This window comes from Thermobia domestica, chromosome 18, assembly GCF_964235325.1.
Source record: "Thermobia domestica chromosome 18, izTheDome1.hap1.1, whole genome shotgun sequence".
Lineage (NCBI taxonomy): Eukaryota > Metazoa > Arthropoda > Insecta > Zygentoma > Lepismatidae > Thermobia > Thermobia domestica.
This window is the reverse complement of record NC_137471.1, coordinates 49,301,271-50,454,703: the sequence shown is the minus strand read 5'-3', so window position 1 is coordinate 50,454,703 and position 1,153,433 is coordinate 49,301,271. Positions and strand designations below refer to the sequence as shown.

At 36.4% G+C, this 1,153,433-nt stretch overlaps 5 protein-coding genes across 7 annotated transcripts; 1 reads left to right on the top strand and 4 right to left on the bottom strand.

The window, feature by feature from the left end:
• Nucleotides 1-213,504: 213,504 nt before the first annotated feature.
• mtTFB1 (mitochondrial transcription factor B1) lies at nt 213,505-272,789 on the bottom strand. Its single transcript, XM_081746214.1, has 6 exons — nt 272,502-272,789; nt 267,285-267,481; nt 258,066-258,223; nt 242,569-242,722; nt 220,175-220,450; nt 213,505-213,615 (listed from the first exon to the last, which is right to left on the bottom strand). The coding sequence occupies exons 1-6, from the start codon at nt 272,787-272,789 to the stop codon at nt 213,546-213,548; spliced, it is 1,143 nt and encodes a 380-aa protein (XP_081602340.1). The 3' UTR covers nt 213,505-213,545.
• An 81-nt stretch (nt 272,790-272,870) lies between these two features.
• Ccdc56 (Coiled-coil domain containing 56) lies at nt 272,871-292,200 on the bottom strand. 2 transcript variants are annotated; one of them, XM_081746215.1, is made up of 2 exons: nt 292,045-292,200; nt 272,871-273,157 (listed from the first exon to the last, which is right to left on the bottom strand). In XM_081746215.1, the coding sequence occupies exon 2, from the start codon at nt 273,132-273,134 to the stop codon at nt 272,871-272,873; it is 264 nt and encodes an 87-aa protein (XP_081602341.1). In that variant the 5' UTR covers nt 273,135-273,157; nt 292,045-292,200. The 2 variants fall into 2 exon arrangements, with proteins under 2 accessions (XP_081602341.1, XP_081602343.1); XM_081746217.1 differs by having other exon boundaries at nt 291,985-292,167.
• Nucleotides 292,201-305,445: 13,245 nt separating this feature from the next.
• Nucleotides 305,446-543,236, top strand: LOC145674804 (F-box only protein 32). The gene is made up of 8 exons (XM_081745023.1): nt 305,446-305,706; nt 392,434-392,493; nt 421,620-421,711; nt 503,234-503,283; nt 519,382-519,568; nt 522,740-522,912; nt 528,359-528,621; nt 539,044-543,236. The coding sequence occupies exons 1-8, from the start codon at nt 305,582-305,584 to the stop codon at nt 539,246-539,248; spliced, it is 1,155 nt and encodes a 384-aa protein (XP_081601149.1). The 5' UTR covers nt 305,446-305,581; the 3' UTR covers nt 539,249-543,236.
• A 7,977-nt stretch (nt 543,237-551,213) lies between these two features.
• LOC145674803 (tRNA dimethylallyltransferase) lies at nt 551,214-1,091,438 on the bottom strand. Of its 2 annotated transcripts, XM_081745021.1 has the most exons (7): nt 1,091,270-1,091,436; nt 975,590-975,727; nt 962,109-962,593; nt 806,369-806,507; nt 795,932-796,047; nt 609,405-609,615; nt 551,214-551,699 (listed from the first exon to the last, which is right to left on the bottom strand). In XM_081745021.1, the coding sequence occupies exons 1-7, from the start codon at nt 1,091,414-1,091,416 to the stop codon at nt 551,376-551,378; spliced, it is 1,560 nt and encodes a 519-aa protein (XP_081601147.1). In that variant the 5' UTR covers nt 1,091,417-1,091,436; the 3' UTR covers nt 551,214-551,375. The 2 variants fall into 2 exon arrangements, with proteins under 2 accessions (XP_081601147.1, XP_081601148.1); XM_081745022.1 differs by lacking the exons at nt 551,214-551,699; nt 609,405-609,615 and adding an exon at nt 690,318-690,819 and having other exon boundaries at nt 1,091,270-1,091,438.
• A 17,268-nt stretch (nt 1,091,439-1,108,706) lies between these two features.
• Nucleotides 1,108,707-1,121,982, bottom strand: LOC145675589 (uncharacterized). Its single transcript, XM_081746117.1, has 3 exons — nt 1,121,634-1,121,982; nt 1,120,430-1,121,420; nt 1,108,707-1,111,328 (listed from the first exon to the last, which is right to left on the bottom strand). Exons 2-3 carry the CDS (start codon nt 1,121,313-1,121,315, stop codon nt 1,110,682-1,110,684), a joined length of 1,533 nt encoding a protein of 510 aa, XP_081602243.1. The 5' UTR covers nt 1,121,316-1,121,420; nt 1,121,634-1,121,982; the 3' UTR covers nt 1,108,707-1,110,681.
• Nucleotides 1,121,983-1,153,433: the final 31,451 nt, after the last annotated feature.

Here is a 1,153,433-nt window from a genome sequence, read left to right as displayed (position 1 = left end):
GTTAGACTGAAAACTAAGGAATTGTATGTATATAAGGGCTTTTTTCACTTAATCAAATACGATCCCATCATTTACTTGAACAAATTTAGTATAGATAACGCTGAAGGAAACGGACGATAATGCAAGGTCGGGACGCAAAATATTGTCCGGTGTTATAAGCATTTGAACTTGCTAAAGTTAAACTATTTATGATGTAAATAATAGTTGACAGCTTTGCAAACTTTTTTTTTTTTTTGACATTGTCAATAATATGATATGACAGATTACAACTCTGTCGTGTTTACTTATTTACGTCAAAATAGTCCTTGCAGTGACTTTTTTTTATAATTGAACCTGGATTCAAATGTTTTATATATATATATATATATATATATATATATATATATATATATATATATATATATATATATATATATATATATATATATATATATATATAAAACAAAAAATTGTATTTGTATTTCTATAAATAAAAAATCCGTGATTAGTATCATTTTTACAATTTAAAATTAATCTTTAGATTACAAATGCAGTTCAGAATTTATATGAAGATATATATATATATATATATATATATATATATATATATATATATATATATATATATATATATATATATGAAAAAAGTAGAAGGAACGGAAGTTAATTGCAAACACGCAAATTGACGTCATATGTTACATAAGTATAGATAATTTATTATATTATGTATGTCTGTGTGTATATATGTACATATTCAATGTAAAAAATATAGTGGAAGGAAGTGGCATTGTTGTGACGGTACTGTGTGTGTGTGAGAGAGAGAGTGAGTGAGTGAGATAGCCTTCCTCCTATATCAAAGAATTCAATATTGTTAGACGGATGAATCGTAAAGAGCAACAATGAATGATTAGTTGATTCACGTGAAAAATACCAAACCAATGACTTACACATATACCAAACAAAATTGCATTTTTTGTAGGAAGAACTAATGGGCGTGTTCCTCCTTAGCTACGTTTAATGTCCTTAAGGCACTTATCAAGGTCTTCTTTTAATGGACGAAAGTATAGTGTCAACTGTCTGAAGGAAATGAATTGAAGTGAAACTCAACGTAATGATTTCCTCATTTGATGCATGGATTACGAACTGAAATCTCCCATGAACAACCACACACGCATGACGGAAGAACTAGTAGGGGTCATTACCCCACTGATATTTGGGTATTCTTTTTACTTTTTGATATCATTATATGCTACTTGCATGTTATATATCACATTACAAATAATATTAGAATACACTAGTTATTTTCTCCAAGCCATCAGCCCCGATCTACACTATAGTTCTACAATGTGTTTAATTGAAAATACATTTCCAGTTTAACGTCCCGCGGACATGGTTATGCTCCGAAGCTAAAGGGAGACGGTGATTATGATGAATAAATGAAGAAAGTGGGAGAAATCCGAGAAAAGTCACTCACATGGCGTTTGTCCACTTGGCAAGAGTTTGGATTCAACCAGGAACTCCACACAGCAGAGGTGAGCACTCTACCACTGAGCAACCACCGTCACATTGTTATTAATCGTTAAGGATTATAGTTCAAATTGGCTTCGTAAGATGTACCGATATGTATTAGTTTTTTTTTTTTTTAAGTGCCTCTTCTATCCCCAAACTACTGATTTAGTACACTTTTTAAAATGTTCTTTTTGCATTGTCATATTAAACATGAAATACGTAAATGCAGAAATAATAACCTCCAAAAAAAACTTTAAAACAATGCTTTTATAAAATGCAATTGGGAAGGAAGGGCGTGTAAAATGAGGAAATGCAACTAAAACTATAAAATCGTTGCGCGCTAGAAGTGATTTGCTATAATCCAATATAAAGAAATCGTGGCCAATGCACATTTTAATCGCATTTCTTTATTTCATCACAAAAAGGTCTTTCTTTTCTACATGTTATAAAAGCGTTGTTTTTATTTAATTATTTTTTACGGCTACTTTTTTTGTTTTTTAACTTTTTGTTTAAGATGTTTTCACACTTAATTAGGAAGGCCACAAAATTTCGAGCCATCCTATCCTGTTCCGGATCCAGTGAGAATCGGATACCCAGTCCAGGATTTCCCGAGACCTGGATATTTCAGAATCCGATTTTGACATACCTAGTGTAAATACGAAGAGAATGTTTGTTGATATTCGTACTACATTTTAAATTATTGACTACGAACAATGGCTAAAAGAACAATTGTGGATTTTGTGGTGGGAGATCAAATGCTGCAAGTTTAAGATATTCATAATCGAAACAAGTCAAAATGCCCATTGAAAAGAATTGGACAGACGTGAAAATGAAGGTAAAGAAAAGAAAGTTACACATGGAAAAATGAGATGGATTCTGTTAATGACAGACGGTACTATAACTCGAAAATGAAAGAATGAATTTCCTTGGCTCTATTAAGACTCGGAACAGAATGAAGCATTTTGCCAACCGTGTGAAATGTATACCAAAAACGAGAAAGTCTGTATAACAAGCGGTCAGTGTAGGGATGTACGCGAGACGAGAGGAGACGAGAAATGGAAAAGTCTCGTCTCGTCTCGCAGCCTCAAATGTTGGTCTCGTCTCGCGTCTCGTGTCGTCTCGCAAATGTGAAGTCTCGTCTCGCGTCTCGCATAAAATTTTGAGTCTCGTCTCGCGCGAGGCTTTCTCGCATGTTCTCGCAGTCTCGCATATATATTCTGGGTTAAATTTTGCAATGTTTTATTCTATGGCTGTTAATGAATGATGATGTGATATTCTGTCCGAAGGCAGATATTTGACTTAAAAGTCCCTTGGCAAGGTGAATCCATGGTGGTTTGCCATTGCTTTCCATGGAATGAATGTTCATAACATCCTAAGGAGACGAAACCTAGAGTTCAAAATGGTATCCGAACTTGTGTCCACTCCGCTCCAAATTAAAAGAAAAGTTGTGCTGGAATTTGATTGCTGGACCATTAATTTTCGCATAGCATAATTTACAGCAAAACCAGCATAAATTGTTTGCTGGATCCAACATTGTTTTCCAGCTTAGAGTTCTCCAGCAATATTTTCCAGTATACCATGCGGGCACATTTTTGCCCCGAAAAAAAAAAGTCGCCAATGTAATTAGGATATAAAGAATATAACGTTTCCGTATATGTTTTTCTGAACTCATTGAACCAAACCCGGATCCTTTTACTATATCTATATGTATTTTTTTTAAAGTTAGCTAGCTATGGTGTAGCTAGCACCCATTGCGAGGGCTACACCCTCTATTTGGGAAAGAGATTTAACATTATTATGGCGAAAAAAATGAATTTCTGTTGGGCAAAGAGACATTTATTAACTTTATTAAACATCCATAAGTTTTATTTATTTATTTATTTTTGTTGTACGTGAGGAGGTTCTGTTAGTAACAAGCGGGTTTACTGTGCATGATATGAAGGTGAGATATGGGCCGGTACGTGTGATGTGCTGAGGATACTGATGATGTTATAGTTCGGATGATTTGGAGGTACGGTATATTTATATAATGCGAAAAGCAGTGAGAGAGGTGTAGACGTGTGGTGATGGCTGTGAGTGTAGGGAGCGTCGCTGTAAACGGTTTCAAAAAAAAAAAAAAAAGCGTGTTCGCTGTCATACCGTTGAGTTATATATTTAATACGAAGAGCTTCAATATGATAAAGAAGGTGAGGAAATGTGATACGGTCATACAATTCACGGGTTGGACTTGGTAATTTAATGCGGTAGGCTAGGCGGAGAGCATGTCGTTCCATTATTAACAGCTTTTCGTAATATTTTGCGCTTGCTGATACCCATGAGGTAAAACCATATGTAAGAACGGGGCGGAGGAACACTTTGTAGGTGTTGATGAGCGTAGAAGAATGGAGACCCCACGTTGTACCTATGAGACATTTAAGTAAATTTAATCTATTTTTGGCTTTGCTTACAACGGTAGCTAGGTGTGGACGCCATGTAAGATGATGATCAAATGTTATACCCAAGTATTTCACTGTCTTTAAGTGCTGTATGGCAGTATCATTGACGGTAAGGGCAAGACGAGCTGGGTTTCGATTAACTCGTGATCGACGTTTTGGTGGAATAAAGACTATGGCCTGAGTTTTGGTAGCGTTTATTGTTAAGCGCCACGTCCGACACCAATCGCTAAAGCGACGGATAGCTTCATACATCGCAGTGTTTATTTGAGAGATAGTCTTTGTTAACGCCAGGAAAGCCGTGTCATCGGCGTACTGAAAAGTATGAATGTTTTGCGGTAAGGACGGCATGTCAGCGACATAAAGCAGATACAGCAGTGGGGACAATTCAGAGACTTGCGGAACGCCGGTATGAAGAAAAACAGGATAAGAGACACTGTCATTGATGTAGATGTAAGCCAGGCGGTTTGAAAGAAAATTAAAGATGAAGCGGATGTACGTGATAGGAAGACGGAAAGACAGAAGCTTGAATAAAAGTCCCAGGTGCCATACTTTATCAAATGCCTTTTCGAGATCGAATAAAACTAAACAGGCAGGCTTGGAAGAATTGTAATGATTAGTGATCATGTTGGTGAGGCGAAGTAACTGATCGTTAATACTATATCCTGGTCGGAAACCAGCTTGATGTAAAGGTAGCAATTCTTTCGCTATTAAGTGAGTGTGAAGTCTTTTGACAAGGATGCGTTCCAATATTTTGCTGAAAGTCGCAGTTAATTGTATGGGCCTGTAAGATGATACGGAATTTAGTGGTTTGTGTGGCTTAGCAAACATGAGTCTTCCACTGAGGGGGAAGATAACCTGTGCGGAGAATAAACGTAAATATAGTTGCTAAAAGGTGTAGTAAGGCGAGAGGCGCTTCTTTGACATGACGGTAAGTGATTGAGTCCAGACCAGGGGCAGTATTGCGTTTGCGAGCCGTGACGGAGTTGATATCTGTTACAGTGATAGGCGTAGCAAGAGGATGGTCGGGTAAAACATGAGACGTGCTGGGTTGAAGTTCTGGTGAATTTATGTTAAAGGTATGTGTGGGATGCCTGCGAGGAATGGCTGCTTCAGACGGTGTGAAAATAGATTGTAGATAGGTTGCGAAGGCGTTTGCTTTTTCTTTATCTGTCTGAAGAGGATTTTCATTTTCTAGGAGAGGATAGGTAGTGTGGGTCTTGCGACCAGTAAGCATGTTGAAATGGTTCCAGTATCTGGTGTGTGCATCGTCTCCCAAATTATTACAAGCTTTTATCCATTGACGGAGTTTATATGCTTTAACATAATTGTGAACTGTGCGTTGAAATTGACGATGTAAATGCAATGACTCTAGATTTCCTGTACGTTTGTAATCTCTGCAGAGTGCTCGTGAACGTCTGATAAGTGGTAAATAATGGGGTGGGAGCGTTGGGTGATAACTATGAGATGTACTAGTCGGTATAAAACGGCTGGTAGCGTCATGGAGTGCTGTAGTTATTCTGTCCAAAGAATTATGAAGATCTTCCTCCGTTTCTGATAGAGTTGAGTTTGCAAAAATGCTACTAAGGTAATTTCGATATCCTGGACAGTCGGCTTTGTCGAAGCGCAATGTGGTAATCTATATGTAAATTTCTTCGTCTTTATTTAACCGGATTTCAACCTTATCTTTGCCTGCTTCTAGTCCGAGGAATGCTCTAACGTCACAATATCCAAAATTGACACGGATTGTTCCCTTAGAATAGGTTTGAACTTTCTTTTCAGAACGTTTAAACTCTCTATCATTAAATTTGTGGAAGCAGCAGAGAAAATATAAAAATACGTTACTTGTGTAGGAGAACAGTGCTGCCATCTATTGTCGCCTATCTCCCTTTACGCCAGCCACCAAGGAATAACATTACTTGTATGAACGGACTTGTGGATAACATATACTAATATACTAACATAAATTACTGATATACAACATAATTATGTTATATACTAATAACAATTATATCAATGGCTCGCCGCGGGGAATAGTGTTAATTAATTTTTAACACTTTAGACACTGTCAAGTATGCTATGCACTTACCTTAGTTTCCTTCTTCTGAGGGAAATATACTGTTATATCCTCCTTCCTGCGGCTACTCTTCTGATCTTTGTCGCTGTCGAGGTAGAGAATCGCGTACTCTTTCTTGTGAATATTTTGCAAGTGTTTCTTCACCGCGTTATATTACGAGAATCCATTTCCAATTCTATCTTCTTAGGCTTACATAATTTACAAATAGCCAACTCAGCATTCGTCGCAATTTCAAAGTAATCCTGGAACTTACTTTTACGCCCTGCTGTTTCAGATGGATGAAGACTCGAACTCGCAGAAACAGTACCTGAATCCGTTTCACTTTCAACTGGGTCCCCATTTGGCTCTTCTAAAATATCGTCGCCACTATCAACATTTACACGTTTTGGTCGTTTCCTTGAAGGGTGATTTTCCATTATAAAGATGTTTTTATACCACCAAAAGCGCTTGTAGATAACAAAAGAACTCCTCACAACACAGTACGACCCAATTCTTTTGGTTCGTTCGCGCTTATAGCAATGTTGCATTATAGCATTTTATCAACTTTCGCTTTCAACTTTGTTGCCATATCTAGAAAATAAATTTACTGACAGATATAGGGCCATTCCTACCATCTCCCACCAAACCTATAGGGCCATCCTACCAAACCAGTGTTTGAATTAAACTTCCGAACTAGAGGGGGATGTTTCTGATAAATATATAGAAAAAAATACTTACTCCATGTAAAAATATTATTTCTGCGAGCCGGACCGGGGATAAACTTTAACAAGAGGGGATTTCCCCGCCATCCCCCAACATTAATCGCTAGCAGTAATGTGAAAAAGACAGAAACAACAGAAATATCACATTTCGCAGCAATAGGGAGTCTTATTCGCTTTTCAGACCAAAAACAGAAGTTCATGTATTCGTGCGCGCCCGCGTGTATGTGTTTGTGTCACAAAATAAAGTCCTAAATCGATGCTGTAATAAATTTCCAATTTACAAAGCTTTTCTTTTTTAATGATGTTTAGAAACTAAAGAAGGCTTTAATTCTGAAAATCAACCTTGAATAATAATAAATCTCATAAAATGTCTATTGCCCCAATTACTTTTTTGTTACTGGAGACATTAACGCTCAACTTAGAAAACTCAATAAATGTAAAATCACTAAATATACAATTAAATGTAATTCATAAATGTTGCGAGACTGCGAGAAGTCTCGCGAGACTTCTCGTGCGAGACTTAACCGAGTCTCGTCTCGCGTCTCCTCTCGCATGGTTTTGTCTCGTCTCACGTCTCGCATAAAATTTTGAGTCTCGTCTCGTGTCTCGCGTACATCCCTAGGTCAGTGTGTGTTCATCAGTATACCATTATAGAACTTCAAAAAGGCATTAGGTAAAGAGGGTAAGCTAAATAAACGTAAAAAAAAAATCTCATACATTGTCGTATCATTGAACTTTAAAAGCATCAAATAGCTCTACATGGTGCATGTAATCCTATATTCAAACGGTTCTCGATCAAAGTAATCCGGAATGTGTGATGAATAGTAAGAGTATGGAAGTGGCGTGTTGTTTGCCACGACTTGATTTTGGTGTTGTGTGCCACAATTTTGCCACAGCATTTGCATTCCGATCTTATCAGATCTCATTATATTTGAAGATTCACAAACACATGGATAAAAAGAAAGGGTTGCCAGGCACCTATGTTTGTGATCCCCTGGATCAAATTTTTAAGTTTTCTCGCTTTATGGACGAGAGAGGTCTCATTAGACTCACTACCAGGGCCTTAACTTGTGCGGGCAAGGGCAATTGCTCCCAGGGAAGCTCCCCCCGTTCGAGGGGGGCCCACTTTAAGACAAAATTTTCGTACTCCATACACGACACGAACATGAAATTATAAATGAAGCATCAAACAAGTTCACTACATTACATAAACAAAACAGCACACAAAAATACATGATTCAGAATCCTAAGGTACTCACGAAGCAATTTTTAAAGTGGGAGTTTGGCTAAGGTCATACAATTTGTAGTACTTTAAAACTACCTCAATAAAAATGGTAGCGAAAGTACCACAGGATTTTGAAACTTGGATATTGGGATAGGACACATACTAGTTCCTAAGTGAAGTCTTGACCCGACTACGGTAGGTCCCATAGTATTGGAGATATGGACCTTTAAAGTTCTTTTTTTTTCATATTTTCGGCAGCCTATAACTCCGGAAGGAAACATTTGTACACCCAGTTTGGTCTATACTTTTTGTCTTATCTTGGTGTCAGGAATCAACTCCCAAACGTTGTCTGTGTTGTTTTGAAACACCCTGTATGTAAATGCAAGTTGTAATTGAAATTAAATGTAACTGATAACTAGAGACCGGATGTTTAGGCACTAAAAACCTGGAAAATAGGCAGGCAAATAGGCACTTAAAATTTAAAAAATAGGCAGTAAAATAGACACTAAAATGTAACTCGAAATAATAAAGATAAATACTCAATACCATTAAAAAATAGATAATGTTCTAAGAATATAGAAATATACTTGTTTGTGAAAGAATATCTTCTTTTACTTATATACAAAAACGAGGCATGTTATGCATTCCACATATTGGGTGAACCTGAAAGATGTGCACATACTTCGGGAGGTGATTCGTGACATGAAAAGAAGACAAAAAGTGCTGCATGTTGTCGAGTTCTGCGTCGTGTTCAAGTGACAGGAGTGCCAACTTGGAATCGAAAATCGAATCCTGACAATTGGAACGGGACATAAAGGTGCGCACATACTTCAGGAGATGATTCGTGACATTCAAGAGGACTTTTGTCTTCTTTTTATGTCACGAATCACCTCCCGAAGTATGTGCACATCTTTGAAGTTCATCTTGTATAGCTATATACTGCAACGTACCACATGTTTGTGTTTACAAACACATAATATACGTAAAAATGTGTGTATTATGTTACATAAGTTATATATTTTCCCAATGAAGGCTTATTTTGAAGAAAATGCATAGAATAGGCAATATTAGGCACTAAAGCAATTATTTAGGCAGTAAAGGTCGAAATAGGCAAAATAGGCAAAATAAAATTGCCTTAAATCGAAACTATAACCCCCCATATAAACTTTAAAACGTTATTTTTGATCATATATTTAATATTAAAGAATAGGCATTTTGCCTAACATCCGGTCTCTACTGATAACTTTCCAGTAACACTAGTTGTTTCCCCTAAGCCTTAGGCCTGATGAATACTTTAGATTGAAACCGTGTTTAATTAAAAGTTCTAATTGCATCCTAATTACATTTTACTTGCTTTAGTTTGACCACCGAAAACCTTATGTAATGCATTATGACCTTAAACTTGTATAAGAAACAGAATGAGACTCCAACTATGCGAAACATCGGACTTTGAATCTAACTTCTTTGGTGATCCAACCCGAGACTACACATAGCAAAGATGAGTGTCGTAGTTCCCACCACAAGGTTCAGAAAGTTCGCATTATAAAGTGTCAATTAAACACGGAGATGTGAAAAGGTAATAAAGCATTTGATCAATTTGAAATAAAATATAACCTTATTTGTTAAGATAATGAACGTTATATGACAGTCAAAGCAGAATGTACTGGATAATAAATGAGAAATTGTAAAATTTCAATTTCGGTACGATTAAATACATTCGTGCTGCTATGTGTTTGTTATCCGTTAGAAAGTATTGAACAATTCTGATTCAAATGAAGGAAATAAACTACTATATAGTAGAAAAATAAACACACTGCTGAACAAGACTGCACTTATTTAATATAAAAAACACATTTACACGTGCCGTTTCGATCTTCTAGCCAAGATCGAAACGTCACATGTAAATGTGTTTTTATATTAAATAAGTGCAGTCTTGTTCAGCAGTGTTTATTTTTCTATTTTATTTGCAAGACGTATGACTATGATTGTGTGTTACTATATAGTATTAGAGGTAATTTAATAGAATTTAATTGTATAGGCAGTACTGACGCTATATGAGACAAAGTCTATTGCTACAAAGTGAAATATGGATTACTATTAGGGTTTTATCCCAGGTATGATATACGCACTGATGATTGAACCTGAAACACACGCATGGAAAGCATTAGCGCTAGCAAATTAGCTATGAAGAGGTATACCATACCATAATTCTACGTCAAAAATGAAGGCAAAAAATAAGAAGCGGAAACGACAGACTATACCATAATAATACTTTCACAACTTTAATTTCACATTATTTATTTCGAGACTTTCAAGACGAAACCGAGACATGGTTCTCGAGACCGAGACCGAGATCGAGACAAGCATCTGTTGACCGAGACCGAGACGGTGATTTTTGACTCGAGACGAAATCGAGACCGAGACCGCTATTTATCAACCGAGACGAGACCGAGACTGTACAAAGTCTCGTCTCGATACCATTCCTTAATAATTATAATGTTCAGTAGCATATCATTGAAGTCTTCTAACTAAAAACTATTACGCACATACATATATAAAGATACTTTTAAAATGTCTGATTCTTACATCTTAATTTTATAATACAATATAATCAATATTTCTTAGTGATTTGTTTTTTGCTTTTATCTCTTTCTGTAAACGGGCGAAAGTAAGGTGCCATGGTTTGTTTTCAAAAGGCATCAAGAGTTTCACAAATACTAAATTTCAATAACAATACGCACACACATACACAGTAAATTGTTCACATAATGTTCTTCAGAATACCAATCATGCGACCAAAATGTTCTACAAACCTCTACTAAATTAATGGATAAACTTTGCGAAAAAGATCTAGGAGATGTTTTCACTTCCCCCTCTTCCTAATAATGAATAAAAACAATTAATTGGATACGTTAAAACGGAAACTGATAAAGGCTCCTCTGCGGAGAGAGTACAGAGGTGGAATCCCATCAGATTTTTTGTACTGGCTTTCAGTTTAGTAGGCTTCAGCGACAGGCAAATTTGTTGGGTTTATTTCGTCGTCAGTCTTCTCAGAAAAAAAAATCTGGTCAGTTCAGAGCCTTTATGGTTTATATTACCATGCGAAAAGGAAAGGAAAAAGGAAGGCGCGAGGGAGAGACAGAAGGGCGCAAAATATTTCTAGTCCCTGAATACAAACTCTAATGAACACTTACACTGAAAAGGAACAAACGTTCGCAACTCGTTCTCTAGAAAGAAAAAAGAAAAAAAGAAAACAATAAAAAAAATGTGATTTTCAATAAAACTGTATATTTACTATTTGGTATTTTCGAAGTTTCTCAACCTCTTTTTTACAACAAAAAAGGAAATGTTAAGTAGTCACTAAAAGGTGTCGGCACGTCGTACCGTTGCGTACCGCCAGAAATAAAAAACTATATATATATCGATTTGTTCTATACATTATTATCAACCTAAGAATGTTTTGTCAGATTTCCATTGGAGGGAACCTTAAGTAATTATTATATCCATTTACATCCATGAGGGAACGTGTACAGTATTTTCCATCCTTTTATTTAACAAAGTTGACTAACAACGAGAAAAGATTGTTTAATGTTAATTCAATACTATTGACATTTTATAATAGAATTCACAAAACTACGAAGAAGGTATTTGCAATTGTTATCTTAAGAAAGCAGTTCTCACATGTACACCACGTGAAGGTATTTAGTTTGTATGGCTGGATATTTTATCAATAAATATTGAAACCAGAAGTGGTACTGGATTTGTACCACTTCCGGTTTTAGTAGGGAGATTAGAATGGAGGTGGAATATATTCTATGTACTTGGATTGCTTAATTGATTGCAAAAGAAAAAAAAGTTCTCTCTTTTACAGTTTTTTTTTCTTCTCAATTTTGCCACATGCTGAAATTGGAAGGTGTAGAGATTTCTATCACTTCCAGTTTGAAGAAAGGGTTAAGGGAAGGATATGAAATATATTCTTGGAACACTAAATCAATTTCAAAATAGCGTTTCTTACCGTTCTTGCTCTGATATCCGTTGACAGACAGACAGATGGACGGATGGATGGATGGAAGTTCTGTAAAACTTTCTATGCTTACGCATAGCATAGCTTAAAATTATATATATTTTTACATACATCTGGTAAGTTTTGGCTCCAGAAAATTTTGGCTCCGGAAGTTTTATATTTAATAAAGGAGACATGAAATATAGTTAAAGAGTTGTTTTTGTGATTAATAGGACAGAGGGAAGACAGACAATCTCCAATTGCAATTTATTTGGCGGCAGCGACCTCTTCCGGAAATGACAAAGGCTCCAGCATCTCGTACACCTTTGCGTTTTGCAGCGATCCACAAAGAAGAAGAAAAAGGGCGTCACATCCGCATAAATTAATATCAAGGTCGTCTTCCAATCTTTAAAGTTGAAAAACCTAAAAATCAAGCACGATGTCTGATGATTCACCCGCTACTTCTCAGAACTTCTTAGTCAGAGGACAGTCCTTCCAGCATCTCACTCTCAGATGTTTCTTTCTTTTTTTATTTTCTTTTCTTTTAAGCATCATTTACGGTCACGATAGAGTTCAACCGTAAAAATATTACCATAATTGCTTACAATACTTCATTTTATATCCATTCCATGACCACGGTGAACAATGCTGTAAAAAAAGATTTTAAAGGATGGTATTATTGAGTTTGTAACGAATAAAAAGTTCGAACGAAACATATAGACCTACCAATCGTTAGATCGAGTAACATTCATAAGACCTAAACTGCATAAGACCTAAAACCATAAGTACTAGACCTAAATTGAGGAGTTTCATGCAATAAGGGCGTAAGTTTGAAACATGCAAGTTGTAGAAAAACGATGTTGAAAATTAGTGTTTTTTCTTACATAAAACAATGTAATATGCAGCATTTTATTCCGATATTAAATTGAAATGTTACCAGGAGGCTAAACAAGCATGGCAAAAGCCACAAATGCGTTTGGTACAAGAAGGGCGTAAACTCGCTTACGCCCTTATTACATCAAACTCCTCAATTTTAGATCTTGTGCCGCCAAATGATTTTTATGTCTTATGCCGTTTAGGTCTTGTGCGGTTTAGGTCTTATGCCGTTTAGAACTTGTGCCGCCAAATGACATTTAGGTCTTGTGCCGTTTAGATCTTATACTATTTAAGTCTTGTGCTGTTTAGATCTTGTATCGCCAAATGATTTTTAGGTGTTATGCCATTTAGTTTTTGTGTCGCCAAATATATATATATATTTTTTTTAATGGTTTGTGCCGATTAGACCTTGTGCTGCCAAACAAGTTTTAGGTGTTATGCTGTTCAAGTCTGGTGCCACATCCCTGATAGATCTCATTGTTCTGAATAAAATGATAACCCCGAAATAACCCACACACATAGCTTTCGAAAAATTCAAGAAAAGCTTTTTGGTAACCAATCCTCCTATTAAGATGAAGCTGATATTGGAATATACTGTCATATCAAAGGTTAGTATTACGACACTAATAAAATCATAGGGACCACATACGACAAAGGGATGACATGAAACTTGGTGAATTTTGGGACTACCTTCCGGCTAACTTGACCGGGGATTTGAAAATATTATTAATGGTCTTATTTTAACATTCAACAGCGTTCAAATCTCTATATTTAAAATAATAATAATAATCATTCAACAAGTGCAAAGGTATAAATTCCGCAGTTCAAATATGCACTCTATTTTAACTTAATTAGAATATGAAACTTTTCAATGCAAAAAAATGAAATGAAATATTTCAGTTTGACGTCCCACTATTGAATGTAATATGTTTCAGTTAGTACTTTGTTTGGAGTACACATACAACAGGAATTCTATTGAAATTAAATGGGATCGTTCCAAGTTTAGCACTGACAATAGCGACACCATTAAAGTGCAGATGAAAAGCTTTTGATTTCACTGGAATCATTAACGATATTCTCATATACTTTCAAAAAAAAATATATATATATATATATATATATATATATATATATATATATATATATATATATATATATATATATATATATTCCAAGTGATTAAATCAAAATGTTACATAATGTTGCATGTTTTCCGTTTGGGAGAATACATATATTTTTTTCCCTAAACGTCTGCAAAGTTATTAGGAAAAAAATCTGCAAACAGAATGAAAACGAAAAGCTACGACCATGAATTTATTGCCTATAAAAGCGGCATTAATACTCTATATCTACACGCAAATATAAATAGTATATATTCATGGCATTGGTTAAGAATAGGAATTCTTCAAATGTAAATTTTCTGCGGTATTATTACAATTTAACGAGGGAAAAAAATGTTAAAGGATGATGACACATATAGCAACTGATGGATCTCATTAAGGTAAATAAAATAAAATAGGTAAGTGTAAATCTTCACTCGTGGTTCTCGAGAAAATTCGAATTCGTTTAAATCTAAAATTGTGCTATAACCACTTCAATTAGTAAGATAAAACTGACACTGTATGCATCAGTGCTATTTAAGAGTCTTCATCCCGGCGAAATTAAAATACCGCTAATTTTACAGTAATTATGTGATATCTTCAAATAGATAAAAGATAATCGAAATGTGGAACAAGAGCGCCATAGACAATATTATTTTACATAAGAAACCGTTATCACGACTCACTTATCAGCTTTCCATTTCGAGCCATTTTGAAAAATCAGCATTTATTTTCGCGTTTCTAAACAGCTGAAAACGGAAAGCTACTAGGTGACTTGTGATAACGGTACCTAACGCAAAATAATATTGTCTAGGGCGCTCTTCTTCCATATTTCAATTATCTTTTATCTATTTGAAAATATCACATAATTACTGTAAAATTTTAATTTCGCCGGAATGAAGACTCTTAACCTTTGTTTTCTCGCGTACTCCTAGACATATTTCGCCATCCAATTGTGTACCCCTGAAGCTGTTTAAAAGAAACAAAATCGAAATGAACTTATTAAACTTAATACATATGTTCTGTTGATTAAAAAAGGGGGACAAAAGTGACCCAACAAAAAGGACAATCCGTGCTCCAATTAAAACACTATTTTCAAGGGGGATAAAGTGCACATCCGAGAAAGTTAACATAGGAAATTTCAAAAACATATGGGAGACATCCAGCTCTACTGAGGGGATTTCCCCCTCATCCTCCCTGATAATTCACACAGAGGACAATGTTAAAAAACTAAAAGTAACTTTAGAACTAAGCTGTTAATTAAGTGACTGACCTTGTTTCCGGGACGCCAATTCCTTGATTCTTGGTCGAATCTTCGAAAGTGCAAGAATCGGAGCTGATTCTACATTCAAGCAATTTCTCTGATTCGTTTCTATTGATATTAATGCAGAGAAACCCTGTTCACACAAATATGATGATGGAAGAACATTAGAAATAGCACTGACCATTCAATAAATTCTCCAACTATGATCATTTAATAAATATTGGAAATATACTTATTTTAGGATTACGTACCCCCAGAAACATCTTCGCATACCCCTGGTTGAATAGCACTGATATACACTATACAAGTTAATCAAGCTTTTCAATATGATACTATAGTGATCGTGAGGAGTCATGAAGTTTGGCCTAGATTTACCAATTTCACCGCCCAAAAGGATGCGAGGGTGTGTTCCGGTGCAACGACATTGCGCATTTAAAAAAAAAAAAGATTTAGATCGTTGATAATCTCTGTAATTTATGACTTATTAACGAAGAGCAGAGAGTGCTGAAATTACGCAAATTTCCAATGCGACGTTGCCAACAACAAGATTCAAGAAATCGTGTGAAATTTTGCAACGAAATAAAATGTATAAACACCATTTCTTTGTGAGACATGCTTGAATTGAATGCTAATATTTATAAAACAATATATATTTACACAACTTTTCACGTTTGCAGCTTGAATCCTTGAATTTAAACCCTACAGCTTTTTAAAATGTCATACATGCCTCCTCATGATTTATCTGTGCATTTCTAAACTCTGCGTGTTTCCTCATAACGAACCCGCTCATTTTGACTTCTGCTGGTCTTTGAGCCTTTGAAATTCCTTTCACGAACAACGTCATTTTCATGACAGTTTCCGTTTGGATCTCTAGCAAAACAGAAATCACCGTATGAACATCAGGAACAGGGAAGTAAAATTGGCATTGTAGTATCTATAAAATGCTTCTCGTTATCCGACATGGCTCGTTGTGGTTCTCGTTCATTATTGCCTTATTATACACCGTGAGCATAAGTCCTGCCCTGATTATAAAAATTTATTAAGGAATAACCGTTGGACAGAATAATGTAAATTCTGGTCCGTTACATAGGTTAGTATTACAAGATTTTTAAAGACCAATAGATGGCACTAGTGCTACCCAAAAGTGACGCAGTACGTTACTTGGCGCGCGCGGGTTAGTTGGAGAAATGGCATCGAAGCAGGAGAAAGCGCAATGTGTGTTGTGGTATCACGAAAGCAAATCGCCCATCAGTATTATAAGTAACGTAATTGGTCTTTAAAAAAACTTGTAATACTGACCTATGTAACTGACCAGTATTTACATTATTGTGTCAAACTGTTCTGCTGTCATAATTTTTTGTAATCAGTGCAAGACTTTATGCTCACCCTGTATTATTGTTTTATTATATCTACAACCAGCACACTGACCACTTATTCTTGTAATAGGACAATAATATATAACAAATCTTTCTCACAGCACCTAAGAACAGTAACTAAAATGCAAATGCAAATAGAAGGATCATTTATAGAAAGGTGAAGGAACAGTTACTAAGGCACACCTGAAATATGTAAACAAATGTTTGTTTGTGATTGGCCAAAACTGGAAAATGTAAACAAATCCTTATCTCTGATTGGTCGAACGCCTATCCACGATATTTAAAGGGAACTGCTAGAAATATTTATATTTTTTTATTATTTTATATAAGTTTGTTTTCCTTACAGTTTTCCAATAACTATTATCTTACAGGCAATCTTACAGTTAGACATGATACAGAAAATTATTGACTGGGACATGTTCCTCACACCTCTCTCTAACGACGCCTATGCATACATATAATAGAGATAACTGAAAATGCTATTGTGATCCATTATTACTTTGTATTCTTTTCCAAAACCGACTTGGATTTTGGCGTCTGTTTTTGTTAGTTGAAATGCTTATGGTAATGATGGCAACGTTGCATAACATTTTTTGCGCAATTTTAAATTTTGTTGCCTGTTCATTAAGGCTTTATCTGTGTGAACAGATAAGAGAGTGAAAGTTTGCGCAATTTCAGTGCACCCGGTGTGTTCTGGTCGTCAACGCCCATCCTTGAAATTTTGCACATGTCGTTTCTCGCGGAGAACATCTAAGGCTGCAGTGTTGCCGGACTGCCGCTAAGTTTCTTTTCGTTTCTTTCTTTCTTTCTTTCTTTCTTTTTTTCTTTCTTTTTTTTTTTGTTATTGTCGTCATTTTATATTTTTGCTATTACTTATATTATTGTTACCGTTTAAGAGGCCTCATCACTGTCAGATTAAAATACCGCTAATTTTACAGTAATTATGTGATATCTTCAAATAGATAAAAGATAATTGAAAAGAGGAACAAGATCTCCCTAGACAATATTATTTTGCGTGAGATACCGTTATTACGACTCATTTATCTGCTTTCGATTTCCAGCCATTTAGAAAATCGGCATTTATTTTCGCGTTTCTAAATAACTGCAAACGGAAAGCTACTAGGTGACTCGTGATAACGGTACCTCATCCAAATAATATCGTCTAGGGAGGTCTTGATCCACTTTTCGATTATTATTTTTTATTATCTTATTGAAGATATCACATAATTAATGTAAAATTAACGGTATTTTAATTTCGCAGTGATAGGGACTCTTCTTAATTCGAAAAAATGTTAGTGTTTGTGTTATATACCTACTTCTTCAAGCGCTGTACAGTTATGCCAACTTAGGCTATTTTTGACTAAATCTAGCCTATTTGGAGAGGCCTTTAGCCATACAAATCTACAAAATGCTTATAGCCTTAAATATAGCTTATTTTATGAAACTCTTTTGCCATTTTTGGCCGTTTTATTAGTCTTTGAATTAATTCTAAAAATACTTTTTCTTTGAATATATATATATATATATATATATATATATATATATATATATATATATATATATATATATATATATATATATATATATATATATATATATATTGTCACTATTGATTTCTCTAGACAGAGGGTGTTCTATTACGCAAGAAAAACTTGTTTTTCATTCTTCTTCTCTCTCCCTGCCCACAGATTTACAACTACTTAACAATACTTACCGACTCAGAAAGAACTTTAATGTCGCTTCCGTAACGTCCCCGTTTACTACTTTTTAATTATTTTAATTTTCGCATTTCATTGCAAGAATGAAAGTTTCTTAATACAAATTTAGTAAACTGTTCGGTTCTTCAAGCCACATATATTGTTTTAGTTTATTAAAGGAAACAAAAAGTTATATAATTAGCTTGAAAACTCTCAATGCAATCATGATGATTCATGGGTGTATGGAGAAATAAGAAGTGTTTGTAAGGACTATGATTACCGAAAAAAAAGTACTACTGAAAATTGGGACGACGGCAGTCTACATTCACAATGCAGTGTTGGTGAATCCAGTTCCAGCGCCTCGACTAGCTGCAACGTTATCGATGATGACATGTTTCAATTCAACTGATAATATGGCTGTTGACTTTTACAAATCAGATGAGTTGTTGATGGATTTTATTGAAATTTAAAGTCATGTATGTTGCTTGTTAGTCTTCAGCGAATAAAATTCAACGGTTTAAATTTTACTGTAACTCACTTATAATCCTACACACAAAAAGGGGGTTTAAAATTTACAATGTGGATTATAGGTTAGTAGCTCAAAATCTAGCCATTTTTTGCGTCAAAAAGCTTATTTCTGAAGGCCACCTAGGCTATTTTCTTCAGATGTTGTTGGCAACACTGGCGCTGTACTTTTGTCGCTCGTTAGCGCACGTCTTCTCACTTTGGCAACATTGTTGGTACCAGTGATGCCAACCTGTGGGAAAAATCACATATCGTGGGAGTTTTTGACCTTATTTTTTCGGAAAGGGATAATAAGCAGCATATATGGGATTTTTCGAGAAGATCGAAATTTACAGGGTATTCATTTAGATATTGTGAAAAGTGATTAACACAGAGAAATTTAATATTATATCATACTTTTAATTAGTATAACGTGGGAAATTCACACGTAAAATGGGATTTTTTGCCTCTCGACATGGGATTTCATATTATTTCAGGTTGGCATCACTGGTTGATACACTTCTGTAGTTTCACGTTTCCTCAAATGTGCGTTCGGAAGGCAGCTCCACAAATCGTACCGAATTCTTCCGATACATCACATGTGAGGGAAAGGAGTTCTATGATTCGTGTAGAGCCCAGGTTTCACGAACCGTCGCGGTCACTATAGTAAGGTGACAGACTATATACACAAGATGGTTAATAAGGTACACGAGCCCAAAATTATGTGATTGTTTGACTGTAATATTATGTATGGATGAGTGATATAACATATGAATAAACAGAAAGCGTACAGTAGAACAAAAATAGATATACGAGGCCTGTCTAAAAAGTATCCGACCTTAATTTTTTCCACGCAAAGTAGTGATTCTCAGGCGGCGCCACCGTGCACGGTGGAAGGAGGAACCTTAATGCGTATGCTTGAATTTTTTCCACCGCGTTCGCGTGTGCCAGTCGTGAGCTGGTGGTCGCGAAGTGAGGTGCTGTTGGTAGTGTTCGTCGGATTTAGTGTTTCTCGCAAGATGACTGAACGAATTGAGCAAAGATACTGCATCAAATTCTGTCAAAGGCTGGGTGATTCTCAAAGCCAAACAATTCGTAAGATTCAGCAGGTGTTTGGAGAAGATGCGATGGGTGTAACACAAATTAAACAATGGTTCAACCGATTCAAAGATGGCCGCACATCAGTCGAGAGTGAGCAGCGTAGCGGCAGGCCCCAAACTGCTCGGAATGCAGCTGTTGTTGAGCGGGTGCGAAATTTGGTGATGGCAGATCGCCGTTTGACAGTGCGGGAGATTGCAGAAGATGTTGGAGTGAGTAAAGATTCTGCACATGCAATTTTGCGTGACGATTTGAACATGAAACGAATGGCTGCTAAATTTGTACCGAAGTTGTTGTCTCAGGAACAAAAAGACACCCGTTTTGACGTTGCACAGGACCTTCTGGACACCACCAACACTGATCCTGGGTATCTGAATACCGTGATAACTGGAGATGAGTCATGGGTGTACGAGTACGACCCAGAAACAAAACAACAATCGTTTCAATGGAAGCATCCCGATTCTCCAAGGCCGAAGAAAGCGCGGCAGGTGCGAAGCAAAATCAAGGTGTTGCTGTTTTCTTTGATGCCCGTGGAATTGTGCATCACGAGTACGCACCGGAAGGACAAACAGTGACAAAGGAGTACTATCAAGATGTTCTCAGGCGACTCCGTGACGCAGTCCGGCGCAAAAGACCAGACATGTGGACAGCGAAGAACTGGCACGTCCATCATGACAACGCCCCAGCACATTCATCCCAATTGATCCACACGTTCTTAGCCAAACATGGAATTTCAACCGTTCGCCAACCTCCCTACTCTCCAGACCTGGCTCCTTGTGACTTCTGGTTGTTTCCAAAATTGAAGACGCCTCTGAAGGGATCCCGTTTTGAGAGTAGAGAAGACATAATGCGGAACACGACGACGGAGCTGAACAACATTCCAAAAGAAGACTTCCAGCGGTGTTTCCAGCAGTGGAAGGATCGGTGGGCTAAGTGTGTGGAAGCACAAGGGGCCTACTTTGAAGGGGATTAGGGTCCCAAATCTGTCAGGTATTCGCAACTATTTTTCTGACCAAAGGTCGGATACTTTTTAGACAGCCCTCGTATGAGAGGAAATTATCTTCATGCGTATTTTACGAGAAAATCTGGGAAAACCTAATGTTTATAGCGTTAAAAGGTATATCGTTCGTCTGCAGCAATAATTGGAATCTTTTAATTCTGCTGGAACAGATTGTTCATTTGTTTTTAGAGCTTCCTCGTGCCTAAGCGGTTAGCGTACGTGCCTTTGGCGTGGGAGAACCAGGTTTGATTCCTGGAGGGAGCTCATGTGGTTCGGATCCCGCGTTAAGCTGTAAGTTCATGTCTCATAAAATCCAATTCAAAATTCAATCCAATTCAAGTCAATTTCATTCAATCGAATGCAATCCTTTGCTTTCACTTCTTTTTACACTTTTAGTCTCGTTATTATTATTATTATTATTATTATTATTACTGTTTATATATACCAGCTATACGTATTACTCTGGATAGAGAATAACTTGTAAACTTGAAAATCATCAAGCAATTTAAAATGTATTGAGTCCTTTTCTGTTCTAGGGTTCACTTGAATTCGGAATGAATGTTTTGTTTCGGCTAAACGTATATGAGTGAGATTGACGTAAATAAGCCTCAACAAAACTTTTTTCGTAGATATAATATCCATTTCTCAGGACATTCTCAAAAGATCTCAAGTTTACTGTACAAATATAATCTAATGAACAAATTTTGCAAACTCAGGAAACATTATTGCCTCAAGACCGTCAATGGTTTCTCAAGCCATAGGTTCAGAATTGCCAGTACAGAAGGTTGGGATAAAATAGGCCCGGCGGAAAATGGTATTTTATTAGTTAATCCCACGTTAGCTGCTTTTTACTTCGTATATGTTCATTTTCTTCATGTAAGAGTGTCATTTTCTATTGTGTGCTCTGTGACGTCACAGCTTTCTGTTCAATTTTCAGTGAGCTTATTACATAGAGGAAAGAGAAAACAGCAAAGCTAGTGTTGATTGAAGACAGTAGTAAGAGGGAAAAAACGTGTAATCGATAGTTTTGAAAATACATTATTAGTGGATTTACGACTTATTGTACACTGGCAACACTTATTTTATTCCATTCTACCTATCTTATTCCGTCCCCTTCTTTGCTCAACCTATTCTCTCTGTCCAATCTTGGCTCTGATTGCAAAACTCTGCTGCTCCTACGTTGTTCAACGGCCAATTGGAAATTACTGATGTATAGATAAACTTAATCTCAAATAGACTAAATTAAGAAATGCAAACATTACTAGTTCTGGGCTCAATTTTTTAAGAAAATACACAGATTATTTCCAAAATAATGAAGTGGCTCCGCGTAGTATGATTGCTAACGCTCTGGTCTTTAGTGCAAGCCGTCCCGTGTTCGATTCCCGGTGGGGGCACCCAGTCGAAAAAGTGAAAAGATCATTCAGGTCAGCCATCCTGAGCGAGGTTCTTCTGGGTTTTCTTTATTCCTACCAGGTAAATGCCAGGATGGTACCTAACACACAGATCCCAGGCCACTTCCTTTCTTTCTTCTTTTCCCTCGGATAGTGTGACCCCTGAGAGACGTCATCCCTCGTATAAAACGGGCTAACATGGCCATTAATGCCAAAAGACCACAAATCTAATTGCTAATCCTAATCCTAATTAAAAAAATTAAAACACCTGAAGAAAGTGATACCAGATTAATTACAGGTGAGACCATCTTTATCTTGCAAAACAGCTTTGATTCGCCTTGGAATGATGGCATGTAAGTTATGTATTGTTTCCACAGGAATATTGTATAACTTCTCATGCATCCCAGTACTCAGTTTCATCAGCAAGGATGAGGGAGGAAATCTGCTTTTGAGTCTGAGCTCCAGAACTGAGCACAGGTGTTCAATAATGTTGAGATCTATGGATACAGCGGGCCAAGCCCGATGTTCATGAATCTACGCACCTCAACAGCTCAAACGATGTGAATTGGTACGTTGTCATCTTGGACAATTGTGTTATTGACTACAAACAACCATGAGAGATAGCATAAGAATTAGATTGGTTAATTTATTTCAGTTTAACGTTTCTCTTCGGCCTCGAGGTTATACGAGACATGAACCCACGGCTTGTGAGAACCTAGCAATTTGAGCTCCCACCGGGAGTCGAACCCGAAACCACCGTTCCGAAGGCACAAACGCTAATCATTTCCCCACGAGAAAACTGGAGAATTAGAATTAAAGAACTTAGTAATCATTACTTTATTACACAAATATTGGAGAAGTCAATTACTTTTCCCTCTGATATTAAGCTACTTTTGATGTTTTATAAAAGTAAATCCCTGAAAGAAGCTATAAGAATACGTAGTTTTGCTAAATATATATGATGGAGTTGAAACATGTGGGTAAGTTTGTATGAAATATTGCGACTCTGACCCAGACAATTCCGGAAGTCTATGTTCCGGCATTAGTGCAATTTTTAGCTTGAAAGTGGTTCTAAATTTATAAATATCCGACACATAGGTCATTAGATTTACTATTTTTATCTCACTTCTGTAATAATAAACTGGATCAAAAAAAAAAAAAAAAAAAAATACGTGCAGTGAACTATACATGCAGTGATGAAAGTATTACACATCTATATCCCCTTCATGACTGAATCCTACAAATATAATTTTCGATATAAATAAAACCCCAAAAAATACGGAACTTGCACGATCTTAAAGGGCACGTGTGTGACCGGTGTAAGATTTGCACGTGTGTGTCTGTATTTATTTGCAGTTTTTCTCTCTCTCTCTCTCGTACTGAAGACGTAAATAAAGAAGCGTGATGAATTGGCTAGTTTTTATTTACGCTAAGTTTAAAATGCTATATTGCTCTGACAACTCACTTTTTCTCTCATCCGAGGCAGGATAACGGAATCGGTGAGACGGTAGGAAGCACAAGGAGGAAGAGGGCGAGGGGGGGCTGTGTGTGTATGTCCTTGGACTTGGCATCCCAGATTTCCCCGCTTGTGTTGTATAGAAAGTGTGAATCAACGTGCACGTACACTAACCGGACAGTGAGTGTTATTGTACGGGGAGAGCCTAATTATCCCACATAGTAATTTTCAGTTTTACATCCCACAGCCCTGAACTTCAGGTTAAAGGAGAACATGAAAAATAAAATGATAAAGAAATCAATGGTGAAAGAGACATTACATACTAAAGTGCCCTGAGCGAGGTATGAACCCATGATTATTAAGTATGTTTTAAAATGTAAAATGAAATTTTTAATTCTATGTCCCACAGTTATGTCTTGTAGACTGGGCATTCTCGGTCTATTTCATATCACGAACTCCCTTTTATCACATTCTCTTGCCAACGATCCCCTCTCTATAAGTAATTTCCGTTTGTTATAAGCTTTTTTTTTTTCATTTTGCTGATTATCGCTTAAACTTGTGTGGAAGCCGTACATATACAGGGTGTTTTAAAACAACACCGACAATTGGGAGGTGGTTCCTGACACCAAGATAAGACAAAAAGTATAGACAAACCTGGGTGCACAAATGCTTCATTTCGGAGTTATAGGCTGCCGAGAATATGACAAAATGAACTTTCAAGGTCCATAGCTCCAAAACTATGGGACATACCGTAGTCGGACAAGACTTTATTTAGGAACTAGTATGTGCCCTACCCAAATATCCATGTTTCAGAATCGTGCGGTACTTCCACAACATTTTTTATAGAGATAGTTTATGAGTACTTCAAGTTATATGCCCGTAGCCAAACTCCCTCTACAAAAATTGTTACGTGAGTACCTTAGGATTCTGAAACATGGATATTTGGATAGGGCATATACTAGTTCCTAAGTGAAATCTTAACTCGACTATGATAGGTCCCATTGGTTTGGAGCTATAGACATTTAAAGTTCATTTTTTCATGTTGTTGGCAGCCTATAACTCCGAAAGGAAGTATTTGTGCACCCAGGTTGGTCTATACTTTTTGTCTTATCTTGGTGTCAGGAATCACCTCCCAAATGTTGTCGGTGTTGTTTTGAAACACCCTGTATATACACATTCTCTTACCAACGACGACGTGGATGTGTACAAAATAAACGTGGCAATACCGCTGGCCTCTCATTTGCTAGCAGCATTTGAAGGAAACTTTGAGCGCCGCCTTCAAATGCCAAGATGTTTGTCACGCCGTTTAGTTAGTTAGTTATATTTGTCAGTAAGTATGGAAATTTAAAAAAATGTCTATGAAAATAAGAAATTTAAGATTATATTTTAAAATATTTTCCGCTGCTAGACCCTAATTACATTAATCTTTTTCACCTCCTTTCACGACCCCCATGCATTCGCAACCTTTTAGAGTCCCGACCCCCAGGGTGAGAAACCCAGCTTTGAGCTAACACAGACGGGTGATTAATGAAAGTGAGTCATTATGAAATAATTGGAATTATAATGTGGTAAAAAAGGAGAACTCAGAGAAAATCCACGTACATGATGTTTCCACCATAGACTCATAAATACTGAGATCAAACCAGGGACCTCATGCAATAAAGGTCAGTGCTCTAGCACCGAAGCACCGTGCCCCTCTCCCTGGGTTTGTTTAAGATGCTTTATTTTATTGAGTATGAAATATGAAGATCTGCTCTCTCGTGGCTATATGATGGCACGGGAGGCCCGGGTTCGATTTCCTTAGAGAACTTACGTGATTCAGATTCAAAGTTAATCTGTACACTTACGTTTTGAATTGCCTTGATGCTGAAAGAGACGCTGTACTGCATTCCAACCAATCAATATAAAATATAAAATTGACCGCAATCATCGCCGGCCACAAGATTTTATTATTATTATTATTATTATTATTATTATTATTATTATTATTATTATTATTAATAATAATAATAATAATAATAATAATAATAATAATAATAATAATAATAATAATAATAATAATAATAATAATAATAATAATAATAATAAGGGATACAAAGAACCGAAACACAAAAGTAGTCGAGAATACACTCACACATTTTGATCCAAGATTGTACATAACTCCTCATGTAAAACAAGCATTGATGCACATTATGTAACTTTATTAACTACAGTAAAGATCATATTTTCGGACGGGATACAGAGTTTTGGGCCCAGGGAGGCTATTTTCAAAAATCGACACCAGGAAAAAGTACAATGGAAGCATTTTTTAAAATACTAAGACAAACTATAGAAAAGCATCAGAAGAAAAAGGATTGCATGCATAAAAAATAGTAGAAAGAAAACTGAATATCTTGATTTTATCAGAGAAAGAAATGAAGAAGTAAGAAAAAGATAAAATATTCTCTGAAGTAAAGAATTTTAAATATTTAGGCTCATCTATTGATAAGAATGGCGATTTGGACGCGAAAATAATACACAGAATGCAAGAAGGATAGCGAAATTGGAAGGAAATATCTGGTAATATGTGTGACCGCAGAATCTCGGTAAAGAGTATTTACAAAAGAGAGATTAAGCCAGTAATGATTTACGGACAGAAACATGGCCATTAAATAAAGCACATGAAAAAAATGTTGAATTTTACCGAAAATGAGAATGCTACGTTGAATGTGAGGGATAACAAGAAGAGACAATGAGGAATGAGAGAGGTGAGGAGAACAACCATGGTTGTAAAGACATCTAAAAAGATCAACGAAAGATTGCAGTGATATGGGCTTCTAATGAGAATAACAAACGATTATGTAGTCAGAAGAGAGATGGCAATGGAAGTGAATGGGAAGAATGGTAAAGGGATACCAAGAAGAAAATGGTGGACATCTTTAGCAATGACTTACATCGTCTAACACAGGTCTAAGGTTACAAAGGTTTAACAGAGGAAGAATTCTGAGACAGGGATGTATGGAGAATACTCGCCAGGAACGTCGAATCTACATACATGGGAAAAGACGGAGGACAAAAAAAAAGAAAGAAATTTGAACTATTATGTGCGAAAAAAAAGAGGATGTCCACAAGAGGGAGAAACTTAGGGGGGATCTATACCGAATATTAAAATTCCATCTCGTTTCGGTGCAAAAAGTAAAACAGTTTACCATATAATTCAATCGGCAATATATTCAAGATGGCGGCAGTATTGCATTAATCTTAACGTAGTTATATATCAATAAATCGACAACAATTGTCATCAATCACTAGACCACAATTAAAACTGGGAGTAGGAAGGAAAAAACAAGAACAAGAAAGAAAGAAAATAGTTATATGGAGACACTAATACTAAATAACATTCAACACATAGTAATTAAGAGAGACCAATATAATTCGCAACCTATACATAGAACAACGAGTGAAGTTGCGCTTGAATGAAGGAGAAACCAATAGTGTCGAGATTGAAAAAGAAAGTCAGACAAGAATGTAGTCTGTCGCCCCATATTCAATATTTACAGCGAATGTTCAATGAAGGAAAGATTAATGGAAATTAGGGATTTCAAGATTGGAGGGCAGATCATTAACAAGATCAGATACACAGATAATATGATTATTATAGCTATAACCGAAGAAAGACAACAGGAGATGATTGACAAAATAGATAACACTGGAAAACTATATGGAATGGAAACCAACATCGAAAAATCAAAGGTCATGAGAATGTCCCGTGTACATGTGCCCTTACGAGTCAGAGTAGAACAAAGAGAATTTGAAGAAGTTGATAATTTCAAGTATCTGGAAAGACGCGTACTGCACTAAAGAAATCAAGTCAAGAATTGCCATAACGAAAGAAGCGTTCAGCAACAAAAGATCACTCATAACCAGCAGGCTTAATATTGGACTAAGGGAAAAGTTGGTTAGGCTGTATGGTTCAGAGACTTGGACATTAAGGAAGTTAGAGAAGAACTATGTAGGGAGTTTCGAAATGTGGTGTTGGGGGAAGATGAAGAAGATAAAATGGACAGAAAGAGTAAGAAACGAAGACGTTTTAAAACGGATAGGAGAGAAGAGGGCACTTCTATTCAGCATCCTTCGTAGAAAGGCCGATTGGATTGGACATATCTTGCGAAGCAATTGTCTTCTTCATACGGCTGTAAAAAGAAAGATGGAAGGATGAAAGAAGAAGAACACAATAGACGGATGATTTAAAAAATAGGAAAGAAATATTGGAAGTTAAAAGAGGAAGCTGAAGAGCGCGAAACGTAGAAGAAATATTTCCAGGCCCAAACCTAAAATTAAAAAAGAAAAAAACACTTCATTAGTTTAGTTCCAGGACCTGCCAAAAGGAATAATAATAATAATAATAATAATAATAATAATAATAATAATAATAATAATAATAATAATAATAATAATAATAATAATAATAATAATAATAAACTATTCCAATAAAAATGTTCGAATTTTTTTTCAACAATTGTTCAAGTAATTATTCCAGTAAACAAAGAATTGTAGAAACAAATTATTTCAATAAACAAAGAATTATTCAAACAAGTATTTCAATAAACAAAAGAATTGTTCAAATCTAATAAACAAAAATTGAACAACTTTTCCAATAAACAAAAAAATTCTTCAAATAATTATGCCAATAAACTAATAATTCTTCGAATAATTACGTATTCCAATAAACAAAAAATGTTCAAAAATTATTTCAATGAACAAAGATTTTTCCAAATAATTATTTCAATAAGTATACGATTTTTCAAATAATTCTTCCAATAAACAAAAAATCTTCAAATAATTATCCAATAAACAAAAAGTAGTTCAAATAATTATTCAAATAAACAAACAGTTGCTCAAATAATTGTTCCATTAAATAATTAATTGTTCAAATAGTTATTGCGATAAACAAAAATGTTCAAATAATTTTTCCAATAAACAAACAATTGTTCAAACAAATTATTGTTCAAATAATTTTTCAGTTAACGAATAATTGTTTCATTAATTATTCGAATAACCAAATTATTGTTTGAATGGTTATTCTAATGAAGACGAAATTGATTAATAATTATTTCAGTAAAAGAAATGGATTTAACACTTCCTTGTTGATTTTTTTTTCTACCCGCCTAATTTGTCATTTTTCACATTGACACTTCAAAGATTTCCAGACGTTATCATCACTCGACCTCATTGTTGTATAGTAGAAAACCACGAGTTCCATTTACGCCCTCTCTATAACCAAGGGCGCCGATTTCTTTGTAAATTTTGCGGGGGGGGGGACATTCAGATGCAGAAGGCATATATATGAGGATTTTAAGACAAATTGCATTCAAATTATGCCAAATATTGTATATTCATAAATACAATGCGAGGGCCCACATGAGCTTAGGGGGAACCGGGCCCCCTCGGCCCCCCAGGATCGGGCCCTTGCTTATAACTTTGAATCTTTGCCCACAAAATTGTTCAGTTTTGCGGACACCTTTTTAAGGTATCATTTTTAGTCATGATATAATATACGTTACATTTCACATCAATAGAATCCCTGTAATCATTAAATATTTAGCTAAAGCGATTCATTTTTCTAGTTAAAAATCTTAATCAGAGTGCTAGTGTCCGAAGAAGAAGCAAGCTTCTACGTAATTTCTTGAAAGGTGTGGACGACGTCACAATACAGTTTTGTTGTATGATCATCTCCTAATTCTGAACATCACTTACTTCAATGAATCTTGTCCACAAAAGGCGATGATCGTATGATCATACTGTTTTTCACCACACATTTTCCTATACAATTGTGTGTGGTACTAATGATGTCATAACATAAGTTGTGTGTATATGTTCTATTGGTTTCCAGTGAAAAGGGTTTGTCCTACAGCTCAATTATCCTTGTAGTGAGTTGAAGCGTTGTGCAATAAGTTGAAGGATTGTTGTAACTGGTAAGGAGTGATTGTATTGTTGTGCAGTGTTCTGTGTATGCCCCAACTGTACATTGAACTGCAGGAATAATTGTTGACCAAAACTACAAGAATACTTCACATATTTTGTTGGTGTTAACAACGGCAGGGGAGAACCTTTTCTTGCTTCTGGGAAGACAGATCTACAATACGATGTTCTTAGTCATACAAAAGGGGGTGATATCTTCTGCCATTCCGTCACTTTGTACAGGCTGTTATGATGACGTAACGGAATTTCCTGACTGCTGCCATCGCGTGAAACACTATTTTCACTTCCCTCCAAAGGCTCTTTGCGTGGGAGAAGAGGAAGTATTTTTGCCGTAAGGCGGCCAACTGACTACCTGTGCCACACCATTTCACAGAGCCCTCGGGAGAAGTAAGATCATGAAGATGAGTTTGCAGATTTATTTTCGATGGAATGGCGAGATAATTGTCATAAACATCTCAACAATGTTTTTATTTTCTGATTGAAATATAGGAATAGATTATTAAAACACTAAAACTACTAATATAATTTACTATTAAAATGATTTCCAAATATATATTTTATTTTATTTTATATATATATAGTGGCGGATCCAAGGGGGAGCTATAGGGCTATAGCCCCCTTGACGCTCAGATACACACTGGATAAAATGGACTTTAGTCCTGATTTATACTGGATAAAACGGCAAAATATGGTTTAGCTCCTCCCTTGATCATATCCTGGATCCGCCCCTGTATATGTATGCCACATTTGCCAACTGGCTGGAAATATTGCGGTTATCTATATATTAATAGCGGTGTATGTAAAAAAAAAAAAAAAAAAAAAAAAATCAAATTGAAAGTGACTACGTATGTTTGTAACTCTTAATCTTTTGAACCACACGACCGATCTCGATCAAATTTATGACATAGGTACAATTCTGCCCTAGGAGTGTTTTTAGCTATTCACTTTGACGACAGAACTTACGGGAGGGGGAGAAGGGGGAATTATGAACCAAACGACCAATCTCAATCAAATTTTCAACGTAGATAACGTTCGTGCCTAGGATGGATTTTACCATTTCACTTTGACGGAATAACGTAGGTGATGGGAGGAGGGGGAGTTGTACAAAAATCAATAAATATAAAAATAAAAGTGACCATGTTCGTGAGTTAATAATTCTTGAACCACCCGATCAATCTCAATCAAATTTTCAACATAGATGAAGTTCGAACCTGGAAAGTTTTTTATTATTTCATTTTGATGGTAGAACTGAGGGGAGGGGAGGGGAGGAGGCAGGCCCGAAACCAGCCACAGAGCCTGGGGGGGCATGAAGATGTTAGGGGGCCAAGTCATTAAAAAATCTCTTACAAATATCTATTTTGTTTTTGTATTAAGGTCTGGAGGGGCCACGAAAAGTTTAGGGGGAGCCTGGCCCCCCTAGCCCCCTCTGGTTGTGGGCCTGAGAGGAGGGTAAATATATGAAAATGAATAAAACTTAATAACTTTCGATCAAACTTTCAACATAGATAAGGTTCGGATCTGGGATTTTTCATAATTTTACTTTGACGGCACAATGAAAGGGAGGGGAAGGGTGACATGTAAAAAAATAAAAATAAAATAAAATAAAAAATGTCTTTGTGACTTCACCATGCTTAAACCCCCGAACGGATCTTAATCAAATTATCAACATAGATGAGGTTCGGACCTGGGGTGTTTTTTTTATCATATCCCTTTGACGGTAAAACTTAGGGTATGAGGAGGGAAGGGAAGAGAGATATAAAAATAAATAACAATTAACTCTTGAACCACCCAACCGATCTCGATCAAATTTTCAACATACATGACATTCGGGCCTGGGATAATTTTTTATCATGCCGTGCCCCGCAACATGAGGAGGGGAGAAGGATATGTAAAAATCACCGAAAATGACCAATATCAAAGAGCGCTTTAGTAGCTAATAGTAAAAACGGAACATATTACTATTTTTCCTTAATTTAACCAAGGAAAATGGGGTTCGTCTTAGATTCGAGGACGTCTTAAATTCGAGTAATGATCAAGAAATTAGATATTAACGTGTTATTAAAACTATTTTGCTAGCCATAAATATTTTTAATTTTTTATCATTCAATCATTCAGACAACAATAATGTCCTGCACTTGCACAGGACGTGAGGGTTTGCTAGCTTTGATTAAAGCCTGTGACCGGTACAAACTTCTTACCAGCCCTTTATGCTTTTTTTTTTTTTTTTATTTGTATCTAGTTCGAAGTACTTATAGATTTAAAAAGTAACTTTCATTCTGTTAATCCAAAACTGTCATCTTTCACCATCTATCAACGATTAATATATTTTGTTCATCAGTTTAGATAATTTAAAGAGATGACAGGGACTGTATCAGGGAAAATTTGATATTTACTTGTAAGGAATTTTATAAGTTTATTGAGAGTGAAAAAGGACTTCTTAAAGCAATTTCCTACGGTTGAAGGTTAAAGAATAAATTTCATCCACCAAATCCAAAATTATCACGTTAAGATTAATATACTTTGGTTCATCTGTTTCTATCATTTTAAAGAAATGGCGGCTGGTAAATACAATAAAATGATGAATCCCGATTTCAGTTTCTCATTTATAGCACAATGTATCTATTAAGTTTATTAGTGAATGTACTAAGGATATGCAAAATACAGGTGCTTATGTACTTTTGTTCACGATAGTACATTTCCTTCTCATGGATGGGTCCGAACAGAGATACTTCACACTTAGACCTATATCATGGGAATTTTGAGGGGCTTGCTTTCTTTTTTTCTTTATTTATTTTCCAGAGTTAGCAACCCTATGTCAGGCAGTTTTTGGTACTAGCGAATTGATATATTTATTTTAGAAGCACTATCACCCACTTCAGACAACTATTATATTATTCCATATACACAAAGTTTCTTGTAAATTGCAAATATACAGGGTGTTTCGTTGCGAATAACATCGACAACGTTTGGGAAGGGATTCCTGACACCGAGGTAAGACAAAAACTATAGACCAACCCAGGTGCATAAGTGCTTCCTTTCGGAGTTATAGGCTGCCGAAAACATGAAGAAATGAACTTTACAGGTTCATAGTTCCAAAACTATGGGATCTACCGTAGTCGGGTCAAGACTTCACTTAGGAACTAGTATGTGCGCTATCCAAAAATACATGTTTGCTGCGGCACTTCAGCAACAATTGTTATAGAGTGAGTTTGGCAACAGACCTACAGTATGAAGTACTAACTACCTCTAAAATTTGTTTCGGAAGTATCGTAGGATTGTGAAACATAAATATTTGGATAGTTCACGTATTAGTTCCTTATTGACCCGACTACGGTAGGCCCCATAGTTTTGAAGCTATGGACCTTGAAAGTTCATTTTTTTTCATGTTTTCGTCAGCCTATTACTCCGAAAGGAAGCATTTGTGCACCCAGGTTGGTCTATACTTTTTGTCTTATTTTGGTGTCAGGAATCACCTCCCAAACGTTGTCGGTGTTGTTTTGAAACACCCTGTATAATGAATAATGAATACCAGATATGAACATTCATTTTGTGTGAGGGAAGAAAACAATGAAATCAAAACTAACGTATTCACGAAGCATGTTTCGTGCATTTGGCTCACTGGGCAGAAGTTCTGTCAATTTACTATGAAAAAAGATAATATAACTTGGAGATAAGTTATGTTTTATGTCTTTATTTTTATGCTATCGGTATGATTTTATTTCACTTTGTTGGAGGCTACTTTATAAATAATAATAACTAGCAGAATGTCCATCCGCGTCCTTCACACGGGAAGAATACGTTTCAGTTTGGACATAACTAAACGGCACCAAAACTAACACCAATCAAGTTGGGAATCCCAAAAACTATGAATTCAACACTAATATTTGTCGTTTTCAATTATTTTCACATGTCACCACCCACCTTGGGAGTTCTAATCGGGGCTCAATTTGGAATGAAACGGCATCAGAAGTGTCACTGTTCGTCTCAGCTACCGCGAAAACTATGGGTTCTACGCTAATATCGGTAATTTTCGATCACTTTTAAATATCTTTCCCTTTCCTAAGTTGTACCGTCAAAGGGAAATGATAAATTCCATTCTAGGCCCAAACCTTAATTACACTGAAAATTTGGTCGAGATCGGTCGAGTGATTGAAGAGTTATTAAATCACAAACATAGTCACTTTCATTCATATATATATATATATATATATATATATATATATATATATATATATATATATATATATATATATATATTAGGGATGGCCAATTCCGGAATTTTTACTTTCCGGAATCCGGAAAGTAAAATCGGAAAATTCCGGAATTCGGAAAAATTCCGGATTTCGGAAAAATTCCGGAATTCGGAAAAATTCCGGAATTCAGAAAAATTCCGGAATTCAGAAAAATTCCGGATTTCGGAAAAAATCCGGATTTCGGAAAAATTCCGGAATTCAGAAAAATTCCGGAATTCGGAAAAATTCCGGATTTCGGAAAAATTCCGGATTTCGGAAAAATTCCGGATTTCGGAAAAATTCCGGAATTCAGAAAAATTCCGGAATTCAGAAAAATTCCGGAATTCAGAAAAAATCCGGATTTCGGAAAAATTCCGGAATTCAGAAAAATTCCGGATTTTAGAAAAAATCCGGAATTCGGAAAAATTCCGGAATTCGGAAAAAATCCGGATTTCGGAAAAATTCCGGAATTCAGAAAAATTCCGGAATTCGGAAAAATTATTTTTTCTTTTTGTAATCCTAAGAATTTTGTTCAAATGCAAACGAACAAATTTCCTTTTTGTAATTCTAAGAATGTATGATGCAAGTTAAGCTGAAACTTACATCCTAAAGTATACACTACTCAATCTTCCCATGGTTAATGAGATGTAGTCCAAAAGTACGATGCACTCCTAATATTTAATTTTTGTTTTACTGTGATATTGTCCAGAGGTAATACATATATCACACTGAGATAAACAACTTGACAGAATGAAGATATCATACGTAGTTTTCCAGAAAATCGTGAGAAACGAATTTTTATGAAGTTAAAATATGCGTCGCTTGTTGCCAGTGTGATGCAATTGATAACTTTTATGCTGGAATAGTCTTATTATTATTATTATTATTATTATTATTATTATTATTATTATTATTATTATTATTATTATTATTATTATTATTATTATTATTAATCGTTTGTGTACTGTAAAAGAAAAATATGAACCGTTAAGTAGTAGATTTTATCTGTTGTTTTTTGATATCTTCTAACAGTAATAACAAACTGCTTGTAAATACGCAATGATTATCAAGGACAATGGCATATTAATGTAAGGACTACTCTGCAGACTAGCAATAAACAATAAACAATAACAGATAAACAATAGTTCCAAAAAAAAGTAACTAACTTGGGCACGTCAGAATGTTCGCGAGAATATAGGGACCCATTGAGACTATACGTGGTGTAATTATTACTCAAAGGGCCGTACAATGGAGGCATTAACGTTAATGTTAATGGTACTAATGAGCACTTACTTGCTCTAACGGTTAACCTCATTTTTGAGATGATTCTTAGAAGTGGGCGTGTTGGCATGCAGTTAGAAGACATATCCATTATTTAAAAAGCACACGTTATCTGTGGAGTGCTAACGATTTGCGTCACTATCGAACACTAACATAGCACTAGCGACGTTTAAAGTCGAAATTGGAGTCTGACATAAGTGGCTTGTCAACTTCACGGACATTATATTTCCCTTGAATGCGAGAATTTTGCGCCCAGGAAATTTGCGCCCTACCACAAAAATAGGAAAAAATGCGCTCGCAATATATTTGCACTGGGATGTTTGCGGCCTACCGCAAAAAGAGGGGAAAATGCGCCGGCTATATATTTGCACTGGGATGTTAGCGCCCTACAATTCAACTTATTTTTGTACTGTGTAAAGTAACTTCCACTCACACTTGAACTAGGCTTGCCTCTCATCGTCTCAGCGAGTTACTCCATCCGTTATAATATTCCGAACAAATAAAAAAAAAAAAAAAAATACAATTTTAGTTCACTGAAGGGCAATCCATACAAATACAATTTTTCATTATACTACAAAATTTACAATAAAAGTATAAATGACTGATATATAATTATTTATTAATATAATCAAAGAGTATAATTTAATCTACAAAAGGCTGTTTGGCTCTACCCAGATATCTCTGTTCACAATCCTTGCGAGTTGTTTGGCTTTTTAGGACACAAAATATAGAAAAGAAAATGTAAAGTGAATTTAAAATCAGTTCAGTAATATTATCAAGAAAACTATGTACAGTGTGTTTACTTGCTGGAATTACACTTTAAACACACAATTGCGTTCAGTCGTTCTTTCAGAAAAAATGTTCCGGGGGGCACACTTAGTATTCCGGAGGGTGTCACTGCTGGTACTATTCTATTTATTATTATATTATAGACGTATTATTTTGGTCTCCTCCGAGGGGGCACTTTGAGAGCTCTGGGGAGGCCAGTGTTCCCCCAAAATCATCTCTGGAAGAAGCAGTGATTGCGTTGATCCGTTGTGTTCTTTTGGCTTATATTGAAGTTTATTCTCCCCTTATATAGCCACAATGAAAATAAATCACAAATGGCATGGTTGTGGGGGGAGGATTGTTTATGCTGTAATGTCAGCCCTTCCGAGCAAATGCGTAAGCTCGAATAGGTTATTTTATTTCGCAGGGCTCAAACTTCCCGGTGGAGGTACATTGCAGGCGCAATTTTCCTTGTTCTTGAGGTAGGGCGCAAATTTCCCAGACGCAAAATTCTCGACACCGTTCGAATGACCTCGGAAGACTATATCTTTTTAAATACTTTTTTATAATTTTTTACTCGAGATATCTTCATAGCTTCTTATTAAAATACTTACTAATATATCCTCATTTTATTGTCCTAACCAATCAATATGGGTATGTTGTCAGTAAAATATTTAGATTGATCGAGCCTCTGGTGTGTAACCACAGTATTTCATATCATCCCTCCATTAGAAATCTTGGCTAAACGAATAAATATATGTTGCCAATAAAATAATTTAGAATGATTGAGCCCCTGGTAAATAACCACAGTATTTCGTGACAGACCCCCCCTTCCTATTACCATATTCTAGCTACGTGCCTGACTCAGCTAATTCTCTACATTCTTTACCAAGCACACATTTTCTAAAGCGGAAAATGCTCTCTAAATACCTAAGCTCATTATTTTCAGCAGATTCACAAATTGGGTAACATTCTATCTACATGAATGTTATATATGTCGATTACTGGAAACCGTTTCTCGCTATCTATTACCATATTTACTATATAATGATTAACGTTAAAACCGAAAATGGTTGATTTGTACCGCTTCCGGTTTGAATATTACATTCATCAGGGAACTCGATTCTTAACTATTGACTCTGTACATCGTGGCCAAAATTGATGGTAATCCATCAGATAGTACTTGAGACTGTTTGTTTCACTGACGGACAGAATGAATATATGGCTATAGAGTTTTGATAAACTAAATTCGTTAATGAGTGATGATGGAACAAATATAAGAAAGGGAACCAAGAGTAGGCCTACCACCGGAAAAATTTTCGAACACAAAATCAGCCATCGAAAACCCACATGTCCTGGGTTAGAATACCATAGATGAAAACTTACCACTGAGTCATCAATCACCCGCTTATTAGTTTTATTAATTATTATATTAATATAAATTAATGAATGCCTGCTTATGTTAATTATTGAACAATTACATTGTATACTTCGTAAAGTCAAAAATTATAAATTTGTATTTACTGTACATACAGTGAGCGCAGAAAGTGTTCGTACACCTATGCTATTGAAACGAGAATGCTTGCGAAAAAGAAACAGAAAATTTAAGAAGTGTAGTAACACACACAATATGAATAATGAAAACTAAGCTTTATGAATATACCAATAAAGAACAAAAAGACAAGTTTAATGGTCAGAAAGTAAATAAATTCCGTAGAAAGTGTATAGAGTAGACGCAAAAAGAGATCGTACACCTGACGTACGAATACGAAACAAAGATACCACAACTGGGGTTCACTAGTATTCACCTGATTATACACCTCTGTTTATAGCATGACGAATAACAGAATGAGTTTAGTTGTGGATAGGAGTGAAAAAACTGCACGGTGGGCTGTAAAACTGGGAAGCAACCGAACAGAAACAAATGAGGAGACAAGAAAAGTAATTAAATTGCATAAGAAGGGTAAATCTTTGAGAAAGATAGCAAACCTTGCAGACAGACCTCGTTCAACAGTACAAACAATAATTGCGATGTATAATGTTTCTATCACTGTGCGAAAAAAAAAAAAAAAAAAACTGGAAGACCAAGAGTGTTGAGTGAACAAGATAAACGTTACATTATTAGGGAAAGAAAAAAGTTTCCGAAAAGTAGTGCTGTGCAATTGGCAACGGATCTGGAAACGCGGTGTTAAAGTATCTGCCAGTACAGTGCGGAATATTTGTAGGGTATCATGCTCGGATAGCCAGGAAAATGTTATGGGTGAACAAGACAAATCGTATAAAGAGACTAAAGTTTGAAAAAGAGTATAAAGATAAGGGATCAGGCTTCTTTCTGGAATAGAGTCATATTTTCGGACGAAAGTAAATTTAATCTTATCGAATCCAATGGGAGGCGTATGGTATGACGCAAGGTGAATACAGAGATGAATCCTCAAAATCTCGTCCCTAAAGTAAGACACGGAGGAGGGTCCGTGCTCGTTTGGGGTTGTATGAGTGCCTCAGGAGTGGGTCGTCTCCACTTTATCGATGGAGTGATGATCCACAAAGTGTATATTAACATATTAAAGGAAAATCTCCATACTAGTGCGCAGAAAACAATTTATTGTTCAGCAAGGCAACAACTCCAAACATACAGTGGAAAATACTCGATTGTGGCTACTCTATAATACCTTGAAACACCTTCGCACACCTTCCCAATCCCCAGACATGAACCCCATAGAACATCTATGGTCTGTTCTGGTGACAAGAATCAGAAGGCACAGCTTCTCTACTAAAGAAGGCCTGAGAAAAGCTATTCAAGAAGAATGGGACATAATCAGTCCCGAAGCTACTAACTAACTAACTAACTCTATGGCCTATGGAACCCGGAGGTTCAATGCCGCGTTCACAAAAGCTCTCCACTGACTTCTATAGTCCCGAAGCTACAGAACTACGAACTACTACAGGTGAAATCAATGCCACGAAGACTACAGACAATCATTAACGCACAGGGTAATCCCACAAAATAATAAATAACGTAATATACTTTATAAGCATTAATTCAATCATAAGTGTACGGTGACTTTTTGCGTTTACAAAAAAGGAATTCTCTCTTTTCTTCTGAGCAAAACAGTGATTGTCTTTGTTTGGCCTTTCTCTTGTATATAGAAATAAAATGTATGAATGTGTAGTCTTAATTGTGGTTATATATATATTTTCCACCTCCCGTTCTCATGCTAGCTGTTTTCAATATAAAGTATGCACGGTGTACGAACACTTTCTGCGCTCACTGTAGGTATGTTGACAATAAGCGAATGTTATTAGAATATTTGTTGAGATTTCTTTTCCTTCACTGCCTTTCGCCTGATTAAAAAGTAGTTTGCAGTGCTTTGGAGCAGCTGCAGGTGGGAACGCGATAATGTTTGAGACATACCGGCGACTTTTTTGTGTGTGAAAATAAGACCTTCTCATAAAGCAGTAAATAACTGCAGTAGCAATTGTCTACGTAAGTGATAAAGACATATCCAACTACAAGAAACTAATACAGTATATATATTCATTATTGTGTTTCTCTTTTAACAGCTACTAGCTAGGGATGGCCAATTCCAGAATTTTTACTTTCCGGAATCCGGAAAGTAAAATCGGAAAAATTCCGGATCTCGGAAAAATTCCGATTTTTTCTAAATTCCGGATTTTTTCCGAATGTCGGAATTTTTCTGAATTCCGGAATTTTTCCGAATTCCGGATTTTTCCTGAATTCCGGAATTTTTCCGAAATCCGGAATTTTTCTGAATTCCGGAATTTTTCCGAAATCCGGAATTTTTCCGAATTCCGGATTTTTTCCGAATTCCGGAATTTTTCCGAATTCCGGAATTTTTCCGAAATCCGGAATTTTTCCGAAATCCGGAAAGTAAATTTTCCGATTCCGGAAAACAAAATTTCCGGAATCCGGATTCCGGAAAATTTTGGCCATCCCTAATATATATATATATAGATAGATAGACAGACATTCGACGTGTTGTATTGATACTCAAGATTTTCAAATTAAATAGAATAATAATTGTCCATAAATGGAAGTAAAGTGGCCTGTTTAAACTTATAGAAATCTGGTATACACAACGTGGCGAAGGGCGCCATAAGTGGATGTTTGTTAATTTTTCTTTAACTTATTATTGTCCAAATATAATACGAGGGTGATTCAGAAAGTAATGCCTTCAAGATGACACCTTTATTTATGTTGGCTGATGGAACAGATACAGGCATCAATGGAAACCTTGCAATGTCAGCTACAAATGGTGACATCATTTTTGAACATAGTTCTCATTACGGGCAACACACTTGCGCCAATACGATAGAAAATTTTTCATTACGTCGGCGAAGAATTGTGATGCTCCTGAGGACAACATTACCGAACTGCTGCTTCTACCTTCGCGTCACAACTGTAGCGTTGGCCATTAAGGTGATCTTTAAGCTTGGGGATGAGCCAAAAGTTGCAGGGCACAAGATCCGGACTATAGGCAGGATGAGGCAAAACGTCAACAACACTTTGCCAGCAGATGGGACAACTTTGATTTTTTTTTTTTTTTTTTGACGGAAGAGAGGACTGTGGTGGTATTCCATAGACTGATGCTTTGTTTCCGGGTCATAGTGGCGTATTCACGACTCATCGCCGGCGATGAATATTCCTAGGCGCAAACCTTAGGCTGTCAAAAATTCAATGACAGCCCGCTGTTTCAACCAAACATCACCACTGAATGCCATGGATTGCTCCATTACTCTGGAGCGAGAAGATATAGGAATGTGAAACAAGTGATATACTATAGCTTAAACACCAGTGCATTCATGAAAAATAGTTCAGAATGTTGGCAGTACTATTGGCCAAGTAGTGACCTTGGAGGCATTACTTTCTGAATCGCCCTCGTACATACAGTATATCAATCGATAGATCGTATGAAATTGAACAAAATGAGATGGTTGAGGGTAAAGTATCATGCGGAGCTTTAGAGATAATCGAGAGAAACTAACTTAAATGGCGCTAAAAAGTGTTTTGTTCATTGCTAATACTTATTTTCCTGCTGAAAACAGATTATTTATATTTATTGATGTACTGTGCATGAAACATATATTCTGTTAAGTAGGAAATTGTAAGTATTGTTTGATTTATCCTAGCAGTGAAACACATACTACTTCTAGTGGAGAATGGGTCAGATGTATTTGCTTTCCTTGTCCCTATGCGGGTGTATGATCCTAGTTTATGACTTCCAGTACGGATTTATAAGAAATTATACATAGACCTAACAAGCATTGCATCCTTGTATGAAGAATAGGAAACATGGAGATAATTTCTGCTCACCCATCATGACGTGATGAATTCCAAAGGTTTGTTTGCAGGTCATTGGCTGCATTGTTTGAACGTGAAGCATTTGTCGATTACTAATGACGTCGAACAGTCTCTTTTTCAGTTAATGGAATTCCCTACTTAGATTCTTACAAGATTACATTTACATGTATGTATGTACACTGTGTAAACTCATATATGTTTATGAACAAATGCATCTAAATTTGAGAGATGACTAACAGCGTGAAAATTTCTTGTTTTCAACGGATAACTTTTCCTTGAATTTGACATTTCTTTAAGATTATCCTTTATTACTCGTTTCAAACCAATGTTAATGGATCAGTTCGATATCTTGAGATGACTTCATATTCACAATGCTTCTGGACTGATGCACTACAAATTAACATTGAAATATGTCCTATTATAATCAGATTAATACTGTCATGATTAGGGCCTGAAGTTTTTTTTTTTTAAATGTATATGCGCATTATTATTTTTTAAGTATTCTGCCTTTTGGCAGCTCCTGAGATTAATGAGCTTTTTATCTTCTCAATTTTCAGTTTGGTCATGGAAATGTTTCTTCCATGTTTCTCTATTTTCAGCTTCTTTTAACTCCCAATATTTTCTTCTATTTTTCAAATCATCGATCAGTTGTGTTCTTCTTCCTATTCCTCGCTTTCCTTCCATCTTTCTTTCTATGGTGGTATGAAGAAGACAATTTTTTTTACAAGATGTGTTCAATCCAGTTGGCTTTTCGACGAAGGATGGTGGCCAGAAGTGTCCTCTTCTCTCCTATCCGTTTTAAAATCTCTTCGTTTCTTACTCTTTCTGTCCATTTTATCTTCTCCATCTTCCTCCAACACCACATTTCGAAATTCTCTAAATATTTCTTCTCTAACTTCCGTAGTGTCCAAGTCTCTGAGCCATACAGCCTAATGCTCCATATATAGCACTTGACCAATTTCTTCTTTAATCCAATATTAAGGCTGCTAGTTAAGAGTGACCTTTTCTCGTTGAATGCTTCTTTGGTTATGGCAATTCTCGACCTGATCTCTTTGGTGCAGTACGCGTCTTTCGTCAAAATACTTTCCAGATATTTGAAATGGTCAACCTCTTCAAGTACTCTTTGTTCTACTCTGACCTGTAAGGGCGCATTTCCACGGGATATTCGCACGACTTTCGGTTTTTCGACGTCGATTTCCATTCCATATAGTTTCCCAGTGTGAGCTATTTTGTCAATCACCTCCTGTAATCCTTCCTCGGTTCTAGCTATAATAACCGTATCATCTGCATACCTGATCTTGTTAATGAACTGCCCTCAGATCTTGAAATCTCCAATTCCCATTAATGCTTCCTTCATTAACCATTCACTGTAAATGTTATTAATTGGGGCGAATGTGCATATGCAAATTAATTTGTTGAATAAAAAAATGAAAAAAAAATCCTTGTTTTCCGACCCATTCTTATTATCTGAACACTAAATAAGACAGATGATTATCGAAAATGTACGAATATGAAATTTTTTGACATAGTAATGTGGGAGGAAATGGAAGAAATCTGAGAGAACCCACAGACACGATTTTATCCACCAAAACTCATTTGGCGTCCAATCGAAATAGGGATCTCTAGATCAGAGATGAATGCTCTACCACTGAGCCCCTATAAATATTTTGAATGTTAGTGCATCTTCTAAGAGTTTTTTGCATATTTCTCCACATATTTAAAGTTACGAATCTTTAATATTATTAACGATGTAAATTGATAGTTTCGTGTGTGCTTCAAATCTATTAAGATATTTTTCGAACTTTCTGCCTCTTTTCCAGCATGAAGATATTAGTCTCATTTATGTACATTTTTCAGCAATTAATAAAACAATTAAGCATCTGGAAGCTCAATGTGGATCCATTTACAAGTTACTTTAAATTGTTACGAAAACTTTTTTTTTTTTTTTTTAATTTCTGCACCAGGTGAAATTGGAATAAAGGTTAAAGACAAATTAGTTAAGGTGCTTAGCTCAAATCCAGGATTAGGAAAGATAGAGTCAATCAGTACAAGCCTGAAATCAGTAAATCCTTGCCAAGTGAATGTTTCTAACGTCCTATGTCATTCTACAAATATTTTCCAATTACGTCAGTTGCTGTTGAAAGATTATTTTCGACCTATTGACTTATTTGGGTAGACAATAGATAATAGTGACACCAAAAGACCTTGAAAAACTCCTGAAAGTAAACTGCACAAACTCATTTTTGCATAAAGTAAAACAAGTGAATCTGAAATATATAAGCTGTTTCTTAAAATTATTTTATAGTGCATATTTCCTAACTTTTTAATGCATAATCAGTAATCGAAGTGAGACGGTATGCGGTGGTATGCCATACTGCCTCTGGTTTCTTAGTGATAAAGACATACCACCTCTGGTTTTTCAGTGATCAAGACATACCGTCACTGGAGATAGATTATAAAATACTTTTAATAGTTGACAACACCGACATTTTTATCTTTTTCCTACCTTTTGTTTTTAAAATGAGGTGTCTTCAAAGAGTGAGTTCATCTTGTTTATATTTTGATGTGCCATATTGAATTGTTTCTTTTTTGTGTGTGAGTATGTTCTTTTATCTTAATGCATATAAATGTCGTATTTTGAGCATGGACAGATTTATGGGATGTCTGCTGTGGGGGCAGATCTTCCGGAGGTTTTGAAATACCCCTCAGTGAATGGGGGATCCGGGATTTTTCTCGCAGGAAATTGTTAACCCTTTCGTGCATAATGTCCACTGGAGTGGACACGGCTGACTCGTTACAGTTGTGTTCTGTCGTAACTCTCCACCCGCAACCCAAGTGCATTGTTTTTTTAATTCAAGTTACCTGAGTGGCCTGACGATCTTAATTTTTCTGCCATCTAGCGCGAAACTCTGAAAGCAGGGGTGTGACATCATTCGTGCATGTTTGAAACAGGCAAGAAAGAGGCAAGGCGAGTTCTTCTGGAATATCTGCTGACATCTACGGAAGACGTCCCAAGCACGTGGTATTTTTTTTCCTTTTCTTTCTTACAGTCTGAAATAAGCTGACATCATATTGTAAAACTTTGCTTTATATAGGATTTGTGGGTAGAGTATTTAATAAAAAGTGTGTTTGGAATTGATTTTTATTATTAACTTTATTATAAAATTTTTAATTATAAAAGTATTTTTATAAAATATTGTATAAATGATTATTATTATTATTATTATTATTATTATTATTATTATTATTATTAATATATGTGGTTTTTGACTGTAAGGTTGCAGATATGATTTTTAACAGAGCCTCGAAGCAGGCTAAGAGGAGTGGAATTAGGTGCTTAAAGCTTTGAAGCAAGTGGTGGGTAGGTTAGATGGCTAATAGAGCTTTGAAGTAGGCTAAGCGGCTGAGGTTAGGATTTTTAGTTAGAGTTTTAAAGTAGGTTAAGCTAGGAGAAAGGATAGATGTAGTTTTGAAGTAGATTAGAGGTTTTGGGGTTAGGTTATTTTTTAAAGTTTTGAAGTAGATTAGAGGAGGGTTATTAGAAAATTGGTATTGAATTGCTTTTGTTTATTTAATTTATAGGGTTTTTTGGGTGGCGGTGGCGCTGCTGCTTTGATGTTATATTTTGCTTTGTGGAAGGGGCTAGAAGCCGTTGTTTGCATGTGATTGTAGATTTATTTGGTGGGAAATCCTCTTGCCAAACCACGTGGTAGTGTTTGTAAACACTAATGCGTGGAATTGTTTGTTTACAACATTATATAGGATATTACAATATTATCAGGTTTTATCTACAGAAATCATCCAAACAGTCATATCGTATGTAGTGGATGGCATGTGCTTGAAGTACATTTATCTGCAACAATGTATCCACTGTAGTGGACTTTATGCGTCTATTTGTTTATACAAGAAGTGTTGCTTGCAACCTACAAAAATACGTATAATTGGAGCCTCTGTGGCAACCAATGAGCCTCATCAACCCTTCTGACTAATATATGTGAAATCTGGGTTCGATTTCTAGTTGATGTCACCACACTTGACTTCAACACGTCATGGCAGACAAAACTGATATTTTCAGAACACTTCCATTGCACATCAAACCATACTGAAATCAAGCACATGTAGACCTGTGTACTCAAACTGTGTTTTTTTCCTTTATACATACATTTCTATTATCATTATCTAAAAATTTCAAGGAGGATTATGCAAAAAAAAAAAAAAAGTTTCATTGAAACTACTGACTTCTACTATATTAGAAACACACGAGAAAAAGCAATATAACCATCCTGAGGGTTTGAACTCATGAACTACTGACAAGAGAAGTTCGGGAGAAAGTACTCGCCTACAGAGAAACTAAGCATGCCGTTTAAAGGATCAATTCATGCTATTTAAAACAAGCTATTAAAATTCCTGTACGATTGAGAACTGTTCGAGAAATTCAACTTGGAAGTTTATATATATAAAAAAATGAGTGTGTGGGCATTTAAACGCGTTAAATACAATTTTATTAGCAACGAATATCGACATACTAATTGCAATCTATCGGAGGTAACAGAAAAAACTAGTTTGCAATAATTAACAGATTTGTTACTTAAATTAGTCATTATACTGTTCACAATAACGATAGGTTAGAAATGAAAATTGATCACTGTTGTTCTTTTGTTCTAATGATGCAGGTAAAAAAAAAAAAAAAAAAACTTGCACCATGAATATTTTATATATGCAACTGCGTTGCATCCGTTAAGGGAACAATTCACATAACCAAAGCGAAAAGCAAATTCGACAGCGGTAACCTTCTTTGTGGAACGCGAACTGAAACAATCCAATGTATCGCGGTGATCGGAACTGACTCATTAGCACGGGTACGAATATTGTTTGATTGTTTCGTTGGTACATCATAACGTCCGAATGAAGAAGTTTCATACTATGTACAAATCTCCTGCCCGTGCATTTAACGTTGAATCTCTCGAAAAGTTCTCAACCGCACAGAAATTTTATTAGCTTGTTGTAATCAGCATGAATTGATCTTTCAAATGGCATGCTTAGTTGTTTTTGCAGGCGAATACTTTCTCCTGAACTTCCCTTGTGAGCCACAGTTGTCCATTAACTCAATCCCTCAGCTATTCCTTGCACATCCTTGAATGAATTCATATAGACAATTTTCTTGCTCAGAACTGTTTTCTGTTTTAGAATTGCAAGTTGTTGTTCCTCTCGAACTCTCCGCCTGCAGTACACTATAGATTTATTAAAAGCTCTAATTGTTTATGCTTAACAAAATAAATTATTTGTGAGTGTGCCCACCAACCATATATATATTTATATAATTAATCAAAACTTCATTATACACAGCATTGTGTTGATTTGGAAGCGATAGCGCAGGTAGTGACATCTATTAGCATGACTGTTTGTTACCAGGAATTAACGGGACACACGGACTGAGAAGTTTCCCGTTTAATATTGGGACATACGAGTGAGTTTGTGGTAAAAAAAAAATGGATGTTACAACTAATGCCGCACATAGAGTTTTATGAAAGTATCCAAGTTCATATTGATGATATTTTAAATAATAATAACTAGAAATTAGTGGTGGGCACAAAAACCGGTTTTTCGGTTTTTAGAAAAACCGAAACCGGTTTTTGAAAATTTTCAAAAAAACGGTTTCGGTTTTCTTCAAAACCGGTTCGGTTTTTCGCCGAAACCGGTTATCGATTTTCTCCAAAACCGATTCGGTTTTTTACCTAGTCCGGTTTCGGTTTTCTTCAAAACCGATTCCAGTTTTTTTTCAAAATTTGTTCTATTTCTGACCAGAATGGTGTTTCGTTGTTCTCCGGAAACCGTATCCATTTCCACAGAAATAGTTTTGTGTGTTTTCGAAAAGTTTTCACCGAAACCAGTTTCGGTGAAAACCGAACCGGTTTTGGAGAAAACCGAAACCAGTTTCGGTGAAAAACCGAACCGGTTTTGGGGAAAACCGAAATGTCGGTTTTTCGGGTTTCGGTTTTTATAGAAACCGGTTTTCTGTTTTTATAAAAACCGGTTTTACCCATCCCTACTAGAAATACAATAATTGCAAATTTAAAGCAAAGCGATCGACCTTTATCGGTTCAAGCAACTCGGAGGAGTATCCGGTCAAAGGAGTGCCTAAGTCGATTAAAGAGGAATTTCATTCGCTTCGCTTTGAAAAATAGTATACGCAGAACAAAACGAAAAGAGCTTCATCCTATTTATAATGCTGAAAATTCTATTTTCCATTGTTTACAAGGAGAATTCAAGTACCAAATGTTTTTTTTCAATGTTATGTTTATGGGCATCCCGTTTTTCGGTGATTATTCCTCAATGGTATGTCCGATCGGGGCAAGGGTACATATGACCCCTTACAACACTCAGTGCGCCCTCTCGACTCACCATGTCAAATTTGGTTAAGAAGGTTTAGACGTCTCGGAATAGTATCTGGATAACCGAACTCTTAAGTCGAGTAAAGGAGAGCTTTGCTCCAAGCAACTAGGTATTTTATTCTTTATCTTAAATAATATGTTTACACGTCACCATTATTACAGAATAATCATGGTCTATCATTGACTTATTTGTAAAATACTGAAAATTCTAACATTTTTTAAAGTACTGTATAAAAAGTTTCAGTACCAATTAAGGCCGGGAGCACGGTGGCTTAGTGCTAGAGCGTTAATCTCCGGTGCTTGGGGTACTTGGTTCGAACCCAGCTCGCGCCATGTAGACTTTGTGGTGGACAAACACCGTGCTCGTGGGTTTTCTTGGGGTTCTCCCGTTTCCTCCCACTTTCTTTATTCCATCATTTCATTCATCTCTCGTTATCACCGTCTCATTTAGCCTAACCGGCATAACTGTGGGACGTAAAACTTAAAAGATTTCATTTCATTTTCCAATTAGGGCCACAAAATTTGAATTATTCCAATTAATAAATTTACCTAAGACAATAAAGTTGTCATGGTATCAAATTAGCCCTATTCAGTAATCGATATATGTAGCCATTACATTTTGTTCCTATTCATTGATTAACTATATACAACCAATATGTAGGGCTAGCACAAATGAACTTCCTGATTTCGTCCGTATATTGTGTTAAAATTATAAAGTGTAGAGTATTGAAACGTATCTTAGAAAACAAAAAGTTACTATATTTCAGCTACAAGTGCTCGATATGTTCTCCTTTACACATATACCCCAACACTCTTTTCGATTCCCGGCGAGAGCTCATGTGGTTTGGATTTCACGTTAATTAGTAGGTCCACGTCTCATATAGCCTCGCTGCTGAACGGGACGTTAAACTTCAAAATCAAATCAACTCAACGGTAGTCCAACTCCATCCACGCACATCGGAGCATACTCTTGTCAACTCTGCGTACGTGCAACTGCTTGGATTCGGTTCTTCAGGTTATCAAGACAAGATGACAAGAGGGAACATAAAAACTTCATCTTTGCGAAATCTCGAAAGAAATTCTTTCCAACGCCACAACTCGCGTTTTCAACTCCATGTCTAACATGGTTTCCTTACTTTAGGAGGATTTTCATGGAATATTCTCCATGTTCTTGTCCAAGAGTAACAAAGATAATACAAAGTTGTGGGTATTAACAGGGCATTAGATTGGGACAATTTCTTTTTATCGTATATATGAAGTACCGGTCCCGCAACTAGAGGGAGGCTAGGGGGCCTGGTCCCCCCTAAACTTTTCGTGGCTCCTCCAGACCTCAACAGAAAAAACTCAATTTAGATATGTGCAAGAGAATTTTTAATGACTTTCCCCCCCGCAACATATCCATACCCCCCCAAACCTCTGTGGCTGGTTGCGGGCCTGTGAAGTAGGTCTACACGGGAAATAGTGAACCCCAATGGAAACGCATCACTATTTTCTTGCAAATCTATTTTTTTAACTTACGATTTTAATTTATTTATTTTACTTGTTTTCAAAACTCTGGTAGAGAGAGATCTCCATTGCTGATGCAATCATAGTTTCTGAAAGTTCGAGTCTATAAAGAGGAAGGGGGATAGCAAGATGGAGTGTACATAACAATAGTGCATTAATATTTACGGGGGCCCATTTGCGAATATTACGGGGAATTGGGGGCACACGATCTTAGTTACGCTACTAATAGTTACCTTTAAAATAATATAATTTGAGTTGTATTTGTGTGTGTGTAATGTGGAATAATTCATCCTTGGAAAATGTATGGATTATGAATCTTTAATACCAAGGTGCCCGCGAAGCAAACAGGTCAGGAAAAGATATTACAATTAATCATTGTCGTAACTTGGAACCCGATTAATGATGAACTTTCTTGTATTTTCTTAACACTTCTTTTCACAGTGATTAGCAATAAAGCATAATCTCACCCTTTCCCTAGAAAATAAATTTTACAATCATAAAATCACTTTTTTTTTATTTAGTTGCAATACAATTCTTTTTACTAAAGATATACCACATTGACTTGATCTCTAGTCTTTCCTTGCAAGCGCTGCTATCGGCTGACGGAATTCCACTCAATTTCTCTCGCTTAGCAACAGCTGAACCCTTATTGGCTCAACGCGTGGGTGTGTGAGGGTGTGAGCTTTAGTTCGCATTTTTGCCACGGCTCAAGACATTTTGGCGGCACAATACCATCTAAAACCTCGAGAAGATAAAAAGAACTGCGCTCGTTGTTGTAACCCGAATTTGTCCTTTTTCTAAAGGTAGAATTGAAAGAGTAATAAAATAAATGAACTCCACCATAGCTAAGTAAACACTATTCGGAGTATTCTACAATAGTTCAGTATCAGTACAATTCCGTTAGGTTTGTGAACCTGTGCTAAGGTTAGAAGGTACAGTACGCAAATAGCTGCATATTTGTGACGCCAAAACTATAGTAAGGATCTATATGCAATACTTTAAGCGTAGAACTGTTTCATTTGGCGAATTTGATTTTCTTTAAAATCTGAAAGTGATGGAATCGAGAAAAGGTACACGATCAACACAAAATTGGAAAATAAAGATCCAAATATCAGAAACGTAAAGAAACATAGAATAATACATTTATCGCAGCTGGAAGCAGGGCCGTGCCGTGAGGGGGGTGAACGGGGCGACGGCCCCGGGCGCCGAAGTAAGGGGGAGAAAAAGGGCAAAAAGAAAAGAAAATTACTTGGAATATATGTATGGGAGCGCCGTCGTATACTCTCGCCCCTGGCGCTGATTTTCCACGGCACGGCACTGGCTGGAAATAATCCAAAGCAGCGAAAACTGCTTTTACTACCAACTTTTCAAGCAGTAAAGGTAAGATTGATATTTTTGTATCTCTCATTCATTTATTTGAACTTGTGGGATATCAGCGACAAATGAATTTACCCAGTGGCGTAATTGAGGGGCCCGCAGAGTTTGGGGGCCCACCGCGAAGCAAATACCAAGAACTATAGGCTACAAAAAGTGAGCTGAATACGAATATCCATTTCCCTGAACAACATTATTTATTTTAGAAAAGAAAAATATGCTCTGGGTGAAAATTCATCCATTCTAGCAACATCACTTTAAAAAATATCTTAACACTCGAAGGTTAAGGGAAAATAATTTTTGCCTTTTTCAGTGAGTATTAATTTTAATTGTAATTTTATTATATTCCATGGATTTACTAACCATTGTCTTCTACAGGGACATAATATAGTGGTAAGTTAATGGGCATAGGAAGGGGGCCCAAAAATAATCCTGCGGGGGGGGGGCACTTTTGCGTTACGCTACTGAATTTACCTCAATAAAAATAACAAGGGAAAGACGTTACCCACTGCCAGTGCCGGATTAATCCGCATGGAGGCCTCCAAGCTACTAGAAAAATAGCCCCGCCCCAGAAAAAATAAAAAGAATTAGCTAAGAAAAGGTAAAAACAAGATGAAACTTTTGTGTAGGAAAGCAATAACACTGAACTAACCATAAGTAGAAAACTACGTACATTGGCCGTACGTAGATTGGAAATAAGCATTACTAGTATGCATTACATTACATCTATTAAAGTTCACACTTACACCGGACGTTTTATAGCCTGATAGCTGGAAGGAATTGAGGTTTTACGAGGGAAATTGTCATTTTAAGTTTATATCTGTAGGGAAGAGGGAAACTTTATTTGAATGGGCGTTTATGGCATTTTTGACCTAAGCCTGTCTTGAGATCGGGGGATGATGTTCTCTAACGCATGCCACCGAGCAAAGGGATTGGGAAGGGAGCGCTCAGGGAACTATTCAAGGTACTATCCCGGCATTCGTCTGTTGTGACTAAGGGTAATCCTGGAAAATCTCAGTCAGGATGCCCGGCGGCAGGGTTCGAACCCGCTCACCTCCCCAATTACCTGCTCTGAGAGCAGACTTACGACGCTGGGTGAACTTTGAAAAGTTGAATCCCTACCGGAAATCGAACCCGGGATATCGTAAACAGAAGCCCGACTAGCTACTAGACGAAACCGGAGCTCTCTGTATAGTTTGTCTTTCTTTGAGTTTAAATTGAAAAAATGCAGTAGGAGTATCCTCACGACATCGTATTGGTTCTATTGCCTATCTTCTGTTTCATGATTCAGTTTTTAACTTTCGGAAATACTTAAGAAAGTTTTTTTGTAATCATAGTCGGGTCCAGTGGCGGTGCGAGGGAGGGGGACGAAGGATCTTTCGCCCTCTTCAGCGGAACTCTTCCTAGTATTTGCATAGGCGTATCCAGGTAGGGGTGCGACAAAGGGAGTCCTCCTTATGAATCCCCCTTCAGGAACCCGTGCTGGATCAATCCCTGATTATATGAACTCAAGAAAATCAGAAATAACAGCAAACTTTTGAAAATGGAATCGTATACTATTCAGATCTCTTTCAATATAAACTGTCACAGCTTTAAAGGCACATGTACGCTTCATTGCAAAGATTTTCAGACTAGAAAATAAAGAAAGTGAAATAGTAATTGGCAATAGGTACGCATACACAAGTTTACATTTCGTTGGGGCGGGGGTTTAGCCATCCAAGCCTCTAACTAAGGGTTCATTCCTAAAAGGGCAGTCCAGACTCCAGACCAATTCGGTACTCATCAAGGCCCTTAGCATCATTCTTCGGATGGGCCCTTGTACTCCCAGTCCGCCTCTGACAAGGGATAATCGTTCGTCTCGCCGTGCTTTTGTTTAACCTTCATCATCACCATTATACAGGGTGTTTCAAAACAACACCGATAACGTTGGGGAGGTTGTTCCTGATACCGAGGTAAAACAAAAACTATAGACCAACCCGGGTGCACAAATGCTTCATTTCGGAGTTATAGGCCGCCGAAAACATGAAAAAATGATCTTTAAAGGTTCATAGCTCCAATACTATGGGACCTGCCACAGTCGGGACGAGACTTCACTTAGGAACTAGTATGTGCCCTATCCAAATATTCATGTTTCAGAATTCTGTGGAACTTCCGCAACAATTTGTATAGAGGTAGTTGGAGAGTAGTTCAAATTACATCCCCGTAACCAAACTTCCTGTATAAAAATTGTTAGGATTCTGAAACATTTTTTTTTTTTTTGTCAGTTTTGGATCTATGGATCTCCAAAATTCATTTTTTCACGTTTTCGGCAGCCTATAACTCTAAAGGGAAGCATTTGTGCACCCAGGTTGATCTATACTTTTCGTCTTGTCTTGGTGTCAGGAATCGCCTCCCAAACGTTGTCGGTGTTGTTTTGAAACATCCTGTATTTCACTCCTTTTTGAAAATATGCGTGCTCCCTTGTTTTGTTTTATTTTTGGCATTGACGGCTTGAAGAATATTTGGACTTTAAACTCAGGCTTTTAGTCAGAGTACTAAGACAGGAGATCGAGATATCTGGAAAGTAACTTGAGTTCACTTTACATTAATAGTTTCTTGGTACATAAATACTTTTATTATAAAATACGATTTTCCTTAATGGACTACACAGAAACAAAAGTGTTCGAAATACATTGAACAATTAGCAAGTTTAATTGGATCATAACAGTTTCTGGATATTGAGTAAATTGATAACAAAATGAATACGTAACTCTATCAAGTGAACATAAAGCATATCTGTCTCAAGAAGACAAAATCAGCTGAAACTTCTACGGTAAGAAAGAAGCTTGTTTAAGAAAAAAAAGAAAGAAAAACAAAAACAAATTAGCACCTAAATGAAATGCTGCTTCCGACAAAACCTTTCAATTTCTGAAAACAAAACCTGACTAAATCCATCCATCTTTTAGCAATGCAACGAATCGTTAAGTCAATGGGAACAGAAACGTCTACGACAATAAGCGGTAAAGTTAAAAAAAAAAAAAAAAAAATATCCGCCTTCCCTCGGAGAAACGATATGTAGGAAATATTAAAATAAATTGCGTTTTCTATTCTGACTCACAAACAAATCAAGTTCTTTTTTTTTTTTTTTTAATGATTGTAAGGAAAATAATTACAATAATTTCTTGATTGCTTACCTAAGCAACGAACTGAATGTTTCAGGGATCATGAGAGGCTTTGTACCTCTGGCAATTTCTAGCTATGAATGTCCAGTTTACGTGCGCGTTTTGTATTTATATCTTAATATGATTTTTAAAAATTAATTCATTATTTTTTTCATAACTCTTTTAGGATTTATGGTAACGAAAGTTACCGTAGTGTACTGTTGTCTTTAATCGCTTATTTAGGGCCTATAACAGGCATTTAAGACGTTTTTTTTTATTGGCCAAGTCAAGAATGGACCAAAAAACACCCCAGGAACCGGATGGAGAACTTAGCGGCGCCAAGTAGGGACAGAGGGGCCTGACTTTTTTTTTCTTTCTTAAGGCAAATTTCAAAAAAAAAAAATTCACGCCCTTAGTTTTCAAGATATCGTATTGAAATTTTGAATACGAATTGTGTGCACTTTGAGTATTTCTCAACTTTTTTGAGATCCCTACGTGAATCCGGGCCCGGGCCTAAGGGGCGCAAATATTCCGAGGTGGTGATTTTTTCAGAAAAAATCCTGTTTTTCGCGAATTTCCCGGTTCAGGTGTGTGATATGTTCATGTGAATGGTATCGTTGCAGAAGACGTGTTATACTGAAGAAAATGACGTTTGAACCACGATCCTTGGCCAAAAAATATATAAATGGGTCCCTTTCAAATTTTCAATTTTTTCTGCCCTTTGTTTTTAAGATATCAGATTGAAAATTTGCTCACGCATTGTGTATATAACTACGTATTTTTCAAGAAATTTTCAGATTCCTACGTGAACTCAGGCCTGGGCCAAACGAGCGCAAACATTTTGATTTTTTTCGAAAAACTCCCGGTTTTTTTGATTTTCCCGCTTGTAGTGTATAATACTAACAAGCGAGTGATACCGTTGGAAAGGATGCTCTATTCTGATTTAAAAAAAAAAAAACAAAAAAAACGAGGTATGAACCATAATCCTACGGTAAATAGTAAGGACAGAGCAGCTGTTTGACTGAAAGTCTACAATTATTTTTCAAAAATTGGAAATCCTAAAAGGGATAATATTCTGGAGAAGTAGTTATAACTCCTACAAAGAATAACAATTTTCACAGAAGTCCCGCTTTTCTTTTTGTCATGATAAATTAATTCAGAATATATTGTACCCATGAAGTGGATCAAAGTTTGGAGAGTCGTAACAATTTTCATCGTTTTAGGCGATTAAGTATGCAAACCCGCCATATACTGAATTTATTTCCTTGAAAGAGTGTTCACATAATCTGTATAATCATAGGTCCAACAAGAATTGAGTGTTTGTTTGCAAATGGTTATATTTACAGAAAACTGACTAGTAGTTGCAAAGTAGGTAGGGCCTATATAGAATTCCCATAAATGATTTACTATTTAGTCAAGACAAACATACTACATTATTAAGGTGCCCATAGCATTTCGTAACTACTACAATGTCAACGCTAAGAGGATAAAACGTCAATGTGTATGTACTTAAACAATGTATTTACCTCTTTTCCTTGTCACTTGACCCCGAAAGTTTCTCTGCACATGTCAAAACGATGGAGGAAAATATTGCTCATATGAGATCAGCACATAAAAGGTCAGATCAGACGCCCATGAAATACATTAAAGTACTAATAAAAACAAAAATTGGAAGTTAGGTGATTATTTTCAAAAATGGACACATTTATTTATTTATTTATTTTTGCATACTAGCATATATACTCCCCCAACATATATATCTCCCCCTACTTCTCTCCTACGTTGCACCGTCAAAGTTAAATGATAAAAATCATCCCAGGTTCGAATCTCATCTCTGTTGAAAATTTGATTAAGATCTGTGGGATGGTTTAAGCGTGACGAAGTCACAAAGACAGTCACTTCTATTTTTATTTGTTTACCTATATATCTCCCCCTCTCCTACGTTGCACAGTGAATGACAAAATCGCCCCAGGCCCGAATCTTATCTATGTTGAAAGTTTGATCGATATCGGTCGTCTGGTTCAAGAGTTATTAAGTTTTATTCATTTTCCTATATTTCCCCTCCTCCTCTTCCCCTCCCCTAAGATCTACCGTTAAAGTGAAACGACAAAAAAAATCCCAGTTTCGAATCTCATCTCTGTTGAAAATTTGATTAAGATCTGTGGGATGGTTTAAGCGTGACGAAGTCACAAAGACAGTCACTTCTATTTTTATTTTTTTACCTATATATCTCCCCCTCTCCTACGTTGCACAGTGAATGACAAAATCGCCCCAGGCCCGAATCTTATCTATGTTGAAAGTTTGATCGAGATCGGTCGTCTGGTTCAAGAGTTATTAAGCTTTATTCATTTTCCTATATTTCCCCTCCTCCTTTTCCCCTCCCCTAAGATCTACCGTTAAAGTGAAACGACAAAAAAAAAATCCCAGGTTCGAACCTAATTTATTCGGAAAATTTGATTGACATCGATCGAGTGGTTCAAGAGTTATTAACTCACGAATATGTCCCATTTATTTTTACATATATTGATTTTGTATATCTCCCCCTCCTCTCCCTCCCTTACGTTGCTCTGTCAAATTGAAATCACAAAAAACATCCCAGACACGAACCTCATCTATGTTGAAAATTTTATTGAGACTGATCGTTTGGTTCAAGAGTTATTAGCTTTTATTCATTTTTTTACAATTCTCCCTCCCCTTCCCTTAAGGTCATCCGACAAAGTGAATAGCTAAAAACACTTCCAGGTCAGAACTGCATCTACGTCAAAAATTTGATCGAGATCGGTCGGGTGCTTCAAGAGATTAATAGTCATAAACATATTTACTTTCAATTTTATAATATAGATTGAACACAAGAGGTGTATATCCATTGACAGTGTTTAGTAGTATACACAAATGATAACATTACATAATATATGTTCACATTGCTAAACTATGTAGTCAAAGAATTTTGTTTATACGTACATCAAATATATCTACTGTAGGGCATTTTATTTGGACACTATTATATATGGTGCACATTCTCCTAAGACGCGATATACTTAATGCATTAGTACGCTATGGTTGTTTATTCGAGCGCACATTCCTGTTAGGAACATGAAGGGACATTTCAGACAATAATATTGGCGAATCTATGTCATTATGTATAAGTTTATGTAAAATACACAGAAGGAAATTAGCTTTTCTTGCTTCAAGAGAATACATTGAATAGTTTGGTAAGAGTTCAAGGTATTTTTCATATCGAGGATAGATCCCTGAGTCTTTACATACTAAGTAGCGGACACATTTTAATTGAATTGCTTCTAACTGGTGTGTATAATTTTGCGCACTATACTCTTTCCAGCCTTAGAAAAAAGTAGATGTAAACAAACCCAAAGGACTACCAGTGGATCTATGACTAGTGATTGGTTGTTGGTCTCATTGCACTAGTATTCTACCGCAATATAATCCCTACTAAGATAATACTTTCAAATAAAGATATCTGAATTTATCCTGCATTTTGTGATAAGAAATGCAATATATATAATGTTTAACAACAGATGTAGCTTTATTTCAACCTGAACCGTATTTGAACATACAATATTTACTGCGCATGTGTGTGCCTGTGCGCTCCGACTCTGCTCATTTGAAATTATAGAATGCAGAATTTCATTGCGACGATGAATGACAATAGTCTGTCTCATGTTACAAAACATAAAAAAAGGGCAAGAGGAACAGAGGCAATCTCGCTTATACAACGATTTAAGAAAATACATATTTCCAACATAACAGTGGTCAGTGTGTTAATTATTTACCAACCAACCGAGCCTTACACTTTAGAAATTATGCGAAGACAGTAACCTAGCAGACGACCTTGCTATTCACGTCTCTCGCTGCCGAAGCACGTGTGAGCCGCGGAGTAATACATTTCGCTTTGTTTACGTCTACTTTGTTCTAAGGCTGGAAAGACTTTAGGATTCCATATTATAGACGCGTATTCCAGTTTGGTACGTACATATGCAGCATATAGAATTTTAAGAACATTTTTTTTTTTTTTTTTTGACGTTATAGTGTTCTTGCATTCACTTCCAAGTCTCATTCCAAATCCGAGATTTCTGTAAGCCTCATTTACAATTCGATTTAGACGAATGTCAAGCGAGAGATTTGACCTTATTGATATTTTCTATGCCAAGATCAGTTAGTTATTTGGTCATCTCTTTCCAGTGGTATGTCATTAATATGATACTCGAATTCTAGGTAGTTTCTTTTTCTTGCGTAAGGTATTACACTGCACTTCTCAATGTTTAGTGGTAACTTAGTAATTTCACACCACTCATGATGTGCGTTAATGTCATTTTGCAAATTAATGTAGTCTCTTTCCGAGTGTATGACACGGTAAATTTTTAAATCGTCTGCGAGAGGTACTGGCAGTGGCGTATTTACGATTTTGTTTCGGGAGGGGCTTTGCTAACTTTCGGGGGGGGCTTTGCCTGGAAATGTGAAAATTCTGCAAGATATTTCATTTACTTTACTATACTAAGTAAGATTTCGGGGGGGGGGGCTTAAGCCCGGAAGCCACCCCCCTAAATACGCCACTGGGTACTGGGATCGGTATCCGGCGCCTCCACCATGTAATGACTTTGGTAGAGTCAATAATGGACCGAGATTTATCCCCTTCACCAATTTATTATAAAAATCTGTAAAATAGAAAACGTCTTTGATTACAAAGAGTAAATAGTATCTATCTCGTTATATCCAGATGAAAGGAAGTAGGTGTTTGCACGGTGCTCCTTCTCTCAAGGCAGTCTCCAAGGCACCTGCCGGTTCTGGTGAGTCTTAAAGGATAGCCCCCTCAGCTCAAGGCAGCTTCGCGAGGCTTGGTTGTAGAAAGGACCCCTAGTCCAGTGCGACCTCGGGAAGGATAGGTGTACCCATAGTCCAGTGTGACCTCAGGGCGGTGTAGGTTATTTGATCAGTTGGACGACTGATGCTGGGTCACTCGGTGGTCCGCCTTTTATTTGTTCTCTTCGGGTCCTTCCGTGAGGTCCGTCTTCTTTCGGCGATCCTTGGTGCCTTTCGTGTCGGTTTTTCTTCTGTTTTTATGTTTATAATCAATAGCACGTGTTGTGTTGCCATGTGTTCTTGTCCTGTTGTGGGGATCCTTACAATATTATAGTTTTTGTGACTTTATTACTTCAGGTAAATCATTAATATATAAGAGGAATAGCAAAGGTCCTCAGTTCGCACTTCACATATATCTATTTAAATATCAGCTTTATATATATATTGACTTTTGTTTAACATAATGCGAAACAAATATAAATTTGCATCACAATTTGTAAGTTTTGTATCGCATTCTCGACAGCTAAGAAAGACATTATTATTATTATTATTATTATTATTATTATTATTATTATTATTATTATTATTATTATTATTATTATTATTATTATTATTATTATTATTATTATTATTATTATTATTATTATTTCATACACTGAAATAGTAAACATTTTCTGTGCATCAGAAACAAGTATGATAATGAAAACCAAAATAAGGAAAAAGTAACAGTAATTATATTTTTAAGAAGTTTTAGCTTTGACATTCTACAGATTATTTAAGCTGGTAGCTGTTTCGAAGTGTGTCCATATATAAAGATTTTTAGAATTAAGTTTTGAATCCGTAATGACTTCAAGAAACGGGTAAATGGAATTACACATCACAAAGTCAACTTCATTTTTTTACGTTAGAACAAAGTAACTTATTTCACACAAAATCCATTTCTAATTGTAGCCATCTGCTACTCGTATCTAATTAGTTTTCCATATTTTAAACATTTTAAACCGAAAATTAATTTCTTTACCGTAACTTCAATGTAAAATAATCAAGCATAGCAAAACGCATATATATTTTTAGGCTACTTCTATAAAACAAATATGAAAAAAATAGAAGAACAGAAAAGAGTACTATTAAGGTCTCGTATTTTAGCTAGTAATCTAGCTTTTGAAAAGTAAGCTCGAGTCTTGGATTTGGAGAGTCGACTGGGCCACTTTGTTTATAGATAGAATGAAGTATTGAAGAAGATATGGTCTCTGACATTAGTTCAACGGGTTGTTTCCAATAATTTGGTTTGTAGTCAGTAGTAGATTGGCTTCTTGAGAGCCAAGACACCTAAAGGCAAACGTGGCCCCCTATACCCAGAGACCTCTCCAGATATCATTGTCAACTCGTCAACTCGGACTGAGAGCCAAAACTTTAATATGAAGCCAAAATATAAACTTTTACATCAATTTGAAATGATTGGATTCCGGGTCCCCCCACTATTAAATCTAAATTCAGCCCCGCAATTTGGGAGAAGAGTATATATGTAAGTGATCGAAAAAGACCGACATTAGTGCCGAATCCATAGTTCTTGGGGTCGCCGAGACGAAAGTGACATTTGGATGCTGTTTAAATCCAAATTCATCCCCACAATTTGGGAGAACAGGACGGGGAAATGACGGATATATATGTGCGTGCCCTTTATGTCCAAAATGATATGCATTCTCCCCGTGGGAAGAACTTGCATTCTGCTAGTACAAAATAAATACGCTTTAGTTTTGCACAATTCGTTTGGAAAATCCCTGTAGATAAACATATAGTATATTACTTCTTTCTTTCTGATTTCAATTCAATAACTGAAGATAACACCGTTCTACTACGAAGTTTAAATCAGAAAATTATGTGTGCAAACATCCAGTCAGCTCTAGAAAAATACAATATACGCCTTGTGCTGTAAATAAACTCGTGCGTACACAAAGCGCTACGTGGGTTCATTCTTCGAAATCCAGAATTACGCTAGAGACCATTTAAAAAACACGCACCACGCATTGTTGTGTTGTTTCTGTTCAGCGTAGGCCAACGGTGACATGTATTCTAAATACATAAAGGTACTTAGATTTAATCTGTCTACCTTCACAGCAGGGTTGTCAGACCTTCAAGTTTAAATAATCGTACAGAAAACAATGTAGGATGAAAATGAAGTAATAGGTATCCACTGAATTAAACTTTCTCGATCTAATTTCTTAAACTAAATCATATTATTCTGCAGAATTTATTTGTGGAACACGAATAAAATTGTTTCCGGAAAACTTCATTCGAAGAAAACTTATCCCCAGGAATAAACTTCCCATTGTGATTTTTTTTTTTTTTTAAGGACAAATGAGTTACACTATGTTGTGAGCTTATTAATGAAATGTGAACAAAATCGTGCTTTGTTCCTGAGTCGTTTTTGAGAAAAATAGACCGAAAAAAATCACTACAAAGAATAAACTACCCCTTTTAGATTTTTTTTTTTTTTTTTTTTTTTTTTTTTTTTTTAAGGAAAAACAACTTATACTGTATTATAGCGTTGTTAGTGGCACATTGATTTATGAAATCGTTGGAGCCGTTTCCGGGAAAATAGCAAGTTTTGATTTTTACCCTTTAGTAAATTATCTTTATTTTGGGGTAGCAAGAAAATTTAAGAAAAAAAAAACCCTAGGGAATTATATATATATAATAAGTTTTAAATTTCGTCTCTATACCTTGAATGGTATGACCTATAGGTGAGTGAACATTTTTACATCAGGATGAACGAACGAATTAATAGACGGACAGACATCCAAAAAGACGTGTTTTTTTTTGGGGGGGGGGGAGGGGAATGATACGAAACGTGTCAATTCGCTGAAATATTGATTATTTTTTTCACGATCATCATACTTTTTTCTCGCCTATTGTAGCTCGAAAGTAAAAATGTTTGCTACGTTCTGCACTTACTTTACAAGTTCGTAGTAACTTATGTGCGATAGTATTTATGAGTAGACCCTATGTGTGTAACTGTTGGAAGACATCAAACAACAATAATAGGTTCTATTCGCAGCTTTGAAAATGTTACAAAAAGTTTAAGTTCAAATTACTAACAAACTCTTGTATCATGTGTTTATGCATTCAGAAACACACGTCTCGATCGACTATGTGCTCCTGGAGTTCAATCCACCTCGCCCTCCTCCTTCTCACTTCTCCTTGGCTAAAGGAGTTTGTGTGGCGTAATATACTCTTTCCACTCAAGCGAAAGAAACAGGTATCAGATTACAAGCTTTATAGCACTAAAATTGTCTCTTTCATTTGTTTGTTCTGAAATGCCTTTTTGGAGCCTCAATAAAAAAAAAGTTGTCATAAAATCTTCTCATAGTTTCATAAACGCCTTTATTTGCATTTTCCCCTTCTTCAAAGATTGCATATTACAAGCTGGGAAGATGCTCCTTGTGAAATCTTTGGAAATTGTCAATTACGACAGTAGGTTTTGTGCTTCCCAAAGTATGTAATGCGGGCGCAGAGCTCTAAAAACTAGTGACAGAAACGAGTGTTATTCAATGATTAATTTCATTTTTTCCCAGTAATAACAAGTAAATGTTCCAGGAGCGTCATTTGGGCAGGGTAGGAGGGTGTAATTCCCTTCTTCCTTGAGTTTGATAAATACAAATTGTTTGATCAAATGTATAGTAATACACACAGGGGTGCTCACAAGGGGGGCTATGACGCAAACTGCGTCATTGACATATTTGGGGGGGTTAAAAATCTATATAAATATGTCTGAGGGAGTGTAAAAATTAATCGAAAAGATTTTTTTTTCATGGAAGAACACCTACGGATAGACAATTGAGGGGGGGTGCGTCACGGACATGAGGGGGGGTGGGCACCACTGATACACAAATAGAAAAAAAAGTGGAACTCTTATGTCGGCGGAAAATCTCCGCCTCCCCCCGAGAAAAATCTAAAATGACGTTGCTTTTAACAACAATCCTATAGAGTTACGATAGCACTTTGCTAGAGCGCTTACATTTGGTTTCAAGAGTCGAAGGTTTCATCCCAAGCCATGTGAGTTCGTAGTGGACGACATTGAGAGACAGATTCAAATATGGAAACAGAGAGGGATGAATTACATATGCAAATTTAGAATTCGAGAAAAAAATGATCGGACAGCATCCATATTATGACAAAATTTGTGATTTTGTGAAACAGAAGAAGGAAAGCTCAGATGATTGCGAAGGGAGAGAAAGATCTTAAGATCTGGAAATTAGGAATTTTAAAAAGTCTTCCGCTTTCGCGACGGGTTTCGAACCACGAACCTCGTAGCTATCGAATCATACTTATCTATTCAGCCACAGAGAACTCTACGCAGTCATTCATATAGCTTAGTTACAGAGTGCATAGTGAACTTCCCCTTGTTCAGGGACACTTTTTAAGGCAGTAGAAGTTTGTTACTACTGTGTTAATTGAATTATATTTGATAGAAAAGTCTGGTAAAGTAGCTGTAAATTCTCGGACATAAATCACCTTTTCCGAAGTTCTAGTGAAAAATGAAATAACTCGTCGTAAACATGTTTGACTTTTGAAAAGTTAAAGTTAAAAAAAAGCAATGGAAATGCGCATAAGAGTGTCACTGGGATGCGAACCTATAACTTTAAAAACTAGCGTGTTTAATTCATTGTCTTTAGATGAATGGTTAGTGTAGGTAAGGAATGGTTAGTGTAAAATTTAAAATCTCAATCAAAATATACACTTTTTTTTTTTTCATGTGTGAGAACAGAATGGACCACAGTAGCAACAGAAACTTCAAACTCGGTAAGTAGAAATATATTTGAAATTACATTATTTATTTTTTAAGGAGAGGACGGTGCGGTGCGGAACTAAAGCCTAGGGTGGGAGTATGTGTTAATTCGACCCTGGTAACAGAACAGGAGTATCCATTCATTGGATTGGAAGAGTGGGGCCTTCCCAAAGGAGAAACTGGAAATAACCATTGAACCAGGATTTCTTTCCATTTTTTTTTTTTTTTTTTTTTTTTTTTTTTGTCCGGGATGGATGAAAAAAATAGAGGGCTACATTGAGAGTCTATTTTGGAATAAAAACTGTCACACTTCTTTGTAAAGATTGAACACGTAGGTTAGTTCAAGAGCATACGTCTAATTCATTGCAAGAATAGAAGACGATTCATTCTCTCTACAAAAATGGTAGCTCAAAGAGCATAAGTCTAACTCATTGCAAGGATAGAAGACAACTCATTCTTTCCACAAAAATGGGTCGATCAAAGAGCATACGTCTAATTCATTGCAAGAATAGAAGACGATTCATTCTCTTCACAAAAATGAATAGCTCAAAGAGCATATGTCTAATTCATTGAAAGGATAGATGACGATTCATTCTCTTCACATAATGAGTAGCTCAAAGACTATACGTCTAGTTCATTGCAAGGATAGGAAAGGATTCATTCTCTCCACAAAAATGATTAACTCAAAGAACATACGTCTAATTCATTGCAAGGATAGAAGACGATTCATTCTCTACACAAAAACGATTAGCTCAAAGGCCATACGTCTAATTCATTGTAAGGATGAAAGACGATTCATTCTCTCCACAAAAATGAGTAGCTCAAAGAGCATACGTCTAATTCATTGCAAGGATAGAAGTCGATTCATTCTCTTCACAAACACGATTAGCTCAAAGACCATACGTCTAATTCATTGCAAGGATAGAAGACGATTCATTCTCTCCACGAAAATGAGAAGCTCAAAGAGCATACGACTAATTCATTACAAGGATAGAAGACGATTCATTCTCTCCACAAAAATGAGTAGCTCAAAGACCATACGTCTAATTCATTGGAAGAATAGAAGACGATTCATTCTCTTCACGAAAATCAAACAGTAGATAATACGTCAGCTGAACACTTGCCTGGCTAAGATGGCTTTTCCAATTGTTTTAGAAATAATGTTGACCATGAGACAAAAAATATCTCTTCTCGAGTCGATTCTCGTCTCGTCAAGACGAGAAGTATATTTCGAAATTCAAGACGAGATGAGAAATTTGAAGATTCTCGTGCTCAATACTAGTACACCAAGTCTTAGATCTTAAACATTGTTCAGTGTCGCATAATTCATAGTGCACTATCCAACTTATAAATTGATTGTACGAACACAATGAAGAGCATTTATAAATGTTTACACAGATAAAAAAGTGTGGCGTACGTAAAACGTAGTTTACATGTGTAAATCCTGTACTTTTGGACTTAACGTACTACTACAGTTAACACCCTGCAGCAAACGTATAATTGAAAACGTGTAAAAAATGAAATGAAATCTTTGAGTTTTAAGTCCCACGGTTATGCCGGTTAGGCTAAAGGAGACGGTGATGATGAGTAATGAATGAAATGGTGGAATGAAGAAAGTGGGAGGAAACGGGAGAACCCCGAGAAAACCCACGCACGCGGTGTTTGTCCATCACAAAATTCACTTGGCGGGGGCTGGGATCGAACCCGGGACCCCAAGCACCAGAGGTGAACGCTCTACCACTGTTGAAAACGTATGTTTTATAATAATATCCGTATATAAGTGTTCTATCTATATGTACTTTCCGTATAAAACAAAGAAATGTATATAGCTGGTCAGGATGTCGCACACAGATGGACATATGTAACATATAGCTGAAGTATGTAATATACAAAAGACTGTTATATATCAGACATCCTGCAGTGGCATAATGTAGCAACTAAGTGGGGGGGAAGGTAGTACGTTATGTAGCATATGGATAACGTATGCTTCGTACAGACTTCTGTAGTAAACGTAAAGATTCCGTATATTTGTACAATATACCGCTGTTCGGAGAACGGATTTTTCTCAGTGCAGATGTGTAAGTCGTCTCGTACCGAAGAAGGATTCTGGTAACTTCTAGCTGAAATTAGGAGAAAAATCAGAACATAAATTGTGTACATAAATTTAAAAAAACGAGCCGAGACTAGAATTTTTCGAAAATCGAGACGAGATGAGACTCTCTTCGAAAACTGAGACGATACAAGAAAGAGTTTTCGAGAACCGAGACGAGATCTCTATAGGCCTAACATTTACGAGACGAGACGAGGAAACCTTATTTCTCGTCTCGTGGAGCACTATGGTTCACGGTTATAACAATAGAAATAACTTAGCTGGAGGGTGGAGGACAAAGCTACCATAAAATATAGCTGAAAGACATTGGCGCAAATTCCAGGGGGATGATGAGGACATGTCCCCTCCAATCTTGGAACTGGGGGCACTGTCCCTCCCCCCCAATAATCTGATTTGAAATGTGTTTTTTGTGATTATTTGTGTCCGATTGCCACAAAGGAAAGTGAGATGAAAGTGATGTACCGCAGAATAAGCCTCAAATCTGCCAGCCTCTCAATGTTGAAGGCAACTATGCTCCCCTGATCCTCCACAGCATTGTCTTTCAACTTCATAAATATTTTGAGCATGTTGAAGACAGATTTGCGCCGCTGCTGAAAGAAAACGCTGCAATCGCCTAACCTTGTACCAAAATCAAAATTCTCTCGTATACGTATGAATTCGAGAATTACAATACGCCTGGCAACCTTGCATTCATAAGCGCCCTCTTTCACTCACGGATATGAGAAATGTTTGTATACGTATTGACGCGTCACGAGTGACAACGACGTAAAATAATAAGATTAATACAACGTTCATTCATGTTTGAAGAATATTATCTCCACTCAACATCGCGTTAGTAATTTCGCTTCCTACTGCCTCTTCGTCTGTTTCCTGAAGTTTCTTTCTCGTGGGTGAAAACAAACTTTTGAAATTCAGAGAACCAATCGAACAGAAATTGTCAACAAAATAGTAAGTCCGCTTTTAAAATATATATATATATATATATATATATATATATATATATATATATATATATATATATATATATATATATATATATATATATATTTTTTGCCTAAATAAGGCATTAACATTATGCTTAGGAAAACATACACAAAAAACAAAACAGTTGAGTTTTGTTTACGTCTTGAAACTACAACAAACTTCCAAACTATAGAGTTACAATATGCTAATTACAATTAATAGATCAATCAGTTCAGGTTTCTATACACAGAGAGAAAAAGTAAGTGGCGTACGTTAAACATAGGTTACATGCGTAAATCCTGTAGTTTCTGAACTTAATGTACGATTATAACCAGGGGCGGATCCAGGGGGGCGATCGGGGCAATCGCCCCCCCCCCTCCCCAGGAGAGAAAGCTTTCTTGTTTTATATATATAAATAAAACCCATCCCAAAGTTTGGAGCCCTTAAAAGTAGCAGTATGACAACACACCGCCCCCCCCCAGAAGTCGGTCTTGGATCCGCCCCTGATTATAACTATATAACAACCTGCAGCAAACGTATAACAAAAACGTATATTTTATAATACTTCCCATATAAGTGTCCCATCTACGCATGCTTTCCGTATGAAAGAAAGAATTGTGTATAGGCGATGAAGATCTCATATACAGATGGACGTATATATGTAACTGACGTATGTAATATACGGAAGATTGTTAGGTGTCAGACATTCTGAAGCAGCATTACATAACATCTTAGCGGAAAAAGGCAGTACGTATGTTGCATTTAGATAACATACGAGGGCGGGGTGAAAAGTTCTAGGTCTGACCCAGAGATGGCACTCCAATCAGCAAAATTTTATTATTCTAGCCTAGGGGCGCTTTTTTAGTTGTTCGTATAACAAGTGTCAACTTGTTCTCTCAAGTAGTTTGTGTGCAGGCATTGTTGCAGTTAGACGTCTTGCGTGTTAGTTGTGAAAATGGATAAACTTGAATATCGTGCGGTAATCAAATTTTTCGTTTTGGACGGATTAACCCCTACGGAAATTCATCCGAAGTTGACAAAAGTTTACGGGGACTCTGCTCCTTCCATGTCAACTGTTAAGAAGTGGGCAGCTGAATTTAAACGTGGTTGCACGTCCCTCGAAGATGGCCCACGTGAAGGAAGGCCGAAAACCGCAACCATACCGGAAACGATCGAAAAAGTGCATGATATCGTGTTGGACGACAGGCGAGTGAATGTGAGTGAGATAGCTGAGAGTGTGGGGATATCGGAGGAACGGGTGCGAAACATCTTGCACAAAGAACTAGGGATGCGAAAGCTCTCCGCAATATGGGTGCCGCATTTGCTAAACTGCCAACCAAAAGCAAATGCGAAAACGATTTTCGCAGCAATCTTTGGACCGATTCAAAAGGGATCCAACCAATTTTGTGTGGTGATGTGTGGCAATGGATGAGACATGGGTTCACCACTACACGCCAGAAATGAAATAGCAGTCCAATCAGTGAGTGGATGGAAGCCGGTGTTGCAGCGCCGAAGAAAGCGAAGGCGATTGTATCGGCCGGAAAGGTCATGGCTAGTGTGTTTTGGAATGCGAAAGGGATCCTGTTAATTGATTACGTTGCACAAGGGAGAACAATTACAGGCGAATATTACTCCAACCTTCTTGACCAGCTGGATACCAAAATTCTCGAGAAGAGGCCTGGCTTGAAGAAGAAGAAAATCATCTTTCACCAGGACAACGCACCTGTGCAAAAGGGTGCGTTGGCCATGGGAAAACTGCACGATTTGGGGTACGATTTGCTCGGCGTCCCCATACCTGATTTGGCAGCAATGGAATTCTATCTGTTCCCAAACTTGAAGAAATTTCTTTCTGGGAAAGCGCTTCACATCGAATGAAGAAGTTGAGAGGGTCGTGGATGACTATTTTCACAACCTTCCCGACTCTCACTTCCGGGAAGGAATACTGATGTTGGAGAAACGCTGGACCAAGTGTATTGAAGTTAAGGAAGGTTATGTCAACAAATGAAATCATTTTTGAACTGACATTCGCAGTCTTTCGTTGTCAGGCCGAGAATTTTTCACCCCGCCCTCGTATGCTCTGTACAGATTTCGTAGTAAACTTATGGATTCCTTATATTTATACAGTATACCACTGTCTGAATAACGGGTTTTTAACAGTGTAGGGAAATTAACGGAGAGATGTGAAACAAACCATTTTCATCGGTTGTTACACAAATAGAACCTACTATCCATTTCATAAAGATAGGCCCCTGACTTCGCGGTGCTCCCGTGACGTCCAGTCAAAACTTATATTTCATTGTCGTACCTCGTTGGAATTGTTGGAATGTTGTCTTTTCAATATTTAAGACATAAAAATTTTCTTTGTACTATGTAGTGAGAAAAAAATAAAAATTAATGAAAAAGTGCGTATTTTTTCCTACATTTTTTGTAGATCAATGTTTACAGAGCTATATCTCAGAAAAGAGATCACGTGAAATAATTTCCTGTGTACAATATGTAGATGCATCCATTAACTGTAAGTTGTGAAAAGTTTAATTTTCATCACTTGATATTTCTTGTGTAATTAAAACAAATGTACGACGCTCTGATCTCCTTTACCATGGTAGGTAGAGAAACGTACAAAACAATGTTCGAAAATTTGGAAGTCTAGTGTTCCAAATATATGGAACTATTAACAAAAAAGGGTTTAGTTGGTAGAGTATTTATTTTTTAAAAAAGAATGTTTACTTCAACATATTCTCTGCGTTAAGCGGTGAGCCATGTTGCAGCCCAATCTTTAAATTCCCCGCGCTTATATGAAGAAACAGCATACAGTAAATGGAAGTGCGGCAACGCTGTCGTGCAGTGTTGTCGCGTTCAGGAAGCTTGTAGCGCGAAGCCTATTTCATAAGAATGTAATAAGAAAAAGTATTTATTATAACCTTTCACAACATCATAAAAATATTAATGCATGTACACTCATGTCCAAAATTATTGTCGCGTGTCTATAAATATGTTATTGTAGGAATATAATTTGATAACGGATTCGCCTGGTATTTCTTATAATGTTAGTATGTGTATAATCGGCAAAGACATGTAGGCTATGTGGCAAATTTCATGTCAAAAGAGCAGTAAATAAGAACAATAAAACGAAACTAAAATTTTCTTATCAATTTACTCATGCTAATTTTCGTATTCTTTTCCTCTGAAATTTATTACAAATATACATATCCCGACTCTACTTATAGTATCAGTATTAAAAGTACCCTGCAAAATCATTATCAAATTATATTCTTACAAGAAGACAGTTATAGATATGCGACAATAATTTTGGACATCAGTGTACACATCTCAATGTAATCGAAATGAAACGTTGAAGTAACACATCCAAAAACTCATCCCTTAATCTATTTACTCCATTTACTTTCGTCATGGCTTTGTTGACTCATCGCTGCTCCTGCTATCTGCCCTAATATTTATAAACAATGGCTCCATTTCTACCTCAAGATCTATCAGTATACACACTCTCCAGCTTACGAACATGTTAAAGGTTAAAAAGAAATGTATCCTTGGCAATCATATGTTCACCCAACTTCTGCGATCAATTGCCCTGCGGAATGTAACACAGAATGAGTCCTTTCTTTTCTTTCAACGAAAGTAAACAATGTAATGAGTAGGTGACGAGGGCTGTATTTGCGTCTAATCACGTCGCACTGATTAAGTCTTCACACTTCCCTTCGGTTCGTAGGCGTCAAAAACTTACACACACACACACACACACACATCATTTGGGTTCATTGCAATGAGACGGACGAATGGGCATTTATATTTTCGTAAGTATATCTCGTGCTTTTTGATTGAAAAAAAAAATGGATATTCCTTCACGAGCGGCGGTATTACAAAAAGAAGAGGCAAAATGTTTAGCGATAATCAAATTGCAGAACTGATGAACGACTCCGACTCAGACGGTTATGAGTTAGTAATTAATAGTAAGGACATTGATTATTCTGTGCTCAGTGGCGTATCCGGGAGTGAACAAGATTGTAACTGTTTCAAGTAAACCTGAGGCTGCGCCGAAAAAAAAAAAAAACGCGTCATTCCTATTCAAAGGCAGATTCTAATGTAGCTTGGAGCTCTTAGATCTGAAAACGGATTTTCCTTTGAAGTGTAAACTCAATATTACATATCAACTAAGGTTGTATCATATAATAAACTTTATGCGTTTTTTTGTTTCTGTGCAAGTGTATTTTGTACTGCGTGCAATAAGTGAAAAACTGACACAAAGCAACAAATTTTCGAGGACCATCACATGCAAATCCAAACAAGATAAGAGTTCGCTTTTCTAATTTTGAACACTTGGTACATTTACTGTATATCCTGTTAATTTCTAAGAAATTGGTTTAAAATCTGTGGAGACATTACATTTTAAAATTATCTCTAAAAAGTGCCGGACAATGTGCGTGACAAGTTTAAATACCCGTCCGGCTGAGAGTGTATACGCGCCAGGAAAATGTGGCAACGTAGCACTCCGTATAAACTGCGATAGCGAAGGGCGCAAAACAGAGAAAATCATAATGTCATATTTGTGATTGTTTATCTTTAAAAACAAGTCAAAACAGTTTAGTTGAAAAAGCTACTTTAAGATCTTTCTAAAAGTTTTTTCAGATTTTTAATACACCGCAGCAATTCAGAGATAATGATGTCTCACTTTTTACTGAATAACAAGAAAATTACTACGTGTTAAGTAATGAAATTTTCAGAACTTACAGGTAATAGATGCACCTACATATTGTGCACAGGAAATTATTTCATGTTATCTCCTTTCCGAGATATAGTCCTATGAACATTGATTTACCAAAAAAGTACGAAAAAATACGCACTTTTTCATTAATTTCTATTTTTTTCTCACTATACAGTACAAAGAAAATGTGTATGTCTTAAGTATTGAAAAGACGACATTCCAACAATTCCAACGAGGTACGATAATGCAGTATAAGTTTTGACTGGACGTCACGGGAGCACCGCGAAGTCAGGGGCCTATCTTTATGAAATGGATAGTAAGCTGATATGATGAAGTTACACAAAATTTACTTGAAATAATCTTCTTATAATTGCTTCTTTTGTGTTTAAAGTTTGCACCTGAGGACAAGAGCGCCGATTTCTACGTAACTTGGGGGGGGGGAGGCATTCAGATGTGTGTTTGCTTGCAGACAAGCTCTAACAAGACACATGAGAATTTTAAGACAAATTTAATTCAAATAATGCCAAATATGGTATATTCATAAAATACATATAACAACATATAGCAATAAAAACTACATATAAAAATGCATATTCATAAAAATATATGGGGCCCACATGAACATTAAAGAGCTAGGGCACCCCAGAATCGGCGCCTGAGGACATTGTTTTGATGAAATGACGCGCTTACTCAGCGGCGTATCCAAGGAGACAAGTTATAGATGAAATCTACTTCTCAGGATGCTGAATATATATCAATAAACAATTTATGACTATCTCTTACCATTTTTAACTGACTATAAAAAAGGAGAGGCTCTCAGTATGACGTGTATGTACAGTCAATGACGAAAGTTCTTTCCGTTTGGTAAAATTCATTTTGGGAATAACAGTGGAATGTACATCGTTTTTCACCTAGTTTCAAGGCTGAAAAGTACAGAAAATTAGGTCTACATTCTCTTTAATTTACCAAATTTCCACTCGGAAGTTCTTTACGAAACTAATTTAATCAAACGAAAAGAAGTTTTGTCATTGACTGTATGTATGTTTGTGATTATATCGAGAACCGTTGGTCACATTGCAATGCAGTTTTCACTAATTGAATGACTATTTCCCAAAACAAAGTTCTTATGTATAAAATGTTTGAAGAAATTAAATAATTTATTAATTAATAACAATTTTTTAAAAAATATGATCCACCTTTTAAAGAGCATTAAAAAGCAGAGAATAATAAAAGCGCTAAAAAGCAGTAAATAATAAGAAAAACAAGCGCTTAATAGTAGAAAAGGATAGGAGACGATTCATTCTCTCCATAAAAATGATTAGCTCAAAGAGCATACGTCTAATTCATTGCAAGGATAGAAGTCGATTCATTCTCCCCACCTTTTAAAGAGCATTAAAAAGCAGAGAATAATAAAAGCGCTAAAAAGCAGTAAATAATAAGAAAAAGCAAGCGCTTAAAAGTAGAAAAGGATAGGAAACGAATCATTTTCTCCACAAAAATGATTAGCTCAAAGAGCATGTTTGGGAATAACGGTGGAATGTACACCGTTTTTCACCTAGTTTGAAGGCTGAAAAGTACAGAAAATTAGGTCTACATTCCCTTTAATTTACCAAATTTTCACTCGGAAGTTATTTATGAAACTAATTTAATCAAACGGAAAGAAGTTTTGTCACTGACTGTATGTATGTTCGTGATTATATCGAGAACCGTTGGTCACATTGCAATGCAGTTTTCACTAATTGAATAAGCTATTTCCCAAAACAAAGTTCTTATGTATAAAATGTTTGAAAAAATTTAATAATTTATTAATTAATAATAAGTTTTAAAAAATTATGATCCACCTTTTAAAGAGCATTAAAAAGCAGAGAATAATAAAAGCGTTAAAAAGCAGTAAATAATAAAAAGCAAGCACTTAAAAGTAGAAAATAATTTATTACTGTTATTTACAGGGTTGGCAAAAACTGTGGTTATTATTGAAAAAAACAAAAAACCAGGTTTTCTTGGTTTAAACCCTTTTTTTTGGTTTAAATAATTTGTTCTATGTATTTATATCACATATGAACAGAAATAAGCTTGTTTCGCCTTGGTGTTAGTATGCAACAACCGAGTTATGCTGGAAGGGGTCACATAAGCTTAAAGCGGAATCCAAACCGCTTCTCGGCTTACATCCAAGATAAATTATCCTCCATTTGAACTCGACACAGGGACTAATTGGCCACAAATGCGATACGTCTGCCGACCCACTCACGGAGAACTCCTGATAAAAATATGTTGACTGATCTTTACATATTTGTTAATATAATCGTCAAGAGTCATTAGGACAGAAGGACAAAAAGATGAACAATTGCACAAATGGAACCATTATACAGAATTACATATGGACAATTTCAAAGTACTACAGAGTACAGAAGAACTAATTTTGTCCAAGTCAATTCACTACGACTTTTATTAATCCAAGTTAAAGAAATATAACGACTTACTTTGCATATCAGTAAGAAAAGTGAATAAAGATACGAATTATTTGAGTCCACTTTGGCTCTGACCCATTTATACATAAATAGTTACCAAAGATTCTTGTTATTTCAATAATTGCCTCCAATGGGTTTTGTATGACCCCCTCCCCAAAAAAAGTACGGCATTTCGATGTATTTTATCAATAGTAAATGTTATTAAAACGAAACAATGTTTAGAATTTTCCTTTTGTTGTATAACAATAATAACAAACTCTAAAAAAATCACAAAAGAAACATCCATAAAGTTACATAAAGAATATAATAACTCTTTAATCTGCTTTTGTAATATAATCTCTTTGAGTAAAAAAATGGGGAATTTAGGTCTGAATATAGTACGAATAATATATGGGAGTGAAACGTGAAAACCCACAAATATGTGTTCATCAAGATTTTACGAATAGTTACACTTTTACGAACATTTTTCATTTTTTGATTTAAACCAGCCAACCCTGGTTATTTATATATAAAAAATTGAAGCTGTGTCAAGCCGTACAAATTAATGCCTAATATAAAACTATTTCGATGGTAATTTTATAAGGCATTAATATGTTTGCTTTGAGACGACTTCAATTTATATATTCAATACTAATAAATTATTTTCTGCTTTTAAGCGGTTGCTTTTTATTACTCTTTATGAAAGTGACGGATTTCTACAACTTTCAGTTTCAATAGAGGAATTAAAACTGAGATTAAACCCATTCTTCGGACACAAAAAAGTTATATTGAAAAGCTGTTTTTTTTTTTTTCTATTTATTATCGTTTGTTCTATGACGATCAATGTTGAAACCGGAAGTTGCATATTTCAACCACTTCCGGTTTTCATAGGATGATAAGAGGTAAGAATAGATTTATTCTGAGGTGTTGAATTCAGATGCTGATTTTTTTTTTTTTTTTTTTTTTTTTTTTTTACAGGTTTTGCTCAATTGGGATGGAAATTAAAACCTGAGGTGGTAGGTTTCTAGTACTTCCAGTTGAAATAAGGAGATAAAAACGGAGATGGGTCCTATTCTTCTGGTCGCAAATTCATATAGAGGAATCGTTTCTCGATATTTGGTAGAAGTTTTGTTTGATACCTGTCAACAGATAGACAGAAGACGAACGGATGAATGGTAGTCGTACTAATAAAACATTCCATACTTATGCGTAGCATAATTTGAAAGTGTAAAAATCAGTGGAAACACCGTGCATAAGAAAGTTTTAAGGTTTTTTTCAAACAAAATACAGTGAAATCTATAAAAATATCCCATAGCGTATACATTCCCTTCACCTGGGAGGCTCTTATCCAGAGGTATGTACAATTATATATTTTAAAATTACTGCCCCACTTGGCCATTAAATTTCAAATTTAGGGTCCAGTATATGAATTTCAAATTTGACGCGTTCAGCCCCCAATTTAAAGTCCTAGACTAGTTCATGAACTTGAAATCTGAGATATAGCTCATGAATTTAAAATCTTAGGCCAAGGACATTATTTAAAATTTGTGATCGAACGCCTGATTTTAGAATTTAAGTCGCAGCCCAAGAATTTAAAATATGAGGCACAATCTATCAGTTCTACATCTAAGGCCCAGCACAAGCAAAGACTTTTTATTTTTTTATTTTCGAGATATTATTTATAGATATTGTATGCAAAAGGGCTATTTCTTATGGCCCTGCTAAGTTTGACAGTGTGATGCCTTTCGTAATTAAGTCTTCTATTGTAGCTGATATTGATAAACACTATAAACACATTTTCAAAATCTTGTATCTCTGGCTAGAACTGCAGTAGAAACATGAAACTTGGACCTATCAGCAGTAGATAACAGATACTCTGTCCCCACTTTCCCTTCTTTATTGCCCATGTTAACATATTGGAGAAAACAGGGTTGTCCCCGGGGTAAGTAGTAGTGATGAGCAAATGCAAGACCAAGACCAAGACCAAGACCCGGGTGGTCTTGGTCTTGGTCTTGGTCTTGCACATGCAGTCTTGGTCTTGGTCTTGCACTGGAACCCTCGGTCTTGGTCTTGGTCTTGGTCTTGCACACCTAGTCTTGGTCTTGGTCTTGGTCTTGCACACCCAGTCTTGGTCTTGCTTGCAAGAGTCTTGCAAGTTTTGCTTTTAAGAAATCTATGATTTTCATAAGTAAATTTTACTCTGGATATAAGGGATAATAAATCCTACATTGCGTCAATAGTGAGGGAAATACAATGTATGTTTCTAAATGTAATATATTTTACCTTTGTGTAAGTGTGATGATACTGTACAACATAGGCGATGACCCTTACTTTTCTTTTTCAATGGGTGATCACGGTTCACTACTTATAAGATAAATCACAACATTTCGTAATATTTTTATATGTTTTAACAGATCCAATACTCCACTGGTTCCCAAACTGGGGAGGCTACCCCCTGACAGTGAGACGCATGCAAGAAAACCAAGACGGCACAAATACCATAAATTGCAAAATTATTTTTACACTCTAAAGGCGTCAGATTGTTTTCTTTCCAACCACGATTAGCTCATCTTTTTATTGAACAAACTCCCAATTAAATATTGAAATTTTGTTTTACTGATTCTAATATGTACTGTATGGGGCAGAAACAAGGACATTACGCAAAAACGATGAAACAATTAGACTTTCGAAATGTGGGCATGGAGAAAAAAGGAGAGAATCAGCTGGGTTGAACGGAAAACGAATGCGAAGGTTTTAGAAATATTAGAAGTAGGGGAGAAAAGAAAAATTTTAGATGTAATTAAGAGGAGGACATTGGCTGAGGAGGAACTGTATTATGAGGGACGTGCTAGAGGGAGGGGGCGAAGGAGATTGTAGTTGAAGAAAGATATTAAGACAGAAAATTGCTACGTTAAGACGAAGAGACTAGCTAAGAACCACAGTCATCGAAGCTTCTCAGCTGCAGTAAGTGACCTGCCAATAATGGCAGAATAGCTATTATTATGTCGATGATGATATGTTTTGCAATATTGACCAAAAAAGAGAGAAAAAATTAAAATAATAATAATAATTAAACCTCTTAATATTTTAGAATATGAAATGAAATTAAATTTGTGAATTTTACGTCCCACGTTTATGCCGGCTAGGCTAAAGGAGACAGTGACGATGAAAGATGAATGAAAATGATGGAAAGAAGAAAGTGGAAGGAAATTGGAGAACCCCGAGGAAACCCACGCACACGGTGTTTGTCTACCACAAAGTTCACTTGGCGGGGGCTGGGATCGAACGCGGGACCCCAAACACCAGAGCTGAACGCTCTACCACTGAACCACCGCGGCCCCAATATTTTAGAATAATTTGAGTGAAAACTGAGAGCGACTTAACTGTCTATGTCTTTTGTGTACATTCAATTTATATAAATATTTTTGACCTACATTAGAAATACATAATAACGGCATCAAACTTCAGGTTATTTGAAATAAGTACGAAATCACTCTCAGTTGTGAATATAGATTATTTATTGTTGTATAATGTTATATCGTTGAATCCTAGATACGCCGTATACTTAAGGGAGCTATAAGTTATATTGATAAACAATTATTCAACGTATAAGCATCCACCTATGAAATCAAACTTGCGGTCACATGCGCTAAGTTTTTGTCAATGTCATGAAAATGTTATTTCAATATTAATTTTATAAGTACACATTAAAAATTTCCAACGGATGCTTGAACCTCAGAGCCAAGGCCATACCCATGTAGTCGACACCTATGGTGTACGGTATTACCGATGTTCATTACTACAATATTTCTCTTTAGTTTTGGAAGAAGAACACCACTAATATGTTTTGAAATGAAATGAAATATCTACTTTAACGTCCCACGATTATTACACTGAGGCTAAGGGAAACAGTGATGATGAGAAATGGTGGAATGAAGAAAGTACCCCACCACAGTGGGGAGGAAACGGGAAACCCCACGCACAGGGTGTTTGTTCACCAAAGAAGCTCACATAGCGCAAGCTGCGATCGAACCAGGGCCCTATGTACCAGAGGTGAATGCTCTGCCACTGAGCTACCGTGTCCATAACATGCTCTAGTTTATTTTTGCTTATCCACTTCTTATGGACACAACTATTCTTCGTATGATTTCCCAAAATTCAATCATGGGCCGTCGTGAACGATCAAATGATGACCAAAGTAAATCAGACACTGAAGTTATTATAGCTTGTAACAGTTCATAGAATTATGCTGTCGGTCGTCTCGTGAACAACCGATTCAAAAAACGACATACTGTAGCTATATGTTACAGGAGCAGATAGACTCACATGGATTGCATAAATTACTGGGAACACATTCACTCCGGCGGTATTTTTACTGGAGCCAAGAAGTTCACGTGAAAGATGTAATGATTTTTACCCTTCCTTTTTACATTCTATAAAAAATCAAGTAGTACCATACTTGTGCAAGACTCTTGCGCAAGAGTCTTGGTCTTGGTCTTGGTCTTGCAGGTATGGTCTTGGTCTTGGTCTTGGTCTTGCACCCCTTGGTCTTGGTCTTGGTCTTGCATGCAAGACTCTTGCAAAAACTGCAAGACCAAGACTCTTGCGCTCATCACTAGTAAGTAGGGACACTAACTGATATTTAATAAACATTTTATACTGTGGAACAAGTATTTACATCGCTTTAAAATGAACCCTATGGTTTCAAGTGTATAAACCAAAGTTAATATGACCATAGTTTCAGTTTGACAATCCGAAAACCATTACTGGTACAGTAGTTGAAAGTTGAACGTTGCAAAACGTGTCTCCACTTACCCCTAATAATTCTGTAATGTTATGTAAATTATTGCTCACGAAAAAAAAAAAAAAAATCACAAAGGGGTAATTAACTTTTGAGGGGTGCGATTCTTTTCAGACTACTTTCTCAAAAATGACACAGGCGATTTTAGTCATATTTCATAAATGAATCTTTCATTATTATTCCTATAATATTTTATAAATCACTTCCATGAACATATCCGTAAGGAGTAGTTTACCCTTTGGGTGAACTATTTATTTATTTATTTATTTATTTTACAATTTTGTAGAACACCGTTCATGCAATTTTATTGTTATTTTATAAACAAATACAGTATATCTCTATAACTCGAACATAGAGCATAAGTAATTGCTTATGGAATAATATACAAAAGGTAGTTAACTGTTGGGGATGAGTTTTCTTTGGGTGAAGTTTTCTGAAAGCGCCTTACATTTTTTCATATTTCACAAGAAAATATTTAATCAATGACTGCAACACAACATGATTCAGTTTAAGGAAAAAAAAAATAGTGCGATACATCGTACATCCCATTTTACCTAGATCTAGCCCAAATCTATCCCAAATTCAAATGAACCAGAATTGAGTCCATATTTGAGATATTTACTTATTTCAGAAATTCAACTTGGACATTTTAGTGTTTCTCCAATTATTGCCATGCTATTGTTGTTGAAATTTAAGGTTCTTTTTCAATGCCAAAGTTATATGCGACGTTATTTACAATTTAAGGTAATACAAATCACAGTAATGCATTCAAGCCTTTCCCACCGCGAATCGAACCCGAGCCCCTTGCAACAAAGACGCGCGCACTAGCTTCTAGACCAGCGAGGAGGGCAGGTATTAGAATTGCTATAGAGATGATGCTAGTATGCAATTAACTATTCTTCTCAAACTGTATTATTCTGAGAAATTGCTTTAGATTTTAGATTAAGTAAAAATGCTCTTCAAATTTTGGAACAATTAACGTTTCCAGAATAAACCCAGATCTCAGTCCATAGTCCAAATTAGTAGCTATTATTCGTTAGTTTTACACTAACACCACCTCTGTGACAATTCTATTAAATATTGTACCTACCTGTCCAAACAAGCGTTATTCATCTGTAAAATAAATAAAAGATACGGACTTTCGCGCTAAACTTTCTCCCTCCAATTTCTTAAACTAAATTATATTGAGCTGTAGTTATTAATGAAACATTTTTTTGTTGTGAAATACGAACAATATTATAAGGTTTCTTCGGAAAACTTCGCCCAAAGAAAACTTATCCCTAACAGTAAATCCCTTGTAGATTGTTCCAAAAGAAACTACTTATGCCATGTAATTAAAGAAATATTATAGAAATAATAATAATAAAAAAACGAACAAATGGTATTGTACAAAATATTGAAAAGTACTCAAAGAGTAAACAACTTCCTCTTGTGGATAGAATGAAACATTACAGGAATATTTATTTACGAAACCTAAACAAAATCGCCAAAGCCGTCTTTGAGAAAATTGTCTGAAAAGAAACTCACTTCCAAGAAATCCCTTGTAATTTTTTTTCCGTACGGAATAATTTACAGAACATTACAGAGTTATTAGTGAAACATTTATTTATGAAATACGAAGAAAATCGCCTGAGTCGTTTTTAAAACAAACGTCCGGAAAAAAAATCACCAACTATCCCTTATAGACTTTCCAGGACAAATGAGTTGTGTCATATTGTCAGATATTTATATATGAACAAAATCGTTTGAATCGTTTTTGAGAAAATTGTCTAAACATAAAACGATCATTTCGTTCTCCAGTCGCGGCATTGCTCCAAAGATAGGACCGTAGACAGCTCCTTGCTTTACCTAGGCAAAAGTTTGCTGCTGGTCATGCTTCGCGTACTCCAGATTGAGAATTATCATATTTAACAGGTAGGTCTGTCTATTCTACGTACTTACTATATACGTAATTGTGTGTAAGCATTCTCGTTAGCTAGAAGTTTACAAGTTTAAAAGGATATTAATATTAGTGTGTGTCCACTATTACAGAAAATTACCACCAATAGTTCTACATAAGATGCGATTGATAATAGTGATGTTGACTTAATGATTAAGACACAAAAACCTTTCACTATATTATTATATTCATTAAAAGTCTTATGGTTAATGCGCGAGCGATGCAAGATCATTTGGAAAATATCTGCGGTCAGTTTTTCCTAGTTGTCCTTGAACAAGAGGCGTTACCAGCACTTTTAAACTCATACGTAAAGTGCAATTTCCAACTAGTGAATTTGTGAGGTGAATATCTAACTAGCTGCAAGTCATTGTGCTCAGTTAGATTGCGCCAACAAGAAGCCCGTTTCCAAATAATTCATATTCTTTCTCACGTTCACTCTAATGGAGAATGAAGTTTCTGTTTTATTTATATGTATGTGTATCTAGCAGTGAGTCACTTTCATCTTGGTGATATTACACACAATCTTAATTGAGGAAGGGAGAACGGAGGGGGGACAAGATAGCTCAGTGGTGGGTGGCAATTACCGAATAGGCACAATCCATCGTGTGTTCGACTCCCGTTGAAGATCATGGGCGTTTTAACTGTCCTTTAATTTTCTAAATTCATGTCCCTGTATATATAAAACCAAGTCTATATCAAGAAAAAAAAAACTGGTAAAGCGCTCGCCCCTGGTTTGATCCCGAATCAACTGGTCAAGTGAGTTTCTATCCGTAGATTTTCTCGGTATTTTCCCACATTATCATTCCACCAATTATTAGAGCTCATTCGTGGCTAAGCGGTTAGCACATGTACCTTTGGCGTGGGAGTCCTGGTTCGATTCCCGGCGGGAGTCCATGTGGTCCGTATTCCACGTTAATCAGTAGGTTCACATTTCATTATAGCCTCGCTGCTGAAAATGAAATGAAATGTTTGTTTTACGTCCCATGGTTATGCCGGTTAGGCTAAAGGAGACGGTGATTATGAGAAATGAATGAGATAGTGGAATGAAGAAAGTGGAAGAACCCCGAAGAAAACCACGAGCACGGTGTTTGTGCACCACAAAGTCCACACGGCGCGAGCTGGGATCGAACCAGGGACCCCAAGTACCGGAGGTGAAAGCTCTACCACTGAGCCACCGCGCAACCTAGCCTCGCTGCTAAATGGGACGTTAAAATCATTATCATCATCCACCAATTATTAGGATAACGGAGTAGAATTAATAAGATTGTGCTACTATTACATCTGTCTGTCCGTTACTCCACACGATAACTTCAACGAAAATTATTTTTAAATTCGCAATAGACAGCAAGAGCGATTATCTCGGCGGAGTCAATCCATTACCTTAACCTTAACGGAGTCAATCCATTAACATCTTCACCGGTAATGATGACTTTAACGTACGACATCGATTAAAATCCACAATATTCCCTAGTTTATATGCAACCTGTACAGCAGCAAAACATTGTTTATTGCCAACAAAAAAAAAGAATATGTAGCTCTTTTCCTACTGCAGAAAGTTTCTTAGTCTTTACTTTCACATAATCCTCTTCAGTGTTTTTACTAGAACTATTTCATAATTTATTCACCTAAAGAACATAACTGAGTGTAAAATTACAAATTCAATTTCATTTCTTCAACTAAAACGTATCTCATGAGATAGCGGATTATTACTACCGTTAAATTCGATAATTCATTATTCTTATACCTGAACACTATAAATATTTAATAATAAACAAAATAATGTGGTGTGTATGTGTGTGTGTGTGTGTGTGTGTCATCAACTTTTTGCATAGAAAGAAGCTACTTAGAGGTATCAAATTTGACACAGCTATATGTCTGTACGAGATCTAATCGTGTACGAAACCTCTTTCGACTTTCGGCTCGGAAGGGAAGGTAGAATCCGGGAGATCAAGCATTATGCGCGTTGCTTCTTTGGTTATTCCTCTGTGCGTGGGTTTTCTCGGGGTTCTCCCGTTTCCTCCCACTTTCTTCATTGCACCATTTCATTCATTTCTCATAATCACCGTCTCCTTTAGCCTAACCGGCATAATCGTGGGACGTAAAACTCAAAGATTTCATTTCATTTTTGGTTATTCCTCGGAACGCCTTGACTGTATGCAACCCAAATTACCTCTATGCTATGTGACCTTACATAATATCAGAGGATAAATACCTGGGCAATAAAATGGTTGTGGAGAAATTCTTCTTCTTCTCTGTCTATCAGGGTTCTTTATTAAAACCTGGGAATGTCGGGTGCTTTCAACTAGCGTACAATACAATACTATAAATTCATTTTTTTCAGTTTCAAATCAGAACTTTCAATTGAATCGCCTGCTCCACATTATGTCCTTTTCATCCGATATCATTAGAGGGTAATCCATAAGACCGACGGATGAGTGTATTAACGTAATCGATATTGTAAAAGTTCAGTTGTTTAATATATATATATATATATATATATATATATATATATATATATATATATATATATATATATATATATTCGCTCTACCCTTAAGAGATTTATGGACTAATATACTGTACATCTTTTCTAGTAAGATAAAGTATTCTCTCCTTTGAAGTCTTCATATGGTGAGGTGAGGTGATTTTGAGTTTAACGTCTCGTTCAGCAGCGAGGCCATATGAGACGTGGACCTACTGATTAACGTGGAATCCGAACCACATGGGCTCCCGCCGGGAATCGAACCCGGGCCTCCCACGCCAAAGGCGCGTATGCTAACTGCTTAGCCACAACCCTTCCCACAGATAATTCTAATACCTTCAATATTTCAATATTTTATAGTAAGAGTCCTTTGTGAAGGTATCAATCTAACGGTTTTTATATGTCAAACTTGCAACATAAGGAATTTTACCTCCTTATTCTTGATCAATTGCAACTTCAAACAATAAGGTTTTTTCTGCAAGTGGAAGAAAGTCACAAACTAAGTTTTATTAAATTTGGCAAAGTTTTACGACGGTTTTCGTGGAGCAGACGGACGAACAAAGGATTACGAATTAGATTTTCTGGGTTTTTGACATCTAAGGCCATTTTAGTCCGTCACGTAGGGATGATGTTCATCGGCGATCACAGTTTCCTTGGAAATTGGGAAGGAAGGAAGCGAACTGGGACCATTATGCTAGATACCATTTTGGCATTTGCCTGGTGTGAATGAGGAAAATGCAACAAAACTTCAATCTAAACGGCCTTTTTCGAACGAGTGTCCCCACCGAGAATCGAACCAGGTACCGTTCACGACAGTTATATGAATGTCCATTGAATCGAATTGTAGACTCGACGCTTGTTTGAAGTACATTAATAATGAATTTCGTTACGGAGTTTTCGATTATTAACGTATTAAATTAGACATGTAGTATGTTCTATTAAGCTTCTATCGGTACACCTGCATTTATATAACTTCACAGACTTGGACCATCTTAAATTGAATTGTCTTAATACATACCAGCTGTATCCACTTCTATTCTTTCTGAAAGTGGGATCTGAAGCACTACTCGGGATTATATGGCTACTAGTATCTCCGCCAGAGATCGAACTCAGGACCATGTGCATGGAGTGATAATTTGGTAAGATAGTTGCAGATCTAATATTGGTTATGGAAATTCTATGATTGTATCTATCTATAACAAATGGAGGAGAAAACATAATGAAAATAAATCCTGTTCGTGAAAATAAAATAACTATCCGTTTCCGGTTGATTTGCTTAAACATGAGATGGTTTAAAAAAAAAATAACTGCCAAGCAAGTCTTGAAAGAATCTGAAGAATTTCGTGGGCGGTTCATGCTGTATATGTATATATATATACTATATTTCTGTCTATCGGTACTGAGGCTGCCTGCACGCCTTTGTGTATTATGTCTGTATGTATGTGAAACAAAAGAAAAATTTGACCTTCCATTATCGTTTTTGCTGGTCGCATTCCAGTAGGTTCGCCACGCGGTCACCGAGGAAGTAGCGAAGAAAGGCATTCCAAAATTGGGTGGTGCAGCAAGTTTATGAAGCTTACTTCAGAAGCGACCATATACACCCCCTTCGCTACCCAATCTTTAGCCTCCAGGGAGCATCATCTCCAGCCAGAAACAAAAAAAAAAAGCATACTATCTAATGCTTTAGTTAATAATATTGCTAAAGGTATTCTACAGTGTATCGTGGGAAATTGCCTACAGCTTTTGTCCATATTGTTCTGATCCACTGATGTGTTATTAAATAACCTACTTACTCAGTTAGCCCCTGCCATCACCATGTCATTCTTTATTCTTTTTTTTTAACACAATCATTTATAGTTGTAAAAATGGATCCTTACCTTGAGAAGTTAGAAAATATTAATTATAGTTGTTTTTTTGTTCAAACGTTTAAAATTTCTTGACAAGCACTTTCCTTGTTATACTGATTCTTCTGTAATAATGTCTTGTAATTTTGAGTGGAGTCTATTACAAATTCTCACTGTTTTTGCACGTTGGTACACTTTGCATTTGCATACAGAAAGTGGGATTATAAGTTTCTCTTAAAATAGCAGCTACAAAACTATTTCCCCTCACTGTAGCCACAGAAGAAAGACACCACAAGTTTCGAGTTTTCGCTTATACCGAAATCCATACACATATGCGTATATTATAATGTTCCAATAAACAAGTTAATTTTATATATATATATATATTTACGTGTATGCAATTTTAAAAGTAAACAAAAAAAATAAGAAGCGATCCAAGTATAAAATTTAAAAAAAAAAAACAATTCGTTTAACTTTGTTGTAAAAGGACTAATAAACAAGTAAAATTTTCAATAAATTCAAAATATGTTACATAAACACTTTTAAGGTAACTATTTTTTTTTTTAAAAAAAAAAAGGAAAACATACTTTCCTTTATTTCGTAAAACAAGTGTAAACATGTGGTTTTCCTTAAATCCGAAATAGTCTTCGGATTAGAATATAAACTAACATTTTTGAGCAATTATCATCATTCGTTCATTCGTTCAATAACCATCATTCGATCGGCGTTCGTCAATAGTGTGTATTCAATTCAATTCGTTAGTAACTGACAACTTCCAGGACCTGCAAAATGAAGCCGACGTCCATTAAGCGACTCCTTGGTTCGTGAATATGTTTTGTGCCTATTATCATTGCATAACAAGATATAATACAGAAGGGACTGCATAAACTCATGAGAACACACGAGAGGCATCTAAAACAAACTATTTAATAAAGACCCCGATCATTATACTATCCAATTTAATTTTGTAAATTTGTAAATATTATTTGCGTTATTTTTATTACATTATAATATAAATGAAAACGACTGGCATGTCCCTTTTCATTACACAATGGCTGAACCGTTTGAAGTGCGTTTTTGAATAGTTCTTGGATCACTAGAGTAGCTAGGATTTTTTTTCTCAAGGGAGGCCAGTAAGGAGGAACACTAAAATTTGGTAGAATAAAATAAAATGAAATGAAATCTTTCAGTTTTACGTCCCACGCTTATGCCGGCTATTTTAAAGAAGACGGAAATGATAAGAAATGAATGCAATGTCGAAATTAATGAAGTGGAATGAAACAGGAAAAACCCGAGAAAACCCCCAGAACACAGTGTTTGTCCACCACAAAGCATACTTGCCGCGAGCTGGGGTCGAACCAAGGACTCCACGCATTAGAGGTAAACGCTCTACCACTGAGCTAAATTTACTCACCCCGATCTATCACTCACCCCGAAATTCACATTCTATCTTGCATACTGTTAATTTGACCTCAACCTCAAAGTGAGGTTGTCACTCAAGTGAATGAGGCTGAGGTTGAATCTCAGGATTCGCACTTGCACCTCAAATAATAAAAATGGGACTTACAGAACTTATATTAAAAACGAAGTCAAAATGCAGAACAGTTATCACATACGAATACAATCAATTTCTTTATAAAAGTGTGAACATGTTTGTGACTTAATAACTCTTGAACCACTCTTTTAAATACCTCCCCCTCCCCTAGGTTGCACCGTCAAAATGAAATAATAAAGACACTCTCAAGCCTCATCTATCTTGAAAATTTGTTCCAGATCGGCCGGGTGGTTCAAGCGATGAGAAGTTACAAATGTAGCCACGTTCATTTTTATGTATTTTATATATCCCCTACTATAGGCCTATATCCTCAAAGTGAAATGATAAAAACCATCCCAAGCCTGAACCTCATCTATGTGACAAATTTGATCGAGATCGGTCAGATGATCCAAGTGATAATTATCGACATATATAAAAATGAAAGTGACTATGTTCGTCAGTATCTCAATATTTTCGAAAATATCTACTTTTAAGGGAAGAAGGGGAAGGAACTCAATTCATAAAATGACAAAAATAAGAAAACGGTTGAGTCGTTTAAAATCAATTTTTGAAATAATTGGCACTTGTTTCGACCCTGGGATATTTTCATTACACTTTGAAATTCTAAGAGAGAAGAAATTTATTTTTCGCAAATAATACGGTTGCATTAATTAAAAATGGATTTTTGAATATTTTTAACAATCGTGTCGACGTGAATTAGGGATAACCAATTCTGGAATTTTTACTTTCCGAAATCCGGAAAGTAAAATCGAAAAAAAAATAAGGATTTCGGAAAAATTACGGAATTTAGAAAATTCTGGGTTTCGGAAAAAAAATTCCGGCATTCAGAAAAAAAATTCGCAATTGTTCCGATTTCCGGAATTTAACCAAAATCTGGAATCTTTCCTAAATCCAGAATTTTTTAAATTCCGAAATTTTTCTGAATTTCAGATTTTTTCCGAAATCCGGAAAGGGAAATTTCCGCCGGATTCCAGAAAATTTTGGCCATCCCTAACGTGGATTTGTATCGTTTCATTTCTATTCAAATATGTATCTCAAATATTTTCCATAAGCCTATTATTCTCCTGTGAAGCACAAACATTTCAGCTAGTTAGTCATAAAATGATAACTGAAAAAGCCAAATAAAGTTAGAAGCTTTAACGTACAATTCAAAACAAGAACACAGTATATATATTTCTTATATTTCACCCTTTTAATAATAAAGAACCACTCCAGTAAAAATTGTATCCTTACAGGTAATAAGAAGGTTGCGAAATGATATGTTTCCTAAGGTATTTCTTGCGGTCGGATGTTGTGTTATTTTCTTTCCCTGAAAAAAAAATAGTAAGTTGTTTCTAATTTCTAATAAAAATAACTTAGGTAGAGCGTCACGATTTCTGATTCTAAGAGCTCATTGCTAAATCTGGAATGTTGAACGTAATACTTTATGTAACTTTTCTAAGTATTAGAAATCCTTCAATTATGAATTAGAAAAAAAAAACTTTAGGTAAATATATTTTGTCACTCGTATTATAACAATGTTATCTTACATAAGTCTTTGAGCCTCCTTAATTTTGGTCGCACGTGGGTTGGTAATAATATTGTTACTTGCCAAGGAGATCAAAACATGTAAAGACTCTGCAACTAATTGCCCACAATTGACTTTAACTATTATAATTCAAAGTTTAACGGATGAGAGAATACTAACGATATGAGTCGACAGTTATTATATTCTTGTACCGTTATCTTGCGGCTTTACATTGTCAAGGTCGAAAATGTTGAACATACCTTGCTGTCAAACTATACTGTAGAGACACGTAATAAAAGTTTCAAGTCTACATGGCTAGCTCAAGACCCAACTAGGACTGTGAGATATCAGGATTTTAATATAGAAAATCTGAATTGATAAAATGTCGAAATATGATTAGTATATCGAAATATATTGATATATTGATTGCATTGGATTATTTGCACGAGGCTATATAAGACGTAAACCTACAGCTTAATGTGGAATTCAAACCACACGGGCTACCACAGAATCTCAGTCCTCTGCGTCAAATGTGTATACGCTAACAACAAAGTAAGGACGAAGTTCTACTGAAATACTGAGTTTCAATATATCGAAACGTCTAGGAGCATCGAAATATCAATAAATTGAAATATATTAAAATATTGAAAAATATTGAAATATTGAATACCGAATATCCCAACATATAGCAAATATTGAAATATCTAATATCAAAATATCTACGAACATTGAAATATCGAAAAATATTGACATCTAAAACTAGAGTATCGAAAAATATTGAAATATTGAATGTCCAAACATATCGAATATCAAAAATATCAAAATATCGTAAATATTGAAACACTTCAAAATGTGTAAGAAAACATAAGAATATCGAAAAATATTGAATTATCTAACAATAAAAAATCGAAAAATATTAAAATATCGAAATATTGAATATCAAAATATCGAAAAATATAGAAATTTTGATAATAAAATATCCCAACATATAAAATATCGATAAATATCGAAATATCGGAAATATTGAAATATCTAATATCAAAATACCTAAAACATCGAAATATCGAAAAGTATTTGAATATCTAGGCCCTAATATTAAAATATGGAAAAAATATTGAACTATCTAATACTGAGTTATCGAAGTTCAAATTTTGAAAAATATCGAAATATTGAATTATAATATCGAAATATCGAAAAAGAGTGAAGTATGTAATATTAAATATCGAAATACATTGACATTTCTATATTGAAACATCGAAATTTCAAAAATAAGAAAATAATGAAGTATCGGATATCGAAATCTGAGAATAAAATTATCAAAACATATCGAAATACTAAAAATATTGACATATCTAACATCAAAATATCGAAAAATATTGGAATATCATGTATTAAAATATCGAAAAACATTGAAAAATCTAATAACAAAATCTTATAATTATAAAATATCAAAATATTGAATATTGAAAAATGAACGTAAAATTTTCAAAACAAAAAATACTGAAATATCTAGTACCAAAATATCGAAAAATAATGAAATAAAGTTTAACATAAAAATGTCGAAAAATATTGAGATATCTAATATCAATATATCGAAAAACATTGAAATATCTAATATCAAAATATCGAAACATTGAAAAATATCGAAATATCTCATACTTAAATACCGAAATATAAAAAAAAAAAAAAAAACAACGAAATATTAAATAAGAAATATCCAAAAATATTATAAGTTCTCATATTAAAATCAAAATATCAGAAATAGCAAATGTCTAAATATTAAAGAATGACAAATTAACATCAAAATATTGGAAAATATTGAAATATCGTACATTAATAATAATAATAATAATAATAATAATAATAATAATAATAATAATAATAATAATAATAATAATAATAATAATAATAATAATAATAATAAATGGAAGTTCATGAGTACGACAGAAATGGGGAATGATAATGTGGAAGAACCTCAAGAAAACCATAGACAGAATGTTATTCAATACGAGCTCATCTGTCCTACAATCCAACCAGGGCCCTTAGCACCAGATGTGGGCACTCTACCTCTGAGTCACCGCACCGCCAATAATAATAATTATTATAATTTACTTTGCCAGTGTAATTCGTCATAATTATTGTTTTCTGATTTAGAAAATTAATACTTTGGTAGTAGCGACGAATTGAAATACTTGTAAATGTTTAAAATGTTGCCGAAGAAAGTGGTTAACTATGTTTTGCAGATTCTTCTTTCGTGGTTTTTTGCGTAATTAAAAGGATGATGCCGCAGACAAGCGAAGACCGCCGCCATATACGAGAATGTGCACAAAAAGGAGGGGGAACGAAAAAATAAAAGGTCGGAAAACCCGGAAGTGGTGACCTCTGCCACTTCAAATACGGCCACTGATTTTTAAAAAGTGAAATTGGTTTCTCGTAGACAGGAAAGGCAATATTATGAATGAATAAATGTTTCAGGCGGTCAATGTGAACCACAGGAATGCTGAAACTAGCCAAGAAAAACAGAAAGAGGTGGAAATCTACAAAGAAACCGGGGAAGATCTATTGTAAATACCGCATTAGGTTACTTCATGGGAGTCACTCCTTTCACTGGATTGGATTCTTCTGGCTTGATTCATATAATTACAAAGAGGGCAAAAGAAATCAAAGAAACTCGTTTCGCAATAATCACACTCACACACAGAAGAAGTCAGGGTTGCCACTTACTTTAAGGTATAATAATATACAAAAACACATACATATTGAATAAACAATGAACACTTGGCGAGAAAGAAATAGTTCAGAATTCGAATCTCCCGGCTGACGATCCTAAGTGATATTTTCCCAGGACATTTCCTTAGCATACCAAACGAATTTTAGTATGTTATCTAAATACAGACCCGGGTTCGGGTCTACTTCCGAAATTTCCTTACCACTTCCCATTAATAGCGACTACACTTTTTAACGTAAAATGGTCTTATATCAGTGTTACCCACTCTTGCAGACCACTTAAGGGACCGTGAGAGATTTGAAGGGGATCCGTGGGATATTTTTTTTCATTAAACGTTATCTGATCATCTTACTGACTGCTGGGGTATATACGTATGTAATATTCATTACCTAGTTTTTAACCAGTTTGCAAGAACAGAATACGAACAGAAAAAAGAAACAATAAAATTACCAACCTAAACTGAAAGATACATCACTCACCACATTAAGTGAATGTTAAATTCAAAATATTAATCCTAACTGGAATGATCGCATCTTTTTTTTCGAATGTCTCCATTTTTAACCAGTATTGATTTGTCATAAATAGCACTGAAATTATAATTTATCATTTTATTTTTTTATGGTATGTAAAATAAATTTCTTGTTTTCATGGTGGCCACAGAAAACTAACAATCCCTACAACGGGTCAGTGACATCAACAAGATTGAGAAACACTATTTTTATGGGATGCATCTGCAATTTTCGAAACTCAGAAATGTGTTCATTGTTTAAGAGTCGTCATCCCGGCGAAATTAAAATACCGCTAATTTTACATTAATTATGTGATATCTTCAAATAGATAAAAGATAATTGAAATATGGAACAAGAGCGCCCTAGACAATATTATTTTGCGTGAGATACCGTTATCACAAGTCACCTAGTGGCTTTCCGTTTTCAGCTGTTTAGAAACGCGAAAATAAATGCCGATTTTCAAAATGGCTCGAAATCGAAAGCAGATAAGTGAGTCGTGATAACGATTTCTCATGTAAAATGATATTGTCTAGGGCGCTATTGTTCCACATTTCAATTATCTTTTATCTATTTGAAGATATCACATAATTAATGTAAAATTAGCGGTATTTTAATTTCGCCGGGATGAAGACTCTTAAGATCTTGGAACTTATATTTTCTAGCTTTCTAAATTCCATGAAAGTCGCCACTGTTTCTCTTTCATCTGATCACTTGAATGGTCCTAAGGAAGAGTGATGGTTCAATGGTAGAGCGCTTACTTTTGTTGTTAGGAGTTTCTGGTTCGATCCCAGACTATATCAGTTTGTGGTGCACAACATCGTATCCATGGGGTTTTCCTGCAACGTTCTCACCCCCCCCCCAGTTTCATAACAATTCTTCCCTTTCATTAATCACCGTCTCTTTCAGTATAAAGAACATAACCGTGGGATGTAAAACTGAAAGATTTTGAATGTTCCTAGACTCAGTGAAGAAAAGAATTTTCCTTTCATGTTCCACTGGAAATGAATCTATTATCCTAGTTATCTTACGCTAATGCGTGGACAAAGGATTCTGAAATACGGTATGAGTATTACAACTGAAACGTTTCTCGCTAATGATATAGTGACGATATAGTTGCTGACACAGAATAGTTCCTATGCTTTAAAACAAAACACATTTGCTACTTAGCTTTTTTTTAAAGATAAGTTTCTGGTAATTGTTTCCTAATAAGCTAATTGACAGTTGTATCTCATTTGACACACACAGAGTAAAAAATGATCGTGTCAGATCAATACAATGGCTCAGTATTGAATTAACCACAGTTCTATTAAATTTTGACACAAGCCTGATACTACTTTAACTCAAGTGCAATTTGGAGTAAGGAGTTAAAATGGTAGTCGTTCAAGCAGCTACCTGACATGATGAGGAGTTATTTTCGTAACATACTATTGGTGTTTTACATATAGTTGCTAAAAAAAAAACGCATACTTATACAGAAAACATTTTGGGCCTTATGCGGAGTCGTTTTGACGTATGATTAGCGTCATACTAAAGGACTGACTACTGCAGGCAACATATGTTAGTCGAACGCTTTAGTATTGCAATAATCACGCGTCAGAACGACTTTGCATAAGGCACTTTATTTCTTATTAAACGGACATGACTCTTATCAGGAAAATAAAATGTGGCATAAATTATTTATAAGTTGTTACGAGGAACGAATATAGCCGGCGACGAAGAGGAACATAAGAACAACAGATGGCAGTACTTCTACTCAGAGCTAAATATCAAAAAATACCTATTTCCGACTTCTCTCCTTCATTCCCTAGTACAATACACCTTTACAGTGTTGTTTCCACATCACGGAATACCGTCTTTGTCAAATTGGTAATACCAGACCTGTGCTACCCGCAATACTGGACCCTTGATGTTCAAGTAACACGGTAAAGTGGGAGTCATGCTGGGACCACTTGCCTGTGTTAAAATGGAGTTTTTTTTTTTTTTTTTTTTTTAGCACCACAATTTCTTGCTGTGTACATTTTTGGTCGTACCGAGTACTGTAGTTCATCTTTTGCATTCTTGTACTAAAGGCGCATGTATTAGTCATTAGATCAGTGGGGAAGGCTCATTGCCAATACGGTTAGACTGAAGTTCGCTGCTTATTCATTCAAATAGTTCCCAACTTGCACTACGATTCCAGGTCAATGCTGAAATTCCATTGCCCTCCCCCCCCCCTTACCTGGAAATTGAATTCAAGATTGCATGCATCAAATACATGTACGAAAGATACGGAATAATTTAATAGAATTTTCTCTCAAATTAAAGATTCTGGCAACCTTGTAATCACTTCTGTGGTTCTTGCTATAAATGGTAAATTCACCATGAACCTTTTTCTTCCCTTCTTTAATGCCATTACTGATAATTCACAAGCTATAAATGTAGAGTTTATCCCTATCCCAGTTACTCCATAGGAAAAAAAGATGTTTTTCGTTAGGCCAACGACCACACTTAGTGTCCACTAACCATGTTTGTGAATTAGAAACGGTCAATGTCCGAATCCTTTTTTCCCCTTTGTACACTGCTTTGGGGGTTGATTTCGATAAAATTCTTTATAATAAGGAAAGAAGTTCAACAACACCAGATATTGTTGGTAAACTACGGTCAGCAACCTTGTGAGTTTTAAGCCACAACACAGATTTTTGGCACCAAAGTTCTTGATTATAGGTACAATGAGGGCAAATCGATTGTTCAAAACCCAAGTATTTCTCGGAATTCTGTCACTAAAGTAACATATAGGCCTATATCGTTTTCTAATGAATTGGCCATCCAAGTAAACTGTGCAATAAAGGGTATTAACCTTCCCTACACTCGGTTATCGAACTCATAGCATATGTCATTGTGTGTATTTCGACTGGGTTCAAAAAGCTCATAAATTTTGAGCTGTCATAACTGAGGTTTCCTCTAAGTTCCTACACTGTTATTCAACTATTAGATATATCCCGGCTGTATATATGACTAGGGGCGAAATGTATTTGCAATTTTCAGAGCCTAAACTCAATAATTTTATAATAACGTAGGTAAGTGATCTCATTATCAAAAATATATTTCCTTCATTTTCCTAGATTTTTCGTAACTTTTTCCTCTAATACATTAAAAGTTCTAACATTTTCTCGTACAAAAATATTATAGAGATAAAGAATTCATAAATATAGGAAGGAAATGTAGAAATGTAGGGTTTATATAAAGTACATCTTCTAATATAGCAACATTTATATCACTATTATGTAATAATCTAAAATATTATTACAATTATACATGTATTTTTCTATATCCCTGTTAAATTTTAATTAAAATTAAAATATATTTATTCTCCTTTTTAAATTCTTTCTCCGCCACTGCTTCTTTAATGACCACGTTATTTTACTCTCATCTCTTTAGTTTCGACATTAAAATTTCTATTTAAGTAAAATAAATGACTATAAACAAATAATATAAATCACGGGAAGGAAGGAAAATACTTTATAAAGATAGGGACCATCTCATCCAATGAGATGCGCTAGAACGGTTTCCTGTAGTTCGCTTCCATCTCTAACTTGATTGTTATAGGTCCTATTGGCATTTTGCCTTTAAACCATTGGATGATAGTCTACAAAGACCGCTAAATCTGTTATGTTAGCGTCTTTTCTTGAAGAACGTGTGCGAGCATAGGAGGGTCAACTAATGTGAGGAAAAATAAATAAACCTTTACACACCATTAGTGCTCCGTTTCAATAGGATTGGACAGACACGAATAACAGAGGTATGAAATAGTGAAATAAGCAGAAATTGAAAATAAAAGAACAAACTAACAGCAGAAAGTAATAGGCAAAAGTGAACACAACAATAGTCATGTGGGCAGCCATATTGCATTAACTGGAATTTTCAACAGAAAATAAATAAATAGTGAAACGTTATTATAGGTATCTTCATCCAATAAAAATAACAGTGTCTCATTTCTTTCATTTATAGGTATTGTTGCTTTTTTATCATGGCAGCCCCATGCAATTTCTGTGCCGTCGTAAACATTGACATAATGTCAAGTTAAGTAAGGGTGGCCCACCAGGGTACAAAAATGTAGTTCTTTCGGCGAGGCATCTGCCAGAGATCCTTGACTGATCTCTGCAGATGTCCTAAACTTGTAATATGTAATTTTATAACCATTATTATCAATATTCCCCTCCACTCGGTGTAGAAATTGACCATTGCTTTGCAAATCGACCTATATCAAAACATAAAATTTAACAATCCACAATAGGCAAGAGTTCCACCGTAGTTAAGTATCACACCGGAAATATATAATTGTTGATTTTAGTTAATGTATTGTGTGATTTAGTCGTAGTAAAGGTCAAGGTCAGGTCCATGATATGTAGTATTGATTAGAGTATTTACTTATTATTTATTTGTTTTGTTTAACCTCATTTCTTTTAAATAATTTCAAGACTAAAATAATTATGCCGCGAGTGTTTTTCGATAATTTTCGTAAAATTTAATTTAGTCCATGACATCCATGTATTGAAAATATACGTATGAAAGTGCAAATTTTATTGTCAGGTGCAAGGGATGCATTATCGTTGTCTACTGTGTCGACTAGGGTGCCATCTGTTACCCTTCGCTCAATGTTAGTGTTTTGTTTCAATAGAACAATTTTCACCAAACTCCTGCGGCGAGTTTGATAAGTAGCTGCTAATATGCAGTTATACGCTTCAACAAAAAAAAAAAAAAAAAAAAAAAAGTGGTCTTGGGTTATTTTAAATATGAAGTTTTAATCTTGATATGCTGTTGGTAATTTCATGTAGAAATTTAAATTCGTTATTAATTTAAGAAAGGGTAAGAAAGAGTATTACCCAATTATTGCAAGCAAATCCAGTTATTTCAAGACTGCAGAAAAGTGAGAATGTGTTTTCGTGTTGTAAATGCTAGCCATGTCACTTACCTGGCTAACATTTATTCACATTAAAAAAAAAAAATAAGAGTATAGTTTCGTGGCGGTCTATAGGTGTAAAAAAAAAAATCAAAATGTGTTTGACCGTGTTGTGGCCGTAACGCAATGTAATAATAATATAAATAAATAAATATAAATATAAATGTTTTATTGACAAGTGAGAGACTCTCGGGCCCAACACCAATGATAATTTATAAGAATATTGATAAAGACCCCATGGTATTTTGAGTATAGGCCACGGTTAATGGAAGTACATGTGTATTGATGAGTGCGTGTGATATTTCGGCGTCTTGCACTAACTGTATTTGTTGCTGACAAAATTGAACAATTCGGTACGCGTTGGGAAAGGAAGGTTATTTGGTTGAATTAGGTAAGAAGTTGCAGTGAAGGAAATTTAGACTTTAGGTAGAAACCAACAGCATAATAGTGAACTTTCTTAATTGAACAACTGACAATTGTTCAGATATAGTGTCAAAGTAGGTTTCATCGGTATATACACTTCATGTATATGGAGTTTTTTTTTTCCCTACCACTTCCTTTAGGCACAAGTGCATGATATCATTTCACTAATGCGGATGGTCAACTAAAACTGTTTTATGAAAGTTATGGTCTTTATTCTCTGACGAACGGCAAAGAAATATTTTATCCCGAAGTCCAAACATTATTCCAAGCGGCTGACTTGCGTGGTGTGTTTCTGGCGTGCAGTAGACAACGTGTTGTGTGTGTGTGTGTGTGTTGATTTGGGAGGATGCAAATTTTGTTGTTTTCTGCGATTTCGTTTTCGTACTTTCGGAATCTGTTAAATGCAAGGAGAAACTCGATAGAGATGATGTTCAAACTTTATTATTGACTTACCACTACCGTAAGATAACACGCCGCTCCCTTTTTTCTCTTACGTTCTAGAAACGCGGCGCATGTCTGTAGCGAGCATGTCTTTGTGAGCTCATTTTGGGATTTTGGCAGTTTTCTTCCCAAAATGTCGGAATTTTGAATTATTATTATTATTTCTTATGATTTTCTTAGATTGGAGTCAGTGCTTTACTATTTTCCTGTCTTCTACGGACATTTAAAACTACCACGATTTTTTTTTTAGAATATTCCAAAATTAAACAGGCAAACCCAACCTTCCGATATAGTCGGCCGTAACCGACATGGACGTTTCTGGCAGATTACAGCGACTAGAGCGCGGGGAACCTAAGGGTAACGCCTAGGGTGTTTTCTCTTGGTTTTCCATGCTAGGACACAGCAATTCCAGCGGTCATGTCGGGACCTTTCAATCCGCCCGATATTTGGGGGCGGTATTCGTTCGGAGTTTATGAAATAGTTTGGATATTTAGCGAATGTTTAAATGTTTTTTTTTTTAGCGTGGGAAACTAACAATGTCCATTTCTTACTTCTTCTTCATACCCTGAAACTTATGCATGTGTTGATGATTAACGAGGACTGCGAGTTGGGAAATTGTCTAAATTTACGCTAGCGATATTTTTGGAGTAGGGGAAAATATATTTGGCATTTAAAATAGTTGCTAAGTTTTTTTTGAGAAAAAAGAGAACGACTCGCAGTTTCGTTTACTCTCAACTAAGTAACTTTGCCTGAATTTATTTTGACTCCTGACTTTTTCTTGTTCTAAACTATCTCTTTATTTTAATATCCCCCCTATTTTCCCCAAACATGTTAATATATCTATTTAAAAGTTTGAGCGTCAATTCGTAGTGGTTGTTAACTTTTTTTTTTTTTTTTTTTTTGCTGTTTATACATTGGTTTGTATTGTACACAATATATATATTATACTCAATGATTACGTTTCGGGCCTATCTGCTACCTTCTTCGGTCGTGTGTCTGTATTATGGCGAGCTGGATTATTCAGTGGCAGATTAACATTTCAATACACTTGTTTTTTTTTTCCTTTCCGGTTTCTTGCGATATAACTTAACTGACATCGTATTTCCTCGTCGAGCTGAGTGCAAATACCCATTCTGTGTAAGAAGAATCACAATATAAAATCTGATTTTGTTCTCTCCCCTCAAACTTGTTACAGTTGTCGATACATTTGAATGCATTTAGAGAAAATTGTTGATCTTACAAATACTATGTTTTTTTTTCTTTTATTCATATACCTAATTTTGAAGTAGCCTTGTTTTAATAATTTTGTTCACCCAGTCATTTTGTAACATATATAATGAAGTAAAGCTTCCTAGCGCCACAGAGCATTCTATATAAATATGTTGTACGCAGTGGAAATGGGGTTGAAAATAAAATTGAATTGTGACGCATATATTATATGATTACAGGGAATTGTAATGTTACGATCAAAAATATATAATTAATCATTACGAAATGTTTGAAATAAGTAGGGAAATGTAAAGTTAGCCCTGTATTTACCGATTCTACATGATTTTTGTCGAGTCCCGACCTACCAGTACATTGTTCGAATTGCCATCTGGGGTGCTAGCCATATTTTGTTTGACTTTTTTTTAATATATATTTGCTGATTTTAATACAATTCATAGTACGATATTTCTGTATACGTATCATTCAATACTGTTAAAATTTTGTAAATTGGGTGGAGAGACATAATTATGCATCAACTTCTCAGCGAAATAGTGATTTCAAAAATCAGTGGTGGCAAGCAATATAGTAACATACTAAACCAAGCGCTCAGGAATACCAAATTATATCTTTCCAACTTAGTGAAATCAAAGTTAAGAAGCTGTCCCAAAATTATATATATCCTGATCTAAGAAGTTTTGCGGTCGTTATGTTAAGTGGAAGCAGTAAAATATTAGACTACAATCCATCATTTAAAATTCCTCATAATGACTAATTATGCTATTCCCGGATGAGACTTATGATTTCTGTGTGGAAATCAAATTTTCTTCAGGTATGATACGTATAAGTAAACCGATAAGGTTCCTTCAAGCAGATCAGTTGAAGCGCTGATCAGAAGCAGGGAAATATATATATATATATATATATACAATTATGAAAGTGTGCTGTGTACTCTTAGTGAAATTTTGAACTACAATCTAATCGACATAGGACCCGATATAGATTTTTTTTTATCCAACGATTTAAGTTTTAAGTGGATGTGAGCGAAGAGACTCAACGTTCTAATTACTTCTAACCTCTTCAAGAATTTTGTTTTTATTATTTTTCGTTACTTTGCTAACTTGAAACCCTTTCAAGTATCTTAAAGGAAGTGGTTCACTATTGGACGTTTTATTATCAACCATTCTTCGTATAGTATCAATCGTAATGCCACACTGATAGTGGAGCTAAAAAAAAAAAAGATTTTTTTTCTAGACATGCTTATTAAATTTCACATACGCAAACGCTATGAAACGTGTAATATATCTAAAATGTGTAATATATCTATGTATATTAATTTCACTTATGTTTTAATAATTTGGTTACCGATGTGTTGGATACTTTAATAATCTCAAATGTAATACCGATTTCTTAAAACTTATTAATTAAATCTGTTTTGCGAATGATAAAATTTTAAAATCTTGCTTTCGAATTTTATTATATTCTGTTATACAATTTTTTTTCTTTTCTTCCAATCTTTTTCTGTATGTTAAAATGAATATTTCGTTTATTAAAATGTTTTGTGGAATTGAATTATTTGATTCAACATGTATTAGTAGTGAGTAGTACCTGACTTTTGACTTTAGTGTTTAGTATAAGTTAGGAATATGTAATAAGATAGTTTTGGTGTGATACTAGTAATCTATGACAAGTCAACAGAATTACTTTAAACTTGGAAATCCATAAATATCAACATTTAACAGAGTTACCATCAAAAGCCTAATGAATAAAACATGAGGTGGTGCATCATCATGATAGAAGAAAATAATGAATACGGTAATTTAAGTTAACGGTACCATTTTATTAGGATTTCACTCTGAAATATGATTAGTACATTCATATCAATTCGCAGCTTACCAAGGAGGTTCTTGGTTCATATTCAATTATGTGGCGTAATTGAATATGAATAGGCCTAGTTCCAATTTACTGTTAACTTCGAATTTCTGATACTACATGCTAACAATAGCACGATATTGCCTTAGAAAAGGTAATTTCTTGTCATTCTTTTTAAATTGAAAACCACTCGTCCTCATCCTCCATTCTGGACACGGTCATATAACTAAAAGAAAATAAAATATAATTTCGGAAGTCCATTGCCTTTTAAAACTTTAATACCTTCATAAATCATTTAAATCCGTTAGGCTTATTACAATTGCCTTGGCGACCAACAAAACAAATTATAACCAGAATGTAGGAAGAGTGACGTAGTTGGGGGTTTCAATTTTTGGCGCCCAAGTGACAGGATAAGTGTCACCATAGTAACCAAGTTACTAAAAACACTACGGCAGTTTTCGGATAAGTCAGTGACTAGACAATGTATTTCAACTTTTGGCTTCCGTGTCTAAAGATTCGTAGCTATAGTGATGAAAATATCATTGAGCACGTATTATCTGCTTACATCAGAATTGTTCATGATTTGAAAGCAAACCTTCAAGTTGATAGAACCGCTAGCAACACCTCATTGTTTTGTTTTAAGGGTGGTTAATAAGCAACAATAATTTAAAAGTGGAGGAGGTAAAAGTAAGTAAATAACGCCGAAGAACTATATTTAACCCGAAGGGCCTATTCGAAGAATTAAGTTTATATTTGGTGTGTATATTTTGTATTTATTTGTAAGTTATTTTCTATGTGTGTAAATGTTTAACGATAACATGGCAAATTCGAATAATATAGTGGGGGGTGGAGACTCCTCGAATACTTTGTGTTGCCAGTGCAACCAAACATATGAAGAACCCCAAAGGAAAGTAGAATGTACCAAATGTCCCAATTGGTACCACTTCCAATGTTTACAGTACTCCGATACGGAGGAAAGGGAGGAACAATTGGCAAAAGATTCCAACTGGACATGTCCCAAATGTAGGGAAAAGCTCCCTGATCATAGCTCAGAATTAATGAAAACGTCTGAACAAGTAGACGCAGACTTTGAATTGTGTAAAGTGACTGCCGAATCTACTCGAAATGAGATAGAGCTGGTAAACGGTAAAGACGGAAATGGGAATTCAGAAGACGGTGACGCCGTCGGAAATTCAAGCCTGTCACCTGTCGACATGCAAACTATGTTGGCAGCGATAAATGAAATGCTAAAATCCGAAATGAATAAGATGAATAAGGAAATGAAGAAAGGATTCGATGAAAATAAGGTAGAAATGATGGATTTGAGAAAAGAATTGGGTAATTCGGTGAACCGATTGACTGAGGACATGAGAAACATGAAATTGGAAATACAGGGTGAACTTAGGAGCGAGGTAAAAAGACTAGATAGTGTAATCCTGGAAGTTAAAAATGAAACTTCCCAATTGGAAAAACGTGTACGAGATGTAGAAGTAGTTTCACACTCGGTCCCAGGTAAGATTCAAAAATTAGATTCGCAGGTAAATTTGAACAAAGAGGCTCTTACAGAATTGAAGGTAAAAATGGACTCTGTAAGTGAGATCAACGAGAAAATACGGAGTCAGTTGACCGTGCTGCAGAATAAGTGCGATGAACAGTCGATCAGTAATATCAGTAGGCCACTAGACCCAGAGCCTACTGTAGGAACGGACACTTTCGTTAAGCAAGTTCCTGAACCGGCTTGTCCGCGTATTCCTTTGAGCACTATTTTGGAAGAGTCTACTTCCGAAGGAACTATCAAATTACCAATGCCAGTGGTAAGCTCTTCCATAACGAATACAGTTGTAAATACACTTCCACAGTTTAGTACTGTAACCAGCACAGTACCCAGTTTAAATATTCCTCATTCGTCTCCATTTAAGTTGAATTTGCCGCTGAGTGGTCTGGCTCCCTCATGGTCCGGAGGTTCGGCCGTGGGTGGTGTCGGATCGGATCGCTGGGCGTATCCTTCTGGGGTTGGCTGTGTTGTTTCTGCCGGGTATCCCTGGACGAGCGGTATTAGTACTACTCGTTCGGCTCAGTATCCTATTCCAACGCCTATATTCAATAATTACACGTCAGTACCGAATGTGCATGCACCCATGCAAACGTACATGAGTACTAAAGTAAAAATGGGAGACATTGATCGATTTCCTAAGTTCGATGGCAACACTTCATCTGGTATTCCAAAAACTTTTCTAAAACGGTTGCAACAGTGTATGGATATGTATCCGTTCACTGATTACGAGAAATTACAAACTGCGGAGCGTTGTCTATCGTCGTATGCGGCTGCATGGATGCAGGCGAATCGGCACAGAATGCAAACGTACTCTGATTTTCTGGTGCTGTTTAAAGAAACTTATTGCAATGACCAGATTGAACGCGCACAGAAGAAAGCGTTGCAATCTACACGATACGATAAAACAAAGTATGCGTCGTTGCTCGATTTCTCCTGGAATATTATAGAACGCTATTATAGTATCACTAATGAACCAAGCAATGCCGAAATTATTGACATTGTAATTGGGTGTCTTCCGCCCGAAGAATCCAGAGCCATTGCAGCTCATTTATGCCAGGACGTGAATGAACTCGTCGCACGAATCGGTGCGTTGTCCGGAGCGTCGCGATATGGACACGATGCTCGACCTCCCCCAAGGAAGTACTTTGCTAGGCACGTGAAAGCGAACAATCCTGTACGAACACACGTTAACACGAGCTGCCAGACTGACTTCCTGAGTTACACTCAGACAGGTTATAGATATCCTCGCGTGTTTGAGTCGGGACACCAGAATGGTGGACCGAGATGGTTTAACAGATATAGATCAATTTCTCATCAGCCGTATCACAGGCCAAATTCTAATCAAAATGTTAATAACAGTGAGTATCGTGGAGCTGTTAACAGACGCGGTAATAGTAGACGTGGTAGAGGTGGATACACTAATACCATAGATCATAGGAACAACACTAGTAACAGTAATAATGCCCATGGTCGTCCAGAGAATGAGTTGCGAATAGTGACCCGCGATAATGACCAAGAGACAAGGGTCAAGACGTCAAACTAAAGCCGCAACCATCTTGTAAAATGGGGGAAGGTAGTTGCGGAGATTCAGTAGACGCCATTTAAAATTCGGAAATAGTCAAAATCCAAAATCTTTTAAATCATTCATATGGTAGAGCAATACAATGTGCTCCGGCAGAGCGCTTTCTCAGTTTTTCTGCTGTGGATGCGTTCCGCAGGGTGTTTCCCTGGCCAAAAGACCTAGAACCCATCGAAAATAGTCGAAAGTTAATTCTGGTATCTAGTGATACAAATAAGAGTAACAATGAAATTTGCACTGGATTCACGTTAAAAGAAAAACAATTAGTTATGCTAAAAACTCACCCATTGTCATCTGTCATAAAACATGAAGCTGCTAAATGGATGTTAGTATATACCGGCCCATACTTAGTCCACAAAATACTGAAGAATTGCGCTGTTCTACATACACTCAAAGGAGTAAGTATCGGCACTCATAATTTCCACAATTTAAAATTATTCAATTGCACACAGGAGAAATATGAAGAATTGTTGAAAGATTACTCTAATTAATGCTATCATAAGACCACTGACCTACCAGTACTAACTAGTAATTTAGTATGCTTCACATTATCTTAATTTACGATCATAGTTATTTCCCTAATAGAGCTCAAATAATCATGGTCAAATTTAGAAAAATTTGCTTTTTATCAAAATCAAATTTTTCTCGCGTCGAGGTGGAGAAATTGTAATAATCTAAAATATTATTACAATTATACATGTATTTTTCTATATCCCTGTTAAATTTTAATTAAAATTAAAATATATTTATTCTCCTTTTTAAATTCTTTCTCCGCCACTGCTTCTTTAATGACCACGTTATTTTACTCTCATCTCTTTAGTTTCGACATTAAAATTTCTATTTAAGTAAAATAAATGACTATAAACAAATAATATAAATCACGGGAAGGAAGGAAAATACTTTATAAAGATAGGGACCATCTCATCCAATGAGATGCGCTAGAACGGTTTCCTGTAGTTCGCTTCCATCTCTAACTTGATTGTTATAGGTCCTATTGGCATTTTGCCTTTAAACCATTGGATGATAGTCTACAAAGACCGCTAAATCTGTTATGTTAGCGTCTTTTCTTGAAGAACGTGTGCGAGCATAGGAGGGTCAACTAATGTGAGGAAAAATAAATAAACCTTTACACACCATTAGTGCTCCGTTTCAATAGGATTGGACAGACACGAATAACAGAGGTATGAAATAGTGAAATAAGCAGAAATTGAAAATAAAAGAACAAACTAACAGCAGAAAGTAATAGGCAAAAGTGAACACAACAATAGTATTGTGTACCACAATGTAAAGAAACATAATATTTAATTGGATTTTAAAATTTGTATAAAACAGGCAATGTATGAAGTGGAGGCAGTTTGAATATTCTTTAGGATTCATAATCCAATGGAAAATTTAGAGTGCCTTGACTTCTACAATGCAAATGACCGGCGATGACTTCTAGAACTAGGAAGACTCAGAAAGAATGTGCAAGAATGTTGACATGACGGAAAAATCATATAAATACTACCGGATTCTCTTCCGGGTAGGAGAAGTTCTATTTTGACGTCGAAACTCTGCGAGTCAAATCATTCATAATTAGTTTCTGTCACTCCGTCATTCTGTCCATCAGAGGTTCTGCTCGTCATCGTTATCAAAAGTAAGTGATTATGCATTGTCTTCTCTAGTCTTTAAGTCATACCAGTCCACATCATGCTCTGTAGTTTTTCAGTCATTCAAGATCAGTTCATTAAATTCTTGTTCTAAATTATTTCTGTGTTGTCGAATTTTATCTTTGAAATTCTACTCCCATGTTTCTAATTCTGAGCTACGCTATCTACGCCCCCAAGACTTGCATTAGTTTAAATTACTTCTTGGAGGAACTGGGTGGATGTTAAGGCCATTCAGTAGTTTTCATGTATGAGAATTGTTTGGGGTTTGCGACCCAGACAAGAGGTCTCCGTTCGACATGCCTCCAGAAGTTTCTAACTGCCTTTTACGTCACAAAACCGGTCACGTTTGAGGTAGATTGCAAACCTATTTTTAAGGTTTTAGCATGTGGGCAGCCATATTGCATTAACTGGAATTTTCAACAGAAAATAAATAAATAGTGAAACGTTATTATAGGTATCTTCATCCAATAAAAATAACAGTGTCTCATTTCTTTCATTTATAGGTATTGTTGCTTTTTTATCATGGCAGCCCCATGCAATTTCTGTGCCGTCGTAAACATTGACATAATGTCAAGTTAAGTAAGGGTGGCCCACCAGGGTACAAAAATGTAGTTCTTTCGGCGAGGCATCTGCCAGAGATCCTTGACTGATCTCTGCAGATGTCCTAAACTTGTAATATGTAATTTTATAACCATTATTATCAATATTCCCCTCCACTCGGTGTAGAAATTGACCATTGCTTTGCAAATCGACCTATATCAAAACATAAAATTTAACAATCCACAATAGGCAAGAGTTCCACCGTAGTTAAGTATCACACCGGAAATATATAATTGTTGATTTTAGTTAATGTATTGTGTGATTTAGTCGTAGTAAAGGTCAAGGACAGGTCCATGATATGTAGTATTGATTAGAGTATTTACTTATTATTTATTTGTTTTGTTTAACCTCATTTCTTTTAAATAATTTCAAGACTAAAATAATTATGCCGCGAGTGTTTTTCGATAATTTTCGTAAAATTTAATTTAGTCCATGACATCCATGTATTGAAAATATACGTATGAAAGTGCAAATTTTATTGTCAGGTGCAAGGGATGCATTATCGTTGTCTACTGTGTCGACTAGGGTGCCATCTGTTACCCTTCGCTCAATGTTAGTGTTTTGTTTCAATAGAACAATTTTCACCAAACTCCTGCGGCGAGTTTGATAAGTAGCTGCTAATATGCAGTTATACGCTTCAACAAAAAAAAAAAAAAAAAAAAAAAAAAAGTGGTCTTGGGTTATTTTAAATATGAAGTTTTAATCTTGATATGCTGTTGGTAATTTCATGTAGAAATTTAAATTCGTTATTAATTTAAGAAAGGGTAAGAAAGAGTATTACCCAATTATTGCAAGCAAATCCAGTTATTTCAAGACTGCAGAAAAGTGAGAATGTGTTTTCGTGTTGTAAATGCTAGCCATGTCACTTACCTGGCTAACATTTATTCACATTAAAAAAAAAAAATAAGAGTATAGTTTCGTGGCGGTCTATAGGTGTAAAAAAAAATCAAAATGTGTTTGACCGTGTTGTGGCCGTAACGCAATGTAATAATAATATAAATAAATAAATATAAATATAAATGTTTTATTGACAAGTGAGAGACTCTCGGGCCCAACACCAATGATAATTTATAAGAATATTGATAAAGACCCCATGGTATTTTGAGTATAGGCCACGGTTAATGGAAGTACATGTGTATTGATGAGTGCGTGTGATATTTCGGCGCCTTTCACTAACTGTATTTGTTGCTGACAAAATTGAACAATTCGGTACGCGTTGGGAAAGGAAGGTTATTTGGTTGAATTAGGTAAGAAGTTGCAGTGAAGGAAATTTAGACTTTAGGTAGAAACCAACAGCATAATAGTGAACTTTCTTAATTGAACAACTGACAATTGTTCAGATATAGTGTCAAAGTAGGTTTCATTGGTATATACACTTCATGTATATGGAGTTTTTTTTTTCCCTACCACTTCCTTTAGGCACAAGTGCATGATATCATTTCACTAATGCGGATGGTCAACTAAAACTGTTTTATGAAAGTTATGGTCTTTATTCTCTGACGAACGGCAAAGAAATATTTTATCCCGAAGTCCAAACATTATTCCAAGCGGCTGACTTGCGTGGTGTGTTTCTGGCGTGCAGTAGACAACGTGTTGTGTGTGTGTGTGTGTGTTGATTTGGGAGGATGCAAATTTTGTTGTTTTCTGCGATTTCGTTTTCGTACTTTCGGAATCTGTTAAATGCAAGGAGAAACTCGATAGAGATGATGTTCAAACTTTATTATTGACTTACCACTACCGTAAGATAACACGCCGCTCCCTTTCTTCTCTTACGTTCTAGAAACGCGGCGCATGTCTGTAGCGAGCATGTCTTTGTGAGCTCATTTTGGGATTTTGGCAGTTTTCTTCCCAAAATGTCGGAATTTTGAATTATTATTATTATTTCTTATGATTTTCTTAGATTGGAGTCAGTGCTTTACTATTTTCCTGTCTTCTACGGACATTTAAAACTACCACGATTTTTTTTTTAGAATATTCCAAAATTAAACAGGCAAACCCAACCTTCCGATATAGTCGGCCGTAACCGACATGGACGTTTCTGGCAGATTACAGCGACTAGAGCGCGGGGAACCTAAGGGTAACGCCTAGGGTGTTTTCTCTTGGTTTTCCATGCTAGGACACAGCAATTCCAGCGGTCATGTCGGGACCTTTCAATCCGCCCGATATTTGGGGGCGGTATTCGTTCGGAGTTTATGAAATAGTTTGGATATTTAGCGAATGTTTAAATGTTTTTTTTTTAGCGTGGGAAACTAACAATGTCCATTTCTTACTTCTTCTTCATACCCTGAAACTTATGCATGTGTTGATGATTAACGAGGACTGCGAGTTGGGAAATTGTCTAAATTTACGCTAGCGATATTTTTGGAGTAGGGGAAAATATATTTGGCATTTAAAATAGTTGCTAAGTTTTTTTTGAGAAAAAAGAGAACGACTCGCAGTTTCGTTTACTCTCAACTAAGTAACTTTGCCTGAATTTATTTTGACTCCTGACTTTTTCTTGTTCTAAACTATCTCTTTATTTTAATATCCCCCCTATTTTCCCCAAACATGTTAATATATCTATTTAAAAGTTTGAGCGTCAATTCGTAGTGGTTGTTAACTTTTTTTTTTTTTTTTTTTGCTGTTTATACATTGGTTTGTATTGTACACAATATATATATTATACTCAATGATTACGTTTCGGGCCTATCTGCTACCTTCTTCGGTCGTGTGTCTGTATTATGGCGAGCTGGATTATTCAGTGGCAGATTAACATTTCAATACACTTGTTTTTTTTTTTTTTCCTTTCCGGTTTCTTGCGATATAACTTAACTGACATCGTATTTCCTCGTCGAGCTGAGTGCAAATACCCATTCTGTGTAAGAAGAATCACAATATAAAACCTGATTTTGTTCTCTCCCCTCAAACTTGTTACAGTTGTCGATACATTTGAATGCATTTAGAGAAAATTGTTGATCTTACAAATACTATGTTTTTTTTTTCTTTTATTCATATACCTAATTTTGAAGTAGCCTTGTTTTAATAATTTTGTTCACCCAGTCATTTTGTAACATATATAATGAAGTAAAGCTTCCTAGCGCCACAGAGCATTCTATATAAATATGTTGTACGCAGTGGAAATGGGGTTGAAAATAAAATTGAATTGTGACGCATATATTATATGATTACAGAGAATTGTAATGTTACGATCAAAAATATATAATTAATCATTACGAAATGTTTGAAATAAGTAGGGAAATGTAAAGTTAGCCCTGTATTTACCGATTCTACATGATTTTTGTCGAGTCCCGACCTACCAGTACATTGTTCGAATTGCCATCTGGGGTGCTAGCCATATTTTGTTTGACTTTTTTTTAATATATATTTGCTGATTTTAATACAATTCATAGTACGATATTTCTGTATACGTATCATTCAATACTGTTAAAATTTTGTAAATTGGGTGGAGAGACATAATTATGCATCAACTTCTCAGCGAAATAGTGATTTCAAAAATCAGTGGTGGCAAGCAATATAGTAACATACTAAACCAAGCGCTCAGGAATACCAAATTATATCTTTCCAACTTAGTGAAATCAAAGTTAAGAAGCTGTCCCAAAATTATATATATCCTGATCTAAGAAGTTTTGCGGTCGTTATGTTAAGTGGAAGCAGTAAAATATTAGACTACAATCCATCATTTAAAATTCCTCATAATGACTAATTATGCTATTCCCGGATGAGACTTATGATTTCTGTGTGGAAATCAAATTTTCTTCAGGTATGATACGTATAAGTAAACCGATAAGGTTCCTTCAAGCAGATCAGTTGAAGCGCTGATCAGAAGCAGGGAAATATATATATATATATATATATATATATATATATATATATATATATATATATATATATATATATACAATTATGAAAGTGTGCTGTGTACTCTTAGTGAAATTTTGAACTACAATCTAATCGACATAGGACCCGATATAGATTTTTTTTTATCCAACGATTTAAGTTTTAAGTGGATGTGAGCGAAGAGACTCAACGTTCTAATTACTTCTAACCTCTTCAAGAATTTTGTTTTTATTATTTTTCGTTACTTTGCTAACTTGAAACCCTTTCAAGTATCTTAAAGGAAGTGGTTCACTATTGGACGTTTTATTATCAACCATTCTTCGTATAGTATCAATCGTAATGCCACACTGATAGTGGAGCTAAAAAAAAAACAGATTTTTTTTTTCTAGACATGCTTATTAAATTTCACATACGCAAACGCTATGAAACGTGTAATATATCTAAAATGTGTAATATATCTATGTATATTAATTTCACTTATGTTTTAATAATTTGGTTACCGATGTGTTGGATACTTTAATAATCTCAAATGTAATACCGATTTCTTAAAACTTATTAATTAAATCTGTTTTGCGAATGATAAAATTTTAAAATCTTGCTTTCGAATTTTATTATATTCTGTTATACAATTTGTTTTCTTTTCTTCCAATCTTTTTCTGTATGTTAAAATGAATATTTCGTTTATTAAAATGTTTTGTGGAATTGAATTATTTGATTCAACATGTATTAGTAGTGAGTAGTACCTGACTTTTGACTTTAGTGTTTAGTATAAGTTAGGAATATGTAATAAGATAGTTTTGGTGTGATACTAGTAATCTATGACAAGTCAACAGAATTACTTTAAACTTGGAAATCCATAAATATCAACATTTAACAGAGTTACCATCAAAAGCCTAATGAATAAAACATGAGGTGGTGCATCATCATGATAGAAGAAAATAATGAATACGGTAATTTAAGTTAACGGTACCATTTTATTAGGATTTCACTCTGAAATATGATTAGTACATTCATATCAATTCGCAGCTTACCAAGGAGGTTCTTGGTTCATATTCAATTATGTGGCGTAATTGAATATGAATAGGCCTAGTTCCAATTTACTGTTAACTTCGAATTTCTGATACTACATGCTAACAATAGCACGATATTGCCTTAGAAAAGGTAATTTCTTGTCATTCTTTTTAAATTGAAAACCACTCGTCCTCATCCTCCGTTCTGGACACGGTCATATAACTAAAAGAAAATAAAATATAATTTCGGAAGTCCATTGCCTTTTAAAACTTTAATACCTTCATAAATCATTTAAATCCGTTAGGCTTATTACAATTGCCTTGGCGACCAACAAAACAAATTATAACCAGAATGTAGGAAGAGTGACGTAGTTGGGGGTTTCAATTATTATTTGTTAGTGTCGCTTTTCAGCATCAAGGTTATATGAGACATGGATCTGCAGTTTATGATGGAATCCGAACACCGTAATGCATTCAATGCTCTTCCAATGGGAGTCGAAACCCGGAAACATTGAAACCAAAGGTGCAACGGCACGCCAGCCATTGATCAGAGGGGAAGGGCCGCGTGGCTCAGTGATAGAGCGTTCACCTCTGGTGCTTGGGGTCCCGGGTTCGATCCCAGCCTCCGCCAAGTGAACCTTGTGGTGGACAAACACCGTGTGCGTGGGTTTTCTAGGGTTTCTCCTGTTTCCTCCCACTTTCTTCATTCCACCATTTCATTCATTACTCATCATCACCGTCTCCTTTAGCCTAACCGGCATAACTGTGGGACGTAAAGCTCAAAGATTTCATTTCATTTCATTTGATCAGAGGGGAGGGTTGTATTATTATTATATTAGGTTTCAGATCAAAATTGGTGAAAATTTAGAAGATACTGTAGATTTTTAAAAATAACTCTGTGTGTGACTACAATTATAAGCAGGCACGTAGAAAGAAAATTTCTGATTGGAACGGGTGCAAAAGATGGACACAGTAACGGCAGTCTGCGTATTCATAGACATGCAAGTGGCCGGGGAGAGTCCAGCGTGTGTTTGCACTCTCCATACATGACCCATATTTGGCATTCTTGTAAGGGAGCTATAAACTATTAAAAAAAAAAAATACACTCGCCTCTGGTCTTGATTACTCAAAGTATGTTTATCAGTACATTCATGATGTTTTCAATTCTATTCTCTGACCTTATCTGGACACTTTTTTGGAACTTCATTTTTCAGTAACATGACGTAGGCTCCCATAAATACAGGTTGTCCTTTGTTCGACTCTGTATATGCTTTCTGCTTTGGCTTCCTATGCCTACACATCTACAGCATCGAGATCTTGGCGGGAACGGCAGTAGAGTTCCGCAACGACTATCATACAGCTGTACACCAAAATTTTCCGCGTGCATTGGTATACAAGGGAGACAGTTACCATCTGTGTGTAACCCGTTACCTACCCGAACAACTTCTTTTGAGGCCGCTTCACTTCTATTTAGATTAGTACTATGTTTTATTAACACTCTGTATAACATTTGATATCATTAGCACTTGTTTTCACCTTCTTCTTATGTACAAACTTTGGACCAAATCCGTCCAAACTTGCACTGGATGTTCCTAAATGCATTTCTAACAACTCATACACTACCCTGACATAAGTAAAAGCCCACAAGGCAACGGCAAACAAATGCAAATTTCCAGAGAACGCTTTATAGTTTTGTGTGTATTTCACTAATAAATGCTATGGTTATAATAGCAGCATAACGTGATTTGGTTTAAGAAATTAGAGCGAGAAAATTTAGTACGGTGACCCATAACTTTCATTGTTTTTAAATTACCTCGTTGTTATTAAATCGTTTAGATTTGGAGTAATCACCTATTAAGGTTAGTGTAAAGGGACAGGTTTTGCCGATAGATGCCACTACAGTCTTCGTATCTCTCCCATGTATTTTTTACCTTTCACGAAAATTTACAATTTCTTTTACAAATTTCAACGTAGAGGCTTCAAATTTTTAGAGAAGGAATTTCATAACCTATTAAAGGGAACAATCCGTGCCGATTTTTTATTTAGAATTTTCTTCATTGTTGAAACACTTCCATTGTTAAAGGTTTGGATATCCATTTCAACAATCAAGCCATTTCAACAATGAAGAAAATTTTAAATAAAAAATCGGCACGGATTATTGCCTACGATAGATTATGAAGTTACTTTTCTAAAAATTTGAAGTCTGTAGGTTGAAATTTGTAACAGAAATCGTGAATTTTCGTGAGAGGTAAAAATACATGGAAGAGATACGAAGATTGTACTGCCATCTATCGACAAAACTTGTCCCTTTAAACCAACCTTAAATAGTCTTAGTATTGAGTAAATTCAAAGGGGGCACAGTGGCTCAGTGGTAGAGCACTTAACTCCGTCGCGTGGTGTCCCTGGTTCGATCCTCGGGTAAGTAAATTTGTGGTGGACAACATAGTGTCTGTGGGTCTTCTCGAGGTACTCGTGTTTCCTCCCATATTCTCATTTCATAAATTTTTCAATCATTATTCATTTGTCTTAAGAGGCCTCATCTCGGCGAAATTAAAATACCGCTAATTTTACAGTAATTATGTGATATCTTCAAATAGATAAAAGATAATTGAAATATGGAACAAGAGCGCCCTAGACAATATTATTTTGCGTGAGGTACCAAATTTCACATAAGTAAATCCCCACGCTAAGCGGGTTTGCATATCCAGGCTCCTAACTATGAAAATATTTACGATCACTCCAACCCCAATCATTTCACAGATTCAACCTGTTGTATATAAGTTATTAGGACGTAAAATTGAATGTAATTTATACGAAAAACCCTTTTATGCATTGCAAGACCTGTAACGTCCAAATATTCACCACAAACTTATAGTTGTATCGACATAAACAAACAAAAAAAAAAGTGTGGAGCAAGAAACCACTTTACACAAAAGTCAAAAGAGGTCATTGAAGACATACGAACTGGTCGAGCGGTTTGTGTCACTAGTCTATCAATCAGAAGTTTCTGTGTTCAAACCCTGTAGAAAGTATTCGTTTTTTTTTTCTGAAAAGTGTGTTCCTATTTTCATCAGAGGACTGAGAACATTTCTTTGAATAAATCTTTGGAAACTACTTTTCTCTCAAATTCGATTAGAAGCGAACATTATATGAATTGCTAATCTAAAATCCACAGCTGAGAACAAAATATTAAGTATGTTCAATATGTCATTATTATCATTTGATTTGTAATTAAAAACTAATTATAAGCATTGACGATTTCAGAAGATTCTCCCCGGTAATGGTCAAGATATGCATGAGAAAAAACTGATAAAACATTATTAGTCTACTTTGAGTATGATCGAAAATAACTTATGGCCACGAAGGGGAAATTTATGTCGACAGGGTCTCAAATTCTCCGACGGGTCATGACCTGAAATTATCGTTGTTTGAAAGGTTTCCTTAACAAATAGAATATTATATTTATTTCTCGTTCTACGTTTTGAAATGGAAAAATCATAATTTTAAATAGAATTATAATACGATAAGCATAAAGATTTATACAACTAATGAAGTAAATATTCTTGTGTAAGCTATCGATTTCTATTCGGATTAAAACTCGAATACTCGTTTGCATCACACTTTAAAGTAATTCCTCTCTCTATATATATTTCCTACTGGAAAGCATGTTTAACTCCAATTACTTAATCAATATTTTTAATAATATATTTTTATTGTAATACTCTTACTATTCAATGTTGTATGCACTTAATTTCTCAAAGCAAAACCTCACAAATGTATAATTGACTAGTAAATATTATCAAATAAATTATCATTTAGTTTACGTAAACATTGCATCGCCTGATTTGAAACTTCGTATTTTAAATAATAATAATAATAATAATAATAATAATAATAATAATAATAATAATAATAATAATAATAATAATAATAATAATAGTAGTAGTAGTAGTAGTAGTAGTAATAAAATCATAGCCATATCTTTATCAGAATTTTAGGCTTAGTCAATAAATGAATTCAACATAGTCTCTATTCGAAGCTGTATTTAATCGAATCAGATAGAAATACGAAGAGGAACTTCGAGAACAGGCAAAAGAAAAATGTTACTTTGGTGGGTTTGGAAGTAACTTTTAAGAGTTTTTTTTTTTTTTAACAAATTACAGACAAATGCCTTGGACACTTTTTTCTTTTCTTTAAGTTAACTGATTCACCGAACGTATCTGACATATGAGTAACTTGTCTCTATTTTCTACTCGGTTATACACGTTTTACACTCTTTTCCATTAACCTTGAACGACAAGAACACGAACACAAAAACATCCACATAGGTATGACAGTTAAAATTCCTAACTTCCCCCACGGGGAATCGAACCCGGGACCACATACACCGGAGGCGCACGTGCTAGCCACTAGACCAGCGGGAAGAGCAAATGAAATGTATTTTGTAGTGTCTGAAGTTTATAGCTATTTCACCCTGTTGTAGTATGTCTATTGATTTTTTAATGTTTACCGTATTCGTTACTTTGAGGAATGATATATATTATTGATATAGGCTTTATTACATATTCGGCCATAAATATTATATAAATTATCAGAATTATTCATGATCTTCCATGGAAATTCACTGGTGCATGCACAGTAGACAGACAGTGTAATTGGAAGATGAGTTCAACAGAGGTTATATATTCCGCCGATTATATTTTATTTAATAACTATTTAGAAGAGATAACGAAAACGAGTCTACATAATGAAGATGGAATTTCCGTAGAAGATAGAATGGTGAGGTGTATACGGTTTGGGGTTGATATGGTTGTTGCTGCAGAATCTAAAAAGAAAATTAATAAGATGTAGAAAACTTGAGAAAGGCTTGTGAAGAATATGGGCTGAAAATAAATGTTAGAAAGACAAAATCCATGGTGATTGAAACGAAGCGATCGGTGTGAAATATAGAAGTAGGAGCGGGAAAAAACAACAAGTGATTAGTTTTCGATATCTGAGTACTATTACTAGTGATGATATGACATGCGAACGTGAAATAAAAGCAAGGATAGAAATGGCGAAAAGAGCCTTTAGGATGGAGGAAATAGTATTTTGAGGGGACCACGAATAGAGTTGTAAAGAAAAAGACTCATAAAATGCTTCGTTTACTGTATTTTACTGTATTTATAGGACATAAACATGGACGAAACTGTAGAAACTGTTAAGAAGGAACTGTATCATGACGGATGTGCTAGAGGATATGGTGGCAGAGAAGAGAGGGAGAGGACGAATTAGACTATATAGAAACAGAATTAGGCTATTGGCGATATCAAAACAGAAAAATCGTATGTGAAGATGGAGAGGTTAACAGAAGATCGTGGAGCATGGCAGCTTCTCAGCTGCGGTAAGTGACCCGCTGGTAATGGCGGAATACTTCTGATATAATGATACTGATTATGCACAGTAGGAACAGAAATATCCACTTTACTGTCATTGCTAATACGAATCACAATGCAAATTTCTACAGGTTGTCAAAATACCTCGCTCTAAAAGCTGTAGAAAACTATCTGTTACTATGCGAGGGAAAATCATAGGTCGAGCAACAATTAGACAAATTGCCATTCAGATAGCTAGGGGTATGAGCTGTGACGAGAAAACAGTGAAGAAATTGATTTAGCGGTATGAAGAAGGTAGTGAATATTTCACATCTTGGCCAAGAAGTAGGAGACCAATAATAATAATAATAATAATAATAATAATAATAATAATAATAATAATAATAATAATAATAATAATAATAATAATAATAATAATAACAATAATAATAATAATAATAATAATAATAATCCCAGGAATTTATATTTATTTCCAGCAAGAGTTTTGCATACCCTCCTAGTGCAATATGATGTTTTTGTAAAACGGCAATTATAAAATTGTCAAGCTGAATTTGAAAGTCATAATAAGTAGTGCTTTATTTATTTATTGCACAATTCTTTTATGCCAGTAGCTTTCGCCACCTTACTCCTTCTTCATGCTTACTCAGGAGGAAGCTGCGGGTCCCTCGGTTGGGAACTACTGCTTTCCACCAAGGAATTCAGACATCCTGTTAGAAATTTGTGTTCTGACCAACATCAGAAAGTTGTGTTCTTCTGTTTCTACTGCGCATGCACCAGTGAATTTCCATGGAAGATCATGAATAATTCTGATAATTTATATAATATTTATGGCCGAATATGTAATAAAACCTATATCAATAATATATATCATTCCTCAAAGTAACGAATACGGTAAACATTAAAAAATCAATAGACATACTACAACAGGGTGAAATAGCTATAAACTTCAGACACTACAAAATACATTTCATTTGCTCTTCCCGCTGGTCTAGTGGCTAGCACGTGCGCCTCCGGTGTATGTGGTCCCGGGTTCGATTCCCCGTGGGGGAAGTTAGGAATTTTAACTGTCATACCTATGTGGATGTTTTTGTGTTCGTGTTCTTGTCGTTCAAGGTTAATGGAAAAGAGTGTAAAACGTGTATAACCGAGTAGAAAATAGAGACAAGTTACTCATATGTCAGATACGTTCGGTGAATCAGTTAACTTAAAGAAAAGAAAAAAGTGTCCAAGGCATTTGTCTGTAATTTGTTAAAAAAAAAAAACTCTTAAAAGTTACTTCCAAACCCACCAAAGTAACATTTTTCTTTTGCCTGTTCTCGAAGTTCCTCTTCGTATTTCTATCTGATTCGATTAAATAGAGCTTCGAATAGAGACTATGTTGAATTCATTTATTGACTAAGCCTAAAATTCTGATAAAGATATGGCTATGATTTTATTACTACTACTACTACTACTATTATTATTATTATTATTATTATTATTATTATTATTATTATTATTATTATTATTATTATTATTATTATTATTATTATTATTATTATTATTTAAAATACGAAGTTTCAAATCAGGCGATGCAATGTTTACGTAAACTAAATGATAATTTATTTGATAATATTTACTAGTCAATTATACATTTGTGAGGTTTTGCTTTGAGAAATTAAGTGCATACAACATTGAATAGTAAGAGTATTACAATAAAAATATATTATTAAAAATATTGATTAAGTAATTGGAGTTAAACATGCTTTCCAGTAGGAAATATATATAGAGAGAGGAATTACTTTAAAGTGTGATGCAAACGAGTATTCGAGTTTTAATCCGAATAGAAATCGATAGCTTACACAAGAATATTTACTTCATTAGTTGTATAAATCTTTATGCTTATCGTATTATAATTCTATTTAAAATTATGATTTTTCCATTTCAAAACGTAGAAGGAGAAATAAATGTAATATCCTATTTGTTAAGGATACCTTTCAAACAGTTAAGATTTTAGGGCATGACCTGTCGGAGAATTTGAGACCCTGTCGACATAAATTTCCCCTTCATGGCCATAAGTTATTTTCGATCATGCTGAAATGGACTAATAATGTTTTATCAGTTTTTTCTCATTCATATATTGACCATTACCGGGGGAGAATCTTCTGAAATTGTCAATGCTTATAATTAGTTTTTCACTACAAATCAAAGGATAATAATGACATATTGAACATACTTAATATTTTGTTCTCAGCTGTGGATGTTAGATTTTCAATTCATATAATGTTCGCTTCTAATCGAATTTGAGAGAAAAGTAGTTTCCAAAGATTTATTCAAAGAAATGTTCTCAGTCCTCTGATGAAAATAGGAACACACGTTTCAGAAAAAAAAACGAATATTTTCTACAGGGTTTGAACACAGAAACTTCTGATTGATAGACTAGTGACACAAACCGCTCGACCAGTTCGTATGTCTTCAATGACCTCTTTTGACTTTTGTGTAAAGTGGTTTCCTGCTCCACACTTTTTTTTTTGTTTGTTTGTTTATGTCGATACAACTATAAGTTTGTGGTGAATATTTGGACGTTACAGGTCTTGCAATGCATAAAAGGGTTTTTCGTATAAATTACATTCAATTTTACGTCCTAATAACTTATATACAACAGGTTGAATCTGTGAAATGATTGGGGTTGGAGTGATCGTAAATATTTTCATAGTTAGGAGCCTGGATATGCAAACCCGCTTAGCGTGGGGATTTACTTATGTGAAATTTGGTACCGTTATCACAAGTCACCTAGTGGCTTTCCGTTTTCAGCTGTTTAGAAACGCGAAAATAAATGCCGATTTTCAAAATGCCTCGAAATTGAAAGTAGATAAGTGAGTTGTGATAACGGTATCTCATGTAAAATGATATTGTCTAGGGCGCTCTTGTTCCACGTTTTGATTATCTTTTATCTATTTGAAGATATCACATAATTACTGTAAAATTAGCGGTATTTTAATTTCGCTGGGATGAGGCCTCTTAATCATCTGTCTCCCTTTGATCATTCGCGTTCGGAATATAATAAGCAAACAGGGCCGGATTAAGGAAGGGGCTTAGGGGGCTATAGCTCCAGGTCTCTAGGTGGGCAGTGGCCTCCACTCTGATCAAAATCTCAACTGACTAAAAAAAATCATAAAGATACCATCACCATCATAAAATAAAATATAACCAAAAATATTAAACATGTTCCCTTAACTTTCCTAAACTATACTTTCACAAAAATGTATTAGATTAAGTCAGCAGTGGCCACATATTTTTTCTAGCCCCGGGCCTCCAGATAAATTAATCCAGCCCTGTATGCAACAATGATTTCTTTCACGCTTATACGAAAAAAAAAGTGAAATATGTCGTGATAAAATACGTTGCAGCACGCATTATTCCGATCACGATGAGCCTGGCGTTGGCGTTATTTAACACTTTCGACTTCCAACTGAAATGAAATGAAATCTTTAAAGTTTTACGTACCACGGTTATGCCGGTTAGGCTAAAGTAGACGGTGATGATGAGAGATGAGTGAAATGGTGGAATGAAGAAAGTGGGAGGAAACGGGACAACCCCGAGAAAACTCACGAGCACGATGTTTGCCAACCACAAAGTCCACACGGCGCGGCGTAAAAAGAGTTTATTTCTTATGCAGAAGTAATTTCTAAGTTAACAACACCGACATTTTTGTTATGTTTTTCCTACCTTTTATTTTCAAAATGAGGTGTCTTCAAAGAAGTTCATCCAGTTTTATATTTTGATGTGCCATATTTAATTGTTTCTTTCTTATATATATGCAGTGGTGCCCACCCCCCTTATGTCATGACGCACCCCCCCCCCCAATTGTCTATCCATAGGTGTTCTTCCATGAAAAATAAATCTTTTCGATTAATTTTTACACCCTCTCAAACATATTTATATAGATTTTTACCCCCCAAATATTTCAATGACGCAATTTGCGTCATAGCCCTCCTTTGTGGGCACCCGTGATATATGTGTGTGCCTTCTTGCCTTAATGCATATAAATGTCCTGTTTTGAGCATTATGGTTTTTGGGGTTGTCTGCTGTGGGAGTGGACCTTCCGGGGGTTTAGAATACCCCTCGGTCAAGTGGGGAGTCCCGGAGTTCCCTACAGGAAATTGTTAATTAAAAAACTCGGTTCTTGAACATTTTCGTGTATAATTCTCTATAATACACCATAAAGGGATTTTTTTTTTCAGAAAGTTGTTGGCAGGGGATCAAAGTCTCTCCATGTTCCCCCTGTAACTACAGAGAAGCTATTCAATGGTTTTCAGTCATTACGTAAATAGAAATGCAATCTTTTAGTCAACATACTCCCACTGTATTTCAACATTTGGATAGCCGGTATATCGAGTCAAAATCGTAACAAAACTACCGGTACTTCCCCTTTCTTTTTTTCCCCACTTCAAACACTGACTACCACGCCACGACTTGTGGAATTCAAAATATCACGTGTTCAAATTGAGCATTTTTACGATTTTGGACAGCTCTAGCTCTAAAACTATGCACTTTTACCCACAGTCCATATGAACTTGTCATTCTTTGATGTGAGTGATCACCAATTCGTCAGTATAGTTCATTAACACCCTGTGTATATAAAGTTTAAATTATGCTCAATGATCTTGAATGAGGAGGATGTTTCGGTAGAAATTAATGGGGAAACGTGATTTATGCCCCCCAGAAGAACTAATAGAGGCAACTGACCCCTTATCCCCAGCTTCCTACGCCTTTCTATCTAGGCGCGCGGTAGTGTGTCAAAGCCAAGTTCTGGCTTACTCAGCTGGAGCACGCCGTATTCTATTTACACAAAACAACTCCGGGCGTATTTCGAACATGTACTCACTAACCTACGACAGGTCTATTCTATATAATGGTCTACCTAAAATTTTGAGATTTACTCTCAAACCGATTATGAAATGGAGGATCGTGACCCCCCCCACACACAAAAAAAAAAACTCAAATTTTTCTCACATTCATCAAAACCTATAGGATACTACCCGTAAACAAGGAATCTTGAAATTTGGCACAAATGTAGGATTCGAGGTACGTAAGTAATGTAAAAAAACAAAAAAATAACTAAACATTTCTCCCTCCAAGGAGGAAAATTAGAAAGTAAGAGCAAAATTACACTTAGTTACACCACATGATTCAAAATCTACAGGACACTTCCTATAGACATGGAAACTTGAAATTTGGTACAAATGTAGGATTTGTTATGCAAATACACGGGGAAAATCCCAAAACTAGAAATTTGCCTTTCAAAGGAGAAAAATTAGGAAGAAATAACAAAATTACGTATTATTACGCCATTTAAGGCAACGATTGAAAACTTACATGATACTTCCTGTAGACATGGAAACTTGAAATTTTGTACAATAGTAGAATTTGAGGTATAAGTAAAGAAAAAAATCTGAAATCTGGATTTTTTTTTTAAATTTATTTCCAGAGTGGGAATTAGTGAGGTAATGGAAAAACTTTTAAAGCACAACTGCAAAATAAAACCAATGATTACTATAAATAAAAATACAATTTTGCGGTAATTATTAAGTTTCTGTAATTCGGGCTTACTTCGGGCCGATTTGATTATCACACGAGCTCGGGCCGGACACGGGCCTAAACGCTAAAGCATATTTCGGACTCGGGTCGGGCCTCACATTATAAGTTCACAGGCCGGGCCAGGCCCGGGCTAATAATTCCGGCCCGTGCAGACCTCTACCAAGAGGCATTACGAAGCATGACTTGTGGAACACACGAGTAAAGAATAGACCATTGACCGCATACGTAAACCAAATTAAAGCAAGAAAGCTGAATTGCGCGGAACTGAATAATAAACTAACTAACTAACTCTATGGCCTATGGAACCCGGAGGTTCAATGCCGCGTTCACAAAAGCTCTCCACTGACTTCTCTCCTTAGCTAACTGCATCCAGTTTCTACTTTGTATTCCAATCTCTGCGAGATCCATCTTAATATTGTCCTCCCATCTGCGCCTAGGTCTTCCTAATGGTCGTTTTCCGATTGGTCTTCCAGTCAAGACTTTGAAAGCGTTTCTACTTTCTTCCATTCTAGCTACATGACCCGCCCACCTAAGCCTCCTAGACTTCACGGCCCTAACAATGTTGGGTAAACCATATAAATTATGTAGTTCCTTGTTATGAAGTTTCCGCCATTCTCCATTCCCGTTCCTCTTGGGTCCGAATATTTGTCTCAGGATCTTGTTCTCAAATACTTTCAGTCTATGTTCTTCCCTCAGAGTAAGTGACCATGCTTCGCAGCCATACAGAACAATAGGCATAATTATCGTTCTGTATATTTTAAGCTTCAAATTCCTCGACAGAATTCGCGACGACAAGAGATTTTGAACCCAGTAAGTACGCCAGAAATGTTTACTTAGGGGAGTGTTCAAAATAAAAGGGGGGGTGTGCTCTCAGAATAGTGATATAATTTTTAAACAAACTCAAATAAGAAAACAGTATATCTTGTTACGCAACTATTGCAATATTATTATTATTACTACTACTACTACTACTACTACTACTACTACTACTAATAATAATAATAATAATAATAATAATAATAATAATATCAACTCTTTGCAGTGGTAGGTTCAATAAAGTAAGTTCACACATTTGAGCATTTATTATTATTATTAAACTAAGTAATACAATGAAACCTCTCAAAACGGACATCGGTGGAACCGATTATTTGTCCGTATGAGAGGAGTCCCTAAAAGGAAGGGTTCTGTCTCATAACACCACATCACACATGTTTATGGCATGGAAAAATAAGAAAGTTTGTCCTCCTACGAAGATGTCCACTATTGAGAGATGCCCGTTAAGAGAGGTTTCACTGTATTAGGAATTAACCTCCACTATTTTACCTAGTAATTACATGTGAATTGATTACATACAAATTATTGTAGTCTAATTATTTCGCAAAATTCTGCTATTATTTCAATTTATTCACCCCAGCAAGTTTTAGTGGGTGATTTTTTTAAAAAAAAAAATATATATTATAATTGGGAAAAAATTCCCTCGTCCCACGCTGAAATCACATTCGTTTAGTAATTAATACTGTACATTCAATTTACTGTACTGTAATTAATACTGTACTGTTTAGTAATTTCATTTCATTTAATATTTTAACCCTGTTGTTAACGTTAATTGTTGTAATATTATTTGATCTCTTAATCTCCGTTCCTAACCCTTCCTGGCTACGTTATTGGCTCTGAATATCTTTCATAAGAAAGTTATTCATTGATTTAGTTGTTTTCCAGAAATCCAGTTTTTCAATTTACAAATATGTTGTATCTTTCTGTTTTGTCTTCTTTAATATATCCTAATTTTAATAATCCCAGGGCACATAGTGGTCTGATCTCTTGTAAATAGAGGAAAAGTGACAAAAAATGGCCAAAAGCACACAAAAAGTGACCAAAATCTCAACATGTCCCTTTTTTCCTTTGTCAATTTCTCCAACACCTCTCTCTTTGTTTGTTCTTTTGTTTCTTCTTTACTTCTTCTTTTTGAGCTTCCTCCTTTCTTAGGTTTTCAAAGTATGCTTTGTAGTTACGGTAAGCAGACTTAGCAGATGTAAAAAGCTTCTGAGTAAGTGGAACCAGTTCTGGCCTATTTCCGAATTTCTTCATCCCAGACATTATATTTAACTTCGCATTAATAGTATTCTAAAACGTGAAATATTCAAATTCATCACCTACTCTTAAGAAGAACATACAAGAAGCATAACACAAGACGAACATGATGAACCACAGAAACACACACACAACGTTGAACGGAGCGTTAACTATTAGAGAGAAAACTAAAAGATTATTATGACAGAAGAATGAATAGACACAGAAGGGTTCTCAACCCCACCTTGAGAGCTTAAGCATCCACCAACCGTTCACTGTGCTTTAGAAAGAATAAAAGCTGAAGTGAGAATAAAGCTGACTGTTTCACATGTGCCAGCAAGTTCTGAAGCTTTCAGAAGAGTAATGAGTAACAAATTTCTGCCTTTTTCCATTGTTTATATATATATATTTTTTTTAGAAAACCACCAATACAAAACATAAATCACACGAAAAAGTCATTTTACCTCTCAAAAAAGTAACTTTTATTTGAAAATAAGTAACTTTTAGTGACCAACTTGAAGAAAAAGTAAATTTTAGTTAAAAAAGTGACTCGCTATGAGTCCTGTTTCGCTCAATGAATTTACGTGAATAAAAATATACTTTACAAAAATTAACTAGCGCTAAATGCGTTCCTGCATAACACTAGACTCAGTGTAAAAAATATATAATTCTTACTTCGATCGATCTCTTCATTTCTAAAAACGTCTTGACTACACCCTTGTAACGTCCGTCCGTTGATACACCACTTGCAGAGCAGGCTTGAAACCGGCCACTGAGCTTTGGGCTCCATGAATATGTTAGGAGGGGTCAAGTCATTAAAAATTCTCTTATAAATATCTAAATTGTGCATTTTGTATTGAGCTCTGGACTGGTCAGGCCCTCCTTAGCTCCCTTCTGGTTGCGAGCCTTTTCCAGAGTAGCACTTATCAACTGAATCTGGTTAGGCTTATTACTATATTGTCACATTTTTCCTTATTGAGGAAGAGGTAGGTGAATGACCGCTCAAGACGTTGCCAATTTCAGTAATCTGCATCTGTCCATCAATCTCTTTTCTCGGAAACGACCGCGGAGCCCAGGAGGGTAGGTATCAGCGGTCTGTTTTGTCAATTGTTTCGATCGAAACACCGCCCGAAACAATGCGGTCATGTGGTTCTCGAAGCCGTACATGAGAACGAGGTCGCTTCGTATTTTGAAGTGAAATAAATAAATAAATAAGAATATTACCTTCTTTCCTAAACGCTAAACCTTTTTTAACTTGATGTAATAAATAACCTATATGATACTGATTGATAAAATTGGATTTAGGGGAGTATTCCTTTTCCATCCAGGGGTGTGTATAAAGAAATTTGGAGGGGTGTTAGGGGGTGTTGGGGGGGGTGTAGATTACTCCCTGTTTGAACCGAATAGTAACACGAATTCCCTGCTTTTAGTCGACATTTAATTTCTTCGTGAATAATAAGAGATGCAATTAAGTAAGCAAAGGTAAAGGTGAGGAAAGTTGCTGGCCAAGGTTTATTACCATAATCTTACAGATCATTAATTTCTTTCAATATTCATATAACAGCAAATAGTTGGTAAATCTTGTCTAACAATAATTTCCTATAGAGACATCAGAGATAGATGAGCTTCCACACAGGCGATGAACTCAGTTTGTTCTAGAGATGAAACATGATTAAATTACCTATGCGTATCTGGACTCCAAAGTAAAGATGAATAAATCCATGTCCCTGGTCCTGGGTAGCTAATATGTAACACTATATAGAACTTTTCTCACTAAAGCTTCAAATTTCATTTTCCAATTCTCAGATTTCAATAGAACTTGGTATCTTTTGATGTATTTACGCAGAAGCTTTCCATTCGGTTAAAGATAGTGTAAAAGATGGTTTGAAGACGGTGAAGTTTACTTATCTTAATTTATTAATAACAAGTAAAACCTTTTGACATGATGCAGGCAAAAATGTGTGAACAGTGTAAATTAAAATGTTTACCCTTGCCTAAGGGCACCAATCCTGGGGGGCAGGGGAGCCCGCCCCCTACAGCTCATGTGGGCCCCAGCATTGTATTTATGAATATACAATATTTGGCTTAATTTGAATTCAATTTGTCTTAAAATCCTCACATGCTTTCTGCAACCAAACACACATATGAATGCCTACCCCCCCCCCAAAAAAAAGTTACATAGAAATCGGTGCTCTTGCCCTTGCCTCCACCCATGGGGCGGAAAGGTTGGAGTTTGGAAATCTGAAACGATACTAAGTTTTATTAAAATCTGAAACGATACTAAGTTTTATTAAAATCTGAAAATCGGAAATTAAATTTGGAACTTTATTACTGAGAACAAGTTCTATATATTATCGGCTCATGAAGGTTTTGTTTGCTAAGTTGTACTCAGCACCAGTGGCGGCGATTGGACGTTAAAAGTGAGGGGATCTTAATATATCAATGTTAGTTTTCCTGGTTGTTTCTAACACTTTGTTTGATGAAAGGTGGGATAATTAATACAATACTATATTTTTCAGTTAAAATACCGTATATTATATTTCATATTTTATTAAGTAAATTGACAAGAGCAACGAAAGTAGGTACTAGCTCTTTGTATTCTTGAACAACGAAAGTGTAAGAAGAGATTTGATTCCTTGCTCATGAACATCTTAAAACTCTGTCTGGAATATTGTGTGACCAGATTATTTAATAACAAATTTTCCAAACAAATAAACAGAAAGAATAATATCAATCATAGTAATAGTTGTTTTGTATGTTATATTAAAACTGGGGGATTAATGAACAACCTTTATATCTATGAAATTCCACACATGCCATTAAAGGTATGTTATTACTTTTAGAAAATGAAAAACAGTAAATACTAATAGCACATCTTACTATATTTAAAGAAATACGCAATTGCAACATTAATTGCTTTGAATTGCAATTAAAACGCAATTCCTGTGCCTTTCTCCACGGGAAGACAAATAACCAATACGTACTCACGCAACGGCAAATATTATATGACACCGTTTTTTTCTATGAACCAGAAATACATACAAAAACTTTACATTTCCAAATGAAACTATCTACATTAAGGGATCACTTCAAAAAAGTGCGGGGGCAGCTTCCCCTCTTTCCCCCCCTAATCGCCGCCACTGCTCAGCACTAAAATTTGTAAATTTCATTTTCCGATCTTCAGATTTCAATAGAACTTCGCATCGCTTCAAATCTCTATTCATTTTCCTGGTCAAATGAAGAGATAAATATATAGGGTATAAGAACTTGGCTCTATTTTTTCACAGGTGAGAACACTCGGTCGAAAAAAAGTGTAACAGCTTTTTCAGGCCAGCCATCCTGAGTGAGATTTTGGGTTAATTCTGATTGCGGGGAGGCCAAAAGTAAGGGCGCCGATTTCTCTGTAAATTTTGGGGGGGGGGGCATTCAGATGCAGAATAACTTATAGCGTACAGTGGACCGAAGACGGACGTAATTCATTTGCAATAGAAGTCTGTCTTAAAGGAGCCAAATTCAAGAATTAGTATTTTTCTTCGGTTTTTCCGGTCACCCTTTAGATATAGGTAAAATGTGGTTGATAAGTAATATAACTAGATAACGGTGAATACGGAGGAGAGATACGGAACGAAGCAGATATAGATTTGGAAAGACTTTCTAATAAAATTAACCGTACGCTGAAAGTGTGAATGAAGGCATACGTCACGCACACTCCTCCGTTTCGCAACCTACTTACAACTCATGCAACTTCTATTGAAACAAGAAGAAAATCCCCTTCAATACACACTCTTTTTCTAGATTGCTATAAAGACAAAAAACAGGTCATGGATACATTTGCCAAATGTATCTTAATCCTGACAATTAGCATATAAATAAACATTTACTATAGTTCAATGAAAACTTAACCGAGGGGATTTACGGGCTTTCCCAGCCGCGTCAATCACTCAAAAAGGAAATGTAAGCAGACGACATGCTGGTTTGTATTGTAACGACCTCAAAACACATCCACACCTAGAAGTAACAGCTGATTTCTACAGGACATTTTGCGTAGGGACATTACCGCACGTGTTCTTATGAATTAATGTTTAAAAAGATCCTTTCGTTTATACTCAGAAATGATAAACAAAACTCATCAGATAAGAAGCGTCCTGGTTTCTTCCGGATTTTATCAAAATGTTCTTTGAATTATCTTTGCGCGGTATTTTACCTGGATAACAATTACAACTCCTGATATGAAATCTGTCAATAAATAGTACGTACATTACTTGTGACGGGACGGATTAAGTTAAAACAAAATCTATGTCACTGCTTTAAGTACACATAAATCATATCCTTCTTCCTTCCTCTTCTTCTCCGTTGTTATCACAATGTTACCAGGTATTATACAGTGCGTTATCTTCTGACATCACTACTATATGTCATTAGGTACAGGTGCGTAACGTGCACACCCACGTTTTGATACCCGGATTGTTATCACCAAAACAATTCTCAGAAGGAGGAGGAGAGAAAAGATGCTATAATGTAATTTTATTTGTTTATCGTCCTTAATTAAGGGTCTTCCCTACGCTATTTACAATTTTCTTTTTCCTTTTTTTTATTTCAAACTAAGTCAATGAACCTAGGGTATGTTGCAAAAATGTACGAACACCGAATTTTTTCGTCATATTGCGCAAAGAAATCAGGAAATGAATGAGAAAATTTAATTAATACAGAGACATATGGTAATTGCAAGTTACCAGGTATATTCAAGATGCAGTTGTGTAGATAATGGTACATAAAAAAGTTTGAATAATACTTTGAGAAATTGTGAAAACGAGGGGAGGGGATACTATATATATATATATATATATATATATATATATATATATATATATATATATATATATATATATATATATATATATATATATATATGTCTATTAGCAGAATACCCCTTTTTTGCAAGGGGAGAATATGTTTCGTTTTGGACATAAAGGGCACCAAACCTGTCATCAATCAACTTAGGAACCCCAAGAATTATGAATTCGACACTAATATAGGCCATTTTCAATTACTTTTACGTCATCATGCCCTCTTACGAGTACTACTGGGTCTAAATTTGGATTTAAACGGAATCGGAAAAGTAATTGTACGTCTCAGCAACCCCACCGAAAACTATGGATTCGACACAAATATTGGTCATTTCTATTACATATATATACAGGGTGTCCGAGAAGTCATTCCTTGATTACAGAAATTGATAACTCAGGCTAGAAATAAGATAGAAATATGAAACTGGTGTTGAATTGTTTACAAACTATAAAAGTTTTGGTCACATCAGTACATTTCCACATGAGCACCCTTGGTAGCACGTAGCAAATCTAGGCGATGTTCAATTTCCATCCACACATTAGCCAACATCACTGGAGGGATCGATGCAAGACTGTGGTTATTCGTTGCTGCAGGGTTTCAAGATCTTGTACACAGACAAAAACTTTTATAGTTTGTAAACAATTCAACACCAGTTTCATATTTCTATCTTATTTCTAGCCTGAGTTATCAATTTCTGTAATCAGGGAAGGACTTCTCGGACACCCTGTATATATATATACACAAGCGTGTTAATGAACTATATTGACAAACTTTAAGAGGTGATTCCTCACATCAAAATAGGGGAAAAAAGTTCATATGGACCTATGGCAAAAAGTGCATAGTTTCAGAGCTAGGGCTGTCCAAAATCGCGAAATACCTAATAAATTTCAAGAAGTTCTATTTCGAATTTGAGAGACTGTAGATGGTGGTCCTTATCAGTGTAAAGGGAGCCAGGCATACACAGTCCAAAAGTGCATATTTTTTTAATTGTCAATAGGTGTGAAGGGTATTCCCTCCAGGGTGTAATTTTCACATGTTATCAATAGAGTTTTCAGATATAGGGCTACCCTGATTTCAAGAAGGGTCTAAAGTAGGTAGGAGGTAAACCTTGACAACAATGGACATCCAATGCTTCGGAGGGAAGTCGGAAGTGTTAGGAATCGGCAGCTCCTGTGCTCGCAACAACGTGTGATGATATGTCTTTCTTCAGGATATACTTCACGTTTTCTTCACTTACAAGCGTGAAAGAAAACATTGCACCATGCATTTTCCCGAGTACGAGAAAACGTGCTAGCGTTCCGACACCGCACTAAAGGATTCCGTCTTCACTGCTATCAAGGCTTATCGTTTGCCTACTTTGGACCAATCATAAAGTTAGATCATATCTCAAAATTCGGTTGATGGCATGTCTGAGAATTTCACTCTGCACGGAATACTCTGTACACCCATTGAACATTAATGAAATATGCATTTTTGGATTGACCATGCGTGACTTCCTTTACGCTGATAAGAACCACCATCCGCAGTTTCTCGAATTCAAAATAGAGCCTCTTGAAATTTGGCTTTTTCGTGATTTTGGACAGCCCTAGCTCTGAAACTATGCACTTTTCGCCATAGATCCATATGAACTTTTTATTTTATTTTGATGTGAGGAATCACCTCTTACAGTTTGTCGGTCTTGTTCATTAACACCCTGTATATATACATGTGAAGTTGGCCTACCCATTGGTTTTTGTGTATAATTTCTTTAAAATCGCGGAACTAACGTAACTTTAATAAGAACTAACGGGAACTAGCGAGGTACTAACGGCTCATGTAGATAAAAGTGGGTAAGCTAATTTGGGTAGGCCAACTTCACAGACCTGATTTACAGTGTTCGTAGTTTAAGGGAAATTTCCCTAATCTAGGGAAATTTCGTAGGTAAATTTTGCAAAAAGGGATTTTTTTTTACAATAAAACATAAAAATCCAGGGAAATTCTTGCTTAGATTGACCAATATAAATTCATAAACTTTTCTTTCTTCTACTCAAATAAACCGATTCAATAGCAATAGAATGTATGTGTGTGCTCGAAGTAGCATGATTTGTATCTATTGTTGACTGTACGTATTTATATGTATCTTTTATTATTTTTTTAAAAAAGTTAGAAGAAAATAATTAAAAAGTAGTATATAGTAGGATAGTATAGTAAAATATGTAGATATTTGGCATGTAGCGTGACGTTATGAAAATACCGAAATAGAAAAAAAAAACATTTTCAAAGCAAAAAAAAGCAACTACAAAATATGAAAGCAACGAAAAATAACCCTCTATGATCTCCTTTCTTTCTTGAAAATGAAAATGAAAGTTCCATTACTATAGGATCAGACGTAGTCGGGCCAAGACATCACTGAGGAACTGCTGTGTGAACTATCCAAATATCCATGTTTAAGAATGCTCCAGTAATTTTTTAGAGAGGTAGGTGGAGAACTGTCAAATACTACTAACAAACAACCTCTCTAAAAATGATTGCACAAGTACCGGAGCCTCTGAAAGATGGATATTTGGATAGTTCACATCACATTCTAGTTCCTCAGTGATGTCTTGGCCCGACTACGACCGTTCCTATAGTAGTGGAACTATGGGCATTTAAAGTTCATTTTTTTCACGTATCCGACACCCTATAACAGCGTTTCCCAACTTTTTTCAACTTGCGCCACACTACGAGGGTAGCTTGAATTCTCGCGGCACAGTTATAAATATTATTATTATTATTATTTGTAAATATAAAGTACCGTGGTACTTTTTCTGTGATTACTGATTTTTTTTTCATAGAGAAGAAAGCTAGATCATTATTTTTTTTTCCGTGGAAATCATTATACTTATTTTTCATTTTAATTTAAAACTTCAAAACAATTGCAATGAAATATAGGACTCAGATTTTTAAAAAAAATACACTTTCTGTTTCGAAAACTGTATCCGATTTTTCACTAAAAAGAAAGATCACTCAAGAACGAACGAACAAACAAATCTCTTGTACTTTTAAAACAGTTGGTACAGTAGAGCGTCGATTATACGAAGTAATTGAGGGACATGGGTGTTCGAAAAACTGGTTTGTTCGGATAATCGAACTGTACATGTTTATTTGCCATGCGCGGAGCGGCACGCCTCAACTCTAAGCTGGCGCAGCTGTTGCTGTGAACAGCTTTGATACTGCCGCTACTTCTACAGCCAGTGCCAAACCGACAGAAGTGTGTTGATTGTTGAAGCACAGAGACTGGCGGCTTGGCCGGTCAGCAGCACCTTATGAAGGCCCCATTAGAAGCAATGTTCCGCCAGCTGTGGCTCAGTGCGGCGACTACTGTGGGAAACTTGGTTTGGGAGTGAGGGGGATGATGGACGGTAGGGTGGGAGAGTAACAGATGCGAGCGAGTACACAGTTCGGTTAAGCGGTCGTTCGGTTGACCGACGTTCGGATAATCGACGCTCTACTGTAATTTGTATGTACGTTTGCTTTGCCGAGAGGATTAAATGATTTTTTTTTAATTTTAAGTTACGAAATAGTATGTAACAATAAAGAAGCAATAATGGTCATAAGAATGATAACAAATACGTTTATCCACATTAAAAATGTACAGCATAGTAACAGCACGAAACTTAAAATTGTAGATTCATAGTAGAGGTTCATAGTAATATGAAATAACAAATATACATTTTTTTTCCTATGTCTTGCAATTTATTGCTATAAAAATTAATAATTTTGTTTCGATTTCCTCGCGGCACACCAGCGGCCTATTCGCGGCACACCGGTTGAGAAACGCTGTCCTATAACTACGAAACTATACACTTCCGACCACAGGTTAATATGAACTCTTTTCTTATTCAGATGTGAGGAATCTATTCGCAAAATATTGTGAAAATTTTTTGTAACACCCTATATATATATATATATATATATATATATATATATATATATATATATATATATATATGAAATGATCAATCTTGCAAGTCAAACACAAATTCAACTTCTAAATTATTCTACAAACACTATTCTGTACACAAAACAAGAAGTAGTAGTAGTACAGTAGGGAAAGTACAAATTCTGTGTTAGTTTGATCCGGAGTTGCTAATTTCCTTCTCTCTTTCTTTACAGAATCCAAAAGGAAACAATCTTAGCTCGAGGGGAATACTTGTAAGGGAAAAATATGTTAATGTTGCAGAAGTTCAAGTCATTTAGTAAGAAAGAAGCATAGAAGAATGAACGTGCATTTGACTGCTTCTGCATAATCAGAAAGGAGGAAACAAATGGAAAGAAAGATGTAAATATTAATTGACAGAGAATGGTAAAGTTAATGCAGAGAAATGGTTTGAAATAACTTAATGCTGATATTTGAAATTAAGAGCAATGTAACGTCACGTACTTCAAAACGACTGGGAAGTCCCGATTATTATCCATGAAACCAATTCTTTAGGAGATTGTTATTGTTGTTGGAATTCTTACAGTCGCAGCATGAGCATTGTTGGCAGCGTTACAAAAATATTTAAGAAAATAAGATTTTCTAAAAAATGCTACAAAAATATCAGGGCAGTCGAAAAGTTCCCGAAATTTTGTTGCAAGTCTTTATTCCCAAACGTTTACTTAATCGCTTTCAAAGTAGGCATTTTAAGACACTGACTTACTCCACTGTTCCTGCAATTGCTGGAAACATAGACGAATCAAAAGGTATCTTTTAGTATCTTCCGAAGTTCAGCCGTCACGTCCATTTTGATCGTCTTCTACAGTGGCGAAGCGGGTACCTTTAAGCCTAGTTTTTCCTTAAAGCATTATCACCGTACCCGTAAACTCTTTTAAGACTATCAAAGTCTTTTGAAGCAGATTTTACCAATTTGCACATGAACTTCATATTTGCGCGTTGCTTGAACTGCGACATTGAGCCAACTGATCACCATCAGTGTTTCTTCCATATGTCTTTTGGGGGGCACTGCTCCCCCCGATCTCTGAGAGTGCCCTCATGGAGGAGACCAAAATAATACGTCTATAACATAATAATAAATAGAGTAGTACCGTGTAAAAGTAATACGTGCCCCTTCGCATACGAAGTGTGCCACCACGGAACTCTTTTTTTGAAGAAAGAAGAAAGAAAAAAAACACTGATCACCACACACTCCTCTGTTTAGCTATACTTCTCGTACACTACTTGTTACAACCTGTTTACACTTCTGAAATTCATAATTACCTAGTACACTTGTCAAATTCATAACTAAAGAATGAGCTGTACAAGATTCATTGTGATTGCGTCATAAATTCCAAAACTACAACATTCCTGGAATTTTTTGACTGCTCTGGTAGATGCGTAAGTAACTTTTGCCACATGGTATCTTTTTTCGGCGAGTCCAGAAGCGGAGTCATTAAAATTTTAGAGAGGAGTTGAAGATGAGAAACTCAACAGTTCAAGGATGTTATAAAATAGAGGATCTGCCCATACAACAAAATCATGAAGCCATACGTCACAGCTTCGCCACACCTACTCTGCTCAATCCGCGCCACTAAGATCACAATGTTTCGAGCCAAAAAAAAAAAAAAAAACATGGCGGAAACAAGGGTAGCTAATCAGACGTGCCGGCTCAGACGATGCTCGATTGTTTCTCGGCTTCATTGAGTTCATATCAAGGATCTTATAAAATAGAGGATCTGCCCTTACAACAAAATCTTGAAGCCATACGTCACAGTTTCGCCACCCCTACTCTGCCCATTTCGCCCAATAGGATCGCAATGTTTTGAGCCAACAATCATGGCGGAAATGAAAGTGTCCAATCAGACGATGACAGAAACGAGAGTAGCCAATCAGACGTGCCGATGCTCGGTTGTTTTTTGGCTTCATAGATTTAATAGGATGAAGATACATATGGGCAGATCCTCTATTTATAACATCCTTGGTTCATATGATGAAGATGCGTATGGGCAAATCCTCTATTTTACAACATCCTTGACTCAGTTGGTAAATTAACAAGTATCAGTCATGTGTACACCACCTGAAGGAGTTTGGTTTGTATGTCATAATACTTTCTCAATTAATGTTGAAATCGGAAGTGATAGTAGATTTCTACCGCTTCTGGTTTCAGTAGAGAGATTAGAATAACAATGTAATATATTTTTTGGGATGTTTTTAAGTGATTAAAGAAAATCCGTTTCTCGCTATCTATTACCGTTTTTTGCTCTATAATAATTAATATTATAACTGAAAATTGTTGATTGCTACCACTCATGGTAGATGAATCCATTGGCGAACTGGATTCCTAACTTCCGACCTCTACATCCTGGTCAGAATTTATGCGTGGTCCATCAAGTTACTTTCTTTAGATTTCTTTCGTCTCTCGGACGGACGGACAGACAGGAATATATATCTCGTATAAAAAAGTTTTGTTAAGCCAAACTTCTTAAGAAAAAAGTGTATAATTATATAGTCAGGACCGGCCGTAGATAATTTGTCGCTCCCCTTTCTCCAGAATAAAGAAATCTTAAAAGCCACGATTTTAAGAATACTACTTCATCGTGATGGACGAAAGAGATGGAAAGTGCACTCGCACTCAGAAAGGCCTAAGCACTACAAATACAATCTCGTTGTGTCTGTTTTTTGTTCGAATAATAATCTATTATGTTAGTAAAAGATAAAGCAAACACACACGCAGAGGAAAGATGGTAATCCTATTTATAGAATTCAATATCGAGCTTAAATCTCAATATATAAGTTTGCAATTCCAATGTAACTAGCTCTTTTATTTTTATTTCTTGATTTTCCTTCTATATCTGTTAAATTAAAAAAAAAAACTTGTTTCCACCTTCAATGATAAGGAACTTGTTTATGACAAAGACAATACTAGTTTTCGTATCGAAATTGTTATAACTAACTAAAAGGAACAGGTGTTCGCTGCTATTCGAGAAGTGAGTTCTTGTATTTGACAACAATCAAGCGATTCATGTTGGGATTTGTTCGACCATTTGCTGTAGCACTTTTCATGTGACCTAAAACGAATGCGACCTAAACATGATTTATGAACGTAGTATTCAAATAGAAGGTCAGCTTAGTCAATTTAACTACCGTCATCATCAAGTCTGTTTCCAACAAGAAATATTTATTTTAAATAATATAGTTATGACAGATTTTGCTGCCCCCTGCAAATGCACGTGTATAAAACCCTGTATATAGTTTATACAAGAACAACACTTTTATCAATGTTACACTATAGGGGAGAAAGAAGCAGTTATTGGAAATCTGAAATAGATACACTAGACTCTCTCTATCCGGTCATTTCTTGTAAAGAGGGTTGCTGGATTATTGAAAGTGTCTCAAAATTGAATTTAACACATACAATACTATACTTTATTAAATATAAGATGATAAACATTATCTCAGAAAAAAATAAAGAAACGCAATGCTTGAGATTTACGTAGATTATCACTCATGTCCCAGAGGTTCCGTTGAAGCAATGAAGCTGCTCGACGGCGGCATACGTTATCACGCAACTGGTTTACAAGCAACAATAAACTAAGGCCACAATAGTACTGTATGTGCCTATATTTCCGCAGCTACAAATAAAATCGTTCAGATTGTTGCTACATTATGTAGCTGACGCCAGATATGGGACCAGATTCCGCAGCTACAAATACAATCGTTCATAGATTGTTGCTACGTTATGCGGCTGACGCCAAATATGGGACCAGATTCCGCAGCTACAAATACAATCGTTCATAGATTGTTGCTACGTTATGCGGCTGACGCCAAATATGGGACCAGATTCCGTAGCTACAAATACAATCGTTCATAGATTGTTGCTACGTTACGCGGCTGACGCCAGATATGGGACCGAATTACTGACAGGACAGATAGGACTACTGAGGGCCGGATTAGCGATAGTCTACTGTAATGCTTTTCTGAGGATGCGTGTGAGGAGACCTTGGGAATAGCTGTGTCCTGAATCTTGAAGGAATGATGCACACACCTGCTTATTTTTATATTTTCTTCTTGTTTTCTTCAGTATAAATAAATTGTTGATTGTTGTGATTAGTCCGTATCACCTTCCCAAATAGAGCTATCTCTTAAGAGCCTGACATACTAAAAATAATACAAAATTTACCATTTTTCTTTTATTTGTTTATTCATATGTGAAAAGAGATAATGAAATACAATTTGATAAGATGGTTAGGCAACCAAAACGACATATACAATATGGTGGTTGCATAACGTACTCTTGTTAATAAAATCGTTTACAGATTGTTGCTACATTATATAGCTGACGCCAGATATGGGACCAGATTCCGCAGCTACAAATACAGTCGTACTATAATGCGAAATTGAAAACCAAACAAGAAAGCTATCCCTAAACTGAACGTAGGGCTCACAAGTACTGGATGTTGCAAGCTTACTTTCTTAATTTGTAGAATCCACTATAAGGAAACAAAAGTGGTACTTGAACAAGAAAGCCATAAAAAGTCAAAAAAAGCGATTTTTTTTTTGAAAATCCTGCTTTTTATGGAGAAAAATATCCGCCCCAAAGTAAGATTTTTTTGTATCTCTAATCAGAATCAGGAATATCTTTCATATTTTTCTGTACCTAGGTACATTCAAATGATATCATGTATTAGTGGCAAATAACAATAAAGGTCACTAATCACCTGTGGGGAAGGAATTGGAAGCCAGCATTGAAGATGAGGTTTTATGAATTATGCAGCGTAATAAATAATGAGGTAGCCAGTTCGAATAAAAGAAATTGTGTTAGGAGGAACAAAAAATATTCAATCAAAAGTATTTCAATGCAAACAAGTTTGCAAGTGAACAAACATTTCAAACAGAAACGTTACAACAATTTCGGGGAAATTGTGAAATATACAAAAAAAAAAAAAAAAAAAAAAAAAAAAGACTGAATTTAAAATTAAAAGCTGTATTGCGGTATATTGTGTATAGTCGTTTGTATTAGACTAAATTGCGTACAATGTAGACATCAATAGGTTGCATACGAGATTGCTTTTGTGTATTTACAATCTCAAATTTTAAATAATATGTTCATACTAAACATTCTCGTTCACGTTTCATAAATTAAATCATATCATGTTTCAGTTTACTACCAAAATATTCATTTATGAAATATCAACAAAATTATACAGTAATATAATTCGTCAAAGCTTCGTTCAAAGAAAATGTATTCTCAAGAATAAGTTACCACTTTCGGATTATTTATAAAGATAATTCCTTATGCAATGTTGCAGGATTGTTATAGAAATGTTTATGAAATATAAACAAAATTGCCGGAGTCGTTTTTGTCACAAAATTGATCGAGAAAAAGCTTTCTCAAGATCAAATGGTTTCTTGTAGATTTTTAAAAGAAGAATGACTTATGCCACAAATTTAAGGATGTTAAGGAGTTATTTGATTATAAAATAGCTATGAACAAAATTGCCTAAATAGATTGTTGTAAAAATATCCTAAAAGACTAATCCTCAAGAGTAATCTACGCCTTGTAGATTTTTTCGGAAGGAATTACGTATACTATAGATCAAGTATCTCAATATATGGTACACATACAACCAGTGGTGCGCGAGCGACTGCTGGTGGGTGGTACGTAGGATTTATGATGGTACTTCAGTGCAAAAGGTTGAGAATCCCTACCCTACTATAGAAGAACTTCGACGGAGTTAACCCGCAAATGACAGCAAAGGGACACGGAGATGCGCATTTCCTAGAAGTGTTATGTATTTCAGCAGAGTTTTTCACCTGACGAATCAATGAAATTCTTGAGCACTGGAAATGAATAGTTATTGTTTTGTACTCGTACTGCCAGTGGCGGATAAAGGGGGGGGGCGATGGCTCCCCCAGAAGAGGGAACTTTCTTATTTTATATATATAAATAAAACCCATCCCATAGTTCGGAGCTCTTAAAAGTATCTCTAAGTAGGAGTATTACAACCCACCGCCCCCCCCAGAAGTCCGTCCTGGATTCGCCCCTGCGTACTGCCCAGAGCTGCAGCTTCTTAATTTTAAAAATATTTCTTAAATAACAGTTATGAGTTCCATTTTATTACAACACGTTTCAATTTTTAGGCGTCGCGGACCCCCTGGCTAGGTACCGCGGACCCCCATTAAGAACCACTGTCTTAGACAATGGGTTGCTTGCACACTGAATTTCGTTCAGCTCCGACCAGTAATTACCGACAAATTAAGTACTATATGCAAGGCGAGTCGAGCCGAGCCGAGTCTGTCTCTGACCGAGTTGGCCACTATGACTAGTAACTACTGAGAAATAAAGTACAGTGATGCCAACTCGTGGAATAAACCCATATATTTTTTTTTAATATTAATTTCTCGAAAAGGGATAACGGGAATTGTCGTTGCAATTGGCAGCAAATATGAGATTTCCCATCGACAGCAATAAAATTCTCTATTGGTCTAAATTAGACCAATGATTCCTCAATAATCTTGAACTCAACGTTAATTTTCAAATTTTGTTACCAGAAACTCGTGATGCTCTAAAAACAAGCTCCAAGAAATGTAAATTGTACTCTGGTATTTTTTAAATACAAAGAATATGATTAACGGAAAAACGTAAAATGCAAGATGACAAACAACCAATTTGGGGAACGTTCTACACAAAACGACTGGAGAAAAAAATTCTTCTAGTGTACTTACGTTCATTTCAATATAATGATACACAAAAGAAGTACGCAAATGCTAAGTACTGAGGAAGTACTTGTTTTTACCAACACTTTCAATGTCTCTTTCAATTAAGAAAAATACTCGTAATTATCCATCAATTACTTGATAAGGAATAAGATCGAAGTTTACGGCTAACTTTCTTATATATTGAAGAAAATGTGTGACATACAGGATAATAGTTTAACTTTTTCATATTTTTCTTTTTTAATTTTGTAATTAGCATAACGTGGGAAATTCAAGAACAAAGTGAGAATTTCTGCCTTTCAAGATGGGATTTTATAATATTTCAGGTTGGCATCACTGATAAAGTACCACATGCAAGGTGATGAAAATCATCTACGTAATTGGGTGTGATACTTATTTAAAGTTTTTCTTTTTTTTTAATAAAGTACTTCGAGAAAAGTCAAATTTTTCAATTTATTGTAACTTTGTGTCTACTTGTCCCAGATACGTTATATGATGACTGTAGTATTTGATACTACTAAGGTTCATTGGTTGTGTATTACTCCGCCCGTGTCATTTGCGTTCCAACATTGAGCTATTTTTCCAGGTTTGTGATATTTAAATTGTAACAATTTGTCCTCTAAGTTACTCCTAGCACCCAGCGACACAGCTAGCCTAGTTGTCGCCCGGGTCAAGAACTCGCCAAGCGACTCCCCCTTCCCTTGATCAACCAAACCAAAACGTTCCCCGAGTACATGTAATATTGGCATCACACAGTAATTCTTCTATTCCATTTTTTTCTTCAAGTGGTAAAGTTTGATTTCAGGGGTCTAATTTAATTTTTAGTACAAGATAAAAAAAAAAAAAAAACTAATTACTACTTGATAGCCAAATAACCTGAGAGTAGCATGCTTGACATATCCTTATAGTTTTATTGTAATAACTACAAATCACAATGTTTTTGAGATTATATCGGGATATACATATGTGTGTAGAATGAATCAACAGTCTATTGCTTTAGAATAGAATAGGCTATTTACTTATATGACAATCAGTCAGGCTGTTGTCTCGAGTATTATACTCAGATATTTTGCAAATCTCTTAAATCGATCTAAGTTAAATGAAAACACAAAAAGCTGGAAATAAAATTTAACTTTGCTCTTTTGACTGCAAAGGTCTTTACGATGTCCTCAAAAGATAGCTTTGAAATAACTTATGCTCTATGGATGATCCTAAAGTTGGTGAGTCGTTGTTTTCCTGTTAAGTTTCTGAGGTAATTTTTTTTTAATGATCTTTAGTTTACTAAAACTGTTTTCCTTACTTCATAGTGAAAAGAAATACGTATTTTACCCAGTTTTGTGCTCTCTCAATCCGGCGCCCGGGGCAAAGCCCCGTTTCCCCCCTTCCTTAGTTACATCACTGCTAGTACCTGGATTGGATAACATTACTAGTAAGCTGGTTCTCAGTTTGAGCCTTTGGAGGACAATATTGTGGCTACTTTGCACCTTTTTTTTACCCATGGTCAGAAATCTTAAAATTTATAAATGTAACCTATAAGCAATGACTGCGAAACATTTTCAATCATACAAATAAATAAATAAATAAATAAATAATACATTACCTGGACAACGAAGATTTACTGACAATTTGAGTTGTTTAAGAAATCACACAGCACAAACAATTCTACAAGAGTTATATATTGTAACTTCAAATAATAATTAACATATTTAACGAATTTCTACGAAATGCTCTTTTGATCATAGTACACTCATAAACTTCAAATTTTACTGTTACACTTTTCAACACTACATTATTTGAAGGTGGAAAGGGGGGAGATAGAAGCTCTGAGGGATTATCTCCTGGCGAAGATGATATAGATACAAATTCTTCTAATATCTTAATATTCTTGAGATACTATTTTCTTGTAAATTCACAGTTCATCGTTGTATTATATTATTGTATTATAACATTAACCTAATTTCAGTATGAAATTTTCGGCGTACATAATGTTCCATAGAAGAGGATTATTTATTGTTGTCCTTCCTCTTAAGGTAAATGCATAGTGCACACTATTCGTTAAGAGTCTGCCTGTTTTCTGAGGGTGGCTAATGCATTTTCTTTCAATAAGGAAAATCCCAAAGGGAACGGTAGTTTGTTCAAATACACAAGATGAGGAAATGTAATTGTGTATATAAAACATATATAGCCTTTAAACGCTTATTGACGCAACCCTGTGTCATGGCTTTAAACCTTCATAGCTCAGTCTCGAATTAGATCATGAAGATACTTTTGATATTGAAGTGATATTCGTGAAGGATTATGCTTTCCAAGGATATGCATTTTGTATATGTGAGGGGTACCATGGCGGAGGGCGGGGAGGGTAAAAGTCGTGTTTTTTTGTTTTTCCATAAGTTTTTTGGGGGCGTCACCCATCCCCCTTGGGAGTACAGCCATAAAAATAGGTATGCGAAACAATGAAGTAGTCCACTACACAGGGAGCAGGAAAATTCGGTGTAGGAAATCTCGGTGTAGGAAAATTCGGAACTTTATATTGGTTGGCAACACTGGTAAGCTGATTGTACTGTGGAGTACGTCAGACAATCTCATCCTGTCGATATTTACGTGGTACGAAGTTTCAGCATTTTGTGCCTAGTATTAGTTTTAAAGTTGCAAGGGCAACTTAAGATAATAGTAAACCCTATGTATAGTGTTATTCGTATAAAGATTAATTTAAAAAATAATAATAATAAGATACGTGAGGACCTGTGAAAGCTAGATTTTTCTTAGTTTATGACCTGTGTACAGTAAACTTTCAATTATCCAACTACTGACTATCGACCTGTGTACAGTAAACTTTCAATTATCCGACTACTGACTATCGAGTTTCCGTATTATCCGACCTATTTTCAAAACAAGAAAAGAACGAAAAAAGGAAAGCACTCCATAATACAATTGTTTACAGATTAAAAAAAAAAAGATAATACTTAAGTTTTGTCTTCATTAGGCCTAGTTTCTCACATTTGCATAGTCATTTATTAATGAACAATGAAACAAACTTGAATAATTTATTTTAAGAAATCGGCCTACCTTTTACGTCTGGGCTAGGGTGACCAAATCGTCAACTAGAAAAAACGGGACACCTTTTATTTTTGGATGGGTTGCTCCAATAAATATATTTTTTAGCTTCTCTGTTCTCTCTTTCTCTTTGTATCTGTCACAAAAAAGGGCAAATTTACACTTTTTCGTAAAACCTGTTGTAAAGGTTGTGGAATTAATTAAATAATAACTATCAACAGCTAACAAAAAATGAAAATATAAAATAACGAAATATTTGAAAACATTAGTAAAAATATATGAAACATTTATCAATTATTAAAATGAGAAACATGAGGTATGTTCAAGAGAATAATGTAATGCAAAATATGAGTTCATTTCATGAGCTAGATTCATGAGAATACCTAGCTCTTGTTCTAGTCATCTTTAAAACTTCCTTCTTTTCTAATAAGTTTACAATACTATAAAAGTTACAACAGTCCATTTTGAAATTGTACTTGAAGAATTGCAGAAAGGGTCTCCACTACCATCCTGTTTCTTTCGTCTGTCCATTGAATGTTCATGAGCGAAAGTATTCCTTCAGTATTGCCATTATGACCAGGGATCGCATTGACATATCTTTAAAAATTCAGAGTGCTGTTCAGACTTGGAAAAAAAAAAAAAAAAAAAACACTTCTAGTGGTACTGGAGGGATTTTTTTTAATTCTTCATTTTTTCCACTCCTTTATATCATTACTAACAAAATCCTTCAACGAAGCCACTTGATCGAAAAGCAAAGAATCATTTATTTCAATACTTTTCTCTTTGAAGTAAGCGATAGTATCTGCAACTGAGAATGTTCAATAGCATCCATTTGATATTGAAAAAGTAGAGAACTCCATTTCCATGGAGAATACACTCCATTTCCTTAGATATTCAATGCAAGTTTCACAAAATTCATTAACTTCATTTTTGAAGTTGATTTTGTCTTGTTGCGTAATTTCATTACTTTTAAGAACGGATTCTATATTAAATGGTAAAAACTGTTCCTCTTTTCTTTTACACATAGCTTTAAGCATGCCTTCCCATACATCATTGACATCATAACACTTGTTTTTGCATTTCCTTTCAATTTTCTTAATTCCGTGGTGGGAGGTACTAAGCTGGTTATAGATATGCTTCACTTAAAGGATTGTTGTTATTGTCTAGTCAAATCACGGAATCATTGTACTGTATTGATGACAGTACCTCAATCTTCCACCGCCCAAAGCAGAGAACAAAATCAGTTGAGTTGAGTTGATTTTGAGTTTATGGTCCCTTTCAGCAGCAAGGCTATATGAGACGTGGACCTACTGACTAATGTGGAATCCGAACCACATGAGCTCCCGCCGGGAATAGAATCCGGGTCTCCCACGCCAAAGGCGCGTACGCTAACAGTTTAACCACGAAAGAGCTCAAGAGCAAAAACACGTTACATTTGTTCATAAGGCTTTCAGTCCCTTGCACTGTCATCTGCTGAGTGAAAGTCTTGTAGTGGGGAGACCTGGGAGGGGAAGCAGTGCAGTCACATCCACCATCGCAAACGTCGTGATGATGTTGCTCAGTAATTAGACAATATAATCACATAGCTTAGTAAATAATATAAATTAGGAAATTTTAGCGATTGGAAAGTTTTTTGTACCCAATGCACATAGGGACACTATAGTGTCCCGAGAGATTTTTTCGGGACACGGGGAATGGTTGTAAAAACGGGACAATCCCGTTTTTATGGGACGGTTGGTCACCCTAGTCTGGGCAAGCCCTAGGCAATTTGCCGCCTCATCAATGGCTTCATTTGCTCCCCCTCTTTCTTCAGAAAGAACAAATCTTAAATATCACGAGAGGGGGCGCGGTGGCTCAATGTTACAGCGTTTACCTCCGGTGCTTGGGGTCCCTAGTTCGATTCCAGCTCGCGCCGTGTGGACTTTGTGGTGAGCAAACACCGTGCTCGTGGGTTTTCTTGGGGTTCTCCCGTTTCCTTCCACTTTCTTCATTCCACCATTTCACTCATCTCTTCATCATCACTGTCTCCTTTAGCCTACCCGGCATAACCGTGGGACGTAAAACTTAAAAGATTTCATTTCACTTCATTAATTATTACGATTTGAAGTATGCTACCCCATCATGAAAAACGAAGGGGAGGGAAAGTGCACTCACATTCAGAAAGGCCTAAACACTATAAATACAATATCATTATGTCTGTTTTTTTCTTCAAATAATCATAATCTATTATGTTAGTGAAAGAAAGCTACACACCTGCAGAGGAAAGATGGTAATTCTTTATATAGTATCTATTCAATATCGAGCTTCAATCTCAATATATCAGTTTGTATTTCCAGTGCAACTAGCTCTTTTATCTTTAGATATATTTCTTAATTTTCCTTCTACATCTGTTAAATAATAAAAATTGTTTCCACCTTCAATGATAAGGAACTTGTTTGTGACAAAGACAAGACAGTTTTCAATATCAAAACTGTGATAACCAGGGCCCGGATCTTGGTGACAAGTCAACTTTTTTCTGTTACGCATAGGACAAGGCAAGTTCAAATAAAAACATTATCCATCAACTCTTGGTTCTAAAAATATATTTTTTTAGGGTTAACTTTTGGTCACTCTTTGCCGTTTTGAAGCTTCAGGTTAATTTTTAATATTTTAAGGTAACTTTTAGGTCACTTATGGTCTTTTTATTCTTTTTCTTCTACATAAGGAAATCTTTAAATGAAAACTGTTTACGAATTTAAAAACAAGAAGTTAAATGATCTTTTTTCCTGCTTCCTGATTATTGGGGTGGAAAAACTGCATTCCTAACAAGTTAGTGAACACTAGGCTGTAGCTGGTTGACGAGGGCTGGGGGTTCGTAAGTGGCCAAAGCAGATGATTCTGGTTGTTTACCACAATGGATATGACTACGTGAATAACTAAAAATAGATTAGAAGACGTTCAAAGGTTTTAAACAGGCTTTTTATCTATTTTTCTGGTGATACAATCTACGCTAGCGAACTTTTATTCTTTAAGTGTGCTTCCTAGTTTCAATTGATGGTTTCAGTATGTAGAATGCCGAGGTCTAAACCATCTACAGCTTCTCATTTAAGACAGATTGTTTCCAAATTTGGTGAGGATGTTTTTAGTACTGACGGTACAATATTGTTTTGCAAGGCATGTGAAGTAAAAGTGGCAGCAGAGAAAAGAGACACTGTACAAAAGCATATTAGAAGCGAAAAACATTTACGCGCAGTTGAAAACAAACATAAAACCAAGTGTTCGCAGTTGTTACTTGTGGAGAGTGCTTTGAATAGTAAAGGAAAATCCTAAGTTTTCAAAAGAGTTGTGTGAAGTTTTTGTGTCTTCAAATATTCCTCTTTGGAAACTCAACAATGTGAAATTGCGGGATTTCCTGGAACGTCATACAGGTTGTTCCATTCCAGACGAAACGAATCTTAGGAAAAAATACATGCCAAAGTGTAACGAGAACACAATAAGAAAAATAGGAGAGGAACTTTGGACTCAGATAATTTTTGTTTGTATAGACAGATTAGTGATGTGAAGGAACGCTATATAGTCAACATTATTGTTGGGGCAATGAAAGCCGACGAACCTAGCAAAATATTTTTGCTAACTGGTGAACTGTTGGAATCTGTCAACCATTTTACAATATGTAGACTTTTCGATAAATCGATATCCCTACTTTGGCCTGAAGGTGTCCAACATGGCCATGTTGTTTTTGTAACAGATGCTGCCAGGGGCGGCTTGCCTATAGGTGCTGCAGAGCTGCAGAACTACCAGCTATTTTACTGGCATAAAAGTATTTTCAATTGAGTTGAATTGTGTTTAATTTAATCAAGGTAATAACATGTAATGATGATATTTGGTCTAACGGTGTCATGAAATTGTACTGCTGGATATGTTACATATCGTAATATTACTGGAAACACCTTCTGAAGCTTAATAATATTTAAGAGCTGTGCACGGATTGCCCTATGCTTTAGCATTGAAACCAAAATCTTCACCAGCCGCACTGTATTACGTTTTCCTTGTCTGTTAGATAGGATTTACTAGAGCTGCACTCCCAGCAGCTCAGAACTCACGAATACTTCCGAAGAAGCCGAAGACACACGACGTGATGTACTGTACTTCTCTTGTTTTTGATAACGGTGTTCAGTGTAATTGTTGTGCGCTTTGAAAGTAATAGTATTCCATGTTCAAGTTTGTGCAAATTTTCTGAACAAACACAATTTGTGTGACAATTTTAAGAAAACCGTAAACCTTTTGGAAATTCTTCAATTACCCCAACGACAATAGTTGAAGCAGAACGTTACTTCTCTAATTTTAAAATAGTTAAAACATTTTCGGGAAGCACAATATGTCAGGAAAGAATCAATGCTTTGGCTGCCTTATCAATCGAGCGTGATTTCATATCCATCATGCCGAACTTTAATGATAGAGTAATAGGACATTTTGTACAGCAGAAGACACGTCGTATAGACTATTTACAAACGATAAAATATTTATAATTCAGCAGTATTAATACAATTTCTACCTGTAGACATTATGTGAATCCGAAATTGTTATGGTATCTGAAAAGAGTGTTTCTTACGATATAGGTATGGTATTTTTAAAGTTTGTTAGACGCAACGGTGGCGTATTTAGAGAGGAGCTATAAGGCTCAAGATCCCCCGAAATTCATTTAAACTTGTAGGCATCCCAAAGGAAAAATTAAGTGCTTATTCATATGCTGTGCATAGCTCCTCCTGGAACAAAATCCTAAATACGCCACTGACACCCAATAAGCAAAACAATTGTGTTTTGGTTGCGATACAGTAAAGTTATATATATATTTGTTAATTTCAATTATAATTGTCATTTGCGTATAACGATTAGAGTGCTAAAAGATATGCGGTTCGTGTAGATTTTACAATTAATTACTGCAAACGGGAAATGTAATGTACAAAAAACACACTGTGCAGAACTACCTCAGATTATGGTATCGAGCCGCTACTGCTACTCCGTATGTACTTAAGACTGCTAATTCAATAAAATCGTAACAATATTTACAGTTATCTACTGCAATGCTGAATAAGGTATGAGCTAAATTTTCTGACGATTACAAAGTTCCTGAGTTAGTTTGTTGTATCACAGCTTATAAAATGTTTATATGTTGCTTAACTGGATATAGACCTATATATCTGTCATTCAAATATGAAATGCTAAGCTATTTACTAAATTGGTCAAAGTTTAGTGTTAATATTATTGCTTTTTTAAATCAAAGAGACAAGTGATCAATGGACTGCAACTAATTAAAACAAAACTTTTGAAAACGAGTGAGAAATGGTAATTAAAATCCAATAAATATTCAAAAAATATCAATGTTTTAATGAAATAAACGTTTAAAAAACTGCAAGTTTTAAGGTCAACTTTTGTGATTTTAGAGTCATTTTACAGGAATTTTAGTGTCATTTTATAGGTCACTTTTTAGAAAATTTTAGGTCAACAAAATCCGGGCCCTGGTGATAACTAACTAAATAGAACAGGTGTTCGCTACTGTTTGAGAATCGAGTTCTTCTATTGGACAACAATTCAAGCTATTCATGCTGGGATTTGTTTGACCATTTGCTTTAGTACTGGCCGTAAGACCTATAAAAGTAATCCGACCTAAACATTATTTACGAATGTAGTACTTAAAATAGAAGATCAACTTAGTAACTTTGACTACCATCATCATGAAGTCTGTTTACATTAAAAAATAAGTTTAAATAATATAGTTATGACAGATTTTGCCGTCCCGTGTAAATGCATGCGTTGCACATATGGTGGAGTCGACCCTGTTTTACGTTAATGTTATGTTTATTTTAATATTGTATGTGTGACAGTGTACATCATTCCATGTTTAATCCAGTTAAGTTAAACTTAAAACTATCTTAAAATGTGTGTATTTTTTTATTCTTGGGCTTCCTTTTTCTGTTATAAATTTTTAAAACGTACCAACAATACATAACAAACATTTTTATAAAGTACTGGTCTGTACTATGAGATCTCCCCAAAATATGAATAATAGCGGGTTTTGGAATAACAAGTGATTTGATAATGATATGAATGGTGTAAGAAGTGAGTAATCATAGAATTTCAGCCTATCCTGCTTTCTTGTTGTGTGTCTTGCTCTTCCGCCATATTAGGTCAGATAATCGGAGTCTACTGTAATTATCACATCAATTCCTATTGACTTTAATTTTGCCTTCTTAATTCAAACGGATTTCCAATTGCCTCCTTTTTCAGGGATGTAATGGGATATATATGGGAAGATAAGGCGTGTATATCCTCTTAATATTTTTATGGTCCAGCATATACTCACCTTAAATTTACAAATGAACTATATTTTTGTAACCTATCGAACATATACCCACCAAAAGTTCCAACATTATACCACTGGTCACCTTGATAGCTCAACACTGAAAACTCTGTATGATCATCAGTATTTGAACCTGAGGCCAGAAGCACTGAATACACGCCCAATAACCAATAGCATACAATCACCATCATAATTATAGGTATTCTGCCAGTGGTAGATTATTCGCTGCAACCTGAAAGGTTTCCATGCATCACGGTCTTCAGCTAATCTCTTCGTCTTTACATAGAAATCTTCTATTTTAATACCATTGCACGTCCCTCTTTTTGATCTCACTGTACCCCTACAACGTCAGGTCACTCAAAATATAGTTCCTTCTCACTCAATTCCCCAAGCAGCTTTTCATTCTCTTTATTAAATTGTTCCTTTCTCTTCTAATCTCTAATCTCGTCTTCCGTTCAACGAAGATGATTAAACCTATCTCTATCTATTAGTGATGTCAACCGGCTCGGCTCGGTTTAACTGAGCCAACAGATCGAGCCAGCTCGATTAGAATGAGCCATTGGCTCGGTTGGCTCCTTCAGGTGAGCAATTGATTCGGCTCAGCCCCAACTGAGCCGAGAGCTCGAGCCGGCTCGGTTGGGTGAGTTGTTGGTTCGGCTCGGTGGTGACTAAGCCGCGAGCATAATCGTTGACAACACTGATTTCTACTCTTCTCCTTAGAGCGCGTATTTGCACTTCAAAAATTGTATCGTACACAAATTGTAATGTATCCTTTGTTCTTCCCCGGGAATGAGAATTTATATCATCTAGCCAAGTGATGTTAGAAACCCCCAAGCTCATTTTTTTTAACCTTGAAAGCTCTCCCTGCTTATATAGTGTCTAAAATGTGCACCTTTGGTGTATGTGGTTCCGCAGTTTGATTCCCGGTGGGAGAACATTGAACGCATTTTAGTAGTTCGGATTTCGCCTTATTTGACCAAGTCTCATATAACCTCGATGCTGAAAAGGGACGCTTAACTAGAACAAACAAAAAGAAAATCATGAACAGGAAAATCTTTTTTTTTTTTTTAATCTTTGTTTTGAGGAAAGAAAACTGTTTCTGCAGGCATAAACCACCCGCACTTACATGTACGCATGTGAATCGCCTGTGATAGATCATGCACGCAGCATCTTTTGCTTTTTTTTTTTTTTTTTTTTTTTTTACACAGGGAAAATCTGTCTTTTCATTCAATATTTCAATATTTTTTTTTTTCAATTGCGTGAAACACAGCTGTTGTCATGACAAAAGATTTGTGCTGTACTTACGACTCGTGCAAAGCCAAGGGCAATCTCGTTTTTTAAAAAACGTTTTAACTTATTTCTTCGTTTTTTGGGTAGAAATTGAAAATAATAACAACCTGGGGCATAATGACTCACCCAACACTTAGATTCAACCTGTCTAGTGTTTCCTACCTGTATGTAATCCATAAACAAAACAAGTCGCAATATTTGATGATTAATACTAACAATAATAATAAAAGTGGTCTTTCAGTTAGAAACCTGTCTTCAGCGTAGCGCAAAAACCTGTGTCTGTGAATCTATGTGTGGACGGACGTATGTGGATGATTCATCAAATGTTAGTAAATGTAATATTAATCCTGTATTTCGAGACTAGAAGCAAAATCAGAAGTATATCTCTAATAGCAAATGGACAAAAAAGCAATGATATTGCTTCGTTTTCTATCACAGAAAACCCCAGTTTTTCTGACATTGGAAAATACGAGCTTGGTCACACAAAAGTTTAATTATACACTAACGAGTTTTCTCTGGCCTAATTAACTCCCTGGCTTAACCCATGAGTAAGTAAAAGGTAAAAGTATACCCTTACTAACATGTGAGTAAGTCTAGGGTTCCTACTGGTCAGAGAAATCAGGGAAAATGCAGGGACAATGGTGCAGGTCAGGGAAGCTCAGGGAAAATGCAGGGACAATGGTGCAGCTCAGGGAAGCTCAGGGAAAATGCAGGGACAATGGTGCAGCTCAGGAAAAACGACCAGAAATCAGGGAAATTTTATAAAATATATTTTTTCTAATATTAATTGTATACCAGTTTCAGCTTAGCCAACCATTATAATACCAATTTTTACTTTTTTTTTTTTTGTGGGTATGTATTAATGATAACAGTATGGGACGTTGCTCAAATATTTAGAGGAGGTGAGTGGAATGTACCAATTATTTATGAGCAATTGATTATTATTTGTCTCTTATAGAGTAAATGTTCTAATATATAAATATTTACCGTTATTTATTCCTTATTTTTATGTCAACGCCATCCGACACCTGTCATGAAAGTCAGGGAATTTACTGCCAGAGGTCAGGAAAAGTCAGGGAAATAGATTTCTCCAGATCCTGAATAGGAACCCTGAAGTAAAAGGTAAAGGTACGGCCTCAATCTGTGAGTAAGTAAAAAGTAAAGATATGTGCTCAACAGTAAGTAAGCAAGTAAAAGGTAAATGTACGCTCTCAATAACTTGTGCGCAAGTCAAATGTAAAGATACGCTCCAATTCGGGACAGGACAATCTGGTCCACCATCCTTGTGTAAAAAGGTGCTTCCGTCACCACAACACGAAATATACAGACGTATTTCTTCGTATATTCTCCGATGAAATTCAAGCTTTGTGATATTAACTACGGTAAAATCAGCCAATCAGATTCGAGCGTAGTCGAGAAAAAGTAGCACTGTCATCATTGTTTCTCGTGACGTCAAAAGCAAAGGAAGAGGAAACCGGTTGTTTGTCAAGTTTAACCCCTTGCGTACCAATGACATCCATGTGGAAAACGTATCCTTTATTAAGGGTCGTATTAATCCTGAAGCTGATGAAATTTGTTAGTGGGTGCAAAGCAACACCTAGTTCTACTATTTCTCCTTAGGTGACAGCACCATACTGTCTGATAGTAAATACAAAAACTGTGTTGTCTCAGTAGATGGCAGGCCTAAGAGAACATTCAACTATAAAGCACATGCATTTGATAAACAATGAGTAACTTCGGAAAACCTTTGTCTTTGATCTCCGGTCAGTGTTGCTAAAATGAAGCGGCATAAAATCCGTTCAGAACATCAGAATTTCCCTTTTTCAGTCCAAATGTTCCACGATACAAATAATTGTTCTTATCAGTAATGTGAATGCTCTTCTGACGCGCGCACAATAACTATGATAGTCTTTTAACAATAAAAGACAGTCTTTTAACAATAAATGAAACTGGTATTGCAACATGCGCATAGGAAAATGACCCCTGGAACGCAAGGAGTTAATAGGTTTAGAGGGGCAAGATAAGTGTGATACGTGAAGCTAGCGGTATATAATTACTTTATTGGGTCCTATGCAGAGACGTTTTTAGCTTCGTATTAAAAGTTTGACTAGTCCTTTCTGCTAACTTCCGTATTTAAAAACGCATTAGTGAAGTTACAGACAATTTATATCGAAAAAGCCCAGCCACGAATTTTTCACCAAGTTGTCCAAACACATTAGGAGAAATCAAGGTAACAAGGAATTATTAGTTTTTGGACAATCCTGCGGATAAGTCGTGCTTGGCCTTTTTCGATATAAATCGTTGTTAACTTCACTTACATGTTACTAAATACACACGGAAGTCAAGTTCTTAATACAACGCTAGAAACGACCCTTCATAGAATTCTTTGTCTCAAGATGAGTATAACTACTATTGGAAAGTTACCTATGTATATCGAAAATTTGTTTCGTTAAATTTGTTAAACTATCCGAAGTTTATGTTATTCTTTCTCTCTTTTTTACTTTTTCTTCCTTTGCAGGTGTTTTTTTTTTTTTTTTTTCAATGAGAATAAGTCAAACCACTTAAGATGAACCTATACGTGTGGAGTATTATGTAACGGATAAGAAAATAAATAGCCTTGTATTATTAGGACGCTGAAGGAGTTTTAATTTAACATGCTTTTCTAAAGAATTGCTCTACTTTGTTCCTTTTCCAATAAAGTTACGGTTTTACAAATTATATAGAAAAGGATATAATTTAAGAATATACATGATCACAAATGTGATTAATGTAAACAATGTTGATACAGAGAAAGTCCCAAATAGCCCCCTGAGAATCCCAAATAGCCCCGTGATTTTTACTAGTCTCAAATTCTGCCATTTTTATGTTAAACTTGTTTCCTGAATTTCCATGATTTAACGAGTTCTTTATTCTTTAACTAGCAGCGTTCACCCCGCTTCGCTGCGGTCACCCCGGAACGCAATAAACTTTGTTACTTAGATAATTTTTACTTTTTCGCTTTCAAGTGATATGATAAAAACCATAGAAGATTGCAGTAAATCTTAACATTATATCGCCTGTCATTTATGTTAACCCGCCCCGCTTCGCTGCGGTCACCCCGGAAGTCGGTCATCCCGGTGCTGGCATATTGTAAAAGTGTCTGTAAAAATAAGCAAATCTTTTAAAAAATTTTAAACAGAAGATTCAAGCTATTTTCCGCTGTATATCGCCTGTCATTTATGTTAACCCGCCGAGTTCCATGGTCATGCGGGTTGCATATAAATGCGTTTATTTTTACCTATGATGAATAACTAACAAAGGATTTGTACGTTATGGACACTTGAATGGTCAATTATCTCAAGACACTGGTAATTAAAAATTAAAGTGATATGATAAAAACCATCTAGGGTCCAAATCCTAATAACCCCCCAAAAATAAAAGAAATTGGTTCAGCCGTATTAGCGTGATGAGGTAACAAAGGATTTTGTACGTTCTCTTTTATATAATAGATATGTTGTACTATAATAATGTAAACTCATGTCCAAAATTATTGTCGCATGTCTATAAATATGTTGTTGTAGGAATATAATTTGATAACGAATTTCTTAAAATTTAAGTATGTGTATAATTGGCAAAGACGTGTATGTGGCAAATCTCATGTCCAAAGAGCAGTAAATAAGAACAATAAAACGTAAATAAAACTTTCTTGTTCATTTAGCAACATTTTGTTTTACTCATTCTAATTTTCGTATTTCCAATTCTTTTCCTATGAAATTTACACCAAAGATATATTTCCCGAATATACACTTGGTATCAGTATTAAAAGTATTGCAAAATTATTATCAAATCATATTCTTACAAGAAAACAGTTATAGATATGCGAGAATCATTTTGGACATGAGTGTACATAGATTATGACCAAATTATTTAAACTCTAAAGTGCGTCGTTTTTTGGGGGGAGGAAATTTTGAATTTTCTCCTTCTATATTCAAATAGCCCCGGTCTCCCCTATTTCCTAAAAGCCTCTCTTACGTACGCCGCTGTATTAGGGTTATTTTTCCTTTCTTTTCTGTACAAGGATTACATGCAAAATAGTCGAAGGATGGATTTCACTTTTTGAATAAAGCTAAACAATAAAAAATAAAAATAAAAGTCATATATATTCACTAACACGTTAATGTATTTTTTCCGTTATAAGGATTTCTGTTCTAAAATATCAATAAGTAATCAGATTCGTAATAGATATAAAATACTTTTGATATTGGAGTATGCTAAGTCAATTCTGCGCAATTTCTACATAGACTATCATCATCATCATCATCATCATCATTTTTTTAAAAAAATCATTTTGTTTTTCCTCCTGTTAGAACTACTAAAATGCTCCCGGTTCTGTCCCTGAACTTGGGCACAACGTTTAAGTGCAAAAGATTAAAACTTCTTCCAGTATTACTATAATTGCTTAACTAACAAAACAAAAACAAAAAAAGTAGTCAAAAAATAAAAAAGAAAGGCGTGTGTTACGTTTTCTCTTGTTGAAGAAGCCTTGAGGGTTAATCGTGATTTTCGTGTAGTCTCCATTCCACGGGACGAGTGCAATCGGAAGTGGGTAAGGCTAGCCAACAAGTCATCAGGTGCGGACCGCCCGTTGTTACCTTCGGCGAACTATCACCTCAACCAAGAACAACAACAAGAACGACAGGCAGGTACTGCTACGCTATATAGCATTTTACTACGATACTGTCCCCAGGCAGTCTCCCACAGGAAAGTTCCTCTGGTGAGTCACAAGAAGCATATTTCCACCCACTCACCGAGACGATCAAACAGCTCTCCAAGCGATACACCATCAACCAAAGTTAACACGTGCATTAGATAATATTGAATTGCATGTTCCAGTAAGTTTATTTCTTTACAATTAACATGCAGCCTATTATTACTACTAAGAGAGAAAAAACACTGTTAGCCTCAAGTTATGTAATGCTGTTATAATAATACTAAACAAAATAATTTAAATCGTATTAATTTAATGTTGTGTTAAAGGAAGTACAGTACATATACGTAGTTAGTATCTTTCCCATCTTCGAGTACAGGTAACCGGAACAAATTAATGAGCAGGGTTAAATTTTCACCTACAAAATATGGAAAATTGACAAAAACCCTTTCCAGATTAAGGATGGTATTTTTCGAAAAATCTGTTTTTCGATTTTAGGAAATCTAATTTTTCATTTTTCGAAAACTTTTTTTTCTTTTTCAATGAATTTTCGTTTTCTAAAAAAAATGGTTTTCGTTGCTTTTCGTTTCTCGATAAATTTTCGTTTTCCGCTTTTCAAACAAAAAAATCAGAAAACTTTTTCGTTTCTTCGTTTAGTTACTTTTTTCATTTGTTTTTTTTTCTTTTAATATATCAATCCTTTTTCTTTTTTTTTAAAAAAAAAATCAAACTACGATAATACTGTATATATCGTAAGCAATCGATGAAACTCGTTCCATGTTGACCAAAATTGGTACGGTTATAGACTTGGATAAGGATCCTAACCATATGTAATATTTTCGAGTGCAGTAACATGTAATGAGCAATTCTTCAGAGTACTAACTAGCTCCATCCAAAATTCTTGCTTTATATCTTCATTACACCCAACTCGTAGGGCATAGGCGCTGACTATATGCAAGATACAGATGGTGATCAGAAAAATGGAAACACCTGTAGTTGGCAACACGTCAGATGTATGGGTTGCAGTGGTGTCGTGGCGCCCGCAGCGCCGGGCCGCTGGTGGTGGTGTGTTAGGTCGGTCTCTATACTACGTCAGGCGCAGTAACAGCAGTATCCAGTGGCTGCAGCAGACGGAGGTAATGTAAAATGGGAGACCTCTCAGATTTTCAAAGAGGGCAAATTGTTGGTGCGCGGTTATGTGGAGTGAGTGTGACGGCAGTTGCTACTGTGTTAGGTGTGTCGCGTGGGACAGTGTCGAAGGTGATGACGGCCTACACAACACACGGGAAAACCACATCGGGGAAGCGGAACAGTGGGCGGAAGAAAATCATGAGTAACAGGTCACGCCGGGTATTAAAGCGCATTGTCACGCAGAACCGTCGTGCCACTGCGGAGCAAGTGACGGAGGAACTCAATCAGCACCTCCCCCACCCTGTTTCGACAATCACAGTTCGCCGCGAATTACATGACATGAACTTACGGGGTCGTGTTGCACGGGCCAAACCGCTCATCAGGGACCATAACGCTTTCGCACGCCGCAAATGGTGCCGCGACCATGCAACTTAAACCGTTGAGGACTGGAAACGTGTGATATGGTCGGATGAGTCATCCTTCACCCTATTCCCAACCACGGGCCGTGTTTATGTGTGGAGAACGCCCAAAGAAGCTTATGATCTCCAGTGTCTCCGCCCAACTGTGAAACATTGCGGCGGCTCGGTAATGCTGTGGGCCGCCATATCATGGTTTTCATTGGTCCTGTGGTCACACTTAGCGGACGAATCACTGCCAACGATTATGTCGCAATTTTAGGAGACCACTTGTATCCTATGGTCCGGTTGTTGTTCCCGGACAATGACGCCATCTTCCAGGATGATAATGCACCCATTCACACAGCTGGCGTTGTTGCAACGTTTTTTGAGGAACATCGAGATGAAGTTCAACACCTCCCCTGGCCCGCCCAATCCCCAGATCTTAACATAATTAAATATCTGTGATCCGTCTTGGAAACACGACTCCGACGACGATTTCCACCTCCATCCTCTCTCACAGAACTGGCCGATGTCCTGCACGAGGAATGGTGTAAAATTCCACTTGCTACCATTCACGACCTCTATGCCTCCATCCCACGTCGCATCAAGGCTGTTCTGAAGGCGAAAGGTGGCCCGACACAATGTTAATCTGGTAAGTTGCAATTTCGTTCAGGTGTTTCCATTTTTTCCGATCACCATTGTATATCTTTCTCCTAGCACAAGCTTGGCTATAGGGCATTTTCAGGTGTTCCGGACTGACAGTCCCCCCCCCCTTCGAGACCAGAAATAAAAAAAATAAGGAAGTATAACACATAAAGAAACAAGAAATAGGAAGTCAGCGTTAAAAATAAAAAGCTAAAAATAATAATAATTTTTCATCATCGCTTCTCTGTAGTATTAAACATATTATTTCAGAAACCGTTTTTAATTACTCCTCTAACTTGTCATTTGGCACAGACGTATTTGACAGATATTAAAAACAAAAAGTTATGTAGATGAAAGTTCCGTTAAATTTGATTCAATAGAGAAAGGAGCGCAAGTATTGTAAAATATTTTACAATACATTATTGGATACGTACTTTTTAAAAAAATAATTGAGGTCATAATGAAAGGAAAATGGTTATATTTGAATGAACAGAAGAAGGAACCTCGATATTGTAAAATCTTTTTAAATGTTTTTAATATTCTTTTATTCGACATTTCTTCGTAGTTTGTTACTAAAATACTTACTATCATGTCCTCATTTTATTGTCCTAACAAACCAATATGTGTTGCTAGTAAAATAGTGGTCAAACCCCTTGTGTGATAACCACAATATTTCATATCACACTGCCCCCCCCCCCGCCTCATTACGAAATCCTGACTAAACGAACCAGTATATGTTACCAGTAAAATAGTTTAGAATAATCGAACTCTGGTGTGGAGAACCCCAGTATTTCATGTCTCGGACCCCCCTATTACAAAATCCTGGCTACGTGCCTGTCACTTGGATAATCTATAATTTAATTAGCATTATTTGACAGTGACATACAAATTGCATTTAATTAAGCTGTTCTGATCTGGTTTCTATATGAAATTAGCTTTCAAATGATGTATTGCACATGTGCATGCCAGCAGTTTCATTTTTTCGATAACAGGTTGACATTTGTCTGGAAATGCCCTATAACAATTATGTCGCTTACCCTCTTCACTTCTACCAATTTTTCCTTCATGTTCTTATCTAAGACAATTTCGACGCCAATCATTCTGTTGTTGTTTCCTGTGTATACAGGGTGTTTCAAAACAACACCGACGTTTGGAAGGTGATTCCTGACACCAAGATACACAAAAAATATAGACCAACCTGGGTGCACAAATGCTTCCTTTCGGAGTTACAGGCTTCCTAAAAAATGAAAAAAATGAACTATAAAGGTTCATAGCTACAAAACTATGGGACCTACCATAGTCGGGTCAGTACTTCATTTAGTGACTAATATGTAGCTATCCAAAAATCCATGGTTCAGAATCCTAAGGTACTGTCACAACTATTTTTATAGAGGGAGTTTGGTTACGGACATATAATTTGAAGTATTCACCAACTACCTCTATAAAAAACGTTGAGGAAGTTCCGCAGGTTTCTGAAACATGGATATTTGGATAGTGCACGTATTAATCCCTAACTAGGGATGATACCATACCGGGCCCAAGTACCTGGGGATAACCTATATATCGTCTGAAAGCTCTTGCCATGAGAAGTACGAAACCGTTTTCAAATCAGGTAAACCCGCAAACTGACACCTATATGGAACCAGTTTGTTGGTGTTTGTGACCCTATGTATGGTATATTCGACAGAAATAAAAATGAACGTTTCGATGCATCACACGTAATTCCCTGAGCCCATCATGTTCCTGCTTGGCTCACTGCTAAAACGTGACTCGGGTAAGGGTTTGATAATATCACTTTGCACCCAAACGTACCCATTTCGTCAGTGTTGAAAACGAATTGTAAATACCTCGATGTATATCCATGAAAACGCGGTATAAACATCATTCGTCACTAGAGAAAATATACTTCAGACATATTCCTCTTCTAAGGACCCCAGTTTGTCAGTGTTGCCAACCAAGTATAAAAATTGTAAAACATGTTCCGTACGATGAGACGTTTATACACCAAGCTTGGCAGAAACATCACACGAACTATAGCAAAAAGATGTTGAGTGTCTCCCAACCATTCTAGGTTGTCAGTGTAGCCAACAAGTGTACACATCACAATGTTAAAAATGGCGGGAATGTTATTGAACAAATATATGACAAAAGCGATGGAAACAGCATTGGACAATGGAAAACAGTGTGAGTGTCCCCATCTCCCATCTCTCGCAGTGTGGGATATATATAGGTTTCCCCCAGGTACTTGGTCCCGGTATGGTATCATCCCTAGTAAGTGAAGTTTGTCCCATAGGTTTGGAGCTATGGACCTAACAAGTTTTTTTTGTTTTTGTTTTTGTTTTCGGCAGTCTATAACTCCGAAAGAAAGCATTTATGCACCCAGGTTGATCTATACTTTTTGTCTTATCTTGGTGCCATCTTCCAAACTTTGTCGGTGTTGTTTTGAAACACCCTGTATAAGCTTGTATCCATTTGCTATTTCCTTTCACCTTGAACCCTTCCATTTAGTCTCCTCTACGCATGCTATGTTTATTTTTCTTCTTCCCAGCGTCTCCAATAACTCGAAGATCTTACCTATCAAGGTTCCAACATGTTTCATGTTCCTATTCTGATCGTCTGTTGTTTTTTAGTCATCTTGATTATTCAAAGAGCATGTTGCCAACGTATTCCAAAACCAAATTTAATAAAGCAAATACAGCTTCAACTTCTCAATAATGTTCTTCCATGGAGTTCAGGAATTATCTAGGAGAGGATATGTTTAAAAGTTCTTGTTGTTTTACTGCAACCACTCTGATAACTAATAGTACCAATTTTACTTTGAAACTGAATGTAAAATAATCAAACTGGAGGAGAGCAGGAACAGAAATTCCGGAATACAGTACGATAGGGCAAAAACATTAAAAGGGAAAGAGTATCAAAGTAAACCAGAGAATTGTTTCGAGCTATCAATCAGTACTTCACATTAAACATGTGTAACAAATTAAATATTATTTTAATATAGATATACAGGGTGTGTCCCAAACGTCGTGATATATAAGATGTATTAAAAAGATCATCTGTACAAAGGGTTAATATTCTTCAAAGTATTGTCCATGAGCATCTGTACATTTTCAACCGACTTTCCCATGCCCAGTACGCCTCCTCAAAGGCCTCGACGGGAATCTCCTTTAAAGATGTTGTCACAGCCGCTTGGATAGCCTCAATTTTGTCAAAACAGCTTCCTTTGAGTACTTTCTTGATCTTGGGGAACAAGAAGAAGTCGGTCAGAGCGAGGTCACGACTGTAGAGTGGTTGCGGCAGCGATGCCACATTACGCTTCGCCAGGAACTTACGGACGCGCAGAGATATGTAGCTGGGCGCGTTGTCGTGATGTAGCAGCCAGGTAGCAGTGATGTTTTTACGCACGCATATGACCCTTTTGTGCAATATTTCTAGAACTCTCACGTAGTAGGTAGTGGTAACAGTCTGTCATTCAGGTACAAACTCTTTCTGAACCACACCCTTAGATTGAAAAAAAACCAAAAAAAAAAAAAAAAAAAACAATTAACATTCTCTTCAATTTGGATTTGCTCATCCTCGCCTTCATCTGTTTCGGGATCGCCGGGCTGTGCCATTTGGCACTCTGGTGCTTCGTCTCTGGGTCGTATTGAAATGTTCGTTTCATCACCGATAACAACGTTGTTTAAATAACTCAGTTCAATTGTCGCACGTTCTTTCAGTTCACTCGCGATCAACACTCGACTGTTGTTTTGCTCGTCTATCAACGACTTGGTGACCAGTTTAACATACCTCTCCCATGTTCAATTCTTCCGTAATGATGCGATGATCCTGATGCTGGTTTTCGGGATATTCAAAGTGTCAGTTAACAGCCGAACACTTATTTGACGCTCAGCATTCAACAACTCACGCACACAAGTCACATTTTCATCCCTTTGGCATGTTGATGGCTGTCCAAAGAGGGGTCATCGTTCATCCCTTCTTGGCCTCCTTAAACTTGTTCAACCACCTCGTAACTTGCATACGAAAAAGCAGACTTTTGTAGGCTTGTTGAAGCAGTTCATGAATTTCTGCAGCGGTTTTGTTGAGTTTTGCGCATAACTTGATCGCTCAATGCTATTAGAAAGTATCTGCCATGATGTGATCTCAAAACGGAGGTGCACTAAATCAGCGATCCTGACGCCAGCTATGTTCGGAGCAGACTGACCTGTGGTGCGCAAAGCCGAGGATCCCGCAACGCAAAAACACGTCCATCATTATTTTAAGAGGATTGGATTTTGAGCTATAAAAGGTCAATCCCAGACACCCCCATATAGGGGTACGTGGGGTCAACTTGAAAATTTTAAATGGCAAAGGGGGTTGAGTAATATATCGTTGAAAAGGACTCAACAACAGAAATATTTTGCCGAAAGTTTCAAGTCCCTATGTTGGCCCCATCGAAAATGGCGGGGATTCAGATTTCGTGTCCATAAATCCGTTGCCACTCTGTGTATCTTCGAATCGACTGCGAATATGAGAAAACGCAAAAACACGTCCATCATTATTTTAAGAGGCTTGGATTTTGAGCTATAAAAGGTCCACACCAGACACCGGCATATAGGGGTACGTGGGGTCAACTTAAATTTTAAATGACAAAGGGGGTCGAGTAATATATCGTTTGAAAGGACTTGACAAGAGAAATATTTCGCCGAAAGTTTTAAGTCCCTATGTTGACCTTATCCAAAATGGCGGGGGTTCACATTTCGTGTCCATAAAGTCCGTTGCCAGCCCATGTATCTTCGAAACAATTGAAAATATGATAAAATTTTTAAAAAACACGAATCCTTGTACCCTGCAAAAACACAACCCCTCGTACTCCTATCTAGAGTGTCGGGTATACCTTTTATAACTCAAAATTCAAGCCCCTTAAAATAATGATGGACGTGTTTTTGCGCCTTATCATATTCTTAGTCGTTAGTGAAGATACACGGGGTGAAAACAGACCTTATGGACACGAAATGTGAGAACCCACCATTTTGGATGGGGTCAACATAGGAACTTGAAATTATCAGGAAAATATTTCTCCTGTGAAGACCTTTCCAACGATATTTTACTCGACCAATTCTGCCATTTAAAATTTTCAAGTTGACCCTACGTACCCGTATATGGGGGGTGTCCGGAGTGAACCTTTTATAGTTCAAAATTCAAGTCGCTTTAAAAAATAATGCCCGTGTTTTTTTTTTTTTTTTTTTTCGTTTTCTCATATTCGTAGTCTCGTTTCCCAGATACACGGGGTGGCAACGGACTTTATGGACACGAAATGTGAACCCCGCCATTTTGGATGAGATCAACATAGGGACTTGGAACTTTCGGCAAAATATTTCTTCTGTCGACTCCCTTCCAACCATATATTATTCGACCCTCTTTGCTATAAAAATTTTTCAAGTTGAATCCACGTACCTCTATATAGGGGTAGCTGTGGTGGACCTTTTATAGCTCAAAATTCAAGCCCCTTGAAATAATGATGGACGTGTTTTTGCCTTTTCTCATATTCGCAGTCGTTTCGACGATACACGGGGTGGCAACGAACTTTATGGAGACGAAATGTGAACCCCCGCCATTTTCGATGCGATCAACATAGGGACTTGAAACTTTCGGCAAAAATATTTCTGTTGTCGAGACCTTCCAATGATATATTACTCGACCCTCTTTGCCATTTAAAATTTTCAAGTGGACCCCACGTACCCCTATACGGGGGGTCTGGAGTGGACCTTTTATAGCTCAAAACTCACGTCCCTTAAAATAATGATGGACATGTTTTTGCGTTTTCTCATATTCGCAGTTGTTTCGACGATACGCGGGGTGGCAACGGACTTTATGGACATCCTCTATATATATATATATATATATATATATATATATATATATATATATATATATATATATATATATATATATATACAAGGTGGCCCATTTTAATCTCTCCACACAAATATCTCGAAAATGGTTGAACATAAATGAACTGAAGAAAAACTCAAAAAGGAAATACCATGGGGTAAATCGAATGGTGATGTTGTGGTGTTCCCCAGGGCCGCTCTTCAATAGGGTTCGGGACTCAACTTTAAAATTTTAAATGGAAACATGAAGCGAATGGCACCTCACTCGATAATCTTTAAAAATTAAAAAGCGATGTGGCGAAAGATTTTTCATATCGGTCACCGTATTCAAAATTGACACCAAAATATGTTACATGTATCAGATAAATGTCTAGTAGCACTAATATGAAAACAGTTGAACATAAATGAACCAAACAAAAACTCAAATGGGAAAGTCATGAGGCAAATCGAATAATGTTGTCGCAGTGCCCTCCATTGCCGCCTTTTATTGGGGACTCAGGCCCAAAGTGATACCTCGTTCGATAATCTTCATACAAAATGGTCGCCAAGACATGGTGTCTGTATCAGATAAAACGTCTAGTACCACTAATATGAAAACGTTTGGAGATGAATGAACAGGATAAAACTCGTACAGAGAAATTATTCTGTTTATCTGTTATTATCTTCAACCGTTTTCATATTAGTGATACTGGACGTTTTATCTGATACAAGCACCATGTCTTGAAAGCCATTTTGAAAACGGTGACCCATATGAACAATCTTTTGCCACAACGCTGTTTAGTGTATGAAGATCTATCGAACGAGGTATCGCCTGACCCATATTTTCGTTTAAAATTTCTAAGTTGGGCCTGGTCCCCCATGAAAGGCGGCCCTTGGGGTGCACTGCGACATTATTCGATTTGCCCCATGGTATTTTCTATTTGAGTTTTTGTTCAGTTCATTTATGTTCAACCGTTTTCGAGATATTTGCATGGAAAGATTAAAATGGGCCACCCTATATATATATATATATATATATATATATATATATATATATATATATATATATATATATATATATATATATATATATATATAATGACTTTTGGGACACCTTGTGTACATATACTAACCAAGAAACTGCTACAAATATTTTTCTCTCTCTTTATCTCTGAGCTGTAGTTCCAGATATAATTCCAATATATGAAGTTAAATTACGGATTTAGTGAGTTATCTAGAGTGTGGGATTGAATAACATTGTTTCAATAGGAAAGTAATGAACTATAATACTAAAGCTGATTGATTAAAGTTTATCGTGACGGGGACAAATAGCCTCGTTGCCGACGTCCCCATTAAACCCCAATCAATCAATCAATTAAATTTTAATTTTATATTCAGTCCTGAGGGTATATGAGACTAGCCTTATTGCTTAAAATGGAATGTAGCTCACCATTCGGGTTTTCTTCAAGGTTTTATACACCCATTAGGGAGTGAATATGTGAACACATGAATAGAAAATGCGAAAATTAGCCTTTTAGCAAACAAAGGATTACGTAGCCTACAATAATTTCGCGTCAAGGATGAAGTGAAAAAATAAAAAGAGCAAACGACAAGCTACAGGATGATACTACTTACATATTTTTAATTTTACACAATATATTTCGCAACTAGAAGCAAGGGCGCCGATATCTCTGTAACTTTGGGGGGTCCGCCTCCCCCAGAATCGGCGCCCTTGTCTAGAAGAGATCGAGACTTTGCACCCGAGACCGCAATTGAGACAAACATCTGAAGATCCAGATGAGACCGACACGCCAATTTCCGACTCCAGATGAGACCGAGATCATTTTTTTTGTCAAACGAGACTGTATGCAGTCTCGTACCAATATCATCCCTAAATGTAGGGCCGAATTTCGCAGTTGGCCAGCCAAGCGTTCCTACCGTTGGGTTGAATTAATTGAGTGTGAGTTTCATTTATACCGGTTTGCGCAAACACAACGCAAAATTTGCGTTTTTCTCTGCGATAATCGGCATACCAGTTATAAATAACTGCTTATTGAATTTATTGCGTTGCGTTGCAATCCACAAATTTTGCGAAGACCAGCGTAATGAAGCCCTGAATGTCAAAAGAGTTGTTGAATAGTGAAAAGAGGTGAATCGTAAGTACATTTGGAAAACTCAGAGAAACAATGTTGTTGACTACAGACTAGATTAGATGGACTAGAATCGAACACATGTCTCTTCACATTAAAGGTAAACTCTGCTTCTGATTCACGTGCCCCTATATTGTAAGGCGAATAAAGAGAAATTAAAGGGCAGTATTTTCATTATAACCACCAGACTTTCTTCCAGAAAATTTTACCTGGAGTGAAAGCAAAATTAGAATGTGAAGGACTTGCACTAGAACACTATTTGCTAAAGGATATGTCCTGCACAAAAGTGATTAAATTTATCTTGGCACCGGAGAGAGGCAGGAGGCAAACTCCTGGAAGCGCAATGCCCCGTCGGAAGTATGCCTAAAAGAAACGTTGGCAACCATTATAGTGTGTTCATGAGACAATTTCCTCGGCTTGTAGTATATGCCGAGCGTATTTCGGGATCGTGTTGCGAGGGAGAATCAGAAACTAAGGTTAGAAGGCCGATATTTCTGGAGTTCCGTCTGTTATAGAGGAACGAGGAGTGTACGGTAATTTTAATAATGGAGTTGGCAATTGTGCAGAGCTTCAACCACGCACCACCTACGGCGCTAGTCATAAGTAAACACAGATGGCGACTCGTTTGGAAAACTGATCTCGCGAAGAAGTCCGCTCAGTTATTCAATTTCTGTGAACGAAACATGTAGCCGCGGCTGAAATTCACCGGAAGCTGGTAGAAATTTGCGGAGAGACAGTAATGTCTTGTCAGTATGTCTCAGAATGGTGTCGAAAGTTTGCATCTGATAGAGAAAACGTCACTGTCAAGGAGCCCAGAAGATCTCCACACTGTTGAAGTAGCTTCGTTGGGACATCATCGAATAACCTCCCTACATCCCAGACCTCGCTCTAAGCGCTTTTCATCCTTTTCAACACTTGAAGGAACACCTAGAACGCAATCGCTTCGCTTCAGACAAGGAAGTGAAACACTTCATGACAAGGTGACTGAACACGCAAGGACAAGACTTTTACCAGAAGGGAATCTTTGAAAACTAATCCCACGATGCGACAAGTGTCTCAACCGATATGCAGTCTGTCGAAAAATAACTTAGTATATGTACTATCTGCACTGCAAGCTTTGTAACCTTACTTTCTGATCGCCCCTCGTATTTCTTCTACCATTCCAGCAAAGAAAAAAAAAGCATGTCATTTAAGCAATATTAGAGGCTGATAGATGAACAAGAATGTTTGGAAAACTAACAGTAACTTTTTATATAAGTATTATTCACTAGAAATGACTAAGTTTTATAATTACAGATAAGGGATCCTCAGGAAGAACACTAATTAATATTGTAGCTATCTACTGCACGCAACATGCCAAGTCCCATATTCATGCCTAGTTCAGTTGTAACATACATTTTTACATATTAACATTTTCGTGACAGAATTTTCAGATTACTCAGACAGTAATTAACTTCTGAACTACCGTACTATGCGGAATTAAATGCTGTGCTGCACGGAAGTTTCCACTCAAACAATAAGCACCTGGGAACAGTTATTAAGTTGGTCAGATAATATTAACATATTTATTATTATAAACTGATTTTCGCGTAGAACTGGCATTTTTGTGTTTTTAGTTTCCAGTCCCTTTTGAGCAACAAATCTACGTCAGACGTGGATATACATCTTATTGTGAGGTCAACAACACAATCGAACCCGTTCCTTCACATGACTATTGATATTCTTAACAATTTAGCTACGAATGCGGGTTGTAAAAGGTATAATAATAATAATATCACAATTATTATCCTATACTATTCTATACATCAGTGATTCTCAAAGTGTGGTACACGGACACCTGGAGTCCGTACGACGTAGCCAGAAGGTCCGCGATGCCTAAAAATTGAAATGTGTTATAATAAATTGAAACTCATAGCTGTTTTACAAGAAGTTTTTTTTTTCATTTACTAAAAAGAAAGCAATTAGAAATTATAATTATGTTTGTAAATTTAAATGTTTTCCTACTTTACTAAATTTCTACCCTGTGAGTATGAAGAGTTGTCTAAAAAGCCATTGCAACATTTGATGCCTTTCCCTACCACGTACTTATGTGAATAGACCTTTTCTGCTCTTTGCAGTATTAAAACCTGAAAGCGGAATCGTCTTAATGTGGAATCGGACCTAAGATTAATGGTGGCAAAACTTATTCCGGATTTCAGTACAATTATGGAAAAACAGAAAGAATTTCATTCCTCATATTTGTGACCCCACATTTGAGAACATTGTTTATCAAGAGAATTTTCTTTTTAAAAAAAGGAGAGTAAAAGAAAAAAACAAAGAAAGAAAAGTACATTTATTTTCAGTCTTGAAAGTTACTCTATTTTCAATTGAAATTTCGTTCACTAGGAAACAATAATGTATCTTTAGAATAAATTACTTAATGCAATATTTTTCTTGACCTTTTTGTTGTCAGTGATAATTCTAATCAGTATAGTTTTTAATACCATGTGAAATTTCAGATAGCATTGCAAGGGGGTCCGCGGATCACTTTCCGAATGCATAAGGGGTTCGCGGTATCGGAAAGTTTGAGAAACACTGCTATACATATAAGTATGGGAAGCCTATGTCCGCCCGTTAGTTTGTCGACAGGCATCAAAACAAAATGGTAAGAAATAGTAAGACCCGGTTTTCTGATGTGGATTCAATGTATGAGGAGTGATCAGAAAGTAAAGTTACAAAGCCTGCAGTAGGTCCGTATCCATGGGGGTCTAGGGGGCCACCCCCCTAAAATTTTCACGGTAGGCTTGCAAATGAATTATAATGCGGTGATGAACTATAATATGGTTGAATCGCGCCCCACTAACTTCAGCCGGCCCCTCCCTACATTTTTGGGCTGGCTATCCCTGCAGTGAAACATGTACATTTTATTTCATCCAGCAACATAGTACATACATTATGTTATTTTTCGACATTATCTCCATATCGTTTGAGGCACTTATTGCATCTTGGGATGAGTTTGAAGATTCCCTCCTCGTAAAAATCCTGTCCTTGTGTATACAGCCATGTTGTCACGAAGTGTTTCACCTCCTAGATGTTCCTTCAAGTGCAGGAAGAGGTGAAAGTCTTGTACAAAGAATAAGTCATTCCATATTCATCCCCTCTATTGCAACCGGAACAGCTAGAAATCTGCCCATTTCTTGTTTAGAGGGAATCACAACCCTAATAGCATTCCAGAATTTTAATAGCCTTACTCAAGTATTTAAAACTCTGTAGGCTTGCACAAGATTGCATTTACACGGCTGCAGACTTAACCAAGGCTACCAAACTTGCTAATGCCTCGATTGTAAGCTTGCTTCAGATTTGCCCATAATATGTAATATAAGGCTAGCCTTGAAAAATTCCTTTAAATTGACACAACTGTTAAGTATGACTTGAAGTTTACACTTGGCAAAGTTATACACAGAAAGAATCTTTAAGGTGAACTCCATCAAGGGAAATTAACGGCAAACTTAGTCTTACTGTAGATTTGCTTGCTTACTGGGAATAGGATAAGGATGGCAACAAATAACGAGAATGATTCCTGGATATAGATTTAACGTCCCAAAAATAGATCCCATCTCTGTCCTTACTACTCTACTGAAATCAAAAGTGGTTGAAATCCACTGCAACTTCCGGTTTTGATATTCAAAACGGTAAGAGATAGCAAAAAAAAAAAAAAAAAAAAAAAACTGTTTATTTAAATGAGTTCAACGTTCCAAGCTTAAATACCACCTCAGCATTATGACTGTTGAAATTGGAAGTGGTAGACAACCACTTTCTGTCTCAGATTTGGTAAAGTCGGTCAGAGATGGCAAAAAAATTTTAGAAATTGAATTCAACATTCCAAGAATAAATTCCATTTCCATCTTTCATCACTTTCCAGTTTCAATATTTTGTATCCTCAAAGAACAAAAATGACAAGAGAGTGACAAAATATATATATACACACTTTTTGAAGTTAGTTCAATGTTCAACCGCATTTATATACCACCACCATATTGAAACGAAAAGTGGCAGGCCTAACCACTTCCGGTTTCAATTTTGGAACCCAATAGAGGGGGTAAAAGATAACAAGAAATGTTTATAGAAGTAGGCCTACAGTGTATTAAACGTTCTAGAAATAAATACCATCTTCATCTTTTACCACTCCCGGTTTCAGTAACGGATTCTAAAAAAAAAAAAAAAAAAAAAAAAAAAAAAAAAAAAAAAAACGTAACTGATAGCAAGAAATAGTTTTTGATTTGGATCGAACATGTCAAGACTAGTCCATTTCCGATTTTATTCCAGTATTGAAACTGGAACTGGTACAAATATGAAGTTTCCGCTATTAATATAATTAATCTTCATAGAGCAATAACAATAACAAGAAATTATAGGTTCCATTTCCCATTTAACCCTCTATTGAAGCCCTAACTTAAAAATCTATTCCTTCTGATTGGATTATTAAACCTTCTAGTTGGAAAGTCTACTATAACTTCGCAGTGTAAACAGAAACTTATTATTATTGAATTTGCATTTGGCCTTGTTTCACCAACCAATGAAACCGCAGGCATCTTCCGTTGGAAAGATAATCGGAAAACCCGTCCGCGGTTAAAAGACTACACACAGGCTATAAAGATGCTGAGTCAATATCTCCTACGGCAGATTCGTGAATTTTGAAGCCGAGATCTCTTGACTTTAGAGATTAAAAAAAAAAAAAAAAGGAATAATTAAACATAATTCATCCCGGCCCCGCAGGACGAAGAAAACAAAAGACAAGAGCAAAAATGGTTTGCTTTTTATTATTATTTTCCCTTTCTTTCAACTACTTTTCGCCGTTAAATGTTTTACAGTTGTAAACAAATCCATTAAAGAATACGAGCTCACGCTACTGTGTAGCTTGACCTTTTGCAGGTCTACTTTTCCCCGATGTAATCATCCAATTGTCCATCCTTTAGGCACTCACTGTCAGATCCAGGTGTCAGCAACATGAATTGACAAAGGACATTATATATACGGCGTAGCAAAATTATTTGTATAAAGTTCAATACTTCTAAAAACAAAACAAAATAAAACATTACTGCTATATCGTCGGACCAATTTGAAAATCGAAAAAAAAAAGTACCAAAATGTACTGCATTCGGTTAAATTTGGTTGGAATACAAGTTACGTTAGATTACGTTACATTAGGCGTATAGTTTTATTATACGGATCCATAGGTAGTATAAGTAGTAGTAGTAGTAGTAGGAACGGGTTAGAAGCCCCGCAGGGGTTGGTTGGGTACTGTTCTTGACATGAAATGGACAAATTAAAGACTTGCACAATTTTTTTTTTTTTTTTTTTTTGTACATTTTACAATCTATGGATCCGTATAGTAAAACAAGTGTACCTCCCCGCGAAATTGCCCGTCCACCTCCACATACAGTGCCGCTTGTAACATTAAAAGCAACCAACGAATACAACCACTTTCTTAACTTTTACTATTCCCCTTACCTGACTTTCATTCATTCTTCCTCACAAACTTAAATAAATTATCCAATTGACCCGATAAATTTCCTAAAATTGGTCCGACGATACAGCAGTTAACCCTAAAATAGGATAGCCAAGTTCGGTTTTGTGTAGTGTTGTCCTCAACAATAGTGTACCCACAATTTCGTCAAGGCGAGGAGGAGATTCAAGCCCCTCGTGTTCATATAATTTCTGGAGTTCGTATAGGTCTCTTACCATGGTAAATGTTTATTTTTTGCACAATATCTTGCTGAGGGAGAGTTACAACACGAAAATCTTTCCCCTAGTGTACGCGACTGGTTAGCAAAATTTTGTTGTTGTGTTTGTTTAGTTAGTGGAAGTATTGATTATTCTTAGTCAGGGTCCGATTCTTCCCCTAGAATCAGCAATACAGCACTTTTTTTCAACGCGAACACAAATAAACTATTACAAAAAATATTAAAGAATCATAGATGGTCGATATGTCACTTGATTAAAGTGTTTGTAACAGAGATGGTGTAAGTCAATGAAAACTTGACCCATGAGCCACCCACCGTGATCCACTCTGACTCATCACCCACCATGGGACCGCGGTGGCTCAGTGGTAGAACGTTCACCTGTGGTGCATGGGGTCCCTGGTTCGATCCCAGCCCGCGCCAAGTGAACTTTGTGGTGGACAAACAACGTGTGCGTGGGTTTCCTCGCGTTTCTCCCGTTTCCTCCCACTTTCTTCATTCCACCATTTCATTCATTCTCATCATCACCGTCTCCTTTAGCCTATTAACCCGGTATAACTATGGGACGTAAAACTCAAAGATTTCATTTCATCACCCACCATGACCCACTGCCCCATGATCCATACCCTCCGCTGACTAAAGAGTTTACACTTGTAATTAAACAAAGTTATGAAATTATCATTAAATCAGAGTTTGAATTTCTACGGTCAATCGGGATGCACCGCTCTATTACAATACCACTGAATATTACCTTTACGATATAGAATGGTAAAGTGTTTGTTACGGGCCATATTACGATGAATTTCCATTTAATTATCATATGTAATTATGTTGGATTACATATACTTTTCAGTGGATAATAGGATGAAATTTGAATCAAATCAGGGTAAAATAGACCAACGTAAAGGGGAAAAGTGTAAAATTAAACTGTATCTCGAAAGCCAAGTAGTAAGTCCTGTTGTTATTATTATAATTACAAATGCCAATATCCAAAACTGCCTGAATTTCTTTTTTTTTCACTTAGATAAACTCATCTGAGGTATGTAAACAGAAACAAATGAAAAAGGAAGAAAAAATGGAGGCCTTGAAAGTAAAACGTAGACAAATTCACCAGTGTTCAGAAGATGCTGTCTACAATGCACTGAGCAGAGTGGGGTCAATCGCTCATGGTGGGTCAGAGTGGGACATGGTGGGTCACATCCTGTTGACCCACTGACTCACTCACAAATCTTGACATGTTTGACTCACGACACATTGATCCACTCTATCTCTGGTATGTAAATGCAAACATCAAATAAATACAAACAAATAGTTAATTGAAGGTCTGTTAAGCCAGGAAGAGGAGAGAATAGGCAGCACCCTCCCTAAATTATTTTTTGCTTCGCTCTAAAATGAGACGTTACAGAAAATTTCTAAACTGAATAAAAATCAAATATGTATGCACATCCTGCAACTTTACAAGCACTGTAGAATGTTCATCACTGTTAGATTAAATCAAACAATAGCAGATTCAATATGCTAGTTAATGGTGTATATTTTCCATATATTATTCATGATCTATTCTAGTAGAACTACAAAATATAATCTTGGTACAATATTTTGTTTTCACAGAAATCAAAGTTTAAGGGTTAATGATTTTCGGCTTCATCTCATTAATCATACTTGTACTGTCATTTTGCTACTGCTGTAAGGAGTCTCTCACAAGGAAATAACATAAACAAGATTAAGAAACCCCAAAATGATTCTAATGAGTATCTTAAAAGTATTTTCTACCAGCAATAACAAATTATAACATCAATATATCATCCCATATGAAACGTTCCCGTTAAACAGTTACTACACTAGTCAGTGGGAAGTGGTGTTACGGTTTAAGCTACTACTACGCTAGTCAATGAAGTGTAAATAATATTCGCTTTAAGAAGTTAGTACTTTAGTCAATGGAGAGTAAGTAGTATTCTCATTAAGTAGTCACTACGCTCTTCAATGAAAAAGGGCAGTGTTTCCGTTAATAGTTACTATAGCTAAAGTGGTAACTTCAACTTTTGCCTATTCGAGATTCGCCTAATAACCTCAGGCAATGGAATTTACAGACATTTACTCAAGAGAAAGTGTAGGCATATCTTGAATTCAAGATTTGCCTAATGTGAAATTATGTTGGTAGCACTGACAAGAAATGACACAAAAATCCGTAGTTCCTAAATTATATACAAAATGAAGTAACATAAATTCTACGATAGTTTGCATAAATCATAAAATAAAATTAAACAAAGTACCAAGAATCAGCATAAGTACAATAACGGTATATGAATAGATATACGCTTGACATCGAGCGTCGACATTAGAAATGTAAACTTTTAATAGAATGCAAACCTTTTAGTCCAGCATGTAAGGATCTGAACCCGGAAAAAATTACTAACTTAATGAAACTTGCATATAAATTCTTTCCATCAAGTATAGCCATAGCCTAATAGTGCCCAAACATACTCCTTAAGCTTTACCTAATATGGCTGCCATATTTAATTTGGCCGCTGCCATCTATGAAATAATCATTTTACCTTAAGTTCTATTATACGGTCTTGGAACTTATAACAAAATATTTTGTAAACAAAATTTTGCTTTCCTTTGATATAGAATACATCTTTATAGGTTAGGTAGATAGAAAGTTACAAATGATAGAGTAGGTTTCTGCCGCTTAATCTTGTATCTGTTTCCTTTAAGCGTATTTTTTCTGATTTCCTTGTTTTTTTATACATATAATTAGTGATTGGAAGTGGAAAATTTTCCTCTATATCTTTCCAGAAAATTTTCCGTTCTAAACAAATATCAGTGACCAAAGTAACAATTACTCATTAACCATAAAATTAATTGACTTCATGTATAGAAATGTTAAAAAGTGGAAGATCGTTTAAAGAATCTGAAATTTTTCATGGCTTACAAAATTTCCAGTACTATGTAGGGAAGAGTGAAACAATTTTTCATGAGTCGAAAAATTTTCTGTCGTGTATGAAAAAATTGAAAAACTTTATAAGTAGGAAATTTTTCATCATTTTGAAGCAAAAAGTAAAAGGACTTTTTTTATGAATCGGAAAGTTTTATATCTCTGTAGAAACAAATGAAAGGAATTTTCATGAATCGGAAAATTTTCATTATGATGTAGAAACAAGTGGAAAAACTCGGACAATTTTGACTATTATGTATAATGGATGTTAGGTGGAAAATTTTCCACTATATTTAACTGCGCATTGAGCTATAAAATTGAATTCCTGCAGAGGAAAGTTAGACAGTAACAAATTATAATTTTCCAATTAGCTTTCGGGAACCAGAAAATTTTCTAATTTTCCAAGTTGGCAAGTAAAAACTTACATAGTGTTTCTCGGTTTCTCTCTCTCTCTCTCTCTCTCTCTCTCTCTCTCTCTCTCTCTGTGTGTGTGTGTGTGTGTGTGTGTATGTGTGTGTAAAGTGCAGGGAACATAAATCGAGTTCGTAGAGTACAAATATCTCATTCCATCCCATTGTTTAAAATGTAAAGATGAAGTGAAAAGAAACCTTTGTGAATTTATCAGTTATTTCAAAAACAGAAAATTCCACTATTTCTTCACATACACGCTTGGCTATGTAATGAAATAACTACACAAAAGTTCCAGTTCCTTATGAAGAGTATTTTTGTAACAGAAACATAAGAAGAAATGCTTTGATTTTATTGTGTTTATAGCATTATTATTTAAAACTCTATGCAAATAAAAAGACATAATTTCAACTTCCATAATTTAATATTCAAGCAATGGCCAATAAAATTGCTATGAGAAAACATCATCTCACGCGTATTAAATTAACGAAATATGATTTTGTGAGAGCATAGGTGAATTTTGAGGGAAGAATACATTGAAGTTTTTGAAACATGTTTGCAGAAATGAAGAATTGTTAGATTTTCACTTCTTGAAACTTTTTCAGACAATATTTATTACAAATAAATTTTACGGCTAAACAACGATGTAGGAATAAGTGGAATCGGAAAATTTACATCACTGCGTATAATATTTATATAAGTAAAAAAAATTGCTGGGTTTGTCAAAATTTTCCCCTACATCCTGGACTATTTAATAAGAGCAGGAAAATAGATTCAAGAGGAAATGTTAACTACTAATGAGGTGCAGGACTACCAAAGTATGCAAGCTAAACCATGTTATTTTAAAAAAATCAACTTTCGCCTAATAAGAAAATTAACTCTGTGTCATCGCTTTGATTGACGTTTGCATAGCTAGGAGGTATTAGGCGAATATCGAATAGGCGAAACTTGAAGCCCCGGATAAAGTAGTGAAACTGTTGTTATCTAATCTTCATATCTATCTATAAAATCTAATCTAGTCTAATCTGCTAGTTTCAAGCAGCTTATGATACACTCACTATTTGTGTCCTGTTTGAATGAAACAAAATTGTAAGTAAAAATGGTTACTATGTAAGCAGATGCTTACATAGTAGTACTTACTATGTAATGCTCACTATGTAGTACTTATGTAAGTAAAAATTAATTCTGCAGGAGCTTTCTCCTGTTGAAATAGTACATCGAGCTGTAATATCAAAGAAATTTTCACGAACAAAATATAAATTTGTTGAGCAAAATTTTAAGACTGATAAGAAAAATGAAATGAAATCTTTAAGTTTTACTGTACGTCCCACGGTTATGCCGGTTAGGCTAAAGAAGACGGTGATGATGAGAGATGAGTGAAATGGTGGAATGAAGAAAGTGGGAGAAAACAGGAGAACCCCGAGAAAACCCATGAGCACGGTGTTTGTCCACCACAAAGTCCACACGGCACGAGCTGGAATCGAACCTGGGGCCCCAAGCACCGGAGGTGAACGCTCTACCACTGAGCCACCGCGCCCTCCTTAAGACTGATAGGTTCTGTAATACAAAATACACACTACGGAATGATTGTCTATCATATGCAATACATATCTATATCATCTCCCTTAGTTGTTAAGAGCCTGACTTACTAAAATAATAGAAAATTTACCATTTTTCTTTTTCTTGTTTCTTCATAAGTAAAAGGAGATAATGAAATGCAACTTAACACAATCATACATAATGTTATTCTACAACAGCAAATATGAATCTGAAGAATTTTCATTGTTGCCATCCATAGAAATTACAGTGTTGCCAGAATAACATTTCCTCAAAAATCTACGTTAAGGCAGCGACTAGAGGAACGAACTCAACTGCATTTGATTACGTATCATGTCTTGGAATCCTATGAACTATTTTTTAAATAATAGTTGTATTTAGTTTGTAATAAACAAAATAATTTTAACATACTGTTATTAAACTATAATGTTATTTAAAAAGTAGTTCACAGGATACCAAAACAACACGACACGTAATCAAATGTAATTAAGTTCGTTCCTCTAGGCGTTTTCTTAACATAGATTTTAGAGAATTGTTATTCTGGCAACACTGTAATTTTTATGGATGGCAACACTGAAAATTCTTCAAGTTCATATCTTCTGTTGCAGAATAATTATTTATGATTGTGGTAAGTTGCATTTCATTATCTCCTTTCACTTATGAATAAACAAGCAAAATTAAAATGGATTTTTTTATTTTTTATTATTATTTTATTTTAGTGTTAGGCTCTTGTTACTCAGTGGTAAAGCGCTCGTCTCTTATCCTAGAGGTCTCTGGTTTGATCCTGGCCATGTGAGTTGGACATCATCGTCTAGGGCCTACGTACCCGTGAGTTTTTTCGAAGTTCTCTAGTTCTCTCTTCCCCTCCCATATAAATATGAGTACCTGAAGGAAACTCAAGGACGTGATGTTATCCACAATAAACTAACATGCCCCGAGATCGAACCAAGGATCTCTTGCATCAGAAGCGACGGCTAAGCACATTTTAATTTAAAATAAAATTTGCCCGAACCAGGACATTTGTCTTCATGGTTTTATACTGAATCTTAATTACTTTTGTATTTAATACTTAACCCAATATGACAGAACAAGCAGAGAGAAAGTTCAAGGACTCAGTGAAAATTTAAGTTAAAATATGTTCATACTTTTGGGATGAACTCTAACTGCTGTGGGTATCATCTGATGATTATCAGTCTAACGGCACAGACAGCTCGATTATAACACACCGGCCGGCCACCATCAACCCACTGCGCCCCACAGGAGACTTAGTTTGGATGGTGAAGGTGAAATAAATTATACTACTTCTACAGAGAGCAAACTATCGAACAATTTTTATGACAATAATTTTAACTAAATATTCATTACGTACTTTAGAAAAATTAAAAAGTGTTGATACAAAAAATGCTGAAAAGGAAAATCCATCTACGTCATTGGAAAATGCAATTCAAGTTCTCTTCCTCTTACTGTCACTTAAAATTTCAATTCCTTACGTCAGCACTCCAAGGACATTACCAAAATCTAATAATGCAATAATCTGTAACGATATACATATTAATGACAGAACGAGTAATATTCTTGTTCCAAACTCACGGGAGCAATAACCAATAATACACCTCGTATGTTATCAACAATAATTTCACCTTGCACTAATCGAAAAAGTCACGGAGTTTGAATATGCATTCACGGAATCGATCACTACAGTAAGAATGAGATGAACCATAGCTACAGGACAATTAATAATTTGTATACAATATTTTAAAAATCACTAATTCTTATATGTCTTGACTGGAAGACCAATCGGAAAACGACCATTAGGAAGACCAAGGCGCAGATGGGAGGACAATATTAAGATGGATCTCGCAGAGATAGGAATACAAAGTAGAAACTGGATGCAATTAGCTAAGGATAGAAGTCAGTGGAGAGCTTTTGTGAACGCGGCATTAAACCTCCGGGTTCCATAGGCCATAGAGTTAGTTAGTTAGTTAGTTAATTCTTATATGTAAACATAGAGCAATTTGAACAGTGCACCAATTCTGAAGAGGAGAATGAGAAGTAATATAACTTTTCTAAGATGAAGCATTAGAATAAATAACGAAAATAATGATATGTATGTTCTTTCTAAAATACACATACTGGAAGATCCAATATATATATATATAAAACCAGTACCGGCTCCACCATATGTGCAACACATACTTGCCATTTGCACGGGGGACAAAATCTGTCATGATTGTATTATTTAAAATAATTATTTCTTGTTGGAAACAGACTTCATGATGATGGTATTTAAATTTACTAAGCTGACCTTCTATTTGAATACTACCTACATTCATTAACCATGTTTACGTCGCATTAGCTTAAGGTCACATGGAAAGTGCTAAAGCAAATGGTCAAACAAATCCCAGCATGAATTGCTTGATTGTTGTCAAATACAAGAACTCATTCTCGAACAGTAGCGAACTCCTGTTCCATTTACTTAGTTATCACAGTTTTGATACGAAAACTAGTACTGTCTTTGTCATAAACAAGTTCCTTATTATTGAAGGCGGAAACTTTTTTTTTTAATTTTTAACAGATGTAAAACGAAAATCAAGAAATCAAGATAAAAAAAAAAAGAAGCTAGTTGCACTGAAATTGCAAACTGATATATTGAGATTGAAGCTCGATATTAAAAATTCTATAAAAAGGATTACCATCTTTCCTATACAGGCATGTTTGCTTTATCTTTCATTAACATAATAGATTATTATGAGTGGCGGCTTTAGCGGGTAGGCCGGGTAGGCACGGGCCTACCCAAAAACTTTGAAAAATATATAAACGCTAAAAGATACAGTAAAGAATAAATATATTTTCCACTATTTATATTAATCGTAGACAATTATTTAACAAATAGCAAAATGAAATAAAATGAAATCTTTTGAGTTTTAGGTCCCACAGTTATGCCGGTTAGGCTAAAGGAGTCGGTGATGATGAGTAATGAATGAAATGGTGGAATGAAGAAAGTGGGAGGAAACGGGAGAACCCCGAGAAAACCCACGCACACGGTGTTTGTCCACCACAAAGTTCACTTGGCGAGGGCTGGGATCGAACCCGGAACCCCAAGCACCAGAGGTGATCGCTCTACCACTGAGCCACCGCGGCCCCATTTAACAAATAGCATCAACCACTACAGTAAAAGTACTTTTCTACAGTTATTAATCAATCAAATGTGTATAAGCGAGGGAGCAGGCCTATCCAAAATTAAAATTCTAAAGCCACCCCTGATTATTATTTGAGGAAAGAAAACATACACAACAAGGTGTACTTGTAGTGTTTAGATCTTTCTGAATGCGAGTGAACTTTCCCTCTCCTTGGGATAGCACACTTAAAATCATGGCTTTTAAGATTTGTTCTTTCTGGAGAAAGGGTGTGTGACATATTGCCTCGGGCCGGCCCTATATATATCCATGAGGTAATATATATCCACCTCATTAAAGGATTGTTTTGGCTAAGCTATTAAAAAATATTGAGATCCATTTAACTCCCGTGCGTCTTTCGTGCAAGAGGTCCCGGGCTCGATTCCGGAAGGAAAGCATTGAAGTTATGTCTTATATAGTCTCTGAAAAATAATACTGAACGTCAACATACAAACAAACAAATCTATTTAACACATTCCGGCCGAGCGACGGTCTCTGCCCCTCGTGAAACATCTAACATATAGTAAGACGGACAACGGGCATAATCTTCCCTTTTCTTTACACTTCCATAGCAAGCTTTCTATTCTCTGCTCAGCGTAAGCTCTAAACTCTGATAAACAAAATATTTGTATCCTTCCGCTCGTCACAAATACGATTGGCTAGTACGTATCACTCCCACTCCGCAGGGGGAGGAGCAAATTATACACGTGCATTCTGACAATACTTCCTTGTATTGTCTATATACTTAGGGCAGCAGCAGAAAAGAAAGAAAGAGACTTGAAACATAAGTTTAAATTTATCTGGTAAGCAATTGTTGCTTAGTGAGGATAGGTTTCCCGTGTTGGTGTTTCACCACAACACTCGCGGAACTGGGATTCAACGTTTCCACAGTTGGATTGGCGCCATAATTACTGCGCATGCTTAGTGTTTATTTCTATTGTTTCACTAACCACACTGGATTGCAGTATTATTAGATAATCCGTATTATATTTTTGTCATTTATAATAATGTAGCAGTTTTATATGGAGCTTCACAGTGAAAGTAATAATCAAATCATATGAACTATTTTGCGAAGGAGTACAAGCGTCGGTAGGCCAACAGCAAATCAGCGAGGTTTAGTTTCACGTGGCTTTGTTTATCGCAGTTTAGAGCTTAGGCCGAACAGGGTTTAGTTTTCAGATACTGTATGTCTTTAAAATAATAATAAACTAAGCGAGGGTTTTTTTTTTACGAACTTTGGAAACACACCTCACAAATAAATATAAAAAAATAAAAATAAATAAATAATGATATAATATTATCCTTATAGAAAAGCGGAAACTGGTTTCTAGAAAAAAAAAACGAAATTTCGTTTCCAGAAACCTATCAGTAATAGATCAAAACCGGCTTTGATAGAAACTGAACCAAAACCGATTTTTTTTTTAAATCAAGTTTTCAAAAATTGGTTTCGGTTTTTGTGCCCTCCACTAGTGTATACCTCATTTTCAGTATGTTCGATAGAAACTGAAACCAGTTGTTAGAAAACGGAATAGGTTTTAAAACCGAAACCAGTTTTTAAGACTTTTTTTTTTCAAAGTTTTCAGAAATCGGTTTTGGTTCTTGCGCCTCCTACTAGTACTTACCCCATTTTCGGGATATGAAGTCTACAAAAAAAATTTGGAAGATTTCTGTTTCTATCTTTAGATATTCTATATGGTATTTCCATTGAAGCTTATTGTCAAAATTGAATCCTAAATAATTAATTCAATTTGTTTGTGTAATTTCTTTGTTGCATATTTTTAGTTGAATTTCCTGACTTCCTCGGCTTATTTCTACAATCTAACTAAACAATAACAATATAATATCAAAAGCATGGTAACCTTCAGGGTGTAAGTAATCAGTTGAATTTAAATGGAATTAAGTAGATTTCAATAACCACAATTGTTACATAAAATTTTGGAAGGAAACAGACAAGTCTATCTAACATTTATTTTTCTTTTAAAAATATAATAGTATCAACAAGCATCTAAAATCACGGAAGAAATTTTGGAAATATAATGTCACGTGATGATGTGATAGCATCTATTCTCACAACTTTTAAATACACTGAAATTAAAGAGTTTCGTCTGATAAACAAACAATTTCGAGATGTATCGAATAGAATCTTCAATTCAAGCTTTCTGCAATTGGAGACACGTATTTCTGAAGAACTCAAACGACATCAGTGTACTTTGGAGTCAGGAGTACTTGAATTGACAGAAAATATACTGTTTCGTGATCATATTTTGAAGCTACTTCAGTCTGAATACTCGATTCTTCACGCGGTGTGTTGGAGATATATTGAACAAAATGTTTGTAGCTTTTTCGCTGCCGAAATCCTAGATGAATTTTACAGTGTGCTTCAGTTTCTGAAAAAACTTGAAATAACTGGTCTTCCGGAGGATGAACATGAGGATGTATTACGAGTTCGCATCCCGAAACATCTCTGTGAACTTAACGATCAGTTTGTGACAGTGTTTCGTAAATATATTGCTAGTGTACCAAATAGGAACATTCTTTGGGACGCACATGAAATACTACAGACATGTTTCCATTGTGATATTTATAACTGTACAACTTTGAGTGCCTCAGGTTGCCATTTTAGACACAAATATGTACTGAAAGGTTGTAAGATAACCTGGAATAGATTAAGAAATCACAAAATACTACATCCGATGAAACTCCTAAGTGAATTAACTGTAGTGTTTATATGTCTTGTATTAGGAAGTAACAGAGCTGTTCTTCGGCGGGAGATTAACCATTCCCTGTCCGAGTTGAGAAATATGAGCGTCTTTCCTCTTGGACAGTTCGGTAAAGGATCTGTCGATATTAGCGGTTGGACCGTCGATTATAGATATCGCGCTTGTGATATTGAAAAGCAAAAATTAGAATCTGATGGATTCTTCAAAACTATTATTGACATGCAGCTTACAGTTCCTTGCCATACTTGTGTCGAAAACGACGATTGGCCCATTGAGGTACAGTACTGTGAATATCGACACTTGTTTGAGACTCTAAGTTTACCGGAACGCTATAATATTGAATTTAAAATATCCTGTCACGAACAGCTATTTACAAGACATATGCAAAATCAATTAGTGCTCTGTTACAACAGTACTGACTGGAATTCTGGTACAGTGGAATTAGACTAAATTGTATAGTAATGATAAAAGTTACGTATTTTAAAACCAAATACTTTTTTCTTTTTTAATAATTGAGATTTATTAATATTATTATTATTAGAACCACGTTACCTAATCTCTCCTTGTTAACCTTTTATTATTTATTAACCTCGTATTATTAATCTTTTTTTTTTTTTTTAATGTGATGGTTACAGTAGACCAAGTTCATGTCAGAAGCATTCATATATCTAATTACACAGCTTAAAAAATAATTATACAGCAATATATATAAATGTGCAATGCCTTTCATCCTATATAAGCCGAAACATAAACTACATATTTATTATTGAGGTTTAGAATATGTTCTCTTTATATAAGACCATCTTGAATAATTAACCCTAGAAATTTGGAGGAGCAAAAGTAATGTAAATTTAAATAATTAATCTCTATGAATGGAGTTTTAAACAGCCTGGGTGACACATCAAAATGTAACACCTTAGATTTCTCTACATTTATTTGTAAGTTGTTATTCGATATCTAAATTATGAGTCTTTCAACAACTAGTTTAAAATTATCTTCTAATTGTGAGATTTTTTTTTTTTTTTTTTTACTAAAATATTCATGTCATCTTCACATAAGACTATATTACTAATATCTGATTTTCACGAAGCTTTGCACCCCTTGTAAACAATGCAGACTGCAGTGCACAAATGTTGCCAACTAATTAAACAAAAAATGTTATATGCAATTTTGTGCTAAGAAATGAATAAACAAAATGAAGGGGAAAAAACAATGAGATTAAAAATAGAATGACATGGGCTTGTGATAAGAGAATCAGGAACCATTTTTTCTCGTTTGCAGTGGCGTACGCACTGCTCTTCTGAATCTTTGAACTACTAAATAAACGCATACACGCATCAGGAGGAAGAAGGGCAGAACGTTGAATTTCTTCTACCAGTGTAAGTTACAACTAAAACTTACTATCCCCACTCCTAACGTTTCCTCTAGCTGAGAATCTACCTAAAATGTTAGGATTCAGAGCCACTATTACATGATGGCTTAGTGTTCCTACTAGCAGATCTATGGTTGGATGGATGGATTAAAGTTTATAGTCCCCTTCAACAACAAGGTTCTATAAGATTTGGACCTACAGCCGAACGAGTGTTCCGAACTACATGAACTTCCTTCGGAAATCGAACGCGGGTCTCCCGCCCGACGACGAGTACGCGGATCATATCGCCACAAAGGAGTTAATTATCAGATCTAGAAACATGTGCAGTTGTACTCACGACTTCTATTCAAAATTGAGCTCTTGAGGGGCCACAGTGGCTCAGTGGTAGAGCGTTCACCTCTGGCACATGGAGTTCCTGGTTCGATCCCAGTTTGCGCCAAGTGAACCTTGTGGTAGACAAACACCGTGCGCGTGGGTTTCCTCTGGGTCCTTCAGTTTCCTCCCACTTTCTTCATTCCAACATTTCATTCATGTTTTCATTATCACCATCTCCTTTAGCCTAGCCTGCATAATCGTGGGACGTAAAAGTCGAAAAATTTCATTTCAAAATTGAGCTCCTTGTACGTTTCTATTATAGGCGAGCGAGTGTTTGGAACAAGCAATTGTTCATTCTGCAAGAACTTGAAAACTACTGAGTTTACTTATTTATTGAATAGAGAATTTATTATTTTATTTCCTTTGTTATATGTAATAAAATACCTATAAAATAAATTTTGAATCCTCGTGACTTATCCTTTCATTTGATATGTAACAGAAAAGTTACGCTATATCAGTCGTGAGAGTATGAAGACTCTATCGACATCTTATTCAACAAATTCCAAGAAACTTTTTAGATTCTACATAGGAGTAAAGACACATTATTTAACATGGACATAGTACCTCCTCTTAATTTCACTGCAGCCAGAAAAAAATAAGACTCAAAAGTTATGAACATTGCTATCCAATATTATAAAAATTCTTAAATGTTGAAGATTCCTTTCTACATTATTTCATTTCTGGCACCGAATATTCGTTTTTTGCATCTTTTAAATGGTCATTTATTCTGATCGCATTTTTAAAAGGCAATATACAAATTATAACTGAAAAAATTAGCCTCATATTACTTCGTAATGAACCACTAAAAAGGTTTTATCTTCTTTAACTTCTCTCTATCCGCCTCACTCTCTGTCTCTCTCTTTTTTAATTGACTATTTCCTCATCTCTAATGAAAAGTCAAACAAAGATCTGAAATACTATAAGGAATTTATTATCTTCAATAAGAACAGCTAGTTCACTTGATTTCTCTTTTTCATTTTCTTAGCCCATTTTCATGAAATGACAACTGTTTGACAACCATTCTTTGTGAAAAACTGAAAAATAACTATGAGTTAGCAACATTGAAAAAGAGACTAATAACAGTTTATTCTTCCATGAGCAAATAGTACACAACAAATGCAATGTATTATGGTAATTAATGTGTTGTTAAGGCACGGTAAGAACATTTAGGTTTCGACTCAAAGTATGTATCTATATGGGATCGAAATCTTGAACCAAAATCGAATTTGTAAGGGAAAACTGTTACAACAAATGACAAAACACAAGTGCGCGCCACAATTTAAAGATGTCGCCCAAGGAAGCCAGCAGTTTGCCTGCTGCTCCGAGTTATTCTGTTAAACATAAACAAGGCAAACCCGTAAGTGCAGAAGAAAAGCAAATACTTTATCAAACGATATCAACGTTGTTCAATTCACTTGAAGAAAATTAAGACCTATAATAGCTAATTATCATGTTCTCGTAGAATATTTATTTACTTACTTTGTAGTACTGAAGTTAGTATTTGCACATTCGCATGCTAAGAAAGCACATCAATAAATTGAAATAAGGGGGGAAAGTACCATCTGTTTTTCATGGATATGCTTAATGATTTAGCTAATAGATGAAAAAGAAATAATCTCCCATAATGACAAATATGCTTGCTGTTACATACCAGCGCTATCTCTTTATCGTTCAGTTGATAATTTGTCATAACTCATTGTAATTTCATCTATAATTACAGTTTGGAGAAAAATAACAATGTTCAGTTGCTCTTAAAGGAGGGGGAAATATAGTATTGGGTATTTTGCCCTATATCACGGCATTGGTGTGAGAGTGAGACGAGTAATGCACATCGCAGTAGCAGAAATATTGCGGGAAACAGACGATACAATTTCTTCTTCACCAATCAGCAAATAGTCGTGCGCGCAGTGATACAACATCAAGTTACGCGGTTTGTTTTTGAAAGGTGCAAAGGACTGTGAAAAACGCTTTTAGTTTCAAGAAATTGATGTAAATCACTTATACACGTTAAGAAAAGAATGGGACCTAAAATCGATCCTTAGGGTACATCCTCATCTTACAAGTCTATCATTTTAACATCTCGAAACTTGAACAAGTTATCTCCTGTTCATCACACAAGAAGAAAACCAACTATAAACTGTACCCTTTATCAGTAACGTAGCGTGAAGTTTAGAAATGGGTAGGCTGAAATTAGATTCGTAGCTAGAAGGCGGCTAGGAGGGGCATAGGCCCCTCAAACTTGCAATTGTTTGTTGTATGTATAAATAAGTGTAAAGTGAATTGAAGTTACCCCTTCTTCCCACAAAAATTAAAAAAAAAAAAACGATCCCGCCCTTATTAAAACGATCACGTCTTATTGTTCTGGACCTGGCTGTAATGCTTGATAAAAAAAATGCTAATTCATGCAATTCGTTCATCATATAATGCAAGAAATAGTATAAGAGTGGTTCTGCTTCATACTCTCCTTATATATACGGTTCCAATTTATTAGACAGTCAATAGATTACTAAAAAAATCCAATCAATTATTTAAAGAATGTAACAAATGAAGTAATAAGAATTTCATATACTGTTTCAAACAAACAAATAAAACCGGATATATGGCTATATTGTAAATTTCCGAAATCATACACACAAACTTAACCACTTCACCCACAACAACACATATCAGCATACTACTGGAAAACAGTGGAGCAACAGCTCACAGTTAATTGATGAATTTTACAGAAAAAGCTACTTTTAGATTGAAAGTATGATATATGAAGAAAAAAAAAAGAAACTATACCTCATTTGAGTACAGTAGCGATCAGTATCGATCTTCGAAAAACTTGCGGATAGCAACGCAACGCAAAAAATACAACAAGCAAATATAACTGCTATGCCAATTATCACCAACTAATATGTACATTTTACGCTGTGATAACGCAAACCAGTACGCAATAAGGTTCCTGAGATATTAGTACTATTCATAATAACATTTTTATTCTCTCTCTATTTTTATTTATTTATTTATTGTGGTCAAAACTTAGTACTGAATGCGAGCTTCTAAATTTTTCATAGTCTCTGTTCTGTAGTTTCTTACAAGACCGCGTCCTGTCGCTTTTGTTTCCCCAAACACCCGAAAGGCTAGCGTTTCGTCACCATTCGTCCACTTTCGTTGCATCGTGTTGATTTGTGTATAGCTTAAATAGTTTTCGTCTGCTGAGGGTAGCGGGAAAGTGATTGTCACCGCCCCATTCTTCTAATTCTATGAGAAAAGCGGAAGGCTAGCGGCCGATAGCCTTCAATGCGTTCTTGCAGAAGCTTCGCTTCAACTCGCTTGATGTTTAAGCAGCGTATTATAAAATAAATCAATTTTAATAAAATTAATTGTACCAATGTCCAAAAGCAACATTTCAGACTGATGTATAAATAAATGGATAGGCTAAGCCTTATAGCCTTAATGGACACTACGTCCCTGCCCTTTATGCCATCATTCTAAAACTTCTTTAGTAATACCTAGTGACTTACGTTATTGGAAGCTTTAGAAAAATCAATAAATAAATCTATTGTATATTCCTTGGCGTTTAATATGTTGGAAACTTTCACCACAAAGTCGAATACTGCAGTATCTATGGATTTGGATCTTTGAAAACTATGTTGAAGGAAGAGGTGAAATAATTTTGTGGGAATCAGATAACTATTTAATAGTGACAGTGCAACACATTCGAAAATTTTTGAAAATACAGAAAGGATAGGTAATAGTCGATAATTTTTAATATCATCAACATTATTCTTTTTATGAAGAGATAAACATTCGCCACTGTTAGTTTATCGGGGAAGATGGAACGAATAATTTAGAACATAATCAGAGCTGGATTAACCCATCTGGAGGCCCAGGGCTAGAAAAAATATGTGGCTCCTGCTCACTTTGCCTAATACATTTCTGTGAAAGTACAGTAGGAATGTTATGTGAATAAGTTTCATATTTTTGGTCATATTTTATCTTGTGATGATGATTGTATTTGTACGATTCTTTTTGGACAGCAAGTTGAAATTTTAATCAGAGTGGAGGCCCCCGTTCATCTAGAGGCCCGGGGCTACAGACCTTCTTAATCTGGCCCTGAACATAAAACAATGGCTCCTAAACAACATGACTACAGTGTTTAATAACAATCGATGGAATTTTATCTATACTAGCCAAGCGCGAGACTGAAAGATTTTTTTTTCTTTTCAACAAATAGTAATTCTCCAGCTGTAACTGACCTTAACTACGATCATTAGAGATAGTATGTTTAGAGCTTATTGTTGACGTTGGAGCAAGAGAAATATGAAACGATGTGAAAGAAGTACAATCTAAAAAAAACGATCGTTAAACGCTTCTACAATTTGTTTAGGATCTATCTATTAAAATGCTACAATACCAATAAACGCGCCTCAGCTCCAACCTCTAACTTTTGATTTCACACCTTTCACTTACGGTTATTTGTGATTTCACGTTTATAACAAAGACAAATATTTTAAAGTATGTGTACTTTAAATAAATTATTTAAAGAGGTATTTTTCATAAAGTTTATCCTTTTAAATTATTGTTCAAAGCCTTCCCGTTTTAATAAATCTTCTCCAAAATAAATGCAAATGAATTGTGCAGCCATCTTTGGAGTTTTTTAAAACTATACGTTTGTGGACGTTTATATGTTTGTGGCCAATCCTTTCGACAGCGAGATCTCAGAAACTACAGGCTCTAAAAACATGACGTTTTCACTGATCGATTGCAAATTTTGCGTAGATTGTACAGTTCTAATTGAATATATAAAGAAAACATGGTCATTATTTCTTTTAACGGGTACATTGGAAGTGTTGAAATTAAAAAAAAAAAAAAGAAACTAAAGCATCATATCCTACCCATTATACATTCGAACGCTACATAATTGTATATAGGGGTTGCTTATCTCTCAGGCGTTTGTTTCATGGCCAAATTATAATAAAAAACGAAGGATAACCATTTCTCCAGTCTAAGTTGAATTTTTATTGTTTGGGGTGTTTCGCCGAATGAACACCATATATCACTGACATTATAATTGATTGTATGTGTAATGTATTAGCTTATTTTAAAATATTTAAAACGATAATCATGCTTTTTGTTCTGTATGGTTGCGAAACATGGTCGCTTACACGAAAGGAAGAACATAGATTGAAAGTATTTCAGAACAAGATCCTGAAACGAATATTCGGACCCAAGGGAAACAGCAATTGGGAATAGCGGGAACTTCATAATTTATACGTACGGTGTACCCAATATTGTTAGGGTCATCAAATCTAGGAGGCTCAGGTGGGCAGGTCATGTAGCCAGGATGGAAGAAAGAAGGAATGCTTTCAAAATCTTAACTGGAAGATCAGCCGGAAAACAACCATTAGGAAGACCTTGGCGCAGATGGGAGGACAATATTAAGAGGATCTCGCAGAAATGGGAATACGAAGTAGAAACTGGATCCAATTGACTAAGGATAGACGTCAGTGGAGAGTTTTTGTGAACGCGGCATTGAATCTCCGGGTTCCATAGGCCATAGTGTTAGTTAATGTATTTGCTTATTACATACTGCATGCAAGAAGAAAGAAAACTCTGATCATACATGAATTAAAAATTCCAACCGGAAGTAGGCTCAAATCTTGCAAACGGTGCGAGATTTGAAAAAGTAATTTTAAAAAGACCTCCCCTTTACGGTATCTCTTGTCGATTTTTATCAAGACGTCTTTCACTTGTGTCTGTATAGGGACATGTACAGATGTGAGGAATAACAAGGAGATTCATGCTCATATGTGAATGATGCGCTGTGTAGAGAGGGTAGGTTCAGGTAGTCTAGATATTAAAATGTTAGGTTTATATGTTTGTCTCCAATCCTTTCGACAATGAGATCTCAAAAACCACAAGTGTTAGAAACGTGCCGTTTCCAGTGGTTGATTCCAAATTCCGCGTAGATTGTCCAGTTCTAGTTGAATATTTAAAAAACATGTCCGTTATTTCTTTATTACATTTTTTTAGGGGTACACTGGAAGTGGAACTTTTTAAAAAACATCATATTCTACGAATTATACGTTCCAACACCAAATATTTGTTGTTGATAATGAAAAACGAGGGATAACCATTGCTTCAGTCTAAGATGAATTAGTGTGTATAGTTTTATTTGGAAATGTAAAGTTTTTGTGTATATTACTGGTTCATAGAAAAAAATGGTGTCATATAATATGTATCGTTGCGTTAGTACGTATTGGTTGTCTTCCTATTGAGTTAAGAAAGCTACAAGAATTGTTACAGGAAAGCTACAGGAAACTAACTCAGAGAACATTTCGCGCAAAAAAAAAAAAAAAAAAAGTCTTTCACAAGTAATTTTAATTGCATAAAATTGACAGTTCAAACTGGTCAAACGCCCCTACAGCGGGCGGAAGATATACCAGGCCTTTGGTGAGTGTGTCGTGACTACGCGGATCTGCAGCAGTGATTTAACAAGTTTAATGACGAATACGAAACACTCGAAGATACACCATGTGCCAGAATACCAACACATGTACAAAATGAAGATCTTCAGGAAGCAATTGAGACGAACAGTGGCCACACATGTGATGAACTGGGACTACAATTCAGTGAGAATAGAGAAACCGTTCGGTAGCTCCTCCATGAACTTGGGGAGCACTCCATGAAGTTGGGTCGATGGGTCCCACATGATTCCGGGCCAGAAGGCAACGCGAGCAGACATCTGTGTTTTTTCGCTGTCTCGTCTGAGGGAGGAGCCATATTTGGTCAGTGTTGACATGTGATGAAAAGAGGGTCCTGAATGAAACTCCGCGATGCCGTCATCATTGGTAAGCATCGAATGGGCCGGTTCCAAAACAGTCGAAATGAGCATTGTACCTGAAGAAGGTCCTCCTGTATGTTTGGTGGACTGCTCGCGGCATCGTGCATCGGAAATTGCTATCAGCTGATCAGAGCATCAATGCAACAGTGTACTGTCAACAGTTGAGCCGTGTTCAAGAAAAACTCAAAACTCTGAAGCCAGCACTTCTGAATTTCAAAGTTGTCCTGGTACAGGACAAAGCTAAGCCCCGGATGAGCCGGGACACTATTCTACACCGTGGATGGGAATCACTATTGCTTCCACCATACTCTCCGGACATTGCACCGTCCGATATCAGCTGTTCCATTCCTTGGACAATCACCTTAGAGGACGCCAGTTCAAATCCCTATTAGAGGTGTAAAATGCACCTTCTTCGCTTCACGGCCCACCAAATTCTACCGCGACGGAATCCATGGCCTTCCAGAACTTCTGCAGAATGTCGTCGATGCTGATGGGACTATTTTTTATTTTCCAGGTACGTCTTAAGTTACATATCAATGTTCGAAGGTGTGGGGTGAAAAAGTGACAGAACTTTCTTTGTTACTTTTATAACATTAAGGAATATCAATAAAAAGAGAGTAATAAGGAGCAACTTCTCCTTTTCCATTGTGTTGCAGTGTAATATACGAGTGAAATGGTGTGTTTAATCGTAATATACAATTAAATTTAGCGAATTCAACATAATTCTAGGCTTTAGGATTATTTTGTATAACTGGGGTGTCTAGAGAGTGTAAGTGTTGTGTTTTGATGTGTTCCAAGAAAGTGAAAACCACCTAATGGCAGCGAACATGTTGCAGAAAGCTGCAAAAGCAAGTATTTCTTTAAATGTCGTATTATATGTTTGTATTTGCTGTCTTTTATTTTCTAAGAGAAATAATATATATTTAATAGCATGTGTAGGATTAAAAATTAAGTTCTTCATCAATCCCCAGTTTCAATATAACTTCTATAACACAAACCTCGTTATTCACTGCTATAATTAATATTACTCTTTCTATTTATTTGTTTCTCAAATTTGTTATTAAATTGTCTGATTACACAGTTTTCTGAGACAGATTTTTAAGATGTTCATGTGCAATGAATCAAATCTCTTCTTACAGCTTAGTTGTTTAAGAGTACAAAAGGCTGTTACATCTACATCTAATACAAAGGGCTAGAGCTTACTTCCGTTGTTCTTGTCAATTTACTTAATTAAATATGAAGTACGATAAGGTATTTTAACCGAAAAAGATAGTATCCTATTAGTTATACAACATTTCGTCAAAGTGTTAGAAACAACCAGGAAAACTAAGATTGATATACAAATATTCAGATCATTCATGTCTTGCCCCCTCGCCGCCACTGATTGGTCATACATGAATTAGAAACTCCAACCGGAATTTGGCTCAAATCTTGCAAACGGTGCGAGATATTTAAAAAAATAATCCAAAAAAATGTTTTCTTTATGGTACCTCTTGTCGATTTTTTTTTTTTTTTAAATCAAGACGTCTTTCACTTGTATCTGAAAGGGACATGTACAAATGTTGCAAAGAATGACAAGGAGATTCATGCTCATATGTGAATGATGCGCTGTGTAGAGAGAGCAGGTTCAGTTAGTATTTTATTTTACTATTTTGAGATATTAGGTTTATCCCATTAATTCTTATTTGCTTCGTATCCATATTGATTACTCGCCACGCTACTTTGATTTTGTTTCTGGACTTCTTTAGTTTTATTATCGTAATGAAGTATTTTTGTTCCTTTCTTTGTATATTTTATCAACGAGTAAACTTCTTCTTTTAAGTTAATTATAATAAAGTAAGTGAGCCTGCCCACTCTACACAGCGCATCATTGACATATGAGCATGGATCTCCTTGTTATTCCTCACATCTGTACATGTCACTTTACAGACACAAGTGAAGTACGTCTTGATAAAAATCGGCAAGGGGTATCATAAAGGAGAGATTTTTCGATTATTTTTTTAATATCTCGCACCGGTTGCAAGATTTGAGCCTACTTCCGGTTAGAGTTTCTAATTCATGTATGATCAGTGTTTTTCTTCTTCTTGCATGCAGTATGTAATAAGAAAAAAACATTACATACACAATTAATGACAATGTTAGTGATATATGGAGTTCATTCGGCAAAACACTCCAAACAGTAAAGGTTCATCTTAGACTGGATAAATGGTTATCCTTCGTTTTTCATTATCATTTGGCCATGGAAAAAACGCCTGAGATATATATACAACCCCTATATACAACTATGTGGTGTTGGAATGTTAACTTGTAGATATAATGCTTTACCTTTTTTTAAAAATTTGAACACTTCCAGTGTACCACTAAACAATGTAATAAAGAAATAACGGCCGTTTTTTTTTTTTTTTTTTTTTAATATTCATTTAGAACTGGACAATCTACACAAAATTTGGAATCGACCAGTGCAAATGCCACGTTTCTAGCACTTGTGGTTTTTGAGATCTCATTATCGAAAAGATTGGAGACAAACATATAAACTTTTCTTTGGAGACAAACATATAAACCTAGAATTTTAATATATAGATTAGCTTCTGTTTTATATTTGTTGTTACCCATTTCTTATTATATCCAGTGCATTTTTAAAGACTTGTTACGGAAATGTCATCTCAAAATAATGTTTGAAGGACACGTTGAACTTTAACGAGTTTGCCATGTTTCAAATTAGAATAAGTAACGAAAATGATTTATATTTTCTGTAGAAAAAGAGCTAGCTATTATGACCGTGTATGTAGGATTTTCAATACAATTTTTATCAATCATTAAGGAAAAAATATACGGCGTCGTGATCGGAAAAATCTACAATACATACATTTAAAGTATATTAATTAACACATTTACTTATTATAAACTCATCAAGTGCTATTTTGTTGCATCTTGTTGGGATATTTTAAATAGTTTTCAAATTAAAAAAGGTATGAAAAGTTTGAAGTTTCGACTTCTTTGTCGAAGCTACTAACCAATCTATAATAACGTTACCACAAATGATAATGCAACTGAATTTGTTACCTAGATAGTTCAAATATTACTGGAGCTCATTTATAAATATATCTGAAGGAGTTCAGTTAATGCAGACAACACACATTAATTACAGAGAATCTCACGAGAGTATTCGACACAGAAACCCTTCGCATCTATTTTTCATACACATTAAGATCGTTGTGAGCAAAAATAGCTACTTCACCATATTATCTGATAGTCCTAGAATAGTAGGGAAATAAGTTTAAGGTTATTGAACTGCACTATTTTACTTGTATGTGTATTTATTCAATGTCTATATATATAAAGGTATTCCATCTTATTTTCTAGCTCCAGTACATTTTTAAAAAATGTTAAGAACGTTAAATTTTCTATCACCAACTAGAAACTCTTGGAATCTATTATTAAATGGAGTAAATTGATTGTTTACAAGGACTTGTTTTCAATTTCACAGTCAGGAGAAACTGCATATTTGGATTGTGTTACAGGCTTTTTATCTAAAAAAGAAATGTCAGCTTATGAAGATTCAACTTTTGAGTTACATGTCATACGTCAATGGAATTGATACACGTTTCGGTATCAGTTGAATCAACTTAGACACGAGTTGATATATGTATTTTTCCCCATGCTTTTTAGATGTTGGCCATGTTTGGTGTGTGGCTTCCTAGGTATCTGAGACACATCCAATAATTTTACATTAGTAAACCGATTACAAGCTTTTCAATGTTCTCATTAACATTACCTCACGTTTCTTTGTTTACGTACGAAGTGTGAGGTAAGTCGTGTGTATGGGGTGAATTTATTACAACATTTGTATGTATCAACTTGGGCAGATGGAGTTTATGCTATCGAACTTCCTTCATTTCTAGCAATATCATTAAATCCACCAATGATCCCTCTTTGTCAGAGTTTCTATGCTAGACGAAATAGGTTGCATTATTCATACAGGTTTGCTCCTGGTTTAACAAAACCATACACCGACGTTTCATCAACCTTGTACACAAATTGCTTAGCTATATTACAACCATAGCTATCAGCAGCAATTAAGATTTATCACGCACCAAATTTTTTACCCTATGCTCTTCTATAAGAGCCTTTGCATAACTTGATAATCTTGATCTTTTATTTCGCGTGATATAAGAAGCAGAATAGTTGTGCTTTTGTTTAGGCCAACGTGTTGCTTGAATTCTCTTACATCTATTGTTATATGCCCGTGGAAATTTGTCTTGTATACTTCCATTATACCTGAACTTGTTTCTTCACGATCTAAAACACTAAATCTATTCTTAGTAAGGAGATAACTATTATATTGAGGCCAGGGCCGGCTCGTACATATAGACAACCTAGGCGGCTGCCTAGGGCGGAAACATTTAGGGGCGGAGTGTCTGACTTTTTACGTGCAGTTTATCAACATTAGTTTAAACGTATGTGTGCCAGCGCCCTACACATTTAGGAAGAGGAAGTTAATGAAAAGTTGAATCATAAAAGAACAGTTACTGCTCACCTATACGGAGCGGGGGAACATCTATTTGGCTATAGTATGTTCCCACTGTTCATTCTATGACTAAAGATCTCCTGCATTATCTGAATATCCAGATTCCAGATGCTCGCAGAAATGTTACTGACCTAAAGTTTCTATATAAGGCAGTCAATGGAAGCTTAAGGACTGAAGCCCTACTTCAAAAATTATCCCTTCACATTCTTACTCGCGTAGCATCAAATACCATGGGCGCCAGAAGAAAATTTTCTAGGAGGCCCATCTCCCTCGTTGCTATGTTGTATTTTTAATTTGTATTAAGAAAATCTCAAGAAATTTGAGTTGTTTTCGTGAGCCGGGAGGGGAGGGGGCACCCTGCCCCATGTTCGAGCGCCCATGTCAAATACCCACCTTTTCCACCTTTCCCACCCAAGACTGTCGATTATTCATTTTTTTTTTTTTCACAGAGCACAAATTCATATAATCAGATAACAACTGACATGGACATTTTTTAGGCTACTCAGCTTTTAACAGAATAATTACACAAATTCAAAATAACTAAAAATGAATTAAGAAATTTCATATTTGCTTTGTCTTTTATTATTATTTTCATTTTTCTATTGTTAATATATGTTTGTTATGTTTCCCTGTGCAAATGGCACTCGTTATGCTGTATCTGAGTAACTGTTATAATAAATAAATGAAATTAAAAGTAGACCCTACAGTTCTAGTGAAAGAATTTGCGAGAACGAAAGCAAGCAAAGTACCCTTAAGGTTATATCAAACAGTGAGTGAGAGACTTATGGAAATATTAAAATGTACTATCCCAACATCACGAACTTTATGTTGTTTTTACACTGTTGCGAACAGAACTGAGTTTTCTATGGTATTTGTTGAATACAGATAAAGCTACTCTAATCAAAATTATATGTAAGTATAACAGGGTTCCTACTGATCTGGAGAAATTGTATTTCCCTGACCTTTGGCAGGAAATTTCCTGAGTCCATGACAGGTGTCAGATGACGTTGACATATAAATAAGGAACAAATAACGGCGAATATTTATATATAGGAACATTTATTTTATAGAGACAAATAGTAATAAATTGCTTATACGTACATTCCATTTACTTTTCGTAAAAATCTGAATAACGTCCATTATAATAGTTGGCTAAGCTGAAATTGGTATATAATCAATGTTAGAAAACACATATTTTATAAAATTTCCCTGACTTTCCCTGATTTCCAGTCTTTTTCCCTGAACTTCCCTGAAATGCACCATTTTCCCTGAGTTTTCCTGACTTCCCTGATCAATAGGAACTTTGTATAAACTTCGTATTACTAGTTTAGACTAATTTTTAATGCATACATTATTCAAAACTCAAAGTTGTTTATAGTATACCTCTTAACTTTTGATTTCCTTAAACATGCAAAGGTAAGTTTTTGATACATTGTGGTCACTAATCACGTTTAATATGTAATCTTTTTAGAAGGAATTACAATCTTCTCTTGTTTTATATTTACAATACACCGACATTGTTTACATTACAATAAAACTTTAATTTCCTGTTGCCCTATGGTTATATTAGTAAAATTTCATTCCAAATGCTACAGCAATATATATATATATATATATATATATATATATATATATATATATATATATATATATATTTAATAATTGGCTTATAGATTACTTATTAATGCCATAGAGAGAGGCATTGGGAGTAAGTTTTATTTTATTTAATGCTTAAACAAATGGTAACAATGTGATGATGTGGTGAAAATGTCAGGCAGGGGTAACAAGTCTTCACTTTGGTTTGGGTTTGGGGAAGAAGGAGATTGTGGGGGCGTAGACATGTTTTTCGCCTAGGGTATAAAATATCCTAAAACCGCCCCTGGTTGAGGCACATAGTTTAAGCGAGGACTACAATTTCACTCCAAGTCGTGGTTTCCTCAAGGTTTTGATCCTAATTCCTTCGAATCTCTTCAATGCTTTAATATATTGTACAAGTACAGAATGAGAAAAAATGTTTCTTAAAAATCATTTATGTTGATTTTTCTTAAAAATTTAAATTGATTTTTTTAAATTATTTAAATCACATCTTTCTCCGCGTCGCGAACTGAAGAAAAACGTTAGGAATTAGTATTAAATGTTAATTATCCCATTTAAGTGGGAGTATTGGGGTTGAATTTTGAATTAATCCTCAATCGTTAACCTATTTTAATCCCAAACAATGTTTCTTACGCATTAAAGGAAAAAGTACAGCAACGTTTATCAACATAACTTTTTTTTTCACAAACCGGAAAGTTATTGATATTTGGCCGAGACACTTTAAAATAATAATAATGATAATAATAAAATAAAAAATGGGCGGTCCAAAACTACCTTGCGGCACGAAATACATATAAAATATGTCAATTTCGCCTAAAGTTATGTAAAATGCACAAACTTTTCAAGTTACGGGTAGGGGATCAAAACCCCCTAAATACGTCCATATTATCTGGGAACAAAAAAGAAGTTTCATCTTAAATGTCGAGTGGTGATTTCCCTCGGTGGAATAGTTAGTGATTTACAAACCCTATGTTACGAAGAAAAGAAAACAGGATTGCCCCGTTACCCGTTCAAAACGGGACTTTCCCTAATAATTCTCTGAATGAAATATTCGTTTTCATGTTTTGCTCTACATATACATTTCCGTCTCATTGTATTTGTACCTCGCCTCATGCATGCATGACCTTGTGAAAACTTTTTGTTTGGAATTCCTAATGGCAGGAACAAAAAAAAAAAAAAAAGTATGGATTATAGATTTCATTTAAGGTTCGAAGTGGAAAAAAAGCAGAGATGGTATGTTTTACTACAATTTTGACTCGTCATACCGGCTATCTAAATGTTGAAATACAGTGAGGGTATGTTGCCTAGAAGATTGTATTTCTATTTACATAATGACTGAAATCTTCTGGAGAGTTTCTCTTTAGTTATGGGGGAGGGGGGAGGTTAGGAAGCATGGAGAGTCTTTGATCCCTCGCCAACACTGAAAAAAAAAAAATCCCCTTATGTTGTATTATAGAGAATTTTACTCAAAAATGCTATAAAACCGAATTTTTATATTAACAATTTCCTGCGGGAAAACTTTTGGACTACCCACTCAACTGACGGATTTTGGTACATAGGAGATATCCGGAAGATCCGTCCCCAATAGCAGACTATCCCTAAATCCGCCATGCTCAAAACACAACATTCATATGCATTAAGGCAAGAAGACACGCAAACATATAAGAAAGAATCAATTCAATATGGCACATCAAAATACAAACTAGATGAACTTATTTGAAGACACCTCATTTTAAAAACAAAAAAGTAAGAAAACGATAACAAAAATGTCGGTGTTGTCAACTTAGAAATTATTTCTACATAAGAAATAAAATATTTTTACATGCAAAGCTATTCGCCAATTACTGTGTATAAAAATAGATTTATTAAAGGTATTTAGCATCTACTCTGTAGAAAACCAGAGGCGGTATGGCATACCACTGCATACCGTCTCACTTCGACTACTGATTTCATTCGTTCGTATTCTAACTTCAGTGCACAGGGACATAGAGCTAAATGTAAATTCTGTGATACAAAATTACAAGGCCCAGTTGCAAGAATCAAGAAACATCACAACTTTTTTATTATTATTATTTATTACATACATACATACACACATACATTTCGAATTAATTACAAAATATATTGATCTTAGGGACTTAGGCCAGATAATATTTTAGAAACCTAGCATATAAGTTGACCTAGACTTCAGTTCGGTATGATACAACTGCTCTAAAATTTGATACTTTATAAGTTATACAATCTGGCTATTGCACAATTATATTTTTTGCTTCTTATGATTATTATCTTCCATAATCGAAATAACAGAACAGAAACGGGATTTCACTTATTTTCACTTTAAACTAGTTTTTTTCGGAATACTTTTCCATTTAGGGAAATATACGCTTAGAAATGAATTTATGACTCGTTCTAGCCTGATGGATAAGAAGCCTTTGATGAGTTCGTTTACCAGGATTCCTAATGATCCAGAGAAATTTAATTCCCAGACTTCTCCCTGACCTTTGGCAGGAAATTCCTTGACTTTCATGACAGCTGGAGGATGACGTTTACATATAAATAAGGAATAAATAACGGTGAATATCTATTCTATAGAAACAAATAATACATACATCCCACTTAGCACCCACAAAAATATGAGCAATTTTCCATACTGTGATCAGTAATGATTGGCTAAGCTGGAAAACATCTCCTGAAGAGAATGGTGTGTTTTGTTTGCTTCTTTCAAATAAATAAATTCAATTTATAGTAGCTTCAAATCCGGCGTTCTTTTTAAGATACCCTTTAAAAACAAATTCTTCTCAAACATAAGGTTGGGACGTCGGTTAGATAGCAGATGAAAAAGCGACCAGTTGCATTTTTTCTCTGAATACTAACGTAAATTACAACGTTGGGTTGCATTGTTGACAAGGTAAGAAATCAGGGTTCGTATTTTTTTTTTTTTTCTCACTCAAAACATTTCAAAAGTGTCAAGGAGAATCATTCATTTTCTTTGTTTAAAAAAACGAAAAAAAAATCGTTTTACGGGGAAAATAAAGACGTATAGCTTGCGAGGAAAACGTAAGATCTGGGAATCCTATTAGAATCCCCTGGGAATCCTAATAGGATGGTTACTTTCCTAGTATAATTTCGGCAACCAATTATGTTGCCATCGAATGCCAGACCACTTGAAGACGTAGGTTTCAGAAAGATTTTTACTTGTTATTCAACTTAATCCTTTCCAACTTTTTTCTAAACTATTGGTGAACACCCAACACACTAGCCCAAAATTTGGAGATACCAATTATATATAAACAACAAATCTTAGAAGCAGCTACATATACACGATATTTAGAATTTGAAATATTTTACTTCACTGCAAATGTCAATTTTACTCATACAAGCCACTTGAAGCAACGGTCCGATTTGTGAGCTTGAGCCGCTCCACGCCATCTGTTAGCGATAGGTGGAACTACATCCAATCTAGCTACGAACGCGTAGTCAGTGCGCCGCGTCGCCCTATTTCTAACTGGTGTATCGAGAGCTTTCTAGACTTAGGGGCCATCAAGTCTTTTATTCACGTGACTCCCCAGTTTGCATCATGACACTGGGTGGACGCCGAAATTTGGAAGCACCGGCCGGGAATCGAACCCGGGACCACGCGGACATGAGTCCAACGCTCTAACCACAAGATTACGGTGTCCCCATAAATTTTATTCATAGACAAATTTATTCAATTTGTACTCTGAGTGTAACTTGAGAAAATTCTGTTACGTGTTTTTGAATGCTGTTCACTCTATATGCCAATTTCTGTCAAGGTCGCCCGCATCCAAATTTAACTTTCGGTGTTTTAATATTATTATGTAGGCGCATGAGAGGATGATTCAAATTAACAAAGAGTTGGTTACTTACCAATAAACCCCCCCGTGGGGAAACTAGATACTGTCCACACGTTTCGGAACAGCAAGCTAGTTCTGCCTTCAGTGGCAAAGTAACAAGGATAATAATGGTTGAGAGAAAAAAAGGTTTGGAAAAAGGAATACATACCACAGAATGAATAAATATAACGTAAAGGATACTAAAATACCAAAAACAGAGCACAATGCGAAAGAATGAGCTGAGTTGAAGGAGGCGCGACGTCAGTGTTCCCAGATCCAAAATATACATCAAAGGGAGGTAGCCAGATTCTATCAATGTTGCCAAAATCCAAATTTAAAGCTGGTTTATAATTATGAATAAAGAAAGATTCTTTAATCTCCCGTTTTCTTTGGTTTTGCTCATTCCATTACATTAACCTGCTTTATATTGTGTTTATGTTGTTTTAAGTGAAGTGCCAATGCTGACATGCCCTTTTCTTGACTTTTTTGATTGTCTAATACAGTGAAACCTCTACTAATGGGCACCTCTATAAAACGGACACCTCCCTTAATGGACATATTTTGTAATCCTCGAACACTGTAATAGGAAAAAAACATATTGGCAAACATCTCTAAAGCGGACACTCTCTAGTACGGACACGGACAGTCTTTTCTGTATTTTATAGGAATTATTTACCTCCGTACTTTCTCTAGAAAGAAGTTTAAAAATACTGTAAAAATACATTTTTAGTAATTCATACATGTGTCACCAAGGAAGCATTGTGACAACATTTTGCCTCCTCAACTATCTGCTCAGCAACTCAGACGAAGCGTCTCTGCTTAACAACACCCTCATGTTCTTCCCTTGCATTCCACTCCCACCCAACCTGTTTCAGAATCAAAGGTGATTGATTGACAGTTGCTCGCCGTTTGGGATGATACATTATTCTACTGTCCCGCTGGAATCTCTAACCAAACAGAAGAAAAGTATTTTTTGCCCGCGGACACGCATATATTATCAAAGAAGACATTACTGAACTGCAATTCGCCCACAAATTAAAGCGACATACTGAAAACGTAGCAAGTAGTGATAAATGTAAAGTGCACAGAACTATAACATCTTATTTACATGTTGTACCTCGAACATAAGAGTATTGGATAGCGAAGGATAATGCAGGTACACTAACATTTTGGTAGTATTCATAAATCATGATACATACAAAAAAAAAAAAAAAAAAAAATCTAATTGCATATTACCTTGTTTACTAACTTAGGTAAGAAAATTTATTGAAGACGGACACCTCTCTAAGACGGACACTCTCCATAACGGACAACTTTCGATTTCCCACGGCTGTCCGCTTTACAGAGGTTTCACTGTATATTCTTTACTTCGGGTATTGATATCGCGTTTCACATTTCACAAGTCACATTCACATTGAGCGTGATAAATACCTGATTTATTTAGTGGATCAACAAAATAACTTTTAAATCCGGTAGGATGTTTTTTTCTAAAATTTTGGGGGAGGAAGGAATACTGGAAGTAATATGTTATACTTCGCAAGAATACGCAGAATATTTGTCAATAATTGTGGAAAACATGGAATTCCTATCCATGTGTTTGCTTGTTTGGCAATAACTGTTTTAGGAGCTTGCACCGATCTGTGTTTGATTACACCACTTTTGTAAGGTATGCAATTTATACTTTTTTTTTTTTTTTGGTTCTATTTGATATAAAAACTGTATTTCGTCCTTAAGATCATTTGGACGATCACAAATTAATAATGCCCTACGAAAGAAATTTTTCCAAATATTGGCCTTGTACAGTGGTGGATGGGAATGACATGTGGGAATAGAATTGTACCGTGTGGGCTGACTGTTGATGTATGTGAGTAGTGCCCGTAGTAGGTTGTCGATATACCTTTGTTATAAATGTATTGTGTGAACGGATAATCAGTAAATCTAAAAATGGAAGACAATTATCAGATTCACGCTTAAGGGTGAACTTCAGCCTAGGATGCTGATTGTTGAATTGTTCAAATATTTGTAAAAATGTACTTTCATTTTCATATGATCGTGATTATGAGCGTGAATCTGGTAAGTGCTACAGAACACACCATTATTAAGTTGTGCAAAGGCTCTTATAGCAGAGGATAGTGTAAAAAAGTGTGATGCGTCATTAACTCTTAATCGCTGCTGATAACTATGGCTTGTATAATGTACAAGGTTGATGATACGTCAGTATGTGGTTTTGTTAAACCAGATGCAAACCTGTACGAATAATGCAACCTATTTCATCTTGCATAAAAACTGACAAAGAGCGATACTATTGTAGTGGTTGGTGGATTTAATGATGTTGGCAAAAATTAAGGGAATTAGCTGGCACAAACTCTTGAAATATTAAGTTAATACATGCAAATGTCGTAATAAATTCACCCCATTGAAACGACTTATCTCCTACTTCGTGCGTAAACCAAGAAATAGATAATCTTAATGACATCGTGGGTTAAAAAAATAAATAAATAAAATAATAATAATAATAATAATAATAATATCAATGACATAATTGAAAAGCTTGTAATCGCTTTACTAGTGTAAAATTATTGGATGTGTACCAGGTACCTAGAAAGCTACACACTAAACATGGCTAACACATAAATGGTATAGGGAAACATTATATACATACAGGGTTTGAAGAAGTAATGAGACAATCTATAAACAGGAATTTATTCATCCGATTTTAACAACTCCTAAAAATTCTTCAAAATAGTCCCTTTGGGCGTCGATGCATCGCTGCCAGCGAGATTTCTATGATTCATAGACTTCCTGGAAGTCATCTTCCAAAATGGCTTTTAAAGATTTGGTTACGGCCTTCTGGATTGCGGCAACGTCATCAAAATGACGACCTTTCACGGCGATTTTCACTTTGGGGAACAGAAAAAAGTATGCTTTACCTTTCACAACCTCTATCATTTCACGGCACACGTCAACTCGTCGTTGCTTTTGTTTATCACACAACACTTTTGGTACCAATTTTGCACAAACTTTTCGTATGTTCAAATTCTCGGTTATAATGTTGTGTACCGTTGACTTGCACATGTTAAGTTCTTCCGCTATTAATTACAGACTCAACCGAGGGCGGTGTTCAGAGAGTTCTTTCACCTTTGATACGTTTCCATCCGAATAACTCGTCGAAGGGCGTCCAAATCGATCTTTGTCCTCTACTGTCTCCCGCCCATCTTTGAAGTCCAGCGAAAAACCTGGGCTTTCGACATGGTATTGTCTCCGTAGGCCTGCTCAATCAAGGCAAGAGTCTCTGAAGCAGTTTTACCCAAGCGAACGCAGAGTTTGATGACGTATCGCTGCTCTATCGTCCGCTTCATTTTTTGCTTTTTATCCCGTGACCAAAATGAAAAACCCCCTTTGCACAACGATCGAGTTTCATTCTCTTACTGCTCAGAAGCGACTGTCGCACGGTGCGATGCTTAGGTAAGGCCTCCACCACCGATACCACCCATTGAGAGCGCTCTGGTTGCGACGGCAGTGCTGCGCGGCGGCCAGTCCCATTACTTCTTAGCAAACCCTGGATGTCAACTCTTGTCTAAGTTGACTGAACTGACATCGAAACGTATATCAATTCCATTGGTGTATGTCATATGTAACTTAACAGTTGAATCTTCAATAAGCTGACATTTCCTTTTAGGATCAAAGCCTGTAACACAATCTAAATATGCAGTTTCTCCTGATTGTGGAATTGAAAACAAGTTCTTGTAAACAGTCAATTTACTCCATTTAATAATAGATTCCAAGAGTTCCAAGTTGGTGATAGAAACATTAATGCTTTTAACTTTTTTTTTTTTTCAATGTACAAGGGTTAGAAAATAAGATTGAATACCTTGATGTTTTAGAAAATGAACTCAAAAACGTGCATTCTTTTGTACTGTAAACTGGGGTTACTTGGAAAGTTTTCCTTTTCTTTTCATTTTCATACTATCCCTTGTTATTTATTGCAATTAGTTTTTCTTCTTCTTGTGATGTTTTTAGAGCTTAGTCCATGTTATTTTTTCCTGCACTCATAACAAAATTTTACTGACAGTGAGACTGAAGCCTCCCAGGTGCCAAAATGCGCTGTTTGTCAAGTAGCCCCGCTTTTGGGGCTACTTGGAAAATATATGTCCTTTCATAGTAGTAAGAGCTGTGTCAAAGATGGGACTATTTGGAAAGAATCACTTGCAAGATCATACTTTTCTGAGAAGATTAATATGGAACATGTGTCCCTAGGCTGTGTTAAATAAATAAATAAATAAATAAATAGATACTCTTTTTTTGCACAACCTTTTAGTTAAATACAATAAGTTGTTTAACCAATCTAAACTAACTACAGTGGTAAGTTTGTCTTCCTGAAGGCCTACAGAACCAGTCAGTAGCGTAACGCAAAAATGTCGGCCCCCCGCAGGATTATTTTTGGACCCCCTTCCCATGCCCATTAACTTCCCACTATAGTATGTCCCTGTAGAAGACAATGGTTAATAAATCCATGGAATATAATAAAATTACAATTGAAATTAATACTCACCGAGAAAGGTAAAAATTATCTCCCCTTAACCTTCGAGTGCTGAGATGATTTTTTAAACTGATGTTGCTAGAATGGATGAATTTTCACCCAGAGCATATTTTTTCTTTTCTAAAGTAAATAATGTTGTTCAGGGAAATGGATATTCTATATTCGGCAAATGGACTTTTTGTAGCCTATAGTTCTTTACATTTGTTTCGCAAAACAACACCGACAACGTTTGGGAGGTAATTCCTGACACCAAGATAAGACAAAAAGTATAGACCAACCTGGGTACACAAATGCTTCCTTTCGGAGTTATAGGCTGTCGAAAACATGAAAAAATGAACTTCAAAGCTCCATAGCTCCAAAACTATGGGACCTATCGTAGTTGGGAAAAGACTTCACGTAGAACTAGTATGTTCCCTATGCAAATATCCATGTTTCAGAATCCTGAGGTATTCCAAAACTTTTTTTTTTTTTTTTTTTTTTTTTTTTTTTTTTAAGACGGAGTTTGGCTACGGGCATATTATTTGAAATACTCACAAACTGCATCTATAAAAATTGTTGCAGAAGTACCACAGGATTCTGAAACGTGGATATTTAGATAGGGCATATACTAGTTCCTACCCAACTACGGTAGGCCCCATAGTTTTGGAGCTATGGACCTTTAAAGCTCTGTTTTTTTTTTCTTTCTTTCTTGTTTTCGGCAGCCTATAATTCCGAAAGGAAGTATTTGTGCACACACGCTGGTGTATACTTTTCGTTTTATCTTGGTGTCAGGAATCACCTCCCAAACGCTGTCGGTGTTGTTTTGAAACACACTGTATATATATTTGACACATTTCAACACTATTTTGAGATGACATTTCCGAAAATGGGTAACAGCAAGTATCAAACTATCTAAACAAGCTAATTTATTATAATAAACTTAAAAGGAGAAGTAAGTGTTTACTCTTCGAAATAATATGTTATATCGACAGTCATAAGAAAACATAAGAACGCTTATATTACGACAATGAAACTAGGAAGTCCAGAAATAAAATGAAAGTTGCGTGGCGAATAATCAGCATGAATACCAAGCAAATAAGAACTAATGAGATAAAATTAATATCTCAAAATAGTAAAATAATAAAATTGCAGAAGCGTTTAACGATCATTTTCTTGAGATTGTTACTTCTTCCACATCGTTTCATACTTCCCTTGTTCCAACGTCAGCAATAAGCTCTAAACAACCTATCTCTGATGATCGTAGTTAAGGTCATTTACAGCTGGAGAATTGCTATTTGTTAAATAAATAAATAAATAAAAAATCTTCCGGATTCGCACTTGGCTGGTATAAATCAGTCAATCGACTGTTATTAAACACTGTATTCATATTATTTCGGAGCCATTGTGTTATGTTTTAAATTATTCGTTTGAAACTTGCATCTTGCCCGATAAACTAAAAAAAATGGCAAAAATTTCTCTCTTCATAAAAATAATACTATTATGAAAATTTCTGAGGAAACATGCAATGTTTTGTACATGGAACTGCCTGTAAAAGCCTGTCAGATTTTGACAGGCATTATACAGGCGCCTGTTTCGGCGAAAACACATGTAAAGAAAATATTATAGGCACATTGTCTTCAGGTGATATGCATGTCGAAAAAGTATTAAACTTCTGTTGGAAATTTTGCATAAAAACACGCGTTGTACCGAGCCTGTACATTAAAATGAGAACATACAATGTACGTGTAGTCATTCACATGCAAGTAAATGGAGGGAATATGTGCATGTAAAGTACCTTGAATGGATTGTTGATGACATTCGCATACAGTAAGAATGCAAAGTACAAGGAAAGTGCCTGTTTATCAACAAATAATATACATGTGTGACATTCGCATTACATGCAAATACCATGTATTAGCGTATAGCATGGGAAACGCATGATGTAGAATATGTTATTTTACATTTATCATTTTCGTGTACATTCGAAGTGTGTAACTCCCTTACGTGCAGTGTACAGGCAATGTACAGGTGAACGGGAACATGCAATGATCATGATTGTCAATAAATGAATTAAACAGATACGTGTGGTGAAGAAGGTGGATTGGAGCTGAACATTCACGTTATAGGCATAGGAGACATGCAATATTCAGGCACAAGTCTCCAATTCGACATTTGGTATGCAAGGTCCTGACACAAGTATAATACATGGGATTACAATTGAATACAATGCCTGTATTATCTCCGTGTACATGTGAAGTGTGAACCCATCTATCGCAATGTACAGGCAATGTGCAGGTAAACGTAAAATGCAATAATCATGATTGCCAATAAATGGGTTAGATAGGTGCATGCAATGAACAAGGTTGATTGGAGTGAATCATTAATGTTACAGTTGCAGGAAACATGTAATATTCAGGCATGCACATATGCAAGGTGCTGACACATATATACGGAGGAGTGCGCACATCCTTGGATTAGATGGATCAAATAGTAGTATTACTCCTTAAAGTATGCAGCCTACATTCTAGTAATCGGATTTGAATTTTACACATTTTATTTCTATATTTTTATTTGAAGTACAGTATCACGCATGTCCCACTTTTCGTCACTGGTAAGTACTCAATGAGAATTGGGTACATCAGGGACGTACGCAGGAATTTCTTTCGGGAGAAGTCCAAAGATTTTTCGGGGGGTGTTCCAAATACAATTTCAGGCTAAATTATATTAAAAATTGTAAAATTGCCCCTAAAATTAGACTAAATTTACAACAACAAAAAAGTCCGGATTTGGGGGTTCCAGATCCCCAGGACCCACCCCTGCGTACGTCTCTGGGGTACATTGCGCTGCCGCGGAACGACAAACAAGCTGTTAGTAATTATTGTTTGTTGGCTTCCTACAATGTGTGAGGCACCAACTTGCTCAACTTGTACGTCTTTCCTATGTGGTGCAGGTAAAGAAAAATATATTGTTGTAAGCACAGGTGCCGATCCCCGCCCCCAAGTACTTGGACGCAATCCCCCCAAATTTGCCTTTTCTCTCCCCAAATATACATATACCCCCTCGTCAAAAGTAGTAGAGAAAACTGAATTTGGCACTGATAAATTCAAGATAACTTGTTTAAACTTTATTTAATTTGAGAACTCTTTGTCTTCATGATAAATGTAGACTTTTAGCTACCTATCTGCATGCATGTGATCTATACAATACATATCCAATTCATGAACAGGCAAGCTGCATGTTTCATGTGGCTCCCATGCACATGTTATCTATATGTCTCTTCTGCCGTATATATACATGGAACATACATGTCTTATGCGTGTCCAACATCTATGACACGCAAATTTTGTGTACACTTAATGCGATGTACTTTACATGTATATTCCGCTAACACGCTCACTAATTTCCCTATATTTCACATGTATTTAACATGTCAACTACATTTTTATCAAGTGAAAAGCAGCTGTCGTCAAGTCCTCATGAGGTATAACGTATATGTCAACTACATGGAATATGCCGGTTACATACATGTCTTTCCACTCTCTACATGTTGTTTACACGCATTTTTCACGTTGCAAGGTTGCAACCCTATCAACATGAAAACTATCTGTTTCCGTGAAATGAATATGCAATGGTCTTGAAAAAAAAATAGATACCTGTCTCATGCGTTTAAAAGTGTTCCATTTTCAGGCACATGTACACCTTGTCTCAAAAAGGTTGAGCGCATTCTTTATTGGTGTTTTGAGACAAAAATTTTCAAAGTCCAACTTCGGGTATCTTCGGGAAATAGTAAACCAGGTTCGAACCTCCAAGGCAGCCTTTGCAATCAGGAAAAAGTTTGCAGATGTGTTTTTCTTCTTTTAAATATAATAAGACTTGTTACCAAGTGTAGAAAAAAAGCAACATTGATTGAAATATTTAATGATACAATATTTTGAAACTTTGTATTAATGTCAGCAAATGTTTTTTTTGTCATTTAGCTCTCCATACGTGATGGAACATTTAGATACGTAAACAAATCTTTCCATATGTAAAAGAATGCTCAAAGTTAATACATAGAATATAATTATCACCTGAGTACTAAGATAAAAGTCAAAGTAGAACAGAAACAGCGTTTGTAGTGGATATGAATGTCATAATTGTCTTGAGAATATTTATACATCGCTAAAAGTACATTAGCAGAAGTCCTTGTGTTAGCTCACTGGTAAGTTGTCGGACCTTAAATCATAAGGTTATGAGTTCGAATCTTATCTGGGTCAATGCCTTTTTTAAAAATTATATTTTCCGCAATGCATGAAAAATTATATAAAATAATTACATTAAAATATATCAGTTGTATATATATAACATAATCATTGCAGAATGTAGTAATTATTATGTTTAAAATATAAAATCTGAGATAATTTTCACAGTAGGTCGGTATTATATATGAGAATGTTAAATGCAAGTTAGGAAAATCGTTTAATAGCAATAAATAAATTTGTAGTGTATTTATTTGCAGCTATTTGTCATACAGATGTAACTTCTCAATATTCTCAATACAGCATGTCATTTACATTCGTGAAATACAGTATATTCCTACGAATATAGAAAGTGTGTAAACAGAGTATCCAAAGTCGGATCCTGCTTCAAAACACATAACTTTTCCCGATCCCCTTAACGTCACGGGAAGAAACACAAATTCTCTTTAGAACGGAATATCGTTACTTAGAGTCTCATTCGAATACGTTGAATATGCTTTTGTATATTCATTTCTCTTTCTCTCTCTCACTCTCTCTCTCTCTCTCTCTCTCTCTTTCGCTTTGTTTATGTGTTGCGGAATATCATAAGTTGAATACAACATTTGCAAAGTATATTACCATCAGTGTAATGGAATACCGGAAATTGAAAGTCGTGTTTCTTCAGGTTGGATTTGCGTGTACATGTTAGCTCACTGGTAGAGTACGGGCTTGTTAATGAGGTTGTCTTGAGTTCAAAGCCTGCAGAGAACTATCTTTTTTTTTTTGTTAGTAGAATTGCACAGAAATAGGATTCAAGGAGTGGTTTACTTCTAGAAATATTTTCAGAAGCGTTTAGGTAGCCCTGAAAAGGACTGTTTTCGGGAGTTAAGGCGGGGACATTAATATTGTGTCCAATACTTATTTTATTTATTTAAATCCGCTGACTCCAACAGGAGAATCCCAATTACAGGAGTCTTACATAAAATATTACATCTATGTTATCAATTTAAAACAAACACTAGAATAAAAAAAATCCCCCTTCTGAATTTATTACACGCCCTATTCTTCTGGGCATGGAATCTATTAAATGGGTGACAAATTTATCTCCTTCCCCTACCTCCAGCTATGCTTCGGAAACAAGATGCCACATGTCATCTTGGGTTCTGGTGGATCTGCCTCAGGCCAACTATCCCTTAGAGTACTCTTCACTTCTGCCCACATATTTTCCATGAGATTGAGGTCTGCTCCACGAGGCGGCCAGTCAATTAAATCAATCTCAGGCTGCCCTGCGAACCATTCCTGAACCACACGGGAAGTATGTATTGGCGACTGGTCTTGCTGGAACTAAATTACACCATCAGGCTGAAATACTCGTACAGATGGCACCATGATATTACTCATAATATCTAAGTACTGAGCACTGTCCAGGTGTCCTTCAATTCTGTGAAGCTGCTCTGCTACGCGCCTGAAAATCCAACCCCAACATGAAATAGATACATGGCCACTGCGATTTCAAGCAGCAACACATCCAGGGTCATATCGGGTGCCTCTCGGGCGATACACAAAACGGCGTCCCTCATTTGATGTTGTGAATATGGATTCATCTGAGAAAACTACGTTTTCCCAATTGCGACCCACATTCGCCTGTGCAAACGCGAGACGGTAAATTTTGTGGTCGTCTGAGAGTTTTTCCTTCACGGCAGCAACACAGCCACGTAACCCGGCATGACGAATCCTTCGCAGAGCTGTATGCTTACTACCAGGAAAAAGAGAAGCTTCCCTTAGCTGTCTAGACGTCCTTAGTGGGTCTAGCCGGGCTTCGTTTACTAATCTCTCATCTTCGGCTTCGGTTGACACATGCGGACAACCAGAAGATCGTAAATTACCAGTTTGACGTGTAGGACCATATTTCCGAATCCATCGCTTTCCTGTAGAGGCCAGGACACCTACTCGCCTGCTAGCTGCAGTTGCAGAATAGCCTTCCAACTCCCATAAAGTAATTACTGCTGTACGTCTATCCATAGTTACCAATGTTCTGAGCTGTGAGCAGGAAGCAATAGGTAAAAGATAGTACCTGACGCGTGGTTGGTTAATTGCACGACACGCCTATTGTGGGGAACGACTTGGTCAACGACTCGTGAAAGAAATCTGAAAATGGTGCGCCGTAATAATAATATTAAAAACAGTTTTTATAAAGGAGTATTAATACATACGAAAAGCTGTTTAAAGAATGAATTGTTATACTGACTTTACACGTATAAAAACATATACCATATACCAAACAGATTGAGTGATATGATGATAGCTGTATTGAGACGAACACTTTCGAAGTCCAACTTCGGGTATCTTCTGAAAACAGTAAACTAAAGCTGCTGGTTCGAACCTCCAAGCCAACCTTAGCAATCGGGATAAAATGTACAGATATGTTTTTCCTTCTGTTAAATATAATAAGACATGTTGAAATGGTATTAAGTGTAGAAAAAAAGTAAAGTTGATTGAAATAGTTAATGATACAATATTTCGAAACTATATATTCACACTCTCGATTCGTCATTGTGATTTCCATACGAAAAAAATAATTTACGTATGATCTCAGTTATATTTCAGAAGCAGCTTCCGAAAAGCGGTCATGTTAGCTCAGTGGTACACCCCCGAGCGTTTAAATCGTGAGTTCGATACCCGTTCAGGTGAGGTTCTTTTATGATATTCTACTTTCCTCAATGCATGAAAATTATGTAAAATAGTTACATTACAATTCATCAGTTGTATATATCAGTTGAATATATATATTCATATCATTTCACGACATAAGCAATTCTTATCTTAAAAATATAACATTTGAGGTATTGACAGAACGTTGGTATGTTATATGTGAATATTAAATACAAATTAAGAAATTCGTGTAATAGCAATAAATAAGTTATGTAATGTATTTATTTGCAGCTATTTTCATACGCAGGTAACTTCTCAATATTCGCATTACAGCATTTAGGTAGAGCATATCGAAAATCGGATCGTGGTTCAAGACAAAAAACTAGCTAGCCCCAAACTGTCACGTAAGAAATTTACGAATCGCAAAAGTAAAGTGAAGAGATTGAGAGCGGTAATACCTTAATCGCTCTCTCTCTCAACTCTCTCTTATCTGCATTTATACATATAAAAGTGTATGTATGTATGTTCCAACATAACTCATGTATGCCTAGAGCAGGGTTTCTCAACCTGGGAGTCGTGGCCCCTAGGAGGTCGCGAAGAGATAAATATAGTTAGAATCTAATACCGGAAATTATTTTGAATTTTGTTCTGATAGGCATACTTTTATTTTTTATACATACTGTACAGAACAATAAAAAATAAGTCTACTGAACATTGTCAAAGGGTGCAGAGTTGTTTAAAAATGAATTTAAATGAAAGACGTATGATATGATACTAATGAGAACTGTATATAGAAATACTAGACAAATACACATGGAACAAAACCTGCACATTGAAATACAATTAAAATTGAAACTTAATGAGATACCTAAGCATGGTGTAATTTCACTAGTGCAGGAATGCCCGGTTCAATCTTCGTGACGAACATTATGAAGCCATTTTCAACTGATAAGCGATTTCTTGTCTTTGTTTTAATGTTTACCATGAAAAAAAAAAAAAAAACTTTCGCACAAGTACGATGTAGCAAATGGAATTATTACTTTAAAGCAGCAGATACCAGACCAGGATATTCTTCTCTCCTCATCAAGCACAACTTGTCCAAGTCTTTGTTACAGAAAACCAGTTGCAAAGACTTGTAGCATGATCATTCTATTATTTGGTTAAGAAGTTGTGGGCTTAGATCAGATACGTTAATGGTCTCTTCAAAGAAGGAGTTTAACATCCATCTTGAACCAGCACCTTCGTCGTTGGGAATATAGATAGTACAGTTACTGTATCCACTGTCAATGCCGGGCGCCGAAAAAAGGGGGCACAAATTTCGTAGGAAGTGTGTTACTCATGTTAGGAAAGTAGGGATGCACGCGAGACAAGACGAGACGAGAAATGGAAAAGTCTCGTCTCGTCTCGCAACCTCAAGCGTTGGTCTCGTCTCGCGTAAGGTCTCGTCTCGCAAATGTGAAGTCTCGTCTCGCGTCTCGCGCGAGACTTTCTTGCATGGTCTCGCATATATTCTAGGTCAAAATTTTGCAATGTGTTATTCTATGGCTGTTAATGAATGATGATGTGATATTCTGCAGGTATTTGACCTAAAAGTCCCTTGGCAAGGTGAATGGTGGTTTGCCATTGCTTTCCATGGGATGAATGTTCATAACATCCTAAGGAAACGGAACGTAGAGTTCAATATGGTATCCGAACTTGTGTCCCCTCCGCTCCAAATTAAAAGAAAAGTTGTGCTGGAATTTGATCGCTGGACCATTAATTTTCGTCAAGTTAATAGCATAATTTACAGCAAAACCAGCATAAATTGTTGCTGGATCCAACATTGTTTTCCAGCTTAGAGGTCTCCAGCAATATTTGCCTCTTCTAAAATATCGTCGCCACTATCAACATTTACACGTTTTGGTTGTTTCCTTGAAGGGTGATTTTCCAGTATAAAGATGTTTTTATACCACCAAAAGCGCTTGTACACAACAAAAGAACTCCTCACAACACAATACGACCCAATTCTTTTGGTTCGTTCGGGCTTGTAGCAATGTTGGATTATCGCATTTTATCAACTTTCGCTTTCAACTTATACTGCCAGATCTAGAAAATAAAATTACTGACAGATATAGGGCCATTCCTACCATCTCCCACGAAACCTATAGGGACATCCTGCCAAACCAGTATTTGAATTACACTTCCGAACTACAGGGGGATGTTTTTGATAAATATATAGAAAGAAAATACTTATTCCATGTAAAAATATCATGTTATTTCTGCGAGCCGGGCCGGGGATAAACTTTGACGAGAGGGGATTTCCCCGCCATCCCCCAACATTAATCGCTAGTAGTAATGTGAAAAAGACAGAAACAACAGAAATATCGTATTTCGCAGCAATAGGGAGTCTTATTCGCTTTTCAGACCAAAAATAGAAGTTCATGTATTCGTGCGCGCCCGCGTGTATATGTTTGTGTCGCAAAATAAAGTCCTAAATCAATGCTGTGATAAATTTCCAATTTACAAAGCTTTTCTTTTTTAGAAACTAAAGAAGGCTTTATTTCTGAAAATTAACCTTGATTAATAATAAATCTCATAAAATGTCTATTGCCCCAATCACTTTTTTGTTCCTGAAGGCATTAACGCTCAACTTAGAAAACTCAATAAATGTAAAATTACTAAATATACAATTAAATGTAATTCATAAATGTTGCGAGACTGTGAGAAGTCTCGCGAGACTTCTCGTGCGAGACTTAACCGAGTCTCGTCTAGCGTCTCGTCTCGCATGGTTTAGTCTCGTCTCGCGTCTCACATACAATTTTCACTCTCGTCTCGTGTCTCGTATCGCAAATGCGAGAAGAGACGAGACTTCTCGCGTCTCGCGGCATCCCTATAGGAAAGTGCATGTGCACATGTATAAAATAGAAGGAAAAACGTAATAAAATGTGCTCAAAATCAAGAAAAGGCAGAGTTTACTTTTGAAAATTTTATTGAGCTTCGTGCCAACCATGGTGGCGCTTCGCAGCTAGTCTGTCGACCTCACTCATATGTACGGAGACATCGTCGTATACTCTCGCCCCGAGCGCTGATTTTCCATGCCACGGCACTGTTCACTATAAAAAAGAAATGGATTATACTATTATAGAAATAGGTATGTTAAAAATCCCACACAAGCTTATTATAAAACACAAATTATAAAAGGGTCACTGGCAAGAGGATGTGATAAAAGGGAATCGTGATAGGAATTAGATTGAGAACCACTGGCCTAGAGTAATTTTAACCAAATTTCTTATAGTCTGAAAAAGAGTGCTGTCGGGTTACCTTGATGAATGGGAGGGGGATACATATAAAAGATTGCTAGAAAATGATCGGTATTAGTGTCGAATTCATAGTTTTCGGGGTCGCTTAGATAAATAGTGTGACTTTCGATTTCGCTTAACTCCGATTAAGCTCTCATTAGTAGGGATGGGCACGAGCGACTTTTCTTTGAAACTCGACTCGACTCGAAACAGACATCTTTGAGGTCTATTCTAGGACTCGGCGCGAAAAATATCCTCTAACTCGACTCGGATCAGAGTCGAGTCAAACCAAGACGAGCCAAATCCTGTGTGTAGTCCTACCTAGACAATACATAGACAATATAATGATTCTATTATCAATTATACTACTATTACTACAAATAATAATAATAATAATAATAATAATAATTATTATTATTATTATTATTATTATTATTATTATTATTATTATTAGAACACCGTGTATAAACATGAACGATAGATGGTTAGTAAAGGAATACTAAAAGCTAGTTGACTGCCGACGTCGGTAGTCATGACGTCTACAAGGCAAAGACATCGTTCATTACCCTAAGCTGTAAGCGTCGGTGGACTACAGATGGTCAACTATTGACCTCTCGCCAAAAATTGGTGGCTCCGCAGCGACAATCCGCGGTGGCCCCAGTTCCATTTTGAAAACTTTACTACCAGCGGCAGAGACGCGATGAAACGACAACGAACCACAAAATTACTCTCCCAAAATATGTTAAAATGCCTATATGTGTGATTTGTTTATATTTAGGTGAGTCAAAAAAACACAAAACAAATACCCCGGGGTGGACGCGAACTATCAATATTACGATTACTAGGCACGTGTTCTTCTGATTTCCCTACGGAAACGATCATAAAAAGCTTGCTTGTTGATGGATAAATCATTGACGTCTTAATTTAGCCAATCAGACAAACCCCTACATCTCGAGTTCTAGGACGTGATACCGTGAACCGTTTCAGATTTATTGCTTTCTGGTGGGGTACTATCTATGTGCAAAATTTGAGCATAATAGCCGACATGCATCTTCGGTGCCTCGTATCTTTAGAAGAATTTTAACCAGAGATGGTGTGGGTCAATGAAAATTTGATTCACGACCCACCATGATCCAGTATCACCCACCACCCAAATGACCCATTGGCCCACTCTGACCCATCATCCATCGTGATCTACTCTGACCCACCACCAACTATGAACCACTCTGAACCATTGCGACCAACTCCGACCCATCGACATCAACTCTGACCCATGATCCACGTCCTCTTCTCCGTTGACTAAAGAGGCTACACTTGTAATAAAACAAGACTGTGAAATTATCACTTACCGGAGTTTGAATTTCTACCGTCAATGGCTCAAGCACCTCTCTGTTACTATGCTGGTGGATCTGACCTTTACGATATATAATGGCAAAGTGTTTCTCAACTTCCGAATTAAAATGAATTTAAATTTATCATATATAATTATTTCTTTGTTGCCTTACAGACACATTTCAGTAGAAAATAGGATGAAATTTGAAAGTCTCAAATCAAGGAAAAGTAGACCAACGTAAAAAAAGAAAGAAAAATTAATTTTCTATATCATTAAGCACCTGGAGTGACACTCTTTATCTAATTCACCTCGAAAATTATGGATTCGACACTAATGTCGGTCTTATATATATATATATATATATATATATATATATATATATATATATATATATATATATATATATATATATATATATATATATATATATATATATATATATATATATAATTTTGATGTCAGCCCCTTTCATTTCTCCTAGGAGAGCAAACGGATACTGCCACCGTTAGGACTAAATTTGGTCTTAAATGACATTAAAATTTCTACCAATTAATTTAGCGACCAGTGTTGCATTTAAAAGCTCGGCGCCTCTACGCACTTTTGCTCTTGGCGCCCCAATAACTACATATTTCTCCGCCCCTTCATCCCTAACTTAAAAATAAAACTTAATTCGAATATTCTTAATTAGTGAATTTATTACATTTAAATACCACTCACTACATGCTACAGCTAGAACTACGTAACAAAAAATAACAAATGTGAAACGTGTTCTGAATTATTTTTAGATTTCTTACGCTATTATTGTACATATTAGAACAGTAAAAGAGGATTGTTCATAAAATAGTATATTTGCTCTTGATTTTTAACTTTTTCATACGGAAAAAATTAAAATATTATTCAAGTTTTAAACTTTGCACTCTGCAAATATATTGCCCTCTAGGCAATGGGACTAATGTGAAATGTGGACTAATGTGGACTAATGGGAAATGCGGCACTGTTAGCGGCGCTGAAAATTTACGATTCGATTCTAATATCGGTTGATTTCGATATTTTTATGTCGCTACGTAACCACCCTTGGTGCTAATGGGAACTTAATTGGACTTGAATTGAAAGTAGAACTATTCACCTAAGCGACCACGAAGCTATGGATTCGATACTAATATCGACCAGTTTCTAGCATTTTTTATATGTATCCCGACAGTACTCTTTTCCAGACTGTAAGAAATATAGTTATAATTGCGCTAGATATATCAGAATTATGTTGAAACACACACATACATCCACTTTTATATTCTTTATAAATAGAGAGTGAGCGAGCGAGCGAGAGAGAGCGACTAAAGGCATCACCACTTCCATATTGCAAAAGCATATATCAGGAATTGAATTGAAAATCTATGTAAAGACTTTCTGCTGTGGCGTGCTTCATAAGGACAATTCCAGTCTGCTCACGTGACCTTTGGGGTTCATGAATTTCTTGCGAGCGTTGCGACTTTGGATTCTCTGTTTAAACCTTCGGTTTATGCATCGAATAAGTTTTCAAGAACATAAATGACATGCTGTATTATGAATGTTGGAAATTACCCTCTATATGACAAATAGCTGCAAATAAACACACTACATGATTTATTTATTGCTAGTGAACGAGCTTCTTAACTTGTATTTAACATTCTCATATATATAATAGAGACCTACTGTGGACACCTACCTATTTCAGATGTTATATTTTAAACATAATAATTACTACATTCTGCAATGATTATGTTATATATATATACAACTGATGTATTTAATGTCATTATTTTATATAATTTTTCATGCATTGCGGAAAATATAAATTTAAAAGAGCATTGACCCAGAAGGGATTCGAACTCACAACCTTATAATTTGAAATCCAACAGCTTACCAGTGAGCTAACACAAGGACTTCTGCTAACGTAGTTTTAGCGATGTATAACGGTTCTCAAGAAAATTATGACATTCATACCCACTAGAAATGCTGTTTTTGTTCTACTTTGACTATTATTCTAGTACTTAGGCGATAATTATGTTCTATGCCTTAACTTTGAGCATTCTTTTACATATGGAAAGATTCGTTTACATATCTAAATGTTCCATTACGTATGGAGAGCTAAATGACAAACAAGCATGTGGTGACATTAATACAAAGTTTCGAAATATTGTGTCATTAAGTATTTCAATCAATGTTGCTTTTTTCAACACTTGATAACAAGTCTTATTATATTTAAAAGAAGAAAAACACATCTGCAAACTTTCTCCCGATTACAAAGGCTGGCTTGGAGGTTCGAACCTGGTTTACTATTTCCCGAAGATACCCGAAGTTGGACTTTGAAAATTTTTGTCTCAAAACACCAATAAAGAATGCGCTCAACCTTTTTGAGACAAGGTGTACAGGCGCCTGTAAAAATATGCCTGTCTATGCATGTTTCACAGGCGCCTGTAAACCACATGCATTTTCTGTCTGGTTAATACTGATACTAAAAATTATTAACCAATATCTATCTTTTCTGTATTTTCTAAAATTTTTGAATATGTTACACTATCACTATTAAATAGTTATCCGATTTCCCACAAAATTATCACACTTCCTTCAACATAGTTTTCAAGGATCCAAATCCACAGATACTGCAATGTTCGGCTTTGTGGTAAAAGCCGAACAAATTCACAAAACAGTAAGTATTGAATATATATATATATATATATATATATATATATATATATATCGTTAATAACGTTAATAAGAATAAAGGCAAGTATCTCTTCTATTTGTACGAAATAGTAGCAAGAGAACATCATGGAGATAAACGAAGTTTCAGGCAACAAGTGAGTAATAACGTGCAAATTATGAAAAGGTTTTGCATATCAAAGTTAGTAACGTTACCTAGGAGTAAGTAATTCAATATTATCACCGGTAGGTATGAATAATCATAATTTACCATTGTATAAATCAGACAAGTGTAACAGGATGTGGCCCAATCACAGAGGACTTACTGGCATCGAGGACCGTACTAGACAATATATAACATTTTCACAAGAATTTAATAGCCATACTCGATGGAGACACTCGGTCATCGTACACTAATATCACAGGAACAGTTACAATAATAATCAAAATATTTATTTACTAAAGAAAAGCAGAAAACATTTACTTACTTATGACGAGATTGGAAGTACAAAGCTGAGTAGAGGTGAAAGGAAATGTTAGCTTCTGTGTTGTTTCCTCATCGTTATCAAGCTGGGAGAGAGAAATCTCAAATTGCGCGGTCGAGAATTGAAAATTTTTCAATTCAGTTTAAGAGACTACGTGAGAAATACATTTTAAATAACGGGCCAGGTAGGGGCAGGATGAAAGGGTTCAGTGGGCCGAGGGCCGCTTGTTGCACATGATTGGGAAGATACAAAAAACTTACACAGCATAAAACTTATGTTATTCACTGTAACTTAAAGAAAATTTATTTGTAGATTAATAACATGTCTCTCTTGGTACAGGTTTGAAGTTTTCGGATTCTGATCATGTATACCCGAGAAGTGGACATTAAAAGTGATGACACGTCTAGAAAATTGGTCAAGGGTAGAAGTGAGGTCATTGGTGCGGTTCCTGTGGGCCAAAAACACTACACCTGCTGACATTCCTACGCATATTGTAGAAGTATATGGGGAGGGCTAAATTTCAAAGCAACATGCAGGGAAGTGATGTAATGCTTTTAAAGAAAGATAGACCAATATTGTCAATGACAACTCTGGACACAGCGGTAGATCCAATACTTCAATCACTGACGTTACGCTTGGGACTAGAGCATCTACAGCCCTGACCTAGCTCCAGTAACTTTCACTTTTTCCCTGTTCTAAAGAAAACAAATTGCTGGCCGCCATTATCTGGCATGTGATTATTTCAAAACTGCAGCCTCACGATGGTTACGAAAACTTGACGCGGATTTCTATGCAAATGGTATAGAAAACTTTATCTGATGTTGTGGTAAGCAGTTGAACAACGAGGACTATTGTTGAGTGCCCTCTATCATCAGGTGTGGTGATCTACCAACTATGTTTCACACAAAAGCCATATAAGGCTTTGTAACTTTTTTTTTAATCATCCCTCGATAATTGTAATGACGTTAGAAACTTAAACAGCTGAAGCAGAGTGAAATTCTACTAAAATTCCAAAATGAAATTTCGTGACCTTTTCTTTCCCAAACCATAAAATTTAGTAACATTCTTAAAACGTATTTGGGTGCGAATTGGGCCGAATTTTCATGCATACGATAGAAGCCTGCTTTCTTTGCGATTTGGTAGTGCCTAAAGCCGACCATAAAGCATTTTTGGTGGTGAATTTTGACGTTTTATAGTATAAAATTTTCCAATATATACTTATATTTGTATAGATTAAAAAAAAAAAAAAAAAAATAGTGACCCAAAAGCTAAATTTTGTGACTTTTTCTTGACTTTCATAACCGTTTTCTGATTTCGTGACTTTTATATGACTTTCATGACGACCGATAGACAGCCTGTGATGTATTTAGCATAAGTTAATGAACTGGAGACCGTGCTATCGTGAGTCTCTTCGTCGATAGCAGCGAGAGTTAGAGTAGCGAAAGTCTCATTGAGATTAGTGATTGAGACCTCCATTGAGAGTGAACTTGAACCCTGCCCTCAAGAATGAAAATATGTAGAAGGATTGAGTAGCATATTGGACAAACTTTGATACGTGACCCAATCGCACTTTTTCAGTTACGATCTAGATTCCTCTAAAATACAATATAGCTTAATCTATACTAAAAACGAATTATGAAGAAATCCAGTTATTCCGTGAGTTTCTTAAATAAATTTCATACACGTAAGTGTATTTACATTTATTTGACTAAATATACACAAGCAGAAAACAGCTCATAACAATCTATGTATATTAAAATTTCTACAACGTAACTTTTCAGCACGTATAAGCTTAAATCAATATTGTGTAGATTTGAAATACAAATCTACAGTCTTTTCTAAGTAGCTTTCCAACTCTTTGTCTTATACTCACAAGTTTCTTTCATGAATCTTGCTATCGTTTAAAGCACTGTTTTCTTCTTCATCATTATCATCAAGTTCTTCGTCTTCAAAGAGATCACCCGACAATCGACTCCTGAATTCGTACCGATAGAGTGAAGGATTCTTTTGGCAAAGCAAATTATACGCATGGCACAGGCGTCCAAATTCTTCCACACTTAGCTGATAGGGTCGAATTGTTGGTTCTAATTCTGCAATTTTATACATCTCTGTAGCCAATTCATCTCTTACTGGTTTGGGAAATAAGTTTCTGTAATAGAATTTATAAAAAATAAATAAATAAATAAATAAATAAATAAATAAATAAGTATCAATACATTACAGTATTTAGTTTAAACACACACACACGTATGGCATTTTTTCTTAGTTTAACTTATAATTTATCAGCATAAACAATCTTATTACAAGGTATGTGTGTCGCTTTTGTGAGGAAATGAAACAACAAATACATACATCCAGTATACATATATACGAGGGGCAGTTAAAATTTTCCCGGAATTTTGTTTTAACTTTTTATTACCACAATAAAAGTACACATTTGATTGAATCACTTTCACAGTAGGCACCTCTGGAACATGCTCCACCGTTTCTGTCATTGCTGGAAACACAAGTGACAGTTTTCTTTTGGTATCTTCCTTAGTTCAGTCGTCGCGATGGCTTTGATCTCTTTGACAGTGGAGAAAATGGTACCTTTGAGGCCATTTTTAGCTTTGAGAAGAGCCAAAAGTTCCATAGTGCTAAAACTGTCTTTAAGGCTATCAAATTCTCTGAAACAGGTTTCCCGATTTGCACATGAACTTAATGTTTGCACGGTTGCTCGATCCGCCTACCGATCACTACACACTCCTCCGTTCAGCTGCACTACTCCTACACTATCTCTTATAACCTGTTCACATTTGTCAAATTCATAGTTATGCAACATAAGGATCTAGGAGGATCTTAGCTAGAAGATCGAAACGTCACTTGTAAATGTGTTCTTATATTAAATAAGCGCAGTCTTGTTCAGCAGTGTGTTTATTTTTCTGATTTCATTTGCAAGACGTATGACTCTGATTGTGTGTCAGTTTGAAATGGGCCCGAAGCTGAAAAGGGCTGTTGAGAAGTGAAAGAACAGAAGAAGGGGATGAAGCAGCAAGTTTTTTTTTTTTTTTTTTTTCTCTTCAGAAGTGTATGGAGAAGAAAATAATACCCAGGAGTTTGAGAATCCAAAGGATTAATATAAAAGGACAGTCAGTGAGGTTAATGACGCTTATAGGGAGAACAGAGATGGAGAACGTGATGAGCCTGACTGCTGGTTATTAGGAGGATCTTGGCTAGAAGATTGAAACGTCACTTGTAAATGTGTTTTTATATTAAATAAGTGCAGTCTTGTTCAGCAGTGTGTTTATTTTTCTGAATATCCTCGTAAGAAAGGTTTAAAGGGGCAGAAGTTCCAAGCCGACACGGCTGCTACTTTAGGTAATAGTGCCCCGTCACATGCCACAGAGAAGAATTGAGTAGCCGAATTTAAAAGGAGGAGAACCTCCATTGAAGATAACATTTGATCGAAGGCCCATGTAAGCGTAACTTAGGAGAACATTGACAAAGTGAATGAAATCCTCATGAATGATCGGCGAATGACTATCAGGCAGATTGGTGAGACATTGGACTTATCTACTGCAAGCGTTGACCGAATTATCACCCAACATATGGAAATGAGCAAGTTTCCGCGAGATGGTGCCAAACTTTTGACACTTGATCAAAAACCCACTAGACGCAGCATTTCAAGGGACAATCTTCAGCTTTTCCGGATAAATCTAGGTGCCTTTAGTACTTGATTTATAACAGCAGATGAGACCTAAGGCCACCATCACCAATCGGAGTCCAAACGAAGTTTCAAGCAGTGAAAACATCCCTCACCCCCCTTCCGAAGGCACAGTCAGTGCTCTCAGCTGGAAAAGGGACGATAACAGTTTTCTAGGATTCGGAAGGGGTAGTGATGGTGGAGTATCTTTCAAAGGGGCGAACAGTAAGTGGGGAGTACTATGCAGGTCTTCTACGACAGCTGCGTGATAATATTCGGCAGAAGCGTCGTGGGAAACTGACAGCAGATGTGCTTCTCCATCGAGACAATGCCCCTAGCCACAAGTCAGTTATCCTAATGACAGCAATTCACGATTGCGGCTACAGTCTCCCACCCACCTTATTCGCCTAATTTGGCACCTGACTTTCACCTCTTTACAAAGCTCAAAAAGAAGTTAGAAGGTACTCATTTTCAAACCGATGATGACGTCATGCATGCCGTAGACGAAATTTTACACACCTTCGATAAATCATTCTTTACCAGCGGCATTAACGCACTTCAACATCGAAGGGCAAATGTGTTGACTTGTCAGGGGACTGTTGAAAAGTAAAACCATCCATAAACTCTCTACTGCTCCCTTCATGGGTAGGCTTGAAAATTTCCAAAACCTCCTACACGGGTCATGCAATTGGTAATAGGTAACGATGGGGCAGTTTCAAGTTAATGTGCACCTCACGCATAGACTTTTAGAGGGCGCTTCAAAACGAACTACTGTTGTCACTCGCTGTACTTAAATATTAGCTACAATATACTATAGAAATCTAATTTTCTGTCCAGTGTGTTACTTTACTGTGGTAGTATTTTCACAAATTAATGCAAGTATGGGTGGCCACGGTGAGTTTTAGGGCGCAGGTTGCACTCATAATATTTGGAGGAACAATTTTTCACTGAAAACGGTTCAATCAAACGAGAATGGTAAATTTGAGGGAGAAAAATACATTTGGTGGCCACAATGGGAAATCTGAGGGAAGAAAGATAGATTTGGGGAATTGTGATCAAGTCCTGGTTGCAAGGGTTCAAAGCTGGAATGAGATTTCTTGTTAAACTGGTTGTTTATGTACAAAAAAATTATCAGAGAATTTCTTGTGAAAAAATTGACGATTTCACAATTTTTCAATATACATTAAAAACCGTGTTTTTTTTACAGCTTGACCTTGCAACAAACAAAACAAAACAATTAGGATAAAAAAAATGTTTGTAGTAGTTCAGCGGACACATACAACGTGTTAATGTTAAATGTCAGTATTCTAATGTTTACATACTCAACAACTTATTATATCGCTAACTATTTAAGTTTTCCAGGATAGTTTAAAATGCAGTATAAGTTTATGAAGAAAAGAAGCACGGCATAAAAAGATCCTCATATTTGTATCTACAGTACTCTCACATTGTTAATATACAGAAGAATTATTAAATTATCAATTCTTTCATAAAGAAATCGACGTAAAAGAAAAAAAAAAAATTCTACATGAACAACTAGCTTAACAAGAAATTCCATTCCAATTTTGAATTCTTGCACCAAAAGTGTAAAATGTGTTTATAAAGTGATTCGATCTTTATGAGTGACTTAACTTGGTGAACCAAGACACCATAAGTTGTCGAAATCAATCAACGAAGTTTGTTTTCAATCATATTCCTAAGACTTAAAAAAAAAAAAAAGTTCTTAATTCGACTCGTTTACACACATATATACGTATATACAAATCGATCTAATCATTATACAATTATACGTGAACATACACACGGTATTAACAGTATCAACCGTTGAAGAGTTTCATGGTAAGCATAAACTTTCAAACAAAAAGTAGATCAACGAAATTGGTGCATCTTTGTCGAAGTTATGCGTGAACATACCCACTATATTATATATATATACACAGCGTGATTCAAAATGATGTGAACGATTACAACTCCTTATAACTTTTTTATTAATCATCCAAATAGCTTCAACACTTACAATAAATGCTAAAACTCCAAGTTTTTGTGATAAAAAAAATGAAAATAGTACATCACAAATGTTGTATGTGGCCTCCTTTGTTACCCTGCATACATCTATTCGGTATTCCAATTCCGCCCAGACCCGTTTCAACATGTTTGCATCAACAGTTTGCACTGCAGCAGTGATGCGCTCTTTCAGTTCATTCACATCTTGGGGTAGAAGAGGTTTGTAGACAATGTCTTTTAGATGTCCCCACAGAAAAAAATCGCAGGGGGTTAAGTCCGGTGATCTTGGTGGCGAACATAGAAGCTGATGATCATTTTTACCTGACCGCCCAATCCAGCGGTGTGGCAGTCTGTTGAGGAAATTTCTGACATTGTGATGAAAGTGACATGGAGCTCCATCCAATTGATAGATGAAGTTTGCACTGTTATGTTCGAGCTGTGGCATAAGCCACGTAGTAAGCATTTGTAGAAATGTTTGTCCAGTCATAGTTCCTTCGTCAAAGAAGTACGGACCATAAACTTTTGAAGATGAAATTGCACAAAACACATTCGTCTTCGGTGAATCACGCACAATTTCACAGATTTGGTGAGGCTTCTCAGTTCCCCAAATGCGAACATTTTGTTTATTCACTCTTCCTGTCACATGGAATGTAGCCTCATCACTGAAACAAAGTCTGCCCAAAAAATCATCATCAACACTGCACAACTCTTGAAACGACTCACAAAAAGTCTTGCGACACGTGTGATCATTAGGTGTTAAGTGTTGTAACAAATGCACTCGATACGGATAAATCTTTAAATATTTACGCACTACACGCCAAACAGTTGCTTGAGGCATTTGAAGCTCTTTGCTAACTCTCCTTGTTGACTTTTGTGGGCTGCGTTGAAAACTGGTTCGAACCCTTTCGACATCTGCCTCAGAAGTGGACGGCCTACCGGGCGATTTTTCTTTACAAATGCATCCCGTTGTTAAATTTGTCATACCACTTATGAAAGAAAACAAAAATAATAATAATAAAGTGCAATGGAGAGAGAAGTCGCTAAAATTAATTCTCTTTAACGAGGACGATTACGAAACATCACCTACTGATTGAAATCCGGATTATTTTCTAATAAAGTAAATTCCAATAAACTTTCTTGTTAATGTTGATTATTCCATATCGGACTCCCGAAGAAAACTCATCTAAACAACTTATTGACCGTGCCAATAGCGACTACTCTCAATCATGACTCCGTTTTCTTTCATTTAGAAATAGAAAAGAAAGAAAAGAAAGTAGAAGGGTAAAAGAAGGAGGTAGGAAAAGAAGAGAGAAAAGAAGTAGGGTATTTTAATAAGAAACAGATTACTGGATAATTCCGGAAATATAGTAAAAGGTCGGGAAAGTCGTTGGAAGATGAATCATTCTAAATGTTATTAACGACTTATCAATTTTGGAATGCTTCGGAATAGACACATGTTCCCTCATACCACCCAGACCTAGCTCCAGGCACCACGATCGTGGGGTTGCCCAGACCTAGACCTGGAAATGAGAAAAGTGAAATCATTCTTTGTACTGTTATTCTAACCGGTGATTGATAACCATCCAGCATCTGAACTCTGTTCTCTAGGATCGACCACACATATGAATTAGCCAAGAGGAAAAAAAAAATCAAACTTATAAACTCAATATAAATTTATGTATCATATCAATAAGAATTTCAACTTCCTGGAAGAAAGATGTCGTATTTAGGCTCATCCTGCTATTTCCGTTTCACTCTTAGAGCCGATTTAAACCATTAGTAGCGGTCCTTCATGACCTAGGTTATTTACCTTAACACATATATTAAAACATGACACATATATTATAGATGTTAATACAACAAATGATATCACTAAAATTACTTATATTAAATCTATCATGCATTCACACGCTCACTCACTCAGGACAGTGTATATATGGTTAAAGGAAACCAACTAACTACAAAGATACAAATAATTTATTACATCCATAGTGAAAAGAAAAGACAAACAAATAATTATGAAGAAAATATTAAAAGCACAAGTTCTTGGTTATATATCAATAGAATACGAAGTGTTATATTTTAGTAAATTATTATATATTCAATCATATTAACAAATGAAAAAAAAAATATATAATTACATGTATCATATCTTAGGCATGCTAAAGCGAAATTATAATTTGCGACATACGCAAAAAGACACTTATTTCACTTAAAAAAAAAGTTGGACAAAGAGGAAAGAAAAGTGAAAAAAAAACTTTTAGCTGTATTAGAACTTATATGAGTCTCTACCTCACATTGATCAATAAAATATTAATAATTTTGAGCGTTCAAATCACAAATCACGCACTAGTCGTAGTGTCCAAAACATTTCGCTCCATTTAACTTAGTTGTCGTTTATATATATATATATATATCTATATATGTATATATATATATATACTATTGGTTTACAAAAAACCATTCATCGACTATATTTAGTTTGTAACTCTTCGCAGTTTATATCTGCACTCGCACACTGCGATGTTTATACCCATTTAGAAATTTTGAAAATCACTTTCGCCAGAGGATGTTTCTCCTCTTAGACAGTCCATTCACGAATTTATTAACTGAGTACTTTCAAGTTACCTATTTGTTCAACACTGGGACACGTCATGAGACCTTTCCTTTAGATCACTTTTGGATATATGTATACATGGTTCGGATTTAAAAAAAAAAAACAATCTTCCACAGGTGTACAGAATATAAGGGTTCAAATTGAGGATAAAAAAAAAAAAACTGGTCAAGTCACAGGATACATATGCAGGTGAGAAGGATTCAAGGTACACTTTCCCCAATGGTTTTAGATTGGTAGTTCAGGGATAATATTCATTATTATGTGGATTACGTTTAGACCTGCCGTTACTTTTCAATACATGCCATTACATAATTATAGAAGTTGTCATTTACATTTATTCAAAATAAAAGGAAAATTACTTAAGTGCACGGCGGTATTCTTAACAAAATCTACATTCTTACATTCGTCGAAGAACTCACTGGTAACTATAGCAACCAATACACGTTTAGGGGGACAGACACGAGCGCTCTTACATATATTCATAATACATTTAATATCATACTTTTACTTTAAAATCATATTCACATACTACTTACATATACATTTCGACGTATTCATTTCTCTCTCTATATATATATATATTTATTATAAATGCGCACACATTTAAATTAATCACCCCAACAATAATTTTTGAAAAGGTTGCAAGTATAAGAAAACAAATGACTTCCGACATTACATATGAAAAAGAAAATTGATTTTTACTTGACACCGCGCATCTATAAATTTTTCACTCTTATATAATCAATTCGTGTTTAAATCATGAAGGGAAAAAAAAACTTTGGAAGGCAGGCACGTAACACAGGGCATTTCTAAAGATATAACTAGATAACCTAAAATACAATTTCTGGGCCCAGGTCAACTACAAGGTAAACAAAAACCAAAACGGAAGGAAAGTGACCAATGGATTAAAAAATAACTTAAGAGGACGACGGTGACAGAACGTAATCGAAATGTCGTCAACTACGAAGTCTTTGTTCATTTCGGCGATAGGTCAAAATGTGATGGAGGACCCAATCACTATCTACTCTATCCATGAATTGTGTCTTGCAATGTCTCAGCCGGTAATTTCAGATCAGAGTTGTACGTTAAATAAATTGTAAGCGACAAGTTCAAAATTGGGGAGGGGGGGGGAGGTTGAAAATTAAAAAAAAAAATCTCGAAGTAAGAAGGAAGAACGAGACAAGAGAGAGAAAGCGGCGCCAACGAAAGGAGAAAGATTAAAGTACTACTCACTACACAGAAGAGTGATCGAATTTAAATATATAACAACTCATAGCCAAAAATATTCTCATATGCCGGAAAAGGGTGGTTTACTTAAATACGTAAACTAAGAGGGAGTCCCTGCTGCCAAGGATGCAAGTTCTGTGTCCATCAGATCCCAATCCCACAAGAATTTGCTTGTAAGATTGAAATCCGATCCCCGTATCCGGCCCAGACCAGCAGGATAAAAGGAGAGGGGGAAAGGGACCAGGTAACTGCGTCCCTAATTTTGAAATCTCTAAGTAAGACAAAAAAAAATATTCGACCCGTCAGAAGAACTAAGAAGGTTCTAGGACAGTAATGAAACTAGAGTAAAAGTATTAGCTAAGATATCCCTAACTAATGATTTGCCGAAAATAAAAAAAAATAAATAAACTGAATTTTGGATCGGTGATTTTAATTACCAAAACATCACCGATAGCTACCCTGCGCAGACACGCCACAGTCTGGGATGTCGCTAATTTCCCTCGTCTAATTAAACTAAGAAAAGAAATGAAAATACTTAAAGGGACTAGGGGTCGACATCCGGGTACGCGAATAATAAATTTCAATATTTAATTGTTTTGATTCTGTAACCCTGTCAGAGCTGTCGCCTCCATGAACATTGTAAGCTAGCCCGAGTGGGTAAAGTGAAGGAAAAAAAAAAATCTCACGGAGAAGGATATTCTATTTTAAAACTGACCAGAAAATATAATTCACTACAGCCCTGTTGTATAACTACTATTGTCCTTTCATAATTTATTATTCAATATGTCTAGTCAGCGGTTATATGATGCTACCTATTCTATCAGATGGTATTACTATGGTTGATTAATATTATAACACATAAAACTACAAAGTATTACCATAGTCCGACTATATATCGCCCTCCTGTCCGCGTGATATTATGGCGCAGGGGTCAGAACCTGAGATGTTTGTAGCTACACGTATCTATTCAATATCTATATATCAACATGCGGCGAAGTATTCACTGGGCTACTATATATTTAACTATATGGGTGTCCTATATTCTATATTCATTTACTACAATATTCATATACTTTATATTCATATTCACATTAATATTCATTTGCCACGACGCTATATTCTACAAACACCCTGTTTCCTCTATCTACGCCCAGCCTATTTACACATTTCATCATAACACTTTAAAATCTATAATGACTACAAACATTTCCCATTCCGATCACCGCACGACAATCTCACTCGAACTCAAGACTTTCACCACACACACACAAAACTATGTAATACCTGGTAGCTTTATTAAGAACGAAAAAAAAAAAATCCTACGTATGTTCACTGAAAATAGAATTATCCGCGATAATATTTAATGTTTACTAAATTTCTGCAGCAACAATGAAATTCTGCAGCCACGAAGAAAACACGAACATTTAATATAATTTCAAAGCGAAGAACTAGCATCATATCGCCCAACTTCTGTTAAAAATTTACGTATTGTTTATTTATTTAAATATTTCGATTTCTAGACTAGGCAGAATGTTGAAATTTTCAGAATATATTAATTTTGGGTCACTTGACCTAACTGTACATTCATATGGGCTGTGAATTATACCTTCTAGGTTTTATTTCGGAAAGAAAGGTCAATTTCATGAAAACTAAATCACTAAGTACCTCGACAGAAGAATGACGGTTAGTACTGACTTTCGACACTAGAGGCTAGCGACGATGTAATCAACCCTTGAACAACTGAATGTGACCTTGTACACGGAATTATTATACTATATTACGTTCACTTTTGAATATTGTGTGAGTTCACTTAATGACGGAATAAAAAATTTATCACATAGTAAATACTACACTGTCCCTATTCCATAATTTCACACACTCTTACATCACTTAACTACAATTGCTAATGATACTACATTACAAACACATACATGCCACGTCCATACTACACACTACATTAATACATGTTATACTAATAAATATACACAGAAAACCTTCATATTTTACTATGTTAAATCGGCTCTACGAAAGGTAACGAAAGGAAAGAAATGAACAGGGCCAACTGGCCCTTATATTCACTGAATCACATTCTTAACTGTTTAGTCAATGCCCCCGAGGGGACATATCGAAGTATTAGCTAACAATAGGACCCCTGCCCTGAAGGGGCAGAAACCCGGAAACAAACTACATGTTCAACTCATCCCGCTGGAAGCCGTACTCCCAATTTGGGAGTCTGATAGGAGCCCTGAGAGTTAACTTAAGCCATCATTATAATGTTACCAAGATTGCAAAATGCAAAATACCGCCATGTGAGTTAGTAAAAAAAAAATCACTATCTATATTAATAAATTACTACACGGACAGGTCTTGACTGTAAATGATATTGGGAGGGGTGAAAAGGATAATCACTGAATTGAATTTCCTGAGTCAAAGCAAATGAAGATTTTATCACACCAAATTAACCGCACTTAAATGTCAAACCTGTCCACACTAAATATTTACATCTGACATGGCGTCCTGTGGTTCTGGCTATATTTCACTAAGATTTTATCCTGTTTTAACTGTTAAAAATTTTCCAAATTTGAGCTCCTGTGCTTCCTGGTCGGTCTTTATTCAATTATTATATTAGTGTTACCTTCTTAATGCAGCTTTTCTAGTTAATTTTCGACTTCCTGAGCTAGAAGATCCGAATCTGCTGTCGTCAACGAAATTCTTGCAAGGAATGGAAATAATTGCGCCCTAATATCATAGCGTGGGTTTATCAGCCAATCAAAACTAAGCATTTTGGCGGTGGGGCTTTGAAACGAATAAAATTTGGTAAAATCTGGATTAAACTAGATTTTAGAGGGACCTAGGTATCTAAAAGAGAGGTGAAGGGTGGTCCTGAAAATTCTGTCGAATTTTAGATTGGTTATTTGATCTGGAAAGTTCCGTCCAATAGTGGATCTATATTTTCAGATAGCACTGACACCGTAAGAATTGTAATAATCCATTTACACATCCATATACAAGACTTATAACTAATTTAAAATATAAATAAAGATATTGATTCCCAAAACTATAATCCGTAATGAATTTTTTACAGTTTTTCGTGTTAATTTGAAATAGAATAACGAACAATATTACGAATTATATGAACAGCCAGAAATTTTTTGTTAAACGTCAGATACAGTCGGTGCAAAAAATTTCGGGCACCCTCCTATTAAAAACATAATCTCATTAGACTGTAATGGCACATTACAGTTCCCCGGCGTCGTTAAAAAAAATTTTGTTTGATTAACAAAATTTTGTTGAATAGAATTAACATGTATTAATACTAATAAACTAACTACCCACTCATACTCTCATGCACTCAAATGAGACAGTGTAACATTCACTTTGGGTATTGAGATAGAAGTTCCCGTTTTTTGTCCTCAGTACAGTTGAAAAGCTTAAGATTCTGGAAATTGTGAGTTCCGATACTTTCACCTTTTAGGTAACAGGAAAACACAAGGTAACCAGTTCGCAATGTTCCCATCGAAAGTGGGAAAATGTTCGATGTCCCTCAGCGAAACCTTGGAAACCATACTAACGTAAGCAGGGGAATAGTTACTGGGAATTAACATATTATCCTGCACAATCGGAGTCGTCACCGGATTTACCACCGACGACGTAGTAGCGGTGTTATAATTACCCATGTAAGTGAAAGGGATTTTGTTGGTCGTATTGAATATGTTGGGCTCCATCCCCGGACCAATCGCACCCGTGAACAACGACTCAGAATGGTACCCATCTCCTCTTCCCGGCAACACGCTATGTGATTGTATACCTCCATGTAAGGAGGGAGCACTCACGCTAGTGACCGTAGTCGTCACAACACTCGACTGATTCGGCACACTATTGGAATTGAACCACGACTTTGGTTCTGACTGGTGCATGGGGTAGTGCGTCGCAATATCCCGTGCATCAACTGACATTAAATTTTCTTTTCCTGCGCTACAGGTAGTTGTTATAGCAGGTAATATTTCTGAGGAATCGCTACCGGGGAAAGGATAGGTTACCTCTGATTTTTCGCGACTAGGTTTCGTTATTTCTTTTTGAATCTTTACTATTTCGTTCTGAATTTTCGAAATTTTTTGGTCAGTTACTTCCAGTTTGGTTTCCAATGATAAATCTGACAAAGTTGACCTTAAATTATCAATTTCGGCCTGCTGAGTTTCTAGTTTATGGTTAATCTTATGCAATTTGGTATCTACTTGTTTAAATTCGGAATTTACATGATCGAATTTACCCTCAGTCTCCTGCTGAAGTTGCTTTAGAGATTGCTGAGCCTCGCATCTGACCAAGTCAATTTCAGTAGACATTTGCTCTCTCAACGTAGTTATTGAGGAAGCAAAGTCCGAACATATGTTGTCGATTTTCTGGGTTAGTACCTCGAATCGAGATTCGGTTTCTCGGTTCGAGGTGTCTATTTTCTCATTTATTTCGCGTCTCATCTCCCGGCTATTTTCATTCATTTCGCGTCTCATTTCCAGGCTATTTTTATCTATTTTTTCATTTATTTCACGTCTCATCTCCAGGCTATTTTTATCTATTTTTTCATTTATTTCACGTCTCATCTGTTGATTATCCCGATCTATTTTCTGTAGCATTTGTTGCAATGAAAGGAAGAGAGCGTCATTATTAGATGACACAGTCTTCCTTTGCTTTTCTTTGGGTTTATCACCAATTGGATCCCCATCTTTTTCATCATCATCATCGAGGTCAGATATCTCCACTGGAGATATTTGGCCTCGGTTCTTCGGGGTACTATACCCTCGCTCACCGTCCGAATCGGGATGTTCCTTTTCTCTCTCAGAGGATAAACTCATGGGTTCACGCGACTGGTGGAGCTTCCCCTCACATTCTTTGCAGTATTTAACTATTTCACCAGCCCGAACCTTTTCTGCATTTTCAGCAGTATCCTCTAAATTAATACAACTGAAATGTATCCATTTCAGCCCACACTCGTGACACCTCACTAACCTACGAGAGACGCGAGCTCTTTTCTCACTACTTTCTAAAGTACATTGTGTACATGAGACTTCCGCGTTCTCGTGTGATACTACTTCCCTATTAGTTGCCATAGTTTCCATATAAAAAGACACAATATAAACACATGCAAGTATATCCTTATAAACTAACAATACTTATTAATCAGATACTATTCATAAATTAAGGGACTCCTATCTAATTCCCTCCTTGGGTCAACTTCCAGCATTTTCAAATTTTAGAAGTCACTTTAGCAAATTCCTTCATTTCCCCCTTTCTACAGAGAGAGACAAAGATAGCAGAACAGCCAATGACTATAATTATTTAATCTCACTGTAACTTTTTAATTATGCACCTTTTGTGGCCAAGTCAATATGTGCTCGATCCTAAACAGTGTTTAATAAATAATTTCAGATTCGTTACCAGGGAAAACAATTGTTTCCATGGTAACTGTCCGATGTCAACGGTCGCCAATATTGAAAGAAAACAAAAATAATAATAATAATAATAATAATAATAATAAAGTGCAATGGAGAGAGAAGTCGCTAAAATTAATTCTCTTTAACGAGGACGATTACGAAACATCACCTACTGATTGAAATCCGGATTATTTTCTAATAAAGTAAATTCCAATAAACTTTCTTGTTAATGTTGATTATTCCATATCGGACTCCCGAAGAAAACTCATCTAAACAACTTATTGACCGTGCCAATAGCGACTACTCTCAATCATGACTCCGTTTTCTTTCATTTAGAAATAGAAAAGAAAGAAAAGAAAGTAGAAGGGTAAAAGAAGGAGGTAGGAAAAGAAGAGAGAAAAGAAGTAGGGTATTTTAATAAGAAACAGATTACTGGATAATTCCGGAAATATAGTAAAAGGTCGGGAAAGTCGTTGGAAGATGAATCATTCTAAATGTTATTAACGACTTATCAATTTTGGAATGCTTCGGAATAGACACATGTTCCCTCATACCACCCAGACCTAGCTCCAGGCACCACGATCGTGGGGTTGCCCAGACCTAGACCTGGAAATGAGAAAAGTGAAATCATTCTTTGTACTGTTATTCTAACCGGTGATTGATAACCATCCAGCATCTGAACTCTGTTCTCTAGGATCGACCACACATATGAATTAGCCAAGAGGAAAAAAAAAAAAAATCAAACTTATAAACTCAATATAAATTTATGTATCATATCAATAAGAATTTCAACTTCCTGGAAGAAAGATGTCGTATTTAGGCTCATCCTGCTATTTCCGTTTCACTCTTAGAGCCGATTTAAACCATTAGTAGCGGTCCTTCATGACCTAGGTTATTTACCTTAACACATATATTAAAACATGACACATATATTATAGATGTTAATACAACAAATGATATCACTAAAATTACTTATATTAAATCTATCATGCATTCACACGCTCACTCACTCAGGACAGTGTATATATGGTTAAAGGAAACCAACTAACTACAAAGATACAAATAATTTATTACATCCATAGTGAAAAGAAAAGACAAACAAATAATTATGAAGAAAATATTAAAAGCACAAGTTCTTGGTTATATATCAATAGAATACGAAGTGTTATATTTTAGTAAATTATTATATATTCAATCATATTAACAAATGAAAAAAAAAAATATAATTACATGTATCATATCTTAGGCATGCTAAAGCGAAATTATAATTTGCGACATACGCAAAAAGACACTTATTTCACTTAAAAAAAAAGTTGGACAAAGAGGAAAGAAAAGTGAAAAAAAAAACTTTTAGCTGTATTAGAACTTATATGAGTCTCTACCTCACATTGATCAATAAAATATTAATAATTTTGAGCGTTCAAATCACAAATCACGCACTAGTCGTAGTGTCCAAAACATTTCGCTCCATTTAACTTAGTTGTCGTTTATATATATATATATATATCTATATATGTATATATATATATATACTATTGGTTTACAAAAAACCATTCATCGACTATATTTAGTTTGTAACTCTTCGCAGTTTATATCTGCACTCGCACACTGCGATGTTTATACCCATTTAGAAATTTTGAAAATCACTTTCGCCAGAGGATGTTTCTCCTCTTAGACAGTCCATTCACGAATTTATTAACTGAGTACTTTCAAGTTACCTATTTGTTCAACACTGGGACACGTCATGAGACCTTTCCTTTAGATCACTTTTGGATATATGTATACATGGTTCGGATTAAAAAAAAAAAAACAATCTTCCACAGGTGTACAGAGTATAAGGGTTCAAATTGAGGATAAAAAAAAAAACTGGTCAAGTCACAGGATACATATGCAGGTGAGAAGGATTCAAGGTACACTTTCCCCAATGGTTTTAGATTGGTAGTTCAGGGATAATATTCATTATTATGTGGATTACGTTTAGACCTGCCGTTACTTTTCAATACATGCCATTACATAATTATAGAAGTTGTCATTTACATTTATTCAAAATAAAAGGAAAATTACTTAAGTGCACGGCGGTATTCTTAACAAAATCTACATTCTTACATTCGTCGAAGAACTCACTGGTAACTATAGCAACCAATACACGTTTAGGGGGACAGACACGAGCGCTCTTACATATATTCATAATACATTTAATATCATACTTTTACTTTAAAATCATATTCACATACTACTTACATATACATTTCGACGTATTCATTTCTCTCTCTCTATATATATATATTTATTATAAATGCGCACACATTTAAATTAATCACCCCAACAATAATTTTTGAAAAGGTTGCAAGTATAAGAAAACAAATGACTTCCGACATTACATATGAAAAAGAAAATTGATTTTTACTTGACACCGCGCATCTATAAATTTTTCACTCTTATATAATCAATTCGTGTTTAAATCATGAAGGGAAAAAAAAAAACTTTGGAAGGCAGGCACGTAACACAGGGCATTTCTAAAGATATAACTAGATAACCTAAAATACAATTTCTGGGCCCAGGTCAACTACAAGGTAAACAAAAACCAAAACGGAAGGAAAGTGACCAATGGATTAAAAAATAACTTAAGAGGACGACGGTGACAGAACGTAATCGAAATGTCGTCAACTACGAAGTCTTTGTTCATTTCGGCGATAGGTCAAAATGTGATGGAGGACCCAATCACTATCTACTCTATCCATGAATTGTGTCTTGCAATGTCTCAGCCGGTAATTTCAGATCAGAGTTGTACGTTAAATAAATTGTAAGCGACAAGTTCAAAATTGGGGAGGGGGGGGAAGGTTGAAAATTAAAAAAAAAATCTCGAAGTAAGAAGGAAGAACGAGACAAGAGAGAGAAAGCGGCGCCAACGAAAGGAGAAAGATTAAAGTACTACTCACTACACAGAAGAGTGATCGAATTTAAATATATAACAACTCATAGCCAAAAATATTCTCATATGCCGGAAAAGGGTGGTTTACTTAAATACGTAAACTAAGAGGGAGTCCCTGCTGCCAAGGATGCAAGTTCTGTGTCCATCAGATCCCAATCCCACAAGAATTTGCTTGTAAGATTGAAATCCGATCCCCGTATCCGGCCCAGACCAGCAGGATAAAAGGAGAGGGGGAAAGGGACCAGGTAACTGCGTCCCTAATTTTGAAATCTCTAAGTAAGACAAAAAAAAATATTCGACCCGTCAGAAGAACTAAGAAGGTTCTAGGACAGTAATGAAACTAGAGTAAAAGTATTAGCTAAGATATCCCTAACTAATGATTTGCCGAAAATAAAAAAAAATAAATAAACTGAATTTTGGATCGGTGATTTTAATTACCAAAACATCACCGATAGCTACCCTGCGCAGACACGCCACAGTCTGGGATGTCGCTAATTTCCCTCGTCTAATTAAACTAAGAAAAGAAATGAAAATACTTAAAGGGACTAGGGGTCGACATCCGGGTACGCGAATAATAAATTTCAATATTTAATTGTTTTGATTCTGTAACCCTGTCAGAGCTGTCGCCTCCATGAACATTGTAAGCTAGCCCGAGTGGGTAAAGTGAAGGAAAAAAAAAATCTCACGGAGAAGGATATTCTATTTTAAAACTGACCAGAAAATATAATTCACTACAGCCCTGTTGTATAACTACTATTGTCCTTTCATAATTTATTATTCAATATGTCTAGTCAGCGGTTATATGATGCTACCTATTCTATCAGATGGTATTACTATGGTTGATTAATATTATAACACATAAAACTACAAAGTATTACCATAGTCCGACTATATATCGCCCTCCTGTCCGCGTGATATTATGGCGCAGGGGTCAGAACCTGAGATGTTTGTAGCTACACGTATCTATTCAATATCTATATATCAACATGCGGCGAAGTATTCACTGGGCTACTATATATTTAACTATATGGGTGTCCTATATTCTATATTCATTTACTACAATATTCATATACTTTATATTCATATTCACATTAATATTCATTTGCCACGACGCTATATTCTACAAACACCCTGTTTCCTCTATCTACGCCCAGCCTATTTACACATTTCATCATAACACTTTAAAATCTATAATGACTACAAACATTTCCCATTCCGATCACCGCACGACAATCTCACTCGAACTCAAGACTTTCACCACACACACACAAAACTATGTAATACCTGGTAGCTTTATTAAGAACGAAAAAAAAAAATCCTACGTATGTTCACTGAAAATAGAATTATCCGCGATAATATTTAATGTTTACTAAATTTCTGCAGCAACAATGAAATTCTGCAGCCACGAAGAAAACACGAACATTTAATATAATTTCAAAGCGAAGAACTAGCATCATATCGCCCAACTTCTGTTAAAAATTTACGTATTGTTTATTTATTTAAATATTTCGATTTCTAGACTAGGCAGAATGTTGAAATTTTCAGAATATATTAATTTTGGGTCACTTGACCTAACTGTACATTCATATGGGCTGTGAATTATACCTTCTAGGTTTTATTTCGGAAAGAAAGGTCAATTTCATGAAAACTAAATCACTAAGTACCTCGACAGAAGAATGACGGTTAGTACTGACTTTCGACACTAGAGGCTAGCGACGATGTAATCAACCCTTGAACAACTGAATGTGACCTTGTACACGGAATTATTATACTATATTACGTTCACTTTTGAATATTGTGTGAGTTCACTTAATGACGGAATAAAAAATTTATCACATAGTAAATACTACACTGTCCCTATTCCATAATTTCACACACTCTTACATCACTTAACTACAATTGCTAATGATACTACATTACAAACACATACATGCCACGTCCATACTACACACTACATTAATACATGTTATACTAATAAATATACACAGAAAACCTTCATATTTTACTATGTTAAATCGGCTCTACGAAAGGTAACGAAAGGAAAGAAATGAACAGGGCCAACTGGCCCTTATATTCACTGAATCACATTCTTAACTGTTTAGTCAATGCCCCCGAGGGGACATATCGAAGTATTAGCTAACAATAGGACCCCTGCCCTGAAGGGGCAGAAACCCGGAAACAAACTACATGTTCAACTCATCCCGCTGGAAGCCGTACTCCCAATTTGGGAGTCTGATAGGAGCCCTGAGAGTTAACTTAAGCCATCATTATAATGTTACCAAGATTGCAAAATGCAAAATACCGCCATGTGAGTTAGTAAAAAAAAAATCACTATCTATATTAATAAATTACTACACGGACAGGTCTTGACTGTAAATGATATTGGGAGGGGTGAAAAGGATAATCACTGAATTGAATTTCCTGAGTCAAAGCAAATGAAGATTTTATCACACCAAATTAACCGCACTTAAATGTCAAACCTGTCCACACTAAATATTTACATCTGACATGGCGTCCTGTGGTTCTGGCTATATTTCACTAAGATTTTATCCTGTTTTAACTGTTAAAAATTTTCCAAATTTGAGCTCCTGTGCTTCCTGGTCGGTCTTTATTCAATTATTATATTAGTGTTACCTTCTTAATGCAGCTTTTCTAGTTAATTTTCGACTTCCTGAGCTAGAAGATCCGAATCTGCTGTCGTCAACGAAATTCTTGCAAGGAATGGAAATAATTGCGCCCTAATATCATAGCGTGGGTTTATCAGCCAATCAAAACTAAGCATTTTGGCGGTGGGGCTTTGAAACGAATAAAATTTGGTAAAATCTGGATTAAACTAGATTTTAGAGGGACCTAGGTATCTAAAAGAGAGGTGAAGGGTGGTCCTGAAAATTCTGTCGAATTTTAGATTGGTTATTTGATCTGGAAAGTTCCGTCCAATAATGGATCTATATTTTCAGATAGCACTGACACCGTAAGAATTGTAATAATCCATTTACACATCCATATACAAGACTTATAACTAATTTAAAATATAAATAAAGATATTGATTCCCAAAACTATAATCCGTAATGAATTTTTTACAGTTTTTCGTGTTAATTTGAAATAGAATAACGAACAATATTACGAATTATATGAACAGCCAGAAATTTTTTGTTAAACGTCAGATACAGTCGGTGCAAAAAATTTCGGGCACCCTCCTATTAAAAACATAATCTCATTAGACTGTAATGGCACATTACACTTACGTATGGAATTCTTTCTTTGATGGTGGATCTTTATGAAATTTTATGCGGAAATTGCGTTGAACACTAACAATAGACCGACAAACGTGAAACTGTAAAACGCAAAATGCTCTCTCTGCACCACAGGCAGCTATCTTGGAACTAATCACTCTGCCACCTAGCGGATAAATTTTAAACTACTACGCTCGTTCCAAACAAAACTTGAGGATAATATTGAACGTATTTCCATAGAGATTTCATTGTTGATAGAGTATTATTACTTATAGAACGTTTCCTTATCGTTCACATCAATTTGAATCACGCTGTATATATATAAAGCCGCGGATCCAGGATATGATCAAGGGAGGGGCTAAACCATACTTTGCCGTTAATCCAGCGTAAAGAAAGTAGGATTGAAGCCCATTTTATCCAGTGTATACCTGAGCGTCAAGGGGGGGGGGTTATAGCCCCTACAGCCCTCCCTTGGATATGCTCCTGTGTATATATATTGTATATATATATATACAATAGCGTCCACGGACTACAGAGCTCTATTATTCAGGTCAAAATAAAGCGAAAATACTATAATATGATATACCCTTCGAGCCGCTGTGGAAAATCAAAATTTCATTAAGTGGCAACGTCGCCGATTAACTTGGAACCATTAGCATTGTTTTACGAATCCATCAAGCAGTTACACCGATTATTATACTAATAAATGGTGCTAGCGTCAATATCTATTGACTTTAACTGCCATGTGCAAAAAATCGATTGAACTATTTGATGGATTGGTAGATCTTATACATTTTTGGGGGTTTCTTTTGACTTGTAGAATAGTCCTCTGTAGTCCGTGGGCGCCAATTTTGGAACACCCGATATTATATACGTATATATATATATTGGGTATGTTTAAGTATAATTCTATAATGAGCAGATCGATTTATATATATACACGAGAGCCAGTCAAAAAGTTCCCGGAATTCTGTTTTAGCCTTTTATTACCACAATGTAAGTACACATGTACTTAATCGACTTCAAAGTTGGCACCTTCGGAACACACACACACACATAAACACTTGTTCCATCGCTCCTGTGATTGGTGAGAACACAGTCGAAAAGCCTCTTTTGGTATCTTACGAAGTTCAGCCATCGTGTTATTCTACGTTGGCGAAATGGAAAAGGCTCATTTTTAGCGTTAGGAAGAGCCAAACATCTGATGGTGCTAAACTGTTTTTAAGGCTATCAGAATCATTGAATCAGATTTTCCTCAATTTGCACATGAACTTCACGTTTACGCGTTGCTCGATCTGTAAAATTGCGCCAACTGATCACCACGCTCTAGTCTGTTCAGCTACACTACTCGTACACTGTCTGTTAAGACGTGTTTACACTTGTTAAATTTAGAATTAGGCAACCTAGGGACTGTATTGCACAAGATTCATTGTGATTGCATCAGAAATGCCAGAACTGCAACAACATTTCAGTAACTTTTTGACTGTCCTTCATATATATATATAGTGTGTTTGTGTATGTGTATTCACGCGTATTTTGCAGGCCGACCAATTTCATAGAAAGTTAGTGTTCTACCTTTAGTTTAAGTATCTAACTAAACTACAAGAGTAACGAAAAGTGGAAAAATTAAACGAATTTAAAAGAAAAATAACCACCTTAAAATATGCACTAAAAGCAAAAACTTAAGAATTTATTAAAAAAAAAAAAAAAAAAAAAAAGCACTATTAAACCGACTTGAACAGAAGTGCTGAAAAGCAGAAATAATAATAATTTAATTTAACATATTTAAAGTGTTGTCAGCAGCGTTAGCAAAGTATAGCACCGTACGAGTAATTGAATATTTTGTGCATAATACAATTTAAATGCTTAAACTTCAATGTTAGTACCATATAACAGTACAATTGTAATATTTAATAGTTTAAAAGTGAGTCATATAAAGTAAAATACAACAAAGTAAAACCACTAAAATAGCCCTAATCTTAATGATTAGATTGTCTAATAATAAAATATACGAATCATGTATGAATTGCTGTTATATCAGAATAAAATATTATAAAACTAGTAAAAGTCTAACCCAACCTTAATTTCAAGAGTCGGATCTTGTGTTATTAAACTTAGTAAGTAAAGAACTTAATACAGAGTTCTTTGTACTGCTCTTACACTATAAATTTGCTTTCCTTACTCCGTGAGTTGGTACTCTATATGAGATATTATTTACACGGTACTGACTGTGTACTTTATTTTCTAGAATGGACTCTAAAAATCTTAACGCTTGTTGTTCACTTTTTTGTGATAAAAAGTCTAGATTAAAAACCTCTAATAATCCTCTCATAGTCACAATAATATTGAAACAAATGTAAATGGAAATATTCATATTTTATAAACTTTTCTGAACTCTGAAGCCTGCACCAAGCCAAACCAATTAACGGCTCATACAATTACCACCCAAACGAATTTTACATTAGGCATTAATTAGTTGGTTGGCAAAGACTTCAAAAAATGTTATAGATAATACTAATGAATTACCTTGTGTCTTTAAGAGCTTTATTATTATTATTATTATTATTATTATTATTATTATTATTATTATTATTATTATTATTATTATTATTATTTTAACGCTTTTGTTCGCGTCGGTTATTTTTTTTTAACCAACAAATGGAGAATATCTTTAATTAAAGAGAGTGAAATCTGATCTAGAAAACCAGACTTCACAGCCATGAAAGCGAGTGCATGTGTTAATTGCACACCACCCAATTAAGAATTTCTGGCCAGCCGTACTAATTAGTAGGAAATGAAATGAAATTTTTGAGTTTTATGTCCCACGATTATGCCGGTTAGGCTAAAGGAGACGGTGATGATGAGAAATGAATGAAATGGTGGAATGAAGAAAGGGGGAGAAAACGGGAGAACCCCGAGAAAACCCACGCACACGGTGTTTGTCCACCACAAAGTTCACTTGGCGGGAGCAGGGTTTGAACCCGGAACCCTATGCACCAGAGGTGAACGCTCTACCACTGAGCCACCGCGTCCCTGTAGGCTGTAAATAACAGAACCTCACTTGCGTATCGTATTTTTACTGATAGTCAATTTCTAAACCTAACAAGATTTGTAATAGGAACAGCACAGTTTACTTTCTTACCTTGCTCCTTTGATACTAAATTTCTGCCTATAATGGAAGATTGTGCGAACAACCTTCTCCACAAGTTTAAATGGAAGCGATATTACGGGTTGTATTAACGGTGTGAAGTGTACCACTCCAACATCCACATCTGGTTTAGGAACAAAAGCTCTGCCTGAAAAGATGCGAATATATACCAATAATCCAATAATAACAATAAACGTGCCAATTATTATTTTTTCCGAAATAATCCTTAAAAAAAAGAAAAACTAGAAATTACCATATTGACCTGAATATATCATACAGTATTTTTAGTATGAAAACAGTTTCTTAATCGTACTATAATCGTAGCCAGTCTTTTACATTAAAAAAACAGAAAGCGACAAACAGGTGTGTATCCGTAACTCTTACCCCTTCCCGCATTTTATTATTCACATGCAGGGCCAGCCCTAGACAATTTGCCGCCCCGTGCAATGGTATCATTTGCCGTCCTCTCTTTCTCCAGAAAGAAGCAATCTTTAAAACTACGATTTTAAGTATGGTACCCCATTATAAACAAGAAAGGGAGGAAAACAGCACTAGCACTCAAAGGCCTAAACACTACAAATACACTTTTATCTTTATATAATAATCTATTATGTTAGTAAAAGATAAAGCAAACACACCTGCAGATGAAAGATCTTTTTTTTCTTAATCTTTTTTTTTTATAGTATTCAATATCGAGCTTCAATCTCAATACATCAATTTGTAATTCCAGTGCAACTAGCTCTTTTATCTTTATTTCTTGATTTTCCTTCGATATTTGTTTTAAAAAATTACCTTTAATGATAAGGAATTTGTTTGTAAGAAAGACAAGACTAGTTTTCATATCAAAACTATGCTAATTAAATGGAACAGGTGTTCTCTAGTGTTTAAGAATTGAGTTCTTGTATTTGACAACAATCAAGCAATTCATGCTGAGATTTGTTTGACCATTTGCTTTAGTTGAGTTGAGTTTGAGTTTAACGTCCCTTTTCAGCACGAGGCTATATGAGACGTGGACCACTGATTAACGTGGAATCCGAACCACATGAGCTCTTGCCGGGAATCGAACCCAGGTCTCCCGCGCCAAGGGCGCGTATGCTAACCGCTTGGCCACGGAAGAGCTCCATTTGCTTTAGCACTGTCCATGTGACAAACTAATGCGACCTAAACATGATTTACGAATGTGGTATTCAAATAGAAGGTCAACTTAATAAATTTAACTACCATCATCATGAAGTCTGTTTCCAACAAAAAATATTTATTTTAAATAACATAGTTATGACATATTTTGAAACTTGCCGGCCCTGGTCACATGTTTTATTTCAAGTCACTTAAAATTTGCTTTGAAAGAGTATGCTTCTGCACAAAAATCAATATTTAACTTTTACATTACATTACACGACAGACGGTTAAAGGAAAGTTCTTCCTTAAAATGTTCTCCTGTAATAAATACTTTTTGTTCCTTACGCCCCTTTGTCATATCGATAATTCCCACTGAATTTACATGATCGAATAATTCATTTCCGCAAAATACATGGGAGGATACCAAATGATTCACTGAGCGAATCACTCCTAAGCAATTCATCTGTGCAAAGGGAATGCTCTGACGTCTAAACGATTCATATGAGCGAAACTAAATAATCGAACATTTTGACCATCACAGGCTTTCCAATGCTAATAAGGAAAAAAATCACAACGAAAAAATATAGGAGGGTTTGCGAAGCTGTGAAAAAGGAACATTTCAATTAACCAGGAGGTAGAAATTAAAAAAAAAAAATAGAAATTACATCAATTGTTTTATGAACATACATTCTATTCTAATATAATCTAAATGGGTAATTATCTCGTTGCAAAATTTTATACGAGTTTCTTAGTGTTTTTGTACGTAGCTCACCAGCACTAACCACCGACCATAAGGAAAATTTAAACGAGGATCTGTGTCAGAATATAGGTGTTTGTAAGTATACGTTTCCAAGATGTGAATAATTTCATCACTTGCAAGAATGTAAAATAAAATCTAAAATGTAAACATTCTGCAGCTGGCGCTTTTAAGGTAAGATTTGACTATGTGTAACATATTCTACAATTATTTGTCTACAAAGTTAGCGCAAAAGGTATTGATACCTCTAAATAAATTATTTATAAGTCTTTATAATCACTATTTCATAGAACTTTTAAATGAATATGACAAAACTAGATTTTTTTTATTATTATTTCATTTTGAAGGTGTATGAATACGTTTTGCGCTAACTATATATTGTTTGGTGTAATTATCTTTCGATAATAAACAGGAAACGACGAAACACATAAGACTCTCCGTTCAACCACCCTATTGTGGAGACAAAAGGCCCTCCAACCACCCATGCTTTATTTCCTTATGTTATTTTCACAAGTGGATGTAGTAATGCCAGAAAAATATAAGAAGTTTCGTTAAAATATACGAAATACAGGAGTTTATAGGAACAGACGTGAATATATAGGAAAAATAATAAGTATAGGAGCATTGGAAAACATGCCATCATTAGTCGAATTTAGCCCAACATCCAAGCCAAGATTATAGGTTTTTTTTTTTCTTTCTTTGGAAATGACGCAGGTGACGCAAAAGCTCATTCATTCGTACCAACCTAATATTATCTGCGAGAGTTGTCCCATTATTTTTGCACGAGGGCAGCAAACACAATGTCGCTTAATGGTCGTTTTCTGATTTTTCGCTCAGATAGTTGGTAACACTGATATCTATACGCTGATAAAACTTGATATTTGGTTAATCAAAAGTTCCCCACTTGACAATAAATATTTCGCTATTCAGAGTAAACTGAAGGTATTTTTTTAACTTAATTAAAAATCTTTTAATTCGGTCTCCTATAAAATTATCCTTGTATAGATTTAGCAGATAAATGATTAATAGTGTTTTGATTAATGTAGAGGACAGAAATTTAATTTTCTAGTGACTGGATTTTTGTCTGCTGATTTACTGCAAAAATAAATAAATAAAATAAATAGAAATACACTCCTTCAAGATATATTTGGAGATTTCTCCAGGGGGACTTTAAATACACATGGGATGAAAAGCAGGTCTGTGAAAATGCAGTAGGCCTACAGGTAATTTATACTGAGCACGATAAGAAATATCAGGGGCGGCTTTATGATTTTAATTTTCGGTAGGCTCGCTCCCTGGTAGATATATGCATTTGATTGATTCATGACAGTAGGAAATTACTTTTAGAGTAGTGGTTGATCCTATTTTTTAAAAATATTATGTACACCTTGTCTCAAAAAGGTTGAGCGCATTCTTTATTGGTGTTTTGAGGCAAAAATTTTCTAAGTCCAGCTTCGGGTATCTTCGGGAAAAAGTAAGCCAGGTTCGAACCTCCAAGCCAGCCTTTGCAATCGGGAAAAAGTTTGCAGATGTGTTTTTCTTCTTTTAAATATAATAAGACTTGTTATCAAGTGTTTAAAAAAGCAACATTGATTGAAATACTTAATGATACAATATTTCGAAACCTTGCACATGCTTGTTTGTCATTTAGCTCTCTATACGTAATGGAGCATTTAAATACGTTAATGAATCTTTCCATATGTAAAAGAATGCTCAAAGTTAAGAAATAGAACATAATTATCGCCTGAGTACTAAAATAAAAGTCAAAGTAGAACAGAAACAGCGTTTGTAATGGATATGAATGTCATAATTATCTTGAGATTCGTTATACATCGCTAGAAGCTTAGTTCTAGGAGTCCTTGTGTTAGCTCATTGGTAAGCTGTCGGATTTCAAATCATAAGGTTGTGAGTTCGAATCCTATCTGGGTCAATACATTTTTTAAAATTATATTTTCCGCAATGCATGAAAAATTATATAAAATAATTACATTAAAATACATAAGTTGTTTATATATAACATAATAATTGCAGAACATAGTAATTATTATGTTTAAAATATAACATCTGAGATAATTTTCACAGTAGGTCGTTATTATATATGAGAATGTTAAATACAAGTTAGGAAAATCGTTTAATAGCAATAAATAAGTTATGTAGTGTATTTATTTGCAGCTATTTGTCATACAGATTTAACTTCTCAATATTCTCATTACAGTATGTTATTTATATTCGTGAAATACAGTATATTCCTACGGATATAGAAAGTATATAAACAGAGTATCCAAAGTCGTATCCTGCTTCAAGACACATAGCTTTTCCCGATCCCCTTAACGTCACGGGAAGAAACACAAATTCTCTTTAGAACGGAATGTCGTTACTTAGAGTCTCATTCGAATACGTTGAATATGCTTTTGTGTATTCATCTCTCTCTCTCTCTCTCTCTCTCTCTCTCTTTCTTTCGCTTTGTTTATGTGTGTGTGTGTGTTGCAGAATATCCCAAGTTGAATACAACATTTGCAAAGTATATGAGCATCATTGTCATCGAATACCAGAAATTGAAAGTCGTGTTTCTTCAGGTTAGGTTTGCGTGTTCATGTTAGCTCACTGGTAGAGTACGGACTTGCCACTGAAGAGGTCTTGAGTTCAAAGCCTACAGCTAATTATCATTCTTTTGTTAGTAGGATTGCACAGAAATCGGATACAAGGAGTGGTTTACTTCTAGAAATATTTTCAGAAGCGTTTAGGTAGCCCTGAAAAGGGCTGTTTTCGGGAGTTAAGGCGGAGTCATTAATATTGTGTCCAAGACCCTTCTGAATTTATTACACGCTCCATTCTTCTGGGCATGGAATCTATTACATGGGTGACAAATCTATCTTCTTCCCCTACCTCCAGCCATGCTTCGGAAACAAGATGCCACAGGTCATCCTGAGTTCTTGGTGGATCTGCCTCAGGCCAACTTTCCCTTAGAGTACGCTTCACTTCTGCTCACATATTTTCCATGAGATTGAGGTCTGCTCCACGAGGCGGCCAGTCGATTAAATCAATCTCAGGGTGCCCTGCGAACCATTCCTGAACCACACGGGAATTATGTATTGGCGACTGGTATTGCTGGAACTGAATTACACCATCAGGCTGAAACAGATGGCACCATGATATTACTGATAATGTCTAAGTACTGAGCATTGTCCAGATGTCCTGCAATTCTATGAAGCTGTCCTGCTTCGCGACTGGAAATCCAACCCCAACATAAAATAGATACATGGCCACTGCGATTGCAAGCAGCCACATATCCATGGTCATATCGGGTGCCTCTCGGACGATACACAAAACGGCGTCCCTCCTTTGATGTTGTGAATATGGATTCATCTGAGAAAACTACGTTTTCCCAATTGAGACCCACATTCGCCTGTGCAAACGCGAGACGGTAAATTTTGTGGTCGTCTGAGAGTTTTTCCTTCACGGCAGCAACACGGCCACGTAACCCAGGTTGACGAAGCCTTCGCAGAGCTGTATGCCTACTACCAGGAAAGAGAGAAGCTTCCCTTATCTGTCTAGACGTCCTTAGTGGGTCTAACCGGGCTTCGTTTACTAATCTCGCATCTTGGGCTTCGGTTGACACATGCGGAGGACCAAGAGATCGTAAATTACCAGTCTGACCTGTAGCACCATATTTCCGAATCCATTGCCTTCCTGTAGAGGCCGGGACACCTACTCGCCTGCTAGCTGCAGTTGCAGAATAACCTTCCAACTCCCATAAAGTAATTACTGCTGTACGTCTATCCATAGTTACCAATGTTCTGAGCTGTGAGAAGAAAGCAATAGGTAAAAGCTAGTACCTGACGTGTGATTGGTTACTTGCACGACACGCCTATTGTGGGGAACAGCGTTGCCAGATCTAGCATAATGATGCTAGATCTAGCATAATTTGCATGTCTCTAGCACCTAGCACTTGCTTTTAGCATCCTGCCCAAATCTAGCATAATTTCAGCAAGTTATCAAAAAGCCGTAAAACCTGGAGAAGTTGGTCGTGGGAAGAAAAAGAACGGCATAAATGTATTCTCTTCCATTGATTCATACACTCGGTAAACCATACAGGCAGTCTTATTTTCCTAAGTATGTTCGGAACGGCTTTGGGCTTTTTTTTTTTTCGGCTCCACCCAGGGTTTTCTAATCCTTTAACTCCGAGGCATGGGCGGAGCTATGGGGGCCATTCTCCCCCCAACTTTTTGACAACTTAACCATCTTTACTTCTGACTTCATGATCATATTTATTCCTGAAATGACAGCTCCGAGACCGACCAAAAATCTGCCTCTCCCCCAGCAGACGATTCCCAACTCCGCTTATGCTGCGAAGTAATTTTCTTTCAAAATATGTAAACAAAAACTTTGCATTCATTTATACGATATATACGCCATTGAGTTTGGCAACGACTGCAGTAATTTAGTTGAGTTAAAATTTTGGTGCGTGAAGTATTGAGTTCTATCCATGCATTCTTGCTCTCTGTGTATTTTAAGTTACGTTATCGTACCTCAACTTTGTTTTTTTTTAACTCCTGAATTAGTAATTATGAGGATCTAGCATAATTTGACCGAATCTAGCATAAGTTCGATCAGGTTTTGGAATAATTCCGAGCTGTGAGTCTGGCAACGCTGGTGGCGAACGACTTGGTCAACGACTCGCGAAAGAAATCTGAAAATGGTGCGCCGTAATAATAATAATAAAAACAGTTTTTATAAAGGAATATTAATACATGCGAAAAGCTGTTTAAAGAATGAATTGTTATACTGACTTTACACGTATAAAAACATATACCATATACCAAACAGATTGAGCGATATGATTATAGCTGTTTTGAGACGAACACTTTCGAAGTCCAACATCGGGTGTCTTCGGAAAACAGTAAACTAAAGCTGCTGGTTCGAACCTCCAAAGCCAACCTTAGTAATCGGGAAAAGATGTACAGATATGTTTTTCCTTCTGTTAAATATAATAAGACATGTTGAAATGGTATTAAGTGTAGAAAAAAGTAACATTGATTGAAATACTTAATGAAACAATATTTCGAAACTATGTATTCACACTCTAATTTCGTCATTGTGATTTTCATACGGAAAAGAGCATTTACGTATGAGCTCAGTTATATTTCAGAAGCAGCTTCCGAAAAGCGGTCATGTTAGCTCAGTGGTACACCACCGAGCGTTAAATCGTGAGTTCGATACCCGTTCAGGTGAGATTCCTTTATGATATTCTACTTTCCTCAATGCATGAAAATTATGTAAAATAGTTACATTACAATTCATCAGTTGTATATATATTTTCATATCATCAGTTGTATATATGAGTTGAATATATATATTCATATCATTTCACGACATAAGTAATTCTTATCTTTAAAATATAACATCTGAGGTATTCACAGAACGTCGGTGTGTTATGTGTGAATATTGAATACAAATTTAAAAAATCGTGTAATAGCAATAAATAAGTTATGTAATATATTTATTTGCAGCTACTTTCATCGCAGATAACTTCTCAATATTCGCATTACAGCATTTAGGTAGAACATATCGAAAATCGGATCGTGGTTCAAGACAAAAAACTAGCTAGCCCCAAACTGTCACGTAAGAAATTCACGAATCGCAAAAGTAAAGGGAAGAGATTGAGAGCGGTAATTCCTTAATCGCTTTCTCTCAACTCTCTCTTATCTGCATTTATATATATAAAAGTGTATGTATGTATGTTCCATCATAACTCATGTATGCCTAGAGCAGGGTTTCTCAACCTGGGAGTCGCGGCCCCTAGGGGATCGCGAAGATAGGCGGAAGAGATAAATATAGTTAGAATCTAATACCAGAAATTATTTTTAAATATTATTTTTAATTTTGTTCTGATAGGCATACTTTTATTTTTTATACACACTGTAAAGAACAATAAAAAAATAAGTCTACTGAACATTTTCAAAGGGTGTAGAATTCGTGTTACTATTCGGTTCAAAGTCTCTTGTCATCGCGAATTTTGTCGAGAAATTTGAAGCTTAAAATATACAAAACGATAATCATGCCTGTTGTTCTGTATGGTTGTGAAACATGGTCGCCTACTCTGAGGGAAGAACATAGACTGAAAGTATAAAATATTTGAGAACAAGATCCTTAGACGAATATTCGGACCCAAGAGGAACGGGAATGGGGAATGGCGGAAACTTCATAACGAGGAACTACATAATTTATACGGTTACCCAACATTGTTAGGGTCGTCAAGTCTAGGAGGCTTAGGTGGGCAGGTCAGGTAGCTAGAATGGAAGAAAGTAGAAACGCTTTGAAAGTCTTGACTGGAAGACCAAACGGAAAACGACCATTAGGAAGACCTAGGGGCAGATGGGAGGACAATATTAAGATGGATCTCGCTGAGATAAGAATACAAAGTAGAAACTGGATCCAATTGGCTAAGGATAGAAGTCAGTGTAGAGCTTTTGTGAACGCGGCATTGAACCTTCGGGTTCCATAGGCCATAGAGTTAGTTAGTTAGTAAAGTTGTTTAAAAATGAATTTAAATCAAAGAGGTATGATATAAAACTAATGAGAACTGTATATAGAAATACTAGAAAAATACACATGAAACAAAACCTGCACATTGAAATACAATTAAAATTAAAACCTAATGAGATACCTAAGCATGGTGTAATTTCACTAGTGCAGCAATGCCCGGTTCAATCTTCATGACGAATATTATCAAGCCGTTTTCAACTGATAAACGATTTCTTATCTTTGTTTTAATGTTTACCATAAAAAAAAACACTTTCGCACAAGTACGATATAGCAAATGGAATTATTACTTTTAAAGCAGCAATCACCAGACCAGGATATTCTTCTCTCCTCATCAGGCAGAAGTTGTCCAAGTCTTCGTTACAGAAAACCAGTTGCAAAGACTTGTCGCATGATCATTATATTATTTGGTCAAGAAGTTGTGGGCTTAGATCGGATACGTTAATGGCCTCTTCAATGAAGGAGTTTAACATCCATCTTGAACCAGCACCTTCGTCGTTGGGAATATAGATATTACAGTTACTGTATCCACTGTCAGTGCCGGGCGCCGAAAAGAGGGGCCACACATTTCGGAGGAAGTGTGTTACTCAAGTTAGGAAAGTGCATGTGCACATGTGTAAAATAGAAGATAAAACGTAATAAAATGTGCTCAAAGTTAAGGAAAGGTAGGGTTTATTTTGAAAATGTTATTGAGCTTCGTGCCAACCATGGTGGCGCTTCGTAGCTAGTCTGTCGACGTCACTCATATATACGGTGACATCGTACTATACTCTCGCCCCGGGCAATGATTTTCCATGGCACTGTTCACTATAAACAAACAAACAAACAAAAAAAAAAAGGATTCTACTATTATAGAAATAGGTATGTTGAAAATCCCACACAAGCTTATTATAAAACAAATTATAAAAGGGTCGCTGGCAAGAGCGTGTGATAAAAGGGGATCGTGATAGGAATTAGATTGAGAACCACTGGCCTAGAGTAATTTTAACCACATTTCTTATAGTTTCAAAAAGAGTGCTGTCGGGTTACCTATGGTGAATGGGAGGGGGATACATATAAAAGATTGCTAGAAAATGATCGATATTAGATTCATAGTTTTCGGGGTCGCTTAGATAAATAGTGAGACTCTCAATTTCGCTTAACTCCGATTAAGCTCTCATTAGTAGGGATGGGCACGAACGACTTTTCTTTGAAACTCGACTCGACTCGAAACAGACATCTTTGAGGTCTACTCTTGGACTCGGCGCGAAAAATATCTTCCAACTCGACTCGGATTACAGTCAAGTCGAACCAAAACAAGCCAAATCCTGTGTGTAGTCCTACCTAGACAATACATAGACAATAATTATTCTATCATCAATTATACTACAGTTACTACAAATAATAATAATAATAATAATAATAATACTAATAATAATAATAATAATAATAATAATAATAATAATAATAATAATAATAATAATAATTATTATTATTATTATTATTATTATTATTATTATTATTATTATTATTATTATTATTATTATTATTATTATTATTATTATTATTATTACAACACCGTGTACAAACATGAACGATAGATGGTTAGTAAAGGAATACTAAAAGCTAGTTGACTGCCGACGTCGGTAGTCATGAAGTCTACAAGGCAAGGACATCGTTCATTACCCTAAGCTGTAAGCGTCGGTGGACTACAGATGGTCAACTATTAACCTCTCGCCAGAAATTGGTGGCCCCGCAGTGACGATCAGCTGTGGCACCAGTTCCATTTTGAAAACTTTACTACCATGGGCAGAGACGCGATGAAACGCCAACGAACCACAAAATTACTCTCCCAAAATATGTTAAATTGCCTATATCTGTGATTTGTTTATATTTAGATGAGTCAAAAAAACACTAAACAAATACCCTGGGGTGGACGCGAACTATCAATATTACGATTACTAGGCACGTGTTCTTCTGACTTCCCCACGGAAACGATCATAAAAAGCTTGCTTGTTGAAGGATAAATCATTGACGTCTTAATTTAGCCAATCAGACAAACCCCTACATCTCGAGTTCTAGGAGGTCATACCGTGAACCGTTTCAGATTTATTGCTTTCTGGTGGAGTACTATCCATGCGCAAAATTTGAGCATAATAGCCGACATGCATCTTCGGTGCCTCTTATCTTTAGTACAATTTTAACCAGAGATGGTGTGGGTCAATGAAAATTTGATCCACGACCCACCATGACCCACTATGACCCACCACCCAAATGACCCATTGGCCCATTCTGACCCATCAACCATCGTGATCCACTCTGACCCACCACCAACTATGAACCACTCTGAACCATTGCGACCAACTCCGACCCACCAAAACCCATCGACATCAACTCTGACCGATGACCCACGTCCTCCTCTCCATTGACTAAAGAGATTACACTTGTAATAAAACAAGACTGTGAAATTATCACTTATCGGAGTTTGAATTTCTACCGTCATTGGCTCAAGCACCTCTTTGTTACAATACTGGTGGGTCTGACCTTTACGATATATAATGGCAAAGTGTTTCTCATCTTCCGAATTAAAATGAATTTAAATTTATCATATGTAATTATTTCTTTGTTGCCTTACAGACACATTTCAGTAGAAAATAGGGTGAAATTGAAAAGTTTCGAATCAAGGAAAAGTAGACCAACTTTAAAAAAAAAAAAAAGAGAGAGAGAGAGAGAAACTAATTTTCTATATAATTAAGCATGCCGTACTAATTGGAAATGCCCATGTAATTAAGTTTAGAATACAAATTTTATGTCCATTTTTCTCTAACTTTATGGCTTGATTGCCTTATGCTCGGAACGCTCCATATATTAAACACCAGCTTCAGCAATTATAAATAGAAAGCAGTGGGTATAAAATTCAAAAAGAACTTTAGTTTGCATTACTCAATTTTTTTCTCAACTAATATCAATCGTTTTCGATTATTTTTACAAATCAACCCACTACCAATTTCCAGTATATAGAAAATGCACCCCCGTCCCCCCGCTCATAAAAGACAATTTTAAAAAATGCCAGGGCATATTCTCTTTATTTTTAATAAAGAGTTATATGCTGAATTTCAGCTCTCAGTTGAACGGCTTGTGAGATACTAAATTTTTCGCAAAAATTCGGATTTCTACTCCCCCTAAGGATATGTATTATAATGAAAGTGACACGCGTATGATAACTTCCCAGTTGGGATTGGAGCCTGATTATATACCAAACGTCAATTCATTTGACTTTGCAATTTGACCGTGATGATTACGCAGACATAGTTACTTCCAATTTTTTATGATACATATCCTTATTTCATATGTTACAGATGATTCAAAAATATTTTTTCAAGCAGTTAGCTCCTCTAGAATCTCACAGGCTGCATCCCAAAATGCAACTCCTACTATCCTATGACAATCCAAAAGTGACTGAACTTTTTTTATTAGGAACAAATGACAAAAGAAAAATGGAGATCTTGAAAGTAAAATGTAGAAAAGCTCGGTGCCCCCAATAACTCCATATTTCTCCGCCCCTTCATTCCGAACTTAAAAATAAAACTTAATTCGAATATGGTTAATTAGTGAATTTATTACAGTTAAATTCCACTCACTACATGCTACAGCTACAACTATGTAAGAAAAAATAACAACTGTGAAACATGTTCTGAATTACTATTACATTTCTTACGCTATTATTAAACATATTAGAATAGTAAAAGAGGATTGTTCGTGAAATAGTATATTTGCTCATGATTTTTAACTTTTTCATACGGAAAAAATTAAAATATTATTGAAGTTTTAAAATTTGCACTCTGCAAATATGTTGCCCTCTTGGCAATGGGACTAATGTGGACTAATGGGAAAGGCTGCACTGTTAGCGGCGCTGAAAACTTATGATTCGATTCTAATATCGGTTGATTTCGATATCTTTATGTCGCTACGTAACCACCCTGGGTGCTAATGGGAGCTTAATTGGACTTGAATTGAAAGTAGAGCTATTCACCTAAGCGACCACGAAACTATGGATTCAATAATAATATCGACCCGTTTCTAGCATTTTTGATATGTATCCCGACAGTACTCTTTTTCCAGACTGTAAGAAATATAGTTAAAATTGCTCTAGATATATCAGAATTATGTTGAAACACACACATAAATCCACTTTTATATTCTGTATAAATAAAGAGAGAGTGAGCGAGCGAGAGAGGGCGACTCAAGGCATCACCACTTCTACATTGCAAAAGCATATATCAGGAATTGAATTGAAAATCTATGTAAAGACTTTCTGCTGTGGCATGCTTCATAAGGACAATTCCAGTCTGCTCACGTGACCTTTGGGGTTCATGAATTTTTTTGCGAGCGTTCCGACTTTGGATTCTCTGTTTATACCCTCTGTTTATGCATCGAATAACTTTTCAAGAACATAAATGACATTCTATATTATGAATGTTGAGAATTACTCTCTATATGACAAATAGCTGCAAATAAATACACTACATGATTTATTTATTGCTATTGAACGAGTTTCTTAACTTGTATTTACATCCTCATATATAATACCGACCTACTGTGAAAATTATCTCAGATGTTATATTTTAAACATAATAATTACTATGTTCTGCAATTATTATGTTATATATAAACAACTTATGTATTTTAATGTAATTATTTTATATAATTTTTCATGCATTGCGGAAAATATAATTTAAAAAAAAGTATTGACCCAGATGGGATTCGAACTCACAACCTTATGATTTGAAATCCGACAGCTTACCAATGAGCTAACACAAGGACTCCTAGAACTAAGCTTCTAGCGATGTATAACGGATCTCAAGATAATTATGACATTCATATCCATTACAAACGCTGTTTCTGTTCTACTTTGACTTTTATTTTAGTACTCAGGCGATAATTATGTTCTATTTCTTAACTTTGAGCATTCTTTTACATATGGAAAGATTCTTTAACGTATTTAAATGTTCCATTACGTATAGAAAGCTAAATGACAAACAAGCATGTCCTCATATTAATAAAAGGTTTCGAAATATTGTATCATTAAGTACTTCAATCAATGTTGCTTTTTTAAACACTTGGTAATAAGTCTTATTATATTTAAAAGAAGAAAAACACATCTGCAAACTTTTTCCCGATTGCAAAGGCTGGCTTGGAGGTTCGAACCTGGCTTACTTTTTCCCGAAGATACCCGAAGCTGGACTTAGAAAATTTTTGCCTCAAAACACCAATAAAGAATGCGCTCAACCTTTTTGAGACAAGGTGTACCATTAACATAAATAGTGGAAAATATATTTACTCTTTATTGTATCTTTTAGAGTTTACATATTTTTCAAAAATTTTGAGTAGGTCCGTGCTTACCCGCTAAAGCTGCCACTGAGAACTCTAACTCCTTGTTCGGATCACCCCCTGAAATCATCACTTATTCACGCTGTTGACTTTTCAATATTAAAAATTGGTTGTATTGCTCTGGTTTCACTTACAATACTTACAAGTCGATATTATACTCCACAGATGACAGCACTCATGCCTGCCTACCCGTATGTATTCAATTCATATCATGATACTCTTTAGAGAAGCAAAAATGAGTGATTTATGCTCTTGCTTCAATTCTTTATAGTTTCCGTAACATGGTTAATGCAACTTCCTGATGTCCAAGCAGCGATGATAGGTTTTCCCTGATAGAAGCATAAAATAATGTGAAATATCCCTACTACCATATATACACGCTTAAAGGGCTGTTCCAATTAAATCGAGATGTCTAATACCCTTATTGACTACATTTAGTTTGCCTGTCACCGTTATCTTCTACCAACGTTAGCTTTTATTGCCTTTCCCTTGCTCTTTGTAAGTAGTTTACTGAGAATTCGAGAAGCAAATTGTGACGTCATGGATCATTCGGTTGGCAATTACTGGCGTACGGTATACACAGTGGCGTATTTAGGGGACTATCAAGCTCAAACCCCTCCTCGAAATAAATTTGTTAGTTTTTCGCATTCCACGTACAACAATAATCCTTCTTACCATTTATGACAATTTCATTGACTTTCCATTTTCATATGCTCTTTGTTTAGAAATAATAGTGTATTGGTCAAATTTCATTCCATGTACGAACTGCGTTCTTTTTATTTCTTTCTTTCGTCCATTCTACTCTTCTGTTTCTTTTTCTTAATTGTTACTTTCTTTCGTTTCTCCTATCGTACTTGAAATGCTCTAGCATTCTAAACTCGTAAATAATAATAATAATAATAATAATAATAATAATAATAATAATAATAATAATAATAATAATACAACTAGTCAGTGATTAGAAATGTAGCAAGTAAACATGACTTTAGTATCTAACCAGATCAAAGATACGTATGACTCGTGGATTTGTTTGCCATTTATAAATGTTCAAGAAATTAAAAAAAAAAAAATGGTCACAGGCTTCTCTTTTATCACGCCCATTTTAATCCAATTAAACACTGTTTACAGGTGAAATTAAACTCTACGATGAAATAATAAAGGTATAAAGAGAAATGTTAATTTATGTATTACATATGAAATGCAAAATGTATGTTAAAGTTGTTTGTAGCCGTAGTGATTGTATGCTTATTATTTTAATCCCGGTACGATAAACGAAGATGGTCGGTTTAATGTCTTGTACATACGATCATTGCTGAACAACGCACAGATATAAGTAAAAGTAATCTGAGTGATGAGTTACACCGTACATTGTTATTTCGTCTTGGAGTTTATCTAGATCTACTCGGAGTTTTTGATGTTATTAGAAATATCTTATTTCCGTAGGCCTCCTTTGCGAATGTTCCATGTCTGCGTTTCTACGATCTAGCGAAATCCGTAACCTAAAACTTCAAAAGTTCATGCAGACCCACTGGTACCGTATGCCGGCTGAAATTGTAGAGAAGAAGTTTCCAGAGCTCCTACAAAGAAGTGTGACTCACAAGACCATTAACTTTTCGCCTTTTTAGATATACCCATCAACAACACATTACACAGTACTGTGTAAAGAGAACATTTTATAATAAAAGAACTCTCCTATACTTACCAGGAATTGTAAATTTATGATCAACTTTACACCAGTTTTGACACATTACAGAAAGCCTGCATCTTTGGTTCCAACCAATGGGTGCTACCATTCGTTCTGCCACTTCCTTCTGAAACGTCAATGTTAATTGGACTCTTCCATAAGACCATGCATTCTTTCTGAAAGTTGATACTTTATATAGTTTCTAATTATTTTCATATTTTAAAGTATGACCAAATATATGAACGAGAGACTTATTCAAAAAATAACAACAAATATGTTCGTGCAGAGAAAACTTTGTCGTAGACCTACAACCGGTTGTAAAGGTTAGGTTGGATGGTTATGGTTGTTATTATTATTATTATTATTAACAACAACAACAACTACTACTACTACTACTACTACCACTACTACTACTACTACTACTAATAATAATAATATCATCACTATAAATAGAAATCTGTAAAAAGTGTGGTTCTAATCACGAAGATACAACTTGTAACAATGATCCCAAATGAAGCGGACTGATGTGAGGAAAGGTGTAAGTAGAAGCGCATAATGCAATTTACGACAATGGCACATAAAACCACAAAAGTTATGAGACGCGCTAGAAAACAAATGAGAAAAATGAAAATCAAAATAGGAGACCACCTGATGGAAGAAGTGCAGGAATTCTGTTACTTTTGGGGAGTAAAATAACGAGCGATAACAAGTACAAACAAGATGTAAGATCCAGAATAGCCCAGGAAAAGAAACATTTGAAGAAAAACAAAAGTTTCTAACCTGCAGCATCAGCATAGAACTAAAGAAAAGGCTGGTTAAAGAATGTGTAGTGTGTGCACTGTATGGATCAGAGACTAGGAAAAGAGGATAAACGACGAATGGAAGCCTTTGAAATGAGGTGCTATAGAAAAATGATGAAAATTAGAGGGATGGACAACGTATCAAATAAGAGAGTATTGGGAAAAAAATGAAATGAAATCTTTCAGTGTAACGTCCTACGATTGTGCCTTTTAGGCTAAGGAAACGGATGATTAAGGCACCTGAATGGTTATCGAAGAATTGATGGAATAAAAATGTGGAAGATGGGAGTACCCCGAAAAAAAAAAAACTACGTCATGATGTTGTTCACCACAAACTTACCTGGCGGGGGATCACACCAGGGATCTCACGCACCAGAAGCAAAATGCTCTACCACTGAGCCACCGTGCCTCCCAAGAGAGAATTGGAAATAGTAGAATTAAAAAGAAGTATATTTAACAAAATTTCAAAAAGACAAGTTGAGATGAGTTGAGTTGATTTTAAGTTTAGCGTCCCTTTCAGCAGCAAGGCTATATGAGACGTGGACCTACTGATTAACGTGGAATTCAAACCACATGTGCTCCCGCCGGGAAGCCGGATTTCCCACGCTAGAGGCGCGTACGCTAACCACTTAGCCTCGAAAGAACTCTTAGAAAAGACAAGATAGGATGATTGGTCACATTATGGGACATGGAGGAATCGTGCTAGCAGCTATGGAGGAAATTGCAGAAGGAGAAATATTTAGAGGAAGGCCACAGTTGAAATATACGAACCAAATAATACACGATATGTAGGGGAAGAAAAGCTACAAAGAAAAGTAAAAGTCTGGCTCAGGGTAGTGAAGGGTGGAAAGCTGCGTCAAACTAATCGAGATGATGATGATGATGATGTCAGTGTGAGGTCTATGATTTAATCAAGCGAATAGTATTGTAGGTAGACTTAAAAAACACAGCTCTCTCTCTCTCACAAATAACATAGGGTTCATTCCTAGTACAAAAGGAAATCTTTTTTCACAATTAAACCTAATTACAGACAGAATATTAATGCACAACTAAGGAAAAATGAGTTTCAAAATCTGAAAAACATCCCCAGGGAAAAAGAGGCGGCGGCTAGGTCATGAAGATGGAACTTTGGGATTCAACTATCTCCTCAAGAATATCAATCAATCCCAGTAAATAATACTGAAAAGATGTATCACTCAAATGTTAAAGAGTTATAGCTCATTTCAATTTGGAACATTTCAGTATAATCTTTTCTTTTCTTTTTCTTTTTTTAATTAGATAGTAGATTGAATGCAGACAAAACAACAAAAATTAGTTTTCTTTTCTTACTAGAACAAAATGATAATTCAACTAACAATAAAAATTCTTCACAAGAACGTTTCTCTTCCTACAAAGGAGAAAATAGTCAGTTTAATACTTTAGCTAATGTACCAGGTGCAACAAAATGCATATATAACTCTCAACAATCATCTAAACACACAGAAGCACTTAAAAAAATATTTGTGTTATGTATAGTCCAATATATTGTAAATATTTGGCTTATACATAACACAAAACTTACACATGTCCTTCTAGTTCGACGTTCTTATTCATTGTATCACACCTATAATAAATTAAAAAAGTCTTTAGTTCCTGTGATTCGTTGCTATAAAAACCGTTTAATAATAACAATCAACATACATGCTTAGAATAAACAACAGATAAATCAATATTAATCGGAATATTTTAGCTACCTTTTATATTCTTCTTCTTCTTTCCTGGCTTATGCGATATTTAAAAGCATTTTCACCCTAAAGACGGATACACACGAACATTAAACGAACGTTCTCGTTGCAAGGTTTAACCCCTACCGGAAACACGTGTGGTTCATATTGCATCTGGGATTGTATCATGGCTTAATAGTTAAGTGTTTCCGTCTTTAGTGGGAGATAAAAATTTGACCGACTGGAAGTGTACGTATTTTGGATTTCTTTTTACGTCAATGTTTCATATAGTCTTAGTGGTGGATGTTAAAATCCTTGACCAAACTATTTATATCAGGTCTCACGTTCAGCTGCTTACGTTCTTCATGTTGAGCTATGACGTGGTCATGTAAGGCTAGCAGCATACTGACCACACAATCCGATGCTCAGTAAGATAGGAAACTGTGAACCAGGGGCGTGTAGTGCATATTACCGCTGTTACCGGCGGTAACGGTAAAAATATGACAGTTTTCCGTTGTTTTTATTAGTCTTTAAATTTCATCATCAACACGCGAAGATGTTTACATATTCGTTTTCTTTCTTTCTTTTTTTTAAAAAAAAAAAAGTTCGGACGCCCTATGCCGCATTTACGATGTGAATGAACATAACATGCTAGCGCCAAACAGGAACATACTGTTGTTGATACCGCAGATTTCAGAGGTAACGAGAACCCCGATAGCGGTCAGTCACTCCAGTAGCACCTTTCAGCGTGCCAGCCAGAAGCATCCTTGGCGCTCGTATTTGGACTTGCGGAATGGCCCTTTATGTTACCGTTCGGCTGAGTGGATCAGGAAAAAATAGGAACGTTCCCTGTCAACACAAGGAGAATCTAGAATATCATTAGCATGGTTATTCTACTCGCTCTCCTCTCGCCTTGCTACAGAGGATCGAGCTGAGCTGACATGGAAACTTAGCTGTAATTTCCGATTTCGTAAGGTTATTTCATTGTCTTGACACTACCGTATACAATTTCAAATAAAAATAGCAGGTTTTTCATAGTAATAGAATTAAACATCTACTGTGAGACTATGTTCCGAAATGCATTTATTATTTATATGTTAATATATCGTTTTCGCATGACTGTATGTTAATACTTTTTCTTTAAATTTGAATAATATACCAACAGAGAACAAGAATATATTAAATATGATATTCTAACAAACAAATTTATTATACAGTAGGTTTGCTTTGATTCAATAGTTTCTTATTGACTGTTAATTTGATCTATAGGAATTTATTATTATTATTATTATTATTATTATTATTATTATTATTATTATTATTATTATTGAGATTTTATTTTTGTTTAAATGGTAGAAAAAATTAGATGGCAGTTGTTTCGCACCTGAAATAACAAAGAGTCAATCTCTGTTGTTTGTCATTAAATGTACAGGAATGCCCATCGATGAAACACATTGTGCTATATGTGAACTGTTTCAAGAGCAAGTGGGGAATAGTAATGATAATTAGGGAGAAGTAAAGATGTTTCCCCGTGCTCCTTCTAATTCGAATACTTATTATTATTTAGGATTTATGCTAATCAAGTTGAAAATATTTTGTTTTTAATTTAGTATAGAATACTTTCGATTCAGCAAATTTCCAGCTCTAGCCTCTAGCCTAGTAGTTGAATTTACACTTTGATGCAGTTTGATGTGTTGAAAAAGAAGTGTACAATCGTTTTCACCATATCGTAGTTTGACTGTCTCAAGTTGTGTTTGAGCGTCTGATTAATTTTCAATACGGAAAACTTGTTGCTCAAACGTACGATGGAGCTTCAGTTATGGTTGGTGAGGTAGGAAGCTGCAGCCTCTTGTTAAACAGAGATATAAAGAAGACTAAATTTTTCACTGTTATGCCCATACACTTAATTTAGTTTTTCCGTTGACTATACAAAAGGGTGTAAGTTTTTTTTTAAACTATGTTGTGATTTGCTTCTTTTTTCTCAAAGTCTTCAAAAAGAACAGATGATTTGGACTATGTAGTCAACAAAAGTATCCCAATAGCCTCAAACACAAGGTGGAACTATAACACATGGGCTGAAAAGTCCCGGGCCTAACACATAGATGGCGCTAGTTGTATTGCAGTCACCTTGTTTTCAGTGAATACGAACCTTCACAAGACAGCTGTGAGAATTTCATGATATTCTATTCATTCGTCTGTGAGTTATTGTGCTAAGAGTGACCCTACTTGTGTTAGTTTCAAAACAATGGATCAAAAACAATTTCGTGTTTTAATTTTACACTGCTTCTTGATGGGAAAAAATACCGTTCAAGCGAAGCAATGGCTTGAAAAGTGTTATGGGGACTCCGCTCCATCAGAAACAACAATAAAACGTTGGTTTGCTGACTTCAAACGTGGTCGTAGAGACACCGATGATGCAGAACGCAGTGGACGTCCAAATGAGGCAGTAACATCAGAAAACATAAAAAAAATCCACAAACTTGTTTTGAATGATCGAAAAGTGAAGGTGCGTGAGTTAGCTGACATCGTAAAGATATCAAAAGAACGTGTTGGCTTTATATTGCATGAGCATTTGACTATGAGAAAGCTCTGTTCAAAGTGGGTGCCGCGTTTGCTCACTGTTGACCAAAAACAAGAACGTGTTGATGCTTCTGAGCAGTGTTTGGCCATGTTTAAACGTAACAAACCGGAATTTTTGCGTCGATATGTGACAATCGATGAAACATGGATCCATCACTTCACTCCGGAATCAAAACGATCGGCATCTGAGTGGACAGCAACTGGTGAACCGCGTCCAAAGCGCCCGAAGCACAACAATCGGCTGGCAAGGTTATGGCCTCGGTATTTTGGGATGTGCGTGGTGTAATCTTCATCGACTATCTTGAGAAAGGACATACCATTAACAGTGACTATTATATAGCGTTATTGGAGCGTTTGAAGGCCGAAATTGCAAAGAAACGACCGCATATGGCAAAGAAAAAACTTTTGTATCATCAAGACAACGCACCGTGTCACAAGTCAATCAAAACAATGGCAAAACTACATGAATTGAACTTCGAATTGCTCCCACATCCACCGTATTCGCCAGATTTGGCTCCCAGCGACTACTGGCTGTTCGCAGACCTGAAAAAAAATGCTCGCCGGTAAGAAATTTCGCACGAATGAAGAGGTTATCGCTGCAACTGAGGCCTATTTTGAGGCAAAAGATAAATCGTTCTACAAAAGTGGTATTGAAATGTTAGAGCGGCGCTGGACTGATTGCGTTGCTCTTCATGGAGATTACGTTGATGAATAAAGCTAATTTTGAACCAAAAAAACGGTGTTTTCTTTGTTAGGCCCGGGACTTTTCAGCCCATGTGTTAGAAGAAGGATAAATGATGTGATGTATAGCTTTAAACATGAACTGTTAGGACTCTCTAAATCTATGACGAAAACATCGACGAATGGGATTCTCAAACCAGAGTTTGTGCAGCAAAATACTATCAAACCCTTCAAAATTTTGACTTCAATTTTTTATTTGAACTGTTTTATTCTATAGGATCAAGAAAATAATTCTTATTCAATATCTTACAAAAGAAAATTCATGGTGTAAGTTACTGGAGAAAGAAAACAGATTAACAATATCTAAGATCATTGAGAGACAGTTTCGATTATATTTAGTAAAAAAAAAAAAAAAAAAAAAAAAAAAAAAAAAAAAAAAAAAAAATGGAAGAACCTGAAGAGCCACACCTTTCAGAAAGATCAATGCAATTGAAGTGGGATTTGCCCCCCCCCCCTAAAAATCGTTGCCAATGTCTATATTTTAAAATGATTGATACGCTGGGGAAAAAATTACTAGATTTTCTGATATTGAAAAACTGGAGATACGTACTTGTAATATCAACAACCGGTAACAATCATCAAAGTGTCACGACACGCCACTGCTGTGAACTATATAACAAAGCCTTCTCCAACACTGTGATTGAGACACACGGTCAACGCGCTCAGATCTCTGCCTAGCCTTGACTATCCTGTTCTCTGGTCAATATATCGCTAGCCTAATACAGCTTTCTTGGAGGTGTGATACTGTGGTGGGAAACGGACTCTACTGTTAGAATTGATCTTTCATCATGATCTGTGCATCAACCAATTATACCCGGTTCCAGGGTTGGCTGGTTTAAACCAAGGTGGTTTAAACCATGGTTTAAACCAGCTGTTATTTTCAAAAAAACCAACTGGTTTAAACCAAAAAAAAAAACAAAAAATGTTCGCAAAAATGTAAGTGTTTGTAAAATCTTGATGAACACACATTTGTGGGTTATCACGTTTCACTACCGTATATTATTCGTATTATATTCAGACCTAAATTCCCCATTCATTACTCAAAAAGATTATACTACAAAAGCAACTTTTTTTTAAAGTTTATAAATGATTATTTTGTGATTTTTTTGTAGTTGTTATTATTGTTATGTAATTGCAATCGAAGAAAAATTCTAAATATTGTTTCGTTTCAATGTTTACTATTGATAAAATATATCGAAAATGCCGTACTTTGTGTGTGGGGGGGGGTCATACAGACCCCACGAAAGGCATTTAGTGAAATAAGTATCTTTGGTATCTATTTATGTATAAATGAGTCTGAGCCAAAGTGGACTCAAATAATTCGTATCTTTATTCACTTTTCTTATTGATATGCAGATTAAGTCGGTGTATTTCTTTAATTTAGACCAATAAAAGTCGTTGTTAACTAACTTGAACTAAATTAGTTCTTCTGTACTCCGTAGTACTTTGAAATTGTTCATATGTAATTCTGTGTAATGGTTTCACTTGTGCAACTGTTTATCTTTTTGTCCTTCTGAAATGGCTCTTGATAGTTATATTAAGAAGCATGTAAAGATCAGTACAACGTATTTTTATCAGGATTCCTTCGTGAGTGATTCGGCAGACGTATCGCATTTGTGGCCAATTAGTCCTGGTTCCGAGTTCAAATGGAGGACAATTTCTCTCGGATGTAACTCGAGAAGCGGTTTTTATTCCGCTTTAAGCTTATGTGACCTCTTCCAGCATAACCCAGTTGTTGCATAATAACATCAAGGCGAAACAAACTTATTTCTATCCATATATGATATGAATATATAGAGCAAATTATTTAAACCATAAAAACCTGGTTTAAACCAAAAAAAAAAAAACCTGGTTTAAACCAGAAAACCCGTTTTTTTGTTTTTTTTTTTTAAATAAAAACCATGGTTTTTGCCAACCCTGCCCGGTTCAAGCCCGTCATGGCTCAGAGCCCACGCTATAAGTACGTCATATCCTTCATAACCTTGGTGTTCATTAACGACGCAATACCCAACAACTCAAAGTTTCTTTTTTCACATACCTCGATATTGTAAAAAATATGCTAGACAACTAGTGAGCTATATCTTAACGTATTATTTTCACTTTACCATTTGGTGAGCAGCATATAGAATTGAAAGGGCATATGGGGAGAATGCCATGAATGAATGTACCGCCAGGCATTGGTTCCAGAAATTCAGTTCAGGAGATGTGAGTCTTTCGGATGAACTCCCAGTAGACGACCATATGTGTTGGATGACGAGGCTCTGAAAGCACCAATCGTGGAGCATAGGGTGTTGATGAACTTATAAAAAGGTTCCAGGTTTCCGCTAAAACAGTCAGACTGCACACGCATGGGATGATAAAGTCATACAAGTTAAACAAGTGGGTACTCCACACATTGTTGGCAGCCAACAAGGAACACGAGTGATAGCCTGTTCTTGCTCACTCGGCACCTGACCACATCCATCGCTTGCTCACTGGGATGAAAAGTGGGTCCTCTATGACATTCTCAAGCGTACCAGATTTGGTTATCGCCACGTGACCCTGTTCCTCACACCTCAAAACCGCCTCTGTACTCACGAAAGGTTATGCTCTCTGTGTGGTGAAATTATCCGCAAGTGGTGTATTCGAGCTCATTCCACCTGGTTAAACTATCACTGCTCACCTCTACCCTCAACAGTTGCAGAGGGCGCACCGTGCATTGCGGCAGAAGGAGTCGGCATTGGTGAATCGCGAGGGAGTGCTGTTCTGCACGACAATACCAAGCCACATGTGGTAGGGGACCCGTGAAATCCTTCAGCAACTTGGATGGGAAACACTGCGCCATGCACTATATTCACCGGATCTTGCGCAAACAGATTTCAACGTGTTTCATTCCTTCGATAACCACCTTCGTGGGAGATCCTTCGCAAATGAGGGAGACCTGCGGAACGCAGTCACGGACTTCTCTGCATCCACGACAGCCGAGTTTTATCACCAGGGTATTATGCAACTGCAGGAACGTTGGTACAAGGTGTTGGATGTTGACAAAGATTACTTCGAAACCTGAAGGTATGTACCGCTCACTGTATTGCTTTGTTTATTACTGCTGTAGAACGGCAAGAACTTTTTTGGTTACCTTGTACAATGGTTACCTTGTGTTTTCACTTTTAGTGAGGTTCTATCCAAAGCCCATCTGGTGCGAGCTGGGATCAAACCTGGGATGCCATACCTAGACTCATGAAACACAATAAGCAGAATACGCAGAACAGAACAGAATCAAAAAAGATGCACATTCAGTAAAACGTTGCGCTAGATGGCGAGGATAACGAAAAATTGTCCCACGTATGGTTTTTAAGTTGTCCTGGCCAGCAGTGTATTTATAAACTGGTCATCAGTGCTCAAAATATACAAATAATAACAGTAACACACCATACCTTTCTGATATTGCTTCAAGCCATCTGATAATAAGTGGAGTGGACACATTAAAAGGTAAATTTCCAATAATATGAATATTCGGAGGATGACTCTCCCAAGGCACTCGACTATCTTCTGCAAACATTTTTTCCATGTTAAACGACATAACGTCGCCTATTATAATTTTCATGCGTCCATTTGCTGCATCGGACACCAACTGAAAAATTAATAGATAAATAAAATTAATTAATTAAAAACAGTCTAATGAATACAATGCAAAAACAATTCTAAACATATCATCGTACTTTAGTTTATTAGAAACATCTTTCGACTGTTTATTCATGATCCCATCTAGACTTGAATTTTATAAGGGAAAGAACTATCAACTAATACGTCTAAAGGTGAGAGCTGTTTTAAAATTTAAAGGCTAAGCTAGTATAAAATCAGATATAAAACACTAGATGCACGAACGTGTTATCTATATAAAGGGTTTCTACTGATCTGGAGAAATCTATTTCCCTGACTTTCCCTGACCTTTGACAGGAAATTCACTGACTTTCATGACAGGTATCGGATGATGTTCACATATAAATAAGAAATAAATAACGGTGAATATTTATATATTAGAACATTTGTATATTAGAACATTTACTATATAAAGACAAATAGTAATCAATTGCTCATACGTACATCCTACTTACCTCCCATAAAAATCTGAGCAACGTCCCATATAATGGCTAAGCTGAAATTGGTGTATAATTCATGTTAGAAAAAATACATTTTATAAAATTTCCCCTAATTTCCAGTCTTTTTCCCCTGATCTTCCCTGACCTGCACCATTTCCCCTGAATTCTCCTTGACTACCCTGACAAGTAAGAACCCTGATACAAGCATGCTCGTATGCCATCCTGCAGCTCGTATGCCGAATTCATCACATCTACAGTTTTGGAAAGCCTTTCAAGTATTCTTCTTACTTTTCACTCTTGTCGTATACTGTTCAGTGCACTAAAGCATGCGTTTCTTTAAAATATTCCTATTCCTGTATATCTATAGCTATCTATCTATGGCTTGTTTCTAACAATTTTGGTTTGAATATCATCTCCGTCTACGAACTTCAACTTCTAACTTTTAACTCTCTACATCAGGCATGTCAAAATATGCGACCCTGGAACCCGTGCTTTGCGGCCCGCCGTCCTATTTGGCTGCTTCAAGTTTTTCCTGTATCAAAATTGCCCAGTGATCCGTATTTAGTTTTTACTTTCTGGAAGAAAAAGATTCTTCCTAACTTTTTTATGAAGAAAAAAAATACTTTTTAAAAACATTTTCTTGGCGACAATGAGTGAACTGATTGCTTGCGGCACTTCTGTGATTACTTCTCCACTTAGTCTCCCCTCTTAAAGAACGAAAATAAATTCGAGGACAAGGATTGGACTGGGTCGTCACAACCTTGTCCAATTTCCACCCCTGCAGGGCGTTGTGAATTGTTGTCTGTACCGTCAGTGACTTGTGCACCCAAGTTTCTACTTTCAGTCTCAACTTTTAACATAGCCGAGATCAGTGTCTTTTCACACAATGCGGAGTTTGTATGAATTGTAGTGATCGTGTGTAAGTCTACCTCGCTGCGCTAGCCATTAGCTTACCTAAGCAAACAGTTTTCCTGTGTTTTACAGTAAATTTCTAAGGAATATGTCATTATCAAAACTTTCAACCACAACCCCCCCTCCACACACACACCAAAAAAAAAAAAAAAAAGTGAGCGCAGTGTTTTTCAAGAAAAATGGGAAATCCTTTATTTCTATTGCGAAATTAAGGGTAAAACTATTTGTTTGATCTGTAGACAAACTATAATCGCGCCAAAAGAATACAATATAAGGTGTCCATCCAATATGACCAAATACATCTTGCAAAATAGGACCAATATAAAGAGAAGTCAAGAGAAGATAAATTGTGCGATTTTAAGGCTGTTCTCGGCAAGTCGGGACAATGATGCCGTTTCAAAGCAAGCTATATCATTGCATTGCGGAACTTATAGCAAAGAATCCTAAATGTTTTAGTGAAAGTGAATTTGTAAAAACCGCTGAAATTTTATGTTCTGATAAAGTTTAAACTTTCAAAAAAAAAAACATTTCCTTGTCGTAAAAATTACTGTTGCGGAGAGGGTTGATGATATTACTACTAATTTAAGTGAGCAGTTGTTGACAGAAGTTAAAAGTTTCACGTCATATTCTATTGCAGTCGATAAAAGTACATATGTTTGTGGTGTGGCACAATTAAATTCGCTTATTTGGACATATGATAATGAGTTAAATATAACTGAGGAATTACTGGTCATAGTTTCTCTTAAAAATACAACAACCGATGGGGACATCTTTCGTGAAGTAATTAGTCTCTTGCAAAATACAATCTTGCTTGTGAATTTGAGAGTCTACCATACTATGCAGAGGTTCGTTGGCTTTTATGTTACAGTATTTAAAGCGGGTTTGGCCTCTTAAGGAAGAAATCAAAATGTTCTTGGAAATGAAAGGCTAATCACCTGACAAACTTTATGATGATACTTGGGTACAGGATTTGGCCTTTATGGTGCACGTAACAGAGCATTGAAACGACTTAAATTTGATGTTACAAGGGAAAAACCAGGTTGTAATTTTCTTGTATGACAAAATTAAGGCATTTATATTAAACTCAGGTTTTGGGAAGGGCAGAATATCAGTGGCGGTTTAATTCATTTTCCTACCTGCCAGGATATCAAGAAGTCTCACAGTGATTATGATTTCACCCATTATGGTTCTCACATAAAGGAATTAATCAATGACTTTCAGAATAGGTTTCACGATTTCGAATCGTGTGAGAGTGATTTCTCTTTGTTTAGTGTTACATTATCTTTTGACGTTCAAAAGGCAGATAACAACATCCCAATAGAACTGATTGAAGTTCAAATGAAATGAAATGAAATCTTTGAGGTTTACGTCCCACAGTTATGCCGGTTAGGCTAAAGGAGACGGTGATTATGAGAAATGAATGAAATGGTGGAATGAAGAAAGTGGGAGGAAACGGGAGAACCCCGAGGAAACCCACGAGCACGATGTTTGTCCACCACAAAGTCCATACGGCACGAGCTGGGATCGAACCAGGGACCTCAAGCACCGGAGGTGAACACTCTAATACTGAGCCACCGCGACCCCTGATTGAAGTTCAGTGCAATTCTGTGTTGATAGACAAATATAATGAAATAGGAATCCCTAAGTTCTTTTGTTATTTGCCAAATCAATACCCTGCAATGCGACAATTTGTTGCGAGAATACTAGCCATCTACCTCTGTGAGCAATTATTTTTCTTTTATGAACACGAACAAAACTCCTCATACATCAAGACTTACAGCAGAGCATTTGTCTTCCATCCTGAAAATAGTATCTTTACAGAATCAAGTAGCTGACATTGAAATTCTTGTTTCCCGAAAACGATGCCAATTCTCAACGAAAAACCAGTAATGTAAGTGTAATTCAATAATGTTTCATTGGCTATTTAGTATTTTTTTTTCTTGTTTTATGCCTGTGTGTAATTTTTTCATCCCTATTCGAATATTTTTTTAATGATTTAATGAATAAAAAATTACGTGGCACGTACGACTTAACTGTTGACAGACAGCATAATTATTACATTTGTCAAAATGTATATTAGTTTGATAAAAAGTACCAATAAGATGTTAACTATTTAAGAATTTATCAATATTAAATTTCGTTACATCAAAATATAATGTATCATTTTGCTCTGAGAAGTGGCCCGTCGTTGATTTGGCCCAATGTATAACTTGAGTTTGACATACCTGCTCTACACCCTACCCAAAATTGATGAGAATCCATCAAGTAGTTCTTGAGATTTTCTGTTTCCTGGATGGACATACTGACAACAGGGTAAATATATAACGGATTTATGAAACAGTACCATATGGAAAGCTGTTAGAAAGCACTTTGGAATTTCACATTTTGGTGTTTAGAAATTTTCTTCCGATGTACCGTTAATTGTAAATTTGTCAACAGCAAGGATGTACTCATTACCTTCAATTCTTATATTGTATTTCGAAATTAACGGCAGATCGGAAGAAAATTTCGGAATTAACAGTACATCGATAACATCAAAATGTAAAACTCCATACTACTGTACTGCTTTCTATACAATGCTGTTTTTTTTTTTTTTTTAACAGTCTTAATAAACTTCAGCCGCGGCGGCTCAGTGGTATAGCGTTCATCTCTGGTGCCTGGGTTCTTGGTTTGATCCCAGTTCGCGCCAAGTGAGCTTTCTGGTGGAGAAACACCGTGTGCGTGGGTTTTCTCGGGGTTCTCCCGTTTCCTCTCACTTTCTTCATTCCACCATATCATTCATTTGTCATCATCACTGTCTCCTTTAGCCTATCCGGCATAACCGTGTGACGTGAAACTTAAAGATGAAAAGTGAAAGCAACTGCAAAACTTCACGTCACAAAAGCCAAAGGACTATGATCAATGCAAAGTTAGTCACTAAAAAACAGTGAACAAACAGTGACTAGTTTGCCGTCATCAAACCTGGTTCATATGCGACAATATTTTGTGATAAGTTCTGCAGTTGCTTTCAGTAAGTATCTTTAAATCCCTTCACCTTTCCATATGATCTTTACTTCTTATTTTTTTAAACCATTTTCAGACTCATGGAAGCTGGTAATGAGGATCGTGATAAATTGATGCGGTGAGTACTAAGTTTTCTCTTTTGTTTTCTACTGTTTTGTTACTTATTTTCTTTTTACAAAGATTTTATAGCTAAGGTTGGGTTTTTACAAAAGGTAAGGAATCATTACCACGTTTTGGTAGAGTAGCGGGAGAAGTATTGAAACAAGAATTTTCGGGTAAAAATGGATTAAAAAATTACGATCTCGGCCAATAATTAGTTTTCGGACCAGAAGCCACAAAACTTTTGAACGGCCCCTAAATCGAGTTTTCGTATTTTCTACGGAATAAACACAACATTCTGAGTTAAGTGACAGTTTGGGTTTGGGTACACTACTATATATGTAGTTCTGCAGATATAAGGCCTACAAGAAAATTTTTAATTGAATGAAATATATTGGATCTTTTGATCCCGAAAAGGACTTGTTATGATATTGTTACTTCTAGGACGGAAGGTAAGGAATCTAGGATTTTCCTTCCCTAGATATTAATGCATATTACTTACTTCACACTTATATTTTGGAAGAGAAATCAGCTTACCTCTAGTGACGGGATAAATCTCCGATCCTTTTCAATGACAACTAGATGACTTACATCTCGCTTCAAAATAGAGCGTGTAATACCTCCAGGTCCTGGCCCTACTTCACAAACTTGGCCTCCATGTATCTTCCCAGCTGCTTTTACTATTTTATCAATTAAACGTTCCTCCATTAAAAAATTCTGCGACAACTGCTTTATCGCTCGTAACTTATATAGTCGAACAATATCACGGATTGTAGGCATCGGGGGAAGACGCATAACACTCCTACGCACCTGTGTTATGCTCATTGTGAATGTTAAGAAAGAAAAAAAAGGTAGAAATAAACAATTAACAAACAATACAGCACTACAACACGGTTCAATTTAATTTTAGTTCTTCTTCTCTTCCAGAGCAGGTTCCTCAAAATCGTCTAAAAATCTCTCTTGTTTCACTGCAAATATTGAATAGAAATATATTCCTAAGACACTAGCACCGAGAAGGGATCCGGTGATAACATTGTTACGTCGTAGCTTTTTCAGTTTCATCACCCGTTCAAAGTTTTTCTTCTCGATTATCTTCATGTACTCCAAATCAGAAGGCTTCACATTGTCCCTCGTCGCATCTATCCTTGGCATTTTGTCTGAATCAGCCATTCTGAGAAATGCTCACGAACAACCTGGAAACAAAGTAGATTATTAACGTTACTGGTAATAAAAAAAAAAAAGACAAAAACCAACGTAATATGTAAATACTGCCTTTTGGAAATTAATTATCAAAACATATGGGAGGTTTCCGGGTACTAACGGCGAACTCAACAAAATATTTCTCTATTAATTAGTTATGAGTACTAAATGGCCTATCTGGTTTGCTGTAAGGACCAGACTGTGTCAAGGGATCAGGTCAAAAGTCACGTTGCGTGCTAAATTAGTCTGGAGATTCCAAATCCACATGTAATATTTCAAGCACGTAACCTCTGCGTGGGACGCCCTGGGTAGTCGCAGAAGATGCACACACTTGATTATTATTATTGATTTTACTCAAACTACTTGATTTTCGACAGTGTCTTCATTTGTTTCATTGATTTTCCATTGATTTTATGTTTCGTGATTGTTTACTATGTTCCAACCATTTTGGGACAATTTGCTTTTGGAATTTACACTCTATATAGTTTCTTCTACATTTGAGCTGAATTTCAGCCATCTTCCTCTTTTATTTTTGAGATAAGTGGAGGAATTATTTGTTTTTCATTGATTTTCCATTTACATTAAGGTTAAGATTTCGAACGTTTTGGCTATGTTCCATCCATTTTAAAACAATTTGCTTTTGGAATACAGAACTTACATAGTCTCTTCTATATCTGAGGTGAATTTCAGCCACCTCCCGCAAAGTCTGTTCACATCATTGCAACCGGACAGGCCCGTGGTGGTGGTGGTGGTAGTAGTAGTAGTAGTATTGCTAAACAAGAAAAAATGACCCGATGTTCGAGTTCGTCCTTGCTATCCGGAATGCCTCATAAAATCAAACGTCTAAAAACAATACCAATTTTGATCCCCTTCGTAGGTGTTAAGATTTATTGGCAAGTTTTCATTGCCATATTGGTGGTAAGGTTCTTCTATTTCAAGTGTGCCCTCGGAAAACAGGTCAAACATATTTCAGCTCCACCCTCACTATCCTCTTGCACAGTAAACCTTCATTTTGCTTTGGAGAAAGAAGTGTATGACCTCGGCTGTGTTACCAATTTGTCATTCAGTCATTTGGTCTTGGCGAGAGAAGATCGTAGGCTATTTAGAATAGCTACCAAGGGAGTGCACAGCGATGCTCGTCAATTTGACAAAACTGTGCACATCCAACTATTGAAGGATCTCAGCCAAAGCAACTTATCCTACGTCTTTCGAGAGAGGTACGGGAAAACATACATCGACCACTGTGCCACCAGGGGCACACTTTAAATAGAAAAGCTTTAGTATCAAGAATATAACACAAAAAGGAAGGTTGCAAGTGACACTTTTGAAACACTTGCAGGTTTTTATGTTTAAATAATGCTTTTAATATATATATTGTTTTATATCTGTATATTGGTATTGCATTTTTATATTTTAAGTTATTATTACTATTAGGTTAAGAAATCCAGATCTGGGCATTGGGTGATTATTATTATTATTAATTGTATGTAAATGTAATTGTTGTATTTACTATGTATATTTATATTATTTCTATTTTCAGCTATTAGATAAAAAAATACCTCTAGTAAAAAGAATAGTTAGATAGCAACTCTGTTTCAGAGAATAACAGTCAGTTTCAAAACATTCAGAGAAAGCTTCTTTCTGGTAAAACCCTCCTCCCCACGGCTCGTTTTTTCTATATAGCTTATGATTCTATAGCTTTCCTATATAAACGGAAGATTTTTACAGGGAAGGGGTCAGTTGACCGTCAACCGTCAGTCTTGGGGGAGACTTCGAACAGTCTTCCCCAAGACTACAGTCTATAGGATGGACTCGACTCGGTGAGCCGAGTGGGAACTTTTTTCTCCCCGTAAGAGAATATTAGGTCTTCAAGTAAATGAGGGGGAGTATTACGGAGGTCTTGCTTGGACTCGTTAGGTTCTCCGAGTCTTAAAAGGGTTCCCGGTAGAAGGCATGAGCTAAATTAGGTTCTATCTTCTAGTAGGTTTTCATTTTAAAGGGACTTCTTTCTTGGACTAAAATGAGGTCCTGTGAAAAGGGATATAGAAAAGCAATTCTTATACAGATTCAATAAATAGATTTTTGCTAGGGAATTAGGCCCTGTAGAATAGGGACAGGATTTGATTCTTGAAATGCTACATTCCATATTTAGGTGGATATGGCATTTAGACTAGCAATTCCCTGATATTAGAATTTTTGAGTACGTGTTCAAAACTGAAGCTCTATACGGCTTTGGTCGGTTATAAAGTAATTTGTTCCTCTTCAGGACACATTAGGTTTTTATGAACACCCTGAACACAGATTCCCGGTTTCGATCCCTCGAAGTGGACTCGTGAGAGGCTACTGATAAGAGTTTTTAGGTTTTTTTTTTTTTTTTTTTGAATCACATCTATTTCAGAGAGTATGGTTCTTATCTAACCTTTACCTGCCAGATCTATTTAAGGATCTTTCGCTACTATAAGGCGAACTCATTCTCCTTTCCTATCTATCCCTATAATAAGTATTTAGATAGATATCCTTCTAGTGCATCTCCTATTTAAGGGAGTGCACGAAATAGGGTCGTAGGCCATGGCTTTTGATGTAGTGAGTCAATGCCCTCTATCAGTTAAGGTTGACAGAGGACGCTTTTAGTGAGGGCTAACCTTTTTGTCCGCCACAGGCACATAATTAGAGAAATCTTAGCTTAATAAAGTTTACTAAAACTAGAGAAAAATTAAGGAATTAGAGAAGAGAATACCCAACAGGTACTCATACACTTTTAAAGAAAGATATTTCATGGAATTATCAACTCTTTCTAAATAAACTTTTAATAGAGGTAACTCATATGTTATGATTTCATATGTAGATAAGATCATGAGTTATAAACCTGTTTATTAAGTTAATTACCCTAGACATTACTTATTTTGTTTTAAGATACGAGTCGGAATATAATTTATTATATTACTATTTTTTTCAAAAGTTTGTTGAAAATTTTGTGATAGAGACACGAATAGCAATAGCTCACAGTCTGACGGATTTCAGTGTTAAATACAAAAAAGTAACTTTAATCTTATTTTATTTTATTTATTTATTTATTTTGACAAACAAGGTTAAACAGGAATTTTAAGAAAAACTGAAAACTGGAGAAATGTAAAATATAAACACTTTGGGTGAAAGTTAGTATCATCACCGACATTTTCACCGCTGCCGGCAATAATAGAAGAGAGTTGAGTTGATTTTGAGTTTAACGTCCCGTTCAGCAGCAAGGCTATATGAGACGTGGACCTACTGATTAGCGTGGAATCCAAACCACCTGAGCTCTCGCCGGGAATCGAACCCGGGTCTTCCCGCCAAAGGCGCGTACGCTAACCGCTTAGCCACGAAGGAGCTTAATAACAGAAGAGAAACAAACACTTTGCAGGTTTTGACATTACAAGAAGCCACCAATTATAAAGTTTTAGTGTTCATACATTATACTTGTCTAGCTATTTTCCAATTTTCCCATTCTGACAAACATTTTTTTTTATTATTATTTATTTTCTTGGTATTGCTGCCAGTTTAGCAGCAAAAATACAAAAATAAATAAATAAATAAAAATAAAATCCTCAGAACCTACAAACAAAGTAAAGTCGCGACTTCTGTATCTTCTCTACGACACTAAGATGTAGAAGAAAACCTTCCAATACTTCTGTAAATGTCGATTTTCTCAGACTGAAATAAATAAGGTAAACTATGAACCTAACTGAAAGCTAAATGAAAAAGGAGAAAACAAGATATGTTGTGCAGATGAAAATTATATTTACGTTTTCTACTCCATCGCTCCAGATGGAATTACATCCTGATGTCTTTCGTCACTTGAAGTAATGTTAGTGTGGCTAGGTTTTTCTGCCTGTTTGATAAACGGAACACCACTTTAGAAGAACGTACGGCAACAGGGTTTAGCACATGCCATTATCTGTAAACAAGAATCTATGGAGGTGAATATGCAAATATTTTCTTTATCTATTGAAGTTTTAGTGCTTTATTATTATCCTTATTATCCCAGTTGAAGGTAATACATATGTCTCCAAAGTACTGGAAGTTTATCTCCTGTTTTATAATCGCACAACTGAAACGATGAGGTACGATTTTGTACCTAACAATGTTCTGCGAACAAAAATAATTATGAAGTACAGTAAATGAAAATTCTAATTCTTAAGGCTGTTGCTACCTCTTTTTCAAGTCGAGTTTTCCCCTATCTAATAACATTGGAACTTTTTTCGAATTTTTCTCAGTAAGCAATGAACAAATCCCTACAAAAATTTGCATGGAGTCAGGTCAATAATAAAGGATTCCTTATATGAGCTTATAATTTTACTAAAAGCCTCCAATTAAGTTATTCATTCCCCCCTTTTTTTACATGTAAAGATTTGCAACAGTGCGATCTCTCTTTCTTCCTGTTTGTGTTAGCAGCGTGCGATAAATTCGGGCTAGCCATTTAAAACAGGTTTTAAAACTCTGTCCATAACGCATCTGCGGAATGAATGTTTCTAGCCCTGTCGCCTTTTTCAAGGACAGATTTATGGCACTCAGGAAGAGTGGGCGCTCTTTATTTTCTTTGCTGAACCTATTGCTTTTAGTATATTCGTCCAGTCTTATTAGAAGTTTTTGTGGTTACTTTCAAACTTAGCAAGGTGCCTCTTGCATCTCGTGTATTTCAAAGTCTTACAAGGGACATCACCCAATTGTCCGGCTCCGACTTCAATGAAATTTTTATTGCTGATAGAGGACATGTATTCATTATTTGTGATGACAGAAATTTTTGCCATGGTGCATGTTTTCTATTTTTTAATAATTTTTAATGGTTGTGATGTGGTTAATAGAGATTACTGCAAAAGTCCCTTACTACCCTTTGTAAACGGAGTGTTAATGAAAGAACAACCATGTAGATACGTATAGGGCCTAGGGGGAAGTCGTATGGTACGTATGACCTTGACGGCAGCCATCTTGAAATCCGTCATTTTGAATTAAGGTCAAGTTTTTTAAATGGGAATAGGGTAAAATATGATACATAATTTCGGGCTAGAATTTAATCAGGAAGACAATGGTGAAGTTAGTTTTAAGATGCGCTCATTTTGTGAAAAGTTACAGGCATATTAATTGTTTATACTTATTGTGCATATATGTGCGTAAGTCCCTTATCTCCGCTTCTAACCCGCGTATTAATGATAATAAGTGGATAAAGGTTTCGGTAATACATATTATGCCTAGAGGAAAGTGATACGTTAAGGGTATCATTGACGGCAGCCATCTTGAAATCCGCCATTTTGAATTAAAGTGAAGCTTTGAAAACTGAAAACCATAGCATGTGGCACCAAATTTTAATAGTACATTTTCCCCAAAAGCCAATGATATGCTTATTTTTGTTCTATAGTTAACCAGTATGAATTTATGACTCTTCTAATGTGCACGAAACGTCCATTATTCGATCTTTCAAACTGGCAACACTCCTAATTTTCACCGCATGTTTTAAGATTCCAACTGGCACTTTGCAATTGTTTCAATGGCTCATGTTTTCTAAATTTATTACATTTTTTAAGAGTTGTGATTTGTCAGTTCATGAATAGTGTGGGATAAGCATCCAGCAATCTTTCTGAATTTTGAAGACTTGCCATGTAGGTAATGTAATTATTTAATATTTATTTCCTATACCTGCCCTTCAAAAACTCGTTTATTGACATGAATCATCGCAGAACGAAAGAACGCCAACCTTGCATTCAGGTAATACCGGAGACGTAGCTTGTAATGAATAGTAGATGAGACGAGAAATAAGTTGAAAATTCAGTTCAAAAAAGAAAACAAAATATGATTGTTGTGTAGATCAATGGTCTTTTGTTTTGTTTTATATTTATTTGTTTATTGTATATTTATTTATTTATTTATTTTCTATGGCAATATTTTAGCTAGTCAGACAAAAAAGTCATTCGTTTTCTAGCGATTGTTGTCGATGGTTCATGTTTGTAAGATTTATAATCAGTATTGATCGGGAACTCGATTAAGTTACACCTCTTTATAAACCAGTTACCTGTTTTCATATTTTGTTCACGGTACAAACAGTGCGTTGGGAACAATCATATTATGTCTCTTTGATATTTTCTATCATTGCTGCTGTTCCTTTAAAGTTGTAAAGTTGTATTTATTTAAAATAAAAAAAAAATACTCTTTGTCGTTTGCGCAACATGTAGGCTACATTTCATGATAATTTTTTTTTTTTATAATTTCATTTGTATTTCTTTACAACACATAGGTCCATAGGTTCCTCATGTACTCTGGGTTAAAATAAATAATTACACTCCCTAGGAAATTAATAATTACATGGCAAGTCTTCAAAATTCAGAAAGATTGCTGGATGCTTATCCCACACTATTCATGAACTGACAAATCGCAACTCTTAAAAAATGTAATAAATTTAGAAAACATGAGCCATGGAAACAATTGCAAAGTGCCAGTTGGAATCTTAAAACATGCGATGAAAATTAGGAGTTTTGCCAGTTTGAAAGATCGAATAATGGACGTTTCGTGCACATTAGAAGAGTCATAAATTCATACTGATTAACTATAGAACAAAAATAAGCATACCATTGGTTTTTGGGGAAAATGTGCTATTAAAATTTGGTGCCACATGCTATGGATTTCAATTTTCAAAGCTTCACTTTAATTCAAAATGGCGGATTTCAAGATGGCTGCCGTTAATGATACCCTTAACGTATCACTTCCCTCTAGGCATAATATGTATTACCGAAACCTTTATCCACTTATTATCATTAATACGCGGGTTAGAAGCGGAGATAAGGGACTTACGCACATATATGCACAATAAGTATAAACAATTAATATGCCTGTAACTTTTCACAAAATGAGCGCATCTTAAAACTAACTTCACCATTGTCTTCCTGATTAAATTCTAGCCCGAAATTATGTATCACATTACCCTATTCCCATTTAAAAAACTTGACCTTAATTCAAAATGACGGATTTCAAGATGGCTGCCGTCAAGGTCATACGTACCATACGACTTCCCCCTAGGCCCTATACGTATCTACATGGTTGTTCTTTCATTAACACTCCGTTTACAGAGGGTAGTAGGAGACTTCTGCAGTAAACTCTATTAACCACATCACAACCTTTAAAAATTATTAAAAAATAGAAAACATGCACCATGGCAAAAATTTCTGTCATCACAAGTAATGAATACATGTCCTTTATCAGCAATAAAAATTTCATTGAAATCGGAGCCGGACAATTGGGTGATGTCCCTTGTTAGATTTAGTGATTGGTTATACAAATATAAATTAACAGACGGCTGTGATACCAGATCAATCTCCTGTGTGAAATAATAATAATAATAATAATAATAATAATAATAATAATAATAATAATAATAATAATAATAATAATTATTATTATTATTATTATTATTATTATTATTATTATTATTATTATTATTATTATTATTATTATTATTATTATTATTATTATAGGGAATCCATGGAACAAGAGCCTGTAACGAGCAGGGAATCTCGGTGCGGCTTTGACACTAGTAACCTAGTTAAAATGTGAGGTCACCACATCGGTTCTCCCTTGCCGGTAATGCTCGTTTCCCTGCCGCCTTTAGCGTGGGAGATCCTTATTGGATTCCCGGCGGGAGCTCATGTGGTTCGGAATCCACGTTAATCAGTAGTCTCGTTTCATATAGCCTCGCTGCTGAAAGTTACGTTAAAATCAATTCATTGTTTTCGTGCCGACACCAGGTGGGTTTTCACATTGAATACACTAGCGCTCTTTCACTTTTGTAACCTCACGGAAACAGGTAAACCAGTTAAGATAGCATTTTGGACTAATAATTATAATATGTATCGCTTTAACAACTCTGAATACTATTATAGAATTTTTATGCTAAATAGTAATCATTTTTTTATCACATGCGAAGAAAATTTAGAAATAAGCCCCCTTTTGTTACACAAATTTGTTCTTAGCGTGAATGTTGTTGAATTCTATTCCTAGTGATGACAAATTTTTCGGTTTTGATTCAGTATCGCGAATCAATTGGGAAATTGAGAAAATGACCACACATTACCCTTCTTACAGAGCGCATTTGTAGGAGAAAGTGAACTGTAGTATCAGGGATTCTTTTATTACACAAGAAAGACATCTATACATAATGAAATAGGTACTTTTAATGTAGATACAAATATCATTTTCTATATGAAATATGAATAGGGATTTATTTCTTGGTTACAGGATATAGTGTAACCTGATAATAATAACCTTTAAACTTACGCATTCTAAACATGGAATATTTATTTCCAAACGGTGGAAGTGAAATTTCAGATATGGTTACAACACATACAGTATTATACAAATAGTACAACATATATTATTAACAGAATAATTTTAATTTTATACATTATCTTTTGATGCTTCATTTTAAAATACAGGCCTTACTTTTTATTGAAGTATACCCGCTTGTCAACGTCATACTTATTCAACTAAAACATTTTCGCATGAGTATAAAAATATGTGATGGAATACTGTTTCATCAAGCTACAACATTAATGAAATTCGAGTCGAGACAAAAAAATATAAAAGTTAAAATATACACACACATCAGCGAGAACATTATGACTATCTACCTAATTGTCAGTATGTCCACCTTTGGCACGGATAACAACGGCGACACGTCTTGGTATGGACGCAATGATCCTTGGTAGATCGCTGGAGAGAGTTGGTACCACATATGCACACAGCTCACCTGATTCCCGTAAATTCCGGGGAAGGGGTGATGCGCTCTGAAGTCACGTTCAATCACATCCCAGATGTGTTCGATTGGGTTCAGATCCGGCGAGTTGGGCGGCTAGCACATCACTTGGAACTCGAACCACTTTATCCCACTCAAGGCTTTGTGGCATGGTGCATTATCTTGTCGAAAAATGCCACTACCGTTGGGAAACATGGTCGTCATGAAGTGGTGTACGTAGTCTGCAAACAGTGTGACGCCTGGGCCGTTGTGGTGCCTTGCTCGAGCTCCACTAGACACATGGATGCTCCCAGAAATTGGTTTCAAAACTGTTTCTGAGTGAATACTTTCTTCAAAATAATATTACAAATTATAGAAAAATTTTCGAGACATTAGAGTCGAGTCGAGATTTTTACGAGCAGTCTAGACTCGACTAGTGTCTCGAATCGAAAATTCGAGTCAAGAAATAAGTTTGTCTCGACTCGTCTCGAATTTTACAAAGTGTGTCTCGACTTGAATTCGAGTCGAGATTCGAGACATGTCTCGACTCGTGCGCATCCCTAGCTAGTGCCGTTTATAGCTTGTTTCGAGTGTTATTTATGAATACAGTTAGGGTAAACTTTCTGCTTAAGTACAAGGAAGCCCGTTGCGGATAATTTGAACGTGGCAAGTATATAACATGCTATTACCCAGAAATCACAACTATGGTACATCCTTTTTTCAAAGTTTCATTTCTTCCGCGTATAACGCTACATGCAAATAAGATCTCTGGTTCAAGGAAAATTCGAAACACCATCTAAGTAGCAAAGTACGTAAAGCAGCGATCCCTATTGTGAAACATTTAAACTTTTGATAGATAACCAACAAGGAGCTATGCTGTTAATTTTTTTTATTTCGTTTTGCAATATGAACTGGCCCTTATTTGTTATAAATTTCCTGAGTTTTCCAGACGGAATTGTCTTCCAATAAGAAAATAATAGGTTATCTAAAGCTCAATAAATCCATTTCAACTGGAATACAAAATTATTTGCAATGTCGTATAATATTGGTAACGTTATGTTCAAAAATCACTTACAGTTGACATAGAAACCAAGGAACACTACTAGCGTCTCTCGTATTTTTGGGAGAATTAGTTTTAATGAGCAGCTTTTCCCTCTTTCTACCTTTGATTTATTGACCTTTGAAAACAACAGTAATAGATGTTCTTCCCGTACAAGGTTTTTAAGAGATGAAGAAAATATTATACCGTGTGCCCAATATAAACGTAAATAGGAGCCCAAAGGTAAGGAACACCCGAAAATGAGACTGCTTCAATGCGGCCGAATTCCAAGATAGATAGATAATCAATTTACACGGTAGCATGTAATGCATGTCTTGATCAATGAGAAAATGAAACTTCTACAAAACTAAGGTCAAGTTGGGCAAATGGCCAATTTTAGGGTTACCATATTCTGAAATGTCAAAATGTGAGCATACTTCTACGTGTACTCCCCTCCTTACCTGGGTAATATGCGGAAAGCTTATACTAAACACAATAGTAAGAAGTAGAGTCCCGGTGTGACTAGATTTAGCCATGTTCAAGACAACGAACCAATTTGGTCAGGAAATGTATGTGGATGAAATTTTAACTCTCAAAATGCGGAAATGTCTATAAAAATGCTAATGTATGGTAACCTTACCCAACGTACTTAGAGATGTGGGCAAATTAACAGTTTTATTTCTGTAATATGAAATCTGTGGTAGTTTCCATTAAGTTTCTTGGAGTTTAATTAGTATAAAAGTGCGGAACATTTTTTTTTTCTTTTAAAATAGTATACGAAGTTGTGACTATAACTGCAAAGGCAGTTATTTATACATATGCAGTAATTTATATTATGCATGAAATATGATGATAATGCATTTGAAATTTGTTTCAGGTGGAAAGAAAAGACAAAGAACAGTTACCGGATACAGATATAGTGACTATACATAAAAATCTGCTCCTAGAAACGCTTTAGTAAATAAGGTTGTTCAATATAGATTTTCTAATGGAGTTATGAATAACCATTTTTGGACAATTTTAGAGTGCTAAACACGAAAATAGCACTGAAAAAGCAAGATTAGTTTTTGTTTTGAATTATCGCGGAGAAAAGGGTGAATCTAAAAATTACACTATTCTCCAAACTTTAGTAGGTATTGTGTAACGGAGACATAAGCAGACATTATTGGATAAGGGTGCTGAAGACGAAAATGGCAAAGGGGTTTCTTGTTTTGATGTTACAGAGAAAAGGGAGGAAATGGAAATAATGGAAGGTTTATGTATTTTTCCGACTTTCATGTGGGAACTTCACAAATTCTGCACATTTTTCAAAGCCACGCATATTATGGCCTTAGTATTATTTTTATATGTTTTGTATGCCACTTTATTCAAAAAAGTTATAATAATAAAGTGATATTCGCTTTCGTATACACTAAAAGTATCTTTATTCAATAGAGACAATTCGCTTCTAATTGCTTACAACTGTCTATCCATGAACGGGGGAAAAGCTAATGTAAAAGAAGAATGGATTTGTTCTCATTGTTTTTATTTCTTTTTTCTGCTTTCAGCAAAGAAAACGTACTCCTACGCCTCCTCACTGAAATGCCATAAATATGTCATTCTTGAAAAGGGTCCCCTCGCAGCTGTGGACAATGTTCAACCTCAAAGTAACCCTCCGCAACCTGCTAGAAGAGAGAACCGAGTGTCGTCAATGCGTTGTTGCGAATCTTCACATGATAAAAAAAGGGGGGAATGAATAACTTAATTGGAGGCTTTTAGTAAAATTATAAGCTCATATAAGGAATCCTTTATTATTGACCTGACTCCATGCAAATTTTTGTAATGATTTGTTCATTGCTTACTGAGAAAAATTCGAAAAAAGTTCCAATGTTATTAGATAGGGGAAAACTCGACTTGACAAAGAGGTAGCAACAGCCTTAAAATATCCGAAAGTCATAAACAGTTTTGATACTCTTCTCACCTATTCCTCGGTGCTAACTCACTCACTCTATGGCCTATGGAACCCGGAGATTCAATGCCGCGTTCACAGAAGCTCTCCACTGACTTCTATCTTTAGCCAACTGGATCCAGTTTCTACTTTGTATTCCTATTTCTGGGATATCTATCTTAAAGGAGCAGTTCGAGTTAAAAACAAGTTTGGTGCAATAGAATGAGTAACAAAAAATAAGAGACAGGTATTTTTTCAAATCTTGATAGGCCGTCTCGTTCAGCTTATATAGGCATTTATTTTTGATGAATCGCAAATGCTGACGTCACTCGTGGGCTATGCGAGGTACTCAATGTGAGTCAGCAACCACTCCTATGTGCGCAGCTGATAAACCTTTAATAGTGCAGTGGATTTAATAGATTGTGCTTTGGGTTCGTTAGCAGTCTTGCTTTGTGTTGAATTCTTGAGGGACGTTTTTGTTAGTTGTTTTTCCTACAGCATTAGTATAAAAAAGAGTAGAGAGCAGTAATTACGTAGTGTTGTGCGAAGCAGTGTTTCTTCAAGGCATGCTTTTGGTGGTGGCACTGTCTCCCGGAGCTCTGAGAGTGCCCCCCGGAAGGTATCAAAATAATACGTCTATAATATAATAAATATAATACTACTATGTGTAAATAATGTGCCCCTCCGAATACTAAGTGTGCTCCCCCTGGAACATATTTTCTGAAAGAAACACTGGTGCGAAGTAGAAAACACGTGTTAGAAGATCGCGTGCTGTGTATGTGAATTGAGGCAAAAATGCCTAACTCGTGCTGTTTTCAGTTGTAATTCTTGTGCGATTGAATCGGAGGATTTTTTTATTTCTTATTTATTATTATTATTATTATTATTATTATGTTTCCAAGTCATGAGAAATCACCAGATCGATATAAATTATGGCTCAAGAAAATCGATAGGAAAAAATTTTGTACCAAATGAAAACACTCGTGTTTGTTCCAAACATCTTGAAGAGTCCGAGCACGAGCAGTCATGTTTACTGAAAGAAAAGCTAATGCCAGGAGAATTATTTACACGCAAAATGAGAAAGAATGTTGTTCCAGGTATATTTCTGAAAGGCTTAGAATCCAAGCCATTGAATAAGCGCTGATTTATGTCCAGTTACCAACGTAAAAATATCGTACAAGACGCAATTGACGCTTGTAGTCGAGACGATACATTAGAAGGTAATAGCAACGGCGTCACTCATGATTGTGACGGTACTGCTTTAGAAATAAATGTAAATACAACTGTTATGCAATGTGAATTGGGGAGTGAAATATACCGGCTCGTAAAAGGAATAAGTGACGATGACAACCTTTCTCAGGACATTGATTTTGTTTAATTTTTCTGTATCAAGTGACAATGATGAAACGGGTGACGAGAGTTGTTCCACGGAGAGCGATGCGAATAAAACAAATTTAACCAGTAAAGTATTTTTCGTATTCTGACAAACTTTACAGATACTATTTCATTTTTACCACATATGTCGCGCTCCTGTACATACCTTTTAGCACAAAATTATAGGATCAGCGTTAAAATTTGCAACAAAATGTGAAAATGAACATACTTATGTTTGGGAATCGGAAGCATGATTAAAGAAAAAGTACTTAGGTGTTGTAGCAACCTCGTCCGCCATCTATTTACATGGTATTGGTTTCGAAATTTTAGTTCCTTTTGTGAAACGCTGAACCTAAGCTTTGTAGGAAAAACTACGTTTCATAATATTATAAAAACTTATGTGCAGTCCACCATCACATATTATCATTTTCTACAAGCAGATGACATTTCTAAATCTTCGCAATCAGTTCTCGGAAAGGAAATCGCACTTTAGAACGTGCCACCGCACCTCTCACAAAGGAAATGCTTGGCACTGTGTATGGAAGCCTATTCTCGCTGTTTAACCACGTATGATGTCATCACAAAATCTTTTTTCCCTCTGTTATTCGCTAACGACTAAACGTATAGCGATTAAATAAACACCATTCCTTTTATAATTTTCAATTCTACAAATGGAAATAATTTGTAAAAAATGCATTTGTAAGTCGAACTGCTCCTTTAATATTGTCTTCCCATCTGCGCTCAGGTCTTCCTAATAGTCCGAGTGGTCTTCCAGTTAAGACTTTGAAAGTGTTTCTATATTCTTTTACTCTGGCTACATGACCTGTCCACCTGAGCCTCCTAGACTCGATGACCCTAATAATGTTTGGTAAACCGTATAAATTATGTAGTTCCTCGTTATGAAGTTTCAGCCATTTCCCGTTCCCGTTCCTCTTGCAGGGTTTCTATGGAGCTCGAAAAATCTATTTCCCTAACTTTTCCTGACCTTTGGCAGGAAATTCCGACTTTCATAACAGGTGTGATGATAATGTTGACATATAAATAAGGAATAAATAACGATGAATATTGACATATGAGAACATTTATTCTATAGAGACAAATAGTAATCAATTGCTCATACGTACAGCAATAAAAACCAAGTACGCATTATAATGGTTGACTAAGGTGAAATTGATGTACAATTAATGTTAGAAAAAATATATTTTATAAAATTTCCCTTACTTTTCCTGATTTGCATCCTTTCCCTTGCGTTTCTGTGACCTGCACTATTTTCCCTGGCAGTAGGAACCCTGTCTTTGGTCCGAATATTCGTCTCAGGATCTTGTTCTCAAATACTCTCAGTCTACGTTCTTCCGTTAGAGTAAGCGACCATGTTTTGCAACCATACAGAACAATAAGCATGATTATCGTTTTATATATTTGAAGCTTCAAATTCGTCGACAGAATTCACGACGACACGAGATTTTGAACTGAATAATAACAAGAATTCCCTACTGTTAGCCTTTAGAGGACGGCTGTCTCTTATACATAGACAGCAGTTTCAACCTCTGTATCCCGGCTCCTAATTAACCTGGAGAGATGATTTAGGTGTCAATCTTTTGATTGGGTCAAGGGTGGTGCGGAGCTGAGTGTTGTAGGAATGTTCCGAAGATGATGATTCTTGCCGTACGGTAAGGAAATCATAGGTAAATTCGGTATTTGGTTAGTGATCTCCACCCACGTTTTTAAGAGAAACGTGTCGTGTCTCTAAGCCGTAGTGTAGTACCATATTGCAACGTTTTGAGAAGACAGGTAATACTTAATTATATTAATGACTACCGGTCGTCCTCAATACAATTGTGCTTATCATAATTACCTGTTGTTTTATCCGTGACATTGTGCAACACAGAATACAAAGATGCATTGACAGTAACAACTCAATTTATTACAATCTCTTCAGAAATAATGTGCATTTCATTCATTCATATGGGGAGTACCGTCGGGGAAAGTTGGGTATTTTTAGTTTCCCCTCCCCTACTCTCCATTTGAGGGGCATACCCCCCAAAGGAGCTCCAAGCATAAAAATGATATCAATAGACTGGAATAGTGATGTCGTCATTTCCTTCCCTTTACCATGGTGACCGCCATGTTTTTTTCTATACAAACGCGTGAAGCTAATGGAGCTAAATGAAATCTTTAAGTTTTACGTCCCACGCTTATGCCGGTTAGGCTAAAGGAGACGGTGATTATGAGAGATGAGTGAAATGGTGGAATGGAGAAAGTGGGAGGAAACGGGAGAACCCCGAGAAAACCCACGAGCACGGTGTTTGTCCACCACAAAGTTCACTTGGCGGGGGCTGGGATCGAACCCGGGACCCCAAGCACCAGAGGTGAACGCTCTACCACTGAGCCACCGCGCCCCCCCTAATGGAGCTAAAGAGCTTATTTCTTAAAGCTCCACATCCCTAAGTAATAAGGTAGAAATCGAATAGTTAATGTAAGCACAATTATCATGTAATCCACCATAGGAAGCAATTATACGCAATATAAACTCCCTAACGTATAGATTGACAAACTGTCGGCACAGAGAAAGCTGTAAAAATATATGATTTTTTTAAAAAGAAAAGAGTCTTTTAGAATAATGTTAATTCTATTGGGGCAGTTACATTTCTAATGCCTACATAGTCTTTATAATGGGAGTGCACAATATTATTTCTAAGTATACATTACAAGAGAAAGAAAAGGCTAGCCTTTAGAAATATTCAATCCAGACCATCATTGGATATAGGTAACATATTTTCTTATATTCTCTATCAACTTTTTTTTAAAAAAGAAAACATTTAGAAAACGTACAATAATTACACATCAAATTATGAATGGTTCAGTATATATTTTAAACAACTTTAAACAATAATCCTCTTCAAATTTGCAATACTATATCATACTCATATTACTGAATCAAAAATTTTCCGGAATTATTTCAAGTTAATATCTTATTATGAACAGGGTGAGTAGACTTTAAGGTTTAATCTAACCTCAAAATATAGAATTCTCTATATATACATCAGAGGGAAAATTTCACAAGACATGTGAACTCGCTAATTTCAGTGTCAATGCTTGTCATGCACGTAACATTATTTATCATATTTCTTTTCTAATTACTTTTTCTAGCCTTTTTTTTTTTTTCAGTTTCAATCATTATAAATATTTAAAAAGAAACTTAAGTATTTGTTCCACTCTAATGTTTGCAGTTCCGAAATATTTCATCACTGTTTTCGTTTTGCACATATGTTCTTTAGGTATTTAGGCTACTTGTTTAAAAAATAAAATGGCGATCACCATGGCAACGAGAAGGATGTAACGTCATACTATTTCAGTCTAAAGAGATAAAGGAACATACTAACTAGTGATACCCTGTATATGGCTCTTGGGCTTGCGAGGGGTTGAATGAGGGAGAATTGAATTTACCCTTTTTTCAGTGTATTGTTTCTAAACAAAGGAAACCCACATATCTGACCTTCTTGGGCTTCTGCACCTCTGTTCTTTGTCGTACGCAGAAAAAAAATTGACATTTAGGCCAGACATTGGATGAAATCATATAAAGAAAGAAAGAGTATAGGTCCAATAGCAAGGCAGATAAAAATACGGAACCTCGTACCGACTATTCTTTGGTACCCTGTATATTCTTTGTTAGAGACTGTGGTCTAGTCTCGTGTTGGTAGCTCTAGCAACGTCCCTACTTGCCCAGGGGCATGAACGATACCTCGTTCGAAACTTTATGGAACAAAGATTCCAACGAGGTACCTTTTGAGTCCGTCTGGTCCAAACGGCGGAAGAAGAAGAAAGTGAAAAATACATGTTTTTTTTTTTTGACATTTCTGGGACTGGCAACACTAATCTTTGCCCCGCACAAGAAAAAATATGTTTACATGTAGGACAGACATTGGGTGCAATCATATATATATATATATATATATATATATATATATAATAAGGGTATAGATTTAATAGCAAAGGAGAAGAAAAGCAGTATGTTTAGTACAAGGAGTCCAGAAGCACGTAAAAAACAGAAAATTTACAGGAGAAATGAATGATGCAAGTGCTTAGACGTACCAGAACGTAACCAAATCTAACCTAACCTAAAGTAACCTAAGCTAACCAGAACTAACCTAAACCAACCTACTATTAGTAGAAATAAGCGAAATTCTATCATTCTTTGGAAAAGATGCTGGACCCATACACTAATATAACATAAACTAACCGAACCTAACCTAAGCTTACCTAAATTAACATAACCTACCCTAAACTAACCTAATATGAACAGAAATTACCAAAATTGTAGCATTTTTTAGAGAAAAGTGCTGGACCCCTTCTGCTAAACATAGGCCGAAGAAAATCTTAACTTCATAATTATGTGCCACCTTATATATGTTTTTCAATGAATTGTGGTCGCCGGCAGCCCTAGCGACGCTCTTAACTGTCCCAGGGAGATGAACGATACCTCGTTTGAAAGTTTATGGAACGATTCCAACGAGGTACTTTTTATGCTCCCCCCCCCCCGTTCCGAACGTACGTCCCAAAACAGTGTTGCCAGGGTCCCAAGAAAGTAAAAAAAAAAATGCTTTTCTTTTCATTTCTTGATTTTCTTCTTCGTATTCTTCTACGGGTTTGCCGCGGGGAGCACAAAAGTTACCTCGTTGGAATCTGTGTTTCATACGCTTTCCAACAAAGTATAGTTCATGTCCCTGGAACAATTAGAGGCGTCGCTAGGGTTGTCAAAATGAGGCTAGACCAGTCCAATAGCAAAAAAAAAAAAAAAAAAAAAAAAGTAAACAAGGCGACTTGTAAGTACGAGGTTCCCAGTCTTTTCTCCCTTGATATTAAACCTAGGTCGTTCAGTTCTTTATATGTTTGCACCCAACGTCTGGCCTACACGTCAGTCTTTTTTGTTTGTTTGTTTGTTTGTTTCCTGGATACGGCCCATATCAGTGTTGCCAGTGTTCCAAGTTTTTTTTGTTTTGTTTTCTTCTATTTCTACAGGTATGCCACGAGGGAAGCACAAAAGTTTACTCATTAGAATCTGTGTTCCATACGCTTTCCAACAAGGTATAGTTCATGTCCCTGGGACAATTACGGACGTCGCTAGAGTTGCCAAAATAAGACAAGACGACCACAGTGGAATAGCAAAAAAATTTATACAGGGTGACTATCGGAGGTATGAGGTTCCAAATTTCTGTTTCCCTTGCTATAGCGCCTACGCCTTTTCTTTCCATATATGATAGCACTCAATGTCTGGACTACTTGTCAGAATTTTTTTTTCCGGCGTACGATGATGAACACGGTTGCCTGAGTCCCAGAAAAGTTGAAAACAAAATAATTTTCTTCTTCTACGGGTTTGAAACGGGGGCCACAAAAGTTACCTCGTTGGAATCTGCGCTCCACAAGCTTTCGAACAAGGTATTGGTCATGTCTCCGTAACAATTAGCAGAGCTACTAGGGCCACCAACGTGAAGGTCTACGATTTTTTTTTTTTTTTTTTTAATCCTTGGCCGTTTTCAAAAGGTTAGTCGACATTTAATTCTTCATGAATATGGGCTTCGTCTGTTAATATTGATCCGGCATGCACAACTATTTCTTTGGGAATTACTTAATAGATTTTCTCCGTATAGCTTCTACACATTGGTGCCCAGATTCTTAATCTGCAATAACGAACATACACACTGGCCAGCGGAACACTTATACTTACTTTTAGTTTATTCGTTGGCATGCAATATCGCAGCAATTTTAAGTTAACCTGAATACTAACCTATGGCCTAATAATCAAAAGGACTTAAAATTCATTTATACTGCAACATATCACACTATATTACACGAAGATCCCCCAATACCATACACTCAGTCACACTTTCCCACCATGTTAGTTTTCCCAGTGTTAACAAATCGTAAATTCCATTCATAACACAATCAGTGTTGCCAACAACCTCTGAAGAAAATAGACTAGATGACCTTCAGAAATAAGTTTTACGCAAAAATGGCTAGATTTTGAATAATCCATACTGTATTTTTCAAACCCATTTTGTTGTATGTAAGATTATAAGTAAGTTATAGTACAATTAAATGTTGAATTTTATTTACTGAAGACTAACAACCAACATAAATGAATTTAAATTACAATAAAATCCACCAACAACTCATCTGATTTGTGAAAGTCAACAGTCAGAAATATCAATTGCATTAAAATAAGTCATCATCGAAGACTTTCAGTGGGATGATGCACTGGAACTGGATGCATCATCGTTGGATTGTGGTTTGATTGTCCAGATTGCCATTGTCTCAATTTTCAGTACTACTTCCTTTGCCAGGTCACAGTCCTTACAACACTTCTAATTCCTCCGAACACCCACACGAATCGTCATGATTGCATTGAGTATTTTCAAGCTAATTAGATAAGTAAACTAATACAATCTCTTTGACTTGAAGAACCGAATAATTTACTAAATTTGTAGTAGAAAACTCTCATGCGTGCAACGCAATACGAAAATTAAAATAATTAAAAAATAGCAATAATTAAAAAATAGCTGATTTTAGTTTAGCGTCCCGTTCAGCAGCGAGGCTATATGAGACGTGGACCTACTGATTAACATGGAGTCCGAACCACATGAACTCCCGCCGGGAATCGAACCCGGGTCTCCCACGCCAAAGGCGTGTTCGCTAACCGCTTAGCCACGAAGGAGCTCAATAGCAAACGGGGCTGTTAAGGGAGCGACATTAAAATTCTTTCTGAGTCGATAAGTATTGTTAGTAGGCTAATTGAAAATATATGGGTGGAGAGAGAATAAAAAGAAGAATATGAAACAATGGGTTGCTGTGTAATAAAAAAAAAACCTCAGTCAAGAGAAATCAATTTAAACGATTGTGACAAATAGGCTTATTTTTTAAAAAAATTCACTTGATTTTCAAAGAAAAAAGGAATTTTAAGATTAATTTAACGGTTAATAAAAAAGACCAAAATGGCAAAAGAGTTTCTTAAAATAAGCTATATTTAAGACAGTGGTGCCCACCCCCCCTTATATCCATGACGCACCCCCCTCAATTGTCTATCCGTAGGTGTTCTTCCATGAAAAAACTTTTCGATTAATTTTTACACCCCTCAAAGATATTTATATAGGTTTTTACCCCCCAAATATTTCAATGACGCAGTTTGCGTCATAGCCCCCCTTGTGGGCACCCCTGTTTAAGACTCTAAGCATTTCGTAGATTCGTGTGGCTAAATGCCTCTTTAAATAGGCTAGATTTAGCCAAAAATAGGCTAAATTGGCATCACTGACACAATCCGCCTTATGCAGAGTCGTTTTGATGTATGATTAGCTCATACTAAAGGCCTGACTACTGCAGGAAACATATTAGTCGAACTCTTTCGTATGGTACTAGTCACTTGTCAGAACAACTCTGCATAAGGCCCGATGTCTTTTTCAGATTCCTCCCAATGCAGTTACCGAATCACATATCCAGGGGAAACAGAAACCAATATTCCAAATCGTTTGGTACAGTGCTTGTCTTACGAAGAATTGGTTGATTGTGACGCTTAAATTATTGTTTTAACTAGTTCTATTGGTTGTAACTTAACGTCTCTTTTCAACACTGAGGGCTACTACTTAAAGGAGGATTGAAACTGGGGGAATCATTCTGTACTAGAAGTCTTCACAAAATTCTACGTACAGCACAGCAGCACAAACACACACACAAAAAGAAGATAAAGAAAATACAAGAAGTTATACGATTCCGATTATCGCAAACTGAATCACACATCGCGATTGACACAAACCCTTTTGGTACCGGTATGTGCCCACAATACCAGGGATGTCCATAGGGTATAGGTTTCAGGGTGCAGGTTACGCCCATGAGATTTTTAGGAGACAAAATTTTACACTGAAATTGGCGCAATAGAATTTTAATTATATACTAGCATATATTACCCGTTTCGCTGGGTTGAAATAAATAATTTAAATGTACACTAATATTGCTCATTTTTGGATCATGTTAATGTATATCATCCCTCCTCATCCCCCAGGTGTCAGGGCTGAAAATGGACTTAAACAGTATCAGAGGTGTCACTGTTCATTTCGGAGACCGCAAGAACTATAGATTCAACAGTAGTATCTGTCATTTTTGACCATTGCACTAATATCGGTTATTATCGATGATTTTAAAATATCTCTTCCTCCCCATCCCCCAAGTTGTGGGATTGAATTTGGATTTAAACGGGATCGAAAGTACCACTGTTCATCTAAGGTATCCAGAAAACTATAAATTCGACACTGATAGTGGCCATTTTCGATCATTTTTATATATCTCTTTCTTCCCTTCCCCCAAGTGGCGGGGCTGATTTTAGATTTAAACCGTATCGGAAATGTCACTGTTCATCTTAATGATCCCGAAAACTATGGATTAGACACTAATATTGGTCATTTTCTATCATTATTATATATATAGCTCCCCTTTCCCCTCCTGCTTGCTGCGACACACGGCATCAGAATTGTCATTGTTAATATCAGCTACTCCTACAACTATGGATTGGACACTAATATTAGTCATTTTCGATCATTTTTAAATGTTTATCCCCCTTCCCTACGTAGTACCCTCCCCCTCCCCAACATCAGGGCTGAACTTGGATTTAAAACAGCATCAGAGTGTCACTGTTTCTCTCATCGGCCCCGAAAACTATGGATTAAACACTAATATCGGTCATTTTTAATCATTTTGAAATTTCTCTCTCCCTCCCCTCCCCTACGTTGCATCGTCACACTGAATAGCCTAAAGCAATCCCTGCCCCTAAACTTATGTATGTTGAAAATTTGATTGAGATCGGTCGGGTGGTTCAAGAGTGATGAAGTCACAAAGATAGTCATTTTTATTTTATTTTATTTTATTTTATTTTATTTTATTTTTTTTTTTTTACATATATCTTCCCCTCAACCTCCACTACGTTGGCTCGTCAAAGTGAAACGATAAAAACTCCCAAGGCCCGACCCTCATATATGTTGAAAATATGATCGAGATTGGTTGGGTGGTTCAAAAGTTACAGGTTTTATTAGTTTTTATTTATACGTCCCCTTCCCCTCACCCTCGCCGAGGATCTACCGTTAAAGTGGAATTGCACATGTTTTCAGATCCGAACCTCATGTATCTTGAAAATTTCATTGAGATCGGTCGGCTAGTTCAAGGGTTATTAAGTTACAAAAATAGTAACTTTCAGTCTTATATAAATTGATTTTTATATATCTCCTCCCTCCCCCTTCCCTAGGTTGCACCGTAAAAGGGAAATGACGAAAACATCCCAGGCCCGAACCCTATCTATGTTGAATGTTTGATCAAGATTGGTCTGGTGGTTCAAGAGTTATTAAGTTTAATTTATTTTTATAGATTTCTCCCCTCCCCCTCCCCTAAGTTCTACCGTTAAAGTGATATGATAAAAACCACCTCAGGTCCGAACCTCATCTATGTTAATTTTTTTAAAGATCGGTCGGGTAGTTTAAGCGTGATGAAGTCACAGAGAGTCACTTTTATTTTTACTTTTTTTTTTTTTTTTACATATATCTTCCCCCTTCCTTCGTTGCACTGTAAAAGTGAAATGAAGAAAACATCCCACGCCCGAACTTTATCTATGTTGAAAGTTTGATCAATATTGGTCGGGTCGTTCAAGAGTTATTAAGTTTTATTTGTTTTTGTATATCTGTCCCCTCCCCTCCCCTCCCCTCCCCTAAGTTCTACAGTTAAAGTGATATGATAAAAACCACCCCAAGCCTGAACTTCATCTCTGTTGAAAATTTGATTAAGATCGGTGGTTAAGATGGGTGATTTAAGCGTAATAAAGTCACAAAGACAGTCACTTTTATTTCTTCCTTTTTTTTTACATATATCTCCCCTCCCCCTCCCCTTCGGTGTACTGTAAAAGTATGGATGGTATCGAGACGAGACGAGACGAGACTTTGTACAGTCTCGGTCTCGTCTTGGTTTAAAAATAGCTGTCTCGGTCTCGGTCTCGTCTCGAGTCAAAAATCGCCGTCTCGGTCTCGGTCTCGTCTCGGTCAACAAATGCTTGTCTCGATCTCGGTCTCGGTCTCGAGGGCCAAATCTCGGTCTCGTCTCGGTCTCGTCTCGAAAGTCTCGAAATAAATAGGTGAAACTAAAATTGTAAAAGTATTATTATTGTAAAGTCTGTCGTTTCTGCTTCTTATTTTTGGCCTTATTCTTGACTTAGAATTATAGTATGATGTACTTCTTCAGAGCTAATTTGATAGCGCTGATGCCTTCCATGCGTGTGTTCCAGTTCCAATCATCAGTGGGTATATCATATCTGGGATAAAATTCTAATAGTAACCCATATTTCACTTTCAGCAAAAGACTTTCTCATATGGCCTTAGCACTGCCTATACAATTAAACTCTATTAAATTAACTTCAGTGCTATAGAGTAGTTTCTTTCCTTCCTTAGAATAAGAATTATTCAATACATTCTAACGGATAACGCAACACATAGCAGCATGAATGTATTTAATCGTACCGAAATTGAAATTTTACAATTTCTCATTTATTATCCAATACATTCTGTTTTGACTGTCATTTTAAAAACATAATATAACGTTCATTATCTGAACAAATAGGGTAAATTATTACTACAATATTTTTTGTTTAAAATTGATCAAATGCTTTATTACCGTTTCACATCTACGTGTTTAATTGACACCTTATAACACGAAATTCCTGAACTTTGTGGTGGGAGCTACGGCACTCATCTTTGCTATGTGTGGCCTTGGGTTGCATCACGAAACAAGTTAGGGGCAAAGTCAGATGTTTCGCATAGTACACGTCTAAATTTAAGTACATTCTGTTTCTTATACAAGTTCCTAAAGTTGTAATGCATTACATGCGCATACGTATATTCACTGCCGTAACATAGATTAAGCTTATTCCTGAGCTTTTAGCGGTGCATGTGATCTTTATTCGAGAAAACCAATCGTGCGTTCATTAGGTTGAAATTTTATATTGATTGAAAATTACTTGCGAAACATGAACATACATATTATATAAGTATATAGATAATTCGAGCTAGCTGTATCTATTTTCTCTCTCTCGCCAAAACAAGTGATTCTTAACTTTCTAGTTTTCTTTTGCATTCATTTTTCGTAGTTTTGCAGCAACATGAAGTATTAAATAGTCAAAAATATATTTTTTTCTTCACTGTATGACTCGTTAAATTTTGGATCCAATTTTACCCTACCTTACCTAGTAAATTTATACACTATATATATATATATATATATATATATATATATATATATATATATATATATATATATATATATATGAACATTCGTGGTAGACTATGTTTTTGGTCAAATTCAGTTAGAATACTTTTTTAAAAATAGACTATGTTCTTTCTAGTGGTGTAATAATGTAAGTCTAAAGCCATCTTACTACTTTGTAACTACTTAGTATAGTTTGAAAAACAGTATTATAGATCTTAGTTAAGAAACCGGTTTTTCGCTTCTGTAAAATTATGAAATTATGACTTGGTTTAGTTTGCCTCTGAGATCTCGATATAAAATCATCACCATCATCATAATCAAGCATTATCAATCCACTGCTGGATGAAGTCTTCCCAAGTTTTCTCTACAACTATCTATCTTCGGTAATTCTTTCCCAGGTTACTCCCCAGTGGTTCGTGATTTTGTCACAATTTCTTGTATGCGGTCATTTCCTAGGCTGTTTTTGTCATGTGATATCCAATCTAAAATTGTTTTCGTCTATCGATCATAATTTTGTCTTGCGATATGTCCATCACATTTTTCGGTCTATTTTAAACATTATTTCATTAGTACCAGTCACTAGTTGCCAAATAATTCATTTCTATATATTTGAGCTACAAATAGTTCATATCCTCTACTTTTGGAGCACACACACACTATTTTTTGATCTTCGGATCTGGCAACACTGACTCAATTATTTGAATCAACACAATGTAAGAACCCCCATTTGCTGTAAAGGCTAGTACGCTTGATTTTGGTTCGCATGGTCCCGAGTTCGATTCCCGGTGGCGGTAATGTTCCATGACCGAAGTTTTTCGGGTTCCAATATGATTAGTAACTCCACGTCTCCTTTAGCCGCCTTAGCATAATCGTGAGACGTTAAACTAAAACAAAACAAACCAAAAATCAACACAATGTGTATTACTAACTGTAAGTCTTTGAATAATTGCATATAGCTATATGGTATGGATCGAGTTTGAGGTGGTCGGTGGTCAAACTATAACAAATGAAATGCAGTTAGGGTGTAATGAAAATTTTAATAAAGCAGTGTTTTAATCTAAAAAATACATCAGGCCTAAGGCTTAGGGAGAACAACTATTGCTACTGAAAAGTTGTCAGTTACGTTTAATTTCAGTTATTTTCTTTTACATTTATTGCTGGAACGAAAACTTTGACATTAACATTATAAGTAGCCCAAAGACAATGAAAAACATCGTGTTTTGAAAACATTCTTGCACCATAAAACAAATTACGAGTAATTTTAAAATATTTTGCACTTTAGCTACATTATTTGCACTATATTTTTAATAATATTTAGCAATTTATTTAAGTTCGCAACACTGCTTAAAATAATGTAACTGCGACTTGTTGTAATTAAAACGACCGAACACTAATGTTATAATGTTCCTGCCGTTTGAGTTATTAGAGATCTCCAAAATGTTGATGTTAGAGATATGTATTGTCCTTTGTTACACTGAATAATGTATGTGGTATTGTGGTTTTACTTAATATTTAAATTAAAAACATGTAGATTATTTCGTGGCTAAGCAGTTAGCCTATGGCGTGAGAGACCCCCCGGGTTAGATTCCCAGCGGGAGCTCATGTGGTTTAGATTCAACGTTAATCAGTAGGTTCAGTCTCATATAGCCTCGCTGCTGAAAGAGGCGTTGAACTCAATAAAAATGAAATGAAATTTTTGAGTTTTACGTCCCACGGTTATGCCGGTTACTCTAAAGGAGACGGTGATGATGAGAGATGAATGAAATGGTGGAATGAAGAAAGTGGGAGGAAACGGGAGAACCCCGAGAAAACCCACGCACTAAACTAAATTAACTGAACAGAAATATGTAATATCAAACGTAGTGCAATTTGAGAAATTACAACTTTATGTTGCGTTGGCAACACTGTTTGTTTATCTAGTGGTATTGCAGAGTATCTAGAAGAATTTCCCCTTCCATATTTCACACAGCATGTTAAAAAAAAATAGCATTTTTAATATATATGACTATTATATATAATAGATGAAATACCCATTTTTCGCACGGGACCAGTATTTGGAAGTCAAGGCCTGTGGGAGTATCACTATCTCAGCAACCGCAAAAACTATATATTTGACACTAATATCGGTCATTTTGTATTATTTTTACATGAATCGGTGTCCCCTCCCCAGCAGGTGAACCCCAGCCCGCATGCACTGGTAGCTGAATTTGAAAGTCATCGCTAATAGAAGTGACACCATTGATCTCAGCGACCGCAAAAACTATACATTTCACGCTAATATCGGCCATTTTGGATTACTTTTACATGTCTCGGTATCCCTCCTGTGAGCTCCGGCCTGCAGCTGAATGGGGTGAATTTGGAGGTTAATGCGATCGGAGTTTCACCATTGATCTCAGAAAACGCGAAAACTATTTGACACTAATATCGGTCATTTTGTATTATTTTTACGTCTCGGTACTTCCCTCCCCCGCAAGTGAACCACGGCCCGCATGCACTGGTAGCTGACTTTGAAAGTCATCGCTAATGGAAGTATCATCATTGATCTCAGCAACTGCGAAAACTATGTATTCGACACTAATATCGGTCATTTTCTACTACTTTTACATTCCTGGTAAACGCCCCTCCTGATTCAAAATTTAAAAAACAAAAACGCTTCTTCTTGGTCTGAGGCCTGGGACATGATACTTGCCACCCAAATTTAGTAACTCTTGGAATCTCGTCTGGTCCCCAGGCCGCACACAGGCAATCAGAAAGACAGGTACGCAGACACACAGACAAACTCTTCCTTTTACTTATATTAGATATGATATACAGGCGAGGATCCAAGGGGAGTGTTAAAGGGGCTATACCTCCCCTTGACGCTCAGCTATACACTGTATAAAATGGGCTTCAATCCTACTTCTTTCTTTACATTGGATAAAATGTCAAACTATGGTTTAGCCCCTCCCTCGATCATATTTCGGGAGAGGCTTGAGAACGAGTAAGAAATATTTGTATTGTACGTGCAATGCGAAAAAATGATCACAAATCTATTTCGGAAGGGTCCGATAGCCATCCCCTTAATACGCCACTGAACATTAGTAAACTGTTCCCATATTACCTAATACAGCAACGAAAGAAATTTTGAGTAAAGGTCAATCTTAATAGTTGTCTATATCAATATTCGAGACGAGACCGAGACTTTCGAGACTGGCCTAAGTCTCGTCTCGGTCTCGTCTCGATTTATAGAGCCCCGTCTCGGTCTCGGTCTCGTCTCGGTAAATAAAAGGCCGTCCCGATCTCGGTCTCGTCTCGGTATATAAAAGGCCGTCTCGGTCTCGGTCTCGTCTCGATAATTCGAGACGATACCGAGACGATACCGAGACTAGTCTCGGTCTCGGTACCGTCCCTAGCTAAAGGAGACTGTGATGATGAGAGATGAATGAAATGGTGGAATGAAATGAAAAAAATGAAATTTTGAGTTTTACGTCCCACGTTTATGCCGGTAAGGCTAAAGGAGACGGTGATAATGAGTAATGAATGAAATGGTGGAATGAAGAAAGTGGGAGGAAACGGGAGAACCCCGAGAAAACCCACGCACTAAACTAAATTAACTGAACAGAAATATGTAATGTCAAACGTAGTGCAATTTGAGAAATTACAACTTTATGTTGCGTTGGCAACATTGCTTGTTTATCTAGTGGTATTGCAGAGTATCTAGAAGAATTTCCCCTTCCATATTTCACACAGCATGTTAAAAAAATTCAGCATTTTTAATATATATGACTATTATATATAACTAGATGAAATACCCATTTTTCGCATGAAACCAGTATTTGGAAGTCAAGGCCTGTGGGAGTATCACTATTTCAGTAACCGCGAAAACTATATATTTGACACTAATATCGATCTTTTTGTATTATTTTTACATGTCTCGGTACCCCGTCCCCACCAGGTGAATCCCGGCCCGCATGCACTGGTAGCTGAATTTGAAAGTCATCGCTAATGGAAGTGGCACCCTTGATCTCAGCGAGCGCAAAAACTATACATTTGACACTAATATCGGCCATTTTTTGATTATTTTTACATGTCTCGGTATCCCTCCTGTGAACTCCGGCCCGCAGCTGAATGGGGTGAATTTGGAGGTTAATGCGATCGGAGTTTCACCATTGATCTCAGAAAACGCGAAAACTATTTGACACTAATATCGGTCATTTTGTATTATTTTTACGTCTCGGTACTCCCCTCCCCCGCAAGTGAACCACGGCCCGCATGCACTGGCAGCTGACTTTGAAAGTCATCGCTAATGGAAGTATCATCATTGATCTCAGCAACTGCGAAAACTATGTATTCCACACTAATATCGGTCATTTTCTACTACTTTTACATGTCCCGGTAAACGCCCCTCCTGATTCAAAATAAAAAAAAAAACGCTTCTTCTTGGTCTGAGGCCTGGGACATGATACTTGTCACCCAAATTTCGTAACTCTTGGAATCTCGTCTGGTCCCCAGGCCGCACACAGGCAATCAGAAGACAGGCACGCAGACACACAGACAAACAAACTCTTCCTTTTACTTATATTAGATATAATATACAGGCGAGGATCCAAGGGGAGTGTTAAAGGGGTTATACCTCCCCTTGACGCTCAGCTATACACTGTATAAAATGGGCTTCAATCCTACTTCTTTCTTTACACTGGATAAAATGTCAAACTATGGTTTAGCCCCTCCCTCGATCATATCCTGGATCCGCTGATATATATATATATATATATATATATATATATATATATATATATATATATATATATATATATATATATATATATATATATGTTGAAAGAGGGAGAGAGAGACAGAGATGACTATACACATCAGCAGTGGATTTTGTTTCGGGAGAGGCTTGAGAACGAGTAAGAAATATTTGTGTTGTGCGTGCAATGCGAAAAAATGATCACAAATCTATTTCGGGAGGGGCTTCAGTCCGATATCCATCCCCTAAATACGCCACTGAACATTATTCAACTGTTCCCATATTACCTAATACAGCAACAAAAGAAATTTTGAGTAAAGGTCAATCTCAATAGTTGTCTATAACAATATTCGAGACGAGACCGAGACTTTCGAGACTGACGTAAGTCTCGTCTCGATTTATAGAGCTCCGTCTCGGTCTCGTCTCGGTAGATAAAAGGCCGTCTCGGTCTCGGTACCATCCCTATGTAAAAGTGAAATGAAGAAAGCATCCGAGGCCCAAACCTTATCTATGTTGAAAATTAGGTCGAGATCGGTAGGGTGGTTCAAGAGTTATTAAGTTTTATTTATTTTCATATATTCCCCTCCTCCCCTCCCCTCCCCTAAAATCTACTCTCAAAATGAAATGATAAAAAAGTTTCCAAGTTTGAACTTCATATATGTTGAAAATTTGATTGAGATCGGTCTGGTGGTTCAACAGTTATTAATTCACAAAAATAGTCACTTTTATTTTTATATTTATTGATTTTTATATATTTTCCCCTCGACCCCCTCCCCTAGGTTGCTCCGTCAAAGTGAAATTATAAAAATCATCCCAGTCCAAAACCTCATCTACATTGAAAATTTGATCAAGATCCGTGTGGTGTTCAAGAGTTATTAAGTTTTATTTATTTTTTTCTATGTCCTCCTCTTCCCGCTCCCCTAAGTTCTACCGTCAAAGTGAATAGCTAAAAGCACTCCCAGGCCAGAACCGCATATACGTTGAAAATTTGATCGAGATCGGTCTGGCGGTTCAAGAGATTAAGAGTCACAAACATAGTCACTTTCAATTTTATAATATAGATTATAATGTTGCTTTTAAGCGTGCTATCCCAGGTTAGATATTCATACTTGAATTCATGAATTCCTTAATATCAATAACATTTTAAAATACGTACTTAGTTGTCAGATCTCCGTTTTTTTTTGGGGGGGGGTGGAGGGCGAAATGGAAATTTGGGGGATTGCGATCAAGAACCTGAGGAATTGTTACTGTTGGGTAGTTTCTATCCCAGTAAAGTAGTTGCTGGAAATATAAGTCAGGGATCGCACGCACAAAAAGCACAAGTATTAATCACTTAGCCACAAAAGAGGATGGTAGAATACTTATCTCTGGCACGTGGGGTTCTGGTTCGATCTCAGCTTCTGCCAAGTTTCTTTATGGTGGGTAAACACCGTGTGTGTGTTTATAGTTTTTCTCGAGGTTCTACTGTTTATCCTACTTTTTGTATTCCACCACAATCATCCGTCTCGTCATCATAGCCTCAATGCATAAAGTGGAACGGTAAAAAAAAAAAAAAAAAAAGTCACACTTTACCCTTTACCAACGATGGCCAATTGATAATGTGATGAGGCACAGAAAAAAATAATAATCATACTTTGAGGCCATTTTTCATTTTCCTTGCTACTGTCCTTTTGCTGCATTCTCTGAAAGTCAATCAGGTACTAACGGTTTTATCCTTGCAGAGTAGTATTGGTCTCTGCAACCTATTTTTTCACAGTTGAAAGTCAAGTCTCAATTACTAACTACACTATTCCTGTTATGGACAAAGGCATCACTAAGGGTGGCTGGACTGGCAAAAAGCCAAGGGCCCACCCGTGACCCGATACAATTTTTATTTTGCTAAACCACTGCAAAATATAAGTGACACTGATCTTTTACATAAAATTGTTGAATTGCAGAAACATTAAGCAAAGTAAAAAGTGCGTTATATTTTGCACTAATCGAACAGAAGAAAATAAAATATCGTATGATGTGATGTTGACATATATCACTATTGATCCATCAATATGTTCCTCTGTATGACGTGTTAATGCGAATATAGGTCTAGACTAAATGTTAGAACAAGCAATAATTGGTAAGCACACAAACATTATTACATTTTTTTTAAAAAAATAACAAACACGCTTCCAGCAACGATCATATGACACCATATTAAGAATGGATTAAGTAATAGCGTTATACTCTAACGTTAGTTGTGGTTTGCATATTTTCTATATACATCTTGAAGACGAAACTAATCGGAGATGGAGTATCTTTCGATCCACCCTTGCCTAAATTGTCCACCATTAAAAAAAAGAAAAGAATAATTTTCAACTTCATTAAAAAAAATCCATGCAGTTTTATTATACGGATCCATATTATAAGTAGTAATAGTAGTAGCAGGAAAGGTGGGGCAGGGTTTGGTTGAATTCCGTTCTCGACATGAAATGGGCAAATTAAAGACTTGCCCAATTTTTTGTGCACATTTTACAATCTATGGATCCCTATAGTATAATTGCACCAAAAATCATCTTGTATTCACCAAAAGTACCTAGAAAAACCTTTAATGGTGTCAGGTACCTCGAACCCAGACCCATTGAGTTATGAAGCGAGAACGGTTACTGTAAACTTAGTATTGCATGTTCGTATATTGCTAAATAAATTTGTATTGTAGTCTTAATGAATGATTGGCTAAAGATACGATTTACAGGAACCTTGTTTTCTGATTTAAAAATCCATCTTTCTCTAATATTGTAACCAGAAAATTGAAGTGATTCACACATAGGGCCTCATTACGTAACAGTCTTCGCCAAATTTTCAAATTGCTACGCAACTCAAGTACAATGCAAATTTGAAAATTACAACGCTATGACTACAAACTAAAACAAAAACTTTGTGTTACGTTGACTCAAATCGCTATACATTATTGCTCCAATTTTTAGGATTTGCAGGTTTTCAACAAATCTTTTCTTTGACACAAGATGGTGGATAGGAATTCATCGAATGATCAGTCGCTATGTACTGTGTACTAATGCTGCCACCTAGTAGCTACAAGCAGAACTTTTTCAAAACTATACCTACAGGTGGCACTGATATCGATTTGTTTTCAAGCTTTCTGACCCCTGTTCGAGGCTATAAACATGTGTCCTGTCAGCTGATTGGAAGACGTCATGTCCGTCAACAAAGCCATGCGCTTTGGTGTTTTCGTGTAGTTGTTCCGTCGGTAGCAGTTCTATCGTTTGTGTTGTGGTGTAATTTGTGTGGAAATAAATTAAAGGAAATCGAAATGCCGTTTATATCGAAGGATTGGCGTTCACCTGGTGAAGAATGGGTGAAAACTGAAGAAGGCTGGGAGAAGAAAAAGATTTTAGAGTGCGGTGGACAGATTAATCAAGAAAACATGGATTCCAGGTACAGTGAACGAACATCTCTTTGTTTTGATTTCTGGAGAAGAGAGATCTGTAAGAAGCAATAGGAGTTCGCTGTTTGTTTAGTAATAATTAATTCCAATTTAATATTCAAGCTGATAGTATTGTACTGAATATGATTAAATTATATGCTTGGTCGCTTGTTTCATTATTATGTATACGTTTAAGATGTTTGTTTACATCTGGTAAGAGGGTTTTTAATTGGCAGACGAGGAAATCGAAATTAGTACGTGATTCGCAACCAAACATATGGATAATACGTGTTGCATCTGGCAGTTATAAGCGTTAAATCTCTTCATTTTAGCCAGTAGTAAGGAATAGTAGTAATTTTAATACGCAGGTTTTTTTTCTTCCTTTTGTTGCGTCATATGTTTTGAAAACACGCATAATCAGTTCACTTTGATTTATTCATGATGACGTTATAGCATGTTCAAATTTTTTTTTAAAAAAAAAAATAAAAATGTGAATTTAGGTCCTCATTTCAAATATAGAAACAGTAATGATACAGATCAAGGTTAGAAAAAGATGGGGTTCGGATATAAAATTCGTTTAATTTGTTTTCCTTGGTGTTTCAGTTTATTTTTGTTTTACTTTGAAAGACATGAGTGAGTTTAATGTTTTTTAAAGTTATTATTTGCAGACGTCTTCCTAATCAAACGCTTTCAACATAAATTTTGAAAATTTCAATGAAGGTTTGGATTATACAATTCTCATTACTATTAGCTCGTGAAGAAAAACCGCTGCCGTTATAATCAGCTGATTCCAAGCGTTCGTGATTTAATTGCAGTAATATGCCGTTGCTTGTTATTTGGTCGAAAGAATTGCTAAATAATTTTTAAAAGGTAGTTATACTAAATATTTACAGCCATTAACTTATACTCCACATGACGTGAAGACCCTTACAAAATTAGTAGAGTATGTCGTATAAATCATTAACTAATCGTGTGTACATTTATGAAGAGCAGAGGGCGCAGCTGGCCCCTAAGTTTGGAGATTTTCCTCTCTTCCGCAAAGCAAAATCGAAATGACGCTGTTCATTGCGGACAAAATTTAAATTTCATTTTTGAAATTCCGTTGTTTTATAGGGAGGTTTTCAGAATAGCGATGTGAGCTATAAAATAGTAATTGGTGAAAGATACTAGGATAGTCCTTATATCCCAAAGCAAAATTATTTTGTACATCAATAAGTTCAATCATGTTTTTAAACCGAATTGGTAACCTTCTTGGGAAGAGAGTTATTGTGTACTATTGCAGCTAAACGTAGCAATCGTAGCCAAAACACTAGGGTAGAAGGTCTAGATAATTTTGGAGGAGTAATTTAGGTTCACGTTACATTCTTGTAAACTCATTTTTTTTAAATACATATTTTAATCTAAACAAACGACACATTTAGGGGGCTGAACCTCCTCTAGTCACTCCTTAGCTACGGGACTGCTAAACTATATTTAGAAGTTCTAGCTAACACAAATATTGATTTTTTTCGCGTACTCCAAACGATATATCACCATTTGAGCATGTATCCCCAGTTTAATATATTCTTACTACAAATGATAGGAACTGTATCAAAAATAAATTATATAATTAAATTGCCAGTTTTACTATAAACAGGAGACTCATGCTGTTAATTATGTAGGATTTAGATTTTATGTGTTTTATAACAAGTCGTCGCGTGCGTATCCCAGGTAAATGCTGCTGCTCTAAAAATCTGCTGTCGGATTTTCAATCGAAAAGCGAAATGATAATGCTATTAATAAGCTGGATGTTCATTATGTGTGATGTAAACAACATTGTCTGACTTAATAATACTTGCTCGTTTTTGTATAAGTTTAATGTTTGTGACTCAAATTGAAAATTAGCCGCGAATGTGGCAGCGATTATAACGTGTAACTACAATGACATCTTTTGTTGCCCATCCATATCTGTGAGTGTTTTACTGTGGCAAAGTACCGTTGTGGCTGCGCGTAGAAATCAAAGCAAGACGGTCATGCACCACCAGCGTCCAGTAGAAATGCTGAGCAGAAGATCTCTCTGTTGCGTAGGTGCATTCGCTTTTTGTTATACACTCTTCTTTTCTGTTTTGTTTTGGGGCCACCTGCGGACATAGATGTGACTCACGCCGCATCACTGAGGCTTCAAAAGGTGCTTGGGAGGCATCGACCGAAAAGTATATTCTCTAAAAATTGATATGGATACTTGATTTTAACTAGTGACATACGCAAGGGGGTTTCGGAACATATTTGTCCATTCTACGCAAAAGTGAGTCTGGATCCAAATTTTCAAAACTGTCGAAACTAATGCTTGTTTACATATACACGGTGTTTCAAAACAACAGCGACAACGTTTGGGAGGTGATTCCTGACGCCAAGATAAGACGAAAATTATAGACCAACCTGGGTGCACAAATACTTTCTTTCGGAGTTATAGGCTGCCGAAAACGTGAAAAAATGAACTTTAAAGGTCCGTATCTCCATAACTGTGGGGCCTACCCTAGTCGGGTCAAGACTTTACTAAGGAACTAATATGTGCTCTATCCAAAACTACAAGATTCAGAATCCTGCAGTACTTTCCTCAACAATTTTAATAGAGATAGTTAGTGAGTACTTCAGATTATATGCCCGTAACTAAACTGCCTGTACAAAAATTGTTGCGGGGGTACCTTAGAACTCTGAAACATGTATTTTTGGATAGTACACATATTAGTTCCTAAGTAAAGTCTTGGCCCGACTACGGTAGGTCCTATAGTTTTTGAACTGTAGATCTTATAAAGTTCTTTTTTTTTTTTTCATGTTTTCGGCAGCCTGTAACTCCGAAAGGAAGCATTTGTGCACTCAGGTTGGTCTATACCTACTTTTTGTCTGATCTTGGTGTCAGGAATCACCTCCCAAACGTTGTCGGTGTTGTTTTGAAACGCACTGTATATGAAGTAAATAGAACCAGATGTAGTTTGTCACAAAGAAAAACTTATTTATACTTATATAAAATTTTAAATCTAAATTGTGAATTTGTAACATGTCATCTGGGAGGAATGTTTTTCTTGTTATTGGCAACATTTTACGGTATATTGTCCATGTTTGGCTGTAGTAACTTCGAGCTGTTTAAGAAGCTTCTTTTTTCTACAAGCTGCAGTTGAAAAAAAGTGTTTATACAGGATAAATATTGTTTATAATATCATTAAAAATATAGACGTCAACTTGAATGTCCGGCGCGTGACAGAAAGCAATCAAAAGTTATTGTTCTGTATTACTAAATTTGAGAATGTGGTTCGTACGTAGTAGAAGTATCAATTTGCACGTGCATTTCACGTCTACAAAATTTTGGACTAATGCTAATACGTAATATATTTCGATTTATTTCAACTTGAAAATTTTCCTGCCCGTTACAGAGTGTATGCCACTGGTGGGAAAGTTTGTGTAGATTGGTTATTGCTGATAGAAAATGATTGCCCATATACTAAAATAACGTTTTCTAAGCATAAACATTACTTACTTTACAAAGGTTGGTGTAAAGGGACAAGTTTTGTCGATAGATGTCACTACAGTCTTCGTATCTCTCTCATGTATTTATTTATTTATTATTATTATTATTGTTATTGTTATTATTTTTTTTCTTTTACCTTTCACGAAAATTCACGATTTCTCTTACAGATTTCAATTTTTTAGAGAAGGAACTTCATAACCTATGAAAGGCAACAATCCGTGTGGATTTTTTATTTAAAATTTTTTCATTGTTGAAACTGGATATCCAAAATTTTAACAATATACTATTTCAACAATGAGAAAAATTCTAAATAAAAAATTCGATTGTTGCCTTCGATAAGTTATGAAGTTCCTTCTCTAAAAATTTGAGGTCTTTAGTTTGAAATTTGTAAGAGAAATCGTGAATTTTCATGAAAGGTAAAAAATACATGAGAGAGAGACGAAGACCGTAGTGACATCTATCTGTAAAACTTGTCCCTTTAAACCAACCTTAAATAGAGGATTATCTATTACTGTCAGTATTATGTTTTAACGAAAAATAAGTGTAATATAAAGAGTATCATTTGCGTCACTTTTTTGTTGGCTTCAAGGGAGCAGTGGATGAGATTGAAGTACGTATACAGGAGGCCGCGGTGGCTCAGTAATAGAGCGTTCACCTCTAGTGAATGGGGTCCAAGGCACGATCCCGGCTTCCGCCAAGTGAACTTTGTGGTGGACAAACACCGTGTCTGTGGGTTTCTTCGGAGTTTTTCCGTTTCCTCCCACTTACTTCATTCCAACATTTCACATCATCACCGTCTCCTTTAGCCTAGCCGGCATAATCGTGGGACGTAAAACTTAAAACATTTCATTTCATTTTCATTTCTCTATCAAACTTCCTTCCAGGCTCACTTATTCCAGAAGAAGAGTGAAAAGATTTCATTTCATTTTATATGAAGTACGTACAAAAAGGTAAATATGAAACTTTGTGAAACAAAAAGAAAAGAAGGTAATTGTAGAATGTGCTGCTGATTTCATAGCAGCTTCAAGCTCTTCACTTCAAAATGTATCTGTTCTAGTATTGCAGAAAGCAACGAAGTTCTGAATAAAAGATGGAAAAGTGATCTGTCAATTGAATGTCTCCAATTCAAACGCTTTTTTTTTTTTTTTCTGGGATTTGACAGCGAAAATTTGATCTTTGGTCAAGCTTTTAAATCAGAGTTTCATCCGTGTAAAGTTTTCAAGTCCCTATTAGACGTTTATTTAGATTGTGCAAATGACTTCGAAAGGTATAAAGCTACCCTGAGCGACGATGACAGGTTTGGATGGTAACAAGGCTTTTATTAAGCCAGCTGTTTGAAGATATAAAGGGGCCGCGGTGGCTCAGTGGTAGAGCGTTCACCTCTGGTGCTTGGGGTCCCGGGTTCGATCCCAGCCCCCGCCAAGTGAACTTTGTGGTGGACAAACACCGTGTGCGTAAGTTTTCTCGGGGTTCTCCCGTTTCCTCCCACTTTCTTCATTCCACCATTTCATTCATCACTCATCATCACCGTCTCCTTTAGCCTAACCGGCATAACCGTGGGACGTAAAACTTAAAGATTTCATTTCATTTCATTTTGAAGATATAAAACACAGCTAACACTTTGGTTGATGGATTTTTTTTTCTAGCGGAAAGAAAAGGAGAACATATAGGCATGCAGCCATCGCACAAAGCCCAGTGGATTAGAACGAAGAAGTCAGGATAATTTGTGTGGAGACTGTGAACGATTGCGGTAGAGTTAATAAGACTATTTAATGAAACGGGAGAATCGCGAGAGAGCCAACGGATAGGATATTGTAAACTAGAAGCGTGCCGGAAATCGAACGAGGGACCCCTTTTACCTGAAGATAAACGTGTTCTACCATGAGTTGATTCCTTGCAGAGCGTAGAAGAAACTACAGTGATTTGAAATTCTACTTTAAATTTTGAGTCTAATTCTATATAGCCTCGCTGTTGAAATGGATGGCATAATACAAATCAGTCAATTGGAGATGGAGGTCCGCCGGGTCCAGACCCCCTCCCGAAAAAAAAACGTAACTCGACATACATGGATACACTTTCTTGATAAAGTTTAAAACTATGATTGTTTACCAAAAGACTTGACCTTATATATCACCTGTACATTTTTTTAAAAAAATTAAAACACCCCATTTATTCTTTAGACCAGTAATCGCCAAACCGTCGATCGCGAGCTACTAGTAGCTCGCGGGGACATTTTCAGTATATCACGTTAATGCTCCGGTTGGCTAAGATTGATTAGTGTTGCCAATTTGGGGTAAAAGTCGCTAAATCCTGGGGGATTCGACTTCCAGAAGAAAACTTGTTGATGACAAAAAAAGAGTCCCATACTTCTCATTAAGGTTATTAAGTCTGATAAAATAAATCTGTTATTATTTGTTGTTTATTAATAAGTACACTCCGATTTCTTTTTATGTACTATTTAATTTGAGCTTCTTTTTGTTATATGGAGTTGAATTAAAAATGATTTCGTATTTACTAGAAATGTAAGTTTATAGGCAATGAACAAATCTAAGATTTAAAAAAAAAAAAAAAAAAAAAAAAAAAACCTTGGTAGTGCTTTTGGTTGGTAGCTCATAGTAGGATTTAAAAACGGTACGGAAGCTGAGAAGCGTCATAAGTTTGGCGACCACTGCTTTAGACCCATCCCAACTAAATTTTCTGGGTGTGCGTCTGGAGGAAAGTTTATAGGGATGCGCACGAGACAAGATTTGTGGCTGTCTCGTCTCGAAAGTGTGCTGTAAAAGTGATGTCTCGACGCGGAAAATATATATTTTACTATTGGAAGAGCCGTGTCTCGACTCGAATTTTGTCAGGAATATCCTGTCTCGACTCGTCTCGTGCGCATCCCTAAAAGTTTACTTACAGATAGTTTTTATTTTTCTTGTTCTTATAAGAGACCTGACTCGAAATAGGAGGAGGAAATGCTTATCGTTTTTCTTTTGTTCTCGATAAAGAAACCGCAGTTTGTCAGCGTTTTGTTTCAAACTCTGGGTTGTATGTAGACTATTTCGTATTTCAGTTATTTCTTGACGTTTATTATTCTTTCCTGTATTCCCACCAGGAGATTAGATGGCACCTTTTCCGCGGTCTAGTAACTACTGTGCACGCCTTTGCTTCATGTTGTCTTCGGTTTGATTCCCGGTGGGAGAGCATTAGACGCGTAACGGTGGTTCGGATTCCACTTTGAACTGTCCACGTTTAAAAGGCGTTGAAAAGTAACGCTATACGTTCACAAGTAATAAGAAGAACAATCAGTCACAATCGTGGAGTATGCAATAAGTTCTTGTTAGTTATTACACCAAACTTATTATTATTATTATTATTATTATTATTATTATTATTATTATTATTATTATTATTATTATTATTATTATTATTATTATTATTATTATTATTATTATTATTATTGAGGCGGTGGGTTCGAGGGAAGCAAGGAGGCACGTGGCTGTGATAGAACGCTTCCTTGTTCGATTCCCGGCCAAGTACGTTTGTGCTGGGCAACATCGTGTCCATGGGTTTTTTAAGGGTGCTCCCATTTCCTCCCACTTTCTCATTCCACAATTCTTATTCACTTCCTTTAATCACCGTCTCCGTTAGCCTAATGGGCATAATCTCGGGACGTTAAAGTCAAGAAATTCATTTCATTTTTTCGAGGAGAGCAGCTGAACAATTACCGATTAGACAGACGGCTTTCTAGCAGTCAATTATGACCGCAAGCCTGTGGATTCGGACATTTTTACGTGGGAAGGATTAGCAGGTTTTCGGGTAAATAAAGAGATTGATTTCTCTTTGTACAGTAATCTTGCATCGGCTCCGAATAATCCATCCCTATGCCCAAATGGGTTGCAATATGCAGGTGATCTGCAATCCAAATCGACTGCAAATGTTATTGACTGGTCTCTGAATATGACCTTCTCCTTCTATTATTGAAACAAAAGGGGTTTAAAACTGCGAGGGATGGAAGGTTTTTAAGAACATTCTACATTGGGAGTAAAACCTCTGTGGATAGTTCATAAACCTGTTCATAAACTTCAGGAATACGCAGAAAAATTCCAATAATTGTGAGCATTGAGTAAATATGTGTGTTTCGATATTTATTTCCTCCTCAGTATTTATTTCCTCAATCATTCTAGTATTGGCTATTAGTTGCTATCCGTTAGAAATATATGGCAAGAAGGCTAAATTCAGTGTTTCCTTTTATGCGCAGTAGCTGTTAGTTTCCATTTATATTCTTAAATTTCTATGTTGGTGCATCCCCGAGAATTCCACCGAACATAGTTTTAGAGACATTGTACTATATGCCTTTTTAACATAATAACACTTATTTTGCTCTTCGGATTCATTTTTGTCGAAACTATTATTTAACGAAGGGACAGTAAACAAACTTCTGGATTTTTTTTTTTTTTTTAAATACGTCTTGTATCAATCAGTTTGAAAGTTGCTGATGCAGTATTACGTGGCGTAATTAGTGATACTCAAAAAAAAAAAAAAAAAAAGAAAAAAGAAAAATCATTAGAACCACTAGTTGAACCTGCGCTCTCTACACAGCGCATCATTCGCATATGATCATAAATATCCTTCTCATTCCTCACAACATCTGTATATGTTCCTTTATAGACAGAAGTGAAAGACGTCTTGATAAAAAAAAAAAAAAAAAAATCGATAAGGTGTATCATAAAGGGGAGATTTTATCGATTATTTTTTTCTCAATATCTCGCACCGTTTGCAAGATTTGAGCCTACTTCCGGTTGGAGATTCATGACCAGTGTTTTCTTTCTTTTTGCATGAAGTATGTAATAAGCAAATACATTACATACACAATTAGTTATAATGGTTGTTATATATGGTGTTCATTGGGCACAACACTACAAAAATAAAGATTCTTCTTACCCTGGAGAAATGGTTATCCTTCCGTTTTCATTATTTGGCCATAAAACAAACGCGTTGGACATATGCAACCCCTATATGCAACAGTGTGATGTTGAAATGTATAATGCATAGGATATGATGCTTTAGATTTTTTTTTTTATTTCAATTCTTCCAGTGTACCCTTAAAATGTAATAAAGAAATAATGACCATGTTTTTTTTTTAAACATTCAATTAGAACTGGACAATCTACGCAAAATTTCCAATCGATCGTTGAAAACGTCATCTTTCTAGAGCCTGTAGTTTCCGAGATCTCATTGTCGAAAGGACTGACCACAAACATATAAACGTCCACAACATATAGTTTGAAAGAACTCGGGAGATGGAAGCACAATTCACGTGCATTGGTTTTTGAGAAGGCTTATTTAAATACAAAGGCTTTGAACAATAATTTTAAAACATAAACTTTATGAAAACGATATAGCTAACTAATTTAGACTATTTAAAGTACAAATACTCAAAAGGTTTGTTTCTGTTAAACATGAAATCATACATAACCGTAAATGAAAGATTTGAAAGCTTAAGTTATAGGTTGGAGCTCAGTCGCTTTTAAGTGCTATTGTAGCATTTTAATAGATAGATTTTTGAGAAAATCACAACATGTGATACTCATCCATCAGTAAACTGCTGAGCTAAGAAGACAATTCGAACTCCCTTTCCCTGGAAAATCTTATAAAAATCTTAGGTTTTAAAATTTAGTCTGGATCCTTCGGACAGTATGGCCTCTAAATGAGTGTACTTTTATCGGGATGAAAGACAGACAGACACCCGAAAAATTTTTTTTCAGCAAGAGGAGCTCATGAAACGTCGAGTGAATCCACTGAAATACTGAATTTGACTTCCTTTTTCATAAGCACTATATTTTCTATTCTCCTATCGTCGGTCGAAAGTAAAGTAGGATAAATATATCTTGAGAAGAGCTAAATCGGCAATTCTAGTTGACTGTACCAGTTGACTTGCTGTCTGAAAACAGACGTGTGCTCCATTTCAACAGCTTGAGTGGTTTTCTTATTGGAACTGCAGTTTTGATGCAGTGGGGCAGTGACCGTTTCAGTGAGTTGCCTGTAAGTTATCTTCCCCTCCACGAAGCTACTAAATTTCCCCCGCAACAAATCTCTTATCGTGCTGAACGTAGTTTATCAGAATTTTCGCAATATTACTTAACCCTCTGTGCTTTGAAATCCCCTCGGAGGAAAATTTCTGAAATTATCGTTGGCTAACAGAGTCACCAAACAGTGAAATCGCTCAATTCATTCCCTTCGGAAATCATAAGACATCAAAAGAATGTATATACTATTAACCCGATAAGCGGATGGAGTTCGTGATTTTTACAGAAGGAGGCACAAGATTTGAAAACCTGTGTCATTGATTTGTGTGCATACAAATTCTCCCAATTCACAGCAGAGAAATATGCGTACATTTGGTCGTCTCAATGGAATTCCTTTGGTTTGATTATTCAGTCTTTCGAAGTCGTTGTTCCTCTTTGCTTCCATGTATACTTGATTTGCAAGTGAAGCTTAAGCGTGGGTTGCCAGACCTTGAGGGTGGCGCGTTTGACTACAAGGTGTTCCTCTTGCTATAGTGGATTTCAAGTTCAGTGCAAGAGGTGGTCTTTGTAACTTCGATGTTATCAACTTATGAAAAGAACCTGTCTGGCTTCATAGAGAGCTTCTTTTGTATAACATCATTTGGACAGTAATCTTAGATGCACTTTATTTAAAAGATGATCGAAGTTTGTTGATACGCTTTGCAGAAAACTAGCTTCGTCGCTCTTCAATTAAAATTGTTGGGAGTTATGCATTAATATAAAGTTTTCTTCATTAAGATCAAAATCCTTGATATGACCCAAAATTATACATGTGCTTTTTTTTAAAAAAAAAAATTGGCTGCCAAATCTGTTGTTGATTAGATAACTACAAGATTGAGGTAGAACAAACGAACTTCGGTATACGTGTGAAAACTGTTCCAATGAGAGTGATCATAAGCATCTTAAGTTATGAAGGCAATATTTATACTTTGTACTGTATTAATTAGTATGACTGGGTGTTTATTTTTTTTTTTTCTGCTTTGAGTGCTTTAACCTCATAATTTACACTTCATTTTAAACTCGCTGCACCTGCCTGCTTTGCTGGATGAAATTTGTTTTTGGCGATTTATATTAGATTGGTGCGATTGAAGTGTTTATTTCACGTGTGTAACTTCCACCTTTAGTGCGGGGACCCTTACATTTTTTGCGTTTTATTAAGAAGTTAGTGTAAAAAAAAAAAGTTAAATCTCTGTCCTAATTCCTCTATTGAAACCGTAAGTGAAATTGTTTTTCTTTTAGATATATAGGGTGGCCCAAAAGTACGTTATCTATCAGGTGGACTTAGTTTATTTAACATTTGTTCTTAATGTCTTTTTACTTATATCTTAAGCTCGGAACAGCCGAATCAAATAAACTTATAAGCTAGATTGTTATACTTGATCAGTGCAAGGGTGTATACCTACCTTGGGCCTCCCTGTACATTCAGCGTTCCAGAAGTTGGTTTAGTTCTATTCAATGATGATTTCAGGGGATGGCCCGGGGGAAGTTCCCCTGCTATATTTCTCATTGAGCGCAATGTGCATTACCAATATTTTTGCAGTATTACTTTTCATCTTCCGTATATTAAAAGTTCTCCCCCCCCCCCCGAGGAAAATTTCTGCAGTCATCATTGTGTCTGTTGAAACCAGAACTGATAAATCTATCGCTTCTAGTTAGAATATTAGATCCCTATAGGCAGGTTGGGGTACTAACGAGAGTGGTGGACAAGTCTACGAAAAGGGCGCCCATACACGTATTGTACAGGGTGGCCCAAAGGTAAGTAGACAGTACCGTACTGATCAGCTCATTGCATTTTATATAGTTTCTTATTGTTATCCATCAGGTAGACTTAGTTTCTTTGTTATTTGTTTTTAATGTCTTTTTATTTATACCATAAACTCGGAACAGCCGAAGCATATAAACCCATAAACTAAAATCTTATATTTGATAAATGCAGGGGGTATACCCATTTTTGAGCCAGCCTGTATATATGTAGGCGCCATTTTATATATTAAAACCACTAAAATTATTTTAGTGACGTAATATAGCTCAATTGGTTAAGCCTCATTGCTAGATAAACATTTTGTAGTTCTTGTAATAAAATTTTTGTCAAATAAAATGACGGTAAATATACCAACAAATCAATATAGCTATATTTTAGAAATAAATTAAGCACTGATTATCCTGATACTGCTTAAAACACGGGAAGAATCAAATTTGTAAATAAAGATTTTTTAAAGAAAACTCGAATTGTTTAAGTTGCTATATATTCGATTGCTCTTTGTATTTAACTTTTTTTTTTTTTTTTTTTTTTAAATAAATGAATAGCAACAGGAAATAACTCTATTTTATCTTACCAAACATACCTCCATGGTAAATGCTTTACTTTCTGTACTATAAATATTTTGCTTTGTAGAAACGTAATTGTATACGTATTTTCTTAAAGTGACTGTACTCCTTACATGTTCTCTACCAAACTGTATGAATTTATAATACAGAAGTGGTATACAGAATAATAATCATGATAATAATAACAAGAAAAACATTTTATCTATGATATGGTTTCGCAGGGCGCCTTATATAAAAGGCATGCTGTACTCTTCACTGATTCTTTACCAACAGTAACTGCATATATTCGTTTTATAGAACTGTAATATACAGAAGAATAAATAAAAATGTTCATATTTGGTTTACAAGGGGGGAGGGCACTGTACCTTTCATGGGTTCTTTACCAGTAACAACTGTAGGAATTTATTATATAACCGAATAAGCACATCATACTGAGTTAAGCTTTTGGGTACTCTATATATAGTTCTCCAGATATAAGGCGTACAAGAAAAATTTTGATTGAATGAAATATATTGGATTTTTTGGATCTTGGGCCACAAAATTGTTGAACTTCCCTAAGTCGAGTTTTCGTATTTTTTGCGTAATAAGCACATCATACTGAGTTAAGTGATAGTTTGGGTTTGGCTACACTATATGTAGTTCTCCAGATATAAGGCATACAAGAAAATTTTTGCCTGAAATATATTTTTTTTTATCCAAGAATAATAAAAATGAGGTGCAAACACGAAAAAAAATCTGTATAAAGATGAATATAATTTACTACCATGGAAATCATTCTTTCCAATTCCCGTTTTTCATACTTTACAACAGTTGGCTTTTGGTAATCAGAGTAGAGTTGCACTTCGAGACGTGCACTATTCTTGGAAATATTGATTTTTACGATTCAATTTACTGTAGCAGGGTTAAGAAAATTTTCGCCGCACTCGCGGGCATCGTAGCTTTACTGTACTCTCGGTTTGTTAGTTGCAAACCAATAATGTTAAAATTGAAATAATTTATTATTCAAATATTAAAATACCCGATTCTTCGAATATCGATTATCCCTGTAGTATTAACTGCAGTACTACATACATCATATTGCAAGTTAACTGACATGGAACCCCTTGAGTGCGAGGTCGCAAGGCAATCTCTAGTAAGGTTCATTTGAAAGTGTAGTGTGAACAGTGATGACAGGAAAAATATTAGCTGCTAATGGCTCACCACGTGTAGGGATGCGCACGAGACGAGACGAGACAGAACTTTCCTGACAAAATTCGAGTCGAGACATAGTTCTTCCAATAGAAAAATATACATTTTTCGAGTCGAGACATAACTTTTATAGCACATTTTCGAGTCGAGACAGCCTCAGATCTTGTCTCGTGCGCATCCCTAACCATGTGACTCAGGAGAGCAACAGAAAATACGTGTCCGGAAGGTGCAGAGATCGACCTTATATGGGATGTATGTATTACCCTTCACAAAATGGACATCGTCGACATTCACGAAATGTTCAAAACAAACCACTAACTTGCACTATGAATACCGAATGAAAAATGACGCGCCACAGTGATCACAGTCACACCATCAAGATCGAAGGCGAACTCCTTGGGAGTTACAAACCGTTCAGGGCGTTCAGCTAGCTATCCACTCTAAAAGAATGCATATAGAATCATATTGGAGTAACGGGTGCCATCACATTCCATCAGTTCTCATCTCCTCGTTATACCAGCATGATTCTATATGTATTCATTAAAAGTGCATACCTAGCTGAACGCCCTAAACGGTTTGTAATTCCCAAGAAGTTCGCCTTCGATCTTGATGATGGAAACGTTTGTGATCACTGTGGCGCGTCATTTTTTTTTTTTTTATTATTATTATTATTTATTCGGTGCAAGTTAATGCTTTGTTTTGAACATTTCGTGAATGTCGACGATGACCATTTTGTGAAGTGTAATACATACATCCCATAGAAGGTTGATTTCTGCACCTCTTGGACACATATTTTCTGTCGCCCTCCTGATGCACATGGTGAGTCATTAGCAGCTAATATTTTTCCTATCATCATTGTTCACACTACACTTTCAAATGAGCCTTACTAGAGATTGCACTTGCGACCTCGCACTCACGGGGTTCCTTGTGAGACCTGAAATGGACCAAAGTTATTCCGTTCAGGCCAGAGATGGAGTGGTAAGTTACAAGGCCTTCATTTTTCTTCCTTTTTCGTTTCTTTCCATTTGCTTACCTGAGATAAATATGCCTAGGTGAGAAAAGAACTTCAGGCACTTCTGGATATTGATATTTCTAATTGTAAAAATAGCAATAGAAATAGGCTTACTACAGTATGTGGCTTTGAGACAGTCGAATTTACACTTTTTTCCTATTACGTTGGCATGCTTTACCTTGAATTGAGACTCGAATTCCGTCCTATTTTCCACTGAAAAGTATCTGTAATTCAACAAGGAGATGATTATATACGATAATTAAATTGAAATTAATCGTAATATGGCCCCATGACTAACACGTGACGATTTTATATCGTAAAGGTCAGATTCACCGGTATTGTGAAAGAAGGGGTGCTTGAGCGATTGACTATAGAAATTCAAACTCCGATTAGTGATACATTTCACAGCCTTGCTTTATTACATGTGTAAACTCTTTAGTCAGTGGAGAGAAGTGCGTGGATCATGGGTCAGAGTTGATGATGATGGGTTTTGGTGGTGGTGGGTCATGAGTAAAGTTTTCATTGACCCACGCTATTCCTGCTTGAGGCCCCGCATCTCCTATTTAAAACGAAACACAGTAGCTTTTAATTTAAAAACTTAACCATTTAAAGAGTTGCTAGAGTTACGTTATTTTAAATGTTGAAGATTTAACAGTGACAAGGTCACAAAAGTTCATATTGTCAACGATGTACGTGTTACGTAATTGTTTCTTTTCGAAAGGAAAAGCAAGATGTGTGAAGTACACAGCAGAAAAGTGAAAGTTATTTCCCTACATTTTGCTTTGGAGGCATGAAAAACGAGGTAAGAAAATTCCCTTTTCGTAGGTTCACACGCGAATTCACGCAACACATGTTATTCCGCGTTCTCATCAAACATTGCATACAATACCCTCCTTGGAATATGGGCCACACATACTATATACAGGCAGGTTAAATATACCTTTTTTGAAAAAAAAAAAAAAAGAGCAAAGACAATATTAAAGTTTTAATTGTGCTGTTGAGTTGGATCATCATAAATATTCTTCCATTATTGGAAGGGCACTGCCGCAACTGACTGAGAGAAGCTTCCGTCCGTATATCTCAATCTTCAGCTAAGCTCTTCATTCGGACGTAAGAATTTTATATTCTAATACCGTTCATCAATTGTACCTACCCTCTTTCGTCCCTCTCTCCTTTTCCTTCTATTGTATCTTGTAGTACGTCCCTTACGATATAGCTTTCTCTCAGTCAACGTCCTAACCAGATTCTCTTTTCTAATTACGTGTGAATCAGGAGAGCAACAGAAAATACATGTCCGGAAGGTGCAGAGATCAACCTTCTATGGGATGTATGTATTACACTTCACAAAATGGACATCGTCGACATTCACAAAATGTTCAAAACAAACCACTAATTTACTGGACAAGGCTTATACATACTTAAAGGGTTGATCTTGTACGATAATCGTATATCCGCCAACTTCAGTAGATTGAAGCTTTCCCCACCGATCTAGTGGTGAATACGTGCGCCTTTGATGCAGCGGAACGTGTCGATTCTCGGTGAGAGAGTCTAAGAGCTCGAACGCATACGGTGCTTCAATTACAGCTTAAACTACAAATCCATGTCTTATATAGCCTCAATGCTGTATAGGGGGCATTAAACCTTAATCAACTAGCTTTCCAGTGCGAGTTCGTTTGATTCGGATCTCACGTTCGTAAGTTCACGTCTCATATAGCATTGCTGCTGAAAGAAACGATAAAATCCAATCCAAGCAATTAATTAACTACACCGTATTGAAACCCCGGTCGTGTTTCGGAGCTCACTGAAATAGTAAGCCCTTTCCTTCATAACCTCGCTGTTGTATAAGGACGTAAAACAACCCAAGGTCAGCCATCATATACCAGTTATAGGTGCTGGTTCCCGAGTTAGATTTCCGGTGGGAACACTCAGTCGAAAAAGTGTAGAAGCTTTTTCAGGCCATCCATCCTGAGGGAAGTTTTCCTGAGTTTTCCTCATACATACCAAGCAAATGCCGGGATGGTATCTAAAATACAGAATTCAGGCCGCTTCCTCCCTTTCCCAAGCCTTTCTTCCTTCTCTTTCCTCGGAAAGTGTGATCACCAAGTAATGTCATCCCTCGTACGTGATAGGCAAGCATGGCCATAGATGCCGAGAGCCCAGCAATCTAATTCCTAATCCTAATCCAATAGTTCTTGGTTGTGGGATTACCAAGTAGTAGTCTGCCAACATCTGTAATTCCGGCACGGAAGCGTTAAAGCAAATTCTTATCCCCCATTTCATGCTAAGTGGAGTCATGACACCGCCAAAATCGAATCCTATGGTCAGGACTGGATTAACCCATCTGGAGGCCCGGAACTAGAAAAACTATGTGGTCCCCTGCTGACTTCACCTAATACATTTCTGTGAAAGCACAGTAGGAGAGTTAAGGGAATATGTTTGATATTTTTGGTCAAATTTTATTTTATGGTGATGATTGTATCTTCATGATTCTTTTTAGATAGCCAGTTGAGATTTTATTCAGAGTGGGGCCTGGGGCTATAGCCTCCCTAAGCCTCCCCCCTTAATCTGGCCCTGCCTATGGTATGATCACAGCCTGGCAGAATCCAACCCAATTCAGGGGTTCCTTAGAAACCGAGAAAAGGCTCTAGTCCCAACCCTGGCTAGCTCAGACTGCGGTTGAAGTACCACATGGACTACCGAAACGAATGGCAGTGCACTCATTTGAGAGAGGGCCTCTCCAATGACTTATTGATGGGACGAGCGTCTCTTTTCCTGTCGTATTTTATATGAAAGAAGTATGCTGTCAGCGTTAGTGCGTGCTGTCAGGCTTTAGTTCTGTCCCAATTCCTGATATTAAAACTCAATGGTGCAAGCCGATTTCGAACATTCGTTTTCAATATTCGAATAATTATTCGTTATCCGAACAATTGTACGAATAACTCGTTATCCCAATAATACTTCGAATAGTTATTCGAATAATGAATTTTGTTTGAATAACGAATATTCGAAGAACGCAATATTCGAATTTTAACAGAGCTAATCTGATCACTGTAGTAGATTTAGTGCTTTCCTACCAGGAGTCGAATTCAGGACCCCGCGCTCAAATGATTACTGCGGCATTTTACATGTTTAGGAAGGAGACAATGATGGAACCGGTATATCATTAGGAAAAGAGAATTTGTCAGTGATAGCAGACATGTAAATTATAGTTTGCATCAAGAGATTTTAAGAAATGCATGCTCTTTGCAGATTTTGTGTTTAACCTATTTCTAAATGGAATATGAGAACCTTTATTCATTACGTGAAATATAGCTCATATCTAAGCGTAACATAAGCTCCGTGGAGTATTGGTGGTTTTATGGAAAGTGAAACTCGTTTCTTTACTGTTCTGATATCACTTCCGCTTTCTGCTTTCACGTCCACATTCCAGTTGAAGAGCGTTGTGGCTTCAGAAGAACTAAAGAAAGCCTTCTTTTTAATATCCATGCCACCTACTCCTCCGGCAGTGTTTTATCGTTGTTTTTCATCTACTTACTCACAGCCAAAATTGCCTTCGTCAGCCATTCGAGGTATACAGTTTACTACTTATTCTATCCCATTGCGTGTCCAAGGTTCTAATAAAGGAAAGGCTACATTTTTTTTCTGGTTGTTTTGGAATTAACACTTGTCTTCAGCACAAGTTATACGAGATGAGAACCTACAGCTTAAGTGGAATCTGAACTACAAGTACAGTATTAATTATACACTAAAAGTTTAACCGGGCGAAAATTAGGGATATGGGTTCACCCGAATACTTTTAATACTACTTATGATGGAAGCTCAAAATCTGACCTTGAAATAAACACAAGCGATCTATCTCTAACATATGCGTTCTAATTGTGGACTTTCATAATAGGATTGCAAAATTAGATATGAGAAAAATATTTGATAATCTGTCTTCAAAAGAATTCTCTTATACTTGTTCGTTTCTTCTCAAAAGAATTATCCTGTTTTTGATTCATTTCTCTTTACAATGTATTAATGTCTCATATATTCGTAAAGAAGTGCTTTTAGATTCGTTCATTTCTCCTTAAAATAATTCTTACGTTCGCTCGCTTCTTCTCGAAAAAATTCTCCTATATTGGTTCATTTCGCTTTATAAGGATTATATTGGTTCCTTTCTTTTTCAAAGCTTAGGTATGGAACGTATAAAAAGACATTATTTCATTTTACGTTTTTTTCTTTAAAAAAAGAAGAGAACAGATCAAAAAAATATTTATATTACTGAACAAATCTGTTAATGTCATAGCGAGAATTTTTAGTCCTGAAATAGACATGTTCGGGTAAAGGAAAACATCTAATAACTCTTATTTTACAAACAGTGTAAAGAATAGTAAATGTGGAGTATCTCTAGTGAGACAGTGTCCTTGTGTTATTTTAGACTACCTGTCTATGTTAACCATACGCTTTACGTCAAAACTTCTTTGCAAAAGACAGTTTCCATACATTAGATCGTTATATTGTGTTTCCTGTTGCTTTGTACCCAATCGTAAAATAGAGATGCTATTCCTCTCAGTTCTCCGTAATTTTATGGGCACTTTTAAGACGTTGATATTTGAAGTTAATTGTTAATATAAATCTTATATATTTTGATTCCGTTAGTTACTCGCAACGTTTAATAGGAAGGATTTCATATACGGTGGTCATTTATGAAGTTTTTATTAACACACTACAGAATTTCTTTTTTTCTCCAATCTTAACAACACGTTCTTAATGCAAAATACCTCTCACATTCACCATCACTGTCAGTTCTCTTCATGTTACATTTCACATTATTCCTTTAAATTCTCTTTAACATGTAAGAATCCAAAGCAAACGTTAGTGGCTAGCATTTCCCTAGATTCATAATTTTATCACCATATACCTTACTGTTAGGTTTCAATATCGGTTCTGGGGCCGCGGTGGCTCAGTGGTAGAGCGTTCACCTCTGGTGCTCGGGGTCCAGGGTTCAAACCCTGCTCCCGCCAACTGAACTTTGTGGTGGACAAGCATCGTGTGCGTGGGTTTTCTCGGGGTTCTCCCGTTTCTTCATTCCACCATTTTCATTCATTTCTCATAATCACCGTCTCCTTTAGCCTAACCGGCATAACCGTGGGACGTAAAACTTATAGATTTCATTTCATTTTTTCAATATCGGTTCTAAGAAGGAACAAATCAATTCCAAAATAAGATTATTTTAAGAAAAAAATGAGCAAATGTATGATAATTCTTAAAAGGAGAAATAATCGATACAAGCGAGAGCTATTTTAAGGAGAAAAGAATGAATACCAAGATACGATAATTCTTTAAATAGTTATTTATTCATTTCTAAGCAGTACCGGCATTTATGGCCTGAAGCCCGTCACGTATGAGGGATAACGTTCCTCGGCGAGTACATTATCCGGGAAGGAAGAGAGGGAAAAAACAGGGAAAGAAAGGAGCAACCTGGGACTTGTATGTTAGATACCATTCCGGCATTCAGGGCTGCTCGTCCATATAAACAACCTAGGCGGCTGCCTAGAGCGGAATCATTTAGGGGCGGAATGACATGCTTTTTTTTTTTATTTTTTTACGTGCGGTTTTTCAACATTAGCCAAAACTTACGTGCGCCAGCGCTCTATACATTTAGGAAGAGGAAGTTAATGAAAAGTGGAATCACTCAAGATCGATTTCTGCTCACCTATATGTACAGGGGGAACATCTATCTGGCTATAGTACCTTTCCGTGTTCCCACACTTCATTCTATGACTGAAGAAGATCTGCATTATCTGAATATCCAGACTCCGTATGCTCGCAGAAATGTCACTGACCTACAGTTTCTACGTAAGATAGTCAATGGAAACTTAAGGTCTGAAGCCCTACTTCAAGAATTATCCCTTCACATTCCTACTCATGTAGCATCAAATACTCACCTTTCCCATCCTAGACTGTCAATTATTCAAGAATAGTGACAAGGCTTCACTTTGGTTTGGGTTTGGGGGGAAAGGAGATTATGGGGGCGAAGACATGTTTTTCGCCTAGGGTATAAAATATCCTAGAGCCGCCTTTACCGGCGTTTGGCTTCTGTGAATGAGGAAAAATCAGACAAAAACTCACTCAGAATGGCTGGCCGGAAAAAGCTGGTTCTACCAAATATCTCTGCCGTAAATCGAGTTCGGAACCACTCGCACCACGGGCGAGAGCATTAACGACTACATTACGTAAGGCTACGATATTTTTGAAACAAGAATGAACCAATTTAAGATAATTCTTTTAAGGAAAACCTAATCAATACCAAAATAAGGATTTTTTTTAGAATAACTAATATAGGAGGGATTTTTTTAAAGTAAGAAATGAATCAGTACGAGAATAAGGTAATTCTTTTAAAAAGAATGCACGAATGTAAGATAATTATTTTGAGAGAAATGAACCAATATAAGATTATTTAAAAAAGAAGAAGAAGAAATGAATTACCAGAATCAGAGAACTATTTTAAGGTGAAATTAATCAATATAAGAGAGTTCTTTTAACTGAAATGAATGGGTACCAAGATAAGAGAATTATTTTAAGAAAATTGATTCAACGTAGTTTTCTTTTTAGGAGAAGTGATACAATTTGAAAGTCTGTTTAGCCTTTCACGAGTTTGGCGGTTGGCAAGTCGCTGTGACTCTGATAATATCATCCATTACTAGTCATTAATCGTAAAGAAAACTGAAAATTCATATTCCAAGTTACCCGTTATGACTACTAAGAATGAAGCACGACCTTGAGCATCTGACTCACCCTTTGCTTGTGGGGTTAAAACCGGCCTTGAACTAAGGAACGCTTTTTTTTTTCTTTCTCATCCAGGAAGATGATTGTTAGCCTGGAGGCAACAGAGAACAGTCTTCTTCTTCAATTATTTTCGTGTGGAAAATGAGGTGCCATTGTAACCTGACCACTTGCAATCTCCATATATGGTGTGGGAATACCACATCCTCCAGAAAGAGTTGAGATTCTCTTTTATTTGTGCTGTCTGCTGAGTTATGCTTCCCCCTCCTCTATATTTCTTTCACACACATGCTCGTACATAATACACATACGACATACGCAATGTGCATTTAGATTCATAGTGCTTACGCATTGTTAAGAAAGCCATGCCTGCCTTTGTTGAAATCACACCTCATATGTCATCGTCTCTTTCTATCCTCGGCATTTTTCTGCACGGCGAGAAATATATGTACGTACAGGTGCGGATCCAAGGGTAGGGCTATAGTCCCCCCCCCCTTGGCTCAAGAATACACTGGATAAAATGGGCTTCAATCCTACTTTCTTTACACTGGATAAAGCGGCAAACTATGGTTTAGCTCCTCCATTGATCATATCCTGGACCTGCGTCTGTGTACGTAGACATGCAAAATTACTTTTTGTAACAAAATTGTACTTGAAAGATTATAATCATGCCATGCTAGTGTAGTTTTAAAATAAATCTAATGCCAATTCATATCTGTAAGGATATAAATACATAGTAGGAGAGAATCTAAGTAATGAGAAAGTTGCAGCACTTAGCTCATAGGAATTCAAATCTTCAGATTTCTCCACAAGCTAGCCTGTTATTTGCTCTGACCATAGGTTTCCGCAATTGATATAGAATGTTCTGGTTTTGCGATTCCTGGTTTAAAAGATAATAAGCTTTTTTTTTTTTTTTTTTTTTTTTTGTCAATAAACATGTATATACAGTGTGAACCATTTATGTTGATACACTCTTCTAACTTTTAAACTAATAGATACCAAATGCTGAAATATTGTACCTTGCAAATGTCGACAGGGGGACATTGTTTGACGTATACTGCAATATATCCAGATTAACCAACCTAGCATAAACTTGTATTTTCTCAAATGGTAATACGTCAGATTACTACATATTTCAAATCAGCATAATAAATTTCCAGTACTACACTTGTTTTATATATATAACCTTATAATATAATTTTCATCTTGTTTTATAAATCAGTATTTACCTTGCAATTTGAATACAAGGTCACTGTACATGGTCTCTGGGGGAGGAGAGACATCAAATTTATCGCAGAAGGCTTAACGGTGCTTAATATCTGTGCCGTATTTCTTTCTTTAGACCAGAATTTCTCGCGGGAGTCGCGAAATTCGTCGATGAGATAGCCTCCCCTTCACGTTCAGGTGTACACTAGGTAATATGGGCTTCAATCCTACTAAAGCAGCAAACTATGGTTAAGCCCCTCCCTTGATCATATCCTAGATTCGCCGCTGTATATATATATGGTAGCGGATCCAGGATATGATCAAGGGAGGGGCTAAACCATAACTTCCCGTTTTATCCATTTTAAAGCCGAATTGAAGCCCATTTTATCCAGTGTAAACCTGAGCGTCAAGGGGGAGCTATAGCCCCTTAGCTCCCCCTTGGATCCGCCCTTATATATATGTGCCCCTATATATAAAGAAATTTTTAAACTACTGAAGACTTGTATTATAGCAATTGTAATAAAAGGCAAATGAGATGGAAAAACTGTATAATAAAACACAGAAGAAAGAAGTACAACAAAAACTGCATATTGAAATACAGTTCAAGTGTGAAATCTGATCGTGGTGTGATTTCACTAGGCTTTAGAAGCGATACACAGCAATAAACAAAAATAAGCTTATTCCACGCCAGAAATTAGGTGTGGCAAGTTAATGTGACAAAAGGGAGTCGTGTTATGAAATAGTCACGAATGCCTCTTATTAACGACACATTGGTTTAGGCTGGCTGCAAATTGTCCAGAAGTCAGGACAGCCAAGTCGAGGTACAGTACTATGAGCAGAATAAGAAAGCCACGTATGGATATTCAGTCGACCACGTGCCTCTCCGAAAACCAAAGACCTGTCCAATGTTGTAATTGTAACACGGTCAATACATTCAGGATTCTCTACACACTTTCCTGCCTCGTCTTGTCCCTGGTGAATGCGCAGCTGACCTTAGGAGGCATTTTTTTCTTCGCTGATAGAACACTTCAGAACATTTTTGGGTGTTAATAATAACTAAAAGTCGTTTTTGAAAAATGCTCAAACACTGATTTACAGCAGACTCCCGGTTATCCGTCGGAGAATCATCAGCGGTATTCCTTTGTTTTTAAATCTTTTTTTTTTTTTTTTTGCGACAATAAATTACGAAATTAAAAGAAAATGTTTTAAAAATCTTTGTAGCAGAGTGTTAAGAAACTGCAATCAGAAATGAAGAGATGTTTTAAAAATATGAAAAAAAAAAAACAGCTTATTCATTTTTGTTTTGTTCATTTATGTATTTTGAAAAGGTAATCCAATAGACTTGATATGCAGAAAACTATTCTTTATTAAGTCATACACATAATTCGATGTGTAGGTTCCTACTGCAAATAAAACTTTTTTTTTTGCCAGTTTACAAATTATCTGCGATGCCGTGCCACCCAATTCCGCATATAATTGGTAGTTTCCTGTATTTTTTTTTTCCAGTGTAGGTAGATACTCAACACTGTTCATCGTCTCATATGGCACCGGTGCCGAAATGGACGTGAAACTCGGAATAACTTGAAAAGGAATAACACCTTTAATCAAGACTTATCAAGACTGCTCCGTCAGAGAGGCGTTATCAAGAACCTTTGAAAGAGTTTGAAATAGGCACATCTTCTGTGAAAACACGTGTCAAGAGAATCTAACGGTGGGGTGGGTCGTAGGCCTTAGAGTAGAATGGACGTGTCTTTAAATGTCAACGAAAGAATTCCTAAGTACTGTATGCCCTAGCACTGAAATACTTCTTCTTGAGATCAACAAAGTCAAACAGTGCTGGAACGCTGGATCTGGTCAGAGTAAAGATGGGTGATTAAACCAAATTATGTTGGCATTGGGTGGCCATCAACTAGCGTGAGGACAATTGGGGAGCTGCTTGATAGAAAAGAAGAAAGAAATAGCGAACTCCGGTTCAGAGTGCTAGCATTAACGACGAGGAGAGTGAATGTCCTGACCACACATCACCTTAAAGCCTTGAGTGCCTCAAACTGACTGGTATGCCATTCCCCCCCCCCCCCCAACGTTTGCTGAGCGAGAAGAGAGAGATACATTTTGTATACACTGCTTAGCATGGTAAATTCTGTACATAGCGGCTTTGTTGATGATGGGAAGTGAGAGACGTCGTTTCTATCGGAGGAGGCGTCTCGAAAAGATATGCAAGCAGGCAGAGTTACCTGGCCATCCAGCTGTTTGCTAAATGTAAGAAACGAAGAAAAGAGAAGGAAAAGCTAAATTAGTTGGTGGGCGTTTCTTAGAAGTAGAAACTTGAAGAAATAAATAAAAGAAGTAATGTAATTGTATATGTTTCATGTTCTTATACAAGACGTGTCATTGAGCTACTATTATGATAATAGTTATCGGAAACAGCAGGATATAGTTATCGCTGATAGGTTTCTAATTTACAGTACTGATTTATGTATTATTGCAATATGTGTCTTAAATATTCCGTGTGTGACTTAATTATTATGTGCATAAAGATGATGACAAGTAGTATGAAATGAATATTATGCTGTACATTTAGGAAGTCCTTGTAGTGTGTTAGTAATTTATTTATTTATTTATTTATTTTAGAAAGGTTCTTAAGACACTTTTTGTTCCTTGTTCCTTTATAATTTTGTATTTCTGGAGGTGGTGTTAGACTAGGTAGTATTGTAATCCACAGGATTTATGGTATTTTTATGGCTATGAACATATAGATTCCTTAACCCTTATGATACCGAGAGGGAGCCCTCGAATTCACAGCCAGGTCTGCTTTAAACTCTGCTTTTCTGCGTGAGAAAATGAATAAATTAATTAAACATGTAGCAGTGTCACGTGTACAACACATGAAGTACTTTTGTTTCTATGTCGTAACATTTTCTCAATTTTGAAACAGGAATTGATTGTAAATTTCTATCATCAGCTTTAGTAAAAAAAAAATGATGAGGATTCTTAATTGGTTGCAAAAAATCCCCCCCCTCTCTCTCTCTCTGTATGTAATATTTTTTCTATTCTATGGCGATCAAAGTTAAAACCGAAAGTGATTGATTTCCACTTCCGGTTTGAGTATCAATTCCATCAACGAATTTCATTTCTACCTTTTGATCCTCTCTATTCTGGCCAAAATTGATGGTGGTCCATCAAGTATTTCTGTAGATTTTTGGCTCTTCCGGATAGACCCAGGGTAAATACTATAATGTTCCACGTGCTTGTGTGTACAAACATTCAACATGTGCTCTTACATACAAACTACAATCACTTGCATCTTACTACAGACTACTATAACTGCAGACGACTGAGAGACGAGACAACAACAACACCAGTAGTCACATGACAATGAGGGAACAGCAGCACCACCACCTTACCTGAAACGCCTATGTAACCAAGAGTATTCCATCGACAGCCATCAATTTCCAGTAGTCAAATCTCAAGTCCATTTTCTTGGCTTGGAGTGTAGCGTAGGAAATACCTCACCCAAACACAAAGCCTTAGCTTGCAGTGGAGCCTTGTAGGAAACTTTACCCCTCTTTCTACTTGCAGTGGAGCAGCGAGTGTCCTGCACTTCCTCACGTAGTTAGCTACTGAGGAATTCTTCCCGAGACTATCAGTTCGAAGGGATACCCATTCTACCTTATATTTAAAAAATTAAATTATTGTAGTATTTCTATAAATCACTGTTTATTATAAATTACTGTATTTTTTTTTTTACTATAAAACCCAATGGTGGGAAACAATTCCAAACTAATTTACTCTACCTACTCCTGCATAAGCAGAACTACAATATATAAAGGAGTTTTGGTGCATAAACCAAAGTTCTTTTTAAAAAAAAATCAAAAATGATATTTGCTGGTGTGACATCTGAAGTATTGAAAAAACAAAAGAGAAAGCCCCCCCCCCCCCGTCTGGATATTATGGCATCTATAGCAGAAACTTGATAGCTAATTATTGTTCATACAGAACCCACAAATATTACTTCTATAATCTGGGGTCCAGGTCGGGAAACATCTTGTAATGGTGTCGATAACAGACACCAATATACGTATATCACAAGGTGCCCTTTGTGTCAAGTGTCTATTAGGGATAGTAGAAAGCAGTCCCATCGTGATCGAAACGTTTGTAGCGTGCTCAGCAGCTGTTATCGTGTGTTGAGACAAGCCATTGTAGGGAGTAGTATAGTTACTTGCGTGTTTCAATCTTTTTTCTCTAAGAAACTACTTTAGAAAAAGAAAAAAAATCAGTGTTTACAGTTTATCGTACTCGTGGACTGGCGTGTTACAATCTCCAGCGAGGCATGGAGTGGTTTTTCGTTACAACGCGGCCAGATAAGATAAGAAATAATAAATGAAATAATATTTTTTTTTTAAATAATAAAAACTGTGGTAAAGAATGCTTTTATAAAATGCATTAAAAATGGGCAATATCTTTTGGTGGGGGTAATTCAGCGTAATTACCTTATTAAATAACCTTGAATTTATGTACAAGAAGAGCTCCTTCTTGGCTAAGCAGTTAGCGTACGCACCTTTGGCGTGGGAGGCCCGGCTTCGATTCCTGTCGGGAGCTTATGTGGTTCGGATTCCACGTTAATCAGTAGGTCCCGTCTCATAGCCTCACTGCTGAAAGGGACGTTAAAATCAACTCATGCTACAAAAGATATTCTTTTCCCTTGATACTAATGTTATAGAAGTACTATTTTGAAAAGTTTTTTTTTTTTTTTTAAGATTATTATTATTTTACTTTTAAACCTTTATTCCATATTTTCAGTTGCATTATGGAAGACTGTCTCATTGCTGTTATTACGAAGGGGAAAGTGCTCAAATTTTGTCAACAGAACGCCTAGTTGGTCTGCAACCAACCATGTTTTTGTAAGATGTTGGGTTGTATAAGTAGTAGGCGTTCGATAACACTGTTTCAACAAATTTTGATCGAAAGTATGCAAATTCTTTGAAATTGCGATTTTTACATTCATTTAAGCATAATATGAAAGGAAATGATAATAGAATAATTTTCTTAGCTCAGGTTGTGAAAAAAACGCCCTTGTACAACAGTAGCTGTATATATACAAATGTATTAATATTTATAGAACATTTAAGCAAAATCCTTGTAAAAACCTACATTTCACTTTTTTTTTTTTTTTTTAAATCTATTTCACTGTGATGTGATAAGTTGGGGAGTTAAGAAGTACCCTAACCTATAGCTTTCTATACCCTTGTACTTCCTTTTTCAAAATTGCGCAAATACCAGTTTCACAGCGGTACAGAAAATAAAGTAACCGTGATCAAGTTAAACATTAACAATTCCGTAATAAAAATCAGTATTAACATCAAAACATGGAAAATATGTACAAATACCTTTTTGTGCAAGAACTACACTGCAATGTAGACAATAGTTTCAAGTGATCCCTCGTACAGGATTATGTTTCTTTTATTTTGAGCGTCTTCGCTTGGCTTGCCTTTTGTAGGTTACATCTGGAGCATCCCTTGCAATAGTCCAACAGTAGTCGTCCAATATGTTAGAACTCCACTTTCCCTCATATCTCTTCTCCATGGCTGCAATATCTTGATGGAAACGCTCACCATGTTCGTCACTTACTGCTCCACAATCTTCGGGAAAGAAGTCGATGTGAATGAAGAAAGTGGAGTTTCAGAGACATATTGCAACCAAGATTTTCGTAGCACAATAACAACTTTGCTACCAGTTGTTTGTAATTTGTTGCTCGGTGTCTTCCCAAGAACTGTGAACAAACACTCTTCAAGCTTTCCCACGCAGCTTTCTCCTCACCTTGGAGAATTTCGTCGAACTTGTAATCTTTGAATAGTTGCCTAATCTGTGGCCCTATGAAAACACCGTCTTTAACTTTAGCATCACTTAATCGAGGGAATTGTCCTCTTAGGTACTTATAGGCCTCATCCTCTTGGTTCATGCTCTTAACAAAACTTTTCTTAAGACCTAATTTAATATGTAGAGGGGAAAGCAAAATTCGGTTACGATCTACCAGTGGTTCATGCTGCACATTTTCACTCCCGGCTGAAGAGTTTCTCTGGTACTCCAATCACTTTTGCGGTAATGAGATCCACGATCTCTACTGTCCCATTCACATATAAAGCAACAATACTTTGTATACCCTAACTGCATACCTAGCAACAGTGCTATTACTTTAAGGTCACCACAAATGAACCACTGAAAATCGTAATATTTAATGGCTTGAAGTAAACGTTTCAAGTTTTCATAAGATTCCTTCATATGAACTGCGTAACCTACAGGAATTGAAGGAAGTTCATTTCCAATATGTAAAAGCACTGCCTTTAAACTCACCTTGGACGAATCTATAAAGAGCCTCCACTCCGTAGGTTCGTAATTAATTTTAAGTGCCCTCATGAGACCATTTATATCTGTACATGCCACAAGTATGTCTTCCATAGTAAAAAATAAAGTGAACATCTTCTCCCTATTCCGATACACTGAAATATTTACTTTTTCCTGCAAGAAATTCCATTGCTTTAAGCGTGACGCTAAAATTTCGACTTTGCTTTTCGAGAGGTCCAAATCTCTGATTAGATCACTTAGTTCCTCTTGAGTAAGTCTATGTGGTTCACATGGAGGTTCTTCTACAACAAACGTAGGGTCCTTCGAAGTACTTGATTCAGGAGCTTCAACTTCTTGATCATCATCAGAAAAAAGATCGTATTCTTTAGGTGGGTCAGGAACAGGTAGTCCTTCTCCATGTGGAACAGGACGCATTGCAGAAGGAATGTTAGGATAGATCAAGGCCCGCTTCTTCTCCGTGGAAATTCCCTTCTTGACGGAAGGAACCATACAAAAATAAGTCTCTGATGTGGTCGCTTGCCTCCCTCCAAATCATGGGCACTGCAAAAGGCATTGAGCGCCCCTTCCCATTAATCCAATTTCTTAGCTTGCTGGCACAAGTGTTACACACAATGTGGGGTGCCCGAGATTTATCTTGGTCTCCAATTTTCCAACCAAAGTAATATTGATAGGCTTTTCATATTAGTGGTGTTATAGTCTGCTTTTGTGAGGAAAATGTCACTTCCCTACACACGTAGCAGAAGCTATCCGCATTGTTTACACAATTTCGCGGCATTTTTGTTTATTGAAATCCTCAAAATGTCACTTCAAATAGTTCCGACAACTATTTAAAAATATACATTTGAAATACCAGTATTTTTGAGTACTTGTAGTTGTATTTTTATGTCTTGCACTACACAAACGTCACACCCAAAACGGTGATAACTGCACTAAACCTGTCTTTTCTAACAATAGCAGAACACTACTGAGATAAGGAACACAATGAAACCAAGCGTTCATATAGTTTCTCCAGCGTTGCCGGATCAGTGTAACATTTTACCCCAAACGAAGCGAATATATTTATTTTTAAAGCGTTATTATTAGACATGCCTGTAAAACGTAAAGTAGAGCTAATATTCGAAAATAACTTTCAAATTCGTGATCAGCACCAAAAAATCAATAAGAATTAGCTGATTTTGTTCAATTTACATTTTCGTTGTTGAACAGTGTAATTATTAACCTTTTCAGGACGAACGGCTCAACCCTTGAGCCAGCAATTCAAACCTCTCTAGCTCAGCTCCTAATTAATCTAGAGATATATCATTGTCTCCAGTGTCTGGCGTAAATCTGATTTTTTTTTTTTTTTTTTTTTGCTTGCGTACGGTATATAACAGCGTTGCCACAGTCTGACAAAATCTGAAGAATTGTATTTTTGAAAAAAAAAAAAAGATTTTCGTCGTCTTCTTTTACTAATTTGGTCCGAGAGACATGAAACTTACTTTGCTGAAATGTCTGTTCTATAAGGTTTCCAACGAGGTATGGTTTGTTTATGTGTGACATTTAGGGGCGTCGCCAAGCCTGCCAACGTAAGAGTAGACGAAAATTTCTCGGGAAAATAGGAACAGGATGATTCACCTAGATTTTATCTTCCGATTTTTTTTTTTACCTAGCTATTGTACCTTTGCCCTTCATTTTTTGGTATAATTATTATCAATGTCTGGCCTACAGATCAGAATATTTTTTCTAGCGTACGACTAGAAACAGTGTTGCCAGACTCTTTCAATTTTCGAAAAAAATATTTTTTCACTTTTTCTCTTTCTTCTTCTTCTTCTACGGGTTGGGTACGGTAGCCCCAAAGGTTATCTTACTAGAATCTTTGTTTCATAAGCTTTCCAACAAGGTATAATTAATACCCATGGAAGAATTAGGAGGGGTGCTAGGGCCGCCAAAGTAAAGGTCTATGATTTTCTTGAAATCCCTGCCCGTCCTGAAAAGGTTAAGGGGATTACTCGGTCCGTTTTTCGGGAAGATAAAATTTCTCTAACAACTACTTGATAAATTAAAATGGCCAACAACGAATGCGGAATGAGTTTCGCAAAATATAACATGAGAGGAAAAGAGTTAATCTTTTAACTTGCCTATAACGCTGCATTCTCACTTTATTTTTCAGTCTCACCTTGTTGCTATGTTGAAGTCTAAATTCTCTATCCCTTTCAGCGCCACTTATTGCTTTTGTTGATCGATTCAGTTCATCATTGACAATATTACTTGGAACAGAATTACTTGCCTGTGAATTCATATTACTTATTTAAAAAAACTCATACTAAAGCAAATTTTCAAATGGGCTTTTTGTCTGAGTCCCGTGCGTAACGCTTAATTTTGGCTTATAACTCAAATTTGTAATTGTTTTGAGTGTTTCATTTCATTTAATTATGCACTAATAATTTCCCGTCTAATTTTGACATACTTTTTATTTTATTTGAAAATACCTTTTTGTTTTAAAAAAGCAGTTTTTGTATACAAATGTCCCGTGCGTAACGCTGAGAATCGCCCTAATTCCTAATTGAGAAAATCAAACAAAAGAAAAATGATAAATTTTGTATTATTTTTAATATGCCAGGTTCTTAAGGACATAGAATTTAGGGTGTGGAACAGAGATGGAATGGGTCGGCGGGTCAGATTTTCTGGGTGGGTCGTGGGTCAACATGTGACCCACCATGACCCAGTCAACCCACTAACTAACTGACTTACCGATCCACTCTCCTCACTGCGTTGTACCTCGGTAGACAGCATCTTCTGAACACTGGTGAATTCAGGTTTACTCCCTATTGTGCATTTGGTTCTTCTGTAGTCTTGTTGTTGTTATACATTTGTTCGTTTCATTGTACGGACCCCATAATTTCTCAGCTTCAGAGCCTCATATCTCCCTTATTTGGCAACACTGGTAACCCACTTTTTGCTTATTTTCTTTCCTGTCTTATGGCAATTGTTTTAATGCCATAAAATGATATACGTCCTGTTTGAAAAGTTTGTGTTGGAATGGTAACACTGTTGCGTGACACTATTGTCGGATACTTAGTCGCGTGTCCCCCTCCGGTAGGCATCAGGTTACCTGCATACATTTTTCATTTTCTGCGTTTTCCCGGCGTTTTTGGGGTATAACTCGGCGCAGCCTCACCCGGTGATATATGTATTACACGTAGAGGGTAAACAAGGCATTTCCACGCCGAGTGAATGTCACCACGATGATTAGCGATCCACGATTAGTCAGAGTACCAATTTTCATAAATATCTAGCTGTCACGTTTCGCATACGTCCCTTGTGAGACTGTAATATATAAATTATTATATAAAAATGAATGTAACTATGTATGCCTTATCATCACGGCCAAATTGTAAAGTCAAATGTAATGACTTTTGATATGTAGTTAGGCCTTAATCCGAACTGGGATGTTATCATATCGCTTTCATTAAAAATATATATCCTAAGGGGATAGTGGAGATCCGAATTTTTGCAATATATATATATATATATATATATATATATATATATATATATATATATATATATATATATATATATATATATATATATATATATATATTTCGTAACCGTTAAATTTACGAAGCTGAAATTCAGTATAGTAACGCTTTATTGAAAAAAAACTAGAACGTGTCCTAGCAATTTGTAAAATTCTCCTTTATGGGAGGGGAACACTTATATATTGAAGAATGGTAGTGGTATGGTTTGTAAAAATAATCGAAAACGATCGATATTAGTTGAGAAACAAATTCAGAGACAATTATTAATTGAGAAACATAAAATACAGTGCTTAGCTTCATATATCCATTGCTTTCTATTAGAAGCTTATGTTTATTATATGGAGCGCTTAGAGCACAGGGCAATCAACCCATAATGTTGTGAGAAAAACAGACAAAATTTCTACTGTAAGTTTAATTACACGGAAATTTTAAGTTTGGAATGTACGCATAATTAGGCCTATATGGAAAATTTTACACTCTTTTCCTTTACGTTGGTCTATTTACCGGACGTAAAACTCAAAAATTTCATTTCAATTTTTTCTTTTTTTTTTTTATTTGGGACTTTCAAATTTCATCCTTTTTTCCAATGAAAAGTATCGATAACTCAACGAGGAAATAATTATACAATGATAATTCAATTGAAATTCATCGTAATTTGGACCGTGACAAACACTTTACCATTTTATATCGTAAAGATCGAATCCACCGTTATTGTAACAGAGCTGTGCTTGAGCGATTGATCATAGAAATTCAAACTCTGATTAGTTAGAATTTCACAGCCTGGTTTTATCACAAATGTAAACCCTTTAGTCAATAGAGAAGAGGCCTTGGATCATTTGTCAGAGTTGATGACAGTGTGTTTTGGTGTGTGTGTGTGGGGGGGCGATGGCTCAGTGGTAGAGCGTTCACCTCCGATGCTTGGGATCCCTGGTTCGATCCCACCTCGCGCCTTGTGAACTTTGTGGTGGACAAACCGTGCTAGTGGGTTTTCTCGGGGTTCTCCCGTTTCCTCCCACTTTCTTCATTTCACTCATCTCATCATCACCGTCTCCTTTAGCCTAATCGACATAACCGTGGGACGTAAAACGTAAATATTTCATTTTCATTTTTTGGTGTTGTGATTTATGGTGGATCAGAGTGGGTCATGGTGGGTGGTGAGTCAGTGGGTCGTGGGTCAAGTGTCAATTGACCCATGCCATCTCTGGTGTAGAAGGATCTCTTTGGAAGTAACGTCTTGAGTTTTCTTTAAATAAATAAATCGAAACAAAAGAAAAATAATATCACGCGAATTGTCTTTGTATGTAACAAAATCTTAGTGAGTCATCGTATCCAATCGATCCATCCGTAGCAGTCAGTATTTTGTATGCATAACACGCGCAGATTCAACCTTTGAGTGGAGACTTCCACGACGTTCAACAACATTCGTCATTTGAGCGAACGAACGGACGGTTTTTACTGAGCATACAAAAACAATGACAACGGATGCTCAGAGGAACAAAATTGTAATGGCTCCCTCATGTGACATACATAAATCTTGTAACTATAGATCCCTAGGGCGACCGTATATATATATATATATATATATATATATATATATATATATATATATATATATATATATATATATATATATATATATATATATATATATATGCAGTATATGTATACGTTTGATATTTTTATGTTATTTTCTTTCGCTACATAACAAATCAAGGTCGCATCTGTTGGTGTATCACGTGCCTACCACACGAATAATACACGCACTGTAATCTGTCTTCGACCTTCGGGTCTTTTAGAAAAAGAACTGAACAATAGATCATGTCTTAAAAAGCATATTTATCGGAACTGTATTCATAATTTTTAACTGTATTAAAGCTAAGCAGTAATAAACCAAAGGAAACCGCGCTGTGAGTGAAGTATCGTGGAAAACGCTTTCCGAATAGGTATAAGTTGATCTTTTATTTTTATTTATTTATTTTTAATGAGCTTTGCTGACAGAAAGACTTCTAGCAGCCTTGAACCTTGTATAATAGCTATATACATGATTGAAAATATATTTTTGGCTTCTAGTTCCATATATTTTTATTTTCAGGTCGTCTTCATTTTACGTTCATTTTAACTTCCATACACTAGTAGCAATATACAAATCAGTGAGACCTCGCTTAATTAATTGGCATAAGGTACTTTCGCATATGGTAAAAATATATTTCTTGTTTTGCAATTGGTTCAGCATACTTTGAAAATGAAATACAGTGAAGACCCTCTACACGATCACCTCTTTAAGGCGATGGATCACAGATAGGATTTCAGCACACTCTCTTGTGAGACATCTATCGACAAAAAGAAAAGTTAAACTGCACATAGGACGCACCGCTACTGATGAAATGGCAAGGATGCGCAAGAAAAAAATAGTTCCTCCTACCGCGGTTCCTCCCATGTCAGTGGCCTTCAGTTCATTATTGAAAGCACATCGGGAAGCAAAGAAAGGGAAGGGGAGGAGAAGAAAAAGGGAAGGAGAACACATAAGGCACAGCGGTGGAAAGGGACTTATTGCCTCGCCTTTGGGGGTTGTTTTTTTTTTCTTCTTCTTTTTACGTTTTTAGAAAGACACATCAGAAAACCTATCTTCTGTTTCCCGTGGATATCCATTGAATTTGAAGTGTATTGTCTTGTAGCTATGTTTCTATTTGTGTGTGCGTATATGTGTATTTTGCGTAATTATTTGGATGTAGATTAGTGCTTTGGGTTCAGGGCAGTGCTGGACTGGCCACGTTGACCACTTAGCGATTACCAAGGGCCCAAGGAGCCCCACAGGGATCACGAGGGGCTTGCCCTGTAGGTCTTGGAAGAATTTTCGCGATCGCAAATGCTTTCTTTGAGTCAGAACTGTCAAAGTAACTGAAGTAGCTTCACGATTACGTTTGATTGTTTCAGTATTATTGTAGCATTTTTTGCAATCTGTTTTGTACTATATATTTATTCAATACAGAAAATATGATTTTTGTCACTTACCATGCTTTGCAACTGACCTGTTAAGTTTACACACACACATTATATATATATATATATATATATATATATATATATATATATATATATATATATATATATATATATATATATATAATATGTATATATATGGGACCAGCGCCAAGGGCTCTTAACTTGGCAGTCCGACACTGGTATAGGGTTCAAGCTTGCAGTCGGATAAGAATATAATATACTGCTAATAAATTTTAATAGCTAATTTCTTTCTGTACATCAATAATTCTCTCTCTACTTTATTCAATAACTCGCAGATACAGGAAAAGGAATACATGGATCAGAAAAATTACATGAGTGATAGATGTAATATAATCGTGTCAATACACCTCGTCAGATCGTGTCAATAAGCATAGGGATACATAGATCTTATCTTCGGAACAGACCACTTCTTTTGTGTGTCTGTATTACGGTACTATTATTCGCTCAAAAACAACCGAGATGTAAGAAAGTCAATCAAGTTCATCAACTCTAATAAGTGGTAAGATTGAGAATGAATGATCAAAGTTCCTTGGCGACAGTATGTGAGAACATTAGAAGCTGGCGAGGTGTTTAACGCCATTATTAACTGTGTGAGATTCCATATGCAATATATAAAAATCCCATTTTCTCAAGGAGACTGAAATTCTAATTAGATGAGGTATGCTTGAATATTGGATTTGGTGCGATAACTCGAATTAGATTCCCAGTGTTAGTAAATGTCACCCGTACTCAAAAACACCCCTGGCTTTTAAAAGACGGGATTTCGCGAAATTCAACCTCTAAGGGGAAAAGAAAACTTTTTTGTTCTCCCATATTATGTCAGGCATGGAACGTAAAATTTTGTACATGTTGTGAGTGAACCTCCCTAGGTTTAGAAGAAGACAAAGTTATAGAAATGCTCTGTGGGGGGAAACGCCATAGCACTTTTTTCGGCGTCAGATCCCCGAAACAGTTCGGTTTAGTACAGATAATTGATATAGATGTTGTCCTCAGATTCTAGACTAGACTTTGAGTAACACCGAATTTTCTGAATTTCAATACTTTAGAACAGACCAGTAACCAACCACTAAAGTTTGGGGGACATAAATATGTTAGGGGAGCAATTGTAACAATTCTAGATCTCTTTGCATCAACATCAGACGGATGCATTGTAGTTTGGGGGAGCCAAAAAATTTAGGGGGCTGGGCCCCTAATTGCAGGCTTGCCTTAGAAAGATTAAATTTTGTACAATGTTCTCTATGCAGACTAAGATGGAGTTTTGAGTAATCCCACTTCAAGGGATACGTAGGTTGATTCAACGTTTTTCCATTGTTATTACCAACGTATTTATAATCATTCAGCATACAGCCACGAAATTTGTATAATACACACTTAAGCGCACACAAATGGATATACAAAAGATTGTTCGCCTTACATCCGACACTTTTGATTCGGTGATGTCACCTGGCGTATCATGCTAGAACTGTGGGTTTGCTGGCGGGAGCAGTGTTGTCTGACCTGGTAGATGCAAAGAAAGGCATTCTCCTAGCATATTTATAATTCTAAGAAAAGGACATATTTTTGAAAGGAGTTACACGAAGACATTTCCAGTTTCTACAGATGTTTTGTTATTTACATATAGAATATCCTTTTTATATAAAGTTTGTTTGTTGAACCTATTTGTCTAGTAGCAATTTTCAACCCGCTCTAAGAAATGAACGATGTTTTTTTTTTTTTTTTTTTTAAGTATTTTTCCGTTATAAGCACCGTGGATGTAATTACAGTACTTTTCCATTTTTTCAATTGGGATTGATTTTCTTTACCTCTTTTATATAACCTACTTTCTTGTAGAAGTTCGAAACTATTATTATGACCTTTTTACTTAAAGAAATTATCCAAAATAGCTATAATGGAAATCACATATCACAACAAAAAATATTGTACTCGAATTCATTACCAATTGATATCCAATTTGTTTCTACACGTCAACCGTTCTTATACCTAAATATTTATTGTCAAACATTATATCGGGTGTTGCAAAATAAGTGTTACAACTCTTGGGAGGTGACTCCTGCCACGAGACAAGAAAAAAAGTTCTCTTCAACTTTCTGCTATCGGACATAGTTTCAGATCTACAAGGTGCCGAAAGCGTGGGAAAATAACTTTCGGACGCCAATAGTTCGGAAACTATCCAACATAAAGAGGACGCGTAAAAAATTCACTGAAGAAGTCATACTTGCTCTATTGAATTTTGCATGTTTCACAATCCTACCGTGCACGCGCAAGGGATTCCCCAAAGGAACGTAGGGAGTCCCGGATAATCTGCCAAATGAAACTTGGTCTAAATGGATATGAATTGATAGGCTTTCCACCAGGTAACAATAATTCGTTTGTCTTAAGTCGATATCTGGAACAAATACAAAATGGCGGACACCTTTAAGCCCGTTGTGTGTGGTTGCATAATCGCCAGGTACGGATGCTGGCCAACAATGACGTTCTGAGTATTAATTGTAGCGAATTTGTACTCAAATGCTCTAGAAAGACATCTGGAGTGTCGGTAGAGCATACCAGACGAAGCAGGGTGATTCACATGTGTGGAAACACTTAACGAAAAATGCCAAGAAATGCACTCATACTCAGTAAACGTGAATTCAAAGCGTCGGAAATGTAAGGATTAGCGTCAAGAACATGAAAGCCATTGCCAATTCATCAATAATATTCCCTCAAACCAATGCAATATGATGTGCATAGTTGCATACCAATAAGGATGCAACAAGCGAGGCGAAGTTCAAATTGTGCAATGGACTCAGTAAGAAACTGGGTAAACTAAATGAATGTCACTAGAGGGATTGCATGATCGATATTGAAATGTGGCCAATGTGTGTGTTGATATCAACATGTAGCTAATGGACAAATGTCAACATGTCCTACTACTGCTGGGACACCATCTCACGTGCGAAAACTAGGAAAATAACGTTATACATTCTGCTATTACATTCTGCTATTACACATTGCTGCACCTTTTGGTAGAACGTAACTAGAGCACGATTGTATCAATGTCCCTCTTTGTTTAGGACATTGTCCCACAGTCGACACATATGAAGAGAAATCTCTTAATGCATGGTTCAAATTCTGATAGAGCGTGAAAATAACAAATTTATATCATGTCCCACGTCTTCTGAGACATATGACGTACTCGAAATATAGGAAAATATTTCCAGAAATTCGTATCTTACACACAATGCACATGCCAAGACAAAGAGGAAAATGAACTAATTTGGCACATGTAACACCACTGCTGGAACACCATACATATGGAAAACAAAATGACATGAGCAATAGGAAAAAACGTTTTAAAGCTCTAATTGTTTACAACTGTGCAGTAGGAGTAACAAAATGAAACACACAAGCATGTCGGTAGGCTATACAAGAGCGCGTACCAAACAAAGTGGGTACTCCTTAAAGAAATGAATACAGAGAAAGTGAGGCTTCCTCGAAGCCTCATGGCTAGAGCGCGGGCTTTCGCTCGCGTGGTCATAGTTTCCAATCCTCCTTGCAGCCCGCGGCCTCAGATTCAAGACACGAGTAGTTATTTTCCTATTTTTCGCACGTGGGACTGTGTCCCAGCAGTAGTGGGACATGTTGACATTTGTCCATTAGACACATGTTGATATCAACACACACATTGGCCACATTTCAATATCACTAATGCGATCCCACTAGTGACATTCATTTAGTTTACTCAGTTCCTTTGTGAGTCCCCTTGCACAATTTCAACTTGGTCTCAGTTGTTGCATCCTTATTGGTATGCAACCGTGCACTTCATATTGCATCGGATTGGGGGAATATTATTGGTGAATTGGCAATGGCTTTCATGTTCTTGACGCTAATCCTTACATTTCCGACGCTTTGAATTCACGTTTACTGAGTATGAGTGCATTTCTTGGCATTTTTCGTTAAGTGTTTCCACACATGTGAATCACCCTGCTTTGTCTGGTATGCTCTACCGACACTCCAGATGTCTTTCTAGAGCATTTGAGTACAAATTCGCTACAATTAATACTCATAACGTCATTGTTGGCCAGCATCCGTACCTGGCGATTATGCAACCACACACAACGGACTTAAAGGTGTCCGCCATTTTGTATTTGTTCCAGATATCGACTTAAGACAAACGAATTATTGTTACCTGGTAGAAAGCCTATCAATTCATATCCATTTAGACCAAGTTTCATTTGGCAGATTATCCGGGACTCCCTACGTTCCTTTGGGGAATCCCTTGCGCGTGCACGGTAGGATTGTGAAACATGCAAAATTCAATAGAGTAAGTATGACTTCTTCAGTGAATTTTTTACCCGCCCTCTTTATGTTGGATAGTTTCCAAACTATTGGCGTCCGAAAGTCATTTTCCCACGCTTTCGGCACCTTGTAGATCTGAAACTATGTCCGATAGCAGAAAGTTGAAGAGAACTTTTTTTCTTGTCTCAGTGGCAGGAGTCACCTCCCAAGAGTTGTAACACTTATTTTGCAACACCCGATATAAAATACTGCATGTAAATCAGGAGCTATCAACAATTGGCATATTAGCGTACTAAAAATTTCTACTGTCGGGGCCGGTGGCAGGAGGCGATCAGAACTTTTGCGGCCACTGGTGAGGGAGTCCCACCACAGGTCACGAACATAAAAAGAGATTATTAGCGACAATATCTCTACCAAAGGTAGCCGAAATCCAACTAACAGAATAATTAATAAAGGACCACGAAAGGTCTCAACAATATCACTGACTTAGAGAGTTGCCTGACATTAAAAATGTAATGGAGCTGAGCAGTCTATGGGGCTCGGCAATTTATTAGTACGGTAAGGAGGAGGTCCGTCCTGTTCAAACAATGTCCGACTAACAAGGCTGTCGGCAAGGTGATTTGATAGGGAGAGAGAGAACAGGATGAGTGCCTATGTATGACAATAATTAATTCCAAAGTTCAAGCACGAGTTTACGAGATTATAAAGGAGCCTTGATCCGTGAATGTCCCGCAGGTAATTGCCAGCACTTTAGGGCAATGGCGGCTCCAAGGGGGTCACTAGTTAACGTGAAGCCCACACAACAACGAGATTAATTAGCACACCAAAATATTAGACAACTAGGACTCGTGCAAAGAAATAAATATTTGTAGCGGGACGACAACTTAATAATTAGGCACGTATTATACAACCATGGATTTAAAAATAAAGCTAATGCAATGGAGACAGGATTATTAACACACTTAATGGACCTCAAATACATAAAACTTCACAAGACAAGGTCAGGCTTGGCTATACTTAAATAATTCAGCCTAATAACAATTTAATCGATAAAATAATAAAATGGAAGAGATAGTTATCGCTAACAACCTTAGTTGTAGAATCACTTTACACAAACACTGAAATCGGATATTGGGTGCAAAGAAGTAGACGTGATTCTGAGTCGATGCGAGGAATCAAGATGCACAATTAAAATCACTAAAACAATTTAAATCACTCACCTCGCAATAGAACACCTACTGAGATGAAAGAGTTCCAAGTGGCCTCTGGAGATATCGTCGAGTCCTGTATAAGTCCAGTTGAGCTTAGCGTGGTAACAAGATGTTCACTGCGACCAAGAATTCCCAGAAGATGTCTGTATAGGTTCGAGCGGTAAAACCAACAAGATGCTTCCACTTCCTACGGAGAGTGAAGTTCTTTCTCCAATCGGAATTCTCACGGCGAATGCAGGAATAGTACTGGAGTCGCAGAACACACACAGAAGGGTAATGGTTCACTCAACTTCCCAATCCAAGGAAGATAAAGAGTTCGGTCCTCAACAGGCGAGACTGGTGTAGTGGTTCACGTAGGAACCAGAGAACGAAAGAGATGTGATAATAATGACTTCGACGAACGGCTTCTTCGGAGGTACTTTCTGAGAGAATATGAGTAGGTGAGGTCGTACTTTGAAAACTTTAGATAGGCGTTTTAAATGACTGGAACGCCGAGTTAGAAGTAGTATGAGTTTTATTGTAAGTTGCTTTTGTACAGCGCAGAAGAGTTGATAAGCAATAAGTTGTTATACATCAGAGGTAATTTTAGATGACGCACAAGTCTAGTGGCGTATGCGTGAAACTTGAGAGGGGTCAGAATATGACCAATGATAAAAGAGAAACAAGGGCAGTTCAATGAAGAGGTTGAGTTACGACTGCCTGCATGTAGTAGTAGTAAACTTACTAGAGACAACGTTCAGCACAGTAACAAAGTTCTTGCTGTATTGCACACACGAAATGAAAACAGAGATGGTCCTTGGTAGGAGAACGGAGATGACGGAGTTCTCCACTAACACAGTGTAATAACACACTCGGAGAATGCACTAAGTTCTTCTCTCTATGACTCTAACAAAGTCAGAGAAGAAACGCAAGTCCGGCGGGCGAAGGACAGAAGCCTGAGCCCGAAGAGTGGGCCGGAGCCCCCGGCGACGAGCACGAAGCTCGTGCCTCGTAGACACACAATGATTTTCCCCTGAGAACAGCTTGTACAGCTATTTTGTATTCAGGGAGTTTATTCACACGTTACGTACGTGGGAGTATAGTAGGGTGGTATCTTCCCAAAAGGGCGGATACTCGTGTGCAATGAAATTAGTCTTTACGTTTAGATTGGGTACTGATAATCTAAACGACTATTTAGGGTGTTAACTAGAATAGTCACGCATGCGCGTTATTACAAACAGTATAAGGCTTTAGCGTCATCTAGTACATAATATCCAAATTAAAAGTCAAAGGTTAATTTGATATTACAAGAAAATCAAGCTTTATCCAGATTTTACAGGTTTCTTAATCGTTTCACAATGATACCAAAAATACAAGTGTTCCCAAGACACTTATTTTATACGGTGTCAAAATAGACATATTTAGTATTTTCGAAGTGTCAACTTCGGCGCCAAAATGTTAATTATACGTCTACCATGTTTTTGAGAACATCTGGGCTTAAACAGAGGACAATGAGAGTATTCAGAAAATAACATCAGACTCTCAGATAAGACACAAGGGTTAGATATTCCCTTGCACGTGCAGCGAATCGAAGGTTATAGGTTACCAATTCAGATCTGTTTCTCAAGATGCAAAGAGGGGAGAAAAAGATATGAGTTTCCTCTTACGAGAAAACAGCTAACTTTAAGTATTCGTCTGGCTTAGTTATTCCACAGAAAGAACAAAATATAAAGAGAGAAATTTAACATTGACTAATACCTGCAATAATTACATGGCAATAAAGCAAGTAAAAGGTTTTTAAATAGTAATTATGAATTTAATAACAGTAAGAAAAGCAAAAAATTAGGTCGGCCCGAAGGCGCCTCAGGTCGGCCGCTACAGTCCTCCCGCGTAAAATAAAAAAAAATAGACGAGGGAACTGAGGAATATTTTTTTTTGACTACTTGGGCTTAAATTTTTTTTAAAAAAAAATTAAGTGGCAATATTGTTTTTAAACTTTAGAGTTGGCAACACTTTTTAATCTTTAGGATTGGCAACACTGCTTAATACTCATACATAGATATATTCAATTAAAATTTCTTAGTCCTAGTTGGTAACACTTACTAATTCTTTAAGTAAAGTTCATAAAGGTAAAACTTTTTTTTTTTTTTTGCTTATACCAGCGAATATTATTTTATACACAATTATAGCTAAATAATCGAAGTACTTAAATCCATAAAGTAAAAACCCATTGAAATAATTATATAGTATTAGGTAACACCATAATTAAATAATGACACAAAAGTAGTTATATCAGTAGTACAGAAGTACTCGTTAAAATCCCAAAATTGCTTAAGTATATATATATATATTTTTTTTTTTTTTTTGTATATAAGAAGATATACGATTATCTAAAGGTCTAATACCTAGGTCATACCCAAACAATTAAAAAGTTAAAGAAATGTTTATATATATACACCTATAACTAGAATTAAATATGAGAACCCAAAATCATTATTAAACTACGTTAATAAACAAAGTTATCATTAGACTACCAATTATTTAGATATAAAATCTCGATTGTGAGTGACTCACAAATTTAAGAAATTACTACATGGCTCTACCAATGGTTATATACGTATAATACAGAGTTCCTAGTTGGTACGATTTGTTCCTACATATTTACAAAACTAAGCTTTGTCTATAAAAATATACAAAGACTAACAAGGCCAATACAACCTGATTTCGTATAAATACACTATACCTATTAAAACACTATAGCGAGGGATAACACAAATGACTTCAATTATGTACAGTACACATTTAAAATATTTTTTTTTTTACTAATTTGCAATCATTAACGATAGTTGTATTCTTGACCTCTCTAGACATTCAAGGAACTGCACATTTCCTAAACGAAATTTCCACTAGGTATATATATAGAATTACTAAATTTAACAAAAGATTTGAATGACTTCTATATTATTAAAAGTACAAGAATCAACTACTTAAAATTTCTAGGGATTATACACACTACATAGAATCGCAAGACTACCGTATACAGAGTATAACTACATTAGTTAATGAAGTATTTAATTCATGATTTTTTTATTATTATTATTATTATTATTATTATTATTATTATTACTATATGTAAATTTTTCTTTTTCTCTACATTTTGTTTTTGGATACATTAATTAAAAATTTACACTTTATCACTTACTCCAAAATTGTCAGAACAAACCATTAATTATACGATAAGAAAGGGAGCCAGTTTGTTTTTATGCTCTTCTAGTCTTTACCAAAATTGGGTTACTGGGACTCCCTGAGGTCGAAGGTTATCCACTACCGGAGGGTAGTTGGGAATTGACACTCAGATGTTTTCTCTTTTTTTTTTTTTACTACACTCCACGCTGAGGTCAGGGTGGTGTGAAGAAAAAGAAATTATACTACAGCCCTGTCTGGTAAGGGTCTGGTTTTTCTTTTAAACAGAGAACGGCCAAAAGAAGAATTTCTATGTTTCCTACAAGCTTTCTAATGAAATGAAGGCTGATTTCTTTTAGCACGAAAGGGATAACTAGAACATATATATATATTTTTTAAACGCTTTATAACATTCATCCTTTTAAACAATTTGAATTCAGTACGGAACAGCGTATGAATGTTTCGAAATGAACCCCTTTTAAATAGCATTTATATGGAACACGGCTCAATACAGGGTGTTCATAAACTAAATGGCAAGTTTATAGTTACGTCTAAAATACCTGAATTACAATATGACGCAAACGACCAATATACAAGATCAATTATGGTCTAAACTTTCAACTTTTACATTTAACAATATGCCAATTAACGCGTGGTTCAATATTATTGTTTAGTGACTATTGTCACGCAGTTGAACAGACGCTTAACAAAATCAATCAAATAAATCATCTCAATTTATAGAATGAACTGCTACAAATAATTAATCAACGCAGTTGAACAGACGCTTAATAAACTTAATCAAATAAATCGTCTTAATTTATAAAAGGAACTGCTACAAATAATTAATCAACGCAGTTGAACAGACGCTTAATAAACTTAATCAAATAAATCGTCTTAATTTATAAAAGGAACTGCTACAAGTAATTAATCGATAAGAGAGGTAGAGTTACAATATAAAATTTCAAATCAACATATATTTAATTGTACTATTCGCACAGAGGTACTTCACTTTTACGTCATTTTATTAACAAAGGAACCAATTATAACTGAAGTACTGACGTTTAGAAATTAACAATGAATTTAAATATAACTTCAGGCAATTATCTCGTTGCCTTACTATGATAACAACTACCTTTTACAGTAAAATATTGATATCATTCAATTGGTAGGTCTTAATTTCAACCTGGATATTCACCAAAATTCATATTAATTATCACATATAGTAGATATCAAAATACAATTATCATATGCATTATAACGCATAATATATCAAATGCCATTATCATATTTATTATAATGTATATTCACGTTAGAATATTATTAGAATTACAGCTTAAAATATCTATTCCTAGTAAATACAATAATCAATATATCCAAATGATAAAAATAGAATGTGCCACAACCTTATAGAAATACAATCGAACGGGAATAGACTATAATTACTCAAATACATTTAAGAACAATTAATACAATTCAACGAGAATTCCTTACAGGAGACATGATGTCGACTCTTAGATACAAATTAAGTTGGCACTCGGACGGCAGGAGGCAAGAGAGGTATAATAAAGATTACTTTTAGCCTATCTTCTAATATTAACTCATATGACCCTGGGACTTACATTTACTTCACATTTATTCATAATTTTAACTTTGAGGAATTTAACCGCGTATTTACATTTTAGAGACCTTTTGGGATATCTATACGCACAAAAGAACGATTTATCATTTCAACTAGGAGACAAGAAAGAGTTTATATGCAATTACAAAATGATCAATAATGCACTTATTTACTAAACAGGGCGGCTGTATTTGACATTTAGGCCCGATAAGAATTTTATTCTAGAAAATAACTCGATTCCTGGACTTGCAGAAGCATTTCTTTTACTCATGATATTATAACATCACTAATTTACGCGGAAGCTAGAAAACATAACAATACTTGATACATTGGACAAGTGAATTTAATTATCTCTTCGGACAACCTTAGATTTTCTTAAGGACTCGTGCTTGGACTCATTAGGGAGCAAGAGTGCTCAAAAGGATTAGGTCTACACAAACGCACCTTTGATTAGATTAGGCACTCGCGAGCAAGAACATTTATGACCATTTAAATACAACATTAGCTTCCATACATATCATTACCATCTCGAAAAGCACATAATTAAAACTTTAACACCATAGGGTGTCTTTCGAACGAAACACTGGGCTTCCTTCCGAAAGAACCAAACATTCTCTGGTCGTTCGTTAGTAAACAGAACGATAATAAACAGCTGCGGGACCTAGGGGGTCCATAGCGACCTGGGATGTAATAGGAGGGTCCCGTACCTTTAAGGGGGTAAGCCTTCTCAAAGATCCAGCTTAACATCCTTACAATTACGCGGACGCATCATTATACAATAAGGTCGATATAACAGAGGATCAACATTAGAGATTGCGCGATTCTCAGCTAATACAAGCGATAGAAACAAGCGGCAATTCTCTGAAGCGACCAATTTACGCTTTGGAGCTGATAATTGTAGTTAATTATCACGTTTGATGGAATTGGTACAATAAGATCGATTCAACGGAGTATAAACATCAGAGATTGCACTATTCTCAGCTAATACAAGCGATAGAAACAGGTGACAATTCTCTGAACGACCAATGTACGCTTTGGGGCTGATAATTATAGTTAATTATCACGTTTGATGGAATTGGTACAATAAGATCGATTCAACGGAGTATAAACATCAGAGATTGCACTATTCTCAGCTAATACAAGCGATAGAAACAGGTGACAATTCTCTGAACGACCAATGTACGCTTTGGGGCTGATAATTATAGTTAATTATCACGTTTGATGGAATTGGTACTCTTTTTAGGAAAGGGAATTGACACATCCTAACCTAATCTATACTCCATGAATTATTACTGGAACAAGGGAGAGGTATGATCACTGTCTCAATATTTTCCGACAGGGTGTCTCCCAACGACACGTTCCAAAATTAGATAGCTCGCTAAAATTTACAAAATAATTACACAACTCGAGGCATTAGCGCTCGGCAAGGAATAGCAAAATTAATAACAATACTACAGAGCACGGTTTTACGTCCTGAACAAATGAAATTATTAACACAATGACTACGGTCGAATTTATCGTGACCGGAAAGTGATAAATTTATAGATAATTCAACTTCTAACATAATGAATAAGAAAAGATTCATTGATTAATAATGTCTACTAATAAATTATTTAAACGTCTCCTTAATTAATAACAATAGTTAAGCACAAACGGAATTATTAGGATTAATCTTTCTACTACATTAAGTTCACATATTTCTTCCTTAATAAAACAGCCTTACACTGGCAATTAAAATTTACAAGAGCTTTATTCAAATTACAAAACTTTGATGCCAGGGACTTCAAAAGCATTAACGCATATCCTAATACTTTACGCTCTTATCATTTAATCAAAATACAAGGGATCTCGCGGTTTTTGAATACAGGGTACTATACTTCAGGGGTGTCCCACATTAGTGTTGTCTTTATTCAAACACGACTTAAAATAATAAAATAACGAGTTAGGATTAACATTACAACAACTTATTAAGAATGGTCTCTACTTAAAACAAATTACTAACTGAATTTATTGCCCTTTTAAACTTTCAATCTTGGTATACTTAATCCTCTCATAATTAACAAAAAGCGCGTCCATTCATAAACAATAAAATTAAATTGGCCTCCAAGAGAATTTAAAATAATTTGAAAACTTCAAAATCACAATAATGAATCTCATTATGAACTTTTACTGAAAAACGAAACATATTAAGGCTTTAGTTCGTATAGTTCGTGTAAGGAATCTCTTTAGCACCTAACATAATATTTAATTTACCACTAACGCTGAGAAGCCAGTCGGGGAAAGATCAAGAATTTACCCACAATCAAAGAACTAACAACGCGTGAGTATAAGGACTCACAGAATGAAAATTTCAAAATAAATTTCAAAATTTCAATGATGTTTGTTTTGACTGACTTGTACATTAATTACACAAGCAGAATTTGAATACTTGGAGTTCCTACACCAGCCTTACGACTGATGATTCTTGAAATGAACCTCGCGAAAATCCATTGCAAGAATCGAACTCAGAATACGTTGAGAAGCTTTGAATACAGAACGGAATAGCTTTCATCTCGATAGGTGGAGAAGGAAGTATCCGTCCCGCATTTGGCGCCATAAACCTTCTCAAGGTATTGTGTTGATATTTTTCCCTACAGTTTTTAGAATACTAAGACAGTACACAACCGAGGAATGCTAACCAACACATTTCCTTTTTCTCGCTTTTTTTCTTTTCACAAAATATATATATATATATATATATATATATATATATATATTTTTTTTTTTTTGTTTTGCCCAGCTGGGGAAACTAACAGAGAACAGATGTTTTCTCTCTGTGTTGAAGAAAAAGGAACGAACTATTCTTTTGATATATGGACTGTTTCTTTTTCCTTCCCTCATTGACTTCTCTAGAACAAGCAAAATGATAGCTAAACTTTCAGGGTAGAAGGGGCATTTGCCCAACGCAACACATCAACACAAAATGTTTACATTTAGATTTAAATTTCGAGCAACTTAATAGGAAACCTGTCATTTCAATTAACACAATTTAAACATTAAATTATACGTTACTCATCTAGAATATAGATGTGACCCTAAGCAAACAATATAACACAATGAAAGTAATAATATAAATAACTCCTGCTTTGTCATTTACAAAAGCAACATAGGATTCTATAATCAATATCAATTAACACATTATTAGATGACGAGCTAATGATCGAATCTCACCGCTGAAACACCAAATTTATGTCGGGGCCGGTGGCAGGAGGCGATCAGAACTTTTGCGGCCACTGGTGAGGGAGTCCCACCACAGGTCACGAACATAAAAAGAGATTATTAGCGACAATATCTCTACCAAAGGTAGCCGAAATCCAACTAACAGAATAATTAATAAAGGACCACGAAAGGTCTCAACAATATCACTGACTTAGAGAGTTGCCTGACATTAAAAATGTAATGGAGCTGAGCAGTCTATGGGGCTCGGCAATTTATTAGTACGGTAAGGAGGAGGTCCGTCCTGTTCAAACAATGTCCGACTAACAAGGCTGTCGGCAAGGTGATTTGATAGGGAGAGAGAGAACAGGATGAGTGCCTATGTATGACAATAATTAATTCCAAAGTTCAAGCACGAGTTTACGAGATTATAAAGGAGCCTTGATCCGTGAATGTCCCGCAGGTAATTGCCAGCACTTTAGGGCAATGGCGGCTCCAAGGGGGTCACTAGTTAACGTGAAGCCCACACAACAACGAGATTAATTAGCACACCAAAATATTAGACAACTAGGACTCGTGCAAAGAAATAAATATTTGTAGCGGGACGACAACTTAATAATTAGGCACGTATTATACAACCATGGATTTAAAAATAAAGCTAATGCAATGGAGACAGGATTATTAACACACTTAATGGACCTCAAATACATAAAACTTCACAAGACAAGGTCAGGCTTGGCTATACTTAAATAATTCAGCCTAATAACAATTTAATCGATAAAATAATAAAATGGAAGAGATAGTTATCGCTAACAACCTTAGTTGTAGAATCACTTTACACAAACACTGAAATCGGATATTGGGTGCAAAGAAGTAGACGTGATTCTGAGTCGATGCGAGGAATCAAGATGCACAATTAAAATCACTAAAACAATTTAAATCACTCACCTCGCAATAGAACACCTACTGAGATGAAAGAGTTCCAAGTGGCCTCTGGAGATATCGTCGAGTCCTGTATAAGTCCAGTTGAGCTTAGCGTGGTAACAAGATGTTCACTGCGACCAAGAATTCCCAGAAGATGTCTGTATAGGTTCGAGCGGTAAAACCAACAAGATGCTTCCACTTCCTACGGAGAGTGAAGTTCTTTCTCCAATCGGAATTCTCACGGCGAATGCAGGAATAGTACTGGAGTCGCAGAACACACACAGAAGGGTAATGGTTCACTCAACTTCCCAATCCAAGGAAGATAAAGAGTTCGGTCCTCAACAGGCGAGACTGGTGTAGTGGTTCACGTAGGAACCAGAGAACGAAAGAGATGTGATAATAATGACTTCGACGAACGGCTTCTTCGGAGGTACTTTCTGAGAGAATATGAGTAGGTGAGGTCGTACTTTGAAAACTTTAGATAGGCGTTTTAAATGACTGGAACGCCGAGTTAGAAGTAGTATGAGTTTTATTGTAAGTTGCTTTTGTACAGCGCAGAAGAGTTGATAAGCAATAAGTTGTTATACATCAGAGGTAATTTTAGATGACGCACAAGTCTAGTGGCGTATGCGTGAAACTTGAGAGGGGTCAGAATATGACCAATGATAAAAGAGAAACAAGGGCAGTTCAATGAAGAGGTTGAGTTACGACTGCCTGCATGTAGTAGTAGTAAACTTACTAGAGACAACGTTCAGCACAGTAACAAAGTTCTTGCTGTATTGCACACACGAAATGAAAACAGAGATGGTCCTTGGTAGGAGAACGGAGATGACGGAGTTCTCCACTAACACAGTGTAATAACACACTCGGAGAATGCACTAAGTTCTTCTCTCTATGACTCTAACAAAGTCAGAGAAGAAACGCAAGTCCGGCGGGCGAAGGACAGAAGCCTGAGCCCGAAGAGTGGGCCGGAGCCCCCGGCGACGAGCACGAAGCTCGTGCCTCGTAGACACACAATGATTTTCCCCTGAGAACAGCTTGTACAGCTATTTTGTATTCAGGGAGTTTATTCACACGTTACGTACGTGGGAGTATAGTAGGGTGGTATCTTCCCAAAAGGGCGGATACTCGTGTGCAATGAAATTAGTCTTTACGTTTAGATTGGGTACTGATAATCTAAACGACTATTTAGGGTGTTAACTAGAATAGTCACGCATGCGCGTTATTACAAACAGTATAAGGCTTTAGCGTCATCTAGTACATAATATCCAAATTAAAAGTCAAAGGTTAATTTGATATTACAAGAAAATCAAGCTTTATCCAGATTTTACAGGTTTCTTAATCGTTTCACAATGATACCAAAAATACAAGTGTTCCCAAGACACTTATTTTATACGGTGTCAAAATAGACATATTTAGTATTTTCGAAGTGTCAACTTCGGCGCCAAAATGTTAATTATACGTCTACCATGTTTTTGAGAACATCTGGGCTTAAACAGAGGACAATGAGAGTATTCAGAAAATAACATCAGACTCTCAGATAAGACACAAGGGTTAGATATTCCCTTGCACGTGCAGCGAATCGAAGGTTATAGGTTACCAATTCAGATCTGTTTCTCAAGATGCAAAGAGGGGAGAAAAAGATATGAGTTTCCTCTTACGAGAAAACAGCTAACTTTAAGTATTCGTCTGGCTTAGTTATTCCACAGAAAGAACAAAATATAAAGAGAGAAATTTAACATTGACTAATACCTGCAATAATTACATGGCAATAAAGCAAGTAAAAGGTTTTTAAATAGTAATTATGAATTTAATAACAGTAAGAAAAGCAAAAAATTAGGTCGGCCCGAAGGCGCCTCAGGTCGGCCGCTACACTACAAACACTATATAGCAGGATGTTCCCTACGAGACGAGACGAGACAGAATTTTCATTGCCATATTCTAGACGGACAGAATTCTTTCAATAGAAAAAGATAACTTTCCACTTTCACATTTTTTCGAGACGATACAACCCGAAATCATAAAACAAAATACAGTATACATAAAAGTTAATGAAATAAAAGATAAGAAATGAGTACCAGAAGTTCAAAATTCCTACTAAAATATTTTAGTTTTTAGAAAGTTGCAGATATCTTTAAACAATACTAACATTTCTACGTAATTACGACAGGAAACTTAATTCTAGACGTAAACAGACACATTTTTCACGAATGCAACTTTTACACAATGCAAAAAAAAAAAAAAAAAAAAAGTCAATTTGCTATTCGAAACTTCAACTTCGGTGACCCATAACTTGAAAACCAACGCATTGCACACCATACATTTCATACACACTATTCTCGTCAAGCTCAACTACCATGTCAAGTTTAGTCAGTATTAGATGGGTTTGGGGCCGCGGTACTCAGTGGTAGAGCGTTCACACTGGTGTGTGTGGTACTTGGTGAGATCCAGCGCTCGCCAAGGGAGTTTTGTGGTGTGTGCCCGTTTGTGTGGGATTTCTCGGGGTTCTCTCGTTTCCACCCACTTTCTTCATTATTCATTCCACCGTTTCATTCATTTCTCATCATCACCGTCTCCCTTAGCCTCGGTGCATAATCGTGGGACGATCAACTTGATATTTCATTAGATGAGTTTGATCGATCGTGTACGATATATACTATACTTTTGACTGATTTTAAAAAAAATAAATGAAGGACAAACAATAATAGTACATAAAATAACATTAAAACCTGACCACTATTTCTTACTTTACTAATATTTTCTGTTTGACACCAAAAACTTTAGTAACTTCAACAAATAATATAGCATAAAGCATACACGTACCTGAAATATAATAATTAATGCACTATAAAATTAAAAATAATCCAAGCATTGAATATAACTAACTCTATGGCCTATGGATCCCGAATGTTCAATGCGAATTTACAGAAGCTCTCGCTTACAATTTTAAAATAAATACTTTATAAAGTCTTCATGTAAATATGTGAAGACAATACAAAAAGATTACACACCAAAACCTGTACATGCAATAAATAAAAAAAAAACAAAACAGAATTTCAGTAACACTACAACAACGTATTTCGACTAAAATATTATAGCTTTTCAAATGGTACTTACGCCTTTAATAGTATCATTTCTACACAATTTACTGCAGAAAACTTAATTCTACATACAAATGACGTACTTTCTACAGAATGCAATATCATATATATCCTTTTTTTAAAATTTCTTATTCTTAGCATCAGGGCCGTGCCGTGGGGGCGGGCCGAGCGGGACGACGGCCCCGGGCGCCGAAGTAAGGGGGTGAAAAATTCGGGAGAAAAAAAGGAAAAAGATAGGAAAAATTGCTTGTAATATATGTATGGGGGCGCCGTCGTATACTCTCGCCCCGGGTGCTGATTTTCCACGGCACGGCCCTGCTTAACATCAATAATGTACTGGGGATCTCGAATTTTTAAGTTCCTTGTATGGCGAGGATCGATAATTTCAGGAAGCAAGCATTCCATATAAAATTTCTGAAGTTGCTGTTCCATTTTTTCTTCGCAGAACTTTTCACTACGAAGAATGTTTTGCACCAGCATTCCTTTTTGTGTCCAAAAGACAAAGTAACAATAATCTCGGCAAGTAATATGTAACTGTCCTTGAACCTAGTACATGAAGTTGTCATTAAGACACATGCTACCATCAGGATTTATCGTTCAAAATGTAACCTTCTTGGTTCTTACTGCCTCTTCTGGTGTCATGGAGCTTGCTGAAGACGGACATTTTACTTCTAATACAGAATCAACTCCAATAATACCATCTGGACTTGCGCCTAAATAGCACTTCTCGGCATCAATGAATAATCCGCAAGGATTTACCTTCATTCCATATTCTGCCTCGAACTGCTCTACAGCAAACGGCTATATGCGAACCATTTGAAATGAGGGTTAGAAAGTGATGATCGAAGAAATTACATAAAAATTTTCCGAAATTTCTCACATGAGGGTCTCTGCAACAGGCAGATTTCTAAAGAACTCTACCTACAATGGGGTGCGAATAACTACGTGAAAAGATTATGTTCTTGTCAGGGTTTGTGTTCCTGGAACCTGCCAGCTTTATCAGAGGGTGAACAGAGGGTGACTTTGTTGGCAATTGCTCTGTGAAATTTGAGAAGAAAGCGGGGAATGGAAAGGAAGATGACTGAAAAGAAAAAGGACAATTTCCCTTCCGTTCTCTTTAGAAAGAGATGTCAAGGTAATTCACCTGCAATGAATGAAAGAACAAGGTAAATGGATTCATATTGCTCTGAAAATCATCACATCGCCCTTTTTAATTGGATGTTTGAAGCATAGCTCATTTTCTTTTTCCCTCTTTACTGCGGGGAAAATGTTTTACAGGCAATAATAATAATAATAATAATAATAATAATAATAATAATAATAATAATAATAATAATAATAATAATAATAATAATAATAATAATAAATACAAATAAAATTATATCTGCGAAGACTGAATTGGTGCGGATAATCACGGTTGTTCGAAAACAACCTACATAACCGCTTACCGGACACTGAGCACTCACAGGAGATTCTTCGCGTCGAGGAAGAGAGATATTCCACACTAACAAAATAACAATAATAATAACAACCAGCCCTTTTTTCTGGCTGTTCGCAACGGTACGGCTTACTAGCACTTTTTGTGATTGAAACCTGCTTTAAAGAATTGAAAATATTAGAAATTAGTATGGGGAAATAGGAATAAATTATTCACTGACACTTCGTACAATGCGACCCTTCATTAAATCTAGTACAACTCAACATTTTATTGTTATCAACGTAGATTCTAAAAGTTTTAGGGACTCATCAGGGAGTGTACTATAGCTTGATTCCTTTTGCAAAGGCGACATTTTTTGGTTTCCCTTTTATTTATTCCCTTGATTTTTTTTTACATCTTCCGGAAGAAAATATATTATAAAATCCGTATTTGTTTTTTTGTTTATCGGAAGTAAGTTCCTCAATCTAATAAGACTTTAAAGAACATGAAACATTACTCTGATTACATTCAAGTAATTTAAAATTTGATTGCGGAGAGAATGAACTGTGATGCCATTCTCTCATCGATAAGGAAAGCAGAAACTGTGAAACTTACGTCACCTGTACAGGTAATAGCAACTCGGAAAGAAATAATAATTGGAAAGGTTACTTTTAAAAGGATACGTATCCAGTTTGGTCGTTCAGTGATTACATACATTTTTTTCCTGGTTCATTTGTCGATTTCGACATATACAATCATTTCTTTGAAATGGGTCTATTTGGGTTTGTAACAAGCCTAATTTAATGGGAATGTCATTGACAGTTGTCAAATCGATAGGCATCTTAGAAACGAAGCAGAAAACACAAAAATGTGCTCATTGAACGATCAAAATGGATATATTCCCTTTTGAAAGTTAACTCCTCAATTGTTGATATATTTTCCTTGTAAAAAATATTGGGTTCCAGAAAGAAAAACTGGGAGCTTATTGTAATATTACGATCTGATGACAGAATTACTATCACTAAATTATAAACATCTCTAGTTTCATAGCACATAATTACGACATTATATTGACGCTATTTTACACAGTATTCAATCTAATAATAATAATAATAATAATAATAATAATAATAATAATAATAATAATAATAATAATAATAATAATAATAATAATAATAATAATAACAACAACAACAACAACAAGAACAAAATGGAATCGAATAACAGGCGCAAAGAAAGTAAAGAAACACGAGGGGCAGGACTATACTGATAGAGAATAACAAACTGGAAAAGTAGCGAAAATGAAAACAAGAGATAGAGAATACGGGCAAATTTACACTGGTAAAACGAAACCTTTAGCCAGGGGAAGGAGAACATGAGGGACATAACAAAGTATGATAAATGGTAACTATTAGGTCCCAGATTCCGCTCTCACCCAACAAACGTACAAATAAAATTGAATAAAACAAATATCTAACATTTGTTTGTTAGCGGTAAAAATTGTCTACAAAGTTGAAAAAATATTTAGTCTTTAATAAGAAAACAAAAAAAGTATTATAGAATATATTTGCCTTTTTTGCTTCTGTTCTTTATGCCAGTTTATTAAATTTTCTCTTCTTCGTTTTTTTCTTTTTCTTTTGGCAGACAAAAACAATCTCGCTTTCTTCCTTTCTGGTGGCATGGTTTACGCTTTACTCTTCCCAATTCCCGCTCTCAGCTCTCCACTCTCAAATCGAGTTTGGCGCCGACCGCCACTTTACACCACCCGCATAAAGCCAAAGCAGAAGACCTGCGCGAGATGATATATCCTTCCGCGAGAAATATGTCTTTCCCGATTTCGCCAACAGATGGCAGTATCGTATGCCGTTACATAAAAGCCTGCAATTAGCTTCGAATTACTCTAATTACAGGCACAAATTCACAGTAACAATATAAATGGACTCATGTGTGTTATTGTTAAAGTGTATTCTTGACTTCTATCTTGGCACTTTATCATATTTACCTTCTGAACATTACCAAATCTCCTAAGAATATTAATATTTAATTTTAATAACTTTTTGTTTATTACAAAGTAAATACAAATACTATTTTAAAAGTAGTAAACAAGAAAGCAAGACTGCATGATAAGTTATCAATTACCGTTGAGTTCATTTTCCTACTCGCTGTCTTAACGTAGATTTTTGGGTAATTCATATTCTGGCTATACTGTAATTTCTATGGATAGCAACACTGAAAATTCTTCTAATTCGTTTTTTCGGGTGTAGAATAACATTGTCTATTATTGTGGTAAGTTGTATTTCATTATCTCTTTTTACTTACGAAAAACGAGCAAAAGAAAAATGGTTAGCTTTTGTATCATTTTTAGTAGTCTAGCCCCTTAAGTCAACCATTTCGAAGCTTTTTGCGTTCAAATCACCATCATCATAGGTATTCTGCCATTATTGGCAGGTCGCTTGCTGCAATTGAGAAGCTTCCATACTCCTCAGTCTTCCGCTGACCTCTTCGTCTTCACATACGATTTCTCTGTTCTGATATTGTCCATTAATTGTAGTTTCCTTCACCTTTTCCCTCTCTTCCCTGCCATCATACCCTCTAGCACGTGCCTTATGACACAGTTCTTTCTTAGCCAATGTCCCAACTAGTTTCTCTTCTTCGTCTCAATAATATCTGAAATTATTCTTTTCTCTCCCACCATTTCTAACACTTTCTCATTTGTTTTCGACCCAGCTAATTCTTTTCATTCCCCTCCACACTCACATTTCGAAAGTTTCGACTCGTTTTTCATCCTTTTTGCATAATATCCATGTTTCTGACTCATACAACACAATACTCCTCACGAAGCATTTTATAAGTCTTTTTCTTAACTCTTTATTCAAGGTCCCTCAAAAGTCTTTTCTTTGTCGTAAAGGCTTCTTTCGCCATTCCTACCCTTGCTTTTATTTCACGTTCACACTTCATATCATCACTAATAATACTACCCAGGTATCCATTTTATTTTATATTTGACACCGACCTCTTAGTTCCAGTCACTATGACTTTCGTCCTTTTAACATTTATTTTCATCTCATATTCTTCACAGCCGTTGCTCAAGTTTTCTAACATCTTATTGATTTTCTCTTCTGATTCTGCAACAAGCGCCATATCATCTGCAAAACCGTATACACCTAATCAGTCTACATCCTACTGAAATGCCGTCTTCATTTTGTAGATTCTTTTCCACTGTCTTTTCTAGATAGATATTAAATAATTTCGAGATATTATTCGAGATATTATTCGATAATAGATATTCGAGAGACAGCGTCCCTGTCGAACTCTCCTTCCTAATGCACTCCTCCCCTGTAATTTCTTCCCCTATTCTAACACTTACTTGTTGGTTCATATATGTTTCTTATGAGTCTTCGATCTTTCCATTCCAACTCAACCCTCTTTAGAACTTCCAACAACAATTCCCAATTCACGCGGTCAAAAGCCTTTTTGTAGATCACTAAATACAACATACGCCTCTGTCCCTTTTTCTACAAACCTTTTACCGATCAACGTTAATAATCTAACTGCATTCCTTGTGCCCTTATCTCCCCTAAACCCGAACTGTATAGTTTCTACTAAATTCTGTTCCCATCAGTAACACTTTGAGTTCTAAGCGCGAGTAAGATGCATATTTACCTTATTAATGCCACCAGACAGAGCCCTAGCGAAGGTCGGCTATTACGTATGAATTCTCTCGCAGATACCTTCCGTGAGTGATGATCAGTACTCAGTTGAGTGGAAAGCTTATTCGGGCTCACACCTAGAAGAAAACATTGTTTTCTTGACATCTAGCCACGGTACTTCGCTGACGAACATAGATGAATGTGTTGTGCTAGAATCATTTTCCTTTTTTTCGGTTGTAGTAGTAGTAGTAGTGCATAGAGAAATATAAATGGATGAAGAACAAATAGCGAATATGTAGGAGGTTTGTACACAGTAATGAGAACGGTTTGTACCGTATGTTTCTACTTATCAAAAAAAAAAAAAAAAAAGAAAGAAAGAAAAAAGAAAAAAGAAAAAAAGAAAAGAAAAAAGTTTGTAAATAAAGAGAATGTGTTGGAAGTAATATTGTATCAGCTGCTCCACCCAGCTATACAACTATACTAACAAATGTTATTCATCTTAAATATAATGTGTAAAGGATTATTTGCGATGTTGTGAAGTTCGGTCGGCTAGTGTTAGGAATTATTTTTAAGACGAATTAAAAATACTATGTCTTTAATTGGAGCTGTATAGTACTTCTTTAAAATTCAATAAAAAAATTAACAAGTATGATAAGAAAAAGGCTTAATACGTATGATATACGTACTTTATAATTCGAACACTGGATTTCGTAATTACTAGAAATTTATCATTATTAACTCGTTACAACTAAAGGCCATATAAGCCTCATATTAAAAAAAATGATAAATATTCTTTCGTTAATATCGTATACGCATGGTGTACATTTTGGTGATGTTAAACTAGTGCAATTTCCTATACTGGAGTCGTAATTGATGATGATGCTAACTATTAGCTGCAAGCGAAATTTTTAGGTGCTGCATCACAGCGCAGCGGATGTTCGAGGTCATATCTTTTTATATGCTAATGGTCAGCGGTGGTAGGTTCGTAGTTCGTATTGTATGCTCTTGCAATGAGATCGACTACATTCTATGTATGTATGTGTGTGTGATGTGCAGTATGAAGTTAACATTTCATTTCGCACGTGAAAGAAATGCAGAACATATATGGATACCATGCGTCGTTGTATTCAAAATAATATATTATGTTTGATTCCGATTCTTCAAGATTTTAGCGTATAACAAAAAACAAAATGCCCATAGATGAGACGTACAGCCATCAATAAAATCACATTGAGATCAACAAAATGGTACGGGCAAATATGCGTAGTTTCCGATAAAATTGACAAAAGCAATTTTTTGTAAACCTAAAAGTGATAACATACAATTAACAACGCTAATTAGTACAAGGTCACCTCGTCTCATAAATTTTGTAGAAATCTCGTCTCGATTTTAGTTAAGCTTCTCTCGTGTCGTATTGTTGTGTAAATTTTTATTCAAAGTGTCCTGATTTTTTTCTTATATCAGACTACGTCGGCATCACAATGGTCCACAAAGAATGTCATATAGCAACATTTAAACTAGGGATGGCCAAAATTTTCTGGATTTTGGAAAAATTCCGGAAAGTAAAAATTTCGGAGTTGGTGATCCCTAATTTAAAGTTGGAATACACTAATCACCAGTTGAATTAGAGTCACGTATCCAATACCGTGTAGCACTATCTTTCTCTCTAATAACTGCAGCTATCCGCCGCAGCATGGACCTACGAGGCGTCTGAAATGTTGTTATGGCATCTGCTGCAAAGTCCCCCCACAGAACCCTCAACTTGGTCGGAAGAGGTCCACAGTCCGAAGGCGTCGTTCCATTGCGTCCCAGATGTGTTCGATGTGATTTGAGATCCAGTGGCCATGATGGCCAGGGAAGTGTTACCAGATCAGAGGAGTGCTCATCAAACCAGTCTGCTGCCATCCTAGAACGGTGGACCGGCGCATTGTCCTGTTGAAAGATGAATTCACCATCCGGACGTTGCAGCTAGTGATGTAAATTTTTCGGAAAATTTTGAAATGGAAAATTTTCCGATTCTTAAAAATATACTCCACTTATTCCTACATCGTTGTTTACCCATAAGATTTATTTGTAATAAATATAGTCTTGAAAAAAGTTTCATGAAGTGAAAATTTAACGTTTCTTTATTTCTGCAAAAATGTTTTTAAAAAATCAATGTACTCTTCCATCAAAATTCACCTTTGGTCTCACAAAATCATATTTTGTTAATTTAATACGCGTAAGACGATGTTTTCTCATAGCTTTAAACACAAGAAAATCAAACATTTCTTCTTATTTTCTGTTACAAAAATAATTTTCATAAGGAATTGGAACTTTTATGAAGTTATTTCATTATATAGGCAGGTGTATGTGTGGAGAAATAGTAGAATTTTCTGTTTTTGAAATTCGCAAGGGTTAATTTAATTTTCGCTTTCTCCTCATATTTTAAACAATGGGATGGGGTATTTGAACTCTACGAACTGAATTTATGTTCCCTGTACTTTACACATACATACACACACAAAGAGAGAGAGAAACATTATGTAAATTTTTACTTGCTAACTTGGAATATTAAAAAAAAATATTCCGGTTCGCGAAAGCTAATTGTTAAATTATAATTTGTTACTGTCTAACTTTCCTCTACATGGATATAATTTTAGAGCTCAATGGCAGTTAAATCTTGTGGAAAATTTTCCACCTCATATCACTACTTGCAGCTGAGCAAATGACAGGACATATGGTCATCCAGGAGATCGCGGCAACGTTCACCTGTGAGGGACCGTGTCACACGTGTTAGGGCATCCATTTCAGTCCATGTCTACATGCTCCAGATGAGAATACCATCACTACTGGACTGCACAGTTCTGCTGCCACGATGGATCCATTGCCTCGTGCGGTTGGCGACGCATCCGTACCCGTCCATCGGCATGTACCAATGTGAAATGTGACTCATCTGTCCATGGAACCTTTTTCCACATTTCCACGATCCAGTGGCGGTGTTGCTTTGCCCATGCTGGATGTAGGTTCCTGTGTTGTGCGGTTGGGAGTGGTACTCGCGTGGTCCGATAGCTTCTGTACCCCATGGAGAATAGGTGGTTGTGGATTTTGTGGTTGCTAACACGGCGTTGTAGTTCTGCATTGAACCTCTCCGCGATTTTGATGCACTGTGGCCCGTCTATCGGTTGTTACGATGCGGGCCAGTCGGCTCCTACCCCTGTCGTCGATACGTCCCTGACCGTGACAGTTTGCCCGTGCGGGTGCAGTTTTACCGGAAGCCAAGTACTCACGATACACCCTTGACACATTTATCTTTGAAAATCCGAGTGCCGCAGCCACTTCCGAAATCGAGCCATCCAGTCGTCTGGCCTCTACGATTTGACTACGTTCAAATGCACTAAGATTTTTTATCTTTTCCATCACACACTGCACTGACACGGATACCGAGAGAGAAAGCACACGGCAGCAGTACACGCGCGATGCATTTTATTCACATGCACTGATGGAGCATCTGCAGGGCAGTTTCTGCAAATGTTCTGCTATCTCTAATTCAACTGGTGATCAGGTATATTGTGAACGACTTGCATATCTTTTGCTTTTAGTTTAACATCCTTCGGTCTTGCTCTTTAGGTCAAAGCAGACGAATGATTAACGAACATCAAATTACTTTTGCTGCTCTCCCATGATTGTGAAATTACTTTTGCTGCTCTCCCATGATTGTGAAATTACTTTTGTTGCTCTCCCATGATTGTGAAATTACTTTTGCTGCTCTCCCATGATTGTGAAATTACTTTTGCTGCTCTCCCATGATTGTGAAATTACTTTTGCTGTTCACCCATGATTGTGAAATTACTTTTGCTGCTCTCCCATCGTCTATCGAGCCTGAGACTATACACATAAAAGGCACACTCACTAGCCACTAGACCAACGGGGAGCGCACATGTCTTTGCATAACGTTGATAAATGTCCTTCATTCTGTAAATACTGTATAATAACTGCACAGATTATTTCATTATTGTTTCAACGAATCTTTCTGATTGTCTAAATACAGAATTGGTTAGAATTCTGTTAAATTTGTTGAATTACTTTGAATATTGCTGCTCCCTACAAAATACACCGTACATTAGAGACACGTGAGTCCGCCAGTTGGTTATAGTTGAGCATTTCCATCTTTCTTAATGAAATATTAACCAATTCGTCAATGTTGTACAACTGAAGGGAAGGGAGTAGTAGGCAGGATATGTTACGAAAAAAATATATGGATAGATTATTTGTTGAAGATTAATGTTCCTTTTTAGCATCGGGACTGTATGAAACGTAGATTTACACTTTAAGGTAAAATCCGAACCTTCATAATGTATTGAATGCTTCCTGACCGGAGTCGAACTCGGTACGAGGCTCACCAAAGGCGCGCGGTAGCCATTAAACCAGCGAACAGCCCTTGATTGTGTAGCGAGAAATCTGCAGGACGTCCATATACAAACTGGTGTAACACAATCACAAAATAGTTCGCTATAAGGTGGGAAGAGATGCGAAATATAATGGTGTGAAGAAAAGTTGATAGATCTTCATTCATCTGTGGATTGAAAACCGTTGATTTTTTTTATTTATAAATACCGATATATGTACACTCATGTCCAAAATTATTGTCGCATATCTATAACTATCTTCTTGTAAGAATATAATTTGATAATGATTTTGCAGGGTACTTTTTAATACTGATACTATGTGTATAATCGGGAAATGCATACTTGTGATAAATTTCATAGGAAAAGAATTATAAATACAAAAATTAGAATGAGTAAAACAAAATGTTGCTAAATGGACAAGAAAGTTTTATTTTCGTTTTATTGTTCTTATTTACTGCTCTTTTGACATGAAATTTGGCCCATACATGTCTTTGCCGATTATACACATACTAACACTATAAGAAATACCGAGCGAATTTGTTATCAAATTATATTCCTACAACAACATATTTATAGACATGCGACAATAATTTTGGACATGAGTGTACGATATATTCAATATTGTATTAACTATATCGTATAAATATAGATGAGTCTATAAGAAGAATAAACCCATCAGTACGACTTGCTGATGGGTAAACCGATTTAACCGAAGAGATAGGTGAAAGCGACATTAAGAAAAACAGTCAACAATGCTGTATCCATCAGGCGCCGGAAACAATTTTCCACGACTCGTTGCAAATCACTATGATTACACAATAATTGGTATGGAAGAGGAATAAAAACCATCTGCACAAGCGTAGGCAGAGCATCATGGCATTGGGCAACCTTTCAAACTTGCTTTTCCTATCACCGGCTCAATCCTTCTACCTACGCTCCATAATGGTCGCATATTAATATCACATTAACATTTGTCTCAACAATAAATAGATACGCAATCGTTTGTGAAGGGTCTTCAGGAGTTAATTTAATGATATAAAAGATTGAGCATCATAGATGTATGCTATGATGATTTAGAACTTGACAGAAGGCTCATAGTTTCTTGCCTTGGATATGGCAAACTTGAGTTCGATTCCCGTGGGCAGGGCCGTCCATGAGGTAGAGGTCTGCACGGGCTCGGGGCGAGCCCCCGGGCCGAACTTGGGCCTACAAAGTATATATTAGTACGGGCTCGGGTCGTAAATTTTTTTAAAATTAGAACCATATTTCTCGGGCCTAAATTTGTAAATATACTGTACAAGGATATTTATTAGACCGTTCTTTCTGCAAAACTTTTAAAACACAACTGTAAAATTAAACCGCTAATTGCTGTAAATAAAAATACAATTTTGAGTTAATTGTTAAGTTTTTGTAATTTGGGCTTATTTCGGGCTCATTTGATTATCACACGAACTCGGGCTAAATGCTAAAACATACTTCGGACTCGGGTCTGGTTTCATATTATAAATTTACGGCCCAGGCTAAAAATTCCGGCCCGTGCAGACCTCTACCATAAGGTATCTCTTTAGGGGGAAGATAAAGAGTGTATTTTTTAAAGTTTTCTTTTTTCTCCCTTTTTCTTTTCAAGTTTGAGGTTCCTACCGAACTGTGTGTGGTATGATAATGGTTCCGTCAATCTTACCAGCGATACTTTTCCACAGAAGCTGCACAAGTTTTTGATTTTAAAATAATGGAAAATAAATCGAAGAAACGAACAGATTCTACCCCTTTACCTATTGTTACTTGGTTATTTTTTTTTTTTAATATAAAAACGAAGTTCGCCAAGTGTTGACGACCAGAGGGGAGGCTCATTGTCTGAACTGAGAAAAATCCGTTATCCGGACAGCGGTGTATTCCGGACAAATATCGGGAGTCCATATGTTTACTATGGAAATCTGTACATAATATCTTATCCATATGTTACATACCTAATGTCTTTTTCCTGCTTAGATGTTACATCATGCTGCTGTAGGATGTCTGACATCTAACAGTCTTCTGCATGTTACATAAATATACGGTACGTGTGTTACTTATGTCAGCTATATGTTATATACGTCCATCTGTATCTGAGATCTTGACCGCCTATATACATTCGATTTGCAACTGTAGATAGATTTAGCATTTTTTGCGGGTTCTGTATATAGCGGCATACGAAAAACAGATAGGTAAATTGTGTTAAAGGTATCACATGTGAAATCGTATTGTCTGGTTCACTACGTTTCTACTTTTTGAATATTTTTATTTGTTTTGAAGATATTACAGAAAAACTCTAAAATTAGCGGTAGTTTAATTTCGCTGTAGTGAAGACCTTTAAGTCCAAAAACAACAGGATTTACACATATAACCTACATTTTTACGTACGCCACATAGTTTTTTTTTGTGTGTGCGTGGGGGGAGGGGGGTCTGTGAAATTATCGACGACCTACAGTGGATAATACTAATAGTATGATTCAGGTCCCTTAAATCGATGCACTCGATGTACTGAACAGGAACGTTAAACTAAACTTCAAACAAGAGAATGAACAAAGGAGATCGGGATATGAGGAATGCCCGCACAACTTGGGAAGCCCATAACCTTGAGCACGGGCGTCTCTGGCGGGGGGACGATGGGACGCGTCCCCCCAATATTTTGAAGTACAAAATATACAATATTTTATTCTAATTCAATTTATTCACTAACTACAGAATAACACACACACACACACACACACACACACATATATATATATATATATATATATATATATATATATATATATATATATATATATATATATATATAATTATTATATTTATTTGGAATATAATATTCACACTGCGAAACGATTATAACAGAGTTCTTGATAGAGGTGTATACCTCAGGGGGTCCGTGAAAATAAGCAGAAAAGTAACAAATGGAATCGAAGATAATAAACAGGTTGGGCTGGGTAGTACCATTTAAATCATTTCTGTGATGCCCCCCCCCCCAAATTTTACATACCAGAGGCGCCAGTGTCCTTGAGTGAGTAGGTCCCTATTCTGAAAATGTCATGTTGTTCTAACGAAGAAAGTCCTATGTTTCCGACTTTCTTAGGAGCAGAAAGAACAACAAACGGCGACCATCAAAGTCCTTGGATAAGGTGATGGGGAACGGCGTATATACTGTAACGGCTAATCTTGCGTGTTGGTTTGTTCATCCACCAACTGCAGCAAATACCAGTCTCGGTTGTGGCTCGGAACCCACGTTTAAATAGTAAGCCCATGTCCTTCATAACCTCGGTATTACATATGAAAGAAAAACAATAAGAGCTTTTAATTATAGTTTAGGCACAAGCAAAACCGTCTTTTTTCCTTAAAGATCAAGAAAAGTTAGTTTTGTTTGTAATACATACTATACAGTAGGCGGGTTTTAGGGCGCAGTTATGCCCATGAGGATATTTGGGAGTATTTTTTAATTGAAAATAGTACAGTCAAAATAGGTAATGATAAATTTTTAAGAAAGAAAGTTAAATTTGGGGACAAAAAGATAAATTTCCAGAGAGAAAGGCAAATTTGGGGGGAATAGTAGAATTTTGAGGAGAAAGGAAAATTTGGGGGGGGGAAATTTGTAAATTTGGGGTGGACACCCCTGCGTACAGTATGGAGCGGACCGAAGCCCGCTCAACAACTAGTATTGTAATATACTACTTGTGTTATATTTCTTGTACAAAAAATGAAAAAAAAGAAAAAGAAAACTAGAAGCTGATCACTGGAAAGTTCATAAAATTAGTTAGAATGGTAGCTACATTGTAAAAACATTTGGTTTATCTGATTATGCGTGCGCGTGTTCTCTGTAACCCTCAATCTTTGTATTGTAAACGCTTGGAGAAAATCTTCCTGCCTGGTGGAGCATGCGGAATCATCCAAGGCTGTTTGTTTGCCACTGTCTCCATCTGACGGCTTTCATTCGCCTATCCAATCATCTTCTTTGTTTTCCTCCCATACACTATAAAGCTTGCTGTTTGAGTAGGCTGTATGACATTGCATAGAATGGGCAACATGCGCAGTGTGTAATTCTCAAGTCGTTCCATGGTCCATTGACCCCTTTCTTCTTGTTTTTTTAGTTGAAACAAAGTTGATAACTACTTTGCTTGTTTACGATCCGATTTTGCTGTATTTGCTTTGAAAGTTCACTAGGCTAAATAGAGTTTCTCGTACGGCCACTACACAATCATTGGTGTGAAGACGGTTGCTTATCGTTAACACAGCTTCATTTTCATAGATAAACAATACCAGACAATATCATACATTTACAGAAAATAAAATTTTCGGTACATCACATTTAAAAAATCTCAATTTCTTTTCAGAAATTGTAAAATACGTGTATATATATTCTCCAGTAATAAAATTCACTCAAATCTCTTTCACACGTATCAGTTAGGTACGTTCTTAACCTATATTCAAAGATCGGCGTACCGCAAGGGTCTGCATTGGCACCTTTACTACTAGAACCATTTGTTTCAAATAATGCATATCCGAATAACCGAATATTAAATTCTTCAAATATTTGTTACTCGAAAACAATAATAGAGCTCCTTCATGGGTAAGCCGTTAGCGTATGCGCCTTTGGTGTGGGAAATCCTGGTTCGACTCCCGGTGGAAACTTATATAGTTCGAATTCCACGTTAGTCAGTAGGTCCACGTCTTACATAGCCTCTCTACTGAAAGGGTCGCAAAACCCAATCCGATCCAATCGAAAACAATAGTAGTTTAACTTAGATCTTCCTAATCCTTTTTGACTACTGATACAATTTCCCAAACACCCATGATAACGCGCCATCATTAGGTTGGCTTAGAGTTAAGCATTGTTTGCATGTATTAACATACACAGACTCAATGTTGTTCATCCATCAGAAAACTCAACTCAGCTTGAGATGGGATCGAACCAGGAACTCTTGGAATCAGAAACAAAAAAATCTTCTGATGAAAGACGTACAGTAGTAAAGATGCATCTGTTAAGACAACCTACCTCTGTATTTTAGCTGAATGTTGCTGTTTTTCCCAGTAATTTCGAAGAAAGAATAACAGAAGAAAACAATAATAGATACACATGAAAATTCTACGTGGAATAGCTCGTAAGTACGGCCTTCTTCAGTTCCTTTTGCACAGTAATCAGGGGGCAGAATTACTGAAAATTACATATAAAATAACATGTTTTTCATGCATGTATGCATATATATTTATATATGCGGCCTACTTGATGCATTGAACATTCTGAAGGTCAACTAGCAGCAACTGATAAGTGTAATTAAGGGATGCAGGTAAAAGAGATCTTGTCCGTCTAATTAGCAGTGTATAATCATCACACAATAAGGTTGAATGTAATGACTGAAAAAAAAAGCCTCTTCCATCAGGAAAGGTTACATCAAAGTGAAATTTCTCAAGTGTTGATGTTGTGTTCGCGCTGGTTGCACAAAGTATGCATTAAACAGAATTGTAGATTGCTAGTTAATATATTACGAAGCTGTACATGTGAAAGAAGATTTAATTATCTGTATTTTATGGTACTACTTTATAACAGGTAATAGCGAGTAGTGTGCGCGCACGATTCGTTTCAGCTACTTAAGTTTCTGTTCCGAAGAAGAGAGGGAGAAAAAATAATCCTTTCTTCCGTAATAATTTTCCTTTGCCTTGTTAAAGGAGCCGGGATTAAAGGTAAAATATGTTTCTAAGGCGCCCCGAAAATCATGCAAAAACTTTACGTACTATGAAAGTTAATGGTTTAGCTGGTCGGGAACAGCAAAATATATTAAATTAGTTACCCATTTTAATTTCACCGCATTGCTATGGAACCATGAATATGTTAGGTAGATGTGGTAATACAAGGGAAGTAAAAACTGTCAATTAAAATGGTTATTATTGTCAGGGCTGGATTAAGCGGGGGCTATACCCTGGGCTTTCAAGTGGACAGGGGCCTCCACTCTGATTGAAATCTCAACTGCTTATCTAAAAAGAACCATGAAAGTAGAATCATCATAAAATAAAATATGACCAAAAATGTGAAACATATTTCCTTAACTTTTCTACTGTACTTTCACAGAAATGTATTAGGTGAAGTCAACAAGGGCATATATTTTTCTAGCCCTGGGCCTTCAGATGGGTTAATCCAGCCCTGATTATTGTACTCTTATTTGACAATAGCATTGCGTAGGCTGAGAGTGTAATGGCATAACATTTGAGTTGTTTGTGTTACAACTAAGGTTGTACAGTCCGCATCAAAAAAAAAAAAAAAACTTCATCATGAGCATGTAAGTTTATTGTGAAACTACGCCTAACAGAGCAGGGAATCAACGTAACGTCTAAGTGGCACGAATCACGCCAGGACAAACCTAGGCATCCTCCCCTGCACACTTATTTTGGAGCAAAAGGCTTCGTCGTTTCACAATAAACTTACATGCCCATGTTGCGGGTTTTTTGCTGCGGACTGTACAATATCTGGATTTCGATATGGAAAATCTATATCTATAAAATATCGTAACATGATCGATATATCAAAATATCGACTACTAAAGTTTAAATTTATAGTATACGTATATATTAACATTTTAATAATATCGATCGAAATATTGATTAGTAATATTTTTCAATATCGATAAATGAACATCGATATCGATAAAATGTCGTTAACATGATCGATGTATATAAGTATCAATTAGTAAAGTTTTCAATATCAATAAATTAACATTTGAATAATATCGATCGACATATCACACACCTGTAACTACAATCAAGACATAACGTTCCTGTTTGCCTCTTAAATGGTCTCTCTCTATATATGCACATTTTTCTCAGTAATAAAATTCACACAGGTCTCTTTTATGTGCACCAGTTAGGCACGTTATGTATATTCAAAGATCGGCATACCACAAGGGTCTGCATTGTCACCTTTGTCGCGTAGACATAAAATTAAAGATTTTATGTTATTTTCTTGGAAAAAACGCATCAGACACATCATTAATAGTATAGTTACTTACTCGAACTAGGATAAATGGGATAGAATCTGCATTCGAGTAGGACAAGACAAGTCATATAAATCCAAAGTTTTCGTTTTCTGTCGCTTATGTCTTATAGTTTTATTGAAATTTAAAATATTATTTTTAAGCGAACGTATACATATTCCTAAGTACAGGAATACTTTGCATAATGTATATGAAGGGTCAGGGGGAAGAACACTTTCAGTCCATTTAATGAAATTTTTCAGGAGAGGAAAAAAAAAAGTTTTTCATTAAATAACCATTGTAATTACATTGTTAAAAAAATAGTTTTAAGTTTATATCATGGTAAATATTGTAGAAAAATAGTTTTAAGTTTATATCATGGTAAATATTGTATATATGTAAAGAAAAACTTATTTTTACAGCAAATTAGAAAATTGGTGTTGGAGATATCGATTTTTTTGGACTGAAAGCGTTCTTCCCCCTGGCCCTTCATATAATTTGGTTCCAAGAAACGTCAGCGCTATACAAAACCATGTTATTGGATATCTACAATGGGGTTGAATTTGATTCGTTGATCACAAAAATGCAGAATCATAAACTAGTTTAGAAATGACCTCCTCTCAGGGGAAAATATTTTATACACTAAATACTGTAATACAGATTTTTTTTAAAACACATAAGGAAACAAAAAAGTATTTCTTCAGTATTTCTTACAAACAAAAACGAAATACTTTCGTAAGCGAGTTTTGTGGTGAATAAACACCGTGTGTTTGGTTTTCTTCAAGTTCTACCGTTTCCTCTCACTTTCACCTTTCCACCATTATCAACCATCTCGTCGTCACCGTCTGTCTTATCTTTGGTGCAAAATCATGGGACGTTAAACCTAAAATAAATAAATAAAAACTATCAGTTTTACGTCTCACATATTATTTGCTGTAAACTAAAGAAAACGGCTGATGAATGAAAGTAAATGTGATTATGAAAGAAACGGATAAAATGAGAATGTGAGAGGATAATGGAAAATCTCGGGAAAATCCAAATACGCGGTACAAGCCATATTAACTTACATGACCTGGTATCGAACAACGGACCCCTCACACCAGAGGTAAGCTAGTTAACCACTGAACCACAGTGCGCCTATTCTCCAATTGTAATTAACACTGTTGCCATAACCATAAGCCAATATGCGTCTGAACGTATTCAGTAGTTCCATCTATATATGCATATTTGCTATTCACTGTTCTTATGCGGTTACATAAATAATTGACAAATTTATATGATTAATAGATAAGTATATGTATGATGATAATAAAAATTCGTATTATGCGAGGTATTTCTGTTAGTTGTTTACAATTCTTTATGGAGGTAATAAAGAGGAGGCGATCTGCATTTTCAAGTTACCTTTAGTTTTAGTACATCAAATTTCAACTTTAAAACAGGGTGTTCACATTCTGGAAGTCAGTGAAAGTCAGGGAAGTGAAAATGTATCACAGAAAGTTAAGGAAATGGCAGATTGGTCAGGGAAAAATCGATTTAGGTTCACTGTTCAGTTAGTGAATTTATGAAGTAGTAAGTGTAATATCGGCCTAATGCATATATTTGTAAATTTACGTTCTTTTAAATTAAAAAAAAAAATAAATAAAAAGAAAGAAACAGAAGTGGAGAGAGCATAAGGCCATCTATGGCGAAGGTGGAGACTGGGACTTCTTTCTTTTATCTTATTTCTAAATTATTCAATGGTCAGGAAAATGTGGAACTTTGAGCGTGGAAAGTCAGTGAAAAATCAGGGAATTTTTTGGTCAAATTGTGTGGACACCCTGTAAAAAGTCTGTCTGTAGGCATTAGTTTGAAAATAAGGATAAGAAGACATTTTGCAATTTGCAAGTTTTTTTTTTTTTTTTTTTTTTTGTTACGAACAAAACAAGCAAAACAAACGCTGCTTACATATAGTAGTGCTTCCCAACCTTTATTGACTGACGGCTCACGATTTAATTTTATTTTATTTCAGTTTAGCGTCCCGTTCAGCAGCAAGGCTATATGAAACGTAGATCTACACCTTAATGTGAGATCCAAAACACATGAGCTCCCACCAGGAATCGAACTCGGGTCTCGCACGGTGCCTAACGCTTACGACATCTCGACGCACTTACTTGAATTTTTTATGGGTAATAACATAAATTAGAGCAGTGTAAGAGTACGTTTTTGTGAAGTAATGACTCGATATAATTCTGAGCATTGTTCTTGCCGATGAGGCGTTGAATGATATATTCAGTTTCAAAATTTTATTTTAACTTATTATTAAGTGCTTCATGATTTTTAAATTTTCAGACACACCTCATGGGACTGCCAGACAATCAGTTGGGAACCACTGACATATAGCAACCTTATTATTAAGACTTCAAAAATGATTTTAATCTTAAGAAGAAACTAATTTCGACGTACTTGTTCCCTCTCTGTCCTTTCTTTACATGTATCCCGTAATATATGTATACGTATGACTGCATGATTATGTAAATGCTTGTTGTAAATATTATTTGCTGGAAGCTCACATACATATGGAGTTAAAAAAAAAAAAGAAAAAATGGACCACATTTAGTTGGTCTGGTCCGGGATTGGATCAATAGGCCATGGTCAGATTTCGTACGCAAGCGCTATGGTTCATTTTTCCCCAGCCGTGACCTTGTGCTAGCGGAAATTAGGTCACTTCACAGCAGCTTTTATGGGATAAATTTTATTGCTCAGTCCGTTGACCTTTGTTCTGGATATACATATCTTCCTTTTCCCCTCCGTTTGTATACATTTCTCCTGGTTCTCTCCATACAAACACTGCAGTCCTATATATTTCCACAATGAATACCCTGCAATATTTTTTTTTTTTTTTTTTTTTTTGAATGAACAGAACGAATCTTGATGGACGATATGAGGATCCATTGTATTCGGCTTTAACGACTATGATAATTTATTAACTTAATGTAGCTCGAATTTTTATGTGGGTAATCACTTTGAACGTTGGAATCACATTTTTGCCTAATTTGAGCTATTTTCTTTTACAACTGCTTTTATGCATATAGGTATTTGCGGAATTGATTCCGGAAAGTTACGGATTGAATTAAATCTCCTCTCGCGTGATTTATGAGCACGATGTTGGAAAGAGTTGAGTTGAGTTGATTTTAGTTTAGCGTCCCTTTGGTTTATTAGGGAAGAGCAAGTAATTACATACAGAACACGTGTTGTTTTACAGATATTTTTCTTTCTTTCTCTCTGTCGTCACTGACATGGTAGACTATATAAATACATGATCTAGAAATGGTATATATCACATTACACATGTATAAATGAAATTGACATTGTCTTTTATATCGTTATACGAAACCAGCTGAACTGTTTGAAATTAATTTTTGAACATATACCTACCTTAACCCTTAACGGTTCACTATCTTTTCTGTCTGCTCCCGCCACTGCTTGTAAAACAACAAATTCAGAGGCTACTTCCTTCCTAAAATTCACCAGAGTTGTCAGCAGGGTGTAATAGCTGTTCTACCATCGCGGAAAACATGTACACGAAATAACCACAACGAACAATACCTGAAAATAATACTCTTCAAACCCAATAGGCAAGATCAAAAAATGTGTAGTTAAACTGGATTTTTATCAAGACACTTTAATTAAAATGTGTATCCTGCAGGCTATCTGGGAAGTATTTTGACGAAAGATGCTTACTGCACCAAAGAGATTAGGTCAAGAATTACCATAGCCAAAAGTAGCATTCAAAAAGAAAAGATCTCTTAACTAACATTCTTAATGTTAGACCACGGAAGAAGTTGATCAGGTGCTATACATTGAGTATTGGATTGTATGGTTCAGAAACTTAGACATGACGGAAGTTAGAGAATAAATATTTAGAGAGCTTCGAAATGTAATGTTAGAGGAAGATGGAGAAAATAAAATGGACACAAAGAATAACAAACGAAGTTGTTTTGAAACGAATAACAGAGAAGAGGACACTTCTATCCAGCATCCTTCGTAGGAAGGCCAATTGGATTGGACACATCTTGAGAAGAAATTGTCTTCTTCATACCTCCATAGAAGGAAAGATGGAAGGAAAGCGAGGAATTGGAAGAAGAACACAAGTGATCGATGATTTGAAAAATAGAAGAAAATATTAGCAGTTAAAACAGGAAGCTGAAAGTCGAGAAACGTGGAAGAAACATTTCCAGGTCCAAACCTAAAATAAAATAAAGTTTTAAAAAAAAAACTCATTATTTCCAGGACCTGCCGAAAGGCAGAATACTTAATAGTAATAATGATAATCCTACAGAGAAAGGAGGTTTAAACTTTATGCCCAAAATTAATTATCTCAAGAGCTATAAATTAAGAAGATGAAATTTAGCGTATAAACTCCATGTTAAAAATAAGCAGATACGTGTCTGAGCTTTTTCGAAAAGTTCACTTCTAAAGGAAGAGGTATGGAGGCAGTTTCTATAATACTTTAATTTCCCATTTTGTATTCATAAAATGGACAAAGTGAGGAAACCGTTCAATCGTTTAAAATTAATTCTTCAACAGCACATTTGGATCGGTCTAGATTTTATCATTCAACCATGATTGAAATGTATATTCTATTTTTTTTTTTTAAGGAATAACGGCTACACAATTTGATTTTTTTTTTTAACATGGTTAACACTTGTGTTGAGTTTTCTTATATATTATTCGATTCAATTATACATCCTTAGCGAGGATGAGGATGAGAAGAGGTTTCAGATGTCTTTCAAATATTTTCCATCAACCTCTTCCCGTGCGAGGAATGGTCATTTCATCTAGTTTTCTATAATGAGAAATTGATTTTTAATAAACGCTTTGCTGCGTTGTTTATTTACTAAGTTCGTTTTAAAAATCTTTGCCACATTGTTTATTTACAAAGTTCCTTTTAAAAACTGCTTGCTACGTTGTTTATTTACAAAGTTACTCAAAAAAACGCTTTGCCACGTTGTTTATTTACAAAGTTCCTTAAAAGAACGCTTTACTTCGTTGTTTAACAAAGTTCCTTTAAAAAACGCTTTACCACGTTGTTTATTTACAAAGTTCCTTTAAAAACTCTGCTACGTTTTGTGTATTTACAGAGTTCCTTTAAAAACTCATTACCACGTTCTTTAAACTCTTTGCTACGTTTTGTTTGTTTACTAAGTTCATTTTAAAACCTTATTACGTTGGTTACCTAGGTATTTACAAATTTCCTTTTAAAACTTTTTGCTACATTTTGTTTATTTGCAAAGTTCCGTAAAGAGCACTTCGCTACGTTGTTTATTTACAAAGTTAACTCAGGTTGCAAGATTCAAATTGAAAACTCCTCGATTATTAAGTGAGAGTGTCAACTCTTCATCTATTCCTGCTACCTTTTCCTCAACTGGCATATGCGTGAGACGCGAAACTGAAAGATTTAAAAGTACCTTCTCTGAACAAACAAAATGCTGAAGATTGCATAAGGCAGAAAACAGTCTTGACCTGAAAAAAAAAAAAAAAAAAAAAAAAACCGAACGATAGTTGTTGCTAATATTATCTTTGCCAGTATATTTCATGGACCCCATACATGCTTTTATGCTCTGATGCTGCCTTTATTTATATGCACACACTACAATACAGAATAATAATTTCAACACGTTCATTGTATTCGACTATTAAAAGAAACATATTGGTTTCAGCAATACACTATAGATTTTTCCCCCATTAATCAAATAAGAAATCGATGCTTGGTAATTGGCTTGCGAGTAGAGTAGAACGAAATCAATGGTCCAGTAGTAACAAAGAAAAACTGTTGCAAATGTCAGTTCTCGTTATGTTCGTTATCTATTACAGGTATAAATTATCTTTCAACAACAATAAGAAGAACACGAGTAAATCAAAGTACCTTATTGATGGCAACAAAGTTATGAAGTTGTTCTGGATCCTAGTGCCGTGACAGAGATGTTATTAATAGTTTGTGTCGAATGATGGAAACAATTTTGTACGAGGTCGAGAGTGTGTTTTTGACAAGAGAAGTAGTGTTGCTAACCTTGCTATAAATGCTCCTAAAGCCTGTGACAAACATCTTGGCATTTCAGCTAAACGAATAAAACGCAAGCTCTGAAGCGATGTTGCCGAGTGCTAAGGGGTGTGGCTATGGCTAAGCAGACGATCAGGTGGCAGAGGATACATGTGGATATGTACAAAATAAAAGTGGCAGTACCGCTGGACTCTCATTTGCTAGAAGCATTTAAAGGGAACTTGGAGCGCCGCCTTCAAATGCCAAGATGTTTGTCACGCCGATTAATATTCATGATTATTATTTATAAATAACACCTGTGGCACCGTTACGAAAACAAAAACACTATATATTGAGTGTTTCAAAATAACACTGAGAACGCTTGGAAGGTCATTCCTGACACCAAGATAAGACGAAAAGTATAGACCAACCTGGGTGCACAAATGCTTACTTTCGGAGTTATAGGCTGCCGAAAACATGAAAAAAATTTAAGTTTAAAGATCCATAGCTCCAAAACTATGGGACCTACTGTAGTCGGGTCAAGACTTCACTTAGGAACTAATATGTGCGCTACCCAAAAATACATGTTTCCAAATTCTAAGGTACTCACGCAACAACGTTTATAGAGGCAATTTGGCTATGGGCATATAATTTGAAGTACTCACCAACTGCCTCTGTAAAAATTGTTGCGGAAGTGCCACAGGATTCTGAAACATGGATATTTGGATAGGGCACATACTAATTCCTAAATAAAGTCTTGACCCGACTACGGTACTTTCCATAGCTATGGACTTTTAAAGTTCATTTTTCCCATAGAACTCCGAAAGGAAACATTTGGGCACCCAGGTTGGTCTATACTTTTCGTCTTATCATGGTGTCAGTATCGTTATCGGTGTTGTTTTGAAACACCCTGTATATTGATCATCTTGATGCATATGAATTGCATCTATTAATCCTAATGGTGACGGATATACTACTTGTATCAATAATAATAATTAACTTTTTTACTAAATGTCATTTTTAGTGTTTACCTCAACATTAATAATGTAATAATGATCAAGTTATATTCTATAATTTGACACCTTCGTTATTACTGGTTGGTTGCATTAAGTGTTTATTGAACTTTTTTCAGAACCGAGGCTGTATGAGACAAAGATCTACAACTTAACGTGGAATCAGAACAACAAGAGTCCCCATCAGAAATCGAACCAGGGTCCTCCGCACCAAAGGCGTGTACATTAACCATGTGGGTATGAAGGAGCAAACTTTGTTATCGTAGAAGTTTCTGTTCTTATTAATTTACCAAAGATTCTTCGCATCACTGATGGAGATTCGACTGGCCTGGAGATTCGACACACATCAAATGAATATTCATTTCCCATATGAGGCATAGGTATTCTACCTGGAATTCCATTCGAAAAATTTGTCAAGATAACCTTCAACCTTCGAATATACCGTGAAGAAATACATCGCATCACACGTTATTCCGGATACACACACACAAAAAAAATGGAGCTACCGGTTCCTAACACTTCCGCTTTCCCTCCGAAGCATTGTTGTCAAGATATACCTCTTGCCTACTCTGGACCCTTCTTGAAATCAGGGTATATCTGCATACTCTATTGAAAGCATATCTGAAAATTACACCCTGTAGGAAATACTCTCTACACCTATTGACAATTGATGAAATATGCACTTTTGAATTGTGTATGCCTGGCTTCCTTTACACTGATAAGGACCACCATCTACAGTTTCTGGAATTTGAAATAGGGCCTATTGAAATTTAGCTTTTTCGCGATTTTGAACAGCTCTAACTCTAAAACTATGCACTTTTTTGCATAGGTCCATATGAAGTTTTTCTCTTATTTTGATGTGAAGCATCACGTCTTAAAGTTTGTCGGTATAGTTGATTAACACCCTGTATAAAGGAAATGAAATGAAATATTTAGTTCAACGTCTCACGATTATGCACCGAGGTTAAAGGAGACGAACTGACCACTTTCTTTAAATAATTCATATAATTAATAAGTGTAAACGTTACCTTTGCTTCATTATTCTCTCTGAATCTTGTAAGCCTTTAAACTGCAAAATTAAATCTCTAATTGTTGTAAATAAAAATACAATTTTGCGTTGTTATTAATTCGGGCTTATTTCGGGCTGATTTGATTATCACATGAGCTCGGGACGGACTCAGACCTAAAGGCTAAAACATTCGGACTCGGGTCGGGCCTGGGCTAAAAATTCCGGCCCGTGCAGACCTCTATTGTCGTTGACTCCTGTTCAATGTCCAATGCTGCAACTGTTCAATGCATTATAATGTTTTTGTTTGTACTTAGTTAATTAATGGAAATCTACTTTATATTAATAGTATTTATGTACTAAGAAACTATGAATATAAGATGAACTCAAGTTACCGCTCCTAAATTGCGATCTCGGTTACTTCTCGATCTCCCCAGTCTTAGTATTCTGCTTATGGGTCTGATTAGGTCTGCAGTTTCAACTTTGAGAGCCACTGAGTTACTAAATTTGCGGGCAGAAAACGCTCAAAACAAAATTATACACTTCGTTTAAGTTATATGAAACAGCGAAGGTATTTATTATTTAATTTTGTCGTTTCGCCACAGTAGCATAGTAATTATCATTCTCTTCAACAAGAGCAGTTTGTGATGCCCTCCCAATCTTACCAAACACACAGCATACCTGGGTGTCAGTGTGGGGTTCGCCACAGACTGTGAACCAGGCCCGTATCCACGGGGGTCTAGGGGGGGGCTAATTTTTTGCTGCCCCCCCTAAAATTTTCACGGTAGGCTAGCAAATGAACTATAATATGGTGATGAATTATGATATGGTAGGATCGGGCCCCCCAAACTTCCAGCGAGCCCCCCTACATTTTTGGGCTAGCTACGGGCATGCTGTGAACTTCTTCTCGCTTCATCCAGGGATGCCAATCCTCCCCCAAAGGACGCCAATCCCCAAAATTAACAGAGTATTCCCCTCCCAATTAATTTTGCACCTCTTCCTATTACAATATGTGAGATCATTAGTTAAAAAAAAAGACACGTTGCAATTACACAAACTTTAAAATTAAATGTAGTTTATTAATCTTTGTACAGCTTAGAATGTTTCATTTTGTAAGGCAAAAAATTAAAATGTAAAATTTCTGCAGACTGTGCTTATGTCCCGAGTCTCAGTGATGTAAAAGATATATAGGGCTATAACAAATTTTAATAAGATTGGATAATATTTAGAGGTTTTACACTTTGATCAGTTTTGTAAAAGTAGGCAAAAAATACGATATTTCAATGTTAATTACTGTTATTTCTAAAACTAGACATCACAAACTTAAAATAATGCTAAAACTAGACTAAAATTAATAGGTAGTGTGATAGGAAAAACGTGTTCAGGGTTCTACTGAATTTCATTTTCATAATTCCAGTATGTTTCTAGTATACTCAGTATAACTATCAGTAAAATTTATTCCAGTACCTAATACAATGATTTTTTTTTTAATCTTTAGGAGTAATCACACATTTGATGATTCCATGTTTGTAATTGTTTTACCATCAAAAGAATAATTTATTTTGAATAAATTTAGTTATCCTTGATTTTTTTTTAATAAATGACTTTTTAACATTTTTTTAAAAGAGCCTCCCAACTCCCCCTCACAGACCTCCACTCCATCCATTGTTTTATATGTGTAATTACAAAATGTATACAACTCTTGCTTTGGAAAAATTTACAATCTCAGTGGATACAAAATTGTTTCTAACGTAAGACTGTTAAAACAATTACAAAAAAGTATTGTTGACAATTTACTAGTTTCACGATTTTTCCAGTATGTGAATCAAAATTCCATTATATTTCCAGTATCAGTAGATACCCTGTGTGTTATATTAATAATCAACTTTGAATGATACAATCCCTTCTTTTGTTCGCTTGGTAACGACTTTTCTGTGATGCTCGACTATTCTCAACAAGAATTTTTGTTGTTAGTCTCTGAATTTAAACTTCTAAAACTTTTATCAGAGTAATTCCTCTTTCTCCGGTATACTTAATTAAAAGTTATTTTTATTTTATTTTTTAACTGACCTACAACTTCCCATACACCTCAATATTTACTTATAAGCAGTATTTTACTGATTTATTTTTTATACATGTTTGTTAAAATTAGCCTTTATTTACGCATATTGTTATATTTATTTTGACAACCATTAACTCAGAGCAAGGCTACATGTTTTTTTTCCTTCAAAAAAAGACATATTTGCTTCAAGATACACAAAAAATTTCATTATTCCAGAAAATGTAAGGTGTAAAAATTACATCAACTTACACAAGTAAAAGTGAATAACAAAAACATTGAATTTAATGAATCTTAACGTTTAAAAACAATTCTGGGGAAGGAGTTCGATTATGTTTGCTATATGGTTCTATGTTTAATCGAAAAAAATCAGATCAGAAGACAGAAAAACATTCATTAAAATGGTTATGATATTATGACGGCAGGAGTAAGGGGAGAAGGGGAAGCAGGAAGGTGTAATAATGTAGTAATTGACAGAGGAACTAGTTTTTACTTGTCTTTGTGTGAAATGAGGCAATTTTAATTATTTTACATTTAAAAAAATTCCCCCAAAATTTTTAATGACGCCATTGGCGTAATGTTCCCCCCTTGTGGGCACCTCTGGCTTCATCCACAATATTTTTCGCACATTGTTGTCGTAGGATATCCAGTTTTCGCTACTCGTGATCGACGGCTTTAGAAATGGCCCAAGTTCGTTACTTTCAGTAAGTTCGATCAACTATTCTCTTTCCAGCCTTAGAAAAAAGTAGATGTAAACAAACCCACCTGATTGCCAGTGGGTCAATGACCAGTGATTGGTTGTTGGTCTCACTGCACTAGTATCCTACCGCAATATAATCCCTACTAAAATAATAATTTCAAATAAAGATGTCTGAATTTATCCTGCATTTTGTGATAATAAACGTAATATGTATATAATATTTAACAACAGATGTAGCTTTATTTCAACCATACCTGTACTTAAACATATAGTATTTACTGCGCAGACATATGCGTTCGCGCGCCGATCCCGCTCATTTGAAATTGTAGAATGCAGTTTCATGGCGACGATGAGTGGCAATAATCCATCTTCGTCTCGTGTTATAAAACACAAAACAGGACAACAGGAACAGAGGCAATCTCTATATACTTATTTAAGAAAATATGTATTTTCAACATAGCAGTAGTCAGTGTCATTGCGTTAATTATTTCAACCAACACTTTGAAATCATGAGACGACGGTAAGTAAGCAGACGATCTTGCTGTTCACGTCTCTCGCTGCCAAAGGACTTGTAAGCCGCAGAGTAATATATTTCGCTTTGTTTACGTCTACTTTGTTCTAAGGCTGGAAAACTTTAAATAAATGTTTTTGAGTCAGATCATGTAGTCCAAACGCCGAGCTTCTTTTACTACCCAGCTTTTTCAAAATAGTTTAATACTGTTTCGTGATGGATATTTATACCATTGACGATGCCGTGACTGCTTACGCATTACTATAACGCCAGAGTATGATCCACTTTTACTGTGATTGGTCGCTTACTACAAGGACCATCTTGGACATTGAAATTTTCGAGAATCAAAACGACTGTACTACGTTTTAGCTGTTGCTTTTGATAACGTGCCTTGTCCATCAACGGCACCAATTTCTTCACGGGCCTGAGCAGCATGTGCACCGTTATTGTATTAAAATTGTAAACTACAGTGCAGTTTCGCGGGAAGTTCACTCATAATTATGGCACATACTTTGCGTTTGATTATAAGAATTCCAACAATTTTTGCCTTCTACTAGCTTGAACTGTCAGCTCTTAAATCACGTTAGGACTGACCCGCTGCAGGTCGTGTACCCTGAGATTTGGGACACTAACATCATGTCGTATGCAAAAGGACCAATACTTTTTTTTTTTTAGACTACCTGCTAAAAGAAAAACATTTGCCTGCCTTGTTGTTGCCTTCTTGTCCGGTCTAGTTTGTAGCATGTTTGTCTTTCATGCTCGAGAACTCAGATTCGATCTCCGGTTTGTGGGCGAGTATCAAATTCATGTCGGTGGTTATGGGGATATATTTTAATTGAATTGTGGGCCCCGTCGTATACAGCTACGCTGCTGACAAACGACATAAATACAAATCAACCAATAAGGAACTACACTGTGACGCTTTTATCACTGCTGTGACACATGGAGTATAGCTTCATCATTCTTAGTATTTGCAATCTAGAGAAAAGTCTAGTACTGACACAAAATTGAAGGGTCTTACCCTTAGAAATTGCATTTTCGTGTATTATATAAAAGTCGGTGCCATCTCTATTAAATGTGGTTTGAATTTTTTTGGTTGTGGGATATGCCAAACCTTGTCTTATTTACTGCCTAAAGCAGTGGTCGCCAAACTTACGAAGCTTCGTAGCTGTCGTGCCGTTTTTGAAGTCCTACTGTGAGCTACCAACTTATTATTATTATTATTATTATTATTATTATTATTATTATTATTATTATTATTATTATTATTATTATTATTATTATTATTATTTGTATTTTTAAATCTTACGTTTGTTTATTGCCTATAATATTTCTAGTAAATGTGAAATCAAACTATCCAAGTTAGCAAATGTCAAATATACACACGAAAAACATAACGTGCACAACCCCATGTGTATACAATCAATTGTAAGATGAGGCTGACAGTGGAAGTTGAGTGGAAGAAACAAACAGTTGTTGTCGTCAGTGCCCCCTGTCGTTAGCGTCAGCTCAGTGGAGGAATCAAGGTTAGCCAACCGCACCGTTCACGCAATCTACCGAAAATGTCCCCGTGAACCACTAGTAGCTCGCGATCGACAGTTTGGTGATCACTGCTCTAGAAAAAAAAAACTACCGCTCACGCAAGTGATAAAAGCTCTGCAAAGTAGACTGTTCATTCATTATTTGTTAACTGAACTCACTGGTTTCTCTTGTCCTCTTCCCCTCACTGATAAGGAGTTAGTCTAATGATATTCTGAATAAATACTTTGGTTACATGATATAAATACATATAAAGAACATGATAAGAAAGAAAGATAGATAAATACAAAAGAAGCTCTGTTATAAGAAGTAACATGAAATATTGACTTCTGTAACGCACTATGTACAAACGTAGTAAAAGAATGTTCTAACTTGACTATATATATATTCAGTGTTATTTTTTTTTTTCATGTCTTCGTACTGGTGACTTCATACAAACAAGGTTACTTCATTCGAACGGATTCAGAATTGCACGGATCATTTCGCCGTTTTCACTACATTAATCAAGCGTTTCGAGACGTGATATAGTTGCTTCCGTGGCATTCAAAAAACTCCAGATGATGATGATAATGATGACTGGCATTTGCAAAACTTTTACTTCCACCAGTCATAAAACCCAGTTTTCTCCATCTTTTTTTCTTTCTTTCTTTCTTTTTTTAACGGCTTCTCTCTCTCTTTCTCTCTCTATGTCGACCCTGAAGACTTGAAAGAAGATTTAAAAGACTTGTGGTTTCCTTATGTTCTTCCGGTAGTTGTCGATGTTTTTTGAGTCGATATCGTGTTGTATCCATTTCTTTCACTTAGGGTTTTTTTTTTTTTTTTTTTTAAGTATCTTCAACTAACTGTGATGAAACTGTCCTACTATTGAAGGACTTATCCCACTCCTCCACAGAAATTCTTTTTCATGAATTAAATCAAAGCTTGTGCCATCAATATAGAGGTACCACATTTTCTGACTAAAAAAAAAAAAAAAACTTATTTATAATTGTTTTAAAACTTCTACTTCTTATATTCTTGAATCATATCCTAGCAGAGATTGTATTGTTGTTACAATTAATTATATATCATTTTTCAAATCATTTTCGAGAGACCTAGGTATGGTACATAATATTGTTACACATTAATAATAACTTACTTGTATTGTTTACATGTCAAAAGTTACATAGTAACACTCATATTAATAATATTAAAAATCAGTATATATATGAAAATCATTTTAACAAAAGAGACACTGACCAAAGCTTAAAACTTAACTTTATTTTAAATTATAATTTGTTACTGTTTCGGATATCTAGTATATCCTTCTTCAGACACGATTGAAATTAATGAAAATACAGACATATATATAAATGTTGTTATAACAGAGTTTAAATTCATAACAGAGTTATAACAGAGTCAAAAATAAAGGAAGTGTTTAATTGGAAAGTGAACACGAAGACTTATAGGATGGGCTGAAGGCCTCGGTAAATAAGAAAAATAAATAAATAAATAAAAATAAAAAAGTACAACAATGACTCTATATATGACTGTTAAAAGAATTTAAAAATTTTTTATAACAATGAATATATATATGACGGTTAAAGAATTTAAACTCTGTTATAACAACATTTATATATATGTATTTTCATTAATTTCGATCGTGTCTGAAGAAGGATATGCTAGATATCCGAAACAGTAACAAATTATAATTTAAAATAAAGTTAAGTTTTAAGCTTTGGTCAGTGTCTCTTTTGTTAAAACAATTAATCCAAAGCCATGAATAGTCTTAATATGAAAATCACTATGTTTGTGACTTAAAAACTCTTGAACCACGAGACTGATCTCTATCAAATTTTCAACATAGATTAGATTCGGACCTAGGATAGTTAGGAATGCGTACGAGACAAGATTTGTGGCTGTCTCGACTCGAAAATGTGATGTCTCGACTCGAAAAATGTATATTGTTCTATTGAAAGACCCGTGTCTCGACTCGAATTTTGCCAGGAAGATCCTGTCTCGACTCGTCTCGTGCGCATCACTAAGGATGGTTTTTATCATTCACTTTGACGGTGAAATTTAAGGCTAGTGGAGCGGGAGATATTTAAAAATAATCGAAAATAATCCATATTAGTGCCGAATCCATAGTTTTCGGGGTCGCTGAGATGAATATTGACACTTTTGATGCCGTTTAAATCCAAATTCAGCCCTGCCACTTGGACAGCGGAAGATATATATATATATATATATATATATATATATATATATATATATATATATATATATATATATATATATATATATATATATATATATATATATATATATATATATATAAATGATCAAAATGACCGATATTAGTATCGAATCAGTTATGGGGGTCGTTGAGACGAACAGTGACCCTTTCGATGGCGTTTAAATCAAAATTCACCCTTTTATGTCCAAAATGAAAGTATTCCCCGTGCGAAGGACGTTTTGTGATTATTCTTCTCCGAGGATAAATGAAACAAGTGACGATTGTAATGAAGAAAGTGTGATAAAATGGGAAAACCCCGAGAAAATCTACCTAAACCTTTGTTTATTCACCATAAAACCCATTTAGCGAGACCTGGGATCGAACCAAAGATTTCACGCACTTGAGGTAAGGACACCACCACTGGGACATCTTGCAACTAAGAACCTGACTTGTCGCATCCATTTGGGATAGTAACATCAGAAGTTGTAGTTCTAGTTATCATACGAAAAGCGAAAACAAACGACAATCGTCGTTGCCGGTATGGAAGTGCTATTATCAAGGAAGTATATCTAGGGTCTATTTCTAAAAGTAAAAGAAGAGTAAAAAGAGAAGAGAAGAAAAAGTAAACTCAAGGACATAGTATGTGCATTGCGCTATGTAGTGTAATAAATTGTTACAGCGCTGCAGTGTAACTTCTGAGTAATGGGAATTCCGGGAAAGCCTCTTTAGATAACTTGTTCATTGTAGGATGCAAGGGAATAACGAACGATCGATATCTCCAGGGTTTTGGCGGGAAGCGTAGAGATACCGCGGGAAGTTTGTTACCGTTTTCCTGGCTGAGAGCCAGGTCACAAGTTCAATGTAACAGCTGGGACTACAACTATGAGATGTGACCTAGTTCTCGATTAGGTTTTGGGGCAGCATCCCTTGTAGATGGGACATACGTCCATATCTTACGAGGCCATTGACACGGTATTGATCCTTATTCTGCAGTAACATTTACATATTATTTAATACTAGCTGGAAGTACCCGTTGTTGCTGGGTATTTATTCAGAACCTGGACAAAAACAAGGGAAGAAGAGTATCTTACTCTATTGCCAAGGTGTTTATCCTATGTTGTTATATAAGCCCGCGGAACAAATAAATAATTTGGGTTGTATACAGGTAAGGCGTATTTAGATATAACCAAAGAAATTGAGTAACGTTTGGCCTTTCCGATTCGTCCTCTCGAGCCGAAAATGTAAAAGAACTGCTAAAATAAAAAATTGTGTGTACGAAATTTGATAACTGTAGTTGGCTTCTTTCTATATAAAATTCTGTCGACAGGTACCTTATTTTATACATAAGTATAGATAATAATAATACTGAGTTGCGTTTCATATTGGAAAACTATGCTAGACTTTCCAACCATGCGGATTCAGTATTGGTGAAACTATGCTAGACTTCCCAACTGTGGGGATTTAATATTGAAACCGGAAATGACCATCTTACTACCTCCGGTTGTAATAAAGGGCTAAGCTCGGAGATAGAATATGTTCTTTGAATACGCTAAATAAAAAAAAAAAAATCTCGCTACACATTATTGTTGGGCATTAGTTTCGAACCGATGTATACACCTTCTGAAATAAAATTTGTTGTTTAACGTCCCACATTATACCCTTTAGGCTAAAGGAAATAATTGATTTATGAAATTAAATGTTTATAAAGGTATTAATAGAATGAGAATATGGGAGGTAATGGGAGAACCTCGAGAAAACCCTCGGACACGATACCCATTACGAACTCACATGGCTTGGTTTCAAAGCAGGGACTATACGACCTCTCTTTATTATTGAAAGATAAATGCGAAAATATAACCTGTTTTCCCACCACTGAATTAATTTCAAAAACAACTTCTCTCTCTTTCCTTTATTTTTTTTCTTTTTGACGATCAGTGCCGAAACCGAAAATCTTAGATTCCCCGACAAAGCTATCAAATACAGTCTTTTTCAGTCGCTCCAGTTTGTATGAAGGAGGCGCGATGGCTCAGTGGTAGAGCCTTCACGTCTAATGCATCTGCTTCTTGGTTCGATCCCAGCTCGCGCCAAGTGAGCTTCGTTGTGGACAAACATCAGTGCGTGGATTTTCTCGGGGTTCTCCCGTTTCTTTCCACTTTCTTCATTCCACCATTTCATTCATTTCTTATCATCACCGTCTCATTTAGCCTAGTCGGCATAGACATGGGACGTAAAACTGAAAGAATTCATTTTTTTTTCTTTTTCAGTCGCTCCAGTTTGTATGATACAAGTCTGGCAAGAGCTCAGCGAAATACACGGTGTTTTATACAGGCATATTAGTGAACTGTAGATATTTCTGTTTCTAATTTATTTGGGAATTCACTGTAAGCCCCAAAGTAGCTAAGGTATGGAGTATAGATTATCACTCCACGGTTCCTCCCGTTCAGAATAATGTATGCTTTGATGTTGTATTTTTTCATGCTTTTGGAATACCCTAATTCTAAAACTATGCACTTTTGTCCATATGAACTTTTTTTCTTATTTTATATGAGGAGCCACTTCTTTTAGTTCATCGGTATAGTTCATTAACATCTTCTATATAGTTATAATCACCCCATTATTCCACATCTCGACCCTCATGAGGCGGTCCTCCTTTCCTTTCTTAAATGACTCTTCTGGATCCGATAGTGATCTGGACTTCAGGAATGATTGGGTTTTGTTAATTTGTATTTTCTTGTAGAAATGTACTAATACTTTATTTCTTTTCCTTTGTAGATGCAGAAAACACCAAACAAGCAGTGCTCTGATTGGGCCTTACAGGACATCAAACAGATGGTAAATATATATATTATTACTAATATATTGCTAATTTTCAGATATGAAACAAATATGTGGTATGAAATATAAAAGGACGGAAAACCGAACTAATGTGAGAATCAGAAAGTTTTTTTTTTTTAAATTTATTGTCAGTGTAGCTGCTTTGTAAAGTTACCTATTATTTCTCTATTTTATTATTGTTGATTGAAGAAATAGTACATATTGTAAAAACACTCTCTGTAAGATACATAACAATATTCATTTTCTTGATATAAGGGACAGACTACTAAACCTGATACAAAAGCTAGCCATTTTTCTTTTGCCCGTTTTTCGTAAGTGAAATGAGATAATGAAATGTAACTTACCACAATAATAGATATTATTATTCTACATCCGGAAATACGAATCGGAAGAATTTTTCGGTATTGCCGTCCAGAGAAATTACAGTGTGGCCAGAATATGAATTACTCAAAAGATCTAGGTTAAGGCAGCGACTAGAAAAATAAACTCAACGGTAATTGATGATTTATCATGTTGTCTTGGCTCTTTGTTAACAACTTTTTAAATAATATTTGTATTTATTTTGTAATGAACAGAAAATTATTATGATCACCTGAGCTGGGATTACATTTTAAACCGTAGGTGCCGTTTCATATAGCCTCGATGCTGAACATCAATTAATTTACCGCATATACCAAAAAGTCCAGGGCTATATGCCAATTCCGTTATAAGTAAAGAGTAAAGATACGAAAGAAGTGAAAGAGAAGAAAGATGGTGAAAATATGTAGTTTTCAATGTAAAATGGTGGAAGTTTTCTGGTCTCACCTGCTGTTTGGGCTCCACACTGGTAAGACAACGATGTTGTTAAATGAAAAATCGTTTCTAATGTAGCAGGCTGTTTGAAGGAACGTAAGGACATACAAAAATTACACGGGAAGGGAAGGTGCACGTCGTTGTCCGAGGGAACCTGTAATCCTTCGAACCCTTCCCAATAGTGCTGTATTGTTTTTATGATCAGTGCCCAGGGGAATGGGCTCAAGCTTTCATCCAGAACAGGGTTGAATTCAGGGGGTAGCCCGGGGGGAAATCTCCCCCCGAAGAAAATTCATTCCCCCCGGAGAAACTACCAAAATTTCAGTCACAAAATGTAGAAATTACTTCACCCAATTATTTGCTTTTCTTTCCGTGTACGTGCAGACGAAATCCGATCTATCAATATACATATAAATGACGCAGACCCATTCTACATAAACATTAAACATGTAACATCTAAGATAGAATACCAAATAGTCAATAAAACTTGTATTTCTTAACGCTATGACTGAGTTTGGCAGAACATGAAATTGTTAATTGTTGAAGCAAGGTTTGTATTTTAGTAGGTACTATACTCTCGCCCTATATTATATATTAGTAGGTAACACTAGCACAGGTTGAGATAGGAAATGAAAGATAGGGAAGATCTTTCGATCATTCCATATGATCTCTGATGTCAGCAGACTTCAGTTCTTGAAAATGTACAGTTCTTACATTATTTGAAATAGGGCGCCTAAATTCCATTTCTCGCATCGGAAGTAACAGACGTAAATGTGTTTTACGATTGTTAAAGTAAATACACCTTTCTTTAATTAAAAATAATTCAGTTAAAGGGTGAGATTCAGTGGGCGTCATTTAGAGGGATCAGGGAGGAACAGTTATCCCTCCTGGATTAGAGACTTATATAGAATTTATCAATATGATAATAGTATATAAGTGAAAGACTGCTATTGAAGGTGATCAAGATCCTGCTCACTGCCGTGCCATGGGGGAGGGGCAAGCGGGGCGACGGACCCGGGCGCTGAAGTAAGGGGTGCAAAATTCGGGAGGGAAAAGAAAAGAAAAGAAGGAAAGAAAAACAGAGGAATGAAACACATGTGCACGTATATAAAATGAAAGGAAAAAAGTAATGAAAAGTGCTCAAAATCAAGGAAAAGCAGGGTTTACTTTTTAAAATTTTCTCACCTTTCGCGGCTGGTCTGTCGACCTCACTCATATATACCGGGGTGCCGTCGTATACTCTCGCGCCAAGCGCTGATTTTCCACGACACGGCACTAATCCTACTGAAGATTTCGTAAACTAATGGGGCGTTTACACTTGGTCGATTTAGTCGCACGACTAAATCGACTCGCTGCATTTGCCGCTAAATCGAAGCAACTAGGCCGAATCAGATCGATGGATGTGTTCAATTATTTCAACCACAGAAAATAGAACGTCTTTCAATTCAGTTGCCAGTCGATTAGTCGCCTTCGAAGCGATTAAGTTGAAGTCCCGTTTACACGGTCGATAAAGTGACGTCAATTCAACTGAATCGAACGCAAATCGACTAAGTGTAAACGCCCCATAAACTATTGATGTGTATGCAGTTAAGAAACGAAGGCTAATATGTTTGATTTAGAATCAGAAGTGTGAGAAAGAATGATAACTTTTTGTTAAGATATTCCTATGTTTGTTTGTTTTAGAACAAAAAATATTTCAGTTAATTTAAATCTTTTTAAAAGCTTCTACATTAGTAGCAAACAGTAACTACTGAATATAGGAAATAATAACAAAAATAGCTACTGTAAATAGCAGTTAAAGTTTAGTGTAAACTATTTTTGCCAGTCTTTATTTAATGTTTTAGATGAAATCAAACGATTGTTTTTTTAATTATAATCACTCATTGAATATTTATCAGCAATTAGTCTCAATATTAGGTAAGATGTGTATGTGAATGGAATTTTAAATATGCTGCTTTCTTGAAAAAATACAGAAAAATAACCCTCCCCCCGCGGAGTTGACATTCCCCCCCCCCCGGTGTAAACGTCTGAATTCAACACTGATCCAGAAAACTTTGTCCGTAGGAAAGGAATCAAGTGTGAGGGAGCCCCACTGCGGCACTATGTGCCAAAGAATATAGCATTCACAAAAATTACATATGACCACAATTTAATGTATCTTAGTTCGGGGGGAGGTGTTATCCAATTCCTGTAAGAAACGGACGAAGTTACGAGCTGATTTTGTTCGATGGGACTCAAGGTTCACCTCCAATGATTTATGAGAAGTTGATGAATAGATAATATGGGGTCCAATTGACTTGAATTTTCACAGAGAATTTGATTTGACTGTAGTGTTGTCAACGGCTCGAGCGGCTCGGTTCACGGCACAGTCACCACCGAGCCGAACCGAGAAGTGAACCGAGTCAACAGCTCACCCAACCTAGCGGGCTTCGAGCCCATGGCTTACCTGAGCTGAGCCTAACCGAGCTGATGGCTCATTCAACCGAGCCTGCTCGAGACGTTGGCTCACCTGAGCTCAACCGAACCGAGCAAATGGTTCACCTGAGTCGAACCGAGCCAATGGCTCACCTGAGCTGAACCGAACCGAGCTGGTGGCTCATCGCAACTGAGCCGAGCTAATGGTTTATTCTAATTGTTCCGGCTCGAGCTGTTGGCTCAGTTGAACCGAGCCGAGCTAGTTTCATATGTTATCAATCAGTTCTTTCTCGTTTTCCATCAGTATTAACGTTTCAGTGCGCCCTTATATTATCTACAACAATGTATGTAATTTTATTTACCAGTATAATACGTCACTACATAGAAGTGATATTAAAACGGATATCTGAGGAACAAATGAGGTGCAGAGAATGAAACAAGTCATCCTCCATCTTAGATGGCAGAGAATATCTAAACACTAACGTGTCAGTACAAAAACTTACTGAAACTACTTGCTACTCCGACTAAAGCTAAAACTACAAATTATCTGATGACATAAAAGCTTGGGTCAATGTTAGAAAAATATTATACACAACAAATGTAGCGATGAGAGACAGAAAACTGTATAGAGAGAATAAAAAATAATGTAAGCTATCAACTTTTTTTTTTTTTTGGTATTTTTTTCTCACTTGTAAGTTGTCTATTCATATACCGTAATTGGGTTCAAAAATTGAAGAATGAAATGAAAAATTTGAGTTTTACGTCAGTAGTACTCCCCCCCGTTGGCGCGAATGACTCATCCTCACTCTCTTTTATGACCGGGATTTTTGATATTCGTTCCCTTTTACGGCTAAGATGAGTGCTTTGGTACCTCGATTTTGATTGGCTGAGAGAGGTCACGTGACTTTAGGCCCCGCCCACGCGGGAAATTCAAATTTTCAGGTTACGTGGTATGACGTCATGAGTCACCCCGCGGGGAAATCCCTCATTTTCTTTTATGACCAAGATTTTTGAAATTTGTTCCCTTTTACGGGTAAGATGAGTACTTTGATACCTCATTCTGATTGGTTGACAGCTGTCACGTGATCTTAGACCCTGGGACTTTTGAAATTTGTTCCCTTTTACTGGTAAGATGAATGCTTTGGTACCACGATGTTGATTGGTTGATAGAGGTCACGTGATCTTAGGTCCGAGGAGTTTTGAAAATCGTTCCCTTTTTACAGATATTTTCTCTGATGAGTACTTTGGTACCACGATACTGATTGGCTCATAGAGGTCACATGATTTCAGACCAGCCACACGGTGAACAGATTACATGGTATAACGTGGAGAAATTCCTCACTCATTTGTTTCCATTTTACGGATAAGATGAATGTTTTGGTACCTCGATTTTGATTGGAGGATAGAAGTCATATGATCTTAGCCACAGCCCATGTGAGAAATTCAGTGTGTTATGACGCCGATCCACCCTTGACCGTGATTTTAGAATTTGTTCCCTTTTTATGGTTATTCTTTTTGGTACCTTAAAGTTCCCATGGAGGGTTCAATCCCCTCCTTAAATAACCCTTTTTGGTATCATGATATTGTACTGAAGTTTACCTTAAATATTATCGTTCTCTTTGACAGATAAGATGATTACCAGCTTTCTTACCTTGATGGAGAGACCTTATATGTTTACGTATGGAGATCCTGTTCTTGAATTAGTAGCCTATGTCTCTCAAATGAAAAAGGGGTCCATTCTTGTCTCTTGTAGATTTCTTATAGCACATTGTTGTGAGTTTAAGCGATTTATTGCTCAGTAAGTGCTTCATTAATGGAAACAGTGTTGCAAGATTTTTCTTACCGAAACTGCTCCGATTCTTTTCGAAACGGTTCCGCAGAGTGCAAGAAATTTTAAACTAAATGTTTTTCGAACTAACCAAAACAATTTCAAAACTAAAAATATTTTGAACTAAAAAATTTGTAACTAAAAATTTTCGAACCAAACAAAATTGAAACAAAAAGTTTCGAACAAAAAATTTTCGAACTAAAAATTTTGAAACTAAAAAATTAAAAAAAATCGAACTAAAAATTTAAACAAAAATTTTTCGAACAAAAAATTTTAATCTAAAAACTTTCGAACTAAATTTTCAAATCAAAAATTTTTCAAATCAAACTTTTTATCGATCTAAACTTTTAAAATTTTCGAACTAGAAATTTAAACCAAGTTTTAGAAAATTAAAAAGAAAAATCCTAAGAAAATGTTTCTCCAGGAATCGAACTCAGGTCTTTCAAACCAAAGATGTGTATGCTAACCACTTAAATGAGATCGGATTTAATCATGCTTGGTAGGTTTCGAACCATGGTCCTTGAAAAGGATACACTTATACTTTAAGAAAATAAATCTGACAGTGTAACGCTTCCGTTCGTGAATTAAAATAAAATGCTGATAGACTTCTTTGTGTGTTGACATAGAACCACATATGATTGAAATGCAAGCGTCAGCGAATGTTGTATCGTTTTACTTTAGTTTTACTACGAACGTGTCAGCATGATTCATGGAAAAAAGCAAACATTGATATTTTCTTACGGAATATGAGGAAAATGAAATGTCACAATTTACGAAAGGTGGTGTATGTAGAAAGCATTCGGATGATGTCATGATCGGAATTGCGATATTAGATGTTGTAACTATTGAGAAACGTGAATGACGTCACGATCGATTGTTACACATCGTTTTGGTTCGTGATTCATGACAAAAGCAGCGTTTTGATTGGATCGTTGTGATGTCATTTTATGAATTTCCTCGTTTCTGATTGGTTGATGATGATATCGTTTTCACAGCAACCTAAATAAAAATCTAAATTTCATTTTTCAAATCCTACACCACTCTCAACTGTCGAGTGAGAAGGTCTGTTTTTAAAAGTGTCTTCATTGCACCGACTTTTTGTTCATTGAATTTGAGGTAAGTTCAGTGAGATTTTATTTTTCACACAAATTTTTATTTCATATTTGTGGGCGGATCACTAATACACTGTTTTACTTTTGGTACGAAATATTTACGCTATGTGGAATTAGTTGAATGGGAAAGTGGGAGTACGAATCAGGAACCCCCCACCCATTAAAACTAAGCACGAGAAATGATATTGTTTAGCGTCCCTTCAGCTTAATGTTGAATCTGAGCGCCCGTTGGGAATTGAACCATGGCCAGAAATGTGTATGTTTGGTTTTAAAAAGAATGCATTACAAAATTTCTAAAACTATGCTTGAGAATAATATTGTTTGATACCCTTTGAAACCATTGTTTTAGTTTAGCGTCCCTTCAGCTTAACGTGATATTCGAGCTACCACCCGGGATTGAACCAGGGCCAAAGGTGTGTACGTCAACCATTTAGCTTAGTTTTGAAAAGAATGTATGATAACGCGTGAGAATATTAAATTTCAGAAAAGGCTTGACATCGCCCCCGACGTGGAAAGCAAACCCACCGAGGATTGAACCAGGGCCTTCCATGTCCGAACCATGTACGCTAACCGCTTAGTCACAATAATAAAAAAAATTACGCTATACAGATTTTGTTTCGACAATTACGTATGCGTAACGTTAATGCTTGGTGAATCTCTTCAACTTGCAAACGCATCATTTAAAGGTCGTTGTGAGTGGAAAAAATGCTTACGCGTACTTTGTCACATCTCAGTACTGATGAAACATTCATTCATGCATTCTTTTTGAATGGTAGGTCAGTTAAATGCTGATGTAATGGTCTCGAGTTTGATTTCCAGGATGACACCAATAAAACACTCATTTCAGTAACAATTATTTTTTAAAAACTTTTAATTTCTACTACGCGTACTTTAATAATGTGATTCTGAACGTCACCGCCAGGGAATCAAACTCAGAACCTTTACATGAATTGCTTAGTTAAGGATTTATCATGAATGTTATGATTTCCTGTTTATCAGGTGATTAAGATTTTTCTTTCTTCTTTTCTTTTGTAGTAAATTCAAGCTGCTCAATTCCTTTTTCCCTTACACATTTATCGTAATTGTACCTGTTTGTTTGTTTTCTCCTTTTTTAACCATGGCCGAATCGGGTTTTACTGTTCGTAATGAAATCACTCGTCATTATAGACGATTTAAATTGAGGGCAGAATGGTGGAAGTACAATTTAATGCACCGCCCGTAGGAACCGATATTATCCATTACGTGCATAATAGTTTCCAAGCAATGCTGGACCATTTATTAGCCAATGTCGACGATGAGGCGATGGTTGGTTTATCGATAATATCACCACGCAACACCAATAAGCCATTTTGGGTGAGTTTTCGCCAAGCACGAAACATGACACTGGAAACGATGTGGGCCTCCTTTGAAAGAGTTTTACAAAGTAACAATGCATTTCTCCTGCACGAGCCATTCACCGTTCATTTTCATCGTGTGGATATACCACGTGGCTATGGCGGTTTGCGGCAAGGAATACTTCAAAATGAAGAATTGTTACGTAGTAAGCGAGGGATTGTACGCGTAAAAAATCAAGATTCAAGGTGCCTGGCGTACGCCCTTGTTATTGCTATTGGTCTGAAGGCATACAAGAATGTAGATGTGAAACGATATTGGCAATATCAACGCCAATCGAAATATGTTGTGGACGATGAAGTCGATGCGTTATGTGCAAATACAGGAGTCAATTTGGATCATGGTGCCAGTGTAAATGAAATTCAACAATTCCAGTCATACCTCAAAGAATATAAAATTAGTCTATACCAGTTTCACAGGCCGTGACATCATGTACGAGGGGCCCAACGACGAAAATCGCACTCCCATAAATTTGATTTGTTTGGCCGGCCATTTTGACATCATCCAATCTTTAACTGCTTGTTTTGCAACCAAGTTCTACTGTGAAGCGTGTCATAAAAAGTATAGTAAACGTAATGAACATGTGAAAAATTGTCCTGTAACGTGCTCCAAATGTTTACAGAGACCTCTATGCGACAAGAATCAAATGCCGATATTGTGCAACGACTGCAATCGTCAATTTTACGGCGAAAAATGTTTTAATAATCATCGTAATATTGTATATCATCAAGGGGAACCTGTATGCAAAATGGTGAAGCAATGTACTAAATGTTACAGAGTATATTCTTTTGTGCATACTGGACAACGCATTCATGATTGTAATGAGATCTTTTGTAATGTTTGTAAGAAGATTGTTCCGGGATCGCATCAATGTTTCATGCTTCCCGATCGACAATGCTTAAAACCCGGTGTTCCTTCACTCATGCACGCAAATAAAGCCTTATTGATTTTCTACGATATAGAATCATGCAAGACAAGAATATTGGCGATAATATGTAGGTCCACGTTCCGAATTTATTGGTTGCACAACAAGTATGTTATGCATGTGTTGAAAACGATAATATCCAGCAGTCTTGCAGTACGTGTGGTCAGCGCCAGCATATTTTCCAAGGAGAGGATCCAGTTTATGATTTCCTCCAGTACTTGCGGGAACGTCGTCCCAATATAAATAGGATTTTGTCTCGCTCACAACTCGAAGGGCTACGATGGACATTTTATTCTAAAGACCATGGTAGAACAATGCCAATGGAGACCTGACGTCATATTAAATGGGACCAAGATACTGAGTTTAATGTTGAATAATCTGACGTTCATTGACTCTTTGAACTTCCTGCCTATGGCATTAAGCAAATTGTCAAAAGCGTTCAATTTACCCGCAACCAAAGGCTACTTCCCGCATTTCTTCAACACCAAAGAAAATCAATCGTATATTGGACCACTTCCGGAAACGAAGTATTATGGTGCAAATGAAATGGCCGTCGAAGACAGGAACAAGTTCATGCAGTGGTACAACGAGCATCGTAATGACACGTTTGATTTCCAGAAGGACATTATCAACTATTGTATTCAAGATGTCAATGTACTGCGACAAGCATGCGTTTCGTTTATGACGTCATTTGAAGCAGAAACCAAAGTGAATCCCTTCTTGGAGACGATAACGATTGCAAGTGCTTCTAATTTAGTATTCCGCCGGAATTTCCTCAAACCCAACACCATTGGAATTCTACCGGCACATGGTTATTGATGGAGAAGTACCCAATCGATCGCTGCAATGCAATGGCTGGCCTACATTGAAAAAAACGAAGGAAAACAAATCTTACATGCGGCCCGACAAAAAGAAGTGTTTATTGCGGGATTCCATGTTGATGGCTACTACCAAGATCCTGAGACGTTAAAGGAGCACATCTATGAGCATGCCGGGTGTTTTTATCACAGTTGTAAAGTGTGTATTACTACAGGCCGTAATCAGCCCATCTACGGCAATCCAGAAGACACCATGGAATTCCGTTATGAACGAACGCAACGAAAAAATGCAAGACTGCGTGAATTGGGGTACATTGTACATGAAATGTGGGAGTGCGAATTTAAACAGTTTTTGAAACAAAATCCAGCAATGGCGACGTATCTCAAGAATCATCCGTACATGAACCGCAGACCCTTAAATCCAAGAGATAGCTTTTTTGGAGGAAGGACCAATTGTGTGAAATTGTACCACCAAGTTGATGAAAAAGCAGGAGAAAAAATAAAATATTTTGATATTGTTTCGCTTTATCCTTACATAAATAAGTGTGCTAAATACCCTGTAGGACATCCTAGAATTTATCTACAGGGTGATGAAAATATACCACCAATAAATAAAGTCAATGGTCTGATCAAAATGACGATATTGCCAAGTCGCCATCTTTATCATGGTCTCCTGCCTTACCGATGCAACAAGAAACTAGTCTTTCCACTGTGCTGCGTGTGCCGAAGAAATGAACCCAGACCCTACAGCAACGTGTACGCACAACGATCAGGAGCGGTGCCTCACTGGAACATGGGTATCATATGAAATACAGAAGGCAATAGAATTAGGATATCAGCCGGTGGAAATCTGAAATTTGGGATTATGACATTGAACAATATGATCCCATCACGAAAACAGGTGGCTTGTTCACGGAATACATCAATACGTTTTTGAAATCGAAAATGGAAGCTTCTGGCTGGCCCAGTTCCTGTGTCACCGAAGAAGAAACAAAATTTATACAAACCGTCCTGCAGCGTGAAGGCATTGCATTGGATCCGACCAAAATTGAAAATAATCCTGCACGAAGAAGTTTATCTAAGCTTTGTGTTAACTCTCTATGGGGAAAGCTTTGTCAGCGTTCAAACTTTAGCCAGACCACAATTATTGATCGGCCGGAAGAATTTTATGAAAAACTCACTTCCCCCGACATTAAACTCCATCAAATTGTACCCATCAATGATACGATGTTATATGCGTTCTGGGAGTACAATGAACATGTACCTGTTCAAAACCGAAACACCAATGTCGTGTTAGGTGCATTTACAACATGTCAGGCACGTCTGGAACTGTACAAGTACCTGGAAATGTTGCAGGAACGTGTTTTATATTTCGACACGGATTCTGTGATATTTACAGAAAAGCCCGGAGAGCCAACCATTGAACCTTCAACGTACTTGGGATGCTTATCGGATGAGATGGAGTCTTATGGACAAAGAGCATACATCAAGACATTTGTCAGTGGAGGGCCGAAAAATTACAGCTTAGAAATATACAATCCGGACACCAACGTCACCAGCTACATACGTAAAATTAGAGGATTTACATTAAACTACAATGCAGGACAACAATTAAATTTCAACACGCTAAAAGAAATGATTACAAATCAATGCCGTGGACAAGTCACCATTACCATCCCCCATAAAATATGCAGGACCAAAGACCATACCATCGTCACACGCAAAGAAAAAATGTACAGCATCCAGTACACAAAACGTCGATTTAAAGAACTCAATTCCTATGATACAGTTCCGTACGGGTACGTTAAAAAACAAGTTGGAACTGGAAAAAGAAGAAGATGAAGAAAAAACTGTAAATACCCAATGAGGCCGCTATTTTTCTTTTTCCTTTTTTACCTTCTTGACCACAAAGCAGCAACACCCAGAAAAAAATGAAGTACCCAGAAGAGTTTATAAACCACCAACCCATCAGTGGAAGAAATGTAGTCATCTCGTACCGAAGGAGGAACCTTGACCATAAAGGAGCAACACCAAGAAAAATGCAGTACCCAGAAGAGTTCGTAAACCACCATCAGTGGAAGAAATGCTGTCATCTCGTACCCGAAAAGGAAGATGAGCCTAAACACATCCATCTTTTACGAGTAAGTTTTATTTCTCTCTTATCAATATTGACTCGTTTTTATTCTTTCAGGAAAAAAGAAATTCATAAAGTAATCCATTGTTTCTTCTTTTTCTTTACAGGATTCGAAGATGATGACACGTCCAAAATATTCATTAATTAGATCCTGTATTTATTATGTTAATCAGCTTGTATGAGAAAAGCACATACCTTTCGTTAAAATACAACAAGTTGAAAAAAATGTGTTTTATTATTTCTTGAAACCTTGAACACTTGTTTTCAAATCATGGTAATCTTGAAAATTTAAGGTGGAAAATATATCCAAGATTTGGTTTAAATGATTAGTTTGAAAATATTTTGTTCGAAAAATTAATTAAAGAATTTTTAGTGTCCAAAATTTGGTTTTTAATTTAGTTCAAAAATTGATTTGAAAATTTTCAAATGTGGTTTACATCTTTATTCGAAACTTATTTTAAAAATTTGTTCGAAAATTTTTTTAAAAAATTTTAGTTCGAAAAATTTTGATTTGAAAATTTAGTTCGAAAGTTTTTAGTTTAAAATATTTTTCGAAAAATTTTTATTTTTTTTAGTTCGAATTTTTTGGGTTCGAAAATTTAAATTTTTTTAGTTCGAAAATTTTTTGATTTGAAAATTTAGTTCGAAAGTTTTTAGTTTAAATTTTTTTCGAAAAATTTGTTTAAATTTTTTAGTTCGAAATTTTTTTGAAATTTTTTAGTTCGAAAATTTTTTGTTTGAAAATTTTTGTTTAAAATTTTTTAGTTACAAATTTTTTAGTTCGAAAAAGTTTTAGTTTAAAATTTCTTGCACTCTGCGGAACCGTTTCGAAAAGAATCGGAGCAGTTTAGGTAAGAAAAAATCTGGCAACACTGTTTCCATTAATGAAGCGCTTACTAAGCAATAAAACGCTGAGCGTTTAAAAAAATCTCTCAAACTCACAACAATGTGTTATAAGAAATCTACAAGCGACAAGGATGGACCCCACTTTCACCATTGTTCCTTTCAGAGGCATAGGCTAGTAATTAATGGACATGATCTCCATACGTAAACATATAAGGCAAGCTGTCTCTCCATCAAGGTAAGAAAGCTGGTAATCATCTTATCTGTCAAAGACAACGATAATATTTAATGTAAACTTCAGTACAATATCATGATACCAAAAAGGGTTATTTAGGGAGGTGTTTGAACGCTCCATGGGAACTTTAAGGTACCAAAAGGATAACCATAAAAAAGGGAACAAAATTCTAAAATCCCGGTCTATAGTGGATCGCCATCATAGCACTCTGAATTTCTAGCATTGGGGTGGGGTAAGATTATGCGACTTCTATCAACCAATCAAAATCGTGGTACCAAAACATTCATCTTACCCGTAAAATGGAAACAAATGAGTGAGGAATTTTCCCATGTAATCTGTTCACCGTGTGGTAGGTCTAAAATCATGTGACTTCTATCAGCCAATCAGAATCGAGGTACCAAAGTATACATCAAAGGGGATACCTGAATTTCAAAAATCCCAGGGTCTAAGATCATGTGACCTCAGGTATCAAAGCACTCATCTTACCCGTAAAAGGGAACGAATTTTTTAAAATCCCAGAGCCTAAGATCACGTGACCTCTATCAACCAATCAGAATCAGGTATCAAAACACTCATCTTAACCGTAAAAGGGAACAAATTTTCAAATATCCCACAAACTAAGATCATGTGACCTCTATCAACCAATCAACATCGTGGTACCAAAGCATTCATCTTACCCGTAAAAGGGAACGAATTTTCAAATATACCAGGGTCTAAGATCACGTGACAGCTGTCAACCAATCAGAATGAGGTATCAAAGTACTCATCTTACCCGTAAAAGGGAACAAATTTCAAAAATCTTGGTCATAAAAGAGAATGAGGGATTTCCCCGCGGGGTGACTCATGACGTCATACCACGTAACCTGAAAATTTGAATTTCCCGCGTGGGCGGGGCCTAAAGTCACGTGACCTCTCTCAGCCAATCAAAATCGAGGTACCAAAGCACTCATCTTAGCCGTAAAAGGGAACGAATATAAAAAATCCCGGTCATAAAAGAGAGTGAGGATGAGTCATTCGCGCCAACGGGGGGGGGGAGTACTACTACGTCCCACGGTTATGCCAGTTAGGCTAAAGGAGACGGTGATGATGAGTAATGAATGAAATGCTGGAATGAAGAAAGTGGGAGGAAACGGGAGAACCCCGAGAAAACCCACGCACACGGTGTTTGTCCACCACAAAGTTCACTTGGCGGGGGCTGGGATCGAACCCGGGACCTCAAGCACCAGAGGTGAACGCGCTACCACTGAGCCAATATGAAAATTGAGTTTTTGTGATATAGTATAATTACACTGCTCTACAAAATATAGAAAAAAATATATTTCTGGGTTAAAAGTCTGTAGTTTGGTATTAATTCACCATGCTGAATTCCAATCAAAATCAGAATTTGCGCAGATTCACTCCGAGCGTGCCTCTAACGATCCCCTGACTGAAATTTATATCGGACTTCCCGTATCAGACTTTTCTGTAGGTAAATTATTAATTCACATTACTTATTTTGCAATTTTAGTGTAAATACTTATTACGTTACATAATACTTAAGAGGATCACCTCCTGCTGGAGTGTTGTCAACGACTCAAGCGCTTCGGCTCACGGCTCAGTCACCACCGAGCCGAACCGAGAAGTGCGGCGATGGCTCAACCAGCCAACCCGGCTCGAACCGATGGCTCACTTGAGCTGAGCCGAACCTAGCTGATAGCTCATTCCAACCGAGCCGATGGCTCACCTGAGCCGAGCCGAAACAAGCCGGTGGCTCATCACAACCGATTCGACTCAAGCCATCGGCTCAGTTGAGCCGAGCCGAACCGAACGAAAGGCTCATTCCAATCGAATCGGCTAGAGCTGTTGGCTCAGTTGAACCGAGCCGAGCTGAGCCGGTGACTTAGGGCTCGAGGCGAGCCGGTTGACACCAGTACTTGGGTGCCCAGTACTGGCGGTTCCAGGGGAGGGTATGGTGGTACGGCCGTACCCCCTGTTGTTTCACGGACCTGGAGACAACATGAAGGCAGAACTCGCATAAGCGTAATTTATAATAGTGCAGAAACGTTATATAATATTTCGGATTTCTTGATAGATTCAAATTGTACGGCTAAGCCCAAACTGTTAACCTTCGTATCTTTAACATGCATAAACATTTCAGCACAAGTACAGGAAAATTAAGTCAACTTTATTGCACTAGCACCTAAGAGTAAGGTAGATTTATTCTGCTTAGAGTGTAAGATGGATGATCAAATTTTGGAAAAGAGGCCAGAAATCAGTTATTTAGGAGTAATACTCAGATCATAAGTTAACTGTCGTTATTTGGAACACCATATTGAAATATATATATATATATATATATATATATATATATATATATATATATATATATATATATATATATATATATATTTACAGTATGTAATGACTCGTATTATATACTCTGATTTACAGTAGAGTTCCGACAATTTGGACTAATGTGGACCAAAGGTTGGCCGAGTTTGTGAAAATGCCGGGTTACCGAGAATGGGGTTAAAAAAAGAATAGTACGAGTGTTTCCTCAGGAAATATAGTACTGTTTTTGTATGCATTGGTTGCTTAAAAATACAACAGAGAATAAAGTGCCCAATTACCCAGGGGCGGACCGAGGCAAACCTTTTACCAGGGCAAAGTGACTTTTGGTCGCCCCTTGTTCTAGCCTATATTTTACATTTTATTACAGTGATTTTCATATTTTAAACCCATTTTTCAAAGGAAAAAATAATACTCAAATACATGATATAGGTATATTTAGTACTTGAAAATATACATATGTATCAATCACATTGTGTTTATTAGTATTATTATTATTATTAATGCACGAATATGTATAAACAAAAACAATGTCGAACAGCATTTATTGAATATTACCAATGGTGACATGATTAGTACTATATTGTAAATTGTTTTGTTATCAATAACATCAGGGGTCATTTTACCATATATCCGACTATGTAACAATCTATTCTAATAAGGTAAAATATCAATATATAATTTCACACAGCAATATGAACAACCCTTTTTATATAGTCTAGTAGTTGAAGTCTATATAGTAGATGAAACGTTACAAAAGCTTAACAGTCTTACAAGCTTAATAACAGTTTTAACCAAGTATTAGAAATCCTCTAACATTCGTAAGTTTGATAAATATGTAAACCATATCAAAGTGAATTTAGGAAACTATCAGAAAGCGTCTATATCTTTTTCTTCCATAAAAACAGTACCTTAAAATCTAGAGTAATGTACATAAATTGTTTTCCTAATTTTGCTACCTTTGGCTTCAGGTGGATAGTTAATAGCATAATAAAACTTAAGAAAAACTAAATTCCACAATTACTGAAAATTAGCAACAAAGTAAACAATTTTAAATACATTTGTTTTCTACACCTCAAAACAGTTGCAATATAACCTTCCGAGTTTTTTTTTCTGCAAAATCTTTGACAATGATAACTAAATAAAATATCGCACTCTGACGATGACTCTGACAATTTCACACTTGCTTTGCTTTTATAGTAACCTTTTCAGGACGGACAGGGATTTCAAGAAAATCGTGGACATTTACATTGGTGGCCCTAGTACCCCTTCTAATAGTCACAAGGACAAGAAGCACACAGTGGCACGGGAGGCACAAAAGTTACCTCGTTGGAATCTCTGCCCCACGAGCTTTCCAACGAGGTATAGCTTATATCTCTGTGACAATTAGGGAAAAGTCCCCCCCCCCAAAAAAAAAATGCTGAGGGGAACGAAAAACATCCAAATTTCCCCCTACCCTTCCGCCGCGAAATCCCCGCTGTAGATGAAATGCACACTTTTGGAAAATTTCATCCTTCCTCGAGAGAGAGACACCTGTCTCTCCATCTCTACATCTCTCTAGGTTAATTAGGAGCCGAGCTACGGAGATTTAAACTGCTGGCTCAGCCCCTGATCCGTTAGTTCTGAGAAGATTACTGATATTAGTAACGATATTTGGTAAATGTATTGTAATATATAAAGACTATGTGAGACGGTGTAGTTAATTTTCATTCTGAATAAATATCGGACGGGGAGTTTTGCTGATCATACTCTTTATTCACAAATTCTAAAACCACTGGTGCTCTCTTTTACAGAAGCATAGAACGTAATACTGTAGCCACAAGGGTGCCTCAGAACGTAAGCTTCAAACTTGGCTGGCCATAAAGTCTTGAACGCACGAAAACTCCTGAAGTGGTGTAGGTCATTCTCCTCTTGGAAATCAGACAGATTGCGCTGAACATTATTGCTGTTGGCAACTCATAATCTGTTTTTCTTCTTCACTTTTTTTTTCCTTTTCCTAAATAGATTTCAGACATATCATTATGGTCTCACTGTTTTCCTGGCTCTAGCTGCCCTGTTGTGAAATAGGTAGTGTGTGTTTAAGGAGAGAAGGCCAGCTAAAACTCATTTTTTTTTTTTTTTTTAATATTTCTTCTGGCAGAAAATCCTTCATCACGTGAATATGAAGAAAAGCTCCATCTAAAAAAAACAAATAGAAGAAAAGAGAAGAAAAGACTGAAATTTATAGTTTGTTTGAACAACAAAAGAACAAAAGCACAGAAGCTGTATTGTATAACCCACTCGTGCCATTGATTTCATGGTTCTTACCACTCGGTATATTAGTCATCCAAACTCTTCTTTTTATGCGCCGAGACTAAATATTTGTTCGTTTCTATTTATTACCTTTAGTGGATTGAACTTTGATATTTTCAGGTAATTGCTCTATGCCATTGCATAAACTATTTTATTCTTATCATGAACTGTGTGAAATGAATGCGTCATTAATTGCACTAACCGTGAGATAAGTAAGTGAAACTATTTTTATGATAACTTAGCAGCGGTTTTTCAAGCATAGCTACCACATAGTACAACTAGTGTTTACTAACATCGTGTCCACATAATAGGTCAGTGTAGTATCCGGATTTCCGGTGTTTTTGATATTTGGAAATATCAACACTCGACATAAAGAACTATAAATTTATCTTCGTGTGGTAATTAATTACAGTGGAAGCTATAACTTGTTGAACTGACTGAAGAGCTTTATGTATGAAAGTAGAATGTAAATGTCAATGTAGGGGGAGCGGGAAGAGGAAGAATTTTCCACTTGTTGGATTGCTTTGAGGTGCAAACGGAGCATGAGTAGATAAAAAAAAGTATTCTGAGGATTTTTAACAGTCAGATCATTTCTATACTGATATGTAGGAAAGTGCAGTGTAAAAAACCGAATATCGAAATCCGTTTTTTTTTTCTATTAAAAAATCATAGACCAGTTTTTGGAACCACCACTACAAATACAATACAGATGATCGTGGAAACCACGACATGTAGCCTACTATATATGCAACCAGAATTACAGTTCGAATATCCACTCTCAAAGTAGGGCTATTTTATTACCTTTTTATTCGACGAGCAGCACTATGAGTGAAGTTGAAACTTCATACATAGTTAAAAAGATTAAAGAATAATCTCGGGTGTTTTTAATTTTTTTAAAAGATGAACTTAACTCGTTTCTCTATTTCAGCTCATATGATTTATAAAACTAGCATATGTCCCATGTATTACTTCAGACAATATTTTTTATCACTTCCTATCCCTGCGTTCCATTCCCCTTCAGCTTCAATAATAGATGCTTGCAAGTGAATATCACTCCCAATTTCATGACTCTGTGGTCAGTTGTTTCGGAGACCCGGCGAATGAAATAAATCTCTATTCTGCTCCTAGGGGTCGCATTTCGCAGAGGCCAGTCTTATCAACAGGTTAGGCATATATATATATATATATATATATATATATATATATATATATATATATATATATATATATATATATATATATATATATCAAGGTTCTACGGGTGTGACAGTTCCCGAGCTCTAGCGAAAGGCAAAAGAAAAACCACTTCGAGTCATGAGCGCCCGGAGAAAATTTTCTAGGGGGGCTCAAATTCCTGGTTGCTATATTACGTTAGGTATTTTTATTTGTATTAAGAAAACCTTAAGAAATGTAATACATTTTCGTGAGCCAGGGGGGATTGGGCCCAACCCTCCCTCTTCCCTCAAGGTTGCATTTCGCAAACCTCCGTCTTATTTGCATTCAAGAAGAATGTTTATGCAAAATTTCAAAATTACACGGATAAAGTTTCAGAGATCTGGAGAAGGTAAAAATCATTTACAACCCTAACCCTCTGCCTCCTTAATGATAGTGCGTACTAGTAAATAAATAAATAAATAAATAAATAAATAAATAAATCGTACCTGATGCAAGAACATTTATACAGCTCAAGGTTTTGCGGATAATACTTTCTGAGATCTGTTGATGAGGGAAACAATGGGTTTACTCTTTTATATAAATACTGACTGAATTTGCGCTGTCTACACAGGCATCATTCTAATATGAGCATGAATCTTTTCCTACTTTCTCATTAAATGTAATGTGCATGTTCCTTTACAGATACAAGGGAAGGACGGGAAGACTTACAATTGCTATAGACCAGCGTTTCCCAACCTTTTTGAACTTGCGGCACACTACGGGTGTTACTTGAATTCTCGCGGCACACTTATAGATATTATTACTTGTAAATATAAAACACAGTGGTATTTTTTCTGTGATTATTGATCTCCTTCTCACAGAGAAGAAAGCTCAAACACTGGTTTACCTCCGTGGTAAATCATTATGCTTATTTTTCATTCTAATTTAAAAATAGAAAACAATTGCAATGAAATATTGGACTCAGGTTTTTAAAAATATGCTTTCTTTTTTAAAACTGTATCCAACCTTTCACTAAGAAGGAAGATCACTAAATAGCGAACGAACAAACAAATCTCTTTTACTTCTAAAACACAAATGTAGGTAATTTGTCGAAAGGATTGAATGATATTTTAAATTTTCAAGTTACGAAATAATCTGCAACAATAAAGAAGGAATAATGGTCATAAAAATGATAAGAAATATTTTTTCAACATTAGAAATGTACAGAACAGTAACACGGTATGTAACTTAAAATTGTAGATTCATAGTAGAGGTTCATAGTAATGTGAAATACGAATATACATTTTCCCCTACGTTTTGCAATTTGATTGCTATAAAATTAATAATTTTGTTTCGATTCCTCGCGGCACACCAGCGGCCCATTCACGGCACACCAGTGTGCCGCGGCACACTGGTTGGGAAACGCTGCTATAGACAAACATACAAACAAAACATTTTAATGCATAGGTGTTGGAATAGTTTATGACAAACTTGAAGAAATGATAGATGATGCGAAATGGAAACATTTATTCCTTATAAATCCATTTCTGAGTACGCCTTATTGTGGCACTACAGGCCTTTAAAATTGCCAGTATCCAAGAAGTTTCGCTATTCAGATTGAAGCAAAGCGCCTGTAATGTCCGTCAGGTCGCTATACGTTGCTCGTTTGCTGGTTGCTTAACACAAGGATATCAACATTAGCAACGCCCTACCGATATTGTTAATCGTCTAGGCTCAAAACGATCGCTGAGACGTTCAATGGAAAAATAACAAATTATTATTATTATTATTATTATTTCGTTGAAACTGGCAATTTTGCACAAAATTTGTGAGCGACCAGCGAAAATGGCATGTTTATGAGATCTCATTGTTTGTCATAAACATGTAAGCGTAGGTAGCAATTTAATATGTAGATAAATTAAAATTAATAGATCTGTCAAACCCCTGTCCGTAATTACCTATGTTACACGCATTACTTGTTATGATTATCGCGGTACTTTTTGCAGCAACAATAACTACGGAGTGTTTGTTGCAATATGCAAATCATGAAGTACTTGTGGATATCAGGATGATGAATCATACGTATGATGAAGATGAATTGGGATGGACGTAAAGAGAGAGATTAGATTGAGTAGAAAGATTCTCTCCTGTCACATCTTGTAGAAAGAGATCTTGGCGACGCTTGTTCGTTGCTTAGCAACGACTGGGAAGCTGAGCGGTGTATTGGGAAAGGCCGACCTTGATAACGTACGTAATCCACTCTCACACAATGTTGCCACATTTTATATTTGTTTTCAAAACAATATCAACAAATGGTTTACTATTTTGATGCTTATCCTTCTCCCCGATTTACTAGTTACCAAAAGAATACTGTAGATTTGTGTTTGGTCACGAGACAACGGAGGTAAACACTTTTAAATGTTAAAATCTTTTTAAAACATATAAATCTAAATCAAATGTGTTGCTCCTTTTAACTAACTTGTTTGGCAACATTGTCTTCATTGGCTCGCTTTCTTGTTGTGATTACTTTTCCCTATAGTGCGAGACGCATGCGTATCTAAGTAATACTTGGAACCCAATGAAATGCAGACACAGTAAGAGCGGAGGGACAATTTCTTTGTCTTGTGTCAAGGCCAAGAGCCGTGCTGGAAATCCGGAACTGCAGGCAAGATGCTGTGAACCTTGAAAGTCGGGAGAATTCTGCTATTGATCTATTACCAGAAGAAAACACAAGGTTGGCGAGTACGTATTTTGCTATTGTTCCTAATCGTAAAACAAACTCTAATCATAGAAAAGAAACATGCAAAAAGTATATAGGATTGCTACAAAACATTTAATTTGCATATTAATACACGCATGATACGTCGTGTCGCTTGTTTCCAAACCCGGAGTTAATAGAAGACAGCGGGAATCGGATTCCACTAAATTTTCCTTTTCTTCTAACTCTTTATATTGAGTTACCAAATCAATGGAGTCAATATTGATAAGCTCACACCTTATAAAACAGTCATGTATACGCTCAAGTAATTTGTTACTTCTTTTTAGACTTTCAAATTGTGCTATGCATGAAGTATTATGACTATGCTTATCTGTCGACACGTATCAGAGCAAAAACGATAGCGAGAAGCGATATACTAACTAAACTAACTCTATGGCCTACGGAACCCGGAGGTTCAATGCCGCGTTCACAAAAGCTCTCCACTGACTTCTATCCTTAGCTAACTGCATCCAGTTTCTACTTTGTATTCCAATCTCTGCGAGATCCATCTTAATCTTGTCTTCCCATCTGCGCCTATGTCTTCCTAATGGTCGTTTTCCGATTGGTCTTCCTGTCAAGACTTTGAAAGCGTTTCTACTTTCTTCCATTCTAGCTACATGACCCACCCACCTAAGCCTCCTAGACTTCACGACCCTAACAATGTTGGGTAAACCATATAAATTATGTAGTTCCTCGTTATGAAGTTTCCGCCATTCCCCATTCCCGTTCCTCTTGGGTCCTAATATTCGTCTCAGGATCTTGTTCTCAAATACTTTCAGTCTATGTTCTTCCCTCAGAGTAAGTGACCATGTTTCGCAGCCATACAGAACAACCGGCATGATTACCGTTTTATATATTTTAAGCTTCAAATTTCTCGACAGAATTCGCGACGACAAGATATTTTGAACCGAATAGTAGCACGAATTCCCTGCTTTTAGTCGACATTTAATTTCTCCGTGAATATGATTTTCCTCTGTTAATATTGATCCTAGGTATTTGAAACTATCTACTTTATCAAAAGTATTATTTAATATTTTAACGCATCCATAGTTTGCTGTATTCCGGTCCCGACGCACTTCCATGTATTTAGTTTTATCTGCATTTACTTCTAAACCCATGTCCCTGCAAGCGTTTAATAAGATCTCTGCATTTCTTTCTATTGTTCTCCTATCATCACCTGAAGCGATATACAGGTATATATAAAGTCGATTGATAGGTTTCATCTCATCCATGTACCGTATCTGTTGAAACCGTAAGTACAGTAGAAATTAAGTTTCCAATGTCAATGTTTGTCGTCACTAAGCTCCGGCATCTTCTCAGGATTTTCAACTTCTCAGATATCATTTTCTGACCGATTTAAACTTTCCTTGCCGGCTATTTCTTTTCTTTTTTTTTTTTTTTTTCAATTTAATGTAGATTACTGCATAAATACCGCAGCAGCAATCTATCATGAAATTATTAGAATTACGAATTATATTTCTGGCCATCCGACATGTATGGCTTTCAAAGCCCGTCACGTATGAGGGGCGACGTTCGTCGACGATCAAACAACCCGGGGAAGTGGGAAAGGAAGAGGGTGACGTTCCTCGACGATCAAACAACCCGGGGAAGTGGGAAAGGAAGAGGGTGACGTTCCTCGACAATCAAACAACCCGGGGAAGTGGGAAAGGAAGAGGGTGACGTTCCTCGACGATCAAACAACCCGGGGAAGTGGGAAAGGAAGAGGGTGACGTTCCTCGACGATCAAACAACCCGGGGAAGTGGGAAAGGAAGAGGGTGACGTTCCTCGACGATCAAACAACCCGGGGAAGTGGGAAAGGAAGAGGGTGACGTTCCTCGACGATCAAACAACCCGGGGAAGTGGGAAAGGAAGAGGGTGACGTTCCTCGACGATCAAACAACCCGGGAAAGTGGGAAAGGAAGAGGGTGACGTTCCTCGACGATCAAACAACCCGGGGAAGTGGGAAAGGAAGAGGGTGACGTTCCTCGACGATCAAACAACCCGGGGAAGTGGGAAAGGAAGAGGGTGACGTTCCTCGACGATCAAACAACCCGGGGAAGTGGGAAAGGAAGAGGGTGACGTTCCTCGACAATCAAACAACCCAGGGAAGTGGGAAAGGAAGAGGGTGACGTTCCTCGACGATCAAACAACCCGGGGAAGTGGGAAAGGGTGACATTCCTCGACAATCAAACAACCCGGGGAAGTAGGAAAGGAAGAGGGTGACGTTCCTCGACGATCATACAACCCGGGGAAGTGGGAAAGGAAGAGGGTGACGTTCCTCGACGATCACACAAGACTTTACAACATATTGTTAAAGAAACAAACATTCACAAATGAATGGAAAATTTCGAAGTTAATTATACTTCTAAAGAACCTGGACACAGACCCCTTAGAAATTGGTGCCTACAGACCAATATGTTTACTATGAACATAAGCAAAATTTGTGAGAGAGTTATAGCTAATAGGATAAACAAGTATAGATATACACAGAATGACACCCCACAATATGGTTTTAGAGCGGGAAGATCGACCGAGGATGCATTGAATGTTTTTAAAGAACAAATACAAAATAGTAGCTACCAAAAGAAATACGCTCTAGCGTTGTTTGTTGACATTGAGGGAGCATTCGATAATTTATGGATACCAGCGTTATTAGAGAATTTGAAGAAATTAAGGCTTCTACAATATCTGCAAAACATAATAAAAGATTATTTCCAACACAGAAAAATAGTTGTACAAACAGAAATGGGAGATAAAGAAATACAAAATGAAAAGGGCTGTCCACAAGGTTCAATCTTGGGACCCCTGATGTGGGATATACAACTACAGCCTTGCCTGGAGAAAATGGGAAAGAATGAGTCAATAGAGAGAATCATAGCCTTTGCTGATGATATTGTAGTAATAACATCGGCAAATTCCAGAAGAGAAATAGAAACAAAAACTAACCAAGTAGTGGAAAGTCTATATAATTGGTGCTTTGAAAATAAATTAAAGCTATCAGCGAATAAAAACTAAGTTTATGCTTTTTGGAACTAAATTAACTAGGGAACCACAAATAAAAATATTAAATCAAAAAATAAAATGAGTAACAGAATTTAAATACTTAGGCGTAACAATAGATGAAAATTTAAACTTTAAGAAACGGTTCTATATAAGACATGATCCGCCTTATGCAGAGTCGTTTTAACATATGATTAGTGTCATACTAAAAGCCTGACTACTACAGGAAACATGTTAGTCGAACTTTTTAGTATGTCACTAATCACACGTCAAAACGACTCTGCATAAGGCCCGATATTTTTTAACTGAATTGGTTTAGAAGCATAATTCTTGTTGCTGTACATGATGTATGCAGCAAAAATGATGTGCATGTAACGTGGTACATGGAGAGAGGCGAATATCAAATTCAATGAATTTTTCTTCTACGCTTAACATTTTTTTGTATTATTGTCAAAGTGTGTTGCCTACACATTAGCATCATTTTGTCAGCGTAGTTTAACTGCAAGGGCTGCCATCCCCCTCCCCCAAATTATATTTTTTCATAGTTATAGGACTTTTGTTTCTTCTTCTTCGAATAGCGCGGGAATTGCGCTAATGTTACCTCGTTGGAATCTCTGTTCCGTAAGCTTTCCAACATTGAGTCAATCATGACTTTGTGATAATTAGGGAGTCACCGGGACCCGCAACATGACAGTCTACGATTTCGTTCAAATCCCGGGAGGGGGAGTAGAAAGCTTAACTTTCTGATAAGAGCCTGAACCTGATCTTTACAATTCATTCTGCAATATTAATATTTTTTTCTGGTCCGTTGTAAATGATTGTATGGTGTTTACATAATACTGTATTTTTCGCCTAAGAGCTGTTCGTAGCACCGAAAATACAGTTAATATTATTTGAAGTGGCATTCTAATTTACCTTCCTCCTTGAGATGAAGTACAGCTTACCTACTCGTATGTTAAGTTTATGTAAATAGTAGTAATTAAATATCCGTTCCGATCCATAATTGTCTTGAATTAAGTACGAGTAAATAATAAATTGCAAAAAAAAAAAAAAGTACTTTTTAAAAATTATATGGTACTTGGAAAGTTGGCCACAGTAGTAGTGCGTTTTGCCAGGATGTGGAGCTATTTAAGATTTGGCAACGTATTAAAAAAAAAAAAAAAAGTAAGCACTAGTTAAGTTTGTATATGTCGGCTCTGATCTTTTGTATGTTTTTAAGCAAGCCATTATTATCGGCTCTTTTATTGCCGTGGTGTTTATGTTCTGTTGAAAGTCTCAGCAATAAATCAGATATAATGAAAAGTTATCCTGAAATATGCGTGACGTTCCAACTGATTCGCACATTATACGTCCACTTGAGGACGGTACGTTGTGTAAAAAAGACATGTAAAAACCATGCTTAAGAAGTGATCCGTGGTCTTTCTGGCTCGTTACGATGCCCATAAATGAAAGAGACAAGCGTATTTGTTAGTCACGTCCACTTAACTAGGACTCTTTTCTCGTGTGGGAGAGTTTCAACTCATGATGAAGACTCGTGTTCGAAAATCTGGCCGATTTAGAAGTGTTGTGTATTGAACAATACAATGTTAAATTAACCTAGTCTATGTAGTTGTAGATGAAATTGTAATTAATAGACACGACTTCCTTATTTCAATGTCATAATTTTTCATTAGCATTCAGAACTTTTTAATTGATGAAGAATCTCATAAGCTAAGATTAACATATTTTCGTTTTTTAAGGGGAGAGGATGGCATAGTTTTCAGACATTTCTCCTTACCAATTATTTTCTTCAGGAAATCTGCCTTACATACATACAATACTGTGCTACCATGGTAAACTGTAACAGGGACACTCACGGGGGGTGGGAGTACCTCCGAGTCCGGGCTCCCCAAAACTTCCTAATTCAATAAACATTTGTATACCATCTCAATAAAAATATACTTGTTTAACAAGGAAATGATTAATGTAGCATGAAAATTTGATCTTACATTTCATCTGTACTCTTTCTCGTATGAAAGCAATTTAATTCGGTATTTTTTTTTTTTTTTCTGAAAATGTAGGTGGAAGTATTTTACAATTACTTATATCGTGGTTTTGGGTGCAGAATAATACCCGTTCAATACTACAGACGTAATGGTTTGTAATGTTGAATCATCACCTCCCATGTGCGCGCCTGTATCATGCCATAGTAATCTGTAGACTACACATTATATAATTACTTTAAGTTATATAAACATGTTGATATCAACTTTTCAGTTTTAACATTGAAGTTGGTTCTCTCGTCTGCCCACTAAACATTTGAACATATCACTCGTTCTGTCAAGTTTCTTTAAACTTGCATTAACAATTGTCGTTAGGCATGGCCCTTATTATAATTAGATTCATGCAAGTGGATTTATAAGTTTGTAATCTTAATACATACGTAAAGGATGCCCCATAAGCAACACAACTTTTTGAAATGCCCGCCACTTCTGTTCTAGTAAGTTGGCAACACTGAACGTTACATGGTTTTCGTAAGTTGTCTATAATGATGGAAGAATCGGTAGAATGAGAATGTGGAGGAAATGGAAGTATTCGAGACAATTGACGGACACGATGTTGTTCAGTACAAACTTAATTGGACGAAATCGAACCAAGGACCCCACGCAGTGGTGGATCTAGCCCGGGGGGGCTAGACCCTCCCAGTTTTTCGAGTGACAAAAATAATTGAACCTATTATTTATATATTTTTGAAAGTGTATGGTAAACTAATAATATATCTTCATAGTCACGGACATGGCTGTCCCTTCCCACTTTTTACCTTCTAGATTCGTCACTGACCCCACGCACCAGAGGTAAATGCTCTTAAGACTGATCTACCGTGCCCCCTAGTAGAGAGTTAAGGACAGAGGTAAAGTGTATTGTTTACAGAAAACCACTTCTCGTTATCTATTACGGTTTTTAATTTATGGCGATTAACGTGAAACAAGAAATACTTGATTGCTACCACTTCCGGTTTGAATAGGGAGTTAAGAGAGAAGATGGTGCCTGCTCTTGGAACGGAGCGTCGATTCCTGAAATTACGTCTCGCTATCTCTTATCTTTTTAGGTCTATGTAGATCATATTAAAACCAGGAGTTGTAGTAAATTTCTGCCAGTTCCGGTTTTAGTACAGGATTAAAGATAGAGATGAAATGTATTCTTGGGGGACTTAATCTATTGCAGAATACAGCTTCTTGCTATGTATTATCGTTTCTGCTCTTTGGTGATGATTGTAAAAAACCGGAAATGGTTGATATCTACTACTTCCGTTTTAAATATTGGCTCCATCAACGAACTCAATTGACCTTTGACATTTTGACTAAATTTGGTGGTAATCCATTAAGTAGTTCTTGAGATTTCTTGTCTCTTGATCGGACGAAAAGACAGCGTAAATATACAGGGTGGCCCAAAAGTAGCCGGTACTGATCAACTCATTGCTTTTTATATAATTTCTTATTGTTACCCATCAGATAGACTTAGTTTCTTTATTATTTGTTCTTAAAGCCTTTTTACTTATAGCTTAAGCTCAGAACAGCCATGGCAAATAAACCTGTAAGCTAGAATATTATATTTGATCAATGCAAGGGTGTATACCTACTTTTAGGCCACCCTGTATAAAGGAGTTTTGGTAAACAAGAATCAAGACTTCAAAAGTAATCAAATAGACAGTAAATAGCACACATACGTGTACAGGTGGAAATATGTACTGTATAAGTTGGGTAGAGTGTTGGCTTGTGATATGACGATATTATTAACTACAATTGGAAAATGGAGGTATGATGGCTCAGTGGTAGAGCACTAACTTCTGGTGCAGGGATCCCTAATTCGATCCTAGACTAGTGAATTTGTGGTGGTTCAGCATCGTGTCCATGTGTTCTCTCGTTCCTTCCACATTATCGTTTCATAATTTTTTCATAATCATTTTCACTTCTATTAGCCATCCATCTCCTTTAACCTATACGGCAAATTCGTGGGATGACAAATTGAAATATACCATCTTTCATTTACGTACAGCTGAAGGGAATATGTACGTATATTTTGTTTTTTTACTAGTTTCATATGTTTAAAGTGATTTTTCTGTATTTAATATTTAGTTTATAAAAATATTTCTTTAAATTGGAATACTTGCTTATTGTTCTAACCTTTGTATTCGGAACAAATTCAATTTATTTATACGAGGAAGACTCCGAAACTAAAAGTTACAAGGCCGCACGCATATTTGCGGATCCCAAACGTTTCAGGTATCCTCTGATCTCATTGGCCGATACAGATAGGACGTCAAGTCATGACCTACTTATAGCAGAAAGTAAACAACAAATGCTGTCGGCCCTCGTACCCGAGCGTGCTAGCTCAACATGCTAGTAGTTAAAATCGTTATTCAAACCCGGCCCAAGGAGTTTTTTTATTTTTTTAAATTTTCATAACACTTTTTTCATTAAAATAAGATTGAAAATAATTTTCAAAAAAAGTAATTTACTGATTATTTTTTAAAATTTTCATAACACTTTTTTTTCATTAAAATAAGCTTGCAGTTTACTATACGGATCCACAGTAAAAGTAGTAGTAGTAGTAAAAGTAGTAGTAGGAGGAGGAGGAAGAGGAGAAACGAGTTAGAGCCCCGCAGGGGTTGGTTGGGTACTGTTCTCGACATGCCCAAATTTTTCTGTACACTTTACATGACCAACTTAAAACCACTGGCTAGGGTAGCGCGCGAATACTGAAACGTTTGGGATCGGCAAAAATGCAGGCCGCAACCAGAGCCGTGATGCGAAATTATACGTAAAGAGCAGATCTATTCGCTCTGCTCCCTCTTCAAACACGTGAAATGAGATTGCACTTTCGGAACAAGTGGGGAAATAATTATCTGATGCTTTTGCTAATATCTATTTTAGTTGTCGAGAAATTTGTTGTTACGGAACTGATAACACAAGCTATCGCCAGAGCATCAATATTTTCAGCTTACTTTTCGTGTTAAAAAGAGATTAATGCTTATAAACCGACATGTTTTTCTTTTAAAGATACTTTGAATTTACCTCCAAAATGCTTTAATATGTTTGTGTTCTTTTATATTCAGGGTGGACGAGGAAGACAAAGAGAATGAGAACATGATGACTGATACAGATAACCTCACACTACAGCCTTTTGGTGACCGTAACAGGAACACCGGTAAGTACGTGGCAATATTTTATTATGACAGGTGTTATGTCTCTCGTTTTTCAGTTATTACGTCTTGTGTTATAATACTAATGTATTTAATTGACGATCGTTTCACTGGTCCTGTCGCCAACTTCTTCGGGACCTGTATTAGCCCTGTTAAAATTATTCATTATCTAAATAATTGTTTATTATCCGAATAATTATTCGAGTAGTTATTCAAATAACTAATTTTATTTGAATTTTCGAAAAATAAACATACGAAGAATCCATTATTCGATTATTTCAATTTTTACATCCTTAGGTCGTATGAGGGAAGAAGAATGGATTTCGAAAATTTGTTTTAAATCCTGACGTTGATAGGCAATAACTTGGGAATCAAAGATCTCCATACGGAAATATTTCACATTAGCAGAAGTGTCCTTCTTCGTATGGGAAGAATTGTTTTACGCAAAATCTTTAAACGTTAAAAAAAATGTATGACATAAATATATGACGGGAAGAAATCTCGAACGCATTGCACCTGTCGATTTTCGGGTCAGCAACCTGAACGACTTAGAGTAATGTGGGTTGCCTATCTCATGTGCACAGATACACTATTCATATACGTACTACAAACTTTGATCTCCAAAATCCCCCCTAAGTCGAAAATAAAACGTGTTCGTACGCGATTAGATATTGTGAAGATCTATATACAGAATTTGGCTGTAAGTACAGCCTTCCTTTTCAACTGTGCTCTTGCTGGCGCTGCTGTCGTGTTTTCCCGTAACTCCCACGAAAGAGAAGGGACAAGTTGCTGTGTCCGAAATCTTTCAATTGTTGATTGCGGAAGTGTTGCCATAATGAATTACTTCAGGGACTTCGATGTGCACTGTCTTGCTAGCTATTCTAAGTAGTCTACGATTTTCACATGTGAAGACCAAAGGACTGAATGACAAATTGGCAACACAGCTGAGATCATTCATTTCTTTCCCCTAAGCAACAGTAGGTTTCCTCCGTAAAAGGACGGCGGGAGTGGAGCTGAAGTATGTTTCACATATTTTCCGAAGGTACACTTGAAATAGAAAGGCTCTAACTGCATTCTATGTGAAAAGCTGATAACACACACACACGCATTATTTTATCATTATTGAAGATGCCTATGCCTATGAAGCTATTCAAGTAACTTCATACCAAATTTGATCAAGATTGGACAAGTTTTGTAGATCACGCGTATCTTTCTGATCGATTATTTATGAAGAAATATAAAATGAAGGACAAAAGTTACGAATATACAGTATTTTAATATTGCTTTCGATACCCCTGATAACTGACATCCCAAAAACTACTAAAAGATACTGGATTGGATATATTTGAGAAGGTGATATAATCTCCAAAAGTTACAGAAGAGATCATTGAAAAAAGTTACATTACAAACCAAACATCAATATTAATTGGTATAAACACGATTTCCAACAAGAAACTGATAAAATATTTTTGTGTGTGTGTTCCTGCTGCAGAAAGAGTTCTGTTATGAGTTTTTGAGGACCACCCAGGTATTATCTATCGGCTACACGCGAAAGAAAAATCAGCGATAGTTGTTCTGGCGCTCATCCAAACTACAATCAAAGGATTCTTAATGCCGCGACTTCAGATGTAATGAATGTTCGATGCTCAAATCGAATTTTAAATGTGAAGTAGTATTTTTTACGTTGTTTCATAATACGCAAAGAATGAAAAATGTTTGTCTTTTCCTGGAAGCGCTTGTGTTACCAATTACAATTCTTCGTAAAAATAATAAAACATCAGTTGAAGTAATTCAATAATATATATATGCTGATACAGAAATTGATCGTAAATAATCGAACAGTCCATTGACTCCAGAACATTCTGCATAATATGAGGAGGTTGAAAAGCAGTTCCAATTGATTTGTGTCATTAATTTGAATATTGTGATTAGGACAGTGAGTGCTCACAAAATATAAAAGATAACTGTGAAAGAAAAGTGAACATATGATGCGTAACGAAAATAGCCGTTTACTGTATTGCACCACCAGCAAAAACAACTATTCAAGTTCGTGATGCATTTATCTTTACTAGAGACCATGGGCGGCGATTAGGGGGGGGGGAAGGGGGCAGATGCCCCCACACTTTTTTTGAAGTAACCCATTAATGTACATAATTTCATTTGGAAGTTAAAGTTTTTGTATTATTACTGTTTCATAGAAAAAAAATGGTGTCATCGTTGCGTGAGTACGTATTTGGTTGTCTTCCTGTGAAGTTAAGAAAGCTACAAGAATTGTGTTTTAATTGCCACGGAAAATAACCCAAAAATTGATCTATTGGAGCACAACAATTCCAGCATTCAGGGATATAGAAGCAAAACTTGCTAAATCCATTTTTCAATTTTATCAGGAAACGAAGAAGTGACGCCCTTTTGTTTCAGAATTGTTGAACAGTTTTTTTTGTTTAGTAGTCACTATTTAATACAAATGAGTAAAATTAACCACTAAACAAAACAAACAAAAAAAAGTTGTTCAACAATTCTGAAAACATGAGGGCGTCACTTTTTCTTTGTTCCCAGGAAATTCGAAAATGGATAAAATTCGAAAATGGATTTAACAGGGTTTGCTTCTGTACCCCTTTCTTACAAGGGCTCGATCAGCCGCTTTGAAACTGAGAGAACGTTCCGAAGAAAAGAAAGAAAAATTCACAAGGTATTCTTTAATTGCACATAAACTGACAGTTCCTAAAATGTCTTCTCTTTGTAAAGTAAGGAATATTGATTAAAAAGAGCGTAATAAGAAACAACTACCTTTTTCATTGTTTTGTAGTGTAATATACGAGTGAGTGGTGTGTTTAGGATTGCACGAGTGTATATACAATGAAATTTAGTGAATTCAACACAATTATAGGTTTTAGGATTATTTTCTATAGCTGGAGTGTGAAGTGATTCTAAGTATTGTGTTTTAATGTGTTCCAAAAAAGTGAAAACTGCACCTGATGGCAACGAACATATTTCGGGAAGCTGCAAAAGCAAATATTGCTTTAAATGTCGTAACATATGCTTGTAGTATTTAGTGTCTTTCATTTTCTAAGAATAATAACATGCATTTAGTAGCGTGTGTGGAGTTAAAAATTAAGTTGTTCATTAATCCCCAGTTTCAATATAACTTCTACAAAACAAGACTCGTTATTCATTACTATGTTTAATATTATTCTTTCTATTTTTGTTTTGTAAATTTGTTATTAAATAATCTGATTACACAATTTTCCAGACAAAATTTTGAGATGTTCAGGAGCAAGGAATCAAATCTCTTCGTACACTTTCGTTGTTTAAGAGTACAAAGGGATAGTACCTACTGACGTTGCTCTTGTCTAGTTACTTAATAAAATATGAAATGCGATAGTATCCTATTAGTTATACAACCTTTCTTCAAACAGTGTTAGAAATAACCAGGGAAACTAACATTGATATACAAATATTCAGATCATGTCTTGCCCCCCTACTTTTAACGTCCAATCACCGCCACTGCTCGAGACCTAAATTTTTTTGATGTTTAAAAGGAAGAAGAAATGGGTGTTATATATTCAAAAATCTGTGCTATTTTAGTTAAAATTTGCGTTCCTTTTTAAAACTAAATAGAGACAGTAGTGGCGTTACGCAAAAGGAAATTCCGGGTTTTAACCTCTTCTCCATCAATAAGATATTGTGGAAAAAAAACACGTACCATATTAATATATCGTCCCTCTAGACCAGCGTTTCCCAACCGGTGTGCCGCGGCACACTGGTGTGCCGTGAATGGGCCGCTGGTGTGCCGCGGGGAAATCGAAACAAAATTATTAATTCTATAGAAATCAAATTGCAAGACATAAGGGAAAATGTATATTTGTATTTCACATTACTATGAATCTACAATTTTAAGTTTAATACCGTGTTACTCTTGTGTACAATTTTTATGTTGAAAAAAGTATTTGTTATCATTGTTGTGGCTATTGTTGCTCCTTTATTGTTGCACACTATTTCGTAACTTGAAATTTTAAAATATCATTCAGTACTTTCGACAAAGCAAACATGCATACAAATTACCTACATTTGTGTTTTAAAAGTAAAAGAGATTTGTTTGTTTGGTCGTTATTTAGTGATCTATCTTCTTAGTGAAAGGTTGGATACGGTTTTCGAAAAGAAAGCGTAGTTTTGCAAACCTGAGTCCAATATTTCATTGAATTGTTTTCTATTTTTAAATTAGAATGAAAAGTAAGCTTAATGATTAACCACGGGGGGGAAACCAGTCATCGAGCTTTCTTCTCTGTAAGAAAGATCATTAATCACAGAAAAAAAATACCACGGTATTTTATATTTACAAATAATAATATCTATGAGTGTGCCGCGAGAATTCAAGTTACACCCGTAGTGTGCCGCAAGTTGAAAAAGGTTGGGAAACGCTGCTCTAGACCTCGGCACAAAAGGGTGTATCTCATTTTCTTAACTTTTACGGCAGACAAGTTTAAACCTTTTCTCCTTATTTATTCTATTGTTTTCCTTTAAAATTTAGTTTGATATCTTCGTGTCAGGTATGTAACTTACAAGATCAAATTAAATTTTGACAGAACACGATGAAATAAATTTATATATTTAAAAATATCTTTAAACTTGTCTCCTGAAAAAGTTGAAAAAAATGAGATAAGTCCATTTGTCTCGAGAGGGACGATATGTACTGCACACAAAAATCTTATCCTGAAGCGATATGAGTTTGAGTGTTTGAACCCTCCATCTCCTTGATGAAAATCATTGTACGCCACTGGCGCATAGAACACTTTTTTTTTTTTTTTTTTGTTAAGTTTTACAATTCATCTTTACAACATGCCCTACGGAAACCGGGTTTTCTTTACTGATCCAACTGTTTAAAACCCGAACATGTACCTAAGAAAACTTCCAACTTTTACTGTTATTCTTGAAGTCAGGGTGACTGAACGCAATGTCCTAGACCAGCGTTTCCCATCCTTTTTCAACTTGCGGCACACTACGGGTGTAACTTGAATTCTCGCAGTACACTCATAGATATTATTATTATTATTATTTGCAAATATAAAATACCATGGTAATTTTTTTTCTATGATTACTGATCTCCTTCTCACAGAGATGAAAGCTCTATCACTGGTTTTCCCCTGTGCTAATTAATTATGCTTACTTTTTATTCTAATTTTAAAATAGAAAACAAATTGCAATGAAATATAGGACTCAGATTTTTAAAAATACGCGTTCTTTTTCAAAAACTGTATCCAACCTTTCACTAAGAGCGAAGATCACTAAATAACGAACGAACAAACAAATGTCTTGTACTTTTAACTTTGCTATTTTAACCAAAACCGATGCATATTATTGCAATCACACAGCTTGCGATGCGTCGAAGTCAAAACACAGCTGTTGAACAAATTGTTGTTCTGTAATTTACGTGCGAATGAGTGTTCTACGAACGTTCACTTGACGTGCACCGTATAAGTGCTTCCATTTCTCGGTGTTAGTACGACTCTCAATTGAAGCGTAACATAGCAGCTAACCGTGGAAATGTGTACGAGCCGAAATACTGTCTGCTACACAGTAATAGATGTAGAATAATATATTACAATTACAGTAATTTTTTCCATGGTGGAAATTCATAGTAATATGAAATACAAAGATATACTTTTTTTCCTATGTCTTGCAATTTGGTTGCTATAGAATTAATAATTTTATTTCGACTTCCTCGCGGCACACCAGCGGTCCATTCGTGGCACACCAGTATGCCGCCTCACACCGGTTGGAAAACGCTGTCCTAGACGCATGAAACCAGGGAATGAGTTTTTTGCTCCATTCTTCTCAAAATATAGTTAAAATGCTAGCAGATTTTTGCGTTGTCATAAGGTGTGCATTTTCGCATATTAACAAAAGTTCGCGTTATTTTTCCGAATTGAATACCTTTAAAATGCCCATATCAACAATTGTGGAAATAAGTCAAACATTTTGGTACTCCACAGTATAGATCTTTCCAAGGATGTTATAAAATAGAGGATCTGCCTAGCCCATACGTATCTTCATCCTATTAACTCAGTGAAGCCAAAAAACAACTGAGCATCGTCTGACCTGGCACGTCTGATTGGCTACTCTCGTTTCCGCCATGATTGTTGGCTCGAAACATTGCGATCTTAGTGGCGAGGAGTGGGCAGAGTAGGTGTGGCGAAACTGTGACGTATGGCTTCACGATTTTGTTGAATGGGCAGATCCTCTATTTTATAACACCTTTGGATCTTTCGATATATCCATCTTGGTTATATGTGGCGTACATTTTGACAGTAATCAAATTCCTGTCGTACGTAACACGTAACATGTTCTGTGTTATGCATGTAATGTGCACTCATGTCCAAAATGATTATCGCGTATCTATAAATACGTTGTTGGAGAAATATAATTTGATAACGAATTCGCCCGGTATTTCTTAAAATGTTAGTATGTATATAATCGGCAAAGACATGAATGTGTCAAATTTCATATCAAAAGAGCAGTAAATAAGAACAATAAAACGAAAACAAAATTTCCTTGTCCATTTAGAAACATTTTGTTTTAATCACTCTAATTTTCGTATTTATAATTCTTTTCCTACGAAATCTACCACAAATATACATTTCCCGATTACACATAGTATCAGTATTAAAAGTATCCTGCAAAATCATTATCAAATTATATTCTTACAAGAAAGTTATAGATATGCGACAATCATTTTGGAATAAGTGTACCTGTCATCTGGTCATGAATGTCTTGGAAAAATATAAATAATGGTGGTCCTTAAAGATAAATGAAAGTAATTATTTTTGTGTCTAAAGAAAGAAAAATCTCAGGGTATTAAGTCCTGAGAATAAGTAACCGAGAAGAAAAATTATTGTTATTTTATAGCACAGCTAATCAATCCCACACAATTTTGGAATCTTCGCGCATTTATTTTAAAATAAGGCAATATTTTTCGTCACCTATTCACCTAACTCTGGTAGATGGAGCCGATAAACTATTAGTCTAGTAATATAGTGGTGAATTTCGCAACACTTTTTGTTAAAAAATGTGTAGAATTTGAGCCGGTACTTATAAAATGAGCACCGAATTATTTTGGTATTCTGATTTTCAGTTTGTCAAATCCAGCACAGATAAACATTGGAACCATGCGTGCGGAAAACACCCTTTCTAACCACCACTTTGCTACTTCCAAAGCAGTGGTGTAGGGAAGGGGGGGCCGGCCCCCCCAAAGAGGTCCGACAACGTACTTTGGTACTTTTATGTTCGTAAACAGCACTTGCTCCCTTCCCCCCAACACACATCCTGGCTACGCTACTGTTCCAAACCCATACTCAGCTTGTGTAGGGCTGTACGATTCAGATTTGGATGTAGAAAAATCAGTATTGATAAAATATCGTAACTTGGTCTATATATCGAAAGATATCGAATACTGAAATATCGAAACATCCGTATATCGATCAGTAAACATTTTCGTTATTGATATTTCGATATTCAAAAATATCGATCGATCAATCGAAGTATCACATAGCCCGTAAGGTTGGTTTAAAGGGACAAGTTTTGCCGATAGGTGTCACTACAGTCCTCGTATATCTCTCATGCATTTTTTACCTTTTACGAAAATTCACAATTTCTCTTACAAATTTCACACTACAAACTCTAACCTTTTAGAGAAGGAACTTCATAACATATCGACGGTAACAATCCGTGCCGATTTTTTATTCAGAACTTTCTTCATTGTTTAAACAGTATATTGTTTAAGATTTGATCCAATTTCAACAATTAAGCCATTTCAACCATGAGAATTCTGGTAACTAGTTTTTACCAGAAAGTAGAAATATCGAAATACTTAATATTTAAAATATCAAAAAATAGATCAATATTTTTATATCGATATTTGAAAACATAAATTGATCGTTCGATATCTTGAAATATCGCCCAACCCTATCTCTGCTTATAACTACCTTTGGATGGGATTGGCAGAACCCGTGGTAGTGGGTTAAAATATATCTACATATTAAAATGCTAGGTTTATATGTTTGTCTCCAATCTTTTCGACAATGAGATCTCGAAAACAGCATATGCTAGAAAGATGCCGTTTTCACTGGTCAATTCCAAATTTTGTGTAGACTGTCCACTTCTAATAGAATATTAAAAAAAAAACATGGTCGTTATTTTTTATTACACTTTTTAAGGGTACACTGAAAGTGTTGAAATTTTATAAAGTAAAGCATCATATCCTATGAGTTATACATTTCAACACATATTTGTATACAGGGGTTATATATCTCTCAGGAGTTTGTTTCATGACCAAATGATAATGAAAAACGAAGGATAACCATTTCTCCAGTCTTTAAGATGAATTTTTATTGTTTGGAGTGTTTTGCTCAATGAACACCATATATCATTGGCATTATAATTAATTGTGTATGTAATGCATTTGCTTATTACATACTGCATGCAAAAAGAAAATCATACATGAGCTAGAAACTACAACCGGAAGTAGGCTCGAATCTTGCAAACGGTGCGAGGTATTGAAAAAATAATCGAAAAAATCTCCCCTTTGGCCCTTTATGATACTCCTTGCTGAATTTTATCAAGACGTCCTTCACTTGTGATGTAAAGGGACATACTGTATACAGATGTGAGGAATGACAAGGAGATTCATTCTCACATGTGAATGATGCGCTCTGTAGAGAGCGCAGGTGCAGCTAGTACTAATTGAAAAGATTACAACAGAATATCTAAGGATCATATAAAAACTGCTTTCACTTTTCAATAATGTACTAATATGGCATAATCAGTCATTGCTGTAGGAATCGTATTTCTTTGAATGAACGTGATCTGACCAAATTACGTGAAAGAAAGAAGGATTGGATAAGAAGAGTTCAGATGGAAACACACACACACACACACACAGAGAGAGAGAGAGAGAGAGAGAAAGAGAGAGAAAGAAAGAAGAGATTTAGTTGGATTGTTCGTGCTTCACTACTTTTATCGTGATTGCCTCCGATTGCAGAGGAAGACACGCCACATTGTCACGACATTCACCATTCTCTTTGGGATGCCTTTTGCTTTCCTGCTGTCGGCATTGGACTCACTCACTCACTCTCGTAGTTAACAACAGATTTCCTAAGTGTTTCCAATCACTTTTCGAAAGTAAGAGTGCTGCCGAGCCGAGACACAATTACAAGATACATCTTGTGGTTTAGCACTCAAATGACCATGCAGAAAATGGGAAAAAAGACATGTAAATACTGTTTAAACTACACGCTCTCTTTAACACTGGCATCTCACTTAGTACTTAGAATTGTGCAAAAACTAAAAGAAAAAGTATAAACGAATGTTATACTCATTTATTTATAATGGCGATTGTTTGCAGTAATATGTTGCGTGTACGTTGAGATCGGAACTTTTTTTCAAATTCTCCCTTATGTAAGCAGAAACAGCCAACTTAATGTGAAGAAAGTAGAGATGTAAAAAAGCCGGCTTTTTTTAGATGAAGTTTTTTTAAAATACAAAAAGTCGTCTTTTGGGGGAAAATAAGAACCAGAAGTTTTCACTTTTTTGACTTTTTGACTTTCTTATTCAAGTACCATCAATATTTTTCTGTAATTGATTCTACAATTAAAAAGTGCCGTTCCAATATTGAATACTTGTGAGTCATATGGTTAATCCGGGACTGTCTGACCTGATAGTTTTTCACATTGGCATTGCATTACTTGTCAGCAGGTTATGCAACCCAACATAGCGTAGGTGCCGTTTTGGTTGCGTAATCACATTATCAAGCGCCTGATAATTATACAGAGTATTTTAAAATAACACCGACAACGTTTGGGAGGTGATTCCTGATATCAAGATAAGAAGAAAAATACAAACCAACTTGTGTGCACAAATGTTTCTTTCGGAGTTATAGGCTGCCGAAAACATGAAAAAATGAACTTTAAAGGTCCATAGCTCCAATACTGTGGGTCCTACCGTAGTCGGGTCAAGATTTTATTTAGGAACTAGTATGTTCCCAATCCAAATATCTATGTTTCAGAATCCTGTGTACTTCCGCAACAATTTTTTATAGGGATAGTTGATGAGTACTTCAAATTATATCCTCGTAGCCAAACTCCCTCTATAAAAAATTGTTGCCTGAGTAACTTAGGATTCTGAGACATAGATATTTTGATAGGGCACATACTAGTTCCTAGATAAAATCATGGCCCGACTACGGTAGGTCCCACAGTTTTGGAGCTATGGACCTCAAAACTTCATTTTTTCATGTTTTCCTCAGCTTATAATTTTAAAAGGAAGCACTCGTGGTCTAGGTTGGTCTATATTTTTTGTGTTATCTTGGTGTCAGGAATCACTCCCAAATGTTGTCGGTGTTGTTTTGAAACACCCTGCATATCTTGTTATATGTGTTGTAGAGGTTGCCTAGATTCAAATTGGCAGGCAAGAAAAGAGAGCCATATACCAAGACCATTTTTATTCTGATAAAAAAATTCTCACTTAATCTCCGTTCGGGAAACATTTTATTCTAAGGTTACTAATGTGAGCTTAATGTAGAAAATGTGGAACTGATGCCACAAATGACCATTTTGGGCATGATGTTAGTTTAACACGGTACTAAAAGTTTAATTATGTATGTACTTGTTGCACATATGATTCTATTTAATGCATGTATTTCATTCCTAAAACATGTTACTAATTGAAATTTTGAGCTTATGCATAAAAAATGGCAACTGACAATTTGTGCTCCGTAATATTTGTTACATTTTCAGGACAGTCATTGGTAACATTATTCAACTTTTTACTAAAACATTTTGGTATTGATTAATAGTTCCACGAACAATTCGATGAAATTAGAAAACTAACTACATTTTTTCTTTCATATCGAATGGTCGATTTTCTTCTTATTTTGATTTTTTTCGTCTTCTTTTATTCAAACTACAATAATTAAATACACAAACTACAATATTTTTCGTGTTATAAGAAAAAATCTAATAATTTAAAAAGGCCAAAATTTCCCAGGCAAAAAAGCCATGAAAAAATATTTGTTTTTTTTTTTAAAGGCCTTTTCATCTCTAAAAGAAAAAATTGAAGATGCTGATATTGCCAGTTTATAGAATCGGGTCTGTCAGTGTGATATAGCAAAGATTAGTGGCATAACCGTGAAAGTTAAGAGCCGCAAGCCCCCACAATCTAATATTATACAATTTGCACTTATTACACTTAATCTTGATAATTGGAAAAGAATCAAGTTCCGTATTAAAATATAATTATTTTGATGTGATTCGCTGATTTTGGATGAAGATTGATTCCATTAAAGATAGAAGTTATTGTGTATTTGAAATGGGATTCTTTCTTTGCATTCTTGAAAAGATTAGACTTTTTTAAGGCAGGATTTTTCAATCGTATTTCATATTACGATTTCCCTTGTTTTACGACATTATTTTGTCAGCGATGCCATAAATAATTTCCAGTTTGTAATATGCTGTTTGATTATTACTGCTTTTCGCTTATACTTATATATGTGTTTAGCTTTCATTTTGAATTGTTTGTTTAGTTTTCATTTTGAATTGTGTGTTTGACGTTCATTTTGGATTGTATTTTAATACTTAGTTTTTGTTGCATTTGTATTTTTCTTGTATTTCATTAATCATTTCAGTTGATTTTTAAACGATTCTTTATTTGTTTAAAATTTTATTTAATATTCTTTCCTGTATTTTTGGGGGCCGCGGTGGCTCAGTGGTAGAACGTTCACCTCTGGTGCAAGGGGTCCCGGGTTCATACTCGGCTCCCACTAGATGAACTTTGTGGTAAACAAACACCGTGTGCGTGGGTTTCCTCGGAGTTCTCCCGTTTCCTCCCACTTTCTTCATTCTATCATTTTCATTCTTTTATCATTGTCACCGTCTCCTTTAGCTTAGCCGACATAAGCGTCGGACGTAAAAAAAATTCATTTCATTTCATTTTTCCTGTATTTTTTCCGTTTCTAGATTATAACTATATTTATATTTTTTTCCTCTCTCTTAGCGATTCCCATGCATTTCTCTCGCGACCTCCAGGTTGGGAAACACCGTTTTATAGACTCGAATAGGTTTAGGATTTTAAAATGAAATATTTTACTTTAAGGTCCCAGGATTATGCCCTTAAGGCTAAATGAAAAGGATGATTGAGGCAAATGAGTGATGATGGATTTATTGGTGAAAATAGAATGTGGAAGGAAACGGGAGTAACCCGAGAAACCCAACGGACACAATGTTGTCCACCACAAATTTATTTGGGCAAGGATCGAACCTGGGACCCCACGCACCGAAGGTAAACTCTTTACCATTGAGCTACCATGCCCCCCCCCCCCGTTTAGGACTTTATAGGGAGAAAAATGAAGGAGAAAGGTGCTGCAGTAAATAAAGAAAAAAGTCAAAAGATGTGCTGTTTCCCTCAAGTGTCCTTTTATTAAAGCTAGCTTCTACCATTCGACTTGATCGCGTTTGTGTGCCAGTCCTACAATAACTCTCGCAAAACACATTATATTTTAATGAAATTTGAAATATCTTCCTCCAGTTTTCCGAAATAAGCCTATTCTATTAAAAATAAGAGGATGAAAGGGGTTAAATCCACCCCATATTGCATATTTAAACATATGCATTAAAACAATTTCGCAAGGTAACAGTATATATATATATATATATATATATATATATATATATATATATATATATATATATATATATATATATATATATATATATATATATATATATTCAATTTTGACAAATCAGCGTATATTTCTGTGGGCACTTCGATTATGTCCACAGCTTGGACTTAAAATCTGTCAAAAATGAAAGTGCGAATTACTTCTATCCCATTTCAGAAATAGGCCTATATTCCACGATAATTTTCGTTAAAAAAGGAAAATAATGTTTGATTTTGATTGAATATGGTCTATATTTTCTTTGAGGTTTCCGAATCGTTTCCATGGATCATCATCATCCATCAAGGAAGATTAAGGAGATATAGGTTGTTTTCTCGTTCTCCTTCTCTCCCTCCGATTTTTTTTTTTAAGTCCCACAATATATTTCGTGTAAATTACTCGATTTTGATAGAGTTTTATGTTATTTACTTTCACACTTTCCCACATTTCTCAGTGTTTGGGTTTAAAAGCAACAGGAATAGATGATGAAGTTAGCCTTCTACTATAGGGTAGTGTTGTAAATAGAAAAAAAAACCGTTCGTATTTTTTCAGAAATGTACGTTTTTTTTAAAAAAAAAAACATTGCCTCTCGTTTTTTTTCTAAATTTCGTTTTTTTTCAAATAGTCATTTCTAATGCATCTTACGTCTATTTAAGTATTAAATATTTTTATGTACATCACCGTAAAATGCAACATAAATTAAACGATAGATACTGATACGCTACAAATATTTTACAATTTACATCAATGCCATACCTATTAACAATTCGGGTTTCAGCAGTTTTCATCAATATCAACTAAGAAATAAAAGTAGAAATGAAATTTTGTTTTTTTCGTGAAAGCAGGCCTTTAATAAGTACGAAAATAATGTCACGAACAGTATAAAATTCCAATAACTTGTCTAAAGGTAAAAACTAATACTAATTTGCCTAATAGTATTTTTCTAAATGTCATATATAAATAATTTGTCGACTAGATATATATGATATGCCGGCTCTACCATATATGCAACACGTGCATTTGCGTGGAGCGGCAAGTTTGGATGATCCGGTCAAATCTGTCATAAGTAGGGTAAATGTGCCAGTCCTCGACCACCTAACTCATTTTCTTATGGTCCTTAATCGTTTTTCACTCAATGGAACAACTTAGGAGGATGCAAGTAGCTCACATGTGTTCCTAAAACTATATTTTATCTATACTTTATCCAAAACTGAGATAACTTATACCATTTATGTAATATTAGTCGGAGAAACACCAGTAACCGATTTCTTTTAGTGTTCGACCATTTTTCGTTAATGTTCGACCGCCTACTGTTTAGTCATCGACCACTACTCGGTTAATGTGCTTTTAATTACAGTATGAAGGCTAAAGCATAACTTTACCAAACTAATAGCCTCTGTAGGTGTTACATCATTAATTTTTCAGGTATCACTTCGCAGTTTCGCACAATAGTCGCTGAGATTAAGTAATTTTGTGATAGTTTTGTCAAGAAAGGGACCACCAAATTCATTTAAGGTTCAGTGGAATGCAGCACCAAACATGCTTTGTCTTCTCTGAGTTGAAGGGGTAGAAACCCCATCTTCTAAATTCGTTTTTAATTACTAATTGTGTTGCTACCCTGTATATCACTCTTTTAATTAGTGGGGGCCGCGGTGGCTCAGTGGTAGAGCGTTCACCTCTGGTGCTTGGGGTTCCGGATTCGATCCCAGCCCCCGCCAAGTGAACTTTGTGGTGGACAAACACCGTGTGCGTGGGTTTTCTCGGGGTTCTTCCGTTTCTTCCCACTTTCTTCATTCCACCATTTCATTCATTACTCATCATCACCGTCTCCTTTAGCCTAACCGGCATAACCGTGGGACGTAAAACTCAAAGATTTCATTTCATTTCATTTTCATTTTCTTTTAATTAGTGGTGTAGAAATAACACTGTAACATTTTACTCAGTTTGCATGTAGAACTCTCGAAAACGATTTGAACACTGATACCGTCGCAGGGTTGAAGAATATGTGTGCTATTTGGTGAAAGGCACTAGAGTACTATAGCATGGCTGGAACAAAATTCGCTGACTTCCATTGCCAAGAGAGTTTTGTGGCCGTCGATTAGCAGAAGGACTGGTTTCTTAATAGAGGGATCATTCACCCATTTTAAGAAGCAGTTTGCTATCCATTCATAGTGTTTCACTTCGCATCCAGTCGCTATCTGACTTGACCTGCCTATGAAAATCTCTGAAGAAACTGCACTGATGACGTCCTTTGGAAGATGTCTTACATACAGATATACGACCATCGGGGATACAATATCTCCTGCTGCGGAAAAAGTGCAAAACAGTGTTAATGTTTCTTTCTCGTTGCCCTTCACCTCGTACGTATTTTTCCACGCTTTGCACCCCAACGCCTTTCTTGATTTGTGACACAGTTGAAAGCTGGATTCATCAGCATTAATTCGCTCAGAATCATTTAGAATATCAGATTGTCCCGTTTGTTTGAAGTATTTTTCAAGGTCCTAAAACCACAAGCGAATGTTTCCCTCGGTTACATCGTATCGCACCTTGTTCGATGTTTAGGGACACGATTTGTGGGTGTCTCCTCAAGTAAGTGTAGTACCAGCAGGTTTCACCAGTTCGATTGTCTTTGAACGGCGTTTGCGTTTTTCTGAATCGACATTTTTTAAAACACTGTTCAGAAGATCGTATTTCTTCTGTAGAAAGCCCTTTTGCTTACATTAAGGAGCCAGTTTGCTAATCCTTCTTCTTTTTTCTGTGTTAGGTATGGTTCTGGATCTATTTTTCGCTTTTTGGGACTGTGACCATGAAATTTATCCATCAGCGTTACCCGAGGAATTCCATACATTACTTATGCCTTTCGTATGGAGCGTTTTTTTTTTTTTTTTTTTCGACAAGCCTCGAGAGCTTTTTGTAGATCCTCGTTTGAATAAGCTGGCAGTTTAAGCTTAGGCCTACTCACTCATTATCTCTGAAAGAAACAAAAATTCTTAAGGACATGCAAGGAAAACAGATGTATTCCAGACGTAAGCTGATAGTAGCTATTCCGCTAACAATATTTGAATGCGTTCCAACGCAAAGCGAGAATAGTGTAGTTCAGTATTAAACAAATTAGACCAAATATAATAAATTTATTATTCAAATTAAATGTCATACCCTAACAGTACCGTTAATTTTCCATGAAAATGTTGGGAAACTACATGAATATTCAGTTACTTGAATTTGAATTTATTTTATGGCCTTTAAGCATCTAGGTTCCGACCGGGATAGGGTGGGGGAGAGGATGTTGGAAGTTAGACGGCCAGGGCCTATTTTGAAGATACAATCCCAGCATTTGCCTGGTGTGACTGAGGAAAAATCCGAAAGAACTCAGTCAAGATGGTCGACCGCAAGGATCGAACCGAGGACCTTCTGAATGCTAAGCCAACGCTTTACTATTTTTTTCAAAGTTCGTCTCAGCCGAGACATTAAGCCTGAATGCTCCTCGAGCCAATTGGAGGTAATCCAATCCTGACAGGGACACGAACACAGAAATATCGAGGACAATTAAAATACCTTTGCTCCTGAGAGGGATTCGAACCCTCAGTGGATTGCCTCCTCACCATTACCACTGAGCCACGGCCATTCGGTGAATATTCATGTATTAACGGTAAGACTCAGCAGATGATTATACAAATGTAAATTGATCACTGAATTAGTGTTTGAATCAAGAAATTCTGCGAGAAAATACAAACGCAAAGCATGGTCGGACACTGAGAAAGAAACAGCTAATCTTCGACCAGTACAAATGTATTACGAAAAGTAGTGGTCGAACACTAGTAAATGTTTTCGTATTCCATTATAACTTCAGAATTGGTAACTAGGTACTCATTTCATGCAGATGAATCGAAAGTTAGTCGTTATTGATATTTCTACAATTTGTCAGTGCTCGACCACCCTGTGGTCGAACACTAGTTAACAAAGAATATTTCATAAGTCATTGTCCGACCACTACATTTTATTGATTTATTCTTCATACCTTACAGTTATCACTAAAACTTAATTACTAAAATGTGCTCTACAGTTACATGTAACAGAATAATGTGTGCATTTCTTACCTGGTGAGATAAAACTATGGAAAAGCACGAAAAACAGGGCGCTGTCGTTCCCATTTGCAACAGATTAAAGTTGTCGAAAACTCAGTGCGTCTTCCGTAGGCACACATTTGATTGGCTATTACCGAATGCATATGCAATCTATTTTGACAGTATCTTTGTGATTGGTTCAGAATAAGCTGCAATTCAATTATAACGAAAAAGCATGCTTTTTAATCGGAAAATAAGCCTAATATATGGATTTAAAGTGAAAAGTGGTCGGGAACTAGGGGGTGGTCGAAGACTGGCACAACCACCCTATATTATTTAAATTAAATATTTCTTGTTGGAAACAGACTTCATGATGATGGTAGTTACATTTACTAAGCTGACCTTCTATTTGAATACTACATACATGAATTATGTTTAGGTTGCATTAGTTTAAGGCCACATGGACAATGGTCGAATAAATCCGAGCACAAATTGCTTGATTGTTGCCAAATAAAAGAATTCAGTTCTCGAATAGTAGTGAATATCTATTCCATTTAGTAAGTTATCACAGTTTTGATATGACAACTAGTCTTGTTTTTGTCAGAAACAAGTTCCTTATCATTACAGATAGAAGCAACTTTTTTTTTTTTTTTTTTTAATGTTAATAGATATTGAAGGGAAATCAAGAAATAAAGATAAAAGAGCTAGTTGCACTGGAATTGAAAACTGATACATTGAGATTGAAGCTCGATAGTGAATTCTATAAAAAGGATTACCATTTTTCCTCTGCAGGTGTGTTTGCTTTATCTTTCACTAACGTAATAGATTAATATTTAACAAAAAGACACAACGGGATTGCATTTTTAGTAAGTATTTAAGCCTTTCTGAGTGCAACTGCACTTACCCTCACCTTTGTTGTTCATGCTGGAGTAGCATACTTAAAATCATGACTTTTAAGATTTGTTCTTTCTGGAGAAAGGGAGAGGCGGCAAATTATGCCATTGCATGGGGCGACAAATTCACTAGGACCGGTCCTGATGACATGTATATAAAATACATGAATATAGGACGACTCAATTTGAAGTAATGCACGGTGTTTCAAAATTAATATTTGGGTTTTGAAACTTTGTAGTATCTATTACAATTAACTTACAATTATAAATATTATATCAAATGAAAGAGCAACTCAAACAGTTTTTGTACGCACGCATGTACATGCATTGTTTCTTCTGTCTGCCGTTAGAAAGAGCAAGCAGCAAAGATGTAGACTAGAGAGCAGAAAGTTTTTTTTTTTTGTGTGTGTGTGTGTGTGTGTGTTTTAATAAAGACTGAATCTGTACAACGGTCTGTGTGAAGAATATTAAGGAGACGCTTGCAACTACGTCCTTATCGTTTGCAGTTGCTAAAGGTCTAAAGCCTACAGACTACGGTTTACGTGCCAATTTCGCAAGTGAAATATTGCTGCATAACAATGAAGATTTTCTGGATCGTGTCGTCTTCAGTGATAAATCGACATTTCACCTAAGAGCTAATGTGTACACTCATAATGTTTGTATCTGGCCGTCAGCAAATCCTCAGAAGATGGTACACTTGAAACGAGACTCCCCTAAATTGAATGTGTTTTGTGCCATATAGCGGAAAGTTTATGGGCCTTTCTCGCCTATCGACTAGATGTGTGCCGTGTGACAAATGAATCTCACATTGAACACTTGTAGCAAAGACTGTTTGAGGTGCTTTTTTACTTGATGCATTGCTTATAATTGTACGTAAAATATAATAAGTAGAGACCGGATGTTTAGGCACTAAAAACCTAGAAAATAAACAGGCAAATAGGCACTAAAAATTTAAAAAATAGGCACTAAAATGTAGCTCGAAATAATGAAGATAAATACTCAATACCGTTAAAAAAATAGATTCAAGTCATAAATAATGCTCAAAGAATATAGAAACATACTTCTTTGTCAATATCTTCTTTTACTGTATATATAATAACGAAGCTTGTTATGGATTCCATATATACTGGGTGAACCTGGAAGATCTGCACATACTTCGGGAGGTGATTCGTGACATCAAAAGAATACAAAAAGTCCTCTTGCATGTTATGGAATTCCGCGTCGTATACGAGTGACAGGGGGGCCAACTTGGAATCGAAAATCGAATCCCGACAGTTGGAGCGAGACATAAAAGTGTGCACGTACTTTGGGAGGTGATTCATGACATTCAAGAGGACTTTTTGTCTTCTTTTCACGTTACGAATCACCTTCCAACGTATGTGCACATCTATCTGTTCCGCTCCAATTGTCAGGATTCGATTTTCGATTCCAAGTTGGCATCACTATCACTCGCACACGACACGGAATTCGACAAACTACAAGAGAATTTTTTGTCTTTTTTTGATAGCATTAATCACCTCGGATGTGCACATCTTTGAAGTTCACCCTGTGTATATATTGTAACGTACCACGTGCTTGTGTTTACAAACACCTAATATACGTATATATGTATGTATTATTTATGTTATATAAATTATATATTTTTCCAATGAAGGCTTATTTTGAAGAAAATGCATAAAATAGGCAACATTAGGCACTAAAACAATTATTTAGACAGTAAAGGTCGAAGTAGGCAAAATAGGCAAAATAAAATTGGCTTAAATCGAAGGTATAACCCCCTATATAAACTTTAAAATGTTATTTTTGATCATATCTTTAATGTTACAGAATAGGCATTTTGCCTAACATCCTGACTCTAGTAATAAGTACCTACTACGAAGACTTAAAACCCCAAAATTCATTTTGAAACACCCTGCATTTCTCACCAACAGTGTTGGAACTAAGATGTAAAAAGGAGAGAAAATTTTCCTTATAAAGTTATTGTTTACAACAACTATATTATTATTAGTCGAGACTATAACTACAACAACAACACGAGTTAGTAGTCAAAAAATGTAATCAAATGTATACTCGGTGGCCCAGGTAGCCAAAGTGGCACACACGGGTGTCATTTGTTTAATCCGCTCCTGTGTGGACACTAATTAAGATATCGGGATATTATTCTTGCAAAATATGGTTGGACTATAGTTTATCATATTATTATTTTTTCTTCTGGTGTCGAATTTCCTTCTCAAATTTCACCCCAGTCAAAAATTCGAGAATTTTCTAATTTCGAATTTCCATTACTTCTTTTTTCCCTGTAGCTTCCTTCGTTGTAGAAAGACCTCCTTATACTTGCCGTAGATACCTTGGATGGATATCTAACTGTTGGCATCAATTGGACGAGCCTGCGCGCAGTGTTGCCAATTAGGGAAATTAAAATTTTCCTAAATTTGAGGAAAAAAATTAAAAATTTTTGTTTATAAATCCGTACCTATACGTCTGAGTGCAAGTCAACTTACGCCAATCGAACCTTTGTCCTTACTTAACAAACGCAAGTACAGATCGTTACAATGGGGTAATTAGGGAACACACGAAAAATTCGTATGTAGGTTCTAACCCTTGATTTTTCTAGTTTTTCCCTACTTTTCTGTTTACAGTAATATATTTTTGGTAATTAGAAGTTTTGTTCCTTAAATATCGTCGGGTACCAATGTTTAATTTAATATAGTTTGCGTCTGTCTGGTAGCAGTGTTACCAGCTACAGAAAATTTTAATCCAGATTTTAGGGGGAAATTTTGGAAAAAATATCTGTTTTGTCTCTATTGTTTCCCTCTTGTTGGCTATATCGGACCAAACGTACCAGTATCTGGAAGTCTCGTCTTTGCTCTACACAACGCATTATAGGATAATTAGGGGAAGTTTCAATAGGATAATTAGGGGAAGTACAGTAGACCTTGTTCTCTAATTGGGAAGATAACTGTGATTTTTTTAAAGGTAGAATGAGATATTTTTTATTGGCATGCTTACTTTATTAGATATCGTCACAATACTTGTAGGATATATTAGAGGGATATCAAAGCTTATTTTAAGATAGTTTGTGTGTGTCTGATAGTAGTGTTGCCAGCTACAGAAAATTTTAATTCCAGATTTTAGGGCAAATTTTGGAAAAAATCCCTTTTTTTATTTCTATTATTTCCTCCTTGTTGGCCACATTCGAACAAACGTACCAGTGTCTAATAGCCTCATCCTTAGCCTACACAACGCACCATAAAAAGTTTCACTAGAATAATTAGGGAAAGTATAGCTGAGGTTTATAATAAACCATGTTCTGTAAGTGGTAAGAAAATGGTGAATTTCTGATGTAGAATGAGATTTTTTTTAAAAATTTCATGCTTACTTTGTTATATATCGCCATGATACTTGTAGGATATATTCTTGGAGTACTAAGGGCTATTTTCAGATAGTTTTCGTCTGTCTGATGGCAGTGTTTCCAGCCAAAACAAGTAATTCCCGCTTTTAGGTGAAAAAATCGGAAAATTTCCCTTTTCCCCCTCTATTATTACCCTCTTACTGGCTATATTGAAACAAACGTACCACTACCTGAAAGCTTCCTCTTTGCCCTACAGAACGCACCATAAAAAGTTTCAATAGGATAATTAGAGAAGCTGTAGCCCCGTCATATTTGATTTTTGCTTGTGAGGCGTAAAAAGTGTCAAAATTTCATGTGTATGACAGAATTTTTTCTTTCCCTGTTTGGATGGAAGCAAGCGACTTCAGGATTTCACTGTACCTTGTCAACACACCAAATATTTTTTTAGGCGACTTGAACCCATATAGCAGCAGTGGTACTAGATACAAAAGAAAATGAAATTCGGTTAGGGATTTTTTTTGTAAATTTTCACCCCTATATTTCCCTCAATAATTTCCCACCCATTGGCAATACTGCAATGCAACTTACACCAAAAGATAGCCACATCCATTTTCTAAAAAACAAAGCCTTAACCATATCAATCGAATGAATGGTTTTTCAGCAATAAGTAACTAACTGGAAATGTAGGAAAACGCCAAAAATGACCTGGGGCCGAAAGGAATAATCACACAATTTTGCTAGTATATAGGTGCAAAGAAACAAAAGATTTGTAAGTTACGAGGGCTTCGACTCAAGTTCTGTTGATTATTTCAATAATCTGCGACCTAAATCAATAAATAATAGTTGCCAGAAAAAAAACAGACATTTGAAAAAAAACATGAAAAAGAACGATGTTTTTTATTGAAAAAAACTTCACAGAAAAAAAAAACCGTTTTTTTACAACACTACTATAGGGTGAATCTCTCTCGCCATCTGGCTAAGAAAAGTCCAAGCTAACGTTTGTAAAAGGAAATAATGTTACATTTTGATGCAATATGGGATATATTTTTAAGGCTTCAGAATCATTACTAATGGTCCTAAAATCAACGACAACAAGAAAATGAACCTAAATATGCTTCAATACCCTTGGTTAAAAAATATGCTCCACGATAACCTCTGAAAAAATATTCAGTTTTGACACAATAAGATGTATATGTTTATTGGGGCTTTTACATATCTCGAATACTGTACTTGGAGTTAAAGTCGGTCAAAAATGAGGAGTCAGTTTACTCCCCTCTGCACACACATACGGAAATGCATACTATGGTTTAAAAAAAAAAAAAAAAAAAAAAAAAAACCTTCCACAATAGCTTATTTTTTCAAGCTCCTGGTCTCCAGATGGGTTAATCCGGCCCTGTAAATAATGATTCCAGTTGGGAATAGAGATAATACTTCATCACATTATCCTCCTTTCTGGGGGCTCTTTCTTTCCTTAAACTAACCCCAATCTCCCTTTTTCCGCTTTGTTCCTCTTATAGGCCCACAGCTACTTTAAAAATATACATATATATTTCAAATTTCCAATTCAGACGCAGAGCAATTTCCAATTTCCAAGGCGCCACGGACACCGAGCAAGCTAGTGACCCCTTCTCCAAAATTGATATACAGAAATCGTTGCTGCTGCAAGGCACACTAACTTCTTCAGGCAGAGTAGATTCATGATTTCCAGAGAGAATTGTTTCGTATCTGCGGTTGTAAATATGTAACAACTGCCGTTAAAATTTTGGAATAACACGCTTTAATCGAGTATTTTCACGGAAATATATTATCTATAATCGAGGGCTGGAGAGGGCTTTACACCATCATTATTGATTCCACTTCAAATCTAAGCAATACCTCAGAGAAATTTATGCGATATTGCATCCGAAATGATTGATTTTATTTTATATGTCGCACCTGCTGACTTCGCCTGATTTCTGTGAAAGCACAGTAGAAACGTTAAAGGAATATGTTCGATATTTTTGGTCATATTATATCTTATAATGATAATTGTATCTTGTATGATTCTTTTAGACAACCAGTTGAGATTTTGATTAGAGTGGAGGCCCGGAGTTACAGCTCCCGTAAGCCCTCCTTAATCCGGCCCTGACTATTTAACACCTAGGTGTATTCAGAGAGCTCATTTTTGCTCTGAAGTGCATATTTAAAAAGCTGGTTGTAACCGAATAATGCGAGAACTTTTTACATTGCGATTGAATTATGCAGGGGCCGCGGTGGCTCAGTGGTAGAGCGTTCACCTCTGGTGCTTGGGGTCCCGGGTTCGATCCCAGCCCCCGCCAAGTGAACTTTGTGGTGGACAAACACCGTGTGCGTGGGTTTTCTCGGGGTTCTCCCGTTTCCTCCCACTTTCTTCATTCCACCATTTCATTCATTTCTCATTATCACCGTCTCCTTTAGCCTAAACCGGCATAACCGTGGGACGTAAAACTCAAAGATTTCATTTCATTTTTTGAATTATGCATTTTTTTTTCAGGGTATAGAGGAGGAGGAAGGGTAAATATGTTGTGTAGGTTATTGTATAGGTGACGCTTGATATCATGCGAAACAGTACGAAGTAAAGTTGTTACTTGAGGGATATGAAACTGTTAAAAGGAAAGTTTATTACGTTGCCGACAGTAGCAAAAGCCTCCGGTGCCCCTAATTGTTTGTTTTCTAGTAGTGCTTCTGAGCGCTACTATAGTGTAATATGACATGATATTGATTCTCACTCATGTTGTCTGGCAATAGAAGCAAGCTCCCTGTGGTTGTTCAAAGAACAACATAGTGGGCGTTTACGTGTTAGGACCTTTGTTATTCACGTCTTTTCCTTTATGTTTCTTCAGCCAAGCCAAAGGTACTCTTATGCGATGGGCGAGATTAGTTGTTGCATGTACCGACCGACTGGGCTTATGTTGTTGATACAGGCGCGGCCGAAATTTCATTCCTGTCTTGATTAGTTGCTTGCTTGCTTGCTCCGTGGAAGATACACACACGTAACAAAAGAAAGAGGTCGAAGTCACTGACCTATGACCTTGTAGGCTTGTGAATGGTCCACACCTTTCTATAGAACAAGGTTAAAGTTTCACGAAATGGAAAAAAAAAGTGTCGAGTTACGAGTTCGTCATTTGTTTTCTCGCGTTTCAAATATTTACTCTTTGTATGACTGTGTTGATTTCATAAAACAATAATATCGGTCTGTTTGTGATTTGAGATTAATTAGGTGTTGGAATTTTTGAATGGTTTGCAAGCTTCGCGTTGGTAGAGTTTAGGTCAGACATGTTCAACATTACGTCATTTCTGTCATTCATTTTTGTTTTATACTTGAGAAGAATGCCAATTGATTTAAGAATCAATTATACAGGTGCCTTTTGCACGATGACATCATATCCGGTAAAATTGCGCTACGGTGAACACTGCTTGTGCATTTGCAGACTGTACAAATAATGTTTTATACAAAAGCCAATCGCATCACGGAATAACTACAGAACTAATTAAAATTATACTTGGCATGATTAGGAGACTTAGGTGGGCAGGTCATGTAGCCAGAATGAAAGAAAGTAGAAACGCTTTCAAAGTTTTAACTGAATGTCCAATCGGAAAACGACCATTAGGAAGACCTAGGCGCAGATGGGAGGACAATATTAAGATGTGTCTTGCAGAAATAGGAATACAACATAGAAACTGGATCCAGTTGGCCAAGGATAGAAGTTAGTGGAGAGCTTTTATGAACGTCATTGAACCTCCGGGTGTCATAGGCCATAGTTAGTTAGTTCTAGGCATGGGTTGGGGCCGCGGTGGCTCAGTGGTAGAGCGTTCACCTCTGGTGCTTGGGGTCCGGGGTTCGATCCCAGCCCTCGCCAAGTGAGCTTTGTGGTGGATAAACACCGTGTGCGTGGGTTTCCTCGGGGTTTTCCTGTTTCCTCCCACTTTCTTCATTTCACCATTTCATTCATCACTCATCACCGTCTCCTTTAGCCTAACCGGCATAACGTGGGACGTAAAACTAAATATTTCATTTCATTTTCCAACCTTACGGTTCTTAAGAATCTTACGATATTACATTGAGGGTTAAGGGGGAAGAGAGGAATGTAAAAATAATCGAGAACAACTTATATTAGATGTCCAATCGATAGTTTTCATGGTCGTAGAAATTAATAGAGGCACGCTCGATGCAGTTTAAATCTAACTCCAACTGCATGGGGGGTCGGGAAGGAGCGAATTGGATAAATATATTTTTTTAAAAAATGTACGATAATAGTGTCTAATCCATAGTTTTCGGGATCGCTGAGATGAATAGTGGAACTGCTGATCCTGTTTAAGTGTAAGCTCGGCAAAATTTTGATAAAGAGTGGAAAGAGAGGGACATCACGGATTTTTTCCATTACATTTTTATTGAAATGCGTCTTCTACGGGGAGAATGTTTCAAATGCTTTTCATAAACCCATCCTTTCCGTACGAAAAAGGGGCATTTCAGCTAATAATAAGGACCAATTTTCGTCTTAATGTTAAAGATATGATAAAAATGAATGCGCTGAAGTTCATTGGTTTTTCGAAGTTCGCTCTACCACTGAACCACTGCGGCTTGAGTATAATTGATTAACGTAAACGTGTAATGTTAAGTTGAAGGTAAAACAAATAAGAATGAGATTAATTGAAGTTTAGAGATGAGGGAATTCTTATGCCATTCGTAGAAGATGCAGCGAGTTTTAAAGTGGATAACTACGAAAGTATTTCTCGCATTATGTATATGAGTGCCTGGCGAGGACCCAACAAACATTATTAGGCCAATTTGGTTCTTTTTTTTTTTTTTAACTTCCCTAATATTTCCTTTATAAATAGCTTCCGCATTTCACATGTGTTGTAGATACGTAGAAAGGCTCCGTCCGTCCTTGGTGAAAGGCTCTTTTGAGCTGGCGAGACCAGAGAGACAGCAGCAGAAGCAAAGCAGAGCGGAGAGAAATTGATTGAAACGGAACGTGACGAAAGACAAAGAGCGCGGAAACACGGAGATTCAGTGAGATTTTGAGAGAGTTGAGAATGGAAAGAGACGGAAATGAACTCCCTCTGCAAATTCTCTTTTCATTCAAAGAAACACACTGGGACACAATTGAAGATAATGAGTGATGACGACGTTTTGTGACAAAAACACTTTTACCTCATTTGTCTGTCAGTTCCATTATCTCCCTTTCTGCACGTTGGAGCTCTCCAAAACACTTTCTGCAGCTCTAATTGCAAGATGCAGTCTCGATAAATTAATTAAGATTGTCATTGTCTTTAAATAGCAATAATAGACCTAGCAAAATCGCTGTAATAGCGACTGTTTGAATTTCTGAATACGATATTTAGATACGTACTAAACTAATTCTGTTTCCTAAGGAACGTAAAAGATTTATCGCCGTAGATAGGTAAAGCACGCCATTGGATTGAATTGTCTGTAGGATACAGCTCCCTGTGGGAGAGCATCAAACGTACTATAATGGTTCTGATTAGGGATGGCCACATTTTTTCGAAAAATGCTTTTTCGAAAACGAAAAACGAAAAATTTCGGAAAACGAAAAAAATTTCGAAAAACGACAAATTTTTCGGAAAACGAAAAACGAAAAACGAATTTTTTTCGAAAAACGAAAAACGAAAAATTTTTCGAATAAGCGAAAAACGAAAACACGAAAAATGAAATTTCCGAAAATCGAAAAAGAGATTTTTCGAAAAAGGCCTCCCTAGTTCTGATCAGGGCCGCCGCGTGGGCGGGACGACCGGGGCAATCATCCCGGGCGCCGGGACCAAGAGGGCGCCGAGACGACAAATAAACAAAATTCAAGTAATTCAGGTTCTTCTGTCATCTTAGTAAATGTTTTTTTTCTTTTTTTTTAAATTTAATGTTAATTCACAGGCCACGGCTAAGTAAAATGGTCAGGCCACGGCTAAGTAAAATTACCGTTGATGTAAAACATCATCTAGGATTATTGAACTGGAACTCTCTCAAGCCCTCTGTGAGTAGGGGTGTTCGATAAGGCTGAAGACCTATCGAACTTCGGGAGTGAAAATTTATCGAGTTGTCATCGGTTACTCGAAACCGTTCGAGTATTTGAAATTATCGAAGTTTCGGGTATTATCGAAATTTCGAGTATTATCGAAGTTTGGGGTATTATCGAAATTTCGAGTATTATCGAAGTTTGGGGTATTATCGAAATTTCGAGTATTATTGAAGTTTGGGGTATTATCGAAATTTCGAATATTATCGAAGTTTCGGGTATTATCGAAATTTCGAGTGTTATCGAAGTTTCGGGTATTATCGACATTTCGAGTGTTATCGAAGTTTCGGGTATTATCAACATTTCGAGTATTATCGAAGTTTCGGGTATTATCGACATTTCGAGTATTATCAAAGTTTCGGGTATTATCAAAAGTAGTGATGAAAAGTTCGGTTCCTTCACCTCTCCAATGATTTTTTTCTCGCAGCCAAACTAGTCAAACAACTTTTTTCATCTGATAAGTTATTGCAAAGTTGTATTTGTCGAAATCATATGTAAAATTATTTTTCTGCCTGCCCCATTATTGGGATATTGGCGCAATCGGCAGTGTCTATTAGTAGACTAATGTTGTCTTCGATTCCAATTCCATTCGTGTGATGCATGTTTTCTCATTCTCTTTCTCTCTTCTGACAGACTGCTTAAACCTTGTACAGATTTGTGGGGAAAAACTTTTCCTTCACTTCATTACCAAGGAGAGAAGTTTTAAAATGAACACTCTGCATATATGTAATACATATATACAACTATGATAACCTCGAATACATCGTTTCTTTCGAACAGTCCGATAATCCCGAACTTTCTAAATATTCAAGCGACTCGACAAATGCGATCATGTTGGTACATCTCTGTATTTGCTGCTTTCAAGCAATTCGATATTCTCGAACAGTTCGAGTGTCTCGAAGTTGTCTAATGTTTCTTACATTTCGAGTGCCTTGAACACTTCGAGAGTCCCGAACATTTCGGGAGTCTCGATCATTTCGAGAGTCTCGAACATTTCGAGAGTCTCAAACATTTCGGGAGTCTCAAACATTTCGGGAGTCTCAAACATTTCGGGAGTCTCGAAAGTTCGATAATTCGATAAAATTAAAATTATCGATGAAACGGTTTTGAAATTTTATCGAATTGTTATCGATTACTCGATTATCGGAACAGCCCTATCTGTGAGAAGAGTTTTTATCTTAAAAAAACTGACCGACATCTGATACTATTTATTTCTTATCCCTAAGACATAGGCTGAAGAAACTTCAGTAGAGTTCAATAACATTTTTATTCCTATTCCGTCCAAGAAATGCTCTAGTAATAGACATATTGATGCTCAACAGTGGCCCAGGAAAGACTTAATTCATTGGCCATACTAGCTACTGAAAATAATGAAGCCAAAAAGTTAGATTTCAAGGAGATATTGTCCACATTTTCTCACAGAAAAGTCAGGGGAATGCCATTTAGTGTTTGATTAAAGTATGTATATGTCATTATGCAGTTAATTTTGCTGACTTCTATTGTAATTTATTAGTATTTTTATATTATCATTATATGATATTTACACTACATGTTTTCGAACCATGTATCGTTAACATCGTCTTGCTGAACAAACATTAACAAACCGCACATTTTTATTTTGAACATAAATTGAAGGGTAAAGGGGAAAAAGAAGGAATGTCACAAAACTGTACTTTCGAGAAAACGACGTTTTAATATTGAAAACCGCATACAAAATGAATATGGTTAGTCAAATACTTTGCAACTTTCCTTGGACATTTCTACTTCTACGCATGCATGGCATATACACTTTGATGCTAGTGGTCTACTTTGCCACGCTTAGTTGCATGCATGGAGAGCATGCCCGCGACCGTTCGGTCTATTTAATGGACGGGTTCCGCAAGAATGTAATGCACCCCGCCCGTAGTTCCTCAATATTAGAGATGCAAAAAAGCCGGCTTTTTTGAATCGATGGTTTTTTCACATAAAAAGCCGGCTTTTTTGGGAAAAAAACGAGAATTTTGGAAATTTTGGCTTTTTCATTTTCATGATTTTTCTATCTAAATAGCTTTATTATAGTATATTCTATAGTTAGATAAGAATTCCATGACCTAAATGCCATATTTCGTTCTAAAATTCACCAGCAAGATGGATGGAGCACATGTTTTACGAATTAAAGCTAACGTGAAGAATGTAGTATTTGAGGGGAATTTTAGAGGCTATTTATTTTAACTTTTGAGTTATCGACATTTTTTCCTTCTCGGGATCATTTCAGTTTGTCATCCGTGTTTCACTTCTAAGAGCTCAGTACTCTAGCTGCTAGCGCAAAAGTTAAACTTACGTTTTTCTATATATCCGTCAAAGCGTACGTTTTTCAATATATCCGTCAAAGCGTACGTTTTTCAATATATCCGTCAAACTGTACTTCCACATTTCTGTTATACTGTAGCTGTGCAACGATTTAGCAATAATTTTCCGGATACAACCTTGAATACTAATTTATACAAATAATCAGTAGCGGATTTAGAAAAGTACTTTGGGAGGGATTTCTCTGGTTGTTTCGTTTTCTAAAATGTCCTAATTTTATTTGGGAGGAGCTTGAAGTTTATGAGTACAGGCATAACTAATATTTCGTTTCGTTTATATATTTAGCGATAATCTTTCGGATACAACCTCATTGAAGATCATTTTATACTGAGAATCAGTGGCGGATTTAGAAAAGTATTTTGGGAGAGGTTTTTTTTACTAATGTTTAGTTTTTCTAAACATTCGTAATTTTTATTTGACGGGAGCTCAAAGTTTATGAGTAAAGGTATGACTAATAGATATTTCGTTTGTTTTAGACATTAAGTAATTTTGGGAAACAGGCCTCAGTCTGAAAGACCCCCCCCCTAACCTTCGTAAAACCGTCACTGCTGGTAATTAGTAATAATTACGATTTAAAAACAATAACAAAGGAAGTCGGCCAACTCACAGTACACGCACTATTTCTACTTCACAGAATGGAATAAAGAAAAGCTTTGTCAGAATGGTCGAATGCTGGGTTGAATCCCGGACTTCCCGATAGCAGCGCAAAAGCTCCACTCAGTCATGTTTGTTGTGCAGTTGTATTTATCTTAAGTTAAATATATTCCGTAGTCCTTTTTTTTGGGGGGGGGGGTGGGGTGAGGAGAGTTTCATAATGATATGAAGGGTGTAAGCCAATAACATGATAACTACCAAATTTTCAATTGCTGAGTTATGCAGCACCAGATAGACAGCAACGCATACCGCTTCGTTTAATCCTTCATGTATAGTCATGTGAAAAATTAGCTTTCCGACTTTCAAAATGGATTGTGCCGCAGAAAATCTCTAATTTCTTAAAATAGTAAAATTGTGGGTTACCGTGTTCTTGCCTCACACCCTTCATATGTTGAATCCCTCTTGTTAAAAATTCAGAAAACTTGAAGACTAAGTAAACCGTGATGGTGGTTATATAAAACTGTAGAATTTCAAGAATATACAAAACCAAAAGCTCTAGATGTGCAGCCTTTAAGTGTATCATATAAATCTAAGTATTTTTCTTATGTTTTATTTTAATTTTATTTTGCTCCAAAAAGAGGGTATGGAATATTTTGAAAAATACTACATAGAATTTTGCTAGTTATTTGTGTATTTTTTTAAAAATAAGTATTTACTTTTAGGGTTGGCTGGTTTACACCAGCTGTTTTTTTTTTCTTTTTTTAAAAAAATAAACAACTGGTTTAAATCAAAAATTAAAAAGAACGAAAAATGCGAATCGTGTGAACTTCATGGTGACGTTTTCCCACAAAAAACCATCTGCATTAGTTTTATTTCCTTTTTACCTTTTAATCAAGGTGTCCCATGTTCAATTCTCGGTCGAACCACAACCCTTCTTTCATGCGTAAACAAAGTAGCGGTTCGGATGTCACTTTAAGCAAAAGTCTTCTCCTTGATAACCTTGGTATTACGTAAGGATGTTAAGCCTGAACATACGAAACGAAACCAAATTGTATATTTCTGCATGCCTGAATGCCTCTTGTTTTATAAAGAAACCAAGGTTACTTGAATATATTGATAGAAATTGGCAAAATTTATCGATTGCCTATGTAGCTTCCAACATTAGCTTAGATTGGACTTTCAATGATATGTACGTACTAAATTTGTAATTTAATACCTCAGTTTTAGCGTACTGATTATGATATGTTGACCTTTAAATTTTACATGCAAAGCAATAACAGGATTTTTCCGTTATTGTTTTACATTTAGAGTAATGACGGGATTTTCCCGATGGCTAGGGCGGGAGTTTCCCAATTTAAGAAATTTACTGACCGGACTTCTTTATGCTTATGTGACCTCTTCCAGCATAACCCCATTGTTGCATAATAACACCAAGGTGAAACAAACTTCTTTCTGTCAATATGTAATATAAATACATAAAGCAAAATATCTAAACCCCAAAAAGCCTGGTTTAAACCAAAAAAACCTAGTTTAAACTCCCCCCCCCCCAAAAAAACGGGGTTTTGGCATTTTCAAAAACAACCACTGTTCTTGCCAACCCTGCTTACTTTTGTATGTAGGAGGTTAAAAAAATCTTATTATATACATTGGTTAATCCTTTGGAATTCATAATGTAAATATGTTGAGAAGTAAAACTGTTTGAAATATCTTTTCGAAATTCATGGTTTATTTTCGAGGTTTTATATTATTATCGACATCAACCACTAATTAAATGACTTTTTGTGTTATAGAGAAGCGAAACAAAATCTGGTTTATCAATTTAAAGCAGAATTTTGAAAAAATCCCAAAATTTCCGAAGCAAAAAAGCGAAGCAGAAAAAACCGAGTTTTTTTTCCCAAAAAAGCCGGTTTTTTTCCGAGCCCTTGCATCTCTACTCAATATGCAATTGATTGCTCTTGCACAAAGTGCACCATCAGAATTTGCCCCTTAATTCTGACTCGCCTAAGCTATGTAACCCCCATTCTCTGAGAGAGTGGGATACGCCCACTGCGCGGCCAGACCGACGTCCTGAGTGCCTACCAGTAAACCTACTGGTTGAGGCAGACTGCTAGCGAGTCAGTCCTACCATGCTCTGCAGGCATGGCGCCCGAGCGTTATAAGGCAAGCTCACCTCCCGCCCGTGTTCACCGTTACCCAGATTCCTGGGATTGGCTCCCACAAGCTACCGAATCCCACGGTATGACCACAGCCCGGCAGAGTCCAACCCAAATCCGGGGCCCCAGGCAATGCCCGAGGGGGCTTGTTCAATCCCGGCCCTGACTACCTCTATCGTTCAACTGGCTACCGCCTTGTCATGTAGAGGTACCATGCACACGTCAAGATACTCCCGTATCTCATCCTGGACCCAATGGTACGTGTTAAGTCACCATTTGAGTTTGGTGCTGGCCCATATCCTACAGAGTTTCCTCCCTTTAGCGGGATCAGAACCGTTACCCCAGATTCCTGGGATTCCATGGCATATACAGTCAAATAGTACCCAGAGTCATCAACAGATAGGGCAAAGCACCTGTTAAAGCACACACATGGACATTCCTTGTTTTTCTTTCACCCTTCAATTATAAATTTAGGATTGAATTGAAGGAAACATTCACAAATGATTACAAAAGTCACCTGAAAAAGTTACTTTAGTTATCCAACGCTATGATAACTTTTGTGAAAAATTTGTGTTAATCGCAAGGAAAGAAAAGTTTATTTTGTTGGATTTTAGCGAAAGTCAGAAAACTACAAAGTTTTTGTTATCACTTACACATTAGGCTTTAATATTTGTATCGTTATTTGTATACTCTATGCTATTATTAAATCTACGTAGGAGTACAGAATAAACTCTGGTTGTTTTTCATAACACCGTGCGGGGAGGGGGATGGAAATTCTCGCCCCCGACGCTTATAACCCACGCGACGGCCCTGGTTCTGATCCCAATGTAAATGGCAGATCTGCACTTTTATAGCCTTTCTGTTAAGGTTACTGTGCCCACCCCCTTGTCCGAGCACTTCGCCTTTTCGCCACCAGATGCTCACTTTTTCATTTAGCAATCACTGCTGGCACCTCTACTGGTAAGAACTGAAAGATCGTACCGCTCAGTTTAAATGTGTCCAGGATATCCACAATTGAAGTGGGCGGGGAGAGGAATCCAAGTTTTTTTTTTTTTTTTTTTTTTTTTTTTTTTTTTTTTTTTTTTTTTTTTTACCTTCGTGCACCTGCAGTCAGTCAGAGTCTAGTTTTACAAGCCGTATTGTTCAGCCGCAGGGCAAAATCTCAACCATTGACGGGTAACAGAAATCTTTTCTTTTTGCAGGTAGGAATAGAGTTTTTCTACGAAAAACGTGAATTAGGTTGCAGAGAACGTCATTCGCATCGCGTTGACAAATTTTCTTTCGTCCGTTTATCACATGAAACTCTTTTCTTTTTTTTCCGATTATTACCAGAATATGAGATAAAAATTCTAAATGGTTCTTTGTATACAGAAAACAAACAATACCAATATTTTCTTACATATCAGTATTATATGATTTTTTTTTTCTGAAGTGTATGATGCTTGAAAAATGGACAGAATGAATTTTGATTTTTCTATTTGTCCCTATCCTTCTGAGTAGAGAGAATGCTGTGGCGCAACTAAAGGGCCTGCAGGGCCCGCAACATTGAGAGGCCCAGAACAGAAAGAGGCCCATTTCAGTTTCGAAGTTAAACTTTATAATGTTAGGATGTTAAAAATTATGTGATGTTCCAACTATATCTCATTTTTACCTGTAAAGACGATAACACCTGAGCGATTATTTAGTAAATTAAATGCCAACAAAACTTATACTGACCAGCGAAAACATTATGACCACTCGCTACTTTTTGAACGAAATCATTGCGCAGAGATAAGAGCTACAAGGCATAACACAACCGCGCGCCAAACGTGACAAGAATCTCACTCGATTAGTCATTGTGGTGCTTGTGCCTTGAATGGGGAAGGACGACGATATATCAGGGTGAGTAAATGGCTGGGAGCTTCATTTCGGAAACAGCGCGACTTGTCGAGTTTTCGCGATCTGCAGTGCTTATGTATTTCAAAGGTGGGAAAAGGACAGTGAAACCAGCATCGAACCAAACAACAAAAAGTGGGGCGACTACACCTCATTAAAAATGTCGGATGTCGTAGACTCTCGAGGTTGGTACAACAGAATAGACGAAAACTATAGCACAATATAATAATAATAATAATAATAATAATAATAATAATAATAATAATAATAATGTGCATTTTTTTGCATATGAGCAAGTTGTGACTCACTAGATAGAACATAGAAAGTCAAAACTGTTCTCTGCAAATTTTACGTGACTCATGGATGTGGATAGAGGGGGTCCGTTTAACATTTTTGCGGGGAGGCCCATTCGTCCTTACTTACGCTATATATAAACTCCTGGCGCAACAGTCCCTTGTGATCTGAGTCTGCAGCGGGCTTATGTTAGTGGTCAGCACAACTACACCCAACGTAGTCTAGATTGAAGTCCGCTATCTTTTAGTTTCCCAACATTTCTCTCGATGTTTGGTCAACACAGCAATGTTTGAGTGCCACACCGGGAATTAAACCCTGGACGACGCACACCGTATCACTTTCGCTAATCTTATGGTAAAATTCAGGTTAGGGTGGTACTGAATTATTTTTGGAATATGCCATTTCTCATAAGGTAAAGTTCAAAAGTATTGTGACAATTAAAAAGCTCATTATCAACCACGTATTCTTGCCTCTAATATCTCTAAAAGTTTTCGAGATATGGTTCAAAAATGGTTGAAACACTTGAAGTTAGTTTAGTAATTTGAATAAGGTAGTGGACGTATACATACATAATTGCTCCAATTTTTATTTTTATTCTTCTTTCTCGTAAAGAAATACAAAATCATAATTTCAACCATTTTGGTACATTTTTCACAATTTGAATGGCGAACAGCCGGTTTCTTTCCGTACGTTTTGAACTTGGGATTTATATTCTTCTTGTCACTTATCGTGAATGTCATATAATGACATGGGTCCCAAAGCTAGAATATATTATGCGACAGAGGTAATGACAATTTCATCTCTAAGATCTTTTAAATTTGACATTTATTGAACGATAGCGGTTTTATAATACGAATAAATTTTTCGCAATAAGGTGCATATAGTGGTCGTAAGAAATGACAAAAACTACCATTGACCTTTATAGTTTGACTGATGCTTTTTCGATCATGGTCTTCCCCTTAAATTTTGTAAAGGACAGTATCATTTTAATTATCTTGGCCTAATTTCCTAAAGCCTCTCATTCGTACGCTAAAAGAAAGATTTCTATTTCTTATGTATAAGAATTCAGGGAATGCAAATTTATTCAAAATTCGTTTACAATTAAAGTCGGCTAAACAGATATTCCTTCGATATTTCTGTATTTTGAAAACAAATTCACGATTTCAGTTCTTTGTCTTTACTTGTTTCCATGTTTATATATATATATATATATATATATATATATATATATATATATATATATATATATATATATATATATATATATATATATATATATATATATCAATACTGTATGATCAATTCCAAGAATTATTTTAGTTCCCCGGTAAATCCATTTATAACAAGCTCCAAATACTGCTACAATTTTAATGTGGTTTCAGGAGAATCTGCATATCTCATCCTTTTGTTACTCTCTATATATTCATCTACTATGTAAACAAACATCAGTGAAAGAAAGAGGCTGAGAGCTAACACGTGCTCCGTGAGGAACGTTGTCATTCCTTTTACTGATATATCTAGAGAGTCTAGTGTTGCCACGAGACAAGACGAGATTTCTGGCTGTGTCGTCTCGTCTAGAAAAAGATGTGCCCGTCTCGTCTCGTATCGAATGGTTCTGTCTCGTCTCGTGGCAACACCAGAAAGGCTGAGGCCCACAAAAAGAGCTGTTATACCAAGTGGTTAAAATTACAACTTTTAACCAAGTTTTGTTTGGTAGCACAACACACAATACGACAGCAATCTTCCAGCAACGACTGCTTAGATTCGACTGAACCAGTAATTACTTCGATAGGAACATTTGTCAATACCGTCAGTAACATCGAAAGGCAAGATTTCCCCATTTATTCTGATATCCTTTTTTCAGAACCCCTGGCGCCACTTCAACAAATAAGGAGGCCTATGTAACTTTCCCATTTAAAAAATGGTTTAGCTTCGAATAACATCATAAAACAATAAAAAAGATAAATTTTATTGTCAAATCAGCATCTTTTCAAAACTCAGTATTGAGAAAGGCTGACACGTTTCTGTCTTGGTTCGGAACGAGAAAGACCATGAAACAATAGTTATTTACTGATAAAATTGCCACTTCTACTTGTACTTCTATAACAGGATTTTTATACGTAGATATCTCCACCAGCCCCCGGAATAAAATCTTCTGAAACACTGATCTCAATGAACGCTTTACATTTGTATTTGAATCTGGAGCACTATCACAAAATAATTAAACTTGAATCGATTGAAAAATGGAAGTGAAAGCTGTTTGTAAGAATCATTTTTAAAAAATTCTTTAGGTATTCCCTGTTCTTTGTAGGATTTGAAACATTGAATCATTTCGATCATTTGAAATAATAAAAGATGGTATACATTTCGAAGGCAAATAATTTATTCCGAGTTAATAAATTTTTAAGGAAATTCAGAAACTGTGTTTGTATTTTTCGAGACACGAGACGAGACATTTCACAAAACGTTTCGTATTGTATCGTGTCTCGCTTCAAAGAGTCCTGTCTCGTCTCGTTGCAACACTAAGAGAGTCTTACGCATTCTCTTTCCAAGAAAGTGAAACTTGAAAAGCACATTCAGTCAATTGTTATCATAGAATATACCATGGGTATAGCCACTGATGTGTAGAAGGTGACACAGACGGAATTTGTTTTTATGGAGCCCTTGGCGAGTTGGAGCCGTGGGGCTCTATTATTTGGATTGGAAACATTGGTTCAAAAATATTTTACATTTAGCATACATATATACACACACATATATATATATACACACACACACAGACACACACACGTACATGTGTGTTACATATACTTTATTGTGGACCTGCGGACAAGGTATAGTTCGCCCGCCCAAAACACCGCCTCTGGGGGCTGGGTTCGAAGCGCACTCCTGAAACATAGAATTATGCTAATTGTAATTTTCTGAGATAGACTACCCCCCGAGGAATAAGTAAATAAATAAATAAATAAAAATAGTTTCGTAGTGTTTATCTTCCGTATACGAGTAATTGAAAAATTTTAGTGTCTCAACAATGAGAGCTGTATACAGGTGATTCTGCGTTCCTGGCGGAACTTCCCTAGTTCCGGCCCAAAATTTCACACTATACCCTCTTTCGGCTCTCTCCCCCACGGTAGTTTTAAGAATTTTTATCTACTCTACCCATCAAATATTTTAACATGGAAAGTTCTTTTACGCAACGTATTTCGTTTGTTTAAAATGGAATAGACCTAAATACAACTTTTTTTTAAATGTTCTTCTGGAAATTCGATAGCGAGACCGCTCACATCAAAAAATGCTCTGACAATCTAGTAGAAATACAACATGCCATATATACACATTACTGTGATTACATTGCTATTTATTCAATGATTATTTTGCTTAGAGCTTTCTTACTCTCCAGGGTACTCTTCAAGGGTATATAATTACTCTTCACTTATGTCGCGAAAAAATACTCAGCTTGCAAATTTATTTCGAGAACTTCTCATTCCCTAATACATGTTTATTCTCTGAATTTGTACGTACAGCCAACAAACTTATATAAAATCTCAACAGAGTTCAAATGTGAGGTGTCTGCTGGGAAGCACAGGTCAGTTGTATGGGAGGGGCTTTTAGAGTGCAATTCTAGGAACACTGTGGGCTTTTAGAGTGTAATTCTAGGAACGCTGTAGGGGGCCATCCCGCTCCACCTGAGACAAAAAAAAAATCTGGAGGCACACAACTAGTTCACACTGGTTATAAAACAGGCGCAACAAAGTTCTGAATGAAATATGTTTATTTTTTTTATTTATTTATTTATTTATTTATTTATTTATTTACTATTCCATTTTCCGAACAATAACATTTACCGATGACCTGTTAGCCCCTCCACCACAGCCACCATGAAAACAAATTCAATCGGAATTTGTCCAGCTCGTTTGATCACGAATAATTATCGTTTGATCCCAACGCATACTGATGTATTACACACAATTTGGCTAGGGCTTGTTAGCCCTTGATAATCGACATGTATCATTTCGTAGATATTTCAATCGTAAATAGGTAAGCAAAGTTTACTTAGTTTCTGGTAGCAAGTACGGAAAATAGTTTACTGTTTATTTAAAAATGGAGGCCTCCAACAATGAAACTAAGAACAATATGTGAAATCAACACGTACTATTTCCTACATATTTCAATCTTAAATGGGTGTGCAAAGTTTGGTTAGTCTGTGGTCGAAAGTATGGCAGATAAAAGTGATCGTTTATTTCACAATGTAGAAATCCAAGGATTGTGTATTTAACAATGGTGGACTTCAACAATGAAACTAACAACAATATGAGAAATCGACACATATATCTCCCTAGATATTTCAATCTTAAATGAGTGTGTAAGGTTTGGTCAGTTTCTGGTAGAAAGTATGGCACATATAGTTGATTGTTCATTCAACAAAGCTGGCCTCTAACAATGAAATTAACAATAAGTGAAATCGACACGTACTGTTCCATAGATGTCTCAATTGCAAATGAGTGCGCCAAATTTGGTTAGTTGTGGTAGAAAGAGTGTAAGATAAAGTTGATTGTTTAGGTAACAATTTAGAAATTCAACGATTGTTTATTTAACAATGGTGGCCTTCAACAATGAAAGAACAACAATATGTGAAATCGACACATACCATTCCATAGATATCTCAATCGTTCATGAGTGTGCAAAGTTTGCTTAGTTTGTGGTAGAAAGTATGGCAGATAAAGTTGAACGTTTATTTAACAATGGAGAAATCCAACGATTGTTTATTTAACAATGGTGATCTTTACAATGAAACTAACAACAATATGAGAAATCGACACATATGTTTCCCTAGATATTTCAATCTTAAATGTGTGTGCAAGGTTTGGCCAATTTCTGGTAGAAAGTATGGCACATATAGTTGATTGTTCATTTAACAAAGCTGGCCTCTAACAATGAAAGTAACAACAATAAGTGAAATCGACACGTACCATTCCATAGATATCTCAATTGAAAATGAGTGTGCCAAGTTTGGTTAGTTTGTGGTTGAAAGTATGGCAGATAAAGTTGATAGTATATTTAATAATGGAGAAATTCAACGATTGTTTTAAAATGGTGGCCTCGAACAGCGAAACTAACAACATGTGAAATCGATTGGTACCATTTAGTAGATATCTCTGTGGTAATCCGATCGGTGTGCCAAGTTTGATCAGTTTGTGTTAGAAAGTGTGTTAGATAAAGTTGACTGTTTAAACAATGTAGGCCTTCAGTAATGAAACTAACAAGAATATGTGGAATCGACACGTACCATTCTTTAGATATCTCAATCTTAAATGGATGTATAAATTTTGGTCAGTTTATGGTAGAAAGTACGGCAGAAAAAGTTAATTCTTTACTTAAAATGGTGTCCTCTAACAATAAAACTAACAACAATATGTGAAATCGACCTATACCATTCCAGAGATATCTCAATCGTAAATGATTGTGCAAGTTTGGTTAGTTTGTGGTAGAAAGTGTGGCAGAAAAACTTGATTGTTTATTTAACAATGGTGGCATCTAACAATGAAAGAACAATATGTGAAATCGACACGTACCATTCCCTAAATATTTCAATCTTAAATGCGTGTGCAAAGTTTGGTCAGTTTCTGGTAGAACGTGTGGCAGACAAAGTTGATTGTTTTTTTTAAAAAAATGGTGGCCTCTAAAAATGAAAGTAACAACAATAAGTGAAATCGGCACGTACCGTTCCATCGACATCTCAATCGTAAATGATTGTGCAAGTTTGGTCAGTTTGTGGTAGAAAATATGGCAGATAAAGTTGATTGTTGTTTAATAATGAAGAAATCCAACGATTATGTATTTAACAATGGTGTCTTACAACAATGAAACTAACAACAATATGTGAAATCGACACATAGCATTCTGTAGATATTTCAACTTTAAATGGGTGTGCAAAGTTTGGTCAGTTTCTGGTAGAACGTATGGCCATTAATGTTGATTGTTTGTTTAACAATGGTGGCCTCTAACAATGAAACAAACAACAATATGTGAAATCGACCCATACCATTCCATAGATATCTTAATCTTAAATGATTCTGCAAATTTTGGTTAGTTTGTGGTAGAAAGTGTGCCAGAAAAACTTGATTGTTTATTTAACAATGGTGGCATCTAACAATGAAAGAACAACAATATGTGAAATCGACACGTACCATTCCCTAGATACTTCAATCTTAAATGCGTGTGCAAAGTTTGGTCAGTTTCTGGTAGAAAGTGTGGCACATAAAGTTGATTGTTTTTTTTAACAATGGTGGCCTTTGAGAATCAAACTAACAACAATAAGTGAAATCGGCACGTACCGTTCCATCGACATCTCAATCGTAAATGATTATGCAAGTTTGGTCAGTTTGTGGTAGAAAGTATGGGAGATAAAGTTGATTGTTTATTTAATAATGGAGAAATCCAACGATTGTTTAACAATGGTGGCCTCGAAGAATAAAGCTAACAACAATATGAGAAATTGATTGGTACCATTCAGTATATATCTCTGTGGTAATCCGATGGGTGCGCCAAGTTTGGTCAGTTTGTGTTAGAAAGTATGGCAGATGAAGATGATCGTTTATTTAACAATGTAGAAATCCAACGCTTGTGTATTTAACAATGATGGTCTTGAACAATGAAACTAACAACAATATGAGAAATCGACACATATCTTTCCCTAGATATTTCAATCTTAAATGAGTGTGCAAGGTTTTGTCAGTTTCTGGTAGAAAGTATGGCAGATAAAGTTGATTCTTTATTTAACAATGATGTCCTCTAACAATGAAACTAACAACAATAAGTGGAATAGACACGTACGGTTCCATAGATGTCTCAATTGTAAATGAGTATGCCAAGTTTGGTTAGTTTGTAGTATAAAGTGTGGCAGATAAAGTTAATTGTTTATTTAACAATGGAAAAATCCAGCAATTGTTTGTTTAACAATGGTTTCCTCGAACAATGAAACTAACTACAATATGTGAAATCAACAGGTACCATTCGCTAGACGTCTCTGTGCTAATCGCATGGGTGTGCCAAGTTTGGTCAGTTTGATTTAGAAAGTGTGGCACATAAAGTTGATTGTTTATTTAACAATGGTGGTCTTCAACAATGAAACTAACAACAATATGTGAAATCGACACGTACCATTCCCTAGATACTTCAATCTTAAATGGGTGTGTAAAGTTTGGTCAGTTTCTGGTAGAAAGTACGGCAGATAAAGCTGATTGTTTACTTAACAATGGTGGCCTCTAACAATGAAAGTAATAACAATAAGTGAAATCGACACGTATCATTCCCTAGATTTTGTAACGTCCATTAACCAGATTATATCCGTTTTTGCTTAATTTTTGAATTGTTCATTTTATTTTTGATTGTTTTAATTTTATTAGTTGCATATGTTAACATTGGTGACGGTGTCGCCATCTACCGTTTTAGAAACAAACTATTTGGACGTAATGAATAACCTTAACAAAGTAAGTAAATGCCGGGTCTATGCGATTGAAATGTTCGGTTTTATGAAAATAGAATGAAATCTTTCAGTTTAACGTCCCACGATTATCCCGCATAGGCTAAGAGACGATGATTAATGCAAGTGAATGTTAATGGAAAAATTAGCGGAATGAGAATGTGGGAGGAAACGGGAGTACTCAAAGTAGGGTTGCCAACTCTGGAAAATAAAAAAATCGGCATCCCCTCAAAATTCCCTATGATATAGATCTAAGTGTGAAGTATCTCTGGTAGACTAGAATCCATCCATGAGAAGGAAGTGTACTATAGTGAACAACAATGCATTAGCACCTGTATTCTGCACATCCTTACTACATTCACTAATAAGCTTAATAGATACATTGCTATAAATGAGAAACTCAAATCGGCATTGATCACTTTATTGCATTTGCAAGTAACTGCCACTTCTTGAAAATTATCGACGTGACAATTTTTGGTTTGGAAAATGAACTTTATTCTTTAAACTTATACTTCAACTACAAGAAATTGCTTTAAGAAGTCCCTTTTCACTCTCAATAAACGTGTAAAATTCCTTACAAGTAAATTTCAAATTTTCCCTGATACGGTTACTGTCATCCATTTAAAATTATCTAAACAGATGAAGAAAATATATTAAATAATCGTTGAAAGATGGTGAGAAATGAGTTTTGGATTTACAGAATGAGACTTATTTTTTTAAAATCTATACTTCGAACTAGATGAAACAGCTTCGTACTATAGGTCCTATACAAATTTGAATGTTAAAAAAAAGGGCATAAAGGGGCTGATAAGAAGTTTATGCCGGTCACCGTTTTTAATTAAAATAAGAGCAATATTTGCGGTCAAACCGGTGAAAAACCGGACAGTTGGCAAGGGCGCCGATCCTGGTGGCCCGAGGGCCCGCCCCCCAAAGCTCATGTAGGCCCCGTATTATATTTATGAATATACAATATTTGGCATAATTTGAATGCAATTTTTCTTACATTTTTACACCTCATACCTTCTGCATCTGAATGCCCCCCCCCAAAAAAAATACAAAGAAACGGCGCCCAGTTGGCAACCCTAACCCCATTGAAAACTCACGGACGAGTCCGATTTTATGTCTGTTGGTAATCAGGTACAGTCTGCAACTCCATAGTGGATGGACTGAGGTCACGCGTACATCACCAACTCTGTACATGGCCAGAAGGTCAGAAAATAGTCTTGAGTGCACGGGCAGTCAGCTGTTGAATAGGGTCGTGTAATGATGCATAATGGGGAACATAGTTGCTGCTGATTTTCCTTTATGATTTCAAACTAGAATATTCTGCATATCTAGTCGTGCAAAACATCAACTGCATTTGAATCATGAGTGATGAATGAAGTCGCCATACGCTGTTGGCTTGTTCGATTTCGTGCCGGTGACACAACATTACAATGTGACCAATAGCATGTTCTGATAAACTTAGAAACAGCATTAAAGCAGACCTTCGGAAAAGTGTTCGTACAGTTGCAGTAACGTGGTGTTTCGAGTTACTATACGACTGTTGTTTGGCAGATTTGTGTAATCTGTAAAGTGACAAAGTTGGACACATCGTGCGTGATAAGTTGACACCACCAGCCAACAAGAATCACCGTCTGGAGGTGTGCAGTTCTATTTGAGAACATTACATTGTTTTCATAGTCCGTATATGGAATAACCAAGAATGCTGGCTGAATCGAATTGTCACTTCCGATTTAGAAAATAAAAAAAGATACTACGACAATCGTAAAGGGTCAGGGCAGTGGTTGGATCGTGATCAACGTCCAGGGCGATTTTCAAAACCACCCATTCACCCACAGAAAGTGTTGCTGGCATGGAATGTTGGTCTATGGTGAAAATGATCTATTCTTCGCCGAGGCAATGAAATGTACCACAGATTTGGCCGTAACTATCCAACAATGGTCAAGAGGCATATGTTGTTCTTAGATTGCATGGCAATGCAAGTTCAAAGGACGCTGAACACTTTCCATGAGCTGCAGTATGAAACTTTTCCCCATCCACCGTATTCTCCTGATGCCTCTCGTACTGATTACTACCTCTTTCGAAATCTCGATCACTTTTTGGCATGGAAAAACTTCCCTGATGACGATGACCGATTGATGGAATGTGTGGTTGAGGACTTCTTCTCATCTCAGACTTGATGGACTTCCTTCGTCATGGTATTTAATTGTTCGCCAAGGAATGGTAAAAGTACAAGGTTATTATAAAGGTTTGGAGCGATTTCATAGCTCTGTAATAACTGTGTTACTGTATATATTGCGATAATTTTTTCACACATAAAAAAAACTCAAAAAGATTTTGTTAACAATTACAAATATTCTATATGTGCCTCTTTAGTGATTCGACAGACATCAAGCCGAAAATCAAGTTCTTCCCACAGCATGTCCCTATCAATGAGTTCAAAAGCGTTGTTGATGCGGGCTCGCAGTTCTGGCAGGTTTGCTGGTAGAGGAGGTGTGAACACTAAATCTTTCACATAACCCCACACAAAAAAAACAACACATGGGATTAGATCAGGAGAGCGTGGAGGACATGACATGAAATGCTTTCTCGGCGCCTGTCGCCATCTTGCCTTACTGCTCTGCGCTCTCGTGGGAGAAATCTGAAATACACCTGCAACAAACAAAACTTTTTGAGTTTTTCTACGTTACTGTTGAGTTTTGTTACAATATCTCAATTACTAGAGCTACAGTGAATTTATGAAATTACTTCAATTGTGGGTGCAGCCTGAGACTACTTTGTTCAACCAGGTATTATAGTATTATTTTTATTTTATATTTATTTATTGGCCCTTGAAAGTGACACTTGTCGGCCGTATATTTCAATCGTATCAACCCAATATATCTGCTAGAAAACGTGGAAGATTCCTCGCTGTAGAAATAAAAGCCCGCCATTGCACTTAATTCTCCGTGACCATAATTTGTATCAAAAAATACAGTATTCTTTCTCAGTAATACAAAGCATAGTCTAAGTAAAAGGGGCAAATTTACCTTTCACCTAAGTAAAAGGATGTCATAGACATAATAGATTGTTACTTGATAAAGGAACAAGAAACAATGAAGGTGGTTTGCGCCCCTTTATTTGGCACCGAGTTATAATATACAGAACCTACTGTCTCTTAAAAAAACATTACTCATATTCGGAACAATTACTTGCGTTTCTACCCAAGACATGCGCCCTTACCAGAAATTGAACCCGGATCACACGCTCAGAAATCATACGCATTATCCATTCCCACTTAGATACGAAGAAGAAAACATATTGAGTTGATTTTGATTTTAACGTCCCTTTCAGCAGTGAGGCTATATGAGACGTGGACCTACTGATTAACGTGGAATCCCAACCACATGAGCTCCCGCTGGGAATCGAATCCGGGTCTCCCACGTCAAAGACGCGTACACTAATTGTTTAGCCACAAAGGAGTTCAGAAAACAAATTGAGTATGGTATGTTATTAAAAAGGTATTGTTCCGGCCAGTGGCGTATTTAGGGGGGCTTCCGGGCTTAAGCCCCCCCGGAAATCTTACTTACTATAGGAAAGTATATGAAATATCTTGCAGAAATTTCACATTTTCAGGCAAAGCCCCCCCAAAGTTAGAACCCCCCGAAACAAAATCGTAAATACGCCACTGGTTCCGGCACTCATATATTGAACTGGAGTAAAGTAGTGTAAACCGTCAGAAAAGTCAGCCGTTGATTTGGAATGGAAGCTTATCGATTTTAGTTGAGCTCTATACAATTGCGTCCGGTAATGAACTTGTAAAATACGAAATGGAAATCTCTACAATTATAGTTTAGAAAAAAAAAAAAAAAACGGAAAGTGTCTAAAGGTGAGAAGTATACTAATTAATAGATCTCATTAAGCTGAACAATATGATATTCGCAGTTTTTGTAAAAGAAAAAATAGTTTGTTTGCAGTGGTGGATCTAGAAGGTAAAAACTGGGGGGCAGCCAGACTCCCGACTATGATAGGTATATCACAAGTTTACTATTAACTTCCAAAAATATACAAGTAATAGTTTCAATTATTTTCGTCACTCAAAAAACTTGGGTCCCTGGGCCCCCCGGCCCCAACCTAGATCCGCCACTGTTTGTTTGTAAACCTAAAAATTTAGGAGGAAACTTTCTTTTAACCCGCCTGATCGCGTTGAAAAATTCATGATAGAAAGAAGTAGTTCGTAAATCCCAATCTGCTCAATAATATGGTAGCCTTCTTTAGTGTTTACTTTCGTCAATATAACCCAACATGTAACGGAATTTTCTCTGTGTATGTTGTTATGTGGACAGAGAAACATATACCATTGATAAAGAGGAAAAAAGAGATCATTAAAATTCAAAATGTTATTCGATGCTATAAATCCCATTCGTAGAGGAGCAGGTCATGCAACGGCGTGCAGCCCACGTATGGACTTTTTGTTTTGTACGGTAGCCAGAATCATTAGATAAATAAGCCTTCCTGTTAGGTCTTCCTCGTAATTATTTACCATTACGAGATAGTTGTGGACAACTACAGGATCATGTCGTCAGAAACCTTTTTCAGTTGCATAAACATTACTACCAAGAGTTACGGATAGTCCCCAATCGTTTTTATTTGCTTCGGTTTGTTTATTGTATTTTCACATGTTCTTATTTGACTTACAATGGTTCAACTGTGTCCTCAAATCATGTAATCTTAATTTAATTTCCTTATCTTACAATGGTTCAGCACCATAATCAAATCTTGCAACCTTAAGTAAATTTTCCGACGTCACATAATAAAAATTTGCACAACGTCGTAAGTTGGGTGACATTGTTACTTTTTTTTTTATAAATTTCTATATTTTATTAAGTTATCAACACGTATTGCTTTCTACTATAGGCCTATATCCTATTGTTATGCAACCAAAAATGCTCTGGAGTTACCATGTGCAGTGTAACACCCAGGAAATCTTCATAAATTACGTTTCAGGTTGTAGAAAAACAATAGACGATTGAAAAAATATTAAAATGAAATCTTTTTAAGTTTTACGTGCCACGGTTATATCGTGTAGGCTAAAGGAGACGGTGATGATGGGAAATGAATTAAATGGTGGAATAGAGAAAGTGGGAGGAAACGAGAGAACCCACGCACACGGTGCTTGTCCACCACAAAGTCCACTTGGCGATAGACTTGATTAAATATGAAAACATCTTATTAGAAAAAGTAAAAAAAAATAATAAGCATAAAAAGTAATAAAATTAATGATTTTGTAAAATGTACAAAAAGGAAATTCTTTTATAGACAACATCAGTGGTCGAAGTGAGACGGTATGCAATGGTATGTCATACTACCTCTGGTTTTTCAGTGATGAAGGTATACCATCTCTGGTTTTTCACTGATTAAAACATACCGTCACTAGAAAGTAGATGCTAAATACCTTTAATAAATCCATTTTTATACACAGTAATTGACGAATAGCTTTGCACGTAAAAGGATTTTATTTCTTATATAGAAATAATTTCTAAGTTGACAACACTGATTTTTGTTATCTTTTTCCTATCTTTTGTTTTTTTAAAATAAAGTTTCTTCCAAGAAGTTCATATAGTTTATATTTTGATGTGCCGTATTGAACTATTTCTTTGTTATGTATGCGTATGTGTCTTCATGCCTTAATGCATATAAATGCTGAGTTTTGAGTATGGGCGGATTTAGGGGTTGTCTACTCTGGGGATGGACCTTCCGGGGGTTTAGAATAGCCCACGGTCGAGTGTGGGGACCTAGAGTTTTCCCACAAGAAATTGTTGAAATTCTCATTCGGTTTTTGAGCATTTTTGTGTATAATTCTTTATAATATAATATAAGGGGATATTTTGTAATTTATTTTTTTTTTTTAAGTTGCTGGCGGAGGATCAAAATATCTCCATATTTACTCCCCCCGTTACTACAGAGAAGTTCTTAAATGGTTTTCGGCCATTATGTAAATAGAAATGCAGTCTTGTAGGCAACATACCCTCAATGTATTTCAACATTTAAACAGTCGGATGCCGAGTCATAAATCTTAATAAAACACACCGCCTCTGCTTTCTTTCCACTTCGAACTGTACAACATGAAGAAATGGGTCTAAACTACAGGATAAAACCATAGGTGCGAATTGATTATAATTCATTCTCTATCTCCTACTACATAAACTCTGATACCAACCAATAGCTAGACGGACATAGCTGTTTTCTATAAGACCATACTTATGTGATAAAAATAAATTATGATAGAATTTGGATTCTCACTTTCAGAGTTACCAAAGGTGCTATTGAAGTGATTCCGATTACAGAGCCGTTGAAACCGGAAATGGTTGATTTCTACCACTTCCGGTTTGAATAGAAGGTAAACGGATGATATGGAACCTATTCTTGGGACGCTGAATTGATTGTAAAAAAAAAATCGTTTCTTGATATCCTTTAGTGTTTTTGCCATATTGATATTAGGGATGGGCAAAACCGTTTTTTAAAAATAAAAACCGGAAACCTATTTCAGTTTTCTTCAAAACCGGTTCGGTTTTCACCAAAACTAGTTTCGGTGAAAACTTTTCGAAAACACATAAAACCATTTCTGTGGAAACGGAGTCGGTTTCCGGAGAACAACGAAACACTATTCTGGTCAGAAATAGAACTAATTTTGGGAAGAAGCCGGAAACGGTTTTGAAGAAAACCGAAACCAGATCCGGCGAAAAACCGAACCGGTGTTGGAGAAAACTGATAACCGGTGTCGGTGAAAAACCAGACCGGTTTTTGGAGAAAACCGAACTGGTTTCGGTGAAAAGCATTTTTTTTTTTAATTTTCAAAAACCGATTTCAGTTTTCGTAAAACGAAAATTCCTAACTCCTATTTTTTTAATTCCTAACGAAAACTTAGTTTTTGAAGATAGCTTTTTAAAGAAAATTGGGATGAAATTTCACCTTTCTGAATATTTTAAGTTGTGCAGTTATTTGTTTCTGTGATATTAATGCCTATTTTCGAAGCTTTTAGCACGTACACATCCAAGTTCCAGGTATGAAATACATTATAACCCATTTAAGTAGATTAACCTATTCAGATATACGGCTTTGCGCCCAAACGGCCGCGCCTAAATGGCCGCACCCAAACGTCCTGCTCCACTCTTAATATCTGTTACCGTTTTTGCTCTGATACCTGTCGACAGACGGACATAGTCGTTGTTTAAGATTTATGACACTTACTTATACCATCATTTGGAAAGCCTATAAAGATAAGCTGTAATGCAATTATTATAATGCTGTAATTACATTAGGGGGCACAATGACTCGGTGGTAGAGCGCTTTCATCTAGCGTATGAGGTCCCTGATTCGATTCCGGCCAAATAAGTTTGTGAAGGGTATCCGTGGGTTTTCTCATGTATCCGTTTCCTCCTACATTATCATTCCACCGATTCTCGCATCATGTCCGTGGGTTTTTCGGAATACTCGCGTTTCCTCGCACATTTTTATTTCATTCAATTTTCCCATCATCATTCATTTGCGTTAATTATCGTCTCCCTTAGCCTAAAGGACATAATCAGTAGTCACTTGCCCTAATCATCATTCTCTTTGCCAAAAAGACAATTCTCGGACGTTAAACTAAAATATTTATTTTTGTGACTGTTTTCAATATTATCTGTTTTTATGTGGTGGAGACATTGTTCGTAATAAAGTGGAAGCTATTAAGACAAATAGTTGCTGTTACAAGTAGGATGCGCGTGAAGACGTATCTGTATGTCACTGTTAGGAAAAGTCAAACAAGAGTCTGTTGGTTAATAGTGTATTTTGCTAGTAAATAAATAAAGAGTTTCTTCCAGCAAAATATAAACTATTGTTGGTAACAGACAACGCATATCTTAGCAACAGGAAAATTAGTTTTTTTTTTTAATTTTCTCGAAAATTACACATGAGAATTTACCATTAACCAGGGATAAAAGTGCAGGAAAACGCTAAAGGACGCTGTCTCTCTACCTCCAACAAATATGTACGGCGTCCCCCAGTTCCTTAAAAAAAAAAAAAAGGAAAGATAGGCAGCGGGACGTCATTCTGCTACCTACCGTCCCCTACTTTTTCACATTTACTTTTACCCCTGCCATTAACCATGTGATTCTGTTGAGTTTCATGTGATCAAATTGACTAATATATGTCTTATATTTTTGGGTAATATTTTAGTTAAACAGAAATTAAAAATTAAGAATTAATTGTACTTTTAGGCTATATCTCATTAACCGTATGTGAACTATTAGTGTGATAATGAAGAGTATAATGAGGGTAACAGTATGTATTTCAGGGTAAGTTTCATCTCAGTAAATGGCATGATTCTCATACAGCATCAAATTTTAAGTTTACAAAAAAATTATTATTATCCATTTTTTTTAAACTTCGCATGAGGTTTTGCACTCTCGCACGTTATAAAAATAACTAAGAAAGTTATGTCGCTTTTTCACCCACCACCTTCGACACATCGATATGTCACCTAAGACGTACCTGGAAGATCAAAAATAGTCCCCGTCAGCATCGGCAGCCTTCTGCCAATGTTCTGGGGAGTATGGCGAATGCAAGAGTGTTTCCCATCCAAGGCGTAGAATGGTGTCCCGGGTCATCCTAGGCACGTGGGGCTTAGCGTTGTCCTGTTACAGGAGGATCCTTTTGCGATTCAGAACTGCTGTCTCCAGAGTTTTGAGTTTTTCTTGATCATAGATCAACTGCTGACAGTATACAGTTGCATTGATGCTCTGACCACCTGGTAGTAGTTCCCGATGCACGATGCCGCAACCAGTCCACAAACACACAAGAGGACCTTTTGGTGCAGTGCTGATTTCGGCTGTTTCGGAACCGGTTCATGAGATGCTAGCCAATGATGACGGTGCCGTGGAGCTTCGTACAGGACCCAGTTCTCATCACATGTCAACACCCTTCCCTAGACGAGACAGCAAAGAAACACAGGTGTTTACTCGCGTTGCCTTCTGGCCCGGAGTCAAATCAATGTGGGACCCAACTTGTAGTGATTCCCAAGTTTATGAAGGTGCTGCCGAATATTTTCTCCACTCACACCAAATTGTAGTCCCAGTTCTCGGTTATAAGAGCCATCGCTATATAAGTGTGCCACTGCTAACCCAACGTCATCGGACACTCCTGCGTGCCTTTGCCACCAATCACTACGGATGGGCACTGCAATAGTGGCGTAACGTCATATGGTCCGACGAGTCACGTTATCAACTGTACCATGCTGACTGGAAGCACCGTGTGTGGCGCAGACCGTATGAAGCGATGGATCCCGTATGCCAAGAGGGCGTGTTTCAGGCCGGTGGTGTATCAGTCATGGTGTGGGGCTGGCATAGTGGCGTAACGTCATATGGTCCGACGAGTCACGTTATCAACTGTACCATGCTGATGGGAGGCACCATATGTGGCGGAGACCACATGAAGCGATGGAGGGCGTGTTCCAGGCCGGTGGTGTATCAATCATGGTGTGGGGCTGGCATGGAATGGGCCCCCTGGTTGTTCTGGAAGAGACATTGACTTGGCCACGGTATCGTCAGCTGCTCGAAGACCATCTTCACCGGTTTGTGATGTTTCAACACCCTGACGACATTGCGGTCTTTCAACAGGACAATGCGGAGCCACGTCACACCAGTATCGTTCGTGACTGGTTCTATGAGCAAGCAGATGAAGTCCAACGACTGAACTGGCCACCCAGAAGCCCTGATATGAACCTCATTGAGCATATCTGTGATACCCTTGAACTTAGGCTCCGGGCAGTGAATCCTCATCCCACGAACAGACCACAATTGGCTGCCGCTCTGCTGACTGTGTGGTGTCAACTGCCTCTGGATGTGTACCAGGCACTTGTAGACTCCGTTCTACGCCATATCGCTGCGCTCCAAAGGGCCAGAGGGACCCCTACCAGATAGTAAGTGAATATCCCATGAGTTTTGTTCAGTCAGTGTATTACACTACTTCCAACTGAAAGTACTTGATTACATCAAGATAAGTTTGCAGCACAAAAGTAGTTAGATTTGTAACTAAATCCCTAAATCATTTTTTTAAGTTACCAAAAAAGTTGCAGTCAAAAAATTGTTTTTTGGCGCTTTCCTGGAAGCTAAATTCCCTTGATTTAGTGTTTTTTTTTTTTTTTTTTTTTTTTTTTTTTTTTTTTTACCCGAAATTTTCAACAGTGCTATTGGTGTATGTTTCATCTTTGGACATGTTTTCCCTTTAAATATTAGTTGTAGAGTTGATTAGATCATTATAATGTTTTCTACTGTATTACCTATTATTCCTCGTGTACTTGTCATACTAGGGTATAAGAAAGTAATCATTCTTGTTAATCTACAAAAACAGTTGAAATCTAGAATTTAAACTTTTTAGAGCTATTTCGATGTGTTAGAAATTGTAAGAGACTGGATTTTTTTTTTTTTTTTTTTATTCGTCTTGTAGAGTTGAGTTATAATTCGTTATGCATAGCAATTTCTGAAACACGCAGTTACCTTTCAAGTCTTGCAAGTTTGTCATAATTTAAGACTGTGTCCATGCATACAAATGCCGTTTATTTTCTTCCGTCGTTTCCAGAGTAAGGGGGGGGGGGAAGGCATTGGTAACGGAGCCAACCAGCTGTTCGCTTTCAGCTGTTCTTTTTGCCTCTTTCCCAAGCAGATACTGATAAAACTCTTTGGTTACCATGACTACGGATCTTGCTGACAGCTACAGAGAATTTGATCCTCTGTAAGAATCAAGATCTGAATTCAAATTGTCGTTTGTTCAGCGATATGGTTTGTAGACTTTCCTCTACATGTTTGTGAACGTTTAAAATGTAGTTGATAACATGATTCGGATATTAAACTTAAGGTGGAGTGGCTTTGGTACCTTTGTATTTCAGTTCTTTTTCGATATACTTTGTTGTTGATAAAGTAGGAAGAGGCCTTGACCTTGGTTCAAGGAATAGTGTGGTGAGATGGGAGAAAAACCACATGTTAGATTTTGATTAATTTATAGGAGTTTAGCGTCCCTGTTCAGCACTGAGGTTATATGAGACATGGACCTACAGTTTAAGGTTGAATCCGACCCATCGCAAGGTGTTCAAATTTCATGAGTCGCTCCCTGGGATTCAAACTTGGAACCCTGTGTACCAAAGGCATGCGCACTAGCCGTTAGACTAGACGAGAAGGGAGTTCTATTATGGGATAAAATGAGCAAATGGGACCAAGACTTCAGTTAAACATCAAGGCGCACCCAGTGCTTTTAATCTACGAGGGTCATCCAGAAAATAAAGATCTCTTAGTTACACAAAATGAAAAATAATTATTTAAAAAAAATGAATGAAAGGAAGAAAGAAAGAAAGAAAGAAAGAAAATATAATCACCACCTTTCGAGCTTGAAAATTTTCTATGTTACATTCCTCTGCCGCCAGTTCAGAAGACTAATCACTGCGAAATTAAAATGCCGCTAATTTTGCTGTAATTGTATATCTTCAAATAAATTTTAAAAAATAATCGCAATGTGGAACAAGAGCGCGCATGATATTATTATTTTGCATGAAGTGCCGTTATCACGAGTCACTTAGTAGCTTTCCATTTGCAGCCATTTAAAAACGCGAAAATAAATGCCGATTTTCTAAATGGCTCCCAATCGAAAGCAGGTGACTGAGTCTTGATAACAGTATCTCATTTGAAATAATATTGTCTGGCTAGCTCTTGTTCCACTTTTCGATTATCTTTTATCCGTTTGAAGATATCACTAATTACTGTAAAATTAGCGGTATTTTAATTTCGCCTTGATGGGACCTCTTAAGCCTGGTGGTCACTGCGTTCTTCAGTCCTTCAACACTTCCAAAAGGTTAATCGCCACAAACTCTTTCAGTTTAAGGTAAAGGTGAAAATCGGTAGTAGCACGGTCCGGACTATAGGATGAATGATAAAAAATTTCCCATCCGAATTGATTCAGCGATTCTTGGGTTACAGTAGCAGTGTGAGGTCGGGCATTGTTGTGAAGGAGCATAATTCCTCCAGAAAGCATTCCTCACCTCCTCTTTTGGATTTCTCGTCATAGTTTCCTTAGAGTCTCACAATAACGATTTGCATTAATCGTAGTGGAATTTGGCATGAATTCAACCAAAAGAACATCTTTACGATCCCAAAAGACGGTTGCCATGACGTTTCGTGTTGAGAGATTCTGTTTTAATTTTCTCAGTTTTTTTGGGGGTGATGATGGATGATGCTACTTAAATAATTGGTGCTTGTTCTCTGGGGTAATATGATACACCTAGATCCCATCATCAGTCACAATCCGATCTCCATATGTTTGATGTGTCAAGAATATCAAGCTGAGCCCCCATTCTCTGATTTACGGGACACCCTATAATATCTACTAGTAGTACAATCATATATGTTGTTATATATTGATTCATATCTTAAGATTCTGTCTTTTTTTTTAATGTATATTTAATTGCACTACTATCTTTATATTCTGTTTGTTTTAAATGAATGTGCAATATCCAGAAAAAAATATACAGCTGCATGTTTTATTAATTTTTTAAAATAAGGAAAGTAGATTTATATTGAATAAAAACATCACTTGTGAATTATCAAGTACTCATGATTGCGACAGAGGCTAGCATTTCTTCTTATTTGAGCTCGTTATAAAGAAGCCTAGCTGCAATTCAGTAATCGAAAGATCCATATAAAACGCTCCAGCATCGAAAGGTCATGCAAAATATCACAGAGCGCTCAGGTAAAATACGAGCGTTGTGTGATACTTAGAAAGCTGGCCTTAAAACAACACAATAGGTCTCAATCGGTTTAGTCTCAAGATTCAAAAGAATATAACCTTTTTAAGTACTCTAATGTTTTAATATGGCCCAACTTTCGATTTCAGATGAGAAGCTACATAATTTTCAGTATTAATCTAGTGTCATGAAGCATAGGGTAATTGTAATTGTTTTATGACAGAGAACATTAATGTATTTTTCCTTCGTACAATAGATCTTGCTACAGTAACCGAGTTTGTCATAAAATGGATTAGACTCAGCAGCCTAGCTTCAACGTAGTTTTACATCTATAATGTCTGTAATACTCTTATCAAGCAAAACATTGGTACGTACTTAAACGACCCCCTTTCACAATTTTTAATTAGTTTCCAAGTAAGATAACTTAAGCCCTTCCATATGTAAGCGTAGATTAAGAACATTGGCTCCAGTAGATATCAGCCATAGGGTCTAGTTAATACAACGGTTATGAGATGAGTGTGAAATAAATGTAACAACCTGTATTAGGTTGCCACTACAAGCAAGATTTATGTATATTTCAGTTCGGGGTTGGGCCAAGCTAGTGGGCCCGCGCGAAAGTGCGTCTGTAGGTCATTAGATATCGATACTTCATACCTCAATAAATGATATTCATATTAACACGTATACACTGACGCAGGTAGAAGTACATGTTCGGTCCAGTGAATAAGGGATTTTAAGGGTTTATACGCAGATGTCCTTGTTTGGTCCAATAATGGATATTTTTTTATTACATCCATACACTAACATCAATTGTATATCGATTTGATCTTTGGTTCAATAATGAATGTCTTTTAAATATGTGAACGTGCATTGAATGTCCGCACTGTATTTGGTATAGCTATGATTGATACGGATAATGGACGTCCACCGGCTGATATTTATATATTTCTATATATACAGCAGATGTCCATTGGACATTTCTGTGCTGTGTAGGATTGTTGGTCATAAAATCATGGGGTGAAAACATAAACATATCATTCAACGAAAGAAAATTATGAATTGGGTTCCTAACAAGTTTATGACCAACTATATTATGAAGAAAAAAAAATATACTTTTTAATTTATTTTTACATAGTGTATTGCTCTCTTTGAACACGATACTTTAGAGCAGTCTTGTCTGCCATTCAGAGCGAATTACACGCTAGTGCTGTGCGGTCATTAAACTTTATCTTGTATAAACACGTGTTTACTTATATGAAACTGTGACAGAAAATTTATCAAGATCCATTTCTCCAACTCATTAATTTTGCATTCAACACTTAAAAATTATCAGATTCGGGATCAGCTGTAAACTTTATAAACCGCACAATGTTAAACCTCACGGTTCTATTCAGAATTTACTTATGATGCTTTAAGCCTAGTGGTTGAACATCACTATACACAAAAGAAACTTGGATAGTTTCCAATTTCAACTTTTTTGTGTGTGTGTATGCGTTTGTGGTTTGTGTTTCACAAACAAAATACATTTATTAAACAAAAAGAAGTAAAATCTTGAATATATCTTTGTAAAAGAAAGGAAGGGGGCATATAGTAGGTATCTTATCTAGCTTGTAAAAACATAAAACGCTGAATCCACCTGGAAACTGGTTAGATGCTTTTGCATCGTACTTGGAGATGATTTAATACATGTTTGTTATTATAAAACCGAACAGAAAACGTAATAGAGAATTAAGAAAAGGAAAAGAAACACGTGCCCATGTCCTTGAAAGTTGTCTGATGAATACAGTAGACCTGTTCTGGTTGCTTTGTACAACGATACAAACAATCTATAAATATAAAAAGTGGACGAAACGAAATTTATCTTTCAGATCATGCTCCTCTGAGGAGACTGCCTGTCGTTTTCTCACGGTGTCCTGCTGAGATCGGTTTCATGCTCTTTCATGTTTAGTTCGGCTGAGCCTAATGTAGTGGATGAAAGGATTGTGGGTGATGCGATTATGTTTTTTTCTTTCTTTCAGGAAATATTCCGTAGAGAACTACATTACCAGCTGTTTTCAAATTTCTGAGGGCCTCGACTTAAACCCTTGCACGCCATGATTTGAAAAGTAGAAGCTGTGTGTTTGATTATCTTTACTTAGATCAGTGATTCCCAACATATGTATCGCGCAGTCCCATAAAGTGCGTCGCAGAATTTTAGAACTTACTAAATAGCTGGATAAAACGTAATGGCAACATTGTTACAATTCGTACATTAGCTTATGCACAAAAAAATACCTGTTACCTTCCTTCAACATAATCACCTCCCATCTCTGTCACCTACTGCTTCACGTGTGAAAGGCGTTATACAACATCAGCATGTCAGTCTTTCTCGATGTCCTGCAGGGGTCGCCATATGGAAAAGATGATGGTTTGGCCAAAAAGTCGTCGCGAAGTCCCAGAGAACATTGTTGTGCACTGCCCCCACGTGCCACTTAATCTTGATCTACGCTCACTGTTTGTCTTTTCAGAACATATTGATACGTTCCACTTCTTCCTTTATTTTACGGCGCTACTGCTTTAGACTGAACAGTCTTGCCAACCATACTATAATTTATCGTGATATACAATAATTTAAGCCTTAATGATATTTACGATAATGCCCTTGTGACAATAGGTGAATATACGATAATTTTAGAACTCTCACTTTTTTTTTTTTTTTTTTTACAGCTTTCAGTGTGCAAATAGATTGTAGGTGTGCATTAAAAATTATGAAACACACACACACACGCACGCACACGGAGGGTTTAAGCAGTCATTCCCGCTTAAATAAATCAATATAGTTTTGCAAATTGCCTAATGCCAATCTTGCATACATTCTTTAAATTCATTTAAGTTTACGAGGAGGTGGACATATTGTTGCTGTTCAGAGACTGTTATTTGGAGTTCGAAACTGAAGATTACTAGATAAATTTATTATATATTATGGCTATTATTAGTAGTATTATACTTGTTTCTACAATTAACACGTGCGTAACAAATATAAGATAATTTTAATGACAAAAATCGATAGTTTTGTATTCTAAAGTTGGCAACACTGACACAATAACACACAGCCATCACCACTCACCACATTTCATTGTATCACGTTTGCTTATCACCTACGGAACTCTTTTAGTGCCGAGACACAACTTTTCGGCATGAGAATAATGTTGCCACTACTTTTTATCCAACCTATGTAAAATCAATTTTCAGATAAACTGTATCAGTCAGCGTCTCCAGTGGCAGTAACCTTCATCACCACTAGATCGGGTCACTATCTTATAGAACTATATAGTATTGTACTGTTACAATTTATGTTCTTAAATAACTAGCAGAATACCCGTTCTTCGCACGGGGAGAATACGATTTATTTTGAAAATAAAAGAGGTTAATTTGAATTTAACAGCATCGGAAGTGTCACTTTTCGTCTCATCAGCCCCGAAAAGTATTGATTCGACACTAATATCGGTCGGATTCGATCATTTTTACGTACTTCTCCCTCCCTATGTTACGGGGCTAAATTTGGATTTAAATGGCATCGGAAGTGTCACTGTTCATCTCATCGACCCCGAAAACTATGAATTTGACACTAATATATATCATTTTGGATCATATATACATCCCCTCTCTAAGTAGGTGCTGAATTTGGATTTAAGCGTCATCGGAAGTGTCACTGTTCATTTCAGCGACCCCAAAAACTACGGATTCGACACTAATATAAGTAATTTTCGATCATTTTTAAATATCTACCCGTCCCCTTCCACTAAGTTGCACCGTCAAAGTAAAATGATAAAAAAACATCCAATGCCCGAACCTTATCTATGTTGAAAATTTGGTCGGTCGGGTGGTTCAAGAGTTAAGTCGAACGTAGTCTCTTTCATTTTTATGCATCTAGAATGAGATACATAAATCAAATAAGTATCTTGTGATGTTGTGGGCTTTAAGTAAAATACGCCATCAGTCAGAATAGGTTGGGAACCACTGACTTAGATTACCTTTACAGTTTTAGCTTCAGGATAATTGCGTTGTTTTGTAACAATTTAGACGCTTTATATTAACACTTTTTAAAAAATGGAAAATAGTGGAGCCAATTGATCGCACGTGATCACACGTGCGCAGTTCCAGATTCGATTATCAAAATGTCGGAACTATCATCGTGGGGCAGTTGGAGAGTGCTTGACGTAAGGCTATTCGCTAAGTTCACCTTCACTTAAAAAAATAAATAAATAAATAAATAAGTGAATAACTTAGACAATGGAAAATATTTAAAAATTTAGAAAGTAAGCCAGGTAGTATCTATAAAACGCTATTACATATACCAATAACCGTTTCCAGTTCCCTTTTCTTATAGGCCAGAAATTTTGTTCTTACATGGAAAGTACTCGGGCTCGAACGGGTGAATACGTACAAAAAGGAAAGCATGTGTATGTTAGGGATGGCCAGAACCGGTTCCACTAGGAACCGGTTTTCGGGTCTGAACGGATCCGGTTCTAGAAGATCCGGTTTTTCGGATCCAGGTCTGGAACCGGTTTTTCGGATCCAGGTCTAGGACCGGTTCTTCGGATCCAGGTCTAGGACCGGTTCTTCGGATCCAGGTCTGGAACCGGTTCTTCGGATCCAGGTCTAGAACCGGTTCTTCGGATCCAGGTCTGGAACCGGTTCCGCCGGAACCGGAACTTTGTGGCCATCCCTAGTGTATGTTAGCACCCCGGAAACAAACACTGATGTCCGTTTTTCTGCAAGATGGTGTTAATGTCTGCAAGAGCAGGGCAAAGTAGAGCACGTGCGGAAACCGTTGGGCGGATGAAAACATTGACGCACATGGATCCCATTATTTTCCGGGGCACACATGTTGAATGAAAAAGGTATTTCCCAAGGTTCCCTGGAAACTCCCAGATAGGGTCTACCTCATAATTTTCAAATGATAAGAAGGTCAAGTAGTATATCGTTTGAAAGATATTGTGAAAAGAAACAAGCTACAACAAGTCCCAAGTCTGTATGCGCACCCTATGCAAAATGACATGTGCATGACAAGACTCTTTCATGACAAGTGTGCTGACATTTTGACTGCCTGCCATTATGTACAGGGTGACCGTAGAGACTCAAGATTTGCTTCATCTTGTTTGGTTTCTCAGTACCTTTCCAAGGATGGGTGTACTATTTGACTTCCCCCTTACCATTTGAAAATTTTGCTTGGACCCTAGGACACAACTTTTTCATTAAAAATGTGTGCTCCTAAAAATAATGGAACACGTGTTCGCCGATTTTTCTATCCACCCAACCCTTTTCCGCAAAAATGGCTCGGGATCAGACTTTATAGACACCATGTAGTTATGGCACGTGCTCTACTTTGGCCTGCTCTTACGGGCGTTTACACCATTTTGCAGAAAACGGACATCACTGCTTCCTGGGTGCTAACATTACACATGCTTTCCTATTTGTGCGTATTCACCCGTTCGAGCCCAAGTACTTTCCGTGTCAGCTTTTTATGACGTAATTTTTCATTGTCTTTACTGATAATTTTATGAGTTATTAATTTGTTTGGCTTTGCGTAGACTTCAATTCTTTTTCTAATAATAGTAATGAATTGCTTTCTGCTTAAAAGTGCTTTATTATTATTATCTTCTGCTTTTTTAACGCTTTTATTATTGTCTACGTTTTACCGCTTTTGTTGAAATTTGCTAATATATAGTGTGTCTCAAAAGTCCCCTGACATAGAATAACTCTGATATTATCAGAGTTACAATAAAAAGTAAGAGAGGGAACCGTCTCCAAATATAACGTTTTCAATCTAAAGTGTTTTTTTTTTTTTTTTTTTTTTTAAATCAGACAAGCCGTTTGGGCTGTGCACTCTTTATTCGCTTAATGTTAAATAAAAATGCAACGTTGCCATTTATCTGGGGCTGGAGGAGGGAAGGACGGGATAGGAGGTGGAAAAATTTTGGAAGAGTATGGTAAATGAGGACATGTTCAAATGGGGGCTGGCCATCGACATATTAGCATACCAGACAGTAACTTCATTCACTTATGTTGTGGATGAAGGTAAATGGCAGCATTTCAGTTTCATTTAACATTGGGCGCATAAAGAGTGTACAGCTTAAACGGCTCGTGCGATTAAAAAAAAAAAATCCTTCACTTTAAATTGAAAATATCATATTTGGAGACAGTTTCATCTCGTACATATTTTGTTGTAATTCTGATAACAGAGTAACGGAGTTACCCTATCTCAGGGGACTTTTGAGACACCCTATATATATATAATTGTGAAATATTTTATTGTCAAAGCTTCTCCCGAAAGTAAATGTCTGGGGAACTCCTTTAGTCCGATAGTGGGAACCAACTAACAAGTAAGTTACATGGTGACTTTCACGTTCACAGCAAATGACCTGTTAGTAGTGATAGGGTGATAGTATGTTAATGGCAGCTACATAATAAAAATAGACACAAGCTTTCCTGAAACCAAATTTTATATGTAACTTTGATACAGCTAAATGTTTTTTTTTTTTTTTAATTTGCCACATAAACAAAAACGAAATTACTGTAACAAATCTTGAAGAAGATCTTCCTCTAAATAAATATATATATATATATATATATATATATATATATATATATATATATATATATATATATATATATATATATATATATATATATATATAATATACTATCGTTTTTCTTATTTATTAGTGCTGTTCGTTGGCTGTTAAGCACTCCATCTTTTATTGTTGACTAGTTACCTCATGGTTCTTCGAGGAAGCTATTGCATTAATGACTGGTAATCAATTTAAGTTGGGCGACTTATTAGCTGAAGTTTCAAGAGTCAAAAAAAGACAAAACGCAGTGTATATATACGTATAAAAGGTAAGTCGTGTTCCTGTAAGATATATAGCCCGAAACAAACACACTTGACTGTAGCAAACTTCGGAGGCCATCACCTCATCCACTGTTTGCTACCACCGTTGTCAGGTGTCAGACATTGGAGAGTGATTTGCATTTAAATTAAATGAAGATATGGAGTTTCACCACTAAAATATGCATATCATTCTCTGGCGCCGTGGTTAAAATTCACGTTAATATATGTACGGCAGGAACACAAATCTCTAATTTAAAAAAAAAAAAAAAAAGTTCAGTCGTAAAATGATGCTTGGGATCATAGAAGAAGAAATAGTTTGGTGGTACAAGTCAAAGTCGATGACCTTGTGAATATATATTTTGTACCTTATTGGTAATTTTCAAGGCCTTGTCTATTTCTCCATGTCGATTCTAACTTACGAGTTTATCTTTCTTTTGTTTTAACTCTTCATAATGCTTTCTTTTCTAATAGGTTACTTTCCACTTTATTTATTTGTTAGAATCAAACTTTGCAACTTAAATGTCATGCAGTTTCCTGTTGTCTTTCGCCTAACAATGTCGTGTCATTTTGTCTAATATGTATCTAGAAGAATTAGTTGAAGAAGAGCCTACATAGTAAAGACGGTATTTCTGTAGAATGATTAGGTGTATACGGTTTACAGATGATATTGTGCTTGTTGGAATCTGAAAAAAAAATCAATAATATGTTAGAAAATTTGATTTTATTTGAGTTTAAGGTCACTTCCAGCAGAGAGGCTATATAAGACGTGTATCTACAGCTTGACGTGGGGTTCAAACCACATGAGCTTCAACCGGGAACCAAATCCAGGTCTCCCACGCCAAAGATCATTTTCGCTCTATCTCATAGTTTTACTACTAAATTGTTCTCTACTAACTATTTATCCTGTCTGTTATGCAACCAAACGTGCTTTGGAGTAAGCCTGTACAGTACATATAACATCCAGGAAGTATTTCGCGTTGTGAAACTGTAAAGAACTTCAAGAACTGATTGAATATCAGGGTTAGAGAAAGTAATAAATAAGTAATAAAAAACAACGTTTTTATAAAATGCGAAAGAAAGGAGAAAATATTTTTAGGTGACGCAAAATAAAGAAATGGTAGTAATACTAAAAGAATTGGTCGGATTTAATGTTTAAGTGACTATCCCTAATATGCATAAAAACCTTCAACACTCGGAAGAGCACCCAATACTTTTTAGTCTTATTCCATTTCTTTATTTATCCTACCAACATCATTATTTTCTTTCTAGTGCAATTTATAAAAGCGTTGGTTTTATTATTTATTTATTTATTACGGGGGGCACGTGGTTCAGTGGTTGAACGCTACCTCTGGTACGTGGGGTTTCTGGTGCAATCCCGGCCAAGTAAGCTTCTGGTGGGCAACATTGTGTCCGTGGGTTTTCTCGGGATGCTCCCGTTTCCTCCCACTTTCTTGTTCCACCAATTCTTCCATCATCATTCACTTATCTTAATCATTGTGTCCCTTAGCCTCAAGGGCATAAACGTGGGACGTTAAACTGAAATATTTCATTTCATTTTTTTTTTTATTTATGACGGTTATTATTATGTGTCTATTAACAATGTTTTAGATGCTGTTTCAAACATTAAGCATTAAGAGTGTTAGATGGAAAGGAAGTCAGCCAGAACCTAAATAACTAAAATATCATCCATTATTTAACAGGCCCTACCTAAAATTTTCACAGTAGGCTTGCAAATGAACTATAATATGGTTGGATCGCCCCCCACCTCAACTTCTATCGGGCCCCCCTTCCCTTACATTCTTGGGCTGGCTACGGGCCTGGTACATGGGGAATATTTATACAAACATTCAAGGTTGTATACCTAAGGGGTGCAGAGACCTGTGAAACTGACATACATTTTTCAAGCTACCTTATCCGTCTTACGGGTAGCATTTAGCAAAATGTCGACTTATCTAGAGCCTGGGGTGCAAACAAGATTCCAAGGTTCTACAACTTTTGTAATATTATTCGTAGCTTCGGAGACCTGGCGTGGCGATCAGTGAATCACTGAATGAGTCAGTGTATTTATTCTTTTATACGTATATAGAGACTAGATTGTTATTATCGTTCGATTCTAAGCCAGGGCGGATCCAGGACCGACTTCTGAGGGAAGGGCGGTGGGTTATCATACTGCTACTTTTAAGGACTCCAAACTTTGGGATGGGTTTTATATATATATAAGAAAGTTTCCTCTTCAGGGAGAAGCGATCGCCCCCCCCCTGGATCTACCCCTGTTCTAAGCTGACACGACGGATGATCAGTCAGTCATGGTGCTATAACAGATAAATGTGTTAACACGTTGAGGCTTCCGGGACATTCACCCTCTTCGTCCTCCACTGCCAAGCAAAAAAAGAAAATAAAAAATAAAAACAAATGGCGGTGTCCTTTGTCCATGACGTTCTGCGGAAGCGGAAACGGACGTGATCTGGCTTGGCATCAGTCGCTCAGCCCAGCTTCACCTGTTGAACACTGTTATTCGATGAAATTTGTTATTATTTTTAGAATGCCAGAGAGCTTTTAAAAGAAGCTGCAACTGGACCTTATGCTAGGATAAAAAGGACATTTTTGTTTAATATACTGTATATCTCATTCTCGTCTCACTGTTCCTTATTTTGCAAATTCGAAGTTTCCAGACAAGCGCGTAGTCAGGCGATGAATTATATAAGCCTCATCTGAAATTATAAATTATAGTTTATATGAATTGTATTTAAGGACACACAAAAAAAAAAAAAATCGGATAACAAACCCGAGTGACGGTTCAGATCTCATGTTTTAATAAGCATGTCCTATCCTTCTTTTGTAATCTTTTCTATAGGACATGGAGAGGGGAAAAGCTTTTACATTTCCTCAGTAACTTTCAGGTAAAATGTCCAGTGCTTATAAATCACTAGTGGTTAAAGATAAAAAGATAAAAAAAGAAGTGAAACAGGAAAATAAAAACATGAAAAAAAAATGCAAAGAACTTTTATTTATTTATTTATTTATTTTTTCGTGTGGGGCTCCGTTTATGAAGTGGGCACTATTCGAATGAGAGATCTTGTACGATAGCTACTAATACAGGTACAGGGAGAGGAAAGAGGACAAAACCAGAAGAAAGTATAAAATTCAAATAATAATGCACATATCATCACCATCACCACCATCATCATAGGTATTCTGCCTTTATTCCCAAGTCACTTGCCACAGCTGAGAACAGGGCCGTGCCGTGGAAAATCAGCGCCCGGGGCGAGAGTATACGACGGCGCCCCCATACATATATTCCAGGCAATTTTTCCTATCTTTTTTTCCTTTTTTCTCCCGAATTTTCGCCCCCTTACTTCGGCGCCCCGGGCCGTCACCCCGATCGTCCCCCACGGCACGGCCCTGGCTGAGAAGCTTTCATGCTCCACAGTCTTCCGCTAACCTCTTCATCTTCACGTACGATCTTTCTGTTTCTATATCATCCATTAATGGTAGCCTTCTTCGTCCCCTACCTCTCTTTGAAGCCAAGGGGCCGCGGTGGCTCAGTGGTAGAGCGTTCACCTCTGGTGCTTGGGGTCCCGGGTTCGATCCCAGTCCCCGTCAAGTGAACTTTGTGGTGGACAAACACCGTGTGCGTGGGTTTTCTCGGGGTTCTCCCGTTTCCTCCCACTTTCTTCATTCCACCATTTCATTCGTTATTCATCATCACCGTCTCCTTTAGCCTAACCGGCATAAGCGCGGGACGTAAAACTCAAAGATTTCATTTCTCTTTGAAGCCACCATACCCTGTAGCACGTCCCTCATGATACAGTTTCTTCTCAAGCAATGTTCCAACCAATTTCTCTTTCTGTTCTCAATAATATCTAAAGTGTTCTCTTCTCTCCTATAATTTCTAACACTCTTTCATTCGTTTTCCGCCCGACCCAACTAATTCTTTCATTCTTCTCCACATCCACATTTCGAAGACTTCCAGTCGTTTTTCATCACTTTTACGTAATATCCACATTTCCGCCCCATACAGTACAACACTCCACACGAAGCATTTTTATGAGTCTTTTTCTCAGTCCTTTTAATGCACATATGTTGAGTGTAAAAGTGAATTTCGTAAAGTGAAATAGAAATGGATATTGTTTTTCTTCATGACCCTTTTAATGATATATCAAATGATTCCTTCCAATATAACGTTGTCGAGTGACCCCCTAGTACCTCATGATAGAAGCCTGAGGACAAACACAAGCTCCACTCAATGCATTCTATGATATTCCCTTACCTCACTTGTTGTTTCATCTTTTTATATTCAGCCATTTGATTTTTAAGCACTGGATGTTTCATCTGACCGTTCAAGTACTCATATTTACGAGGCGTACTCACTGCGAAGTTAAAATACTGCTAATTTTACAGTAATTATGTAATATCTTCAAATATATAAAAAAAGATAATCGAAATGTGGAACAAGAGCGTGCTAAACAATATTATTTTGCTGGAGGTACCGTTATCACAAGTCACCTAGTAGTTTTCCGTTTGCAGCCATTTAAAACCACGAAAATAAATGCCGATTTTGTAAATGGCTCCAAGTCGAAAGCAGATACGTGAGTCGTGATAACGATATTTCATATAAAACAATGTTGTCCAGCGAGCTCTTGTTCCTCTTTTCGATTATCTTTTATGTACTTGAAGATATCAAATAATTACTGTAAAATTAGCGGTATTTTAATTTCGCCGTGGTGGGGCCTCTGAAATGGTACCTGACCATTCCGTTTACGGAGCCGCATATTTTAAACAATACATCAAATGACATACCTTCTCGTTTAAAATTTTCGGGTATGCTTCCAGTGTCCCAGGATAGTGGGCCGTGTTTAAGAAACTGCACATTCCATTCAATACACTCTGTGACATTTCCCTATCTTGCTTTTATAAGCACTGTACGCTTTATCTAAAATATATCTTTTATCCATATGCAAACAGGTCAACAGGGTCCTGAATGGAAATGAAAAAATGAGCCAAAACCAAAAAAAAGTACGTACTTCAGAGTCGTTCAAAAAAATGCTTTTTTTTTTGTTTTTTGCTTTAAATTATTACCATGGTGGTGTCCTTCAGAATTCCTGTCAGAGGGACAGTCAACAAAGCAAGGGTGTTATAAAATAGAGGATGTATTTTGCTCATATGTATCTTTATTCTCCAAATATTTAACTTACACTTGGAATACCAATATTGGGTCCAAATGATCTAGACTCTCAGAAATATTGTAATATTTATTTATTTATTTTGTATATTACTGTTACGCACATGCCTGAAATGCCATGACTTGTTGATTTGTTCTTTCATCTTCCCAGATATTTCTTTTAAAATTATAAGTTTTATTTTTTAAAGTTACATTCCTTATTTCGGAAATCAAAATACTGATGATAATGGTTTTGGTTTTGCGTTCCCTCTGTCGTGTTTCCTTTTTCATCGCGCAAGTATCAAGACTTAGGATCTAAAATGGTTGAAAAATCAAAATAGGGAAAGTGCACCAATTTGATGAGGTTTCTTATAAATTAGAAGTAAAAAGATGTGTATGTAGAGAAGGTTGTCTCATTTCTGACAGCAGCCCTTTCATCTTCCGAACCATATGATCAGTTTGTCAACTAACATAATTTCGAAGATATAAATTCTCTACATTATTAGATGAACGATCTTTTCTCATTTCGTAGCTTGTTTCCCCTCCCCTACAAACGTTTTGAAGATCAGTGAGGAACAATGGTGTGAATAGATCTGCACTTCCACGAGTAGGAAAAGAAATCCTGCCGATTCTCCAATACCGGAATTTGTGTATATATTTTTGTTGTTTCCAGCGTTGTCACATTTCCTTGTAAAAAGTAATATTAATGAACTATAACAGCTAGTTTAAAAATAAAAAAGTGAACATGTAGTATTGAGGTAGGTTAACATCTGGAGAAATTTTGAACTGTATAAGACAAATAGTTTTCATAATACTTTGGAAAGAAGTTCACCATGTTATTATGTAGGAATTGATGATTTCAGCTGAAAACATTAAACACGGCCTTAACTCAATGAAGCTAATAGAAACAACCGAGCACCGTCACGTCTGATTGGCCACTCTCGTTTCCGCTATCCTCTGATTGGCTACTTTCGTTTCCGCCATGAATGTTAGCTCAAAATATTGCGATCTTATTGGGCGGAGTGGGCAGAGTCGGGCTGGCAAAACTGTGACGTATGGCTTCAAGATTTTGTTGTATAGGCAGGTCCTCTATTTTATAACATCCTTGCAACAAGGGGTACTACTTGAGCATCGTGAGGCGTTTACGTTAAAGTATCCGTCGTAAAAGAGCTGAACTATGGAACCACGATAACACACTATCGCACAAGGCGATTATTGTGACAGAATTTTTGCCGAAAAATTCAACGTATGTTCTTGATGATGCTCCATATTCACCTGATATGGCTACAGTTGACTTTTTCCTGTTTCAAAAACTCAAATTACCACTTCCCTGAAGCCGTTTTCACTCAATTTACTATTAATTAAATATTTTGTGTTTTACTGACAGATTTTTTTTTCAATGTATGGGTGGGTTTATAATTTCATTCCGGTAATTAAAACAATAGTTCTGCATAATATATAAACATATATTGTTATTGGCGGTCCAAAGTGTTGTTGGTCTAAAGAAGAGAAAACATATGCGTTGGAATAGAAAGGAAGTGGAAGTTAATCGTGGATTCCTGACACGCCAAAAAACAAAAGCCACGTGCTAACACATCGTCACTAATCAAAAATCGAGATATGCATTGAGGACGTGTTTTCATTTACATACATTTCGTTCTATAGATACCGTTAAATTTATACCTGCTGTGACTACAGTCTAATACCCTAGTTTGTCGTCAGTGAATGAAAACAGATACCGTTAAATATGCTATTAAAAAAAAATCCTAAAGTACTGACGCTGGTACAGAGGGATTTTTCTCACCATTGATGACATCAGCAGCGGCGGAAGGATTAAGCATCAATATGTGCGAAAGGATGCACAAATACGTGTCTTCATATATAAGAAGGTCCACGTTCGTCATCAGCGATCTGACCACACTATAAACAACTGTGCATGTCATGCGCATTCTCTGTAAGTGAGAAATTTTTGTCAATATATGTTGCCAACTAAAGCCTGTGACAAACATCTTGGCATTTCAGCTAAACGAATAAAACGCAAGCTCTGGCGCGACGTTGCCAAGTGGTAAAGAGGTGTGGCTATGGCTAAGCAGACAAGCTACAGCGCGATCAGGTGGCAGGGGATAGACGTGGATACGTACAAAATAAATGTGGCAATACCGCTGGCCTCTCATTTGCTACCAGCATTTAAAGGAAACTTGGAGCGCCGCCTTCAAATGCCAAGATATTTGTCACGCCGTTTAAGAGCTCTGGTTGATCGGATGCAGTAACGACATCGGCTTTAAATTTTTTAGCCTCTTCAGTCCCAAGCTTTTAGTTGGAATCGCAGAGATAGGAGTTTTATATATTATGAAATTGGGGTGCTATGAAACACATAAATGACAGTTTCGTTGGGTTAGGGTTAACGAGGTGGGGTGGGGGGGCCTGTTCAGCCGGCTGAACATTTGTAACAAGGCACTACATTTCTGTCCATAATCGGATACTTATTTTTGGAAGAACAGTGAGATTCACCTTCTTAAATTTTGAGTAAATTTATTCCTATATTTATCGTACATTCAGTTATGTATGTTGACTATGTTAAACTAATATAGAATGTGTACCAGGGGTGGATCCAGGACTTACTTCTGAGGGGGCGGTGGGAGGTCATACCGCAACTTTAAGTGCTCCGAACTTTGGGATGGGTATATATATATATATATATATATATATATATATATATATATATATATATATATATATATATATATATATATATATATATATATATAAGAAAGTTTCGTCTTCTGGGGGGCGATCGACCCCCTGGATCCGCCCCTGATGTGTACAATATTTATAATGTGTTTATATTGATAATTTGTGAATTATTAGTTCATTCCATTTCATTTCCCTTTCTGCACTCCATTATCCGGTTCACTTTCCATAGAAATCAGAAATAGTTCCTGTTTTCCTGAATGCAGTATAATATTGCACTAGATACATTTGGGACCTGTTGATTTTGAACACCCTTGTTTATTGTTTATATGTCCACTCGCTCTTCTCTGGTGAAACAACTAGAAAGAGTTCTTTACCTGGACATTCGACTAGCTACTGGCGCGCTTCGTACTAGTCCTGTTGCCAGCCCTGGTGTTGAAGCCAACGAACATTCATTAATATATCGTCGTAGGAGGCTTCTCTTTAATTATTCTGCACACGTGCTCTGTATTTCTAATCACCTCTGTAGATTTTCTTGTGTGATGGCCGGATTTACGACCTCTATGCTGCACGTCGTCGCTGTACACATGGTTCGTTCATGGTATATCCATGTGTGTGATAGTCTCCTTTTTGACGAATTTGTGTGGCCCTCTCTTTCGTTGCTTCAATTTTTTGTTGTCCCAACAAGGCTGCTTCGATCACCACGGTTTAAATTACGCTTGTCTTCACACCCCAAGCAGCATACTAATTCCCAGCTGTACCAGCAACAGTTTACAACACTCTTAGAACAGTACCCTAATTTTAATGTGTTCTATACGGATTGTTTAAAGAGGGAAATTCTGTTGGCTGTGCCTTTGTCACTGATGAGAGCAACACAGAATAGAGCTTACATCGCATGTGTTCCGTATATACTGCTTAATTTACTGCCATTATGCTTGCCCGTGAACATGCTCTCACGCTCTCGTTCCGTCGTGAGCTGGTTTGCATCGACTCTCAGAGCATAATTAGGGGCCTCCACAAGTCTTCATTAAGCACGCCTTCGTTGAAGACATTCTTGAGATCCAGCCATCAGCTCTAACACCAGGACTGTGTCATCGTTGTCTTTTGGGTGCCGGGTCATGTTGGCATCCGGGGAAACGAACGTGCTGCCACAATCGCCAAGAACGGCGCCTTGGCTGAAGTTGTATTGGAGCATATTCTTCCTTACTGCGATCTTTAGTAATTTTTCCACCTTGATACGCACTCATTGGCAAGCAGTTTGGGACCAGCCTAATGAAAATGTACGCAGTTAAGCCGCTCCTAGGAAAGTGACATACATCTTCTCACTCTAGTCATCTAGATGAAGTGTCTTCTGACGTGTTTTCGTATCGGGCATTCTCACCTGACACATGAGTATTTGCTGCGTGGTTTGGACCGTCCATATTGTGAGTGTATTGTCCCTCTGAGTATTCAGCACATTCTTGTGGAATGTCCTGAATATTCAGATCTCAGAGAAAGTTACGGATTGCCTTGTACCTTTACCCGCGCTTTGGTGGATGATGATGGTATTGTTAGCTTGGTACTTCATTTTCTTCATGCTTCTGAGGTTGCTTACATTCTCTGTGCTTTCTAGTCTCTTTATTCTTTTAATTGCTGCTACGCTTTTAGCTATTGTTCTATCTTTTTATTTTTTCTATATTTATTGTTGTTGTTATCTATTTTTATTCCATATATTTATTCTTTTATCATTATTTTTTGTTTTTAATTTTGCAGCACTTTTTGTTTTTGATATATTCGTTTTAGCTTTCCTTTGCTCTTCTATTGATACAGTACTTGTGCGAGCAGCCGTGTCGATCGTGACATGGGCATACGGCCTCAATGCTGATGTCCCCATAAGCCCCCCCCCCCCAACTCAGTCATACATACAAATTACTAAACTGGTAAATTACAAATATTAATAAGCTGCTTACACTCATCCCCTCAATGAATGCAGCCTAAATTCAAAAATTAAAAAATGTGGAGCAACATTATTTTTTCCTCTTCCTCTTCAGAGCTTAATACTTAAATTCTAACTCTTTCATTCTCGATACATCACTTTCATAAGCGTCAATATCGCTTTCATCAATCATTTGAAGTACATCATCTTGGTCAAGGCCTCGACCTGAAATAGAAATCGAAAAAAGTTTTCTCTTTAATTAACCAGAATTGTCAAGTTCTAGAGTTAATTCGTTGAAAAGAAACGCCAAATTAACATTTAAAATAATTCATACAACATTAAATAAGTACAGCAACAATTCCAGCTAGTTAAGCACCCAACCCCAACTACAAGCCTAAACAATTATACAAACAATTGTTCAATGTTTCTAGGAAGTAACAATAAAAATGAAATACGACGCAGTAGTACAAGGATTAGCCAGAATTTTATCAGTTGCGTACGATTGTTCAGCCGGCTGAACACGCCAACAATGACGTCTTATATTTACAGACTTTAGTTCATATCAATGAAATTTCTTACTAATAATACACACCAGGCATTTCTTGATAAGAAAGAAGCGAAATGTATTCCCTAAAATAGGTTTTATAATGAATAGACGTACCTTTGTGTAAGGACGATGCAGCTTCCCGCTTCTCTGGACATCCAGCCATATTCCCGAACACAAAACGAACAAAAGAAAAGCGACACTCGCACTACTCATACATACAGATAAAGTACAATGTTCAACGAGCTCGATGACGGAACTTGAATGCATTTGCCCCGTTTGCGATAATACAACGTGACCTTGAAATTTGTTCAGCGGGCTCGACAAGGGGACTGAAGAGGTTAGAGGAGATGGAAGGACAGAGACATTTTTGAAACACCAGCTATTTTGTTTTTCGAATAATAGCTATTACTTGAGGTGCATTGTAACACATCATGTGTGTGGGGGGAGGGGGCAGTCGGGGATGGACGATGACACTATAAGCCCTCTTTAGTATCGGGGGAGGGGACGATGATCGTTACCCTCTTTAGTATCGTCGTGATTAGATGGTGTAAACTGCATGATGTTTAGTCACCACCATTTTTTATGATTATCACAGTTAAGGGGCTGCAGTGGCTCAGTGGTAGAGCGTTCAGCTCTGATGCATGAGGTCCTTGGTTCAATTCCAACTCGCGCCAAGTGAACTTTGTGGTGGACAAACACCGTGTGGATTTTCTTGGGGTTCTCCCGTTTCATTCCACCATTTCATTCATTTCTCATCATCACCATCTCGTTTTGCTTAGCCGGCATAATCATAGGACGTAAAACTTAAAGAGTTCATTTCCATTTCATTCCACAGTTATCTCATTTGCTTTGTCGCAGGGTTGTCACGTAGGGTGAGTTTGAGGTGTATATTTTTTAATAAAGAACGGTGTAATGCAGTAATGAAAAATCTGCCGGTGAAGAATTTTGCCCCTCTCTCTAGAAAAACCTGAAATGACTCAACTGTATGATCAATGCCGGGTGTTCTGATGCGAACGGTGGTAGGTTTGAAACAAGGCAAAATCAGCTTAGTATGTAGGAAAGCATCGTATTGTTAGAATTTCTCGTAGTTCTTCTGTTTATCCCTGATTTTATAATTATTCCATCAATCCTACAGATAGCTTTGAGACAATATTTTATGATGGAAACCGTAACATGAGAATGAAGTCGAATAGTGTATATGTGTGATAGTACTACTTCAGCTTTCATCTAGTGAGACTGAAGCTGGGTCACATTAAGGGGTGGCGTAGGGGGCTGTAGACCCAGGCTCCAGGTGGACGAGGGCTTCCACCCTGACCAAAATCTCAACTGGTTGTATAAAAAGAATCATATAAGATACAATCATTACCATTTTTTTATTTATTACATTTATATGTTAACTTTGTGTGTGCTCTTTATGTATTTGGAATGTTCCATTACGTATAATATCATATATGTCATGGTTGATGTCGTAGAACTACTTGTATTCTCTTAACTTCTCTACTGTACTAAGCCTGTAACAAACATCTTGGCATTTCAGCTAAACGAATAAAACGCAAGGTCTAACGCGACGTTGCCGAATGCTAAGGGGTGTGGCTATGGCTAAGCAGACAAACTACAGCGCGATCAGGTGGCAGAGGATAGACGTGAATGTGTACAAAATGGACATGGCAATACCGCTGGCCAGCCTCTCATTTGCTAGCAGCATTTAAAGGGAACTTCGAGCGCCGCCTTCAAATGCCAAGATGTTTGTCACGCCGTTTTAGTGTACTTCCACAGAAATGTAATGTGTGAAGTGTGCGTGGATTTCCTCGGGGTTCTTCCATTTCCTCCCAATTCATTTCATTCATTTCTCATTATCATCGTCTCCTTTAGCCTAGCCGGCATAATCGTGGGACGTAAAACTTAAAAGATTGTTGTATTGTGCAAAATCAGCAGGGAGCCACATTTTTAATAGCCCCGGGCCTCCATATAGGTTAATCCGGCCCTCCTGGACGGAAGGATGCTGGACTGCCGGATTCAATAACTGTCGCTTGCGAAACAATAACATTAACCGTTCAGTTCGGTCAGCGTGTATGTGTGGGAAGTAAGTAAACTTGACGTTATACTTAATTTTATTTTAAGATTGTTGCTCCAATAACATGAGGGGGAAATAAGATTACCTTGTTTTGTAAACACATTTTTGTTTTGTCCGTCGTCGTGAAGCAGAGGAGTTTAGCGGTTGTGAGAGTAATCGATGCAAAGTTCCCGTTACTTCATGGTTGACACAGCTGAAGAGACCAGAAACGATAATGTTCCGTAAGTCTTGTCTTGTTCTAGCTTGTGTGCTAAACGAGGCAAATAACTTTCAAGAAGAAAGAGGAGAAGGAAGAAAGGAAAAAAAAGACAAATGTAAAGTTGAAGGCTGAAAAAGTCTAAAGCGTGGGATTGATCAGCTGTGCGGGTGTGGCGTAGTGGTGAAAGAAACGAAAGAGTTGCCAGGGATGTTATTTTTATTGTCAGATGTTAATTTCTTGATAAAAGTTCCTGACGAGAAAAGGTGTCCGACCTCAGCATAATAAGATAAAAGTAAAAGTAATAATAATAATAATAATAATAATAATAATAATAATAATAATAATAATAATAATAATAATAATAATAATAATAAATTTACAAGTTGGTGTCACAGTGTACACCGCACGTGAAGGAATTTGGTTTCTCACAGTGTAGACAACGTGAAAATTGAAGAACGAATTTTTGCATTTCCCTCTCTCTCAAAAACTGTTGAAATATGACTGAACATTTGAAAAATTGAAAATGCTAGCAGAATACTCGTTCTTCGAACGAGGAGAATACATTTCATTTTGGACATAAAGGGGTGAATTTGGATTTAAACGGCATCGGAAGTATCAGTGTTCCTCTTAGCAACCCCCAAAACTACAGGTTCGACACTAATAGTGGCCATTGTCGATTATTTTAAAATATATATATCCCCTTTCCCCTTCTCCCAAGTTACAAGTTCAAATTGAAATGATAAAAATCATCCCAGTCCCGAACCTCGTCTATGTTGAAAATTTGATCGAGATCGGTCGGGTGATCAGGAGGTATGAAGTCACAAACCTATTATAGTCACTCTCATTCTTTTATATATAGATTTAAGTCTTGTTGTTTAGATAGCTATTTAGTTTTTTTTTTCAGCGTTATGTTCCGCAGACCATTTGTATTCTGCATCCTGAGCATTATACAAACCCGCTAATCTCAGCAGCACTGCGGGTAATCTATCAAGCGAGGATATCTATAATTATTCCCATATGAATACATGGGCAACCATTTTCAATTGTCCATGTCTTGGATTAAACTGGAATGATCACCTCAATCAGGAACTGGGTTTCTGAGTTTTAGAGTTTGACACACTATATCAGGAATCTTCAACATATGACCTGTGGGCTCTGGAGAACTCTTTACTGTGGCCCGTGCCTTTTTGAAAAATTGAATACCTAACCAGGGGTAAAAGTGGATCTGAAAAGGTAGGAGGACGATGACGTCACACCGTTCACCGTGCCTATCTTTGCCCATTGTAATATTTTTAGAAAGTGAGGGGACGCTGTCCCACGGCGTTCCTCCTCACTTTTACCCTTGTACCTAACATAAATATCCGATTTTTAAGTAAAAGTAGGTGATACTGTTTTACAGATCTAAGTACCGTTAGATTTACCTGCGAAACAAGGATTAAAGCTGTCTCGTATCGAAAAGTGTTCTAAAAGTGATGACTCATCTCGGGAAGTGTACATAACATTATTTCTATTCGAAAAACTTCGTCTTGCCTAGAATCTTGTCACGGAAATTGTCCCGTCTCGTGGGCAATCCTTAATACCGTAACAGCTTAGTGGCTTGCGAGCATAATTAAAATTGTTAGTGTGAATGTGTCACGCACTGTTTGACAGGTTGAAGGTTCCTGCGCTATATCCTAGCCAAAATTGATGGCGATCACGTAGTTCTTGAGAGTTTGTGTCTCCCGGACAACACACACATAAACAGAGTAAATCTATAAAAGATTAGGATTAGGATTTAGATTTCTGGGCTCTCACCCATATTAACCCTTCTGTGGCTATATTAACCCTTCACGTTTCAGGGATGACGTCCCTCGGCGATGATATCCGAGCAAAGGGAAGGAAGGAAGCGGCCTGGGACCTGTAATATTAGATACCATCCAGGCATTTACATGGTGTGAGTCAGGAAAACTCAGGAAAGCCTCACTAAGAATGACTGGCCCGAAAAAAACTTTTGCGTTTTTTTGACTGTGTCCCCCACCGGGAATCGAACCCGGGACTGCTCGCACGAAAGACGAGAGTGTTAGCTACTATGTTTAAATAGAAAAGAGTTTTCGGTAAACTAAACTCTTAAAACGAAATCTGTAAGTATCCAAAATTATGTTCTTAAGGCTAAAGGAAACGGATGATTAATGAAAGATAATGATTATTGGTGGCATGAGAATGTTGAAGGAAATGGTTGATCCCAGTGAAAACTAATGGACAATATGTTGTCCACTAATACTAGCATTGTCTTGGATCGATCCATAGACGCCTCGCACTAGAGATAATCGCTCTACCACTGAGCCACCGTGCCTCCCCAATATAAGTACAGTAGGACGTCGCGGTCCCTAGAAGCTTTTTACAGTTTGTCTTAGCGCTAGCGATAAACAAACAATAGTGTGTCTGTCGACGTTGTGTGAAGTCAGTGTTTTTAGAGAAGTTCGTTCATTCGTAATTGTTTGTCATACATATTTTTTATTTTCTCTTAGGCCTATAAGTTTTAAGTGTGACTTAACAAGATCAGTGTAATTTAGTGTACGAGCAAGTTATTCAGAAACATTAAATGTAAGTAGCCTTACGTACGGTATTGTAATTACTGTACGTACTGTATAGCCACTGTATCGATAAAAGAACATACCGTTCATTATATTTAGGCCTAAATGGCATTTTCTTTGTCATTTTCGAAAATCTGAACTACCTGTGATCCCAATTAGTTTGGATTTTCGACTTCCTACTGTAATTAGATCGAAATGAAATCAATAATTTATAAAGACTACCCTTAAGTTAGGCTACAAGTACCTCTGAGACCAATTGAATTTGTTTTCGCCACTTGGTATGACACTGAAGTTTGCAAAGTTTTTTGAAGTTGGGAGCAAACTTAATACCAGATGGGGTTTATAACCAGGAACCGAATTTTGTTGACATGTCAACCTTTTTTTTTTTTTTATGTTATGAAAGGAACTCTATTTATGACCTTTAGGCACTGAAACATAAATAATACGTAATAAGATATTTTTTTTGGTCATTTTATGACTTTTTACTCCATATTTGGTTCATATAGTGAAAAATGTGTGCATGTTAAAAAGGGCTAAGTGACTTCTGAACGTTCCCAACGTTCCCATATTTTTGTTCTATTGAATGGATTTTCTTTTAAATAGAAGAAGCGTGTTAATAGATTATTATTATTATTATTATTATTATTATTATTATTATTATTATTATTATTATTATTATTATTATTGTTGTTGGAATTTCACTAAATTGAATATTAAGGAAAGTAATAAGGCGGTGTTGGTCATGCACTAAGAAGACTGAAATCTTGAGCACATATTTAGTGCACCCTTAGTATTTTCCAGATTTTTCAGATCTCTGCGTTAACATAGGGGCGATCCAGAGTTGCAAAAAGGCAAAAATAAATAAATAAATAAATAAAAATAAAAATAAAATAAAATAAATAAATAAAAAATACCTTTTTTCTCGATTTTCCCGCCTCATATACATGATGGAGACGTGTGAAGGTGCCGTTGTAATTGCTGTTCTATTCTGATGAGAATGAAGTACAAACCATGATCCTTCGATAAATAGGGATGTATCAGGAAAATTTTACCTGAAATCCAGTTTTATGCGGGAATTTTGGGAATTGTGGGGATATTCTTAGTACATTACTAAATATTTTTACCTTACTTTTCAAGATAAAAGCCTGAAATTTTGTACACACATTCAGTATACCACTTAGTATTTTTCAGTTGATTTTGAGATTTGTGGGTTTACACGAGGGGTCCACAGGAACAAAAATACAAAAAGTTTTTTTAAAACAAAATAATCGCTTTTTTCGCAATTTTCCCGCCTCAGATACATAACGAAGACATGTGAATAGTACCGTTTGAAAGGCTCTTCTATTCTGAAGAGAATGAGGTACAAAACATGACCATAGGAAAAATAGGGATGTCTCAGGAAATGTTATATTACATCCGAGTCATCTGGGTTAATCTGGGGCTTTGTGGGGCTAATTGGTAAATATTTCCTCCCTTACTATTCAAGATAGAAGCTTGACATTTTATACACACATTTAGTATACCCCTTAGTATTTTTCGATTGATTTTTAGATCTGTGCGTTAACACAAGGGGGACCAGTGGGGCTCAAACTTTTTAAAAAATCAGAAAAAATCTCAATTTCTCTCAAAATTCCCCGCCTCAGGGACATGTTAGGGAAATGTGAATGGTACTGTTTGAAACGCCATTTTATTCTGAAGAGAATGAGATACAAACCATGATCCTAGGAGAAATAGAGATGATGCTGTAGCTGCTTGACTGAAAGTCTATAGTTTACCTTTTAAAAGTCAACATATAAAAGGGGTTAAAGCTTCTGTAGGTTTGGGTTGCATACCAGTTTTTATAGTTAAAGGCATCTCTGAAGTAAAGAATTATAATAAACAATTTCTGCAATCTAAATCAGTATATCAAAGTATTATATATATATATTTTTCTACTTCCTTTTTCGATAATTCTATGCAAGTACAGTATTATGCCGTTAGAGTTTACGTAACTTTTGTGTTTTATTACTTTGTTATGTCTTCCATGCTTTTAAATTTTGTGTAAATATACTTTTCTTAGCTTGTTTATTCATATATCATTTTTTGTATTGACTAATTCGGGACTTCGGCTATGTCGTCACTTTCATCAATAAATAAATAAATAAATAAATAGAAAATAACAGTAATAATTAAGTTATTAAGACTCCGCAATTTCGCCTTGGATTATCCCAAAACTCGATGGTAGCTAGTCATAAAAGATCCAGCGATATTACTGCAAGGACAATGATTTATTGGTGGAAAATGTGTATTAAAATGTATTTATACATGTCAACAGTGAAATATTTTAGTTTAATGTTGGCAACCTTGGGTAGGTAGAAGAAAGGCATGAGTCACCGTGTTAAGTGGACGGCAGGTAACTTTCTTGTCTTCGCCACAATTTTCCTCTTTCTCTTTCTAATACTCCGACGTTGCCACACTTTAAAAACTTTGAAATAAATCCTGTTACTATTTTTCTTTTTCTTTTTTTTAAACAAAAAGAAAGAAAATATAGTTTCAAATGGCTCAAAAGCTTACAAAGCACATCCTATCTTTGGAATAGTTGTTAGTCTGTTTTGTATCAAACTTCCTGATGCACTAGCAAATGAAGGATCATGGCCGGTCACTTGGCGTACGTTTCTCTGAGTGATGCATGGTTAGCACATTGTTTTCTAGTGCCAATTAATTTTGGCTCTCTAGCCTCGAATTGGACACTTCTTAATTTAAGTAACTCCCCGTCGCCGGCTCAATGTCGAAAATATGTAGGCATATTTTCTTTCTTAAAATGTAAAATCTGAAACGATCTTGGCTTTGTTTCATTTAAATTAAGTGAAAATACTTTTCAACAGACCTAATAATACCTAAACATAAGAATTATAAAATAGTTCTATAACAAACATGCTGCAGACTCACTATAGTAAATGCTGTACTATAACCCACCTTAAAAATTAATGCTGTACTATAACCCAGCCACCTAGTGAGATGAAGCTGATACTGAAGCTATTCAACCATTACAAAGACGATAATATGCTGTATGGTTAATTCTGTACGAGAGTAAGGGGCTCATTGGTTGAACATTTACCTCTTGTGCGTTGGGTCGCAGGTTCGATCCCCGGCCATGTGAGTTTGTGGTGGACAATATCATGTTCGTAGGTTTTCACAGGGTACTTCCGTTTCCTTCCACTTTATCATTCTATTAATTCTTCCATCATCATTTATTTGCCTTAATCACCGCCTCCCTTAGCTTAATGGGCATAATCGTGAGACGTTAAACTAAAATATTTCATTTTCGTTTCAGATACTCTGTACAACCCCAAAATTATCATTACCTCTTAAATTTTAATTGTTGTTTGATTAGAAGACTGTGGAAAAGTTGGACATATACAGGGTGTTTCAAAACAACACTGACAACGATTGCTGACACCAAGATAAGACCAACTTGGGTGCACAAGTGCTTCCTTTCGCAGTTATAGGCTGCCGAAAACATGAAAAAAAAATGAACTTTAAATGTTTTGGTGTTAGTTTCACTTATGGTCATGACCCGCTCACCGCTCTGTCGACGCACATACAACTTATATAAAATTATTTGTGTATGTAACTGCGGATCTAGGATAGGATCAAGGGAGGGGCTAAACCGTAGTTTGCCGTTTTATCCAGTGTAAAGAAAGTAAAACTGAAGCTTATTTTATCCAATGTATACTCAGTCTCGGACTGGGGGTATAGGGCCCTGGTAGGAGCCACACTTGGAGGAATCTACATTATTATTATTATTATTATTATTATTATTATTATTATTATTATTATTATTATTATTATTATTATTAGTAGTAGTAGTAGTAGTAGTAGTAGTAGTAGTAGTAGTAGTAGTAGTAGTAGAAAAAGAAGAAGAAGAAGAAAACGTTAACAGACTCTTGTAAAACCATTTGCGATGGAGGGTTGTCTTTTCTTCATTAAGCTGTCAACGTCATTTACGCGTGGTAATAGGGCCCAGGGTGGGGACCTGTTCTGTTTCTTGATGGTGTTAATATAACTTGTCAAACGACTAACAAAGGGCCCTATAGTGCGTCCAGTAAAAGAACGTCTCTGACAGCTCGCAGTGACATTGCCACTACTCGCGTGTCAAGGTTTTTTTCGGTGCAACTGTAGTGGCAATTTAATTAATGGTATAAGACAGAGTGATCGTGGTTGGTAACACTGGTATCAAAGTAGGGGCTGCAGTGTCCCACCGTATGTGGTAAGAAACGTCAGAGACCATCTCTTGTTGGCTGTGCTATAGCAAGACGTTATAAATGTCACCCTCATTTTGGCATGCGTGAGGCCCCAATACACATTTAGACATCATGCTAGGGGCTCAATCTTCATATTGTTGAAATATATTCTTACTAGACCACAAAGTGCCCCAAACAGGAGTTTACAATACTGTTAGTTTCATCCCAATAATGGGACCGCAAGACTACATTCAATGCAGGGGCCACGGAAATTTCGGAACGGAACGAAGTACAAGGAGTAACTATGCTCCAACACAGCAGACATGTTTTACCTTATTTTCCATGTTATACAATATTCATTATTATATATAAGAGAGATGGGCCCCCGGCAGGGATCCCTGCCCTCCTGCCCTGGCCAGTCCTAGCCTGTGTATACTTCAGTGTCAAGGAGGGGCTATAGCACCTATAACCCTATCCTTGGATCCGCGCCTGTGTGTATGTAATAATTTTTTTTTTTTTTTTGTGGAAAACGGTCACTCAATCAGTCAAAATGAGATTGACAAAGGACTGATATGCATACAAGCTTTGTTTATTTATATTTGCGAGCGAGATATGAGTGCTATCAGAATACTTATAATGCATATAATGATATATTTGTAAAAAAAAAAAAAAAAAAATGTATAGTAATAAACTTTTCTTTCTATTTCAGATGTAGCAGTTCAGCCACATTGCCACATAACAATTAAATGCACAAGAGAGGTGAGTGAATAGTAAAGTTTGATTTCTACGTACAGTTACAGAGTTTTCTCTGATGTGTTATTCTATTTCCCATTTACAACGAAAACCTAAAGCAAATGGGTTACTGTAATATTTTGTCTTGAGTTGATTGATGCTTTCTTCAATGAAACAAGCAGTGAATTAATGAAAAAAAAAAAAAAACTAGTTGACGCAATGTGACACCATTGCAATGGATTTTGTGCGCTCTTGTGGTGCATTTTTTATACCACGAGCGCACACAGCTACTTGTGCACTTTCAGCCACAAATGACGAAGCAAGTGTCGGAGTTGAACAACCTTTGTGTTTGGTGTTCTTATTCAACATCTAGGTTATGAATGTTGAAATCTACTATTAACGTGGGCCCCGAACCGCATCTGATGCAGTTGGGTGCGCAAATCGTGAATTATCATCCTTCACAGTGTTCGGTGTTTCCTACTTGAAACTCATCTCCAAGAGAGATGGATTGTAGGACCACAATACTACCGGCCTCTGCTTGGAGCTCAACAGGTAAATCGAGGTCCCACAATAGGATCGGATAGGGTTAATCCAACCGTAAATAAATCTACAAAGTGCAAGAACTAACTCCGTTACATCTTTCATTTTTTCATGTCGGTATGTATAAATAACACAATGTCATGTTCATTAGTTTTGTTCATATACAGGGTGTTTCAAAACCTCGATAACGTTTGAGAGGTGATTCCTGACATCAAGATAAAACAAAAAGTACAGATCAGCCTGGGTGCACAAATGTTTCCTTTCGGAGTTACAGGCTACCGAAAACATGAAAAATATGAACTGTAAAGGTCTATAGCTCCAAAACTATGAGACCTGCCGTAGTCAGATCAAGACTTCATTTAGGAACTAATATGTGAGCTATCCAAAAATACATATTTCAGAATCCTAAGGTACTCATGTAGCAATTTTTATGGAGGGAGTTTGGCTATGGTCATATACAGAATTTGAAGTACTCATCAACTACCTCTATAAAAATGGTTGCGGAAGTACCACAGGATTGCGAAACTTGGATACTTGGATACTTGGATAGGGTATATACTAGTTCCTAAGTGGAGACTTGACCCTACTATGGTCTACGGTCCCATAGTTTTGAAACTCCTTTTAAAGTTCATTTTTTCATGTTTTCGGGAGCCTATAACTCCGAAAGGAAGCACTTGTGCACTCAGGTTGGTTTATACTTTTTGTCTTATCTTGGTGTCAGGAATCACCTCCTAAATTTGTGCAGCCTAAATGATTGTTATGCCATTACTCTTAAACACAAGATCTCGCTACTAGTTTAGGATCAAGATTCCTCATATGGCTCACAAACTAAAGTAGATTCATTAATCCTCAATGATGATTTTTAGGGGAGCTGAACATGTTTGTGGAGTGCTTAACGAGTTACGAATAGTAATAGTAATAATACAAAAGTACATATTTTTGTAAGTGAAATTATTTTATTCAAAAGTGTACTTCATTTTTTTCTGTTTCATAATACTATTAGTAAAAAAAAAAAAAAAAAAAAAGTGGAAAGCATAGATTTAATTCAGTGAACTTAGCAGTTAGCAGAAATATAAAGTGGGTTCCTTGCCATTATAAAACCTGAAAAATGTACTTTTTAAGAATGTGCTTTCGTAATAAGATCATAATTTTAATGCTTATTTTTTTCCCTCATGATTTTTGTAAGATCGGCGTCCATAATCTTAAAATAGACTGGCGCCTAACTTGAAAGTAATTCTTTTCATTTTTTTTTTTTTAAATTTCTTTTTCTGCGTTGAGAATAATTAAATTTTCGGACTCGTGTGTCGTCACAAACAAACATTGGCCCCAATCCAAGATCTCTTCCCTTCCTTCCTCTTTGTGATGCATCTGCAGGTGACTTAACTTGCATTGGGTCGGCCATCGAGAAAAATCTTGGCTGTTACAGAAAGTTGCTGTTGTGAAGAGGTTTCTGCTTGCTTCTGCTTCGTTTTGATTTACCCGAAAAACACTCCGGAAGAAAGAGTGGATACACAAATAACACTTTTTTATCTGCAGCATTGCGTTTCCGTGGCGTCACACACATACAGAGACATGAGAGGTAATAGATAAAAATGTTATCCGGATGTTAAACAAACCAGACACTGCATATGTGAATGAGGTAGGGACCTTCGAGATGAATCTGGTAAGGTTAAGAGGATATTTCTGGAAAAGTTTGGTAGTCCAAATGGACGAAAAAGAAAAAAAAAGTGAAATTATAATAAATCTTTACTCACTGAAGAAGCAGGGCCGGTCCTAAGCAATTTGCCTCCCCGTGTAATAGCATCATTTTCCACCTCCCCTCTTTCTCCAGAAAAAGCAAATTTTAAGTATGCTACCCCATCATGAACAACAAAAGGGAGGGAAAGTGCACTCGCACTGAGAAAGGCCTAAACACTACAAATACAATTTCGTTGTGTCTGTGTTTTCTTTAAATAATAAATAACATATTAGTGCAAGGTGCATCCTTTCTATAGTATTCAATATCGGATACTATCGAATACTATATCCTTTATATAGTATTCAGTCTCTATATATCAGAGTTGCAATTTCAGTGCAACTAGCTCTTTGATCTTTATTTCTTGATTTTCCTTCGATATTTATTTTAAAAATTTACCATCAATGATAAGGAATTTGTTTGTGAGAGAGACAAGACTAGTTTTCATATCAAAACTATGCTAACTGAATGGAACAGGTGTTCGCTACTGTTCGAAAATTGAGTTCTTGTATTTGACAACAATCAAGCAATTCATGCTGAGATTTGTTTGACCATTTGCTTTAGCACTGTCCATGTGACCTTAAACTAATGCGATCTAAATAGGATTTATGAATGTGGTATTCAAATAGGTTAGCTTAGTAAATTTAACTACCACAATCATGAAGTCTGTTTCAAACAAGAAATATTTATTTTAAATAATATTATTATGACAGATTTTGTCGCCCTGTCCAAATGCACGTGATGCACATTTGAAAAGTAATTGCACAAATAAATAAGATACATTCAAGATAAATTAAACCAATTTTAATTTGAGAAGTGAAACCTTACGATACAGGCTGATTCAAAAATGTGTACTTAGCTTCTGCATCTCGTCAATCACGGAACATTTAAAATAAAACTGTCGTAATTTGAAAAGCGGTATCTGTAGTTTTCACTAATTGCCGCTAAACATTTGTCATAGCTCATTCCTCCTCACCATCGTTAGCTGTTAGCAAGATGGCGACTTCGCAACGCAAGATTTGTGTTCCGTAGTTTAGTAAGACATAATCGATAAACTGCTGCACAACATATGACGGTATTTTCACGTTGATCTACTAATGCCAAAGAGCATTGGTTGCGTCTATTCGAGATTTAAGTAAACCATGTTTATGGAAGGTACCAAACCCGGACCTCACATCAGAGGAAAAAATTAGAAGAGTTGAAAGGTGGTTTAGAATGCAGGTGTCAAGGAAGAGCATAGGGGACCTAGAGACTTGACACTTCAGTTTTGAGAGCTTTCTCATGGCTAAGCAGTTAACGTACAAGTCTTTGGCGTGGGAGATCCGTGTTCGATTCCCGGCGGGAGTTCATGTGGTTCGGATCCCACGTTAAAAATGTATTTATACACTTCAAGCTCTTTAAAAATATCTGAAAACTACCTAGGAAAACAAAATTGTGCCTTAGTTTATCGTAAGAGCGGTTGCAAATCCTGTAATCGAAAAGTGTTTCCAATTTGAAGTTTGTTAAAGTAGCAGTGTCTTTTCTTCATCTTGTTAATATATTAAAAATAAAATAGTCAGTTACACTGTCTTTAGGTTTTTAAACACGAAGTTAACATTTTTATGCAATAAAAAAAAGACTATTTCAGCAAAATTACTACCCAAAATTCATTTATACAATACACTTTCAAAGGAGAAAGAAGTTTTGCAGTTGTTCTTACAGTGTATTTAGATTTTTTTCTTTTTGTTTTTCTGTTAAACGGAATAGGTATCGGGGGAAAATGTATCTAACCATTGCTTTCATCCAGAACCTCAATCACTTCATTAATTTTATTTCAATTTTTCTTTTGTTCTTCGAACATTGTACAGGATGTCCACATGAAACCTCCCTGATTACAAATATTAATTGGATGGAAACTGTTAGTGCCAGAAAATAATGGTTTGCGGCATCTTGAAGAGCAATTCAAAAAAAATTTTTATTGGTCTTTATATGCACTTCTATATGGACCCCGTTAGTAGCCCTCAGAATATCCAGTCGATATTCAGTCTCCCGCCATGTGTTGTATAGCGTGTCCGGTGTGATCGAATAGGTGGCTTCTTCAATTTTGTGACGAAGAGCAGGAATATCACATACAGGTGTGGCGTAGACTTTATCTTTGACATAGCGTCATAGGAAGAAATCCATAGGAGTTATCGTCAGAAGATCGCGGTGGCCAAGGAGTGGGTCTGTCGGTCCAATCCATCGCTGTAGAAACGTTCGGTCTAAAGCCATCTAAACGAACATCTAAACACCAGTGCGATGGGGCATCATCCTGTTTGAATATCACGTTTGGTTGCAAAGGGAGTAGCTGTGAAAAAAACAGTGTTCAAGTGCGTCCAGATCAACGGGACCAGTTATTGTGTGTTCCATGAAGAAAAATGCTCCGATAATTCTGTCACGTCCCAAAGCACACCACACATTTACTTTCTCGCTATCCCTGACATATTCACGAACAGCGTATGGGATTCAGAACCCCACATGCGCACATTGTGACGACTCGCCAAGCCAAATGTGTGGAAGGTTGCCTCATCACTGAAAGTCACCCTCTTCAAGTAATTGGGGTCATCTTCGATCTGTTCCAGAATCTCCATTGCAAATTTCGTTCGTTTTGGTAGGTCATCGGGCTGTAGCGCCTAAACGATTTGTACCTTATATGCATACAAACGCAGTCTTCTTCAACCATGTTTTAATGGTCTTGACGTCTGGGAGGTCCCGTTGGTACTTTCGTTTGAAGTTCCTTTGCACAGTAATCGGTGATTTAGTCTCAGTCAGCCACACCACAAACTGCGCTCTCTCTTGTGCTGTTGTCACCTCTGAATCATGAACACCTGCAATAAATAACAAAAATTCATTTAACCTTTTTTACTGAACACCTGCAACTAATAACAACAATTAACAATCAACCACAAAAACTGTTTGAGTTGCTCTTTAAGATGCTGCAAACTGTTATTCTCTGGCATTAATAGTTTCCATGCAATTAATTGTAATCAGGGAGCTTTCATGTGGACACCCTATACATTACTAGCGTACCTACAAAGGAACCGAAGGGCATCAAGTCCACCCAAAGTAACTAAAGAAAACATTTTAAAATATATAATAATGTTTAGAATAAAAACTATGGAAGTGAAATGAAGTGGGATTTCATTAATTTAACATCCTTACAGATATGTCCTGTAGGCTAAAGGATATAGGATACGGATGATTAATGAAAGTAAACGATTGTGAAGAAATTAGTAGAAAGAAAATGCGAGAGGAGGAAACAGGAGAATACCGAAAAAACCCATGAACACGATGTTATCACCACTTATTCAGACAGCCTGGAGTCGGACCAGGGTAACGAGAAAGAGAGTAATAAATAGTGGTTGAAATATTCGATTTTCAAGCACTGTACTCTTGTTGAACAAATATATTAGTATTATCCAGATACTTAGAACTAAGACGACCCCTAAGCAACTCCTACGAATCGAATACTCTGTGACTTTGTACCTCAATATTCTTCATTATTTTGTTAACCAATAACATTACTGAGTATTCTCTCATCTGCGTGAGTTCCCTCGTGGCATGGGTGACCTTGGTTCGATTCCCGGCGGAAACACATGTATAGATCCTACGAGAAGCTGTAGATCCACGTCTCATATAACCTTCCTGCTGAAAGGGGCGGTAAATTCAAGACCAAATCAAAATCTCATCTGTGTGTTCCATAATAGAATCTTATTCATTGCATACCTCAAGCACAGCTTCTCAGACTTCTGTTTAAATCCAATTCTGCCTTAATTCTTAAAAGCTACATCATTCTTCCAATCCATGTTAAAAAGAAGAAACAGACTAACAGCTGATTATTTCCCACCACAAGACATGTGTATAATATTTAAATATACTCAGCGCCAGGGGCAGATCCAGGGCAGGACACCAGAAGAGGAAACTTTCTTATTTTATATATAAATAAAACGCATTCCAGAGTTTGGAGCTCTTAAAAGTAACTCTAAGTAGAGCCTGTCTATTCCACCTGTGCCCTCGGAAACTATGCGAACTATACTTCGGCCCCACCCCCGCCTCCCTCTGGCTAATGAAACCCTTCCTTTGGTTAGGGAAAAGAAGGGATTGACCTCAGCTGTGTTGCCAATTTATCATTCAGTCGTTTGGTCTTGACGAGTGAAGATTGTAGGCTACTTAGAATGGCTAATAAGACAGAGCACAGCGAAGTCCGTGAAATAATTCATTCTGGCAACGCTTCCGCATCTAACAATTGAAAGATCTCGGCCGCAACAACTTCTCCCTCCTCTTTCGAGGGAGGTAGGGGAAATCACATATCGACAGTAGCGCCAGAAGGGGCAATAGTTGAAATAGAAAGGCTCTAGCAATATTACAATCCACTGCCCCCTCCAGAAGTCCGTCCTGGATCCGCCCCTGCTCAACGCACAAATACAGTTAGCTTCCCTAATAATAATAATAATAATAATAATAATAATAATAATAATAATAATAATAATAATAATAATAATATAGAAGCTGATATTTTGAGGATATGAAGACCCAAGATACCATATCCATTTTTTATTCTCGGGTCTGTAATTCCTTTTGATCTCACATATGTGCATGAAGCTTGAAAGGATATATATATATATATATATATATATATATATATATATATATATATATATATAAAATACAGTGGCGGATCCAGGATATGATCAAGGGAGGGGCTAAACCATAGTTTGTCGTTTTTATCCAGTGTAAAGCAGGATTGAATCTCATTTTATCCAGTGTATGCCTGAGCGTCAAGGGGGGGCTATAGCCCCATCTTGGATCCGCCACTGTATATATATATATATATATATATATATATATATATATATATATATATATATATATATATATATAAAGTTTTATCCTTCTTATAAAAAAAGCTCTCATGTGTCGTTAATATAGGCCTACCTTATTCCCCTGTTCCCGAATATAATCAGAATATCAAATGAAACTTAAACATTTACTTGAATGTCGCGAAAAAGCGTCTGTCTGTATTATTTATTGCACAAACTAAGTGACTAACTCTATGGCCTATGGAACCCGGAGGTTCAATGCCACGTTCACTAAAGCTCTCCATTGACTTCTATCCTTAGCCATCTGGATCCAGTTTCTATTTTGTATTCCTGTTTCTGTGAGATCCATCTTAATATTGTCCTCCTACCTGCGGCTAGGTCTTCCTAATGATCGTTTTCCGATTGAATTTCCAATTAAAACTTCGAAAGCGTTCCTAGTTTCTTCCATCCTGGCTACATGACTTGCCCACCTGAGCCTCCTAGCCTTGGAGACCCTAATAATGTTTAGTAAAAGATATAAATTGTGCAGTTCATCGTTATGAAGTTTCCACCATTCCCCGTTCCCGTTCCTCTTGGGTCCGAATATTCGTCTCATGATTTTATTTTCAAATACTTCCAGTCTGCGTTCTTCTCTAAGAGTTCCTACCCTGCTTCGCAACCATGCAGCACAACAGGCACAGGCATGCGTATCATTTTATATATTTTAAGCTTCAAATTCCTCGACAGAATTCGCGACGCCAAAAGATTTTGAACTGAATTTATTGCACAAAAAATAAATAATTATAGAATGTGGATTATTTTAAAAAGTAAAAAAAAAAAAAAAGTTTAAAAACACGAAAAATTTGCTGCAAGAAAGAGGTATGAAATTACACAATTATTCGCAATGTGGTGAACAATATCGTAACCGTAGGTTTTCTCGGGGTCCTCCCATTTTCTTTTACATTCTCATTTCACAAATGCTTTCAACATCATTCGCTTGCATTAATTTTTCATCTCTTTTTGCCTAAAGAGAGCCTAACCGTTGGACATAAACCTAAAGATTTATTTTTCTTTGGACGAGAGCAAATACAAATGAAAGAAAAAGTCGGTTTCTATAAATTGATTAAACAATAACAACACGATTTATTGTTACGCAAAGGATATTGCAAGGAAGATGGACAAACAAACAAAATTAAAAAGAAAAGAAAATGGAAGTTTCCTTTGTGATCTAGTAACCCAGCAGGAAGTAAAGAAAGCTGAAAGGAAAAGTAACACAGTAAATAGGGCGTGTAAAGCAGATATAGCACTTGAAAAGTGTGAATCATATACTTTGAGATTTCGCATGCTCTACGTATGAAACGATATTGATTTTGAAATGAGAAAGTTATGTTGTTTAACATTGATGTTTAAAGTATAATATAGATCGTGTGTTCCATTTTATTTATTGTATAATATTTAACCTCTTCATTGTTTGAAAAAAATGGCAGGCAGGATTTTCCCATTATTATTATTATTATTATTATTATTATTATTATTATTATTATTATTATTATTATTATTATTATTATTATTATTATTATTATTATTATGTGTCCAAACCTTCGGCTTGCTGTACACTAGGCAGTGGCGTACTTACGATTTTTTTAGGGGGAAAGCTATGGACAACACGAATAAATACTTATATTTTTTTCCTTTGGCTGCCGACAGATTTTAAAGTTCATTTTCCTTCCTTTAACATTTATATAATGACACTTCCAGGTTTAAGGAATGAAAACATTGAGTGAGAGTGGGGACGGGACAAAATAACTGAATGGAATGAAATTTGACAATTAAATATTATTTTTGAACAAAGAGCATAAGAAAATGGAAAGTCAATGAAATTCTTAGAAATGATAAGAAGGATTATTGTTGTACGTGGAATGCGAAATACTAACAAATTTATTTCGGGGGAGCGGGACTTGAGCCCGATAGCCCCTAAATACGCCACTGATTGTAAGTAAAATCGTGTTGAATTAAAAACTAATTGATTGCATTTAACTTTCTTTCACTTAGCTTACTACCTCAATAATCCATATCATACTTTATCACTTATTCAATGGTTTCATTATACATAACACTCTTGCAAGAAAACCCATGCACACAGCGTTTGTCCACCACAAAGCCTCCTTGGGTGAGAGCTAGATTCGAATCAAGGACCTCACGCGTCAAAAGCGAGCGCTCTATTACTGAGCCACCATAATCCCCTCTTAGAAATAAGCACGACACGACCCTCTGAAGTTTTGCCGTTTATTATAAGAAATTCCCATGGTGTCCCTTGTCTTTCTACAACCAATATTACAACTCCAGTGGCGTAGCAGCTGCCCCCGCAACCCCCGCAGTGCGGGGGGCTCCGACGTATAGGGGGCCCCGAAGTCTTGCGATGATTAAAGATTTAAAGAAGTAGAACTTCAATCTTACTTCTATCGGCTTTACAACTAGGGCCCCTTCTCTATACTTTGCGGGAGGGCCCACAAAAGTGTGCTACGTCACTGTACAACTCTAAATAGGTTGCATAATATTCCAGGATATGTGGTGGTCAGACTGACATGTTTCCCTTTTATAATTAGAATTACTATTGTTATTCAATACAAAAACTTATGTAAAATATAAGTAATAGGGTGGTAAGGAATCTCTTTACTTTTATTACCTAGAAGATGAGAACCAAATATGTAGTAATTATATGATGTGGAAAAGTTACATCACGTGAAATGTTTTCTTAAGTTTCGGATGTGTGAATTAGAATTTAAAAAAAAAAAAAATTGATCATAAAGCTATGTAATTAATGTTTCTACAGATAGAAGTATACCATGGTGGAAGAAAAAAGATTATACAAGGATGTAAATAGGTATTGTTTAATAAAATTCTGAAGAATATTCCTGAGTGTGTCCTGAGCAATTATGCAGACCAAATATTGGTAAGTATAAATCAAACTACTAATTATCGTATGTACAATTGAATCATTAAGTTCGAAAAACCGGTCATCTCCATCAAAGCTAATTTGAGAGGAGTGGCAAACAAAACTAAATTAATCAATATGTATCTTATATATAGGGTTATTTCCATTTTTGGAAAGTAGAAAAATGTCAGTTCTACGGTCCGAAAATGAAAACAGCCCTATATGTAAGATGCATATTGACTTATTTAGTGTTGTTTGGCACTTCTCTCAAATTAGTTTTGATGTAGCCGACTGGTTTTCGAACTCAACGATTCAATTTTATTCATTTCCCAACCCATAAGCCTTATAGGCCTACTAGAGAATGTGCGCATTATGTTTCATTAAAATTGTACAAATTTTACAAAAGTTCTCGTGGAACATACAGACACATATACACAAATGTATGTCGTGTTGCATAGTAGAAGCTCACTTGCGTTCGCTTTAATACTCTGCCAGTTCGTTTCTTGTCGTCCGTGCGTAAAGCACTGTTGTTAAATTTAATTCACACAAAGGTCAATTAGAACACACACACACACACACACACACAAATATATGCGAAATTGAACAGACGTTCTCTTTAGATTCGTCTTTGAAATAATTATCTAACATTAGAATATTCCACGTCCAATAGTTGTTGAAATATTCATGATCAATTTATATATGGTCTTTAGTCAGACAAATACTCAGAGTGGTCGTGGCGTTAGAGATTCCTTAATACGTTTTTACAAAAATGTAACATTTTTAGTAGATACGAAGGTGATCCCAAAAGTAAGGTCTCCAAAGCACTAAGGACTTAGGGAAACTCTCCGCACGGCTGTTGGCAACACTGCTGTGTTGGTTGTTTCTCCCACTATCAAACAAGCCTGCGCGCACCTTGATGGGACGCTCAGTCGTGGTTTGGCAGCGGTTTGTAATGGAACTCGCTCTTGGTGCTACCGCCAAGTGCAAAATTCGCGCAATTATTCGGTTTTTGAGCACAAAAGGCGTTAAATCGATTAAAATTTATCACCAGAAGTGTATAGTGAATCGTGCATGGATGTCAGAAACGCCCGCAAATGGTGTAGGGATTTTGCAGCTGCTCGTCACTAAAATTCACAACGAACAAAGGAGCGGGAGACCGTCAATTTCGGACAAGGCAGTCTCAAAGATTGACCAAACCAGTGACTAACATCTGTTTCCTAAGTTGAAAGAACATTTGACCGGAACGCGCTTCAGCAACGACGGCGAGGTGAAAGATGAGGTTCAACGCTTCCTCAAGCACATGACGGAGAACTGATAAGACATTGTCATACAAACATTGCCACATCGCCTACATAAATACATCGGCCGAAATGGCTGATTATAATCATGTATAAAAGTAGAAAAATTTACAAACTTTAAAATGATGTGAACATTATTAAAATAAACTATTCTTTGTTTTTCTTAAAAAAAACACACACACACACTTTTAGGATTACCTTCGCGATTCCTTCCTTTATTTACTGTTGTTTTCAGCCTACAGTGCTTTATATCGTAGCAGCACATGGTAGTAGGGTCAACAGTGGGAAACGGTAGGCTGTCCAACTGCCAACTTTGACCCTACATTAGGAGCACGCGGTGGTTCAGTGGTAGAGCGCTTACCTCTGGTGCATAGGGTCTCTTGTTCGATCCGCGGCAAGTAAGTTGGTGATAGACAACATCGTATCCGTGGGGTTTCTCGGGGTACTACCGTGTCCTCCCGCTATTATCATTCCACCAATTAGTCCACCATAATTCACTTGCCTTAATCATCGTCTCCCTTTAGCTAAAGAGTATAATCGTGGGACGTTAAACTGAAAATTTTGTCCCTGCGTTGTAATTGGTCGCTTTGCCGAGTATTTTCTAACCGATTCAATGACCAACGGAACCCTTAAGAAAGAAGTAAAAGTGCGATTGGAAATGCGACATCGAAACTGTTAGATAAATGACAGCAAATTGTTTGTTAGTCAATATACACTTTAAACTACATTGGGCCAAGATATTTTACAGCTTTTATTAGACCTCCAATCTATGCTATGCATAAATGTCAGAAGGCTTATAGAAGAACTATGTCCGTCAGTCTGTCTTACAAGTATAGCATCAAAAACGGTAAAAGGTATCGAGAAACGTTTTTTTTCAATCGATTCAGTGTCTAAAGAATAGGTTCCGTCACCTCCGTTAACTTTTTATTCAGACCGGAAGTGGTGGAAGTCAACCGTTCCCGGTTCCAACGTTGATCGCCATAGATCATAAACGATAATACATAGAGACAAGCGGTTATTTTGCAATCGTCTCAACATAACATACCATCACTACCTACAACATTGTACCAAAAATACAAGTGGTTAAAATTAACCAGTATTTCCGATTTCATTATTCATTTGTAATCAGTAGTTACAGATGTACTACGTGAAGTTTGATTATTGTATTCCCATAGTTTGGAAGTGTATCGTAGTTCCACTCTGTGAAGTGAAGGTTACTTGTTTTTCCAATTCCAACCTGTCGACCATTAGCCTACGTAAGGCCAACCATGTCGACCATTAGCCTACATAGGGCTTACCATGTCGACCATTAGCCTACATAGGGCTTACCATGTCGACCATTAGCCTATATAGGGCCAACCATGTCGACCATTAGCCTATGTAGGACCAACCATGTCGACCATTAGCCTACCTAGGGCTAACCATGTCGACCATTAATCTATGTTGACCATTAGCCTAAGTATGACTACCCAAGTGTGCTGATAGGGTAGTTTATCGGTAGCAGTCATAACATCAGCTTTAATTTCTTTTGGATGAGGACAAGCAGAGGAACAGACATTTCGGATAATGGTTATTTTTTGTATTTTAAAAGTAATAGTTTTCTGTTATTAGTACAGTACAATACAACATGTCTGAGAGAGAAGTCGGAAAGGGAGGAGACGAAATCACTGGGGTAGACACTCCCTGTGCCACCCCTCTTCCTTCCTTACTGGTCCGTAGGTAGATGTTTGCGTGTGTCGTTTTACCCTTTTTTATTAAAAAAAAACATCACAAACATTGGACATTATTATAGCAGATAACTAGAATTTTTTATGTAACGTTCGTGACTAAGAAAGTAAAATATGGTGTACTGCGTATGTATGTTACTACAAGAGAAAATGAAGGGGAGGAATAATTTTAAAAAAAAGAGAGAGAGAGAGTTTAACACACAAAATGATGGAAGAAAACCATAAAAACTCGTTCATAAACATTGCATCTTACGTAAGAGGTGATCTCTCTCTTTCTTAACTGAGGCATCACATTTATTTTTCCAAGAAAAACTCTTGCCACCCACTTAATATTATTCTTTGTAAGAAGTCCTCCTCCTCCTTTTCTTCTTTTCGCCTAACACTACTACTACTGCTTTAATAATAATAATAATAATAATAATAATAATAATAATAATAATAATAATAATAATAATAATAATAATAATAATAATAATAATAATAATAATAATAATTCTGTTTATAATACAAAAACATGTCAGGCTGTGAGTAACGCTCACATGCACAAAAAAAAGTTACAGATTGCATAAAGATCTTCCTTACTATAAATGCAAGAAGCCTCGGACGCTAATTCCAAATAGTTCACAGTCAGTATGATAGTTGGCGCTAACTGTATTGTTTCTACCTGACGCCAACAAATTTTTGCTAGTGTGCAGCTAGTTTCCAGGCGAGCCGAAGGCTTGTAGAAGATAATAATAACAATACATTAGTTGAAAATAATAAGTATGGAACACTTTGTGAGATAAAATAAGTACTAATTCGTTGCTTATTAATTAGTAGCATCAATTTCCCGCTTCGCTGGGTTAAAATAACAAAAATTAGTAATATGTTCCGTTAGTTGGTCACTTTTGACTGTTACTGAAGCGCTGATATTGGCCATTTTCGATTATTTTTATATACCTACCTCCTTCCCCTCCTCCAAGTTGCAGAGCTGAATTTGTATTTAAACGACATTGGAAGTGTCACTGTTCTTCTCAACGATCCTAAAAACTATGGATTCGACACTAATATAGGTCATTTTCCCCTCCCCCCTAAGTTGCATCGTCAAAATGAAGTGAATAAACCATCCCAGGTTCGAACCTCGTTTAAGTTGAAAATTTGATCGAGATCGGTCGGGTGGTTCAAGAATTATTAAGTCACAAACATAGTCAATTTCATTTTTATTTCTACAGATAACTAACAAAAGTCCTTTGCATGGGAAGAATAAACGTTAATTCTACAAAATAAATAAATAATGTAAATATTCTTAATAAGATGATATTAATAAGATGACTTGTCTTAATATGATGTATTCATTATTTATATTTAAAAAAAATACTTAATCAAAAGCACCCAGAATTGTCTACGTTTGCCTAAAGAAGGTAATATTTATTTACTTACTTAGCGTTGACTTTATACGGCAACTTTTATCTTCCTCCATTCAGAGATTTGTGGAATACTGGATTTTTGAAAAAAAAAAAAAAAGAAAAGAAAAGAAAAAGAAACAGGATACATATATTCTATTTTTAAAAAATCCTTTCCTATTGCTTGAAAGCAAATTTCTGTCCATATTTAACGCTTCTAGCGAAAGTACTATGGCCTTGGATGTTGGTGACTTAGTCATTTTTACTATTTTACTGTATACGAGGGCCACTAGAAAAAGTTTTAAGTCATACAGCTCTGAGTGCACATATCCTTATTTCAACTATTATAAATTTGCGAAGTATTGTTCTTCTAAATCAATTCTGGAAGCACTGGTGCCACTGGGTTTCAAGCATTGCATCTAACTGTTCCTTATACGCATTCTCAGCATCTTCAGGTATGGAAAACCGATATCCACGGAAGTTTCTCCTTCAGCACAGGGAACAGAAAAAGCCACATGGTGCCAGATCGGAACTGTAGGGGAATAAGATAAAAGTTTAACAGGGGTGTGGTCAATGAAGTCAACTGTTGAGTTCACAGAATGGGCTGAATTATTGTCATGGTGAAGCAGGATTCTTAGGTCACTTCTTCCTGATTCTGTTGAACACTTCAGGTAGACAAACGCTTGTGTACCTCTTGACAATAACTGTGCGTTGATCTTCTAGAGTAACCGTAGCCACATGTCCACTTCGTAAAAATAATATGGCCATTATTTTCTTCTCTACACTCCTTGGCCTCCTGACTTTTACTAGTGGTGAAGGAAACACCCAAACAGATGACTGGCGCTTCGTCTCTAGGACAAATTGGCAAATCCAAATTTCGTCGCCCCACAATGCCTGAAGTCCTCGTAGAGTCTCCATCATTCCACCCTTGTCTGCTTTTGATTTTCAGTCAAGTTGTGTGCCATCCACGGAGATGAAACCTTTTTCACACACAAATGTTTATATAGGATGGTTGAAACACTTGGCGCACTAATCCCAAATGCATACTCGATGTCACTGTATGTCATTCGCGGATCATCCTTAATCATCTGCTCCATGGCGTTAATGTTTTCCTCTGTCTCTTCTTGATGGCCTTCCACTGCGCCCCTCGTCTTCTAATGAGGTCTGGACCCGTTTAATACAGCCCAAACCGGGTCAGTTGGGAACTCTAAATACTAACCTGAAAGTAGCGGTGCTCACAAGCGGGTTTCAAGGCGCAAACAGAGTGCAGTTTGCACCCATGAGAATATTTTTGGAGGAACATGATTTTTCATTGAAAATTGTAGAATCAAACTAGAGAATGGTAAATTCGGAGGAAGGAAGGTAGATTTGGGGGTCAGAATGCTAAAATTTGGGAAGAAATGTAAATTTAAAGGGGAAGATAAATTTCTGATAGGAATAGTAAATTTGCGGGGGAGTTGCACCCAAGTCTTTGGGAGATGGGTATGAAACGTATTCGTCACGTGAAGAGTAAAAGCTTTTTAAAAGATAATCTGTAGAAGACCAATCGATAAATTTGCTTGATGATCTATTAAATAATTTTTGATTTTCACCAGAATATTTCCAAGTCTGTACAGTATTCTTGTTACCAGAAGTTTTGTATTTCTATTTTTAGGTTGCAGATTTATTTAATGTATGCATTTTATTTTCAGATTGCAGGATTCAACGGCCTTAGCGATGCATTTAAGCGGCTAGACTTCAAGAACGCGGTCCGTGATGTTCGTCGCTTCAACTATATATGCAAACTTCTCGACCTAATTATCACACAGAAGCTCACCATGTTGTCAGGCTGTGCGCAGAAAGTTCTTTTCACAATGCTTGAAGAAGTGGCTTATCAAGGTACGCTAATCAATTAGTTAGTAATCTAATTGTATTTGCTGAAGCTACAATATACCGTCTTCTGGCTCTCTACAACGTCTATCCAAACGAGACCTTTCAAACATTTTCATACGGCAGAAATCCGTGGAAAACATGTTAGATGCACTCCACAAGTATGACAAAAAAAAAAAAAAAAAAAAAGCTTGGTTACGGGCTGTATATCCAGCCTATTTTAAACTGACTTCTATAAAACGAAGAGGTTCTTAATTCAACTGGCTATATAGAAAGTCCAGGGCTACAAGCCAACTATGAGTAAAAATACTGAAAAAAAAAAAAAAAAAAGATATATGGAAGAACAACAAATGTGTTAAAATTAGATGATTTTCGATCTAAAATGGCAGAATTTTGCCAATAGCTCCACATTGGTAAACCGCCAAATGTTAAATGAAAAAGCATCGTTGCCGTTTCAGCAGGCTGTTTCCCTTGTGGGCCTTTACCATCAACAATAGAGCATTGTGGGGAGATGGATTAGCAAAAACATGTCCCTATTTTAGACTAAAAACCACCTTTCCTCTCTCTCTCTCTTTTTATCTGAACTCATGCCAGAGTTAGCCTATGGCCCCGGACTTTTGATACACCCGGTATATATATATATATCTTTTGTTTGAAAGAATATGCTTTCTAGGTTATCCTATGTAAATTTCATTAAGATCTAATGGGAGCCTTTTAAGTTAGACCATGAAACACCTCAACGGGTCAGTGCTAATACCGTAATTAATCGACTTCGTTGTGTATTTATTTAAGGTCCATTCAAGAAATAACCGGAAAAGTCGTACAAAAAGTGCAAAACTTCGACAGAGATGGTGCTTTTTATTATTTTTGGTGATGTCTTAGAATTATTATTGCATAGGGCTAGCATACTTGCCTTGCGAACGAAATTTTGGGAATCAGTGAAACAGGATGGCAGCACCTTTGTAGATTTGTGCCAACGTGAAACAGGGACGTGTCATTAGATTTCTGTTAGCTTAAGGGTTGAATAAAATCGAAATGCACCGTCGAATGGCAGTGTAATATGGTGAAAGTTGTTCGAGTCGAATAGAAGGTACGAGTGAACAGATAAGATTAAACGGGCAGTGTTGTAAGATTTGCTACACCCAGGACGCTCTGTCTGTGCAGTCACGGAGAACAACATTGCGAGAGTTGATACGAGAAAACAGGCGTATCACACTTGTGTTCGACTCAAACTACTCGACTCTCACCATATTGCATTGCAATCCGACTGTGAATTTCGATTGGATTTAACGATCCTTTGGCTAACAGAAATCTAATGACACTCCATTTCTCCACGTTGGTGCAAACCTCAAAGGTGCCGCCATCTTGTTTCACTGATTCTCAGTATCCCATTCGCGAGGCAGGCGTGCTAACCCATCTGATAATAGTTCTAGGACACCACCACAAATTAACAAAGAGGCATAAACTTGTGGACGTTTCGCATTTTTTCAACAACTTTTCCGATTATTCATTGAAGAGACCTTGTACACCACATAAGTTCCACATATGTACATAGATTATTATTATTATTATTATTTGAAAGAATATACTTTCTCGATAATCTCATGTATATTTCATTAGGTTTTAGCGCTTTTTTTTAAGTCGGTTTCTGGACGACATGATTACTGTTGTTCTACAAATGAATGTGTATACTCACATATTTTGCATTTATTCAAAGAGTTATGCAGGTAAATAATGGTTCATTCCTTAAATTTATGTAGAATGTGCGATCAGCGACAAAAGTTCTTTCCGTTTTTCTAAAATTTATATTGGAATAACGGTGGTATAACTAGAACGTACAGAAAGTTCCATTCATTTTAATTTACTGAAAGCTTTGTACTCAACTTGTCCTTCTATTCTGAAGTTGTTTACGAAACTAATTCCACCAAACGGAAAGAACTTTTGTTGCTGACTGTACATACTTGTAGCATGTACTTTCATTTCAAAATTAGTATTGACTTCATGATCAAGTCTGGAGACGAACTATGAAAAAATCGAAGAATGTGATAGGACATTGATATAAGAGTTTTACGCCAAAATAAGATTTAACAAAAAGAAAAACACAGAAAGCAAATTTACTTACGTGTGTCTTGAATTGTATTGATTACTAGTGGTGGAGCTTCTTGTATTGACATGTAAGATATTGGTTCAGGAGATTAACTATGTGTGATTTTTTTCTATTTCATGTTTCTTAATAAGAGTAATAACCAATAATGACTTTTAAAATATCAATGTTACTTGCAAATTATTTAAAAGATGCATCAAATAAGCAACATGTATCAGCCAAATGCAAAATTAGCAAAGTTTTCAACGTGAAGTATATGATATAAAAATTGTGTTGATTCTTAATTTGTTTCATCCACGATTTTTGTTTAATTCTCAATGTTACGTTTCGAAATCATTGTTGTTACTTCTTCATAGTGCTAATTTAATTATAAAGATAAAACAGTAATGTAGGTAAAATTTCTATAATTTGTTTCTGTAAAATAAACTTACTCGATAAAAAATATTTCGCAAAACTGCCATTTTAGTGTTATTTTTTTAGTTTATAATTTTAAAAAGATATAAAAATTTGAAATTCTAACACTTATCACAATTTCAGAAAAGAATGATACCAAACTTATGTATGTAGGATTTAAAATAAGCCCGATTTAAAACGTGACGTAAAAATATTTCAAATTTCGACTTATATATACACAACACAGTAAAACTCCAAATATTCGAACTCCAGTCATCCAGATCGCCAAACAACTGGATCAATATCAGAAAATGTTACATTTAAAAGCATATATATTGAAATTTTGTGAACAGTTTGTATTACTTCATAAAAGGACAGTGATAGCACGGAAACAAGTATCTACGGAACACTTCAACTTTGATGGATTTGTTCGTTATAACAACATAACAAACATAATAAATTCGGATCGTTTCTTATAAGGCTTTTCATTTTTTTAAAAAAATCTTCGTAAACACGAGTAGATATTAAACTTGGTTTTTAAATGTCATGTTTTATATTATTCATGTAATTTGGAATAATTACGTTACAAAACCATGCACAGGTTGTGTGTTACAATAATTGACAGATGATGGGATATGGCTTGTATAACTGATATTTGAAACATATTTTGCCTTGAATTCCAGTGTCAGCAAGCCAACAAAATATCCACATGCTGAATCGGCTTCTGCAGCAGCTTCGCTTGACAACTGATTGCGCGTGTTGGGGCAGACCACTGGGAAGCTCACTGTTGTGGGAACAACATGTCAGAACCATAAATCGCATCCTCTCCATTGCTAACAGAATTCAGATTAGGGAGGTAAGTTGTCGAATGTCTACCGTAGGAATATATATTGGTCATTATTGTTGGTAGTCTAACCTACGCGTTTGCTTGCAACGATGTTTGTTGACGTTTGTACAAAAAGAAGTCTTTTCTAGGAGGGTGAATGAACTTCTGTTTCAAATGAATCGAAACTTGTAAGTCGCGAGCAAAAAAACGATACATAAATTTCCTCAGTGACTTCTGAATCAATTGACCAATTTAATAGAGATATACAGAAAATCAAAACAAAATATTGAAAATACGAATTATTTATTGCCCTCAAACAACAACTTATAATAAACAATGCCAACATTTTAATTTTGATACTATTAATGATGAATACAATTTGATATAATTAGTCTCTATCATACCTGTGACATATATCTCAAAACTTAACGTGATTAATTGAATTAGAAACATTACAAAATACTTCCTACTTTTAAAGTTTCTTCTTCAAGTGCTCTAATACCACACACACACTTATCTATTAGCCATTTTTTTCCCAGAAACATTTATAATTTCATATCGATATACTTGTAATAATTTTGCGTGTGGCCAAATCCTATATAATATCAATTTCATGTGTAAATAAGGAATGCACATATCTAGTTTAATGAAACAAATTACTCACCTATGGTGTGCGTCAATTATTCATTTCTGAAATATTTCAAGATCCATTGCTTCCTTCATCAGTCAATTGTCAAAAAAAAAAAAAAAAAGTTATCAATGAATTTATATTTCACAACAACACACGTTGCGTTCTCACGAAAAATACTGAATCTTGAGTCAATTTAACATTTTTAGCCACTTACATATTACTACTATACAACTACAAAATTGCAATAATATAGGATACGCTATTTCCAATTTAACATTCGCGAATAACTTCACGTTATAAACCAAGCATACGTGAGATCGTATAGAATGAGTGTTTTCAAATCCCAAGGAATCGCAGGTAACCTAATATGTTGTAAACCAAGTATACGTGAAATCGAATAGAATAAATGTTGTAAAGTCCCAAACAAATACAAGCACTGGTCCTGTATGACTTCTCTGGGCAAAAATAATACAAAATACTGAGTAAGTTTAACGTCAGGTATTTTTTCGACGATTAACTGATGAAGGTAGCAGTTGCTCTTGAAATATTTCAGAAATTAATAACAGACACACAACACTAAGGAATGATATGTATTCCACTTTGCACTTTATATTGTGTAAATCAACAGCACTCTGAGTAACGTTCTGTGTACGACAAAGAAAACTAAATTAAAATTGGTCTGCTCCTTCTGAAGTTCAGAAAAGTTTGTGAAGGATATCTATACACATTTGTTTCTGATGACTGTACCATGGGCATCCATATAAGGAGAGAATGGTATTTAAGCTCGATAGCTTATGCGTATATGTCTACTAGCCTCTTCATTGATCTATGTTGAGAATTGATTTTTTTTTTTTTCTGTTAACAACTGTAAACCAACGCTGGTTTCCAAGGATATTGAAAGCTAAGCGTCTTTGACTGCGCCTGAAGAGAATTTATTTATTTATTTATTTTGCGTTCAAGAGACCACAGTATTGTATATTTGTACATGCGGCATAGAACATGTCAAATCATATTAGCTCTATATAATAAACTACTACAATAATTTCTTATACATCATATTAGTCTTACCACATGATACATATTAATACATAGATATACCACACCTTGTCTATTCATCTACCTGATTTTATTTGTAGTGCGAGAATTTGTAGTTTTTTTTTTTTTTTTGGTACAAATTATGCTATCTTCGTTTAGTATTTAGTAAACATGTATTGAAGATATTTGATTATGATAATATATAAATAAGAATAACTACTCATGTAATAATAAAATAAATACTTTCCTATTGATTCATACAACTACAAGTTTCTAGCTTGAGCATGTTCATAAAATTCCGAGAAAGTATAAAAGTAGTGTTCTTGTACGTACTTTGTTAGTCTTTGTTTAAAATGGTGATCAGATTTTGAGTTTCTTATGTTGATGGGTAAGCTGTTATAAATTTGTATTCGTGTATAGTTTGGACCTTTTTGGTAGAGTGCTATATTATGAATGGGAATTGCAAGATCGCTTTTGTTTTTAGTATTGTATGTATGAATGTCACTGTTGCATTTATTGAACCAACTCAACGGATCTTGATAAAAAACTTATCTCTAAACGAACAGAAGCTAAATTAATCAGTTTTATTAAAATTAGTCAATTCCTGAAGTATAAAATTAAATTCACACTATAGTTCGCGTCACCCGAATTGGCATGTGGCATCAGCCAATAAGCTCGTAGTGCCCTTTTACTGAACCTTCAGGGAGTAATCTAATCATTCATAATTGTCCACAAATATGAACAAAATCAATTATGAATGATTAGATTCCTCCCTGAAGGTTCAGTAAAAGGGCACTACTAGCTTATTGGCTGATGCCACACGCCAATTCGGGTGACGCGGACTATAGAAGGCATCATTGTAGAAATAGTAGCTAGAGCGTACTAGTGTAAGTCATAGTTGTACGTATCATGTTTTAACAATTTGCTAATTAATTGGGGGTAAGAAGACTACGTCGTAAATATCTCTGTCATGCCATACGTCGTAAATATCTACAAATTCTGTATAATAAAACTAATTTAAGGTTCAATATTAAACAAAACACAACATTCGATTTTCCTATCAGACGATTCAAATCAAACCTGTATTTATTTTGGGAGAAAAATTAATTCCAGGCAGAGATGTAATAAATAAGTAATCACAGACAACATGAGAGAAGATACTTATATAGAAATGAAACGCAGACCACTATTGCGAGCTTAACAGACTGAGGATTTCAACTCTTGCAAAGTCGTCACGACCATGTAACTAAACTTTTATATATGAAGACATTCGACTGAGATTGAGTAAGGTAGTGACTAAAGCATTATTGAAAAAGTTGAAAGGGTAATAATCTAGCAAGTGTAGAATTTTGTGTGGAAAGCTAACATGGCACCTAACAATTTAATCTTTGTTTATAAGTTCGTAATTTGAAATCGTCTGACTTTCTTTATTTAAATTGTTGCCCTCTTGCATGTGAATAACCTGCGAACATAAATAGTATGATGTTAAAATATCGTAATTAATATTGTTTTTAAAAAAATTAATGCAATATCGCAATAACTACCAGATTTTCAAAGTATGAACATCCTAACTTTCGTAACACATTCGACGGTATGCTCCATCCTCAGACACAAAACGGTTACAAGTGAAAAATGCAAGTCAAGGGAAGAATAAAATTGCATGTGGATGTCAAGATTTGTTAAGACACGAACTATATATTAACAGTGTGATATATCAAAACATCCTCATATAGCTTTTTTGTTCCCGTTGTAATTATGTTATCCCTGAGAATGGAACGCGAAATGTTCCAAAACTTGTAATGTTTAGATGTTGAAGGAAAAATTGGGAAGGTAACTGTTAATTGTAATGTCTTAACTTTTTGTATTTATTATTTTCAAACCTGGATAGTTGGCTTTTCTGCAAAGAAAACTGCAAAACGAAAATCAAATGGTGAAAGGTTAAAAAGGTAACGAAAGTGAATGGAAAATATATATATATATGATGGTACTAACTATACCTAACACAAACCATTCCAAAAAGCGTACGAAATTGGTAATAACATGTAACTATCGTTAGTCCACACATCGATCATGCAACTATCGATAATTCGTGAATGAAAGTGAATGTTTGAATGCTTTCTTTGCAATAGATAGGTACAACGATTGTCTGGACTGAGTTTGACATTATAGTCAATCCATTAACATCTTAACGGAGATTTTAACCTATCCATTACTTCACACGATAACGAGTAACAGATAAAAGTTACATCGCGCCGATAAAAGTTACATGGCAGTGGTTGGCATCTACCGGGCGAATTGAAACTTCAAGTGCGTGGTTCTTTTTACTTTGTACCAGATTTTATTCAATATGTATCCTATAGCTACAATTAGCAATTAGCAAATATATAGAACTATTATTTTAGTTTTAATAGTAAAGTTGGATCTGGAATCTAGAATTATCGTAATTACGGTAAGTTTGTGAAATAAAAATTATTTGTTCTTTTTATTTGCGTACAGGAACAGTGTGTTATCCACGTAGCTTTAACCTAGTAAATTTAAAAATCCTGTTGTTTATTTTTTCCATTATCACAGACGTACAAAATAAACACATATGTAAATTTAGCTATTGTCATCACATATATATACACAATTGCTCATCATAAATATTGTCTGTCTTACTTCTTGTCCCAACATCGACCACCTACTTTTATTATTATTAATAAATATTTGTTGTTATTTGCCGCTTATTTCTACTTAAAATATTTCTGGTTGTGACAGATCGTTAATTTATGTCAAACTATTAAGGTTAATGTAAAGGAACAATTTTTGCCGATAAATGTCCCTACAGTGTTCGTATCTCCCCCATGTATTTTTTACCTTCCACGAAAATTTACAATTTCTCTTACAAATTTCACCCTAGTGACTTCAAAATTTTAGAGAAGGAACTTCATAGCCTATCAAAGGAAACAATCCGTGCCGATTTTTTATTTAGAACTTTCTTCATTGTTGAAGCAGGTCCATTGTTAAAGGTTTGGGTATTCATTTCAACAATGAAGCCATTCCAACATTGAAGTAAATTCTAAATAAAAAATCGGCACGGATTATTGCCTTCGATAGATTATGAAGTTTCTTTCCTAAAAATTTGAAGTCTGTGGGTTGCAATTTGTAAGAGAAATCGTGAATATTCTTGAAGGGTAAAAAATACATGGGAGAGATACGAAGACTGTAGTGCCATCTGTCGGCAAAACTTGTCCCTTTAAACCAACCTTAATACAATTTACAGTTGTGAGTTAAAGGATTCTGAAAGAAAGGTGAATGATCAAATTTTTTGTGTGCTGTTTATTCCGTACAAAATACGAAAACTGGATTTAGAGGTCATTGAAAAATGTTGTGGCCTCTGATCCAAGATTCAATAGATTCCAATCAAAAATGTTCTTGTATGTGTTATATCTGGAAAACTTATATAGTGTAGCCAAACCCAAGCTATCACTTAACTCAGTAAGGTATGTTTGTTCCGTAGAAAATACGAAAACTCAACTTAGGGGTCATTCAAAAATTTTGTGGCTCCTGATCCGAAAACTAATTATTGGCCAAGATTGCAATCTTTTGATTCATTTTTTGAATCATTCCTAAAATTCTTGTTGTAAATAATTTTTTAATTGCTACGTAGTATAGGTACAAAACGACGAAAACAAAACTATGTCCATCTTGCAGGCGGTTAAGTTTTTCATTTTTCATCGTCCTATTTTAATTAATTTGCTTTGAATTATTGATTAATTAAAAGATGCGTGGATGGAAAAAATATTAATGCTAATTAATGTTTTTTTCCAGCCTGGAGATGACGTGTTTCCAAAATTGCAGAATCTTCCAGAAGAGTGCATACGGGAAGTATTGCTTCGATTGGCCGACCACAAAGATTTGGAGAACAGTAGCAAAGCGTACAGTGTGATGCAGCGCCTCGTCGATGAACAAAGGATTTGGAGGGAGCTCTGCAAGTTTCATTTCTCGGATCAGCAAATTAATTTTATACTTAACAGGGAGCCAGAGCTCAATGAGAAAAAAGATTGGCAACAGATATATCATAAACTTAGAAGGTGGGTATGCCTTGTGAACAAAATGTTATCTCATACAATATTTATATTCACTTTGTAAACATCTGGTTTGAAATGTGAGATCTACACGCTAAAAACAGAGAGAAACGACAAACATTGGTCAAATAAAAAATTAACTAGAGTTATCACGTACATAAACCAGTCAGAATACTTTTCTGAAACTGGACATTGTTACAACGATTTTTGTCTTGTTGGAAGAAGGTCTTGAACTGTAAGATTCACCAATTTATTATACAAGTTCGCAGTTTGTCGCCTGATCCAAAACGTTGACCTTTGAGATATTTCTTGAAGGTCCAAATAAATGGAACTATGGGAATCAAGTCTGGACTATAGGAGGGATTCCCAGCAAAATCAACACAGAAGTAGCGGTTGTTCTCTTAAGAAACGTGTAGCCTTCACATATAGTCCTAGTCACAGATCAAACGTTCTCCGATTAGGACCAATCAAGCTATGCTTTCTGTGGTTAAAATCCGCGTCACATGTCCCATTTACTTCGTTACTGGACAATATTTAGATACACCTTTGCCCATGGTGAACAGGACAAGTCCGCCGTTGCCTTGTATCCTTAAACTGACTCGTAATATGCTACAGAAAGGTAATGATATTATAATACATAATATTATAAGGATCTTTAACTGTTCTGTATTGTGAGATCTTTAACTGTTACGTATTCTAGAATTCTTTATTGTTCTATATTCTAAGTTTCTTTACTGTTCTATATCATAGGATCCTTAACTGTTCCGTATTCTAAAATCCTTGACTGCTCTGTATTCTGTGATCCTTGACTATTCTATACTCTCAGATTCTTTACTGTTCTATGTTGTACGATTTTTGACTTCTATATTCAAAGATCCTTAATTCTACATTTCAAGATCCTTAACAGTTTTATTCTAAGATCTTTGACTCTTCTATATACAAAGATTCCTGACTATTCTATATTTTAAGATCATTGAATGTTCTATATTCCAATATTCTTGTCTGCTCTGTATTCTAAGATCCTTGGCTATTCTATATTCTAAGATTCTTTAGTGTTTTGTATTCTAAGATCAATGACTCCCCTATATTCTAAGATCCGTAACTGTTCTCTATTCTGAGATATTGACTGCTCTATATCTTAAGGTCCGTAAATGTACTATATTGTAAGATTCCTGACTATTTGATATTCTGCGATTCTTAACTGTTCTATATTCTAAGATTGTTAAATATTTGATTTCCTAAGATCCTTGATTGTTATATATTCTAAGATCCTTGAATGTTCTACATTCAAAGATTCTTGTCTGTTCTGTATTCTAATTCCTGACCATTCGATGTTCTACGATCCTTAACTGTTCTATATTCTAAGATGGTTACCTGTTCTATATTCTAAGATCCTTGACTGTTCTATATTCTAAGATCCTTAAATGTTTTATATTCAAAGATTCTTGTCTGTTTTATATTTTAAGATCCTTGGCTATCGTATGTCCTAAGATTCATTAATGTTTCGTATTCTAAGATCCTTGACTCTTCTATATCCTAAGATCTGTAACAGTTCTATAGTCTAAGGTTCACGACTATTCTATATTCTAAAATTTGTGCCTGTTCTTTAAGATCTTTGGGTATTCTATACTTTTAAGATCCGCAACTGTACCAGATCCGTAACTGTATATTCTAAGATCCTTGACTATTTATGTTCGAACATCTTTAACTCTTTTGTATTCTAAGATCTTTGACAGTTCTATATTCTAAGATCCTTTACTGTTCTATATTATAAGATTCTTGGGTATTCTATATTCTAAGATCCTTTATTGTTCTGTATTATAAGATTCTTGGATATTCTGTATTCTAAGATCCTTTACTGTTCTATATTCTAACGTATTCTATACTCTAAGATCCGTAACTGTACTATATTCTAAGATCCTTGACTATTTATGTTCGAAGATCCTTAGCCTAGCCGGCATAACCGTGGGACGTAAAACTCAAAGATTTCATTTCATTTTTTTTAATTTTTTTTTATTTATTTATTTTTTTTTATTCTAAGATCATTGACAGTTCTATATTCTAAGATCCTTTACTGTTCTATATTCTAAGATTCTTGGGTATTCTGTACTCTAAGATCCGTAACTGTACTATATTCTAAGATCCTTGAGTGTTTGATATTCTAAGATTTTTATTGTTTTATATTGTAAGATTCTTGACTGTTCTGTACCCTAAGGTTAGTAATTACTCTACATTCAAAGATCTGTGACTATTTTGTATTCCAAGATGCTTGACTGTATTATGTTGCAAGCAGTAGATATCTTGAAAATTTGAACATGTTTACCGCAGCGTATATAGGATAAAATGTTTACAATGCAACAACATTTTACGATAGCCAACATATTATATTTAGATATTTTACAACGCATGCGTAAATATCATCTTCGTACTTGTAAATTAAGCATTTTACCTGAAGCTATCAAGGCTGAACTCAGGAACTAAATTCTTTTGGGAGTACCATAAACATGAAAAGAAAGAAAGAAAGAAAGAAAGAAAAAAAGAACCACCACCACCACCTTGAAACTGACTTAGAATGCAGTTTAGAAGAAACCTTTTTATTTTGATCCTTTAATTGTATTTGCATCTTCCTTCTAATACATACGATTACAAACAGTAAAGTATTATATATTGGAATATGCAATGCATTCCTTCTGATGGTACGCACTGTTATTTTTTTCTTTCTTCCCTAATCACTTATAAAAATGCCATAGTAGTCTGAAAGAAGCTGTTAAAAAGTGTTAGCTTGAAAGATATGATACTGATTCGTCTTCATGTTCTAAGATTTTAAATTCCAAGTACTGAAAAAAAAAAAAAAAAAAAAAAAAAAAAGTCCAGGGCTTACATGTAGTGAAGCAGAAATTAGAAAGTTAACACGCGAATTCCGCTTGAATGGAAGATAATCAATTCGTGCTTTTGTTGTGGAAATTATGTGCTCCCATCGTTGTACTTTTAAGGTAGATCGCAACTGGCTCTCCAATTAACTTTACATATTTGTAACAAGCCAAGCTAACGTACTTATTATTAAAAATAGGAAACAGTAGAACGTGAATACAAACGTTATGACAGTCAAGACGTTCATCTATTCAAAAACAACTCCACATAAAGTTTACCTGCTCCTTTACTAATAGATGAATTACTTAAACTTTATCTGTAACTTTTGTACATTAAAACACACTGTTCTAATAGTTCTATTAGTTATTATTCAAATATACACCATTACTACTAAAAAGCATTGAAACTTGTATGACAGTGAGAGGAGAGGAGAGGACAACTGAGTCACGGTCCAGTCATTCACTTTTCACTCTTTGTGTACTTTTATGACAATGTTTGATACTTCATTAACCTACCTAAAAATGCGAACAATGATAAACAATAATCGAACTGAATGTGTGGTTGGCCTGAGGATTTTCCGCCTACTTGCTTACACTTGTAACTCCTAGTAACTTCAAACTTGTTATAACACCTAACAGGTTTCTATATGAATCTTCATGGAAACAAAGGTTCGGACATGCTACATCTTCTAAATCGCACTTTTGGCTCAATTGCAATATCTTCCAGTGAATGTGAAAGGAGTTTTCTCTCAGATGAATCTTACAGTGACTTATATCTGCTTGTACGGACAATCTCTACATTGTTCTTTATCAGAATAGTAGGACCGCCTCCCGCACGGACCACACCGTTTAACATTAGCAAATATGAGGATTCATGACTCCTCGGAGGTTATCATTCTGTAGTTGATACCAATAAACAAGGAGCAATGTAGAGATAACGAAGGTATGTCGGGCGATACGTTAAAAGCGAGGAAGTAGTTGTAATAACAAATGGATGCTGAATATTGACAGCTTTTTCTACAGGGAAAAACCACTGACGTAAGACTCACTACGAACTCTGGTGTTGTCTCAATGCAAAATGTGTTTCATATGTCCACCATCATCTTAAACATACTCACGCACCGTATCATCCGTTTCAATGTGTGAGAGTTTAGTACATCCGTTGAATTCTCTTCAGCGTGTAAGAATTCAAAGCACGTGTTGGAGTGAGTATCCTTTCCTGAAGATGATCCCGCTCTCTTCAGCGTGTAAAAATTCAAAGCACGTGTTGGAGTGAGTATCCTTTCCTGAAGATGATCCCGCTCTCTTCAGCGTGTAAGAATTCAAAGCACGTGTTGGAGTGAGTATCCTTTCCTGAAGATGATCCCGCTCTCTTCAGCGTGTAAAAATTCAAAGCTCGTGTTGGAGTGAGTATCCTTTCCTGAAGATGATCCCGCTCTCTTCAGCGTATAAGAATTCAAAGTACGTGTTGGAGGAGTATCCTTTCCTGAAGATGATCCCGCTCTCTTCAGCGTGTAAGAATTCAAAGCACGTGTTGGAGTGAGTATCCTTTCCTGAAGATGATCCCGCTACCGAAATTTTGCATCATATAAACCTTAGATTTAAAAAATCACCGTGTGCCGAAGTCCATAGTGTTTAGGTCAAATAGTTTAGTGCGTATTCTACGGCCTCTAACCCAAATTCAGCATCTGTGAATCAAGCCATCCAGCTACCTTCACAGTGTTGTGTGTTGTACTGTATTTGGTTCATGTTTCTGCTTGTTTTATAATTTTCTCACGCTAACATGTGTTATATCACAACGGTTTCATAAATTTGATGAATACATAGTTCAACTGCGAAAGTGTGGGGGGGATGGGGGAAGCACAATTTGCTTTGTATTCATTCATTAATCGGTAATATTACAGTAGATGCAATTAGAACTTTATGTTATGCGAGTATAGAATCTGATATGTGATATGGAATTATGTTATGGGATGGTATTACAAGATCACGCGAAGTATTCAAAGTATAAAAGAAAAATATCAAAACTCTCACGAAATAATCAACGAATTCTCTCCCCAAATAGTTGTTTAGAAAATCTAATGTCCATCGCTTGACACATTATGTTGTGTATTGTACGTAAAACAAAATCAAAGAATATACAAAATCAGTCATTATACAAAAGCTGAAGAAAATACGTATGCTCCTTCGTATATACTAGGAACATCTAGGATTTTTTTCTCGGCATCCAGTAAATTGTTCAATTGTTTATCAGAAACCATTAAATTGAATAAAGATGGTTGAATAAAGATGATTGAATTGAATAGGTTCAAGGTAGTAGTAAGAAAAATTCTGTTAAACTAATGCATTTATTATGTTTATGAGTTTTTTAATAAAGAACATAAACAACAGTTCTAAGACAACTAATGTAATTATTACTTATTTTGTATGTCATTCATGTAAGTAGTACATTTATATAGAAAAAGTGAAATCTTTTTAAGTTTTACGTCCCACGGTTATGCCGGCTAGGCTAAAGGAGACGGTGATAATGAGAAATGAATGAAATGGTGGAATGAAAAAAAAAGTGGGAAGAAACGGGAGAACCCCGAGAAAACCTCACGCACACGGTGTTTGTCCACCACAAAGTTCACTTGGCACAAGCTGGAATCGAACCACGGATCCCATGCACCAGAGGTGAACGCTCTAACACTGAGCAATCGCCTTCATTTATATAGTGGACTAGCACAAATCATTTCCCTGATTTCGTTCGTATTTTGTGTTAAAAATCTTGTAGAATATTGAAACATATAGTGTGACAAGTAAAACTCACAGAGTTTCAGCTAGAAGTGCTTGCTCGATATGCCATCTTTTAGTTTCACGGTAGTCCAACCCCATTTACACACATCGGAGTATATTCTAGCCAACTCTACGTACGAACACCCGCTCGGATTCAGTTCTTCAGGCCATCGAGATTAGATGATAAGGAGTGTACATAAATTTGCATATTTGACAAAATCAGAAAGCAAAAGTCACCAGAGTGAAGCCAGATGACCGAGGAAGCCACCTGATCACACAGCTAAAGTGCTCTGCATTATTATTATTAGCATTATTATTATTATTATTATTATTATTATTATTATTATTATTTTACAAAAAATATTATTCTTATTGAAATATTACAATGCTAATATTACAGATCATCATAATAACTTAAATGATCACATACACTATCAAATACAGGTTTAAAAGATTTCTTTAGCACAGAACATATTCAGATGTAAATCTTGTAACTTCTACGTATAAAGGTTATTTTAGTTTTGTGTAAAACATAAGAGTCAAGATTTTCTATAAAATATATATGATAAGACATTTTGATTTAGTATATGATCGACTTAAACTAATTCATAATGATCATAAGCTCTTAACACAATTAATAATAATAATAATAAAACAAATAATATCAACATAAGACGAAATTGTGGCAAAATAACAAGAAATGCTAAAAGGACAAGAAATTATGGTAAAAGAAAGATATACATTAGAATCAAATTGGGATAGTAAACGTGAAAATGAAAATGTATCTTTCAATGACGATGGCAGTTATGATGAGATAAATTCTTAAGTGCATATTGTTTAAAATATCTTTCCATCGTTGGTACTCAGAAACCAAGTCGTTATTTTCTTCCTTATAGTGTATGAGAAAGATATCCTCTAATTCTTTACCTGTGGGTAACGTACCCAAAATGGCTGTCACGTTCCCACGTTGAACTGCGATACTGATCCGTTGAATAAGGAAAGATTTAGATCGTTTATCTCCCGATATAAGTGAAATACGATGGCCGATTTCCTTGATAAAATTAGCTCCTTCTTGACCCCAAGTACTACTTGTTTTCGATGGCAATTGGAACAAACCAATATTTATCAACGAGATTAATATATTTATTCCTCTTGTCGGTCTCCTTACAAGCAGCTACGAGACCTACGCGTGATGATGAATGTGGAAGATTGGAAGGAGCATAAGTATCTGTGCAGGTGAAGTTCCAAACTACAGCTTTCCCTTTTTCCCAGGGCACTAAAGTCATTCCATCTGGTCTTTTTCCGTCTGAACGACTGCATCCCTTTGGTTTTCGTACTAATGGGACACCTGCAAATGTGAGAGATCTCAAAATTATATCGTTCACACTTGAGTGCCGTGATTGTCTACCTGCGCTGCTCTTGCATGATAAGCCATGTAAGCGTCTCTTAATGACGAGAGCATTACAAGCACGTCAACTGTGTGGTTCGCAAATATCTGCTCCTATCCGCAGAGCTGTAGCTATACAGAAACTTTCATTGCTGAAATGTAGACCAACAGAAGATGACGGTAGAGCTTTAAGCCATGCACCGTTTTCCGGGGACGAAACAGCGAGGAATCTTGCCTTGTCTTCGATCTTATGAGTTGATTGTATTAATGAGGAAATATGATGTTTTACTATGGGTTTGTTCCAGGCTGATTGAAGATTTCTTTTCTCGTTAGCCGGAGGAGCAGACCCCACTGAATTAGACCAATTGTCGATGCAGTTTTGTACCTCTGAATCGGTGTCCAATTCGACTTCTCTCTGTAGCAAAGTTCCAGTTAATTGACTTGAGCCGTAGAAAGAAGCAAGGAATAATGGCTTAGCAACATCTGTGGCCCGACGGATTCCGAGACCTCTATTTCGGACTGGTAATGATGCTTGTAACCATGATTCATTGCTTAGGGTGCAGTTGAGGATAGATTCCAATCCTGTTCTTATAGTATCGTCAAATTTCTCAAGCAAGTTCTCTTCACACCAGGAAGGAGAACATCGGAGGAAATACTGTAATCTTGGTATTGACAATGAGGCCCGCAATAAATAAAACGCTGAATGAGCTGAGATGTTTGATAAGCGTGACAAGAATAACTCTAATTTCGAAATCTTCTCTACCAATATTTTCCTCCGGGCTTCTGCTTATAGAGCTGCGCCTAGGAGTTCAGCATTAATTGATAGCAGTAGTTGCATATCAAGTGCAGATTCATTACATTTATTATAAAGACGCTGAATTTCCTCTTCCTTAGCGCCTAGAAAACTCACCATTTTGAGTGGTTGAGATGTAAACCGGTGAATGTTGCCTGTGAGCGAATGTTGTCTAAACTAAGTAGTACTGCATCAGTATTTCCGGCTATTGATCCGTCGTCGAGATACCACACATTCAATTCTGTGTTTATATTATTGACAACTGGCTGGAGGGTCAGAGCAAAGAGTGCTGGACTAGGGGTCGCCCTGTTGAACGCCTCATTGAGGAAAGATAATATTGTCTCCTACAAAAGGGTTGCTAGGTTCAGAATAGCACTGAAAAACATAGAGACAGAAATTTGGAAAGTGATTATTTACTGCAGCTAGCATGGAATCTCGATTGATTTCATTGAATGCATTTCGGAAATCGATTTTCATTCCGATTTCCGAAATTTTTATTTTTATTTTTTAAAAGTATAATTTTATTAGTTTCACATGTTGCATAGCATTTACATCTAAAGTTATGCTGATAGCCAATGAGTCAAGTTTATATCTTCTGTCTCCGATCCTTCGTACTGAAACGTGTAGTCCTCCCGTGGATTCCTTCTTGCAATCACATCCAGTTGCTGTAAATTTGGAATACCAATCGCGTATTCTCTTTTCACATTGTGCTTCCGTATGAAATCGTGTACAGAAATGTCTTCGGAAAGTGGTTATTGATCTTCTTGCATGCAACTCAAGGACGCAATATCCATATTTCTCTGCTGTCGCGACCATTTCTCACAAGCATTCCCCTGGCGATCAAACTGATGTACCACGGCCTCTCACGATATCTGAAACGAAAAGTAGTTTTTTTTTTTTTTTTTTTTTTTTTTTTTAAATCGTAAATGTTTCAATGCTCTACGCTTTTTACTTTTAACACATATGCGAACGAAATTATTTGTGCTAGTTCTGGATATTGTAGTCAATTAACTATCTGTAAATGTAATATACGAGGTGTGTTCAAAAGTATTGAACCTTATTTTTCCCGCGTAAATCAATGAAGCGCGGGAGACTTTCTTCAGTGTAGATGTAGAGGGGACACTCATGCGCAGTCGTAAATTTTCTTCCGCCCGTAGAAAGCGTTAATCGGTGGCAGTCGGCCAGCGACTGAAGACGTGTAATGATCGGTCATCGGATTTCAGTTTTTCTAAAATGACAGAAAAACTTGAGTAGCGATATTTCATCAGTTTGCCAAAAACTTGGTGATACCTAAGCGGAAACCATTCGCGAGATTCAACAGGCCTTTGGAGACGCTTAAAGGAGGAGTACAACCGCTTCAAAGATGGCCACACATCAGTGAACAGTGAACCACGTTCAGATAGTCCCTCAACAAGCCGGAATGACAATATCATTGAGCACGTGCAGACTCTGGTCTTGCAGGACCGTCGTATCACAGTCCGAGAAATGGCTAATAATATGGGTGTAAGCATCGGATCGGTACATTCAATCTTGAACGAGAATTTAAGCATGAGGAGAGTGTCCGTGAAATTTGCAAAAATGGAGGTGCTAACAATGGAGCAGAAGCAATGGCATCTGGAAATCACGCAGGATCCCTACTCACCCGACGTGACTTCGTGTGACTTTTGGTTATATTCCAAGCTGAAAATGCCACTAAAAGGGACTCGATTTGAGTCAAGAGAAGACATAATGCGGAATGCGACGAAACGGTTGCTCACCTTTTTCCAAAAAACTGCGTTCCAGAAGTGTTTCCAACAATGGCGGGAGCGCTGGAAGAAGTGTGTGCATTACCAAGGAGACTACTTTTTGAAGGGGATTAGTTTTTCAAATTTCCAAATCAATAAATGTATTTTTGCCAACCAAAGGTTCGATAGTTTTTGAACACACCTCGTATACTAATCAGATTTGTGTTCTCTGATATGTTTTGTACCAAGCTGCAGTTTGCATATGTATTTTGATACACTGGGTGCAATAAATATCATACTATCCAGTACAATGCACATACAATAAAAGCAGTAAAAGTGTAGATGTAAAGTCAAATACATAATATTTACTTAAAGATAATGTAAGATACATATTAAATAATGAAAATAATCTATTAATTTCGTAAAACTTATTATTATATCATTTCAACACTTGCCGGTGTCTTCTTCAATAATCCATATTTCGTCATATACCAGGCTCTTAAAAGGATCCTCTGTGTCTTGAAGGAGCTGTGGTATAGGCTACTAAAGAAGACACCAGCGAGTGTTAAAATGAAATAATAATAACAAAGTTTAAGTGGATATAAAAGTAAAAGATATTATTTTTATTACATACAGATAGATCTAAGATACAGCAAAAGTTTACCTAAGGTAATTCCTAATTGAAGTAGTCGTTTTAAATGTTCATTTATAAATATTTATCAGCACTGTAAAATAGGTGATTCTGCAGCAATTTCATGAACCATATGTTTAAAAGTATTACTGTTCAATTTCTTATACAAGTATGGTAGTTTATTGTGTAGAATTCCTCGAACAGAACTATGTGATTCCAATTAATTAATCGTGTATCTTGTTTTACAGATCCTTTAATTTGAGGGAAGAATACGCGGAGATCATCCAGCTTTGCCGTAACTGCCGATGCCTATTCTGGAAATCGATCGGACACCCTTGTATTGCAGATCAGGACCCTGAATATCAAGAGAAGTTGGATCGAGAAAACGTGGATAGGAACTCCCTATATGTGCCAATTCCTCCTCAGGCCTTTCTGAAATTCTTCTCACTGTGACATCTTCAACGAGGCGCATTATCTCAGCAAGATTCCTAAGAAGAAAAAAAACATTGACTGTGGTTTTACTTCCTAAGCAGTTCAGAATAAAACCAACATCAGTCGGTTCCTGAAATGTACAAGTTACCGCGCTGTCTAAATATGCACCTGTGTTGGTAATGTGACCTCAAAATTATCGAGATTATTGAATGTCAGTGTTTCTCTCCCTGGAATAGGAGGGATTGTTCAACTGAATTCAGTAAAGAGAGAGAAAGAAAAAAAACATTGCGTAGCGTGTATTACATGCAGATATATCAACGCGAAATAGTTGGTCTCTGTAAGAGATACCGTGCTGCGCGATACGAGAGATAAAATCTTGAAAAAAGACTGAAAAATAAATAAACGAAAATATATTTTACTCAACTCGCTTTCTAAAAGCAAATAAATAATCTTAAAAGAAAAAACATAAGATACGTATATAAATATATGTATGTATATTTTAAAAGATGATGATTTAATTGCGGTAAAAAGAAAAGTATGAAATGCTTTTTGTTCCTGTACTAGTCACATGTTCTATGTTATAATAGGGCGATTCCAAATGTTGGAAGAAAACTTTGTGATGTTGTTTCTTACATGAAACGAAGGAAAGGAAGGTCTGATAAAAACTGGTCGAGAAATTCTTCATTACAAACATTATTAGCGAGAATTTTAACAAGTCAAAACTTTGAAACAAATAAATATACTAGGAGTAAGAAAACTTGAAAGCAAAGTTCCAACGACGGCTTAACATGAACAGTACAGACTGACCTTGGGTTTTCTTGACGCTTCTGACAAAAGTTTACATTGTTTGGTTTGTTAGAACAATAAAATGAGGATATGTTAGTATTTTAATAACAAACTGGGAAGAAATCTCGAATAAAATAATATTTTTAAAAAGTATTCAAAAAGATTCTTCGTCAATACATCACTTTCGTTTAAAGAGAGAAACTTGTCTTCTTTTTCTTATCCTTATTCTTTTTTTATATAGTCTTCCGAGGTCATTCGAACTCGGTTCTTCTTGCCTTCTTTTTCTTTGTTTAATGCCGTGAAGGATAGCAACGAAATCTTTTTTGGCAGTAAAGACATCCTATAAAATGGATTAGTGTTGCTTGAAATTGAAAATTTCTTTAACAAGTGTAACTAGAATCTGTGTTGCCAGGTTCGTATTATTGGTGATTGTGAACATTTCTTAAGTTTTACCTGAGAGTCTATCTGATAGAACCGGTTTATCGATCGTCACTTGTACTCCATAGGATTAGCATGGAGCTAGATGGAATTCGGAATGCTCCGTTACAATAATATGCATTTTTAACGTGACCCCATCCCCCACTTCCGTTTCCTCCATACAGAGCTCCTCATAAGAAAGAGTAACCAAACACTTGCTATAGCTTTTTATTTTTAACGCTGATTCTTCTTTTTCTCGTTTCTTTTTGTTTCATCCTTCCTTATTTTTTTTTTTTCCATTCCTGGTTTCGAAGGGGGGTCCGGATTCCCCCTTGGCTACGTCCTGCTATGGCTAAAAGATGATGGCAGCACATTTCTCCTATAATTCCAATGTATTTTGTAGGCGGCGACTAATTATTCACACTAATTCAATTAAATTCAATATACAAATATTCAAATTTTCTCCAAAAGACAAGTTGAGAATAATTAGAAAAAAATTTGTTCACTTTTTTAAAAAATATTCTGTTTTATTCATTGTAGAGTGCTGGTAATTTTATCCTTCAGAAACATGATTTCAATAATGAAATTCTCTTGTGCATAAAGTATCTTTTTTTTTTTTTTTTTTTTTTTTTTTAAAGTTATCTTTGGACAAAGTTTGAATATTCATCTTAAATTTGATTGAATTTTTGTGAATATTGCCGCTGCATATAAAATATATTGGAAAGATAGAAAAAAGTATCGTTTTAGTGCTTTAAACCTAACTAATCTTTTTACTTTCTATTGAAACAACAGCATATCTAACAGTTCGTAAATCTACTCTTTTATATACTGAGTATGCTGTTAACTGTACTGTTTCAATGTTCCGTGATACCTTCTTCAGCAATTCATCCGAATTCTTAGAATTTTATCTTGCACTATTTCGTCATATAAATCCCTTGCACTAGAATTCTTTTATATATTGAGTATGCTGTTAGCTGTACTGTTTCAATGTTCCCGGATACCTTCCTTAGCAACATCTGAATTCTTGAAATTTTATCTTGCCTATTTCGTCACGTAAATCCCTTGCACTAGAATCCTTTTCTTTTGAAAGTTTTGTTGCTGTGAAGAACTTACGCACAACATTTTTTGTGAGGATATAACTTTGTGCTAATTTGTAAAAATCTTGTTCACTTCTAACACACTTATAAAGATGTTGTTATAATCTTTAATTTACGATTAAACGTTAATTGTACATTAACTTCAATGATTTTTCACTCCTTTAACTCGTTGAGGATTTGTTAAAAACATAACAATGTTTCCCAGATCTGCTGACGAAGGTTTCAGGTAACACCGAAACAGTACAATAGATAAAAGGGTTCGCTTAGAAATTATTATAAATATAGAAACAACCATTTTATCTAGTTAACTTCTTCTTTCAATAACTGTTGTAAACATACAGTATATTGGTAACAGGCAGCTATTGTCAAATCTTAATGCCTCATGCTTTTCTTAAAATGTTGGCGACGAAATTTCCCTGCTCTTTTATAGTTCGCCTGCGATATATTTCTCGACCCATTCTAATAAAAAATATATATATATATATATATATTTTATTTGCCAAGACTAACTTCACAGAGTTTTGTACGAACATTAGGAATCACCTGTGTGTGTTTTCTAGAGTGAAATAAAACGGAGAAGCGCATTGTGTGTTGTGCTTCCTGAGATGCACCTTTGTTGAATCTCTACATAAATTAGTCAAATGTATAGACAACAGATCTGCATCGAACAGGGGATTCGGTATAAAGTTTATACAAAGAAGGAATTTATTTATATCTATATATAGAAATATATGTACGTGAAAAAAATAGAAAACTACAGGAAGTGTTTCCATTCACGCAAACACTTGTTATGATAAGATTTTTTTTTTGTTAATTTGTTTATTATGCTTTAGAAAGCAACAGCTATATACTTCAAAGTATGCACTTACAAATAATAAACAAAAAAATCAAGTGCTAAGTAGTGAGTTTGCAATCCAAAGACACTTGCCTGATGAAAAGTAGCTCCTACGTAGAGGTTTTTAGGTGGTTGTGGTTGTTTTTTTTAATTATTATTATTATTATTGTATTATTATTATTATTATTTTGTAGTTAGTTATTTTATGACCACTGTCTTTCATTTTGAGGTGCACATTTGCATCTGAAAGAAGAAGAAGAAGAAGAAGATGATGATAAAAAAATTATGAACAAGATTTTTACTTGTCGAAAACTTTTTACGCATTTGATTTTTTGTATATTTTTTATTCACTGTAGTATTTTGCGTCCAGGAGAGTTCTTATATATATATAATATATGTGCACGTGTTTGTGAATGTTTAATATAAAAAGAAAAATATATATATATATACATAGAAATAAGCTTATATGATCGGAAGGAGATTTTTTCTCTGTGATGTGCAAGCACTTTTTTTAAAATGATCTGTTTCTCAACCTATTTTCTTAAAACTGTTTTAAAAAAAAAGCTTTAAAAATGAAATCAGCCAGGGTGGCAGTGCTATTGAGCTGACCATATGTAGAATTTTTGAAATAACATATAATCTGGAATATTGATTCATTTTGATGAGATTATATATATATTTAACAAAAAATATATCAATTGAAGTGAATATATGTATATACATACATTATTTTAAGAATTAGAGAACTATGTCGGATGCTTGATTTTCAAACTAACCAAATGGAATAAACGGTCCATTTTCCGTATCTAAATGATGTTACTAGGAGTAAAGCATGAAATGAAGACTGCCAAAAAAATATTGGCAGCTGCTGATTGTAAATAAAAGAGCCATAATAAATGATTGAACATAATTTTATCTTTTATTATTGCTTCAACCAGGGATTACAAAATAAGCGTTTTGATTATCAACATACAGAAGTCTAAGGTTAACAACTGTTTGCGCAATATGCGAAGGATATCAAAGAAAATAATACTGACTTCCACTTTTAGATTCTTGCTTTAAGGTTATAATTATTACATTGTTATATAAAAGCTCATCACTGTTGTATAGTTTTGTATGTTTATTTGCTACGTGGGTCGATTAGCAACTTTGTTGTCGTAGCAAAGTGCCAAGGGGGGCAGACTACTAAATATTTTTTTTAAAAGTTAACAATCTTTCTTTTGCCAGTTTTTCGTAAATGAAAAGAAATAATGAAATGTAACTTACCTCAATAATAGATAATGTTATTCTACACCCGAAAATACGAATCGGAAGAATTTTCAGTGTTGCCATCCATAGAAATTACAGTGTGACCAGAATTTGAATTACTCAAAAATCTAGGTTAAGGTAACGACTAGAAAAATGAACTTAATGGTAATTGATGACTTATCATGCTGTCTGTGTTCCTTGTTAACTACTTTTTAAATAATATTTGTATTTATTTTGTAATAACTTATTTATCTTCTAATAACGTATGTAAGTTATTACAGAATAAATACAAATATTATTTAAAAAGTAGTTAAGGTAGTCTGCCCCTTAAGGTTAGTGTATGACACTTACGTAGTAACTGTGCCCATATCTTAATATACTAATTTGTTATTTTTGTTTCTAGATGCAATTAGTTTGAAGGTATGACGTCTAGAATGAGTAAAAGTGACAAACTGTGCTCACTTCTTTTATAAACAACAACGAGTTGATTATGCATCCTCTGGGTACCCAATGGGAACGATTTTTACGATCGTCTTGAGACCATGGACGAATGTTAGGCATATCACCGTGACCCGTATACTCTGCGGATGTTGTAGTGACCGGTAAAGTGAGATACAGTTGCAGCACAGTACACAAATCCGGGACACTACAAGTAATGATGGAGTTGTGTACTATCAGTAGCTCGGCCAGTTCTTTTACAGTTGAAAGGTCACATTTTTTTTCCCTTTATTATATATCTAAAACTTACAATCTGTCCAAGAAGAGTAGGAGATAAATCTTCTGGATAATATTCGCAAAGTTTATTTGCTTTTTCCGCAATTTCCCTCTCTTCTAAACTGATGAGTTCTCTTGACTGCAGTAACGAAAATTTCGCTGATATATATTTCATGCTTCCATAGCGTACTGAAAGCTGCTGGATAATTACATCAAGGCAAGTGTTAAACACAAATATTCCGAATCTTTCTTCTGGGTTTCCAATTTGTTCATCAATCGCCAAGTCATCGAAAAACCTTTTAGCGTGACGTTGTCCTGTTTGCTTAAAAGCTCGGTCTATTTTCCAATTTTGCAATTTCCCTCGCTTCCTTTAAAAAAATATTTGTGAAATTCTGTCTCAACTGAGACATATCATTCTGAACCTGTTTTAGCATTGAAGTGGCTTTCAGAATGTCAATGGATTTATTTTGCAAACATTTCGTAACAATATTAATTGACTGTAATATCTTGCACTGAAACACAAGTAATAATTACTACGAAGTCGAAACTATTCAGTAGTTTATTTATTTGCATGGCCCCTCTCTTTTTAGATGCTTTCGAAAACAAAATGATATTTTCGAGACACATCATCACTTACACAGAACCAGTTTTCAAGGTGAGCAAACTATCAAACCGCGAATATCATCTAGTAGGACAAAGTTCTTTTGACTTTTTCATTAATAAGAGCAGAGGCGGATCCAGGACGGACTTCTGGGGGGCGATGGGCTGTAATACTGCTACTTAGAGCTACTTTTAAGAGCCTCAATCTCTGAGATTGGTTTTATTTATGTATAAAATAAGAAAGTTTCCTCTTCTGGGAGGGAAGGGGGATGATTGCCCCCACCTGGATCCGCCTCCTGATTAAGAGCATTGTTCAGTTTTTACCAGTCAACTTTCACTGAAGACCACATATATTTCCTGCACTAATGTATAAAAGTCTCTGATATGTTACTAACAGAATCATTTAAAACTAAATTTAGGTTGTGGAAGGCAGAATATACGTAAGCAGCTGTTGGTATTCTTTCCTTGATATGCGCTTGTAGTTCGTGATATTGGCCGCTCATGTAAGCCACACCGTCATACCCCTGACTACGACAATTATTTAGATTCAACTGATTTTTTTTTTTTTTTTTTTTAATATATCCAAACTCTTATTTTCGAAAGACTTTCCGGTTTGGTCTTCCATTTCATAAAAACCCAATAAATAATAATAATAATAATAATAATAATAATAATAATAATAATAATAATAATAATAATAATAATAATAATAATAATAATAATAATAATAATAATAATAAAAGATTCGTAAATATTTATTGACCTCCCTGCATCGAATTGTACATATCTAAGCACGACACTTAACTGATCAACCCTACTTATGTCCTGAGTCGTATCCAATATAATAGAAAAAAATGGAGCATTTTTGATTTTCTGTATAATTGATCCCGAAACTGTCTTTGAAAGTCGAGAAATTAGTTCGTTTTGCACTTTTGGACTTAAATATTTTAGTTTACTTTTCTCATTGTCAATACGAGACTTAAGTACAGGATCATATAGAGCAAGTAAGTCAATAATACTTAAAAAAAAATCCTTTATTATAAGATTTTTTTTCGTCGTGACCACAGAATAGTATGTTGCAACGAGGTGATGTTAAAATTACATTCAATATCCTTGATAACATATCGGTAATTCTTTTATATTGTTGTTTAAAAAAATGTGACAGTAACGACATTGCTCGTAAGATAAAGATGAATTGAGGTGGATTATTGACGTTTCATGTACTGTTAACTTTTTTTTTTTTTTTGATAACCCTTGCTAATCCCTAATTGTACCATTGCACCACGCATTATTAAAGCTTTTGTTGCTCCTGTCGGCAAAAAGCCAGCAAATATGGCAGTATACTGTGTTTAGTATTGTTGAGGAACACAACCAAAATCTATGTAAGATTTGTCTTTTCTTTTAATGTTGTAATATTCAGAATTGAATGATCTATTTGTTACAGGGTCCTTCGGAAAAGGAGCTTTCGGCTGGTGAGGTTTTGAATGAACAAGTTTCATTTTCAGATCTATATCTAACTCATCACTATACCGGCCACGATCAGTGTCGATTATATTTTCCGCATTATCAGATTCAAAATCACTCTGTGCTGAGATATCACTGTCACTGTCAATAACACAAACATTGCATTTCTGTGAGTTTTGTGCTACATTCATACTTAAATTAGGAACCGATGCAGTATTATCACGAGACGTAGCACTATCACTGGGACCTGGCACAGAATTTCCATTGACACTTTTAAAGAAAGAATCAATTTTAGGCAACTCGTTAACAGATTCTTCCTTTTCGCGTTCTCTTTTACGTTTTTGAAAACCGCTCAATTATTTAGATTTATTTGAAGAGCTCATCGTGTGCGCACTTCACTTCACAGCCACTACAAGAACGGCACAAACACAAGAATTTCTTCCACGTCAGGGTTGATGATGATGTGAACACGCGGTGACGGTAGCAAAATTAAATGGTTTTCAAAACAAGGAACTAGAATTTTAAGTCTTTTTTTTTTTTTTTCGTCCATATGCCAAGATCTACCTTCTATCCCTCTACCCACACACTCACACCCAGAATCTCTGCCTCCCCCCCATCTCTCTCTCATTTATTTGTTCGCAAAACGGTATTTATTTGGCGACACCCATGATTTTCTTGACAAGGCCTTTATTTGTCTCTTGCCTCAGTTGCAAAGGGACGAGGGGGAAGTGGACTAGTGGTGACTTCTTCAGCTGGAAAACCATTAGGTACAGGGAGAAAAATCTACTGACCTGAAGCTCTACTGAAAAATCTACTGACGATGGTTGGTGCTCATAAAGTTTTTGAGACGACAGAGGTGGAGAACGGAGTGCAACAGAACTGGAGCCCCCTGGAAACTACAACATGGGCGCCCTTGAATGCGGCCAAGACCTATGCAAGGAATTCGTTAGAATTTAGAAGCAGCAGCAAATGGCGGATTATTGACAACTACAGCTGTCCAGCGAAGAGTTTTTTTAAAAAGCTTTCTTTATTTTATTAAAGTTTACCAAGTTACGTACTCAGGTTTACTATGTTATATAAAAGTTTTGTGGGCCCCTGCATGGCGGGGTCTGCGGGGCCGTTAGTTATGCCACAGGAATATCACAAGGTACAGGGTTTTCAATTTTGCACTAAAAATTGGGTTTTAAAATAATCTCGGCTGCATTTGCTCTCAGTGAAAAATCTGATTGATTCGGAGGCTGGTTTGGTGCATTTTCGTCTCAATCCAGACGAGATTCTGTGCTGATACATAACAGTGGACAAAACATGGGTACACTACTTACTCCAGAAACAAAGGAACTGTCGAAACAGTGTTTTTTAAAGGCGATTGAACTCCAAAGAAGGGGAAGACAGTGAAATCGGCAGGCAAGGCGATGGTTAGAGTTTTTTGAGGATGCACGCGGAACCATCTATCTCGATTACTTGGAAAAAGGACAAAGATAAATGAAGAGTATTAAACGTTGTTATTGCACCGGTTGAGAGAAGAAATAAAAACAAAAGTTCTCATTTGGCAAAGAAAATAAAACTCTCTTCCATCAAGACAAGTTTTGACGGCGAAAATTATGGAATTAAAATTAGAATTATTACATCAACCGTATTCATCAGATTTAACCCCCAATGACTGTTTTATTTCCGAACTTGAAAAAATGGCTCAGCGGAAAACGATTCACGTCGAACGAGGAGGTCATCGTCCAAGCAGATATCTATTTTGAGGATCTTCCGAAATCTTACTTTTTTGGATGTCTTAAAAAAAAAAGTTGAAAAAACGCTGAGAAAAAATGTATCGAGCTATCTACCCAGAATGATTTTTAAAATCTTTTTCTAAGGGTTTATTGAGCGACCCTCGTACAACGTATTTCTTTTTTTTTTCAGGTATGAACAAAAATTGATACAAGTGATTATACCATTGAAAAACGCATCGTCACAAGCACTTGGGTTCACGAGAGGCCCAGAACAGAAACAACGTTTCATATGGATTTCCAATTACGTTTCGGACGAGAGCCACCTCCAAAGAGAACACTTTTGCATTGGAAACAGAAACTGTTTTCTACTGGCAATGTTAAGGATAAACCACAAAACGGTAGGCCATCAACAAGAGAGGAACACTGCAGAGAAGTTACGGCATCAGTGGAAAAATCATCAGTAAAGCAAACTTGCAAACGGTCCACGGAACGTGGTATACTCCGATATGTGGTTTGCTTTAAATTATAAGCAAAAAAAATTAAACATGTGCCAACTTTCTTCCACACTGTTACAAGGGACTTTCGTAGAGCCAAAATGACACTACTTAGCACTTAACCTTGGAATTTTATTCCGAAGAGCACGGCTGTCGTGTACCTTAAAATGGATTTAGACGTTGTATCTAAACATTGTTTCACAAATTTATGAAGCAATCCACCAAAAATTGTATCGAAATACGTGAAAAGCAAACTTCTGTAACTATCTTCTTATATAAAATCAAGAAATTAACCATCACATAAAGTGAAAAAAATAGTCCCACGTTAACATGGTTAAAAAAAAAAAAAAAATCGAAATTGACAAAACCGAAGATCGTAGGTTTGAATCTATCATAGAAAATGTACTTGTTTAATAAGTGAAATCATAAAATTAAAAAATAACGCTTTGTAGAAAAGCTTCGAACAGCTCTAAAAACAACAGTGAAATAGTGATACAATGTCGTCGGCACACACACCAAAGAACAACTTGCTTCATCAGAAAGTATGGTATGGACGAAACAACAGCTGTTAGTCCTTGCTAGAAGTTGAAATACGTATAGGCAAGAGGACGTAAAGAAGTCCCGACCCTTGCATGCACTTCTCAATTCCCTGAAAAATTCCGTTTTTCTCATTGATGTTCAATTGAAGGAACTGTAAAAGCCTTCGATTGGAAGAATAACGTATTGCATTTTTACGCAAGCCATAACAGTTTTAAATTAATAAGCAATGTCTTTGCGTATCAATGGGAGCATCTTATATATAATGTTTATTTTTTCTTTTTAATGTATTCTTTTGTATTGTATTGTTTTTTTAAATTTTTATTGCAAATATATTGTATTTATTTGGAAATAATTACGTGATTTAAGAATCTCGAAGGATAATCACCACCGAAACAAAACCTCTTGAATGATTTTTTTTTTTTTTTTTTTTTTTTTTTGTACACTAGCAGAATACTCGTTCTTCGCACGGAGAGAATGCGTTTCATTTTGGACATAAAGGGGGCTGAATTTGGATTTAAACGGCATCGGAAGCATCTCTGTTCATCTCAGCGACCCCAAAACTATGGATTCGACACTAATATCGGTTATTTTCGATTATTTTTAAGCATCTCATCCTCCCGTCCTTTAAGTTGCACCGTCAAAGTGAAATGATAAATATCATCCCAGGCCGGAATCTCATATATGTGGAAAATTTAATCGAGATCGCTCGGGTGGTTCAAGAGATATGGAGTGACAAACGGAGTCACTTTCATTTTTAACGATAAAGTCAACGCCTCAAAAATAAGTGTAAACTGTCTTATTATGATATCTATCTGTACGTTTATTTTTGGTAAACTATTGTCATTTTCCCAAAGACGTTATTGCGAATGTTACTGCCTCTGAATGCTGCATGAAGAAATTATTTCACTTGCTCTATTTCGGCATTATCTATTCAATAGGTGTACTGTCTTGAAGTAGCAAGAAAGCTCAGATAAATACAAATAATTATTACATATAAGGGTTGTTCAAAAAACGCGCCGGTTTGGGATCGTCTGGCAAATTTTTGTTTCTCGGTTGCCGACATTGTTTTGTATTGTTGCTCTACCCACAAACATTCCAATTGTCGCCTTAGTCTGAATTTCTCGCATTTCTTCAGTCTCCGTCTAGCCATGAAGCAGTTTACTATGGCGCAACGTGTGCTAATTGTGAAAACTTTTTACCAGAATGGAGAAAGATAAGCGCGGTTCTAAGGCGAAATGAGGCACCGAATGAATTAACAGATCGCAGACTTATGAAAAAGTTCATTGAAACAGGTTCAACAGTGAAAATTAAAAGTACTGGGCATCGTTGTAGTGGTCGTTCTGAGCAAAACATTGCGGTGGTTTGTAACGGGTGTGGCTGCTAGTCCAATGAAATCGGTTTCTCGCCGTTCCCAAGAATTGAGCATAGGATGTTCTTCAGTACAGAGAATTCTCCAATATGATCTCCATCTTTGGGGTACTCTCAAATCATTGGTGTATGTCAATAAACCCCGTCCCACCCGTGAATTAAAAGAGGAAATTCGACGAGTCGTCGGGGAAATCCAAGTGGAAACTTGTCAGGCAGCCATAGCGAATTTCACGAACAGAGTTACTGCATGCCAGCGCAGTAGAGGAGGTCATATGCCCAACGTCATTCACCATACCTGGAATCGGAATGTGTAATCAACATGCTTATGAATTTTGTTAGTGTGTTTCGAAAACATAAAGTTCATAATTCGATGTAACAAAACTGGCACGCTTTTTGAATAACCCTATATCTATCCTGATATTTTCATTTAAAAAAAAAAAAAAAAAAAAAAAAAAAAAAACGGAGTTTTACGAATATTTTGGATTTCAGACTTGGCAACTTTGGATTGTACACTGTCAAAGAACAGAATATTTATAACTTAAAGAGTAATGACAACAGATGAACTTTATGGCACGCAGTATATCCATCCATATATTTACGAAGAAGGTGAAGTTAACGACAACTCGTGGGATACCTTTAGTAAAGCAAGGAGTAAATTTTCATTCTTGTACCTTGGCTAAGGTATTCAATGAAACGCTCAGGAAGAATTTAAGTATAAAATATACTCTAGTCAAAATAGGTTACAAGCTAAGTTTGACAGCAAAACACAAACGTATTATTTCTTTTGTATTTCTTTTGTAACAATAATTCTTCACTTCACTAAATGAAACTTGTCCATGTGTTTACTTTCCAGACTTCAAGCATTCACTCACTTGTCACTACTGTCTCCACACTGCTTTGCTGCTTTTCACTTGAAATGTTCTTCTTCTTCTCTTTTCTCTGCAGAACCTTTTTATGTTTCTTCGACGCAAGGTGATCTTTCCATTGTATTGTTCCTACAATCACGCGATCACACACTTCACAATTATAACTTATTTGTTCGTTCAACTGTCCAGCTTCCACTGGTAGAGGTCTCTGCGCAGGTTGCTCGTTTTTCAGGAAGGCTTCCACTATTTCTACAGCAGGAGCATAAACTGATTCATTCCATTTACTAGGATCCGTTGCATCGAGTCCATAAACGGGTGGCACCTGTAACACAAGAGAAAGACTGGTCGTTAGGCATCAGATGGTAAGCAAAATGCCTGTTTCTTTATGCTAGAGATTTGATAAAAATGAACACACCAAAATTCATTTTGGTTATATAACAATGAACTTACCTCTGCACCCGTAGTACTTCTTCAATTTTAGTTTCACTAGCTCATTATATTCCCATCCTGTACTGTTTTGTGCTGTTTTCAACTCAACGTATTTCCAAGAAACACATATTTCACTTTTTAACGCCTGAGTATCCTATTTGTATCCATTCACTGACAATTTGACGAAAACAAGTCCCGTTTTTGTAACAGTCATTTGCTCACAAGCTTTTTTTCTCTTTTTAATATAGTCACTTTCAACACTAATATTCTCATGTATGCTCTATATTCACACGCAATTGTTTAAATTCATTATATTTACAGTTCTTATGTGAATATTACTGACTAAAATTTTCTCATTTTTTCTAGAAAGTTAAACAGAAGAATGAACAGACGAACAATCAAAATTCCTTAAAATTATATGGGTGCACGAGAGGATGACTCAGATTAACAAAAAAATTGGCTACTTACCAATGAATACTCCCTTGGGAAGCCTACATATTTTTCATGTTTCGGAACGCCACGCTGGTTCCTTCTTCAGTGGCAAGGAAACAAGGTTAAAAAAGGATAGGAGATTAAAGATGTAAAACAAAGAACATACTGCTACTAAAGAAATAACATCTATTTATCATTTATTTAGTGGTACGTATTCCTTGTGGACACCTTTCATCTCCCATCCGTTTTTATCCTTCTTACCTTGCTACTGAAGACGGAACTAGCCTGTAGTTCCGAAACATATGGAAAATATTTAGTTTTCATTGGTAAGTAGCCAAATTTTTTTGTTAATTTAAATCAAAGTTCCTGTTCAGTTTCTGGAACAAACGAGGTAATTTTAACGCAGTAATATTGAAAATAAGAAATTGTACATAAAAACTGTGGTGACAGAAATCGGATACTTACGCGTTAAAAGTGAAATACGTGTTTCTTGGAATTAAGTTTCGCTTGGAATTTTCTTCACAAATCAACACAGGACGGGAATGAAATAATCTTCCAGTAAGCCGGATTTAAAAGAAAAAAGTTCGTGATCATGACTTCCGATCCGGGAAGATCGAAATATTGTACATATTTAACTAAAACTGAGAAACCACTACAGGTTCAAAAATAAGTCCATTGTTATATATTAAGATGTATCCTGTAACGTCTATTAGTACTTATTCTTTTGTGGAGTCTAAGCTTCAATTTCGGCGAAATTTATTCTGCCGATTTTGCTCCATATTGTAATGTACAGTAGAGAAACGGTACACAGATTTCCCCTCACCTTTTTTTATCATAAGTTTTTATACAGTTTATGTACTGGATTACAAATGAGCATTGTCTCTAATAATCTTTTCCTCTATAAGTTGAACCTCCTGCCCATAGCAGTGCGGAGGTATTTTTTTGTGGGTAGTTCGTTAGGAATGACCCTGCCCGATGCAACTGGATCTAAAGGAACTTCTTGCCTGAAACAGGATAGTATCTCCTGCCCAGTGCAGCGTGGAAATGGGTAAGGAACCTCTAGCCCGAAGCAGTACAGTGGTGGGATAGTATCTCCTGCCCAGTGCAGAGTGGAAATGGGTAAGGAACATCTTGCCTGAAGCAGGGCAGAGATGAAGTATGAGGAATCTCTCGCGCCCAGAGCAGCTTGGAGAGATAAGTAGGTTGTGATCACTTGGTGAATGATCTTTTCTGCCTCTACCATCGTTTATAGCCAGTCTTTTGGAGACGGAGCCTGTGGAGGGGTTGAAGGGGTCCTCTTCGTGACTCTTCCTGTCCTCCTCGTATTTATTCGGAGACGGAATCCGTCGGCTGCTTGGTGGTGTTTGTACTGAAGCACGTGGTGTCGCTTGTTAATATAAGGGGATATTGCAATATTGTTTATACTATAGCCTAAATGCTGAAAATTGTCAATTCTTTACATTTTCTTCAAAATCAGGACTTCACTGGCATAACTACATAGATGTCTTGTTCAACAAGGGTTTCTGTCACTTCCTAATAATAATAATAATAATAATAATAATAATAATAATAATAATAATAATAATAATAATAATAATAATAATAATAATAATAAAACTTTCCCAATGTCCATCCTCATACAATCATGGAAAAATTAATAGCAACTCCTTGGAATTTTACGCATTTATAAGGATTTTAAAGAAGTTTCTACCTAAATATGCACAAACATACAATGATATATACATCAAATTAAAGGGAATTTTATGTAGAATCCGAATCTACTCAGAGAAGTTAAGTATCTAAACAATAATTAATGATATTCAACAAAGTGGGAAAGGAAACACAAATCCGCCATGCTAAATGTTCATTTAATGGATGACTCGATGTTGCTTTCAGTGAGGTCCGCACTCAATAAGGTAATCCACGTTCCAAGCGTGCAGTAGGGTTTCTGCTTCCTTACCTGTTGTGTAGGTACCCTGGGTTACTTAATTGTCTTGTTCTAGTAGTGTTATTTGTACTGACAAATTTGAAAGTGATAGTTTTACCCATAAATATTGATTTACCGTTTATAAATTATTGATATCGGACATCGACATGGGTAAAACGTGTGACATTACACCATAGAAAGCCACTAGAATTAAAACATTAAGTGAATGTGACAAAACTAATGCTGAAATAGCCCGAATTATACAACTGCATAAAAGTACAGTGGGTAGGCAACTGGTTAAGATTCGGGAAGCAGGGTGCATAAAAAGTGGAAGAATTGGCAAATGTGGTCGAGAAATGAAATCCTGGCCTAGACAGAACAGTGCACTGCGACAATTGTGTCTTGCAGAAAGGTTTTGAGTCATCAGCAAATCTTGCTAGAAGTTGGAAGGAAACATCTGGTGTCGACGTTTGTCAGCGAACAGTGAGAAACAGATTAAAATCAATGGGTTTGCATTCACAGAGAGCTGTCAGGAAGCCATATCTTAACAACGTAATAGGCGCGTAGAGTGGGCCAAAACTCACAAGGATTGGACAAATCACCAGTGCCGCAAAGTTCTGTTTAGTGATGAGACGAACATAACCATTTGTGGTAATAATTCACGCGCTAGAGTTTATCGCATGACTAGTGAAGCATTAAATTCTGCGTGTACTGTAAAAACTTCCAGGTATTCTACCAGTGTAATGATTTGGAGAGGTTTTTCTTTTAGTGGAATTGGTAAAATTCACATTTGTGATGTTGTTAATGCACAAACTTATAAACATATTCTCGAAACGACAATGATACCTGCGGTTAGAGATTTATTCAACGGTGGTTCCTTTATTTTTCAAGACGATTCTGCTCCTTATCATCGTGCCAGAGTTATAAAAGACTACATGCTGTCCTTACGTCATGTTACCCTATTTCCTTGGCCTGGTAATTCGCGCGACTTAAACCCAATTGAAAATTTATGGAGGGTTTTGAAGGATATGATTCGTGCAAAACATCCTACAACGAGAGCTGAGCTAATTCAAGCAATAAACGACGTCTGGCAACACTGCATTTCACCAGAGACACTAAAAAACTTAGTAAACTCCATGCCACAACGATTCAAAGACATTATTACTAAGCGTAGACATCCAACCAAGTATTAGCTTGAGCCAAATTCAATTGAGTACGCTTCATTTAACTTCACTTAACAACTTCACCAATAGTTGTAAAGATACGTAACTTCGGAGAGTAGATTTGGATTCTATATAAAATTTTCTTTAATTTGATGTATGTTTGTGATTTAGGTAGAAACTTTGAAATCGTTATAAATGCGTAAAATTCCAAAGAATTCCATGACTGTATATGGATAGAATGTTGTGCAAGAAATGTGGTCAAGTTATTGCGGTTAATAACGACTTGAACAACTTAAAGAGATTGTAGACATGCTCAACGGTAAAAATGTACCCACGCACATGTTCTTGCGTGCTTTAAAAATGCTTCGGGTACGTCCGTATAAATAGAAACAGTGTTTTAGATTTAAAAAAAAAAAAATGCTGTACGATCGAAGACACAATCATCAAATTGAAAAGCTAAAATAAATAAATAAATAAATAAAATAAAAATAAATATAAATAAATAAATAAATAAAATAAAATAAAATGAACTCTCACTATTATCTGTAACCGTAATTAATAATTGTAACTGATAGACTACAAAAACTAATTAATTTATTTAAAATATAATCATTTATCTACTCAATCGAAAGTAACCAATAATTGTTGTATGTAAATGCTGTAAAACTTTGAACTGTTGTCTAAAGTGGTAAAAATGCTGTAAATAATTTATTAAATGGATATGTACAACAATTTCGTACTTTCTTCTTTAGAAGTTCTCTGGAAACAATCACCAGGTATACCTGTATTTATAGATTATTTGAACACCACACGTGGGATAATTTTTCAGCTTCTGCATGTAACAGGAGGCTTATCTTCATTATTTCGAGTTAGAAATTTTAGTGTTTAATTTACCGCTTCTTATTTCAATTACAAATGCTGTATTTTTCACGTTTTTAATTCCTAAACATACTGAAGTATTCTTTTTTTTTTTTTTTTTTTTTTTTTAATAGGGATTTATCTTACCTTAATTCGCTTTACAACAGTTTCAAATTTTTTTTAAATTCTACTGTAGTTCAGTTTACAATAGGGCGACGAAAAACAACAGAAAAAAATGCTTACAATCCCTCTGAAACTAATCCCACAGGAATGGTTCATTGTCCTAATTCTCTCTGAATTGGTTTTATAGGTAACTTCTTCGTTCACTCTAGTTCGACACTTTCTCTGTCGTTACAAAAGGTCGAGTGTAAACTGTTTACTGCACTAATAAACAGAAAAAAATCATCAAATACAAGGAATTTGCATTAGAAAAGTTTAACTTTATCAGTGCTCAATCTGCCAAAAGATATGTTACATTTAAGTTACTATGAGCAACCGATGAAGGTAACGATGTTTGCCGAAACAGTATAGTACAATTACAGTATAGTTTAAACGCACTAATTAACTATTTTATTTTATTTATTTGTATTTTTACAAATTATATGAATATGCGTCAAATAATATATTTAAATATTAATGAACATATTAAGCATTCTTTGCCTTCGGAACAAATATCTTAATTAGATATATAATAAAAAACTGGAAGGTAAAATTACAGTGCAGTGAGTGGGCTTAACACAGACTATGTTGTAGTACATCATTCCACATTATCTCAGCGTAGTCTATATTTATTTTTATATACAGGGAGTTTATTCAACTTATAGCTAGAGGCACAGGTGGTGCTGTGGACACGTTGCCTTCCTGAGCATATTGCTGTCTGACAAGACCGCGTTGTATGACTTGTACGACTGACTGTTTTTAAGAAAGAAGTCTCTTGTGCTGATTATAATTATACCACATGTTAAACTGAGAGATTTTAAAAAATAACGTTATATTAAATTATAAAAGTAACTGAATGTAATAATATTTGCAATTGAATAATCAATATATATTGTTTGGATATTATTGTCAGTACCAAACGTAAGTGTAAGTGAGAAGTGCGAATCTGCGAGAAGCGAATTTTTGTGAATTTTATGTATTATGTTTAACCTTTTTTCTTTTTCTTTATTTTAGTTCACACTAGGGCCAATAGTGTGTAGAATTGTTTTGTATATATGCATGTGCATATTGAATTTATTTGATAGACAATATACTATAGCCCCTACTGGCGAGAATTGTCCTTTCTGTAGTCAGCCCATTTATGGTAGACAAAAGTCCATCAAATGTAATAATTGTTTAATTAAGTGTCATTTTGCATGCGTTGAATAACACTCGAAAATGGACAGTAATTCCATTTAGTTGTCTGAATTTTTATGTAATAATTGTATAAAGGGTGATGGGCTCTCTGAAGTATCTCAATGGGTTTCCACTCTCTTTCTCCCCCAAAATTCCAGAACATTTCCAAGACAAATCACCAATTTTTCAGGACTTCGACACACGAAGGTATAAGAGAATTGCAAGTGTAGGTTCAAAACTCACAACAGTGAAATGAAAAGTGCAGTAGCTTATGCAGTGAATATTAATACAAGTACAGTATTAATACACAATAATTAACACGTTGACTGCTGAGCTTGGTCACATAGGTCGTCGGATATACTAAAAAATGTTATTGTTGGATATTGATGCTTTTGCTTTGTTTTACAACAATATACCAGTTTTACATCAAATATATATGTTTATTGCGCAATTGTTGTAAGGACGCCGAAGGGCGTCCGCAGCATATGCCATCAACTTTTCATCCCATGTGCTACGGACGCCGACAGGCGTCCTTCATTATTTTCAATTTTATAACCTGAAAGAAATATAATATATAAGAATTTTCACATATATAGTTCAGAACAGCTTGTACAAGTGTTATTTTGTCATGGTAATCATCAAAGCACGGCTGCAAACCCAATCCAGGTTGTCCAGGACACTTCGCGCAATGGTAGGTGTTACCTTTTTCAATGTTCTTCTGTTTGCATTTCCTGCATTTCTTTATCAATATTCATCCTTTTGGCCAACAGAACATTCCGTTGGTAGATGATTTTCTTCCGCTTGTCTTTTCTTTGGTATATCCAATAGCAGAGTTCCTTGGGCCTATTGATTCTTTCAAAAGGTGGCATATAATTTGTAGACGAAAATCATACAGCGACATTTTGTTTATCAAATTGTATTTGCTGTAAAGGAACCAAGAATTCAATAACAGTAACTGTAAAAAGTGGAAACAAAATTTCTTGTTCCATCTGATGGTTTTCCGTTCGTATGGATAATAGGCCACCATTTGGTTTTGTCGACCAACACCCTTCATGTAACTGACAAAGTTTTTTTTTTTAAGATTTGTTTCTTTTTATCGTTTGGAAATTCAAATGTATCAACATTAATATACTGTGGATTTCGCTTTCTCTTGGAAGGCCCAATCATGGCGTAGGCATAAATAAATACTGAATAAAAATTCAGTATTATCAGGGGCGGCTTGCCTATAAGTGCTGCAGAGCTGCAGAACTGCCAGCTATTTTAGTGGCACAAATGTATTTTCAATTGAGTTGAATTGTGTTTAATTTAATCAAGGTAATAACATGTAATGATGATATTTGGTCTAACGGTGTCCTGAAATTGTACTGCTGGACATGCTACATATCGTAGTATTACTGGAAACATCTTCTGAAGCTTAATAATATTGCAAGAGCTGTGCACGGATTGCCCTATGCTTTAGCATTGAAACCAAAATCTTCACCAGCCGCACTGTATTACGTTTTCCTTGTCTCTTAGATAGGATTTACTAGAGCTACACTCCCAGCAGCTCAGAACTCACGAATACTTCCGAAGAAGCCGAAGACGCACGACGTGATGTACATGAGGCTCCCTTCTCTTGTTTTTGATAACGGTGTTCAGTGTAATTGTTGTGCGCTTTGAAAGTAATAGTATTCCATGTTCAAGTTTGTGCAAATTTTCTGAACAAGCACAATTTGTGTGACAATTTTAAGGAAACCGTAAACCTTTTGGAAATTCTTCAATTATCCCAACGACAATAGCTGAAGCAGAACGTTACTTCTCTAATTTTAAAATAATTAAAGCATTTTCGGGAAGCACAATATGTCAGGAAAGAATCAATGCTTTGGCTGCCTTATCAATCGAGCGTGATTTCATATCCATCATGCCGAACTTTAATGATAGAGTAATGAAACATTTTGTACAGCAGAAGACACGTCAGATAGACTATTTACAAACGATAAAATATTTATAATTCAGCAGTATTAATACAATTTCTACCTGTAGACATTACGTGAATCCGAAATTGTTATGGTATCTGAAAACTTGTTTCTTACGATATGGGTATGGTATTTTTAAAGTTTGTTACACGCAACGGTGGCGTATTTAGAGAGAAGCTATAAGGCTCAAGATCCCCCGAAATTCATTTAAACTTGTAGGCATCCCAAAGGAAAAATTAAGTGCTTATTCATATGCTGTGCATAGCTCCTCCCGGAACAAAATCCTAAATACGCCACTGACGCCCAATAAGCAAAACAATAGCGTTTTGGTTGCGGTTATAATTGTCATTTACGTATAACGATTAGAGTGCTAAAAGATATGCGGTTCGTGTAGATTTTATAATTAATTACTGCAAACGGGAAATTTAATATACAAAAAACACACTGTGCAGAACTACCTCAGCTTATGGTATCGAGCCGCTACTGAGTATAATATGTATTTCATTGGCACAAAAACATAAATCATCATTCAAAAGTTCAAGAACAGATATTATTTTGTTCAACAATGCCTATATAAACACAAAGCGTTGTAGATCGAAACGAAGGACACTGCAAGGTACTTTCGCTCCTTAGTAATCACTGTACAAAGTGTGAGTGCACTAGTGTACACATGCAGGTATTGGCGGAAAAGTTAATCAGCTGCAGTGACAAGCGCCTTTCGGCGTCCTGCGCATATGCCAAATTCAGTACTGGACGCCGATGGCGTCCTCAGCAGTGAACGTGTTAAATATACAAAGCGGAGCGTAATGTGCTACTTTTTTTTTTTGGTAGTCTCCCAACTTCCCTTACAGCCACCCGATCCACCCACATCCAGCACATGTAGATTTCATTCTTTCTACATGACATTTTAATTGTGCATCGAACAAATTTACAAACAACAAAAATCTATTTTTCGTACATGACATCTTCACTGCATGACAGTGTGACAGATATAATTAGGGGAAAGAAGGAATTGTATTACAAGTTTTTCAACTAAGTATGGAGTTATGTGATTTCTTCATCTATAGATTTTTTTTTTTATATATATATTTTATTTTATTTAAGCGAAACTGTTCTAGGGATAGCATTTGACTTTGTCAGTAAAATTAAAGCAAAACTTCTGCTCTGCTTCATGTACAAGCTGATTTGTTTCAGTTTTTAAAGCTTCACTTGTTTCCATCAATTTCCTTTTCTTTCTCTGCAGCTGCTGTACATTTTCATTTATCATTTTTCTCTTGCTCTGCACTTGACTTTCTCTTTCAACAGTCTTTATTTTCTTCAGCTCTGCCTTACATGGAAGGCATGATGCAGTATTTTTTTTTCGTGCTGTTGATTGAAGTAAGGTCTTTACGGGAAATGTTATATACAAATCTCAAACCGACCAATGATTTCTCCTTTATATTTTCAACAAGTAGATCTTTATTTACGCTGTAGCCTCGTTCGACAGCAGCCTGTTCATGAGACAAAACTAGAAGCTTCTTTATGATTAACAACAAAGCTTTAAATTCTTCTGAAGCATCCAACAGTTCTGTGTAAAAACAATCCAGGCACTCAAAGTCCAACTTACACCCAGCAAGTGCATCTTTAAACTGCTCAGTAAATTTTCCATACAAAATAAACAGCTAATCGTTCCTTGAGAGTAGCCCATTTCTTCTCCAACAGTGACTGAAGAACACTATGAAACTTTATGGATGGCACACTATTTGGATCTAGGCATGCAAGGTCTCTTACAACAAGCCTATATTTTAGTGGACTCTTCTGTATGACATACAACAGCAATTTGCACAGGAATGTCTGGCATCCAACTCTAGAGTATTTTCCTTTCAGTAACGTTCCTCTCTTAGCATGCACTACGGAGATTTTGTGAAGTTGCAAATCCCACACATGCAGGGTCATGACAAATTAATATTCAGCACAGAAACAGGAATAGCAATTAAAATCTTCATTATAATTATGAAAAAATCTGACATTCAGTAATCTGTAAATTTCAAGGACAGAAATGCATTTTCAAGGACATTTCCAGGATGTTTCCAGGACAAATTCAATTTAAGGACATTTCTGGGTTTTCCACGATTTCCAGCACGAGTGGGAACCCTGATCTCAGCATGAAAGTAATCATGGAGATCTTGAAAGGTTAATGTTGATGATTCTTTGAAAACATTTTGGAAAATAAACTGAATGACCTGATGAGTGTATTTCTAAGGGAATCAGTATTTCTGGTAGTGGTTCTGACAAAATTGATTTAGTTGCTACAAGTAGAAAAAGAGTATTATTTGTTACTAGATTTGATCCATCAGTAAGTGAAAGTGATGTTAAAAATATTGTCAGTGATAGAAATGTAACTTATGTCAAATGTACTAGATTAAAAACCAAATATGATACCTATGGCTCTTTTCATGTTGAAGTGTTTGACTCTGACTTTGGAATTATTAACGACCCTACGATTTGGCCCAGTGGTATATTAATTGGTCCATTTTATGGTAAACTCTTAACAACCAATTACAAAAACCAGATTAATAATGTGAACAACAACAACTAGTTCAATATGGAAGTCCATATCTGGTATCAAAATGTTCATGGACTTAGAAATTGAAAGTAAAATTTTTTTGTTTCTTCTGTTGCTGACTGTTCTTATGATATTATTGCTGTAACAGAGTCATGGTTTCGTCACGATCAACATACTGGTGACTATTTTCCTGAAACTGATAAATGTTTTCGTTCTGATAGGACTTATATTTCTAATCAATGTAACAGAGGTGGTCGCGTTTTACTAGCAGTTAAAACAAACATAAGTTTTCCATAAGTAGAAGCTTTGCTTTGTATTTACTTAAAGACAAACAAACTATTTGCTGAGCAAAACAATATATTCACATTTAAAAACTACATACGTGTTACAGTTTCGACAACTAACACTTTGGCTTCATCAGACACTATATGATAGATAGATAGTGCCTGATGAAACCAAAGTGTTAGTTGGCGAAACTGTAACACGTATGTAGTTTTAAACGTGAATATATTGTTTTGCTCAGCAAGTTGTTTGTTTGTGTTTAAAACATAAGTTATCAAAGAAGATTTGATTTAGAATTTGAAACTGAGTGTGTTTGGATTGAAATTGATACATTGAATGGGAAAAAAAGTATTAGTTGCATGTTGTTACTTTCATCCAACTTATTCTGTTACAAGTTTTAGGAACTATTTTAATTATACTGGCCAAGAGTGAACTTTCTGAACTATGAAATAGTGATTATTGGTGATTTCAATACTGTATACCTAAAGTTGACTGGACTAACAGAAATTTCTCAAATGATATAAACTATTATTCTAAATCCAAGGCTAAAACTTGATTTAATTTCTTGGATGATATGAATTTGAATGTTGACTCTGAGATGTCTGGTCTCGATCTAATTCTGTATAATACCTATGTTCAATCTAGTAATAATGTAACACCTCTGGTTCCGCCCGATCAGTATCACATCTTATTGAAATTGTTGTCAAATTATCATCTCTAATACAGGAGATACCAAGTGATAGTTTATTGCTATATCACAAGGGTGACTATCTTTCTTTATATAGAAAAGTCCAAGGGCTTCCCTGGGCCAATATTTTGTTGAATCAAGATATTGATGCTGTTGCTTACAATATTAGCGATGTTATATTAGAAACAATCAGGAATAATGTTCCATTAGCAACTAAATTAATTTCTAAATATCCGAGATGGTATTCTTGTAATTTAATTTATTTGCTTAATAAAAAGAATAATGCTCATAAGAAATATTAAAGAACCCAATCTGCTTAGGATTATAATGTACTTTCCAAATATCGTTCTAATTTTAAGAAGGAACTTCTTATTGATAAAATTAATATTATAGCAAAATTAAGAAAAACTTTAAAAAATAATCCTAAAAGATTTTGGAAGTACACGAAAAACAAAATTAATGCTAAAGAGGGTCATAAGGTAGAATTAGTTAACGAGAAATTGATTTCTGATCCTTGATTGTTATCTGAGGCTATGGCCAAGCAATTTGAAGCTGTTTATCATAAAGATGAAGTTAATATAAATGATAGTAATGCTACTTCTATGGCCAATCAATTTTGTAGTGATCAAATATCTTTTAACACTGAACAGGTACTTGATGTTATTGAAACTCTGAATGTTATAGCTTCTGTAGGTCTTGATCAAATTCCGATTTTTATAATTAAAGGTATATCTGAAATAGTTGCTCCAATCTTGACATCATTGTTTAACTGGAGTTTAGCATCTCATCTCTATTCAAATGTATGAAAAACTGTTGCTGTAACTCCAATTCCTAAAACTGATGGGAGGACTGTAACTGACTATAGACTTACTTCTATTCTTGATGTAATACCTAAACTTTTTGATCAACTTATTTATAACTATCTTTATACTTCCGTTCAACATTGTATTATTCCTGAATAGTATGAATTTATGAAAGGCAAATCTACGGAATTAAACGTGAATAAGCTTTCGACATTGGCTTCTCCTGTTGTTCATAATCGTGGTCAAGTCGATACAGTCTATTTTGATTTTGCTAAAGCTTTCGACAAGATATCCCATTATATTCTTCTTAATAAACTTAACTCCTTTGAAATTCCTAAATCTTTGATACTTTGGTTTGCTTCCTACTTGTTTGGTTGTAAATTTGTGGTCAGATACATTAGTCCATGAGCCAGACAACATCTTGGAACATCCGGGGTGGCAAAATCCCCCAATACTTTTCGAACAGATATACGTGGTCCAGTATGTCAAAACTGCTTGGTGGACTTTCGTCCGGCACAGCTTTATGCCAAATATGACGTCATCAATATGGCTGCCTACTGTTTTCACCGTAACAATTTTAACGACTATAATTTCACTATTGTTCAAGGTAGAAACTTAATTCTTGCTTTATTGTCGAGAATATACTCTAGGCTTACATTTCGACACCAAAACGTTCCTAATAGTTGCCAACATTTTGAAATATAGTGCCTGAAAGTGGAGAAATGTCATCGTCACATATTCAATCACAACCTTTAACTATGAAACAGCTATATTAACACAAAAACACCATGAAATAAATGAAGTTGTACATTTCAAGAGCTTTCGAACAACACCTGAATCATAACTGTATCTTTACAAATAACGGAAATAATTCATTTTATGCACTGCTAGATGTAGGTTTCTAGGAATTAAAATATCAGAAATATCACGTTGTCAACATATGACTCTGACTTTTTTTTGGACAGAAATATGTAGTGTTCAATATGTAGTTATCATTTATTGCATTTCTAGATTTACAATTGCAATTTTCCGTAAAAATGAAAGGAAATTAAGCAAACATGCATGCACAGTAAAATTTAGTAAGGGAGTATGAATAGATTATGTAACCGTAAATGACGTAATTACTTATATACTGAAGGTAGAAAATATTATTTACGTGGCAATATTAAACAGTATTTTTATGAATAAACACAAACTCTACACTCTTTGTGATACACACACAAACTCATACATAAACTACATATATAGGCCTATTTAAACTGATGAAGTACGTAAATGTTTCACTGCAAGTCATATGTTGTATTGTAAAGTATATATATAGGCCTACTATTTTTAAAATATTTTTCTATCTTTTGTCATAAGCTTGTTTATTTATTACTCTTATACATATAATACTTTATATGATGGTATACGCACACAACTCAAAATATTTTCATAATGTGAAAAAAAAATAACATTATTGAAATCATATTTGCATGTCTGGTCTCGATCTAATTCTGTATAATACCTATGTTCAATCTAATAATAATGTAACACCTCTGGTTCCGCCCGATCAGTATCACATCTTATTGAAATTGTAAGCATACGGGAAAACTTTCTGTGTCTAATTTACTATGTCTCGTAAGTATTGTAGGAACGCTAATATACCTGGTTCCCCACCCTATTTTACAAGTTATACTATCGATAATTATGCTACTATACGAAATTTTATTTACATATTTTTTTTTTTTTTTTTTTTCATTTGATGTAATCCATGTATACACTTTGATGCACCACACTATCATGTTTCATGTTCATCATTGTCTCATTTGTGTTCTCCTGAATGCAAAGATTATCCTCTTCTAACATGTTACTACATGTCTGAAATTTACAGGCATGTGTGCACTTCAAGTTGTTGCTAATACACTGACAACTAGGAGACCTACACTCTAGGGTACATTTGCATGCCATGAACTCCAAAATTGCATCTGGAGTTGGAGGACCTTTCATTTACTCAATTTGTAGCTGGTCATCTTCGAATAGCCTTCCATGGCGATCTGAGCTGGAAATGTTGGGATACTTTTCGATTCTTCTCTTCCAGATAGCTGCCTGATAATTAGCTCTTTTAACGTGAACGTAAAGTGCATCCACCCATGGTGGCAACTGTTCAGATTCGATGTCACCTTTCTTCAGCCTGAGCAATTGGTACCGGGGCTCATTGACGTTGGTGATTGGTGCATTTGGTGCATAGATCCTACATGTAAATTCTTGTAGCTTCTGAAAGAGTACTAGTGTAAGGTGCCATTTTCCCCCAAGATCTACCATTGCTTTTTGAAGTTCATTATGAATATTTAGAAATTTAAGGTCTCCAATCTTCCCACGGCCACTAAATTCACTGACTGAATCACAACCAGTGAATGGATGGAAACCAACAAGACTTCTTCACAAATCTTTTCCCAATGAGGATGCAATCCGTTTCACATCAATGTACTTTTCTCTGTTTTTAGTGCTACTCTTTATAAATACATTACCAATATGTTCACTGAAAAAAGGGCTGAGATCAAAAACATTTGTGCAATCAGACATTGATCACAAATGGATGATCAACACTTGCACGTTTTGCATGCACAAGTATTCGGGTGTCAGCTTCTTCCCGAGACGTCTGAAGATCTTCATAAATAATACTTTCTTTACAGGTTAGTCTTATGCATTCCTCTTTCAATGTGACAAAAAACTGTTTATCAAGTTTCTGGAGATATGTGAGAGATTTCCAGTTTTTTAACAAGGACCTCGATGAGTGCTGTTTTACTTGCAGAACAAGCAAGTAACCTTTTCCACTGTTTGCTTTTTTGGTTGGACATTATGTTTCTGTACTGCAAACCAGAGTGGACCCTCCATTAATCCTCTCTGGATTCTTTATGAATTTATCGTAGTGTACATAGAATACAACGTCAATCCTGTCGCTGCCTGATCCAGCTAAAAAGGCTTCTGAAAATATGCTCTTTGATACCTCTTCGAAAGTCACATTAATCCTGTGAACAAGACACACCCCATCAATTATACAGGCTGACGGTTTCGGTATATTTTCTGCAGCAGACACTTTTTTCTCAAGATATCTGCGAACAGTGGCCTTGTTCATTTTCTTCATGGTTCCATCACAATTAGCCAAAGCCCATGAAAGTAGTCCTAATGGATGTTGTGGAGCTAATCTATGTCCAGTTTTCTCTTTCCAGCTACTAAGATCATATGGCCAAATAGCTTGTTATCAGCTCTCAAAAAACTTCCTTATACTAAATTCTAAACTTCTTGGACGTTTGCATATCACTGAAGGTCTTAATTCTTAATTGCTGGAGGCGGTCATGGAATTTGGAGGATACCTCATTGGGTTTCATTCTGTCTTGCTTAAAATTGATAAAAGCAACTGTCCCCTTCTCTTTGGCATATAGGAGATCTTTTCCAGTTTCGGTAGTAGCAGCTATGCCGGTTGATAATAACAAGTCTTCTGGACCACCAAAAGGATTTCTTCAACTATTCTCCATTGTGTAAAGAAATAACTGTACATTCTTTTCATTCTTCTGTGTCCTAGAAATTCGAGATCAGCATGTGACAAACCACCTCTTTTTATACCAGTCATCATTCTTAGATTCCTAAGGCATATTCGCATGTTCTCTGCTGTTATGTACGAGTACCTGGTCATTGCATCTAAGATTATATCCTTTAACTCCACCGGCGAATCTTGAGTGTCTTTTGAGTGTCTTTTTAACTGTCCTGTATTGCCTGGTCAACTGGAATTCTTGCAAAAGGATTGCTTCCTCCAAGCTGTACAGAGAATCCTTCTCTGGGGAAGTGATCATACAACTGCTGGTGATCAATTTGCAGCCTAGTCAATTCAAGATAGCAAACCGGAAGATATTTAGAATAATTTTAACTATCATATGCAAAACACCATAGAATCATCTCTTTAATCATAGCAAGATGAAGAAACCAGTTTCCTTCTCTAGAAGCTTTAACTAGGCCAAGAACAATCTTCCACATCGATACAGCTCATCCAAATAAGGATAAATCACCGTTTTCGTTTTGAATCCATGGTAATCCTTGAAGAGATTCAGAATGCGAATATTGGATACATTCTGTAATACACCTAGTAACTTCTCGTGACACACATTGTCATTAAGTAATTCAATCTGTGTGATAGTGTTGTTAAGATCTTGGATGGCATTTTGGTTATTTAAGAAAGCCTTTCCATGCAAATCTCATCAAGGCTTCGTAGAGCAACTTATGCAGTCTAACTCCCCTATTATAATGTCTACCCTCCAGTATTGCATGTAACATGTTCAAAGACTATTAGTACCGTGAGCTAGACAACCTCTTGGTATCCTTCCAGTGAGGATGAACCAAGTGATGTTTATTGTACATGGATCTCCAATATAGAGACGTATATTGTAAGAATAATGTATTCTTTTTATTAATATATGCTTCACGCCAGTATGAATATTGTAGTACAAATCTGGAACCGCAGTAAATGATCAATTCATATTGAAAGGCGTGTGTTTCTGCCGAAATCAATGTCGCCATGACTCATTTTCATTGTATAATAAAAGTCAGAACCACGTAAAATTTCGGAGGACTCCCGCTTGGTGTAGTGGTTAACACGTTTGTCCTCCGCGCACGTGGTCCTGGGCTCGATTCCCGGAGGGGATAGAGTTTAACGAAAAAAGTAGTTCGGATTCCAGTATAATCAGTAGGTCTACGTCTTCTTTAGCCGCCATGACATAACCATGGGACGCTAAACTGAAGCCAAATCAAAATCGAAGTAAAATTTTTAATATTTGAATTCTTAGAAATTTACACCTACCAGCACATACAGCACATAAAATGAATTATTTCCGTTATTTGTAAAGACACAGTTATGATTCAGGTGTTGTTCGAAAGCTCTTGAAATGCACAACTTTGTTTATTTCATGGTATTTTTGTGTAAATATAACTGTTTCATAGTTATTCACCACTAGCAGCGTTCACCCCGCTTCGCTGCGGTCACCCCAGAACGCAATAAACTTTGTTACTTAGATAATTTTTACTTTTTCGCTTTCAAGTGATATGATAAAAACCATAGAAGATTGCAGTAAATCTTAACATTATATCGCCTGTCATTTATGTTAACCCGCCCCGCTTCGCTGCGGTCATCCCGGTGCTGGCATATTGTAAAAGTGTCTGTAAAAATAAGCAAATCAATTAAAAAATTTTAAACAGAAGATTCAAGCTATTTTCCGCTGTATATCGCCTGTCATTTATGTTAACCCGCCGAGTGACACGGTCATGCGGGTTGCATATAAATACGTTTATTTTTACCTATGATGAACTAACAAAGGATTTGTGGACACCTGAATGGTCAATTATCTCAAGACACTGGTAATTAAAAATTAAAGTGATATGATAAAAACCATCTAGGGTCCAAATCCTAATAACCCCCCAAAAATGAAAGAAATTGGTTCAGCCGTATTAGCGTGATGAGCGGACAAAGAATTGTACGTTCTCTTTTATATATATAGATTAAAGGATGCGATTGAATGTGTGACCATGACATTTTTTCCACTTTCAAGCACTATATTTAAAAATGGCGGCAACTATTAGAAAAGTTTTGGTGTTGAAATGTAGGCCTAGAGTATATTCTCGACGATAAAGCAAGAACTAAGTTTCTACCTTGAACGATAGTGAAATTATAGTCGTTTAAAATTGCTACGGTGAAATCAGTAGGCGGCCATAGTGATGACGTCATATTTGGCATAAAGCTGTGCCAGACGAAAGTCCACCAAGCAGTTTTGACATACTGGACCACGTATCTGTTCAAAAAGTATTTGGGGATTTTGCTACCCCGGATGGTACCGTTGACCTGATTTAAGGGATCTGGCTCGTGGACTACATGGGTTGCAAATCATCTGTGTACAATATTTCTTCGAGTGTTCCTCAAGGATCCAATCTGCTGTCCTCTCTTGTTTATAATATAGCATATAAATGGAATCCGTAAATCTTTGAAGTGTTCCTTTCTATTATGCCGATGCCTTGAAGATTTTTTTCTAAAATAGTAAATTGTCAGGATCACTTGAAATTACAAGCTGATATTAATTCAGTTTATCAATGGTCTACTCAGAATGCACTACCTTTCAACATGAATAAAACCAAAATTATATCGCTTTCTAGGAAAACAAATATCTTTTTTTCTCATATTTAAAAAATTATCATACAATACAAGTTGTTTCAACTAATAAAGATTTAGTTGTTACGATGGATAATAAGCAATTATTTGATCAACATGTTTCTACTATGGTATATAAAACCAGAAAGAATCTTGGGCTTATTAAATGGGTTGCTAAAGACTTGGAAGATATTGCAACCTGCAAAGTTTTATATTGTGCTTATGTTCGATCTCATCTGGAATATGCGATTTTAATATGGAACCGAAATCTTGTTAGTATTTTGTCAAGTTCTTGAGTCAAATCAAATCTCTTTCTTGGCCTGGCTTAGATTCAAATTTAAATGAATGAGATGACTATTGGGGAGATTCTCGCTAGCCTTGATTTGCTCTCTCTTGACGTTAGGAAAAATCTAAGGCAAATAAGGTTTATTCACGATGTAATACACGCTAGGGTGAATCTAATTGAACATTTATATATTAGAGTTCCTTCGCATAACCCCAGGAACTATCGATCTATTTTATGTAATAACAAATTAATTGGTACTCCATTATTTATTAGTGCAGGGAATATAAAAAGAAAAAATCTCTGAAAATCGATCTATTCAATGTAAATTTTGCTCTACTTAAAAAATAATATTTAGAATGTGTCATCAAGTAAATATATAAATTTGCCGTTGTTCCGTCTGGCATATTGTCTTTAAATTCCAGTTGTCTTTTGTTTGATGTACGTTTCTTTTATCTAATCATGTTCTTTGTTATATATATTCTTATGAAATTTTGTTAAATTTTATTAGTGTTCATTATATTTTACTTTGTTATACATTATATCACAGTTTTCAATTTAATAGATATTTGAATGGAGGTAATGTTGAAATTTTACTTTGTAATATAAGCTTGTATTAAGTGAATGTATAATATATAATCTTGTATCCGTTTGAAATATGTTGATGAATTTCTTTTTAATTTGTTTATTTTGTTTTATTTTGTATTTACTTTGATGTAATCCTCATTGTATATTATTTGTATATTAGTGGCCATTTATGTCAGGCTGTGGTCACTACTATCAATAGATTCAAATTCAAATCCTATTATTATTATTATTATTATTATTATTATTATTATTATTATTATTATTATTATTATTATTATTATTATTATTATTATTATTATGTGTTGAAGTTGTGCTTAGAGATGCAAGAGCTTGGAAAAAACCGGCTGTTTAGGGAACAAGTTCGTATTTTTCTGCTTCGCTTTATAGCTTGGGAAATTCTGAGCTTTCTTTTTTTCAAAATTCTGCTTTAAATTGATAAACCAGACTTTATTTCGATTCTCTACAACACAAAAATAAATTTAATTAGTGGTTGATGCAGATAATAATATAAAACTTCGAAAATAAACCATGAAAACAGTAATTCTTATATTTAGTGTTATGAACCCCAAAGGTTCAACCACTGTATATAATAAGAATTTTTTAACCTCTTATATACAAAAGTAAGTACTTAAAAAAAAAAAAAAAAAAAAAAGACAAATAACTAGCAAAATTGTATATTGTATTTTTACTTCAAAATATTCCATACTCTCTTTTCGAAACAAAATAAAATTAAAATAAAACATGAGAAATTTTTATGATACTCTTAAAGGCTGCATATTACGAGCTTCGTTTTGAGTGCTTCTGTACATTCTTGAAATTTTCATATACATTGTAGGGAATATTTTTATTCTGAATTACTAACTAACTAACTAACTAACTAACTCGATGGCTTATGGAACCCGGAGGTTCAGTGCCGCGTTCACAAAAGCTCTCCACTGACTTCTATCCTTAGCCAATTGGATCCAGTTTCAACTTTGTATTCCTATCTCTGCAAGATCCATCTTAATATTGTCCTCCCATCTGCGCCTAGGTCTTCCTAATGGTCGTTTTCCGATTGGTCTTCCAGTCAAGACTTTGAAAGCGTTTCTACTTTCTTCCATTCTAGCTACATGACCTGCCCACCTAAGCCTCCTAGACTTGACGATGTTGGATAAACCGTATAAATTATGTAGTTCCTCGTTATGAAGTTTCCATCATTCCCCATTCCCGTTCCTCTTGGGTCCGAATATTCTTCTCAGGATCCTGTTCTCAAATACTTTCAGTCTATGTTCTTCCCTCAGAGTAAGCGACCATGTTTCGCAACCATACAGAACAACAGGCATGATTATCGTTTTATATATTTTAAGCTTCAAATTCTTCGACAGAATTCGCGACGACAAGAGATTTTGAACCGAATAGTAACACGAATTCCCTGCTTTTAGTCGACATTTAATTTCTTCGTGAATATGATTTTCATCTGTTAATATTGATCCTAAATATTTGAAAGTATCCACTTTATCAAAAGTATTATTTAATATTTTAACGCATCCACAATTTGCCGTATTACGGTCCCGACGCACTTCAATGTATTTAGCTTTCTCTGCATTTACTTCTAAACCCATGTCCCTGCAAGCATTTAATAAGATCTCTGCATTTCTTTCTATTATTCTCCTATCATCCCCTATTAAATTTACATCATCAGCATATGCCATAACCTGATGAATACCGTTCAACTCTAGGCCCAGGTTGCTATCTTTGATTTTCCTTATGGCGTATTCCAGCACAAAGTTAAATAATAATGGCGACAACGCATCTCCTTGTTTCAGGCCATTTTCGACGTGAAAGCTCGTGGACAAAAATTTTCCTACCCGGACTTTAGTTTGGGATTCATTTAAACATATCTTAATTAATGTAATTAGCTTTCTCGGTTCCAAGTTCAGTAAGAACGTTGTATAATGATTCTCTCCTAACCGAGTCGTACGTCTTTCTAAAATCAATAAATAATTGATGTACCGGGGTATTGTATTCCCACTTTTTTTCGAGTATTTGGCGAATGGTAAATATTTGGTCGATAGTTGATCGATTTCGTGTAAATCCGCACTGATAATCTCCAATAATTTCAGCTGCGTATGGGGTCAATCTTGCTAATAGAATATTTGAAAGGATGTTGACAGAAGAGATATGCCTCGATAATTATTACAGTCAGTTTTGTCGCCTTTCTTGTGAATTGGGACAATGATTGATTCTTTCCACTCTTGTGGCAATTCTTCCTTGTTCCAGATAAGGAGAATGAGTTTGTGTATCTTGTTCCACAATTTTTCGCCTCCGGCTAAAATTAACTCAGCCGGAATTTCATCTACACCCGGAGATTTGTGTTTCTTTAATTTTTTTATAGCGGTTTCTACTTCTGTTCGATTGTGATCTGGAATATACGGTTCTGCGGTGTGTATCTCCCTTTCTCCACGCACATTAGTTTTTGGCTGCGTGTTCAGCAAATCGTCAAAGAAATCTTTCCATCTATTTAAGAGGCTATCCGTATCAGTGAGAACTGTTCCGTCAGCTTTCTTTAATATATAAGCACAAGGTTGATAGCCTTTCTTAAATTCGCTGATCCCCTTATACATGTCCCGAATATTTTTATTTTCACTATTATCTTCGAGTTCCTTAATTTTACAAAATACAAAAACAGAAGGAAAAAACTGTTATACGATATACATAATTTATTGTAGTATGTGTATGAGTTGAAACAAGTAACACATCGTCAAAGCAATGATTTATTTACTGAACAAACGCACAGCACACTGTAGCCTTTGAAACATGCAACCTTTGTATGGGATGCTCAAAATCACTAATTTTATTAATGCATCTCCTTCTTCCGCCTTTGCTACTCCTACAGAAACTTCTTTGAAATGGAATAGCAATGCTGAAAATGTATTTTATATTGCTAACATTTGAGATGGATAATCTTTGTGATGTGCCTTTATTTTGTAATATATTTATGATAAAAATAAAATTAAGATATTCTTTCGATACCCTGTCTAAAAATTTATTTTGTTACAAAGTGTTTCCGAAGCCCATGCATAATAAGATACTGAATTTCCAGAGCACCTGTAAATATTGTAATTAACAATTACGAAATTGTTTGATGAGGCGAGGAAAAGTAACATCATCTTACGTTACTTTGCTGTTTCTTTTCACGGTGCAAAGATGCTACTCTTTGTCCAACGCTTTCGGGGATACTTCCTTCTTCGGAACAGAATCAATCCAAAAAACATATTTCCGAAAACGTTCGACAAAGATAATTGTCGACACTAGTTGAAGAACCTTCAGAAATTAGATAATACACTTAACAACAACTAGTTTCTTAAATTTCAGTTCTAACTTTAAGTAAAATAATTATTATACACAATATTATTGAGTATATAACCATAGATTGTTCACCTAAGCATGCAGTTTCCAAGGCTCTAGAATATATAACCACCGACACGTTTACCCAATCCTGAAAGTTTCTGAATATTTAACAAGAGGAATTCAACATATCATTACGAACTCTCCTTTATAAATAAATAAATAAATAAATAAATAAATAAATAAATAAAAATAATAATAATAATAATAATAATAATAATAAAAAACGGAATACATTTAAGTCAAGAACAACTGCACAACAAACATGAGTGAGTGGTTAGCTTTTGCGCTGCTGTCGGGAAGTCCGGAATTCAATTCCGCATTCGACCATTGTGACAAAAGTTTTCTTTAACTCCATCTGTTAATGTGGAGAGAGAGTGTGTGTACTGTGAGTCCTGGCCGACTTGCTTTGTTATTGTTTTTAAATCGTTGTTATTACTAATTACCAGCAATGACGGATTTGCGAAGGGAGCTAGGGGAAGGGAAGTGTCTTTCGGACTGAAGCCTGTTCCCCGAAATTACGGAATTTCTAAAACAAATGAAATATTGTGGCTTTACTCATTAACTTCAAGCTCCCTTCAAATAAAAATTAGGAATTTTTAGAAAAAACTAAACATTAATAAGAAAAACCCCTTCCAAAATACTTTTCTAAATCCACTACTGATTATCAGTATAAAATAATTTTCAAGGTTGTATCCGGAACATTGTTGCTGAATATACAAATGAAACGAAATATTAGTTATGCCTCCTCTTCCCAAAAACCTTTAAGCTCCTCCCAAGTAAAAATTAGGAACGTTTAGAAAGAACAAATATAAATCAGAGTTCAGAGAAACTCCACCCCCCTCCCTAAATACTTTTCTAAAACTGATATTGATTATTATTTGTATAAAATGGTGTTCAAGGTTGTATCCGGAAGATTATTGCTAATTCATTTCACAGCTACAGTATAACAGAATGTGGAAGTACGCTCTGACGGATATATTGAAAAACATAAGTTTAACTTATGTGTTAGAAGCTAGAGTACTAAGCTCTAAGGAATGAAACACGGTTGACGAAAAATAAAATTATCTAGAAAAGAAAAAATGTCGATAACTCAGGATTTAAAAGAAACTTAAATAGCCTCTATAACTGCCCTCGAATAGTACATACCTTATGTTTACTTTAATTCATAAAACATGCATCATGATGGTGAATTCCAGAGCGAAATATGGCATGTAGGTCATGAAATCGTACTTAACTGTAGAGTACACTATAAGAAAGATATTTAGATAGAAAAATCATGAAAATGTAAAAAGCCAAAATTTCCGTTTTTTTAAAAAAAAAGAAGAAGCCGGCTTTTTTTGCATTTCTAGTTGTGCTGTATAACATTGGTGATATCTATAATAATAATAATAATAATAATAATAATAATAATAATAATAATAATAATAATAATAATAATAATAATAATAATAATAATAACGACTTATTAGGCAGAAAACGGCATACACAACCACAGGTGCCCCAGGCAGCAAGTACGTCACACATGCAACCAAACCTATTCAATAAAGTCACATAAAAATAATAAATTAAACACAAAAACGAAAAAGCTAAAAATATATATATATATATATATATATATATATATATATATATATATATATGGGTTTAAAGTAATTCCAAGATAACATGCCTTTACTTCCATAAAAGTTTTCACTATGAATGACAGTAATTAAACCTCTTATCAGAACAAGAATATCAAATTCGCATTTCTCAACCCTTACAAACTATAAACTTGATTAACTTGTTCAATAAATGAATGTCAACTGACACGAAATTTGCCTGAGTTTCTATTAAGTTTGGTAGTTTTGTTACGATAATCATGCCTATTGTGCTGTATGGTTGCGAAATATTGACCCTTACTCAGTGGTGCCCACCCTCCCTTATGTCCATGACGCACCCCCCCAACTGTCTGACTTAACCCCCCTCCTCAGTATGAGAAATTATTAATCAAGACTTTTATAAATGCAACCGAAAACCTTAAAAGCGTTTCAACCATTAACCAAAATAGTACCGTGGTATAAAGGACAAAAGAAAAAAATTATGCATTGTGTTATCCGTATGTGTTCTTCCATGAAAATAAAATCATCTTTTCGACTAATTTTTACACCCCCCGCAAACATATTTATATAGATTTTACCCCCCCCCCATATTTCAATGACGCAGTTTGCATCATAGCTTTTCCCCTTGTGGGCACCCCTGCCTTACTCTGCGGAAAGAACGTGCTGAAAGTATTTGAGAATAAGACCCTAAGACGAATATTCGGATCCAAGAGAAACGAGAATTGGGAATGGCGGAAATTTCATAACAAAGAACTACATAATTTATACAATTTACCAAACACTGTTAGGGTCATCAAAGCTAAAAGGCTTAAAGTGGACAGGTCACGTAGCCAGTAGGAACGCTTTCAAAGTTTTAACTGAAAGTCCAATCAGAAAACGGCCATTAGGATGACCTAGGCGAAGATGGGAGGACAACATTAAGATGGATCCCGCAGAAATAGGAATACAAAGTAGAAACTGGATGCAGTTGGCTAAGGATAGAAGTTGATGGAGAGCTCTTGTGAATGCAACATTGAACCTTCAAGTTCCACAGGCCATAGGGTTAGTTACGTAGTTTTGTTATAGTAAAAAGAAAACAAAAAACTGTCTTACTTGTGGGATTTTGAAGGGTCTGTAATTTTAAATATTAGATGTACATATGGATACTTTCAGATCGTTTTCTGGGCAGTATGGTAGCTCAGTTGTAGAGCGCTCGCTTGTGGTATGAGGCGTCCCTGGTTCTATCCTCAGCCATGCGAATATGTGGTGGAGAATATCGTGCTCGTGGATCTTCTCGGTATTCTCCAGTTTCCTTGCGCATTATCATTCCGTCAGTTACTTCACTATTGTTCACTTTCATTAATCATTCGTCCCTTTTAGTCTAAATGACATAGCCGTGGAACATAAAACTGGAAATTTCAGTTCAGCACTCATTCTTTCTTGTTTTCCTACTTCTCTCCCAACCCCTTCCTTAAGAACCTGACATACTAAAAATAGTGCAAAATTTACCACTTCTCTTTTGCTTGTTTCTCATAAGCGAAAGGAGATAACATGCAACTCACCACAATCATAGATAATGTTATTCCACAACAGAAAATATGAACATGAAGACTTCTCAGTGTTGCCAGAATAATAAGTCCCCAAAATCTTTTCAAATGATAGTTGTATTTAATTTGTAATAAACAAAATAGTTTTAACGTACAATTATTAAAATTAAATAATAATGTTATTTAAAAAATAGTTCACAGGATTCCAAAATAACATAATACGTAATCAAATGCAGTTGACTTCGTTGCTCTAGTCGCTGCCTTAACTTAGATTTTGGAAGAAATGTTATTCTGACATCATTGTAATTTCTATGGATGACAACACTGAAAATTCTTCAGGCTTCATTTTTTCTGTTGTAGAATAACATTATTTATGATTGTGGTAAGTTACATTTCATTATCTCTTTTACCTTATGGAAATCAAGCAAAAGAAAAATGGTGATTTTTTAAAATTAATTTTAGTATGTTAGGCTCTTAAATATGATGAAGCATTTGGCGAAAGTACTTTTTTAAGTGTTCGTGAAAATATTCTCCCTATTTTCTGGCAATTAATTCGCTATATATTACAAGTAGTACCTGTGTCACTTTTAGAAGTATCTACGTCATTGTTAGCAGTATGCGTGTCACCGTTAGGAGACACAAACAAAAATTGATACAATCTGTTATTCTATTATTTTTTTTATCAAATTAAACTAAACCAAACCATAAAATGTAGTTAAAAAATAACTTGAAATGTACCCCACCCCTCTCAATATTTGAAAGCTAACGACACCAGTGTGAATAGCTAATACAAACGTATTCTTTGTGATATGAACAGGATGTCGATCATAGTTTCGAAAATGTGAAGCTGTGAACTTATTTACTCAGATACGTTCGTAGTTACTTCACTGCAGAAAAGGCCAGCAAAAACTGAATTCAATATACAGTAAAACCTGTCAACTTGGCCACCTCTGTAAGTTGGCCACCTGCTCATATTGACCTGGTTCGTTTTGATCCTGCATTTTCCCGTAAGACATTCGTTACTTATTACTCTGTTAGTTGGCCATCTGTCTATCTTGGAAGGTGGCCGCATTGGAGCAATGTTTACTCTATGATGATAATGATAAATTTACCTGTGTATCTTGGCCAAGCAAAATACGGTTTTGTTCTTTTCTTAATTCTATCGTATTCCCATATGAGGGGCAGATGTTTGTATTTGTGACTGGAGACAAAAAAGAATGGATTCCCACGATTTGTTCTTGGAGGTCAATGGCCAGGACACTACCCTAATAAAGCGGTGATGAAAAAAGATGTGAATAAGAAAAAGCATGTACAGGAATTTAGGAAATGAGTGTACCGTGAAACCTGTCTATGTTAACCACTATCGGTTCCATTGAAAAGTGGCCAACTTAGACATGTGGCCAACTTACAGAAAATAACTGTGATTGGTGTATTTTTTGAATAGGATCTCTAGTATTACTTGATTGTAAAATTTTAATAAGTAATAGCACGACAGCTACTTTAAATAATGTATATAGAGTAATCATAACAATACAGTACTGTATTTCTTTTATTCTTTTTAGCACATACGAATATTATAATTTTGTAATTAACTATCTGTATCTCTTGTTAATGAGTTACAAGTGTTTGCTTCGTTGCAAAAAATGTTTTGAGAAAATCTTAAGGAAATTTACATCTCAAAACCTCCGGTATTTTTCGACAAACTGTCAGGTGCCAATAGTTGACAATTGAGATGATTAGCTTTAACTTTAAGAATTTTCCGGAATTACTAAAGCTCCCAACTGATGAAAGGATCCTATATAGCTAATGGTTCTTCTAAAACAGAGAGGGTAAACAAATAAGTACAACCATTTCCTAAATTCCTGTACATGCTTTTTCTTATTCACATCTTTTTTCATCACCGCTTTATTAGGGTAGTGTCCTGGCCATTAACCTCCAAGAACAAATCGTGGGAATCCATTCTTCTTTGTCTCCAGTCACAAATACAGAACATCTGCCTCCCATATGGGAATACGATAGAATTACGAAAAGAACAAAACCGTATTTTGCTTGATCAAGATACACAGGTAAATTTATCATTATCATCATAGAGTAAACATTGCTTCAATGCGGCCAACTTCCAAGATAGACAGGTGGCCAACTTACAGAATAATAAGTAACGAATGTCTTACGGGAAAATGCAGGTTCAAGACGAACCAGGACAAGATGAGCAGGTGCCCAATTTAAAGAGGTGGCCAAGTTGACATGTTTTACTGTACTAGTAATCCTATTCAAAAAATACACCAATCACAATTATTTTCTGTAAGTTGGCCACCTGTCTAAGTTGGTCACTTTTCAATGGAACCGATAATGGCCAACATGGATAGGTTTCACTGTAGTACAAATGTAATTCTGTGACTTGGTCCAAAGTTTTTGCACTCAATTAACTGGAAAACTGCTGCGGCACAGTTCACAATTGTTCTTTCCTTAATGGATAATGTAAACATCACAGTCAACTCTACTTGCAAAAATACATGGACAGAATGTCGAAATCGTCGAAATCGTATAAAATCCTTCAGCAATTTACTTAAAATCATAAGATCAAATATATATAAAAGCTATTTAGGTGTCACAGATAATTTATCTTTCTGGATAGAAGCGTTATATTTAACTCACTTAATTGAATATGTTCTTCTTACTTACTTGTTTGAAACAAGCAGAGTGAGATTTTCTTTGACATACATTTATTTATATATATTTTTTTCATAGATAAATTAATAACATTGAGGAAAACCATCAGCTAACGGTACCATTTAATATGTACAAAATAACCCACGTTTAAAAATTACAATAAACATTAAGAAAAAATAAATAAAAGTTGACTCCAATTGGCTAAAAAGGAATCTGATTAGACAAAATAAAAATCAGCTTCTCAACCTGCCAGAAGATCTAAAATTACTGAAGAGTTCACGACTCTACTATTCTGTTGTGAAGCTTGAGATCAGAGAATATGAAAGAGTGTTCGATTAGCCACCATAGAGTCCTACTGCGAGATACTAGCATACCCTAGGAAACACTACTCCCCCGGGAAGTACACCTCGACTTGCTGGTTACGGTGTTTCCAGTCCCATCTTGTGGAGGAAGGAACAATTGCTCGTTGATTGTGAATGGAGAGGAAAAAAGGTGAAAAAACTCCTTACAAAGAAATGAGCAACCACGAGACCAAAAGTCGAGAAATGGCAAGGAGGAGTAGTTGTAGTATAATAATAATAATAATAATAATAATAATAATAATAATAATAATAATAATAATAATAATAATAATAATAATAATAATAATAATAATAATAATAATAATAATAATAATAATAATAATAATAATAGTAGTAGTAGTAGTAGTAGTAGTAGTAGTAGTAGTTGTTGTTGTTGTTGTTGTTGTTGTTCTTGTTATTATTATTATTATTATTATTATTATTATTATTATTATTATTATTATTATTATTATTATTATTATTATTATTATTATTATTATTTGAATATTAAAATGTTACCGCCGAAATTATCAACGTTCGTAACAGTATTGTGGCAACTACTGCAGTGTCGCAGCTCTGTGTGCTGCGGTGAATTTCAGAACTTGAGCAAGTAATGGTAAAAAAAAAAAACGTCCTAAATTGCTGAGCTAAAATTTAGAATTTATGTCCATATTTCTTGGATTAATGCCGTATAGAACTTAGAAACGTTACCCATCAGGTAAATAGAAATTGGCAGCACTGAAAGAGTATGGTAGACAGTATTGAAGATTGACATTAGTGGTGTACCAGATATGATTTTACAACATTTATTGTTTACATTTTACACTTTGTGTTGAATTTTTTCACAGTTATAGGCACAAAAATATCTGGCAGTGCATTTTAAAGAAGTCAGGGACACAAAATAAAACGCAGAAGTAAGAAGAAAATAGAAATGTGATTTCACACAAAAACACATGTTATCTTCTGATTTAGTTGGCCCAGATGATGGCTTCAAAAGCTTAAGATGCCGAAATATTGGAGCAAAAATAAATACTACGCATAAAAGGGTAAAAATAATTTCCATTTTATTGTACAAAAATTGTAGTTTATCGACTGTCTAAACATCACTCCACAAAATATCACCCTCTAACTTTTGCTATTTTATAATCCCATATATAACTGCTTTACTATCACGCCCCGTGGGTTTATGCATAATGTGAATTGAGAATTAATAAGTAACTAATAATAAACTTAATGAAGGTTGAAATTTTGAATGAAATTGTTGATAATATAATCCCAATTCTTGTCAAGGTTACCACCATCCGAATTTAACTTGAGTTTCTTCGCTCTTATAATAATAATAATAATAAGATTAAATTATACAAGGATGATCCTAAAAGTAAATTTTCCAAAGCGCCGAAGACTCAGGGAAACCGTTCGTCCGCTGTTGTCAACACTGCTGTATTTATTGTTTCCCCCACTCTCAAACAAACCTACACTCACTTGGCTGAAACGCTGTCTTGTAATACAGCTCCCTCTTGGCACTATCAAGAAGTGTACATTTAGCGCAGTTATTCGGTTTCTCGATCCAGAAGCTTAACGTTAAACGAATTTAAATTTATCGTCAATCGATGAAACAGTATGAACAGTCGTCCAGGAATGTCAGAAACGTTCGCAAGTGCTGTAAGGAGTTTGCAACTGCTCGTACAACGAAATTCACGACGAAGAAAAAAAAAAAAAAAAAAAAAGCAAGAGATCATCAATTTCCAACGACATAGTCGCGAAGATTGAACACACTTTTGACTGGTATTTGTTTCCTAAGCTAAAACAACATTTGGCCGTAACGTGCTTCAGCAACGACGACAAAGTGAAAGCTTCTTCAAGAACACAGCGGTGAGCTGGTATGACATGGGCACACAATAACTGTCACAGCGCCTACAGAAATACATTGACTAAAATGGCGATTATGTAGAAAAATAGATAAATGAAAAAAACGATGCAAACATTATTGAAAAGAACGTTTCTTTATATTTCTAAAAAATAGGAGACTTTACTTTTCAGATTACCCTCGTAAGAATTTTTACATTAACACTGACTTCATACACTCCTGCAGGTACACTATTTTTACAAAATATTTTTATCTAGTTCGTAAATTATTTGTCTGTCTTCATCCGAGATTTATAATTTCTCTGTAGACCATACTTCTTTGAATATTTATTTAAACTGACTAATAATTACGACAAATATACATATATATAGAAATCCATTTTTTTTTTTACCCATGTTCTATTGACATAGTTCGATAAATTAATGAAAGTTTTAACAGATTAAAATTAAAAATTAAGACTATGAAAAAATAATTGATCAAATTTAAAAAATAATGACAGAAATTAACTTAAAACTAAAATTAAAATATCATAGGACTGAGAATTTGTGTCTTTAATAATTTTTGTGTATCAATTACTGCTAAACTTCTACAAGGGGTGTTATAAATCACGTACATACAATACATATGCCACTTTTGCAATTACACTTGTGGAACGCTTTTGAAGTTTCTGGTACAAGTTGCAAGAAATTCTTGCACAATATGTATCTCGCACGTTTTGAGAACAAATTAACGAGCAAATTTTTTAAACGTTACAATTTTTTAATTGGTAAATATTAAAAGTTAACAAAAACGTAATTTATTAATTTACTAGTTTATTTTTTAACGAACTAAGTACAAGCTTGCCTATACATATCCAAAGCCATTTTCCTCAGTATTTCTGAAGCATCCCAAGGGTATCCGTTCATTTGTTCCTAATTCTAAAATAACTTTTATTTGAGTTTAATTTTTCTTTCCGTAGATTCCAATTTACAAAGGTAGTTCGATCATAAATTGGCTTTAATTTTCAACGAAATGTGCTGACTTACTATGTACGTAGAAATCATACGAAAAAGTTTTTAATATAGACGTATTCTTGAGTTCCCTTACGGCTAAGCGGTTAGCGTACGCGTCTTTGGCATGAGAGACCTGGGTTCGATTCCTGGAGGAGATCATGTGCTTCGGATTCCACGTTAAGCTGTAGGTCCACGTCTCATATAGCCTCGCTGCTGAAAAGGGGTGCTAAACAGAAAATCAAATCAAATCAAAGAAACGTATTGTTCTGTGTTCTGAACGCTAAATCAAGAAAGTGATTGTTGCCTTCCTCACACACAATTGTAAATTTAATTTTTTAAAGATGTTTATTGTTCAGATCCTGAACCAAACTCAGCAGTTATTTATCAATACACCTTCACTGTGTTATTTACATCCAAATTTGAATAAGGCTGCAAAGAAACATGGTTTACAAGCAAGTTATAAACCTGCTATTAATACCGAGAAGCTTTTTACGGACTACAAAAAATATTTAGTCACGAATATGTAAATGAAAATGAAATAAAATCTTTGGGCCTTATGCAGAGTCGTTTTGACGCATGATTAGTGCCCTACTAAAGAGCTCGACTAACATGTTTCCTGCAGTAGTCAGGCCTTTAGTATGACACTAATCATACGTCAAAACAACTCTGCATAAGGCGGCAAAAGTTTTACGTAGCACAATTATGGTGGCTAGGCTAAAGAAGATGGTAATGATGATAAATAACTGAAATGGTGGAATGTAGAAAGTTGGAGGAGACGGAAGAACCTCGAGAAACCCATGCACACGATGTTTGTCCACCAGAAAGCTCACTTAGCGCTAGAGATGCAAAAAAGCCGGCTTTTTTGAATCGATGGTTTTCTCACATAAAAAGCCGGCTTTTTGGGGGGAAAAAATGAGAATTTTGGAAATTTTGGCTTTTTTTCATTTTCATGATTTTTCTATTTAAATAGCTTTCTTCTGTAGTTAGATAAGAATTCCTTGACCTAAATGCCATATTTCACTCTGAAATTCACCATCAAGATGGATGGAGCATATGTTTTACAAATTAAAGCTAACATGAAGAATGCAGTATTTGAGGGCAATTTTAGAGGCTATTTAACTTTATTTTAACTTTTGAATTATCGACATTTTTTTCTTCTCTAGATCATTTTAGCTTGCCATCCGTGTTTCATTTCTAAGAGCTTAATACTCTAGCTTCTAGCGCAAAAGTTAAACTTACGTTTTTCTATATATCTGTCAAAGCGTACGTTTTTCAATATATCTGTCAAACCGTACTTCTACACTTCTGTTATACTGTAGCTGTGCAGTGATTTATCAATAATTTTCCGGATACAACCTTGAAAACCAATTTATACAAATAATCAGTAGCGGATTTAGAAAAGTACTTTGGGAGGGGTTTCTCTGATTGTTTCATTTTATAAAAAGTCATAATTTTATTTGGGAGGTGCTTGAAGTTTATGAGTACAAGCATAACTAATATTTCGTTTCGTTTATATGTTTAGCAATAATCTTCTGGATACAAACTTTATACTGATCATTTTATACTGATCATAAAGATCATTTTATACTGAGAATCAGTGGCGGATTTAGAGAAGTATTTTAAGAGGGGTTTTTCTTACTATTATTTATTTTTCTAAACATTCGTAATTTTTATTTAACTGGAGCTTAAAGTTTATGAGTAAAGGCATAATTAATAGATATTTCGTTTGTTTTAGATATTCCGTAACTTTGGGGAACAGGCTTCAGTCCGAAAGACCGCCCCCCTAACCTTCGCAAACCCGTCACTGCTGGTAATTAGTAATAATAACGATTTAAAAACAATAAGAAAGGAAGTCGGCCAACTCACAATACACGCACTATTTCCACATTCACAGATGGAATGAAGAAAAGCTTTGTCAGAATGGTCGAATGCTGGTTGAATCCCGGATTTCCCGATAGAAGCGCAAAAGCTAACCACTCAGTCATGTTTGTTGTGCAGTTGTATTTAGCTTAACTTAAATATATTCCGTAGTCCTTGGGGGGGGGGGGGGGCTCCGTAATGATATGTTGAATCCTTCTTGTTAAAAATTCAGAAAACTTGAGGGTTGGGTAAACCGTGATGGTGGTTATATAAAACTTAACTGTAGAACTTCACGACTATACAGAACCAAAAGCTCTAGATGTGCAGCCTTTAAGTGTATCATATAAATCTAAGTATTTCTCTTATGTTTTATTTTAATTTTATTTTGCTTCAAAAAGAGGGCATGGAATATTTTGAAGTAAAAATACTACATACAATTTTGCTAGTTATTTGTGTATTTTTTAAAAAGAAGTGTTTACTTTTAGGGTTGGCTGGTTTACACCAACTTTTTTTTTTAATAACTTGTTTAAACAAACAAACAAACAAAAAAAAAAAAAAAAAAAAAACGAAAAATGCTAATCGTGTGAACTTCATGGTGACATTTCCACATATCAAACCATCTGCATTAGTTTTATTTCCTTTTCACCTTTTAATCAAGGTTCCCATGTTCAATTCTCGGTCGAACCACTACCCTTCTTTCATGCGTAAACCAAGTAGCGGTTCGGATGTCACTTTAAGCGAAAGTCTTCTCCTTGATAACCTCGGTATTACGTAAGGATGTTAAGCCTAAACATACGAAACGAAACCAAATTGTATATTTCTGCATGCCTGAGTGCCTGTTGTTTTATAAAGAAGCCAAGGTTGCTTAAATATATTGATAGAAATTGGCAATTTATCGATTCCCTACGTAGATTCCAACACTAGCTTGGATTGGACTTTCAATGATATCTACATACTAAATTTGTAATTTAATACCTCAGTTTTAGCGTACTGATTATGATACGTTGACCTTTAAATTTTACATGCATAGCAATAACAGGATTTTCCCGCTATTGTTTTACATTTCAAGTAATGACGGGATTTTCCTGATGGCTAGGGCGGGAGCTTCTCAATTTAAGAAATTTACTGACCCGACTTCTTTAAGCTTATGGGACTTCTTCCAGGACAAACCCGTTGTTGTTGCATAATAACACCAAGGCGAAACAAACTTATTTCTGTGAATATGTAATATAAATACATAAAGCAAAATATCTAGATCAAAAAATCTGGTTTAAACATCCCCCAAAAAACGGGTTTTTGGCATTTTCAAAAACAACCATGGTTCTTACCAACTCTGCTTAGTTTTGTATATAGGAGGTTAAAAAATTCTTATTATATACGTTGGTTAATCCTTTGGAATTCATAATGTAAATATGTTGAAGTAAAATTGTTTGAAATATCTTTTGGAAATTCATGGTTTATTTTCGAGGTTTTATGTTGTTATCAGCATCAACCATTAATTAAATGACCTTTTGTGTTATAGAGAAGCGAAACAAAGTCTGCTTATCAATTTAAAGCAGAATTTTGAAAAAAGCCCAAAATTTCCCAAGCAAAAAAGCGAAGCAGAAAAAACCGAGTTTTTTCCAAAAAAGCCGTTTTTTTTTTTCGAGCCCTTGCATCTCTACTTAGCGCGAGCTGGGATCAACCCGAGCTGCCACTGAGCTACCGTCAAGAATGTGTATCTGCGGGAGTACGTGAAGCTATATGTCAATGTGAGAATTCTTATATTGATTATTTCCAAGAATATTAACACCAGGATTAGGGAACATTTAACAGACTCTGAAGTACATGATTTTGTGGTTTCAGGTCTTTCCGAGTATCTAAGGGTTTCAAACTATATTATGAAGGAGGACACCATAATTAGAAAAATTACATCTCATATTGAAAGGAATAAGTTTGAATCTTATGATTATTGTAAAAGCGAAGACAATCTTGAACTGGAGAAAAAATCTGGTTCAAGATAATTGCGATTTGGATTGAATTACCAATAATTTCATTCAAATATCTAAGTTTCAGAAAGCATGAACTATTTTTTTTAATTCATATTAAACAATCGCAGAGGGCGTGATTAGCAGAATTTATCATAGAGTTATAAAATGATGAGAACTACATAGGTGATATTCTGTGAAGCGATGTTATGAGAGTTAATAAACTACAAGTTTTCTGTTTCGTTTACTTAGTATTTGCGTATGTTTTTTCGTACATGCATAGCCGGCTTTACTATTAGGTGTATCTGCAACAATGCATTTCCACAGCTCAGCAAGTTTTGGAGGCCAGAAAGAAAGAAAGAAAGAAAGAAAGAAAGAAGAAGAAGAAGAAGAAGAAGAAAAAGAACTATGCAAATCCTTCCTAACTATACACAAAACTACATGTACTCACTCACTGACATAAAATAATGGATACTTTCAGCTGACGTGGAAAGTTGGAACTTGGCATGATTGTAGCTTTTTTGGACTAGCCCACAGGAAAATTGCCAAATGTGAATATTTTTAATTTTTAGGGAGTCTAAAGGAGGGATGAAGAAATTCCCCATGTTATATAAATGCGTCTTTTTTGGATCTATAATCTCATGTTTTGGGTATTTGGAATTCGAATAAAACCTTGAAATTCTGTATGCTTCTACGCTTTCCATAGGATTATTTAACAAAATCACTAGAAATAAAAATTTCCAACTTCAGAGTGGTTTTATGGGGAAGTGAAAAATCTTTCCCATGTTATTTCTATGGGACATCTTCTATATTCCAAAATGTTTAGGCACTTCCGACAGGATTAGAATGATGAAAGTTGGCATGGTTGTAGCCTTCCGGGACTAACCCAGAGAAAAATTGCCAAAAGTGAATATTTTTAGTTTTTAAAGGGGTCTAAACGGGGAAGGAGGAACGGAGAAATTCCCATGTTGTAAATGTTTCCTTGAGATACAAAATCTTGTTTTTTAGTTAGTTGAAATAGGAAAAGAATCTTGAAATTCGGCAGAATAGTGGGTTTAAGAGGTGCGAGGCCGTAGGCTACGCCAAGCAAATATGGGGTCTGGGGGGCGGAGACCCCAGCTAGCCACAGACTAGTTGAAATATATAATACATTATTTAAAATAAATATCTCTTGTTGAAATCTCACTTTATACCAGTGGCGGCTAATGTTAGTGTTGCAGCGTTGCGCAACTACCAAAGTATTTCAAGAAAAAAAAATATTATCAATAGTAGTAAAGAACAGAAAAAAATACTTTTTAATACTTGCATATATACACTTTAAATAACATTTTTTTTTCACTTCTGTAACTGTCCGTTCCGTAAATCCGTTTTAAAAAACGAAAAATAATCCGTCACAGAGTCTCTAATTTATATAGTGTTGCAGCGAGCATACAACGACCAGTTTCCTTCAGCGCGGCAACTGGAGCAAATGTTAAGTCTCCTTTCCCCTATCTCAGAAGTTAAAGGGAGTGGTCGTTGCAGTGCTTCTGCAACACAGCAGGGTTTCCAGTGAACGAGAAGGTTTCTCACGCTAAATAAGATTCTAATTTTTTTCACTAGCAATTAACAAATAGAATTTGTTTTTATGCATTCATATTTTTAAATTACGGGACCATACTGAAGCAAATCAATATAATGACAATTGAAAAAAAAAAAAAGTGATTCCAGAATTACAAAATAAGAAAGAAAATATCTAGTAGAGGAGAAAACAAATGAAAGTAGACCCGCATTTACAAGTTAATTCTTAGCTTATAATGAAGGCTTCTTCTACAGTAATTTGTGGATCAAATATTAATAAGTCAGTATGTAGAATCGCTCCCCCCCCCCCCTGTGGATAGTATTTTAGTATAAAAATATTTCTTTTATAAAATAAGTATATTTTATAGTCTTGATAATTTTCACATAAAACTGTATGATGGGGAACGCCACATTGAATTTGCGACTAGTTAACAAAGCTCAGGGGCGTAGCCACGAGGGGGGTCCACCGGGTTCGGACCTCCCAAAAATTTTGACACTTGACTAATTTGTAGACTTTCTTAACGAACTATATTTGTTTAACAGAGAAGTGATTGATGTAGGCTAAATATTTTATTTTACGCCTCATCATGTACTCTTCTTTTCTTATAAAAATAATCGTTCTATAATTTTTTCTAAAAATATAGATGACAGTAAGTAAGAATTACGTATCGTCTTTTCGGATGCAGTATAAGACAGGTTCCATATTATGTAGACGTATTGAACCTCCCTCAAATAGTTTGGACCCCTCCCAGTTAACATTTTTGGGTGTAGAACTAGCAGTGCTGTTTGTTTTGATGTTCTCTGATTTTTAGCTTCTGTTACATGCTGATCCTTCATCTGGCTGATTTCGAGGTTTCCTTTTCAGAACATATCACATTGGTAAGCATTGTTTCGCCTCATGTGGAAGTATATTGTGTTCATCGTTCATTGCGTAACAACCAAGACGGATGATTTGGAATGTAGTGTTTTCTTTTACGCACATGTGTGTGTGTTGTATGAATATGTGACATTCGGATTTCATATACCAGTACCTATTTTGTATCAGCTGTTTTGGTTTTTAATTATTAGGTTTAATTTTATTGTGTGTGCTTTAATTCTGTAAATAACCTACAAATTCTGAATGAATTGTTTACCATGACTTCTGTAAATAACTTACCAAAAACATTGACCAGCTTTCAACTGAGGAAAAATTTGCAATTAAGGCTTAGACAAAACAAGCAAAGGGCAATTCAGGAGTGTTCAAAAAAAAAAAAAAAAAAAAATCCTGTTTAAATTTACAGGATATCTTATGGCAGTAGTGTTGTTTGCACCAGATACATTTCCTCAATTTATTTTAAATTTTCCTGGATAAACTGTGAATAAAGTGTGTTCAATGTACATTTTTTTAAACACTAATCTCTGCTACGAACTCTCTTCAATCAACGCTGAAGAGGAATTCGGATCACTGTCAGGGACTGAATTTGTTAGAATGAATCGTTCGCAATAATCTAGAAAAAATATTTAGTGAATCTACAAAGCTTCTGAAATTAATATCAACTGTACCTATGGCGTCAGCAAAAGACGAAAAGTTTTTTTCCACATGAGAAAGAATTGACACTTTCAAGGAATTGAATGTCCCAAGAAAGGTTATCACCATTGGTTATGTTTTCCATCAAAAAAGACCTGACAATAAGAATACCAGAGTTCAAACAGCATGTATTAGACAGATTTGCTCCAATCAAAGAGAGGAGAATGAACTAATTAATTAAGGTGATTAATCGGATAAAATGTTCTGCTTTTTTTATTATTTTAAAAACAGAATTTTATTTAATTTAACATGTCACATAGCATTTGCATCTAAAGTTTTGCTGATTAGTCAATGAGTCAACTTCGTATCTTCTGTCTCTTATCGTTCGTACTGCAACACCCAAGACCACAATCCACCGGCCGCAACTGCTTTATACTATATGGAATTTGATGTTAAATTTACTATAAATAATCTGACCCGTCTATTTGCATATTACATTGATAAATTATGTTTACGTTGCATTATTTATGGTCACATAGACAGTTTAATATCATATAATGCGACGCGACGTGACAAAGCAAGTCAGTTATAGACCTGAGTAAATACATTTTCAATTCTATTCTTGGTGTGATTTTTACTCAAGTTTAAAAAGTCTATTATTGGCAAAATTGATCGAATGTGCGAATTAAAGTAGTATATTTTTCATATTTGCAAATTTATAATATTCTATATTTAATTACACAATAACTGAATTAATTTTAATTTTCATATGATGACACATTAATTTTGTTCTTATGAACTGCCATCTGCTTAGAATCACTGAGATTTAAATTGTTTGTTTGTTGTTCATTACAATAATAAAGTAATCGCGAATTAATACATAGGATTTAAAGCTTTATACACAAGAACTAAAAATTCTTATTCTACGAGATATATATTTTCATTAACGCTACTAACATGATAATGGGATAACGTACTCAAAATGTTCTTTCTAGGGACGTAACAGTGGCTATTGCACTACAAAGCGGCAAACTGCCTAGGGCCGGCCCTGGCTATATGCGAGTTATAGGACGGTTTATTGGCCAACCTATCATGATTTATGTTTTAGTTACTACTAGTGTCAATTACTCGCTTCGCTGCGTGGAGATAAGAAAAATTAGTAATATGTTACGTTAGTCAGTCACTTTTTACTATTACTGAAGCGCCCCGGATATCGGTCATTTTCGATCATTTATATACTGTATATATATATATATATATATATATATATATATATATATATATATATATATATATATATATATATATATATATATATATATATATATATCCCCCTCCCCCAAGCTGCGGGGCTGAATTAGGATTTAAACGGCACCGGAAGTATCACTGTTCATCTCAGCGACCCCGAAAACTATGGATTCGACACTAATATCCGTCATTTTCGATCATTTTTAAATATCACCATCCTCTCCCTCCCCTAAGTTGCACCGTCAAAGTGAAATGATAAAATCCATCCCAGACCGAACCTCATCTGTGTGGCAAATTTGATCCAGATCGGTCTCGTGGTTCAACAATTATTAAGTTATATATATATATATATATATATCCTCTTCCCCCTCCCCTACATTGTACCGTCAAAGTAAATTGATAGAAGTCATCCTAGGCTTGAACCCCACCTATGTTGAAAAAGTGATCAAGATTGGTCAGGAGGTTGAAGAGTTACTACGTCACAAACATAGTCACTTCCATTTCTATATATATAGAGATTAGTTATGGACTATAAATATACGAGTTTACTGTATTCATTGATTCTTGTATTTGGACCGACCAAAGGAGAGCAGCAGCGGGTCTCGAAATTATTTCACTGCGATAAACACATTGGCACTGTAAGATTAACGATATTATTGAAGAAAAATGTGTCAGAAGAAAAAAATCTATATTTCTTAATTTAATGTTACTTTTTGTTAATAAAGCTATCAGTAATTGCATCTCATTCATTATTTAAACTGTCTCCAGCTCTACGGTCATCCGGATTTCCAGTTCAAATAAAACGTACTTCAAAAATATTTTCTTTACAACATGAAACAATGATTTATTTAGTTAAATCTGAAAGTGCTTATCCTTCCTCTTTAGTATCGCTAATGTGTTTCTTTACACAAAGCACAGCTCCCCAATGGCTATATGGTTAGCGTACCCGTCTTTGGTGCAGAAGACCCGGCGGGAACTCATGTGGTTCGGATTCCCTAATTAAACTGTAGATCCACGTCTCTCATAACCTTGCTGGTGACAAGGATGGTAAACTTCAACCCAATCCAATCCTACATAAAACCAACATCTAATGGTTCATATATCGACAAAAAATTTGCTCGTTGATATGTAACAAGGTAAACTGTTTTGATAAATTTCTTTATTACAGTTTATCAGCTAATTATTTTAGAAGAAGATCTCTATATATAACGTAGATAAACTCAACGTTTTAAATTTATGTAAAATAAAATAGGAAGTAAAGAGATAGCAGACAGTAGCTCTCGAACTTTATAGGAACTAACAAAATTAAAAAACTGAATTCAAACACAGAACAGAAATGGAATGTTATTCCCTTACTCTCGAGGTTACTGTACAGATTAAACAAAGCTTATCAGAAATATAATTTCAAACCTACGTTTAGGCCTCCTATTAAGGGGGAGCAGATTTGAATACAGCTAGTATGGATTATAACGCAAAGAGTGAAAAAGTGGTTGACTGGACAGGCACTCGAACCTGGGATCTCCGCCATACCGTGCCGATGTGTAACTGCTACGCCACCCAATCCGCCTCCCAGAACAGTCACTCTCTCATTCTCGTGGTCGGTGCTCTCGTCTCGGACTACGTGGGTTGTACCACAGACCCGTGCTGTGATTGGACCGACCTCGAGAGTGAGAAGGTTTCTGGGAGGCGGACAAGGTGACGTAGTAATAAATGTACCGCCACGGTATGCTGGAGGTCCTGGGTTCGAATCCCGGTCCAGTCAGTTACTTTTTCATCCTTTGCGTTAGAATTTGAACCTATACAGGATTTGGCGTGTAAAATTAAAAAAAAAATAAATAAATAAAATAAAAAAATAAAAAAAATGAAAAATCTGTTGTTTCCTCCTTTTATTAGTAGTATGGATTAACTAACTTCGATTTAACTTAAGCTATAAAAAAAAGTTCTCACTATGTATCTCGGGTCTATATAAGTTTTTGGAAAAAAAATTGTATAATAGTTCAATATCCTTCTATAGTTTTTGATTATTAATAGATTATAATAAATTACAGCTTTAATATCTATATGGAGCTTTGATCGGTACACTTTTACGTTGAACTATCGTGCTCTTTTTACACGAAAATTTCAATTTACCCGAGAGATTTTACATTAAAAGATTTTATGAGCCGTGTTAAACTAAACCCTTAATCCACACTAGTTCTATCTACTTCTGCTCCCTCTTAATACCACAAAAAGCACTAATTGTATACAAGCACGACTTTGTAAACCAAGACAATCAGGAACCTATGAAGTTACATATGAATATGACGAATTTCTATTGAAGTAACTAGATGAAAAATTAAAATAAGAATTAGGGATAACATTAGGAGCTTTAAAGAGATGGGATCCGAAATTTCTGGCTTACCTACGCATTTATTAAAGCGTAAATCTACAATAGGGTACATATTTATAAGAAACAGGGATTTACCTGGTACTTGTGTTTTCTTCCATTAATTGGATATTTCGACCTACTTGGAGATTTTCGGTAGAAGCTTATACTGCGTCACCGGCCTCTCGCTTTTATATCTAATGTAGTTTTGAGTTTACTTTTAAAATACAGTTTTTGCACAAAGTATTCCGTTGCGGTTTATGCTTATCATCTATTCACTAACACTATAATTATGCCTATACATTATCATTATGTACAAAACTTTTTGATCGGATTACGTATTTTGTGGAATTTCACACCTAACTTTTGCTTTGTGTTATTGATGATATTGTTTTCACTTAAGTTTACTCGTGCACACTTTTTTCTTATGAATATATACACTTGTATTATTATACACTTAAAATATTCTAATTATCTTTGTTAATCTGGTACCGATTAAATGTCTTTCAATCTTCTTTTCAACCTTAGAAGTTTTACTTGTGGCCAATCCAACTTTTCACGTCTTGATGATTTCCAAACATTTTGGTGTAGTCCAGTGTGTGTTCCTGGAATGAGGATGACACTAGCTCTTAACTGTATAAATTGTGTAGAAAGATATATATATATTCAAATTTTGTATTGTTTATCTAAATATTGTTGATTATATTATCTCATCTGTGGTTAAGGTTGTCCTAACCCAAATTAAGTTTGGCTATTTTGATCCTCTGAAAAACTCAAAAACATTTCTTTCAATGTTGTTATAAGCATATAAGACAGTAGTAAGTTAAATGTTGTGTCCTGTTTCCTGTAGATGTCTTCATAAGCCGAAGTATGGAGTTCTTCACCCTTATTATCTGACATGTTTTTTCACTGGTGAAAATGTTTCTCTTTGTCATGCCTATATAGGATTCATTGCATTCGCATGAAATATTGTAGACCCCTGATAACGCAAATTCGTTCCTGAAATACCTTTTGTATGTTGACAAAGAACTTTCGAAACTGGCGCCAGATTTTATCGAGAAATTAACTTCGAAAGTGCTGCCTATTTTCTCGTGCTTTTCTGAAATTCCTGTCCATAGGAATAGGGATACCAATTTCTTTTCTACTTTCCTGTTGTTAACTGATCTATTAAAAATTCCCACGCTGATCTTTTCCATTTTTCAAGAGTGTGGAGGTTGAAATCATTATATCTTTCCTAAATCAAACAGTATTTTGAGGTGTTTTTGAAGGTCTGTTTGTTCTGTAGAATACAATAAGACACTTAGAAAGAAACGTTCTCAACATTCGTATTGTTGAGGTGTGAATGTGCCGAAGCTTTGTGAACGTAAAATTTGAGGTGGTCTAATGACTGAGATGTACAATTTATTGTTATTCCTGTACGTGTGAATGTCTAGAAAATTAAGACCATTTCCTGACTCTTTCTCTGTAGTGAATTTTATGCTATCGTGAATGCTGTTAAGTTCTTTATCAAGATCGGGAAATATGATGATGTCTTTATACACGATTAAACAGTCGCCAACGTAGCGTAAACACATTATGAATTTGTACTTTTCTTTGCTGCCAAACTAAATTTGGATAGGGGCAACATTGACCACAAATTGGATAATATAATCAACAATATTTAGATAACACAATACAAACAAAATTTATAATAATTTAATCAAGCTTTTGTTTATTAAAAAAGAAATCTTCCTACACAATTTCTACAGTTAAGAGACTAGTATTGCCCTCATTTCAGGAACAAACATGGGATTAAATCAGTAAGTTTAGCAGTAGCGTAGAGTGCTATGAGACATTGAGACACTGTCTACCCTTTCAAATTAAAAAACACCATAGTCCTAGAATTTTCTTATTAATAAGAACTAATATAAATTTCATGTTGAAGAAAAATATAGAATTACTAGGGTCAGTGATAGCTTGGTTAATAACAATAGTGGTAGAGTCAAATTTCTAAGTAATTTTATTTTTTAAAACTGGGGGAGAAAAGTACTATCTCCGTCAAATAGGCTACACAGAGACAACAAGAAATATGTCTCTACACGGCTGAAACAAATCCACTTGAAAGCGACGCGATCATGTGGCAGTGAGCTTCTCCCTCACTGAAACAACCTGGCAAAATGACATCGAGGATAACGTCTCAGCAGCAGTGATACCATACTTAGCGCAATGATACCATTTTAAATCCAGTATACTGTTCATTCTTACTTTTAGATATTCAATCATACTTCAAGGAAAATTATTAAGAAATAGAAGAAACCAAAAACCTAAATTATTACCTACCTTAAGAAAGTTTTATGGATACAGTAATTCATATAAATCTTTCACGATCTAGGTTCAGCTCCTGTTTAACCGCAATACTAGAGTGTATCAACACTAGAAAAGACAAAAGCGAGCGCGGGAGGTTTTGTAGTCTGCTATTTTGTTTTGCTTTTAAAATCGTTAGGTAAATTTGTGTGTATTTGGGTGCGTCTCAGTTAGTTATTTATTATGTGCAAATAAAATGATTGGAAATAGATTTACTGCACCAGTTGTTATTAAACGGTATGTCTAAGCTCTCATATAAAAAATAGTATTAACTTTAAAAACAGCCAATTTACGATTAATTAACAAAAAATTGGCTACTTACCAATGAATCCTCTCTTGAAAAATTTAAAGGTTTTGACGTTTCGGAATTCTCAGCTGGTTCCTTCCTCAGTGGCAAGATAAAAAGGATAAAGGATAAAAAAGGATAAAGGATATAGTGGAAAGGATAAAAAAAGGAGTAAAACCAGGAATGCATACCACTATATAAAAGTAACGTACAAAAAAGATCCTGAGATGAATAGAGCAGAATGAAAAAAGAACGAACTGAATAAAAAAGAACGTGGTGTCTATGTTAGGCCACTATTGCTAGATCCAAAGTATGCATCAAAGATAGGTACCCAAGTTCGATCAATGTTGCCAGTATCAAGGTTCAATGCAGGTTTGTATTTATGAATAAAGAACGATTCTTTAATTTAACGTTGTTGGTATTTTTTTTATATATATTTTATTTTATTTTGCTGAACCTATTACCTTAATCTGTTTTATATTATGTGAATGTTGTTTTAGATGAAGCGCTAAATCCGACACGCCTTCTTCATGTGACTTTTTTGATTGTCTAACATGTTCCTTCACACGCGTGTTAATATTACGTTTAGTTTGGCCAATGTATGAGGAATCACATTCGCAATGGACGCGGTAAATACCTGCCTTATTTAATGGATCGACAAAATAGCTTTTAAATCCAATGATATGTTTTTGTAAACTTTTGGGGAATACTTGAAGCAGATATGTTATGCTTTGCAAGAATACGTTGAATTTTTGTTGAAAGTTGTGGAAAATAAGGATTCCAATCCAAGTTTTTGATTCTTTGGAAGTTACCGTTTTGGGGACTTGCAGCGATCTACGTGTTTGATTAAACCATTTTTATAAAATATATAGCTTATAACCGTTTTCTTGTCCTTGCTCTATGAAAGAAGTTCTTCCAAATATTGGCCTTGTACAATCCGCGGCAAAAAACCTGCAACATGAGCATATAAGTTTATTGTGAAATGACGAAGTCTTTTGCTCAAAAATAAGTGTTCACGGGAGGAGGCTGAGGTTTATCCTGGCGTGATTCGTTCCACTTAGTCGTTATGATCATTCCCTGTGCTGTTAGGCGTAGTTTCACGATAAACTTACATCCTCATGTTGCAGGTTTTTTGCCGCGTATTGTACATTGGCGGATGAGCTGACTGTTGATGTATGTAAGTAGTGCCTGCATTGGGTTTTCGGTATACTTTTGTAATAAATTTATTATGTGATTGGATAATTAATAGATCTGGAAATAAAAGGCTGTTATCAGATTCACGTTCAAGGGTGAACTTCAGCCTAGGATGTTGATTGTTAAATTGTTCAAATATTTGTGTAAGTGTATTTTCGTCACGAACAAGTAGTAGAATATCATCAGCATAACGGTAATATTAAACGTATTTAAATGTGTCCTGCCGTAAAATAGACGTTTCAATCTGATTTAAAACGATATTTGACAATATTGGGGATAATGTGTTACCCATGGCTAAGCCATCATTCTGAGAAAAGTAATGGTCTTCAAATTGGAATATATTAGTTGTTAAACAAATCTCAAGTAATTGTAATAAAAAATTAGTTTCATAAGTAGAAGCGCCATTTTGTAATAACCAGGATCGAGTACTATTGATAGTACGTTCCAGTGGTATGGACGGATACGTATCATTAACGTCTATGGAGGCAAGTAAAATGGTATTGGTATTTACAAATGATGATAATTGTTGTTTTACGTCAAGACTGTTTTTTACAACATATTTAAAACCACTATTGTAACTGCTGATTTTTTATATAACCATTTTGATAGTAAATAAACTGGATGATTGAAACCTGATATGATCAGGCAAAGGGGGATGTCAGGCTTGTGCACCTTCGGAAGACCATAAATAATGGGAAGACTAGGTGCATGCATTTTTATCATATCTTTTTCAATGTCAGTTAAAAGTGGTGAAGAATGAATTGTCGACTGTACCTTCTTAATAACCTGTGGATTACAGGGATATGAAACAAAATTATATTTCTCTGCTATTTTTAAAATACTGGAAGCATATTTTTGCTTTGGCTTTGCAAAAACTCGGCAGTTACAATAGTGGTTTTAAATATGTTGTAAAAAAACAGTCTTGACGTAAAACAACAATTATCATCATTTGTAAACGCCAATATCATTTTACTTGCCTCCATAGACGTTGTTGATATGTATTCGTCCATACCACTGGAACGTACTATCAATAGTACTCGAACCTTGTTATTATAAAATGGCGCTTCAACCTATGAAACTAATATTTTATTACTTGAGGTTTGTTTAACAACTAATATATTCCAATTTGAAGATCATTACTTTTCTGAGAATGATGGCTTAGCCATGGGTAACACATTATCCCCAATATTGTCAAATATCGTTTTAAATCAGATTGAAACGTCTATTTTACGGCAGGACACATTTAAATACGTTAAATATTACCGTTATGCTGATGATATTCTACTACTTGTTCGTGACGAAAATACACTTACACAAATATTTGAACAATTTAACAATCAACATCCTAGGCTGAAATTCACCCTTGAACGTGAATCTGATAACGGCCTTTCATTTCTAGACCTATTAATTATCCAATCACATAATAAATTTATTACAAAAGTATACCGAAAACCCAATGCAGGCACTACTTGCATACATCAACAGTCAGCTCATTCGCCAATGTACAAGGCCAATATTTGGAAGAACTTCTTTCATAGAGCAAGGACAAGAAAACGGTTATAAGCTATGTATTTTACAAAACTGGTTTAATCAAACACGTAGATCGCTGCAAGTCCCCAAAACGGTAAACTTCCAAAGAATCAAAAACTTGGATTGGAATTCCTTATTTTCCACAACTTTCAACAAAAATTCAACGTATTCTTGCAAAGCATAACATATCTGCTTCAAGTATTCCCCAAAAGTTTACAAAAATATATCACTGGATTTAAAAGCTATTTTGTCGATTCATTAAATGAGGCAGGTATTTACCGCGTCCATTGCGAATGTGATTCCTCATACATTGGCCAAACTAAACGTAATATTAACACGCGTGTGAAGGAACATGTTAGACAATCAAAAAAGTCACATGAAGAAGGCATGTCGGGTTTAGCGCTTCATCTAAAACAACATTCACATAATATAAAACAGATTAAGGTAATAGGTTCAGCAAAATCAAAAAAACAACGGGAAATTAAAGAATCGTTCTTTATTCATAAATACAAACCTGCATTGAACCTTGATACTGGCAACATTGATCGAACTTGGGTACCTATCTTTGATACATACTTTGGATCTAGCAATAGTGGCCTAACAGACACCACGTTCTTTTTTATTCAGTTCGTTCTTTTTTCATTCTGCTTTATTCATCTCAGGATCTTTTTTGTACGTTACTTTTATATAGTGGTATATATTCCTGGTTTTACTCCTTTTTTATCCTTTCCCTATTAATCCTTTTTACCTTGCCACTGAGGAAGGAACCAGCTGAGAGTTCTCAAACGTCAAAACCTTTAAATTTTTCAAGGGAGGATTCATTGGTAAAAAGCCAATTTTTTGTTAATTTTGAATATCCCCCCATGCGCCCATGTAATCATAATTAGAGCCAATTTATAAGTTTACTTTTTGAATCAAGAATCATACAAAGCTAATAGGAAGATTATACATAAAAGTAAATTATTAATTCAATTTAATGTATTTAGTGTATATACGGAGATTTGTCAGAATAAATTTATATCGATATACTGGTTTAACTTAATCGTTAAGAAATGTGTTTACCGAAATTAGTTTTCCGTGTATTATATGTAGTAGTGCAACCTCGCGAAAATAAGTTTCTAACGAAATTTTGTTACGAGTTTCACATATACATATGAAAATGTAACAAATATTACATTTAAAATGTTCCTTTCGGAAATGATGATTAATACAGAGCTCCAATAGTTTTCTTCACTCACAGCTTTTCACCAGGAAGTTAAGACCTCAAGCTCAGAACTTTATTAGGTTCTGGATATCGATGCGATATTTTGCACTATGTGTTTGCTCTTTCTAATAATATATTAAAAGTGAAATTAAATCTTTGGGTTTTACGTTCCACGGTTGTGTCGGCTGGAATAAAGGAGACAGTGATGATGAGAAATTAATGAAATAATGGAATGAAGGAAGTGGGAGGAAACGGCAGAACCCCAAGAAAACCTACACACACGGTGTTTGTTCACTACAAGGTTCACTTGGCGCGAACTGGGATCGAACCAAAGACCCCATAAACCAGAGGTGAACGCTCTACCGCTGAGCCACTGTGGCCTTGAATAATAGGTTATATAATTGATAGTTTTCATATATTTGGATATATGTGTAGTATAAACATATGGATTTCAGGTTACAAGAGACGTCAAACTATCTCAATATTGAAAAGACATTTTAAACTGCAAATAATTCCACAATAAATAAATAAAATGGTCGTGTTAAACCGAAAAGTCTAAAGCTATTACTATTATGGGATAATGTAGATGGATATTTTTGTAATAAGTATTTAAATACAGGGTGTTTCAAAACAACACCGACAACGTTTGAGAGGTGATTCTTGTTACCAAAATAAGACAAAAAGTATAGACCAACCTGGGTGCACAAATGCTTCCTTTCGGAGTTATAGGCTGCCAAAAACATGAAAATATGAACTTTAAAGGTTCATAGCTCCAAAAGTACGGGATCTACCTAGTCGGGTCAAGACTTCATGTAGGAACTAATATGTGCTTTATCCAAATATCCATGTTTCAGAATCCTAAGATACTTCCGCAACAATTTCTATAGAGGTACTTTGTGAGTACTTCAATTTATATGCCAGAAGCCAACTCCCTCTTAAAATCCGAAAGCCTTCAACTCCGAAAGGAAGCATTTGTGCACCCAGGTTGGTCTATACTTTTTGTCTCATTTTGGTGTCAGGAATCACCTCCCAAACGTTGTCGGTGTTGTTTTGAAACACCCTGTAGAAGTCCCAGTAACTCAGTGGCACAGCAGTCACCTCTGACGCGTAGGGTCTCTGGTTAGATTCCAAATCTCACCAAGTTGGTTTTATACGGAACAAACCCTGTGTGTGTAGATATTCTCGAGGTTCTCTTCCTTCCCCTCCCATTTTCGCCACTCCACCACTATCATCCAACTCATCTCCATTTTTGCCTTAGTCTCGAGGTTTTATTATTATTATTATTATTATTATTATTATTATTATTATTATTATTATTATTATTATTATTATTATTATTATTTTGTTGATGCGGACATTTTCAGTAGCCGCTCAATAAACCCCAGAGGGGGATTGTCATATAATACTCGGCACCTGGAAATGCATAAGTTTTTTTTTTTTTTTTTTTTTTTTTTTTTTAAATTGGAATTATATTTTAGTGTACATTTTCGTACACAGTAATTAAAAAGTGACAACATGGTCAAGGTTGTGTAAATAGGGAAACAAACTTTCTCATCGAAGACAACAACAGCCAGGTGACCTTTACATAAGCTTCTCGGCCCGTTGCTTTTTCCAAAACAAACATCTCGTGACGTGATGGACTTTCCTAGAGAAAAATAAGAACAAAAGTACTTACTAAAAACAATTTTTGGATTTTTCACCATCATACGTCACGAGGTTCAATAATATAAAAAAAACACGGGCAAGAGGCAAAAAAAAAAAAAATCCATCCTTCGTTCCATACAGTTTGGGTCAAAACTTCAAGAAGCAGCCATGGAGCTTGGGACTTGTACCTTGTAAGTATCCTTTCTTTACTACAATATCCCTTTCCACTTTGGAGAGGAAATTCTGCAAAAACTCTGCCATCTGGCATGTAACGAGTTTGCATCTTCGCCGGGAGAGCCATAAAATATTAAAAAATGCTAAAGCAAGATATATTAGGGCTTTAAAATAAAAATGAGTGGCCTCATTTAAAAATGCAATTTATTATTATTGATTTGTACAGAAGAAAATAAAATCTTTAAATTGCATGTATAGAAGAAAATAAAATTTTTAAATTTGCAAGTATAGCATAGTGGGTTGCGTGCCACTCAGGAGACTTACACCCACAATGATAAATGACTCGTTACATGCCAGATGACAGAGTTTTTGCTGAATCTCCTCTCCAAAGTGGAAAGGGATATTGTAGTAAAGAAAGGATACTTACAAGGTACAAGTCCCAAGCTCCATGGCTGCTGCTTGAAGTTTTGACCCAAACTGTATGGAACGAAGGATGGATCAATTTTTTTCTTTTCTGCCTCTTGCCCGTGCTTTTTTATATTATTGAATCTCGTGACGTATGATGGTGAAAAATCCAAAAATTGTTTTTAGTAAGTATTTTTGTTCTTATTTTTCTCTAGGAAAGTCCATCACGTCACGAGATGTTTGTTTTGGAAAAAGCAACGGGCCGAGAAGCTTATGTAAAGGTCACCTGGCTGTTGTCGTCTTCGATGAGAAAGTTTGTTTCCCCATTTACACAACCTTGACCATATTGTCACTTTTTAATTACTGTGTACGAAAATGTACACTAAAATATAATTCCAATTTAAAAAAAAAAAAAAAAAAAAAAAAACACTTATGCATTTCCAGGTGCCGAGTATTATATGACAATATATATATATATACTGACCTGAAAAGTTGGATATGACCAAGGAGAGCTTCTTGGTTGAAAAGAAGATTGAAAGACATTTAAGGAGAGCTGATTGTGCGAAAGTATTGTATGTTGACTTGCAAAGACGACGGATCGTGTGTGCGTAAGTGGTTACATGGTACCTAAAATCCCAGTCTTCAGGAAGGGTACATCTGTGACCTCTCCGACATTGGTTATAGTTATAGTCAGACAATAAAACCGTGCAAGACAAAAGCCTTCTAAGTGTCAAAGTAGGCCATCAATGGTGTTGAATCGCCGAAAAGCGTGCACCGTACCTGCTGCTGGAACCAGTCAAAGTGGACCTCGAACATATCGGAAGTCTAAGCGTGCATCTGCTGTTGTGCGTAAAATGAGCTCCCTGCTGTGACGTCAAAACCCGGTAACACAAAGAGCGATTGCACAGACAGTGCAGTGTTCTTCTGCAACTGTAATTCGCATCATAGGCCAAGACTTACAACTCGGGCGGAAGCACAAGGCTCAAGTTCATAAGCTGGGTGCTTATGAGAGGAAGACCAAGAGCCGAAATCTCTGCTAACGTTATCAGGCTAGGATGGTGACCGATGGAATTATGTAGTGTCACTGGATGGAGCGTGGATGTATCTGTCGGGATGTGACAGAAAAGGGCCATCTACTACCGTCCACGTGATTCCAGAGGCCGATCTGACTGGGTACATGAAATGTTCTGAAAGTTTTCTACGTGGGTTCATTGTTGTTGGTGGTTATTGCTGTAACGGCAAACATCCATTGCGCAGAGAGGACCAAAGACTAAGATCAATGCTGCCTATTACCAGAAGAACATTTTGGAGCCACTCTACAGACATGATATTCCTTCTCTCTATGTTAGCGACACATCTCGTGTTGTCATCCACCAGGACAAGAATCGTCATACGAAAAGTCCACGCAGGCATACTTATATTGAATGGCACGTGAAACGGGCATTCATGCAAATATACTTTACATACATCATGTTAAATCCTCCGATGGATTTTTGTGAGTTTCCGTTGTGGAAACGGGCCTCGGGAAGCAGACGTCCCCGCACAATTAAGGGTCTCTGGAAAGCTTGTAGGGAGGAATGGGATCGTTTGCACCAAAGTCTGCTTGAACGGAGTCTCCTACAATGGAAACTTCGCTGCAGGGCCATTGCTGCAAGATATGGGTGTCACATGAACACAATCGCTGGTGGCATCACGATTTTCTTTAAGGTAAGGTGAGTTCAAACTTCGTTACCACGGACGTGAAACCATGGACTTTCTGTACTACCGTTCGTTAAAAAAGTTGTGTGTAATTATATATTTTTCTTTATTTGAATTACTTCTGTCTACATGGAGATTTGGATTTCTGATAAGTACTGTTAAAATTCGAATAATTAAATTTTCAAATATTCGAACAACATTGGTTATTCGAATAATTGTTCGAAATAAAATTGGTTATTCAAATAATTGTTCGAACAGTTTTTTTCGGATAATGGATAATTATTCGAACAATTATTTGGATGATAATGAATAATTATTCTAACAGTTATTCGGATAATGAATAATTATTCGAATATTAAATAATTCGAACAATTATTTAAATAATGAGTAATTATTCGAACAGTTATTCGGATAATTGTTCGAATATTGAAAACGAATATTCGGATATTCGAATAATGGGAAACAAATTATTCAAATAATGAATATTCGAATAATTTTAACGACACTCTTTCTGATTTCTGATAAAAAATAGACCAAAAGTAATCCTACTATAGTGTAACATGGCTTTATCGTGTATCTCATTAATTAGATATTTCGACTTACATAGAGATCTTCGGCATCAGTTTATGCTGCGTCACCGGATTCTTTCTTTCACATTTTCTAGTGTGGTTTTGAGCTTAGCTTAAAAATACAATTTTACACCAAGAATTCTGTTAACTTTATTGCAGTTTATACTTATCACCTACTCACTGACACTATAATTTTGCCTATACACGTAAAACTTGTCTCTTTATGTAAAACTTGTCGACTGGATTACATATTTTGTGGAATTCCACTCTTATCTTTTATTTTGTGTTATTGATGAAATTGTTTTCACTAAAGTTCACTTTTGTAACATGTACACACTTTTTCCTGTGATAACAGTTGTATTGTAATGTTTATGTGAGTAGAGTTATTAACAGTCCGGGTTTTACCGCTTCACCTATTTTATTTTATAAAATATTACAAAACTGTCTTATCTACAAAGTGAATATCTCAAAATCTTCCTTATAACAAACGAGGTGAAGGAAGGAAATGTTTTATAAGGAAACCCTTTAGCCCATAGCAGCCTCCAGGGCGTCTTGCAGCGACTTCAGGATACAGAACTTTGGTAACCTCCTTAGCTCATGGCAGCCTACAGGAATTTTAGGCAAGGTAGTAGTACTTCTTCGTCCAGTGTGACCTCAGGAGCAGGTGCTGGTTAAGTGATCAGTGGTCAACGGACACTCATGTCCCTTTCGGGTCCATTTTTATAGGTGATTTCTGGATGGCTCATTCCCCCTCGGTTCCCGTCGTGCTGGCTTCGTGTCTTCCTGGTTTTATGTGTATCGTCTGATGTATTGATGCTTATAAACAGTGGCACGTGTTATATGGATAACATGTGCTCGCACTGAAAGGTAGGGATTCTTACAATATACACTTTTATTATCGCTTAAACTATTCTAATTGTTTTTGTTAATTCTGTGTTGCTCTCTGCTGTGAAAACGTGTTGCTTCCCGGTGTTCGAAATCTTTACCATGAACGCAAAACGACCTTCTGTATTACATACTAATCATTTTATCACAAAACTTCGTTACTTACACTTTTCACAGATTAGTCGTTCAACAGTATCTGCTCTGGCAATACTAATAAAAACTGAGTCTGAATACGAGTACTGCTCATCTCTGTTTTGGAATGTACTTAAAACTTCCAAAAATAAAATTCGACCAAGCCAAAGACACGTTAATAATTTGTGTTAGTCCTTCCAAACTTTAAAAATGGAAAGCAAGAACATTGTGTGGTAGAAATGACAAAACTTCGAGATCAAGACTACGGCATTAATAAGATCATTTTCACTTTACTAAGGTAAAAGCATTAATGGAACACAATAAAGTGATTTTATTTACTTGGAATTCTGACTCCTGAAAATTCCTTGCACTTTCAATCTTTCGACTCTCTCCTGGTGCCTTGATCACGGAGGATAAAAGCAGGATTTTTTAAATTGATTTCTTTTTTATTACTTTTACTACTATTTTTACCTTCTGTGAACAAGGCACCACACGAGAGCCGCGAGCTTGGAAGTGCAAGAAATTTTCATGAATCAGAATTTCAAGCAAGCGAAATGATTGTTACAATTTCTTCAGCGTGTTTCATATTGTTATAATTAGATTAGTTCATATTGTTTGAAAAATGTACTCTTTGCGTGCCGTTATCTACTACGTATATAATAAATGTTGAATATATGAATATTTATAAATAAATAAATAAATAACAGGTTTCAATATTAAATATTCTAGCCTTTAACACTAGTACAAACAAAAAAAAATATAACATCTCTAACATTGCGTATCAATAGACTTGAAAACATGTTACAAAGCTACCTCCTTATATTACGACTCTGCATTGGGATTTAGTTTTATAAGTCAAAATAATTTATGATTAGTTAACAAACTGAAGGATCATTGCATTAGGAACACTTGCCTAATAGTGTTTATCGACCTTTCTGGAGAATCATTGTGTTCAAACGGCCAGAAAAACTCCACAAGGTGTTGAACATTCTGGAAGTTCAGTTTAAGTAAGTTGAAACAGGGGGCGTACAACATTTTCACAAAAACTGAATAGCTATATTCAATAGAGAAACTCGTTCATCGTATACTAACATCACAAGAATACAAACAGTGTTATAAAAGCAACCAAAATGTTTACTACAGAGAAGCAGTGAAAATCTATTTACTTATCATTTTAGTGAGAAATTCGACCTTTCATGTTCTGGACCAGCTTGAATAAGTTTCACCCTGCGCGATCGAGGGTTGGAAAATTTTCAATTCAGTTTACGATATTACGTAAGAAATATGTCTTCAATAACGGGTTAAGCGAGCCGGATGAAAGAGATTAGTGGATTGAAGTTGGCCAGGTGGCCAGATATTGCACATAGCTGGTCTAGCTCATGCCTGATGTAGCAGTTTCTTTAATTAGTGTACATTTTTGGGAGGTGGGGCAGCACGTTGCACAGTACATTGCAGCATGTCCCACACATGTTTAATAGGGTTACAGTTTGAAAGCCAAAGTAGTTTTGAGAATTCATTGTCATATCCCTAAAACCTTTCTGTAATGATCTTACTCCGATGACACGCTGCGTTATCCTGCTGGAATGGCATCATTATCAGGGATCTCGGCCTGGAGATATATGTGCACATAATCAGCTAACTGCAACACCTTTTGCAACTCAAAGTTTGGTGAATGATGACTAATGGCCATAAGAAACTCCAGATCATCCTCAGACAGTGATACCTCCATCGCCGGCTTGTAGAACTGCCATGGTCCAACCCGAACATATGAATACATGCTGTTTACAACACCAGATTCAAACTCCCTCATCGGCATGGTTCAATAAAAGACGGGTTTCATCACTCCAGACAACCTTCTTTCTTTGATCCATAGTCCAATGACGCCTATGCCCATGTTAGTCGTTAATGTCAATGCCGCTGTGTTTCCATAAGTACTCGTGTTGACTTACGGCTATGATATTCCAGTCGATGCAAGGTTATTGTTGAAACTGACTGTAGTGTTGTACTAGTTGGTCAATTGCTCCACTGTCACAATACCATACGCATTACTCGTCTCTAACCTCTTGCACCCACCGCACGTGGCTGGCCCAAGTGTGACTGGCGGATGTTTGATCGTCATTCAACCACTGTTGGTACACCCTTAACACTGTAGTCCTTGAATATCCCACAAGTGCAGCTGTTACAATTATAATGGCATCAGCCCTTCGTGCTCTTACGCTTTACCCTCGACCAAAATCATTCACATAAGTTTGTTTGCCCATGACGGATGTGTAATGCGTTCTACTGTGTTCAGTAGCGTTTTGCGTCTTCTCTGTTAACTGCTCATGACGTGGAAGCCACATATTATCAGGAGTTTCACGACCAGTCCGTTTTATGCCCGGTGTGCCTAATGCAATGGTCGTTCAGTGTACAATTCCACAATACAACTGAAAATAAAATTACCTCGTCTAGTATAAATAGTACTAAATTTAATAAATATCATAAATTTATTAAGCTATGTTAGTAGGAGCTATGTACGTTACAATAATGTTAGCTGAGTTTAAGCCCACTCCGTTATATGGTTAAGGAAAGCTGCTATCTGATAAATAGCTACAAATACTGTAAACAAAATGAAGGATTCACCCACCACTGCAGTATTTTCTCACGCTGTTTTTAGGTAAGCAAAGTTACTAACCGTGCTGCAACAGGTACTTAAATGTTAAATCTTTTCTCAAATATTTCAAACTTTTGTTGTTTGGAAATCATCTTCTCATATTATTATGATTATAGAATTATGGTTTGTTAAACATTCTAAGTACGTCGCCAGAATTGCTGTTTCTATGGTTGCAGAACTTTTGACAATAGCTCTTCCAACGCAACACGTATTCTATCCAATTTCAAACACCAGCTTTCCTTATGTGCACAGTATAAAGCAGTAGTTCTCAACTGATGTGTTGCGAAATTTTAGAATTTAATGAACCTATTAGTTGGAATCAATTTTGGACAGACTATACCAGTCAACTCCTACAACGGGAGCAACAATGTACTACATACAGTCGCTACTTTATAGCAAATTATTATAGAAACTTACAGTTTTACACGGTGCTTGGGGTCCGTGGTTCGATCCCAGCTCGCGCCGTGTGGACTTTGTGGTGGACAAACACCGTGCTCATGGGTTTTCTCGGGGTTCTCCCGTTTCCTCCCACTTTCTTCATTCCACCGTTTCATTCATTTCTCATAATCACCGTCTCCTTTAGCCTAACCGGCATAATCGTGGGACGTAAAACTAAAGATTTCATTTCATTTTTTTTTTTTTTTTTTTTTTACAGTTTTACACTATTATCAGTGGCGTACGAAAAGGGATTTTTAGTTTTTAACCCCCTTTGAGCAAGATATAGTATTATGGAAAAGTATTCACTTACTATATTAAAATACAAAAATCGTGTGTGTCTTGAAAGAATACGAAATTAATTACTTGAATACTCTTTGAGGAAACTCTGCGTACGCCACTGACTGTTGTCTAGGTATAATTCTTATTATTCTAATAAAAAATCAAACAAGTGTGTCGTCAGTCAAAAAAGGTTGGATCTACTGGTATATTGGCGATATCAGTGCAAATTTTATCTATATACACACCTGCCTATCTGGCGTTCGGAGAAAGCGATTCTGTATCCACCTAAGCTGTTTCCTAGCGTATCTTCTGGTGACGAGTTTTAAAGCCTCCACACACTCCTTTAACAGCTTTTGGCCTTCTTCAGACTGCTGTTTCTCAGCATCCAAAATCAAATAGTTGTGAAACTCCTTGAAACCAATTGATTGAAATATGCCTTTTGTGTAGTCCGGCTTACTGAAATACAAATAAAGAGGAATACAACTAAGTACGAAACTCTTTGAACAAATTCAGTTGTAAGTTTACAGTGAAAAGCATGAAATCTGAAGCAGTAAAACTTTGCTCTCTTAAAACGAGTTTAGCTCAACTCAAAATGTCCACCATGCGCTACGCTTAACAAAGTTAAAGCTTGTAATATAAGATTTCTCTTTTCGGAAAAGGATTTGGTTGAATTCTCCATAATGCAAAAACGAACACTTTCCAAGCATATCATAAATTTTAGTTTGACAGAAAAAGCAAATTACGTTCTTAGATAATCAAGGGTAACAAATACTCAGTATCTAATTCACCTAATCATTTATTAAATTCATTTGATTTTACTAAACATATTTTTACTCACAGATGCTATACGATGTATTTTTAATATTTAAAAGAAAAAAGACATATCCTTGTAACAAACTACAACACATACTGTTTCAAGCCTTTTCTAGCTTCTTCCTCAGTGCGGCTATGCTGCTAAACGTGTGACATGTTGATGGGACTTTTGCTTCTGGAAAATCTCATAACTCGAATGAGATACCTTATAGAAATGTAAACTAATGCAAGTTTCATTACACACTTCCTGGAATAAAACAGCATTTATTTAAATTTTTATAAAGTAAGTTTATTTGAATTATGGGACTTTTCAGAAGGAAAAGTCCCATCAATATGTCACACGTTTAGCAGCTTAGCCAAAGAAGTTGCATTGAGGAAGAAGCCAAACATGGCTTGAAGCAGTATGTGTTGTAATGTATTACAAGGATAGAAGTGTTTCTTGACTTTTAAATACACACATTTTTCTTTATTCTATACAAAATGTAATCTTTTTAGCAGTTCATTTGTTATATCCAGTTATTTGCATAATCTAAGACCTAAAAGAAATGATGTGCTTTTATTGTAATTAAGTTTTTTTTTCTAATCGATTTCACTTAAAATATAATAATAATTATAGTAGTTTAATATCTATAAATTCCACGATGAAAAAAAACGGTATGTTTTCTTGCAAAAGAACACTTGTTGAAAGTTTTTGAAAAATAAATGAAAATTGACCTAAGAGGGGGGGGGGGAGAAAAGGAAAAAAAGCAACAAGAATGTACGATAAAATGGATGGAATGTATTTAAATAAACGTAGAGCTATCAGACTGCTCAGTTTGCGAATTATCTGATCATATATATACACACCACCTAATCCTGAATACCACCACACGTGTAGATAACCAGCAAGATCGTGGCTACATGACTAGCATACGTTCCATCAGAATGCGGGACCCGGGTTCGATTCCCAGTAGAAGCGTATATGGTTCAGATTCCACGTTAAGTTGTACGTCCACGTCTTAGCTGAAAATGACGCTAAACTCTTAATTCAACCATCGTACAGAAGACCAGTGAGAAGGTTCAATGCTGAAAAATGGGACAATGATAACCCTTTCTTTCGACATCTTAAACATTACTGAGAGTTTGCTCCTGGTTTCTCTTTTGGTAGACAACAGGTACACATCCATCATTCATTCCAATATTTCACATTAAATATGTTCCAATATCAGTATCATTTCTAACTACAGTAGAATATATATTCATATATTGTAGAAATGACAGCTGAATCTATGGCTGAGTCATAGTTGAATGAAGGGGATTTTCTCAGATTAACTATGACTTCTTTCTTTTAACCCTTTTAAATCTTTGTATCTATTTCAGTCTTTACTGACCAAGTCTAGCGACTACAACCGAAATATAGAATTTGAAAATAAGAATAAGGGTAAGTTTTTAAATTTAAGTTTAAACCCTAATGCTCACTATAGTAATGTAGCGTTTACTTTTCTAACAGGTAGATACACTAAAAGCATCTTCCTTATTCCTACCAACCCTAAAGAAAAAGAAGTAGAATTTACGTGCTTTACATACACTTGAAACTTTTATTACAAAATAATCAATTTATAGGTTCCAGTAATTTTTAGACTAACATATGTGATTTTTGTTCGTTAAGAGACATTGTATTTCAACCTTGCTTTTCAATGTTGAAGCTGAGAGATGTGAATCTGGATTGAAAACACATGTTTACAACCAACACTATCTTACTGTATGGAAATAAACTATTATGCAATACATTAAAAACAGAAGATCCGGATCCATAGGCTATACCACATAATATTGTATTGATGGCTAGAGTGTGCCTATTAGCCTTAAATGTCTGAATGTATTGTATTGTATGACTTCTCTATTAACCAATATTTATACAAGTAGGTTGGATGGGTTGTTAGATTAGAGCATCCCTTTCAGCACCGAGGCCACGTGAGAAGTGCACGTACAGTTTAAGGTAAAATTCAAACTACCGTTACACGTTCAAAGTTCAAGGGTCTCCCACCGGGAATCGAACCCGGGATCTCGTGCACCAAAAGGTGTGCGCGCTAGCAACTACACCAATAGGAAGGACTATAGAAGTAGGAAACTTATCTTGAGGATTCTTTCATTTCATTTTATGATGATCTTTCTCCTCTGAGACCATATTACTTTTACATCTAACATAATTTACTTATTTGGGTGTAGACTTCAACAGCCATGATACGCAAAGACGAATATTAACTTTCTGTTTCATAAAATGATTCTATGCGTTTGAAAGTGAGAATGCTGCTCACACTTGATGCCATAAAAGGCGATAATTTAATCAGAATGAGCTCTTTCGTGATAGTGTTAAGTCAATAAGTATGCTCAGCAATCTCGCATTTTGTACAAAAGCCTCGGATACAATTCCGGTGGAAGTATCTGTGGTTCGGAACCCAAGTTAATCTGAAAATACATATCTGATATAGTTTCAGTGAAAGGGATGTGAAATTCAAAACGAACAAAATGTTGTCAGTATTTACGATTTTTACAAGGTCACACTATTTACTTAAAATTGTGTGAAGAGTCAATTTAGAACTAAATTAAACCAGTATGGTAATTTATTCAGACAAAGACTTATCACATATATTGAATGCTTTTGCATAGCTGATAATTATTCCCTTTATATACTACTTCCTACGCTTATGTAAGTAAATTAGCCAATATGTAATTCCCTTTTGAGAAGTATTCACATGTCTGATTAAATGTAAACCCGAAGAAAGAAATGGACTTTACATTAATCTCTATACGACAGTTCAGACAGCCCATTTAACAACAACTGGTCTAATCATTTGATTCCCACATGACAAATAATAAACACCTACACCCAAATATACATAAATTTTAACTAACAAGTTAAAAAAAAAATACAATGAAACACAGACTGCTAAAACTCTCGTCTTACCTTTTCGCACCGCATCACTTAAAACCAGTATTTCATCTCTGGTATTATGATTAGACAAAAGCCGGTCCGAGATCATGAAAAATTTACACCAATTTATGGTTTTAAAACATATTTTCAGCAATACTTGCAGTAGCAAACTATTATTTTTTGTCGTATTACTTAAATGATAATAGTGCTCGACATATAAGGGCACCCATCACAGTGTGCTTCGGGAGATCGAAAACCCAATAGATTTTTAGAATAGTTCTGCAAAATTTGAGACTACATTTGAAATCTCGCTTATACTTGCCCCACCCTGGAAACCACAACATGGGTGCCCTTATATTTTATATATATATAAAATAATATATAATTTATAATATATAATATATATATATATATATTATAATATATAATATATATATTATAATTTCACTGGGTGGAGATATAAGGATGTGAAGCTTGAACAAAGACACTACCAGGGATGAAAACATGTAAAATTCAGGAATTGGATCACTGAGGGTCAAATGTTGCAAAATTCTTTTCACTGTCTCTCTCTCTTTTTCTTCTTTTTCTTCTTGGACGAGGCGACTATTCCTTTTCAAATGAAATTGAGCGAGCGTGCCTCTGTGCTTTTTTCAGCTAAAATGTTTGGCATTTCTTACATCACAAATAGTCGGCGTGCAGAATGGCGTGGCAAGAATTAAGAACGGGGCTAGAACCCTAGAATCCCTCGTTACAACATTGTACTCTCCTTCAAGGATACATATCTTCGGTGAAAAAAAATCTATTTTGATCTTTTTTTTTTTTAAAAAAAAAAGTTGCATTTTCAAGACGCTCAATTATCAGTATTTTTAGGATAATACCCAAACCACCTGAAACATCGGAGGAAAGGAGGAGGTATTACGAGATGACAGTAGAAAATAAGAATGGGAAGGTAGTCAGCGAGATAAATGAGGTCATAGGAAGATGGAAACAATACGTTGAAGACTTATATGAGAGTAGGGATAGACTGTGTAGCCCAAATGTTGAAGTAGAAAATGAAGTAGACGAGAATGATAAAGGATTTAGTATTCTTCGGGATGAGTTAAAAAAGGCTATATCCAAGATTAGGAATGGAAAGGCAACCAGGATAGATAATTTACCAATCGAATTCATTAAAAATATAGGAGACAGGTGAAAGGAAGAATTGTTCATACTATGCAATGAAATACATGAGACAAGGGAGTGACCAAAAGACTTCCTGAAGACTTCTTCCCGATGGCTAAGAAACCGAACCCAAAGAGATGTGAGGATTATAGAACTATTAGTCTCATATCTCATGCAGTAAAATTTTGCTCCGAATACTGAACAGAAGGTTATACGGAAGAACAAATGAAGAAGTTGAGGAGGAGCTGTTAGGGTTCAGAAGAGGTAAGGGCACAAGAGATACGAAGGGCTATTGGGTTATTAAGGGCGATCGGTGAAAGATTTATAGAAAAATTTAAAAAAAAAAGGCTTTTGACCGTGTGAATTGAGAATTGTTGTTGGGAGTTCTAAAGAAGATAGGGTTGGAACGGAAAGATCGAAGACTCATAAGAAACTTATACATGAACCAACAAGTAAGTGTTAGGATAGGAGAAGAACTGACGGAAGAGAGTGCAATTGGAAGGGGAGTTTGACAAGGATGCTGCCTCTCGCCAACACTATTTCATGTCTATCTAGAAGAGATAGTGAAAAAGAGTCTACATGATGACGATGGCATTTCGGTAGGAAGTAGAATCTTAGATGCATAAGACTTGCAGACGATATGACACTTGTTGCAAAATCTGAAAAGGAAATCAACAAAATGTTATATGATGGGAGGATGGGCTTTGAAGAATATGGGATGAAAATAAATGTTAGAAAGACAAAAGCCATAGTGATGGGAACGAAAAGGTCTATGTCAAATATAAAAGTGGGAGGGGAGAAAATACAACAAGTGAATAGTTTTCGATATCTGGGTAGTATTCTTAGTAATGACATGAAGTGCGAACGTGAAATAAAAGCAAGGATAGGAATGGCATAAGAAGCCTTTAGGAGGAAGAAAAGTCTGTTTTGTGGGATCTTGAATAAAGAGTGGAGAAAAAGACTCATCAAATACTTCGTGTGGAGCGTTGTATTATATGGGTCGGAAACATGGACATTATGTAAAAGTGATGAACAACGATTGGAAGCCTTCAAAATATGCGTGGGGGAAAGAAAGGAAAGAATTAGTTGGGTCGAGCGGAAAACGAATGAAAGAGTGTTAGAAATGGTGGGAGAGAAAGGAACACTTTTAGATATTGTTAAGAGAAACTGGTTGGGACATTGTCTAAGAAGAAATTGTATCCTGAGGGACGTCCTAGAGGCTATGGTGGCGGGAAAGAGAGGGAGGGGGCGAAGGAGACTACAATTAATGGATGATATAAAAACAGAAAGATCATACGTGAAGACGAAGAGGTTAGCGGAGGACGGTGGAGCATGGAAGCTTTTCAACTGCTGCAAGTGACCTGCCAGTAAGGGCACAATACCTATGATGATGATGATCCAGACTCCACTAAGCCTGGGTGGCATTTCATACCTCAGATCCCTCTATTGCAAACTCTGATTTTTTTAAAAAATGAAATCTTTAAGTTTTATGTCCGACGGTTATACCGGCTAAGCTAAAGGAGACGATGATGATGAAAAATGAATGAAATGGTGGAATGAAGAAAGTGGGAGGAAACGGAAGAAACACGGGAAAAGCCACGCACACGGTGTTTGCCCACCACAAAGTTTACTTAGCGCGAGCTGGAATCGAACCAAGGACCTCATGCGTCAGAGGTAACTCTGAATTACAGTACCCCCATTGTTTTTCAAAACCCAGCGCTCCTGGTTGGGAACACTTAATTTTACATTGCAAAAAGATGTTCTCAACAATGAAGCATTCTTATCAATGAGAGAAATAAAGTACTGAATCAAGATATTGCATGGATTATTATCTGAATATTTATTAAACTTGTCTTTACATACGTAAGTTCCAATTTTCATCTTTTGAATTTGATTGAATTCAGTGATGCCAACCAGAAATGTTATAAAATCCCATCTCGAGAGGCAGAAATTCCCATTTTGCTCTTGAATTTCCCACACTATACTAATAACAAAGTTTTCCAAACTGGGGAAACACCAACAGTGAAATTATAGTATATCAGATGAGTGAATTATTCAAAAATTCCGATCGTCTCCGTTCATCAAAAAGTTTATGAACAAGTATTTTCCTTTAATTGAAAGTGACAATTGAAAATTCTGATGAAAAAAGTACATTTTGTTGTGAGTTTAGTATTTTCATGACGCTTTTGTATCATAGTCTTCTACTGTAGGTAAAACTAGACAAATTTCTTTCTTCAGCTATTTCATATAGAACGTTTCTCGTTTTATTTTCTACCGCTAATTCTGTACTTTCTTCAGCTATTTCATATGGAATGTTTCTCGTTTTATTTTCTTCCGTTAATTCTGTTCTTTCTTCAGCTATTTCATATGGAACGTTTCTCGTTTTATTTTCTTCCGTTAATTCTGTTTTTTCTTCAGCTATTTCATATGGAACGTTTCTCGTTTTATTTTCTTCCGTTAATTCTGTTCTTTCTTCAGCTATTTCATATGGAACGTTTCTCGTTTTATTTTTTTCCGTTAATTCTGTACTTTCTTCAGCTATTTCATATGGAACGTTTCTCGTTTTATTTTCTTCCGTTAATTCTGTTCTTTCTTCAGCTATTTCATATGGAACGTTTCTCGTTTTAATTTCTTCCGTTGATTCTGTTCTTTCTTTCATCTCTCTGTTTTTAAAAAAATCATGAGTACAATTAACTGATTTTTGAGATTCGCAAGTTACTGCATGCATTACTTTTAATACTAACATGCGTTCTATGGTAAGAAAATTTGACAATTAACATTAATTTAAAGTTTTTGAAGATTCATTTGTCTGCTTCTCGCCTATACACAATTTTGGTGATGTCAATGGAATGGATATATGAAAAATCCCATAAATCCTGTTCATTTTAATGAAAAATCCCTTTATCCCATTTCGATAAATCATTGTCAATAAATCCCACAATATGGGATTTTTCCCACGGGTTAGCATCACTGATTTGAATTGTTTTGAATATTGCCGCTCACTACAAAATCATTCAAATAATAGGGGAAACGTGCTGCCATGTATAGGTAATAGTAGTCTTTACATCTTACCTTAAAGAAAATAGTATTTCTAGTGTTTATGTATTAAGAAAAGATTAATGTAAATTTAATTCTAGTTAGCTCCCCACCTGTCCTAATGTTCTGGCTTCTGTAATGCAAATTTTGTACAAACAACAAATTTTAAGTCTCTAGTGCATTTACATTCGTTTTTTCTTTCTTCTCAGAGTAAGATTTTTCCATTTCGTTACTTATATGCAATTACTTTTCTCGTAAGTAAGCATACATTAATGAATATACATGCAAGTCTCAACACGATAAAATCCCAAGTGTAACAGGATAACAATTCTGCCAACGCATTATTTTTTTCCCTCCTGCTTTTAATTTATACGGAGGCCACGGCATATTGATTTTTATTCCTCTCTTTTATTACGTTCATAAAAGCGTTACTAATGCGTTTCGTTTCATATAAAAGACTGCAAGAGGAGAAAGTGAAGAAACCCAAGAGCAGATCAAAAAGTACGACTACTATTATTGGCTAGAATTAGATTATTTTAAATATCATGTCGTAAACATTCAGACAGCTAATGTGGGCTCTTTTGACCGAGAATCAGTGGCATATTTGGCAAGTATACATTCTGTAGAGAAATTAATCTTTTTAAAAATCAATTGCACTCAAATAGTTCTCTACCATAACGCGGTGTTTCTCAAACTATGGTCCTCGGACCATAAGTGGTCCTCAAGATGTGCCCTTAAGATCTTAGATTGAACATTAGTCTAAAGAAGACAGGGGCGTCATTTAGGGGCGTCGTCTTGTGAATTTCACACACACACACCTATTAGAAAGATAACATATGGGGAAGCATGGGTGGAACTGAATAGAGATAGATGTTAATTGTTAATTTGTTTGTTCTTTAAATGAATGATTTTAAGTGACCCCTGGCAACAACAGAGCTGTGTCAAAATTTAGCTCAATTCTAGTAACACAGAGTCATTGTGTTGAACTGACACAGGCATTTTTTTTACTTTATGTATTTTTTTAAATAGAAATATTCTGGTATATGCTAAGAAAATGTAAATTTGCTTTCCATGAGGACATCAATAAAATTGTCCCTAGAACATTCTAATAAATTAATCCCAATCTGAAAATGATTTGAGAAACACTGTCATATAAAATATCATATCTCATCGTTCCTGACTGATTAGAAAATTTAATATTTTTATGATTTACATTCCACGTTTAGTCTATTATCTGCGGGCTTCACGATAAAAGGGAAACTTCGAGAAATATCAAGGTCTTGGTTTGTTCATTAGAAAAACACATGGTTTGCGATCGAACCAGGAATTCCTTTCAAAACAAGCGAGCACTCTAGTAGTGAGTTTCCGTTTTATAACATCTACATTCCCCTAAGTTCGTTACATTATAATTTCTGGAACTAAAATCTTGGCATTTCAGCTAAACGAATAAAACGCAAGCTCTGACGCGACGTTGCCGAGTGCTAGCTATGGTTAAGCAGACGAACTACAGCGTGATCAGGTGGCAGAGGATAGACCCCGATGTGTACAAAATAAACGTGGCAATACCGCTGGCCTCTCATTTGCTAGCAGCATTTAAAGGAAACTTGGAGCGCCGCCTTCAAATGCCAAGATGTTTGTCACGCTGTTTAATTAAAACATAGTTAACTCACTAAATGTTTCAATGATAACACACTAAATAGAATATATTTAAATTGATATATTTTCCAAAGATTTTCTGCGTTTACTTTTTTATTTTTATTTATTTATTTATTTATTTATTTATTTATTTTTACAAAATTCCTCGTTTATAATTGAGAATACATCCACTATTAATGGTTTTTCTTAAAGAAAAATGATATCATAGGATACGGACGGACTGTTGTCTATATCAACATATATATATATATATATATATATATATGTGTATGTGTGTGTGTGTGGTATCGTTATTGTTTTTATGGGTTGGTACATACAACTCTTAACTTCCAGGTGGCAGACACAGCTGGTAAAGCGCTCACCTCTGGTATCAGGATCCTTGATTCAATCTCAGCCCATGTGAGTTTATGGTGGACAACGCCGTGCCTATACAGTGTTGCCAGATTGGGTTATAAATAGCGGATTGCGCGATTTTTTTAAGTACCCTCGCTACCAAAATTTCAAATTGGACGACACGCTACTTTTGGGCTGCTTCTAATTACTCTTTACTTTTTTTTTTAATTTTCATATATGAAATCACAAATTACTAGTTTTATATAATACAACAAAAGTTTTGTTTGCTGAATATTCTATTTACAATCAAACAATAGTTATAGTAAAACTAATATGTTTAATACTAGTTTAATTCCTGTTTTATTATCTTTTAATTCCCATATCCGACAACATTATACTTTTGTTGAGTTTATGTTGTTGCAGTATCACTGACAGTATTATCTCAGTTAGTGTCAACGCCTAATAATTGTCCGAGGCTCTTTAAACGCGAACATCGCAAATTTAGTTGTATTACTATATTATTCATACCAACATGATAGATACGGGGAAGTACAATTAATAACTTCCAAAATGCATGGCTCCATGTTCTTTAGTGAATGGATTAAAGAAGTGAGGAAAATAAGTGAAAAATCATACTATAAACGTTGTAGAGTGCTTTTAAGAACCTAGAAACCTGACGCAAGCAAACATGTCTCCTTGAAAATCAGAAAGATCGCGTATTATATACTCTCGCCGTTTACCTAATTCATTCCAACACTGCAGTTCTACTGCTCTTGATGTAGTACGGAATTTGCCCTAACACACCACCGCCAAGGGTCCAAAACTGTAGTCTGACCGTTGTCAACCCAGACATCTCGGACATTTCCAACTTCAGGTGCTTCCATTAAATCGATAAGGATATAGATTTCTGAGCTTTCGGCATCTAAGGCCATTTAGCCTGTCACGTTTTGAGGGATGACGTCTCTCGGCGAGCACACCATCCGGGGAAAGGGAAGGAAGAAAGGATTGGGGAAGGAAGGAAGCGGCCTGGGACCTATAAGTTAGGTACCACCCCAGCATTTGCCTCTGGTGTGAATATGGAAAACCCAGGAAAACCTCATTCAGGGTGGTTAGCCTCAAAAAGCGTTTTACACTTTTTCGACCGAGTGCCTCCACCGGGGGCGAATTCGGATCCGCTCGCACCGAAGGCGAGAGCGTTAGCGACCACGTTACGCGAGGCCACTAAATCTTTGAGTTGAGTTGATTTTGAGTTTAACGTCCCTTTTCAGCAGTGAGGCTATATGAGACGTGGACCTACTGATTAACGTAGAATCCAAACCACATGAGCTCCCGCCAGGAATCGAACCCGGACCTCCCACGCCAAAGGCGAGTACGCTAACCGCTTAGCCACGGAGAAGCTCTGACCACTAAATCGATAAGTATATATATATATATATATATATATATATATATATATATATATATATATATATATATATATATATATATATATATATATATATATATATATTAGAGTATACAGCTGCAAAATAATTCATTTTTACGTTTGGGCTACAAATATTTCAAATCCGCTACTTTTAGAGATCAACCTTCCTATTTTTTAAATCTTCGGATACGGCAACATTATGCCTATGGATATACTCCATGTTCTCCCGTTTCCTTACACGCTCCCATTCCACCAATTATTTGATAATCATGCCCTTTCATCAATTTCCCATCCCCTTTCGCAAAGGGCGTAATGTTAAATTAAATATTTCATTTTACGATCTTCCCACCTACTGAAGCCTGTTTTCGGAGTTTAAGCCCTTCATTAAAATAAACAAGTGTGACAACGCCACCGTTATGTTAAATGTGTCCCCAAACATCGTAACTCCTTTCAGTCATTGATTATTTAATTCTCTCTTGAGTAGCGTAGCGTACTAGATATTCGCGTTTACTCACTTTCTTAATTATTGATGAATGCATTGCAATCAAGGGAACACGTTTATGGCTTGAAGACAGGTGCTATTACTTTTTTACTCACTTCCAAGAGCTGATTCGATTTAAGATGACCGGATGTGTATTCGTTCACACCGGAAGTTTGCTTATGGCTGTCGGAGCAATTCACACGCAAATGTACACACTGAGACCATCAGAGAGCTTGAAGGTCGAGCAAGATATTACAAGCAGTTGCTTTGGCGTGACTGAGAAATTAAGACATCATGATGATGATACGAGGTTTTTTAAAAAATTAATTAAAGCTTTTTTTTCTCTTCTTTCGAACCATTTCTTGGCATTTCAAATCTTGCAAAGAAAAGCTAAACAAAGAGTATTCAGAATATATTTCAATCTTAGGCAGGGAGGCAGCCCCCCCCACACACACACACCACCGTAAATACAGTGATATCGAAAGTAGATTCATCTTCCATACAACATGTTTCATTTGTGGTCACAGGTATAAGTTATACAAAGTATTACAAAAATGTACCACAATATTTTGGAAACAGATTCCTGACATCAAAATAAGAAAGAAAGTTCATATGGACCTGTGCTCAAAAGTGGATAGTTTCGGAGTTATAGGGTGCCGGAAACGCGAAATAGACTGAAACCGTGTGACGTCACATCCTTCTCGTTGCCATGGTGATCGCCATTTTATTTTCTAAACCACAAGTAACCTAAATACCTAAAGAACCTATGTGCAAAACGAAAACACTGATGAAATATTTCGGAACTGCAAATATTAGAGTGGAACAAATACTTATGTTTGTTTTTAAATATTTATAATGATTGAAACTAAAAAAAAAAAAAAAAAAAAAAAGCTAGAAAAAGTAATTAGAAAAAAAATATGTTAAATAATGTTACGTGCATGACAAGCATTGACACTGAAATTGGCGAGTTCACACATGTCTTGAGAAATTTTCCCTCTGATGTATATTTTGAGAATTTCTATATTTTCAGGTTAAATTAAACCTTAAAGTCTACTCACCCTGTTCATAATCAGATATTAACTTGAAATAATTCCGGAAAATTTTTGATTCAGTAATATGAGTATGATATAGTATTGCAAATTTGAAGAGGATTATTGTTTAACAGTTGTTTAAAATATATACTGTACTGAACCATTCATAATTGGATGTGTAATTATTGTACGTTTTCTAAATGTTTTCTTTTTTAAAAAATAGTTGATAGAGAATATAAGAAAATATGTTACCTATATCCACTGATGGTCTGGATTGAATATTTCTAAAGGCTAGCCTTTTCTTTCTTTTGTAATGTATACTTAGAAAAAATATTGTGCACTCCTATTATAAACAGTAACATTAGAGGTGTAAATGCCCCAATAGAATTAACATTATTCTAAAAGACTTTTTTTCTTTTTTAAAAATCATATATTTTTACAGCTTTCTCTGTGCCGACAGTTTGTCAATCTATACGTTAGGGAATTTATATTGCGTATAATTGCTTCCTATGGTGGATTACATGATAATTGTGCTTACATTAACTATTCGATTTCTACCTTATTACTTAGGGATGTGGAGCTTTAAGAAATAAGCCCTTTAGCTCCATTAGCTTCACGCGTTTGTATAGAAAAAACATGACGATCCCCATGGTAACGGGAAGGAAATGACGACATCACTATTCCAGTCTATAACTGTACTTTAAAAGTTCACAGCTTCACTACTATAGGACCTATCATAGCCGGGTCAAGACATCACTGAAGAACTGGTGTGTGAACTATCCAAATTTCCACGTTTAAGAATGCTCCAGAACTTGCACATTATTTTTTTGAGAGGTAGGTGGAGAGTGATCAAGTTTTCCCAAACAGTCTCTCTAAAAATGATTGCACAAGTGCCGAAGGTCCTGGAAGATGGATATTTGGATAGTTCACATACTAGTTCCTCAGTGACATCTTGACCCGACTACGATGGGACCTATAGTAGTGGAACGATGGACATTTAATTATTTCACGTTTACGGTACCCTATAACTCCGAAATCATCACTTTTAAAAGCACAAGTCCATATGGACTTTTTTTCTTATTTTGAAGATAGGGATCTATTTCCAAAATATTGTGACATTTTTTTACACCCTATATATATTGGGTACCGATATACATACACCCTATATATATTCCCTTGGTTTCAACGAAAATAAATATTGTACAGTCATGTTAAAGAAAAATTTCCCAAAGGCCTTATTCTTTAACTCTACGTAAGATTTCAGCAAATTGATTCTATACCCTGTATTTTTAATCCTTCTGAGCTCCTTCTCGTTTGGAACAACATCGCATCTATATTTCTCTACACATAATGTATGTCACGTAGAAAAGCGTTTTTGTTTTACGCAGATATATAAAAAAAAAAAAACTTTTTTTGAACTAAAAGCAGAACCATAGGTGTCCAAACTCGCGAGCCCGACGTTCGCGAGCTCGGTACTCACGCTCAACCCGAGTGAGCCCGAGCTCCAATGAAATAAGTGAGCGCGAGTCCCAGTGAGCGCGAACCCAATCGAGAAAAGTGAGTGCGAGCCCGAGTAAGCGCGAGCTCAATTAACAGAAGTGATCGCGAGCCCAGTTGGGAGAAGTGATCGCGAGCGCTAGTGATCGCGAGTCCAGTTGAGACTGGTGAGTGCGAGCCCGAGTGAGTGCGAACCCAGTCGAGAGAGATGAGCGCGAGCCCGCGTGAGTGCAAACCCAGATAAGATTAGTGAGTGTGAGCGCAAGTGAGCGCGAGCCCAGTTGGGAGAAGTGATCGCGAGTCCAGTTGAGACTGGTGAACGCGAGTCCGAGTGAGTGCGAGCTCAATTGAGAGAAGTGAGCGCGAGTGAGCCCAGTGGAAAATGGCCACCTTTGAGCAGAACACAAAATACAATTTCTTCGAACTCACTAATTGCATCAACTGAAGCGAAGTCGACACTTTCAGAATAACAGAGACAGTGGAAAAGATCATGTATAACGTATAGTAAATATTTGTTATTGTTTTACCCTCGTTGCGGACTGCCGAGTGGACAAAGTACTGAAAACTGAAACCAACAATACAGTCGACAGCAAGTGTGAAGTGAAGTGGATTTTTATGAGTGGTGAAATCCTTCAGATGCAGCATTGTACGATCGTACCTTCATTCCATCATGATTTCTTTGGCTTAAAACTTGTCGACCACAGAGGATTTAAAACCTAAAACACTACGAAACATTTTTGAAACATAATAATGTGCGAAAATCGTTAATATTTATTGTTATTTATACAAGCAGGGCTATTTAACGAAACTAATGCCAAACCAAACAAAACCACTTAGCGAAACGGCCCGATTTGTGGGTCTGAGCCGCTCTACGCCATCTGTTAGCGACTGGCGGAACTACGTCCAGCCTGGCCGTCACATCTTTTATTCACGTGGCTTCCCAGTTTGCTTCACGACGCTGGATGGACGCCGAAAAATTGGGAAATCGAACCCGGGACCACGCAGACATGAATCCAACGCCTGGGGGCCGCGGTGGCTCATTGGTAGAGCGTTCACCTCTGGTGCTTGGGATCTCGGGTTCGATCCCAGCCCCCGCCAAGTGAACTTTGTGGTGGACAAACATCGTGTGCGTGAGGGTTCCTCGGGGTTCTCCTGTTTCCTCCCACTTTCTTCATTCCACCATTTCACTCATCTCATCATCATCACCGTCTCCTTTAGCCTAACCGGCATAACCGTGGGACGTAAAACTCGTAAGATTTCATTTCATTTCATGAATCCAACGCCCTATACTACGGTCCCTTTTTACGAGTGTCCCCTAATGGCAGTTTATAAAATTGCAAAATTCAACTAGAAACCATACAAATTTGGAAAGAACATTTTAAAGCCAAGCAAAACAGTAACCAGTGTGAAAAAAGTTCTATTTTAATTTGTAAAGTTCTTTATGGTTTTGAACGCACTTTATATATTTTACGCGTCACGTAGAACCCCCCCTTTTTTTTTACACGTAATTACCTAACCCTGGTTGTGACACAAACAGCAAATTCAACCTAGTAACTATGGCGGTTGTTCTCAAATTGGTTACTAAGTGCTATCAACTATCGTTATTAGGTAAGTGACATTTAGTAAACGGAAGTTCCTCTTCTCCCCCTTTACTGTTATAATTTTTGCTGATACGCTCTTCAAATGAATGAACCACCCGATAAGCTATATCTTGTGAACTGAATGATTGCCACATCTTGCATTGAGTGGCCGTTGTGATATTTGTCCCCAAGTGTAATCAAAAAGTTACATTTTTTTTTTATTTTTTTTCGTGACGCAACGTTGGCAGTAATCAAAGCATCATGACGAAAAGAGAAAGGATGAAGGCCACAAACGTCGATGAAATCCATTCATCACTTTTGCATTTTTCCTTGTACATTTATCTCCCGAGAATGGAACTATCCTTAACTGCATGAGTTAAGGAATACGAAGATTCATCGCCACAGAAACAAAAGCCTGCCACCAAGTCCTATTCTGTGAAAATTAAACCTAATCACGATTGCTATTATCACTCATTACTCAATAAACGCCAGGCATTTGGACAGTAGTATACAGGTTTCGTATCCATATACATGGGTCATTCAGAAATTTAATTGCACTCCTTCGTAAATATTTTTGGTGAAAGGCTATTTTGATGAAACTGTGTGGCAACACTGCAGATATGTAGCTGTATAGTGTGACGTAGCAGCTTTCACGAGGCAAGTCGAGATGTTCTGATAATCAGTCATAAACATGTCTCGACAGCTGCAAGTGGCGTCCAAATCGGAAATGCGTGCAGTGATTCGTCTTTTGTGGACGAAGAGGAGTAACTGTACTGAAATTTATCGGCAGTTGCATGAAGTGTATGGTGAAAATGCAATATCACGTCAAGCTATCGCGATGAGGTGCAACTTGTTTGCGAACAGACGTACAGACATTGACGATGCTGAGCGCGAGCGAAGACTATCATCCTCCTTATAGTTCAAACCTTTCACCGTGTGACTTCCATATGTTTGGTCCCATGAAAGACGAATTTTCAAAGCGACGATACCACTCAGATAACGAGGTGAAAAGCTGCAGCCCAAAAATGGTTATTGGACATTGGACAAGATTTCTTTGCAGAAGGCATAGAAAAAGTTGTACCACGCCTCGACAAATGCTTACGTAACGGAAGTAATAAATGAGAGTAAAACAAACAAAAAAGTTCCAATAACCATAGGGCGAAAACCCCCATCGTTTACGTGTTATAGGCTGCCGAAAACATGAAAAAATGAATTCTAAACGTCCATAGCTTCAAAACTATGGGACCTACTGTAGTCGGGTCAAGACTTCACTTAAGAACTAGTATGTGCTCTATCCAAAAATAGATGTTTTAGAATCCTAAGGTACTCACGCAACAATTTTTATGGAGGTAGTTGGAGAGTACTTTATATCATAGACCCGTAGTGAAACTCCCTTTTTAAAAAATGTTGTGGAAACAGCTCAGGATTCTGAAACACGCATTTTTGGATAGGGCACATACTAGTTCCTGAGTGAAGTCTTGACCCGACCAAGGTAGGTCTCATAGGTTTGGAGCTATGAACCTTTAAAATTCTTTTTTTTTTTTTTTTTTTTTTTTTTTTTGTTGTTGTTGTTGTTGTTATGTTTTCGGCAGCCTATAACACGTAAACGATTGGTTTTTTTGCCCTATGTTTATTCAAACTTTTTTGTTTGTTTCACTCCCAGTAATCACTCCTCTGCTTTTGTACAACGAATTTAGCGCCATATTATATATATATATATATATATATATATATATATATATATATATAAAATCTAAAATTACCGATATCAGAGAGCTCTTTAGTAATTGTAAAATGTGAAGGACTAATGGAAAATTATATTAATATTTTCTTATTTTAAACCAGCGAACTGTATAATTGGAGATAGTTCTTTAAAAATCGAAATACTGTTTGATTCAATTCTTAAATATATTTACAGTACTGATAGTTAAAGTTAGACCGTAAGGTTTGAGTTTCATGTGAAATGGATCGTGTGATATGAATGCAGTTTGATCAAAACTTTTGTAGACGCTCACGTGAGTTTATTATTTAAAAAAAAAAAGAAAAGAAAAAAGAAAGAAAGAAAGAAAAGAAAAGAAAAAATAAGGCGACGACGCCTGTTCGAGGGCAGTCAAAATACTCTGAAAAATGGAATACGTCTGCTTTGCCAGACAGAAACTCATTTCTCCTCTTGATTTCCGGTTTCATTCGAATGTTGCATTACAATTGGGCTCCTTCTGTTCCACGAAAACTTGTTGTTTAATTGCCTTTGTTCATGCAAAACGATACTTTTATTTAAAGTTCGTTCTTTGCTTTTATTCCTTCATCAATTACTTTTCTGCCATTCAATGCGGAAAACAGAAAATTAAGTATATAGCTACTTTCAGGTACAATCTTTTTCCAAATACCATAAGCGGTGATTTATGTTCAAAGATTTTATAAGTACTTAGAATTTTGAATGAGAACTCTTGGACTTCAACGATTCTGCATACAGTAGGTATGATTATAATTCCACAATACTGTTAGCGTTTAACGAAAAAAAAAAAAAAAAAAAGTTGAGAATGCTCAAAGAGCATTGCCAGAACGAACTTAAAAAGAATCAATATTTTCAATACCAATATCAGTTATTGATTCAATAATTATTGCGTCACTAGTTATTGATTCAATAATTATTGAATCAATAACTAATGACGCATAATTATTGAGTCAATAACTAATGACGCAATAATTATTGAGTCAATAACTAATGACGCAATGATTATTGAATCAATAACTGACGCATAATTATTGCATCAATAACTAATGACGCAATAATTATTGAGTCAATAACTAATGACGCAATGATTATTGAATCAATAACTGACGCATAATTATTGCATCAATAACTAATGACGCAATAATTATTGAATCAATATCTAATGACGCAATAATTATTGAGTCAATAAGTCATGACGCATAATTATTGAAGCATTAATTGGTGTTAAACAGTGTGTTAAGTTAGCCGAGAGAACAAGTAGGATGACTTCCAGTAAGTCAGGCAGAGTGACGGCAAGGATTTACCAGGAGTCAAGCTTGGAGCTCTGGGTCCTAAGATATTGCGGATTCCGTTTAGATAGTACGACCCTGAGGTATCCAAGAGCAGGGAGAATGTCCAAGTGCGTCACTCGTGCCTAGGCGCTTATGTACTCCCACCATGTGAACGACATCCATGAGTGACCCCTTGGGCGCAGGGTGCCGACAGAGCCCAAAACAGTAGTTTATAAGAAGCTTAGAAAGGTTTGACCGGCAGGAAACCTAACAGGCACAAAAGTTGAATGGACATGCGTGCTAACCAAAAAAAAAAAAAAAAAAAAAAAAAATCCTGAGAAGGAACGAAATGTTTGTTATATACCATCCTGTAAAGAAAGTTGATTGGTCTCCACACGGTAGAAGGCCAAAGTCAAGTTGAGAAAAGTTCTTGATGCAACCAAAGACGTTGACAATATCTGGAGAACGGTCGCCAGTTGGTCAGTGGTTACCAGTTACTATTTGGTACCAAAATGTTCACCACACCAATATCATCTCTATATGACTTACGGTTCCCGACATATGGCCCCTTAAATCTTCCGAAATCGGAACTTTTTTGGCCAAAATCTCGGGAACTGTAGGAGTGATAGGAAAAATTCCAACACCTTCTAATTTTTGATGCTCAATCGAATGGAGGGCTCAAAATTGAAAAAAAAATCCAAATAACAGATAGATAGATACATACACACAGACACATACCGCCTTATGCAGAGTCGTTTAGACGTATGATTAGCGTCGTACTAAAGGTCTGCCTTCTGCAGGAAACATGTTAGTAGAACGCGTTAGTATGATACTGATCACGCGTCAGAACGACTCTGCATAATGCCCATAGAATTCAGTAACGAACTTTTTAAAGTTCGTTGGAAAAAAAAAAGTCCCAAGATGAGACACACAGCAAATGATACGTCTCAAATCGACATGAGTCATTGTAAATCTTCACTTGTATCTATAGCTACTCCAGGATGCGTTTCCGATGCGTTACCTCCCGCAGCGAACGGGACCTAGGAGGCTACTCGATAATTTTACTTTCGTCAGAATTATAAATCATCCTGTGAGCCAGGCAGGGTTTCCAGGTCTTTCTATTTTCATTTCCCGCACCGGAAGGGTAGAATCAGAATGACCTGCTTCAGTTGGTTTCTTGTGAGAAGACATGAAGGTTATCGAAGAAGTATTGCTCTTAGCTGTAGTTTCTTCTTATGTAACGAAACAAAGACGCCGAGGCAAACGCCGATTTAAAATGCATCCCATTAATAGACACAAAGACTACTGCAAGGCGAATTTCACTGGCAACACGTTTTTCCTTTTTCTCCCTTCCTTCAGACATCTTTTACTGATTTCCGAAATAGCAGGCGGCCTATTGTTCCGAAACGCACCAAATACGCTCGAGCCGACGTATTCTGCGCATGTTTATTGCTTTCGCGTTTGCAGAGCATTGTGATTAGCCATCCACATTTAAATACATGGTCAGTGTGCTCCAAGAGCACGCATGAGCCATAAAAACGCACTGCGAACACATCGAGTAGCCGCGCACGTAGCTTTCGAGAAAATAGAGAAAAGTGATTTTAAAAACTAACAAAAGGGTCAACCGTGAAGGAGTTTAATTTGGTTTCTGGTAAATCAAAGCTAACTTTTATCAAGCCTAGGCTGAAGTATACCATTTTACCTCTAAGATTTTGTATTATTATTATTATTATTTGAAAACATAAAATATTAAACCTTTAAATACGAGTAGAAAGTCATTTAGATTCATTTTATCGTCGTATCGTCGGACAGACGAGTATTTTGTATCCTGAGCATTATACTAACCCGGTAACCTCATCAACATTTGATATACCCATACCTACAGGTTAATAATAACCAAAAATACAATTCTCAGAATAATATCAAATGAAATATCATGGATATGTATAAGGAGAAGGTTCGCCAGATAATAAAGGAGACTATTTCAAGAAACGTAATCTGTGTACACGTTTCATGCTCCATTCCGTAATGGAGAAGCACATAATACAGTGACCATAGGTGGCGCCAGGATTTTGGTAATGTGGGTGCAGGCTAGAATGGGACAACATATCCTAACATTGTTGCCAGAACGCTCTGCATTATTGAGCCTTAAGATCCCAAAAATAATCCCTAAGATTTACTTATATATAAAAAAATGTATGATAGCAAGTAACTTGAGAGACTTAAATCACTCAATATATCCAAACATAGGAAATAATAAATATATAAAATAGAAAGGATTACTGTAGGAAATCTGAAAATCGAAGTTAATGTGGGATTCTTTTGTGTGTGCCACTGTGGCGCCGCCTGTGGCAGTGACTGATCATTACTTTTAGATCCAAAAAATATTTGTATGTTATTACATTCCGTATACCCGCTAGACTTGACTCCTGTGATTACTTTTCCTTCACCAAATTAAAATCTCCTCTGAAGGGTTTGATTTTCTTAAGGATGTTTTCTCCATCCAGAAAGTAGTGAGGAGGAACTTGAACAGCATTAGAGTTCAAACCTTCCAGAACTCATTTTGATTAGATTGTGCAAAGCTGTGTATGGACAAAAGAAGGTTTCTCGTATGAATAAACCAAGATTATTCATTTCTTTTACACTTGTTATTAATTTCTTTTACAGGCTCAATCTCGTTTCCTAATTGCCGCACTGTATAGGAAACTCATTGTTTCATTGCTCTTTGTCCAACAAAGACATGAAGAGATTCAGGAAAAAGCAACTTAGAAGAGAAAAGAATTTTTGCTAATAACCAGCATTAACACAAGTTCCAATACAAATGATAAAACAACTTTCGCTATCCTCTCTGCTATCTAGGAGTTTCATTCTCTGAAGCTGCATCCTCTTTCGTAACGCCCTTTTCTAAGAACTGATAGTGCACTTCAACGAGGAAAATACTTTTCAAGATTTCTACAGCCACAGGAAGAGATATTACAATTAGGACACGGGATGCAGCGTTATTCAGCGGATAAATAACCACCCGGAACTATTAAAGCTTCTCAAAGGTTTTAATTGTTCTGTATGACCTCAATGTTAGGAGGGGGGAATATTACACCCTTGTGATTAAATATTGTGTAGCCACGTCAGAGTTGATTACCCTTAATTCTACAGGAAGTATCTTAACTTCAATAATATTAGCACATTACCAGGGCCGGATTTAAGGGGGGGGGCATAGGTGCACGTGTACCCTCCTTCGTTGTAAATATACACTACCTAAAGTGAGAAGCTAGCAGCAAAAATAGCTACACTTTCCGAAAATGTCTGCTGCCATGTTTCCGTTTGGGCTTAAAACAAAGGGAAGTTTTGCAAAATCGATAGTTTAAGTCAATTTTCTAAAAGTTGAAAGACACAGCATTTCCGGGGCATTTCCTCATTCACACCACAGATGCCGAAAGACATTTAAAAAAATTCCAAATTGTACTGGTAGTTACTGGTGCACCCCCCTCAGAAAATCCTGGATCCGATCCTGCACATTGCTATATCTACATAGTGCCAAGCGAATGTGGACAACTTTTAACAGTTACGTTGTGTTAATAACTCAACTGTTCTAATCCCATAATTCTAAGTCAACCCTGTTTAGTTATTCACCTCTCTTTAAGTTTATTACAAGTAATTCGATGAAAGCCATCGTGTTTCAGTAGTAGAGCGCTCACTGCTGGAGCAAGGAGCCCCTGGTACGTTTCCAAATCATGTGTTTCTGGTAGATAACACCATGTTCGTAGGTTTTCTCCCATATTCTCATTCCACCAATTCTATTATAATTTTCCAGTTTCATTAATTATCCGTCTCTTTTAGCCTAAATAGTATGAAAGTGGGACGTTAAATTTAAAAGTTTCGTTTAGTATTAACTTGGTCACTTTATCTTGAGACCGTAAGTGCACAATTTTCCTCTTTTTTTTTTTAATTCTGTCCACTCCTTCTCTATTCCTTGCGATACATAGACCTAAATCAAACACATGTGACTATTTTTTGCCTAATAGGAATATTTATCTCAAGGAAAAGAATACAATTTCCTACGAATAGTATAAAAATATTGCCTTTCAAAGATAGGTCAGTGTTTTTTTTTTTTTTTAACAAGATTATGCATAAACCCATACATATGTGCTCATATTACTCAGTTACAAGATTTCCTGTATAACCGAAAGGATACAATTTCAGTTTCATAGTATTTTCAAACAAGTAGCAAAGTAACGTGTACACTACGTGAAGGAGTTTGGTTTTTATGGTTATGGGTAAATTATTTTCCAAAATTCACCAATCTTTTCCAAATTGTACACTCCGCAGCAAAAAAAAACTGCAACATGAGCATGTAAGTTTATTGTGAAATGAATTATTTTGCTCCAAAATAAGTTTGCAAGGCAAGACGCCGAGGTTTCTCCTGGCGCGATTCGTGCCACTTAGACGTTATGTTGATTCCCTGGGCTGTTAGGCATAATTTCACAATAAACTTACATGTTCATGTTGCAGGTTTCTTACTGTAGACTATACCATTTCAATGAAAAAGCATTCCCCATACCCCATTGCGCCCTAAAGCCTACCTGTGGGTATCTCTTGGTAAATGAGTAAAGAATTTACATTTGATGGACGGTTTTGAAATAGAACTAAATTTTAGATAGAGATGCATAACAATTTATCAATACAGTGGAGTCCCGATTTTCCGAGTTTCGATTAACCGAGGTTCCGTGTTATCCGAGCTTAATCCAAAACATACAATCAAAAATCCGGTTACAACGACAAGCAGACGAAGCAGTCTGCAGTCTTTTATTTCAGATCACGTAAAGATAACGACCCTGACCGACGTTGCCACATTTAAGCGAGCGAGCTTCAATTGTTGCACGTCTTTAGTTCAGTTTGACGGCACGCCTCTAGGACTAGCTCAGGAGAGTAAGGCTCCCGGAAGTAGGAACGAAAAACACAGTTCTGATTGGTTGGCGTTATGTATTTATTGGCACGTTGCATTCAAATAGCAGAAATCAAACAACAATTGTTGTCGGTCTTCGTGGCCGAGTAGGGTAGCGCTATATGCTAGTAACGAACATCTTTTTGGTGTGAGTTACCCGGCCCGAGGAAGGTGGTTTTTTATTTTTTTTTTTTTACATTTTTATAACACTTTTTAAATTAAAATATGAAAATAATACTCAAAAAAGTGATTTATTTACTTTTGTGCAGATAAGTAGTAGTAGTAGTAGGAACGGGTTAGAAGCCCCGCGGGGCTTGTTTTGTTCCCCTTGTACTCCATGATATAGGGCTCGTTTTGTTCCCCTTGTACTCCATGATATAAATTTTGTGACCAGCTTAAAACAACTGGCTAGGATAGCGCGTAAAACAGCTGGCTAGAGTAGGGCGCGGAAAAACGTACTTCCGGGAGTATTACTCTCCCGAGCGAGTCGTCACGCCTCTTCATCGAACAGCAAAACGACATAGCATCAGCTGACATTATGATGATGTGACGTCTGCGCAATATAGCGGCCAAAACGAGCTTGCTTAATGAAGCAGAAGACTATAAAAGACACTTTTTTTTTTAATGTGTGTATGCTAAACATACCTTATTTGTATTGTGTTTTACTTAATGTAGCTATCATAATATATCAGACCGCATTTTATTTACTGTATTCTAGCTAATTCCTTTGCTATAGCACCTTTGGTGCATAGCTGTTTCATTTGTAAATATTTTTGTAATTAAATTAGTATTTAATATAATTTTAGTATTGTTTTAGTGGTATGAAAAATCCTTGGCCAAGGTACTTATGTATATAATGCTAATTTCTTGCTTTGTTTTTATATATTTTAAAATGTTAAGAATCTTGTGTAAATGAATTCTTGTTATGCCTCTAACATTTTTTTTTTATTTTAGCAGTTTTAGAAAGTTACAAAATGAGCTCTGGACTTGACTCCCCTATACGCCGTGGGAAGCTTCACTTTCTATTTTTCGTTTTTTTTTTTTTTTTTTTTTACAGGGAAGAAGGGGGAAATTGTGTGGAAGGCTGACCACTTGGCGAGAGGCTTGAGACTATATAAGTCAACCCACCCCTTCTTCCAGGGTTCACTTCTTATAAGATTTTCTTCGGGGACTCTCTTGTTCCGGTAAGAGGGTTGTCTCTATGTCCAGACATAGGTGAATAAAGTTCTTTTTTTTTACTTTAAGAATTTTTGGACGGAGCGGGCGGAATGAGCTGCTCCTGATAGTTTTGAGCAGGTTTCTAAGTGATGAAGCCTGCGACTTCGTAAACAATAGCTAGATCATTATTTTTTTTAGGGACATAGGCCAGAGTAGCCCAAAATGAGGGTTTCTCTTTAGATTTTAATGCTGGCACTGGTTCTGTCTGAGAGAACGACTTGGACAGTTACCTTTTCGGTGCTTGCCGGGATGAGAATTTTAATGAGGTTCTCGGATGATTTTAAGGGCTCGGGAATTCACGAAGGCTGGAGCGAGGCTTGAGTTCCTGTTCGAGTCCATAATAATAATTTAAGGTTCTTTAGAGAAATTAGAGGAACTTGTTAGGAGACAGCAGGCCTAATAGTGGAGGTCTCTGCCTTTAGGAGAGCTTGCGGTTACAGAGCGAGTAACCTCATGGTACAGATATTTTAACTAGTCAATAAAGAGTTATTCCAGGGCAATCTCAGGTTTTTATTTAAGCTGATACTCTTTTGTCGACCTTAGTTTATGTTTATAAATTTTCCCTTGATAGGCTGGAGAAGCGACGAAGGGGGAGGCATTCCTCCCATAATCTATGAATCTTGGCTTCTTTTTTTTTTACTTGTTTATTACTTTGACATACCCCTAGAGAGCTAAAGAAGCAAGATTCCCGCTTAATACTCTCTTCCAACCTTCCTTGTTACTTCTGTGGATATAAGGTGGCGGATTGATAGGAAGGAAGAGAGAGGGCGGGCTAAGGAATAGCATAGTAGTGTGGGCTCTTTTCCGGTATTATAACCTCGCAGTTATAATTAAGATTTAAAGATATATTTTCTTCTTTCGTTTCTTGTTTATGGGTTTTAGTGTCCTTCGATTAATTGATATTTGGTTGTTTTCTTTAGCCTATGATTTTAAGGTCAGGTAGAACAAGAGGGCAGAAAATGGCGAGTCAGATTGATCTAAGCGCCTTAAGCTCTGAGTTAGGCTTGGAAGGAGACGAGAATACTAGTACAGAAAAATTGTTAGAAGCTACAGTGGCTCAATAAAGAAGTCGGACATATACATATTCACACATTCAAGAGAGAATAGACATTCCAAGAGTACGCTTCAAAGAACAAAAAATATTTTTTAAGTACTCTATATTATTTACTTATGGAAAATAGAAACATCAATGACAAAACTCAATTTCATGACTACAAAAAATACAAAAAATGAAAATACAGCTAAAATCCATGTCAAAAAAGAACTCGGACAGGTAGCACCACTCTCTTTCTTTTGGGGCTTAATAGGGGAATTTCCAAGAGTTTGTCTACTTGACAGTTTCAGGTATTCAAGTGAAACGAGTTGAAGCCGCACTGTTTGTACGTAGGTAAATTTGTGTGTTTAAAATTTAAAATGGGAAGTCAACTTAGGCAAACTTCTTTAGCAATAAGAGAACTTATTTTAAAATATTATAAAGAGGGAAAACCAGTTCGTGATACTGTGGAAATAGTAAATAGGTCACACTTCAAAGTTCATGACATTATTAGACGTTTTAAATCAACAAAATCACTGCAAAATAAACCAAAAAGTGGTAGACCTAGAGTGCTTTCAAAGTCAGACGAGCGATGAATTGTACTATAGGTTAATAAAATCTCCAAAACAAGTGTCCTAAACTGCCCAAACAAGTATAAGAACATCTTAATAAAAGTTTGCATCCCGAAACGATAAGATTTGTTTTAAGAGAAGCAATTTACTTGGAAGAGTAGCCCGTAAAATACAGCTCGTGAGCAAGTGCAATAGACCAAAGAGTATTAGTTTTGCAAAAGCCTATAAAAATAAAGATTTTTCGTTTAAGAGCACTGTGTTATTCGCGGACGAAAGCAAATTTAATTTGTTCCGCTTAGATGATCAATGTTACATCTGGCTAAAACCTAATGGAGAACTCAGAACGAATAATCTACGATCCACTGTGAAACATTGCGGTGTGTCGGTAATGGTTTGGGGCTGTATGTCCTCTGCTGGTCCAGGTAAACTTTGTGTAATCGATAGTATTATGGACCAAACAAAGTATTTAAACATTCTGAAGCAAAATTTGGTACAAAGTGCTGAAACATTTGGAATAATAGACAACTTCCAGTACTACCAGGATAACGATCCTAAGCACAAAGCACTCAATGTGCCTTTGTGGCTCCTGTATAATTGTCCGCATGTGCTGGAAACACCTCCGCAATCTCCTGATATTAATGTTAGTGAGCACTTATGGGCTTATTTGGAAAACCAGTTAAAATAACATACTATTAGAACAAAGGAAGACTTGGAATCAGCACTTCAGACTGAATGGGCAAAAGGTGATCCTTCCTTCTGCAAAAAACTTGTAAAATTCATTGCAGAAAGATTGAAAGCGATCGTGAAAAATAAAAGGATTGACTACAAAATATTAAAAATATCTAAAAACATTCTAAAATTTTGCTACAAATTAAGTGTCCGAGTTCTTTTTTGACATGGATTTACGCCATGTATTCACTTTTTATATTTTTTATAGTCATGAAATTGAGTTTTGTCATTGATGTTTCTATTTTTCATAAGTAAATAATATAGAGTAATTAAAAAATATTTTTTGTTCTCAGTAGAATACTCTTGGAATGTTTATTCCTCTTAGAATGTGTAAGTATGTATATGTCCGACTTCTTTATTGAGCCACTGTATTAGGAGGCTGAAAGTTAACAGCTCACGTGGAAGCGATGAGAGCGCCTCCGAATGCAGATGTCGGCGCAATTTAGATCTGCCGGAGCTTAAACTGGCACCTCCCACGTTTTCTGGTAAGAAAGGGGAGTTACCTTTTGAGTTTTTAGACGGGATAACTGAGTATGCGAAACAAAAGAATCTTAGTTTGGATGATTTACTCGAGTTCGTTATTCCCAGAGTTTTGACAGATAATGCGCATCACTGGTATAATTTCAAAAAGCCGTTTGACAATTTTAGTAATTTTAAAGATAGTTTATTGCAAGAATTCTTTAGTTTCACCTATGAATCAGAAATAGAGTCGTTAATTAACTCTAGGGTCCAATCACCAGACGAAACTCTGTCATTCTTTATCAGAGAGATGGCCGTTTTGTTCTCTCGTGTAAAAGATCCTTTGCCTGAGAAACAACAAGTGGCGAAAATTGTTGAGAAGGCACATCCGAGTTACAAGAAGTTTCTTTTCGAAAAGAGCTTTGATACGTTGAAGGAATTAGAACGGGAATCCTTGAAGATTCAGTCCCTTCTATTGTCTGAATTCACGTACACCCAGAAGTATAACATTCAGGAAAGCAAGTCAATTAAGCATTCAGTCGCAGCGCTTACTGGGTTTGAAAAAGCAAAGGAAAACGAAAATGGAATACCACCAGTTACGTTAAAAGCTCTGGACCCTGGGTTCGTTCGCCGGACTTCTGAAATAAGCGCTTCCGGTAAGAAGGAAGTAAACAAGGAAGGAAAGGGGGAGGAGAAGAAGCAGATTCAATGCTTTTCATGTGGTAACTATGGTCACCGTCGTAAACAATGTTTTAAAGCACAGAGAGAACGAAGAGACGAGAAGAAGGTTTCAGCTTCTGTTAGGAAAGTCACCCCTCTAAACCAAAGAAACCGGGAACCGTTTTTGTATGGTTACGTACAGCGAAATAAGACTTTCATGTACCTGGACAGTGGCAGCTTTATTAGTTTGGTAGATGAAAATACTGCTTCTAAGTGGATTCAACGGGGGGCCAAATTACGGAAGGATAACTTAACGGTGGAATTAGCAAGCGGAAGGGCTACTTGCGTCGGAAAGATTACAATCCCGTTTTGCATCAAGAACAAGCGGTTTGTCCACACCTTTTACGTTTTGGAAAGTCTGGCATTGCCGGTTATTGCAGGTTTTGATCTACTATCAAAAGCAGGTATTTCGCTTTTTCTGAGGAAACGTGCATGGAAATTTGAAGACGAAAATTTCCTAACACCCTTTGTGTTTCCCAGAGAAGAGGAAAAGAAAAACTGGTTGCCTCCAGTTTCAGTAGGCTTGATACAAGCAAGCAAGAAAAGCCTTGTAAATACTAACCATAGTCAAAACATAGTTACTGGGTCGAGTCCCTCGGCCAAGAAGAAAGTCATAAAAAGCAGGGGGAGGGAAGCTACCCAGACAGCTCATTTTAGGTCCTCACAGGGAAAAGAGGGGGAAGGAGAAAGAAACAAACAAACAGGTCGCCCCAGACCAGGAAATGGAAAAAGACAATTTTTCAAGAAAATGCAAAAAAACGGACAGACTCTCTCCTCGCCTGTAGAGGGGGGAAAGCACAATTAAGAGAGCCTCTTTTAAGATGTAAGATCCTAGGGGATGAATATCTAACGTTTTTGGATTCAGGAAGCTCTATCTGTGTAGTATCACGGGAGATAGCAAATAAATGGATAAATAAAGGCGTTAAATTAAAGAGAAAACCTTTAAAGATAGCTCTTGCCTCTGGAACGACGGAAACAGAAGGCTACGTTATTGTATATGTTAATTTCTGCAAGTACAGGGTGAGACAAAAGTTTCACGTCCTCGCCTCGTGTACAAGACCCCTCATAACTGGCCGAGATTTTTTGTCTAATGCAAAAATCGCTCTTCATATTTCGGAATCCGGATGGTCAATCAGTAGCGGTGAGGATTCTATTTGTTTATTTGACATTCCTAAGGCTGAGAACGTTCAAAAATGCTCGGAAGTCGCTGCCTTAGAACCGGAGATTGATCAAATAGCTGAAATGCTTAAGAGCGTAGATTTGGAGCCAGATCTTTTTGAGCGTTTGAAGGAAGTTCTTTATGATAACAAAGAAGTTTTTTCAGAGGACCCCGGTCTAACTGATTTGTTGGAACACGAAATTGTGTTGAAGGATACCCGCCCCTTTAGTGCAAGGTTACGCCCTCTTTCGGAGGAGAAGAAGAAGATTATGAAGGAACTACTTGATGACATGGAGGCAAAGGGAATCATTAAGAAATGTAATAACTCTCGATGGGTTAGCAATCCCATTCTTCACAAGAAGAAAAATGGAACTTTTAAATTAATAATGGACTCCAGATCCTTGAACAGAGCAACGGAAAGGGTTACGATGGGAATTCCGGGGATGATGGAGGCTCTTTCTTATTTAGGTGATAAAAAGTACTGGATATCTACGGATCTCAGCTATGCATTCGCTCAGCTTCCTATAGCACAAAACAGTCAAAAATACACAACCTTTTTGACTCATTTCGGGACTTACCACTTTCTTCGAGGATTTTACGGGTTAAGCTCCCTCCCGTTTAGTTTGAACCGATTGATGCAAGATGTTCTTAAGGAACTGTATTATACGAAGGTCGTAACATATTATGATGACGTAATCCTGGGTTCGAATGATAAGGAGGAGTTATTAGAACTCTTCTCGGAGGTTTTAAAAAGATTTAAGAGGGCAAACTTAACGTTCAGTCCATCTAAGACGAAACTGTTTACGGAAGAAATTCAGTTTCTTGGCTACCGTGTTTGTCACGGAAGAATATCATGTACTGATGAGAAAATTAAAATGGCCGAACAGCTACAGAGACCTAAGAATGTTAAGAAACTGCAGTCAATTCTTGGGTTTTGCCAGTATCTTAGATTTCAGATACCGAACATGGCAAAAATAGTAAGCCCGTTGACCGATCTTTTAAAGCGAAACAGTGTATTCAAATGGGAAGCTAAGCATGAAGACGCACTAAATGCATTAAAAAGGGAGATTGCGCAAAATAGGAAGCTTTTATTGCCCCGAATAAATGAAGTTTTTCATCTGTTCGTCGATTCGAGCGGGACTGCCGCCGGTTATGTTTTGGCACAGAAGGATGAAAATGGAAAACTTTGTGTTGTATCATTTGGGTCACGCAAATTCAATGAAGTACAAATGAAGTACAGCACGTCTCATCGTGAACTACTTGGAATACTTCTTGGTTTAGAGCGTCACGAACTTTATATTATGCACAGTCCGATGGTAGTTGTCCATACAGATCATCGATCGCTTCTTTCGCTTCTAAAAACGACGAAGGCCCCTCCTATGATTACTAGGTGGGTTACTCGAATTTCTAGATTTCCGGTGGTGCTCAAATTTGTAAAAGGCGCCAAACACTATGTCGACTATTTAAGCCGCATCGAAGACGGTTTTACCGAACCAGAAGATTTTGAAGGTTCAGAAATTTCTAATGAGCTCTTGCCACTTCAAAGTGAGACCGACGCTGGTTTCTTAAAAGTGTTAGGTGAAGATGGACGGCTTGTTGATGCAGAAGATCTCCAGAGTGAGGAGATTTTTATCATCGACAAGCAAGTTAGTAAAGATATTAAGGAGGTTAAGAGGAAACTCAGAGGAAGAAAGAGGGATAGTATGAGGACGCTTCCTAGGCACATAGAAGTTAGTCCCAAGGAGAAGAGAGAAATGCTTTCTGTCTTACCTTTCTGTCTTATAGTGGAGGTAGAAGGGGACGACGAAGAAAGAAACGATTCTCTCAATTACGAGGACATTATTGTTCCTGCGAGATTAGTCGAGCATCAGGAAAAGGATGTTTTTCTAAAAAGATTGCTGGCTTTTATTAGAGGTGAAAGAAATGCTATTCCCAAGAAGCAGATGAAGAAATTTAAAAACTGGTCTAAGGGAACTTTTATATCGGACGAGGGAATTTTAATTAGGAAGATGCTTTTTGATGAAATTGAGTTTCAGTGTGTGTGGGTCCCCGCTTCACTGCGAGCCATAGTTTGTGATAGAGCCCACAACGCTGAATTTTCCGGACACCCTCATCCCAGGGAGACGTTTTCTCGAATTAGAAAACGATATTTTTGGCTGGGAATGCATAGGGATATTATGCAGTTTTGTAAAAGTTGCGTGGTATGCGCTAAGTACAAGGACTATGGCAAACGAAAATTTGGTTTAATGTCCAGTACACTGGAGTGTGTGGCCGGCCGTACAGCCTATGTAGATACATTTGGACCCGTGACTCGCTCTAAGAACGGAGGTTTCTCATATTGCCTTATTGTTATTGACAGCTTCACCCGATATGTGAATTTATTTCCATTAAGGAAGATTACAGCAAAAGCGGTTTCGTCGTGCTTGGTGGAATTTTTTTGCAGACACGGTGTGTACCGAAAGATCATCAGTGACAACCATCAAAGCTTTTCTGGGAAATTGTGGACGGAAACTTTACGCATATTAGGGTCGAAGAGCATTAAGATTTCTCTATACAGGCCAAAGGGGAATAAATCTGAAAAAGTTGTTAAGGATTGCAAGATGATGTTGGCCATGTATAATGAAGAGCATGACCAATGGGCGAAAGATTTGAGATTTATTGAGTTTGCTCTAAACTCGAGAACATGTGCGGCCACTCAATATACTCCTTTTGAATTGCATTATGGTCGCAGTGTATCTTCTCCTTTGGACCCACTTTTGTCTCCAGTTGAAAGTGAAGAACAGAGCGAGGATTCGTACCCCCGCTATGCGTGGGAAATTAAGTCTAGGGTTAAACGGGCTTTTGAGCGTGCAAATGAAATTCAAAGGAAGAGACACGCCACTCAGAAAAGGATTTATGACAGGTCGCGCTTGCCTAACCCCTTCAGAATCGGACAAAAGGTGTGGGTGAAATCAGTCAGGCTTTCTTGCCTAGCGAAATCTGTTACGAAGTCGTTCTTACCCAAATACGATGGTCCTTACGTAATAAAGTCGAAGCTTGCAGAAAACACTTATTTAGTCAGGAATGTCTTTGACAACAAGGAAATAAGGGTCAATTGTGACTTCTTTAAGAAGTTTTATGAGCCCCCGGCCTTTGCAAGACATCTTCCTGAACAGAAAGAAGACTACCATGTGCCGAGGAAAAAGGTTAACAATAGTTGTGAGGGACACACGCGCTTGAAAGTCCCGGAACAAAAGTATATATAGGGATTGAGAAAACAAACTTTCCACATCTTAAATTCGTTATTGGCGTCAAGATACTTCTTTCTTTGTTCACTACTTTACTTTGCCGTCAATTGTCGTTAGTAACTAAGCTTGAATAGGAAAGAGTGGGAAATAGTTTCTTTTTTTTTTTAGAAAAAGAAAAAACTTTCTAATGTTGGGTGGTCATTCGTTGTACAGTGCCTTCTTTGATTTTGTTGTTGTTCCCCCCTTTTCCACATTTTTTTTTCTCAAAAAAAAAAGTGATATAAGAATTGTGAACTTAGAAAACTGGACATATTTGCTTTTACGCCTGACCGAGATAAACCCTGAGGATTCTTCTCCGAGTTCAGTCTAAATATGGAGAAGAAGAATTATTTTAAGAAACCGAAAAAGTCTGTTAGACATGTATTTTGCGCAGCCAGACCGGATCCTGCTAATCCTATAGAACTTATACTCCTGTTCAATGTGGACTCTAGCAAGAACAATAAGCGAAGATTAAAACGATCAGATGAAAATAACCCCGACCATAAGATCCAAAAAATAGACCCGTCGACATGTTCGCTGCAGGAGATTAGGTTGCTGCAAACTGTAAAAGATACGGCTCCGACTCCGGAACCTGAGGGAACTGGTTCGACCCCCGGTCGAGTTCCCTCACACGACCACGAAGCAGGGAACGACGATGTTCTTTGCCTCTGTTTCGACGAAGATTTTCTTCCACTAACTCCAGGACGTGACATTGACGTTGAAGATGTCCCTATAACTGATTCTCCGGCTAGAAGGAAACTGAAATTTTGACTCCGGGAAAATCTCTACTACAAGGACTCTACAGTGGTGTTAGTGACTGTGTTCAGTAGGAACAATTATCTAAGTGTAAGTGTGTATTGAAATTAAGATATGAATTTTTTGTGAAATATAGAACTGAACCAGACTTTGAACAATTATTGAGTTTATGAGTGAATTAGTTCGTGTGTTTTATTATTTTGATATACATTTTTTTCTGTTAATAAGACAGTGAAAAGGAAATTATTTAAAATAATGAACAATTGAGAATGAATTCAAAGACTTTGGACTATAATACAGAGAATTTTCTTTTTTTTTTCCTATTTTTTTAAGGAGGTAGGCTATGCTATAGCACCTTTGGTGCATAGCTGTTTCATTTGTAAATATTTTTGTAATTAAATTAGTATTTAATATAATTTTAGTATTGTTTTAGTGGTATGAAAAATCCTTGGCCAAGGTACTTATGTATATAATGCTAATTTCTTGCTTTGTTTTTATATATTTTAAAATGTTAAGAATCTTGTGTAAATGAATTCTTGTTATGCCTCTAACATTTTTTTTTATTTTAGCAGTTTTAGAAAGTTACAAAATGAGCTCTGGACTTGACTCCCCTATACGCCGTGGGAAGCTTCACTTTCTATTTTTCGTTTTTTTTTTACAGGGAAGAAGGGGGAAATTGTGTGGAAGGCTGACCACTTGGCGAGAGGCTTGACACTATATAAGTCAACCCACCCCTTCTTCCAGGGTTCACTTCTTATAAGATTTTCTTCGGGGACTCTCTTGTTCCGGTAAGAGGGTTGTCTCTATGTCCAGACATAGGTGAATAAAGTTCTTTTTTTTTACTTTAAGAATTTTTGGACGGAGCGGGCGGAATGAGCTGCTCCTGATAGTTTTGAGCAGGTTTCTAAGTGATGAAGCCTGCGACTTCGTAAACAATAGCTAGATCATTATTTTTTTTAGGGACATAGGCCAGAGTAGCCCAAAATGAGGGTTTCTCTTTAGATTTTAATGCTGGCACTGGTTCTGTCTGAGAGAACGACTTGGACAGTTACCTTTTCGGTGCTTGCCGGGATGAGAATTTTAATGAGGTTCTCGGATGATTTTAAGGGCTCGGGAATTCACGAAGGCTGGAGCGAGGCTTGAGTTCCTGTTCGAGTCCATAATAATAATTTAAGGTTCTTTAGAGAAATTAGAGGAACTTGTTAGGAGACAGCAGGCCTAATAGTGGAGGTCTCTGCCTTTAGGAGAGCTTGCGGTTACAGAGCGAGTAACCTCATGGTACAGATATTTTAACTAGTCAATAAAGAGTTATTCCAGGGCAATCTCAGGTTTTTATTTAAGCTGATACTCTTTTGTCGACCTTAGTTTATGTTTATAAATTTTCCCTTGATAGGCTGGAGAAGCGACGAAGGGGGAGGCATTCCTCCCATAATCTATGAATCTTGGCTTCTTTTTTTTTTACTTGTTTATTACTTTGACATACCCCTAGAGAGCTAAAGAAGCAAGATTCCCGCTTAATACTCTCTTCCAACCTTCCTTGTTACTTCTGTGGATATAAGGTGGCGGATTGATAGGAAGGAAGAGAGAGGGCGGGCTAAGGAATAGCACCTTATAGGGGAAGTGGGGGCATAATGGACACCTTAAGATTGAAATTGAAATAGCAACGTTGCTATGAATGGAAAGTCGATGGTTTTGCAGTACATTATTTTTTTATTCTTTCTTCTACATATGTAAATAGGTAGAAGGCGTGAAAGTTTTACGAAACAAGTTGGAAATGTGCAAATAAATGGACCTATTGTGAATGACCGTTTTACCCCAACCCCCTGGGTAAAATGGCCCCATCCTTGGAACATATACATATTAACCAAAAATTATGTTCTGTTTCGGTAAGAAAATGCTAGTTTTCTTATTCATTGAAAATGTTAATGAAACAATTAGTTGTACAACTATAAAACAAGGAGCGGAAAACTTTAAAAACGAAAATAAGATTAAAATAAAACTAAATGGAAAAGAAAATACAAAGTGGAATAGAGGGGCTATCAAAAAATTTCGAGACTAGGTTTCTAACATGTCAACAGATGCCAAAACAAGGACACACGCTCGATCAGAGGGAGTATTGACTTCATACTATTACCTTGCTCAATTCGACTCGGGATACTTTGGTCCCCTGTACAATTTTAAGGGGCCATTTCGCCCCAATACCGATATAACTTTCAAAACCCCTTTATCTGCTATCCACCATCTTCCACAACGAAATCATGCATGATTGTTTGATGCCAAACCTTTCTCACTTTCTATGCGTGTATCATGTTTTATTCAAGTAATTATTTTTTTTCAGCAACAGGTAGAATATTCACTATATATCTTATATCGACATACCATGAAAATGGTTTTCTCCGATTATTTCACATGCTATCGCAAATAGCGACGTCTCCCATTTTCAACACTTCGTGTCATACTAACTACGGCTTGTACAGTAGTAGCAATTCTCTGTCACCAGAGGAACACCGTTATATACCGGGGAAACATTTTGCCCCGGTAGTCATTATGCCCTCACTTCCCCTATATTAATGTATAATTATATGTACTGCACTGTATGTCCAATAAAATAATAAATACAGTAATAATAAATAATGTAATAAAGAGAAAAACCAACAAACAACAATAATAAATACTGTACAAAATTATCTATGTATCCATCCGTGTTAACCGAGTTTTTGTTTATCCGAGGTACATCCGGTCCACATTCGCTCGGATAATCGGAACTCTACTGTACCTATTTTTTAAATTCTTCAGGTTTACGGCACATCGAGCGATACGGTTTAACTGTAATCATTATTTTAATAATTTTCTATCTCCTTATTTTAAACAATATTGGTAAACACGTTTGAAATTCACAAACAAAATCTTAAGAGCCTGCCTTACTAAAAATAATACAAAATTTACCATTTTTCTTTTGGTTGTTTATTTATCGCCGAAAGGAGATAATGAAATGCAAGTCATCACAATCATACATAATGCTATTCTATAACAGAAAATATGAACCTGAAGAATGTTCAGTGTTGCCATCCATAGAAATTACAGTGTTGCCAGAAAAACAATTTCCCTAAAATCTAAGTTAATGCAGCGAGTAGAGGAACAAACTTAACTGCATTTGGTTACGTATCATATTGTTTTGGTTTCCTGTGAACTACTTTTTAAATAATAGTTGCATTTAGTTTGTAATAAACAAAATAGTTTTAACATACAGTTATTAAAACTAAATAATAATTTTGATTAAAAAGTAGTTCACAAGAAACCAAAACAACATGATACGTAATCAAATGCGGTTGAGTTCATTCCTCTACTCGCTGTCTTAACTTAGATTTTAGGGAAATTGTTTTTCTGGCAACACTGTAATTTCTATGGATTGCAACACTGGACATTCTTCAGGTTCATATTTTCTGTTGTAGAATAGCATTATCTATGATTGTGGTAAGTTGCATTTCATTTTCTCCTTCCACTGATGAATAATCAAGCAAAAGAAAATTGTAAATTTCGTATTATTTTTAGTAAGGCAGGCTCTTAATGTTTCGGAATTTTGTTCAATATAAAGCTTAAGAAACCGTGCTAAAATAAATTAAAATAAAATTATTTTTTTTAGCCTTTACAATTAAAAAATAATTTCACGGTTCATTTTATTTCAGCAGGTCTTGATAGTCTTTTTTGCCTCTCACGAAGAATTTGGGAACCGCTGGTCTATTGGATCTGCTTAAGAAGAAAGAAAAAAAGATAAAAAGAATATGGGACATCAGTGCTAAAGTCTGAGTACTCACTGAGAAACTTAAAAGTTGGCGCATATGGTCTCTGAAGAACTCTCTGAATGATGTTAAGTCAGTTTTAAAAGAGACCTGAGAAAATTACGTACCGGTATCATATTTTCTTGAATAGAAGCTCTACAGCGATGGGATTATCATGTTGCTGGAGAAATGGGAGGTTATCGAACAAAATGGTGTTTATGTGGTTTTATAACAAACATACAATGCGTTTCAAAATGAATATCGGGGTTTTAAGACTGTAGTATTTATTACAATTAACTTATATATAATACATAAAATGAAAGAGCAACTCAAAGTTTTGTACGTACACATGTGCATGCACTGTTTCCTCTGGCTACCGTTAGAAAGCGCTAGTAGCAAAGATGGCGACTAGTGAGCAGAAAGCCTTTTGTGTTTTACATTTTGCAAAGACTGAATCTGTAGTTAGAGTGCAACCGTCTCTGTGAAGAATTTTAAGGAGATGCTTACAACTACGTCCTTATCGTTTGCGGTTCCCACAAGCTCTAAGGCCCACAGACTAGAGATGGCCAGAACCGGTTCCTGGTGGAACCGGTTTTCGGGTCTGAACGGATCCAGTTCTAGAAGATCCGGTTCCGGAATCGGTTTTTCGGATACAGGTCTGTAAACGGTTCTGCCAGAACCGGGACTTTGTGGCCATCCATACGCTAAACTCGAGTTGCTGGCTGTCTATGAACAGTGTGCTAGATGAAATGGTAGAAGCAACAGGCAGGCGCCCAGGCGGCGGCCGCTTGTCTCATTTGGTTAAACAAACTGGGTAACTGGCAAACTCATTGTCTAAACAGGCAAACTCATTTGGCTAAACATCCACTGGTGGACCAAACATTTTTTTTTTGGGGGGGGGGGGCACAAGCGGGTCTGGGCGGCGAGGGTACAAGCGCATGGTCCTCTTTGCAGTGTTTCGAAGGTGAACTTTGTGCCTCTTTTACGGGTCTTTGGGGGTTTTCGGATCAAGGTCTGGAACCGGTTTCTAAGATCCGGTTCTGGAACTGGGTTTTCGGATCCATGTCTGGAACCGGTTCCTAAGATCCGGTTCTGGAATGGTTTTTCGGATCCAGGTCTGGAACCGGTTCTGAAATCCGGATCTACAAGAACCGGTTCCTCGCGGAACCGGAACTTTCTGGCCATCCCTACTACAGACTACGGTTTAAATGCCAACTTTGCAAATGAAATGTTGCTGCATAACGATGAAGATTTTTCTGGATCGTGTCGTCTTCAGGAATGAATCGATATTTCACCTAAATGGCCATGTGAACACTCATAATGTTCGCATCTGAGGGTTAGCAAATCCCCACGAGATGGTACAGTTGCAACGAGACTCCCCTAAATTGAATGTATTTTGTGCCATATCCCGGCGGAAAGTTTATAGGCCTTTCTCACCTATCGACTCGGTATGTACTATATGACGAATGGTGCTCACGTTGAAAACTTGTGGTAAAACTGTTTGAGTTGCTCTTTCATTTGGTGTTTTATTTACAATTGCATGTTAAATAAATACACATTACAAAGCCTTAAACCTCGATATTAATTTTGAAATACAATGTAGAATCATAATGCATGTATTCTACATTTTGACCTAAAAAAAAAAAAATGCTCAATACCTTTTAGACAACCTGATACGTAAAGGAGTTTTGATTAATCAAATATCTTATAATGCGTCTGAAATTTCAACATTATTAAAGTAATTCCCAATGAATACATTTTGACGCCTTACGTCCGTGTGTTATCCATTTGGATACCCTATTTACATAATTACGGTGAAAGTACTAGCAGTCAAAAGAGTCAAAATGTTTGATTAGTTGAAATGGTACTTTCATTTGCTGCGCTGAGACTACTTACATTAGGCGTGGATCTTCAGCTTTAACATGGAATACTGACCAGACGAATTTTGATTGGAAATCGAACCCAGGTTTTACGCAACGATGGTGAGAATTATAACCATTTAGACAAAACGAGCTCAAAATTGAATATGTATTAGAAATTGTAAGTCAACAAATAAATTTAAAAAAAATGGCGACAACTAATATTTGATAATCGGAAGATGAACGGGAAAATATTCGAAAGAATAGAGTTTAGTAGGAACTGTGGAAGTGACTTTTCTATTCCGAGCCTTTGCCAAACAAAAAAACGTTACTCCAGATGTCATGCATAAGTAACAGTGAGGTCCGTGTTCTCCTACTCAAAACGTGCACCTACATGAGAAAGCTTTTCGATTGTCTGTCTGCAAAACGTCAAGTCTTCTATATTTCAGTACGTGGCTACTCTCTGGGTAACACGTTCAGATATCAATTGCATAATGCTCTATTTTATTAAGCTGGCTTCTCAAAAATGCCTTTTTTCTATCCATCTTTACCATTATTACTTCTCAATTATCCATTAGACAACTGAAGTAGCTTGTCTTGGCTCCTTTCTGTTAGTAAAATGAAATATGAACGAGAATTTGTCCTTAATGCAAATATTTTTAAAGATCTCGTGAATGTTCATATTTATTTCTACATAATTACGAGGTGTGTTTTTTTTTTTAAAAAAAAGACCGAACTTTTGCCGTTCTTCATTGACTTTGTATCATAGAAACTTTTAACTACAAGCCCTTTACTATCGACCGCTTGCCACGGTTTGTTCAAAGTTTGGAAAGCTTTCTGGAAATAACTTGCTCCGAGTGCGTCTGAGCGTGCAGTAATCTCGTCGCATTTTCCTCAATTTTCTCTATCGTGTGGAAATGACTTCCTTATCCTTTCAAAGTGGTTCTGAGTTCGGGTCCGGTTTCCATCGTATTTTCGCCATAGAACGAAAACGGTTAAAAGACAGCGAAAGCTTTTTTTCTTCTTTTTCCAAACGATTCATCGTCTCAGGACAACATATTATGTCTATCCACAATACCCTATCAAAACCAGAAGTGGTTCAAATTTACTATTACTTCCGATTTCAATCCTTACTTCCAGAGAGCAAAAGTGTTATATGATTTCAAGATTCGGTTGTTTGCAATCGATGCGATGTCCGAAGAATTGGTTTCATCTGATTTGTTCACCTTCTACTCAAACCGGAAGTGGTTCAAATTATCGATTTCTAGTTTCAACGTTTACGGTAACAGATAGCGAGAATCATTTTTTTTCTTTTGCAGCATCTCAAGACAACATAGGGTACAGCGGGGTAATTTGAATAATTTCAGACATTTTCTCATATATCTCGGAAACTGTAATTGATATTCAAATATAAAATTGTGAACAAAACCTTTGAACCTTACTAGTACTTAACAATTTTTCTTAAGATAGTATCTGAGATACATCATTGTGAAATTTGGGTATTCAATTTCCCCGCCGAAATTTGGAAAAACGTAAAAGTGAGGGGCAATTTGAATAATGAGTGGGGTAATATGAATAACCAACAAAATAAACAAGTCTTATAGAAATAATGTGTAAACTATTTAATAGTTAGATTGCAATTTCTACGGTAGTTGAAATATGATAGTTTTGAATGAAAAGAAGTAGGCCTACATAAATTGTAAATATGCGTCACCTGTAGCTATCTTTTTGAATGTAGGCCTACACTAAAAAAATGTTCAGAACACTGTCTAAGGCAAAGAGCCGTAATTGGTTAATTCATCTTCCATCGTTCGTATTTAACGACAACGACAACAGATAAACTGTTTTCGACCTTCTGCACCGACACAGACTTCGTAGAACTATGTCTTACAACGCTGGCAACGAATCCAGTCTCCCTTTCTAGCAGAACATTTCTGAATAGTAATTAAGAAGGCAAAAACAGCAATTCCTTGTTTGACTTTCATTGCCTGCAGCCAACTTTAGACTTAGGCCTACATTTTCGTCACTGGAAGGGGTAGAGGGTTTCTTTCGAGCATTCATTTGTTTTTTTCTTGGCAGGTTCTGTATTAGCACTCTTCTTTCCTGTAGTGTCATTGGATTTTGTTGCATCTTTCCTCGGAGGTGTTTTATTCTCATTGCCCGAATATTTTCAGAAGTTGAGTGGCATAATTTTCCTGCGACACGACGTCTCTTCTGCACACAAACTTTTTCTGGGCTGGGAAATTAGACTTGTTGTATGGGTTGGTCTAATTTCACTGCTATTCAAATTGCCCCGTTTTAAATTATCCAAATTGCCCCGCAGTCGACGAATACTCCATTCAGAACGTGGTATGAAAACTGCTGATTAGTTGATGCCAGTGTACAGTATATCAATGCCCCACATGCTACTGATACTATTATAACCCAGAGCGGTTTCATTTTATCCAGTTAATAAGAAGGAAAGCTTAAGGAAACAACGTTGAAAATTATAACGACCTAAAAATACACACATTCGTACTTACCTTGCAGCAAACAAAAATTCGTATAAGCCTTCAGAACCGAAGGAATAGTTTGTATTTCTGAGAGCGACTTCTGCAAACCACCACCTACAAATCCACCGCAGGTTCACTAACAAGGCGAGCCGCGTTTCCACTCCAGCTGGCAAAATGCTTAACATTATTCAAATTCCCCGCCTATTCGAATTACCCCGCTGTACCCTATGACCAGCCACAACACTACCGAAACAGGAAGAGGTTTAAATTTACTATAACTTCCGGTTTCAATACTGTATTCCGTAGAGCAAAACTGGTAAATGCTAACAAGATTCAGTTTTTTTTAATCGATTCATCCTCCCAAGTATACGAGTAGGTTTCATCTCCTCCGTTGAAGGTCTATCTAAACCGGAAGTGTTAAAATTAGTCGACAACGCTAAGAAACATAAAGTAGTTCAAATTTACTTTCACTTCCGGTTTCAATATTGATTTGCATGGAGTAAAACAGTAAGATATATCTAGATGCTGCTTTTGCAATCGATTCAGCTTACTAAATAGGTTCCATCTTTTCCGTTAAGTTCTGCTCATACCGGAAGTAGTTCAACATTCAGGTTTCAAAGTTTATCGTCATAGAACAGAAATGGTATTAGATACCGACAAACTGTTTTAGCAATCGATACAGCATCTCAAGTACATATATAACTACAATACACAATACTATATCAAAACTGGAAATGGTTGAATTTACTAATAATTCTGGTTTCATATTTTTATACAGCAAAAACTGTAAGAAATGTCGAGATTTTTTTTTTAAAAAATTTTGTTATCGATTCAGAATTCCAAGAATATGTTCTATTTCCTTCCTTAACGCTCCATTGAAACCGGAAGTTTTGGGGAAACGATTTTTGGTTTCAACCTTTACCGCCATTAGGGATGCGCACGAGTCGAGTCGAGTGGAGATTTGAGCCTGTCTCGAGATAAAAAGTTGTTTCGACGCGAAAATGTTTCTGTCTCGACCCGACAGTTTGTCTCGACTCGACTCGAATTCGAGACGAGAGGTCTCGAAATTCGACTCGAGACAAAATATACGATGCTTCTATATAGTCAGCATGCATCAAGCAATCGTTCAGCATTCATTTGAGAGGATGGAAATCCCAGTCTCCTGAAAAACTGTGTTACTAAAATAAAGTGAGGAGTGTATTTATCTTACAGTGAACTGCTTTGATGCCAAGTGGCCTAACTCTAAAATTGAAATTTTCCAAGAGTGAAAGTTGAACTTCAATATCTCATGAACGATACATATTTCTTTTATGTTGGGAACCAAAATCTTGGGAACCAAAACCATAACTACTGTATGTAGTTTATTGTTTTATAATTTAATGTTTACAAAAATCCCTTTAAAAAATACCTATCTATAGAAGTGAAAGGCACCTATCTGTACTAGTTCTTCGCATTCAAGCAGTCCATTTATTGTAATATACTATGTAAAATAGTCTCGTATCATAATATGTGATGTACCACAAACGTTACATTATACATTATCCGTAACTCGTGATATGTTGCAACACATTAAAGCCTCAAAATGGTTGAGGAAGCGAATAATCCAGAAGTTACGTAGCCCTATTGCGTTTATGGGAACGAAAACACAATAATTATAACTATGCTAAATTACTATAGACTGCCAATTGCTCATTCAGAGAATTTATGAAGTTCACTTTATCGCAATAGTTTTATATAAACTAGATAATAAAATAGTTATTATTATTATATTTGAAGTACAATCAAATATCACGGCATTAATTATTAGTTTTAATTAACTGAATTGAGATGAAAATTAAATCATCTTGATCTCGAAAGATTTATTAAGTTTATGCGTTCTGTACTTTTCTAAAGTAATAAATGCTGGAATTTGTTTCAAGGCTGTTTCTGAGTGAATACTTTCTTCAAAATAATATTAAAAATTACAGAAAGATTTCCGAGACATTCGAGTTGAGTCGAGAGAGATAGTGAGTAATGCTTTTTGATATAGATTCAGCATCCGAGGACACGTTCTATCTTATTACTCTATTGCAACTAAGTGCTTCAAGCTTGAGGATTGAATTTGCATAGCTTCAAATTCTGTTTTACATTGTGAAACGACATTTCACTTGTGTTGAAAATGAGTTTTATTCATTGTACAGTGGTCATATTTTGATATGAACTAAAGTTCACACAAACCTTACCGAAGTGATACAATAAGGATATCCCTACCAAATAAGGATATATAAAAGAGGCGACGAAAATTTGCAAAATAAAGAAGATATGCATCTCATATTTCAAACCTGTTATATGAACCCTTATCCAAACTAAACTTTTACATATTCGTTGTGGGTTCAGTGGCGAATTTACGGGGAGGGCTATCGGGCTCAACCCCCCCCCCCCGAAAAAAAAGTTTTTTCGCATTCCACGTACAATAATTGGTCTTATCATTTCTAATAATTTCACTGACTTTCCATTTTCTTATGCTCTTTGTTCAGAAATAATACTGTATTTGTCAAATTTCATTGCGAGCTCTTCCGTGGCTAAGCGGTTAGCGTACGCGCCTTTGGCGTGGGAGGCCCGGGTTCGATTCCCGGCGGGAGCTCACGTGGTTCGGATTCCACGTTAATCAGTCGGTCCACGTCTCATATAGCCTCGCTGCTGAACGGGACGTTAAACTCAAACTCAATTCAATATAAGAACTGCTCTTTCTTTCGTTCTCTCTACTCTTCTGTTTCTTAGTTGTTACTTTCTTTCGTTTCTCTTTATTATGGTTTCGACCGTTGTTAGTTGTTATTTAAGTCGGCCGTCGTCAGTAACACCAAAACAGGAGCGTCATTTCAGCTTTTGCTTGGAGAAGGGGGGGGGGGGCAAGACCCCTTGATATAAGTAAAATTTCGCATTTTTCACTGATTTACTACTATTTTATTGATAAAAACTATACAAATCTCAAACTCAGGGGGTCAATTGCCCCCCTGCCCCTCCTAAATGACGCCCCTGCACCAAAATTAAGAGGAGCTGATAAGCGAAACTGGTGTTCTACTCTAGACTAACTTGCACGGATATCAATATAACGGGACTTTAGTTATTATAGCAAAGGAATATTTACATCGTTTAGTTATAAAGAAAGATAAATGATCGAATTAAAGAAAATCAAGAGGGGGGAATAAGTAGCCCTGGAAATTAGGTAGGCCAAGAGGATGTTTCCTTTTTCTTCTATGAATAGAATAAAATGTTAGATTCACTTCTAAATTTTTGTGTGTATCATATCACGTAAGATTCATCAGTCTGCAATTCTTGTCATTAAAACTGCTATCAGTATATTTCAGCTTCAACTTGTCTCAACATTTTCTTTCAGGTAAAAACGTACACAGATAAAACTGAGTATTTCCAATCTTCTCTAAAATAAAATCAGTTAAATTGAAATTAGATTATAAATATTCAACGCGTGTTTGCAGGAGCGTCATTTCAGATTTGTTTTGGGGGGTGGGGGATAGCATCCTCCACCAACGTACGAGTTTCAAGTTCTTTTCCTAGTATATCAGTAGACAATCGATTAAAATATATACAATTCTCAAACTCAGGTGGGCAATTCCTCCCCTGCTTCCCCGTGTTGTGCGAAGTCCTCCCCGAAACAAAATCCTAAATATGCCGCTGGATGTTAGGTATTTTAACTTTTTTCCATTTATTTCATATTAATATCAGATGCGTAGGGCGTAAAACTCAAAATTTTGATATAGACAGTAAAAAAAAGTGTAATTTCGATTTCGTCCGGCAGGTGTCAACCGCTGGATGATGTTTGCTGTCATCTAACGGCGCAATATTTAACTTCTACTGTTTCAACAGTAGTAAACGGAAAATTGATAACCACCGTTAAAGTCACGATTACCCGTGAAAATATTAACGGATTGACTTCCGTTAATTACTCTAGCAATCTATTGCAAAAGATGCATGTAACGAACGGACTAAGTCACCGTTAACGGATTGACTTTTGGCCGTTAATCGCTCTAGTAATTTATTGCAACAGATACAGGTAACAAACGGACGTAAGTCACCGTTAACGGCTGTGCAGATGTTAACGAATTGACTTTTTGCCATTAATCTCTCTAGTAATGTATTGCAAAAGATGCAGGTAACGAACAGACGTAAGTCACCGTTAACGGTTGTGCGCATATTAACGGATTGACTTCTGGCCGTTAATCGCTTTAGTAATGTATTGCAAAAGATGCAGGTAATGAACGGACGTAAGTCACCGTTAACAGTTGTGCAGATGTTAACGGATTGACTACAATTAATGAACTCGGCCGAAATAATCGCTTCAGCTATCTATTGCAAATAAATTGTGCGGATTAACGGACATACTATTGACTTTGTACGTACGTAAGTCCCACTTCCGTGATCCGAATAAAATAAAAGTGAAGAGAACGATGTCTAGCAGAATTCCTAAAGTTCCAAACATTTTCGGCATGTTCACAATCTCTTTGACAAAACATTCTTTTCATTTCTATTCCGCACGTTATCGTTAGAAAGAAAACGAAAGTCTCCGAAGCGTGTAAAACAAGCTGAAGATTATTATGGAATAGCTACAAAGAAACCTTTTATATGACGATGATGAATTGATGATTCAACGGGATGCTGATTCGCAGATTGTGCTATCTCAAGCTTAACCATTTTCGATGCTTCGGTTCAAGAGCGCACTCACTACAGTTTCCGCCTCAAAACTATAATTATCAACTCATCCTGTATGTATGCTGTGTTGTGTATTAGTGTGTTATGACTCACTTAACCTTTTCCGCCTTTAACTCTACAAGCATGTTTACGAAAAAAAAAAAAAAAAAGAACTTGATTGACTCACTTAGTAGAAGAGATGTCGCAACAGTTCGATTCCCTTCCGTTTCTGACCTTGTTCAATGTTCTTTCTGCATCCTGGCTGGGCTATTCCTTTTTACCATTTAGGTTTCTGGTTGTTATATTGTGTTGAGCAGGTAGAATAAAACGTCACTCCTCAGATCATTATCATTCATTATTCATCCTTTCTCTTCTTTACGACAAAAAATTCAGTTCTTTTCCTCCTACCATTTTTGACATTCTTTCATTTGATACTTTGTCCCCCGTATAATTTTCAACGTTCTTCTGTAACAACACATTTCGGAGACTTCTATCCTCATTTTACTTGCTCGTCTAAAGTCAATTCCGTCACTTCCATACCATAGATGGCCATTTTGCACTGGGATCGTGCTCACTTCTTCCAACTGGGCTCACGCTCACTTGGGCTCGCACTCACTAATCTCAATTGGACTCGCACTCACTCGAGCCTGCGCTCACTTCCCTTAACTGGGCTCGCGCTCACTCGGATTCTCGCTTACCTGGGCTCGCGTTCGCGATCACTTCTCTCAACTTGGCTCGTACTCACTCGGGCTCGCGATCATTTCTCTCAACTGGGCTCGCGCTCACTCGGGCTTGCACTCTCTTCTCTCGACTAAGCCCGCAGAAAAAAAATTCACACTCTTACCGTTCTTGCTCATTGAAAATCAATATTGAAACCAAACGTAACAGTAAAATTTACCCATTCTGGTATTAGTAGAGATAAGAGCGCAAATGGAACCTGTTTATCGAATGCTGAATTCATATCAAAACTTCGATATCTAGTCCCACTTTACTTATCATGATCAATGTTGAAACCGGAAATATGAGAATTCTATCACTTCCGATTTGAGGGATGTGAACAGAGAGCAAGAGGGTGCAAACTGCTCACAAAAATAAGATACATTCGTAATTAAATTTTACGAATGTTGTAACAAGCTAGGCGTAAAATACCGTACGAACACAGAACAACTACAGTAAGAGTTGTGGTTCCGTTATGAACAAAGCTGGTGGATAATAATAATGCACTACATTATTACCCAGAAATTTGCTGAAAATAAATATAAATTGTGAGAATTATGATTATTGTTATTGGAGATTATATAATTTAATGCTGAAACTGAAATCGCAAAAGGCGTCAAACCAACGAGCGGTAATGACGGTGGATGTGAGATTTGCAGGATTCACGAAAGGGGGCGCCAGGTAAATAAGGTTAGGAACCACCGAACTAGAGGAATAGCATTGGGGATAAGATTGTATTACTGGGAGACCGAATTCGTATCAGAAAACCATTTCACGTTCTTGCCGCTTCTTTATTCTATAAAAATCAATATTGAAACCGGAAGTGATATATGATGCAGGGGCGGATCCAGGGCCGACTTCTGGGGGGGCGGTGGGTTGTCATACTGCTACTTTTAAGGGCTGCAAACTTTGGGATGGGTTTTATTTATATATATAAAATAAGAAAGTTTCTTCTTCTGGGGGGGGGGCGATCGCCCTGATCGCCCCCCCCCTTGGATCCGCCCCTGAATGATGTATACCAAATCTGGTTTGAGTAGAGATAAGAACACCCCTGGAACTTGTTCTTGGAAAATTGAATCCATGTTTAAAAAAGAAATCGCTTCTCCCTATTATTTAGACTTTTGGATTTACGATGTTGAATACTGAAATCGGAACTAGTTTAAATATACGTTTAAGGGATGAGATGGAACCAATTTTTGGGGCATTGAATCAATATTATATTATATATATATATATATAGTGTGTGTGTGTGTGTGTGTATGTGTGTCCTCCCTCCACCGCTCCCAAGTTGCGGAGCTGAATTTGGATTTAAATGCCATCGGAAATGTCACTGTTCATCTCAGTGACCCAGAAAACTATGGATTCGGCACTAATATCGGTCATTTTCTATAATTTTTATATATCTCCCCCTTCCCGGTTTCGAAGCTGAATATGGATTTAAACGGCATAGGAATGTGGATTTAAACGGTCGTGTTTATTTCAACGACCCCGAAAACTATGGATCCGGCACTAATATCGGTCATTTATCTATATCTATATATATATATATATATATATATATATATATATATATATATATATATATATATATATATATATATATATATATATATATATATATATATATATACCCCTTTCCGAAGTTGCGGGGCTGAATTTCCATCTAAACGGAATCGGAAGTGTCATTATTCATCTCAGCGTTCCCAAATACTATGGATTCGACATTATTATCGATCATTTTTATATATCTCATCCCTCTCCCTGCTGTAAGTTGCACCGTCAAAGTGAAATGATTTTTTAAAAAAATACCAGGCCCGCACCTCATCTATGTTGAAAATTTGATCGAGATCGGTCGGTTGGTTCAAGAGTTATTAAGTCCCAAACATATTCACTTTCATTTTTATTTTTCTATATAGATAGACATCATCTCGGCCTCTCTACCGTTTTGGTATGCATAGCCGTTCAATACGGATTCCGATCATAAGCATAGAATAGCTTGGAAGTCTAACAAGTACAGTCTCACATGTACACCACGTGAAGGAGTTTGGTTTAAGTGGCATGATATTTTCTAATCATTATTGATGCCGGAAGTGGTAATAGATTATTACCACTTCCGATTGTACTAGAGATTACAGTGAAGATAGAATATATTCGTGGGACGCTTACTCGATTACAAAACTCTTCTCATAGTCTTTACCCTATAGTGATCAACGTTAAAACCGGAAGTTGATTTTTGTCACTTTCGGTTTGAATAAATGGTTACGACAGAGGACGGTGCCTAAATTGTTTTAGAAACAATTCTTGATACCTATTATCGTTTATGCTATAATGTAGATCAATATTGAAACCGGAAATGGAGGACTTCTACCACTTCCGGTTTTAGTAGATAAAGTAGACTGAAAATAGAAATGAAATCTTTCAGTTGAACGCCTCTGGAGACCGAGAGACGAATGATTAAGGCAAGTATAATGATGGAATGATAATGTGGGGGAAACTCACGGACACGATGTTGTCTACCACAAACTTACTTGACCGGGAATTGAACCAGGGACCCCATGTACTACAGGTAAGTGCTCTACCATCGTGCCCTCTCTGAGCCATCGTGTCTTCTAAACTGAATACAGAATATATTCTTCCCTTAATTGATTGCAGGACCGGAGCTGTAACTGCCTCTTGCTATTTATTGTTTTTACTTTATAGTGATCAACATTAAAACCAGTGATGATTCATTTCTACAACTCCGATTTGAAAATCATGTTCGTAAGCGTTTTTTTTAATTTTTTTTTATTTTTTTTTACATTCTGACCAAAGGTAAATACATAACGGAGTTTTGGTAACAACAAACTCCTTAATAATAATAATAATAATAATAATAAACTAGGGTATAAATATTAATCGGTCCACGTACGGATATTTTTTTTCAACTGATGTCAATGATATATATGTGTGACGTAAGAGCACGCGCTCTTTTGGTGTTTCAAGTCATCGAGAAGTTGTGCAAGAATCTCTGTCATAGTTGCGTGTGTATTGTGCAGCATGCAGATCGCGCTCTTACAGCTGGTGGCGATACCCCAAGCAGATCGAAATTGGCGAAAGAAGTGAAAGAAAAGACAAAATAAAGAAAATCAAGGACTATTTCCGACAGAATCGAGTGACAACAGTGCCTACAAGGACATGTACGTGCATGTTTTATTTGCTTATTTTAGTGTTGAAACTTCCTCTCCAAATGTATTCGTTTCAATCATATTTGACGTATACGTCTTCACCTTTCGCATTTTGTGCTTCTTTCAGCATGACAAAAATCACGCTTCGTTCATATCTCTACGGCTCAATAGCAGGGACGGATCCAACAGGACTTCTGGGGGGGGGGGTGTAATACTGCTCCGTAAAGCTACTTCTAAGAGCTCCAAACTCTGGGATAGGTTTTATTTATATATATAAAACAAGAAAGTTTCCTCTTCCTGGGGGGAGGGCGATTGCCCCCTCCTGGATCCACCCCTGCTCAATAGTTAACTTTTCTCATCCTTGAATGAATAACGATGTGGGTTAGTTCCCGGTCATAATACTGTATGTGTACTTCGGATCGCAAGTCAAACTACGTATATGATTCACAATATAGTCTTGCTGCTAAATGGGAACTTCTAAAGTACAATCAACTGCTAAATGAAAACCTTTAAATTACATTCAACTGCCAAACGGGAACCTTTGAAGTTCAATCAACATCTAAACGGGAATTTTAGAATTACAAGATTCCCGATTATTACGCTCACATGGGCCAACTAGTAATCAAGCTCGGGTAATCAAAATGAAGGGTTGTACTGTACGTCTACGTACAGTAGCGAAGGCGTGAGGTACAGTATAATAAACGGCCTATCTGCAGTACAACACATTCGGTCGTTGTAGTGTTTTAAAAAAAAAAACTCACAGTATAATAGTATCTTTCACAATTACATTACGAAGTTACGATGATGATTGCTGACAATAGTACACATGGTTGCGAAGCTGTTTCATTACTACGCGCGGGGGCGTGAAGGTTTGTAAGAGAAAAACTAAAAGAGTGGCTAGATTTCACAAACACAGCCGCGCGGGCGTTCGAATCTTCTCCACTTCCTTTTCAACTTTGTCTTATTTTCGTTAATTTATACCGATTGCCGCGTCACATCGGCTTCTGCTCGTACACTGCAACGCAGGTTTCTTTCTCGGACCATTTTGGTTAATCCGTAGCATGGTTCTACTGTACAATCAATTGCTAAGTGGGATGTTTAATGAACTGCTAAATGGGAATCTTTAAAGTAAAATCAACTCACATTTAAAGTACAATTAACTGCTCAACGGGAACATTTGAAGTACAATCATCTGGCATCGGAAGCATTTAAAGTACAATCAACTGTTCAACGGAAACCTTTGAAGTACAATCAAATCTTAAAGGGGAACTTTTAACGATATTGAGTACCTACACCATTTCATTTTTTGGGCTTTGATTTCTATGGGGAATTATTATTATTATTATTACATGAACTGGAATTTTAAAGATGTTACTTTCGTATTTCTCTTTAAGTACAGTTAAATATCTCTTGCTCTTCAAAACGAGTTTGTATCACATAAAATTTAATATTGCTAAAATTAAATTCCATTATTGAATGTGAAAATTACATATCACAAAACTTAATTTTTACAAAGGATCATTTAAATAGATTTGAAGAAATTAGTAACATTAAACCACTTAAATTCTGAAAAAAAAATCCTTCTTTAAATCAATGCATTAAAAGATATAAAGATGGCGCAGGTATACAATACCGTTAAAATGCGATCAGCTGTTAAACGAGAACTTTTAAGTACAACCAACTCCTCAAGGGGAACCTTTAAAGTACAATCAATTCCTCATTACAATCAACTGCTCAATGGAAACATTTAAAGTACTACAATCAGCTGCTTAAAGAAACATCTAAAGTATGACAACCAACTGCTCAACGGGAGCATTTAAAATACTACAATCAACTGCTAAACGGGAACTTTTAAAGTACAATCAACTGCTCAATGGAAACATTTAAAGTACTACAATCAGCTGCTTAAAGAAACATTTAAAGTATGACAACCAACTGCTCAACGGGAGCATTTAAAGTACTACAATCAACTGCTAAACGGGAACTTTTAAAGTACAATCAACTGCTCAATGGAAACATTTAAATTACTACAATCAGTTGCTCAAAGGAACATTTAAAGTATGACAACCAACTGCTCAACGGGAGCATTTAAAGTACTACAATCACTTGCTAAACGGGAACTTTTAAAGTACAATCAACTGCTCAATGGAAACATTTAAAGTACTACAATCAGCTGCTCAAAGGAACATTTAAAGTATGACAACCAACTGCTCAACGGGAGCATTTAAAGTACTACAATCACTTGCTAAACGGGAACTTTTAAAGTACAATCAACTGCTCAATGGAAACATTTAAAGTACTACAATCAGCTGCTTAAAGAAACATTTAAAGTATGACAACCAACTGGTCAACGGGAGCATTTAAAATACTACAATCAACTGCTAAACGGGAACTTTTAAAGTACAACCAACTGCTCAATGGAAACATTTAAAGTACTACAATCAGCTGCTCAATGGAAACACTTCAAGTACTACAATCAACTACTCACGGGGAACATTTAAAGCACAACTAATTGCACAACGGGAATATTTGAAGTGCAATCAACTACTCGATGCAAAAATTTAAAAAAATAAAAATAAAAAACAAAACTGCTCAATCACAAATAACACCATATGTATTTTAAGGGATGAATAAATGTAATAGTGGTTTGTTCAGGATCCTCGCAAAATGTTAACTTCCAAATTGTCCCAGATCGTCTAAACTATTTACCTCGTACAGTCTCACAACAACTACATTTCTTTTTGAATGTAAACATACATAAATTTAATTAAATAAAAATGTACTGCATAATTTCTGCAACTGAACTGCATGTTTATCTAACGCAGTTCTTGACCTGAATTTGATTTCCGGTGGAAATGGTTCAGGAAATTAATTAAAAACTGTGTTCACGACTCATATAGTCTTGTGCTAATTTTATATTAATATTATATATATATATATATATATATATATATATATATATATATATATATATATATATATATATATATATATATATATATATATATATAAGGGTTAGATTTTTAGTAATGGCCATTATAATTCATACCAGCGGTAGGTTAGATGCCGACCCTCCCTCAGAGCACATGAAGAACCCCTTTATGCACACGCAGCGCCAGCAGTTAGAAAGTATCAAAATTCCTGAGCCAGAGATAAACCTCGTTGATTTGATTCGAAGTTTAACGTCCCTTTTCAGCAGCGAGGCTATATGAGACGTGGACCTACTGATTAACGTGGAATCCGAATCACATGAGCTCCCGCCGGGAATCGAACCCGGGTCTTCCGCGCCGAAGGCGCGTATGCTAACCACTTAGCCACGGAGGAGCTCTCAAAGATAAACCTCGTTGTAAGTAAAGGTACGAGAAATGGAAAGACGGAAAAGTTGTAGGAACTGGGTGGGTTCTATTTAAAATTGTGGAACTTTTCCAATCGCATTAGCCATTTGGAATCCGGACTGGTAAGATACCTTATGTTAAATGAAAAAGCAACGCTAGCAGTTCAGCAGGTCTTTTCCTTGAGCCTAACCATACCAACAATGCAGCATTGTTGGGAAACGGATTTGAAGTTTTCTAGGTTTCCCCACACAACAATGTGAACATTCTCCCTGCCATTCTTGCGTATCCTTAAATTCCGTTTGAGCAGCCTGTTGAACTGGAAACATTGTTTTCTTCATTCAACACTGGGAACTTCATCAGTGTAGAGCCCAAACGCAGGCTTGCCAACCATACGATAATTTATCGTGATATACGATAATTTTAGAGTACTCACTTTTTCGCGGTTTTTTAATGTGCAAAAGAATTACAGACATGCATTTAATAATTACAAAAAAAAAACTGAATTTTCTAACAGTCATTCCCGTTAAAATAAAGCACTAAAAATTTGAGAATTGGTAAATGGCAACCCTGCACCCATTCTTTAAATTCAGTTACGTTTACGAGGGGGTGGAAATTTTATTCATGGTGTTAATAAGGATAAAAAATGGTGAGGACAGTAATGCCGACTTAGGAGTTCGAAAATGAAGATTACTAGATAAATTTATTATATATATTATGGATATTATTAGTAGTATTATACTTGTTTCTATAATTATCTCGTGCATTAACGATACGATTTTTTTTTTTTTTGTAAAATACGATACTTTTAAAGACGAAAATCGATAATTTTGTTCTCTGAGGTTGGCAACTCTGCCCAAACAACTAGTGCAACTGAAAAAAATCAACCATCTTACATTTAGAAACACTTGTTTACAACAATTTTGTTCTCATTTTTTCTATTTTTACTCTTAACAAAATTGGCCTATGGGTCGAACTTCTGATATACCCAGTATACAAGTATTAAGTATTAATACATGCATATATTATGTTCATGCACATACACTTCAATCAAATGATACAATCATCGAATTTTTATCTGATAAATTGAATATGTAGTGCATTTTTCAAGAAACCATTTGTTTTGGATCGAGAAAATCTCATGATTTATCCAGATTTCCAAACCATTTTTCTATTTTTCTAATCGGCGATGGGGACACGGGTTCGATTCTCGGTGGGAAATAATGTTATTTGGATCTCAGGTTAAGCTATAGGCCCACGTCTCAAATAACCTCCTTGCTAAGCGGGACGTAAAACTTCAATAATCCAACACGATATTATGACAAATATTCGCTCATAATATTGTGTAAGTCCTGAAAAGATATGAAGGGATTGAAGACCTCTTGATGAAATTCTGTCTACACTACTGCTTGGAGATAATACTGCGTGCACGTGGTAATATATTCCAAATATGCAAATGAAGCTACGTGAAACTACACTAATTCTTATATAAAAAAAAAAAAGTATGAGCAGGAATTCGAACCACCGTAATGAGTTCAAATGTCAAGGCTCTTCTGCCAGGAGTCAAACTTGCAATCCAATGCAACAGAGGCGCGCACGATAGCAGTATTGAACGTTTTTCGAGTGCCCCTAACGATACTTTTACATTCAATCATGTGGTCCATTAAGGGGTCAGACTACTAAATATTTTTCAAAAGCTAACAATTTTTCTTTTGCCAGTTTTTCGTAAATGAAAAGAGATAATGAAATGTAACTTACCTCAGTAATAGATAATGTTAATCTACACCCGAAAATATGAATGGGAAGAATTTTCAGTGTTGCCATCCATAGAAATTACACTGTGACCAGAATTTGAATTACCCAAAAATCTAGGTAAAAGCAACAACCAGAAAAATGAACTCAACGGTAATTGATGACTTATCATGCTGTCTGTGTTCCTTGTTTACTACTTTTTAAATAATATTTGTATTTATTTTTTACTAACTTATTTATTTTGTAATAACATATATAAGTTATTACAAAATAAAAACAAATATTATTTAAAAAGTAGTAAACAAGGAACACAGACAGCATGATAAATCATCAATTACCGTTAAGTTCATTTTTCTAGTCGTTGCCTTAACCTAGATTTTTGGGTAATTCAAATTCTGGTCACAGTGTAATTTCTATGGAATTTCAACACTGAAACTTCTTCTGGTTCGTATTTTCGGGTGTAGAACATTATCTGTTATTGCGGTAAGTTACATTTCATTATCTCTTTTCATTTACGAAAAACTGGCAAAAAGAAAAATTGTTAGCTTTTGAAAAATATTTAGTAGTCTGCCCCTTAATTCAAATTACAGGTAATTACATTTAAAATAAATTACAGAATTTCTTATTCGTTAGATACCGGTAATCTACTATTACTACAAGGACTGTCCAAAAATTACAAGACGTTTTGGCCTATCGTGGCAGTGGGTAGGGCTAGAGTCGTCAGAATGTTGCCACACTCAGTATGCATCCAGCTGTGGTAGGTAAGGACTGTGACGCTCTTACTGTGCTTTCTGTGACGTGTTACAATGTGCGCTGCAATTGAAAATTCCACTTTTTGTGAGGTGAATTCTTTGATTAGGTTTTTCATGTAAGAAAAAAAAATCGCGGTTCAAGACAAATACCAAGGAAAACTTAAAGCGAAAGTGTAGCTTTTTCATGACAACGTAGGTAAAGTGTATTTCTTCTATACATGGGCAGTTCGCCAAATTCTTTTAACTTCCCCTGCTGGATTTTACAACAGTATCTCTTCATCCCCCTATCTCTCCTTTGACCGCATTTGCGGGGTTGCAATGTCACAGCACCCCTTTGTACCGTGTCTCTTACTCTCTCTCCCAATACTATCGCTAATGTGAAACAGATGTCAGGCCTCCACATTTTGCTATAATCAAGTATAATATATACAGTGGCGTATTTAGGGGGGTGGCTTCCGGGCTTAAGCCCCCCTCGAAATCTTACTTAATATAGTAAAGTAAATGAAATATCTTGCAGAATTTTCACATTTCCAGGCAAAGCCCCCCCCCTCCGAAAGTTAGCAAAGCCCCTCCCGAAACAAAATCGTAAATACGCCACTGAATATATATGTATGTATAAGAAAACTATCTGTATGTTGAACAGCAATCTTCTAATCAGTGACTGAAAAGACAGCGTTTGGAATTGTGGCAACTAAGTACTCCACGTGGACCTGACAAGCGTTTGTCAAATGCTGGAAATGAAGGTTCTGGTTGCTCATTTAGTTATTGGGGGTGTTTTCCACAAGTTCCCGTGGACGATGGCTTATTTATGGCACTAGCCCCCACACATAGAAAGCGGCATCCTTTTTTGTATACAAACTGCACATGCATAGATGGAATACACTTTACACACACGTCCAAGCGTACCCGAGATCTCTTGGATTTTTTTTTATGAGAAGTGTTTAATCACCCACCATACAGTCTGGATTTGATGCCATGCGACTACCACCTCTCCCCAGCGATGAAAACATGGCTCGCTCCACAACGCTTTGATACTGACTTCGAATTGCATACCGGTGTAAGCCTGTGGCTGAAAACGCAGGCGGTAGATTTCTACCGTGAGTATTGAGAAACTTGTACCAAGGTATGATAAGTGCCTTAATTTGCATGGCGATTATGTGGAAAAACAGTTTAAGAGTGTGCCTTTCAAATATATAATACAATTTGGTTTGTTCATTGTTACTTTTTTCTAATTTCAAAATGTCTGTTACTTCCCGGATAGTCCTCGTATAACTAACTCTATGGCCTATGGAACCTGGAGGTTCAGTGCCGCGTTCACAAAAGCTCTCCACTGACTTCTATCCTTAGCCAATTGCATCCAGTTTCTACTTTGTATTCCTATCTCTGCGAGATCCATCTTAATATTATCCTCCCATCTGCGCCTAGGTCTTCCTAATGGTCGTTTTCCTATGGGTCTTCCAGTCAAGACTTTGAAAGCGTTTCTACTTTCTTCCATTCTAGCTACATGACCTGCCCACCTAAGCCTCCTAGACTTGACGACCTTAACAATGTTGGGTAAACCGTATAAACTATGTAGTTCCTCGTTATGAAGTTTCCGCCATTCCCCCATTCTCGTCCCTCTTGGGTCCGAATATTCGTCTCAGGATCTTGTTCTCAAATACTTTGTCTATGTTCTTCCCTCAGAGTAAGCGACCATGTTTCGCAACCATACAGAACAACAGGCATGATTATCGCTTTATATATTTCAAGCTTCAAATTCTTCGACAGAATTCGGGACGACAAGAGATTTTGAACCGAATAGTAACACGAATTCCCTGCTTTTAGTCGACATTTAATTTCTTCGTGAATATGATTTTCGTCTGTTAATATTGATCCTATAAACAGGAGAATATATAAAATTTAATAGAACTAAGTGACAATTAGCATGGAATTAATACCCAAGTAGAACTAAAGAAGTTATAATAGTGTAATGTTAGCACGTACGTATGTTTGTCACTCCACACAACGCTTGAAAAGAAAGCCTCGCCAAGTGAACTTTGTGATGGACAAACACCGTGGGTTTTCTCGGGGTCCTCCCGTTTCTTCCCACTTTCTTCATTCCACCATTTCATTCATTTCTCACCATCACCGTCTCCTTTAGTCTAGCCGGCATAGAACGAAAGCGAATTTTCGAATGTATCTTTAGGCAATAAATACCTAGAGCGTTTATCCCGGCCGAGTTAATGGAGTTAATCTCTTAACATCTTAATGGATAACGGTCATTTACGTCTGTCCGTTATTCCACACTGTAACTATGGAACTAAAGTTATTTTTTTAAATTATTCTTTTTTGGAAAGACAGTGCGTTACACATCTCGCTGCTAGATGACAGCATATGTCCTCCAGCGGTTGACGTCTACCGGACGAAATTGAAATTTGTGGTGCGTGATTCTTTTTAATGTTTGCCAAAGTTTATACAATTTTACGAATCCAATAAGAAGCTGTTACCTGCCACCGGGTACCGTTAGTGGGGAGGGTGTGAAAATAGGAATTCTCCATTCTCTTTATCCTGCTCCCGCCAAAAACGAAAAAAAAAATGAAATCTTCAAGATTTACGTCCCACGATTATGCCGGCTAGGCTAAAAGAAACAGTGATGAGAAATGAATGAAATGCTGGAATGAGTAAAGTGGGACGAAACGGGAAAACATCGAGAAAACCCATGGACACGGTGTCTGTCTATCACAAAGTCTACTTGGCGCGAGCTGGGATCGAACAAGGGACCCTACACACCAGAGGTGAACGTTGTACACTAAGCCACCGCGCTCCCTCCCACCAAAAACGAGTCATGGAGGGGTCATTTCGTACCATCTTCACAAAATTCTGTGTACAGCAAACGCAACGCAACGTAACGCAAAAAGCTGTCATAACCAGAGATGTTCACCCTCGCGAGGGTGGCCCTCTCGAGGGCATCCTCACCCTCAAGTTCCCTCGCCCACAGTGACGCGAGGGCGAGGACAAGTTTTGGCCGCGAGGGCGAGGACAAGCTTCGATGGCGAGGGTGAGGGTGCGCGAGGGCGAGGACAAGTTTTGGCCACGAGGGCGAGGGTGCGCGAGGACAAGTTTTGGCCGCGAGGGCGAGGACAAGCTGCGAGGGCGAGGACAAGTTTCGACAGCGAGGGTGAGGGCGCGCGAGGGCGATGGACAATTCCATTCGCGAGGGCGAGGGCCAACTGCTACTGCGAGGGCGAGGGTGAGTGAGGTCGAAGTAAAATGAACATCTATGGTCAACTACTATGCTGTTTATCGCCAACTAAATAGCAAATTTTGCATTGCTACGACGCAAACCGTTACGGAATGCCCCCCATAGCGTCTATCAATAACTGTCAGAATCCAATATTTGTAAGGAATCAAGACAAAAAATGGATGGCAGATTAAAAAACAAACAAAAAAGCGCTTCTCAAGTACACACAGGTGAATATGAAATGCAATGCAACCTCGTTAGCAAATCGTTGTCACACACACACACATGTATATATGTATGCACCCGCAGTACTTAACTAAAACCGGTTAAGTGCGGCATTTTCCCATCTCCGACCAACTACAAAGATCATTTACATATTGAATCTTCTTGTACTCGAGTCCTTTCACACAAAGTAGGAATGTCCTATCTAATAACAGTTCCACATGATTAGTCTGACGACTTATCTTAATTCAAAACAAACAATCTAACAAGCCAACCAAAAGGAAAACTCTAAACTAGTTGTTTTTTTTTCTCAAAATTTCCAGTATCCTGTTTCGAAGAAAAGTCAATTCTCGATCAGCTATCTTTGTAATGATTATTATTATTTGCAGGTGTACACTTTCCACACAACCTATCCTACCTGCCATAAAATGTATTCATCTCTATCTTTCTTTACTTAGGAAATAAAACAAGAAATCTAACCAGGAAAACTAGCAAAAAGAGAGAGTAGTGACACCTTGCATGCATTTAGGCTTTACAGGTCCTGTGAGAACTGACTCATACCCCTTGCCTTGCATTCACTGCCTGCCTTCTTTATTAGAAAGTGCATACCATATGTGGAGTGTTTTCCCAAATCCACCTACAACAGTCGTGTTTAAGTGGATTGACACGAGGTTTTCGTGGAATTATGACGTGGCTATTTCTTCTTGGGCTGTACACCGGCTCCATTCAACAAACACAATCACATGGCCTGAAAAACGTTTCTTTTCTTTAGATGACTTGAACTGAAGAATATTAAGGCTGATCTAAACGACAAATATGAAAACATGTTTCGGGTTTATTTCCTTCAGGAAAAGAATCATTTCACTATTTTTTAAAAGCCAGTTTCACAACTGATTAATACGGAAATATTGTATTAAATATATCGAACATAGTTTTCGTGGGGATATTTACAAGAGGCTATCAGGTTGTTTCAACTCTAACACAGAAAGGAATATTTTACGAATGAGCTTCTATACATAAATCGGGTATTCTAAAAATGGCACCTACGGACTGCGGAGCACTATTCTACAAGTCAAAATAAAGCGCTAAATATTTTTTGGATCCTCGTCTGGAGACACGAACTGCACTATCTGGCAACATCGCACTTAAAGAACTATAGAATAGATTTACCAATCTATCAAATAGTTACCGTACTTCGATTTTTTTTTTTAAAGAAGAAAGTCAAATTCGGTACACGTTGATACCATCACTATCTATTAAATGTGACCAGTGCCCTATTTAGGATTTTGTTTCGGGGGGGGGGGGGTATGCATAAGACGTGAATAAGTACTTATGTTTTTCCTTTTGTGTGTCGACAAATTTTAGTGAAGTTGTGCATATAACAAATTGATTTCGGAGGAGGGGGGCTTGAGACCGATAGCCACCTCCTAAATACGCCACTGAATGTGAAAATTGATGTAACTGATGGATTCCTAGAGCAATCCTAATGCTTCCAAGTTAATTTACGACGTTGCTACAGTGTGAAAAATTTTTGATTCCCCATAGCGGTTGAAAGAGGTACTGAGGGTTGTACTGTTATATAGCATTTTCGCTTTATTTTGACCTGTAAAATAATGCTCTGTCATCCGTGGGCGCCATTTTTAGAACACCCGATATAATTATTTTTAGTGACCCTACGTATGCTTCCATTGTGACTTTCAATTATGAGTAATGTTACGTTTTATTTCCACAGAGGTTTAACTCAATGAAGGTCTAACAACATGCCAAAATAGAGAAGACTGAGGTCACAGCAGTCATCAAATATTTTGTGAAGAAGTGTCGGGAGTATCCAAAATTCATGAGGAGAGACACTAGGGTACTCCACTCCATCATATAGTATGGTGAAGAGATGATGTGAGTTAAAGTGTGGTAAAAATTCATGTGAGATGTCCATGACATTGTGCTGCATGATCGTCGAATCATTATCTTTTATATCGCTGATGTATGGCGTCTCATATGACACTATCCAGTTCTTGCAAATGAAAGATAAAATCTTCAAGATGGGTCCTGTCGGAAACTCACCCGAGTGCTCATCAGTCTCAAACTTATTGATAAGTGTCGCACAGACCCAGGTGATTTCCTTGCCCAGTTTGTAAGTATGGATGAAACATGAAAGGACCGTCTTTACCCAGAGACTAAAACACAAAACATGAAGTGGAAACATCCCCATTCCCCATCAACGACAACGTTCAAGGTGGGCCATCGTCAGTCAAGAAAGTGGTGGTCTAAATTTTCTGAAACTGCAAAGGTGTTCTTATGAACTACCTACCAAGAGGGTATACCATCGCTAGCACCTACTACAGTAATCTACTGAAGAAAATACATTATTATACCAAGAAAAATATGATGTAGGATATTGATCCGTAGTGTACTCATGCATCAGGACATGCCCACACCTCAAGCATCGGGAGGCTCGCTATCGCAGATCCATTGTTTGAACGGATGCAGCCCCTATTCCCCAAATACTTTCATTTGTTCAAACATTTGAAAAACGACTTGTGTGGACAGAAATTTTCCGCTGATTCTGAGATGATAATGACTGTATTTATGGTTCAAAGAGTAGTCGGATTTTATTTTTTCCAAGGCATCCAGATATTAGAGCACCAATCAGAGAAGTATACTGGTATTGCAGGGGTATATGTTGAAAAATAAATAAATCAAGTGTCAACCTAGTGCCACTGCTTATATGTTAGGATTAGGGTCCGAACAACCTGATCGCTCTTCGTATGATAAAGGACTTTTGATTTTCCATCTAAGAAGTTTTTTTTTTTTTTTTAATTCCTCATGTTTTCAAATAAACTTATTGTCTTCTTCCTCAGAATTGAATATAAGCATTGTAGGTAGGGATGGTACCGAGACTAGTAGACTAGTAGGATGGTAGACGAGACCCAGACCAAGACGGACTTTCACATACCGAGACGAGACCGAGACAGACCTCTATAAATCGAGACGAGACCTTGGTCAGTCTCAAAAGTCTCGGTCTCGTCTCGAATATTGACAGCTATTTTGCCTTTACTCAAAATTTGTTTCGCTGCTGTGTGATAATATGGGAACGGTTGACTGCTGTACAGTGGCGTATTTAGGGGGTAGGTGTCGGGCTCAAGCCCCTCCCGAAATAAATTTGTGATTATTTTTTCGCATTGCACGTGCAACACAAATGTTTCTTACTCGTTCCTCAAGCTTCTCTCGAAACAAAATCCACACCTGTTGCATATAATCTTTTCTCTCTCTCTCTCTCTCTCTCTCTCTCTCTATATATATATATATATATATATATATATATATATATATATATATATATAAAATGCTGAAAATTTGTACCATGTTGTGTGAAATATTGAAGGGAAAATCCTTCTAGATACTCTGCAATACCACTGGATAAATAGTGTTGCCAACGCAAAATACAGTTGTATTTTCTCAAATTGCACTATGTGAGGTATTATCTATTTCTAATTTAGATATTAAATAAAACCACAATACCATATACATTATTCAGTCTAACAAACGACAATACAGTATCACCAACGTCAACATTTTGAAAATGTCTAATAACTGAAATGGCATAGACGGTGCAATGTGCATCATTTGTATCTTAGCGTCAAATACTATGATCATGGTATAATGTATTTCGATTGAATGAAGGATCAAAGTTACAAGAAATGAAAATTTTAACTTTTTCTAAAGACTTCACTTCGAAAACGTGCTGACATATCACGTCTCATCATGTAGATGCTTCCAAAAGACTTAAGTGATCATAATGTCATTCACAACAATTATTATTTCAAACCGTTTCGGAGATACCAAACACATGGATAGTGATTGTTGTACTGCTTAAAATAACGTATTTGTGTTAATTTTTTATAATGATTGTTGCTTTTGTTTGCTTCTATAACATTACAACAATAGTTTTTAGTGGTTTTAATTACAAGTCGCAGTTCCATTATTTTAAGTAGTGTTGCCAACTTAAATAAATTGCTAAATATCATTCTAAATATAGTGCAAATAATGTAGCAAAACTCCAAAATATTTTAAAATTACTCGTAATTTGTTTTATGGTGCAAGAATGTTTTCAAAAGACGAGGTTTTTCGTAGTCTTTATAATGATAATGTCAAAGTTTTGGTTCCAGCAATACATGTAAATGCAAATTGTAACTGAAATTAAATGTAACTGATAACTTTTCAGTAACCCTAGTTGTTAGCCTAAGCCTTAATCGTTATGTACACAAAACCATGGTTAATTGAAAGTTCTAATTACACCCTAGTTACATTTCACTTGTTTTAGTTTGACCACCGACCACCTCAAACTCAATCCATACCATAGCTGTATGCAGTTATTCAAGGACTTACAGTTAGTAATACACATTGTGTTGATTTTTGGTTTGGTTTGTTTTAGTTTAACGTCCCACGATTATGCTAGGGCGTCTAAAGGAGGCGTGGAGCTAATGATTATAATGGAATCCGAACCACTTCGGTCGTTCAACTGTACTCCCACCGGAAATCGAATTCGAGACGACGCGAACCGAAGTCAAACGTGCTAGTCACTAGACCAAATGGAGTCCTCACATTGTGTTGATTTAAATCATTGAGTCAGTGTTGTCAGATTCGAAGATCAAAAACTAGAGTGTCTGTGCTCCAAAAGTAGCGGATTTGAACTATTTGTAGGACAAATATATACAGTAGAAATGAATTATTTGGTAACTAATGACTGGTACTAATGAAATGATTTTTAATATGGACTGGAAAATGTGCTGGACATATTGCAAGAAATTATGATCGATGAACAAATACAATTCTAAACAGGATACCACGAGATAAAAACAGCCTAGAAAACGTTTTTGTACAAGAAGGTTTGACGAAATCAAGAACAACTGGGAAGTAACCGGAGGAAGAATTGCTCAAGATAAATAGTTGTAGAGAAGACCTTCAAGGAACACAGACAGCATGATAAATCATCAATTACCGTTAAGTTCATTTTTCTAGTCGTTGCCTTAACCTAGATTTTTGGGTAATTCAAATTCTGGTCACAGTGTAATTTCTATGGAATTTCAACACTGAAACTTCTTCTGGTTCGTATTTTCGGGTGTAGAACATTATCTGTTATTGCGGTAAGTTACATTTCATTATCTCTTTTCATTTACGAAAAACTGGCAAAAAGAAAAATTGTTAGCTTTTGAAAAATATTTAGTAGTCTGCCCCTTAATTCAAATTACAGGTAATTACATTTAAAATAAATTACAGAATTTCTTATTCGTTAGATACCGGTAATCTACTATTACTACAAGGACTGTCCAAAAATTACAAGACGTTTTGGCCTATCGTGGCAGTGGGTAGGGCTAGAGTCGTCAGAATGTTGCCACACTCAGTATGCATCCAGCTGTGGTAGGTAAGGACTGTGACGCTCTTACTGTGCTTTCTGTGACGTGTTACAATGTGCGCTGCAATTGAAAATTCCACTTTTTGTGAGGTGAATTCTTTGATTAGGTTTTTCATGTAAGAAAAAAAAATCGCGGTTCAAGACAAATACCAAGGAAAACTTAAAGCGAAAGTGTAGCTTTTTCATGACAACGTAGGTAAAGTGTATTTCTTCTATACATGGGCAGTTCGCCAAATTCTTTTAACTTCCCCTGCTGGATTTTACAACAGTATCTCTTCATCCCCCTATCTCTCCTTTGACCGCATTTGCGGGGTTGCAATGTCACAGCACCCCTTTGTACCGTGTCTCTTACTCTCTCTCCCAATACTATCGCTAATGTGAAACAGATGTCAGGCCTCCACATTTTGCTATAATCAAGTATAATATATACAGTGGCGTATTTAGGGGGGTGGCTTCCGGGCTTAAGCCCCCCTCGAAATCTTACTTAATATAGTAAAGTAAATGAAATATCTTGCAGAATTTTCACATTTCCAGGCAAAGCCCCCCCCTCCGAAAGTTAGCAAAGCCCCTCCCGAAACAAAATCGTAAATACGCCACTGAATATATATGTATGTATAAGAAAACTATCTGTATGTTGAACAGCAATCTTCTAATCAGTGACTGAAAAGACAGCGTTTGGAATTGTGGCAACTAAGTACTCCACGTGGACCTGACAAGCGTTTGTCAAATGCTGGAAATGAAGGTTCTGGTTGCTCATTTAGTTATTGGGGGTGTTTTCCACAAGTTCCCGTGGACGATGGCTTATTTATGGCACTAGCCCCCACACATAGAAAGCGGCATCCTTTTTTGTATACAAACTGCACATGCATAGATGGAATACACTTTACACACACGTCCAAGCGTACCCGAGATCTCTTGGATTTTTTTTTATGAGAAGTGTTTAATCACCCACCATACAGTCTGGATTTGATGCCATGCGACTACCACCTCTCCCCAGCGATGAAAACATGGCTCGCTCCACAACGCTTTGATACTGACTTCGAATTGCATACCGGTGTAAGCCTGTGGCTGAAAACGCAGGCGGTAGATTTCTACCGTGAGTATTGAGAAACTTGTACCAAGGTATGATAAGTGCCTTAATTTGCATGGCGATTATGTGGAAAAACAGTTTAAGAGTGTGCCTTTCAAATATATAATACAATTTGGTTTGTTCATTGTTACTTTTTTCTAATTTCAAAATGTCTGTTACTTCCCGGATAGTCCTCGTATAACTAACTCTATGGCCTATGGAACCTGGAGGTTCAGTGCCGCGTTCACAAAAGCTCTCCACTGACTTCTATCCTTAGCCAATTGCATCCAGTTTCTACTTTGTATTCCTATCTCTGCGAGATCCATCTTAATATTATCCTCCCATCTGCGCCTAGGTCTTCCTAATGGTCGTTTTCCTATGGGTCTTCCAGTCAAGACTTTGAAAGCGTTTCTACTTTCTTCCATTCTAGCTACATGACCTGCCCACCTAAGCCTCCTAGACTTGACGACCTTAACAATGTTGGGTAAACCGTATAAACTATGTAGTTCCTCGTTATGAAGTTTCCGCCATTCCCCCATTCTCGTCCCTCTTGGGTCCGAATATTCGTCTCAGGATCTTGTTCTCAAATACTTTGTCTATGTTCTTCCCTCAGAGTAAGCGACCATGTTTCGCAACCATACAGAACAACAGGCATGATTATCGCTTTATATATTTCAAGCTTCAAATTCTTCGACAGAATTCGGGACGACAAGAGATTTTGAACCGAATAGTAACACGAATTCCCTGCTTTTAGTCGACATTTAATTTCTTCGTGAATATGATTTTCGTCTGTTAATATTGATCCTATAAACAGGAGAATATATAAAATTTAATAGAACTAAGTGACAATTAGCATGGAATTAATACCCAAGTAGAACTAAAGAAGTTATAATAGTGTAATGTTAGCACGTACGTATGTTTGTCACTCCACACAACGCTTGAAAAGAAAGCCTCGCCAAGTGAACTTTGTGATGGACAAACACCGTGGGTTTTCTCGGGGTCCTCCCGTTTCTTCCCACTTTCTTCATTCCACCATTTCATTCATTTCTCACCATCACCGTCTCCTTTAGTCTAGCCGGCATAGAACGAAAGCGAATTTTCGAATGTATCTTTAGGCAATAAATACCTAGAGCGTTTATCCCGGCCGAGTTAATGGAGTTAATCTCTTAACATCTTAATGGATAACGGTCATTTACGTCTGTCCGTTATTCCACACTGTAACTATGGAACTAAAGTTATTTTTTTAAATTATTCTTTTTTGGAAAGACAGTGCGTTACACATCTCGCTGCTAGATGACAGCATATGTCCTCCAGCGGTTGACGTCTACCGGACGAAATTGAAATTTGTGGTGCGTGATTCTTTTTAATGTTTGCCAAAGTTTATACAATTTTACGAATCCAATAAGAAGCTGTTACCTGCCACCGGGTACCGTTAGTGGGGAGGGTGTGAAAATAGGAATTCTCCATTCTCTTTATCCTGCTCCCGCCAAAAACGAAAAAAAAATGAAATCTTCAAGATTTACGTCCCACGATTATGCCGGCTAGGCTAAAAGAAACAGTGATGAGAAATGAATGAAATGCTGGAATGAGTAAAGTGGGACGAAACGGGAAAACATCGAGAAAACCCATGGACACGGTGTCTGTCTATCACAAAGTCTACTTGGCGCGAGCTGGGATCGAACAAGGGACCCTACACACCAGAGGTGAACGTTGTACACTAAGCCACCGCGCTCCCTCCCACCAAAAACGAGTCATGGAGGGGTCATTTCGTACCATCTTCACAAAATTCTGTGTACAGCAAACGCAACGCAACGTAACGCAAAAAGCTGTCATAACCAGAGATGTTCACCCTCGCGAGGGTGGCCCTCTCGAGGGCATCCTCACCCTCAAGTTCCCTCGCCCACAGTGACGCGAGGGCGAGGACAAGTTTTGGCCGCGAGGGCGAGGACAAGCTTCGATGGCGAGGGTGAGGGTGCGCGAGGGCGAGGACAAGTTTTGGCCACGAGGGCGAGGGTGCGCGAGGACAAGTTTTGGCCGCGAGGGCGAGGACAAGCTGCGAGGGCGAGGACAAGTTTCGACAGCGAGGGTGAGGGCGCGCGAGGGCGATGGACAATTCCATTCGCGAGGGCGAGGGCCAACTGCTACTGCGAGGGCGAGGGTGAGTGAGGTCGAAGTAAAATGAACATCTATGGTCAACTACTATGCTGTTTATCGCCAACTAAATAGCAAATTTTGCATTGCTACGACGCAAACCGTTACGGAATGCCCCCCATAGCGTCTATCAATAACTGTCAGAATCCAATATTTGTAAGGAATCAAGACAAAAAATGGATGGCAGATTAAAAAACAAACAAAAAAGCGCTTCTCAAGTACACACAGGTGAATATGAAATGCAATGCAACCTCGTTAGCAAATCGTTGTCACACACACACACATGTATATATGTATGCACCCGCAGTACTTAACTAAAACCGGTTAAGTGCGGCATTTTCCCATCTCCGACCAACTACAAAGATCATTTACATATTGAATCTTCTTGTACTCGAGTCCTTTCACACAAAGTAGGAATGTCCTATCTAATAACAGTTCCACATGATTAGTCTGACGACTTATCTTAATTCAAAACAAACAATCTAACAAGCCAACCAAAAGGAAAACTCTAAACTAGTTGTTTTTTTTTCTCAAAATTTCCAGTATCCTGTTTCGAAGAAAAGTCAATTCTCGATCAGCTATCTTTGTAATGATTATTATTATTTGCAGGTGTACACTTTCCACACAACCTATCCTACCTGCCATAAAATGTATTCATCTCTATCTTTCTTTACTTAGGAAATAAAACAAGAAATCTAACCAGGAAAACTAGCAAAAAGAGAGAGTAGTGACACCTTGCATGCATTTAGGCTTTACAGGTCCTGTGAGAACTGACTCATACCCCTTGCCTTGCATTCACTGCCTGCCTTCTTTATTAGAAAGTGCATACCATATGTGGAGTGTTTTCCCAAATCCACCTACAACAGTCGTGTTTAAGTGGATTGACACGAGGTTTTCGTGGAATTATGACGTGGCTATTTCTTCTTGGGCTGTACACCGGCTCCATTCAACAAACACAATCACATGGCCTGAAAAACGTTTCTTTTCTTTAGATGACTTGAACTGAAGAATATTAAGGCTGATCTAAACGACAAATATGAAAACATGTTTCGGGTTTATTTCCTTCAGGAAAAGAATCATTTCACTATTTTTTAAAAGCCAGTTTCACAACTGATTAATACGGAAATATTGTATTAAATATATCGAACATAGTTTTCGTGGGGATATTTACAAGAGGCTATCAGGTTGTTTCAACTCTAACACAGAAAGGAATATTTTACGAATGAGCTTCTATACATAAATCGGGTATTCTAAAAATGGCACCTACGGACTGCGGAGCACTATTCTACAAGTCAAAATAAAGCGCTAAATATTTTTTGGATCCTCGTCTGGAGACACGAACTGCACTATCTGGCAACATCGCACTTAAAGAACTATAGAATAGATTTACCAATCTATCAAATAGTTACCGTACTTCGATTTTTTTTTTTAAAGAAGAAAGTCAAATTCGGTACACGTTGATACCATCACTATCTATTAAATGTGACCAGTGCCCTATTTAGGATTTTGTTTCGGGGGGGGGGGGTATGCATAAGACGTGAATAAGTACTTATGTTTTTCCTTTTGTGTGTCGACAAATTTTAGTGAAGTTGTGCATATAACAAATTGATTTCGGAGGAGGGGGGCTTGAGACCGATAGCCACCTCCTAAATACGCCACTGAATGTGAAAATTGATGTAACTGATGGATTCCTAGAGCAATCCTAATGCTTCCAAGTTAATTTACGACGTTGCTACAGTGTGAAAAATTTTTGATTCCCCATAGCGGTTGAAAGAGGTACTGAGGGTTGTACTGTTATATAGCATTTTCGCTTTATTTTGACCTGTAAAATAATGCTCTGTCATCCGTGGGCGCCATTTTTAGAACACCCGATATAATTATTTTTAGTGACCCTACGTATGCTTCCATTGTGACTTTCAATTATGAGTAATGTTACGTTTTATTTCCACAGAGGTTTAACTCAATGAAGGTCTAACAACATGCCAAAATAGAGAAGACTGAGGTCACAGCAGTCATCAAATATTTTGTGAAGAAGTGTCGGGAGTATCCAAAATTCATGAGGAGAGACACTAGGGTACTCCACTCCATCATATAGTATGGTGAAGAGATGATGTGAGTTAAAGTGTGGTAAAAATTCATGTGAGATGTCCATGACATTGTGCTGCATGATCGTCGAATCATTATCTTTTATATCGCTGATGTATGGCGTCTCATATGACACTATCCAGTTCTTGCAAATGAAAGATAAAATCTTCAAGATGGGTCCTGTCGGAAACTCACCCGAGTGCTCATCAGTCTCAAACTTATTGATAAGTGTCGCACAGACCCAGGTGATTTCCTTGCCCAGTTTGTAAGTATGGATGAAACATGAAAGGACCGTCTTTACCCAGAGACTAAAACACAAAACATGAAGTGGAAACATCCCCATTCCCCATCAACGACAACGTTCAAGGTGGGCCATCGTCAGTCAAGAAAGTGGTGGTCTAAATTTTCTGAAACTGCAAAGGTGTTCTTATGAACTACCTACCAAGAGGGTATACCATCGCTAGCACCTACTACAGTAATCTACTGAAGAAAATACATTATTATACCAAGAAAAATATGATGTAGGATATTGATCCGTAGTGTACTCATGCATCAGGACATGCCCACACCTCAAGCATCGGGAGGCTCGCTATCGCAGATCCATTGTTTGAACGGATGCAGCCCCTATTCCCCAAATACTTTCATTTGTTCAAACATTTGAAAAACGACTTGTGTGGACAGAAATTTTCCGCTGATTCTGAGATGATAATGACTGTATTTATGGTTCAAAGAGTAGTCGGATTTTATTTTTTCCAAGGCATCCAGATATTAGAGCACCAATCAGAGAAGTATACTGGTATTGCAGGGGTATATGTTGAAAAATAAATAAATCAAGTGTCAACCTAGTGCCACTGCTTATATGTTAGGATTAGGGTCCGAACAACCTGATCGCTCTTCGTATGATAAAGGACTTTTGATTTTCCATCTAAGAAGTTTTTTTTTTTTTTTTAATTCCTCATGTTTTCAAATAAACTTATTGTCTTCTTCCTCAGAATTGAATATAAGCATTGTAGGTAGGGATGGTACCGAGACTAGTAGACTAGTAGGATGGTAGACGAGACCCAGACCAAGACGGACTTTCACATACCGAGACGAGACCGAGACAGACCTCTATAAATCGAGACGAGACCTTGGTCAGTCTCAAAAGTCTCGGTCTCGTCTCGAATATTGACAGCTATTTTGCCTTTACTCAAAATTTGTTTCGCTGCTGTGTGATAATATGGGAACGGTTGACTGCTGTACAGTGGCGTATTTAGGGGGTAGGTGTCGGGCTCAAGCCCCTCCCGAAATAAATTTGTGATTATTTTTTCGCATTGCACGTGCAACACAAATGTTTCTTACTCGTTCCTCAAGCTTCTCTCGAAACAAAATCCACACCTGTTGCATATAATCTTTTCTCTCTCTCTCTCTCTCTCTCTCTCTCTCTATATATATATATATATATATATATATATATATATATATATATATATATATATATAAATGCTGAAAATTTGTACCATGTTGTGTGAAATATTGAAGGGAAAATCCTTCTAGATACTCTGCAATACCACTGGATAAATAGTGTTGCCAACGCAAAATACAGTTGTATTTTCTCAAATTGCACTATGTGAGGTATTATCTATTTCTAATTTAGATATTAAATAAAACCACAATACCATATACATTATTCAGTCTAACAAACGACAATACAGTATCACCAACGTCAACATTTTGAAAATGTCTAATAACTGAAATGGCATAGACGGTGCAATGTGCATCATTTGTATCTTAGCGTCAAATACTATGATCATGGTATAATGTATTTCGATTGAATGAAGGATCAAAGTTACAAGAAATGAAAATTTTAACTTTTTCTAAAGACTTCACTTCGAAAACGTGCTGACATATCACGTCTCATCATGTAGATGCTTCCAAAAGACTTAAGTGATCATAATGTCATTCACAACAATTATTATTTCAAACCGTTTCGGAGATACCAAACACATGGATAGTGATTGTTGTACTGCTTAAAATAACGTATTTGTGTTAATTTTTTATAATGATTGTTGCTTTTGTTTGCTTCTATAACATTACAACAATAGTTTTTAGTGGTTTTAATTACAAGTCGCAGTTCCATTATTTTAAGTAGTGTTGCCAACTTAAATAAATTGCTAAATATCATTCTAAATATAGTGCAAATAATGTAGCAAAACTCCAAAATATTTTAAAATTACTCGTAATTTGTTTTATGGTGCAAGAATGTTTTCAAAAGACGAGGTTTTTCGTAGTCTTTATAATGATAATGTCAAAGTTTTGGTTCCAGCAATACATGTAAATGCAAATTGTAACTGAAATTAAATGTAACTGATAACTTTTCAGTAACCCTAGTTGTTAGCCTAAGCCTTAATCGTTATGTACACAAAACCATGGTTAATTGAAAGTTCTAATTACACCCTAGTTACATTTCACTTGTTTTAGTTTGACCACCGACCACCTCAAACTCAATCCATACCATAGCTGTATGCAGTTATTCAAGGACTTACAGTTAGTAATACACATTGTGTTGATTTTTGGTTTGGTTTGTTTTAGTTTAACGTCCCACGATTATGCTAGGGCGTCTAAAGGAGGCGTGGAGCTAATGATTATAATGGAATCCGAACCACTTCGGTCGTTCAACTGTACTCCCACCGGAAATCGAATTCGAGACGACGCGAACCGAAGTCAAACGTGCTAGTCACTAGACCAAATGGAGTCCTCACATTGTGTTGATTTAAATCATTGAGTCAGTGTTGTCAGATTCGAAGATCAAAAACTAGAGTGTCTGTGCTCCAAAAGTAGCGGATTTGAACTATTTGTAGGACAAATATATACAGTAGAAATGAATTATTTGGTAACTAATGACTGGTACTAATGAAATGATTTTTAATATGGACTGGAAAATGTGCTGGACATATTGCAAGAAATTATGATCGATGAACAAATACAATTCTAAACAGGATACCACGAGATAAAAACAGCCTAGAAAACGTTTTTGTACAAGAAGGTTTGACGAAATCAAGAACAACTGGGAAGTAACCGGAGGAAGAATTGCTCAAGATAAATAGTTGTAGAGAAGACCTTCATCCAGCAGTGGGTTGATAATTATTTATTTATCAACACAACAGGCATTAAGGCATTACTGCCCAATTACAGTGTCTACATATGAACTTAAATACATAATGTTACATTATAACATAAAACTTGAATACATATATATATATATATATATATATATATATATATATATATATATATATAATGAACCTGATGCTTGAACACAGAATACTAAATTAAAATAATACATTTTACTTTTTTTTTTTTTTTTTACAAAACACTTAATACTAGTTTTTTGAATGATTTTTCTGAACAATGAAATATGTCTACATCTTCGTAATCTTTAATGATTTTATTGTATGTAGCACAAATTCTCCATGTAGGTGACATATTCAGTGCATTTGTACGTGCCTTTCTGCAGTAGAATAGGCCACTATTTCCCTTGCGTGTTTTCATGGATGGAACCTGTATCATTATTTTTGTAGTTATGTCTATACAGTCTATTTTGTTGTGCATAAGTCTGTGTAAGAAAAGGAGATCGTTCAACGTCCGTCTTTGTTCAAGTGTCTGAAGTGTAAAGTTATCAAGTAAATTATCATACGATTCGTATTTTGGGTAAAGTCCTGTCCTCTTGTACATGAGAAAATGTATGAATTTGCTTTGTATCTGCTCTACTTTTTGGCTACGTGTTTGCACAGAAGTGTTCCAAATAAGTGAGGCATATTCAATTTTTGATCTTACATAAGAAAAATAAAGCAATTTTAAAGTGTCACCATTTATAAGTTCTTTGGTCGTTCTGACAAGAAACCCAAGATTTATATATGCATCTTTGATAATATTTGCCACATGATGCGCAGAGGTTATTATTTTTTTTGTCAAATATCACACCTAAATCTTTAATTGTATCTAATTTTTCTAAATTTATTCCATTTATCGAATAAGCAAACTCATACGTTTTTCCACGTCTACTGTATGTCATGGTATGTAATGGTTGATTATGATTATGGTTATAGTTTTATTATATTTGGACCTCAGAGATAAACTAAACCAAGTTATAATTTCGAAATTTTAGAGGAGAAGCGTAAAACCGGTTCCTTAAGTAAGTCCTATAGTACTGTTATTCAAACTATACTACGAGTAAGTAGTTACAAAGTAATAGGATGCTTTTAGACTTACATTATTACACCACTAGAAAGAACATAGTCTATTAAAAAAGTATTGTTAACTCAATTTCGACCAAAAAGTGACTTAGCATACTCTACCTCTAACGTTCATATATATATAACTTTTACTGGGTAAGGTAGGGTAAAAACGGATCCAAAATTTAACGAAATTCGTACAGCGAAAAAAATATTTTTGACTCCTCATATTGCAGAAAAACTACGAAAATTAATAGAAAAGAAAACTAGAAAGTTAAGAATCACTCGTATTGCCGGGACAGAGAAAATAGATACATATAGCTCGAATTACCTATATACTTATATAATATGTATGTTCATGTTTCGCAAGTAGTTTTCAATCAATATAAAATTTCAACATAATGAACACACGATTAGTTTTCTCGAATAAAGATCACATGCACAGCTGACAAGTAAAGGGTCCAAATGGATGAATCGAGTTGTGGGATGAGGCATAGTGTGTCTTATATAGGATGTGAATATATGTATATGTGCAAAGTTATAGCGGCTGAGCACCATAAGAAACGGTGAGGGAGGGGGTCAAATTTGGTGGAGAAGGCCTATGCTATGTTATAGAAATACATCAAATAAAGTGTTGAGTCAAAAAAATAGTAAAAGATAGACAATACGAACAGTAGTAGTTTCACATATTGTCAAAAGAAGAATGGGCAGAATAGATCATGAATCTCCGCCCTCATCTTAAAATCCGCCATTTTGAAATCTGTGATATTGTTTGAAATGGAAAGGTAGGCATTTGATATATCAATTAGAGCCAGCATGTTCTCAAAAAGTAAATTATGAACTTTAGTGATCATTATCTGTACTTATTCGGAAGATTTAGGATCAACTTTATAGTTAGGCTTTTTTTTACAAAAATCGAGGAGCCTAGGGATGCGTACGAGACGAGTCGAGACAGGATTTTCCTGGCAAAATTCGAGTCGAGACATGGCTCTTCCAATAGAAAAATATATATTTTTCGAGTCGAGGCATCACTTTTACACATTTTCGAGACCAGGCAGCCACAAATCTTGTCTCGTGCGCATCCCTAGAGGAGCCTGATACTTGTATGTTGAAAGTTTGGATTATCATGAAAATACATTTAAGTTAAACATATCTACAAGAGAAAAATAACAGTGAAATTTGATATCCAAGGTGTATATTAGTGCATTATTATTTATGACATTACTTCCAATTTGCTTCATATAGTGCCGAAGAGCACTGCTCGGAACTGTCTGGAAGAAGCGTTTCCGCTTTGTTTATCGCTTTTGGTTGAAAAGAATGTGGAGTTTATATAGCTACCTTTTGTTAAATGACATACTTACTAATATAGACCATAACACAGTAAAATCTGATAGATTGGAATGCAATTATAACGTAATGTATGTAGACCACTATTTTTTCACAACTTGCTATATTTTCACTCAACTTTCTTTGTCCACCTTCGTAAGCAAAAGTAACTTGGGACGAGCGTAGCAAACAAGTAGATTAGTTTAATATTTTTTTATTTACAATTTGAAATCTTGTATTTTTATTTACAAGAACATATCATATCCTTTTTACAACTTTGCAAACGCATTAGTTAATGTTATAGTACGTTGAAACTTCCACCAATAACATAATTGTTGTGCATTACGAAATGCACATCCTGATTTTTTCTCAAGTTTAATATTTTGTTCATGAAAAGTACAATAATCATTAAATACGTTTGCATGCAATGTGTTTAATGGTAGACACTGTTTACTTTCTAAATCAATAACATTAGCTAGTGTAAAAATATTTTTAATCCAAAGTGTTTTTTCTGCACCTTTGCAATAAAAGGTTGCATCTTGTTTACAAAGTTGATATATAAGGTTGCGTATGTGTGATACAGTATAACCGCATTTATCATTCCAAATTAATCCGTGTAAGTTTAATGTTAACCATTCAATTTGTTTTTGACAACCTAACGGAAGTACATTCTATTCTACTGATTTTATTAAACAATGCAAATTTACTGTATCATCACACGCAGTTAAACAAAATTCACGAATAATAAATTCATGATTTGAAATCATAAAACCTTGTATGTCAATAATGTGTTCATTAACACATGGTGAAATTTTATGTTTACGTTCTAAGAAAAACGGTATAATTTGTCAAACAAATTCAGTGTTCTTTGAACATTCACCGCTTTGCGTATAAAATTCATACTTGAGATTTCACTATATTGTTCAAACACTTCAAATAAATCAATAAGAGTTATTTCGTTCGATAAATGTTCTACAGCAAAAGTTCCAATATCATGAAGAAATAAACAATGACGTTCAAGATGCAGCAAACATTGTTCACAAGAAATATTATTAAAACGTAAGTATACACTTATAGCTTTTAAAACACAAACTTCACTAATATGCTCTTCACTACATAATACACAAAAATTATTTTCGGAAAACATTATGTACCGTGCGTTTTTTTCTTAACACACTTCACTATACTCCTTCGAACTGTCTTTTTCAAGAAAAATATTCAAAAGTTCTTTTCGTGAATTCACATCAAGTGATAGTTCGCCATATGTAATATTAAAATAATCTCTTGTTAATGGTGTAATAACAGTATGTTTATCCATAAATCTCAAACAATTCATCCTGTACACAACACCAGCACAGACCAAACACGAATGTCTAAAATGTCTTCATCACAATAAAAACATTCATGAGCCCATTGACATGAATCATGCCAATAACATGCATAATATATCAAATCATTTGGATTCCATTTCACAATGCATTCTCTAACACAGTTCACATCCACATAGTTAACACCACATTCACACTTCCAACTTAATTCCGATAAAGCAGGTGAAAATGGCGGCGTACCCACATTTGATACCAGCGCGTCGTCTAATTCCGTCTCAAAATCCAAGTTATCCTCCGAAAGTTCGTACACTTCATTATCTGATACCTCTTTACTATCAGATGTGTAAACTTTTATATTATCATTTTCATATCTTTCTAATTCATTTTCATTAATTGTAGAATCCAGAGAATCTGAATATTTTATATTTTTACAACTTTCATTCTCAACGTCTGACTTACGGTCCACAACAACGTCTTCCACAAACTGAGTGTTCTCAAATGTCCATGTTCGTTAGCGCCTTTACTGCAGTCTCTTGAAGTTCTTCTGTCATAAACAGGCAGTCATGACCAAGCTGGGTTTTGTCCCCCTCAACACATCTGACGCAAGTTAATGTTTTATCAGTATCCCACGCCTGTACTGCTTCAATAATACAGTACATTTCAAATATACTTTTTCGATTACTGTATGAGCAGTTTAAGCTCCAAAATCTTCACGATTTTGTTAATATGACAGTGATGCCGGCGCCAAAGAAAAAACCGTTGATGAAGGTGTTTCTTCAAGTTCACCTTCTTCATCTGACGATGATGAATAAATTTCATTATCCGAAGATAACAGGTATACCGGTAGAATTTCTATACAGTCCTGTGATCCCGGACTGTCAGACTTCTGTTTCTTCACTGGCCGAGGAGAGGATAACGTCTCCGTCGTCAACATCGCTGAAAACTAGCTTTCTAACTGGTGTCATAGCGAAATATACAACGTTCTCCTGAGACTGAGTATTTAAGCATTTGCGTCACAAGATGGCGTCTTAGAACAACACCAAGTTCATGTAAGCCACAGGCGTATCCCATCCCCCAACAAAAAGAATAATAGTGTAATTGTACAAAGAATAACGTACTATATACAGGGCGTTTCAGAGCGACCCAGACACTACCTTTTTCTCGAGAACGGTATATGCTCTCAAGTTGAAATAAAAAATTGCATCACAAATGTGGGTCCAAAGAATCCGTAGAAATTATTTACAAAATCCCATAAAAACCCTTCGTGGTGTAATGGGGAGCACATGCCCCGTTCTTGCGATTTTTAAATGGAAACGATATGTTTCGAATGCACATTCGAAAAGGTGGGGGGAAAATACGATTGCCCTACGAAACATTTGTCCGTACTACCTACCGTTTTCCGTGTACCATTTTTTTTTTCAAAAAAATGAAGATGCGCGAAATAGAGTACACGGAGTTTACTAATGAAGATAATGTAAGCATCGTCACAGTTTCGGGAAGTACAAGACACACGCTTTCCAATGATATGCCACATGCTGACTCATGGTCTTAAAAAAGAAGAAACTGCGTGACCCGAAAAAAGAGGTCCAAAGTAAGGTCAGAATTCGAAAAATCCAAATGGAAAGGGGGGTCGAGTATTACCTCGTTGCAAAGGTCTCTGCAAATGTTAAAATAGTTCGAATACGATTTTGAAATCCACTAACCACTTTCAACATGACCATAACAATATCGAAGCCCTGAATTTCTGGTTCCTCATGAAGAAATAATGTAACTTGGACCGCCCTTCACCCTTTTTCCAGGCTTAGGACTGGCAACGATTTCCACTCACAGTAAAGAATTCGTTGGCGTGTTTAGCGGCTGCTTCGCCAACTGGAAAGATCCATCACTGTACAGAAAATGATCGCCACAACGTTGCTTGACAAAAGATAGTACATTAGTCTTAAGTGAAATAAAAAGAAAAACCAAACACAATGAGAAACGAACGATGAACGAAAAGAATAGGTAAAGCACTGACTCCGATACACATTTACCAACTTACAGTAGATGTTGCATTTCTGCATTCTGCACACTGTAACTGAAATGATTCTGTGCCGCAATAATTTCCTCCTCACTAATCTGCCTGCATGCAGCAACTATGCGCTCCATCATGTTGTCCCTTGTTGTGAGGCGATGTTGATAAACGATTTCTTTAAGTCGTCCCCATAGATAATAATCTAAACATGTTAAGTCTGGTGACCTAGAAGGCCAGGGCACAGGTTCACCCCTACTCACCCAGTGACCACGAAATATTGCATTCACCTGATTCCTCGCTGTCAGTTCAAAATGTGCTGGGCAACCATCTTGTTGTAGCCACATGTGTGTCCTGATGTGTAAGGGGACGTCTTCGAGAAGAATGGGCAACTGTCCTTGCAGAAATGTACGGTAAACAGCACCCGTAAGTCTCGCTTCAAAAAATGAGGTCCATTATTCTTCCGCCGATGATTCCACACCACAGATTCAAAGACCATCTCTGTTTATGATCAACCTCTTGCATCCACTATTCGTTTACGGCGGTCCAATAATGCATGTTGTGACGATATACCTGACGTAGTCTCTGAGACCACAATACTATTTCGTCAAAGAATCGAGCATTTGCATGCACTTGAGCTTGAGACCACATACAAAAGTCGAGCCTGCTTTGAAAATCAGTGCCATGTAGCTCTTGATGCAAGGACATATTGTATGGATAAAATGTATTATAGCCTTCAAAATCCTTGACACCAGAATCACGAGCAACTTGCCTGATACTCGTGTGAGGATTAACATGGAAGGCCGCAACTACATTAGCAGACCTATTATCTCGAACAGGCCGAGCTATGCGTTCATTCCTGTGACTGTTAGAAGGCTGAACATTTCCACTTCTGCGTAGACGTTCGGCAAGGTTGCGAAACACAGGTCTTGAACGACATTCCCGATCGGAATATCTAACAGCATACACACCAGCAGCAGCGGAACTATTTCGTTGGCACTCAACCAATACCATGAGCATATCAAATGCTTCTTCGTTTGTGAAGGGCATTTCAACTTATATGTCACGATTTGCCAATGCGAAGTAATTGACAGAAATGCACACGACCACGAGGAACGTACGTTAACAAATCCAGACTTTTCACACAATCCCTTCGACGACGCAACGTCTTGCAACAGACAACAGTGAATGAGACCAAAATTGGTGTGGCGTATTATCAGTGGAAGCACACTAGAACTGACAGCAAAGCTAGGCACACCTCCACCTGTGCGACATAACTTGCGTTGAACCGGGCAGTGTGAAAAGCTTACGACAGTCAAATGGAACTTGCTTTTTTGTGGTACTATTACGTGCCCGCCCCTTTCTTTTGGTCAAGTGGGCAACTTCACTAGTACGTTTTATTTCTTCATGACGAACCAGAAATTCAGGGTTTCGATATTATGATCGGCATGTTGAAAGTGGTTAGTGGATTCCAAAATCGTGTTCGAATTATTATAACATTTGCAGAGACCTTTGCAACGAGGTATTACTCAAACCCACTTTCCATTTGAAATTTTCGAGTTCTGACCTTACATTGGACCTCCTTTTTTGGGTCACGCAGTTTCTTTCTTTTTTTTTTTTCCACCATCATGTGGCATATCACTGGAAAGCGTGTGTCTCGCACTTCCCGAAACTGTGACGGTGCTTACATGATCTTAATTAGTAAACTCCGTATACTCTATTTCGCGCACCTCCATTTTTTTTTTTTTTTTTTTTTTTTTTTTTGAAAAAACAATGGTACACAGAAAACGGTAGGTAGTACGGACAAATGTTTCGTAGGGCAATCTTATTTTTCCCCACCTTTTCGAATGTGCATTCCAAACATATCGTTCCCATTTGAAAATCGAAGGAAGGGGCATGTGCCCCCATTACACCATGAAGAGGAGCTTTCGGGATTTTGTAAATAATTTCTACGGATTCTTTGGACCCACATTTGTGATGCAATTTTTTTTATTTCAACTTGAGTGCATATACCGTTCTCGAGAAAAAGGTAGTGTCTGGGTCGTTCTGGAATACCCTGTATACATATGTTCACCTGTCTGGAAATCAAATAAAGACCACCGATGGAGGTACAGCTGACTCGGAAAAGTGGAAGAGGGTGAAAAAAGATCCCTTTTGTGTCGTAGAAGAAGAAAACCATTTGTTTATCACTTATCACTTTAGTCCACAAATTCTCGATTGAGTTCATGTCAGTAACACGCATTGGAAGAATTTTGTAAAGGTTGTGGTCGTAGTAGCAGTTGTACCAGCCGCAGCAGTACCTTCTGTAAAGAAAATAAAACTAAAATAAGTTATACCATGCAGCAAGTTACACCATGCAGCTAAGTTATAATAGCAAATACCCATAAATATAACAGTGAATTATCTCATTTACTATGTACTCATTGTGACCCAGTAACCAACGACGGTATTTTGTGTTCCCGAGATCGATTCCACTTATTTTTAAATAAAAATCTAATATTTATTAGAATCATTCTTTAATAAACAAACTTCTGCTATACTTATAAAACTAAGCTTAAATAAACAATCAGTTATTATGACTATTTACTACTAATAAATAAACGTAATTTGAGTTAAACTATATTTTATATATATAGTAGTTACAGCAAATGAGCTGCCGATTCAAATCGGATGTTATACTACTAATTTCATGATTTGCATTGCAATATTTATAATAAAGACGGGAGTCATTTCTAGGATGGTTGGTTTAATGTCTAGCGTTTAGCATCCTTTTTAGCACCGAGGATATATGAGATTTGGATCTACAATTTACCGTGGGATCCAAACTACATGAGCTCTAACAAATTATTGAATCCAGGTGTACCGCACCCTATTCCTAGGGGTTTAACACAAACATTGAAACTCATTCAAAGGACAATAGTTGTTTCTTAAATACTAAAACAACCAACAAGGGAAGTTTGGGAGAAAGCACTCACCTACAAAGAAATTCAGCATGCCATTTGAAAGATCAATTTATGCTTATTACAACAAGCTAATAAAATTCCTGTATGGTTGAGAACTTTTCGAAAGATTCGACGTTAAATGCACGATTGCGCCTCCTAGTAACCTACCGTTATTATGCAGCTTGATGGTTTGAACTTGCTACTGCTTGATCACTGGGGTCCATTCACAGACAAATTGTCCATTCCAAGATGAATGATGGATGGCAAAGACGTAATGGTTGAGAATATACCAAAGAACCGCACATAATTTGTACATCGATTGGATGTGTTTGGATTCAGACCAATCAAAGGTTATGGCAGGAGATTTGTACATAGTATGAAACTTCTTTATCCGGACGTTATGATGTACCAACGAAAAAAATAAAATAAAGTTCATGTCCATGCTAATGAATGAGTTCAGATCAGCGCGATACATTGGATTGTTTCAGTTTTCGTTCCACAATGAAGGTTACCGAACAAATTGTATACTTTTTGAATCACCTATCTAAGTTGCTTATTCGCTTTGGTTATGCGAACTGCTCCATTGATGGATGGAGCGCAATTACACGTATAAAATGTCGTGGTGCACGGAAGTATTTTGCCTGCGTCATTTCTTCATAAAACAGAACAACAGTGGTCAATTTTCATCTCTAACTTATCATTATTCTTAACAGTATAATGACTAATTTTAAGTAACAAACCATTAGTTATTGCAAAACAGTTTTTTCTGTTACCTCCAATAGATTTCAATTCGTATGTCAATATTCTTTGCTAATTATGTTGTACTTAACGCGGTCAAATGCGCATATACTCATTTTTTTCATATGATCTTCCACGTTGAATCTCTCGAACAGTTCTCAACCGTACAGGAATTTTATTGGCTTGTTGGCATGGATTGATCTTTCAAATGGCATGCTTAGTTTCTCTGCAGATGAGTATTTTCTCCCGAACTTCCCTTGTAAGTCAAAGTTCATGACCTGACATAAAAGATGTATACTTTGTCCAACTCGCAAATATTGATTCAAAATCAAGAGCCTGTTCCGCACTAAAATTAAAATTTAATTTTCAGTAGATCAATGTAAAAAAAAAAAAAAAAAAAAAAAAAAAAAAAAAAAAAAAAAAAAAAAAATCGACTCTCAAAGGAATTAGGAACCAGCGTTCTTGATATCTTCAAGTACTATTTCTAAGAACAAATGTATTATTAAAAGTAATACAGTAATACCTAATTTTAACATTTCTCTAACGAATTTTATTCAGATTACGAAAATTGTTCATATGAATGTTATAATTTTTGCTTTTAAGCGTGATCTGAAATGTTTAATCTTTCTAAATTTATGTATACAAACTACTGAGTTTGACAGCGCCCTTGTTAAATAAGACTTCATACAGAAACTTCCACCTATTTCCAACAACTTTCCTTTTCTCTTTTCATATCTTTACTCATAGCCTATGGCCCAGTAATTCATTTTCTTTGTGAGTCCTCCCGCATCCCGTGTTTGTAAAGAGACATGTACAGATACAGTGAGGAAATGAAAAATGAAATCTTTCAGTCGTCCGACGACTGAATAACATTTCAGAGACGGACGATTAAGAGTCTTCATCCCGGCGAAATTAAAATACCGCTAATTTTACAGTAATTATGTGATATCTTCAAACAGATAAAAGATAATTGAAATATGGAACAAGAGCGCCCTAGACAATATTATTTTGCGTGAGGTACCGTTATCACAAGTCACTTTCCGTTTTCAGCTGTTTAGAAACGCGAAAATAAATGCCGATTTTCAAAATGGCTCGAAATCGAAAGCAGATAAGTGAGTCGTGATAACGGTTTCTCATGTAAAATAATACTGTCTAGGGCGCTCTTGTTTCACATTTCGATCATCTTTTATCTATTTGAAGATATCACATAATTACTGTAAAATTAGCGGTATTTTAATTTCGCCGGGATGAAGACTCTTAAGGCACGTGAATGATGACTGAATAATTGGTGGAATGATAATGTGGGAAGAAACAGGAGTGCTCCGAGAAAACCCGCGGAAATGATGTCGCCACCACAAACTTACTTCGCGGAGGTTCGGAAAAGGGATCCCACGCACCCGAGGCAAGCGCTCTACCACTGAGTCACCGTGCCATCAGTGAAGAATTGAAAAGGAGATTCATGCTCATTAGAATAATACGGAAGTCCAGCTACTTCTGTATTGAATCTGTAGAAAAAAAAAACAACCAATTGCTCGAAACGTGTGTCACATGCCCCTTAAACTGAATCCTCTTCCTATGAAAGGAACAGGTGACAATACCAATAATGAGAGCTGTTACTATCCACAACCAAGTTACATCGCTCCTGCTTATAACTCTTAGTTTCAGACAAGTTCGTATTTCGTGAAGTATATAACATTTCTAGTTCAATTAATTGAATATACTCCTGTAAGGACGAATGTATTTTGAAGAAAAAATAAATTATGTCTATATCAGAATTTTGTTTTATTACAGTTGTACCAAGACTTTCGGATCGCGGTTTGTACAATGAAGACATTTCGTTCGTTTTCGCGAACATAATACATACAAAGTAGTATGTGGCTTCCGAATTTTAGAGATGATAGTGAAAGACAGATACACAAATACTATTGAGTGGTTAAGGAAAGCTGAAGTCTGACAGTTGGACAGAACATACGCTACGTTGTTGCCAGCTAAAGGAACAACAGTTCTGGCGACAAACTCAACTTTTAACAATAATAATTGTATAAAGTAATAATAAGACAGAATGATTTGAAACATACGATTTTTAATTGCAAATACAAAATAATAATAATAATAATAATAATAATAATAATAATAATAATAATAATAATAATAATAATAATAATAATAATAATAATAGGAATATCTGGCAGAATATTGAACATTCAGCAGCCAGCAAAAACTCGGTCAGTGAGCCTGGTTGCCTGGAAATAGAAATAGCACTGTAGTGATTGGCGAACAACTCCCTTCGTCTTCTTTACAGTATGAATAGCTATGTTACACCTCAGCTTTCTCAACACTATACACAGTAATTAAATGACTAGAGCAGTGCTATTCAACCCTTTTTTCTCGCGTACCCCTAGACACAGTTCGCCATCCAATTGTGTACCCCTGAAGCTGTTTAAAATAAATTAAATCAAAATGAACTTATTAAACTTAACACACATGTTCTGTTGATTAAAAAGGGGGATAAATAGAGACCCAATAAAAGGTCAATCAGAGTGTCAATCAAAAGACTATTTACAGGGAGATAAATAGCATATCTGAAAAAAAAAACCGTGGGAAATTTCAAAATGTTCTTCAACTATGATCATTCAATTTACGTACCCCGATCCCGGTTGAATAGCACTGGACTAGAGGACTGTAAAATCTTCCAGGCAGATTTGGAAAATGTAAAACACGGTGCCACGTGAATAAATTTAGTCTAAACATAACTAAATGCAAATCTATCACATTTACTAGAAAAGGAAAATATATAAATTATGATTATACTATTGATGGGATAAATCTTGGTAGGCTGGAAACTGCTGGAGACCTTGGTGTCACTTTGATCCGAAATTGACTTTCGGAAATCACATCGAAACTATTGCAAATAATACATATAAGAATCTTGGCTTTGTTTATCGTGTTAAGTGAAGACTTCCGTAGCCACCTGACAATTTTGGAAAGACCCCAATTGGAATACGCTTTGTTATTTGGACTCTCCATAATGCAAAATATACCCAAATGATTGAAAGAGTACAATACAAGTTTTTCAAACTATTAATGTATAGAAAACTGGATTGTACGCCGCACCTAGAACTACCAAACAACTTCGTACTGACAATAGAGCAACGTAGATTTGTTAATGATTTAGATTTTCTGTATAAAACATTAAACAATAAAATCGATTTCATAGAACTAACTTCTAATATATTTCTACAAGTTTCAACGTCTAAAACGTGAGTGAACAACAGTAGCATCATGTACTGGAAGAAAGCACGTACTGACATCCTATATAAATGCCCTTTATGGAGAATGAGCTCTTACTACAATAATATTGAAGAAAAGTGTGAAGTGATAGATGTATTCAATATGTCTGAAAGTGTGTTTAGGAATATAATTTGTAATCTGGTAAGTTGAATTAGTAGTTAGTGAAATACTATAAATGTCTATATTTTTTTCTCTAAAACAATAATGTCGTTTACCATATCAGGGTTCCTACTGATTTGGAGAAATCTATTTCCCTGACTTTCCTGACCTTTGGCAGGAAATTCCCTAACTTTCATGACAGCTGTCGGATGACGTTTACATATAAACAAGGAATAAATAACGGTGAATATTTATTCTATAGAGACAAATAATAAACAATTGCTCATACGTACTGTACATTCCACTTAACACCCATAAAAATCTGAGCAACGTTCCCTACTGTGATCATTAATGGTTGGCTAAGATGAAATTGGTGTACAATTAATGTTAGAAAAAATATATTTTATAAAATTTCTCTGATTTTCCCCTGATTTCCAAGTTTCCTGACCTGCACCATTTTTACTGAGTTCTCCCTGACTTTCCTGACCAGTAGGAACCCTGCATATATGTAAATGAACACTGTAAATGGGCATAATCCCTGTTGTGTTGTTACAATAAATACATAAATAAATAAATAAATAAATAAATGCAGTAACTTTGATAGACATTTATCATTTACCTATCTACATATTTACCTATATCTATATACACACTGAGTGTAACAAAAGTCCAGGGCCATATCTCCGTTATGGGTAAACTTAAAATAAAATAATAATAATAATAATAATAATAATAATAATAATAATAATAATAATAATAAAAAGCAGCTATTCGAAATATTTGAGGTGGTTTCCAATCTAAAATAGTGGAATGTTTCACGCTACACCAGCATTTTGTGTTTTACATTGGTAACGTTTAACGTTTCTGGTTAAGCAGATTGTCCCTCACCATACGTACAATACAGAATTGTTGGGGAATTTATTCAAGATGATCCAGGTTCCCTCACACAACAATATGCACGTTTCGCATGTCATTTTGTATGGCCTTACATTCCGCTCGACCAGACTGATAGTCTGGAAACATTGCATGTTCATTTAACATTGGGGACATTAACAGTATAGAGCCAAAATGCGTGCAATTGAAACAAATCTACCACTTTAGAATGAAATAAGTTATTTCCAACAATTTTCCTTTCTTTCTATTTTTAAATATCTTTACACATGAACACACACTATAATCGCGGACTTTTGTTACACCCGGTATATATAAATGTATACATATGTTTATTAAATGCAGTGATTTATTAATAATACATTATATTGTCATTGCTATTACATTTACGTTTCTATCCAATGTAACAAGTATTCCACCTATTGATTAAAACCACTTTGAACGCTGACTTGCTACATATTTAACCACTCTGTATGTTATTCTAAAAATTAGGTTTCTGTACCAGTTTCGGAGAAATGTTCTCTTAAGAAATTGATTAACTATGGATTAAATGGTTGTGTATATTTTTCTATAATGCAAAGCACGTACTCGAAATAAGATAGATAACTACTCAGTTAACAATGGGCGTTTATTTTTTTTTTTTTTTCTTCTTGACAGTAGACAGTACTGGACTTAACGGTGATACTCAACTAAAATAAAGCAATAGAAAAAAAAGTAAGTACAGCACCTTTAACGATTTCAAGGATAACTAAACCATTTCACCGAATGCCATTAGTTGTGATGAGTTTTCCACCTGTCCGTGCAGCACCTGTTTCCCCTTCCACATCCAATCCAAACGCTACGGCTACCTGCAGGTGCAATGCAACAACATTTGAGCATTGCTAGATTACTTTCGCCTTCCGTTCTCTTTCATGAAAGTCTTGTCTGCATGGGGCGCTTCGCACGTGGATCGGAAGGCAACAATTATCGTCTCCGGTTCTTGATTCTTAACTTGTACCTGAACAAAACGAGCAAATTGACTTGTTTCCTTACTTTCACACAAGATCACTTTCAATTTGTTATAGCTTCGTTACCAAGTTCAAGGTTTCTCTAATGATCTCATTGCAAACTCCCAGTTTCCCAACTATTCAACATTATGGGATATTGTTCAGAAGCATTTAAATAAGTTTCTCTAATGATCTGACTGCTAGCTCCTAGATTTCCAACTATTTAGCATTATGGGATATTGTTCAGAAGCATTTAAATAAGTTTCTCTAATGGTCTGACTGCTAGCTCCTAGATTTCCAACTATTTAGCATTATGGGATATTGTTCAGAAGCATTTAAATAAGCTTCTCTAATGGCCTGACTACAAGCTCCTAGATTTCCAACTATTTAGCATTATGTGATATTGTTCAGAAGCATTTAAATAACTTTCTCTAATGATCTGATTGCCAGCTCCTAGATTTCCAACTATTTAGCATTATGGGATATTGTTCAGAAGCATTTAAATAAATTTCTCTAATGATCTGACTACTAGCTCCTAGATTTCCAACTATTTAGCATTATGGGATATTGTTCAGAAGCATTTAAATAAGCTTCTCTAATGGCCTGACTACAAGCTCCTAGATTTCCAACTATTTAGCATTATGTGATATTGTTCAGAAGCATTTAAATAACTTTCTCTAATGATCTGATTGCCAGCTCCTAGATTTCCAACTATTTAGCATTATGGGATATTGTTCAGAAGCATTTAAATAAGTTTCTCTAATGATCTGATTGCCAGCTCCTAGATTTCCAACTATTTAGCATTATGGGATATTGTTCAGAAGCATTTAAATAAGTTTCTCTAATGATCTGATTGCCAGCTCCTAGATTTCCAACTATTTAGCATTATGGAATATTGTTCAGAAGCATTTAAATAAGTTTCTCTAATGATCTGACTGCAAGCTCCTAGATTTTCAACTATTTAGCATTATGTGATATTGTTCAGAAGCATTTAAATAACTTTCTCTAATGATCTGATTGCCAGCTCCTAGATTTCCAACTATTTAGCATTATGGAATATTGTTCAGAAGCATTTAAATAAGTTTCTCTAATGATCTGACTGCAAGCTCCTAGATTTTCAACTATTCAACATTCAAATTCTTTTTTCCAAGTTTGAAGTTTTCAACAGTGACAAAATAATAATAAGTTTTCTACAAATCGACGGTGTTAAGGTAAAACGTCGTAAGCCTCATTTCCAACTTTTTTCAGGAGAGCAAAAAAACAACCTCTAACTTCCATTTACATCCTTACAAGACACAAGTACAAAAAGTGGTTTATTTGCCTTAATAATACACACAAGCTTACAATATTTTTCTCACCTATGGTCTGACTTATAGTGAGCTGAATAAGATAAAAAATTCCACATTTCCAATTTTTTGAGGGTTACGATCTTTTGCCTTAACATCATTGAATATTTTAAAGTATGAATTTCGCGATCCACACGCTCTTTGTTGACAAGAATAATATTTCGTCTATTGATAATAGAATTTTAGCGATTTTTGAATTCTTACCTGCAATTTCATAGTGTGTTCACTCAATAAGAGTGCAGTTCAGCACATTTCTTTGAAATGTCCATGAAGATTTTTTACAATAGCATCCTTTCCTCCCTTCATCCTTCTTTTGACCATTAGCGGGGTTGCAACGTCTTAACCCACTGCGTCTGTTCTTACTTCCCAATACTACGGCTAATATGAAACAGTTGTAAGAACAATGTAAAGCAATGTAAGAACAAGGAAGCTGGTCTTGGGAACAGAGAATACAGCACTCACTTAAGGTTAGTGTAAAGGGACAAGGTTTGGCGATAGATGTCACTACAGTCTTCCTATCTCTCCCATGTATTTTTTACCTTTTGTGAAAATTTACAATTTCTTTTATAAATTTCAACCTAGAGACTTCAAATTTTTAGAGAAGGAACTTCATAACCTATTAAAGGGAACAAACCGAGCCGATTTTTTATTTGGAATTTTCTTCGTTGTTGAAATAGTTTCATTGTTAAAGATTTGGATATCCATTTCAACAATCAAGCCATTTCAACAATGAAGAAAATTCTAAATAAAAAATCGGCACGGTTTGTTCCCTTTAATAGGTTATGAAGTTCCTTCTCTAAAAATTTGAAGTCTCTAGGTTGAAATTTATAAAAGAAATTGTAAATTTTCATAAAAGGTAAAAAATACACGGGAGAGATAGGAAGACTGTAGTGACATCTATCGGCAAAACTTGTCCCTTTAAACCAACCTTAAAGGAGAGCATTTAGAATTGTAGCAACTACAGTGTTGCCACAGTCCTAGCCCTGGAGTGGGCTGAAAAATAGTACCAAATTGAAACAAAAAGGGCTGAATTCATTACATTATACTAGTTGTAATACATGGCTCTAAAAGAGTAAAGTTCTAGGATACTTCTCCCCTCTTCCAAGAGTCTAAATAAAGAAAGTGCTCTTTTTAAAAATTACTTTTAAAAAAATATCCAAATAGGAGGATCCCAAACAACCATGGAAGTATATGAAGATTTTCTCATACATAGGAAGTAAAACAGAGTCCGCAAATTAAAAGGGAAAACAGTTATCATCTTCGGTATATATTGTAAGGAAACCAAACGCGCCTCTATTTCAAAGTGACCAATAAACCTTAACGGTATTATGGCTATACATGAAAACACATAAAACGAGGAACAAATCAATCATCTCCGAGTTCGCATGTAAACAGTACGTTATAGTAAAATATTAAAATCTAAATTATCAGGATGCGCCCATTTAACGTCATTTGTTTCCCGGTATAGTTTGAATTAAGAATTTTCCCCACAAAGTTCACGGCGTTATGCAATGCAGCGTCACAGAATAAATGTTCAACATAATTTTTTAAAGAGTCCAACACACAGTATGAGTAACATGAGGTATAGGAAAAGTCTTACTGACACTTTTGAAAATGTGTATTTGTATTCGTTAAATAGTGCTGAATTGGGCAGAATTGTACCAACTTTTTCACAAAAGGGGCCGATGAATGAGAAAAAAAGGGCTGAATTTGGTACAATTGTACCAAGTGTGGCAACAGTGAACAACTAAGACTCCACCTAGGGTTGACAAATGACTGTTAATCGTTTGAAATGAGGATTCTGGTTGGCCATTTAGTTATCGGGGGTGTTTTCCGCAAGATCCCTCCGACGATGACTTATTTATGGCATGAGTCACAACGTAAATGCGGCATTACGTAGTTACGAACTGCACATTAGTTAAACAAACTAACTATAGTAAAAACGGAGTTGGCAACAATGGAGGTCAATGAAATTTGTCTTAGGCCCATGTAATCTACAGGCGGTCCTGCCTATGAGACACCCTGTATTTTCACAAAAAAAATCTTCGCATTAAGTAATATTGGGGCTATATAATAAATAGTTTGATCAGTCTATGCCGATCACTAAAGATTTGTTTTTTTTTTTTTTTCTATAAAATAAGAGTACTTAGTGAACACTAAGAAACAAATCTCGCTATTGCCACGGTCGTGAATATATTCTGTAACTACTAGTAGCAGAAGATGATGCAATATGAGTGATAGCATAAAACAAAAAAGGAGGTAACTAACCTTTCTGCTCGTCTTGTTTACTTTTTCGTTTTGCACGTACGTATGTACCTTCTTCAGTTATCACGTGCAACGCATGCATTCACTAGAGCATTGCTTCCGAAAGGTCACCATTTCATATGAGTACATATGGTACGTACAGAATACCATGAAACTCTCACCTGAACGTAAATGAAACGAAGTATATAAGAAGGTTATATGTTACAGACTACCTGACACATTAGAAATGTCAATATCGTCTGTTCACGTCGCTTCCCTCTCTATCAAGAATTTCCACTTGTTCTGTATGTTTCGAGACAGTTACGAAAGGGAGTATCTGAGTTTAACGTCCCACGTGTTAGGATCTGTAGGCCAAAAGAAAAGGTAATAATATAAGTAATGTTATGGAAGGAGCTCTACCAGATGCCACAATGGCACCTAGAGGTGTTCCGAATTTACAAATGATTTAGACGTTTTTGGATGAAGTTTCTCACTTAACTTTTAGCACAGACACTAAATAACACGGGACCTGATGTTTAAAGTGGAATCAGATACAATAAACTTCATCTGAGTCAAGTACCTCGAAGGGTGATTGATTATACAGGGTGTCCCTTAAATCTGAAAACAACATTTTTTTTTTTTTTTTTTGTTGCAGGTAATTACGACTTTGAGTACGAACGTATCCAGGTCATTTTGATCTATAGTGGACGAAGTCGAGAGATGGCTGATGAATTCAACACACTGCATCCCCAACGTGCATCCATTGCACACTTGAGTGTTCAAAAATCTGTAGAGAAAATTAAGGAAACAGATCTCATCGACGACAAGCCTCGCAGTGGTCTCAAATTACACCGGAGACAATTCGACCTGTTTTTCAGGAGTGTGTGATTAGGCTTTGCCAAGGTGTGTGACACAACCAGCACAAGAGGGTGTCTACTAAAATTCCAAAATGAAATTTCGTGACCTTTTCTTTACCAAATCATAAAATTTCCTAACATTTATAAGAGCGAATTTGGCCGAATTTTCATCCATGCGATAGAAACGTACTTTGCTTGCGATTTGGTAGCGTCTAAAACCGGCCATAGACATTTTTGGTGGTGAATTTTGACGATTCACAGAACAAAATTTTCCGATCTGTACTTACATTTGTACAGTTAAAAAAATCGTGACCCAAAAGCTAAATTTCTTGACTTTTTCGTAAAAAAAAAAAAAAAAAAAAAAAAAAAAAAAAAAACTTGAAACCCTACCATATTTCACCATGTAAACATACAACATTTTTTCCATCTTACAAGGAGTTAAACCATGTGCAACTTTCTGGGACGTCTTGCTTGCTACCTGCTATCGCCCTCCCGCTGACAAAGGAAAAACCGTTTCGCCGCTTCCGAAACAACGGATTCTTTTGGACAGGGAGAGGAAATGTACCAAAATACACGTTTTTAATGAGGAGGTTCGTTATTTGTCCACTAGAGTGCAGTGCATGGGTGGAGATATCTTTCTTGATTTCAGAAAGTTGTAACACGTGAACAGTAAATAGAAAGACTGGGTTGCAAGGTATTTTTATGACAGCTACACGATTCATGTAACGTGACAACGTAGCCTAATGTTCATTTTTCCAATGTTTCCAAACCAATGGAACATCCTGTATCTACGTCCTTTCTCAGGGACGAGATTATAAAACGAGACAAACAAATTTAAAATCTGAATCACTGTAATACGTTCTATGCTCTTCCACCAGGAATTGAACTCGGGACTTCACGTAGCTACTGAAGGCATGCACGCTAGCTATTACGCTTCAGTTCATCAGTTCAGGGTTCGATTCCAAGTGAGAGAACACAAAAATTGAATTTTAAATCATTCACTTTCGTTAATAATCCGTCTCCTTTAGCCTAAACTCATAAATGTGGAACATTAAAATAATAATAATAACTTTTGCTAGCCATCACACAAGCAAGGGTATAAATATCCCACAGTGAATCGAATCCGAGACTAAGTACACACGAAACATGAGCGTTATTCTACTTGGATAGGCAAGAGAACACTAAATACATTTCGAGTCTCGCTTTCAATTCCCGCGCATATTCTCTGATCTAGTGCTGGCTGTTAATATTGGAATAATTGTAGAATCAGCTATTCGATGTCAATATCTCAATATTTTAAAATAACGGTCAATCGATATATAGAAATATCGCTTAACCCTTACTGAATGTTTTCCACCATTCGCTCACTCAGTATGAGATCGAACTAGAGCAGACGCGAGCACTAACGCTAGGGTATCATCCCTCTTTATATATATATATATATATATATATATATATATAAACTGTGTTCAAGGCGTGTTGCTTCATACTTAAAAGAAGAATCCACGACCCTGTATTCGGTTACCCGTGTTTCTATCATCAGTCACTAGCAAATGTCCCCAGTGTTCACGGGCATTCTTTTGCGTTCTTCCATCTGGCTTTCACACACAATTCATCTAAACTCGCACGAAATTCGAACATCTCGTATAGGCACCTAGCGAACCACGCCTTTTCATTCCCTTCAACGTCTAGTATCATAAAACTCTGCAATAAATTAAATGAAAAGTATAATTACCTAATTTCGTTTTTCCTAACGTTAGGTTCCACATCTTAATGAACTGTCACAATCCCTTTCCTTCCCTCTAGGTCGAACATAAAAAATGCTACAACACGTGTTTAGAAACAGCAGAAGTCCCGTTCTTTGCACAGGAAGAATAATATTCATGCAAGATCGTTGAAAGTAAAGGAAAAATGCGTCAACTATATAATGACGAGCATTGCTTTCGGCACTGCTCCTATCGGTTCTTGGGCCGTTGACATGCCCGTTCTTCACTCGTGAAGAATAAGGTTAATGCAAAATAATTCAATTTTTGAAAGATACGCAACATGGACGACGGAAGAACGGTTGGGTTACCTATCTCACAGGAATTGTGGTTTTCAATGTATATTGTAAAACTACCTCGGTAAGCTTGTAGGTACAGCAATTTTAAACACGGGATTCGGTTTTCTGCTACAACCTTTTTATTATGGTCTATAAAATTCATATTATATACAATATAACACAAAGTCACTATACGAGGATTAGGATTAGGATTTGAGATTTCTGGGCTTTCGGCATCTAAGGCCATTTAGCCTGTCACGTTTTGAGGGATGACACCCCTCGGCGAGCACACTATCCGGGGAAAGGGAAGGAAGCGATCTGGGACCTTATAAGTTAGGTACCATCCCGGCAATTACCTGGTGTGAATGAGTAAAACCCAAGAAAACCTCATTCAGGGTGGCTGGCCTGAAAAAGCTTTTACACTTTTTCGACCGAGTGGCCCCACCGGGAATCGAACCCGGGACCGAGAGCGTTAGCGACTACGCTACGCGGGGCGGGGCCACAAAGTCACTATACGAGTAAGGGGTATCCTAAGACCAATGAAAAGTTCTCTATCTAGTTTGGGTAAATAGCAGCTGTCCCTAGGCCCAGGCAACCAAGGGAAGGATTTCCACAAAGCTTCAGGCAAGCTAAGTGGGGGTGCTTTAGGAATTCTCAGTGCTTCAGCAAGCAAAGAGAAACTGGTGTCCTGCAGAACTCCAGCCACGCTAGGTGGGCAGGAAAACCACAGAGCTCCAGACAAGCTAGGTGGTTACGGTTAGGATCTCTCAGAACTTCAGGCAAAGATCCTTGGAAGCTAGATGGGCAAGACCTCAGGGCTCCAGGCAAGTTAAAGACAGGGGATCTGACCAACCGAAACTGAAGTCGATTGAGACGTTACATGATGTTCTATCCCTCTTCTGGACAGCAGTGGCGCTGGTGTTCCTCTTCTATCACATGTCCAGATGATGATGAGGATGCCTGTCGTCTGCTTCTTGTAGTAATTGTAGTACATTGGTTTTGTTCATAAATGAGAAGCACGTCTTGGTGTTTACAAATATAAGCCTCGTGTAGGATATTACAATATTTTCTGCATATATATTTTGACACCTCCAATCCCCCCCTCAAGTCTAAAATCGAAAATAACTACTTTGTATGCTATTAGAGCTGGTGAAGATCTATCTATGTGTAAAATGTGATGACTCTAGGTGACTCCTTTCTGTGCGAAAATTTGATGGCATAAATTCTTTTATATATTAGTAGAGATGAAAAGCCTAAATACGAAATTTCAAGTCTCTAACCGTTTCCGAGATATGAACACATTACCTAAGTAACTCTATGTTAATCCCTTTTTCGTTGAATTTCCAGAACCCCTTCCTTAACTCTTTTAGGTTTTCTACTTTTTGAGGTAAATTTTAGACTTTCAAACAGCAGCTGTTTCCTTACTATTATCTTAGGATCATCGTTCATATCTTTTTTGTGTATATAAAAAAAAAAGCATCCTTTCCAGCGGTACCAATTCCTCGTCCGTATTATACACCAGAAACGGGAAAATCGTGGAAAATTGGGAGTTCTTTTAAGGAAAAAATCAAAATTTTTGCGCTCCTCTGGCCCAGGATCACATAGGATCTTATATTAAAAAAAAAAAAAAAAAAAACGTAGTTATGTATACCATGCGTGTGCAAAATTTTAATCTCGTATCTTGAAAACAAAGGGTGGGAAATATTTTTGAATGTCTGACGGTGACGCATTATATTCTAAAAATTTACTGCGTCATTACTATTTGGCCTAGAGTCATGGTTCTAACGTCATTTTCTTCAGTATAACCCGCCCTTTCGAACGGTACATGTTCGTATTATACACCTGGATCGGGAAATTTGATAAAAAACCGAAAAGGTTTGAGAAAATCACCCCCTCGGAACATTTGCGGCCTTCGGGCCCAGGTTTACGTAGGGATCTCAAAAAAAAAAGAAGAAGAAGAAGAAGAAGAAGAAGAAAAATAAATACTCGAAGGTGCACACAAACCGTATGCACAATTTCAATCGGATATCTTGAAAACTAACGGTGTGAAAAATTTTTGAAATTTGAAAGAAAAAAAGATAATCACGCCCATCCGCCCCACTTGGCGCCAAGTTGATCCAACCGGATCCAATACAAATCTGGAATGTTCTTTGGTACATGCTTGAGTTGATCAATAAAAAAAAAAAATAAAAAAAAAACCGGCTCGAATACCTGTTATAGGATCAAAATAAGCGGTCAAAGACAACACTACGCCATGGTAACAAAAGTTACGATAAATCCTTCAAGGGTTAAAAGTACCTTATATCACAAATCCTATCTCTACATTGCAACTTTCTGGCTTTGAACAGTTTGGTCTAAACTTTGATCAGCCAGTCAGTCAGAACTTCTTTTACAAAGCATACACAAATAGAGGCTACGGGCATAAACATGAGTTCGCTGTTCTCCACCACTAAAGTTACGACATCATCCATTTATACACAGCACCGTTTTATTTTGTATTTTTTTTCCTAATCATTAAAATTTGCCATAAATGTTTGAATACAATTTCCATTTTAAAATACAAGTAATTATAATACTAAAAAGCAAATAAAAACGGAAACCTAAAAAGTATATATATATATATTACGGCAACTTTACACCCACCTGCCTCGTTGTACTTCCAGTGCTGAGGTCATCCACGCACCTGTCGACCGCAAGAGTTCGGACATGTTCCGCTTACCCACGCAACATCTTTCAAATATATACAGTATATATTATATTTACGAATGTATTATGTGTCCTTCACTTTGACCACATTATGGAATATTTTATTGTGGTTAATGTGTTACACAAGAGTAATCAATCTTTAGACCTCATATGCTTAAAAGCAGTAAATACAGCACAATTATTACACAACATTCACATATACAATATTGACAAACTTTCTCGAAGTACTACATATACAAATATGTACACACACACACACACACATTATATATATATATATTGATGGATATTTTATGTTACCGGAACGGTATAGAAATTAAAAAAAAAAAAAAAAACTTTCATGGATATCTGAGGTTTCCTCACACGTAAATGTACTTCAGGAAAGGACAAAAATTGTGCAAAATTGCGTCACAGCTTACATTTTGTGAAGTGTCTGTTCTGGATGCTCATGATAAGTTTGTTAACATTTGTACGTGATATATATATACACAGTGTTAATGAATTATACCGTGTAATATGTGACAAACTATAAGAGATGGTTCCTCACACCAAAATAACAGAAAAAAAAGTTTATATAGACGTGTGGGGAAAAGTGCATAATTTCAGAGATACGGCCTGTCCAAAATCTTGGAAAAGCTAAATTTCAACAGGCCCAGTTTCGAATTCGAGAAACTGTGGATGGTGGTCCTTATCAACGTAAGGGAAGTCGCATATATGCAATCCAAAAATGCATATTTCATCGATGTTCAATGGATATGCAGGGTATTCTCTACAGCATCTATTCCCAGATATGCTGTCAACAGTGTTTTCAGATATGCCCTGATTACAAGGTGGATTCAAATGCAAGATGTAAGACTTGAGAACAATAGACACTCAATGCTTCGGAGAGAAGTCGGAAGTTTTAGCAACCGACAGCTCTGCGGTTTTTTGTGTTCGGAATAACGTGTGCTGGATGTAATTCGTCATAGTATATTTGTTTTTTTGCACTTATAAGCGTGAAAGAAAACATTGCAGCACGCCTTTTCCCGAATACAAGAGATCGTGCTGCTCACGGTCCTTAACACTTCCGACATCCCGCCAAAGGATTCCGTGTTCACTACTGTCAAAGCTTATCGTTTGCCTACTTTGGATCAAGCATAAAGTTACAGCCCATCTGAAAATTCGGTTGACGGCATGTCTGAGAATTACATCCTGCAGGAAATACTCTGTACACCCATTGAGCATTGATAAAATCTGCATTTTTGGATTGCGTATGCGTGACTACCTTTACGCTGATTACCACCATTCATAGTTCCTCGAATTCGAAATAAGGCCTATTGTAATTTAGCTTTCTCGCGATTTTGGACAGCCCTAGCTCTGTAACTGCACTTTCCCCCATACGTACATTTGAACTTTTTATCTTATATTGACGTAAGGAATCACCGGCTTCAGTTTGTCGGTATAGTTCGTTAACACCCTGTATAATATAGCATTACTTGATTTCAGGCTTTGGCTCACGAGTCACTTAATCTTCAAAGATCCAGGCTTTGGCTCAGTTTATCTTAGATTCAGGAAGTTTCGATGTGTGATTAACAAATGCCCAAAATGTGCAATTTCTAAGGTGGTAGATCACACGAGAATGGCTCATATTCTGATGGTCTGTGGCCAATACACTCTGCAGACAGGCCGACATCTTGAAGATGTGAAGCTGTGTCGCATCAAATATTCTAACCTGAGTTCTAAGATGTAGCTGAGTTTCATTTTGATGTCTATTTGTGTTGTTAATGGGGCGTGTAAAATGACTGAAATATGAAACATGTAAATCACGGTACGGAATGGTACCTAATGCTATCTTGTAGCCATATTACGTACTATAAACGTATCAGGTGTGCCCCCATATCGACGCAGCTAAACAACGGTTTTGTATGAATATCCTGTGAAATGGAGTCAAATGTGCGACTCCGAAGTAACGTTTTCAGGGAATGACCCGAAGACACTATTCCTGAGATACAAACCTCCTATCCCCGGGATATATCTCCAATTGAGCTCAACATTGTTACCAACTGCTTTCAGCCTGCGTGTAATGGAAGTTCCTCCGGGGTAAATCTTTGAAATTATCACTGCCCTCAAGCAGGACGGGATCCAGAAGGGGAAAACTGGGGGGTAGCCATAGCCCAGACTATGATAGATATATCATGAGGTTACTATAAACTTTCAAAAAATATACAAATAAGAACTTAAATTAGTTACTTTTGTCACGCAAAAACCGAGAGCCTAGGGCTCCCCGGACTAGATCCGCCACTGCCCTCAAATCAACATAGCTAAAACAACAGTTCTGTATGAGTAGTTTATGAAATGGAATTGAGTCATCATAGTTATAATAACCCAAAGTGACTGAATTTTTACTCGTAATAGTGGAGAACGTGAATCCTAATGTAATGAACAAGAAAAGGAAAGAGCACAGATTTCCCTGTTAATTTTACTTGGGTTTTGTCCTTTTGTCTAATGGCGGATCCAACGGGGGCTATAGCTCCCCTTGACGCTCAGGTATACACTTGATAAAATGGGCTTCAATCCTGCTTTACACTGGATAAAACGGCAAACTATGGTTTAGCCCCTCCCTTGATCATATGCTGGATCCGCCACTATATATATATATATATATATATATATATATATATATATATATATATATATATATACAGGGTGTTCAGAAAGTAACTATGCAGTTCATAACTTGCCATATTTTATTTTCCATAAACCACTTTAAACAACTGAAATTAACTCAAAGCTAAACTTTAATGTCATGAAAGTTATAAGAGATGCTGGAAGTAATCCCCTTGCACTTGAAGACAGTTGCACACGTTTCTGCATGTTCTTGAAGACGTTATACAACATGGCACTGCATAGTACTTTCTGAACACCTGGTATATTATATATATATAGGGTAAAAGGGAGGTGATTACTGACATCAAACGAAGACAAAAAGTCCTCTTGCATGTTGTGGAATTCCGCGTCGTGTCGAGAGACAGGGGTGCCAACTTGGAATACAAACTCGAATTCTAACAATTGGAACGGAATAGAAAGGTGTGCACAGTTGCACAGCATATACGACAAAATGCAAGAGGACTTCTTGCCTTCTTTTGACGTCACGAATCACGTCGCGAAGCATGTGCACATTTTTTCTGTTCCGTTCCAAGTGTCACAATTCGATTTTCGATTCCAAGTTGCCACCCCTGTCACTCTTACGCGACGTGGAATTCGACAATATGCAAGAGGACTTTTTTTTTCTTTCTTTTGATACCACGAATCACCTCCCGGAGTTTGTGCACATCTTTCAGGTTCACCCTTGCATATCGTGCGTTAATTATTGATCTTCCCTCGCAATTTTTAATCTGAAATAGATTGGGATTTATACTCAAATCTCATCAGTTATACTTAATGCACTTCCATCATTAATGTGAGATGATCATAAAAACATACTGTCCGAGTGTTTCGCCCGATGCCAAGGTCATTGCCACGGTCCTGTTATTCAGCTCTCTTAAAAGTGAGATACTATGGTGGGGAACATCTTATACTAGAAAGATTGACGTTATTGGTGGTCTGAGTACCCTGATCTAAAATTATTTCAATGGTGGCTTGGGACACGTCAAAATAATTATAAATTATAGGTAATAATACTAATTTTCTGCTTTGAAGTGTTTTCTTATTTTTATTTTCTGGTTTAGCACTTTATTTCCTGTCTTTTAGTATCTTTTGTAAGTCGGCTTATAATGGAAAGAAAGTACTTTCTCAGCTTTTTAGTGCGTTTTTTGCATTCGGTTATTTCTTTTAGGTTTGTTTACTTTTTCCACTCTCGATATCAATGATGCTTCTCGCACTGGCGACCATTCATAGCACAAGTAGATGATATTCTTTAAAAAAAAAAAAAAAAAGTGAGCAAGACAGGCATGTAAATAGTCATAACAATGTCAAATGTATTGTCCAATGACCTAAACACCCATCACCAAACAGTGTTAAACCATTTGGAATGCTCTGTCTACAAAGATGTTCTTGATCCCCTTGTATATAGGCAACCAACATTAATTTATTCAATATCTGGTTGCCTCATATTTTAGGATGATTTTTCATCAGGTATTACAGAAATTATTTGATTTTTAAAATTAATTAATTAATTATTCAATTTTTTGAACTATTTTACACGTACGAATCTTTCTTGGGAATAGCTTATTTAATTAATAAAACCCATCGAAATATGGCCAACAGTTTTCGATATAATGGCGACCATGCATACATACAGGTCAATCTCATTTATTCTAAAGTCGGTTGGAAAGGAAAGTTTCTTGAGTAAAATGGTAACTTTACAACAGAAAGCTTTATCTATTCTAGAACTGCACAAGACTGACTCAGTAATAGCTGTGCAGCACGCAATTAGACGACGTGTATTGTACTGCTTCTGCACGAACGGTTTACAGACCTTTCTTTTTCGAGGAAAAAACAGTTAATGGGCTACCTACCTCGAAACTCAGCAAAACTAGCTTCTCCCACAACTTAACGGAGACTCAAATGATTTCATTTACCAACAAAACTGAGCACCATCGCATTTGTACGGACAGGTTCGACAGTGTTTCAAGAAACATTGCCTCAACGTAGAATTTGCAACTCTGAAAAATAAAAATTACCGGCACCCGCGCATAATCCTTAAAATAAATTACGAATAATAGTATGTTAAATCTTGAAACGTAAAGTTGAGTCTGACAAAAATATTGGTCTCCCGGTAAAGCACATTCACGTTGGAAACCCTACCTCAACGCTGGATAGGTCGCACGGAACCCAAAGACTTACCATTATATTTTTCGCCACCAAGGTCTCCAGACATCACACCATACGACTTGACTACTTCTCGTGAGGATACGTGAAAATTGGTGTTCTTATGCCTCCACTACCATTGAAGTGGATGACTTCAGAAACAATCTTAGCGACAGTAGTCAGTGGAATAAGGTATTTTGCAGAGTTTGGGAAGACTTCGCCTATCACCTTGATGATGTCCGTGTGGCAGGTTGAAGATATATAGAGCATTTATAACATGGCGAGTAAAACTTGGCGATTCCCTTAACTATTCACAATTCGTTGTGGAATTGGAACTTATTTCATTTGCAAGATACGCTTTAGAAATCGGGTCCATTTTTTGATACACCCTATACTTATCCACCAATATCTACAATAGATCAGGCAAGTATGCTATTTTACCATGAACTACTACGTGGCGCGTTAATGCTACTTTACAACTCTAAATTCAGGACAACCCAAATTAGAACAGTACGTTGGTGAAAGTATATTAATCAATCTTTAGTTTTTTTTTTTTTTAAACACAATGTGAATTAAAAATAAACTTCTTCCAAAGAGGAAGGAAGCAGCAGGAATTACCCTTTCCCCTATGTAGCTTTTTTTTCTTATACAGCCTTGAAAAAAAAAAGTAAGACTACAAACACTGTACAAATTTATTCCGAGTCCTTGACAGAATGTAATACCTATTATAACGCTTCCGAAATGATTATATACACGAAAACAAAACAAATTTCAGCCATATTTACAAAACTTATGTAAAGAATAAGCCGAAAGCTAGTTTCTGAGTTAGTAACATTGCAATGCTCGGGACTTTGAAACTACATAGCGAGAGTATCAATTAGAGAAAATGGTGACACTTTTAAGAAAAAGTCATATCTAGACCTGACCATATTATCCAATTCAGAATGTTGGGAAAGCTACGCAAGGAATATTTCATTATCTTTTCCTGAGCAGATTAAGATTTTAAATTTCTTTGGGAATATACGTATATTTGTTGTCTTTACTAGTGGTCAACCGGCTCGGCTCGGTTCGGTTCAACTGAGCCAATAGCTCAAGTCGGCTCGGTTGCGGTGAGCCACCCGCTGGGCTCGGTTGGGTGAGCTGTTGGCCTGTCTCAGTTCTTGGTTCGGCTCGGTGATGACTCAGCCGAGCCGCTCGAGCCATTGACAGCACTATAGTCTTGCGTGGTGAACTTGTAAACACCTTCAACTTCTCTCCAAACTAACTGTTGTATATGAGGTTATTCAAATTTTGTGCTCATCTGCATTCGTACGTTAATATCCTGTGTTTAATGAAACACCAGAAGGAAAAAATTAACAGATTTCGATACGACTATATAATTGTCCTTTCTCGACCAATCCATCACCATTGGGAACCATCTGAAGTAGTGAGTTTGTGCGGCGTGTTGGAATTACGAAACGCTAGAAGACATCAAGACAACACGATTCCATAGATCATTTTCTCACAGAAAGACAATGGGCCCCAAACCTTAATTTTCTCTAATGCAAAGAACCCATTCACTGCTGGGCTGGCAAGAACATGTTAACACCGCAGATCCACACTCCACGTGAAATCTACAATTATGAGAGTTGACTTCCAACATCGACGTGAAGTCTCGACTCATCACAAACCACAAAATAGTGTTCCTCAGTAGTATCTTCTTTTCCCTTCTTATTTCCGAGTAAACATTCCTGCATTTCCATGTCTGTAAAAATAATATGAACTCGGAATTTGGAATTACTACACGAGCATAGCGAAAAAAGCTCAGACCGCACAGTCATCACCTCATAGTTGTTGGTTTAAATATACGTATGTTCAAAATAATAATAATAATAATAATAATAAGTAGTAGTAGTAGTAGTAGTTTTGAGAAAAAATTATAGTTTATTTATTTATCTACAATCACTAGATATAGCTCAGAGGCAATTTTATACTGAATATCGAACAACAATTGAAAGGTTTTGGGAAGGTATCGGCCAGGGCGTTTTAGTAGGTAGGTTGTATCCCGGCATTTGCCTGGTAGGACTGAGGAAAACCCGTCAGGATGGTCGGCAGCTAGAATCAAACCCACGACATCCCGAATGCGAAGCCAACACTCTACCACTTTAGCTATTTCGTTGCAACATTTTAATATTATATATATATATATATATATATATATATATATATATATATATATATATATATATACATTTGTATACCTTTCGAGTTCTCATCTGGAGGCACAAATTGCACTATGTGGCAACGCTGCAAATAAAGAACCATAGGGAAGATCTATAATCTATCAAATAGTTACATCGATTCTTTCCAAATGGCAGCTCAAATCGATATTGATTGACACTAGCATCATTTTTTAGTGTAGCAATCGATTCAACTGCTTGTTGTATTCGTAGAGTAATGCTAATGGCTCCAGGTTAATCTACAACGTTGCCACATTGTGAAATTTTGATCCCCCATAGCGGTTGAAGGAGGCCCCGGAGGGCATTCCATCATGTGACATTTTCGTTTTATTTTGACCTGTAGAATAGTGCTCTGTGGTCCGTGGGCGCCATTTTTAGAACACCCGATATATATGTTATCCACGAAACGAGACAAGAAATAACTGTCCCGTCTCGATTCTCAAAAAGGTTTTCTCTTTCGTTATGTAAATTACATACAAAATTTATGCCCCGATTTTTTTCTAAATTTCACCGAAAGTTTATCAGAGTTCTTCCCTCCACGAGAAGTCCACGAAGGCTGATAAATAACAGCATTTAAGCTATATTTATTATTGTAATATATTGTGTAAGGTCTTGCGCATTTTCAAATGTTGATAGATCTTCTTCATTGTGTTCGTACAATCACATGATTAATTTATATATTTAAAAAAACTACGAATCAAGTAATACTAAAATAGTGCTTGAAATTTAAGACTTGGGTGTATTAGTGTTGCTACGAGTGTCGAGAAATTTATTGTCTTTTCTCGTCTCGATTATAGTCACAAAAACGAGATGAGAAGCGTTTCTCGTCTTGTCTCCAACTTGAAAAGTCACTTTTGTCTCGAAGTAAGCTGATCTTGTTATAAAGTTATAACTGGAAATACAGAACCCAACTTAAACTATTAGTATTTGAGTCCCACTATTTCTCCAAGAGATAGCAGAGTTTGCGGGGGTTCAGTGATAGAGCGTTCACCTACCTATGGTGCATGCGGTACTTGGTTCGATCCCAGCTCTCGCCACGTGAGCTTTGTGGTGGACAATCACCATGTGCATGGATTTTCTCGGAGTTCTTCCGTTTTCTCCCACTTTCTTCATTCCATCATTTTATTCATTTCTCACCGTCACTATCTCCTTTAGACTAGCCGGCATAACTGTGGGATGTAAAACTTAAAGATTTCATTTCATTTTTTCCAGGAGAATGTGACTATTTTATATAAACTTGATAGCTGTCTTATTGTGAAGGTTTCTATCTTTATGGACTTGACAATGATCCAGTCCATCGCTGAACCAAGGATGCATTTATTAGTTTCATGTTCTCAGAAATTCAAGTGTTTTGTCAGAATAGGCGCGCATCCAGATTTTTTTCTTGGGAGGGGTCCAATACTTCATGCCATTACGTCTATGTAGTATTGAAAAGGTGTAATTGAATCCGAAACGACCACAAGCACTTGTTAAGTACTGTCACCCATATTCTCAGAATATATATGGAACTAGATGGTATTTATAAGGAAAGAAAGAGTACGATTGAAGTGTAAGATCAAAATCTTTAGCGTATATTAATAATTTCTCTGCTACAAGACAGTGTACAAATGTTATTCATCGATTAACCTTTTTTTATTTAATTTTTGGAGAAGGGGCCCGGACCCGGTGGACCCCCCGTAGGTGCGCCCTTGTGTTGAAAACAGCATTTCATTTATTGTGCGAAGTTAGTTCGTTCTGGTATGTCCTTTCTTTTTTCTCTTCTTCTTTAATGGAAAAAATGAAATGAAATCTGTAAATTTAACGTCCCACGGTTATGCCGGTTAGGCTAAAGGAGACGGTGATAATGAGAGATGAGTGAAATGGTGGAATGAAGAAAGTGGGTGGAAACGGGAGAACCCCGAGAAAACCCACGAGCACGGTGTTTGTCCACCACAAAGTTCACTTGGCGGGAGCTGGGATCGAACCCGGGACCCCAAGCACCAGAGGTGAACGCTCTACCACTGAGCCACCGCGCCTTCTTTAATGGAAGTTTCAAATAGTTTTGTCTTCTGAAGGCAGGCATGTTTTATATTCACTTTATAGAATTATGTACTCATTTTGCAATCAACTTTCAATCTTCAGAAGCTGTTAAAATTTACATTAAATTGTGTTAACAGTTCAATGGATTTCAAATATTTTGTTTGAAATGCTTTCTTTTTTTTTTTTTTTAGCTCATTACGAAAAATCGTATTTAAGTTTTACGTCCCACGCTTATGCCGGTTAGGCTAAAGGAGAAGGTGATAATGAGAGATGAGTGAAATGGTGGAATGAAGAAAGTGGGAGGAAACGGGAGAACCACGAGAAAACCCACCGAACACGGTGTTTGTCCACCACAAAGTACACACGGCGCGAGCTGGGAACGAACCAGAGGCCCCAAGCACCGAAGATGAACGCTCTACCACTGAGCCACCGCACCCCCTACGAAAAATCGTTTTCACTAGTGTTGTCCAGAGACGAGGATTTTTTTGTTCATCTCGTATCGAGACGAGAACAGAGTAGCATTTTCAACTTCAAGACGAGGCGAGGAATTTCTTCTCGAGACTCGTGGATAACAAGTTCACCCAAGTTCTATATTTCAAACATTGTTTGCTGTTAGATAATACATAGTTTAAAAAAAAGTTATAAATTGACAACAATGAAGAGCATTTACCAATGTTTCAAGATATGTAAGTAATCTACTTCAACAATGAATATAGTTTAAATGTATTTATCTCATACCCTTCGTTGACTTCTCGTTACACGGGAGGATTCTGATAACTTCTAGATGGAATTAAGACAATTAGAGCATAAATTATGTACACTCATATCCAAAATTATTGTCGCATGTCTATAAATATGTTGTTGTAGGAATATAATTTGATTAACGAATTCGCCCGGTATTTCTTATAATGTTAGTATGTGTATAATCAGCAAAGACATGTATGTGGCAAATTTCATGTCAAAAGAGCAGTAAATAAGAACAATGAAACGAAAATAAAACTTTCTTGTCCATTTAGCAACATTCTGTTTTACTCATTCTAATTTTCGTATTTATATTTTTTCCCTATGAGATTTATCACAAATATACATTTCCCGATTATATACATAGTATCAGTATTAAAAGTACTCTGCAAAATAATCGAATAATATTCTTACAAGAAGGCTGTTATAGATATGCGGCAATCACTTTGGACATGGGTGTACATACATTTACAAAGTGAGACGAGAATTTGAAAAAAATTTACAAGAAAGTCTCATTTTTCGTCTCGTCTCTTGGACAACACTGTATTTCATAATAATAATAATAATAATAATAATAATAATAATAATAATAATAATAATAATAATAATATTTATGTGCTAAAAAACAATGAATATAAGGTGAACTCTTAAAATTATCTTGCCTTAGTATCTTAAAAGATCTTAGCCTGAACAGGAGGAGAGGGGAACTTGAAGAGTCTTTACTACAAATTAAATAAGGTGGTCCAATGCACAACAGGAGTGAGCAAATGTTTGTTTTAAGTATGGTTAAATTGAGTAATGAATTTACACTTTTAATCTTGACCTATTTCAACCCTAAGCTACCACAGTGATTGATAAAAGCTTCTAAGAAAATATATGTGGCACGTTTTTACCCAACTTGGATATTCCTGTTTATTTATTAGTTATTACATTACTAGCTGAAATGCCTGTTCTTTGGACAGGAAGACTAGGTTTACATAGAACGTATTTGAACCCCTTCCCCTCTTAGGATATGCAGGAGGATACATTTAGACTTAATCTGGAATATCACTATTCATCTCAACAACTTCGAAAAGTATGGATTGAACACTAATAGTGATCGTTTTCGATTATTTTTACATGTCAGTCCTCCTGCTACTTGCCGAAAATGGGCTTTAAACCTATGTTATATCATAGTTCAATCATATACCAAAAATGATCAAAATTAGTGCAGCGATCTTCGAGCAGTTAGGTGTCAAATATTGTTACAATCACTTTCATTTGTATATTAATATATATACATTACTTATAAGCGAAAGTGGGTATACATCTACATACAGTAATTTTCATTCTCAAAACCTCGAAATCAAGAAAACGTATATACTGTAGCTGTTTTCATATTCTCACACACACTCACTGAAATTTGGGAATTAATTAATTTAACGAACTTACAGATCCACGTTGTGGGCCCAATTAAACTAGAATTATTAACCTTTCAAGTCAGCAGGCCGAGTGTACACTCGCCATTTAAATGCCTACACTATAGACGGGATCCCGAGTGTACAATAGCCATTTAAATACCTACCCTATAGACGGGATCCCGAGCACACACACACAAAATGCAGAGCATTAAAAAAATTGACATTCTTCTGCCATTCATAAAGCTTTATTTATATTTTAAACAGAGGTTTTAAATTCTTGCTAGGACGGCATTATTAGAATACTGCCAATACAGAAGGAAAGTAGAAACTCAAATGCCGGCTTGATGGAGTTAAAAGTCTGCTAGGATCTATATTTAAAGATAAGATTTCAAGATTTGCCTCTGAGACTCAGGAAGTATCCTGGAAAATACCAGAATGTCTAGCCATCGGATTCGAACCCGGGATTGCCTAATGGCGAAGCGAAAATGCTCACCACTAGCCTATACTTATGCAATGATAACCATTTTTGTTGGTGACTACACACGCACAATGTTTAAAACCGAACTCTCTGGTGTTGCATTCCATAAAGAGCTATGATCAGCCTGAAAGATCCTGAGTGATATGTGAAGAAATACGCACAAAAACTGTGTTATCCATCCAGTCACATAAAAATAGCTTTTTTCATAATGAATCATAAGATGAATGAATGGTGAAATGAAGAAAGTGTAAGGAAATTGGAAAACTCCCAGAAAACACACGGTGTTTGTACACCACAAATCTCGTTTGGCGTGAACTGGGATCGAACTAGAGACTCCACGCAACCAGAGGTGAATACCTCTCAGCTTCCGTGGCACCAAAACCTTTTCAGTTTGACGTCTCACTGATATGTTCCGATGCTACAGGAGTCTATGACTGCGATAATGAACGAAATGCTGGAACGAAGAAATTAGAGGGAAATGATAGAATCCCGTGAAAGCCCACAGTCACCATGCTTGCCCATCACAAAGCTCATATGGCGGGAGGTGAGATCGAACCGGGGCCCCACGCATCAGAAGTGAGCACTCTCCAGTGAGCCACTGCGGCCTCCAAACCTTTTTAGCCTTCGTGGGAGAAAACGAAAAATTTTCGAGAAAGCTGACTGACACAATGTGGTGTTGCGTATCACAAATTCTCATTGTCTTTATTGGCATCGAACCTATGACCCACTGCACAAGGTAAGAGCGCTCAACTCTTGAACCACCATAACAAGAGAATTGATCTTTTTCAATACGTTAGGTGCAATAATACCGTTTTTCATCCATTATTTCGTGAAAGTGTATATATATTAAAAACCGTAAGACATAAAAAGAGGTTACAACCAATGTTTTCCACGGTGGTTGTCACGATGTCACGCTGTGTGGTACGCATAATGAGGGAGGAAGACGTAAATAAACCAACTGCAGAAATGGTCACCCGTGAAGAAATATGCAAAAATGGCAACACTGGCTAAGACGAGTATAACCTTCAACCTAAGCTGCTCGGCTTCAAGGTGAAGCGCTCAGCACAACGACCGAGTCAAGGTGATCCACGGCGTTGCCAACTCTGCCGCCTATGTCTCAGGTCCGTCCTCTTAAAGGAGACCGGGTTCGTAACCGCGCTTGGCCTTGTTCGGTGTAGGCGGGAAAAGTGAAAAATAAGTGAAGTGTTCTGCTCCACGAATGCACGGCGCAGGCGCACTTACACGTTGTCTTAGTCTGTTCCCGCGCAATTTTCAAGGTCTTCACTTAGAAGAGTTGAATAGCACCTGCCTTCTTCAAAGACGAGCGCGGAATTTTACGAAGGCGATGACTGCGTGTTGGTAAAACATAAAACAACGTCAGCAACTGTATTTAGCCAATCAGCTTACGATTTCTTTTGTGGACGTATACACATATTCTCAGCACATAAAAAAGTTTTTTAAAGAACAGCTTGCACAGCAACCACACACATTACATGTATTGCATTCTCACATAGTAACTCTTCAACTATGTATTTTTCTCGTTCCAAATGTTGTATAAAGCTATAATGCAAAGAGTTAACATCTCTTTCTCCTTCCCTGTTCAACTTTTTTTTGCGACAAGTTAAAAATAAACAAAAACGCTGTAACCTAAAGCGTCTAACACAATTAGCATTAATATCTTCAGACGTGGAATGTTTTAAATACATACAAGGCAAAAACAAGAAAGAAGCATTTACAAGTAGACAAACTATTCATAGATTTATTTTTGCATTGAAAACTCAACCCCATAGCGTGAAAGGTATGGGAGGCTCCGTGGTGCATATTCAGCTATGGTTAGCGCAGTAACTCCCAACACTATTTTCTAGCTTTCTTGTAGAGACCTGCACGAGCCGGGCTCGGCCCGACCCGTGGGTCAACACTGATTTCTCTTCAGGTCGGGCCGGGCTGGGGCCGATCAACTGCAATTCTTTAATAATTATTGACTTTCGTTAAACGATAATTAGAATAAAGGCAAACGTTGAAGGAGTGTGCCCGTGAAAAATGTTACAAAATGAAACTTTTAAAATTTATCGGGACCAGGCCGGGCTCGGGCCGAAAATCTCCAAAACTTTTCGGACCCGGGCCGAAAAATTCGGCCCGTGCAGGTCCCTCTACTTTCTTGCCCCAAATTCGCCACAAGTAGGTTCTCAGCTGCCTCGCGATGCTGAGTCTAGACCAAATAATTCATGCTTCCAAACTGACACTGTCCGGAACTTCTCGCGCGAATAATTCAATTACAATATTGCACTCATTTACAAAATAATAATAGTAATAATAATACTTTACACAGGATTAAAATCAGTGGTTGACACGTTTTGCGAAAACCGTCGAGTGCCTCATTATTCTTAACTACACTAGCCAGCAACACAATACGAGGGTAAGTCAAAAATATCCGCAATGTAGCTATAACTTTTCTTACATTGTTTCTAATGACTTCTGTCCTCGTTTATTTTATTGTTATGCTGTTGTGGTCATGCTATGAAAGTTTGATCCTAATTTCTCCATTTGTCTTCCTTTTGTTGCAGGTAGATCATGACCGCTTCATTAGAAGTTTGCACCAAAGAAGAGTAATGTAAAAAAAATAAAAAGTTATGGCTACATTACGGGTAATTTTTGACTTACCCTCGTATTTTTGTTTTTCGTTTTACGTCCTACGATTATGCACAAAGGCTAAGGAAGACGGTGTTAATAAGAGAGATGAGAATGGTACAATGAAGAAAGTGGAAGCAAATGAGAGGTCTCGTGAGAAAGCCCACGCACACGGCGTTTGTCCACCACAAAGCCCACTTGGCGACAGCTAACATCGAACCAGGTATCCTATGCACCAGAGGTAACCTGTCGCCCTCCTCCCACAATAAAAGTAAGTACTGAATAGAACATGTGTTACACTTGAATAGTAAAACATACACATTAAGAGTTTTTTTTCTCTCTCTCTAGTAACAACTTCATCGAAACTATCTCCAGGTTTGAATGACTCTCATCATTGTACTTGTACGTAAAAAAGTTTATAAACTAAAGAAAATTAATTCCAAGTAAAGTATTTCTGGTACTGAAAAGAACTTGGTTCGTTTTCTTGTTTCATTTAAATTTTCTCTAAATTTTCTATATTCGTCCTTAGTTTTAAAATCTCGGATGATGTCCACTGTTGTTAGCCGAAATATGAAAATATATTTTATAAACTTGGTTATTTCAAAACTAAAGTGAAAATTTGATGAGGGATATCACACTGCAAAGCAATTTAAAATTATATTGGTGCAGAGGAAAAAAAAATAAACGAACATTCTTTAAAAACGATAGAAATAATGAAGAGGATTATTGGTTGCATCCAAGGGTTCAACATCATAGCCTGAAGAAGTAAGAGGAGGAAGATAGATCACAACAAAATGTGCGAAAATTAAATGATCTTAATTCAAACCACTGTGTTCAAATATTCACTACGGATGGGCAAAACCGGATTTTATAAAATTAGAAACTGATTTATAAATCTTCTATATATATAAAAGAGAACGTACAAAATCCTTTGTCCGCTCATCACGCTAATACGGCTGAACCAATTTCTTTCATTTTTGGGGGGTTATTAGGATTTGGACCCTAGATGGTTTTTATCATATCACTTTAATTTTTAATTACCAGTGTCTTGAGATAATTGACCATTCAAGTGTCCATAACGTACAAATCCTTTGTTATTAGTTCATCATAGGTAAAAATAAACGTATTTATATGCAACCCGCATGACCGTGTCACTCGGCGGGTTAACATAAATGACAGGCGATATACAGCGGAAAATAGCTTGAATCTTCTGTTTAAAATTTTTTAATTGATTTGCTTATTTTTACAGACACTTTTACAATATGCCAGCACCGGGATGACCGCAGCGAAGCGGGGCGGGTTAACATAAATGACAGGCGATATAATGTTAAGATTTACTGCAATCTTCTATGGTTTTTATCATATCACTTGAAAGCGAAAAAGTAAAAATTATCTAAGTAACAAAGTTTATTGCGTTCCGGGGTGACCGCAGCGAAGCGGGGTGAACGCTGCTAGTAAATAAATAAATACAAATAAAAATAAAAAACGAAAAAAATTGTTTTTCTCTAAAATAGTTTTTTGATAGAAGACCGAAAGTGTTTTAAAATCAAAACCGGTTTTGGACAGAAGACCGAAACCACTTTGATAGAAAACTGAACCGTTTTATTGAAAGTTTTCAAATGAAAACAATGTTGTGTCAGTACCATTCTTTATTACCGATCCGTATATAATATGGTAATATGCAATCAGACGGAGCTCGAGATCCAAAATATGATGGGCCTAATATCACAGCCTAGAGATGAATCTAACTTTGCACATTTTTATCTCGTATAATTAAAACAATTTGCATCAGAAATTTCGCTCGACTTCCCATTCACTTGAAAGATATCACTTATCCAATCTAATGAATACGCCCCCTAAACGTCTTCACCAATTAGGAGCACGGATTCTACTTGAAACAACTGTCATTTAAGGTGGATCACTAGGTGTTCTCAGTGCTATTATAAAAACTGCTTGAATAGTGCGGCGTTGCCAGGTAGTGTCGGGTGTTTACTGCTGCCAGACAACAAACGAAGTAATCATTGGACTCTACTTGCATACTTACTAGAGAAATTAGTTTTTGATCCTTACCGTAATTCACAGCTAAGTTCCGCTTCTCGAACTGCAACGCAAGAATCAAGAAATTAAACGTACAAATTTGGCAACAACGCATTATGGCGTTCTGCGCAAGTTTCTTCTCAAAATCTATTTAACTTAAATGTAAATTAATATTTAAATAAAATGTGAAACATAACACGAAAAACGGTCAAACAATATATCTATTTTGTAATAAGATCGTTACTTTAAAGTACTTTATACATTCAAGTAAATCTATCTATATATATAAAAGAGAACGTACAAAATCCTTTGTCCGCTCATCACGCTAATACGGCTGAACCAATTTCTTTCATTTTTGGGGGGTTATTAGGATTTGGACCCTAGATGGTTTTTATCATATCACTTTAATTTTTAATTACCAGTGTCTTGAGATAATTGACCATTCAAGTGTCCATAACGTACAAATCCTTTGTTATTAGTTCATCATAGGTAAAAATAAACGTATTTATATGCAACCCGCATGACCGTGTCACTCGGCGGGTTAACATAAATGACAGGCGATATACAGCGGAAAATAGCTTGAATCTTCTGTTTAAAATTTTTTAATTGATTTGCTTATTTTTACAGACACTTTTACAATATGCCAGCACCGGGATGACCGCAGCGAAGCGGGGCGGGTTAACATAAATGACAGGCGATATAATGTTAAGATTTACTGCAATCTTCTATGGTTTTTAACATATCACTTGAAAGCGAAAAAGTAAAAATTATCTAAGTAACAAAGTTTATTGCGTTCCGGGGTGACCGCAGCGAAGCGGGGTGAACGCTGCTAGTATTTCATAAAATTGAGCAGTTCTTCTAAGATCAAACATCAAGTGCCATCTTGTGTGCTCATTGTAAAACGAATTAAATATTTTTCTTTTATTTGTTATCTTTTTCGATATCAGAAGACACAATCAAATGAATCAGTGTCTTGTGTTGTAGTTGAAACATAACTTTATCTTACAGCACAATATTTAAAATATGTAACGTTTCACTGCGCAGTAGTTAAGGAAACGAGCTGAAATATGTACCGACTTCCGGGTGATGATCCACCTTAACTTATCATGAAGGTAATTTATATAAAATGTCACATATATGATATGTGTTGCTATTGGGTTAGGGTCATTGCATATTATAGTTTACAGATAGAAACGTAATGGCAGGTTTTGTTTGTTTTGAATTGAACTATATATATTCAGCCAGTATGCTCCCACATAGCACACTACGTCCTTGGGATGTCCCATTTTGATCCCAATCATCCCATTCGGTTCCCGGGATTATCGGGACAATGAGAAGACATCCCATGGACGTCCTGAAGGATTTCCATGTAGGATGTCCACAGGACGTCCTGAAGGATTCCCATGTAGGATGTCCACGGGACGTCCCAGATGGGACAGGAGGTCCGAGGGAAAACCAATAGACATCCTTTCGTGATCCCGTTGAATATCCAGTATCCCGGGATATTAGCGGACATCTGGATCTCCCGCGGAAATCCTGTGGATGTCCCGGGAGCACATGTGGATGTCCCGTCGTCCGTTGCGGGCTCAGTCTCGGACATCCCGTGGATGTACTTGTGCTATGTGGGCTGAAATAATAGATCTAGTCCTTAGTTGTATGTCTTTGAACTTAGATGTAAGAAGAAATAAAGGAGGCTTCGACATCATAAGAAGACTGTGCTTGATATACAGTAAAACCTTAGAATAACGAACACCGATGAGACATGAATGTTTCACTGTAAATAAGAGATGTCAATTACAAACAGGTTACATAAATGTAGAGTATTTATAGCTCTTGCAGTGGCGGATCTAGAGGGTAAAAACTGGGAAAGGAGTAACTAGAACCCAGACTACGATAGTACATCATGAGTTTACCATAAACTTTCAAAAGATACATAAATAATAGCTTAAATTATTTTTTGTCACTGAAAAAATTCCCGGAGTAGATCCGCCATTGAGCTCTTACAATAATTGTGTTCAGGACACAGCAAATACATTACTTAGAAGTGTAAACGTACGCTAATACCGAAATATTGCAATCAGTGTTCGATTGGCTAATTTTTTTTTTTTTTTTTTTTTTTTTTTTGAAACGACATGAGGGGATAAATACAGATCCTCGTTGAAATCTTACTGTGAAAGAAATGTTTGTTTCCTTATCTTCGAAGTTGTAGACTCAAGATCCAAGCCTCCGAGAAGAAAAGAAGCAAATTTGTCAGGGAAGAATTTAAGTTTCGTATAGAATTCTTGACCATAGATCTCGTTACGACTGATATCACTCATTGAAGGTTTTTTAAACGATCCCTACTAATTTGTGGACAGAGAAAAGAATTTAAACTTCAACCTCGAACTGTTTTATTTGGTGGTTCATCAGGTCATTGACTTATCAATATGTCAAAAACATTTTGTTTGGAGAGGGGATGTTCTGTGTACTGTACTGTATTGCAGATTTACAGTACTTTCAAATTGAAAATAGATTTTCTATGCTACATAGTATGAACTGAGAATAATTGTTGCCCGTTATAAAGAGTTTACTAAAACGTTTGGAGGAGAAAAAGATTGCCCTTGCCTGCAAAACGGAGGATTCTATCTTGTAATAATCTATTTTTTAAATAATAATAATAATTGTTCATATCTCATACTTGTTCCATAATGAAAAAAATGTACTGTATGTATTTTATGTTTATTTATATATTTATTTTTGCATCTAGGAGAACAATCACATACACGGATTGCGCGAAAGTTTGAAACGTAGTCTAGTATGCCCAAAAAGAAAAAAAGGTTGAGAAACCTTGTTTAAACTGTATAATCTCCCTGATTTACTTAACGCTGTCTTTCAGTTGGTAGCAGCTGAAGCAGAACTTAACACCCGGCAATCTACGTAATAGTTTTGATCATTTAGCATAATTTGAAGAGGAACAAAATCTGTTTAAGCTCTGTATATTAAGTGTTTTAGTATTTGAAATTGCCAAATAATAATAATAATACTCTCGGTAAGAAACACACACAAACAAAAACCTCAATATCAACAAAAGGGTGTTATTTAAACACGAAAAACCATTCACTAGCCCTCTGGTGGCCAAAATGTATATTTACCACATTGATCGCCATGTGTATCACAGGTGATACACACAGCGTGTTTCCCCTACGCTTCGTGTATCATTTCCGATACACAACGAACGTTCTTGTTATCGCCACGTGTATATGAACTGATACAGAGGCTGGTATATTTAATAACTGTAGTCAGGGTGCCGGACAAACGTATTGCAGCAGTAATTCTGGCGTCAGTTGAGTACTTCCCTTCAAGCAGGGGCGGATCCAGGGGGGGGGCGATCGGGGCTATCGCCCCCCCAGAAGAGGAAACTTTCTTATTTTATATATATAAATAAAATCCATTCCAAAGTTTGGAGCCCTTAAAAGTAGCAGTCTGACAACCCACCGCCCCCCCCAGAAGTCGGTCCTTGATCCGCCCCTGCCTTCAAGTAGGTATTCCGCTTACGCCTCGTGCATCATTTCAATACACATCAACTTGGCGCTAACAGTAAAATTTACAGAAAAAATACTCTGGCGATCAATGGGTTAAAACCCATGTTGTTGCAGGAATGTACCGATTGATTAGGAGATATTCCGAAGTTGCTTATCACTTTTCCAGAGCATGCTATGAACCTCCTGAAGTGGCTTATACAAATACTTTCTTCCGTTGACCCTTCAACACACACTAAACTATGACAGTTGTCCCATTCCAGATTTCCAAATTCTGGTTTAATAAATCTGGTTTACATACAAACTATAGGTAATTACTGTAATTTACTCAATAGTAATTGTGTCGAGTACTTTAAAAAAATAATAGAACTTGTGCAAACTATTTTTAGCATATCCAAATTACTTTTAAGCTAATATTTGAAGAAAATAAAAAAGGCGGGAAAATATACTAGTTTTGGAAGTTTACAACCTCATATTTAAAAAGAAAAATACCTATTATTATCCACTTCCTTTAAAGTAAGAAAAAAAAATACTAATCGAGTAGTTTTAAAGCATGCAGTAACTTGTTTTCACGCAACTGCACTGCACAGCAATGCACTCGCACTCCTTTTAAAGTTTTTTTTTTTTTTCTGCTGTTGGCATTAGCACGATAGTACCGTGTGAGCCCCACGAACTGGGGTAGCAGGTTTGCATGCCAGGTTTTTAAATAATAAAAAAAGACCATAGAGACAAACTGGCTGTGGGCAACGAATGACCTTCGGTAGGGTATTTACTTCGGATGGCTCTACCGCCAAGAGGTCGTCACAGAACACGCAGATGACATGTTTCCAGAATCTGAGATCAGTTATTATTCAAGATTCTGAAATAATTAGCTACACTTTCCTGGTTCAGGTGGTAAATAAATACACATCTTTACCTGCTTATAATGATCTATTAAGCTTTGCTCAGCATGTTTAATTACCCTGAACAGTTTAAAAAGTTAAAAACATTAGGTACCTCTTTGTTTATTTTTATCACTATCAGAGGCCACGTTTGCTCAGTGGCAGAGCTTTTATCTCTGATGCATGGGGTCCCTGGTTCGACCCAGCTCGCGCCAAGTGGACTTTATGGTGGACAAACACCGTGTGCCTGTGTTTCTTTGGGGTTCTCCCGTTTCCATTTTCTTCCACAATTTCATTTATTTCTCATCATCACCGTCTCCTTTAATCTACCCGGCATAACCGTAGGACGGAAAACCCACAGATTTCATTTCATTTTATCACTGTAAATGTACAGTGAATATGAAAACACCGTCCCATCCTCTATCCTTATTTGAATGTTTCTGTGCTCGCACAGAACAGGGGAATTTCCACGTTGTATTTAAGTAAACGTGATTAGAAGACGAAATATATGACGGTGTATGCTACAATGGATGCTAAAACTACTGACATTATCAACAAAATTTAAAAAGTTCCTTACTGAATTTTCTGTATATATATATATATATATATATATATATATATATATATATATATATATATATATATATATATATATATATATATGTATGTGTGTGTGTGTGTGTGTGTGTGTGTGTGTGTTATATGCGATTGTTTCAATTTCCATTCGATATAACATAAAGAACTATCTGAGAAAGAGTGATGGAATTTTTCGCGCCACTCTTACCATTCCCGAGATATTGGCCCAAAATGGCAGATTTCCCATATCTCGGGAACCGTAAGTTATAGAGAGATGATATTGGTGTTGATCAATAGCTACGAGGATGGTGAACATTTTGGTACCAAATAGTAACATGTGGCCATCATTCAACTGGCCACTAGTTTGGTCAGTGCCCACCAGTTAATATCGGTACCAAAATGTTCACCCTCTTCTCAGGTATTGATTAACACCATATGATCTTTCTATGACTTACCGTTCCCGAGATATTGGGGTAATTTCATGTCAAATCACCTAATTTTAAAACATGACCGTCCTTCAATGTCTCAGATTCTCTTTAAAAAAAATTCATACATAAATACCAATGAAATTATGCTAAATTAATTTTATCCGATTTTTTTTGGATGATAAATGGGCCAGGGAGAAATATTTAAAAAATGTGAATTTTGCTTCAATTGTACTTTTTGGCACTCAACATCATGGATCTAAATTACCATAACTTCTTTATTTTTGAAGTTATTTGGCTCATCCAGGTGTCAAATGAAAGCTTAATTTTCGCTCTTTCAGTAGATCTTAAGTAACCTTGCAAAAGGCTACACTGACGAACATAAATGGGCATACAAACAAATTTTAGGTTTTTTACAAATTGTGCCATTGCTCAAAAGTTACAACTATGAAACTTTCGAAACTGTTTTTGTACATTCACCTTAACACGTACTTGGTATAGTTAAAAATAAAGAGGATGTTTTCTTTTGTATTTTTGTAATTATTACTTTTTATGTACGGAAATCTACAGTTTTAAGTTTTGTTATAAATTGTGTCATTGCTCATAAGTTACAATTATGACACTTTTGAAGCTTCTTTTTATAGAATCATTTTATCACATACATGATATAGTTAAAAAATAAAAAGGGTGATTTTGATATTTTTCAACTATTATTATTATTATTATTATTATTATTATTATTATTATTATTATTATTATTATTATTATGTGTTTTAAATGTACAGAAATATACAGTTTTACTGTTGTCAACAGATTATGCCCTTCCTCTAAAGTAGTGATGGCCAATTCCGGAATTTTTATTTTCCGGATTCCGGAAAGTAAAATCGGAAAAATCTGGAATTATGAAAAAATTCCGGAAAGTGAAATTTCCGATTCCGGAAAATTTTGGTCATCCCTACTCTGAAGTGACAACTGTCACACTTTAAAAATTGTCAAATAATAATCTTAGTAAATATTAGGTATGCTTAAAAATAGAACTTGTGTAATGTGTAGTTTTGATATTACCATAATGTTATATTTTTGTACTTTAACTATGATTTTCAACTAGTGATGAGCAAATGCAAGGCCAAGACGACCAAGACCCGGGCGGTCTTGGTCTTGGTCTTGCTTTTAAGAAATCTTATGCTTTTCATAGGTAAATTTTACTCTGGATCAGGGATTTATTTGTAGCCAGGGAAGCCTGGGAATTTCCCCCCTTCTAAGTCTTGACTTCCCTGTGTCTAAGTTTAATTCAGTCTTTCCAGCCTGGAAAGATATTTTCCCCCTTTCATAGGCTACATAATCTGTTTTAAAGTACAATAATTCAACTTCATGTTTTAGTAGCAATTCTTTATAAATATTTCCCCCTTCTACAAAATCCACAAATAAACCACTGCTCTGGATATAAGGAATAATCAATTCTACAATGCGCCAATACTAACGGAAATGCAATGTATGTTTCTAAACGTAATATAGTTTACCTTCGTGTACGTAAGATGATAGTGTACATCTTTTTTTTTTTTTAATGGGTCCCCACGCTTCACTACTTATAAGACAAATCACAACGTTTCGTAATCTTTTATATTTTTTAACAGATCTAACACTCCATTGGTTCCTAAACTGGGGAGGCTACCCCTGAAACGCATGAAAGAAAATCAAGACGGCACAGATTATTGAAATATCATGAATTGCAAAATTATTTTTACACTCTAAAGGCGTTAGATTTTTTTTCAACCGTGATTAGCTAATGCTTGTATTGAACAAACTTCCAATTAAATATTGAGATTTTGTTTTACTGGTTCCAGTGTGTACTCTATGGGGCATAAACATAGACATTACGCAAAAGCGATGAAAAAAAAATGCAGGCTTTCGAAATGTGGGCATGGAGAAAAAAGGAGATAATTAGCTGTGTTGAACGGAAAACGAATGAGAAGGTGTTAGAAATATTAGCAGTAAAAGAAAAAAAAATAGATATTGTCAACAGGGGAAAGAGAAACTGGTTAGGATATTGGCTGAGGAGAAACTGTATGAGGAACGTGCTAGAGGGTCTGGTGGAAGGAAAGAGAGGGACGGAGCGAAGGAGACTGTAGTTGAAGGAAGGTATTAAAACAAAAAATTGCTACGTCAAGACGAAGATACTAGCTGAGGACCATCGTACATCGAAGGTTCTCAGTTGTAACAAGTAACCTGCCAATAATGGCAGAATAGCTCATATACTGCTGCTGCTGATGATATGTTTAGCAATATTGACCAAAAAAGAGAGAAAAAACTAAAATTATGATTATTATAACCAAACCTCTTAATATTTTAGAATAATTCGAAACTGAAAACGACTCAATTGCCTAGGTCTTTTGTGTAAACTCAATTGATATAAATACTTTTGATCTATATTAGAAATACAAAATAATCACATCAAACTCCAAGTTGTTTGAAATAACTGTACAAAATAAGTCTCACTTGTGAATATGGGTTACAAGCATCAATTACCCACTTTGTTAGGTTAAATTAAAAAATAATAATATGTTTCGTTAGTCAGTCATTTTTTATTATTACTAAAGCGTTCTCTGATTTTGGTCAATTTCGATTATTTATATATTTCTCTCCCCTCCTCCTCCCCAAGTTGCGGGACTGAATTTGAATTTAAAAGACATTCACAAATGTCACTGTTCATCTCAGAGACACCGAAAACAATGGATTCGGCATTGGTAAATATCGGTCATTTTCAATAAATTTATGTCTCCTCCTTCCCCATGCTGCGAGGCACGGCATCGGAAGTGTCACTGTTCATCTCAATGACCTCGGAAACCATGGATTCGACATTGATAATGATCATTTTCGATAATTTTTATATATCTCCTTCCTCCACCTCCCCCAAGTTGCGGTGCTGAATTTGCATTTAAACGGGATCGGAAGTATTACTTTTCATCTTAGTGACCCCAAAGACTATGGATTCGACACTAATATTCGTAATTTTCGATCATTTTTATATATCTCTCCCCTCACCCTTCCCTAAGATGCACCGTCAAAGTGATATGACAGAAACCATCTCAGGTTCGAACCTCATCTATGTTGAAAATGTTATCGAGATCGGTCGGGTGGTTCAAGAGTTATTAAGTTTTATTTATTTTGTACATTTCCTCTCCCCTAAGTTCTACCGTCAAAGTGGTATATATATAAAAAAAAAAAAACAACTCCGAACAACATCTCTGCAGAAAAGTTTATTGAGATCGATTGGCTGGTTCAAGAGTGATGAAGTCGCAGACAGTCACTTTTATTTTTTAAATGTATCTCCCCCTTCCCCTCTCCTACGTTGCACCGTCGAAGTAAAATGATAAAAATCGTTCCAGGTCTGAACTACTTCTATGTTGAGAATTTGATCGAGATCGGTTGGGTGGTTTAAGAGATTAGGAGTCACAAACATAATCACTTTCAATTTTATAATATAGATTATAATATATTTCATATATATAATAGTTCCTGGACAATAGTTTTTCTTTTGACGTTATATTTATATATTTAGATTTAAAAATTCAATTATGTTCGTAATAAATAAAAATGAAAGTAATTGTTATTAGTTGAAAAAAAAATATTGTTGTAGTATAATGTTATATCGCTCAATCCTCGACGTGCCGTATATCTAAGGAGGCTAAAAGTTATATTGGTAAACAATTATTCAACGTATAAGCATCCGCCCATGAAATCAAACTTGCGGTCACATTCACTAAATTTTTATCAGTCATGAAAATGTTATTTTCGATATTCATTTTATGAGCACACATTAAAAATTTCCAACGGATGTAGTCGTCATTAATGGTATACGAAATGACCGATGTTTAATACTACATTTCTCTATAGTTTTGGAAGAAGAACACCACTAATAAGCTTTGAATTGAAATGAAATATCTAGTTTAACGTCCCACGATTATGAATCAAGTCTAAGGGAGATGATGATGATAAGAAATGGTGGAATTGTGGAAATGACGCCCCTGGCTCAGGGGGCTCCAAACTTTTTTTTTTTTGGTCAAAAATCCCGATTTCTCTTCAAAAAAAATCCCCTCAGCTACAAAATAGGGACATGTGAGTGGTACTGTCAGAAAGCCTACTCTATTCTAAACAAAACGACGTATGAACCATAATCCTACGATAATAAGGGATGATGCTGTATCTTCTTGACTGAAAGTCAACAAAAACACCTAAAAAAAAAACATATCTTAAAAGGGTTAATAGTTAGGAACTGAGTTCATCGATTCAAATTGGAAGTGGTAGAAATCATCCAGTTTTAACATTGATCACAATAGAGAAAAAAACTATAACAGATATTGAGAAGCAGACTTCTGCAATCAATTAAGCGAACCAAAAATACATTTCATCTCCATTCATAAGTCTCTATTAAACACGGAAGTGGTTGAAATCCACTAGAACTTCATGTTCCAATATTAATCTACACAGAATAAAGACGATAAAAAAAAACCGAGAAGCTATTTTTGGAATCGATTTAGCATTCTAGGAATAAGTTCCACCTTCTCTCTCAACCCCCTATTCAAAGTAGGAGTGGCAAAAACCAACCATTTCATGTTTTAACACTGATCGCTAGAACAAAACGGTAATGTACACTCATGTCCAAAATTATTGTCGCATGTCTATAAATATGTTGTTGTAGGTACATAATTTGATAATTAATTCGCCCGGTATTTCTTATAATGTTAGCATGTGTCATGTGTGTAATCGGCAAAGACATGCATGTGGCAAATTTCAAGTCAAAAGAGCAGTAAATAAGAACAATAAAACGAAAATAAAACTTTCTTGTTCATGTAGCAGCATTTTGGTTTATTCACTCTAATTCTCCTATTTATAATTCTTTTCCTATGAAATTTACCACAAATATACATTTCCCGATTATACACATAGTATCAGTATTAAAAGTACCCTGCAAAATCATTATCAAATTATATTCCTACAAGAAGACAGTCATAGATATGCGACAATCATTTTGGACATGAGTGTACAGCAAGAAGGAGTGTCCTGCAACCAACTAAGCGTCCCAAGATTCCATTTCACCTCTTTCCTTAACTCTTTATTAAAACTTGCAGAAAATTACTACTTCCGGTTTCAATTAGAGAAAAACCTCGCCATACAAATCAAACTTCTTCATGTGGTGTACCAGGCGACACTGCTATCTGTTCTGATCAGGGCCGGATTAAGGGAGGTCTTAGTGGGGGGTGTAGCCCCGGGCCTCCAGATGGACGGAGGCGTCAAGAAATTTTCGAGGTACTCATTTTTTATTTATTACATTTATATAATAGAATAACTTCGTGCTTTAATGCACTTCTAAAGTTTCATTAGGTATAATATTTATATAATAGGGCAACTTTCCTACTGTACTTTTACAGAAATGTATTAGGCAAAGTCAGCAGGGGCCACATATTTTCTCTATCCCCGGGTCTCCAGATGGGCTAATCCGGCCCTAGTTCTGATACATATTTAATCAAAATCATTAACTCCACTGCCACCTGAAAAGTTGCTTCCGTGGTTATCTGAACGGAGAGCATTTTACAATATTATAAACAACAGGAATTTCGTGGAAAGTGTGAGAATATTTCCGGCTACACACATTCGTGGAATTCCATATGCAGTTTGCAAACACGCGCTTGCTCTCGTGTGCTGGAAAGTTTGACCTAACAATCATGGTTTATTTCTGTTGTTTCCTTCAGGTCATCTACTTGGAATTCTTTACGTGTCTCAAATCAGGCTGTTTGGTTTACAGTATAGTACCAAAGAAACAGTCACCATTGTTTTCAAAGGTTCCTTATAAGTACCGGAGGAATTCAATATTCAAACATTTCGTTAGGACTAGGAATTAGATTTCTGGACTTTTGGCAGCAATTGCTATGTTAACCCGTCACGTATATGGGATGATGATATTCCTCAACGATCGTACTACCCGGGGAATTGAGGAAGAAGAAAGGAAGCGACATAGGGCCATTATGTTAGGTGCCACCCCGGCATTTGTCTGGTGTGAATGAGGAAAATCTCCCTCAGGATGGCTAGCCTGAAAGATTTTTTTTAAAACTTTTCAGACCGAGTGTCCCCCCACCGGGAATCGAACCTGGGAATACCCGCACCAAAAGTGAATCCAAATATTTGAGTCGTATATTTTTTCGAATATTATACAGAAAATGTTATTCGACTTGTTCAGAAATGGCCAACGTTTTCTGAGCTGGGACTAAATAGTGTTTAAAAAAATACATGAAAGACCACCAAAGAAAACTTTTACATTGACGACCTCTGCAAGCTTGAAAGTAAAATAATCTCATAGGTAAAACAGTGATAGTTTTATAGTTTAAATCAGTGAAAATATATGCTATGATTTAGAAACAGGAAATACTATTAAAAATATCCAAGACAAAAATATGCATAATTTTGTCCCTTAAGATTCCAAAAGTAGCCAATCCCAGAAAAGATAGGCGAAGTTAAAATGAAAATATTAGTTATTTCTCTTCTGAAGGACTATTCAATGCATCTTGGTGGGCCACTATTTTGGGCTGTGGGACGCCACAATATCAATAACTAACTTCTACCTACCTGAGGCATCTAGCTGTTACTCATACGGTCCAGTTTCAATCCCCTGTGGATGCAGAATGTATTTTTCTTTTTTTACTCTCATTCCAAAGGGACTCCCGGGTGTATTCAGGTACATAGGGAAAATTGGTACATAGGGAGCCTTTTAGCTCTACAGCACTGAAGCTATATGAAACATGGATCTACATTACGAGCTTAAGATGGGCTTTTCTACGTGGAATCGAACCTGAGACGCGCGCGCTAGCCACTAGAGCAGCACGGCCATAAAGAGGATAACTATATTTTAAAAATCTCAAGAATAATCTTCAACTGCACTAAGATATGTCTGACAGTAAAATTCTGTACTTGATGACAATATATACAATACAGAAGAGACGAATACAGTTGCCAGCAACCTTCTACATGTTGTCAGTACGCACAAGAGAAGCATTTTACAACATTACTCTGATGGCGATGTCATCCTTCTTAACTTATTTAATATGCAGCACACAGTTTAAATATCGCTGTTGTAGGGTCATATAATTGCATGAAAATACTAAATCTTGCACTTTTGAAGGTGACTGTACATAGAAATACAAACGAAGAATACTACCGGTTTGGTGAACATCGTGTTCGTTAGTTTTCCCTGGAGCTTTCCCGTTTCCTGGCAGATTCTCATTCCATCAGTATCTTTCACAGTTATATATTTTCATTAATCACCCATCTCCTTTAGCCTGCAGAGCACTACCGTGAAACGTGAAACTGAAAAATTTCATTTTCATTTTTTATGATGTAGTTTAAGTCCTTTCAATAAGCTCATAGCGACTTTTTTTTTTTAATTTTAGCGAATAACTTAAAGAAGAATAAATAACGTTAAAGACTTCGAAAGTAAGCCATACAGTATCTACAAAATGCTATCACATGAACTAATAACCGTTTTCAAGAGATTTCGTATCGTGCAGGGGTTCTCAACCTTTCTTACGGTGTGCTACCAAAGTATATTAATGAGAAACTAGATGGCGCTTGAGGGCGGCGCTGAGAGTTCCCTTCAAACGCTGTTAGCAAATGAGAGGGCTGTGGTGTTGCCACACTTTGTGTATACAGTATATTCACGTTAGTCTATGTGCTACCTGCTCCTCTATCATGAGTTTACTTAGCCACACGTCTTTACCGCATAGCAACATCTCGTCCCAGCCTTCGTTCCATTCGCTTGGACCACACGCCATCCAGTTGGTTTTATGCTTTACGAGGAAGAATCAGAAAGTAAGGTTACAAGAAGAATATTTCTGGAGTTTTCATCTGATATACAAGAATGAGGAGCGTGCGGTAATTGTAATACATGGAGTTGGAAACTGTGCAGAGTTTTAGGCACCCGCCATCTACGGCACTAGTTCCAGGTAAACACAAATGGCGACTCGTTTGGAAAACTGGTCTCGCGAAGAAGTCAATTCAGTTATTCGATTTCTCTGGGCGAAACACGTAACCGCGGCTGAAACTCACAGGTAGCTCGTAGAGGTTTACGGAGAGACTGTAATGTCTCGTCAGCATATAGCAGAATACGGAAAGTTTGCGGCTGGTAGAGACAATGTCACCAACGAGAAGCGCAGTGACTGATCTAGCACAGCATCAACAGATCTGAACACAAGTCGTTGGGACATCGTTGACCACCCTCTCTACAGTCCAGACCTCGCTCCAAGCGACTTCCGTATGTTCCCGCTCTTGAAGGAACACCTAGGAGGCCGTCGTTTCGCTTCAAACGAGGTGAAACATTTCGTGACAACGTGGATGAACACACAGACAGGATTTTTACCAGCAGGAGGTGAAACACTTCTTGACAACGTAGCTGAACATGCAAGGACAGGATTTTTATCAGGAAGGAATTTTCAAGCTCATCCCATGATGCCACAAGTGCCTTAATCGATATGGAGGTCATGTGGAAAAATAAGCTCATGTATGTACTATATGTTGGCTGTATTGGTTGAATGAAATTATATATTGTCGCTGCACCTCGAAGAACCGCTATCTGACAATTTTGTCGAAAATGATTTACGCCGTGCAAATAAACCTGAAAGCTGTTAGGCACCGTCCCTTATAATGTGATGAGTGAATATTCAATTGTTTCGCCACAATTATGAAAAAAAAAAATAATAGATTGAAATTAAAGGCTTCAAATGCTCATCAGGTACGTATTAATCCTGTATGTGCTTATAAAAGTGGAAAAAATAAACCGACATGTGCTACGTAAACACTAAAATAGTAGTATAATATTGTTGAGGCAAGCTACAAACATGTCCAGTGCATAATATACGAAAAACCAATTTTATTATATTTTCCAAGTGCTTCCTTGTGTTTGGCAAACCCTTAAGCGTTTATAATGTTTCTCCTGAAAAGTTATGGTTTTAACACACAGCGGTTCTGCGAGGCGCAGCGACGATATACTTTCACAGCAGGCTTTGTAACCTTACTGTCTGATCACCCCTCGTAGTTAATACTACCATATGTTGTAAATACTACAAACAGCGGTTCGCGTACCACAGGTTGAGAAACCTTGGTATAGTGTATAAATCTGGTTACGCAATACTTCTGACGTCATATACACCGCATACCCAACTTTCTAGTCTATACGGAAAGGTTAGGAAATAGTTATCACTAAAAAGTGGGGTGAGCTTAAAATCTTTAGTGGAGAGCTTTAGTGCAAGAAATTTCTAATTAATTTCTGTTCCAAACATAAATTAAGCGGCTAAAGTCTAGAATCTTCTGACTCATTTAATTCCATAATCTCTGATACAAAGAACTGAAAAAAAAAATCCACTTTCCCCCATCTTGGCCACATACAGGGGTTAAAAACCCCGGCGACATAAGTTCATGGCCATATTGGTTTTCTTTAGCAAAGAGGAAGCGATATATACGAAGAGGTTACGACCTTGAAATTCTACCGGAAACTGTGTTATCTTCCCTCGTGCTCTTTTTTTCAGCAGGTCGTTCCATGCTACGGAGATCCCCTCTGGGAGACATCCCTCGAAGATCAAGGTTCATTATGTCTGGGTCACCAGAATACACGTAACATTTGATCCCGTAATGGCATTCCCATGTGCTGAGCGCCCTAGTACTTTCGTCTCCCTTTACACGTTTCAATCCTTTCCATGCTCATCATGCGTAAACAGCTTATTGTATGCATATTGGATTAACGCTAACTGATTGAATTCAATATGTTTGTTTTGCAAGATGGAATACCCGATACATAAACGATGATTCCAACTTTCCTTAGCGATATTTCTTTCACCACTCAAGCTTCAAAAAAAATGACAACCTTGTTGATGTCTTTCTCAATAGTGTTGCCAACACATTACGAGGTTATCCAACCAGACCAAAAACTTAAAACCATTTGAGATTTAAGAGTCTTCATCCCGGCGAAATTAAAATACCGCTAATTTTACAGTAATTATGTGATATCTTCAAATAGATAAAAGATAATTGAAATATGGAACAAGAGCGCCCTAGACAATATTATTTTGCGTGAGGTACCGTTATCACAAGTCACCTAGCGGCTTTCCGTTTTCAGCTGTTTAGAAACGCGAAAATAAATGCTGATTTTCAAAATGGCTCGAAATTGAAAGCAGATAAGTGAGTCGTGATAACGGTTTCTCATGTAAAATAATATTGTCTAGGGCGCTCTTGTTCCACATTTCGATTATCTTTGATCTATTTGAAGACATCACATAATTACTGTAAAATTAGCGGTATTTTAATTTCGCCGGGATGAAGATTTAAAAGCTACTAGGAAACACCTGATGACAAAGGCGTATCCGCACTGGAGTACCACTTCTCGTAGTTTCTACGGAGCCAAGCAGTGTCAGATCTAGTCAAAAGAAAAGATGAGCGATCATTTGCACTCGCCAGATGGTGTTGGCATTGCGATGTCCTCAAGCGTCATGAGGATGATTGAGGAGCTACTTGAAAGAAAGAAGTAACGAACTCAGGTCTAGAAAGTCAGCATTATCGGGAAAGGAAGCCAATGTGCTGACCATACATCCCTCCAAAAGACTTGAGTGCCACAAGCCGGCTCATAGGCCCTGGTCCTAAGCGCTGTTGTACCAGAAGTTTATTTGCTTCAGAATCCTCATCACATAAGAAAAAAGTAGTCAAGTTTTTGACACGGAATGGATTCTGGTTTATTGACGTTTCTATTACATAAGTACAATTGGTGCAAATATATTACGTGGTGTAGCGTGAATTATACCAAAAAGTCAAGAAGTGGATCGAATTATTGTCTCCGGAGCGTCCAATTAATCTCACACATCTTTTTCAAGCAATTTTTCTTGCAACAACCTTAACATTCCGAATAGGCTGACACTTTACTTTAAAAACACGACTTGCTACACAGAATCAGAATCAATGGAGATTGCGCTAAGGTCAACCTTTTATTTGTATCAGTCGAAACAATTTTAAAGAGGCCAAAAGTGGTCCAAAAATAGGTATACAGACCTGCATCTATCAAGTGTGACATTTTAATTGATTAAAATAATTAATTTATTTGCTTCGGTTTGTTCCGAACTTAAGATATAAGTGAAAATAAATTAAGAACAGATAAGGAAGAAACTAAGTCAATACCTATATGGATAACAATAAGTAAACTATATAAAATGTCATGAGAAGATCAGTACGGGACTGTATACCTACTTTTGAGCCACTCTGTATTAGCAGTCATGAGATTTTTTGATACGGTTTCAACAATTCCGATTTGTTCCTTGTTAGTTATACCAGGCAACAATTCATTAAAAAGAAAAAGATCCACCAACAGTTATTCACCACTAATTCGATCTTACTGAAAATTAGAGATGGGCAAAACCGGTTAAAAAAACAAAATCCGAAAAACCGACATTCCGGTTTTCTCCAAAACCAGCTTCGGTTTCTCACCGAAACTAGTTTCGGTAAAAACTTCGGAAAACATAAAACTATTTCTGTGGAATCAGTTTCAGGAGAATGAAACACTATTCTGGTCAGAACCACTGGAACCGTTTTTGAAGAAAACTGAAACCGAATCCGGGGAAAAACCGAAACAGATTTAGGTGGAAAACAGTTTTTGAAAATTTTCCAAACCCGGTTTCAGTTTTCCTTTAAAACAAACGTAAAACCGTTTTTTGTGCCCACCACTACTGAAAATATCCCTACTAAATGAGCATTCTAAACCACTTAATTGGCAACACTTTTCTCAAACCCTGTTTCGTCGGAAAACAATGACTAAGGACAACGCACATTAAGAATAAATTAGATCTTCAACAACTGTAGCTGCTCTCATCAACATTCGTCAAACCTAATTAATAAAATTGGTTACACTTCTGGTCCAAACTATTGTTTTCCCTGAATACTTTTACCAAATAGCGTATTTCTGAATGTTATATTAAGACATAAAAATCAAACTGACAAGGTTATCAGGTATCATCCATCTCACAACAATCGCACCGTATTTTCCACAGTGGAAAAGTTTATTTTCGATTCACGACTTATTATTTTCATTTTCCCACGAGATTTCTGGCTCTTATTATGCATATTCGATTGAAACTCTTTCATCAAGGGAACATGTTCTTCCATTGTTCTAAGCGATTTTAAATACACTTTCGGCCTTGAATTACGAATGTCTAACTACGGAATTGGTTCATTCGAGATTACCTTTCTTCAGTGGCGTCATTTCAGATTCTGTTTGGGGGAGAGGGGAAAAAATTTAGACGATTTTCGCGCTTTTCATTTATATATTATTATCCTCTTAATTAAATGTATACAAACTCAGGGCTAATTCTCTCTTTCCCCATCGAATCCCAAATGATAGGCTTATTTAGTGCAAATTTTTCCTTGTCTGCTCCAGGTGCAGTACCAATTACGGCTATTAGTATACTGATGTCTTTTTACTCAGTTTCAGTAACCAACACAGTTCTAAAAATAAAAAAATAATTAAAAAAAAAAACATGGTCGCTGGGTTCAGATCGATTTTTTTTTCAATTTCCTTCAAACAGGTATGATATTTTCAACTTTATCATCTACAGTATATTCTTTTCTGCGCCCTGCAATCACACATTGGAGTTTACAGGACCCCAACCACATTTTAAATTTACATTAAGAATTAATTTCACGACATTAATTAACACAAATTAATGTAAATTTATTTTCTAGTCGCAGCTTCCGAAAACATTATTTATAATTTCTGTACCTAGTGTGCTCAAGTTTTTCAGAGGGCATCATCCGTGATTCTCTACTTTCTTGACCGGTGAGTACCAGGGTCGATATGAGTAGGTAGAGACCCGGTATGATCTGTAGGTCACGAATACCTTGGTCTCGATGTAGCAAACTGAGATGTGTTCGAACGAGAGTCGAAAAACAGACCGACGGTCCCGACAGTGTTGTGTTACTTTTCGGATCACTGTACGCCACTGGAGAGGCTTCCGGTCAAGATCTTTGGGTCCATCCTCATCTTCTGACTGCTGCACAAAACTACGGTGGTCCAGCAAGATCCTCACAAGATGAGACAAAAACCGGCCCAGAAGCACGGATTGTTTACTTGTGGGGGCAGGTATCTTTGGTGAGTGATCGACGGGTCTCTCAGGCAATGTGGGTATGGGGAGAACGGGCAGACCGCTCGTTTTCAAATGTGCAAAACATGTTGCATTTTAACTCGTTCCAATGCCAAGGTTCAAAACAGCCAGACACTGCTGATCGCTCTCGGCTATTTCGACCCATGCGTCAGCTGAGCTTAGTATGTGTGTGTCAGGAAACAAACTGAACTGTGCCTCCTCCGTAACACACTCCTAGCTGTAGGCTTGCCAGATATCACAATCAAGCCAAGAATAGGTTCTAACTGGAACCAAACCAAGCTCAACTGACGCATGAGTCAAAATAGCCGAGAGTGATCAGCAGTGTCTGGCTGTTTTGAGCTCTGGCACTGGAACAACTTCAAATACGACATCGGGGTTTGCATATTCGGAAACTAGCTTATCTGCCTGTTCTCTCCATACCCATATTGGCAGAGGGACCCGTGGGTCACCAGATGTAAACGCCCTTAGAAGTAAACAATCCGTGCTTCTAGGACGGTTCTCGTCAATTCCTGTGAGGATTCTGCTGGATCTCCATGGTTTCATAGGCAGTGTGCGGCATAGAATTACGCAGGAGAGTAAGGAGATGAGGATAAATCCAAAGATCTCCACCGGAAGCCTCTCCAGTGGCGCATTGCGACCCAAGAAGGGACCACAACACTGTCGGGACCGTCGATTGGTTTTTAAACTCCTGTTTGAACACATCTCCTTTACGACAACGACACCAACGTATTCATGACCTACAGAGCCTATCGGTTCTCTATATCGACCCTGGTACTCGCCGGTCAAGAAAGTAGAGAGTCAACAATGCATTGGGTGGAGATGCTCCTTGTATTATAAAGTTGCGGGTGGCGTGTCTGTAAATAATGCCCTCTACAGTGCAGTTCAGTTTATTTGAAATCGAACACCAATGACAGGCCTAATTTGCGATCCTCTACGGTAGCAATTCACCATTGTTATATATATATATATATATATATATATATATATATATATATATATATATATATATATATATGAGAACCATGTGAACCACCAGGGAGAAGACAAGACTGTTTATTGGACGTCTCTCACACCAATAGACAGGTTCTGTCGCAGGCTTGCCAACCATACGATAACTTCTTGTGATATACGATAATTTAAGCCTTAATGTCATAGGCCTATACCATAATATCCTTGCGATAATAGGCTTAGGTGAATGTACGATAATTTTAGAACGCACACTTTTTTTTTCAGGTTTTGAATGCACAAATAAATTGTAGATGTGCATTAAATAATTATAAAACAAAGACACACACACACTGAGGTTTTTAACAGTTATTCCCGCTAAAATATATGAATAACGATTTGAGAACTGGCAAATGGAAACCCTGTCACCATTCTTTAAATTCAATTACATTTACAAAGATGTGGAAATATTGTTCTTCAGAGTAGTGTTAAAAAGGATTTAAAAATGGTGAGAACAGTGACGCCGATTTGGAGTTTAGAACTGAAGATTATTAGATAAGTCTTTTTAACCTATTATTGCTATTATTAGTAACATTATACTTGTTTCTACAATTAGATATCACGTGCGTAACGAATATAGATCTACGATTCTACGATATTAAAAAAAAAAAAAAGCGATACTTTTCAAGACGAAAATCGATAATTTTGTTCTCCGAGGTTGGCAACTCTGCTATGTAGCTCAATCGTTATGAAGTAGTGGAATTAAAAACAGAGAGTACAGTCAAAGCGATTCTTCCAGGCGCCGATCTTTAACTTTCTGGAACTTCAGCAGACGAGCAAACAGTTCAGAAACCGTAATCTAAGCCCTTAACGAACCACATCATTTACGCGTTCAGGAAAATCCTTAGCCGCCAGATTTCCAACCGTGCTCTCCTTATTGTAGATCGGTAAGTCATCTTTAAACTCTCTGCAGTAGTCATGTAAACAACCCATCATCCCTCATTGTGTAGATTGGTAAGTCCTACTTTAAACTCTCTGCAGCAGCCTGCATACAACTATCACTTACAAAGTTCCCGGAATAATCCTTATACATTCGATGTTGAATTGCGGCTGTATTAAGCCCTTCCCATCTGGAATAATCGAATTAGATCATGTAGTTCACACTTGGCGGGTGCTTTGATTGCACTCATATGTTTTCAATGATTAAATAGCAGCGTGTATCAAATGCGAAGGGAGATGATGTTTAATGAACTGTTTTGTCTTATCACCGTTTCCCCATCTCACGTGGTACTCTCCTGGCTTAATGTTGAAAAAATTAGCCTTCGAATTATTCGAATATTAACATACATCCCAGTCAAACAGTCTTATAATTTATTTCAATATCTTCTTAAAATCAGCAATGTACTCCGGGGACTATCGAACCCCATTCTGTAGTATGAGTACCTATACGTTCCGGGTTAGTATTTCCTCTTCGCTTATGATCAATCCTAATGGATACATACCTCACGGGATAAAACAAAATATTTTTGAATATTTTTACTTTGATATACAGAATAGAATGAAGAATGAAGCTGGCACAAAAATGACTTGTTGCACGTTGTCAAAAAGTCAACACGTTAAGATAATAATAAACATACGAAAAGGAATTTCGATCTATCATCCTCAAATCTCACATACCTTCCCCCCTTCATGTCTTTCACGTTAACATTAGTTTATTTCTTTCCTCATCATTAAGGATTTTCATCTAACTTTAACAAGCATTGGGGCATTTTCACATCGCATTCCTTCAACGCAGCAACCATGCAAAAAACCTGCACAAAAACTTTACTGGTTGAAACAGAATGTGCTAAGTCATCATTACCTTTTCAGTTGCAGAATTATTCTCTTCAAGCATCTGGTAGTAGCTTCAGTAACTTTAACTCCATTGAGGCAGTCCATTGGAACCTCACGTCTTAACGTCTTACCATTTGAGAATATCTATTAATGTCAACATCCACAATGTCTCTAAGAGCAACCAAATGTACAAAGCGGCATAGTATAATACTGGATAACATACGATTTATTATGATTTGTTTAATACACCCTCTCTTCCTGTTTTGGAAATAATTTAATTTGGTCTGAACTATTGTCCAACGTTTTATATCCGCATTAAAAAATCTTAGTGAAAGTAAAAACTTACATAAAATTAAGACCGAACCCTACCTAAAGGTCTATTTCACAAGGGTACTACGTAAGTCAAGGTTTCCTTCCATGCCACGTTTGGTCAAGATCGGATGAATTTTGTAGGTCGCGTACTCTTCTTGTGATTTCTTTTTTATTACGAGGATTGTTCAGTAAGTTTTTTCTCCAACTCTCTATGTTTTAAATTAATTATTGTACGTTAATAATTTTAATGATGATTTTGAAATTGAGTTAGGCTTTTTTTCCTGGTGATAGTTGAATGACCTCCAGGCACCATGATCCTTCCCTGCTTTGCAGGGACACAGTGGATGACCCCCAACTTACGTAAAGAGTGCCCTGGTTCCCAGGGGCCAGCTATAGAAAATGACCCACCCCCCTCCTCCTCCTCGTGAATGAATAAAAAAAATGAAATTATATTGTAACATACTCATACACTGTGTGTGTGAGCATATTTTTAATCCCTCACATGTATAACATGTTCGAACAGTGTGTGTGAGAAGTTAAACATGGCCCCTGCCCCAGCTACAGAAAATGACCCACCCCCTCCTCCTCCTAAATGAATGAATTAAAAAAAGAAATTATATTGATTTGAAAGCCCCTGAACCACTACAACAATCCCATATTGAAATGATTGAATGGCAACGCATACTATCTATTCTTTCGTATTATTATAAATAATACTCCTTGTTAAAAAAAGGGGAACCCTACAGGAACTATACGAACAATATGTGGGAAGTGAAAAATATGGCAAGCCATACTCCCTGTTAAAAATTGTGAAAATGGTAGGGACATATCTTTATTCATGTGGGACTTCATCATTTATTGGTTCGTTTTCATTAAAGAAAACTCGGGGGAATTATAATTTGAAAGACGTTGTATACGGATCACTCCAAGGCAGCGTGCTGTCACCACTATCCGCGGCATCCTCTTCACCTGTTTGGGCCGGACCGGGTTCGTATTCATTAATGTCGAGAGTCTCATCCACATTTACTTGTTACATCGTAGTTGTTCAAAAACTCCAGCATGTGTTCAGCGGCTTTTCGTTCCGCCACTGTCGGTTCTCTCGATTCAACGTACCCTTGTTTTGAAAGCTCCTTTTGCATAACTAACACCACATTGAGAGGGTTCATATTGCAGGTCTACACTGGCGTTTTTAGATGAACAATAGTGCGGACAAATTCACTATACAGAATATTGCGCGTTTTGACTCGCGTATGTCACAAACATACTATCACTTCTCACGGGCTAGCACCTGCTGTCACGCTCACTTCGTTCCATCTGTGCCAGTGAAACCCGTAAACAATTCGAGTGGTCTCACTGTGGTAAATTAGCCCTCTCGTGGGAGATTGCAACAAATGGAACTCGACTCCGCAGTGCTGCCTTTCACTGATATTGTGATTCTGTTTGGGACCGTCGAAAAATAAATGAAATGAAATCTTTGAGCTTTACGTCCCACAGTTATGCCGGTTAGGCTAAAGGAGACAGTGATGATGAGAGATAAGTGAAATAGTGGAATGAAGAAAGTGGGAGGAAACGGGAGAACCCCGAGAAAATCCACGAGCACGGTGTTTGTCCACCACAAAGTCCACACGGCGCGAGCTGGGATCGAACCAGGGACCCCAAGCACCAGAGGTGGACGCTCTACCAGTCACCGCGTCTTCCGTCGAAAAACAGTGTAGGACATTGCGCAAAAGAAAAGAAACATTCGTAAAGAAATGTCAGCTAGAACATGGCTGGGCCTTATCACCCATGCATACTATGTTTCAAATACTGTTGTTTAAACAAACGTAGGCCGAAATGTCCTTTGTTTTCACGAAACAGCAGGAAAAGTGAATAAGAAACGTACAAAACGTTGCCCAGGAGTGAGTTTCGATCCCGGTAGGTCCTGCTTTTGGTAACCAATCCAATATTATATTACCTACTCTCCCGATCGAGCTGCCTTCATGCTGTTTCACAATAGATAGCCCTTTGTAGTTCCTGTAGTCTTCAAACGAACGCTCGTATCGCGGGTGTAACTGTGGATTTTACTGTACCAAGCCGGGTCCCAATATCCTTGAAAGACATAATGCGCCAATGCGGAGACACTTCCATGTAGACACTGTTACGTTTACTTGTCGCGAACCATGGCCGTGGCATGTTACCCAATGCCGTGGCGTCTTCTGTCCTTCGCATACACGTTTGTTTTACCCGAGTCTTCTACATTTTCATCATTCCAACATTTCATTCATTTCTCATAATCACCGTCTCCTTTAGCCTGGTCGACATAACCGCGGGACGTAAAACTAAAAAAATTCATTTTTCTTCTACAGTTCATCACGTCCTCACCATTACACATGTTTTTCGCGATTACATAATTGATTTTCATTTTGCATTTTACCTTACATTGATATATCACACATCCTACTTCTCATTTCAATACCTTACGCTATATCCAAGATCGTGGCTTTCAAGATGGCCGCCAGAACATTGTTATAACATATCAGGTATCTCTTTGATATCATTCCGCTGCTTCTCGCCCTTTCCGTTTTCGACATAAACGGGTATCTTGCGACGTTTACCTTAGATCATATTGTCGCGTGGTGCGTTATGTTGGGGAGCATAACTCCGGTGTTTCTGGCACTGGGTAGCTCCAATTTGGCATTTTTTCTTCTTTTCCATTATGTGTCCTCTGGGCGAAGTTTGAGTCGGATCTGAGTGTGCCTCGTTGTGGACCTTGCTTGTTAGAGTCTACACTTACTTTTGGATAATAAAAGATTAGTTTGAATTTCACCTTTTTGTTTTTTATTATGAGAAGTTGAATATTGTTTTATATGTAGTGATGTATTTCTTTTTCGTTTTGCACTAGCGGAAACAGATTGCCTTTGACTGTACATCTTATCACGGTAGAATGCACTTTATATCAGTATGAACCATGAGCTGATTTATACTCACAAACCTGCGCAGAAGAATGCGCATTACAATATTTAATTTTTTACGTACATTGGTTTTTATTTTCAATGAACTTTATGAAGATTTTTTTGTGTGTAAAAATAGACATTTTGTAATAAATTACATGATACTATTTTAGTAACAAATATTGTATTTATAATACACCAACCCATATATTATTATTATTATTAAGTTTAGTATTGTCAAGATACAACTTGCAAGGAAATTTTTGTTGGAAGACATTAGAAACTCTGAGAACATTTAAATTAGGAAAATATCAATAATTGTTCGCATTGCGAAAGTGATTGTGCCATTACTGGTACCCCAGAATTGCATAAGGCTATAAAATACTCGCCATTAAAGAAATATGGGACTAGATGGTTCTAAGGGAAAAACTCTGATAGTCTGAAAACTCTGAAAAAAAAGCAGACAAAGAAAAATATATTGCAGATTATTATTATACTCATGAGGACATCGAACACTTACAAACTTCTCTTAGGCTGCCACAAATGGAATGTTTTTATTAAATACTGAATGTTAATATCATTATTATTAGTAGTATGGCATTCGCACACGTAAGATGTTTCATCCGTCATGATTTGTATTCTATTCAACAATACGAAGAAACAGTTTTCCGAATAAAGTCGATATATACACAAGCAGAAAAACGATGGAAATGACTAGATTGGACACTGATTTGTTCATTTTTAACGCTGTATTTATATACCTTGTTATGACGTCATTCAGCAAGTTTAACGGAAACGCTCACTTAAAAACGTAACCAATAGCTTTCATTCGCTTTTATGACTCTAAGAACTCTCTTGTTAGAAGCCTGTATTATTTTAAAATTATTATTATTCAAATGGTTAATGAGATGTATTTTAGCAGTATCAGTTTACGAAAACTTTATAGCACTTAGTTTTTTCTTTGTAAGCCCACACTACTACTACTACTATTACAAATAATAAATTAGTAACCTTAAATTACGAGAATTATTTTTGAATTACTAACTGTATGAAACATTCCATCCAGCTCTGTTAATTCTTGTTAAATTACATCGAATGTTTTATTGAAAAAAGAATTTAAATTTGGAACAAACTCATAGCAACAACAACAGATGTACGTATTAGAACACCGTACGTATGTATGAAACTTTCTGCTAGAGCAAACCTACAAGAGTAAAACAGGCAACATATATAATAATAATAAAGTTAGAAGCTCGTATGATAGCGAATTAGATCGGAAATGTAAATATACTAAAGGATATATATATTCTAATTTTAAAAAGAAGAAAATACTTAGATACGTAAATGAAATACTCCAACTACCATGAGACAGAAATACAGAGTAAGGTTAGCTTGGGTTAGGTTCAGCGTAACAACTAAAATTGCATAGCAAGCGATCCGTAATACTGGAGTATACGTTCCAGTAAATAATAAACGACTTTCCACGGGAAAGAAGTTAAAAAGCAAAAGATAACTAGAAAAAACGTGCAAAGCAAGGAAAAAACAGAACAAATAACCAGGGAGAAAGATAGCTATGAAGATAAAAATAGGAAAGAAAGGTATTTGTGTATGGCATAGGTAGAGAGCAATGAAGAGAAAAAATAAATATGCAGACGAGAATAGTTACAGAGGAAGAGAGGGAATACTACAAGTGGTGGAGAAGGAACAAGAACAGAAAAACCAGAAGATAAAGAAAGGAAAGGAAACAGCCAAATAGCAGAAAACAGAGCAAAGTTAGTTTAGTTTAAATTTAGAACTTAATGAATCAAATAGAGGGAGAACAAAGAAAAACAAAAAATACCACCATCCAGAGAAAAGAAAAAAGTCAAAGAGAAAAGCAAAAGATAAATAAAAAATACAAAGTAAACTTTGGTCAGGTTAGGTTAGGTTTAGAAGATAATGAAGCAAATAAATAGAGGAAACAAAAGACAAATCGTTAAATTGTCAAGGAGGGAGAAAAAAAGAGGAACAGGATATAGGTATGTAGATGGTAGTAGGTAAAAGAAAGAGAGAGAGAAGGAAGTAAAGAACGTTGGAAAAACACAAATCATCATGTAAGAAGATGAAAAGTTGGGGTAATAACGAGAGGAAAAGAAGAATAAAGAAAATCTCCACTGAAACGAATTATTTACAAATTGGCACAGACTGAAACGATATTGTACTATAATAAGGATAGAGAATTTTTGGTTTTCGAAATTATTTGTAGGTTCACAGCGTAGCTGTTCTTAGGAGTATGCTCTGGCATAAGATCCAACTAAAGTTAGAAATATTTAAATATATGTATGTATAATTGACCGTTTTCAGAACTAATAACTGATGTATATCCTGTCTTAAATCTTGAAATGAGCTTGTAAGCCATATGTATTAGCACTTTTCCTGTAATAGAAGTCTGTCAAAGGAAGGGAATCACGTTTCCCCATTGCATGTTGGCTCACAATTGTGGTTAATTCATAGTTTTCGTGTTCTACAGTATTGCTTTCCATACTTAGTTCATATTTGCAATTCTTTCTAAACACTAACATATGTTTAATGGACCCAATAAGATATGTTCTTTAGTTCATTGATGGTATGCATTCCAACACTACGACAGTGTCGTACCTGATTGCCTAACCATGCAGGATAAAACCGTTGGACAGGCCCTATAATCTTGACAAATATACTTGTAGGGCACCCTCCCGCGTACTGTGTAGTATCCATATAACTGTACTTGCTTCACCAATTCTAAAACAAAACCGTGCCAGGTCAATTCCATTTTCAGTAAACATCCCCTATTCTTTTTTATCTTGCACCACCCCATGTAATGACTTTCACACGATAATAAATATTTAACGAGTGTTATTATAAATAACACGAACGAACAAATAATTAACACGGAACTTCTAATGAAGTGATTGAACAAAAAAAGAAGAAATTCGTATCACGACTTGTCCAAGGATTGAACCGGGGACCGTAAGTCTATGAGGCACGCGTCTTACTACACCAGAATATGGGGATGACACTGGAAGGAAGAGTGCTGAGTCAAATGTGTGCCGCGTACATATACAATACTAAACTGTTTTTTTCTTAATAGCAGCACTGTTCTATAAAAAAATTCCCTACTCTCATAATTTTGACAAATATACCTATAGGCTCCGAAAACGTACAGTGCACTCCCCCATGTTTTTTTTTCAACGTTCATAACCTAGAATCCTGCTCTTACAAGCACAGTGATAATTTAGTATCTTATTCCATTTTCAATTAAGTTTATGAATCCTGCAAACTTTCTTTCGGCATTCCCTGTGATTTACTTGTGTCAAGTTTTCTCGTGTCTTCCGTGAAAAAACTTTTACAAACTCCTAACTTAATCAACTCCCTTTTAAATCTGAAATTATCTATCCACGGAATTATTTCTAGGTTCACAAGCTATGCGCGTTTTAGCTTCTATAAGAAGCGTAGCACGTAAAATTGCACAGCAAACGATTCAATAAATAATTAATGACTTTTCATAGAAAAGGACAATATGAAAATATGAAGCGAGCGAACAAAAGTAAAAAAAATAAAAATCTTATCACAGCCTGACCGAGGATCGAACGCAGGACCTTTAGTGCATGAGTCTAGCGCTTTATTCACTAGGCTACGGGACGACAATATCTCAACGCTACGCTTTCCCAGGTGGCACGTGTTTGTATCAACGTATCCAAGTTCAGCATTTATTTTTACCCATGTTAGAACTGTTTCAGTATACTAGTCAAATTATATTTATGCTTTCAATATGGTAGTACATTTGGTTTCTAAACTGTTTCAAACATGGAATGTTCCATGTAATTTTTATTACGATGTATTTAAAAACGAAAGAGAAGTTTGTACATTAAATATGTTTCAATTATTTTATTTTTCTCACTCCATACAAATTAATTCGATATCATAGTATATTATTAAGTTTCCCATTACTGTAGTCCGTGCACCCTTCCTTGCTTCTCATAAAATTGGAATTTATTCATGTGGATCTGTATTTTCAAACATACACACACACACGATATATATATATATATATATATATATATATATATATATATATATATATATATATATATTATGACAGTCGTCACCTCTCACAATTGTGTATGTATTATTAAATAAAATTTGTATTTTTATTTTTGTTTCACTTTGTATGTATTTTTTTTTCTCGTGTTCTGTTTAAAGTCTGGATAGAGAAGAATATCTTTAAAAAAACAGAGCAGTGGTCATCTCACTAAAAATCCGAGGACCCTTGCTGTCACCATGGCAATTTATCGCTCTCGGGTGGCGGAGAAACCCAAGCCATTTTAACGGACACACAAACACACCCACACAGAGAAAAGAAAATTCAAAAATTTAACAGAAGAGAAAGAAAGACAAGATTTTAAAAACTAAGTCAGTTGCTACAAAAAACGTGCAGCGAGAACACTAGAAAAAGAAACGCCTTCACAACATCGTTGCAGATATATGTTAATTTTTGTTGATCTTGATTATACAAGTATGTATCTGCAATAAAGTCTTAGTGTTAGTGTCGCTGCAACGATAGTGCTGATATCCCAAATTCCTGCACAACTTAAACTCTCTCTCGTATTAAAATGGACAGTTTGTGTGTGTATAAAATGGTACTCTGTATCTTCTCCAAAAAGCGAGTGCAAGGTCCAGCTGGATGCTTTAACACCGAACTCCAAGTGGGACATGAGGATTCTACGTGTCGTGTAAAATTAAAAGACAAGGTAGGATCTATACTTGCTTTCCTATTGGGAGGCGTTTTCCATTTTCATATAAATCTTTCTTGGCACGAATACTTTCAAGACGCCCAAAGGGACGCCAAATAATTTGTATTATATGGGTCAGTTTGGAAGTGTCCAGATAATCAAAATGAGACTTCTGTTATCATTTTTTTAAATTGCTCCTTTTCTTAACCCATTTATTCAAATGTTAACTACTACTGACTCAACAGTCATTTGCCCGCGATTGAAGTGACAAAAGAACATAAATGTTTGAGAAATTTTTAGTGGCCAACTTCCCAGAAACGCTACTCATTTTTTTTAATTCAAAGTTTGATCATGCAGTGATAAACTTATTTAAAGTACACTTTTTTTTTGTATGTGTTTTAAAGAGAATCCTGAAATAAATCATGAAAAGTTTCAAGTGCAGTTAAATCATTGTGTCTTCATCACTACGGAAACTAACTTTATTTTTTTTTAAATATCATTTTACTTTATTTTATAAAGAAGGTTAAAAACATCAGTTATTATACATACTCCTTGTTAATTAATATAATCTAAAAAAAAAATCGAAATGTAACTTACTTACGATTAATTATTTAAATAATAACTTCCGAATATAATTGGTTACTATTAAATTATTTAGTCCACTAAGATAAAAGGTATCTCAAGGGACAGGAGGAATAGATTTTTTTTAAACAAGAAATATAATAGACTACTACTACATTTTCATTATGTTGGAAAGAAAGTATCTCAAATAATTTTTGGTTATTGTACGAAGTATAAAAAAAAATGGAATACATATGACAAAATGTATGTAAGCGAACATAAAGTATTACAATTAATTTTAAAATCATATTTAGACTTTAGTCTTTCTATAGGTAGTTGTTAAAGAAAATAGGCGTCAACAACCTAAATTAATCTAGAGTATAAATATTGGCCAAAAAAAATCGATCTTTAAAAGTAGATTTGTGATTTAATTTCCTGTGTGTTGATTTTTAGTAATGTATGTTTATGTTGAGTGTAAATCATCTATGTAAAGTGTGTAAATACAAGTATGGTATTTTTGTATTAGTATTAACTGCTCTCATAAATATAAAGCAAAATTATAAAACTAACTTTTATATACTCTAAAAGCATATATCATTCACTATATTTCACTTTTCTTGTCAATATTCTTTCAATTAACTCTCAAAATTATAAGTCATAACCCCTATAATCTTAAATTTTCATTAAGCAATATTCTATGTGGCTATTCTTCCAATACTCTTCTAAAAGTTCCCCATCATTTAAATAACTGATCAAGCTAATCAATCAGCTTCTCCATAAATTCAATTCTAGTATTGTCAATACAAGTAATTTGTATACAATAGAAAAACTATTCAAATTTATCAAATAAAATTATGATAATTAACTTCTAATTTAAAATCTTGTTACAAACTTGCATTTTAATTAAAAAATCGTAATTTAGTTTAAAATGCCGTTTGTATTAATATTACATCTCAGCATTATGTAATTTTGCAAACATTCAAAATTTAAAAAGTTATTGTAATATTTTTTTTTTAAATTACAACCTTTACAGTAAAAGTTCAATAAAATAAGTATGTCATTTTTTTTAAATGCAAATGTTTTCATCAAATGTTGTTACCTGTTGCTATTTTTCTTATCTAAATTAAAAATTCTATCAATGTTATCCAAATTCAGTGTTATCTTTTCTATTCAATTAAGTTCAAATCCCCTCTAATCTCAATTTTAGCAAAACAACAAAGCCTTAAGTATTGCTACATAGGGATCTAGTTAAGCTAACTTTCAATTAAAACATTATTTTTTTAAAGTAACCTGGTAAATCTTTGTTAATTAATTAATTAATTAACTTAATTAATTAATTAATTTTTCGTTAATCAATTTCTAATAATTTTTCTGGCTACCCATTTTCGTTTCTGTATAAATTATACAGCACAATAAAAGTCAGTGCAGCTATTCCCAAAAAATCAAAATTAAAAAAACATTTTCCTTTTTCAGCCATACAGCATGTGTTATATGAAAAAAAATCGGAAGCAAAGCATTTTTTTTTTAACACTTGCAATTTTTTTATTCCACTTTTAAAACTTTCCTTTCTCCAAAGCCCTAAAATCCGTTCGGAAAGGGGTTGGTCTAAAAGTAAAGTAAAAGGAAAAGTTATATTTAGGCAGCCCAGCAAACGAATCCTCGCATCTGTAGCGTTTTCAGCTAAACCGAGGTTCGACTCCAGTCGGACTCAAACCCCGGAAAAGCTAATCGTAAAAATATATATATATATATATATATATATATATATATATATATATATATATATATATATAATACCGATACTCTGTGGTCGTCCTTCTGCACTTGTCTAGTTTCACTTGTCTACAAAATTTCAATCTAGTATATGTATGAAACCATTCATCTTCCTAACATGTAATGGATTTTAGCTATATGGCCTACAATATCCGTCAGCCCTAACTTTGCGGTGCAAAACAGAAAAGAACTTCCTAAGAATTATTTTAATTATGTTACCTATAACACGACACGGCTTTCAGGAATTCAATTTCCATTAATTTTCGAAATATAATCGGTGTAAGGTATCAAATTGTTATACAGAAAAAATAGGCAGTAAGAACCATAAAGTTAAGTAAATTTTTGCAGTGTTTGCATTGGTATTATCCATTTCTCTTAGCTTTTAAAAACATGATTATATTCCAATAAACTATATGAAAGTTAAGTGTTCAAGATAATTCCATAGTTAAGGGTACACAGATACAATAGTAAGTAAATATTTTTTATTTCTAAGGGAGTTTCTATTCATTCTTCACAAATATGCAGAGTTCGATTAAAAATAACTGGTTGCAGCATTAAGTATCTGAACTGAACTGAAGTTCTTTGGGGATTGCGTGGGTCACTGGAAAAAAGTGGACCTCTGATGCTTGGGGTTACTGATTTGATCTCAGCTCACGCCAATTATTTGAACATTTTTCATGACAAGTGTCAAGTTTTGGATTTTGTGGTAAGTAAACACTGTGTGCCTGGGTTTTCTCAGGGTCACTTTCTTTCTATAAAGTTTTGAAAGCTTTTATAAACGTTATAATACGACAAATTACCGTCTCCTTTAGTCTAAGTGTGGGACTCCATTTCATTTTTCAAGTTTTTCTTTAATCCAACTGAATAAATGGTATGTCAATTAACATACAGGTTATAGTTTCTCCTTCTACACTGAAACCCTTCATCAATACTTTACCTTAGATAGCTGGATATTATTGTGTTTTTGCACAAGATTTTATATAAAATACCCTGGGTCGCAAATCCACATCTTCAAACCCGGAAGAGATCTAATTAATTATTCAAGGAATGAAAAAAACTGATCTCATTGTATGTTCCCTGTTACCAAGTAAATTTTAGTGTTCACAAAAGAAGTTTTCAAATTCTTTAACTTGTCTGCATAAAATTTCTTGAAATTCACCCGTTTCCTCCCAGTTTTCACTACCTTTATTTCATTCATTCATCTTAAACTGATCTACTCTGATTTAATCAAGAAGTAAAATTCAAAGATTTCTCTTTCAGTATACTGTCAATTATCAACAACAAACTAATTAGTAAACGAAAACCTTGTTTTAATTCTTCTTTATGTAATATGTGGACAAGCAATTATCACAATAAGTTTGTTTCACCCTACAACTATGTATATTGGGTAAAAAAACTACATGGGAATTAAACTAGATATTCCACACATTGCATCAAAATTAAAACCTTTTCATTGGTGACTGTTAACTTTGGGTTAAGACAAGAAAAGAAATAAAATATTTTCAATGAAAAATTAACTAACATCTAAAGAATGGGAGCTCAATGACTTAGTTTTAACCTGCAATTGTATATATTGGTCAAAATATAAGAAAAAACAGTTATCCTGAAAACTCAAGTGCAATTTAAGAACTAGAGGGAAATCAAACTAGTTATGGCAGACACTACAGCAAAATTCAAAAAAAACTTTTCATTGGTGACTGTTAACTAAATAGTGCATCGTAATGGAAAAGCATAAAGATTCAAAATTTCCTTTAGGTTCTTCAAAACTTTGCTGTTAATAAAAGACGTCTATATGATTCATTACACAATATTCAGTGATATAAGTTCAATATGACAAGGAAAGAAAAAGTAACACATTTATGAACTTTGTTAGGAAAGAAAACTCAAATTTTCCCTTTACCCAAAAACACATTTATTATACAATATATATTTACAACTATTTAGAAGTATTTTACAACCCCAAAATTAACCCCTCTTCCTCTTCCATTTCTTCATTTTGCATAGCCTCTTCATTCATCACCACGTCCCTGTCTTCCTCTTTCTCTTTCCTCACGCGACCCTCTAAGTCTCATGGTAATCCTAATATTTCCTTCTTCCTCTGTCATACGAGGGCTGTCTAAAAAGTATCCGACCTTTGGCCAGAAAAATAGTTGCGAATACCTGACAGATTTGGGACCCTAATCCCCTTCAAAGTAGGCCCCTTGTGCTTCCACACACTTAGCTTACCGATCCTTCCACTGCTGGAAACACCGCTGGAAGTCTTCTTTTGGAATGTTGTTCAGCTCCATCGTCGTGTTCCGCATTGTCTCCTCTACTCTCAAAATGGGATCCCTTCAGAGGCGTCCTCAATTTTGGAAACAACCAGAAGTCACAAGGAGCCAGATCTGGAGAGTAGGGAGGTTGGCGAACGGTTGTAATTCCATGTTTGGCTAAGAACGTGTGGATCAATTGGGATGAAAGTACTGGGGCGTTGTCATGATGAACGTGCCAGTTCTTCGCTGTCCACATGTCTGTTCTTTTGCGCCGGACTGCGTCACGAAGTCGCCTGAGAACATCTTGATAGTACTCCTTTGTCACTGTTTGTCCTTCCGGTGCGTACTCGTGATGCACAATTCCACGGGCATCGAACAGTCAGCAACACCTTGATTTTGCTTCGCACCTGCCGCGCTTTCTTCGGCCTTGGAGAATCGGGATGCTTCCATTCAGACGATTGTTGTTTTGTTTCTGGGTCGTACCCGTACACCCATGACTCATCTCCAGTTATCACGGAATTCAGATTCCCAAAACGTCAAAACGGGTGTCTTTTTGTTCCTGAGACAATAACTTGGGTACAAATTTAGCAGCCACTCGTTTCATGTTCAAATCATCACGCAAAATTGCATGTGCAGAATCTTTACTCACTCCAACATCATCTGCAATCTCCCGCACTGTCAAACGGCGATCTGCCATCACCAAATTTCGCACCCGCTCAACAACAGTTGCATTCCGAGCAGTTTGGGGCCTGCCGCTACGCTGCTCACTCTCGACTGATGTGCGGCCATCTTTGAATCGGTTGAACCATTGTTTAATTTGTGTTACACCCATCGCATCTTCTCCAAACACCTGCTAAATCTTACGAATTGTTTGGCTTTGAGAATCACCCAGCCTTTGACAGAATTTGATGCAGTTTTGCTCAATTCGTTCAGTCATCTTGCGAGAAACACTAAATCCGACGAACACTACCAACAGCACCTCACTTCGCGACCACCAGCTCACGACTGGCACACGCGAACGCAGTGAAAAAATTCAAGCATGCGCATTAAGGTTCCTCCTTCCACCGTGCACGGTGGCGCCGCCTGAGAATCACTACTTTGCGTGGAAAAAATTAAGGTCGGATACTTTTTAGACAGGCCTCGATATATAAAAATCAAGGTTGCCAGATTTAGATTTTCGCACGATCTGCATATGTGCCACCTTTCCTGCATTTGATTTTTAGGGCACTCATATGAAAAATAAGGAGTAAATTTGAATTCCTCAGTATCTTTCCTCCATTCATCCATATAAAAATTAAATGGAGTATACTCTTCAAAGATAATTTCAGCCATTGTCTTCTGCAAAATAAAACAAAGCATTATTAGTACAACTTATTTTCAGCAGAATGGAATCAATTATAATCTACACTAATAAAATTCTATTATTCCAATCGCAAACTCAATTACGTTGTTTAACTTGGACAACTTATGTATAATTTTAGAGGGGTAATCATCACAAAAATGTTTGATTACCGGTGGGAATTTTATGGGTCAAATTAGCGCTAAAAGTTTTCCACGAGCAAAGTTTTAAAGTTGTGTTTAATTTTCAGTTCTATTTGAAAATCTATAAGAAAAATATCACTCTTAAATCAAGTCTAGTGTTCCTGTGTAGCCTAACAGTCCTTAACGCTAATAATCATGCTATTGGTACAGACTGTTCCGGCTTCAATTTCCGGTAGTGGTAAGATACTAGTTTCCTATAGCCACACTGCTGAATGGAACAGCAAACTCAAAATCAAATTAAACTTAAACGATAGTAAACAATTAGCCTTCGCGTCTTTGGTCTCAAACTTTCGAGTTCATTTTGCAATGATCGTTAATAGGTTCACGTCTGATATAGCATCGCTGCTGAACGCTTGGTTAACTGAAATTAAGCTACCGATAATAAATCCTGCAATATATTTGTGAATAACTGCCACGTAAAGAAATTCAGGCACTAATATTTTATGTTCGGTGCTAGCGGACCAGGGTTCAATTTCCGGTTGTAAACTAAAGGTTCTGCATAGCATAATCGTTATGACTCTTGCCTTTGGTAGAAGTGGATCCAAGTTTAATTTCCAGTGGTCCCACATGATGTAACCCCTAATTTCCGGTGCAAAAAACTAGCGCCCCCATCGTATATACTAATAACTAAGCCTCTCGCCTTTTCTTATGACGGCCCCGAATTCAATTCGCAGGGGGTCCGCGTAACGCACTTGCCGTTGCTCCGATGGTTCCGGGTTTAACTTACAATGCAAAGTATCGTAACCAAACCAAAATTGAATTTCCGGTAAACTATTCAAGAAAAAAGTACAAGATTTTGCGTCAACCATACAGCGTATTTTTTTCTTATTCTTATAATTCAATTGATATGTACCGTAACGAATTAAATACATAAAATTAGGTTAATTTATTCTTAGCTAGCATTTTCCTCAATGTATGAAGACTAAATTTAAATCTTAGCTCCATCATAGCTAAGCGATTAGCGTACATGCTTTTAGCGTAAAAAATCTGACTTCCAAATGGTGAATAAATTCTATCTACTTTCTAACTTTGCAGTGTGCTCATTCCATAAGGGTTTTAATATATTCTATACTGGTATGGACCCCCACAATATTTTATTTATTCTCAGACTAAAGGTTCATGAATTACATTGTGATCATAACATAAGGGTTTAATATAGTCTATAGTGACATGCGCCCCCTACAACAAATAATTTGTTGTACTGAAAATGTCAAAAGATTCCCCTAACTTGTCTATGATTAATTCATATTTAATAAATCTCGCTTAGTAAGGTACTAATATGTCGGTAACTTGTCTGTGACTAACCCATGATTAAGATGGGCTGCATTGTGGTTTGCGTAAATAAACCATTGCAAATTCAAAGAGCGAGTGGGTTGCATTGCAGTTTGCGTAAACTGGTCTAAAAATCCTAGAGGCTACATTACAAATTTGCGTAAACCGGTCTCAATATCCTAGAAGCTACATTACAAATTTGCGTAAAGCATCGCAAATCCAAAGCGCTTGCATTGCATTGTAAACATGCGTATAAACTAACCTAAAACCCTATAGTTTACATTTCAATTTCCCTAAACCGGCGCATATCCCTAGAGGCTACATTACAAATTTACGTAAAGCATCCTAAATCCAAAGCGGTTTCATTGTAAACTTGTGTAAAGCAGCGCAAATCCATATAGGAAGTACTGCATGTATATATTTAAAATTAAAAGTAAATCAAGGCAGGAAAAATACTACACATTCACATTACAATTGCAATTTTAAATGCATTGTAACCCTCTACAATTGTAATTTTAAACGCAAGCACAGAATATTCACAAATCACTAGTGTACAATTTGTACTGATATGCGTCAACGCATTTCATTTATTTTTATTTTACAAACTAGGCAAGACATTTACTTTTTCTGTACTTGTAATTATAGCATTCCAAAAACCATTCCCATTCTATAATAATTTATATATTAATCTCTGATTCAAAAAATCTTCCATTACAACTCTGTAGCTAGACACAGAATATTCAAGATTTACTACCACTGCTGAATTCTACAGGAAGTGGTACAGTGCGCGCTCTATCGGTGAAATTCCGAAGTATGCAGTATCGCGGATCTTTTCAATGCTTATACAACGAAATATATAAGTTTAAGTTTGTGTTTTTTTTCGTTTGTGCTTAATTATTGCAATGTGAATATTAATTTTGTGTACAAGAATTAGAAGAATATTAAGGGTAAGTACAATATATGTTTTTTACATTTCTTTTAGGAATAATACTAAAATAAAGCGAATCTGTGTTTGATATATATATTTGTGCTTTTACGGTTTCACTAGCGTTAAATTTAAGCGAATCAATTCCGTCTCATATTACGGGGTTAGTTCAAATTTTGGTTGCTGTCGGTACTTAAATCAATCCTTGATTGCAGCCTATATGTGTGTTAAGACATTACCAATAACCCGTATATCGTAAAATAGTTAAAATTACTGCTTTTTAAAATTATATATCCAGTATTGTTTCATACTTTTTTAATCAACTTAAAACATTAAAATCCTCAGTCAAATACATGTTGCAAACATTTCTTGGCTTAAAACTTTTCAGTGAAAAATTATTTACAAGTTCACAAGCTATGCTTGTTTCAAGCTTCTATAAAAATCGTAGCAATTAAAATTGTTGAGCGTGCGCGCAGGATTGTTGGCGTGCTACCATTTAAATTGTACAATATCTTCTCGCAAGCATAGTTAATTAATGGTAGGAGCTATTCCTGAGCGAGCAATAGTAAGGCGCAGTAGCAATTAAAAAAATAAATCATGAGCGAGAGCGTAAAAATGTGGGCGGGCTCCGAGCGAGCAATAGTAAGGCGCAGTAGCAATTAAAAATAAATCATGAGCGAGCGCGTAAAAATGTGGACGGGCTAGCATTAAACTTGTACGTTATTCCAAACAATTGATGTAAGGTTAGGTTAGATTAGCTTCAGCGTAGCTTTTCTTACGACTTTCCACGGGAAAGGAAAATATAAAAATATGAATCAATTCGTCAAAATAAGTTGCTTAGCAAGGGAGTCATTAAAAAATATTACGCTTAAATAAAACCGCGAACAATCTATGCTAACTGCAGCCGTGGATTTTTTATTTTTTATTATTACTGTGCGCAAGTAAATCAATAGAAACATGCCGAATGAATAAAACCATAACCAACTTGTGTTGGTCGGTCCTGTCAATTTATGCAGTATTCACGGGGGCGCGTCAACAATAGTGGGTAGGGTAATGCCTTGCAATACCAATTTTCAATATGCATTTACGAAGGCGCGACAGCGACTGAGGGTACACGACTGTCTTGCAAAACGAAACAATACGTCATTTCCGCGTAGTAGTAACGTTTGACGCTTAGCTGCTCTGAGCTTGTATACCAAGCGAAAAAATGAAAAAAGATACAATCCAACCAAAGTTAAAAACGAGTGTTATTTTAAATAACACGAACGATTAAAATAATCACAAATAAATTTGTTCAACCATGGACAAGCTATGCTAATTGTACCATGAATTATTATTATTATTATTATTATTATTATGCGAATCTTTCTTGTGAAGTTCAATTCTTGGTGTGGAGTTTATATTAAACGTTAAGGTGTAGGTTCACGTTTTACATGGCCTCACTGTTAAAAGACGCAAAATTCATAGTCAATATATTATTATTATAGTTGTCTTTACTGTTGGAAACATAGTTTCCATTCCCGCAGTAAACTCAAATGGTTCGGATCCCACCCCCAACTGTAGGTTCACGTCTTACATAGCCTTACTCTTCGAAAAGTGCTAAACAGTCATCCAAATATATTATTATTATAGTCATCTTCACTATTAGAAATAAATTACGTTTTCTTTAATGTAGAAAATTAGTCAAGAGACAACTGAAGTCGGAAAATTCTTTCAAACAGAAACACACACGCAGTAACTTGGTATAAAAACGAATTAATATAATAGGTAATGGAAGGTTTTTATAATCCTTTATTTCGTTATTTGCTGGGGGGATAGAAACTCCAAATTTTATTTTGTCATTTAATTATCTTATTGCATGCAATCTTAGGTTATTCAGACCCTCAATATCTCTAAGTTGTTTCCAATTGCAGTATCTATTGCAAATCAGATTTATCTGTGAGTAAGGTACTGATTAAGCATTTGTGATCTCTTCCCCCAATGCTTGTTTACATGTCCACAAATACAGCTTGAACTTAGTTCAAAAATAAGTGATCGTGAAACATTTGCTTATCTGTGTGTTTATTCGTCATGATTCCAAGTTCTAAGGAAAACGTAAATACATGATATCAGTCAGGCAAATAAAAACAACGCTCATATGTACATGATTTCATCCATTCGTGATCATTTGATTGTCAGCCACACAAATTAAAAACGATTCATCTGTGTATCACCCCTTCGTCATCAATCCGGTAGATATCAACCACGCCAGTACAAACTGATGTGACGTCAACAAACCGACACTGCGTTTATCTATCTGAAGTCATTTCAGGTCGTTTACTCAATGCGGAAGGATGTCTTTGCACAGTTGTCCGTACACGCGGAAACTTCATTTCATGCCTTCACTTCGTCGGTGATGGATGTACAAGAACAACGCTCTGTATATGTAGCTACTCCGTATACAACGTCTTTCAAATTATTACCAAATTATTTCTTTAATGAAAACGAAAAAATAAATCAAGTCCCGCATGAATAAAGATATGTCCATACCATTTTCACATGCTCACACATATAGTGTATGAGTATAGCTTGCTATACGAAAGAACAAGTAATATGCGGTGCCATTCAATCATTTCAATATGGGGTTATTGTAATGGTTCAGAGGCTTTTCTCACAGTGTATGACTGTTACAATATAATTTCATTTTTTAATTCATTCAGGAGGAGGGGGTGCGTCACTTTCTACAGCTGGGGCAGGGAATCAGGGGCAGTCTTCAGGGGCTATTTTAGATTTCTCACACCTTTTAACAAGTATGGCTTGCCATACGAAAGAATAAATAATATGGGCCCTGGGGGTCATATTTTAAACAACGAGTAATATTTTACATATTACGAACCATTACATAAGTTGGGGGTCATCCACTGTGTCCCTGCAAAGCAGAGAAGGGTCATGGAGCCTGGGAGTCATTCAACTACTACCAGGAAAAAACCTAACTCAATGTCATCAGCCTCTTGCATCAGCTTCCTGATTGTGAAACATACTACGTATCAGCCTTTATGCATAGTTAAACAGTAGATATCTGTTATCATAAGTAAACAACTGTCGGTCCCTTTTACCACCCTATTAAATCAATACTACTGTGGTGGTCGTCGCCCGGATTATATGTAGCTTTGCGCTGTCGTCTTGAAGGAATGCATTTTTGAGAAAGAACTCTATGCATACGTCCACGCAATTTCCTTAGTGCATGCACGTAGCGCTCCGAGTTGACAGTGGCGCTACGCTCCAAAAAATCGATTAGCACTACACCTTCACTGTCTCAGAAGATGGAGATTATGATTTTCCCTGCTGATGGCTGGGTTTTGAATTTTTCAGGACAGGAAGAGGAACGATGTCTGTACTTCATTGACTGGTGTTTAGTCTTGGACTCGGAAGTGATGAGCCCAGGACCTGTCCCCAATTATGATACGCATCAGAAAAGAATCATCCTCGATGTTGAAATGGGTCAACTTTGCTCACAAATGTTTCTAAACATTTCTTTCGTTTTCACTGTAATCTGAGGCTGAACCCACCTTAAACATACTTTCTTGAGCCCAAGCTCGTTGCGTATGATATGATTCTGCAATCACTCTTTGCTTAATACGTCAATTACCGCGAACCAGTGCATTAATCTGTCCCATTTTCTCTGGAATAATTGCAGTCGTTAGACATTCCCTGCGGTCCTTGTAATACAGACACGATGTGGCTGGATTCTCTGCGCTCATAGTCGGAACCCATCTCCTTTCTGCACTTATGTCCACACATGCTTTCCCATACAGAACATTCATGCGACTGTGGTTAAGCGGTTAGTGTACGTCTGATTCATGTGGAAAACCCGGGTTCTATTCTCGATGGAATCTCATGTGGTTCGGATACCATGTTAAGATGTATAGTAGGTGCACGCCTCATATAGCCTCACTGCTGAAAGGGACATTAAACCTAAAACCAAATCAAATCATGCGACGGTAGTTCTTGATAGATGACACCTTCTACAGACAGAAATTCGATGATCGCACGCTGCTTTAGCCGGATGTTCATGTAGTACCTCACTAATCCTACGAATGTGATATTAGTAGGTAAGTATATTACTGTAATTGCATATATTAGTAGCCAAGTATAATACTATAACTGCTAACCTCTTTACACTCGGAGCAAAGTAAGAAACCAATTGACAGAAAAAAAATGTTCGAGTTTTATGCCGACTAGGCTAGGTTATGGTGGAACGAAGAAAGAGGGAGGAAACGGGAGAATTCCAAGAAAACCCTTGCACACGGTGTTTATCCACCAAAAGGACAACTTGGCGCAAGCTGGCATCGAACCAGGGACCCCAAGTATAATAGGTGAACGCTCTGCCACTGAGCCACCGCGGCTCCAACCAATTCACAAGAGTAAGATGTGTTATCCTGTTGCCATATCATGAGAATTTAGCTGAGACGTCTACTGTAACGAAATTACAGTAGTCTAGGTCGTATATGTAGGAATGTATATTACAGCATAACTTTGGAACGCTTGGAGCAATTTCAACTGAACATACGGAAGTGCAAAGGGGTGAAAAACAAAATGTCTAAAATGACTGATACTGGATTTGTGTTGAATTCATTGTTTTTAGATTTAAGAGAACGGCTGAGCAGTTTGAAACTACTTTTGGAAGATACCACCTCCATCTACGATTCATACATATCAACTTGATCAAAAGGCGTATTCTTAGAAGGGAGGATAAGAAACTTCTAAATTAATGCCAAATGTAGAATATCGTAGGAATTTTTGCCATTACACTTTTATTTAAATATGTATCCTAAGGGAATCGTGTTTTTTATAATCTATTCTACGCGTGCGAAGAGCGGGTATTTTAGAGCTAGAATGAATATATATAGGGATTGGACAAAAAAGTCTAAAATGTTTGCAAAAGTGTGAAAAATCATACCTAGTATGTTGTGGGGCCCCCTTTTGCGTCCAAAACAGCTGGGATCGGACGTGGAATGGACGTATACAGCTCCTGAATAGCGGTGTGTGGAATTGTTTACCATTGTTCCTCAAAAACACGCCCCAGTTTCTCAAGGGATGCTGGTGGAGGGTAATGAGACCGAACTCGAGTAGTAAAGGACTAGGATGTATTCAGGAAATCCGGTCTGATAACTGATTACTTACGTTTGATATTTCAGTATTGGATAGTATAGTATTGAGAATACAGGGGAAGACTGTATCACTGTCTTCCCTTGAATGATGATTATTTTAATTAAGCATTGGGGGAGATTAGAACGGAAGTGATAAAATTATGAAGCTTGATTAATTTTGTCTGAGAAAATTGAAGTCGATAATTTTAATTGGAGCGGAAGAAAGTTTGATACTTTGAATCTTTTATGATAATTTTAATTGGAGCAGAGATGACGGAATAGGGTGTGACATGATATTGAATATGATCTCTTCTCCCCTTTTTAGCGGAAACTGAATATAACATGTGGATGAAGTCACGTATGATTTGTTAGAGAAAGCAATATTGCTTTGAGTCACGTAACGTGTTTGATTAGAATATTAGAGGAAATAACGATAATTAGGAAAGCTTTTAGGGGGAAGACTGGAGAATATAGCGTTTATAAATAAAGTATATTGCCTTACACGATTTTAATTTTGTGTTTTTAAGTGCGAAGCTGTTTGTGTCTGTGTGATTGTTTTCTGGAGTTTGATTTTTTTATTATTATTGAAAGGTAAGGAAGTTTATTTAAGTGAATATTAAAAATTAATGAGGTAATATAAATGGCATATTTACCTGAGACTAATGATTATTTTAGCGTCCCTTTTCGGCTGCGAGGCTATATTGTATATGTTTACAACACTTTGCTTATAATCATTATATTAACAATTTCAAAGATATAAGCTTCTCCCGTGAATGGAACAATTTTGCACGCCAAAGACAGGTACGCTAGCCGCTTAGCCACTGCTGGAAATTAAACGCGGCTTTCCGATGGTAAAGACGCGTACGCTAGGCACAATCCAACTCTGTTTACTTTGTTTTGAATATATTTATGAATACTGAAAATATATAAGCTGAGAGAATTGATCTTTTCCCCCCTTTATTGTATATAGTTGTAGAATAATGTTTATTTTGGTGTTGGGGTAGGGTTTGAAGGAAAGCGCTTTAAGATAAAAGGAAAACTTAGGAGAAAGAGCTTTATTTGTAAATAAGCAAACACAAATTGAGTTAGAAACTTAACAGGTTATATTGTGATTATAGGATGAAGTGTTGCTTTATTTTTTTTTTAAAAAAAGATATGAATTTATTTTCTTGTAAGATAATATGATGAGAGCTTTTTTAGTTTTAAGATGGAAGGACAAAGATAAACTGGTGAATGGAGATGAGGCGGGGTCGAACACAGTGGTATTTGGGAATTGAAGTTATTTAAAACCTGGTTATAATCGGCCCAGTAGCCTGGACTGTTGTCAATCAAAAAGTATTGACGCGAGCCAGTTTTCTTTTATTGAAGGCAAGATTTTCTGTTTTTATTTAGTAAATGCTGTATAAATACACTAGTTTTAAAATAACATTGTTGAATCTCAATATTTACGAACAGAATAGGGAATAAAACAGAGTACTAATGCTGAATAAATTACGGTTATATTATATTGTACATTTGCGAAATGAAATCTGAGTTTAACGGGAGACTGAAGTAATATAATGATGTAGCAGAATGGATATGTGGGAGGAAATGGGAGTATTCAGAGAACTATGTAACGTATTTTTATCGTGTTTGATGAAATTTGAAATGAAATGAAATCTTTAAGTTTTACGTTTTACGCTTAGGCTAAAGGAGACGGTGATTTTTTGTTTTATTATCTTTATGAAAGCTCTCAAAAAGGTAAATAGAAAGTGGGAGGAATCGGGAGAACCCCGAGAAGACCCACGCACACGTTATTGTGCAGCACAAACTTATTTGCCCAGGGATCGAACCAAGGACCGCAAGCACTAGAGGTGAACGCTTTACCACTGAATTATTGCGGCCAATGATGAAATTTGTTACTATATTGTTGTGTTGGATTAATATAGTATGAAGAGCGTATATGCATGTTTTGTATTTATGTGTTGGTCCGAGCTTATGAATAGTAATAAGAATGCATCTATATATTGTGAATGGAATAAAAGAAGAAACATTTCACTTACCTAATGTCCATATGGCAGAACACACTGTCGGGTTAACACTTCACGTTAGGATAACTGATACTAATGTATAGTAGAAACTGCACAAGTTGTTTTTGAATGAAAGAACACAGGACTTGACTTGATTCACAGTAAACTGATTTTATATGTATGTGAAATATACTTTTGTGTACGAGAAAGAAATAAACATGACGAATCGGTGTATGGAGCCCCACTTGTTTTGCGTGACCGCTATTTTTATTGAGTAAAAGTTTGCAGATGTACGGTGAAATTCCGTGATGAAGCATATGCGAGCCGCCTTTGCTGCGATGAAAAAACGCGGGCATTGCGTATATGGCTGTGGTACGTTAAAAAGAGAGAAATATATTTTATTAGAAAGCGTTTTATGCTGATGCGTGCGTGGTAGATATTTGTGCAAACGGCCGCTTATAGTATGCAAAGCCGCAGATTGAAAAACAAAGATGGCCATGTTTTATACACACTGAATATTAATGGCAATAAATAACACCAATGTGCTATACAGAGTATACAATAATGCGTCTTATTACAGAATTAGTAAATGCAATGGGCTACAACAGGAAGGCATATGTTATACATAGTGCACATTTTAACTATGGAACCGCAAAATAGATGCAGAGCGGGTAGTAAGGATATTGGATAACAAAAAAGCAGCGGCAAGGGTTGATGTGTTATACACAGCGTACATTATTGCTTATAGATGTTTAAGATAGCGATCAATAAACGGAAAGCACGGAATTGGGAAGGGATTTGTTATACACAGTATAGAACACTGCATATGAATGCACAACGGAAAATATTAGGGTGATTATACGAGTTTAATAGCATGCAAATATTTTTGTACGAATAAAATGTTATGTGGGCGTGCTATTTAGGAGTGGGATTAGGTACTATTTGTGACTGTGTTGAAGAAAGAATTTAATTTAGCTTTCTGAGTGAGCGGAAATTAAACTGAGGGACCAAGTATGAAATGGTGGAGAGCAGAAATTTTACTTGATAGTTGGGATCGAATTAGGGTCTTAAACACTAAAGGTGAATGCTTAAAGTTGTTAGCGAAACATGAATATTATTATAGCATAGAAAAGGAAATGACACATGGCATTTGTGCATTACAAACCTATTTGTTCGGGGATCGAACCAGGGACCCTATGCAGCAGAGGGAACCAGTGAGCTATTATGAAATGTTAGGGGTAGAAGAAAAATTAAAATTGTTTTATTTGCTAGTAGTACGAAAGGGAAGCGTTGTTGGATTATTCTGGCTTTTACCTAGTGTTGATGAGGAAAACCTCATTTAGGGTGGCTGGCCTGCAACAAGCTCCTAATTTTTTTTAAGCGCACCGGTAGTTGAATTAAAGAACGCTTTCACTAAAGGCAATAGCGTTACACGGGGACGAAAATAAAGGAAGGAAGGTGTTTGCCGGTTAAAATACTTTAATCGTAAAACTTTTTGTTGTTGCTGTTGTAAGATACAAACATTAGAAATGCGAAATGTACGAATAACTTATTGCTGAACGTTAAAAATATAAATAGCCCTTGAAAAGTTGCGTCCTAGTTTCATAACTGGGAGGTCTTTTGACCGTGCTGCTAAAACTAAACTTAAACGAAAACAATATATTGAAAATAGTATTTGTATTACCTTGACATTATTGTTATTTCATTTGAAGTTTATTTAATGATTTTTCCTTTCATACAATAAGAAACCTTTCCAATAATATATGAAGCAAGTATTTTCTGTCATGTGTGGTATGGAGTAGTTATGAAACGTTTGTATGCGAGTACTGTATTAATTAATTAATTTTATTACCATGTTGGACATTTGAGTGACCAATATTCTCAATAATGAAAATATATTTCAAAATACATGCACTTAAAACTGATTAGGTTATTTGAAAAGAAAGTCAATAATAATATTCCTGAAGAAACAAACAAGGGAAATTATAACTCGTGTTGGATGAGTGGTAGAGTGCTTCCTTGTGCTACTTGGGATTCTTTATTTAATTTTTACTGCGGTACTTTAGTGGAAGTGATTTCTAGTGGTACTTGGGGCTACCTAATTTAATCTGCAAGTGTCACAGGTAGAGTGCTTACTTCTGCTACTTAGGGGTACCTCGTTTAATTTCCACGGCAATCACTTAGTGGTAGTGATTCCCTCCAGTGAATTCAATATCAGATAATTTCAGCAATAAGTAATGTCCGTTGATTTTCCTCTTTACTTATCTGTCATTACCAATAATTTGTCTTAAATAGTGAATTGCTAACCTAATTAAACTAAGTAACCATATTGCTTATGGAACTTGAGGTTTAATGTCGCGTTCACAAAAGCTCTCTATTGACATATCTTTAGCCAAGTGCATCTACTTTGTACTGCGAGATCCCCCTTAACATTGTCATCCCATTTTCGACTGGTTTCTCTTACTGGTTAAAATTTTGAAATCATTTCCATCCTAGCTACATGACGTCCATCGGAGCCCCCTAGACTTAATGACCCTAACAATGTTTGGTAAGTCGTATAATTTACGTAGTTCCTCGTTATGAAATTTCCCGTTTTCGTTCCTCTTGTCGTCTAAATATGTTTCAGGAATTGCTTACCTACTTGGTGTAAATGTTTAACTAGTACTACAGTGGTCCCCGGAATGTACTCGCTAACGCTCTCGCTATGCTGCAAGCGGTTTCGGTTTCGATTCCCGGTGGGGGTACTCAGTCATAAAAATTGTAACAGCTTTTTCACGCCATCCAACTTGTTTGTTTTCCTCGCTTTTTTATCATTTACACCAGGCAAATGCAGAGGTAAAACCTACCTTACAGGTCCCAGACCGCTTCATTTCTTCCCCCATTCTTTATTTTATTTCCCCGGATAGTGTTCTCGCCAAAAAAACGTCATCCCTCAAACGTAACAGGCTAAATACACATAACATGCAGAGCCCAGTAATCTAAATCCTACATCCTAACTAGTACTTATCTCTTACTTTTCATCCAAACTATGTTTATCTGTAATATACATTTGCGCAATATTATATACCCCTCACAAAATGTCAAATTATGAAATGACTTAAAGTAGTAATAGTATCTCAACTTATTGTTCTACACGGATTACATATATTTAAATTTTGTCATTAAAAGATTCTAGTTTGTTTCAGAAATCCTCATTCTTTACACCAAAATTTATTTAAATGAATAGATTCAACCGTTAACAGACAGTTATTTTACAAAGCACGAAATAATTTGATGTAATTTACTCACAAGTAAGTTTCACTGATTCTTGAATCACAGGGTCATCATTCATTTGCTTTGGATAATTCTTTATTAATCATTTGCACTTCTATATGAATCTTTGAAATTACAGTGAAATCCTGTCACTGTAAAGCAAATAATTTCAACACTTACTATGTTACAAATGATGCTCGATGTCCTCCATCCTCCTACACACACTTCCGTAAGCGGCGGCATAGGGATGTTCGTACATCATGTAGCATCTCTGGAGTGATAGATGCACACACATCTTGGATACGCGCCTTCATATCATTAGTAGTTGTTGGTACGTTGGACATTACCCGATCCTTAATATAACCCCAGAGGAAGTGGGGTTAGGTCAGGAGATCGTGGAGGCCAGTGAATAGGACCTCAACGCCCAATCTATTTATTCACCATACGGTGGTCCAATAAGGCTCTGACCTGGCGTGCGTTGTTTGCTGGAGCACCATCATGTTACCACATTCTTATACGTTCAGCGAAAGGAATATTCTCTAACAACTCCGGGTATAGTACATCACTGATAAATGCGGCATAGGTATCACCAGTAAGACGTCCATCAAAAAAATATGGCCCAATGATAGTTACCAAGGATGCCACACCATACATTAAGAGGCCACCGATGCTGATGAGCAACTTGTCTTCCATAGTGGATTTTCCCTAGCCCAATAATGCATATTATGTCGGTTTACGTGTCCTGTGTTTGTAAATGTAGCTTCATCGCTAAACAATATGGTGGGTATGAAGTTGCGCTGTCTGTTTTCCATACTTTCCAACCATAGACAAAATTGCAATCTGGCATGAAAACCATAGCCAGATAGTTCCTGATGTAAGATATGATACGGATGAAACATGTACTCGTGCAAAATACGCACTACAGATCTTTGGCTAACTCCACTGGCCTGAGCGAGGTGTCTCGTGGTAACATGTGGGTCTACATGCACTGCTGCCAATATTCCTGTTGCACGTTCTTCATTGGTTGCAAAGCGGTAACGACCCATACCTCGTCCATGATGGGGCCCTGGGTCACCACAACATTCCACGTTGCCTATGGCGTTTACCTTTTTCATTTTTTGTTTCATGTTTTTCTACTTAGCCGTTTCCTATTTATAAGTACTGGAAATTTTATCTACTACAGGACCAATTTTGGTGTCTATCTTAATAACGGTGGCCCATATCAAAAATTGTTTCCTACAAAAATTGTTCAATTTTTCAAGCTGTTTCGAAGTATCACTCGACCTATGTTCCCATTTGAAAATTTCACGTTCGACCCCCTTCCCCCAAAATGGGGGCGGGGGACCTAATGTTTTACTCATTTCTTAGGCCCCTCTGTATTGTACATTGTCTGAATATTTTTCTTATATGATGTATAGTTCGCGAGATATTGACTTGTAACACTTATTTTGACTCGCCCTCTATATACTTGCCCTTTAAGTCCCATTTCAACCCACAAATTAATTTTACAGTACTTTCTTTTTCTTCTTCATAAAGTTCTATTAACATGTGATTAACACATATATTACATGTTTGCCATCTTTTTATTAATTTATTATCTGGGCACGCGTAGGAAAGACAATATGCCGTTTCTTCTCCCCTTTTTATTTTTTTATAATATTCTACGGTGGTGAATGCAGTAGTGCATGAGCTTGGCATCATCTTGTTCCTGAAATAAAGATACCAATTTTATTATTATAAAATATAAATTAAACTTTAAAAAGTACACCTATCTTATAGTGATAATATACATGTTTTCCCTTTTTTACTGCATTGCATTGCATCTTCATTGCATTTTCCAACATTGGATTTTCCAATATTAAAAATATTTGTTTGTGTTCGTTCAATCATTTTATCCTAGGTATTCTGAACATTCATTTTTATAACTATTTTATTATAATAACAATGTTCATATTTCTAAAAAACAAAAATCGTATATAAAACAATACTGATTCATTAGTTTTCGTCTTTCAAGGAAATACCATACCCGTAAATATCGCAATCCAATTATACATTCAAAACCAGTTTAGTTCTTGAAATACTACAATAATTTTGACTCGTATAGCTTTGGTGTCGAACAAAACCCTACAACTATATTTACTTAGCACGAAAAATCCAAGTTAACTTCTTTCTTATTCATACTAATGGTATTCCTGTAATAAATAAGCAAGTTTTCTCTTTTAAGCAAAAGACCGTTCCAATAATATTGCAAGTGTATGTAATACTTTGTAATACCAGTGTTTGATTCCCGCTGGTCTTTTCAAATTCACGTATAAGGGTTTACGTCTACCCCTTCAGAGTTCGTTTCACAATCTTAAAGAAAGTGCTAAAGAATTATGTTGCATACATTACAGGTCACTGCGACCATCTACCTTATATAACTTTGTATCAACTTGTCCCCTACATATATAATCTTATTGTTTTCCTTTAGGTCCACGGAATAAAGCTTTTGTTCACTAACTTCTTTTTAACCATGCGCGACTCCTCGAGGTAAAGTAACAGGTCAAAAGTACCGTAAGCGCATTACATAAAAATAGTTTTCTAACCTTGTTCGTATATTTTAATGTATTGCTACCTTCTCTGTAAATTTAGTTGTATTTCTAAATCATGAATGAACGTGATACATGAATCGCAATCCACTTAGATACTGAGGAATTTTATGCCATGAACAAACTTGTGGATTTTCTTTAAGTTATGGAAAAGTGCGGGCGATTTGAAGGATATTATTATTCAAATGATCTGTCTGAAATAAAACTTAATACTATGTTGCATTCTGAGGGTAAAAAGGATATTGTACAAGATATCATGATTAAATTATATGTTAACAACACAAATGTTGAAATAGGTTACTCGAGTTTATCTGTTCTAAGGAACGTACGCTATCCTACACTAACCCATAGGACGAGCGAATGTAATTTACCATCCGTTTATCTAATAAAATATAAAGAAAAGATGCAGCAAATGCATTATTTGAGGCATGCTGTATGAAATAAATCCATATAGTAATCAAAGGGTTTATAAAAGTATTGCTGTTATTTACCGACCCACAGTGAGAAGAGCACATTTTATAATTCTACTAAAGGAGTAGTGAATATTTGGGACATCTGAAAACAAAACATAATTCTTGTGAATTACGAAATGCTCCCGGAAAATGGTACCATAACGACTGGAAGAAACCAAAAACAAATTGTCACCAGTGTGTATATCTGTAGATCACGTACAATTCTAATTTCAAAATATTTACTCACGTAGTAATTTTGAATAAAGTAGGGATGAAAGGAGCACTACAAAAGTATTGGAAATTACTTTCAATCCAATCATAATCATATCTTGGGTAAATTTCACTGCTACTTAAGACTAATCCGACACCTAAAATCATCCGTCAACGAATAAAACGATCTGTAACTAACCACTAGTGAAATAAAACCAAATTCAAGATTTGATGCTTACTATTCTTTTTTATTATTTATTTAATAGTTTTCGAGTTTAATGTTACAACTGTGAATAGAATCGTAAAAAGTTGGGATAATGGTGCAATCACAAAAGGGGAAGAAAACTCAAAAACATCCGGGCACACGGGTTTTCAAACCATAAACCCCATTTGGCAGAGCTAAATACTCTACCACTGATTCAACACGAAATATCATTTCCCTTTACGTGTTTGTTTCATCAGGAATATTATTATTGACTTTCTTTTCAAACAACCTAATCAATTTTAAGTGCATGTATTTTGAAATAGATTTTCATTATTGAGAATATTGGTCACTCAAATGTCCAACATGGTAATAAAATTAATTAATTAATACAGTACTCGCATACAAACGTTTCATAACTACTCCATACCACACATGACAGAAAATACTTGCTTCATATATTATTGGAAAGGTTTCTTATTGTATGAAAGGAAAATAAATCATTAAATAAACTTCAAATGCAATAACAATAATGTCAAGGTAATACCAATACTATTTTCAATATATTGTTTTCGTTTAAGTTTAGTTTTAGCAGCACGGTCAAAAGATCTCTCAGTTATGAAACAGACGCAACTTTTCAAGGCCGATTTATGTTTTTTACGTTCCGCAATAAGTTATTCGTACAGTTGGCATTTCTAATGTTTGTATCTTACAACAACAACAACAAAGTTTTACGATTTAAGTATTTTAGTATTTTTAATTCAACTGCCTGTGCGCTTAAAAACATTTAAAAGCTTGTTGCAGGCCAGCCACCCTAAACGAGGTTTTCCTCATCTACACTAGGTAAAAGCCGGAATAATCCAACACCGCTTCCCTTTTTTACTACTACCAAATAAGATAATTTTAATTTTTTCTACCTCTTACATTCTATAATAGCTCAGTGGTTCCTTCTGCTGCATAGGGTCCCCGAAGAAATAGGTTTGTAATGCACAAATGCCATGTGTCATTTCCTTCTCTATCCTATAGTAATATGTTTCGCTAACAACTTTAAGCATTCACTTTTAGTGTTTAAGACCCTGCTTCGATCCCAACTATCAAGTAAAATTTCTGCTCTCCATTTCATACTGGGTCCCTCAGTTTAATTTCCGCTCGCTCAAAAAGCTAAACCAAATTCTTTCTTCAACAGTCACAAATAGTACCCAATCCCACTCCCAAACAGCACGCCCACAATAACATTTTATTCATACAAAAATATTTGCATTTCAAATCTCAAACCAATAACCTAATATTTTTGTATAATTATTTTCATAAAACATTACCAAATTAAAAACCATGCTATTAAACTCCTGTAATCACCCTAATATTTTTCCGCTGTGCATTCATATGCAGTGTTCTATACTGTGTATAACAAATCCCTTCCCAATTCCGTGCTTTCCGTTTATTGATCGCTATCTTAAACATCTATAAGCAATAATGTACGTTGTGTATAACACATCAACCCTTGCCGCTGCTTTTTTGTTATCCAATATCCTTACTACCCGCTCTGCATCTATTTTGCGGTTCCATAGTTAAAATGTGCACTATGTATAACATATGCCTTCCTGTTGTAGCCCATTGCATTTACTAATTCTGTAATAAGACGCATTATTGTATACTCTGTATAGCACATTGGTGTTATTTATTGCCATTAATATTCAGTGTGTATAAAACATGGCCATCTTTGTTTTTCAATCTGCGGCTTTGCATACTATAAGTGGCCATTTGCACAAATATCTACCACGCACGCATCAGCATAAAGCGCTTTCTAATAAAATATATTTCTCTCTTTTTAACGAACCACAGCCATATACGCAATGCCCGCGTTTTTTCATCGCAGCAAAGGCGGCTCGCATATGCTTCATCACGGAATTTCACCGTACATCTGCAAACTTTTACTCAATAAAAATAGCGGTCACGCAAAACAAGTGGGGCTCCATACACCGATTCGTCATGTTTATTTCTTTCCCGTACACAAAAATATATTTCACATACATAAAATCAGTTTACTCTGATTCAAGTCAAGTCCTGTGTTCTTTCATTCAAAAACAACTTGTGCAGTTTCTACTATACATTAGTATTAGTTATCGTAACGTAAAGTGTTAACCCAACAGTGTGTTCTGCCATATGGACATTAGGTAAGTGAAATGTTTCTTCTTTTATTCCATTCACAATATATAGATGCATTCTTATGTTATTACTATTCATAAGCTCGGACCAACACAAATACAAAACATGCATATACGCTCTTCATACTATATTAATCCAACACAACGATATAGTAACAAATTTCATCATTGGCCGCAATAATTCAGTGGTAAAGCGTTCACCTCTAGTGCTTGCGGTCCTTGGTTCGATCCCTGGGCAAATAAGTTTGTGCTGCACAATAACGTGTGCGTGGGTCTTCTCGGGATTCACCCGTTTCCTCCCACTTTTTATTTACCTTTTTGAGAGCTTTCATAAAGGTAATAATACAAAAAAATCACCGTTTCCTTTAGCCTAAGCGTAAAACGTAAAAGATTTCATTTCATTTTAAATTTCATCAAACACGATAAAGTACGTTACATAGTTCTCTGAATACTCCCCTTTCCTTCCACATATTCATTCCGCTACATCATCATTCAATTACTTTGATCTCCTGTTAAACTCAGATTTCATTTTGCAAATGTACAATATAACCGTAATTTATTCAGCATTAGTACTCTGTTTTATTCCCTATTCTGTTCGTAAATATTTAGATTCAACAATGTCATTTTAAAACTAGTGTATTTATGCAGCATTTACTACATAAAAACAGAAAATCTTTCCTTCAATAAAAGTAAACGGAAAATACTCATAGACGGCCATGTTAAAACAAGAGGGAGTCTCCCTTAAAAGTATGTCCCCGCCGAGCACTAATCACCGCGTTTAATTTCCAGCAGTGGCTAAGCGGCTAGCGCGCGTCTTTGCCGTCGGAAAGCCGGGGTACAATTTCAGGGGTGGCTAGAATACGTGTCTTTGGCGTGCAAAATTGTGTTCCATTCACGGGGGCAGCTTATATCTTTCTAATCGTTAATATAATCATTATAAGCAGTCTTGTAATAATATACAACAATATAGCCTGGTAGCCGAAAAGGGACGCTAATATATATATATATATATATATATATATATATATATATATATATATATATATATCTATAACAGGTAAATAAGCCATTTATCTTACCTTATTAATTTTTAATATTCACTTAAATAAACTTCCTTACCTTTCAGTAATAATAAAAAAATTCAATCTCCAGAAAACAATCAGACACAAACAGCTTAGCACTTAAAAACACAAAATTAAAATCGTGTAAGGCAATATACTTTATTTATAAACGCTATATTCTCCAGTCTTCCCCCTAAAAGCTTTCCTAATTATCGCTATTTCCTCTGATATTAGGATCAAACACGTTACGTGACTCAAAGCAATATTGCTTTCCCTAATTAACAAATCATACGTGACTTTATCCACATGTTATCTTATATTCAGTTTCCGCTAAAAAGGGGAGAAAAGAGATCATATTCAATATCATATCACACCCTCTTCCGTCATCTCTGCTCCAATTAAAATTATCTTACCGGATTATCATACTACAATTCCCACTAACAAGCGTGATACACATATAATCAAATAGCTGGAAATAACAGTGATAATTAAGAGGGAGGCACAGCGATAATTTTAATTGTATAATATACGCCTTAGTATCATATCCACAGTGATATCACACCCAATTTCCTGGATACCTCTTGAAATTATGAGAATAATTCATATACGTCAGTGTCTTCCAACATATACGCACGTGTGTATAAAATGTGATGTGTTTCAAGAAAGAAGTCATGTACCCGAACGATATAATAATAGTTACTTCGTGATAAACTCACTCATTGGACTTTATGCAATACCTAAAAATGTGGAACCACCGGGTGGACTTATAATAAACTCGGACAGTTCAACTTTTACTGGTTCACATTGGGTGTGTGTATTCATTGATGAAAATCAAAGAGGCGATTACGTTGATAGCCTGGCATTACCAATTCCAAAAGAAATAATGTTTTTAAATAAAAATTGTAAAATATATTTTACAAACAGTTCCGCATATCAAGATGGAAATTCAATCTTGTGTGGATGTTGTGCTTTATACTCTCTTCATCACATTGCACGCAAGAAACGTTTTGAAGCGTTTAAATTAATTCAATAAAAATAATCTTAAACAAAATGATATAATTGTATTTAACCATACAACCAAAATATTAAATAGGAAAAAAAACAAGATTAGATTAATAAAATGTTTTATTTACAATTTTAAATCTTGTGTTTTTATTTACAACAAAAAATTAAATTCTTGCAAATGCATTAGTTAATGCTGTTGATCTTACATGTCTGCAGCAAAAAAATTGTTGTGCATTACGAAACGCACATCCTGATTTTTTCTCAAGTTTGATATTTTGTTCATGAAACGAACACAAATCATTAAATACGTTCGCATGCAATGTTTAATGATGGACATAGTTTACTTTCTAAATCAATAACATTATCTAATGCAAAAATCTTTTTAATCCAAACTGATTTTTCTGCACCTTTGCAATAAAAGGTTGCATCTTGTTTACATAGTTGATATCCAAGATTACGTATGTGTGATACAGTATAACCGCATTTATCATTCCAACTTAGTCGGTGTAAGTGTAATGTTAACCAATAAATTTATTTTTGACAACCTAACGGTAGTAAATTATATTCTACTGGAGATTTTATCGCATGCAGTTAAACAAAATTCACGAATAATTACTTCATGATTTGAAATCATAAAACCTTGTATGTCAATAATGTATTCATTAACACATGGTGAAATTTCATGTTTACGTTGCAAGAAAAATGGAATAATTCGTCCAACAAATTCACTGTTCTTTAAATATTCACGCGTTTTTCGTATAAAGTTTATACTTGAGATTTCACTATGTCGTTCTGCAAACATTTCAAACAAGTAAATAAGAGTTATTTCATTGGATAAATATGCACTGCATAATCGCCAATGTTCTCAGGATTCAGTACAATTGGATTAAAGAGTAAGTATACGTTTATAGTTTTTAAAACACAGTTCACTAATTTGATCTTCACTACAAAATACACATATACTTTTTCCGCCAGACATTTTGTTAACACTTCAGTCACATTGACTGTTAGGATTAAATGTCTTTTTCAATAATATGCGTACGAGATCTCGTGCATTCGTATCAACCGTCAGTTCACCATATGTAATATTAAAATAGTCTCTTGTTAATGAACCAATAGCATGAGTTAACCCATAAATATAAAACAATTCATCTTGTACACGAGGACTCACCAACACAATCCATGCACGTATGCCTAAAATATCATCGTCACAATAAAAACATTTATAAGCCCACTGAAATGCATCATTCCAATAACATGCATAACATAGCCATTGGGAATTCATTTGACAATACAATCCCTACAGTTTACATCCACATAGTTTTCACGACATTCACAGTTCCAAGCTAATTCCGATGCAGCAGGTGATGATGCCGACATATCCACATTTGATATCACGGCTTCGTGTGATTCCGCCTCAGAATCCAATTGATCCTCCGAAAACTCGTACACTTCGTTATCGGATAAATCATCAGTTTCTTCACTATCTGATTATAAGCAATGATAAACTACATTATTTCCATATCTTTCCAACAGGGTTTCATTAAATAACGAATCCGGAAAATCTGGATGGTCTTCTATCTTTGCTTTCTTTGCAAGATGTATTATTCTAATCGTCAGACTTTCGCTTCTCAACAATGTCTTCAATCAACTGATGATTCTCCATGGCTAACAAAACTATACACTCAAATTTTAACACTAATATTTAAAGAATAACTTTCAATGACGTCACGCGCCCGCGGATATTTTCCGTTCGCGCCCCTGTGCCCGCACCATCGCTCCGCGTCGCGTTTTCCGGGACATATCTTGTGTATAATTTATTATTATCATTTATATGATACTCATTCCTCTTCCAATACAACCTGTTCCTTTGTATCGTTTTCTACTTATCTAACAACATACCACTCACCCACTTCCACTACATTCAATTAACGTTTATCGTTATCAACATCCGGAAAACACTGATATCAAAAACATAGGGCCCCTATAACATAGTGTATACCAACAGCGGAAATACATTAGTAATTCGCCGGAAGTAATCACTGATATCTCACCGGATATCGTGTATAGATATGGGTATATTTCTACTAACTCCCCTTTCTAACGCAGACCACAATGACTCAATGATGTTAAGATCTGGTGATTGTGGGATCCAGGGGAGGTGTGATATCTCCTAGTAATGCTCCTCAAACCATGATTTCACCGTTTTTGAAGCGTGACAGTGTGCCACATCATCTTGGTAGATACCATCAGGGAACAATATTTGGGCCATGGGTAGAATCTGGTCCCCCAAAATGGCCTCATATGCCTGAGCATTTATCATTCCATGCAGGGTTATGATGAGATCGGCAGGAAACCACGATATAATTGCCCATACTCTAACAGAACCATCCCCACTTCTTTACAGTTGTGAGCATACAGTCTGTTCATATGCCTGCGACAGTGTTCTCCATACGTAAACACGACCGGTTGTGGGAAACAACGTGAAGGTTGATTCATCGGACCACACTACGTGTTTCCACTGCTCATGAGTCCACGTCTTGTGGTCCTTGCACAACTGGATACGCCTCTTCGCACTTACTGCTGTGACCAGGGGTTTGGCGATAGCGGCCCTGCCATGAATTTTTCGTTTTATTAAGATCCCGCCGCACTGTGTACGATGAAACCGGGTTCTGTAGGCCGGAATTGAGTTCAGACGTGATTTTCGTTGCAGTGGTCTTCTTTTTAGCTGCTACAATCGGTTTTAATGTCCTCCGGTCCCTATCTGACAGGATTGTCTTTCGACCACTGTTGTGCTTTGCAGACGTCGTTTTCCCATGAATTGTGTATGCCCTCGTGACATTGGTCACTGTGCCTTTCGATAACCCCACAATGTTCGCCACTGTTGCCACTGAAGTTCCAACCAGACGAGCACCAACGATCATGCCTCTTTGGAAGTATGTCAGGTCGCCCATTTTACCGCACCACTTTCACACCACTACACTCACAGGTGAACTGGTTACTGCTGTCGGAAGAGGAAGGTCCACATGATACATTGAAAGCAAAAAACGATCGGCAACCGCATCACGTGTTGTATGGCGTTTCAAAACAACACCGACAACGTTTGGGAGGTGATTCCCGACACCAACGTAAGACGAAAAGTATAGACCAACCTGGCTGCACAAATGCTTCCTTTCGGAGTTATAGGCTACCGAAAACATGAAAAAATGAACTTTTAAAGGTCCATAGCTCCAGAACTATGGGACCTACTGTCGTCGGGTCAATACTTCACTTAGGAACTAACGTGTGTCCTATCCAAATATCCAAGTTTCAAAATCCTGTTGTACTTCCGCAACAGTTTATAGAGGTAGTTTGTAAGTACTTCAAATTATATGCCCGTAGCCAAACCCCCTCTATAAAAATTGTTGCGAGAGTACCTTAGGATTCTGGAACATGTATTTTTTAATAGCACACATATTAGTTCCAAAGTGAATCCTTGACCCGACTATAGTAGGTCCCATAGTTTTGGAGCTACGGACCTTTAAATTTAATTTTTTCATGCTTTCGGCAGTCTGTAACTCCAAAAAGGAAGCATTTGTGCACCCAGGGTGGTCTATACTTTTTGTGTTATCTTGGTATCAGGAATCACCTCCCAAACGTTGTCGGTGTTGTTTTGAAACACCCTATTATATACAAAGCGGATCCAGGATATCATCAAGGGAGAGGCTAAACCATAGTTTGCCGCTTTATCCAGCATAAAGAAGGTAGGATTGAAGCCCATTTTACCCAGTGTATACCTGAGCGTCAAGGGGAACTATAGTCCCTATAGCCCTCCCCTTGAATCCGCGACTGTATATATTACAGACTAAAAATACTGTACAGTTATAACTTTCTATTAGATAAATCACATCAACATCCATAAATTAAACCAACGATTACAATGTGTTGTTATATTAAAGGCTTAATATGGATGATTGTGGCTACTATGTCCAAACCTATAAGAAATAAAGTTATGTATATGACTGATTGTTTAATGTTGGCTGTATTTGGAAAAACCTTACACTGAACAATTGATTTAAATTTCAACTAAAAGTCAAAAGCATTTTGTTTTGGGCTCTGCCTTTCATTTCTTGAGATTTTGAGTAATTTTTATTTCATTAGTCAGTCACAGAAAGGAAGTATATTTGGTAAGACAACCAGTAATATTGAGGGATTACTTTCGTCTTGTCATTGCATGTTCTTTATTTGTGTCTGGTGCATTTCTCTTTCATATGGCTTTCCAGAGTCTTGCAACTCTTTAGGCTTCCTCTTCAATTAACGTATGTTGAGTGGCTTCTTCTTTAATGCACTATTATAGACTGCATGCTTCCTGTCTGCTGACATCATTTAACAGCATTAAAAATATAATAATGAAAGGTACTTATTTTGTTTTGTGTGTGTTTCCATGTGTATTAATTATAGGATTTTCAAACATTTTCTTATATTAGTGATATCGTGAATTATTCGAACGAAATCACTTGTATCCATAATACTACTAACGTATCTTCCCTAAAAATGAGTAAAACTGATATTTGTAAAAATCTGATTAAATGTCCTTCATAATAGGCAGAGTACCTTAAATTGCAGAACGTGCATTTCTACACGATGAGTCCTGGTTCGAATGCAGATCATAGAATGCAGTCTGTAGTGGACAAAATCAAATACGTAGTATTGTCGGGGTTCTACCGTTTCGTCCAACCCTATATTTTATACTAATTTTTCTAATGTCAAATACACAATCTGAAAGTTATGTTGCATAAAATATATAGGAAAAAGACGTACCTTTGTTGAGAAAGCCTAAAGTTGATTCCTGTTACAATACCGTTGGTTGTCTTTATATTAGTAAGGGGGGCGGTGGCTCAGTGGTAGAGCGTTCACCTCCGGTGCTTGGAGTCCCTGGTTCGATCCCAGCTCGCGCCGTGTGGACCTTGTGGTGGACAAACACCGTGCTCGTGGGTTTTCTCGGGGTTCTCCCGTTTCCTCCCACATTCTTCATTCCACCATTTCATTCATTTCTCATAACCACCGTCTCCTTTAGCGTAACCGGCGTATTCGTGGGACGTAAAACTCACAGATTTCATTTTATTAGTGGTGAGCACAATAACCGGTTTTTCGGAAAACCGAAACAGGTTTTTGAAAATTTTCAAAAATACGTTTTCACCGAAACCGGTTACCGGATTTCTCCCAAACCGGTTCGGTTTTTCACCGGTTCCTAAGTGAAGTCTTGACCCGACTACGATATGTCCCATAGTTTTGGAGATATGGACCTTTAAAGTTCATTTTTGCACGTTTTTGGCAGCCTATAACTCCGAAAGGAAGCATTTGTGCACCCAGATTTGTCTATACTATTTTGTCTTATCTTGGTGCGAGGAATCACCTCCCAAACGTTGTCGGTGTTGTTTTGAAATACCCTGTAGATTACGGATCATGCACAAATTATGTTTCTATTCAAATTTAATTTTATACGTTTCTTTCTTTCTTTTCTTTTTATGCTTGTATGGTGTTAGAAATCTTGAATTATTCCTTGGATTTCACAAGATCGTAGTTCTGTCACTGGATGATGTGCTAATGATCTGTAGTGTTCTATTGACGTCTTTGAAAGCGATGTGCAGTGTTTTATAGCAAAAATGGCAAGAAAAAGCCTGTCGAACGATGCGATACACAACAATTTCGAAGATGAATTTTGCTGAAGTGACGGCGAACTTTCTGACGAAGAGGTTTTTCACATGTTTCTAATGGTTTTGGTCAATTCTTGCATAGTGTACAACGAAATTACCAAAAACAAACTATTCCTTACTAAGTTCATGGAAATTATTTGCGAGGCACTAGTTGTATACAAAAGAGAGGACCCACGGGGGAGACTTCTAGGATATGCAGTTACTGAGCTGACCCCAGAGCAACACTTTTTGCGCAAAATTCCACCACACAGGTGGTACTTTGTGAAGAAGCCTGCTTCGAAGGTTATTTTTATTTTTATTTTTTTTTAAACTCTAGAAAAGACTACATCACAAATTGATACACTATAGTGTGCAGTAGAAATACTGAAAATGTAATCCAATGTTTTAAAAAATATAAACAAATTTAGTACGTAAAACATAGGACGTGTTCTTCCTTTATGTATACCGGTACGTTTCAACTTTGTGTTTGTGTGTGCATTTTCCGCAATACGTAATGCACTTTCCAATAATCCCTAATTGTTCCAATGTAAAATATGGTACACCAGAACAAATTGGAAACTTCAAATCTTCTAATCATGTGTGATACATAATCTTTACATTTCTAGATCTGACTTTTTAAAGTGTCGCGAAAAAAGAAATCTTGGGAAGGAGTGTGACTGAGAGACTAGTATACAAAGTGTTATTTGTACAATGCGTAAATAAAAGAAATAATAAAACAGTCCTCGAGTGCATCGTTGGTCCACTTATAGAACTGTCAGGTATATATGCGTACTTTCAGTTAAATATTTACATATTTCGTGGAATCATAATCCAGCTAAAATTTGCGTGCTAATGTTCCGTCACTAGGGATGAATTTTATAAGGAAAAAAACGGGCGTCACAGCAGGCAATAGAAGTTGGAATAACATGTCTTTGGAAGATCATAAGGGTAATTCTATAGTTCATGTGGTACATCATGCGGGTTTTATGGATACGAACGGCATCATTATTAATTCAGACCTCTGAATTATTCAAGGTTACAGGAAAATAAAAGTGTACAGTTGAATTTCATGCGTAACCAAACGCCAATTGTCATATCTAGTGATTTCACTTTCAAGCGAATGAAATACTATAATAATGGGTCAGTAAACTTCTTTTTTGATATACATAATCATTTATGATAATATATTAATATCACTTGGATAAGTAATTTAATTTCACGCTGTGTTTGCACGTATTAACATTTGCTATTAGCAGAAAAGGTATATTTGCATTTTCTGCTATCTTTATACGTAGTATTTAATAAAAGTTTTATGTTGTATGTATAATAATATACCGAAGTGGCATTGAACGTGACAAGAATGAGATTTGCATTCAAGCTCTCTCTCTCTCTCTCTCTCTCTATATATATATATATATATATATATATATATATATATATATATATATATATATATATATACATAAAACTGAATTTAGCAAGCAATTTTAGTAACGCACAAAAGTTGAAGAATATTTTCAGAAACGATTACCTTCTGCTTGAGATCATAAAATTTTAAATGCCCTAAAGACTGAATGTAATAAAGTATCATGGCGTATTAAGTGTTATATTAAAATTTAATGATAGCAGAACACAAAGGTGTTTAACCGCACGTGCTCGTCTGGGTGAGCCACAGGTTATCCACAGATACCACGTGTACTGCTTTCGCAAGAGGATGCTTTTATTGAAATGCAAGCGAATGGTGAGTAGGATGCGGTTTTAATTATTGCAGGATAGGCCAAGGCCGAATTTAGGGAGTGGTTCCCAACGCAGGGCGCTAAAGTGACTATGGAGTCTGGAAACACTACAAAATAAGATTACCAAATGAAGCAGAGGATCTAGAAGAGAGAGATTCAAATTCGCGAGTGCAAGCCCTATTGGCGACAGCAAGACCTGAGCTTAGTAAGCGCGACTCTCACTGAGAATAGCGAGATTGAGCTTAGCCAAGTGCGAGTTTGAGACAAAAGTCCAAAGTCGCAAGTCTGGGTCTCGAGATGAATCGACCTCCAGTTCAAAAAAAAATGAGTGCAAGTCCATGTGAGCCCTATAACAAGATAACGAGCCAAATTCCGAGCGAGAGAACGTGATCCCCAATGAAGTTAATAAGCGTAAGCACGAGCGAGTGCGAGCCCCAGATCAAACAAGCGTAGGTCTCATTGAGAATATCGAGCCCGAGCTCAAGCGAGTACTAATCTGACAAAACTGTTTAAGCTCGCGAGCCTGGATCTCTAGTTCAATAAATAAGCGCGTGCCTTGTAAGTACGAATCTTGTAAGTGGATATGAATTTAAATTTCATTCTATCTCATCCATCTATACATACAGGCTATAATAGAGTTTGGCACCTTAGCCTATCCTATTGCCTACTTTGTCAATTTTTCAATCCTTTCGCGTGACCATATGTTACTACGTTTTTTATTACTGAAGTTTGTGTATCCTCTAAAATGCTTCTTATGGGTATCTTTTTCTGCCTTATTTTATCACATATATAATTTGCTTTACGTTATGTTGTTATTCATGCATCAATATCCAAACACACATCCTCCAAGCAAAAACTCAGACTCAAAATCCTGGTAAAATCCCTGATCTTAATAGGTAACGCGGCTATCGTATAGCATCAATTTTTTTTTGGTTTACATAAAATTATACACAAAACACACAAAATAAAGTTCTATACACAGGACTTCAGGGTACGGATTCGATGTATTTTGTTACACAGAATCCAAACTTCGAAACCTCAAGACGATCGCCCGCCTCAATTTTTTGTTATGGGCGGAAAACTTGATAGGCAGGGTATGGACGATTTTGGATAGGGAGGATATATGTAACACCCATGGTATGGATTTGATGTACTTTGTTACACAGAATCCAAATTTCGGAACCGTAGGACGATTGACCGTATCAATTTTGTTTTATAGGCGAAAAACGTATGTCCTCCCTATGCAAAATTGCTGAAATTTTTCGCCCATAACAAAAAATTGACACGGTAAATCGTCCTGGGGTTTCGAAAGTTGGATTCTGTGTAACAAAATACATAGAATCCAAGGATTTTTTTTTTTTTTTTTTTTTTTTTGTATGACTGTGATACATGTATCCTCTCACGGTCAAGGGTCCAGTGTACAGAACTTTTGTTTCTTCTGTGTGGTTGTCTAATATTTTCTCGAAATCTATACATAGAGATATATACACATATACATACATTTTTTTTTTTAAATATAGATTTATTGATCGATATGCCTCATCTTTGGTCTTTTATTTCATTTATTTATTTTTTAACGTTAGTAATTCTCGTATTGGAGAATTTTGGTTATCTTTTACTCAAACCGAAATTAGGTAAACTTATATTCATCCTATATTCGTTTTAAAAAGAGGGTTAACATAGGTAGTGGTTATGCCTAGTTAAGACATTCAGAATGTCTTTAGGGGAAACGTCTGGTCAAACCTGGGGGCAGGACAGGGGGTTATTGACTTTTTCTTTCCACCTGCTGGACAAGGGAGCAATTGAACCCTTGGTCAGTTTTTCTGCAATTATTCAAGTATAGTCAAGTATAGTCACGCACAAGTTTTCGGTGGTTTGCCCCTTTTCAAGTCAAAACGATCCACCAACAGTGCTTGAGGTCATTGATTCCATGGCCATCTGGTTAATTCCTCACTAGGGGGTTGGAAGATCTACATAATAAATACATACTCCAATTATGGTGGTTTGCAATGATGAAGCACCGCAATAAAGGGACATACTTTCTTGGAAAAGGGTGAAACCTTTGGGTGATTGTAATTCCCAAGAAAACGGGTTCCCCAACCACTATTTGAAAAAAAAAAAATACTTAATTGCTGCCAGAAGAAACCTTCGATTATGTAACAAAAGAAGTAAAACTCTACTGGACACAGCGTTCACGAAACCGCTATTCTTTGAAAGAGGTTCTTGTCCTTTTCTGTATGTATCACCTGTCACTTATCGAAAGCATCATCAGCTGCCATGGATTCCCCAATGTATACATACTTTATCCCTATGAGGCATGTTCATGTGAGACAAAAACACCTTCCCTTGACTCCCATTGGCCAGCATGCATGTAGGTTAGCAGTGTCAGAAACAAAAGGCTACAGCACCAACAGCAGCTGTTGGGTTGTGGAAACCTTGAACAATCCCAGACGTAACACCTGTTCGGAGCAAAATTGTTTCCTCGGAAGGATTAAATCTAGATCCACTTGTTTCAAAATGTTTTGTCCAGCTGCACAGTGACGTTCCCATCGTTTTCTTTTTCTTTCTTCTTTTTTTTCCCTGTCTTTGCCTACTGCTCTAATTTTTTGACAAGTCCTGCATAATTACCGCAATAATGCCAGAGGAAAGTAGCCACAAAGACCGCATTCGTATACCGTACGGGACTTTTTTTTTCTTTCTTTCTTGGTTTAATATACGCATGAAACAAGGGAAAGTGAGATTGATTTGTGGTTTCCCCATGTTCATTTGCATACTCGTATAGCCAATTATGTTGTTCAAATAGCAACTATTAAACTATCATGGTCAAAGAATTTCATCTGGCTGCATCAAACAAGTAACTTATGATCTTCTACTACTGGTAATGTTATAAGCCAAAACTTAGTTATATGCAGATGATAGGTTTAAGAATTGTCACTAGACTCATACATAAAGAAGAAAAAGGTCGGCTTTAAAAAAAAAATGGCTTTCTCATTCTAGTCACTTTTGTTTCCCTGTAATAGATTCTACAATTTAAGAAGTGCTTTTATAACATCAAATACTTGAGTCCTATGTTTAATGCGTGGCTGGCTATCTTGATTGGTTCTCAAAATTAGCATTGTCGTTGTTGCTGATAAGTGTAACTTATGCAACCGACATGCCAATAGTGTCGAGTTGGTTGCTTAAGCATCGTCCTATTCCGTGGAAGTTACATATCTAAAATAGTTTATATGTATTTTACTAGATGACTAAATTCAAACTGGGAGAAAAAAGGAAAAAAATATAGCATAAACTAAGAAAAAGGTATAAAACTATTTTAATTTCGGAATAAAATTTCACTTACATCTCGTTATTCGTTCGAGAAACACTTTATTCTAACAAGGAACGGACATGAACCTGTCATCCGGACATCCGAATCAAAGCTAGTCCATTCGATAAACACAAAGATATGTTCATGCACAAAAAAGTAGGTGCCATGGACAACGGAGTAAGTCCCTGGGGCCCATTAACCCTGTTGATATACAAATATTGGTATACAACTTTTCCCCTCATATCTATTCCGTCTATCAATTAGGGATGGCCTTTTTCGAAAAATCTGTTTTTCGATTTTCGGAAATTTCATTTTTCGTTTTTTCGTTTTTCGCTTTTTCGAAAAATTTTTCGTTTTCGTTTTTCGAAAAAATTTTCGTTTTCCGAAAAATTTTTCGTTTTTCGTTTTCGAAAAAGCCATTTTTCGAAAGTATTTTTCGAAAATATGTGGCCATCCCTACTATCAATACAAAACTTGGTATACACATTTCTTATATACTATTATTTGAGATACATTTGGATTGTGTGCTTTTACCCGGGGCCACTCCAGAGGAGTCCAAAGTTGATGGGAGGGATTTCTCGAGGGAATTTTCCCGACATTCTCCCAATTTTCCCTGTTCAAGTACGTTATGGGCCCTTAACATAGCACCTCTGGAAAGCTTGTTTCATGCTGAAGAGAATGAATTATAAACCATGACTTTCCAATGAACAGTGCTGATACAATAGCTATTTCATTGCGAGCCTACGATTTTCTTTATACTAACAGGGTTAATGGGCCCCAGGGACTTACTCCATTGTTCATGGCACCTAATTTTTTGTGCCTGAACATATCTTTTTTATGTTTATCGAATGGACTAGGTTTGATTCGGATGTCTGGACAGATTCCGACAGATTCATGTCCGTTCCTTGTAAGTTTCAGATATTCTGTTAGAACCTAATATGACTTCATTATACAAAATTGTAGCCATACATAGCTATTTTTTGTATGATGTTAAGTTGAACACGATAGCAAAACTTCAATATTCACAGAATTCCTTACTTTACCGTTATATCATGTCAAAGTGTTTAAAATAAAATTCTGGTTAACTTTCTCACCTTCGAATTTTAACGGCATCAATGAATGTTGAGATTTTAATTTATTCATAAGTAATAATAAAGTTTCAGTTTATTCATAATTTTTACAAATAAAAATGAAATTTATTACATTTTCAGAACAGTTATTGCTAACACTTTTTTTATATATATAGTTTGACGTCCCATATTATGCATCGAGGCTAAGGGCTTTTTCACTGTTTTTTTTTTTTTTTTTCCATCAGAATACAGTAAATGACTATCATTTTCGTGTTATAAGGAAAAACAAAAGTAAAACATATTATTATTTCCTCATTAAAACTGAAATATATTTTTAAGAAGCTCGAAATTTCCCAGTCAAAAAAGCAGTTTTTCTTCCGAGTCTTTGCATCTCAAATTCACAATTCAATCTCAAGGGACACCTAGTTCCGACATCCCGCCAAACACTATACAGCGTGGCTCAAAAGTAGGTAGTATACAGTGCCATACTGATCGGCTCATGGCATTTTATAATATTTACTTATTATCCACACAGGTATTATAGGGTGTCTACTAAAATTCCAAAATGAAATTCCGTGACTTTTTCGTGACCTTTTCTTTACCAAATCATACGATTTTCTAACATCTTCAAGAGCGAATTTGGGTGCGAATTAGGCCGAATTTTCATCCATGCTATAGAAACGTACTTTTCTTGCGATTTGGTAGCGTCTAAAGCCGGTCACAGACATTTTTGATGGTGAATTTTGACGTTTTATAGAACAAAATTTTCCAATCTGTACTTACATTTGCACAGTTAAAAAAAAATCGTGACCCAAAAGCTAAATTTCGTGACTTTTTCGTGACTTTCATGACCGTTTTCTGATTTCGTGACTTTTTCGTGACATTCGTGACTTTCGTGACCGATAGACACCCTGTATTAACTTAGTTTCTTCATTGTTTGCTCTTAATTTCTTTTCACTTACACCTGAAACTTCGAACAGACCAAAGCAAATAAATGCATTATCATACTTGTCATATAAATGTCATAAATGTCATACTTGATCGATGCTGGTCTGTATACCTACTTTTGGGCCACTCTGTATTCTCATAATTTACAAATGATAGAAATCTCAATGGATATCTTAGACACCACACACGACTAATCGATACACTCGAAGTAATCACGATCTACAAAGGAAGCCGATTTAGACAAAAGCAACTCAGAAAATTCTTATTTTCCCGACTATCACAATGCAGGCCACGTACCTTGAATGAGAAATACGCTTGAGAAAGCAGAGGCAATGGGAGGATAATACAGTAAAATATCGGTATAACGATATTTTTAGAATTTCAGAAATAAATTGGTTGTAGTGAAATTTTGTCATAATAAAAAGTACAGCCTCAAGAATTCACCACTACTTCAAACAGCGGCCACGCATAGCGTAGTCGCTAACGCTTTCGCCATTGCTGCGAGTGGTCCCGGTTTACTTTCCTGTGGGACACTCAGTCGAAACAATGTAAAAGCTTTCTCATTGCACATATGTGATGGGCTAACATGATCTTAGATGCCGGAAGCCCAGAGTCCAGAAATCTAATTCATCCTACTTCAACATCAAATCGCAGGAGAGAAAAATGAAATATACAATTAAACAATAGAAGCATGTAAAAGTAACAGCATTAAGTATACCCGGTTTGCAATTATTCATCAATTCATTGTGCAACTATTTATTTTAAATAAAGATACGCGCTAACCAAGTCTTAGGGGAGATTGTTACGTTAAAATGAGCATAGATAAAATTAAAACAAATCCTTAAGTGTCTTCATCCCGGCGAAATTAAAATACCGCTAATTTTATAGTAATTATGTGATACCTTCAAATAGATAGAAGGTAATTGAAATATAGAACAACAGCACCCTAGACAATATTATTTTGCATGAAGTACCGTCACCACAAGTCACCTAGTGGCTTTCCGTTTTCAGCCGTTTAGAAACGCGAAAATAAATGCCGATTTTCTAAATGGCTCGAAATCGAAAGCAGATAAGTGAGTCGTGATAACGGTTTCTCATGTAAAATAATATTGTCTAGGGCGCTCTTGTTCCACATTTCGATTATCTTTTATCTATTTGAAGATATCACATAATTACTGTAAAATTAGCGGTATTTAATTTCGCTGGGATGAAGACTCTTAAGAATTGTTAATTTTTATTTTAGACTTCCAAACTATGCTATGTATAAGTGCCAAAGTCTTATAGAACGGCTTTACCGTTCGTCCATTTGTCGAAAGGTATTAGAGCATAAGATATATTGATGCGCTTTTTTGTAATTGATTCAGTGTCCCAAGAGCAAGTTCCACTTCCTTCGTTAACTTTATTAACTTCCTTCGTTAACTTAAGCGACAAGCTGCTTTTTTTGCAAACGATTCGGCGTCTCAGGGCAAAATATGACTATCTACAACACTACCGAAACCGGAAGTGGTTCAAATTTACTATAACTTCCTGTTTCAATACTGATTTCTGTAGAGCGAAACCAATAATTGCTATCAAAATCCTCTTTTCTGCAATCGATTCAGCGTCCCTAGAATAGTTTCCATTTGCTCCATTAACCCTCTATTTAAACCGGAAGTGGTTAAGATTAGCCATTTTCTGTTTCAAAGTTTATCATCATCATAGAACAGCGTTCCCTAACCTTTTTCAACTTGCGGCACACTACAGGTGTAACTTGAATTCTCGCGGCACCCATATTAATATATATATATATATTACTATTATTATTTTTATATAAAATACCGTGGTATTTTTCTGTGATTACTGATCTCCTTCTTACAGAGTAGAAAGCTCGATCACGGGTTTTCCCCTCGTGGTAAATCATTATGCTTATTTTTCATTCTAATTTTAAAATAGAAAACAATTGCAATGAAATATAGGACTCGGGTTTTTAAAAATCCACTTTCTCTTTCGAAAACTGTATCTAACCTTTCACTAAAAAGGAAGATCACTAAATAACGAACAAACAAACAAATCTCTTGTACCTTTAAAATACAAATGTAGGTAATTTGTATGCATGTTTGCTTAGTTGAATTTATTGAATGATATGTTAAAATTTCAAGTTACGAAATAGTCTGCAACAATAAAGAAGCAATAATGGTTATTACAATGATAAATACGTTTTTCAACATTAGAAATGTACAGAAAAGTAACACAGAATGAAACTTAAAATTGTAGATTTATAGTAGAGGTTCATAGTAATGTGAAATACAAATATAAATTTTCCTGTATGTCTTGCAATTTGGTATCTATAGAGTTAATAATTTGTTTCGATTTCCTCGCGGCACACCAGCGGACCATTCGCGGCACACCGGTTGGGAAACTCTGTCATAGAATGAAAACGGTAACAGATTTGCAAACGATTCAACGTCTCAAGACAACATAACATGACTATCCACAACACACTACCGAAGTGGAAAGTGGTTCAAATTTACAATTACTTCCGCTTTCAATACTCATTCTTTTAGAACAAAAACGGTAAAAGATACCAAGAAGCGGCTTTTTGTAATCGATTCAGTGTCCCAAGAATACGTTCTCCTCCCTTACCGTCTATTCAAACCGAAAGTGGTTCGAATTAATCATTTCTGGTTTTAAAATTTATCGCGATAGAAAAAAAATGGTACAGTATAGAGTATTTTTTTTTAAACGTGGATTAAACATTCAAGAAACAAGTTCTACCTTTGACCTTATTAATCTATTAAAACCAATAGTTATAGATGTACTACTTCAAATTTGAGTATTGAATTCGCATAGATGGTTTGAAAGTTTTAGTTTCACACTGAAGTAATACTTATTGTTACTATTTTATAATGAAAGAGAATCTATTTTGCTTATGACTTAATTCCTTATTTCTAGCATTGGAAGATACACACAAAGTTTATTTGATGGAATAACGCTCACTGGTTACTTTAAAATCGTTATCCTGCTCGACCGATCATATATATGTATGAAAACTGGTCACCCACCATATCACCTGAATAATAAAATAACGCAAATAAGAAAAGTATTTATATTATCAAACCGGATTAATTTCAATTACATTTTAAATAAATAACATTAGGCCTATGCAAAAAGATACATAATTTTCATTTGTTATATTGAAAGTTGGAAACTTACGGGGCACTCTGGTAGCAGTGCCACTCATTCACAATATACGTACAATATTTAGTACAAAAATTACCAAATAAAGACCTGACAGACGAAATCAAAAGATATGGAAATATCAAAATTAGAATAAGACCAATCGTTGTCTCAGCTACAGCTATTGTCCCTAAAAACACTGTGGCGCTATTGGAACAGATAAACGCAAAACATCTTTTAACAAACATACAAACATCAGTGATTCTAGCCACTTTCATATGGCCAGAAAGCTCTTTATAGGGAGCGCGGGCACTTCTAATAGTGTGGACATGCTAGAGATGGCCCACAGAATAAATTGAAATCGGTTTAAACAAAGGTAGTAAGTACTAGTAATAGTAGTAGTGAAAAATGAAATCTTTTTGAGTTTCACGTCCCACGTTTATGCTGGCTGGTTAAAGGAGACGGTGATGAGAAGTGAATAAAAATGGTGGAATGAAGAAAGTAGGAGGAAACGGGAGAAACCCAAGAAAACCCATGTACACGGTATTTGTATACAACAAAGCCGACTTGGCGTGATCTGAGATCGAACTAATAATAATAATAATAATAATTAGTTAAAATATTGATGTGCAATGCTATATTTCAGAATCGGGGCTAAAAGACCATATCAATCCGGACAGCATTACAGAACACGCTATATCTGACACAAATTTAAAGGAATATATACATGAGGACCTACGCAATCATTGTCTAGCTCCATCCTCCAAGGTTGCCAAATTCTTGTAAAGCGTGAAGCTTTAGCTATCGCGATTAAAGTTGAAAATATTCTTCAACAACATATTTAATAGAAAGCGACGGTGTGTCTCGGATATTTAGCTCCAGTTATAAAGTTCTTTAGTTCTTCGGAGTCTTCTCTTACCTTGCATTAAGGTTGTCAAATCCATTCGCGAATTCTTTTGCAGATTATTAATGTTTTACTCCACGGGTGCTGCACTTTGATGATGAATACAGTGAAAATATTTATTACGTCAGTAGGATCTTCCAACTTGGAACTGTTAAGTAAATCTTACTTCAGATTTAGTTTTTCTCCTCAGCATCCGCTTAGCAGCGATTTTACGAATTCTAACGGAATTTGTCTAATGTAAAATACATTAGACTATTTTTCTTTTCGCTCTTGCCACGGAACCCATTAGAATTACTATGTCCTTATGTGATTAAATTAGAATGGCTATTGTACGTTACAACGCTTTAAGTCAACGACTGGCTATTGTGCATATCTCTTTAAATTTTGTGTCGCTAGTAGTGATCTTATTGCTTACCTGTTTGTTGATAATCGGTATTCGTTGTAGCGTTTATGGAAATCTAGAAGCTCTTGAACTAGACCACGTTCTAACATTTCATCAACTCGACTGTCCAATCTCTTGTTTAAAACGTCCTGGAAAAGAAGTGAGAAAATCTGTTACTAATTTACAGAACCGTAAATACTAAGTTAGGAAACGTACTAAGGTCATTCAGAAAATAAAGACCGTTTAGTTATATAAAATGAAACACAATATTTATTGGAAAAAATAATTGTTACATCTTAAGCTTCCCTCACTTTTCTACATAATTACCACTTTCATTTAAATATTTGTCGCATCTGTTCATGAGCTTCAGAATTCCCATGTTACACTCTTTTGTTCCCAGTTCATTAAGCCCGGTAGTCACCGCATTCAAACAACAGACCACTCGTGCATTTCCGCCGCGCAACTCACTCATCTTTTTATTTTCAGGGTCAACTAGCTTCCGAAACAGTTGTGCTCATAATGCTGTGGGTGGAGGTTGCAAGAAGTCGCTCTTCTGCAGTTGGGATAGTCACAATGCCCGCCCTCAAACTGCTGCTGCAACTCAAGAATTGCAAGATCAATTTGGATGGAAATTTTTTGATCATCCACTCCATAGCCCGGACCTTGCTCCTAGCGATTTGCACCTTTTCCCTAAGCTGAAAGAGTTTCTGGGTAGCAAACGTTTCGGAGGTGCTGAGGAGTTGGAGAATGCAGTGGCCACCTGGCTTATAAACTGGTGGCAGAAGAGTATAACATGGGAATTCTGAAACTCCTAAACAGATACAATTTTTTAAATGAAAATATAAACCCCTCCTAAACCCCTCTTAGAATACGCCTTTAATCAAAATAAAATGATAAGAACTTAGCTAGTACCTATTTTGACCTAAGTTCTAAAATTCATTTCAAACTGTTTCAGTATTTTTTCGTGATACGAATCACAAACAACAAGTAACATAGTTTTCAATGCGAAGGAAAAAAATTATAGAAAATCCACTTCTTGAAATTGGGAATTATCAAAAGCGCTGGGATATCTAGAAGCAATATATTTAATTTATATATTACATATATCTATACTCCACTTAACTGGATAATATCTTTTCTGTACACGATAGACCACAGAACTTGAGCTCTTCACATGATTATTTATTCTCTATCTTTGCCCCAAGTCATTCTTGAACAACAAAAACCATATTTGTAATCCCACAACTAAATCTTAATTTTATTATACTGTGTATCTTAATATCATTCGTATCCAAAACTTAACTCGAAACTACCGACATAATCATTTATACTGTTTACACATAGAAATTCCCTAACAACGTACCGGTCATTCACATATTAGTAAAGCCTTTCCACCCAACGGAATACAGATCCACATATTTTTAGTGAAGAGTTTATACACCAAGTTTCATCTTCCCAACTCGTAAGGATCGTGAGATACTCCATTTTTCGCGTAAATTTTGTCTCTCTTCCCCGTTTTCCCCTGGGACACGCAGCAGTCATCTCAATTTTAAAAAGTAGATATAATAGGGTTCCTACTGATCTGGAGAAATCATTTTCAATGACTTCTCTCTGACCTTTGGCAGGAAATTTCCAGACTTTCATGACAGATGTCGGACGACGTTGACATATAAATAAGGAATAATTAACGGTGAATATTTATATGATGAATGTATATGAGAAAATTAATTCCATAGAGATAAATAATAATCAATCGCTCATACGTACATTCCATTTACCACCCATAAAAATCTGGGCAACGTTCCATACTGTGATCATTAATGGGTTGGCTAAGCTGAAAAATTGTGTACAATTAATGTCAGAAAAAAAAACAGTTTATAAAATTTCTCTGGCTTTCCCTGATTTCCAGTCTTTTTCCCTGAGTTTTCCTGACTTACGCCATTTTCTGAGTTTTCCTGACTTACGCCATTTTCTGAGTTTTCCCTGACTTCCCTGACCAGTAGGAACCCTGTATAGATACAAAACAAATATTAGCACTGCAATGTCACTCAGGAACCGATGGTCATATGTGAATGTGATTTTCACCCATGTAATGATGATTCTTACAGAAAATCCTTACTTACAATGAAAATTATTTCAATAATTATGATTATTAATTATTACAAAGAACATTCAATAATTCCTTTAACCCCACATAAAAATAATGAACTCACAGAATATCTGTTAATGACAATTCGTACAGTAATAATTCTATAGGTACTTCCTAATCCTGTTAAAAATGAACATTTGACTATTATTTAATAACCGATTTCATTAGTTTTGAGTCTCTCAATTTCAGTCGAAAGTCTGGAATCGTGAGGGTTGGTAAGAAACTTGATTTAAAGTATTCATCGACTTTTAGAAAAGCGTTAAAAAGTAGAAAATACTAGAAAGCTCTAAAAAGAAGATTTTTAAAAGCGTTAAAATATTACTATTATCAATAAAAATAAGCCTGTACGAATCAAGGAAATTAATGGCTAATAGTATTACCACTAAAGCTATATTTGTAAATGGAGAAAGTGAAAAAAGTAAACTTAAAAAATAACCGATTTCAGAAAAAACTGAAAGCAGAAAATAATAAAAAATCTATAGAGAAAATAGTCATAAAAAACTAATAAAAGCAAAAAACAAGATAACATTTTTCTGAAGTCTGTGCCAAACCAAATATTACATATTAAATAGTCTGACACTTGAAAAGATTTAGTAATGAACTGTTTTCTGCTTTTAACGGATTTCTATTATTATTTCCTGCTTTTAGAACTTTTCGTCATTTTATGCTTTTAGCTCTATTACTTTCTACTTTTTAGAACTTATTATTTTCTACTTTTAGTGTTTTTTAAAAATTATTTTCTACGTTTTAGTGCTTTTATTATTTTTTCTACTTCTTGGCTCTTTTTATTTCCTGCTTTTTAATACCTTTTTGAAGTTCATTACTGTTTTCAGTGCTAATTTTCAGGAAAATCATTTTCAATTTTGAGGAAAACTATCACTGAATATTATAACGATTTTTTTTTTTTTTTTAAGTATATAGTGATATTTTAGCAAGGAATATCCGTGGATTCTCTATAATCGTTGATTGAATGTAGAATCATACATGAGTCTGGAAATGTGCCATAGCATATGCACATCCAAATAAAAACACACACATTGAAACGATAAGTAGAACAATTGTATCCAAACTGCATTTTCTGAATCAGAGAAATTTATTTAATTAGAATGCTGTTGTACAACGTAAGGAAACAAGGTAGACATCGAAGAGAACAGATTAATCGGATGCCTGAAACTGCAAAAAAGAAATTCCTGGGAAAAATGAAATCTTTAAGTTTTACGTCTCACGGTTATGCCGGTTGGGCTAAAGGAGACGGTGATAAGAAATTAATGAAATGGTGCAATGAAGAAAGTGGATGGAAACAGGAGAACACCGAGAAAACCCACGTACACGTTGTTTGTCCACCACAAAACTCATATGACGCGAGCTAAGATCGAGCCAAGGATCTCATGCACCAGAGGTGAACGTTCTATCACTGAGCCACAGCGGCCTCCTAAGAAACTGCTGGAAAGAATCATGGGAAAATACTGAATATTTAGAAAGAGTATGAGGAAACGGTGAAGTTCTGTTTCAAAAGGCATTTTAATGGTGTTGATAGAAAGTGTAAGTGAAGAAAAAAAAGAGGTAAAGAAAGAACAACTGAAAATCATAAAGTGTATTAAATGAAATAAAACCTTGTTCTACGTTTTTATCCTATAGCTGAAGACGAAGATGACAAATACAACCGAATGATGTTACGTAATTTGTTTGTAAGGAAATGGGTTAAAATGGGAGAATACGAGAAAAGTCATGGATACCGTATTGTACAGTACACACGCTGCATGAGATCGCACTCGCGATCTTTGTGTAAAAACAGCAACAATTTGCGAACGAGCGTAGTGCCCATACTTCATCTGCATTAAAGATGACAGTTATGAGATGATAGGATAATGATGCTTTTTTATATATACCTAATGTCGATATTTAGTATAAACTAGCTTCGTTCAAGCCGCTTCTCTGCAATCATTAAAAGAAATAAGCTGTTAGAGACAGTAAAAAAGACCACGTGGTTCCAATTCCGTCCGGCAGATGTCAACCACTAAAGGATGTTTGCTGTCATCTAACGGCGCGATGGGTAACTTCTAGCGTTTTACAACAATAAAGTTCTGTTTCAATAGTAGTAAATGGATAAATATGTGCAGCCACAGTTTAAGTCATAGTTATCCATTAAGATGTTAACGAACTTAGCCGAGATAATCCCTCTAGCTATACAGGGTGGCCCAAAAGTAGGTATACAGTCCCGTACTGACCGGCTCATGACATTTTATATACTTTTCTTATTGTTATCCATTCAGGTAATGACTCAGTTTCTTTTTTTTATTTGTTCTTAATCTCCCTTCACTCATACCGTAAGCTTGGAACAGACAGAAGCAAATAGACTAATTATCTTAATAAATTTAGAATATCATACCATGTTGGACTGTATACCTACTTTTGGGCCACCTTGTATATTGCAGAAACAGAATTTAAAAACTTAGCTCTCGTTCGACAAATATCGTTTGAAGTAACGGACATACGTCATATGTATACGAACATTGCAGCCTTATCAAGGCCACTTCCGTGATCCTCAAAGTTCTGGGAATAAGCTTCTATAGAAGATAGAGAAGATACACAAGAAGAAAAACAGACTATGAGCAGGAAATACCGTGGATGTATGCAACCATTTATTACAACTATGCCGTGTGGATTCTCTAACATTCCACGGGGTTATGTATGTATTCAATGGCCCCTTTGATGCCAAAACATCTCAACTTGGGGATAGCTGATTACCAAAGTCTAATGATAAAAACCCAGCTCGACCTAAGTACTATTCTCATTTTAATCGGTTAGTCGTTTCATCGTGAAACCCCGTTTTTATAGTTACAAAGCAAGGAACATTATAAACAATGGCGAAAAAGTCAGAAAATTTGCATTTCTACAACCAAAAAAAGATATTTACCCATGACAGTATGTTAATTTCGTAAATCAAAAAGCACAATTAGATACAAAATATTCGGCTTCTCGTTCTTGAATACTACATACAAACCTACAAATCTTAACTGAAACCCATTTGATTGAATCTACCATTTATTTAACACAAGCATTCCTCCAAGCAAGCATGACGATTGTCGCATGAAAAGTAAGAAAAATCTCATGAACGAGGAGTTTAAATACTACGTAATTTACTCTCATTACGGGTTATATCATATTAAGTCTTTTGTTCAGAGGTCGACCTTACCAGCTGATCTGTGTAACATTTATTTCCTTCCATTATTTTTATTTTTCGTCATGTTTCTCAATAACTTTCTACCCACTTTCTATCGCGGAAACCCACAAATACCACTAAATTACAGATATAACACAAAATACGAACTCGTTTTTACAGCAAGGATTGCAATTTATTCTATGTTGTAAACGTTCTTATATGTCTTAAATCAGCTTAGTATGGAAGGTTGTGTATCGTTTCAGGGACACACAAGAGTTGCGTAGTGCGTGCGTGCTACAGATGTAACCTTGGACCTGGACCAAGGGTCGGAGGCCGGAAATGAATACGTTTGCGTATTCCAATGAATGTTGAAAGAATGTGAAATTGCACTTGTGTATGTGTGTGATTGAGATATGGATTACCAACTCCATACCACATGTGTTCTCATCTATTTTCTTTTTTTTTTTTCATTATGTAATTCCTTCTTGGGGATTGTTACGCGTAAGTCTATACCAGCGTTTCCCAACCTTTTTCAACTTGCGGCACACTACGGGTGTAACTTGAATTTTCGCGGCACACTCATAGATATTATTATTATTATTATTTGCAAATATAAAATACCATGGTATTTCTTTCTGTACTGATTTCCTTCTCACAGAGATGAAAGCTCGATCACTGGTTTTCCCCTATGCTAATTCATTATGCTTATTTTTTATTCTAATTTTAAAATAGAAAACAATTGCAATGAAATATACGACTCAGATTTTTAAAAATACGCTTTCTTTTTCGAAAACTGTATCCAATTTTTCAGTAAGAACGAAGATCACGAAATAACGAACGAACAAACAAATGTCTTGTACTTTTAACTTTGCTGTTTTAACCAAAACCGGTGCATATTAATGCAATCGCACAGCTTTCGATGCGTCGAAGTCAAAACACAGCTGTTGAACAAAGTGTTGTTCTGTCATTCACGTGAGAATGAATGTTCTACGAACGTTCATTTGACGCGTACCGTACAAGAGCTTCCATTTATCGGTGTTAGTATGACTCTCAATTGAAGCGTAACATAGCAGCTAACCGTGGAAATGTGTACGAGCCGAAATACTGTCTGCTACACAGCAATAGATGTAGAATAATATATTACAATTACAGTATTTTTTTCCATGGTAGAAATTCATAGTAATGTGAAATACAAATATATACGTTTTTTCCTATGTCTTGCAATTTGGTTGCTATAGAATTAATAATTTTGTTTCGATTTCCTCGCGGCACACCAGCGGTCCATTCGCGGCACACCGATTGGGAAACGCTGGTCTATACTCTTGTCTGTACTAAAAACTTATGCGAGTATAAACTTTTGTAGCTGACATGTACTCAAACTGAATATACGATGTATTTACAACCCTCGACGAGAGAATTCAATGATATATACAAGCAGAATGCTATAACTCCCTAATTAATTTGTTATATTTGCTTCTTTACGTAATTGGATTTAGTGGACGCTTTTGTGTAAGAACCGGAGATGACGTGGGTCAGTAAAAACTTGACCTACTGACCCACTACCCATCGTAATCCACTGGCCCACGACACATCATGACCCATCAAAACCCATCGTTATCAAATCTGACCCATGATCCACGCTCTCCTCTCCCCCGACTAAAGAATTTACACTTGTAATAAAACAAGGCTGTGAAATTATCACTAAATCGGAGTTTGAATTTCTACGATCAATCGATCAAGCACCGCTGTTACAACACTGGTGGATCTGATCTTTACGATATAAAATGTAAAGTGTTTGTCACGGGCCATATTACGACGAATTTAAACTTAATTATCATATACATAATTATTTCAAAACAGGACAAGAGCCGAAACCATCTTTATATTTGAGTACTGTGTATTTCTACAGTAAATTTATTGAAATGGACAGTGAAGATAATGAACATGACGTGCTTTGTTGTTTAGGATAAGCTCACTAACCCCATTTAGATTTGAATATTAATATTATTGTTGGTGGGCACACTCAATAATAATAATAATAATAATAATAATAATAATAATAATAATAATAATAATAATAATAATAATAATAATAATAATAATAATAATAATAATAATAAATGTGTAAATAATAAGAATTTCTAATTAAGCACAATTTTACCCTATAGTATACAACGGATCCAAGGCTCGGGCCCATCAATTACGAGGGTTATTCAGAAAGTAACCTCCAATTGGTTAAAAAAGAAACACCAAAATAAATAAGAATAATTTATTATATACATCTGAAAACAACTACTTTGCTCTATTTTTCAACATAGTTTCCATAAACATTCGAGCACTTATCATACCTCTGCACCAGCTTAGAAATTCCATCAACATAAAAATCTCCCGCCTATGCCTTGAGCCACACTGCGACCGTATCTTTCATTTTTTTATATGCATGAAGAGATGGTAATTCAAAGAAATTATGAGATTGTAAAACGTCGATTTTCACGAAATTAATTTTCTGAACGAGTTCATCAGTGACTACTGGTGGCCTGCCACTCCTCTCTTCGTCACGAATGTATGTTTGTCCCTCTTAAATCAAAGAACCCATTCACGAACAACTCCTTCGCTTACCACACTTGGTCCATACATGGCACACAGTTCCCGACGAACAACTTGCTGCCGAATACTGTTTTACCGTAAGAAAACGCATAACAGCTCGCACAGGGCCGGATTAAGGGAGGGGCTTAGGGGGGGCTATAGCCCCGGGCCTCCAGGTGGACAGGGGTCTGCACTCTGATCAAAATCTCAACTGGCTATCTAAAAAGAATTATGAAGATACAATGATCATCATCAAAATAAAATATAACCAAAAATATGAAATATATTCCCTTAAGAGCCTGACATACTAAAATTAACTTAGATTTTGCGAGAAATGTTATTCTGACAAGACTGTAATTTCTATGGATGGCAACACTGAAAATTCTTCAGGTTCACATTTTCTGTTGTAGAATAACACTATCAATGATTGTGTAAGTTGCATTTCGTTATCTCCTTTCATTTAAGAAAAACAAGCAAAAGAAAAATGGTAAATTTTGTATTATTTTTAGTATGCCGGGCTCAACTTTCCTACTGTGCTTTCACAGAAATGTATTAGGTGAAGTAGCAGGGGCCACATACTTTTCTAGCCCCCACGTGGGTTAATCCTCCTGAGCTCGCACTTGGCGGGGATTTCTATTGCAGCACACATTTTAAGACACTACAAAAGTTGAACTAGTGATCAAGCAACCTTCAGTCTATACCATGGCTGGATGCAGACTGATCTACGTCGCACGTCTGTGCCAAGATAGCAGCACTGCCCTTACTCCTTCACGCAATGACCAATCGGATGTTACTTTCCGAAAGCGCCTCGTACTAGTATATAATTATGTGTTAAAAGAGAAAGAAGCAAAGTATTAGTAATAATTTAGACACAGGGGTGGGAAACTTTTTTTTTTTTTTTTTTTTTGTTTCAAAAGCTCCATTGATAATGCCAATCCCAAGAAGGCCGTATATGATAGTTTTGAATAGACCTAATTTTTAAGCAAAGTACAAGCAATAGTCTAAAATGGGAATGAGGAATTTTACCTTCAAAATTTATTTCTCGTACATTTCATATTTCTTATACAGGGTAGCCCAAAAGTAGGTATACAGTACTGTACTGATCAGCTCATTTCATTTTATATCATTTCTTATTGTTATCCATCAGGTAGACTTAGTTTCTTTATTATTTGTTCTTAATATCTTAAGCTCGGAAGAACCGAAGCAAATAGATCCATAAACTAGAATGTTATACTTGATCAATACAGGGATGTATACCTACTTCTGAGGCACCCTGTATACTATAACATTTTTCACAACAGGTCCAGAACGACGCAGGTTGCTCACCCCCTGGTCTCAAACTAAAGCATCTTTGGATACAAAATATAAAATTTTGTACTGTTGACTGTCGGACCACAAATCTAACAAAAATTTACCAAAATGCATTTACGAACTTTTCCTAGTTCCGTACTTTGAGACTAGGTCCAACTTTGAGACATTCACCTCTGTAAGTTGAGCATAGGAGGGGAAATCCTGTTACCGCCGAAAGCGAATTGCATGCTGTGATTAGAAAGTAAACTCGCTGCTGCTTTCTGATAACTTCCAAAACTACTAGAAAGCGTCTTGTCGAAACCATAGGAGTCTGCAGTGTGTTGTGGATAGGTGAAAGAGGAGCTAATCTCGACAAACTTCTATCGCGCAGGCAGAGGACAGAGCCACAGTTACGTACACTGATACACCAAATGGATACCTTGATTATCACGTATGTTGATAGCGTGCTTATGTATCAGAAAATGGTGAATTAAAACCGAAACTTTGGCGGGATAACTTTGTGCTGTGCTACAGAGACTGTTCACGTGAGTAATAGCAAGAGAAGATGACTTGTCAGGTGTGATAAGAGAAGAGAAAAACATTTTCGGAACACGTCTGCAGTAACCCAATCTCAATGAAGTATTCGGAAGAAGAAGTTAAACGCTCCCGCTGTACCAAGCATAATCTTTGAGGACATATTAAGAATCATGATCTTCAGCAGTGGTAAAAGCATATCAGTCCAGTACACTTCTACTGCACGGCAAGTTTATTCTGAAATTAACGGTGAGAAACAAACGGAAACCAATGACAGTGAAAGTTCGTTACCACCCTCACTAGTTCCTTAAGCAATCTGATGACAGTCCCAAGTGATCTCTAGAGAACATGAACATTGCTTCAAATGAAGACACATTTCTCCTGCACAGTTCAAGCCATTCTAGTAAGGCCATGACAAAATTGTGCATTAAATGTCCCAAAAATGTATTCAATTTCTGTTTTAATTCATTATTGAAACCAGAAGTTGTGGAAATCTATCGCTTCCTGTTTTAATATTGTATTTTTATAGAAAAAAAAAAACTATAAGAGTTAGCAAGCTTTGATACTGATTCAGCATCCCAAGAGTAGGCTCCATCTGCCCTTCCCTCCCCCTCCCCTTTAATAAGTTTACTTAACCCGAAACTAATAAATCTTTTTGTTTCTGTTTATAATACTGGGCCTATTAAATTTTGGAAGTCTACCATTCTTTGAGTGAAAAACTACCAAACATTTATTCCAATTTTCTTACCTGTTGGCACTGCAACCAGAGAATACACGAATGCGGAAAACGCAAAGGGCCTCCAAGGGAGCTTCCCCCATATGCTTCTCGTTGCTCTCGCAAGATGACACTGTGTGGTCGTCCATGTTGCTCGAACACTTGCAAAGATCTGCAAAGACAATCATTACAAATAATTAATTAATACAAGCGCAAACTCGACAAATTGATTCGACATTAAAATCAAAATGTTAAAAACACTGACCATATGTCTCACCACCAGCTACTTGAAATCAAATTTCTTTTTCTTTTCTTTCTTTCTTTTAAGTTTTCGTAAAGAAATGTTTGTTTCATCACAATCAATTAGTACGTGTACAAGACTGCTCACGTGTAGCCCACAAAACTCGGTTTTTCAAAACCTATTCGGTTTGGGTTCCTACCAAAAACCGGTTTCGATTTTCTAAAGAACATTTTGGTTTTTCAAGGATACCAGCTTCGGGGAAACCCACATTGGATTCAGTAAGACCTAAAACTACTGGAGAAAAGTATAAACGGTGGTTTTTGGAAAGCCTGCATTTTTCTTTTCCTTGAAGATTATTTTTACTTATTCAATCTCTTTACTCACAAGGGAACATTCCGATTTGGTGACTTCAATTGCTGAAAATGATTGCTAGCACTGGATTCAGCACCAAAAGAAACAGAAAAAGAGGGTGTTTAGTGATAGACCGTATACAGAGTGGGAGATAAGTGAGAGAGAGTAAAGTGTGAAGATAGAACGTACAAAATGTCTAGAAATGCCATGTTAATTTTGAAACGAGTAGAGGAATTAAGGTCAAATGTTGGATATGAGTAATGCATGTAGAGCTCCACTGAATAGGCGTAATGTGGATCATGGGGACATCTAAAAAGCCGCTATGTTGGAATTCGCTCAAGAAGAATATACGGGAGAGAGGTCATGTGATATACCGTTATGGCTCTTGACGCACACTGTCTATTGAAATCAATATTGGCCAATACAGTTTGAGACCTCTGTTTAATTGCAACAGTTATGGAACTTAAGAAGAATGATTGTGTGGTTGATACAAAAATGGAGACAACAGTGGCACAATTGAAAAAACTATAAAGACGGACAATCGGGTTCGTCACAGTTGTCTCCGGTATTGAAATTGAAGCAGTAGTCCATAGGTGTCATGAATGCGCCAGGTGCTGTTTGCAAATATCCAGTTTTGTAGAAAGCATATCTAATCATAGCTTGGAACCTTGGTGCTGTAAACTGGGAGTGAGTGACCGCAAGTTAATGAAGTTGTCCCGTTGTCATATTTTGAAGTCAGATGACAGAAAAAGGTGTCTGTTATATATTTTACGAAATTCTTCTACAGACGGAAGAAGAACACATCCAATGGTTATATGAGCGACGTGCAACCATCAGGGATAAGAAGTCGGGTAAGTTCAACATTGTCTGATTTCTGCACCAGGTTCTCCATGAATCAACGAGGAGGAGCAGTTTTATCTGCTCTATAGAAGGCCAGAAAATGTTAGTAATGACTGTCCTTGGTGATATTTGCACTGTTAGCACCATATGAACGAATATTGAATGGATCGGGACGTTTGTTGGCTGGAAAGTGGCCTCATTCACGCTTGTGACTGTTCCTCATTCTCGTCACTTTTACGACAGTATTGATGCATGTCCATAGCGTGGAACGCCTTCTGTTACAGAGGTCTCGAACTATATTGGACACTATTGACTTCAATAGATCGTGTGCGTCAAGAGCTATATGTCACATGACCCCTTTCCCATATATCTTCTTGCGCTAATTTCAACATGGCGTTTTTTTTTTTTTTTTTGTTTTTTTTAATGCCCCCATGATTTACATTGCACCTCTTCAGTGGAGCTCTACATGCATTACTCATATCCAACATTTGACCTCAATCTCTCTACTCGTTTCAAAATTAACATGGCATTTCTAGACATTTTCTACCTTCTATCTTCGCAATTTGACTTCACTTTCTCCCACCATGTATACAATCTGCCACTAAACATCCACTCTTTCTCTGTTTCCTTTGGTGCTGAATGCAGTGTTAGCAATCATTTTCAGCAACTGAATTCACCAAATCGGAATGGTCCCTTGTAAGTAATAGTCTCTACTTTCCTGCAATGAATTTTACAATTAGACTTTACCAATAAAGAAAAAAAAAAAGTACTGCATGAGGCTCGCGGAAGGCTAGTTTGACTTATAATCAATTCAAACAATTCAAAAGTATTATTCTTCCATTTCCTCCAACTTTCTTCTTTAAAAAAAAAATGCAGTTTCTTACAAAAATATCTTCATGATCTCTGTTGCAATGAACTATTAAAATTTTCCTTAGGTTTTCTTCAGTCAACTCTCTGCGTTTATCAGTAAGAATCGTTTTGTAGGTCGAAAAGTTTCTTTCTACATCAACAAAGTCACTGGTGCATGTGAAAAAACACCAAATATCTTCCTGTGTTACGTTCTCTTCCAATTCCATGTTTTCACCATTAATACATTTGCCATGGCACAGATTGTTTTGTACCCGGGATTTATGCCTAATACTTTGCAAAGTTTATCTGCCGCTATTTTTACAAGACCGTGAGTTGCTTCACTGGAGAAAGTCCGCAATAATTCGCCCAACAAGGAGAGTGAAGGCTGCAAAGCATTCTTATGGGATTCTCATTGTCTGATAATGTCTGGTATTCTCGAGAAGTGATTGTGTATGTATTTAATTTTGTTCTCCATGTCACTTGTAAAGAAACATTTTTGAGACCCATAAGTAGCGGCCGCATCATCGGGACTTAGTGAGTCTACAACTGTCTTCACTTGATTTAAATTATCTGCATAATACGGGACAGCTTCTAGCCACGAGCTACACTGGTTGAGAAGGTACTGGAGAATTTTTCGCAACTTCGCGAAAGATACGTACGTGCGATGGATCTTTCACAAATACTTTCTTTACATTTGATACAAGCACTTCTACTGCTAGATATTAGCATCTGATTGTTTGTGCTACGCAATGAAGACCGTGTGCAAGACAAGTCAGGTGGACTAACTTAGAATGAGATACAACACTGTCTTCTATTATTCTATACATCATTTTATTCTACATCTGCGTTTACAAAGTGAGTCAGTTCACTTTAAATATAACCTACTTCCCTGTGATGTACTCTCAAATATGCTAGTATGCAGCAGTAAAATTCGGAAATATGCAGTATCCCGCAAAGTTTACGAAATATGCATGCACATCGAAATTCTCTCAAAATATGCACTTATATGCACCAACACATGGTACGAATCCTTGCAAGTCCGTCGGAAAGAAGAAAACATTCTGCATATAATTCCGGGCTGTACTAATAACCGTTTCCAAAATAACTAACAGCCACTTTCCATGTGTCCTTTTATTATAGGCAACTACATTTTCTTTGCTACTGTGCAGGTTGCATACCAACTAAGAAATGGAAAAAGATTTTAACAGCCAGTTAAAGTCATCTTAGCCGTGAAGATATTCACTGGTTGACTCCATTAACAAAGTCGACCGGGATAACCGCTCTAAAAGAGTTATCGTGCGGAGTAACGCACGGGCTAAGAGTACCATCTTATAAGACCCGCTGCATGATTCTAATAATTACATTTCTACCTAGTGTCGAGACTTTGCGGTCATCCTGTACAATGAAATTTTAAAAAGCTTGTGCAGCTAAATTTAGGGTTTAAATGAGCCAAAACACAAATAAGTGAATGAAGCCGACGCCATTGACATCACTAGAAAAAATCCAGCAGTCAGAACAGACAATTAATCTTGCAAAATCACTTATATTGTGCCGTGATTCTCTGCAGGATACTTTGACTATTTATAGTCATTGACAATAGAAATTATGTTTATATATACATATAAAAAGTTATGTAAGCACTACAGGCGTACTTTTTATTTTTTATAAAAGGAAAGCAACAAGATTCAGAAAAAAAACTAGAAATGATTAGGACCACAAAATGAATGTGAATTGGGTATGGGTAGGCAGAGGAATGCTGCGACGTATAAGTGGGGAAGTCAACATCCTCACCAAGGACGACCGTGTGAGGTCATTCTGTAGATTTCACTGACCGGTTGACCTTGTCTGGGCTCAAATGCTACCAAGCGGAGCCGAAATAGACAAAATGCGCACTGCACACACACAAAAATGACGGAAATACACTGAACATTACGTCACGGATTTACACTAACCTCTTTCAATGCTACCTACGTTCTTAATAAATGGTTGAAAAAGACTACCTTCTTTGTTGTTTCACAGTATCTAATTGAAAGGAACAACACTGATATAAAGAGACAGCATAATTTGAACTGAAATGCTGAGGAAAGTAACTAATATTTTGATACAGAAAGCTCACTTTTCTTTGATAATAATTAGGGCTAGGAATTTTAAGAGTGTATTTTTTTTTCTTTTTGAGCAAAAACAAGTTCTCCGTAAGTACGGGATGTGTCCTATGGGCCGCTTGGACGGTAAGTAGCCTAAGCCCAATAAAAATGGACTAATACCACCACCACTTACTTCCATGGGTACCTATTTGTCTTCCAACTGGTTTATTGTAAATTGTTAAACCATAAGCTGCGTAATTATGGTTTAAGTACTTACATAACACAATTATGAAGATTTCATGAGATACTTTGGATTTAGACAACTTGGCATCCAAGCATCCCATATGTTGATCCTAGTTGGAGAAAGATTTTCCAGTACTCTGTCCTCTCCTTAGGCACTTTATTACCTTAATCTGCCCACACTACAATTCTTTCATTCTCCTCTTCTTTCGCTGCTACTTTTCAAAAATTTTATTCCAAATTTCCATTTCCTCGTGGATTAAATGCGCTGTATTTTTATGCGATAATTTTGAGATCAAGTAATTTCTGTTTTCTCTGGATCCAAACGACGCAAATGAAACTTCCAAATCTAACAAACTTTTCTAGCCAGGGAAGATTCATGATCTGTTTTGTATCTACGATATGTGACGACAGATAATAAAAACTTGCAACAACAACACTTAGAAAAAGAACAATGTACTGTCTACTTCCGTGAGACACCAGTTAAATGTTTACGTCAAGGAAAAGCTTGAAGTTAATCTTCAGAAGAATCCGAATGTTTTCCGATTTGCAGAGTTGCTATTCTCGAGGATACACGAAGTTTGCTCCACTAATCTCGTTCTAACTCCTACAATCATTATAATTGGTATTCTGCCATTATAGGCAGGTCACTTGCCGTAACTGAGAAGTTTCCATGCTCGACTGTTTTCCGCTAACCTGTCCTCTTCATATACAATTTTTCTGTTTTCGTACCATCCACTAATTGTAGTCTCCTTCGCCTCTCCCTATCCTTCCTGCCAACAACCCTCTAAAACGTCCCTCATGAGAAATTCCTACTTAGCCAATGTTCCATTCAGTTTCTCTTCCTCTTAATAATATCTAAAAGTGTTCTTTTCTCTCCACCATTTCTAACACCCTCTCATTCGTTTTCCGCTCGACCACAGCTAAATTATCTCCATTCTTCTCCACGACCACAGTTCGAAAGTCTCCAGTCGTTTCTAATCATTTTTGCGTAATGTTCAAGTTTCTGTCCCATACAGTGCAATACTCACCTCCTACAAAGATTTTTTTTTAATTTCCAAAAAAAAAAAAAAAAAAAAAAAACGCTTTACTTTTAACACTCAAAGATGTTTAATGTCGTTAAGTATAGATTAATTCAAAAAAGGTTCAGGTAACTTGTTTAAAAAAAAAATTATCGTCTTATCTAGGCATCTTCACCCTTCCTATTTTTCCCCTTGTGCAATTTCCACCTTAAAATCCCAACTCTGATAATGATAGATCGATAAATCAAACTACAATTTCTTCAAAGTACAAAAGTAGTGGAATACTTCCAACAACAAAACTCACAAGTTTGTCATTTGAACGAAAATTGAACTTTGTAACATGTAACTAATGTTTATAAATCGTATTACATAATTATAATATTTTGGAATCAAATTTGATTTATATACAATACACTATAATATGAATTTATATCTGAGAAACAGAAATTAAAACACACTTGAAGATACTTTTATATTTTTTTCTACGCAGACCATTTATAGGCACCTAATGCTAAATGAAAAAATAGCATTGCCATTTACCTGCACCCACAACATAAATGAATCAAGTTACTCTTTTACGTTAACGTGTCAATGGCCAGCCCCCATTTTAACAGACTTCACTATGGACCCAGGTAAATGACAAAGTTGTATTTTCATTTAACATTGGGCGCATAAAGAATGTAGAGCTCAAACGGCTCGTCCGATTTAAAAAAACAAAAAAAATCTTCACTTTAGATTGAAAACATCGTATTTGGAGAAGGCTTTTCCTCTTACATTTTGTTGTAACTCTGATAATAACAGAGTTACCCTATGTCAGGGGACTTTTGAAACACCCTGTATATTAATAATATTCAGAAATCAATGCGTATGTCGGGGCTTCTTTACCAATTCAATGAACTACACACTGTGACATCCAATAGCGCCCAAGATCAAATATTGCTCTCCCATATGGGCCATGGCCATACCTACATATCTCTGTAGACTTTATTCTTTTCTCAATTCCTTTAATGCTATAGTACACTTTCATGTTCCAGCACTTCGAATATTAACTAAGCAGGTTGCGATATCTTAATATCCAGTCGTCAGGAGTACGCAGAAATAACTCTGACCTGAAATTTCTTCGTAAGATAGTTATTGGGAACCTCAGATCGGAAACCCTATTTCAAGAACTATTCTCATGTGTCCCTTTCCGCAAAATTCGGAACACCCACCTATTCCGTCTTGCCTGCCCTAGGCTGACAATTATACAGAACCATTTACAGAACACCCAATTATTATAATAATCTAACAACTAATGTGGACATTTTCTTTTCGAGTTACCCCGGTGGTTGACAGAGCAATGAAACGAATGTTTGCCAAATAATATTACTTTTGCACTCGTTGTTGACACTATTGGTGTTATTGTTGCTGACATTTATTCTTTTTTTTCTTTTTTTCCTGCTTATTACATTTTCCTGTGTAAAATGGCAAAATAATGTTGTATCTGAGAATTTGTTCAATAAATAAATAATGTGACATCGCCTTCATCATCACATTATCTGATGTGTCTAATGAAGGCGATGTTACATTATTAAAACTGTTACACAAGTATATTTGGTGTTTTGGTTAATTTTGTTTTATTAATACTATGGAAAATTCATTTGTATATTTAGTTTGAGCTTCGAAATGTGTTGGAGGAAATGAAGAAGATAAAATAGACAGAGAGCAATAAACGAAGATGTTTTAAAATGGATAGAGAGCAACAAACGAAGATGTTTTAAAACGGACAAGAGAGAAGAGGACACTTCTAGCCACCATCCTTCGTAGAAAGGCCAATTGGATTGGGCACATCTTGCTAAGAAATTATATTCTTCACACCGCCGTGGAAGGAAAGAGAGGAATAGGAAGAAGAACACAGCTGATGGATGATTTGAAAGATAGGAGAAAATATTGGGAATTAAAAGAGGAAGCCGAAGATCGAGAAAAGTTAAAGAACCATTTCCAGGCCCAAATCTAAAATTGAAAAAAAAAAAATCCCTCATTAGTCCCAGTACCTACCGAAAGGAAGAATACTTAATAATAATATTTAGTTTGTGGTAGATAACATTGTGTCCGTGAGTCGATGCGTCAAGTCTCCTAAGCACAAGACGCCACCAATGGGCCAGAGCCAAGACGTCACAATCTGCTTACTGAAATGATCGCCTTTTTTCTATATAATATCCAGGAGGAAGTCTAAATAAAGTGAACATGGTGGCCAATAAAAGAAAGTACAGGAAAAATCAACAATTTCGACACTAAGCGCTATATAAACCCGGAAAACGTAGCACAAGCGGCAAAGAAGCGGTGTATGTGTGCATAGGAAGTCAACACGGCTAAGACCATGGCAACGGCCAGTAGAAAATGACATTACTATTTCAGTCTCAGTGAGAGCTGAAAAAATACCTGTGGAAATTTTGAATAACAAGTAACATTATGAAAAATATGGTTCGCAATGCGCGTCACCAAAATAATCTGAGACCGTATTGCCACGTTACATGAATCTTGTAGCTGTCATATATATATATATATATATATATATATATATATATATATATATATATATATATATATATATATATATAAGCTTGAAACCCTACCATATTTCACCATGTAAACATAGTCTTGAAAGGACATACATTTTTTTTTTTTTTTTTTTTTTTTCATTTTGCAAGAAGTTGAACCATGTGCAACTTTTTGGGACGTCTTGCTTGCTACCTGCTATCGCCCTCCCGCTGACAAAGGAAAAACCAGTTTCGCCGTTTCCGAAACAACGGATTCTTTTGGACAGGGAGGGGAAGTTCACGTTTTTTAATAAGGAGGTTCCCTATTTGTCCACTAGAATGCAGTACTGCATGGGTGAAGATACCTTTCTTGCTTTCAGGAAGTTGTAACATGTAAACAACAGTAAATAGAAAGATTGGTTTGCAAGGTTTGTTTTATGACAGCTACAATATTCATGTAAAATGGAAACGTGGCCTCACAAACTAAGCTGAATTTTTGTTTGCCTTCTACATAATTCCTCACTGTTCGTTTGACATTCTTCTAGGTAACTGCAGGGAAGCGACCATAGACTATTTAGAACCCCCCACCCCCACCCATGAATGCTGAGTACTTGCTGAAGATTAAAAATACGTGTACCAATACAAAATCGTCACATAGATTCTGTCTTCTCGACAAAATCGGTTTCAAAAATGGTATTTAACAAGCGCCATTTCATTCCTCTCAGATTTACTTTAAGAAGGCAAGCTTTTTAGAATTTTTCGCGGGTAACGCCGGGTACTTGGTGCAGATCAGTAGCGTAGCCAGGATGTGTGTTGGGAGGTGGGGGAGCTCAAGTGCTGTTATAGGTACATATAGAAAAATTGCATACAAAAATATATATTAAAAAATACAAACATCAAAGTACCAAAGTACATTGTCGGACCTCTTTGGGGGGCGGTCCCTCTGAACCCTCCTTCCCTACGCCACTGGTGTAGACTATAAAGAAATGTATCAATATAAAATCATTGCACACTTTCTTCTTTTCCAATAACACCAACTCTTTTAGTACGTATGTATAAAAAAAACGTTGCATTCGTTTATTGGATTGCAATTTAGCGTTCTTTTATCAGTGATTCTGTATGACACGTGGACCTATAGCTTACGTGGAATCTGAACTACATGAAATCTCGTCGAAAATCGAAAGCACAGTACTTCTGACAGACAGAAAAAGAGATTATCTAATGTTTTGAATTGAAAACAAAGAAACATCAACAAGTACATTTGTGACAGGATATATCATAGAACTTGAAAAAAAAAAAAAAAAGACAAAAAGAAAACGAGATAAATAATTTGAATTATGTAAACGAATTCTTAACAATGATTCTGTTGTAAGCAATACCAGACTCTAGGAAGCACAAACTGCTACAATTAATGAACATTATAGCTATCACTACAGAAAGAATAATAGAAATCTTCAGTTTAAATACACGAAACAAAGTTTGATACACATGGAACAAATTGAGACTCCATTCTTTTGTTTCAAATGAAGTTTATAACCATTTTATCAGTATAGTCATAGCAGTTCTCTTGGAATTGTCCTACACTTCTAGACACAAAGGGTTATTGACATTCCTTTCTATTAGTGCGGGAAATACTTGCGTATACTTACCAACAATACTTTTCTCTTTCTTGATATCAAGACAGGAGTCAAAGCAATCGCGCGCTACCGTTGATAGAAGTAACCAAAACAATAGTTGAAGAAACTGCACAATATATTTCTTTATCTTCAAAAAGAGCAAATATCCACAATGTTAATATAAGCACGAAAGAAAGAAAGGCAGGCAGGCATACATACAATTATCATTTACTTCCGGTTCCTTTAAACCTGAAGCGTTCTTATGTTGATTTATACATCTAAGCAGGTCCGGATTAACGCCTATGCTAAGTATGCCGGAATCTGGGTAGGCATATTTGGCTCCGTCGCCCCTCCTTATAGGCTATATTACAGACTTAATTTATTATATTAGAAATTTTCCATGTGGGCATTTTAGCATTATAGAAGGAGCCGCGGTGGCTTCGTGGTCGAGTGCTCATCTCTGGCACAGGGGCTCAAGGGGTTCCTGGTTCGATTCGAGTTCCCACCAAGTAGTCCTTGAGGAGGACAAACACTGTGTGCTGTGGTTTTTTCGTGGTTTTCCCTTTCCTCCCACTCTCTTCATTCCAATGCCGTGCTGTGGGAGGGATAGCGGGGCGACGGCCACGGGCGCCTAAGTAAGGGGGCGCAAAATTCAGGGGGTCAAAAAGAAAATAAGGAAAGAAAAAGAAGAAATTACTTGGAATATTACTAGTACAGTGAAACCTCCCTTAACGGACACCTCTCAATAACGGGCAGATTTTTTTTTTGTCCCGGCAAAAATATAGGTTCTCTTACGGAACAAAACACTTCCTTTTACGGACACTCTCAGATACGGACGCGGACAGTCCTTTTCTTCCCTGAACGTTTCAATAACCTCTTCATAACGGACAGGAATTATTCTCAGTTCTGCGATATATTACACTAGACAGAAAAGCCTTTTCCCCATAAGTATATATATTATTAGTCTACACGTGGTGAACCATCAAACAGAACAGCTTGAAGCTGAACTTGAAATTATTTTTATTTGATTTAAATGAAAACCACTTTCTCTCCCGCTTTCCTCATCCAAATATCTTTGGTATATTATTCTTCATCAGTTGATATACGGTATACGCGGTAGAGTCTCTATGAATTAATTGATTTTTTACAGGGTGATGCCATGTAGTTAAGAGACAATACCATGTTAATGTGTCATTATTATTGTTATTTTACTATGGACTAATTAAGTATTTATAACCTCATGTAACTTTGTGTTATCTACATATATTAAGTATTTACCCGCCATCCTATAATATGTAAATAAGTTCTGAAAGGGAGAACCACAAACAGCAGAAGCTCGGCCTCTCCCTGAATCGCTATAAAGATTGTTAAGTAACTGTTTTGTACTCATATACATATTAATAAATTCTAATTCTAAATTTCTAAGAAAATTACCATACATACATTATCTTTTTAGTATACGAATATATTAGCATATCCCCCAGCGATAACATTATTTAACAAAAATGAATTTCTCCTTCAACCCTCCCAGTAATTCAAATATGTACTAAGTAGAATATTTGCATATTGAATTTTACATATTTACGCTCATACACAACAACTTCATACAATTACTGTTGTGAGAAATTAAATTTCTGTAACCTCTCTGTTACGGACACCTCTCAGTAGCGGACAAAAATTCATGTCCCATTGGTGTCCGTTATTCAGAGGTTTCACTGTATATACTTATATCCTCTTCCTGCTTTAGGAAGTGGTCCTATAATATTACTCATGTTAGGGAAATGCATGTGCACATATATAAAATGTAAAGAAAAAAGTACTAAAAAAGTGCTCAAAATCAAAGAAAAGCTGGGTTTATTTTTTGAAAATTTTCGGATACTTCGCGTCAACCATGGTGGCGCTTCGCGGCTGGTTAGGCGACGCCGTCGTATACTCTCGCCTCGGGCGCAGCTTTTCCGTGGCACGGCCCTGCTTCATAACGCTATTAACTTTCTAACCATCACCCTCTCCCTTTATATCGCCACACAAACGTGGAACACTACACTAAAGAAATAGAAAGAAAGTACTAGATTATAAAACCATTTTTCCTTTTCCAGTGATCCTGACGTGTAAACGTATATTGAACAACCATGAGACTTTATATAGCCGCGACTGGGTGCTAATGACGATTTGGACGCTGCAACACAACATAGTTTACAAATTTTATCAAAATATAGAATTTTTTTCATGAACCAAAATGGAATGGACAACAGCATTCGATAAATACAAATTCTACAAATTCGATAAGTACAAACAGATTTGAAACTACTTTGGAAGGGTTTTTTTTTAAGAAAGAAAAGGTAGTATACAAGTACCGTAGTTATGATTTTCAGAGTCCTGTAAATTTCACACCTGTAGGCAAAAAGAGATAGTCGACTAACTGAAGTAATGATTGCATTGTTTTACAAAGGTTCTATTTCTAGGATAAAAGTTATTAATTCAAGTCTGAAACCACAATTTCGCTGTTAGGGATGACTTTCCAGTAATTTGAATATACCGTATGAGTACTTCTGTAATCATTATTTGCAGTAAATATAGAGAATTTGTGTAAATAGTTGGGCATTACTTTTCCGATAGTGTAGGATGTGAACCTCAAGAGTCACAGTGACAAAGGATCGTCTTCCACGAAGAGCTCCTTCGTGGCTAAGCGGTTAGCGTACGCGCCTTTGGCGTAGGAGTCCCGGCTTCGATTCCCGACAGGAGCTCATGTGATTCGAATTACACGTTAATCAGTAGGTCGTCTCATATAGCCTCGCTGCTGAAAGGGACGTTAAAATCAATTCAACTCGACTTCTACAAACTTAAAATTGATTTATTTGGATTATTTGGAGACCACAATGAGTATATATATACAGGGTGGCGCGGAGCTGACTGACATTTCAAAGTTGAATATTGCGCAAGCATGATAGCTTGCAGTGGGTTACGGGTGAGAGATTGGAAAAGAACAGAATGCCATTTTATATGAATAGCATAATAATTACCATGGACATCACTGGAGCGTTGAGCAATGTGGTTTTTGTGTTCGTACTTATTACGAAATGAAGTCAGTCATTAAAGTACAGCGATTGTTCAGACATTCATTGTCACCTGGCATTACGCTAAAGATTAACTGTTCTTAGAAATGGCATCCTATGCATTGGTATGGTATTAACTGTAAATATTTCTTTTCATATGCAAAGACTAAAATCAGACAATGGTTTTACCATATCTAGTGCTGTTATTCAACCAGTTTGCTTGAACCAGTTATTAACATTTCTCTGGTTCCCGGAACCGGTTGTCAAAAATGTCTCGTTACCTCTAGATCCAGTACTTACGGCAGAAAGTAATTTTATAATACTATTTTTGAAAATCAGTATACAAAATGCCACTGTGTATCTTATTCTTAGTCACTTAATAATTGTATCATTGGAAATAAATAATAATAATATAATCAAATACAAAGTCTGATCAAAAAGTAAGGTGAATGTAGTTGCACAGCGCCACCTATCAACGTTTTATCCATTCAACAAGTAAGCCCGATAGAATGAACTTTTGGGGTAGTCAGTGACGACTTAGAACGAACTGTGACGTGTCAGTTGGTTTCTAGAGGCAGAACAGTGAGGACGTGTTAACAGTGCCTGTCGGGCGTCAAAATTAAGTTTTAAGCTGCAAAAGAAGCTTGCAAAATTTTCAAATCTGTGCATGGCGATGAAGCGGTGGCATTGAAGACTGTTTACAAGTAGTATGAGTGATTCAAAAGTGGCAAGAAGTCGGTTGAAAACTAGTAACGATCGGAAAGTTCTCCGACGTTAAAAACAGAAGAAAACATACAAAATGTAGCACAAATGATTTGTTCAAACAGGCCAATGACTATTCAAGAGCTTTCCGAAGAACTAAACATCTCGTATGGGTCCGTGAAAAGCATTTTAATCGCCGATTAAATTAGCAAAGGACTTCATCACGAAAACGCACCGTGCCATACATTGCTTTTGATCCGCGAGCTTTTGACCGAAAAAAAAAATTTCCTGTCAGTCCACATCCGCTTTACTCACCACATTTAGTATCATATGACGTCTGGCTCTTCCCCAAAATTAAAACCGTACTTAAAAGAAAATGTTTTTACACCATTGCTGACACTGAGAGGGCCACGACAAAGCAACTGAACGCCCTTCCAAAAGAAGCCTTTCATAAATGCTCCCAGTTATGGATTCAACGTTGGGGTAAGTGCACTGCTAGCCAAGGAGAGTACTTTGAAGGAGATTAAATCAAATTCGATGTAAGATTATTACATGGTTTCTAATAAAATTATTCGCCATATTTTTAATCACATCTCGTAGTTACAATATTAATCCTAAATCAGTTTAGTATACGGATCATAGAACCGGCTTTTAAATCATCTGAATGAATACCACTGACTATAAACATTTTCTCATGGGATGAACTAATCTGAGGAATTCGTTATTTTAAAATTTTGAGTTTTTACGAGCTCCGAGAAAATAACGAAGGTAATCGAACTCTCCCAAGACCCGAACAATTTTGGTCATTATAAAAGAAAGAAACGGTTTCTCCACGATTTGTTTGGCATTTTGATAGTCATGTGGTATTTTCCTCTATTGTGCTATTTCCTACGGGTAAGCTAGTTGCAAAACGCTACTTTTACAAGTACATTCCATTGTGCAACTCGTGCTCAAGAATTCTTTCCTATTTCTGCCAAATGACTTCACACATACTGGTAATAAATAAAACAAGCACAACACAAGGTACGGATGATTTGTCTATTGACAATGCAACGTTAACCAACATTACGTTCGAACTTCAGACATTTTGCATTTCGCAAGTCGTCTTCCAGGAAAAAGCAAGTGACAATGGGCATCTTAACGAGATGCTGTAGAGGAAATCAACCGTGGAGGAAGTCAACATGGCAAGGGGCCAACAGACCAATGAACAGATTACGAGGAAGTTCCGAGAAAGGAATCGATCATGTTTCGCCAGCACCTTTGTTCCGTCATACGATAACACATCTCACTAATCTTTAGAGAGTCACTGCCGATGTAATCACGAAAAATAACTAATAGGATAAGAGCTGCATTAAGTGGGGAAACTTCCTGTAAAAATTTTGAAATCATTAATTAATTACATTGAAATTTGCTCTTACGAGAAGTGCAAAGAATCGCAAAAGCAACAAAATAAAATTAAATATTTAACGTCCCACAACTACGCTCTTTAGGCCAAACGAAACATTTGGTTAATGAGTGTGAATATTATAGTCGAATTATTTATTTGTTTAACAATCAAAGCCCAGCTCAGAGGCCATTTTATACTAGATATCTAATAATAACAATAACGGTGAAAAGGATTTGGGAAGGTATCAGCCAGAGCTGGTTTTAGTACGTACCATTCTGGTATTTGCCTGGTAGGACTGAGGAAAACCCTGGAAAACTCCAGTCAGGATGATCTGCAGCGGGAATCGAACCCACGACTTCCCGAATGAAAAAGCCCACGCTCTACCTCATGAGCTACAGGCTAAACCAACCTTCTTAGCAGCAGAAGTACAAAAATGGCGTGAGACACACCGTGACAATGAGTCAAAAGTTGCCATCGTTACAAAGGGTTGGTCACTCGCTATTATTATCAGGAGGCATACAGAAAACTGACCTGCTCTTCCTTTGAATAGACACTTAGCAAAAAATGATCCTGAAAGAAGAACAAGAAAAGTGCCATTGTTTGTGTGTAAACAATATGAAAGATGTTTATTAAAGTTTAGCGTCTCTTTTCGGCACCGAGAAGACAGCGGCGCGTGTAGCCCGGGACCGGGGAGACCTACTCCCCAGTTTTCTGTTACAAAAATAACTTCATCTATTATTTATATATTTTTAGAAGTTTATAGTGAACTCATGATGTACCTTTCATGGTCTAAATTCTGCTCCCCTCCAGATTTTACCTTCTAGATCGACCACTGCGAGAAGATATGAAATGCGGAGCCAAAATTTAAGATTGAATCCAGACCACCGTAAAACGTTCAAATGCTCTCCCAGCATAAATCGAACCCAGGAACGTGCAACAAAGGTTCACGCTCTAGTCATTAGGCAAGCATAGTGATTTGATTATAAAAGAAATGGTCAGAATGAGAGAAGAAACTCGAGAAAATTCACGGACACAAGTTTGAGAAAAGGGAGAAAGGTCGAGATGAAACCTATTCTTGTGTTGTTTAATCCATATTTAAAAAAAAAAAAAAAAAAAAAAAATCTCGCTATCTGTTGCCGATTTTACTCTATGGAGGTCAATATTGAAACCGGCAACTGTACAGTCAGCGACAAAAAGGTTCTTCCGTTTGGGAAAATTTATTTTGGGAATAACGGTGGTATGGATGGAACGTACAGAAATGTACGTTCTTTTTAATTTACTGAAAACTGTCCTCAAATTGTCCTTCCATTCTCAAGTTATATATGAAACCAATTTAATCAAATGGAAAGAATTTTTGTCGTTGACTGTACTAGATTTCTACCACTTCCGATTGCAACAAGAAACGAAGTCGACAATAGAACCTATTGCTATGATACTAAATCATTTCCCTCTCTCTCTCTGTCTCTCTCACACACATAAATATACGTATATATATATATATAGGGTGACCCATCCAGTAATGGGCACTTTTTCGAAACATGCAAAATTATTTAGCTCTCTAGACTTAAATATTGAATGTATTTCAACAAAAGTTTTCTTGTGCCTATATTGGTGATCCCTCTTCATGATCAGCTATTTAAGATTTGTTTCTTGAAAGTAATTTGGACACAGTAGAAACTAAAGCCAAAGAACTACTAAAAGTCCAGTAATGGGCACTGCAAATACCAGTAGTGGACACGTTCAATGCCAGTAATGAGCACCTTTCAATTTAATGTAGATTTATATATTTGTGTAAAGGTTCCTAAATTGTTTTACTAGAGTTTACAAAGTATTACTCATTAAAGTATAGCGTGGAGTAGAAAAAAGCAGGTTCTGGTTGGATATTTCTCAGTTTCTCCACCAAAGTTTTCCCCTTATCAAAAATCTAAAGGAAAGAACACTACAATTGTATACAATAGAAGTAAATAATTATTGGAAATATTGTATGAAAAAGAGCATCATCAATGATGCTTTATTTATGATTGTAAAACCCATGGAATCCCGTTCCAAACACACATTTACCCCTTTTATCAATAAATTGCTGATTCAAAGTAAATTCAAGATCACAATCTTTCACTTCTATTGTTTCTTGAGGATCAGGCCATTTGAACGAATTACCAGTCTCATAGCGCAGAAGTTTTACTTGAAATTGGAATGATGTGTTTCCTGTGTTGTTGTTATATTTAACGGTTGCAATGCTCGTGAATTTACCCACACTATGAAACACTTGCTTGCTTTGGAGTGACCACGGTCAACACTAACCAGTACAAAGTCATTAATATTAGGCAAGTTGCCGGTATCTTCATCTGGCCCAATATGTTCAACAAGGTCAACTTCGAGATCTGTGTCTCCGGCTTGGTAAATGTTCAGACGAGGAATCACTTTCTGACAGCAAGTTCTTTGATTTCTTTCGAGGAAGGATTCGAACTTTTACACTTTCACTCAACACTTTATTTGCTGAATTGCAAATGACACTGGGATGACTCTTAGTTTGAGGTTTCTTACTTTTAGCTTTTTTATTATATTCTTTTTCTTCGTAGTATTGCTGCTATTTCTTAGAACTCGCAGCATTGGCCATTGGAACTCTCCTACGCTCCTTTTTTTTTGGGGGGGGGGTTCTTTCTTCAAGTCCTCCCAGAAAAGATGGTCTGCAAAGGCACCACTCGCTTGGTGTTCCGATAATTTCTTCTTGCTCTCTGAGAATGTGAACTTTCCGTTGTTGCTTTGAGACATCCTATTATCAATATTAAAACGCATAGGATCTTCTGTGTTCGGGGAACTTTCGGATTGTTTTTTAGGAATTACTTCTTCAACTTTGCATTGATGAACAACTTGGAACATCAGGATCAGGACCAGGTAGCGACTGTTCATTCCTCTCTTCCTGGCGCTTCACGTGTAAAATGATTTCCACCCAACAAACAAGTACTTAGAAGCTAAATCTCCTTTGCATTCAGACCGGTACTTTCGTTTTGCGCATAGAACTGCTCCAATAATTCCATATCAATGTTACTCTCCAGTTCGTGAAGAAATTAGTGCTTTATAACCTAAGTCCTTGGTCACAAACTGTCTTTCCTCTTCTGGATTTTCCTGAAGATTTTGTCTTACATCTATGCACTTGGTATAATCTACGGCATTTGCATCAAATGGAAATATACCTGCTGCCTTACAACTAGGTTTGTTGCTATTGAAAGAATTTTCTCTTCCGTCGTCATCTACGACTTTTAACTATGACAAGAAGTTCTTCTTGTCTGATTTTGAACACAAATATTGTTATCTTTAAAATCCAGTTTTCTAAAGCTGCCTCTTCAGCATGAGTAAGGATAGTAGAAGGACCCATGTTTCTAACTGATTTTCGGTGGGCTGCTTAATCTCTTCTGTAATATTGCACTAGGAACATTGAATTTTGTGCTCGATTTTTTAAAGCTCATTTCTAAATCGATAGCTGACAACGCTGATTGTAATCGTTCAGTGGTGTAATTTAAGGATTTACGTTTCTTAGTGCCTTCCATTGTCAAAGCTGGGGATCCAAAATAATCCTGGAACAAAATTAAGAAAACAATTTAGGATTTATTTACATAATTTAATAAAAGCTATTCTTATTTCAATTACATGGGCACTTCATGACAACTAGTTAAAGATATGAATAATTAAAAACAAAATAATCTTTTAGTTTTCTGTGCACATTAGCTACAGTAATGAATATACTCTACAAATTAATGAGTAAAAAAGAATTTTATACAGAGAAATTTATGACTGAGTTGGGTCTAGCAGCGCTATGCGAAAAGCTATTACCCAGAATTAGTAATGTTAATATAAGGGAAACAAATCAATTAGCCTATATTATTCTAGGCCTAAGGCCTAAAGTTTCGAAATAGATAATTACTGCGTCTTCAATATAAGTAAAAACCAGTAATGGGCCCCTCCCGACCAGAAATGAGCACCCCCATGCCCAATACTGGAAGGAGTTAAGTTATTTCCTTGATATTTCGTAGGCAAATAAGGATCACATTATGATACATTTTAAAACAATTCTGTGCCTTATTAGCATGCCAAGCATTTGAACCAGAAGTGGGCATGGGGGGCTCATTACTTGTCAGGAGATAAAATAGCCATCCAGTAATGATCACCCCAGGTCAGACGGTACAAGAATGGTTCTACACTTGAAATTCTACGTTTTATCACATATTAAGACTTCCATAAATAAAGTAAAACAATGTATTTCACTTACCTTTAACAATACTAACTTTAATATTCTTCTGAAATAATCTTCGTCGAACTTAAAAAATTTCCGAAAACAAGCAAAACACGCACATAGTTCCAGGTCACCTTCTTCTCTCTCCCACCAACACACAATCGAATGACAGACTTGCTAAATAAAAAGGTGGGGCAGAACTGAATAATCAATGTTCAAATTCCGAGCATTGCATTCCGTGTACTTGCTGAAATAGAAAACTTCTCATCGAAAAACCATACCTAGGGCTCATTACTGGACCTGTGCCCATTATTGGCTGGACCACCCTATATATATATATATATATATATATATATATATATATATATATATATATATATATATATATATATATATATATAAAATGGCGGACCCAAGGGGTCTATGCTTCAATCCTGCTGTGTAGTTATAGACTGCCGAAAACGTGAGAAAATGAACTTTAAAGGTTCATAGTTCCACTAGTACAGGACGATCGTAGGTCAAGATATCATTGAGAAACTAGTATGTGAACTATCCAAATATCCATGTTTTAAAATACTCCGGTACTCACACAATCATTTTTAGAGGGCTGTTTGGTAGTACTTGACCACCCTCCACCTACCTCTCTAAAAATTAGTGTGCAAGTACTGAAGCATTCTTAAACATAGATATTTGGATAGTTCACATACCAGTACCTCAGTGATGCCTTGACCGAACTACGAGAGGTCCCATAGCAGTGGAGCTACGAACTTTTTAACTTCACTTGTTTCACGTTTTCGGCACCCTATAACTCCGAAACTATGCACTTTTGACTTTTCTTTCCTTATTTTGAAGTGAGGAATCTCTTCCAAAAATTGTGACATTTTTGTAACACCCTATATATATATAACACCCTCTAGGTTGCAGTAGAGAGATAATAGTGAAGATGAACTATATTCTTGGAGCGCTGAATCTATTCCAAAAGTCTGTTTCTTCCTATGTCTTGACTGTTTTTCCTCTGATACCTGCGACAGACAGACGGGTATAACCGTTCTTTAGGATTCCTACTTACGTCATAGCACAGCATACTTTGGAATAATAATAATAATAATAATACAGAGGGAAGCGATGTACGAAAGCTTCACAGTTAAGACAGAATTAACGCCCGAACACAAAATTCTTAGAAATGTAATTTAAATAAGTTTGTTTTTTAACGCAGGAATGCTGGGTGCCGTCTCTGTTCATTTCAACTTCATTTTATAGCTGCAAGCAAAGCTGTCAACGCCACACAGGAAGACAAAAGCCACAAAACTCTTTCTACACGAGAGATGGATAAAATCGTTTTGTTTAATTCCAAATAAATTAATGACTCACTACCATAAATATGTGACTGGTATGTACACACTACACATCCAGTGAGTCAACTTTCTAAACATGAATCCTTGCCAACACACAAGAGTTCACTTCGCGGAATAATGCAAGTGTCACCGATCTGGCACGTTACTTACTCATTTTATCATACAAAAGAACAGTTTTTGATACATTAATATCATAACGTACAGCATATATTAATCGAAATACACAGATCGGAGATTAAGAAGTTCTAATTCTCAACGTGAGGTGCACACCCCACTAGGGCATCTTTTTTAAGGTGGGCAATGCGAGAATTTAGTTACGTTAAAGAAAGAGCACACATCTTTGTTAAAATTGTATAAAAAATGTTTCCCTTTATATGACACATACACTTATATTTTTTATGCCCTATAAACAAAACCTTTTATTTATGATTTTAAAACCGAAGTGGGTTTTCCTACTTAGAACTTATTTTTACTAATACAGTAAAACCTGCCTTCAACGGATCCTTTATTAAATGGAAACTGTGTTATGTGGACAACAGAAATCAAAATAAGCGGAAACAATAAATTCCGGAATGAAGCATTTTCAAAGTTTTTAAACATTTTATAAAAGGTTATATATATAAAATACCTAGTTGCCAGTGAAACAATGATGCGGCAACCGAAACAGACATAACGGATATAGATGCCTTAATTAACAATTATACGGAAAGTCTGGAAAAAGAAGAAGAGGAATATGGTGTTCAGCTGGAAGATGAGTATAGGCTAGAGACTTACCAAAACGCTGTTAAAAGTTTAAAGGAACTGTAACAATTTGCCTTACGTCGAAATGCACTGATATGCTTAGTGTGTTTATCAGGCTAAGGTGTTTGCGGAAAATCGACAAGTAATGGAGTAATGTGTACCGAAAACCATTTTTTACTATTGGAGAAAAGAATAAAGTTAATGTGTATACAGTACTTTTTCCGTTCATTTTAAGTTTTGCGTGTATTAACATACTAGAAATAAACACTGTAAATTACCTAAGGTATACATCATATTCTTTTATCTTAGCATGCCTATTATATGCACGCATTTCTTTAAATAGATCCACCTTCGTTAACAGGAAATCTGGAAAAAAATTGAGACTTCCGTTCGATTTCGCTACAGACAGGTTTCATTGTATAATACTAATGAATTGTAACAATCATTATAAAATTTTGCAACATAACAAAACTTCGTAAATGATTTCGAATTAGGAAAACCCAATACCCAACGATCAATATGGCAAATTTTAGTAGTTTTGAAAATGTATCTTGTTACACTCTCACCAGCTTAATATAAATATTCGTTTTTTATCATTTCTAGTTATTTCTGTTTGTATATCATATTTTTAAATAGTGTTTTTTACAGTACTTTTCTTATACAGTAAAACCTGTCTTCAACGGACCCTTTATTAAACGGAAAACTGTCTTAAACGGAAATATTTCACGGTCCCATGAATTTTGGAGAACAAAACGTGTAAAAAGTCTCTTCAATAAGCGGAAACTGTGTTACGCGGACAACGGAAAGAAAAATAAACATATAACGGAAAATTCTGAGTTCCGGACTACAGTGTTTAGAAGATGTTTAGACATTTTGTGAGACATATACATTACACTGTCTGCGATAAAATGTTAGTTCTTTTGTTAAATATTTCTGGACAGTGTTTACCTTCCCCAACCACTACTCATATTCACCCCCACAAATTGTCCTTAATCCCGGCAACTTAATCAAAAATCATACGGAATGTCGGAAAGAAGAAAACGAGATAGAGGAAGAAGAGGAATACGATACCGAGTTCGAAGAAGAGTGTAGAATAAATACATATCAAGATGCTCTCAGAAGTTTAAAGGAACTGAAAAAATTGTCTTACGGAAAAATGATTCTGATTCACTTAGTATAATTTCTCAGGCTAAAGTGTATGCGGAGTCAAGCAGCAATGTACACAGAAAACCCTGCTTGGCTATTAGAAAAATAAAGGAAACGTGTGCATAGTATATTTTGTACTCATTTTAATTTTTTGTGTATTTATTCGTAGAAGAAAGAAGTACTGTAATCGAACAATGTACGTACAGCAATATATTTTCTCAGTATACCCCTTTATAAGCATGTTTTTTTTTTTAAAAAAAAAAAAAGGAAAGGTCTACCTCCACTAAGCGGAAATCTGACTTTAACGGAAATTTTTGCAAGTCCCGCTCGATTCCGCTAAAGACAGGTTTCACTGTATTTATTTCTTTCAGTCACAAACTCCTTGAATAAAGTAAGTAGTGCAAACAAGAAAAAAGCTCACAGTGGGGGGGGGGGGCGTACCGGTTATATACAGGCCTAGGTGGGACGTTGTCTAAACGATTTTGAGAGCCACTGCTCTAATAACTGAAATGCATGCCTCTGGTACACGACATCCCAAGTTCAATCTCCTGTGAGAACACTGAATAAATTACAGTGGTTCAGATCCCATTTAAAACCGTATTTTCATCCTGTGTAACTTCAATGCTGACAAAGAATCTAAATACAAATTAATTACTCTACCAGTGGCTAAGATTTTTAAAAATGACACTTCCTGAAATGCAAAGACTAGCATAATTACAGTAATATGTCATTTAAGTAATTTGGCCATACATGTTTTGCCTAGGTATCGAAGTGCAGAAGTATGAGGGGAGAAAGTAGAACAGATGACTAGTTTTTGATACTAGAATAGTTTTATCAGTAGAAACGAAGTGTGAACGTGAAATTAAAATGAAGATAGAATGACGAAAAGAACACTCTAGAAAGAAGAAACTGAAATCTCACAATGTCCTAGAAAGGGGTTTACTGTACACTGTTTGAATGTTAATAACAGAGAAGTTATTAAAGATAACTTGATCGAATTATTATTATTTGGCGTTCTCATGACGAATTTGTGCGATATTCATTATTTTTCCCCATTCATAGATAATCCCAGTGTAATGGAAGAACAAGCTGTTCATTTTTCAGGGTTATCGTGGCATGTCTGTCAGACGATATGTCGATCCATTCTTTGTTAAGGCAACAGTGACAAAGCAGAATACCTTAAAATGTTGCAGAAAAAAATGTGCCAGTTGTTCGTCAAATGTATCCAGATCAAGACTTATAAATAATAATAATAATAATAATAATAATAAGAAGAAGAAGAAGAAGAAGAAGAAGATTGCGCACCGCCACATTACTATCCAGAAGTGAGGAAATTCCTGGATTAAACATTTGTTAAGAAGTAGATTAGCCGACGAGGAAGTATCGAGTATCCACTCGAATCTCCTGATCTAACGTTAAGACTTCTTTCTGTGGGGAACTAACTTTTAAAATGTGGGTGTAGAGACGAATGGAGAATCAGCTAGGCCGAACGGAAAACGAATCAGGAAGTGTTCGGAAACAGCAGGAGAGAAAAGAATAAATTTTAGATGCATTTTTTCTGTAAAAGAACAGAAACTGGTTGACGGATTGGTACAGACGGAAACGCATCATGAGGGATGTGCTGGAAAATATGGTGGCACGAGAAAGAGGGAGAGGACGAAAGGCTACAGATGATGAATCAAAAATGCGTTTCTCGTTACCCCTTTAAAGTTACTGTTCTATGAAGATCAATGTTGAAAACAAAAGTGGTAGTGGATTTCTATTACTTTCGATTTTGGTGGAGAGAGAGAAGTGTAGAAATGGAGCTATTATTGGAACAATTTCAAGAAACAGTTTCTCGTTATGTTACAGTTTACTGTATGGCGATTAACGTTGAAACTGGAATTAATTGATTAAATGAAACCTATCTGATTCGATTAAAGAAAAAAATGCTTACTCGCAATCTCTTTCCGTTTAAGTTTAACTCTGATCTGTTGACGGATACAGACGTCTTCAAAGACTTCCCATATTTTTGCATAACGTAAACGTAGTTTGGAAGTCTAAAATCAGCTCCCTATACAATAATTCCAAGAAGAAAAATGTACGGCGCGTTCCGCGAGGGAGTGGCAGTACTTTGGAAAATGGTAGTATGAATGATTTTAACCTTTTCAGGACCGACATGGATTTCAAGAAAATCGTAATCTTTACGTTGGCGGTCCTAGTATCCCTTCTAATTCTTACAGAGACATGAACTATACCTCGTTGTAAAGCTTATGGAACACAGACTACAACGGGCTACACTTTGTGACCCCCGTGCCAAACCCGTAATAGATTATTCTTAAAAAAGAAAAAAGAAAGAAAGAAAAGAAAGGAAAGAAAAGAAGAGAAAGAAAGAAAAGAAAAAGAAGAAAGAAATAAATTCTTTTTTTTTTTTTTTTTTTTTGGAAAATTGAGGCTGGCAACGCTGTTACTTGTTGTACGCAGGGAAAAATATTTTTATGTGTGCGTCCATCTGTCATTGGGTACAATAATAATAAAAAAAAAAAAAAAAAGAGAGAGAGAGAAAGTTTAATACGAAATGAGAAAAACAATCCGAACGTGTTTCCTACGAGAATAACCGTGTATTTTTCAATTATTTTGATCTACTCTGAAGTTGGCAGCCCTAGTGACGCCCCTAACTATCAGTACAAGCCATACCTCATTGGAAAGCTTGTTAAACAGAAATTCCAAAGATGTAACTTTCGTGACCCCGTGCGTACGACTAATATCAGTGTTGCCAGCATCTGACAAACTTCGAAAAAGCGTATTTTTTCCGACATTTTTATTTAACCTTCTTTTAGACACGGGAGGCACAAAAGTTACGTTGTTGGAATCTGTGTTCCATAAGTTTTTCAACGAGGTATAGTTCATGTCTCTGTGACACAGGCGTCGATAGAGCTGCCAACGTCAAGGTCTCTCGAACAATACATATAGAGGATGGTTCTCGTAGGTAAGATGTTCCGAATTTCTTCTCCCTTGCTATTGTATCTTGGCCTTGCATATTTTATATGATTGTTTCAAATGTCTGGCGTACATGTGACATTACTTTTTTCAGCGTATGGCAAATAACAGTGTTGCCACCGCCCCAACAATTTTCAAGTAATTTTTTATAAGAAAATATATACTGAAAAAGGGTAATTCAATTCCCCTCCCATTCACCCCTTGCAAGCCCAAAGGCCATATACAGGGTATCATTACTTAGTATGTTCATTTATCTCTATTGATACCACTTTTTATGCCTATAGCTCCTTTGGGGGAGTTCTCCCAAATGCTGAGGGGGAACTAAAAAAACATCGAAGAGTATTGCCACTTCCTCCCCTACTCTTCCGCTGCGTGCCCCTCGATGTGGATGAAATGCACATCGTTGGAAAGTTTTATCCTTCCTGAAGAGATATACACCAAAATCATCTCTCTAAGTAAATTAGGAGCCGTGCTACGGAGGTTAAACTGCTGGCTCAGCCCCATAGCCGTTGGTCCTGAAAAGGTTAAGCAAAAAAAAAGTGCATATAACCATGTGTCCTATTCTCCTGAAACACCCTGTATATGTCCGGGGAATTCCCGTATACGCATCATTCTTCTTCTTCTCATTCATTCAATGCTTCCTTGATGACACGTAAGTGACTATGATAATATGCTGAAACGTATGTAAACATATTGTGTACGATGAAAAGCAAAGCGTAGCTCTCCTTCCTTCCTCTAAAAAAAACCTTGCATTAAATCCTATTTTCTGACAGAAGAATCCATCGCTTGTGAACGAACAACCCTCACCATTTATTAAGTTTAAAAAATGAACATGAATTATCATTTTTTTTTTTCAACAAGTCCACAACACTTTCACTACATTAGTGCCATCATCTTGGCAACTTTGACAAGTTTGTTAAGCGGCCGTTCCGCCCCGTCGCCCGAGGAAGACTGAAAAAAAAAAAAACTGGCACGCGCTTCAGGTTCACTTTTACAAACTAGACAAGTTTTCACATTCACACATAAGAACAACAGCAAACTGTGAAGCCAGTTGTAATATAGTCTCCCCTCTTCTTCCCCCGTGGGTATGTTTCTTCATCGTCGTTGATGTTGAATTTGCAAACGCCCTCATCTGGAACAATTAAAAAATTATGATCTTTTGGTGAATGGTGTGTTTTCATTTTGCGAATCCAGGGCGAAAGCGAAACCAAACTTGATTCACTAAACAGGAAGAACTCGATTTTTTAATCTTTTTTTTTTTTCATCAGCTTCGGAACTAAGGTACTCTCTCGCTTCTGCAGATCACTTTCTTTGCTCTCACCACATAGGCTATATCTATGATCACTACAGAAACCACATGTAAGTTCCCTCGTGGGTGGCTATGTGGACAGCGTACGCGTCTTTAGCGTGGGAGACCCAAGTTAGTTTTCCGTCAGGAACTCATGTGGTTGCTGTAGGTCCACGTCTCATATAGCCTCGCTGCTGAACGGGACGCTAAGCTGAAAGATTTCATATTATATTATTCCAAATCGCTTATTTTCAGTCTATTTGCAAGTACCATAGGTGTCACCGTCAGAAGAAGATAACAATACATACAATTTAAACTAAATATTATTTGCAACGAACGATATACTTCTTGGTGCTATAAAAACCATTTTTCTAGAATTAATTTTGTTTAATTAATAAATATGTTATCGCTGGGCAATGTTTTATTTCTATTTGCTATTTGTCCTAGAAGGAAAGAAGAGATCGAGGAGAAAGGGGTGGGACTGTAATTATCATAATAACCCTTACGGATCTCTCTCGGAATCCCTTATGGTTTAATGTTTGGACTTTTAATCTAAAAGAAATAAACAATGTTGTAGCGATTTTAAACGTTTGATCTATAATGAAAGAAAAAAGGATGGGAATCATCCTTCCTTACAGTGTCTATATAAGACATTTGAATTTTTTGTGAGACCACAGTTTAGACAAATTCCATGTACAGGAGGGAGAATGTATAATATTGCCCACAGTAATGCATGGGAGTTATATAAAACGGTAATAAGACCGGCAGCAATGATGATTAGTAGTGAAACCTGGGGAATCACAAGGGCACAGGAAAAGAAGATGGAAGTGGTGGATTAGCATCTGGGCTTTCAGCATCTATGGCCACGTTAGCCCCCATCACACATACTGGGTGTTCACACTGTCCGGGGAATTAAAAAGAATGGGGAAGGAAGGAAGCGGTCTGGACCATCATGTTAGGTACAATCCCGGCATTTGCCTGGTGTGAAAGAGGAAAACCTCACTCAAGACCGCTCGCACAATGTAGAAGTAGTGGAGATAAAGATGTTACGATGGATGTGTAGTGTAACGAAAACGGATAGAATTAAAAAAAAAAAAAAAAAAAACGACTACACTGTTAAAGTGGAAAAAGAAGTTTCGAGAATGGAGACTGAGAAGGCTAGGACATGCAGAAGTAACGCAGGCACGTAGCCAGGATTTCGTGAAGGGGGGGGGTCCGTGACATGAAATATTGTGGTCATCACAAAAGGGTCTCGATCATTCTAAACTATTTTACTGGAACATATATTGGTTCGTTTAGCCAGGATTTCGTAACGGGGGGGGGGGGGGGGAGTGACATGAAATTCTGAAGGCCCAGAAGCTCGATCAATCTAAATTACTTTACTATCAACATATATTGGATTGTTAGCACAATAAAATCAGGATATGTTGGCAAGTATTTAAATAAACTATGAAGAAATTTCGAGCAAAATAATAATAATAAAAAAAAAAGTATTGAAAAAGATTTTACAATATTTACGTCCTTCTCCTGTTTATTCAAATATAACAATTTTCCTTTAGTTTTGACCTCAATTATTATAAAAAGTACATACTCAATAATGTCTTGTAAACTATCTTCTAATATAAATAAAATAAAGAGTTTGTTTGTGTGTTTGTCTGTCTGTGTGCGGCCTGGGGACCAGACGAGTGGACCGAGAGTTACCAAATTTTGGATAGGGATACCTTGGCCCAGGCCTCAGATCAAGACGAAGCGGTTTTTTTTAATTTCGAAACAGGGGGGTCTCAGGGGGGCGTTTACCGGAACCGGTTTGGGAACCAGACAAATTGACCGAGAGTTACCAAATTTTAGTCACGAATACCTTGGTCCAGGCTCCAGACCAGAGTTAAACGTTTTTGTCGAAATTCGAACCAGACGGGGTCTCAGGGGGGCGTTTACCGGGACATGTAAAAGTAGTAGAAAATGACCGATATTTATTTATTTATTTATTTAACAATCACCACACACAGCTCAGAGGCCATTTTACACTGGATATCCAAAAACATTAACAATGGAAAGGATTTAGGAAGGTATCAGCCAGAGCCTGTTTAGTAGGTGCCATCTCGGCATTTGCCTGGTAGGACTGAGGGAAGCCCTGGAAAATCTCACTCAGGATGGTCGGCAGCGGGATTCGAAGCCACGACCTCCCGAATACGAAGCCAACGCTCTACCACTTGAGCTATTTGTGTCGAATTCATATTTTCGCGGTCGCTGAAATCAATGGTGAAACTCGGATCGCATTAACTTCCAAATTCACGCTATTCGGCTCCGGGCCTTGGGTCACCGGAGGGGGTGAGATACCAAGACACATAAAAGTAATCCAAAATGACCGATATTAGTGTCAAATCCATAGTTTTCGCGGTCGCTGAAATCAATGGTGATACTCCCACAGGCGTTGACTTCCAAATACAGCCCCTGTGCGAAGCATGTGTATGTTCAACTAGTTTTACAATATATACGTTAGTTTCTCTGCTGAATCAAATGCTAACAGAACTTTCTTTCAACATAAATTTTTGTTTTTATTATTCCGTGAACTATTGTCGGCTCCAAATGACAGGTTAAAGGAGCAATAGAAAATTGTCCTTGAAATAACATGTTTGATACTGCAAGGATGCGATGACGAAAAATTATGATTTAAAATGTCCACGCTGTTACACAACGGCACTTATGCTTTTGAAAGCTTGAAATCTCCCTGACTAGTAGCAGAAATTCTGAGAATTCCATAACTTTTCTTGAAGTTTCAAATTCCCTGACTTTTCCAGAATATCTCGCTTACCTCGTCACCATATTGCAAGTAATACAAATCTCCTCATAAGAAAGAGTAAGCAAAAACTTCCTGTAGTTTACATTTTAATTTTTAACGCTGATCCTTCTTTTCGTCATTTCATTATGTTTTATCCTTCCTTAATTTTTTCATTTCTGGTCTCGAAGGGGGGGGGGGTCCGGACCCCCAACCCCCCCCCCCTTGGCTACGTGCCTGAGTAACGACAAGTATGTTGGAAAGAGAATTAGAAAGCTGGGAGTAAGAGGGAAAAGAAAGATGGAAAGATCCAAGATGAAATGGAAGGACATGATGAGACGATATGTGAAAGAGGGGATGCATAATAGAAGAGAATGGAAGACAGGAACACCGACCCCATATAAACATAGGAAAAGGTGGAGATGGAGATGACGCTGATTTACTTTCTCCAAATTTCCACGACGAGCTTCATAAACAGAAACATTAATTGCATTATTAAAACAAATATTCTAATGATGCAAATCAAAAGTACTTCTCAAATCAATAACACTATCATGTGTACATCACGTAAAGAAGTTTGGTTAGTGTGCCGTAATATTTTTTTAATTAATATTGGAACCAGAAGTGGTAGTATATTTTACCATTTTCAGTTCTAGTGGAGAGATTAGAGTAGAGATGAAGTATATTTTTGGGACGCTTGATTGCAGATCTCGCTATCCATAACGGTATTTATTGTATGACGGTACCTATTCTTAGACTATGGATATTCAAGGATGTGTTACCCCCGCAGCGAACGCGACCTAGGTGGGTACTCGATAATTTTACTTTCGCCAGAGTTACAAATCATACTGTGAGGCAGTAAGGGTTTTAAGGCCTTACTACCCACACTCTTATTCTCATTCATGCGAATCACAAGAAATAAACCTATTGGGCCTTATGCAGAGTCGTTTTGAAGTCTGATTAATGCCCTACTACGGGTTTGGCTAACGGATGGTTATCAAAAGTGTATTCAGAGTCTCTGATTAGGTTGTAGTAATTGACGAAGTTAATCACATTTGACTAATTAATCTAGAGCAGAGGCTACACTTTTAGCCACGATTTAGCCTGTGCAACACATTTCGGATTTCATGTATTTTCATGTTTACATACTAGGCATGCGCACATCTTCTTTACCGTAGTTGCCACAATTATTTTTCTCACCCGATGCATTGAGGTTATGTTAGTTAAACATACCCAAATCAACGTTTTAGTTGTATTCAAAGTAGACTTTGAATACTAAAAAGTACAAATTCCTTAGTATAGAGCTAGTATACCAGTAACTAGTCCGTGTCTAACCCTTCATTAACGAATTCTGAATACCGCCCAGTGTGTTACATAGATTTTTCTGTGGTTACCTAATGTTTCTCAATTTCCTTGTATTTTTGTAAATTTTCTTTTAATATACACGCACACACTTTATAATAGCAGAGTTCCAATACTCTGCACAAAGCATCTTTCAAGCAGCTGTTTCTTGCTAAATCCCCTTGCTTGCAACACGTTTTCCCTTCCCCCTTCCTTTCGACATCTTTTATGGGGGCCATAGACGCACATACTTGCATGACTAACATGCATGAAAGATTTGTTTCATCATACATGTTGGAAGATTCTTTTTTTGCCCCCACACGCACAAATTTGCTGTCCAACTTACTAGAAGAATGAATTGGAGGAGTCACGTATTTCTTCCGTTATCGTGATTGGTAGACCCACATATAAAACAACTAACTTCCATGAACGAACACATACACGGTAAACATGCATGGAGAACGGCAAAACCATCATGCATGTTTACAGAAGATTTTGAAAACTTTCAACATGCATGAACGAGGCCATACACGATTAACTTGCCTGTGGTTTTATCATTTTTTATGCATGTTGGAAGGTTTCTAAATGAATATGTCTGTGTGTATGGGTCCCTTTACCGATTCCAAACAGCAGGCGGTCCATTGTTCCAAAACGCACCAAATACACTTAATCCGTATTTTGCGCGTTTTTACTGCTTTCACGTTTGCATCGCATTGATTAGCCATCTACATTTAAATACATGTTCAGCGTATTCCAAGCGTACTCATGAGCCATAAAAACGCGTTGCGAACGCATAGATTAACCATTCATTTAGAACTAACTCTATATCAGAAGAAAAAACACTTCTATTTTTACTCTACGTAGATCAATATTAAAACCGGAAGTTAAGTGGATTTCTATCACTTCCGGTTTTAGTAGATAGTTACGGATGGAGATGATGAGTATTCTAGAGATACTTAATAGACTGTAGAAAACAGCTTTTCGCAATCTACTGCATAATCAACGTAAACGGTTGATTTCTACCACTTCCGGTTTGAATATACTACCATCTGTAAACTTAACTCCTAATTTCTCACTGTCTACGTCCTGACCAAACTTGGTGGTAATTCATCGAATAGTTCTTGATTTCTGGTGGGGACACTCGGTCCAAAAAGTGTAAAAGCTTTTTCAGGTTTTCCTGGATTTTGACAATTCACACCAGGCAAATGCTGGGATGTCCCAGGGCGCTTCCTTCTTTTTCTTTCTTCGGATAGCATGATTGCTGAGGGACGTCATCCCTCATACGTGATGGGCTAACATTGCTTTAAATGAAAAAAAAATAGAAAATCTAACCCTATTAAATAGTTCTTGAGGTTAATTTTGAATTTTCCAGATGGACGGACACACAGGCAGGGTAAATATACAAACCAAACTCCTAATAAAAAAAAAAAAAAAAGAGAGAGAGAGAGAGAGAGAGAGAAAAATGTAATTATCATAAATAAAACGTGGGCCTTATCAGCACTTACTCTTTCACTGCGATTGAATCACACGCCTCGAAACAAAAATATGCAAGCTGCCCAAAGACCTGGATACCACAAATACAAATCAGGGCACTAGCTCAATACGATCACATGCTTTCTCCACACAAGTTCGTTCAGTTATCTACCCTGCAGGCACTGCAGTTAACATGCACTTTCCATTATTCATAGGTGTTCCTAATTATTGAGAGATTACACAACACAAATATTCGATGTGAACCAATTAGTGAATAATGTTGAAAACTACATCGGTAAAAGGAAAGCTATTAACGTCCCAAGACATGTCTTAAAACGCTAACAAATTACCACGGTTACATTACACTTATAAACACTAGTTTTAGTTAAGGAAAGCGGGTGTCGACAGAAAATCGATTCTGATATTTAGGAGGAAGACTTTTTTTTTTTTTTTTTTTTTTTTTTTTACTAAATGCAATCAATCAAATAAATGATTAACGTTTAATTTATTTACTTTAGGTTATTACGCTGAATGAATTTTGGCAAAACTTTGTTGGAGCTGAACTACACTGTATTTCTATTCCTTCCTTGCATTTCTGAGAATCTGGGTTATCTATTAGTTTTATTTTCCTGTTACCTCTTATCTTTAGTTTCTCACTCAATGTTTCTAATAGCCCTTACAAGTTTTCACTTTTCTGTCGTACCAATGTGATGTCATCTACTAAATTATATTGAAAACTTGCAGTCTGTCTTAACGTTTATTTATTACTAGCAGAATACCAGTTCTTCGCACGAGAAGAATACGTTTCATTTTGGACATAAAGGGATGAATTTGGATTTAAACGGCGTCAGAAGTGTCACTCTTTATGTCCCGAAAACTATGAATTCGACACTAATATCGGCCATTTTGGATCATTTTTAAGTCTCGTGTTTCCTCCCTCTCCCGCAAGTTGCACCGTTAAAGTGAAATTATAAAAATCATTCTAGGTCCGAACTTCATCTATGTTAAAAATTTGATCGAGATCGGTCTCGTGGTTCAAGAGTTACTAAGTTTTATTTATTTTTATATATCTCCTCCTCCCCCACGTTGTACCGTCAAAGTGAAATGATAAAACCCTTCCCAAGCCCGAACCACATCCATGTTAAAAATTTGATCGAGTTCTGTCTCGTGGTTCACGCGGTACGAAGTCATATAGTGACTTTCATATATATATATTTCTAAATCAAAGACAACGCGTTACTAGTACTTAAAGGAGTATTCCCATACCTTAATTTCCTTTTTACAGTTCGTTCCGCCGATAACGGATGATGGTAAAACATGGATATTTAGATAGTTCGCATACTAGTCCCTTAGTAATTCCTTAAACCGCTTGGGATCGGTCCTGTAGTTTCTAAGGCAGAGCGTTTCGAAATGTGAATTTTCGAATTTTCGGCGGTTCATAACTCTGAAAGCAGACGTTTTTCGTCCCATGTTTATTACAACTTTTTTCTTTCATTTCATATACGGAATCACCTCCCAAAGTTTGTCGGTGGAGTTACCTACCACTCTCAGCAAATCTATTAAAGAAGTACTTCTCGTCTCGACGTGAGCAACACTATTCATCAACAACCTAAGTAAAGTTGCATACATTATGCCTACTATGGAGGGATGTTCCCCCTGAGATTGAAAAACAAATACAAATTTCAGTAAAACTGTACTCATTAACAAGGGTTTGAAAAAAAAAACGGATATTTTTGAAAAAACCTAACCCACCTGGGCTCATACGAGGGTCACTACGAAAGTTTTCAGATGTGAAATAACTTACATACTTAAAATCAATTTAACACTTACATTTTCTCAAAGTATTCACCATTACACTGTACACACTTTTCCGTCCTCGAAAACCACTTTTGGAAGCAGTGTTGCCAGTCTTTTTCTTCCAGTGTTGAAAGTTCATTCTCGTAAGCCACTACAGCTTCTTCAAGGCTGCAAAATCTCTTCCCACACATGCGATCTTTGATCCTGGGAACAGAAAAAAATCACACGGGACCAGGTCAGAACTATACGGCGGATGAGTCATAAGTTTGACCTCCGTAGATACTAAAAACTGAATTGTGATGTTGGCCGTGTGTGCGGACGCGTTGTCACGATAAAGCAGGATCCCACGCAATCCAGTTCTTAGACGCTGTTCCCGAAGCTTCTGGAACCCTTTTGTTAGGCAAACAGTGGTGTACCACTGAGCAGTAACAGTCCTGTGTTCTTCAAGTGGAACAGTTGCAACATGGGCAGACTTGAAGAAGAAAGTTGTGACCATCTTCTTCCCCACACTTCGCGGTTGCTTCACTTTCGTGGGTGGATTTTCTTCTGGAAAGATCCAAAGTGTAGACTGGCGTTTATTTTCAGGGTCAAAGTGATAGATCCAAGTCTCATTACCAGTAACAATGTCAGAGACGCATCTAGAATTGCCTCCATCAAATCTTGCAAGCATTTCTTCACACCATTCCACACGCATGCGCTTCTGCTGTTCAGTCAAAGTGTGAGGCACCGAACGAGATGAAACCTTTCTGAGCCGAAGATGATCATGAAGAATTTTTGTTACTGCTGGCGATCCAATGTTCACTGTAGATTCAATGTCCTTGAAAGTTGTTTGAGGATTTTCTCGAATCATTTGTTCCACAGCAGCAATGTTTTCATCTGACACAGCTGTTGCCGGACGTCCAGCTCTCTCTTCATCTTTAAGCGATGTCCAACCTCTTCTGAATTCACCAAACCACCGAAAAATTGTAGCACGGGAAGGAGCAAGGTCCCCAAATGCCTCCTGCAAACGGTCAAGGCTTTGTGTCTCGTTCAAACCACTTTTGAAATCGTAAAGGATCATTGCCCGAAAATGTTCCCTTTCGAGCTACATTCTAGACGGTCGAATACTGCTCACATCAACAAACAAGTGAAGGCGATACGGCCACGCCGATAAGCGGGGCGAGTTGAAAATTGCTTCGCTTCTTCGCTCTGGATACCACTACCGAACACAATTGTTGGAATTCAGATACTGTGCCACAACAATGCGTATCTCAAAACTTTCGTAGTTACCCTCGTATGGATATTTTCGGCTTTAATTGGTCTTTTCAAAATATTTCAATGTCTGGCGTAAAAGTGTTAAAATGTGATTTATATGTCAAGATTGTCATTGTCGCGACTAGCAACAATTTTCTGTTCACTACTGTTTTGAAAAAAAATGGCCGCCATTTTGAAATTTTACGTTGGACGGCGCCTATATATATATATATATATATATATAATTTAGAGTCCCTCGTGCTTCTACTCTGAAAATTTCTATTTAAAAGACAGAAGATTGTGCTTTGTAGCATGGATACTCGCTATTTTTTTTAAAAAAGGCCGCCATTTTGAAATGTTACGTTGGTATGACCCCAAAGTCTATACAGGAAATTTAGTGCGTCTCGTGCTTGTACCTTAAAAATTAAACTTAAAAGACCCGAAGTTGTACCCAGTGACGTGTGTGGTACAGGCAAACAAGCGAACAAATGTAGATCGAGACACCCCAGGAACCTTAGCAACGTTCGCCAAATATGAATACCAAATATATTAATTTAAAACAAAGATATAATTCCTGTATTATGAAATAAATGTTTCAAAATGTCTTATATGGCAAATATTTTCCAGCGTAAAATTAATGGTTTTATTTTTTAAGTTCACTTCCGATACTTTACGCGTTTAATTACTGGAACTTAGCTAGCACTAGCAAGACGGTTCTTTCCCGAAAATGAATTTAAAACAATTACCAAAGAGATATCTCATATTTTATAAAGTAAATGTTTCAAATTAAATATCTTCCATCTTAAAATAAATAGTTTTATTGTTGAAGTATTCACTTCCGATGCTTTGTGCGTTCAATTGCGGGAATTTCTTGAGCACTTCTTTCACGACGGAGTTTCCCCGAAAATTCAGTTTTCTTTACTGCACATCGACACTTCTACCAGTACGGAAGTTTAAATTCAGCACTTGAAATAGTAGCGTTACATAGTCTTGGGAACTCCGAGCGTTAAGCTTCTTAAATTTGGCAAGAATTTTTATGCTATTGCTGGTGTTGATTCTACAGAATGCTTATTTGAAGAGTAGCAACTAATGACTGAACTAAACTGTTGTTAGAAAACCAAATTTTACTGTAGAATACTTATGCTATCATTAAATGTATGAAATAATACTAATAGCTTTACTAATGTACTTACATATTTATTGGTGGTACAGGCACCTATGGCCTTAAACTCGTAAAATGTGTGAGGGATAACGTCCCCCGGCGTCGCCGAGCACACTATTCACGGAAAGTATTTTCTAAAATAGCCTATAAAATTACATATTTTTACTTCAAATAGGCTATAAACACAAACCACACATTAATTTCTTCTGTAATCATCAAGCCAAGGTAAGCTATTTTTTATCCATTCAGTGCATTCAGAACTTTATATAGGTCTAACGTTGAATGTTGTTGTATACCTTAACGCGAAAGCATCTAATTCGCCCAAAGAAAGTCCAAAATCTGAGAAAAATCACTTTCAATGTGATTCCCTTAGTTGTACCAATAATATACTAACAAAAAGCTCAAAAACCCAGGTGAGTTTTAAAATGGATTTTTCAGGTGGGTCCAACCCGAAAAAAAACCGGCCCACTTGGGCAAACCCTGTCATTAACTGACTTTGATGGTCTGTAGTTCCTACAATATTATTTAAAATCAATATGATCTTTATTACATATAAACAGTACTCTCAACAGAGATATATGACAATATAAAGGTTTCAAAGTTATTAAAAAAAAAAAAAAACTTTCCTTTAGGGATCCTCTTTGTTAAAAGAATGGCTTTCGCTAACCTAATGCCCTCCAAATTATGATGTGAATGTGTCAAAAAGTCAAAACAACAAGTTACAGCACACCCTCGCCCTTGGCATCACACGAAGCAGTAGTGACTCTATAATATACTGTATTAAGACACTACAACTGCATATATTCGTTTGAATGATTTTCAACTTTCTAAGATAACTAAACTAGTAGAGAATAAGATTACATTCTACAACAATGTCATTCCTTTTTTTTTTTTTTTTTTTTTTTTTTGTTTTAATGTAGTTTCTATTAATGTTTTTATGTAGACTCTCCTTTCATGCCGAATATACTTTGCATAGAATAATTAAATGGATAATATAGCTGCTGCATGCATATGATGATTTATCGCAATAGCTGTTAGGCAACTGATATGGGTTACTTTTCACCTTCTTTAGGCCAATAATACTTCCATCCCTTCACAATGTATGCCAGTCATTTTTTTTTTTTTTTTTTTTTTTTAACCTTTCGTGGAGCTCGTGTCAGGACACGCTACATTATCTGCCGTACATGATTAGATAGTTTGATTCCCTCATCGCCCTTATTTTCTATTCAATATAGCTTTCGCATAAGAGGACTTCATAGAAGCGAAAGGAGTGTGATGCCGCACACGTTCGGTGATCCTTGTTTATTATACGAATAAAATGAGGCAAAGGAGCCAAGACAAGTTTTAAAAATTTCGAAAAGGCGAAGACATTGAAACAAAGGGCAAAATGGTGCTTGTACTTTGAAAAAAGGGCAAAAAGGTAAAATTAAAACACGGAGTGTTTATTTAACGTTTCCTTTGCAAGACATGCCAATTTGGACATTTTAATAGCAAATTATGTAAATTACAAAACAAGGTGCAGCGCCTAAAATTCCTAGCTCTAGTTATAACAAACACTAAGAAGAAACTACTAGGAGTCGTAAAGTGAAAAAAAAAAAAAAAATAGCAAAAGATTGAACTCGAAGAACATATGTTAAAGAGAATATTTCTTACGTCATAAGTTATAACAGTTTCATGAGCGAAATTCTTAATTCGCGACAGTAACTGTCAATCGTAAGAGAAGGAGACGTATTACAGATGACAGAGCTCCATATAAGTAGTGGTATGCATAGGCCCTGTGCTGGTAGGGTGATTTCCACCTTCCTCTCACGTTTATCCTAGATATTACATAAGCACTAGTCTCGTTTATATTTATTCAGTGTATCAAATACCATGTTGCAGAATCATGAGACAAAATGTGTATATATAAGGATGTTAATAAACTAGACCAACAAATTTTAAGAGCTGATACCTTAAAATAAAATTTAAAAAAAAAATTTTCTATGCACCTGTGGGGAAAAGTGCTAGGGCAGCTGAAAAGTGTGGAAAAAATTGCAACACGCGTTCTTTCGAACATGAGGAGCCGTGGTGTGGCAGTCCATATCGGTGTAAAAGAAATCACGCATGCTATCCAAATATGCATACTACAGCAATGTGCAATGGTGCAAGAGAGATTATCCAGAGGGCATAATTCCCAGACATACCGCAACAGACTTCCCAGATATGCACAAACTTAAAAGTGGGTCCAAAGTACGGGAAAATTATGCCTTCAGTAAACACGGAATCCGTAGGCAAGAAGTCGGAAGTGTTAGAAATGTCAGTTCCGCGGAAACTCGTGTTCGGAATAACGCGTGCTGCGATTTATTTTCCAAGCTTTGGCAACCCTACTTCGAAATTATGCCGTTTTCCCACATGAACTTTTTTCTCATTTTGATGTGAGGACAGGAATCACATCTCAAAGTTCATTTATATACAGAGTGTTTGAAAACAACACCGACAACGTTTGGGAGGTGATTCCAGACACCAAGATAAGACAAAAAGTATATACTAACCTGGGTGCACAAATGTTCCTTTCGGAGTTATAAGCTGCCGAAAACCTGTAAAATGTATTTTAAAGGTCCATAGCTCCAAAATTATGGGACCTACTGTAGTCGGGTCAAGACTTCACTTAGGAACTAGTAAGTGCCCTATCCAAATATCTATGTTTCAGAATCCTGCGGTACTTCCGCAACATTTTTTATAAAGATAGTTGGTGAATACTTTAAATTATATGATCGTAGCCAAACTCCCTCTATACGAATAGTTGCGGCAGTACCGCAGGATTCTGAAACATGTATTTTTGGATAGAGCACATACTAGTTCCTAAGTGAAGTCTTGACCCGACTATGGTGGGTCCCATAGTTTTGGAGCTATTGACCTCTTCAAGTTCATTTTTTCGGCAGCCTATAACTCCGAAAGAAAGCATTTGTGCACCCAGGTTAGTCTGTACTTTTTGTCTTATCTTGGTGTCAGGAATCACCTCCCAAACGTCGGTGCTGTTTTCAAACACCCTGTATATATGCTCAAAATCAAATTACATTATCTTCCAGATTTGTCAATCCTCGACTTTATAACTGCAATTTTGACAAGGTGACAGTCTAACAACTCCGTAATCCACGAGCTTCATTCCCTTCTTCCATGAGAAAGTAGTGTGTAACAATTTCGCTACTTTGGTAACCCTATATTTGGCCTTTAAAACACACTTACAAAAAGCGCACAAGACATTGCGGAAATCCTATGTAATTACTTGACACCAAACCCTTATATAAACTGGTTTTAGTCTTCATCGTTCTTTCCTAAACACGACATTGCATATGAACGAATATTATTGACACTATCACGCATTAGATACACACTACTTGACTAGTGTTTTGACAGTTGAAATCTCGCTTTCTTTCTTAGCTTAGATTTTGTTGTTATAAGAGATTATCATATCACTTCATCATCGCTGCAAATCAACTTTCTAGTATATCTTGAAAAAAACGCCAAAACAAACGCATGCACACACATAAGGAACTTTATTTAACAAGTAATACAATTTCATATTTGGCAATGAAATACTTACGCTAATCAAGCACGTTATGGTAGCAATGTCTGACACAGTTTTCTTGTAGGAAATGGCTGCTCTTAAAACCTACTAAGTCCCTCCAGGGTGCTCCAACTTGTTATGTTACTTTCATTTTAAACCGAATACCATACTCTATAAATCAACAGCAGCAGCAAGTGCATGGGAAATTTTCAATATACAGTTGCTAGCATAAATGTATAGTATATCTTAAGTTATACGAAGCGACAGTCAAACTCGAGTGTTTCAATTCATTCACTCTTCATAACCGAAAAACAATCTTCGACGTGAAGTATATCAGCTGTTTAATAAGTATTGAGTGTTTGGGCGTTACATTATGTAACCACATGTGCACAATTCGGAACAATGATCTTCTGCCATTCTCCCGGTAACACAACAATACCATCGCTATAAAACTTTCGTGGTTTCAGGTCAAAAAAGCGTGACACATGGTTTTAACGGACTTCTTTTAAAACTAACTTAAAACCATTCAAGGAGTTCTGCAGAGACCCATAAAATGATAGCCTGATGGTGCTAGGTCCGGGCTATTCTATGTTCTCTTAATTTGTGACGGATCATTGAAGATATAAGCGGTCTGGCGTTGTCAATGTGGTAAGAGAAGAAGTTCGAACATAAGTTTCCCAGGCGACTGTGGACAGAGGTGGGGATGTAAGACCAAAATTAGTATGTAACGTTAAAGATCAGACGTACCTTTATTTTTCCACATAAGTACCACGTACATTGAAAACATCTGCCATCCGGTCTATAAGCTTCAAAAACCCTTCCAGAAAAAATACAAGCTCTGCATACGGAAGAAGTGTTGAACAGCTTCTAGGGCTTCGGCATTGCTCCCAAAACGTCTACCACCGAGAGTCTTTTTCAAAGCCGAAAACAGATAGAAGTCACTGGGTGCGACATTAGGACTGTATGCCGAATGGGTAAGGTGCTCCCACCCAAGAGTTGCAATATGGTTTTGCGTTGCCGTCGCTGTGTGTGGTCTCGCATTGATATGCAACAACAGAATACCAGGCGGTTAAGGATTTCTGCTCGCGATACGCCATTCATAGCGGACAACTGCTCGCACCTCCTTTGACCACAACGTTGAAACACACCTTCTCTCCATAGCTACCAGGTTCAAACTGACAGACTCGTCTCCGCTTTGTACAGCCGCTGCGACGGCGCAATCGGCAGGATCGCAGGCGAACGATAACAAACTTGTGTCTGGATGTGTTGCGTTTACACCCGCTGTCTTGTTTCCCCCATTGCTGTTCGCTTTCCTGGGAAAAACGAGAGGGGAAACTTATTTTCGGATTCTCCTTCATATATGACGCACATTTTGTTGAACAGTTCTGGTCGTTTAATTTCAATTGCTGCGTGCAATCGTGCTAATTTCTGACACTAGAGTCCAAGCTCATCATCCTGCTCGGTAGCAGCAGCTCGTGATACACGATGCCCTTTCAAGCCCACCAAATGCACACCATAATCTTCCTGGGCGTCTATGTGCTTTGCCACAGACTGTGGAGTTACTATTAGCTTCGACCACGATATTTTTCGCACACTGCTATCATAGGTCATCAACTTTCCATCACTCGTGATCAACCTCTTCAGAAATGGCTGAAGTTCGTTACGTTTCAGTACAGATTCGCAGACAAATATTTGATCGAGTAAACGTTTTTTGGAGTCAAATCATGAGACACCCAAACGTCGAGCTATTTTGCAGTTACCAGCTTTCTCCAAATGGTTTAACACCGTTTCATGATGAATGTTCAGGTCATTGGCGATGTAATGACCGCTTGTATAATGACAATCTTGCTCAACTTTTATCAGAATATCATCCACTTTCGCTGTGATTGGTCACCATCTGTGAGAAACATCTTGAACATCGAAATTTTCGGAGTGAAAGCGACAGAACTATTTTTTGGCCTGCGCCGCATTTGCGCCTTTCTGAAATAAAATCGTAAAATGTAACGCAGTTTTGCGGGAAATTCACTCCTCTTCACGGTATAATACCCTACGTCTGATTATAAGCATTTCAATACTTTTTGCATATCTATAACTTCAACTGTCAGTTCTCAAATTACGTTGGGCTCTGACACACACACCCTGTGATTTGAGACATTAACGCTATCTCGTGCGCAAAAGGCTCAGTACTTTTTGGACTACCTGATATAAATTATTTTAGATTAAAACGTCACCTTACACAGAAATACATTCATCCTAGTATTATAAAATCTTGATTATTCACCACTTTACGCACGTAAACACACTTTGACATTTAAAAACTATATTTCACGTCAAAACAATACACTAGCCTATGTATAGTTTTTTTAAGGGAAGTTAAGTGACTAAGATTTTATTTTACTTTTTTATTTATTTTTATTTTATTTATTTATTTATTTTTTGCCAAGCATGTCCAAACATTGTTTTCTAATATTGCATTGAGGCAATGCAAAATTTTCCGTAGCAATTACAAGCGAATACACTCATAAACTGAGAAAAAAGGATGCTTCTATATTAGCAACTGAATCTGTGGAGATTATACAGTAAATACGAGGATCATTCAATAAGTAAAGAGACAAAGTCTATATTTTTAACACTAATCAGTTTTTTTTCAGGGGTCTTAGCTGGCAACCTTGGGATATGCTCTGATCTGCTGTTTCGTAATTTTATGTCAACATAACTTCAAAAATATCAATTCATCATGGCAAGTCCTCTAGAAGATTGCACCTTAGAAGAACAGCGCTCAGTCATTAGGTTTTTAGTCGCAGAAGGTGTAAAACCACGTGAAATTTTTTCTCGAATGTTCAGACAGTACGGTAACAGTTGTATGAACCGTGCGAATGTGTACAAGTGGGTTGATCGGTTTAAAAGTGGCCGAACAAGTGTATGTGATGAACCCCGATGTGGACGTCCAGTGGAAGTTTCTGGTTCTTCGTTCGAATCGAGGATTGACGGACTTATTCGTGATAACAGAAGAATTACTGTTGAAATGATAGCTGAGGAAGTTCAAGTAAGTGTTGAAACTGTTCACAATGTCATTAGGAACATTTTAAAGTACAGAAAAACGTGTGCCAGATGGGTTCCCAGACAGCTTACTGACGCTCATAAAGAATCAAGGCTTTTCATTTGTCAAGCCTTACCGCAACGAAGTTTGATTGAAGGAGACGCTTTTTTTGAAAGAATAGTGACATGCGACGAGGCCTGGATCCATCCCTACGACCCTGAGACCAAAAGGCAGAGTATGGAGTGGAAACACACTAGCTCTCCAGTTCGCAAAAAATTCAAGGTTCAACCTTCCGCTCGTAAAGTGCTGCTGACCATCTTTTGGAACTCACAGGGTCCAATCTATTGCGATTTCCTTGAAGATCAGCGAACTATCAATAGCCTATACTATTCTGAGATGCTAGAACACAAAGTTAAACCAGCTATCAGGAGCAAACGCCGTGGACTCTTGTCAAAAGGAGTCATTCTTCAGCACGATAACGCCCGCCCTCATACAGCCCAGCTGACCCGAGATAAGCTTCAAGAATTGGGTTAGGAGGTCTTACCTCATCCTGCTTACAGCCCAGACCTCGCCCCATCTGATTTTTACCTGTTTGGACCACTCAAAGACGCCCTACGTGGAAAAAGATTTGCTAACAATGAGGAAGTTAAGGCAGCGGTGCAAAGGTGGCTTCGGGGTAAATCGAAAGATTTCTTCGCCAAGGGAGTTAGGAAGCTGCAAGAAAGATGGGACAAATGCATAACTGTAAAGGGTGATTATATTGAAAAATAGCCTTAGTTTTGAAAGATTGAAATAAATCTTTATTGAGCTATAGCAATTTGTCTCTTTACTTATTGAATGCCCCTCGTATAAAAATACGTTTTTAAAAATCACGATTTCATTATTATTACTTTTTGTATTCACTTGAATTTATACTTACTTTCTATGATATATATTTATCACCTTCAATGTTAATTTCGATACACATATATTATTCAAATGCGTTTTGACAAAGCAAAAGATATTTAACTCAATTTTTTAAAAGTCTGTCCACGTAGCCGAGCATGCTAGCACAACATGCTAGTAATGATAAAATCAACTTTTTAAAAAGTGCCACAGTCTAAATTCCAGTTCGATGCAAAGAAAGTAGAATATAAATGAATTGACTGAAAAAAAAATGCGTAAATATTTAACATTCTTAATAAAGTGCGAGTTATTTGAATTGTAGATTGGAAGCCGCGATGGCTTAGTTGCAGAGCACTCAACCTTTGCACGTGAAGTTCCTAGTTTGATACCAGCTCGTGCCAAGTGAGCTTTGTGGTCGATAAACACCGTCTACATGGGTTTTCTCGGGGTCTGCCGTTTCCTCCCACTTTTTTCATTCCATCATTTCATTCGTCACCGTCTCTCTCAGCCTCGGATCATACAAGGTCTGTATGATAAGTAATGAGACTCGCCGCGCCGCGGCGCGCGTGTCGCTGGAGCGGGTTTGTCGGTGATGGAGGATGTAGGGGGGGGTCCGAGCAAAGCAACGCACCGCGCGTCAGTTGGCTCCGAGCCTTAGTGGAGCGCGGACAAGCCTTGGACAAAGCCCTTGTGAACATTCTTGTCACGGCGGAAAATCAACAAACATGGAGGGTTCCATCGAACAGCGTTATGCGATCAAATTTTGCGTTCGCCTGGGGAAAACGGCTACTCAGACGCTTTCTCTCATCACGGAGGCCTACAAAGAGGAAGCCCTATCCAAAGCCCAGGTGTTTCGTTGGCACAGTGCGTTCCGGAACGGCCGGGAAAGCGTTGAGGATCTGGAGAGGGCTGGACGCCCGACAACAGTGACTACGGACGAAACTGTGGCAAAAGTGAGGGATCTCCTGAACTCAGACCGTCGATTATCGTTGAGATTGATTGCTGATGAACTCGATATGAACCACACAACAGTGCACAAGATTGTGACGGAACAATTGGGAATGAGAAAAATCTGTGCGAAACTGGTGCCGCGAGTGTTGACTGACGAACAAAAGCAACGGCGTGTTGATTGTTGTCAGGAACTGTTGAACCTCATGAACAGTGACCCTAACTTTGAAGATGACGTCATAACAGGTGACGAGTCGTGGGTGTTCCAGTACGACCCTGAAACGAAACGTCAAAGCGCGGAGTGGCACACTCCTGCGTCCCCGCGCCCCAAGAAGGCCAGAATGTCGAAGTCAAAGGTGAAAACAATGTTGATTGTTTTTTTTGACAATGTGGGGGTGGTCCACAAGGAGTTTGTACCCCAAGGACAAGCCGTCAACGCCGCCTTCTACAAACAAGTCCTTGAGAGACTGCACAGGAGCGTCAAGCGGAAAAGACCGGCGATCGCTAGCCGGTGGAAGTTGCATCACGACAATGCCCCTGCCCACACCGCCTTCTTAGTGACCTCCTTTTTGACCCGGATTGGGGTGGAAGTCCTTCCACAACCACCCTACAGCCCAGATGTGAGCCCGGCCGACTTCTTCCTCTTCCCGAAGCTGAAGCCACGCTTGAAAGGAACCCGTTTTGCAGACGTCACAGCCATCCAAGCAGCCGTGACCACATTTCTAAAGGACATGCCGGCTGCTGACTTCCAGGGGGCGTTTGCAGCGTGGAAACATCGATTGCAGAAGTGCATCGACGCAAGAGGAGAGTACTTCGAAAGCTTTTAAGTCCCTGTACAGATCAGATCAATAAAACAATGTTTCCAGACCTGGTCTCATTACTTATCATACAAACCCTGTACATGTGGGACGTTTCATTTTGAACTGTAGATTGTGCTTTTTGTAAAATCCAGGTTCAAAACCTGTATCTCAGAAGATATATTCCCAGCAGAGATCGAACCCACGAACACACGCCCCACGACAATGACACTAGCAATGAGGACACTTAAAGAAATCAATTTGATTCAAGTTACTTTTCATATCCCCTTAATACAGCAATAAAATACTAAATGTGCTTGCTTCCGTTCTCCACCCAAAATGAGTAAAATAGCTCCAGGTTGAGCAGGTACGAAGCACGAAATCCTGGAATGAATGAATGACAGGAAACTCCGCAGTTGCCACGGATATTTTATCTCAGATATTTAACACGTTAATTTCCTTCACCTTTCCTAGCCAGACATGCCACACCTTCTATTAATGAACCAGTTACGCAACGGAGGTTGCAAATATGTAGAGTGCCCTTCCGCTCCCACAGCACAGCAACACATACTTTCACGATATATTTTATTGGCAATGTATTGGGGTCCGTCGTCGGGATTCGTAAAAGCAAACTGCCTGCCAAATCACCCGCGGCGCGGATTGTCGAGGTCGTTTTCTGACCTTGCAGTCTGGCCACCAGAAATATACTCTGTAACATCCAGACAGCCTCAGAAGAATTAAAAAAGGGTGAAGAAATGGGCGAAATAAAAAAGTAAACTTACAAACACACACGCGTGCGGGGCTATTAACCTGTCTTCTGTCAAGTTTTAAACATGAGTGATGCTCCAATGCCTTCACACATATTCACCACACCCCTTTTCCCCCATACTCCGCTCAGAATACATGAACAATGATGCAGTCAATTCAGCGATCTTCCAACATTCTTTTCAACGCCAACAGAGCGAGAGAGATGCCGATTTTAGAAACACCAACTAGCATCAGCTTACAGCGTATAGCTGTGCTCTAGCGCTGACGGGAACCCGTTTTGGGAATTGCCAGACCTACGCAAAGAGAGATATAGTTTTTATTTCCATATGTTGTTTTCGGTTGCCATCACCACTTCTGTCTACTTTATCCGTTGGAATTATTTCGGTTGGAAGCAACATATAATCTAATATACTAGTGCTCTATATATGATTTGCAGCACATAACCACACACTGAGCGCCAAATTAAGACAAAGCATGCGTTTGAGTAAGAAAAGACTAACTAACCTATGAAAAAATATACAGTAGTGGGGTAGTTCTGAGATTTAAGGAATTCATTAGACAAGAGAAACATGCTAACAAAAAATAAGAAAAAACAAACAAAAAGCCTATAATAATGCCTGAATATTATTAGTATGCTAGGACATTAATTGATATTTAAATCTAAGTGGAAGTCAATTTAGATTTTTTATTTAATTTATACTTATATTTTTTGCAAAAGATTAAAAATAAAATATAATCATCTGTACGGTTAAGAACATGTAATATGTGTGATATTACTTGCATATAATGTATGTTGTAATTGGTTCCATTTGCTGCCTCCCAAAAATAAATAGATAAAGAAACAATTTCATTACATATAAAGTGCCTCAACAAATTTCTTTTCGAAAATACTTTTCGGGCTCGTAAAAAATGTTTGATACATGTAAATCAATGTCTCTTTATAGTTACTTAATATAACCAATAAAAAGTAATACTATAAATCCTTACAAAAGTTAGAACAAAATAAAAAACTCCTTTCCATTGTCTTTTGCACAAATTGTTCCCAATTACTGAAAATCACATTTTTAATTACCTTCGTAAGTGTTGTGAATCGCATCTTTCTTTTGTAATATTTCTCTTGAAGGGCATTATTCTTGATTTTGTAGGTAAAATTATATCAACCATTTTCTACGCCGTACAGTCATCGTCATAATAAAAAGTTCGATGAGCGTATATTTTAATACCAATGTTCCCTTAATAGGGTGCGTAGTTTTCGTATACCATCAGTTTTCATATCAAAAAAAAAAAAAAAAAAAAAAAAAAGCACTTTTCCGAACTTTCACTCAACTCACTCATCCTCATCCTCAAATAATTGTGATGCTATCACTCAATTCATTCTCACTTGCCCACACTGTCAAAAATATACACCCTCTCACTCACATCCACCCGAAATCCATTCCCTCACACTTTAAAATATTGACGGAAGTCGTAATGGCTCAGTGGAAGAGAGTTCACCTCTGGTACGAACGGTCCCTGTTTCGATCTCAGCTCGCGCCAAGTCGACTTTGTGGTAAGAAACAACAGAACCCCGAGAAACTCACATACAGAGTGTTTCCTCCCATTTTCATTCCCCTCCCTTCACAGTCTCTTTTAGCCTACATGGTATAGGCGAGGTAGGTAAAACTGTGAAAGAGTTCATTTTCAAAGTATTGTTGCCTTCATCCTCACTCTAGTTCATTCAAATCTCACTCAGTTGTCCTTACTTTAAAATAATATTGTTACCTCACTTACACTCACTCTCAAAAAATAATGATGCGCTACCCTCGCTCCTCGTCCCCATTTTCAAATACTAATGCTCTCACCCTTGCATTCATCATCATACTCACTTGCTTTCACCCTCACTTTTAGTCAACTCTCTCACACTCACTTGCCCTCAAAATACTGATGCCCTCACCCAAGAATAGATCCCCTCACTAATGCAATTCCCTCACATTTACTCATTTGCTCATCCCTCAGGTATTAATTATTAATGCCCTCCCTTCAGTCTACTTTCTCACACTCAATCGCCTTGCCCTAACCCTAAAGCTAGATTGCCATGTTGCAAGAATCTTGTAGCTGTCATTAAAAAATCTTGTAACCCCATCTTTCTATTTACTGTTTACACTTTTCAACTTTCTGAAAGCAAGAATATCATCTCCAACCATGCAGCACTGCACTCTACTGGACAAATGGTAAATCTCACCATTAAAAAGTGTATTTTAGCGCGCTTCCTCTTACCGTCCAAAAGGATATGTCGTTTCAGAAGCGGTGAAACTTTTTTTTTTTTTTTTTTTTTTTTTTGTCAGTGGGTTGCACATGGTTTGACTCCTTGCAAGATGAATGAAACGGTTGTTAAATGTCCCTTTCAATACTGTTTACATGGAGAAATATTGTAGGGTTGCAAGGTTTTTTTTAATTACAGCTACAAGATTCTTGCAGCATTCCAACCTAGCTTTACACTGGCCGCATCACTTATGACTGGAACAAATTTAGCTCTTTGCTCCTTCATTGTGCGTGGTAGCTTCGCATCCACAGCAACATAATTCACAGTAAAAACACACACGACAGGCAGTTCAGGTCACAAGTTTTCGCATGCGCTCATTCAAATGCCCCAACAAGGAAATAAGGATAGGTCTCCGACACTACTGCAAGTGCCGCACAGCGTTGCGAGTGACCCTGAACACGCGTCCACTTTACTTGAATGCATAGAGCTGATTTCCGACAAAGATCAATGAAGCGAAAATACAGGGTGTCCGGAATGGGGCTGACCGTTTTTAAAAGTGTGTAGTTTTAATATGGTGAGAGAAACAGAATAAAAAGAAAAAACGCATTTTAAAGAACTACTCAAAGTTTATTTGGTCTTACAAGTCATTCTAACTCCACGTGAGCTCCATTTGTAACTCTTACAATATCTAGCCTGAACTCAATCTCTCTCCACGTATTCCGTAACATTTGAGCTGTTACTCAGCAATCGCATTCCTGTTGTTGAAGCAATCGCATTCCTAATACGGTTCTTCAGTTCATCAAGGTTACCCATCTTTTCACCAGAATACACAAGATCTTTCACATACCCCACAGGAAGAAGTCCAGGGGGGTAACATCAGGAGAGTGTGGAGCAGCCCCGTATTCAGGGGAGTCTAGAGGGGCCGGGCCCCCCTAAAATTTTCACGGTAGGCTTACAAATGAATTATAATATAGTGATGAACTATAGTAGAGTTGGATCGGCCCCCCTTAACTTCGGCTGGGCCCCGCTACATTTTTTGGGCTGGGTACCGGCCTGGCGTGGAGGCACACACATTGCGCCTTTGCGACTGCAGACGCCATTTCTGTTTATCGACGATACTAGTACCGTCACCGGTAGTTGTTCAAGTATGAAAATTTGTTAACAACACTTTTAAGTTTTCCTTCAATATGAATGTTTTTTTTCTTTTTCCTCTGTATCTCTGACCATATTAAAACTAACCTATTAAAATGCTACAATAACAGTCTAAACCCCTTAGCTCCAGCTTTTAACTTATGATTTCAAACTTTTCATTTACGGTTATTTGTGATTACAAGTTCAACAAAGACAAATAATGTTTTAAAGAATCTGTACTTTAAATAAGTTATTTAAATAGATCCTTTTTATAACGTTTAATTTTCAAAAGTATTGTTCAAAACATTTGTATTTTAATGTTTTCTCCAAAATCAATGCAAATTAATTGTGCTGCCATCTTCGGAGTTCTTTTAAACTATATGTTTGTGGCAAATCCTTTCGACAATGAGATCTCGGGAACTACAAGCTCTAGAAAGATGACGTTTTCACTGATGGATTGCAAATTTTGCGTAGATTGTCAGTTCTAATTGAATATTTATAAAACATGGCAGTTATTTCTTTATTACACTTTTACGGGTACACTGGATGTGTTGAATTAAAAAAAAAACAACTAAATCATCGTATCCTACGAGTTATATGTTCCAACATAACACGTTTGTATATAGGGTTGTATATCTCTCAGGCGTTTGTTTCATGGTCAAATGATAATGAAAAACGAAGGATAATCATTTCTCCAGTCTAAGATTTTATTATTTTATGTTTTAAGTCTCTTTATTTTTTGGAGTATTGTGCTCAATAAACACCGTATATCACTGACGTTATAATTAATTGTTTGTGTAATGTATTTGCTTATTACATACTGCATGCAAGAAGAAAGTAAACACTGGTCGTACATGAATTAAAAACTTCAATCGGAAGTAGGCTTAAATTTTGCAACAACACTTGTCTGCAAAGGGACATGTACAGATGTTGTGAGGAATGACAAGGAGATTCATGCTAGTACACTTTTAAAAACCGTCAGTCCCATTCCGGACACCCTGTAATACGCAATATTTGCTTCTACTCGTTTGCTCCCTCAGTGTGTGGCCAGTCTTACATGCCACCACATACTCGCTTGCTCCAGCTTTCGAATAATGTTATGCCCTCATCTTTACTCACAAACCCTTACTCTCAAATAATTTTAGCGTCTTCACCCTCAAATTTTCCTTATGCTCTCATGCAGACAAAATGAGTGGGGGCGTGTATCTCTGGTACAACTATCCATCTTTGGCCTTATTTCTTTCTTCTCTTTGCCTCCAAGGCTAAATAGCATTCACATCAACAGGAGATATTAATCAGAGTACTTATGTTCAAAGCAAGAAAACACGTTCTTTCACTGAAATATTTCAGAGAAACGCTGGACAACCTTCATCAAAATAAGGAAATGAAGTCTGCAAATTACAACATTCCCACTTCTGTCCATTGAACAATAACCAAGCAAGAAATCAGTTAAATAAAAGTATGTATCAAGAAAGAAGATACGCTTAATTTTCTCATTGCCACATTGTTGCACCATCATTTGCTATTACTGATAAAGTGGAGAAAGTGGAGTAACATGAATATTTGTAAATATACTATATATACAGAATCGATTATATTACATGTGAAGGATGGGCGTGACACGACTATCACATGAAAAAGAACTGATCCTTCCTGTACAACTTGAAGAGATGTGAAAGTACAGTCAATTTCTCTCTCCCACAATAGAAATTTCTCATCTAATCAATGGAGAGTTATCCCTAATTAATCTTGAGAGGACAGAAACTACTAATCCAAATAAACACGACCTATTTAATTTTAAAATCCACGAAGCTTAAAATCATGAGCAGAACCAATAGGGAGCGGGTATGAGTATTATTGCCACTCTTGTTGCAGAATTTCATGAAATTGTATCTATAAATACGCCTTTTAATTCTTTTATAATTGCATTTTACTGAAATAGTTTCAAAGTACACCCTCCTGGTCTCCAGATACATTCTTTAAAAAAACAAATTTCGACAAAACTAAGAAAAAAATATTACACTAAGCTATTTAACTAGCGCTTTATTTATTTTACACGTAGCATATGTGTGAGTCACAGTTAGAAGCATGTGTCTCATTGGAAGACAAACACACAATAGAAACAATTTTTAGTTAGATTTGTATCTCATATATATATATATATATATATATATATATATATATATATATATATATATATATATATATAGCCTATCCGTTCCAGCAGAACACTATTATCAATTAAAATATAATTTTTATCGATTTTTCGAAAACTGCGCATCAGAATTTTTCAAGAATTTTGCCATTTTCCCAGCTCGATGTCATTTATTGGTTGATGTACACTCATGTCCAAAATGATTGTCGCATATCTATAACTGTCTTCTTGTAAGAATATAATTTGATAATGAGTTTACAGGGTACTTTTAATACTGATACTATGTGTATAATCGGGAAATGTGGTAAATTTCATAAGAAAAGAATTATAAATACAAAAATTAAAATGAATAAAACAAAATGTTGCTAAATGGACAAGAAAGTTTTGTTTTCGTTTTATTGTTCTTATTTAGTGCTCTTTTGACATGAAATTTGCCACATAAATGTCTGCCGATTATACATATACTAACATTATAAGAAATACCGGACGAATTCGTTATCAAATTATATTCCTACAACAATATTTTTATAGACATGTGAAAATAATTTTGGATATGAGTGTATGCCATACCTTTTGATAATATTAGTTAAATGAAAATTAAACTTTAACGGTTTGCAATAATTTTTGATTATACCAGTATCTCATTAAACATACTGGGTAGTGTCATCTTGCACCAGTGGTCGCGAGGACTCGTGAAGCTTGACGTAGACTTACCAACTTCCCTATCCCATAGAACGCGAGGGTGTGTCCCGATCGTCAACGCAACCCATGCTCAGTATATTTTACCCTATCACAACACAGCTCTTTATGACAGTGTTCATAAAAGATTTTAAATACATGAAATTTTTTGCCAGTAACGTCTCGCGCGTTATACCGACAACATCTCCTGAGGGTACATTGTTGTCGAATTACCGCAAAGTTTCACTTTGTTGTTACACCGTTCATTTCGAATAACTGTCCATGGTCCTGCAATAATTCTTTAAATGCTATATTTTGTCTCTCGTTTGTCATGTCTTCTAAGTTTGGCAACGGGGGACACCTAGTCTTCGGTTCCAAGCGCTGCTATCGGCTGAAGGAATTCCATTGCCTTTGGCGCACATGGCTGCAAGGCTCTCTCACTTAGCAGTAGCTGAACTCTTATTGGCTCAACGCGTGGGTGTGTTGAGGGTGTGAGCTTTAGTTCACATTTTTGTCACGGCTCAAGACATTTTGACAGCACTATAGCATGCGCGCCGACTACGTGGGTGCTCCAGGGCTTCAGTACCCAACACAAGATTTTTAGTTTAAACCCGGGTTTGAAACCGTTTCTCTCGCGTTTAAGTCAGCCGTGTCATCCGACTGAGCTAGGACAGCCCCAACTTATTATTATAGAACCAGTATATTTTACCCTATCACAACAGAGCCCTTTATGACAGTGTTCATAAAAGATTTTAACCACAAGGAAATCAATCAAAAAGTATCGAGACCCCCTGAAAAAACAACGTGTCTCGCCATTGACATGCACCCACATAAATTTTGGAAAGTCTGCGCCATTGTTTTTTAGTGTAATTCTGCTGTTTCACTTTTTTCTCCACTGTGCGTTCGGAAGACAGGTCAACAAATCGTACCCAACTCTTCCGATGCATCTCACGTGACAGAAAGCAGTTCTACCATTCGTATACCGCCCAGGCTTCACGATTCGTCGCGGTCACTATAGCGTCGTAATGAAAAGCTTGATATGGGCATACTTCTATGTATAAGTTTTATCTTAATAGATGTTGTGGTTACCATAGAGCATTTTTTTAAGTCTTCATCCCGGCGAAATTAAAATACCGCTAATTTTACAGTAATTATGTGATATCTTCAAATAGATAAAAGATAATTGAAATATGGAACAAGAGCGCCCTAGACAATATTATTTTGCATGAGGTACCGTTATCACAAGTCACGTAGTGGTTTTCCGTTTTCAGCTGTTTAGAAACGCGAAAAGAAATGCCGATTTTCAAAATGGGTCGAAATCGAAAGCAGATAAGTGAGTCGTGATAACGGTATCTCATGTAAAATAATATTGTCTAGCCCTTATTGGCACAATCCGGGCCTGGGAGGCCCGGAAGATATTATTTTCGGCTCATAGTTTCATGAATATATATGTATGAGGCTAAGTCTTTTTGACATCATCAGTTGAGTATTCAAAGCTGTTATGGTGAAAACCTTTCCGTTTTGTGATTTTAACTTTTTGAACTTTAACGTATTTTCCTTATATACCACGCTTTTGGACAATCCGGGCCTTGTACGCCCGATCTCAAAGTATTCGTTACTTTGTGTACATGCTCTGCTTTTCTTGCTCATTTCCTGCAAATTGTTGAAATAAATATAATAAATCATATTTTTACTTCTAACTACTAGATGGCATTACATTTCTTTCACAATTTGTTGATAAAGAAAGTTATTGCTTGGTATTATAATACTCTAATATTTAGGAAATAAATACATTACTTTTATTTGCGCACGAAACTAGCAGTTTATATCTTTATGTGTTTGAAAATAGGTCCTGCAAAGAGTTTTAGAATATTTTCCGATGGAATCCTGGGTAATTTTCGAAATATAAAAGGGTTACCTCTTTCAAAATGTAGTTTTACTGCATAAGGTTGGTGTAAGTCAATTCAATAAGTGTTATTCGTTCCTGTGATTTATAAGTATGACTAGTGTATCGGAAAGTAAAAATATTAAACGGATGTTAGAAAAAGAGGACGAAAGCGATATTAGTCTATGGTTGAGTAGTGGTGAAGACAGTGATGGTGAGGATTCGAATGTACATAATGATACTCATATAGAAAATAGTGAGTACTCAGATACAAATGAAAGTCCCAGTGAAAATGATACAAGTGAAAGTGCCAATGAAAATGACTCTGATGCAGAGGCAAGTAGTGAAACATCGAATATTGTAAGTGCAGAATTGCGTTCAAAAGACGGACGTTCTTGGTCAAGTTCACCTGGCATAAAATCTCAGACTATATCTCACAATATTGTACGTCCAGCTTCTGGACCACGGCAGGGAACATTTAGTGATTCTCCTCGCGCTGCGTTTGATTTGTTCATTACATATGAGACATGACATTTTGGAAGAAATTGTGTTGTGTTCTAATTTGCAAGGAAGACGAGCAGCAACTGAGGCTCGTAAGAAATGGAGAGAACTAGACAAGGAAGAAATGTTAGCGTTTTTAGGACTTCTACTTTTGGCTGGCGTCGAGAAAAATTGGAAGATATCAGTCAGAGAACTTTCAAAGTTCCGACTTGAACCCGCATTACAACGCTACAATGTCTGTCAACAGATTTAAATGTATTTTAAGCTGTTTACGCCTGGATGATAAGAGAACACGAGACTTTCATAAAAACACTGAAAAAGATGCGCATGTATCCTATGTGTGGAACTGTTTCTTAAGAAACTATAAAAAAGTTATCCCTAGCGAATCACTAGCAATTGACGAACAGTTGATTCCATTTAGAGGAATTTGTCCTTTTACTCAATACATGCCTTAAAAAAACCCGCAAAATATGGAATGAAAGTGTTTTGGATGTGCAATGCTAAATCTGGCTATGCTTTTGACTGATATTTCTATTGTGGCAGAAAAATTGGTGAACCAGTTCAAATACGTCTAGCAGCAGAAGATGTCAAGCTTTTGGTGTCTTCCCTCAGTCAATATCAAGAACGTGACATAACAACAAACAATTATTTCACAAGCGTTCCTTTAGCCGAATACCTTCTCACTAACTAACTAACTAACTAACTCTATGGCCTATGGAACCCGGAGGTTCAGTGCCGCGTTCACAAAAGCTCTCCACTGACTTCTATCCTTAGCTAATTGCATCCAGTTTCTACTTTGTATTCCTATCTCTGCGAGATCCATCTTAATATTATCCTCCCATCTGCGCCTAGGTCTTCCTAATGGTCGTTTTCCTATGGGTCTACCAGTCAAGACTTTGAAAGCGTTTCTACTTTCTTCCATTCTAGCTACATGACCTGCCCACCTAAGCCTCCTAGACTTGACGACCCTAACAATGTTGGGTAAACCGTATAAACCTTCTCACAAGAAACATAACAATGGTTGGAACAGTTAGAACTAGCAACAGGAGCATCCCTCCCATCATGAGGCCTAGTCATAAGAGAAGTGTTTATTCTTCCGAATTTGTTTTTTGTAATGATGTAACAATGGTCAGTTACGTTCCTAAAAAGAACAAAAGTGTGATTCTCATCAGCAGTATGCATCATGATTCGATGACCGATGATAATCACCAAAAAAGGAAGCCGGAAATCATCAACTACTACAATAAAAATAAAGGAGGCGTCGATTTGATGGATCAAAAATTGCGAGAATATTCGTGCAAAAGACAGACTCGAAGATGGCCTTTGGCTTTTTTCATGAATATGTTAGACGTAGCAGTATTAAACTCTTATCTTGTTTTCAAATATCATAATCCGAATTGGAATATCCAAAAGGAGCATAAGCGAAGGATTTTCATCAAGGAGCTAGCTTATGATTTGATTACACCCCTAATGTTGAGAAGAGCTGAATCACCTTCTTTGAAAAGGTCTGTAAGAGAGAATTTGTTAAGATGTGGTATCAAGATTGAAAGCGATAAGCCACCAAGGGCTGAAGAAAAGAAAAGGAAACGATGTCACTTGTGCCCTAGTTCTAGAGACAGGAAAACCAAAGTGGTATGCTGCAAATGTCAGAATAATGTATGCAGTGAGCATATGTTCGTTGTGTGTGAGCAATGAATGTAATATGCAGTTTGTATAGAAATATTTCAAGGTAACAGTGAGCACAAATACTAAATTCACATATTTTTTTTTTTTTTTTACAATAAACTTATATTCTATATATGTTTTCAAAAAAACGTACATGTAACGTGAAAATTTGCATCCTTTCATGTTCGAAATAAGTTTAGTTTATTATACCTTACATTGTGTTGTTTATATAATTTACGTATTATATATATTCCTGTATGTAAAAGTGAACATTATATAAAATAAATATCAATTTTTTACACTTTCAGAACGATCTCCATTAAATTATGTTCACATGTTCATATTACAGTGTACGTGGGCCTCGCAGGCCCGGAAAGTGCAAACTACGATAAGAAAAGGGTAGTGCCATTAAGGACTAGGCCGCTCTTGTTCCACATTTCGATTATCTTTTTATCTATTTGAAGATATCACATAATTACTGTAAAATTAGCGGTATTTTAATTTCGCCAGGATGAAGACTCTTAAGTCTACGAAAAATCATTTTTCTCGAAAATAACTCATGAGGATTTACACTCACCCACATCATTTTGTTCAGCTTAATGAGATGTACTGATTACTATATATTTCATCTCTGAGCATTCCTTTTTCATTATAAACTAATAATATTGTAAAATTATTAATTAAAAATATATTTATTTATTTTTTTTTAAATTGAGTTTCTCACAATCGATTTTTGGTTTTAAAAACTGAAAACCGATTTTCGGTTTCTGAAATCAAGCATGTGTTATATAAAAATCAAAATTACACTTCGGTTTTAAAACCGAACAACCACTGGCGACTTTGCTAATCTCTCCAGTACAAAAACACTTTCACGAAGATAAGGGTGCTCGAAAATATGGGAAGGAGGATCGGAATTCCCTTTATTTCCATTTCATTAAAATTCCATTCTCGTAATTTTTCGAAACATCCCCTATATAACTAGTGCTCTAAACGACAAATATCAAACGCTAGTGTAGGTAGCCTATATACTTTGCATATGAATTTTCAAGTGTTCCGTTCAATTCAAAAGACGCCGGCATAAAAATTAAATGGAAAGAAGTATTGTTGCAGTATATCACACTGGAATGTACGTTCCATTTCGAGCATTGCATAACATTCAGCACCGTAACAAATATCTTCGGGGGCCCGGTGCATTTTTATTGGAATGGGCATGGATTTTAAAGAGTTAAAGTGGAAACAACAAAACATAGATTGAAGTTTCGCGGGGAAAAGCTATTAGATCAACAAATGTCGTAAAAGACGAAAAGACCTGATTTCTGTTATTTAGATGTTTCTATACGTAATAAGTAGCCAAAAGTAATTCATACTGACCACTTCTCTTTTCTGCGGGGAGAGGGGTTCAGTTTTCTTGTGCATACTTTATTATTATTTTAAATCAATTTTTCCTGTTTCTAAGGTTGATGGAAATCTAATTAATAGCTACTAAGTACTCGAGCATTTTCTTTTTCAATGCAATAAATCGCCATTTTGTCAAATGCGCTAGTTTTACTGTCTCGACAACACCTGCTATCCATCAAACCACTCACCAAGCCAGATCGTTCTCACACCAGCAGTGAATGTGCACATCGCTCTTTGAATATTAATTGCATGCACTTCAATTTTCACTTGAACTCATTCCACGCCAATTATAAATTTTGGTTGTCAATGTGTACTTAAGGCACGTATTAGTTACCAACTAATAAAGCTGTCGTTTGCGAAGATGAAAGAAAAGTGACTAAAAAGTTGTATATACAGGGTGAGTCAAAGTCTTCGAGAGCCCTTTTACTTTAAAATTAAGAGGAAAATGTGAAATCTATTGATGGGAGATGGTAGTATGATGGGGAGCTATTTACAGTGTAGAGCAACTACGGCCGCCATATTGAAAGAAAGTTCGAAATTTCAAACTGGAAGGGAGCATGTCGCACATGAAATGAAACCAACATGAGATCAGATATCTGAAAGCGTAACTGATTCGTTCGTACTATGTATGCGTTCCTCTCGGAGCGACAGATACTGTTGGGTCGTTAAGGTACAAGGCGTATTCGGAAAGTAAGTACCGTTTTGGAAAAAAAATAGCAAACATATGTTTATTTATTTGTTTATTGAAAAAATGTTATTGTCACAAGAAAGAGCACATCTTACACTACTTTTCCACATAGTTTCCACCGTTGTTGAGGCACTTATCGTAGGGGTGGATCAACTTATCTAGTCCTTTCTCATAGAACGATGCCGCCAGTGAGTTTGACACTACATGCCCCCAGTGATGAGAACCATTGCTGCACAGCGAGTTTCACCTCGTCGGGAATTCGCCTAAAAGCGTTGTCATAGTGAAACGTTTGTTCTCACCGATTTTTTCATCGATTTTCTTCACCAAGTCATCGTTGACAACTGAAGGCCGACCACTCCGGGGCTCATCGTAGACATTAGTTCGACCTTCATTAAACATCCTTAACCACTTTCTCACCATTCCATCAGTCATTGCGTTTTCACCATAAACATCTTTAATTTGACGATGAATTTCTGCCGGCTTCACATTCTTTTCGTTTAAAAATCGAATTACCGAACGAATCCCACAGTCGGCGGGATCGCCAATTGTCTCAGACATTTTAAACTTCCACTGTAAACAACACTACACAGACCAACCAAAATGGCGTCAGTGGAGAGCAGACGACAAGGACAACTAGCACGCATGCGCGGAACGCCGATCGCAGCGCAGCAGCGGCGGGAATGCGAAACGGTATTTTCTTTCCGGATACACCTCGTAATTCTGACGGTAAAAATAAGGATTTTCAAACTGTCAGTGTTTATAACGTGCAAATCATATAAGATATGAAAGAAAAAAATACACTTCTCGACTTTTGAGCTAACGCTAACTTAAATGCGACATGTACTCTTTCCCATTTAACATTTTGAACTTACATCCAAGATGGTGACCATGGTCACCATGTACCCTACGTCAGTTGCCCCTGTCAGTTCCCGACCGGCGGCCATATCCCTTCTTGCCTACAATTGGGCTCAAATGTCATCTGGACAGACACCGATTAGCTTAGCAGTCCAGAAAGCTATGGATTCGACACTTATATCGATAATTTTGGACATATTTGGGCCTCTTAACACGTCATGACGATGAAGGGGTTAAAATTGAATTTCACGGGGTTGGAACTGTTACTATTCGTCTCAGCGACACAGAAAACTATGAATTCCACACTAATATCAGTCATTTGGGCATGTTATTTTTCATAGCTCGTCAAACACTCTCGGCGATGGGGGCTACATTTGAACAGCGTCGGGAGCGTTGCTATTCATTTCAGTGACCCTAAAAACTATGAATTTAACACTAATATCCGGCGTCGCTGGTATTTATGATCTTTATGCGAATATTTTGCCTCCACATAATTTCAGCCATCCACGTGCCGAAATTCGACAAAAAGGGCTTTGTACAGAATTAGATCTGGTGAATACCTATGCGTGCACTAAATGTGGTGGCTCTCTAGGTCCATACTTTCTATGCTATAAGCTGATGATACACACACATGTATTATATTATATATGTATTATATTATATATATATAGACCATATATATATATATATATATATATATATATATATATATATATATATATATATATATATATATAGAGAGAGAGAGAGAGAGAGAGAGAGGCGGATCCAGGATATGACCATGGGAGGGGCTAAACCATATTTTGCCGTTTTATCCAGTGTGAAGCACGATTGAAGCCCATTTTATCCAGTGTATACCTGAGCGTCAAGGGGGTGTAGCCCCCCCTTAGATCCGCCACTATATATATATATATATATATATATATATATATATATATATATATATAAAATACATTGTGTGTGTGTGTGTATCATCAGCTTATACTATAGGGTGACTGGTAATTCGATGCATTCCTTGCAAGGGGATATTCTGCAAGTGCTTTGGAACATTTTCACTTATATGAACGGGGGTCGCAAATTATTAGTTTTTGTGTAATTTGCAATGTCTGATTTCTTTGAAATTTGCCGGATAGAGGTCGCGAGAAAGCTTTACCCTGACAAGCTTGCAGAATAGAGCACTCAAATTTTACATGTGTAATCCTACATACCTATTTAGATCATGTATTAATGTACAGCCCATAACTCTGCACCGTTGCTGTGTTATAGGTCCGAGTCCGAACGTGAAGTAAGGTATAGTGGTCCAAAATCCACCACTGCACCTCAGAAAGCAGCGTGGCAACATTGCAGAAGTACTTGCCTCTAGGAAGTGACCACGTGGTTGGGAATAGGTGAAATGAAGATGTGCGGTCACGAGAAAACGCTATGACGAATTTCATACCCATGGTAGTGTGTGCATTTGTCTGGCCAACACTCGAGCAGTGAACGGGTGCGTTGTTTTCCAGGAGTCCTTTTTCAGCATGCCACATTCTGTGACTTCACAGAACCCCAGAACGTACGCAGCAGTGAGGATTAGTAATCCTGGTAATTGTGGAAGTTTCTGAAATGTTAGTGTGGAGAAGGATGGAAAGAATTTGCTGGGTCGAGCGGAGAAGAAATGAGAGGGTGTTAGGAATGGTGGGTGAGAAAAGAACAATTTTAGATATTAGAAGAGGAAGAGAAACTGGTTGTGGCATTCGCTAAGAAGGAGCTGTTTTATGAGGGACGTGCTAGAGGGTATGATGACGAAAAGAGGGAGAGGACGGAGGAGACTACAATAAATGAAGGGTATCAAAACAGAAGACTCGTATTTGTAGATGAAGAGGTTAGTGGAAGACTGTGGAGCATGGAAGCTTCTCAGCTGCGGCAAGTGACCTGCCAAGAATGGCAGAATACCTGTGATGACGATAATTCTTAAATGTTTTGAAATTTGTATATTAAAGTTACGCGAAACGTACATTTATGAATAAATGGGATATGGATAGCCACTGTAGAAGTCACCATTATTGTGACAATGTTAATGAATTGATTCCATTAACGAACCCAGTCGAGATAAGCGCTCTAGCTATCTACTGCAGGAAATAGAAATCTTTGGGTTTTACGTCCCTCGGTTATGCCGGTTAGGCTAAAGGAGACGGTGATGATGAGTAATGAATGAAATGGTGGAATGAATAAAGTGGGAGGAAACGGGAGAACCCCGAGAAAACCCACGCACACGGTGTTTGTCCACCACAAAGTTCACTTGTTTGTCCATCACTGCTTTCTAAACCATTTCCAAATATAAGCTGATTGCACGGAGGAAGACGTTGTTATTGGTTCTGGTCAACATCGTGTCGCTTCGAATACTCCAAGGAAAGCCGAAGGATCAGGACCGGGGTAGTTTCTTTCTAAAGCGGTACTGCTGGGGCATGGCAGGGTAACGGCACGAGCACGGAATGTCATCTGAGAATTAAACCAGTTGAAAATGCTCCAAGAGCATTGCCAAAACGAACTTAAAAACAATTAATTTTTTCTTACTAACTTCTAGAGGCTTTATACTAATTGTTCTATGTACTTTATTATTATATTTATTAAACAATGTTTGTAATATATCTAGCCATTTATAATTTCCTTCAGTACTAAATATTTTTCCTCGTGTTTTGTTTGCAAGTTCTGTTAACACGTTCTACGATATGTTGTTTTACGAAGACACATGCTCAAAATTTAAAAATTCGCAAAATATCATCTTTGTATGAGTTACGGTTCACGAAATATGGCTCCTTAAATATCCCAAAATACGAACTTTTTGACCAATATCTGGAGAACGGTGTCCAACTGATACTATTTGGTGCCAAAATGTCCATTATCCTCTTAGGCATTAATCAACACTAATATCATTTCTCTATAACTTATGGTTCCCGAGATACGGCGCGAAAAATTCCATCACTTCTTGCAGATAGTTTTGATGCTTTATCGAACGGAGAGCTCAAAATTGGAAAATTCGCAAATAACAGACGCGCACATACATACATACATACATACATACACACATACACACACACACACACACACAGAGAGAGAGAGAGAGAGAGAGAGAGAGAAATTCAGTAATGAACTTTTTTTAAGTTCGTAGAAAAGAGAACCCAATGATTTTTTAATGTCAAAGCCTGAAAAGAAATTTCGTGGCCTACGGCACAGCATGGGAACGGCACCCTGTGTTAACCTTAAAAGACCCACCAGAATAATCCTAATAAATATACTGTATTTTGTGTCGTTGGCAACTGTGAATAAGGATAGAAAAATAAAGGTGAATTACACCTGAAAGTCAGTCAACTAAAACAGGTTGAATATCTTTGTACTAATTAAACACGCCAAGAATCTGCGAGTGAAAATGAATTTATGACTTAGGCTAACTTCCGATTTCTCCCCACTCTACTTCAATTTCCAAGAAAATTACCCGGTCAAAATGAGACTATGATTACTTTCCGAAATGCATTGGGCTGAGTGCATTGAAAAATTGGTGCAAGTACTTTTAAATCAACATATGAAAGGCTGTTCACCTATTCCCTTCCCTCCGTCCGCAATTGACGTCAAGGCAGGGTGTGGTCTCTTATCCGGAAGGCACACAAATTCTTTTACAATATGTTTTTTTTTTCTTTCCTTTACCCCTTTTAACTAAGCTTAAATGAAAACTCGATTGAGAACTAGATTGCCCACCTACATAACTGTTTCTAAAGCCCGCAAGCGAAATTTTGCAGAAGGATCCTTTAGCTTAGCATTCCTTGCAGTAATACATGTGTGTATATAATAATCCAGTCGCAGACAAAACTGATTTGAATTCCGAACAAGAAAATGAGAGAGAGAGAGAGAGAGAGAGAGAGAGAGAGAGAGAGAGAGAGAGAGAAAAGAAAAAGATACATCTAAATAGCGTGGCAAATTATGCACACTGCATCAATTGTTTCATTATATGTATATTATTGTGCTTCACTGTAGCCATGTCAATTTAGAAGATAGTAGCACTGATACAAGTGCTAAAAAGGAACATATAGTGCATTATTATTTAAATATTCTTTAGACACATTACACGAATAATTAGGGAAATAGGAACAGAACGAAAAAAAGATACCTTGAGGCGTTTAACTGGACTTGTGATATTATAATCGTGTATGCATATCATTTTTATATGAGATTACATAAGGAATCTGATGTAACAATGCCCAATACACATACACTGTAATAAACTCATAATTCGATACTACTAGTCCTCCCCCTTTTACAACATCAATATTATTTCTACAAGAATGAAACCCACAAAAATGTTCATAATAGAGTAGATGTTGTTCTCTCTTCATTTTTGGCATTTTCTCATCGAGTGTTGCTCAGTTGCACCTAGACATATACACGCACAATTTAATTTCAATACATGTAATATAATTTAGATTCTATGGTTTTCGCTGCACACTGATTACGATGAGATGTAACCAGGGGCGTTATTTTGAAGCTTCAGGGGGTATTGAAACCCTTCCTTCCAAATATAAGATCTAAACACATTTCAATCAACCTATAATAATAATAATAATAATAATAATAATAATAATAATAATAATAATTATTATTATTATTATTATTATTATTATTATTATTATTATTATTATTGTATGTTTGTCAATAGTTTTTCGCTTAGAAATGGATTACCTAAAGCTACCCAATTTTATGCACAGATTGTATTTTCACCGGATCGAATTGCATACGTAGCAGTTTTTTTTTGGGGGGGGGGTCGGTTTGGGTGGGGGGAGATCACCTTTCTCTAAAATTGCTATTTGGAATTAACCTAGTAAAGAAAAGAAAGACCTCTCCGCATATCATCTGCTTACGCCCTTCAGTGGTATTCAAAAAATGCACTAAAAAAATCGCGTTACTCTCTCACCTAACGGTCCTTCAAAACTTGTTTATCACATATCCCCTACATCATGTGTTTCCGAACTTTTACCACGCATTACGTATTTGTCATGCGTGCCAAACATTTGTTGGTGATATCACTTCACAAAATATGTGATACGACGCAGATAGAGACAGTGAATTTGTACACTTGATATAAATGTCATTAAATAAGAATAAAATATATCTATAAAGAAGCCTCCATATATTTTAAATTTCTGGTTTGCCTCCAACATTTTTGCATTATTTTTCCTAAAAGGGTGTGTCTGAAAATGTGTTAAGAAAAATGAGTTTTGTCCAAAATACAGCAGACACAAGGTCACTGCGTCTGGCTTCCTACAAGGTTAATATGATTAAGAAAAAAATATTTCGTGTGATTTGGTGACATGCCTCGAAGTGACATTCAAGTACGTAACAGGAAAGAAACTCACTATATGAAACTTAACTCCATATAGGACCTGAATTTAAATATACCAAAACATTAATGGCAAGCAAAATGTCTTATTTCAGAAGTTAACATTTCGAATGCTGTTCTGATCTATGTCAGGAATTATCGAAGTGAAATTACTAGTAGCATCGTCTTGTATCTTAAAATAACAGTACAATGAAACCTGCTAATTGGCCACCATTGGTTCAACTGAAAAGAACCCAACTTATAAATATTTTTTTTTTTTTAATGTATTTTGAAGTAAAAACTATTACAGTGTAATATATGTATACTAAAACAACATTAATCCGGACTGATTGAGGGATAAGTTAAACGGAATAAAGACAGTCTGAATTAACTGAACTTTAAACAACAAGTAGAAAGTGAACTAAAACTGCTTACAAGGAAAGAGAAGGAGATTATATATCGAAGTGGAAGATGATTTATATACCAATCGAAAGCACTAATGACGCCTATTACGAAACTGTAATAAAAAATTTTCCTAATGCATATACTGTGCTAGTTATGTGAATATACAGGCTGTCCAGAAAATCCGTTTCACCCCTATTGAAATCGCAAACGGTGAGACAGATGCCAAAACAGAGAAGCACATGTTTGATTATTTTAAAAGTACAATGTATCAATGCAAAAAGTGTTGTACCAGGGGCACCCGCAAGGTCCCAAGCGGGGTCCAACTCAAAAATTGGAAATGGTAAGTGATCAAGTAGCATATCGTTGGAAACCTGTTTGGAAATGAAAGAAGACGGAACAGATCTGGACTCTCTCAAATTACCATGTGCAAAATGGCGGCCGGTCAAAATGTCAGCAAAAACATTGTAAAGTTTATGGCCATCCCCCAAAAAACAAACTGTGGGACAGAAGTCAAAACAGGAAAACATGCGTGTCAATCATTTCAAAAGTACAATGACTGAAACTAATAATATTTGTCCCAGGGTCTTCCACAGAGTTATAGACGGGGTCGTACTCAAAATTTTCAAGTGGCAAAGGAGGTCAAGTAGCATATCTTTGGAAAGCTGTTGTTAATGAAAGTAAATGAAACAAATCTGGACGCTTTACGATAACAATGTGCACCCATCTTGCTTTGTTTTTAGTTCTTTCTGTAGTCGGATTTTAGTTTGTTTTCACTTTAATTCTCGCACTCAACGGAAAGAAAGGAAATGCCCCTACTGTGAGATTATGTTCTTTAGGTCCAGTAATGACTAAATAAATAAATAAACAAAAGAAAAGAAATAGCATTTGACATCCTTGAGTATAGAACTGACTAGTTAACATACCTAGGTATAGTGTACGATAGTGGTACTTATGCTCGTTGTCTGGATTATCAAGTATAAAATGATTCAAATTAAAAAAAAAAAAAAATCTTGCACCAAGAACAGCGAATACGTGCAAATGTCTCTCAATGACAAGTGTCGATTGCAAAATGGAAAGTGAATGTGCTCGGAGAATCGAGATGAGGATACACATTTTGACCGGCCGCCATTTTGCACAGGGTAATTATAGAGAGTCGAGACTTGTTTCATATTCTTTCATCTCCCAACAGCTTTCCAACGATATGCTACTTGATCTCCTTTGCAGTTTGAAAAGAGTACGAACCCGTCTAGGACCCTGGAACAAATATTATTACTTTCAATCACTGAACTTTTGAAATAATGACACACGGGTTTTCCTGTTTTGACATTTATCTCAGTTTCAGATTTTTTTTTTTTGGGGGGGGGGCGTGTGGCCATAAACTTTACAATGACGTTTTAGCTGACATTTTGACCAGCCGCCATTTTGCACAGGGTAATTTGAGAGAGTCGAGACCTGTTCAGTCTTCCTTCATTTCCCAACAGGTTTCCAGCTACTTGACCCCCTTCCCACTTCCAATTTTTGAGTTGGACCCCGCTTGGGACCTTGCGGGTGACCCTGATACAACATTTTTTGCTTTGATACATTGTACTTTTAAAATAATCAAACATGTGCTTCTCTATTTTGACATCTAAAGTCTTTCCAGCCTTAGAACAAAGTAGACGTAAACAAAACGAAATGTATTACTCCGCGGCTCACACGTGCTTCAGTAGCGAGAGACGTGAAGAGCAAGATCGTCTGCTTACTTACTGTCGTCGCATAATTTCCCAAATGTAAGGCTACAGTTGGTTTAATTAACGCACTGACACTGACTACTGCTATGCTGGAAATATGTATTTTCTCAAATCGTTATATAAACGGTTACCTCTGTTCCTGTTGTCCTCTTTTGTGTTTTATAACACGAGACAAAAATGGATTATTGTCACTCATCGTCGCCATGAAACTCTGCATTCTACAATTTCAAATGAGCGGGGTCGGCGCGCGAACGCATATGCATGCGCAGCAATTAATATATATACAAGTACAGTTATAGTTGAAATAAAGCTACATTGTTATTAAATGTTATATATATTGCGTTTCTTATCACAAAATGCAGGATAAATTCAGGTATCTTTATTCGAAATTATTATTTTACTAGGGATTATATTGCGATAGGATACTAGTGCAATGAGAATAACCACCAATCACTGGTCATCGACCAACTGATAGTTAGGTGGGTTTGTTTACATCTACTTTTTTTTGAGGTTGGAAAGAGAATATCTCACAGTTTGCGATTTCTAGTGGTGAAAACGGATTTTCTGGACACTCTGTATATTCACTTAACTCACACAGTATATGCATTAGGAAAATTTTTATTACAGTTTCGTAATAGGCGTCACTAGTGCTTTCGATTGATGTATAAACCATCTTCCAGTTCGATATATAATCTCTCTCTCTTCCTTTGTTAGAGCAACAAACCGGTTTCTTATGATGTATTTAAAGGGCATATGCCTAAATGCCTGAATAATACTCTACTATGCAGTACAATGCAACGCAATACAGTACGAACACATGTTATAACCTGTACTACGACGATATGCCTGACAACCCTGACTCTGCGTCACTTGAAACGTGCTGGTTGGAAGCACTAGGCACTAGCGGATCCAAAAGTGAGGTGGGGGTTCATCTAAACTATGAATTTAAGCCTGAAATACGGGATATAAACTTTACATCAAAACAGAATGAAATACTCCCACCCGTCGATTTTGGCCAATTCTTATCCAGATTAGTTTGCAGTGCTTCCTGACACGCACTACACCATTTTGTATGAAATTTTTTCTTATTTTACTTCTTGCCTCTTGGCATCTAGTCAAGAGTTGCTTTCGTGCATCAATCATAATTTCTTCTTGCAATATGTCCGGCTCACTGCCCATAACCTTTTTTTTTTTTTCTTTATTGTCACTATCCATTAATATCTTCTGTCTGTCTCAGTCTTATATTTCAATTCTGTTAATTTTGTATTTTCAACTACAAGATGTCCAAAATTTAAAAAAAGAAAGAAAGAAAGTAGACCTGTTTTCCTTCTGCACTAAACGCGCCAATGGTTTACTGTGTTGTAGTTTCTTCTGCATATAGTATGATCTCTTGGTTGGATGAGGTTAACTTTATCTAACGGGAGCTACAATACTGTTGTAAACCCTTTATAAATACGAAAGAAGGTCAGAAACTACGGTTACAAGGCCGATATTTCTGGAGTTTTGTCTGTTATAGAGGAATGAGGATTATGTGGTAATTTTAATATGGAGTTGGCAACTGTGCAGAGTTTCAGCCACCTTCGGCGATAATCGTAGGTAAGCACAAACGGTGACTCGTTTGGAAACTGATTCCGCGAACGAGTCTGCTCAACTACTCGATTTCTGTGAGCGAAAATGTAAACGTGGATGAAATTCACTGCCGGCTAGTAGAGATTTACGCAGAGACTGTAATGTCTCGTCAGCATGTCGCAGAATGGCGTCCGAATACAGCCTAGAAGACAACCATGCTGTTGAAGCAGTTTCGTTGGGACATCACCGACCATCCTCCCTATAGTCCGGACCTCGCGCCAAGTGATTTTCACCTGTTCCTGCACTTGAAGGAGCACCTAGGAGGCCGTCGCTTCGCTTCAAACAAGGAGGTGAAACACTTCGTGACAACGTGGCTGAACAAAGACAGGATTTTTACCAGCAGGAAATGGGAAGCTCATCCCACGATGCGAGTGCCTCAACCGATATGGCAACTATGTCGAAAAAAAAAAAAAAGTATTTGTAGGCTAGAAATGCGCAAGTAAAATTTATGCTCTTATGCAGCAATATGATATGGCACGGCTCTACTTCTACAGAACTTAACTAATTCGTAGTTGTTCCGTATAATGCTATCCTAAGATTAACTCGGTCCTAGGAACTCACGGAAGCTCGTAGGTGACTAACGCTAAAGTTCATTCAACGAACCTTCTGATCCTGATGTAAACATTACAGAATAGTATTACTCCGCCAGTCATTGGATGATTGGCTATCGGTCAGCGCTTCTTTCGAGAAGCACGTGCTTATACCCTGTAGGTGATTTACATATTCCTCGCACGCAGCCATATTGTAAACCGTGATTTGCGCGTAAGGTGGGTCAAAGCCACTTTCTGCGCATGCGTATTCTCTTTTATTGCATTAATTCAATTTAGTTCTTAGACACCGTGTTGTTTCTGTTATATAACTGTAAGGAAATTGCATTTCTGATAATGAGCCTTACAAGCAACAAAAACATTGAAAAACATCTTATTTGACAATGGACTATTTTCTTCTGCCGCATGGATGTTCCAAAGCTCTTTAACCAATAAAGTGAAACAATTACCACGTGTATCTGTTTACATGAGGTACTGAGCGTTCCTTGAATAAACTTGAGGTATGTTTTGACGCTAGGTAATTCTTTCTGTTTCGCAGAAAGGGATTCAAACTGGTTTTTCACGTTCAGCGTTGCCATGTTTCGAAGAACAGAAAAATAATCCAATGCGTGTGTTCCTGTTTCGCAGAAAGAGAAATTTTACTTTTTATATACGTTTGTGGAAAGCTTGTACAGCACCAGAAGTACGCCGATGTTTGTATTATATGTTGAGAAATAGATTCCATCGTAATATTGTAATCACATATACAAATTGTAACAAAAAAAAAAAATTCATAAATTATTGTGAAAGTCAAAGTGGCTGGTATATTAGCACATCGTAAAATGAAAGTAACAAAAAGATAGTGACAATGGAACATTTAAAATTTGTCCACGTCTATTTTCATAGTTTTAAACATTGCACGGAAAGTATTTCGGACATTTTTATCAACTTCTCTTCTGCTTATTGCAAAGCAAAACTCAGTCATTCAGTACACACTCATGCTTTAGCAAATCAAGGAAAAAGCTGAAGATTGTTGCTTCCAGCTTCGTGTGCAAGAATTTATGACCGACTTTGAACAAGCGGCAATAAACGCTACAAGAGAAACATTCCAGCAAGCGACATTACGCGTTTGTTTGTTTCATTTTACCCAATCCATATGGAGAAAAGTATAAGATAATGGACTGGATTCAATTTACAAGGCTGATATGATATGAGGAAATAGGTTAGGAGAGCAGATGCACTTCTACTCGCAAGACATTCCTGATGCATTTTCATATATACAAGACGATGCACCCAACATCCCATAGGCACAGGTTTTCCTAGACTGTTTGGCGGATACCTATGTTGATCTGAATGCAACCTTCCGCCCCCTAATACAGCAATGTTTCAAAGTTTATTTTTTTTATATATTGAATTGTCATTTGACTTCTTACGCTGTACTAATTATATTTTTATTAATGTTTCATGGTAATAAGAAACCAATTTGATAACAGCGATAAAAGCACTAACCAGGGCGCAAAATTTCCGGTCGCCAAGTCGCCACTGGCGACTAGAAATTTAGAGCTGGCGACCCGTGTTCAGTAGAAATGGTTTCTGCCTAAACTCACAGGGTCTCGCATGAAGATAATTGTCATTGAGAAAAAATCCCTGAATTTTGTGTGGAAGGAATAAAACTGTTTTTTTAAATACTTGCAATCAGATTTATACAGTGAAAAAGTGGACCTTGTCTTAGCAGAATATAAACTTTTGTTTTCTTCATTGACGTTGAACCAGACACTGAAAACTTCATTACGAGATTCCCAACATTTTGTGCAGTTTTACCTGAGTACTGCTTCATGTGAGAGAGGCTTCAGCAGTCTCAACAGAATTAAGACTGCCTACAGGAATTCACTGAAAACTGATACACTGGATGATTTGCTGACACTTTCCACAAATGACTCTTCACTTAAGAGTCTTCATCCCGGCGAAATTAAAATGCCGCTAATTTTACAGTAATTATGTGATATCTTCAAATAGATAAAAGATAATTAAAATATGGAACAAGAGCGCCCTAGACAATATTATTTTGCGTGAGGTACCGTTATCACAAGTCACCTAGTGGCTTTCCGTTTTCAGCTGTTTAGAAACGCGAAAATAAATGCTGATTTTCAAAATGGCTCGAAATCGAAAGCAGATTAGTGAGTCGTGATAACGGTTTCTTATGTAAAATAATATTGTCTAGGGCGCTCTTGTTCCACATTTCGATTATCTTTTATCTATTTGAAGATATCACATAATTACTGTAAAATTAGCGGTATTTTAATTTCGCCGGGATGAAGACTCTTAAGGACTTTGATCCGAAAACTGCAATCGACAAATGGTACTTCGGTACAGAGAGAGAGCGTTACACAAACGTGAAGTATTAAGGTAAGATATTTTCTAACATGTATATAAATTGTCGATTCAAAAATTGATTATCCTCAATGTATTGACTGTCTGGTTTTGAAATGTTATGCCCTGATGTAATCTCATTCTTTGTCAAACCAAAGGTATGTGTGTATGGGGGAAAGGGGAAGGGGCTCCCACATTTGTACGTGAGAGATACTGGCGACCATCATTTTTGGATTGGCGAGTGCGTCTGGCTTTGAAATTTTGCGCCCTAGCACTAACCATGCCAAGGTTTACTTCCTATTAAACTTGAAATGCTAGGCATAAATCATCCCTATAGATAGATTCATTCTACTTTTGAAGCAAGCACTGTCCGACAATACGACTGCTGGAAGCAGACAATTTAACTTTTTCAGAGAAGATTGTGGAGACAGTCGTACTCGGGTTCTCAAGAGTAAGTTTAGGTTTGGTGAGGTTGGGCTTATTCCATACGTATCTCGCTGCATTCATTCGGATAATTGAAATTACAATCCAATGAAAAAAGGTGATACTAACAGTCTCACCTTATACTAAATTTATTACGTAAGGTTCATGCCATTATTGTTCATTGCAATTTTTTTTTTTTTTTATTATTATTTATGTGTCTGTGTTTGTAATTAATTTTTCTTGCAGTAAATCACGATTGCACTTGTGCGACAAGGCTCTATTGCGAGCCGCGCCTCTTTGGATTGATGATGGTGTTTTGTTCATTTCACCAAATATTTCTAATATTGAGGTCCTATCAAAACTTTTCATGCGATTCTGCGAAATAGGAATGGGTAAAACTTTGCAACGTTGCATAGCTTTAAGGCATTCTGTGAAACAAGATTCTGCGAAACATGTTTTGAAGCTTATTCCTCCTCTATAGAAACTGCCTGGAGCGAGTGAGCTGTGACGTACGGTCGCATCAGGAAAAAATGGTCTTTTTATACAGATCCTGTATAATGCATGTATGAAAATGAAAGTGGGTGTGTATCGCATAATCAACTGAGCATTTGAGTCTTTAGGAAAGTCGTTGCCCCCTACCCGTGGATCCACCACTGGTCGGAAGTCTATTCTTTTAGAATGTAGTATCCACAACCACAGGCAATACAATACAGTACTCTTAACTAGGGATGGCCACGAAGTTCCGGTTCCGGCGGAACCGGTTCTCGGAGATCCGGTTTTCAGAACCGGTTCCGGACCTGGATCCGAAGACCCGGTTCCAGAACCGGATCTTAGGAACCGGTACCAGAACTGGATCCGAAAACCCGGTTCCAGAACCGGATCTTAGGAACCGGTTCCAGACCTGGATCCGAAAGCCCCCAAAGACCCGTAAAGGAGGCACAAAGTTCAACTTCAAAACACTGCAAAAAGGACCATGCGCTTCTGCCCTTCCCGCCCAGACCCGCTTGTGCCCCCAGAAAAAAATTTTGGTCCACCAGTGGGTGTTTAGCCAAATGAGTTGGCCAGTTTGCCTGTTTAGCCAATGAGTTTGCCAGTTACCCAGTTTATTTAGCCAAATAAGACAAGCGGCCATCGCCTGGGCGCCTGCCTGTCGCTTCTACCATTTCATCTAGCACACTGTTCACAGCCTGCCAGCAGCTCGGGTTTAGCGTAGGGATGGACACAAAGTTTCGGCTGTAGCGGACGGTTCTTGGAGATCTGGTTTTCAGAACCGGTTCCAGACCTGGATCCGAAAAAACGGTTCCGGAACCGGATCTTCTAGAACCGGATCCGTTCAGACCCGAAAACCGGTTCCACCAGGAACCGGTTCTGGTCATCCCTACTCTTAACCGTCAAACAGCTAAAATGACGAATTCGATTGTTACTTTTTTGCTAGATTTTAAATCTGGTATTCTTCCTTTTTTTTTCGCGGATTCGGCGAAGTCCGGCTTGATGATGTTTTACTGTATTTTTAATGTGTCAATTACAACGTGTGGTGTCACTGTTAGGAGTTTGTCACCGTTCGAAGAAGACATACAACAATAAATACAATCTACTACTTAAAAGTTCAAATTTTCTCAGAAAATCAATTTCGGTTCCCCAACTAATATTTTTCTCCTTTTTGGGAAAATCGCCGTTTTGATCCGAACGCGAAACCCAGCAGAACTCATTTACGATTATCAGTTCCGTTACCATTAACAACCTTGGTCTCACCTTATTTGATTGAGCCAGCTGTAATGAGGAGCTCTCTAGTATCTCTAGGCAGTGGCGGCGATTGAACGTTAAAGTTTGTGGGGGAGGGGGAGGCAAAAGATAATCTGAATATTTGTATATCAAATGTTAGTTTTCCTGGCTGTTTCTAACACTATGACAAAAGGTGTATATCTTTTTCAGTTAAAATACCGTATACCGTATTTCATATTTTATTAAGTAAATTGGCAAGAGCGACGCAAGTGGGTAATAGCCCATTGTACTCTAAAACAATGTAAGAAGAGATTTGATTTCTTGCTCACGAACATCTTAAAATTCTGTCTGGAAAATTGTGTGATCAGATTATTCAGCATCAAATTTCCAACACAAATAAATAGAAAGGATAATATTAATCATAGTAATGAATAATAACGCTTGTTTTGTAGAAGTTACATTGAAACTGGGAATTAATGAACAACTTCTATTTTTAATTCCACACATGCCATTAAATGTATGTTATTACTCTTAGAAAATAAAAGACAGTAAATACTACAAGCATATGCTACGACGCTTAAAGAAATACGCAATTGAAATATTAATTACTTTGAATTGCAATTAAAAAGCTATTCCTGTAGCTTTCTTAACTCCACAGGAAGACAAATAACAAATACGTACTCACGCAACGGCAAATATTATATGGTACCATTTTTTTTCTATGAACTAGTAATGCATACAAATACTTTACATTTCCAAATGAAACTACATAGGTCTACATTAAGGGGTCACTTCAAAAGAGTGGGGGGAAATTAACCCCTTTTGCCCTCCTAATTGCCGCCCTGTCTCTAGGCTCGTATTCCCTACTTATTGTATCCTTGATTTTTCAGATTTTTCTTCAAAGGGGAATGTAAGTTTTTTCCAGTACAGAAATAAGAATTTACTAGTGTCGTCGAAATTACCAGCAACAAAGGGATACCGGTAATTTAAAATAAAAATAACTTTCTTTACATTTAGGCACATACTTTTACGTGACACAAATATTCTGCCTTATCACCAAAAACATTTTGGTGGCCTAATTGACATTTTATTATGACATAGTTTCTGCGATACCCTTGCTTGGGAAACTAGTAATGTTATCAAAGTTTACCAAATAAGCATTGATTGTGCCACGAGTTCTAATGTTTTTCTTTTTATCTATACAATATTCAAACCTTGGAACTTACATAATACATGCTCTATCAGTAGTTAATAAGTTTTCTTCAATAATAATTTAAGTAGCATTTTTTATTCCATATGCAATTAAAAACTAAGTAAACTTTAATTTTACGTACAACAGATAGTACTAATATTCTTGACCATTATGACATGGTGACAAAGAAGAAAGAAAAAATGTTCTCAAGAGTTAAATGGAGTACAAAAAAACTATTAATTTTCCACATTATTATTATTATTTATTATTATTATTATTATTATTATTATTATTATTATTATTATTATTATTAATAATAATTTTGAGTAAGTTTTCCCCATGGTTATATCTAAAACTATAGCGATTTAATTTTTCCTCCACTCCAAACACGCAAGTATACGACAATTTTGGACTATTCATATTGTTAGATCCAAGAAGAAAGTCAGGATACATGTCTATATAATATATTACAACCTTATGAACTAGTATAAGAATATACTTAAAAAGGGAGATTCGAACTACACGAGACATCAGAGTGAATCTAACCTGTTTGAGATGCAATCCGAGACCATGTATTGCAAAGATGAATTCTGTAGCTATCAGACCATAAATTTGCAGTAAGTCTGCGTTTTGTCAACTAAATTCGGAGGTGTGAAACAAAACATATTGTAGAGGTAATCTATCAATATATGTTAAGGGTTTTCACTACAGCGAAATTAAACTACCGCTAATTTTAAAGTTTTCTGTAATATCTTCAAAACAAAATAAAATTATTCGAAAAGCGGAAACTAGACAACACGATTTTGCATGTGATACCTTTACCACAATTCACTTATCTCCTTTTGATATGCAGCTATTTACAGAACCCGCAAAAAATGCTAAATGTATCTACAGTTGCCAATCGAAAGCAAATAGATGAGTTGTGATAACGGTACCACATGCAAAATCGTATTGTCTAGTTCACTACGTTTCTACTTTTTGAATATTTTTTATTTGTTTTGAAGATATTACAGAAAATCTCTAAAATTAGCGGTAGTTTAATTTCGCTGTAGTGAAGCCCCTTAAAATAATGAACGTGGTTTTCTACGGTGAACACGAAAGTCAAAGAAAAATGTAACTGATAATAAATGAGAAATCGTAAAATTTGAATTTCGGTTCAACTAAGTACACTCTTACTATTCATCTTTCGCGTTATCTGTTACGTGCGATTGAATAACATTAAATTCAACAGAAAGGAAATCAACTATACAGTATCGGAGTTGATTGATTCGAGTCTGTTTAGCCACTGAGGTTATATGAGACCAGATCTATTGCTTAAGGTAGGATATGGATGTCTATTGGGGGTGTGATCCAAGGCTTGATATACCCACTGAGGACTGACTCCCGCGGTCACACGGACAGAAAGAACGAATAGTAGAAAGACAGCTACTTATCAATCGAGACGACAACGAGACTGTATGAAGTCTCATCTCGTCCCGTTTCGATACTATCCCTAAAAGTAACTGTTAATTTCAATGCAAAAACTACATGAACTCACTCACTAACATAAAATAACGGGTAGGCCTAGTTCCGGTTGACGTGAAAATTGAAATTTGGTATGATGGTAGCTTTTCGAGACTAACCCACAGGAAAATTGCCAAAAGTGAGTATTTTTAATCTTTATGGGTCTAAAAGGGGGATGAAGAAATTCCCCATATTATTTAAATGGATCTTTTTTGGACTTAGGTGCTTGGAATAAAAACTTGAAATTCGTTATGCTTGTCTCGAAATAAATCAGTTGGCTGACAAATCAAAATGGCGCAACAGCTTTAAGTTCTACTGGGAGTGCATTGGATACAACCACTGGTAGTAATTTGCATTCCGCTTTAGTTGTAGCTTTTGTTCGTAATAGTTTTGTTGATTATAAATAAATAACACCGTAAGATAAAAAATTAAATGAAATGAAATGAAATTTTTGAGTTTTACGTCCCACGATTATGCCGGTTAGGCTAAAGGAGACGGTGATGATGAGTTATGAATGAAATGGTGGGATGAAGAAAGTGGGAGGAAACGGGAGAAGCCCGAGAAAACCCACGCACACGGTGTTTGTCCACCACAAAGTTCACTTGGCAGGAGCAGGGTTTGAACCCGGGACCCCAAGCACCAGAGGTGAACGCTCTATCACTGAGCCACTGCGGCCCCACCGTAAGATGAAATTTATGGTCTAATTATATTAATCGTAAAGAAATTGAAACAGATTTTCTAAAATGCATTCAAATGGAGGTTTTTGTGGGGTTATTCGGTGTTATTGGATTACTTATTTTTTTAATGCATTAGAAAGGAGAAAAGACGTATTTGATGGGTAAAATGACGAAACAGCACAAAGACTAAGAGCATTGGGCAATATTCCAAAGATTGAGGGTTAAAGTTTTCGAGGGTATTAGGGATGATGCTAGATAATAGAAACGTCACTTAAACATTAAATCATTACTAAATTATTACCAATGCTTTTAGTCTTACTAATGACGAAATGGGACTAAAACTAGAAGCAGTGGGCACTCTTTCAAAAGTTCAGGACTAGTTTTTCTTATAGATAGGTCTATAAGAGATCATTCCACCCAATGATCTTAGTCTTCGTCCTACTTCTTAATTTTATCCTATCAAAACAAATCTCGTTTACTTCATTTTTCTAAATTTTTGTTATTAAGACAATAGTGAACATCTACCAAAAAATTTCTCCTTTTTAAACTGATTTCATGAAAGTAACTTTTTAAAAAAATACGGTTATAACGCCTAGACGTTTGCAACCAGCTAAACTCAAATGAGGTTTTAGGTTGTATAAGCAGCAGGCGCTCCATGATAACTGATTTTATTAATTTTCCAGTAAAACTATACGCCTGAGGGATGCGTTATAGGAATAATGTATACGTCTGTGAAATGTCTGCGCTCCTGTAAGGTCCACACTAACCCTTCCACAATTTAGATTCTGTGCTTTTCTACTGTCTACTATTTATGAAATAGAAAGCAGCAATATCTCCCAAAAATTACGAAAGAAACAGCTCAAATTTGCGCAGGCAACTACCGTATATAGCAATACTGATTTGCGGTATTTTTATTTGCTTTCTAAACACCTTCCATTTGCTTCAGCTATGAAGCAAATACAAGTTATGAAACCTACGAACTGAAAGATCCGTGTAATGTCCGCACCCTCAAATTTTAGTTGAAATTTTGGATTAAAATGTGAAGACATTACACGGACGTATATGATGTTGTATTGTCATCGGATTACGTATCTGACCAAAATTTCCATATGGAAACGAGTGAAATTGAACTTCCAGAATTTGAAATCAACAAAAAGAAAAGTAAGCTGATCATGTCACAGTGATAATAATTAATAATACATTCATATGAAAATACAGAAGTCCGAACTTTCAACTAAAATTTCCGGCGGGAATCGAACTGACTATTACGCGCCTTTGGCGTAGGAGATCCGGATTCGATTCCCGCCGGGAGGTCATACGGTTCCGACACATTAAGTTGTAGGTCCACATCTTATATATCTTCGCTGATGAAAGGGACGCTAAACTGATAATCAAGAACATCAACGACTCTGCAAAATGAAAAAAAAAAAAAAAAACAAAGCTCTATTTTAACGTATTCAGAGCAAATAATAATAATAATTTTATCTGAGAGACGGCAATTGTGATAAAGTGAATAAAAAGTCCCCTCCTCAAAGTCTACCTATTATCAATTAATACTATTGGTTAATCGAATGATAAGAAGACACACTTGATCCTTACAGTCTTTAAAAATGAATTAAACTATACAATTCAAAATACTTTTACGCAGGTAAAATGTCAACTATTACTACAAGAAATAACAGTTGAATGCGTGATCCTTCATATCAAAACAATAACTAATTATGAACTTTTATATAATAATAATAAAAAAAACTTCACTATTACAAAGCAGCTGAATACATTACATAATAATTGATAACATTGCGATAACCTACTTACAACAATAGTACATCGGCGAAATTGCATTTATATTTGATTTAAACATCTCAAGTGAATGTGTTGGTCGACTATATAAAATATTACTGAGTACAAAACATAATTGCAAGCAGCAGAGTCATTAGATCCTTTCCTTTGGCCAGGGGTGGGACGGGAAATATAAGCGATATAAGTAAGATTCACGTGTACAGGAATATTCTGAATAACGCGATTTTTATTATTACACATATCTACGAACTGGTAATAGTTCCAGCAATATATTTACAATTTATATACGAGGGTCATCCAGATAATAGACCGATTAGTTCTACAATTTAAATTTAAAAAAAAACAAACAATTTATTGAAACACAAACAATTATGAAGCTTTCTACATTTTACATAATCACCTCCTACACTTAAACATTCGTCGTATCTGTTTACGAGCTTCAGAATTCCCATGTTATACTCTTCTGCGGCCAGTTCATTAAGGCAGGTGGTCACTGCATTCTCCAGTTCTTTTTCACTTCCAAAACGTTTACCGACCAGAAACTCTTTCAGCTTAGGGAAAAGGTTGAAATTCCTAGAAGCAAGGTCCGGAATATAGGGTGGATGATCAAAAACTTTCCATCCAAACTAATCAAGCAATTTTTGAGAAGCAACAGCAGTGTGAGGGCGGGCATTGTCGTGAAGAAGCACAAATCTTCCAAAAAGCAGTCCTACCCGCCTGTTTTGGATGGCTCTCAATAACGATTTGCTTTGATCGCAGTGAGTTTTGGCATATCTTTTGTTTGAATGCAGTGACCACTTGGTTTAATGAATGATAGCAGAACAAAATAGTCCTAACACGGGAATATTAAGCTCATGAACAGATCGACAAATGTTTAAATGAAGGTGGTTATTACGTAGAAAAGTGAAGGAAGCTTCAAGTATGTAACAGAATTGTTTTCCAATAATTGTTGTATTTTTCACTTCGAAATGAAATGAAATGATATCTGAGTTTTACGTCCCACGTTTATGCCGGTTAGGCTAAACTGCCGTGTCGTGACAAAACGCTGTAACTTTGGCGAAGAAGTTTTGCGAAAATGAGCCTTAAAGTTTTCATCCGAAAATGTGATCTGTTTCGTGTAGAACCAGTGTAACTAGGCAATAATGGTCAACCAATCAATTTTCACCAAATTTAATCACACAACATGCATTTACGTAACATTACATGTAACCACGTGTTTCCAAAGTCAAGATACACTGGTTCTACACGATACAGATCACATTTTCGGATGAAAACTTTAAGGCTCATTTTCGCAAAACTTCTTCGCCAAAGTTACAGCGTTTTGTCACGACACGGCAGTAAAGGAGACGGTGATGATGAGTAATGAATGAAATGGTGGAATGAAGAAAGTGGGAGGAAACGGGAGAACCCCGAGAAAACCCACGCACACGCTGTTTGTCCACCACAAAGTTCACCTGGCGGAGGCTGGGATCGAACCCGGGACCCCAAGCACCAGAAGTGAATGCTCTACCACTGAGCCACCGCGGCCCCTACGTTTTTCACTTCGATAACGGTCTTTATTTATATTCTGGATGATCCTAGTATAAATAAACAAAACCAGTAAACAGCACGTACACATGTAAAGATGGAAATTCTATACAGATCGAGTCGACTATTGGCTTGTACGACGAGTGTCTGACTGACTGATAACACCCAAACCAAATCGCTTAAGCTAGAAACTTCAAATTTGGAGATTATATATTTCAAAGGGGACAAAAGGGCGTGGTTGGAAATCTTATAATAATAATTCTAAATCCCTTAACGGCAGAGGCATGTTTGGAAGATAAAATTTGGTATTTGCAATTCTAATTCAGTACAAATGGGCATGTGCCACAGAGTTTCCAGAAATTACGCTTTTCACAGAAGAAAGGGGGCAATTTCTACAATTTTTTTCCAATATGTACAAAAAGACTTCGAGGTTGTCTTTTAAACATAGCATAGCACATTGGTTTTAACATTTCACCTTGATTGAAATGCGTATTTTAAGGGGAAAAAAAGGTTTAAAGTTTTTGCAAAGAAGCATGTCACAAACTTTCTTTTTCTGTGCGAAGAACGGGTATTATCAACTGTAGTTAATTTATCATCTAGTAAGATGATAAATTAGTCACAACTGAAACATGGGGTAATGGTAGTTCAGTAGGAGAGCTGTCACCTCGGCTGTGTGGGATCTCTGGTTTGATCCCAGGCCGTGTGTTTGCCGACGTCATCGTGATCGTAGGGTTTCACATGTCCTCTCACATTCACATTCCACCAATTCCTTTCATAATCATTTATTTTTATTAATCATCCATCTTTAACATTTAAACGCCCATTGGTACAGGCTTTATACCCCTAATTAATCCAGGAAGATAATTTTGGTATCAATGTGTTCCTGAAGTATGAAGCTTTCCGCCAATTAATTGAGATATTGTAACAAAACTCAACAGTAACGTAGAAAAACTCAAAAAGTTTTGTTTGTTGCAGGTGTACTTAAAGACTTCTCCCACGAGAGCGCAGCAGTAAGGCAAGATGGCAACAGGCGCCGAGAAAGAATTTCATGTCTCGGCTTCCACGCTCTCCTGATGGAACCCCATGCAATTTTTTAGTGTGGGATTATGTAAAAGATTCAGTGTTCACACCTCCTCTACCAGCAAACCTGACAGAATTGCGAGCTCGTCTGCGAGCCCGCATCAATAATGCTTTTGAACTCACTGATAAGGACATGCGCGGATGTGGGAAGAACTTGAATCATTAAGGGGACACACATCCAACATTTGTAATTGTTAACAAAAAACTTTTTCAGTTTTTCTGTGTGTTCGCAATGTATACAGTAATACAGTTATTATAGAGCTGTGAAATCGCTCCAATCATTTATAATAACCCTGTATATGGGGGTATCACGGAGATGTGGGGAGGGTAAAGTTTGTGCTTTTTATTCTTTGCATTAGGTTTTTTGGGGGCCATTCCCCCCCGTGGGGGTACACTCATGAAAATTGGTATGTGAAGCAATGAAGTAGTCCACTATACGGTAATATCTAGTGATGGGCACAAAAACCGGTTTCTCGGTTTTCTCCAAAATAGTTTTTTTTTTAATTGGTTCTATTTCAGACCAGAATAGTGTTTCGTTGTTCTCCGGAAACCGATTCCGTTTCCACAGAAATAGTCGAATGTTTTTCAAAAGTTTTCAGCGAAACTAGTTTTGCAGAAAACCGAAACCGGCTTCGGTGGAAACCAAACCGGTTTTTAAAGAAAACCGAAACCGGTTTCGGTGAAAAATCAAACCGGTTTTGCCCATCCCTAGTAAAATCCTGTATGTGTACTTGTTGTTTATTGGGGGGGGGGGGAGGACGCAAAATTGGCCAATGTTTTGAGTCTCAGTTTTTTGACGAAAATTACATTTATTTTCAGGATGGTTTCTCTAGGTTTCTTCTGCGAATAGGGCGGCAATTGCACAAATGTTACCTCGTTGCAATCTGTGTTCCATAAGCTTTCCAACAACGTATCAATCATGACTCTGTGATAATTAGGGAGGTCACCACGGGCCCCAACGTGAGAGTCTACGATTTCGTTCACATCTCTGGGAGGTGTTTAAAGGTTAAGCCTACAGGGCAAATTCATACCCTTCACCTCAGAAGGCATGCACTAACTTCCCATTCGCTAAACGCTGAGCAGGGTGCAATTCACTACAGAAGAAGTCATCGTCACTAATGGTAATGAAATGACATTATAAAGTAAACGAGTTTGATGCATTTTTGGATATCGTACTGTACAATCCGCGGCAAAAAACCTGCTACATGAGGATGTAAGTTTATTGTGAAACTACGCCTAACAGGACAGAGAATGAACATACCGTCTAAGTGGAACGAATCACGCCAGGATAAACCTCGGCCTCCTCCCGTGCACACTTATTTTGGAGCAAAAGACTTCGTCGTTTCACAATAAACTTATATGTTCATGTTGCAGGTTTTTTGCCACGGATTGTACAAAAGCACTTGCCTCATGAGGAATAAGTTGGTCTCTTGAATATTTGATACAATAGACGTATCTCAGAAACTAATGTTGCAATAACCAAGTTCTACTATATATATATTGTATAAACTTAGGTTGACGCTGTAAAAGTGGGTTATTAATATCGCGCAAGGTCGGCTATGGCAAGAAATACATTAACCTAACACTTTATAAGTCGGATGGGAAATACACTCTGAAAAGCACATTGTAAATATTCCCTCACTACAAGGTACTGAAAATAGCAAATAAAATAGAAACTTATATGGGTGTCTTATTCTAGAAATTCACGCCAATATTACGTAAAAATCCTAACGCCTGAACTGGCTCCACACACACGGAAGCAGCATGACCCTGACTACTGGCCTTGAAGATTCCGTAAACATCAATGAAAGATCTAAAGATCACAATTCAAAGTCCAAAAATAATACAATTTTGCTTATTACGATATATATATATATATATATATATATATATATATATATATATATATATATATATATATATATATATATATATATATATATATATATATATATATATATATATATATATATATATATATATATAAATTTCGAGTCTTTCACTACTTCTAACAAATCTCTATCCTTGAAATGAAAATTATTATCTTATCCGGTACGTCATGAGAATCTCGCCACCGAAGGCCGCAATACTTTAAAGAACGTCGTAAGAGCAAAAGGTAAATTTCTAAGTCAATTTTTAGCATGTGGGTCAAAACCAATCTTACACTGATAACAATAAAGCATTGAAAATATTATATTGCACAGAAGATTACCAGCTAACATTCAACAACACATTATTAAGCATGTTTCCTTTTAAACTGTGAAACTACGGGTAGGCTTCCAAACTATTGATTCATATTGAAACCAGAAGAAGTAAATTTATACCACTTATGGTTTTCGTAGAGCGATGGAGGTGATGATATCTTTTCTTCAGATGTTGAATCTATTTCAAAGAGCGCATCGTTTCTGTTCTACGTATAACAACATTAAAACTGAATTACTGCAACTTCTGATTTGAATTGAGGATCTTACTCAAATAGAGGTGATGGAATCTATTCTTATGACACAGAAAATATGAAATCTTTTAAGTTTTACGTCCGACGCCTATACCGGCTAGGCTAAAGGAGACGATGATGATGAGAAATGAATCAAATGGTGGAATAAAGAAAGTGGGAGGAAATGACAGAACCCCGAGAAAAACTAGGTACATTGTGTTTGCCCACCACAAAGCTCACTTGGCGCGAGCTCGGATCGAACCAAGGGCCCCATGCACCAGAGATGAACACTATCACTGAGCCATCCGTGATATCCGTTTATGCTCTATGGTGATCAAAATTGAAACCGGAAGTAGTACTAAATTTCTACCGTTTCAACTTAAGGAACGTAATGCGGGTAAGGGTGGTATTTTTTTTTCTTTGAGACGCTGAATCGATCCCACAAATTAGCTTACCAGTATATATTACCGTTTTTGCCTATGAAGAACAAAGGTGAAACTGGAAATGGTTTATTTCTTAGCATTTTCGATTTGAATGGAGGGTTCATGGACGAAATGGAACCCATTCTTGAGACGCTGAATTGACTCCAAAAAAGCTCCCCGATATCCTTTACCATTTTTGTTCTCATATCTGTCGACAGACACGCGGATATAACCGTTCTGTAGAACTTCTAATACTTATGCACACCATCATTTACGAAATTAAAAGTGACCCTACTTTATTACTGATTTCTCTACAGTATTGTAAGCCCTTCTGAAATTTCCTGGCCATTAAAATCAAGGCAATCTATGCGCTGGGACGGGGGCAATTGGCTGATTTGGGGTTTAACGTCCCTTTTCAACATGGAGGCTACATGAGCTCAATGTGGAATTTACTCAAACTTGAACCAAGAATTGAAACCGGGTCTTCTGCGCTGAAGATGTGCAGAATATTTCGCTACACGATGGAGACGAGAAGTATCACTAAAATGAGTGATGCCGAAGAAAAAATTGACAAAAGGGATTCTCCGAGATTTCCCGCTTCTTATACCTGATTATTATTATTACATTAAAACCTGTCTTCAACGGACTCTATATTTAACGGAAACTGTATTACGCGGACAACGGATCAAAAGAAGCCTCTTAACGGAAAACTTCAAGTTTCGGAGTGCAACATTTAGACATCCTATGAGAGATTATATATATATATATATATATGGGTGATTCCACGAAAAAGGGAAATTTTCACTTGGAAAATTTTTGTTCCGTTGATGGTCGCCTATTTCAAAAAAAAAATATTAGATGCACTTACTACTACTAAGTACATGTTAATTAGGTGTTCAGCAGAGCTGAATCGTTATTGGTGTAGTAAATAAAAAATAATAAACTTTTGACCATAGGTCACGGAGTTGAGATTAGTTAACACGGAGTTGAAAAATGCTGTGGAGTTGAGGAACGTGATACATCTGGGTGATAAGTTTTGGTTTATAAGTGATTAAGATTATAATTTACATAAAAATTGAAATAATTTTTCAATAATTTTTTAAGTTAAAATTATTCTCCTTATGTTGAATAAAACTCTAACAAACTAGATAACACGTAATTTGTTATACAAAAATACTCCAGAAAATACTGCAAACATATGAAAATATATTTAATGAAGGTGCCAAAATTGAGTACATACATACATACATTATATATATATATATATATATATATATATATATATATATATATATATATATATATATATATATATATATATATATATATATGAATATGTGACGTAAATAAGAAAAAAAGAAATACACATACACTTATCGAATATTGAAAAATTACTGCGCTTTCAATATGTTGTCTATCATATGGAGAGGATAGACGTTTAACATAAGCTTACGAAACAAAGGAAGTCTGCCGTGTCGTGACAAAACGCTGTAACTTTGGCGAAGAAGTTTAGCGAAAATGAGCCTTAAAGTTTTCATCCGAAAATGTGATCTGTATCGTGTAGAAATAGTGTATCTTGACTTTGGAAACACGTGGTTACATGTAATGTTACGTAAATGCATGTTGTGTGATTAAATTTGGTGAAAATTGATTGGTTGACCATTATTGCCTAGTTACACTGGTTCTACACGATACAGATCACATTTTCGGATGAAAACTTTAAGGCTCATTTTCGCAAAACTTCTTCGCCAAAGTTACAGCGTTTTGTCACGACACGGCAGAAGTAGTCACTAAACCTGTCTATTGTCTACTTCATTTATTTTATGAGCTTATCTAAACCGTCTGCCTTCTCTGTGTGATAAGTCAACACGTCGAAAGTGCAATAGTTTTTCAACATTTGGTAAGTGTATTTGTATATTTGGTATATATACAAGGTGTTTCAAAACAATACACACATCGTTTGGGAGCTGATTCCTGACACCAAGATAAGACGAAAAGTATAGACAACTTGGGTGCACAAATGCTTCCTCTCGGAGTTATAGGCTGCCGAAAACATGAAAAAAATGAACTTTAAAGGTCAATAGCTCCAAAACTATGAGTCCTGCCGTAGTCTGGTCACGACTTCACTTAGGAACTAATATGTGCACTATCCAAAAATATGTTTCAGATTCCTGAGGTACTAACAAAGCAATTTTTATAGAGGGAGTTTGGCTACGGGCGTATAATCTGAAGTACTCACCAACTACTTCTATAAAAGTTGTTGTGGAAGTACCGCAAGATTCTGAAACATGGATATTTGGATAGCGCACATACTAGTTCCTAAGTGAAGTCTGACCCGACTACGGTAGGTCCCATAGTTTTATGCTATGGACCTTTAAAGTTCATTTTTTTCATGTTTTCAGCAGCCTATAACTGCGAAAGGAAGCATTTGTGCACCCAGATTGGTCTATACTTTTTACCTTATCTTGAATCACCTCCCAAACGTTGTCGGTATTGTTTTGAAACGATCTGTATAATGAACACTAAATGACAGAGTAAGGCATTGGATAATTCGATGTTCTTTGTTAAGTAGCCCTCATTTTCCATTCCAAGAAGGAAATGTCTTGAGGAAACAGGGAAGGGCTGTTCTAGTCTACACAGAATTACAAATGCCAACGCTTTTTAAACGTCAGGTTTAGTAGGCCAGGAGAAATTCCTCCCGATCCGCGTCATAAAATTGACTGTCCGTACATTGCCCTTAGACTCTTCGACAATCCCTGAAAAGAAAACAATTAGCTGATCATAAGATTGAGACGTCAATAGGTTAAAAACAGATACCATCCATCTTGACTTGACTGAAGTTTTACCTCCGGCTACCTGACAGCCCCAAATCTGAACTTCCGCGAAACACTCCTTAAATGAGCTAAAACCCACCAGCCGGCCTTTGAGTGTGAATGACACGTGGTCAGCGTGTCGGCTTCTACGGCCGTTGTGATGGTCTGCGCGATCAAGTTTCAGTACATCTCTACTCAAATGAGTTTTTCAATTGCCTCAGTGTGCAAAGTAAACACCATTAATTTTTGAGCTTCCACCGGGAAACAAACCCAGAACCACGCACGAAAGGCGAGCGTACTAGTCACTAGACCATAAACGAGCTTTATTTCTATCAATATATTGAAAGTACAAATATTTGGAAGAGCATGAGCATAACAAACACTATAGGATTATCAACTCCGTGAACTTGTCTCAACACCGTGGATTCCTTAGTTTTCAGATGGACATGGAGTTGAGAACCATGGAGTTGAGAAAATCGAATATAATTTATCTTTACCGGCCCACTTTTTAACCAGTACATGTGAGTAATTGTGTACGAATTTTCTACGTTAAGGCGTAGGTTCCTCAAGGGAAAGAAGGTATATACCATACAAATACATTCAGTAATAAATACCATGGTGTTGAGTATCAATTAATATACGCACCTGCTTTCCACATACAAAAATATATTTTCCTATAGCTTTTAACACATACACACAACTTTTTCTGTTCTTCAGTCAAACATGTCTGCCTTGTCTTCTTGTGGGTGTTGCCAATGTGGACGACCATGCTATTTGTAGAGAGGAATGATATTTTTTTCTATTGCCATGGAGTTGAGACGAAATAGAGGTGACAGAAACGAAGCATAGTCAAGCTTTCGAAAATAATCGTTATAAAGGTTTACTTTCCACAAAACCGAAACATTGAAATGTTCTCTTCCATTTAATTATCATTAAATGATGTTTGATTTGCGACTTCAGTTGTAATTTATTGATGAAAATCAGTAAACTGTAGTCTGTGACAGCCCACGGTGTTGAGAAATTGGGTAATAATTAATTTTTTACGTATGTTTCGTGTTATATTTGCAAACTGTTATACATGGCATACCTACTTTGTGACGGTTACTACCAAACAAAATAAAAATGAGGTGATTCTTTCTAGTAGTAGTTTGAAGAAATGCCCGTGACAGAAAATTTCCCTTTTTCGTGGAATCACCCATATATATATATATATATATATATATATATATATATATATATATATATATATATATATATATATATATATATATATATATATATATATTCAAAACGGAGTTATTGGCAAACCGAAGCAGACACGACGGATATACATACTTTAGTTGAGAATTATACGTAAAGTATAGAAGAGAAATAAGACATTGAGTTGGAAAAAGAGTCTAGGATTAAGTATTATCAAGATTCTGTCAAAAGTTTAAAAGAATTGCAATATTTGCTTTACGTCAAAATGACACATATGCTAGGTGTGGTTTCTCAGGCTAAAGTCTTTGAGTAAAGTTGAGCAGACAAGCAGCGATGTGTACAGAAAACCCACTTTGACTATTGAAAATATTAAGTTAATGTGCATACAATATTTTTTTCTGTACATTGTAAGTTTTGTGTGTATTAATTCATAGTAGGAATAAATACTGTAAAGTGACTAAGATACGTACAGCATCTTACTTTATCTGAGTATTAATTACATCCATGCACTTTGTTTATTTTTATTTATTTATTTTTGCATAGGTCTACCTTCATTACCCGCAAACTATCCTTAACGAAAATTTTTGCTGCAAGTTGCTTAAGACAGGTTTATATTACTATATAGTGTATCAGTTTTACGTTCCACGATTGTGCCCTGTACGCTACTGAACACACGGATTACGAGTGAAAGTGAACCATTTTGAAATAATGGAATGATAATGTAGTAGGAAACGGAAGTACAATAAGATACACGAGTACGATATTTAATTTTATACTGAACGAAGTGCATTCAGTTGCCTGAAAGTTATAAAAGTGCAACGTGCAGTGAAATCTGTCAAAGTTGGTACCATCGGTTCCATTAAAAAATTCCATTACAGAAAATTAATTTACCTTGAAGTAAAAACTGTAATAAGCTCTTCTAATGCAGCATCTAAGTTCTTATTTTATAAATAATGTGTAGTAAAAGAAGTAAAATTAAAAACAACTAATTTCTATTGTAATTGTTATAATCAGGATGATGAAATGTTGTAATTTCTGATTACCTCCATTGGGGGTCAGATGTGTCATGACAATTTCGTGCAACAGAGATCAGCCAAACTGTGGGAACTGGCAGCTGAATTCGTCGGCGTGGAGCGTCAGTTGCACTAAGTTCATAAATTCCTCTGTCCCGAAAACGGGCAACCCACTCCGCAACTTAGCACCCAATTCCCAGATTTCCCGATTCTTGTTGTACGAAGTTACGACACCTATTTCAAGAAATGTGTGCGAGGAGGTGTCGTAGCAACTAATACAGATTCCACTCCCAAGCGCTAATTTTTATATCAGTAGAATACAAAATCTGATCCCATGGTATGAAATTTGGTTGAATTCCGGTATTAATATGTTGAAAAGTGGTGTCACCTGTGCTGTATCTGTGGTAATAAATGTTTCCAGGTCAGCATGTCTTCTTTGTATTTACCACCCTAGGGAATCTTACTTTTTAGACACGCCTCGCAGATCCCGTCTCATACAGCCTTGCTGATGAAAGGGACGTTAAGCTCAAAATCAACTCAACACGCCTCAGACGAAAATGCCAATAAATTAAAAATTTGAAATAAAATTCCAGAAACTTTAAAAACAGATTTCTCATACACTCGTATTAGCATTTTACAGTGGACCCGATGCACCTTTACAATATGAATTTAGTAATATAACGTGTTACTATTGTGACTCTTACACGTGTATGCAGCATGCTATCTGTTATCTTCCAAGGATGCCATATGTAACAAAAACAGCGGAAGCAACTAAGACAGTAAGATGTCACACTACGTTATATTTTATCACATATTGTCAAGGATGTGATATTTCAAATGAAACCCATTAAAAGCAGTATAATCTACATTTGATGAACTAGTTGTGACTTTTGCAATACGTAACCAAAATTTTTGGCGACAGCCTTGAGTTGAATTACCTATTTATCGCAGAAGATCATGATATCATTGATAGAAAGAATATTCATTACAAATCCTCGGCTTAACTTTCAAGTACTTTCAAGATGTTACAAACGCGATGTCTGTCACCTTCACTAAAAGCTAATTAATACCCACAACTTGCTACATGACAGTGTATTTTTAACTATGCAATACCTAAATCTCAATATACTGTATAAGAGAAGACCTGAATGAGTTGAGTGAGTAACTGATTGACGTTATCAACACCCAGGCCACACTGTTTAAACTAGAGACTTGAAATTTTGACAGTACACACTATTTGGCACGTAAGATACCACTAAGGAAGGATTTTTGGAAATTCGACAAAGTTGGGGAAGAATAGAGATGGTAATAATTATAGTAATATGACCATACCTCCGAAACTCTAAAGGAAATGGAATGAAACCTTTCAGTTTAACGTCCCACGTTATGCTCTTTAGGCTAAGGGAGACTATGATTAAAACAAGTGAATGATGGAAGAAATGGTGGAATGAGAAAGAGGAAGGAAACCCACGGACACAACGTTACCCAACACAATCTTACTTGGCTGGGGATCGAACAAGGCATCCCACGCACCACTGAGTCACCGTGCCCCCTCCGAATCATTGAAGGGCAAAGACATGAAATTTGGTATATGGACACCAAATAATTAGGACCTTTCAACTAGTTAGAAACGTATTTCATAGTTTTATACATATATATATATATATATATATATATATATATATATATATATATATATATATATATATATATATATATATATATATATATCCCTCAAGGTTATGGTTGGGACTGTAAAAATAAGTTGCCCATATCTAGAAATCCCTCAAATCAAATTTCTTTTACGAAGTACTATTGCATTTTACTACTGTTTTTGTATATATAATGTGTGTTAGTTTAAATGAATGTATTGGTTTTTAAAACTGAATAAAGATAAGAGGGGGGTCAAAGTGGTTCCTAAGATGCTTAAATTTTTACCATCTCTGGGAATACCCCTTTGGGCCTTTATATTAGACTTAAAATTCAGTATTTAGACTTTTCATTTAAGATAATTAAAGACGTAATTCAGTCGTAATTTTTAAATTTTCCTTCGAAGGGACGGGAAAAAACATGGGACTTAACAATATTGTTGTAATAAGATGGCCAAATCTCGAAATCTCTTAGATATAAAAAATGGTATTTAGATTTTTAATGTTCAATAATTAGAGATGTGTTTCGATATTTCCCTTAGAAGGTTAAAAAAAAATGGGGTTGCAATCGTTATAATAAGATGGGCATATCTCGAAATCTTTTACCATTAGACACTTGTTAGGGATATGAAACTTGGTATATAAACTTCTTATTCGAAATAAGTGGAGGTACGTATGTCAGAGCGTTTCCGAAAATTCCGCAATCACTGGTTTGAACGGAGGGTTAAGGGAAGAGATAGAATATATTCTTCGAATGCTGAATCGACTGCAATTCTCGATAGCTCGTACAGTATTTGTTCTATGGAAATTAGATTTGCAACCGGAACAGGTAGTAAATTTCAATCACTTTCGGTTTCAGTAGTGTGTGGCGATGATATACACACTGTATTGGTTCCAGAGAACAGTTTGTCGCAATCTATTACCGTTTCTGTACTATGATAATATACGTTAAAACCGGAAATTGTTAATATGAACCACCAACCGGTTTGCATAGGGATTAACGGAAAGGATGGAACATATTCTGGGAAGCTGACTCCATCAAAAAAAAAAAAGCTATTACCTTTTTTGTTCGATGGAAATCAGTATTGAAACCGAGAGTACTAGTCCATTTCAACCACTTCCGGTATTCGCAGTATGTTGCAGGTTGTCATTATATTATGTTCTCTTTGGTACCTTGAAGCGATTGTAGAAAACAGCTTATCACTATTTACTAGCATTTTCGTTCTATGGCGATAAATGTTGAAACCGGAAATAATCTGAATCACTTCTGGTTTGAATAGAGGGTTAATGGTGATTGAAACTATTCTTGGAACGCTGAATCGATCGCAACATAGACCGTATCTCGATATATCTTACCGCTTCTCCTCTATGCAAATCAGTACTGAAACCGGAAAAGTACATTTGAACCACTTCCAGTTTTCGTAAAATGTAGCGTAAAATGTTGTCTTGAGACGTTGAATCGTTGGTAAAAAAACACCTTTTTGCTATGTTACTGTTTCCATTCTAACGCCGAAACCAGAAACGGTTAATTTGAACCACTTCCGGATTGAATAAAAGGTGAACTGAGGAAATGGAATCTATTCTTGGGACGCTGAATAGATTTTTTAAAAAACTTCTGGATATCTCTTACCGTTTTTCCTTTATGAAAATCAGTATTGAAACAGGGAGTAATAAGAAATTTGAACCAGTTCCGGTTTTGGCAGTGTTACTCATGGTCATGGTATGTTGTCCTGAAGCGTTGAATCGTTTGCATAAAAACATCATCTCGCTATCTGATACCCTTTTTTTTTTTTCTTGGCGATAAACGCTGAAATCGGTAATGTTAATTTGAACCACTTCCAGGTTTGCATAGAAGATTAACAGAAGAGGTGCAGGCTCGCAACCAGGCACAGAGGTTTGGGGGGGGGGGGCATCAATATGTTAAGGTGGGCCTAGTCATTAAACATTCTCTTACCAATAGCTGAACTGTGTTTTTTGTATTAATAATACCATTTTGTATTAAGGTCTAGTGGGACCATGAAAAGTTTTTTTTGGGGGACAGGCCCCCCTAGCCCCCTCTGGTTGCGGGCCTGAAGAGGTGGAACCTATTCTAGGCACGTTGAATCGATTGCAATATATATATATATATATATATATATATATATATATATATATATATATATATATATATATATATATATATATATATATATATATATATATACCTTGATATCTTTTACTGTTTTTGCTCTGACATCTGTCGTCCGACAAAGTCGTTCAACGTTCACCTCTGGCGCTTGGGGTCCCGGGTTCAAACCCTGCTCCCGCCAAGTGAACTTTGTGGTGGACAAACACCGTGTGCGTGGGTTTTCTCGGGCATACGTTTGACGGGTTTAAGGTCATAGGTGCCGGTACTAATAGTACATATGTAAATACATTAGTAAAACTATTAGTATTATTTCTTACTTTTGATGTAAAACACAAGTTTTTTCAACTAAAATTTGGTTGAACCATAACAGTTCAGTCATTTGTTGCTACTCTTCAAATAAGCATTCTGTAGAAATCAACACCAGCAATAGCATAAAAATTCTTGTCAAATTTAAGAAGGTTAATGCTCGGGGTTCCGAAGACTATGTAACGCTTACTATTTCAAGTGCTGAGTTCAAATTTCCGTACTAGTGGAAGTTTTGATGTACACGCCGTGAAAGAAGTGCTCGAGAATTAAACGCAGAAGGATCGGAAATGAATACTTCAATAATAAAACTATTTATTTTACGCTTAAGCCTGGCATACGTCCCGTAAAAAACGGAACAGTCCCGTTTTTGGGCCCGAGTGTCCCGCGTCCCCGTAAATTTAGTCGGGAAAGGGAAATGTCCCGCATTTTAACTCTGTTCCATTTCTGCTATCAATATCAGCTTATTCGAAAAGTGAAAAACAAAAAATTCTGACATTGGCTAGGAATCCTGTAATTTGTGAATGTACAGTACGCTGTTGCATGTAACAGTTTTGAGGAAGTTATTACACCACCGTGTTCGACTTGATAGCGAGCGAAATTTGGAATGTTACTTTTTCCATTGAACTTGATAGAAACTCGGATACTCTCCGGATTAAAATAAATAAATAAATAAAATGGCTTTGAGTGTTTCTACATTTACGAACACGGGGGGAGATGGCTGACCTTTTCTCCAGCAACCTTTAGGTAAGTTAACAAGAATTATAATCTTTTTCAGGGGCTAGGGGCTCAGAATTGTGCTTTGGTCCAGGTCTTAGAAAAATATAAATCTGGTTCTGACAATTTCACACGACACAGGGAGAAAAATCAGCTTTTCATCAGATTAAACTGACGAACGTAATTTTGGCAAGTAAATCTATATAAATAAATATTGCTAAACGCGCGAAGAATATTAAAGGTAGGTTGTATCACTGATTTAAATAATTTGCATATTGTTTTCCTGTAAAGCATTTTTATAACACATCTTAAGTTTTTAGGCATCTTCAGTCTGTACAATTAATTGCAGGGTACCAAGAGAGAAAAACAGCTGCTGCTTAGTGAACTTTCGCCTATTATATTCTTGAAAAAAAAAAAAATGAAATCTTTTACTTTTAGTCTCACGGTTATGCCTGCTATGCTTAAGGTGATGATGATGATGAAAAATGAATGAAATGACGGAATGAAGAAAGTGGAAGGAAATGTGAGAATCCCAAGAAAACCCACGCACACGGTGTTTGTCCACCACAAAGCTCACTTGGCGCGAGCTGGGATCGAACTAGGGACCCCATGCACCAAGGGTGAACGCTCTACCACTGAGCCACCGCGGCCTATTATACTTTTGTTCATAACCAGACTATAGTTCAATTCATTGTGTTGGAAAGTTGAGGGGGGGGGATCTGAGGTGTCCCGTATTCTCATGGAGAAAATATGACAGGTTTATTTACGCTGGAAGATGTTAATTTCATATAAGACATTTTGAAACATTTATTTATTTCATACAACATGAATTGTATCTTTGTTTTAAATTAATAGACCTCTTTTGTATTCATATTTGGCGAATGTCAGTCAGGCTTCTGGATGACTTGATCTACATTTGTTCGTTTGTTTGCCGAGCTACTTCATGGCTAAGCGGTTAGTGTACGCGTCTTCGGCGTGGGTGACCCGGGTTTGCTTCCCGGATGGAGATCATGTGGTTCGGATTCCACTTTAATCAGTAGGTCCCGTGTAATATAGCCTCGCTGCTAAAAGGGACGTTAAACACAAAATCAACTCAACTCGTTTGCCTCTACCACACACACTACAGAGTACAACTTTCGGTCTTTTAAGTTAAAATTTTCACAGTACAAGAAGAGACAATCTAAATTTCCTGTATAGATTTTGGCGGCATACCAACGAAAAATATCAAAATGGCGGCCATTTTTTCAAAACAGCGAGTATCTACGCTACGAAGCGCAATGTTCAGTCTTTTAAGTTGAAATTTTCACGGTGGAAATACAAGATATACTAAATTTGCTTTATTGATTTTCTCGGCGATCGAATGTAAAATTTCAAAATGGCGGCCATTTTTTCAAAACAGTAGTGAATAGAAAATTGTTGCAAGTTGTGACAATGACAATCTTGAAACATAAATCACAAATATAAATAACATTTTAACACTTTTACCCCAAAGACATTGAAATATTTCGAAAAAACCCGATTAAACCCGAAAATACCCGAAAAAACCCATATGGACCCAGGTGGGTTGGGCTTTTTCAAAAAAGCCCGGGTTTTTTCAAACCCTGCCTTTAGCCTAACCGGCATAATCGTGGGACGTAAAATTCAAAGATTTCATTTCATTTCAAAGTCGTTCAATAACACTTTCGAAAATTACACATAGCAGTCTGGAAGTCTAAAACTCCTTGTCGCTCTTTATTTCCATTTTATCCATTACGCGATCAGTGTTGTGAAAGGAAATCCTAAATTTTTACCACTTCCGGTTTGAATAAATATACACGAGTCGGGACAGAACTCATTCTTAGAACGGTAAATATTAGAAAAAAAAATCGCTTTTCGATATATCTTACCGTTTTTGCTCTATGAAAATACTGTAAGTATTAAAACTGGGAGTATAGTAAATTTCAACCACTTCTGCGTTCTGGTAGACTGTTGCGAATAGTCACATGTTGCCCTGAGACGCTGAATGGTTTGTTTAAAAAGAAAAAATCTCGCTCCGTTACCGATTTCGATCTATGACGATAAACGTTGAAACCGAAAAGTATTAATCTGAACAGCTTCCAGTTTGAAAACAGAGTTAACAAAAGAGATATAATAAATTCTTGGGACGCTGAATCGATTGCAATAAGCTGTTTCTCGGTATCTCTTACCATTTTTGCTTCGATACTTGACAGACGGACGAACATGGCTGTTCCATACTTCCAACAGTTATGCATAGCATAGTTTACAAGTCGAAAACAACAATGGTATAAATTGGACCATTTGTCTGTACCCAAAAAAAAAAAAAAAGGACACTTCCCCATATTTTCTTAAGGGGGAAGACTACTGAATATTTTTCAAAAGCTAACAATTTTTCTTTTGCCTGTTTTTCGTAAGTGAAAAGAGATAATGAAAAGTAACTTACCACAATAATAGATAATGTTATTCTACACCCGAAAATACAAATCGGAAGAAAAATCAGTGTTGCTATCCATAGAAATAACAGTGTGGCCAAAATCTGAATTACCCAAAAATCTTGGTTAAGTCAGAGATTAGAGAAATAAGCTCAACGGTAATTGATGACTTATCATGATATCTGTGTTCCTTGTTAACTGCTTTCTAAATACTATTTGTATTTATCTTGTAATAGCTTATTTATTTTGTAAAAACGTATGTAAGTTATTACAGTCTCTGATTTAACCAAAATTTTTGGGTAATTCAAAGTTTGGCCACATTGTTATTTCTATGGATGGCAACACTGATTATTCTTCATATTCGTATTTACAGGTGTAGAATAACATCTATTAGTGTGGTAAGTTACCTTTCATTATCTCTTTTCACTTACGAAAAACAGGCAAAAGAAAAATTGTTAGCTTTTGAAAAATATTTAGTAGTCCGCCCCCTTAAGAAGCCGTCATTACGCCACGAAAATGAGGTTATTTCAGGGTAAAAGGTGGGGGTTGGAAACCCTATTCTTTTCATCTGTCAGATCAGAAATCAAGTTGCGGGCCGGACAGGAACTTCCAGAGGTCCGCACCTGGCCCGCGTCCCTTGGTGTCCCCATCATTGCGCTAGGAGGAGAAAAAATTGAAATGAAATGAATTAAGTTTTACGTCCCACGGTTATGCCGGTTAGCCTAAAGGAGACGGTGATGATGACAGATGAGTGAAATGGCGGAATGAAGAAAGTGGGAGGAAACGAGAGAACCCCGAGAAAACCCACGAGCACGGTGTTTGTCCACCGCGAGCTGGGATCGAACAAGGGACCCCCAGCACCGGAGGTGAACGCTCTACCACTGAGCCACCGCCCCCCTTCCCGAGAAAAAAAATGAATACCATACAAACCAGTCCGAGGAAAATAATGACCAGTCGTGAGGTATGAACTTCTTACGCTAATGGATTGGTGAAACTATTGTCGAGTTACTACAGTATTTTAATTGTAATCTCTCGCTTGTTGCAGACACTTTATAGCAAAAATCTCCCCCTCTCTCTCCCTCTGTGATGGTTAACCAAGTTACGTGATGACAAGAGAGATACATTTAAGAATCATGTATCAACTTGATTTGGCAACACTGCTAGTGCTAACCTGCAATTGTAAAGGACCGGACATTTTATTGGTGCAATCTGTCTCTCAGTGACGATTCGCGAAGTCACGTCACGGCAAATAGACGTTTATCTAAGAATCATGCACTAACATTTTTCATTAACAGACGCTACAATACTAAATCAAATACAGATAAGTTCAATGAATCTTTTGCTTCGAAGCTCGTTTATGTCATGCTATAAAAATAATACAATCTATCGCATCATTTTTAGATGACTAAATTCGCAATAAATCATCAAAAGCCAGCCATGTTAACCAGATTAAACTGAAATTGATAACGCTAAGGGTTTTTGCATCGATGCAACAATGTTCACTCTGCTGGAAGACGCCAAGGTTATGCAAACGCTGGTATTAGTATTATAATCAAGCCTAGAAGTACATTATTAGTTCAGCTTGGCTAATCTACAAACCAAGATTTCGGAAAACTGCATACAGATAACATTCAGTATAAGCTAAACATGACAACTACTATTCTTTACTTCTGAAGGGCTGCCTTTGTTATCGCTACAGTAATCAATTAGATACAATTATCATCAGAATACCGTTTAGAAGAAAAAAAATCTTCCATATAATTTCCTGGAAGGCACGCAATTATCACTCAGACTAATTATTAGTAGTATGCGTTGGCGTGAATCAAAGCTCTTAGTTTTGATGTATTTTCCACTTCTTTCTACTAATTAGCATGCTCACCAGCCAGAATCGCTATTTGGAAGCAGACATCAGTGAACATGGATTACCTTTATGATATTTTTAGCACGCAGCTACAAGAGGGTAAGATTTTAAGGTTGCACTTTTGAGTAGCAAAGTACTAAAACTATGTAATATTTCGATATATAGCTTGACTGATCGATATCCAAAAATAATGTCCATCGATATACCGAAATAGATTTCGAAACATCGGACTTCCGATATCCCAGTCCAATTCCGACTATGATTAAGTATTATGCCTGTCGGCAAATCTTGGGACTTATTAGGATTTTTATTCTTTTCTTTCTTGGGTTCGGTTCTGGAAATTTTTCTTCCACGTTTCTCGATCTTAAGATTCCTCTTTCAACTCCCAATAGTTTCTTCCTGTTTTTTAAATCATCGACCAGCTGTGTTGTTCTTCCTACTTCTCGCTTTCTTATCGTCTTTCTCTCTATCTATTAAAATGTTACAACAGCAATTAAAAGCGCCTGAGCTCCAACCTATAACTTTAGCTTTCAAATGTTTCATTTACGGTTATATGTGATTTCACGTTTAACAGAGACAAACAGTTTAAGTATTTGCAGGCTACTTTAAATAGTCTAAATTAGTTAACTATATCTTTTTCATAAAGTTTATGATATAAAATTATTGTTCAAAGCCTTTGTATTTTAATAAGCCTTCTCTAAAATCAATGCATGTGAATTGTGCTTCCATCTTCCGAGTTCTTTTACACTATATGTTGAGGACGTTTATATGTTCGTGGTCAATCCTTTCGACAATGAGACCTCGGAAACTACAGGCTCTAGAAAGATTACGTTTTCACTGATCTATTAGAAATTTTGCGTAGATTGTCCAGTTCTAATTGAATATTAAAAAAAAAAAAAAAAAAAAAAAAAACTAAAGCATCATATCCTATGCGTTACATATTCCACCACCCCATTGTTGGATATTGGGGTTGTATATGTCTCAGGCGTTTGTTTCATGGCCAAATAACAATGAGAAAGGAAGAATAACCATTTCTCGAGTCTAAGATAAATCTTTATTTTTTGAGTGTTTTTCCCAATGAACACCATATATAACTGACATCATAATTAACTGTATATGCAATGTATTTGCTTATTACATACTGCATGCAAGAAGAAAGAAAACACTTGTCATACATGAATTAAACTCCAACCAGAAGTAGGCTCAAATCTTGCAGACGGTGCGAAAATATGGAAATTTTTCCACGAGTTGTCTGGGTTTGCAGTTCCGTTCACGTTAGTTCCGCGGCCGGCCGCTCGGGCGTTACGCAAGATGTGGGAATTGCTGCCAATGGCCATACTGATGTCAACCGGCTCGGCTCGAGCCCTGAGCCATTGGCTCAGCTCAAGCTCCGGCTCGGCTGCGATGAGCCATCGGCTTGGCTCGATTGGGTGAGCTGTTGTCTCGGCTCACTTCTCAGCTCGGTGGTGACTGAGCTGTGAGCCAAGATGCTCGAGCCGTTGACAATACTATTTTCTATTGAATATGATCTAATCTTGGCCAGTAAAGAGTTCAATCTTTCTTTACCGGAGTTACAATAAGAATTCCTAAATATACTAATATCTTTATAAATAGACGAAAAGTACACAGATTTTATACCTTAAATTCATCATTTTTAAACTATGTTGTCTGTTTGAGCTATGGGAATAGACGGGGGGTTAGGAGAATGATGAATTTAAGTTCTCTTTCTTAAACAAGAAGTGATAATCGCAATCTTTTGAAATTACTCAACTGAGGAAAGAATAATGATGGCTTTCATATTGCATTCCCTATTATTGTTAAGGTCGTGTAACAGCATCTACGTAATTTTTTAAAGGCATCCTTTGTGTTTACCTAGAGACTTGTTTTGTTTTATTACTTCCATCTATTTATCAATAACTGAAAAAATATTTCTAAGCGAACTTGTATTTTTTCTTTGTTTTTAATCAGGACAACGTTGCGCCCAACCGGCTCGGTTCAGCTCGACTCATGTGAGCCATCAGCTCGGTTCGGCTCAGCTCAGGTGAGCCATCGGCTCGGCTCGGTTCGGCCCAATTCAGCCGAGGGCTCGAGCCTGCTCGGTTGAATGAGCTGTTGGCTCGGCTCACTTGTCGGCTCGGCTCGGTGGTGACTGAGCCGTGAGCCGAGCCGCTCGAGCCGTTGACAACGCTAAATGGCCATGACAGCTACAGGTTGTTTTACACATTGCATTTTGACTCGGTTTTCTATTTGAAATGAATTGCGCAACCTTACTACGGTGTGTGGTTTGCGCTACATTATAATAGTAACTTTATTACTTGATACATCTTACTACGTTAATACGAATCTAAACGTGTATTGGGGTGTGTGTAATAAAGTATATGTGCCAGATGTCTACTGAGTAAGACAGTATGGTTTGCCTTTGTAAAAGGGTGTTTCCATCGCGTGTGTTTACAGCATGATACAATCAAATATGTTTCATGTGCTGCAAGAAACGTAGAAGGAAGTTACTGCATAGTTTTGCGAACACTCCTATGAAGAGTTACACCGACCTGATTCGTGTGAAGAGAAATCTTGCGTACCGCGAATCGTTGAGCTATTGCGTGAGTTTACGGACATATCTGCATCAACAGCTGTTGAGACAGTCATTACACTAGGTGATTGTGAAACTGATGAGGAATCTTCAGATCATGAAGAAAATGAGCAGTCTTATCCCCTCTCCTAAGACGACAACCACGATTTTTCCTCGTTTCTAGAATTAGAGACTTGTATAACAACGACAGGAAACCAATGTTCATTATAAAGCTATATTCCAAGATCAAGACAAATAGATAGCTCTACAGGATACTAAACCACGCAGGAGGAGGTGGAACCACAAGTCAGCATCTGCAACAAGTGAAGACTTGTGTCATAGAACTATTTCGAACAGAAAGACAAGAGAACCTACCTGTGCTCTACTTGTTCATGACGTGGACCTGAAAAGGTGGGCACAGACGAAAGCTGACGCAAATGGAATGGACTACTCGACGCGAAGAAGATTAACATCAGACGCGCCACTCAGCCAAGAAATACGTCAGGATTGTAAATGAAGTTCTACCCAGTTACGACGTAGTGATAAATAGTGACCAGTCCGAATTTGTAAGAGAGTTTGCTTCTACTCACACCACACCCTTCTCACAAGTCGGGGAAATGACAACTTATTTTAAGTTCAAAATAAAAAAGTCGTCATTCCTACACCATCATGCCTTGTATAACATCAGTTGGTGAGTTGCTTTCCCCGTTATTTGTTTGCCAGCAAGAACAAACGGGTAACGATTTTGCAAAAAGTGAAGGAGCAAATCCAGGAGAATCTGCCACCAAATTTGTTTTAACTTGTAGTAAATCCGGAAAAATTATGAACACACAATGGAAATGCGTGAAGTCCAACGTTTCCACGCACGGAAAAACGCTAGTACTGATGGCCAGCTTGTTCCGCAAAACAACAAATTTCTGACAGAGCTTTTTGAGGAAATATTGGTTTCACTCTTACCTATAACGTGACGAACATTCTGAAGAATGAAGCATACCATCCGGAACAACTGCTCTCTGTAAGCCTTGCGATGTATATTTCTTTCGGTAGTGGAAAATATTAATTCGAGCCATTTATAACAGAATGGCATTAATTTACAAATCGAGGAAAACAATCTTTTTGCTGAAAATCCAATCCGCAATTCACAGAAGCTTCAAGAGAGCGTATTTGTAGACATGTTCCGCTAAGCTTTTCTAAGAAGTGGATACCCAGTGCAACTAGTCAGAGACGTTAAAGTGTCAAGAGAGTGTGCTTTTCGTTTCCTAGTGATGATGATGATGTCAACTGTTTTGAAAGCTTGTTTAGAGGGTGTTTTCTTAAAATGTGCTCACTGTGAAAAAAAAAAAGTCTGTTTGTATTGTACCATTTCCTTGATCAGGTGTGTTGTGATTGACGTAGTTTAACTCTCGCAGTAACAGCAAATGTTATGTAATCTTTAAAAATCTATATTTTGCGATGTGCTTACATGAATACGTTTTTCAGAGTTTCCTTCTTTAAGCATGACTCGTACTGTGACTGTTCTAACATAATTTTTTTTTTCTTATTAGTTTTGTTTTATATGCTTATACATCGTTTTCCAGAACCACAGAATGCTTTAAAATATAACATTTCTTTGGAGTCATGATTAGTGTTTTATATATATATATTTTTTTAAAAGTCTTTTATTTTACCGAAATGTTAACTGTTTATTATAGTATTTTATATAAGTTTTATTTAGTCAAGACTGATGGAGTAGTAATTCTTCAATAACAATTTTTCTTTATTTATGTTGTATATTTTATAAAACTGTTTATAATAACAGTCAACTGTTTACAGAATACAATTTCTATGCAGTAAGATACAATGTGCCGATTGTTCAATGCATTTTTCTGTAATTACTTTTTACATTACTAGGTTTGTTAGGCATTATACCTTTGATCGATTATATATATTATGACGAAATTAATTATGAATACCAAGGGGTTTTTCATTGGATTTTGCACGCTTGGCAAAGCGTTTCAGAGACAAATGTCATTGTTCAATTTGAAGGTAGTCACAAAGGAAATGATATTTTAATTATAATACAGTCGAATAGCGGTGGCAAATACATTTTATCAGCCTAACGACCTGGTGTGTCAAACGAGATGCAAGTCGTAAGATGCCATTATCCTTCACTCTCTCCCTAGTAAGTGCTTTTATCTTGCAAAATACGTATGTTTTGACCTCACCATTGTGTTGGGCACTCAAGAAACCTTCCCTCGATACCAAAAATGAAGAGTTTATCTAAAAGAATGGTAACTTCAAGCTTTTTGCAAAATTTTCAACTTTTAACGCTCGTAATTCAAACACGTTTGCGATCGAGAATTTTTCCAGTTGCTTAATTGTTTCAAATGTAAAAAGGAATCTAATAAAGCATAGTATCAATATGAAGTCAGAGTGACACCCCACGGCCTTCCCAAGATGTAACCAGGAGCAAGTTTCTTATCCGTCACAAGTGGAACAATATTGTTTTCATCATTCTCATTCCTATGGCCGCATTTGGAAAGTAATATCTTTCTATTTCGTTGAAAAGTAAGTTATTTAAAATACCAATGAGTAATATTTCATTGCTGAAGTAGAAGGGAGACTTTTCTTTTTTTGGTAGGGGAGGAATTTGTTAAGATGCAAACACTGCGTTGTAACTTTCTCAATCTTACACCAAAAAGTTACTTTACAGTTTGAACTATTTCTTAGACATATGTTTATCACTGGCAACACAAATGGCTTTACGGCATCATCTCTTTCTGCTATAGTTATGTATAAAACCTCACGAGTTTTCCAACAGCAAAGAATCGAGTTGTTTTAATGCAATTTAGAAATACGTACGTCAAAAAGTACTTGGTGAGGATGCCAAGAACTCATTTAGAACCTATAAACATTTTGTTCAGTATTTAAAGAGTGAAAGAAAATCTGTATGTAACTAGAAATGAAGAACAAGCAATTTAGGATCATTCTTGATAACCCAAGCATAATTCATTTTATGCCGCCTTTACGGCTGTTTTACACTGATAGGCCTACTCCTTCCCAGAATCGCTTATACTTTCTCGCAACAGATTAAACTTCATGCAACTCAGAATCTACATCAAGAAGTTTATCTTCCAGCTCATTCAAATAAATGGAAATGGATTTAGCATAATGATTATTTCTAATAGCCGCAAAGTACGGCACCATTCTTACTGTAAATTTCAAATGCAAACTCCAACACTATTCACTTGGGTAGCAAGTAAATTCTTAAAATAAAAACCATTTCCGTATACTGAGAGCGAAATTATGTAGTTTTGCTATTCAGAGATCGCTTTCACTTTTCTACTAAGTTTACTACGCTCTGAAGAGAAGATAACACATTCACTTGACCTAATTTGATTCAAAATATCCTAGTAAAATTCTTTGATTTCGTCAAACTCGTTCTTCCACAGACTATATGTTCAGAATTAAGTGTACTACTGTATACTGTGAATACAAAATAACCTTCAAGATTTCTTTTTTTTCTTCTTTTTTTTTTCAAACTATTCGAGAATTTCCTGAAGCAGTTATTGGATCTATATCCTGTTTATCCAAGACAGATCATTTTTAGATGGAAACCTCCAAGCAAAAGTACCAAAGATTTTTAGAGTACTATGTGTGGATTTGCTGTTTTTGACTGTCAATGTAATGGCTGATCAGAAGTCTTTCTCTTTCATATTAAACCTGGAAGTTCCTAAACTAATAAAAGGAAATTTTCAGTAAATGTATGATACATCAGTAAGATAATGGTGAATCACAGTCAGACTTTTTTTTTTTTTCAAAGTATAAGAGGATTGCATAGTACCTGACCATTCAGATGAGTTCATGAAAAACTGGACATACACCAGAACATATGTAATTTCATCTTCGTGCATGTACTCACATTTCATCATATCTTAACAATACGACTTGCAGCACTTCTGCTAATACCACTTTCGTTTTACTATATTTTACAGAATCACTGCACAAAGTATATTAAATATAATATTCATGATACTCTTTCAGTTAAACCCTCTTACCTCTCTCCCGAAAGCATTAAACTTACAAAAAATGATTGCTAAAATAAACACACATACACACATACAAAAATAAATACTACACAAATGCAAATTTAATAGCGCTGAACAAAAAGTACTGTCTCTATTTTCCATAAGTAGAAGCTTTGCTTTGTTATAATTAAATATAAACTAATTATTTGCTGGGCAAAACTATATATTTTCATTAAAAATTAATTATGTGTTACAGTTTCACCAACTAACTCTTTGGCTTCATCCTAGAGACAGTATAAACTAATTATTTGCTGAGCAAAACTATATATTTTCATTAAAATTCAACGGTGTTACAGTTTCGCCAACTAACTCTTTGGCTTTATCAGACAATATGTGATACAGTATAACTGTACAATCGTATATACATACAACAGCTAAGTTATACTGTATCACATATTGTCTGATAAAGCCAAAGAGTTAGTTGGCGAAACTGTAACACCTGTTGAATTTTAATGAAAATATATAGTTTTGCTCAGCAAATAATTAGTTTATACTGTCTCTAGGATTATTATTATTATTATTTTTTTTTTAATTGTGACTGAGACACATAATCTCGATGTTGACATCCCCATTAAACTCAATCAATCAATCAAAAAAGACGACGACCCCAATTCTCATTGAATTACTGGCCTGGGTATTTCGTAAATCAAAAGATTCCATTTGAATATAATAACAAATTTCATAACCATGTATGGTTAATGATCTCAAGATGTCAGGGTTCATAATTTTTTGAACTGGGAAGGAGCTTAGCAATATTAATACACTAACAAAGATGTATTATTCCTATATCAGAACCAAACTGAAATATGTCGCTGCGATCTGGAACCTATCGCAACAGCAATACCAACACCAACTGGAAGAAGTCCAATCTAAATTTATCAAATACTTGGCATACAAGAGAACTCGAATCTATCCATCTTATGAAAACCATCTAACATTAATAGACAACTTTTGTATCCTTACACTTGAACAAAGGAAAAAAGCGATGGATCTCATTTTTTTCCATAAAATAGTACAAAATAAATTTAGTTGTACAGATCTGATAATACTAAATTTTCATGTCCCGACACTTAAAACTCGTGCCGATAACTCTGGCCTGTTTTATTTATTTAAAAAAAAGCCAGGTTCAACGTATAATTGAATCCGATTAAAACTACTCGATGAGCAAAACAATAAGTTTATTGTAAAAAAAATAATATTAAAATTGATAAATTAATAAAAATTAAAATTCGATAGTTGGCGAAACTTATACACGTTATTAATTTTTCACAAAAACTTATTGTTTTGCTCAGCGAGTAGTTTTAATCGGATTTAAGTCTTCTAAAGCAAAGCTTGTGCATGGAAAGTATTATGGAAGTCACCAACCTGGAGAACATGCTCTTCTTATAACAAAATATGTGTCGAACACAAAGAAATTGATATCTGTAATATGGAAGGTTGTTGGCATTTTCTCCAGCCCAAAATTCCAGTTTTTTTTTGGGGGGGGGGGGTAAACCACATGAAAAAAATTTAAAAAAGCCCACCTCAAAAAAATATACTTTAATACTTGGATTGAAAAAATAATCTCAATATGATTATAATTATTTTCTTTAATCATGCCTAGTTAATACCTAGTTTCAAAATTAGCTTAAAATATGTATTTATCATCAGAACAGAATACCACTCAAATCAAAAAAGGCTTGGGAATCATTCATAATGAATTTTGTTTGCACTCGATCAAATTCCTTGTAACACTGTTCACCTGTAATCTATTATATAAAAATGAAAAGAATCTTGTTTGTGCGCGCAACGCAGGAAAACGGTTAAACGTTTGGAACGAATTTTTGGATGTAGTTATCACGTACCTCAAACTAGGTTTTCAATCAGGTTACTTTGATTACAATGCGTATTCTATGGGGAGGGGGGAGCGGAGAGTCAAAATCTATGCGAAAATCTTAGTATCTTACGATTCTGTCAAGTTAGGAATATGAAACTCGGTATATAAACTCCACATTAAAAATAAGTTCGCATAAGTTGCAACGTCTTTGAAAATGTTTGTTTTAAGGGGAGGCGTGATTTTCCATAATCCCTTTGTTTCCACTGAAACCAGTTGCCTGTTTGTGATCGCATCACGGGGAAACGGTTGAACAGTTTGAAATGAATTTTGGAACGTAGTTCATTAGTGGATCAAAGGATCGCATTACGGGGAAACGATTGAACAGGTTGAAATTAATTTTGGAACGTAATTCATTAGTGGATCAAAGGATCGCATCACGGGGAAACGGTTGAACAGTTTGAAATGAATTTTGGAACGTAGTTTATTAGTGGATCAAAGGATCGCATCACGGGGAAACGGTTGAACAGTTTGAAATAAATTTTGGAACGTAGTTCATTAGTGGATCAAAGGATCGCATCACAGGGAAACGGTTGAACAGTTTGGAATGAATTTTGGAACGTAGTTCATTAGTGGATCAAAGGATCGCATCACGGGGAAACGGTTGAACAGTTTGAAATGAATTTTGGAACGTAGTTCATCAGTGGATCAAAGGATCACATCACGGGGAAACGGTTGAACAGTTTGAAATGAATTTTGGAACTAGTTCATTAGTGGATCAAAGGATCGCATCACAGAGAAACGGTTGAACAGTTTGAAATGAATTTTGGAACGTAGTTTATTAGTGGATCAAAGGATCGCATCACGGGGAAACGGTTGAACAGTTTGAAATGAATTTTGGAACTAGTTCATTAGTGGATCAAAGGATCGCATCACAGAGAAACGGTTTGAACAGTTTGAAATGAATTTTGGAACGTAGTTCATGATTATTTATTTATTTATTTATTTATTGTGTTACTTTGATTAAAAGGCACATCATAATGGAAGTAAAGGGGGTTCAAAATTTCAGTCAAAATTATATCATCTCTTGAAGATGTCGTGATGACTAGGAAAATGAAATTAGGATGATAAAAACACCTCACTAAAAAATAATGGGACATGCCACTTCCTGTTTCTGGAAATTTTCAACTTTAAGGAAAGAAAGAGGGTGTTTTGTATAATTTCTTTTCTCACATTTAAATTGACGAGTGCTGTTGTTTGTGATGGCGTCACAGAAATGATTAAACAGTTTGAAATGAGTTTTTAAACATAGTTAATACCTACCTCAAGCTGGGACATTATGACGTCACTTTTCTTAAAGAGCATATCCTAAGGGAGCAAGGGGTAAAAAATCATGCCAGAAATAGAATATCTTACTACACTTATTGATATGCGTATCCTAAGGGAAAAGAGGAGGCTAAAACACTTTCCTTGAACCTAATTTAACCTGTGCAAAGAACGGGCACTTCAGCTAGAATGGAATCAGGAGTAATGTGGCTACATTTCCTTTGTTTTTGTTACATACTTGCGTATCAATATAAACAGACAATGTATTTCTCCATGTGTCAGTTAATTACAAATCGAGAACGCTTCACTTGAAAAAATAAATTACTAAAGATACATCTCTATCTTCTCAACACTAACGACAATCAGATAGTGGAACTCTAATTCTTCTTGTGTGTCTGATGGAGTATGTAAAGCACAGTAAAATTATCGTGTCACAAAATCCCTTTAATCGTAAAATTTATTGTAAGGAACCAAATAAGAACTGAAAATGAGAAAAAATCCAATTTCCAATATTTCATTTCTTAAAAGAAAGAAAGAAAAAATGAAATGTTACGTTCCACGGTTATGCCGGTTTGGCTAAAGGAGACGGTGATGATGAGTAATGAATGAAATGGTGGAATGAAGAAAGTGGGAGGAAACGGGAGAACCACGAGAAAACCCACGCACACGGTGTTTGTCCACCACAAAGTTCACTTGGAGGGGGCTGGGATCGAACCCGGGACCCCTAGCACCAGAGGTGAGCGCTCTACCACTGAGCCACCGCCCCCCCAAAAAAAGATGATTTATTTTGAGAAAAACAACACCCATTCAATAAAACCATTTATTATATCTGGCTTCTGAACTTAAGGTACTATCCCAGTATTTGCCTGGCATGTTTGGAATTAAACCCAGGACAGTTGGCTCAGGGATTTGTTCATAAGTGCAAGGGAAGATTTATTCCTATTCTGTATTACATAACATTATCCACCACTTTGTTACTCTAGAAAATTGTGCGCTTGCTTCTTTCTAGAAATCGAAATAGAAGCGAGGATCAATGGTGCAAAGTGTGTCCCACGAAACGCGTATAGGACTACACGGATTCCTTGTGCATCATATTTTTCTTTCTTTTTTGTTATTTCTAAGTTTAGCAATGTCTCATGATTATGCACCAGGGCTAAGGGAGACTGTGATGATATGAATAATAATAGTGGCATGACGAAAGTGGTAGAAAACGGGAAAACCCCGAGAAAACCCATGCACCCATAACAAAAACCTGGCGAAAGCTGGGATCGAACTAGGAACTCACGCCAGGCGTGAACTACAGCGGTCCCTAGAGGGGAATTATATAGTTCCATGTGTACAGTAAAACATGCTTAAATGGTGTTTTTAAGTAGGATTATGGATTTAAATATACGTACAAAATTTAATAAAACCCAATATTACCCAATAAAACCCACTGCGCTGGTTTTCTTTTTTTTAAAAAAAAAACTGGGGTTTTCACAACCCTGGTAATATGAATCATATGTTTAAGAAAACTACTGTAAATTTATTTCGCAATACACCAACAGTATAAATGGGCTTATGCCTGTTGGGTTGATGACAAATAACTTCTTAAAAATATTATTTTCTGCCCCATGTATCCAACAAAACAAAATTAATTATTCTGTCATTTTTATCTTAACTTCTTAGTTCACTAAATACTACACTAAAAGTCTAGTAATGGATGAACTCAAACTATACACTCTTTCCTTCCTAGTAATGGGTATATTCAAAACCATTTCTGAACAGAGCTAAACCTGTCCTCCAAAACCTAAGCCTAAGAGACGGCCATTGGTTTCTACAGCATCACTGTATATTTAATAAATGAGACAGAGATACCAATAAACCAACAACGTGGAGTTAGATTTTTTTTATGGAGTAGCAGATGCGATAAGAAATGAAACAGAATCTTCAATTACCTGCTTCATACATTTACGCAATACTAAATTTCGAAATTAACTACATTTCGTTATCATCTTTAGCTGTAGTGGTACAGCCCACCAAGAACTATTGCGACACATCATTGCAGTACTTACGTGCAATCAACACTACAGATTAAAAAAAAAAAAAAAGTTTAAAATCTACACTGAGCTTTCCTCATAGAACTTCACTTATGAATAGTTATTCAAGAACGAAATCACATTCTGAAGTTACTGTATATATATATATATATATATATATATATATATATATATATATATATATATATATATATATATATATATATATATATATATATATATATAATCTGTATCTGTTCGATATTTTCAATTTTCTTACTTATAAAAAACTTACTTAGTGAGACTATCCATGGCTTTGGATTGATTATTTTAACAACAGAAACACTGACCAAAGCTTAAAACACACTTTATTTTAAATTATACTTTGTAACTTTTGTTTCTTTTGTTTTTAAAAAAAAATGTACTTGTTTCATGGTATCCATTCAATAACCAATAATTCAATTTCTCAGTGATTGAAGAACACTTTTTATCGATCCTTTTCACTTTAAAGCGGCGGTAGGAAAGAAGAAAGAATAGTGATCGTGACAAAATTAATTCAATATTTCAACGGATTCGCAGGTTTCCTGGCCAAAAGGTAACTTTTGGGATGCTCCATCCGTTCGTTGCGATGTATGTACATTTCGGGCTGTGATATATTTCAATAGTTCGACCGATCGATTTTTTTCAATATCAAAATGTCTTTCACTTTTACGTTCCACGGTTATGCTGAATAGCGCTAGAAGAGATTGTGATGATGAGAATAAATGAAAATGGTAGAATGAAAAAGTTAAAGGAAAAAGAAAAATCTACGAACAGGGTGTCTTTCCGCCACAAAGCTCACTTGGTGTGAGCTGGAGCTGGATATCAATATCCAAAAAGCTTACTGATCATATACCGATTTTATATATATATATATATATATATATATATATATATATATATATATATATATATATATATATATATATATATATATATATATTTCGATTATATTTTGTCGATATCAAATTTCGATATCCTAATCGGGATAACACACAGTCCGATTTAATGTAACGTGTTGAGCTACTATGTAACGAATATATGGAAAGAGTATACCCCCCCCCCCAAAAAAAAAAAAAAACAATAAGTAGTTCAATGGCTTCTTGTAAACTGTTGTACCTGCCAGTAAAATCACATGATCATTCTTTCCAAAATGGCTGTCTTTCACGGAGGAGGGCTTCTATGTTACGAAGCTGCACAAATCATCGTCTGCTACTGCAGTGCATCACATATTCAGGACAGTGCATATCTCCACTTCCCGAGAATATACTTGAACTTCAGCAATATATTCAGATAATTGTGGCACAAATAGATGCACACATGTTGGAGCGAAAATGGCAGACATGTTCAAACTGTCGAGCCTCTTCCGCCCGTAACTTTCAACATAACTGTACTTTTTCAAAACTTAAATTACGAATATATATAAAGGGTTGGATTTTTAGTGATGGCAACATGCGCGCTCAGCGCCGGCAGTTAGAAGGCAGTAGGCAGTTCTAAGTGAGTGTTCGTGGACTACAATCACGCTGCGTGAGTGCTCGCAGAATACAGTCATATTTACGAAGCAAGATCAGGGGAGCTGGTTGAAAATTAAATGCGCTAGAGGTAGGAATGCAAAACACTGCTACGAAGTATTGCAAGATGTTTGTGGTGCAAGTGCATTACCATACCGTACAGTAGCAAGGTGGGTCAAAGCCTTTAACGACGGACGACAAAATGTCACATACAGTGAGTCCAGTAAGTATTCGTACACCTCGAAATTTTGTAAATATTGCGCTAGTGCAGCGCTAATTCGCATGGAACCCATGAATAAGATAACGCTCTTGCTGCAGTATGGCACAGGTCATTTATTCAATACAAAAAATCCACAACAAAAATAAAATTTCTGGTAGAAAAAATAACAAAACACAAATAAATCAGTTTTAAGATCACAAACAAGTATTCGTACAGTCATAGTTTTTTTCTCAGAGATCATCACTATCACAGCCGTTTTCACTATTCTAATATCTGGTGGGGTAACCGTTAGCCTTGATAACTGCTTGCAGCCTCTTGGGAACGTTTTGAACACACTTAGCAGTCACTGAGGATGGAATTTTATCCCACTCCTCTGCCAAAGCATTTTTCAGGTCACACAAATTAGAAATCACTTTTTCTAATCTGCTTCTCAAGATAACTCCATAAATGTTCAATTGGGTTCATGTCAGGAGATTGGGGTGGTGTATGTAGTTGTTTAGGGCAATTGTACAGAAGCCACAGCTTAGTAGTTTGAGCTGTGGGCTTGGGGTCATTGTCCTGTTGAAATACATAATTTTTGCCTAGTCCTAGTTTTGCAACACTAGCATCCAAATTTTGTTTCAATATGTCTATATACATTTTGTGGTCCATGATTCCATCAATGAAGTGTAGGTTTCCAACCCCAGCGGCACTCATGCACCCCCACACAACCACACTACCACCACCATACTTCACTGTTGGCAACAGATTGCGAGGTTCAAGTTCTGCATTTTTTTTTTTTTTTTTTTTTTGCCGCCACACTTTCTGGCTACCGTCTGATCCAAAAATATTAAATTTACTTTCATCCGAGAAGATAACGCGCTCCCACTGCTCTGGGGTGTCTGCCAAGTGTTCCTTCGCGAAAGCGAGGCGTTTCTTCCGGTTCTTCTCGTTCACCCAAAACTTCCTACGGGGAGTCCGTCCATTGTATCCCGCGGCCCGCAGCTGTTTGCGGACTGTTTCGTTGCACACCTTAGTACCGAGTCGCTCTTGCTGTGCAGCAACTTTAGAGGCACTAGTTCGGGTGTTTTTCTTGAGCGCGCGGACTATGACACGCTTGTCTTGCTCACTGAGAGATGGGGGTCGTCCAGTCCTCCTCCTATTGCGCAGAGATTTTGTCACACAGAAACGGTCTATCACACTTTGTACCGTTGACCTTGGCCTACCGACTAGCTCCGATATCTACCACAGCGATTTGCATTTGTTGTGGAGGCGTAGAATGAGCCTCCGCTCCTCCAGTGACGTTTCCTTTCCTTTGCGGCCCATGTTGACAGGGTTGACTGTAGTACTCGCTCAGCACTTCAGTGAGTGCACCTAGACCGTTGTGGCCGAAGTGACGAGACATCTATCGTCACTCACACCTACCCTTTCCTTCCCCGCGTAGCCAGCGAACCGAGATTCGTCTAAAAACAAGCACACTTCCAAGGAAATGCTGGGTGTACGAATACTTGTTTGGGACCTTAAAATTGTTTATTGTTGTTTTATATTTTTTCCTTGCAAATGTGACACTTTTGTTGTGGATTTTTTGTATGGAATAAATTGCCTGAGCCATACTGCAGCAACAGTGTTATTTTCTGCAGGCATTCCATATGAAATAGCGCTTCACTGGCGCGATTTTTACAAAATTACGAGGTGTACGAATACTTTATGGACTCACTGTATATGGTTTGCTACGGCCACTCTTCTGTAAATGAAGATGTGCAGAACGTGAAAGCGTTACTGCTAGCGGATCGGAACGCCACGATTCGTCAATTGGCCAACGATACAGGACTAGCGCATTCGACTGTGCTGAAAATTCTGAACAACAACCTGGAATTGCGTAAAAGCGCCTCAAGATGGGTTCCACATGAACTGACTGAACAACACAAGTGGCTGCGATATGATGCCGCTCGAACACACTTGGGGCGGTACTAACGTGAAGGTGAGGCCTTCTTACGGCGGATCATTGATATTGATGAGACCTGGGCCAGAGCGTATGAACCACAGCTGAAACGACAATAAGAGTGGAGTGGTCCTGGGTCACCGAGAAAACCAACAGTTCGGAATACCCCAACCAATATGAAAGCTATAGGTACTTATCAATGCATACGACTGGGATTATGTAATCATAAAATATACCGTCCCCCACGGACACACCGTTAATGCAGAGTACTACTGCAATTTTTTGCAAAACAATGTGCGAGCAGCTGTAAAACGAAAATGACGCCACTTCCTGACGAACCCACCCATCATTCTGCATGACAATGCAAGGGCACTTCAGCAGGTGCGGTCACTGATTTGTTGCATCATTGGGGCTGGGAAGAGCTGTATCATCCTCTATATTCTCCAGATTTAAGACCATGCGACTATGATCTCTTCCCGAAGATGACGGAACCATTTCGTGGGATACGCTTCCGTACAGTTGAAGATTTCCTCCCGGTGACCGATCGCTCCATTCGCACTATCCAGAGAGTAGGCACAGCCAACGGCATCCAGCGGCTTCCACATTGCTGGGAACGCGTGATTCACAATGCTGGTGATTACGTCGAAGGCCTGTAAAACTTCGAACCTTGTCAATACTCTACTTCTCAAGATATACCGTTGCTGCCATTACTAAAAATCCAACCTTTGTATACAGCCATAAACATGTACCTTTTATTGAATTACATTTTGAATAATCGCCCATCAGATTAGTTATATAACATAAACCGTAATTAAGTAATAAACTAATTGCTGAGAAAAACACATCGATTTTTATCATGAAATTAATATAATGTGACAGTTTCTCCAACTAAACATTTTGGCTTCATTAAACACGAGGGCACTACCGATCATAGTGTCTGATGAAGCCAAAGTGTTAAGTTGGAAAAACTGTCACATGATACTAGTTTTATAATACGAGGAGTGATCAGAAAGTAAAGTTACAGAGTCTTCAATGAAACGTGTACATATTATTTCATACAACCAATACAGCCAACAGATAGTACATGCATTAGATTATTTTTCGGCATACTCTCCACATCGGTTGACGAATTTATCGCATCGTGAGATGAATTTGAAGAGTTCCTCCGGGTAAAAATCCTGTCCTTGCGTGTTCAGTCACGTTGTCACGAGGTGTTTTATCTCCTCGTCTAAAGTGAAGTGACGGCCTCCTAAACGAATGGCATTCCCAATTCTGACATCAGATGCCGTAACGTGATCCTCCTCGGCTCTTGTCCTGAATCAGCTCTTCCACGCGAGCTGTGTTTAAATCTGTTGATGATCTGCTGAGTCTTCCACTGCGCTCCTCGTCGGTGACTTTTTCACTACCAGCCGCAAACTTTCAACACCATTCTGCGACATGCTGACGAGACATTACAGTCTCTCCGTAAACCTCTTATCAACTGCGGTTACATGTTTCGCCCATTGAAATCGAATAACTGAGCGGATTTCTTCTCGAAACCAGTTTTCCCAAACGAGTTGCCATTTGTGTTTTTCCTGCAACTAGCGCCGTAGCTGGCGGATGGCTGAAACTGCACAGTTGTCAATTCCATGTACTACTGAAATGACTGCACACTAGAGACCTGCACGGGCCGGGCCTGGCCCGCAGGTCGGGCTTGGGCGGGCCGACTCTATTATTTCTTTGGGCCGGGCCGACACTGATTTCTCTTCAGGTCGGGCCGGGCTGGGGCCAATTAATTGCTATTCTTTAATAATTATTGACATTCGTTAAACGATAATTAGAATAAAGGCAAACGTTGAAGAAGTGTGGCCGTAAAAATGTTACAAAATGAAACTTCGAAAATTTATCGGGCCCGGGCCGGGCTTGGGTCAAGAATTTTAAAAAACTTATCGGGCCGGGCCGGGCTCGGGCCGAAAATTTCTAAAACTTTTCGGGCCCGGGTCGGGCTGGATTGGGCTCGGGCCGAAACATTCGGCCCGTGCAGGTCTCTACTGCACACTCTCATTCCTCTATAACAGACGAACTCCAGAAACACCGGTCTTGTAACCTTAGTTTCTGATCTTCCCTCGCAAAAAAAAAAAAAAGTGCGCTTTGCTCAGCGATTAATTTATCATTTAATTACAACATATAATAGTCAAAGCTAGTATAATAGAGTAAACCAAAACCAATATGACACAAATGTCATAGAACCTACTGTTTTTTCCAGAAACATGAAGTAACTGAGTTGCGAATCAAAGCAATATGTGTTTTTAATGAATAACATAATTCCACCTTTATGACATTTCATTAGTCCACTGTTATCTCCCGTCTACAAAATAACTTTTTAAAAAAAGATGAAAAGAAGGTAAAAGCTATAAAACTACAAAACGTGCAGTAGTCAAAAACGAAAAAAAAAAAAATCTTTAAAGGTAATAAGGTTGTTCACATGTGAATTTAGTATGACCACAAGCCATTATCACGTTTCGCTCAGTCACTGCCAAAGAAGGTGAACTTCGATGAGGAAAAAAAATATATATCAAGTTAATTAATTCTAATAATGGGAACGAGCTGAAGAGTAATATCACGTCACGGTACAAGTATTTTACAATGTGGCCTTTCCCACATCTATACGGATACCCATCCTTCTATTCAGTTGTTCCGAGCGAATTATGATCGATTTCCATATTCACACGAGGGTTTCATGGTTTAGAACAACTTAATCAGACCGTAGTTTATTAATAAGTAAACACATTTTCTTGCCCAAAACTTACAGCTTACTTTGAAACAAAGCTGTATCCAGCAGCAGGGCCGCCCATCCGGGGGCAATGTTGAGGGACCCGTGAAAAATTATATTTAGGTTTTCACTATTTTCTCTCTCTCTCTCTCTCTCTCTCTCTCTCTCTCTCTCTCTCTCTCTCTCTCGAGATTTGAAATGTCCGACAAGAACAAAATAACAATAAGTTTTCTAGAGATCAAATCAAGTAAAATTAGATTTTAAAAACATGGATTCAGTAACTTTTTAAAGACCCTTTGGTGTCAAGATTTTTTTAAAAAATGAAATCTTTGTTTAACGCCCCACGATTATGCCCTTTAGGCTAAGGGAGATGGATGATTAAAACAAGTAGATGGAAAAACTGGCGGAATGAAAAAGTGGGAGGAAACGGAAGTACCCCGAGAAAACCCACGGATACGACGATGTCCTCCACAAATTATTTGACCAGGATTGAACCAGGGACCCCACGTACCAGAGATAAGCACACTATCACTGAGCCCCTGTGCCCGCTGACAAGAATAAAGTTTAATTGATAATACAGGTACAGTAGGTCGTCCATAATCCGAACGTCAAAAATCCGAACGCGATCCCTAGAAGCTTTTTACATTTTGTCTAAGTGCTAGCGATAAATTAACAATAGGGTTGTCCGTCGGCGGCCCGTGGCAATGACCTTGGTGTGTCCTTCAGTCGGTCAATGTCAGTGATCATTCAAATGTAATTGTTTGTCATACATATTTATATTTTCACTTAGTCCCTATACAAGTTCAGAAACATTAATAACGTAAGTAGCCTTACGTACGGTATTGTAATTACTGTATGTACTGTATAACCACTGTACAGATAAAAGAGTATACCGCACAGTATATTTAAGCCTAAATGGCATTTTCTTGGTCATTTTCGAAAATCTGAACAATTTGAAAATCCGAACTACCTGTGGTCCCAATTAGTTCGGATTTTCGACTTCCTACTGTATTTGGAAACTTCCCTATTTTAATTAAACCGAAATTGGCAACAGTGGGGCTGATGAAATCTATGGGTGGCCCTGCCCAGAGGTAGTATCAGACCCTCCCCAAGAAAGTCCCAAGTTTACATTGGATAACATGAAGAATCCGTGCAAGTGAGGAGATTATGATTCTGCCACCACGAACTCCTCTCCAATACAAAAAGACACTAAATTGTCCACGGCAAGTGATAAAATTAGGACTGCTTCGTACGAGAGGTGAATATTCTACTATTGAGACAGTTACTGTACCAACACGGGCTGATCGAACGATAATTTTCTGTAAATTTAGGTTATGTAGGTTCACGTCGTGACTTTCGCAGTGGTTAAGTTAGTTGGAGTTTAGTGCCTCCTTTCAGTACCAAGGACATAGATACTTTGCCCTACAGCTTAAAGTGGAATCCGAAGTACGTAATGCGTTCAGATTTCAAGACTACCAACGGGAATCGAACCCGGAACCCCATACATCAAAGGCGCGAGCGCTATCCTCTGGACTAGCAGTGAGGGCGTAGGCAATTTATTAGCACATAAGTCTGATGCAAGTGGTCTCTTCCGAACACATGGTTTTTAAATAATGACCCACTACCACGAAACAATTACGAAATGTCGAACTTCAGTATGGAAAGCAAAAACTAATTATGAAAGCTTATTTGCTCACAAGACCTTACAGAACAGAACTTACTTCTACAGATGTTACGTCAAGTTTTGGTTACATCCCTTCCAAGCAGAGAATTATATACGTAACTTATAAACGAATTTACAAGATTAAGGTTACTGTGCCCACCCCCTTGTCCGAGCACTTCGCCTTTTCGCCACCAGATGCTCACTTTTTCATTTAGCAATCACTGCTGGTACCTCTACTGGGGAGAACTGAAAGATCGTACCGCTCAGTTTGAATGTATCCAGGATATCCACACTTGAAGTGGGCGGGGAGAGGAATCCAACAGTTTTTTTTTCCTTCGTGCACCTGCAGTCAGTCAGCAAGCCGTGTTGTTCAGCCGCAGGGCAAAATCTCAACCATTGACGGGTAACCGAAATCTTTTCTTTTTGCAGGTAGGAATAGAGTTTTTGTACGAAAAACGTGAATTAGGTTGCAAAGAGCGTCATTCGCATCGCGTTGACAAATTTTCTTTCGTCCGTTTATCACATGAAGCTCTTTTCTTTTTTTTTTCGATTATTACCAGAATATGAGATAAAAAACCTAAATGGTTCTTTGTATACAGAAAACAAACAATACCAATATTTTCTTACATATCAGTATTATATGATTTTTTTTTTTTTTTCATGAAGTGTATGATGCTTGAAAAATGGACAGAATGAATTTTGATTTTTCTATTTGTCCCTATCCTTCTGAGTAGAGAGAATGCTGTGGCGCAACTAAAGGGCCTGCAGGGCCCGCAACATTGAGAGGCCCAGAACAGAAAAAGGCCCATTTCAGTTTCGAAGTTAAACTTTATAATGTTAGGATGTTAAAAATTATGTGATGTTTCAACTATATATCATTTTTACCTGTGAAGACGGTAACACCTGGGCGATTATTTAGTAAATTAAATGCCAACAAAACTTATACTGACCAGCGAAAACATTATGACCACTCGCTACTTTTTGAACGAAATCATCGGGCTGAGATAAGAGCTACAAGGCATATCACAACCGCGCGCCAAACACGACAAGAATCTCACTCGATTAGTCAGTGTGGTGCTTGTGCCTTGAATGGGGAAGGACGACGATATATCAGGGTGACTAAATGGCTGGGAGCTTCATTTCGGAAACAGCGCGACTTGTCGAGTTTTCGCGATCTGCAGTGCTTATGTATTTCAAAGATGGGAAAAGGACAGTGAAACCAGCATCGAACCAAACAACAAAAAGTGGGGCGACTACATCTCATTAAAAATGTCAGACTCTCGAGGTTGGTACAGAATAGACGTAAACTATAGCACAATAATAATAATAATAATAATAATAATAATAATAATAATAATAATAATGTGCTTTTTTTTGCATATGAGCAAGTTGTGACTCACTGATAGAACATAGAAAGTCAAAACTGTTCTCTGTAAATTTTACGTGACTCATGGATGTGGATAGAGGAAGTCCGTTTAACATTTTTGCGGGGAGGCCCATTCGTCCTTACTTACGCTACTGAGAGGTAAGGTAAAATAATAACACCAATATATACATATATATAAACTCCTGGCGCAACAGTCCCTTGTGATCTGAGTCTGCAGCGGGCTTATGTTAGTGGTCAGCACAACTACACCCAACGTAGCCGGCTGTCTAGATTGAAGTCCGCTATCTTTTAGTTTCCCAACTTTTCTCTCGATGTTTGGTCAACACAGCAATGTTTGAGTGCCACACCGGGAATTAAACTCTGGACGACGCACACCGTATCACTTTCGCTAATCTTTTGGTAAAATTCAGGTTAGGGTGGTACTGAATTATTTTTGGAATATGCCATTTCTCATAAGGTAAAGTTCAAAAGTATTGTGACATAATTAAAAAGCTCATTATCAACCACGTATTCTTGCCTCTAATATCACTAAAAGTTTTCGAGATATGTGTCAAAAATGGTTGAAACACTTGAAGTTAGTTTAGTAACTTGAACTTGGGATTTATATTCTTCTTGTCACTTATCGTGAAAGTCATATAATGACATAGGTCCCAAAGCTAGAATATATTATGCGACAGAGGTAATGACAATTTCATCTTTAAGATCTATTAAATTTGACATTTATTGAACGATAGCGGTTTTATAATACGAATAAATTTTTCGCAATAAGGTGCATATAGTGGTCGTAAGAAATGACAAAAGCTACCATTGACCTTTATAGTTTGATGCTTTTTCGATCATGGTCTTCCCCTTAAATTTTGTAAAGGACAGTATCATTTTAATTATCTTGGCCTAATTTCCTAAAGCCTCTCATTCGTACGCTAAAAGAAAAATTTCTATTTTTTATGTATAAGAATTCAGGGAATGCAAATTTATTCAAAATTCGTTTACAATTAAAGTCGGCTAAACAGATATTCCTTTGAGATTTCTGTATTTTGAAAACAAATTCACGATTTCAGTTCTTTGTCTTTACTTGTTTCCATGTTTTTTTTTTATATCAATACTGTATGATCAATTCCAAGAATTATTTTAGTTCCCCGGTACATCCATTTATAACAAGCTCCAAATACTGCTACAATTTTAATGTGGTTTCAGGAGAATCTGCATATCTCATCCTTTTGTTACTCTCTATATATTCATCTACTATGTAAACAAACATCAGTGAAAGAAAGAGGCTGAGAGCTAACACGTGCTCCGTGAGGAACGTTGTCATTCCTTTTACTGACATATCTAGAGAGTCTAGTGTTGCCACGAGACAAGACGAGATTTCGTCTCGTCTCATATCGAATGGTTCTGTCTCGTCTCCTGGCAACACCAGAAAGGCTGAGGCCCACAAAAAGAGCTGTTATACCAAGTGGTTAAAATTACAACTGTTAACCAAGTTTTGTTTGGTAGCACAACACACAACACGACTGCAATCTTCCAGCAACGGCTGCTTAGATTCGACTGAACCAGTAATTACTTCGATAGGAACATTTGTCAATACCGTCAGTACAGTCGAAAGGCAAGATTTCCCCATTTATTCTGATATCCTTTTTTCAGAACCCCTGGCGCCACTTCAACAAATAAGGAGGCCTATGTAACTTTCCCATTTAAAAAATGGTTTAGCTTCGAATAACAATAAAACAGAAACGAAAACAATAAAAAAGATAAATTTTGTTGTCAAATCAGCATCTTTTCAAAACTCAGTATCGAGAAAGGCTGACACGTTTCTGTCTTGGTTCGGAACGAGAAAGACCATGAAACAATAGTTAGTTACTGATAAAATTGCCACTTCTACTTGTACTTCTATAACAGGATTTTTATACGTAGATATCTCCACCAGCCCCCGGAATAAAATCTTCTGAAACACTGATCTCAATGAACGCTTTACATTTGTATTTGAATCTGGAGCACTATCACAAAATAATTAAACTTGAATCGATTGAAAAATGGAAGTGAAAGCTGTTTGTAAGAATCATTTTTAAAAAATTCTTTAGGTATTCCCTGTTCTTTGTAGGATTTTAAACATTGAATCATTTGGATCATTTGAAATAATAAAAGATGGTATACATTTCGAAGGCAAATAATTTATTCCGGGTTAATAAGTTTTTAAGCAAATTCAGAAACTGTGTTTGTATTTTTCGAGACACGAGACGAGACATTTCACAAAAAGTTTCGTATTGTATCGTGTCTCGCTTCAAAGAGTCGAGTCCCGTCTCGTTGGAACACTAAGAGAGTCTTACGCATTCTCTTTCCAAGAAAGTGAAACTTGAAAAGCACATTCAGTCAATTGTTATCATAGAATATACTATGGGCATAGTCACTGATGTGTAGAAGGTGACACAGGCGGAATTTGTTCTTATGGAGCCCTTGGCGAGTTGGAGCCGTGGGGGCTCTATTATTTGGATTGGAAACATTGGTTCAAAAATATTTTACATTTAGCATATATATATATATATATATATATATATATATATATATATATATATATATATATATACACACAAACACACACACGTCCATGTGTGTTACATATACTTTAATTAATGTGTGGACCTGCGGACAAGGTATAGTTCGCCCGCCCAAAAAACCGCCTCTGGGGGGTGGGTTCGAAGCGCACTCCTGAAACATAGAATTATGCTAATCGTAATTTTCTGAGATAGACTACCCCCCGAGGAATAAGTAAATAAATAAATAAATAAAAATAGTTTCGTAATGTTTATCTTCCGTATACGAGTAATTGAAAAATTTTAGTGTCTCAACAATGAGAGCTGTATACAGGTGATTCTGGCCCAAATTTTCGGCTCTCTCCCCCACGGTTGTTTTAAGAATTTTTATCTATTATCTACTCCCTTGGAGTAACTGTTGCTCTGTATTTTCATGGGCTTGCAACCGTAAGAATGAATATCCTGGCTGCTTTCCCAGCTACCCATTCAGCATGCAATAGATACATACAATAACAATCAAATCCCACACAAACTACTCTACCCATCAAATATTTTAACATGGAAAATTCTTTTACGCAACGTATTTCGTTTGTTTAAAATGGAATAGACCTAAATACAACTTTTTTTTTTAATGTTCTGGAAATTCGATAGCGAGATCGCTCACATCAAAAAATGAGATAATTAGTGCTCTGACAATCTGGTAGAAATACAACATGCCATATATACACATTACTGTGATTACATTGCTATTTATTCAATGATTATTTTGCTTAGAGCTTTCTTACTCTCCAGGGTACTCTTCAAGGGCATATAATTACTCTTCACTTATGTCGCGAAAAAAATATTCAGCTTGCAAATTTATTTCGAGAACTTCTCATTCCCTAATACATGTTTATTCTCTGAATTTGTACGTACAGCCGACAAACTTACATAGAATCTCAACAGAGTTCAAATGTGAGGTGTCTGCTGGGAAGCACAGGTCAGTTGTATGGGAGGGGCTTTTAGAGTGCAATTCTAGGAACACTGTGGGCTTTTAGAGTGTAATTCTAGGAACGCTGTAGGGGGCCATCCCGCTCCACCTGAGACAAAAAAAAAAAAAAAAAAATCTGGAGGCACACAACTAGTTCACACTGGCTATAAACAAGTTCTGGCGCAACAAAGTTCTGAATGAAATATGAAATATATATATATATATATATATATATATATATATATATATATATATATATATATATATATATATACTATTCCATTTTCCGAACAATAACATTTACCGATGACCTGTTAGCCCCTCCACCACAGCCACCATGAAGACAAATTCAATCGGAATTTGTCCAGCTCGTTTGATCACGAATAATTATCGTTTGATCCCAACGCATACTGATGTATTACACACAATTTGGCTAGAGCTTGTTAGCCCTTGATAATCGACATGTATCATTCCATAGATATTTCAATCGTAAATAGGTAAGCAAAGTTTGCTTAGTTTCTGGTAGCAAGTATGGAAAATAGTTTACTGTTTATTTAAAAATGGAGGCCTCCAACAATGAAACTAACAACAATATGAGAAATCGACATGTACCACTCTAGATGTCTGAATTGTAAATATGACAAGTTTGGTCAGCTTGTGGTAAAAAGTATGGAAAATAAAGTGAATCGTTTATTTAACAATGGTAGTCTCCAACAACGTAATTAAAACAATATGTGAAATCGACATGAACCATAGGATAGATATTTCAATCTTACATAGGTACGCAAAGTTTGGTCAGTTTCTGGTAGAAAGTATGACAGATAAAGTTTATTGTTTATTTAACAATGGTGGCCTCTAACAATGCAACTAACAACAACAAGTGAAATCGACAAGTACCATTTCATAGATATCTAAATCGTAAAGGAGTGTGCTAAGTTTGGTTAATCTGTCGTAAAAAGTATGGCAGATAAAGTTGATTGTTTATTTAACAATGGAGAAATCCAACAATTATTTATTGAACAATTGTGGCCTTAAACGATAAAACTAACAATAATATGTGAAATCGACAAGTACCATTCCCTAGATATCTCAGTGGAAATCCGATTGGTGTGCCAAGTTTGGTCAGTTTCTGGTACAAAATATAGCAAATAAAGTTGATTCTTTATTTAACAATGGTGGCCTCCAACAATGAAACTAAGAACAATATGTGAAATCAACACGTACTATTTCCTACATATTTCAATCTTAAATGGGTGTGCAAAGTTTGGTTAGTCTGTGGTAGAAAGTATGGCAGATAAAGTTGATCGTTTATTTCACAATGTAGAAATCCAAGGATTGTGTATTTAACAATGGTGGTCTTCAACAATGAAGCTAACAACAATATGAGAAATCGACACATATCTTTCACTAGATATTTCAATCTTAAATGAGTGTGTAAGGTTTGGTCAGTTTCTGCTAGAAAGTATGGCATATAAAGTTGATTCTTTATTTAATAATGGTGGCCTCTAACAATGAAATTAACAACAATAAGTGAAATCGACACGTACTGTTCCATAGATGTCTCAATTGTAAATGAGTGCGCCAAATTTGGTTAGTTGTGGTAGAAAGAGTGTAAGATAAAGTTGATTGTTTAGGTAACAATTTAGAAATTCAACGATTGTTTATTTAACAATGGTGGCCTTCAACAATGAAAGAACAACAATATGTGAAATCGATACATACCATTCCATAGATATCTCAATCGTTCATGAGTGTGCAAAGTTTGCTTAGTTTGTGGTAGAAAGTATGGCAGATAAAGTTGATCGTTTATTTAACAATGGAGAAATCCAACGAATGTTTATTTAACAATGGTGATCTTTACAATAAAACTAACAACAATATGAGAAATCGACACATATGTATCCCTAGATATTTCAATCTTAAATGTGTGTGCAAGGTTTGGCCAATTTCTGGTAGAAAGTATGGCACATATAGTTGATTGTTCATTTAACAAACCTGGCCTCTAACAATGAAACTAACAACAATAAGTGAAATCGACTAGTAGATATATCTGTGCAAATCCGATGGGTGTGCCAAATTTGGTCAGTTTGTTTTAGAAAGTATGGCAGATAAAGTTGATTGTTTATTTAAGAATAGTGGCCTTCAACAATGAAACTAACAACAATATGTGGAATCCACACGTACCATTCCCTAGATACTGCAATCTTAAATGGGTGTGCAAAGTTTCTTCATTTTCTCGTAGAAAGTACGAAAGATAAAGTTGATTGTTTACTTAACAACGGTGGCCTTCAACAATGAAACTAACAACAATATGTGAAATCGGCACGAACCATTCCATTGATATCTCAATCGTAAATGAGTGTGCCACGTTTGGTTAGTTTCTGGTAGAAAATATGGCAGACAAAAGTTGATTGTATACTTAACACTGGAGAAATCCAACGATTCTGTATTTAAAAATGGTGGCCATCAATCATGAACCTAACAACAACATGTGAAAGACACATAGCATTCCGTAGATATTTCAACTTTCAAGGGGTATGCAAAATTTGGTCAGTTTCTGGTAGAAAGTATGGCAGATATAGTTGTTTGTTTATTTAAAAATGGCGGTCTCTAACAATAAAACTAACAACAATAAATGAAATCGACACGTACCATTCCATAGATATCTCAATCGTAAATAAGTATGCCACGTTTGGTTAGTTTGTAGTATAAAGTATGGCAGATAAAGTTGATAGTTTATTTAATAATGGAGAAATCCAACGATTGTTTTAAAATGGTGGCCTCGAACAGTGAAACTAACAACATGTGAAATCGATTGGTACCATTCAGTAGATATCTCTGTGGTAATCCGATGGGTGTGCCAAGTTTTATCAGTTTGTGTTAGAAAGTGTGTTAGATAAAGTTGACTGTTTACTTAACAATGTAGGCCTTCAGTAATGAAACTAACAAGAATATGTGGAATCGACACGTACTATTCTTTAGATATCTCAATCTTAAATGGATGTATAAAGTTTGGTCAGTTTGTGGTAGAAAGTACGGCAGAAAAAGTTGATTGTTTATTTAACAATGGTGGCATCTAACAATGAAAGAACAATATGTGAAATCGACACGTACCATTCCCTAAATATTTCAATCTTAAATGCGTGTGCAAAGTTTGGATAGTTTCTGGTAGAACGTGTGGCAGACAAAGTTGATTGTTTTTTAAAAATGGTGGCCTCTAAGAATGAAAGTAACAACAATAAGTGAAATCGGCACCTACCGTTCCATCGACATCTCAATCGTAAATGATTGTGCAAGTTTGGTTAGTTTGTGGTAGAAAATATGGCAGATAAAGTTGATTGTTGTTTAATAATGAAGAGATCCAACGATTATGTATTTAACAATAGTGTCTTACAACAATGAAACTAACAACAATATGTGAAATCGACACATAGCATTCCGTAGATATTTCAACTTTAAATGGGTGTGTAAAGTTTGGTCAGTTTCTGGTAGAACGTATGGCCATTAATGTTGGTTGTTTGTTTAACAATGGTGGCCTCTAACAATGAAACAAACAACAATATGTGAAATCGACCCATACCATTCCATAGATATCTTAATCTTAAATGATTCTGCAAATTTTGGTTAGTTTGTGGTAGAAAGTGTGGCAGAAAAACTTGATTGTTTATTTAACAATGGTGGCATCTAACAATGAAAGAACAACAATATGTGAAATCGACACGTACCATTCCCTAGATACTTCAATCTTAAATGCGTGTGCAAAGTTTGGTCAGTTTCTGGTAGAAAGTGTGGCAGATAAAGTTGATTGTTTTTTTAAAAATGGTGGCCTCTAAGAATGAAACTAACAACAATAAGTGAAATCGGCACGTACCGTTCCATCGACATCTTAATCGTAAATGATTGTGCAAGTTTGGTCAGTTTGTGGTAGAAAGTATGGCAGATAAAGTTGATTGTTTATTTAATAATGGAGAAATCCAACGATTGTTTAACAATGGTGGCCTCGAAGAATGAAGCTAACAACAATATGAGAAATTGATTGGTACCATTCAGTATATATCTCTGTGGTAATCCGATGGGTGCGCAAAGTTTGGTCAGTTTGTGTTAGAAAGTATGGCAGATGAAGATGATCGTTTATTTAACAATGTAGAAATCCAACGCTTGTGTATTTAACAATGATGGTCTTAAACAATGAAACTAACAACAATATGAGAAACCGACACATATCTTTCCCTAGATATTTCAATCTTAAATGAGTGTGCAAGGTTTTGTCAGTTTCTGGTAGAAAGTGTGGCAGATAAAGTTGATTCTTTATTTAACAATGATGTCCTCTAACAATGAAACTAACAACAATAAGTGAAATAGACACATACGGTTCCGTAGATGTCTCAATTGTAAATGAGTATGCCAAGTTTGGTTAGTTTGTATTATAAAGTATGGCAGATAAAGTTAATTGTTTATTTAACAATGGAAAAATCCAGCAATTGTTTGTTTAACAATGGTTTCCTCGAACAATGAAACCTGTCGAACATTCGACAGGTACCATTCGCTAGATGTATCTGTGCTAATCGGATGGGTGTGCCAAGTTTGGTCAGTTTGTTTTAGAAAGTGTGGCACATAAAGTTGATTGTTTATTTAACAATGGTGGTCTTCAACAATGAAACTAACAACAATATGTGAAATCGGCACGTACCATTCCCTAGATATTTCAATCTTAAATGGGTGTGTAAAGTTTGGTCAGTTTCTGGTAAAAAGTACGGCAGATAAAGTTGATTGTTTACTTAACAATGGTGGCCTCTAACAATGAAACTAATAACAATAAGTGAAATCTACACGTACCATTCCCTAGATTTTGTAACGTCCATTAACCAGATTATATCCGTTTTTGCTTAATTTTTGAATTGTTCATTTTATTTTTGATTGTTTTAATTTTATTAGTTGCATATGTTAACATTGGTGACGGTGGCGCCATCTACCGTTTTAGACACAAACTATTTGGACGTAATGAATAACCTTAAAGAAAAAATACTTTATAAAATTTGGATATCAATTGTACGTATATTAAAGCCATTCCATGATAACGAGAAATGCGAACATTTTTATATGATTAACTGATAAAGATTTCATTGTTTCGTTTCGTATTCTAACACTTCTGTATTATTAGAAAGTGAATTATAAATACGATGGTACACTCATGTTCAAAATGATTGTCGCATATCTATAACTGTCTTTTTGTAAGAATATAATTTGATAATGATTTTGCAGAGTAATTTTAATACTGATACTATGTGTATAATCGGGAAATAAATATTTGTGGTAAATTTCATAGGAAAATAATTATAAATATGAAAATTAGAATGAGTAATGGCCAAGAAAGGTTTTACTTTCATTTTATTTACTGCTATTATCATCTTATTTACTGCTATTTTGACATGAAATTTGCCACATACACGTCTTTGCAGATTATACACATACTGACATTGTAAGAAATACTGGGGGAAATCGTTATCAAATTATATTCCTACAATAATATAAACACATTTATAGGCATGTGACAATAATTTTGGACATGAGTGTACATGACTCAGGCTGCGTTTGACAGAAAAGTCTGATGAACCAGCACACGCTTCGTTCACGTTGGTCCAACGCAGCTGTCCTCATTTGTCAAGACTCGAAAAATACACTCTTCGAAGGAAAACTGACATACCGAATTATCCCTCAATACTGGTCTACAGTTCCTTCATCTGAAAATAAAACTAACATAAGGTCTTAATAACCACTATATTTTTATTACCCTCAAAAGAACCCCCTAGTAGCAACAAAAATTAAATTCCAAGTGTTGTGACCACAGAATCCTTAGATGCAAATGAACAACTGGAACAAAATATTAACATCTTTTACGTATTCCTCGTTCCACCTATTAGAAAGACTAGTTCATAGAATACTTTTTAAATATATTCTATACTGATGAGCAACCTTTAAAGGCTTGTCGCAACTGAATCCGACTGAAATCTCGGAGCATATTTTTAGAATCAAAATACTGGACTTGTTCTTAATGCTCCGGAACGATAACTGAAAATATCTAGGTATATTTGTATGTTTCTAGGAATGCAGAGATGTTTGAACTAGAGCCCAAAAGCAATGATTAAGCGCAATCCCCGAAAGTTGATAGCGAGCTCAGTCCCAATACGATTAGTGAGTGCAACCTGGAGCGAATAGTCAGTGACTAAATGAAATGAAATATTTGAGTTTTACGTCCCACGGTTATGCCGGTTAGGCTAAAGGGGACGGTGATAATGAGAGATGAGTGAAATGGAGGCATGAAGAGTGGGAGGAAACGGGAGAACCCCGAGAAAACCCACGAGCACGGTGTTTGTCCACCACAAAGTCCACACGGCGCGAGCTGGGATCGAACCAGGGACCCCAAGCACCGGAGGTGAACGCTCTACCACTGAGCCACCATGCCCCCCGTCAGTGACTAAAGTTCTTTCCATTTGATGAAATTAGTTTCATAAATTTCAGAATGGAAGAACAATTTGAGTAGTTTTCAGTAAATTAAAAAAAAAACTGTAATTTCCTGTACTTTCCAGTTTTGTAACTTGGTGAAACTGTGTGTTTCACAGTTATTCTCAAAATAAATTTTACCAGACGGGACGAACTTTTGTTGCTGATTGTACAAGTCTTATTGAGGGCGAGGAGTCCAGTGAGGTTAATAAGCGCGAGCGTTGTTGAGGAAAACGAGGCTGTGCCTGCAGGAGTTTAATTTGTGCATGGTTCACACTGAAAATCCAATAATGATTTCCTTGAATTCCCATGATTAAGTACCTTTTTCCTTATACACAACACAGCAAACGGTTTTATTTATGGTTAAGTTTAGAAAAAAAATGCACTTTTTAATCGGCTTCCACCATTCCCATAGCTATCCAACGCTTTTTTATTTTTATTTTTTAAATACAGTACAACCTTATTTTCTTACCATAAATACGAATGAGTCAAACTTCCTGTATCTGGAATACAATAAATAAGGCATCAGCACCAAGCAACGATTATACAAGTACACTTAACGTCATATCGTGGCATTCGGAATGTATTCAAACATAAAAGTAAACATATATCATAATCTGGCCTATCTCTCGGATTATCTACAACCAACAAACTTATTTTCTTCTTCTGTAGCATCTTCTGTAACTTATTTAATTTAATTTATTCTTTCAAGGCTTTAACATCGTTTGGTGCTCCACTAGCTGCTTTGTTTCTGAAGATAATTATCATTTCAGTCTTTTTTTTAATCACCTTTTTAAATCTACATTTATTCTTTGAGACGTTCTTCATATCTTCTGTAAGCAGCTGTAATGTCTGTTAACATCGCCTGAATAACAGGATAGTTTCATGAAATCTGATTGCATTTGCCTGAACTTTCTGTGAAATATAACAATTTCCCAGATTCTCGGTAACTATATTTAGAAGCACTTCCCTGACTTTCAAGATCAGTGTGAACTCTGTTGAAGCTTAGCGTCCTTTTAATCACTGAGACTATATGATACATAGACCTACAACTTAAGGTGGAATCGGAACAACCATAATACATTCAAATCCCAACGCTCCCAAACACGGACCTTGTACTGTACACCAAAGACGAACCCGAGGAAGGTCCAAGTGCAAACTTAGTGATTAACTAGTTTCCATACACTGGAAAACTTCACGCATTTAAATGCAAAGTATGTTAAGAAAATGAAGAAATATTCTTTTAAAAAAGCAGTTAATCTAAGACTTTTCATATATTGAGCTGAGCGAGAGAAAATTACGATACTATTTGTACTAGGTACATTCCTTAGAAGCCATTTTTCTCTAAGTTTGAGCTACATTTTGCATGATGACTGTGGCCAAATATGGTTTACGACAGTGTTTAGAAACGTTTCTGGCCTGCCGTGAAATATCGCATCACCAGTAATAAACTGTTCACTGCATATGGTGCCATCTATGGAAGAAATAATGTATCAGTTTTAACTATCTAGCTGCATCAGTTCGTTGGAGGCAGTCATTTGAATCAGTCGTTGAGGTCGCATACTGCATGACAGTGCTGCAGTTCACACCGCTAGATATTGAAGTCAAAGCTGCAGTGAAAGATTGCGGCTTCGAGATTCATCACTCATCCTACAGCCCACATTTAGCACCACAACCTTGGAAACCGTAGCCGTATGGATTGGAACACTGTCCTGCAGTATGCACACAGCGACGGGTTGAAACGACTGCCTCCAATGAACGGACGCAACTAGATAGTTGAAACTGATACATTAGTTCTTCCACACATACCATAAACAGTTATTATAAATGACACGATGTTACATTATCAGACCGGAAACGTTTGGAAATACCCTCGTAAATACCATTGTTTATGCTCCTGAGAAATAATGACAACAAACTGCATCGCATATTAACATTGGTTTCTCCAGGACTAAGGTACAAGGGCTGAAATTTGTCACGCGAATGATGGTTAGGTTTCAAGCAAAACTGTTATGATTTGTCATGCTCTTGAGGAATGGTGGTCTAAAAACTGTCCAATACCTTTAAGCTTATAAACAAAATGGCTACAAATGTTTTTTTTTTTAATTTATCTTATTTCATACTTTGCTATTACCTTAAGAGAAATAAGTAAATAAATCATGTTCTTTACAAGTGGTGGTGGAAAAACTATTCCCTACATTAATACTAGATTCTTCAAAACTACTTGAAGTAGATTGGCTACCAAACTTTCAGTTGATTTTGAGTTTGTCCCGTTCAGCAGCGAGGCTATATGAGACGTGGATCTACTGATTAACGTGGAATCCGAACCACATGAGCTCCCGCCGGCCACCAAACTTTGAGCAGTGATAAAGGTTATGATTAGACATAAGTTGGTTATGATTCTAAAGCCATTCGCAACGGTAGTCGAAAAATGAGCATTACTAGACAATTCCACTCATTCCAGAAAGAACTAGACAGAATGGATTGAATTGCATTAAGAAAAACTTGGGCGTTGATAGTTTTAGTTTTACCTGAATGCGTCTGTAAACCTCATCATCAATATTCATTAACAGTGTACGAAATTTGAACGTTATAAATGTTCGGTTCTCCAGTTATAAGTGCTGGAAAAAACAACAACAACAGGAAACGAAAGATACCCCATCAACACGGAAACAATATTCATGCACCACAAAGATCTCTGGGACGGAATATGCCATTCTGTGCAGGGTTAAGTATTCTCATGAAGGGCAAATGTCATGACCTCCTTCCATCAGTTAATACTTGAGGCTGAGGACTAGATGTGGAATTAAGAATACAGATAGGTTATAGGTGGAAAGCAAATAAAGCAGCATGTAGCAAAAGGTAGGATTCGAATTCAGATTTTTAAAAGAATTCTACTCGCAGTTGATCAATTATTAAAAAGGGTTCTGCCATTTTCAACATATTTCTGCGTTATCCATAGAGCGGATCGGCGCCGTGTTTCCAAACGAGCGAAGGACTAGTGGCCGCCTCGGTCTCCGGTCCTAACCACATGCTATCTGCATCTTCGGAAAATCTGAAATAGAAGTGTATTCAAACAATCCCCGTACTTTGCAGCAACTGAAGGATAATATCACCCATACAGTGCGCAGCATTTCTCAACGCGGAACTGCAAGCTGTTATGCGAAACACAGTAAATAGTAAGTACATGTTTCATTATTTCAAATGTACTGTACATACTATGTATTGATCGGAAAGATTATAGTTTCTCGTGCAACACTCTGTACATACAAACATTTGGCGATTTAAATGTATTTTATCGTGCCCTCTCAATTTTTTTCCTAACGGTTTTTCTTTTTTAAAAAATCTCCACTCAAGGTCTAAATACAAGGACAACACTTAGCGACAATTTTTATCAACAACTGACATTAAATAACATTTTAGAAAATATTATTTAATAGTGCTCAAAGATAAACTTAGTATAGCTTTTAATCAAACGTACTGTGACCTAATGTAGAGAAAACATGAACTTTGATCTAGGTCAACTTGAGTTCAAAAGATGATGTACGCAAACTCTCGCGTTTATCCGACAGGAAATTAATTTCCTTAACAATGATTAATTAAAGCTGATATTTCTCCAACAAATCCAACCAACTACGTTATATTTGCAACTATTTACTGGAGGTGACTGAGGAAGACGGCGATAATGAGAAATGAAGGAATGAAGAAAGTGGGAAGAAACAGGAGAATTCCGATAAAAAATACACCACGTACATGGTGTTTGTCCACCACAAATCCCACTTGGCGCAAACTGGAATTGAACCAGGGATCCCCGCAACAGAAGTGAACGCTCCACCACTGAATCACAGCAACCCCACGAACAAACGACAGAAAACAGGAAAGAAAACTTGCTAAAATCTATAGTGAAAAGTGCTTTTACTTCCTCTTTAACTTGATTTGCGCTACCATCTTTGTGGAATCCCGCTACGTGTTGATCCCTCGAAAAGTACTATTTGAAAGATTAAATATAAAAAATACAATTGTCCGCCTTAGTAAAAAAAAATAAAAGATAATGAACAAGAATCATTTTTAAACTGACTTACTATTACACACGTTCATACTAGCTGTTGTTGGGATTATCGAGGAAAACTACAATTAAAAAAAGCGGGAAAACAAGCTGAATGAACCAACAAGAATGAAAGCGAAAATCTCCATAAGAACACTTCCGCTGGAAACTGAACATCCGTTAGAATGGCCTTGATGGTTTTTGCAGCATCCTTCACCTAATCACACAAGCGATAAGAAAGACCGGTCAATTAGTCCCCACTGGGAACTCATTAAAACCCAACGGGATTGCGAAAACTTCATTTTGTCCCTGTGACTACATTTCCTTCTCATAAGGAAAAGATGACGTAGAGACTATACTCCACCAGAGCTGCCATACCGTCCAAGATATGTAATCGGTTATAACAAAGAAAATAACTGTACGATTATGAAGTTCGGTCTACTACTTCAAAATATTAACATAACGCAAAAATAAGTAGTGTTCTAACTTAATAAAGGGAAAAAAGTGAACTTTAAGTTTCACGTCCCACAGTTATGTCGGCTAGGCTAAAGAAGAAGGTGATGAGAAATGAATGTAATGGTGGAATGAAGTGGGAGAAAACGGGAGAACCCTGAGAAATCCGACGAACACGGTGTTTGCCCACCACAAAGTTCACTTGGCGCGAGCGGGATCGAACCAGGGACCCACGCACCAGAGGTGAACGCTCAACCACTGAGCCAACGTGCCCCCTCTTAATAAAGGGAAACGTTATACCAATCAGAATATCGCAGAAGACCTATGCTAAACTCCATTTGTAGGTAAGTGCCTTACATCATTGCCTCGGGCTAACTGGGATTGCTCTGGAGACCATTTCATGGGCCGTACCTTAAACTACTTGCCTCTCGGAAGGGTTCCGGTATTAAACCTCTGGAAAACTCCTAGTTTTCCTTGTTTACCTGTGCCAAATTAATCTTCGTAAATTTTTCTTTGGGCATATGTGTTATGTGCATGAATGTGGTTTAGAGAGAAAGGTGTATAGAGACAGACCGATTACGGCCGTCTAGTGCAGTATGACGAGGCCGACAGCACGAACATACATTCGAACAGAGGCATGATTCATATGGTTTAGTTCAGTTCAGTCCCATTGGTTTCCTCTTACGCTGCAATAAAAGATCGGTCGCATAATCACATTGGAGTAAAGTGCAATGATTGGATATTTATATCAAAGAATACGCGCACAATCTCAATACACTTTTAAAGCGACACGATACAATCCAATCTACAGCAAAAACTATTAACTTGCCACCTGGCTCAATTGGTCTTATTATGACCTCGCAAGTAGGCTTTATTTATAAGATCGTAATCTCAGTACGTCCGTTACTCCGCACAATAACTAAAAGAAAGCTATGTTTTGAATTCTGTTTTTCGCCACTGAGCCCATGGCGATTATTTCGACCAAGTGCGTTAATTAAGTCGATTCGTTAACATCGTCACAGATAACGATGACTTACGTCCTCCTGGTTATTCCAGACAATAATTCTTAATTAAAGCAAATTTTTACTTTCTACAATACATAGCTAGAGCGATTATCTTGGCCGAATTCCTTAATGCAGTCACAGGTAAAGGTGGTTACGTGGTAGCCATTTTTTGCTATTGGCTAGTAAATACCGTGCTTACTCGCGTAATAGTCGCACTTTTCTTCCAATTTTAACGTGAAAATCCAACTGCGAATATTACGCAAGGAAAGCTACCATTCAATTATTACTAAGATCAAAACAATTTTTAATTTCGATACATACAGTATGGTCCCAACATAAAGTGTAAAAATGCAAAATGTAAAAATGGAAGGAAAAAATAACTACAAATCTTTACCACTGTTTGGTGGTCGAAATCCATTAGCATGGTACATATAGCTGTTTGTTCATCTTGAATTAAAGGCAGGTATTGATGTTTCGTATTTCGAATACCTCCAGGAACCGACGATCTTATCTGCAACTACTGTCACTGGTGAAAGACAGAAAAGAACAAAGAATGTCCCGTAATTTTTTGCACATAATTAGCATATTGAAATTACAACGTCACAACGTGCAGATGGCAAACTTAGATAGATACTCATTACTTGCAGAAATCAGGTTTACTATATATATTATTTATAAGAGACAAGAGTAAACGTGACTTATGTTAGAATCTGAAATAGTTTTTGCTGTCAAATACACGAAAGTTGGCCACTTTTCAACGGAATTGATGGTGGGCAACAGAAACAAGTTTCACTGCATCAGTCCAGAAATGAGCAACTGATGTATAAAATTTGAAATGTGTAGTATGGAAAGTCCTGGAGAATAACTGTTTATCTGTCAGTTCGTCTATAGATAGATATCAGGGCAAACGTGATACGGATTCAGATTGTAAAAATATATTCCACCTCAATTCTTACCCCTCTATTACTCCCCCCTATGTTACTCTTACCCCTAAGTTAAAATGTCTCATATATTCTTGATATTAAAACGGAACGTTACACCAAAAAATTGCCGTGAACCACTAGGTGGCCACTCTTGTATTTGGTAATTTTAAAAAGCTGTCACGATGTATTATGGTTGCAGTCTATGAATATTAGTCTCGAAACACAGTTGTCATACTCGCTTAACACCAGTCAATAATGGGTGGTTCGTGAATACGTTGTAAACTGTGAATTTATAAATAACTAGCAAATTCCGGCACATGTTACTACTACCTCTGCTTAATCCTTTTAAATTCTGGCTTTTTTAAAAGGTAAATTATAGATTTCAGTCAACCACCCACAGCATGATCCCTATTTATTTTAGGATCACGATTCGTACCTCATTCTCTTCAGAATAGAACAGACTTTCATATGGTACTATTCACATTTCCTTATTATGTTCCTGAGGCGGGAAATTTTGAGAGAAACCGAAATTTTCCCCATTTTTTTTTTTTTTTTTAATGAGCCCTTTTGGACCCTCCTGTATTAACACACAGATCTCAAAATGAATGAAAAATACTAAGGGGTGTACTAAGTGTGTGTACATTTCAAGTTTCTATCCTGAATGATGAGTAGGGAAAAATATTTACCAATAAGCACTACAATGCCCCAGATAACCCCAAAACACCAGGATGTAATGTAAGAATTTCCTGAGACATCTCTATTTATCCTACGGTCATGTTTTGTACCTCATTCTCTTCAGAATAGAACATACATTTAAATGGTACCATTCGCATGTCTCTATCATGTATCTGAGGCGAGAAAATCGCGAAAAAGAGGTTTTTATTAAAAAGTATCTTTTTTTTTTTTACCCTTTTGCCCCTCTAGACCTCCTCTGTTAACGCACAGATCCGAAACAAATCTGAAATACACTAAGTGGTATACTGAATGTACACAATTTCAGGCTTCTATTCTGAAAAGTAAGGTAAATATATTTTCAATGTGCTAAGAATATTCCCACAATACCCCTGATTGAAGTATAAAACAGGATCTCAGGTAAAAATTTCCTGAGATTTATCCTACGATCACAGTTCGACCATCATTCTCTTCAGAACAGAACAGCCTTTCAAACAGTATTATTCACATGTCTCAATCATGTATGAGGCGGGAAAATCGCGAAAAAACATTTTTGTTAAAAAATATCCCTTTTTATATTTTTGCCCCTCTGGACCCCGCCTGTGTTAACGCAGATATCTAAAAAAAAAAAAACTGAAAAATACTAAGGGATGCACTGAATGTGTGTGCAAAATTTCAATCTTCAAGGTACAAAAAGTAAGCCTGCCAAAAAATAATAAAAATAAGCATAACGATTTTTAAAGTTATGACGTCATCATCCCCTGTGTCTCAAAGCAGAAAGGCGTGAAACCATACGTAACGTGTTCTACAATGCCTCCAGGCAGGAAAAAAAACGAAGTAAAAAAGCTATATTGGTACTTTTTAATCAAATAATGAAGATACTACCGTATCACCTAAAAACAGGTGATAAAATTCAAAAGGGTTAAAAGATGTAATTTGTGCATGAAAATGATAGAGCATACTTTAACACTTGATATAGGTAACCTAACCTAATATTATGATACAACTTGGAACGATTTCATAGTATGGTAGTTGATAAATAAATAATAATATTCATTTCAAACGCACTTTTGTCAAGCGATTTATTGTTCACCCTGCATCAACGTTTGCAGTTGATTAATATAACTCTCGAAACATAATATTATGAACAAAAATAACAACGTTTTGAATTTAGTACAAATGCAGACAGTCACTGAACCGCACACTTTCAGAACTTAATGAAATTGTATTAATAGAACGAAGTCTTCGTCACTGTTGGATCAATGCGAGTACGCATTGCATGCTGCCTCTATCGACAGGATGAAGCCAACCGAAACCCCAGAGGATGAACAAAGTTACGCATCACTGAAAAGGCGTAAAGAATAGGCGGAAATTTGGTGTTTATTTACCACGCGTGCCAAAAATTTAATGGAGAACGCGTGAAAGTGCTAATGGAAACACTCCCACACATGGAATAAAATTTCAATGTACAGTTGTATATAGTTTAATCACACTTGAGGGGAAAACAAAGAGTGGCGCACCTCTTGGAAATTTTCTATTAATATCATCAACTAACTGTAAGTGTCACGCAAAGGGGGGATTCTCTTTGCCTCTTACTTTAGTAGAAGTTTCAGAAAGTATTGTGATACGAAGTATTGCTTACTGAATTTTTTTTCAAGTGACCAATTATACCTAATTCAGTGATCAAGTTCCTAGATAAACATTAGTTATCTCCAGAAATGAAAACGAAGTGTTCCAATTTCGATTCCCGGTGGAAACACTTGGTCAAAAAGACTAGCCACCCTAAGTGAATTTTTCCTGATTCACATCAGGGAAATGAAGCGATGATACCTAAGATAAAGATCCAAGACCACTTTCGTTTTACTTTCTTACTTCCCCAGATAGTGTGATTACCGAAGAATGTCACCCCTCATATGTAATATTGTAATAAATCAGAAACACAATTCCTAATTCCTTTTTGTGATAGCACCACGAAAAACGGACTATTTTGAAATGAATTTTTGAATGTACGAGGGTCGTCTAGAAAGTAAAGAACGTTTTGGCATGGTTAAATAAAAACAAAGTGTTTCAGCACAAAACTTTATTTACAAAGCCACAGGACCTTACTCTACTTTTCTATGTAATCGCCATACTTGTAAAGAAACTTGTTATAACGTAGGACTAGTGTTTTAATGCCAATGTTATACTCATCGCCTGCCAAAGATTTGAGCCAGATTGTCACTGCTTGCTTGAGTTCCTCATCGTTTTTGAATTGTTTTTCACCTAAAAATCCGATAAGTTTCGTGAAAAAGTGAAACGTCGGTTTTCCTGAATTTTTTTCTTCGACTTTTGCTTCAGTTCTTCCGTAACAAGTGATGGCATCCCACTCCGATCTTCATCATGCACGATGATACTTTCATGATTAAACATAATGCGCCATTTCCTCACTGATGACTTGTTCATTGGACTATCTCCATAAACATTCCTTATTTGTCTATAAATTTCAATAAGACAACTTTTTGCGCATTCAGAAAATGAATGACACACCGTACTTCACATCTGGCGGGATTTTCGACTGGCGCCGCCATTTTGAATTGCTGCAAAAACAAGTAGCGTGACCGCACAGCATTGAGACTCGGTTCACAAAGAGGTGAAGGAAGGAACTAACTGCAGCGCGCGATGCACAATCTTTCTTTACTTTCTGGATGGCCCTCGTAGTTAGTATCTACCTCAAACTGTGTTTATACTGTATTATGTTACTTTTATTAAAATGTGTATCATAAAGACGAAAGGAGGAAGGTGTTAATGTTCAAAACAATGAACCGATACGCTGTGAAATGCAATCAAGTCATCCAATTCCCAATAGCAAGAAACATGACAAATCCAAATATTCATCGCCAGATATATGAAGTGTACGGTGACAATGCAACGAGTAACAGTGTGAAAATGGTTCACATTGTTCAAGAAAGTCCAGGAAAACGTCCACGACGAATAGTCCTCAAAATCTGGCCAAATCTTTTGGCTGGAAGGAATTTGATCCTCTACCGTATACTCCAGACCTTGCGCCTATACTATCACCTTTTCTGCCGTCTGAAGATATTCCTGGACGGCAACGTTTTGACGTCTATTAAGATGTGAAAAGGACCATGTAAAGACGGCAGTGTTCTACGTGGAGGGTAACCAGAACACGTTCATTACAACAAATATTTAAAGCACCAACGAAATCACGTAGAAAAATAGGAAATAATTATGAAGAAAATTGAGACAGCTATATATTAACAATATTTACCTGTTTTAACATTTTTATTGCAAAACGATCTTACTTGAAAAATAAAACGGTCGTAAGTATTAAAAGTAACTTGTTTGCAGTTCTGTGAATTGCTTTTTGCTACTTTTTTATCCTTCTACAAGAATCCAACAAAACAGTAAACTATGCTAACACGCAACATAAACCTCAAGAATGTTACTGCTCTGCTTGTATGAACTGCCATACACTGTAATGTTCAATTGTGCTTATTCTAGCTTCCATTCCGCATTAACGTTTGCTAATTGACGAGTCGATTATCTATCTCGTATGCAAGTAATCAATGAGGTCATGTTCTTCTGGATCTAATACACAAATTAGCTCCTAGATCAAAGTAATTTCATCCCATCACTCCTAATAGCTCTACGCGTTTTCTACTTAGTTCTATTTAGAAACATTTGCATATTACGAGAGCATTGTATTCTCTAAAAATCCTATGATGTAACATCATGTAAAAGTACACTTGCTTATGCATTAAGTGTGGTCAGTTTGTTTTGCGGTTTTGAATTAAAAAAAAACTTTGTGGTCACATGTGACTGTTATACTCGCGTGAGTGATACATTTCTACTGTATGTGGCCTCTAAAATGTCCAATAAGAATCTAAAGTACAAACACGTTAAAAAAAATAGAAACAATCATTAAAAACAATCATTGACCAACGCTTAACATTTACTTTTACATCACAGATAATCGTTATATAGCAGCTCTGTAGCAACGGGATTATGGTGGTACACGAAAAATGGCAGACCATCTAACAAAATGGTGTAATATTATTTTCAAATAACAATAAATGTATTCTAAATTTTGACCTCCAAAGGATCAATAATTTTTAGACGACCTGATATACAAGGGCACTGGGAAAGTTTTGCAATAGAACAGAACAGATCATCACAGGAGTTTGCAACTTAGCGCGTGTTTAGACATGTCCAAACCTGCACTGTAGAAGCTCTAGTCATTGTCTCAATGTCAGTTGATTTTCAGCTGTGTTAGTGAAAAGAGGTGGAGATGTCGTCGTGGTCAATCAAAATCTCAATACCGGACAATTTTGCACGTGTTTTAAGTGTTGATCAGTATTTAGAGAAAATTACTCCTGTGCTTGGAGAGGTTTGTCCTCAAAGTGCAACGATATTTAGGTGGTACTGAGAGTTTCAAAAAGGAAATTTCAGCCTTGAGAACGCTCCAAGGTCAGGTCGGCCATCTTCATTTGTGACTGGACAAAATATTGCTGCAGTAAGGAAAATGTTTGAGAGAGAGACGAGTTACATAGCATCAAACAGAGATATGTTTGAACATTAATGCATCAGCAGTTCGTGCAATTCTCCGCGATCATCTTCGAGTTAGAAAGCTTTGTACCCTCTGGGTACCACATGACTTGACCGGAGAACAGATGGCACACCATGTTTCATGGTGCCGTGAGATGTTGAAAAGATATAAAAATGGAAAATCTTTCCCTGTGAACAGTATTGTGACAGATGACGAAACTTGGCTCTGTTACTATGACGTCCCGACCAAGGCTCAAAACAAAGTGTAGGTGTTCGAAGATGAAAAGACCTCGTGGCTGTTCGAAAGTCCACATCAGTGAAGAAAAGAATGCTGGTGGTATTTTTTAGTGTGCGACGAATTGTCGAGCGAGTTGTCTTAAAAACACAGAAGACTGAAGACAGTCACAGGGAAGTGGTATACAGAGGAATGTCTGCCTACAGTTCTTACAGCTCTTAAATAGTTTATCCAACTCAAGGATGGACACATGACTTCTTTACCACGATAACGCTCCAGCGCACTGTTCAAACGTTTGCTCACAGTATTTGGCCAACAATGGACTAAAACTGTTAGAGCACCCTCCGTACAGCCCAGATCTTACTCCATGTGACTTCGCGCTCTTTCCCCATGTGATGACTAGACTGAAGGGAAGGAGTTTTACAAGCGATGACGCCCTACTAAGGGTTTGGGAAGATGAATGTGGCCAGATCTCTGCCGAAAGATGGCAATTTTCTTTGACGAGTGGTTTCGAAGAATGAAAACATGTGTAATGTGTGGTGGAAAGCACTTTGAAAAAGTATAAGAAATAAGATCGTATTGCAGAAACTTTCCTAGTGCCCTTTGTATACAAACTGCATGGGTTAATCCTTTGATTATTGATTCAACTTGTCTTTAGACAAAGACTGAATGTTCATCTCTTGAATTTCATTTAATTATTCTGAACATCATCGCTCCCTACGAAATCCAATTGGAAAAATAAGGACTTGTGCTGCCATCTTTTAATTATTAGCGCTCCTTTAAACTCACCTTAACATATCTCAAAATATTTTTGGTTAAAAGGGAGTTACCGTGACTCCGTATTTTTTAACGTTTTGTAGTTTAAAATGTAGACTTCGATGAGCTGTGTCCAATGGTACAACTTTTGATTTCTGGAACCGACCGCTTGAAGGTGAAGTTATGGGTCAAAAATAAAAAGTGACCATTTGGCAATGCGGACCAGTAACCACCTGGGACGAAATGGGTATCATTTGATTTGATCCACACGTACATGAATAACGGATATTCTATTTTCCCGAAAATTCTATTTTGACCTCGAAAATCCGTAATTTTGGATCCTGGATTTGTATTAATTTTCGGGGTCAAAATAGAATTTTCGGGAAAATGTAATATCAGTTATTCGTGTACATGTGGATACGAATCGAATAACCTCATTTCGTCCCAAGCAGTCACTGCTCCGCATTGCCCAAAATCCTGGATTTTTGTTAATTTTCGGGGTCAAAGAAAACTTTTCGGGAAAATGACATTAATTATTCATGTACGTGTGGACTGTGGATACGTATCGAATGACACCAATTTGTCCTAGTTGATCACTGTTTCGCATTGCCCAAATGGTCTCATTTTTTTATTTTTGACCCTTAATTTGACCTTCAAGCGGTCGGTTCCAGAAATCAGAAGTTGTGCCATTGGACACACCTCATTGAAATATGCATTTTAAACCCAAAAAAAAAAAAAAAGTGGAAAAATACGGGGCCTTTTAACCACAATTTTTGCTTGAAATATGATTAATGTCAGTATATTTAAATTTGCTTTTCGAGGGCAACAGATGTCACAAGCGGCGCGTTGAACAGAGCTGATGTCGAACAGTGGTGGACGCAAAAACCAGTTTATTGGTTTTCGAAAACTTAAAACCTTTTTAAAAACAGGTTCGATTTTCTATCAAAAACCGGTTTCAATTTTAAACATGTTTGAATAAAACTGGTTTGGTTTCCTATCAAAAGATGGTTTCGGTTTTAAAACTTGCTTGATTACATTTACTTTAGTTTTCTATTAATCCGGTTTCGGTTTTCCATCAAAAACCAGATTCGGTGAAAGACAGAACCAGTTTCTGGAGAAAACCGAAATGTCGGTGTTTCTATAATTCGGTTTACAGTTTTTATAAAAACTGACTTTGCCCATCCCTACTTTAGAGTATTATGCAACGAACTTTTTTTTTTTTTTTTCAATTCCAGGAAGGTAACTTCCGGTAACTTTATTTTCGAGATCATACGAGGCAAAAGAATCAGAATTTCTCCGCAATCTATACACCAAAATCCAGTAACTGAAGTACCTTGTTTCATTATCAATCTTTTAACTATTACATTTACTTTGATAACACTCAGAAATAATGATAACGTAACTGTTATCAATCACTTTTTAAGCCCCATTTATAATGTTATTTGTTTATTTTTTATGTTCATCTTTAGGTGCGGCGCCAATCTTTTATTTGGATTCGCACATTACAAGCTACCAAGTCTCTTCCTGGAATGTCTCACAAAGATTCTTAATAATGCGTTTCAAAGAAAATGCTTATCTGCCCACTTCAGAAGGGAAAACAATATATCACAAGAAATTACATCATATCGCGTAATATCGCACTGTTACTTAGGGCAAAAAATGTAATCAACTACTTCAGTCCTCAAGTAGCTACTTATTAACCAATTGAATAAAAGTAGAACGCATTATAAATACAGAGTGTTCCACGTAATTTAGATGTGTACCGATCGCTTCACAATTTATTTTACTCGCAGCAAGAGATTACTATTTTGTCTGTTGTCCACACAATTCAATGTCGGTATTGCTACAACCAATGTAGCCAAAACGCTGACACGAAAAATCGCTAAAAGATAGATGATATTATCGCAAGTTGGGATTAAAAGACGTTAAAAATCTGGAGCCATAATGCTTCCGACACAACAATATAAAGTACTTACAAGCTTCAAGCTTCCTAAATAATAATAATAATAATAATAATAATAATAATAATAATAATAATAATAATAATAATAATAATATACAGTTCATTCTAGTTTTGGAGCTGTGTGTAACTTATATAAAAACTGGCATCAATTACCCGCTTCGCTGAATTAAATTAAGAAAAAAATAATATATTCCGTTAGTCAGTCACTTTTTATTATTACTAAAGCACTTTCTGATATCGGTTATTTTCTATGATTTTTATATTTCTTTCCCACCTCCTCCTCCATGTTGCGAGGCTGAATTTAAGCGGCATCGGAAGTGTCACTGTTCAATACAGGGACTCCGAAAACTATTGGTTCGGTACTAACATCGGTCATATTCGATAATTTTATATATATCTCCCCCTCCTCCATGTTGCGGAGCATGGCATCGGAAGCGTCACTGTTCATCTCAGCGACCCCAAAAACCATGGATTCGACATTGATATTGGTCATTTTCGATCATTTTTATGTATCTCCTTCGTCCCCGTTTCCCAATTTGCGGTGCTGAATTTGGATTTAAACTGCATTGGAAGTGTCACTGTTCATCTCAGCGATTCCGAAACCTACAGATTCGACACTAATATCGGTATTTTTTGATAATTTATAAATGTCTCTCTCCCTCCCCCAAGGGCGCCGATTTCACTGTAAATTTTTGGAGGGGGGGCACTGAGTGCAGAAGGTATATATATATATATATATATATATATATATATATATATATATATATATATATATATATATATATATATATGAAGATTTTAAAACAAATTGCACTCAAATGATGCCAAATAATGTATATTCATAAATACAATAGGAGGCCCACATGAGTTTTGGGGAACGGGCCCCCTCGGCCCCCTGAGATCGGCGCCCTTGCCCTCCCCTAAGTTCTACTGTTAAAGTGAAATGATAAAAGCACTCCCAGGCCTGAACCCCATCTATGTTGAAAATTTGGTCGAGATCGGTCGGGTAGTTCAAGGTATTACGAGTCACAAAAATAATCACTTTCAATTTTATAATATAGTTAAAATCTGATTAGTAATAATCAAGGGTTTCCAAACTACGACCCGTGGGTCGACATTTGGCCGCGAGAACAAACTGTATACTTCAAAGTGGAGTTCAGGAGGACATGTTAAAAAAAAAAAGGAAGGAACTGTTTCATCGGCTGGCAAAATCATATCACCGATTCTTTGAGATTTCCATTGCATAGTTTTAATATTAGTAGACTACCTGGAAAATGATGAAACTATTACTTGTCCGTATTATATCTCATTATAAATAATTTTAACAAAGAACTGATGAATCCCCATTTAGCGATGAAAACCCTCTTGGCTCATACCTCTGCAATTGTCATGACCTTTTTTTTTTTTTTTTTTTTTTCAAAGCATAAAGACGTGGGGAAAACTTTGGACAAGTTGTATCGAATTTAAACGCATATGCCGAAAAATAAATTGATTTTTAGAACGAAACAAAATTCCTTCATTTCGAAGTCATAGAGTTATAAAATGCCCCTCGCACATCAGACATGTTGTGATACTTTTCAAAGACGAATAGAATGAACTACAATTCACTATGGCATGTGTGTTAACACTGCTCTTTTCTGCAACAAGCACACCACTCTTCCTAGTCAAACGGTTATCATATGAGCGGAGAATGGATATTTTCAGAGAGGAATATGCACGCTCTCATCATGGATCGAATCAATTGGACCAAAGATGAAATATGGGTCGGGTGACTGATGAACTGAGCATTACGTAAATACACCACCTCCCTTTCGTCAAGAAACAAAACATAATTTATCAACTTATGTAGGTGAATCTGAATGATATCCTCAATTTATCACAGCAAAAAAACAATAGACCAATATCACAACCTTCATCTTGATCTGTAGAATGCAAACATCCCACACACTACCCTCAACGCCAGAACATACATGAATAAATCACTTACAAGGAAAATGCGTAATACCTGATCCGCAAGTGACACAAGGCATTCAACACTGATTATAAATCATACTTTAGTCTTTAGTACTCAGATAACGCTTAACGAAGACAATAATTATTCAGACTTTAGTATTTAAGATAACACTTAAAAAGTTGATCGAAACGCAAATACGCAGTTGCTAAATGTTACGACTGACACATATCAAGGAGATTCTTCCTGTGTTTTTGTTTATGTAACATCGACCAAATTACTCAATCATATCAATGATTAGATCTAATGCTTAATAGCATTTCTTCAGATATAGTTGTATTTCTAAACTGTAAATGTGCACTGTACTTCCTTGTATTGAACAAAAGATAATTTTTAAAAAATGAAGCTACCGTATTTCTTGCAACAAATGGAAGAATTGTATTTTCTCCTAATGTGTTTGGGCAATCCCACGAAATATCTTGGTCCGTTCTTTTTAGTTAGTATTTTATAAACTTTGTCCCCCCCCCCCCAACAAAAAAAACCTCATCCTAAGAATAAACTACCCCTCTCGAATCAGTGCTGCTAACTTCACTATTCAACCAAAAGGTTTGTATGATGCTCAGTGTTAAACAGTCGGCTCTGGAGAGGGTTTTCAAATCCCCAGATTCGTACAATATGAAATAAATACAAAATGCTTTGTTAGTATTCTACAGATTGTCAAAAATGAAATGAAATGAAATCTTTAAGTTTTACGTCCCACGGTCACGCCGGTTAGGCCAAAGGAGACGATGATGATGAGAGATGAGTGAAATGGTGGAATCAAGAAAGTGGGAGGAAACGGGAGAACCCTGAGAAAACCAACGAGCACGGTGTTTGTCCACCACAAAGTCCACACGGCGCGAGCTGGGATCGAACCAGGGACCCCAAGCACCGGAGGTGAACGCTCTACCACTGAGCCTCCGCGCCCCCCTAGATAGCCAAAAATGTTACCTGGTCTTGAATGTGTCCACACTGAGCTTTTTCTTAAGTGTTGAGTCCGTAACAACGTCAAGAAACGGAGAATTGGCATTACGCAGCCCACGAAGTGAGCCTATATTTCTATGACGAAAACACATTAACTTCATAAATTCACATCATAAGTGTTAATTTCATAACTTATATTGTAACCAAATGATTAAAAAATAAATAGAATTCTACTTTTCAGCGAAACAAATGAGGATGAAATAAAAATAGAAAATAAATTCTGCACCAATGTTATGAAACAACTGAAGTGCCGTCACTTATGAACTCCTTACCCCAAAGCCTAAAACAACAGAACTGAAAAGGAAGTCTCGGTATTGATAAAATTCCCGTGTTTTCGCTAGTTATCTAATTTCCGAAATGTAAGCTAAGATCTTGCATTTCAAAAGCCTATTCAGAAGCACTGTCTTCACAGATTTATTTTTCTTCAATTTTACGGACTACTCTTCTGTAGTAATATGGTGTCTAGTCCATAGTACATTGGTTTGTATTACTGGCTGAGAACCAAAGACTCACTTAAAGAAAAAAGCCGGGGATTTGAAGGAAGATCTATTAACTATATGAGATCAAAAAAGAACCCTTCTATCATGAAGGAAAAAATATTATTCTGTTTCTTTTGTAAAAATAATTCATTTCGGTAATGAATTAATGATTATATATGCATCGCATGTTGCGATGCAATTTTTCTTTTGCATCGCAATTCTATTTTGTGCGAACTGCGATACGATACAGGTAGACCATTAATCTTGATACACTCTTTAAAAAATATTGTAATTTTGTGCCATGCAAATATCGGCAAGGGAACGTTATTTGTACACTCTGTAGCAGAGTAATGATAGAGTACAGCGTTTCCCAATCTTTTTCAACTTGCGGCACACTACGGGTGCAACTTGAATTCTCGCGGCACATTCATAGATATTATTATTATTATTATTTGCAAATATAAAATACTATGGTAATTTTTTTCTGTGATTACTGATTTTTTCACAGAGATGAAAGCTCGATCACTGTTTTTTCCCTATGCTAATTCATTATCCTTATTTTTTATTCTAATTTTAAAATAGAAAATAATTGCAATGAAATATAGGACTCAGATTTTTAAAAATACGCTTTCTTTTTCGAAAACTGTATCCACCCTTTCACTAAGAACGCAGGTCACTAAATAACGAACGAACAAACAAATGTCTTGTACTTTTAACTTTGCTGTTTTAACCAAAACCGGTGCATATTATTGCAATCACACAGCTTGCGATGCGTCGAAGTCAAAACATGCCTGTTGAACGAAGTGTTGTTCTATCATTCACGTGCGAATGAGTGTTATACGAACGTTCACTTGAGGCGTACCATACAAGTGCTTCCATTTCTCGGTGTTAGTATGACTCTCTATTGAAGCGTAACATAGCAGCTAACCGTGGAAATGTGTACGAGCCGAAATACTGTCTGCTACACAGTAATACAGGGTGGGCCATAAGTCCCTTACCACCCTTTGTAAAATCCGTGTTCGTGGAAAATAGTGAACAACAACATAGTAGGCCGAGGGGGAAGTCGGATTGTCATAGTGACCAAGATGGCAGCCATCTTGAGAGCCGCCATCTTGAATTTACGTCAAGATTTTTAAATGAGAACGTGGTCATGCGGCACATCATTTTAGGTTAAAATTTAAATACAAACACAATGGTGAAATCGGTTTGTTGATATCTTAATGTGTTCAAAAGTTACAGGCATTTCAAATTGCTAATTTTATCGTACTGTTTCTGTTGTTGCAGGGTAATAATTATGCCGCTAACGACAGCAGAGAGGAAGGAGTTGATCAGGACATGGGGAGTAAGGAGTGTAAGGGCTGTAGCAGCTGAATTCAATGCCAGGCACCCAGATCGACATCCTGTATCCCATGTTAGTGTCGCCCAACTCTTTCAGAAGTTCATGCATACTAGTTCCATAGCAGATAAACCCAGGTGTGGAACACCCACGACCGAAAAAGATGAAGCCACATCACTAGCAGTGCTGACATCATTTGCTACATCACCACACCGCAGTACCCGCGTCTGTCCATGGAATGTGGTGTCAGCTGTACATCCGTCAGACGTATCTTACAGAAAAGCAAGTGACATCCGTACAAACTGCAACTTCATCATCATCTACCTGATCGTCGTGTGGAATTTTGCGACTGGGCTCTTGCACAGTTGTAAACGGATCCCACATTCCACACACAAATTTTATTTTCCGATGAGGCCAATTTTTATGTCACTGGGGAAGTGAATAAGCAAAACTGTCGCTATCGGTCCCCAACAATTCCTCAGTGGGTTGACCCTTGCAAAATGGTAGGTACAGGTAAATTAATGGTATGGTGTGGTCTATGGGGCACCAAATTAATTGGTCCATTCATCATTCCTGGTACCCTCACTGCTGAACGGTATTTGGATATGTTGCGGGATCTCATCCTCCCTTCCATATTGTCCAAGGACGGCACATTTCCACTCTTTTTCCAGCACGATGGTGCCCCTCCGCATTACGGATTACAGGTCCGTACCTATCTGGATGAACAATTTCCTGGACGTTGGATTGGGCGCCGTGGTTCCATTGAATGGCCAGCACGATCTCCAGATCTGATGCCCTTGGATTTTTATCTGTGAGGTCATCTGAAGGCAAAGGTATACGAAGAAAAGATCCGGGATCTTGAACACCTGGAAAAACGCATATTTGCAGCCTGTGCCGATATTTCACCAGAAACTCTTTTGAGGGTCATGGACAATTGGGTTGAACAACTTACCTTGTGCATAAGTCGGAATGGGGGCCGCGTATAGCACGTGCTCCGCCATGCGTGACAGGTAAGATTGGAAATTTGAAATGCCTGTGACTTTTGAACACATTAAGATATCAACAAACCGATTCCACCATTGTGTTTGTCTTTAAATTCTAGTTTAAAATCATGTGCCGCATGACCATGTTTCCATTTTAAAATCTTGACGTGAATTCAAGATGGCGGCTTTCAAGATGGCCACCATCTTGGTCACCATCACAATCCGACTTCCCCTTCCGCCTACTATGTTACTACATGGTGGTTGTTCACTGTTTTCCACGAACACGGATTTTACAAGGGGTGGTAAGGGAATTATGGCCCACCATGTAGATGCAGAATAATATATTACAATTACAGTAATATTTTCCATGGTAGAAATTCATAGTAATGTGAAATACAGAAATATACATTTTTTCCTGTCTTGCAATTTGGTTACTATAGAATTAATAATTTTGTTTCGATTTCCTCGCGGCTCACCGGTTGGGAAACGCTGATATAGTATAAGAGGCTTCAGCTGCTCTTCCCGCTGAAACTGTGGAGATTGTTGCGCCGCCACTCAAAAGAGTTGGGTACCACAAACTACTAAAAGAAGAACGAATCAAATCATTCAGAACGCGCGAGTCTGATAGAATTATCAATGATACACTTAGATACTGCTAGTAGCAGACGATGCAGCTAGTTACAACTCTAGCCGGTAGTGTCGCCGAATCACTTTCGTTGCATTGTGGGAACGATTTGAATTTCCATTAGGAATACAGGGAGTGATTCATCAGGGTAATCAGTACTCTGTAATACTACAAGATTATACAGTGTTGCCAACCAAGTTGTATTTATTCAAATGGCACTAGGTCCGTAAACTTACAATACCACATTTATTGTTCAGTATTGTTTTTTGCTGTATATGTAGAGTTGAAATGTATAATAATCTGACGTAGTGCCACTTGAAAAACTACAATTTTGTGTTGGGTTGGCAACACTGTTAACCATGTAGTACCACAGAGTATGGGGGAACAAATGTCCCCTATCGATATTTACACGGTACAAAATTCCAGTTTTTGTTTGTGTGTTGTTTCAGTAGTTTAAGAGTTACACGGGCTCATCAAGATAAATAGTTCACCCTATGCAGGTTGGCCCTAATTATGTATATAATGTTTGTTTGTAGTATTTGTAATTATGGACAAAAAGTTTCGATAAGGCAACAATGTGTAGCCTGAAACTTGGAATAAAGGTCATTGGACTTAGAACAGCTACTGTACGCCAGACAGGATGGCGGAAAGGTTGTCTCTGAAACAGCGTGTGCGTTGTGATCTGTGGAATGGCCAGCTCGATCTCTCGATTTACCACCAACTGACTTTTTCTTATGGGGTTTTTCTAAGAACAAAGTGTATCAACATCACATACGCAATTGGCCGAACTACGGGAAGCTATTACAGAAGAGTTCCACAGGATACCAGTACCTCTGTCAAGCTGCTTGTGGCAACATTGATCTTCGTCTCCAGGCATGTATCGATTTGGATTGTACATTTGTGAAGCATATCATGGAGAACAGAGATTAATACTCTTGTAAGGAAACGTGTGAGAGTAATGTGTTTATGTTGAATTTTATGTTCAAATTATGCTGCTAGTTTTTTTTTCCGCACTCTTTGAAACGTCATGTACATAATTATAGGCTACACTATATATACAGAATAGCCCACGAAAAACGGACCCGCCTCTCATGAGGTTGAACGGGTGGTCACACGTCATTAATAGAAAGATCAATAGTAACACGATCAATAGCAACAATAAGTAGTTTCATTACAAACTTGAACGCCATCCGTTATCTATAATATGCAGTGAAAATATTTTTTCCTAAAAAATGTGTTGGATGATATGGCAGAAAATGTTACGGGGACTTCAGATATATCGTACAGGTTAGAACTGCGTTGACAGTCAGTGTAAACAAGATTAGAGAATGATAGACAAAATACAACATGAATACATTTTGAAGAGCAAATAGATAAAAGATCTTAGGAAAGTGTCCACGATGATTTAGATAAAAGATACTCAAGATTATTAAGATAGTCAGAGTATAAGAAGAAATACAAGAGTTTAGAATACAGATGTTATCATAAGGTGTATATTTGTGTCGTAATTGTCAAGTGTCCTGTCAGCATTACGTATGCGTCTGCGAATAACAGTCTACTTTGTTTTAGATTCTTGTTAATACGAACCTTCTCCTTCAACTAGTTATCAAAATTAAATCCAGAAAATAAGATGCGTATTTTTATGCTGGCAGTGGTTTCCATTGCGTGACATGAACGGTCAGCAATCGTATCCAAACTCTTGAAAGGTTGTGTCGTATAGGGTTGCCAACTTTTGAAAATGGAAATACCGGACACCTTTCTAGAGTACATACGTATACTCTTAAAGAGTCTTCACCCCGGCATTTATTTTCGCGTTTCCAAACAGCTGAAAACCGAAAACCACTAGGTGACTTGTGATAACGGTACTTCACGCAAAATAATATTGTCTAGGGCACTCTTGTTCTATATTTCAATTATATTTATATCACATAATTACTGTAAAATTAGCGGTATTTTAATTTCGCCGGGATGAAGACTCTTAAGACTGTGACATCATCACTTCAAAAATGTGAACAAACTGAAAGTGGTTACTTCACATAAAATTGAGCGATTTAGAGTCGGCATTTAATAACTTAAGTTATTTTTGAAGTTTTGAAGCACCATTAAACTTGCTTATTCCAGCTTTGTCAGCACATGTAATTTTTGTAGTCTACATCAATAATACATCGTATTTAAAACAGAAAGCAACAATAACTGGCAATATAATTATGGCATACACAAAATATACTTGAAAAATAAGTCTTACCAGCTTCGATGACGCTGGTAATGTATCATAATGCTTGTACAGTCTGGTTCCGGATGCATTATTTAATTGGAAGATGTTGCTGAGGATGAAGCAGTGCTTGCTGCGCTCTTGAAAATGTACTTTTGTTGGCCTTTAGCAGTTTTGGTACGTTCAGTAAATTTTCCTATCTTCAACTGTTCGGCAAATTCCGCGCATGACAGGTCGATATCAAAGTGAATTATAAACTCTGCTTTAACCATGTTCATCGACAAACGATTCCTTTCGTCACTCCCAAAATAATCTGAATAGAACAGAGAATAGGACTAGTAAGAGGGAAAATTACCCGACATTTAACGTCCGGTTTTGAGGTACCGGACACCGACTAAGTCAAAAATCGAACTGTCTGGTAAAATACCGGACGGATAGCAACCCTAGTGTCGTACTGACTAAAGCAGATGATGAGATATACACAAGATGGACCGTTTATCTCGAAACCCCTTATAACTTTTAAACTTACATACAAACAAAACAGCGAAACTTTGTATATGCAAATATCGCCAAGGGAACATTTTCACACATACTTAGCAACACAACCAGACTGTCATTGTTGCCAACCCAACAGGTTATTGCACATTTCAATTCTACATATTTAACGAAGACATTCAATACCACACTTATTGCTGAGTGTTGCAAACTAAGGACGCTACAGTATCACTTGTAAATATTAGAAAACAAAATTTTGGAGGCCTCTACAACATAACACAAACTGCAAGCATTCTAAACAACCTCACCGAGTTGAGGGTGCTACAAACTATAAACAATGTCTCAAGTTTATCAAGGATATCACGAACCTTAAACTTATAAGTATTCTGTTGTTAATTAGTCTTTACGACAAGTATTTATGCTTATGCGTTTTTCTTTCTTTTTTTTAAATATTTTTGTTTGACTTGCGGCAGTTCATTTTTTCTAGTTATTAACAGGCTAACAAAACGAACCATGTAAATTGTTCAAATATTTTTGATCTAACACTGAAAAAAACGAGTTTCGAGAAAACCACTCCAATATGATATACATTGTAACGGGCATATTCCACAAAATTATCACGTAAATACGAAATGTTAAGACACTTCTTCAAAGATAGTTGATTATAAATTGAATATTTTAGTGACAAATGTGAAAGTAACATGATCATAATCTATATTTGATTTCGTCTCGGTTTTTACCACTTTCATTCTTTCAAACTACAACTAGGGGTGGGTAACAATGCACAATGGCAAGATTTGTGTGCTTTCTTTAAGTTGGTCACTCCTCAAGCAGGTTTCGTACACAGTAACTTAAGAGTCTTCATCCCGGCGAAATTAAAATACCGCTAATTTTACAGTAATTATGTGATATCTTCAAATAGATAAAAGATAATTGAAATATGGAACAAGAGCGCCCTAGACAATATTATTTTGCGTGAGGTACCGTTATCACAAAGTCACTTAGCGACTTTCCGTTTTCAGCTGTTTAGAAACGCGAAAATAAATGCCGATTTTCAAAATGGCTCGAAATCGAAAGCAGATAAGTGAGTCGTGATAACGGCTTCTCATGTAAAATAATATTGTCTAGGGCGCTTTTGTTCCACATTTCGATTATCTTTTATCTATTTGAAGATATCACATAATTACTGTAAAATTAGCGGTATTTTAATTTCGCCGGGATGAAGACTCTTAAGGACTGCTGTACCTATGACTTTAAACAATGCGCCATAGTTAGAAAGTATGAGACCTACTCGCCTTCTTGCAGTTCCAAAACTAAACAAGACCACAGAGTCATAATGCATTAGAAGTCATAATGCATTAGAATTGTAAGGTCAGCCGTACATTAGCCAGAGGACAGGACATCCGAGCCGAGGTGCAATACTATGAGCAATGCAATGAAGCCTTGTTCTGCATATTACTACAACACTTGCTAGACAAATACTCAGGGCTCTTTCTGCGCATTCATTCCTGTCTCACTCCACTCCGGCTTCGTTACCTTGCTTCTTGACAATGTGCAGCCGGTCTACGCAAGGTTTTGGGTCTGCCAGATATAGTCTGCCAGCGATCAAGTAATACTATTTAAGGTTGGTGTAAAGGGACAAATTTTGCCAATAGATGTCACTACAGTCTTCGTATCTCAGGTATTTTTTACCTTTCACGAAAATTTACAATTTCTTTTACAAATTTTAACGTACAGACTTCAAATTTTTCAAGAAGGAACTTCATAACCTATCGAAGGCAACAATCCGTGCCGATTTCTTATTTAGAATTTTCTTCATTGTTGAAACAGTTATATTATTAAAGGTTTGGATATCCCTTTCAATAAACAAGCCACTTCAACAATGAAGAAAATTCTAAATAAAAAATCGGCACGGATTATTTTCTTCGATAGGTTATGAAGTTCCATCTCTAAAACTTTGAAATATGTAGGTTGAAATTTGTAAGAGAAATTGTGAATTTTCGTGAAAGGTAAAAAATACATGAGATGCGAAGACTGTAGTGACATCTATCGACAAACCCTTTAAACTAACCTTAAATTAGGAGACGAAACTACTAATAATACTAGAAATTTTTCAAGCCACATTACAATTGGTACACTCATCTGCAGGACTATCACATTATCAAAACTAGAAATTTTGCAGGCTACGTTATAACTGATACATTATTCTGCAGAACTATTAAATTAGATAACAGCAAACATCCTTAATATTGAGAACAATATAAATAAAACCTACCTTACTATCTTCCTTCGATTATTTGGATGCAGCCTTTGTGCCATTTCTGGATCTACTTTCGTCAGCATTTTATGTAATTCAGCACTAGAAACATTTTCCATATTATCCTGTGTTACTGCACTGCCTAAATCATTACACACTGATTTGCAAGAATTCGATTCATAATCTTCACACTCACTCTCACTTTCACTATTAGCTTCACATTTCACTTTCACTGCACAAGGCTTCTTCTTGTTACCCTCATCAACACCACTCACCAAATCCAATTTCCTCTTCTTTGATTCACTGCTGTCAGCTCCTTGCTCTTCACTTTCACCACCAGATTCTGCCGTTTTCATTGTTTCACTTTTAACTTTATCCTTCTCATATAGCAACAAATCGGAAAATCCTTCCTCCACTAAAACTTTCCACAGAAGACTTTCAATATAGTAATTCGTACCACCAACCACAACAGGAAGGATCTGGCGTGACATCAAATCCTGAATCTACATAAAGTTAAGGTTTCTAAGGATTATACCACTAACTAGTAATTAACTAAATATACTACACATATTTATATAGGGTGGGGCAAAAAAGGGTAATCGAAACCATGAAATATGAATAATTTATTTATTATTGTTTTCTTGAGTGTTTAAGTGCTTAATTAAGAGCCTAAGTGCGTCCAGTAAGAGAACGTCTCTGACAGCTCGCAGTAACATTGCCACTACTCGCGTGTCAAGGTTTTTTTCGTTTCAACTGTAGTGGCAATTTAATTAATGGTATAAGACTGAATGATCGTGGTTGGTAACACTGGTATCAAAGTAGGGGCTGCAATGTCCCACTGCATGTGCTAAGAAACGTCAGAGACCATCTCTTATTGGCCGTGCTATAACATACTAAAAATAATACAAAATTTACCATTTTCTTTTGATTGTTTTTCGTACGTGAAAAGAGGTAATGAAATGCAACTTACCACAATCATAGATAATGTTATTCTACAATAAAAAAAATATGAACTTGAAGAATTTCAGTGTTGCCATCCATAGAAATTACTGTTGCCAGAATAATATTTCCCCCAAAATCTAAGTTAAGGCACGATTAGAGGAACGAACTGCATTTGATTACGTATCATGTTGTTTTGGAATCCTGTGAACTACTTTTTAAATAATAGTTATATTTAGTTTGCAATAAACAAAATAGTTTTAACATACGTATAGTTATTAAAATTAAGTAATAATGTTATTTAAAAAGTAGTTCACAGGATACCAAAACAACATGATATGTAATCAAATGCAGTTGAGTCCGTTCCTCTAGTCGCTGCTTTAACTTAGATTTTGGGGGAGTTGTTATTCTGGCAGCACTATAATTTCTATGGATGGCAACACTGAAAATTCTTCAGGTTCATATTTTCTACTGTAAAATAACATTATCTATGATTGTGGTAAGTTGCATTTCATTATCTCCTTTCACTTGTGAGAAACAAGCAAACGGAAAACCGTAAATTCTGTATTATTTTTAGTATTGCAAGGCTCTTAATGCTAAATTCTTATGTTAATGGTGAAAGGTACTGGTGCTAATTCTTTCGAATACAGGTGTTTCAAGAATTGAGCCAACCAATTTCCGTGCTCCTTCGCAGTACTGTGAACATGTTTTTGCAAAATTTTACGATGATCCACATTACACGGATAGTTGGTGGTTTCCTGACGTCACGTACTCCTTAGTGATCACATAAACCTACCAATATGTGGATGCTTTGCTTGAGGAATGCTAAATCAGAAATGCTTTACGGCCGTCCTACGAACTATGGAAGATTTTCGTGAGACATTCAGTCAGAAATTGGTGATATAACCTGTGAACAGTGTTCTCTTGTGTTGTCAGCTATCATAGAACGCATGAAATTATCCTTGATGGACGTCATGAAAGAACACGCCGTTGTGTGATAAGAATGAATAAACAAATGATACTAGGTTTGGGTTACACCCTGTATGACTTTCTAGACTGGAGTTCATTGTTTTTTAATGCAAATAACTGCCCAATTGTTCCCTATGCTCAACATCTAAAACTGTTACCGAAATAGGGGCCGAATCCTAACCAAATATATCAATTACATGCACGATAAACACGAGTAGCTACTATCTAAGTAAGTTTTACTGCAAGGTAATATTCTGAATTATTTCTTCTATGAAAATACTAACCTGTAACCACCATTCACAAAAGCCCCCATATCACAATCTCCATTTGGGTATTGAAGATAGGAATTATTTACCCTACAAATATGTCAATGAATACAACAAATAAGAGCAACACTGATAAATGCCACCGCATCAATACATTTTTAGCTATTTGAGGGATAGCTAATACTTTACTTCAAAGCTTCGTGCATCTTTGTTTTTCTAATGTTAATAATATATACTGGAAACAACATTGTTGTATTTGATCTGCTGTACGACTTGAGTACAATATATTCAACGAAGGTATCTAGTTTTCTCAATAAACACCTTGTAAGTAAAAACACTGAACACTAGCTTATATTGTACAGTCCGCAGCAAAAAAACCTGCAACATGAGCATGTAAGTTTATTGTGAAACGACAAAGTCTTTTACTCCAAAATAAGTGTGCATGGGAAAACGCCGAGGTTTCTCTTGGCGTGATTCGTGCCACTTAGACGTTATGTTGATTCCCTGGGCTATTAGACGTAGTTTCACAATGAACTTACATGCTCATGTTGCAGGTTTTTTGCTGCGGACTGTACAACGTCTTGGTTCTACTGCTACTCTTTCGATTGGCCTGGAACGTACGAAGCAAGTTTACTGATTAAGATCTCTGTAGGTTCATCGTGTCAAAATGATCGTAATTAGATGATTCAAGTTAAATGAGCAGAGCACTTTATATATATATATATATATATATATATATATATATATATATATATATATATATATATATATATATATATGTCGCTGTTCTTGAAATGATTCAATATTGTAGGCACATATCCCTACGTTGTTATAAATGTTGTATAAAAATATGAGCAAAACTATGTTCATTTAGCTTCTAAGTGGTTCTGAAATGAAAGAAACTACGAAATCGTTTTACACAAAAATATACCTCACCTGGACATCATACAGCACTAGAAAGGAAAAGTTCCTTCATTAGTCGACCTTAAATTTACATATCAATTCAGAATAAACTTACGAACCTGAATAAAGTTTCCTTGACAAAAAGAAAGTAAATTGTGTACATTACGGAGACTCTTACTAAAATTCTTAATTTGCTCCGACAAAAGTAGTAGTAGTAGTAGTAGTAGTAGTAGTAGAAATGAATGTTTGTTAGGATTTGTACTCAATCCAATGCTCCTTGGGTGCTGCACATTTTATTTCCATTTTAAAAAAGCATCATTGTACATGGACATTTAATTTACGATGAAGATCGAAACTAAATTAATTTCCACAATCAAAGCTGATTCAAACGGGAAACTATGAAAAAATGGTAGAAATACAAGGGAAGAAAATAATAATACAGGAATTTGAACAAAGAAACCGATTGATTGTGAAGAAACTGAATTCAATAAACGTGTTTGAAGGTGTGGTGGAAATCAAAACGGTCAGAGAAAACTACTACATTTGATAGACAATATTAAAAAGGACAACTCCTACATCAATACAGACGTGTTAGTTAATAAGAGCGGGACAGAAAACATCTAAATCTGAGGAGAGACCGGACAATGTGCAAATGGAGATACACTACCTCCCTAATCGCAATTTTATTTCTGGGACTACTTGAAGAATATAACTTCTTGTCCAGATGTTTCTATAACAGCCATTTCGAACTGAATGCTCTGTGACGTCACAACTTATTGTTTCAATTCTCCATAAACCACATGGAGAATAGAAGGAGCAGAAAGAAAATAAGGCATTGACGTAAGCCGGTAGTGACAGATAAGCAAAAACACTGAAAACTTAATCGATGATTTTGCACGCATACTTTTAATGGATTCATGACAATGCGTATGCTACCAACATTTGCTTTTATTCCATTCTCCTATCTCATCTTCTATTTCCTTTTGCTCAAGTGCTTCTTTCTATTACAGGGTGCAGCAGTGGATCGGGAGATTACGAGAAACGTTATTACGAGAAAATTATGAAATTAATTTGGATGTAACAAGTTGGAATACAAACCAGACATGAAAATATTTATTTGTGAATTTAAATCACCGAACAAAATTCAGTGTTGAACAAAATAAATAAATAAAAAAAAAAAAACAGTATTGCATCCCAAAAGAAAATTTCACAATGATTTTTTTAAAAGATAATTTTCTTGTGTCTGTATGTCAATTCCAGAACTGAAATGTCACATTCACGAAGAAGATCCTTTGACATGCTGCAAAGAATAATGAGTGACCTTAGAAAGAGGGTTGTTGAATGTGTACAACTTAATGGCAGTCATTTGCAAAATGTCATTTTTGAGCAGTTACGTTTACGGTGGAATATTTATTTATTTATTTTTTATTTATTTTGTGCCATACTGTTTTCTGTTTGGTGGCAAACTCACAAACAACTAAATGCTTTCATGTCTATTTGTATTCTAACTTGTTACACCCAAATAAATTTCATCATTTTCTTGTAATAACGTGTTTAAAATCGCCCAATTCACTGCTTATATTTCTCTGATCGTAACAGAGTTTTTAACACCAAATTTCCTGCCTAGTTCTTGCTCTTTCTGTGTAGTTTACAGTGAATGTGAACAAGTTGTAATGTCACAGATTATCCAGCCAGAACTGACTGTACTATATAAATTTGAGCGTTAGTTTCACTATATCTTACGTAGATTAAACTGTTTATTTGCTTTATGATAAATATATTGAACACATCAGATAAAGCAGAAAATAAGTTCGTTTACATGTGCCAGTCTTCTTTTTTTTAACTTTTTAATTTTGCAATTTGTACAATATTTATCGTAACCATTACATATTAGATTATGTAATACAAACGCGTTAATACTTTATCAATGAATAAGCCAACATGTTCCCATTTACTCTAGATAAAAGCTGTTTCTGTATACTTCAGCAAGACACAATATTAATTTTTGTACATTTCAGCAAAAAATGTGGGGAAAAATATTCAGTCAAAAAAATATAAAGATCAAAAGTTAATTTTCTGTAGTAGCAAGCAATCTTGAGATTCTCTTGACATCTGAACCTCTTCTAACGTCAACTCGTGGGTTAACATCTTATTGACTTTTCTCTTGACACTGATAAGAAAGGTTATCAAAACGTTATACATGTGGTAATCATCATTTCTGTTTAATTTCTGTTACGGCAATTGCAAAGTGTGTTAATGATGCTCTCTGTAAGACCTCATCACTAACAAGAACTCTGTGACATTATTCAATGCGTACAGAAGAAACTCTTAACATATTAATACTGTATCCAGAGGTCACACATGTCTAGTTTACAACCGTGTTTGTTTACAGAAGAAACTGAGGTTATGAATTATGTAACACAACTTCAAGAGTACAGGAAACGTTTTTTTATTATTATTATTACATTTAGTACATCAAAATACGAGGAATAATCGGAAAAAAAAAGTTGCAAACAATAAAGATTTATTTGTAGATCAATAACATGTTTATCTTAATACAGCTTGGAGAACTTCGGATTCTGATTATGTATACCCGAGAAGCGGATTGAACATGGTAACTTGCTTGAAAAATTAGTCAAAAGTAGAAATAATGTTAGTGGTGCAGTTCATGTGGGCCAAAACGCTGAATATGCTATAAGCTTACGCAGTTGAGTGGAACAAAAAAGAAATGAAATCTTTAAGTTTTACGTCCCACGATTATGCCGGTTAGGCTAAAGGAGACGGTGATGATGAGTAATGAATGAAATGGTGGAATGAAGAAAGTGGGAGGAAACGGGAGAGCCTCGAGAAAACCCACGCATACGGTGTTTGTTCACCACAAAGTACATGGCGGGGCTGGGATAGAACCTGGGACCCCAAGCACCAGAGGTGAACGCTCTACCACTGAGCCACCGCGGCCCTTTGAGACGAACAATTTTCTTCACCACGTAGTGACTGCTAATGAGATAATATACCATCTCTTTACTCCCTAAAAAAGCAGACATTCATGAAATGAAAGCATGTATCTTCTGCACAGGAGAAGCAATTCAAAGTGGTTGCTTCGTCCAGGAAAGTTTTGTGGGGTCTATCAGGTGTGCTACTATCAGGTTATTTGAAACAAAGAGAAACCAGGAATGCTGAAAGGCACTGCAGAACACTTCTGAAGTTGTGGGATCCCATTAAAAGATAACGTCCTGGTCTCCTTCACCATGGTGTGATTCTTCTGAATGGTAATGCAAAACCCAATACAGCACAGTGTATTCAGCATTTACGCTGGGAACAACTACAGCACCCCCTACAGCCCTAACTCCCAGTACCTTTTCCCTTCTCTAAGCAAAACATGGTTTTGGCCACCATTATCTAACATGTGAAATGTCAAACCGCTGCCTCACAGCGGCTACGAGAACTTTATGCTGATTTCTGCGCAACCAGTATGAAAAGAAAGAAAAAAAAAAAAACTACATCTACAGTTGTGACACGTGCTTGAACAAAAAAAAAAAGTGGTTACATCACAGACTAGTGTTGAGTGTCCTTATCATCAGGTGTATTGATCTTCCAGCTGTATTACACATAAACCATGGCTTTTCTTCCAACCATCCCTCGTAGTTACATATTCTTATCAAACGTCTGAAATTCGTGTATGTTCTGCTTCACTAGATTATTTCCATTTTTTCATTATTTAAAAATAAGTGAAAATCAGTAATAAATAAAGGCACGAGTTTTTCGCACTAAGAATTTGAAAATTTCGCGTTTTGTCGCGTTTTTCAAATAAAGTCTCACATTTTGTAGCTCTTGTGGAAAATAATTCCCTGACATTTTTACAATTGTAACTTTTATTCACAGACCACTACAAAAATAAACCATTAATTACCTAAAAACAAAATACACTGAATATTTCACGTGATAATGTCAATTTCATTTGTAGAAAATTATATTTTTCACATCAAACTGAGGAAAATCAGTAACTAAACTCACTATGAGTGGGAAAGTTTTGCTATCTTCTGAAAACACATAGGCACAAGTTACATTTAAGCATTAAACATAAGCATATTACATGTTTCCACATTTTCCTTCTTCATTGTTGTACGTTTGTCACTTATCATCAGTCCATAGTCCATACTTGGAAAACAAATATCTCACAATTGACATTGCTTGTTGGAAGCCATACATATGTAAGTGCATTTACAACAAACTTCAAACACTCATCACATCGGAACTCCCCATCCAGCTGCGATGGGGATAGCTAACGGGCAACATGTTCCCTATAGTCGTGTCCTAATCACCCAAAATGCACAATTTATGCAACGTTCTACCATTCTGTCAGCAGAGAACTAACGTTTTTACAGTAATGAAAATGTATTTTTAAAATTTCGCGGTATATCGCGTATTGTTAGAAATTTCGCGCAAAACTGCCAAATTCGCGTTTTATCGCGCAACCAAAACCAATGAAAATACACATAGAATATCATAAAACGTCAAGAAACTGAAAATTACTTAATTCTGACGCATTTCGTTTTATCACGCATTGCGAAAAACTCGTGTCTCTAGTAATAAAATCTAATTTGGAAAACTTGTTTTTACGACTTCATTTAATCAGTCTTATATAATGCTTTTGATTTGTTTATTATTTATCTTTTCTAAAGATCCTGTTTCATTATAAATAGTGATTCATGTGTTCTTAAATGCATTTTCACCAGATCAACTTATACAGTTCAAAACGCATTTAAGAACACATCGTACACATGTAAAAATTTGAAAACAAATACATGTATGCCTGTATGCTCATCATCTTCGTTTCCAGGTCCATACGCACTGATCCCGTAGTGTACACCGATCCCAATTGTGAACCAATGAAGCGAAGAACGAAATTAAGAAAGAAAAAAACACACACACACACACTTTGGAAAAGGTATCTATCAGACAAAACAAAATACCAAAAATAACCAAATAAGAAAATCGCAAAAGACACAAAAAAGGAAAATAGAAATAATTCGGTGTGCCTCTAAAAAGATCATAGCCAAGGAAATCGTAAATTGTTTAATAAATGTGTTAAAACTACTGAACAAAGACTGTTACAACATACGGATAAGATATTCGATGTAGAATTGGAAGAAGGCAATTTAAGTACATGAATCAATAATAATCGAAAACGGAGAGAATTAAGAAGAAGGGGATTAAAAACAGAACAGAATAAGAAAAACTGGGAAAATCTATGGTGCACTAACAGGACGTTTCACTGGCAAAAAAGAAATACACCAAAAGATAAAGGCAACTGTGTAGAAATAAACTGTTCTTTCTACCTTAACATATGATTGCGAAATCATGAACACTAAGAACTACTCAGCGGAATCAACTACACGAAATCGAAATGAAGTTCTTAAGAAGGTTCAAAAAACGAAGATTTAACAGAATTAGAAATGTAAGTCATAAGAAACACCATAAAATAATCGCGCCGAAAGCATATATAAGAGTAGCTCACAAGTCTTGCAATTTTTTACAACCCAAAACAGCAGGCGTGTGTATATGCCGTAATCGACCGGAAGTAGAAGGTCAAACTGACCCAAGAGGAAGTGTGGCAAGAGGACTATTTAACACAAAGGTCACCACTGCGTCAGTAACTTCAGTTAGTTTTTAGTGGCAGTGACGGTGAGTGCTCAACAAAGTCTGATGCATAGAGACACGATTTTTTGGTGACCACACGAAATGTATCAGTTTTGTATGAAAACGTTAAGTACCTACCTAAAGTATATATTTTTTCACTGTTTGTTAGGTCATATAACGCTCGCGAAATTCTGCTGAATTAGCGAAATTTGCTACAAATCTCGATATTCCACGAAATTTACGCGAAAGTGACGATTTTTCGACGCTTTTACGGTTTATTCATTACCAATTTTCTCCCATCTGCATACTTGACCGTGACTAAACGCTACTAGTTTGTCACTTGTCTACCACAATGAAATATAGGAGTGCCAGCTGTCTAGGGCCAGTCCTCCTTCAGTTTGTGTTTTCTTGGCTGCAACAAGTGTATTCCCAGATTTGCTTGGTGTACTTCTGAACGGCAAAGCAACCGATACAATGCCGAAAGCCACATATTTCGATAGAGCATAATAATTTAAATATCATGGTTACTACGTTTTAGATGCACGTCAAAAAAAAAAAAAAAAAAAATAGTTGTGTAAATTTTGTAATATTAGACTAGCCTGGAAGCGACGCGATTCGTCTCTGAAGCACAGCGAAAGAGAAAATCACAAGTTGTTGTTTTGTGTTACCGACAAAAGAACAAATTTAACACCAGAAAACACTGGAACAATGCTTAAGTGTTATTTGCATAGGTAAACTGTGAACATTAAAGTTCTTTTTTTTTCTATTAATGTCCTCTGTGTGCGTGTTTTTTCTTTAAATGACACTTTTATTCAATGAGGCTGCTTAGTATTAAAAAAAAAAAAAAATGTTTAATACAGTCATCCATGAGCTCGTGTTATGATTGATGAGTGGAAATTAAGGAGAAATAAAACGTAACTAATTATAATTGCCAAGGAAAATAGTGTTCTTACATTGAATTTTTATTCACCGATTTTATCCCGCTTTACGCATATTTTTATAACGAAATTACGAATTTTTATTTACCAGAAAATCGTGTCTCTAACACTATGATCTCGAACTCGGGTATAGCCAAGGATGTTATAAAATTGAGGATCTGTCCATATGTATTTTCATCATATGCACTCAATGAAGCCAAAACCAACCGAGCATCGTCCGAGCCGGCACGTCTGATTGGCTACTTTCGTTTCCGCCATAATTGTTCGCTCGAAACATTGCGATCTTATTGGCGCGGAGTGGGCAGAGTAGGTGTGGCGAAGCTATGACGTATGGCTTCAAGATTTTGTTGTATAGGCAGATCCTCTATTTTATTACATCCTTGGGTATAGTACTGTGGCAGCAACCCAAAACCTTTGTCACGTGAAAGGGGAAGGTGAAGTGAACCATAACACAGGAAGTCGCTGGTTCAGGGTTCTGAGGTTACAGGCAGCCCCAGGATAACAGACTCTGAGGTCATACGACGCGCTATTATTTATAGTAAAAGAAGAGATCTATGAAAAAAAATAATCACCGTAAATATAATAAAAAATATATTTTTAGTTATCAAGTTAAATAAACTAAAAAACCTTAATAATATAATCTAAATGAACAAATAATGAGCTGTCTTAAAAAAACAATGCCCATGAGCAAGCTGATTAAAATTAAAATGGAAATTAAATTACTTGTTATAAACGATAAAGGTGATGTGTAATAATAAAATGAATAATGGAATACTTGAGATAACTTAGGTCTCTAATTAAAAATTAATAAAAAAAAATTAAAATAAAAAGCAGGAACCTGGAGTGTGGGGAGAGATTTTGGTCTTGACCGCTACCGCTACCGCATTGTGAAACATAAGCATACCTCAGATCACGCCCAGAAGAAAATAGATGTAAACCCACAACTGCTGCAAAATCTTCGTGATGTGCGTTTCCTGAAACGAATTGTCCCATGCAACGAAAAATGAGTGTTTCTCCGAAATCCGAATGTTCAAAAACAGAGGTTGAGCAAGAACCAACTTGCAGAACCGGTCGTCAAACAGGGTCATTTTCGAGTACTAAGTCATGTTCTATGTATGGTGGAACTACGAGGGGCTAATTCACTAAAGTTCGTTCTAGTTGTAAAATCAATGGTGACCTTATAACCGAACAGCTGGAGAGGATGTATGCTGCACTACGCCGAAAATAATATGCATTGGTGAACCGAAAGCATGCCCTGCTGTAACAAGATAATGCTAAACCACACTCAGCTTGAAAAATACAACCAAAAATTCAGGAACTAGATGGCATCGAACTGACGCCATATCCAGCATATAGTACTGACCTTGCCCTTTCGGATTACTACTAGCTTTGGTCCATGGTGCACTTCCTGAAGTCACGATGCTTCACCAATTAGCACGAGGTGGAAACAGCAGTGATTGGCACCTTTGCCTCTAAGAGCAAAACATGGTATCGACGAACTGATAAGAGTGGCTGCAGACAGTACCACAGGAAGGACTATATTTTGAATGTTAGCCTGCTTTCATTGTAGTGTAACAAATACAGGAATGTTGTGCACCAAAATCAAGGATAGAGGATCTGCCCTTACAACAAAATCTTGAAGCCATACGTCACAGTTTCTCCACCCCTACTCTGCCCACTCCGCCCAATAGGATCGCAATGTTTTGAGCCAACAATCATGGCGGAAACGAGAGTAGCCAATCAGATGTGCCTATGCTCGGTTGTTTTTCGGCTTCATCGATTTAATAGGATGAAGATACATATGGGCAGATCCTCTACTTATAACATCCTTGACCAAAATATAGACTTGTTAATTTACCCTTGTATAGAAAATACTCGGGTAAGGTGGTCAGGGCATACAATAAGAATTAAGGTAAAGAGGGGAAAAAAAGTATAACAAGCAAAATTTACACAAAGGGGAAAAATGAATAGAAAGAAGCAAAGCATCTCGTCAGAATTATAATGGCAGTAGAGATAGATTTTAGAAAACTTTGTTACCGGCAAGGTAGCCGAGCACTAAGTAAAGGGGTGTTCACTTTATGGATTTGTTGTCTAACTGGCGTCGCTTTCGACTCAGTCGACTACGTAAAACTTCGACTGAATCGCCTACTGATTGAACGCAACAAATCGACTCTCAACTCAACTGAAACAAGTTATATTTTCTGGAGTCCATTCCATCTAAACCAGTGTAGTCGGTTAGATCACCAAGTGTAAACATCTGTCACAGGAAAAGTTCGATGCGAAATACCAAAGTAGTGCACGAATTTCGATCACCAAATATTTTGCAAGTCATTATGATATTATTTCTGGAATTATATGAGAAAAATGAGTTCTATGTGATACAAATACTCCTCCCCCCTCCCAGAAGATTCTATGAAAAGTTATGCTCAAACTAATAAAAAAAAAAAAAAAAGTGTTATTTCTAGGTACAATGCACAACATGTCAAGGAGGCAAGTAAGGATCGGTCTTTTTTTTTTCACCCCCTGATCCAAAACTGCATCAAAAGTTCCAATTTTAATTTCAATAATAATTTTCTTGTACGCCTTATATCTGGAGGGCTACATATAGGGTAGCTAAATCCAAACTATCACTTAACTCAGTATAATGTACTTGTTCCGTAGAAAATACAAAACCTCGATTTAGGGTCTGTTAAAAAAAATTCTGTGGCCCCTGATCCAAAAATGCATCAAAAGATTCAGTATATTTCAATCAAAATTTTCTTGTACGCCTTATATCTGGAGAACTACATATAGGGTAGCCAAACCCAAACTATCACTTAACTCAATATGATATGCTTGTTCCGTTAAAAAAAAAAAAAAAAAAAAAAAAATCGATTTAGGAGCCGTTCAAAAATTTTGTAGTCCCTAATGCAAAAACAGGGTGTCTATTAAAATTCCGAAATGAAATTTCGTGACCTTTTCTTTACCAAATAATAAAATTTCCTAATATTTTCAAGAGCGAATTTGGGTGCGAATTAGGCCGAATTTTCATCCATGCGATAGAAACATACTTCGCTTGCGATTTGGTAGCGTCTAAAGCCGACCATAGACATTTTTGGTGGTGAACTTTGACGTTTTATAGAACAAAAGTTTACAATCTGTATTTACATTTGAACAATAAAAAAAAAAAAAAAAAAAAAAAAAAAATCGTGACCCAAAAGCTAAATTTCGTGACTTTCATGACCATTTTCCGGTTTTGTGACTTCTTCGTGACCAATAGACACCCTGAAAAACTAATTACTGGCCGAGATCGCAATCTTTTGATCTTTTTTTTTTTTTTTTGATCATTCATAAAATTCTTATTACTATTATAGAGGAAAGGTCATCATTGCCCACTTTCTTTGCTTTTTGATCGCTTCTAGAAAAGATGCACTAGAAGCGATGCCGAACTATGGGCTATAATAATAATAAAAAAGGACAGCCTATGAATGTGAAATTGCTAAAATAAATAATTCTCTCTAACATGACATATTGCTGCAATGGCTCTCCTTTTGGAACATCTTTGAGATTGTCGATCGATTTTAAATCGACCAGAAGAGAGCAAGTCGACAAATAGCATGCAATTTTTGTTGAAACAACTGAATAGAATCCAATGAACAGACTCAGCCCCTAATCAATTTGATTTAACAGCAACTCTGCAGAAAGTCGATCAACCGTGTGACCAAGTTAACAGGAAGTAAAACACCATTCTGATATTAATTCAATTTTGATTAGGCTAATTCTTTCTGCAAAAGTTGTAAAACTAGTTCTTAAAACAAATAAAACAGGCTAATTTTGATAATTTTAATTATATATCAAAGGATACAATAGGCAACGCTCTATTTCGAAAGTCGACCACTGTAAATCGATGCAGGGGATCAACCACATCCAACATGTGGTGCAATACAAGCTTCTGTTCTTGAGGAGTCACCTTATTTGTAATGATATCCAAGCCTCTGTATACCTGCAAGACAAAACAAAATACGTATTTTAGACTCGAAGTTCGAGACAGTATGTCATATTCTCAAAAAATGTTAACTTTTAAATAAGCTAGGTATTACAATCTGTACACTAGTAAAAATAGGTCCACAAATATTTTTGAGTATTGCACATCACATTATAGTAATTGTTTGAAAACATTTTATCATGTGCAAAACCAACAAATCAGCTCTCAAACAATTACAAACACACTGGAATGTCCTTGATATATTTGAGGTGAGAAGACAACGCATTTGACCGTTATTCCTGGAATCATCCACAGAATGTCAGAACAGAAAAATTCTACAGATAATGAAGCTATGAAGGGCATTCCAACGTGCTCGATTAAGTTAGTGGCGGTACAATGATATTTACAAGCATGCATAATTGTGTTATTTTGGACGTAACTGCGTAAATATACTGATTACTTATTAACATTTGCTTTGACTCATCATTATAAAGGAATTGATAGTGTTATTATTCCACTGAGAACATGACAGAATTTTCTGAACAAGCATGGCAGAAGCTGTGAAAAATATGATTCAGAACTAAAAGATGCTTGATAATCAACCACTTCGGATAACTTCATGTTCATACAGGAATTTCTGACGAGAGGACAAGAAACTAGCGACAAGATGATACAGAAGTAAAAGAAGTTTCTTTAAAAACAACCGCGTAAAACTCTGCTTTTATATTAGACGCCAGCTAAAAAGTACACTTTCTCTCAGCCAAGTATACAATAAACTTTGGTATTTTCAAGTAAAAGATTTTGTGGTATTTTGTTTGTATAGTAGAAGACTACAATTTATAATTTCGAAATATATAACATTGATACAAGAACATGTTTATTTGTAGTACCTCCAACACCTTCTTTTCTTGCGTCTACGCTTAATCCTTTTAAAATCAGCTCCCCCCCCCTTTTTTTTTAAAAAAAAAGGTAAATTATAGACTTTTAGTCAAGCAGCTACAGCATCATCCCTATTTATCCTAGGATCATGGTTCGTACCTCATTCTCTTCGGAATAGAACAGCCTGTCAAACGGTACCATTCACAGTTCCCTATAATGTCCCTGAGACGGGAAATTTTGAGACAAATTGGGATTTTCTTCTGATTTTTTTTTCAAATTTTGAGCCCCTCTGGACTTCCCCCTGTGTTAACGCTCAGGATCTCAAAATCAACTAAACAATAGTAAAGGATGTACTATATGTAAGTACAAAATTTCAAGCTTATATCTTGAATAGTAAGGGCGTGAAAAATATTTACCAATGAGTTCCACAATGCCCCACATTACTCAAAAAGACCGGTGTAATATAAAAATTTCCTGAGACATCCCTACTTATACTAGGGTCATGGTTCGTACATCATTCTCTTCAGAATAGAACAGACTTTCTAATGGTACCATTCACAAGTCTCCATCACGTATCTGAGGCGGGAAAATCGCAATAAAAGGAATTTTTGTTTAAATATTATATATATATATATATATATATATATATATATACACCTTTTTGCTCCTCTGCCTCCCTCCCCATTTTAACACAGAGATCTGAAAAATAATAAAAGGTGCACTGAATTTGTACAAAATTTCAGTCTTCTAGGTGCAAAAGCAAGCCTGCCAAAAGATGATTAAAAAAAATAGGCGTAAAAGCTACTTTGTTACAAGTTATGACGTCATCATACCCTATGTCTCGACGCGGAAAGGCATGAAAACATACGTAACGTGTTCTACAATGTCTCCATGCTTTGAAAAAAAAAAAAAAGTAAAAAGCTTTATTGGTATTTTTCTAATCGAATAATGAAGACACTACTTTAGTGCCTAAAAATAGATACTGGAACTTAAAAAGGATTAATGTCTTCCAGGCCTAGGGAAAAACCACTCATATATATATATTGTGTGTGCATAATACCAGTATTTCTTAAAGTCATAAACTCGTTTTTCCTGAATTAAATTTATAATTAGTATTTTCAAGTTTTTACAAGTGTAGGTGTATAAATGGATAAAGATTTTCTTTTTAGTTCGTTTCCAGTTAATGTGAAAAAATGATGAAAAATACAAAAAAAAAAAAAAAAAACTCTTGACGGATGAAAAAGTGATACGACGAGAAGCTACAAATTGCTTTTTTAACAGTGATTATAGATTCGAAAAATCCTCCGTTTTCATGTAGAGGATTCCTTCTATCTAGAAAATTCGTAAGTAAAACATTATGTAAACATAAGTGTAGAATATTGCAGCTGACCTTAATGAAGGTCTCCTCAGTTAAACTTTGAACCAAGAAAATGTTCTAATATAGGCCTAATATAGGCCCAGGCCACTTATCTCCAAAAATTTCTTCACATTCTTTGTTGTTATTCAGTATAGAACAGCGGCAGCTTAAGGAGCTGCATCTAGAACTCCATTATACATGTAGCGAAAGTCTTTTTTGTAGGTACCTGGAAAACCATTGATGCATTTGGCAAATATCTCAATTAGCTACATGAGCATAATTATTATCAAAAGAAATGTTTCTGAATTATGCGTGACTTATTGTCACATGATCTTTCATCATATTTAATACGTCCACAAGTAATCCCCTAGTAATCTAGTACAGACCTGGATATTTCAGTATGGTCAATCTGAACTCACATTAACATAAAGGTAACTGATGAGTTGAATCTAGTTTTTGTTAGCTGGCTGATTGATTTAAATTTAGCGTCCTGTTCACCATTCAGCATCAAGACCTACAACTAAATGTGGGATTCAAACCATATGAACTCCCACCGGGAATTGAGTTTTTGTATTTCCCATCCTTATGTAACAGATGTTATGAAGGTCGTAACCTAGTATTAATGTGGATTCTGAACCACAACTGAGCCCTTTCCGCTGGTCATGAAACCATCCAGGATTTCCAACAGACAAAAAGCTCAAGACATTACCCAGTATTGGCAAGCTGATGGCAACGGTCTTTTGGAATATCCATGGTGGTTGATTTTTATACTCCTAATCACACGGTGAATGCTGTGGTTACCAGGCAATACTCAAGAAACTGAAGAGATCTTTCAACAAGAAGGCCTCAACTATTACGCAAGACGGTGTCCTTGTACCACGACAATGCGCGCCCGCATACAGCTCATGCGACAGTGCATCTTTCGCAACAGTGGAACTGGGAAATTCTTTCTCGCCTAGCGTAAAGGTCGGATCTGGTCCCTCCAATTTCTATTTTGTCCCCTAAAGTAAAAGAAATCTGCGTGGTAAACGATTCATATCACAAGATGACGTCAGGTATGTGCGTTAATGTAATATTCTATCACAAGAATGTTGACAAATCGTTTTTCCTCCTAGACAAGTCCCTCAACAGAAAAGTAACTACAGAAAAATTATGGAAGGATGCATCTTCATTCTACATGTAAGTATTTCTCTTTATCTAGTAACAACAATATAACAGTGTGGGAACGAGGGTAAGTGCTTAGGTAACTCCAGTAAAATCGAATTTACACATTTAGAAACCTGGAAAAAACTATATATATATATATATATATATATATATACACGAGGGTTGTTACATAAATTCTAAGCCTATCCAAGAAATATTAGAACTAAACAAGTAATATTTTTAGGCCGTATTTATTGAACCTTCCTATGATGTCATATCACATTTGGTATCAATATCGACTTTTATTCTGTTGTTACAGATTTAGAAAGACGAAAGAGTGAGCAGTGTGTGACCAAATGGAGAAACTGAAGGCGAGAGTTGTTATTGAATATCTCCACAAGAATAGCTTAAAGCTGCAGGAGATCCACGTCAACATGGTTGCTACTTTAGGTGATAGTGGCCCTTCATATACCACAATGAAGAAATGGGTAGCCAAATTTACTAGGGGGGGGGGAGGAATCTCCATTGAAGATGACACTCGATCAGAAAGGCTCGTAACTCAAGAGAACATTGACGAAGTGCATGAAATCATCATGAATGATCGGCGAATGATCATCAGGCAGATTGCTGAGACAGTGGACTGACTCAATGCAAGCGTTGACCGAATTATCACCCAACATATGGAAATGAGCCAGGTTTCCGTAAGATGGGTGCTAAAACTTTTGATTCTGATCAAAAAATACATTTCAGGAGACAATCTTCATCTCTTCCGGACAAATTCAGATGCCTTTCGCACTCGATTCGTAACAGTAGATGAGACCTAGGTCCACTATTACCACTCAGGGTACAAAGTTCCAAGCAATGGAAACATCCTTCATCCCCCCTCCGAAGAAGGTTAAGTTAATGCCTTCAGGTGGAAAAGTGATGGCTACAGTTTTCTGGGATTCGGAAGGGATAGTAATGGTGGATTATCTTCCAAAGGGACGAACAATAACTGAGGAGTACTATGTACGTCTTCTACCACAGCTGCATGATAATATTCAACAGAGCATTGTGGTGTGTTTCTCCATCCCCTAGCCACAAGTCAGCCATCACAATGGCAGCAATTCGCGATTGCAGCTAGGGATTGGTCCCCTTCCTACCTTATTCGCCTGATTTGGCACCTTCTGACTTTCATCTCTTTCCAAAGCTCAAAAAGAAGTTGGAAGATAATCTTTTTGACGTTATGCATCTCATAAATGAAATTTTACACGTCTTCGATTTTTTTTTTTTTTTTTTTTTTTTTTTAATAATAATAATAATAACCATTGCACTACAGTGGCATTAACACACTTGAACATCAATGGGCAAAATGTGTTGACAGTGGACTATGTAGAAAAGTATCATCCATAAACTCTCCTGTTCCGTTCAGAGGTAGGCTAAGAACTTTTGTAACAACCCCAGTATATCTTTCAAATATTTTCATAAACGTTATTCTTCCCGTATGAAGATAAGAATTCTGCTAGTATGTAATAAATGATAATTCGAGAACTCCTACAAATGAAACATCCTGTATCTGAAAGTGTGTTGAATTCATCGCAAAACATCCTGTAATCTAGTTCTCATGGAAAGACAACAGTTCCCCTATCCTACACGCCTACTTAATCTCCAATTCATGTTTTAGCGAATCAATGTATTAGATCTTTCATCTTCATAAATAACTGCATGTATGTATCTTGCATATTGAATTTAAATTAACCTGTTTGAAAGACGTGGCAACGTTGCTTATCATCTGCTCTCAATTTCGAGCGTGATGATCAAACGATGTTTATCAAATTCCAATCTCCACGAGAACAAGTCCACAGACCTCATCTGACCGGAACGAGACATGCGGGTGGCCCATTTCTTACTTAAGTATTTTATATCTTGAAAACAATATGCAACTGCAAGAATAATTCATTTTTTTGCAAAAATGCATATAATAATCTACTTTGGTACTTTTGCAAGTATTTTTTTCATGACCAAACGACAAACGAACATACGAGGGCTGCTATATATATTTCTGGCCTAATAATGAAAATACGAATATTTATCAACGAAAATGGTTTTATTGTTTTTCAAAATATTCTCCATCAAGATTTATACACTTTTGCATGCGCTCAAACCAATTTTCGAAGCACTTTTTCCACTCCGATTGAGACACCTCCAAAACATGGTTTTTGAATGCTTCAACAGCATTTTCTGGCGACGAAAATCGTTGACCACGCATTTTTTTCTTGATGTGTGGGAATAAAAAGAAGTCATTGGGTGCCAAGTCAGGGCTGTACGGCGGATGACCCATCACTTCGACGTTTTGGCCGGTCAAAAATGCGCTGGTTTGAGCCGATGTGTGAGAGCTCGCATTGTCATGGTGCACAATGATTCGTCTTCTCTTGTTCATTTTTCGAATTTCTCCGAAGACTTCAGGCAAACAAATGGTGGTGTACCACTCAGAATTGACCGTCCTACGTTGCTCAAGCGGAACAGTCGCCACATGACCAGTTATGCCGAAGAAACAGGCGACCATTTGCTTCGAAGTGCTTCTTCCACGAACAACTTTCGTTGGATTTGGCTCGTCTTGGAAGACCCACACGGTCGATTGCTGTTTTGTTTCGGGCTCATACGCATAGATCCATGATTCGTCACCTGTGACGATCTTATAAACGTCTTTTGAAGCACCGCGATCGTATTTTTTCAGCATTTCTTTACACCAATCCACACGAGCTTTCTTTTGAGCGATTGTCAAATTGTGCGGGATCCAACGAGAACAAACCTTTTTTACGGCCAGGTGTTCATGCAATATCGAATGTATGCTGGTGGAAGAAATGCCTAGGCATGCCTCTATCTCACGGTAAGTCACATGACGGTCTTGCATTATCAGTTCACGTACGGCATCGATGTTTTCTGGCACAACGGCTGTTTTTGGACGACCTTCACGGAATTCGTCTTTGAGCGAGCGTCGGCCACGATTGAATTCGTTGTACCAGTTTTTCACAGTGCTATAGGATGGTGCTTCGTCGCCATACAAAGATTTAAGTTCATCGATGCACTCTTGTCGTGATAATCCACGTCGAAAGTTGTGAAAAATGATCGCACGAAAATGTTCACGAGTTAATTCCATTTTTTTGCCAAGTTGATTTCTTCAAGTACCTGTAAAAGAAAAAAAAATTGTCGTAAGTCAAAAAGTTCTGAGTACATTTATGCTACAAAATGTCAAACTTTCCAATGGAAATGTCAGATTGCACCTGGCAACACTTAGTGTTGCCTAGGCCAGAAATATATATAGCAACCCTCGTATAATTTGGAGTCATGATATTCCAATGAGGAATCAATCATGTACATACACTACATTGCACTTAAATGTACAAGAAAAGCACATAATTCGTAAGATGCCCCGAAACAAGTTGGCTGTACCGCAATTTATTCAGTTTACTTTTAGGAAAGGACTGTAACTAAATGCCCTCCTACCCAAATATAATATGTAACTGCAGTATCAGATTAACAAGGAATTATAAATAGACATTATAATTTGAAATTCTAATCTTTGCTGATAAAAATCTATCAGATCAGCAAATGACAAAATATACGAAAGCACGGATATGCAATCTCGTATCTGCAATATTCGGCTTCCAATTAAAATGAGTACACAGTTTCAATGATGTTACTTACGATGAAGACAGATCTCGTTTCATATTGTGGAACTACATTGATTGACAAACTATCAAAATTCAATCTTGAACCCTAACCTAGTAGATATATCATTTCCATAATCAGCAATCCATTTCCTTACGGAGTTCTCGATTTCCCTATGGAGTGTTCAATTATTAATACGAGGGGCTGTCAAAAAGTTTCCGGAATGATGTTTCGGCATTTGAGATGCAATCACAATGTATCTTGTATTGTACAGTCCGTAGGCTGCCTAATTATGAATTTGAGAAGTGTGAACAGATCATGACAGTCAGTGTACGAGTAGTGCAGCTCAACGGGTGTGTGTGTAGTGATCAGTAGGTGGATCGAGCAACCGTGCAAACATTAAGTTTCTGTTCAAATTGGAGGGGAGGAGGAATCTGCTTCAGAGACTTAAAAACAGTTTAGCATCCTCGGATGTTTGGCTCTTCCAAAAGCTAACCAGTTGAGAATGCTCCAAGAGCATTGCCAGAACGAACTTAAAAAGAATGGAGGGAGATATGGAGCGAGAAGGATAACTGTCATTGTTCCTAGATGTGAAAGTAAATCTTTTTATCCGCAACTACTTCTCTTTCTCTCACAAATTAGCAAAATATCATCTCTCTATGACTCACAATTCTCGACATATGGCTGCTTAAAAATCTAGAAATTCGAACTTTTTTGGCCAATATCTGGGGAATGGTGGCCAGTTGGCCAGTAGACAGTTAATCAATGGCCACCGGTTACCATTTGGTACCAAAATATTTACCATCCTCTTAGGTATTGATCAACAACAATATTGTATCTCTACAACTTATGGTTCCCGAGCTACGGCTCGTTAAATATGTAGAAATTGGCCATTTTTGGCCAATATCACGGGAATGGTAGGTTATAGAGAGAAGATATTAGTGGTAATCAATCCCTAATAGAATATTAAACATTTTCGTACCGATAATAATTGGTGGCCACTGGCCAAACCGCTGGCCAGTTGGACAATGGCCACCGGTTGCTATTTGGTACTAAAATGTTTACCATCCTTTTAGATATTGATCAACACCAATATGATATCTCTATGAGTTACGGTTCCCGAGATATGGGCCCTTAAATTTCTGGAAATCGGCCATTTTTTGGCCAATATCTCGGGAACGGTAAGAGTGACGCGAAAAATGTAATCACTTTCTCTGATAGTTTTCGATGCTCTATCGAATGCAGTGTTCAAAATTGAAAAAATCGCAAATAACAGACAGACGGACAGACACACCGACATAGAGAATTCAGTAACGAACTTTTTAAGTTCGTTGAAAATGGGCCTCCAAGGTACCCGTTTCGCCAGCGTACAAGAGATCCAAACCAACGTGATGGCTGAACCTCGGAAGATACCAAAAGAGAACTTTCGCCGGTGTTTCCAGCAATCGCAGGAGCAGTGGGCAAGTGTGTGTGTATGTGTTCCGAAAGTGCTTACTTTGAAGGTGATTAAATACACCTGCACTTATTTTATAGTAATAAAGAGCTACAATAGAATTCCGGGAACTTTCTGACTGCTCCTCGTACAACAAGTAGCACTGTCACGTGTGTATCACGTGAAGTTTTGTTTGTATGGCGTGATGTTTTCTCAGTAATGAAACCGGAAGTGACAGAAATGCACTAGAACTTCCGGTTTCAATACGGATCTATATAGAATTAAAACAGTAAGAGAGCGAGAAGAGGTTTTTGAAATTGATTTAGCGTTCTATGAATAAATACTCCCTTCCACTACACTTCCGGTTTTAGTAGAGAGAGATTAGAGATGAAACATATTCTTAGGATGCTTAACGGATTGAAGAAAACAGCTTGTCGCTATCTAGTACGGTTGATTTCTGTCACTCCCAGTTTGAAAAGAGGGCTAAGAGAGACGATAGTATCCTCTTAGAACGCTTATTCGATTCCAAAACCATAGTCTCGCTATCTCTGTATCGTCTTAGAACTATACAGAACTCGGTGGCTTTCTGTCACTTACGGTTTTAGCAGAGATTTAAGGTGAGGATGAAATGTACTCCTCGAACGCTGAATCAACTACAGCTAACCCTTCTTCCTATCTATTGCCATTTTTCCTTTATTGTAGTCACAGTTAAAACCGAAAATGGTAGAATATCACATTCATCATCGATCTCGAATCGCAACTTTTGACACTCGACTACATCCTGGTCAAAATTGATGGATATAAATCAAGTAGTCCCTCCGTGGATCTCACACACACGGGCAGACAGATAAACTAAACTCCTTAATTACTACTTATGCATATGAATTTCTTACTAATACAGATGCATTAATGTATCTGTCGATCCTGGTCAAAATTGATGGATATAAATCAAGTAGTCCCTCCGTGGATCTCACACACACGGGCAGACAGATAAACTAAACTCCTTAATTACTACTTATGCATATGAATTTCTTACTAATACAGATGCATTAATGTATCTGTCGATTACAGTGAACCATTGTGCCGTTTTTTTAAAATCATAGATTATATAACGAAAACTATGTACGGCACATGTTAAATCGAAGCTCTTAATCCATACTTGCTGTGTCTACTACACGCCTTTGGCGTGGGAGACCCGGGTTCGATTCCTGGAGGGAGCTCATGTGGTTCGGATTCCACGTTAATCAGTAGATCCATGTCTCATATAGCCTCGCTGCTGAACGGGACGTTAAACTCAAAATCAACTCAACTCCTGCTCTCTCTTAATTCCTACTTGCCCTGAAGTTATTGACACACTGAATTGTATATCTCTAATTATACATTATATATGTGTGTGTATCATCAGATTTTCGCATAGGAGTTATCTACAACCACCAATTTTTGGCTCGAGAGGGAGACATTGGAGGCGGCAACCAATAAAATTCTGTCACTTTTTCACCCACCGCTTTCGAACACTGCTTTCTCCCACCACGACTTCACCTAAGACGTACCTGGAAGATCAAAAATAGTCCCCATCAGCATCGACGACCTTCTGCCAACGTCCTGGAAGACCACGGATTCCATTGCGGTAAAAATTAGTGGGCCGTGAAGCGAAGAAGATATCAAGTGCATTTTGCACCTCTACTTGGGATTTGAACTGTCGTCCTCTAAGGTGATTGTCCAAGAATTGGAACATGTGATAATCGGATGACACAATGTCCAGGGAGTATGGCGGATGCTATAGTATTTCCCATCCAAGGCGTAGAATGGTGTCCCGCGAGATCTTACGTTAGCCTTGTAGGGCTTAGCGTTGGCCTGTAACAGAAGTACCCGTTTGCGATTCAAATGTGCTGGCTCCAGAGTTTTGAGTTTTTCTTGAACACGGCTCAACTGCTGATAGTACACAGTTGCATTGATGCTCTGACCAGCTGGTAGCAGTTCCCGATGCACGATACCGGGAGCAGTCCCACATACACAGAAGAACCTTCTTCTGGTTCAGTGCTGATTTCGGCTGTTTTGGTCCTTTTCCTTAATTATTTCATTCAAATTGACAAGGCAACGTGCATTGTCCGTTATTTATTTCACCCATATTGACAAAGGCAACGCGAAAAGCGTTGCTATTCTGTATTAATTTGTTTCATTTTTTTAAATCCTTTCTTTTTTGATTTTCGAAGAGAAACTCATTGAGACACTGGCTGAAAAAGAACTGTATCATGAGGGACGTGCTAGAGGAGGCTAGAGCTGACGGATGGAATCCAAAACAGAAAAATCGTAGGACAAAAGCTTAGCTGAGGACCGTGAGGCATGGAAGCTTCTCAATAGCGACAAGTGACCTGCCACTACTGGCAAAATACCCACGATGATTATTATTATTGTCACATGCAAAGAATGGGTATTTCAGCTAGTCTATTAATAAAACATGACCAAAGAACGAAATACATAGAACACTTGTGTAACATTTTCGGCAATGCGGTATAGTCTTTACCAGGCTCATAATGACAATGATTATGAAGGCGAAGTTACACTGCCGAGTATTTCCAAAGTTATACTGATCAATATACAAACTGAATTGTAGTATGAAGAACGTACTTCTTCGGTCGAATCTACCAGATCAAATGCACAAATGCGACCTTAGTAGTTACCGCATCATGCAATTACACTAATATTAACATTTTTAAGTTTCACTATTTTGTTCTTAGCTTTTTTTACTCGTTCGGTCTTTTCAATGCAACGTGATAAATGCAGTTTTTACGTTTTAAATTAAAAACACAGGCATGGACATCGACCTGGAACAGCATACGATGACTTGCAACGTTTTGAGCAGTGATCTGTGACTCAATGTAGTGATGAACGGGAATACCAGAACACGACAGAAGTTTTTAGTAGGGTGCAATGCATCTTATGTTAGCGCAGAGCGTGAGAATTTAACAATTTAGACTGCAACTCACAGTAAATTTGGGCAAACTCTGTTATTGCAAACCACAGGTTTTGGGCCGTGGATGACAGCAAGAAAATGGTGTATGTGCTCAGGCCTGTACTTTCTGAACCTTTTCAACAAAATGCAATACTTACATGCAGAAAATAATTCTATGCACATGATTCAGGTTTCGACCACCAGTGAGAGAGTTTGCCAAGAGTGATGTCAGTTTAATCATTTTTAGTGTTGATTACGTAGTAAAATTTAATTCAGCTATTAGCAACAATTTTTGCAAGCAACTCTATCCATCACGATTCTGGAACTCACTAAAGGAATAATTAACACTTCTGATCAGAGTATATACACTTATTAAAAAACTAAAATGCAGTGTAACGGTTTTGACAATTTAAAACTGCATTATAGTTTATAATAAATAAGTGTATATACTGTGGTCAGAAGTGTTAATTATTTCTTCAATTTTCTCAAATTTTGCACTGCATTTGCCCTTACTTATAATCAAAAATTCTCTATGAATCAACTTCAAACAAATGAATAAAAGCAAAATAAAACGGGGCTTGGCGTTTTATTACACCTTCCGCCTATAATATCATCACGTATATTGCCATGCCATTATTATTAAGTATTCTGCTTTTTGGCAGGTTCTGGGACTAATGAGTTTTTTTTTTTTTGGGGGGGGGGGCTTGGAAATGTTTCTCCCATGTACCTCGATCATCAGCTTCCTCTTTTACTTTCCAATATTTTTTTTTTTCAAATCATCTATCAGTTGTGTTATTCCTTGCTTTTCTACCACGTTTCCTTCTATATCGGTATGAAGGTAATGCCATGCCATAATGCGTCTTAATTATCTTACTATTATTATTCTCGCTTACGTGTTACAGTCTGACGACAAATCTGGATATTCAGCCTTCCAATAGCTAACTGCAACATGTAGTTAATTTCGGAACTGTTTCAAGTGTATTTTTGGCTAGCACTTTGATGATTTGATTTGAGACCCTTTCAGCAGCAAGGCTATATGAGGCGGGGCCTACTGATTAACGTGGAATCTGAACCACATGAGCTCCAGTCGGGAATCGAAACCGGGTCTCCCACATCCAAGACACGTATGCTAACCACTTAGCCAGGAAGGAGCTCGGTTAGAACTTTGTATTATATAGGCTTTTGATGGATCAATACTGCATCGATACGTAGCCAACATTACATCAAGAATTGGGAACGAAGAACATAATTCAAGGGATGTCTAGCATCTATGACCACTGAGGTGTGTAAAGCACACTGCGAATACTTTTAAGAGTGAAAGTGTTGGATTTGAGAACACCGGGAAAGATACTACAGTAACAGAATTTTAGCTGAATACACTAAAATTCTGTTAGCTATACTTAGCCAAACTTTTAGACAAGTTTAGCCATTTTTAGCTAGTTACTGTACGTAATTTAGCTACTTCCTGATTGTACTTGTTGGAAAAACTTATTCCCAGACTGAACTGAAAACAAGCTCACAGACAAACGGATTTGTGTAATTGGAGACAAAGAAGGTGATTTTTTTTCTTTTTTTTCGCCTATGACAGTCATAAAAAGTAGAAGTGTTTATAAAAGCCAGTATATCGCACGAATATGGAGTTTAAGCATTACGTTACATATTTCTAAGGTGCACATGAAAAATATTATAGCAAGTCACATAAAGAACTCCACAAACAAAGCATGGGTATTGATATCCTGGCAGTTTAGACATTTTTTCTTTTCGAACTTACAATAATTTTAGTATGAGGTGTTTCATGGACCACACCATACGAATGCTTGTTAATACGCTTATTAACACTAGTCTTCATGAAAACAAGAAGCATAATGGTTCATGAATCGCCTTATACTAAAATTATTTCAACTTCGAAAGAAAAATGAAATGAAATCTTTAAGTTTAACGTCCCACGGTCACGCCGGTTAGGCTAAAGGAGACGGTGATGATGAGAGATGAATGAAATGGTGGAATGAAGAAAGTGGGAGGAAACGGGAGAACCCCGAGAAAACCCACGAGCACGGTGTTTGTCCACCACAAAGTCCACACGGCGCGAGCTGGGATCGAACCAGGGACCCCAAGCACCGGAGGTGAACGCTCTACCACTGAGCCACCGCGTCCCCAACTTCGAAAGAACATCTAAACCATACTTTATTTGCGGAGTTCTATATGTGACTTGCTACAATATTTTTAATACGCATCTTACATCGATGTACGTTTAATGCTTGAATTTTACAAGATATACTGGCTTTTATGAAAACTTTTACTTTTTATGACTATCATAGGCGAAAAAAAAAGCCGATCTTTACTTACCTCCTTTGAAACTTAAGATTTCCGCATGTTATTACCACCGTTCCTTCTAATATATAATCACTATTACCAACTACTCATACTACTATTAACCACACACGTACTGTACCAAACTAAATTTATTTATTTTATTTACTTAACAATCAGCAGATACAGCTCAGAGGTCATTTTATACTGGATATCTAACAACAACAATGGAAAGGACTTGGAAAGGTATCGCCCAAGGGCTGTTTAGTAGGTACCATCCCAGCTTTTCCCTGGTAGGACTGAGGAAAACCTAGGCGGGAGGTCGGCAGCGGGGGAATTCGAACCCACGACCGCGAAGCCAACACTCTACTACTTGAGCTACTTTGCTCGGTCATTAAACTAACATAAAAACACTAGCGAGTTTTTTCCCTCCTCGCTGCGTCAAGAAGAGTTATATTTTCCAGAGCCGTTTTATAGAAATCTTAACAGCTTTTTTCCAGTTCATTTGGGCAAAGTTCGGCCATCACAAGTTCTGTTGGCATTCCGTTTCAGTGATCTGGGGCCTATTTATCAAAACTACTAGTCTTGTAATACTAGTGTAACACTTCTCACAATCAAATATTTTATAAATATATGTACCATAGAATCATGGTAAATTAGAGGTATCGGCTTTAGTATTTAAATTGACTTCTGCTGTTGTTCTCGTTTTCCTTCTTCACAATGTTTTAGACTTGTAAAAACATTACAAGACTAATAGTTTTGAGAAATAGCCACCTGATACAGTTTCCATGACACTAAACACTCCTTCAATATGTTCATTGCTGACTGGTATAGCGAGAATATACATCATTATTTTGTACACATTTGGTGTATGTGCTTTCTTGAAAACTTCACTACATAATTACAAGAATTATTATTAGTCATCCTATTAAGTGCTACCATAACAGATTTTGAAACAGAACACTCGCTGTACAATTTATTTCCATCGAAACTAATTTCTGCCTACCTGTTACATTATTAAATGAAAATAGTGTTGGTGCCGCGCGATAATAAGGTGAAACAATGGAAAGAATTTGAACCTGTCCTATTCATTGCAATAAACATATACTTGTAAATACCAATAATTAGGTACACCATATACAGGGTTCCTACTGATCCGGAGAAATATGTTTCCCTGACCTTTTGTAGGAAATTTCCTGACTTTCATAACAGGTGTCGGATGACGTTGACATATAAATAAGGAATAACTAACAATGAAAATTTATATATGAGAACATTTATTCTAACATGTACAAGATAAAATAAACAGCAATAAAAATAAAATTGCATGTAGAAGAAAAAAAAAGCAATAAAAACCAAATAGATATTATAATGCTTGACTAAGCTGAAATTGGTGTGCAACTAATGTTAGAAAAAATAAATTTTATGAAATATATTATTTATACAATATATTATTAAATATATTATGTTTTCTAACATATTTTTAATAAAATATCCCTGACTTTCCCTGATTTCCAATCTTTTTCCCTTGGCTTCTTTTGCCTGCAACACTTTCCCTGACTTCCCTAACCAGTAGGAACCCTAATATATTACCTAAGGCAAAAATGACAGAAATGATTAATTACATGTAATTTAGTATTTGAGCCACTATATATAGTTCTTTGGCCCGTAGAATGCACTCTGAACCCGAGCAATTCGCACGACGCCAGGAGACCTAGCAATTAAAAGTCTTGAATCCCATATTAATTAGAAGTTCATCTCATTTAGACTCCAGTGGTGAAGCAACGAACGACAGAATAAATCGAATAATAATTCCTGAGAACGTCGTATCTGGTATCCCGTTCATACTTCTTCTCACTAGCCTATTTCAAGGGGAAGGGAGCATAATTACAAATAATGGTGGGCACAATTTTTAAGAAAGCAAAACAGAAAAACGTTTTTAAAAAAGTTTCAAAAAACCAATTCGATTTTCTATCAACAACTTTTTGCTTTTTTCTCACTAACTAATCAAATGAAACATATAAAAACTTGTATCATTTCTCGACGTACAAAACTTGTGTCACTTCTTTACTTATTTGTTTAGACAGGAAATCGTGTGTATATATATATATACGTATATATTCGTATTCTGATAAAATTCTAGCCTAAAAATATGTGTCGCACGTCCCCCTTAACATTTGAAATAATGGACCTGAATTCAAAATGGACACCATGATGTCAAATGGCACCATCTGGTGTGCCTCCACCCCAATTACCGACATCCGAAGTTTCGTCATCTTTCCTCAGCCGGTTTCAAAAATAAAAGGGTAATGCTGGGCTTTTGCCTCACCTTGTACAAGAACAGAACAGCTGGCGAGAACCACATTGTTTCAGTGAAAACCCAAACTCTTTTGAAGAAAAGGAAAGAGGTTACGGTCAAAACCTGAACCAGTTTTGGTGAAAACCGAACTGTCGAATTTTTGGTTTTCCGGTTTTTGCGAAAACTGCTTATGCCTATCCTTAATAAATTTAGCCTGTAAATTTTACCATGCTATCAACTGAAGCGGGCAAGATTTCTGCAGTTACGTTTTTCGTAAGACAACCTTCCTAATTTCGTTTCGATTCTCAGATTTGAAGTTTATACAATCGAGGTTGTATCAGACTTGGACCTACTACTTAACGTGGGATCCGAACCACATGAGATCCCGCCGGCAATCGAAATGAAATGAAATCTTTAAGTTTTATGTCCCACCGTTTGCCGGTTAGGCTAAAGGAGACGGTGATGATGAGAAATGAATGAAATGGTCGAATGAAGAAAGTGGGAGGAAACGGGAGAGCCCCGAGGAAACCCACGAGCATGGTGTTTGTCCACCACAAAGTACACACTATGCGAGCTGGGAATGAACCAGAAACCCCAAGCACCGGAGGTAAACGCTCTACCACTGAGCCACCGCGCCCACTTCGCCGGCAATCGAATCCCGGTCTCTCTCCCTGAAGGTGCGCAGGCTAATTTCCCATTTTGTGTTGCTGAATACATTCTGTAATTGGAAAGTTAAGTATTTTAATTCTTGTATCATAAGTACCCACAGTATGGCCCTGAAATGTCACATAATAAAATGTTTTATTTTTTACTTCGATGTTTGGAATCTTTCGTTGTTGAAAACAACCCATGATGGAAAGAAAAGCAATGCATGATTCTATATTATTTACACTACAATGTAATTCTGATATCTGTTCATACAGGAATGATATCCTGACTTACACAACCCCTAATCTTCCTAGGGATGTAAAATGAAAAAGGGTTCTTCATTGAAACTTGACACATTCTCAATTTACATTTTCTGTAAGTTTCACAAGATGTTCTTAAACACAATAATGTATAAATGTGACAATGGTGTGACTCAGAATATTAATCTGCCAGTCACGACTAACATGGAGTTACATAAGATTTCCTCACCACAGGACAGCAGAAGGTTGATGAACTTGGTTTTCACGAATCCGACCTCAAGGCATATTTCAATATATCTTCCACGAATTCTTTCCTATGGTCTTTCATACACATGATAATTTACAGGCTACGACAATAGATATGTGGGTGGGTCAAGAAACATATCTCAACACTACGGACATTTTATGTCATTCTTCTCTTCAAACACTGTGAAACTTCCCACAATGATGACTGTTAATTCTATAGCTAATGTGTTTAGCACACAGGTGGCCACGTTTAGATTTGGAAAGATCCAAGTTTTGAAATACCAACATTAACAGAAAGTGAATACGTTAATAATAGAATTTCTCAATTACTAGCGTGTCTAATTTCTGAATTATGTCAACGACGAAAGTACAGTATATGCAGAAATATCTTGAGCAACTTTGAATAACAGCAATGCTTTGTAGAACGTGGGTTTTGCTCCAACACGGTTTTCTAGAGATGCAAAAAAGCCGGCTTTTTTGAATCGATGTTTTTTTTCACATAAAAAGCCGGCTTTTTTGGGAAAAAAACGAGAATTTTGGAAATTTTGGCTTTTTTTCATTTTCATGATTTTTCTATCTAAATAGCTTTCTTACAGTATATTCTATAATTAGATAAGAATTTCATGACCTGAATGCCATATTTCGCTCTAAAATTCACCATCAAGATGGATGGAGCACATGTTTTACGAATTAAAGCTAACATGAAGAATGTAGTATTTGAGGGCAATTTTAGAGGCTATTTAACTTTATTTTAACTTTTGAGTTATCGACATATTTTTTCTTCTCTAGATCATTTTAGTTTGCCATCCGTGTTTCATTTCTAAGAGCTTTTAGTACTCTAGCTTCTAGCGCAAATGTTACACTTGCCCGTTTTTCTATTTATCCGTCAAAGCGTACGTTTTTCAATATATCCGTCAAGCCGTACTTCCACATTTCTGTTATGCTGTAGCTGTGAAGTGATTTAGCAATAATTTTCCGGACACAACTTTGAATACCAACTTAGTAGCGGATTTAGAAAAGTACTTTAGGAGGGTTTTTTCTGATTGTTTCGTTTCCTAAAAAGTCCTAATTTTATTTGGGAGGTGCTTGAAGTTTATGAGTACAGGCATAACTAATATTTCGTTTCGTTTATATGTTTAGCAATAATCTTCCGGATACAACCTTAAAAATCATTTTATACTGAGAATCAGTAGCGGATTTAGAAAAGTATTTTGGGAAGGGTTTTTCTTACTAATGTTTAGTTTTTCTAAAAATCGTAATTTTTATTTGACGGGAGCTTAAAGTTTATGAGTAAAGGCATAACTAATAGATATTTCGTTTGTTGCAGACATTCCGTAACTTTGGGGAACGGGGTTCAGTCCGAAAGACCGCCCCCCTAACCTTCGGTAAACCGTCACTGCTGGTAATTAGTAATAATAACGATTTAAAAACAATAAGAAAGGAAGTCGGCCAACTCACAGTACACGCACTATATCTACATTCACAGATGGAATGAAGAAAAGCTTTGTCAGAATGGTCGAATGCTGGTTCAATCCCGGACTTACCGATAGAAGCGCAAAAGCTAATCACTCAGTCATGTTTGTTGTGCAGTTGTATTTAGCTTAACTTAAATATATTCCGTAGTCCTTTTTTTTTTTTTTTGGGGGGGGGGGTTCCGTAATGATATGTTGAATCCCTCTTGTTAAAAATTCAGAAAACTTGAGGATTGGGTAAACCGTGATGGTGGTTATATAAAACTTAACTGTAGAATTTCAAGAATATACAGAACCAAAAGCTCTAGATGTGCAGCCTTTAAGTGTATCACATAAATCTAAGTATTTCTCTTATGTTTTATTTTAATTTTATTTTGTTTCAAAAAGAGGGTATGGAATATTTTGAAGTAAAAATACTACATAGTATTTTGCTAGTTATTTGTGTATTTTTTTTTAAAAAGAAGGGTTTACTTTTAGGGTTGGCTGGTTTACACCAACTTTTTTTTTAGTAACTGGTTTAAACCAAAAAAAAAATAAATAAATAAATAAATAAAATAAAAAGAATGAAAAATGCGAATCATGTGAATTTCATGGTGACGTTTCCAGATATCAAACCACCTGCAATAATTTTATTTCCCTTTCACCTTTTAATCAAGGTGTCCCATGTTCAATTCTCGGTCGAACCACAACCCTTCTTTCATGCGTAAACCAAGTAGCGGTTCGGATGTCAGTTTAAGCGAAAGTTTGTCCTTGATAACCTCGGTATTTCGTAAGGATGTTAAGCCTAAACATGCGAAACGAAACCAAATTGTATATATCTGCATGCCTAAATGCCTGTTGTTTTATAAAGAAGCCAAGATTGCTTAAATATATTGATAGAAATTGGCAAAATTTATCGATTGTCTACGTAGCTTCCAACATTAGCTTGGATTGGACTTTCAATGATATCTACGTACTAAATTTGTAATTTAATACCTCAGTTTTAGCGTACTGATTATGATACGTTGACCTTTAAATTTTACATGTAAAGCAGATTTTTCCGTTATTGTCTTACATTTCATGTAATGACGGGATTTTCCCGATGGCTAGGGCGGGAGATTCTCAATATAAGAAATTTACTGACTGGACTTCTTTAAGCTTATGGGAGTTCTTCCGGCATAACCCCGCTGTTGCATAATAACACCAAGCCGAAACAAACTTATTTCTGTGAATATGTAATATAAATACATAAAGCAAAAATCTAAATCAAAAAAGCCTGGATTAAACCAAAAAAGCCTGGTTTGAACATCCCCCAAAAAACGGGTTTTTGGCATTTTCAAAAACAACCATGGTTCTTGCCAACTCTGCTTACTTTTGTATATAGGAGGTTAAAAAAAATTCTTATTATATCCATTGGTTAATCCTGTGGAATTCATGATGTAAATATGTTGAAGAAAAATTGTTTGAAATATCTTTTCGAAATTCATAGTTTATTTTTGAGGTTTTATATTATTATCAGAATCAACCACTAATTAAATGACTTTTTGTGTTATAGAGAAGCGAAACAAAGTCTGATTTATCAATTTAAAGCAGAATTTTGAAAAAAGCCCAAAATTACCCAAGCAAAAAAGCGAAGCAGAAAAAACCGAGTTTTTTTTTTTTTTTTTAAAAAAGCCTGTTTTTTTTTCGAGCCCTTGCATCTCTACGGTTTTCAATATTATCAAATTTTTAATGACAATCAAACAAAAGCAGCAAGCATGGACTGTATCAGGTGAGTCGAGCATTGGCTTGTGATAGATATTAACTACAACTGAAGAATGGGAGCACGATGGCTCAGTGGTAAGAGTGCTCACCTCTGGTGCGAGGGATCACTCATGGGTTTACTCGAAGTTCTCTAGTTAACTCCCACATTCTAATACCATCAATTAATTCCTTTCAAAACCAAGAGATTTATATAAGTTATCGTGCAACATTAAAAAATCGTGCGAGAGTAGTGGAACGAAACATTCCTGAATCGCTGAATCGGTCGACGTCCCCATAGCAGAACATGCCGCGATCTGAGATGTAATGGCAGAAAATTTACTGAGCCTGTGTAGAAAAATTGCTAGAGGGGGAAAAAAATATAGCCAACAAAAAATTGTAAAAACATGCCCGCTATGTGTAGATGTCTTAAATGCATGGACAACTCGCATAAATATAGTTTTAACTTTTTTTTTTTTTTACATCGCGTAAAGCGTATTTTTTACAATCAGAAGTGTTTCTTCTGCAGAAAATTTTTGCAGGATTCCTGCAGAAAATTTTTGACTTACAAAAGCTCATCGCAGAAAGACAAAGAAAGTTCTGCTATCGGGGTCGACGTGGGTTTGTAAAGCCAGCTCGACCTCCTGATTTAACACCACCTGACTTTCTTATGGAGAGTTTTAAAGGACAATATTATATATCAACATTACATATGCAATTTGACCGAACTACGAGAAATTATCGCAGAAGAGTTCCACAGGATACCAGTACGGATCTGTCACGCCGCTTGTGATAACTTTGCTCTTCGACTCCAGGCCTGCATCGATTTAGATGGTGCATTGGTGGACCATGCCATAGAGAACAGAACTTAAAATTCTTGTAAGGAAAGGTATGAGTGTAATGTGTTCATGTTTAATTTTATGTTGCTAGTTTCTTTACTGCAGTCTTTGAAACATCATAATTATGGGCCACCCTGTATATCGTAAAAAGCGCCCTCGTGGCTGAGTAGTTAGGCACGCGCCTCTGCCGTGCGAAACCCAGGTTCGTTTCCAGGTGCGAGATCATGTGGTTCAGATCTCACGTTAAGCTGTAGGTCCACGTCTCATAGAGCCTCGATACTGATAGGGACAGCTAGACTCCAATCAATCTCGTAAGCAAGTTGTATAACATTCCAAAATAATATGACGCACAGAGTGACTTATTTTCCTTTTATAAGTAGGATGTAATATACAGGATGTTTCAAAACAACACTGACAACTTTTGGGAAGTGATTTCGGACATCAAGATAAGACAAAAGTATAGACCACCCTGGGTGCTCAAATGCTTCCCTTCGGAGTCATAGGCTGCCGAAAACGTTAAAAAAAAAAAAAAAAAAAAAAAAAAAGATCTTTAAATGTTCATAGCTCCAAAACTATAGGACCTAACAGAGTCGGGTCAAGACTTCACTTAGGAACTGGTATGTGCCCTATCTAAAAAAACATGTTTCAGATTCCTGCGGTACTTCCGCAACAATTTTTATAGACGTAGTTGGTGAGTACTTCAAATTATATGACCGTAGCCAAACATGTATTTTTGGATAGCACACACATTCGTTCCTAAGTGAAATCTTGACCCGACTACGGTAAGTTCCATAGTTTTGGAGCTATGGTCCCTTAAATTCCACTTTTTCATGTTTTCGGCAGCTTATAACTCCGAGCTTTTGTGCACCCAGGTTGGTCTATACTTTTTTGTCTTATCTTGGTGTCAGGAATCACCACCCAAACTTTGTTGTAGTTGTTTTGAACCACCCTGTATATTTATAATTAATTACTTTTCGCCCGCATTCTATATCCAACAATTACATCTGTATATACATATTTTTAAGTTTGTCCTGTTACGTCTACCATCTTCATGTCACCAATAATTCATTATCCAGGTGTACTTGTCATGTTTCTTTTAGCCTGTTGGGCATAAACGCGACTCTTTTTCTACTTCGGATTTTACTTTTTTTTTATTAACAATCTGTCAAGTTCAACCGAGTCATTAGTTTTCTGAGTGCAAACACCCGTTTCAAGATCAAGGAAAAACTGAAGAGGAGCTTGGAACACACATTCAAAAAAGGATTAGTAAACAATACTATCTGTAACGTTGCCAAAGCAATGAAAACCTAAGTTATCTTAGCCAGTTTCACAACTAACCAGCAACAACCTTGACAGAGCACAAGTACCTCCACCTGCGTGGTTGGTGCCCTTGTCCTTCTATCGAACATCCACTCCATGTGCATGACTCAACATTAGAACCCGATAATGATAACAGCGCCTAGGCTACTATTAGAACGCTCCTCTTAACACCAACAACCTGAGAACTTACATACACAAAAAAAGATTTTCCCTCCCTTCTCACTAAATGAAAGTGGGTACTTTTTTATAAATATTATTAACAACTGTAAAAAGAACAAACCAGCATTCTCTGTCAAATGTGATGGGTTATCACACCCAGCAATAGCATTAACGTAAGAATTATGCCATACATAGGCGTAATTAAAAAGGAACAGAGAGGGCTCTCTATAAAACCGCTTTCCCGTCCCGATTACGATTTTTCTTATCCGCTTTGTTACTGATTTCGTACACGACAAGACTTACAAGGTTTGAAAAATAAAGTTCAAGGACTGATGCTAATGGTCTGCAACTGCCAAACTGAAAATTATTGTCTGAGATTACCGCTATGATATACTTTCTTATTAATACTTTATAACGCTGGTGTCGCTATTCCAGAATACGTAAAGATCCCATATCGTTGTGGTATATGTATTATCATTCCCTTATTATGAAAAAGTGGTAACATTATATGTTGGTAACCGACAATGCATCAGGTTATCCCTTCCCCTTCAACTAAATAAGGAACTAAGAATACACATAATACAAGGATATGGAATCTCCATGAATGCAGAAATTAACATGGAAAACTTGAGTGTATGTACGCGATAAGAACTATTCTGCAAAAGACATTAACCAACTCGTGCTAGGTGGCCACTAAAAAGCAGGAATGCAATCAAACCGAGTCAGTGCAGGAGCGCAGCAGGAGGACCAGAGCGGAAGGGAAGGGTGTGTCCGTAGGGAGCCGGTGGGTATGCGTATGTACGAAGATTTATTTGCAATATTAATTTCCGCATGCATGGAGATTAACATAGTATCCTTGTATTATGTGTATTCTTGATCTTTATTTAGTGCAAGACGATAACTTGGTACATTTTTGGTTGTCAGTATGTAATGTTCCCACTTTTTCATAATAAGGTGCTAATAATATACATACCACAACGATATGGCATCTTCACGTATGCTAGAATAGCCATACCAGCGTTGTATACTACTACCTCTTTCTTTTGCGTGACATGTAAAGATTTAGTAAAGAAAGCATTTGTGTCCTATTCCCAATGGTCGAAGTGAGACGGTATGCTGTGATATGCCATACCACCTCTGGTATCTCACTGATCAAGACATACCGTCACTGCAAAGTGGATGCTAATATACCTTCAATAATCCCTTTTCATACACACTAATTGACGAATTGCTTTGTACATCAAAGTCTTATTCCTTACGTAGAAATAATTTCTAAGTTGGCAGTACCAACATTTTTGTTATGCAAGAACTCGTATTGGTTGCAGATAATGATCACATGACAAAAATAAATCAGTTGGGCTCAATCCACACAGAAGGCAGTGTTTAAACTGAAATCAGAAAGTATTATTATGAGTTCACTGAGATTTCTTTTGTGTCTACCTGAGTCCAGTATTTATGAGAAAAATACGTAGTTTGTGCAATCAAAAAATCTGTTCAGTTATTGTGTGGTGTGTCAAGAATATTAAATTGATGGAGCTTATATACTTCCATTAAAACGTATTCTTGCGGCTTTCTAATAATTGGATAATAACCTTCCGTGGATCTCGAATACCTCAGTCGAGTGGGTAGCCCGGGGAGTTTACCCGCGGGAAATTTTTAAAAAATGTTAATATATATTTTAGAATATTTTCGGTTTTAGAACATTTCTGTGTATAATTCTGTATAATAAAACATAAGGGGATATATTTTTTTAAATTATCGCAGAAAGTTGGGGGCGTGGGCAGTCTCTTCTTGTCCCACCCATAACTACGACAAGTTCTCCAATGGTTTTGAATCATTATGTAAACAGAAATCCAATCTTTTAGGCAACATACCCTTACTGTATTTCAACATTTAGATAGCCGGTATGTCGAATCAAAATTGTAATAAAACATACCACCTCTGCTTTTTTTTTTCCCCACTTTGAACACTGCCTATTCCTAACTTACTGCAAGATACTTTCTGGTTTCTATTCCTATGAATGTTTACATGGAACAAAACGCAAGCATTAAGGTTCACTGTAAGTTACGGAAATCATCAACAAAGATTCACGAGATGATTAGAACAGTTTTACCGCGAGAATGCTGTATCTCTTGGTCGTGTGTCTGAATAGTACGCCAACCACACTCTCCATCATACAATGGTCTGATTACAGCAGGTGGCGACCATTTGACGGACATCATTTCTATCATTTCTGGGGTCATACCACACATCTTTTTACGTTCATCATGAAGTCTTAAGTCTCTATTGTTGATTTCCTGAACTTACAACAAAACTTAATATTTGCTCTTTGCTTCATGTAAGAATCCATGCCAATGGGAACCAAAGTGTTTCTGATCACCGATGTTTCAACAGATACTCGCTGCAAAATAATATAAAGTCCGCCAGAAAAATGTATACACCCTTTGTCATCCTGTATCAGGATACTGGCATTGACAATTGTTCTGAAATTTAAGTAGAGGAGGAAGATAAAAAAAAAAAATCTAAAAACACTTCATACAGGACACGTAACTTTGCCCTCCACTGTACAACACGTATTGCGGTTGCAGATCGTTTTTTGTTTTCAATGTGTCATGTGGACCTTCCTTTTCAGTCAGCTCAGCAGTAACCAGTTCACCTGTGAGTGTCGTGGTGTGAAACTGGTGCAGTAAAATGGGCGACCTGCCAGACTTCCAAAGAAGCATGATCGTTGGTGCCCGCCTGGTTGGAGCTTCAGTGGCAAACATTGTGGGGGTATCGAAATGTACTGTGTCCAATGTCACGACGGCATACACAATTCATGGGCAAACGACGTCTGCAAAGCACAACAGTGGTCGAAAGACAATCCTGTCAGATAGGGACCGGAGGGCATTAAAACGGATTATAGCAGCTAAAAAGAAGACCACTGCAATGCAAATTACGTCTGAACTCAATTCCGGCCTACAGAACCCAGTTTCATCGAAAACAGTGCGACGGGAACTTCATAAAATGAAAATTCATGGCAGGGCCGCTATCGCCAAGCCCCTCACAGCAGTAAATGCGAAGAGGCATATCCAGTGGTGCAAGGACCACAAGGCGTGGACTCATGAGCAGTGGAAACACGTAATGTGGTCCGATGAATCGACCTCTACCTTGTATCCAACATCCGGTCGTGTTTACGTATGGAGAACACGGTCGGAGGCCTATGATACAGACTGTCTGCTCCCAACTGTAAAGGATGGGGGTGGTTCTGTTACAGTGTGGCAATGATATCGTGGTTTTCTGCAGGTCCCATCATAGCCCTGCATGGAATGATGAATGCTAAGGCGTATGAGGCCATTTGGGGGAACCAGGTTCCACCCATGGCCCAAATATTGTTTCCTGATGGTGATGGCATCTATCAAGATGATTTGGCATCCTGTCACGCTGCAAAAACGGTGAAATCATGGTTTGAAGAGCATGACCAGGAGCTATCCACACCTCCCCTGGGTCCCACAATCATCAAATCTGAACATCATTGAGCCATTGTGGTCTGAGTTAGAAAGGCGTGTTCGGTCTCATTACCCTCCACCAGCATCCCTTAAGGAACTGGAACATGTTTTGGAGGAACAATGGTACAAAATTCCACACACCACGATTCAGGAGCTGCATACGTCTATTCCACGTTGAATCCAAGCTGTTTTAGACGCAAAAGGAGGCCCCACACCATACTACGTATGATTTTCACACTTTTGCAAACGTTTTAATTTTTTTTTGTCCAACCCCTGTATGTTGTAGTATAGTTTTCCCCCAACAGATGTCGGTACTGTCAGCAAGAAAATAGCAGGAGCATGCTTGACGTTCGAGCAGCGTAAGGAACGTTTTGAAGTGTTTTATCAGGTTTAGGAATACCATCGAAGTGCAGCGGAGAGGGGAGTGGAGAGAGAAGTTTGGTACTGAACCACAGACCTGCTTAACAATGAAACGCATTGTTGACAAGTTTGAGGTGCATGGAACGATTTGCGATATTCACAAAGGAAGATCAAGAAAACTGCCCACAGCAATAAGTCGTGCCTGACAGTACCGACATCTGTTGAGCGAAAAAACATACAACGACATGCTTAAATTTCAGAAAAATATGTCAATGCCAGTATCCTGATACAGGATGACAAAGATTGTATACATTTTTCTGGCGAACTCTGTATAATTCGTTAATCTCAAATGACAAACAATTTTCTCTCATCAGCAGTTACAGAGTGAAAGTACCAGCATCAGTTCTGGAACTTTATAGTCACACCACATGTTTATACTTAGTCCAACATTGGGTACATTAATACTAGGAATGCAATGGATGTACCCGATTGCAATGAAATGAGCTGAGCGAGTTTAAACTACGTAATCATTCCTGGCCATTATGCAATAATAAATGCCATTTTTAATTATTGACAAAAAAATCGCGTGAAAACTTTTTCCCCATGTTAAGTCTATGCAAGCGTTTTTCGGTGATTATTCCTCGATGGTACATCGGATTTTTGATTTCGACCTATGTTGTCACTCAGCACGACATACTCTATCAGCGTGCTAAGTTTGGTTGAGATCGGCCAAACGGTCTAGGAGGAGTTCGCGGACAACCAAACGGCTAACCCGAGTATAAGAGCTTCGCTTCGCTCAGCTCAACAAAGTGTCGGGATATTTATTGATATGTTTACAAGCACGGCAGCAGTGTGGCAATCTCGGAATTCTTATGTTACATCCAACTGGTGGGAAGCAGCGCAAGTTAATGAGTTTGGTATAACCTTCATGCGCAATTAGTTCATTGCAGACAAATACTTCCTTCAAAACAAAAACAAACATATCACTCGATTATTCAATGTACACTAATGAAGTTCAAGGATTGTAGGAATAGAGGTCACCACGAATAAGAACGGAAATAGCTTTGATGAAATAACATTAATAGTTTTATCTAAATACTTAAGATGTTTGTACTGAAGCTCATATCCGCACGCTTACGTAATAATGATTAAAAGTGGTGCAGAAGCATGGGTAGGAATTTTGTTAACGAATAACTCAGCTATGTAACAATTACCGGTAGTGATCTATAAAGACACGGATGCAAGGACTAACGTTTATATATCGCCCCACGAAGAATTTCAGCGCATTGGATATATCCTTTCATTGTCTACTACGTAACGATACAGATAAATGTCCTAAAAACGACCAAGACAAATATTACTGCATGACTGCCTTAACTATGCAGAAAATAGTGTCAATTCCAGTTCCTATGATACCAGGGATGAAAAACAGGATGAATCACACATGTTGCTTAATCGCATAGGAAACTCCGAGTTGTATTGCAGGGAAAGGTTTGGCACAATGCAAACAAGCCTATGTTGTCACTATAAACAACCATTTTTGGCAAACAAAAGGACGCCATCTTGGCGGTGGACATTTTAAAGTCAACTAAAATTATTTACACGGGAATATAATCATGATCAGTGTTTCTTCCAGACATGTTTTGAGAGTGCCCCCCGGAGAAGACCAAAATAATACGTCTATGATATAATAATAAACAGAATTGTATCGCAGTGCCTCCCCGGAATGCTAAGGGTGCCCCCCCCCCTTCCCGGAACATTTTTGCTGAAAGAACGACTGATCATGATAAGTATACCTAGTCTTGCAATAAATACTGTCACAGGAAGGAACAGTCCTAATGTAAAGAAGACATCCAGACCTTCAAAAAAAGCATACACAGATACAAATTATGCAGACGTTACTTAAAATGACCACCATACGCTTTGATAAAAGCCCTTAAATCAAGCGGCGTGACCGGTCATCAATGGCTGTACGCACACAGTTCATCGAAAGGTTTTATCAATGAGGGGACTCGTCAGAGTCCCTTGGGTTTTTCACATTGGCTGAAAGCTGAGCTTTCTTTTTCTTTTCTTTTTTTTAAATACATGTTCATATTTTTCGCGTCCAAATTTAACGACAAAGGCTAATATTATTAAACTAATTAGCACCTATTCTTTTATTAGAATGCGTAATATGTACATGGCGTTAACAAAACAGAAGTTACACGGAATTAAAAAAAAAAAAAAAACAGGCACATTTCTTTTAATAACAAGAGAAGTTCCTTTTTTTCTACTTCTTTTATATAAGAATGTCTGCAAACATGTTCATAACACTAGGAGTAATTAGCTTTATTACGCACAAATTCTTTTACAACACCATGGTCTAATGTGGCCTTGAACGAATTCAGTGTACCTTAAAACAATATATAAAAAAACACGAAAAATTCTACCTACACGTAAGAAAAGAAGAGTATTTATCGCAGCAGAAGGCCAAACGGAGCTACTTGTCGTCGAGTGCGGTCATTTCCCTTATTACGTGCGCATGCATTCCTCTCTCTTAACGCAGGCGGAGTTTAGCTGGCTTGCTTACTTTACACCTACAACAGTTCACACGAATGGCTTTCAAAGAAGAAAAAAAAAAAAGAAAGAAATCTTGGTTATCTCCATATTATTGATTAAAGAAACAACAGAAGTCATGTTTACTTCACGGTGTCACGCAATGCTTACATTTGTCTATGTCCACATACAAACATACACATTCGCACTCAATCAAGCCGCTTTCACACGTTCTTTCACAAGGGAAAAAAAAAGTTATAAATATATGAATGAATCAAGAGTTTCAGCACATGAATGAACGCAATAAACTTTCTGCCAAATTATGCTGATCTTGATTTCTACCCTAAGGAGTTAAAGTTAGTTTCTTGAATGTCACAGACCAATGGTCTGGCATATGGCAACAAGGCAGTAGCATTAGGGGTGTTCCGGATTCCGGAATACTTCGGAATGAAAATCTTAATTCCGGAATCGGAATTAAAAATTTAGTTATTCCAGAATTCCGAAATCTCGGAATTCCGTAATTTCGGAATCTCGGATTTCCGTAATTTCGGAATCTCGGAATTCCGTAATCTCTGAATTTCGGAATCCAGGAAGTTCATTCCGAAATTTCGAAATCTCTAAATTCCGGAATGTCGGAATTCCGAAAGTTCACCACGAAATATCGGAATTCAAGAATCTCTTAATTCCGGAACTTCAGTCAGAAATTTCGGAATTTCCAAAACTCGGAATTCCGGAATCTCGAAACTTCAGCTAGAAATTTATGAATTCCAGAATATGAGGACTTCGGTTCAGCACTTCTGAATCTTTGAAATTCGAAATTCTCAATAACGGTACGTCGATCCAGCATATCGGAATCTCGGAATGCTGAAATGTCAGCATCTGAAATCTTCAAGTAACATGATTATGAGATAGACATCAACACTCAGACAATGTAATGATGAAACTTACTCTTTTTTACTCATTGTCAGTGGCGTCTTTCTGCAGAACGAAAAGAGCTGAGCAAAAGGACTCATTGAACAAAGTGTAAAGACTTCATTTACTGGTTCTTGTCTTGTTCTAATGTTCTACCCAAGGGCAGGCTCTAACATGTTTATACATCGTTGCTAGCTGGGTCACTAGTGCAATACGGATAGAGTATCGACCAGTTTCTTCCCTGCGTGGCTTCAAAATGACATATAGAAAATGAAAAACTTAGAAACAGGGTGAAGCCATAGATTGCGAGTTTCGTATTCATTGCCTATATATTTACTTGCACACTTGAGCCGATATTCACCCTCGTACTCCTTAATGTTTAGAAGCCAGGTTCTGGATACGTAGCTGAAATGCTCGTTCTGCGCACGAAGAGATTTTAGATTTTAGAAAGGCATACGACTCGGTTAGGAGAGAAATATTATACAACGTTCTTACAGAACTTGGTATACCGAGAAAGCTAATTAGATTAATTAAGATATGTTTAAATGAATCCCAAAGTAAAGTCCGGGTAGGAAAATTTTTGTCCACGAGCTTTCACGTCGAAAATGGCCTGAAACAAGGAGATGCATTGTCGCCATTATTATTTAACTTTGTTCTGGAATACGCTATAAGGAAAATCAAAGATAGCAACCAGGGCCTACAGTTGAACGGTATTCACCAGGTTATGACATATGCTGATAATGTAAATTTAATAGTTGATGATAGGAGAACAATAGAAAGAAATGCAGAGATCTTATTAAACGCTTACAGGGACATGGATTTAAAAGTAAATGCAGAGAAAACTAAATACATGGAAGTGTGTCGGGACCGTAATACGGTGGATGCGTTAAAATATTAAATAATACTTTTGATAAAGTGGATAGTTTCAAATATCTAGGATCAATATTAACCGAGGAAAATTATATTCACGAAGACATTAAATGTCGACTAAAAGCAGGGAATTCGTGTTACTATTCGGCGCAAAATCTCTTGTCCTCGCGAATTCTGTGGAGGAATTTGAAGCTTAAAATATATAAATCGATAATCATCCCTGTTGCTCTGTATGGTTGCGAAACATGGTCGCTTACACTGAGGGAAGAACATAAACTGAAAGTATTTGAGAACAAGATCGTGAGACGAATATTCGGACCCAAGAGGAATGGGAATGGGGAATGGCGGAAACTTCATAACGAGGAACTACATAATTTATACGGTCTACCCAACATTGTTAGGGTCGTCAAGTCTAGGAGGCTTAGGTGGGCAGGTCATGTAGCTAGAATGGTAGAAAGTAGAAACGCTTTCAAAATCTTGACTGGAAGACCAATCGGAAAACGACCATTAGGAAGACCTAGGCGCAGATGGGAGGACAATATTAAGGTGGATCTCGCAGAGATTGGAATACAAAGTAGAAACTAAATGCAGTTAGCTAAGGATAGAAGTCAGTGGAGAGCTTTTGTGAACGCGGCATTGAACCTCCGGGTTCCATAGGCCATAGAATTAGTTAGTTAGTTTAGTCATATGTGTACCAAGTTTGGTTGAAATTGCTTCAGGTGTTCCAGAATTATGCTGGAACAAACATACATACATTTTTATAAGACAAAGCATCTAGCTCTTCTCCCTCAGAGTTTTCTTAGTTTTTATTTTCTTGTATTAGGAAAACAACTTTTCAACGAAAACATGTGGTTCGGAGCTCACATACGTAGTCGGTCCCGTAATTAGCTGATAGCAAATAGGTTTTCATAACGTAGGTTTTGCATAATGCTACACCATAATTATGTAATTTTTGTAGATAGCATGGCAAAAAAGTTAATTCAATTATACCATGATACCTTTTTTAATACACAAAATGAAAACTTTCCTTAATGTCAAATGTATTTTGCGTTAATATAAAGAAGAAATAAAAATATGATAGATCTGAACTGCGGAAGATTGGAAATACAATGTAATATATTTGTAATAACTATATTTAATATTTTTAAAAGCAGTGGAAAAATATACAATTAATCAAACTTTCAACATCAAGTAATAATGAAATGCCATATCAATAGAATGTTAATCCTCTCAAATTTCTTTAATTTAAAGGAAACCTATTATTTTAGTTTCTACCGTAATTTTTTCTATCAGACCTTTACATAATAGCGGATTCTTACTCTTATAAGTTAGGCTACCTGTTCATAACATCAATAAAATAAACAAACAAAAAATACCTTATTATGTTTAAAGATGTTGGTTAATACAATATAAATTTCGTATAAATTTTCATAGATTAGAATATACATTATTACAATTAATTTACAAAAACTAAAAAAATACACATTACCTCAAATCCAATACTATCATTGTACAACATTTTAATACTTTTCTGAACACGGTACTCGCGGTTATAGAACAACCCTTATATCGTCGGACTCTGATGTATAAAATCAGTTCTTCGATCCCGACTCGTGAGAGGATAGTTATGTTCGCGACAATTTTCAAAAGAATAAATGTTTTAAAAATTTGAAATAATATCCTATATATTTGATGGATGCCATTAAACCTGATTGTATCTGTAAATTATTTCTACTACAAAATGTTACTTTTGATAATTCTTTTATCCTTTCATAGCGTTTTCAGTCTGGTTAGTTTTACTAGGACATATGTAAAAGGCAGAATGGAAATGTACATTAACTACAAATTAAAATAAAAAGTATTTATCATGATGAAACATAAGGAAATGTTATACAAATAACATAATAACAATATATATTACGCATATTTAATATGTAACACTAGAAAACTAAGAAAATGTTATGCTGTACAAACAACATTTTAAATACGAAATATTATGAAACTTAAGAAATATATTAATTGAAATATTATATTGAAATAATGTATTAACATTATGAAATCAAAGGGAATGTTATTTGAATAATATACTGATACATCTATGCAGTGATAATGACACTGGTAACTATGCCCTTCTCAATAGCTTAAATTTACCGTACCTTTGAAAATAAGAAAAAACAGATACAGAGACCGACAGAAGTATTGGAATAATATAATTAATACTTTATTTACATTGTATGAATTATAAACAACATACATCATATTTGCTTAGTAGTGTTGAATTTGTAAACATATAAACGTTACCATTGTGTGTCTCCGAAACTATATTTAAAATATCATAATGCATGTATTTAGCACACAATATATAGAGTTTACTATATTTCTCCTGCGGTCTCACTTATAGGACCACATAACGTCTCCAAACGAGTAGACACATGACTGGATGCATGTTTTATGCCCCCACCACACAGTCGTTGATTTCATACTGTGCTTCGCAACAGCAGCTCGCAATTATAGTGTAAAACTAAGCATTCACAAGTGACATGGGGTGTAAAGGTAAGGAGACAACAGTCGAAGAGAGAAATGTTGTAATTAATCTGTACAAACAACACAAACCCCTCTCCGAAATTGATAGTACAGTCAACAGAAGCAAAATTATGGTGTTCTCCATCATTCAGCGCTTCAAACAGACTAATAGTGTTGTGAATAAGCCGAGATACGCCGCTCCTTCTAAACTTACTATTAGAGACAGGAGCCAAACAAGCAGAATCCGGCATCTGAGATTAGAGGAAGCCTTGAACAATATTCTGGCACTGTGATGCACTCAGGAACAGTTGGACGGGTTTTACATAGTGCCGGTTACAATGCCAGTTTTCCTACGAGGAAACCATATGTCAATTGTGTGAATCAGAAAAAGAGTCTAAAATTTGTTAACCTGTATAGGGGAAGCCAACAGAATTCTGGGATCACGCTCTCTGGTCGGATAAAAACAAATTCTGCTTATACAAGGGTGATGGACGTGTTACAGTGTGAAGGCTATCAAATACAGCGAAGAACATGGTAGCTACAGTGAAACATGGAGGCAACAGTGTGATGGTATGGGGATGTATGGCTTCATCAGGCGTTGGGGAACTGGTGCTCATAGATCTTAACACAGAAGCTAAAATTGGGAAATGGTTATTACTTCCATCAGGATAATGATCCAAAATATACTGCGGAAATTATGAGGCTTTGGATGGTGTATAACACTCCACACACTTTGAAGATACCGACCAAATCACCAGATTTAAATCCTACAGAGAACATCTGGAACGAGCTCGAAGATCGTGTTAGGAAACATCACATTAGAAGTAAGGACCATCTGAAAGAACTTCTTCAGAGTGGAGAAATATGAACTCTGCAGTCAGCACAAAAAAGTACAGTCATGTTAAAAAATTATCGTAGTAATCCATAGAAAGGGGAACATAACTAATTACTAGCTGTTCTCTGTTGAATGCTGATATCCAGATGTAAACAAACTATTTTCATCCTTTCTGGTAGTGGAAATAAGTATCCGATGCTTTTCATGAGTTTATATATTTAGTAGAAGACTCAAATTTATTTTGTAGCAGTTGCAATTTTGTCTACTTTCTTTGCATACTTATAGAAATGATAAATCTAGTAAACATGTTTATATTAGAATAATTATGTCGGACTCTGTACTTCGTGTTGATTTATGAATCCCCTGTTATACAAAGCCAGAGATGTGAAACAATGAGAAAATTTAGCTTATATTCAATAGTATTTTAAAATGTTTTTGGGACAATAGCTTTGTTCATGGACAGAAGTATTAACTGTCCAGCATGCTCAGCGGTAAGATTATTTGTGTACACAAATATTTTCTCGCTAATTTTGTTAATCTTGAAAGATGGTGGGAATGATTATTCCACCAAAGTAGTGGCTCTTCCACCAAATCTGCATCACTAAGGCTTAGGTACAGGTTCAATTATTCTATTAGACTGCCTTCTTTATCCTGTCACCAAATGTCCTTCGTTTTAGGTAACTGTCTAATCTTTTAGTACCAACATTCCCTCGATTATCTTTTTTAGGATTTCCTACTGGAATAAGTTTCAACTTATACAGTACTCTACCTTTTGTTATCTCAATATTTTTACCCAAATTATCTTCTTTAAACCTGAGATCTAAGAAAGCACAAATTTTCAACAGAATTCTGCTTCTTTCATCCTTCTCGAATCGCGATTTCAGAAGAGACAAAATTTCCATTTTCATGCTTCTTTCATCTTCTTTGAGGCTGCTTCTAAGATCTGTTCACTATCTCCCTCTTCAGTCAAAAAGTCATAGAATGAAAGATGTGTTTCCTGCGTACTTGCTTCATCTTGTTATGATATATCGTCTATCAGTTGAGATTCTTCGACTTGAAAATCTTTTGAAATTTGTTCATATGATGGCCATGTCCGACGCCGTAACAGATGTTTCTGCTGACATACTGTCACAAAGCATTTGTAAGGACGATAATAGTTAATAATTCTAATTAATAATCATAGTTAATAATTCTGTTTCTTCGTTCTGAAGGATAAGACTTTTATATATTGTTTGAGACAGAACTTTTGCTATTTCTTCTTGGCGTGTTAAAACTACCAGCATCAAAAGGAAAGTAAACACTCATCTTGTTGGCGTGCATGACGGAAGTATTTTACGCAGAAGGCCTAATGCATCTTATTCTTCTTGCAGCGCATGTCTCATTTTCCTGCTTTGACTCATAATTTGTCTGTTTCCGAAGGTCCCTGTAGCTCAAGGGCTTTGTTTACTCTAATATTCAAAGTATGGCCGAAACAACTCAAATGTTGGAAATCGCTCAAGTCAACAATGGCCTTTACAATATTGGCACTACTGTTGTTGCACAACGAACATTTTCAGTTGGTATTTCCCACATATCTATACTAAAATATAAAGCCTCTAACAGATTTGATTTCGGAAAATCGGAATTCCGGAACTTCATCGCAAATATCGGAAGTTCGGAATCTCGAAACAAGATCTGAAATTTCGGAAGATCGGAATTCCGGAATTCCGAGATTCCGAAAAACGGAATTCCGAAAAATTCCGGAATTATCGACATTCCGAATTCCGGAATTGAAATCTCAATTCCGAACACCCCTAAGTAGCATCTTTTGTTAAGACTTCCAACAAAAATACATTAAATAAGGGGTCTGACTTCATCGAGGGAGTCGAAGGATTCGAGAGAGTCGAGGGAGTAAAAATATTCACCGGAGGGAGTAAAAATATTCACTCGACGGAGTCGAGGGAGTCACGAACAATATTTACTCGAGGAAGTCCAAGGAGTAAAAATATTCACTCGAGGGAGTCGGGCGAGTAAAAATATTCACACGAAGGAGTTAATATTTTTCTCCCTCGAGTTAATATTTTTATTCCCTCCAGTGAATATTTTTACTCCCTCGAGTCATTATTTTTAGTCCCTTGATGAAGTCAGACCCATAGATAAACAACACTATTTGAGTAGCTACGTATATACAGGCTTCAAGCAGTTTCTAGTTTTACTGCCCAGGTGGTGTGAGTGTAGAAATAAAGTGGTAACGGCCACTAGTCAGGGTAACGGATTGAAAATTACGTATGATATATATATACAGGGTGTTGCAAAACAACACCGACAACGTTTAGCAGGTGATTCCCGACACCAAGATAAGACGAAAAGTACAGACCAAGCTGGGTGCACAAATGCTCCCTTTCGGAGTTATAGGCTGCAGAAAATATGAAAAAAATAAATTTAAAGGTCCATAGCTCCAAAACTATGGGACCTACCCCAAACAGGACCAAAAAGAAAAAAAAAAAAAGCTCTCACGCTAGTGGTTAGGTTACGGACTTACGGCCGACCCTGTATATTATAGGCGCAGAACTTTAAAAGTTTGTACAAATATTGTTCTTTACTCCAGGCTGAAGGTAAGATGACATTTTGCGAAAGTCGAGCCATAAAGGGGTGAGGAGCCTTGAAAGTACTTTTGCACGATAACAAGGAAAGAATATCTCTGTAACCGTGACAATATTCGACATACTGACAAAAAGACAGAAATCTAGTGTACATTACAAGTCCATAGCTAGAGCTGGCCAGGGAGCTCAGTCACCCTGAAATTTTTAGCTCTTTCTTTAGATAAATGTATATTCAAAAAAGTCAATAATGTTAGGTGAACTCAAGTTCGCCCCTCAAGAGTTATCTTCCCCTCCTGTCTTAGTGTTGTGGTTATGGATCTGACACATGATCTCTGAGCCATCAAGGTCGTACCATAAGGGATATGGCAAACAGAACCGTGCCGTGATAAATCCCCGCCCGGGGCGAGAGTATATGACGGCGCCCCCATGCATGTGAGATCGAGACACTTTTTCCTTCCATTTTATATATTATCTTCTTTTTAACTCCCGAATTTCGCACTCCTTTACTTCGGCGCCGGGAGCCGTCGCCCCACTCGCCCTCTCTATGGCACGACACTGATGACAAATCCGATTTTTCGAGAATTTCTGAAGCTTACACTGGATAAAACGGTTTGTAAATCATTTTCAAGTAGATTAGTATTTCTCTTTTATGCTAATATCCCGATTTTTTTCTCCGTAAGTGTGGCCTTCTGTACAATCTAAATAGAATACAGGATCTAAGTACGATGCGAGTTGGTGCGACAAAAGTGAGGTTTGGTTGGGAGAAAAACAAAAATAGGTTAATACGTCAGTGAGCCAACATTAAAAAAAAAAAAAAAAAAAAAAAAAATACTAGTGTCTTCGTTATGGAAAAAAAATATATGCAAGCATGTCGCACATTTATGATTTGAATATATTGTCCTCGGTATGTTAATGAATAACCCTACCGGATGTGTAGGCATCACATGGAATGATGTTCCAAGCACATTCCTTGCAGAAAGTTGCATACATCACTTTCCTGTTTACTTAGGCTTTTCCTTTCATGCGAGATGCTTCTTTACCCACACGAACAAGCCTTGCTATATTATTAACGTAACGGTTAAAACGAAAAAAAAAAAAAAAAAAAATACAATGATGGAAATTTTTCTTGACCTTCTATTACACAACAGATTCCCGTCTTTCTGTAAAATGTGGGTAAAGGTGAAACTAAAACCACAACACTTTCAACGTTATTATACACTTTCTCAAAACAGACTTAATTCGGCTTTAAAACTAGCAGGCAGGTGATACAAAAGTTTGCACGTAATAGCTAACATAAAATAAACGCATGTAGCTAAGAATAAAATGGCCTTACAAATAAAGCCTACTAATAACAGCTATTGTTCACAAATTCTATCGTCTTCATTATTTATGTCGATAATTAACAAATGAAAGGGATTTAGTTTGTAATCGTCTCACAGAAAAACAACTTCACTAACTAAAATTACTTTATATATATATAAGGTGTAACTAAAGGTCGTTTACAAGCTTGGGAGGTGATTCTTCTTGTGCCGCGTCCCTACTGCCTTGCTTCTCACACTATTATGTTATTCAGGCATTATTTTTTCTAAATTGTGTAGACCCGCTTGCTGTTGCACCTTTCCTTTGTCCGCAATATGTCACACGTCGTTTTGCCGCCATTTGCGACAGCTTGTAACTCGAAAATGACGCCGAATTTAAGAAAATGTCACATAAACGTTTTGCTTGTTTTCGTGTGAGGAATTACCTCCCAAGCGTTGTAAACGACCTTTAGTTACACCCTGTATGTATATATATCGAACTCGGCATTTCTGACATTCATATTCTGATTGAATGTGTATCCTAAAAGAGGAAGGAGGTCCAACAAAATGAAATCTTTAAGTTTTACAGCCCACGGTTATGCCACATAGGCTAAAGAAGACGGTAAAAATGAGAAATAAACGAAATAGTGAACTGAAGAAAGTGGGAGGAATCGGAAGAATCCCGAGAAAACCCACGCACACAATGTTTTCCACCACAAAGTTGACCTGACGCGAGCTGGGATCGAACCAAGGACACCATGCACCAGAGGTGAATGCTCTACTACTGAGCACCCACGGCCCCAGGAGGTCCAACAGTTTACCAAAATAGTGTCTCTCTCGAGTCCCTCAAGATCCGAAGATAGAATTCGGAACTTCTCATTAAAAAATATACATACGTGTCCCGGAGTTCTCGAAAATTACAGTTCTAAGAGAGGAAAGGGAGCAATTTCTATATTTTTCTATTGAAATCAACATTGTCTCATCAAGGGGAAAATGGCTGAACCGTTTGAAGCGATTTTTCGAATATGTACTTGGGTAGAGGTTTTTTATTATTATTATTACAAGTTACTTTTATTAAAGGGTATACTAGTAAGAACGAAGGAGTTTAAAATTCAAGCCAAAAACTGACGTAAGTATTTCATGAGCCCCTCTCATGTTACGTAGATAAAACTTGCAAGGAGTGATCAGAAAGTAAGATTACAAAGCTTGCACTAAAAAGTGTATATATTATTTCCTACAACCAATAAAGCCAACAGACAGTACATACATTACGTTATTTTCCGACATAGTCTCTATATCGGTTGACGCACTTATCGCATCATGGGATGAGTTTAGATTCCCTCCAGGCACAAATCCTTCCCTTGCGTGTTCAACAACGCTGTCACGAAGTGTTTCACCTCCTCGTCTGAAGCGAAGCGACGGCTTCCTAGGTGCTCCTTCCAAGTGCGGAACAGTTGAAAGTCGCTTGGAGCGACGTTCGGACTGTAAAAAGGGTGGTCGATAATGTACCTGTTTCAACAGGTGCTGGGTCGGCCATTGCGCTCCTCATCGGTGACGTTTCCTCTACCAGCCACAAACTTTCGACTGCTGACGAAACATTACGGTCTCTTCGTAAACCTCTAACAGCTGTCAGTGAATTTCAGCCACGGTTATATGTTTCAGCTACAGAAATTGAATAACTTCTTCGCGAGACTAGTTTTCCAAATGAATCACTATTTGTGTTTACATACAACTAGTGCCGTAGGTTGCGGGTGGCTGAAACTCCGTACAGTTGCCAACTCCATGTATTAAAATTACCGCACACGCCTCATACCTCTATAACAGACGAAACTACAGAAATATCAACCTTATAACCAGTGGCGAAGTGTCGTAAGAGGCTCTGAGGCCCGGCCTACCCATTTACTTTCAGAAATTATAATTTATAATTAATTTATTTTCCTTACACAAAATGTAAGATAGTTTTATAAGTTGAGCAAAAAAATATTTTTCGATAAAGAAATCATGGTTAGCATCACTGCTTGGAGGCTCACCGAGCAGTGTCTCAGGTGGAAGTAGAACTGCCGCCAAGCTACTCAGAAAACCCCGCGAGAGAACGTGTTGGTAATAACCTGCGAAAGAGACCGGCCTCAGCGCTTATCGACTTTCGTTTCTACATAAAGCGTTTCTCTCGAGACCTTCGATTTCGATTCGATATGTTAAACAAATAAAGAGCAAGACAACGTAGGGCCCCATTCCGTACCAACTTTGCTTAATTTTGCGGACTCTAACGCAACGCAAAAGCTGGAACAAGCAAATCTAAAGGTACTACGCCTATTATCGCAAATTAATGCCCCTTTATTCCGTTACGTTGACGCAAGCCTGTACGAAATCAGACTTGTTGATTTCATTAGAATTGAGTAGAGTGTGTGTGTTTTTGAGATACTGCGAGTGACTTTTTTTTTCTTGCATTTGCAAAAATGAATGAGAGAAAATTTCAGTAAGTGGAGATTATGATCATAATATAATTCCTATTAAAGAATCCTTTATGTCAGTGGTCTTTAGAAAATTAATGTGTTATTAAGGAACGAAGACCAACACCTGTGTTGAAGATAGAACAAACAGAAGTGTTAATATAAAGAGCAGTGTATGAAAAAATATTTAAGTCTGATTCTGTTTTAAAGGAGAATTAAGTAAAATACAAAATGACTTGATTGAACGCTTGTTGTGTTTTGAAAAATATAATTAAAGACGAAATTTTACAGAGTTTGTTTCAGTACAAGTAGACGAAAAGCATATATTTCTTGTGAAGCACAGATAATGCGATAGCCCATCGTTCCCACCCGATCACGCCCAATTGAAACAATTAATTGCATTACGGTGAATTAGATCAGCTCGGATTGAATAAGTGCTGTCGATGGTCTACAATTACGTGAAATTCATGTGAATTTGTCTTCTTGTGTTTCTGTAGTAAAATACTTATGTCCAGTGGCGTATTTACTATTTTGTTTCGGGGGAGTCTTGGCTAACTTGGTACCTGGATATATGAAAATTTTGCAAGATATTTATTTTAATATATTAAATACAATTTCGGGGGGTCTTAAGCCTTGAATCCCTCCTTAAATCCGCCACTGTTTATGTCTATCTATAATTTGCTTATTATTAGTATTATTATTATTTTATTACATTGGGCCTACCCTCTTAAAACTATCACCCTTCGCCACTGCTTATAACCTTAGTTTCTGATCCTCCCTCGTAGTATATAAACACCTTTATAAAAGTAAGTGGACATGTCTTCCCAGACTTTCAGAAAATTTCGCTTCTAAGGGAAGGAAAAGCGCAATTTCTATCTGTATTTTTCCTCGATATATAAGAAATATAGCTTTCAAACATCTTCCATAAATCTATTCTTCTAATGCGAAGAATGGGCACTTCAGCAATTTTAGATAAACATTCTTAAAACTTCTTTTCCACGACTTATTTGCTTGGGAAGTTTTAAGCTTTTTGGGGCATTTTATCTTTAGCGAAAAAAAAAATAACAGTACTTTTCACCTTTCTTTTCCCATTAGAACAAGAAAAAGCATTTGATTTCAGTTTAGTGTTCCTTTCAGCAGCAACGTTATACGAGACGTGGATCTACAGTTTTAGCGTGGAATCCAAATAATATGGACTCCCGTCGGGAATCGAACCTGGATCTTCTACGCCAAAGGCACGTACGCTAATCACTTAGTCACAAGGGAGTTCACGAAAAAAGCATTTAATTGCTGCATTCGGAAGGAGGGGAAACAGTAAGTTCTATAATTAAAAAATGATCGATCACTCGATAGGAAAGAAAAGAATACGTCGGTGGATCCAATGTGTTTTCTAGCTCCTCCAACGAACTGTTTCTAGAGCTAATAGAGTAATGTTCAACGACGAAAATATTTTACAGAAAATTTAACTGTGTTAGCAAGAACTGTTCTGAAGATGTAGTAGTTATACTTACAAGGAACGTATGCGAATCGTGACTGCTAGATATTTATGAAAATTGGTACCCTAACTAATTTTGGATGGCTAATCATCGTGGTAATAGTAACTCGATGCGGAAATACCTTGTTTACCCGTTATGTAATAATAATAATACATATATTAAGCAGTGACCTGGTGCAAGGTTGTTGAATTATACCTCCCAAAACGCCGGGAAAAAGCCAGAAAATGAAAAATGTACGCATAACCTGATACTTACGAAGGGGGGGGGGAACGTGATCAAGAATACGGCAGTAGTGTCACAAAAGCAATGTTGCCATCCCAACACAAACGTATAGTTTTTCAAATAAAACGTTTACCATTTTATAGCATTAAAACAATTGGCATAAAACGTGAAAGAAAATAAGTAAAAGATGGGTTATCAGTATTTCCCAATAAGGGAGATATGAAGCTTTAAAAATTTGAGAAATTATGAGATTCGTACAGAGAAATGAACAAAAATACAACAATACTGCAGAAGGAAAAATGTACAATAGGGAGTAAACTACAGCATGTACAGCATCCAGTGACTAACGGGCTTGATATAGGATTCACCAGAAAAGGACACATGTTAGAGTAGCCATAGAAAAGAAGTTCTCTGTGACATAATGCGGAAATGTGAAAAGCAAGTCTTCCTGTAGGGCAGCAATTCCGATGGCGTTTGCGTGGAAACGATATCTCGAACCGTCCCAAAGAGCTATAAAACGAACTGTCTTGGGGTTGCAACACTGCATAAAATCCTGCATACTTTCGAAACCACAGAAACGACGATGTAGCGCCTGAATAAAGTACAGAAATACTGTGGCACGAAAAATAACAAATCTGTGGCAAGAAAGTGCGTCAGAATCGATTCGCAAAGTTTAATGACCTGTAATAGGTGTCAGAGAAGGGTATAGGAAACGTTAGTATGTGAGACAACGATGAAGACACACTACATTCAGGTTACCAATAACATACAGGCGCAAAATATTTTAACATTATACACCAATACATACAACAAAAATGGCATAGAAAGTATGGCAAAATACATACATTTCTTGCCTCTTAGCCGCACACTAGTTATGACATATCAAACCCGTTAGTCCTGGATGCTGAGCATGCTGTAGTTTACCACCTACTGTACATTTGTTCCTTCTGCAGTCTTGTTGTTGTTGTACATTTGTTCGTTTCATTGTACAGACCCCATAATTTCTCAACTGTACAACCTCATATATCCCTTATTTGGCAACACTGATAACCCATCTTTTGCTTATTTTATTCATGTTTTACGCCAATTGTTTTAATACTATAAAACGGTATACGTTTTACTTGAAAAACTATAAATTTGAGTTGGGATGCCAACACTGCATGTGTGACACTTCTGTGGTGTTCTTGGCCGCGTATCCCTATCCCGTAGATATCAGGTTACCTGCATAGATTTTTCATTTTCAAGTTTTTTCCCAGCGTTTTGGAAGGTATAACTCAACAAAGCCTCACCAGGTGACTGCCTGGTATATATATTATATATAGCGGGTAAACAAGGCATTTCCGCACCGAGTGACTATCACCACGATTAGCCATCCACAATTAGTCAGGATACCAATTTTCATAAATATCTAGTTGTCATGGTTCGCATACATCCCTTGTTAGTGGAACAAAAATATCAAAATGAAAGTAAATGAAATCTTCAAGTTCTATGTCCCACAGTTATGCTGGCTAGGCTAAAGGAGATGATGATGAGAAATGAATGAAATGGTGGAATGAATAGTGGTAGAAAACGGGAGAACCCCGAGAAAAACCACGCACACGGTGTTTGTCCACCATAAAGCTGACTTGGTGCGAGCTGAGATCGAACCCAGCGGTGAACGCCCGGTACTGAGACACCGCGGCTCCATTTAGAAAATGAAATCTTTGAGCTTAATGTCCCACGATTATGCTTGTGAGGCTAAGGGAGATGATGATTAAAGCAAGTGAATGATGGAAGAATGATAGAATGAGAAGGTGGGAGGGAACGGGAGTAGCCCGAGAGAATCCAGACACGATGTTGTCAGGGACTTCACACACTAGAGGTAGGTTCACTGAGCCACCATGTCTCCACTATCATTTAGAATTTATGCAGAACACAACTTCAGTTAGTAACAAGTTTGGAGCTAAAGGTACATTTCAATGATTTTATGTCAAGAGTTATGTGGAACAAGTGTATCCTATCTATACGTACCTAATACTGTATTTATTGAAGCCCTTAAAATTCGAGGGTTAAAAACGCTATTCCCAAGTTTCTATTTCAAATGTAATAATAATAATAATAATAATAATAATAATAATAATAATAATAATAATAATAATAATAATAATAATAATAAATCGTCTCTAGGTGATGAACTTTTACTTTGGGTTAAACTAATATCATACCCAAAATGGCCGTTCATGGCTATTATTTTCAAAACAACTTATATTACTTCTATACCAAAACAAATACAGGGTGGCCCAAAAGTAGGTATACACCCCTGCATTGATCAGGTATAATATTCTAGCTTAGATTTATTTGCTTCGGCTGTTCCGAGCCCAAAAGAAAGATATAAGTAAAAAGACATTAAGAACAAATAATAAAAGAACCAAGTCTATCTGATGGATAACAATAAGAAATGATATAAAAAGCAATGTGTTAATCAATACGGGACTGTATATCTACTTTTAGGCCACCCTGTATAGGTTCGTATCTGTTTCATGGTTTATGAACCTTTTTCTCTTGTCTGCCAGTTTGAATTTAGGCAACATAACACACATGACAAGATGTTTGACTGTCAGGAATTCGATGAGATGGTTAGGCAACCAACAAGAACCTTGCGACATGTGGGTTGTATAACTTACATATATTGGATACCAATAAAATGCTAGTTGGAAAAAGAATGAAGATAGCCAGTCCCGGACAGAACATAGGACTCGTAAAAAGTGAGTGTTATAAATGCACTTTTTAAATTGTAGAATCAACTACAGAAAAATGAAGCTGGTACTTGAATAAGACATCCATAAATTCCAGATTTTTTTTTCAAAAGTCAGAACTCTATTCCTAAAAAGCTTTTTTTTTCTTCATCTGTATTTAATACTATAGTACACTAAACTAAAATTCTTGACACGAAGCAGGGGAAAGCTTAATCCATGCGCACCCAAATTTTTTTGTTGGAGGAGGGTCCGAAGTTTAGTGGGTCCAAATCCTGCAAGACAGTACGTCTATATAGTATTGAACTGGCGATATTCTTTATTCTTCGTCCGAGAAAATAACAAGTAATTTTAAAATAATTCCACAAGCGTTGTGTATCCCCCTCAGTGCTTACTCGCAATTCCCCAAATTTACTATCCCTCTCCTCCCGGAAAAACAGTTTTAAAAATTCTAATGATGTTTGTAACAAAACTCAGGTAACCTACCTCGGAAAAAGTTAGATTCTAACATTTCAATGAAAAATTCTGTACTCCGTAAAATCTCATCCCCGCAACTTACAACCTTCCTGTAGGCACCCCTAACTTCCTCCTATAATGTCAGGGGAAAATAGTAGAATTAAATTGCTTTTATGTTTAAGATGTACCGATACCACTTTTTAACAGAGGCCAATACTGCCGATACCGATACTTTTGGTCACATTTATTACAATATTGTCAGGAATTTTCAGAATAATGAAATTATCAACATTGTAATGGGGTATGTTAGATATAAGGCGAAAATTTGACACAGAAAAACAAAAAGCAGAATTTCATATTAGGTTCCACACAAAACTATATTTCCTCTAAATTTAATCCAGTTCACATAAAAACTAAAAAGCAGCAAATACTTATATAGTGTAACATTAATTCTAAGAGACGGTGATTGATATTTAGAGTGATAATGTATTTGGTCTAGGAATTAATTCGTGCGGTTGGTACGCACACATTGAAGCTGTAGTACAAACACAAAATACATAAATACCTTAAGAAAAATATTGTCCATCGCTAGCCACCACTTTCGCCCATCTGTCCGGCAATGTACGGATTCCGTGGCGAAAGAAGTCCTCATCCTTGGAAGCGATCCAGTCAGAGACCCATGTTTCGATATCTTCTGAAGAAGTAAACCGCTGTCCAATCAAATCGTTGTTCATGCAATCGAACAAGTAGTAGTCCGAAGGAGCAACGTCTGGTGAATACGGCGGGTGGGGTAAAACTTCCCATCCGACATTTTCTAAATAGGTTTTGACCGGTTTTGCGACATGTGGGCGAGCGTTATCATGTTGAACAATAAGTTTATCATGTCTGTTCTCCCATTCTGGTCGTGTTCTGGCCAGAGCTTGCTTCAAACGCATTAATTGTCGTCGATAACGTTCTCCATTCATAGTTTCACCCGGTTGCAGCAGCTCATAGTACACCACACCTTTCATATCCCACCATATGCACAGCATAACCTTTGCAAAGTGAATATCTCGTTTTGGTTGTGATGGACCTGGTTCACCTGGTTTCACCCAGGCCTTTTTCCGTTTAGGGTTCTCGTAATGGATCCACTTCTCATCACCCGTAATAATTCGATGCAGAAACCCCTTTCTGCTCTGTCGTTGAAGCAGCAATTCGCAAATGGTTTTTCGTCTTTCAACGTCTCTGTCTTTCAATTCATGTGGAACCCAATGTGACATCTTTTGAATCATTCCCATGGCTTTCAAGCGTTTGGAGACTGTTGTTTGATCAACGCCTAATGCTGCTGCAAGTTGTTCCTGCGTTTGACACGAATCCTGCTCGAGCAATGCTGTCAATTCTTCGTCTTGAAATTTTTTTGGCTGTCCAGCTCGCTTTTGGTCTGCCAAGCCGAAATCACCACTTCTAAACCGTGCAAACCACTTCTGACACGTTCGCTCAGCTAGAGCATGGTCACCATACACTTCCACCAAAATACGATGACTTTCAGTCGCACTTTTCTGCATGTTAAAGTAATGCAGCAGGACACCCCGCAAAAACACTTTATCAGGCACAAATTGCGCCATGTTCACTTAACTACAAACTGGTGTTGTTGACGCTTTTATCCACTGCCCTATACTACGAACGAAACGCGATGACAGGGGTTTGCAACACATGTGTGGATACACGGAACTGTGGGACGCTCCGTTCGTTGCGCCATCTCTTGTCCACCCGCACGAATTAATTCCTAGACCAAATACTTCGATAGTTACATAGTATTTACTAGTCTCTATTACATACATACGTTAAACACAAACGGATACTACCGTTACTAATTTTTTTTGTTTTTTCAAAATTATGCGTGCTGATCCAGGAGTTGTGTATACAATAAATAAATAAATAAATAAGAGGGTTATTTAAGCAAAGTCGTATTGAACTGAACTGATTTTAGTTTAGCGTCCCTTTCTGCAGCGAGGCTATATGAGACGTGGACCTATTGATTAACGTGGAATCCGAACCACATGAGCTCTCGCCAGAAATTGAACCCGGCTCCCACACCAAAGGCACGTACGCTAACCGCTTAGCTACCAGGGAGCTCTTAAGCAAAGTCTAAAACGATAAAACTATTTATTAACTGTAGAACTACATTGCTTTTAACCAGTACGTAGGAGAAAATAATAATAAAGTGAGCGTCTTGTGGGTTTCTTCCACGGCATTTTTTTTTTTTTCCTCTGAATCGACACCTCTGTTTCGTTTGTGATTCAAATTACGGGTCTGCTACCCTGATCACAGGCGTCGGAAGGAGGAGGACAGGGTGGGACTCCTCCTAGCTCACACGTAATATAGCAAACCACGTATATTAAATACCACGTACATTAAGTAGCAACCATGGAATGCCCCCCCCCAAAAAAAAAAGTTTCTTCGTGCTCACATGACTCTGAGGACTTTTGGCTGTTCTTCACCACTATTTTGGCATCGAGGGACTAAAAATATCAGTTGAGTAGGAGTAGTGCAAATCAAAGGCGCACACATGCATAATGAAATGGATTATAAAGTTGATCTAAATTATTATAGATTGTATGTATAAAAGAAACCGATTAGTTCGGAAAATGTATCGGTAAATATCAATGTCCATTTGCCGATACCGATACTCCCAAAAGTGCCCGATGTCACCGATATATTGGTATATACCTATTTTGTGGAGAAACATTAAAAATCGAGCGTACGATCAAATCTTTACGCCACGTCAATCATTTCTCTGTTAAAGCAAATCAAGTTTTATTAAGAAAGTGTACAAATGGCTGCCAACTTAGTAAGATAGGACGGGGTCTGGACGGGCCCGCGATTGCGCCCCTGGTGCAGACAAAATAAGTATTAAAAAGAGTTATGAGAATAGTTTATTTTAGTATGAAGATAGCAACGTGTATCGCATGAGGTGTACAGAAGCCTGGCATATTTGTTACTACAACTTTATATCGTTGTACTCTGTGTTTAGGTGCATAGCTCTTCGTACTCCACTTTCAGATAGCTGCCCGAGTGAATTTATGAATATAAATACTACATTTCATACAGGGGGGCGCGGTGGCTCAGTGGTAGAGCGTTCACCGCCGGTGCTTGGTTCGATCCCAGCTCGCGCCGTGTGGACTTTGTGGTGGACAAACACCGTGCTCGTGGGTTTTCTCGGGGTTCTCCCGTTTCCTCCCAGTTTCTTCATTTCACAATTTTCACTCATCTCTCATCATCACCGTCTCCTTTAGCCTCACCGGCATAACCGTGGGACGTAAAACTTAACGATTTCATTTTATTTTTTACATTTCATGCTCCGAAAATACGATGCTCTTTTAATCCATTAGTAATATAGTTTTCATTTTAAGTGAGTTCTAGTCAGAAATCTTGCTTGGATCTACACTTAATAACATCGCCTATAGGGCTACATTGAAACAAATAGCAGGAAACTGCTTTTTGCCATAAAAGAGGAAAACAAATGTCTGATCAATTGGCAAGGCGCTAGTAGCTGGAATCACACAGATAGTGGTGCCGATTGCCTATCTAATGGTAATTTTATAACTCTATGTTGATTGTTGAATTCTTGCAGTGTAACTTTAGGTTTAAAAAAAAAAAATCACATACCTTTCTAAGTAGTTTTGCATGAACAAACATAAGGATGAGGTCAGTGTATCTTGGATTTCGCTGAGTTATCGAATCGGAACTATGTGAACGTTGAGTCAGTAATAACTGTATACACCAGTAACTTCATAACCAGTAATAATCCAACGGGCTAAGTTTCGACATAAAGAGAAATACGAATTTCCAACAATCTTTCACGAACTAGAGAATAATTAAGAATTTCCGAAAATTTTTGATGAACTAGCTAACTAGAGGGGCTGAGCAAGAAAGAGATTCATCGCTAGAGGAACGGAAGTTCTTCCTTGAATTTTCTCATTATGTAGAGATGCAAAGGCTCAGAGGGATGAGGAAGAAAAACAGGGTTTTTGAAGGAAGAAGAAAACTATGGCGTTAGGACTAGAAAATTTTTACCTTGTTCTAAATATTTAAAATGTTAATGAAGAAATAACTGCATGTTCCATACTTCTTATTGGATTATCTATATATTAAAATGCTACTAAAGTTTTGTAATGTTTGTGGCCAATCCTTTCGACAGTGAGTTGTCGGGAAAAATAGGGTCTAGAATTCACTGATCGATTTCAAATTGTGTGTAGATTGTTCAATCCGTTATTTCTTTATTAGACAATACGTTGTTAGGGGCACACTGGAAGTATTGAAATTTTAAAAAAGGCATCATATCCTACGAGTTATGCATGTCAACAACACATATTTGTATACAGGGGTTGTATATCTCTCAGGCGTTTGTTTCAAGCCCAAATGATAAGAAAAACAAAGGATAACCTTTTTTCCAGTCTAAGATGAATCTTTATTGTTTGCAGTGTTTTGCCCAATGAATGCCATACATTATTGGCATTATAATTATTGTGTGTGTAATGTATTTGCTGATTACAGTATATATTGCGTGCAAGAAGAAGGAAAACACTGATCATGCATGAACTATGCGAATTCAATACTCAAACTTGAACTAGTAGATCTATAACCACTGACTGCTCTAGAGGAACAAGATCAAACATAGAACCTGCTCCTCGGATGCTGAATCCGTATCAAAAAGTCATTAGGCCTACTCGTTATCCCTTATTGGTTTTGCTTTATACGTTTTAAGTCCGGAAGACCAGGCTTCGATTTCCGCTGGTCCATTTTTCATATAATGCCAACAGTTAAAAAGGGCTCAATGAATAAACAATTCGTATGAAGTTGATTGTTTGGATTGGAGAGCTGCATTTCTTTCAGTATCGCTAGAGTATGGAGCCCAGGCTATCGTAATGACTCCAAATTTCAACGCTGTCCCGCTGGAAATCGAATCCCGAACCCCGTACACCAAAAGCGCGCGCACTCGTCACTAGATTTACAAGAAATCATCATAAACAAAAGGAATTCTTTTTTATGTCTTATTCCTGAAAGAGGATCTCTTGTCATCATTTTTTTTTCGTTACATTCTAGGCGCAGCAAAATAACATCAAAAATGAAAAATTAAATTATTCACTTCGATAATGGAACATCCTGGTCCGTCGTAAAATCTAACTTTGTTAAATTTGATATTCCATTGACCGAGAAAAATGCTACAAACATGGTGGCCAATGGGAAACGCCTCTCACTAATGTTGTCATCAACTATTTTACGACCACAGAAGCCAGCTTAATCCTTCATTTAAAGAAAGAAAAAATACAAATGAGTTCCCCAGGTGCAAAGAACTTTTTTTTCTTTCAAAAGATCGTGTTGCGTAAATTAGACAGGTATTCAATACACCTTGTTCCGAAGTAAAGACTTAATAGCTTGCTGAAAGAAATAAAATAAAAAAAAAAAATGCAAGTACAGTGAACTTGAAAACCATTGCGCAACTTCTCAGGTATGTCTCTTTGCCAAGTGCCATTTGTTTCTACGTCACCATAATACGTGCTATGTTAGTTACCGCCTCGTTCTTTTCCCTCCCTTTTTAACTGCCTCTACATGAACGTAATTATAAACACTTAACACTATAAAGTTCTGCATATTCTACTGGCATACATGAGGCCACAAACCATTAAACTCGAAACAACCCTTCTTAAAAATCACGTTATGCTATCAAAAGAAAAAAAAATGAATTACATTACTTCGTAACTGAATATCCCAACAAGAAGTTCAGTTTAGTCTTATCATATGAGAGAAATAAGATGTGGGCAGCACCGGCTCTACCATACTATGTGCAACACGTACGGACAAGTTTCGAGGGGCGACAAATTCTGTCATAGCTATATTATTTAAATTAAATATTTCTTGTTGAAAACAGACTTCATGATGATGGTAGTTAAATTTACTAAGCTGACCTTCTATTTGAATACTACATTCATAAATCATATTAAAGTCACATTAGTTTAAGGTCAGTGCTAAAGTTAATGGTCAAACAAATCCCAGCATGAACTCCTTGATTGTTGTTAAATACAAGAACTCAATTCTCGAACAGCAGCAAATACCTGTTCCATTAGTTATCACTAGGGCTCGGAAGATGACCTAAAAAATCTTAAAAAGACCTAAAAACTGGCAAAAAGGACGTAAAAATAAGACCCAATTTAATTAGAATTACATATTTAATGGCTATAATGCTCAAGAAATAGAAACTTCTGGTAGGTTAACGGTCTGTCCTTCTTCCACAAACTGAAGTACAAACTAAAATAAGAAACCTTCCCCACGCTCACTCCCCCTTGCTGGAGGACATTGTTATTCATCCTTATCTGACTTGCGATTGTTGCAGATCTGGTCTTATCAGCCCAGTCGTTGAAGATGTCTTATCTTTTGAATTTTCGTTACTAAAGAAAAGATGTTTAAGAGGTAGTGGTGATTCGAGTTAATGACCAATAAATTTATTGTCAAAAGATGAAGGGTAAAAAAAAGACGTTGAGACCTATTAACGGGATGATCTACCTTTTCTCGGCACAAAAATTTTTATATTGGACCTTATGGGGAGAACATTGCTACCGAATTTCCTCAGTTTCTAAGGAACTAGGTATCTCTAATTGGAAAGAAAAATTTTGCAGCATTCTACAGAAGTTTATTAACGGGTTGAAATACTTAAATTGTATATTTGTTTGCTAGTTTAGCAGAAATAAATTATTAAAAAATAAATAAATTAGTTTCTTTTTATACAAATTATATGATGTCTAACTTTGGAACCAATTATGGGAGAAAGATCAACTTTTTTTTGTTTTATTCCTTGAGAAGAAACGACTCTAATAGTTTTAATCACAACCATATCTGATACGCCAATTAAAAAATAGTATTTTAATATAAGTATTAAAGTCCACCTGTCAAGAAGTTTGACGAGGGTAAGGCATCCGCGCCCACCCTTTTCTTTTGTTTTCGTCCCGAGAGATATGAAGGGACCGTTTTCACAGCAGGTGTCAATGCGAATGTAAACATCCTGTCCTCACGTTCAATAGCCCAAGTTTGGCCACTTTCTCTCTTTTTTCTCTCTCTCTCTTCCGAGGAGGTGTTTCTACCCTGTAAGAAAATTATAGATATGTAGAGAAAATGGTGATCAATTATTTCTGATAGCCAGATGATAGACAAGCATTCTAAAATGCCTTCGAATTCCAAAAATGTATCGACCATAACTTTACCATCTGGTTATTTTTAGGAGGCAAAAGTTATATTATTATTATTATTATTATTATTATTATTATTATTATTATTATTATTATTATCTCAAGAACAGCAACAGGATAATATTCCAAAAAGATGTCTCAAAAGTATCAAAGTTCTGAACAATTTTTACAGCTGTAGTGGAGAAATGAAGTTATTTAGGACATTATTATTTTGTTTATTTCTAACGACAACTACAAAGTTTATGTACATTGTGCAAAATTATTTTGACTTGCAAAAGAATCTTTTGTAATGAAATTTAACGAGTTAGTTCTTGTGTGATCTGATGAGACTTCAATTGAGACTCACTCACCTCGCTCCCCTGTATCACTTCGTTTGACATTTCAAAGAAAATTTTTTCATTACTGTTTGTTTTTATGTCATCTCAGGAAATATTTCTAGTTCTGCCTCAGAAAATATGTTGTATGTAAAGAAAGGATGAATATTTTCGAGAGTACATTAGTAAATCAAAGAGTTAAAAAAAATACTTTTGGCACAGGGCAACAAGAGACAGCTTTCCTTGAAAAATTGAAACGGCTGTCGTTTGTACGTTTTTCTGGATCATGCTGGCGTTCACATTGAAATAAGGCAATTTTGAACCAAATTTGGTTTCATTTCTGACTTTTTTTGGTGTGTGTGTGTGTGTGTGTGTGTGTGTGTGTGTGTGTGTGTGTGTGTGTGTGTGTGTGTGTGTGTGTGTTCCCGCATTCCTATCCTTGTTGGCACCTGCATATGGTTTAACACCTTACCAGTTGGGACCGGAAAAATTGTTGGGACATTTTCCGGTGCCAACAATTTTTAAGCCTACAGGAGCTTCGTGGCGACGCCCTGGGCCTCCTGGCCGAATTTCGGGAAGGTCCCAATAATTATAGAAAAATGTGAGAATCTGTGTATACCGTGTGTATGCTCTACCGAATTAGCTGCCTCCTGGTGGTCTCACACTTTAACTAAGAAACGGTGTGTAAATATGACGTATACCGCATTTATTGGCACTGCCCTGCTTCCGGGATGGAGAAACGTAAGGGGAGTGGAAAGAGGAGGTGAGTCGTGCGGGGGAATAAACACACAAGCAAATTTACACAGTGCTTGTTGGTACCGACGCAACCTTGAAATTTTCGTTTGCGCAGTCGCGTCTACTCACAGTAGCCTGCCTGTCACATGACATAGTTAAAGAGCAGAAGGTGGGTTGAAATCAGGGTGAGGCATTGATCACAATTGGAGAAACGTATATGCATATATTTACAACTCGTACTTCCAGAAACGGTGGGAACAGAAACAAAGATTGTGATAAATGAATGGAAGATAGGCTAGCGTAAAACATATACACAGAGCGTTATCTTATCGGGACACAATTATTGTTTCTATCTACACACGTAGTTCGATTTTCTGTTGCTCCATGTAAGAAGATCTGGGACCAGTGTCTGAAGTGAAAGTTAATTTATTTGAACAAGAGCAAAAACAAATGTATCCTATGAGGTACACTAGAATTGTCTAAGATTGAAGACTTTCAAGCACATTGGCAGAGCACAGATTCATATATACCTACATACTATATGTTCCAACTTTCACCCTATTTTATTTCCTTCTTTTGTCAAACAGAACTCATTAGTTTAAAAATATAAACCGTGCTCGTGGGTTTTCTCGGGGTACTCCCGTTTCCTCCCACTTTCTTCATTCCACCATTTCACTCATTTCTCATTATCACCGTCTCCTTTAGCCTAACCGGCATAACCGTGGGACGTAAAACTTACAGATTTCATTTCATTTTTTTAGTTTAAAAATAATAATAAACTAAATATTTATTTTAACCTTTAACAAATAAAAAAGCACAACCGTAGTTTACAGATATGTCGCATACAGATTTATTAAATTAATTCAAACATGGAGTAGGAAACACGTAAGATGTCTGGGTTGGCAAAGGATAGGCAGCGACCGCAGCCCTTGATTGTTGGTGGCGGTGATAGGGCTAACTACGTATTCTGTGAGTCTCAGTAGAAAAGTAGTGTGCCTGTATCGAGCAAGCGGTCATAAAGTAAAATAAATTAACTAATTTCCAAAGAGGCCAAACTATTAAAGCTCGGATATATGGTGTTAGCGTGGTGAAAGTGGTAAGTATGCTGAGTGTCGCGAGTAACAACATTTAGGTGACGGTCAAAGTGATGAAATTCTACAAAATTTACGGGGAAACCACATCCTCGAAGAGGAACAGGGGTTAAAAAAATCCTTGGTGACAGGTCCCACGTACAGCTGTGCGATATTACGATATATCGATTGGTAGATATTTTTAAGTATCGAAAACTTTTAAGATCGGTGTTTTTAATATTTCAATATTTTTCAATATTTCGGTATTTTTCAGTATTACGATATTACGATTCTTCGATACGTTTAATGCTTTAATATGTCCATGTTTCACAATATGTAGATATTTTCTGTTTAACCTCTTCAATCCCAGGTAATTATCTGCAATCATACAAATTTATATATTTGTGTATTTGTATCGTAGGAAAAACAAATTTGTATATTTTAAAATTGGAGTGTTATAAAACATAGAAATGACGTTTTGTAAGAAGACAGTACCTACGTATATTTATTTAAATAACCCGAACCTGCCTAATCGAAAAAATAAAAACCTGTGAATTTCAGTATATTTGTTATCTAGTGCACTATGTATATTAGAGTTGTTCAACTATCAAAATACGAGCACAATATATTAAAGGTGTCTACCAAAGGCGGCTTGTAAGGTAAATTACGACAGTAAAAAATAAAATGATATTGCGTAAAACAAACAGATGTATTACTTTCTCGTGTTCTGACTGTTGATCACAAAAATAGAAACAGTAAGTAACATTTCTTCTCTCAGTCTGATGCGACAAAACTTTTAAGCTTTACGGACATGACTTCCCTCCGGAGCCGAGTCTGGTGTTGAAATTGTAATAGTTATTATTATTATGTCCCTTCTTTCTTCTGTATTTCATATCTGTTTTACTTTACATGCAAATCATCAGGACAGTTTCTGTTTTCTCAATACACAGAAAAGAATCTTTCACTTAGCGCACTTGAAACTTTTTGATTTCGAACACCCAATCTTAGTCCATCTTTGGCAGTTTTTGTCTTCAGCTTTCTTTCTTTACATATCTGCATCACATTCAGCCGTTTCTTCAGATCCTTACGCAAGAGTTGTTGGTTGATTCAGGGCTTAGCATCCTATACAGCACCGAGACTATAGGAAACATGAAATGCAGCTTAACGCGGGATCCTAACCACATGAGGTCCCACCAGAAACCAAACCCGGGTTTCACGCACTTAAGGCGCGCATACTAACCATGTAACCACTAGGGAATATGAAAGCGGAAGTCCAGTAAGTCTTTCTAAGAGTATCCGAAATTAAAATTGTATTTTCTATGGACTATCAACGAATTCACTAAATACGCTTCCACTCAATTCCCATATACCCAACGTAACAATATTTGTTCTTCCAGATCTACAAATGCTTAACTATTTAACAGTCACACCTGGAGTTGGAAACACGTCATATATCTGGGTCACCAAAGATTACGCGTCCACCACAGATCTGAGACGATGGTAGTGACGTGTTACGGGCAACTCCATACTACGTGAGGGGTAGTAGAACGTGAATGGACAGTGAGCTGAGCAGTGTTAGTGTAAAATGAGAGTTCTATTTAGTTTTCAAGGAAGGAAAATTGTTTCTCCGTCAAGTTCTGCAAGCGCGACAAAACTTACAGGCCTGTTAGGTGTGCCGCAAAGGACAGTGTCCAAAGTGATTACAACCTACAAAACTGATGGCAAATCCTCATCCGCGAAGTGAAACAGTGGATGGAACAATACCGCCGTTGACAGATCTCGCCAAGCCTTACGGCGTATTGTCACTTTGAATCATCGTCTGAGTGCGGAGCAAATAATGGAGAAACAAATAGCATCTTCCTCAACCGGCGTCGACAATCAGTCTGCCAAGTTACATGACATGAATATGACCTGACATGGATGGCCTTCATAATGGACCATGACGCTTTGGCACAATATCAACAGTGAAACATGTCGACGGTTCTGAGTCGTTGTTGTCTCAAATATGCTGTTTTCAGTAGATTCTGTGCTGACGCATACCGGTTGTGCCAGTGCCCGTGATTATGTTGTCATTTTTGGGAATCAGGTATTTTATGGTCCAATTGTCTCCGTTATGGAACAGAAGAACACCGAGAAAACCCATTGAATACAAAGAAGTTTTTCCGCACCTGAGGTATGGGTAGGTAATGCAAAAGCTCAACCCTCCTAGCATCCTGCAGACAGAGCAAAGACATTAACACGCTGTTACAAATCTTTACAGGAAAAAACAACTGGAGAACGAGTAATTTCGTTGAGAACTTGTACCAAAATTGTAAACCAAGTATTCCAAATCCGACTATCAACGAAGGTCATGATTTTTTGAAACTGTTCACAGCTGAGAAATTTAGAAACGAAGAAAAATGTTATTTTATAGAAAGAACTCGACTAAAGAAAAGATAGCAACCGTCTAATTAACGTTTGAGGAGTCCAGGGGGAAATGCGGGATGTCCACTTTTGGGCGAAATTTCGATTTTCATGCCATCTTGTTGAGCACGCTGTGAGTTTCATTCAATATATCGAAAAGGGGGAGAGGGTTACTGTTAGCCTGATATAGCAGTTTAAAAATCCTTTTAAAATGGAAGGAGATATCGTCATCACTTGCAGTGGAAGAAAGGGGAATTCATTTTACTCTTATTTTTCTGTCTCTTTTGTCGATAACTTTCAACTGTATTTATGTTCCAGTGTTGACTGATCATACAGCTAAATGTAGCTTCAACAATCTATTTCTTTAAAAAATAGTAAGACAAATCATCTCCCAACATTCATCTTGAGCATTTCTGTTACTCTTACAGTAGTCAAAATAAGGATTATACTTTATTCAGATGCCTTCATTGCATTGCACATGAAAGGCAGGGGTTCATTTTCTTTCAAGTGACATTCCCAGTTCGTGTCATTCCTACCTTCAATGTGATAAGAACATGGGACTTGTTAACATAAAATCAAGAGATCAAATACCAGAGGATTGGAATAATGTAATCAAAGGCAGCAGAGTGAAAGGTACACCATATAAAAGTAAGTGAATTTACAGTTTCATAATTCGAGATTTGATATTCTTACAATCACTGTACTTGGGAAAATGCTCATTCCACTCTAGGCCAATAATGAGCTTCGAGTAGAGAAAAGTCACCCATGTTTTGTGATACCTAGGGACACTTATAATGGACTTTGGTTTTATTCTTTGATTCACGTACTATTAACAAATGGCCCACCACAACCAGATTTATTGGAGGGAGAATTCTTTAATCCATAAATGACTCGCGTCGGAAAGCTGGACGCTTTTACCATAAATTGTATTAATGTTGAAATATAGTACTATAACACTGCACGAGAGACCCGGGTTCGATTCCCGGTGGGAGCTCATGTGGATCGGATTCACGTTAATCAGTAGGTCCACGTCTCATATAGCCTCGCTGCTGAAAGGGACGCTAAACTGAAATTCAACTCAACAACTCAATAACACTGCAATAATGCGCAAAGGACCGCATATACTTGTTTCACTCTCCCATACTTGATATTGATTAGAGGATAAAAGTACCTTTTTAAGATTTTCGTTGTACATTAAGGAACTAGGTTAAATCGGTTGAGAACAGTTTGAATAGGATGCTATGACCAACATCAATTATTGGTAGGATTTACAAGATCGTTTCCTCTTTCTTAAAGGGAAGTTGCCTATCTAGGAAGAAAAATGGTAGGATCTGTATGCTTTGAATGTCTTATGCAGCCTATACGCTTACGCCTTCTACACGAAACTCAAAAGAGAAGTAATTAGCGGAGTAAAGTTGAACAAAGATGTCATATTTTTGATAATATTATTTATAATTTGATAAACAATTGCCTCTTTTTTCCGTTATTTTGCCTGCAATAGACCCGTTTTTCCCAGTATATACCTCATGTCAGTTTTCTTGTATTCTTTTACTTACAATAATATACATTGAACATAAGATTTTGTAAGCTAGTTTCCAATATAATAAATAACTTGTAAACCAAATCTGAAGCATTTTCCACGACTAGTTTCCGAAATAAAATGTTTTGAACTTTAAAAATCGTTTCCTGAAAAAATTGTAAAAATGGACATCCCCTTTTCCCCTGGACTCTTTATTTATGACAATTCAAGAAGGGACTACTCGGTAGCCTTATACAAGCTCATGCAAATGATAAGCATGCCTGCGACATGAAAGCATTCGACCTATGTTTGCGCCATGAGTGACAGTATTTCTTGTCGAATGGCCTTGCCGTCTGATTGTCTTTGTATGGTGGTGCTCTAAAGCTATTTGTAGGTAGCGCGTATACGCAATAGTAGCGTTGGTTAATTTAGTTTATTCAGTAATATGAGTAATGTTTTTCGAATCCAGGTTTTCTGCATCCAAGACTGTAACGACAGTGATTTAGCTACAAGGGAACTAAAGAAGGAAACTAAAATTATCCAAAATTTTTGTGTTGGAAAAAATGCGACCGTAGCTATGCAAAACAAAACCAAAGAGCCCATTGGGAATGAAACGAAATCTTTCACTTTTACGTGCCACAGTTATGCCGGCTAGGCTAAAGGAGACAGTAATGGTTATGAAATGGTGTAATGAAGAAAATGGGGGAAAACTGAGGAACCCCCAGAAAACCCACGCACACGGTGTTTGTCCACCACGAAGTTTATTTGGCGTAATCAAACCAGGGATCCCACTCACAGGAGCCCATAGGGAATAATATAGAAGAAATGAAAGTAACTGGAGACAAAAATAGGTTAGGCCATCACTGCTGAACAAATTGTATTGTGGGAGAGTCGGTAGTACATGGGAGAGGAAAAAAGATAAATACTACAATTTATGATGGTATTAAAGCATGGTCACTTACTCTGAGGGAAGAACATAGACTGAAAGTATTTGAGAACAAGATCTTGAGACGAATATTCGGACCCAGGAGGAACGGTAATGGGGAATGGCGGAATTAAGATGGATCTCGCAGAGATTGGAATACAAAGTAGAAACTGGATGCAGTTAGCTAAGGATAGAAGTCAGTGGAGAGCTTTTGTGAACGCGGCATTGAACCTCCGGATTCCATAGGCCATAGAGTTAGTTAGTTAGTTTTATTAAACCTGACAATTCGCATATCAGGACGATAAAATTGCTGAGAATCGCAACGATGAAAATTCGCTTCAAGTGGTCTACTTGAGATGGCAAACAGCCATAATGAATTATATAATACTGTAGTAGAGACAACAACTGTATTTCGTGTCGCAATGTGAACACGGTACACTTTGAAACTATGAACATTCAATATTAAAACTGGTTGCAGGAGATATATATCTTTCGATTACAATAGATGAATAAGATTAGAGGTTGCATGTTCTTAGGACGCTGAATACACAACAAAAAAGTTCTATGTATTATCGCATTTGCTTTATGGAGACCAACAATGAAACCGGAAGTAGTATTCGGTTTTACTGGTTTCGCCTTTAGTGCCGAGGTAAGAGTGAAAAAAATATTCTTGGGACGATGAATCGAATACAAAAAACAGATATTCGCTATCTATTTCCATTTTTGCTGTATAGAGATTAACGTTAAAACCAGAAATTGTCTACTTTGACCACTTCTTAATTAAATTGGTGAAAGACTCAATGGATCCTTGGGACCTTGAATCGATCACAGAAAACCGATTCTCATACATAACTTTCAGTTTTATCTCAATGCAGATCAATACTGACACTAGCAGCAGTAGTGATTTCTTTACCATTTCCGCTTTAATAGAGAGAGAGAGTGAAGATGGTATATTTTCTTGAGATGCTCAATTAATTCTAGAAAACCGCTTGGCGCTATCTGTTACTGTGTTCTTTCTATGGTAATCAGTGTTGAAACCGTAAAATATTTATTTCCACTACTTCGGTTTTAGAAAAGCGTTAACGGAGAAAATGGAAGCTATTCTTGGAATGGCGAATCAATTCCAGAAAACCGATTCTTGATATACCTTACGGTTTTCTTCCTGTACGGAGATTGATATTGAAACGCTGACTATAGCTCTTTTCAAATGTCAAGTTAAATACCTTTGAGAAGGTTTCCTGCTCCTTTAATAGCAGTGAAGCGACGTTGTCATCATTGTGGGGCAGATGACAGACAGTATATAGACACACAGAATTTCGTACTACTATGATTTTTGTCAATATCTGCCGCAGTACCTAGAAATATCGCGTATCATTGGTTACCGCTCAAGTAGGTTTTCATGTGAAAAAAGGTATAATAATAATTTCTGGTTTTAGCAGACAGACGACAGATATATTTCCTTAACACGCTCAATCCATTCCAAAAAAATCTTGTCGTTATATATTGAAGCTTTTATTCTATGGCAATTAATCTTGAAACCGGATACGGTTGTCTTCTACCACTTCCAGTTTGAATAGAGACTTATCAGAGCCGATTGAATCTATTCTTCAGCAGCATAATAGATTCCAGAAACCGCATTTTCTATATCTTACTTTCGCTCTCTATCTCTCCATTCCTCTGTGTAGATTAATATTGAAACCGGAAACAGTAGTAAAATAATACAATTTCGAATTATAGTAAAGAAAGACAGATTCTTTTCTTGAGAAACTGAATCGATTTCTGGAAACTATTTGTCAATATCTAGTACAGCTTTTGTTATGCTTAATTTCTACCATTTCTGTTTGAACAGCATATTAACGGAGTAAAAAGAAACCTATCTTGGGACGCTGAATCGATTAAAAAACTGGTTTTCGATATATCTTACCGTTTTTTCTATGGATATCAATACTTCAACCGGACGTAACATTAAATTTATAATGCTTTCGGTTTTACTACCATATGGATGAAGATTCTAAAATCTTTCAAAATTGAATTGGTTCCCGAAAACAACATGTTCTGCAGCTCTTTTCAAGTGAGAAGTTACATGAGTGATAGCCAATGATACGAGATGTTTCCAGGTAGCTCATCTGGCATTGAGAATAATCATAGTATTGCGAAAAGTCTTGAAAAGATTTTTGATTATTACTGTTATTACTGTGTTAATTTTAAGGTGATCAATTGTTGAGACTGCATAAGGTTGACTTTTACCACTTAGGACTTCAATAGTGGATTAACGAAGGATAAGATGGTGCCTATTCTTGAGACGCTGAATCGATTTTCGAAAACCACTTCTCAATATATCTCACCAGTTTTGCTCTAATCCCCGTCGACAAATGGAAGGACGGGTATAGCCATTTTGTAAAACTTCCGATATTTATGTACAGTAGAAACTCGATTAACCGTCACCCTTTTAACCGTCACTCTCTGTTATCCGTCACTGCTCCGGACAGCACTGTACTTTAAATGTGCCATAATTGACGCCGTGCGCCGTACAGAGCACGGAATAAAGTGTAAGCGAAATGGACTGAAATAGTCATGCGTCACTTCCGGTCATGCTAGTTTCCACATAAAACTTGGTACAGTACTGAAACCCTTATGGGAAAAAGCATGGACATGTACTATTCACTTGTATAAGGTTATTTATTTCTTCCAGAACCTTTTAAATCTACTTACTGTAGAGGTTTATAACGATATTTCTGTTATCCGTCTATTCGCTTAACCGTCATGGTCCCGGTCCCGAGGGTGACGGTTAATCGAGTTTCTACTGTATGACATAGTTTGGAAGACTAAAAATTGAAACTCATTAGCTTTTAATTCAAATATCCATCTAATTGCCTTACCATTTCAACATAACTTTAGTTAAGTCTACAAGTATTATAATGCTAACTTTAGTTAAGTCTACAAGCATTATAATGCTTTTATTGTACCCATCAATTATAACATTCAAGAGACGCCCATGCTTATATGGAGTTATTCTGTGCTCATCCAGTAACGTTTTGTATTTTATGAGGAGCTATTCTTTTACTTTGTACATTTTCATATTTCTCGATTGAGTAGCCTAGAGATTCAGCAGTACCCGTGTCACGACGCGCTTACACGTTTCCTCATTTTAGTTTTTACAGGAATGTTTCCCTTTATCATAAAATGTTAGGCCATTATGAAGCATTGGATTCAATTATTTTCAAACACAAGAATACGTAAGAAAAATGTATTTAAAAGTTTTGTTGATCATTTCAGTTTGGATAAAGTTTCAGTTGCCTTTTTTTTATCATAACTTAGTCAACTGAGGTATCAATAGATTTAGCTTCGTATCAGTATTCTATATCACTATATCTCTCTATATTCTATATCTCTCCATCAGTATTCTATAAGTATTTATCGTTCTACTCTGTTCTATATTCTTAAACGAAAATAATAATAAATGGTATCTATTAAGAATGCCAAATTTTTAAGTGACTTTATTAAAATTTAAGCTTCGTAAAAAAAATCGCGGATTTAGAAGACAAAAATCCTCACCACCAGGAACGACATTTTGGGAGGGCATAGACGGTAATTGTCACTCCTAGGTTTTTTTTTTTTTTTTTTTTTTTTTTTTTTTTTTTACAAATACAGACCATTTAATAAAAATCGTATTTTGGCAAGCAGTTCTTGTTGCAGGGTCTGTCACTTTTCCGTAAGAGTTTTTCGAAAGTCTGGAAGAGTACTTGGTGGAAGTATACGCTCGGCAACACGTCTCCCTAGAGCATCCCAAGCATGCTCTATGGGTTGAACTCCAGGGAATACGCTGGCCATCAGATTTAATGAATATCCTCTTCCTCAAGGAGGGCGGCCACGGCAGCTGTACGATGCGGACAAGCATTGACATTCATAAAACGAAACTTCGAACCGATAGCTCCACGCAACAAACGAACATAACGGAGAATGACATTAATGCAACAACTGGCCTCTGTTATAGTCCCTCCATCTACGAACTGCATTTCACTGACTGTTAAATAACAAAATTGTATCTTTCGTGCCCTTACCTAGCTGAAAACGAACTCGGAGACAGATTGTCGGTTGAGAGAGAAAGTTTGGAATTTCACTATTAGCTAAGCCTAGGACTATTTTCATCATCTATTTACAAGTAGCATTAACAACGTTTCAGCTGTTGTGTGTGATCTATTGGTCTTAACGGTAAGTTCGGATATCTTATAATTAGCTATCTGTACTTTTTGCGAAACACGCACCGTGGGAGCAGTGACGACACCAGCTTTACTTTCTTGGGGGAAGGGGTGTGTGTGAATAGGCAGAAACATTTTTGGAAACCCAGTTATATTTTGTGTACCCAAAAACTGCTGTGTGATAATACAGCTTGCGTGGGAAGCGGGGGTTGTCACGAGGACGGAAGGCGGACGACCTGATCGGAAGGCGCCCGTTCCCCTGGTCCCTTCTAGTGTCGTCACTGCGTAGCAGTCATAAACGTCTTCTTTTTTTGTTCCAACAACCGACGAAATTAGTATATAGATAATAAAATACGACAGAGAACGAAATACTATACAAGCGTATGAAGCATAGTAACTGGAATTATAATAGACTCTAATAACAATAATAATAACTCAAAAAATAATTTCTTACGATGTCTAAAATTTTGTATCACATTTTCCACCTTGCCATGGCACTCTGGCGCCGCGGTACGGCGGTTGCAGATCACTCGTTTAGTATACTGGGTGCATCAAAAGACCGGAACTTTGTTATGATAAAGATGCAACAACAGAAAAAGGAAGGTTATTGGAAATAGAAGGTTTTCAATCTAAAATCTCGGATTTATTCCAATCGCTCCAGCCGTTTCCGCTCCACACTGTAAGGCGTCCAGTGTTAAACGTTGACAGTGTTTTTCTGTTTAATTTGAAGGATATACGAGTATACCGTATATATCGTATATAATACTCATTGTCAAAGCTGCTTCAAGATAGATTCCCGGCGACGTCACCAGCAAACAGGTCAGGACTTTGGAAATACGTTAGTAAGGCGAAGATTATAACTCACACTGTAATGTAGGTTCGATAACTCTTTTTATTTTCAGTATAAAGTCGAAATTCCTAAATATATATCTTGACTATGTCACTGATTTAGATACAATCAAAACCACCAGTAGGATTTTATTGATTATAAATCTCACGACCGCAGCTGAAAATTACAACATGATTGCTTAATTTGATGCATGATTATAAAAATAATGGTTAATGCTTATGAACTAAAGCTTAAGAGAACAACAGAAACGGTAATGAAAATGATAAAATTATCGTCTTGTGTAACTAATAAGGACAGAATTCTGCTTTGATAAACAAGGAGTAGGAAGAAGTCATAGTCTTGATTTTTATAAAAGGTACGAGCCACCGCACTACACTTTACGCTCCAATTTCCTAACCTGTTAGGCCACACTTCCTATTGAAACTTGTATTTGGGAAATAGGAATAAAATAATTTGTCTTGGAAAACTCAATTGAATAAACTTCACCCTTCCTCCCAAAAAATGTACCACCCCTTCAGATATTTTCATTAGATATGTCATACTGTATATTAGAGCAATTAACGAAATAATTATTTTTGCAATATTAACAAAAGCACCTGAGCCATTTTTGAGAAAATCGTTAGAAATCTCACCCCAAGAGTAAACTACATATTGTGGATCATTTTCGGTCCTGAGAGTTTAGCCATATATTTTAGCTAATTAATGAAACATTTATTTTCGAAACTTGAACAAAATAGTCTGAGTCGTTTGAGAACATTGTCGGGAAAAACCTTGAGTAAACTACTTTTTTTTTTTTTTTTTTAGGTCCAATGAGTTATTTCATGTTATTAGATTACTAATGAAATACTTATTTATGAAATCACTTGAGTTGTTTTCTAAAACGAAAAGTAGCCGAAAATACACGAATATGCTACCCCTGGTAGATTTTTCCCAGGGAAATGATTTTTACCACAATATAGGGTTATAAAAAATATTTATAAATTATCAACAAAATCGCCTGGGACATTTTTGTGAAAATCGTCGATAAACAACTCACTCCCAATTCACAAACTGCCCCTACTATATTTCTTCACGTCAAATGACTTATGCCATATTCCCATGTTATTCATGAAATACTTATTTATAAAATACGAATAAAATAGCCTGAGCCGTTTTTGAGAAAAGCATCGATAAAAAGCTCAACCCCAAGAATAAACTACCCCTCGCAGATTTTTCCCAGGGAAATGTCTTATACCACAATATAGGGTTCTTAATTAAATATTGATTTATGAAACATAAAAAAATGTTGGAGTCATTTTTGAGAAAATCGTGTTTTTCTATTTTTACTCTTCAGTAAACTACTCTAATTTGAAGAAAACTTAGCGAACGGACGGACGGATATATATCGAAAAATCACCGAACCTAGAAGTGTAATAGGTAAATTGCGGAGAAACCGGGAGGATGCTCATTAAAAGGAAAACTTCATATTAAAAATGGAAAGTTGACATAAGATTTCATGTAGAAGAGATTTCTTTTTAAGAAAAGAAGTTGATTTAGGTGTTTGTATAACGATAAAAGTCCTAACATTACAACCCACGAAGATTTGGAGGGCTTTTATAATGACATTTCATTAGCACTATGGTTCCAATCGCAAATTATTTTTGGTTTTCTAATGTGTGAAAATGACCAACGACTGACGACGCTCATTGATCGACTGGTTGGAATTAAGTCTCCCTTTTTAGCACCTAGGCTATATCACAAGAGGCACACTAATGTAATATCCAAAACACATTGCTCGGGTTTGTATTTGAAGCAACTACCACCACTAAAGCTTGAACCAATGATACAAACTTGTGGGATAAATCCATATTGTAGGATTTTTTAACATTTGCTTTTAGAAAAGGGATAAAGGAAGTTTTCATCGAAATTGGCAGCGTAGGTTTATGTAGCATTTTAACAATTTATCGACGCCAACAATTATTTTATGGACCGAAAATAGTCTAATAAATCTTCAATCTAAAATCAGGTTAATTGTAATTGTATGCTACAAACACATGGTAGAGGAAAATGTCTTTAAAAAACTGCTATCGGCCTCCAACAAACTTAAATTGTGCTCTGGCATTGAAAATATATACTGCGAAATGAAGATGTTTTTTTTTATTTTTCCTATTTCCTTTTCTTGTTATTTTCATATTCATTTTTGTTGTTACATCCAGTACAAGATGATGGCACAAAGGAGAGGCAGAAATAATAAGTTTTGAAAACAATATATATATATATACAGTGAAACATGTCTTTAGCGGAATCGAGCGGGACTTGCAAAAATTTCCGTTAAAGTCAGGTTTCCGCTTAGTGGAGGTAGACTTTTCCTCTTTTTTAAAAAAAAAAATACATGCTTATAAAGGGGCATACTGAGAAAATATATTGCTGTACGTACATTGTTCGATTACAGTACTTCTTTCTTCTACGAATAAATACACAAAAAAATTAAAACGAATACAAATTATGCTATGCACACGTTTTCTTTATTTTTCTGATAGCCAAGCAGGGTTTTCTGTGTACATTGCTGCTTGGCTGTTTGACTTTCCGCATACACTTTAGCCTGAGAAATTATACTAAGTGAATCAGAATCATTTTTCGTAAGGCAAATTTTTGCAGTTGCTTTAAACTTCTGAGAGAATCTTGATATGTATTTATTCTACACTATTCTTGGAACTCGGTATCGTATTCCTCTTCTTCCTTTATCTCGTTTTCTTCTTTCCGACATTCCGTATGATTCTTGATTAAGTTGCGGTTATTAAGGACAATTTGTGGGGCTCAATATGAGTAGTGGTTGGGGAAGGTCAACACTGTCCAGAAATATTTAACAAAAGAACGAACATTTTATCGCAGACAGTGTAATGTATATGTCTCACAGAATGTCTAAACATCTTCTAAACGCCGTAGTCCGGAACTCAGAATTTTCCGTTAAATGTTTATTGTTCTTTCCGTTGTCCGCGTAACACAGTTTCCGTTTAATGAAGGTCGTTTTACACGTTTTGTTCTCCAAAATTCATGGGACCGTGAAATATTTCCGTTTAAGACAGTTTTCCGTTTAATAAAGGGTCCGTTGAGGACAGGTTTTACTGTATATATATATATATATATATATATATATATATATATATATATATATATATATATATATTTGTTTCTGTCAACATACTAAATTGCTTCTTTCAAGGAAAATCATTCTTTAAAAGCTATTTGATAAACGTAGAAAATCTATATTTGCGGATAATTAATTATATATCGCAGAAAATAACATTCAGTACTTCTGTTTTTCTTATTTTGCAAGTTTCGTAAATTTATAATTAGCATAACATGGGAAATTCAAGAGCAAAATGGGAATTTCTACACCACGAATGGAATTTTATAACGTTTGAAGTTAGCATAACTGATTTGGAACCATAATCATAATTTGTCACGAAGGACATACAATGGCGGTAAGTATGTGGATTTATTGATAATGTGTGCGGGACTACGTATACCAAAGTGCATTCGCGGTCTCATTGTTAAGACCCGTACTCCGAGGTCATATATTCAAGGAATTTTCAAATGAAAAGGCACGAAACGTCGTAGAAACCAAACGTCGTATGTTGAAATAGGAATATATCGCTTTGAAAATAAGTACTGCGACAACTAAGGAGAGAATGTAGTATCCGGCCTGGTTGTGCCCATGTGTAGCTGCCTTTCACATGATGCAGGAGAGAATCAGGCAATTATGTGTTCCGTCCAAGTCGAATTGACTCGGCAGTGTGTGTGAGGAAATAATAGCGTTCACAATGAAACATTCGATGAGTGAGGAGCAGCGAGGAATTATCCGATTTCTGACTGGGAAAAGGGGTTTAATCGGTCGATATTCATCGCCGGATGGTGACTGTATACGGGAAAGATTGTGTGTCCAACAAGTCAGTGAGAAAGTGGAGTGATTCTGCTCCACGATTACGCTTGTCAACACGTCTCGCAGATCACACGAAGTGTACTGAATAAGTTGAAGTGGAGCAGCTCCGCCCTACAGTTTGGACATATCTCACTGCGACTTCCATCTGTTTGGTCCGCTAAAAAGACATCTCAAAGCCAAGCGCTTAAACTCGGACGAGAACTGAAAGAAACAGTGGAAGACTGGCTGCTATCACACCCACTGGATAGCATAAACAGTGGGATAGTTGTGCTCAGGCGTCTGGTAATTACTTTCGAACAAAGACTTCGATTATATCCACAGTGTCATCTTTCACCTTTCCATTTGAACACCCCTCATATATCTGACTTAAATATAATAAAATCAATACATTCTTTGTATCAGGTCTAGTTAGAGAGAACGATGAGAAGCAAAACTTGGCTGCCATAATGGTTTTCTGTTTTTGATAAGAACTGCTTCTTAACTGTTATATAATGATCCAACTTTTTTTAAATCACCAACTTTTTAATTCGATAAATTTGTGTTCTTCTATCGCAAGCATGCATATTATTAATTAAACCCACAGTGCTAATAATATTATCAAGCAAACAGGTGGTAGTAACGATCCTCCAGACCCCTGGAGGAGGGGTGAACCTTGAAACTGTTTTGCACAGAACTTGGGTGTTATTCCAGTGATGGGAAAACTTATTTAGGAAGGGGCCAAAAGAAAAACTAAAAACACTTTGGCGGGCTAATATTCAAAGAAAAAGAACAATTAGGTGGCCTATACATTTTCTTTAAAAAAAAAAAAAACGTAATACTAAGCCCATAATTGAAAGACTATAAAGTGGAAGTGCTAAATGAAATTTGTACAGCATTTCTACAAGTTTCTCACAATATTGATTAAAGTGGGATTCACGGATTTTCAGAAGTGAAGTTAAATTCTGTAGATCAGGACTCATACTGCGAACCTTGTGGTGGACAAACACAGTGCTCGTGGGTTTTCTCGGGGTTCTTCCGTTTCCTCCCACTTTCTTCATTCCACCATTTCACTCATCTCTCATCATCACCGTCTCCTTTAGCCTAACCGGCATAAGCATGGGACGTAAAACTTAAATATTTCATTTCATTTTTCATATTGCGGACATGATAGAATGTTTCAGCCGGTGGCATCTGGCCCGTGGGCCGTAGTTTGCCCATCACTGTTCTAGTCTACAGATGGATCAGACAAAACCGGTTCCGTCACCACTGTGCCAAGTTGCTGCATAATTAATATCAGTGTCAGACCTTAGTTATGCACTGAAAACTTTTGTTTATTTTTGTAAGGTGTTGGCATGTCTGCACTCCTATTCTTTGCTGTCTTGGGTTATAGATTGTTTTCTTTCTTTAACTGCAGTGACCAAACGACCTGGGCTCTACACCAATCACATAAATGTTTTGCTTTACCTCTGATACATCGAAAGATTTCGGTATACGATTCGTGGAGCCGTCTTGCGAACGCACGCTTGACAAAACGTCAAACACCAAAAGTTCACCAACAATATTACCAAACTTTGAAGACGTGATGATGATTTGGTTTCGCAAAAACACATACTAAATAAATCTAAAGACATTGTATCCTCGTGAGATATTCTCCATACAATGCGGGAGACGACAGACGCAAAATTTCATGCATAGGAGTTGTAAACCGCCCCCCTCACGTTCTATAGGAAGGGAAATCGGTATATATAAAGTGAATTAGGCAATGTAGGCAGTGATGAATGATATTACGAGGAGTGTTCGATAATTCCTGATATAGAAGATCTTCCGTTTTCCCACATAGTCCCCTTTCACTATAATGCACTTCTCCCAACAATGTTCTAGAACATGAATACCAGTTTTAAAAAAATCCTTAACGGCTATACTGGAAGCCATTCTTCGACAGCCTGCATAACATGCTCATTGTTGGCAAACTTTGTTCTTCGCGGGTGCTACTTAATCTTGGGAAACACGTGAAAGTCACTTGGGGCAAGATCTGGAGAGTGGGAAGGGTGCTCACGTATTTCATACCTGACATCGGCAATAGCGGTGGAGGAAAGGTGACTTTTGTGAGTAGAAGCATTGTACTGCAGCAGCAGCACTTTCATGTGTAGCTGCGTTTCCCCTTGATTGCCTGCCTTACTTTTGGAATCAGTTGGGAATAGTAGTAACTTGTAATTGTCGTTGGACCCTGAAGATAATCAATGAAAAGTATGCCCTTACTATATCCCCTCCCAGAAAAAAAAATAATTGCCATAATCTTGCCATCTGATTGCATTATCTTGAATTTCTTGAGGGGTGGACATCATGAAGCCGCCACTGCATGCTATGTTGATTGGACTCTGGACCGCAATGATGTACCTAGGTTCCACACAGCCATAATAATACATAGCCAAATCAATTCAACTCTCTCCACTGTTCGGATTTTTCCGCACTCGTGCTATGTGAAAGGAATTTTTAAGTTTACAAGAGAAGAAGAATCTTTGTTTTAATAGAACGTCACTTCAGTTTCCGTATTTCAAGATAATTTATTAAGAGTCTGGTTTAAGATAGATTAACAGGGAAAAGAATTGAAATATTTTCATTTTTATAATGCTTTTCCGTAGTACGTAAGGTGTTAGTCAGGGCTGGATTAACTTATCTGGAGGACCGGGGCTAGGAAAAAAAAAATATGTGGCCCCTGCTGACTTCACCTAATAAATTTCTCTTAAAGTACAGTAGGAAAGTTAATGGAATATGTTTAATATTTTCGGTCATATTTTATTTTATGATGATGATTATATATCCATGATTCTTTTTAGAAAGCCAGTTGAGGGGTGATATCAATAAAACGGAGAAGTTACTCATTATTCCCAGTTTTGTAGTAGTTACTCGCATTGGTATCAATAAAAAGAGAACTGAGCACTACTCGTCTCGGCTGACCTCGGAGAAGCCCAGCCCTTTTAAAGTAACCACACCTCTATTCTCAAGCCGAGTAACTACTCCGCGTTTGATATCAATAAAAATCAAAGACTCCTCTGTGATGCTAGTAACTTCTCCAAATTTATGGAGCAAGCTAAATGGGTGACTCCGTGCGAAATATAGCAGAGTATATGATTGTTTTGCTACGTAGAAAAACTTGAAAACTGCATAGTAATGTTGCAAATGGAAATTACAAAAAAACGTTATAGGTTCATGAAAGAAAATGTAAAGTGATTAGCACAACATTTTTTTTTAAAGGAGAATCAACCGAAATTCGGGGTGGTGCACTACGTAATGAGGAAAAGATGCGGGTTTTCTTGCATTACATGAGTGATCCGGCATTCCAGATCGGAATGTCAGGGGATTCTGGTGTGGCTCAAGGTACTGTGTCTATGACTACTACAAGTGTAATGAATGCGATTATTGCGAAATCTGAGAAACCTAGTATTTTCGAGACGAATACACTAATAGGAAGAGCTCACTCATGGCTAAGCGGTTAGCGTACATACCTTTGGCATGGGAGACCCGCGTTCGATTCTCAGCAGGAGGTCATGTGGTTCGGATTCCACGTTAATCAGTGGGTCCCGTCTCATATAGCCTCGCTACTGAAAAGAACGTTAAACTCAAAATCAACTCAACTCAACGTTGATAGGAAGGGTATATACATGAGAATGTATTTTGTTTATGTCAAGGCGAAAGGGGACACGTATGGTGTAGAAAACGCAATCAGATGGACGTGCTTTATGACGTGACTGGCTTAACTTTTTTAAAAAGAAAACAAAGGGGCCAAGTGTCTGATTTCGTTCTTAAAGCCAAACAATCTACAAAGACCTTTGGCAACACGTGACATGCACTTGTCGTGTTAATCTTGATATTGCTGGATTCGAACCAACATCCATCAGCTCCAATAGGTTCGTTCCCATGGTTTCGGTGTTACTTTCTTGTTTCCCGTTTTTTCTTCTTTTTTATTTTTGTTTTATTCTCGCTCAAATATTAAATATTCTCTTTTTGATTTGTGTCTCAGTCGTCGATGTATTTGATATTTCGTTGCATTTCACTGTAATTGCCTTCAAAGCTTCGGCTTTCCTTCGTTTACTTTCTGGTAACTGTGACTTTTAAAGTACTACTGGAAACTCTTTTATAACATCCACAAATGAACTTTGAAGCTAGCGTTGCTATTTGCCCGTTCCATGGCGTTTAGGATACTACGCCATAGGTTAAAAACAACGAAATGACCGCGCGACGAATGGGAGAAATGAGTAATCACTTCTTTTATTGATACGACTCTCTGCCACGCGCAGAGGAAACGCGAGCGAACGTTCATAAATCTGGAGCAGTCTAGACCTGAGTAGTGGCTTGCTCTATTGATACGAAATTGAGGGAGGAGATTACTCTAGCTGTAGTTACTCCGATTCTCGAGCAGGACTTCTCAGGAGTAGTTACTTATTTTTATTGATATCACCCGAGATTTTGATCAGATTGGAGGACCCTATTCACCTAGACGCCCGGGGCTATAGCCAGGGGTGTAGCCAGCAGGTTTCTGTAGGAGGGGCCTGTAGTTTTAGAAGGGGGGCCAGCTACAATATACAAAACCAAAAAAAAAAAAGTGTTGCAGCTAGTGTTTTTGAAGCCTGAAAAAACTGGAAAATTTTAATATCCTTCCGGAAAACTAAAACCACTCTTTTTTAGATTATTTATTTATTTATTTATTGTTTTTCATATATATTATATTCCAGGTAGTTTTTATTATATTTAACCAAGAACTACTGCCCCGAACCAAATATTACACCTTTGTGCATAACTATTTCAATACACAGAACCTATCTATAAAGGTAACCAAGAAAGTTCTATCGTTTTCTCACCCACTACCTCCGAACATTCATATGTCATCTAAGACGTACCTGAAAGATCAAAAATAGTCCCCATCACCATCGACAACTTCTGCAAACGTTCTGAAAGGCCATGTATTCCATCGCGGTAGAACTTGCATTTTCCGAAGAAGATATCAAATGCATTTTGCACCTCTATTAGGGATTTGAATTGGCGTCCTTTAAGATGACTGTCCAAGGAATGGAACAGATGATAATCGGACGGTGTAATGTCCGGGGAGTATGATGGATGCAATAGTGTTTCCTATCCAAGGCGTAGAATGGTATCCCGGGTTATTCTAGCCACGTGGGGCTGAGCGTTGTCCTGTAACAGGAGGACCCCTTTGGGACTCAGAAGTGCTGGCTCCAGAGTTTTGAGTTTTTCTTGAACACGGCTCAACTGTTGACAGTACACAGATACATTGATTATCTGACCAGCTGGAAGCAGTTCCCGATGCACGATGCCACGAGCAGTTCATCAAACACACAGGAGAAACTTCTGGTGCAGTGCTGGTTTCGGCTGTTTTGGAACCGGTTCATGGGATGCTAACCAATTATGACAGTGCCGTGGAACTTCGTACAGGACCCACTTCTCATCACAGTCAACATCCTGTCCAGAAATGGCTCCTTTCTCAGCCGAGACAGCGAAGAAACACAGGTGTCTGCTCACGTTGCCTTCTGCTCCGGAGTCAAGTTATGTGGGACCAATTGATCCAACTCCTAGTGTTTCCCCAATTGATGAAGATGCTGCCGAACGGTTTCTCCACTCACACTGAATTGTAGCCCCAGTTCCTCACATGTCTGGCCTCTGTTCGCCTAATTGCTGCCTGAAAATCTTCATTAAATGCATGTGTTGGTTTTCCGGCACGTGGTGTATCTTCGAGTGTTTCGTCACCGTCCTGAAACTTATTAAACCACCACTGCACTGTCCGCGTAGTCACGACACGCTCATCAAACGCCTGGCATATCCACTCTACTGCACCGTGGCATATCTTTCATCCCAGTTTGAACTCGTACAGCACATGGCGCTCTGTGGTGGTTACATGTTCACTCTGTCGTTACGCAAGTTCACGGTGTAACTGAACTGCCAGAAGCAGGTAGAGACTGTCTATTCCACCTGTGCCCTCGGAAACTATGTGAACTGTACTTCGACCCCACCCTCGCCACCCTCTGACTGATGAAACCCTCCCTTTGCTTAGGGAGAAGAAGCGAATGACCTAAGTTGTGTTGCCAATTTGTCATTCAGTCGTTTGGTCTTGACGAGTGAAGATCGTAGGCTACTTAGAATGGCTAACAAGATAGCGCGCACAGCCAAGTGCATGAAATAATTCATTCTGGCAACGATTCTGCATCCAATAATTGAAAGATCTTGGTCGCAGCAACTTGTCCCTCCTCTTTCGAGGGAAGGTACAGGAAAACACACATCGACAGTAGCGCAAGAAAGGGCATAGTTGAGATAGAAAGGCTCTAGTACGTTGGATGTACCACCCCAGCAACTGATCTTCGCATTAGCTTCGTTCTCGTTTAACTCACGGTGTGAGAGCCAATTGAACATAAAACTACGTACATTTTAGGACAATGATCGATCCCGTAACTGACTCTATTAACGACCTTTTTTTTTTTTTTTTTTTTTACAGTAAGCATTGATTAGAGAAAACACTCTTTACTCTCTGCATTACCGTACTGCTAAAATCGCAAAATAAAGTTGATAAAGTTCACTGGAAATTTCAATGCTATTGTTATTTCTGAAAAATGCCCATCACTACTCTTCAGCAAGAGTTAAATTTTCATTCTAGACTAAGAACTCATATAAGATAACGGACACATAATGAGTTATTAGGACTAGGCTATATGCGATACGCCTATGCTTATATAACTACTTACATAACTTTCGTCATTTATAGCTTCGTCTTTCATTCATTATTTTCTGAAAGATCAAAGGGACTTATTCAGTACAAATTCAATCAAACTCATTGATCTGAATTAAATTTGGCATGGTTGTAAATCTTGACAACGTTGTATTCATATGAAATAAATATGATTTGCAGGCTTTTAGTTCCTGAGTTAGATGAGATCAAATTTGAAGTTTGGACTTCGACACATTTTCGAGAATCAATTTTAATAAAGAGTTCATTAAAAACCAATGAAGGACAGTTTTCTAACGCTATTGAGAAACATACTAATGCTTCAACCAAAATATTGAACAAAGAGAAATATGATTAAATGTCAGACTATTCAAAAATAATTGAAATGATGTCTTGACATTGAAAAATCACAAAATGTCGGACATGCTCGGCAAACTCCGAAAGGGTGGCAACCCTAATTTCACTGAAATTACCTGTGAAGAAATATAAATGTTCTATTTCAGTATCTTACCAATACTTTCCATTTACTAATATTGATATGATTCAAATGCCGGAAAGAGGTGGGTAACTACTTGTTTACTAACACGCTGAATCACAAGAACTATATCTCCAATTTAGATTCAATTCCAGATCTCGGATATAAATTCAAAAAACGATTTAGATTGTGATTTTGATCCGACCACTTCCACCTCACAAGTTGACAATTTTGATTCCCGGCGGGAGCTCAAGTGGTTCGATTGCCGCGTTAATCAGTAGGTCCACGTCTCATATAGCCTCGCTGGTGAAAGAGACGCTCAGCTGAAATCAACAACATTCCGGGTGGGAACTGAAGGGGTTAGGACGTAACGATAAGGCGGAAGTTTGTGTCAAATGATTCAGTGCTCAAAAGGCATGTTAAAATCCGAACCAACCATCCAATCAATCAAGCTGCAGAAGCACATGAGATGTCCATGTACGTTCAGCACGACAAAAGATTACGTTAAACAACTTATTTTTTTCCAGGGCACAGGAGCGATAGTGAATATTGAGAAAAGCACTATGTTATCAAACATTATATAAAATACATGTTTTAGATAAATGTTAATCTAAAAAGTTAATTTCAGAGACAGATTAAACATTTATGGATAAGATGTTTATCTCACAAGGAGACTTACGAAAGTGAAACTCACCGATTTGAATGAAACTTTGTACACTTGTAAAATTTCGAAAAATAATCGATACGTATTTTTTTATTTTTTTTTTTTTTATTTCGGCACTGGTGGAGGTTTAAGAGTAGAAATAAACTTTGAACGTTAGAGGTGATCTTGAAGCGTGGGCAGAAAACAATTATTTTATGTAGAAAAAAACATACTGCCAGGGGGTTTTAGGACAGCTGATTCAGAATCTGACGTCAAAATTAGAAAATGCAAAATGGTGGATCCAATATGGTGATTACAATTACAAAAGTCTTCTGGTTTGAAATGGTATGCAGTTAGCCAAGAACAATTATAGTTGGTAGGGGTTACTGCGAGGAGATTGCAGAACGATTTGAAACACCTTTCTCTACTTATTTTAACGAGATACTTGATTAAAGTGCATCTCTATACCTCTCACTATTCGGGCGCTTGTTTATAGTGAGTCTCCTCGGTTGTCAATATGTCCGAGTTTCATATGTCCTCAGTTGTTATAATTATGAATTTATTGAAAAAACGTTTTACAGTTATGATATTCCGTAAAAAGATATGTGATGCATAAACATAGTTCACACAACGCACACCTTATTACAGCAATAACTGCACACAAATTACAAAATGATGCACAATCTTTGAAATAAAATGTTACGGGATTGTCAAATGTAGGAGGTTTTTGTTCAAATAACCGCTTTCGTATCCTAGATACCTAATATTTACAAATGTGGGAGAAGAAAAGCTATTTATGAATCAATGATTGGATCTTAATTATATTATTACGGATATGTAAATTTATGTTATAGAGAAGGACAATGTCAGAAAAATGTCCCAAGAAGTTTTTTCAGGGACTCATAATGAAAATACATCAAGATACTAAATCCAGTTGTTCCTGCAGGAATGGTTTCTATTTTGAGATACACTTTTGAGGTTTAACTCGGGACTCAAATAAGAATATAAATCACTTAAATACTCATCCCGACTAGTAAGAAGCGAGGGGACTCACTTTCAATAAGCACTCCGAGTAGTAAGAGCCGAGGGGGTCACTTTCAATCAACACCTTTAATAGTGAGAAGCGAGGGGACTCACTTTAAATAAGCACCCGAATAGTGAGAGGTGCAGAAACTCACTTTAATCAAACATGCCTCTAAAATAAGTACAGAAAGGGGTTTCAAATCGGTTTGCAACCTTCTCGCAATAACTCATGCCAATTATGATTGTTCTTGGCTAACTGCAAACCATTTCAAATCAGAATACTTTTGTAATTGTAATCAACATATTGAATCGCCATTTTGAATTTTCTAATTTTGGCATCAAATTCTGAATCAGCTGTCCTAAAACCTCCCTGGGAGTATGTTTTCTATATTAAGTGATTGTTTTCTGTCTATGCTTCAAAACCTTCCCTAACGTTCAAAGGGTTAACGAGGGAATTTAAATCCGTACCATTGCCGAAATTTTAAAAAAATACGTGTCGATTCTTTTTCGATGTTGTACAAATCTGCAAAGTTTCATTCAAATCGGTGAGTTACACTTCTGTAAGTTTCCTTGTTAGAGACGTATTCAGTAATGTAATAATGATGGCCACAAAAATTATCTTACACAGTGACCAGGATTATTACAAGAATATTTTCTAATTCTAGAATTTACATACAAACTGTGGAAACAAAGTTGTCACAGTCATTTTCTAATGTGCAATTTTTGTACTGAGTGCTCATGTTTCAATAGTGTCAAATGTGGAATACATTTAAATTCATATGATCAGTACAAGAGCCCGATCAAAAGTCCAGTTCATCTATTCGAAAAGCAATTCCAAATGTCCCACATTGAACGTCTAAGTACTTAGCAAGAAAATGCAAAAAGTAGCTACGCGTTAAAATTCTCAGCATATCCTATTTATGTTTCTGTATTAACATTTTTCTTTCGAAACAATTCAGATCTTATGTTTTTCCTTTCTATCGACGAATGTGATATAAAACGAGTCTCACTGTCGTGAGAATGTTTCTACGTCATCGTCACGCAGAAGGGAAAGGAACTGTTTGAATGGCGGGAGAGTTAATCGAAAAGGTGGATATATTCTTCTGAGCGTTTATTAACAAATGCAGCGGGCAGTTGTAATCATAGCAAACCTCAAACTGCCTCTCGCCCGTTTACGAACGAGTTGTTTCTTTCTTGGTAGAACTTGTTTTAAATACCCACTTCTACTCCGATAAAGCGAAGTGGAGACCAAACATACAGAGTGTCTCCCGGTTCAACGTGGTTGCCAGATTTAAGGAGTAGTGTAGGAAGTTAACTTGACGAATATCTGGTAATTTAAATATAATAATATGTAGTTTCTTTCCACATACTTTTAAATTCTTGTCGACTTATTTCCCCAAAACTGCGTGTACTTATCTACTTTGTGCTATTATTTTACACTGTAGATAACTGAAATATTGCAACATTGTAGAGGTCCCAACAGCGCCTGCAATTCTGTAGAAGAAGTTAATAGTGTGTATGTGTGTGACATTAGATCATCCAGATATGTTATTGGTACCGGTACCAATTATATCTTGCAGGTGATGTTGGCACCAGGATCCAATAAATATAGTACGGCACCACACGTGTTTCCCAAGAAACTGCCAGAAATAGCGACATAAGTATTTTCCCACCGCAAATATGAATAAAATTAATGCATTTTGATCTCACTCTCGTTTTTGTATCTCTTCTAGTTTTTTATGCACATTTGGTTCCAACAAGACGGTCTCCCAACTCGGAGCTAACAAGTACGCAAATACGCGTATACGTGTGTGTGTGTGTGTGTGTGTGTGTGTGTGTGTGTGTGTGTGTGTTTGTAAGTACTACATTGGGGGGAACCATCACCGGTTAAACACCAGCGCTCTGGGGAACTTTTCAAAAGTGGGGAACTTTTGGTGGTTCTCCAGAATGTTCTGACAAATTTTCCTACATCTGTGGGTCATGCCGAGTCGAACGGAATATATAACGTCCGGTTCCCCATTTTGTCGCACACACCAACGCAGATCTAGTGGTGTGTGAAGAAATCGTCTAAAAGTGTGTTAAAAATGAACTTGAAAATTTTCACTAACGCCATCTATGTGTGTTACTTGGTGGCGAGCAGGGGGTTGATCGAAGGTTCCCAAGTAAGTGGAGTTTATGCCGGTCGATAGTCCTGAGGATGTAGGGTTTGTGCCTGTCGGAAGTGAAGGGAAGGGGAGAAGTTCCCCTTAATGTAGTGTATGCAAACTAACTTGAATACTGCGGTGTTGCCAAATGCATATTACTTTTAACATAAAATAGTTATTGGAAATTTAACAACAAATGTTTTACTAAGATACTAATTTTAATAAAATAGTTATGGTATATATAGAGAAGAAATTGGTTGTTTGTATTTAACACAGTGTGTTAACTAGTGTAACTTGGTACGCCATTAATTAAATCTGGCAACAGTGGTGTGTTAAAACAGTCGCGACATTTAGTCGCCAGTTTCCAGTTATCACATTTAAAACACGTGATGGAATGTTGTTGCGTAAAAGGAATGTTTTATAATCTCTGCTCTTCAGAACTAGTTTGAAAGCATTGAAAGGAAGTGTTTCATACTATAATAACTAGGTTGGTTCTTTTAAACATATGGACTGACTGTTGTTAATATAAAAGTAATCTTTTAATATAATTTACGAATAATAAATTGAATAATAAATGGAAAATTTAGTGTAACTGTCACGCTTATACCATGAGAATGGAATAAAACGTATGAGAATGGAATAAAACGTATGATGATTGCAAGTGAGGGAGAAAAATTGTGGAACAGGAATCGGAGGAAACAAAAGAATGTCAAGAGAACATGAACTCACTTTAAGGAAGATGTTATTTACCATGAGCGTTGGAATAATGTCCACCTGGTCCCGGGTTCAATTCCTGGATGGAGCATTCCAATTATAGGCGTCCACCCATCGTCGTGAGTCAAACTGGAGAGTCATTTGAATAAATGACATGACGCACATTAGGTCTAGAAAGCCCCCCACAAGGCTTATTGACGGTAGGGTGACGCAATGGGCAAACCACCTATTCGTCATTCAGGTGGACGTAGATCCACCAGTCGCTAGCAGATTGTGTTGGAGCCGGCAAAGGACCTATAATTCCTGTAACGCCAGTGGTTTAGGTTTTGGTTTAGTTATTAAACATGAACCCACTTGAACTGTAATTGAACAAGGATTCCTGTAACCAAGGATATGAGTTGAAAATAGGATTCGGAATATTGTAATACGTTCAATGTTCTTTCTCCGGAAATCGAGCCCTCATTCAGGCCACCATATGCGCGCACGATGACTACTACAGCAGCAGGAAGGTCAAATAGATATAGTCTGCCGATTATCGGGGGCGGGTTAACCGGGTTGAAACCAGTGTGGTAATTGAAGGAGAGAAATTCCCAGGCACCTCTGAACACTTCTCTGGAACCTCGTTCCTTAGTGCTTTCTAGGGGGGGACTTGGTGATGACATGTGTAATGGTATAATTAATTGTTGTGGTATAATTACAAGAATTAAATTTATAAACAAACTCTCTGTATCCTACGCGCCTTGGTAAGTCTCCAGCCGAAATTGAATATAAAGGAACTCGTTATGCATAATTTACTCATTTTTCGAATAGCAACAATTCGCTCTGCACCCTCAACACCCTTGATCGTCCCTTGATTCACCTTATCACCCTTGTGGGAACGTCATTGGATAACTCCAATTTACTAAAATTAGCAACGTTATAACCGTGCTTGTTATTCTCCCTCGTTTAGCTCGAATTGCTTCATCCCTTCGGAGCTGAATCTACATCGCTCAGTTTATTTAGATTTTTTACAAATTTTGCCTGCCATAAGAGCTTTAGTACTTCTATTTCGTAATTGTTATTTGTTGCAATATCCGCTCTCGTGACTCTCCCTCGCTTCGTCATTGGAAAACTCCCACCTTATCACCTCTTCCACCTTCGCATACATGAACCCATCAAACGTTCTTCTCTACGTTCGGAACTAACCCCTCGCTTCGCTCAGATGGCTCAGTTAATATACGACTCAGCTCAGTCTAGCTTCGGTTGGATAGATTTTGGTCGCCTCTTCGGGATTCGGGTTCAAGATCGCCTCTTCTACCTCGTATATACAACCCCATTGATCGTTCCTCGCTTCGCTCTGGTGACCCCAAAATATCTCGAGATTAATTTTCAGTTCGTTTGGATAATTTTAACAAATTTTGCCGGTTACACGGGATCCGCCAATTTTAGTTTTCACTTTTGACCACATAATCGTTATCAGTGACACCAAAAGTATCAAGAAACTAAATTTCAGCTCATTTGAATAAATTTTAGCAAATTTTGTCCGCCATATTTGATTCTCCATTTTGAATTTTTGAATTTTGATTTCATAGAAGCCGTCGCAGGTCTGCACACAACAACTCACAACAATTTCATTGCAATCGGATGAATGGTATGGGAATGCATAAAGGAACGTATGGTCAACGCCAAAAGTGCCTTACCACCCGTAATAATTTCTTTCCTTTAATACTAGGCAACCCCAAAAATTGGGTATTTGGGATGCTTGAGAATTTGAGATTTGGTACAACGTCTTTCTAATTCTCAACTACCCCAATGACCTTATTTTTGGATTGCCTAGTATTGAAGGAAAGAAAGCATTACTGGTGGTAAGGCACTTTTGGCGTTGTGTATACAAGTATATTTTAGGAAGACACTAACTTTCCCCCTACCTCGAAGTGCTTCAATTTCCACACTGGTTGAAACTTATCTGATGCTCACAAAAAAGAGAAAAGATTGGTATCTATCGTAAGAATCATCTGCAGACACGCTAAAGAAAGAAAGAAAGAGACATGGAATTTGACAATGAGATGCGAGATAACGACTTTCAGGTATCCGTCCACCTTCACCCTTGACCAAACTCTGTTTTAACTTACAAGACTGCAGGTACAAGTCCCTTCCTCATGTAACAGAATATTTCCTATGCCCTGTTCGTCAACTACTGCCTCTATTATTTTCGGCATTGGGATAGTGTTTCTGTGTATTCATGTTCGATTTTAAAGCGATAACAAACATCCCTTTCTCATCTACTGTTTGAAAGAAAAAAACATTTGAGCTCTGCCTTTCGATAAAAAGATTGACTATTCTACATACAGAAAAGACGCTGAAAGTAAAGGCAGCCGGCTTACTTTGTATTCTTCGAGAGCAACCACCAATTATAGTTGCCGTAAATTAACCCTTGGAGGAGTTCTTTTTCGCGTGTTCTCTGTCTTGGTAGCGCACCGCTGCCACAAGTAAGGTTACTTTCAGAATCCTACTTCTTTTTTTAAAAAATAAAGTGATGAAATTCCAACATTGCGGCAGCAACTCCGAACGACCACCCTTAAACGGTGGTGGAGGGTTTTAGCCAGGAGGGTGTTAGCATGTAAAATTTCAATAGAATTGCGAAGTGCTTGAAGCCACCTGCCGTTTAGTAGAACATACTTTTTATAATCCTTTGGATTAACAGTGGATAACTTCCCCTACATTACCCCGGATTTTGGTTTTAAATTTTACTATCCGAAATCTGGATTTCGATTTTTGACACTTTAATATCCGAAATCAGGATTTCAATTTTTGACATTTCAATATCCAAAATCTGGATTTTCTGTCTTCCGATTTTCCGGAAAATTTTCCGTTTCCGTTTTTCCGGAAAATTTTCCGTCTTTCGTTTTTCCGTTTCCGTTTTTCCGGAAAATTTTCCGTCTTCCGTTTTCTGGAAAATTTTCCGTTTCCGTTTTTCCGGAAAATTCTCCGTCTTCCGTTTTCCGGAAAATTTTCCGTCTTCCGATTTTCCGGAAAATTTTCCGTTTCCAATTTTCCGTCTTCCATTTTCCCGGAAGGTTTTCCGTCTTTCCTTTCTAATTTTCCAGTTTCCGGAAGAATTATATTCCGGTTTCCGGTTTCCCTGAAAATGTGATCATCCCTAGTTTGTAGGAAGTTTGACCTTTTTAAGAGTTCTAGTATATTTATATACCATGGCGTACTACCGTCTCTGACCGCTTATTTAGGTTCTATAACAGGTATTCAAGCCGGGATTTTTTTATTTTTCAAGTCAAGGATGGACCAAGGAACACCGCAGATACGTTTTGGAACCGGATGGTCAACTTGGCGGCGCCAAGTGGTAGAAAGGGAAGTGACTTTTTTTCTTAAGGCAAATTTCAAAACTTTTTCACGCCTTTATTTTTCAAAATATTAGATTGAAACTTTGCATAAGGATTGTGTGTACCTTTGGGTATTTATAAATTTTTTTAGATCCCCACGTGAAACTGGGGCCGGGCCCGATGGGCGCAAGTGTTATGAAGGGGTGATTTTTTTAGAAAAATCCTTTTTCCCGATTTTTCCGGTTAAGCTTTATGATACGGACACGTGGTACCGTTGGTAAGTATGCTCTATCGTGAGAAAAACGAGGTATGAACCATGATCCTACGATAAATAGTAAGGAAGCAGTAGCTGTTTGAGTGAAAGTCTAAAATTTACCGTACGTCAGAAAGTGGAAATTCTTAAAGGATTAAACTTCTTGCAATCTGACGCTTTTGTTACATTTCTATCTGATAATTCATTGTTAAGAGCTCTTCTGTGTTCTATCAATCTCTCAAGCATTCCATGTATGCTATTCCACCGAGTTTTAACTTGCTGTATAAGGAAATGTACTGCCAATCCTAATAATCCTTACTGTTTTTCCAGTTCTGACGTTGCCAACGTACTATGTTTAAAGTGGGAAACAATCCGACTAGCAACACTTAACATTTTCTCGATTTTTTCTAGTGCAAGACCTTTATTTATAGAGAGTTGTAGGGTCTGAGCAAGCCATCATATGCTTGAATACGGAAGTTCTCGTACCGCACTTGTGATATTATTAGCATTGTCATTGACAATTGCATGTGTTTTATCTGAAATGTTCCACTATTCTGCAACATGTGCTAAGTGCTGAGTTATGTTTACCCTTGTGTGCCTCACTACTATTTCAATTATTTGAAGAACTGCACTTATTTAACTTAGATGGAAGCATATAGTGGGCTGTGATTGTAATATAACTTTCCGTAGCCTGCGAAGTCCAGCTATCTGTTGTCAAATCAATCGATTCCGTAGCCACACTTCTCCTTAGAAAACAAGGCCTTAATACGGCGAGTCACAGTTTGCCTGGATGGTGAGTAGTAACTTGGTTTTACTTCATTCATAAATTCAAGAATCCGAATTGCTTCAACGAAAGGCAAAGGAAGAAGATCCTTTGGTACCATATTACTTATTTTACTATCAAGCACCTCTGCTCTTGCGGAAGAACAAGGTTTAGGGTCTCTGAGATAAGACAGAGTTCTTTTCTGTTTCTTACATACTATATGTTCCCTTATTTGTAAAACATTTTTTCTGGGATCTTTCTGTTACTTTAGATGCATTTGAGCGTACGCCAGGTGAAGCGATAGTCTGAGATATAGAAGTAGCAACACCTAGATTATCATCTACGTTTCTGAAATAATAATAATAATAATAATAATAATAATAATAATAATAATAATAATAATAATAATAAAAGAAATACTTTGCATTAGGAGTTTACAATTTAGTAACAAAACATGAATGTTGAATAATAAGTAGAGCAAACCACATTATGCTTTATTTTTGTTTAATTATGCTTTATTTTCTTCAAATTATGCTTTATTATTAATTTCAATCATTGTTTTACATTAATCGTGTATAACGTATAATATTTACTATAGGCCTACATTAAATATTCTGAATATTTTGATCTATTTGTTAATATTTTATGCAACCAGTTTCTTTCATATTTAATGAACTTTCTACCTAATGCATTGTAAAGAGATGCTTTACTCGAGTCAGTTTTTTTAAATCACTTGTGTGCGCCTTAGAGGTGCATATATACAGAAAGGGAAAGTAAAAGATGCCACCAAAAAGTACAGAAAGTGCTCAACTTCAAGAGGTAAACATAACAATATAGTGTGGAGTTCTTGTGTACTATTCATTGTTGGCGGAAGTTTTCTTCTTGTCCTTTTTTCTTTTCTCCACGTCAAAAGATTAGACCAAAAAGTTTACAGAAATAAAAATAAGCTTTTCATTGTTGCATTGTTATGTTCTCAATGATTTTGCATTGCAAATACTGTTTTTTAAAAAATATTAATAGAATATGTTAAACTTGTAGCTAAAGAAATTTTTTAAAGAATTGTGCTATATCTTTTAAATTATGCTTTATGCTTTATTTTCTAAAATTATGCTTTATTATGCTTTTAAAATTAATTTCTTCTGGACCCTTAGATAGCCACAACCATGTTCAAGGTACCAATCATATGTGTAAATAGCTATTATGCTTTCTATGCTTTGTATGCTTTTGGGTTGCTCTAATAATAAGTAAAACTTACAAATGCATACAGAAACATAGATAATAAGTCAGCATTGAGAACTGAATTGATGTATCGATGACTAGGTGGAATCGTCCTTCAGTTTAAGAGAAGTTAGCGGAAAAAGTTACGAAGAGAATTATGTGGAATAGATCATTATATGAATAGCTGGCGCTAGTTTCAAGTAGTGCTACATACTATGGTATTTATAGTCAATAGTACCGGTATTTGGAATTCGTGACGCTTATAGTTGCAAGATGGTAACACTAGGGTAAAGTGTAAAATTGAATTACATCAGTAGAATTGAATTTATCTCAGGGTTAAAAAGCCTATGGCACAGGTCGGATGTAACTGAGTAATGAACTTACAGAAAAAGTAAACAGTTGGACGGTAGGGCGCTCGAATCGAACATCGGTCTTCTGAATGTTAATCCGATGTTCTAACGCCTGAGCTCAGTTGGAATACGTAGTGTACTCCCGCCCATGAAATAATACAAGACTACTGCGTATGGATTCTATAGAATCTAGGGCGCCGATTTCTCTATCTTTGGGGATCCATTCAGATGCAGAAGGTATATGTGAAGGTTTTAAGACAAACTGAATTCAAATTGTGCAAAATATTGTATATTTATAAATACAATGCGGGTCCACATGAACTTTGAGGGGGCTGCCCCCGGCCCCCCAGGATCTGTGACCTTGACAGATCACCGTGGTCATGATAAGCAATGAAGAAATGGTTAGAATATAAACATACCAGTTGTACTAATAACACACTGCCAGCTCTCTTTACTGCCAGGGTTCTACCCTCAGGTACACGCATAATCGGGGATTCCCCGAAACACACACATGATCGGAATTTCCTGGCGCAAACGAATGATCCGCAAGCCCTCACGTAAACAAAAAAAAGTACATGATTAAGCAAGTGTACAAATAGATGTAGCAGGAAGGAATGTTTCGTCGCTGATTTACTCGACCTTTCCTCTCCTATCCACTGTTAAGTTTGAGTTGCGTTTCTATAGCACTAGATGGAGAAGAGCATTGCCTCATTTCCTTGTTTTCATGTAGCATTTTTCGTTATTTTTCTTAATGTAAGACGACCAGTGTCACTATTCCAAGTGAACATTTTCATTTTCCAGAAAATATTTCGTCTTCCGTTTTTCCGGAAAATTTTCATCTTCCGTTTTCCGGGAAATTTTCATCTTCCGTTTTCCGGAAAATTTGCATCTTCCGTTTTCCGGAAAATTATCCGTCTTCCGCTTTTCCGGAAAATTTTCCATCTTCCGTTTTCCGGAAAATTTTCTGCCTTCCGCTTTTCCGGAAAATTTTCCGTTTTCCGTGTTCAATTTTCCGGCTTCCGGAAAAAATATTTTCCGTTTTTCGTTTTTCCGGAAAATGTGGGCATCCCTACTATACAGTGCAATAATGGATCACTAAAGGCAGGGGCGGATCCAGGGGAATCGCCCCCCAGAATTTTTTAAAAATAAAACCTAGCCTAAGAACTTTCACCTTTGTATTATAAACGTGAAATAAAACCTATTGACTTCGAACGACTGCCCCTCAAACATTCATAATGGGTCCGCCCCTGACTAAAGGAAAGTATATGAGCACGAATCATAGTAATTTCATCCATTCGTTCTAGGCATATGAGTGGTTCGTTTGTATATATTAACAGTATTTTATATGCAGCAGGCTGAATGCATTAGATTATCGGCACTAGTTACTACATAGCAAGGCAAAGTACCAACATCTTTTCACGTCGCAGTAAAAAGATGCTACCTACATTTATAGGTCTTATAATAATGTTATTGCAACAGTTAGGTTTTTCAACGATACTTTTATGATTTTCAGCCAGAGATGTATCTAACCAGGGGCCGGAGTGGTCCAATCCCCCAGTTTTTTGAATGACAAAAATAATTGAAGCCATTACTTACATACTTTTGGAAGTTTATAGTAAACTCACGATATATCTATCATAATTTGGATTTTAGTTGCCTCTCCTCCAGTTTTAACCTTCTAGATTCGCCTCTGCTTCCAGCGTATTTATGTCTATTACACCTTGTGTAATCTTCGAGAATTGCTTGCATTCCATTTTGAGTTACTCTAGTAACCTGACCTGGAAAAGGCTCACACGATTAGTTGAGCTTCAGGCAGTAATTACAAACCCTGGATGATATTCAGACTGTATTTACTTACATCGGATCCCTGGGAACATTTCAAACTTTACCCAACTGAATACAAGCAACTTGAAATGAGAAATGATGAGGCCTCATTGTAGAAGCATGGCATGGAGCCTTGATCATAGTTAGTGCAAAAAAGAAAACAGAGAAGATCGGCAAGGGGCTTTATTGGGACCAAATTAAACTATTGTTAATTTATAAATTTTAGTTTTTCTGTAATGTCTTCAAAACAGTTAACGAAATATATAAGAAAATGTGTTTAGATATGCATTAGATCCATAAATTACCATATAGCATATATTCAAACAAAAAAAAGGCGAAATATTGTCGCTCAAAAAGAAAGCTAGAAATACAAAGAGCTCTATTATCTCCAATAGCTTAGGGCCCCATCTAACCTAAATCCGGCACTGGTCACCTTCATTATTCTACTTCTGTTGGGGTGGGCGGATGGCTGGGCGAGGACATCCATCGGGTGGGCGGTCGCCCCCCCAGCCCACCTTTAACGCCGTCCCTGATTGGGAGCCGTGGGGTTGAAAAATATATGAGTAGTATTAGTAATTTTTAAAACGTTTATGGGGCCGTTTGATCGCGGGGCCCTAGGGCGAAAGCTCCAGTAGCTCCGCTCTTATTACGGGCCTGGCGTTTGGGCCGGTAAAAGGGCTATAAGGCCTGCAAAGCCAGTGTTGTTCTATTTATATAGTATTCATAAATTTTAGGTGGCTTTAAACGTGTACGGAAATAAAAATCTCAATAACAATAGGCAATTTACGGTAGTATAAATAATGGTTCAAACCTCCAAAAGCAAGACAAATATGGTATCATGATTCATTGCTAATTAAAATATAACGTTTTAATAGCTTCTGTTTTGTGTAATATAAGGATATAGATACTTAAACTTAACAAATGTATTAAATTAAACTATTAACTATTCCCAAATTTTTCCCAGATAAAGAAACTTCTACAGGAAGAGAAGGACCTGAACTGTTCCACGAGATTTATTCTTATTTTTTCTACTTACCTGTCCCCTCTGCAGCTGTTTAGACGTGCTCTCCAACTGGAGCCAATAATTAACTTACATATAGATATAATTTTTCGTAATAATGACAACGAATAGTGTATCATGTGTTTATTATTCTTTATCTAAAACCTGTTTAACTGAAAAACGCAACACGAAAAATACACAAAAGTAATCATGCGATAAAGAACAGTCGTATAATAGTCAGCGTAACATCAACGCCACCTGACAATAGCAAGAAGAATGAAATCCGGATTTCGGATTTTGGCATTTCACTATCCGAAATCCGGATTTCGAATGTTGACATTTCATTATCCAAAATCCGGATTCGGTTTCCAGTTAAAATCCGAAATCCGGATTTCGGATATCCGAAAATTTTTGACAGCACTACATTGAGCTCTAAAGGGGCGATATAATCCACCTGAGCGAAGCGAGTGAGAATCACGACCACGGTTATAATAAAGGCGTACTCTATATATATAAATGAGTGATGTATGATACACGTACTTCCCCCTCTCCTAAAGAAATTCTACACGGCGAATCCAATGTGGCGGAGAAACTTCCTTTAAGAATATTCAAATACTCTTAAAACTAACTTTCTTTACATTTTTCGGGTTTCTAAGAAACACTTATGATGACAAAAGATTAAATTTCAAAATTGCGGATCCAATATGGCGGACTAAATTTCTTTACAGTTTTCCAGTTGAGCTGATCTTTTTCTTTATAGTTTTGCGATTATTCATAACGGTTGTGGAGTCAAAAGTCCTAAACTGAAAATTGAGGATGGATCCAATATGGCGGACAAATTTCTTAAACAAATGGAGGATCTAATATGGCGTACAGAAATCAACAGACAACGCCGGGTGATTCAGCTAGTAGGAAACAAATAAATAAATAAATATTGTCACACAGAAGTTCATGATTTGTGATCATGTTATTTTTAGCTGTAAAATAGATGAGTACTTTATGACGTCATAATAAAAGGATCTTATATATTTCTTCGCTGAACATCTCATGTAATTTGCTATTCTGTGACATGGTATATTTATTTTCTATGATCTAGTCTCCTACGTTCTCGAAATCATATTGAGTTTTGCTGGATACTTATTTTGAAAAATGTAAAATGACGGGAAATTTAGATAGACAGACTTCTAACACACAGTTCCTACCAATGCAATACGCGGTTCCCACTAGAGTTAAACACACGAATTTTGCTCAAGTTTAACAAAGTTCCCATAAAAGAGTAACACATGGTTCCTTCTAATGTTTAACACACGGTTACCGGTAAAGTATGTTTTGTGCTCATATGTGTGTATTTCTTTTTTGACATTTTTGTCGTTTTTGTGTGTATATCGAGGTTCCCTATTGTGAGGGCCTTGTACCGGCAGTTCCCCACTTCGTCGGATTATACCCATTCTTTATTTTTAAAGATAGAGCAAATTGAAATATATATTTGTAATCAGCGTGATGAGACCAACAAGAAAATATGCGAGTTTTTCTCCTAGGACCATTATTTCTATGGGCACCCACAACGTTGTGTTTTGAACGATGGCCCCACAAACCACAAAATACAAACAGGGGTGTGTGTGTGTGTGTGTGTGTGTGTGTGTGTGTGTGTGTGTGTGTGTGTGTGTGTGTGTGTGTGTGTGTGTCATACGTATTGGGACAGTTTTGAATGAAGAGTGCGGGATACATTTTAAGCAAGGTTTAAATTGGTTAAATCGATGTCTATAAGATGAACTGAATCAAAATTAGCGAACGGAATGCAATTTGGTCTATTTATTGAGATTTGAGGGTCCTTCAGATCGAGTCCAGAACACTAACTTCAGGCAGTTTCCGAGCAAACCAAACTAAAAATCGAATTCTAATAATTCAGACTTGATAGCATATTGTTTTCAACCACATTGAGTGATATATATTAGCAATTAGTTCTGTACCGTAAAAAGTAGCCCTCTGAAGCGGACCACCATAATTATCCTTTGGCTCATATTATTGTTTGTTCAAACCTTCCCTACCCTTGTTTAAATCTACCTCCCAGGGGAGTATATTTGAACGATATCCCTTATGGGCTTACGTCTCATCGAAAATTTAAAATAAGTTCTCCATTCTCTGGTCACATTGGTATATCATATTCAGCACATTGATGCACTTGTATAAGAAAATTTACTGAGTGTGAAGGAGAAAATAAGAATTTCGGGAAATTTATTGTTCAAATGCCCTCCGCCCTCTACTCTAAATGTATTACTTATGGTATGTGGCCATAGGGTAGCTAGAAGTTATGCCATTCAACTTACATAAGGACCACTATAGTTGCATGCCTCCCAGGCTTGATAAACTAAAATAAACATTGATTATGGACTAACACTCTTTTAGCATGAAACGATTCAGTTGTAGGAATTAAGAATTTTTGAGAGGTTCAAACGGCGTCTTTTCAAATTTTCAATTTGGTCATTCAGGTTAACGAACTCATCCAAGATCATTGTACAAATCAGTTTGTGTACCAAGTTATTTTCTTTCCATTGAAATCAAGGCAGTTAGCTCGTTCACAAGAAAAAATCATATTTGATATATGGGGGCGTGAGTGCACAAGGAATTCAAATCCCACATTTTTATTTTTTTGATACAAGTGTCATGAAAAAGCATTGAAATATGTCCCTTTTTAATACGAAGATATTGCAAACTCTCTGCCGGTGGTTAACCCAGCCGGTGATGTAGGGGAAAAACGGCCACCTGCTACGCGGCACTGAGTAGGTTGAGTGTGGGTTCAAATCCCGCTTATGCCGATCATCCTGGCTGAGGTTTTCCTCAGTTTCAACAGGCGAATGCCGGGATGGTACCTTCTCTAAAACGGTCAGGACCACGACCACTTCCTTTTCTAATCTAGCTTTCCCTAAAGGGCCGATGTGACCTCGAAATTGGAGGCCCGACCCCTTCCTAGTGTCCTTCTCGTTCACAAATAAATAAGAAGTAAATAAGTTGAATCCCTTGTACACTGAAGGCCCCATGTTAACATTTATCAAACATCTGATTTTCAACTCTTTAGGATAAATCGAGACTAACTGACAGTGCGTAGTCTTAGCGGGGTAAGCGCGGAAAACGAAAAAGTCAAAGGAAAACAGGACTCCCTTGTCCCCATATAACAATGCACAGTATGGACACCATTCCAAATGGGTCTTATAGGAGCTATCATGGCAACATTTTTGTATAAGACAATTGGTGTGTGTCGTCTGCATGGTTGTCTGGAGACAAAAAAGGGCAAACATGTTTTCAATAAATAAATAAATAAAAGAAAACGTGCATTTTTCAATTCTCATATCCTCGTCCTAAGAAGGCGCTTAGCGCAACGAGCCTAAACATTAAATGCTTTGAAAGTTTGTTCTTTTTTGAGTAACCTGCTTCTTGTTTCAACTCCCTAGGACAGTGATGATTTCAGGGGTGATTCTTGGGGGGGGGGATTCTCCCAAGAGCTACGAAATTCACCCTCGGGTGCTTGAGATCTTTGCAGAAATTTCTGTGGAACACGCAATTTTAAGTCGCTTTCCCCCCTGTGCGTGGTGCCTCGGAGGAAATGATCTGAAATTAACACTGTTATAGGATAATTGGAGATTGGCTTACAGTGCTTAGTCTTAGCGAAGTAAGCACGAGCAACCAGAAATATCACAAAAAACAGGGCTTTTGCTCCGCTGTTCCCCCGTGAAAATGCGCGGTTTACACACAATACAGGTTGGATCTAACAGGGCTATTTAGAGAACGTCTTATAGAGCATTTGGTGTGCAGTGTTGTCTGCGGACAAGGAGGCAAAACCGTATTTTTCATTAAAAAATGGAGTATTTTAAATTTCCCTCGCCCCCTCAGGAGACACTTCTTCAATGAGACCGTATCCTGCCTCTTTCTCCCATTCTCTAGGCTCTAGGCCAATTAGGACTGACAGGCATTTGAATAAGTCCATTACTTGGTTGCCTAGTAATTAGCCATCATATGGGCTGCCATATTGGATTTAGACAAATGTTCTCTCATGTTACCATGTAAAATATGTCTTGTCGTGATGAAAGCTACCAGAAAAAGTAGGTTTCGTTCAATCCTAAGGAAGTACGCTACATCCTAGAGTAATGCGTGCATATACGCCTTTGTAACTTTGTACAGTTAATCGTTAGACAACAGTGTTGCCAGGTTGTAATGTTTCTAAGTGGCAATAAACAATGCCATATTTGAATAAGTCCATTACTTGGTTGCCTAGTAATTAGCCATCATATTGGCTGCCATATTGGATTTAGACAAATGTTCTCTCATGTTACCATGTAAAATATGTCTTGTCGTGATGAAAGCTACCAGAAAAAGTAGGTTCATTTCGGGCCTCATCGTCGGCCTCAGAAACCTATAGTTTGACACCAAAATTATCTTTCTAAGTGCCTTGGTTCACGATCTCTCTCTTATATATATATATATATATATATATATATATATATATATATATATATATATATATATATATGTATGTATGTATAGAGAGAGATTTACGTAGGGCGGCGGCCATATTGGAAAATGACGGCTACCAGGAAAACACCTCAAATTTGAAATATATTCCCAAGACATTATTTTAAAAAGAACTTAGGGGACATTTTTTTTACGGACACCTATATATGGGGGCCAGGACTTTACATTGTCGGAATCCTGTGGGGGCACCCTTCTACCCCCCTCCCTTCGCTACCACTGTATGCTATAATATTTGTCCGGAAGGGAAAAACATTCCCAAAATAACAGCGTTTTCTGATATATACTGTTCTTCCCGCGCACTCTAGAATGCATCTTGATGAACTTCCAGAGGTAACGGGGAAAAGAGGATACTTCAACACCACATCGTCCAGTCTCTTAGTATGGAACCATTGAGGGAGACAAACTCTATAAAGCTAACAGTATTTGGCAGCTGACAGGTAATCTCAGAAACTGGTCGAGAACCTGTTTCATTCAGACATCCACCCCTTCCCCCTCCATTTCACCAACCCCCGCCCTTTCCGCGGCCAAGCTTAGAGTGGGGCGTGACTTACCCTCGTCAAACTTTGACAGGTGGACTTTAGGACTAGGCTAGTCGACAAAGCGTTACCCCCCACAGTGAACGCGGCCTAAGTGGCTAAACGGTAATTTTAGTTTCACCAAAGTTGTAAATCATACTATGAGCCAGTCAGGGTTTCCAGGTCTTTTCTTTTCATTTCCCGCGCCAGAAGTGGTAGACCTGGATTCGATTCTAGGCAGGAGGTTATGTGGTTAGGGTCCCACGTTGAGCTGTAGTTCACGTCTGATGTAGCCTCGCTGATATAGTCGAAAGAGACGAAGCAAGAGGCATTTTCTTAAAGATATCCTCTGTATCGAAAACAAATATTAGACCCCAATCAATAACTTCCAACATTTACACTACTTTATACTTTACTAGCTATGCACGTGCCTTTGGAGAATGGGGTTCCGGATTCGAATCCTGTGGGAGATCATTGAAAAGTTTCAGCGCATAAAGGTAGTTTAGATTCCACCTTAAACTGTAGGTTCACATCTTGTATAGCTTCGGTGCTGAAAGGACCGCTAAATTCCAAGCCACCAAGTATAAAATTTACATCATGATATTTTTAACCAATTCTCTGGTTTAATCTTTTAATTTTTTCCTCTCATGATTTTGGCTTCTTCTGAAATTCCTACTCTCTTCCAATTTTAGCACCTTATTTTCAGTTTCAGAACAAAGTTGATAAAACACGAGCAGTTACAGTTAAAATAAATAAATAAAATAAAATAAACATATCTTTCCCAGGAATATTTCTAAGCTGCATGGAAAGAAATGTCTGGAAACTGAAACATTATGTGTTTGTTTTACAAAACTAAGTTTCGAAATAATTTGGCAACGTAGTTTTTCGGTCATTTCAAAGACTGGAAAGAGAATAAGATGTATTGAACCCCAATTTAAAATTATGGTCTTTGCTGTTTAAAACATTTTCGATATACCTAAGTACCAAACTATTAGAGGTGGCATTTTCCGCCTTTCTACTGTGCACACATCTATGGCTTAAACCGTCTAAGGGCAATTGTTCCATCATCCACCCCATAAAATGACGCATAGGCGACCCTGGCCCTTTCGGACTGTTGCGCCTGAAGGTTTGGTATATATTAGGTATATTGGAAGTTGGCACAACTTTAACAAAGTATTTATTATTATTATTATTATTATTATTATTATTATTATTATTATTATTATTATTATTATTATTCATAGTGAACATCAATTTGGCTCGATGTAGCTCTACTTAACAGTATTAAATGAAATCATAAAATAAGAATATTCTTACCTTCTTCATTCTGAGAATTCCGTTCCATTCCCTTTGTCTGGAACAAATATCGCAGCCACTTCTCTTCACATTTTTATTTTTAAGTCACGATTCATGTAGTTCGGATCTCTTAAATCATATAGGCATGGCATATTTTGTATTTCGATTATAAACGCCTCTGTGTTAAACACACTAACCATGACTGGATATGTACACAGGACACGTTTTCAAACACAACTGATAATTTCTCTTTGTGATTACACTTGTGGTTATCTGTTTGGGGGTGGAGTTCGAGCTTCGGAGATAGGGGCTCAAATTCAAGTTATTTCGTTGTTTCATCTTTTGCCTAAAGCCAAATATTTTGCTTATAGATTACCATGGCATCAGCTAACTGTCAATCAAGTGTATCACGAGAAATCACCCTATTGTGTTACATAGATTTTTCTGTAATTAGCTAATTTTTCGGAATTTCCTTCTATTTTTGTGAATTTTCTTTTGTTATACACACATACTTTATAATAGCAGAGTTCCATTCTCTGCACAAAGCGTCTTCCAAGCAGCTGTTTCTTGCTACAATCCCCTTGCCTGGCAACACGTCTTTCTTTTCTGTCCTTCCTTTTGAAATCTTTTAAACAGCAGGCGGTCTATTGTTCCGACCTGCACCAAATACGCTCGAGCCGGCGTTTTTTCAGCGATTTTATTGCTTTCGCGTTCATGTTTAGCCGCTCAGATTTAAATACATGGTCAGCGTATTTCAAGCATACGCAGGAGCAATAAATACGCTTTGCGATCGCTTAAAGTAGCCGGGGACTTAATACTTATATTAAAATACTATTTTTTTTAATTGGCGTATCAGATATGGTTGTGATTAAAACTATTAGAGTCGTTTCTTCTCAAGGAATAAAACAAAAAAAAGTTGATCTTTCTCCCATAATTGGTTCCAAAGTTAGACATCATATAATTTGTATAAAAAGAAACTAATTTATTTATTTTTTAATAATTTATTTCTGCTAAACTAGCAAACAAATATACAATTTAAGTATTTCAACCCGTTAATAAACTTCTGTAGAATGCTGCAAAATTTTTCTTTCCAATTAGAGATACCTAGTTCCTTAGAAACTGAGGAAATTCGGTAGCAATGTTCTCCCCATAAGGTCCAATATAAAAATTTTTGTGCCGAGAAAAGGTAGATCATCCCGTTAAAAGCTTAAAAAAAGACGAAGAAACAAACAAAACTCTGAAAAAGGCCCAAAAAAAAAAAACATAAATCCACAATTTTCTGGCCTACAATGACCCAAATTGAACATATATTATGTTAAGCCTCGTCTTTGGGCACTCGAAAAAAAAAAAAAAAAAACTCGACTTCCGGGCCCTAGTCATATGAAAACTAGTTTTGTCTTTGTCTCAAACAAGTTCCTTATCATTGAAGGTGGAAACAAGATTTTTTAAAAAAAAAAAATTTTTGAAAAGATGTAGATGAAAAATCCAGAAATAAAGATAAAAGAGCTAGCTGCAATGGAACTGCAAACTTGATATATTGAGACTGAATAATAAAGATTTGAGTTCTATAAAAAGGATTTCCTCTGGAGGTGTGTTTGCTTTATCTTTCACTAAATAATAGATTATTATTTAAAGAAAGACAAAAAAAGACTCAACGAGATTGTATTTGTGGTGTCCAGGCCTTACTGAGTGCAAGTGCACTTTCATTACCCTTCGTTGTTCATGATGGAGTAGCATACTGAAAATCGTGGCTTTTAAGATTTGTTCTTTCTGGAGAAATGGGGGAGCAAATTGCCTAGGACCGGCCCTGGGTGTGGGTAAGAATCACAACTCACCTGCTAAATTGTAATTTTTACAGTTCTGCGGTAAGTTTACTCCCTACTTTTTGAATTTTAATGTGTAATTTAAAAGACAATGAAAAAATAGTTGAAATATAGAAAATGAGTCAAGCGGAATCTACAAAACTAATTTTAAAAAAAAATAACTGTTGCCAAACCTTTTCTTATAGACCAGACTTTGGGTACCAGTACGCAGTTTATGAGTCATATTTGTTGGCCATCAGACACTAGCATTATAAGGAAGCCTTACACCAGATACATACTAATGAGTCACAGTACCCCCGCTCTCCTCTCCTTGTCATTTAAGATGATTTCGTCTGTTTAAACACGCCAAAATCCATATGAAGTAATAACGTAATAGATCTGAAGGATATCATCATCATAAATAATCTGTCACTAGGCGACACACACCGTAATACATAAGATGTTTTCATCATCCCACATCTTTCGATTCCATTTCCTCTAAAACAACAGAGCCTTCCAATTGCAATATTACTTTCTTTCTCTAGAGCGTTCGCCTCTGGTGAGCGGTGTCCCTGGTTTGATACCAGCCCATGCAAAGTGAGATTTGAGGTGGACAAACGCCGTGTGCGTGGGTTTTCTCCAAGTTCTCTCATGAGCACTTCCTCGTTATTCCATAATTATTATCCATCTCATCATCATAGTCTTCCTTAGGATCGGTGCATAATCATGAGACAAACTTTTTTTTTTTTTTTTTTTTAATGATAATTCTCATTGACAGTATACTAACTAAACTCTATGGTCTAGGGAACCCGAAGGTTCAACGAAGTATTCACAAAAGCTCTCCACTGACTTCTGCCCTCAGCCAACTGGAATCAGTTTCTATCTTTGTATTCCAATTTCTCCGAGATCCATCTTAATATTCCATCTCCGCCTACGTCTTCCTAATGGTCTTCTTTGAGTTTCGAGTTAAGGTTTTAAAAGTGTTCCTGCTTTTATACATTGTGGCTACAAGAGCTGAAAACCTAAGCCTCTAAGCTTAATAACCCTAACAACAATAGATAAACCGCATAAATGACACAGTTTTTCGTTATGAAGTTTCCGTAACTCCATACTTCTGTATCTCTTGGGTCCAAATATTCGCCTCAGGATTTTGTCTTCCTGAGGCGTACACTCTAGAAGCAAATCCGAACCAGTTTCTTTCCATCATCATACCGATAATGTTTTGAAAGTTACTATTTGAGTCCATGGTTCAAATTCGAATTCTGATATTGGTTTCCATGACTGAACTAGTATAATTTCTGCATCATTCATGATTATGTTTAGGATTTTTTTTTTCAAGTCGTCCTCCAGCATCCCGACAGGTGTCCCACGCCCTCCTTTTTATCTTAAAAAAATACAGTATAAGCTTACTTTCTCCGTGTAATGTGGGTTCCTGTCACAACGACATGGCGCGTCCTTAGGTTGCGGATCGAGAAGGTTTCTAGATATAGAGGTTAGCTACGAATACACTGTATAAGCAGTCGCAGACAGACGACAAGGAGTGGTCCTCCAGCTTGGGTGTTTGGGTGAGGCTTATAACCTAATTTTGTAAATTAAAAAAAAAAAAAAAAAAAAAAAACTTGTTCAGAAACATTCACAGAAGCCTCGGACCAGGACTGATAACTTACCACGACCTCAGCAAAAGAAAATGGACATGAGATCTAGAACATGGAATATTAGAAATCTTTATAGGGCAGGTGCGTTAAAATTTGCAACAAGTGAGTTGGAGAAATACAGGATGGGCCTAGTAGGAGTTCAGGAAGTTAGGTGGGAAGGAAACGGAACTGTGAATTCCGGAAATTTTATGGAACGGATATTTGACAAACTCCCGCCATACCATACGAAAATCCTGTTAAGGGATTTCAATGCGAAGGTAGGACGAGAGGATATCTTCAAACTAACTATAGGGAACGAAAGTCTGCATAAGAAAAGTAATCAACATCCAAAAACCTTATCATGAAGAGTACAAAATTCCCACATCGCGATGTTCATAAATATACTTGGACCTCACCAGACGGAAAACACAATCAAATTGATCACATTTTAGTAGATAGAAGAAGATAACCTAGTATAATTGAGGTTCGGTCGTTTAGAAGGGCCTGATCGTGACGCTGATCACTACCTGGTAGCAGCGATAATGAGAGAGAGATTATCATTGAATAAAGAAAATATTCAATGTATGAAAATGGAGAGATTTAAAGTAAAGAAATTAGAAGAGAGCCAGGTGAGAGAGGAAAACCAGATTGAAATTCCGAATAGATTCTCGGTTTTAGAAGATTCGGAGTGCACCAGTGCGTGTTGAGAATACTTTGATTGAAATTAGAGATAGCATTAAAATATCAGAAAAAGAAAAACTGGGACCCGCGGCAACACGTAGGAACAAATCATGGTTCGACCAGGAATGCATTAAACTAACAGAGAAGCAAAAACAGGCAAAAGTACGTTGGCTACAAAATCTGAATGAAATAAATACACAAAATTTCGTAGACATCAGGCGGGAAACTTCCAAAACTTTTAGAACAAAGAAACGCAATATTTTGAAAGCTAAAATTAAGAAACTTGAAGATAATATTAAAAATAAAAACATTCGGGACGTGTATAAGGAGATCAACGAACTTAAGAAAGGCTATCAACCTCGTGCTTATATATTAAAGAAAGCTGACGGAACAATTTTTACTGATACAAATATCATCTTAAATAGATGGAAAGATTTCTTTGATGATTTGCTTAACATGCAGCCAAAAACTAATGTGCGTGGAGAAAGGGAAATACACACCGCAGAACCGTATATTCCAGAACCTAACCGAATAGAAGTAGAAATCGCTATAAAGAAATTAAAGAAACACAAATCTCCGGGTGTAAACGAAATTCCGGATGACTTAATTTTAGCTGCAGGCGAAAAATTGTGGAACAAGATACACAAACTCATTCTCCTTATCTGGAACAAGGAAGAATTGCCACAAGAGTGGAAAGAATCAATCATTATTCTAATTCACAAGAAAGGCGACAAAACTATTGTAATAGCCATCGAGACACTTCTCTTCTGTTAACATTCTGTAAAATCTCAAACATTTTATTAGCAAGATTGACCGATACGCAAATGAAAAAAAATGGAGATTTAAGTGCGGATTTAGTCGAAATCAATTAACAGTGGATCAGATATTTACAATTTCACAAACACTCGAAAAGAAATGGGAATACAATACCCTGATACATAAATTATTTATTGATTTTAGAAAGGCCTACGATTCAATTAGGAGGAAAACGTGTATCACATTCTTACCGAAGAAGCTCATTAGAATAATCAAGATGTGGTTAAATGTATCCCAAAGTAAAGTCCGGGTAGGAAAATTTTTGTCCACGAGCTCTCACGTCGAAAATGGCCTAAATTAGGCTTGCCATAATTTTTTGTTGACTAACCGGGACACTAAAAGGGGAAGATTAAAATACACCACAATATTTATTACAATGCTACTTTTTTTTTTTTCTATTACAGTATTGGATACGTCTATACAATATGATTTCCAATTAAAGCTAATTCCAAAAAGCTTGCCAGCCATTTGGGCAAATTCAACCAAGCTTGCAGTAGACTATCCTGTCTGTCGGCTACAGACATACAATATAGCAATGCTATTAAGATTGCTTTTTAAACCTCTCATAGTTTTCGCTTGACTGCACCTTTCAAAATATGTCCTTTCTTGTTTTTATTTTGTTATAAAATTCATTCATTCATTTGTTCAATGCACGTACGACGGTTGACTCATGCATCAAACCTCTGTCATCTACCCAAGCATTAATCATCAACGAGAAATCCCTCTCTACTGGAGCTGATGTTCCGGGAAGGCAAAAGATACTCAACTATAGGCTATATCAGCTGGAGATTGCACACTGATATGTCATTTTGTTTAGCATGGCTGAAGAGTTGCATCCATTCTTCTTCACTCCGATAGTTTTGTTGTTGTTTTCTTTCATTTCTCTTTCCCAGGTTCCCACTTCGTAAGTCCAGAACTTCTTAGCAACAACTTCCTCAAAAAGTTCAATGTATATTTATCATAGTTTTACCAACATTTTCGTTTATCTTTTCTGCGCTTTCTTCTATATTATCCCAACAGATAATATTTTTATTTATCCAGGCAAAGTCATTGGCATCACCAAAACTTCTCCCAAAATTTTATAGAAGATATACACCAATCATAGAATGCCTTGAATTCATTTTATATGGAAGACTTTTTGCACTAACAGGGACAAAATTACGATTTCTTCTTTCTTCCATATTTTATTTCAATTTTTAGAGTGCACCTGCAACATCAGTGGCACTTAATTTGTCCCTCTCCACGGACATAGATAGCTTTCCTGCACTGACCGGGACACCGGGATTACACTCTGAAACCGGGACTGTCCCGACCAAACCGGGGCGTATGGCAAACCTAGCCTAAAACAAGGGGATGCGTTGTCGCAATTATTATTCAACTTCGTCCTGGAATACGCTATAAGGAAAATCGAAATCAGCAACCAGGGCCTGGAGTTGAATGGTATTCACCAGGTTATGGCGTGTAAATTTAGGGGATATAAGGAGAACAATGGAAAGAAAAAAGAGGTCTTATTAAACGCTTGCAGGGACATGGGTTTAGAAGTAAATGCTGAGAAAACTAAATACATGGAAGTGCGTTGGGATCGTAACACGGCAAATTATGAATGCGTTAAAATATTAAATAATACTTTTGATAAAGTGGATACTTTCAAATATCTAGGATCAATATTAACAAACGAAAATCCATATTCACGAAGAAATTATATATCGACTAAAAGTAGGGAAGTCGTGTTATTATTCAGTTCAAAATCTCTTGTTGTCGCGAATTCTGTCGATGAATTTGAAGCTTAAAATATATAAAACGATAATCATGCCTGTTGTTATGTATGGTTGCGAAATGTGGTCGCTTACTCTGACGGAAGAACATAAACTGAAAGTATTTGAGAATAAGATCCTGTGACAAATATTCGGACCCAAGAGGAGTGGAAATGGGGAATGGCGGAAACTTCATAACGAGGAACTACATAATTTATAAGGTTTACCAAACATTGTTAGGGTCATCAAATCTAGGAGGCTTAGATGGGGAAGTCATGTAGCCAGAATGGAAGAAAGTACGAACACTTTCAAAGTCTTAACTGGAAGTCCAATCGGGAAACGACCATTAGGAAGCCCTAGGTGCATTTGGAAAGACAATATTAAAATGGATCTCGCAGAAATATGAATCCCAAATAGAAACTGATTTCAGTTGGCTAAGGATAGAAGTCAATGGAGAGCTTTTGAAAACGAGGCATTGAACCTCCGGGTTCCATAGGTCATAGAGTGAGTTCTTTCTTTTAACGTTCCACGATTATTCCCCTTAAGCTAAAGGAGGCGAAAGATTAATGAAAGTGAATGATTGTCAAATTAATTGTTTGTGCACTCCTAGCGAGAACTGAACCCGGGACAACGTGCACTAAAAGCACACGCGCTGATCACCAGGGTGAATTGATTTAAATCAGTCTGATTTAAATCGCTTGATTTTTTAAAAATAAAAATCGTTAATTTAAATCAAATTCCGAAATAAATTAATTCAAAGTGAAAATAAGTGAAATCCTATTTTTGTTGTGTTATTTGGATTATATGGAAGATAATAATCATAGCACAATGAGACGCAAATGCAAATGTATGTACAGCACAAGTACGAAAACGGGTGCTTCATGCAAAGGACGATTCGGGAAAATCCCGTTTTGAACGGGTAACGGGACAACTCTGCTTTCTTTTCTTCGTAGCAGATGGTTTGTGAATCGTCAACTATTCCACCAGAGAAAATCACCAATCGACATTTAAGACGAAAATTCTTTCGTGTGTGCGTCTGTCTGTCTGTTCCCAGATAACAGGGGCGTATTTAGAGGAGTCCGACCCTTCTTCGAAACTTAAAAATTTTGTACATTTTACATAACTTTATGAGAAATTTAAGTATTTGATATATATTTCGTGCCGCAAACTAGTTCTGGAATGCCCGATTTTTTAAAAATGTCTCCCCAAAAATCAATAACTTTTGTGAAAAAAAGTTATATTGTTAAAGGTTGTTGCACTTTTTCCTTAATGCTTAAGAAACATTCTTTGAGATTAGAATAGGTTAACGATTAGGGATTAATTCAAACTTCAACTCTAATGCTTTCACTTAAATGTCATAATTAACACTTAATACCAGGGTTGGCAAAAAACATGGTTTTTATTGAAAAAAAAAAACAAAAAAAAACAGGTTTTTTGGGGTTTAAACCCTTTTTTGGGTTTATATAATTTGCTCTATGTATTTATAACATATATGGACAGAAATAAGTTTGTTTCGCCTTGGTGTTATTATGCAACAACCGGGTTATACTGGAAGGGGTCACATAAGCTTAAAGTGGAATCCAAACCGCTTCTCGGTTTACACACGAGAGAAATTGTCCTCCATTTGAACTCGAAAGCAGAACTAATTGGCCACAAATGAGATACGTCTCCCGAATCACTCACGAAGGACTCCTGATAAAAATACGCTGTACTGATCTTCACATAGTTGTTCATATAATTGTCAACAGTCATTTCAGGACAAAAGATAAACAGTTGTACAAGTGAAACCACTATCAAGAATTACATATGGACAATTTTAAAATACTGCAGAGTACAGAAGAACTAATTTAGTCCAAGTTAGTTCATTACGACTTTTATTAGTCCAAGTTAAAGAAATACAACGACTTAATTTGCATATCACTAAGAAAAATGAATAAAGGTACGAGTTATTTGAGTCCACTTTGGATCTGAAACATTTATATACAAACAGATACCAAAGATACAGTACTTCTGATTTCAATAAATGCCCCTAGTGGGGTTTGTATGACCCCCACAGAAGTACAGCATTTCATGTATTTTATCAATAGTAAACATTATTAAACCGAAACAATATTTAGAATTTTTCTTTGATTGCAGTTGCATAACAATAACAAACTAGGGTCAGTGTGCCTAAAGTCGGTAGTCTCCAGTAGTCAGCCATTTTTCAGTAAAAAGCACTGAAATAAGCATGCGGTAGCTTACTATCAAGCAAATAGTCAACTAAAACCTAAACCAGAGCTCCAGTAGTCAACCTCATATGTTCTCGCCTGATTTGACATCTTGTAGCAGAAGAGAAAATTAGAGGTCTACTGATGCACGTAAACAAAGTGAGAGTGTTGTTAATAAAAAGAATAAGGAAGAAACTTTACTTCACAGTTAAGTTAAAACTACATTATAGTAAAATATATGGGTTATTGCTTTCCTCGATGCATGAATGTATGTAATTTGTTAAAAATTTCGTGGTTGTTGATACAAATCAAGATACTGCATAGACACAACGGGGATTGACTTCAGATTGCATTTTTTACAACGTTTTCTAATACTCAGCCACTAAGGGCTGACTACTGGAAATATGCATGATTTGCGTTATCGCATTAGAATTTTATACTTTTGCATGCTCGAGACAAAATAGTAGCGATAAAAGACTCTTGACTTCATCTTCCAGTGGTCAGCCCCCATTATTTCCAACGGCCGACCATTGGATTTTTACAGGTGATTTTGGAAAATTATTAAAAATTGAGTTAATAATTTACTTTCGAGCATAATCATGTTATATTCATGTTTTAACTTTCATTCTTCGTACTTACGCGATATGATGGGGATGTGATGAGAAAATCTACATGTAATAACTTTTCGAAATTGAATTCACCCTTAAAGGGCCGACTACTGGCACATTTACACTATACAAAACACAAAAGAAAAATCTATAAATTTATATACCGGTATATACCAAGTTATATCATAAACACTGTCACAAGTTTGAATGTGAATAACACAGAGAGTATTAACACCAAGGCAATTTATCTTGGTCATGCTTTACAATGATATGTTGTATACCTGACGCACGAATCATTTTTCGAAATGTTCCCCCTTGGCCTTGATACAGGCACCAAGTCTGTCCGACCACTGGTCAATGGCATTACGCACATCCATGGGAAAATTGTTCACTGCTCGGGTCAAGGATTGTTTCAGACTGTCGACAGATGGATGCCGTTTATGGCAGACTTTTGCCTGAAGGACTGCCCAAAGTTTGTAGTCCAACGGGATAAGGTTCGGGCTGCTAGAAGGCCAATCAGCGATAGAAATGAAGTCGGGGACTTTCCGTGCCAGCCAGTCTTGGGTTGTTTTCGCTTTGTGGCCTGGAGCGGAATCCTGCTAGAAGGTCCACCTTTCTCCAGGGAACACGGTGGCAGACAGTGGGTTCACTATTGGTGTTAGCATTATGTCCTGGTACACCTTGGCAGATGTTTTAACACGTTGTTCGCAAAAATGCAGCCGGGTTGTGCCTGAGTAGCTCACTCCCCACCAAACCATCACTGAGGCAGGATGATGTGCCCTCTGAACCCTTGGAGCTGCCGCAGTAGACGACGTGGCATACACACGGTCATTTTGGACGTTGTATGCCATCTCAATTGTGAACACCTTTTCGTCAGTGAACAGAATCTTCTGCGCAGAATGTTGGCGTAACGCCGCAACAGTCTCTTTGATTTAAGGACCCTCTGCGACATTAATGTTTGAATCAGAAAGTGACAGTCCGCCTCTTACACGCCCGTAGATGTAGGTCACTCCTGAGCACACGAGACATGGAATTTCTGCTGATGTTTATCTCAGCAGCCAGCAGTTCGTACCGTTCGTGGTCTGCCACTCCTTGCGCGGTCAGCTGCCGTTCCAGTCTCGGTATATCGCTGTATGGCGCGATACACGAACCTCTTGCTGATTTGTAGGGGTTTCAGGAGGTTGAGAATCTCACCTGCTGTCTTCCTGACCTTGTGTAGTGCAATTACTGCTACACGATTTTCGCAATCGCCCCACTCCATCAGAACTCAGTAGAATATCAACGTATATCATGAACAGTCAAACACACACTAGATTAATCTTCCGCTTTATACACAGATGACAGCACTGTGACACCGGATGCCTACAGCGCCACTCCAAACTTTGTGACAGTATTTATGATATAACTAGGCATTAAAAAAAAAAAAAAAAAAAAAAAAAAAGTTGCTTTTGCAGTGATGGATGAAGTATTTAGGTTTGAATATAACACGAATAATATATGGGAGTGAAACGTAATAACCCACAAATGTGTGTTCATCAAGATTTTAGGAACACAGACTTTTACGAACTTTTTTTTTAACCAGTTAGTTTTTCTTTATAAAAAAAAAAAAAAAAAAAAAACTGGTTTAAACCAGCCAACCCTGCTTAATACTAATTCCTTATGTTTTCTTCACTTCGCGACTTACATTACTCGAGGAAAAACATGTGATTTAAATAAAAAAAAATAAATCAAGATATAAGCAAAAGTTACTTTTTATTTTTTTTTCACCCTGCTAACCACTAGACCAGCAAGCTGGGCTATCCAAATTTAATTATGTTTTGTCCTAACGTAATATGACTCAAAAACACCTCTTTCTACTGGTGATTACTTTTTTTCTTTTTTAATAATAATACTGGCCTCCTTTAAGTTGTGTTTGGTTATACCTAGAAGTTTTGATAATCCAGAAATAGTAAAATCCTAAACTTTTGCGTCTCTTCTATGTTCTTTTATTGTAGTCCCTATTTTTCATTTGGTCATTCCAATGTACGAACTGTCGATTTGACAAATGGCCTGGCAAACGCTAGCATGTAAACTGTTGTTCACAAAAATAACTTTTATAATCTGAAAACTATTTCTTAATATTTGTGAGGTAAATCATTTGCAGCTCAGTTTCGGGGTTAGCTGCAAAATCGCCCACAAAAATTCAGAAACATTTTTCGGACTGCAAAAAATATTTTGTGATCATTGAATATTGCGTTTATACTGGTACTCCTAGCTGTGAACTAGTATTTAGGATTTACATTTCTGGGTTTTCGGCATCTAAGGCCATTTAGCCCGTCACGTTTGAGGGATGACGTCCCTCGGCGAGCACACTATCCGGGGAAAGGAAAGGAACAAAGGATTGGAAAAGAAAGCAAGCAGCCTGGGACCTATAAGTTAGCTACTATCCCGGCATTTGCCTGGTGGGAATGAGGAAACCTTATTCAAAATGGCTGGCCTGAAAAAGCGTTTTACACTTTTTCGACCGAGTGCCCCCACCGGGAATCAAACCCGGGACCACTTGCACCGAAGGCGAGAGCGTTAGCGACTACGGTACGCGGGGGCACTAGTTGTGAACTAGTATGTATAGTGAAGCGATCACTAAAATTCTAGTAACATATGCTGATTTTAGCTTATTATGTGGAAAAAGGACTAAATTGATGAAACGTAATAAATAAATAAATAAAAACTTGTGAAGTTAACGCTATTCATTACTGACTAGCCGTGGATGGCAATAGGATGGTTGTCGAAATTATACTAGGAATATAATGATCCTTTTTTAAAAGACTCTCAGGGGATATTTATTATAAGTGAATGTTAGTAAATGAAATTTCTAGGTTTCTGTCCAACACTCATGCTCTGTGGGATAAAGAAGGGTGATTAATGAAAAGTGAATAATTAAAATAATTGGTTGTATAGGAATATGAAAGGAGACGGGTAAGCCTCATGAAAACCCATGGACACGATGTTTACCACAAACTCAGTCTGGGATCGAACCAGAACCTCCTAGCACGAGAAGTGAGCGTTTTACCACTAATTGACTGTTCCAGTAAAAGAAGTAATGATGCAAAATGATATTTAAAGTAAACATGAATCAAAAAGGTGCTTCTTAGCAGCGCACTACGGATAAGAACTACGTATAATGATTAAAACCCTTATCTGTTCAATTATCTTGTATTCCTATTTCTGCGCGATCCATCGTAGATGAGGTCGGGCCTCGGATGTTTTTTTATCACTTCACTTTGACGGTGCAACTTAAGGGAGGGGGGAGATATATAAAAATGATCGAAAATGACCGATATTACTGTCGAATGCATAGTTTTCGGGGTCGCTGAGATGAACAGAGACACTTCCGATGATGTTTAAATCCAAATTCAGCCCCGCCACCTGAGGGGAGGCAGGAGATACATAAAAATGATCGAAAATCACCGATATCAGAAAGCGTTTCAGTAGTAGTAAAAGGTGAATGACTAAAGGAACATTTTCAGGGTGTCTACTAAAATTCCAAAATGAAATTTCGTGACTTTTTCTTTACCAAATCATAAAATTTTCTAACATTTTGAAGAGCGTATTTGGGTGCGAATTAGGTCGAATTTTCATCCATGCGATAGAAACGCACTTTGATTTCGATTCGCTAACGTCTAAACCCGACCATAGACATTTTTGGTAGTGAATTTTGACGTTTTATAGAACAAAATTTTGCAATCTGTACTTACATTTGTAGTTTAAAAAAATCGTGACCCAAAAGCTAAATTTCGTGACTTTTATGACCGTTTTCTGATTTCGTGACTTTCGTGACCGATAGACACCCTGATCTTACTTTTTCTTATTTTAAGCTAGCGAAGTGGGTAGCTGACGTTAGTACGTATTAATTGCTATTTTCGATTAAGGTAACCTACCCAATACTTGCCATTGGTTATGAAGGCGTATATTGGTGTAATTTGGGACTGCACATTAACATGACATAAGCACGTGCTTGAACAAAATCCTGTAAATGCGAAACACAAAGACAGAAAGGAAAGGGGAAAAAAAAAGTGAACCGAAGTAATTACTTGGGTCAATTTATTCGAAACGTAAAGCTCGATCTTAGTTAATTTGAATGACTGCAATTTGACTTTTTTTTTTTTTTTTTTTTTTTTTACAACATTTTTACTGCCCCTTAATTAATAGTTTAGGCAATAGTAAGATACATTAAAAGATGGAAGGCATGGTGAAACAAAATACAAAATGGTTAATTATTTACTGGATGAAAACGAAATACAGTTCGCCCCAACGCAATACTTAAACAACATATATATTTATCTCCCAACTATAAAAATTGTTACCTAAATATAAAGATCTACAGGATCTTATCGTCCTCCCATGTATTAACATATTTTTTATCCTTAAGACCATCATTTATTTCATATATATACTGGAAGATTGACTACTCATAAAAACAACATTATTTTAGCAAATAAAGAAGAGGAGGAGGACGAAGATATCTGACTAATTTCCTCTGTTACGAAAAGCTTTCATTTTTTGCCTGGAATGATCCAAATAAGACATAAACGCTTCACTTATCACCACGACGACTACTGGTGTTGTGTCACGTGATTATACTAGTAGCTTAACAGTTTAAGAATTAAATGCGCCGTGTTTAGTCTTGAAATTCATCTACGGTAAGTCAGTGGTCAATTATCCAATATAATGGATTTAAAAACTTAACATCTTAAAACATATTTTGTACAAAAATTTTCGCGCTTCCTCGTGAATAAGCAGTTAGCACACGCACCTTTGGCGTGGGAGATCTAGATTCGATTCCTGGGGGAGCTAATGTTATTCGGATTCCACGTTACACTGTAGGTCCACGTCTCACACAACCTCGTTGCTGTAAGGGACGCAAAACCCGACTTGTCAGTTCTGCAATATTACCAGTTTCTTAGTTTTTGAGGTATGGCTCATCGGTAATAAATCATTTGTTACGAGAATGCCTAATAATCAGTGAGAGAGAAATTTAAGCAAATGAAATTTTCCAGAAGTACTGGGATATAGGCATATCGTAAACAATGAACAGTAAGACATGTATCTACTTAACTTGTAAAGCACACATTCATAGCAAAGCCACTTTTCTTAGTAAGACCAATCTTTGTAAATAAAAACGAGAGTCACTATGACTTAATAATTCTTAAACCAACCGACCTATCTCGATTAAATGTTCAACACAGATGAGATTCGGGATTCAGATAGTTTTTATCGTATCACTTTGACGGTACAAGTTAGAGGAGAAGGAGGAGAGAGAAAAATGATCGAACATGACTGGTACCGGTATTAGTGTCGAATCCATAGTTTTCGAGGTCGCTGAGATGAATAATGACATTTCTGATGCCGTTCAAATCCATATTCAGTCCCATAACTTGGGGGAGGAGGAGGATATATAAAAATGATCGAAAATGGCCGATATCAGAAAGCTCTTAGTAATAGTAAAAAATGATTGATTAGCGGAACATATTACTACTTTTTCTTATTTAAACCCAACGAAGCGGGTAATTGACACTAGAACATCAGTAAAATAAAGAACTACCCTCTTATCATGCCATAATAGTGCTACTCGCCTTACTTTTTGGTACCCTAACACTCCTAGTACACTGCTATCACTCACTCAGGCTTCTGCACTCTTCAGTTAGTTAGAAAACTTAATTCTTTCGTGCAACCATACATAGTAAAAATGGAACGTAGTGATGTGTACATTGAATACCGTACTTTTCGCCTAGAATCTTGTCCCTTTTCCTCTAAAGTAAACATATACTGTAAGGACACATCGAGTCCCACACTAGGAAGATTGCAACATACGCAATAAATAAAATGTAATGTATCTTCTAATTTAACACCCCACGTTACACTCCGAGGATAAGGGAAACAGTAATGATGCTAATGAACATAGTGGAATGGAAAACCGAAAAGAGAATCCAAGAAAACAAACACATACGGTGTTTGTCCACACAAAGTTCACTTGGCACGAGCTGGAATTGAACCAGAATCCCCCACATAACAGAAGTCAGAGTCTCACAACTGAAATGAAATGAAATCTTTAAGTTTTACGTCCCATGGTCATGCCGGTTAGGCTAAAGGAGACGGTCATGATGAGTGATGAATGAAATGGTGGGATGAAGAAAGTGCGAGGAAACGGGAGAACCCCGAGAAAACCCACGCAAACGGTGTTTGTCCACCACAAGGTTCACTTGTCGGGGGCTGGGATCGAACCCGGGACCACAAGCACCAGAGGTGAACGCTCTACCACTGAGCCACCGCAGCCCTAGTCTCACAACTGAGTCACGGCGGGCGACAGAATCATTTAAAAATGGATGAAAGAAAGAAATGATTCTTCATGAAGTACAAATACTTAACAACATAAATTAGACATATGTACTGGTGGAAAGCACTTCAAAAATGAATAAAATAAAATGAAATATTACAGATTTCCGTCTCACGATTATACCCGCTAGGCTAAAAGAGACAGTGAAGATGAGAAATGAATGCAATGGTGGAATGAATAAAGTGGGAAGAAACAGAACTCCGAGCAAACCCATGAACACTGTGTTTGTCCACAAACAAAGCCCACTATGCGCGAGCTGGAATCGAATAAGGGACCCCACACACAAGAGGTGAACGCTACCACAGCCACCGTGACCCCTCAAAAATAAACAAAATAAGAAAATATATCGCATATTAAATTTGGTCTATTAAGTATCAAAACTGCAGTAAAACTATTATAATTTAGTTCTCGATCCGTGCAATGGAACTTGTAACTGGTAATTGAACGTATGGAATACATTATAATATGTATCAAAAACTAAACTGAGTAATGCTCCTTTCTAATAAACTTTTAGCCGATATTTTCAGTATGCCAAACGGGTACTCTTTTTTGGGGGCTAACACTTAATAATATACTTGATGCTGTTACTTACAAGTACATGTACAACAAACAGTCGGGTGAAAATATATACAAACTCTTAATATTATAACAGTTGGTGCACTAACCCTAAATGCTATCAATTTTATAATATCTAGTCTTGTCCTGTGGAGATTTACGTTTCACATGTCTTCCAACACTCCATCCCGAATATGGGTAATGGTGCCATATTTAACACTGTTGCCTATTTATATACAAACTTATCCCTCAACTTGTGATCTTGTGTAATATAAAAAATATTACTCACGCATTTACAGTCTTAACCTTTGTTTTAACTTATGTAAAACTATAACAATAGTATTCCAGTCTTTCCTGCTCCCAAGGTTTATTTTTTTGTGGGTATTTAGTCCTAATAAGTCTCAAATATTACGTTTCTTTCAATGTTATTGGTGGCCCGATGTAACACCTCTTATAGTGAATGTTTTGTAGTTTGCTGATGTTTACATAGGCCCGAAAAAGCTTCTTCGCCCTCGTAAGACTCGCAAATGCTTTCTTTAATCTCATGTTAATATTTCTTTTCATCATTCCAATATAGGTGGAGTCAGACCGCAATAAGTTGATATATCCCACTTAAGTTAGTTTTGTACACAAAATAATTTTTGTACTGACTTAACGATTTTTCTAAGCTTCTGGGAAGCTAAAACCTAACTTTAAGATCGTGTCTTTTAGCTATTATCCTCAGTTTGTGCGATACCCCCGGATACAACGGAAATGGGACCCATGGGTGTCGTCTTGTTAACGACTATATTCTGATCCATTTTCCCTCATCTGAAAAATATAGTGGGTGTTTCGTTTCCATCATAATAGAACTGTAACCATTAATAGACACTAGATTTAATACTCTACTCATTTCTTCTTGAAAAGACAAAATGTACCGGTATCAATAAAAATAAAAAGGGAATTATTTATTTTCTTCCCTGAATCACTTGGTAGTGACCCTGGCTCACTTGATAATAATTATGGTTCTTTATTTGTAACTGTGATGAGTATAAATACAATATGAACGTATAACATAAAAACTACAGTGCATAGAAGATGAACCAACTTGTGTTAGGTGCCCACTAAAAAGATGCTATCTAACAGAGTCAGGGCAAGTACAGCAGGAGGGTCGAGCTGTAGCGAGCAGGCGCATCCGCAACGGTTGGTATGTGCACAAATAAGGTGAATTACAATGGCTCACTGTAAGTCACAGTACTGGCTCCGGAATCATCGATAGATTTGAGGGAGATACTAAATGCGATCCAAATAAAGACTGTAAATACTTTTTTCTAATATACAGGTTCACAAATTGGGGGTTGAATTTGTAATAAATTAGGAACATTACTATAATATTTAAAGTTTGTATACATGTTTTCACGGCTGTTTGTTATAACATAAACATGTCAAGAACAGTATAGAGCATATTCTTAAGATTTAGCTCCGAACGTACTAGAAATAATGGCTAAGAATTCATAAAAAAGGAAAGATTATTTAGGTTACTTTTTACATATCTAACACCACTGGTTTTTACAAAACATTTTTCATTTTTCCTGGAGGTAACGGCACCACCGTTTTAGTAACAATTCCACAGTCTTCTTTCAACATAAATATACAAATTGTTACTGCAGGGAAGTATCACTGCAAATAATCTCCAGAACTTTTCTAACCATAAATAATTTTTTTTAAGACGAACCCCGTGCTTTTATTTAACAAGCTCCTAACTTTGTCTCTTGCGAACTCTTAATCCAAGTCTTAGCATTAATATGTTCTCACTTGTACGTGATATATATCGCAGTGACAGTTAAACTGAATGTATGGTGCTATTCTATTATAGGCCTAGGTATCCAAAGGTTTGTAAAATTTAAAGAAGAAATATCGAAAGTTGTTTCCGAAGAACATACAAGCAATCAAAATATATGGGGATCCTATCTCTGACACCCCCTAATAACGATACAAAACATTATCGAAACGGTATACTATTAAGCACGTAAAGAATCCATAAGGAACTATTGATTAATTGAATTTGTTTGCCAGTCCAGTGTGTTAAGCCAGAATTCATAACAAAGCAATCCAACACATAAAGCATCTAGTGGCATGAGAAACACAATGACTTTCCACTATACCCCTTATGATCATACCTACCATCGCTGACGCGCCTATGATTACCAGCTTCGCCCTAATCTTACTCGGGTTAGATACAATTGGTAACATTTAATAGGCACTTATTACAGCATTTATTCCGAAGTTGGACGTCCGCCTTCGCCACGTTTATTCGCTGTCATTTCCTTTCTACATTTTCTGCAATTTGTTCTTAGGTTCATTAATCCGTGCTCTTCACAAACTTTTAAAAGATTTTGCTCATCAACGCATTGCTTCACAAATGTTAGTTCACATCCCTTGTACAGCCGTCATGTTGATAACATAAATACTCGTTACTTTCCCACAATGCAACTGTTCGGTTACTTTGCGCCAAGTAGTTCCCTCCGCTCGCCGTAGTCCCATGTTAATAACCGCTTATATATAACAAATAAACAGATTTTTCGTGATCCCTACATATTATCAAGCACACAAACGATCAAATTATCCCTATCTTCCCTGTAAATTTCCAAAATTTTCCTGGAAACGGAAGTCCAACTTTGGAACTTAACCCCTTATTACACTTTGGTTCATGATTTTCCAGTTGTTTTTAGGTCATATGTCCGCACAACATACAACACTTAAGCTCCTCTAAAGTGAATCTCTACCCAAGAATGCAACTGCCCCTATAAGGAACAATTTATAAGGACCCTAGGGGAAGGTTCTAGAATCCTGGTCCGCACTCATAGGTGAAGGCGGATCAGTAGCCATGTTGGCTCCTTCCTTTATCAAAGCCCAATACACAATTCACATAGTAACGCCCAGTGAGCGACAGCGAGTGAAGGTGCGTTAATAGCCAAGTTGAATACTTTTTTTTTTTTTATTACAACTTAATGCAAGTGGACCAATGTTCTAGAACCTTGCCAGAACCTACTAGTCAATTTTGTGAAGAAAGAAGTCCATAATTATCATAATTAATTGAAATATGGATACTTAAAGTACGATGGCATAGGCTGTACATAATAACAAAATGATTTGGTTTATTTTTCGTAAACACTACACCAAAGTCGGTGCACGAGTGGTAACTCCATGACCTACGTTAACACGCATTTTTTTATGAAGACAAATGAAAGAAAAACTCTTCTCATTATACTTATAAGTGTTTGAATTATCACATATCCAACGGAAATATGAAGAGAACGAATATATTTAAAAATAAATACAATCCCCATGTTCAATTGTAAACGTGAGCTTAGTGCAAGGTATTACATCATCAAACATGTTCTTACCTATGTACTATTATTCAAACACAAAACAGACCTACATACCTTAAATTCGCAAAAACAATATAAAAATTCTATAATTAGGATATATAAATATTTTTATTTACACTTATTCTGCGTTCACACACCACCCCTTAAAAATCAAAATGGCCTTGCACTCATAAAAGTAATAAGTTAATCCCTTCCTATAGTCACTTAACCCTTCTACTATATTAGTCATTCTTTCATTATTTTTTAATTACTTCAATTTATATAAAATATAACGAAAACATTTCATATAATATAATTTATTGCCAGTATAAAGTTTATAAATGCACGATGTATCATACCTGATTTGTACTATCCCGTGTTTAGCTAATTTGATACTCACCTGCATAGAATCAGCACTCACAACTTCACCACGGAATTTATTAGCAATTTCGATTGCTAATTTTGATTTTCCCGAGCCCGTAGCACCCAAAACAACAACAACCGGAACACGAGGTAACACACCACGAACTTCAGCGGAGGCAGCCATACTGAAATACTGAACAAGGATGTATGAGAAATTGACAGTCAAAACGAGGGAATATGAGAAGTTCAGCCAGTATAGCAGTTAACTTACCAACTTACCAAAATTGTGGAACGTAAGCAACATAAAACATGCAAAAAATCAATTATAACTGTTATGCCTATTATCGCAAACTAAAATACAAACTTTATGTAAACGTAACGTTTATTGTGCATAGCAATTATAATTGCTTATTGCTTTGTTTTGTTACGTTATCATCTGTAAATTTTACGATAGGTAATTACGTTCTCTTTCGCTTACTATATTGAAATACTCTATATAAGTAGTCCATTTTACTTTTAATTTTGAATAAATAAGTACCTTAATGTATGATTTTACAGTATCACAAGAACAAAACTTAAATGTAAATTGGAAAGCGTTGCAATAGGGCCTATTCAATGAATGCATTTTGAATGAATTTCGCTTTGCGTGCATTTCTCTTTTTAATGCTGCACAACCTGTTGTAAAATTAAAGCAGTAGCAGTCTTCACTTAGGGTGAATCGGACAACCAGTCGGCGCTTTGTTTAAAAACATTCATAACAACAGATTCAGTAAAATTTTGAGGCTTAGAAAAATCCCGAATAGTCAAACCGAATACACTTCTATAAGTATCCCATCTGTAGAGCACCAACACATGCTCCATGGATGAAAATAATCCCATTATTTCCTTCGTCTAAATGTTCAGTGTATTGATATGTCCCGTTGCCTTTCAATGTATTATCATGTATCATGTGGTATTTCTGTACGCTTTCTAAGTCGGAATAAAATTCGAAGATCAGCCAGACCATTCAGCTACGGATAATCTGTTATGAGACTTAAAAAGAAGTGTTACCAACCAAGTGGAGGCAACGGCACCGACTTTCCAAAATTTGTATGGGTGCATATCAATGGTGGGTGGTATTATATGTTTTCAGGGGTCTCTATATTTTTGGATTGATTTCTTTTAGTTAAAGTCTCTTATGAACAGTGTCACAAAAGGCTGTGCTCGATTCTATTTTACATTTTATCTATAATTCCATTTTTAAAATCTGCCTTTGATTTAGCCAGAGACAGGCAAAGAAAAGCACAGTGTATTGCTAGGTTGCCTTTGCTCAAACACATTTGAAATAAACAATTGTGTTATAGAGATTAGAAATTTTAACTTCCATCTGAATGTTTTAATTAATTATTTTTTTGATAATGGCAAGTGAGAAACATTTATTTTATTTTGTTTCAATCAAAGTAAAAATTTTGTGGGTGTGGCGCACCCACAAGATTATTTGTGTGGATACTGGAGCCCCGGAGCACCCACGTACTCGGCGCCCATGAGTAGAGGAATTATGTCAAAACAATTGCAACTTTGTGTACTAAACAAATGCTTTGTGCAGTGTAAACCTTCCTCTGTTTCTTGAATAACATAATTAAGGCCTTGGATGGCAAATTGACGTAAGTCAGTTTTGAGACATTGTTATATGGTAAGATAGTAAAGAAAACGGCAAATTTACTACGTTTTCTGTCCCGTCTTTGCACTTAAATCACAATATACTTCAGCTTAAAATAACTCCTATGGGTGCAACAAATAACTCAATCAATCTCCAAAAAGTATTAAAACAAATTTTCAAAAAAGTACCCTCTCAAAATCACGCAGTCTATATAAATAATGTGTACATAAAAACAAAAACATTTCCAAAATTGTTACAAACCTTTTTTAAAAAAGTGCTACAAGCCGCACAAAAATATTCAATTATTTTCAACTTAAAAAAATCTACATTTGGCAACACTAAAATCAAATGTCTAAAATTCCACATCAAAAATGGCCAAATACGCCCAAATAATAATAATAATAATAATAATAATAATAATAATAATAATAATAATAATAATAATAATAATAATAAAACCTTTCAGCTATTCCTAAACCAAAATCAATTAAAAAACTCAAATCATAATTTAGTAGTGTTAACTATTTCCGGTCAGTTTTTTAAAAACATGTCCAATAAGCTTGCACCGCTTTATAAAGCATTAAAAAACAAGCCATACAAATTAAAGTAAAATAAAATGCAAAAAAAAAAAAAATTCAATGAATAAAAATCCTAATTTCTCTTTCTACCTGAACTACATACACAAAAATAACCTGTTAACCAAATGATGTTTTCCATTTTGCAATTTTTTTTTTAATCAAAATAAATTTATTATTTTTTTATATTGTCCTGGTAATGTACGTGGTGATGATAAAAAATTCATCACAATGGTTAGACTTTTTATTAGAATTGATAAAGAAAAAGCGGAAAAATCAGTTCTTTGTGGTGCCGTTGTTTGGCCTATGGCCTGGTCTTTTAACTCTGAGATTCAGAACGCTGTCATCCAACAAGTAATGGTTGCAAGTTCACGGAAATGACTCCATCTCAGTTTAAAAAAAAAAAAAAAAAAAAAAAAAGCCATTTTGCCACCCAATGCCTCAATTGTCAAAATCTTTGTACATTAGTTTCTCAATTTCCATAATATGCAACCTGCTGGTTGGTAAACAAAAGACAAAATCACAAGTGCGAGTTCTTGTTGCTAGAGAAGAGGTTTGTGTGTAACATGGTATTATATGACTACTATTATATTATATTGTCATAATTATTTTTTTTTTATTATTATTATTTTCCTATTTATATTACAGAGCTTACTCGTGGTTATATAATTAGCTAGAGAGACTAGTTCGATTCTCGCTGGAAGCTCACGTGGTTCGGATTCCACATTCATCTGTAGGTTTAAGTTTCATACAGCTCGGTGCTGAAAAGACTGTAAAATTTCAAACCAATTTATTTGCCCTATGAACACCAGATGCTATGTATAGTAAAGAATTAATTAATAGAAATTACAATAATTCCGAATAGACTGAATTTGTCAAAGTTGAATTGAAAAGCATAGAGCAACTCAAAGCATCTCACTGTATTCTCAAAACAAATTCTATTTAACACGGTAAACTACTGTCAATCTATTGGTGGATGGATGTCTCTCGAACTCCTTCCAACAATCATCTATCTTTGGCAATGGAATCGCTGATTTGAGAAACGTCGTAAGTCAATAATGTCAACAATGCCCTAAGAGGGGCGTCATTTCAGACTTTGCTTGAGGGGAGCAAGAACATAACCGACATAAGACTTTCACATTTTGTACTATATATTAGTAGACAATCAATTAGTGCTCTCAAACGGGCCAGGTCAACTCGGGTCGGGTCGGGTCGGGTCAGCTCGGGTCGGGTTGTCGAATCGGGTCGGGTTTGTTCACTTTGGTCAACTGAGTTTAGGTTGAGCTTAAACTCGGCTGGAGTCGAAAGCTGCTGTTTTTCACTAGCTGCCTAATTAAAAATAGCAATTTTCAATTGATTTTATAAAAGCCATAAATCTATTTTGAACACTTGCAGCTAGTGTTTTTATTGTAAATGCTTATTTTTGTACTTGTGTGTACTTTAATTTGTAAATGTGGAAGATTGATTTTACCAATCGACTGTAATATTAATATCTACGCCAATATGGAGTCTGGATTTAGAACAAAACTAGAAGTTGTTTAAGAAAGGCCAAAAGAAAGATTGGATATGGACGACCAAGCCCAAGCAGGGCTGCGGTGGCTCAGTGGTAGAGAATTCATCTCTGGTGCATGGTGTCCATGGTTCGATCCCAGCTTGTGCTAAGTAGGCTTTGTGGTGGAGAAACGCCATGTAGTGGGTTTTCTCGAGGTTCTCCTGTTTCCTCCCACTTTCTTCATTCCACCATTTCATTCATTTCTCATGGTCACTGTATCCCTTAGCCTCGGTGCAGAATTGAGGGACCTTAAATTGAATATTTCATTTTATTTCACCAAGCCCAAAAACATCGATACAAGAACAAGATGAAGATTGGATATGCAAGACGAATTGCATATTGCATAGTAATCTTGCTCTTGGCCTTGTTTTGGTGATCACCAAGTAGCGATGAGCATATTTTCTCGCTTTCCGTATAGAATGAAAGACCACAATCAAAATCACACTTGGTCTTCATTTGTACCGATGAGGCGAGCATTCTTGGCTCTTGTATAGCATGAAAGACCTCCACGACTACGAAATGCAGGACCAAGACTTGACTGCAAGACAAAGCGTAAGACGCAAGACCCAGGGAGCGAATTGTTTGAATTTCATTTGTTGGGCTGAAAGTGATGAAATAAAATTAGTACTTTATAATTAAATATCATACTGTATTTTTAAATTTTAAATTACAAAATTCATATTATGTAGGCCTATCTTCTTACTTGCAACTATATATACTGTAAAATACGTTTTAATTACCGAGAAAGAAAAATCAAAGTGGCACGGGTCCCGGAATCATAAGAACCTATTTTGGAATGAAAGTTGAAGGGTTGGGAAAAATCACAGGTGTTCTCCTGTTTCCTCAACCCTTATCATTGTAGTTAAACGATTTCCTTTTGTCTCCGCCAAGAGATTCTTGCTACTGCCTTCCGAGAAGAACCCCTGCCGTCCAAGCAGGTGAGAACACTGACCTTGAATAAAAATTTCGTCACATAGAACTAAAGCAAGAAAAAAAAATATTTTTTTTCCCACGTCGGACATTGCTATCAGTTATAAAAAGAAATAACCAAACCTCAAAAGTGCCAAATATTCATTAAGATGCATATACAAATCCCCCGCTTGATCTAGCTAGTGGTTAACGTGTAAGACTTCGGTACACGTGGTCCGGGTTTAATTCCCAATGGGAGTGCATTTTGGCGTTCACCCAGAGTCGTGACTATAGTGCTCTCAAACGGATCGGGTTGACCCGCGGGTCAACTCGGGTCGGGTTGTCGGATCAGGCTACTCGGGTCGGGTCAATCGGGTCAGCTTGGGTCGGGTCAACCGAGTCAGCTCGGGTCGGGTTGTCGGGTCAGGTCAATCTGGTCGGATCACGGTTCGGGTCAGTCGGGTCGGGTCATTTGAGAGCACTACAAAGTATATGTATTCCTCAACCCCCGAAAAATCAATGACAAGGACACTATATCACCTTTCATTTCTGGTGGACAAACACCGTGCTCGTGGGTTTTCTCGGAGTTCTCCCGTTTTCTCCCACTTTCTTCATTCCACCATTTCATTCATTTCTCATAATCACCGTCTCCTTTAGCCTAACCGGCATAATCGTGGGACGTAAAACTTAAAGATTTCATTTCTTTTCATTTTCGTCTTTCATTTGACATTTCCCCGAAAAATCAATGACAAGAACACTATATATCGTCTTTCATTTGACATTTCCCCGAAAAATCAATGACAAGAACACTATATATCGTCTTTCATTTGACATTTCCCCGAAAAATCAATGACAAGAACACTATATATCGTCTTTCATTTGACATTTCTCCGAAAAATCAATGACAAGGACACTATATATCGTCTTTCATTTGATTTTCCCCTGAAAAGTCAATGACAAGAACACTATATATCGTCCTTCATTTGACTTTTTCTCTGAAATAGCAATCACAAGAACATTATATATCGTCTTTCATTTGACATTTCCCTGGAAAATCAATTACAAGAACACTGTATCGCCCTTCATTTGACTTTTCCCTGAAACGTTAATGGCAAGGACACTGTATATCGTCTTTCATTTGGCATGTCTCTGAAAAATCAATTGTAAGGGTACTATATATATATATATATATATATATATATATATATATATATATATATATATATATATATATACAGACTGTCCCATAATTCGTATGTAAACTTTAATTTCATGGTACTCAGCTCTCGTAAAAGCTAGAACTGTGAAATGTATATATATATCTTTATTCGACTTTTTCGTGAAAAATCAATGACAAGGAGGACATTACATATCGTCTTTCATTTGACTTTTCCCTGAAAAATCAATGACAAGGACTACATATCGACCCCCATTATACTTTTCCACAAAATTAATGACAAAAACACTAGATATCGTCATTCATTTGACTTTTCCCTGAAAAGTCAATGACAAGAACAGAATATATTGTCCTATATTTGACTTTTTCCAAAAGATCAATGACAAGGACACTACATATCGTCCTTCTTACTGAAAAATCAATGACAAGAACACTACATATCGATCTTCATTTGATTTCCCCCTTTTTTTTAAAAAAAAAAAAAAATTAAACCTGGCGTGGGAGACCGTGGAGTTTCGATTCCCCGCAGAAGCTCATATGGGTCGGATTCAATGTTAAGCTGTGGCCCCACGTCTCATATAGCCTCGCTGCTAAAAGGAACGCTAATCTGAAAATCAAATCAATTTTCTCGAAATCCGAGGATTATTGTAGTATTGCGTTGAAAGAACAAAGGATAACTTCTAAAATACATTTACGTTAAAAGTAATATGTGCGTCTATTTTAGTAGGATGTGTCAATGTTAGAACTGTAAGTGTCATTGTTAAGAAAGATCAACAAGCCGCTACATAACAGTGTTTTTTTTTTTTTTTTTTTTTTTTTTTTTTTTTTTTTTTACATATTCAGTCATAAGTAAATAAATAATGTGTTCCAATAGAACACAAACTATTAAGGTTGGTGTAAAGGGACAAGTTTTGCCGATGTCACTACAGTCTTCGTATCTCTCTTATGTAGGTTTTACCTTTCACGAAAATTCACGATTTCCCTTACAGATTTCAGCCCAGAGACTTCAAAATTTTAGAGAAGGAACTTTATAACCTATCGAAGGCAACAATCCGATGCCGATTTTTTATTTAGAATTTTCTTCATTGTCGAAACAGCTATATTGTTAAAGGTTTGAATATCAATTTCAACAATCAAGTCGTTTCAAGAATGAAGAAAATTCTAAACAAAAAAAAATCGGCACGGATTGTTGCCTTCGATAGGTTATGAAGTTCCTTCTCTAAAAATTTGAAGTCCCTATTTTGAAATTTGTAAGAGAAATCGTGAATTTTCGTGAAAGGTAAAAAAATACATGAGAGATACGAAAACTCTAGTGACATCTATCGGCAAAACTTGTCCCTTTAAATCGACCTTAACGGAACCACAAACCTTAACGCCATAAAAATTTGTTTTTCGAAAATTACACATGAGAATTCACAAGTGGCGTAACTACTATGGCGCGAGAGCCCGCAATGCGGGGAGGAGGCGACACTTCCAAAAGGGCCCTTCACCCTACCCTCCTAATAGGTCGAATCAATATGCTTTTCAGTTTTGTATTAGTCGGCAATGTTGTTCCACTCTCCCCTTTTTTCGGCTATCTTTGGGAAGCTTGACGTGTAGGTCAAGCACTACGAACAAAAAGGGGGAAAGTCAGTTCGCCGTTTTTTATAGGCTATATATTTTTCTTTATACAAAACGATAATCATGTCTGTTGTTCTGTATGGTTGCAAAACATGGTCACTTACTCTGAGGGAAGAAATAGACTGAAAGTATTTGAGAACAAGAACCTGAGATGAATATTCGGACCTAAGAGGAACGGGAATGGAGAATAGCGGAAACTTTATAACGAGGAACTACATAATTTATATGGTTTACCCAACATTGTTAGGGTCGTCAAGTCTAGGAGGCTTAGGTGGGCGGGTCATGCAGTTAGGATGGAAGAAAGTAGAAACGCTTTCAAAGTCTTGACTGGAAGACCAATCGGAAAATGACCATTAGGAAGACCTAAGCGCAGATAGGAGGACAATATTAAGATGGATCTCGCAGAGATAGGAATACAAAGTAGAAACTGGATGCAGTTAGCTAAGGATAGAAGTCAGTGGAGAGCTTTTGTGAACGCCACATTGAACCTCCGGATTCCATAGGCCATAGAGTTAGTTAATATATTTTTCTTTGGCGGGAAATATTGAATCAAACTTTAGAATTAACATCTATATTAAACTATTTGATATACTAAATTCACAGCTCCATTGTCGTTTTACATCTTTGCGTGATATAGTATCCAACTTTTCCTTTTTGTTTCCTGTCAATGTAATTCATCTCATTGATGATGAAATTCTAAGAAGGGCACAGATGCTTCAAACAACTTGTAGTTGCAATATTGGTTCTTCGTTTCCGATGGAAGTAATTTGCTTTGTGAAACAGCTGAAATCTGAAATAAATGTTCAGTATTCTGTGTTTGACCTACAAGGCTTTTAATTGTAAAATGACATTGCCGTCTATCTCTACAGAACTTACTACCTCGTATTTGTAGTTTTTCAGGCTCCCTGTCTCTGTCAATTCTGCGAAAAGGTCGTTCTCAAACTAGAAATTAATATAAAACTATGTGACAAGCAAAATGGGTCAAAATAACTTAAGTAATCTAGCACTGCTTTCAATTAATACGGACGAAGCTAAAGAAATGGGTGTAGGGATTTCAGTAAAGGATTTGGCTGACAGGGCCAGAGGGAGGAGCGGGACAACGGCCACGGACCCCGAAGTATAGGGGCCCAAAATTCAGGAGGAAATATATAGATAAATAAAATGGAAGGAAAAGTAATAAAAAGTGCTCAAAATCAAGGAAAAGCAGGGTTAATTTTTAAATTTTTTTGCGCTTCGCGGCTGGTCTGTCGACTTTACTCATACGGGGAAGAGGGCGCCGTCGTATACTCTCGCCCCGGGCGCTGATTTACCACTACACGGCACTGCAGGAAAGCAAGGAAAACATTCAATTAATTTCTGCTACTCTTCATGAAGACTAACGTCATTGAGTGCAAAGAAGTAAGTCCATCTTCCACTGCCAAGCTTATGAATAAGTTATATGTATAACAAAATTCACAGATACAGGAAAGTATGGTTATTTATTATGTTATCTATCATTCCATAAAAATGTTTTTAAGGCAAGGGGCCCTGGGTGTTCTCTTGCGGGGGGCATAAAACGTAGTTAGGCCAGTGATTCACACTCAAGCATGTCATTTCGTTCAACTCAGTGTTATCTTTGGAAAATATTATAGGTAAAAATAGCAAAATGTAAGAGTTGATCAGGTATACTTCAGTATTTTACTTCTGGTTATGGCACAGTAACAACTTTAAGTTTATAAAAGTTTTTCTCAAAAACTACGAAAAATTTATATTCACCATCGAGAATCCTGTCCACTGATCCATACCATTTTGCTTAGTTCAAAGAGATGTATCTATCTATGCGAAGGAGGTGATTACCTCTGGCGCGTGAGGTCACCGGTTCGATCCAGGCCCGTATCCAAGGGGGGCTAGGGGCTCCACATAAATTAGTACTTCCCCCCTAAAAATTTTCACTGTAGGCTTACAAATGAACTAAAATATGGTTGGATCGCCCCCCCCACACACACACACATTCTTGGGCTAGCTATCGGCCTGATTCGATTCCTGGCCAAGTAAGATTGTGGTGGACATTTTGTCCGTGGGTTTTCTCGGGTCATTCTCGCTTCCTCCCACAATCTCATTCCACTAATTCTTGCATCATCATCATCATCATCATCATTCGCTTGCCTTAATTATCCGTCCCCCTTAGCCTAAAAGGCATAAACGTGGAACGTTAAACTAAAATATTTCATTTCACTTCAAAGAGATCTGTCGATTGATTCAATCTTGGACTTTTTTTTTTTGTCATTGTTGTTGTTAAACACTTATAATATTAGAGAAGTTTATGCTATTTGGAAGTCATTTAATCAGCAATATAATCTCAATCTAGCATCATGCTATGGCCAACTTGTTTAAAATGAAAACTTAAAAGCCCTGTAGGAAAGAAAGAAAAGAAAAGAAAAGAAAAAAACAAGCTAAAACTTTTCCGAAAGAAATATATATATATATATCTCCAAAGATTTAAAAGTTCCTGGGTTTCGTCGACTAGCTTGAGAGATTTGCGTCACATCCGACCATTACACTGTAGGCAGGGGGTGGGATTTATGAGGCAGTTACCCCTTTTAACATCCACCATGAGCGAACAAGAAAAGATGGTGGCATGACGCCAGAAAACTGTCGACACAACGATCAATAGTGCGAAAGTTTCAAGGATGGATATATATATATATATATATAATGTGTGTGTGTGTGTGTGTGTGAAGTAATGAGATTAAATTCACTGGTATTGATACAATAATTTAATATTTTAAAGGAAATTGAGACTATTTTGAGGCATTTAGAATTCTGATTCTAGTTCCTTGTGATAAAATACGTGATATTTTTCAATGCTAAAGAGAACTACAGAGTAACTACAAAATCTGTATCCGATACAAAAACTGATGAACAGCAGCACCATAACTGACACCATTTACAACGTAAGTCCTCAACTATTTCACTATGTTTGAGTTCTCTTCAACAGGTTAAAATTCAGAATAGCTTATCCTCGTCCAAAATTGATTCAGATTTATGATTTACACGTTATGCATTTAAGAGACGATAGGACTTACAAGGCAGGGTACCCAGGTGTAACACGCCAATTGTGATAAGATTGCACAGACATAGAGAACATCGAAAAAGAAACGACACGTATTTTTTTATATCGGCCAACAATCGCATTGAAAGGGTCAAATAGGGACATAAAAATGGAGTCAAAATGAGATTATGTGGAATATAGCGAGAACGAGAAGAGATATCGGAAAAGGATAAATGTACGAAATACTACCCATAGTCAACGCAAGGCAATGAAGTAGAATACCCAAACCCATGCGAAGAAAGCAGAACATTCGGAAATGAACCAATCACATGTGCAACATTGTCGCAATGTGTTAAGGAAATGAGCGAAAAGGAAGGTGCAGGAAGAAAGAAAAAACGAAAACAGAAAATACGTGTTTTTGGTTTGGGTGCATATTTTGCCCGTATGCGAAAGAAACGCAGATTCATCTCAATGCACGAAGATGGGAGAACACGCAGGAAGGATGCAAACGTGTGTATAGACAGCCAGCGAGACAGTACTGCGCTGCAGGTTCCATATATCGCGTAATGGGAACAACGATGAGATAAATGTTGGAAACGAAAATGTGTGTAGGCAGTAGTAACACAAAAACAAAAGTGTTTGTGTTACTGTTATGTTGTACGCGTATTTTCGTAGTGATGTAATGTTGATACTCATGCTAGAGGTCTGGACGGTGTCGGGCCGGACACGGGCCTACAGAGCATATATTACTTCGGGCCCGGGCCGTAAATTTTAAAATACACAAGCTTATTTCTCTGGCCTAACTTTGTACACTACGGTATTTATTGGATAGTTTTTTTCTGGAGAACTTTTAAAACACAACTTTAAAATTAAACCTCTAATTGCAGTAAATAAAAATACAATTTTGCATAAATTATAAGTTTTCTGTAATTCGGGCTTATTTGATTATTACACGAGCTCGGGCCTAAATGCTAAAACATATTTCAGACTCGGGTCGAGCCTCACATCGTAATTTCACAGGCCGGGCCGGGCTAAATTTTCCAATCCGTGCAGATCTCTAACTCATGCGTGGTACTGATATTACTGTTGCTGTTTATCTTACTTAATGTAAACTGTAAGATCTTTAGTCAGACTATGGGTCACAGTTCATGACGATGGTTTTGGTGGGTAGTGAGTTAGAGTGGGAGATGGGTCCTTAAGCCTATTAAGTTTTTAGAAAAATGACAATAGTTCAACGTAAACAAGATATGTTAATGCAGCTGTACGTACCAATAGAACCTCCACGGTGGTATAACAGAAAACTCCAGAAGGAAATCAGTGAAAAACAAAGGAACGCAAAATCATCTTAATAAACTTAAAATCCTATACAACAAGATATATCCGCACCAATAGGATCTATAGTTTCCCGCGGATATGTTTTCATTCTCTTTGCGGATACAGAACAAAATTGCGGATGTACCACTGAGTCATTTTCCCTTCATTTCCTTTTATGATTCTAGTGTGAAATAAAAAAAAAAAAAAAATACTGAATAATTATTATGTATTACAGTAAACATAAATATTATCAATCAAAACAATTATTCCATTCGTTTTAGTAACATTTTTAGTGCTAGAAATTCATACTATTATGGACGAAAAGTCAAAACGAATTTCTTTCATTATTATAGTGCATACATGTATCGTAATTAAAGGCATGGACCGCCTCACTAAACTTTCTCGTTCCCATATCTTAAACTAAATCAGGTTATGCTACAGTTATTGCTAAAAACATTTATAAGAGAAATGCGAAAATTATAAGGCATTTAAAAAAAATCGCCCGAAGAAAACATCCTAAAACTACCCCATGCGATTTTTTCCCCCACAAGAAATCGCTTATTCCATGTTTTGTGGTTATTAATGGTTTATAGTTACAAATCTTCACACGTTGTACTTTGGAAAATTATATTTAATAATAATAATATAAAAACACTTATCCTCAAGAGGAACTACCTATGGGGACGTTTTGATGAGAATGGGGGACGCAAAATTATTGTTCCTAACGAACTGTTTATTTATGAAATATATAAAAAAAAAATCAATTCTGAGTAATTTTTGAGAAAATAGTCCGAGAAAAAAAACTCCCTAAGAATAAATACTCGTCATAGATTTTTTTTTCACAAGAAATGACTAACAACATTGACAGGTTATTACACATTTTATTCCTAAAATATAACAGGGTTCCTACTGATCCGGAGAAATCTATTTCCCTGACTTCTCCGACCTTTGGCAGGAAATTCCCTGACTTTCATGACAGGTGTCGGATGACGCTGACATATAAATAAAGGTGAATATTTATATATGAGAATACTTTCTCTATAGAGACAAATGATAATCAACTGCTCACACGTACATTTGACTTACCTCCCATAAAAACAGCAGTAAAAAACAAATAGGTATTAAATTAATGGTTGGCTAAGTTGAAACTGGTGTACAATTAATGTTAGAAACATAGGTGTAAATTGCACTCCCGCGGCGCTCGAAGGCGTACGACTCCAGGGGCGCAAAATATATCGAAAGTAGGAGCGCTAACTAAGGGTTGCGCTGAAGCTTCAAGTTACACCATTAGAGAAACAATATATTTTATAAAACTTTCCTAACAAGTAGGAACCCTGTATAATTCTATTTTTTTTTTCTTTCTTTTGAAAAAATCGTATGAGCAAACTATTCCTTCTCAACTTTTTCCAAAGAAATGACCTAAATCACAGTATTAGGTTGCTTAATATTGATGTATGAAATATAAACAAACTCGTTAGATCAGTTTTCAAAACAAAACAAAACAAAAAAAAAAAAAAAAAAAAAAAAAGATTGTGTATTTTCATCTTTCAGTAAACTATCCTAATCTTTAGGAGTACCAAGAATATCTTAGAATCTCTTTATTAAAGATGAAGAATCTTAGAATATCTTTATAAAACGCTGGTAGTTCAAAATTTGGTGCACTCTTACATCGGACGGACAAACATCCGAACTCCCTTTTTGGGCATGTGGGTATCATGAAGCGTACATCCATTGGAATATTCATATGTAATCCAGTTATTTTCATGATCACCATACGTACTTTCTTCTCTCCTATCGCCACTCGAAGTAGAAATAGAACTTAATTTGTAACAATTCAGATCTTTCTTTGCGCCAGATTCAAAACGAAAATTTATACAAAAACGTTGAAATAAAGGTATTCACAATGTAAACTTATTTTTTAAAAATTTTGAAGGTCAGAGTGAGAAGCGGCAAAATAGTAAATCTGGCCATGGTTACATTTTGTAGATATTTTAATATCCCTTGATTTCTGAAATACTGAGGAATATTCAGAAATAATTTCTTATTGTCTGCTTTCTCCTCTCATAGCAGACCATAACACATCTGAGTGGGGTTGATTTTGAGTGTAACGTCCCGTTCAGCAGCGAGGCTATGAGACGTGGAATCCGAACTCGCCGGGAATCGAACCCGGGTCTCCCACACCAAAGGCGCGTACGCTAACCGCTTAGCCACGAAGGAACTCCAACTCACTCTTTATGTTCGATATTTGCAAGTTACTTCGAATAATACTATTTAATATTGTTACGAGGTGAAAGAATTTCCACACCCACCAGGAATTGAACACAAATCGCTAGATTGGCAAGCAAACAAGACTAAGTTAGAAACCAACCCACCTTTGTTTAACTAGCAATTAAAAAAAAAAAAAAATTCTACATACTAACTTAGCAGCCTCTTTTCGTTTTAGTGTCTTCATTCATAAGACTTGTATTTGATAAAACCTTCCTGACTTTCTAGGACTGTAGGAACCACACTACCTTTAAAACGAAACAGAAGCCTTCAGTCCCAATAATACGGGTTTGTTTGTGATAAGACGTTTGTCCAACATGCTGTATGAAACTAAACCTGAATAAAACTCCTGGCTCGAACAGCCCTTAGGAGCCAGGGATTACCATCTGGCTTGTGGTACTCATGCCGTTGGAGAAATGCGTGGTCAGCACATTTGTTGCCCTTGCCTTTATCTTCTAGACCGACATTTTCATGTAGCTCCCAAATCTTCCTCACGACGCAATGTGAATGCAGCAATGCCAACACTATCTGATGAGTACGAATGATCGTCCATTTTCCCTCGGACCAAACCCAGCACTCAAATTCTCTCTCACGAGAAGCAGTATTTCAATGCACCTAGTCCATGGGCACGTATTATACGCATATGATGCGGTGACGGCTGTTGAGGGAAGACATAGGTAGAAATTGATCGTTACTGCTACAAACTGAAGAAATCAGCTTGTAACAATAAAACTTCAATTTTACCGACATGACTTTCCTCAAGAACCGCCCCTGGATGTAGCTAATATTGCTGTGTAAAGGTACCGTTGACTGGGATGGATAGATCTAAGTTAGCTCAGCCCCAAAGTGCCCTATAAAATGAAATGAAATTACAAAATCCCATGTCCTTATCGTTAATAGAATAGCATTCTTGGTTGCACTGTAAAAATAAATAACCCACCTAGTAATCATAGCAGAAGTCACGAGATTACTGTAAGTAGCGCTCTTCCGGCTGGCCTAGTGGTTAACGCGCGTGCAGTTCCGGGTTCGATTTAAGGTGGGAAAGCATAAAAAAAATTGAACTCATGGCGGTGGTTCGGATTCCAAGTAAAACTGCCCTCGTCTCGTATAACCTTGCTGCTGAAAAGTGAAGCTACGATGAGTTTCTTGCAGCAGTTTTACATTGGGAGCACTTATGAATTGAATGAAACTTCTAGCTTACATACACCACTGCCTTATTCTTAATAATTGAGAGTAACCCCTAATTTTCTACGCTGACTTATTGAACAAAAGATCAGCTATTATAATAGTGCATTAGGACAAGAACATCCAGCATGATGCAAATGTACACTCATGTCCAAAATGATTGTCGCATATCTGTAACTGCCTTCATGTAATATAATTTGATAATGATTTTACAGAGTACCTTTAATACTGATACTATGTGTATAATCGTGAAATGTATATTTGTGGTAAATTTCATAGGAAAAGAATTATAAATACGAAAATTAGAATGAGTAAAACAAAATGTTGGTAAATGGACAAGAAAGTTTTATTTTCGTTTTATTATTCGTATTTACTACTCTTTTGACATGAAATTTGCCACATACGTGTCTTCGCCGACTATACACATACTAACATTATAAGAAATACCGGGCGAATTCGTTATCAAATTATATTCCTACAACAACATATTTATGGACATGTGACAATAATTTTGGACTTGAGTGTACATAGCGTCTACGGGAGTTTACTTCGAATTCCGAGCATACTACGGTGAACTGAAAAATAGACTAAAGTATCACACACGAATGTATACTGGTATGTAAGTCTGTAAAATACGTTGCAAAGGCAGTCTTCAATATTCTAACACAGAGAATGCAAAAAACTAGTGGGTTAAGAAACTCAAGAAACTTAAATTAGTTCTTTCTTAGACGTTACTTTTCCAAGAACGCCTGCCGTAATACAATTTAATTTGCATTGGTAAATTGCCCCCATTCATCCCCACACCCAACCAAATAATTAGGCCTCTTATTACTATACATTGTGTTTGTCGAATTAGCTAGCTTTTTCAGTGGTTGGCCAATTAGTCCCATCACCACCTACACTCAGATGATAGATCTGCCTATGGGTTTCAACGGAAACTTTTACATTTCTCTAGCACTACACTATAAGTTCCACTAAATTTTCAGTATTTCCAGTATCCATAGAGATTTCCAGTATTTGAGGTTATCAGTAGACACACTGTTTTATCACAACTTTTAGGAACGTGCAATCATTTTTACTATTCATTACCCTAAATTTTTGTGGCGAATAAATTCAAACCCATCGTACACTTCCAAAACCACGTTTGCTAGAAACAACCGCATTACACTAGGTGAAGGTGAATATGTAAGACTCCAGTAACCTTGAAAGTAATTGTTCAATAAATGTAACGCCATCACCATTACAGACATCCACTATCAGACCGAATTAAATAAGTATGAGGAAAATATATGCGACTAGAGTAGAGATCGAACCTTATTGATATACAGGGTGTCCCGGGAGAAAGCGGCGAGACTTTGGGAAATGGTAATTCTAAAGCAAAAAAGTTCATATGACCATGTGTTCCATTACCAACGGTTTGAGATACGGTTGTGAACCATATTTGACATGTTGCTTATTGCCCGCCCTGCAGATATTATAGAGGTGAAATCTAGCGCGCATAAATGGTGATGGAATGATTTTTCTAACGACGTGCAACATGTGGTAATGGTTCTTTGTAGAAGTTGGAATTTCAAAAAATCAGTTGTTAGCGAGTGAGTTGAGTGACGCTCATTCAGATATTTCCCATAAAATCCCCCCCCCCCCCAAAAAAAAACTCCCACGTGTTGGAATTGTCTTTGTAATAGTATTTATCATTTATATGTGCACGTGTTACCCCAGAAGAATAAGTACAGGGTAAGTAATACAAGGTATATATATAAAAAAAAAAAAAAAGTTCACCACCTCTATATCGTCAGCATCACTCATACTAATACTTCCCAAAAAATACTGCCACCTCCTTCAGGGATACCAGATGTATTTGCAAATTTTGCTAAGCGGTGACTAGCAGTTGAGCAAAATGCGATTAAAACGTCCCATGCGCTCCTTCGTAGCTAAGGGGTTAGCGTACGCGACTTCAGTGTGGAAGACCCGGGTTCGATTCCCAGTGGGAACTCATGTGGTTCGGATTCTACGTTAATCAGTAGGTCCACGTATCATATAGCCTCGGTGGTGAACAGCAGTAACTTAAGATAATAGTTACCAACCCCCACTCAATTGCACATCTGGTTACGAAATCTTGCTCCTTATACCTTTATAACTGCCGAAGATCAAGAGCAAACCATAAAAAAATAAAAGAAAAACCTATGAAGACAAAATAATACTCACAGTTTTACTGTTTAACATATATTATAATGTTTCATTGAAAACAAGGAACTCTGTAACCAATTATTATATAACAGTCTTAAATTGCTTTGAAAAACCATATTTTCTAATTTCTTTTTTCTTTCAAATTTATTTTAAGTACAATCGAGAATTTATGCACAACTCCAGTTTTTCTTAAATCTTTATATTTCTGTTACATTTTTTTTTCCTACAATGTATGTATTGTGAAATTGGCTCCCCTTACAATTAGTATCATTTACAGTAGTGGGAGGAGGGGGAAAAGGTTATACGCTGATTTTCACATACTATTATTAATAAAAACAAGAAACGAACTCAAAGTGCAGAACCCACACTAAGAAGTTTATGGAAGTACCACTTATTACCGTACTCAAGAAGGACCAAGAGCCAATCTGTACTTAAACACGCAATTCGTTCAAAAGCAATAACATGTAACACGTTAGTTATGTGTGGTCTGCGTAAGGCTGTCAAGTACGCAGAAATTTTCCAATGAAACAAAGGAAAGGACGAATCCAACAGATAATATTGTTAGAAATTCAAATAGGAGCCAAATTTCACATACATATAAAGAAACAATTCTTAGGTTCGTATACAGAATTTTGATTCTTCAGAAAAAAACATTTTCTTCCCTTCACGAAGAAACTAAACATCAAAATACTATTATTAGAAGCATATAATAATTCTGCTTTTCTTGTAAAATTTATCAAAAGTACAAAATATACTGAGGTAAAGATACTACTACTGATAAGAAATTAAAAAAAAAAAAATCCTAACACGTCCATAGTATGCATAAACTTTACATACACACACACACATACATGACCGCACAGAATGCCAAAGCTTTGTACGCCCACAATGCGTGATACAATAGTTATTCAGCTTGCTTCATCTATCCCATTATTTTAATTCTAAATTTCTTTTAACTGAAAGTCTGAAAAAAAGAAAAAAACTATCCCACCCTCCCACTACGTAAAATTTGAGCATAGTGCATAAATACTAGGTACAAGATATTATACAAATAAGCTTATTTCAATTTTTTCTAGTGTTACATTTTCTTTACATAACGTAGATAGGGAACAAAATTTTACATAGACTAAATGGTAACAACTTTAGAAAAAAAATATATCATACTGTCGTTAAGGCAAATATACAAAGATTGTACATATTCATCATATATATATATATATTTATATAATTATACACAAATATAATATTGCGCCTTCTGTAATGTAAAAAAAAGAAGGAAAAAACACACATACAAAATACTTTTTGAGACAGTGTTATCATATAAACCTAAGGCAACAGTAATTATGTTCACTAATGAAAAACAGTTACGCTGAAAGCAAAATGTTACAAGATTCAACGGATTTCTGGTAACGAAATATTTTTTTTAAAAAAAAATGCTAATTTTTATAACAAATCACAAGTACAAATATAAGGTTTTGACTACAGCATATTCCAAATGGTAAACAAACCAGCAATGATATGTTCCTATCGAATACCAATTAACAAAATTACAGAACTGATTCAGTATTTACTTGTTTCTAACTGTATACATATACATATATATATATATTGATTTTATAAGCATAAAATATTTATAAACAAAAGGCACTAGAAATGTAATCTATTCTGTATATATTTATCACACTATAAACATACTTTGGCATTTAGCTTTATATATAATATATATACATATTTAGTATATGTATAATATACTGTACACTCTGTCCACTAATGTTTCTAAACCGCCACGTGGTCTATTCTTTCATTTCACTACGCATAACTAAATTCAACGTGATTGACGCTTGTATTATCTTATACATGTTTTAAAGTACGGTCACTTCATACTTTGGCGAATGATCTACAAAACTAAAAATCCATAAGTATCTTTCGATTAATATGGAATCTAATAGAAGCAGTTTATACATATGAAAAAAAAATCCAAATAACTACGACACTTCATCGTTTCGCTGCCAACATTCGTCTTAACTGTGACACTCGTGCTCTGAGCTGTTCCTGTCTTCTTCTTAGGTCTTCGGCTTTTTTAGTAAGCGACACATCTTTCGCTGTAAGTTCATGACAATAGATTGCTGCTTGACGAAGTATCACTACTTTCGCCGCCTTTTCGTTGTCCTCCACCTCAGGAACTAACACACGGAGATTATCAAAGGCATTACGCAAATCAATGCGGCGCTGCCTTTCCATGTTGTTGTGGATACTCCTTTTCTCAATAGGGTCTTCTGAATCGCTACCTGATCGAGAACCGCGCTTTCGAGGAGACGGGGTTGAATGAATTTTCGCCCGTTTCGATGACTTTGTACTGCCATTCATGTCCGTACTAAACCGTTTTACACCAGGTCTGATGCTGGAAGCCGGGACCGACCGGATTAGTGTCTGATCACCAAGCATAATCCGAACGGGCACAGTCTTAGTCTCGTGTTGAGGTTTCTGTTGGTTTGTTTTCGATGCCGCCATCGCTGCAACCTTCAGCTGTAACTGTTGTCGGATCTGAGGTGACGGGTTATTTGGCAAACCACTAGGTGTCGTCGTTCTTGAACGGCCATTTGTAGTCTTCTCACCCAGGGAAACCACGTCAATCTCCTCCTCTGTGAAAATATAAGAAAAGACACTGTTAAGCTCACGGCTGACGAATCATTTACAACTTACAATTGTATTAAAGCATACATTTTACTTATATACACATGTTAATCACTAACAGTGATTATCACATATGGAAACCTGATACTAGAAGGATATGAAACAATACTAAGTGTATAATTCAGATTAACTAGTTATCAGTATTCATCAAGTAGTCACAAAAGAGGGGAATCCCTGATTATTAACAAACAAACGAAAATAAATCAAGTAAACTGTTTCAATTTTAAAATGTAGGTAGTTTATGTTTAAATGCAATGTCCCAACAATGAAATCTACTTCATAAGGCTGCATGTTATTGCTTACAAACTTTAATAAAATACCAACTAAAAAGGGGATAACGTGAATAAAATATCGTAAAGGATAATCAACTTCCCCCGCATCGGTTTACAAAACATTACGGAAACCGAAACTACTCATTAAAAACAGTGTGTAGAACAGCTTCTCAAACTATGGTCCCCTCAGGTTGAACATTCTTGAAAATAAAGAATTTGGTTGAATCCCGCACCTTACGCTACATTAGGATCTCAAAACAGAACATATTATATAAAAAGGTCACGGCCAGGTTTCACAACCTGGGAATCGCGAGAGGGTTTCATGGGATCGCGAAGATAAGCGGAAGATGAATGAAATGACCAAATTTGATTTAATCCATTCGCTTTTAGGGAAGTTACTATATCTACTATATACAAGAAATGGGATTCTACTATTGTAGAAATAGATGGATATCGTGAGATCTCCGCAATAAAAATCCCAAACAAACTAAAAAAAAAAAGGGGATCGCCAGCAAGAGGATGTGATAAAATAGAGGTCGTGATAGGAATTTGTTAAGAACCAATGCCTTAGGCTATATCAGTGGTTCTCAACCTTGTTTCACAGATTATACTTTTACTGAATGCCCATGCCATCGTGAATACCTGTTTAACAAGTTTATATAGAAAGTACTGTACATTGTTGCTTCCGCTGAAGACGGTGGCTGGTAAATTTCGCGACACACCCTGTGCGACATACCAGTTGGAAACCACTAGCTTGTACAGATGTTTTGAAGTGGAAGTGTGATGAAGATACAGTTATTCTGTGGAAACTGTTGCGTGATTGCATTATATAATATATTATCACATTGCCCTGCTCAATGTGTTATCGTATTTAGTTTGATATATGAAATCCTGAAGATATGGACTATCACACCAGAATATGTAAAAATTAATGAAGTGACAACTCCCTTTGCCTCATTTAATAATTGATGGCAAGAATCAATCTCCCACGCTCAGTCTATTAAAACCTCTCTCCCATTGAGAACACCAACGTGGAAACGATGACACGAAATCACGTCCCAAGCTAACCCCGCAACCAATCCAAAAGATCCGAAATGAATTCCCAATGGAAAAGAATTAAAAAAAAAAAATATTTAGGTACTGCAAAAAAAATATTTAGGTACTGCAACTCCCATTCAATGGTAGGAAATCAAACACTGCAGTAACACAATTTTACGCATTGGAGCAAGCTATCTGGCAACGCTGCAGACTTTCAAAGCATGCGACAGACGAGATCGATCGGGCACTTGTGCGGTGGCTAGACTACGGGGAAGGACATCGAACTCCGAACATTTTTATTCCCGCCCGGCCCTCAACTAGTTTCCATAATTTCGGCGTCTAGAAGGCACTAACACGGAAATAACATACTTAAACCGATGACACATTAAGATAACTAATTTAAATCAGACAAGTAATGTAGTCCAGAAATATTTTGCAGAGAGACTCTTCAATCTTCGATGTCCCAACCACTGAGACGTTTAAGCCTCACAGTTAAAACTTGAGGGGAAAAAAAAAAAAAAAACCTTTTCGCTTTTACGTTCCACATTCATTAACAGATTATTACGAAAGAAATTAATTGGTGGAATGAGAACGTGTGAGAAAAATAGAAAATCCACGATCATGATTTTGCCCATCACAAACGCTCGTGACATGGGATCGAACCAGAACTTCTCGCACCAGTAGTAAGCCCTCAACCACTGATCCACATCTCTTCTACACGGTGAAGCTAATACGGAATAAGTTCGAGCCTATGATCCTCAATAAATGTTCTAATCTTCACTATGACCAATTTGGAGAAAGGCGTCATGGCAAAGCGCATCGAAATAGGGATTACACGACTTTAAAATATATTTGTGGCAAGAATCGACAAGTTTGCATCTTTAACCCCGTTAATTGAAGAAAGATTACATAATAATAAATCGAATAACCCACTGTACGGTAACCGAACCCTTCACAAGTTGCGAAGATATTTCAATGTTAAAGATTTCTACTGAAGTTTTGAAACTGAAAACTATCAACAAGTCATCTTTTGCGGAACATATTTAGATAAAAGATTCATCTCTGGAATTACAATTTGCGTCGACAATTAATTTAGCCCCTCAGTTCTACTAAGCAGTAACTGGAATCGACCCAGTCAACACGCCTACCCATCTTCTAGTCCCTAGTTTAATACGGTCTGAACATAATCTGGAACAATGTTAGTAAATACCCCAACTCGTACGCGAGATATGGATATTCATAAATGAAAACTGGTAGCCAATATTATTCGCAAACACAGCTCTTTAAGCCACTTACGACACCCGACAGACGCCACGCCCTTTAAATCACGTTCTTCCGTTTTAAAGAGGAACACGGAAGACAAACTCCAGAAAAGTATGTCCTGCTTCTTAATACAAAACTAGGGATTTTAGTATGAAATTTCGAAACAACGAGAACTACACAACCATTTAACAGTAAATTAGAACAAAATACATAAATAAGGAAGTACTATTACACTTGTGAAGTAAATGCACAACCGTTCCATTTAAAGTTCAAAGGTCATGGTTACCCGGTTCATTCGGAATTTACTTCCGCGCATGTCCCCCACAACTGCCACGCCTAGATTCTGCCCAACCCCACGAAACCTACTCTTCTGCAAAATCGATCTTTAGTCCCGACTAAAGTTCTCCCAAATAAAGCCCAGACAGTGGCATCTCTTACCTCCAAACGTTATTTCCCACAGCTACCGCCAATTCTTAGGGAGGAGGGGAGAGAGTCCCTCTCTTCCAGCATATTTTCCGAGTAGACATCGCACCAACCCTTTATTCAATATATTTTAAGTGGAAAGCAAAATTCACAGTCATTGCTCTACTTACAGATATCAACGTCGTTGTACTTTTCAGTAATAATAATAATAATAATAATAATAATAATAATAATAATAATAATAATAATAATAGTGAAATGGTGAACAGATGGCAACAAATTAAACTTTCTGCCACAAGCTGTTAAAAACTACCATACGAAGAGAAGGGGTCAAATTTCACATTCGATCAAACATTATTAAATGTCGGGAGTCGCCTTCCTTAGTAATCCCACAATAAAGTGGCAACTTACCCACTGCTTGAACGGAGAAAAATCTAAAATCTTTGAACAAATAAAATAAAATGTAGCAATGCCAGATGCATAGATTATCAGTCGTCGAATATACTGTAACCAGATCGAGTTGCTACAGAAAGAGTATGTTCGTCAAGGAAAGGGTTTGATTCAAACAAGCAGTGATTACACCCGCCGATTCCTATTTCGCACTAGCACTAGTAATACCAGACTACTCGTCCAAAGTTAGTATTAGGAAAAAAATATATATTACGAAATATTACTTGCACAAACCCAGGCCCAACCACCATTCTGGATAACTTATGCTTAAAATTAATATAAATCAAAAGAATAAAAATCAGAAGCTTTGATACTGGATGAATATTACACTGACCTAATTCAACCGAAATGTCAGGTTGCTACGAACTGTGATTGTAAGAAAGCTGTTTTACAAGGTTGGTAATATTGAAATAACCAAATTGGTATCTTATTTCTGATTACGGAACAAAATTGAAGGACGTTACGAGAAAAGAAAAAAAAAAAAAAAAACTAGAACTCATCCTAATAGGTTCTTTAAAAGTAGTGAATTAGGGGCACATACAACATTTAATGGTAATGAATGTGTATTATTATTATTAAAATATTCTAGTTCCGGCTTATAATTGAATTACATCAATGTGACACTATAAAACCAAAAATAAGTCCCCTACATTGCTAACCTCAAACCAAACGTTGTAAAACCATGTTAATTTCATCCTTCACAATTTGGGCCTACAACAATTAAGTACTCTCGCCCATATAGTTAAGTAGGTTAAAATTGTACAATAAACCATCATTTATAGTAGTCGAATCAGCAATTCTAAGACTACAAGACTAGAACCATACTGCTATACCAGAGCATTAACTACTGGTTAAAATAATTCAGTTACTATCAACCACAATTGGTAAAATAGGCTTTTATATGTGATGACTGTCTCCTAAATAAAATGAAATCGCTAAGAGGACAAATGACAATTAAGCCTTGAACTGCCCACTGAAATTGATAAAATCTAGAACCGATTAGACATTTTAGGAAAAAGTATACGGTTCAACAATTTTATACCTCAGGTTCTATGTACTCTACATCAGGGGGCGGATCCAGAGGAGGGACGATTGCTCCCCCCCCCCAGAAGAGGGAACTTTCTTACTTTATATATACAAATAAAATCCATCCCAGAGTTTGGAGCCCTTAAAAGTTGCATTATGACAACGCCCCCCCCCCCCCAAGAAGTCAGTCCAGGATCCGTCCCTGCTCTATATTAACAGCTTATAGATCATCCGTACGATCCGTAGACATTTTAATGGTTAATGGAACAGTATAAAAGAATTGGCGAATTGAAATATGAGAGGAAACTTGAGAACAGTGAGAATCCACGCACAATGCCCATCGTAAACTCTCATGGTCTGGGATCGAACCACGAATCGTTCGCACCAGAGGTGAGCACTTGACCACTGACAGTAGCCCCATCACTAGAGAGGAAGAGCAAACAACAATATTTAGCGGTATTGCTGTCTACCCTAAGGACCTCCCCTCCCCCACCGCTGCACTTTGTATCTCGCTGAAAAGGAAATGAGCGGAGGGAGAACCAGGGATAATAAAAGACAGTGTTCCGAAGACTGCTCCAACTCTGCTACGAGTGGGTGCACAAGCTAATTCCAAGAAGACTGCTACATTTATAGAACTTGCAGTAAATGACGAACTTGTGCAACATACCGAATCGAAAACTTAGTGAAAGTTAATTACATTGAAGACTACGGACTAGGGAGGGAAAAAAAAAAAAACGAAGGGAGCAACGAAAATTTCGCAGCCCAACATGGCAACAATGCGACCTTCACGCGCACCAGATAGGGTCATCGTCCTTCCCGTTACGTAACGTCGGGCCGCTGTGACGCGAGGCCGAGCCAAGGTCAAGAGCAAGTCACGAGGTACTTACCTCTCAATATTTCATTGAAATATTCTCCCAACCCCTGACCATTCTGATTCTATATATAAAAACCAAAACATCATCCTCTTACGTCTAATGCGAGGGTTGGGAGCCGAATATCATTTCCCACACCACATACCAAGCTTTCATTCATTCCCTCATGCATACATGTATCTGTTAGGGACAAATCCATCAATCAGTAAAACAGCTCAACTCAACAGACGAAGGGGCAACAATGGTTCAATAAATAACACTGATATGCATACTACTACTACTACTACTCCATTCCGAGTAGTCAGAAGGGTCTTATAATTAAAAACATAAGGCCTTATAGCGCCCGAAGTGGCTCAACGGTAAAGCATTCACCTCTGGCGCGTAGGGCCCCTGACTCGATTCCAGCTCGCGCGAAGGTCTTATGGTAGATAAAAACAGTGTGAGAGTCTTTTCGGTTTCCTCCTTTTCCTCCCTCTTCCTTCACTCCACTATTTCATCCATTATAATCATCAAGGTATCCTTTAGCCCACATAACGTAAGTGTGAAACGTAAAACTGATATATTTCAGTTACACCGGCTTTACAGACTTCAAAACATCTAACCCTTAGTATCCATCGCGACTGCCGGCTTCCTCAGTCAAAAATTCTTCGTCCTTAAATCGTAATTTCGTAACTTTTAAATGTCTATTTCAATCTAAATCTTACATCCCATACCTTGGCCTTCAGGCTAACGAATATTATAAGAAACTGTTAAAGAATAATACACTCATACTGTGTCCCGAACGAAATTTGAAACTAAGACGGAAGTCGAGAGACCTAACGGCAATGTTAACTCAATTCGAAATAGCTTACTAACCTCGAAACTATTTTTAAAAAATGAAATCTTTATGCCCCATGGTTATGACAGCTAGGCTAAGAAATGAATGAAATTGTGGAATGAAGAAACTGCGAGGAAACTGAAGAACCCCGAGAAAACTCACGTAGTGTTTATTCACAAAGCTCACTTCGTGCGAGCTGGGATCGAACCAAGGACCCCAAGGTGAACGATCGATCACTGAGCCATCGTGGCCTCTTCGAAACTATGAACTCTCATTGGTTATTACTACTACTACTACTAATAATAATAATAATTGAATTATAACAGTCCCTATCACATAACCAATAAACTCTGAAGAATTCGCTTTCAAATTATGCCGCAAAACTCTCCACACTGCGACCATTTATACATACTATTTTATTGGAAATTGGACACGCCCCTCCCTTAACGCAACTCTTACGCGCTGAGAGCACCATTAGTTAGATTAATTACAAATATTGATACCATTAGTTTACATATCTACACTGTGAACTAGTCAAGAAATGCAGTTGCAAAAACAAGGAATTTTTTTTAAAGCATCCATAACACAAAAATAAATCCTGTGAACCCCATTGGAGATGGATTTCATATTTATTTTTGCGATTTATTAAACATCACTCAATTCTGCTTCTAACAGAAAGGAGACCACGAGTAATTATGAAATGAACAGTGAAAGAATATACAATATTCACACCTTGAGCGAGAGTCGAACCTGCGACAATCCTCAATATTGTGTATTCACTAGAAAAAATCTAGAATTATAAAATCTAGAAACAGGAGAATAGTGCAGTGAATTCAAAATGGACGGTAATTTTTACGAGTCAAGTAGCCCTGCACTTTTTTCTTTCAACTATTCAATGGATTTTAAAGAATACAGACGACTATTGGGCGGAGCAATTACAGTACAAGTTCGATACCGCAAAACACCATACCCCTTCGCACCAAGTTCTTGTTACCAATATTTTCGAAGGTGCAAATTGAGCAGGCAAAAGGTGTGGCAAGGTTCTAGACCACAGGTCCCCCTTCCCATTTAGCTATAACAACAAAAAACTTGTCCTGAGGGGCTCCAACCAGACTTCACTCGCTAACGCTCCCTCGACAATACAATTTGAATTAAATATTAATCGTTGGTGTAGAAATGAACCAACCTATCTACTAACCTATATGGGGGGGGGGGATGTGTTCTAGAACCTTCCCAAAAGGTGTGATAGGTGCTTTTCCCAAATTCACATAAAATTAAAATCAAACTGGGTCAATCACATATCTTTTGAGGGAAGTAGAACACAAAGGTCATATATAGGCCTATGACAGACTTGCCCCCGCTAATTATTTTAAATTGATGGTGAAAAAAATAACTGATCCGAGAATCTAACCCCAATTATATTGAGAACTACAAAAACATGACGTGGAAGAAATTATATATAAAAACAGAACACATACATCAATCCAATCTCCGCAATTAGTTTTTAATGTAAGTGTCAATACTATTACGTTTTATGTACCGCAACTAGTCTCCTTGAGTAAACAACACTTGAGTCTAGCTTTACATCCTACGGTTATGCCCTTCAGGCTAAAGGAGACAATAAGAGAGTTCTTGTATATGCAGTATGTCTTATTGCGAATATTTCAAAAATAAAACTTTACCAATTAATCCGGAAAGTTGCAGCAAGAGAGGAGAAAAAAAAAAAACATTCACGAAGATCGAAAACTTTTTTTAAAAAATGAAGATGTGGTAGCCGTATAAGAACTACCACGATACTTCACAGCAGTCCATAGCAATTCATTTGTTTTTGAGTTTAACGTCCCTTTCAGCAGTGATGCTATACGAGACAAGACCTACTAGTAATTAAAGAGGAATCCGAACCAAATGAGTTCCCGCCGGGAATCGAACCCGAGTTTCCCACGCCCCATAGCATTGAAAAAATAACTTTCCAACATGCTATTGTTAATGTAACTAAATGTATTTGCAAAGACTTAAAACCAATCAGCGTATTATGTCAAACTAAGCTCCTAACATCCATAAGCCGTAAGATTACACTACTGTCAAATCTGCACGTCCATTGAGAGTTCGAGCACAAAGACAATATAAGGTGTAATGCTTATAAGTTAACATGGGAAATTATTCTTAGAGAACCAAACCAACGTAATATTCACGATATGCGTAAGGAGACATTTAACTGTGATAACTAACTTAAATGTCTTGTATCTTCATTGAACATTACGAAATATGCTTACGTGGATAAACAAATATGAAAAGTCCGGTGGAACAGCCATTGTTCAAATAGATTACACTAAAAAGTGATAATACGCTCTTCAGAATTTGAAAAAAAATAACAGTCAAGACGAAAGGGGAAATCTAATAGCAGCTACTGTACTTGACATAAGCTAATATGGCAAAATCTAAGCTGCTAAGAAGAGCGCCAATGAAAAACAAGCCACAGGATAGCAACTGCAACTTTTTTACTCTCATATCTAAGAAAAAGAAAAAAAAACACGACTCTTTCATGCACTGCGATTACTTTCCCTCCTCAGCACGAACAAAAATGCTGAGATTCCTTCGCGCCCCTTACTGAGCGTAATAACTATTCCGGCTCTCCCGTGACCTTCGTATCACAAGAATTCCCGCGCTTTTCCTGTCGCGCCGAGTGCACTATTGTGTCCGCAGAATAGCTCTCCAGCCACCCATCATCCATCGCCTTTCAATTACCCAACCTACATACACTACGATGACAAGCCAAAATAACTGATCACTCATAACAAGGAAATATCAACCAACTAACATTATTCTCCAACAAGCTATAAAACGTTTCAATTACTCGTAATTCCACGAAATATTATTATCATACTCACCAGAATCCGAAGGTGTTTGAATTCCAAGATGATCAGTCTTGAATGAGGTGGCACCTTTCATTAAATGATAACTATGATCTGTTGAGTAACTATGATCACTTAATGTAGTTTGCCTTACGCCACTTGTATCTGTCCGCATTTGGCCTGTCACTTCAGAAACGTTCACTAAAGTGTTAGTAGATTCACTGTCTTCTACGTCATTGTAACCTAATAAACTACTACTGCTACTACTATCGTTACTATTCACAGAACTTTTATTCAACACACTGTCTGACTGTTCATCGTCCTCTGACTCGGAGAGCGACTGGGGAGTCTCGGGCCGTGGAGACTCCCCATCAGATCCGAGGGGCGAGACCTCTTTCCTGTCCCTGACACGCTCGGGTTTCGCACTCAAAACACTATCACTTATGGTCCTGAACGTATCAGCCTTTACCATACTCACTGCACCTAAGATTTTCTGTGTTGACAACGACGAATCATCACCACACACAACCGACGAGTCAGCTACTACTTTCTCGGCTTTAGGTATATCCCGCTTGTGTTCCTCACTAAGACATGAACCTGCCCACATACAGTCATGATGTCGGATTTCCCGAGCCTCTTTGCCCAGCGTTTGCCACGAATCAACACTCGGCCAAACGTCTAATTGTGTACGCGATAAACACGAGAAATAAGAGTCATCCTCAAAATCCATAAGTGGCAACTGGCGAACCGGGGAATCCATATCAAACTTCTTCCATATGTCCTCACTCGGCGCGGGTGTCGTATAAAACTCCGCACTCGCTCCACCATCGAAACCCTGGTCCCAGTGGAAATATTGGGAATAATGAGCTTCGTCAGGAAGTCCGAACTCTGGAACTTCGTCCAGAAGGATAGGCATCTTCATTGTTAAAATACACCGACCAAGTAACTAATTATAATATAAACTGTTATGGTTCACAATTGTCCACAAATCCTCTGTATTTGGAAACCAGGCCAAATCCAGTTCTTCCTGCAACGACAAAAATTAAAAACATACTTAAGTTTACTTATAGTATCAGAACATTCAAATAACATTAAATTTTGCAATATCACTCAACAAACATACAGGTACGCACTCGCTCACTCATTCATCATGTCACTCAGCAAATTATTCTGAATAACTTTCAACTGACAAATTATGATTCATATTTTTCTTTACTATGAAACGAAAAGTAGAACTTACCTTTAGGTATTTAATCCACTAAAGGGCTATTTAAACACTAAAGTGTCTCCGTTTAACTTTGAACACAATTACAATACAACATTGACAACAATGAAAACTGACTCAATCTTCTTCTAGTATAAGCATACAACACTTCCACATCCGAAACATATACCGGCAACAACAAACTAGTTTTTCCCTTAGAAGACATTTCTAAACTCTCGCGGCCACTGCCCAGATCACACAAGTTTACACGCAGTCCCCCGCTAGACTAACAGGAATCCGGGTGTAGAGAAGCACTAGTATCATTTAGACTGTATTCATCCGCCACTCCTTCGACACTGGCGGGAGTTCAGCTTCAGTGAGGCTTCTGTTACATATGTCAACGTTTTACGCCAACAACGTTACTCGTGAATTTGTTCATACATTTATAAGATATAAAACATTTTCTTGTTTTATATACCGAAACATGACTCAGTGTACTTACGGAGGTTTGTTACTATTAACCGGCGAATTATTTTCTATTGCGCATTCGTTACGTTACAACCAGGTTGTAAGGAGGTGGAGCTACGCTGATTCACTCTGTTCGCTGTCTCTCCGAGGGATGTCCAAGCAGCTACTCATGCCAAATGTGGCATTCGTCTTTCTCGCAGAAAATGTTTTTTCCGCCTCTTCTCTCTGTTACTGTCAGTAACTAGAAAAGGATAAGAGCGCAGCGCATGAAATGACAAATTAACAAACAAAAAAAACGTATCGGATCTGTCAATTGAAAATACAGGCATAAAATTAAATGTATTTTTCATGTATTTTAATTATTAATATTGCTTCTTACGAGAAACAAGTAAAATGTTTTGTGGAAATTTTAACTTCATTTTTTTTTTTAATTTTCTATTTTGCAACTTCGTTCCAAAACAAACAAAAATTAAAAAGAAACGTTCTTTCTAACATCTATTGATTCTCTATTATGTCTTGTTGTATAAAAAAAGGAGTGGAATAAATACAAACGAAATGATTATGAAAAATAATGCTGCACTTCTGAAAAAGTAGAAGAAGCACTTAAAGGGGGAGAAAACGGATATTCTTCTATCATTGAGTCATCATTTTCTAATAATATAGTTAATTAAATTTTTGTGCAAAACACTGACTCGGCGTTAGAGCGTTATCCTGAGGTGGTTCTGATCTCCGGTTACGTGAGGGGCACGATGGCACAGTGGTAGAACTCCTGCCTCTGATGAGTGAGGTCCCTGGTTCGATCCTCGGTGGACAATATCGTGCTCGTAAGTTTTCTCGGGGTACTCCCGGTTCCTCCCACTTTCTCATTCCACCAATCATTTCATCATAATTCACTTGCTTTAATCATCATATCCCTTAACTAAGAAGCAGAATCGTGGAATGTTAAATTCAAAGATTTTTCCGGCTATGTGAGCTTGTGATAGACAACATCCTATCACAAATTTTCTTAGAGTTCTTCCATTTCCTCCCGGATTCTCATTCCACAAATTATTTCAATTCACTTACTTTCATTTATCATCATCTGTCTCCTTCAACCTGAATGTTACAAATCGGATTATAAAACGCTTTGATCTTTTACTAATCAATACATTATGAAGCAGCCATACGTAGCGTACACGCTAACGTTTTCGCCTTGAGTGTAAATGGTCCCGCAGTCGGTTCCCGGTAGGGACACTAGATAATAAAGATATAAAAGTCTTTTCAGTTCAGTCATCCTAAGTAAGATTTTTCCTGGATTTTCCTCATTGACACCGGACAAATACTGAGATGGTAGCTGATATAAAGTTCCAGATTGCCTTCTTCCCCATTTTCCCGAGTAATGTGATCGTCGAAGGATCTCACCACCAGTCTCGGACCAGGCAGTAGCCTCACTTGAAGGGCCCCATCTTCCCTTTGGGGGGCTGGCTTTTCTTCATAACTCTGTCAGCTTCATTTACGCGTGATAATGGAGTCCCAGGATGAGGACGTGTTCTGTTTCTTTATGGTGTTGCACTAGCTTGTCAAACGACTAACAGAGGGCCCCAGCAGGACTTTATAAAAGTCCGTCTCATTTCGGCATTCATGGGGCTCCAATCTTCATATTGTTGAAATATATTCTTACTAGGCCACAAACAAAGGGCCACAAACGTTAATTTAATTTCAATGATACGATCCCGGTACTATATTCAATGTTGGATGTCAGCGAACTCTGGGAACGGAACAAACTACAACGAATAATATGCTTCACCACAGCAGACATGTTTTATCTTATTTTCCATGTTATTCTGTATTCACTTCATATGTATATACAGAAAGAGAGAGAGGATCCCGGCAGGGATGCCAGCTCTCCTGCCCTAACCAGTCATCAGTTTGACGGGTTTAAAAGGCTATAGATGCCAAATGACCAAAACTATAATTTCTAATTTTAATCCCAATAGTAGAACATAATCATTTTTGTTCTAGTATTTAGTATGGACGACCCGGTTTCGACCCTCAATAGAAGCTTGGATCAAATCGGAACGCACCACCGCACGCAATGTATTAATCGTAATAGTAGGTCCCAGTGGCGTATTTACGATTTTGTTTCGGGAGGGGCTTTGCTAACTTTCGGGGGGGGCTTTGCCTGGAAATGTGAAAATTCTGCAAGATATTTCATTTACTTTACTATACTAAGTAAGATTTCGGGGGGGGGGCTTAAGCCCGGAAGCCACCCCCCTAAATACGCCACTGGTAGGTCCACTTGTTTCACAAGGGTGCCGAACTCTCTTTAAATTTGGGGGGGGCATTCAGATGCAGAAGGTATATATATATGAGGATTTTAAGACAGATTGCATTCAAATTATGCCAAATGTTGTATATTCATAAATACAAAAGGGTCCCACATGAGCTTTGGGGGGCCCGGGCCCCCCAGGATTGGCGCCCTTGTTGTTTCATATGAAGGGTAAGGGGAAAAAACAAGGAATGTCCATGTATGTGCTTTTTCGGGTGCTTTGTCCTATCTGTTGGCGACTCTTGGTACTATTTGACTGTATATGCCATGCATGCCTAGATGTAAAAATGTCCATGTAAAAAGGGGCGAAATATTTAATAATCCTATTCTTTTTACACGGTTTTCAATGTTAAAACGCCGTTTTCTCGAAAAAGTAGTTTTGTGACATTCCTTCTTTTTTCCCCTTACCCTTCATATTGTATCGATGCTTAAAAGGGGAGTTTTCTGTAGTCATTACTTCGGTGAGGCGTGTGAAGAACTTTGTATTAAGTAGCAGAAATCTGAACTAGAATGCCAGAAATAAAGGGAGTCGGTGTGCTAACTTACAGCATCCAGCTAACAATTCTTTGCAAGAATTCTTTAAGTTTGTTTTTGTCTGTAACTTAAAAAGAAAGAAAAAAAACTTGGAATTGGTTACTTTCGTTTTAAATTGTCTGTTTATAACGTATCATCTGTTTACTTGAGACAGTGTGGTCGTTTGGTAAATACGAATGAATACAAAACAAATAGATATAACGTAGAATATCTGCTACAGATCATGACAAAGTCTTGGGGAATGACTAATTGTTTGAAATCTTCAATTTCCAGTGTGGCCAAAATCAACACCTGCCCGAGGCAACGACACACCTTCCTGTTGTTCAGAATGGAACTAACAATAAGTGTGGAGCAGAGGGGGTTAGGAAGGAATATAAAAATAAAACACTTTCTCCGTTTTTCAGGTTGTCTGCAAGATTCACCTAGCTAGTCTGGAATTTCCCCAAGCATTAACTGCCCGCGGCGACCAAATTCTGACCCTTCACAATGCAACTAGAAGACAAATGAGTACAGAATATCTGAAAAAAAATCTATGAACTTCAAAACGATTTACTTTACTTATTAGCAACAGTAATAAATTACTAATAAACTCGTTCTTGATATTTTTAGTATAGGACATGAGTGGATAACGTATCACTTGTTTGAGCATATTCATGTCTTTCTTAAAATCTTCCATTTGCTAAGTTGCAATTTCATCGTTTAAAGCGAGTGTATTGGTAATGTTATATTAATATTATAATATTATAATGTTAAGTTAATGCTATAAAGCTACATACTATCGGTCTCAAATATTTATATCTAAAAATTCGTACTTTTAGTAATAATTTTAACATTATACACTTGTAAGAGGAGATGAAACCTTGTAGATATCAAGCCAGCGTATACTACTGGTAAGGACTTTTGCTTCACAATTGAGAAGTCTCGGGTTTGAATCCGGTAGCCGACCATCCTGTTTTTTTTTTTTTTTTTTCTCCGGGTTCCTCAGTTCCCTCTCTAAATGATGTAAATATAATGGAGTATGATAGGAGAACAATAGAAAGAAATGCAGATGTCTTATTAAACACTTGCAGTGACATGTGTTTAGAAGTAAATGCAGAGAAAACTAAATACATGGAAGTTTGTCGGGATCGTAATACTGCAGATTACAGATGCGTTAAAATATCAATCAATACTTTCAACAAAGTGGATACTTTCAAATATGTAGGATTAATATTAATACATCAAAACCATATTCATAAATAAATTAAATTCGGCTAAAAGCAGGGAATTCTTGTTACTATTCAGTTCAAAATCCTTTGTCTTCGCGAATTCTGTCGAGGAATTGGATATAAAAAATGACAATCATGCCTGTTGTTCTGTATGGTTGCGAAACATGGTCACTTACTCTGAGGGAAGAACGTAAACTGAAAGTATTTGAGAACAAGATACTGAGACGAATATTCGGACTCAAGAGGAATGGGAATGGGGAATGGCGGAAACTTCATAACGAGGAACTGCGTAATTTATACCGTTTACCAAACGTGAGAGTCATCAAGTCTAGGAGGCTCAGGTACGCAGGTCATAAGGCCAGATTTTAAGAAAGTGGGAACGATTGACTTCTGTCCTTAGCCAACTGGATCCAGTTTCTACTTTGTATTACTATATCTATGAGATTCATCTTAATATTGTCCTCCCATTTGCGCCTAGGTCTTCCTAATGGTCGTTTTCCAATTGGTATTCCAGTTTAAACTTTAAAAGGTGTTCTATTTTAACATTTGGTCAATGCCCCCTTACAATTTAATCTCTGATTTCCCTCTATTACTTGCTCCCTAAATGACTTTCATTTAGTGTATTTTGTATAATTGCATCAAATGCTGAAATACTTGAATCAGCATCTAGCCCTATGTATTGGATAATCTGTACACATATCCCTTATGCATCTGATGTTCAAAGTCCGTGTTTTTGTTTCTCTACAGATGTGATTCTGAGTAAGAATGTTTAATCAGAATGAGCTTAGCTATCTTTGTTTTTCTTGAATTAGGGTAATACTTCTCATTCTTAGTCATACTTGTTTTGTTTTCTGGTAGATGTATTTGTTGTTTATTCCCTATCGTCTCAATGAATAACATTTTTATTTAATATATTGAATGCGTGGAAGATTAATTGGCTGCTTGGTTGGATGGTTGAGGTTTAGCTTCCCTTTTCAGCAGCGAGGCTATCTGAGACGTGGACTTACTTTCAATTTAAGGCAGTGGTGTAACCAGTATGTCACCATCAGTGGTGTATTTAGGGGATGGCTATCGGGCTCAAGACCCCCCTCCCGAAAAATGTTACTTCCAAAAATTTATTAAATTTTGTCGGCACCCAAAAGGAAACATATAAGCGCTTATTCACGTGTTGTACATAGCCCCCCTCCAGAAACGAAATTCTAAATACGCCACTGGTCGCCACATACTGGTGCATCACGCAGACTCATAAAGTATGTCGCGAAATTTTAGAACTTAAAAATCATAAAGCATTTAATAAATATTTAACATCAATTTTAAAGCAGACTAATACCAGTCAACGCCCCCAGCGCCAGCAACATTGCTCAGTTACTATTTTATGGAAACTTGCAGGCTTTATAATAATAATAATAATAATAATAATAATAATAATAATAATAATAATAATAATAATAATAATAATAATAATAATAATAATAATAATAATAATAATGATAATAATAATAATAATAATAATAATAATAATAATAATAATAATAATAATAATAATAATAATAATAATAATAATAATAATAATAATAATAATAATATCATACAGTGTACCGCGATGTTCTGAGTGTTCAGTGAAGTGTACCGTTAGTGAAAGAAGGTTGTAAACCAGTGGTTTAAGGTGAAATCTAAACCTGAAATTCACCACACCATCCCGAAATTCAACGACAAAGGATAGTCGTAACGTCTGTCTTGAGAAGACTCCGATTGTTTATTTATTATATTTATAAATGTATTATTATATGTATTATATGTATATAATACATTTATTATATAAATGTATTTCTAATAGATACTATGTTATAACTGGTTATCAGTAATACAGATAAATTAATTGAATATATGTAGTTTGATTTGACTAACATTCATTATAGTTTAACGTCTATTTACAGCTAGGTTATATGAGACGGTGCCTACAGGGGGATTTGAACCACCACTTGGATTTGTATCTGTATCCAAGATCCGGTAGTGGAAATCGGATTCGAAAAAAAAAAGAAATATAGTATATGAAACTGTCTTTTTAATGTCCCAAAATTATGCCATGTAGGCTAAAAGTAGACGAATCATTAATCAAAGATTTTGTGAAATGAGAAAGTGGGAGGAAACTGGAAAATCTTGTAAACACACAGACACGAATCAAACCAGAGACTTCTAGCACCAGAAGTAAGCACTCTACCAATGAGCAACCGTGCCTCCGGGAAATCGAATTCGAATTATGTTAGCAACTCAGCCACGAAGAGGCACTACGAGGAATTGTGGTTTCTGTTTAATTTATGAGTACCCGTGTTTTTTTTTTTCTTTATTTTAATATCATTTGAAATAGGGCTATAGAAACTACCTTCGGGGTATGCAACTATTTGAAACATTTCTTTCGAAAAGTATTGTATTAAGTAGGTTAAAATCTTTCAGCCCAAGAAAGGTTGATTATGTTTTAAGAGTTTAAGGCAAATTTGCAGTAGACCTACATTAACGTGGAATTCGTCCGAATCACATGAACATTCATGGGTAATCCAACCTTAGCCCCTCGCGCCGAACAATCTGTAAATACATACTCTGATCTATTAAATGACACTGGCGCTTTGTTAATGTCTTGATTCCAAACACACGAACACCATAATTTCTGTCTTGATTTGTAGTTCTTTGCCTTTTTCTGTCAAAACAACGTCTTCTCACTTGTCGTAAATCATCTTGACCATCTGGAATCGAACACAAAATGACATGCAACAAGGGAAATGCTAGAGTCATATAGATTTGAGTATAGCGTCCCCTTCAGCAGCGTGGCTATATGGGACGTAGACCTACTGATTAACGTGGAATCCGAACCACATGAACTCCCGCCGGGAATCGAACCTGGGTCTCCCACATCAAAGGCGCGTACGCTAACCGCTTAGCCACGAGTACTGCTAGGTCATATGACAATCGCAGCATACAGCTTCATAATATATAAACATATTCTTACATTGTATTTCTCAAATTTCTTTTACATATAACTTATCTTTCATTACCAGAGCTGATTTTGCGAGATAGACTTAAGACAATAATCTACAGTCATGCTACAGACCAAATTGTCATATAAACAAGATAGACATTTAAATAGTTTGTAATCATATGGCAACACTGTCAATGAGGTCATCTTATTAATAGCTGGTAAATTGAACTACACAAAGGGAAATAATTGACGTTAATGTGTTATTGAAGAGCAGAGCATTTCTTTTTCTATAGCTGCGCCACAGTACTTCAGAGAAGCAGAAACAAGTGACTGACTTGACAGTGATTACGCTAAGCGCACAGCAACTTAGCGAGGCAACATTTGTACATCCCTGAGACTTTTCCCGCCTTTGTCGTCTGCAGCGTTTTCCCGCTCAATTTCTGAGAACCCAAGTGGCTGAGAGCAGCGCGCTTTTTTTTTATTATTATTCTCTCTCCCTCCTTCTCTCTCCACCTCTCTCTCTCTCTCTCTCTCACACGCACACACACATTCACATACATACATACTAACATTCACGATCTACTGGGTGAGTTTGCGAATTGTCGCGCCGCTAGGGAATCCCTAGAAGGGAGTGGCCAGCTAGCCAATACAGCATATTTAGATTCGACATTCTTTCTTCATTTTTTTTTTCTTTCTTTTCGCACTTTCAATTCATATCTCTCGAGGGTGAGAGATTTTCGTGTGTGGACTATGTTTGTATGATACGGGAACATTGTACTTTTATAAAGCTGGAAATAAGATTAAACCACGGAAAGGATGAACTGGTGCAGACGACATTAAGCGTGTAGGCATAGAAGAATGCTGCTGTCACGCCCATATCCAGCGTCAAATCAGAAAGGACTATTTGAGCGATAGCGTAATGTAATTTGGTTGATCTTTCCAATTCAGACTTTGATTAATTTCTCGTTTGTGAGTGCAGTTAAATCAGACACATAAATCCCTCCTAAAATTCTCTTTGTTATGTTTATGCTGGATAAAATAGGGTCTCTCGCATTTTCTCTGCTGCTGGTTCTTCCTTTTTCTTAAGCTAACTTGGAAGGTCCTCACTGCTCGGTTAGTGGCCGGCGCAGACGCCTTGCCAAGGCATCCAGGGCTCAATAACGCTCTCGTCTTTGGTGCGAGCGGGTCCGGGTTCGATTTTTGGTGGGGACTCGGTGGAAAAAATTGAAGTTTTTTTTTTTTTTTTTTTTTTTAGACCAGTCATACTGAGTGACGTTTTCCTGGGGTTTCTTCATATGTGACGGGTTAACATGGCGATAGATGCCGAAAGCTCAGAAATCTAATTCCTAATCTTAATCCCGTCCACGTCTCATACAGCCTCGTTGCTGAACGGGACATTAAACTCAAAATCGCTTCAATTCAATTGAAAGGGGGGAACAACGAGGAGGAGCATATACATACAAGATTTACAGAAAAGGGAACTCCACATAAAAATAAGGTTATAATAAAAATCTACGTTTTTTCTCTTCTCTTTTGAGTTTCGTTTCTCTCTCTCTCTCTCTCTCTCTCTCTCTGTCTTTCTGTTAGCATTGCCTGGGATTAGAAGGAAAATGGCTTAGTGTTAAGATAGTTCACGTGTGGTGAGAAGGATCTCTGGTTCGAACCAGGGTATGTGAGTTTGTGATGTGCAATATAAATGTTCAAAATTCCTTCTGTGTTTTTTGGGGGGTCACTTAATCCCTTAGGCTAATGTGCGGCTAATTATGATTAACATTAAATGTACGGAGTGGCATAGTAGGTCTATAACTACATCAAACACTCTTCCAGTCAGTACATAGGAAACAGGTTTCCTTCAATAGTGTAGCGCTCATGTTTGTTGTGATGTTAAAGGTCCATTTTCCACCCTCCATTCCATCATGACTTTCATTTCTCATCCTTCTCTCTCTAAAGGAGAGTACGATGAGTCAGTGTTCTTAGCTCTGGTGCGAAGGGTTCCTCGTCCACTTCCCGGTTACGCGAGCTTGTGGTGGACCTAATTGTCTCCGTTAGTTCTCCCGTTTCCTCCTACATTATCATTTCAATAATTCTCATTCGTCTAATAATCATGGGATCGTGGATTTTTTTAGAATCTGAAAGACATATTTGTGGGATATTAAGCCAAGAGTTTAATTTGTATGTTGATACAAAATCCATGCCTCTTACATTTTTATTATTATTTGAAACGATTTTCATTGATGTAATTATGCATGACTGTGTGTGTGTGTGTGTGTGTGTGTGTGCTTGCAGAGCTGGACACTACGTGGAACTGATTGCAACAGGTTGGTTTATCTTCGAGATGCGTTCTCATGAACATTACGTACTCTCACCACGTTGCGCAATCTCATTCAAAATGAATTTTCAAGGTCAAAAACAAAGAAAAATAAATGTATTGCAAGAGAATAGATAACAACGTTAAGTTACCCTCCTAACATTATTTTACACCATGGAAACTTAGGTCATAGCCAAATTAGTGCTTCGTTACGTCCCATTTACCGTTAATTGATATCCTAGTTAATTTGTGTATTTTGTACCCAAAACATGTTATTTTACAAGTGTGGTTCCGGCATTGATTTCAGAGACTAGTTACTCGGTCAGCATATGCATCTTCCGCGCAGAATATTTGATTCCATTCATAATGGAAGATCATATAGTTCAGACCAGGGGCGGCTCTACCATACTAGCATGTGAAACATGTGCATTTGCACGGAGCGGCAAGTTTTCGTGGGGCGGCAAAATCTGTCATAACTATAGTTATAATTTAAAATAAATAATTGTTGTTGGAAACAGACTTCATGATAATAGTAGTTAAATTTACTAATCTGGCCTTATTTACAAATCATGTTTAGGTCACATTAGTCTAAGCACACATGGACAGTGCTAAAGCAAATGGTCAAACAAATCCCAGCATGAACAGCTTGATTGTAGTCAAATACAAAAACCAAACTCTCGAACTGTCGCGAACACCTGTTCCATTTAGTTAGTTATCATTGTTTTAATATGAAAAACTAATCTTATCTTTGTCACAAACAAGTTTCTTATCATTGAAAGTGGAAAGAAGTTTTTTTTTTTAAATAAAAAATAATAACAGATGTAGAAGGAAAATCAAGAACTAAAGATAAAAGAGCTAGTTGTACTGGAATTGTATACTGATATATTGAGATTGAAGCTCGATATTGAATTCTATAAAAAAGTATCCCATTTTTCCTCTGCAGGTGTGTTTGCATTATCTTTCACTAACATAATAAATTATTATTTTTAAAATACAGAAACAACACTGTTGTATTTGTATTGTTTAGATATTTCTGAGTGCGAGTGCACTTTCCCTCCCCTTCAATGTTCATGATGGGGTAGCATATTTAAAATTGTGGCTTTTAAGATTTGTTATTTCTGGAGAAAGGGGCCGGCGGCAAATTATACCATTGCAGAGGGCGGTAAATTACCTAGGGCTGGCCCTGGTTCAGACACCACGTTAAGTTACAAAGGTCATACTTATAAACGTATAATGTTGGCTACAAGACGAGATGATACGAGACATCAAATTGTCTCGTCTTGTCTCGTAAATGTTTAGAGAAGTCTCGTCTCCATTTTTGTAGAACTCTTTCTCGTCTCGTCTCATTTCCCTCTCTCGTTCTGTAAATTTATGTACAAAATTTATGCATTTGTTTCTTTCTTTATTTCATTTAGAAATTATTAGAATCCTTCTGCGACACGAAAGGTTCATGAATGGTATGATATAACAACCAGTGATGCCAACCTGTGAGAAAAATCTCATATCGTGGGAGTTTTTTCCCCTTATTTTCTTGGAAAGGGATAAAAAAGCAGCATGTGTGGGATTTTTCGAGAAGATCTAAATTTACATCTTATTCATTTAGATAAATGTAAAAAAAAAAAAAAAGTGACTAACACCAAGAAATTTAATTTTTAATATTATAGCATACTTCTAATTAGTGTAACGTGAGAAATTCACATGTAAAATGGGATTTTTTGCCTCTCGACATGGAATTTCATATTGTTTTAGGTTGGCATCACTGATAACAACATTTAAACCATATTTATTATTGGAATAAATTGTGTAATGACTTGGGTATATTTAAACGTTGATAAATTATCTTCATTGTGTTCGTATAATCACTTTATCAATTTATATTTTTTATGCTTTATAAATGATGTAACATTAAAAGAGTGTCAGATCTAAGACTTGGGTGAACTAGAGTTGCCCACGATACTCGAGAAATTGTTTATCCCGTCTCGAAAACTGGACGAGAATAGTCGTTTTTCGTCTCGTCTCGAATTTTAAAATGTACTCCTCGTCTCGTTCTCGAAACGGGATAAACAATTTCTCGAGTATCGTGGGCAACTCTAGTTCACCCAAGTCTTAGATCTGACACTCTTTTAATGTTTATACTCGAGAAATTGTTTATCCCATCTCGAAAACTGGACGAGAATAGTCGTTTTTTGTCTCGAATTTTAAAATGTACTTCTCGTCTCGTTTTCGAGACGAGACAATACATTTCTCGTCTCGTGAGCAACACAAGTCAAAATGTACATCATCATCACCATAGGTATTCTGTCATTACTAGCAGTTCACTTGCTGCAACTGAGAAGTTTTCATGCTCTACGGTCTTCCGCTAACCTCTTCGTCCTTACGTACGATTTCTCTGTTTAGATATCGTCCACTAATTGTGGTCTCCTTCGCCCCCTCCCTCTCTTTCCTGCCACCATACTCTCTAAATGTTTTTCATGATAAAAGTTCCTTCTTAGCCAATGTCCCAATCAGTTTCTATTCTTCTTCTTAATAATATCTGAAATTGTTCTTTTCTCTCCTGCCATTTCTAACACCCTCTCATTCGTTTCCCGCTCGACCCATCTAATTCTCTCCATTCTTCTCCACACCCACATTTCGAAAACTTTCAGTCGTTTCTCGTCATTTTTGCGTGTTGTCCATGTTTCTGACTCATCCAGCACAATACTCCACACAAAGCACTTTATGAGTCCTTTTCTCAACTCTGTTCAAAGGCCCACAAAATAGTATTTTCTTCCTCTTAAAGGCTTCTTATGCCATTCCTATCCTTGATTTTATTTCACGTTCACACTTTATGTCATTACTAATCATACTACCGAGGTATCGAAAATTAGTCACCTCTTCTATTTTCTCCCCTCTTATTTCTATATTTGACACCGATCCCTTCGTTCCAATCACCATGACTTTTGTCTTTCTAACATTTATTTTCATTCTATATTCTTCACAGCCCTTCCTCAAGTTTTCACAGCCCTTATTGGTTTTCTCTTCCATTGTTGTAGTTTCCTATTCGTTTTTACATAACTGGGTGAGTAGAAACAGCAAATATTAGTAATATTAAATTAATTTAAAATACACTTTGTTCACAATTTTCCTTTCTTAATTAAGTTAGAATGAAGTGTGTGTGTGTGTGTGTGTGTGTGTGAATTATGGGGTTTCTAGCTTGGTATTCGTTGAAGGGTTGAATTCTTTAGAGAATTGGAAAACGCTGAATATTCACAACTGAACGTTCATGTTACTGATGCGAGACGTTGAACGCGGTAATAACTGGTGGTATTGGATTGCACACTATAGTTGTAAACAAGAATCGCTTGCGCCTCGGGGTCAGTGTTCGTAGTTTGAGGGAAATTTCTCTACTCTAGGGAAATTTCATAAGTAAATTGACCAAAAAGGAAACTTTTTCGATAAAACTTGAAAATGCAAGGAAATTCTCTCGCTGACTGACTGATCAAAATCAATGCTTTTAAAGTTTCTTTTGTTCTTCAGAAATAAAACAATAGAATAGCAATAGTATGTGTGTGTGTGTGTGTGTGTGTGTGTGTGTGTGTGTGTGTGTGTGGGTGTGTGTGTGTGTGTGTGTGTGTGTGTGTTCGAAGTAGCATAATTTGTACCGATTGTTGCGTGGGTTTATTTGTATATTTTTGCTTAAAAAAATAGAAGCAAAAACCGTTGAGTTGATTTTGAATTTAACGTCCCGTTCAGCACCGAGGCTATATGAAAAATGAAATTTTTGAGTTTTACGTCCTACGGTTATGCCGGTTAGCATAAAGGAGACGGTGATGATTAGAGATGAATGAAATGGTGGAATGAAGAAAGTGGAAAGAAACGGGAGAACCCTGAGAAAACCCACGTACATGGTATTTGTCCACTATGAAGTTTACTTGGCGGGAGTAGGGTTTGAACCTGGGGCGCCAAGCACTAAAAGTGGACGCTCTACCACTTTTTTTTAAAAGTTAACTGACTCACCGAACGTACACTCATGTCCAAAATTATTGTCGCATGTCTATAACTGTCTTCTTGTAAGAATATAATTTGATAATTATTTTGCAGAGTACTATTAATACTGATACTTTGTGTATAATCGGGAAATGTATATTCGTGGTAAATTGAATTATAAATACGAAAATTAGAATGAGTAAAACAAAATGTTGCTAAGTGGACAAGAAAGTTTTATTTTCGTTTTATTGTTCGTATTTACTGCTCTTTTTACATGAAATTTGCCACATACATATCTTTGCCGATTGTATACATACTAACATTGTAAGAAATACTGAGTTAATTCGTTATCAAATTATATTCCTACAACAACATGTTTATAGATATGCGACAATAATTTTGGACACGAGTGTACCTCAAAAACTTGAATTGCTCATTACTAATTTTACTTGCTTTACTCATTTTACCTTGCTTTTCCAATTATCTAGAACGACAGGGACACGAACACAGAAACATCGAGGACAGTTAAAATCACAAAGGCTCTCCCACCGGGAATCGAACCCGGGGCCCCGTACACCAAAGGCGCACGTGCTAGCCACTAGACCAGCGGGGAGGGCACCACTGAGCCATCGTGGTCCCCAGCGAGGCTATATGAGACGTGGACCTACTGATTAACGTGGAATCCGATCCACATCAGCTCTCACCGCGAATCGAACCCAGGTCTTCCACGCCAAAGGCGTCTACACCAACCACTTAGCCACGAATGAGCTCCAAAAGCAAAAAAACAAGTCAATAAAACAAATATAATTGGAATTTCCTTTAATCCTAGCTAAATTAATCTTATCACATAATTTCTCTCATAGATATTGGACACAACAGTCTAAGGATTATTTGATAATACAAGGGAAAATTTTGTGTCAATTGAGGGAAATTTTCTTAACGAAACTTACGAACACTGCTCGGAGTGTCAGTACTCAACAATGATTAAAGATATATAACTCTAACTACTGTATTATCGCGACGAAATATTTCGAACCGAATATTGTTGGTTGATATTTGCATAAAACTTTATTAGTCCCAGATGTTTGTGGAAAAGAGAAAGAAAGAAAGAAAGAAAACCGGAACTTCTTCATTAACATAAAAAGAGAACTTGGTTCTTATGTCGTAATCTTTGAATGAAATTAGAACTCGTACTATAAAAAAAGAAAAAAAGATGAAGGAAGAAAGAAAAAAATATTCAGTTTCTTAAGAAATAAAAAAGTCGTAATTTTTTGTCTGTTAAGTTGTAGAATCTTCCCCGATTGAATAAAGACTATGATCATCTTCCTCTTCATACTACGAGTTCTCTTTTCACTCTGCTAAGTGATAAAATTTTTTTAAGTTCACTTTTCATGGACCATCATATCGCCATCAAGAGAGAGAAACTTCTCTATTTAATTTCGATTTAGGGCTGGTTGTCTTTTCATTCTCCAGATGACATTCTACATATCAGCATACAAGGATGACAGATTTAGAGGAAGAGAAAAAAAAAAGTCTTTCGCATCATGAAGAGTTCTCACCGAGAGTGCTCCTCACTATCTTTTTTTGTAAGACCACCTTTTTAAATGAAGGCAACGGTGATTTATGATAGAACAGTTAACTCTAATGTGTTAATACATTGTTATCATTATTATTATTATTATTATTATTATTATTATTATTATTATTATTATTATTATTATTATTATTATTATTATTATTATTATTATATTATTATTATTATTATTATTATTATTATTATTATTATTATTATTATTATTATTATTATTATTATTATTATTATTATTATTATTATTATTATTATTATTATTCCATATATTGCGATTTGCTGACAATAATAAATGTCTTGATATGGAAACTATTTCACAAGAACTGTGAACGAGAATAACCTAAAGCTTGCAAGTACGTAGCTTGGAGGTCAGTGTTAGAAGTAATCAAACGACAATACATACATTTGCTACTTCATAGTGTATATTTACCATTGTATATATACCCTAAACAGTAGCGTACGCAGGAATTTATTTCGGGAGAGGTCCAAACTCAATATGAGGGTATTTTATATTAAAATTTCTAAAATTGCCCCTAAAATTAGACTAAATTCACGCAAAAGTCGAAATTTCGGGGGGGGGGGATCCGGACCCCCAGGACCCACCCCCTGCGTACGTCCCTGACCCTAAATATAAACCTATTCCAGCAGAATATAAACTACTAACTGCATCCAGAGACACATCGACGGGGGACTCACCTGGTCTGGATCCCAAAAGTGTTCCTAACTGAACATTCGCATACTTTTATCCTGTACTTGTTTAATAGGGAAATGATTGATGCAGCATGACAATTTGATCTTATACTTCATCTGTACTCACTGTCTTATAATTCTATCATTTGTTTCCTGAAAGTATAGATATTATTACAATTACAAATATAAAATATCAATATCCAAAAGTTGAAGTGCTTTTTTCACTTAGATATACTTATCTCAGGTAAGTAAGTAGAAACCAATGAAAAAGGAAGCAAAATGGAGGCCTTGAAAATAAAATGTAGACAAATTCAGCACTGTTCAGAAGATGCTGTCTACAATGCACTGAGCAGATTAAGTCGGTGGGTCAGAGTGGGTCACGGTGATTGATGGGTCGCAGTGGGTCACATCCTGTCGACCTATACGACCCACTGACCAACTTGACCCATAACCCATTGAGACGCAGTATATCTCTGATGGACACGTGACCCAGTATTTTGCAAAATCTCCAGAGCTAAGGGAGGGACGATTTCTATACTTTTCCTTTACATTGGAATCGACATTGTCTGTTGTATGTGTTCGCATCACCGAAAATGGCTTACCCAGTTGAAAGTAATTTTGGCACATTTTTAGTACTTATATCAAGGTTTTGTATGATGTCACATTCCTTACTGAGCATATCTGAATAGGAAGGAGAATTCAGGATTTATTTATATAGCTATTAAATATTATATTACTATAGTAGTTAATTAGCATATATATGCATAAATAACATAAGCGGCGCCACAGTGGGTGCTGCTGCACCCACAATAACTTCGATTTTCAGATTTCCTACAATAATCCTTTCTATTTTGTATATTTATTGTTTCCTGTGTTTAGATATATTTGAATGACTTCTTAAGTCCCTCATAAGTTAGTTGCTATCATACCGTGTTTTTCTATTTTTTGTGAGTAAAACTTAGGGATTATTTTTGAGGTCTTAAGGCTCAATAGGGCAGAGCGTTCTGGCAACAATGTTAGGATGTGTTGTTCAATCCTAGCCCGCTACACCTACATTACCAAAATCCTGGCGCCACCTATGATAAATAATTTTTGTTTTATATGATTTACGTGTACGTGTCTGTGTACTTGCGACTGTGCTTGTGTGTAGGTCTTTTGCCCCTTTGAAATTGGTATCTAGTCGCTCAAAAAAAAAAAAAAAAAAAAAAAAAACTGCTGGCGTGCCTGTTGTTAGCGATAACTATTACATTTAGCCATTTTAGCTATTTTCTGAAGGTACCTGTTGGCAACACTGATTTCCATTCGTTCCTGTGTTCGTAGTTTGAGGGAAATTTCCCTCATCTAGGGAAATTTCGTAGGTAAATTTAGCAAAATGAGAAGTGTTTTTTGATATAACGTGAAAATCCAGGGAAATTCTCACGCGACCTGATTTATCAATATAAATGCTTAAATTTTTCTTTGTTCTTCAGAAATGAACCAATACAATAGCAATAGAGAGTGAATGAGTGAGTGAATGTATGTGTGTTTCTCTTGTGTGTCAGTGTTTGTTTGTTCAAAGTAGCATAATTTGCACTCGTTGTTAGGTAGGTGCATTTGTATGTATATAGCAAGTAGCAGAAAAAAAAAGCAAATGAATAAAACAAATATGGTTGGCACTTCCTTTAATATATCTAAATTAACCTCATCATATAACTTTTGTCATAGGAATTAGATATTCAACAAACTAGGGAAAATTTTGTCAGTCGAGGGAAATTTTCGTAAGAAAACCTACGAACACTGCCGTTCCTTGGCAATAGACGAACAAGACGAAAAAAAAAAAAAGTAACCCGGAAAATAAATTGAAGAACATAAGAGAATTGATTTATTTCAGGCTGATATGACAAATAATTATGAACTAAATTCCTATGCTTGATTTTAAATGCATGTAAAAACTTATGAAAAATAAAACTTATGTCATATAGTATTAGTTTCAGCCTATGAATGAAGTGGATTTTAAATATATTGCTTCTAAGTGCAATTGCACTTATCAAGGTCAACCGATTCTTAATGCTATTGTTGTAAGAACGTTTTATTTTTTTCTAAAAGTAGGGGTGTCCAACAACAACAGTCAGTGGTATAATTGCAATGTTTTATTAATTATTGTAAAACAATATTTTTGTTGTTGTTGATATTTTCAATTTCCTCTCGTTTGTATATTTGGGATATTTAAAATTAATGTCGTTATCCTAGTTAAAACTAAAAAGCGTAAAGCTATTTCTTGTTCGATAACACGCAAAAGTATAGGATGAAAATTTATCATTTAATGTATGATTTTAATCCGATCGTGCTAATTTTATGAAGATTTATCATGACGTTGAAATATTTCATGAGTAAAAGATGAATTTAATGGCATTTACACAAAACTATGGATGTTTGCAAATGACATCTACTGTACATTAAGGAATATAAATGTCCCAAACCAAGTACACACACAAAAAAAAAAAAAAAACTCCCACCCTCAGAAAACAAAATTATCGATTTTCGTCTTTAAAATTATTGTATTATTAAAAAAAAACAAAGTATATCCATTATGCACGTAATAATACGGTCGTAAACAGCCTGTAAAAATCCACGCATCCACTTATGTCCCGAAATTGACTTCCTGAGGGACACTTCTGGGCTCTCCACCGGATAATAACTGAACGAGTTTTGGACATCATTGTACGTATTAGATATGGCTACTAGACGTTCAAATATTGTCCCACGAGCGGCACATCCCATTAAAATCCAATGGAAACCCCTTGACTTTTTTTGTTTGTTTGTTTTCTTGTTTAACTCCAAACGTATGTCCCGGGACAGATGTGAGATTTGTGAGACATTCGGAATATTAACTAATGAGTAATGGGGCGTTTACACTTGGTCGATTTAGTCACTCGCTGCATTTGCCACTAAATCGAAGCATCTAGGCCAAATCAGATCGATGGATGTGTTCAATTATTTCAACCACAGAAAATAGAACGTCTTTCAATTCAGTTGCCAGCCGATTAGTCGCCTTCGATCAACAAGCGATTAAGTTGAAGTTCCGTTTACACGGTCGATTAAGTTGAAAGTGACGTCAATTCAACTGAATCGAACGCAAATCGACTAAGTGTAAACGCCCCATAACGGAGATTACATACTTTGTATATTTGATCGTGTGTAAGGCTATAGATGAAGTTTCATTCAGCTTCGGTTATACACTACTCATTTAATAGATATACAACAAAGATGGAAAAAAGTATGTTAACATAAATTGTAGTATGACTTGTAGGCGTGCATACCACACTTTATTCTTGTTATTCAACAAGCAAAATTCTCAATACAAAAAAAAAGAAGAAGAAGAAGAAGAAGAAGAAAAGAAGAAGAAAACGATAACAAAGAACTTTGGACAGTTGAAATCCACTTTCCCATATTGTTGCTATGGTGGGTTCATCAGGAGGCCAAACGAAGGAAGTTATCGTTATCAACCTCTTGGCCTTGAATAATACTGTAGTAGCTAAGGTCTAAAACTTCACAAAAAGAACACAACCGATAAAATGGCAACGGGAACTGTTGAGCGATATTTTTCGCTTCGGTAGTATGTATAGTGTAATCGGAGTCCGGAAATTTTCTTTCATTTGTCTGCAAAATACAAAAGGGTAAATGACCGATATACAAGTCTAGCTACTTACACCATTTGTTATGTTGCCTTATCTTCGAGACTTCGCATTTCCCGGGAAGAATATATTATGTGTGTAGACGTGTGTAGACAGGAATTGAGACAGATCATGGCCACACAAGAAGCAATGTGGAATATCCGCATTTGGTTAACGAAAATCGATATCAAGAAGAAATCAAAACTCAATCAAAATTTTGTTGAAAATATCGAAATATCAAAATATCGATCGATATATATTTTCATCGACAGTATCGAAATAACTATTAATCGAAATATTTACCTTAATCTATGCGATTTTTCCATCGAAATATTAATTTTTGTGGTTTCCATCGACATGTCAAAATATCGATGATTCCAGGGGTGTAGCCAAGGGGGGGCCATCGGGGCCAGGCCCCCCCAAATGGTTTCCTGGCCCCCCCAAATGTCCAGCTTTTAAAACATCATAGTAAAATTATCTCGCTTCATTCATTTAAAGGTAACAAAGTTTATTGACAATTAATAATTTACGGTAAAATAGTATGGAGAAATATTGTTTTTCCATACCGATCGAAAAATAGTATAGTATCTCTTCCTTATACCGATCGAAAAATAGGATATTTTTTGTGACAGCAGATTACAAAATTTACTAGGCTTTATATTTGACAGTTTGAAGACAAACGTCTTACCAAGGTACTACAAATACAACCATAAAACAAAGGTACTAAACTGATTTGTAAGTACAGTATATTTTTATGTGCTTTAACAAGTGTTTTAAAAGACATAGAGGATGGAAATTTGACGAGAAACAATGCTTTTATTCAATTTGGATTTCATTCGTTCTCTCTTTTAATTCTACTCAGTGTAATAAAATAATTATTTTTTTTAAGTCACGAATAATAAATAAATATTTTGTCAGGAAACCGTAAAGAAATTAAGTGAAATTTCAAAGAAAATCAATCTTGTGTAGATAAGTTCTGTATACAAGGTCTTAAATTTAAATATAAAGGTAACCAAGAAAAGTTTTGTTGCTTTTTCACCCACCACCTTCGAACATCGATATGTTTCCTAATCTGCAAGATCAAAAATAATCCCCATCAGCATCGACGACTTTCTGAAAACGTTCTCCATCGCGGTAGAACTTGGTGGGCCGTGAAACGAAGAAGGTATCAGGTGCATTTTGGACTTTTACTAGAGATTTGAACTGACGTCCTCTAAGGTGATTGTCCAAAGAATGAAACAGGTGATAATCGGACGGTGCAATACCCGGGGAATATAGTGGTTGCAATATTGTTTCCCATCCAAGGCGGAAAATGGTGTCCTGAGTTATCCTAGCCACGTGGGACTTAGCGTTGTCCCGCAAATGAGGACCCATTTGCAATTCAGAAGTGATGGCTCCAGAGTTTTGAGTTTTTGTTGAGCACAGCTCAACTGCTGACACTACACAGTTGCATTGATACTCTGACCAGCTGGTAGCAGTTCCCGATGCACGATGCACCAAACACAGAGAAGGACCTTCTTCTGGTACAGTGCTGGTTTCGGCTGTTTTGAAATCGGTTTGTGGGATGCTAACGAATGATGACGGCGCTGTGGAGCTTCGTATAGGGCCCACTTTTTATCATATGTCAATGCCCTGTCCAGAAATGGCACCGAAACAGTAAATAAACACAGGCGACTGCCGCGTTGCCTTCTGCCCCGGAGTCAAAACATGTGAGACCCATCGACCCAACTTGTAGTGCTTCCCAAGTTGATGGATGTGCTGCCGAATGGTTTCTCCACACACTGAATTGTAGTCCCAGTTCCTCTTTGTACATGTGTTGGTCTTCTGGCTCGTGGTGTTTTCGGGTGTTTCGTCATCGTCCTTAAACTTGTTAAACCATCGCTGCGCTGTCAGAATCGTCACGACACCCTCACCAAAGACCTGTCATATCTTCTGTCCCGCTACAGCGGCGTTTGACCTCCATTTGAACTCGTTCAGCATACATGCTCTTATGACGCTCTGTGGATGTCCCATGTTCCCTTTGTCTTTACGCAAGTTCACGGTGTATCTGAATTGCCACAATCAGGTAGTATGTTGGATATACCCACACCAACAACTGACGTTCGCCTTATCTCCACTCGCATTCAACTCACGGTGTGAGGTCCAATTGAACATAGACTTCCACGAAAAGGACAGAACTTTCTTGGTTACCTTTATAGTTATGCGCAAAAGTATAGCGTTTGGTCCAGGGCAGTAGTTCTTGATTAAGCATAATAAAAACTATCTTGAATATAATTTATGGATAATAATAATAATAATAATAATAATAATAATAATAATAATAATAATAATAATAATAATAATAATAATAATAATAATAATAATAATAATAATAATAAGCTAAAATAGTGTTTTTAGTTTTCCAGAAGGAAACCAAAATTTTCCTTTCTTTCAGGCCTCAAAAACACTACCAGCAACACTTTTTTTTTTTTTGGCTTTGTACTATGTTGCTGGCCCCCCCTCAAAAACGACGGGCCCCCCTTACACAAACCTGCTGGCTACACCCCTGGATGGTTCGAAATATTTATCTATGTGATTTTTCGATTTTGGTATACCATGATATACCATGATATACCAGATATACCATGAAACCCTTCTGAACGACCACCTCCTTTAAGCTTACCCCGTATTCTCGACCGATTTTTATTTTAGCAGCATTATAGTTCACAATAACAATATACAGTATTTGAACTCTCCTTTATACCGATCATGCATCTACTAGTTTTCGGTAAACAACAGACAAGTGATGCCTAAGTTGATACGAAAGGTGGGTGTGAATCCATAAAAATATTGGATTTGTAGAGCTTCATATATGAGTATCTCAAAAACAAATACCAACTTTACTTTCGACAGGTGGAATTCATTTCTGTCAAAATTAAATGTATCAGAAAAATAGAAAGAAAATACAAAATTTATTCTCAAGTAGAACCCACACATGTTTACTTATCTCTTTTCTTTTTTCTTTTTTTAAGTAATATTCCAACAATTTTCTTCTCCTGTTCTTAGCACTTTCTCATTGGTTCTCCGTTCCATTCAACTAATTTTCTCTCATGTAGCCTCGCTGCTAAAGGGGACGCTAAACTAAAATCAAATCAACTAATTTTCTGAATTCTTCTCCACACCTACTTTCGAATCTTCTAATTGTTTTGTTTTTCGTTCATGTCAACGTTTCTTCTTCACACTAAACAATACTCTATTGGCCCTCTCCACTGGTCTAATAGCAACTATGTACGTCATTGGTGCACATGGTACTGGGTACGATTCGCGGGTGCAGCGGTTCGGAATTCGGATTCCATTTTAAACTGTAGGTCCACATCTCATGTAGCCTCGGTGCTGAAAAGGGACGGAAAACTTCAATAAAGAAACTAATACTCTATTGTGCGCGGCAGCCGAACTGATGTTTGGTTTTGAGTGCTACTCCCACGTTGACTAATCCGCATACACTACAGCGACGTTGCCAGCACTGTGATGTAAAGGATCAGCGTTATGTTCTTAAGAGTCTTCATCCCGGCGAAATTAAAATACCGCTAATTTTAGAGTAATTATGTGAGTTGAGTTGATTTTGAGTTTAACGTCCCGTTCAGCAGCAAGGCTATATGAGACGTGGACCTACAGATTAACGTGGAATCCGAACCACATGAGCTCCCGCCGGGAATCGAACCCAGGACTCCCACGCCAAAGGCGCGTACGCTAACCGCTTAGCCACGGAGGAGCTCAGTAATTATGTGATATCTTCAAATAGATGAAAGATAATTGAAATATGGAACAAGAGCGCCCTAGACAATATTATTTGCATGAGGTACCGTTACCACAAGTCACCTAGTGGTTTTCCGTTTTAGAAACGCGAAGCTTCCTAGTGGCTTAGAAACGCGAAAATAAATGCCGATTTTCAAAATGGCTCGAAATCGAAAGCAGGTAGGTGAGTCGTGATAACGGTTTCTTATGTAAAATAATATTGTCTAGGGCGCTCTTGTTCCACATTTCGATTATCTTTTATCTATTTGAAGATATCACATAATTACTGTAAAATCAGCGGTATTTTAATTTCGCCGGGATGAAGACTCTTAATGAAATGAGAAGCTTTGTCAATATGTTGCGTCAGCTGAAAGTAACTTCCTCACCCCAGAGATTTGCAATATCGCGTTGCAATCTCATACCAAACGCCAATTAATTGCTAGTTGCCAAACTATATTACCTTTTCATGGCTACGATGGCCAATACACATGTTTTATTATTGCTAAAATAGTTCTTCCAGTATAAAACGTCCTTCTGGCTATCTGGAGCACTGTAGGATTCAACCACAACAACAGACTACTCATAAGACCAGACGAGACATAGCTCTTCCAATGGAAATATATATATACTTTTCGAGACGATGCAACACTTTGAAGACACATTTTGGAGATGAGACAGCTCCAAATTTCGTCTTGTAGTTAACAACTAACAACAGCAGGGGCGTATTTAGGGGGGGGGGGGCTTCCGGGCTTAAGCCCCCCCCGAAATCTTACTTACTATAGTAAAGTATATGAAATATCTTGCAGAATTTTCACATTTTCAGGCAAAGCCCTCCCCGAAAGTTAGCAAAGCCCCCCCCCCCGAAAGAAAATCGTAAATACGCCACTGAACAACAGATAATCCACTCTGACTTGCAGTCGCTATTAACCTGCATAAAAATTAGCTTCAAACTTTAAATAATTTTGTAATATTAAAATTCGATCCAAAATCATCATACTCTGATGCATGATAGATACGAATACCACTATTTAGAAGAGAAAACCTGTAGGACAGTGATTCTCAACCTTTTTTGATTGACGATACACTTTACTGGGCCGATACAACGATATACTAATATATATCGTATTAGTGAAACCTATTAGGTTTTATAATGACTCTATATAGCACTGAGCATGACTGCTACCGCTGGAGATGTTGACTCGTACAGACTTTCTCGATTTTAACTAATTATTATTAAATTCTTCATTTTTTTTTTATTTTAAAATTTCGCGACACACATTAGGGAACTGCGTTACACATCAGTGTGTCGCAACACATCGCTTGAGAACCACTGCTCTAATAATCTGTACTTTGGAGATTATCACTTGCCACCGTAATTACATTGCACGATCTCTTTTCTGTAGTTTCAGAAGCCAATAGCAATATATAAGTTACATTAAATAATATAATCTCTCAATGTTTCAAACATAACTGTAACATTTTTTTTACCCGTTTTAAACTATTAGAGATCAAAGATTAAACTGGGGCCGTGATGGCACAGTGGTAGAGTTCACTTCTGTTCCAAAGAGTCCTTGGTTCGATCCCAGCTCACACCAAGTAAGCTTTGTGGTGGACAAACACCGTGTGCGTGGGATTTCAAGGGGTTCTCCCGTTTCCTCCTACTTTCTTTATTTCACTCATTTTTCATCATCACCGTCCCCTTTAGCCTAGCCGGCATATTCGTGGGACGTAAAACTTCAATATTTCATTTCATTTTTTAAAGACTAAACTGAACTTCCTGTTTATTAAAAGCAGAAAATAAAATGCCACAACTATAAGAACTAATTCTAGACAAACTGGTGGAAAAAAATGTGTACACAAATTAATCTGGATTTGACCTTCCTTGTATTGAAACCCTTTCATGTTGTTGTAAGATAAATTGTTTGTCAGCCCAAACAAAAGTTGTATTGCGATAATACTGTTGACGTATGTTACGTGTATATGTAATATTTTGTTGTTTCCCTCGAAAGTACATTCACCGTTCAATTTGTGCATGACTCACACAGCCTTACTGGTAGACAAGTCTACTCGTACTTTAGGCGTACCTTCTCTTCACACAGCGTAGTTGTTGTTTATCATAGTCACGTGATTGGTTTCGGTAGTAAACAAAGAAGCACGACACATCGTAATTCTTCTTCTTCTTTTTTTTTCTCAGTTCTTTAACCTAAAATGGTGTTTTTGTTTTTAAATCACAATTTTATTTTCAAGAACTAGTTGTGGGTGGTTCAGTGCTAGAGCGCTTGCCTCTGGTGCGTGCTGTTCTTGGTTCGAGCCTTGGCCAAGTTTATGGTGAATAACATCGTGTCTGTGGGTTTTCTTGGGGTACTCCCGTTTCCTCCCACACTCTCATTCCATCATCATTCTCTTGCCTTAATGATCCGTCTCGCTTAGCCTAAAGGGCATATGTGTGGGACAGGGGCCGTAACTTGTGGAGCTAGGGGGCAACTGCCCCTAGGGAAGCTCCCGCCATTCGATGGGGGCCCACTTTAAGACAAAATTTTCTTACTCCATACACGATATGAACATGAAATTATAAATGAAGCATCAAGCAGGTTCACTACATTACATAAACAAAACAGCACACAAAAGGTAAAACAAAAATGAGTCGTGGGTCCTTTCAGTAAAAAAAAAAAAAAAAAAAAAAAAAAAAAGTCTACTATTAGTTGCCCTGGAAATAGTATGTATTCGTATGGCTTTGAGATTTGTCAATATAGTCGTCGTAATTAATTTGTTGTGTATGGAACGAGTCCAGGGGCGTGCGGGAGGGCCCACAAAGAGTAAGAGAAAGATGGAAAGAAGGGACCTATTTTCGAATTTTGCAGGACGGTAGAAAACAACTTTTTCTAGGGGGCCCAAATATTAATGTTTGCCCCATCCCCAGAAAAAAAATCTAAGTTACGGTTCTGGTGTGGGACGTTAAACTGAAAACTACTTGTTGACAGGGGAGAGGTGATCATGCCAAGACTAGTTGTGTCTATAAACTGTTAATTTGTGCCGATTACAACTTCTTAGAACTCCAACCAACGGCTTTTTGATATTGTTTCACGATTCCAAGAATAGGTGCCATGTAATTTATTCTTCTTTGAAAATCGAAACAGAAGCTAGGAATTCGAACATCCTGATTGCGAAGAGAAGATCTCAATCCTCCATCTATACAGAGTATCATGTTCACAGTATATGTTAATACAGTATCATGTTCGCTCTTAGGAAATAAAACTAAAGGGGAATTATAAAAGAAAATTCCCTACTATGTTAATGAATATGAATGAAAGGTCAATAATTTTGATTCTGTTAAAAGTTTAACTCTTATAAGTTAAATTAAGCGAAAATGAAGAAGCTTTAAGTTTTACGTCCCACGGTTATGCCGGTTAGGCTAAAGGAGACGGCGATGATGAGAGATGAGTGAAATGAAGAAAGTGGGAGAACCCCGAGAAAACCCACGAGCACGGTGTTTGTCCACCAGAAAGTCCACACGGCGCGAGCTGGGATCGAAAAGCACAGGAGGTGAACGCTCTACCACGCTACTGTATTGTTGTTGATTTTTTTCCTACTCAAAATGAAACCAGTAGCACAATTAACAACACGAAATTATATATATTAATATTGCCAATGTTTTCATATAGGGAAAAAGAGTTTATTCCGGATTAGCTGAAGGGAAAACGGACAAATCTCTCCTTAATTATACTGTAAGTAAACAAATAGGACGTAATTCTCTCTGACCAGTTGTTTTACCCATAAAACCGGAGGGTTAGTATAATTGGGAAGTGCTCACTTCCCATGGTCTGAAAGGACAATTAAAAATTCAGCCTCAATAAAACAAGAAATAATTTAATTTCTTCATTTTAGACAAAGTGAAAATTAGGCAAAACAAGAAGCCTTATTTCATCCTAAAAGGGCGGGCACAATTCTTATAATTTATATACGTATGTATTGACTCTATGGGATAATTTCCGGATAAGCGTAAGTGGTTCGGATCCCACGTTAAATTGTATAGGACTACGTTTCATATACCATCGCTGCTGAAAGGGACGGTAAACCCAAATCAAATCTATGAAATAATTGGCTAGACGAAACGAGGATTAGGCCAGACGATACAAGATCTGAAGAGAAGGTTCACATCCCTTTCCTATGATACTCTCCCCGATGTATTTTCTTCTGAGTAAAGTAGGCTTAGATTTATTCCAAATATAATGCAAGTAAATGGTCCTTTTGACCTTGAGTTAAAAATTCTTCGCAAAACACAAAAGAAGCATCTGAAAATACCAAATCTTTTTTCCTGGAATAGGAATTTAAATGTATCTACAGTATATTGGCAAGGGATTTTTTCGCACACACATATACAAGCTGTGAGTGACTAGCTTTAAATAATCCGTGAAAATATCCATTTGAACAGAAAATCTGGAAACAGGTCTTTTTATCTGTAAGCACTCTTTCGTGTTAAACCAAATCCAGCTAGGGCAAGCACCATATGTCAAAATTTGCCTGTCACCTTGTGGTCTTATCAAGGAATTTATCAGTAAAGTGAAATCACTGATGCATAACTTTTCAGGAAGGGTCACCCCTTGCGCTGTATTTCTTCTCTCCCCTTCGTTTGACCTCAATGACATTTTATCTGCAAGAGTTGAAAAGGGGGGAAACAGAAGGAATGTTTCCAGAAACAAAGAAGGAAAAACCTGATTTTTGTGCATGTAACCTTGAAGAAACTTAACTTTGCTAACACAAGACAGATAGTTGCTTTACTTTTAAAAATAGATTGCAGAATTATGAAGCTTAAAAAAAAAATCGTAATTAAATAGGTAACTGGAAGGCTTCGTATAAGGTATAGCGTGTATTTTACAGGATTGTATTCTGCGTCCCAACAAAGTTCTGGACGCAGAATTGTCCCGTAATCTGTGGATTTGAAAAAAAAAATGAAATCTTTGAGGAGTTTTACGTCCCACGATTACGCCGGTTAGGCTAAAGGAGACAGTGATGATGAGTAATGAATGAAATGGTGGAATGAAGAAAGTGGGAGGAAACGGGAGAACCTCGAGAAAACCCACACACACGGTGTTTGTCCACCACAAAGTTCACTTGGCGGAATCTGTGGATTTGAGTTCTCATTATTAAGGCGGATTGTCATGCAAGCGTTCGTTACGTTCTTCGTTTGAAATGTGGCTGAATAAAGTTAAAACGTTCGATAGCTCTTGTCATGAAATGTCATACCAACTAGCAACACTGTTATACGTATTGCGAGAACAGTACTTACTACTAGCGGACACAGTAACGACTAAGCACAGCGAATTTGATATGTCACTAACTTACTGCCAGTTTCGTTATTTTAGTTTCGTTATTTCATGGTGTTCAAAATGTCAAAGAAAATGTGTTCTCACGGAAAATCTTAGGAGTAAATTCCCCTTTATTACCCTATGTAAATGTGATGCCTAATGTTCTGTGCTATTTAAACTAAGTGCCCTTTAAAAAAAAAAAAAAAAAGCTATGAACCTTACATAAGATTATAGGTTAACTTTCATTTTACGTAATTTTTAATTGTAATTTTGAAATGAAATGAATCTCTCGAAATCATTTTACGTCACACTATTATGCCTTTAAGACTAAAGCAATAGACACAGGTGATATGGCAATGGAAGTGGATGGAAAATAAGGAATAGAGGGACCACGAAGGAAATGGATGTATATGGTTAAGAATGACTTCGGAGAGGAAGGTTTAAAAGGAGAAGAACTTATGGAGAAGACATCAGAAACGTCAACTCCACATAAGTGTGAAAGACGGAGAAAGATGAAGAAAAATAATTTTGAAGGAATAAGTGGGATGATAGTGTGAATGGAAGCAGGAAAACCACGAGAAAACTCACGGATGAGATGTTATCCCAACAAACTCACTTGGCCTAGGATAGAATTACGGTTCCTATGCACCAAACGTGAGGACTCTACTCGGACGCACTGGACTCCCCTGCTCGTAACAGATATGGCATTTGTCAATGAAAACTTGACCTATGACCCAAGGATCCACTACTGACTGACCCACTACCCACCTAAACCCATCGTTATCAACTCTGACCCATGATCCATGCTCCCCTCAAGAGTTTACACTTGTAATAAAACAAGGCTGTGAAATTGTCACTATTCGGAGTTTGAATTTCTACGGTCAATCACTCAAGCACCGCTCTGTTACAATACCGGTGGATCTGATCTTTAAGATTTAAAATAGTAAAGTATTTGTCATGGTCCATATTACGATGAATTTCAATTTAATTATCATATATAATTATTTCCTTGTTGAATTACAGATACTTTTCAGTGGAAAATAGAATGAAATTTAAGTCTTAAATCAAGGTAAAATAGGCCAATGCAAAGGGGAAATAAACTAAAATTCGACTGTGTCTCGAACAGGGATGAATTCAGGGGGTAGCCCGGGGGGGAATGTCCCCCGAAGAAAATTCATTCCCCCCCGGAGAAACTCTCAAAATTTCAGTCACAAAATGTAGAAATGACTTCACCCAATTATTTGCTTTTCTTTCTGTGTACGTGCAGACGAAATCCGATCTCTCAATATACATATAAATGACGCAGACCCATTCTATATAACATCTATAACATCTTTAAACATTAAAAAAATCTTTGAGTTTTACGTCCCACGGTTATGCCGGTTAGGCTAAAGGAGACGGTGATGATGAGAGATGAATGAAATGGTGGAATGAAGAAAGTGGGAGGAAACGGGAGAACCCCGAGAAAACCCACGCACACGGTGTTTGTCCACCACAAAGTTCACTTGGCGGGGGCTGGGATCGAACCCGGAACCCCTAGCACCAGAGGTGAACGCTCTACCACTGAGCCACCGCGGCCCCTCTTTAAACATTAAACATCTGTAACATCCAAGATAGAATGCCAAATAGTCAATAAAACCTGTATTTCTTAACGCTGTGACCGAGTTTGGCAGAACATGAAATTGTCAACTGTTGAACAAAGGTTTGTATTTTAGTAGGTACTATACTCTCGCCCTATATTGTATATTAGTACTGTAGGTAGCACTAGCACAGATTGAGATAGGACAGGAAAGATAGGGAAGATCTTTCGATCATTCCATATGATCTCTGGTGTCAGCAGACTTCAGTTCTTGAAAATGTACAGTTCTTGCATTATTGGAAATAGAGCGCCTAAATCTCATTTCTCGCATCGGAAGTAACAGACGTAAATGTGTTTTATGATTGTTAAAGTAAACACACCTTTCTTTAACTAAAAGTAAGTCAGTTGAAGGGTGAGATTAAGAGGGATCAGGGAGAAACAGTTATCCCTCCTGGGTTAGAGATTTATATAGCATTTATAAATATAATAGTAGTATATAAGTGAAAGATTGCTATTGAAGGTCACGAAGATCCTGCTCAGTGCCGTGCCATGGGGGTGGGCAAGCGGTACAACGGCCCCGGGGAACCGAAGTAAGGGGCGCAAAATTCGGGAGGAAAAAGAAAAGGAATAAAAAAGAGGAATGAAACACATATGCACATGTGGGCATGTGCATATATATAAAATGAAAGGAAAAAAAAGTAATAAAAAGTGCTCAAAATCAAGGAAAAGCAGGGACTTTTTAAAAATTTCTCACCTTTCGCGGCTGGTCTGGTCTGTCGACCTCACTCACATGTACGGGGGTGCCGTCGTATATTCTCGCCCCAAGCGCTGATTTTCCTCGACACGGCACTAATCCTACTGAAGATTTCGTAAACTAAACTATTGATGTGTATGTAATGAAGAAACCAAGGCTAATATGCTTGATTTAGAATCAGAAGTGTGAGAAAGAATGACAACATTTTGTTAAGATATTCCTATGTATGTTTGTTTTAGGACAAAAAATATTTGAGTTAATTTAGATCTTTTTAAGAACTTCTACATTAGTAACAAACAGTAACTACTGAATATATGAAATAATAACAAAAATAGCTACTGTAAATAGCAGTTAAAGTTTAGTATAAAATATTTTTGCCAGTCTTTATTTAATGTTTTAGAAAAAATTAAACGATTGTCTTTTTTTTTAAAAAAAAATTATAATCTCATATTGAATATTTATCAGCAATTAGTCTCAATATTAGGTAAGATGTGCATGTGAATGGAATTGTTAAATATGCTGCTTTCTTGCAAAAATACAGAAAAACTACCCTCCCCCCCGAGGAGGTCACATTCCCCCCGGCTGAAAATGTCTGAATTCAACACTGGTCTCGAAGCCAAGCCGTAAGTCCTGTTACTATTATTACAATTACTATATCAATATCCAAAAGTGCCTGGAGTTCTTTTATGACTTAGATATCCTCATCTCAGGTAAGTAAATAGGCCT

Coding starts and splice junctions, on each gene's coding strand:
- mtTFB1 (XM_081746214.1), bottom strand. CDS start 272,789: ATGAGCATAACACAGGTGCGTAGGAGTGTTATGCGTCTTCCCCCGATG. Junction 258,224..267,284: donor CTTGAAGCAATATCAGAAAG/GTATGGTGTGTT, acceptor ATCAACTTTCAG/AAAGAATGCATGGTCTTATG. Junction 213,616..220,174: donor AAGATTCATGAAAGAAACTT/GTGAGTATAAGA, acceptor TCTTTTTTATAG/TGAACAGTGCCGTGGCATGG.
- Ccdc56 (XM_081746215.1), bottom strand. CDS start 273,134: ATGGCTGATTCAGACAAAATGCCAAGGATAGATGCGACGAGGGACAAT.
- LOC145674804 (XM_081745023.1), top strand. CDS start 305,582: ATGCCGTTTATATCGAAGGATTGGCGTTCACCTGGTGAAGAATGGGTG. Junction 392,494..421,619: donor TACAGGACATCAAACAGATG/GTAAATATATAT, acceptor TTTTATATTCAG/GGTGGACGAGGAAGACAAAG. Junction 519,569..522,739: donor TGAAGAAGTGGCTTATCAAG/GTACGCTAATCA, acceptor CTTGAATTCCAG/TGTCAGCAAGCCAACAAAAT.
- LOC145674803 (XM_081745021.1), bottom strand. CDS start 1,091,416: ATGGCTGCCTCCGCTGAAGTTCGTGGTGTGTTACCTCGTGTTCCGGTT. Junction 796,048..806,368: donor TCTGGTTGCAGTGCCAACAG/GTAAGAAAATTG, acceptor CTTCTTTTCCAG/GACGTTTTAAACAAGAGATT. Junction 551,700..609,404: donor TCCGAACGCCAGATAGGCAG/GTGTGTATATAG, acceptor CTTGTGTTACAG/GTGCCACCCGTTTATGGACT.
- LOC145675589 (XM_081746117.1), bottom strand. CDS start 1,121,315: ATGAAGATGCCTATCCTTCTGGACGAAGTTCCAGAGTTCGGACTTCCT. Junction 1,111,329..1,120,429: donor TCAAACACCTTCGGATTCTG/GTGAGTATGATA, acceptor ATATTTTCACAG/AGGAGGAGATTGACGTGGTT.